This window comes from Balaenoptera borealis (genome assembly GCF_965194805.1).
Source record: "Balaenoptera borealis genome assembly, chromosome: 15".
Taxonomy (NCBI): Eukaryota; Metazoa; Chordata; class Mammalia; order Artiodactyla; family Balaenopteridae; genus Balaenoptera; species Balaenoptera borealis.
Window position 1 is genome coordinate 48,094,334 of NC_138871.1, and position 1,153,433 is coordinate 49,247,766.

A 1,153,433-nucleotide genomic window follows, 5' to 3' on the forward strand; every position below is an offset into this window, starting at 1 on the left:
AATATTCCTGCAGTTACATTCCTCTGCTCTAACCACAAACCTGGGCTGGTTCTGGAGACATAAAGATAAATATGCATGATCTCAATTGTCAGGCTCACAAACTCTTTAGTGATTTAGAGAATTTGTATTCTGGAAGGTAGGTAAGTGTAATGTTAGAAATCTTGAGGTTTTTGTTTTAGTCTTAGTTCTCTGTGACTGAGAAAATCATTCAGACACTTTGAATCAGAGGTTTCTTATCTGAGCTGGCTGTACTAGCAGACCAATGCAAATGATACTTCCAGGAATTGTACAATACAACAGCCCTACATCGTAGTTACTCTCCCATCTTTCAAATTCTATTATTTTAATCAGTAACATAGAAAAATCTCAGAGAGGAATTTCTATGACAGTGTTCAGCTGAGTATCGGTGTGCATGTGTGTGCTTATGTACACACACATATATATATACATATATATGTTATGCATATATATGTTATACATATATATTATAGTGGGATTATTTTAGGAGTGAAGAAATAACCTCAAATTATAGTGGAAGGATTTTTTAAATGGTTTGTGGGAATGGAAATGAAGCAGGGAGTTTTAGAACCAGGAGACATCTTAGTTCAGATTTTTTTTTAAAAAATCTGTTTTGGGTCTACCTGCACCATAATTAGCTGTGATGTTTATTTTAAAGACAGATTCCTGAGCCTCAGTACAGACCTTCTAATAAAGACTCCTTTGATATGGAACCCAAGAATCTTAATTTTTAACAAAGCCTCTGGATGGCTTTTTTACACATGAATGTTTGAGGATGGTTCATCTAATCCAAATCTTCTTTTTTATAGATGAAGAAACTGAGGCTCAGAAGCAATAATATACATTTATGGAGTCAAATTGATCAAAATGATCCAAATAGCTAGTATTTGAATTCCAATTGAAATAGTCATATCATTCAGTCATTCATTTATTCATTCCTTTAACAAAAATTTATTATTTACTCAGGTACAATGCTAAGTATTTATATTATCTAATAGTTAAAACTCTCTGTATTATAATAGCTTAGAAGTTATAATTGTAGGCAGATTTAGCAGAGGATCCCTGGAAGAGAACTAGGTAGGCACAGCTTTCTTGACAAAAGAGAAGCCATTTTAGGCTTAAGTTATCTTGTGATCTAAGCCTGGCCACAGTGTTAGACCTTGCAGAAGAAGAGGCCTCAGTGGCTAATGATTTTAAAGAAACAAAAAAGTGAGAACAAAACAGATATTACCAGGCCAGGGAAATTGTTTAACCATATCAGAGACAAACTGCTGTAAAGACCCCCAATTCTGTTTCAAAGGTAAAGATTAGCCTGAAGCACATTCTTGAGCTGTTTAGAATCCAAACCTCCTTGAGCACTCAACCACCAGACTAACTAGAGGGTAAGGAATGATGCTGTTGACCTTTGCTGACCCTTGTGACTTCAATCAACTAGAGCCTGAACTCTGTCAACCTTTGCCCCAATTCCATGCTGCATTCTCCTTTGCTCAAGCCGTTTCATGAATATTCACACACCCTTAGATTAAAATTTCCCCAATTTCAGAGAGATACTGCCTTGGGAAATATTCCTGGAGTGCTGTGATGGAGACTGCAATGGGGGTGGTAAAAGAATTTACAGGGCCAGAAGTGAGAGTAGAAAGCGAGATTTACTGAGTACACTGCAAGGGAGCAGTGGCCTAGACTAGGAGGGGGGGGTCTGTGCTGGGGGAGAGAAACCGGGCTTCTTTTATGGTCCCTTCTGGTCACCCTTGGGTTAATCTTCCACCCATATGGTGGTTAGGTCTACGTGTGTCCTAGCTCTACCTTCTTGGAATGCCAACTGCTTGTGGCTGCTGGTAATTTCCATTGGGGGCAGGGTGTTATCGTCTTATCTTGAAAGGACCTCCCCAGCCTAAGATGGCTGTTCTATTGTTAAGTTCCACATTCCCTTTACTTGTTGCACTTAATAAAATCCTTCCTTCTCCCACTTGGTTGTGTCTTTTGGCTTGACATCCACCAAGAGGTGAACCCAGTTTTTGGGTAACATAATTACTTCTCAGGAGACTGAGGCTAAGTTCTTTAAATAGTTTGCCTATGTTCTGACCCCTAGAAAGCTGATGGTTTTAGGTTTAAATCTTATGTCCCGTCTGGAGGGTAAGCACCCTCATGAGAGCTCTCCAAGGGTTTATATGGTCTCAATATTTCTTCTCTGGTGCTTTCTTCTAATGTGGACAACACTGAGCATATGGTCTTTGGGTATCTACCCTGTACTTTCTTCACCCTGTGAATATTTCTGCCTTTGATATAATTTACCTTCTCCTCTCTACACAGCTTCCCCAGTCTGATCTCTGGATGATTGAAATTGCTCCCCTCACAAAACAAAAAACAAACAAACAAAAAACTTATGCTCCTTAACCCCAACTTGTGTTTCCTCCAGAGGCAGAAATGGACTAAAATGTTTTGTGTGCCTGTGGTATAGCAAGAAGTTTTTCATATGTTATATCATTTAATCTTTTCCTCATTGAAGTAGATAGTATATATTTCTCACCTATACAAAATGAGAAACTGAGACTTAGAAGTTTAAAGGAACAGGACCAAGATCACAAAAGCCTAGGCATTAGACTTACAGCTTTCAACAAGTAATTTAATATGTTTTTAGACCCAAAGACTATGACTAGCTACTTGAAACTTCCGTAGGTTTAAGTATGAAGATCTAAACTTCTGAAAGAGTGTCAACTCAGACCCTCAGCTTCGGACTCCTGAATTGCATGTGTAACTAGCAATGCTGGAGTCCAACCCACTGTGCTGGAAGTTGCCTCCAGCATGTCAGCAGAGTTATCAATGGCTATGTGTTTCAATCAAGCAGTGAAATGAAGAGTAAACGAATGTGGTTATTTTCCCATATTTCAGTCTGCTGCCTAGGAATACTGTCAGCTGGGACCATGCATTATGCTAATGTTATTACAGCATTGTCTTCTTTGCATTCCAACGGGGACTGCTTTTGTTCTCACAAACTGTACCTCACTGAAATCTGGAAGTACCTGGTCTACATATTCACTGTCACTCTTGGCTTCCTCAGGGACCATTTCAAAGTACTAGAGGATGGTAAGCAAATTAGTTATTTGATTTCAATGAACCAAGGTCAACATAACATCTGTTTTCTTCAACTTTGCTATCACTTTTATTTCTGCAGCATTTGCTTGGGCCTGTGATTCATTCTGTCATCTAAGAGCATATTCAATGACCTGGAGCCACTTATCTTTCCTGGCAGGGTTCTTTCAAGTTGTTTTCTTGCCACAGCCTGGCCAGCAAACTATGACGGAGTAACCAATGAAAATTCCTCAAATTCTGCTGTTTGCAAACTATACAAATGTCCTTTCCTTCCAGCAAATTGAGCAGTAGCATTTGACAAAGTGGATGTAAACATTTTTGCGGTCAGAAAGGGAAAAGGAGGAAAAAAGTTCTTGGTCACCCACTTCCATATCAAGTAACCCTAAGGCAATGCATTCATTAGTCAAATATCTTATAGAACAAAGAATTTACTAAACAAATATTTTAGGTATCTTTTTACTTATTTTTGAAATCTGTTCTTTAAGAACTAGGAAACTTAGAAGAATCTTTCAAGATCTGCAATCACCATTGTCCCCCAAAGTCATCTGCTTTCAAATGCAAATTTCTTTTGGCCAAAATGGCAGATCACATGGGTTCACATGGTGGGTAGATAAGACTGGATTGAATCAGGTTGATGTTGTAAAGTGTTAGAAGCAATCTCAATCTAAAGGGTAAGTACAAGTATGATCCTGAAGGAGAACCAAAGTCAAATGAAAGGAGAGGTATCAGGTTCAAGAGGTGAATGTGGGGGTGGAGTCACAGTGGCGGAGTACAAGATGTGGAGTTTGTGTCTCTTCATAATTAGGGCAACTGCTAGGATCTGGTGGGGGTCCTCGGACTCTGAAGGGGATGGGAGGAGTCCCCGTGTGACCAGGTGGAACATGGGAGGGAAGAAAAGAGAAAAGTGGAGGAGGAATGGAATCAGTGCCCCTGATGGGGGGGCTGGGGAAGGGGAGAGGTTCCCATGCTCAGAGGGGCCCACCCATGGCGAGGAAATCAGCAGGTATGGAGAGGGACTTTCGGGGGATTGGGGGATCAGAGGGGACCGCAGACAGCAACTCCCCTGCCTGCTCAGGCCCTGGTAAGCCTACTGGGGTCCTGGGCCTTAACCGCCACCCCCTAGGGACCCCTCACAGTGAAGGGATCAGCAGGAACAGAGAGGGGCCTTAGGGGATCAGGGGATTGGAGAGGAACGCAGCCAGCGTCTCCCCTACCTGCTCAGGCCCCAGGGAACCTGCTGAGTTGCTGGGCCTGAACCCCAAACTGTAGGGTCCCCTCACAATCACGTGGGTCTTAGGCCTGAGCCCCGCCCCAGCCAGGACCTCCTCCAGCTGCATAGGTCCTGGAAGACCTGAGTACTGCCCCCCACAAGGCCTCTGCGGGCCATGCAGGTCCTGGCCATGAATCCCACCTCCACCAAAGCCTCCTCTGGCTGCACAGGTCCAGGCGGGCCAAGCGCTGCCCCCCTCCAAGGCCTCCTCTGGCCATGCCGGCCCCTGTGGGCATGGCTGTAGAGGCCTGTGCCCCAGCTGGCCTGTCCGGGCATGTGTGAGAGGAACAGACACTGGTGAGAGGAAAAGAGGGGCTGACACAGAGGGTCCAGAGACCTACCAAGAGGTCTTGGAGGCCTACTGGGGAAGTGGGGGTAAGCTATAGCTCACTGTGGGGGCAAGGACACAGACAGAGGTGGCACCAGGGAATTTTTAATTTTATTTTTATTCTTATTTTTTTATTATTTTTTTCTTTATTTAATTTTAATTTTAATTTAATTTTTTTTTTGCTGTTGTGGTTCTGTTTTTGTTTTGTTGTTGTTGTTTCATTTTTATAGTTATTGTCTCTAATATATTTTTTTATTGTCACATTGTGTGGCTTGCAGGGTCTTGGTTCCCAGGCCAGGGATCAGACGTGAGCTCCTGTGGTGGGAACACTGAGTCCAGGCCACTGGACTAACAGAGAACTTCAGGTGCCAGGGAATATTAATCTGTGTGAGGTCTCCTGGAGGTCCTCATTTTGGCACCAACACCTGGATCCATCGATCTGCCTGCAAATTCCAGTGCTGGATGCCTCAGGCCAAGCAACCAGCAAGACAGGAACACAGCCCCAAACATAAAAAAAAAAAAAAAAAAAAAAAAAAATGAGCTAAAAAAAAATATGTTACAGATGAAGGAGCAAGGTAAAAACCTACAAGATGAAATGAATGAAGAGGAAATACACAACCTACCTGAAAAAGAATTCAGAGTAATGATAGTAAAGATGATCCAAAATCTCGAAAATAGAATGGACACAAGGACATAGAAGAATTTAAGAACAAATAAACAGTGATGAACAACACAATAACTGAAATTAAAAATACACTACAAGGAATCAATAGCAGAATAAATGAGACAGAAGAATGAATAAGTGAGCTGGAAGATAGAATGGTGGAAGTAATTGCCACAGAGCAGAATAAACAAAAATGAATGAAAAGAAATGAGGACAGTCTCAGAGACCTCTGGGACAACATTAAATGCACCAACATTCAAATTATAGGTGTCCAAGAAGAAGAAGAGAAAGAGAAAGTGTCTGAGAAAATATTTGAAGAGAATATAGTCGAAAACTTCCCTAACATGGGAAAGGAAATAGCCACCCAAGTCCAGGAAGTGCAGAGAGTCCCATACAGGATAAACCCAAGGAGAAACACGCCAAGACATATATTAATCACACTAACAAAAATTAAATTCAAAGAAAAAATACTAAAAGCATTGAGGGAAAAGCAAAAAATTCCATACAAGGGAATCCACATAAGGTTATCAGCTGATTATTCAGCAGAACCTCTGCAGACCAGAAGGGAGTGGCAAGATATATTTAAAATAATGAAAGGGAAAAACCTACAACCAAGATTACTCTACCCAGCAAGGATCTCATTCAGATTCAAGGGAGAAAACAAAAGCTTTACAGACAAGTGAAAGCTAAGAGAATTCAGTACCACCAAACCAGCTTTACAACAAATGCTAAAGGAACTACTCTAGGCAGGAAACACAAGAGAAGAAAAAGACCTACAAAAACAAACCCAAAACAATAAAGAAAATGGTATTAGGGACATACATATCGATAATTATCTTAAATGTAAACAGATTAAATGCTCCAACCAAAAGACATAGACTGGCTGAATGGATACAAAAACAAGACCCGTATATATGCTGTCTACAAGAGACCCACTTCAGACCTAGGGACACATACAGACTGAAAGTGAGGGGATGGAAAAAGATACTCCATGCAAATGGAAATCAAAAGAAAGCTGGAGTAGCAGTACTCATATCAGATAAAATAGACTTTAAAATAAACACTGTTACAAGAGACAAGGAAGGACACTACATAATCATCAAGGGATCAATCCAAGAAGAAGACATAAAAATTGTAAATATTTTTGCACCCAACATTGGGGCACCTCAATACATAAGGCAAATGCTAAGAACCATAAAAGGGGAAATTGACAGTAACACAATTATAGTGGGGGACTTAACACCCCACTTACTCCAATGGACAGATCATCCAGACAGAAATAAATAAGGAAACACTAGCTTTAAATGACACAATAGACCAGATAGACTTAATTGATATTTATAGGACATTCCATCCAAAAGCAGCAGAATACAGTTTCTTCTCAAGTGCACATGGAACATCCTCCAGGATAGATCACATCTTGGGTCACAAATCACGCCTCGATAAATTTAAGAAAATTGAAATCGTATCGAGCATCTTTTCTGACCAAAACACTATGAGATTAGAAGTCAATTACAGGAAAAAAACTATAAAAAACACATACACACGGAGGCTAAACAATACACTGTTAAATAAGCAAGAGATCACTGAAGAAATCAAAGAGGAAATCAAAAAATATATAGACACAAATAACAAAGAAAACACAATAAGCCAGAACTTATGGGATGCAGCAAAAGAAGTCCTAAGAGGGAGGTTTATAGCAATTCAATCCCACTTCAAGAAACAAGAAAAATCTCAAACAAACAACCTAAACCTACACCTAAAGCAACTAGAGAAAGAAGAACAAACAAAACCCAAAGTTAGTAGAAGAAAAGAAATCATAGAAATCAGAGCAGAAATAAATGAAATAGAAATAAAGAAAAAAAATAGCAAAAATCAATGGAAATAAAAGGTGGTTTTTTGAGAAGATAAACAAAATTAATAAACCTTTAGCCAGAGTCATCAAGAAAAAAAGGGAGAAGATTCAAATCAATAAAATTAAAAACGAGAAAGGAGAAATTACAACTGACACTGCAGAAATACAAAGGATCATAAGAGACTACTAGAAGCAGCTATATGCCAATAAAATGGACAACCTGAAAGAAATGGACAAATTCTTAGAAAGGTACAATCTCCCAAGACTGAACCAGGAAGAAATAGAAAATATAAACAGACCAATCACAAGCAATGAAATTGAAACTGCAATTAAAAATCTTCCAACAAACAAAAGTCCAGGACCAGATGGCTTCACAGGCGAATTCTATCAAACATTTAGAGAAGAGCTAACACCCATCCTTCTCAAACTCTTCCAAAACCTTGCAGAGGAAGGAACACTCCCAAGCTCATTCTATGAGGCCACCATCACCCTGATACCAAAACCAAACAAATATATCACAAAAATAGAAAATTACAGGCTAATATCACTGATGAACATACATGCAAAAATCCTCAACAAAATACTGGCAAACAGAATCTAACAACACATTAACAGGATCATACATATGATCAAGTGAGATTTATCACAGGGATGAAAGGCTTCTTCAATATACAAAAATCAATGTGATATACCATATTAACAAATTAAAGGATAAAAACCATATGATCATCTCAATAGATGCAGAGAAAGCTTCTGACAAAATTCAACACCAACTTATGATAAAAACTCTCCAGAAAAGTGGGCATAGAGGGAACCTACCTCAACATAATAAAGGTCATATATGACAAACCCACAGCAAACATCATTCTCAATGGTGAAAAACTGAAAGCATTTCCTCTAAGATCAGGAATAAGACAAGGATGTCCACTCTCACCACTATTATTCAACATAGTTTTGGAAGTCCTAGCCGCAGCAATCAGAGAAGAAAAAGAAATAAAAGGAATCCAAATTGGAAAAGAGGAAGTAAAACTGTCACTGTTTGCAAATGACATGATACTACATATAGAAAATCCTAAAGATGCCACCAGAAAACTACTAGAGCTAATCAATGAATTTGGTAAAGTTGCAGGATACAAAATTAATGCACAGAAATCTCTTGCATTCCTATACACTAACAACGAAAGATCAGAAAGAGAAATTAAGGAATCAATTCCATTCACTACTGCAACAAAAATAATAAAATACCTAGGAATAAACCTACCTAAAGAGTTAAAAGACCTGTACTCAGGAAAGTATAAGACACTGATGAAAGAAATCAAAGATGACACAAACCCATGGAGAGATATACCATGTTCTTGGATTGGAAGACTCAATATTGTGGAAATGACTATACTATCAATCTAGTATAGCCTACAGATTCAATATAATCCCTATCAAATTACCACTGACATTTTTCACAGAACTAGAACAAAAAATTTTACAATTTGTATGGGAACACAAAAGATCCGAATAGCCAAAGCAATCTTGAGAAAGAAAAACGGAGCTGGAGGAATCAGGCTCCCTGACTTCAGACTATACTACAATGCTACAGTAATCAAGACAGTATGGTACTGGCACAAAAACAGAAATAAAGATCGATGGAACAGGATAGAAAGCCCAGAGATAAATGCACACACATATGGTCACCTTATCTTTGATAAAGGAGGCAAGAACATACAATGGAGAAAAGACAGCCTTTTCAATAAGTGGTGCTGGGAAAACTGGACAGCTACATATGAAAGACTGAAATTAGAACACTCCCTAACACCATACACCATAGAACACTCCCTAACACCAAACACCATACACCATACACAAAAACAAACTCAAAATAGATTAAAGACCTAAATGTGAGACCGGCCACTGTAAAACTCTTAGAGGAAAACATAGGAAGAACACTGTTTGACATAAATCATAGGAAGTTCTTTTTTGACCCACCTCCTAGAGTAATGAAAATAAAAATTAAAAAAAAAACAGATGGGACCTAATTAAACTTAAATGCTTTTGCATGGCAAAAAATACCATAAGCAAGATGAAAACACAACCATCCGAATGGGAAAAAATATTTGCAAATGAAGCAACTGACAAGGGATTAATCTCCAAAATATACAAACTGCTCATGCAGCCTAATATCAAAACAAACAACCCAATGAAAAAATGAGCAGAAGACCTAAATAGACATTTCTCCAAAGAACACATACAGATGGCCATTAGGCATATGAAAAGAGGCTCAACATCACTAATTATTAGAGAAATACAAATCAAAACTACAATGAGGTATCACCTCACAGCAGTCAGAATGGTCATCATCAAAAAATCTACAAACAATTAATGCTAGAGAGGTTATGGAGAAAAGGGAATCCTCTTGCACTGTTAGTGGGAATGTAAATTGATGCAGCCACTATGGAGAATAGTATGGAGGTTCCTTAAAAAACTAAAATAGAACTACCATACGACCCAGGAATCCCACTACTGGCCATATACCCAGAGAAAACCATAATTCAAAAAGGCACATGCACTCCAATGTTCATTGCAGCACTATTTACAATAGCCAGGATATGGAAGCAACCTAAATGTCCACTGACAGATGAATGGATAAAGAAGATGTTGTACATATATACAATGGAATATTACTCAGCCATAAAAAGGAATGAAATTGGGTCATTTGTAGAGACGTGGATGGACCTAGAGTCTGTCATACAGAGTGAAGTAAGTCAGAAAGAGAAAAACAAATATCGTATATTAATGCATATATGTGGAATCTAGAAAAATGGTACAGATGAACATATTTGTAGGGCACAAATATTCAAACGTAGAGAACGGGTGTGTGGTCACGTGGTGGGGGGCGTGGGATGAACAGGGAGATTGAGACTGACATATATACACTACCATGTGTAAAACAGATAGCTAGTGGGAACCTGCTGTACAGTGCAGGGAGCTCACCTTGGTGCTCTGTGGTGACCTAGATGGGTGGGATGGGGGAGGGGAGGGAGGTCCAAGAGGGAGGGGGTATATGTATACATATAGCTGATTCACTTCGTTGTACCGAAGAAACTAGCACAACATTGTAAAGCAACTATACCTGAATTAAAAAGAAAAAAAAAAAAAGAGGTGAATGTAGAAAAATAAAGCCAAATGATCAAGAGCAACAATGTGGAACAGACTGGAAAGTGGAGTTTATTTTTGCAGCCATTCTTTGATCCTCTATTTTCAATATCTTTGCCTCCCGCATAGAATATCTCATCATTTTCTGTCAGTTCCACTCTGTGCCATGGCTCAAATAACACTGTTTTCCTCCAGCTGACCTGCAATACCTGTCAGTCTAAGCCATAGAAGACGACCACTTAAGACCTTAACTTGTTTTTCAGCTTCTTATATTAAATCAGTTGATAAGTCTATACAGAACTTATACTCAGCTGTATATTTAAAAAGTAAATCAGATCATTTTTCTATTCTGCTTGAAACTTTCCAGTAGTTGTTAATTGCCCTTTTATGGCTTGTAAGGTCTTACTTCTATCTGTATGATTTTACTTCTGTCTTCCCCTCTTCATTTTTTTATATTTCATTCCTCACTCTCCGAATTCATTGTATGTGAGCCACACCTGACATTTTCTCTTCCTCAAATATGCCCTTCCCAACACAATATCTTTGCATTTGTTCATTACTTTGCAGTTCTTTTATCAGCTCTTCAAATGACTGACATTAGCACCTTTCTTCAGCTTTCTAATCAAATATTAGCTTTTCAAAAAGCCCTCTCTGGCCAGCCTTTCACAATAAGCTCCTAACACTCACATTTTATTCTCTACCACTTAAGTTACTTCCTTATATCATTCATCTCAACCTGCAATGTGATGGATTCTATAGATTGGTCCACTCATCCACCATTATACCCTCCCTCTAGGTTGCCTTCCTATACCACAGAGACTGGTAAGCTAAAAATCTATACTTCCTGGACTCCTTTACACTAGAATTCTAGATGAAACTAAGGGTTATGTGACATTTGGAAGGTAGAAGTAAGGCACAGGCTATACCTTCTTGCTGCTTTTGTTGACAAGCAAGGTTGTAGAGTTGAGAATGCCAAGACACTACTGAAAAGACTGAACTTTTGTTTCAGTGTATATACTCTTTAGTATCATGAATGTTAGAGGCAATAGTAGTGCAAAACTAGCTTCTTGAGTTTAGCTGAGCAACACTGGAGTGCTCTTGAACATAAGAGTACCAGTGGCTGGCCTCTGACTTTCATTTATTTGGCCTTTCAACCTTTTTTGTTTTGCATTTCTCTATGAAATCTCTGTCTCAAACCTCTTCTGACTAAAGCACCTAGAGTGTTTTCCTTAACTGCAGTGAACTCTAATCAATTATTTATTTGTTTGTTTGCTATTTACTTTTTCTCTGCCCTTACTAGAATGTAAGCTCAAAGAGGACAAGGACATGTTATTCAGCACTGTACCACTATTTAACACTGAAGCAATTCTTGGCACAGAGTAAGGGCTAATGAATATTGATGGAACCCTTGAGTGAGTAAGTTAATATAAAACCAAATTTAACTTGTTCAACAAATAGGTTAAAGGTATTTAGACTATAATATTTTTGGTGCTGATCTTCTTTGTGTATTTATTTTGGACTTACGTGGCTTTAGGGAAAGAAACTACGTTAGAAACCAGGATTATGACACCCATGTTTTTGCTTTTCAGGGTACATAAATGTTAACAGTTTCTATTGAATAGGTTTTCATTTAAGTGTCAACGAATCCCAGTGAAAAAATATGAGAGCTGGATTAGAAGCTTTCATCCATAGCAATAGTTTTCAATGAATTTATTGCTTTTCTGACAATCTGCGTATTCATCCTGGTGAATAAAATCCTATTTTCATAACTTGTATTTTGCATGAGGAATCTGGAAATAGCATACATATTGGCTGTGCTTCAAGCTTCTCAGTTGCTCTGGCTCAGGCATAAAGCCCTTCTTCACTTCCAAATCTGCTTTCCTCTCCTCTCCTCTCCTCTTTTCTCCTTTTTTTTTGAATATGCATTAATATCACACAACAGGCTGATGAACGCAGCTTACAATATCATTCACAGAAATGAGTCAGCAACTTTATGCCATAAGGGAGCTTTAGATGTTTTGAAATACTTGACTTCAGATGGAAAGAGCCCCTCCAATCAAATTGGAATTGCTGTTTATGTTACTCTTCTCTCTGACCTGCAATACTTAATTAGGTCACAAAGTCCTCTTATCCTCTTTCTTCTTCTGCGTATTTAAAACTGCTGCAGTGCCTATCACTAATGGGTAGACTCTATGGGGTTCGGAGCTCCTGCTGTTAATGGATGCACTTAAAAAGGTTCTGTTTTCTTAACTGTTTCTTTCCTTTTTTAAAAGTAATATGTAACATTCTAATTTCTACATAGATAATACACATTTTTAACTAGTTCCCCTCCAAAAAATTATAGATAAAGAAAAACCTACCATGTTAGACTATTCCAAAAGCTGCTTAAAAAGGGAAAACAAACCACTTTTCTTTTTCCTAAGGCAATTTTGGGAGCTCTGAAGCAAAGAGCAACTTTAGCCAATAAAAACTGATTCTCTCAAGTGCAGCAGGAAAATGTGACTCATTACAGCAGAGGAGGGAGCTAGAAGCCGGAGGACTGATGTTGCCTGCTTCCATTGGGTTTCATGAGTTCATGCAGTGCTCTTGTGATGAGCCACATTCAGTGTGCAAACAGCTGAAGAGGCACGTGAGTGTGCATGTTGATGAGCGTAACCACTCACCGTTCACCAACCACAGCCTGCTCCTTCAGATCTTCTTTTATGTTGAGAGAAGAGAGAACACAAGAATATGTGTTTAGGAGTTCTCTTTTTATTTATGTGGGAAGAAACAGAGAAGGGAAATTGGCTGGGGGATTGAAATAAACCAACAAACCAAAGAAGAGCTAAAGGAGAGCAAAAGAGAAATGTGCAGAACTTGAGGAAGAACATTTTTCAAACACTGATGAAATTTTCTCCCTATGTTCTTTGTTCAAAGAAACAAAGCAAGTGGGCTAATTTGGCATTGCAGGCAAGGAAGGAGAAGTAGAAGAAACAAGAAGTGGGTTCTGCTGGTATATCTAACTCTTAATACAGAGTACCATAAAGAATGATTTTTATCAATTCTGTTCATTTCCTTCCTCCCTTCCTTTCCTCTCTCCCTTCTTTCCTTCCTTTCTTTTTTTCAATTACTGGACTGCGTTCTAGAAAGTATATGGCCTAGCCCTCTGCCTCTGCATATAAAGATTCAAACACCTCTTAAAAAATTAAATGACCTCCTAAAGATAGCATTACCATTTCCTATAAAAGTTGGAAATATAACTCAGACTCCCTAACTTCCATTCCAGTGCTCATTTCTCTATACCATCCAATATTATTATTATTATCATTATGAATAGCAGTTATCTTTATGGAACTCAAGCATCCTTGAGCATTAACTGTAACAATATTTTCCTAAAATTTAACATTGTGTAAAAGGCATGCTTGATTTTGATAAAACATGTTGTAAAGAAACTTTTAAATTTAAAGTATTTAAAGTTTTTAAATTAAAGTTTTTAAATTAAAATTAAACTTAAATTTTGAATTAAAGTATTTAAAGTATAAATTTAAATTAAGTATTAAATTGCAATGAAATATTACAAAGTTATATTTTCTGTTGTCAGGAACTCAGAGTTAGCCCATATGTAACCAAGATCAAACAACAAGTTCTTAATCATTTGAATTAAAATCCATTCCATGTCTGATATTTCTGAAGTGCAAAAGGAAGGAGAGAACTACTGTGACCTTTTAAATTTCCTGCTAAGAGGCCATGACTAGTTCCAATAACTGAGGTTTTTGGTAACATTGAAGGATATGGTAGATTTCAGACATAAAGAATGAAGAATGTGGCAATAAAAGGAAGTGCCTTGTATCATGCTACTGGAGATCTTTATGTAGTTACAAAAATTTTGCTAGAAAATAATGACTAATCTCTAAAAAAATTAGGTGATTAAAGTGGCATATGAAAGCAATGATCTTGGTATCTCAGGTCAAAAAATATTTCCACTTGAAATATGAAAATAACTGAAAATGAATTTTGTTAAGGAAAAATTCAATCCAAAAATGTGAGTTAATATCCAATACTTCAATTTATATGGCGTAACCCTAACAAGAAACATCTCAACATTTTTAAAAATTCATAAAAATTGATAAATGTATCAAAAAGAAATGCCAGGAAAGATATTCAAAAATCATGTAATCCAGACCCTTAATTTGGTAAGATAGAGAGTAAAATATATCACAAAGACGTTAATTGACTTAATTTCTGAAAATAATTGTTTTCAAAAGTCAAGCTAGAAACCAAGGCACCTGTTTTCTCAACAACATTAGTTACCAAACAGTAGGAAGAATAATTATGGAGAGTCACAGATTTATTGCAAGTGGTCTGTTGATCCATACATACAATAAGCTTTGTCTATAGGCCTGGATAATTAGCTTTATTTAAATATATACTATATGTCATAGATAGATAATTAGTGTAATTAACACCAAAGCATTTTGACTTAACAGTAGTTTTTCTCATACTTTTAAAGTCCATTAAGAATCAGTACATTTCCCAATCCAATTATTATTATTATTGGATGTCTATTATTATTATTATTATTATTATTATTATTATTATTATTATTTGGATGTCTATTATTATTTGGATGTCTCTCAATATTTTTGATATTTAAAAGGGCCCTCATATTTGTGAATACTGAGAAATATGTTCTACCCCATGAATGATTTATCCCTAACAAGTCAGAATTTAATGTTAAAATTTATTGCTGAATAATATTCCATTCTATATATATATCACATTTTATTTATCCATTTATCCATTTCCATCAGTTGATGACGATTTGGGTTGCTTCCACTTTTTCCCTGTTATGAACATGTTGCTTCGAAAATTTGTGTACCGGTCTATGTGTGGACATATGTTTTCATTTCTCTTGGGTATGTATCTAGGAGAGGAATTGCTGTGTCACATTGGACTTATGTTTAATCTTTTGAGGAACTGCAAAATTATTTTCCAAAACAGCTGTACTACATTGCATTTCTACCACCATTATATTAGGTTTTCAATTTCTCTACATCTTTGCCAGTACTTATCATTACCTGTCTTTTTGATTATAACCATCCTAGTGGGTAAGAAGTGGTGTCTTATTGCAATTTTGATTCACATTACCCTAATGGCTAATGATGTTGAGGATCTTTTTGTGTTCTTATTGGCTGTTTGTATATATTCTTTGGATATATATTCTTTGATCTTTAAAGTCCATTCCATCTCAAATATTACATTCTACATGAAGTCTTTCTAATTCTGCTGGCCAGTTGTGATTTCATTTTCCTCTGACTCAGAATTCCTGTATGAAACTTAGTTAATTTAATTAATGATCACTTCTGATGTGTAAGATACTATGCTAAGAGTAATTAGAAATATGAATGTGATCAGATATTGATATATGGTCCCAGTAAAGAGTACAGCCACATCAAGGAGATAAAATATTTGCATTCTGGTCACCTTGCATGCTTTTGTTTTTCCTTTCTGATTTGTGAAATCAACAGCACTAAATTGCTATTTTATGGCCTAGTGACATAAACAAAGTCAACAAATATTGGCAGACCTAACTCCAGTCCCAGCCTAAATTATGTCTAACTTTGCAATGATCTTAAACTCAAGTAACAAATCTCATCAATCAAAAATATTGCGGGTTTATTTTTTGTCTTAAATCTTTAAATTTGCAAGTGAAATTTAAAAATTTTCTTAAAACAAGTTAACTCAAACCACCTGACCTCTTCCTTTCTAATGTACAAAATCATACATAAAACTCTAGAAGAGGCTTACCTCAAAGTTGCCTCATCCATTTCTTACGAAAAATGCAAATCCCTGGAAATTGAATTTCATTTGAGTATCATATTCATCCTTCATACTCAAGCTTTATATAAAAATGCCACTTTTCTATATGGACTTTCTCTGCATTTGTAAGGCAGTTGATTGATCCCTCTTTCTGCTCTTACTGTATCATGCTTTAGCTCCATAACGGCAATCATCATTTTGAAATGTGGTTAGCTATTTAAGCCTAACTCCCTCCATAAACCGTAAACTTGTTAATGCTGTAGACTATGCTGGATTTCTCTGTGTATTTAGATTCTAGCTCATATCGTTTCTGTTGTAAAATCAATTTGATCAGATGTTATGAATTTTAGATAATTCAGTGAGCATTATTGAATGTCTATTACTGATAGAAAGCAGGTGTTTTCTGGTATTTGTAAAATATTTTTATAGAATCTAGAAAAGCGACTATTGCAAGCATTTTAAGGTTAATTTTGCTTTATCTTATGCTTTCTCACAAAAAGGAATGTTATTTTGATTATTTAATATGCAGTATCTTAGTTCTTTTACATTGGTTAAATTAAAATAATACCTTTTTTACCATTAACAATTATATGTGAGGTTTTATTAAATAAATTATTTTCATTGCTCACTTTTAAAGAATTATTTAAAATTAACTATTATCTCATTTATAAATTGTCACTGCAGAAAAAAATATTAAGGAGCCAAACTTAGAACAAATGTGAGTGTGTGTGTATATATATGTATATACACATACATATATATATATTTATAATGTTTAGTGCAGATCAACATAACCTTGTAGAGATAGATACAGTTTCTGAGAAAACATATATTTTAATAGAGTGTACAGAATTTTCTCTGTAATAGAGAAAAATCTGTGGAATAATATTTTTTGTAATTTCTAGTCATTTATTTTTTGCCAGAGTTTGATAGCTTCCTAAAATAATCTTTTTAGAAAATAAAGTGTCCAATTTAAAATGATATTTGTAGTGGATAAGAATTGAAAAGTCCAAAGGACAGCATTTAAATCTCTTTATCACTGCTACAGCTTGAACCAAAATGAATGCCCAGTTCTACAGGAAATTTGTTTCAAGCCTATGATAGATAAGTCATTTAACCACTGAAAGACTCTTTCCTTGACCAAACTTTAGTCAGACTCCTCTGAATTCTCTTCCCAACTTGACCCTGACTTTTGACCCTGTGATTATCTTTATTTGTCCAATTTTAGCAAGAATTCTTCTACGTTGGTTTATATAGAATCCCCCATCCTTGATATCTGATCATTTTCTATATCTAACTGGGTTCCTCATGTTCCACTATCCCCAGGCAATGTTTGATCATTACCTGGCCTGCCTTCAGCTAGAATCCAGTTAGGTCAGTTTAGCCAGAATTCCCCATTACCTCTGATGTTTCCTCTTAGTAATTTTCATCCACTGACCCCTTACCCTATTCCTGGGCTATAAATTCCCAATTTTACTTGTTGTATTCAGAGTTGAACCTGATCTGTCTCCCCTGCTACAAAATCCTTTGTAGTAGTCCCCCGGAATAAAGCCTGCCTTACCAACTTTAACAAGTGTCATAAGTTTTTTATTTAACATCACTCTAGGCTTCAGTTTTTTGGGGTTTTTTTAATCTTTAAAAGTAGGGAGCAAATGATTTTTTAAATGCCCTTCCAGATATAACATGTGTAATTTTTGTGTTAACTTTTAAATCACTTTATAGGGAAGACCTTGGTAGGTATTTTCCCTGTTAGATTTAAAAAGAGGAAATAATATCTAGTCTGCTCTATTTTTACATATTGTTCTTTATGCTTTCAACAATGCTATTAAACAGTGATAATATTGTATTACAGATGAAAATGGAGAAATCATCAAATTAAAAAAGAAAAACCCTATGTTCCAAACCACACAGCTAGTAAATAATTCAATCAAGATTTAACCCCAAGGCTCTTTCAGTTTCCATAACTCACTATGTATACCTGTGGCAAGTTATCTTTAAGTTCTATTAAAAACCTGCAGTGCTTAAGTTTAATATAAATGTTTAATATATGATATATTTGGCTCTAGATTATCTAGGGCATCTTCCTCATCCCCCTTTCCCCTAACCATAATCTCAAACCTAAGTTTACTTTTAGCAAAATATATGTAAGATTTACCCCAGAGTCATATTCTAAATTGCTCCCCTATTGTCATATCAGGAATGCTCTTTTGGACCTACATTAGGTGAAAATATATTGATATATTGAGAAAATAAAGTTGTTTTGACACAATTAGAGGTGCCAAGATGGAAGAAGCAATTGTTAGGGAACCTTAAAGTGTTACATTCCATTGGCTCTTTTTACATGTAATTTCATAAAGCAGCATTTCATTCAACCAGTGATAAAAAAATTACATTATGAATGCCAAAGTAATGACTGCATTCCACCACCCTGTGTTATTTAAGTCTGTTAATTGCTTTATTTTGAATCCCTGTGGTTTGGTTAATTGAGGTAATCAAAGTTCTTTGAAAATCTTCTTACTCTTGCCAAACTTGGCTTTTGATGAGTCACTTTGAAGCGGCTTGGGTGCCACTGTGAAACCTCAAGAAATATCGTCCTAGCTCACCACTTGTCTCTGTATTGGAAGGCTCTGGAACTTCTAAGATCCAGGGGCTAAATCTTATTTGGATGTTTCCCAGGAGAATCCTGGAATCAGAGTACAATGATGTGGTTTAACATTATGCAAAACTAAACTCTTCAAAACTACCTCTCAAGACATTCTGAATATCATTGTGCAATACTGATAGCCAATTCTAGCATGCTTATATTCCAGACTATCTGGGAATTCAAGCAACAAAAGACATACACTTCACAAAAAGATTGTCTTGAAAAAAACAGTTATTTCACCAAACATGAATCTAAGGGTTGCTGTAAAGGGATTTTGCCGATGTAATTATTGTCCCTAATTAGTTGACTTTAAGTTAATCAAAATGAAGATTATCCTGGGTACAACTGATGTAATCCGGTCAGTCCTTAAAAGAAATCAGGGAGATTCTAAGCAGCAGTAATTTTCCTTCTTCTTACCTTGTAGAATCAAACAACTGTATTGTATACTGCCAATGGAGGCAGCCCATGTTGCAAGTAACCTCTAGGAGCAGAGTGCAGTCCCAGACTGACAGCCAGCAAGTAAATGGGGATGTCAGTCCTAGGTTTGCAAAGACCTGAATTCTGACAACAACCAGTGATCTTGGAAGAGAACTTCATATGACATCAGAGCTTAGCTATCATCTTGATTTAGCCTGGTGAGATGTTAAGCAGCGAAACCATAAGGATTGTACCCAGACTTACGGAAGCAATGAGATAATAAATTTGTGTTGTTTTAAGCCATTAAGTTTGTGATCATTTGTTTGATAGCAATAGAAAACAAATATACGTGTATAGTGAAAAAAAATAGAAGACAAGTCTAGAATATAGAATATAGAATACAAATAGAGTATAAAATGTAAAGATAGATTCACTCCTACCTAGAATCTTCAGTGATTGTTTGTAATTAATTCCTTTCCTTTCAAATTTGTTAGTATGAAAATGATGGTGTTACCTAATTTTATATTTGCCTTTCAAATTGTATTTAGAATGTATGCGCACATTTTCATTAATATCAACTTTTTATTTGGCTCAAGCTGTGAAGCTATTTTTACCACCTCTTTTCTTATGATATGTACATGTGTTTTCTTTTTTCTAATTAGATACAAATATGTTGGACATTTCTGATAATGTGCTGAAATATGTTGTTCACATTTCTGTCTTGGAGAATTTAGAAACATTAATTTTCACATATCAATCATTGATTTTAAAAGGTAATTGGGGGACTTCCCTGGTGGCGCAGTGGTTAAGAATCCGCCTGCCAATGCAGGGGACATGGGTTCGAGCTCTGGTCCGGGAAGATCCCACATGCCGCAGAGCAACTAAGCCCGTGCGCCACAACTACTGAGCCTGTGCTCTAGAGCCCGCGAGCCACAACTACTGATCCCACGTGCCACAACTACTGAAGCCCGCATGCCTAGAGCCTGTGCTCTGCAACGAGAAAAGCCACCACAATGAGAAGCCCTCACACCGCAATGAAGAGTAGCCCCTGCTTGCTGCAACTAGAGAAAAGCCCGCGCGCAGCAACAAAGACCCAACGAGCCAAAAAAAAAAAAAAAGGTAATTGGTTTATTAATGTCTCTTGCTCACCTTCTATGAGTAGTTTATGAAATCCAAGCTATATTTAAAAGTAAAATAATGTTTATTACTTTTTCTAAACATCTTACATGTATCACAGGTATACTGTAGAGATTTTGAAAACTTTAGAAAATAAAAGTTATTTGGGACTGGAAAATATAATTTATCTGAAAATATGACTAATAACATGGCAGACTATTATATGCCTTTAAACTCTTCTACCTGTGTGTGTATCGCTCTACGTTTAAATATTGCAATCAATTCTGTATGCTTTTGTGTCTGCTCTTCTACCTAAATTCATAAATATTTTACATGTTATTTTTATTCTCCAACATCATACTACATAGAGATATAGTTGTAGTTGTGGTAATTACAAATATTCTTTAAAGAAAAGTGAAAAAACACAAATGAACCTAAAGAAAATAGAATTTTTAAATTGTGTATAATATTATCACCCTGGAATGCTTTTAAATATAAAAATGGAATCATATCTCTCATACTTGGTATATTTGTTTCTTATTAACACTGTTACAAACTTGGTGGCTTGAAACAACAGCAAATTTATCTTTACAATTTTACAGGTCTAAAGTCCAAAATGGGTTTCACTGGGCCCAAGTGTTGATGAGACTGCATTCTTCTGGGGGACTTTTGGTGAAAATTAGTTTTCTTTCCTTTCTCAGCTTCTATAGGCTTCTGGTTGGTTTGTGGCTCCCTTCCATCTTCAAAGTCAGCCATGTAGCATTTTCAGATGTTTCTCTGACTCAGACACTGACACTTCTGCCAAGCTCGTTCATTTATAAGAGCCCTTGTGAATACTTTGAGTACAGCTGGATAATCCAGGACAATCTCCTCATATCAAGGTCAGCTGATTGGCAACTTAATTCTATCTGCAACCTTAATTCCACATTGTCATGTAACATAACACATATATAGGTTATGAAGGTTAGGACATGGACATTTTGAAGGGCCATTATTCTATATATTACTCTTGATATTTGCTTTTCACATAGTACCATGTATTCCCATACCTATATACATTCATATTTATCAATCTTCTTAGTGATTTCATAGATTCTTTTACATGGATGCACCAATTTTTTTTTCACCAGGTAATCTCTTGGCACTTGGTGTATTTAATTTGTTTCCTAGTTTTCACTTATATAAATGAATAATAGTCATTTAATAATTTATTTAGATATCTTTTTATCATCCATGTGCAACAGTCAAAAATAATTTGTTGTAGAAAAATTGTTCAATTTCTACATATGAAAAGCATTAGAAGTCAATGCTCAATAGACGTTCTTGAATCAGAACGTCTGGATTCAAATCCCTGTCTCATCAATTACTGTCTGTTTGATCTTAGACAAGTCACAGAATCGTTATGAGTCAGTCTCCCCATTTGCAATAACATCTACCATTAAGATTGTTATGAGATTTGAACATACTGATTCTGTATAATGCTTAGAAGACTGTCTGGCCTGTACTACATAATAATCATTGGAACGGTGGTCTAAGTGCTTGGCTAGGTGTTAGATATGCAACCATGAACAAAACATCACAATCCTTGCCTTTCAGAAGCATAAAATCTACTGGCCCGTGCATATTTGGTAACAAGTATTTATATTCAAATGATAAATTCCTAAGCACAGAATTGCTAAATAAAATGGTACTATAAATTTAGTGCTTTTTGGTAAATATTATAAAGCATTTAATTATATGGTTTCTCTAGTATAAATCATTTGGTTTTCCCTTATGATTTCATCAGCTAGAACTTATATCATAATGTTACATGGTTGTACATGCCGGCATTGCAGTGTTGGCTCAGATTTTAATTAGAATGATATAGTGTGGCCTGGTTTTGAAATTGTGTTGGCAGTTGATTTGGAAACAAACAATTTTCTTCATTTATGGTAATAAAACCCTTGACAGGATTTTAAATTATATAATTTATTATTCAAAAATGTACATCAAATTTTACTGAATTTGTATTTGGCATCTACTGAGAGATTTTTATAGATTTTTTCCTCCCTAACGGTCTATGAATATAGCAGACATTAAAATACATCCTAATATGTAATCATTTAGAAAAACACTTACTTGTGTCATAGTCTTATCTCTGTGTTTTCCTAGAAAACAATGCACACTTTGCAATATTTTGTTGGATGATGCAATGCCAATGTAGACTCAAAGAAAACACAAAACGAGGCAGGGAAGGAGGGGAAGCAAATACAAGGAGGTATGTTTCTGAGTGGCTTCACCTTAGTAATAAGTGAGGCTACTTTTTAGTTTTGCAAGGCATCTTCAGAAGCCTAATGGATTATGGCATCCATGAGAAATAAAAGGGAAAGAATATATCCCCCACTCCTTCCTGTCATCCCTATCTCATTTCTAACGTCCACTCTAAAGGGACTTAGGTCACATGCACATTCATGTTTCCAGGTCTGTCCTCTTCAGGTAGCCACTGACGTAAGATAGGTTCTCTGGGTGGCAATGTTCCCAGTGCACAGATGCAGTATGTACCCTCTTTATTGGATAGCACCACACAGCCTGTGAGGATCCCTCACCTATAATTGTGGCCTGAGAAGCCATGGAGTGATCTGTGTTTAGGAAACAAGCTTGGCGAGTGTGTGTGTGTATGTGTGTGTGTGTGTGTGTGTGTGTGCGCACGCACACGCGTGTTCATGGTGGTGGGGGGTGGTGGGGAGAGTGATCACATGATTTCATTAAAGATTGACCAGTACAATTATGTGGTGTTAGTCCTTAAATATATGTTAGATGCTTTATAGAAAATTTTGCTTTAATGTACTTTCCAAGCTCTATATTTTTATTTTATTTTAATTGGTATGCATGAATATTTTAAACATCATATACTCTTTTGTATTGTTTGTTTTCACCAAATATGAGAGTTTTGAAGGGTTTATAATATTTTTAAATCTATCCACTGTGGTATCTGACATACTGTTTTTTTAAGCAATGCTATTTTTCATAATTCTTTGGTCATTTAAAAGAAATTTTAGGAGGCAGTTGCTAGGTTAGTAGGCTGAATTTAATATATGGAAATAAAAGTACCTCTTAAAATCAGTGCAAAGTTTATGCTCAAAATTGTATTTTTTTTAGTTTGTATTCTAAGTACTTTTTCATTTTCTATTATAGTATATCATGAATTTTAGTGGAAGCAGGGAATACAAAGATGGTTTAATGTAATTTTCCACATTAATTAATCAGAGAAGGAAAATCATATGACCATTTCAATAGATGTAGGAAGGTTATCTCATCAAATTCTACACCATTTATTATGTTTAAAAAAGGCGCTTAGTCAACTAGGGAATTTAATTAACCTGCTTAAGGATATCTACCAAAAAAAAAGACAAAACAATATTCATAATGAGGAAAATTTGGAGCTATTTACTTTTAAATACAAAATTAATAAGAACCTTAATGCCACTGCTGAGGTGGGATGTAGACACACATCAATATAGCGTGGCCATAAAGTAAGGTTTCTTAAAGGAAAGGCACAGCAGAAAGGGTGGTAAGGTGGACTAATAAATATTCTCTGGCCATTCTGAGGATAGGAGTGTCAGGCAGGGTGCATTTCTGTAATAAACCTAATTTATGTTTCACTTTATGGATGTTTGGGAAGCTAGGTGACCCAATTTGGGGATGTTCTATCTAGAGCGGGTTTACATTTCCTTCTGTTAGATATCAGAGGTTCCCCCCAACTAAGGCTGGGACCACTTCCTTTGAAGAACTCAGTTAAAATGCCAGAGTCTCAGGTTAACCTTGCCCCCCTTTGCTGCTAAACCTAACTACGGTAAGTGCTCTTATTGGTGTATGCAGTTTTCATATAATTTTTTTGAGGAGGGCTAGGACAAATTCTTGAATATTTTCCTTATTTTTCATTGAAGCCCACCAGTGCATTTTGTAGTGAGATGTTCCCTCATAGTAACTGGCTCTTTTTTGTTTCTTTTTTTTTTTAACATTTTAATATGGGAAATTTCAAATATATACATAAGAAAACAGAATAATATAGTAAATCTCATGCAGTTATCACCCAGCTTCTGTAATTAACTCAGAGCCAATCTTGTTTTATCTATATACAATCCATTTTCCCCACCCTGAATTATTTCAAATAATGCCAGATATCTATCTCATTGGCTATCTCATTGGGTCAGGGGTTTTCAGCCTATGTTCTAGCATGATATATACAGTAGATGATTTTCAAATGCATAATACACTCTACATACGTGACCACTTATAGACCCTACTATGGGTCCTGTCACATAAATATTTTTAAATGAATAGTTGATGCATACAGTTATGCACAATTCTAAGATGATTAGCCCAAAATCTATGCTCATCTCTCCCACTTGGGAAACATATTGAAAGGCAAGTAAATGACAGCAGTGTTACAGGAATAATCTTTAATCAGATCCAATATACAACAAAAAAGCACATCATTTTTTACGATACACATGTTATTATGTATAAAAGTATACATAACATTGCATAAAGTATAATATGGTGAGTTTATTTAATAGGCTGAATTAAAATAATAAAGCAGTAAGATCAGAAAACAGCTTTCTTATTCTATTCTCTGCCCTCAAACCTGTTCTTTTGTATCTCCCTTACCAATCATTTTGAAACATTTCTGGCAGACCTCACAGCTTCCCAAGCACTTAAAACTTATAACAACTATTATTTTTAGGTAATAAAAAGACCAGGCTAGTGATCATCCCTCTTCCACTTACTTGAGAACCATAGGGAGGGGACAAGTGGTCTTTGGCCTTTTCTTTCCATCTCTATGCTCAATCTCTTCTCTTTCTGTCTTTCCCCAACCATTCAAAACTACCCAGTGTCCGGGGTTCAGGGAAGGGAGAAAGGATGAGACTTAGCTAATATTTGTACTTTTCACCTTTGGTCAAATGTCCTGCTTCATGACAACATCCCAATGCTGACTCATTTTGGGGGAACATTATGGTTTTGTTTTTCGGAGATGTCAGGAGGTACCTCCACACTGTAAAATTATTTGACATAGGTAAAAAACCGAAGTGGAATTGAACTTGATTCTACAGCTGCTCCCTCTCTCCCTTGCCCTGCTATTGTGCCTGGATTGTCTCCTGTCTCTAGACTTTTCCAGTTGAGAGGCTAATATCGACCTCAAACTTCTCAAACTCCAAAAGATTGCAGTCAAGGTTTTAAAGGATTGTATCACCCACTATCTGGATATCAGCACAGTGTGGTTGAGAATTTTCTGAGTGCCATCGAATGCAGCTGGAGAAGAGGAAGGAGGCTCCCCTAATCTCTTTCAGTGGATGTCTTGGGCACCCCTCTTATATGGCATAGGTGAGAGTCCCTTTTTTTCTTACTCAAAAGAGGATGGGAGAGGAAACTAACAGTGCTCTCCAGGCCTGCACATTTCTTCTAAATGTCCACCTTCTCTAATAAAGTGTCAGTTCTCTATTAAATAGTGTGGAACAGAGACAAGGGGATAGATCAGCTTAGCTATCTAATAATGTGAAGCAGTTGTCTTTTGAATATGAAATTTCATATCCATCATTGCTACTAACTTTGGGGTTGAGAGACAATAGGAATAATCCCTTCCACTTAATGTTGTAATTATTAAACAGTTTGCAATTTTCCTCACAAACGATCTTGGTCTGACTGTGACACAGCACCTTAGACTATCATTTCTTTAATACAGAGAACAAATAATTACCAGAAACTGAGTACTTCCTAGGTGTTGGTACTATGTTAACCACTTTTACAGATCATCTCATATAATCTTCAAAATAATATTATGAAGTAGACGTAATAGTTATTGTATTTATCACCCTTTAATAAAGTCCTTTTAGAGCACATAAATTGCTTACTATTGCAGTTAGCCAGTAGCTAAACTAAGATGTGGACTCAAGAATGTTTGAATAGTGCATCTGTCATCTTAAAAACCATAGCACACTGTGAATGGCTTTTGGCTATATGACATGTCTTGGAATGAGGTCTTGTGTGTTTGTTGTGCTTTAGGAGTTCTTAATCTATTCATCTATTCACTCTTGTGGGAATAAAATTATTTTCCAATCTCTTGGATTTTTAAAGTTTTAAAAGTATATTTTTCTTTTCAGGAGGAAGCTAACAGATTTTATAACATTCTTAGGGATGCATGTGGTGAAAAATTACTTATATACTTTTCATTTCTAGCATTGTTTCTTTCTCTAAGTTTAGACTCCTATTCCAAAAGAGTGGAAGAGTTGGGATGCTTGTATGATTCTTATCATATCTTCAACAATAAACATCTATTTGGCAATGCTTGTGTGTAAGACAGTATACTAATTATTAGAACTACCAGAACATAAATAAATTTATGACATGATCTCTGGCCTCATGGAGTTTACAGTCTAGTTTAAAATGAAATGAAACTTATATAAAAAGAAAAGGTAAAAAATATAAGGTAGCCTACAATAAGTTTCTACAATTAAGGCAATAAATGCTTTAAAAATTCAAGAGCTGAATTTAATTTGTATGGGCTGTTCAGTCAGGAAAATTTTCTTAATTAGCATTCTTATTATTGGTTACTATATAAACAAATAATGCTCATGAGAGGAGAAAGGCATTTCAGACAAAGAAGAGACTGAAGTACTAAATACAGGGCCAGGCTTGCACAGATAATGTTTGAAGAAAGTCTTGCCTAGTCCCTGTTGTAAAGCAGTGGAGAAGAATTTGGAGAATTGGGTTAGCGCCTACGTTTTAAAGGTCTTAAATAACTTCTTAACATGTGGAATAACTCAAGGATCATTAGTATGAGAAGAATATATGTAATAACATTAGACTAGGAGTGGGGTGGGAGGAAAGAAACTGAAGGAGAAAAATAACAGGAAGCTATTTATGGAAAAGAAAATTGTAGGAATCTAAACTTCCTGTTTGTATCATTGACAAGCTTATCCTTATTTATATTCATGTTACTGTTTTTCTCCTAAGGCAGAACATGCTGGTGATTCCGAACACACAAGAGAGCCAGACTGCCTGGTTTGAATTTTAGTTTTCTCATCTGCAACCTAGTCATAAAAACAGTACTATCTCATTAGGTTATTTTGAGGATTAAATGAGTTAATATGTGTTATTAACTAATAATAATTATGTGTTAAGCATCTAGAAGAGTGATTAACTCCAAGTAAATATCATTCAGCATTAGCTATCATTATTATCATTCCTCAAGTAATCTTTCAAAGGTTTGAAAGCATATAGCAGATAGTGAAAGACTTGAGATTTTCCTGCTATCGTCCCACTTCAGGGACTTCCAATTTTGACTAGAGCAAGTTACTCAAGGTCTGTAATCCTGAAATTTCTTCTCCATTAAAAGGGAATAGTAGTTACTTATCTTACGTAACTGTCACCATATACGCTTTGGACAACTTCCCATTTCCCTTTCCCTCAGCCTCTGGCAACCACCATTCTATTCTCTGCTTCTATGGGTTTGATTACTTTAGAGTAATGGCAGGATTTACTTCTTTTTTAAGGTTGAATAATATTCCATTGCATGTATATAACATGTGCTATTCAACATAGTGCCCATAGTTATGATACTTTCTTGTGCACTTAAAAGTTTGTTGAGGGTAGATCTAACGTTAAGTATTCTTAACACAACATATACACATACACATAAAACAATACAGAACAGAACAAAACAGAAAAAAGCAAAATGGAACTCCAAAAGGGCCAAGGAAACTTTTGGAGTGATGGATATGCCTATTACCTTGCTGGTGGTGCTGCTTTCATGGGTGTGTATATGCGTATATATGTGTGTGTGTGTGTGTGTGTGTGTGTGCAAACTCATCAAATTGTATACTTTACATATGTGCAATTTTTTGTATATCAATTATACCTCAATAAAGCTGTTAGTGGAGGAATAGTAAAATTACTGTGTATACCGGAGAAAATCTGTAAGGTAAGTAATATATCAGTGAGACCTGATGCATGATAGGTCTTCAATCATTGTCAAGTTTTTATTTCTGTATCTGTTGAGGTTCAGTCAGGAAAACAGAAAGCACAGCAGTTACTGTAGCAGAGAAAATGTTAATATAAATATATATTTAGTCAGGTATTGAAAACTACAAATGAAAAAAAAAGAAACTGAATTTTTACAGAAATTGTAAGTTCTGTACAGAAAGCAGCTACTCATCCCTAAGGTGGGGGAAACAAAGGAAAGCAGCTAAGATTGGCCTAGCCCTCTGAGGAGGGGGTGTTTCCCTGCTGGTGCATGAGGAACTAGGAGAATGACTCAAACAGAGCTGGGACTCAGACCTCAGAGGAAAGAGTTGTAGGTTTTTGGATGCTTCTGCCTCTAAAGGCATGTGATGCACTGGTAGTAGAAATGACAGAGAAACTGAAAGCTAACTGCAGCAACTGGAACCAATTGTGTTTGCCAGGAGGAAGAACCATGGAAGGGGTGGTGGAAACAAGAGGAAACTAACAAAAATGAGCAAACCCCATATCTTTAACCCTTCTCCAGTAATCCAGTCTCTCTCTAGCACCCTCTATTGGCAGAATTTAAAATGGAGCCAGTTGGTAAAGGAGACATTTGGTTTGCTGTCCCTACACTAGTATCAAAGGGGACTATAGATGGGTGGGTTTGAAGTTGAGAAAGAGTAATTTAATAATTCCCACATACTTTTTTTCTCTTGATCTGCTAGTTCATCATGTGATAGCTGTATAAGTAAAAAACCAAATATATATGTCAGTGTGTGTGTACATATGTGTGTGTTATGAAAATGTTTGGAGTCATAGGGTTTACAATGTAGTAAATACATTTTTTTTTTATGTGCAATGTAATAAATACTTTTGAGGGAGTACAACATTCTGGAATTTATATATTTTTACAATTTGACAAGGATTTCATCAGTTTGAAAAATGATCGAAGCAAACTCAATTTCTCTTGTACGCTCATACAAAGCGATTCAATTATTTTCATTTTTTTTAGGAACAAAATACTTTTTGTTTAACAACGTTATTGTTAAAATTAATATGAAAATCTAATGATTACCATATAGTCAAAAGGTCACTGGACAGAGACAAAGGTAAAAGGGAGAGATTAAAAGTTAAAAGAACTGGGTTTTGGGGACTTCCCTGGTGGCACAGTGGTTAAGAATCCGCCTGCCTTACCCTTCCCCCTCCCCGTGTCCTCAAGTCCATTCTCTACGTCTGTGTCTTTATTCCTGTCCTGCCCCTAGGTTCATCAGAACCATTTTTTTTTTTTAGATTCCATATATATGTTAGCATACGGTATTTGTTTTTCTCTTTCTGACTTACTTCACTCTGTATGACAGACTCTAGGTCCATCCACCTCATTACAAATAACTCAATTTCGTTTCTTTTTATGGCTGAGTAATATTCCATTGTATATATGTGCCACATCTTATATGTATACATATAGCTGATTCATTTCGTTATACAGCAGAAACTAACACAACATTGTAAAGCAATTATACTCCAATAAAGATATTAAAAAAAAAGAGTCCGCCTGCCAATGGAGGGGACATGGGTTTGATCCCTGGTCTGGGAAGATCCCATATGTCGCAGAGCAACTAAGCCTGTGCACCGCAACTACTGATCCTGTGCTCTAGAGCCCACGAGCCACAACTACTGAAGCCCGTGTGCCTAGAGCCCATGCTCCGCAACAAGGGAAGCCACCAATGAGAAGCCCTCACACCACAATGAAGAGTAGCCTCAGCTTGCCACAACTAGAGAAAGTCGGCGCACAGAAATGGAGACCCAATGGAGCCAAAAATAAATTAATATTTAGAACTGGGTTTTGATCAAATTTTTGCTAAACGTAGTGAATATGGAATGTGTATTAATCACTTTTTCAGGTCCTGTTTTTTCAGCTGTTATATGACTTAGCTAGAGAAGATGATCCTTAAAGCCTTCTTTGGTCCTAATATTCTATGTACATCTCCCATAAAACAAAGAAGAAGGGTTTATTTGTTAATTAATTAATTAATTAATTATAATTTGAAATAAGGATTTCAGGCAGTCATTTCTGGGTCTTGGAAAGTTGGTGAATAACATAGCTACATTGTTCTGAAAAGTTCACTTTTGATATTTTTAGCTTCTTATTCATACCTATATTCATCTTTCAAGCTACTTGATGGTGTCATGGTATATTTTCATTTTCCCTTCTGAATTGGCCACAAATGAGTAACTAGAATGGCTACAAGATGAATAGCTAGAATGACTACAGGTGAATCACTGGAGTGACTACTGTAGCCATTCTCTGGCTTTAATGAAGGTATTTAAAATTATTCCTAAAGGTCAGACACATGTCAAGACCAAAATTAAGTAATATCTGCTGCTAACCTGTTATTTTATGGTCTATTCTTTTTACATATTTCTTTAAATATCACCTTAAAGAATAAACAGAAAAGTTTTCTTATCAAGGACTAAATAAAACACTCAAAAATTAATGTTAAAAGTTGTTTTGGGTAGAAATAGACACAGGCAGCAATTCCAACTGAAATAATTTCACAGTTTTTCTAAATCTGTTGTTAAGCTACAGGAGCAGATCCACATTTCTCCTCAATTTTATTTATTTATTTTTATTGAATTATAACTGGCATGCAATATTATATTAGTTGTAAGTATACAAAATAGTGATTTGATAATTTTATACATTACAATATGATCACCATGATGTCAATTACCATCTGTCATATACAGTTATTACAATATTATTGATTATATTCCCTGTGCTGTACAATACATTCCCATGAGTTACTTATTTTATAGGTGGAAGCTTGTACCTCTTAATCGCCATCACCTATTTTCCCATCCACCCACCCTCACCCCCTGTCAACCACCAGTTTGTTCTCTGTATCTATGAGTCTGTTTCTGTTTTGTTTTGTTTATTCATTTGTTTTGTTTTTTTAGATTCCACATATAAGTGAGATCATATAGTATTTGTCTTTCTCTGACTTATTTCACTTAGCATAATAACTTCTAGATCTACTCATGTTGTCACAAATGGCAAAATTTCATTTTTTTATGGGTGAGTAATATTCCATTGTATATAAATACCACATCTTTATCCATTCATCTGTCAGTGGACACTTAGGTTGCTCTCATATCTTGACTATTGTGATAGTGCTGCAATGACTCTTAGTTTTATCTTGTTGGTAATAAGACAATCAATCCCACTGATAAGAAGACATTTAATCCCATACACTGTGATTAAATCCAAAACGTTTATGTGAATTTATATTAAACTTATACATTTATAAGTCACCTGCACTGCAGTGTCTTATTTATAACATATTTTGTGTTGTTTTCTTTGCCTGTATATCTAGAATTATTCAAGAAGTACACAAGACACATTTAATACCTAAAACAGTTGAAACTAAATATCCTTTACTTTTACATTAATGCAATTACCTATCCTTTTGTTTAGAGGAAATGAGCTGTGGTCACTTATGATCTGTAAGTCACTTATCATTTGCATTTTCCACTTCTTCCTGGATGATTATCTGCTTTTAAATGATATCTACTGCTTTGAAATCCTCTGTGTATTCTAGTTTTCTTTTCTTCTAGTCTTTTAGTACATATTCAGTTGTTTTAGTAAGAGAGAGAAAAAGTAATCACAAGCTATGACTGATGAAAATGTCACCTACTGAACCACTTACACAAACAGTATTTATATACTTTCTACATATACAATAGATGGAGTTTAGGAGAAACACAATGATGGAACAAGGAAATGGTGACAGCGTAAAAGATGTACTCTGTGAAAGGTTTGTGAACAAATGGGTTTTCAAACTCATCTACATGTCAATAAAATATATAAAAAAAAGAATGTTTTGGACAAATGAAAAGCTCTAAGCAATAAAAAAGCATACATAACAATCAGCAAGAAAATTAAATATGCTTCCTCAAGACCACAAGTTCCTGCTTTCTAATTTTAATTTTATTTAAATTTGTTTTACCACTCTCAGTAAACATTTCATCCAAAAGCTATTGCAATTTTTTAAGAAGTTCAAAATATTTCCTTATGGCCAAAAATACTGAGAAAATGCTCCTAGTTTTGTTAACCATCTTTTTATACTTGCCATATTGGTAAAGAGGGAGAGGAGGAAAAAAATAAATAAATACATAATGTTGCTGCTAGGTACCTGTGTTAGTCAAGGTAAACTAATTTTTATAACAATTTGAAACCTCTTAAATGTTTTATGGCTAGTCTACTTAGGAGAGGATTCAGCAACTAAGGCTGTTTCTTCTAATGACTCTGTTGTTCTGTACGGCCACTGGACTTTTGACCTCTATTAAAGAAACATGTGAAGAAAGAATGAGGAAAGTCTTATTGGGAAATATTATGGTCCAGGTCTGGAGATGATGTTTATCACTCTGCCCATATTCCATTGGCCAGACAGTTGGGATATAAATTTTAACCATCTGTCCAGTTCCTATGTTGATTCCACTAAATCTCAGTATTGGTAGGTAAATATTTCCAGAAATTTTTCTTAATGAGAAAACTAAATCTTGAGAACATGTTTATGGTAACCAGTTCTTCCTGTTTTGCCTGAGACTTTACTGGTTTTAAAACTGAAAGTTCTGCATCCCAGGTACACCATCCTGTCCTGGGTAAATCAGGAGGGCTGGTCACTCTGCACACCAGGAAATTCTAGTGCCTGGATGTCAAGAGATTGAGCTTGTTTCTGGGTCCACTACAAAAATGCTATGTCTGTCCTTGTGAAATTCACTTAACCCTTCTGGGTGTTAGTTTCGAATTTAGGATAAAACATTTCTTCCATTTCTAACATCATGATTCTACAGGTGGTTGGGCATTCACAGGGGAAGGAAAGTAGCTAAATGCCCCGACCCTAAATATCCACAAATTAAAACAGAAACAAGTCTTGCCTTATTCACAACAGGGAATGTTGTAAATCAACTGTAACTGCTTTACACTTGGGCAGTACAAGCCTGCTATTCCTCCCCACTGGACTACATGAGTATGTCTACAAATTCATCCTCAAGGAATAGTGTGTGGTCTAGTCAACTGACAAGAAAACTGATCAAAGTTCCAAAACACTTGGAAAAAAGACAGAAAACCATCATATTTGAAAAGGATACAGAAATTTACTTAGAATCGTCTCTGAGATACCTTTTGAATTAGAGTGTTTAAGTTTGCTATTGTGTAAGAGGACAAGGTATTTTTGTAATTTCTCTGACCTTCTCTGCATCATTATACCTCCAAATAAGATTCTTTAATAATGGCCTCAATGATACTTCAAGCTTCTGATTTCTCCCACAGTGAAGTATAGGAGCTTGAAAATATTCAACAACTTTTGACCTAAAGAATCCTGCAGTTTCTTACAGTTTTGCCTATAACATGGCCCTGTCACCACATGAGCAAAGCACGAATGTAGAATCTAAAGAATGTGTGAAACAAGATCATTTCTGATTTCTACTCCCAGCAGAAAATTTGTAGATGCTGCCTCCTGTGTGAAGTAATGAGTTCCTGTGTGAAGCATAATTTGCATCATGTTTTTCCAGTGTGACTGAAACAAGAGAAACCTGTAAGGGCCAAAACGCATAAAATAAATAAAACTGTGTGATCTGAAACTATAATGAAAATACACTAACAGGAAGAGTTATGCTGAGGACAGGTGATGTTATTGGTGCAAAGTAGGGTAAACAAAATTTAGAATAAACTGATAACTTGGAAGGGTGTTAGAGTGGTCAAAACTCCAACTTGTTCCTAGAAGAATCAAACTAAAATTTTCTTTGAGGATAGCATACCTCAATTTAGACACCCAGGTTTTCAACAGATTAAGAAGTAAGATAAAGAAAAAGAAATTCAAAATCAAAAATCACTAAAACAAAAGGGGCAAATCAATGTTAGTGAGAATTATTAGTAATAAAAACAAAGGAGTTAGATATGCAAGCACGTCAGATAACAGAAATATGAGCCACAGAGTTAATTTAGACTATCTATGCAATAACTGCTAATACTTGGCACTCTTCTAAGTACATCACATATATTGACTAAGCCCGTTTTACAGGAGAAACTGATTAATCTGCCACCTTTTGAGAGACTTCAAGTCACATACCTCCATTACTTATAGGAAATACAGTAGACACTTTTGGATCTCCACACAATTACAATGTACCCTCAACAACCTTTGATTTCAACTGGAGTGGCCTGATGCCATGCACGCTGAAAGTGTCTGCCTTCAAGATCCAAACAGCTGTGTCTTCTTGTCTGCTTTAGGATTTTCTCTAAATCAATGAGATTATTTGTTGTAATTCAACTTGACTGTAGGTGCAACCCAAAAGTTCAACAGAGGTAACATGCCCAGAGCTAAGTCTCAAACATTGGGGAATATAAGGCAGTGGATAAATTATTCAGCTTCCCATACTGGGGAGGGCGAGCATTCGGAGGTAGATTCTACACAGTTCCCCAGGGGATCCCCAGTGTGACTGAGCTTCAGTTATCCTCTGTGGGCAACAGCTTAATAAAGGATCCATACTGAATTTGAGATATTTATTATTCATTCAAGTGGAAATGTCAAATAGACTAATGACTATACAAATATAGAGAGAGGCTTTGGCTGAAACTTTCTATAAATTTGAGAATTTGTTACTCTTTATTCCTCTATTTTGCTATTGAGGAATTTATGTTGTGCTCAGACTCTTGCTACTCAAAATGTGGTCCAGCAGCATCAGCATTACCTAGAAAGTCATTAGAAAGGTATAATCTCCACCCCAACCCATCTACTGAATAAGAATTTGGATTTTTACAATATCCTCAGGTGTGTATTTTATACATTTAAGTTTGCAAAATGCTGCTCTATACCTTCACTGTCCAATATGGCAGACAATAGTCACATGTGCTTTTTGAGATGTGCTATGAGTGTAAAATACACACCAGATTTCAAAGACTTAGTATGAAAAAAAGTATATATTATAATGTCTCATTAGTGATTTTTATATTGACTTTATATTGATTACATGATAATATTTTGTATGTATGGGGCTAATAAATATATTACTAAAATTAATTTCCTCTCTTCTTACTTAGTAAATGTGGCTACTATAAAATTTGAAATAATATATGTAGCTCACATAATATTTATATTGGAAACTATCTTTCTAAGCCATGAAAGGCCGTGGAAATTAACATTAAGGAACTTATATTCTTTCTTCCCCTGTTTGTATGTGATTTGAACATGTTTTCTTGGGGAAAATATATACTACAAATTGTCTTTGAATTTCATTTATCAGACTTTTGTTCAACTAACATTGTGATGCACCAAATATCTGATAAGCATCTAACATGATCCAGGCACTGTGCTCTCAGAGAGTTAGTGAAGAAAGTAAACAAGGCCCCTTTTTTGAAGTAATTTGTAGTCTACTATGTTAAGACAACAACTAACAAATCATGGTAAAGTGTAATGAGGAAAGAAAGCAGGGTTTGGGTTTGGAAACAGTTGACAGTAACATTTCTCAGGGTAATGTTACCATTGTAGATGGGTTCATAGCAGAGGAAATAGTTGCTTACAATGAACTTTTAGGTAGCAAGAATGAGAATGGGAGGAGGCAGAGGTATTCTCTCTGTGTTAACTGAAATCTTAATATAAAAATATCTCCTGCTCTCTCTGCTAGTAGAAACAGCAGTCTTGCTACATACCACATAGGTATTAAACGTGATAATTTTTGTGTATAAAGAGAATAGAAATGATTTCTTGAGTTTTACTCCTTTGATCTTGGTGGATTCTTTCAAACTAGCATTTTCTCAGGAAATACAAGTTCTATAGTTCATCTGCTTTGGAAGTCTAATGCCTTCAATCATTCACCTACTGGTCTTCAACTCATTAGTGGCTCCAGTGTTGTGCACTAACCTAACTCACAGTGTGAATCATTTTTGGTGCATTAGACAGAAGCATTTACAGAACTTTCTGAGGTTAGTATATTCCTTACACACAATTTGATAGTTTCTAGAGTATGATATTTTAAAAATATTTTAAAGGTAAGCCTCAATTTGGGATGAGGAGCTGATTTATTTCTGTTGTGATTAGATCACACATATCAGACTTTAGTGAGGAAATCCACATTGTCTGTCATTTAGACCCTATTTCGCAAAAAGACTTAGACAAAAAATACAAACCCTCCTAGAACAGATCCTCTGTGCCTTTAACCATCATACTGGTGAAGCTATACCTCTTTCTATTGGGTAAGGGAACACCTTTGTAAGGAAACTTGAAACTTGAAAACAATTGGTTTATGGAACATATGCATTTAACCGTTTCATTCATTCAGTTCCTTAAACTGTGGTAGGTTATTAGAGAACAATTCTTATGTTATTTTCCTCCTACTAGACAATAAATTGCTAAGAGTTCATTAACAAATGGTAGGGAAAAAGCAAGGGATTCAGAAAATATGTAGAAAATCTTAAAACAAATGTTTTTCATTCTGGAATAAATAACAGTCATGTCTCAGATCAGTAATTGGACAAAAGGAGCCTAGAATCAAGTTACTAAAAGCATTTAGAATCTTCAGGAAGAAAAAAAAACCAAAACTGGTGGTTACCATCCAGGATTAAATGCTAAGGAAATTTAGAAAATCTCTAGGAAAACATGTCCCTGCAAATGAATTTATGTAAGTGTATGAAATAAAGCTGGTTTTGCCACTTTGATTAGCTTATAGAAAATATAGAGTCAAAATCTGTGCTTAGACATATTTATCTGCTCCTATTAAGTCTGGGAGAATTTTTTTCTCTCTGTTCCTGTTCAAAAAGGTCCATTTGTTTTTAATCCTAATTGTCCTGTTTTACAGATTTAACTTTCAAGCTGCCTCAGTGGAAGTGTGGGACATTTTATTTAAAACAAACAAAAAAAGAACTCAGGAAATAAAGTGTCTCTGACTCCTGGCTCCTGATAAGATGGAAAAGAAAGGAGCACAGGAATCTGGCTCCTTTCCCAGAGCTTAATCCTGTAGATGCCACAAAAGCAAGAGGGAAGTTGACAGATCTCAGAACATTAAAACCCAGAGACACAGAAGGTGGAAGGTTCCTGGTCCTGGGTTAGAAGAGAGCCAGATGCACCAATGGGGAACTAAGAAAAGAAGAGCATAATTGCTGTTCCTTTTTTTCTCTTCCCCAAATTGCCTCAGGGTATCTCTGTTTACTTGTTCCATCTCAGACAAGATCAAAAAACAAAATAATCAGTGAAGGAAATAGGAGGATGAACTGGAGGATTACACAACTGACTGTGCTGGAGGGCAAATAAGAAAAGATAGGGCTAGAGGGACCAGCCTCAGATTTCAAAACTTTCTGTCCATTACCTCCTCTGCTCTCAGTCATCTAGTTTATCAGAAGGCAGAGAAGAAATCCTTGGGTGTGAGCAGTGTCTGGAGCAGAAGTACAGAAACTCTCCTGATTGAGTATGGGTTGAGGGCAGGAAAATGAGTTTATTGGTAACTCAGGTTGTAAGGAAAGAGCATTTCCATCTTGAGGCACATTCCCCAGACTCACTTCCTAAATTCACCTTGGAAGCTATAATTAAGAGTCTGGATGATAACATTTTTCCTGGGTCAATGCATTCCCAGCTAATGCAGCTGCTGTTTCCCAAAAAGCTATGTACTCACAGGATAAAATTAGAAATTCGAAGAATATGAAATGTAAAAATAAATAATTAATAATAAGGAAAGAAAGATAAGGAAAGGAAAGAACAAAAAGAAAAATTAATTGAACAGACCTCCCCTGCCAAATCAAAATAAAGCATTATAATTAACCCCAGGCTGATAGGTAAGAATGATGGAACAGTGAAGCAGAAGCAGTCATAAGATGAACCAAATGAAGATTACCTGAAAATTTAAATAGACTAAGAGCCAAGAGATCAAATGAATAATGAAACACTAACTTATGCTTACAAAAGATATCAATAAAATAATTCTAGGCCCAGGTGTTTTTACAGGTGAGTCTTTCCAAAGTTTCTAAAAATAGGTAATTCCTTTCTCTTACACATTGTTACAGAAAAGAGATATAGTTATTTAGGGTTCTCCAGAGAAGCAGAGCCAAAAGGATGTGTGTATATACAAAAAGAGATTTATTAAAAAGAAATAGTTCACATGATTATGAAGGCTGGCAAGTCCAAAATCTGCCTTATGGGCTGGCCAGATGGAGATCCAGGAGAACTGATGGTGCAGATGAAGTTCAAAGGCAGTTTTCTGGAGAATTTCATTTTGCTCCTCAGAATTGGAAGGGGGTGTCTTTTTTGTTATATTCAGACCTTCAAATGATTGGCTGAGGCCCACCTACATTATGGAGGGCAATAATAATCCAAGGTTCACCAATTTAAATGTTAATCTCATCCAAAAGCACCCTCCAAGTTGACACATAAATTTAACCATCACAAGAGAAAAAAGTTCAACATACATGCATCTAATTTAAAAAGCATGTTTGAAATTCAGACTTCTAACTAGATGAGGATAGCAGGGGAATAGAAAAGCAGAGGCTCTTTTCATTTATGATAATAGATGTGAAATTTCAAGTAAACTATTAGCTTTGAGTGGTATTAAGAATGTTTAAGGTGAGTTTAAATTAGAAAAATACCAGAGTTACATCTTTATTCTAAAACAAATAATTACCATTAGAGGCAAAAATATTTCACATGCTGAAGATAAATTTTGCACACATAAAAGCAGGTGCCAAGAATGTAAGTCATCCTATCGAACATAAAGATTACATTGTTGGTGTTTTTTTGACATCTACACATTGAAAGAATTTTGACAAATTGAATAGAAGGAATTCACACACCTAATAAATAGTTTTTGTTTTTGTTTTACATTGATATAGAGCAAAGAATCTCCCTTCGGGTGATTAATCAGCTACTCTAAGATCTTTCTTCAGGTTTTAGTTTATTTTTAATCAAATCTGGGTAAAAGGAGACAAATAGATTTCTTATTGAATATAATTTTTTTTTACAAAAGTATATGTTTACTTCTATGCTATTTGACTCCAAAAGTGTATTAAAATTTATCACATCCCCATATGTTTTATCCCTAGAATGCAAGCATGATTTAATGTCTTGTTGAACAATAATCAGTATGGAGGCTACAGAAAACAAAGAATATTAGGGGACTTAGGACTGCAAATTGGGAGACACAGATTTGGGTAAAACTGAGAATGTTCTGGGAAAGAGAAAGAGTCAGGAGCTTATATAGGCAAAAGCCACAAGGTTGTTCATGAATTGTTTGATCCTGATGCAAGAAAGGAAATATTTGTCCTTAAGGGATAGGTTGTCATGAGTTATACTAGGGCAAGGGTCCAATAAGTATCTTGAGTTTCTGGAATATTGTGCAGATGTTCTGGATGTCTATGTTAAGACAAAAAGTGGTCAAAGTTAAGAGTCCATCTGGGTTGAGACATGCATAAGTCACACTTCCTCAGTGGCCTTCTGGCTCCATTTTAGAGAGCTCTTTTAGCAATACCAACTTCATTTTGATTTTCCTTTCACAGTCTTAAAATATAGTGAAATAATTTGCCACAAAAGTTGTATAAAGGAGGAAAATCATATATTTTTTTCAACTAAAAAAGAAAAAAATTCAATAAATCTCAAACATCAACTCATGATGGAGAAAAATCATTTAAAAGTAAGCAACTTGCTTATTTATTAAATTTATCTACCAGAAATGAGTGTTTGTGTGTGTGTGTGTGTGTGTACATCATATGAACTACAAGCCTTATACTTAAGAGGAAAAAAAAATTAATGCAGGTATATAACCTCTAAGGAAAAAAAGATGTACATTATTATCACTATTTCTCATCATATACTGAAAATCCTAGCCTAAGTAATAAGTCAGAGCGAAAAAGAAATAGTAGGAGTATAGGATCCAAATGATAGAGTCAAGACTGTCTTCACTCACAAAGATATAAATCACTACATACACAGCCCTATAAATTCAACAGCTACTAAGATTAAATTTCAAAAATCAACAGTGTTCTAAGAGTTTTACTTCTCATATGGCCGATTACCTCCTATCAATCCAACTTTCCCTGACAACTGAAAACAGCTGACAAAAAAATTAAAAATATAAAAGCTACTAGGAAGCACAAGGGAATGACCAATAACAGGCAGATATTGACTGGGAGGAGGAAAGTTGACACTTTGAAGAAGGAAAGCCACTGTGTGAATTTCCTATGTTTACAGCTTTTAGTCTAAGGACAGGCTGTCTAATTCCATTAGAAAATGTGCTGGTTTGAAGACTCAAAGTCCTGGGATGTGGAAACTACAGCAACTAGAAACTGAGGCAAAGAAATTCAAGGAAAGGGAGAGCCAGAAAGGAAAATATCAATTGTTGCTGTAAATTCTGCCCAAACTATTGACTAAGACATGAACTGCAAATACATGGGGAAGCATCTAAACAGCCCAAGTAAGCTAAAAAAAACTAAACTGTTTTGAGCTGTTCCCCACCATGGGTCTGTAGAGTTCATCCAAGTTATGTGCCTGTTAAAAAAGCAAAACAAAAGAAAAATAAAATACTCTTTAGAAGAACATAATAGAATTCAGACTTTCTAAAACATATTATTTCATAATGTACAGATTGCAATCCAAAATTTCCCAACATATGTAAAACAGGAAAACTGAGTATTCACAAGAGAAAGGCAATCAATGAAGACCAACTCCAAGATGACTCAGATACTGGAATTAATGGACTAAGATTTTAAAGCAACTAGTATAACTATACTCAATGAGGTAAGAAAAAATACAGTCATAATAAATGAAAAATAGCAAAACCTCAACAGAGGAATACAAAATATATGAAAGAACCAAATGGAAATTCTAGAACTAAAATATGCCATATCTAAATAAAATATTAACTCTATGGATCTAACAATAAAATGGAGACACCAGAAGAAAGAGTCAGTGAACCTGATGATTAACCAATAGTAAGTATGCAATCTAAAAAACAAAGGAGGGGACTGATTTCTGGTTTCAGCTCCAACATGTAAAGAGGTTGGAAGTCATCAGTTCTGTCCTCCCAAAAAGAAAAAAAAAAAAAGCAGAGAAACCTGAAAATCAATGATTTAAGTGAAATGGACCAATTGCTGAAAATACTTACACAAGGAGTAATAAATAATCTGAATAGGTATATACCTATTAAAGAAATTGAGTGAATAATTAATAAACTTCTCAAAAAGGAAGCATTATGATCAAATGGCTTCAATGGTGAATACCAACAAACGTTTAAGGAAGACATTGAAATGAATTATAATTTTCTATAATCTCTTCCAGAAAACAGAAGCAGAGGGAGGGCTTACTAACTCAACTGAATGAGGCAAGCATTATACTAATATCAAAACCAGATAAAGACAAGACAATACAAGAAGGGTATACATTACAGAACCAATATCTTCCATGAACAGAGATGCAAAAATCCTCAACAGAAATTAGCAAATCAAATCCCCAAATTTATAAAAATAATAATACAACATAACCAAGTGAATTTATTCCAATAATGCAAAGCAGTTTCAACATTAAAAAAAATCACATAATGTAATCTATCACATCAATAGGCTAAAAAGGAATAATCATACCAATATGTGAAAAAATGTACTTCACAACATCCAATGACTCCCCATGATAATCTCTCAGCACATCAGGAATGGTGGGGACCTTTCTCAACTTAATAAATAATGTCTACAAAAACCTACAATTTATACCATACATAATGATGAGAAACTGGATGTTTTTCTAAGATCTAGAACATGGCAGGATATGCCCTCTTATCACTCATATTCAGTATCACACTGGAAGTCCTAGCTAGTGCAATAAAACAATAAAAGGAAATAAAAGATATACATATGGAGAAAGTAAATAAAGCTGTCTTTGTTCATACATGACATGATTCTCTATGTAAAAAATCACAAATAATCAACAAAAATTTTCCTGGAACTAGTAAGTGGTTGTAGCAAGGTTGCAGCATACAAGGTTAATATAGAGAATTCAATTGCTTCCTACATATCAGCAATTAAAAATCAGAAATTGAAATAAAAAACACATCTACAACCAAAAATGAAATACTAAGATATAAATATGTCACAAAATATGTACAGGATCTATATGAGGAAATTTATAAAACTCTAGTTAAATAAATCAAAGAAGATCTAAATAAATGGAGAAATAGACCATGTAAATGGATAGGAAAACTCAATATTGTTCAGGTTCAATTTTTCCCAAGTGACCTATGGATTCAATGCAATCCCAGCCAAAATCCCTGGAAGTTATTTTGTGAAAATCAACAAACTGATTCTGAAGTTTATATGGAAAGGCACAAGACCCAGATTAGACAAAATAAAATTGAAGAGAAACAATGAGGTGGAGAAATGACGCTATCTGACTTTAAGATTACTGTAAAGATTCAGTAATTAAGATAACATGGTATTTGCAAAATAATAGACAAATAGATTAATGGAACAGGAGAAATAGCTATTTGTGTAATAGGCTCACATAAATATTGCCAACTGATTTTTGACAAAGGAGCAAGGGTGATACAGCAGAGAAATGACAGACATTTCAACAAAAGGTACTGGAACAACTGGGCATTCGTATGCAAAAAAGTTGTTTTAGACACAGATCTGACACCTTCCACAAAGATTAACTGAAAATGAATGATAGACCTAAATGTAAAACTCAAAACTATATAACATCTAGAAGGTATGAGATAGAAGATATGAAGATATTCTCTGTTAAGAGAATGGAAAGACAAGCCACAGACTGGAAGAAAATGTTGGCAAGATAAAGGACTTGTATCCAAAATATAAAAATAATTCTTAAAACTCAACAATAAGAAAAACAACTCAATCAAAAAATGGGCAAGTGATTGAACAGAGACCTCACAAAGAAGATATGCAAATGGAAAATAAGCATATGAATAAATTCTCAACATTTACCATATCGTATTTTTATTATAATCATATATCATTAGGGAATTACAAATTAAAACAATGTGATAGCACTACATACTTATTAAAATGGCTAAAATCCAAAAAATTCACAATACTAAATGCTGGTGAGGGTAGAGGGTACAGAGCAACAGGGATTCTTGTTCTTTGCTGGTGGGAATGCAAAATCATGCAGCCACTTTAAAAGAGAGCTTCATAATTTCTTGCAAAGATAAATATACAACACACTCTTACCTTGCAATCTAGGAATCATGCTCCTAGTTATTTACTCAATTGAACTGAAAACTTATGCCTATTTTTCATAAACAAAAATGTTTATAACAGCTTTATTTATAAAGCTGTAAGAAACCAAGATATTTTTCAACAGGTGAATAAGTAGAGTATATACATAAATGGACTATCAGTCAGCAATAAAAAAGAAATGATCTATCAAGCCATGGAAAGACATAGGATGACCTTAAATGGATATTTCTGAGTGAAAGAAGACAATGTGGAAAGGCTACATATTGTGTGATTCCAACTACATGACAATCTGGGAAAGACAAACTATAGAGAAAATTATAGAACCAGTGGTTTTGGGGATTTGCTGGAGGTAGAGGAGGCATGAATAGGTGAAGTACAGGGAATTTTTAGGGTGGTAAAACCATTCCGTATGTATGTAATTGTGGATACATGACAACATGCTCTTGTCAAAACCCAGAGAACTGTCCAACATAAAGTGATCCTTAATGTCAACTATTTATTAATAATATATCAATGGTGGTTCATCAAATGCAAAAATGTACCACACTAATGCAATATGTTAATAATAGGGGAAACTGTGAAGAGGGATATATGAAATGCTGGACTATTTTGTCAGTATTTCTATAAGTCTAAAACTGTTCTAAAAATAAAATCTATTAATTTAAAAAAGGAGAAAGATTGAAAAAGTTAAGAAGTTTGGGGAGCTGTAGGACAAAATAAAAGAGATAAAACTAACTGATGTTCATGGTACATACTCTGAGGGGAGTATAAACTGGCAAAGCACACAGTGAAAATTTATGAAGCACTGGAAATATTCTGCACCTTTTTTGGGTGGTTACAGGAGTATGTACATATACATATGTATATGTGTATATAATCATAAGATATACACTTAAGATTAGTATACCTTATATACCTTACTATATATATACTAGTGAGGGGAGAGAGAGAGAGGGGGAGACAGAGAGGGAAAGAGAGAAATTGGTATTGGAGTATAATTATTTTATGAACTAGACCTAGAAATGGAAAATAGGAGTTATCATTAACATAACTGTTCACCAGAGATTCAATTTGATTTTTTCTTAAAAGTAGGTGAAATTTCTCCATGATAAGTAAGTTTGGAGATTTTTTTTTCTAATTTCCTTTAGAGGGATTTTGTATTATAGCAGGTTTTTCACTGTTTATTAAATGCCAGGTGGATTTCTATGTGTTTGGCTATATACTGAGTGTGAGGTATGGAAAGAAAATGCCAAGGAAACAAAAAAGAAAACCTAAGAAAACTAGAAAATTTTAATATAACAAAACTTATAAGTTGTGGGTTAGGCTATGTTTTAAACATTTCATTATAATTTGTTTGATTTTGCTAAAAATCAGCATGTGGCTTTTTCGAACTATTCTCATAGCATTAGGAATATTAAAATAATGCCACTTAAAATCACAGAAAAATTCAAACGTCTTTACATAAATTGATTGAGACATTGTGAGAGATCTACTCAGAAAACTACAATATGTTTTTGAAGAAAATTAAAGAACACCTAAATAAGCCAGCTTATACTATGCTGATGTACTGGGACACTCAATATTGTAAAGATACCAAATCTCATCAATTGATCTATGGAAAAGTACAATCTCAATAAAAATTTCTGAAGATTTTCTACTGATAATGATAAGTTGTTATGGAAACTGATAAGTTGTTTCCAAAGTTTATATGGAAATAGAAAGAGCCAAGCACAGTCAGGGCAATTTTAAAGAAGAATAACAAAGCTTGATATACTGCTAGGTATCAAGACCTATTGTAAAGCTATAGGAATTAGAAGAGTTTACTATTGGTACAAGATAGACAAATTGACCCTTGGAACAGAGTAGATTACAGACATAAACCCAATTCATGTATGTTCACTTGAATTATTCTGAAAAAATGAAATTAAAGGGCACCTTTCAATATACAGTCCTGCATCAAATAGAAAGCCGTAAAGGAAAAACAGCTATCTGAACTCCTACTTCACATCATACACAAAAAATAAATTCCAGATGGATTTCAGATCTAAATGTGAAAGATAAACAAGAAAGTTTTTAAAAGAAGGGATAAAAGATCTTTGTGAATTTGAAATAAGGAAAAATTTCTTAAACAGTATACAAAACAAGTAGCATACATGCTGGAAAAAAAAGAAAAGAAAAAACTGGAAATTATTAAAATGAAGGACTTTTTTCCATCTAAAGATTTCATTAATAGAATAAAAAGGTAAGCTGCAGAGTGAAAGAAGATATTTATAATACATATATTTGTCAAAAAAAGTATATAGAATTTGTAATCCTATTTTAATGTCTATATAAAGAATTAAAGTTATCCTATAAATCCTATAAATCAATGAAAAGAAAAAGAAAATCTAGTGGAAGAGTGGACAAAAGATTTCAAATAACACTTCACAATTTAGAGTATACAGCATAGAAAGAAGATACTTCCCACTGCCAACTACATATTTATACTAAAGTGTTAAGGATGCTTTTAAAACCCCTGATCATCTGGCACCATTTTTTCTCTTTTTCTTTTTTTTTTAATTGAAGTATAATTGATTTATAACTTTGTGCTAATTTCTGCTGTACAGCAAAATGACTCAGTTATACACATATATACATTCTTTTTTATATTCTTTTCCATTATGGTTTATCCCAGGAGATTGGATATAGTTCCTGTAGTCCCCTGTGCTTGCAGTAGGACCTTGCTGTTTATCCATTCTAAATGTAATAGTTTGCACCTACTAACCCCAAACTCCCAGTCCATCTCTCTCTCTCCCCTCTCTCCCTTGGCAACCACAGGTCTGTTCTCTATGTCTGTGAGTGTGAGTCTATTTCTGTTTTGTAGATAGGTTCACTTGTGCCATATTTTAGATTCCACATATAAGTGATATATGGTGTTTGTCTTCCTCTTTCTTACTTAACTTAGTAAGATGATTTCTAATTGCATCTATGTTGCTGCAAATGGCACCATTTTTAAATAAAACTTTAGAGTGTTTCTCCTATACAAATAAAATAGTTTGCTGTTAGTTTTCCTGGTTCCCTGCTTAGTATGACTCTTTTATTTTCCCCTTGTCTGTTTTTCCTTACCTCTTTCCCTTCCTCACTGCATACAATATTTTTTAATAAGAGAACAGTATTCATAAAGCAATTTCTATACATCTCATGTGATGTTCATACTTGAGTAGTTACTCTTTTTCATCTTCATTGTGCAGTCTCGAGGAACCAGACATTATTTGCCCCAGACCTTGCAGAAAGTAAGGGGAAAATCCAGTTCCTCTCGACTCTAAGAACCTTGCAATGCTGATGTCCCTGCCCTGCTGTAAATCATAACAGTGCTATGCATTTACAGTAATAACAGCATTCATCATATTTAACACTTTGCATACATTATCTCTTTAATTTTCATGAGACCTAAGTAGTGAGTACAAACATTATCCCCTTACAAGTACAAAGAAACAAAAGAAGATCTCTTTCTCTTATATATGTGTGTGTGTATATATATACAGACACACATGCATGCATATATCTGTATCTCTCTGTATATATAAACATATATGCATACCTCGAAAATATTGTGGGTTTGGCTCCAAACCACCACTATAAATCAAGTATCACAATAAAGTGAGTCATTAATTTTAGGTTTCCCAGTGTATACACAAGTTATGTTTATACTATACTGTAATCCATTAAGTGTGAAACAGCATTTTGTCTAAGAAAACAATGTACATACCTTAATTAAAAATACTTCATTGCTAAAAATGCTGTCATCTGAGCCTTCAGTGAGTCATAATCTTTTTGCAGTAGTAACATCAAAGATCACTGACCACAGACCACCATAACAAATATAATAATGAAAAAGTTTGAAATACTGTGAGAATTACCACAATGTGACACAGAGACATGATGTGAATAATTGCTGTGGGGAACATGGTGCCAGTAGACTTGCTTGGTGCAGGATTGCCACAAACCATCAATCAGTAGAAAAAACAAAAAACAAACAAAAAAACCCCACAAAAAACCCCACAATATCTGCCAAGCACAATAAAATGATATATGCCTATGTATATATGTGTGAGAGAAAGAAAGAGGCAGAGACAGATCTCCTTTCTCAAGTTAATTTTGTACTATGGCTCATATTATATTAAATAGCTCCTGAAACTTTGGAAAATATAGTTAAAAACAAAATCTTCTGTCATCCCAGAAAACCTCTCCACAAAGGTAGATAAGAAAGAAAACAGTTTTATTATTAAGTAAGCATTAAAACAGAATGTGATGTAGATCACAGGCAATCTGCTAAAGAGATTGCAGAGACAGAAGTCTCACCCTTTTATAACTAAGCAGCTACAACCCACATGTTCTCAAGATAAACAACAACTAGTCTTCAAGTAAAAGGACTTGACAGCAACATTTGTCACACATAGTTCATCCTAAAATCACTTGATAATTGGAGTGCTCATCTACGTTAGTTAACTGGCTTTATTAAAAGGAAAAATGAACTTCTCATATTGTTATGACAGGAGATCATTTTGCAACTTGGAACAAGAGGCCCACTGAAGTTAGGCTCCTACCCACTCACAGAAATTGGGAGATAAGGGCACTATCTTTCTCCAAGATGACATTTCAAAGAGGTTGTTCCCAAGTTCTTGAGAAAGATATCCTGGGTCTTAAAGCTGGCAAGAAGTTTAGTTTTCCTTTCAAAAAATTTACATATATTTCAAAAAAACAGAGAAAGAACTTATAATTACAAGTTTTCTAAAGTAAATGCTCTAAGGAAGGTTGGGGGGCTGGAATCTCTCTTTCTTTTTTTTCTTTTTAAATTGTATTTAGCCTTACATTGTCTGTATTCTATATTATGTAATTTACTGTAGACTGTATACTGCTGCACAAATTGTTTAATTTACATCTTCTGTCCCAACTAGACTACATCTTTTTTTTTGCAAAGTAGACATGCATTACTAAATTAATGTTTTGATGAATTTTATTGAGAATTATGGGAAACTAGACAGAGAAGAGCTGAGAGATTTCCATCCTTGAAATATCAAAGTATGTAAAAAGCCAGCTAGAGTGAAACAGTTTCCTAACTGTGGAGGTAGGGGTCATTGGGGTAGGTTGGAAAGTATTTTTAAGGTCAAGAAAATATCTGAATATAGGAGAGAAAAGGCAAAACTAAAGAATGTATTACACAGCGAGTATATGCAAAGATTGAATAAGAGTAGCAAGTAATCATGATGAAAAAGTATTAGCCAAACAATTTACTGTAATGTATCTTTGTGAAGAACAGAAAATGCATAAGATGGAGAGAAAGAAGAAATTATGAGCCTCTTTGTTATTTGGAAATGACTTATCTTAAATCACATTAAGTAGAAAATCACCCTAATCCTGAAATCCATGGAAATCTACTTTAAATTTCCAAGGAACAGGTATCTTTGAAGATTCAAAACAATAGGTTTCAAGACTGCATTCTATACATTCCAAGGTGTATGAGGTAGTGCATATCCTTCAATAAGAATATAATTGTAATACTCCCATTTACAGGTGTTTCATAAAAATACTCAAACTGGAGCATTAATAATCTTTGAAAACCAACTACTTGCTTGTTACTTGTTCCTGATTTCTATTTCTATTTCCCTTCAGATATGTTATTCCTGAGGTATAAGAAAATGGAAATACAAATGAGATGTGGGCAGATATATTTTGGGGAACTTTTGGATGATGCCAGCCAAGGGTTTAAATACATTAACATCCATCCTATTGTTTGATGACATAAGGTAGAAACTAAATTGTGTTAATAAGTGAAACTAAAATAGGACATTTTTTTCTTTTTAATTTTAGTTGGCAGTTTGATAGGTACAGATTTCTGTTTCTGCAGTCCTTGAAGGAATATAATGCTAATGAAAATATGAAACCCTAGAAATGTTACGGAGACATTCTACAGCAGTTAGAACAAATTCTACAGAAGCTGAAGAAAACTGGGCAACCAGGACAGATCAAGAAAGAGCATAAACACATATTAAATGCTGCAGCTTAATGCTCTACGTTTAGTTATTTATTTTTAGTTCAGACTATGGCCAGAAGAAGGGGTTTTCAGCCTGTACAGAATCAGGGTAAAAATTACCTCTTCTTATTGCCCCTTGATGAATAATACATTTTTATTAAAATAGTAATTTAAATAGGTTATTGATGACAATTAGATATACAACGGTTTTAAATATTAGGAAGTAAAAGAAATTAGTCCACCCTCAAAACCATAAAATGAAACAGATATAACTGTTAAAATGAAAAAAAAGAAGTTGCTGATAATTATTGAATCACTTTTTATCTAGTCCATAACAAATCTTCTTAATCGCTGGTATGTAAGCTCTAAACACTAAACATTTTTGACAAAGAGATATATGGCAAAGTCAAAGATAGGCAATGCGGCAATACAAAATTAAAATGAGAAAGGACTCAAGGAATTAAAGAATGTAGAAAGAACAGAAGATTAAACAGTATAGCATTATCTATTTTAAACGAAGCACAATGTTTAACTAAAAAAAAAAAGAGAAATCAAATCCATCTTCTCCAGTGTAGGATGATAAAGCAGACCAAGAAATGTTTGTAAAGATAAGATTGGCCTTGAAAAGACTAGAGGAGTGCTCAAGGGGGATTTCTCACATTCTGACACTGATCAGCATACAAATAGCTAAACTAGCTAAGAATGGGGGACTTTCACATCCAAAGAATGAATTGTCTCCACGCAGAAATGTATAAATGAGCAAAAAAGATGGCTTTAGGACATGAACCAATGAAATCCCAAACAGCCTTATTCTTAGTGAGGAAAACAGACATGTGTTGCCCTTTCATGCCCTGAATTACAATTCCATGGAAACTTTAAATGCTCTCTCAGTCCAAAAATATTTGAAAGACAGTTTATAAATGCTTACTGCCTCAGTTCAAACATTTCATGCAAAATCCTCAGGACTTGAAACTCCCTTTATGTTTAAGGCCTACTTACCTTTGATCATTGTAATTTGGGGAAGACTAGTGCTTTTTAAAAATCATTAAATCAGCTCCCGGTCTCTCAGACTCCATGTCAAATACTATAATGAATACAGCAAAATAAAAAAGACTTTTAGGAATATTTTATGCTTCTATTTTAAGATAAGATAAGATTAATTGTAGCCTAGTTTTAATATAAACTTGAGTTAAATAGAGATCATTATAAAGTCTGGGTCAACTCTCATACACTAATCTCCCATTTTTATACCTCACATCAAAGATGTACTACAAAAGGCAAAATACACAAACTCAAATGAGAAATTGGTTGTATTTCTTTCTAAATCACAAATAAGAATTTATTTGGGAGTGATATGCTTTGCTCAATACCTATATTTCTCAAGCTCCCTTGCAGATAGATGTGGCCTTATGTTGATGCTACTAGGAAGGGTGTTTAAGCAGCTATTATTTGTGTTTTTTCTCACATTTCAGGAAATTCAATTCCTAACTGATATGACACCATAGAGCATGGGTTGGCAAAATATGGTCAAGGGCCATATCTGGCCAGGCACCTATTTTCTGAATGAAGTAACACTACAGCGCAATCCTACCCAATTTGCTTTCAAGTCATAATGGCAGAGTTACACTGAGACCATATGGCCACAAAGCCTAAATTATTTACTCTCTTCTCTTTTACAAAAAAAAATGTTTTCTGACCCCTGCTCTAGAGAACGTCTCACACATAAACAAAGGAGAAATGTTTAGGATCACAAAGGGTTTGCAGTTGTTATTTCTTACCCTCTCTTCGTCTTGACCAACTTTAGTCAGGCTTCCCTCTTTCCTCTAGGTTCCTGAACTCTGCATGCTCTTAAGTAAGAGAAAGCACTGAAAAAAGTAGAATCTGCCCCTCCTCTCAGCTTCTCCTGGGAATCAACTGATCACAGCAAGACCCTTCCCTTGGTATACTCACTGGTCACTTCCTTTTGCTTGTCCAGCTTCCCCTTAAAAGATTCTGTACATCTGTGCTTGCCCTTCCTTTACCCTATAAACCGAAAAGCCTTTTCTGTTTGATTGTGAGGTGAGTGCAGATTTCTGAGATTGGAGCATTCTCCCTATTGCAGGAGTATTTCTTCTGAATAAAACCTCTCTCTCTTCTGAATAAAACCTCTTCTGAATAAAACCTCTCTCTAAATACAGGTTTGTTTTTAATTTGACAGTTTCTAGTGCCATGACATGGATGGAGTACTGATCACTGCACACACCCTGAGGTCTTTACCCTGGTATTCATGCTGGCTTCTCAAACCCTTGTGTCCTTCTTAGCTGGGGAAATCTGGATCCACGGTGGTGAGTCATAACTTGTAATCCAGTGCTCCAGACACTTTTTTGAATTAGCATAATTGGGAGTTGCTTTAATTCTATTAAATTGACTTCTTCCAGTTCTTTCCTATTTGAGCAGGACTTTTCAAGGCTCTTTTTTTTTTTTTAACTTTTTATTTTATATAGTGGAGTACAGTTGATTAACAATATTGTGAAAGTTTCAGGTGTACAGCAAAGTGATTCAGTTATACATATACATGTATCTATTCTTTTTCAAATTCTTTTCCCATTTAGGTTGTTACATAATATTGAGCAGAGTTCTCTGTGCTATACAGTAGGTCCTTGGTGGTTATCCATTTTAAATATAGGAGTATGTACATGTCAATCACAAACTCCCTATCACTTCCCTCCACCCTTCCCCCCCGGTAACCATAAGTTCGTTCTCTAAGTCTGTGAGTCTGTTTCAATTTTGTAAATATGTTCATTTGTATAATTTCTTTTTAGATTCCACACATAAGCGATATCATATGGTATTTCTCTTTCTCTGTCTGACTTACTTCAGTCAGTGTGACAATCTCTAGGTCCATCCATGTTGCTGCAAATGGCATTATTTCATTCTTTTTAATGGCTGAGTAACATTCCATTGCATATAGGTACCACAACTTCACTCTGTATGACAGACTCTAGGTCCATCCACCTCACAAATAACTCAATTTCGTTTCTTTTTATGGCTGAGTAACATTCCATTGTATATATGTGCCACATCTTCTTTATCCATTCATCTGTCAATGGACACTTAGGTTGCTTCCATGTCCTGGCTATTGTAAATAGAGCTGCAATGAACATTGTGGTACATGACTCTTTTTGAATTATGGTTTTCTCAGGGTATATGCCCAGTAGTGGGATTGCTGCGTCGTATGGTAGTTCTATTTTTAGTTTTTTAAGGAACCTCCATACTGTTCTCCATAGTGGCTATACCAATTCACATTCCCACCAACAGTGTAGGAGGGTTCCCTTCTTTCTACACCCTCTCCAGCATTTATTGTTTGTGGATTTTTTGATGATAGCCATTTTGAATGGTGTGAGGTATATCTCATTGTATTTTTGATTTGCATTTCTCTAATAATTAGAGATGTTGAACATCTTTTCATGTGCCTCTTGGCCATCTGTATGTCTTCTTTGGAGAAACATGAATTTAGGTCTTCTGTCCATTTTTTGATTGGATTGTATTTTTGTTGTTGAGTTGTATGAGCTGTTTGTATATTTTGGACATTAAGTCCTTGTCGGTTGCATCGTTTGCAAATATTTTGTCCCATTCTGTATGTTGTCTTTTCATTTTGTTTATGGTTCCTTTGCTGTGCAAAAGCTTTTGAGTTTAATTAGGTCCCATTTATTTATTTTTGTTTTTATTTCCATTACTCTGGGAGACAGATCAAAAAAGATATTGTTGCAATTAATTTCAGAGAGTGTTCTGCGTATGCTTTCTTCTAAAAGTTTTATAGTGTCCGGTCTCATACTTAGGTCTTTAATCCATTTTGAGCATATTTTTGTGTATGGTGTTTGTTAGAGAATGTTCTAATTTCATTTTTTTTTACATGTAGCTGTCCAGTTTTTCAAGCACCACTTATTGAAGAGACTGTCTTTCCCCCATTGTATAGTCTTGCCTCCTTTGTTGTAGATTTATTGACCACAGGTGAGTGGGTTTATTTCTGGGCTTTCTATCCTGTTCCATTGACCTATATTTCTATTTTTGTGACAGTACCTTACTGTTTTGATGGCTATAGCTTTGTAGTATAGTCTGAAATCTGGGAGCGTGATTCCCCCAGCTCCAATTTTCCTTCTCAAGAGTGCTTTGGCTATTCGGGGTCTCTTGTGTCTCCATACAAATTTTAAGATTTTTTTTGTTCTAATTCTGTGAAAAATGCTATTGGTAATTTATTGATATTGCATTGAATCTGCAGACTGCCTGGGTAATATAGGCATTTTGACAATATTGATTCTTCCAATCCAAGAAACATGGTATATAGTTCCATCTTTTTGCGTTGTCTTTGATTTCTTTCATCAGTGTCTTATAGCTTTTGGATTACAGGACTTTTGTCTCCTGAGGTAAGTTTATTCCTAGGTATTTTATTCTTTTTGATGAGATGGTATATGGGATTGTTTCTTGAATTTCTCTTTCTGATCTTTCATTGTTAGTGTATAGAAATGCAACAGATTTCTGTATATTAATTTTGTATCCTGCAACTTTACCAAATTCATTGATTAGCTCTAATATTTTATGATAGCATCTTCAGTATTTTCTACGTATAGTCTCATGTCATCCACAAACAGTGACAGTTTAAATTCTTCTTTACCAATTTGGGTTCCTTTTATTTCTTTTTCTTCTCTGATTGCAGTGGCTAGGACTTCCAAAACTATGTTGAATAATAGTGGTGAGAGTGGACAACCTTGTCTTGTTCCTGATCTTAGAAGAAATGCTTTCAGCAATTCACCATTGAGTATGATGTTAGCTGTAGGTTTGTCATATATGGCCTTTATTACGTTGAGGTATATTCCCTCTATGCCCACTTTCTGGAGAGTTTTTATCATAAATGGGTGCTGAATTTTGTCAAAAGCTTTTTCTGCATCTATTGAGATGATCATATGGTTTTTATTCTTCAATTTGTTAATATGGTGTATCACACTGATTGATTTGCAAATGTTGAAAAATCCTTGCATTCCTGGGATAAATCCCACTTCATCATGGTGTATAATCCTTTTAATGTACTGCTGGATTCAGATTGCTAGTATTTTATTGACGATTTTTGCACCTATGTTCATCAGTGTTATTGGCCTGTAATTTTCTTTTATCTTCTATCTTTGTCTGGTTGTGGTATCAGGGTAATGGTGGCCTCATAGATTGAGTTTGGGAGTTTTCCCTCCTCTGCAATTTTCTGGAACAGTTTCAGAAAGATAGGTGTTAGTTCCTCTCTAAATGTTTGATAGAATTCACCTGTGAAGCCATCAGGTTCTGGACTTTTGTTTGTTGGGAGTTTTTTGATCACCGTTTCAGTTTCAGTGCTTGTGACTGGTCTATTCATATTTTCTATTTCTTCCTGATTCAGCCTTGGGAGATTGTATCTTTCTAAGAATTTGTCCATTTCATCCAGGTTGTCCATTTTATTGGCATACAGTTGCTTGTAGTAGTCTCTTATGATCCTTTGTACTTCTGTGGTGTCAGCTGTAACTTCTCCATTTTCATTTCTGATATTATTGATTTGAGTCCTCTCTCTTTTTCTCCTGATGAGTCAGGCTAAAGGTTTATCAATTTTGTTTATCTGTTCAAAGAACCAGCTTTTAGTTTCATTGATCTTCGCTATTGTTTTCTTTGTCTCTATTTCATTTATTTCTGCTATGATATTTATGATTTTTCCTTCTACTAACTTTAGGTTTTGTTTGTTCTTCTTTCTCTAGTTGCTTTAGGTGTAAGGTTAGGTTATTTGAGATTTTTCTTGTTTCCTGAGGTAAGATTGTATTGCTATAAACTTCCCTCTTAGAACTGATTTTGCTGCATCCTATAGTTTTTGGATCATTGTGCTTTCATTTTCATTTGTCTCTAGGTATTTTTTGATTTCCTCTTTGATTTTTTCAGTGATCCATTGGTTGTTTAGTAGCATATTGTTTAGCCTCCACTTGTTTGTGTTTCTTAGTTTTTTTCCTGTAGTTAATTTCTAATTTCATAATGTTGTAGTTGGAAAAGATGTTTGATATATTTCCATTTTCTTAAATTTACCTAGGCTCACTTTGTGGCCCAGCATGTGGCCAATCCTGGAGACTGTTCCATGTGCACTTGAGAAGAATGTGTATTCTGCTGCTTGTGGACGGAATGTCGATAAATATCAACTGTCCCTCTGGTCTCATGTGTCATTTAAGGCTTGTGTTTCCTTATTAATTTTCTGTCTGGATAATCTGTCCATTAGTGTAAGTTGGGTGTTAAAGTCTCCCACTATTATTGTGTTACTATATAGTTCCCCTTTTACAGCTGCCAGCATTTGCCTTATATATTGAGGTGTTCCTATGTTGGGAGCATATATATTTACAACTGTTACATCTTCTCATTGAATTGATCCCTTGATCATTATGTAGTGACCCTCCTTGTCTCTTGTAACAGTCTTTGTTTTAAAGTCTATTTTGTCTGGTATGAGTATTGCTACTCCAGCTTTCTTTTGATTTCCATTTGCATGGAATATTTTTTCCATCCCCTCACTTTCGGTCTGTATGTGTCCCTAGGTCTGAAGTGGTCTCTTGTAGACAGCATATATACGGGTCTTGTTTTTGTATACGTTCAGCCAGTCTTTGTCTTTTGGTTGGAGCATTTAATCCATTTACATTTAAGGTAATTATTGATATGTATGTTCCTATTACCATTTTCTTAATTGTTTTGGGTTTGTTTTTGCATTTCTTTTTTCTTCCCTTCCTCTTTTATTCTCTTCTCTTGCAGTTTGATGACCACCTTTAGTGTTGTGTTTGGGTTGCTTTTTCTTTTTCGTGTGTGTATCTATTGTAGTTTTGGGGTTTGCTGTTCCCATGAGGTTTTGATATAGCAGTCTCTCTCTCTCTCTCTCTCTCTCTCTCTCTCTCTATATATATATATATATACAATGTTGTTTTAAGTAGCTGGTTTCTTTCTCTCCTAGAGGAGTTCCTTTAGCATTTGTTGCAAAGCTGGTCTGGTGGTGCTGTATTCTGTTAGTTTTTGTTTGTCTGTAAAGCTTTTCTCATTCAAATCTGAAAGCGAGCCTTGCTGGGCAGAGTATTCTTGGTTGTAGATTCTTCCCTTTCATCACTTTAAATATATGGTGCCACTCCCTTCTGACCTGCAGAGTTTCTGTTGAGAAATCAGCTGATAACCTTATGGGAGGTCCCTTGTATGCTATTTGCCATTTTTCTCTTGTTGCTTTTAATATTTTTTCTTTGTGCTTAATTTTTGTCAATTTGATTAGTATGTGTCTCAGCATGTTCCTCCTTGGGTTTATACTGCCTGGGGCTCTCTGTGCTTCCTGGACTTGGGTGACTGTTTCCTTTCCCATGTTAGGGAAGTTTTCAGTTATTATCTCCTCAAATATTTTCTCAGGTCCTTTTTCTCTCTCTTCTCCTTCTGGGACCCCTATAATATGAATGTTGATGCATTTAATGTTGTCCCAGAGGTCTCATAGACTGTCTTCATTTCTTTTCATTCTTTTTTCTTTACTGTGTTCCGCAGCAGTGATTTCCACCATCTGTTTTCCAGCTCACTTATCCATTCTTCTGCCTCAGTTATTCTGCTATCAATTCCTTCTAGTGTATTTTCTTATTTCAGTTATTGTATTGTTCATCTTTGTCTGTTTGTTCTTTAGTTCTTCTAGGTCTTTGTTAAACATTTCTTGCATCTTCTCGATCCTTGCTCCATTCTTTTTCTAAGATCCTGGATCATCTTCACTATCATTATTCTGAATTCTTTTTCCAGAGGTTGCCTATCTCCACTTCAATTAGTTGTTTTCCTGGGGTTTTATCTTGTTCCTTCGTCTGTGACATAATTCTCTACCATTTCATTTTATCTAACTTTCTGTGATTGTGGTTTTTGTTCCACAGGCTGCAGGATTGTAGTTCTTCTTGCTTCTGCTATCTGCCCTCTCTTTTCATGGCTGTTTTTTGTTTTAGTGAGAATCTTACTGGGTAGAAATCTTCTTGGTTCTTTTTGAGTGAGCAACTTGACTCTCCAGAGGGAAATTTTCAGCTATTTTGTGATGCTTCTCTGTTCTTCCTGATTCTTTGCTCAGGGACTAAACAGAGTGAATCTTTCAGCTCTCCAAGAAAGACTGCATGAGGGACCCCTTTGACTCACAAATGGGGATTATGCATAAAACTGATTTGTTATTATTTGCCTCATTTCTCTAACTGATCCTGCTACCCCATATATAACTCAATCTACTGAGATTGAGGATAGATTAACTCTAGCTAACTATCTGCTTCACCACTGTGGCACTAATATTGCCCAATACCTTCAAAAATGGTAGGGTTTTACTAAGGATAACTTGGAGTTGCAATGCCACTTTGGGGCTTGGGAACCTCCCGGATTTAGTCCACCTTTAGGGAGCTGTTGAATCCTGGATGTCTAGAATATGCTCTAAACAATGGTCTGCTTTCTTTTTTTTTTGGTATGATGAAGCCAAAAACTACCCTCACAATCAAATCTCAAACAAGGCCTTCAATAATGTCAATTTATCTTATTGAAAGCTGCACTACTCAATCTCTTGAAGATCACCTGTTCTGCTATTCCTTTTACCTCCAACTCTTAGACAGCCTTGTCCTCAACATTTCCACTCTTTTCCCTTCTGCTCTTCCAAATTTGTTCCAGTGTCTCCCGTAATGTTGTTCTTGTCTGACTTGGTTTATCTCTACCCCTGGACCCCACCCTTGCCTTGCCAGCTTCTCAATTCCCTATAGTGTCCTGCGACTTTAGCCCTACTTCTCCAATGTTAAGACTCCAAGGACAAGAAACTATTGGGACCAAATTACTTCCTCCCCAGCAGATTATTTTTTTAGCATTTGTCTCAATCTGACCTGTATGTTACAATGAAGAATTTCCCTGATCATGTAGTAATAGAGAGAAAATTCCTACACTGTTGAGGTCAGTCTTAGGGGCACACTCTAGGGACTCTCAGATCTCTGCCAATTGGCTTTTAGATTCTGGAGACACCTCCTTATGGTCTGAAAAATTGAAATCAGTCAAACTTAAAGAGGATTTACAAAGAAATTAAAATACCCCTGAGGCCTATAACAAAAATAAGGAAATTGGAGAAAAGCTCTTAGATTCTTAGAAAATATCTAGACACCTTATTTAGGTCTAACTCTAGATAACCACAGGAAATCTGCTTTGCTTCTCAGCTTTATTAACAGACTCCATGCAGAACTGTGAGAGGCTATTCAAAAACATCACATTAACTGGCAAAATGTCCCTTTCTCTGAATTCCAAGCTTTAACACAGCATCATGATAATATACAGGCATACCTCATTTTATTGTGCTTATCAGATATTGTATATTTTAGAAATTGAAGGTTTGTGGCAACACTGCTTCGAGCAAGTTTATTGATGCCATTTTTCCAACAGCAGTTGCTCACTTTGTGTTTCTGTGTCACATTTTGGTAATTCTCGTGGTATTTCAAACTTTTTAATTATTATTTTATTTGTTATGGTGATCTGTGATCAGTGATCTTTGATGTTACTATTGTAATTGTTTTGGGGTGCCAGGAACCACACCCATATAAGACAGCAAACTTAATCTATAAATGTCACGTATGTTCTGACTGCTCCACTGACCGGCTGTTCCCCTGTCTCTCTCCCTCTCCTTGGGCCTCCTTATTCCCTGAGACACAATGATACTGAAATTAGACCAGTTAATAATCCTCAATGGCCTCTAAGTAATGGAGTGAAAGGAAGAGTCGCATGTCTCTCACTTTAAATCAAAAGCTAGAAATGATTAAGCTTAGTGAGGAGGACATGTCTAAAGCCAAAATAGGCCAAAAGCTAGGCCTCTTGCACCAATAGTTACCCAAGTTGTGAATGCAAAGGAAAAGTTATTGAAGGGAATTAAAAATGCTACTCCAGTAAACACATGGATGATAAGAAAGTGAAACAACTTATTGCTGATATAGAGAAAATTTTAGTGGTCTGGACAGAAGATCAAACCAGCTGCAACATTCCCTTAAGCCAAAGCCTAATCTACAGCAAGGCTGAGTGAGGTGAGGAAGCAAGAGAAGAAAATTTTGAAGCTTGGTTCATGAGGTTAAGGAAAGGAGCCATCTCCAAAAGGTAAAAGTGCAAGGTGAAGCAGCAAGTGCTGATATAGAAGCTGCAGCAAGTTATCCATAAGAACTAGCTAAGAAAATTAATGAAGGTGGCTACACTAAACAACAGATTTTCAATGTAGAAGAAACAGCCTTCTATTTGAAGAAGATGCCATCTAGGACTTTCATAGCTAGAGAGGAGAAGTCAATGCCTGTCTTCAAAGTTTCAAAGGACAAGCTGATTCTCTGGTTAGGGGCTAAGGAAGCTGATGACTTTAAGTTGAAGCTCATTTACCATTCCAAGAATCCTACAACACTTAGAATTTTGCTAAATCTACTCTGCCTGTGTCTATAAATGGAACAACAAACCTGGATGACAGCGCATCTGTTTATGACATGGTTTACTGAATATTTGAAGCCCACTGTGGAGACTTACTGCTCAGAAAAACAATTCTTTCAAAATATTCCTGCTTATTGATAATGCACTTGGTCACCCAAGAGCTCTGATAGAGATGTAAATGAGATTCATGTTGTTTTCATGCCTGCTAACACAACATCAATTCTGCAAACCATGGATCAAAGAGTAATTTTCAATATTGTCTTATTATTTAAGAAATACATATTTTAAGTCTCTAGCTGCCATAGACAGTGATTCATCTGATGATCAGGTTAATGTAAATAGAAAGTCTTCTGGAAAGGATTCATCATTCTAGATATCATTAAGAACATTTGTGACTCATGGGAAGAGGTTGAAATAGCAACATTAATAGGAGTTTGGAAGAAGTCGATTCCAACCCTCATGGATGACTTTGAGGGGTTTAAGACTTCAGTGGGGGAAGTAACTGCACATGTGGTGAAAACAGCAAGAGCACTTATCTCATGATAAAACTTTAACTGATGAGGAGTCATTCTTATGGATGAGCAAAGAAAATTGTTTCTTGAGATGGAAACTACTCCTGGTGAAGATGGTGTGAAGATTGTTAAAATAACAATGAAGGATTTAGATATTACTTAAACTTAGTTGATAAAGCAGTGGCAGGGTTTGAGAGGATTGACTCTTTCTTTTGAAAGAAATTCTAATGTGGGAAAAATGCTGTCAAACAGTATTGCCTGCTACAGAGAAATCATTTGTGAAAGGAAGGGTCAATCAATGAGTCAAACTTCATTGTGGTCTTATTTTAAGAAATTGCCATGGCCACCCCAGCCTTTGTCAACCACCTTCCTGATCAGTCAATAGCCATCAACACTGAAGGGAGACCCGCCACCAGCAAAAAGATGATGACTTGCTGAAAGCTCAGATGATTGTTAGCATTTTTTAGAAATAAAGTGTTTTTTAATTAAGGTATATACATTTCTTTTTTAGACATAATGCTTTTGAACACTTAATAGACTACACTATAGTGTAAACATAACTTTCACATGCACTGGGAAACCAAATTTGTCTGACTTGCTTGATTGTGATATTTGCTTTATTGTGGTGATCTAAAACGAAATCTGCAATATCTCTGAGGTATGCCTGTACTGGCTAACAAAGCTAAGTGTATATAACACAGACTCATGACTCTCTAACTTAAAAAAACTTGAGGGAAATCATTCAAACACCTTAGGGCCACCCTCAACTTCACCAAAGTATTTGGTAGAGATACTTGTGGCTATTGGGGAAAGGAAACTAAAAGAACACCCCAGGACAAAAAGACAATAACTTCAGAGTCTCAGTGACTTCCCTCTGAGAGATCTGCTCTTGTCTGCCCTCAAATACTCTTAAATAGGTTAGAAGAAATAATAACTGCAGTCAATGGGCAATCCACCACCTTTCTGGTAGGCACTGGAGTCACCTGCTCCACATTTGACACCTCACAATTCTCCACCCTTATCCCTCAGAGTACACAAACAATCTCTGAGGTGCAGTTAGATAATTCACCACATGTTTTATCCCTTATGTCCTTTCTATATCTCTTGGGCCTCATGCTGCCCCACATAGCTTTTCATTAAGTTCCACCATTCAGTTCGTCTAACAGGCAGAGACTTGCATTCTAATTAGAATTTTAATATTTCATGTTCACCTCAGGTACTTACCCTTGAAGCCCAGGATTCCTCTCCCACTCATCTTCGTTCTCTGACAGCCCTAATAGATAACCCCAGTTTTCTTGCCCCTTTTACAGTTCCCAAGCCATTCACAATTCCCACATTCAAGGCATGTTTACTTACATTCCTGACTCACTTGGGGCTATAGGAACAATAGACTTAGGCCATATCTGGGAGACAAAGTTCTTAAAGGTGGATGTAGACCTCACTATGTCCTCCCAAATACCATCCTGTCTTTCATCCTGTCCTCCAGTGCCGCTCATTTTATCACTGTTGGTTTATACTTCACTTTCTTCAGCATATCTTTTCATTCTAATTCCCAATACCTATTTACTTTTACATGGGAAAATCAACAATACACTTGAGCACCAAGGAATTACAGAAACCCCCACACATTTTTCCTGGACGTTAAGTGAAAATATAAAAGACTTGATCTTCCCTTGTAATTAAACCTTCATTCAATATGTAGATGACCACCTTCTTTGTTCTAAGACATTCAGCAAATCTCTACATGACATCCAATACTTATTAAAAGACTACTCTAAGCAGGGCCATAAGGTCTCAAGTGATAAAGTTCAGCTCTGCTGCCCCCAAGTCCACTATTTAAGTCATGATATTCCCTCTGAAAGAAAAACCTGATCCCCAGATCATATCAAGACCAGACTTAACAGCCTCCTATCTGAACCAAGAGACAACTTCAAGGCTTTCTGGAACTGATTGGCTATTGTAGAATGTGTATTCCTACCTTCTCTGCTAGAGCATCCCCTTTATATGGCATGACTAAAAAAACTTGTGTCTGAACCTCTAAAATGGGACTCGCCTACTATAACATCATTTGAATCCCTAAGTTCTCCCTTTGTTCCACCCCACTTAGGGCTTCCTGACTACTCTTTGCCATTCTTCCTATTTGTTCATAAAAGAAGAAAATGCCATAGGGGTCCTTTCTCAAAAACATAATGGAAATCAGAGGTTAATCAGATATTTTCCTCTTACCCGGCATCCTACAGCTCAAGTTTCCCCTCCTTGCTTGCTAGCAGTAGTGGCAACTGCACAATTAGTTCAAACCACAGCTGACCTTGTGCTAGGTCATACCCTGAACATTTTATGTCCCTTATGCAGTTTGGACCCTTCTCGTAACTGAAAATACCCAACACTTTTTGAACTCTCAGTTCACCTGTTATGAAATTCTTCAGCTTTTTCCTTCCACATCACTATCCACCCATGTCAAAGTCTCAATCCTGCCACTTTCCTTCCTCTCTCAATGGAAGAATAACTGCATGATTCTATTATGGACACTCAAGCCTCAATCCTCTCCCATCTTGGCCTTTTAGAAGTCTTCCTTGCAAACCCAGACCTTACCCTCTTTGTTGATGGCTCCTATCTCTATATCTCAGAAGGAAATGTTCAGGCTGTATATGCCACTACAAATTTTCAAAATCCCAGAAAGTATAAGTCTTTATTTGGTGCAAAGTCAGTTCAGATCACTGAACTTGTGGCTCTCACAAGAGCTTCTTATCTTTGGTAAAGATAAGAAATTTAACATCTATAGGGACAGTAGTTATATTTTGGGGATAGCACATGATTTTCATATGTCATGGAAAGCCAGAGGATTTAAGACAACAGCTTGGACACCAATGGAAAATGAAAAGCAGTTGTCTAACTTCTTAGATGCTTTATTATTGCCAAGGGAAATAACCATACTTAAGATACTTAAGCACATCGGCTACAAAACCCCTGAAGCAAAAGTAAATTTACTCTTGATAGATATACTAAACTGTCATAAAGCTGTTACACCCTCACCACAATCAGATAAGATCCTAAATCTACTCTGATTACACCTGATCCTCTAGTTAAGGTACTTAAAACTTCCCAATTCAAAGCCTTTGAACATTAAAAGGCCAACTGGAAACAAGTTGAATGTCTTATCTAAGCGGCTGAACCTTGGAAACACTCAGATAGCCCCTTGGTCTTTCCTCAGTCCCTTACCTGAAATTCAGTTTCTGACCTTTATAAAATCACTCATCAAGGAAGGAAGAAACTAAATCAACTCCTCCATAAACACTGGTGGGGAAAGTTTATCCCTATCTGAAACAAGTGGTGGCTTCCTGTCCCACCTCTCAAAAATATAATCCTGATAAACCTGCAAAGGTGGGACAAGAAAAGGAACCTTTCCAGCAGGACCTTTTCTTTATTGGCAATTATATTTATTCAGTTCCCTAAATCTCATGGAAATTAATATATTATTATCATATCTATATACTCTCACTGGCTTGAAGTTTTCCCTTATGAAAGTACCACTGCCACTACTGTTACTAAATGTTTGTTACAATAAGTATTCCCTGCATGGGGAATTCCACTGGCCCTTTCACCTGACCAAGGGACCCCTTTCTTTGGTAGTCCTCTAAGCAATCCAGTAAGTTCTTCCCTTATCCCCAAATGACACTAATTCTATCATTCCCAGTCATCTGGAATGATAGAGTTAATGGACTATTAAAATTAAAACGTACAAAACTGATGAAAGAACTCAATTTCCTACTGCTTAAGGTTTTATCTTTAGCCCTGATTGCTCTCTGAGCCTCTCTATATGGGTCACAGCAACTGACCCTATATGAAATAATAACTGAATGACCCATAACAATCCCCTATTCTGTATGGGCTCTTGAAAATTCTATCTTGGTCAATTCAAACATCCTAAAATATTGCAAGGGACTTATTATATCCACACTAATCATCAACAGAATAAGGCTGCTATTCCTCCAGTTCTTCCATCCAAACCCCTCTTCATCCTAGAAATTAGGGACTTAGTTCTCTGGAGCTGATATCACGTGAAAATTAATTTTGAACCCTGTTGGAAGGAAGCTTATGTCATCCTCTTTACCATTAACACTGTTGTCAAACTCCAGGGGATATAAACCTGGATTCATATTTCTCAACTGAAAAGGTATAAATGCTGCTTTGAATGGAAGTCCACTCCAAATGGAAACCTTAAACTGAGGCTTTCTCGAAAGTTCCCAGAAGCATACAGAGCCATGAAGTAGATAGCTTTAAGACAAACTGATGACACCATGAAGTCGTCAGTTTCCACCCCAGATGTCAGAACATGGCCTCCTAGGATTCTCTTAACTACTTTTAGTTCTCATTATTTTTCTTGTCCTCCTTGGCTTCATCCTTTTCTAACATCTCCCACATCACTTTTGCTATTCCTATAACTCTCCACAATGAAAGCATAACTTTACATAATAAGATTTATATTGTACTATCTATTCCTCCTTCACCAGACCTATGACCTGTTCTCCCTTGAATAATTCCTCCATCCCTGCAAGGACCTCAGAATCCATGACATCTTTTTATTCAATTTATAGCACAATCTCACAACTCTACTTTTGATTGTTGGCATATACTCCCTTTCCTTTTTAAGCTTCTGGTTTCCCCTAAATTCCTATACTGGTGTCAGATTTAAAGTCATCCTTTGTGTTATCATTCAGTGGCCCTTTTGCTTTCTACTCTAGATTTCAAAAGGACCCTCCTTCAACTTAATACTTTTCAAAAAAGGCAATTTGTGCTTCCACTGTGACATAAGCAAAGGCCATTTCATGTACCTAAAACTATTTGCAATCAAACATACTTTGCCATCAATACAAATACATACACCATTACCATGGGAGGCAGGAGTACATGAATCTAATAGACTTAGATGATCCTAAACATAATTTTACCCAGTATGCTTGGGACTGTTTATTCTGTAAGCACAAACCTAATCATTATCTTCTTCTTAATTGGATGAGATAACATCTCTATCAAAAGAGCACCTATGAATTCCAAGATGCAAACTCATGGGAAAATTATTTCACGAATTTGGATAGCCCCTAATGAGGCATAGTGGTACCTATTGGTATCTACCTGCTAATTGAACGGGGATCCTGTTAACTAGCAAACCTAGTTAGTGTTTATCAAATTTTTAACCAGACTGCCTTTTCTTCTGATCTTAACCTCTAATTTTTTCTCATTCTATTACCTCTAAATTTTCCAGGCACCAGACAAGCCCAAAGGTCGACACTAACATGTTACAACTACAAACTTAGGCACATAATAGTAGCCCTAGAAGGAGGGTTCTTAAGAAGCCTTAGAAGAGGAGGTTAAAAGATTGAGAGTAAAACCTAAAAGACTTAACTACTGCAGCAGATCATATATGAACAACCTTTGTGCCTGAAGCTGTTGTTCAGTGGGCCACTTGGGAAATTTGACAAAACTCCTGAATTTTCCTTGCTCTACCCCAGAAAATATCCATAACTGTGGACAACAACATTACCAGAACTTTCAATATCATTGCCAAAGAACTACAGAACTCCAGTTAGCAGTCCTGCACAATCAATCATCTGCACACAATTCTGGCTTTCTGAAGAGGCAAATGCAGAGTGCTTGGAAGACATGTTCATGTTTCTAGAGTCCTCTGATTTCTATGTCATCACCAAAAGTATTCAGACTGTAAACTGGGAAATTCTCAGATTCCCATTGTTATCCTCATTCTACTATCTGAATGAAGACGCTTTAGGCCTAATATCTTGGAATCTTCTCAACTGTCTCCCTCCAAACCTCATATTTTGGTTCTATTCACTCGTTCAACCTTTAATACTTATTTTTAAAATTTTCTTCTTATATATATACTTTTTTGTTAAATGCCTGATTTCTAAGACCCTCCAACAGCTGTCAGTCTGACAGCATACTCACTATAAGATACCTCTGGTCTTTCAGGGTCAATAGGAATGTGAAGGGCACCTTACCTCCAAAAACTATTTGGACCAACCTTAACCCTGCAATGACTCTTATTCCATTTCTAATAGTGTCTAGGCACATGCTTTTTCTCTTAAACAGTGAGGAAGACTGATCAAATGTTCACAATTGGCCATTTCTTGTCCTCAGCTTTGTCTTGACCAAACTTTAGTCAGGCTTGTCTCCTTCCTACAAGCCCCTGAGCACCAGGTGCCACAAGCATGTGCAAGCACTGAAATGTGGAATCTGCTCCCATTCTCAGATTCTCCTGGTATTCAACTGACAATAGTGAGGCCCTTTTCTTGTCAGATCCTACTGGTCATTTCTCCTTGCATGTTCAGCTTCCCCTAAAAAGATTCTGCTTACTTCTGTTTTTTCCGTGTTTACCCTATAAAATGAATTTTTAAAATTTGATTGAGATGCTTGCAGTTTTCTGAAATTGGAGTGTTCTTCCTATGGTAACTGTTTTTCTCATGAATAAAACGCTTTTTGAGTTGGGATTTGTTTTTGTTTGACAGCACTATTCGTTACAACAACTTGTAATACCGAAACTAATCAATAAACAAAGAAACATGAAGATGGGGGGGCTTAAATATCTATAAACAAGAATGGGAAAATTCAACTGTGGTTTATTAATTCATAAAAAGGAATAATACTCAGGAGATAAAATGACTAAACTAGAGCTAATCAATTCTAAAGCAACACTGCTTAAATACATACTGTTAAGCGGGGGTGGGGGAAGATAGCACAGTATAATGCAATTTATTCAAACCTTAAAATTGCCAAAATATTCTATATTTTATTGTTTTTATACGATTTATGCAATGTACTCATGCAGTAAAAGTATAAATATACTTTTAGGCACGAACTCTATCTGAAGAGAAGGGGAAAGGAATGTTTGGGCAGGGAGATAAAGTAAGTATAAATTGTACTGGTAAATCTTTCATTTCTATAAGAATAAAATACAAATACAGCACAATGTCAACTTGTTTAAAATCTGGTTGACAGACACATAGGAATTTATTATGTTATTCGTTGTATGTTATTCTTTGTATACAAAGAATACTTGTGTATTTCAAGTATTTCATAATAAATCAAACAAACATGGAAGGAAACTCTAGAACACCAAGGACTGTTGACAAGTAAAAAGTTATCTCTGAACCAGTGTTTCCTAGCAAATGCAAATATAAGGACTTTACCAGTAAGTCTTGCCCTGTGACATGAGAGGGGATCCACAGAAGAAGTCCTAGTCCCTTGTAGTCAATTCTCTGTTTCAGCCTAGGCTAATTTTCCCTAACGACTAATTTTTGAGTCGTTTATTAAAGGCAGAAATTATACAGGTATGGGTATTTCCAATAACAACCTTTTTATTTTATTGAAACATAAAAATCAAGCACAAATTATTTTTATTCAAATAATGATTTAAGAAGGGCATATTTGTACTTTTTATTTATTTTGGTCCCTTATTTAAAATAAGGGATTTTGCTAATGGAGAATAGAAAATAGTCACAGACCTTTAATTCTGTCTGCTTTTACTGGGCAGGAAAAATCAACGCATGGTACAGGAGGGCAGTTCCCTTTAAAGTTTTTGATCATATACCCTTCAAAAGAATATTTTAAAACTATGTATCTTCTAAAACATTTTGAAATTTGCATACATTTGTTTTAGAAAATCATAACCTTAAATAGATGCTGAGATGTGTTTTTTGGAGTCAGTTAACCCTGTGGTTGCCTGATGTTTGCTTTTATGCCTTTTCAGTACATGCAGAGGAATTTCAAAAGAATTAAAGTTATTCCAAAGACTTTGGTTTTGTTTTGTTTTACATTAGGAAAAAAAAGTATGTTTTTAATTTTTGTCATCATGAGTGTAAAGAAGTGGATGTAACTTTTTCCTTGTTAGAAAGCTAACCCCACAGCCATTATTTTTAGAATTTGTTTCATGAAATATCTTGGCACTTGTTGGAAACAGAATTTACTGAAGTAAGAAATAGGATATTGTATATCAGATGTAATTAGACGATAGAACTCATGGAAGTGTGCAAAAAGAAAAAAAAAATTCCCTGTAAGTGAAAGCATTCACATTTTATACATTGTTGTAAAAAGGCAATGCTTCACACTTCCATGATACTTTACTTTGGGGAGTCAAATGAAAGAGGTTGCAACTGTTTAAAAAAAAAAAAAAAAGACTGTGCAAAGACACAGTTCTATTAAGCAAATTTAGAAATGTAAATTTGGCCTGAAATGCACTCAATTCTTAGCTATGCCAGTCACTAAATAAGTATGTGAACATGGGTAAATTACTTAACTTCTCTAATCCTCCACTTCTCAGGTTGGTGAAAAATAAAGGCAGTAATAAATATATTATATATAATATTTATATTATAATATATAATATATTTATACACAGTATAAAGGCAGTAATAAGGGCAGTTGTATATTTTATAAATGTGAGGTGCTGGTGTTAGCCTACTGGCATCTAAATTGTGGAAAACTTTATTTTTGTTTATCTGATAGATAATAGGATATTATTATTTCCCTAGGAAGAATAATTTTAACATGAAACAATGGATGCGCATATTTTTTGGTAAATAATTTTGATAATACTTGTCTCACCTGAAATACTATGTATATCCATAAACACAATTATTACAGGAGTCAACGGTACATGAGTATATGTGCTCTTGGAGGGAGACAGTGTTAGGAAGAGAAAACACTAAAAAACAAAGTAAGATAAAACCAAGCCAAACAAACTAACAGAATTAATGTTTGAACCACAGAAATTTATCTAGGTTTTATTTTTCTCAGGATTCCTGGTTAACAAACAAACAAAATGACTTGGACGGGGGGAACAGTACCAATAAATCAACAAAAGAGAAATAGGCTACTGAGTACCTAAGAAATCTGTCAAAATGCTTTTATTTATATCCATAGAAAATGTACTATTTATTGTTCATCAGCTTCTCAACCTTAAAAAACTTAGCAAGTACAAACTAAACAGAAGAGTCTTCCAATGATGAAGGTAGCTTGAGCAACAAAAAGAAAAACTAGAAATTGATGGAAAAGGAGAAGACAAAAATTATAAATTTGAAAATAAAATGTAATTTTTTTAACTAAAAAATCTGAGGCCAGATACTATATAATACAATCACCAAAGAGCATTAAAAATAGCATATGAATTTAATAGCGATGATCTCAGATTACCAAGTAAATTAAAAAATATATTTACTGTTCTCAATTTTGAAAGTAATTTTTAGAGAGATTTCAATGCAAACTATAGTAGAACACCAGAATAACATTATAACAGTACACATTTGGATATAATTGGTTTGGCTGGAATTCTCCACGCAGCCCTCGTCTAAATATCTTGGGTTGAGGGTTGGTGGGTACAATGTGGAGAGGGAGGGGAGGTGAGACCAGGAAGGTAAACAGCATGCAATACAGCCTCAGTAAATAGAGCGGGGAACTGGATTTCCTTGCCTCCACTATTCTCTAGGTTTTATATCTCTACATGAGGCCAGTATTTGGATTGGAAATCAACAAGTTTCAAGAAGATTTCAAAAGGATTGACACTACTCTCCTTTAAGTCTCAGGCAGCCAGAAAACTCAGTATCATCCCATTGACATTTAATTCAAAACAGAAAACCGCTACCATGAAACTCCAAACTGCAGGCAGTACTGCAATTTAAGTAGCTCAGCCAAATGCCTAGAACTCCCAGTCAGCTACTTGCACAAGTTTCACTAGTACCTTTCTCTAACCTTGCAATAATGTGACCCCACATTTAAGTTTTGCACTTTGTGCGCCCTAATTGTCATTTGTAATAGATGTATTTTTGCCCCATGCCATAGTCCCTCAGGTCAACTCTCATTTTACCTGCAACTGTGTTGAATAATTTCCACCTTGGAGAAAATATTCCACCTTAAAAGCTTGCCAAGTCTCTCCAATTTTTTTTTGCCTCAAAGTTTTTCCAAAACCATGAGATCTTGCTCAAATTCATGCAGGGCAATCTAGACAGGAGATTTAATACAATGGGGGTGTGGGTAGGTGGAAGGGATTAGGAAATTGTGAGGCATTCTGGGGTAAAATTGGTATATAAATGTCTCAGCATTTTGAGACATTCATAGTGGTTCTCCAGTGGGATTGAATCCCAGTTGTCCAAATAAGTAACTAGCTCTTTAACGATATTTTATTTTCACTTATTTCTTCCTTGCTTTACTCTCCAATTCTCTCACTCCTGCTGCCAGGTATCACCTGCTTCAATAAACTACCTGCTCCCAAGTCTTTGTTTCAGATTCTGATTTGAGGGGAACCCAAACTAAGACACTGTGATAGCAGTTTCACTGTCTGTTTTTTGGTATTGTATGTTTCACTGTATGTTTTTAATACTTGAAAGTTTAGCACTAATCAACTATAAAATTCTATGTCTGATTACACACTAATTTTACATTACAAAAAGCAAAACAAAACAGCAGGGTGTTTACAGAGAGACTGGCAGGGACCCTAAGATGTTAAAGAGGTTTCAATATGGCCTCATATGCTCTGTGTGGCCTGCTTTTCTGATCTTATTGTTTATATCTATCTCCCTTGTTTACTGTATCCTATATTATCTGTACACCTTCTTCTCTGGGGCTTTTCACTTGCTGTTCTTTTTTTCAGGAACATTATGACTCCATCATTCAAGTATCTGCTCTTTGACACTCCTTGGGAGAAGCATTCCTTGACTAGCCTATCGAAAGAGTCCAACTCTGTTCCTGTATATCCCCTTGCCCTACTTAATTTTCCTTCATACTCCTTAGCACTACCTGACATTTTGTTATATATTTTTGTATGTTTATTGTACCACACTCTCCTATACTATAAGCCTTCCAGGAGAACACATTAATAACACTCTGAAGGACGATAATATCATTCAAAATCTCTAAAATTTTGGCATGCAATGTCTGGCAATCAATAAGAAATTACCAGGTAAGTTTCTCAGAATATAGTCAGGAGACATAAACTACACAATAAATTTGAATGTTTAATAATTAAAGAATTAAGAACTATAACAGGGGATTAGCATAATAGGAGATTATCTACCAAATTACAAAGAGAACACTAAAGAACACAAGAAGAGCAGTTATTGGGAGCAGCCACTAACCCTAGGACTAAGACAGAACACCAAACAAAATAGCAAATCTGGAAAAGGGGTCCTGCCTCTGAGGGTTGGCATCTAGACCTCATTGAAGAAAGTAAGGTTATAGCCAATAGAATGGCAGGAAATTCTGTGAAGGATCTGTGCTTGTGGAACTTTCTGGGATGGAATCCACTTTCTGGGACAGTGAGGGATGCCGCACATGGGGAGCTGTTGTGCTGTGGAAGTCACCCTCTGGGCTGCAAGGGAAAGCTGTCAACAAGGAAGTGGTACAAAGAGAACTTAAAACTCACTGGGGTGGTACATTAAGATGCTATCATCTAGAATGCTGGCAGAAGTTGTCATGGGGAGCTGCTGCGCACTGCTGACTTGCCACACATAGTAAGTTAAGAGAGAGCACGCACAGGAAGCAAGAAGACAGCCTTTCTCTTCCAGGTCCATTGAAAGTTCTTTGCTTTCAAGAGCTGAAACAAAGGCTAACTTTACTCCAGCTGATGGGAGAAAATTCCAGTATTACAAGCACAACAATTAAGAGTGAATTTGGTACCTAAAGGCTATATATTTGTTAAATGTTACAGTCCATCCCTTTGGCTACTTACTTTCATATGCACCCTTCTACTACATTTGAATTTCTGTATAACAAGAAAACCACTTGGTTTTCCAATAAGAAGATACAGTTACCTTTTGCACAAGTGAAGAAGTTCTTAAACTTTCCCCCAAATGCATAATCCCAACAGTTACTGTACCCACACCTTTAGTTATAGTACTACTAAATATTCTGTTACCTGTATGTTAATTTGTAAAGCTAATGGTCAACAGCTTTATTTAGAATTACAATGGAAATAAGACAAAAATAGCGTATACAAAGAAGCACATATATACTATAAGCAAAGAGAAAAAAGACAAAGCTATTGCAGTCCTCATTTCTTTAATTGGTCAAAAGAGAATAGTTGATAATTTAGAGATTCCTTCCTCTACTACCTATTCCCTATTTTCCCCAACCTTATGTAGGATCTCAGTTGAGGTTCTTTACCTGGTTGAACGTGCCAACGAAAAATTATCACTTGCCATCTGGTTCTATAAAAATAAAGTCATTAGCCACTGCAGTCACTAACCTTCAACATACCCTGAAAGGAGTTGGGGTGGAGATCCGGAATGAGGCACTCTGTGCTCTGGGAAAAACTGGCAGAACAGGCCTTCAGGATAGTTAGATATTTTCAGGAGAAGATTTTATGAGCCCAAATTCTTGCATCTTCTCATATTTAGAAAAGCACTGAAATTGTTAAAGGATACATCTGCTCCTCACGACTTGCAGCAAGCCTCTGCCAACATGTGTGCTTGACTGCATGTACCACCCCCCCATCACTAAAATCATATATAATACTGACCTTCCCCATTACCTCTTCAGAGCAGGTCCTCAGGGCTATCTGAGAGGCTGTCTCCCAGGCTATAGTCCTCCTTGTGTCCCAAAGAAAACTTAACTCACAACTCTCAGGTTGTGCATTTTTTTCAGTTGACAAATGACTCAAAACTTTATTCCCAAAGTTTCTGCATTCTTAAACTGTTATGCCTTCTTTTTTCAGTTGTAGTTTTCTCTTAACCTGTACTATTGAGCATATAAATACTAAGAAGGACCCTAGTGAATTATTTGGATTGTGGACATTGTTTTCCTTGTCACCTTTACATAGCAGCAATCTGATTTTCCCTTTGTAATTGGGAACAACCTCTTCAACCAGCAGAGAAACCCTCTGTCCTGCCTGTTGTTTCAGTGGCACAGGATCCAAAATGGTTAGATATCAGTCAGATTTCCCAATACCATGAAGACATCCCTTATTTTCAATAATCAAATTATTCCCTCCTTTGGCACTGAGACCTCCAAACCAGCAAAATTTAAGATTCTTATTATAGGAAATAAACATTCTGACATTATGTTATTGAGTATAACAGCGAGAAGAGCCACTCCCACTTCATGATTCCCAGAACCATGTACTCTGGCTATGGGGAGACAGCATGGCATAATGGTCTTTGATTCAAAGCATATGCTGGATCCTATAAGACAGAACTCTATCCTTTCAGGGTGTGGTCTCCCAATTGGTGCTATAAAGGAGACATCAGTAAGCCTTTTCACTTTTCAATGAGTCCAACTGCTTTCAAGCAATGTGACATGTTTTAAGGTTAGTTCTACTGACATTAGCCCGTTGTTATATCTTATTTGATAAAATAAGTTCCTTGATCAGAAGCAATGCTATGTGGAATGCCATGATGGTTTACAAGGCATTCTCTGAGATTCTGGAAAGCAGTGTTGCCAGAACATTTACAGTAAGGTAACGAAAATCCATATCCAGAAAATGTACCTATTCTAGTATGAAAAATTATCTTCCCAATCCATGATGAAATGTTGTCAAATTGCCACAAGGTGACTGGCTTTTACATCCAAGCAATGATGACATATTTAGGGCTCAGTGTTCATCTCAACTCTTGGAAAATTAGGCACTCAGCAGTATCATTATCCAGGCTATTCTTGGTAAAAGAAAATACAATATTGTTTGCCCATAAACAGCCTCTAGTCCTGCCAATGTAGATCTTTGTTCAGAGGATTACTGAGCAAACACTGGGATGGCAGGGGAAATAGTCTGGCTGACATCCAACAGAGTGTGCCACTTTGTCCAACTGATTATGGGGAGCCCACCCTAAAGGGGACGCTTTTTGCTGAACATTAACATGAGACACAAGTTCCTTCACAGTCTGTGCCCATTCTGAGAGGTCCATTCATACCTCTTCCCAGTATTTCTTCATCACTAATTTTTCAATCCTGTTTTTTTCCAGACTTTGACCATCCAGCGAACCAGTTAGTGACTCCCCATGAATTAGTGTAGATTCATGCCTCCAGCTATCTCTTACTCAGACAAAGTGGACAACCAAATGTAAATGTACTGTTTGAAGTTTTTCCCATTAGGAGAAGTTTTTTTACCACACTTCTTAAGTAAGGATTATCTCTGAGTGGGGCTGTGGTGTCTTATTACCACATTTTGGTAATATTTGTATGTCATATTAAAGCCATCTCTTAACCAGGCTTGAGGTTTTTTTGTTTTTGTTTTTCCTCAGTCAACTAGTCTTAAGTAATACCCTATGTTCCCAAAATCCATGGACATAGATTGAAGGATATGAGACAATACCAAAAGAGTTGATATCAAAAAGTGTCTGAGCTACCTTCTATGCATATCGGTTATACCATCTGGACCTGCCCAGTCTGTTCTTACTCATAGAGAACTGTGCTGTTATTCTCTTATTGTGCAAGCACAATATAACATTCTTATTCACCAAGGACACTTTAAGTATCATTGAATCAGCTGGATCATAAATCCCAAGCAGTAGAGTGGTTTGAAGTACAGCCTGAACTTGTTGCAGAGTCTCCTCTTGCTCTGGTCCTCAGTTGAAACTGGCAACCATTTGACACTTTGTGGATCTAAGTAGCATACTCAAATGTGGTACATGTTGTCTCCAAAATCCCCCCAAAATAAAACTATCAAGTTTATTGCCAGTTATTGTGGTAAGAGGTATAAGGAGCAGCTGTTTGTCTTTTATCATGTAAGGAATATCTTTACATGCTCTAGACTACTAAACCTTCAGATGGGAGACAGTGATGTGAGATTGTGGAAAATTTCACTGAGATGAGGGTCCTCTAACTTTTTGTAAGGTTTCTCACTCACCTTCTAATCTGTACATGTCTTAGTAAGGTATTTAAAACGCTTGCTACTTCCTGCTCATCAGATCCAATCAATATAATATTCTCAATGTAGAAGACCAGTGTCATGTTTTATGGGATGTCAAAATCATTAAGACCTCTGCAGACTATATTATGGTATAGAACAGAGGAATTGACAGTCTGTGGCAAGACTGAAGGCCTCATCTTGTTCAGGTCAGGTGATAGCAAACTGTTTTTGGCGGTCCTTACAAAATAGTATGGGGGAAAAGAGATGATTTATTCAGTAAAGGTAGTACATCTTAAAGAGTAGCTACAATTGGAGTCACTCTCTGATTAAGTCTGTAATAATCCACAGTTATTCTCTAAGATCTATCCAACACCTGTAGAGACCAAACTGGTAAGTTAAACGGGGGATAGGAGAGGCATCTCCTCCAGGTTATGTTACCACAGAGTTTTGAACAAAAGAAAGCTACTTTCCTCAGAAAACAAAGTACTTTCACTGGTAAGAGAGGATCAAAGTGATCTGAGGGTTGAAGGTTGTTTCAGGGTTTCAGGATCCCTCTATTTCTGAATCAATGTCCTAACCTTCACTCAGGAAACTCTGAATTCAACTGACTATGTAATTCAACAACCTGTACAATTAAATTTTATGTTTGATTTTTCAACAGTATTAGCCTGGCGGGCAGAAGAAATAAAAGATTAATTTAGGGTTAATCTCCACTTGACAGACAGTTTTTGAAACTTAGAATTAAAGGACCCAATCTTCTTACCTTCTTTCTGTAAGTCATCCTGTGCACTGGGTTGATGCCTCCCACACATAGTCCTTGTAGTCAGCACTACTGCCCTAAAGGTCAAGTGTGGCATCCGATTGGGTTCCCAAGAAACTTGCTTCAGTGGGCATTTCAGTACAATTAACCATAGTTAATAGCTTGATCATTTGTAGTGTCACTTTATGTCATTTGTGACTAGCAACACATTTCCAATTGGCAAGAATTTCAGAACTATGCTCAAGCCAAAGTCATTATCAAACCAATCCTCAAATCCCATTCCTAGTACCAATTCTATATTAGGGGCCAACTGAGAGACAGAATCTAGAGAACAATTTGAACAGGGAAATATTATTATAAAGAATTATTAATAATAACAGGGATTGTAGTAATGGAATATTAGCTGCCAAGGGTTAAAGAGAATTCTAAAGGAAACAGGGATATCATATATAAAGAGAAGTCATTACCCTTAGGGTTGGAGCAGAGCACACATTTAAGGACATCTGAAAGAGTACTCCCCACCTCCAGGCCTCCTGAGAAAGGGTACAATTATGATGTACTAGATGGTAAAGACATTGAGTTGCAGCACAGGTGGAAATCTCTAGGAACCCATCCTCTGGGTGTTTGGGGAAACCAACCACATAATGGTTCTGTGCTGTTGGAAGCGGGTGGGAATCTACCCTCTGTGGTGCCAGACAAAGCCTCCAGCAGGGAGATGCTGTACCTGGAATCTACTGGTAACTATTGAGGAGCTGAAAGGAGTTATCTATGGGGAAGTGGCAAGCATGAAAGTCACTGAATCGTCCATTATTACTAATACCTTGGGAAGATTCTCTCTGGGATTTGGGGGCATGCTGCCCACGGGGAGGTGACATACACTGATGGCTGCTACTTGCTGCAGGAACCTATCAAAAGAGTACACAGAAGAACCAGCAAGAAGTATCCCTTCCCTTCCGAGTATCCCTCCAGTGTCCTCTACCTACAAAGCTTAAAATTATGCCTCTGGCAAAGAAGAAATTTTTCAGTATCACAAGCAGAACAATGAAGGGTATATTTGGAGCTGAGAAGCAATATACTGATAACTAACACACTAGGCATTAGGAGAAACAGGACCAAATGCCCCAAAGCCAAAAGAAAAATAGAAGCATAAACTAACTAATGGTGATACAGATGATTTGGCATTGGCAGATTAGAATTTTATGATTATTATGTACAAAAAAAATAAAGGAAACATTGACAATGTTAAGAAAGTGTCAGGGTCTATAAGAAATCAAATGAATATTCTACAACTGAAAAATATAATAATTAGAACTAATTTTATTAAAAATATAAGAACACAAAATTAATAATTCAATTCATGGGGTTAATAACAATTATTAAAAAGCATATAATTAGGAAACTTGAAACTAAGCCAGTAGGAAATATTCCAATTGAAACGCAAAGAAGGAATAAATAAAGAATGGAAAAGCCAGTAAGGCCTATATGGTGTGACATGGTGAAAAAATTAACACATATTTAATAGAAGTCTCCAAAGGAGAAGAACAAAAGAGAGAAAAAAAAAATTGAAGAAATATTGGTTCTGCTTGACTTATCTGGAATGGGTGTTTCTAGCTTCAAATGATCTCTCTTGAATTCTAGAAACTGTCCTTTGACAGAAGACCAGGATGTGTTAATTTTCCCCACCACAGTTAACTTAAGAGGACATGCAGAATTTTAGAACGTGAAGAACAAAAGTTGAATAGGTTGAGATTTAGAAGATTGAAATGATTGGAAAGCTGTTCTCCAGGACTTAGAGTGCCACTAAAACAATTTAATCAAATACCATTGTAATTATATCCTAAAGGGATTGTTTTGGAGGTTTGTGTTTGCTTTTCTGTCCTGTGGAGTGACCATCAGTATAAAAGCTTCCATATAAATTAGTTGAGTAAATAATCAATCTTGCAAAGTGGCTATTCCCAGTACCTTGAATGATGACTAATGATTTCATAATTATCCTGGGAGAAATGAAGATCTTACTGAGTACATAAAAGCTTACAAAGTTGAGATTAGTTCCTAGTATTTGCCTTTATACTAGGTTAAGTTAGGAGATGAAACCCAGAAGGCACCAGCAGCACATATAACTCCTTATTGAACAAATATATTTCCTGTTACTTTTCCTGAAGATTTCATCTCATAAAGCTTTTAACGTAGTAAAAAGTGTAATCCTTGGATTACAGATCTTCTTTGAATTTAAGTAAATGCTGATTCACAGATAGTCCATAATATATTATTTACTTGGGGTTTAAGCAAAAGATAAATTATACAATTGCCTATATATCTCAGGAGAGTTAGTCTTTGATTCAGTCTCTGAAATTATTAATGTGAATAGAATATAGCAAAATGCAACTCAAAAGATATGAAATTGTTTACAAATAACTTGAAATATAATTTCAACTTTTCTGGTTGCTGTCCATTAAGTAAGGGAAAGGAAGAAATTGCCACTCAATATTTGAAATAAAACTGTGTATTTCTTACTCAGAAATGGAGAGTTGTGCTTATAAGACACAGTATCTCTGGGACTTCCCTGTTGGTCCAGTGGTAAAGAATCCACCTTACAATGCAGGGGGCGTGGGTTCAATCCCTGGTCGGGGAGCTAGGATCCCACATACGGCAGGGCAGCTGAGCCCGCATGCCACAGCTACTAAGCTCGCACGCCTCAACTAGAGAGCCTATGCTATGTGTCACAGACTACAGAGTCCATGCGCCCTGGAGCCTATGTGCCACAACTAGAAAGAAGCCTGCGTGCCACAGGGAAGAGCCCTTGCATAGCAACGAAAGACCCTGCATGCCTAAACGAAGATCCCATGTGCTACAACTAAGACCTGATGCAGCCAAAAATAATAAAATAAAATAAATAAATCTTTAAAAAAAAAGACAGTATCTCTGAACAAAGTACACTGCTGATCTTAGACATGGGTTTTAGGAAACGCATATATGAGAAATTGGTGGGCTAATCAGAAGCAAGAGTGTTTAGAAATAGGATGACCTTTGGCCTCAGTTACAGGATTGTGGCTGCCACCAATTGGTTGACCTTCAGAGTGTGGGACAGTCTAATTGTAGGATAGTCGAAGTTCTCATTGGTTAGGAGGATTTTTAAATCAATTTTGGAAGTTCATTTCTATTAAGGCTAAATAATAATCAGCATTTCTGTAAGAGAATAGAAACATTTTTATTTTCAAATATTAAAAACAAAACAAAATATATCTTTAAAATAATTAGAAATGCAGCCTTTTCTATCTCCACTGTCTAATATACTAAATGATAAAAGTAAAAAAGGAAAAGAAATTGCAAGTTTGTCATACAAAAAGGGAGCTAGTAAACAAATCTGTGTGGGACTGCAGTAAATAGTCATGCTTCAATGATCTCTTTATAGTTAATCCTGTTGTGCGTTAACTGCAATAATTTTAAATTAATTTAAAGAAAGAAAAAAATTAAGTAGCTGCCTTTTTGCAGAGAATGAAGAAAAAGCTAAACAAATATTTATTTTAACTATTTTTGCAATAATGAACTGCCCACCATCATACTTTTTGGCTTCCATTACAATATGCCATATTCTCCTATTAATACCTAAGACCAGTTGTACACAGCATCCAAAAACCACAATTAGAAATTTAGTTCACTGTGTGATGAACAAATAACTTATTCAAAGTTTGTGCAATATTTTAGCAAGAGGCCAAACTTTTATTGTCCTTTAGAGATCACTTATTTCAATCCAATTAATATGAATATAGAAAACTAGGTATTTCCCATCTAATTATCATCAAAACTTAACTGCTGTGCTAAAGAGAGTTGAAGAATGTTATTGTGTTGGAAAAGAGAATGGAACTAGATTTACTGAACCCCTGTTATTTTTCTAGGTGCTGTTCTATGTAATCAGCTTGTTTTCTCATGTTATCTATTTAATTTTCACAGTAGCTGCCATATTTTCTTTATGAAAAACATCACACATAAATACACAAATAAGCCTTACTGTTAGACAATTTTGTAGATGAACAACCTATGCCTCAGAAAGATTTGATAAATTTCTCTGGTTAAAAAATAAATTGGGGGAGCAGGGACTCAAATCCAGCCCTGCCTAACATGTAAGCCCATGGGAGCTCTATGATGAAATAAAATTAAAACTCATTGCCTCTTTCCCATTGCAAATTAATCTTAATCTTGGTGAATTATTCTATGTTGTGAATATCAAGAATGTAAACTATGGAACTTCTAATTTCTGTTACCTAGGCTATATATGATTTTGCGGGAGAAACAACTGAATTTGCCAAATGGGTTATGTGGATTTACACTTTTCAGCAATATTATTTATGGAATTTCCCACTGCCCTGCAAATTGAGCCATATACCATGCACACTAAAGTGCTTGTCTTGGAGGAACTCAAGTAGGACAGCTCTAATAGTCTATTTTGTTTTTTAAAGTGTTGTCATTCAGCTTATTGGAAGGTACATGATAGAACAATACTTCCCCCTTTTCAGTAAATGATTCCACATTTCTTGTTGCTTTCCAATTTTCTAGCTCTCTGTAGTGCTCCATGACTTTCCAGCAACAATTGTGACTGTGCTGGGTAGTTTATTAGTCAATTCCTTCAACACCCAGGGATCCATTTTATTTGGTCCTGCTGGTTTATGTATGTTTGCATTTTTTAAAAAGTATTCCCTGGTGAGTTTTAGTCAGCAGTCATTTTTTCACTTCTTTCCAATTCTGTAAACTTCATTTTCTTTATCAGCGTTGTTTTCTTTGTTTGTTATACTATCTCCAGTTTTTAGTCTCTTCTTGTTTCCTGTGAATCATGGGCTTTAAAAAAAATTAGCTAATTTTCTCATCTCTTCAGAGTAACTGTTCATTTCTCTACTTTTTTCCCCCTTGCTACTGGAATCTATGTTTTCTGATATCACACTGAATTCTATCATTGTAAGTGCCTCTTTGCCCTTATCCCAGATTCTACCCCATTTATTCCCTGTCTCTATGTGGTCTTACTATTTAAGCACATCAGAGTCTGCCACTCTGATCACTAGGATATGGATACTCCAGTTCATAAATTTTATATTTAAGTTCTCTATTAAATTGCTTGATGGAATACTATCCATAGTAGAAAAAAAGACAAATGTGGTATATAGTACACACACACACAGACACACACACACATATGTAATTAACACAGGGTGATATAAATCATGAAAGAGCTTTATGTTGCCCATCATAAGTCCAAGATTCAGATGCCTAAGTTTATACTTCTTGAATAATGGCTCCTACATATTAATTGTGTTTCAGCTTTGTATTCAGACTCTTTCACATATATCCTGTTTAGCAAAAGGAGAACAGCTACTAGTAGTGAAAGAACTAACAGAACCAGAGATATGCAAGTTTCTTATGGAGCTGTGTTTCTGACCTCATATATTGGTAATTACTCTTCCATTTAAAAAATTCTTTTTGGGAACGAGCCAAAGTGAATTCCAGTTGTGATTCACACAAGTGTTGGGCATTCCTTTCAGGTTCCAGAGAAGTTTATAGCTGCCTTTATAAAGTCAAATGTCTTCCCACAATCCCTACTTAGCTCCTAATCTGTACCTTCTTTCTCCACATGAAGATGCTATAAAATTTGCACTTGAGAATACAGAATAGTATTCTCCCTGTGTTTCTTTTTATGTGTTTTATCAGTCTTGATGGGTCCAAAGTCTTGCTAAGACACTTAATACTGAATTCACTGAATACAATGGAATAAATTACATATATATTAGCTATGGACTCAAATAAGACATCATGGTAGAGCACTTGTTGGTAGAGAACAATTCAATATGGGATACTGATTCTTATTGGCTAAGAGCTACAGTACAGTCTATAGGGCCAGCTGTTGCTTACTAGGAATGTAAGAATGTAAATCAAAGCACAGGGAAATTATACATATTGGTATTGTCCTTTAGTGGCATGTATGTGTATATACATTTAATCATACATATTCTCTTTCTCTGTCTCTGTTTCTCATATATAGTATGCATGACATTTGATGAATGTACTTAAATGTTATCTTGTAAGTACTTTAGAGATAAATAGGATTTCATGCACATGTAAAATATGGAGGGTTTTAAAATATGAAATGTGTATCTTTGTTCACAAATTCAACTAATATTTATTGGGTGCCTAACCTATACCATTTGAATCACATATATTCTCTCTCTTAATAATTATGTTTATATTGTGAATGTGATCATATCATCAGGGCATATAGCAGAACAAAATGGAAGAAGACAAGATCTTAGTGCTGTTCTTGTATGAGTCACTCTCAGGAAAAGTAAAAGATAAATAGAGTTGCACGTTGAGAAAAAGAGAGAGCATCAGTTCTTAAAGTCCAAAATCACAAATGTGAGTTCCCAAATAAGGGAGAAATAGAATAGAAAAAAAATTATCAAATATATAATACAAATTAATGATCCAAAGTTAAAGAACAATTGACATTCCCAACATATAACCAGACAGTAATGAAAAAGGCCATACCTAGACATCTCATTTTCAAAACCAAAACTTCTAGAGTATAAAGTTAAAAAAAATGTGTATCAACAATCAAACATGACAAATGAAATAAATAAACCAAAATACAATCTACAAAAGGAAAAGAATCAATCCAGCACCAAACGTATCACCAGCAACACCTGATACTAAAAGCCAATAGATTAATTCCTTCAAAGTACTATTGGAAACATTCAACATTAATATCTATACCTAAGTAAAAATTTCACTCAAATATTAAGATATAATAAATATACTTTAAAATGTGCAACAACTCTGAATATCTCAAACAAATTAAAAAAAATTATTTCTGTTTATATTTCTTCAGCATGATTTTTACTTGATATTAATCACATTCCTCAATTTAAAGTGCATCATAATCATGTATATTTTTATTTTTTATGTGTTTGATGGCTGATTTTGGATACACTTTAACCCCACTGCAATCCTGTTTTCTCTTAACATTGTAGATTTAAATACACCCACTCTTATGTTTTAAATATGCCCCTTTTTCATAAATGAGGCCCTAATCCAACAGGACTCTTATTCTTATAAGAAGAAGAAGAGACACCAAGAGTGTGTGTGTACTGAGGAAAGCCCATGTAAGGGAACAGTGAGAAGGTGGCTGTCTGCAACCTAGGAAGAAAGGCCTCACCAGAAACCAACATTATCAGCACCTTGATCTTGGACTTCCAGCCTCCAGAACTGTGAGAAAATAAATTTCTGTTGTTTAAGCCACTCAGTCTGTAGTTTTCTGTTATGACAGTCTGGGTAGACTAATACACTATGCAATATTTATACTACATATAGTTGACAAGAGACTTGTATCCAAAACATGAAAATAATTCTTACAAGTCAAAAAGTGAAAGACTAACAATCTCATTTAAAATGGTTAAAATGCTTAGACACCTCATACAAGAAAATATTCAAGTAACCAATAGGTATGTGAAATGATACTCAGCATATTTAGCTATCAGGAAAGTTGAAATTAAAAACACTGTTACAGCCCTTCACAGTCTCTAGAATGGCTAAAATTAAAGTCTGCCAATACTAAATATTGCCCAGTATGTGGAACAACTGGGACTCTCACATACTGCAAGTGGAATTATAAAATGATGCAACACTTTGTGTAATAGTTTGGCAATATCTATTAAAGTAAGCTCAACATACAAGTAATTTCTTACCTACCAATTCTATTCATAGGTATATGTCTCTGCCACCAAAGAACACATACAAGAATGTTCATAACAACTGTTGAGGAAGAAGAATCTATCCTTCTAGATTCTTCCGGCTGGTCTAAGAATTAAATTGACATGAGATAGATTAACAGGAGAAAATCAAACAATAGTTTAATAACATGTATACATGGGAGAGACCCAGGAGAACTGAGTAACTCACTAAAATGGGCAAAGCCCTCACCTTAAATACCATCTTCAGCTAAAGACAAAGAGAGGATGTTGAGAGGGGGGAGATGCAGTTATGGGAGGTCACAGGAAAAAACAGTAAAGGAGGGTAAGGTTGTTAGGCAGATTTAATGTCTTCTCCATTGATAAGAGTTTCTAGAGATTTGGCCATTCTCCTCTTCTTGGTACAGGGAGGGAGACACCCTTACAAATGGAGATTTCCCTTATAAATGTAAATGTTTCTTACCAAAGCATAACCTCTACTTGGTTTTCAGAGTTTTTCCATGCCTGCTGTTTCTTAGAAAATAACCAGCTTAAGATAATTAATATGCCAAAGAGACGTACTTTCGTAACTGAGCAGAACCCTATGAAGTCTTCCCAGAATAGATCCCCACCCATGTCTTCTGCCTGCCTTTTGCCTATAGAAGAACTTTGGTCAAAGAATAAATTTAATCAGAGAAGTGAGAAAATACATACAGGAAAAAGTCAAGCAAGACAAAATAATAATACTTTAGCCATTAAACAAAGTCAAGGACCTTTAGTTCTTCCTCAAGGACCATAGATAATATTCTGAGCCGTGTCCTTTGAGCTGTTTTGCAGATATTGAAACACCCACCAGGTGGAAGAAGTTAACTGTATGCTTCCCACAAGCATGTAGACCCCAGACTGGTTGGAACCAGAAGGTTGATGATGCTGACTCTCAGTTACCTCAACACCAACCAATCAGAAGAATGTCCACGAGCTGATCACACCCCACAAACCGCTTCCCTCACCCTGTCTTGGTAAATCTTTCCCTGAAAGCCTTCGGAGAGTTTGGGTCTTTTAAGCACTAGCTGCCCTGGACTCCTTGTTTGGGGCCCTGCAATAAAGCTATTCTGTTCTACTTCACCCAAAACTCTGTCTCCAAGATGCAATTCAGCATTGGTGCACAGAGGCCAGGCTTTGGCATCATTTTGGGGTGGCAAATTCTGCTCCCCTACACTTTATTCATAATAAGCAAAGACTAGAAAGAACTTAAAATGTTCAACAAGGGAACAGATACATTCCTCAAGAAGAGAAAAGTGTCTTCAACTTAATAAAGGGGAATCCAAAAGAAAATATCTATATTTAATGAAACTAGAAATAAGGTTTATACACTGCATAGAGTTATTAAAGTACATGGTATTATAATATTTAATTGTAGTGAACTATCATGTTGAAGAGAATGAAGCTGGCAATCATATAGGTGACTAAGAATGTAAGAATATATGACAAATCCCCATTTGTCATAATAGGATTGGATTATATAATATCTAAAATATGTTAATCAATGATCTTAGTAAAACATCATTTAGAGATGTGGAGGTCCCTATTTCAATTCATGGGGAGTGGGGGGGGGGCTCCCATTACCAACAAGCAATTGTCAGACACCAGCACGAGCACGGTGTTCAAGAATTCAACTAAATTCTGACACTACATACCCAAAAATAGCAACAGATTCCACAGGTTAAGAGTTTGATTCTGCACTATTGCCCTCCATCCCAGCTCCACCCCCGCCCCAACTTCAGACACCAGTCACAAGCCTAAGTTGTCACCTGTGCTTCTGACCAATTGGCTACAGATTGAAGGTTCCAACGACCCCCTGTAACTTGGGATGCAATTGCAAGCCCAGGTTATTACCTGTATTTCTGACCAATTGGCTATAGGTCAGAGGTCCCCATGACTTCCCCCTTGGGTTTGATTAATTTGCTAGAGCAGCTCAGAGAACTCAGAGAAACATTTTAATTACTAGATTATTGGTTTATTACAAAGGATTTAACTCAGAGACAACCAGATGCGAGAGATACACGGGGCAAAGTATGGGGAAAGGGCATAGAGCTTCCACCCCATCTCTAGGCAAGCCACTCTCCCAGTACCTCCCTGTGTTCAGCAATCCATAAGCTCTCTGAATCCCTTCCTTTTAGAGGTTTTTAAGGAGGTTTCATTACATAGGTATGATTGATTAACTCATTGGCCATTGGTGATTGATTCAACCTCTAGCTCCCTCTCCCCTCCCCAGAGGTCAGTGGGGTGGGACTGAAAGCTGCAACTAAACCGTCTAATCACTGGTAACCAGCCCCCATCCTTAGGTGCTTTCCAAAAGTCACCTCATTAACATAAAAAAAGACACCTTTATTTCTCTCTTCACGTAGTTTTAATAGCTCTGTGCCAGAAAGAAGACAGACCAAACATATATTTCTTATTGTAAATCACAGTATCAAAGCTAGAAGAATAAATCACAGTATCAAAGCTAGAAGAATTTAACAGAGATAAAAGATTAAAATTTGATCCCATTTTGGAACAGAACAGGGAATGCAAAAACAAAACAAACCAAAACAAAAAAAGGTTTGTTTTAATTGTGAGCCCTTCTGTATTATTAAATATTTTTAATGATGCACATGTTTTATTTTGATTATTAAAAAGCTACTTATATAGTTGCTTGCCAACCATTCTTGCACATAAATAGCATAAATGGTAAAATCTATTTGGTAGGCAACTTAGCAATAACAAAATTGTTTGAATTAAAACACAGATACTCTCTGACCCAGCCATTCCATTAATAGAAATTCAGCATACAGATAGTTTTTCATGAAAGCACAAAGATATAAGTATGAATATTCACTGCAGTGTTGCAGTAAAAGACAAATATCCTTCAACAGAAACTCATTAAGTGATTTTGCTACACCCATGCATTGGATTATTCTTTTTTATTTTAATGTCTCTGTACCTTTTTGAAGTATTTCAAGATTTATTGTTATTACATTAAGTGAGTAAAGATGCAGAACATTATTAAAGTATGGTCTAATGTACACAAAATAAGTATGTTATGAACATACATATGTATATACACAGCACTTACATGCAAAAGCATTTTGGGGGAGGGGAATTGAGAAGTAATTGTTAACTGTACTTCAGAGAATGACACTGTGGCAAGGGTGGTGAGATAGAGAAATTTTGTGTGGGAGAGAGGGGATTCCCTCTGTAGTGTTTAAATTACTACCCCGAAAATGAATTATGTTTCCTAGCAAACAACAGTTAAAAACAACTTAAGAATAGCTTTATTCATCTTTGTATTTTTGAACTGTGTAACTCAATTCTTTGTTTGTAGTGGGTGCTCAGTAATGGCTGATTATATGAATTCCAAATGAAACATGCCAGCAGAGAGTCATGTGACCAAAATGGAGTCGCCTACACTTAGGCTGAATAATTCAGCAGCAATTTCCTGTCTAAAACATCCTTTCACTAGGTAGTAGTTAACCAACATTAAGCGCCTTAAGAACTAATTGAAAGGATGGCCGGTCCTTGTTAGAGAGTATGTACCTGTGAATTTCATTGTAATTAGCCTTAATGAGGCTATTACTTCCCTGTGTCCACAGTGTCATATTATTGGTGAAAGGACACCAAGGCTGTTGTAGTTCTGCTCGATTTGAATCAAGATTACTCTTTTCTAGGTAGAAATTTCATTAAGGTCAGAAACATAATGGGAATGGACATAAAAGGCAAGGAGAGAGTCTTTTTTTGTTTCTCCTCAACTTTTTTTTTCCTTAAATACCCATTTGTGGCCTTTTCACTCTACATTCCTCACGAAATGAGGTCAGATCACCCCTCTTACCTATTAAACCCTGGGTTATAGTAAAACTCCTAAACCCATTACCTTTACCTACTGCAGAAACAAAACTGAGATATTTGTTGCAGCTCTAAATAGCAGTAAGGTAGTGGTTAAGAGCATAAGCCTTGTTCACAGTTTGATGATCTGGTTTTGAATGTTAGCTCCATCAATTACCAGCCGAAAAATTTCAGGCAAGGTATTTAACCTCTCAGAGCCTTCATTTACTCATTTGTGTAATGCTGAAAATAAGCCAATAGAGCTATGGTAACAAACAGAGTTTTTAGAAAGGTATCTTCACAGGGTTTTAAAATAGTGGTTATATATAAAATGCAATCAGACGTAAAAAAGGAGTACCTTTTTTCAGTAGGAAAATACATTTGTAGCTTCTCCTAGGCAAGTGGTATCTCAAAATTAAAAAAAAAAGTAGCGTTGGCAGATGATGGTCTTTCTTAGGAGAGTCACCATATATTCTAGTGGTTATTATTCTATAATAAGCTTAGAAATTGAGAAATAATAAGCTTGGAAAAGGTATTGAAGACCTTAAGTGGACTCCTCAGGTTTGGTGTACTATATCCTCTTCCATGTGCCAGGCAAGTATGTACGTACCCTGAGAATCCATAAGAGCAAAAAATGGGCTTTAAACTGCCAAGCAACAGAGAAATAAAAATTCTGGTGACCAAAACTTCTTGGGAAGCTTACCTCCAAAGCATCAGTTATGTGATCTCACACCTTGATTCCAAATAGAAGATAAAAACTTTGTTTCTGATTGTTGTATTGCTTGCTTGATTGGTACACTCAAAAAATGTTTACTGAGCACTTACCCTATGCCAAATCCTCAATCATAAAGAAAACATGTGATCCCTGCCATCATGCAGCTCTCAGTCTACAGGGAGAAAGGGACAATAAACAGGTAAACACACAAATAAATCTACAAAGACTAATTGTAGCACATGACACGAGCTCAAAAATCAGAGCTCAACGGCAAAGAGAATGACAACTATGGTGAGGTGCATTGTTATCTATGTAGAGAAGGTTTTACATAAAATTATTCTGAACTGAGCTCAATTTATTTATTCTCTCTATATTCATTATGAATTAGAAATGCCTTAAATTGTTAAAAATTGCCCAAGCCATATAGTTTTGCAATCATTCATTTCATTAAAAAAATGAGTACTTTTCAACCCAATTTTTCAAATTCTTACTTTTTTATAACTACTAAATTAAAATTCAGTGCACTAAAAACCCTCAACTTTCTCTCATTGTAAACCATTGAAGTTCCATCTGTCACTATAGAGTATCATTGATTTCATTTTAAATCCTCATATAGTGACTAGATGCAAAAATCTTCTTTTGGCTAATAACACTTAAAAATTGAAAGCAAAAGATAGAAGTAGTGATTTAAAACTACTAATTTATTTGTTTTTCCAAGAAATTTTGTTCTTTGATTCTTTACTGGCAAGCAAGCAAGAAAACAACAACAAAACCTAGGTCTAAGGAATTGATATGACAAATCTAATTGCTGATCAGAACCCCCTACCCTGTAAAAGATGGCAAGTTGCAGCTGTTTTAGAATCCTTCAGCTGGTCCATTACTTGCTGGTACATCAAGCCCTAAATTACTGATTTTATTTGCTAAGGTCTTTAATAGTGCTGCCCCATGCTTTTTAAAAGACTTATTTTAAAAAGAACAAAGAAGTGAAGGCCAAATGAAAAGCAACAGGCTACTGGATTATAACTTTGATCTTTTCCTACAATTAGCTCTATTTGTCCTAGGAAGCTCAATGAATCATTTGACTATGTACTGAAGAATTACTGTTCCCACCTCCTCCTTCCTTCCTCTGTCATATTGATAATTTGAAGAATTTAATCTCTTCTATTTTCTTGTTTTGAGCATTCATTCCTTTCTCCACCCAAAATCTGAGGTAATATTAGGCAGAATGGGGTTCTTAATCATCCAGCACCCCTTCCTCATAAAAACCACAGACATGGTTGTTTTCTTGCCTGTTCCTTTGTAGTTGTCTGTGATTCATGGGTTGGCACTTTTGATGGTTTCTATCCAAGTCTGTCATTTCCATTCATTTCAGAGTTAAAGCTTGTAAAAGTAAATCGTTTTGTTACCAGAAGAATCTTGAAGGCTTTTGAAAGACTTCAAAAGTAGCCAAATCCATTTGAGTAATCAGTTGCTCTAACTTCCAAGGTTAAAGCCCCATTTCTCACAGGCACAACTTTGAATGCTACAGCAGAACACACAGGGCCTGACAAGTAGCAAGTGACTGATTTTAGCCTTGGTTGGTTTTCTATACGGAGCTTTACAATTCTCATAAAGTATATAAAAATAAACCAAAATAAGCTTCCCAGAGCAACAATAAAAATTAAACTGTGTTTTTAATAAAACCACACAGCTACTGACACTTTCCATCTGTACTATATTAATAATATACAAATGGAAACTCTCTGGAACCTCAAATTAGTGATATGCAGAAGGTGAACAGGTATTTTCAATCCCATGCAACCTCAAAGCTATGTTACCATTGTTATGATATATATTATTACGTTTTACCATCCACCCATACCTGAGAGACTAGTGGCTAAAGTGATATAGAAGGCAGCTATATTTATTATTTTATGATTGTAGTGAAAATCTGAAGTTATTCCATCATGAAGCACTTACAAAGGTAAATACTTAAAAAAAATAAGTTACGGATCTTCTTTCTGTTTTATATACTGTTTATTTACTTCAGTTGTCTATAGATTCTGTACACTTTATATGTGTATATGTAATAGTAGTTTTATTTAGGCCATATTTTACTATAGAGAAATTTTATATTTTGAATAGATAGTTCACGTAAAAATCAAAGCAATATAAAATGGTACACAAGGAGAAGCCTTGTTCTAATCTGTCTTATTCTATCACACTCACTCCCTACATAACCATTTTTAGTTTCTTGTGTATTTTCTCAGTGTTTCTTTATGTAAATTCTAAGAAATACTATGTATTCTCTTCCCCCTTTTCTTATATACTGTCCTAAAACTTTTTTTAAAATTTAAGAATACATTCTAGAGATAATTTACTATCAAGATGGAGAGGGTTTCCTCATTTTTTTAAATGCTGCATAATTTTGATGTGTAGTTGTACCCTAAATTTTAGCTTGCTTTCAAACTCTAGAAAATGCAAGGTTGCTACACTGAAAAAGATGCCAGATGATTAAACTTATACATTTGTTATTTTGCACATGTTCAGGTATATCTACAGAATAGATTCCCCAAAGCGGGATTGCAAAATCAAAGGATGATGCAGTTGTAATTTCAAGAGATGTTGCCAAATTTTCCTGCAGAGGAGTTGTTTCATCTTCACATTCTTGTCAACAGGTTATGAGAGTACATTTTCTCCATTGTCCTATCAACAGATTGTGTGGTCAACCTTTTGGATTTTTGCATTTCTCTTATTTGGAGAGAAGTTAAACACCTTTTCATCTGCTGAAGAACAATTTATATATATATATTTTTTTTTCTTGTGGACTATGTATATACTTTGTTCTTTTATATAATGAGCTATTGGTCTTTTTCTTATTGATTTTGTGGGAATATATATATATATATCCATATATATGAATAGTAATCTTTTTTTCTGTGATATAAAAAGTTTTCAGTCTTATATTCTTATTTTGATTTTGCAGTGATAGTTTTTGCTATGCAGAAGTTTTTTGTTTTTTTTTTTAATGTACTTATGGTTTATTTGTTAGATTGTAATTTTGTGGTTTCTAGGTTTGGGGTCATGATCCTTCCCTACTGCAAGGTTATAAAATGATTCACTCATATTTTCCTCAAGCACATGCATGGTGTTATTTTTTTACACTTAAATCTTTTATTAATTTGCAGTTTATCTATTTCTTGAGATATGGATCTAAATTTTTAACCCAGTTGACCTCGGATCATTTATTCACAAATCCATATTAACGTTACTAATGTAAGATATTGCCTTTCTTAAATAAAAAATTTCATATTCATCTGGGCTATTCCCAGTCTTTCTCCTCTGTTCTTTTGGTCTATATATGTATTTATTCATCTTTACCACACTATTTTAATTATTGTGATTTATTTTTCAGCGTCTTCCTGAATATTCTTGCTTGTTTATTTTTTCCATAAGTACTTTAGAATTTGTGTAACAATTTTAGAAGCCAGCCTTCTGTTTAAATCTAATTATTAAATCATTGCTATTTATATTGTGGATTTTCTTATTTTTCAAGAGTCAGGCTTTTATTTTCCTGGACGCTCTTCAAAATTTCCAGATTTGGTGACTAAGACATTAACATCTAGCTGTGTGCTCTTTTTTACTTTTTATTTTTATTTTTTTTAACATCTTTATTGGAGTATAATTGCTTTACAATGGTGTGTTAGTTTCTGCTTTATAACAAAGTGAATCAGTTATACATATACATATGTCCCCATATCTCTTCCCTCTGGAGTCTTGCTCCCTCCCACCCTCCTTATCCCACCCCTCTAGGTGGTCACAAAGCACCGAGCTGATCTCCCTGTGCTATGCGGCTGCTTCCCATTAGCTATCTATTTTACGTTTGGTAGTGAATATATGTCCATGCCACTCTCTCACTTTGTCCCAGCTTACCCTTCCCCCTCCCCGTATCCTCAAGTCCATTCTCTAGTAGGTCTAAGTGTCCATCAACAGATGAATGGATAAAGAAGATGTGGCATATATATACAATGGAATATTACTCAGCCATAAAAAGAAGCGAAATTGAGTTATTTGTAGTGAGATGGATGGACCTAGAATCTGTCATACAGAGTGAAGTAAGTCAGAAAGAGAAAAACAAATGCCATATGCTAACACATATATATGGACTCTTAAAAAAAAAAAAAATGGTCATGAAGAACCTAGGGGCAAGACGGGAATAAAGACACAGACCTTTTTTACTTTTGAAAGTAACTTTGTCTCTGTCCTTCTGAGCATGTGACTTGGCAGCTAAAAATCTTCAGTGACTCTCCACAGTATTTGGAGTCCAAACTACCTAACCTGTCATACAAAGACCTCCAAAGCTCTCTAGCCTCTGTACATACCATCCCCCCTCTACCGATAGGGATTTATTTGCGATTCTGAAACAGTACGTTATCTCTTATAACACGATATTAGCAAAACACACCATATTCCATTATTCTTCAAGAGTCTGTCTCTAGCTTTTTTTGGAGCCCTCAGCCAAAGCATCAGCTCTTCTGTAAAGGTTTTCTTAGTTCTCACTGACTGATCCAGGTACTCCTCATCTGTGCTCCCTCAGCTTCCAGAGTACATCTCTTATATAGCTCTCATCAAACTTTGATGCAAATGATTATTTTAAAAGCCTTCACCATGTTTCTCAAGTATATGATTTTGTCTTAATATATGCACATTCTCATGAGACAAGCATTGTAGATATAAAATAGAAATCACTGAATGCCTGTTGAGTTAATTAGTTCATGTAATATAATTCTTGCAATAGGTGAGACATGGTTTTAATTTGCCTTTAATTAGCAGCTCAAATGTCAAACTCACCTAAATTTTACAATATTGATGATAGACTTGAGATAGCACCCAAGATCCTTGGCAGGGAGCTTAGTTTCTTTCCATCACTACATGATAGGATGTTCATGCAAATCTTCCACCAAGGCTGAGTGTGGATGGATCAACGGAAGTACGTGCCAACACATGGTGTGAAGAGTAAACCTGGGTTATGTGTACAGACTTACTGAGTGGTGTTAGTTTTAAAACCATTTGCCACATGTATGATTATAAGTTGCTTGATAATTTTCACGGATTATAAAGGGATAGCCATATATAATATAAGATCATGTGGTTAATAATGCCTAAGTATGTAACTAAAGATTAAATTTCCTTCGGAGAAGTATAAATTCCTTTTAGCAGGTTAAACAAAGTTACCTCTAGCAGTAAATTCAAGAAAGGCTAAGATTGTTTGTGTAATAGTAGTAGGGAAAGGTTAAGTATGACATCTAAGTCATAAAGCATAAAGGAAAAGTATGATAGACTTGACTGCATGAAGTAAAATGCTGTATATCAAAAACAACATGATCTTGCCTTGTAATCTAGAGGGAAAATACTTATAAAATATGACAAAAGGTCAATATATTTGTATAAGTAACTCACATATCAATATGAAAATTATTTTAAAATTTATACTGATATAGGACTTTCAAAAATTTATACTGGCATAGGTCATTTCCAGATAACTTAAATGACTAAATTGCACCAGTAATCAAAGAAACATACATAAAAGAAAAATTCGTGTGCATTGTAGTAGGGTTAAATATACACACATAATACACACATAATAAGCTTCCTTCTTCCTTATAACTGATTTAGTTTTTTCACAATCCTCCAATTCTCTGAGTGGTGGGCAAATGCTAACTTTACAATTAATAATATTGTCACTTTTTTTTCTGTTGTAAACTGTCTTAAGTCTTAGCAAAAGTATGACTGCTTCTTCTTCCTGGAATTCTTTCTTCTGTAGCCTTTTCTCACTTAAACTGATTAATCCATCCTTCTATTCATCCTGCAGATGTTGGCTTGACTGTCAGTTTTTCAGGGAAACATATCTTGTCCTTTAACTAGGTAAAGTCTCTCTGTTAAATGTTCTTATACAGTCTTACTCTGTTTTCATAGTACATATTAAAGTGTAATCAGTTGATTAATCACCTATCCCCTGTTAAGACTCTGTTTCCATCCACACGGCTGAGACTGTCTATTTTCTTATTTTAAATTAAACCCATTTTCTCTAGTGCTCAGCACGTGCCTTGGCACAAGATTGACATCCATTAAACATTATTTAAATGAGCAAATAAACAAGAGTCCTTGAGCAGTAGAAGCATAAGATGGTATAAAATCTTTGAAGATAAAAGTGCATATACCCTACGACATACCACGCATTCATAGTAATTTACTCTGAGCTGTACAAATATAAATGTAATTTTAACAATCATTATCTATAATAGTGCAAATCAGAAACAATATAAATGTCCAACAACAGGGAATTGCTAAAATAAATTACTTTAATGGAACACTTTATAAAATACACTTTCAAATGGTATAAAGGTATAGTTTTAGAAGTGGGAAAATAATCACTATAAAGTACTGAATGAAGAAAAGCAGATTTTGTACATGATGCTTTGATTTTTTTTTAAAAGAAAGACACACAGAGGCATACATACACAAATGTGTACAAATACTTTCAAAGCCATAATGTGAGTTTTATGTCTAGAGAATTTCTTCCTTTTGTGCCTTTTTATGTTTATTTCCTGAATTGAACATGTATTCCTTTTTTAAACAATATTTTTATGTTGAAAAGGGAAAATGAAAAACAATACTAGGTCTGATCATGGGAAAGTTATTATGTCGTTTAAATTGTACTACCCTTTAAAACCTGGTAAGTCAGTATTGTATGATAAAAATAGCCAGGAAAAATCTGACATAATAGGAGAAAAAAAGAGTCACTGTGTTTCAGAATCACTGCATTTAGTATAGCTAGCTAAAGTTTTAGAATCATATCTTCTTTTTCTATCTGAGGCAACAAATTTATAGAAAATAACCTAATGGATTCAAAAGGTAAATACATTTTCAAAAAGCTTCCTCTAATACAAAGGTTACATCAAGCAATGGTTTACTACTAGACAAAGTGGGCTTTGTGTCAAGGCTGGATTAAAAGAATTTGGAGTTTAACTTTCTTGTCCTAGCTCAGTAGTGGCCATGAGTAGCTGGCAAAGATCAGGAGGATAAGTGAGCATCAGCTCATTCGTCCTGATGCAAACATCTTATTATGGACAGGGCAGAGTTGAGAGCCAAGGGTGGCCCAACCCTTCTTGAGTCAGTCACTCTTCTTGCTGAAGTCCTCTTCTCTACTGCCCACCACAATGGAGGACTGCTACTCTGACGTTCATGCCAGAAACCGCAACCCTGAAGTGTAGCAGGGAAGGCATGTGGTTCACCTGCAGGTGTCTGACTACAGGATGTCTTCATAATTCATTGAAAATCAAGGTGCATATCCAAGTTGAGCAAATCTACTATATATGTCACCTCAATCTATTTTTAGATTTATGATGGTAGGAAATAGAAGCAAAATTAAAATTTGCTATTTTGTTATATCTGTGAATCAAGAAAATAGGGTGAAGGGAAGGGAAGAAAATCAGTGTTTTGAGAGATGTTGGAGAGAAATTCAGAAATTTTGGGCTAGAAGTTACCTCTTGTATAAACTGTCTACGTGATTTTGGGTTCATCACCTAAGTGGGCTTGGTTTCATTTTCCTTTTAAGTAAATAATGGATTATATAATATCTAATGTCTCTTTCATTTTCTAAACCTTATAACACTGTTTAATTTGTGAATGTATTAATCACCTTTTTAATAAAATGTATTCATGGATAAATTGCGCTACCATTTTTGTCAATGATTCTAATCTTAAAGGAAAGAAAATCTCTCAAACTCTAATTTTAGCAACATTTTATTTGTAGTGAATATAATGAACAAGCACAATTTGTTCATTTATTTAATTTTTATCTTTGTGTAATAAACCAGCACTGATCATCAAATTCTTAACTCTGAAAAGAAAATGTTGTGGAATTGATTGTGATACTAGAGATGAATAAGAAGAATTGAAAGAATGGTGATTGTCAGGGGCTAGGGACTGGGTGAAACAGGGGAGATATTGGTCAAAGGGTACAAATTTTTCATTTATAAGATGAATAAGTTCTGGGGATATAACATACAGCATGGTGATTATAGTTAACAATACAGGCATACCTCATTTTATTTATTGTGCTTTGCAGATATTGTGTTTTTTACAAATTGAAGGTATGTGGTAACCCTGTAACATGCAAGTCTAGTGGTATCATTTTTCCAACAGCATTTGCTCACTTTGTGTCTCTGTGTCATATTTTGATAGTTTTTGTGACATTTCAAACGTTTTCATTATAATTATATTTGTTATGGTGATCTGTGATCAGGGATCTATGAAGTGATCTACTGTAATTGTTTTGGGGTGCCACGAACTGTGCCCAAATCAAACAACAAACAATTGATAAATATTGTTTATGTTCTGATTGCTCCACTGACTGGACTTTCCCCAGTCTCTCTTCCTCTCCTCAGGCCTCCCTATCCTCTCAGACACAGTAATATTGAAGTTAGGCCAATTAATAATCCTACAATGGCTTCTAAGTGTTCAAGTGAAAGGAAGAGGCAATTGATGTGGCAAACTTCATTGTTGTCTTATTTTAAGAAGGTGCCACAGCAACCCCAGCCTTCAGCAGCCAGCACCCTGATCAGTCTGCAGCCATTAGCAGTGAGGCAAGACCCTCCACCAACAAAGAGATTATGATTTGCTGAAGGCTCAGGTGATGATTAGATTTTCAGTAATAAACTATTTTTAATTAAGGTATATACTTTGTTTTTTTAGACAAAATGCTATTACACACTTAACAGACTATAGTATAGTGGAAACATAACTTTCCTATGCACTGGGAAGCCAAAAAATTTGTGTGACTAGTTTTATTGCAGTGGTCTGGATCCAAACCCACGATATCTCTGAGGTATGCCTGTACTGTACTGTACATTTGAAATTTGCTAAAAGAGTAAATGGTAAGTGTTCTCACCACACACAAGGAAAAATGGTAATTATGTGAGGTGAAGGATATGTTAATTAACTTGATTGTGGTAATCATTTCACACTATAAACATACATATTAAATAATCACATTCTACACCATTAAAAAAGTCTTGTTGTACAACCTAAATTTATACAATTTTTGTCAGTCATACTGCAATAAAGTAGAAAAAACAAAAAAGAAAATCCAAGATCTGAAGACACTTTTAATTTCAGGTTTATGATCTCATCAGCTTGTAAATCACAAAAGTGAAATCCATCTCTGAAATAACTGAAGCAAAATAAATTAATCCTTATGTCTATTATATAATTATCTAGAAGAAGGGAGAGCACACAACAGTATAGACTGTCTTATACTCTGAAAGATCATAGAAAACAAGTTGGCCTCAGAAACCAAGGGAAAAGACAAGGGGGACCAATAATGAGCACATTGGTTCAATTGCCATCTTAACCACAGTCAGCAATCTTTTGTCTTATTCTATTATGACCTATTAGTCCTCATAAAGTCTGATATTAAAATAATGAGTGATAACCTCTGCTTGAAGGGACTGTCAACTAAAAGTTAAAACTACTTTCCTACCTAAGCCTAGATTTCTCTCAAATGTCTGGCCCTGAGGCAGCATCATTTGGAGGAAAGGACACAAACATATGAATTGGAAAGTCCTGAATTCAAATAACAATTCTGGTGTTTTGTCAGACAACTAATCTAAAACACCTTCCTCTATGAAATTGGGGTAATCCCACTATACAGAATTGCTGAATAAATACGTAATATATTATTTCAGGCACTTAATATTTCCTTATTAATTTTAGTTCTTTTCTTTATCAATCTCATTATATAGCTAGATGATGATGATAAATGTAGAGATCGATGACAGAGATAGACAGATAGATAGATAGATAGCTAGATAGATAGATAGATAGATAGCCAGGAGACCTAAATAGCCCCCATAGTGCAGTACTAAAGAGAGCAGAGGCAGAACACTTTACCTGGAGCATATGTAAAGCCAAGATTCGCCATCTAGTATATGCTCAGTTTCAAGAATTTTCAAGGGCTCTCATCACTAGAGGCTATTTTAAATGTTTGATATGTGAGCAGAGGTACACGAAGGCAGAGATTTCTTCTACTTCAAGTAGAAAAGCTAGTATTCTCAGAGATGAGTGCTCTATTTAGAAATGTTGAGGCCAGGTGCCTCCTTGGTGACACTGTTGGCCTTCTTGTCCCTTCTGCTTAGCATCTCACTTGGCCCAACTGCCTTGAAGTTAAGCAACTGGGAGGAAGCCACGACTTGCTTATAATGTGAGGGTGTAGATGCATATGAGGTGTGCTGTTTTGGATACTCTAGGTAACTTCCCTCCTGGCAATGGATTTCTGTTGTAATTCATCATTGCCCCTTTGCCTTATATTCCTGCCTAATAAAATGGATTTCCGTTCCATAAACCCAGAAAGTCTTCCAAGAGTAGAAATGAATGAATCACTATGGTTTTCTAACCAATGGACTTGCAAAATTTTGAGGGCAGTTCTGGAAAAATTTTGGTTCAAGGACTATGGCAGCAGAAAGGATGCCTCTGTTTCCTACATTGTGTATGCCTTACTGGTATGAATTAATGGTAAGTTTGGGGCCACATTCTAGGTAGGTGACAGATTTATTTCAGTGCAGACACTGTAGTCTGAAGCTTGCCTCTATGTTAGTAAACATCAGTCACCAGCTAAAGATAAGTGAATTGTCATTAGCTTCCTCAATATGAATTACAGATAATATCTGAATCATGTTTTAAAGTGAGGTTCACATAATATAGAGAAAAGGAAACGCTTTCAGGAATATGATTCAAGTTGGGACCCAACAAATCTGTGTGCTCCAAATCAACCAACCTATTCTCAGCCTCCCTGTCACCATTGCCAAGAGTGAAAACAGGTTGCCAGAACCCTATGTCATCATAGAAAGAAACTACTCTCTTTCCCAACCCTCCAGTACTCATAGGTTTGCCACCATTATCTGTATCATCAGGATTAATAATTTTACGTCCTTTATCCTCATGTAGATCAATCACCTTAAAAAATCTTACACATTTAAGATTCTTAGATTCTAGTGCTTATTAAGTTCAATGGGGGCAACATTTACCCCCTACCTTGTCTTGTTTTCTCTGCATCCCCTTATCACTCGGGCTGCTTTATTTTTCTCCAGAGCAATTTACTATGTAGTTTTCTATTTGTTTTTCTGTTTTCCCCACTAAAATGTAAGTTCCATTTTAAAAAAGAGGTTTTGGCTATCTTGTTCACTGCTGTTCCCCAAGCACATAGAACTTGGCATAGAGTAGGTAATTAATAAATATTTTTGAATATATGCATGAATGGAATTACTAAAACTGTAAATGATATTAATAATATATATTTAGCAAGTATTTATGAGTACTTAATATACTATGTATAAATTATAAAAGATATTAAAACTTGCTATATAATGTCTAACATAAACATCCCAAGATAACAAATAAACTAAGATTTATCTTTCCAATGAATCAAGGATCTACAACATTAATTATAAGTTCTGAATGTTGGAGAGCCTACTGTTTTCCAGTTCCAATGAAGTATTAAATAAGTTCCTATATTCAAGTATTTCAAAACACTGTTCAGCAAATGAGGCTTGTACATAGATAAAATGCAAAGTGGGAAATGTAGTCCAAAGAGAGCTACAGATAAAATTACTTGACTGTATTAAGGTAATTATGATTTGGTGGTCAAAAACACTGCAGAATTCAGCAGCAAATACTTTCTCTTAGTGTGTTATGATTGAATAATTGAATATTCAGTTTTATATTTTAAACCTCATAGTCTTAGGTACTTTCAAACTAATAGAATCCAGAAATTATACTTGGTGACAGCTTATATCAGTGCCTCTCAAAATTTAATGACATATACACAGTACTATACTTAACTAACACAACATTGTAAATCAACTATAGTCCAATATAAAATTAATGTGCATTTGAATCAACTGAAGATCCTGTTACAATGCAGATTCTTTTTTTTTTTTTTACATCTTTATTGGAGTATAATGGCTTTACAATGTTGTGTTAGTTTCTGCTGTATAACAAGGTGAATCAGCTATATGTATACATATATTTTCATATCCCGTACCTCTCGCATCTCCCTCCCACCCTCCTTATCCCACCCCTCTAGGTGGTCACAAAGCGCTGAGCTGATCTCCCTGTGCTATGTGGCTGCTTCCCACTAGCTATCTATTTTATATTTGGTAGTGCATATATGTCCATGCCACTCTCTCACTTTGTCCCAGCTTACCCTTCCCCCTCTCCAAGTCCTCAAGTCCATTCTCTACGTCTGCGTCTTTATTCCTGTCCTACAATGCAGACTCTTATTTGCAGTAGATCTGAGGTAGGACCTGAAACTCTGCATTTCTAATGAACTGTCAGGTGTTGCTGGTAAAGTTGCCAAACCATGAGCTAAACGTTGACAGCAATGTCCTAAACACCGCCATAGTCATAAAACAATGATCATTACAGCAACTGAAATTTTAAAAAATGAGCCAAAGAGAAAGTCAATTGAATTTGATTTTATACTTTGAAAACTGACACCTAAAACATGCATCAATACATTTTCACTAGTATCGCTATCAAGCAGAAATTTCAGTGTGCTGTGCAGAAAGCTCTAACTGTGACTTAGGATGAAAACATATTAAGATTATAAATCTTGCCTGCTATAGTGCTTCCTTATATATTCATTCTCTTGAAATAATGCTTGTGAGGTACCCACAGGGTTTTATTGCAGCACCAGGTACTATGTAAAAGAGAATTTAACAGAACCGCTTATTTCTCCTTCAAGATCTAGCCAACCAGCCCTCACCCAAGATATCCAGTTGTAAAACCTGATAATATTTTTATATGACCCGAAGGTCATTTTGAACATCCTTAAGGTCTTATTAGGAATTAAGAAAGTTTTTCAAATTTTTCTGAGTTCTTTGTGAAACCTCATTTTCAATTTGATCTTTTACCAAATGCCTGCTAGTGAAGTCACTGAAGATTGAAATTTTGCAAGAGAAGATAAAATTGCTCTTCTAAGTGTTAGAATAAGTAAATGCAAATTTAAAGAAAGGTATGCTTTATTTCATTTACAACAGATATTGTGCACCCAGACCAGAAACAAAAGGTAAATGCAGCTATGGTTTAGGACAATTAACTCTCTCTCACACAAACCCACCTTTCTGACAGAAGTCTCAAGTATGCACTTGGTCACCATATATTATGAAATGTGCTAAAAACTGAAAATAAATATACGACTTCTTACACAGGTAACTTAATCTACGTGGGGTCTCAGAAGAAAACCACAGAATATTTCATATATATATTGAAATTTATAATATATTATATATATTAAATAATCTATATATTAAAATTTCATATACATTCATATATGTAAGTTAGAGGAGGTGATATGTAAGCTGGGAAAGTAACATCTAATAAGAGTTTTCATGGATAAATACTTCTAGAGGGAATGCATAATCTCTGCTGAAACTTACAGGTTCAAAAGAACTGGGCATATATGGGGAAATAATAAGTACTTTGCTGCAGTTGGAGAAAACTGCATATGGATGGAGAAGGGGAAGCAGGAGATGCTGAACAGAGAATTTTGTTACAGAATTTTGAACAGTTACAGAGAATCTTGTGTGCCTTATTTGTTAGGGCGCTGAGAATTTATCTTATAGCAAAAGAAGAATCATTAAACATGCCCTTATAAATACTGTTTTCTAGAAAGCTAACGTTAGTAGAGGTATAGAGGATGGACTAGTCGGAGAATGTCTTGAGGTTAGCTATCATCTACGAGCTTATTGGCCAGAAGAAAGAAAGATGCTGAAAGCCCAAACCAATGAATTAGCAGTGGGAATAGAGAGGAAGCAAAGAGCATTTGTGTGTGTGTGTGTGTGTGTGTGTGTGTGTGTGTGTGTGTGTGTGTGTGTGTATTGTACCTCTGTGTGGATGGATGGATGGATATATACATATATATATGGTTTATTGAGTAATTAGATGCATGGTACCTCATAGGGTTATCTATAAATACTAAAAATTTGTGAATGGTGATGTGCTCCTAATATAAGGTACTGATGAAAAATTTTAATATACATATGAATCAGTAAGAAAATCTCTACTTACATGATGTAATTTTGAGTGTGTCTTGTCAGAAAAATAATTCCTTTTTTTCATTAGGATTTTGGGAGAGATTTGTTATGAATATGTCCTTGTCTTCCATATCTTTATGGAATCCTCTAAGATATGAAGAGTGTCAGAATACACCACCCCAAAATACATCACTTTGGCCTCAGGATTATTTTGAGCTAAAGATACTAAAAAAACAGCACATGCAAGAAGGGCATTTTAACTTCCTTTTTTCTTCCTGAAAATGGGAGATTAAAACTTCCATGTGAAAGGTGCCTTCCCTGTACCAGGAGAAAAGAAACATTCTTCGATGGAGAGTCAAAGCCAAGAGTTCTCTGTACAAACAGAGCTTGTTGAAATAATTCTTATCTTTCTTTTGCTTCTGCATATAGTTTAGTTAATTTTCCACAATTGTGTCTCTTTGTTCAACCCAGTATAATAGCATGTAGGTTTTGCCATTTCTCTGGGGCTGCACCCCATATGAGGGTTCCCATATCACGTAAAACACATAAATTTGTATGCTTTTCTCCTATTAATTTGTCTTATGTAAGTTTAATTCTCAGGTACAACCAAAACACCCTGAGAGGGTAAAGGCAAAAATTTACCTTTCCTACAGCTATGTCAGCAAAATTTGGGAACTCTTCATATAGAGTAAAAAGCAGTATTAGAATACATATTACCATAGTGTACTGTAACTTTGGATGCATTTTCTTACCTCTCCTACTTTCAATATTATGTAAATGAAATTAATATCAGGGTGTGATTTCTCCATGAGTTCCATCTGTTTCATAGCTAAGGACCATGAGATCACTTGGTGTAATATATTACCTCAAATATGTATGCTTTTAATCATAAATAAATCTGGATAAGAGAATTAGGCTTGTCCAGCACAACTAAATCCAACTATGAAAAGTGACACAACATGTTATGTTGGTTTAATAGTGGCATATTTATATAGAAAAGTGATCACATTAATTTATGGATATCACTACTCCTGGGGAATGCTTAAATCACTCAAGGGTAGTGATAAGTGTGAGTAGAGGTGTAGCAAGGTCTCAGGGAAGAGAGATATGCCAAGTGCATGCTCTGATGCCTCCCAAGCCTTCTGTAGGGTTGCAAAGCTGATGAATGCAACATCCTGTGAGTGTGCACATACCCTCATGGCTCCACATCCAGTAAACACAGGTTGTTGCTGTGTCAACTTGTTTTGCTTTTCTTTTTACAGTTTGCTGGAAATGTAGATTAAAAGAGCAGATTGGTAAAGTATTTTCGTTTTCTCTAATAAACCTAGGGTAGATTTGGATATAGTTATTGGGCTTTAAAATTCCACATTTTGGGGGCTTTAAAATTCCACATTTTGAGGGCTTCCCTGGTGGCGCAGTGGTTGGGAATCTGCCTGCCAATGCAGGGGACACGGGTTCGAGCCCTGGTCTGGGAGGATCCCACATGCCGCGGAGCAACTAGGCCCGTGAGCCACAGCTACTGAGCCTGCGCGTCTGGAGCTTGTGCTCGGCAACAAGAGAGGCCGCGACAGTGAGAGACCCGTGCACCGTGATGAAGAGTGGCCCCCACTCGCCGCAACCAGAGAAAGCCCTCGCACAGAAACCCAACTCGCACAGAAGACCCAATACAGCCAAAAATAAATAAATATTTAAAATTCCACATTTTGCTCATTGTTGAAAGGTTTTTGAATAGAAAATACCTGCTAAATTCCAATGCAATAATTACATTCTTACTCTCAAATAACCACTGATATATTCCTTTTTTAAATGTGCAAAAGATCATGAGGTTTACATCTAAGATGATGAACTTACGCGAACTCCTGCTATCAGGGAAGATTTAAAGTTAATAGGTCATGTTAGAAATTGTCATATGAATTTCAAAACTGAGACAGAGAGAAAGAGAAACAGAAACAGAAAGAGAAAAAGAGACTTTGTTGAGCAAGAGAGTTGGGAAAGATAAAATTATTCCCCAAAATGACTTCTTACTGAAGAGTGAGGTTTAAAATTTTTTTGCAGAAAGTTCTCTTTGTGAATCTGACTGTGAGATTTTTAGCTCATTGATACTTTATAAATGCAAAGCAACTTGGATTTATCTCATTTTCTCATACAACAGGGGTAGTGCTATTCCATTTTCTAGTCCCATATGCAAAATAATGGCTCCTCTTGCATGCCTCAATAACTTTTGAATTTAAATTAAGTCATGAAGGTAAGAGGGGAGGAAAAAAATGTTAACTTTTTCAATGTTTATTACCTGAACTTTCAAATTACTTGAAGAAAATCACAAACTTCTCTAAAATTAAAGGTAGGCACAGCCCCCAAATCATATTTTTACCCATGCAATGCAGATACATAATTATATGGGAAGTAGTTATTTTTCCAATTACAATTTTTGTTATTCTTCTAGTGTTTAAATTCTGAGTGATCTTGCAGAAGAAGATCTGGTGATTTCTGTGGCCCTATACAAGATGATCTTGAGTATTGTGTTCATACTACTTGGCTGAGTCTAATAAAGTGAATTGTTACAGCCAAATTTTGTCTACCTAGCAAAATTGAAGGAAATAGCATTACCTGTAAGCTAGATAATTTTAATAGTGTAATCCCTTAATTGTCATCTTTACTATCCTAAACAGCCAGAATGAGATTCCTAAGTTATTGATTGCACTAATGGACACTTAACACCCTATTTCCTGAATTGTGATTCTCTTGGCTTTGTGCTTAGTTGTCTCTCCACTTTTCTCTCTCTCTCTTTCTGTGTGTGGGTGTGTGTGTATGTGTGTTCTCTCTGGTTCCTTCTCACTCTCCTCCTTATTTTTGATCTTCTATTGAGTAAAAATTATAAGCATAGTGTTAGGAATAATTTACTTGCCAATCACATACATAACACTTGCTATGTGCCCCTATTCTAAGTGTTTTTTAAAAGAGTAATATATTTAATTCAGCATAATCCTTACAACAATTCTATGAAGTAGGGATTATTTTAATTGTCATTTTACAAATGAAGAAACTGAAGATCTAAGAAATTAATTAAAAGGCAATAGGTAGTGAGAGATTAGGAATGCAAATCAAGTACATCAGCTTTCAAGGCCATTGCCATTTTCATTATGCAATGTAACTTTTAAAATAAACTGATATCTTGGATTTATCTCATATAAACATATAAACAGGGTCATGAGTTATGTTGTAGACAGTTCCCTAAGGGAATAATTCTAAGTCACTATTTAATTAAACCAGTAACTCTACTAGCTTGTTAACCATTGTTTGTTGATTTATTCTGAAAACTACCATTTATTTCTACTCCTTTAATTGCAGATTTTGACAAATTTGGTGATGGCTATTTCTACTTTTACCATTTTTTGAGTATAAAGTATCATGGACACCAACACGTAGTAGGTATTTGACAAAGATTTCTACAGGATTGGGTGTGCCTTTGGAGCAGGGGTGGGAGATGATAGCTTCATCTCTCTATCTAGTGCCATGTTTAGACATGGGGGAGTCACAGTAAACATAAATCATATTAATCAATGAAATATTTTTTAAACTATTGACAGTTTGTTTTCTATGTTATTATCCATTATTTATTTATCAACACATTTTATACTTATTATGAATCTAAATCATTTTATTCTCATCCTAGAGTGCTCACATTATTAAGAGACATTCAAATCATCAGCAAAATCTATACTGATAAGTTTTCCTTCCACTAAGAACCATTAAAATGGTTATTGTATTTGATTTTTTATTCTAATGGCAACCAAGAAAAAAATGAAAATTTTCTTCTAAGTTAACAAAACATATTAAGCCATTGAGAGCTGTACTTAAATTTGGGAGAAATACTTTACTGTTAAATTGGAATATTTGTGCAAAAGCAAAATGTTACACTACTCCACATTTTTCCTAATAATAGATTTACTTGTATCTGTGAAAAGTATGTGCAAGATGAAGATATGGTGACTGAACTGACAAGAATTAGGGGACACACTCCAAATGCAAAGAAATGAAAGGAGCTCTGGACAGGGAGCAAGAAGACCTGTGTTCTCAGTTCTACCACTAATTAGTAGTTTGCTATTTAAGTCATTTTATTCTTTTCCACCTGAATATCATTTTTTTTTTAACAGTGAGAGGTCAATGACACAAATTCTCTTAAAAATGTATTCAGGGGGGCTTCCCTGGTGGTGCAGTGGTTGAGAATCTGCTTGTCAATGCAGGGGACACGGGTTCGAGGCCTGGTCTGGGAAGATCCCACATGCCACGGAGCAACTAGGCCCGTGAGCCAAAATTACTGAGCCTGCGCGTCTGGAGCCTGTGCTCCGCAACAAGAGAGGCCGTGATGATGAGAGGCCCGCGCACCGCAATGAAGAGTGGCCCCCACTTGCCACACTGGAGAAAGCCCTCGCAAGACCCAACGCAGCCATACATAAATAAATAAATAAATAAATAAATAAAATAAAATTAAAAACCCCAACCTTAGGAAGGAACAGTTAGCACAGGGTCAGAGAAATGGGAACCTGATTTAAATGGAGCATAAAGCAAAGTCAGTTTAAAAAAAAAAAAATGTATTCAGTTCTATCAGTAGTGCTTTGAGATACTTTGGAATTAGGTTTGGAGTGTGTGCAAAATTGTGTTACTTATTTCAGTCCCTGAGAAAATCTATTCCATAATATCTGGTCACACAAAAGATCAATTTAGTCATTGCATGAGCTTGTGTTATTTGCCTAGAGATTCTGGCCTTTCAACAAACTTAAGCTGGAGGGTTGAACAAATGACTTGATTTCACAGAATCTCACAGTTTCCTTGACTACAAATTGGGGAGATTAATGTTTACCTACTTGCTAAAGTATTATGTGGATTAGTTAACAGAGGAAGAGCATACATTTTGGAGTCCCACAGTTTCTATTCTTTCTTCTTGATCTCTTGTTTTAGATAATTTCTATCTTGAATAAGCTTTATTTCTTATCTGCCAAGACTGCTTATTTCAGAGTCTTTTATTTATTGCTTTAATACTTTAGAAGGTCCAACTTACTCAATGAATAGCTAACACCCTCATCCTCCTGCTGTTTTATTACTTTAGAAATGGAAATTTATTAACATGCTTTAATATTAATTCGGAATACCTCTGATAGTTACCTCTTTTTAACTTTATTCCTTTTGTTGGTTAAAATAGGACTCAAAAAGAAATTACAGGAAACATTTGACTTTTTCCTTAGCCCTGTTATGAACACATGTGAAATGCCTGGCTAAGCTACTAATTAAAGTAAAATGAGCAATTAGAGCAATCATGTGTGTGTTTTGTTGGTAGTCTGTTGTTGACTAAAGAACATCCAAGGTTAAGTAGATCCATAGTAAAGAGACAAAATAATCTAGTGTTTGAAACCACAGATAGGTTCTGTGATCATACAGAATGTCTTTCCAAACTGAACGTGTCCCTTTTTATCTGTACGACCTGGGTAAAGGTCTTTACTTTTCTAGGCAGGGCTCTTTGTATGCAATATTCAGATATTAATTTTCTACATATAGATGGTGGAAACATTAAATCAAATATTCTAAGAATTAAGAATAATGCTTAATGCATAGGAGATGCTGAATATTTTTTGGCAACTAGTATTATTATTGTTATCATTGTCGCAGTTGCATTATTCCAAGAAATCCTCTATGATAAGACAATGATTTTGAGGCTGAAAATAATGCTTCTGTGTTTTTTGATATCAAATGGGCCTCCTAGGAAAGCTCAGCTTTGTCAATTATCTGGGTCTTGTGTGTAACAGTTTTAGTGTCTAGTCCAGTAGAGAGAGACAGAACCTCGAGTAGGATGCAGAACACTAACCACTCTAGACCTCCACCTGGATGTTGCTCTCAATAATTCAGAACATACTTTTCAGTCTATTTGTTCCCTACTGTGTTGTTTTGTATCCATGAATATTCTCTGACTTACCAGAAGTTGAGCATGGAAAACAAGGGAAAATATACATCACAACTTGCCATGTTTTCTTTACTTTTGTAAAGTCAGGAATAAAAATATTCTTTGTATGGTTAATGATGTATTCAAATACGTTATCATTAAATTAAAGGCAGACACTTTCAATTTAATATCAGGGAGACACATATATCTGACAGTTTGTAATGTGTCCTCTATAATGTGTAGAATAATGAAAAGTTCCAAAAGGTACCTAAATATTTTTGACAGACTGGTCATATATGAGATGTTTACAACTATTGTTTTAACATTTTTTGTTCAGGACATATAATTTATCTTACACTCTGCTACGCTGTGCTGCATTATGTTGTATGTCATATAGCACACTGATCTACACTGCTTTACTTACAATTCCAAAATTCAAAAAGGTCCAGAAACCAAAAATTTCTACATAATTATTCAACAGATTCATTTGATGGCAAACTTGAAAGATGTGAGGTTCTTGGTCCTTATTTTTCCTACTTGGTGTAGCTCTTCATATATTTCACTGCAGCGACATTATGGGGTTTGATTATGTAATAGATGCTATGGGGATATTATATAATACATAGTTATATGCACTGTAACACCTTTCTAAAATCTGAAGAATTCTGAATCCCTGTAACATACCTGGCCCTAAGTATACTAGATAAAGCATTAGGGACCTCTATCAAGGATCATACTATGATAACTAAACTTTAGAAGATTAAGTGAAATAAATAGCCAGTGTCATTAAAATGAGAAGAATTTCAAGGGCTAACTTCTCTGTTTACTTGTATGTCCTATGTTTCATGCCCTCAAAGTTCATCTGTTTTGAACAACAGAAGACTCAATTCTACTTGTGTAATTTTGTTAAAATGGCCAAAAATTGTCTATATTCATATAATTTCCTGATCACAAATAGTGTAAAGTTGCCTTTCCATAGTCAATATCATCTAACACTTCTCCAAGAAGCTTGTTAATCTTTCCATAAAACAAAAATGTCACTCTTCTTTCTCTCACGTGTCAAGATAAAGTCCAAAGGGTGCTGCTTACTGAAAAAAAGTTGAAACTACATTCCATCTCCCCCTGATGATTTGTCTTGCTCTTGCTTTATTGGGCACGTGGATACCCCATGTGCCAAAGGAAGTGATAGATAAAACTATGAATGATGTGTATAGACATCATATTTGTCATAAGCATTTATCATCATCTTCTCAGGAGTAAAACAATATATATTCATTATATCAGTAATTTCTTTCCAAATAAACTGTGTTTGCAATGAGGACTGGTGTTGTAGCAGTTAATTTTAACCTTTCTGGTATCCAACCTTCTCTGACCTTTATTACTGAAATATAAGTCACCACTGAGCTATATTTGTTATGTGTTAATACAGCCCAGGAACTGGCATGAGCTTCTATAGCTGCTCATGGAGTAGGCTAGATTAGCCCAGGCTTCAGTGGATGAATTGGAAGCTCTAGATGTAAGCTGAAAGCAAAAATAGGATGTGTCCAAAATAGGAAATTAGTTAAATACATAAATTATGGTAAACACTTGTGATGTAGCAATGTACAATTGTTAAGAATTATAATACAAAACACAGTATATTTAAAGATGGAATATTCCCCCAAACCAGAAGCCCCATATGTGAGGTTCACAACTGCATTCTTCTTTTCCCTATCAGATATCACCACTTTTCAAGATATCTTGAAAAATGATGTTCCCCTACTTGCAAACTAACAAGTTATCCTGCTACAGTTTTGTGGATTCTTGAAGAAGACAAAAGATTATTAGGAAAGAAAAAGGTACTGTCTTACTATGACAGAGTAGGCAACATGAGCTTCATGTTCCCATTATCTCACCTTTCTTTCCGAGTCCCATAGAAGTGATGTGGATGCTGGAAAGAAGTTGCATGTGCAGTGGGTTTGCCTTTCAACCGAATAATTCTGAGCTCAGGAAACTACAGTACTTTGAGGGGATTGCTGGGAAACCTGCCCAACTTTTGCTTTAGTGGGAAACATTATCTTTATTACTCTTGGTAGCAAACAAATCTGTCCTCTGCCCCAGAGGCAGCTACTATCTCTATCTTTCAAGGTTGACTACTATGCAAATCTCCTTGAAAACATTCCAGAATAAAAACCGTCAATGCTTCTGCTCAGAAGACATACAAAAACAAGTGAGACCTATAGAGACTGTCTTCTGACACCACTAAGTTAAATTTTTCTCAACAGTTGTCCCGCTTTATTTCTACTTTCTAAACCTAACTGATGGATCTCTAAACAATACATAGTTTCTTTCTTTTGAAATTCAAATTAATGGAACATTCAGTACTTTTTTTGTTATGCTGTTTTAAATCCACTTTAAATTTGAGACTTACCCATGTCAATATATGAAGCTATAGCCTATTCATTATCATTGCTGTATAATATTCCATTCTTTGAGTGTGTCAGAACTTATCCATTCCTTGCATTTATCCATTTGGCTTATTTTCAGTTTTTTGTTTATTTGAAAATATTACCATAAACAGTCTTTTACAAGTCTCCTAGTACATGTATTCAAGAGTTTCTCTACAGCATTTTAATAGGAGAAGGTGTGTTAAAACCGTTTAGACATGCAATGAACATTACTAGATACTGCAGTAACTGTTTTCCCAAAGGGTTGAATTTTGAAAATATTTGTACTTTTTATTAATGTTCATTATTTGAACACCTACAATGGGTGGAGATTTCAGGTGCCTAGAATTTTTGCCAAAACATGGTATTCCTGCTCATTTCTTTTGCCCATATTCTATGATTTTTTTCTTATAGGTTCATCAGAATTCTTCACATTTTCTTGGTACTAATTAATGGTCAATAATATATTTGCAATTATAGTCCTCAGTTCATGGCTTGCCTTTTCATCCTCATTTTCTTTTCATCCTCATTTTCTTTTCTTTCACTTCATTCAGTATCTTTCAAGATCTTAAGTTTCTTATTTTACAGTAGTCAAATTTGACCATTGTATCTATATTTTACTGTGTGCTTAATAATCAATGTCTTATTAAGAAGTCCTATTATGGCATGAAAATAAATATAATTTCCAAATTTTACATTAATTTTAGTTTTCATAAAAATATATATTTATGTATATATAATATATATTCCTGCATATAACCTACTGCTTGTGTCTATTATTTTCCCATGGAAAGAATAGTAAGTCTATCAAGTACAACTGCCCCTATACATGTGAGTCTTTTAGTGGGCTCCCTTTGGTTACATTGATCTATTTGTCTTTTCCTATTCCATTAACAAAATTAATAACCATAGCTTATAATAATAATTAGCATTAAGTAAGGCAAATATTTCCATCTGGTCCTGCTTCTTCAGGATGCTTTGTCTGTTTTGGCTTTCTTTTCCATACAGATTTTAGAATCATCTTGTCAAGTCTCCTCACCTATCCACCCAAAAGCATATTAAGATTTCTATTCGAAGAGCATTGAATCTATAGGTTAATTTAGGAAGAACAGAAGCATTTAGAATATGCTCCTTTGATTACTTGAACATAATATGTATCTTCATCAACATAGATTTTTCTCTTGCATATTTTAATAAAAATTGCAATAGTCTCTGTAAGAACTTGAACATATTTAGATTTATTTCTGGTTACTTTGTATTTTTGCTGCAATTTAAATCATATCTTTGAAGTTTCATCTTCTAAATGTTTGTTGTTGATGTATAGCATTGTAACTGAGTTTTATATATTGCTTTCATACCTATTAAACTGCTAGTTTTAACTGTTTACCTATAGTTTCTTCTGGATTTTCTACACACATATAATTTATGCTACATCTATGATAATGACAGTTTTTAAAATTCTTTGCTATTTTTTAATAGCTTTGTTTCTTATTTTCTTTTTATTAGACTGTCTTGGACATTCTGTATGGTATAGAATAGAATGGTATTAGTGGGCATCATCACCTTTTTCCTGAGTTTGAAGAAAATACTTCCAGCATTCACACTTTGTTCTTGTAATTTTAGCAGTTTTTTCATAAATAGCCCTTAGGTAGTTTAGAGAATTTTCTCCTTTTTATAGGTTGCTAAAAGTTTTATTTATGTTTATTTTTTATTTTTATCTTTGTCAAGAATGTAAGCTCCCAGATGGTAGGAATTTTCATTTATCTGTTTTGTTCATTGGTACATACCCAATGCTTGGAAGAGTGACTGGCATATAGTAAATGTTGAACTGGATGTTGAATTTTATACACTTTTTTCCTGCATTTATTTTGATAATCACATAAATCTTTACATTAATCTACCAGTATACTGAATTATATTATTATGTTTTCGAATGTTAAACCACCCTTGCACTTCTAAATTTTCCTATAGGGGAGCGGATGCTAGTAGGTATGGCAGATATAGCTTGGTTATACAAATTCTGTAGCAAAATACATTCATTTTACCAAGAATGATATGGCTTCAAGCTGATACTATCATTTTAAGGTATAATGATATTTTCTCTTTTTTCCCTCAGTTTTTCAATGCTGAAAGGTAGAATATGGGGCAGTATGTTACTGTAAAAAAAATGAAAATGTATTCACTGTCTTCTCAATATTTAGTTTCCAAATCAGTGCATGAAATGATGGACTTATGGGGTAAAGTTTAAAACTGCAATTCTATCAATCAGTGCACTAGAACTAACTGTAACACACATCAGCTATGCAGAGAAAGTCAATGATATAGTTTGTCTTAAAGGGGGATGTATATTAAAGCACCTTAAAGTTATATCTTCAGCTCATCTTGTTCCCTATTAATAAAGTATTAGAAAAAATAAAAGGACCTAAATTTACTGTGCCCTATTAATAATTTTGCTGCATACTTTTTGCATTCCAAACCTGAGACTGTAAATGGTCTTGCTGTTGAGGTTTCTTTATTTCTTCTGATAAGCTATATGGCATTTCTTATGTCTAATCATTTCTTAGAACATTTACTGAGTTGTTTTCCCTTTGACTATTCCTGTGTCTGGTTATGTTCTTGCATTTATGAATAGAAACCAGATCTTTCCCTTGCTCTGTAACTCCTGGAGATAAAAGATGTATCAGAATGTAGTAATCCTTTAACTGCTTACATGGCAAAATATATATGTTACCCACATACACACAAATGGACTCTCTGACTTATTTCCCAGGCACTTTGATTATCAGGGAAGTGTTTCTAAATTCAATATTTACAAACTTAATTAGCTTTGCAGCAAATGAAATCTATGATATTATTATTGCTTACTGACTACTTTTATTTTAATAACAGATTCATACCAGCAGCACGTGTTTATTTAACTTAGCATTGGTTAATTATAGAAAGAAGAATAAAACTAGACGATACATGACATCATTTTTTCCTAAATGTTATATAAAAACTAATCTGTAGCAAATGCAAATGATCCTTGTATAATTTCTTTGGCCCTGATTAAAATTTGTGATGTGATTATTAATTTTTTTCTAATTATCATATATGTTTGACAGAAAGTCCTTCAGAGATGCTACTATAAGTTCGGGCAACCCTAACCATGGACAGAATATCAAACTGGGTGATACATTTCTTTTACCAATTCATCACTTACATCACACTCTATGTCCTTTCCATGTTCTAATCCCTAAGTTTCACTGCTTCTCTCTGCCTGGACCTAGCTCTCCTGCTTCCCCATTTACCCTGGCAAAGCCTGCTTATGTCTCTTATTCATATTTGGATAAGGCTGATTGTATTTGATATCATTTTTCTTGGAGGTATTTGCATTTAGTAGAGACCTATGGCTTGTGTGCCCAATGTTTTCCCTTTTCAACAAAATGTTGGCTGTGCAAAAGTCTATTCAAGGTACATTCAGCTTTCTGTACTCCCTGGTCACCACTAACAGCTGGAAGGGTAAAGTGCAGAAAAAGCATCCTGTAAAAGCATTTTCAAGCTGAACTGCAATGACAGGAATGTTTCTGAGATACCTTGTTCGAAAGATGGGAAGACTGATGATGTAAGACCTTTACAATATTTCACTGTCAGTTTCATTTGTAATGACACCAAGTATAATTTATTTGTTCCCTCTCTAGGAGCAACATCATTTAAGCAAAATTTCTCTCACACTGGTAATCAGATATTTCTCCTGAACACTATTCTCAAGGGTGGTGATAGAGAATATGTAGTTGGCTCAGTAATATTGATTTGGGAAGGAGGTGGGGCAAAATGTTGATTGAGTCTTTTATACTTTTCCTTTGATATCCTCTCTCCTAAAACATCTTGCTTAAGATTCTATGAAGCCCTCCAATGACTCCAGCAATGGTCTAGAAAATAAAGTTAAATTTCTGTGCAAATTTCAATTGTCGGAGAGTTGCTGCCAATAGTGAAACCGAGCAGGACCCTGTGGGACCATCCCAGGGACAGACCCCAGGTGTTCCCCACCTCTTGTTTGTGAGAAAGCTTTAGTGTCCTAGGCCTTCCCCGAGTTCCAAAGAGCAAATCCAATCAGAGAAGTGAGAAAATGCAGAAACAAAGGAAAACAGTCAAGCAAGACAAAATAATAGTAGTTTAGTCATAAAACAAAGTCAAGTACCTTTAGTTCCTACTCAAAGTCTACAGATAATATCCTGAGCCATATCCTTGAGTTGTTTTGCAGATACTAAAACAGCCACCAGGTGGAAGAAGTTAACTGCATGCTGACCACCAACACTTAGATCCCAGGCTGGCTGGAACCAGAAGGTTAATGATTGAAATTCCCAAAACATCACCCTGTTACCTCACCATCAACCAGTCAGAGAATTGTGCCCAAGCTGATCACACACCCTGCAAACCTCTCCCTTGCCCTGCCTTTAAACACATTTCTGGAAAGCAAATGGGAAATTCCAGGTTTTTTGAGCATGAATGGCCTGTTCTGCATGCTTGGACCCACGTTGGGTGCCTTGCAATAAACGCTGTACTTTCTTTCATCCCAACCCGGTGTCAGTAGATTGGCTTTGCTGCTTATTGGGTGAGCGGACCAAAGTTTGTTTTGGTAACTATAGTGCATCATAAGAAGTTTTCTGAGACAGCATTCACACTCTGCAAGAGTACTAGGATCAACAACTTATGTCCACCATGGGTGAAAGCAGGAGGTAGTTAATGTGACAAATTACTACTGGCTTTGCTGGATTATATTTGAATACCAGACAGAATTATAGCTTGGTGATCTGTTTGGGGGACATGGTCTTTGGTCTTTATTGCTAACAAATTATTGAGAAATTCCAATGGTTTTGAAACAAATTATTTCCTTTTTTTGTTTTTGCATTTTTTATTTGAAAGTTTTGCCCTGGTCACAGAATTTAATGAACTAAATAATTGTGGAAGTGCTCCTGGGAATTAAGAAATAAAAAGAGTGCATGGAGGTCAACTTGCTTTGTATTCAATTAAATAAATCTGGCAGAATCATAAAGTAAAAATATAAAATCAAATATCACTTTGTTATAACTCAGTATATCAGTATAGGTCTATATACTTTCAAAGCACTTATCTATTATATGTTTAAATTTTTTCTTCCAGTTTTATTGAGTGTTAATTATATTTGTCATGTTATACATTACATATCCCTAGGGCTTATTTATCTTATAACTGGAAGTTTTTACCTTTTGACTTCCTTCATCCAATTCCCTCTCCCCCCATCCTCCATCTCTGGTAACCACAAATCTGATCTATTTTTCAGTGAGTTTATTTGTTTGTTTGTTTTTGAAATATAATTGACCTACAACACAATGTTAGTTCCTGTTATACTACATAGAGATTTGGTATTTCTATACATTTCAAAATGATCACCACTGTAAGTCTAGTTATAATATGTCACCATACAAAGATATTACATAGTTACTGACCATATTCCCCAAACTCTACATTTCATTTCCCTGTCTCATTTATTTTGCAACTGGAAGTTTGTACATCTTAATCTTCCCTCACTTGTTTCTTTCCTCCCCCCCCCACCCCACCCACTGCAACCACCTGTTTGTTCTCTGTTTCTGTTTTGTTATGTTTTTTCATTTGCTTTGTTTTTTAGATTCCACATATAAGTGAAATCATGCAGTATTTGTCTTTCTCTGTCTGACTTACTTCACTTAGCATAATACCCTAGGTCCATCCATGTTGTCGCAAAAGGCAATATTTCATTCTTTTTTATATGGTTGAGTAACATTCCATTGTGTGTGTGTGTGTGTGTGTGTATAATCTTCTTTATCCATCCATCTATTGATGGGCACTTGGGTTGCTTCCACATCTTGGCTATTGTAAGTAATGCTGCAATGAACATATGGGTACATATATATTTTCTAATTAGTGTTCTTTTGTGTGTGAAATGTCTATTCAGATCCTCTACCTGTTTTTAATTGGGTTGTTTGTTTTTTTGATATTGAGGTGTAGGAGTTCTCTGTATATTTTGGATATTAACCCCTTATCAGATATATCTTTTGCAAATATCTTCTCCCATTCAGTAGGTTGCCTTTTCATTTTGTTGATAATTTCCTTAGCTGTGCAAAAGTTTTTTAGTTTGATGTAGTCCCACTTGTTTACTTTTGCTTTTGTTGCCCTTGCCTGAAAAGACAGATCCAAAAAATATGACCAGTGACAAAGATCATACCACCTATGTTTTCTTCTAGAAGTTTTATGGTTTCAGATCTTACACTTAAGTCTTTAATCCATTTTCAATTTACTTTTGTGCATGGTGTGAGAGAGTAGTCCAGTTTGATTCTTTTGCATGCAGCTGTCCAGTTTCCCCAACACCATTTATTGAAGAGGCTGTCTTTTCCCATTGTATATTCTTGCTTCCTTTGTCATAGATTAACTGCCCATATAAGTGTGGATCCATTTCTGGGCTCTCTATTTTGTTCCATTGATCTATGTGTCTGTTTTTGAACCAGTACCATACTGTTTTGATGACTGTAGCTTTGTTGTATAGTTTGAAATTTGGGAGCATGATACCTCCAGCTTTGTTCTTCTTTCTCATGATTGTTTCGACTATTTGGGGTCATTTGTGTTTCCTTATAAATTTTAGAATTATTTGCTCTAGTTCTGTAAAAAATGTCTTTGGTATTTTGGTTATCATTTGGTTACCATTACTAGATGTTTAAAATTTTTAATCCCAATAATGACCCCTTGAGATACAGAAGGGGAGTGCTAGTCTTCCTACTTTATGCATGAAACTGGATACACAGAAAATCAGTGATTGATCATAGACAAGAATTTAGGTATCCAACCTTAAAAAGTAATGATATTTCTGTTATACTACTTTAACTTCCATTAAATTATGTAAAGACAAGGTGGGATACCTAATGTGAGAGTTATTTACATGTCAAACACTCTAGCAGTAGCTATATAAGAATTATATCCTTTAATTCTTACCCTAACTCTCTGAGGTTGTTGATAATTATTGTTATTTTATGAACTTTATGAATAAGGGCACTAAGATTCAGAGTGATTAATTAACTCATCCAATGAAAACAACTAGTATATGGCAAAGCTAGTGCCAAAGACTACTACTTTTCAGAGATATTATATAACCTTCCAACTGATCCCTGGTCATCCAACTTTACCACTTTCCTAAGCTGCTGGCTGTTTATGACCTCTCTTCTGACTTCTCTTTGCAGCTTCTCTCTGTCAAGTATTATCTATATGCTGGCATTGGCCACCAAGATAGTAGTTATTCTTTATTAGTGGCTGAGGTGGTGCTTTGCCCATGAGTCACATCTTGTTTAAAATTCAGTGAGACTATAAATTTAAAATTGTAAATACCTCATCTAGGGTTTAAAAAAATTGAGTGGATTTTACATAATTAAGAACATTGTGGAATTTCAATCTCACTTACTATAAAATATATCTATAACTTAGAATTAAACAAGATTATACATTTAAAATATCAGACAAGATGCCAGGAACATAGTAGGTCTTTTCCCTTTCTTTTTATTCTCCACCTGCCTTTTAAGGGTTCTGAATAATAAGTTCTATGTATTGTTTGTTATTTGAGCTGTTTCTTTTTTCTTTTTTTTTTTTTTTCCTCTAAACAAAGACAAAATCTAACATTTATCATATTCTCTAGTATGAGGTCATTGTATAAATTCTCTTAACAGTAAGTAATCTGATAAATTTGTTCTTGAGATTCTTCCAAAAATACTTTTTAGAAAATGTGGAATGCTAGTGTTCTTTTCACAAAAATAGAAAATTTACATTTTTTGAAAACATTCAGTACAGCCATGATGGAAGGCACTTTTTAAAAGATATGAATCTTCTATTTGATTTACAATTCTAACTCAATCTTTGGATTGAGTTATGAGTCATTCCATTATGGTTCTGCAAATGTGACTGAAATTTTAATCTTGAGTAGCAATCTTGGAAAGCTTCTGAAGACCAGTTTTTGGCAACTCTTTAGTGAAAGCATTTCTCAGGGTTGCCCTTCATTTTGGAAATATAGCTTTGTTTTAACATGTTCACAAGTTTTTCAGATTTAAATGCCTTCCCAAACATACCTCTGTTTCCTTGATGCATTTCTGGATCAATTTAGCTCAACTGATCACTGCTCCTAAATATACATTTAGTAATCTGTATTGCACATTGTACCACTTGGTTCTTTCTAATTACTCCATGAGAATTATCTCCTTTTCTAACTAGATGTATATGTTGTGGGTGTTCTAAAAACCCTAGGGCTAAGCCTAGTATCAGAATTATTACAAGACACCTTGAAGTATTGATTTTATGGTAATTAATTGGAGTCATTGGGGAAAATTTCTATGCAAGGGGAAATTTTCCTCTCTAGTATATACCATTTAGCTCCAAATTGATCAAGAATAGCAAATCAGTTTGATCTTTTGTAACAATTTTATCAACTCTTGGTAAACTGTTATGTTGAAGAGTATTTAGAGACTTTAACAGGGTTCAGTAAGTAGTGCCATGATTAGTTACCAATCCCTTCCTTAAACCCAGGAGGTGGGGGTGAAGTAAAGTATGAAACACATAGACACCATTTCATTATTATTATGACCATTTCTTTTTTAGCTTCTGAGTTATTTTCATATTTTTCACACCAGTTTTTATACAGGGGAGTTATAATTATTAACTGAATGAATGAAATAATTAAAAAAAAAACAAATATAAGGAAGTTATTTACAAGCAAATCATCAATGGTTAAATCTGAGTAAATACTATTCTTTTTTTTTCTGAGTAATTACTTTTTAAAAGTATGCATTCATTAAAGCCAGAATCAAATGCCAAGAATATAAGAAGCCATAGAGGTATGATTTAAATGCTGATACCAGTTCTTCCCTTCTATCCATGAGGATGACAATACCATGCCTTTTGAGAAGCCACAGAGAATGATACCATCTTCTGTGCTTATTTCATAGTTTCTTTTATCCCAACAGGCTAATAAATTATTGAGACATTTCACACTTTTGTGTATAAAAAATCTGGGTCATTAACTCTTGAGAACGTACACTGTGTAACATGATTCCATCTCACTATGGGAGGGGCATTTACACATACATTCCCTTTTCTCTCTATTATCCACTAATTTACTTCCATTGAGAATCATTCCTCATTTTACTCAACATGGCTTAGACATCCCCAAGAATCATAGAAATCTTCTAGTAACCACAACTTTTTATATGCACAGGGAATTATTGTACCGGTTATCTTTCATCACTGACATGTTCTACTTTCTTCTGTTTTACATTCCGTCTCTCCCTCCCAAATGTTTAGACTTCAGTGAGAATATAGACTACACTCTGGAGTTATTTTTATAATAATTAATGTCAAATGAATGGGAAATGCTCTACTATATATGTAGTTTCTCCCAAAGTGGATCGGGGTAAACAAGTTGATCTGGGAAACAGAAAAACTGTGGATCAGAATCTGGCTCATTATTTAGGATTCAACTTGATATCATTTCTTGCAAAAAGCATTTCTTGAACTTAATTTCTCCTGTGGTTGTACTATTTCCTGCTCTTCCATGCATTCATAAAACTGTATGCTTACCTGAATCAGCATATATCATATATTTTATGTTTATTAGCTTATAGTTAGCTCTGAGTGCAGGGGAAAATCTCATTTATTTTTGAATTCCCAGTATCTGTCATAGTACCTGGCATATAGTAGGGTCTGCCTTTGTGGTTACAGAAAAATGTAACCATGGGCAAATGAGAGATATTTTGATAGCACGTTAAGTAAACAAGTAGTAAATTTTTATATCACTGAAATAATTTTATTTCAAAATTCATGTTTGTTTTAACATTAGAATATATACCAATACTCTATAAACCAGTACTTTCATTTTTATAACAATAATAAAATTTTTACAACCACAGAACTACTTTGCATTACTGGAATACTTTATAAAGCCCAAGTGTTTTACAGCCAGTGATATAGCACTCTAATTACAATGTTTTGAGGGGCAAATAACTTACTAATAATTCCTTACAGCTCAGCATCTGGCACAGAATATTGTAGTGAAGATATGCAAACTGTGTGAATCAACCACCTCTTCTAACAGATGAGACTATGAAACCCTAGAGAAGTGGCATGACCTGCTAAGGTGTTAGAGTAGGCTAATTATGGTGTCAAGGCCAAAACTCATGTTTCAAATGTAAAGGATGGGGAGTTCCCTGGTGGCATAGTGGTTAAGAATCCACCTGCAAATGCAGGGGACACAGGTTCGAGCCCTGGTCCGGGAAGATCCCACATACCACAGAGCAATTAAGCCCCTGCGCCACAGCTACCAAGCCTGCGCTCTAGAGCCCACAAGCCACAACTACTGAGCCTGTGTGCCACAACTACTGAAGCCCACGCACCTAGAGCCCGGGCTGCAACAAGAGAAGCCACGGCAATGAGACGTCTGCGCACTGCAATGAAGAGTAGCCCCCACTCGCCACAACTAGAGATAGCCAGCGCGCACCAACGGAGACCCAACGCAGCCAAAAATAAATAAATTAATTAATTTAAAAAATATATAAAGGATGGGCCATGAATCTCCAATTGTCTGACGTGCTCCCACCTCTCTCTGAGGGAAGTGATTATAAGAAGAAGATCTGCATAAAGTAGAGTGGTCTAACACGTGAAATCTACTATCCTGTTTACAACAGAATGTCCTGGAGAGTTCCCTATTAGCCAGAGGCAAGATTTGGTAAGCTAAGTAACTTTATGCCTATGAAATGGATTGCTTCACTACTGTTCTCAAGAGTGGGAAATCATGTTAACAGGTGACAAATTCACCTAACCCTGCTTTCTCTTATGCAGTGTGAACAGGAAATGTACATTGAGAGGATGACATGCAAAGAGGCATGGGTACTTGCTCCTCAATGAAACCATTCATTCAGCTCATATGAACTGATGACTTATGATGTGCCAAGCACTGTACCAGTGGCTGAGCAAAAACTGGCATGGTCCTAATACTCATAGATCCCACAGATTAGTTTTTTATTTTTATTTTTTATTTTTTATATTGAAGACAGATCTAGTTTTGTTTTTTTTTTTTAAAGCAAGCATCTGCCTTTTAAAATATTTATTTATTTATTTATTTATTTATTTATTTTTATTTTTGGCTGTGTTGGGGCTTCGTTTCTGTGCGAGGGCTTTCTCTAGTTGTGGCGAGCGGGGGCCACTCTTCATCGCGGTGCGCGGGCCTCTCACTGTCACGGCCTCTCTTGTTGCGGAGCACAGGCTCCAGACGGGCAGGCTCAGTAGTTGTGGCTCACGGGCCTAGTTGCTCCGCGGCAGACCAGGGCTCGAACCCGTATCCACTGCATTGGCAGGCAGATTCTCAACCACTGCACCACCAGGGAAGCCCCCGATCCCACAGATTATTAAGGAAAGTGAACATTATTCAAATTATCACAGGATTATAAACTTAAAGTTGTTTTAACTATATTGACAGAGAGGTTTATATTGCTTAGAAAGCATATTATACAGAGATATTGTCTTATCAAGGAGGTTAAGAAAGATTCCACTTTGTAAGTGAACTGAATTTGAAGAATGAACAATTAGTAAGTGTTAAGATGGGACAAATAACATTCCAGGTAGAAAGAATAAAATGTTCAAAGACTCCTGGGTGGAAGAAAGAGAGGCTATTTTAAGTGACTAAAAAATGGAATGTATGACTGGAGTGGTATGGAAGGGATGTTCCTGCTTCTAGACCTCTCAGAAGATGGAGCTAGAAAATATATGTATGTATACTGATCCATGCATACACATACATTTATGTTTATTTCTGTATCTAACTATATATGTATATTTCAAAATGTGTGTTCATACTAATACCTCAATTTCAATCAAACACCACAGGGTTCATCCTAGCTTCTCCACTCTCCTTATATGTAATTTCCTTCTCTGACACTGAGCGCCATTGCTGTCATTATTTACAATATGTTTACTTATTTCTTCAACCATAATATTTACTTAAAGTAGTTTCAGGATTGCTAATTCATATAGCTATGGGTAAAAAATAATGCTAACTAGAGTACAGTAATTATATATAGTTTTTTTGTTGTTTGCCTTACGATATGTAGGCAAAACATTGTTTTCCAAATTCACATAGGTTAGTTATTCTCTTCCTCACATTTTCAATGTGGTTGTATTAATCATTAGAAATAGATCTCTTTCTTACAGTTTCTATTCCATTTTTGATTCTCCCCTCACCCTTGTTATTTCCTTTTTAAATTTACATTTCAATCTTTGTGGCATACAGTGCTGTGGGTTTGGGGGAATTCACAGAGTCCTGTGTCCACCACCACAGTTGGGATTTAGAAAATTTCCATCATCTCAAAAGTTCCCTCGTGTTCACATTTATAGGCAATTCCTCTCCTCAACTCTAACAGAGGAGTGGTTGTAACCCAGGAAGAGTACATTGCAACCCTATGGCATAAGCTGAAGCTGCAATCCACAGGCAGAATTCTTTCTTAGGAAAGCTTCAACTCTGCTCCTAAGGCCTTTCAACTGACTCTGATGATGTCCTCTCTGATCACCAAGGATAATCTTCCCTTACTTAAAGACAACTGATTATGGACTTTAATCATATCTACATAATATCTTTACAATAACACCTAGATAGCACTCGATTGAATAACTGGAGTCTGTATCCTAGCCAAATTAAGGCATAAACCATCAGAGGTGGATTTTTATTTCAGGAAATTTAAAGCAAATGAAAGAGATGGGGCAGCAAATGTTTGCCTATGGAAATCTCCTCTCCTCTTCGTTCTTATTAATAAAAATAAAACAAAAAATATTACGTTTTCTCGGCATAGATTATAATTAGTGTGTCTATGTGGCAGAATTCAGACCAGTAAGCTATAAAAGATTTTATGAATTACTCCCTGATAGTACTAAGGAAGACAGACTTCTTTGACACACATATTTACTTGACCTCAGTTCTCTATCCTTTCCACAGCCTGGACCTGGATATAATAGTTGGCTTTCTAGTATATTCTATATGCATAAGAGCTAAAAAGAGCATGGGTTTCTGATAAGTCATGAACATCAGTATCATTTTTGGACTACCTACTTTTGGACTTAACTTCACCTAGAGAATAAACCTTAATCTTATTTAAGTTACTGTTATTTTGGTTTTCAGTTACAAGGCTAAATGATGCTCACATATGCAAGTTTAAGCCACAAATATTTGTCTTTAAGCTAAAATTCTAATCATGTCCACCTAGCTAAACTTACTTCTCAAATAATGTGACACAAATCTTGAAATCATATCTAGCTTAAAATCTATTGGAATTTTACTTTTACTGTTTAAATAAAATATATTTAAAAAGTATAACCAAACAGCAGCATTCAAGAAAAAATAATTTGTATTTCAATAGAATTCTGAAAAAACTAACTGAAATATACAACTGAACCAAGACTGTATAGATTATTTTAAAGGTATAACTAATTGTTTTCATAGAATCAGAAATTTGGGTCACGGAGAAATTACAGTGATCCTTTAGATTGATCACTTATTTACAGTTGAGGAAATTGCACCCTGACAGATTCAATACTGGGTCCTATGCCACACAGATCATAAGCATCAGAATTAGATTTAGTGCACAGAGTTTAGAGTTATTTGAAGACAATTCTTTCCACTGTACCAGAAGTGATCAATTAGATTAAAATATTTAAAAAGTCAAAAAGATGATTCTCTTTTTCTTTTAGGGAGATTGACTTCTTCATGGAAACCCAAAGAAGTTCACTTAGCTCTAATAACTCTACTATATGCTTAAGCATGAAGTCTGCCATACAGGGATTAAAACTAAAGGTAATAATTCATGAATTACATGAGAAACAGACAAGAGTCAGAAAAAAATAAATGATCTTGGATAATTATGACTTGTAATGACTTCAACAGTCAGGTCAATTTTTGTTTCTTTTAGGTAGATTTTTAAATAATTACCCACAGTTACATAATTATGCCTTTTTAATCTCTGTACTGAGCTCTTTTTGGTTCTATACCCACCAGGAATCACAGCATATTTAGAAGAAAGGCAATTCCCCATTTTGGAGGAATTCCTCCATTTGGGGGGAGCTGTAATGACTCTCTTGAAACAAGAAAACATATTAGTAAGTTAAGGTTGTAGTGCACCAAACAATTCCCCAAGGAGTAATAAACTGGTTAGGATAATTTAATGTTCTAGTTTTTGTGTCCATTTCATTTTTCATACACTTCAAACTACTCCAGTAAAAAAGGGAGGGTTGAATTATTGAATCAGAATGTTTTAATAACAACAGAAATAAGGTAGTCTAAGTTTCTCACAGATAGGAAATTACGATCTAAAAATGTAAAATGTCTTCTCAAGACACTGGAGGGAGAAAGAAAGAGAGAGAGAAGTGTGTGTGCACTAAAAAACATCCTGATGTCAGTATTCCTAGCTTAATTATTCTTCTATTAAACCACAGGACTCATGAATGGGTACTGTCAACCTACCTCCCTCATAATATATATCAAAATTTGTATAATGATATCTGTGCCTCAGAGAAACGTAAGAAAGAGAGTAGTTTGTAAAGTGAAATAATGATTTTACATGAACTCTATTTTATAGAAAACTCAAGTTGCATTTATATCCTTTAATTATCTTATGATACTCCCCAAATTCATTTCCTCAGAGTTGTGCTATTGGATTCAGTTTATGGCTATGGTTTAGAAAAAAGCTTTAATAGAATATTTCCATATGTGTTTTGGGAGTTTAGAAACATAGATATACTTGAAAACCATTTGGGTTTCCTAGTTTCAGTTATCTCTCAGTATTTTAATTCACTTGAAGATTGTCAAATTCTGATTGTCTTTCCCCAATTCTGAGTTTGGTTTTATCTTCTAACATTTTGGATTCAAATATTATTTTATCAGACAGGTCTATCAGCGTCCAATGGGATGAATGAGAATTCACTGAAAGAGAAGAAAGAAGACAGAAGGGATTCCCGAGACTGTTGAGATGCAATTTGAGACTGGTCTGATCTGCAGAAAGAATATTCTCTTTGTGGTTGATGCTACATAGATAGGACTTAGAAATCTTCAAGAAAAAGGCTTATGATTGACTAGCAATAGTTAGAAGAACACATTTTATTTTATGCAGCTATTTTCTCATGTTTGCCTCAGTTTTCATGGCAGTTATATATTTCCTGGGATTCATACATAACTTTCAACCCTGCTTTCTATTAAATAAGAGAAAACTTACCTATGAAAATTTTGCTTGCATTGAAAAATCACTTTGTTATTATACTTAGTTTAATTTTTTATAAAAGAAAAAAGTTGACTTGGTTTTACTACAAGGTTTTTGTAGAAGAGGTGCTAAATATTTTATATATAACAATATGCTTTTTATTTAAATAACATTATTGGGGAGGAGTCAAGATGGCAGAGGAGTAGGAGGAGGTGGAGTTCATCTTTCCCCACAGATGCATCACGAATACCTGTACAAATGGAACAATTCTCACAGAGCACTGACTGAACAGTAGCACAGGACCTCGGACACCTAAAAGGACATGAAAAATCCCCACGTAACTGGGTAGAATAAAAGAAAGAAGATGGGAAAAGGAAGAGGATAGGAAGCGGGGCAGGACCTGTGCTCCTGGGGGCAGAGCTGAAGGAGAGGTTCCCGCAGCTGGAGAAGCCCCATCACCGGCAGAGACATCAGTTGGGACGGAAGGGGAGCTTCAGGGGCTATCAGAGGAGAGTGCAGCAACCGGTCTGTGGCAGGCAGGACAGAGTGAGACCTACACAGATGGTCCGTGCCACAGCCCTGCATGCCCCAGCCTGAGATGTGTGTCTGCTGGTGTGGACAGGGGCTGGGTGCTGAAACATGGGCTCTGGAGAGCAAACCTGGGGAGAAGACTGCTGTTGGCTGCAAGGAGACAGCCTAAGGGGATGGGAATAAGAAAATCCACAACTGAGCATGCTTGTGGAGGAAACCTGGACCACCATAGAAGCGAAGCACCATTGCTGAGTGATGCACAGGGGCAGGGCCGCCATTTCGGCCTCTCTTCCCACACGCCAGCCCCTGCCTCCCCAGGCACTAGGAAGGCTCCCGCTGGGGCTGACTCTCTCACACCTGTGGCTGCCGGCTCCCCTGTGCATCCATCCCCACCAGGACTCCCGGGACCCTGGCAGCCACCACCTCCTCCTCCATGCCCTGTCCCCGCTGCAGCGGGCACTCTTGCAACCCTGGCTGCTACTGCCTCCATGCCCCCTCCTCACCGGGGCAGATTCATGTGCTCTGGGGCAGCCTCGGAAGCAGACACCTGTGGGTGGCCCAAACGCAGAGGTGGGGCTGAAACCACAGCTGAGCCCCAGGGGCTGTGCAACTAAGGAAGAAAATCTCACCTTGCAGCTGCACCTACTGCAAATTGACACCCCTGCGACTGGCTTTGTAAACTCAGCACCTACAGAACATCTGATGGACAACGAGTGCTCCTGCAGCCAAGATGGGTCTAGCTTTAGAAGCTGTAGATTTTGCGGGCTCATACACACGGGGGTTGGGCCTGGCCAGAATCTGAGCTGCCCCCATAGTGCCCACAGCAGGTCCAGATCCATGATTACTGCACTCCTGGGACCTGATTTCAGTGGATCTACACTGGTGGCCTGGTGAAAACAATGTCTGAGACAACAGGGCCAACTGCTGGCATACCCACGGTTAAGGTGCCAACAAAAGTGTAATCTGAGAGCTCACACAACAGGTGAAAGGTGACACAACAGAACACACTCACAGGCGAACAGCTCCAGAGGAGGAATACTCAGTGGTTTCCCTCCCAGTGGGAGTGCTCCAGTCCTGTCTACCTCAACCACAGATCAGAAACACAGCTAATAAAAAGATATGGGGGATATGGGGGCCTCTACTCTAACAACTAGTGAGCAGACTCCAACTCTGACAGGGCAGTGACAACCACAGAGCAAAAGGGAGGCCCTGCTCAATATCCAGGTCATGCTCTGGTCACCACAACATCAGTCATACCTTCTTTCAAGGGGATAACAGCCAGCATACACTGAGGAAAGGGTGGCAGACATCTGTACGAAAAACAGCCCTTGCACCAAAAAATATTAAACCCACGCAGGCTACACAGGGACATTCCCACATAAAAATAGCCCTCCAAGACTGTCTGAGGGTCTGGCATTGGAAGGAAGAACACCCAAAGCATTTAGCCTTGAAGGCCATTGGGGCTTGAGTGCAGGAGCTCCACAGGACTGTGGGAAACAAAGATTCCACTCTCAGAGGGAACACACAAGGTCTCACGTGCACTGAGACCAAGCACAAAGTAGTACCTCCTTAGGAACTTGGACTAGACCTACATAGGGGTCTTGAAGGGTCTCCTGGAGAGGCAAAGTTTGACTATAGCTCACTGTGGGGTCAAGGACACTGGTAGCAGAAGCCCCAGGTAATATTGATCAAAGTGAGCTCTCACAGAGGTCCACATTTCAGCACTAAGACCCAGTCCCACCCAACAAACTGCAGGCCCCAGTGCTGGAAAGCCTCAGGCCAAACAACCAACAAGAAAGGTACATAGCCTCTCCATCAGAAGACAAGCTGCATAAAGTCATACTGAGCAAACAACCCCTCAAAACACACACATTGACATGACCCTGCCCATCAGAGGGACAAGACCCAGCTTCACCCACTAGAGGGAAGGCATCAACCCTCCTACCAGGAAGCCTACACAAGTCCCTGGACCAATCTCACCCACCAGAAAGCAGACACTAGAAGCAAGAGGGATTATGATCCTGCAGCCTGTGGAAAGGAGACCACAAACACAGAAAGTTAGACAAAATTAGATGACAGAGAAATATGTTGCAAATGAAGGAAAAAGATAAAAACCCACACGAACAACTATATGAAGAGGAGAGAGGCAATCCACCGGAAAAAGAATTCAGACTAATGATAGTAAAGATGATCCAAAATCTCAGAAAAAGAATGGAGGCACAGATTGAGAAGATGCAAGAAATATTTAACAAGGAGCTAGAAGATTTAAAGAACAAAAAAACAGCAATGAACAATACAATAACTAAAATGAAAAATACACTAGAAGGAAACAATAGCAGAATAACTAAGCCAGAAGAACGAATAAGTGAGCTAGAACACAGAGTGGTAGAAATCACTGCCACAGAATAGAATAAAGAAAAAAGAATAAAAACAAATGAGGACAGTCTCAGAGACATCTGGGACAACATTAAATGCACCAACATTCCCAGAAGGGGTCCCAGAAGGAGAATAGAAAAAAAAATGGCCTCAGAAAATATTTGAAGATATTATAGCTGAAAACGTCCTTAACATGAGAAAGAGAAACACTTGCTTAAGTCCAGGAAGTACAGAGAGTCCCATACAGGATGAACCCAAGAAGGAACATGTTGAGACACATATTAATGAAACTGACAAAAATTAAAGACAAAGAAAAAATATTAAAAGCAACAAGGGAAAAGCAACAAACAACATACAAGGGAATCCCCATAAGGTTATCAGCTGATTTTTCAGAAGACACTCTGCAGGCCAGAAGACAGTGGCATGATATATTTCCAGGGACAAAAGGGAAAAACCTACAGCCAAGAATACTCTACCTAGCAAGGCTCTGATTCAGCTTCAACAGAGAAATCAAAAGTTTACAGACAAGCAAAAACTAAGAGAATTTAGCACCACCAAACCAGCTTTACAACAAATGCTAAAGGAATTTCTCTAGGCAGGAAAGAGACCAGCAACTGAAAACAATCTTGTACATATATAGACTGCTATATCAAAATCTCATGGGAACAGCAATCCCCAAAACTACAATAGATACACACACAAAAAAGAAAAAGTAACCCAAACACAACACTAAAAAGAAAAAGTAACCCAAACACAACACTAAAGAGGGTCACCAAACTGCAAAAGAATAAAACAGGAAGGGAAGAAAAAAGACTTACAAAAACAAACCCAAAAGAATTAAGAAAATGGTAATATGAACATACATATCAATAATTACCTTAAATGTGAATGGATTAAATGCTCCAACCAAAAGACACAGGCTTGCTGAATGGATACAAAAACAAGACCCATATATATGCAGTCTACAAGAGACCCACTTCAGACCTAGGGACACATACAGACCGAAAGTGAGGGGGTGGAAAAAGATATTCCATGCAAATGGAAATCAAAAGAAAGCTGGAGTAGCAATACTCATATCAGATAAAATAGACTTTAAAATAAAGAATGTTACAAGAAACAAGGAAGGACACTACATAATGATCAGGGAATCAATCCAAGAAGAAGATATTACAATTGTAAATATATATGTACCCAACATACGAGCACCTCAATATACAAGGCAAATGCTAACAGCCATGAAAGGGCAAATCAACAGTAACACAATAATAGTGGAGGACTTTAACACCCCACCTACACCAATGGACAGATCATCCAGACAGAAAATTAATAAGGAAACCCAGGCCTTAAATGACACATTAGACCAGAGAGACTTAATCAATATCTATAGGACATTCCCTCCCAAAGCAGCAGAATACACTTTCTTCTCAAGTGCACATGCAACATTCTCCAGGATAGATCACATCTTGGGCCACAAATCAACCCTCAGTAAATTTAAGAAAATTGAAGTCATATCAAGCATCTTTCCAGACCATAACACTATGAGATTAGAAATCAATTACAGGCAAAAATAAACTGTAAAAAACACAGACACACTGTGTCTGTGGAGCACTGACGAAATCAAAGAGGAAGTCAAAAAATACCTAGAGACAAATGACAATGAAAACACGATGATCCAAAACCTATGGGATGCAGCAAAAGCAGTTTTAAGAGGGAAGTTTCTAGCAATACAATCTTCCCTCAAGAAACAATAAAAATCTCAAAAACAACCTAAACTTACACCTAAAGCAACTAGAGAAAGAAGAACAAACAAAACATAAAATTAGTAGAAGGAAAGAATTCATAAAGATCAGAGCAGAAATAAATGAAATAGAGATGAAGAAAACAGTAGAAAAAATCAATAAAACTAAAAGTTGGTTCTTTGAGAAGATAAACAAAATTGATAAACCTTTAGACAGACTCATCAAGAAAAAGAAGGAGAGGACTCCAATCAATAAAATTAGAAAAGAAAAAGAAGTTACAATTGACACCACAGAAATACAAAGGATCATAAGAGACTACTAAAAGCAAATGTACACCAATAAAATGAACAACCTAGAAGAAATGGACAAATTCTTAGAAAGGTACAACCTTAAAGACTGAATGAGGAAGAAATGAAAAATATGAACAGACCAATCACAAGTACTGAAATTGCAACTGTGATTAAAACTCTTCCAACAGGACTTCCCTGGTGGCGCAATGGTTAAGAATCCACTTGCCAATGCAGGGGACATGGGTTCAATCCTTGGTCCGTGAAGACCCCACATGCCGCAGAGCAACTAAACCCGTGTGCCACAACTACTGAGCCTGAGCTCTACAGCCCATGAGCCACAACTACTGAGCCCATGCCCCACATGAAGCCCACACACCCTAGAGCCTGCATGCCGCAACTACTGAGCCCATGTGCCGCAACTACTGAAGCCCATGCACTCTAGAGCCCACATGTTGCAACTACTGAGCCTGCATGCTGCAACTAATGAAGACCGTGTGCATAGAGCCTGTGCCCCACAACCAGAGAAGCCACAGCTATGAGAAGCCCATGCACTGTAACGAAGAGTAGCACCTGCTTGCCGCAACTGGAGAAAGCCCACACACAGCAATGAAGACCCAACTCAGCCAAAAATTTAAAAAATAAAATAAATTAAAAAAAAAGAAAAACTCTCCAACAAACAAAAGTCCAGGACCAGATGGCTTCCCAGGCAAATCCTATCAAACATTTAGAGAAGAGTTAGTATCTACCCTTCTCAAGCTCTTCCAAAAAATTGCAGAGGAAGGAACACTCCCAAGCTCATTCTGAGGCCAACATTGCTCTGATACCAAAACCAGAAAAAGATACCACAAACAAAAGAAAATTACAGGCCAATATCACTGATAAACATAGATGCAAAAATCCTCAACTAAATACTAGCAAACGGAATCCAACAACACATTAAAAGGTTCATACACCATGATCAAGTGGGATTTATCCCAGGGATGCAAGGATTCTTCAATATATGCAAATCAATCAATGTGATACACCATATTAACAAATTGAAGAAGAAAAACCATATGATCATCTCCATATATGCAGAAAAAGCTTTTGACAAAATTCAACACCCATTTATGATAAAAACTCTCCAGAAAGTGGGCATAGACGGAACCTACCTCAACATAATAAAGGCCATATACGACAAACCCACAGCAAACATCATTCTCAATGGTGAAACACAGAAAGCATTTCCTCCAAGATCAGTAACAAGAAAAGGATGTCCACTCTCACCAGTATTATTCAACATAGTTTTGGAAGTCTTAGCCACAGCAATCAGGGAAGAAAAAGAAATAAAAGGAATACAAATTGGAAAAGAAGAAGTAAAACTGTCACTGTTTGCAGATGACATGATACTATACATAGAGAATCCTAAAAATGCCACCAGAAAACTACTAGAGCTAATAAATGAATTTAGTAAAGTTGCAGGATACAAAATTAATGCACAGAAATCTCTTGCATTCCTATACACTAATGATGAAAAATCTGAAACAGAAATTAAGGAAACACTCCCATTTACCACTGCAACAAAAAGAATAAAATACCTAGGAATAAACCTACCTAGGGAGACAAAAGACCTGTATGCAGAAAACTATAAGACACTGATAAAAGAAATTAAATATGATACCAACAGATGGAGAGATATACCATGTTCTTGGACTGGAAGAATCAACATTGTGTTAATGACTATACTACCCAAAGCAATCTACAGATTCAATGCAATCCCTATCAAATTACCAATGGCATTTTTTTACAGAACTAGAACAAAAAATCTTAAAATTTGTTGGAGACACAAAAGACCCGGAATAGCCAAAGCAGTCTTGAGGGAAAAAAAACGGAGCTGGAGGAATCCGACTCCCTGACCTCAGATTATACTATAAAGCTACAGTAATCAAGACAATATGGTACTGGCACAAAAACAGAAACATAGATCAATGGAACAAGATAGAAAGCCCAGAGATAAACCCATGCACCTATGATAAACCCATGCACCTGTGGTCAACTAATCTATGACAAAGGAGGCAAAGATATACAATGGAGAAAAGACAGTTTCTTCAATAAGTGGTGCTCAGAAAACTGGACAGCTACATGTAAAAGAATGAAATTAGAACACTCCCTAACACCATACACAAAAATAAACTCAAAATGGATTAGAGACCTAAATGTAAGACTGGACACTATAAAACTCGTAGAGGAAAACATACGAAGAACACTCTTTGATGTAAATCACAACAAGATCTGTTTTGATTCACCTCCTAGAATAATGGAAATAAAAACAAAAATAAACAAATGGGAACTAGTGAAACTTCAAAGCTTTTGTACAGCAAAGGAAACCATAAACAAGATGAAAAGACAACCCACAGAATGGGAGAAAACATTTGCAAACGAATCAACGGACAAAGGATTCATCTCCAAAATATATAAACAGCTCATGCAGCTCAATATTAAAGAAACAAACAACCCAATCCAAAAATGGGCAGAAGACCTAAACAGACATTTCTCCAAAGAAGACATACAGATGGCCAAGAAGCACATGAAAACCAGCTCAACATCACTAATTATTAGAGAAATGAACATCAAAACTACAATGAGATATCACCTCACACCAGTTAGAATGGGCATCATCAGAAAATCAACAAACAACAAATGCTGGAGAGGGTGTGGAGAAAAGGGAACCCTCTTGCACTGTTGGTGGGAATGTAAATTGACGCAGCCACTATGGAGAACAGTATGGAGGTTCCTTAAAAAACTAAAAATAGAATTACCATATGACCCAGCAATCCCACTACTGGGCATATACCCAGAGAAAACCATAATTCAAAAAGACACATGAAAAAAAAAAAAAAAAAAAAAGACACATGCACCCCAATGTTCACTGCAGCACTATTTACAATAGCCAGGTCATGGAAGCAACCTAAATGCCCATCGACAGATGAATGGATAAAGAAGTTGTGGTACATATATACAATGGAATATTACCCAGCCATAAAAAGGAACAAAATTGGGTCATTTGTTGAGACGTGGATGGATCTAGAGACTGTCATACAGAGTGAAGTAAGTCAGAAAGAGAAAAGCAAATATCGTATATTAATGCATGTATGTGGAACCTAGAAAAACGGTGCAGATGAACCGGTTTGCAGGGCAGAAGATGAGACAGAGATGTAGAGAACAAACGTATGGACACCAAGGAGGGAAAACCGCTGGGGGGTGGGGGGGGGGAAGAAAAAGAGTTCCCCCAAGAAACAGCCTCAGTAAATTATACCATAGGAAAGTTCAGGGTTGGTAAGCCTCATATATCTTTTCCTAAATTTAAACAGATTTTTTACCGTTTACTCTTGGGCATACAAGCAAGAAACACAGAGTTGAAAACATGAATAAACATAAGGCAACTTGATGGAAACAGAGATTAAACAGACAAGCATATTTCTAAAATGAAAATTATTATTAATAGCCTCTGAAAGAAAAATAACAACATATTAAATAAAAAATGACTTTTTTTAAGAAAAAGGAGTATTAAAAATACTACAGCAGAATTAAGCAACTCATTAGAGACAAACAAAGTTAAAGAAAGTAGGGAAAGAAGAATATATTTGGGGAAAGATTACAAATAATGAGATAAGGCAATAAGTAGATAAGGCCCGGAGATCCAATGTCTAAATAATAGGAATTTTAAAAGAGGTAACAGAGGGCTTCCCTGGTGGCCCAGTGGTTAAGAATCCGCCTGCCAATGCAGGGGACATGGGTTTGAGCCCTGGTCCGGGAGGATCCCACATGCCGCGGAGCAGCTAAGCCCGTGTGCCACAACTACTGAGTCTGCGCTCTGGAGCCAATGAGCCACAACTACTGAAAGCCGCATACATATAGCCCATGCTCCGCAACAGGAGAAGCCACCGCAGTGAGAAGCCTGCGCACCACAACGAAGAGTAGCCCCTGCTTGCTGCAACTGGGGAAAGCCTACACGCAGCAACAAAGACCCAACACAGCCAAAAATAAATTTATAAAAAACAAAACTATCTGTTAAAAAAAAAAAAAAGAGGTAACAGAGCAAATGCAAGGGACAAAGCAATACAAGAAATAACCTAAGAACTTTCCAGAACTAAAGAATGTGGATTTTTATTTTGAAAGGTGCCAGTGATTGCCTAGCAGATTGTATGGAATAACCTTACCCCAAAGTATATCACTGTAAAATTTTAAAACACAGGGGATAAACAGAAAAACAAGTTTCCAGAAATAAAAGAATATGCAGGTGACATACATAGGCTTAGGAATAAGGATGATTTTGTATTTCTCAACATTACTACAGAACTTGGAGATCAATGGAGTAATACCTTCAAAAGTCTGAAGGATAATGATTTCCAATTTAGAATTTTGTACCAATCAAATGTGAAGTTAGAGTATAATTTTTTTTCAGAATGTATCAATAAAGTTACTTTTTTTCAGGAAGCTACTTGATGTTTTGCTCTACCAAAATGAGGAAGCAAACCATGTGAAAGCAAGACACCTTCATGGTATCATACAGAACACATACACGGCCCTAAAAAATTCTCTGTACTCTACCTTCTAATTTCCCCAGCCTCACCCCAACCCCTGGCAACCGCTGATCTTTTTACTGTGTCCACAGTTTTGCCTTTCACATAATGTCATACAGTTGGTATCATGAGGTATGTAATGTTTTCAGGTTGGCTTCTTTTACTTAGTAACATGCATTTATGTTTCCTCCATGTCTTTTCATGGTTTGATAGCTCAATTCTTTTTAGCACTGAAAAGTATTCCATTGTCTGGATGGACCACAGTTTATTTACCCATTCACTTACTGAAGGACATCTTTTTTGCTTCCGAGTTTCAGCAAGTTTGAATAAATGTCCACGTGATCTGTGGTGAGGCCCCTTTTTCTCTTCTGTGTCTTCTCTCATGTTTTTTTAGTTTGCTTGACTAAAGTCTTCAATTTTATCAATCTTTTCAAATAATCTTGCAAAATAACCAAAAACTGATCTTTCAAATAACAGGTTTTGTTTACATTGATTTTTTTTTTGTATTGATTTCCTGTTTTCAATTTTATTGATTTCTGTTCTAAGTCTTACTATTTCTTTTCTTTTGCTTACTTTGGATTTAATTTTCTCTGCTTCTTCTAGTTTCCTAATGTGGACACTTAGATTATTGATTTTAGACCTACTTTTCTGATATATACATTCAATGCTATAAATTTCTCTCTAAACACTGCTTTTGCTGCATCCCACAAATGCTGTGTTTTCATTCTAATCACAGATGTTTTAAATTCCCAGTCTGTTAATTACAGCATCCTTGCCGTGTCTAGTTCTGACTCTTCAAACTGTGTTTTTTTCCTTTTGGTATGGCTTGTGATTTTTTTTTTTTCTTGATAGCTGGGCATGATATATCAGGTAAAAGGAACTGCTATAAATCAGCCTTAGTAACGTGGTGGTGAGATGTGGAGGGAGGAGAAGCTTTCTATAGTTCTATGACTAGTCTCAGTCATTTAGTGAACCTACACTTCTGGACTGTGAATCTCACAAAAGTTTCTCAATTTTTTTCTCCCCCCTTAGTTGGGACAGTATGTCTAGAATGGGCTGGAGTTGGGTATTTCCCTTTCCCCAGGTCAGTCAGGATCTTATCATACCCCAGCAGGAGTATTAGGCTCTTGCTAACTAGTTTCCCCTGGGGGCAGTCCCTGTTAAGAAGAACATAGTACAGTTGACCCTTGAACAATGATGGGGTTAGGGGTGTCAACTCTAAAATCCTGAAAATCCATATATAACTTTACAGTCAGCCCTCCATATCTGTGGTTCTGCAACCACAAATTCTACCAACTATGGATTGTGTAGTACTGTAGTATGCATTTATTGAAGGAAGTGCAAGATAAGTGGACCTGTGCAGTTCAAACCTGTGTTGTTGAAGGGTCAACTGTACTTTAAAGTGTTTCAAAATTATTCCTTTTTCCCTCTGCCTACCATAAGCAGGAGGGGATTTTTCTCTGTTTACTATGGGAACCTGGTTAAGCTCCTGAACGTAAAACTGACAATGCTGTTTGGCTCCCCTTTATGGTTGGGTTCCCCCAGAATTTTTAAGTCAGAGTTGTCCACATTGAGCCTCCAGGAATTCCTCCATTACAATTCAGGTTTTCCTACCCTAGCATTGATTCCCTTAACAGTCTGCTTGTAAATCTGGGCTCCAGTAGCCCATACACAAACAATTTGCCCCGCGTTCTCTCATAGCAGATGCAAGAAGAGTTGGTGACTATTCAGTCTTTCAAGCTCCTTACATAGAGAAAAGGAAACACTATTGGGTAGTTTTTGATGTTTCTTTCTGCATTCCAGTAGAGATTGCTTTGTTTAAAGCTTTCTTTCCTTACTGGAACCAATTTTAGTAAATATTTTGTTCTAGGAAATTATCTATTTCATCTAGTTTTCAAATATGAATGTTCAAAATGTCCCTTAGACATTATTTTCTCAAAATGTCCTTTATTTTCTCTATTTGTCACATTTTTCTTGTTATTTCTTCTTTTGTACAACTTTATTTCCCCTTTTTCTTTAGGATTATGTTAATTAGGTTGCAATTATTATTATTTTGCTTTTATTACTAATTTTGGTTTAATCTTTACTGCCTTTCTTCTTTCCTTTGTCTTTCTTTTGGTTTGTCATTTATTTATTTTCTTCTGTAGTTTTTCAGTTCATCATTTGATTTATTTTTTCTGAAACTTTATTTTTATGTAGGTACATATTTGAGGCTATAAGTTTTCTGCTTTTCACTGTTTTAATAATATCCACAAGATACTGTATTTTCATAATCCATATTTTAAATAAATTCTGTAGTTTTAGTTTTATATTTTCCCTTGCAGATAAGTTTTTTTTTATGAAAGGTTTTCCTATTCCTCTAATATGATAGTAATTTTGAGTTTTATTTTGATTATAATAAATAAATAAATGTTGTTTACATTAATTCTACTTTGCAAAAGTTATTGGGAATTTTTTAAAAGGAAAACATGAAAATTCTTAGGAATATTCCAGGTATGTTTGAAAAGACTGTATATTCTCTAAATTTTAACATATGCTTAGAAGATCTACTTACTGATTATGCTGTTTAGTGCTTAAATATCTTTACTTATTCTTTATCCAATTGATCAATTTTGGACTGAAAGTGGTGTAAAACATTCTAGTCCTATCATTGTTTCTTGGTCTATTTCTCCTTCTACTTCCTGTATTCTCTGCTCTTTGAGGGTGCTTTTGGTGCAAAGATATAAAAAATTCTTATATTATCATTGTGATTTTAGTCTTTAGCATTATGAAATGTTCATCTTTTCTTTATAATATTTTTTTGCCTTAATTCTTCCTTGTGTGATGGATAGGGGATTACACTGGCTTGATATTATTCTCCCCATCTCTTTATTATTTCCATTTTTTAAAGTAAAATTTAAATAGCATAAAATTCACCTTAATTATTGTAGAGTTCTACTAATTTTAGTAAATGCATACTGTCATGCAACTGCCACCACAATCAAGATGTTGAACAATTTTATTACCTCTGAAATATTCCCTCATGTCTTTCTGTAATTCAACCATCCCATGACCTCTAGCTCTTAGAAACCACTGAGGTGATTTCTGATTATATATTTGCCTTTTTTGGAATGTCATAAAAGTGGAATCATCTGGTATGTAACCTATTGAGTCTGGCTTCTTTCATTTAGTACAGAGGTCAGCAAACATTTTCTGTAAAGGGCCAAATAGTAAATATTTTCAGCTGAATGAGAAATACGGTCTCTGTCGGTCTCTGTTACAACTACTAAAATCTATCAGTTTAGCTTGAAGCAGACTTAGACAATAGGCAAATGAATGGGGTGGCCAGATTCAGGTCCCAGCAGGATAGATCTAGCCTATGGATCATAATTTGCCAAATTCTGATGAGTATAATGCATTAAAAATCCATCCATGTTGTTGCGTATTTCAATGGTTTGTTATTTTTTATTGTGAGTAATAATCATTATATAGATGTACCAAAGTTTTCTTTTTTAATATCCACCAAATATATGGACATTTGGGTTTTCTAAGTTATTGGTGATGGTGAGTCAAGCCACAATAAACACTCTTATAGAGGTTTTAGGTCAGCATATTTTTATTTTCCTTGCATAAATACCTAGGATTGATGTTACTGAATCACATGGTAAGTAAATACTTAATAAGAAATTGTCAAATTATTTCTTTCTATATCATGTTGCATTCCTACCACCTTTGTATAAGATAACAAATAGTTCTGCAACCTTGTCAGCACTTGGAATGGTCAACTGTTCATATTTTTAGCAATCCTAGTCAATACTGTAGCGATATATTATTGTTGATTTTAATTTGCTTTACCTAATGCCTAATGATGTTGAGTCTCTGTCATATACTTATTTGCTGTTTATTTTTTTTTGAATTATCTGTCCAAAATATTTGACATTTTCATTGGGTTGCTTTCCTTTTCTAAGTTTTAAATGTTCTTTCATTATAATTTATAATATCCATTATCTTCCATTGTTTTGATTTTATTTTTCATATGCTCTTAAAATACATATGATAAATCTTTGATATCTTTTCTATCTCACTTTCTTCTTTTCCTTTTTTTCTCTTTGTTTTTCTTTTCTTGGTAGTATTTATTCTTTATTGAGAGCTCTCTATTGTGTTTTTCATTGAATTTATTCTCATTTGCTACTCTGATATATATATATATATTTAAATATATATTTATATATATTTACGTTATTTTTTAGGTGAATTTATGTTCTACCTCAGTGTTTTTCCTAGGCTTAGTTAATTCTTATTTCCCATGTCAATTTTGTAGCACATTTGCATTCTGAGCTTTTTAATGTCTAAATCAAGGAATGTTTTAATACCTGCAAAAGTTTTTAAGGACATTAAATCAATCTAGGGCAGGGATTGGAAAACTATGGCCTGTGAGCCAATTTGGCTTACAACTTGTTTTGGGTTTTCTGTTTGTTTTTTATTGATGTTGTCGTTGTTGGTTTACAACCTGTTTTGGATCACCCATGAGCTTAGAATGTCTGTTACATGTTTGAAAGGTGGTAAAACAAAACAAAGAAGAATATTCTATAGCAGAGGTCCCCAATCCCTGGGCCATGGACTGGTACTGGTCTGTGTCCTGTTAGGAACTGGGCCTCACAGCAGGAGGTGAGCTGCAGGCGAGCGAAGCTCCATCTGTACTTACAGCCGCCCCCATCCCTTGCATTACCGCCTGAGCTCTGCCTCCTGTCAGATCAGTGGCGGCATTAGATGCTCATAGGAGCATGAACCCTACTGTGAACTGTGCATGCGAGGGATCTAGGTTACGTGCTCCTTATGAGAATCTAATGCCTGATGATCTGAGGTGGAGGTGAGGTGGTGATGCTAGCACTGGGGAGCGGCTGCAAATACAGATTATCATTAGCAGAGAGGTTTGACTGCACAGAGACCATAATAAATCAACTGCTTGCAGACTCATATCAAAACCCTATCAGTGAACGGCAAGTGAAAATTAAGCTTCATCTCACAGAGTAGACTGGATATAAGCAACACAGTTTGGGTGTCACTGTCTCCCATCAGACCCCAGATGGGACCATCTAGTTGCTGGAAAACAAGCTCAGGGCTCCCACTGATTCTGTGTTATGGTGAGTTGTAAAATTATTTCATTATATATTACAATGTAATAATAATAGAAATAAAGTGCACAATAAATGTAATGCGCTTGAATCATCCCAAACCATCCCCCCACCCCCAGTCCATGGAAAAATTTTCTTCCTTGAAACCGGTCCCTGGTGCCAAAAAGGTTTGGGACCACTGTTCTATAGAGACTGTATGTGGCCCACAAAGTCTAAAATGTTTACTCTCCTACCTTTTATAAAAAAAGAGTTTGCTAGCCTCTGGCTTGCAATATTGTGTTATAGCTTTTCTCGGCATTATAGTTGAGTTTTGGGAGGTGAAATTTCAGTACCTTTACTTTTTTATCATTTATATTTTTAATTATAGTAGCTTTGTATGAATGCCATTTTGTGTTTATTAATTTATTCAAATTTTTAGTTCAAAAGTGTCCTCTGCTTTTAAGAATGTGACATTTCTTTAATTGATGGCACTTTCGGCAGGGGTGTGGTGGTCGTAAGTCTTTTAACATTTAGTTCTTTTTTTCTTTCTGTAGGAATTTTAATATCCACCACTTGTTTACTCTTCTCCTTCAGTACCAAGTGTCCAGGGGCTATTCTCCTTCCAAGTGACACTAAAAGCAGTGCCTTCCCAAAACTACAACTTTTTGTTCCATGGGCTTTCAAACCTCTCTCTTTTAGATTCCCCGGGAACCAAAGCTCTGATCCGTCATGCCTCTGTTATTAATATTCTTCATTCAGAGTTGCATTATCTAACATTTTCTCCATTTTAAGCTTTTACTGTTTTCTCATCATTTCCATGTATTCTATTTGATTTTGATCTGGCCTGGAATCCAGAGATGGTTATGAGCATTCTGGAATATTTATTTGCTTCTTTACACAGATATTAATGTTCATCTCACATTTTCCATCTTCTTGTTATGATAGAGTTGTTGGCTGTGATTGGGTTTATTTGCTGTCCTTACTGGATTGTTTGTATTTCTTGAAGATACATGGAGAATTAGACTTTTGGTAGCTGCCATTGACATGGAGGAAACTGGGGCTTGCTTATTAATTTAAATAACTGGTTTTTATTTGTGAAACCTAAACACTTCTCTTTTAGAAGACACTCTTGTTCCAAACTACTTATTTTTCTTTGATAGTACATGTATGCGTGTGTGTTTATGTATGATTTTTAAGACACTGGCATAGTGTTTGAGAATAATTTAAGTTCTGTATTATTTGATAGGTGTAATTTTAATCCATTTCAAAGAAGATGTACTTTTCTATGCTTATATTTGCATATAAACTTGAATGCTAACTGGCTCTCTCTATCTGACTTCCTTTGCAGCCTTCATAGTTGACTTGAGAAATTATCAAGAAGGTGTTGTATTCCATTTTTCAATTATCTTTTTAAATATGCTGGACATTTTTTCCCTTTTTTCCATTCCTAGTTAGTTAACAGTGATCAATACCCTTCATTTTACTTATATTAATTTCCAGTGCCAGTTGCTATCACTCACAATTGAATTCCTTCTTCAATTTGTCCATGTATGTTGGCTACACTCAGAAGGTTATTATGGAGAGTTGCTTCAATTTTCAGTTGGAGTGTCACAAAGTCAAGTATTGATATCACAGCACCATGCATTTTCATAGTTAGACTTTGGTCCACTGGTTTTCTAAGTATTCAGATACTTTCTAAATTTAAGTGTTTTCACACGCCTAACTGGTAGAAGAGATGATATTGAGAACTTTTTATAAAAGCCTTAAAAATGGGTAAAGAAGTTATAGATTAGACTGTGGTCCATTCATGAATTCTACCTGAAGAGCTACTAAAGGACTTACATCATACCCATAAGATGCTGTATAATACTGACTGGACCCAGTTCTAATTTTCCTTTAAATTAACAGGACACTGATTCCCAGACATTTTAAGTGACTAGTACATTGTCACAGTGCTAATGACAGTGCTAGGCCTTTTGATTACTTCTGAAATAGATTTCCTTATATACTAGTAAATGCTAGACTTTTGAGAGATGTTAATAATTTATATTTAGACATACAAATATTTCTGTACTATTATCCTATACAACAAATAGTCATAATTTATAAGTAGTTAATTAAATATTTTAGCAATCTCAGATTTCAGAGAGAAAAGTAGTTTACAGAGATAAATGGAAATTACTTTGTGTGAGGGAAAACAAGAAGAGAGTTAAGAAAAGTGATTAGAAAGGGTATGGAGTTGTGATTTAATAACCATATAACCAATGGGGCTATTCATATTTAATCATACAGAAAATTAAAAGTTAAAAATCACAAGTAGGAGTGAGCAGTGTGTGTCTGTAATTCAATTATTTTTTAATCTTAATATGGAATTTAATTGGATGTCTCATATTATTTTGGGTAATCACAGCAACATCCTTTTAGGCAAGGGTGATTTTATTTGTCTACTGTCATATCATTACAATATACCTCTTCTGGGAGGCTTCCTATTTTACAATATTTTGTCCTTACAAAACTCTCAATTTTAATGTGTTCAGTGCCTTTTGTTTTTGTTTTAGTACCGGTATTCTTCAGTAGAGAGAATATTTATCAAAAGCCTTTATGCAGTGGGTGACCACAGTTGCCAATTTGCCTTAGGCTGCCCTGGCTTAAGTCTGTTTTTCAGGTGTAATTGTTAATAGCACCCCGTTTTACTATCAAAGGAGTCCTCATGGAGAACAAATCATAATGTCATCTTATTTATGCCATCTAAGATCTTTTTAACCTCATCTGTTTTGATGCCTTTGGTCATCGTTTTGCAGAGTTGTCACCACAGCAACCAAGTCTGAGTAGACTCAGTCCAAGTTCTGGCCACAGCAACCAACTTCACATAGCAAATTTCAACAGCACCTCATCTTAAGCCTTCATCCTGTGACTCTCACCTCCTTCACCAAGGTTTTACTATTGCTGCTGAAGCATAAGATTCCAGAAGATCTGAATGACACTGACAGATGAACAACATGGAAGGACAGGCGAGTTAGTGGGAAAAATTTTGACTAATGGGAAGAGGATCGAACAGATAAATTATTCCCTTTTCATCTTTTGGGACAGACTTCCTGAAAAGCAGCAGTAGTCTCGGAGTCTCAAAGAGGGCAATTCTGTGACATGAAGTCATAATTTGAGCTTGATTCTAAGCAGTAGTCAGCTACCCACATATTTGTCACTAACTCCCCTTTCCTCTCACTTCTGCTTCCTTGGGACTGCACCCCCTAATAAAGCAGCAAAATATAAGCTTTTTATTTAAGGCTCTGCATTTTTAAGAAACACATATGATTGTAATTTGTAACTTCTTGGAAAGTGATTGTATAGGCTCAGAAAATTTATTTATTTTTTTATATCAGATATGACTCATTCAACCAAGGGATGATATTATTTACTCATACACACATATGTATATGCACATATATATATACGTGTGTGTGAATGGGTGTGGGTGTGGGTTCGTGGGCATGAGATAGGTGTAACTTCATCATCACTGTCTTTACCCAGAATGGTTTTGAATGCCTAAGAAGGTGAATTACTTGGAAAAGCAAGTTTAGAAGGGAAAATATCTTTATTGATATCTGCATTACTGCAGGTATTGTGTTGGATGTTTTCACACTTGTCACTGCTTGCATTTACATCTTACAGCCACTCTGCAAATTGGAGGACTTAAGTCATTGATTTCAGTTCATATAACTTATGGTATTTTGTATTACCTTCTTGTCACAATTCTTATTTTCCTCCTTTTAAGTCCCTTGCTATAAGTGGACTGTACTTCCTAGTCACACTGACATCACATTTGGCATATGTCCTAATTAATTTAATGAAATGTGAGGGTAACAAATGTTATCTATGAACAAAAATTTTAAGAGCCTGCAGAAGGTTTCCCATATATACCTTCCCTCTTTTGCAAAATCTACATAAAACAAATTCACAGTTCACCCACAGTGGAAAAATAGTGTGAGCTAGAAATAAACCTCTTGTTGTGAGCCACTACAATTTTTAGGCCATTCGTACTCCAGTATAACTTATATTCAGTTAATAAATGGTGGTGCAAACATCCAAATGTTTAGGTCTTAAGCAGAAAAGAATAGAATACATATCCTGCTCTCAAAAGGTATGGAAGGTCATTCTATTTTTAGTTTTTTAAGGAACCACCATACTGTTCTCCATAGTGGCTGTATCAATTTACATTCCCACCAACAGTGCAAGAGGGCTCCCTTTTCTCCAAACCCTCTCCAGCATTTATTGTTTGTAGATTTTTTGATGACGGCTATTCTCACTGGTGTGAGGTGATACCTCATTGTAGTTTTGATTTGCATTTCTCTAATGATTAGTGCTGTTGAGCATTCTTTCATGTGTTTGTTGGCAATCTGTATATCTTCTTTGGAGAAATGTCTATTTAGGTCTTCTGCCTATTTTTGGATTGGGTTGTTTGTTTTTTTGATATTGAGCTGCATGAGCTGCTTGTAAATTTTGGAGATTAACCCTTTGTCAATTGCTTCATTTGCAAATATTTTTTCCCATTCTGAGGGTTGTCTTTTTGTCTTGTTTATGGTTTGAAAATGAACAACAAAAATATAATGAAAGCACTATGAACTAAAGGGAAATGTGTAGGAAAGGTGAAACTAATCTCATTCTCAAAACTCAGAGGATGAGCACAACACCAAAAATGAATCAGACTACAGAGCAAATAAGAAATTAATAACTCAGAAAGTAGATAGAACAAGGAAACTGATAAAAATCTAAACATTGGTTACTTGTCTAAGGGAAGGAAACCCAACAATCTAATATTCTTGAGAAGCCTAGCAAACAAAATTGAAATAAAGAGGGAACTACTAAAATCAAGAGTGAGAAACTAGATATAGGGACACATATCTAAATTATTTTTAAAACTTAAGAAATGCTGCACACAATTCCATGCTTACAATATTAAAAAACCTGGATAAAGTTGATTATTTCTATACATCCCAGTTTCTCCTACCTCAACATACATTGTAAAAAATGAATAGTATTTTACAATGCACAATACTGGTTTGTTACCTATTGATACTATGTTGTATAGCAGATCTCTACAACTTATTCATCTTGGACAACAGAAACTTTGCATATGTCCAAACTCATGAAGAGTTTGCATACACGACATGTATACAGTATTTTTGTGTATAAATTATACCTCAATAAAACTAAAAAGAAAAAGAAAAAAAAAGGTATGGAAGGTCACTAAGGATACAAGACTACAAACATAAAATATAAAGGAAAATATTAGGAAATCCATACAAAATCCTAAATGAGGGAAACAGTCAAGAGTTTTAAGAGGATTTCTAAGAAGATAATGATTCTTAACTTACACTACTATTTCCACCCCCCCATGGTGTTATTTCTTCTTCTCCATACCCTGAACTTACCATATTTTATTTCATGCATTTATTTTAAAAGTAAGCAAACTATCCTCTATTTGTTCTATATTTTTAGTAACTATATGCAGATCTCACTAAATTAATATATTGTATACATTATAAAACATACAAAGATAAGAGATAAAATTAAAATTACTGTATGTTTTCACTTATACGTGGAATCTAAAAATTAGAACTAGTGAATAACAAAAAAGAAACAGACTCACGGGTATAACAAACTAGTGGTTACCAGTGGGAAGAAGGAAGGTGGAATGGGCAAAATACAGGTAGGGAATTAAGAGGTACAAACTACTATGTATAAAATAAATAAGCTACAAGGATATATCGTACAGCACAGGGAATACAGCTAATATTTTATAAATATAAATGGAATATAATCTATAAAAATTTTGAATCACTATGTTATACACCTGAGCCTAATATAATATTGTAGATCAACTACACCTCAATTAAAAAAAGAGAGATAAAACCCACTGGACCAGCCTGTTGACTTATTTGATCTCTACTTAAGACTCTTGATGACAGTGCTTCTCTTATAATTTAAAGACTCTGATTATATATTGAAGAATCATGATTTTGGTTGCAAGAAACAGAAAACAATGTCTGTACTAAGCACAAATAAAAACAATTAGATGAATATTGGAGCCCCACAGAAATCAAGGAAGGCCAAATTTGGACAAGCAGCCAGATTCAAGGTTGTTCTAGAAGCCAAGATTCTGGCTAAATAAATAAATAAATAAAAATAAATATACACATATATATATATACACACATACATATATTATATATATATATATGCCAGCATAAGAACTGACTTCCACTAAGACTATAGAAAATAGGGACCTTAATAGGTTTGCTTGAAGGACAGAGGGGGGAAAAATTCGAATTTTAACAATAGTCAGTTGAGATTCTCTATACCCCCAGTTTTAGCAATTTATGCGCATTCAGGCTTACTCTGCTTAGCATATCTTCAAACTTGCATTCTAACCCATTGAATGTTTTCCTAATAACTCTCACTCACCTAATCCACTTCAGTCAGTATAGAAATAGTAATCATGTACATATTCATCACAGAGCTAATAGGAAATGATGAAATAATAGTTCAGATCTATAAAAAATTATCTATCTAGATCTATCTATCTAGATTAATCTTTGTGCATTTAGTACTGTTCAGTATCCATTTAAATTTGTCTCACATACAACAGAATTAAACATTAGAAGAATATTTACAAAAATAGTTTCATAATGCTAGTAATATAATTCTCTGAGAAAAGTTGGGGAAAAATCCTGCTTAGTCTGGGTATTGAGAAGCCAAAGTTCCATTAATTATTTGCTGACACTCCAGATTAAATTTATCATATATAGACTGCAGAGGGGGAACTGACAGGACTATTTTTCTTCAGTTGTGGTTCTTTATTACCTTTCTCTAAAGATCAGGATCACTGTTTCTGTGTTATTAAAGACATTAATCTAAAAATACCTGAAATGACCCTAACAATTGACTTGCTAGTGTGATGGTTTGTTTAGCGACTGATCATGTTAATTAGATAGAGGAACTACAGAAAATACCCTTAGTTTTAATGTGATTCTCTGAATATGAGAATTTGGAACTTCCAATCAATCTGCTGTGAGGGAAGATGAGCCATCTTCGGAGTCAAAGGAGCTAATGTAAAACTGAGTAAATTATTGAATTAAATATTCTCACTCACGGAGTTCTTTAAGGACCTAGATACTATTCCAAGGAAGATCTTTAAATGGAGTGTAATATCACTGGAACACTTAGTCCAAAAATTTTGGACATATTTTATTAGAATGCTTTCTACTATGTGGTTTAGATTGGGGGAAAATAGGGAAAACTAGAACATAATTACAAAATAAATGAGCTTTTTTCCCCTTTTGATAGTAACGGGGTGTTACATTCTCTAAAATAAGAAAGAGACAGGAGCACTTCCATTCTTGCGTATTTTCAGTGCATGTTGGTTATAGGCTTCAAAGAGCTACTCGATTTAGAAAAACACATAAGGAAAACCAGAAACTTAATACATGTAAATCACAATGGCAATGTTAAAATGTTGGTAAATCAGGTAAGTACCCAGGGGAAGTCATGTAGTAGCAAGTGGAGGTGGACGTAGCATTTATGAAGGATCAAAAGAAAGCAAGGTCAATAATTCTTTAGGAGGCTTCCAGTATGTTTCCTAGTATTTTAAAAGATTCAAGTCTTCCAAACGTGGACTTTTCACACTTAATTCTGTATACAGATTTTTTAAAAGTCACCATCATTTCTGACCTAGATTGAAAACTCCCCTAACAAGTCTTCTTGCTTCCATTCTGTTTCCAATGAATGTATATTCTACAGTTCAAAAGTCAGAGATCTCTTTATATTAAGATCTCTTTATGTTATAAAGTGGAAACAAGATCCATGACATTCTTCTGCTTGCCATTATCACTTAGAGTAAATGTAAATGCTTTATCAGATGTACATGGTCTCTCTCCAGCCTTGGCCTTTACTAACCTGGCACTTTATTTCTATGCTCTAACTATGTTGGACTTCCAGGGATTCCTCAAATGCCTCCAGTTCTTTCCATTTCATGAACTGCACATCCACCCTCATACCCTATTCCTCATTTCTTAGCATGGCTAACCCCTATTCTTCAAATGCCAGTTTAAATATATTTTCTCTGATTAGCCATCCCTAACCACTTAATCTGAAGTAGCTGCCTCCTGCTATCTGCCCTTAAGCTCTATGTTCTGTTCTGCAAAACCTTTAACACAGTGTACACCTGTGTGTTTGTATTAATTAGGATATAAGCTATACTGCTGGTAAGCAAACAAACAATATCAAAAACACGAACCCAAGATTCAGTAGCTTGAATGAGGTAGAAGTTGATCTCACTTCCTAAACAGTCTAGAGGTGAATGGTCTTGTGCCTGGTGCAGAGCTTATGCAATCTTCAGCATGTGTTTATGTTTTCAGCATGTGTTCACCAATAACCAGCCATCAGGCAAGGCGAAAGAAAGGAGGGTGAGGCAAAGAGTGTAATACACACTACTTCCATTTCCTCTTATTGGACAAAACGTTAACTGTATGGTCACACCTAATTGAGAGACAGGCTGGGGAACGTAGCCTAGGTTGGCAGTCACTTGTCCAACTAATTCAGTGGCAAGAAAAAATAAATAGTGGAGAACAAATAGAAGCCTTGGCTAAGGTAAATTTTTTAAATGATTTAATGCCTGTCTTCTCCACTAGCCTGTCCACGAAGATAGAAACATAACTCTGTTTACTTATTATCTAGCTCAGTGGCTGGCACCTAGAAAGTATTCAATAACTAGACTTTAATTCAATAAATAAAATCAATTCTGAATCATACTCTGAAGTAATTTAGCACATTCTTTTATTACAACCCTCACAGGTACCTGATATTAGATAATTTACGTATTTGTTTAGGTATGTATTTTCTGTCTTCCTTACTAAATTGTAAGTTTGAAAAGAGTAGGCACCTTTACTATTCATTTCAAAGCTATATTCCCAGTACATAGTACAATGTGAGCATTAAATTAATGCATGTTGAATTAATAAATTAAGGTAAAAATGTAATTGGTTCCCCAATTTATAGGATTTTGACAAGGTTGGGCAACTGAAAAATTCCAGAGCTTTTTCCTTTACACCAGTATTTCTCTACATTTTTCTCATTACCATCCCATCCATCCAAGGTGCCATCTGAGACATTTTTTCTATGCAATACCCCACGTAAGTTCAGTACCACAGATCTGTTTATGTGTTACGGTCCTTTGGAGGGCCACAGATTATTGTAATATTTAAGAATATTTGCCTCTCCCCCATCCCAGGAACGAATTTTTGCTTCCTTGGGGATAATAGAGCCCCTGTTGAGAATGCTTGCTCTATAACACGACATTTACTATTTTAGTTTATGTTAAGGATGACAAGAGATTTCATTCAGGGATATCACTGATGAGCTACATAAAACCAAACTAAATTTTGCTAAAGAAATATGCAAAATTGTGGGTTTGAAAACCAAATATATGGCCTAATAATAAATTTAGTCTACATTTCCTCTGTTTTTAATTTACATTTTCTCTATGGATATCTATAACTACCATTATATGAGTTATTATAATTTGTTAGACACAGACCTAGCACTTCACATAAGTTTTCTGATAGAAATCTTGTTTTGTGGGAGAAACTGTTTAAAATTTTTGGGTTCAGTATACTTCAGGGTATTATGAAAAGGAAAAGGATATCTTTTGGAATAGTCGGAAGAGGAAAAGAAATACTGTAAAATACAGGTATGGACAAGGTTATTTGCAGTTTTTTATTAAAATTATTATTGGCTACGTACATTATAATAATTTTGTGATAAGTTTATTTATAGTGGATAGTATACAGTTCTAAAATTCCATTAGCATATTATGATTTAATAGAGAATTTTTTCATGTCAGTGAAATTGCCTACGCCTAACCTGTATCTTATTAGTTAATTACAAATCATGACTTTTCTCAGTTATACTTTAGAATAGATTATTATTATGGCACATTACTGGGGCTAAGTTTATATACAATTCATACAGTTATAGAGAAACCCAAACAAAGTATGAAGCTATGCTCTGCTTACAAAAAGTTTGTTTTTAAAAAATTCAATAATTTGTGAGTTAAATTTGACAGTTATCTCCCACATGTATTTCTGTAAAATTAAATATTTTAGTTATGTTCAAGGATATCATTCAGGGACATCATTGATGGACCACAAAAAATCAAACAAATTTTGCCAATAGAACAAGAAAAAATGTTGATTTGAATATTCTAAGATGTAACACCCTGCTTATCCCCAAATCAGTTTTCTGGCAACCTCAGTACTCTGGAACATAGCATACAAGCAACAACTAAAACAATCAAATAAAATAAAAATTATGAACTGCTAAATAGCAACCACAACAAGTGTATATTTAACATGTTTTAACCTGTATTCAAGCCTCTTTTCTGGCCACATCACGGTGATGACATTTATCACTTTTAGTTATAGTCATTGATTTATTCTCTATCTTTATACCATTAAAATATAAATTTCTTAGTAGTAAAACTCTATTCAATTTAATGTCACCTAGGAGAATGGAACAATGTTGAAATTACAGTGTAAAAAAATTCATAGTGTATCCAAAGATTACTACCTCATGTAGTATGTCTTATACATCTTTATTAACCACCTAATACTGACCTCAGTAATTTGCACATTATTGTCCAAATTAATTTAATATATAACTATAATAAATGTGATAAACTCTTCTTTCTCTTTCTCACACCTAATTAAAAGCGGTACCCTAACAGAGCTAGACACAAGAACCAGGGCCACTGAAAAAAGGAAGAGGAGCAGAGGGGAAAAAAAAACAAGGGTCAAAAGAAAATGCCAATGGTAGGGCAGAGAATAAAAAGTGAAAGTAATAATTAGTTACTGGAGTCATTAAGAAAACGTTGATGATATTCCATATAATATCTTTAAAAGCAGGCAAGTATATAATGCAATACAAAAATATTCTCATCCAAAAATATGCAAAATTGAAAGGTGTTGGCTCTTAAACCAATAAGCTTTAGTTATATGGAAAATTACTTTCTTAAAACAGATTATTCACATGTTATGCTAGATCAAAGATATTACTGTATGGATAATTCAAGACTCTATTTTGATTCATTTCAACTTTTGAAGAAATTTCACATGAAAAGCCTATGATAAGTTCTTATAAGAACAAGAATTTTATTTGCTTTGGAAGCTTCCCTGACACCACAAATCCTTTTTTAAGTTCTTACTCTATGCTAAAGCTGGGTTGTAATGATAAACAGTATGATATTGGATTTGCATTAGAGATTAGCATAAAAAGATGATAAAGAGGAGGTAAGGTTAGTACTTAGAAAAATCCTGCCTTCTCAGTTAATTAATTGGTAGGAGACAGTTAGGTGACTCCTTTAGACAAACAGCTGAATATGATATGAATTTATTCAGTAGAGTCCTACCAGCTTACATTCTTTGTTGTATTTCTTAAAAGAATAAAATAGAGTGCAAACTTTGAGATGTAGGCATACATGTCAGAAACTTTTACATGTCTCTAAAACTCAACATTTCAGGTTAGGATTTTTATTTTCTTTGCTCAGGTAGCCAATTTCAAAAGGAGCGACCCAGTTTCAGGACAACCTCTAAAAATATAATCATATTCTCATTTATCATGCTTTATAAAATATTCAATGTGGTACTCTCCACCCCTCAGACGGTGACTCCTCCAAGCTGTTTCTAAGGAAAAAATTTATTTGACACATTACAGCACTCTTTTCTCACATGCAGGTTCTGATATATCACTTGGGGGCTCCATAGCAATAACCACTACCATAAAACCAAAAACCACCTAAAGATTAAAATCATTTTTAAAAAGTCTTGGAAATAGTGAAAGTAATTTAGAAATTATTGTTACTACCATTCTTGTTTTGCCCAAAATGAATCTGAGGCTCAGAGAAGGGAAGCGATTTGCTCAAGATCACATATATATATATATATAGATAGATATAGATATAGATATATATATAGATATATATAGATATATATATATGTATGTATATATATCTATATCTATATACATACATATATATATATATAAATATATATATATAAAATAATGGCCAGCATATGATGAATGCTTAGTAGACATTATAGTTAAGCCATTGACATGGATTGTTCCATTTCATCATCTCAACAAAGTTATGAGGTAGATATTTATTGCTATCCTTATTTTACAGATGCATCTTGGTGAGGATAAGAAATGTTTTTAAGTATGGAAGACTCTAACACTAGAAATTGTCTTGCTTTCTAGAACCTTATTTTTATATCACATTTTACTGAATAATTAATCCACTATTTAGATAAACAAGATAAAATTTAAATTGTATATTTTATACAGTCTTTATACATAATTTAAAAACATTTGGAGAATGCAAAACCTTGAGCTAACAAAGAGTAGAACTGGAGCCACTGTAAATAATTTGGGGGCATGTTTTATCATTAGAGACAGCTGAGAAACTCTCAAGCCATAACATGAGTATCCATTTACTTCCATATTCTTAAAGTCAGTTAAATCATATTTCAGTGGTTCTGAGATGCATTTTTATTTCACTTTTTTAAAACTTTATGAAATCAGGATGCTCCTTATAATTGAAGGCATATTATAAGTGATACTGGTCAGAATATAGATATTACAGTTACTGTTACACAACATATGCAAAGTTGATCTTGTACATGAAGTAGCTAGACAACAAAATATTTTTCTTAACTTTAAAAACTAAACACCAGTTATGGAAAAATATGAATACTGGTTGTTCTCTGAATACCATCAGAGATCATCTTGTAAGATCAAAAAAGTCTCAGTGTCTAAACTTGGAGTATAATGGCAGTATATACTCTTTAAAGAAACGTTACATCCAAAATGTATGGGCAAGAGAGACTTTGATCCCGCATGAAAACCCTTTGGCTATTGTTAAGTTTAAGTTTAAAAAATTAAGAAGCATAAAATTCTGCCTATTAAGAAATGAGAAACACCTCAATAAACTTGTTACACTTACATTTTTTTTATGCACAAACATGATATATCATAAAGCATCAACATATAAATATGTCAACAAGAGATCTTTAAATATGTATAACAAAAAAATTAAGTGATTTTAAGTCAGTATTTTAAAGTTTAATCAATGGCTTTTTTTTTTCTCAAGAGACAAAGTTTAATATATGCACCCAGTTTTGTATATAATGCAGCATCACACCATGTAGGGCATTTACTCTTATTTTATACATTCAGATATGTCTGAAACACTTCTTAATGCTACAAAACAGAATATAGAAAAATAAACAGGAATATATTCAACACTTACAAAAAGTGATATGATAAAGAATATAAAGTGCTATTTTCCTTTCAACACTTCAAAAGATGTATATATACTTTTTTTTTTTACAAGTAACATCACACATGATCACATCTTCACATGCTTTAAGTATTATTTGTACTCAGTGTAAGGCTATTATCATTTTTCATACATACATTTTTTTTCTAGCTCTGTAACAATGCAATGTTTAATCCATTCAAGTAAATTTAACCCCGAAGTCACTGTTTCCCAGCATTAAGACATGCACCCACCCCTCTTGCAGGAGTTTTCTAAAATTTGTATTTCAGGGGAGAAAAAACCTAAATTAGTGGGAAATCCTAATTAGTGGGAGAGTAAGTGGCTGCCACTAGTAGCAAAACCTTAGTTCTTTGAAATTGACATACTGGAGCTGAGCCATTACGATCTGAAACAACACAGTAGCATTTAGACATTAAATCGGAAGCAAAATACAGTAAACAGAAACAGTGTAGCCAAATATGCAAATATGTAGTCTCTTCAGCTACACTAAAATGGACCTTGCTTATAGTACCCGTAAGTGAAAGACTAAGGTAAAATAAATGAGGCATATATAAATATTGCTAGTTTCTAGGATGGCTGAATGGTTTCCAAACCAGAAATGGTTAAAAAGGAACTTTATTGCACCAAGTCAATCATAAGCAAGTTTGATGATTTGTGACTAAACTCTATTAAATAAAAGGGCAGCACATATTTTTAAACATGACAAAATAATTTTAAACCTTTGGATGAATGACATAAGTACAGCTAGGAAAATTTCGTGAAAGAAAAGATCAACATGGACAAATCTTATAAACATAATGTTAAGCAAAATGTTAGGAACAAAACATGTTTATTATATAATTCCATGTAACATACTATTAAAACGTTGAGCCAATATTTGATTTTGGTGGGATGAAGAACAGGACAATATTGGAAAGGATTATGAGGAATGTTCTAACTGTTAACGATTTTCTATATTTAACCTGAGTCGGTAGCTGTGTTGGTGTTTGCTTTGTGATAATTCACTGAACTGTTCATTTATGTTTGGGGTGCTTTTTTTTTTTTTAATTAATTAATTAATTAATTAATTAATTAATTTTTGGTGGTGTTGGGTCTTCGTTTCTGGGGTGCTTTTTATATATGTGCTGTATGTTCCAATGCAAAAAGGGAATCATTTTAACATTTTAAAAAGCATGGAACAGACATAAAATAGAGTCAGAATGGCCATTAGAATTTATCTTGGAAGCCAAAGCCCATATTCCACAATAGCGATTTTGAAACTGAGAGACGGTAATATTCGACTTACTTAGTATCATATACGCAATCAGTGCTCAAGTTGGGAACTCTGACTCTAGAATGCCATGTGCAGTTAATTAAACAGGATTAACTAATGCACAAGATATAGAAAAGAAGTCAGAACACTTAGGACATAAGGCAAAAAAATTAGCAAAATTTTCCAAGACAGAGATTACAACTTTATGGCCCCGAATCTTCCCCTGCATGTGAACATGTGAACAATTATAGATGATAATGTTTGGAGGAGTGAGAAACACATCAGGATTTCCATATGCATAACTCTTTTTCTACAAACCAAGCTTAAAATATATAATAAATATAATCCTGGAGCATTTATGTTTGCAGGTTTATCTGTATATGTGCAGCAGACCATCTCACCTAAGTGGTCCTTCTTATGTTGTATAATGCCCCACATATAATACCCAATATATACAGGAGATGATTTATAAAACATCCATATACCATTACATAATAAATTATAGGCTCTAATTTTATTAACAATTTTCTTCCAAATTTAATTTGTGCCTTTCTTATTCACTTATTGGATGACTTAAGAGTAATTGTAATTTTAAATTATTACTATTATTTTTACTTTTCTACCTAGTAATTTCTCCTCAGATCAGTTTGTTTCTATGCTGACTCCTTTAGCCAACAGCTAGAATTCAATTTTCAAATACATACACACACACACACACACACATATATATATTATATATACACATATATATTTATTTATATTTACATTTATATTACATATAATTATATTATATGTAATTATACCTAAATGCATTTATATGTATAATTATTATTACCTTGGAAATCTTGCTTATGGGTAATATTTATGTAAATTATATATTCATAATTACAATAAGTTGTTATTTTCTAATTCCACAATTAAGACATCACACAAAAATCCTATGTGTATACAATTTCATATTAGAAGTTAAAAATCAGGATTGGTTTTAGGCTGGTTAATATAGAAAAACTACAGCTTTCAGAAAACAATGTTTTGCCTTTTACATCTGCCAGAGAAGGATTAACTGCTATGGGAATTGCCCTCCTGCTGCATGAAACCAGAAAACTGGACAAACGTTTTCAGATAGCAGGCAGTGTTGGAAGGAAACAAATGAAAAAAAAAAATTCTGTGCTTATCCTAGCTTCTTGCATTCTTCCTTGATACAGAGCAGGGATAGAAAAGATAGCTCAAACAGAACTATGTAGTCTGAGTTGAGAAGACATATATCAGAGCTTAAATATACCAAGATGGCTAGAACTTACGGGATACAGTGTCAGAGAGAAGACAGTATCACACAAAAGTAGTTGAGACCTTGGATGAGTATTAGGGCTAATTTATTCCATAAAACAAATGCTGCTCTGGAACTGGCTTAACAAATCTTACAATCAAGCCTTGGAAGGATCAAATTGATACAGGTGTAAAATAACTGACTGCATGCATAAACAAGTCCAACATTCTTTGAAGTATTGTAACAAAATCCAATATGCAATAAGGTAAATCACAATGTCTGACGTCCAATAAAAATTACCAGACAAACAAAAGGAGAAAGAAAATATGACCCATAACTCATGTGGGAGTTGGGGATAGGGTGAAAATCAATCAATTAAAAGGAATTCAAAAATGCCAGAAATGAAAGAATTGGAAGTGTTCTTAATACAGCTATTGCAAATCTTGTGAGCATATTCAGTATGCAAAGGAAAATGATACCATAATGAAGAAAGAAATGGAAGATTTTTTTTAAAGATACAAATTAAAATTCTACATATAAAATATATAATACCTGAAAGGAAAAATATATTGGATGGGATTAACAGCAAATTACACAATACAGAAGAAAAGAGTAACATGAAGACAGAGGAATATAAACAATTGAAAACGAGCCAAGGAGAGAAAAATTAATGGAAACAAATAGAATATTAATGACCTGTGGGACTGTATCAACCAGTCTAATGTCGGGTGGTGGTGTTGGTGAACACTTGAAGAAGAATGGTTGAAATTTTCCAAATTTGATTAAAGTTTTAAAACTATAGATCCAAGGTGCTAAATGAATCCCAAACAAAAGAAACATAAAAGAAACCATATCAGAACAAATCATGATCAAATTGCTGAACACCAATGATAAAAGAAAATTTTAAAAGCATCCAGGGAAAGGGGAGAAACGTTACTCACAGAGAAGAGAGTTAAAGCACAGTTCTTAAAAACTATGCAAACCAGAAGGCAATGGAACATCTTTAAAGTACTAGTAGAAAAAAGAATACTCTCAACCTAGAAGTCTATAACTAGTGGAAATACGTTTCAGAAATAAAGGCAAAATAAAGACTATAAAACAAACAATCAGAAGCTGAGAGAACACATGACCTTTAGACCTCCACATTCAGGAAAAAGGAATAACACTAGATCAAAATTTGCACCTACACATACTAATGAATAATGCCAGAAGTGGTAAATATGTGTGTACACATAAAAGATAATTATTTTTATTTCTTTATTCTCTCTAAAATATAATAGCTTGTAAAACAAAAATAGTAACAATAAATTGGAATTTTTGAATAATATTATGAGATCCTGAAACCACATTGTTTCTACATATATCTTGCACCTATCTTAGCTCCAATTAGTTTCTAAATGTGTTTGTAATGTTACCACCCTCAGATTGTGTCTACTTAAGCAACTGTGTTTTTTTTATGTACAATATATGCCTATACATCTCAGACAAACTTTTGCCAGCTCCCATTTATACTATCCAGTATTGAAAGATATTGCAACAGTCCTCAACTCTGTGTGTGTGTGTCTGTGTGTGTGTGAATAAAATTGGGTATTATTTTAGTTTTTATGAGTTGAAAGCCATAGTAAATGAAATATATTGATTTAACCTTAATTTTCTTTTTCCTATGAGAATATCTGCCTCAATTGGACAGTTGTCTACAGTCTTTAAAACATAGTCCTGCTCAGTTAAAAGAAACCATAAGTAAACCATATTCATTCTCATGCAATACATGTATGAATTGTGGAAACTCTGTGCTATGTGAAAAAAAAGCCAGAAACTAAAACTATATTCTGTATGATTTAGATTATAAAAAATTCTGGAAAAAGCAAATCTGTAGTGACAAAAAGCTGATTAGTGGTTGCTAGGGGCCAAGGGTGATGGGAAAGGACTGACTATAAATGATTGACTTTTTGCGATGGGAATATCCTACATCTTGTATGAGATAGCAGTTATATATCTGTATATATATATTTAAACCTATTGATTTTACACTAAAAGGGTGAAATTTGTTATATGTAAATTATACTTCAATAAAACTGACTCCCTAGCTACCCCACCTTCCAAAAAAAATAAAATTCTTTTTACCATGATCCTCATACTTCATTTCTGGAGATAAGCTGTCTAGAGATTTAGTCAGACTAAGGCATATGCTATGTCTTGCCTATGAGTTCTCTGGATAGTTTTGGATCTACCATTATTCATTATTCATGTTCCTGAAGATACTGTCTGCATATTTAATCAGCAAAATTTTTTGAGCTGCTTCTTCCGCTAAGGAAGTTCTTCTTCTTTTGTTTTGTTCTTCTTTTGTTTCTGACATCACTCAAGGTATTATTGGAATCCCTGCTTTAAGTTAATGAATGTCTTTGGTGAGTGTCAACTAATGCCCCCAAAGCAGATAGTTGATAGCTACTGAGCATTTCCTAGGTTACTGAGCGTTTCCTAGGTACCAGTCACTGTTCAAAATTCTTCACATATATTCATTATTTGTTGCTCATAACAATCTTGGGGGTGTATTTTCCTTATTCTATGGAAGAGGAAAGTAAGACACAAAGAGTAGATAACTTGCACAAGCTCACAAAGCCAGTTAAAGGTGAAGCTGGAGTAACTGTCAAAAGGTAAGTATTGAGCAGATACGTCAGTCAACCGTTGAGTGCCACACTCCAAATGCCACTGTTTTTATTCTCCTTCTAGGTTTTACCAGAAACTCCAAACAACATAGGTTTCTATTGACAATACCTTTAATTTCATAAAAATACAAAAATTCAACTTTTCTTTTGTATTTTGACCTGATATTATCAGCCAACTCAGGGACATCAAGTGGCACACCATATTCTCCAATTAAGAATGTACTGTTCCTGATGACTACAGTTAACACCCATGTATGATATACATAAAAGTTAAGAGAGTGAATCCTAAGAGTTCTCATCACAAGGAGAACATTTTTTCTTTTTGCTTTTTACTGTATCTATATGAGATAATAGATGCTAAATAAACATTGTGATAATCATTGCACACTATATATAAGTCAAGCCATTATGCTGTACACCTTAAACTTATACAGTGATATATGTCAACTATATCTCAATAAAACTGGAAAAAATAGATTAAAATAGTAAAGAAATGTACTCTTCCTTAGAAACTGTTTTTTACTAACACTAAATCATCAGTATAATTAATTTTAGCTCTGGTAATGATTTTCCAGTCATTTTTTTTATTAGATTAGGACAATAAGCAGGACATTAAAATAACTTTGGCTAGCAGGGAGGGCAAAAATATATTTCATTACTTCTTATGTAAAGTAAGCTCTCTCTGGATATCTCTTGAAAACAGATAGAAAAGAAAGCATTAGTGGAATAAAGTAGCTTGTTCAACTTTTCTCCACCTTGCTACATTTCCTCTCCTGTAGTGACTGACAGTGACGTGATTAGGAACTGACTTCCCTCAGCATTGAGAATCACCAAGGCTTATCAGCTGTTGATTTTAAAGGCCAGACAGGCTTATTATATCAAGAGTTTGAAAGTATCGATACACCTACATGCATCATTTCTCTAATGAACGAATCCAATATTCTCTTGTCCTTCAGAGAGTTTGAGCTATTTGAATTTTATCACAGCTCTCCACTTCAGTAACTCTAGAGGTTTTCAATTAGCACGTTCAATTAAAATTTGGTTAATTACAGATTTTGCTGTACCCTAGCCACCTGATCAGTAGTGGCTGAGTTTCCTATTCACTTATAATACCTAGATCACTGATGCATTCTGGTATTAGAGTAAACATCATATCTCTCAAAATGGAGATGTCACCAATATTTATATTGCCACCATCTTTTTAATCTTTTTATTACTCCCTCCGCTTATTCTGCCAAAAATATTACAGAATATTTGTTAGAGTATCTAAAAAAATAATACAAATTGAACTTCAATATTTAGAAGTCAAAGCTTCCCACCAAGAGCCTTTCTATCATGAATTAGTACATGGCCTGAGATGTCTCACAAGAGATCTCACCAGGTTACATGTCCTGCCATCAACTGGTATTTTTATCCCTCTTCCAATGTTATTTTCTCTTTATAGGAGTTTGAAACTCTATTTCCTTTGTTGATATTTCTGTCCCCAAGTCCTTTGCTGTTTCTCTTCCTAATTGTCAAAATTAGGTTACGTGTTGTAAGCAAGTTTTAGTAAAGACAGAGTAATATTTACAGAGAACACTCTCTCCTCTAGTTCATGTAAGGCAGCACTAGTACATTGGGAGATTGACTATCAATAACTTGTTTTTCTATTTCACATGGAAACTAGCCACCAAATTTATCCAGTTTTTACTATTTTCTTTATCCCATTCTTTACTATAACCTTTGTTTTCCCTCCAATTTCCTTTTGCTTCATTTGCTATCAGTTAGTCTCATGTTTAGCAAAATTTCCCCAAAACTAGACCTTAAAATAATAACTTGAGTGCCATTTTACTTGGGAGGTGAGCCAAAGATCATAAATTAGATTATGGGGAAAGTGAGACAGAGAAAGGAAAAAGGCCCCCAAAAGAGTATGTTAATGAGTGCAGTAGAGGGTTGCCAGATAAAATACAGGATGCCTAGTTAAATTTGAATTTCAGATTAACAGTACATACTTTTTTATTTATAAGTATGTGCCAAATTTTGCATGGGGCATACTTACAGTAAAAAATTATTTGCTGTTTATCTAAAATTCAAATTTAACTGGGCACTCTGTGTTTTTATTTGGCAACTCTGGTGTGTACCACCATGGGTAACTAGAAATCATTCCTAAGAAACCATAATGAACGTGTTCTTTTTGTTTGTTTTTTGTTTTTTTGTTTTTTTTTTTCTAAGCAACTCTCCTTTATTACTATTTTTTTGACGTATAGTTGATTTACAATGTTGGGTTAATTTCCGCTGTACAGCAAAGTGACTTAGTTATACACATATACACGTTCTTTTTACATTCTTTTCCATATGGTTTATCCCAGGATACTGAATGTAGTTCCCTGTGCTATATACAGTGGGACCTTGTTGTTTATCCAACCTATATATAATAGTTTGCATCTACAAATCCCCCCAGCCCATCTCTCCCCTCTCCCCCTTGGTAACCACAAGTCTGTTCTTTATGTCTGTGAGTCTGTTTCTGTTTTGTAGATAGGTTCCTTTGTGGCATGACACCATAAAACTCCTAGAGGAGACCATAGGAAAAACATTCTCTGACATAAATCGTACCAATATTTTCTAAGGCAACAGAAATAAAAACAAAAATAAACAAACAGGACCTAAGCAAACTTACAAGCTTTTGCACAGCAATGGTAACCATAAACAAAGTGAAAAGACAACCTACGGAATGGGAGAAAATATTTGCAAACGATGTGACTGACAAGGGCTTAATTTCCAAAGTATACAAACAGCTCATACAGCTCAATAACAAATAAACAAACAACCCAATTGACAAATGGGCAGAAGACCTAAATAGACATTTCTCCAAAGAAGACATACAGATGGACAATAGGCACATGAAAAGATGTTCAACATCACTAATTATTAGAGAAATGCATATCAAAACTATGACGAGATTATCACCTCACACCAGTCAGAATGCCATTATCAAAAAGTCTACAAACAACAAATGCTGGAGAGGTGTGGAGAAAGAGAACCCCTACTACACTGTTGGTGGGAATGTAAGTTGGTGCAGCCACTATGCAGAACAGTATGGAGGTTCCTCAGAAAACTAAAAATTGAACTACCATATGATCCTGCAATCCCACTCCTGGGCATATATCCAGACAAAACTATAATTCAAAAAGATACATGAACATGTTTCAAAATCATCCCCTCAGTGGACAGGATAGCTGAATTCCTTCCCCATTATGTTTAGGGTTGCTCTGATTGCTTAATCCTGTGTTCCCTTTCCCCTCTCCCAACTCCATTCATAGTTATGGTTGCCTGATTCAGCAAGCTCCTATGTGTGTTGTGCTGGAGAAAACCCTTGGTAGAGAAGAGAGACACATGGGTTTGAAAGGAAAAAGTGCATCTCTGGCCATGGCTTCAGTCCCTTATGACTACAACTCCCACAAGGAAGCCTTGTCCCCATGGCTGCAGCTCTGAGTGAGCTCCATCTTCTCTATATCTTCTCCCTCCTTCTTCAGTCCCAGGGTTGGTAATGGCTTTCAACACATTTTGGTCCCTAGGTTTCTCAATGTCATCTGTCTGTCCTTTAACTCTGCATCTTTCTTTGATTAGTCACTTACTAAAATATTTTTATTTGAACCATCAGAGGTAAATTTTATTTCCTGATAAAATCTTGAGTGATAGCCTATAAAATTCTATGTACTTTTCTGAATATGCATGTTATTAGCTCTCAAAATAAAATAAAAATAAGCAGGATAAATAAGGAAAGAGAGAAAGAGAGAGCTTTCTGATCGACTGATGGGTGGCATGGGAGGAAGAATCTGTATAACCAGAGCTTGGTCCTTTCCTTCTGTGGGACTGGCCTGTGTACAGGAAAGTTGCATTCTGGCCTAATAAGTGAGCTCAGTGGGCCATGTTAAAATAGTGGTGGGTGTGCTCATTTCAAAGAGATATCAGAAAATTCATCTGGCTCCATGCCTAAGTCACATCTTCCAATATTTTTATTCAATAATAAAGTTGATTTTTTATCATCATTTGTCTAAGTCCTGTGTATATCTTTCAATGATTTATTAAAAAACAAGTTGAAAAGAGAAATGCATTATATATGGGGCAACCTAAAATTGGATCTGGTGGAAAAAATACAGAGGGAAGAGGCATTTTTGATGTGCATAAAAGATGCTAATTAAGGCCTTAGGCATTAGCAATTAGTGACCACACAGATTTTTTTAATTTAATGATGTTCACTGACTTATATTGTGCTAGGAGGTTTGTTTTTCACTTTTGTTGTTGGCTTTTAACTGTCATAGCTAGGGCGAAAGGTGTGAGTCTTTAAACTCTCCAAAGTACGAGCCATGAGGAATTTTTATCTTGTTAAGTCACTGTATTTTATGTCTGCTTGTGCATAGGCAAATGGTTGCCTTCATATATTTAAGAGCTTTTAACAGACATTAGCATTCAGGCTCTTACATGACCTTGAGCTTCAGATTCAGCTAGGCCTGGTATTGCAGGTGAGCCTGGGACAGAGATTTGGTCCTTTTAGACATTTTTGGGAGGTACAGTATTTTCTACCTTTAACTCTGAGCCAGATTTTCAGGTAGTGTCTCATAACAGAAAGATAGCTATCTATGTTCCATGTGTACATGTGAAAAATTCTTTTATTCGTTAATGCCAGCCTATGGTAGACAAGCTGAATCAACTCTCACAAATAATAATAACTACATTTAGAAATAAAGGAGTAAGCTAGAGGGGCTATAATTTCATACTATTTGTCTTATTCATAGGTTTTATGGGTCATTTCATCTACCAATGCCCATGGTCTCAGACTGACTCTAGATTTGCTAACTAGGAAATGCTGACACTGGCTTTAGACTGCAGAACCCACACTGTGAGAGACTTTACCCATGGAAAGCTGATGGATTACGTTAATTCACAGAAAAGGAAAAAAAAGCGGGTGGTTATTACACCATATATATATATATATATATATATATATATATATATATATATATATATATACTCTTTTATTGGGTTGATATAGATTAATATTGAGGACTCAAAGGATAAGACTCCCTTAAACTCTAACTTTAGTAATCAGGTTTGCTTACAATATCAAAGAAAAACTTGAACAGTTTGAAAAATGACCTTAAGTTTTCTATCAGAATAGTAGTAGTGGATTAGTGGGAGTAAAAAAAAAGAAGAAGAAGAAGAAGCAGATTAATGAAACAAGCTGCAGAAAGTTAAAAGAAAATTCTTAGAAAAAATATTTTTGATTAAGAAAAACAGGATTTCAACATAAAAATTAGATATTTAAAGTTAGGCTAGACAGAGATGAAGGAAGTATGCATATATCTAGGACCAAATGCTCTTAACAATTATATTAGAAAAGAAGATGTGCTTGATTATTTGAAGAAAGAAAATGACTGCCCAAAATCTAACAGGAAGAAGAGTATACTTTCAAAGGGCTGAGAAGTCAGAATAAACAAAAAATAACAGACAAGAAAAAAAAAAAAACTGTTTATAGGTAGCCTTTTTTTTTTGCAATGTAAAATGATTTTTAGTTAAAAATATACAGTATTAACTACTCTGTGTTGGATTTACCTTTCTTATATTAATTGACTTTATTGTTAGAGCAGTTTTAGGTTTATAAAAAAATTGAGCAGAAAGCATAGAGATTTCCCATATGCAATAGCTCCTCTGCTTCCCATGCCCTACCCCACCACACATACAATTCCCTGTATTATTAACATCCTGACTTAGTGTGGTACATCTGTGATAATTAATAAGCCAAATTGATACATAATTAGTAACCAAAGTCCACAGTATATATTAGGGTGCACTCTTGTATTGGAAATTCTATAGGTATAATATATAATGTATAACGACGTGTATCCACCATTACAATTCCATTATAGTATCATACAGAATATTTTCACTGCCCTAAAAATCCCCTGTACTCCACCTATTCATTCCTCTCTCTCTGCTGCCAAAGTCCTGACTACCAATGACTTTTTAAAACTGTCTCAATAATTTCATCTTTTACAGAATGTCATATAGTTGAAATCAGTAAAAATGCTTTCCACATTGGCTTTTTATTTTCACTTAACAATATGCATTTAAGTTCCTTCCATGTCTTTTTGTAACTTGATAGCTCATTTCTTTTTATTGTTGAATAATATTCCATTGTATGTATGTACCACAGTTTGTTAATCCATTTATCAATTAAGGGACATCTTGGTTCCTTCCAAGTTTGGGCAACTGTAAATAAAGCTGCTAAAAAGCTTTGTGTGCATGTTTTTATGTGGATATAAAGTTTCAAGTTATTTGGGTAAATACCAAAGAGCATGTTGTTGGATAGTATGGTAAGAGTGTTCACTTTTGTAAGAAACTGCCAAATTACCTTTCAAAGTGGCTATACTATTTTCAATACTAATTTGAATTCAGCAACAAATGAGGCTTCCTGTTGCTGCACATGCTTACCAGCATTTATTTATTTTATTATTATTTTAAAATTTTTATTGGAGTATAGTTGCTTTACAATGCTGTGTTTCTACTGTACAGCAAGGTGAATCAGCTATACGTAAACATATATCTCTTCTTTTTTGGATTTCCTTCCCATTTAGGTCACCGGAGAGCACTGAGTAGAGTTCCCTGTGCTATACAGTAGGTTCTCATTAGTTATCTATTTTATACATAGTAGTGTATATATGTCAATCCCAATCTGCCAGTTCATCCCACCCGCCCCCCTACACCTTGGTATCCATACGTGTGTTCTCTACATCTGTGTCTCTATTTCGGCTTTGCAGAGAAGATCATCTATAGCATCTTTTTAGATTCCACATATATGCGTTAATATATGATATTTGTTTTTCTCTTTCTGACTTACTTCACTCTGTATGAAAGTCTCTAGGTCCATCCACATCTCTACAAATGATCCAATTTCGTTCCTTTATATGGCTGAGTAATATTCCATTGTATATATGTACTACATCTTCTTTATCCATTTCTCTGTTGATGGACACTTAGGTTGCTTCCAAGTCTTGGCTATTGTAAATACTGCTGCAATGAACATTGGGGTGCATGTGCCTTTTCGAATTATGGTTTTCTCTGGGTATATGCCCAAGAGTGGGATTGCTGGGTCATATGGTAGTTCATTTTTCATTTTTTAAGGAAACTCCATACTGTTCTCCATAGTAGTTGTATCAATTTACATTCCCACCAACAGTGCAAGAGGGTTCCCTTTTCTCCACACCCTCTCTGGCATTTCTTGTTTGTAGATTTTTCGATGATGGACATTCTGACTAGTGTGTGGTGATACCTCATGGTAGTTTTGATTTGCATTTCTCTAATAATTAGTGATGTTGAGCGTCTTTTCATGTGCCTCTTGGCCATCTGTATGTCATCTTTGGAGTAATGTCTATTTAGGTCTTCCACTCACTTTTTGACTGGGTTGTTTGTTTATCTGATATTGAGCTGCATGAGCTGTTTGTATATTTTGGAGATAATCCTTTGTCAGTTGCTTTGTTTGCAAATATTTTCTCCCATTCTGAGGGTTGTCTTTTCATCTTGTTTATGGTTCCCTTTGTTGTGCGAAAGTTTTTAAGTTTAATCAGGTCCCATGTGTTTATTTTTGTTTTTATTTTCATTACTCTAGGAGGTGGATCGAAAAAGATCTTGCTGCAATTTATGTCAAAGAGTGTTCTGCCTATGTTTTCCTCTAAAAGTTTTATAGTGTCTGGGCTTACATTTAGGTCTTTAATCCATTTTGAGTTTATTTTTGTGTATGGTGTTAGCAGGTGTTCTAATTTCATTCTTTTACATGTAGCTGTCTAGTTTTCCCAGCACCACTTATTGAGGAAGCTGTCTTTTCTCCATTGTATATTCTTGCCTCCTTTGTCATAGATTAGGTGACCATAGGTGTGTGGGTTTATCTTTGGGCTTTCTATCCTGTTCCATTGATCTATATTTCTGTTTTTGTGCCAGTACCATACTGTCTTGATTACTGTAGCTTTGTAATATAGTCTGAAGTCAGGGAGCCTGATTCCTCCAGCTCCGTTTTCCTTTCTCAGGATTGCTTTGGCTATTCTGGGTCTTTTGTGTTTCCATACAAATTGTAAAATTTTTTGTTCTAGTGCTGTGAAAAATGCTGTTGGTAATTTGATAGGGATTGCACTGAATCTGTAGATTCCTGTGGGTAGTATAGTCATTTTCACAATATTGATTCTTCCAATCCAAGAATATGGTATGTCTCTCCATCTGTTTGTGTTGTCTTTGATTTCTTTCATCAGTATCTTACAGTTTTCTGCATACAGGTCTTTTGCCTCCTTGGGTAGGTTTATTCCTAGGTATTTTATTCTTTTTGTTGCAATGGTGAATGGGATTGTTTCCTTAATTTCTCTTTCTTATCTTTCATTGTTAGTGTATAGGAATGCAAGAGATATCTGTGTATTAATTTTGTATCCTGCGACTTTACTAAATTCATTGATTAGCTCTAGTAGTTTTCTTGTGGCATCTTTAGGATTTTCTATGTATAGTATCATGTCATCTGCAAACACTGACAGTTTTACTTCTTTTCCAATTTGGATTCCTTTTATTTCTTTTTCTTCTCTGATTGTCATGGCTAAGACTTCCAAAACTATGTTGAATAATAGTGGTGAGAGTGGGCACCCTTGTCTTGTTCCTGATCTTAGAGGAAATGCTTTCAGCTTTTCACTGTTGAGTATGATGTTTTCTGTGGGTTTGTCATATATGGGTTTTATTATGTTGAGGTAGGTTCCCTCTATGCCCCCTTTCTGGAGAGTTTTTACCATAAATCAGCTTTTAGTTAAGTCTTGAAGCTAAGTACTGTAAATTCTCCTACCAATACTGTGTTGGCTATTCTGGGTCTTTTGTCTTTCCAGACTTTAGAATTGGTTTGTCAGTTTCCATAAAATAACTCGCTGGTATTTTGATTAGGATTTCATTGAATATATAGATGAAGTTGGGAGGAACCTATATCTTAACAATACTGAATCTTCCTGTCTATGTTCATGGAATATTTCTCTATTTAATTCTTCTTTGAATACATTCATCAGAGTTCTGTAGTATTTCTTATACAGATATTCTACATATTTTGTTAGAGTTATACCTATCTACAACATTTTTTCGTACTCTAAAAAAATTAATAAACAGAAGCCTCAATTAAATAAAGTCAAGAGACCAGAAGGGAGAGCTCCCATGCCCTGCAGTGATAGCAGAGCCCAACACGAAGAAGAAAGACTCCTCTTATCCTATGAGTAAAGAAGCCCTTCCAGGCATAAAGCCCATAATAGAAGATTACAAGGCTCAAGGCATCATTATCCCTTGTACTAGTTCCTGTAATACTCTTATTTTACTGATGAGAAAACCTAAGGGTCAAGAGTAGAGGTCTGTCCAGGACCTCTGAGCAATAAACAACATTGTTATTCCTCAACACCCTTTTGTTCTTAACCCTCATACATCACTACCATCCATTCCCACCAGAATTAAATTCTTTACTGTAACTGACTCATGCAGTGCATTCCTTAGTATTCCAGTTGATGAAGCTAGCCATTACCTTTTTACCTTCACTTGAAAAGAAAAACAAGTTACCTAGACAGTAATGTCTGAGAGTTTTACTAAGAATCCTTCTATTTCTTGCAAATCCTGAAGGCTGATATGGATGATACTAAGTTCCCAATGGGTTTTACTTTGTTGCAAATGTGGATGATTTGCTTCTTTGCTCTCCTTCTCAAGCCTCTTCATAGAAAGAAAGGAACCACTACCTAAAGCTTTTAGCCTTAAAGGGATATAAGGTCACCAAAGAAAAATTTCAGTTTGCCCAAACTCAGATTCAATATTTAGGGCATCTGATATCAGAACAAGGGTTACATTTAGATCTAGATAAACTTCATGGTGCCCTAAGTTTCCAAAAACACAAACTAGCACCAACTGTGAGCTTTTCTCAGGCTAGTTGGTTATTGTCAAAATTATATTCCAAATTTCTCTCTTATGGCCAAACCCCTGTATATTTTACTCAACAGTAAGAACCCTGACCCAATTTTATGTGAAGAACTGGACAACATAGCTTTCAAGGCTTAAAGTAGAGTTTGATGAACCTGCCCTTGAGAATCCCAGTTATCAGATTTCCTTTCCCATTTTTGTATATGAAATAGAAGGAAATCCCCTTGGGGCACTCACCCAAAAACATGGGGACCACCCATCAACCCATAGGGTATTAGAGCTAGCAACCAGATCCGGTGACATTGGGGTACCTTCTTGCCTTAGAGCCATTACACCACTGTCCTTTTGGTTAAGGTCCCTGAGAAAATCATTGTGAGACGTCCTTTAATCAGTTTTCTACTTCATGCAGTAGACACTATTCTGAATTCTCATCTCAACATTTCTCAGTCAGCCACCTCACCTCCTTTTATTAACTGCTTCTCACATAATTTTTTATGTTGTAATAACCTCAACCCTACTACTTTTCTCCCCTCCAGCACTGATGAAGTCTTTCAGGATTGTCTACCAGTGATGTGTCACCTCTTGACTCCCTATGATGATCTACAGAAAATTCCTCTGAGTAAAACTGACTTCCCATGGTTCACTGATGGTACTTATTTAAAAGGTGACAATGGCAAATGTTGTGCTGGGTATGCTACTGCAACTCTTTTTGATGTTGTTGAGGCAGCATCTTTACCTCTGGCTACTTTAGCCCAACAGGCTAAATTTTACACTCCTACATGGGCTTGTACTTTAGCCAAGGACACAACTGCCAATACTTTTACTGATAGTAGATATGCTTTTGGATTAGCTCTTGATTTTGGAATGTTGTGGAAACAACATGTTTTCCTTACTTCCAGCAGAAATAAAATTAAAAATGACCCTAATGTTCAGGAATTATTGGATATACTACTTTTACCTGCTACCTGAGCTACTATTAAGATTCAGGGGCATTCCAAACTTAACTCTCTGGAAGCTAAGGGAAATCATCTTGCTGACGTTTCCACAAGAAAAGCTGTCCTTAAAGGGACCATCAGCAGCCAAACCTCACTCATGGTCCAAAGGGACATTTATTCAAATGATAACTTAGAAAAACTGGCTGGAGAAACCAGACATTTGGCCTCAGGCAAAGAAAAACAAAATTTGAAATTCAGTAATTGTTGGTTTGATAAAAAGAGAAAGCTCTTGTTTGGACCAAAAAACAACCCAGTCCTACTGGAGACTCGAGAATTCCCATTCCTTACCACTGCACATTCATTAAACCATTGGCCTACTGACAAAATGATAGCATCAATGAATCAATGTTGTTAGGGAAACATTAACAAGGCCACAGACAATGCCTGCCTCACGTGTCTTACTTATCCAAAGTACAACTAACTCACTGAAGCCTGTGTGTACTGCTCCCAGACATCTTAAACTACTCAATGGACTATTTGAGATCTGACTAATGGATTTCATACAACATCCTCCATTTCATGGATATAAATATGTTTTAATCATGGTCTGTATGTTTTCACACTGGACTGAAGCCTTCCCTTGCAGACAGACTACTACCTCTTCTGTTGCTAAAGTCCTTCCAGAAAAGATAATCCCTACCTGGGGAACTCTCAAACTTTACAGTGATTGAGGAATCCATTTTACTGGCCAGGTGTTTTGACAAGTCTGTGCTGTTTGGCTGGTTTTACAACACTTCCACTTTGCTTAACACCTTCAACCCTCTGGTTTAGTCAAACACACTAATGGCATGATTAAGACTCAACTGGCAAAATTTGTAGAGGCCCTCCAAATACCTTGGCCAAAAGCATTGCCATTGGTCCTTCTAAACCTTTGATCCACTGTTTTGGAACTCATAAACTCTCACCCTTTGAGATAGTCACAGGATGCCCAATGCACTTGACTCTTGCTTCTTTTGCCCCAGAGCTCATAAAAAGAGAGATGTTTCAATATTGCAAAGGCCTAATGGCTTCTATCAAAAATAACCATGTTTTGGTAGAGCAACCTTTTCACAGTATGCTCTTGTGATACAAGGATCTTAAGTATCACACCTCACACCTTGCAACCTGGAAATTTGTCTATTGGAATAGGCACCTCCAGAAGAACTCTCTTCAATCTCAATGGAAAGGCCCCTATCAGGTATTGCTAACCAACCCTTGTGCCACCCAACTCCAAGGAATTGGCTTTTGGATTCATGTGACACACCTAGAGAAAGTACCAAACCCCAACTGGACTGGCAGATCATCCGGTGACCTGAAAGTAAAAATTTCCCAGAAATGAGGCAGACAACATCTAATGAGATAGTTTTCCCTACAGATCCAGACCAGGCCTGTTGGAAGTTTGTCACCAAACCTTTGATGATGAGATGACAGTTTAGATGATTTCCAATGTTTGTGATCTTGATAACATATGGATTTTAGATTAAAAGTGCCTGAGATTTCTCCCTCCTACCTCTCCTTGTTACTTGAATGTGACATCAATAATCCTATCTGTGTACTTTCCCTCCGACATGAGACACTACACCCAGGAAAGGTCTCTCCTGGCATTGAGGGACGAAAAGCTGCTGAAACTGGAAGCTGTGGCTCTCCATCAGTTATGCTTTTAGGGAAAGATCTTGATCAAAATGGTTAAATACAAAAAAAAAAAAAATTAATAAACAGAAACCTCAAATAAATAGTGTCAGGAGACTGGAAGAGAGAGCTCTCACACCTTGTGATGATAGCAGAGCCCAATAAGGAGAAGAAAGTTTCTTGGCAAGAACCCAGCTAATAAAAAACCTTGGACTCTTTGTTTACTAGAGCCCTCCCAACTTCCTTTTCCTTTGTATAAAAGCATTCTCCTTTCCTTGCTGTTCGAGGACTTTCACATGGCTCACCACGGTTGCAGACCCTGAATTGCTATTCTCTGCTGATCCAGAGTAAACTCACCATTGGAGAAATATCTGGCAGTTTATTTGTCTTAGGTCAAATAACTAATATTGTGATTTTTTAATTTCAAATTCCTATTTCTCATTACTGATATATAAGAAAAAAATTTTAACATACTTTTTAATACTAACCTTATATTTGCTTTAGTTCCAGGAGTTTTTTGCTTATTCCTTGGGATTTTCTTCGTAAATAATTATTCATCTGAAAACAAAGATAGTTTTATTATTCCATTCCAATATGTATATATTTTGTTTCATTTTATTGTCTTATTGCATTAGGTAGGATTTCCATATGATACTGAATAGCCGTGATAAGGAGGAATCATTGCTTTGCTATTAATCCTAGTCTAATCTTAGTGGGAAAGCATCTAGTTTCTCCTCACTAAGTATAATGTTAGCTATAGGTTTATTGTAGATGTTCTTTATCAAGCTGAAAATATTCCCTTCTATTCCTAGTTAACTCTGAGTTTATATAATGAATGTGTGTTGGATTTTGTTAAATGCTTTTTCTGAAAGCATTTAATTTGATCATGTGATATTTCTTTCTTAGCCTCTTGATGTGATGAATTATATCAATTATAGTTCAGATGATGGTTAGCCTTGCAGACCTGGAATAAATACCACTTGATTATGGTTTATAATTCTTTATACACGTTGTTGGATTTGCTAATATTTTGCTGGTATTTTTTACATATATATTAATGGGTGCTTTTGATCTGTTGTTTTCCTACCTGCACTGTCTTTGTCTGATTTTGGTATTAGAGTAATTCTGGCCTCATAGAATGAATTAGGATGAGTATACTATCTGCTTATATTTTCTGGGAGGGATTGTAGAGAATTGGTATGATTTTTTTTTCTTAAATGTTTGGGAGAATTCACCAGTGAACTCATCTGTGCTTAGTGCTTTCTGTTTGGAAGGTTATTAATTATACATTCAATTTTTTTAAAGGCTTTTGGCCTATTCAGACTATTCATTTCTTCTTGTATAAGTTTTGGTAGTTTGTGCATTTCAAGTAATTGGTCTATTTCATCTAGATTATAACATTTGTGGGTAAAGGCTTGTTCATAAGATTCTTTTATTATCCTTCTAATGTCTATGGGAACAGTAGCAATGGTCAGGTGCTCTCTTTCATTTATGATATTAATAATTTATGTCTTTTCTCTTTTTAATCTTAGTTAGCCTTAGAGATTTATAAATTTATTGATACTTTCAAAGAACCAGCTTTTTGCTTTGTTGATTAGAGTTGGCCTTTTAAATCTGTGATTGAAAACGGCAATTGGGAAAATATCCTTAGAGATTATTAAATCTATACTAGGTGGTTACAGAAAATGTGATGAGATCTGAGACAGGAAGAGTAGGAAGATTAGTGTAAAATACTCAGAGAAAAAATAAATGGCTGGATTTCAAGACGACAGTTACTGTTTATGTAAATGCATGTATTGCTTTTCCCGTGAAGTTACATTATAGGAAAAGACAAAAAGTTTTTAATATGTTGGAAATATGCTTTAAATAATATCTGGTCACTGGGATTTTCACCATTGCAATTTCTAGACCTTTCATTATGTTAAGAATGTCAAAAATACTACAGTCTTAGAGATGAGAAAGGATTTTTTTGTTGAGTGCCTTTTACCCTCCATTTTTGAACAGTGTATAACAGCCTTTTATTGGGATATGTCTACAAATAAAATTAAATTCACAGGCTGAAACTAAGAAAATCTTCCTATTTTATTCTCCTTAAATCAGGTACCAATTAATTTTGCCATAATGTTTGGAAATATCAAGAATCATGTATAAGCCAGTACTGTGGTAATATTTTATATTCCATTTAACTCTGGATTTTTCAAAAGCAAAAAATACAAGAGACCAGGTCAGAGCTAAGGTCCTAAAGAATTTCACTGAAAGACATTCTATGTTACAGCTGCTGTAAGAATCTAGCGTGACTAGATATCAAGAATCACTTTTGCTGAGTTTAGCAGGATAAGAAATTCGATAGAATGAATTTTGGATTTTAATTACTTTGAGCTAAGGGAGATGGACTAGAGTTCGTACTCTCCAACTAGAATTCGTATTGGCGGCCTTTATAATATGGCTAGGACAAAGACCAACTCAGATGAAGGGAATAATCCATCCGTGCTACTATCATTTTTTAAACCAAATAATTTCCTGTTTATGGTTTTCCCCTGTGTAAAATTAATGGTAGGAATAGGTGATGTGTGAGGATTCTTCTAGCTCCCAAATCTTATGGTTTGAATGTTTAATACCGGAAGAAATTTACCTTAAAACATACCATTATTCTTGATAACATAAAGAGAAAAAAAAGCTTGTTCCATAAATGACATATACGACAATGTATTTGATAAAGTTTTGTAACTATATTTATTCCTGCAAGTACACATGAGGTTTCTGAGGCAGGCAGATATTTATTATTACTTAGAGCAATAAGCACTCTAGTTCCCTACATACCAATTTCTCTCTTCAGGGGTAATCCAATGAGAATTAGTTGCTGTCCTATATTTACTGGGATCTATACTATAAGTGAGGAACCCTAATTGTTATATAGGAAAATGGGTATAGCAGCCTTCATTTCCTTTTGAGCAAGGGAGAGAAACCTCTCTAAGGCAAACAAATTCCCCTTAGAAACAGAAGGGTAAAGTTCTGTTTCTTATCCTCTGAAATAAATGAATATTTCCAGGAAGAAGAAAAGCCAAGCTTCTCTGAATTTACAACTCCTAGAACGTCTCCATGGCTTCAGTTTTCATCCCCTTTGAAATGTAAATACATTCCTCAGACAGGTAAATCTCTCCCACTTGTCTATCACTATTTTCCTACCCTTTAACTTCAAAATCTCCTCCATGACCCAGGTCCCAAATTTCTCTTCTCAGAAAGGCTTACCCATGAAGGAACATAAATATTGTAAATAATGCTGCTATGAACAGAGGAGTACAAATATCTCCTCAAGAACCTGATTTCAGTTCTTTTGGGTATATACCTAAATGTAGGATTGCTGGATCATATGGTAATTCTATTTTTTAATTTTTGAGAAACTGCCATACTATTTTCCACAGTGGCTGTTCAAATTCCCATTCCCACCAGTAGCGCACAAGAGTCCCCTTTCTCTACATCTTTGCCAAACTTGCTATTTTCTGTTGTGTTTTGTTTTTTTCTTTTTAATAGTAAATATCCTGAGAGGCAGTATCTCATCATAGTTTTTATTTGCATTTCCCTAATAATTAGTGGTGCTGAGCATCTTTTCATGTGCTTTTTGGGTATTTATATACCTTCTGTGGAGAAATGTCTATTCAAGTCCTTTGTCCAATTTTTAAATCAGTTGTTTGTTTTCTGTTGTTATTGAGTTTTAGGAGTCCTATACATATTCTGGATATTATTCCCTTGTCAGATATGTGATCTGCAAGTAATTTCTCCCATTTTGTGAGTTGCCTTTTTATTCTGTTGATAGTGTCTTTTGATATGCAATTTTAAAAATATTTTCATGAATTCCAATTTGTATATTTTTTTCTGTTGTTGCCTTTGGTGTCGTATATAAGATATCATTGCCAAAGCCAATGTTGTGAAGTTTTTGCTCTATCCTTTCTTCTAAGAGGTTTATAGTTTTAAGTCTCATATCTAAGTTTTTGATCCATTTGAGTTAACTTTTGTATGTGGTGTTAGATAAACGTCCAGCTTTATTCTTTGGTATGTAGATATTCAGTTTTACTAGCACCATCCCCCACTATCCTTTCCTCATTGAATGGTCTTGGCACCTTTTTCAAAAATCATATGACCTTATACTAGAGGGTTTATTTCTGGGCTCTCTAGTCTTTTCCATTAGTCTCTTTGTCTTTCTTTATATTAGTACCTCACTGTTTTGATTACTGTAGCTTTGCAATAAGTTTCAAAATCAGAAGTGTTAGGCCTCCAGCTTTGCTCTTCTTTTTCAAGATTGTTTTCACTATTTGAGATCACTTGAGAGTCCATATGAATTTTAGGATGAGTTTTTCTATTTCTGCAAAAAATGTCACTGGGATTTTAATAACAATGAGATTGAATCTGTAGATCGCTTTGAGTAGTATTAACATCTTAACTATATTAAGTATTCTAATTCATGAACATGCGACATGTTTCCATGTATTTATGTCAAATTTCTTTCAGCAATGTTTTGTAATTTTCATTGTACAAGTCTTTCACCTCCTGTTTGTAGACAAAGGGATATCTGGACATTGTTTCTGTATTAATAATAATTTTGCATGCAGTCAACAGGATGGGCTGCATGAAGTTGCCTTGAAAGATCACTCATCATGATTACTTAATATTTGAGTTACTTAACATGATAGATTCTATTCATTCTTAATGATTCTCAGGCTTGAAATAAATTGACTGAGAAATTATATTCATTTGTTTAGGCCACAGAGTACAATGTAGGCACTGCACAAGTAACCAGAAATTTAGTCTCATGTTAGAAGCAAAAGGGTTTATTAGTTTCTTCAACTTCAGTAATATAGTACTTCACTATATTTTCAAAAGTTTAATTATAAATGATAATGCCACCAATAATATAATAAGATTAAAAATGGTTGAATTCATTCAAATAACTTGTATTTAAGGAAACAGAGTTATTGTTTGATAATTTGTAAAATCTAACCACTTATTTTCAAAATAAATTTAGTACAACGGGTTGAACTTATTTGTGCTTATCCCTAGGATTTAGCATGTAGTTTCTTGGCAGTTTGACATTTATTTTCAAAGGGGAGAAAACAAAATTATAAAGAGTTTGCATACATCTACTATTATTTTCAGAATACTAAGCTTGAAGGATCTGTGAAAATATAATATAATCCGGATAACACCAGACCTTCCTGAAATAGCACATGCTGGGTGATTAAAATCTCTTTTGTTAAAGATGATTTTTTTTTCTGCTAAATTAAAAAAATGAAGAAATACTATAAAGTATTTGAACTCTAATTTCCTTGGGTACTTTGAGCTAAGTCATATTATATTGCTGAGGCACTTTATGAGTCTGATGGTTTTAATTTAGTAGTCAGCAGTGTTTTTCCTGTGGAAGACCAAATAGTGATTTTCTTATGATTTGCAGGCTATAGAGTTTGTGATGTTTGATGTTTCTTTTGAGATAAAGGGCCTTGGAGCTACTTACTCTGCTGTTTTTGCTGACATCACCCTATTCAACAAGGCCCAATCTGAATCACACACATTGGGAGAAAGACCCTTAGCTGGCTAACAAAAATGTCCACATTAAGCACTACTGGTGCATACCAATATGAGACAGTTGTTTGAGGGGAAAAAAACCAAAAAACAAAACCTTCTAAAACATGCAATTATTTGAGTTGCAAGCTGAAGTAACTGCTCTTTTAAAACATCATTTAAATGGAAAGAATGATCTATATTCAAATTATGGTAATCAGTCTTGGGTATTTGACAGATATTTCAGAAATGAATGAAGTGAGCACTGCATTTGTGGGAAATGGTAAAGTTGAGATTTTAAGTGAAACTTAAATTTGTGGAAAACTTATATTTGCCACCATAAGCTTGAGAATTTCCCAATGAATAAATACTTCTCTGATGAGATCTATGCTTATATTAACAAATATTTTTTGATATTTATGAAATCTGCTAACATTTGGAAAATCTGGATAACTCAGTTAACAAATATTTTTTTACATGATCAATGCATGATGTTACACAATCATGAATATAGGTTAAAAGCTTATACAATGTGCAACACAGACCAATGAATATAATGGAGTAGAAAAAGATTACTGATATGGTTTGCAATTTCACATTGCAGCTATCTTTTAATGAACTACCACTTGTGAAGTTTTGGTGTAGTATCAAAAAAGAACATTCACAGTTATCTGAAATGGCTAGTAAAGTACTCCTCCCTTTTCCCATTACATGTCTTGGTGAGGCAGAATTTTGTTCATATACATCAACCAAAATAACACATCACAATTAATTCAACGCAGAAGCAGAAATGAGAATCTTAGTGTCCTTTCTTAAGCCAGATATTATACAGATTTGCAAAAATATAAAAAATAACATATTTTTCACTGATATTTTTATTTGGGAAAATATAGTTATTTTCATTAAAATGTTATTTATATTAACAGGTAATAAATTTGTTTTTACTGTTAAATTAAAAATTATTCCTTATATTTTCTTAGTTTTAATTTCTAAATTGGCAAATACCGATATGTAAAGTTTATGAAAGCATAAGTTCTTTAGAGTCCTTAATATTTTTGAAGAGCATAAATATTCTAGGATGAAAAGGTTTGAGAACCATTGCTTTATGAGATTCTTTACTTTCCTGGTTATGCTCACTTTGGCATCAATATCTTGAATCCAAAAGACAGATATGTAAGATGATAATAAACAAACTTGTGAGAAACTGAATTTTTTACATATATGTTTCATTCTATGCAAATTTAGTGTAATTAATTTTAATGGGAATATAATGTTTTCTGAAATTAGACTTTGGTTTCCTTTCATTAAGACATCGATAAACCTTTACCATATGATCCAACAATCTCATTCCTGGGCATATATCTGGAGATAACTCTAATTTGAAAAGATACATGCACCCCAATGTTCACAGAAGCACTATTTACAAAAGCCAAGACATGGAAGTAACCTAAGCATCCACCAACAAATAAATGGATAAAGAAGATATGGTGTATGTATATATATATATATATACACACACACACACACACACACACACACACACACACAATGGAATATTACTCAGCCATAAAAAAGAATGAAATAATGTCATTTGCAGCAACATGGGTGGACCTAGAGATTATCATACTAAGTGAAGTAAGTCAGAAAGAGAAAGACAAATATCACATGACATCACTTATATGTGGAATCCAAATCATTTTATGGAAATGGACACTATCCCCCTCTGTGAGAAAGAGAGAGAGAGAAAGAGAGAGGGATTAACACTTTTATCATTACTATTATAAGAGTACATATGTCAATTAATATATTTCATCAGTAAAATCATTTATAATATGAAAATAGCTCCTTTGTGTATTAAAGATAGATTTACTCCTGCTAAATTAAATGTAAAAACTATACTAGTAAATATACTAACAAATGTATTAAATCAATAATAAATTTTAAAAACAGTTCTGGTGTATCCAATTCTCGTAACTCATCTACAGCTAACATAATTCTTTTAAATACTTTTATAATAGCAAACCAATGATACATATGCTTACATGCAAATTTAGCTGGTTTTTATCATTCATTTCTTTTCATGGGATCCAAAACACAATTTCTCTCAGTCATTTCATTGGTTGATTAAATACATAAAATGCTTATTAAATTTTAACACTTGCATTCCTAGTTGACTAATGCATTTTGGATACCTATTATACACCAGGAAATATAGAGTACCCATAAAGAACCTTGACTTTCAAATTTGAAGTTAGTTCTATGCTTCCTTACATTTTCCTATGCAATTAAAAAAGTCAATTCTTTGTTTTTCTGCTCTTCTTCCTTGCTGATGGTTGGAAATCATTTAAGCAATCCCTAATGACTGTTTTTAGGATGTCAAGTCTTATTAAACAGAGGTGGGATTCTTTCAAAATTTCATTCATAGTGATATCATTACTTTTCATTTTAAAGATTTATGATTTTACATTCAACCATTACTACAGATATATGTTTTTATCCTTCAACTATCAATACTGGCATTCACATTTTTGGGTGTGCATATCTATATCTATAGTGTTGAGAAAAAAATCCATATATTCCTTTTTTATTAGAAGCTTTTTAAAAATAGGAATGCGTACTTAATTTTATCTAAATCTTGATGCATCCACGGAGGTGATCATATAGAATTTATTGTTTCACATTGTTATGATTAATTTATTATTAATAGATTTTCTACTATTGAATCATACTGCATACATAGTTTAGTTTGCTTAGCTAGTTTTTCACTTAACTTAAAAGAATGCAAAAAATGTGAGTAGGTAAGGACATAGCCTAGAAAGTGTGGCAACTTGTTAGGAAGCAGAACGAGATGGATTTGTAATAGGTGATAGCCTGGCCCAGTCTACAGGGAGATTATCTGCTATGCTCTCTGCTGTAACAGATTTTGTTACTTGCTTAGAACATGTTTAAAGCCAAAGAATAGTAAGAAAGTCCCTCAGCTTTAGTAAAATACTACTTAACCAATGGGCTATGGGGAAAATGACTAGAAAAAATTATCAAAACAAGCCATGGAAAAGTCTTCATTACTCTTACAATGAAATATACTGTTGTTTTTATTTTCAATCCAGTTATTACAGTCTGGAAAATGCAAAAGTTCAAGGCTTTTACAATATTTACCTAAAATTTTGAAATGTTCTACAAATATTTGCCCTGTTCACCAGATTTCCCCTTATATCAATATCCCTTCCCTGCAACATCCCTTAGTTTCCTGGATTCTATAAAACTTACATACCATTTATTGAAAACAGTATCTAATCAATGCATAGTGTGCAAGTCCCATATCTTTGAACCCTGCATTTAGAGTCATCATTTCTTTCTCTTTTTTTAGTTTTTCCTCATACTATATGAGAAAAAGAAAAGAAAATGACTGACTTTGCAGTGAGTGAGGCAATTCTCAATTAACTGTGAAACAGTAGTGAACAGTGGTCTGTATCTTACTCATCAAAAAATATAAGGTTATTTCAAATTTTAAAAGTTGCAGATATCTATCTATATATGCAACTTTCAGTAGTATTTCCTTTTTTGACTGCCTTTTGGGATAAAAAAAAGAGGTATAAACTCTTGTTAATACTTCAACTATTTAAGTTAGCATTCTAAAGGAATTGGTAAAAGTTTATAAATAAAAGTAAGGCATTCTTAGCAGTCATATTAGTAGTTTTGTTCTTATAAAATAATGTATTTAAAACTAAATCAACAATAGCAACTTTGAAAAAGTTTTCAACAGGAACACAATTTACATAACACATTCTAAAGGACAGAGAGACTTTTTATAGGTGAAGTGGAAATAACTCCTTAGTCAATTAAACAAAATATAGTCCTTCTTCTTTATTACCTATAATAAGAAAGTACATAAAGACCCATTCTATGCCATCATTATTCATCTCTTCAGTAGAGTTGAAAAGAATTCATGAAAATTAATGTTCACAAAAGTTAAGTCTTGGTAATTAGAATAAGGAAGAATAGAAGACAAAGACATCAACATAATTGCCTTATCCTCAATCCATTGTTATTCCCAAGGTTTGACTGTGATATTGATTGGTTCTCAGCAGCCTACACTGCACATGGGAATAACAGACCTAAGGGTCAGGGTGTCCCACTTTTTTATGATGGTTTTGTCCCAGTGCCCAGCAGAGTGTCTAAAACTGGCAAATATTCAATAAATATTAATGAATGAATAGATCATGCTCTTTAGAAAAATATTAAAAAGAAGAGTCTGTTACGTTACTCATTTGAGAGTTTTCTGTGTTTTGGATTTTTTTTACTTGCCTTTATGTGGATAGATGCCTTGATTTCTCAACTGAAATGATGGCTTTCTAAAACTAACCACAATGTTTTCCACAAATGTCTTCTTCACAGCAAAAAAAAAGCACATTGTATCTGTTGAAGAATGATCAGGGGGATAACCAAATAATTTTTCTGACAAGAAAGAAGTAATTTTGTAAATTCTTAATGCTATTACAAATAATATCAGATAAGTAAATGATAAAAAATCATAATATTTATTTCCAATTTATTATATAATTTGTATAATGGGTACTGTAGAAAATATCCATGTTATGTAATAAATTAGATGAATTGTTTTTACATTTAATATATTCTAATTTCCAATTAACTTTTCATTACACATTTAATTATATCACAGATTATTTTAATTACTTAGGAGTAGTAATGGATTACCTAGTTTACATGGTACTTCCCATATCCCATAGAATCACCAAATAAAGGGTTATTCTCCTTTCCTTTCCTGTTAGAATTTGTCTCTAGTTACATACACTGAAAGCTCTCTTAAACTAAATCAATCATGTTTTTCAAATGTTGCAGAAAACATTTCTTGTCTTGACAATAGAAAATGCTCAAGATGCTGAGGGTCATTAATGAATTAAATATGAAGATTAATCTTTCTCTGTGTTAATATTAAGCTTGTCAATATTTTCAAGAGTGCATTAGTATTTAAGGTAAGTTCTAGAGTCAAAAGAAACGATTGAATTTAGAGTTTGACATGGCATTTTACTAAGAGAAGTCCTTGTCTGCATGGCAAACAGATGAAGCTGTTACTCTCTTGAGATTAATTTGCATATTATCTAATATTTTCATGCTAAGAAAGCACAGGCATCATTTCAATTTAGATGCATTTAGCAATTTGTACACACAAACCCCATGAAACAGGCAAATACCCAGTTTTCCCTTAAAATGAAACTTTAGATATAGATTTGGCTTGCACCCTTGCTATTTGTAAATAATAAAAGAGCTATCTGATTAGACACTACCAAGCTATTGAAAAATAAAATTTGTTCCTTAAATGTTTATTTGAAATAATATAATTTAATATTTTAATATATATATAAACATATATTGATTTGATGGTAACAGTAGGAAAGAACCAAGCTGAAAATCCTATAGGTCTTTAAAAACTATGGCTATTTAATAAGCAATTGTTATTTGGGCCAAACAATGTCTTGGCTGTGTCCATTTATATAACTAAGCCATATTCCCATAGATTCAGAAAATGCACCTGGTATCAAAAACAACCTCAGAGAATCAGAAAACTTGAAATGTAGAACTTAGAAGCTAATGTAGTGCGATGGAAAGAATCTGTAGAAATTGGAGTACTAGAAGATCCAACATGATTGACAATGATAAAAGTAACATAATAATAGCTACTATTTGTTATGTATTTTTTAATATTTAAATTATCTTTCTGAGAACTTCTCATTATTAACCCATTTAATACAAACAACCTTATGAGGTTTGTTCTCCTGAGCTTAGAAATGAAGATTCTGAAGCAGGAGGACATTAAGATACTTGCCCAGGATCATGTAAATAGTAACTTCAGGACCCTGGATTCAATCTCTGATTGTGTAGCTTAATTATTTCATTTCAATAGTTCTGTTACTAATAGCGGGAATCTTGCTTACCTTTGAAATTGTTATAACAATAATATATACCCAATAAGTTTGTTGTCAGAATTAGTAATGCTGGTGCTTATTTTAAAATTTCTACAAGGTATTCTACAAATGTTCACTTTTATCTTAATATACATTAATATGTATCATTCATGGATATGTCAGTGTGCTTATGTGAGTGTTTGTCCCATTACTTGGATTGGAGGTCAGCAAGCTTTTTCTGTAAAAGACTCTATAGTACTCTATAGTATAAACTGAGGCTCTGCGTCTCAATTACTTCAACTCTAGCACTAAGCAGCCATAAACATTATGTAAACAAATGAGTGACTGGGTTTCAATAAAACTTTATCTACAAAAACAGACAATAAGACTAATTAGGCTTACAGACCATAGTTTTCCAACCCCTGACTTAGATAATATCATTGGTTTAGACATGGTAGAGGCAGAGATGTTCTATTTAAGTCTTATATTTACAAACTCTAAAACCTATACGTACTTGTGAAAGTGCATTATATTGAATGTTACATATAATATCTCCGTTATAGTATCTTCTTTAGATAAAAAGAGCAGCACTGCAGCATGGTAGCTTCTCAGCATAGTTTACTTATGGGATTCTGATTATAGGCAACTATCTCAACAACTCAAATGACAAACACATACTTTATTTCTAAAGCTCCAGGTTAGCAAACAGTGGACATCAGAATTAATAATTAGATGAACAAAAGCTACTTTCACATATGCTTTCTATACAGCCCTTTGAATTGTACATAAAACAACTGGAAGATGGAGATTTTATACAGAATGTCAAGAACCACTTTGGAAAATGTGATTCTATGTAGAAGCAAATTTCTGGGAAAGTCTTTATTATATTTAACTGGCAGCTTGCTGCTGAGAAGATGATGCTAATGCAGAAGGTGCTGCATAAATTTCTCATTAAAACAGAAACATGGACTTTTTATGTGAAAGCAATTTAACTCCTTATGCCTGTTTCTGTAGTTTGTTTCCCAGTGAACATCAAGTTGAAAAGAGAAACCTTATATGTATTTTTATTGTTATGAATAAAAAACTAAAATGATATGTTTGGGAAAACATATACAGGACAAATATTGTATGTTTTTACTTGTAAGATAATGCTTGATGAAAACAATATTTAACTCTATTTTTTCTACCTTCAAAACATTGATGTAATTTCAACTTGGCAGTTATGTTACAATACTCTGGGTGATTTCACTTTCCATTAAGTTAATGGAAATTCTAAATTTTGGACTTCTTCATTCTCAAATGCCCTTGCCTCTAACTTCACAAAGTTCATACATAGACTAAATCACCTTCCTGCCTCTCTGAAACAAAGATCTCACATACATACAAACATACAGATCCACACATTCACTGTAAAAATGTGAATTTGCCTCCAGCTTTGCTTGCTTTCCTGTGTTCCTTAAAAACAGCACCTCTTCGCACTTAAAGCTAATTCCTCTTCCAGCTCCTTTCTACCCTTTAATTCTCTCATGGCCTGATTCTCTTTTTTTCTCCTCCCGAATCATCAGCTTCACTCTCTGGAATCCTTAATCTCCCTCTTCATTTGCTCACTTTCCTTAGCCTGAAAAGCTCAAAATTCTACTAGATCTTCTGCCTTAGACACTGAATCTTCTTTAGCCACTGGATCTTCTTTAGCCATTGTTTTAATTTTCTTCTTTCCTACTTTGCTAAACATCCCAAAAATCAAAAATAAAGAGTTCCCATTTTTTTCACTACCTGTAAAATAAGGTATCCTCTGCTCCTGCTCTTATTAGTATCTGATAAATCTGTAAAATAGCTTCTTAAGCTATTTTTGGACCATAGATCCTTTTAACAATCTCATGAAAGTTATGGCTTTTCTCCTTCAATAATGAACATATATAGAGAGTTCTTTATATAAGTTTAGGGTGATCAGACCCCTTGAAGCTCTTCTATGATGAAGTGATATATTCATCTTAACTAAGCATCTCTGTATTCCATTCTCTAATCAGTTCCCATAGATTCCAATATCCCCTAATAGTTGTGAATCTTCAATTCATGAATCCATCCTCAATCTCCTCCATGACATCCGTATATACTACTGGACATCTCTAATACATGTTGTTTATTCAAAGTGTCCTTAATGACCCATAATATTCCCTCCAAACCTATTTTCTCCTTCATTTCCTATCTCAATGAAATATAGCATCATGACTCAAAATTTGGGGATCATCCTTGCCACTTTTTTCCTTTATATATAATCTATTAGGAAGTGATTTTGACTATACTCATAAAGAGAAGAGAATTTTGACTATTCTCAGATCTTCACCATATGCATCTTACTATACTCAATGCTACAGTTTCCAGATGTACCATGTTCAACCATACAACCACAAGTCTTATAACTGACCGTCATCATTACTTCCAACACCTCCATTCTAGAGTAACTCTCAACTAGTACCCGTCAAGGTATTCCATACACTAAAATTGATCCTGGCTTAGTTATAGAGGTAATTTAACTCTTGCCTATACTTTCAGCCTAATGTCCTGTCAATCCCTTATACTTAGCCTGACTTATAGTCACAGTGAACTATTTGTGATGCCCTAAAGATAAAATATAATTTCTAGACAATTTGGTTTTGCACACGTAGTTGATTTTGGTCAGAATTTTCTCCCTTCCCTGATCACCAAGAAGCTCCCACTAAACCTTAAAGACTCAATTCAAAGATCAAAGTCTCAGGGAATCCTTGCCCAATCACGTTTGCAGACTTTGATGTTACCCTTTGTCCAGCCTCAAAGAACCTTCACTGGGGAAGCAGGACAATCCAAAAAAAGCAAATAAAATATTTAAGTTAAACATTTTACTACAGATGGGATTGTTTGAGTTACCTTTTACTTTTTCACATAATTGTGAAGGCCAAATTTTATATTTTTCTAGTTTTTGACATTTTTACCATTCTTGCATCAACGTCCCAAATAGCATTTGTGTTTTAATTTTATATGTTTAAATATTAATAACTATTGTAAGCAAAATGATGTATCCTCCCCTGAAGTGTCCATATCCTAATCCACAGAACCTGTGATTATAATAGGTTACATGACAAAGGGGAATTAATTTGGAAGATGGAATAAGGTTGCTAAATTGGAGAGATTATTCTGTATGATCTGGGTAGGCCTACTGTAATCACAAGGCTCCTTATAAGTGGAAGAGAGTCAAAGAATAAGAGGAAGATGTGACTTTGGAAGGATGGTCAGAGAGATACAACATTACTGGTTTTGAAGATGGAGGGAGCTACGAGACAAGGAATGAGGGCAAAGCTGTAAAGGGCAAAGAAATGAATTCCCTCTCAGAGTCTCTAGTAAGGAATACAAACCAGCATTTCATCCCAGTGAGATCCATGTTGGACTTAACAACTTACAGAAATTAAGATAATTAATAGGTGTTGTTTTAGCCACTAAGTTATTGTGATAATTTATTGAGAATGAAAACAACAACCAACATTTTACCTTTTCATATTTCTGACAGTTAAATCTCTACCCCTGGAAATACAAAACTGTGGAAAACATACCATTAGAAAAATGAGAGAAAAACAGTAAACAAATTAAAGTCTGAAAAGTTAAAAAATAACAAAGTAAGCAAAAATAACCAAAAGCCTTAGTTTTTAATAAAACTGAACAGTCTTTATAATGCATCTATAGAGACAAAATGAAACAAATAAACTAAAATTAGAGAAATCTTACAATAGTTAAAATGATTTCATTCAATAAATTTTTCTCTAAATTTCATAAACAGTTCAAAAAACCAATTTTTGAAAAACTCATATATTAGGTAAAATGGATGAATTGGTTGTTTGGAAAAGTGAAAATTATGAGAAAAGATTTTATGAAAATTAACTGAGAGTCCTATATTAAAGCAATGGTGTCAAACACCCTCTGGGCTTACTATTAGGTTATTAGAATACTGCTGATGAGTCCTAAATTGATGTGAACAGTACACATTCTTTTGTACTTATGAGCAGACGAGGTACAATGATATCATACTTCCATTTTATGTATGCCTAATAGCCTATCCCTAGTAGCCTACTAATTAAATTTTAAGTTTTATTAAACTTTGGAACTCATCAAGTAAAATTAGAACATATAGAGAATTGTGATTTAATATTCTCTAGAAAGGTGAGGTTTATTTTCAAAATGTTTTCACTTATATTTTTTTGTCTGTCTTTTTTTCTCCTGCTTCAGAATTTAGCAAATATCCTGAGAGAAACGATATACATTTAAGTCCCCCAACTTCCTGCCCCAAACTCTTATTTTCTCTGAGCCCTAAGAATGGACCTCCTGAAGCGTAGCTTTCGTCCTTCAAATGCCCTTGGGAAAATATGCCTGCAGAAGTTATTTTATTTCTCCTGGTTTAATCTCCCTCTGAAGGTCTTAACCCTCCAGTTCCTCAGGATCTCTTTGAAGCTTCAAAGAAATCATTTCTGATTTTTTTCTTTTCTTGTTGATCTGATGAGAGTAATGATCTGCCTCACCTGTAAACAGAAACTACTCTGATTTAAAAAAAAATTAATTATATTTGATGAAAGTTTCCTTGTGTCATTCTCTAAATGGGTGTTTCCACAATACAGTACTTTGGCAATATAGTTTTACTTAGAAACCAGCGTGACGTATAGGACACCTGACATTTAAAAAATATTATAGAGTAAATATAAGAAGATATAGAGGGCCTGTTATTAGAGCAGTCATTTTTTTTCAATTACTTATTGCTGCATCCTGCTGCTCTGGCACATCTATTCACTGGCTTAATTGCTTTTTATATTCCCTTTTAGTTAGAAGGGTAATTAGTATATGTTTTTGTTGGAGGCAATAGAAATATAAGAAATTAGTTCTTGAGGTTCTTATTAATACAGAGATATATAAAGTGTGAAAAGTAATCCATAATGTCTATACACAATAGTATTCATACAAAGCTAGAAAATTCACACAGTAAACTACATAAAACAAAAGTTTATCTCCCTCATCACCTCTTGTCCTCTCCTATTCCCAGTCTTTCTTCCCAAAGTTTACCACTGTTACCATTTTTTGTAATTTCTTACAAAAGAATAGAAAAGAGAAAGAAAATCCTATCTATTTTTAATTTTATGCAAAAGAGATAATTGCATACATATAATTACTTAAGAATATCATTTGCAGATTTAGTCATTAAGCACATATTTTTTGAGTGTCTATCATGCTTCTGAAATTGAATTCTAACTTTGCCATTGCCAGCTTATGACTGCTCTGCCTCAATTTCTTCATATTTAAAATGGAAGAAATAGGTGTACCTATTTCATAGAGTTTTTGTGAGAATTAAGTAAGCATGTAAAAGTACTTGTAGCAGCTTCAAGATGGCGGAAGAGTAAGATGTGGAGATCACCTTCCTCCCCACACATACATCAGAAATACATCTACATGTGGAACAACTCCTACAGAATACCTACTGAACGCTGGCAGAAGACCTCAGACCTCCCAAAAGGCAAGAAACTCCCCACGTAACTGGGTAGGGCAAAAGAAAAAAAGAAAAAACAGAGACAAAAGAATAGGGACGGGACCTGCACCTCGGGGAGGGAGCTATGAAGGAGGAAAGGTTTCCACACACTAGGAAGCCCCTTCGTGGGCGGAGACTGCAGGTGGCGGAGGGGGAAGCTTCAGAGCCACAGAGGAGAGTGCAGCAACAGGGGTGCGGAGGGCAAAGCGGAGAGATTCCCGCATAGAGGACTGGTGCCGACCTGCACTCACCAGCCCGAGAGGCTTGTCTGCTCACCCACCAGGACGGGTGGGGGCTGGGAGCTGAGGCTCGGGATTTGGAGATTGGATCCCAGGGAGAGGACTAGGGTTGGCTGTGTGAACACAGCCTGAAGGGGGCTAGTGCACCACAGCTAGCCTGGAAGGAGTCCGGAAAAAAGTCTGAAGCCGCCGAAGAGGCAAGAGACTTTTTCTTGCCTCTTTGTTTCCTGGTGTGCGAGGAGAGCGGATTAAGAGCACCGCTTAGAGGAGCTCCAGAGATGGGCGCGAGCCGTGGCTATCAGCATGGACCCCAGAAACGGGCATGAGATGCTAAGGCTGCTGCTGCCGCCACCAAGAAGCCTGTGTGCAAGCACAGGTCACTATCCACACCTCCCCTCCCGGGAGTCTGTGCAGCCCGCCACTGCCAGGGTCCCATGATCCAGGGGACAGCTTCCCTGGGAGAACACACGGCGTGCCTCAGGCTGCTGCAACGTCACGCCTGCCTCTGCCGCCGCAGGCTCGCCCCGCACTCCGTACCCCTCTGTCCCCCTGGCCTGAGCGACCCAGAGCCCCCGAATCAGCTGCTCCTTTAACCCCGTCCTGTCTGAGTGAAGAACAGATGCCCTTAGGCGACCTACATGCAGAGGCAGGGCCAAATCCAAAGCTGAACCCCAGGAGCTGTGCAAACAAAGAAGAGAAAAGGAAATCTCTCCCAGCAGCCTCAGGAACAGTGGATTAAATCTCCACAATTAACTTGATGTACCCTGTAGCTGTGGAATACCTGAATAGACAACAAATCATCCCAAATTGAGGAGGTGGACTTTGGGAGCAACAATATATATATATTTTTCCCTTTTTCTCTTTTTTTGAGTGTGTATTTGTATGCTCCTGTGTGTGATTTTGTCTGTATAGCTTTGCTTACACCATTTGTCCTAGCGTTCTGTCTGTCCGTTTTTTGTTTTTTGTTTTTTTCCTTTTTTCTTAGGATACTTTTTAGTGCTTGTTATCATTGGTGGATTTTTTTTTTTTTTGGTTTCGTTGCTCTCTTCTTTCTTTCTTTTTTTTATTACTTTTCAAATTTTTTTAAAACAATTATTCTTCATTTTAATTATTTTATTTTATTTTACTTCATTTTATTTTATTTTATCTTTTTCATTCTTTCTTCCTTTTTTTCTCCCTTTTATTCAGAGTCGTGTGGATGACAGGCTCTTGGTGCTCCACCCAGGTGTCAGGGCTGTGCCTCTGAGGTGGGAGAGCCAACTTCAGGACATTCATCCACAAAAGACCTCCCAGCTCCACGTAATATCAAATGGCGAAAATCTCCCAGAGATCTCCATCTCAACGCCAAGACCCAGCTGCACTCAATGACCAGCAAGCGACAGTGCTGGACACCCTATGCCAAACAACGAGCAAGACATGAACACAACCCCACCCATTAGCAGAGAGGCTGCCTAAAATCATAATAAGGTCACAGACACCCTAAAACACACCACCAGATGTGGACCTGCCCACCAGAAAAACAAGATCCAGCCTCATCCACCAGAACACAGGCACTAGTCCCCTCCACCAAGAAGCCCACACAACCCACTGAACCAACCTTAGCTACTGGAGACAGACACCAAAAACAATGGGAAAAACAAAACTGCAGCCTGCAAAAAGGAGACCCCAAACACAGTAAGTTAAGCAAAATGAGAAGACAGAGAAAAACACAGCAGATGAAGGAGCAAGGTAAAAACCCGCCAGACCAAACAAATGAGAGGAAACAGGCAGTCTACCCGAAAAAGAATTCAGAATAATGATACTAAAGATGATCCAAAATCTTGGAAATAGAATGGAGAAAATACAAGAAATGTTTAACAAGGACCTAGACGAACTAAAGAGCAACAAACAATGATGAACAACACAATTAATGAAATTAAAAATTCTCTAGAAGGGATCAACAGCAGAATAATTGAGGCAGAAGAACGGATAAGTGACCTGGAAGATAAAATAGTGGAAATAACTACTGCAGAGCAGAATAAAGAAAAAAGAATGAAAAGAATTGAGGACAGTCTCAGAGACCTCTGGGACAACATTAAACACACCAACATTCGAATTACAGGGGTTCCAGAAGAAGAGAAAAAGAAAGGTACTGAGAAAATATTTGAAGAGACGATAGTTGAAAACTTCCCTAATATGGGAAAAGAAATAGTTAATCAAGTCCAGGAAGCACAGAGAGTCCCATACAGGATGAATCGAAGGAGAAACATGCCAAGACACATATTAATCAAACTATCAAAAATTAAATACAAAGAAAAAAATACTAAAAGCAGCAAGGGAAAAACAACAAATAACATAAAAGGGAATCCCCATAAGGTTAACAGCTGATCTTTCAGCAGAAATTCTGCAAGCCAGAAGGGAGTGGCAGGACATATTTAAAGTGATGAAAGGGAAAAACCTACAATCAAGATTACGCTAGCCAGCAAGGATCTCATTCAGATTTGACAGAGAAATTAAAACATTTACAGACAAGCAAAAGCTAAGAGAATTCAGCACCACCAAACCAGCTTTACAACAAATGCTAAAGGATCTTCTATAGGCAGGAAACACAAGAGAAAGAAAAGACCTACAATAACAAACCCAAAACATTACAAAAATGGGAAAAGGAACATACATATTTATAATTACCTTAAATGTAAATGGATTAAATGCTCCAAACAAAAGACATAGACTGGCTGACTGGAAACAAAAACAAGACCCGTAGGTATGCTGTCTAAAAGAGACGCACTTCAGACCTAGGGACACACACAGACTGAAAGTGAGGGGATGGAAAAAGATATTCCATGCAAATGGAAATCAAAAGAAAGCTGGAGTAGCAATTCTCACATCAGACAAAATAGACTTTAAAACAAAGACTATTACAAGAGGCAAAGAAGGACACTACATAATGATCAAGGGATCAATCCAAGAAGAAGATATAACAATTGTAAATGCACCTCCACAGAGGAGCACCTCAATACATAAGGCAAATACTAACAGCCATAAAAGGGGAAATCGACAGTAACACAATCATAGTAGGGGACTTTAACACCCCACTTTCACCAATGGACAGATCATCCAAAATGAAAATAAATAAGGAAACACAAGCTTTAAATGATACATTAAACAAGATGGACTTAATTGATATTTATTGGACATTCCAGGCAAAAAAACAGAATACACATTCTTCTCAAGTGCTCATGGAACATTCTCCAGGATAGATCATATCTTGGGTCACAAATCAAGCCTTGGTAAATTTAAGAAAACTAAAATCGTATCAAGTATCTTTTCCGACCACAATGCTATGAGACTAGATATCAATTACAGGAAAAAATCTGTAAGAAATTCGAACACATGGAGGCTAAACAACACACTACTTAATAACCAAGAGATCACTGAAGAAATCAAAGAGGAAATCAAAAATTACCTAGAAACAAATGACAATGAAAACATGATGACCCAAAACCTATGGGATGCAGCAAAAGCAGTTCTAAAAGGGAAGTTTACAGCAATACAATCCTACCTTAAGAAACAAGAAAGATCTCAAATAAACAACCTAACCTTACAACTAAAGCAATTAGAGAAAGAAGAACAAAAAAACCCCAACGTTAGCAGAAGGAAAGCAATCATAAAGATCAGATCAGAAATAACTGAAAAAGAAATGAAGGAAACGATAGCAAAGATAAACAAAACTAAAAGCTAATTCTTTGAGAAGATAAACAAAATTGAAAAACCATTAGCCAGACTCATCAAGAAAAAAAGGGAGAAGACTCAAATCGATAGAATTAGAAATGAAAAAGGAGAAGTAACAACCGACACTGCAGAAATACAAAGGATCATGAGAGATTACTACAAGCAACTATATGGCAATAAAATGGACAACCTGGAAGAAATGGACAAATTCTTAGAAATGCACAACCTGCCGAGACTGAACCCTGAAGAAACAGAAAATATGAACAGACCAATCACAAGCACTGAAATTGAAACTGTGATTAAAAATCTTCCAACAAACAAAAGCCCAGGTCCACATGGCTTCACAGGTGAATTCTATCAAACATTTAGAGAAGAGCTAACACCTATCCTTCTCAAACTCTTCCAAAATATAGCAGAGGGAGGAATCCTCCCAAACTCATTCTACAGGGCCAGAATCACCCTGATACCAAAACCAGACAAAGATGTCATAAAGAAAGAAAACTACAGGTCAATATCACTGATGAACATAGATGCAGAAAAACAAAATACTAGCGAACAGAATCCAACAGCACATTAAAAGTATCAAACACCATGATCAAGTGGGGTTTATCCCAGGAATGCAAGGATTCTTCAAAATATGCAAATCAATCAATGTGATACACCATACTAACAAATTGAAGGAGAAAATCATAGGATCATCTCAGTAGTTGCAGAGAAATCTTTTGACAAAATTCAACATCCATTTAGGATAAAAACCCTCCAGAAAGTAGGCATAGAGGGAACTTACTTCAACATAATAAAGGCCATATATGACAAACCCAGAGCCAACATCGTCCTCAATGTTAAAAAACTGAAAGCATTTCCACTTAGATCAGGAACAGGACAAGGTTGCCCACTCTCACCACTATTATTCAACATAGTATTGGAAGTTTTAGCCACAGCAAACAGAGAAGAAAAAGAAATAAAAGGAATCCAAATTGGAAAGAAGAAGTGAAGCTGTCACTGTTTGCAGGAGACATGATACTATACATAGAGAATCCTAAAGATGCTACCAGAAAACTACTAGAGCTAATCAATGAATTTGGTAAAGTAGCAGGATACAAAATTAATGCACAGAAATCTCTTGCATTCCTATACACTAATGATGAAAAATCTGAAAGTGAAATTAAGAACACACTCCCATTTACCATTGCAACAAAAAGAATAAAATACCTAGGAATAAACCTACCTAAGGAGACAAAAGACCTGTATGCAGAAAACTAGAAGACACTGATGAAAGAAATCAAAGATGATACAAATAGATGGAGAGATATACCATGTTCTTGGATTGGAAGAATCAACATTGTGAAAATGACTATACTACCCAAAGCAATCTACAGATTCAATGCAATCCCTATCAAACTACCACTGCCATTTTTCACAGAACTAGAACAAAAAATTTCACAATTTGTATGGAAACACAAAAGATCCCGAATAGCCAAAGCAATCTTGAGAAAGAAAAACGGAGCTGGAGGAATCAGGCTCCCTGACTTCAGACTATACTACAAAGCTACAGTAATCAAGACAGTATGGTACTGGCACAAAAACAGAAATGTAGATCAATAGAACAGGATAGAAAGACCAGAGATAACCCCATGCACATATGGTCACATTATCTTTGATAAAGGAGGCAAGAATATACAGTGGAGAAAAGACAGCCTGTTCAATAAGTGGTGCTGGGAAAACTGGAGAGCTACATGTAAAAGAATGAAATTAGAACACTCCCTAACACCATACACAAAAATAAACTCAAAATGGATTAAAGACCTAAATGTAAGGCCAGATACTATCAAACTGTTAGAGAAAAACCTAGGCAGAACACTGTATGACATAAATCACAGCAAGATCCTTTCTGGCCCATCTCCTAGAGGAATGGAAATAAAAACAAAAGGGACTCAATGAAACTTAAAAGCTTTTTGCACAGCAAAGGAAACCATAAATAAGACAAAACGACAACCCTCAGAATGGGAAAAAATATTTGCAAATGAAGCAATTGACAAAGGGTTAATCTCCAAAATTTACAAGCAGCTCATGCAGCTCAATATCAAAGAAACAAACAACCCAATCCAAAAATGGGCAGAAGACCTAAATAGACATTTCTCCAAAGACGATACACAGATTGCCAACAACCACATGAAAGAATGGTCAACATCATTAATCATTAGAGAAATGCAAATCAAAACTACAATGAGATATCATCTCACACCAGTGAGAATGGCCATCATCAAAAAATCTACAAACAATAAATGCTGGAGAGGGTGTGGAGAAAAGGGAACCCTCCTGCACTGTTGGTGGGAATGTAAATGGATACAGCCACTATGGAGAACAGTATGGAGGTTCCTTAAAAAACTAAAAATAGAACTACCATACGACCCAGCTATTCCACTACTGGGTATATACCCTGAGAAAACCATAATTCAAAAAGAGTCATGTACCACAATGTTCATTGCAGCTCTATTTACAATAGCTAGGACATGGAAGCAACCTAAGTGTCCATCGACAGATGAATGGATAAAGAAGTTGTGGTACATATATACAATGGAATATTACTCAGCCATAAAAAGAAAGGGAATTGAGTTATTTGTAGTGAGGTGGATGGACCTAGCATCTGTCATACAGAGTGAAGTAAGTCAGAAAGAGAAAAACCAATACTGTATGCTAACACATATATATGGAATCTAAAAAAAAAAAACAAAATGGTCATGAAGAACCTAGGGGCAAGACGGGGGTAAAGACGCAGACCTACTAGAGAATGGACTTGAGGACACAGGGAGGGGGAAGGGTAAGCTGGCACAAAGTGAGAGAGTGGCATGGACATATACACACTACCAAATGTAAAATAGGTAGCTAGTGGGAAGCAGCCGCATAGCACAGTGAGATGCTTGGTGCTTTATGACCACCTAGAGGGGTGGGATAGGGAGGGTGGGAGGGAGGGAGATGCAAGAAGGAAGAGATATGGGGATATATGTATGTGTATAACTGATTCACTTTGTTATAAAGCAGAAACTAACACATCATTGTAAAGCAATTATACTCCAATAAAGATGTTAAAATAAATAAATAAATAAAAAATAAAATAAAAGTAATTTATTGCCTGTAGATAATAAGCATTATATAAATGTTTATTATTATTCTCTGTATTATTATGTTTCCGGTACTGTTTTAGACGCTGAGGATATTTTAGTAAGAAGGCTGACAAAGACTTTGATGAAATAAGCCTGCATTCACATGGGAGGGCGAGCAAACAATAAAGTTAACTAATTAATAAGTAAAACAATAACATCAGCTACTGATATGTACCGTGCAGATAATATAAAGCTGATATAATAGACTAGGACCAATTGAAGAGGGGTGATTATCAAGCAGATTCTGGTACAGTGGTTGTGGAAGGTCTCTGAGATAATGATATTTGAACTGGGATGTAAAAAGTGCTAGCCTCATGAGGATGAGAGGAAATGTGTTTTACTTTCTATATCCTCTACCTAAAATAAAGTCTCTGATATGAGAATGAGTTTGCTGTTTAAAGTAAAAGGAAAAATGTCAGTGTGGCTAAAAAGCCTGGGGGAGTGATATAAGGGAAAGGATATATAAAACATGGGGAGAATGTCTGTTATTGGTCATAATAACACAGCAACTTGCCCTCCTAGTCTACACAACTACAAATTTGAAAACCTCCATAGAGTAAGTGCTTCCATTTGTTGGAAATCAGGTGATATAAGGCTGTGCCCCATGTTCACCAAGGATGTCTGACTGGGAGCCCTTTCCTCACTGCAGTGCAGGGTGATGGAACCCAATCAAAGTGGCCATCTTACTAAGTTGAGAAGGCAAATATCTTAGCTCAGGGCTGCTGAAGTGGCTGAACAGTACAAAGGTCAGTAGGAAATAGGTGTGCAGGAGGGTGAGGGAAGGTGGAGGGACGAACTAGGAATCTGCAAGTGGGATTCAATAACAGATTTTTGGCAGAGGGTTTAGCTTCAGATACACTGGATAAGACACCATAAGGCCTAGCAGAGAGCAGCTGCTCTGGGGCTGAGGGCAGAACGCAGATACCAGAGGTCATGTATTTTTGTAAAACTTTGGAGTTCCTGCCTAGTAGGTGAGGGATCTTGCTGAGCCTCTCAGGCATTCATGTAAGATAATGAAAGAAAGACCAGGACACTGGAAAAAGGGCTATAAGGACTATGCCTTAGAGCAAGCTCTGGCAAACATTTTCTATAAAGGAATGAATAGTAAATATCCTTGTCAGATATTCCTTCTTTTTTTTTTTTTTTTTTTTTTTGCAAATCTTTATCAATATAAAAAATTCTTAGCTATGGACAAAAACAGGACATTGGATTTTGCAACACTGCTCTAGTTTGCCAACCTCTATAAGCAGTATAAGATCTCTGTTATAAGGCTAAGAGTAAAACTAAAATAAGTCCACCCTAATAAAGAATAAATTCAAGTGTGATAATCAAAAAATATTCCAAAATAATTTAACTGCTTATCAGAAAGGAAAATCAACCTTCTTTAAAGGAAGAAAATGTTTTATAACTGACTATAGTGTATTATCAACAAGGTGGAACATAAACCCAAAAACATGTATATAAGCAGGCAAATGTGACCTGTAATGAAAAAAATGAAGGAGCCAATAGAAACAGATGCCAAAATTACCCAGATGTTAGAATTAGCAGACAGGAATTTAAAGCGTCTATTATAAATATGTTCAAGGATTTAGAAAAAAGCATGGTCATATTGAGCGAACATATGGGGACTCTCAGTAGAGAAATGAAAACTATTTAAAAAGGAACCAAACTGAAATTTAAGAACTAAATTATAAAATATAGGAAATGACAAATTCACTAGATGAGCTTAACATCAGATTGGAGACACCAGAGGAAAGGGTCAGTGGCCTGGAAAACAAATCAATAAAAATAATCTAATGTGAATAACAGAGAAAATAAACTGAAAAATAAATAAACAGAGCCACAGTGACAAGGGAGCATATTACCAGGCAGTGTAAAATGTAATTGGAGTCTCAGAAGCAGAATACACAAAAGGGCAGAAAAAATATCTGAGGAACTTGTGGTTAAAAAAATTCTCAAATTTGGTGAAAAACATTTCAACTTAGAGACGCATGAACTTTAATGAACCTCAAGCAGAATGAATACAAAGAAAAGCATGCCTAGGAATATCATCATCAAGCTACTGAAAAGCAAAGATAAAGACAAACTCCTAAAATATCAATCAGAGAAGAAGGACATGCTATAAAGAAAGAAACTAACGTGCACATAATAGTTGACTTTTTTCAAAAACAATGGAGGCCAAAATACAAGAGAATGGCATAGTTGAAAAGACAAAGAAAGAAAAAAAAAGATATGTCAATCAACAATTCTATTTCTAGAGATGATATCCTCAAGAATGAGGCAAAATAATTTAAAAAAATTGAAATAAATGAAAGTTAAAAGATTTCAATGTCAAAAAATCTGTACTACAAGAAATGCTAAAGGTCATACTTCAGAGTGAAAGCAGATGGAAAATAGGATCTACATGAAGGAATGAAGACCAGTGGACATGGAAAATGTGTGCTTAGATATAAACATATCACTGTATTTTTCTCTTTTTGATTTCTTTGAAAAACAACAAAACCTTACTATGCCAGTTAAGTTAGAGTAAGTCCGCTAGAGCAGTGGTCCCCAACCTTTTTGGCACCAGGGACCAGTTTCATGCAAGACAATTTTTCCATGGACCAGGAGGGGAGAATGGTTTCATGATGATTCAAGCTAATTACATTTATTGTGCACTTTATTTCTATTACTATTACATTGTAATATATAATGAAATAATTATACAACTCACCATAATGCAGAATCAGTGGGAGCCCTGAGCTTGTTTGCCTGCAACTAGATGGTCCCATCTGGGGTCTGATGGGAGACAGTGACACCTGAAGTGTGTTGCTTATGTCCAGTCTACTCCATGAGCTGCAGCTTGTCACTTGCCACTCAAGGATAGGGTTTTGATATGAGTCTGCAAGCAACTGATTTATTATAGTCTCTGTGCAGTCAAACCTCTCTGCTAATGATGATCTGTATTTGCAGCCACTCCCCAGCACTAGCATCACCATCTCAGCTCCACCTCAGATCATCAGGCATTCGATTCTCATAAGGAGCCCACAGCCTAAGTCCCTCGCATGCGCAGTTCACAGTAGGGTTCACGCTCCTATGAGAATCTAATGCCGCCATTGATCTGACAGGAGGCAGAGCTAAGGCGGTAATGGGAGGGATGGGGGCAGCTGTAAATATAGATGAAGCTTCGCTCACTCGCCTGCTGCTCACCTCCTGCTGTGTGGCCCGGTTCCTAACAGGACACGGACCTGTACCCGTCCATGGCCCGGGGGTTGGGGACCCCTGGGCTAGAGCCTTTTTTTGCTACTGATTAAAATCTCTGCACAAAATAAAAGAGTAATTAGCAGAGGTTTCTAAAAAATAAGCAATAAGCAAGTGAATTGTGAAAGGAAGCTAAAACTTGAAGAGACAGTAAGTACAGAGGTGAGTTATCCATTTAACTTTAGTTTTTTAAATATTAACTTGTAACTTTGAGCTGAGGGTAGGCACCCTGACAGAGCTTCCATGAAAGAATAATCAGATAAAACTCCAGGAAAAACTTCATTTTTCTGAGGTTTACAGGAACCTCCTCTGTACACAAAGAGGTAATCGAGGAGTGTCTCTTTTGTTTATTTAATTTTTACTTTTTTTCCTCTTAGCTTTCACCCAAAGCAACCCTCTTCCCAAAGTTTTCCAAAAGATAATCTAACTTTCTACTTTAAAGAAGTAGAATACAGAAAAGTAAATTAACTTCAAAGGAAGCAGAAAGAAGGAAATAATAAAGATGAGAACATATCAATGAAATTGAAGACATAAAACCAATACAGAAAATCTATAAAGTGAAAAGCTGGTTTTCTAAGTAGGTAGTTGAGAAAGTAAGGTAGAGGACACACGTTACCAATATAAGGAATGAAGAGACCCTAGATATTTTGAAAATATAATAAGGAAGTATGACAAAAAATGTTTGCCTAGTTTTCTTAATAATAAAGAAATGACAAATAAATCTCATAATAAAGTTTTTACTATGAATGTGTGATAAATTTAGCAAAAATATGACATTTGGATACCCCCAGCAATATGCACTTAAAGGTCAAAAACAGCAGGTAAAAAAATAAACCCAAACTTCATCGAAGATTTTTTTCAACTTCTGGAGTAGCACTGTCCCATAGAATTTTCTGCCATGGTATAAATATTATATAATAAGCACTCTCCAATATAGTAGTGGTAGTCTCTTGGGACTGCTGCATTTAAGAACTGGAATTTTAAATTGTATACAATTTAATTGACTTAAATTATGTTTATCTTATTTTCTGATGTGTCTAGATTATGGAAGTGAAAATGTTTCCTTATTTTATCCCATATTTCCTTTCCTCGAAAAAAGGTTCATACACATTTTACTCAATCACCATAATTCATATAATGATTTACAATGCCTATGTTCATCTAGGCCACATGAAACAATAAAAAGAATAAATTATACATGCACACATGGACAACCACACATACTACACGTGTAACTATATGACTGATGTTGGTGAAGCTTTGATTCTTTATGTTTCATTGAATTTATTCAAAATGCTGGATTTGCTTTAGACAAAATTTAAGTGAAATATTTCCTAAACTTTGCCTTAGTACAACACTTCACTGATTTCAAGGCATGTCCATGTTCTTACTGATCTTGATAAAGAAAAATAAAATTTTATAAACAAAATGGCATTTCAGAAAAATTGGTTTGTAAACTCCATACATCTGCAGACAAAATCCTCTGTTCTAATCCTTCTAGTGGAGGCTTTATTAGGTAAGCTAAAGTCAAATCGAAATTGTTTTTGCCTGTTTGTTTAAGAAGTAAATAAATCAACAATGCCCCACTGCTACTACTTTAATTTAGTTTTTCAGATTTTATTAAAAACTTCTGTCGAACTGAACACAGCATACATGCAAAATCTATAAAATGTCTTTCCTTGCTTATTGCATAAAGCAAATTAATGCCTCAAAACATATGTTACATTGAGCAATCCCCAAATGCTTCCATCAATATATCCTATTTTGTATTAGATTTCAGAAAGGTCATCAGTCTACAGGAAGTTGAGAAAGCCCCGCCGATTTTCATGTCTTGGCTTGGCATTAACAATCGCACTGTCAAGTGTGGCCTTTAGAGAAATTCTGACCTACTGGAAAACAGGCAGTTCAGCTGGAGACTCTGTGGAGGAATTCACTTGATGTGCAGGTTTGAAGCAGAAAAAAAATCCTTTCTCTGCCTAATTCTCAGAAAGATTTTTACATGCCAAATTTTCACTTTCATTTAGAAGAAAAAAAATGAAGTGAATATATTCATTCAGCAATTACAGTCATTATGCAAACTCATAAATTTAAAATCTTTAGAGCTGTCTCTTGGTGTAGTCTATTCTATTGTTCATTAATTTGAGGGTGATAAAAAAGGAAGCATTGGAATAGGAAAGGAAGACAAGTTGAAGTTCAAGTTTGCATTCTGAGTACTCCATTCATAATAAAAGTGAGACCATCACCATTTTGAAAACCTTGGTTTTGAAAAAAGAAAAAAACACTATCTAAAATAGATAAGTGGTGAGTGTTATTAGGAAAATCTTCTCTGTATAAAGTTGATATTTTGATAAACTTTTTTTCTTTGCTTAACTCTAGTTTTCTTTTTCAAAAATAAATTTTCCTTTTTTTCTCTAAATAGGGTTTTATCTTTGTTTCATACTAAAAATTCATAACCATATCATTTTATATTAACAATTATCAAATTTTTCTACTTTTTCTGTATTTATCAGACAGGAAGAAAGGGGGCAGAGCCCCCTTTAAATAAATGATAACCTTTAAAATAATGACATAGCCAGTGAGGATTCAACAAAAACTAGCTAGAACCTACTAGGCCTGAGATGGTGGAAGATTTGACTTCCAGAAGACATTGAGCCTCATTATACGCTCATTGTAATGCATTAGCATGCAAAATGACACACCCACAGGCACCATGACAGTTCCAAGACTGACCATAAAGGTCAAAAAGTGGGCCATGGCCCAATTCCTGGAAATCCCTGCCCCTTCCCCAAAATAGTTGGAATAAAACTCTCACTTGTTAACTTATGAAATTACTCAGCCCATAAAAACTAACAACCCCATACCCTGGGGCCCTATCACCTTCTGAGACAGCCCACACTCTGTTTATGGAGTATCTCCCTGAATAAATCTGCTTTCACTCTACTTTGGCTCCCTTTTAAATTCTTTCCTGCTCAAAGCTAAGGACCCTCACATGGCGTCCCATCCCAGGGACTTGCCAGAAACCTGGGGTGTGACCATTCTCTCATCCCTCTACAACATCTTTATTATATTTATAAAACATAAAATTTTATGCCAGTGGTGAAAAGGCAAAAATACCTCTTTCTAGTAGAGGTAATACTGGAAGTCTTCCTTCAATGGAAAACGTAAGTAAGTGGTGCTGGAGGAGGATGTGAGAGAATGGCAGCTAACTTGTAGGTTTCCCACATCTGTAGATAAACTTATCTCTGGGACACTTCCAGAGATGAAAGGATATGCTATGTAAAGGAAGGGGCTGGGCCCTGGCTCTGCAGTTGGACAGACCTGGGCCTAACTACCCAGATGTGTGGGTGAGGTTGTGAACCTCCTACAACATCTTTATTATATTTATAAAACATAAAATTTTAATATATTGATAGGAGTAGATGCAAGAGAGTAAAAGTAAGATGCTAAGAGGAAAATAAAAAATAACACTTGACAACTCTTTTAAGAAATTATTCTGAAAAGCTGAGCAAATAAATGAGGCTAGAATTGGAATTATGGGAACATGATATTGTAATTTTTTAATGTTGGGACTTTACACTGCATTTAATATTGATGAGAATAATGCAGTAGAAAGGGAAGAATTACACTAAAGGAGAGATGAGGAGGGACGATGTATTGGAAAAGTAGAGCAGGGAAGAGAAGCAAAAGTGGAGGATCTGGTCCTAGATAGCAGTATCAGAGAGCTCATTCATTTTAACAAAAGAGAAGGTAAAATATGTGGGTTCACATGCAGGTTGGCCATTGTAGTTATGTTGTGCGGGGGTTGGGGGGAATGTCAAAAAATCTAAAAAAATGTGATGTAGGGATGATTAGCATTACAGGGTAGATTCCCAGGCATTTTGTAGGATCATCTACAGTTTCCTTCCCATTATTCAACAAAAATCTCTTGTCAGGGACAGCAATTATTTCTGTATTGGCCAAATGAATGTCATTTTTCATGTTCATCCCTTTATGTCACTCTAAATAAAATCAAAGCCATTACATGGCCTTCTGCACGCATCATTTTGCCTCAGTTTAATCCATCCACCACACACTTTTCTCTGGTGTTCACATGGCCTGCTCCCTCTTGTTGGTCAGTTCCCTCCTCAAGGACCCTCTTTTTAGAACTCTCTGCCTGGTAGGAAATAGCACCCTCCCTCCAAAGGTCATTCTTTATTCCATTACCTTTGTTTTTTCTCTAAGCATTTAGCACCTTCTGGCATATTATCTAACTATACTTCACTTACATAGGTTTTTTTTTTTTTATTTCCAGTCTTCTACCCTAAAATATAAGATCAATGAAGGAAAGGATTTTTATCTTTCATTCATTATTGTATCTTCCAAAGCTTAAACTTTACAAATAGTAGAGTCTCAATATTCCAGCTGAATGAATACATTTTCTCTTAGCATCCTCAGCATTTCTCCATTACCATACGTGATCAATTATTTTGCAAACAAAATGGTTATCTTTATGTGTCTGTTTTTATTTTTTTATCTATAGTATATAGCTATATACTATATTAATAGAGATTTAATACACTTTATAAAAAGATGCATTGTATAAAATGTGCTTAGTAGAAGCTTAAATACATTAACTGATGGATTGTTGATGATATACTACTTTCTCACTAACTGTGAAATTAATTTTTTTTTTCAGATCCACTTTTGGCAAAGGCTTTATGAGTCACTTGAATAAATAATGTGTCATTGATTTTTATTTATTTGTTCTTGGAATTTTGGAATTTTTTGAAATTTTATTTGTATATCAATTCATGTATGTATGTATGTATGTATGTATGTATGTGTTTATGTTCGTATTTGGAAATGTCAGTATATTCAGAGTTGCTGATAACTGATGGTAAATGTTTATCATTGCATGTAGTATTAGGTAGTATTTATTCTCCATGGGAAAAACAAATATAATACCACATGTCAGCTAAAATATCTAGTGACAGAATTCAATAGATGTCTGCTATGTTCCATGCACTGAGAGAGGAAAAGGGTTGAGAAAATGAACCCATCAATCAATGCTTATTGAATAAAAGGGCAAAACTACTATAGGCCTTAGTTGAAAAAAAATTCATAGGTAATTTCCTCGCCCCAAGTGATGCTGGCATACTTAAATATTATACTACAGCTTTCTTTGATTTAATAAAGTTCACTGAGTTTCTATTTGTTGCTTTTTATGGCTTTAAAATCTTGGGTTTTTTTAGTGGAGTATAGTTGCTTTACAATGTTGTGTTAGTTTCTGCTGTACAACAAAGTGAATCAGCTATATGTATACATGTATCCCCTCCCTCTGTTTTTGTTATTTTAATATTGTCTATACTCTTCAACTTGAAAGGTCATTTATTTTTATTTTTAATGGTGTCTATGGTTGAAATATATCACATCTTTTCTGTGATATAAGGTTAGAATTTATCTATTCTTAAACTTTAAGCTGAGGAATACCTTCCCTTTTGCAAGTTTGTAAAACATACCTGACTTGTTCTTGTCAAGAACTGTGAAAAGTATGAGACTCTATTTACAAGCTAACAAGTTAGGCTGCAACCGTTTTTGACTCAAGAAACTACTGAGTCAGAAATGAGGACAGAATATTACTCCCAGCAAATGCACGAGCCAGAGTAGAAGCAATTTTTGTGTCAGCTACCTAAGCTCTGAATCCCACAAGACAACTACAAGCGGGCTAGATGAAATCTGCCCATGCGGTAGGCTGTGTTGTAGGAGAGGAACCTCGAGATTAAGAATCTAAAGCTTTTATAATGGCTAACCGTGCCTGCCTTTTGCTCTGGGAAGAGGCACCATTGCTACATTTGAAGACTCTAAGCAAACCTACCCTTTGCTGTGAAAAAATACTTTATTTCTGTCTTTCAAGGTTGTGCACTCTTCAAATGTCTTTGAAAAGGTCACTTGGAAAATAGTGTAGTCAGTGACTTTCTCCCAAAACATGAAGATACACAAGAGATGCACGGAGAATTGTCTCCCAAGAATTCTTCTATTGTGTTAGTCAATGTTCCCAACTGTAGTCTGTGATTCTGCATGTACTGGAATCTGCCTCCTGGACCACTGAAGGTCAGGGGTGCTATGAAGTTTACAATTTGACCTACAAACTAAAATTCAAAGAAAGTTTAAAAGAAAATTGTCTACTCTCCATTGTACCCACGATATTCCATTGTTTGTTTATTTGTTCTTTTTACAAACAACTATATGTCCTGCTACCACAGGTGTGAGGGTAGACTTTTGCAAATACTTAAATCTAAGAGTAAAGTTGATGACTGTTAAAACTGAACTTGCTTGTTCAAACTTACTTGAATTAAGTGATTGATTTTGGGACAGAAAGATCCATAATGTATTTGTTTTCGAATTTGAATCATTTAACTGTTATTAAAATAATATATAGCTTAAAATAAAACAATGCGTGCATATTAAAATATTGAATTGTTCATTAACTCTCCACATTTGGATGGAAACCTCTGTGATATGAGGCCACCAAGCACTAAATTATAGCGCTGGTCTTTTCTTTCCCTGCTGGTTCATATGTTTATTTGTAATTTCCCCTGACAATTTTTTTTTTTTTTGGCCACTCAGTTTGTGGGATTTTAGTTCCCAGACCAGGGACTGAACCTGGACCCCTGGCAGTGAGAGCACGGAGTCCAAACCACTGGACCACCAGGGAATTCCCTCCCATGACAATTTAAGAATCTTTGAAAATGAGAAATTATCTCTTCAGAGTTTGCCAGTGGGGGTCAAACTTGATGTTGGATTTAATGTGCTTGTGATATCTATTGTGGCACACTGAACTAAGTGATTATTGTCAACATAATTGAGGTAAAAATGGAAAATACCTCTTAAGCATATATTTTGTACCAGGCACATTGTTAATTGTTGTTTTATGTTTTATCGCTTTTATTTCTAACAGTGCCTTTTTAGGCAGATAGTACATCATTTTTGAGAAAAAAAAAGTACGTAGCATAGGGAGGTTAAGAAACCAAAGTGTAGAGGGATTCAAGTGTATATATATTGTCAAACATCAGAAAGAAGTAAAAACACAGCCTCTAGAAGGCACTACCTTAACCTCCTTTTTCTTTCCACACAAGAGCAACAGTTCCATAGTGGTGACTCCCAGATGTGTGGGAAAAAACTCAACTTGGCAACCTGACACATGACACACTCTTCCATAGCAATGATAGAAATAGCTAATAGTGATAAAGAAATTTTTTCCTGCATCACTGGATATCTCAATGCCATATGGTAATTTTGTGACACAATCTGGCAAAAACTATACTTTCCAATGAATCTGTGCTCCATTAAACTGCACTTGATGTCAATTATTTGGTGAAAATACATTCTAACAGATTGAGCTATGGGTGTGGCTCATTTTAATAAAACTCACTCTAAATAAAGCCAAAGTCTTAAGGCATAAATTAGAAGGTAATAAAATACTTCATAAAAAAGATTCTTCATAGTATAAACCAATTTATTAAAGGGTTATTCTAAGTGGGTAACTCTCCCCTTAGCTTTAGAGTAACCTTACTCTTACTTAATAGACACACATACATAGAGCAGATTTTATAAAATGTGTGCATAATTCAATGGTTGAATTTATTTTTCTAAACAGAGTCACAAAATAGTTCATTAGCCTTTGAAAAACCTTTATTCAAACCTCTGATTTTATACATGAACAAAACTACAGCCAGTTAAGTGATCTCCAAAAGTCGCTTCTATATTTTTATTGATAATTTTTGTCTGATTAATATATCAATTATTGAGGCAGTTAATATTACACAACTAGGGGCATACAATTTTATATATTCTTAAATTTGGCTGCATAGAACAATAGAATTATTATAAATTGCTATAAACTGATTCTAAACTTTGATCATTATGTAGTTACTCTCTTCTCTAGTAAAGTTTCTTTTCCCCTGAATGTGTAATTTGTCTGATATTTGTATTGTTCTGCCATTTTTGTTGTTGTTAATATTTCCTACTTGCAGCCTTTTGACCACTCTATTTCACTGTGTATCTGGTAAAAGCATATTATAATAATAATATTATTATTATAATAATATTGCCATTTCTAGTCTGTCAATCTGTATCTTGTAACAGGATAGTTTAGTCCAATTGAAAAAAATACTGATTTTCTGATTTTTAAAAATTCAATTTTCTTATTTGTTTTCATATCAGTTTTTATACTCCTTTAATGACTTTTTTCAGATTGAATTTTTAAATTCCTTTACTTTTTATTAATTTGGTAATCATACCTATTCTTTTAGAGATACAATAAAAATGTTGACTTCATAAAATGTGAAATTTGATTATTTTTATAATTTCAAATTAAAATCTAGCATTTCTACCTGATTTTTCTATAAATATGTTGGTTCTTTTGTGATAGCCTTGTTTTCTTCGACCTTATGTTGAAAACTGCCTTGTCAGCAGTCTTTCTATGTTTTTAAACCAATAAATCTCCTTGTGTAATATTTTGAATCTATTTTAATATCTGCAATCTATTTGGGTCTGATTATATTGAAGTTTATTTTCTTGCTTTTATTGATAGTACCTCTTTATATCGTACCTCTTGCTCTCCCAGCATTCCCTAAACAGAGCCATAACTGAAAAGATAAGTTTTCTATCAGTCTTCTTCTGACAGATGTATTATGAATCACTGAAAGTCACTGCTATTTAGAGATCTTGTTTTCTGCTGATGTCTTCAGTTTGGCTTCCCAGCTATCCCATTATCCCATGCTTATGATTTTATTTTTTAAAATCCATTTTTTAATTATTTTTTTATTACATGTGGTCCATTAAATCTGAAACTCTAGGTAGATACACACAGGAAGACTGTTGACCTCATCACATATTTACCTCTCCATATTTTTTTCTTTCAAATCATTTTAGTTATTTATTACTCTAATGTTGATAACAAGTCATCTAGCATATTTAAAGAGTAACTCAGAGTCCTGCATGTCAGCTTAGATGATTGTTCTATTTAATTATTTAACCAGCTCATAATATGGCTTGTCAAATGGGGATGAGCATTTTGTGAAATCACTTATTCTAATTCTTTGGAAGAAAATAGAAATCTCTGACCACTTTGCCTTATTCTTACACTGATAATACTGGTGAATAGGAAAGTATCATTATACTTTGAACACCTCTATCTCCATCTATTTGGAAATGCAACATGCTCTGCCTTGTGATACTATTTGCATTGTTTTACTAAGCCATAATTAAATTTGCTTATAATTTTGCTTAATATTTCACCTTTACAGGAATTGTCACTCTAACTATCTGATAAATATACTGACAGAAGTGATGAGACTGCTACATCTTCTCATAGCCCCCAAAATCGTGTATCAGATATTTTGGATATCTAACAAATACTTGTAGTTAATTCACAGACTTTAATTTTATGATTTATACTTAAAGACTATATCATCTGTCATTCTCTAAAATCAAATAAACTCAACCTATTCAATCTTCTCCATAGTATTCCTGTATTAGCATTTCTACTACTCTTTTACTAGTTTTTAATTTCTTCAAATATGTAGAGATTATAAGAGGACATCATACTTCAATAATTGTAGCAGCATGCCAAGTATAACAAAATGATTACTTCCTGGGTCTTGAGCATTGAATTCCTTTCGTACACTCCATAATCTTGTTAACGTTTTACAACAACAGCATGACTGATTGACAAGACGTTTTTAGTCAGTAGCCTACAATTTGTTTATGATGTTTTTTGTCAAAAGAGTCATTTCCTATAATGACATTATTTCTTTCTTTCACCATCCACCATACATATACACACACACACACACACACATTCACAAACATCAAACACAAATGTTTGGCATATAGCATACCAGTCTTATTATGGGCACTTTGTGGTGCCATATAAGTGGAAACAGATTTATTTAGAAAGAACAGGAAGTAATAAAAGAAGCTATTACTTTGGAATTGAATCTAACACATAAGGAAATTATAACTATAAATGAGGAATTAATATGTATTCCTAGTTTCTAAGCTGCCTTACGCCCATGTGAGGGTGTGTGTGTGTATAAATATATGCAGTGAAAACGTCACTAATAGTCACAAATACATACATATTATATATGAAGTTTTAAGTTGGTTTAATTTAAATTTATTATGGTGAAATTACCAAATGATATTTCTCCTCTTTGATATTCATGAAGGTTTCAGGTAATTGTATGGCACTACCAATTGATTTCATACTCCTTATTATTTCAACCAGAATATTATTGCTTTCCTATTATTTTTCTCTTAAATTAGTGTAGTTTTTTCAACTACCACTTCTCTTCTGAGACTGCTGGTTGAGATTAATAAGAGGGACAAAGAATGAACTGTTACAATAATAGAACCAGTAACAAAACAAAATAGTTTCATGGAGAGTAAGAGAAAAATAATTTTGGAAAGTAACAGCAGTGTTAAACAATACAAATACATTCAGTAGTATGAGAATTAAGCACACACCATTTTATTTGGAATTTAGTGACCTTATTTGTAGCCATTTTCTGGGATAATAAGGTAGAAAGTAGAATACCATCAGTTGGAACTAAATGAGAATTGAAATACAGTAGAGTACTATGTCAGGATATTTGGGCTACAGAAAAAAAAAATACTGCAGGGAGAGTATAAATTGCTAAGCCTTTTTTAAAGAATTGTATTTGTAGACCTAGGAAAAAATTCCAGAGGGCAGAAAAAAATGAATATTGGAAAGAAATGATTAAGTGACACTCTGTGGAAGCTTATGATGGGATTATATTCATAGCGTATGTAGAGGAATTGTGAAGAGAGAGTAAAATGTTACTCTGTGAAAAGCAGAATGACTGGTTGTCACTGTAGATGTACTTTTTAGATTGAATTCGAGTAATTTAAGGAAAAATAACCTGAAATTTTTCATGTTTTTGTATATTAAAAAGCAATTTTATCTACTAAAAATGAAGGGTTAACATGTCTAAGGTGCTTGCTACTGAAACATCTAGAAAACTGTATAAATAATTCCAACTACTGGAAAATGTGTAGTGCTGTTCTGTGCTGTTGAGGAAAAAAGGAAACAAAGTGAGTATTTTACTCTGGCTTTTAATATGGAAGCACATTCTAGATCTCTGATGAAGGAGGGGATCTCCAAGTAAAGAATGGTCTCACTGAGTTTTAGAATGGTGATCAGAGTTTAGTGTTTCTGAGGAGGCTTGAAGTTGTAGAACAATGTTAGGAGTATACAAAGGGTCCCAGAAATCTACAAAAGGGTCCCTTGAGTGCTTGATGAGTACTAAAATGTGCCATGTGAAACTCAACTAGGGTGGACAAAAAATGACCAGGGAACATTATGCTTGACTGGTTACTCAATTTCACACAGAGTTGGGAGACTTTCCATTTTCCATCAGCCAGACTGCAGAGTTGTTGATCACTATGGAAATGCAATCCAGACCAAAGAAGGAAAACACCCTCTGTGATGGAGCTTAACCCTAGAGTAAAGACTTCCGTAGAACTGCCTTTACAGCGTTTACAAACAGACCTCAAAAGCACACTGAATTTCATACACCTTGACTGCCTGCCAGCATAAAGCTCGGCATTCTTAAAAATGAAGTCAGTAAAATCCAGGTATATACCAATATAAAATTCTAAATATCCACAATCTTCGTAAAATTTACTAGCTACTTGAGGAAGCAGAAAAATGAGATCCATGGCAACAAGAAAAACTGTTCAATAAAACCAAGCCTCACAATGATAATGGGGTTAACATAGATGTTATAATAGTAATTTTAATAAAATTCAGCTATTTAAGGCAAATATGAACATAATGAGGAGAGAAATGCAAGACATAAGAAAACCTAAAGGGACATCTAGATAAAACAATAACATTTTTAAATCTTAAGTAGCTGGGTTAAATTAGAAGCAGATTAGACACACTAGAAAAATTAAAAGTGCCAAGCAGTTCAATGTCTGTGTAAATGGGGTCTCAGAATGATATGGGGACTAGAAAAACATTTGAAGAAATAATTGCCAGGTATTTTCCAAGTTTGTGTGAGAACTATAAACCCAGAGATCCAAGAACTTCAATGAGCCTCATTGGACATACACAAAGAACCACAAAAGACACACAATAATCAAATAGATGAACATCTGTGATAAAAAGAAAAGCATAAAAGCATTGAGAGAAAAATATACATTACATACAAAAAAAATAAGAAATTTTGTAGACCAAAAGATAATTGAAAAACATCTTTAAAGATGTTCAAGGGGAATAAAGCCAAAACATAATTCTATATGAAGCTAAAATGTGATTCAAAAATGAGGATGAAATAAAGATTTTTTCAAAGAAAAACTGAGGGAATTCATTACCATTAAAACTATGTTACAAAAAGTGTTAAAGATAGGTCTTAAAGCAAAGAAAAATGATACCAGGCAGAAATGTGGATCTTCACAAAAGAATGGAGAACAAAAGAAATGATAAATATGTAGACATTTTTCCATTTTGAAATAATTTCAAAAGATAACTGGTTGTTTAATGCAAAATTAATGAGTATGTACCATGTACCTATCTATTACAAGTAGAGGTAAAATATATGACAACGATAGCATAAAGGACAGGCAATGGGCAAATACAGTATACCGTAAGCTTCTTCTATCATAAAGAAGAGGTATGTCTTAAGCTTCTTACATACATGAAGTGGAATATCATTTGAAAGAAGACTGGGATGAGTTAAAGATGCATATTGCAAAGCACAGCACAACCCTTAAACCTATAAAGAGATATAAATAATAAGCTAATAGTTGACGAAGAGTAAATTCCTTTGATATACTCAATAAATTCAAAGGAATCAAAGAGGAAGAATAAACAGAACAAAGAACATATGGGAGAAAGAGAAATCATATGTATTAGTTTTCTAGAGCTGTCATAACAAGGTATCACAACCTGGATGGCTTAAACAACAGAAATTTATTTTCTCACAATTCTGGAGGCTGGAAGTCTAAGAAGAAGGTGCTGGTACCATTGCTTTCTCTGAGGCCTCTCTCTGTGTCTTGCAGATTACTGCCTTCTTGCTGTGTCCTCACGTGGCCTTTTCTCTATGTACACACCCAATTAAAAATTGCCCAAAAATCTAAATAGACATTTCTCCAAAGAAGATATATAAACTGCCAAAAGCACTTGAAAAGATGCTCAGCATCATTAACTTTCAGTGAAGTCAATACCACAATACCACTTCATACCCAATAGCGTAATTATGACCAAAAAACCAAATAATAATGTTAGCATGGACATTGAGAAATCAGGTATGTCCTGTGCTGCTGGTAGAACATAATGTTGTGCAGCTGCTTTAGAAAAATGTCTGATAATTCTCAAATGGTTAAATATAAAGTTATTATATGATCCAGCAATTCCACTCCTACATATATGCCCAAGATCATTGAGAAGATACGTCTACACAAAATTTTTTACACAGGTTCATAGAAGCTTTTTGTTTATAACAGCAAAAAGAGGAAACAAAGCAAATGTCCATCCACTGATGAATGGCTGAATAAAATGGGATACATCTATACAATGGAATATTATGTAGCAATAAAAAGAAATGAAGTACTGACACTTTACAAAATGGATGAATCTTGAAAATATTATGCTAAGTGTATGACTTTCCTTAGGCTGCTGTAACAAATTATCATTAATTGGCTGGTTTAAAACTGTTGAACTTTTTCTCTTTCAGGTCTTAAGACCAGAAGTCCAAAACCAAGGTGTTGGAAAGACTGGTTCCTCCTGGACGCTCTGAGTGAGAATTCATACCATGCCTCTTTCCTACCTTCTAGTGGCTGCCATCAATTCTAGGTGCTTTTTAGCCTGTAGAGACATCACTTGAATCTCTGCTTCCATCTATGTGTCTTCTCTTCTGTTCTTTTATAAAGACAGTTGTCATTGTGGACTTAGGGCCCACCCTAATTCAGGATGATCTCATCTTGAGCTCTTTAACATAATTACATATGCAACACTTTTTCCCTTAAAATGTCATATTTCCAGGCTCTGCATACACCTATCTTTTGGGGGGCCACCATCAACCCACTATACTAAGTTAAAGAAGACAGTCACAATGGACCAAATATTATATCATCTACCTATAAGAAATGTCCAGAATATGCAAATCTATAGAGACAGAAGGTAGCTTAGCCATTACCTAGGGCTGGAGGGTACTTGTGGAAGAAGTAACAACTATATAATGTGAGGTTTATTTTTGGGTAGTGAAAATGTTATAAAACGGATTGTGGTGATGGATGTACAACTCTGTGAATACAATAAAGTCCACTGAATCCTATATTTTAAATGGATGAATTGTGTCTCAAGTGAATCATAATTCAGTAAGCTATTTTTAAAAGTAAAGTAAACAAAGCTCCATAATAGATGATCTAAATTCCCATCTTAGGAATCCAGAAAAAAATGGGAAAATTAAACCTGAACTAAGTAGAAGGAAGAAAATAATAAATGTGATATAGAAGTCAATGAGAGGGTTTCCCTGGCAGTGCAGTGCTTGAGAGTCTGCCTGCCAATGCAGGGGACGCGGGTTTGAGCCCTGGTCTGGGAAGATCCCACATGCCGCAGAGCGGCTGGGCCCGTGAGCCACAATTGCTGAGCCTGCGCATCTGGGGCCTGTGCTCCGCAACAAGAGAGGCCGCGACAGTGAGAGGCCTGCGCACCACGATGAGGAGTGGCCCCCGCTTGCCACAACTAGAGAAAGCCCTCGCACAGAAACGAAGACCCAACACAGCCATGAATAGATAAATAAATTAAAAAAAAAAAAGTCAATGAGAAAATATTTAGATAGAAAAAAATCAATGAAACTGAAAGCAGATTGCAAAAGATGAATAAAATTGACAAAAATCTGATCAGACTAATAAGAATAAACAGAAGACACAAATTACCAATATCAGCAATGAAAGAGGAGCTATCACCACAGATGATAACAAACATTAAAATATAATAAAACAATATTATGAAGAACCATAAATTGTAAAACTTACAGGGTACACACAAATTCTTCTAAAAGCAGTTACCTGTTTTTATGAAGGAGTATATCTGAATTTATGAAGGAGTATATCTAAATAGCTCTATACCTATCAAAGACATAGAATCCATACTTAAAAACAGTCCCACAAGGGAAACAGGGGTTGGTATCTTTCCTGAAAAATGACATCAAACAGATAAAGGAGAAATAATGCCAACTTGTGTAAACTCTTCCAGGGAAGAGGAGGAGCAAACATTTCCCAGCACATTTTCTAAGATACTTTGATACTGAATCAGGCAAAGATTTCACAAGAAAACAAATCTACAGACCAATATTCCCCTTGAACACGGACTAAAAACCCTCATTAATTCATTAGTGAATAATATCTTATATTGAAAGTTAATAAATCATGATGAAGTGGGGTTCATTTCAGTAATGAATTTCAGTAATTTTTAACATGCAAAAATCAATGTATCTCACCATATTAATGGAATAAAGAAGAAAAATCACATGATTAGCTAAGTATAGGCAGAAAAAAAGCATTTAATAACATTAAATATCCATTCATGATACATCTCAAGAGTTTATAAACACCACAAAACATTCTAAATCTGATAGCATTGGAATATGACTGGGAGAGCCTAGAACTGGGAGCGTTGCAAGAGTGTAGAGACAAATCCTCTTATAAGTGGGACACAAAAGGAAGAACTGTGCAAAAGTGTGGGTGAAAGAAATTGGGATAAACCCTCTGGAAATTAGCCTCAACTATAACTCAAGTTATCACTAGAAAATTTAGGAGGCAAGTTTGCCAAAGGAGTTTTCTCAATAGATTTTCACATCTTCCCTTTGCAGAGCTCTTGTCACTCTCCCAATGTTATTCACTGTTTGCTATTTGAGCCTCTTGGGGGGAGGGGGTCAAGTCAGGGTGTTATTTCTCCTTTGTCTAAGTCTCAGTGTTGGGCAACACTATGCTTTGGGCTTGGGGAATGTAGCATTTTCAGTGCTTCTGCCATCCCCCCAGCTGTAAGTACAGTACATTCTTCACCAGAGGTAATGATTTATTTTTGTTTCCTCCTCCAGTTGTAATGGTTTTTCAGCTGTAACCCATGGGCAAAGAACACTGCTACCACCATGACCACCACAGCAGGTTAAGGCTTTTGATCCCTAGGAGAAAAGTTTGGGCATAATTTTATGCTCCTCCCACAACAGCCATTGTTCTTTTACTCAAGACATGCAACAAGAAGGAAGCTCTCACAAGACACTCACCAGATTGTGTGCATGTGCGCGAGCACCAGTGTGTGTGTGTCCTTGTTGGGATCCATGGACGAGTGGAGTCCTCCAAGAGAATGTAAAACCAGCACCCTTTGTATGTGACTCCTAGGGGCTTAATACTTTCAAAATTCCACACTCAAACTTCACTAATTTTTTTTTTTTAATTATTTATATATTTGTTTATTTTTGGCCACGTTGGGTCTTCGTTGCTGGGCACGTGTTTTCTCTAGTTGTGGCGAGCTGGGGCTACTCGTTGTTGCAGTGCATGGGCTTCTCATTTCCGTGGCTTCTCTGCTGTGGAACATGGGCTCTAGGTGTGTGGGCTTCAGTAGTTGTGGCATGCAGGCTCAGTAGTTGTGGCTCACGGGCTCTAGAGCACATGCTCAGTAGTTGTGGTGCACCGGTTTAGTTGCTCCGTGCCCTGTGGGATCTTCCTGGACTAGGGATCAAACCTGTGTCCCCTGCATTGGCAGGCAGATTCTTAACCACTGAACCACCAGGGAAGTCCCTCTTCACCAATTTTTAACTATTCTAGCTGAAGTCTTCTTGCTGTCATCCCACTGCATCTTCCCCAGGTAAACATGTGCTTACATCTTGTTCCTCCTTGCAGACGTTTGTCTCTCCTTAGATTTCAGTATCATTGATTATCTTGTGAATTAGCTCTCTGATACATTTACTGTTTGTCTATCTTTTTTTGTCAGTGTTGTTGTAAGGATGGCGGCATCACTCTCTTTAGGCTCGGTATCTCTGAGCAGAAGCCCAAAGTACTATATCATACTATTATTTTTTGTGCTTTTCTTTGTTTTTGTAACCTTACCTGATTACTTCAAGAGTTAAAATTGAATTTTAAATCTTATTTTTATACAGTCAGCACCAAGCATAAGATGAGGTGTATGTAACCCTCAACAAATGTTTGATTCATCAAACTGAAGTAAAAGTCAGAGAGGCATATAGTTACATAATTCAGGATAGAATCTTAAACTACTCTTGGCATTGGACTCAATTTTTTTTGTTTGTTTTTCAATAGTATTGGATTTTATTCTCCTATGGTGGCACTGGCTATATCTTTCCTAATCACACTTATATATGGAATGGTCATTGAATGCCTTTGAAGGACCCTGCCTATTATAGAAAGCATCGTTCTGGAAAAGCCAAGTATGATGAAAGTCTGGTAAAAGATGACTTTATGTAGTTATATTGCATTCTGCTTTTATCAACTATGGTAGCTGTTTTGACTAATATTAGAATCATCTGAGGAGCTATTAAAACTTTGGCTTGACTCAACCCCAAAAATTAAATTAGAAACTTTGGGTGTGGGCAATTGTATTCTTGAAACTCCTCTATGTGATTCTAACCTGTAGTTAGGAAGGATAACCATTGTACTAGTTTGTCTGTATACTAGAAATCAATGTCATGTGTACATTTAATTTTCATAAGTGCAATCCACCAAAATATGGATGGCTAAAATGAAAAAGTTAACCAATAGTCAAAAATGAATTATTCAATATGATTTTTCAGTCACTGATAAGGTATTTATCAAAAAATCTTCTGTAAGCTGTCTTCAACACATAATACTATTAGGTTAACCTACCTCCTAAAGGAACTACTTAGTTGCAAGACCTCTGACTTTATCTGCATTAATTTAGAACAAGGGAGAGATGGAACAGTCAATAAATGTAGATGAGATGTGAAATTAGTCTCAGTAATGTCATTCTGCTATCTGGTTCCCCAGAGAGGACCTACACAATATTACGCCCACTATCACATAGGTTATTTAGTTCCAGTGACATTTTCTAAGTTTCTATATTAGTTAGGGTAGGTTAATTTGTCCTGTGGCAACAAACCAATCTAAAATCTCAGTGAACTAATGTTAACAAAAATTTCTCATTCCTACAAAGCCTGCTGCACATCTACAGGATTTTCTAACATAACTGTCTTCTATACTTACACAGTCAGATATCCAAATTTCTAGGGTGCCATCATCCTATTGCTGAACTATTATATACCCATGGCCTATGCATTTGCTATGGCAGAGATTTATGCATGGAATTTCTGTTCCCTCAACCCAGAAGCGGTCCATATGCATTCTGCTTATTGCCCATAATGCAAGGAATAGGAGAAAGAGTTATTGTATGATACTAATAACTTCTTCCCCAAAGATAATAGATTATTTATTTCCAGGTTTCTAATTTATCTGTCAGTTAATTTTTTTTGTTTGCAGTTGGGAATTTCTCTAATAATCAGCCTGCATTGAATTTATGTAATTCCATTTATCTGATGTTTAGGGTCTGTGTCTTATAAATCAAACTTCCATTTGATTACTGCTTCAAATAAAATGAATGTTTGGTATTAAAACACTGATACTGAGGTCATACTAAGGTATATTAAAAGATAAAATGGAATAATCCACAAAATAAACTAGTTACCACATCCTCCTTTATACATATTTAAGCCCGGATCAAATCACAGACTATGGCAATGTGAATCAGTGGCTAATTATAGGATTAATTTCCAGATTCTTGTTACTAGTCTCTTCTTTTTCCTAAGGTCTTCAACACAAATACTCACAAAGCTTGTGGAAAGGCTCTGCTGGTTATCAACACTGAAAAATTTAACTTACTTCTCCATGGTGATAAAAGGTGAAATATAGAATTTAAATTTTACAATAATAATCCTAATTTCTCATGAGTGCTTCTTTTTAAAAAAATTACATTTTTAAAGAAATACTAATCTTTTCTAAATACTGTGGATTTAACAAATACCATCATCTAAAGCTCTGCAGTGTTTTTATACAATGTCTATTGTACAGTAAAAAGTACTTAATTACAAAAGATAATACCACATGACCAAAAATCAAGCTAAAAAATAAATAGAAACATACTTATTGATAGCGGAGTAAGATGACCAAGAATTAATATGTCACAAAAATAGAATGTGAAAGTGTAGAAAATAGCTTAAAATATAGACAATTATACCAGAGATTTCAAATTTATATAAAACAATCAAATAAAGACTATGGAACTGAGTAATGCAACTTATGAAATTAAGAACTTATTACATGGATTTAAATAGTAGGTTAGACACAACAAAAGACAGAATAAGTAAAGTGAAAGACATATCAATGAATAATTCCTAAATTGAAGCAAAATAGGTAAAAGAAAAAACATAAAAGACTACTAGGGATAGAGTAAATAGCCTAATACAGATGTAACTGTAGTTTGAGAAAGAAGAAGAAAAGGAAGATATGCTGCATCAACCATATTTGAAGAAATAATGCTAACAAAATAAATATACCAGCTCATCGATTCACAAAGCTATAAGAACCCCAACCATAAGCAAATGAAAAACACTACCGAAAGGCACAACATAGCAAAACTACTGAAAACAAAACAAAACAAAAACCAAAGGCATACTCAAAACCTTCCTGAAAACAAGACACATTATCCTCTGAAAATAATCAGAAGACTGACAGCCAAAAATTATGAAAATCAGAAAACAGTGGAATAAGACCTCTGTAAAAATGAAATAAAATAATCACTTACTTAGAATTTAATGCCAAAAAGAGAGCTTTATGAAGTAAGGTGAAATAAAAACTTATTCAGACCAAAACTAACCAACCAACCAACCAACCAACCAACCAAAGTCCTGAGAGAATGCATCAGCAGCAGACTTTCACTAACAGATAAACACAAGGAATTTCTTCAGACCAAAGGAAAATAAACACAGAAATATAGGAAAGAATGAAAACCAACAGATAGAAAAAATATATGAGTTAATGTAAATAAAGATTTTCATAAACACAATAATTGTAATGTTTATGGATAAAATGTATAAACTAAAAATGTTAACTCTGCAAACTGTGGTAAGATGTAACTGTAATAAAGTGTCCTAAGTCTTTAGTATTTTCAGAGACATTTTAAAATTATTAAATTGTGTATGACTATAATAAGTCATGATACATGTTTTAGTCTCTAAAATATTTAAAAATGTAACTACTCAATAAATATTAAATTAATGTAAAATTAGTAAAAAGGAAAATGGAATAACAATATATACTCAATTAATCCAAAACACAGAAAATAAGAGAAAAAAACAAAAATAGAAATACAGTAGGTATAAATTCAAATATATACTTTTTTACATATACTATTATTGTGAACTGGATAAAAAAAAGTGTGTGTTGTTTCTCATAGCACATTTTAAATATGAGTATGCCAAATGTTTGAAAATGAAGATTTTAAAAATATACTAGGAAAACAGTAATCAAAGAAAATTGGTATAGCTATACTAATATCAGATAACATAATGTCAGAACTACTAGAGATAAAGATGGACATTTCACAATAATAAAGAGGTCAACCATTCAGGTAGATATGGTGATGATTATAAAAGCGTGCCTCTGATAGTTTAATATAGGTAAGCAATATTTGACATAAATAAATGAAATGAAAAAAGTAGTCACATCTATAATCATTATGGGAGATATTAAATCACATATTCCACAAACCTATACAAGCAAACAAAAATGCAGTAAGGTTAGAGAAAATAGAAAAAGCACAATTAAAAATATGTATTAACAACCATGTAAAAACCTATCCAAAAGAGACAAAAACATGTTTATTTCATAAGTGCTTTAGATACATATTTTATACATATTTTGGATCATAAAGTATATCTAAACAAAATCAATGGATGAGATTGTATATATAGACAAAATTCACGATATTTTCTGACTGTAGAAAAATAAATAACAAAAAGATAATTAGAAAGTCTTGGGCTTCCCTGGTGGCGCAGTGGTTAAGAATCCGCCTGCCAGTGCAGGGGACACGGGTTCGAGCCCTGGTCCAGGAAGATCCCACATGCCGCGGAACAACTAAGCCCATGTGCCACAACTACTGAGCCTGCGCTCTAGAGCCCGTGAGCCACAACTACTGAGCCTGCATGCCACAACTATTGAAGCCCGTGTGCCTAGAGCACATGCTCTGCAACAAGAGAAGCCACCGCAATGAGAAGACCACACACTGCAGAGAAGAGTAGCTCCCGCTCTCAGCAGCTAGAGAAAGACCGCACAGCTACGAAGACCCAGCGCACCCAAAAATAAATAAATAAAAATAAATAAATTTATAAAAAACCAAACAATCCTTAAAAAAAAAAAAAAAAAGAAAGTCTCCAACTGTTAGAAATTAAGCAACATACTTTCAAACAACACATGGGTCAAAGAAAAAATTACAATAGAAATCAGAAAATATTTTAAACAGAAAGAAAATGAAAACACAGCATATGAACCTTTGTGGAAAATAGCAAAAACAATGCCTAGAGGGGAATTCATAGCCTTAACTAGATATATTAGAAAAGAACAAAGACTGAAAATCTATAATCTAAGCATCCATCCCAAGATGCTGGGAAATGTATAGTAAAGCATACAAAGTAAATAGAAAAAAATAATTAAGATAAGAGAACTCAATGAAAGATAAATACACACAGAGGAATACATTAACACAGAGGTGGTTCTTTGAAAATATGGATGATACTAATCAAATGCTAGCAAGACTTATCAAGGAAAAAAATGAATAATTTACAAGTTACAAATATAAGATTAAAAAGTCATATCACTCTGGACCCTACACATATGAAAGTGAAAATAAAAATATATTATTAACTCTTTACACCATACATTTGACAATTTTTGAGAAGAAAAAAAATCCTTGAAAAGCATATTCCAAGACTGATACAATAAGTAAAAGGAATATGAATAGTGTTACAACTATTAAGAAAAACACAATCCATTATTTAAATCCTCAGAAAGAAGACTGCTTCACCAAAAATTTATTTCAAATTTTGAAGAAAGATATTAAGCAAAACTTTTAACAGTAGTCCAGATTGTGGTGTGTGTGTGTGTGTGCGTGTGTGTGTGTGTACATGTGTGTATGTACAGCAGTCATTTTATGACATCTGCAAACCTTGATACCAAAATCTGACCAGGAAGATTTAATTTTTTTCTTAAGTAATTCTCCAATTTTTTAATCTTTTTACTTGAATATTTTAATCATAATTATTTCAAAGTCTTTATTAGTTAAGTTCATTATCTAGATCATCTGTGGGTGGTCTATAGGGATGATGTAAATATTCTCTTGATTTTTATCTTGATTTCCTTACTCTTGGTATTTCTAGGGTGGTTTTTGTTTTTTTGTATGTCTGTCTCTTGGTTGTATTGTTTTGTTTCTAGCCATGTTGTATTAAAAAAATTGTAGAAGCTCTAGGTTACACAGTCTCTCCCCAGAGGGGCACACCTTTTCCTTTCGTAGGTAGATAGAGTGGCAAGCAAATCAATTTAATCCTATCTCGGATGGAGTTTAGTGGAGGCAGGGTTGAAGTTTTAGGAAGGCTCAGTCTACTTCTCACTCCAATCTTTGGGACTTAGATTCCAAAGTTTCCAATTTAGAGTTTAGTGGACTCACCAGGACTGTTTCTCTGGAACATTCAGACTCTATCTCACCACTACCAGGGTACTTTGGCAAACACTTCTCTGCTTCTCAGAATGTTCCAGCTGAAACTGTGCCTGCTACTCCACCCAAATTCAGAATCTGTCTATTGTCTTGAAAGAGAAATTGACACTATGTCTGAAGCCATTCAAGTCTCCAAAGTTGTCTCTTTAGCCCGGGTGTCAGTATAGCCCATGAACCTAATCCAGCCTATTGATTTTTCTATAGCCTATGAGCTAAGAATGGTGTTTACATTTTAAATGGTTGGAAAAATCAAAGAAGAGCAATATTTCATGAGATATGAAATTAAACAAAATTAAAATTTCAATGTCCAAAGTGTTTTGGAACACGGACACACCCATTCATACATATTATCTAGTTTTACTTTGGCTGCAATGGCAGAATTGAGTATTAGCCACAGAGAAAATATTTACTCTCTGGCCCTTGACAGAAAAAAAAAAAAAAAAAAATTATCATCCCCTACTCTAGTCTATAAAACCTCCAAAAGTTCTGAAAGTTTCTGTGTCCCCTAGCAGTGGCCTTCTGTCCAGGCAAAGCCCAGATTCTCATTGAAAGCCTACAAGAAAAAATTTGGTTTCAGATTATAAATTTATCACTCGTAGTTCTCTCACTCCAAAATCTCTACCCCTCAAGTGCTTTTTCCTTCAAACGTGCTCTGATTTTTTTAACTATATATATATATTTCTTTTTTCCTCTTTTATCTACCTTTTGCTATTTTATCAGGTTTTTCTTGACAGGAGCAATCATATATAAAAATTTCCTCCATTCTATTTGCAAATGGAAGACAACCATTAATTTTAAGAGCTGGGTTATTGCCATATTCCATTTTGCTTATTATAAGAGGTATCCAGGGGAAAATAAAGGCAAAAGTTGAAAATATCTGGGTCATTGAAGAGTTTCTGGTTTGAAAGGAGGCAACAAATCTCCCAGTTCAGTCTCTTATTTTGCAGGTTAATAAATCATGGCTTAGAGAGAAGTGTGAGAAGTTTGTCAGGATCTACCCTTAGATTTTAGTAGTCAGGAGTTGAGTCCTAAACCTCTGGATCTTGGAAACTTTACTCTGTTGTCCTCTGTGTGACCTTCACTGTACATGCACATATGTGTATATAAGTTTAGTTGAAGTGGTAGGCTGAGTCTGAGTGTGTGTGTGTGTGTGTGTGTGTACACGTACCTTTCAAGATCTATGTATATTTGTGTTACTGACACAATTAGATAATGCTCTGACATTTGAAGTTATTGAAAATTATCTTTGAACTCTTTGTCCTGTGTTGTTCCCAAGAGAGAATACTGCCTTCCTATCTTGTTTGGTAAAAATGAAATTACTGAGGATGTTTTCAGTTCAACTTAAATTTATCCAAAGTGATCTAAATATTATTTTTGAAGTAAAAGTACAAAGCGTCATTTAAAAAATAGGGTTAATGAGAAAAATGCTGACAGATTCCTAGTGCTATTGTCACTGCAGACTTGTTCTTTATTCAAGGCACCAATTAAGTACAAATTTACATTTAACTTATCAGAAAGAAATATTTGTTAAATTTTTATTCAGCTTTTGTAATTTTAAGCAGAGTTTATTCTCTAATACCAAATAATATATGCTTACACTTGCTTCTATATATTTAGCTATCTAGGTAGATGGCATATTCCATATAGAATACAGTGGAAGCACTATAATAAATATATTTCTTATTATAGAAACTGTCCAAAAGATTACACCAAGACTGAAGGATACCAAATGTATCTTATATCTAACCTTTTCATTGGCGCTAAGTAATATTTACCAAAATTATTAAGTTGGATCTATTTTAGCATCCAGGACAGACATATCAGGCTATCATTGATAACATATTTAATAAGACATTTAAATTTAGAAATTTATTCAAATTTTCAAGTTTTTCATGAAATTCTTTAGAATTAGACATTCTAGCTCTAGTTTTTTTTTTTTTTTTTTTGCTATTAAAATTTATTGCAATAGGGCAGAACTCAGGACAAGGCATAATGAAAAAACATTTATTTTATTAGTGTTCTCCTTCCTACTGATACTAGTAATCTCTAACAAATATCTATATTTAAATAAAAGTTTTCAGGCTTAGCAAAATGTATTTTGCTTTTTTTTTTCTTTTTTTTACATATAAATGCTATGTTCAGTTTACTGATGTACCAAATTCTTAAACCATATAGGGTCTTCAGTTCATGTTGACATTGTAGATTTTTCTTTTCTATAACCTAAACCCTCAGAGATACAGGAGTTGTAAAGTCTCATCTTACCAGCAACTTACAGATATTCAAATGGCTAGAGTGCAGAATTTAATCCTCAGTAGACTCATGCTGAGTTTTAATCCCTAGCAGAGAGAACTGCTCCTGCCTTTCATGTCATTATCAGGAAGGCTGTGTCAATATAATTTCACTTTTATTGAATGCCATCTATAAACTACAAGCTAGTACTGAATCCTCCTTCATCGAAGCCTAACGTGTTCATCTATGTGAGGTATAGGTTTCCTAAGATACACCTGTTCAACCTGAGATACAGTTTCCCTAAGCATAAGAGATGACCATGAAACAAGAATTCACAATTCTTTATAAAGTATCTTAGTCAATGCTGTTTTTAAAAAAATAGAAATATTCAACAAGGTTAACATTTTGGTTATTTATCCAAAAAAGGGAGAAATAAAGCAAACAAACAAAAAAACGTAATCTGGATTCTGGTTTAACTCATCACTACTCCCATTGGCAGGGGTCAAAAGGGGGTTTTGATTATTAAGAATAAACTTTCCCTCCCCTATCCTCCTTGTGTCTAATGGGGAAGATTGAAAGGGAAGGCAGAGAACTCTGTGTGCCCCTGGCAAAAACTCCCTGCTTCCCCAATCCCCACTGTCCAATGATCACAGCCTGTGGTCAAGTCTGACATCTCAGAGGGACAACAATTGATGATTCTCCATTATTTGCCACTTCCACTGTATTGTTTCAATACAGTGTATTCCACTGTTCTGTTTCAATAACAGTGTAAATAATTACACTGTTATTGAAACAGAACATCTCACTGATATTTGGATTTTTTAACAAGCTGTATAACAAAACCTTTTGAGTAGATTAAAATATAATTTATTTCTTCAATTTTTGTAAAAGTTTGTGGAGTCTTCATGTGTCCAGTATTGGAAGAAAAAATATCAAACTTCCTTTTTTACTGGTCTTCCTGCAACTTCAAGAGACAGGAGAAATGAAGCAGGGTACAAATATGATCCAAGATAGTCCTCAAAAGTAATATAAAATATGCACACAAGATAGATATAAATTTGGAACAAACATGTAAATTCTTAAATTTGATTGAAATTTAGTTAATTATTGCCCACAGCCATCCTTTAAATATTGATAATACAATTTTCTGTTAATATGCCTTTTTTAGTGAATCACAAAGTAGCCAGCTGAGTAGGCATACAATAAACAGTCACTGAAGGATTGACTGAATCAATGAATGGATGCAAAATCATGAAGAACGAGATAAATATAAAGTACTGAAAGGGAAAGGAAGGGATTAGTAAGCGGCAAAGAAACACTTCTTGGTTTTGAAATTTTGACACATATTAAATGGTTGAGTTATACATGTATAATTCAGAAGAGGCTAGATATGCTGCGATCAAGAATAATGATCAAATTTTAGTGGCTTGAAACAATAGAGCTTTATTCCTAACTTATGCTATCTACCGAACATGTACCTATTGTGAACTTACTGTTTCAGATGGATGAAAGGTTCATTTTGTGTGTTCCCATGATCACCGTGGAATAGGAACAACAAAGCTGTAGGATGCAGTGCCTGCTGTTAAATGCTTCAGTCCAACATTTGGTCCACATCTAGTCTGTCAAGGACTAGTCACATGGTCCCACTTAACTTTAAGGGGCTGAAAAGTACAACTATTTGTGTATCAGAAAAAGAGGGAACTGTGTAACAGACAGATTGGTAATGTCTGCCATGGTGGGGAATTTTCTAAATCAGGAAAGATATGGCACAACCGAAGGCTAAGAGCTAGAATTTATTCAAAGTAGAAAACAAACAAACATAAAAAACTGCCTGCCATTTAGCCAGGCAAGATCACATGGACTATGATATTCTGAGAAGCCTCCACTTATTAATTATGAGGTTAATGGATTTGGATTTAACACAATGAATAACAGAGAACAGATCCTTACAAATAGTGAAATAAAAGGATAAAAATATCAACCATGGGGCTTCCCTGGTGGCGCAGTGGTTGAGAATCTGCCTGCCAATGCAGGGGACACGGGTTCGAGCCCTGGTCTGGGAAGATCCCACATGCCGCGGAGTAACTAGGCCCGCGTGCCACAACTACTGAGCCTGCCGTCTGGAGCCTGTGCTCCGCAACAAGAGAGGCCGTGATAGCGAGAGGCCCGCGCACCGCGGTGAGGAGTGGCCCCCGCTTGCCGCAACTGGAGAGAGCCCTCGCACAGAAACGAAGGCCCAACACAGCCAAAAATAAATAAATAAATAAATAAATAAATAAATAAATAAATAAATAAATAAATAAATAAATAAATAAATAAAATATATATCAACCATTACCATATAAGTATTAAGTACTTGATAATTCTGTCATTTTTGCTTTGGGTAATTGGAAAAAGCAGAGTTACAGTAAGAAAAGGCAAAAAACTTGTGACAATAATTCAGGTAAGAAGTAAGATTTGGACTTGGGTTTGTAATTTTGTTGCACAAATGGAAAAAATAACAACAACAACACACATACACACAGGAGAAAATCTAGACCTTTTTATGAAGGGAGATATCCAGAACTTGATAACATATTTAATTTTAAAAGAAAAGGAGAGAATTAGAAACACAGTTTGAGATTATACATTTTAGGGATTGAGAGAGAGTGTATTCATATGTTTATACATGAGTGCAAGAGAGACAAGACAATGCATTTTTTTAAAACAAATCAAAGCATCTGAACAACTTCACCATCAGTGAAAATCATATCAAAGTAGAAATAAAGACAAGCAAAGCTTCTCTGTCTTTGAATAGCAATATGAAATTAAGAGTGAGATAATTTCCTATACACGGAAGCTATTCTGCTTTGAAATTTACTCATACACTCAGATATGTGAGAAAGGTAATGCACTCTGTAATGTGGTCTTTAAAATGCACAGCATGACTGGCATGGTTTAAACATAACGTTTAGTTGCAATATCACCCCAAATTTTCCTAGCAGGGAGAACCAAGGCAAACCACCACTTTTGACTCCACATGTATTCCAGATACAGAAAAATGGATATATTGGCTTCTTTTGTGCTCTCCTTGCTGCATGTCTTTACGAGCAGTAAAACTGTGTGGATGGAGATTTCAGCTCACAGAGAGGCTTCCAGAGGAAAGCGGCAGGAGTTAGCAACTCACAGGGCAACCTGGATTGCAAATGGAACCCAGCAGTCATCATGCTGAAGAGGGTGGGTATAGATTAGAAGGTAGGATGTAGTTATTTTAAGGAGTAAACTCCAAGTGTCTGAACTCCCATGAGGGAAACAGAAAGCCTATGAATAGTGGGCATTCTAGGAAAGATAAATTTGGCTTTTCAAATAGTTGTTCTTCAAAAGGTTATTGATAGGTTTCCAAGACTTAATAAGGAGTTATTTTACAGTTTTCTATCACTGTAACTGTTATGATCTTCAACAAATCACTTACTCTCTCTGTGCCTCAGATTCTTTCTCTGCAAAATGGAGATAATGTCTAAAGATCAGAGAGTAAGTCAGCAGATCACCTGAGGTCCCTCCTCACTTTAGGTTGTATAGTTCTATGATTCACAAAGGCCTCTATGTGGTGCACAAAGGCCAATAACTATAATGATTCTCCCTTATAATTCCGTTAAAATAGTGGCCAGCTACTTCCTACCTGTATGTTTAACACCATTCTGGATTCTCAGCTAGCCCTGCAATTTAAGAAATCCTCGATCAGTAATGGCTAGGAATTAAGTACCTATCTCTTACGGTGTTATGAGAATTGAATGTATTAATGGATTAAAGTTCTTAACCCACTGCTTGACACAGAGTAACTATTCAGTAAGTATTAGTGTTGGTGGGTGTACTGATAGTCATCATTGAAACGGTCTTTGCGCTAATGGTGTTATCAGCCTTTCTGCTGATCCACTCCAATGTAATACACTAATTCTCTGATACCAGTAATAAGTGCCATAGATTTCTTGTGACCAAGTTCCCACTGTGCATTATTATTCTATATCTTGATTTTCTTTTTTCCCTTGGTCTCATTTCTTGTGCTTGATCCTAAGTTTGACTCACCAGTTCTTCTAGGAAAAAAAGATCTATGCAAGAGCTCTAAGGAGTGTGGTGTGGTTGGATTCTTGATTTCTGCTTTGACCTTCTTGATGAGGGTGATCACCAGGACTTCTACTGGCTTCAGTTTGTAACCCCATGTTCTGCTGTACCCTCTGTTGCCTCCAGGGCATCATCAATCTCACTACACCTGGCTAGTTCTTATGGTCTCCAGTGAAGCTGATAATAGATCACACTTTCTTCCTAATTTTTGAAAAATTTAGAAGAGAAGAGATAAGAGAAGTCAGAATACCACCTTTTATATGGTTGATGTTGGAGAGTGTGGGTTTCAGTAAGAGACAAATGAACTTCCTAACATAGAACCTCAGAATTAAGCAAGACCAGATGGGGATAGCTGACTCTAGAGGAAATGAGATTGAAGAGGAAAACAATGAGGGGCTGAGCCCCGGATGCCCCAAAAGTGTCAGTAGACAGAGATTAGAAATGATCTTATAGGGAAATGCCCCTCCTTGGGGAAACTAGAAGTGGCTCTCTCATGATTGTCTGTACTTTCCTCTGTGAAGGGTGATCTCTAAACCTTGGCCATGTTTGGACTAAATCCTTTAATAGTTATTAAGACTCTCTATATTTTATTTGGGGTAGCAGTAGGGGAGTAATGTAAGCCCTCTATAAAGCCTTTACTTTTTATGGAGTCCTATACTAGGGTAAATGGAATACAAGTTTGTGCTCATAATATAAATTTAGCAAACATAATATTTGGTGTTAATTAAAAAGAGACTCTGGAGAGAGATGCTGAAAGCGCAACATTCTCCCTTAAGACAAAATAAAAGACATTTATTTTTTTTAAAAAATAGGCTTATATGAGTTTGTATGTAAACGCAGGAGATAAAGAAAATAATTTTCTGGGTAATGGGCATTAATTTACTATTTGTCAGATTTCCCTATGTTATGATCATCTCCTTTAAAATGTAACCCAGGGTATCACTTATGCTGCGTATTTTTCACAGTGCTATGTCCTCTAAGAACTTCTCTTTTTCATTGTATGAGATAGTGCCCTGGTCATCATCAAGCACTTTCAGGATATGAATTCATTAAAATATTTTAATAAGGATGAAAAATATTTCATTTTGAAGTGTGTTCTAAGGGTTCCATAGGGACTGGTAGCAAACAATAAATTAACAGAAAAGGAACTTAACATAACGTCAAGCAGTAAAACAATGCGAATAAATTACATTGGTTTCATCTTTAGTAATTATGAATTAGAAAAATAGAATAGGAAACCTGACAGGACTTGCTTTTCTTTCTTGTGGTGGTGGTGGTGGTGTGTGTGTGTGTGTGTGTGTGTCTCACTTGAAAAAGGTGAAGGTGAACTCTGTTCCTGCAACTATATTCTTTTATGCACATCTACAGGCATTCCAATGTTCCAGAGATGTTTCAGAGGCATACAGGACTCTTGCTGACCTACAGCAATAATAATAGGTAGCCTTCACTGGGCGCTTGCCCTGAGAAAAACATGTGCTAAGCAGTTTGCATTTAATCTTTCAGCTATTCTATAACATAGGTACTATTATTATCCCCCCTTTATAAAATAACTTAAAAAAATAAGCTTAAAGAGGTTAGGTATCTTTTCAAGAACACACCACCAGAAAGAGTCAAAGATAGGATTTTCAACTCTTGTTTGTCTGGCTCCTTAGCCATCCTCTAAGCCAGTGGATTCCAAATTATTCACCAGGGCATAAGTAAATAGATATACTAAGGAGTGGATAGAAAACATTAAGAAACATACTTTTTAATTTATCTTATCCTTTAAATTTTTATTTTTGTGTACATTTTAGAAAACAAACGACATATTAGTAAAGTGTTATATACAGATATTTATAAAGTATATACATAAATTTTGTGTTTAAGCTCAATTTTTTTATATTTTTATTTTATTGATATGGATATATGAAAAATGTTACAAGGAGAGTGGCTCTAAATGATCAGGTGTATTTGCAGGAGTAACAGAATAAGTATTTGAGGTCTACCTTATCTTTTTTTTTTTTTAACATCTTTATTGGAGTATAATTGCTTTACAATGGTTTGTTTCTGCTTTATAACAAAGTGAATCAGCTATACATATACATATGTCCCCATATCTCCTCCCTCTTGCATTTCCCTCCCACCCTCCCTATCCCACCCCTCTAGGTGGTCACAAAGCACCAAGCTGATCTCCCTGTGCCATGTGGCTTCTTCCCACTAGATATCTATTTTACATCTGGTAGTGCGTATATGTCCATGCCACTCTCACTTCGTCCCAGCTTACTCTACGCACTCCCTGTGTCCTCAAGTCCATTCTCTACATCTGCGTCTTTATTCCTGTCCTGCCCCTAGGTTCTTCAGAAACATATTTTTTCTATTTTTTAGATTCCATATATATGTGTTAGCATACGGTATTTGTTTTTCTCTTTCTGACTTACTTCAACTCTGTATGACAGACCCTAGGTCCATCAAGCTCACTACAAATAACTCAATTTCATTTGTTTTTATGGCTGAGTAATATTCCATTGTATATATGTGCCACATCTTCTTTATCCATTCATCTGTTGATGGACACTTAGGTTGCTTCCATGTCCTGGCTATTGTAAATAGAGCTACAATGAACATTGTGGCACATGACTCTTTTTGAATTATGGTTTTGTCAGGGTATATGCCCAGTAGTGGGATTGCTGGGTCGTATGGTAATTCTATTTTTAGTTTTTTAAGGAACCTCCATACTGTTCTCCATAGTGGCTGTATCAATTTACATTCCCACCAACAGTGCAAGAGGGTTCCCTTTTCACCACACCCTCTCCAGCATTTATTCTTTGTAGATTTTTTGATGATGGCCATTCTGACTGGTGTGAGGGGATACCTCATTGTAGTTTTGATTTGCAATTCTCTAATGATTAGTGATGTTGAGCATCTTTTCATGCGTTTGTTAGCAATCTGGATGTCTTCTTTGGAGAAATGTCTATTTAGGTCTTCTGCCCATTTTTGGATAGGGTTGTTTGTTTTTTTGATATTGAGCTGCATGAGCTGCTTGTAAATTTTGGAAATTAATCCCTTGTCAGTTGCTTCATTTGCAAATATCTTCTCCCATTCTGAGGGTTGTCTTTTGGTCTTGCTTATGGTTTCCTTTGCTGTGCAAAAGCTTTTAAGTTTCATTAGGTCCCATTTGTTTATTTTTGTTTTTATTTCCATTTCTCTAGGAGGTGGGTCAAAAGGAACTTGCTGTGATTTAAGTCCTAGAGTGTTCTGCCTATGTTTATCTCTAAGAGTTTTATAGTGTCTGGACTTATATTTAGGTCTTTGATCCATTTTGAGTTTATTTTTGTGTATGGTGTTAGGGAGTGTTCTAATTTCATTCTTTTACATGTAGCTGTTCAGTTTTCCCAGCACCACTTATTGAAGAGGCTGTCTTTTCTCCATGGTATATTCTTGCCTCCTTTATCAAAAATAAGGTAACCATATGTGCATGGGTTTATCTCTGGGCTTTTTATCCTGTTCCATTGATCTATATTTCTGTTTTTGTGCCAGTACCATACTGTCTTGATTACTGTAGCTTTGTAGAATAGTCTGAAGTCCAGAAGCCTGATTCCTCCAGCTCCATTTTTCTTTCTTGGGGTTGCTTTGGCTATTCAGGGTCTTTTGTGTTTCCATACAAATTGTGAAGTTTTTTGTTCTAGTTCTGTGAAAAATGCCATTGGTAGTTTGATAGGGATTGCACTGAACCTGTAGATTGCTTTGGGTATTATAGTCATTTTCATAATGTTGATCCTTCCAATCCAAGAACATGATATATCTCTCCATCTGTTTGTATCATCTTTAATTTCTTTCATCAGTGTCTTATAGTTTTCTGCAAACAGGTCTTTTGTCTCCTTAGGTAGGTTTATTCCTAAGTATTGCATTCTTTTTGTTGCAATGGTAAATGGGAGTGTTTCCTTAAATTCTCCGTCAGATGATCAAGTGAGGTTTATCCCAGGAATGCAAGGATTCTTCAATATATGCAAATCAATCAATGTGATAAACCATATTAACAAATTGAAGGAGAAAAACCATATGATCATCTCAATAGATGCAGAAAAAACTTTCAACAAAATTCAATACCCATTTATGATAAAAACCCTCCAGAAAGTAGGCATAGAGGGAACTTACCTCAACATAATAAAGGCCATATATGACAAACCCACAGCCAACATTGTTTTCAATGGTGAAAAACTGAAACCATTTCCTCTAAGATCAGGAACAAGACAAGGTTGTCTACTCTCATTACTATTATTCAACATAGTTTTGGAAGTTTTATCCACAGCAATCAGAGAAGAATAAGAAATAAAAGGAATCCAAATTGGAAAAGAAGAAGTAAAGCTGTCACTGTTTGCAGATGACATGGTACTATACATAGAGAATCCTAAAGATACTACCAGAAAACTAGTAGAGCTAATCAATCAATTTGGTAAAGTAGCAGGATACAAAATTAATGCACAGAAGTCTCTTGCATTCCTATACACTAATGATGAAATACCCTACCTCTTTCTGACATCCTCACTCACTCATTCACTTTCACTTCTCCTCATCGTCACTCACTTTCTGACATCCTCACTTCCTTAATCTCTAGGCAGCCAGTATCCTCATGCTATGTGCCAGACATCTACATATGACTTTGGTCTCCCATAACAGCCTCCCTTCAAGTTCAGGTTTTCCCCTCTTGCACTATCTCCTCTAACTCAATCATTAGGCTTGCCCTTCTCTCAATGCTGCTGCCTGGATCTCAGTGTAAAACAAACAAATGATTCATTAATGTGATCACATAGATTGCTGAAAAGTAATGACATGACTTCTCTAGGATATCTATATTTAAAGGTGAGGTCTTTAACATCAAATAAAACTTTTAAAATGAAGAGTGGAGGGAAAATTCATTCTTTATCCTTATATCTTTACCCAAAGATATGGATTATCAATTACTTGGAATATGTCAAGGACTTTAGGAATGCATGTTTTTGAGTGCTTTTTTCACTTTGCAACATTGGTGAAATTCTACAAAGCACACATTTTTAACATGACATTAAATTTATTTTTCCTTTAAACGAGGGGTTATCCTGGATGCTGTCTTCCTTCTTATTCACCTTTTCTCCAATGACTAACTTTTATACTTTGCATGTGAAATTTGATAATTTCTGTGTGAAACATAATAATGTATTTAACATAAAAAATGTCAAACTTGCCACAGAATCAATGAAGAATATTCTTAGCCATATCTTTTGCATGGCAGGAATTAGCTTCCAATCATTAAGAGTCTTAGGAAAAAAGACCTACAATCTCTTTGAAATAGCGATGCTATGTCAGTTTATATTAGTTGTGAAAATGATCACCAGCTGAAATGAAAACAACAGCTAGATATTTGATATATTTTGGTTCTTGTGAGTCCTCTTTACTTAGAAATCCACCTCTCTGGAGGCATACTGAAGATACACCAGTCAAGGCAAAATTTTTCTACCTTGTCTATGGAGGAAGAGAGCAGAAGAAAACAGTGGGCACTATGAAAAAAGTTTATAAAGAATGTGAGTGGATTCAGTTTAGATCTGGCAGGAATGTTAAATTATGTGCAAACTTTGATTTCAATGTAATTCTACTTATTTTCTTTATGGAAGAGGAACATGTTCACTGCCATGCTTTCAGATGGCATCAGTGTTACACTGATTCATCTCAGCAAGCACTTTATCCCAGCACTCTACATAGCATAGACAGAGGAGGCTCAAAGAACTCACAAAACATTCCCACATGAGGCTGTCCTCGATCCAAAAAGTCTATACTATGGTATGTCAGAAAGTTAGACTATAGAGTCAAGCATAGAAATTAACACCTAGTCTTGGGATGAAAGCAACACAGAAGTTGAGATGTTGAATATTGTGCATTAAGTACACATAATGAATATGTGGTGAATTACACTAGAAACCTATTTCAAAATTCAATTGATGTATCAAGGTTTGTCTGTATGAAAATATAAACTACATTAATCCTGTAGGTACATTAAAGCTATTTCATCTTTTCTTCCTCTACTTCTTCAAAAAGATCAAGTTATTCTCTCAACAGACTGAAAGCATAGAAACTTTATTCTGACATTTTCATATTTTTATTACTTTAAAACTTAAAACATTGATATTTAAGTCTATTAATTTTATGACTTAAAAGAGATAGACAAATTTTAACTAACTTCAGTTCTTTACAGAATAATTCCTTCTTTTTGATATATCATTTATCATGAAAAGAACAGTTTGGATGTGTGTGTTTGTATGTATTACATGTTCTGCTAGATAAATTGGAGTTGAAGAAAAAATCTTTCTGTAGCCAGTCTAACAAAAATGGATTTTTCTGTATTTATTTACTGAATGAGAGGTTAATTATCTCCATTTTCACATGCTGCAATTTAATTTATTAAATTCTGTGTTGAGCACAAGTTTGTAGCCACATTGTTTTATACTATCATCCTGTTTGTTGCAAGTTTTTGCTGCCACTAAATATATTATATGCAAAAGAAGAGTGATCCTCCTCCTAATTTATTGATGTGTTGTTGGTACAGGACACATAAATAAAAAACAAACTTTGAAAATACAGAAACACATTGGAAGAATACTGAAGAACCAATTGTAAATGGAAATCATCAGAACTTGTTATTGGGATGAACATTATTTTTTTATAAAAATTTGTTTTTATTTATTAAATTTGCATGTGAATCAGATTTATAAAATTAGACTTTATATAAGAGAATAAAGAGAGTGCAAGCAACACTATAACTTCAGAACATAAGTTATTCTATACTTTTGATTTTGAAATAAACCCATGAACCCATTTCATATAGACTCAGATTTAAATGTTACGACAGAAAGCTTAAAAAGTTTTTCACTCAAGAAAATGAAATCATTAAAATGCATTTTCCCGAAGTAAGAGACAGAACTGGTTTACAGTAGACATTTTAAGATGGGTTTCCTTTTTGTGGTCTTCTGCCTTGGGGAAAAAATGGAATAGCTAGAATCTAAAGGTAAAGGTTCTTCAGACCTTTATAAAATTAATCTCTACCAATTAAAGGCAAACCTGCCATATTATCTCAATGGGAGGTAATAATATATTTACTTTTATAAACCAGTAAAGAACACTACTGATCTTTTATGAATTTAAGTTAGTTTACTTAAAATGATAGTTTCTTTACTATTAGTGAATGAATATTGATACATTATTATTAAATAAGTCCGTACTTGATTCAGGTTTCCTTTATTTTTACTTAATGTTCTTTTCCTGACATTTATGTTTAGTTGTCTTGTCTCTTTAGACTCCTCAAGGCTGTCACAGTTTCTCAGACTTTTTTGTTTTTGATGACCTTGACTGTTTTGAGAAGTACTGGTCAGATATTCTATATAAGAGCCCTCTATTGGAATTTGTCTGATGTTTTTCTCGTGATTAGACTGATTTTATCAGTTTTTGAGAAGACGGCCAAAAAGCTAAAGTACCATTTTCATTACATCATATTAAGGGTGCATACTATTAAACATGATTTTTTACTGCTAATGTTGACCCTGATCATCTTGTTGAAGTAATGCTTTTCAGGTGTCTCCATCATAAAGTTATTCTCTTTTTATCCTCCTTCCATACTGTACTCTTTAGAAGGAAGCTGCAATGCCCAAAGCATACTTAAGGACAGGGAAGTCATACTCTTCTTCCTTTAGGTTAGAATAGCTGCACAAATTATTTGGAATACTTCTACATGCCATATTTGTCTCTTCTCTCAGGTTTATTTATTCATTCAATTATTTGTTTATATCAATATGTACTCATGGACATTTGTTTTATGCCTTGGTATACAATCCAAATAATCCAATACTATTTTATTTATTGTTGTTTCAACTTTTTCTGGTTTTGTCCATTGAGAGTTCTTTCAGATAGCTCCTGTGTCCCTTTGACTTTCACCCATTCATGTGTTTTATTATTATTTTTGAGTATTTTCTTACTTTCTAGCACTATAATATCTTTGACGTTCATATTATATAATTTGTACCCCAGTCTTAGAATCAGTCATTTCTCCAAGAAGTTTTTTTTTTTTTTATTAGTTCATGTCTTTTATTAACCAATATACAATTACTTGTCTATGGTTTGTTGAAACAATAGGTCAGACAATATTTGACGCAATAATGTCTGTCAAAGTGGCTGGCCATAAAAACTCCAGCACTACATTCATCTGAAGGCACTCCTGACGAAGGCAACTGATTTTACCATTCTCATCCACCTTACAGTACTTCAGGACAGCCAGCTTAACATTCTTTCTCTTATGCCTGTTCTTCTTGGGAGTGGTGTAAGACTTCTTCCTTTTCTTAGCACCACCATGAAGTCTCACTACAAGATGAAGAGTAGACTCCTTTTGAATGTTGTAGTCAGACAAAGTACATCCATCTTCCAGTTGCTTGCCAGCAAAGATCAGTCTTTGCTGGTCAGGAGGAATTCCTTCCTTGTCCTGGCTCTTGGCCTTTACATTTTTCTATTGCATCCGAGGGTTCAACCTCGAGAGTGATGGCCATCCCTGTCAGGGTCTTCAAGAAAATCTGCATATTGGTAGAGGTGCCACCACAGATGGTGGATCCGAAAGGGAAGTTCTTTTTTTAAATTGGAGAATGGCATTAAAAATCAAACACTGGATGCTAGATGTGCTTGTTGTTGCTGGGTTTTCTTTGCTGTTAGGCCATTTTCACTGACAAAGCAAGGAAGTACATGTGTGTTTACTAGCCCATGTATATACATGTATCCATAAATATTTTTATATGTAACTATCTGTATCTATATTAAGCTAAATATGAGTTTACACTGATGTCTCCAACTCTAATCTATTACCATATGGATGATTCTTGCCTCTTCTCCTTGTTTATTTGTAAGTTCTCATTTGTACAAGTAACCTGGCTCCTACCACCTGCCATCTATTTACTTAATTGTTTGAATTCCAGTATACATATATAGCAGTATCAGAACTGTTAACCCATATCCCACTGGAAAAAAACTTCACCAAATAAAGAACAGTACTTGTGTGGAATTCCTTTTACCTTTAGTCTCACAGATCTCACTCATTTCCAGTTACTTAGGTCGGTGCCTTTTCTCCCCATTCCCTTCAGTAAAGTTGTTTCATATATTTGTAATACAGTTACATTGTTTGTCATACTCTGAATTTTTCCTGGGATTTACCCAACCTCCTAAATATTTTTTAATTGCATTCATTAAACTTCACTTTGCAAAGTTTTGTGGATTTTGACAAATGGATAATGTCATATAATAACATTATAGTACCATACAGAATAGTTTCACCATACTGAAACTATTTATATATATTATATTTTACCACATTGAAAAAAAAATCATTGTGTGTCACCTATTCAAATCTCATGCCCTTGTTTTGAACTCTCAGCATCACTCATCTTTTTATTCTATAGTTTTGCCTTTTCCAGAATGTCATTTAGTTGGAAACACACAATATATACCATTTTGCATATTGACTGCTGACACTTAGCAATACGCATTTTAGGTTCATCCATGTCATTTTGTGGCTTGATAGCTCATTTCTTTTTGCTGATGAAAAATTGTCCATTGTATGGCTATACCACAGTTTGTTTATCTATTCACCTGTTAAAGGACATCTTGGTTCCTTCCAGGTTTGGCTATTGTGAATGAGGCAGCTATAAGCATAAGCTACAGGGTTTTGTGTGGACATGAGTTTTAGAACAGTTTAAATACCCAGAAGTGTGACTGCTGGATCATATAGCAAGATTATGTTTAACTTTGCAAGAAACTACCAAACTCTCTTCGAGTGGCCATACATTTTGTACCCCTACCAGCAATGAATAAGAGTTTCTCTTGCTCCACAACCTCACCATCAACTATTATTATCAGTTTTTTTGGATTTTAACCATTCTAATAGGTATGTACTGGGATCTTATTGTTGCCTTTTTTTTTTTATTGGAGTATAGTTGCTTTACAATATTGTGTTAGTCTATACTGTACAGCAAAGTGAATCAGCTAGACATATACATACATCCCCTCTTTTTTGGATTTCCTTCTCATTTAGGTCACTACAGAGCATTGAGTAGAGTTCCCTGTGCTATACAGAAGGTTCTCATCAGTTATCTATTTTATACATAATATCAATAGTGTATATATGTCAATCCCAATCTCTCAATTCAGCCCACCCTCCTCCTTTCCCCCTTGGTATCCATAAGTTTGTTCTTTAAGTCTGTGTCTGGAGACATGGATGGACCTAGAGACTGTCATACAGAGTGAAATAAGTCAGAAAGAGAAAAACAAATATCGTATATTAACGCATATATGTGGAATTTGAAAAAACTGGTATAGACGATCTTATTGTTGTCTTAATTTGAGGCTCTCTAATTATAAATGATGTTGAGCCTTATTTGTCATATGCTTATTTGTCATCTGCATATCTTGTTTGGTGAGGTGTCTGTTCAAATATTGCCCATTTTTAAAGAAATGGATTGTCTATATTCTTACTGTTGAGCTTTAAGAGTTCTTTGTTTATTTTGGATAACAATCCTATATCTGATACATGTTTGTCAAAGCTTTTTTCCCCCCAGTCTGTGGCTTGTCTTTCCAGTCTCTTAACAGCATCTTTTTCAGAGAAGTTGCTATTTTAGTGAAGCCCAACTTAACAGTTTTTTCCTTCATTGATTATGCTTTTGTCTTTTACCTAAAAACTTATTGAGATACCATTCCACACGTTCACTAGGTGGCTATAATAATAATATTAGAAAAAAATGAAAAATGACAAGTAAAAATGGTGCTGCCACTGTAGAAATAGTTTGCCCATCCCTTGAAAAGTTATACACAGAATTTCATATGACCTAGCAATTTTACTTCTAAGCATAAACTCAAAAGAACTGAAAATAGGTACTGAAACAAATTCTTGTACATGAATGTTTATAGTAGCATTATTCGCAATGTCCATTAACAGATGAATGAATAAACAAAAGTGTCATATTCATACAATGGAATATTATTCAGTTAAAAAAAATGAAGTACTAATACATCCTGCAACATGGATTATTGAAAACATGATAAGTGAAAGAAGCCAAATATTAAAGATGACATATTGTATAAATCCATTTGTACAAAATATCCCAAATAGGTAAATCAGGAGAAACCAAAAGCAAATTAGTGGTTGCAGGTGAATGAGGAGTGACAGCTTAACCTCTAAAGGGTTTCCTTTTGGGGTGATTAAAATATTTTGGAACTAGATAGAAATGATGGTTGCACAACATTGTGAATGTACTAAGTGCTTCTGAACTGCACACTTTAAAATGGTTAATCTTATGTCATGTGAATTTTGTCTCAAAAAAACGACAAGAAAAAAAAAACTCATTGCCATTTCCAAGGTCACCTAGTTATTCTTTTATGTTTTCTTCTAGAAATTTTATAGTTTTGTCTATTTTTATTAGTGTTTTAAACAAAAAGATTTTTTAAAATAATAATAAATGTTCCAATCTAAATATATATTTTAGAGCAGCGGTCCCCAACCTTTTTGGCACCAAGGACCAGTTTCGTGGAAGACAATTTTTCTACGGACGGTGGGGGGGATTCTTTAGGTGGTAATGCGAGCTATGGTTCAGGCGGTAATGCAAGTGATGGGGAGCAGCAGATGAAGCTTCACTTGCCCGCCTGCCGCTCACCTCCTGCTGTGCGGCCCAGTTCCTAACAGGCTGCAGATCGGTACCGGTCCACGGCCCAGGGGTTGGGGACCCCTGTTTTAGAGTATATATTTTAGAGTATATATTTTCTTAGTTACCTAATAATGTAGTTTTGTACATTCTTTTTTAAACAACTTAATGCAATTAGAATTTAATAAAATGTATTTTTATATATTAATTTTACTTTTCTACATTCTTCATTTATTCTAATATATCCATGTTTGTTTGTATAATAAATAAATAATTTCTAAAGTCTTTAAATAAAAGGTAAGCTTATTGGGCAATGTATGGAATAAAAACAAGAAACTAGTTATTTTATGATGCCTATTATAAATTAAAATATACAGAAATGGAAGTTTTTTGATTGCCATAATGAAAGGCAAGTTTAACTAGCATGTGTTGATTTAAAATATTTACACCTCTTTATATTTCCCTAATTATTGGGTCTGCATGACAAGCATACAAAATTAAAATTCTAATAAATTACAAAGAAAATTTTATTATCAAACCAATTCAAAATAATATGTTTTCCAGTTTGTCCTCTTTGAAATAGAAAAGAACATTATAAATGTGCAATACATGTTCAGAGAGATCAAACCAGAATTTACATTTTACTTTACATTAAGAACCTGAAAATTAATACTAGGAGGCTGGAGCCACCCTCAGTTGTGGTATTAATAAGTCATTATGAATTTGTTTAAATATTTCTTATCCTTTAGTCACATTTTTCATCCTTAATATTGAATATAAATCTTTGAAGCATCTAAAATGTTATATTTTATTGTTTGGATTACACAACTAAGTTCATTAAAGTTAGGAAAGGAAATAACCAAATAAAAGTGACTCAAAACAAAGAGCATGAAGGCATTAGTAATATCATCAGAGTGACCTTCTTTACTGAATTCTAGCTAGAACTGGCAGCCCTTCACTAGAATGTGATAGCTAGGCCATTGGGTAACTTTTTCCACTGAATAAGGAAATATTTTCCACTGAATATTTTATATGACAGTGGGATAATTGAGGTATTAGTATATTTCGTTCAATGCCTGCCAAATTTTTCAGAAGCCATGAAGATATTAAGTTAGTTAATTAAAATAATATGTTTCGGGTGATATAAGAAAGATACATTGCGTAAAGAAGGCTGTTTCATCATGTACAGGGGACAAAATATTTGGAGGAGAATAAAGATAATTTTATTAAGAATGCATATGAATGGCTACAGTGGCTTCAACAATAGGAATAAGTGCATGCAGCTATATCTGAAATCCTTAGAAATAAAGATCTCAGAATACCTTAGATTTTCCAGACTTATTTTCTATATAGAGTTTGAAGCACTTTCTGGCATGTTGGGCCTGATAAGAGTCTCACATAGCTCTTTGGCACATGCTGTTCTTGACACAAATCATATACCATGACCTACGAGAAACCTCAGCTTTGCTTGCTTCCTTTTCCTTGCTAAGGTCTGAATAGTGAATACACAATGTTTTAGAAGGTATTCATTCTAATCTGACAAAAATAGGAAATCGTCTTCCTGTGTTACTCCCTATGTTGTTCCTTGGCATACTTACCTCATATCATAAGCTCATGATAAGAACTTAAAATGTGATCAAATCCATAATGTTCAAATCTTACTTTGACTAGCATTCATTTCTGTTTCTAACACATGCCCTATTCTTGCTGCAAATTCTCAAAAACTGCTGCGGTCTGAGAGAGCCAATAGGTATCACTCTTCTTCTGCTTCTTGATTTTTAGAATAGATGAAGTCACAGAAAGAGACCATTTTCCTTAGGAAGAAGTTCCCACTCCCACCACCACATGTGGTACTTAGATTGCCCTGACTTAGCTGGATCTAATGTGATGACTTCAATTTGGGCACTCAGGCATTTCTTAGGCTGAAAGACCACCTGACAATCCAATAATGCAGACTAATCTCTCACAAGGCAGCACAAGGCAAAAGGTTCAGAAGTAGCAATGACTAATCCAGACACTTAAAGTTAGGAGTGATTACTAGCTCCCTATTTGGGTTGATTACCCACCAGCCTAGCTCAGCTTTACTGAATAAGTAGGACTGAGAAAAAGAAAGATTGTACACCACACACAGCCATAATGTCAAATTTAAAGTGGGTCACCTCCCTTGCTGAATAAATTGAATAAATAACACAATCATGACTCTGAATCTCACACTTTGACATGTGTAAGCAATAATGAACTAAGTTTTGCATGCATCTACTAGAGGAAAGAAGTAGAGATTTTTGCAAGCCAGGCATCTGTAGCAGGTGTGTCAATGGAACCTACTTCCTGTTTCTAATACAGCTGCACATGTTTCTGGCAGGCAGCTTGAATTTGTGCCCCTCAACCTCAGTGATTTCATTTGCTTGGCTCTAGATTCTGGCATGTCTATGCATAAATTGTCAACTTTATTAAAGCTATAAAAGGCCTGAGTGTTAACATCAAGCATGCAGATGCAGTGCTCCCTTAGCCAAGCACACTTCCTGGACTACCACAATAGTGCAGCTGCAACCATTGTGAGCCATTAGCAGTGACATTCTGTAAATCTTAATCTATTAAACAGTGGCACCGTCATGAGTTGATACAAGGTAAAAACTTGCTATTTTAGTTAGCTAGTGGGTAGATCTCTATAAATATGCTATTTTTTCCCTTAGAGTTTAAGTTACATATTTGAAGTCAAAATATTATTTATAAAAATGGATAATTTGTAATTGCTAATTTAGCAATAATTTGGTGAATTTTTTGTTAGCCTGTCTTTTGATATCTCACAGTGTTTTACTTGAAAAGTGGTAAATTATTTTGAAGTCAAAACTTCTATTTCATCTGCTTCTAATGATACAGAGATTTGTTATCCTTGAAGGCAAAATTTGTGGGTCCTCTTTGTCTTTTTGGTTCCTGAAAATTGATTCACATTTCTTCAGGTCATTCTGTTGAACAGTGCCATGAAGAATAGAGTCAGTCAAGATACAGTAAATTAATATCACTTAATTATAATTTAAATACCAAAAGATCAGTGTCAGACTTTGATAAGTAAAGAAGAAATAAGCCAAACATGACCATAATACTAATTTATTTCAAGTATTTAAAAAACTGGTGTTAAGATGACTGAAAAACAATATTATTGGCCTGAGTGAATAAACCTTCATAAATTTAGAAGTCATTAACACAGAGACATTTAATATATCAACTGAATATCAAAAAGATCTATTATTAGGGCATCCTTCCCAAAACTATTTCTTTTTAACCTGGTATGTGTTATTTATGTACTATGCCCAGGGGATACAATGGTAAAGAAAATATATGGTATCTGTCCTCCCTCCTGGAACTTGTATTTAGTCTTATAGTCTACCATGGTAACTAAATGAACTTTGAAATTCATAGAATGCCATTTCTCTAAATATGATTATAGTCATAACTCTCTAAATCAGTAGGGATTTTATTTATTTTTAAGTTTTCCATTGCTGCTATAACAAATTACACAAATTTAGTGGCACAAAACACTAATCTTATAGTTCTGGAGGTCAGAAGTCCTAAAATCAAGGTTTCAACATGCTATTCTCCTACTGGACGCTGAAGGGAAGAAGCTATTTCCTTGCCTTTTGCAGCTTCTAGAGAAAGCCTACATTCCTTGTTCCTTGGCTTGTGATCTCCTTTCTCCATTTTCAAAGTCAGAAGCAGGACAGTATCTTTAAATGTCTCTCTTTCTCACCTCAGCTTCTATTGTCACATCTTCTTTTCTAACTCTGACCCTCCTGCCTTCACTTATAAATACCTTTTGTGATTACATTGGTTTCACCAGGATAATTCAGAAGAGTCTCCTGATCTTGAAATCCTCAACTTAGGCACAACTGGAAAGTCCCTTTTGCCAGGTAAGGTAACATATTTGCAGGTTCCAGGGATGAGGATGTAGACATCTTGGAAGAGCTATTACTTTGCCTATCACAAACTCTTTACATTAGGGTGACCCATTCATTATCATAGTTGATAATCTATTATATATTAGCACAACATGTGGATGAAAAGTCGAGTTACCTAAATATTTTTCTTAAATATCTCACAGCCTGAAAATTTTTGGAATAACCTGGATGATGGACTCAAGTTAAAATTTTTTTTCTTGCAAGTTGACTGCTACATCTATATTTACATATATTTATCTCCATGGAACTTTATAGCTTTTGTCCTGAAATGGTAAGAAAAATCATTGATGTCTCCCAACCTTATTCTTTAACTTTCACAATTCATTACCATGATGTATGAATGTGCCATTTATTTGCTTTTTTACCTGGCTCCTTTTTCTAGGTAGCTGAGTAAGAATGCAACGAAAGTGAATTACATTGATTTCATTAATACTAGAGAAATCAAATTTAAGTTAATTATTTTAATTGTCTCTACCTGTGATGGTTAACTTTCTGTGTCAACTTGGATGGATCACAGTGTCCAGATATTTGGTCAGATGTTATTCTACATGTTTCTGTGAGGATGTTTTGGAGATGTTAAGGAGATTTACATTTAAATTGATGGACTTTTGGAAAAACAGATTGCCCTCCATAATGTGAATAGACGTCTAAAGAAAACCAATTAGTTGATGGCTTGAGTAGAACAAAAGGCTGACCTCTTGTGAGAAAGAGGAATTTCTGCAGCAGACTGCATTTGGACTTGAATTGAATGTTTTTCCTGAGTCTCCAGCCTGCTGGCCTCCCCTATTAGATTTTGAATTTGCCAAGCATTCCCAGTTGTGTGAGCCAACTCTTTCTTTTTTTTAAAGGTGTAGGCTTATTTATTTTATTTATTTTTGGTTGTGTTGGGTCTTCGTTTCTGTGCGAGGGCTTTCTCTAGTTGGGGCAAGTGGGGGTCACTCTTCATCGCGGTGCGCGGCCTCTCACTATCGCAGCCTCTCTTGTTGCGGAGCACAGGCTCCAGACGCGCAGGCTCAGTAATTGTGGCTCACGGGCCTAGCTGCTCCGCGGCATGTGGGATCTTCCCAAACCAGGGCTTGAACCCGTGTCCCCTGCATTGGCAGGCAGATTCTCAACCACTGCGCCACCAGGGAAGCCCGTGAGCCAACTCTTTAGAATAAATCTCTTTCTACATATATACACATCCTACTGGTTCTATTCTTTGGGGAACCTTAACATCCTACCTAAGATTAAAGTTATCTGCAGTTTGAGGTAACCAGTTTAAATTCTTAAAATAACATATTAGAGTTATACCTTAGTAGTTATCTATTGCTGCATAACTAATTATGCCAAAACATAGCAATAAACATTACTGTCATACATTTTCTGTGGGTTAAGAATCTGGGAGTAGCTTAGCTGGCTGGTTCTCATTTAGAGTCTTTCATAAAACTGCAACCAGGTGTCATGTTAGTCAAGGCTGCAATCATTTGAGGTTTGACTGGGACTGGAGGTTCAGAAACTAAGTTCACTCACATGGCTATGGCTGGAAGCTTCAATTCCTTGCTGCTTGGGCCTCACCATATAATTGCCTAACATTTGTCAGCTGGCTTCTCTCAGGGCATGTGGTCTAAGAGATAGAAAGCAAAACTATGATAATTTATATGGCCTAGTATTCTAGTCACATACTGTCACCATCGAGTAGTTATTCTTTAAAAGTGAGTCACTAAGCCCAGTCCACACTCAAAGAGGGGGGACTACATAAGGGTGTAAATATCTAAAGGGTAGGAATCTTTGGGACCATCTTGGATGCCAGCTACCAATATTTTTGGAGGAGTAAAGGGCTTTGAAATGTTTAATACTTATGCCTTATGGTTTAAACGATAATGAACAGGGGTTGGCAAGCTACATCTTGGGAGTCAAATCCATCCCAAGGCTTATATTTTTATGGCTTTTGAACTTAGAATGTTTTTTCACATTGTTAGAGGATTAAAAAAAAAAAAAAAAGAAAGAATATGTGACAGTGACCATATGTGATTAGAAAAGCTTAAAACATTTACCATCTGGTTCTTTATAGAAAACTCTGTCAATCCCTGGTTGTCAGGAACAATATTTGAGGCAATATCAGTATCATCACAGTTATCTGAAATCAGTTAAGCAAATATGAATTTGCTAACTATATTATCTTAGGCCTACATTTTGTTTTCATTTATACGAGCCAGCAATAAACTTTTGTAATTACTGTTGTAGTTTTTTTGTTGTTTTTAAAATTTTTTATAATATCAACTCACATTAGTAATTAAAGAGACCGTTGTCAACTCAAAAATGAAACCATTCTCTTTTAGGAAGCTCTTGGTATCAAATTCACACTAAATTTCACTATTTCTTCAGCAAAGCCAACTCAAGAGTGGAATAAGCACAAAAGAACCATAACTAATACTGCTCTCAATGCATCAGAATTCCTTATATACAGATCAATCGCTCCCCCTGGCCTCTACCACTCTCCTTTTGGGGCTACTATGTTCACAGAGTCTTTTTGTGTTTGTTTTTCAGAATGACCATTACGCTGTGGATCAGTATTGCAGAAACCAATTTTTACTCCAAAGAGGTTTATTCCTATTGATCCTAGAAGTTCCACTATATGAGATATTTCTCCACAGTATGGAAACATAAAGTCAAAACATATTTACTAAAAACTATATGTTAAATATATTTTATGTACTGTGGGGATCACAAAGAAATAAAAGGCTGTCACAGTGTAATTCATAGGCCAGTAGGGGAGCAAACCTTTGCAAATGTAAAATTGGCTAACAAACAAGCCAGTATGAGTGAAGTGCTAAGTCAGTGCTACATAGATGAAAGGTATAGAAAACATGTCCAGACGAATCTCCTACACTTTAAAAGTAGGTCACTGTGTGATATTTGAGCTTATGGTCATGCTAGAATTTTGTTAAATACATGAAGGCTGGACTTATCTTTTGGACAGAAGTAGGGGAATAAAAACTCAATATTTGATTTTGCCTTATTCACCATTAATATTTCCTTTAGCACCAACAGCCAGGGATGACTAAGAATTCAACTGTCCCAAACCTATTTCCAGAAAGCACCTGTTAATTATTCATAACATAAAAATCAAAGATAAGAGCTACTGCTGTGATGATACCATGAATATTTTCATATTTTCATCATCCTTAAACAGCTGTCCAGCTAACATAATGTAACTGAACTGGTGAGAAATTAAACCTCTAATTGTTGCAGATGCTATGGATGAAGCCATCAGAGACTATCAGATGGAATGAAACAAATGATTATTTTAAAATGATTTTGTGTGTGTGTGTTTAATTACTCAATTTTAATTCCTATATTCATTGATAATTGTGCCTATGTTGAATACTTCCCTAAAACATTAAACCAAACACTATTCAGGCTTTTAAAAATTGTTTTTCTTTGTTTTTCTTTTTTTAAGTAAGCAAATTTATTTGGTTTCCTAAGGTAGGGCTCCTCTGTATATTTGATGCATGTGCTTTTGTGAAACTGAACATCAGAAAGGAGCAAGGAGGTTGTTAGAAATAAAACGTTTTTCCATCCCCTCCAAAATTAGTTAACCTTCCTTCCCACCTTATCAAAGCAATAATCTGATACATATGAAATTAAATTGGTATAAGTATAAATGTATATTTGCAGGTCTGCCTGAAATTTCTATCTGATTTGAACATTGGAAATACTTCTTTGAAAGGTAGATTTGTTTGTGGTCTTCTTAGGAGAAAATCTAATGTCATACATTTATTTCAGGCAGGAATAATTTTCTGAAAAGAACATTGAAGAACTAAAGGCATGATGAAGTATTCAGTTCTAAAAGTTCCCAGACAATTTGAAAATGTCAAGACATGCATTATTCTGTTTATATTAAACAACCTGTCAGCCCAGCACATTTGTGAAAAATAACAGTGGTTATTTGTTTGCTATTTCCAATGTCTCTTCATTTAACTCAAAATGTCCCTCCCCCAACCAGAGCGTGCATTAAAAAAAATTCTTTAAAACCATATAGTACCTTCTAGTCACTTAACACCATTATTAATGTTTAAACTTGAAGAGAGCTAGTGATATTGCCCTTACTATAGACTGAATGTTTGTGTTCTACCAAAATTCATATGTTGAAACTTAATGCCCAATGTGATGTTATTTGTAGTGAAACCTTTGGGAGGTGATTGGTCATAAGGGCGCAGCCCACATAAATGGGATTAGCATCCTTATAAAAGAGACCCCAGACAGCTCCCTCACCCCTTTTTCCAACACCTTAATCTTGGACTTCCAGCCTCCCAGGCCAAGAGAAAAAAATTTCTGTTTTTTATATGCCACCCAGTCTTGGTAGTTCTTTTATAAGCAGACTGAATGGACTAAGACAGCAATGTAACTCAAAAAGTAGTCAATAAATGTAGAATATGAATAGAAAGTAATATCACAAAAAAGAAGATTAATCTAAAGAGAAAATGGTCTCCATATGACACATAGGGTCTAATTTTGGTACTGTGAATGTACACATACTAGTTATATTAAGAATACTTAATCTAATTCATCTAATAACTCTTCATAATAATACACATTGTCTTATTTCAGCTGAACCCGTGGGTGTAATTTTCAATTAAGATGTCTTGAGAGTTAAACTTTAGTTAAGACATCATGCTAGGTAGACACTATGGAGGAAACAGAGAAGGGGCTCTTTAAGACATGGTAAAATATAACCAATAGACTTTTACGAACATAGCTATATTCACAAAAAAGTAAGGGAAGTACATAAGGACTGTCTTAGTCCATTTGGGCTGCTACAACCGAAGTACCACAAGCTTAGTGGCTTGAAGAACAAGCATTCATTTTTCTCAGTTCTGGAGGCTGGGAAATCCAAAATCATGGCACAAGTCTGGTAAGGGCCAGCTTCTTATTGACCACCAATGTCTTACATGGCTAAAAGGGCAACGGACCTCTCTGGAGCCTCTATTATAAGGGCACTAATCCCATTAAAATAAAAGAGGGAGATGGAAATGGAACCCAGAATGCTAATTTGATTCTAAAGGGTTGATTCTGTAGTTGTCCAAGGACTTCCACTTATTCCAGGAAATGAAGAAACTATAGAGCCGTGGGATTACTGTCTGTTTTGAGTCAGAATTTTGGCCTGAGCTAGGAGGAAGGCTGAGCTGCAGCTCCCAAGTAAAGCCAAGATCATGGAAGCTGCATACTCAGTGAAAAACAAACTAAAGAATAAAATTTAAATTCATATTTGCAAAGCAGAAATAGAGTAACAGATGTAGAAAACAAACTTAATGTTATCAAGGGGGTAAGTGGGGGGGGGAATTGGGAGATTGGGATTGACATACATACACTACTATGTATAAAATAGATAACTAATGAGAACCTACTGTATAGCACAGGGAACTCTACTCAATGCTCTGTGGTGACCTAAATGGGAAGGAAATCTAAAAATGAGTGGATATATATAAACCTATAACTGATTCACTTTGCTGTACAGCAGAAAATAACACAACATTGTAAATCAACTGTACTCCAATAAAAATTAACAGAAACAAGAATAAAATTTAAAATAAAGTCTTTCCCCCAGCAAAGGGAGATTATAAACATCTTTCTGTTAAAGTTTTTTTTTTTTTTTTAAATAATCTCCTCAAAGAGGTCTTGAGAATGAATTTACACTATTTGTGATGATTCAAGCTGAGAATTGAAACTAAAATGGTCATAAATTGTTGGTAATCTAGGGACTCTGGCAGAAGTAATACAAAACCTTTCCAGAGGAATATATCCTCAAACAAGGCTAGGAATATTCCTCAGAGAAACTTGACTGCTGGTGAGAGCAGTTATTGGAGTTATTGATTTAAAAAGTATAAAATTATGAAAATGAAAAGAAAAAGCTAAAATTTGGAAATTTTTAAAATACCTCAAATAAACCTAAATTCAAAGAAAATCATACTTGAAATAATAAAATATTCAGAGCTATACAAAAATGAAAATGGTATCTAACAAACTAGTGAGATGAAGCTTATTTGGCAAGTAATGGTAAGTGTATAGCTATATATTTCTATTAGACGATCAAAGCCCCAAAATTAAGATGATAAATGAGCAATAAAAATAGATTAAAAAATTTAAGAAATACAAAGAATGATAAAGATAAAAGCCTAAAGTAATATGTGAATAATAATGTTATTCAATAAAAATATATTGAATAACAACACTAAAAATAATAACAGTAATAGTAACTAGCATTTATAAAGCTGTTACTATTTGCCAGGTACCACTTTTATTTTTATTAATTCATTTAATAAACTACAACATGTAGACTACAGTTAATATTACAGTTTAAAATTAGGAAAACAAAAACAGTAGAGAACTTTCTGAGGTTTACTTGTAAAACAATTAGTAAAATATATGAACCACTGCTGAAGTTAATCAAGAAAAAAACAGAGGGTACAAATACATAACATTAAGATAAAAATGGAAAATGTAACTTTTAGTGCCAATATTAAAATAATTATGCATATACTTTGAATAATGTTATGCCAATAAATTGGCAAAATAAGATGAAATAGATTTTTTTAAAACTAAAATCTATCAAGCTGACACAAAAGAAAGATAAAATCTGAGTAAATTAATAGCCATTTAAAAAAATTATCTTGGTAGTACTTAAAAATCCAACCACAAATAGTTCTGTCAAGCCTGTATAATGTCACAGATGATTTCTGCCAAACTTTCATGGAAAATAGAATTTCAGTCTTACCTAAATCTTTCTAATTAATATAAAATGAGGAGTTCATTTTCTGAGGCCCATATAACCTTGATATCCAAAACAAACTAGGGCAGTATAAAAATTAATATTGCAAGCCAATATCACTTAGGAACATAGATACGATCATTCCAAACATAAAATTTAGATCAAAATACCCATGCATTTTGAAAAGGATCAAGGTGATGTTATCTTAGAATACAATTATGGCTTCATTTTGCAAGTCATATTAAGATAATTCATACAATACTACATTATAAAAAAATACACCATATGATCATCTTAACAGAAACTATAATATTCTTTGATAAAACTCAACTTACATTCATATTATAAGTACTTACCAAACTAGTAATAGAAAAGAACATTCTTAATATGGTAAGAGATACCTATAAAAATCTGCAACAAACATTAAAATCAATGGTAAAATATTAGAGGTATTTTGTTAAAATCAAAGAATGAGAAATGTCTGTGTTCATCTAATCATCAAGTAAGACAAGTTCAAGCAATATAAATTATAAGGAGTTGAAAGTATATGTATTTTTTTTAATGTCCTTGATGCAGATTTTCCATAGGATATTGTTTTGTATGTTGTAAAACATTATATAGTGGCACCACATTATATCTATTTTCTTGAAATGTGCTATTTTCCTTAATGATGTCTTTTTGGAATTCATTCAAATGGATACACTACTCTCTGTTATATTTTACTTATAGGTAACATTTTATGACAACTCCATAGAAAAAGACCCAACTGGTCTTTTAGATCCATTATTAGAATTAAAAAGAGAGTTTAGTAAGGTGGCTAGTAGTTACATGAGCAATAAAAAATAAAAGGTACATACACATATTACAGCAAAGTTATCAAATATTAAGATACTATTTATACAAACAATACAAATATAAATTAATAAATCCAATGAAAAATATGCACATCTTTTGTAGAGATAACTGTAAAACACTAATAAAGTTCTAAATGAACTACGTAATTCACATAGAAAGCTGTAAATAGTTCTGTTTTTTTGCAACAAAGCAGCTCTGATAATCAAGTTGATAATTTTAAAATGATAATGATATAAAAGTTTGCCACTAAAGACATGTTAAAAGTATAAGACAAACTGTGACTCAACATGAATATATTTACAATACATATGATAGAAATGAATCAATATTGGGAATATATAAACTGATCAAATATATAGATTAAAAAAGAATCCAACAAAAATTTGGGCAAAACATATGCATAAGCATATCACAGAAGAGAAAACTCAAATAATAACAACAAGAAAACATCAAGAGATTTCAAATCTCTCTAGTGATCCTGGCAAGGAAAGAAAAAACACTATTACACACAACTTTCACTAAACTGTAATAAATTTTAAATCAGGAAGATCTATAAAATGGTTGCATGAATACTGGCACAAACACTTTGGAGAGTAATATGGCAATATCTGTAAAGTTGAAGATGTGCAGACCATAAAACCCAACAATTTTACAAACTGTCTTGTACATGAATATACTTTGTTGATTTCATTATAATTGCAAAAACCTGAAAACAGCCTAAAAACTCACTAAGAGGAAAACAGGCAAATAAATTGATATATGCATATGTTAGTTATATATTATATTTATAACATATATTGTACACAACACAATTGCATACAAAAATATATATTGTATACTATAACATATATTACAATATATAGTGGTATATTAGTATATATGTTTATATGAAAATTATAATATAGATATATATCTACATAGAATTTAACATATTAGTGGGAAAGAACGAAATAAAGGTAACCATAACAATCTGCATTAAACTAGCAAACAGTTCACTGACCAAAAATAACATAAAGTAAGTATCGATACATGAGTAATGCTACTGTGAACATTTTGTGCATGTCCTTGAAATTCACTGGTATTCATTTCTATTGGATATATACCTAGGAGGGGAATTACTGGATCTTATAACATAGTTACTTCTTTATGTTCTTACAGCAGAATTTGAAAGTTTTCCAAAATAATTGTACCTATTTCCATTCTCAACACCAATATATAAGAATTTCATTTGCTCCACATCCTTGCTAATTTAACATTTGGTATTTTCAGCTTTACAAAATGTAACCAAACCCACCATCTGGAGTAGGGTCATAATCATGTATTTTCTGTTAGCTTTATATCACTGTGCCCATCTAGTGATCCCAAAAATGTTGCCTTTTTTTTTTTTTTTTTTCCTGTTTTGAAGCTTTATAAACTGAAACTCACACTATTTACTTCAAGTGTGTCCATGAACAGTCTGAATAAATAACCTGATCTCTGTTCACTATTTATCCATACCATCATTCCCTTAATAATTTAATTCAGGAACACAGAAGACAATGCATATAGGCCTCATCATATTCCTGATGTCTAACTTATCCTCCATAAAAGCTTCTTCATTCAACATTATTTTGTGGCTTTCTGTGATCTTTCACAATAGAGACCCACTACCCTAATTCTCTTTCTCAGTAAGATTTCTCACTCTATTGCAAGCTCCCAACAAAGGAAAAATCTATCTATATATCTTATTTTGGATTTTATTTTTCATAATGCTTTATATGTATTCAAGGACCAGGTTTGGTATATTTGTGGGCAAATTTAATAAGTAAATCCATATGCCTTATTAGCTATTTTGGAATTCATGGAAATGAGCTGACATTTAATGAGTAAATACAGATTCCGCTGCACTGAAACATCTGCCAATTGCTTCCTGAGGCTCTCTTATTGTTGGACTTATCCTTTTGGGTTTACTTTGTGTCTCTTTTTAAAGATTTGTTTAGATCAGTAATAAAATGGGGGCTTCCCTGGTGGCGCAGTGGTTGAGAATCTGCCTGCCAACGCAGGGGACACGGGTTCGAGCCCTGGTCTGGGAAGATCCCACATGCCGCGGAGCAATTAAGCCCGTGCTCCACCACTACTGAGCCTGCGCGTCTGGAGCCTGTGCGTCTGGAGCCTGTGCCCCGCAACAGGAGAGGCCGCGACAGTGAAAGGCCCGCGCACCGCAATGAAGAGTGACCCCTGCTTGCCGCAACTAGAGAAAGCCCTTGCACAGAAACGAAGACCCAACACAGCCAAAAATAAATAAATAAATTAATTAATTAAAAAAAAAAATGGTATTCTTTCTTAAACCTTGCCTAGGACCTTGAAAAACACACACGGTCTTTAAAAAAAGATGTCTTCATTCTTTTACACTTTGACTTTTGCTCTGGTTACGACCGAAATAGTCCGGGTTTTAAAAAGTGATTCATTTTCTTAAATGCTTAAGAAAAAATACTAAAGACAAAACGATTATTTTATCTCCTATATAGTGGTTCACAATAAATTCATATATCGGTTCTATTGAGAAATAAGTTAAAAAAATACTACAACCTCTGATTATACCTGAAGATTTACCCAGAAGTCAACTGAAATCTTTTGAGTACGTCTACATGACAAGTAATTTTCACTATCTTTTTAATCCTCTAATTAATACTATTGGAAAAGTATTCTAGTTTATATCTCCTAATGGGCAATATTAAAATAAATAGATCTCATAAACAGTAAGTAGCAGAGTTTAGAAATTAATTGATTAATTATGTGTTTTTAAATCAGATTTTCATGTTGGGACTGTTAGAACATTAAAAGTAGCAGAATTGCTTTTTTTTTTCACCAATGTACCTGTGTGTTTCACATAGTGCCTGAGACTTAGTAAATATTCAATAACATATTTTTAGGTAAATAAATGGATGAATAATATCATATGCTTTAAAATCTGACAGCAGCATACAAGATGAATGGGAATAGAGAGACAGGATGAATAATTAGATCTTTATGGTAGTATTTTGAGTGTGAAAGTGTTAAGAATCTTAAGGTCACTTCAGTGGGAATGGAAAAGAAAGGACAAAAATAAATTATAAGATTGGCAGTCATATAGGATCTCTGTGTGGCTTATACCTCACTGAGGAAAATAACGAACCTGAATGACTAGTTGTTTGATACATTGATTACAATTATTATTTTGCAATCTTTATTATATGTTGTCACTGTACTAGACACAACTTATTTTATTCATCACATCTTTACTCAGCTTCCCAAAGACTCTCACTTTATGGCAAGCTCTCAGTCTGGAGTATTTTTGCTGGTAGTGTGGATAGAAATTTTTCAAAGAATTTACTGTGGATACAAAATCAGGTGCACATAAAATTGAGATATGCCTCTAATTTAGGTCATGTTAGTATTTCCCTGCCTAACATAAAGCCCAGACCTTCAAGGAGCACATTTATTTATTTCACTTTGTACTTCCTGGACATGGTGTGCTGTTTGCAAAATAACTACAGTTGTTTAAGTGAAATAATATTTTTGGCTCTTAAGGGATATTTTTCAAAGACAGCTAACTGATGTAAAACTTGAGTATCTAATATGAGTTAAAGGAAACCATTTTCCTAATATCTGAAGAAGTCTGCATGGGAATTCATCATTATCATTATCAGTAGGCAGTGTGTTGAACACCAGAAAAACTGGATATTATTCAATCTGAAAGCTTTGAGGGCACACTATACATCAACTCATTGCTTTTTAATAGACTTGAACGTAGGACTTAGGTGTGTGGAGAACAAGAATTGCAATGGTTTCTCATATATTCAGAATTTTTAACCATGAATATCACATATAAAATAGACATTGTTTTTTTTCCCCTGGTATCAGGAAAGAAATATAAATATATCTGATCTCGGGTGGCCTTGGCCTGCAGCAGCTTGAAGCAGGGTTTCGGTTCCCGGCCAGAGATTGAGGTCGGGTTGCAGCACTGAGAGCACCAAATCCTAACCACTAGACCAGTGGTCAGTGACAAGGCCCTGGCCCTTCGGCTTTGCAGAAAAGAATTCCCACAAAGACGGAAAGTAGTGAAACAAGTGAAGTGTTTATTAGGAGAAAAAAAGAGTAGAGTACACGTGGATAGACACACAGGCGGCGAACTCAGAGAGTCCCGCCCTCGTGGTAGTTTAAATCACTTATATGGGGCATTTCTTCCGGGTTTCTTTGGCCAATCATTTTGATTTGCCTAGTTCAGAGTCCGTATTTCGTATATCTCAGGATCCTCCCATGTATGCGCACGCATCTCTTAGCCAAGATGGATTCCACCTAAGAGGCCTATGGGTAGCTGGCATCACTTACTATGGGGTGATGCCCCCTCACTCCTTGTAGCGCCCCCTCACTTTTTGACCTACAAGGAGCCTTTCTGCGCATGTGTATTCAGGGAGGTCTCCTGACTTCAAGAATGAGAAATATGTGGTCTCTTATCATCTATCTGGGCAGGGCCCAGCCTCCTCTCTCAATTGTCCTGCTATTCTCATCTTGGAGTAACAGTCCACAGGGAACGAATCTACAATTGCTTTACCCTGGGGGGGGCCCATCTACCTCCTGCCTCAAATCCACTTTATACCATATTGTTTAGTGTGTCGTCAAGAATATTAGAATTTTTATACTTGAAAGTTAGATTGGCTATACTGTTTTGTTCTAGAGATGAAGTTACGATTCAAAAAACATAAGTTCCTCTCTGGTGTCCATATCTTATGGCAGGGAAATAGTGTCTTTAAATTTCCCAAATCTTAGTTACACTGGAAACTAATATATTTTGGAAATAAGTTAATTTTGGAAAAGAAAAATCTGAGGTAAATAAGCTATTTGAACTACTTATAACTTTATTTATGAAAGTTGTCAAGTTATATATGTTTTGAAGCTGGCTCAGGGAACATAATATGTAAAGTATGGTTAGCTATTGACTTGGGAATCACCTTCCTCTGCAATTTCTTTTCTTATTCATAATCAGATATTGGAGCAGAAGCTTTGCAGTATTTACTTGAACTCTATCTCACTCCTCTTTCTGAAAGTGGATGATTCTGAAATTTTCTGAAAGTTGATGATTCTGAAATTTTCATGCATATGAGAATCACCCGGGGAGCTTATAAAAATCCCAGTGCCAGGCCACAACTCATGTGAACTAAATAAAAATCTCTGGAGATGGGACATAAGAATCAGTAATTTTTAAAGTTTCCTAGATGATTCCAATATAATATTGAAAACCAATGCTCTAGATTCTGAATTTCCTCTTTCTCAGGTGAAATGTGTTGTATGAGAATATTAAATACTTGGTATAAAGCTAAATGTCTAATTTCCATATTGAGGTAAAGTGTCAAAAGCTCTGAACCTTTTATCCAGATGCTCTTGCTCTCACATTACTCATTTGCCTCATCCTAAGGCACACTTCTTGCTGTCAATTTTTTACTCTTAAGGCATCTGAGATAAAGAAGACACATGGTCCACCTTTCTTTAATAGAAAAGAAGCTATCTGTGTGTTGGATTTCAATTATACTTTTTAGGAATTGATTCTATCTAAATAAATAAATGAAACTAATTAGCAACTGATGCTGGCTTGAGGCTGGAAAACCTAATTCCAAATGTATTTAATTTCAAACATGCAGCAATTGAAATAAATGGCAGATATTCACCACAGTTAAAATATCTACATGTCAAACACCAGATTGCTGATAACTCTTCTTTCTGTGAATATTAACTTTTGTGCTCAGACTTTGAATGAAAATGTAAGCCACCACAGGAAAAAAATGTGGAGTGAATATTGGATATGCTCTTTTTATTTTTTTAACCTTTAATTTTATGGGCACATGCGTGCTAGTGAATTTAGTAGTAGAAATAACAATGTCTGCCTGGAATAAAACATTTCCTAAGTGCCTGGCCATGTGCTCAAGGGCTTCACATTTATTAACATATTTATTTTTATGACGATAATTATTTCCATTTTATTGGTGAAGAAACCGATGTTTATAGACTTTAAATAGCTTGTCTCCAAGTTCTCTGGCAGATCTAGAATCTAAACTTGATTGTGTATAATTCTAAAAGTACTTCCATGCAATCACCATGCTACACTAACCATTAATTAAAACTGTCAACTTACCATGAAAAATAGTTTATGAGTGCAAATTGAGGTTAATGCAAACGATGGAAAAATTACAAGATTTTTAACATTCTCTGCAATTTTATATCCTTTCCTCTTTTTGGTGCATAAATCCATTTATCAAACACGTATTAAGCATCTACTCACAGGCACACTGTTAGATTCTAAGAAAACAGGGATGAAATATAGGGCCTTTCCCTCAAGGAGCTTAAAGTTGTAAGGGAGATGAAACCTTGAAAGAGCAACTTTTCATTTATGGATTGTTTGGTGTAAGATGAAATGAAATACAATCCAGATGGCATAGTTGACATACCTCGAACAATTAAAGAGTCACCTACTCCACTGGGACCCGGTAGAAGATGAAAACATAGGTATAGGTTGGGTCTCCATAAAAACTTTCCATTATTGTCAAGTTATCCGGAGGGTAATTTTTATTGTCAAATATAACAATGGACACACACACAAAACTCACAAAAACAAATGCAAACACAGGGACATATATATGGGGAAACATATTTTGAACATGAAACTGGCCGTTTGGCTTTACAGATACTAAAAAACTCTAGAACTTGTTTTTGATTTTTAGTTATTTTTTTAATTGATGCAGAATTTAAATATGTTAAAAGTTGTCCTTTTTAGTGTACACTTTTATGTGTTGAGAGATATGTAAAATCATGTATCAACACCACAATAGTTTTTCAAATTTTTGTTATTTTAACCATATGGATCCCTCTCCTTATAAAGAATGTGAAAACATGTAACAGCAGCAAAAAATATTTCTAACTTTTAACCAAAGTCACAGTCAAAAAAATATGTGTGAGTTCAATATGAGGCAAAATTCAATAATTAAGAAATTAGACTTTTTTTCATGGAAATTGATCACAAAGGAAAGTGTCATGACATTAAAATGATCATATATGTATTACATCTATAGAGCTTTTGTGCAACACTAACAAGTTATTAAAAGGGAATATCGGTTTCCTTAAGTTACAAACATCTAATGAAGAGAATATTAATGTGAACCAAGAATACAGGATATACACGTGACCTGATAAATTAAGACCAAGAGGTAAACAGTAGAAGTTGCAAAAGCATATTCTAAGTAACTGGCCTTATTTTATTGGAAAAGGCCATGGGCCTACATTTTCAGATGTGACATTAGGTTAAAGATCATTTCTGTTCCTTGAGGTACATATGTAACTGAAAGCATGAGGGATTATTGACCATTGCAATATAGGAATACATGTCCATTTCTGGTTGGTCAAAACTTTACTAGTGGGCTTCCCTGGTGGCGCAGTGGTTGAGAATCTGCCTGCCAATGCAGGGGACACGGGTTCGAGCCCTGGTCTGGGAAGATCCCACATGCCGCGGAGCAACTAGGCCTGTGAGCCACAATTACTGAGCCTGCGCGTCTGGAGCCTGTGCTCCGCAACAGGAGAGGCCGTGATAATGAGAGGCCCGCGCGCCGCGATGAAGAGTGGCCCGCGCTTGCCGCAACTAGAGAAAGCCCTCGCACAGAAACGAAGACCCAACACAGCCATAAATAAATAATTAAATAAAAATAAAACCCCCCCAAAAAAAAAAAAAAAAAAAAACTTTACTAGCATCCTTTTTCCAGTCATTGGGATATGTTTTGCTCTTTGGAAAATAATAAAATCACTTATCAGTTGAAAGTGTCTTTTTAAAAAATTAATTAATTAATTAATTTTATTGAAGCATAATTGACCTACAACAGTATGTTAGTTCCAGGTGCACAACATAGTGCTTCGAAATTTCTATACATTACAAAATGATCACCACAATAAATCTAGTTACCATCTGTCACCATATAATATTATTGACTATATTCCCCATGCTGTACATTTCAAACCCATCACCAATTTACTTTATAACCGGAGGTTACCTCTTAATCTCCCTCACCTATTTTACTTATCCTCTCACCTCCCAGAAAGTTTCTTTTGTGATATGCTTCTTCTTTGACTTTATGCATTATTTGCCCCAAATCTCGGTATTATGTATAGATATACTAATGCTTATGATAAGGCAATTTCAATTGCAGCCAAAGCTACATGCAAGCTCTGTGAAATTGCAGTAACATTAAAGTGACTTGTGTTTAAGGTATAACATCTCTGATATGGGCTCCATGGGTCATGTAAAAAGCTGAAGTAATGAGAAAAATAAGACCTTAGGGCATAAAATTCATATTAAAATATCTTTAACCACTCTGCAGTTTACTAATGCATACTCTTACAGTAGCAGAGCATCAACAAAACTATTCATTTGATTTCCCACAATTGCTAGGTTTTCCAAATGGAGCTGGAGACCATTTTCAAATAGAGATTTGTCATCCTGACAAATAATCTCATCAGCCTACCCAGCCTCATGACTGTTAGTTTTAATTTGCTAGTGAGGAGACTTTGCTTTAATTCGTCTGCTCATGAGACTTCGTACCTGCTATTCTCTCATTACAGTGGTTTTAAAATATAGCTGGGAGTCTTTGATATTCCTCACTTTAAAGGGTGGAGCCTATATCCTCTCCAATTAAATGTGGCATGGACTTAAGTTACTTGCTTTTAATAAATAGAATAAATGTGTCATAAATGATGCTATATGACTTCTGAGACTAGGTCAAAAATGACCTGCTTGTCTCTTTCTTAGCTTGCTCATTCAGGGGGAAGCCAGTTGCCATGTCAGGAATATACTTAAGATATCCTGTGGAGAGGTCCACATGGAGAAAGCCTGAGATCTCCTACTAGTAACCAGCTCCTCGCTATGTGTGTTGGCCATCTTGCAAATATATAATGACATGTATCCATAATTATAGTATCGTATAGTGTATTTTCACTGTTCTAAAAATCCTCTGTGCTCTGCCTATTCATCTCTCTACCTCCCTCCAACTCCTGGCAACCACTTTTTACTGATTCCATACTTTTGCCTTTTCCAGAATTTTTTATAGTTGAAATTATACAGTATGCCTTTTCAAATTGGCTTCTTTCACTTAGTAAAATGAATTTACGGTTCCTATGTATTTTTTCATGAGTTGATAGCTAATTTCTTTTTAGCAGGTCTCGCCATTCTTTGGGAAGAAAATATTTATTTACTTATTTATTTTTAAATATTTATTTTTAATAGAAACACTTTTCTAGATACATGTCTTCCAAAACTAGTCGCTAATCAAAATGTATTATACTCTATGAAACTTCATGAAAAATTCATGTTCTAAGGAAAAAAGATTACTGAATTTTGAGTCAACCCATCATGTAGATAGTTACATGTTTAGTTACATGATGCCTACAACATTATTAAAGGAATCATCACAGTCTCAAAATTCCATGTCTGTTCATTTTCTGAAATATGGGAAAGGGAGAAGTACTATATTTTAACGTTATGTGATTTCCACCATCAGCATAAACACATATTTACCAGAAACTATTGGGTGTGCCTAGCTATAAAGTTCTAAACAACTTATAAATTTTCTAGGTGTGAGCAATATATAAAAAGAAAGAATCTTAGACGCATCATATCTCACTGACATAAATGGATGTCAGTTTTGTCTTTTTACTAAACTGAACTAGTTCTTGCAACCCCTCCCCCACCTTTCAATTTACAAAATATTTTTTTGCCACTGGTGACTAGATACTTATTTAGAGCACTAGGAGGACACAGTTTTAGACAGAAAATTTGGGGCTCATTTTTATTGCTCTTAATTTATCTCCATCCTTTGGTGAAAGTAGATTTCTTTTGCCCTTATTTCAATATTGTCCTTTAAAAAAATAGACAAATGTTTGAAAAACATTTGTGAGAAAAAAATTCATTTTATCCTTAATCTTCAATTGCAATTTGTAAGCACTCGCCCACTCTCTAAAGTATGAATATTTTTGAAAGCCTACTTACATACACATACACACACATTACAAATATAGCAATACAATTTAGCCCTTGTTTAAATAATCCTTAAAGTGTCATTTTTGTGTGTATAAGAGTGTGTGTGTATGTAACTATGTCTACACAAACTGGGTGGGGAAAGTGGCTCGTTGACACTGAGACCGTAAAATACATTGAAAATAGTGAGAAAAAGTAAAATAATTTGGAATTTTTCTTTATTTTACAGGCCTCAAGCAGAAAAAGAAGCAGAATCTATAATCTAAAATTTCAAGCATTTTTCATTCTTCTCTAATCTATGACGTTTTTCCAATTCATATTTTTATTTAATCAGTTGGATGTGAGAAAACAAAAAGAAACGAGTTTGTGACACTGGTAGATCAGAATTAAATTTTGAAAATATTCAGAGGAAGAACTTGACACAGGATTCCATATAATCAACTGGATAGAGTTAGGACTTCAAATATACATACTATTTTCTGAGCTTTAAATGAAATATCAAAATTTTATAAATATGCTATTTTTACCAGGTTTATTTTCTATGATCACATGGCAAATTTTATTACAAAATACTCATAGGCTATTATGTTATCAAGTGAAAAGTATCTGCATTTGTATAATTGAATATACTTTAAAATGCCATGTTCACATACCTATGTCATATTAACCTCTTAGAAAATGTGTAATTAGGAAGCAGTTTTATATACACATTTTACAAATGGAATAACTATGGCCCAGTGGAAAAAATGGATCCATAAATATGTATTTATCATATGAACCATTTTTAAGTGCACAGTTCTGTGGCATTAAATATATTTCACCACTATCACCACTGTCACCACTATCCATCCCCAACACTTTCTCCGTCTTCTCAAACTAAAACTGTGTACCCATTAAACAATAACTTTCCCTGACCCCCAACCCAGGCAACCACCATTCTACTTTGTTTCTATGAATTTGACTACTCTAGGTACCTCATATAAAGAGGAATCATACACTCTTTGTCCTTTGTGTCTGGCTTATTTCACTTAGGATAATGTCCTCAAGGTTCATCCATGTTGTAACATGTGACAGGTTTTCATTTTTTTTTAAGGCTGAATAATACCTCAATATATGCAAATACCACATTTTGTTTATTTATTGATCTGTCAATGGACACTTAGGTTACTTTCACCATTGGCTATTGTGAATAATGCTGCTATGAACATAGGTATACCAATATCTGTTTGACTCCCTGCTTTTAGTCATGGGTATATGACCAGAATTAGAATTGTTAGACCATGTGGTAATTTTATATTCAATTTTTTTGAGGAACGACCATACTGTTTTCCACAGTAGCTGCACCATTTTACAGTCCCACCAGCAATGCAAAGAGTTCCAATTTCTCCATGTTCTTGCCAACACTTGCTATTTTCTGTTTTTGTTTTTTCTTTTGTTGTTGTTAACAGTCATTTTTCAGGGTGTGGGGTGATAGCTTATTGTTGTTTTGATTTACATTTCCCTAATGATTAATGACGTTAAACATCTGTTCATGTGCTTATTGGACATTTGTATATCTTCTGTGGAGAAATGTCTATTTAAGTCTTTTGCCCATTTTTGAATAAGGTTGTTTATTTAAGGTTTTGTTTTGAGTTGTAGTTCTTTATATATTCTGGATATCAATTCCTTACCAGTTATATGATTTGCAAAATTTTTCTCCCATTTCATGGGTTGCCTTTTCACTCTGTTTATAGTATCCTTTGAGGCACAAAAGTTTTTAATGTTGATGAAGTCCAACCAGTTTATATTTTCTTCTGTTGCCTGTACTTTTGGTCTCATATCCCAGAAATCACTGCCAAATCCAATGTTATGAAGATTTACCACTACATTTTCTTAAAAGTTTTATAGTTTTAGCTCTTAAATTTAGGTCCTTGATCCATTTTGAGTTAGTTTTTGTATATGGTGTAAGGTATGGGTCCAATGTGATTTTTCTTTTACTTGTGGATATTTAGTTTTCTTAACCATATGTTGAGAAGACTATCCTTTCTCCATTGAATTATTTACCATCCTGTTTGAAATCATTTAACCATATATGCAAGGTTATTTCTGAGCTCTCAATTCTATTCCATTGGTTTATGTTTGTCTTTATACCAGTACCACACTATTTTGATTATCATAGCTTTGTAATAAGCTTTGATATCAGGAAGTGTGAGATCTCCACCTATGTTACTCATTGTCATGATTGTTTTGGCTATTTGGGTTGCTTAGATTCCATATGAATTTTATGATGAGTTTTTCTATTTCTGAAATGATGTCATTGCATGGAATACCTTTTTCCATCCTTTCAGTTTCTATCTATGCATATACATAGATCCAAAATGGATCTCTTTCAAACATCATATACTTGGATCCTGTTTTATCATCCATTCTGCCAATCTACAATATTTGAATGGGAAATTTAATATATCTACACTTAAAGTAACTACTAATAGGGAAGTATATACTTTACAATTTTGTTATTTTTTTGTATGTATTATAACTTTTTTGTCCCTCATCTTCTCCCTTACTGCCTTCTTTATGGTTAGTTGATTTTTCGTAGTGACACATGCCTGCTGTTGAGACCCTCTAGTAAATTTTTCATTTCACATACTGTATTTTACAGCTCCTGAATTCCTGTTTGGTTTTAGTTTTTACAATTGCTATGTCTTAGTTGATATTCCCATTTTCACATATTGCTTTCAAGAATTCCTTTAGATCTTTGTGTTTTCCTTTAACTCTTTGAGCATATTTAAGCCAACTGATTTATAAGTCTTTCTCTAGTAAATATGATACATGTGTTTCTTCAGGAACTGTTTCTGGAGATTTATTTTTGTTCCTTTGAATGGGCCATGTGTGCCTCTCTATTTGTATTCCTGTGGTCTTTTGTTAAAAATTAGGCATTTGAAAAAACAGCCACCTCTCCTAGTCTTTTGCAGACTGACATAGAAGACCTTCATTTATTAGCAGACTCCTGAACTTTGAGATCAGCCTTGAGTAAAAGCTTAAGGTCTTCTCAGGTCTTCTGGGCATGGGTCTTGTTTGGACCTGAATGTATGATTTATTTATGTATTCATTCATTGTTTATTTCCCCTGGCTGCTTTTAATTTCTTAATTTCCTAAAGGGTCTCACCCCAGCTTCTTCCCAGGACCTTAGATATTCTATTGTATTACTATTCCCATAGTCTCTTGCTCCCAGGTGTCGCTCACTCTGCCATCCTCCTGCAGTTTTCACACACCTCTGTGTCCACAAATGCCTTTTGCAGTCTCAGCCTGAAATTCCAATTATCCCTCTATTCACTGTCTGATTTCCAGTCAACTAAGACAGAAACGAAACCTGAGGTCATTCCACAGACAAAACACTTTATACAAATTCCACTCTGTTCCTTCCATCCTGAGGGAGGCAACTGGGAATTAGACTACTTCAACCAGACAACTATATGTCACACTGAGGAAAAAACAAGGCAAGTGTAAATAAAAATCCAATGAAATTTTCTATAATTTGAAAGTGGATTCCTCTTCTAATTTGTTTTTAGTCTAGTGAATTTTTTGTCTTACTATTTTTCTTCAGTTTTATTGAGATATAATTGACATACAGTACTGTATAAATTTAAGGCATATACACAATTTTTGTTTTGTTTTGTTTTTTACATCTTTATTGGAGTACAATTGTTTTACAATATTGTGTTAGTTTCTGCAGTACAACAAAGTGAATCAGCTATATGTATACATATATCCCCATATCCCCTCCCTCTTGAGCCTCCCTCCACCCTCCCTACCCACCCCTCTAGGTCGTCACAAACCACGATGGACACTTAGGTTGCTTCCATGTCCTGGCTATTGCAAATAGAGCTGCTATGAACATTGTGGTACATGACTTTTTTTTTTTTTTTTATAAGAGGAGAAATGATGATCTCTGTTTTTTTGTTTTTTTTTTTAAACAGGTTTTGTTCTATGTTTATTTATTTATTTTTTAATTTATGGCTGTGTTGGGTCTTTGTTTCTGTGCGAGGGCTTTCTCTAGTTGTGGCAAGTGCGGGCCACTCTTCATCGCGGTGTGCGGGCCTCTCACTGTCGCAGCCTCTCTTGTTGTGGAGCGCAGGCTCCAGACGCACAGGCTCAGTAATTGTGGCTCATGGGCCCAGTTGCTCCGCGGCATGTGGGATCCTCCCAGACCAGGGCTTGAACCCGTGTCCCCTGTACTGGCAGGCAGATTCTCAACCACTGCGCCACCAGGGAAGCCCCCATGACTCTTTTTGAATTATGATTTTCTCAGGGTATATGCCCAGTAGTGGGATTGCTGGGTCGTATGGTAGTTCTATTTTTAGTTTTTTGAGGAACCTCCATACTGTTCTCCATAGTGGCTGTATCAATTTACATTGCCACCAACAGTGCAAGAGGGTTCCTTTTTCTCCACACCCTCTCCAGCATTTATTGCTTGTAGACTCTTTGATGATGGCCATTCTGACTAGTGTGATGTGATACCTCATTGTAGTTTTAATTTGCATTTCTCTAATGATTAGTGATGCTGAGCATCTTTTCGTGTGTTTGTTGGCCATCTGTATATCTTCTTTGGAGAAATGTCTATTTAGGTCTTCTGCTCATTTTTTGGATTGGGTTGCTTGTTTTTTGGATATTGAGCTGCATGAGCTGCTTGTAAATTTTGGAGATTAATCCTTTGTCAGTTGCTTCATTTGCAAATATTTCCTCCCATTCTGAGGGTTGTCTTTTCATCTTATGTTTTCCTTTGCTGTGCAAAAGCTTTTAAGTTTACTTAGGTCCCATTTGTTTATTTTTGTTTTTATTTCCATTTCTCTAGGAGGTGGGTCAAAAAGGATCTTGTTGTGATTTATGTCATAGAGTGTTCTGCCTATGTTTTCCTCTAAGAGTTTGATAGTGTTTGGCCTTACATTTAAGTCTTTAATCCATTTTGAGTTTATTTTTGTGTATGGTGTTAGGGAGTGTTCTAATTTCATTCTTTTATATGTAGCTGTTCAGTTTTCCCAGCACCACTTATTGAAGAGGCTGTCTTTTCTTCATTGTATATTCTTGCCTCCTTTATCAAAGATAAGGTGACTATATGTGCATGGGTTTATCTCTGCACTTTCTATCCTGTTGATTGATCTGTATTTCTGTTTTTGTGCCAGTACCATACACTCTTGATTACTGTAGCTTTGTAGTATAGTCTGAAGTCAGGGAGCCTGATTCCTCCAGCTCCGTTTTTCTTTCTCAAGATTGCTTTGGCTATTCTGGGTCTTTTGTGTTTCCATACAAATTGTAAACGTTTTTGTTCTAGTTCTGTGAAAAATGCAATTGGTAATTTAGTAGGGAGTGCATTGAATCTGTAGACTGTTTTAGGTAGTATAGTCATTTTCACAATGTTGATTCTTCCACTTGAAGAACATGGTATATCTCTCCATCTATTTATGTCATCTTTGATTTCTTTCACAGTGTCTTATAGTTTTCTGAGTACAAGTCTTTTGCCTCCTTAGGTAGGTTTATTCCGAGGTATTTTATTCTTTTTTTTTTTTTTAACACTATTTGGCTTACATCATGAAATAATTATCACAATAAGTTTAGTGAACATTCATCATCTCACAGATACAAAACTAAAGAAATAAAAAAGTATTTTTCCTTGTGCTGAGAACTCAGGATTTACTCTCTCAACTTTTATTTGTAACATATAGTGGTGTTAATTATATTTATTATGTTACACCCCACATTATATCTCTAGTACCTATTTATGTTATAAATGGGAATTTGTATCTTTTGACTACTGTCTACAATTCAACTCCCCCCACCAAACTCTGCCTCTGATAACCACAAATATGATCTCTTTTTCAATGAGTTTGTTTGTTTGTTTGTTTTTTAAGTGTAATTGACCTACAACACTATGTTAGTCCCTGTTACACAACATGGTGATTCTATATTTCTGTACATTACAAAATGATCACCATGATAAGTTAACATCTGTCACCAAACAAAAATATTACATAGTTATTGACTATTCTGCCTACAATGTACATTTCATATCTGTGGCTCATTTACTTTGTAACTGGAATTTTGTGCCACTTAATATCCCACACCTACTTCCTTACTCCCTACATCTTCCTCTCCTCTGGCAATCACCTGTTTATTATCTATACACATAATTCAGTTTCTGTTTTGTTATATTTGTTCATTTACTTTGTCTTTTAGATTTCACATATAAGTGAAATACTACAATATTTGTCTTTCTGTGACATATTTCACTTAGCATATCCTCTAGGTCCATCCATGTTGTTGCAAATAGCAAGAATTCATTATTTTTTATGGCTGAGTAATATTCCATTGTATATAAATACCACCTCTTCTTTATCCATGCATCTATTGATGGGCACTTAGGTTGCTTCCACATCTTGGCTATTGTAAATAATGCTGCAATGAACATAGAGGTGCATATGTCTTTTTTAATTAGTGTTTTCTTATTTCTAATTTTTTACAATGAGGGGTGAAATTGGTGAGTCATATGGTAGTTCTATTTTTGATTTTTTGAGTAATCTGCATACTGCTTTCTACTGTGGCTGCACCAATTAGCATTCTTACCAACAGTGCATGAGAGTTCCCTTTTCTCCACATTCTTGCCAACACTTCTTATGTGTTGTCATTTTGATAATATCCATTCTGACAGGTGTGATGTGATATCTCATTGTGGTTTTGACTTGCATTTCCAAATGTTGAGTGATGTTGAGCTTCTTTCCATGTGCCTATGGGCCATCTGTATGTTTTCTTTAGAAAAATGTCTATTCAGATCTTCTGCTCATTTTTAATTGGGTTGTTCATTTTTTGATGTTTAGTTGTATAAGTTCTGTGTATATTTTGGATATTAACCCCCCATTGGATATATCAGTTGAAAATATCTTCTCCCATTCAGTACATGACCTTCTAATTTTGTTGATAGTTTCCTTCTTCGTGCAAAAGCTTTTATGTTTCATGTAGTCCCATTTGTTTATTTTTGCTTTTGTTCCCCTTGTCTGAAGAGATAAAACCAAGAAAATATTACTAAGATCAATGACCAAGAGCATACTGCCAATGTTTTCTTCTAAAAGTTTTATGGTTTCATATCTTACATTTAAGTCTTTAATCCATTTTTAATTAATTTGTATGCATGGTATGAGAGAGTAGTCCAGTTTGATTCTTTTACATGTAGCTGTCCAGTTTTCTAACACCTTTTATTAAAGACACTGTTGTTTCCTCATTGTATATTCTTGTCTCCTTTGTCATGGATTAATTGCCCACATAAATGTAGCTTCATTTCTGGGTTCTCTATGCCATTGATCTATGTCTGTTTTTGTGCCAGTACCATACTGTTTTGATGATGGTAGCTTTGTAGTATAGTCTGAAATCATGAAGCATGACCCCTCCAAGTTGTTTCTTCTTTCTCAAGATTGTTCTGGCTATTTGGGATCTTTTGTATCTCCATACAAATTTTAAAATTATTTATTCTAATTCTGTGAAAAAATTGCCGTTTGTATTTTTATAGGGATTGAATTGAATAGGTACATTGTCTTGGGTAGTATGGTCATTTTAGCAATATTAATTCTTCCAAATTATGAACACAGTACATCTTTCCATCTGTTTGTGTTGTCTTCCATTTCTTTCATCAGTGTCCTATTGATTTCTGAGTACAGGTCTTTTACCTCCTTCATTAGATTTATTCCTAGATTTTAAAATTCTTTTTGATGTGACTGTAAATGGGGTTGTTTTCTTAATTCCTCTTTTTGTTATTTCACTGTTAATGTATAGAAATGCAATAGACGTGTATATTAATTTTGTATCCTGCAACTTTACCCAATTCATTAATGAGTTCTAGTAGTTTTTTGTGGCATCTTTCAGATTTTCTATATACAGCATCATGTCATCTGCAAACAGTGACAGTATTACTTCTTCAGTTTCAGTTTGCATCCCATTATTTCTTTTTTTGTCTGATTATTGTGGCTAGGATTCCAATACTATTTTGAATAAAAGTGGTGAGACTGGGTGTCTTTGCCTTGTTCCTGATCTTTGATGACATGCTTTCAGCTCCTCACCATTGAGAATGATGTCAGCTGTGGGCTTATCATGTATGGCCTTTATTATCTTGAGATATGTTCTCTTCATACAAACTTTACTGAGAGTTTTTATCATACATGGATTTTGAATTGGGTCAAAAGCTTTTTCTCCATCTATTGAAATAATCATATGATTCTTATTCTTCAATTTGGTTAATATGGTTTACCGTATTTCTTGATTAGTGGACACTGAATCATACTTGCATCCCTGGGATAAATCCCATTGATCACGGTGTATGAGCCTTTTAATGTATTATTGAATTCAATTTGCTAATACTGTGTTTATGATTTTTGCATGTATATTCATCAGTTATATTGGTCTGTAATTTTATTTTTTTGTGATATCTTTGTCTGGGTTTTGTATCAGGGTGATGCTGGCCTTGTACAATAAGTTTGGAGGTATTTCTACCTCTGCAGTTTTTTGGAATAGTTTAAGAAGGATAGGTGGTAACCCTTCTCTAAACGTTTGGTAAAATTCACCTATGAAGCCATCTGGTCCTGGACTTTTGTTTTTTGGTAGTTGTTTTATTACTGATTCAATTTCTTTACTGGTAATTGGTCGATTCATATTTTGGTTTCAATTTCAGTACTTGTGATTGGTCTGTTCATATTTTCTATTTCTTCCTGGTTCAGCCTGGGGAGATTGTACATTTCTAAGAATTTGTTCATTTCTTCTAGGTTGTCCATTTTATTGGCATATACTTCTTAGTAATCTCTTACAATCCTTCATATTTTTGTGATGCTGGTATAACTTCTCCTATTCATTTCTGATTTATTGACTCGGGTCCTCTCTCTTGTTTTCTTGATTAGTGTGGCTAAAGATTTATCAACTTTGTTTATCTTTTCAAAGAACTAGGTCTTAGTTTCTTTTGATCTTTTCTATTGTTCTTTTAATGCCTATTTCTTTTATTTCTGCTCTGGTATTTATGATTTATTTTCTTCTACTAACTTTTGGTTTTGTCTGTCTTTCTTTTTCTAGTTTCTTTATGTGTATTGTTAGGTTGTTTATTTGAATATTTTCTTGTTTTCTGAGGTAAGCTTGTATCACAATAAACTTCCCTTTTAGAACTGATTTTGCTGCATCACATAGATTTTGGATCATTTTGTATTTGTTTTCAGTTGTCTCCATGTATTTTTTAATTTCCTGTTTAATTTCACCATTGATCCACTTGTTGTTTAGCCTCCATGTGTCTGTATTTTTTTTTGCCTTTTTCTCTTGTAGTTGATTTCTACTCTCATAGCACTGTGGTCAGAAAAGATGCTTGATATAATTTCAATTTTCTTAAATTTACCGAGACTTGTTTTGTGGCCTAGCATATTATCTATCCTGGAGAATATTCCATGTACACTTGAAAAGAATGTGTATTCTGCTGCTTTTGGATGGACTGTTCTATATATATCTATATATCTTAAGTGCATCTGGTCTAACGTGTCATTTAAGGCTAGTGTTTCCTTACTGTTTTTCTGTCTGGATGATCTATTCATGTAAGTGGGGTGTTAAAGTCCCATACTATTATTGTGTTACTGTCAATTTCTCCATTTATGTCTGTTAGTATTAACTTTATGTATTTAGGTCCTCCTATGTTGTGTGCATATATATTGACAATTGTTATAACTTCTTCTTGGATATATACCTTGTATGTAATGTTCTTTTTTGTCTCTTATAACAGTCTTCATTTTAAAGTCTATTTTGTCTGATATAAGTATTGTTTCCCTGACTTTCTTTTTGTTTCAATTTGCCATCCCCTCACTTTCGGTATGTGTGTGTCTTTATATTTGAAGTGGGTCTCTTATAGGCAGCATATATTTGGGTCTTATTTTTTTTAATCCATTCAGCCACTCTATATCTTCTGATTAGAGTATTTATTCAATTTACATTTAAAGTAATTATTGATAGGTGTGTACTTATTGCCATTTTATTAGATGTTTTAAAGTTCTATTTTGTTCTTTTCTTCTTTTGCTCTCTTTGCTTGTGATTTGATGAGCATCTTTAGTGTTTGGATTCCTTTATTTTGTGTGTGTGTGTTTATTTATTATTGATTTTTAGTTTGTAGTTACCATGAGGTTTATATATATAATATATATATATGATTAAGTTGCTGATCTCTTAAGTTCAAACACATTTTAACAGCTCTGTATTTTTAATCCCCTGCCCCACATATACTCTTTTTGTCATCACCTTGTATATATTTTTTGTTTTGTGTATCCCTTAACTGCTTATTGCAGCTACAGATGATTTTATTACTTTTGTCTTTTAACCTTGCTATGAGCTTTATATGTGGTTGAATTCTAACTTTACTTTGTATTTGACTTTACCAATGAGATTTTTCCTTCCATTGTTTTTGTATTTCTAGTTTTGGCCGTTCGTTTTTGCTTAGAGAAGTCTCTTTAACATTTCTTGTAAAGCTGGTTTGGTGGTAATAAACTCTTTCAGCTTTTGCTTGTCTGTAAAACTTTTGATATTGCTCTCAAATCTGAATGAAATCCTTGCTGTGTAGAGCAGTTTTGGTTGTAGGTTTTTTTCTTTCTTCACTTTAAATATATTGTGCCACTCTCTTCTGGCCTGCCCAGTGTCTCCCTAAAAGTTACCTGATAGCCTTACGTGAATTCCCTTGTACATAACTTGTCCCTCTTCCTTTACTGCTTTTAATATTCTCTCCTTATCTTTATTTTTTGCCATTTTAATTGCAATATGTCTTGGTGTAGGCCACTTTGGGTTGATCCTGTTTGGCACTCTCTGTGCTTCCTGAACCTAGATATCTGTTTCCTTTTCCAGGTTAGGGAAGTCTTCATCTATTATGTCTTCAAATATGTCCTCTGCCCCTTTCTCTCTCTCCTCTCCTTCTGGGACCCTCGTAATACAAAAGGTAGTATGCTTGATGTTTTCTCAGAGATCTCTTAAACTGTCCTCATTTCTTTTTAGTGCTTTTTTTTTTTTTTTTCTGTTCAGCTTCAGTGATTTCCATTACTGTACCTTCTGTACATTTCTCTGTATGTGATTTCTCTGTATCATCTAATCCACTGTTGATTCCTTCTAGCGTATTTTTTTATCTCAGTTATTGTATTCTACATCTCTGGTTTTCTTAAATTTTCTAACTTTGTTAAAAACTTCTAACTTCTCACTCTATTCATCCAATCTTCTCCCAAATTCTTTGCACATCTTTAGGATCATTATCTTGAGCTCTATATTGGGTAGATTGCTTATCTCTACTTCACTTAGCCCTTCTGGTGTTCTACCTAGTTCCTGTGTTTGGAATATTTCTCTGTTGCCTCATTTTGCTAATATTGCTGTTTTCAATTCTATGCAATTGGTTGGTTGTTTACAGTTCCAGAACTTGGAGAAGTTGCCTTTTGTAGGAGACATCCTATGAGTCCCAATAGCACACTACCCTCTGATCACCACAGCCATATGCTCTAGAGGTTCCCCCTATGTGGGTGCATCCATCCTTCTACAGAGTAGGGCTTACTATTGTGGGCAGTCTGGTAGGTGTGGCTAGCCCTCAGTTTATTTTGTTGACAAGTCCTTCCTTGTGTGGGGGGCTGCTGGCTGCTAGTAGGCAGGGCTAGATGATGAGGCAGCTGGCTGCCAAATCCCAGGTGGTTCCTGGGCTAGTGCTGTCCCACAGGTGATTGGAGGCAGATTTTGGAGTGGATGCTTATGGGAACTGAGTTTCCAGATGCAGTGTTGGCCTGCTGGTAGGTGAGGCTGGTTCCTGACTTGCTACCTGTGGGGTACAGGGTATCCCCAAGCTGGTGTTGGTCTGCTGGTAAGTAGGGCATCTTGGTATGGCTGGTTGTAGAGTTGGTATTGGCCTGTTGGTGGGTATACCTGTGTCCTGGGGTCTCTGGCTTCATAGCCCTGGGGTTCCCAGTCTCAGAGCTGATGTGTCAACCCACTGGTGTCTGGGCTGCAGCCCAGGGGGTTCAGGGGCTGGTGCCTGCCCACTGGTGGGGCGGTAGTCCTAAGGCTAGTGCCAGCCCACTGGTGGGCAGAGGCAGGTCCCAGGGTCTCTGGCTACAGGGCCCTGGGGTTTCTGTTGCTAGTGCTGGCACACTGGTGTACCCAGCCAGGTCAAAGGCCCTTTGGTGAACAGGACCATGTGCCAGGGTGGTTGTGGGCTCAGAGGGTCTTAAGGCAACCACCTCCTGATGGGTGGGATTGTGTCCCCCCCCCCCCCCCCGAGGTAGTTACTTGGCCTGAGACGTCCCAGTACAGGTGGCCCCAAGTGGGTGGGTGCAGTTGGGTCTCTGCACTAATAAGCCACAGAAAGGATTCCAAAATGGTGTTTGCCAACACCGTTGTCTTCATGGTAGAATGAGATCCCCAAAATGACTTTGCCAATGTCTGTGACCCCACAGTGAATTCCAATTTCCTTCTGACTCTTCAGGACACTCTCCAAGATCATCAAGCTTCTTTCAAATTACTGCTTCTGCCCTGGTTCTTGGAGCCTGCGAAATTTTGTGTTTGCCCTTTAAGAGTGGTGTCTATACTTCCTACAGCACTCTGTCTCTCTTGAAAGTAAGCACTGCTGGCATTCAAAGCCAGACTTTGTGGGAGTTCATCATGTGCAGAACCCCTGGGCTGGGGAGCCTGATATGGGGATCAGATCCTTTACACTTTGGGGAGAACTTCTGCAATTGTAATTATCCACCTGTTTGTGGATTGCCCACCTGAGGGCATAGGTATAGAATATCATATCTCCACCCCTCCTACCCATCTCGTTGTTGTTCTTTCTTTATATTTTTAGTTGTAGGAGATAGTTTCTGCTCCTCTTCCAGTCTTTCTCATCAATAGCTGCTCTGTAAATAGTTGTAATTTTGTTGTGCTCATGGGAGAAGGCAAGTTCAGGGTCTTCCTAGTGTGCCATCTTGGCTGCTCTCAAATATGGTTTTTCTTATTTGGATATTTGCTTGATTGGTATAGATCTTTTGTTTCCAAAAAACCTATAAAGTTATTTTATTTATCTGTAGTTGTTAATTTGATATTTTTGTGGAAGAACAAAGACCTGAGACTTCTTGGTCCACCATCTTGTTGACATCCAAGAATATATATATATATTTAACTCACATAAATATTTAGTATGAGAACTGAGTAAGATTCTTAGACTCCCAAATTCCTGTCTTTTTCCCCATTCTCATTGAAATGTAATAAAATTGCCACAATAATAAATTGCCTTTGGTATCAATACAAGTAATACTCTTAAGTACTGAATTTGAGTATCTTTTATGGTCTTGCTCTAAGTTTTACAGCAAATATCATAATCATATCCTGAGATAAATAGATGCAAGATGTTAGAAAATAAATAAATCACACTTTATGCATAGATGAGTAATTAAATGTTAGGACTTCTGTACCAATTATCTATTACACAAAAATCAGTGGCTTAGCATATTTAGCGTTTATTTATCCCACTAGTCTGAATGTTTGTAATTTAGACTGTGATCATCTGGTCAGTTTTGGCTGTGCTCCATGTGTCTTTCATCTTTCAGCAGATTAGTCTGGGCATACTCTCATGCTGATGGCAAAGGTTCAAGGGAGCAAAAGTCAGCACATAGCTAATATACCGTTGGAAAAACGAAGTCACACAGTTGAACCCATAGTCAACGGATAAGGCAGGTCACTCTGATCTCAGTGGTAAGAGACTATGAGGTTATATTGTAAAAATGATAGATGCAGGAAGGATGAAAAACTGAGAATATCAGTGCAAAGAGAAGAGCTTTCTTTAATCATAAGCTACTTCAAAAATGAATTATTAAACTTTTCAACTATTGAAGCACTTTTGGTATATTTCCTGGTTATATTTTGGTAATCTAATTAGCTTTAATATCCTTAACTTGAACTAATAAAGTTTAACTTCCCATCCTCTTGGTCCTTTAGCATATAAAAGCAATAATTAGTTTTCACTACTAATAATATAGAAATAAGTAATAACTGGAAAGCAAAGCAGTCAGTATACTATTTTTCAACAGTTTGTCTTTTACCCACATAATTCTCAATTCAAGTTTTAGTTCAGGAATGTATTGTTGATTCTTATCATTTGCTTCATATTAACTTGTGTACCCAGTGAACATGAATACATGGCCTTTCTCCATCTTACTTCTTGACTCAGTGACTAACCCCAATACTTCCATCAACAATGTCCATGCATTGACTATCATACAATGTAGATGTGGTGCTTAACTTTGCAAGTGTCCTCACTGAGACACCTACTCCATTAAGGAAAATCTGATTTTTATGGTATCTCCTGAAGATGTCATATATTAAAGAAGAATAATGGAGTTGAGACTAGTAAAAGTGGAAAGCATGGAGAGTGTAAAAGAAAATTTATTATGGATGCCTGATCAATTGAAAATAAACAGCTATTTATTCTGCATATTTTCTCTGCCAATCCTGCACCATATATTGTAAGAACAAACTTATACAACATAATTGAATTGTAAAGCTAAAATACATTTTATATTTCTTTTTTATTAGCAGACCTATTTTCTCCTTCAAAGAAAATAATAAGCAAGAATCAAGCTACAGAAGAGATAAAGGTAGAGAGGCTTATTGAATTTCTGACTCATTCAGGTTCCTTTTACTCACTTTTCCCTATCCCAGCACTCAGAGCAATCTAGCAGAACACAAGTATGAGTAGAATGCAATTCAAAAACCATTGAATCTGTTGTGTTGTATATAGGAAGCTGAGCAGTAGAGAAAGCATTAAGTGACCTAAATTAGCAGAGCTATTTACTAATAGAGCTGGAAATCAGAGGTAAGACATCTAAGTCCTGCTTGTTTATTGAGGACTGTTAAGCGCATTCATGTTTTTGTTTTATTTGCCCCAACTGTTATTCCTTAAAATCTTCTTTTCTGAGAGGTAATGACTATGAGTTTGTTTGGAGTAACTGAAATTATAGGACTGTCTGAATGCAAACTAGAGTCAAAGCATTTCATGTTTCAGAATTTTCTGTTGACTTTTTCCCATGTGAATTCTCCCTCAGCTTTGAGATTTTTAGTTGGTTAACATCATTCTGGCTGACACACACTTTACTCAAGAAATTGCCATGTCTATACCTGATTGCTGACACAGCTGAATAAATGGAAAACAGAAAAGTTCTGTCTTCTTTGCAGTTGTCATTTCTAATTTGTATTGCAGATAAATTTTGAATTCCTTTTAGTAGCTTTGTTTTACTTTAATTCTGACATTTGAAATTTTGAAAATCAGTAGCTAGAAATAGACTACAAATTTTGAACTCAGTTAAATATTTGGAGGCAGAAAATTGCTCTTTTTGCAGCAAATTTATTATCTTCTTAAAAAATGCCTGTTTATTTATCAAAGGATGTTCTACATAAGAGAAAATAAGACTGGTCTTATATTCAGCACAACGTTCAAGCCTAGAAGAATATGTTATCACTAAAGTTGTGGGGAAGTAAATTATAATCCAAGGTTAAGCTGGCAAGTTGTGAATGAAGTGAATAAAAAGATATTCTCATAGAATGTTGCATTTATTATACATTATTGAAAAAAATCAATGATAAATCCAGCCAACCAAGAAGTGAATCAAAATAAGGAAGCCTTTGTAAATGATTGATTCTAAGAAGTAAAACCCTTAGACTTGGCACTGAGTTTAGCAATTTAGAGATTTGTGGTTGCACAATAGAATATCTGTAAAATGAAAATAGTATAAGCACACATAATCATGATGTAAGGGCAGGGTGTTTGGAAGGGTTGTGAGCAAATCTCTTTGTCATTAAAAGCAGGATATCTATCAGTTCCAACTATGTTAAAACATTAGTTTCTAAAATACACTAATCCTTAGTTATTTTCATAATTTTTCCTAAATTTTGTAAGTTTTTTTCTTGAGAAAAGAAGATAACTTGCCAAGTTATTCTCAATACACCAATTCTTTCAATTCACTTTATTTTTATTCTTTTAAATTCAAGACAATATTAACTTAATACACTCTTACACTATATATCTAGAATGATCCTTTCTAATAGAAATGATCTCTCTCCATTTATTTTTCTAGTGATAAATAATTTGATAAACAGAGACATAAATAGAGTTCTGAAATCTGGTATGCCACATGTTACAACTGCTTTCTTCCAGTTGTCAGTTTGGGGCCCATTTTTTTCTTTGACTTTTTTTCCCCTGTAGCTTTACATTTTAAATAACTGTCATGAAGTATTTTGTTAACATAATTAAAGAACACTCCTGCATCACTTAATTTCCTTTGGTCAGAGTCTATCTCAAGTTAATCAAACTGCATGGTTTGAAGGCACAGTCATCCAGACTGCCAAGTCTACTCAAGGCTTTGGACACTGACTTCAAGGAGTTAGGGTACAATTACAAGGTTAAGGGTAAGGGTCCAAAATAGGTGAACCTCAACTTCTAACAACAACTGTAAATTCATTGGGGGGGGTGTGTGGGCATGTCCAAAATCACCCTCAGCTTTGAAGCTTTCATTTTCTCAGGACATATTTTCCTCCTGGAATTGTTTTGTGACAATATGAATGACAATGTGCCTGAAAATTCATACAAGCTTCAGAGTCCGCAGTTTTTATTGGAGCTTCACTACATAGGCATGATGGATTACTGCTCACATGGTTGAATTTCAGGTCAACTACTAACCTGTGACCCAACGTCCCTGCCCTAAATCACGTGGCTGTTTTTTCTGACACGGCCAGTCCCACCTTAAGACTGTCAGGCATAGTCAACCCTCACCCTAAATCATATTGGTATTATATGACTACCCTAAACATTCCCAGGCAAATAAGGATTACCTCCAAGGAGATGAGGGAAAAGACCAGGTCTCCATTTGAGGAAGGTCAAATTATTCCTGCACAGAGCCTTACTGAATGCATCACTTCAAAAATTTACTTCTCCAAAGAATTACCTATACTTACAATCTCCAATTATTCATCTCCCTTTGACGCATAAAATCTATAAAATCTAGCTTGTCATTCTTCACTATCACCATCATTAACATCATTACAACAATATATACTAAACAGGTAGTGCATGCCAGAGAGCAATTTACAATTGCTAACTCAATAATACCAATTTCCTAATGACCTATACCTTATTATGACACCATTTTACAGATGAAGAAACCAAGAAAGAAAGAAGTTAAATTATATTCATTACTTCACACAGCTGCTAGATGACAGAGTTAGGATTCAAACCCCAAAAGTCTGACTCTGGTAGATATTAACCTACACACATCAACAAGCAAAATAAAACATTCCCAAACATCAATAACATTCATGGTGCTAAATCCAATATGTACTTTTCATTTCTCGTTTTAGGTATCCTTCTACAACACTTGCTGTGCAAGCACAGGCATGCACACACACACACACACACACACACACACACACACACACACACACACACTCTCAGACTTTGAACTCAAGTACTTGGGTTTTAATCTTTATTCTGAGACATGCTAAATGAATTTGGGAAAATTCCATAAGCTTTAATATTTGTCACACTGGATTTTTGTGAGAATGAAGTAAAAGATCATTAATGGATCCATCTATTTTATGTATTATTTATATTCCAAATCTTCCAACATGCTCTTCAGTTCCACTTTCTACACCACAGCCCAAGCCACCGTTATCTCTCATACGACCTCCTTCAATTGCCTCTTCTTTTATTCTTACTCCTGTGTGGCTCTTTCCAAGAAATCAATAGCACTTTATTTAAAATGACTATATATAAAATGCAAAACTTATCATGCTACCACTCTGCTTAAGTACTTTCTTCAAGTACTTTCTCTCCTTTTACAATAACATGCCAAATCCTTAACATGGTCCACAAAGTCTATCCTGTTCAGCCACAGCTACTTTCTCAGCCTGGGATATTCTTTACTCTTTCTGGGCCCCTGACATATTGGCCATTGTTAAGACATTTGAAAGTGACAAGGTCTCTTCAGTCTAATGATTGTGACCCTTTGTGTGATACACATTCTCCCTATTTATCTCCACATCGATAATGCCTATTTGCAATTGAGAGCTCACTATTGAGAGGTTAGTATTTATTTCCTCATATATATATATACACACACACTATATACATAAAATGAACATATATATACTATACATGCAATGCATATTTTATAATATCATATAATATATATTTTAAACAAATGATTGCAAAAAATAATTAGTAATGATTCCTCCTAGACTAGGCTTTCTCTGAGGGCAGACAACAATGTCAATCTTCTTTATCTATTGGTTTTGTACTACCTACCAAATAGTAGGTGAACAGTTGTTAGATAAATAATAAACTGTTGTTAAATAAATGAATGACTTGCAAAATAGATGACAGACAATTCTTCATTGTATCTTGGTTCCAGTAAGAAAAACAAAAACAAACAAACAAAAATCTGAGTACCCCAGATCATATTAATGAGAAGATGGGAGTGGTGGGTAATGAATCAGAACATATATAAAAAGTCATGAAATCCAAATATCTGATTTGGGATTTTAGCACCTTTCTTTTTGTAGAAATTTTTATTGGCTATATTCTATATTTTATAATCACTTTGAGACAAAATCTGGTATAGTAAAGACAAAAAGCAGATGTATAGCAAGAAGAATGGACTCAAAGTTCTTTTTTAAAACTCTCTGCTATTTCTGGCCCACTTGATTCTTTACTTTCTGACAGAAAGCTGTCATGTAGTTAAGCTGCTGCTACACTCAGTGGAAGCACAAAGAATAGTTATTAGTTTTTTTCTGTCAAATCGAAGCAGACACTATCTTCAGTGTTTGGAACAATTAGCTGGTTTTATTGTAAGGGGAAAATATATACATTTGAGATGAAATAAAAAAACACTCAAAAATTTTTTTCATTTCTTAATATTTTAGTCTGATTTATATTGTAAAATATTTTTTGCCCCATTTCTTATTTTCACGGACCTCATGGAAATGAAGTGAATAGCTACTATCTACTTAAAGAAAAGCTTTTCCGCATCAAGTTGTTTCTACTAGATTATTACTAAAAAATACTAGGTGTATTTATTAAAAATAAAATCACAGGATTTGGTGTTCAATTTGGTCACTGGCTTTTTAAGTTAATGCAGAATGTATATTCACTATTATGAAGCTAAAATCAATGCATCCATGCAAAAAATGTCAGAGTATTCTTGGTACTTGTTAAAACTTAAAAGCGTATGGTTAGGTGTCGAGGCCAATTTATACCTGGGCTTAAGCTTACAGAATTGTTAGTTTAGCAATCTACATACTCACAGTAATATCATCAAGAATCACCAGATCCCTTAATATACTGGTAAGCTAGCATATTTATTAATATACAGATGCTTGTAAAATGACATAATAATACCATCAAAATAGCCAGTGAAAATAGCTGTTGAATTCCCTCCTCAAATTTACATATTTCTCATTTAACTAATAAAATACTAGGGAAGAACTCAAACTCACATTACGGAATGGGCTATACGCAGTTTATTAGTAGTCTAGTTCACTTTCCCTGATGATTCAAGTAGGATTATTTCTAACCCAACTTGATTCTTCTTTCTATTATTTTTGGGGAGATTTTTTTCCTCTGTTCTTACAGTAGATATTGGTATTTTAGGAAGCCAGTTATCTATTTCCTGTTCTTTTTGGACAGCAATACCCTGATTTTTATTTAGAGTTCTACTCCATCCTCATGAAGCCTGTGTACTTCTAGAGAAGCTGTCCTCTCCCCAGATACTTCAGTCATTCATCACACCCATCACTAGCTACAAACATGAAAACATGAATGAGTACATAATGATATAGACTAAGGAACAGTTTAGATAAGCTTCTATAAGCTTATTCAAGTTAGCTTTTAATTGTATAGTTTGCATGCTAAGTATAAAATAAAATGATTACCCACATTGCACATGTTAAAGTTTTTATATCAAGTGTTTAAGAGTAGAAACTAAACCTATATCCCTTAATTCTAAAATAAAATATGCAAAATATAAATATTAACTTTAATTCTATAATCTGAATTTATATAATAATAAATTTATGATGATGGCAATTAGCTGTAACAGAATTATTCTCATTAGAGGACAAAACAGGCTTGCTCATCACTATACTGGCTCTAAGCCTTCAGAACTTAATGAATGCTAAAATATTAAAATCTCATCCAGTTTACCATTGAGCCATAATTTACAAGTATAAATGCATAATAATCCTTTGGACTTCACAGGTAATTTATGAGCAATATTCTCACAGAGGATGATGATAATTCACTCTCAATTAGCCCAGCTTGATTTAAATCATTGATTGCCCCATGTTTAATAATAATTTAGTAATAATGAAATTAATACCTCCTTCTATTTTTGGATAAAATTATTAATGAATCCATGGTGAATTTTAATGTTAAACATGAATGCTTATAAATATCTTCTTCAACTTTTCTATCTGAGATTGGTTTCTCTTTCCAGGTATTGCTAACTTTATAGGAAGAATTTGATTTCCTTGAAAATGTTGAGGCTTTGGCCATTAAACTATGTCCTATCTCTGCCTTCAAGGTATCTCCAGATGTTCCAAGATCAGGTTTGCAAACGTCTGATTCTTGCAAAATTATAACCACAATATTCACTTTCAGAATATCTTATCAATATCAAATATCTCAGGTTTGAAAAAGATATTGGTAGAGTTATCTATTTCTTATGATTTGCCATTTCAAAAAAAAAGGAAACAGTTTACAAATTTTTTTAATTACAGTCTATGTCTGTAATATAATCATTATTAACTATGCAGCTATTACCCTGATTCTGCTAAAATGGATTTATGAAATAATTTATATATTCAATAATTTTAGCAAATGAGGAAAATTTATCAAAGGTGGCAACATCTAATGAGACTGGACTCATTCCAGCTACACTATGGATTGTAATATGATGTTTTCTTTTGTCCATGGGTTGAGTACCTATTTAAAAAGCATAGATATAATGTGTGTTATCTGTGCAACAATGAGGTGACTTTGCTTGGTTCCATATTTTCTTCTGAGTTGAGACTGAGAAAAATGCTATTACAGCCTCATATCTCAATGGAAAAAACCTTGATGGTTCCTCAGGTTTGATCAGCAGCAGCATCCCTAGAATAAACTTTTGCTAAATAAACAGAATCACTGTGCTTACCTGATGATTTTGACAGCCGCAGAACTTCAATGCTTAATTCTTCTTTAAAAAATGGCATTGCCTGTGGAAAAATATAAAGAGAATAGCAAAATAAGAATAAAATAAGAAAATTCAGAGTGCTGTTATTTTCCTCTACTTGGAAGCCAGTATCAATAGAGAGGGAAGAAAGATCACTGCAAAACGTCACAGAACACTTGAGTTTGTCTCCTACGTCCGTCATCAAATTCTTCTGTGACCTGGGAAAAGTTACCTCTCAGGCTATCAGTTGCTTTTTTTAAGAAGGAGAGGAAGGAGGTGGTCACAGAGATCAAAATTTCTCAACTAGGAGCATGCATCAGCATCACATTGTGAAATTAAACAAAATGCAAGTGTTGGAACTTCACCACAAACCTACTGAATTAGAAGCTCTGCAGCTGGAACCAGATAAGTGCATATTCAAAGTGCACAGCTGTTACTCCTGAATACCTGTGGAGCAGATGAATCCTTAGTGTTCTTTCTAGTTCTGATGTTTCTCCATTCCTCTGATTTAATGAATTTTAATTAATAGAGTAGTATTATCTAGAGGTACTAACTAAACTACCAAAAGAGAAGAGGAGATAGTCAACCCTGTAACAGACACTCTGCTAGGTATGCAGATAAATATGTGAAATATTAGAACAAAATAAAGGAAATTATTTCCTGCTTTCAATTAGTTCAGTCTATTTTGGTAATAAATATAACAATCATAGAAGAACTAGTTAAAATGAGAAGTGAGGCATAGAGAATTAGAAGATGGTGACGTATCCTACAGTTATGGAGTTCAGGAATGCTGCTGCAAAGGATTAGGTGGGATTTTGTTTCATTGCATCCTTGTGAGAAAATGGGGCAGATGTAATAAGCCATTGTTTTCTGAACATACCCTAGAGTGATACTGATCATTACCTTTTGCAAAATTGTATTCTATTGTATACAAAATAAAGCTTGTATATATGTTAGCTAGCTCATTTTCACCTAACTTCAAACCCTTTCCTCTGTGTGACAAATTCATGGAGAAAAGACTAAATTTTATCAAAGTAGAGCTGAAATAATTTATTATCCAAATTGGAAAAAAGGGCATTATCACTTTAAACTCACACTTTAATCAAAGATCAATTCCAGGTGGAATAAAGATCAAACAATAAAAGAGAACCTTAAAACATTTAAAAGAGCAAAGGAGATAATAGATGCATGACCACCAATTATAAAAGTTCTTAACGATAACTATAAATTGCAAAAGAAATGCTTGAAAAATTCAACAAGAGTAAAATTATACATTTTTTTCATTAAAAGAGACAACAAAAAATTATAAACACACATCATAAACTGGGCAAAGATGTTTGATATTATAAACCAACATTTAATCTTCATAATATAATTTGGAATTTTGCAAATTAAAAAAAAGAGACAAACATGCAAGAAATGATCACATAGTTTAGGGATGATAAACATAAATGTGCAACAAGCACAAATGATATGACCAAGGTCACTGGTAATCAAGGAAATTCAAATTACCACCACAAATATACAAAAATGAAAAGTACACTAATTTGACAAAAATTTAATCAAAAATTATATAGGCTAATTAAACCACGTGTTGGTGAAGGTAGGTAGCAATGGAAACTATTCTACACTGCTTGTGGAAAGACTGAAGCAATCTTGTTAGAAAACAGCAGGGTGTTATTATCTAAAATGAAGATATACACATTCTATAACTTCTAAAACTCTATAGAATGTCTTTCATACATGTTCCAAAAAACATGTACAAGTATACAGCATTATTTATAACAACAAATCTTAGGAAAAAAAACTATACTGTTTTCAGTAAGAAAGTTGATACATTTTATTATGATCATACAATGGACTATAATACAACAGAGAAAACATATGTTTCACAGCAATACTGATGAAAAAGGCTGTATCGCAAAAAAACTACTGTTGAGCATAAACAAAAATTGCAATACCTGCTATACTAGGTTTACAGTTCACTGGGAATATTCATACTTTCATCCTTGAGGTCTGAGACAAATGTTCCTGTCTACTTTGAGGCCATATGGCTAAGTTTAAAATTAAGTGTAAAGGTATACCTCAAAGATATTGCAGGTTTGGTTACAGATCATCACAATAAAGCAAGTATTGCAATAATGCAAGTCACTGTCTTCCCAGTGCATATAGAAGTTATATTTATACTAAACTGTAGTCTATTAAGTGAGCAATAGTATTTTGTCCCCCCAAAATACAAACACCTTAATTTTAAAATATTTCATTGCTAAAAAATACTAACCATCAACTAAGTCTTCAGTGGGTCATAATCTTTCTGCAATAGTGACATCAAACATCACTGATAACAGATCACAATAACAAATATAATAGTAATGAGAAAGTTTGAAATACTATGACAGTTGCCAAAATGTGATGCAGAGACATGAAGTGTGCAAATGCTGTTGCAAAAATGGCACTGTTAGATTGTACAACACAGGGTTGCTACAAACCTTCAATTTTGTAAAAAAACACCACGTCTGCATAGCACAATAAAATGAGGTATGCTTGTAATATAATTTCTTTTTATTTCTTTAAAAAGTTGATTGATGATAACAACAGAAATTATAAATAGAGCACCAAATCCAAGATGGTTGCTATTAGGAGGTCAATGAAGGAACTTGAAAATATTTGTATGTGTACATTAAAAAATGACCATAACATTCAAGTTTATCAATCCAATTTATTTATTTTTAAAAGGCTTACTGTCCTTGAGCATCTTCCCTATGACATATTTTCCTTCAGAATAAAAGTCAATTTGCCTCAGAGTACCCATTAAAACACTTAAAACTTCCTTACCAAGTAGAGAAAGAACTAGAGAAAGAACAAACAAAATCCAAAGTTAGTAGAAGGAAAGAAATCATAAAGATCAGAGTAGAAATAAATAAAATAGAGACAAAGAAAACAATAGAAAAAGATCAACGAAGTTAAAAGCTGGCTCTTTGAAAGATAAACAAATTTGATAAACATTTAGCCAGACTCATTAAGAAAAAAAGGGAGAGGGCTCAAATCAATAAAATTAGAAATAAAAAAAGTGAAGTTACAATGGACACCAGAGAAATACCAAGGATCATAAGAGATTACTACAAGCAACTATATGCCAATAAAATAGACAACCTAGAAGAAATGGACACATTCTTAGAAAGGTGCAATATCCCAAAACTGAATCACGGGACTTCCCTTGTGGCGCAGTGGTTAAGAATCCACCTGCTAATGCAGGGGATACAGGTTCAATCCCTGGTCCAGGAAGATCCCACACGCTGCGGGGCAACTAAAGCCCATGAGCCGCAACACTGAGCCTGAACTCAAGAGCCAAGCCACAACTACTGAAGCCTGTGCACCTAGAGCCCGTGCTCTGCAACAAGAGAAGCCACCACAATGAGAAGCCCATGCACCACAAAGAAGAGTAGCCCCTGCTCGTCACAACTAGAGAAAGCCTACGTGCAGCAACACAGAACCAATGCAGCCAAAAATAAATAAACAAATAAATAAATTTATTTTAAAAAAACTGAATCACGAAGAAATATAAAATATGAGCAGACAAATCACAAGCACTGTAATTGAAACTGTGATTAAAAACTCCCAACAAACAAAAGTCCAGGACCTGATGGCTTCACAGGTGAATTCGATCAAACAATTAGAGAAGAGTTAACACCTATCGTCCTGAAACTATTTCAAAAGAACTGCAGAGTAAGGAACACTCCCAAACTCATTCTATGAGGCCACCATTTCCTTGATACCAAAAACAGACAAAGATACCACAAAAAAAGAAAATGACAGGCCAATATCCCTGATGGACATAGGTGCAAAAATCCTCAGCAAAATACTAGCAAACCAAATCCAACAATATTTTAAAAGGATCATATACAATGATCATGTGGGATTTATCCCAGGGATGCAAAGATTTTTCAGTATGCACAAATCAATCAGTGTGATACACCACATTAACAAATTGAGGAATGAAAACCATATGATCATCTCAATAGTTGCAGAAAATGTTTTTGACAAAATTCAACACTCATTTATGATAAAAACTTTCCAGAAAGTGGGCATAGAGGAACATAGCTCAACGTAATAAAGGCCATATAGGACAAACCCACAGCAAACATCATACTCAACAGTGAAAAGCTGAAAGCTTTCCCTCTAAGATCAGGAACAAGACAAGGCTGTCCAATCTCACCACTTTTATTCCATGTAGTTATGGAATTCCTAGCCACAGGAATCAGAGAAGAAAAAGAAATAAAAATAATTCAAATTGGAAAAGAAGAAGTAAAACTGTCAGTGTTTGCAGATGACATGATACTATACATAGAAAATCCTAAAGATGCTACCAGAAAACTACTAGAGCTCATCAATGAATTTGGTAAAGTTGTAGGTTACAAAATTAATACACAGAAATATGTTGTATTTCTATACACTAACAACAAAAGATCAGAAAGAGAGATTAAGGAAACAATTCCATTTACCATTTCATCAAAAAGAAATAAATACTTAGGAATAAACCTACCTAAGTAGGCAAAAGACCTGTACTCTGAAAATTATACGACACTGATGAAAGAAATTGCAGATGACACAAACAGATGGAAAAATACACCATGTTCTTGGATTGGAAGAATCAATATTGTCAAAATGACTATACTACCCAAAGCAATCTACAGATTCAATACCCTACCTATCAAATTACCAATGACATTTTTTTGCAGATCTACAACAAAAAAAATCTTAAAATTTGTATGGAAACACAAAAGACCCAGAATAGCCAAAGCAATCTTCTTGAGAAGGAAAAACAGAGGAATCAGACTCCCTGACTTCAGACTACACTATAAAGCTACAGTAATCAAAACAGTATGGTACTGGCACAAAGACAGAATTACAGATCAATGGAACACAATAGAAATCCCAGAAATAACATGACAGAGGAGGCAAGAATATACAATGGAGAAAAGACAGTCTTTTCAATAAGTGGTACTGGGAAAACTGGACAGCTACATGTAAAAGAATGAAATTAAAACATTCTCTAACACCATACACAAAAATTAACTCAAAATGGATTAAAGACCTAAATGTAAGACAGAATACTATAACACTCTTAGAGGAAAACATATGTAGAACACTCCTTGATGTAAATCGCAGCAGTATCTTTCTGGATCTACTTCCTAGTGTAATGAAAATAAAAACAAAAATAAACAAATGGGACCTAATTAAGCTTAAAAGCTTTTGCACAGTAAAGGAAACCATAAACAAAATGAAAAGACAACCCACAGAATGGTAGAAAATATTTGCAAATGATGCTACCAACAAGAGATTAATCTCCAAAATATACAAACAGCACATGCAGCTCTATATCAAAAAAACAAACCACCCAATCAAAAAATGGGAAGAAGATCTAAACAGACATTTCTCCAAAGAAGACATACAGATGGCCAAAAAGCACATGAAAAAATGCTCAACATTGTTAATTATTAGAGAAATGCAAATCAAAACTGCAATGAGGTGTCACCTCACACTGGTCTGAATGGCCATCGTCAAAAAGTCTACAAATAATAAATGCTGGAGAGGGTTTGAAGAAAAGGGAACCCTCCTACACTGTTGATGGGAATGTAAATTGGTACAGCCACTATGGAGAACAGTATGGAGCTTCCTTTAAAAACTAAAAATAGAGCTACCATATGATCCAGCAATCCCACTCCTGGGCATATATCTGGAGAAAACCATACTTCAAAAAGATATATGAACCTCAATGTTCATTGCAGCACTATTTACAATAATAGTCAAGGCAGGGAAGCAACCTAAATGTCCATCGACAGATGAGTAAATAAAGAAGATGTGGTACATATATACAATGGAATATTACTCAGCCATAAAAAGAATGAAATAATGCCGTTTGCAGCAACATGGATGGATCTGGAGATTACCTGAAGTAAGTCAGACAGAGAAAGACAAATGTCATATGGTATCACTTACATGTGGAATCTAAATAAATGGTACAAATGAACTTATTCACAAAATGGAAACAGACTCACAGACATAGGAAACAAACTTATGGTGACCAAAGGGGAAAGGTGGGAGGGAGGGATTAATTAGGACGTTGGGATTAACATATACATACCACCATATATAAAATAGATAATCAACAAGGACCTACTGTATGGCACAGGGAACTCTATTCAGTACTCTGTAATAATCTATATGGGAAAAGAATCTGAAAAAGAATACATATATGTATATGTACGACTAAATCACTTTGCTGTACACCTGAAACCAACGCAACATTGTAAATCAACTATACTCCAATAAAAAATAAAAATAAAAATAAACACTTAAAACTTCATTTAAAATAAAGATATAACAAAAAACCCAAAGATGAAATTTAGGAAAAAACAACAAAAACTAAAAACAAAAACAAAACAAAACAGAACTGTCTTACAGTAATTTGTGCTGGAACCAAGCAAACAAAATTTGCAAAGTAATCCAGTCCATGATAGAATTGATGAATAATGCCTAGGCTGAGCACTCACTTTGGAATGACTGGGCTGAAGATTACTCTAAAAGCCATAGAACCTTCTGTTAGAAGGCTGAAGAGTTTACAAAGAAATTTCAGGAAAAGTTACTTATGGACTAAAATCTGCTATGATTGATTCAACATGTTTTAAAAAGCCCAAACAGTGGATGTTACATACCCTGTACTGTAAGACTTAGAAATGGAAATGCATTTGCTTGTGGCAGTTATATATTTGTAGGTTTTTTTTTTTAATCAAAATTGTTCTGAATAACTTGTAAAGAAAGGATTAAGCACTTAAGATATTTTATAATAAAATAATTGAATACATTAAATTTCCTCTGAGGAGAAATAAATTATGGAAATGTTTAATTTCATTTTTGTATACCTCTATATTTTAAGTTTCTTATATCAAGAGTGTATTGATTTTGTAAACCTAAAAAGTGTAAGGGTTAAACCTTTAACACCAACTATTTAAAGTGAAAGCTACTAATAAAAATATAAAGACATTAATTCTAAGGGAATTCATGCATGTTAGATTTTAATAATCAGTTTAGAAATACAGTAGCCAATATTTTTTAGCCTCTCATATTTACATAATTTACTAACCTTTCTTCTGAGTTATTCATTTTATTGTTCATGTTCTTTACAAAAATGTCACTATAGTCAATATTCTCTAAATATAAAGGAAAATATCTCTGTGGGACTATTAAGTGAAGTATTTCAAACACATTTGGCAGTCTATATCTCACAGTACCTATGAATATATTTTACCAATAGCATGAAGGAAATATAATGCCTAGAAATTATATTCCTAAGAAGTAAACCATATAAATGAGGAAAATATTCCCCATAAAGAAAAAAATCAAACCTATTTTCTTTGATTAAGGCAAACACCAACAAAATGTGACACAATGAAGATTTATAACACAGCAGCAAATGCTGAGGTCGATAAATCAATTTAGCCAACATGTACTTAGATCACATTAAGGTTCATATTCATCAGTAGCTCTCAATGAATTCAAGATAAACTATAACTTGGAGGAATATTTTCTATATGTGTGTGAAATCTAAGCAAAAGAAGATTTTTGTTCCATTCAGAAATCAAGACAAATAAATAATAAAATTCATTCTTTATCCAAATGGACATATTTGAAGTAATAATCTCCAATACTGGACTCTGTTCTTTTAGTCTCTTTTTATATTTTCTGTGTTAATGGATAAATATTCCTGCTAAATTCATGAACTTAGAGAGCATGGGGTGCCTTTCATGCTGGCTGCATGATTTTGATTTTGTTTCATATAAGTCTGTTGGAAGGTTTAACATAATTTATTTTGCAAGAAAATTTCAGGACAAGGACTATGTTTCCAATTATTCATTCATGTCCCTAACCCTATTTCCCATGGTTATGATTATCTATGAACTTGACAGCAGATGATTTACAGGATGCAGTGTTCACAGTAACCAGGAGAGAATTCTGAGCTGCCAATATGCCCCTTAAGTAGTAACTATTGAGTGTGTGATTGTCTGTAAGAAAGAAAAAGAAAGGCATCTAAAATCAAGTACTGAAACCCATAGTTCCACTGAATTTTAAGGATCCAGGGTCTATGGTATCAAAATATTCTAGAAACATAAATAATGTCTTTGTGGTATTCATTGTGCCCTCTTGGTTCTGAAATCCCTCACTGCAACAATTGGTAATGCATTTCAGCTAACTCACTCTGTCATGCATTCATCTATTATTTTCATACTTTTATTGTACACCTACTATGTGCCATACACTACCCTAATTATTGAGTATACAGTGTTGAAGCAAATGGAGATGGATGGCCTCTGCCTTTGTTAATAAAGTGCTATTAAGGAAAAAGTAATGGCACTGTGAACTATCAAAGAGAATAATTATGTAAGTGGTGACAAGCAGGGAGGATATTAACTTAGACTGAATATCAGTGAGGGACTCTTTAAGGAAAGACATAATGATAAAACCTAGATGTAAATGAAAGGTAATAGTTTTCAAGGGAGACATTCAATGAAGGGGGGCAGCATGAATAGAGTTTCATGGACACAAAGGAAGTTAGAATGTTTTAGGAATTGAAATAACACATGATTCCTTGAACATAATAAAAAAGCAGGAAAATGAAAATAAGATTAGGTTGATGTGATTCACAGGAGCGGTTCATACAGGGCATTTTTAGGCCACGGTTTTCACAGTGTGATAGATAGACTTTAAATGTATTTAAAAGCGGTGGTGAGTAACATTCAACTTATATTTTTAAAAGATCACTCCTGTATGGAAAATCAATAAGAGGGGAGTAGAGGGGAAAGTAGGGTGTTTATTTAGGGAGAGAATTGCAGAGGCAGTGGTGGGAGATTATGGCATGCTTCATAGTGCTGAATTAGAGGTGGAGGAGAGGGGTTAGCAGAATTTTGGAGGTAAACTTCAGTCAGAGACCTTGGTGGCATACTGCATTTTGGTAATGCTGGGTGCAAAGAGGAAGTGACCCAAGTTGCTGCCTGAGTAACACAATGAGTGGAGATTTTGCAGACTGAAGGAGGAGAAAGATTTGGCAAGTAAGATTAAGCATTCAGTTTTGAATATGTTAAATTTGAAATTTGTGTCAGACATCCAAGGAGAGAGATAACAAAATCTGTTGGTTATATAAGGCTTGATTTGAGAAGATAATTTTGGTCAAGAAGTAGAAATTTTGGAAGTGTTGAAATGTAAACAGTATTTAAAGCTGTGGATACATGTTAAATACTTTATCAAAACTTCCTGGGTTCAATGTTCTTACAGTCATTAGGGAGAAAACTGTGTTCACATAGAAAGTTAATACCAGCCTAATGGAACTAATTTTAGCACACCATAGATTTCTGGTTGCTTGTTAGGACTACATTTGTTTCAAATAAAAGTTCTACTACTGCAACTTTAAAAAGATAGAGGCTTAATTGTCCCATACCACAAAAAGTTAGGTATCAGAGAATTCAAAGCTAGTATTATAACTGAATATACCATCAGAGTACATTACTTTCCAACCTACTATACATCAGGATGTAAACCTTTAACATAATACCACTCAACTCAGTGTTATCAAATGGTCATTGGAGGTCACGTCTGCATTTCTTTCCATAATTACTTGGGAAGACTAGTATTACAAGGCCATTCTTAGCTACACGGAAGCCTGGAGTACTAAGTATGTTTAACTGAGACATGGCTAAATGGGCATTTTATTCATAAAGATAAAAGAGGGGACCTTCTATTGAGTAGATAACTAGCAGTCACTAACATTGGTATAGTCCATGGTGTAATACTCTTCAAATTTGAGGATCATGATTTAAATTTATTTTAGTTCTTTTATCAGTTATTTCCATAATATTATTTTCTCAGGCTTGTACTTTTCAGTTTGTAATGAATTGGAATATTCATGAAACTTAATATCTGAGAATATATTATAGAATGTTTTTGTTATTCTATAACAATCTGAAAGATATATACCATACACTGGCAACTGTTCATATGCATTTCATAAATGTGACATTAACTTAAAAACTAGAAAAGATCTAAATTTCTACCAGTGATAAATTTCTACCATTGATAATGTATATCAATGCAGAGTGTAATCTGAAATAATTTAAGTGACTAAGATACATCCATATATACTAACCTAAAAAAAACACCAATAAGACAAGAGTTAAGTGAAAAATGTAAGCCATAGAAAATTATGGAAATCAGGGTCAGCAAACATTTTTTGTAGTAATGTAAAATAGTAAATGTTATAGGCTTTACTGTCTACAGTTAGTTGCAACTACTCAACCCTGTCCTTGCACCATGAAAGCAGCCATAGACAATATGTAAACAAACTGGGACAATTGTTTACCAATAAAATGTATTGGTAAATTGGTAATTTATTTATAAAAACTGGATTTGGCCCACAGGTAGTGTTTTGTCAAATTCCAATGTAAAGGATGAGTCTACATGAAAAATCTAATTTAATAAAAATGGAAATGATACATATAATTATTGATGAAAGATACTTTAGTGAAAGAGAGAAGGAAAGATGGATAGAAAAAATTGGTTTTCTTTTGCAATGAAGAATTAAAGGAGTTCAGCAAAAAGAGACTTGAGAGCAAGGAAACTAAAATTTTCACTTCTTACTTTATATAAAATTTAAATGATGAAATGTAATTTTTACTTGAGCATTCATAGCTTACAAATAAAAAAGTTCTTTAAAAAGGAACATATGGGGCTTCCTTGGTGGCGCAGTGGTTGAGAATCTGCCTGCCAATGCAGGGGACACGGGTTCGAGCCCTGGTCTGGGAAGATCCCACATGCCGCGTAGCAACTGGGCCTGTGAGCCACAGCTACTGAGCCTGCGCGTCTGGAGCCTGTGCTCCGCAACAAGAGAGGCCGCGATAGTGAAGAGGCCACGATAGTGAAGAGGCCCGCGCACCGCGATGATGAGTGGCCCCCACTTGCCACAACTAGAGAAAGCCCTCGCACAGAAACGAAGACCCAACACAGCCAAAAATAAATATAAAAATAAATAAATAAATAAGACCCGGTGCAACCAAATAAATAAATAAATATTTTTAAAAAAAAGGAACATATGGTTTTTGAAACTATTGATATATTTATGGCTTTACTTGAAATTAACTGACACAATAAAATCAGCTGTTATCTGATGCTGAGATCTTCCAGGTTCAAGAATTGATAACTAATAAAAACGATTCTGATTTTTTTTTTAGTTTTCCAACACATGTTTATTATGTTTGTAGTTGATGTACAGCACTTGCATAAGAAATATTACACATGTTCTGAAGTAAACATGGCTTACAATTTGAGAGGCACAAAATGAATGATAAAAATATATTAATAGACATTATGGAATTAAGAAGAGAATGAACTATGCATTTCTTCTTAATACTATCAGGGACATCAGTCCACTGGCAACCCCAGACTTTGTTCGGTTACCGGTTACCAATATCAGACATCTGGTGCCCTCTATGGCCTTGTTGAAAATCTACTAGTACTCTTATCTTGTCTCTAGGACCTAATTCCTTTAATCCCAAATAGATTGTTTCAATCTATTTTCATCTTGTATTTTAAATCCCATTTTGTATTGTCATTTTACTACATCCCTTGAATACTCACAAATTCAAACAAATTATTATTAGCTACCATTATTTCCCCTATTCAAATGGCTTTTGTTATTAAATATTTACTCTGTGCCAAACACTTTGCTAAATTCTTTATATGCATTCCTTTATTTCATCTCCACATAACCCTGTGATATAGACACTTTTATTCCACTATTGCAGACAGGGCATCTAGAGTTTAGATACGTTAAGCATCTTGCCCAATGTCACATAGCTAGAAAGTAAGAGGAGAAAATTTGAAGCCAGAAGAGTGGGATTCCAAAACACATTCTCTTTGTTGCCCATAGTTTCCTGTCTCATACTGACAATTTGGCTGGGAAAAATCACTCAATTCTATAACATATGGTTACACAAATTGTGTTATTTAACTTGACTGAACTCTAATGCCACCCAGAAATTTTTTACAATTCATCCAACTTCTCTCTCTTAGTTCCCACAATGATTGTTGCAAGCAGGTCTTGCCCTGTCTCCTTCATCTCCTCTACCTTCATGCTAAGACACCACTGTCTCTATTTTACAGAGAATATAAGGAACGTCAGGCAGGATTTTCTAATACTTTCTGCTTACCCCCATGTGAACATCTTATTGGCATCAGCACTTAATTTCACTTCTTTTTATTTTGTCTTGATAGAAGATATATCTATTTTCCTCAAGTTAAATCATTCCATCTCAATTTAGGATTCAAACTCCTTTTAACTTCCAAAGGAATTTCCACAAAAGTTAGACTTTTTTTCCTCTTCCTCCTTACTGGCTCTCACCTCTCAGGCATGGGACTGGTGATAAAGTCTTGGATTAAAATTCTAGCCTTGTAAAACAGGTTCTTAACACCTCCAAGCCTAGCATAAAAAAAATAATGCACAAAAAGAACACAGCAGGCCTCACCGAGTAGGCCTACCATTCCTACTGAAAGTCACTTAACAAAGTCAACATATTCTTGGCTTATCATCAAAATTCATTTACAGGGCAGCTCATTGTAGATGATGTTTCGCTAAAGGTGGTATTTGCAGAGGGAGATGTAGAGCCAATAACTGTTTTGTAAAAGTTTAAGATTAAATTTGTAGTCTTGTTAATGGTTCTTTTTTGTTCTCCTCTGTGGTTTAATTTTTTGACTGGAGATTTATTTCTCCATTATAAAGGCCCTTTTTTACTATGTTGTGGCATACAAGCCACCTCTTAGCCTTTACATTACTTGGCTAGTGGAGTAAGATGACTGGAAATTATTTCCTAGTTTACTAGAAAAAATGAAATAAGTCTGTTTCTGAGCATTTCCTAGGGGAAAACTGGCCATGAAACGTATTGATATACTTGGGAACCCAGTCCCTTTTTATTTGGCTCTTGGATAAATTTCTTCTCTAGAGATGTGTCCTTTAAATATCATTACATTTCAATAATTATGACACAAGTTAATAAACTTATCCATAGAAGTTAACCATATGATATTTGATTTTCTCACATATTTTAATACTGAATTAATCAGATGTTTTATAAATACCAAAACTCTGTATAAAGTACCATTTCCAAGGCCCAAGTAAAATTAATCACATGATATGAAGCTTGGTAGGTGAAGATTTCTGTATCTCATTTGGATAACTAATCTAGGGCTGATCTTCTTACTGAATTACTGAAGCAAGGAACAGATATTATAAAATTCTGTTTTAGAAGGTTATAAACATCTTTCATTTCATATCCTGTGCATCAGTTAATCATTCAATGCCCTCCTCAAATCGAATTTTTCCCGTGATCACACCTTCACACACATATCCAGCCAGAAATAATCTCTTCCTCCAGTGTTCTCACATTGTAATTAGTACCTCTTATAATAGTCTGCCTATTTAAACCTTTTATTTCCCATTAATAACCTGGGTGTTTGGCATTTTGTAAAGACGACTGTGTATCCCATACGGTGTCTAGTACAGAGTTGTATTTGTAGTAAATACTAAAAAACGTGATGATGACCAATTAAAATATGTTCATTTTGAGTATGTAAGCCTTAGATTTAGGTGTTGAGAAGCAATCATTCTAGTGCGCTCTTTGAGGCCCTGTCAGTTGATAAATTCAATCACAGAGGAAAACCCTCTAACTATGGTAGTGATTTTGGCAGGAGAATGAATTAAGGGGGTTACCCCTGGGTTGTATTTTATTTGAAACCCTAAGAGAGATTTTTTTATAGACATCTAAGTTTTTAGTTGCCTCAATTATAAAGAAGCTTTTTACATAGTGAGATTAGGTATACAAGATTTGCAAATAATTTACATTGTTAAGATAGACTGATAGAGCTCAGCAAGAGATGGAATGAAAGTATTTAGAAATCTAATTATCAGCTGGCATTGGGGTGTGTCTGATCTGCAGACATTATTTAAAAAAAAAAAATGTATTAGGTAAAAGTTCTAGGGAGAATCATGCTTGTATGGCTTCAAGCACCAGAATATGGGTACTTCTTCTGACCTCAATTAACTTTCAGATATAAAATGTTTATAAAATTACTACTTATCTAAAGGTTAAAAGGTGTGAATGTCATGGTAACATGAGGGTGTATTTCCTGAATCCTGGTTAATAGATTTCAAACTGAAATATGGGCTTACAGGTGTTATTTGGTGTCACAGAAGATACTCTATAAAGAATATTGTGACAGAGATTACTAGCTTTCTCTGAAAGCCATTTTCCCCTTCTTCTATATGATAGAGTAGAATAAGGAATAGCTGTGAAGCTAAATGTTCTGCAGGCTTCTTTTTAACTAGACGTGACCATATGCTTAAGTTCTGAACAGCAGAATACCAGTAGAAATGATGTTTCACTTCCGGTGCATATTTTTTTTAATTAATGTGGACCAACTACTCTTTCTTTCCCTCTTTCCTGCCACTCTAGATGCAGTCTTTAGTGTTGGAACAGTCATTTGGACACAATATGAAGACAACAGTTCAGAATGGTAACACCTCCTTACCAGCCTAGACAACCCATCTCTGTACTCAATTAAATTAATAAGGATGTAACATATACTTTAAATTTAGCATAGCAGATAACTGTGGATAGAGAATGAATGTCAAATAAAGCATGAAAACATAGTATAGAAAGGGGAAAAAAATAAAGTGGAACTGTACCTTACATCTGACACACACACACACACACACACACACACACACACACACACACACACAACTTAAATGTAAGGTTGACAACTGTAGTAAGCAAATATAGAGGATACCTAGTTAGGTTTGAATTTCAGATAAGAACTTTTAGTATAGGTTTGTCCCAAGCAATATTTGGAACATAATTATACTAAAAAGCTATTTGTTGTTTATCTGAAATCAAATATAGCTGGATGTCCTGCATTTTATCCAGACACTGTACTTAAATGTCAAAAGAAAAATAATGAGAGTGACATCAGCATCATAGCAGCATAAGAGCCATCTCTCACCCTTGTTTTTTTGCATCCTCCTTCAACAAGAAAAATTTGGCATCTATTCATAAACAAAAGTGGTTTTGAGGGAGCTGTGGGACCTAGCATCATACACCAAGGGACTGGGAAGGAGTCTTGTCCACTTGTGCATAAAGGCAGACAGACCTCAGTCCTGGCTGCTGACCTTGCAGTGGCCCATAAACAGATCTAGCCTGTTTGGGCTGCAATCTGGGAGACCCTGCAAAACACTGTCTTAAACAATCACCCATGGGTGAGAGAGGCTTTGTGGAAGTACAAGTTTCCAGAGGAGAATTTCCAGCACACAACTGGAGCACTATGGAAAACAGTATGGAGGTTTCTCAAAAAGTTAAGACTAGAACTATTATATGTACTAGCAATCCCACTTCTGGGTATATATCTAAGGGAAATGAAAACCAAAATGAATCCCAAAGAGATATCTGCACTCCCATGTTGATTGTAGCCTTATTCACAACACCTAAGTTAGGGAAACAATCTAACTGTCCCTCAGTGGATGAATGGATGAAGATGATGTGAAAAAGATGTAACACATATATACACACACATACATATGTATACTGGAATATTATTCACCCATATAAAGAAGAAAAGCCTGTCATTTAATTTTTGGTAACGTAGATGGTCCTTGAGGGCATTATGCTAAGTGCAATAAGTCAGAAAGACTAAGATAAATACTGTATGATATCATTTACATATAGAATCTTTTAAAAAGAGCCAAATTTGTAGAAACAGAGAATAGAATGGTGGTTCCCAGGGGCTGTGGGGTGGGGGAATTGAGGAGTTATTGGTCAAAGGGTAAAAACTTCCAGTTAAAACAGGAATAAATTCTGGGGATCTTATGTATAGCATGGTGACTACTGTTAATACTGTATTACATTCTTGAAAGTTGCTAAGAAAATAGATCTTAAATGTTCTTACCATAAAAAAGAAATGGTAATTATGTGATGTGATGAAGGTGTTAGCTAGTGCTACAGTGGTAATCATTTTGCATAATATAATTGTATCAAATCAACATGTTATATGCCTAAAACTTATACAATGTTATAGGTTAATTATATCTCAATAAAGTTTGGAAAAAAAGAAAATATGATGACACAGGAAAATACATGATCTTTCTCTGAATGAAGACTTTGAAAAGACTTCTTAAACCTCATACAAAAAGCACTAACCTATAAAGACTGATAAACTTGAATATTTTAAAGTTAAGAACTATGTTTGAGCAATAACACTTAACATAGAATGGAAAAAAAAGTTAGAAAGTGGGACAGGATGTTTTCAACACATATAACCTACAAAGTTTCAAGGAAAGTTATAAGGAAAGAAAATAAAAATTGATAAAAGACATAGACAGTCATTTCATTAAAGAGGAAATACATATGGCTAATAAACAGGAGATTTAACCTCAAACATAAGGAAATTATAATAAAGAACAAAATAAAATACCATTCTATCCTGATCAACTGATAAAAAAGAAGAATTCCAAAAATAATAAGTGCTGGAGAAAATGTGAATCATTAGGTTTTTAAATAACTACTGATTTCAGCAATCTGATGGGAGAAAAATGGTTTCTCAGTGTTTTTTGTTTATTATTTTTTAAAATAACTGTGATTGAGTTTGCATATTTTTTCATACATTTAAGGGTTGACTATATATATATATATATATGTGCACACACACACATATAATTAAAAAAAATTGTCTGTTCATGTCTTTTTCTTATTTTTCCATTGGCTGCTAGTACTTTGTGCTTCACTTTTTGTTCATATGAAATCAGATTTTTAGCCACTGACCTCCGGTATGACTCTTATGCCTAAAACCAGGTTTTGAACAGATCATTCTTTATAGAAATTCCTTTTTTTTTTTTCCTGTTACCAATTAAAATGTTTTTCACAATAATCAATTCTTAAAAGATACATTTAAAATCACTTAACTATGGTATTCTGAGAAACAAACAAAACAAAAGCACCCCACATTTATCTGCTTTTTTTCCCAACATTTTCAACTTCAATTGGTATCTTTTATTATAGTATTTAAATGCCTTGCATTTTATATATATTTCATGTCTTTTCAAATATATTTCATGTTTATAGAACAGCAGTCCTCAACCTTTGGGTATTTGAGACACAAATTTGAATAGCAGACTTTTGTATATCAAACTAAAAGGAATTACAATGTAATAAGCAACGGTTTGCAAAAGCAAGATAAAGAACACTGCAAATGCTTTCCATAAGTATGGCATTCTTTACTTGATGCCCTTTCAGTGCTATATTACCTTTCAGTAAAATATACTTTTGACTTGTCCTGTATTTCCTTATATATTCATGGAAGGGTTTCCTGGTTCCTGATTGATCTTATGCCTTGCAGAAAGTTCTACTTACTTCACCATATCCTGGTGTTTATGGCTTAATAAAAATAGACACATTATAAAATATTTGACTTTATACTTGTGAAGGCTTCACAAATAAGATGAGTCTTACTAGTTTAGGAAACTAGAAGATCTAAACTGTATTTTCTGGCCAGAAGGACTTGTTAATGAACTATATACTGGGGATCAGGTAAAAGAAAGTGAAAAATAATACCTCTTAAAAACAATTTCACATTTCCACTATTTTTTAGCTCAGCATTTCAATTTTTTTACATGTTATGTAAGTATAATCAGTTCTCATTTATTTTCTCATAATCAAGTTTTAACCACCATATCTCTGAAATAACAAAATATTTTAATGAATTTCTTAATTAACATTGATTTATAGTTGATATTTTTCCTCTTCTAGAGAGAAAAAAAAGGGTGAACACTTAAGGGATTTTATTAGCTTTCAGTACAGCTTCACTGATCAGTTTGATAGAACTGTGAAGAAATAATGCCACAAATGAAATAGTAGCTGTGATAGTGAAAATATCTCTAGAAGGAAGAAACAGTTTAAATTGAAAGAAAATATAATATAAGATTAATTTGATGTAAATTGATATTAAAATAATGGGTTTGAAATTTTAGGAGGTGATTTGTCTGCTATGTGGCAAGCATTGTACTTGTGTTAATATATTTTGTATATTGCCACCTATTTAATCCTTAAAATAACATTTCAAAGCAGATAACACTGTCCCCAATTGACAGATGTGGAAAATGAATGCAGGAATATTAAAGTAACTGACTCAATGTCATATTGAGCCTATTAAAGGAAGAGTTAGGATTAAAACCCATTGGGCTGTAAATCTCAATGCTATTTCTATCATAACTTGCTGCCTCACTTAAATAAGGACATTTATTTTTATTGAACAGAGCTTACTATGAGTAAATGACAAATTCTGGTAGTATAGTGACAGTCTGGGTATGAGTAAGACTCAGACCAAGTTTATTGAAAGACTGTATGTCAAAGTTAATTAGGTAAAGTCAGGAATCACATTGAAATTATTTGATTTATATGACTCTTTCTGACATAATAATAGTTAATTTTAGTTTCATTGTTACTTTGAATTGAAGTTTGCATTATAAAGCTTTACAAAGCATTTTGCAAAGATAAATATCTGTAATCTTGAATTGTGTATTCTCTGATAGTAGGATATGCAAATCTGAATCTGTCAGATAGTTTATTCATTGTTATCACATAACTGGCAACTCTTCATACCAGAAGCATGCTAAATTAGCCTATATGTGAAAAGATAGTGAGAATCAATCTAGAGTCCTCAGAAAGGGTACTAAGTAATGACAAGGAAGTCACATCCAGGCAGCTGGACCTTCCTATAATTCTCCCAAAGCATCTTTGTTAGTAGAGGCCCTAACTCTGACAAAGGACTGATATTAACATGTCCCTGGGAAGAATCTGTTTGTTTCCTTAGCAGCTCTCTGAGCAAGTGGCAGTCTGATCATTCTATACCCAAGAGATATTTAACACAGACCAGGAAAATTAATATCAAATAGATTTCTCTTCCTTTCAGTGAGGTAGCCCTGAATTAGATCCTTATCTTAACACTGAGTGAATCGTCAACCAAATAATAAAACTGAAACAAGTCTATCGTAGGGATGACATTTTCCTTGTCTCCAAATGAGTTTTTGAGATGCACAAGTTTCACAGAATATAACTGTATGTGATCAAACACCTTTGAATGATTCACAAATTAAACAAGCAAGAAATGAAAATAGCAGTGATTATTTTTAGACTGGTAGTATTAGTTCCCAGAAATAACATCTTCTAATTAGGATGCTACAGGTGAATACTTAGCACAGTTGTAAAAAGCAAAGTAAAAATATTTGTAAACATTTGCATCATTCAGTTGAGAAAACTGAAAATATAAGTTACAAAAAGCTGTGCGGTCTTTTAATGCATTAGCAAAAATGTTTGGAGAAAATTATACCAAAATGGAATTTACAAACCACAGAAACAAGTTTTATTACTGGAAGGAATGTAAAAGACAAGCTGGTTTAAAAGCAAACATTCAAGGATTTAAAGTGAAATGTTCCCATTATATAAGTGAAGCAAATGAAGTTAAGAGAACTTGCGTGATTTTCTATCATATAAAATATATATTTAATAGTTCTAATTCAAACTCATTTTTATATTTATGTACAAATTTGGGTAAAAATAACTAGCTTTTATCTTTCATCTTAATTTTTGAAATGAATGTAATAGTGCAAATATATTTTAGCCATATCACAATGCTATTAAGTCACACGAAAACTATAATTTTGATTTACCACACTGAACTTAATCATAATCTATTTTTTTCTAAAGAGTTTATTACTTTGTTCAATTTATTAGGTGTTAAGCTAATTTTATCCAGGCGTTGCCTTGCGAAACAGATGGTTGATAGATGTACTGAAATTTACAAGTTTCTAACTACATTATTGAATTCTGGACCTTTCACTTGTGTTGATTACCCTTAAAGTTGATGAATATACATATATAAATTTTTAAAAATACATTATTCTTAATATTTCCTGGGCCCTTGGGGAACAAATGTGAAAACCCGGAAGAACTAGGTAGAAAGAAAAAAAAAAAAAAGCAATGAATAAAAGTAGCTAATGTTGTCAGACAAAATTAGTTGCTTTTCTTTTCTCCACTTATAGCAAGTAAAAAGGCCACCAAGAATAGATGATCCCTAGTACTACTTGATCCACATTACTAAATTCTGTCTAATGCCATCTAAAGCAGAAATGTCCTGCAATAGCTTTCGGAGAGTTCCGTAAGAGAGAGTGTTGATATGCAACCTCGGTCCCTCCTTAACCATCCCTTTCCCCATTCTAGTTCCAGGAACATAGATACCAGTCTACAACTGATCCATGTGAATGATACAAAGATCACCCTAAGGATATGACAAAAATTACCTTGGAAGAAGTAGGTTGCCTGAAGACTTCATGAAGTAGAAGCACATACCAGCTCTGGATTGCCTATAGATTTTTATTTTGTTTACACAAGTGTTAATTTGATTCTCTATTACTCAGAAACAAACTTGATTAAGTGATATAGACAAACAGTCATATGCACATAATGAAGACAAAAGAAGAATAAAAGGAGAAATAAAGTTAGGGAAAATACAAAATCTTTTAGAGTTGATCTGGAGCATATGCTAGAATGGCTTCCTTTATCATAAGCAATCAAAATATTATCTGTGAGAGCACATGGCTATATCTTTCCACAAGTGTGCCATAAGGCTGACATTTCCACAATAAAAAAATAAAACAAAATAAACAAAAATTCTGGCACAAAGATAAAATCTTGCAGAAGACTGGTGTGAAGAATAAGAACTGAACCAAAAGAAACTAGAGAAAAGAAACAAATTTCATTAATAAAAAGAAATAAGAGCACCTGCATGAAAAAAACAAGTGCTTAAAAACAAAATCAGAATGTTAACTTTAAAAAGTCGCAACTCTCACATGATAAATGTTGTGTTATAAGCAAGTAATTCACACAAAAAAATAGAAAATGGGCAAACACATGAAGTTATAAAGATAATTACAAAATGTTAACTAAGATAAATATTTAACCTTGCTTATAATTAAAAGATAAAAACTATATTACAATGAAGATCTTTCATATTTCAGTTTAACAATAGTTTAAAATTTTGGTATTACTTAAACTTATGGCTCATGTTGGTTAAATAGACACTTATATATCATTAATGGGCGTGGAAATTGGTGTAAATTCTTTGAAGGGAATTTGACAATAAATGTTAAAATTAAAAATGCATGTGCTCTTTTACCCAAGAATCCTACATCTAGAATGTTATGCTGTAGATATACTTGCATAACTATGCAAAGACGGCCTTTGCAAAGATGACCATTCATAAATACTTGATATTACCATAAAAAACTACAAGTAACATATTGTTTATCAAGAGATGACAGGTTTCATTCATTCATTCATTTACTTAATGGATAAATATCTTTTCATCATATCCTAAGTTGTTTTCCAGGGTTAAGAACCCAATAGTAAAGAAGACAGGAAAAGTCCCTGCTCTCATGGAATTTATATTCTAAGGGCACAGAGGGAGATAGAGAGAGATAAACAATAAAAAAAATAAACGAAAAATTAACAAAAAGTAATCTTTTATATTGATAAATGTTGCAAAGACCAAAAATAGGGGTATATGAAAGCTACATATTACAGGAGTAGTTTTGACTGGAGGTTCAAGGGAAACCATTCTGAGGAGATGATAATTCAGCTGAAAGCTAAAGGATACTTTGAAGGCTACTCTGAAAAGTTTGAGGGTAGCATGCTCAAGATAAGAGCCAGTTCAAAGACACAGTTCATGAAAATGAGTTTGGTATATGTTTCAGTAAGTTTTCTGTAGTAGTAAAAGGCAATATGCAAGGTCTTTCAAACAGAATAGAATTTCTAAAGGGAATGAGTGACTTTACAATTTTTGGAGGAGTAGGTTGGATTTCCAGGAATGGCTATTGGCCTACCAGAGAGCTGGCCTGCAAAGGGAGCTACCACTTTTGAGACTACCATTGGATTCGTTGAGCTCCAGTTCATGATGCCAAAGCTCTTATGCAGCAAGTTAGGATAAATCACATAGCTATTGGTGTTCCACACTCACAAAGCTGGTGACCAGATACTGGAAAGAGAAATTTGACAACTGCCTCCACCACACCTGCCTCTCAACATTCAGAACACTGGAGAATGGATGCTTGAATACTGCTGCGAGAGCCCTTGGGTCCTCGAATTTGCATGACAGGAGAAAAAGGCCAAATGGACAGGAAGATGCCCACTGTTTCCCTTCTATTTTCCAAATGCTTGCACAAGTGCATCTGATTAGCAATTCTGATCTTCATCCAGAAACAGAGCTGAAAGGAAATCCAGGAAATGTAGTTTTTAGCTCTCCTATCTTTAGAGAAAAGAATGAATTGCAGTTAGACAAGCCAGTTGACAGTATTGGGAGAAAATTTTAGGAGAGGGAGCTGAGAAGGTAAGTAAAGGCTGACTCAGATAGGGCTATTTAGGTTATGGCAAGGAGTTTGTTTTTATCCTAGGTACAATGGAAAGACATTGAAATTATGAAACTGGAGGAATCTGTAACCTTGTTTACAGTTTGAAGTACCTCTGTAGGAGCAATGCATAGATTGAATTATGAATAGTGAGGAAGAAGGAAGGAAAATAGTCCATAGCTATAGTATAGGTGAGAGGTGACAGTGGCTTTGAATTAAGGAGAAAATCAAGAGAAGCAGATTTAGAATATATTTTGGAAAACAGCTAATGAGACTTGCAGATGAATTGGATGTGGGAGGGGAGGTAATGATGATAATTAAATTTAGACCCTTAAGTTTTGATTTCAGGAACAGGGCACATGACGGTATGATACACTGTCATAAGGAAGCAGAGAAACTGTATGGTGTTGAGTTGGGGGCTTGCAGTAGAAATAAAGAATTCTGTTTGTCTGTGAAAACTTTGAGATTCCTATTAAATACTGATGTATGGTCCGTGACAGAATGTTGAGAGTTATTGGAATATAAACAATATTTAAAGATATTGGATTCCTGGATATCATCTAGGATGAGGATATAAATAATGTAGAGAGAAAGGGAAGATATGTCCCAGATTGTTTCAATGTTAAGTAGTAGAGTTGCAGACAGGAAGATAGATTAAGGAGACTCATGAAAGCCTGGAGAAGAGAGTGTTTCAAGAAGGAGGGTATAATTAACTGTGATAAATTAATCATTATTTATCCATATGGTATGTTCCTATGCAGTCCTTAAAATAGCTGGAGCAAATCTATACATGCTAGTATAGAAAGAATTTCAACACCTATTATCAAGTGAGAAAAAATATCTACTAATCTCTTTATGTGAACAAAATACACTTGCACTTTTATAATAATAAAATATAATAATAATAATGAAGAACTATCATGTTGCGGTTTACTCATTTCAACTCATAGACACATTCGAATGTCCTGATTTATGAAACTTATTCATTCCTTTTTTTGAAATGCTTATACAAGCCTCTGAGGGACCTCTGAGGGGCTGGAACTCTTGAATAATAAGTGGGCAGATATCCTGCTCTAGTAGACAAAAGCTATGGAGTTTTTAGTCCTCTCTCTGGGACTCTGTAACATTGATCTTAGCCAAGTAACTCAGAGTTACAGAACCAGATAACCACATAGATGAAAGAGACTTGTTCAACTATACTTTATAACCAGTTAAAAACAACATGCAATAGTGAAATATTGGGATATGTTTAATATAATTCTTATTTATCAATAATTAAAACAAAGCAAGACAACAGTGATAGTAGCAATGACAATGATGAGGCAATGACAGCAGACAGCAGCAGCAAAGCTTTCCTAAGACCCCTTCTTTTCAAGGATACCAAAAAAGCCCTTTTTCCCCTGGGTTCTTTCTAACTTAGCAAACCTGTTTCTTCAAAACTGCTATCATTTTTTTTTTTTTTCTTTTTACCAGCATCAGCTTGCTGAACTGGTACCAAAACTAACAAAAACAAACAAACAAGCAAACAAAAAAGTTGACTAGAACTGCTACTAATTAAATGTCTCCAAGTTCAGATGATCTTTTAGCTTTGCCTGACAATTCTTTAATTTTTTTCTTGGTCATTGCTTTCTTTTACAATCTCCCCAATAATTTCTGCAAACCTTAACAATGTACCTCCAATCTCTATAAAATGATAACTTTCTTACAACTTTGTGGAAAATTCAGAACATTGATAGTGATTATCTATACTGTTTCATCCTTATAGGCAACAAAATTATTATTGGTATCAGGTCCTATGTATGACACTGTGTCCTAACAGTTAAATATATAAAGTCAGTGTTCAGGGATCTTTTTGATGACTTCTGACTCCACATAGAAGTAGGTATCCAAAGGCACATGTAGAAAATTTAAAACTTTTTCAAAAAATGGAGAAGTAAATGCAAGTAATATTTACCTTTTAATTTCTAGTTTCAGAATATCCTGCATTCCAACCCTTGCTCATTCCTTGCCTCTTCACTTAGCCCTTGAAGCCAATCCATCCGGACACCTCTGAGAGCTGGTTTCTTTGTCCATGCCCTCTCTCCTGTACACTCAATACTTCCTGAGCCTACTTGGGGGTTTCCTGTTGCTCCAGCCAAGAGTTACAGCTGTAAAGAATGACTCCTCTCTATCTCCGTAAAAGATGGCATAAATGGCAAGAATCCCAACTTCCCTTTCAGACACCAGTTAAATGGAAACAAACACTTTGTCAAATAGAATGATCACGTAAAGAACTATCTATAATTCGTCTGCCTGACAGAGCAATGCAATGTTGCAAGGACCACGTGAAAGAAATTCTGATCTGGCTTTTCAATATAGGAGCCGATATTCAGAAAATGCCATATCACAGATGGACAGGAAAATATCAGATTATTTCTCTTATCGTATGCCTTATAATATGATGCAGTAGGAAAGTACCAGCATCCCTATTAAAATACCCTTACCTATAAAATTGTACTTTACATATAATTCTAACTTTATATGTAATTCTAACTTTACATGTAATTCTCAGAGGAACAAGTTAACTGACACCACTGTTTTAAACTGTTTGTCTTATGTCTTAGTAATATGTTTTTGGATATGTCTTCTCACGCAAGGGAAACAAAAGCAAAAATAAACAAATGGAACCTAATGCTTAAAACCTTTTGCAGAACAAAGGAAACCATCAACAAAACAAAAAGGCAACCTACTGAATGGAAGAAGCTATTGCAAATGATATGTCTGATGAGTTAGTATCCAAAATATATAAATAACTCATAAACTCAATATCAAAAAAGAAAACTGATTAAAAAATGGGCAAAGGACATAAATAGACATTTTTCCAAAGACATACAGATGGCCAATAGGCACATGAAAAGATGCTCAACATCACTAATCATCAGGGAAATGCAAATCAAAGCTATAATGAAATATCACCTCACACCTGTCAGAATGGCTACTGTCAAAAAGACAACAAATAACGAGTGTGGGCAAGGCTGTGGAGAAAAGGGAACCTTAGTATATTACTGGTAATTGGTGTGGCCACTATGGAAAACAATATGGAGGTTCCTCAAAAAATTAAAAATAGTACTTCCATATGATCCAGCAATTCCACTCCTGGGTATTTATCCAGAGAAAACGAAAACAGTAATTCAAAAGGATATATTCACTGCAATGTTCATAGCAGCATTATTTACAATAGCCAACATATGAAAGCAACATAAGTGTCCATCAACAGATAAATGGATAAAGAAGATGTGATTGTTGGGGAGGAAGAAATTTTCTTCTACCCTTCTAGGTTCTTCTGGCCAATCTAAGAATTAAATTGACATGAGACAGATTAACATGAGAAAATCAAACAAAGTTTAATAAAATGTATACATGGGAAAGACTCAGGATAACTGAATAACTCGCCAAAATAGCTCTTTCTTTGTCTATGGATGACCAATGGCTCCAGCACCATTTGTTGAAAATGCTGTCTCTTCTCCACTGAATTGCTTTAGTACCTTTGTCAAGAATCAGAAATTGGTTGGGTATACTTGTGCAGGTCTATTGCTGAGATCTCCATTCTATGCCATTGATCTATGTGTCTATCTCTTTGTCAATACCACAATCTTGATTACGAATTTATATACAAAGTCTTGCAATAGATCAGACTGATTCCCCTAACTTTGTTTTCAAAATTACTTGAGCTATTCTACTTCTTTTGCCTTTTCGTATAAATTTTAGAATAATCAATATCTACAAAAATTCTCAATGGGAATTTGATGGGAATTACATTTTACCTGTAACTTATTTGAGAACAACCAATATCTTTACCATGTTTTTCCAATCTATAAACACAGAATCGCCTCCCTTTTTGAACTTTTTTTTCCCCCACTATTTCACAGTATGCACCTTTAGGAAATGTTTATGCAATTCCTATTGTATTTCAGGAATTCTGTTGGCCCTTTTCATTTGTTACCTTGTGCAATCCTCAAAAAAAAATTTTTTTTTTGAAATTATTTATCACTTCCTCTAACTTACAAATGAGACAATCAAGACCAAATGATGTCAAATTTGCTCATGTTACACAGTTGATAAGTAGCAGAACAAAAACGGTATTTGTTTTATTCTATATTTCATGATTTTTCTTCTATGTATCAAAGCTTCCCTTGGATGAAACTGGAACTTCTTACAAGGTACCCAGGATATACCACATTTATTTTCAGTTCTTTATAGCTCTGAACAGTCTTCTTCCCTCATATAGAATAATTTACTTCTCCACCTAGAACAAACCTAACCATACATCACTATTGCTTAGAACATTCCACCAATCACATTAATCTTTCCATTTACCTGATCCCAACCAGATCTCTACTTTTCTGTGATCCAATTTTGTCTCTCATAAATATAACATATAATTTACAAGTTACTGACCAACAAATGATCTCAATTGTTTATTTTTCCTCCAATTAGATGCTGAGAATATTAAAGGTAAGGACAAGTTCTTAATTTTCCTTTTACACCCAATCTGCTCTACCAGGCACCAGAAACTAATGTTAAAATGATAAGGTCAAGGAGTCAAGATGGCGGAGGAGTAGGAGGATGTGGAATTCATCTATCCCCACAAATGCACCAAGAATACATCTACAGTAAGGATTAACCAAGATGGCGGAGTAGAAGGACGTGCTCTCACTCCCTCTTGCGAGAGCACCAGAATCACAACTGGCTGCTGGACAATCATCGACAGGAAGACACTGGACTTCACCAAGGAGGATACCCCATGTCCAAGGACAGAGGAGAAACCACAGAGAGACGGTAGGAGGGGCGCAATCAGAGTAAAATCAAACCCCATAACTGCTGGGTGGGTGACTCACAGACTGGCGAACACTTATACCACAGAAGTCCAACCACTGGAGTGAAGGTTCTGAGCCCCACGTCAGGCTTCCCAACCTGGGGGTCCGGCAACAGAGGAGGAATTCCTAGAGAATCAGACTTTGAAGCCTCGTGAGAATTGATTGCAGGACACTGACAGGACTGGGGGAAACAGAGACCCCACTCTTGGAGGGCACACACCAAGTAGTCTGCGCATCGGGACCCAGGGGAAGGAGCAGTGACCCTGGGGGAGACTGAACCAGACCTACCTGCTGGTGTTGGGGGGTCTCCTGCAGAGGCAGGGGGTGGCTCTGTTTCACCATGAGGACAAGGACACTGGCAGCAGAGGTTCTGGGAAGTTCTCCTTGGCGTGAGCCCTCCCAGGGTCTGCCATTAACCCCACCAAAGAGCCCAGGTAGGCTCCAGAGTTGGGTTGCCTCAGGCAAAACAATCAACAGGGAGGGAACCCAGCCCCACCCATCAACAGTCTAGTGGATTAAAGTTTTATGGAGCTCTGACCACCACAGCAACAGTCAGCTCTACCCACCATCAGAGCCTCCCATCAAGCCTCTTACATAGCCTCAACCACCAGAGGGCAGACAGCAGAAGCAAGAAAACTACAATCCTGCAGCCTGTGGAACAAAAACCACGGTTACAGAAAGATAGACAAGATGAAAAGGCAGAGGGCTATATACCAGACGAAGGAACAAGAAAAAACCCCAGAAAAACAACTAAATGAAGTGGAGGTAGGCAACCTTCCAGAAAAAGAATTCAGAATAATGATAGTGAAGATGATCCAGGACCTCGGAATAAGAATGGAGGCAAAGATTGAGAAGATGCAAGAAATGATTAACAAAGACCTAGCAGAATTAAAGAACAAACAAACAGAGATGACCAATACAAGAACTGAAATGAAAACTACACTAGAAGGAATCAATAGCAGAATAACTGAGGCAGAAGAACGGATAAGTGACCTGGAAGACAGAATGGTGGAATTCACTGCTGCGGAACAGACTAAAGAAAAAAGAATGAAAAGAAATGAAGACAGCCTAAGAGACCTCTGGGACAACATTAAATGCAACAACAATCACATTATAGGGGTCCCAGAAGCAGAAGAGAGAGAGAAAGGACCCGAGAAAATATTTGAAGAGATTATAGTTGAAAACTTCCCTAACATGGGAAAGGAAATAGTCACCCAAGTCCAGGAAGCGCAGCGAGTCCCATACAGGATAAACCCAAGGAAAAACATGCCGAGACACATAGTAATCAAATAGGCAAAAATTAGAGACAAAGAAAAGTTATTGAAAGCAGCAAGGGAAAAGTGACAAATAACAAACAAGGGAACTCCCATAGGTTAACAGCTGATTTCTCAGCAGAAACACTACAAGCCAGAAAGGAGTGGAATAACATATTTAAAGTGATGAAAGGGAAGAACCTACAACCAAGATTACTCTACCCAGCAAGGATCTCATTCAGATTTGATGGAGAAATCAAAAGCTTTACAGACAAGCAAAAGCTAAGAGAATTCAGCATCACCAAACCAACTCTACAACAAATGCTAAAGGAACTTCTCTAAGTGGGAAACACAAGAGAAGAAAAGGACTTACAAACACAAACCCAAAACAATTAAGAAAATGGTCATAGGAACATACATAGCGATAATTACCTTAAACGTGAATGGATTCAATACTCCAACCAAAAGACACAGGCTCGCTGAATGGATACAAAAACAAGACCCAACTATATGCTGTCTACAAGAGACCCACTTCAGATCTAGGGACACATATAGACTGAAACTGAGGGGATGGAAAAAGATATTCCATGCAAATGGAAATCAAAAGCAAGCTGGAGTAGCAATACTCATATCAGATAAAATAGACTTTAAAATAAAGAACGTTACAAGAGACAAGGAAGGACACTATGTAATGATCAAGGGATCAATCCAAGAAGAAGATATAACAATTATAAATATATATGCAGCCAACATAGGAGCACCTCAATACATAAGGCAACTGCTAACAGCTATAAAAGAGGAAATTGACAGTAACACAGTAATAGTGGGGGACTTTAACACCTCAATTACACCAATGGACAGATCATCCAAACAGAAAATTAATAAGGAAACACAAGCTTTAAATGACACAATAGACCAGATAGATTTAATTGATATTTATAGGACATTCCACCCCAAAACAGCAGATTACACTTTATTCTGAAGTGCGCATGGAACATTCTCCAAGATAGATCACATCTTGGGTCGCAAATCAAGCCTCAGTAAATTTAAGAAAATTGAAATCATATCAAGCATCTTTGCTGACCACAACGCTATGAGATTAGAAATGAATTGCAGGGAAAAAAACGTAAAAAAGGCAAACACATGGAGGCTAAACAATACGTGACTAAATAACCAAGAGATCACTGAAGAAATCAAAGAGGAAATCAAAAAAATACCTAGAGACAAATGACAATGAAAACACGACGACCCAAAACCTATGGGATGCAGCAAAAGCAGTTCTAAGAGGGAAGTTTATAGCTATACAAGCCTACCTAAAGAAACAAGAAAAATCTCAAGTAAACAATCTAACCATACACCTAAAGAAACTAGAGAAAGAACAGACAAAACCCAAAGTTAGCAGAAGGAAAGAAATCATAAAGATCAGAGCGGAAATAAATGAAATAGAAACAAAGAAAACAATAGCAGAGATCAATAAAACTAAAAGCTGGTTCTTTGAGAAGATCAACAACATTGATAAGCCATTAGCCAGACTCATCAAGAAAAAGAGGGAGAGGACTCAAATCAATAAAATCAGAAATGAAAAAGGAAAAGTTACAACGGACACCGCAGAAATACAAGGCATCCTAAGAGACTACTACAAGCAACTTTATGCCAATAAAATGGACAACCTGGAAGAAATGGACAAATTCTTAGAAAGGTATAACCTTCCAAGACTGAACCAGGAAGAAATGGAAAATATGAACAGACCAATCACAAGTAATGAAATTGAAACTGTGATTAAAAATCTTCCAACAAACAAAAGTCCAGGACCAGATGGCTTCACAGGTGAATTCTATCAAACATTTAGAGAAGAGCTAACACCTATCCTTCTCAAACTCTTCCAAAAAATTGCAGAGGAAGGAACACTCCCAAACTCATTCTATGAGGCCACCATCACCCTGATACCAAAACCAGACAAACATACTACAAAAAAAGAAAATTACAGACCAATATCACTGACGAATATAGATGCAAAAATCCTCAACAAAATACTAGCAAACAGAATCCAACAACACATTCAAAGGATCATACACCACGATCAAGTGGGATTTATCCCAGAGATGCAAGGATTCTTCAATATATGCAAATCAATCAATGTGATACACCATATTAACAAGTTGAAGAAGAAAAACCATATGATCATCTCAATAGATGCAGAAAAAGCTTCTGACAAAATTCAACACCCATTTATGATAAAAACTCTCCAGAAAGTGGGCATAGAGGGAACCTACCTCAACATAATAAAGGCCATATATGACAAACCCACAGCAAACATCATTCTCAATGGTGAAAAACTGGAAGCATTTCCTCTAAGATCAGGAACGAGACAAGGATGTCCACTCTCACCACTAGTATTCAACATAGTTCTGGAAGTCCTAGCCACGGCAAACAGAGAAGAAAAAGAAATAAAAGGAATACAAATTGGAACAGAAGAAGTAAAACTGTCACTGTTTGCAGATGACATGATACTATACATAGAGAATCCTAAAACTGCCACCAGAAAACTGCTAGAGCTAATTAATGAATATGGTAAAGTTGCAGGATACAAAATTAATGCACAGAAATCTCTTACATTCCTATACACTAATGATGAAAAATCTGAAAGAGAAATTATGGAAACACTCCCATTTACCATTGCAACAAAAAGAATAAAATACCTAGGAATAAACCTACCTAGGGAGACGAAAGACCTGTATGCAGAAAATTATAAGACACTGATGAAAGATATTAAAGATGATACCAACAGATGGAGAGATATACCATGTTCTTGGATTGGAAGAATCAACATTGTGAAAATGAGTATACTACCCAAAGCAATCTACAGATTCAATGCAATCCCTACCAAATTACCAATGGCATTTTTTATGGAGCTAGAACAAATCATCTTAAAATTTGTATGGAGACACAAAAGACCCCAAATAGCCAAAGCAGTCTTGAGGGAAAAAAACGGAGATGGAGGAATCAGACTCCCTGACTTTAGACTATACTACAAAGCTACAGTAATCAAGACAATATGGTACTGGCACAAAAACAGAAACACAGATCAATGGAACAAGATACAAAGCCCAGAGATAAACCCATGCACCTATGGTCAACTAATCTATGACAAAGGAGGCAAAGATATACAATGGAGAAAAGACAGTCTCTTCAATAAGTGGTGCTGGGAAAACTGGACAGCTACATGTAAAAGAATGAAATTAGAATACTCCCTAACACCATACACAAAAATAAACTCAAAATGGATTCGAGACCTAAATGTAAGACTGGACACTATAAAACTCTTAGAGGAAAACATAGGAAGAACACTCTTTGACATAAATCACAGCCAGATCTTTTTTGATCCACCTCCTAGAGTAATGGAAATAAAAACAAAAATAAACAAATGGGACCTAATGAAACGTCAAAGCTTTTGCACAGCAAAGGAAACCATAAACAAGACGAAAAGACAACCCTCAGAATGGGAGAAAATATTTGCAAACAAATCAACAGACAAAGCATTAATCTCCAAAATATCTAAACAGCTCATGCAGCTCAATATTAAAGAAACAAACACCCCAATCCAAAAATGGGCAGAAGACCTAAATAGACATTTCTCCAAAGAAGACATACAGACGGCCACGAATCACATGAAAAGATGCTCAACATCACTAATTATTAGAGAAATGCAAATCAAAACTACAATGAGGTATCACCTCACACCAGTTAGAATGGGCATTATCAGAAAATCTACAAACAACAAATGCTGGAGAGGGTGTGGAGAAAAGGGAACCCTCTTGCACTGTTGGTGGGAATGTAAATTGATACCGCCACTATGGAGAACAATATGGAGGTTCCTTAAAAAACTAAAAATAGAATTACCATATGACCCAGCAATTCCACTACTGGGCATTTACCCAGAGAAAACCATAATTCAAAAAGACACATGCACCTGAATGTTCATTGCAGCACTATTTACAATAGCCAGGTCATGGAAGCAACCTAAATGCCCATCAACAGACGAATGGATAAAGAAGATGTGGTACATATATACAATGGAATATTACTCAGCCATAAAAAGGAACGAAATTGAGTCATTTGTTGAGACGTGGATGGATCTAGAGACTGTCATACAGAGTGAAGTAAGTCAGAAAGAGAAAAACAAATATCGTATATTAACGCATGTATGTGGAACCTAGAAAAATGGTAGAGATGAGCCGGTTTGCAGGGCAGAAGTTGAGACACAGATGTAGAGAATGGACATATGGACACCAAGGGGGGAAAACTGCGGTGAGCTGGGGATGGTGGTGTGCTGAATTGAACTGGGTGATTGGGGTTGACATGTATACACTGATGTGTATAAAATTGATGACTAATAAGAACCTGCAGTATAAAAAAACCAAACAAACAAAACAACTAATACTAAACTTTCATTGGGTTATTTGTATGGAAATATGTTAATATAAATGTTTCAGACACTACATGAAATTTCTAAAAATCTTATATGTTCTGGTATAATGTTATAAGTCATAATCCTAGTTATTACTTTAAAATGTATATCTCAGAAATAACTAATTTTCTTGTCAACTGCATTATTATGAACTTTCATCAAATCTTTAACTGTGGTCATTTTTAAGTCTTTTGTCATTTACAGACAGTTATGGGTGTACTCTGATGATTTTGCAAATATGTTCCTATAAAAGGGTTTCATCTTCAAGAAATTCATGGAAAAGACTCTGACAAGTACAGGTTTCTGATAACTGACTGTACTGCTGAACTGAATGAATAAGCATTTTCAGAACTCTAATGAAAAACTGATGAACTCATAAAAGTGCTAACAAAAGATCAAGATGAAAAAAAAATTAATTACATGGGACTGCGTGAACTGATGATGATGAGTATAATTTTTGTGACTTTCTGTCTGAATTAAAAAAAAAAAATCCCACAAGGACTCAGAGGCAAAGAACATACAAATCAATTTTCACTGCAAAGTAAAGGAGCTGTTACAGTGGAGGATTACTGGACTGAATGTCAATATTATGACATAGTATGAGTGTGTTTCATGTTTGGTAATTGCAATCATTGTTGCTTTTGTTGTGGTCATCCATGTACAATGCTTGGTGTCAGTCTATTTATCTCTTGTAAAAATAAAATACAGTGTTTGTGTGTGTAAAAAAAAAAAAAAAAAATACATCTACAAATGGAACGATTCTCACAGAGCACCTGCTGAACACTGGCGAAGAACCTTGGACACCTAAAAGGACAAGAAAAATCCCTGTGTGACCAGGTTGGAAGAAAGAAAGAAGAAGGGAAAAGGAAGAGAAGAGGAAGCAGGACAGGACCTTCACCCCTGGGGGTGGGGGAGCTGAAGGAGAGGAGAGATTTCCTGCATCCGGGAAAGTCCCCTCACCTACAGGGAGATCAGTTGGGACAGAAGGAGAGCTTCAAGGGCTATCAGAGGAGAGCGCAGCAACTGGTCTGTGGCAGGCAGGACAGAGTGAGACTTACACAGATGGTCCTTAACACAGCCCTGCATGTCCCAGCCTGAGAGGTGTGTGCAACAGGGGCTGGGTGCTGGAATGTGGAGTTTGGAGAGCGGACACAGGGAGAGGACTGCTGTTGGCTGTGAGGAGACAGCCTGAAGGGATGGGAGTGAGAAAATCTGCAACTGGGAATGTTTGTGGAGGAAACCCAGCCTGCCATGGAAGCAAGGTGCCATTGTTGAATGATGCACAAAGGGCAGGGCCGCCACTGCAGCCTCTCTCCTCACGCACTGGCCCCTGCCTCCTTGGGTACTAGGAAGGGCTACTGCCCAGGCGGCACTCTCACAACCCTACCAGCCTCCACCTCCTCCTCTGCACTTCGTCCCCAACATGGTGGGTGCTCTCCCAACCATAGCCGCCACCACCCCCTCCTCACTGGGGTGGACTTGTGTGCTCCGGAACAGCTTTGGGAGCAGACTCCTGTGAGTGGCCCACATCCAGAGGTGGGGCTGAAACCACAGCTGAGCCCTAGGGGCAGTGCAACTAAGGAAGAAAGGCTGAAATCTCTCCTCACTGCTGCACAAACCACAGATTGACACCTCTGTAGCCAGCTTTGTAAACACAGTGTCTGCAGAATATCTGAACAAAGAGTGCTCTTGCAGGCAAGATGGGTCTAGTTTTAGCAGCTGTAGACTTTCTGGGCATGTACACATGGTGGATGGACCAGGCTAGAGTCTGAGCTGTCCCTATCGTGCCCACAGCAGGTCCAGATCCATGATTATTGCAATCCGGGGACCTAACTTCAGTGGATCTACACTGGTGGCCTGGTGAAAATAACGTCTGAGAGACACCAGGGCCAACTGCTGCATACCCACAGTTAGGGTGGGGTCAAGAGCAGTACCAACAACAGTGTAATCTGAGAGCTTGCACAATGGGTTAAAGATGATACAAGAGAGCACACCCACGGGTGAACAGCTCCAGAGGAGTAATACTCACTGGCTTCTCTCCCAGTGGAAGTGCTCCAATCTTGCCTACTTTGTACCGCAGATCAGAAACACAGCTAAGAAACAGATCTAGGGGCCTCTACTCCAACAACTAGGGAGCAGACCCCACCCCTGACAGGGCAGTGACAACCACAGAGCAAAGAGGAGGCCCTGCTCAATATCCAGGGTAGGTTCTGGTCACCACAACATCAGTCACACCTTCTATCAAGGGGATAATGGCCAGCATTCACTGAGGAAAGAGGTGGCAGACATCTATACTAAAAACAGCTTTCAACCAAAAAATATTAAACCCACACAGGCTACACAGGGATGTTCCCACATAAAAACAGACCTGCAAGACAGTCTGAGGGTCTGGCACTGGGAGGAAGAACCCCCAGAGGATTTAGCCTTGAAGGCCAGTGGGGCTTGAGTGCAGGAGCTCCACAGGGCTGGGGGAAACAGAGACTCCACTCTTGGAGGATGCACACAAGGTCTCACGTGCACTTAGACCCAGCACAAAGCAGTACCTTCATAGGAACCTGGAATAGACCTACCTAGAGGTCTTAGAGGGTCTCCTGAGGAGGTGAAGGTCTACTGTAGCTCACTGTGGGGGCAAGGACACTGGTATCAGAGGTCCCAGGGAATTTTGATCTTAGTGAGCTCTCCCAGAGGTTCCCATTTCAGCACTGAGACCCAGCACCACCCAATAACCTTCAGGTTCCAGTGCTCAAAAGCCTCAGGCCAAGCCACCAACAAGATAGAAACACAGCCCCACACATCAGAAGACAGGCTGCCTAAAGTCATACTGAGCTCACAGCCACCTCAAAACACACACTTTGACATGGCATTGCCCAACAGAGGGACAAGATCCCTCCCACTAGGAAGCCTACACAAGCCCCAGGACCTACCACATCCACCAGGGAGTAGACACCAGGAAAGAGAAACCACAACCCTGCAGCCTGCAGAAAGGAGACCACAAACACAGAAAGTTAGACAAAATGAGACAACAGAGATGTGTTGCAGACGAAGCAACAAGATAAAAACCCACAAGAAAAACTAAATGAAGAGGAGATAGGCAATCTACCTGAAAAAGAATTGGGAGTAATGATAGTAAAGATGATTCAAAATCTCGGAAAAAGAATGGAGGCACAGACTGAGAAGATACAAGAAATGTTTAACAAAGGGAATATATAAAGAACAAACAGAGATGAAAAACACAATAACTGAAATGAAAAATACAATAGAAGGAATCAACAGCAGAATAACTGAGGCAGAAGAATGAATAAGTGAGCTGGAAGACAGAGTGGTGGAAATCACTGCCACAAAACAGAATGAAGAAAAAAGAATGATAAGAAATGAGGACAGTCTCAGACACCTCTGGGACAACATTAAATGCACCTTTCATATTATAGTGGTTCCAGAAGAAGAAAAGAGAGGGAAAGGGCCTGAGAAAATGTTTTAAGAGATTATAGCCAAAAAAGTCCCTAACATGGGATAGGAAACAGTCACCCATGTCCAGGAAGTGCAGAGAGTCCCATACAGGATAAACCCAAGGAGAAACACACTGAGACGCATATTAATCAAACTGACAAAAAGAAAAAAATATTAAAAGCAACAAGGGAAAGCAACAAATAACATGCAAGGGAATCCCCATAAGGTTATCAGCTGATTTTTCAGTAGAAGTTCTGCAGGCGAGAATGAGGTGTCATGATATATTTAAACTGATGAAAGAGAAAAACCTACAAGCAAGAATACTCTACCCAGCAAGGCTCTCAATCAGATTCGACAGAGAAATCAAATGCTTTACAGACAAGCAACAGCTAAGAGAATAGCTAAGGACCACAAAACCAGCCTTAAAACAAATGCTAAAGGAAATTCTCTAGGTGGGGGGAAAAAAGAGGTCACAACTAGAAACAAGAAAATCACAAATGGGAAAGTTACCCATAAAGGCAAACATAAAATAATAGTAGGAAATCACCCACACAAAAATATGATACTAAAACAAGCAACTGTGAGGAGAGCACAAACGCAGGAAATGGAAATTGCATTTGAAATTAAGAGACCAGCAACTTAAAACAACCTTATATATACACAGACTATATCAAAACATCATGGAAAATGCAAACCAAAAACTTAAATAGGTACACACAGAAAAAGAAAAGAGGAACCCAAACACAACACTAAAGATGGTCATCAAACCACAAGAGAAGAGATCAAAAGAGGAAGGGAAGAAAAAAGACCTACAAAAACAAACCCAAAACAATCATGAAAATGGCAATAGGAACACACATGTCGATAATTACCTTAAAGGTAAATGGATTAAATGCTCTGACCAAAAGACATAGACTGGCTGAATGGATTCAAAAACAAGACCTGTATACATGCTGTCTACAAGAGACCCACTTCAGACCTAGGGACACATACAGACTGGAAGTGAGGGGATGGAAAAAGGTATTCCACGCAAATGGGAATCAAAAGAAAACTGGAGTAGCAATACTCATATCAGACAAAATAGTATTTAACATAAAGACTGTTACAAGAGACAAAGAAGGGCACTACATAATAATCAAGGGATCAAACTAAGAAGAAGATATAACAATTGTTATATGCACCAGACATAGGAGCACTTCAATATATAAGACAAATGCTAACAGCCATAAAAGGGGAAATCCACAGTAACACAATAATAGTGGGGGACTTTAACACCCCACTAATACCAATGGACAAATTATCCAGACAAAATTAATAAGGAAATGCAAGCCTTAAATCAGCAGTCCCCAACCATTTTGGCACCAGGGACTGGTTTCGTGGAAGACAATTTTTCACGATGGGGGGGCAGGGGATGGTTCACAGGGTAATGTGAGTGATGGTTCAGGTGGCAATGCGATCGATAGTTCAGACGGTAATGTCAGCAATGGGGAGTGATGGGGAGCGGCAGATGAGGCTTCACTTGCTTGCCCACCACTCACCTCCTGCTTTGCGGCACGGTTCCTAACAGGCCACGGACTGGTACTGGTCCACAGCCTGGGGGTTGGGGACCCCTGCCTTAAATGACACATTAGACCAGATAGACTTAATCGATATCCATAGGACATTCCATCTGAAAGCAGCAGAATATGCTTTCTTCTCAAGTTCACATGGAACAATCTCCAGGATAGATCACATCTTGGGCCACATATCAAGCCTCGGTAAATTTAAGAAAAGTGAAATCATATCAAGCAACTTTTCTGACCACGATGCTATGAGATTAGAAATCAATTAGAGAACAAAAACTGTAAAAAACACAAACACATGGAGACTAAACAATATGTTACTCAACAACCAATGGATCATTGAAAAAATCAAAGAGGAAATCAAAAAATACCTAGAGACAAATGACAACGAAAACAGGACAATCCAAAATCTATGGGATGTGGCAAAAGCAGTTCTAAGAGGGAAGTTTTTAAGCAATACAATTTTACCTCAGGAAACAAGAAAAATCTCAAAAAAACAACGTAACCTTATACCTAAAGCAACTAGGGAAAGAAGAACAAATAAAACCCAAAGTTAGTAGAAGGAAAGCAATCATAAAGATGAGAAGAGAAATAAATGAAATAGAGATGAAGAAAACAATAGCAAAGATCAATGAAATTAAAGCTGGTTCTTTGAGAAGATAAACAAAATTGATAAACCTTTAGCCAGACTCATCAAGAGAAAACAAGGAGTGGACTCAAATCAATAAAATTAGAAATGAAAAAGGAGGTGTTATGAGTGACACCACAGAAAGACAAAGGATCATAAGAGACTGCTACAAGCAACTCTATGCCAATAAAATGGACAGCCTAGAAGAAATGGACAAATTCTTAGAAAGGTCCAACCTTCCAGGACTAAACCAGGAAAAAATAGAAAATATGAACAGACCAATCACAAGTAGTGAAATTGAAACTGTATTAAAAAACTTCCAAAAAACAAAAGTCCAGGCCCAGATGGCTTCACAGGCGAATTCTCTCAAACATTTAGAGAAGAGTTAACACCTATCCTTCTCAAACTATTCCAAAAAATTGCAGAGGAAGGAACACTCCCAAACTCATTCTATGAGGCCACCATCACCCTGATAGCAAACCAGACAAAGATAGATACCACAAAAATAGAAAATTACAGGCCAATATCACTGATGAACATAGATGCAAAAATCCTCAACAAAATACTAGGAAACCAAATCCAACAACACTTTAAAAGGATGATACACCATGATCAAGTGGGATTTATCCCAAGGATGCAAGGATTCTTCAATATATGTAAATCAATCAATGTGATGCACGACTTTAACATACTGAAAAATAAAAACCATATGATCATCTCAATAGATGCAGAAAAAGCTTTTGACAAAATTCGACATGCATTTATGACAAAAAGTCTCCAGAAAGTGGGCATAGAGAGAACAATAATAAAGGCCATATATGACAAACCCACAGCAAACATCATTCTAAATGGTGAAAAGCTGAAAGCATCTCCTCTTAGATCAGGAACAAGACAAGGCTGTCCACTCTCACCACTTTTATTCCATGTAGTTATGGAATTACTAGCCACAGCAATCAGAGAAGAAAAAGAAAAAGAATTCAAATTGGAAAAGAAGAAGTAAAACTGTCACTGTTTGCAGATGACATGATACTATACATAGAAAATCCTAAAGATGCTACCAGAAAACTACTAGAGCTCATCAAGGAATTTGGTAAAGCTGTAGGATTTGAAATTACTGCCCAGAAATCTGTTACATTCCTATACACTAACAACTAAATATCAGAAAGAGAAATTAAGGAAACAATCCCATTTACCATCGTATCAAAAGGAATAAACTACCTAGGAATAAACCTACCTAAGGAGGCAAAAGAGCTGTACTCAGGAAACTATAAGACACTGATGAAAGAAATCAAAGATGACACAAACAGATGGAGACGTATATGATGTTCTTGGATTGGAAGACTCAATATTGTCAAAATACTATGTTACCCAAAGGAATCTACAGATTCAATGCAATCCCTATCAAATTACCAATAGCATTTTTCACAGAATTAGAACAAAATACTTTACATAGAGATGGCCAAAAAGCTTTTGAAAAGATACTCAACACCACTAATACTAGAGAAATGCAAATCAAAACCAAAAATGCAAAATGTAAATCAAAACAATGAGGTATCACCTCTCACTGGTCTGAATGGGCATTATCAAAAAGTCTACAATTAATAAATGCTGGAGAGGGTGTGAAGAAAAGGGAACCCTCCTACACTGTTGGTGGGAATGTAAATTGATACAGCCACTATGGAGAACCGTATGGAAGTTCCTTTAAAAATTAAAAATAGAGCTACCATATGATCCAGCACTCCCACTCCTGGGCATATATCCAGAGAAAGCCATAATTCGAAAAGATACATGCACCCCAATTTTCATTGCAGCACTATTTACAATAGCCAGGACTTGGAAGCAACCTAAATGTCCATCAACAGAGGAATGAATAAAGATGATGTGGTACATATATACAATGGAGTATTACTCAGCCATAAAAAAGAAGGAAATAATGCCATTTGCAGCAACATGGATGGACCTAGAGATTGTCATACTGAGTGAATAAGTCAGACTGAGAAAGACAAATATCATATGATACCACTTATGTGGAATCTAAAAAAAATGGTACGAATGAACTTATTTACAAAACAGAAATAGAGTCATAGATGTAGAAAACAAACTTATGGTTACCAGGGGGGAAGGGAGGAGAAGGAGGGATAAATTGGGAGATTGGGATTGACATATAAACCCTTCTATATATAAAATAGATAACTAATAAGGACCTAGTGTACAACACAGGGAATGCTACTCAATACTCTTTAAGGACCTATATGGGAAAAGAATCTAAAAAAGAGTGGATATATGTTCATGTATAACTGATTCACTTTACTGTACAGCATAAAGTAACACAACATTGTAAATCAACTATACTCCAATTAAAAATTTTAAAAACATGTTAAAGTCTTAGCACCAAGTGACTTTAGAAATAGTTCTCATATTATTGCTGATCTGTGCCCATCCTGCTATCATCTTACCATTTCCTCTAAAGGTGTGCTTATGAATTTATTTCATGCTCCTCCCTTTTGAGTCAATAAATGCAATAAAAGACTAAGCAAAATTGGAAAAACTTGTAAAGTGCTTTTTAGCCATTAAAGAACACTAGAGTAAAATTATCGGATATGTAACAAAACAGTGAATTCATTAAGCACTTAAGAATATATACTTCGCCATGAATCTTGTCATTGCTTTCAATAACAACAGTTGTTTATATGGCTACATAAAATACTATTGGTTATTGTCTATGTATATTATGTGGATTTCTTACACTCCTATATGCTAGATGCATGAGAGTTTTCCCTGATTCTTCATGAATTATATCACCCTCTCACCCAAGTATACACCTTTATGTTTAAAATTCCATTATTTATAGGTTGAAGAGTATGCCATATCCAGTTTTGGAAACATATTATATATGTTTTAATGTTTAACCATTTTGTAGGAATATAAGTTTTTCTCCAAGTTACTATTTTAGTTGCAGGAGGAGTAAAACTGTTTCTTGGTATAGTCACCACAAAGTCTAAAATATGCACTTTACTATTCAATTGGTAAGCTGAGTATTTGATGCTTCACACATATTTTTCATTTTGAACAGACTGAGCAAAAGACCAATGTCCATATTGGGATAGAATTGTCATACTTAATTTTATGTTGACTTAGTGCCATGGGAATATGACTGTTAATATGTATGACCTTGTTGAAGAGAACTGCAAAGAGGAGCAGGCTGCTGATTAACTATTTTCAAATTGATGTATCACCTCCATGTGCCTTTGTACGAAAGTTTGCACTAAAGGTGAAAGTTAATGATGGTCTGACCAGGCCTGAACAGTGGCAGAGATCAAGAATGACATTTTGCATTCGTATACCACAACAGCATCAAAGTATTCTCTGGAAAGCAAAGACTTTAGGTTTGGGGGCCTCAGAAAATCAATTTGACCATGTGTTTTACTGACCCTCAAAGAATAGGATCAAAAAACAGTAGAGATACAGGAAATTATCATTTACTATATGTGTTACTCCTAGGCTCTAGAGGGAAGGGCAAATGGCAAACAAACATCACAGCAGTCCTTTAATCTAGAAATGAGAGTAAGAATAGTAATTAATAAAGCTGAAAAAAACTAGTAAAATCAAAATGACCTTCACCCTAAATGGGAATTTAGAATTTATCTTTTGGGGACATTGTATGTGACATGAGTTCATAGGCCTTTTGGAAATGAGGAAGAGTCAAATAAAAATATAAGAAATCATTTGTAATGGGACATATACACAATAGTATCCAAGTTACAAAATTGTGATAAGAAACAAACTTATTTAAAAATATTAATATTCACTTTTTGTTATTTTCAGTGTATTAATGGATAGCAAAAGAATACAGAAGGAAAGGTGATGAGGTAAAAAATATGAGAATGAAGTAAAAAAATGGGGAATAAAATTAAAACAGAGGATCAATGAAAGGGAGGGTGAGTTGCCTATATATGAGGGAAAGGGAAAGAAATGAGAATGGAAAGGACAACTACAGAAGATAAATGAAAATCTGGTATTATGAACCATTAGCAAGCACTTCTGTTAGTTCCCCTTTATTTCCTTGAATTACGGGTCACTCTGTATTAACAGCTCCTATCATTACCCTTTGAAAATCTAATTAACTCATCAACACAACTCTACAACTGTTCTTTATCTTTAAATACATTTTCAGGTCCCACACTGAATAATAATGCTATAAAACTCACCACAGTTTCTCTACTTTTAAGTTTATTATATTTTCAAAGCTTTTATATTTAATGTTAAATAGTGGTTATACCTTTAGAAAATACTTATTCATGGCAAAATTTCATAAAACATAAAGGACTACATAATTTTTTGTAGGTACTTTTTGAATTTTAATAAATTCTGAGAGAAAAAGATTTTGATAAGATATATGACAGCTAGTAAAAAGTATATGGAAAAATATCATTTCAGGCTCAGTTAAATAAAATAACTAATTAATTCCCTTGGGCTTTTCGATTATTATTTGTTTATGTAGTGGACATGGTTCTAAGTATTTTACATATATTAGCACATTTAATCCACTACAAGTTGAGGAAGTAGGTATTACTTCTGTCTTCATTTTGTAGGGAAGTACACTAAGATATAAGGAGGTTTAATAACTTAGCCAAAGATACACAGTGAGTAAGAAGCAGTCCTAGATTGAACAATTTCCAGATCCCTTGCCCTTAATCATAGAAAATCATTATCTTAAAACTTGTTAACATAATTAAACAATAAGTATTCTGTCTCTTATTCTGCCTGACTAGGTGTTGGTTATTCTACCTCAAATTATTTTCTTCCAGTCTGTGAGTCAACTAATTTATTTGTGAAAATGCCTAAATAGTGAAAACAGATCTTCACTGAGGATATTGGGGCCAAGGTAAGCACAAAACAAATAACATACATGTATTACATACACATTATCAGTGTTCAATATTAATATTTGGCCATAAAATTCAGATAGATGGGTTAATTTCCATACATGATAGAAGAGCACTTACCTATCTGAGAACTTAAATGCATAATTAGATCTTCAACTAGAATTGTTTTATATTGGAAAGGACATTAAATGTAAAGTCAGAAAGTCTGAGTTTTCTTCCCAGGTCTGCCAGCATGATGTTGGACATGCTGGGCATATAAAACCCTGTCATTCTGTTTGCTCATCTCTAATTTGGGGATGACCCAGTAAGGTAGTATTCATCTACACTACCTCTCTTGTGTTCTTGTGATTATCAACATAAAGAGTGGTCCTTTGAAAACAGGAGTAGTTTCTTTAGTTAAAAATAAAATTTAAAAACAGTCAAACCCTAAACTAAATCTCAGGATGCATGTTAATAGCAATGGTTGATTTCAGAACCAGATTAACTTGTTTTTATTTCTATCCAAATGGTATAAGTCCATGGTCTGTCTCAGGTGAGTCTAATTCAAATAAATACCCTTAATAACACTGCTCATATTATTCAAGAAGGAGCACCTCTATGAAATGAGAATGCTATCAATCCCTTTTGGCTTCTCCTCAGTGAAGGAGAAAGATATATGGTCACAGAAGTGGCTTGAGTGACTTTTAGAAGTGGAGGGATAAGTTAACAGATATAAAAATAGATGTTTATGGTTGCCTGTGATAACAGATAACACCTGTCATCACTGTATATCACAGACGTAGCTAATTGAATGCCTGCTCATACTCAGCTTTCTATTCTCTACTTCAGAACCAGGCCAGAGAAGGTAGTAAATGCATATCTATTGCCATTAATGATGGCCTGTTTCCATGAGTCAGAATTTTCATATAATTTCACTTTAACAAATAATTTCCCTATGTTTTAATAGTATGTAAAATTTTTGTTTCCCACTTCAGTGATTTTAAAAATAATTTTAAAGCCCACTCACTTGACCTGTGTTGTTTAAAGTTAAGAATTTTTTCTTACGGGTTTCATCACTGGGCTTTTGTTAACAGGGGATCAGAGGAATTTTTATGCTTGGTGAACTTCATTTCGAATGCATTTAATTACAAGAAAATGACTTTTAGTTTATCCCAATGCTAAGTATGCTTGGGAAACCAGGGAAACTGATAGAGGAGGAAGAGGTTAGCATACAAACTCTGTCACATAGTAGCACCTTGGGAAATCAAAATGATACAAAATTAGAAACTGCACAGAGTCTGTGTGAGCACCATGGGTTTGTAACCCTTGATTTGAGAGGCTGCTTCCAAAGTAAATTTGTGAAAATAGAATTTCCATAAGGACTTCTAAAATCAAAGAGGAAGGGTAGAAATTATAAGCATATTTTATCTCCCTCCTTCCTTCCTGTAACAGTTTAGAGAATCTCCCTTCCTAGAAGCTCTATCAGTTAGAATTTTTTATATTTTGGCAACTTGTCATATTTCACAGTACTGGTTGGTTGGGATAGTGGGCAAAAAGAGTCCCAAAGTAAAATAATGTAGAAGAAGGAATGCTAAATTACAGATATAATGAAAGTAACATGGAAACATAGAAGGCAGAGAGAAATTAATTTTTGCTAGGGAGATCAGAAGAATTTTTATGAAGCAGATATTTGAGCAGAGCATGGAAGGGTTGGTGGAAAATTTTTCAGGTTGAGATGGGTGTGAATCAACTCTGTATGAGGCAGGTAAAAGTCTAGCACATAATGGCCATAAATCAAATTGAACTAATAGCCTAAAGTTTTGTCTCAACCTCTCACTACATCATTCATTTAGTTGCATTTCAGCTTCTGTAATCAGGAGATGGAATCTCTGATCTTGCATCTTACTTTTGAGTTTGACCATATATCTAGCTTTGGCTGATTGTTAGCAAATGTCACATAAAAAGGGCTTGAGAAAGTGGATGTCTGTTTTTGCAGCAAGCAAGATAGATATTGTTTACCAATGTCTACTTCAATTAATTATATTTCAGATTTATACTTGTCTGTGCATTCTTGTGTCTGGTTGGTTTAAACTTTCAGTTAGCTTGAGGGATATGCAAAAAATAAGTATATTAATTAATTAATTCAAGCTTGTAAGGTTAAGGCACCTACTTAGGTTAAGGCATTATTCTGGGTGCTGTGGACACAGCAGTGAGCAAAGTAAAGTCCCTATCTCCACTGATTTTATAATTATGATAAACTTGCATCATCATGGTTATTATCTTGTTAGGGAGAGAAGAAAAAACATCTGAAACAATCAAAGATATAAATGAATGTAAAGGATGCAGGGAGTCTATGTTCTCTTGCCATGTGCAGTCTTTATCTTTTCATCTGTAAATTTAATTGTATGGAATAGAATAATGCTGCTCAAACTTTAACACGCATGAAAATCAGTAGATTCTGGATGATGCACCAGATTCCAAATTTCTAACAAGCTCCCAGGTGATGGTCACGCCTAAGATGGATTGACTTATTAGGCTTTTTCAAGTTTTTGTTTTAAAGATAACAGAAAATATACAATTGAAAAATTAAATTCAGGCAACAGACTATATTCTGCACATTTCTTCACAGACAGAGGTTTTCAAACTTATTTTCAAGATTCTAAGAGTTATTGAAATGTGTGCCTCACTGTTGATGATGCCTTAAAAAAAAGTATTACCTGGATGACCACCTTATAATCAAATATTGTCAGGTGCCATCAATGCCCATGACCTCATAATTTATATCTAAAGCCTAGACTTTTTCAGTACCCTTCATGCCTCAGCTTTTGCCCCTGTCAATTTATTCTCATAGGAAGAGACCTGGATTACCCTCATAAAATATAACTTGGAGCATGTAATTTCTCTGCTCAAAACTCTCAAAAGTCCTCCCATTTCATTTACTATTACCTACATACCATTGTGTCATCTGGTCTTCTTTATCTCTTTTACTTCATTACTTACTACCCTCCATTTGCTCACTCTATAGCATTATCTCTCTGTTATAACTCAAGCAATGGCAGGCACAGGCCTCTCAACTACTCTTTCTTCTTCCCCATATAGTTCCTTCCTTAACCTCCTTTGGATCCTGGATCGGAGGTCACCTTTTCAATGAGGCCTCACTTAACCACCCTATGTAAAGTTAAAACTACCCTTCTCAAACACTCCTTATCTGTCATCGCTGCTTTATTTTTCTCCAAGGCAGGCATCACCTTACAATGCACTATATTTTGAGTTTAATGTTTAATATCTGTTATCTCAATAGAAAGTAAGCCCTCCAAAAGCCAGGATTTTAGTCTGATTTGTTCACTGTATGCTTTTCCTAGAATCCTACCTAACATGTAGTAGTATTTAAAAAAAATACTTCTATTTTTGTATGTATATACATATGTAAATATATATATGTAAATGAATACCCTTAAAACAAACAACAATAAAATTATTTGATGTGAAGCTATCTCATTGGTCTCCAATTCTATTGTATATATTTATATTTTTGGTATTGCCTTCATGTTCCTTAGTATTTTTGCACCTTTGTGCATCAGTAAATAGGCATCCTTAGGAGAGGATTCTAGTAATCTTATGGCCCTCTCTCTGACCTGCTACCAAAATGGGCATTAAAGGATTCAACCCTGTCAAAATCTTTTTTACTTAGTTAGTTATCAAATAATTTTGGAGAGAGCTAAATTGTTTAACATTTAAAAATTTTTTCAGATCATTTTTTCTTTTCTCTTGTTTTAAAAATTTCTACTTTCCGTGGTGCTGGCTATTAATCATCTTAGGTTTGCTGGCAGGAGACTATTTGGTTCCTTTATAGAATATATCTTGTGTTTCCTCTTATACTTTTCCACTGCTTTGGGATTTTACTTTTCTTTTTTCTCCCATGTGTATGTGTATATGTTCCCTTAAAAGGAGAAGAAACGGTTTTCAGTCACTAGAGTGAGCCAAAGTGGGCAAAATCAGCTTCTGGTGCCTTCTCCTAGCCTGAGACTAGGCTAGCTTGTTGAAATTTCATTTAGGGGAAAATATCCCTCCTTCTATTTGTTTCCATCATCGTGTGTGTGTGTGTGTGTGTGTGTGTGTGTGTGTGTGTGTGCGCGCGCGTAGGGGTGTATGAGTGGGGGAGGATGCAGGTATTAACCAGAGAAGAATTGTTTTTGGCACAAGTCTTGTTCCCAGAACAAACATTATTAGCAAACTGTTTCTCCTTAAGTCAGCAAAGAATTTCTAATGTAGTTTCCAAAACTAACTGACTTGATGAGATCTGATTATTTTTCAAGATGTGCCAGATTTCTAGTCCTTACCATCTGCTCAGCAAATTGGTAGCAAGTAAAAATATAGTTGTGAAGATGAATACAAATACTGATTAATTAACCTCCAGTCAAGTGCTTTGAGACCTTATGACTTCTTCCTATTCTTAGATCTAAAGTCATAGCCTTTTGGTACATGGTTGTCATCAGAGAGTTGAAATTCTGTACTCTTTCCTGCTCCAAAAAGGGTGTAAGAGAGTTTCAATGGAAAGGGTTATTTAAGCTTAATATTCCTACTAGATTTACTGGAAGAACCTAGAAAATAATTCAGTTTCACACAGTTCTATAATTAGGATGATAGGAAAATCCTTTCTATTCCACAGAGAACTGTCATCTCTTTCCTTCATATTTTCCTTTATCAGAACCAAAATTATATAACTGAAAGAATTGAAAATGTGACAAAAATACACTGAACCTGCTTAATATTGAGTGAATTTATTAATTTATTTACTTAGTTATTGTCTTGGGAATAGGAAACAAATCATCAGCTATGCAAAGTGGTGACCAAATATCTGGGTTATTTGATAAAGTACAGAGACATTTCATTTGCTCCTGTTTTGTAAAATAGGTCAGCTCATTGTGGTTAATAAAATTTTGACACAGCATGGTAGAACGTTCCTTAGCACTTGTTCACTGCTCTCTCTCCATTGGGACATATTTCTCCTTAATCTCCTGTAACATTTGTTTATCAAGCTTACTATAACTTTTGTTTCTGATTATTTCTCCTTTTTGTTGATCGTTTCTCTCTCTATATATACATTTTTTTCATCTAACTTGTAGAAACCAGATTCATACTACCTTATACATTTAATTTGCTCACAAGACTTTTCTTGAATTGAAACCCACTGAGTATTTGTTACATCAGTTAGCTTTCATAGTTGCTCTTCTAAAACTTCTTAGAGCTATGGGATAACCAAGTCATAAGGCATCTTATATAATTTAGTTCAACAAATTTTGAGGAATTTGAAGTTCAGAGCATTTAAATAAGTACTTGCTGAAATTCATAGGCTATTTATTTAAGATAGCATGAAACAAAGCTTAAAGACAATATTACACTAAAAATTATTAGTATTGTTAAAATCAAACACAAATAGAGACCAGACTTGAAAATTCTCTGAGAAGACAAAACCAGTTTAGTCATAAAGCAAAGCTTGATTTAGCTTATTTTAGACAAGTGAGGCTTGTTTAAAGACAAGTGAGGCTAACTTGACTTGGGTCAGTTCTCTTGCTTATGCCTCTGAAAATCATAAGTGAAACTAAAATTGTTCCCTCAAATTGATATAAGGTAACCACTAACCAATTCCCTTTAAGAAAATTCTAATATTCTAACCAATCACTGTGAAGAATAAACAGCCTGCACACTATATAAGCTCTCACCTCATTCCATGTGTTTTGGTTTGAGTGCTCCCAGTTTAGAAACTGTCATTTTGGTTTGTGCACAATGAACTTTTACTAATTACTACTTCAGAGATTCATTGGTTTTACCTCTGGTTTTTTTCAACTTTTGACAGTATAAATAGGCCATCTTATTTGAAATGCTGTGTTTATTCTCAAGTAGTGACTAGGGAATAGAGTTATATCTATCCATTAAAAAAAGAATATTTGTGATGCATGATCAACTCAAATTTTTGTTTCTCCTAGAGGATCATGTCACAGGAAAGAAAATGACAAAGAATAAACAAAAATTAAAAATATCTTTATTACATTAATAGCACATAAAAATATTTTAAACTATTCTGCTATAAATCTCGGGATTAAAATTAGCATGTCAGTTTACCTATATTTTCGATAAAGGATATTTAGTACCTATACTAGTTGCTAGACTGCAATAACAAAATACCAAAGATTGTATGGCTTAAACTACAGAAATTTATTTCCTCACAGTTCTGGAGGCTAGAAGTCCAAAGTCAAGGTATTAGTAGCTTCTAATCTGAGGTCTTTCTTCTTGGCTTGAAGATGGCTGCCTTCTCGCTGTATTCTCAGATTTTTTTTTCTCTGTGTTCATGCAGCCCTGTCTCTTGGTGTATCCAAATTTCCTCTTATAAGGGCACCAGTCAGATTTGACTAGAAGCCACCCTAAAAGGTCTCATTTTAACTTTAAAGGCCCTATCATCAAACGCAGTACATTGTGAGGTACTAGTGTCTAGGACTTCAAAATAAGAGTTTGGGGAGGGTGGTACACAATTCAGCACATTAGAGTACCCAAGACATGCTGAGTTTCCCCTTTTGAAACCAGACTAGAAGAGATAATTTAATTTTTAAAGAATGCTAAAGCAATGAAGTTGTTTTTTGTATTAGTTTTAAATATTAAATTCCCATAAAAATAAAAATGTTAAAGTTTACAGAAGAACTTAGAATTTGGAGAGGAGGGACATGATTTGAACCAGCTGCCCGTGCTTTTCCATATGTTAATGCTTCTGTCATTAGTGATTCAAAATTTGGAGGGTGACCTGTATCACCTAAGAAGCGCTCTATATAACTCCTCTTTATTAAAAAAAAAAAAAAGGAATTTTTGTACCTAACTTTTAACTGCTCCCATAGGCAGCATATTCATGCAGTGATATCATGGTCACCTAAATATTAACTTCTACATTTGCTGTTCCTTCTGTAATGGAGTTCTGTAAGTATACGACTTAGCTAATTATTAGATGAGGGATAGAGGATGCCTCCTGATCTTTAAATATATTTTGCTTTAGTCTATAACTAATAAGGGTAGGGCAATAAACTAACTGCCAAAAGATTTACATTTTAGTCTGCTTTTCTTATTGATCAATCACCATTGTGAAAGGAAATCCAAAATGGAGTTATTATTGCTAAGCGATCTCTCTAAAATGGAGCCAGGAGGCCATTGAGGAAGTGTGATTTATGTACCTCTTAGTCAGGATGGAATCTGAATGTTGACCACTTCTTGTTTTAACACAGGCATCCAGAACATCTGTCCAATGTTCCAGAAACTCAAGATACTTATTGGACCCTGATCCTAAAATAACACCTGACAGTCTATCCCTTAAGGACAAATATTTCTTTTCTTGATCAGGGCCAATCATATTTCTTAAACAATCTTGAGGCTTTTGCCTCTAACTCTTTCTCTTCCCCAGAAGATTCTTTCTGTTTTACCTGAATCTGTGTCTCCCGAATTGCAATTCTTAAAACCCCAAATAAAGCTCTTTGTACTTTGCAGCCTTGATACTGATTATTGTTTGACAACATACAATCACTGTTCGCTTAATATAGATATCTCTGAGTTCATATACTTGTCTAGATTATATTTAGTTGCATAATATAGAAGGCAGATGCATTTATCATATTAGAGAATAAACATTCATAGCAATTAATTCTTTTTCTGAAATACCCTTCCCACCTTGGCCTCCCTGTTGTCCTTCCTTACTTCCGTCTGTCCTTTAGGACTTGACTCGGACCTCTTCTCCTTGCGGATGTCTATCCAAGACATAAGTTAATAAATTCTGTTTGGGCTAGTTTTTTAATAAACAAAGTATATTGGGAAGTTCACAGAGTTTTAAACACCCCTATTCCTAGATCTTTCACAGGAGAAAAAAGTATCATATAAACTTTCTTGACCCTGGCCTCAACAAATTGGATGAGGAATATTCACCTTTGCTATGAGTTAGCCTGCAGAAGGACTGCTTAATGTGAGATTTCTATATGAAATGCTGACTGATTCATCCAATCAGCTCATTAATTAAGGAATTATGAATATTAAATCCATAGGAAAAACAATAGAAATAAAAAGCAGAAAAAGGACAAGCAGAGAAAAGTCTAATGGTAAAAGTAGAGAGACTGATATCAAATAAGAAATATGGAAGAAACAGGGAAAACCTGAGAATGAAGAAAATCCACTTTTCAGGGAAAAAAATTGCATTCTTACATTGCAACCTGAAGGAGCTTTAGTAGTAGAGAAAAAATACTCAAGTGCAAGAGTGAGGATATTACCAAGCATTACAATACAATGGAATAGACTCAAAGTAGTTGAGATAGAAAGGATAAAGAATATAGAATATTGTATGATGGTCCACTGTAATGGGTAAATAAAAACTTTTAGTACCATTATTATGGGAAGTGAGCTGAACTCACCTTTGAAGCTGGATTCAGAGCTTTTCCTTGGAAGGTATTCATTTCATTTTAGGACATTATCATAAGACAAATTCCAGTCTTTAGCAACTGTGGCTCTTAAAGCAATTTCTTTTGTTTCTCAAGTGTGGAACAAGAACTTTTGTGTATAAACACTAAACTATGGAAAAAGGAAACTGTTTTCAGTTAATAATTGAATAATGGAAAGAATCGACAATTTTCAATATAAGTGCTAAATTTCTATGACATTGTTGCTTATTCTAATGCAATCATCATGAAAGATCATATCAATACTATCTCCACATGTTTAAATATATAAATTAAATAAGTATAAAAGTAAACTGCTATTTTGGTTCAATCTCACTTCAGATGACTGAGCACCTGGAGAGGAGGAGCAGATGTAAAAGCCTCTTTTACATCTTTCCCAAAGATCCCAACACAGTTGAATGAGACTATTTCTTCTTAGGATTCATGTAGATGATTCCTTCATCTTGTCATGGAAGGAGGAATTGGGAACCTTAAATATTATTTTAATGATATTTTTATTATTTGGTAATATTATTTCCACAAAATCATAAAAACATCTCCTTAAAACACTTTTTTGATCAACCATAGCATGAATCAATATGGAAATGGTTCAATAATGGTGTAGAGTAGAATACTAAGTATAAGACAGCTCCTTCAGGAGTGGGATGAAAAGCTCAATGAAAAAGATGCAATATTGCAAATCAATAAAATATGATCTCATTAATAAAAATATTTCCCACTTGTTATAGTACTTCATTGAGAAGAAAGAGAAAACACTTTAGGATAAAATAGTAAACTTTCTGAAGTAGACCCACCAAACTCTTAGTAGAGTACAGAAAGATGACATGGGATAATACAGAAAGGATGAAAGTTGACACTTAAAACATATCATTTAAAATGAAGAAGAATATATGAATTGGTTATGTAATTAAAAATTTTTAAACATACTTTGAATCTTGTAATTATTCCCTTCTCCTTTTGCAGCAACTCCTCAGTAATTTAGGTATCATCATCTCTCACCTGATCTATTGCAATGTTTTCTATCAATACATGGGTGTTCTGCCTCTATACGTTCTCCTTTCAGAAATATCTTCTACAGTGCTGTGCTCATTTTGTTTCTTCTTCCTGGATTGCTTTACCAAGTCTCCCACCCTTAGCATGGAACCGATTTTCTTTGGCACCTGTTAAACTGATGATGCTCATCTTTCATGATCCTATTCAAATGTGTTGCCTGATACTTCCCCCACCCACAGCACAAAATCCATCCCTTAATTCTACTTTCGTTGCACTTTGTACAGGTATTCATTGCAGCATTTATTCAAGATGATCCATTTATCTTTCTCTATCAAACTAAAATATGAGCTTTTCAGGGAGAGTGAGTCGTGATTTATTCATCTTTTGATGCCTAACACTTAAATGAGATTAGTCATTATAAATATTTGCTAGCTGGATGAACAGACAGGTGGATGAATGAATGAATAAAAGATTGATAACCAGCTCTTGTTTAGTAAGAGAGTGACTACATCAGAGTTGAGACACATTGGGAGAAACACTGAGATCAAACTATCTCTATCCCTATCTGTAAATAAATTATATCATGTAATGCAAATTATAAAATACAGAGCAAAGAAGACTGATCTAATGTCATTGAGTGTAAGACGTTATGACAAGAACTGGAAACACAGGACTGGTTGCTTGCTTAAGAGGCTCTTCTTACATACAGTATTATAGTTTTTTAATAGACAAAGAATGTGTATTGTAACTGAAGAGAGTAAAAGTATTTAGACATTTCAGAAGGCCTATGAAGTGTCTCAAATTGGGAAAGGATTGTGCATTTTGCCAAATTATAACATTTTAGATTTTGAAAGGGCTTAGTAAGTCATCTAGCCAAATTCTCACATATTAAAGTATAAAGGTAAGCATCGTTAATGGCTACATTTGTTGACTCTGGTTCAATTCTCAGCTCTACCACTAAATATCTGAATGACACTGGGCACGTTATTTTACTTTGCTCTGCCTTATTTCTTTTTCTAATCTATGCTATTAATATATCTTGCCTCATTGGGATGTTGTAAGGATTACAATAAGTTAGGTTGTAAATACCAAATGAGTATTTGCAATTTTAATTACTTATGAGCAATTTGATATTTATAAATGTTGCATGAATTTTTCAAAATAATTAAATGTTAGAGCCTTAGGTAGGAATGTAAGTTATTTCCTGAGCTTTTGTCCAGTGATATTTTTGTGTAAATACTTGTGATTTTCCTCCTTCCTTTTAGGTGTTCAGTTATAAAACTTTATTTCTGAACTAAAGAACTATGACTGCCATTAATACATAGTTTTACAAATAAGATATAATTGGATCCCCAAATTTTATTTCTTATTAGTGATTCGTTCTCACGCCCATTTTATAGCTGTAAGAATCAAAGACCATAAGCAATCAAATAACTAATGTCAGGAGTAAGAACATTAGAATTACTTCAAAAAAAAAAAAAAAAGAATTACTTCTTCAAGCACAGCCCATATTAAGAGAAATGTTTTTTAATAAATCTTATTTTTGAGATTTTTTTATTAACAATGCTTTCTCCCTTTGTGTCTTGAATATATTAGTGATAACAGGAATACACACACACACACACAGAATTCTAAGATCTTTGAAATTATTGTGTCCAAAATTTTAAATGTTACATATAAAATAAATTCCTATGCTATGAAGACCACTGCAAATACAACAGAAGCAAAGAAGGCAGCTTGAAGAGCACTGGAATGTTTAATAAGTCCAGGTGTCATTCAACCAAATTGCAAGAGAATCTCCTAAAATCAATATAAAACAAATCATATGGAAGAAATCAAAACCCCTAAATGATCCAGGCCAAGTTTAAAATCACCAAATATATTGTATTCTTATTTGTGTCGAAGGATACTTACTAGGGTAAGTTGAGTTAGCACATAAATTGTTAATAAATTAATTGGAATCAAAATATTTCTGAGTTTCCAGCCATAAAAAGAAACGAAATTGAGTTATTGGTAGTGAAGTGGATGGATCTAGAGACTGTCATACAGAGTGAAGTAAGTCAGAAAGAGAAAAAAAAATACCGTATGCTAACACGTATATATGGAATCTAAAAAAAAAAGAAAAGAAATGGTTCTGAAGAACCTAGGGCCAGGACAGGAATAAAGACGCAGATGTAGAGAATGGGCTTGAGGACGTGGGGAGGGGGAAGGGTAAGCTGGGACGAAGTGAGAGAGTGGCATGGACTTATATATACTATCAAATGTAAAATAGATAGCTAGTGGGAAGCAGCCGCATAGCACAGGGAGATCAGCTCGGTGCTTTGTGACCACCTAGAGGGGTGGGATAGGGAGGGTGGGAGGGAGACCCAAGAGGGAGGAGATATGGGGATATATGTATATGTATAGCTGATTCACTTTGTTATAAAGCAGAAACTAATACACCATTGTAAAGCAATTATACTCCAATAAAGATGTTAAAAAAAACATATTTCTGAGTTTCCATCAGCTTAGATGCTTTCAGAGGAACGGTCATAATTTTTTTTAATTCTACATATAAAATAGCAATTGAATATCGTTATTTATGGTACAGTTAAAAGGCATATAATGTAGAGTAGTTCCATGTCAGTGTACCTAGGAGATATACCTTACTCACTTTCCTTGGAAGCACTCTGAGTTCTCATAATACAGTTCTATATTTAAAAAATATAGAACTAGACTTGGAATTAAGACATGGGTTTAAACATATACTCTACCATATAATAGCTATGTCAATTTAAACATGTCTCAATCTTATTTCCTCATCTATATAATGGGCAAAATATATGAGACCTATATACCGAGGAAATTTGCTATGAAGGTCAAGAAATAAGGGCTTTGAGAAACTGGATACAGTATTACCTATCAGTATTATCACCTCCTCACCTAAAATTATACTTGGCATTACTGAGTTAGAAAAGAAATATTAAGTCTCTTAGAAATAGCTAGTTCTTATGTGTAACCTGAGTGTATCCCAATTAAATGAGGACACCTTTACAATGGTATAAGAATCTTATTCTCTCTGGTTATCCATAAGCTCTGACTGTGCTTTAGGGGGACCCCCATGGGTGGTGTCTCATATGATCATGAACAAGTTTGAACATGTTCTTCTATGTTAACTGCTCTTCATGATGCCCTACCATTGCCTCTACTTCCAAAACCCTCCATTGTAAATGCTGATGAGGTTATTTACTCCTCTTGCTTTAAAGCCAATGATCCTTGAGGTATTCCAAACATTACTGAGCTTGCCACAAGAATTTGGAGAATGCTCCTTTCCCTAACATGCTCCCATAGTTTGTCACACTGGTCTCAAATCACCATGGACACTATTCAGAATCTCAAAAAGTAGCTCATAAAGCAAGTAGTGGCTTCTTCCAGAAGCTGAAATCTTTTGGTGTTCCAAATTAAGAGGGTAGATAGAAACAGTTGCCATGCCATTCTATGATCATCTTCCTTTTCTTGCATTCCCAGTTACCTCTGCCCTAAAATAAATGCACATGAAAGATACATGTCAGAAGGAAGTCCTGAGATGAAATTAGTATGCGTTGGGTTTATTAAATAAATGTTCCAAGCAGAAAATTTTAAGAGTGTAAGGGAACGAAGAGAAGAAAAGAGAAGAAGCCCAGTAAAGGTTTGATTTCACTTAAAGCCTCATTCTGATCCGTTAGAATAGCTCTAGGGTATAAATTGTGCCTCAGTGTCTGTCATGGTTAGAAACAAGGGAGGAGGGTTTTCATGATCCTGCAGCAGTCAGTTATTGATTAAGGGCTGCCTTGGCATGATGTAAACTCCAAGGAACTGCTGAGTATGTGGGCACAATGGCTCCAATATTTGCAGGGTAATGTTCCCCGGCTGTATGATGTTAGAAGCAAAAACACACAGAAACTAGGCAAGGGGCACTTACAGGGTTCACTGCGCCCTTTTACAGGCCAAGGAAATTAAAGTTCCTATGTATACAATTCACTTAAACACATGCTTGTGAAAAGGAGTGCCTCTTAACCTCACTTGAACTGAAACCACAGCTTTGCCTCTGATAGACACCTTGGTAAACAAGATTCAAGAAACATAACTATACTTCGATTTATGGAAAATTTCTATAGACATTACACTATTGGATTTTTAAATTGCTGTTGTTGGCTAATAAAAGCTTCCTGGGACAGACTGGTACCCAAGTTATTCTAGAAAATACAGTGAATGACACATGCATCCATCTAAATTTCCTTGTCTACCTTTCCTTCCATATTTGCTTACTTTACAAGATAAATGTTCCCAATAGTATACTAAAAAATAGATTTCTATTTATCATACTCCCAGAGTGATCATTATGTGGATATATTTCATGTTTCACCATTTATCTTCAGTGAAAATAAATCATAGTATCTGAGAACACTTAGTGCTAAATAGTCTGGAATTCTCTTCAATTTCTGGGGATTACTGAGGCATTAGTAAAAGACACTACTGAATGGCTAACAGGCAATGTGTTGGCCTTGAGTGATCAAGTTTCATTCACTTATGACTTGCTCCAGATGCTGATATCAGGTAAAATAAATGTTCATGGCTAACTGTTAAACATAATCATTTAATTTAATAGAATGACAATTTTTTTAGTTTAAGTTACATAGTGCTGCTTGACTGGCTGAATCAGCCTTTTATGTACTAAGTACTGATCAGGGCCTTAAATTTTGTGATTTAAATTATCTCATTAACTTCTCATGATCTTTAGGTAAGACTTTATTTTGAAAATAAAGGGTGCTTAATTTTTTTTAAGATTTTTTTATGTGGACCATTTTTAAACTCTTTATTGAATTTGTTACAATATTGCTTCTGTTTTATGTTTTGGTTTTTGTGGGGTTTTTTGGCCACGAGGCATGTGGGATCTCAGCTCCCTGAATGAACCCACACTCCCTGCATTGGTGGGTGAAGTCTTAACCACTGGACCACCAGGAAAGTCCCAAAGTGTGCTTAATTTTTTGTTCATTTTAACCTGTGTTTTTTTAAATAAGGGGTATAAAGTCTATTTCATGCAGAATGTAGAGCATCCTCTTGCATTTAGTGATTTCATGCCTACTTCCCAGATATGCAATCCAACATTCAACAAGCAACATCTTAACATGCTAGGTGATATTCTAAGCACTAATAAATTCTGAAGGTATGGTACAGCTGAAGAATAGTGGAGTGGAGAAGACTAGAGCTGGAGAGCACATCACTGTTTTAATCAAAAAGACATTCCTTTCAATTTGTGGCATCCTGTCAGAGAAAGTAACGTACCATTCTGAAGTCCTGAAACACTAATATGCGGGAAATATTTGGTCAATAGAAAATACAAGTTGTTTTTATTCTATTATTTGGGAGGTTGGTTACAATTCTCATCTTTGGAGAGGTGGCCCTTTGTAGGTGGTATCCTATGTGTCCCAGCAGCACACTCTCCTTAGGTCACCAGAGCTATATGCTCTAAGGGTGCCCCCTATGTGGGATATGTGGGTCTTTCTCTTGTGGCAGTCTGACTACTATGGCTGGCCCTGGTCCAGGTGCTTGCCAGGTCCTGTCTTGTGTGGAGGCTGCCAGCTGTTAATGAGTAGGGCCAGGTTCAGGGTGGGTGGTGGAGGGGCTGGGGGTCCTGGATCTAGTATCAGCATACTGGTGGGTGCAGCCAGTTCCTGACATGACTGGCTGTGTGGTCTGCAGTGTCCCAAAGTTAGTGTCAGCCCACTGGTTAGTGAGGCAGGATCCAGGGGTAGATAGATGGCTGTGGGGTCCAAGGTGCCTCAGAAATGGTATTGGCCTGCTGGTGGGTGGGGTCCCAGGACAGGTTGGGTGCTGGTTGGTAGGTCTGAGATCCAGGGGGTCTCAGGCTAGTGTTGGCTCAATGGTAGGTGGAACCAGGTCCCAAATTTTCTAGCTGCAGTACCCTGGGGGTACTGGAGCTTGTGTCTCGGCCCACTGGTGGGTGGGGCTGGTTCCTGACACAGCTGGCTACAAAATCCAGGGTATCCCAAAGGTGGTGACAGCCCTCTGGTGGGTGGGGCAAGATCCCAGGGTGGCTGGCTGAGAGAAATAATCTTAAGAAAGAAGAACAAACCTGGAGGTATCACGCTCCCCAATTTCAAACTATACTACAAAGCTAAAGTCATCAAACAATATGGTACTGGCACAAAAACAGACACATAGATCAATGGAACAGAAGAGATAGCCCAGAAATGAACCCACACTTATATGGGCATATATCTACAAATCAACAAAGGAGGAAAGAATGTACAATGGGGTAAAGACAGCCTCTTTAATAAATGGTGTGGGAATACTTGACAGCTACATGCAAAAGGATCAAACTGGATATTCCCTCACACCATGCACAATAATGAATTCAAAATGGATTAAAGATTTAAATATAAGACCTGGAACCATAAAACTTCTAGAAGAAAATATAAGCAGTAAGCTCTCTGACATTAATTTTAATCTTTTTTTTTTTTTCTTTTTTTTGGATATGTCTTCTCAGGCAAGGGAGACAAAAACAAAAATAAACAAATGGGACCTAATCACACTAAAAAGCTTTTGCCCAGCAAAGGAAACTATCAACAAAATTAAAAGGCCACCTACTGAAAGGGAGAAGATATTTGCAAACAGTATATCTGGAAAGGGGTTAATATACAAATTATGCAAAGAACTCACACAGCAGAAAAACAAACAACCTGATTTAAAAAAAGGGCAGAAGACCTGAATAGGCATTTTCGCAAAGAAGACATACAGATGGACAACAGGCACACAAAACGATGTTCAACATCACTAATCATCAGAGAAATGCAAATCAAGACCACAACGAGGTAACACCTCACACCTGTCAGATTGGTTATTACCAAAAAAGACAACAAATAAGTGTTGGCAAGGGTGTGGAGAAAAGGGAACCCTTGGTGCACTCTGGTGAGAATGTAAATTAATGTAGCCACTATGGAAAACAGTATGGTGAGTCCCCCCAAAAATTAAAAATAGAACTACCACATGACCTAGCCTGGGGATTTACATGAAGAAAACAAAAACACTAATTAGAAAGATATATGCACCCCGATGTTCATTGCAGCATTATTTTAAACAGCCAAGATATGGAAGCTACCTTAGTGCCCATCAATAGATGGATGGAAAAAGAAGATGTGGGGTGTGTGTGTGTGTGTGTGTGCATACACACACACATATATACATATATATACACACAATGTAAATCTTGCCATTTACAACAACATGGATGCATCTAGAAGGTATTATTCTAAGTGAAATAAGTCAGACAAAGACAAATACTGTATGATTTCACTTATATGTGGAATCCAAAAAACAAAACAAATGAACAAACTTAATAAAACAGAAAGCAGGATTATAGATACAGAGAAAAAAAAAACAGATGGTTGCCACAGGGTTTGGGTGTGGGAGAAGTAACGAAATAGGTAAGGGAAATTAAGAGGTACAAACTTCTAGTTGCAAAATAAGTGAGTCAAGAGTATGAAATATACAGTTTGGGGAATATAGTCAATAACTATAATATCTTTGTATGATGACAGATTGTAACTAGACTTACCATGGTGATCATTTTGAAATGTATAGAAATATCAAATCACTGTGTCGTGTAAGAGTTGCTTACATAACGTTGTAGGTCAATTATAAATATAATTTAATACTGGTGTATGTTATATATAAAACTTACTAAGAGAGTAAGTCCTAAGAGTTCTCATCACAGGGAAATTTTTTTCTATTTCTTTAATTTTTACCTATATGGGATGACAGATGTTCACTAAACTTACTGTGATAATCATTTCATGATGTATGAGTCAAATTATTACGATATACACCTTAAACTTCCTCAGTGCTGTATGCCAATTATAACTCAATAAAACTGGAAGAAAAAAAAGAAAAAGGAAGAAGTTGGCTTTTAATAGATTGTCCTTAAAAATCTCTAGAATATCCAGTTGGACATAGCCAGTTGGAAGTTATTGGCAAAGTATACTCAACGGATTGAGAAAAATTACCCATGGAAATAGAGATGTAGTAGTGATCCTCAAATATGATCATAGTATAAAGGACACAAAAGAAGAGTGAGAGAGAAGAAATAGCTTCGGACAAACATCTTAGGGAATCAAAATATTATACAACAGATAGAAAAAAAAAGGAGCTATACACATGAAAAGAGAAAATAGAGTCAATAAAAACTAGGAAGTGCCATCATGGTGGAAACCTAGTTCTAGCATCTCTAAGAACTAGGAAGTGTCATGATGGTAGAAGTCACAATAGAGAAAAGTGTTACATGGAGGATGCATTCAACTGTCTATCTGGTGAAGCCTAGTTGTCTTAATGTTTATGGGCAAATGCTGAAAGGCATCTGTTGCTATAGCTCTTTTTTTTTTCTTCAACAGGATAAAAATTGCAGGTGATTCATCATGCCTCTACTAGCAATATTCTCTTTACTCTCCCCCTGACCCATTTCCCTTCTCTTCTGCTAATAAGATATGGTCAGTGTTTATAAGAAGTTACTGAAATTGGAAGAACCTTGTACTGTTTTATTGGAGGGAAGGATGCTATATTTTGTTTCCTAACTGAGAATAATGAAAATTTCCATTTGACCACGATGGGATAAAAAAATGATTCAATAAAATACATTACTGTACTGTCAATATGTATCAGGAGCTACTCTGACACTGGGATACAGAGGTGAAGAAGATATTTTAACTATAACATTGGATGTAAAGAGAATATGGAGAACTGAATGAGATAAATGAGGAGAAATAAATGAGGAGGGCAGAATTATTGTCATGTACCTAGGCATTGTAATTTTCTTTTTCTCCAGGATTCCTAAAGGACTCAGCTACAGAGTAAGGAGTTAGATCCTGTCACCCAGGAATAGACTAGAAGTAAAAAAAATAATAATATATTTCACCACTCAAGCATGCCTTAGTGCTAGAAAGAGATGGCTGATAGTCCAAAATGGAGAAAGATATGCCCCCAACGGAGAAAAATGAAGTGTTAAAAATTACCTTGAATATCCTCTCTAATAGTATCTCTGAGAGTGGCTTGGAGCAGCTTGGTAAAGTGGAAAATCACTAAAAAAAAAAAAAAGCTTATGCTATGGAGCTCTATAAACATAACAATAAACAAGACCATTATCATCATGGAGCATAATTCAAAGCTGTGCATTCTAATCCCATATTTTGGTGGTTTGTAAGAACAGTTTTTTTGTTATTTTTTTTTTCAAATACAGTCATGGGGATAACAGAATTAGGTTGGGTGGCATTTTTTTTTCTGGAGGTCAGCTTCTCCTTTTATGTATTTTTAGGCTCATACATCTGTTTCTGCGAGTTTTTAGACTCCTAAATTTTGATAATATGACACCCTGAGGATTAGAAATCAAGACATTATTTTGATCCTTTCAGAATGAAAAATAGTATTATTTCTAGGTAAAAATACATTTTATGTGTATATATAGCAAAATTACAATAATACAAAATGAAACAATTTATGGACTTCTTTCTATATAGTTTACTTCTTTCTTATTGGAGGGCAACTTCATAAGGTTCATAAAGGCTGACTTACAGCATCTCTACTCAGTATGCCTTGTTTCTTTCTAGGTCAATGTTATCTCTAGATTACCTGTCCTTGTGGATCTTAATTAAATTTCTATTTTTCATAAACTGTACATAAGACTAAATGTCTTCACTATGCCTTCCTTTGACCATATCTTACTAAAATGTAAAATAATTTATATCTCAATACTTTAAACATGCATGAGAATCTTTATCCAAGGCTTGTAGGGAAAGGGGGTTACTATGTGTATATGTTTTAATGATTACTTCAGATTAAGAAATAAAAAATGAAACATCATCCTTTTACCTAAATATCTGAATTTAGTATAGCTTACCAGTCAGATATTATCTAAGAGTGCTATTTGTTGGATCAAGTATTTTCACAGAGTAGCTTGGAGACCCAGGATATACTTTTTCTGATAGCTAACCTGCTCCCCTTTTAAATCCAGCCCTGTTCTCTAACATATTTATTTGAGTTCATGAGTATAAGAAACAGACACTTTAAGAGAGGATGGATTTTTAAATAATGAACAAAGATCTGGGGAAACGAGAGTAATTCTTGTTACTGTATGTCTTTTTTGTGTGTATGTCAGAACGATTCATTTTCTCGTGGCTGTCAAGGATCTATGATTTGGTCTCTGCCATCTCTCCTGGACTTTATCTTCTACTGTGTTCCCACTAACTTAACTCTTTACCAACACTGGTTTTCTTACTAGTCCTTGATCACAACAAAGTGGACCCTACCTCATAACATTTGCAAACATTCTTTCATGTTCCTGAAATTGTTTCCTTCCATTAGCTTCATGGCTTGCTTACTCATTTCCTATATCTCTGACCATATATCACCTTAGTCTCCCAATATAAATAGAAAACCCCTCACCTCTGGGCTCTCTATTTTTAAGTGCATATTTTTTATTCCTCTTAGTAGCATCTAACATGGAATTTGATTTTTCTGCATCTCCACCCAAACCCACAACAATGTAAGCTCTGTGAAAGCGTGAAATTTTGTTTTGTTTTGTCTACTGACGTATTCCTTGCACCCCAAACGCTGTTTAACCCATAGTGAATGCTTAATATTAGGTTAGAATATAAATATGAAGACTTTTACTAAGCCAACTCAGAACAATGTGAAATGCCCCAAATAGATTAGGATTTTTTTTTTTAAGTCAGTGATATCTCTATACTTGTAACTAATTCTACTGTCTCCTATTTTATTTAGATGTTCATTTTCATGGTAAGTTATATATTACTGAATCAAAGACATTTCATTTTCCTAGAATTTTGAGTCTCCATGATTATGTTTAATGTCATTAATGGGCCTAAATTTTTTAAAGTCCATAAGCTTTCTGTCTTTGAGAAAACAAGAGTCACTTGCCACATACCATAGCTAAATGGGCATCAGCAGCTTTGCTAAGTGTCATGAATTTAGGGCAATAGGGTGTAATATCAGATCAAAGATGAAATTTATAGGCTGGAAATAGTAGGGCAAAGTATAGCTCAATGTTGGTAAAGAAAAGAAACAATTTTTAAATAGGTCAACAAGCACAATGATCACTATGTGATGATTAATTTACTGTATGTATCTCTTATGCTCACCAAATACAGATGAAGAAGTAAAAATCTGAATGTGGTGGAAGCTGATAGTTTCAATCAATATGGATTATTCATTGATACTTTAATATGTAGATTAAGAATTTTATCCAGACCACTTAAAGCTAAAACTATATATACCAACCCTGTGCCTAAGTAAGGGCATATGCCTAAATTTTGACCAATGGGACAAAGAGCAGTGTTATATGTAAATTCCAAAAATTGTTCTTAAAGGAGAGTTAACTTATTTTTGTCCTTTCTTCCTTTCTGTTTTCCTAAGAAAAGAACATGCTGGTTGAGCTTTGATTTGCAGCTTTGGATCCTAGGGTATGTTGGTTTCCAATTTAATTCCTCTAAGCTAAAAACTCATCATTTTGCCTGCTCTATGAAAATGGACTGATTTATTTTTAATATTTTTTTTTTCTTTTTTCAACTGGCTCAATATTAAGCTTTGTTAGTAGAGTGCTGGAAACACATTGCAGGAGGAAAGAGCTCGCAACTTATTCCAGAATTCTTCTTCAGGCTCCTGCAGAACACAGCTTCCCTAATGCTGAGTTCCTGCAGTGTGAGCAACAGCTCCAGGCTTAGGCTTCCACAGTGCTTGTGGCTTCTCCAGGGCCTGGCCACTGCAGTGCATAGCATCCAGCACCACCCAAAGGCTATCAGGTTCCCTGGAACCTTCTTCAGGCAGTTTTGTAGCTGAGTGCCTTTGATGAGACACCTCCTGTGAACACATTTCTCTAGCACCCTAGAGGGCAGAATTCCGGCAAGTTCCAGAGAGCATATTTTCCAGCAAGTTCTGTCAGTGCAGCACCATAGCGACTTTGATTCTGAGCTATGAACTTGCTCTCTTCAACAAGACCTGGATCACATCCTTGATTGAGGGCAGGTAGATGAGGTAGAGTCTTCCTTGGGTGCCTTATCTCAGCCCTAGTGAAGTGGCTATATCATAATATATCATATCATATATCTGCTATTATATTAAACATATATTACATCTGCTATTCTGATATTCCTTAGAGCCATCTCAATTTTAACTAATCCATATGTTATAATTCTAATCCTGTTATAATTAATAATTTTTTGTATTAAACTTTCCCTATTTTGATTATGGTATGGTTTCCTTCTCCATACTGGACTCAGTCTGACACATAAGATAAACATGTGCTAAGGAAGGCACAGCAATAAGATAACCTGAAACCATGGAGGGTCGTGTCAGCCCTGGACTAACTTCCAGACTTCTTTCACATGAAGAGGAATAAAGAGCTCTTTAAAACTACTGTGATTTTTGGTTTTACAGCACCTGAATATCATTCTACATATTTAAGTAGCTAAACTAATCTTACTTCCCACACAGCACCAAATACACCTTTTCAAGTTTTTTGGATAGTAGAATACAGTCTTAGACATCTAGTAGTTGCTCGGTAGTTAGTTGCTGAATAAATGAGTAACATAGCTCATAATAAGAATACAAACTGTTAGTGAACTCTTAATAAAATCAGCATCATAAATAAAAGGAGCCCAGTATTATCTAGAAAACACCAAATAATAGAACAAAATAATCTGTTATCTCTGAATACTGAAGAAAATGATAGGTGAACTGTAAGAAAAAATTGTCTAATTGAAAGATTAGAGTCCCAGATTCTTTAAACCCCCTTGAAAATATTTATGATTAACAAGATAAATATTAATGTAAAGATAAAAACCTGAGGCATCCTACATCCCACCTTCCTCTTAGTAGCCCTTCTTTTACTGGCATTAGTTCCACTAATGTTAAAACCATCAGCTTCTTAAGGATAAATATTAGAGGCTATGATTTGTGGTAAGCATAGATACTTTCATTCCTTAATCATTTTTCTGTGGAATCATTTTCTGTGGAATCTATGGAGATAATTAAGACATGGTCACTACTCCTCAGGACTTCCTGCTATAGGGGAGGAGCTGCATATTAAAATGACTTTGATATAATAGAAATGATAATTACTATAATACAGAAAGAAGGTTGTTTGTAAATGGAAGAGATAAAGAAACTGAACGCAACTGAAAGGAGTGGGGAATTTCTCTTAAGTTACAAGATTTAAGTTAAATCTTAACTGTATGAAGGGTTTGAAAAGTCAGAAAGAGAAAAATAAATCATTCCATGTAATACCACTAAATTAAACAACACATGGAGCTCAGAATATTCAAGAACTTTTCAGATTATGGTACAGAGAATCATTTGTTTAGAGTTGTCTGGATGGGACCTAAGAAATAAAAATGTAATGACAGGTTGTAGCAAATGGAGGAACACTTTAAGTGCCAGGTGGTGAAAAGACAAGAAAAAAATTTCAGCAAGTGTAAGAAAAGGGTAAAGAAATTATTTCAAGAAGGCCGTACAGAAAGGAATGTGTAGGAGAGACTGGAGATATGAGAGAGTGGAAGTAAAGAGACCAATTATTGAAGTCACTGTAGTCATCAAGAGCAGAGTGCTTATAGTCTGGACTTTGAAAATGGGATCCAAAAAAGAAGAAGTGAACAAATGATATTTTGCAGGGAACATCAGTAGAATTTTGTAGCTGATTTAATTCTAGTTGCTAGATAAGGAGAGGCTAATGTTGATTGTGAGAATTTGAGATTATACAAAATGTTTGTATATACATAAAAATCTGCACACACATTATTATAGTTCTTTTTCTCTACTTCTGAAATGGAGTAAATAGAAATGTTTTGAGTTTTTATACTCTAGAATAATTTTAATATTGTAGGAATTATTTTTCTTTAGCAGCCTGGTAGAATTCACCCACAAAGCCATTTCAGATTAGTGTACATTTAGGAGAGTGAAAATTTAATTTCTACTACTCTTTGTAGAATTTATGTCTCTATTTATGAATAAAAATCATGAATTTCATTAAAAACTTCAACTTGTTGAAAACTGTGTATAATATTCTATTATATTGTATGTTTTTTATAGCTATCATTTGGTTTTGGTTTTGGTTTTTTCCTTAGACATATTGTATCTTTATATTTCTCTAAGCTATTTATCTTTTAAAGAATCTGTATTTGTGGGGCCTTTATTAAAATAATTTAATAAAAAGCCAACTTTCAGTAATTGTTAATTTTTTATTTCATTGTCATCAGGGAATATGGTTTATAAAATTCTTATTTTTTAATTTATTTTTTATCTCCATGCATTTGTGTGAATATTTCATGCAATTAAAATAGGAGATACATTCCCTATTTTATGATTATAGATTCTTATTTTTTTCTTTCACTTTTATTGATATATAATTGACATACAGCACTGTATAAGTTTAAGGTGTACAGCATAATGATTTGACTTATAACATCATGAAGTGATTACCATGATAAGTTTAGTGAATATCCATCATGTCATATAGATATAAAATAAAAGAAAAAAGTTTCCTTATTATGAGAACTCTTAGGATTTATTCTCTTAAGAACTTTTGTATATAACATAGCAGTGTTAATTATATTTATCCTATTATACATTACATCCCTAGTACTTATTTATCTTATAACTGGAGGTTTGTACCTTTTGGTGATCTTCATCTAATTCCCCCCTCCCTTCATACCCCACATCTGATAACCAAAAAGCTGATCTCTTTTTCTATGAGAGAAAAAGAGTATGTATGTTTGTTTGTTTGTTGTTTTTGTTTTTAAAGTATAACTGATCTACAACACTATGTAGTTCCTGGTGCACAACACAGTGTTTTGATATTTCTATACATTTCAAAATGATCACCACAATAAATCTAGTTACCATCTGTCATCATAATGATATTACATTATTAGTAAGTCCCCTACATACGAATGAGTTCCATTCCAAAAGTGTGTTCGTAAGTCCAATTTGTTCCTAAGTCCAACAAAGTTAGCCTAGGTACCCAACTAATACAATCGGCTATATTGTACTCTACTGTAATAGGTTTATAATACTTTTCATACAAATGATACATAAAAAAACAAACACAAAAAATAAAGAAAACATTTTTAAGTACAGTACAGTACATCTTACAGTACAGTACCTTGAAAAGCACAGTAGTAACAGTACAACAGCTGGCATATAAGGGCTGGCACTGAGTGAACAGGCAAGAAGAGTTACTGACTGGAGGAGGGAGAGAAGATGGGAGATGGTAGAGCTGAAGGATCATCAGCAATAGGAGATGGAGGGCAAGCTGCAATTTCACCCACACCTGACACTGATGGAACACACATTCTCATCTTTGAAAGTTTGCAACTTGAAGGTTCGTATATAGGGGACTTACTGTATTGACTATTTCCCCCACATTGTACATTTCATATCTGTGACTCATTTATTTTGCAAAAATAAAGGTAAGAGGTAAGAAGTTTTTACCTCAATCTCCCTCACTTATTTCTCTCATCTTCCTACCTGCCCGCCCCTCTGGCAACCACCTGTTTCTTCCCTAAATCTATGACTCTGTTTCTGTCTTGTTATGTTTGTTCATTTGTTTTGTTTTTCAGATTCCACATATAAGTGAAATCATACAGTATTTGTCTTTGTCTGACTTATTTCACTTAGCATAATATCCTCTAGATTGATCCATGTTGTCACAAATGGCAAGATTTCATTCTTTTTTATGTCTTAGTAATATTCCATGGTATGCATGTATGTGAGTGTGTATATATATACATATGTATATGTATATATCCCACACCTTCTTTATCCATTCATCTATCAATGGGCACTTAGGTGGCTTCATATCTTGGATGTTGGAAATAATGCTGCAATGAAGATATGGTTGCATATATTTTTCTGAATTAGTGCTTTCATTTTCTTCAGATAAATAACCAGGAGTGAAATTGCTAGATCATATGGTAGTTTAATTTTTAATTTTTTGAGGACTCTTCATACCGCTTTCTGCAGTGCAGTACCAATTTACGTTCCCACCAACATTACATGAGCGTTCCCTTTTCTCCACACCCTGGGCAACATTTATTTGTTGTCTCTTTGATAACAGCCATTCTGACAGGTGTGAGGTGATATCTCATTGTGGTTTTTCTTTGCATTTCCAAATGATAAGTGATTTTGAGCATCTTTTCATGTGCCTCTTGGCCACCTGCATGTCTTCTTTGGAAAAATGTCTATTCAGATCCTCTGCTCATTTACTAATTGAGTTGTTTGTTTTTTTGATGTTGAGTTGCATTATTTCTTTGTATATTTTGGATATTAACCCCATATTGGATATGACATTTGCAAATATCTTCTCCCATTCAGTAGGTGGTCTTTTTGCTTTGTTGATGTTTTCCTTCACTGTGCAGAAGCTTTTTAGTTTGATGAGGTCCCATTTGTTTATTTTTGCTTTTGTCTCCCTTGACTGAAGAGATAAATCCAAATAAATATTGTTAAGAACCAATATCAAAGAGCATACTGCCTATGTTTTATTCTAGAAGTTTTATAGCTTAAGGTCTTATATTTAAATCTTTAATCCATTTAGATTTTATTTTTTTACATGGTATGAGAAAGTAACAAAGTTTGATTCTTTTTCATGTAGCTGTCCAGTATTCCCAACAACATTTACTAAAGAGGCTGTCTTTCTCCACTGTATACCCTTGCCTCCTTTGTTGTAAATCAATTGCCCATTTAAGTGTGGGTTCATTTCTGGGCTAACTATTCTGTTCCATTGATCTATGTGTCTGTTTTTGTGCCAGTACCATACTGTTTTGATGACTGTAGCTTTGTAGTATAGTTTGAAATCAGGGCATGTAACACCTCCAGTTTTGTTCTTTCTTAAGATTGTTTTGGCTATTAGGGTCTTTCGTGTTTCCATACAGATTTTAGGTTTATTTGTCCTCATTATGTGAAAACTGGCATTGGTATTTTGATAGGAATTGCATTGAATATGTAGATTGTCTTTGGGATTATGGTTATTTTAACAATATTAATTCCTCCAATCAGTTTCTTTGTGTTGTCTTCAATTTCTTTCATCTGTGTCTTATAGTTTTCCAAATACATGTCTTTTATCTCCTTAGTTAGCTTTATTCTTAGGTATTTTTTTTTTTGAAAACTTTAAATGGGATTGTTTTCTTAATTTCCACATCTGAGAGTTCATTGTTATTGTATAGAAAAGCAACAGATTTCTGTGTATTAATTTTGTATCCTGAGTCTTTACTGAATTCATTAATTAGTTCTAAGGCTTTTTTGCTGGAGTCCATAGGGTTTTCTATGTATAATATCTTGTCATCTGCAAACAGTTACAGTTTTGCTTCTTCCTTTCCAATTTGTATGCCTTTTTATCTTGTCTGATTGCTGTGACTAGGACTTCCAATACTATGGTTGAAGAAAAGTGGCAAAGTGGGTATGCTTGTCTTGTTCCTGATCTTAGAGGAAGTGATCTCATTTTTTCACTACTGACATGATGTTAGATGTGGATTTGTCATGGCCTTTATTATGTTGAGGTATGTTCCCTCTGGACTCACTTTGTTGAGAGTTTTTATCATTAATGGATATTGAATTTCGTCAAATGCTTTTTCTGCATCTACTGAGATGATAACATGATTTTTATCCTTCCTTTTGTTAATGTGGTGTATCACATTGATTGATTACGGATGCTAAACCTTCCTCGTATCCCTGGATTATTATGTCAGGCATTTACTCTAAACATATAAAGAAGAACTAACACCTATCTTTCTCAAATTATTCCAAAAAACTGAAGAGGACAGAGAACTCCCAAATTAATTCTATGAGGTCAGCATCACCCTGATACCAAAACCAGACAAAGAGACTACAAAAAAAGAAAATTACAGGTTAATATCTCTGATGAGTATAGATGGAAAAATCCTCAACAAAATATTTTCAATCTGAATCCAACAATATATAAAAATGATCATACATCATGATCAAGTTGGATTTATTCCAGGGAAACAAGGATGGTTCAGTATTTACAAATCACTCAATGTGTTGCACCACATTAACAAAAGGAAGGATAAAAATCACATGATCACCTCAGCAGATGCTGAAAAAGAATTTAACAAAATTCAAAATCCATTCATGATAAAAACTCTCATCCAAGTGGATATAGCGGGAACATATCTCAACATAATAAAGGCCATTTATGACAAACTCACAGCCAACATCACACTCAAAACTGGAAAGATGAAAGCCTCTCCTCTAAATTCAGGAACAAGACAAATATGCCTACTCTCACCACTTCTATTTAACATAGTATTGGAAATCCTAGAAACAGCAATCAGACGGAAAAAAGAAATAAAAGGCATCCAAATTGGAAGGGAAGAAGTAAAACTGTCATTATTTGCAAATGACATGATACTTTTTATAGAAAACCCTGAAGTTCCCACCAAAAACTATTACAACTAATAAATGAATTCAGCAAAGTTGCAGGATACAGGATTAATATACAGAAATCTGTCGCTTTTCTTTACAATAATACTAAACTATCAGAAAGAGAAATTTTTAAAAATCACATCAAAAAGAATAAAATACATAGGAATAAACTTATCCAAGGAGGTGAAAGACTTTTACTCTGAAAACTGTAAAACACTGGTGAATGAAAATGAAGATGATACAAAGAAATGGAAAAATTCTTGGATTGGAAGAATTAATATTAAAATGGCCATACTACCCAAAGCAATCTACATATTAAATGCAACTCCTATCAAAATACCCATGATATTTTTCACAGAACTAGAACACATAATCCTAAAATTTATATGGAACTACAAAAGACCCAAGTAGCCAAAGCAACTTGAGAAAAAAGAACAAAGCTGGAGTTATCATTCTTCCTGAATTAAAACTATACTACAAACTATAGTAATTAAAACAGTATGGTACTACACACAAACAGACACATAGATCAATGGAACAGAAGAGAGAGCCCAGAAACAAAGCTATGCACTTATGGTCAATTAATCTTTGACAAAGGAAGGAAGAATATACAATGGGGAAAAGGCAGTCTCTTCAATAAGTGGTGCTGGGAAAACTGTACAGCTACATGTGAAAGATTGAAATTAAAACAGTTTCTCACACTATATACAAAAATAAACTCAAAATGGATTTAGAGACTTAAATGTAAGACCAGAAATCATAAAATCCTAGAAGAAAATATAGGCAGAACACTCTTTGACATAAATTGTACCAACATGTTTTTGGACCTGTCTCCTCACACAGTAGAGACAAAAAGCAAAAAATAAACAAATGGGACCTAATTAAAGGCTTTAAAAGCTTTTAATTTCAAGGTTGAAAGCTTTCATAGCAAAGAAAACCATTAGCAAAATGAAAAGACAACTTACAAAATGGTAGAAAATATTTGCAAATGATATGACCAATAAGGAGTTAATATCTAAAATATATAAACAGCTCATACAACTCAAATTCAAAAACAAACAAACTGCTCAATCAAAAAATGAGCAGAAGGCTTGAATAGACATTCTTCAAAGAATACACACAGATGGCTAACAGACACATGAAAAGCTGCCCAATATCACTATTAGGGAAATGCAGATCAAAACAACAAGATCTGTACCTCTCAGAATGCTTACCATCAAAAAGTCTACAAATAACAATGTTGACAAGGATGTGGAGAAAAGGAAACCCTAGTACACTGTTGGTGGGAATGTTAATTTTTGCAGCCAGTATGGAAAACAGGATGGAGCTTTCTCAAAACACTAAAAATAGAAGTATCATATGATCCAGCAATTCCATTCCTGGATATATATGCAAAGAAAACAAAAACAGATTTGAAAAGATACATGCACTCCAATACATGTAACAAGAATGTTCAGAGCAGTATTATATATAATAGCCAAGAGATGGAAGCAACCTAAATGTACATCAATAGATGAATGGATAAAGAAGATATGGTATAAACATACAATGAAATATTATTCATTCATAAAACAGAATGAAATTTTGCCATTTGCCATAACATGAATGGACCTGGAGTGTTTTATGGTTAGCAAAATAAGTCAGATACAAAAAGACAAATACCATATGTTATTACTTACATGTGTAATCTAAAACATAAAACTAACAAATGAATATAACAAAATAGAAAGAGATTCCTAGATATAGAGAACAAACTACTGGTTGCCAGTGGGGAGATGGAAGGAGAAACAGACAAAATTAAGGGTACGGTACTAACGAGGTACAACCAATTGTGTATAAGATAAATAAGCTACAAGAATATATTGCACAGCACAAGGAATATAGTTAATATCTTATAGCAACTTTATATGGAATATAATCTTTAAAAAAGCTGAATCACTATGTTGTACACTTGAAATAATATAATATTGTAAATCAACTATACTTCAAATTAGAAAGAAAGAAGGAAAGGAAGGAAGGAAGGAAGGAAGGAAGGAAGACAATCAATCTTGGTTTAGCCTCCCCCCCACTCCAAAAAAAAAAAAAAAAAAAGACACCTATTAATGTCTGAATCACACCAGCTGATTTTTGTTGCCATCAAACTTTGGTCAGTTTTTATGGCCATATACTCGGTAACTTAAGAAAATTATAATTGTTGGTCAGTCTATCCAAGAGTGGTCAATTTGCAGGCCAACTGAGATCGATGGGATTCCTAGAGCTTTTTTTGTAGGAAAGGATTTTGAGGCCACATCCGTGTTCAGATGGATATAGTGCCATGATTTTTATTTTCCATGATTTCAAAATAGAGAATAAGAAAAAGCTTGTGTTAGTGTCATGTTTTGACTATACTTTGTGCTTTGTCCCTAGATCGAGAATGTCAGGTAGTTTATCACAATATTTTCTTTTATTTTCTCATGTACTCACTTACAAATTCAAGAAAGTTTTTGTAAGACTCCACCATAAGAAGTAAACTAAGCACTAGGAATTTGCCCCCAACTTCTGTTACTTCACAGAATAATATTCAGTAACACTCCCAAAATTCTAAAATATTTGGTTTTAATAACATGTCACAGAAAGATGCCCTCACCCACTGAAATCTTTCAGAAAATTCTTTGATATTTTTCTGTTTTAAAGGTAGTTGGCCTCTATCTTCCCCCACCTCCAATTTTTATGATATATTAATATCTTCATTACATTGTGTATATGAAGTGATTGTGGGGTGGGGAACTGAGTGGTGTTTTTTCTGTCTTCTCTGTTGCTGAGTAAAGACTCTGAGAACAAGTTATGAAAGTTCATCCTATGTAAGAGTACTGAACAGAATTATTCCCTGAATTACTTGCCCTTTCATGATCTTTGTGAGATGTGGAGAGTTTTAAAACACTGTCTAGGTCCAGTTTTGATGGCAGTGCTTGTTTGTTTGGGGGAGTAAGCTCAATGCTGTTTTGCATTCATTCATCCAACACATGTTAATTAAATACCATCTAAACATCAGTCACGCTCATGACACCAAAATAAAATGATGAGCAGAGCAGGCATATTCCTCCTGTCTCGGAGTTTTCAATCCCAATAATGACTACATATTACTCAAACAATTCACACATATTTAAATACCAACTATAATAAGTGTTATGAAGAGAAAGCACACGCTGCTTTGAAAGTTAAAAATGTAGTACCCAACCTTATATTGGAGGCAGTATAGCTTACACAGCTGTTTCTCTGCAGAGATAATATTTGAACTCACATTTGTATAGTGAGTAAGAGTAAATTAGACAATGTTTGGGGGGAGGAGGAAAAGTGGCCAAAGGAAAGGGAAGACAATGTGTAAAAAGGAGTGAGATCAGAGGGATATACATTAAAATGATTGACCAAAGGCTAGAAAATTGGGGGTTCAGGAAGTTAAAGAAAGGATGATGGAAGTCAGGCTATAAAGTGAGCAAGTGCTACATATCTGTCTCAGCATTCCCTAGAAGAATTCCTCAGTTAATTAATTTTAATGTGAAGAGTATCACCTTCATTAAACAGTATTTTTATACTAGTATTATTGTTCTCTGTCCAAATTTCTTAATGTGACTGTGCCCTTATCATTCTTTGAAATATTGAAAGTACAGTATAAGTTAAGCTTATATATATCAAAATTACCACTGCTTCATTTTCATCTCAAAAAGAATACCAAAAAAGATGTTGTTTCTTTCAGATGTTGACTCACTGTAATAATTTAAAAATTCAAAGCTGTATTAATGAAAAACAAGTAGTCTATCTCCTCCTGCCTGCTTAACCAAACACATCAATCTCACCATCTGAGTAATCTATAGCAATAGTCTGAATGATCTTTTTAGGCTTTTTTAATCCTTTAGCAAACCCATAATCATTTATTTTCTTATATATCCACTTTTTTTCTTTGTTTTATAAATACAGCTCTATTTCTACCTATTTAAAACTTGCTCTTTCTAAGTAACAAATTATCATGAACTTCTCACAGGGTCAATATCTGAATCCAGGTTACTAGTTTTAATAGCTGCAGAATGTTTTATGTAGGATGTGCCGTATACATTTAGCCATTCCTCTTTTTAAGGTTATTCAAATTGCTTTAAGCTTTTGTTATATATATATATATATATATATACATACATACATATACGTGTACACATGCACATATTTGATATTAACAAACAATGCTGCAATAAATGTCTTTAAATAGGAGAAAAAATAGTAAAGCTAATTTAGATAGCAAAATTTACATTAGTTTACCAATTCCCTCCTAGGGATGTTGGGATAAATGGGAAGATATATTTATTGCTAGACAATGGTTGGTACATAGTAAAATTCAATTAAATGTTGTACTTAATCATAAGTAGTAGTACTTATATCTTCATATATGATGCTTTTGTTTAACAGGATAAATAGGTGTAAATAAATTTTCTTTTTTTCTGGATCTATAAACAGTAGTCACATTTTACTTTGTTACATGATGTCAAATTTCTTAAAGTTGTTAAAAATTTACACATATTTTCACTGACAGCCTATTATAGTGGATATTTATAAACAATATAAACAATGTTCTTATATTTTTATTTCATATACTTGATTATTAATAACTTTGAACATGTTTTATGTAATAAGCATATTAGTAATTTTAATTCCCTTTTATTGTCAATTTTTCCTTTTATATATTTTACCTTTCAACAAATAAAATACTTGTGGTTAGTGTATCTTTTTGTTTTTAAATTCTAAATGTGGTCAAAATTATGCATCTGAGTTTATGCTTTCCATCATTTTTTTCTAATATTTGTCATAGTTTTAATCTTTAAATTTAAGTGTTTAATCCATCTGCAAATTATCTTTGGAGGACTGACTCTAAGCTTTATATTCCTTCAGGTTCATAGCCAATCGTGCCCTCCCAATTTGTTCAATAATTCAACCATTTTACAATTATTTGAAATGATATATTTTCATGCATTATTTTCCCATATGTATGAAAGTCAATTTCTGGGCTCCATTTTGCTCCAAAATATGTTTGTCTATTTTTGTTTATAAGATATGCTCAATAGGTCAATCATTGTCCTGGTGTTAGCCAATCAATAACTTCAAGCAGTGTTCCTCTCCCCTTAAATACTCATGATAATAGTGGTCTAACAGGCATAGATTATCCAAAATAAGAGATGAACCACTGAAAATAGAAAACAGGCAATTATTTAACTATGTATACATAAACCATAATACATGGATTTTCCATATATTCTTGTATTGGTTTTTCTCTTCAGTATAAGATGGCAACTATTTCCTCCAATATGTAAAAACAAATCGACAGTGACTGAAACATCACTACTCTTTGTATGGAGATGACTTGATGAGTTTATACATCTTTTGTTTATTTTTCTCAGATAATGTTCAGAAAAAATGACAAAACACAAACAAAAAACAAAATAAACAAAAAAACCTCTCTTCATGTTTTAGAGTATTTCAAAAGAAACAGAGACTACACCATAACGCTGAGTTGCTGTATTCAGAGAGTTCAATGTACTTCAGGGAGGAACACGGTTCACAGAATCTGGTTAATTGAATAGGGACTAAAGAAAGATGAGGTAACAGGATCATTTTGAGCTAAACTTTACAGTTTCCCCTAGTGAGGCAATAGAAAGGATGTGATTAAAAGTTACTTTTTTTTCCTCTGTATTTATTAATTTTCTTGTTGTTGTTTTAACCTAGTTGTAAGGATTGAGAATGGGAGCTTAGAAGATTTCAAGAAATTGCTGATCTAACACCTACGCTCAAATCAAAAGCATCATTTATCTTTCTAGTGTATTCATTATGCCATAATCCCTGATGAATGGGCAACTGAGGTAACACAACGTGATGAAAATGAAGTTAGGTAACACCAGGCAAGGTATATTTGAATAAATATTCAATGAATAGTATACCACATCTTTAACACTCAGGTATCCGTAACTATCAGACATCCTTAACTTTTATGTATATTACTGAAACCTCTCTGTTCATCTGGAGTTTGAAGATATATTTCTCTGTCGGCAGCTAGTGAAAGAGAAGGTGTAAAATAAGTATTGGGTGTGAGGAAATAATAAAGTCAACATTTTTTTGGCCACTCACTGATAGACACTCTAAGTACTTAGCAGGTAGTGCCTTATTTGATTCTCATAACTACCCTACTAGAGAGGCTGTATAATCTCTGTTTTACAAATCAGAAAACTGAAGGTGAAACAGGGAGAAGTTAAAGGACTTGTGCATGATCACCCACCTAACCCATAGAGCCTAAATATTAAGATAAAAGATGGTGGTAATCACTGGGTTTCAACCTCAGTCTTTTCAAGCATTTTCCCCTACTCTCCCTTAGAAACGTCACAAATTTAGGAAGAGATGTAAGCCCCTCAACTTTAGTCGCATCTCTTTCCTTTAACCTAAATCATCTGAAATGTCAGAGAACTACAGTTCTAATCACCTTTCTCTTGGTCTGTGGGCATTTCCCCCATGTAGGCTCCTGGTTCAGGGCACAATCGGAAGCTAGAGATATCCCAGGTATTCTGGATGTGTCATAGCAAAGAATTACATACCTCTTTAGATATCGAGTCCCCCTTAATTTGAGAAGGGTTGATCACCATTTTTAATGTAGGTGTTAGGCTACATTTCTATGAATGACAGTGGTTAGCCCCATAATATTCTTTCTCCTGAAATGTGAAATCTGAAAGACACAGGTTCTGAGAACTTAGAAAATTGGTGGTCAGTGGAGCTGAGTCAACCTAGTGGAATCAAGAGAGAGGTCATACTATCAGAGGTCTTATTACTTTCTCTCTTTCTGTAGTCCAGAGGTTTGCTTATTCGAAGTGTTTTTTTTTTTTTTTTGGTTATGTATGAGAATATTCCAGAGTTATTTTTTGTTGTTTTGCAAAAGTTTAATTAATGTTAGACTTGTCTGTTTTGATCACAAGGAAGAAATCATAATTATTAGAGGTCACAAGATAGACTTCAAAAAACATGAAAGTTGATTTAGGTCTCGACTAAGTAGAGAATGTGTGTGTGTGTGTGTGTGTGTGTGTGTGTGTGTGTGTGTATGTGTGTGTGTGTGTGTGTGTGTTGCAGGGATGGTGTTTCAGTTTTGGGGGGACTCAAGAGCAGATTGATATTGAAGGGGAGGCTCCATCACTGAGGATGCCAATATATCTACAGTTAACAATTTTCAGAGTAACACAGATTCTAATAACATTTATATGGGAATATAGATTTTTATAGGGGCCAGACTGTGGAGGATTTTGAATGGCATTAAATATCACGACATCTTTAAAATATAGTACTGAATATTTATTAGTGTAGTATTTAAAATACAGGGTTTTTTTTCTTTTTCCTTAGGGTTATGTTGTGTGCTCTCACAACAGCACTGTACGGCAGCAGTTCTGAGCTTGGACAAAAGGTCAGGTTTCTCTAGGAAAGAGTTGTGCTAAGGTTAATTGTCAATGTATGCTATAAAAAGACACAGAAACAGATTGCATACCAATGATTAAGTATCTTCTGCTGCAAGGCTTAACAAAAGGGGCTGTCCTATAGCTTCACTCTTTAACAAATAATATGTGTAATGTATACTGCTGCTTGTAAATTCTTCAATAAAAGCCATGCTAACCTGAACTTCAAACTCTGTGAAATATGGTCTACACACAAAGAAAACTATCTAAATTTAGAAAGGAAAAAAGAATAGTCTTTTAATGAATCTTAGAAAGAAGGAATATGAAGGCAACCAATCACGATGACCAAAAATACACATTTATCAAAATTAGTCTTGGCACTTTGATCTCTTGATCTCTTGGGTTTATCATATTAATGAGAATATAGGGCAAGTATAAAAAAGCTCCTAACAGTCTTTATGTTTCTGAAACCAGGACAGGATTACAAATCCTTAGGGTACATGATGGCCTCAGTTGGGTTTTATTGTACTGCCTTAGAAGAACTGATTAATTTATAGAATATGATGATTTGTATGTCTAATGTAGTTACATTCATTCAGCACCAAAGAAAAAAAATCACTCTTGGGATTCATGTAATAGTTCTAATTAATCCCACCATGCTTTGGTAGATAATTTATGGGACAGTAATAGAGCCCAACAAGCTTCAATTACACATATGCAAAGTAGTCACTTAATATTTCTATTACTGATGTATTTCATTCCTTAAAGGTGAAGAGATGTTTATAAAGAATCACTTTTAAATTAAAGTAACAGATTTGTACAAAATAGTAGTCATGGAAAAAAGAATCAAATGACTAGTTGGGAAGTGTAAGACTATTGTTTGGACATGACACAGACACATTCTGAAATACTTAAAGAAAAATATAATTGAAAGGCAGATTTTGTTTCATTGACTTTTGAAGATATGAAGGAGAGTTACAGTTTTAAAGCGTCATTCTAGATTTCTGTTTAAAAAAATGGATCAAAACAAATGCAGATTTTTTTGCTGCACTAGAATAATAAAAAGCTACATATATTTCCAGATCAGAATTTATTGTTAATTGCCTAGCTACTTCATAAAAAATATTAAAAGAAATTGACTTCATTAGCCTTCTAGTTTTCCCAGATATTCTAAAATCAGACAGTTAATCTCACCCACACCTCTCACACGAAATCAAGCAAAAATTCAAGAACTCTTAAGCTCTAACTCTCTTTTGTAAAAAGTGACTGTTTCTGTAAATTTAGAAGACAAAATGTCAAGGGACTCTGAAGTCATTTTTTGCAGGCAGAGGTGAGAACTGTCAAAGCATTATGACACATAGTGCTGGGATATGAATGGATAAGATAGAGGTATCATTAATGCTTTGCTAATATTAAAGTGGGTTGAATATTTCTTGAATCACCTTAGCTCGCTTATCCTGGATTTCCAATAAATGGGAGTTAATGTATAATTTAAAAGTAATTCTCATTCATAAAAAAATTTGCTTACAGTCTTACAATCATATTTAGTTTTCATTTCTAACTTTAGATAAAATGTTGAATTATAAAATGAAGAAAATTATACATAAATCAAGAAAAAAGACTAAAAATAGAAATTTCTTCAAGTTCTACATTGCATATTGACAGATTCTATTATACGTAATGCAGATTTTTAAAAAGTAACTCAAGAACATATAATTATACTTTTAAATTATATTGGGTATATTATGCTGATTTAGCATGCTTTGGACAAAGCCAATAGCAGATATCTTGCCAATCAATTAGTTTATTATTTTTTTGCCCAGAAATAGATGAATGCTGGAGCAATGTTTGAAAAAAAAATTCGACAGTAAAAAATAAAAGTTCCCCAGTCAAATCAGACCAATTCCACAAACCTCCTAGATATAGCCACCATTACTAGTTTGGTGTATACTTACACATACTATGTATATACATACATCCATCTGTCATATATCTATCTATACATACTTACATCAATGAGTATATAGATATATATATATGCATTAAAAATTTTTTTACTTCAATGTGATTATACTACACATACACTTTTCAGCTTGCTTTTTTCCCTTAGCAATAAGAAATAGGGAGCTCTCTCTGTAGCATTATCTTTAGATCTGCCTCCTTTTTAACAGCTGCATAATATTCCACAGAATAAAACAGCATAACTAATTTAACTCTTTCTAATTTTAACCCTTATAAAAATGCAACAGTATTTTGTGAATTTAGCTTTCTTCACATATAACAGTATTTTTCTAAAATAAATACACAGAAACAGAATTTCTGAATACATAAGTATAGTAATTTTTAAACTTTGAAAAATTTACTTTCAAAAGAAGCTGGACTTTTTACAGCTCCACCAAAAGGCTATGAATGTCATTTTGCCAAATCTTGATCAACAACAGATATTATTAATCTTCTAATTTTAGTAAATCTGTTAGAAGAAGTATCACAACCTGTTTTAATTTGTATATTCTAGATTATTATAAGCTTGGAAATATTTTAGCTTATCAACTGCATTTCTCTGAAATGTATATACATTTTATTTGGCAGTTCTGAACAGGTTATTGTGTTTTTTAGTATTATTTTTATAAACATATAAATATATTTTAATCTTTTATATTATACATTTCACAAAAGTTATTATGGTTTGTCATTTACCTATGAATATGGTGTCTTTTTCATAATGAATTTAAAATTTGTATGTAGCCACATCTGTCTTTCCTTTATGTATAGCTTTGGGGTTTGTATTTTACTTAAAAAGCTTTTGCCAAAATAGAATTTTTAAAATATATTTCTGTATTTATTATATTTTAATAAATTTTGTTTGTGTATATATTTACTAAATTTAAAATTCATTTTTTATAAAATTGGTCACATGCATCTAATTTATTTTCCCCAATGCATAATGGCTTATTAGCCTAACCTTTACACCACTGATTAAAATGCCATATTTATTATTCATGAAATACATATATACATGGTTCCATGTACTTAATCATTCATCTTATTTAGCAAATACTTACTGAGTACCCACTATAGGAAATGTGGATACAGTTGTGGACAAGACAAAGAGATTCCCTCCTCTTGTGAAATTTCTTTCTCTGTGTCTGTGTCTATCTCTGTCTCTTTCTCATATAAACAATAAATGATATATATGATAATTTATAACATAGTTATACATGTAGATACAGATATCACTAAGATATTATCTATGACGAAAATGAAGAAAGAGTTTCAGTCATACTGGTGGCAAGAAAGAGTGGAGAAAAATCACTATTTTATATTAGTTGGTCGTTAAACCGTCTATAAGGAATGACATTTGAGTTGAAACAGAAATGAAGGAGGAAATGAGCCATACAAATTTTGGTAAGGGAATTTAAGAGAAAGAAAACAGCAAATGAAAAGGCCCCGAGTCAGGGGAACATGCACATTAACAATACAGAGTTTAGAAAGGCTGCAGTGAATGAAGAAGAGAGGATTATCTGAATTTGTAGAGTTAATCAGGCACCTGATGAAAAAGGGCACAATAGGCCATGCTGAGAAATTATTCTAAGTGTGAGAGGAAACCACTGCAAACTTTGAGGAAAGAGTGAAATGATCAGAGTTCCATTTTTCAAGGATCTATCTAGTTAGTATGTGAAGAACAGACTTTGCAGGAGATAGGGGATGGGGCTGAGAGAAGCATAAAAGAAATTAAAAAAAAAAACAATTAATAGGCCACTGAAATAGTCCAGGCAAGAAACATTGGTGGTCTAGGAGGACAGTCAACATGGCAGAGTAAAATGACGTGCTCTCATTCCCTCTGGCGAGAGCACCAGAATCACAACTAACTGCTGAACAATCATCGAGAGGAAGACACTGGAACTCACCAAAAAAGATACCCCACATCCAAAGACAAAGGAGAAGCCACAATGAGACGGCAGGAGGGGCTGAATCACAATAAAATCAAACCCCATAACTGCTGGGTGGGTGACTCACAAACTGGAGAACACTTATACCACAGAAGTCCACCCACTGGAGTGAAGGTTCTGAGCCCCATGTCAGGCTTCCCAACCTGGGAGTCCGGCAACAGGGGGAGGAATTCCTAGAGAATCAGACTTTGAAGGCTAGAGGGATTTGATTGCAGGACTTCAACAGGACTGGCGGCCGAAGAGACTCCACTCTTGGAGGGCACACACAAAGTAGTGTGTGCTTCAGGACCCAAGGGAAGGAGCAGTGACTCCACAGGAGATTGAACCAGACCCACTTGCTAGTGTTGGAGGGTCTCCTGCAGAGGCGGAGGATGGCTGTGTCTCACCGTGAGAACAAGGATATTGGCAACAGAAGTTCTGGTAAGTATTCCTTGGCATGAGCCCTCCGAGAGTCTGCCACTAGCTCCATCAAAGAGCTGGGGGAAGGCTCCAGTGTTGGGTCATCTCAGGCCAAACAATCAACAGGGAAGGAACCCAGCCCCACCCATCAGCAGACAAGCAGATTAAAGTTTTACTGAGCTCTCCCCAACTGAGGAACAGCAAGCTCTACCCACCACCAGTCCCTACCATCAGGAAACTTGCACAAGCCTCTTAGATAGCCTAATCCACCAGAGAGCAGACAGTAGAAGCAAGAAGAACTACAATCCTGCAGCCTATGGAACACAAACCACATTCACAGAAAGATAGAAAAGATGAAAAGGCAGAGGGCTATGTACCAGATGAAGGAATAATGTAAAACCCTAGAAAAACAACTAAATGAAGTGGAGATAGGCAACCTTCCAGAAAAAGAATTCAGAATAATGATAGTGAAGATGATCCAGGACCTTAGAAAAAAAATGGAGGCAAATTTCGAGAAAATGCAAGAAATGTTTAACAAAGACCTAGAAGAATTAAAGAACAAACAAACAGAGATGAACAATACAATAACTGAAATGAAAACTACACTAGAAGGAATCAATAGCAGAATAACTGAGGCAGAAGAACGGATAAGTGACCTGGAAGACAGACAGCAGGAATTCATTGCTGTGGAAGAGAATAAAGAAAAAAGGATGAAAAGAAATGAAGACAGCCTAAGAGACCTCTGGGACAACATTAAATGCAACAACAATCACATTATAGGGGTCCCAGAAGCAGAAGAGAGAGAGAAAGGACCCAAGAAAATATTTGAAGAGATTATAGTTGAAAACTTCCCTAACATGGGAAAGGAAATAGTCACCCAAGTCCAGGAAGTGCAGTGAGTCCCATACAGGATAAACCCAAGGAAAAACATACCGAGACACATAGTAATCAAATAGGCAAAAATTAGAGACAAAGAAAAGTTATTGAAAGCAGCAAGGGAAAAGTGACAAATAACAAACAAGGGAACTCCCATAGGTTAACAGCTGATTTCTCAGCAGAAACACTACAAGCCAGAAAGGAGTGGAATAACATATTTAAAGTGATGAAAGGGAAGAACCTACAACCAAGATTACTCTACCCAGCAAGGATCTCATTCAGATGTGATGGAGAAATCAAAAGCTTTACAGACAAGCAAAAGCTAAGAGAATTCAGCACCACCAAACCAGCTCTACAACAAATGCTACAGGAACTTCGCTAAGTGGGAAACACAAGAGAAGAAAAGGACTTACAAACACAAACCCAAAACAATTAAGAAAATGGTCATAGGAACATACATAGCGATAATTACCTTAAACGTGAATGGATTAAATGCTCCAACCAAAAGACACAGGCTCGCTGAATGGATACAAAAACAAGACCCAACTATATGCTGTCTACAAGAGACCCACTTCAGATCTAGGGACACATATAGACTGAAAGTGAGGGGATGGAAAAAGATATTCCATGCAAATGGAAATCAAAAGCAAGCTGGAGTAGCAATACTCATATCAGATAAAATAGACTTTAAAATAAAGAATGTTACAAGAGACAAGGAAGGAAACTACATAATGATCAAGGGATCAATCCAAGAAGAAGATATAACAATTCTAAATATATATGCACCCAACATAGGAGCACCTCAATACATAAGGAAACTGCTAACAGCTATAAAAGAGGAAATCGACAGTAACACAATAATAGTGGGGGACTTTAACACCTCAATTACATCAATGGACAGATCATCCAAACAGAAAATTAATAAGGAAACACAAGCTTTAAATGACACAATAGACCAGATAGATTTAATTGATATTTATAGGACATTCCACCCAAAAACAGCAGATTACACTTTATTCTGAAGTGTGCATGGAACATTCTCCAAGATAGATCACATCTTGGGTCACAAATCAAGCCTCAGTAAATTTAAGAAAATTGAAATCATATCAAGCATCTATTCTGACCACAACGCTATGAGATTAGAAATCAATTAGAGGGAAAAAAACATAAAAACACAAACACATGGAGGCTAAACAATACGTTACCAAATAACCAAGAGATCAATGAAGAAATCAAAGAGGAAATCAAAAAGTACCTAAAGACAAATGACAGTGAAAACACGACAATCCAAAACCTACGGGATGCAGCAAAAGTAGCTCTAAGAGAGAAGTTTATAGCAATACAAGCCTACCTCAAGAAACAAGAAAAATCTCAAATAAACAATCTAACCTTACACCTAAAGGAACTAGAGAAAGAAGAAAGAACAAAACCCAAAGTTAGCAGAAGGAAAGAAATCGTAAGTATCAGAGCAGAAATAAATGAAATAGAACAAAGAAAACAATAGCAAAGATCAATAAAACTAACAGCTGGTTCTTTGAGAAGATAAACATAACTGATAAACCATTAGCCAGACTCATCAAGAAAAAGAGGGTGAGGACTCAAATCAATAAAATTAGAAATGTAAAAGGAGAAGTTACAAGAGACAGCACAGAAATACAAAGCATCTTAAGAGACTACTACAAGCAACTCTATGCCAATAAAATGGACAACCTGGAAGAAATGGACAAATTCTTAGAAAGGTATAACCTTCTAAGACTGAAACAGGAAGAAATAGAAAATATGAACAGACCAATCACAAGTAATGAAATTGATACTGTGATTAAAAATCTTCCAACAAACAAAAGTCCAGGACCAGACAGCTTCACAGGTGAATTCTATCAAACATTTAGAGAAGAGCTAACACCCATCCTTCTCAAACTTTTCCAAAAAACTGCAGAGGAAGGAACACTCCCAAACTCATTCTATGAGTACACCATCACCCCGATACGAAAACCAGACAAACATACTACAAAAAAGAAAATTACAGACCAATATCACTGATGAATATGATTCAAAAATCCTCACCAAAATACTAGCAAACAGAATCCAACAACACATTCAAAGAATCATACACCATGATCAAGTGAGATTTATGCCAGGGATGCAAGGATTCTTCAATATATGCAAATCAAACAATGTGATACACCATATTAACAAGTTGTAGAAGAAAAACCATATGATCATCTCCATAGATGCCGAAAAAGCTTTTGACAAAATTCAACACCCATTTATGATAAAAACTCTCCAGAAAGTGGGCATAGAGGGAACCTACCTCAACATAATAAAGGCCATATACAACAAACCCCCAGCAAACATCATTCTCAATGGTGAAAAACTGAAAGCATTTCCTCTAAGATCAGGAACGAGACAAGGATGTCCACTCTCACCACTATTATTCAACATAGTTTTGGAAGTCCTAGCCACGGCAAACAGAGAAGAAAAGAAATAAAAGGAATACAAATTGGAAAAGAAGAAGTAAAACTGTCACTGTTTACAGATGACATGATACTATAGATAGAGATTCCAAAAGATGCCACCAGAAAAATACTAGCGCTAATCAATGAATTTGGTAAAGTAGCAGGATACAATATTAATGCACAGGAATCTCTTGCATTCCTATAGACTAATGATGAAAAATCCGAAAGAGAAATTAAGGAAACACTCCCATTTACTATTGCAACAAAAAGAATAAAATACCTAGGAATAAACCTACCTAGGGAGACAAAAGAACTGTATGCAGAAAACCATAAGGCACTGCTGAAAGAAATTAAAGATGATACCAACAGATGGAGAGATATACCATGTTCTTGTACTGGAAGAATCAATATTGTGAAAATGACTATACTACCCAACGCAATCTACAGATTCAATGCAATACCTATCAAATTACCAATAGCATTTTTTACAGAACTAGAACAAAAATCTTAAAATTTGTATGGAGACACAAAAGACCCCGAATAGCCAAAGCAATCTTGAGAAAGAAAAATGGAGCTGGAGGAATCAGGCTCCTGGACTTCAGACTATTCTACAAAGCTACAGTAATCAAGACAATAAGGTACTGGCACAAAAACAGAAATATAGATCAAAGGAACAAGATAGAAAGCCCAGAGATAAACCCACGCACCTATGGTCACCTAATCTACGACAAAGGAGGCAAGGGTATACAATGGAGAAAAGACAGTCCCTTCAATAAGTGGTGCTGGGAAAACTGGACAGCTACATCTAAAAGAATGAAATTAGAACACTCCCTAACACCATACACAAAAATAAACTCAAAATGGATCAAAGACCTAAATATAAGTCCAGACACTATAAAACTCTTAGAGGAAAACATAGGCAGAACACTCTTTGACATAAATCACAGCAAGATCTTTTTTGATCCACCTCCTAGAGTAATGGAAATAAAAAGAAAAATAAACAAATGGGACCTAATGAAACTTCAAAGCTTTTGCACAGCAAAGGAAACCATAAGTAAGACGAAAAGACAACCCTCAGAATGGGAGAAAATATTTGTAAACGAATCAACGGACAGAGGACTAATCTCCAAAATATATAAACAGCTCATGCAGCTCAATATTAAAAAAACAAACAACCCAATCCAAAAATGGGCAGAAGACCTAAATAGACATTTCTCCAAAGAAGACATACAGATGGCCAAGAAGCACATGAAAAGCTGCTCAACATCACTAATTATTAGAGAAATGCAAATCAAATCTACAATGAGGTATCACCTCACACCAGTCAGAATGGGCATCATCAGAAAATCTACAAACAACAAATGCTGGAGAGGGTGTGGAGAAAAGGGAACCATCTTGCACTGTTGGTGGGAATGTAAACTGATGCAGCCACTATGGAGAACAGTATGGAGGTTCCTTAAAAAACTAAAAATAGAATTACTATATGACCCAGCAATCCCACTACTGGGCATATACCCAGAGAAAACCATAATTCAAAAAGACACATGCACCCCACTGTTCACTGCAGCACTATTTACAATGGCCATGTCATGGAAGCAACCTAAATGCCCACTGACAGACGAATGGATATGGTACATATATACAATGGAAAATTACTCAGCCATAAAAAGGAACAAAATTGGGTTATTTGTTGAGACGTGGATGGATCTAGAGACTGTCATATAGAGTGAATTAAGACAGAAAGAGAAAAACAAATATCGTATATTAACGCATATATGTGGAACCTTGAAAAATGGTACAGATGAACCGGTCTGCAGGGCAGAAATTGAGACGCAGATGTTGAGAACAAACATATGGACACTAAGGGGGAAAGTGGTGGGGTTGTGGCTGTGGTTGTGTGATAAATTGGGTGATTGGGATTGACATGTATACAGTGATGTGTATAAAATTGATGACTAAGAAGAACCTGCTGTATAGAACAATAAATTAAATTTTTAAAAAAGAAGTAGCATTAGCACAATGTCTTGCACTTAGAAATCACTCCATTAATGTACAATATGATAATTATGTCATGAGATTTCTTCGATATTTTTGCAATGTCAAAATATTTTCTATTTTCTCAACAACCCAATTTTGTCAGTATAAACACCATATTCATTTAATTAACTTACCTTATTTTTAATTTCTGATATACGGTCTATTTTGGGACAGTACCTGTTGTGACCTACAATTATTGGTTGCCAAATTAGTTCTAAAACTATTATAACGCCCTTTTGAGTAGCAGAGTCTATACATATACCTTATCTTGCCTGGTGCATGTTGGTTTTTTAAGTAGGAGCATCCAAACATAAAAACAAATTCAATCTTAGGGCTGTACTGACTTCTTCAGACAGATGGCTCATAACATAAACCATTTGCTGTTCTGCTTTAAGTCAACCAGCCCTTCCAATATTATCTTGAACTTACCACTTTAGTTTTATTAGAAAAAAAAAAAATGGCACAGACAGGAATGGCTTTATTCTGAAACCAATTAATGCAACAGAGTGCTACCAGAATTGTTCAATTTAAACTAAACGGGATGTTCAGTTGACATCTTTGCAAACCTCAAATAATTTGTTAGTCTCTGCATAATTAAGTCAACTGTTAGTCATTGATATTCAGAGAACTTTCTGAACATGATGGGGTCTTACAGAAGCATATGTGCTTCCTGTCCTTGAAAACATTTCCAGTTGTTGAGGAAACAGGACCAGACATATTTTTTATTTATTAGACATAAGGGGAGAATAAATAGTGGATAAATAGTGTCTCACTAAGAAAAGAAAAAAAACAAAAAACAAAATCTAAACTATATTTAAGAGGCCAGAGGAGAAAGAATGAAGAAAAAGGATAAATTAATGATTCGAGTTTGACAGAAATATTTGAGAATAGTTTCAACACTGATTTAAGAGCAACTAGATGGAAACAAGGAAAAGGAGGGAATAAGAATAAAAAAGAAGAAATGAAAAATATGCATAGATGAAAAGACAAAGTATTGACTTCAGTTACTCAAACCAACCATCCCCCTGAAAACAATGAAAAATGTTAGCATGTGTCTGTGTATGTGTGTGTGTTATCTTGCAAATTGACCTCAATCCTTCAGTTTTCCCTACATCCACAACTTTGCACATAGCTTTGCATTTTCCCTCATTAAGACATAGGGTCTATGCCCCTGTCTCTTCAATCAGGGATGTTTGTAAGATTTGCTTTGGCAACAGAATGCCACAGAAGTGATAGGAAATACTGAAAATACTGGGGAAATGAATGAATGCCAGGACAATTGTTTCAAGAAATTTGAATCCAGAGAAGTAGCTTGACTATAAAAACACAAAGTCTACTTTTACTTTGATGATATTTGTTGATATTGCCGCTTCAGTTTTAGTATTATAATAGTATGCCAGGAGCACATACATTATGGCCCAAGACCCAGGGAACAACAATCATATAATACACTCTCCACCTTAACTGAAGAGTCCAAATATCTACAACCTCAGGGTAAGTGTAAGAGTAAACTAGACCTAAAAGTGTAACCCTCCCATTCCCCAAACTCAAGGTATTACAGAAAAAGATATCAGGCCTAACCTCATGCATCGATGCGTGGCAGGTATGGATAGCTTAGGCAAGTTTAGACTTTTTCAGCTGAAAACTTGATTGACTGGGAACACACGTAGATACCTGTCAAAACTAACACAAAGGACCTCTACAGGAAAGCAAATTCATTCTAAGACTTTAAAAACATCTATACATAGCTTCTAAAGGGTAATGTATAGCAAATAATCCAAAAAATATATAAAAAAGAAGAAGGAAAAGTGAGGCAAAGTGAGTAAGAACAGAAAATACAAGAGACAGTATAAATAGTCACATGTATCTCAGATACTATAATTAGTCAATATGGATTATGCTTAATATGTTTAAAGAAATAAATGATAAGATTGAAAATAACTGTAAGGAATAGGTAAATATAAAATGTGACATACGAGAGTACTAAAAGGACCAAATAAATCTTCTAGAAATAGAAAATAAAATAACCAAAATTTAAACATCAACACAGTGTATTTGGCAGCACACTGGACAACGTAGAAAAGAGAATAATGAATTGGAAAATAAATCAGAAAAAAATAATCCAGAATATAGAGCAGGGAGATAAAAAGAAAAATACAGAAGAGCGTATATGAAATGTAAAGTGTACAATGAGAATACGTTGGATTGATGACTCAGAGGATTAGGGGTGGGGGAGATGTAAAGGCTATATTTAAAAATATAATGGCAAAATTTTTTCCATTACTGATGGAAAAAAATCCACAAATTATAGCTTCCCAGAGAATCCCAAGGATGATGAAGAAGAAGGAGGAAGAGGAAAGAAAAGAATAAAAAGACAGGGAGGGAAGAAAAGGAAGGAGGGACAACATCCATGTATTTCTGAAACTGGAAAAACATTAAGGAAAATAAAATGTCCTAAAAGCAGTGAAAGAACAAATGTCCTAAAAGCAGTGAAAGAACAAATTTGAAGAGAATGGCAGCTAGACCAAAAGTGTTCTTCATAATAGCAACCTACAAAGCTAAAGGTAGAATGAAATCTCACTGAGCTGAAAAGAAAATAGTGGCCAACTTACAATTCTATACTCTGGAAAGTATTTTTCAAGCGTGAGCGAAAAAAATAAACATATTTTCAAGAAAAAATGTTCATTACCAACAGATATTCATTAAGCAAAATCCTAAAAATACTACTCAATGGAAAGTCTGAAATGAAAAAAAGGCAAGAAAATTGTGAAAATGTTAACAATAGTAAATAAAAATATTCTGTATAAAATAGTAATAATCATGTATTATTTTTAAAAATCAAGATTAGATATAAATGAATGAATAAAATATTGGTTAAGAGTGGGGTAGTCAGAAATGAAATGTTATTAAGTACTTTTAATTTAAGACAGGAGATAAAAGATTTACTAACTTTGAGGTTTGATAAAGTAAGAATGATGGTGTAATTTCTAGATAAAGATTAAGAGACAGAATAGAATTTATAGCTTTTAACACCATGAGAAAAAAATGAAATAATAAAAAAAAACCTATTAATTAAAAAAAAAAGGATAAAGAAAAATAATTAGTGCAACAAACACATAGAACAAAATAAAATTTTAGATTTAAACTCCAAAATATATTTACGTTAAATGAAAAAAGAAAAAGGTTACAGTTAAAGATTAACAAATTGGAGGAAATAAGTTCAACCATATGTTGTTGTGGAACACATCAAAAACATAAAGACACAGAAGAGTTGAAATAGAAGAATGGAAAAAATATAGTAAAAAATTATAAAAATTCATGTCTCTATATTAATATTGACAAGTTAGATTTTGGCAATGCATGACAAACATTACTACAAATAAATTAATTTCATAATGACAAAGTTTATAAGGAGAATATACCATTTTGAATTCTCCAGAAACTAATAGCATACACTCAAAAATTTAAAGCAGAAGTTTATAGTAAAAATGAAAATACTACAAAACTACAAACATAATAGATTTTTATACATTTCTCTAGATAGTTAATAGAAAACAAACAGTGAATAAGAAAATATAAAATTAACAACCCAATTAACAAGCATGACCTAATGGAATACATTGAATAGTATATCCGACTACTGCAATATACCATTCTTTTTAGTCAGAAACACTTATAGAAATTGATCATATACTAATTCATAAATAAGTGAAATTTAGCAAGAGGAAAGAACAAACTCTTCATCTACTCCATGTATGTTCGTATAAGCACAAAAACTTTCAAAACAAAATTTCTTCCTGAAATGTCTCAGAAAGTGCATGTTAATATTCTTCTTTCACTAAGGGAGCTATTCACTAGATCTGTTTTATCGAGTCTTTTCTTAATTACTGTGCTTTATTTTAATTTTCCTTTTCTGTTCAAGGGCTATTTGCATATCTATTACAGTGTGTGGTATGATTGTGAGGCAGAAGTATGAAGACAGTTGAATGTAATCACTGATAAAGACCCTGTCACAAAGTTTCAATTTCATGTTAATTTACGAAAAATTATCCATGAAGCCAGGCAGACTTGGGTTTGTATCATGTCTCTGGTGCTTGCTAATCTCTATCATGTAGTCTAGTCTGTCATTTCACTGAACTTCCTTCTTTAGTGTTATTCGTAAAATTTCGATAATAATGTCTCTTTCCCTTCCCTCTTCCTTCTCTATGAGGGTTAGGTAAGTAATATACCTAACACAGTTCCTTGCCCAGATCATATATGTACACTTAAGTACATCTGTTGATATTAGCATTACTATTAATTATAATAATACATCCCTGTGCATCTTAAACACAACATGTAATTTTAAACATAAAATATATTTTATTAAATTATAAATTTAGTATCAACCTGAAACTTAAAAGGGGAAAAAAGTATATTTAAATAGATTTTCAAAAGCATGAGTTCAGATAGTAAAACTGTTCCAGGGTTTTCCATCTTTTGGATCACTGAAAATAGCCCTTTTAAGATGTTTTAGTCAATGCAGGGTGATGTGATTCTAAGTTGTCAAGGAGATGAACAAAATAACCTAAAGGACCTTTCCATCTTTAAAACCTCTATGACCTTCAGTTACAAAAAGTTTTTTCTTTTTTTTTTTAATGCTATTTCCAGTTATCAGATTTCAATGAGAATTGTTAGCTTTAGATTTCTATAGCTTATCTATTTAATCTTAGGTCTAATACACTATTTAAATATCAATTACTCAATGTTATTTTACAGAGGAGTTGATTTGCCACTCACTTCCAAATGAATGCAAAATCTGAGAAGGAAAATAAACTGATTACCATTAAAAATAAATCTCCAAGTTGCTTCATGTTAATAGTGTATCTGTGGGTTCAGGTGAACATTCAGTTTCCTCCAGTGTGTACACGAGAACAGGCTGTGTGACCTTTTTCCAGGTATTTAATACCGCCCTTGTCTATCACCATCAAGTTTTTGGTAACATCCTACAAGAATCAGCTTTTAAGTTAATGTTATACAAAGTTTCACTACCTCCTATATTTCCAACGCTTACCATCTATAACAGGGCTCCCTAACCCCCAGGCCATAGACTGGGACCGGTCTGTGGCCTGTTAGGAACCGGGCTGCACGTTAGGTGAGTAGAGGGCAAGCGAGTGAAGCTTCATCTGTATTTACAGCATCTCCCCACTGCTCACATTACCGCCTGAGCTCCGCCTCCTGTCAGATCAGCGGTGGCATTAGATTCTCATAGGAGCATGAACCCTACTGTGAACTGTGCATGCGAGGGATCTAGGTTGCGTGCTCCTTATGAGAATCTAATGTCTGATGATCTGAGGTGGAGCTGAGGCAATGATGCTAGCTAGCACTGGGGAGTGGCTGCAAATGCAAATTATCATTAGCAGAGAGGTTTGACTGCACAGAGACCATAATAAATCAATTACTTGCAGACTCATATCAAAACCCTATCAGTGAGTGGCAACTGAAAACAAGCTCAGGTTTCCCCCTGATTCTGCATTATGGCGAGCTGTATAATTATTTCATTATATATTACAATGTAATAATAATAGAAATAAACTACAAAATAAATGTAATGCACTTGAATCATCCCGAAACCTTCCCCACTACTCCGGTCTGTGGAAAAATTGTCTTCCAGGAAACCAGTCCCTGGTGCCAAAAAGGGTAGGGACTGCTGATCATCTTGATACAGAAATAATCGACTAAGAAATGTATGAAGTGCCAACTAGATTAGCATTTTCTGATTCTATAATACATCAGAAAATAAACATTTTCTAGGTTTCCCACTCTTAACCCCTCTAACAATCCTGTAAGGTGGTTATTTCTGTTTCCATTCCAAGGTGAGTAAAAACATAGAGAAAATTCACACATTCTGTTTGTGTGAAGTTGGAAGTATTAGTGGGGAATTGAAGAGTTGAGGGAATTTTATTTTTATATAATACGAGCATGAGTAAGTCATTTCTCCTGCTCAACTAACTCTTTGGGCTAGCTGTTAAGAGTTTTGTTCAGGTACTATATTCCTGTTATTTATGATGCTTAAAATAGCTTTTGGATGGAATAAAACTTAGTATAATTTTTATAAAAGAATCTAAAGCATTCTTTACACTTTGCAGATAAGCTGGATCTTATTGGTACACTAGCACTCCCACATTGTATGGTCAGGGAGGAAGATATTTTCCTCTCCCCTTCTAAGTTCTTCTGTCTGGTCTAAGAATCAAATTGACATGAGACAGATTAACAGAAGAAAATCAAACAAAGTTTAATAACATGTACACATGAGAGAGACTTAAAAAAACTGAGTAACTCACCAAAATGTTTGAAACCCTCACCTTTAATGCCATCTTCAGCTAAAGACAAAGGAGGATGTTGTGGTAGTATTTTGGGACTTCAAAGGGGAGGAAGGCAATTCACATGGAGATGGAAAAGCAAATGTTTGGTAAGCAAATGTTTGCTGGGCCTTGCAAAGACAATGGAAGCACAGTGGACTCTGCATCTCTAGGCCTGGCCAAGTCTCCCCCACCAAACCAGCTCATATTCTTTGCAGACAACCCTGGCTACAGCTCTATTCTATTCTACAGACTTTTAGCTAAATTCTTTAACTATCTAAGGGGGAGTAAAAAGAAAGACATCCCGAGTCTTTGTTTCTTAAAAATAATCAGCCTATGTTAATCCTCATACGCATTCTGGGGTGACAAATATTGCTCCCTCCAGTATAGTTCAGGAAAAAGAAAAAATTCAAATTATATATAATTCTATAATAGATTGATTGATAGATACTAGCTATACTATATATATGTATAGATACAGTATCTACTGATCTATAGATAATCAGTAGATAGACAAAGCAATTGATAAAGTATCTAGTATTATACAATACTAGAAACCTAATCTGACCATAGCTAGTCATGTTTCCTTGAAAAAAATCCTTGCAGTCTTCTCCCTATTTAAATTCTTATACCTATCAATAATTTGTGTAAAATTATTCATTAAGGCTTCCCAACAGATACTCCCTTGAAAAACCACATTCCCAAGGCAGCATTTTTTAAAAAGTCACCTTTAAGGTTTGGTATTTACAAGAATTTTATAATTATTTACTAATTAGCTTGTTAAATGTTTCTGTGAAGGAAAACCTTATCAAGGTCCTGGCATTGAACAATGGGAAAAGACTAGGTAAATTCTCTAGGTTTCTCACACTCTAATTCATTTTCTTAAATAATTCTCTTAAACTGCTATTAAGTAATGCAGAGTACTATACTATTCATGAATCCATTCACCTAATTTTAACAATGTTTGAAGACCAAAGTGCATTTAAAATCCTACTATTTTGAACTCAACTCAAAACTTTCTATAAAACCAATTTCTTAAATTGACCAAGCAGGATCCAATTCAGATTTAGGAACCTCTAAGTTTATATAATTTGAGAGACCTTCTTTAAGAAAATAAAATACAAATTTAGACATAAAATTGCATGTTAATTTAGTAATAAAATGTTAATAACATATTACAAATTATAAAATGTCAAGTACTACCTCGCAAGACCAAAAAACATTTTAAAAAATATAAAGTTTATATTAATTATATACTTGACAATTCTGTAATCTATTTTCCCACTATTTTTGGCTGCATGCTCTTTGTTCTTTTTTTTTTTAATTTATTTATTTTATTTATTTATTTTTGGCTGAGTTGGGTCTTCATTGCTGCGCTCGGGCTTTCTCTAGTTGCGGACAGCAGGGGCTACTCTTTCGTTGCCATGTGCGGGCTTCTCATTGCGGTGGCTTATCCTTCTGCAGAGTACGGGCTCTAGGCTTGTGGACTTCAGCAGTTGTGGCATGTGGGCTCAGTAGTTGTGGCTCGCAGGCTCTAGAGCGCAGGCTCAGTAGTGCGGTGCACGGGCTTAGCTGCTCTGCAGCATGTGGAATCTTCCCGGACCAGGGCTCGAACCCGTGTCCCCTGCATTGGCAGGCGGATTCTTAACCACTGCACAACCAGGGAAGTCTGCTCTTTGTTCTTATATGATAATTTTAATATATTATTTTATATAACAAATAGAAATATCCTTTATCTGGCATTGTTGATCAAAAAAGTTTTTCTATTTTTTACAGTTTGGAAAAGTTTCTTCCAACTTCATAGCACATTATTTGTAAAATCATATAAATTTTTAGGATTTCTGTTAAATTTGGAAATGGCTATCAATTTTATTTTTTATATGAACTGTTAAGAGTCATGCACATACTCTTTGTATTACCTAAAGGTTTGTGCTCTATAAAAAGGAATTCTAATATATATATTATTATGCATGATATCTGCAGTGGGTTAAATTATGTTCTCCCCAAAATATGTTCAAGTCCTAATCCCCAATACCTGTGAATATGATCTTATTTGAAAATAGGGTCTTTGCAGATGTAATCAAGTCAAGATGAGGTCATACTGGGTTAGGGTAGGCCCTAAAACCAGTGCCTAGTACCTTTATGAGAGAAAGGAGAAGGAGAGTTGGATACAGAGGCACATAGGGGACAGGTTCAGCGGGGAGAAGGTCTTGTGAAGCAGAGGCAGAGATTGGAATGATGCAACTAAACTCAAGGAATGCCAATGGAAACTAAGAAGAGGCAAGGAAGGATTCTTCCCTAGAGCTTTCAGATGGAGCATGGTACCACCAAAACATTGATTTTGGATGCCTAGCCTCCAGAACCAGGAAAAAATTAATTTCTGTTGTTTTAAGCTACCAGTTTGTGGTAATTTATTATGGCAGCCCTAAGAAACTAATATAAATAACCATCAAAAAAGAGTTTTAATACCAGCTGTGCTAGTTTTGCCTACAAATTCTTTGATAGTCTTCCCATTCAAGATATGATGCCTACTTCCCTTTTCCTTGAGTGTGGGCCAGATTTAGTGACTCACTTCTAATGCTGAGAATAAAGCAAAAGTATCATTGTGAGACTTTGGAGACAGGGTTATAAGAGGTATTGCGACTTCCTCCTTGCTCTCTCAGATCACTTGCTCTGGAGTACACTAGCTGCTGGTCATAAGGACACTCAGGAAGCCCTGTGGAGAGGACCACATAATGAGAATCCAAAAGCCCCCTGCCAACAGCCATGTAACTGAACCATTTTGGAAGAGGCTCCTCCAGCCCCAGTCAAGTCTTCACTGAAAACTCACAAGAGACAGAGCTAGAGTATATAACTAAACTGTTCCTGGACCGCAGACCCTCACAGTCTATATGAGAAAATAAGTGCTTGTTGTTTTATGCTACTAAGTTTGGGATAACTTATTACACAGGAATAGATAACTAATATTCCAAGTGTATTCCTTTCAAGGAAAAAAAAGTTTTTCTACCCTTAATGAAAGTTTAATACACTTCAATTTTATAAATCTGATGATTACAAGGTCTTCCACAGACTTGCTTCTGGCTCCATATATTCTGCATTTTGTTGTTTTTCCACTTCCCACATGTTTCCAGCCCTGGGTGCTACAGGTCACATATCAACTCTGGTCAGAACATTCTTGTCATGATAGGAATATTCCTGGAGGTGCTTGATACAACGAGATGGCTAGCAATTACCTAGATATGTGGCAGAGTGCAAACCACATAACTAGATCTTTCTAAACCCAATCTAAAAGGTATTCCCAACTCAATTACCCCTTAGCCAAATCTATAAAACACCTGACACTACTCCACTGTTACCCTACATGAAATAATAAGAGAGTGGTAGAGAGGAAATAAAAGTGAAATAACCCATAGTAGTCTCAATTTAATATGGTTAAATACCTTATTTCACAAATTTTACAAAAACACATGTGACTATACGAACAAATTATTAAGCTGCCCCCTAGAACTGAGAATGAGGGCCTTTGAGAGACGCACCCTAACACTTCACTTTCATTAGCTTCACTGTATACCTCTTGGCCCAAGACATTTTAAAAGCCATGTACTTTAATCTGTATGTATTAAACCCAAAGGTGCTATTTTATTCATAGGTTAAGTTTCTAAGCCTACTGAAGATCAATATGATGCTATTTTAATAATTTTGTGAAAATGAAAACACCAGACTTAACTAAGATGCTAAATGAACATTAAATGATATTCTAAATACGTTGCAACAAGCTCTGATTCTTATAAAAATAACTATTGCAGAAATGAGCATGCCAACTATTTGTTAAGACTCATTTGCTTTTAATTGTTTTCTGCTGAATGATGAAATGTAGAAAAGAGGAAATGCCATCTGCTAGTTCATATTTTTAAGAAATGATAAAGAGTTGCCCATTACCCCCTTTTCATACTGCTGCCTCAGCATTAAAATGTGCATGATTCTAGATTTTCATAGCAAGGAAAAAGAGTGTTTAGGATAAAAGAGGGAATTAAGTTGTCTTTTTTCTCTTCTGTTTGACAGTACAAAAATATACAAATATATATCTAATAATCAAGACAAACACTAATATTTGAGATAATATAATAAAGTAGTTGGCGAGTTTCCATTTTCACTTATCAAGTGCTTGAAAGTTGTCATACCCATTCAAACAATAAGAAAAACCTAAATGTAAAATCAACAACTCTTCTCAGATGGACTACAGAATTGAGGTCACAGGACCAACCATCACCTCAAACACTGGAGAGCGAGGTAAATATAGAGAATCACAATTTACTAGGAGCAGAGGCCACTGGTAGGAACAATAAAATGGTAACTGATGCGTTTCTGGAGGTTGAGTGTAAATTCGCTTGATAGGTAAAATCTAGGGGCCCAGCCTTGGGGGTGGATTCACATTTTGGTGAATTTTATTTTCAGGAGGCCCACCAGGTTCTCATGGCAAATATTATAGAAAGATCTCCACATGCTTTGGATAAAGGGAGGGGAAAAGAGCCATTCTGAAATACGACCATGGAAATAGTAGTCATTTTGAAATATACCCAGAGCATTCTGTGGCTGGGCCTGCCCTCAAGGGAAAATACTTTGCTAGAGGGTTACCTGATCTAGGGGAAGAGCAATTAGACAGCTCAAAACCCCTCTGTTCTTTCTGTCTCATACAGGGGTTAAAAAAAAAGGGCTAAGAAACTTTTGAAGGTCACACCCCAGGAACTCTGTTTCATTTAAAAAAGAGAGGTTTAATCATACATTTACAGAGTGTTTCTCATCCCCAATACCATACCACCACTTCAACAGGACTACAGAATAATAACATGAATTACAGCTAAGTGAGCTGCAAGTTACAAATTCTGTATGCGAAGGAGTTTTGGGGGAAATCCAAAGAAAACAGGAGGGACAAAACAAAATATTAGAAATTGAAGGCTCTGATACCAGCAGCCACAGCAAACATTAATCACAACCTAACTCCTAGCTAATTAAAAATAAAACCACCCATGAAAGGCCTTTTTAACTTAAGTTCCTATTACAATGATCATGTCCAGCTTTCAACAAAATTTAAAGGTTTGCTAAAAGGCAGGAAAACACATGGTATGAAGAGACAAAGCAAATATCAGAACTAGACTCATATATGGTAGAGATTTTGTGATTCTAAGGCAGGGAATTTTAAATCACTATAATTAATATGCTACAGGTGCTGATGAAAAATATGCTCAATATGCAAGAATACATGGGGAATATAAGCAGAGAGACGGAAACTAACAAATAATCAAAAGAAAATGCTAGAAATCAAAAACATTGTAACAGAAATGAAGAATGTCTTCAATGGGCTCAAGAGTAGACTGGACACAACCGAGGAAAGAATAAATGAATTTGAACATATGTCAATAGAAATGTCCCAAACTGAAATGTGAAAAAAAAAAAAAAGAATTAAAAACAAAACAAAACAGAATATCCATGAACTGTGGGGCAACTACAAATGGTATAACATATACATAACAGGAATACCAGAAGGAGAAGAAAGAAAGGAGCAGAAGAAATATTTGAAGTAATAGCTAAAATTTTCAAAAATTAATGATAGATGCCAAACTACAAATGCAGGAAGCTCAGAGAAAACTAAGCAAGATAAACACCAAAAAATCTACACATTGGCATATCGTATTAAAAATGCATAAAATAACAGACAAAGAGATCTTGACAGAGGCTACAGAATAATACCTGACCTATAGAGGAGAAAAGGTAAAAATTAGATAGAACTTTTCTTTAAAAACCATTCAAGAAAGTAGAGAATAAAGTATTTAAAGTGTTGAAAAAGAAAACACACAAGCACCAACCTAGAATTCATTATCCAGCAAATTATCCTTCAAAAGTGAAGGAGAAATACAGACTTTCTCACAAGAAAAACAAAAACAAAAACTGAGGGATTTTGTTGCCAGTAAACCTGACGTGGAAGAAATGTTAAAAGAAGTTCTTTGGAGAAGGAAAATGATATAGGTCAGAAACTTAGAACAACATAAGAAAGGAAGAGTGTTAGAGAAAGAACACAATGAAGCTAAAGTAAAATCTTTTACTTAGTCGATCTAATAGAAAATGTTTGTTCAAAATATTAATAGCAACAATTTATTGGGTGATTAGCTTATGGATAAGTGAACGACGATGTTATAAGGGATGGACAGACGAACTGGGAACACTGTGTTATAAGGTAGCTATACTACCTCTGATATGGTGGACTGTTATTTGATAGTGAACACAGATTACACAAAAATGTATACTGCAAACTCCTGGTCAAATAGTAAAAATAAATAAGTATAACAGATATGCTGAGAGAAGAGAGAAAACAGAATCACATAAAATGCTTAATAAAAAAGACCTCTGCCCCTTGAAAAATGAAAATTATAAAGATTCAGATGGCAACAGTGCAAAACTCTCAGCTTTGTCCAATGTAAATGAGATTATAATTGAGTGAAAGACAGTTTTTACAATGTCTTTATAATTTAATTCTTTGTAGTCATTTCCATTAGGATCATTTCCACTTTCTAATGGTAATGACCTTGGCTCAGAAAATACTAAGAAAAGATGTCTTCTAGTTCTCAACCCAACCATAATATTGATTCATAGTTTTCTGTGAACCCAAATCTATTCCCAGGTGGAGAAGGTCATGGAGATCATCTTTCCAGGTATGATGTTACTTTCTGGGTTATATGCAATAGACCATATATAGATCTATTCCTTTTTCTAAATTATAGATCAATTAAGATATTTTATATAAAGATGGGGCAGAACTAATGGCCTACTCTACAGAACTCGAGTGACTGAGGAGGTATAATTGGAGTAGGGATCCAAAAGTAAGAGAGGACAATCATTTATAGGTATGGGATATGGAGCATTCCAGGCAGCAAGAACTGCCAGTTGGCCAGAATACACTGAATTGTGTATTCTTGTCTGAACTGAAGGAAGATGAATATGATCATAAAGGATAAGCATCCTGCAGCTCCAGTACACGGCTTCCTTTCATATTAGTAGTGATTATTTGCATTTACCTTCTAAGAATCAATCTTTGATTGGACTTTCTGAAAACTCTGAAAGGAGAAATCTATGATTGATAGAAAACATTAACAATTTTATGTAAGTTTAAAGTGATACAGTGATAGAGTATTTTAGTTTCTGAGGGGAACACAGATAAAGATGAAAGCTGGAGAGTAGTTTGATAGATACTCCATGGTTATAGAAGATTTTAACATGAAAATTTTTAATCAAAATAAGCAGGAGTTTTTGACTCAAGCAAGATGGACTTTGAGTGTATTGAAGATATCGTTTGCATATATTTGAGTAACGTACTATGTGGAATAAATTTTCACCTGCTTTTGGAAGTTGAAATGTAATCCTGTTTTGAAAATACTTTTTAACAATTGGGGATATGTAAATTGTTAACAGCAAAATCTCTTCACATATAAAAGATTTAGCCAGCCAAACAGGGCATTAAAATAGTGAAAGAGAGATTTGAAAGTTATATGATTAAATTCCTTAGATGCTCAAAAATGTAAGAATTATTTCAAATTATTATAAGTTTAAAATTTTATTTTCTAAGTTTTGTTGGTTATGTTTTTTTCCCAAAGGGAGTGGGAAAAGGGTTTGTGTGATGATCTAGAAAAAAAAAGGTATACGATATATGATTTGGTTGTACTAAAACAGTTCTGATTTCAGCCTTTACTTATAACTATTATATCTTTATACCTCTTCAGCCAATTTAATGAAAAGCAGCCTTGTTCTTCACTGAGAGAGAACCATATATTACCAAATTGAAGTAACAAAATTATTCATAACTCTGAACTCTAAGATCTTTCTTTCGAAAAACAAACATGGCTTTGGCATCTTCCAGGAATAGGAAGGCAGGGATTGAGGACTCATTAAGTCTGGTTTTTCAGCTGAGGTAGAGAGAGAAGACAGTGGTTATAACCAGAGATTCCAGAGTGGGCTGTAGTTACTTCCAGAACTGTCACTGTTAACCCAAACTGGGCTCATGACAGTCATTGAATTGGATTCCTTAATAATAAAATAATAATACAGTTAAAAAAAACAAAAAAACAGAAGAAACACAGACATATACAAACACATACAAAAGTCTCCCCATTTCTCAGTCTGGAGTTCCCTAATCCAAAAACTAGGTTAAATGGGAAAAACTGTCACATAAAAAGGGAATACCTAATGATACTCTATATGTTTTAAAACTTCTGTTCAAAACCTTCAAGGTGCAATCCTTTGACTTTAGACCTGAACATAAGGAAAATGTATATTAAGAAGATATTAGAAAGAACTATGGCAATTAGAAACTGCTTAGCTAACAGTGAATCCCAGGCTATAATGTTACTAACTAAATACAGATTTTAAGTTCAGCTATGGGCATGCTGTCAGCACCACTATTGTGGTTTCCATTTAAACTCCACTTTTCCAACAACCAGCTGATTCCCTACACATTCCATTCCATTAAACACAAGTTTGACTGTAATTCTTAGCATTGCATTCAGTCACCACATACAATGAACTTCCATGGTACATTATTATGGTCAAATAGAGTGACTGGATGGAGTTTCAAGTTCATGATTATTTTATTACTGCTATTTAGACATTTGCAAGACAAAATCACAGGGAGGGTAATCTAGTCACATATTTAAAAGTTCCTGCTAGAGGGCTACTGTTGAAGAAGGGGTTGGATGCTTTCTTAGACAGAATTAGCAGCAATCTGCAGTGTCATAAGCACTATTTGCTTTGTCCTCAGCATTACATTGCTATCTACTTTAGTTTGAATATAGATCAACCTCATTAATTGATATAGATATAGCTCAACCTTATTAATTATTTCTTGACAAAATAATCTGTCTCAAAATGTTTCATTTTGCTATAAACTGTATTTACTAGCCGTTTCCATATGAAAAACTCTCTCCACCTCAACTTCACCATCTTCTACATTAATTCATCAAGTATATATTGAGAATTTATGTTCCACTTATAATATCACAAGCACTAAGCAAACCACACTTTCAATGAACAGTCCAAACAAGAAATATTGATTAAGTTCATTTGGCACTGCAATTCTTTTTTCTTGTACATAAAACAGGCACTTTGAAAACTGAGCTGAAATTGAATTACTTTATTGCTACACCCAATTCTCTGAAAGACTATCCATCCAAACAAGACCCCAAATCTGTATAAAACAATTTAGTATCTCAGGAAATTTTCATATTAATTGTAAATCACATTTATTAAATCTTATAAGCACAGGAGTTTAAGGCTGTTAAATAAGCTCCTCAATCGAAGTGTTTTCCAAACTCTGTCTGTATTTTTCATACAACATTAAACTCTCATTGACCTTTACCTGAGGAAACAACTACATTCTTCACAGAAAAGTGAAGACACATTAACTTAATAGGCTTAATTTCTGCTGGTGCAACCACTGTGTGTATAACAGGAATACATCAAGCAAAAAACAGTAAAAGGAAGCTATAAGTTGAGATAAGCAGAACCCAATAATTTTGTATAAATTAAGGGTAATGGGATTTCCCCTAATAAAAAAAGATTGATATTCTCTATTAAAAATGTTAATGAATAAGGATTCAAACAAAGTATTGATACTACTTTTTTTCTAACTGTACTTATCTGCCTATTTAGTGACTTTTCCTAGTATAATGTTACAATCAATTTAAAATTATTGATATGTTTAAATATAATTGGCCTAAAATGCCCATCTTAATTAATTCAAAAATTTCAAAAAAGACTGATAACATCTTAAATGCGCATGAATAAAAAATGGGTATATAAACTGTGGTGTATAATGGAATACAATATAAAATGAAAATTAACAAAGTATAATTATACTCCAACAAAGATAAATCTCATAAATAGAATTTGGAACAAGCCAGACAATTTTTGTTATTCAATTTTATAGGGTTCAGAGGTAGACACACCTAATCTATATTTAGCAAGTCATGACAGGGGTTGTTCTTGAAAGATGAGTTATGATGCCTGAACTGATGAAGACACAGACAGATAACATAAACACATTACTATATATATAATAGATAATCAACAAAGAACTACTGTATAGCACAGGGAACTGTACTCAATACTCTGTAATAACCTATATGGGAAAAGAATCTGAAAAAGAATAGATATATGTAAATGTATAATTAATCACTTTGTTGTATACCTGAAACTAACACAACATTTTAAATCAACTATACTCCAATACAAAATGAAAATTCAAAAAAAAAATGAATCTATCCTCTAACAAAGAAGGGTCTCACAAGTTTTCTCCTGATGCTCAGTCTTCTCCAATTCCTTTTTGTAATCATGAATATCAATATTGCAATTAGTTGTCTTTATGTCTCCCTTCTCTACTAGCCAATGGAGTCTTCAAAATAACCCCTGAGACACTTGAGACACCTGTTTACTGCCTTCTGCCTGTCTCCCTCAGTCTCTACTGGGCAACTTCAAGATGAACTATTTATAAAGTTTCTAAAGTTAAACACAGTCTTCATGGAGATTATGAACTTTAAATATTTTTTGTCATACGAATTTTCCCCATAGTCCAAATTTGCCCTGGATAACACAGAGAGTTGGAATACTTTCTCATATTTGATACCTGGCTCTCACTAATCAAAATCACATATTATTCTGTTTCTGTTCAAATTTACTCGTAGCTCATGAGTTGATCTTTCAGTTTACCCAACCCTTCCTGGAGTTTTTAGGAATAAATGATGACTTTCCTTGCATCCAGAAAAGTAATTTCTGGGACTTTCAGCTCAAGTTAACTCTATAGATATTCCATATATTTTCCCATGCAAGGAAAGAAGGTGATGCTATTACCATCCATTTCCAGGCTGAAATGTACAGCCTCCGTATTGCACAAAGTAATTGGATGTTTTTAAGGGGTATAATATTTAATTTTTAAAGCATATTTCTCAATGAATTCGAAAGTCATTCCATAATTTAGGCCCCTCCCCCTTTTTCCTCTCAGTCTTAAAAAATGTCCTGTTAAAAGACTTCTGCCTTTTCAAAAATTAATGACTTCCATTTTTTTTACATGTACAAGGATGACAGTCTTCTAGCAAAGGTATTTTGGTAGAGGTGAATTTAAATACTGGTTTTTCATCTGCATTTCATCAAGGGGTAAATTTATAAATCACAAAATGGTACATTTAGGAACTTACTTTTTTGGCTGTGGTCTAGTATTTTGACAAATTCAAGAGTATGTCAGGTATGAAATAACATATAAATTTTCCCTGGGATTGTGTATATTATCTTTCAGTTATCTAGAATCAACTTGACTTCATTGTGAGCTTTATATTTTAAACATATTCTTTAGTTGACACAGTAATATTTGGAAACTTAAAATCCAGGACTGGTAATACTTTTCCAAAGTTCCACCCTGAGGAAATATCAATAGAGAAGATTATTTCCCTGTAGGCCATTTCTCTAAGGATAACTGTCTAAATTAGAGGGAAATACCTGGTCAAAGTAATTTCTCCTTACAATTACATACTTTTAAATGATATCTCTAAGGGACAAATCTAGAGGGAATTCCACTTGCACTTCTAACCACTTGATAATCACACCTTTATTCCCTATCTACACTTCCTTTTATTTGACAAACATGTATTGTATTCCTACAACTTTTAAAGCTCCTTCTAGTAATTAAGAACACACATATATCTCAGATGTGGTCTCTGCCTCTGCATCTGTTCTTTTCAAAAAAATTTGATAGCTATTTTTTCTTACACTAAAAGAAAAATGAACTGATTTTATGTTTAAAAACAAATAGTAATTCTATCATCAGAATGCAATTTTTAAAAATTGTGATAAAATACACATAATGTAAAATTTACCATCTTAATCATTTTTAAGCGTGCCATTCAGTAGTGTTAATTATATTCACATTGTTGTACAACCACATCTAGAACTCTTGCAAAACTGAAGTCTCTACCAATTAACAACTCCCCATTTCCCCACCCCCCAGGCCCTGGTGACCACCATTCTACTTTCTGTCTTTATGAATTTGATTACCCATAGGTATCTCATATAAGTAGAATCATACAGTATTTGTCTTTTTGTGACTGGCTTATTTCACTTAGCATAATGTCCACAATAATCATCCATGTTGTAGTATAAATGTCAGATCAAAAGCAATTTCTGCTAGCATTTTATTTTACTTCTTTCTAGTCATATTTGTATACTTTTTCATTTTTCACATAAAGATTTTTCTTTCTGTTTTATTCACTTAAAATAACAAGTATTTTCTTATGTTTAAAAATGTCTTAGGGAGCAAGAGATGTTTTCTTAAAAATAAGTCTTGGAAGTATAATTTTAAATGATTGCATACATGCTTTTACAGCAGAAGAGTTTGCAATTTTTCCCTTCAATTTTCCTTTTATTTGCCTATTTATTTTGCACCAGCTTGATTCCATGACTTTTAATTGGGGATATCAATTTGTACCTATGCTAACATAAATAAGTTTTGGCATATGTTTATCCATTAACTCATTTTATTCAAAGCATACACTATGTGTCGGGCACTTGCTGGTACCAGAGATATAATGCTGGGAGATAATATAAAACACAGAGTTTCTGCTCTACTTGAGATTATAGTTTTACAGGGGAGATAGATATATCAAATAATTATTTGAACAAATGTAAAAGTGTAGTTATGGCAAGGGTTAAAGGTAAAGGTAAATTAATATATGAGTCTTACAGCAGAGTTATAGTAATCACTAAGATCAGAGAAAGCTTCCCTGAGAAAATGAAATTTGAGTTGGTATTTAAAGAAAGGGTAGGAGTTACTTAGATAAACAGGATAAATAAAAATATCTCAAGCAGAGGAAACAGCATGAGCAAAGACCTTTGGTAAGAGAAAGGAGATGAATAAAAAGAATTGAAGGTAGGTTGGCATGTCAAGACAGCAGACAGCGTGGTGCAGAAAGACTGAAGAGATAAGGACAGTCCAATAACACTGCAGGCTTTCAGGCCATCAAAAGGATTTTAAGTAAAGATTTTCAATTTATGATGAGGGACGCTCACACTGGTTAAGGGGTAAAGAATGGATTGGAGGGCAGCCAGGGTGAGTGCAGAAAGTTTAGTTACAAAGCTATTTTTGTAGACCAGGATAGAGGTAATGGGCACCTCTATTGTTGGCAGTCATGATAAAGATGGAGAAAAATGGATGGAGATAAAAATTCCTAACACTTAAAACTAGATGGTGGGAGAGAGGGAGTTGCCAAATTTGTGTCTTTGGATTCTGGGTTGCATTAACTGTCTGAATGGTGGTGCTATTTGTAGGAAGAGCTTGGACTTCCTACAGAGTTTGTGGGGAAGAAGACCACAGGTTTAGTATGGCATATGTTGAGTTTTAGCTTTCTTTGACACCTCCACTAAGAGATGGACAAAAAGGCAGTTGGATATAAACAGCTGAAGCTCAGACATACTGTGTTATCTTAAAAATTACTGTTTTTTGTTTTCTTATCGTTTTATGGCTACTGCTGTTTTGCCATTTATATTATCATTTACAATAATTTAGAGCAGTGATTAGCAAACTTTTTCTAAAAGGGCCAGAGAATAAATATTTTAGGCTTGTGGGACATATGGTCGCTGTGCATTTACTCAACTCTGCCCTTGAAGCAGCTAAAACAAACACAGTATGTAAATGAATGGGTATGACTATGCCTCAATAAAATCTAATTTACAAAAACAAGCAGCCAGTGTTGAGCTGTGGTTTGTTGACCCCTTAGAAAATTTAACACACTTTAAATTATTTGAGACACTGAGTTTACGCTAATATATCTTATACCTATCTACATACTTAATCTATAGTTCTCAAAGTGTAGTTCTTAGACCAGCAGCCTCATCATCTTACTAGAAATGCAAATCTTCCAGACTATCCAGACTTACGGAAACAGGAACTCTGGGGATGGAGTCTAGCAAGCTGTGTTTTAACAAGCCCTCCAGGTGATTCCGATGCCTGCTAAAATCTGAGACCCACCATAGTATAGACTATGGCTACACATTAGAATTATCTGGAAAGTTTGAAAAAAATTCTAATCCCAGAACACTACCTAGAATAATTAAGTTAGTATCTGAGGATGAAGGCCAAAAAATATTATATTTAGAATGTTCTCAGGAGATTTTCATGTGCTGCTAGCGTTTAAGAGCGTTTCAACTAGGTTGAAAGTGATCAATTTCTCCTGAAATTTGTTAATTTCACTAACAATGCACCTAAACTAGTAATATCAAGGGAATTAAAGTTTAAATGGAAACAGACTTATTCTGACTTGACAATTACATGTAAAATTCATTGCATGGGAAATGGTTTAGTTAAAAAAGATTATAGGCAAATTGAAACTAATCTGTGGGCCATTTCATAATTTGTTTTTGCTTTGGTATTTTTGTTTTGTTTTGTTTTTAATAAAAGTTCTATAAATTCCTTCAAATTCTGGCAAAATTTGGGAGAAGAAACTTAAAAGAAAATTCAACTCCTTAAGTCATTTGAAATTAGGAGGTGATTTCTTTTTTCAAACTTAACCTTAAAAAATGGATCATAGAAGATATAACTTATATACTTTAGCCTCATGCATCACAAAATCATGCATGTGATTATATGAATACTGCTACAGTTTGACTTAAAAAATGAAGATGTAATCATTATTTATGATTGTACAACTTATGTAATTTAACTATACAATCCTATCATTCAAATTTACTGAAACCTAATTAAATAAGATCTCAACAGAGGAGACTTAGCATTCATTTTACTTAAATTGACTGCTTTAGGAAAAACACTAAAAGTTTCAATGGTAGTCATCTTGTTTCCTTGAATTTGTGAAATGAAAACCTGTCCGAATATTCATAGCTAATAAGATGCTGAACAGGTGTATTTCACATGGATCTTCTCATTTCACTCACTTGAAAGTAAACATTTTTTAAGTTTCTATTTTGTATTTTGATATTAACAGTTTCAATATATGTCAAGTTATTCAGAACACATTACAAATACATGTTTTTTTCCCCAAATATAAAAAGAGACTTTGATTAAAAATTCTATTTTTATAAAAAAGATTTTAGATCCATGACAGTTTCCAAGTTCAAAGTGGCTCTAAGTGTTATTAGTTTCATTTGAAGCTTCTGCTACAATAATGATGGTTTGTGTGAGTTATTCAGAACACCCAAATTACCAAATTTTATTCCACTTTAAAATATATTTTTCTCAATTGAATTTAAAGCATTCATGGAACACTGCAGACAAAGGAAAATATTTATGAAATATTATAGATAACTGGTCAAAGAACTCCAACTTGTAATGAATTGAGGGATGTGTTGAGGGAAATGGGTTAATAAAACTCTTCAGATTAGTTGCATCACTTCATCCAGACCAAGGGGAGGCATTAAAGGACAAACAAGTTTTTCTGCCAGAAGCGATGACATTATCAAGGTAAGATTCTTGTTAAAATCATTTGGATCATGTAAATTCCAAGGCATTAAAGAGCCAATATAGGATTTCCACTTTGAACAGTTTTACCTATGCTTCTCTGGACAAGATAAGTAAGAATAGTCTTTGGGTTAATCCCTTGAAATTTAGTTTCATGGCTTGATTTTTAGCTATATAACCTAAATAGTCACCTTTTTTTTTTTAGTGGATACTACAATTGCAGACATAGTTTCCACTTCTGTTTCTACTACCCACTGATATTGTTAAACAACTTCAAAAAGTTTGAAAAGGCTATGTCAGTTAAGAGAGTAAGGCGGTGTCACATTAAAAAAAAAAAAAAAAAGTCATGCAATACTGTTGTTTTTGTTACCTTATGCTTTTTGTAGAAATCTACAGCAGTAATTTTTTAAGCCAGAAAATAATTTGTACAAAGCCCATTCATCTTGTGTTTACTTTTAGTTCAACGTGATACCTACATCTGTGGTTCTAAAAGTATAGTGTACATCAAAATCACTCTGATTCAGTAGGTCTAGGATAGGACCCAATAATTTGCATTTCTAACAAGTTGTCAGGTAACATTGAGGCAGCTTCCAGACCTCTCGTTAAGAACCACTAATGTGCATCAAAAATAAGCAAGAAATAATTTAATTGTACTCACTAGGACAAAGTTTACAACTGATTTTATTTAAAAGTGTAGCTAATCCAGGATCACAGAACCTGGGTTTTAGTCTTGACTCTGAGAAACTGAACATACAAATGGGCAACTGCATAACCATATATAAAAACAAAAGTCTTGACTCACAATCTCTGCAGCAACCAGCTCAGGGCGAAACCATAACATCTGCAGTAACTAGTTCAGGAAGACAAACCACAACCTCTTAAAGTAATCTTCCCAGAATGGTTAGGACTTGGTCAATGACGGTCAGCTTCCTTCTTTTTGGCTTCTGCTTCCAACTAATGTCCAACAGAAAAAGCCAAATATGCTTCCTAAACTAATCACACAAGACGCCTTGCTTCTAGTTAGTCTATCTCCAGCTTCCCCATACTAGTACCCCCCAATCAGAGCAGACCTAATCCCTTTTTTGTTTCACAATAAAGTCTTCTCACTCTCCTGCTTGTTTTTACATCCTGTCAAACACAGTGATGGCAGCTGAATTCCTTGATATAGCAAGATCTAAATAAATAGTCTCCATTTGTTTTCATTTGTGTGGTCCTTGCTTATTTCTACAGTTCCATCAATTACTAGCTGTTTGATCTTGGGTAACAAATTCTCTATGCTTCAGTTTTTTCATATATAAAACTAAGGTAATAATAGTATTCATAAACAATTGCAATTTTACTCATTATTTTTAAATTGTATTTAATTCATAAGCTTTATAAAGGATCACTGAAAATAACCTCACTGTAATATATCTGTGTTATATAAGATTATGTTGAAAATATAAAATCTATGAGGAAACCTAGAATCTACATGATAAATTGTCCCTTGAAATCTTTGAAATCTATGCCAGTACAATATTTAATGAACTTGTAAACATTCTTTTACAAAACAAATGTAACTCACATAACCAAAGTTGTTTCTATTTTTGTAAGAGCGGCTGAGAAACTCATAACTATTACTATTTCTATATTTCTTTAAGGCAGATTTTTTTCTTTAAGTTGTTTTGTCAATGTCATTATTTGATAAGCTACTTCAAATTATCCTTGAGACAGGCAAACTAATTACACAAGAAATGCATGTTAAAAAAAAAAAAATACAGGTGAGAACAAAGTCCTTTTTGACTACCAGCCCTAATCTCCATATCCTTTCCAGAGGTGATCACAAATATTAGTTTCATGTATAAACTTCCTACATGTTTTCTACGAATTTATAAACATATTGTTGAAGTCTTACTAATGTATTTCATTTGCTTCTTGGAAAAATATGCTTGCTTTAATATTTTGTTCTTCTCTAATTACTATTTTCAGTCAGTTAGTATATTATTTACTGAGATTTTTAACTATTGTTTATGAATTACCTAGATCTATATCATTTTAACTAGCACAAGACTATTCGAAAAGTCTAGTTAAGAAATATAACTGATCCAGACTGCTACGGAAATATTACTCCACAGAGAGGTTGGGCCTAATCTATCTAATATTTTTTTCATAGAAGCAGAGATGATATAGGGACTGATTTTAACCCTGTAGGGGTACTAGATAAATTGCTAGAAAGAAGAATGCATACTAGAGAAGCATGAAAGATCACAAATGGTGACTGACTTTAGTACAAATTAACTTGAGTCAATCACTCAGCAAACACATACAAAAGTAATGGCTAGTATTTATTAGTGCTTATTCCTTGCTTTCTAAGTACTTATTAATGTAATCTTTTTATCAGCCTCATTTTATAGGTAATCCAACTGAGATCTAGAAAAATCGAGTGAACTCCCCAAGCTTACACAGCTGGTGAACAGCAGATGGGATGTGACACAAAATATCCACATTCAGAAACTAAACTCTTAACTTCTACACAATACTGCTTTTCAAGGAAAAAATATATTCTTCCCAAAATGAATACTAAGAAGAAAAATAAAAAGCCATATATATATATGTATATATATATATGAAAAGTCAGTGAGAATCTTCATCCTCCCTCTAGGAAACCACCATTCTTGTATGGATGGGGAATATCACACTTTTTCCCAGTAGTTTTGCAATGGATTGTAGGTCATATTTCCATAGTTAATGGGACAGCAGTTTCCTCCTCCTTTCTCCTGACAATATAATATAGACTAGAAGATGCAGGGTTTCAAAAAAACATTCTTTTTTAATCTCACTCATAAAATACCTGGTAATCTGCATGAAAATGAACAGGGCTGAATATGGAACACTCAGGCAAAAGATGGCACACATAACTGAAAAAGCCCCCTCAACGCAGTCTGAATTTAACATTTAATTTTCTTATCAGCTCCAGAATGGCAGGCTGATTTTCTACAGGTGTGTAACAATATACATAATTAATACCACACCTCGGGTCTCCTAAAAAGATAGCTGGCCAGCATTAACTGTATACATGCTAAGCTGAAATGCGATCATATCTGATATCTGGTTTTGAAGTTACAATTATGAACGATGTGATTCATATATGCATTTGAAAGATGTTATAGTTTCCTTTTGCTTTTAAAAAGCAGCTTTAGAAAGTCAACATAGCATTATCTTGGGGAAAAAGAAAAAGCTCTCATTAATCCATGAACAAGAATCATATAGACTGTTAAAACTGCAGTGAAGGTGAATAAAACTGGGCTGAATAATGACATTTGAAGTAAATTAGAAAGATCTACAATTTATTTGCCATTGCTGAGCACTGAATGCAAAAATTGCAGTTATTTGGAACACAGGGTCTTTTCAGAAACAATTGCTTAGCATCGAAACCATTTCCAGACTTGAATTACGTGCATCAAAGATATTTTCTAACTATTTTCTGTATGAAGAATGGATTCAAGCCACAATTGTTCAGAAGGCAAAAGGGCTCCTAACTGCCAAGTTCAACTTCCAGCACTATGGTAAATAAAACAAAAGAGACCCAACTGGAATTTCATCTGAGTTTCAGTGACCTTGCAGAAGACCTCTTTAAAGCTTTGAACATTATATGATTTCTCTCCTTATTACTTTCTCCATATTATTTAATAAACTTCTTCTGCAGGAAGTTGATATACCAAAATTCAGTAGAAAAAAAACCTATTCCAGCTGATTTATCTAAAATCAGTAGAGACCCAAGTGGTTTCCTTTCTGATTGTCTTTAAGGAGAACTTTCTCCTTTGTGCAAATGGGATTCTAAAAGGAGCATTGTGTTTGGCTAGATCAAAGGTAAAGTGAAACCTTGTAATTCCTCTTATTTCTGTAAACTATCTCTTTGCAGATAAGGATATGATGATGATATTACTGACCAGCCAGTTGGGAATAGTTTTCTATTACTGGGAACAGATTAGTGTTGTTCCAGCTGAATGTGAACAAGAGGAAATAATTACAAAATGGCTGATTGGGACATGGTAAATTCTGTGACTGCAAAATAGGGAAAAACTAATTGAACCACATGAGGATCTAAGCCATAGATAGGTTTTTCTCTCATCTGGGTCACTTTGTCCAGATGACTAAGCTGGTCAATTACAAATAACCACTAAAAATGACAAATTATATTTATCTAAGTCCTTTACTTCAGTGATGTTATTTACATCATCTCCTGAATTTCTTTACTTACTTGTAATAAGATAATTGTTTTATGGTATTAATCCTTTTATAAGAGATTTATTGATATATGTGTTGATTCAAAAATATTTATTAAGACAATTTTTGGGTGTCAGAAACTGTTCTATATCCTAGCAAAAGAGAAATAAGCAAGACAGTAATAAGTGTTAAAAAGAAAATGAAACAGGGCATGGGAAATGGGGAGTGATGCTGGCAGGGCTATTTTAGATTAGTGTCAGGAAAGTCTTCTCTGAAGAATTCACTTAAATATTGTGATCTTCAATAGAAAACATATTCCAGATATAAGGAACAGTAAGTTTAAAGTACCTGGCATGGGAACACATGCAAATATTTAGGGGAATTTGAAGCACAGAGTGCCTAGGATATACTGTGAAAGGGTAGAAATACAAGAGATTAGATTGTGTAGGTTTTCTGGGGCAAGATCTTATATGGCATTGTAAACTTTGGGGAGAAGTTTGGATTGTATCCAAAGTGCAATGGGAAGGCACTGAGGGAGTGACATGATCTGATTTATATATTCAAAACATCATTCTGGTTTCTGTTTTCAGAACAGATTTGGGAGGGGGGCAAGCATGAAAGGAATAATACCAATTAGGGGGTAAATAAAGTACAAACCTCGCTTCTGGTTCTGTCTCTTCAGTGAAGAGAATGCAGAACATGGGGTTACTACTGGTAAGTGTAAGGAGAGAGGGAAAGGTATTAAGTAGTCATTTGGGAAAGTGAGAGTCTGAGTTGATCAAGGGATTGTAGTAGGTGCACAATCCATGTTGAGGAGGTTTAATAACAGAGGTTGCAAAATTAAAGGGATTCGAGTCAGTTCATCCAACTCATTTAGTAGTAAAGAAAAACTAAGAGAAACAAAGAACAGCAAATTGGGCCTAAGCTTATAAACTAGCTTGAGTCAATAATTTAAAGAGTTTTTTAAACTCTAGTTTTTGATTCTCATAGCCTTTCATATTTCCTCTCCTTTCCTCTGTTCCTCTCCAAGGTGATATCAAAGAGTGTAAGGCTAAGCTTTACCTGGGCATGTGGGGAAGGGGCAGGCCCTAGCTCTATTCTTTGTTGGGTTGGGGGCCACTGAGGTACCATCTGTCTTTTTGAATGTTTTGATGGTACTCACTTCTGAGTGTTTTGACCTGATTAGAGGCCCTGGTGAAATACTCCTCATACTCAGTGGTCTATTTGTTTCAATGTCAGGACATTGACAGTCCACTGTTCCTCTCAGTGACTCGACATTATTTCACTAGGGTTCAAGGGAACACATGAAGAACCTATCTCTCAGCCCCATAGTTTAGTAAGCCAGGAATCCTACCTCAAGTCCATTTATCAAGCTGCCTCCCACAAAAATTTCAGTTTCATTGCTTCTGAGACATATTTTTTCATATTCTATGGCACATAGCCAAATGCTGGGAGTCTGCAAGGATATGCAGCTTCCCCACACTATGTCTGAAGAAGCAGGCAACTATCTTCAATTAATTTTGACTCACCTGTATTTACGTAAAATTTCTAAGCCCCTCTCCTCCAAGGTGTAGTCTTATGGAAGAGTGATCATGGTGAGGGATTGGAGGTGGTGGCAAGAACACTGGCATTTTACCAAATCACTTTTCTTTATACTGGCTTAAAATAAAGCTCAATTATTTAGTCCACCAGATTGGTCCCTTGAAATGTAAATGGAGTAACAAAATTTTAGAAGCTTTTTTCCCCTCTAAATAAACAAAACAAACAAACAAAAAGTGGCTTTCAAGACTCTTGTTAAACATATTTAGCAAATCTTCTTTGAGCTGATTTTCTGAGCTGGTGAGTAGCCTTTCTTCCATGGCACATAAGGCTTAGAGATAAAATTATGCAAGAAATCATGACTTCATTGGGAAACATAAATGCATTTTTTAATCCCCCAAACGCTGTCCTTCTTGCAAGAATATAAAAATTAAAATATTTTCCCACCACCTAAATGGTAAAAGGAAAAGGGAGCTGGGAAAGAGCTTCTATATTCTTGCACTAAAAAAAATTTTTTTGGCTTTCTAGACAAAGAAATTTATTTAATTATCCATAGTTGCTGATTGAATAAGTATTTAAGATGTACATACTTGTGGCCAAAACAGAAATAGGAAGAACTGAGTGTTTTTTAAATTAGACACAAGGGTTACATAAATTTTAAAATTGAAAAAGCATAATGCAACATTAAATAAGAGACCATGGAGTGTTGCAGCCCAGCCTTTGTGAGAGCTGTAATCATGCGGCATACCCTTAATGACTCTCCTTCCTCATTACTGTTGACCTCAATCCCCTCTGACTTGGGCCTTTATAAATAAGTCCCACCAGCATCAAAAGCCTTTCTAGCAAATATCTCCTTCCTCGATTCATAACTTTCATTTTGGTATTCGATCATGCACTGCAACATATTTGTGTTCCTTGGGAATGTGTCCTGTTATTCCACTTATATGGAATGTAATCTTTTAGGGGTTTCTGTCTTTCAGAGTGTATGACTAAGGGCTGAGTACTTATAATGATCCGAATATATTTTATTGAGTGGGCTTTACTGAACCATTATTAGTTTCTTTATACTCTACATATGACCTAAATATCATCTGAATTATCTGAATTAGTATTTTACCTATAAATTTCCAGTTAAGAAAAGACTATGCTGTAGAATAACTCAATTTTGTTTTGTTTCATTTTGTTTTAAGTTCTTCCTATGCCTCTATAAGAGTTCCAAGCATAATTAATTTATGACCACTAGGCTTGGAGTTTGATCATTTTAAAACAGATCAGCAATATGTCTGCACTGAAACCACAGCTGATATAGCTATGCATTTGCATCTGGACTTGTCTCATCCAAACCAAATTTGCTGCACCATCAGGCTCACTTGAAATCCCAGTTCTGTGGGTGTTGGTACTCAAATTCAAGTCATTTGAATAACCTAAACATAACCAAAAAAAGGACAAACCTCTTTTACATGTTTCCATGTAGCCCACAACAAGGTAAATACATAATTTAAGTGTTATTCTATGACAAGTGTAAGTATGTTCTTGTTCAGTTCCTTAACACCTCATTGCCAAGGTGATTATCTTTCCCACACTGATTATGACTGTGATATTATTTTTCAGAGAATTTCAGGCTTAAATTTGCTTTTTTTTGCATGGGCTACTCTATATTTACATTCAACATATTGAGTTAAATATAAAAAAACTGCATTTTCAAATTGTGAACGTTTAATATACTAACAGATGTTCTTCAAATATATGGAGGAAAGAGATATAGATTAAAGAAAAGGAACACATAAATACACACACAACTCACATTCTTCTAATATAATGGGTCAAATTAAATAAATACTTTTCCTTAAATATGCTCCAATTCATCATCTCACTCTTCAGTTGAACACAGTATTCCCTAATGTTTTACGTCCAGTAAAGAGCAAAGTAAGACTATCTGTTCACAACTAAAAATCAGTGAGTATTCTTGGATTCATTTGTGTATACCATATTTTAATAGAAACATTGACCCATTAAAATAATATTAACACACTGGAGCACATCTAGAGAAGACTAGTCAGGGCAAGTAGCTGAGATCTGAAGACTCAGTAGGGACATTATAGCTGTCTTCATATATTTGAAAGATTATTGTGTGAAAAAGTAATTTACCTGATTTTATCTGAACTCTGAAAAAAAACTTAGAACAAACAGGTAAGTGTTAGAATAAGGCAGCCTTGAGGTAAAAATATTAAATGCCTTTATAATCAATTAGAGCTGTCTTATAATGCAATATATTAAAAGACACTGAGTTTCTTGTCACTTGTGCCACTCAAATTTGAACTTTAGGAAGTATTATGGAGTATATCCAAACATCCTAATGGGGAGTTGACCAAGATGTTTCCTCATGTCCCACATGACCCTGAGATTTGCTTATTTAGCATGGGGCCATTTAACCTGTTTAGTAAACTCCTAAAAAGTGTACCCTTCTGAAGTAGTACTATTATTTTAATGCGAACATATTTACTGACCAATTACCTCATCTGGTCTAGAATATCTATTATCTATTCTTCTGGTAGAATTATTAATCATGCCCATTTTTACATTAAATATTGTCATAGTTTGAACAAAAAAATCACATGGTTATGCTAATTATATTGGCCATTCTTTCAAAGAGTCTAAAACACCAATATTCTAAAAATATGGCAGGATACTTCTTTTATACCCTCTGATATCTACCATGTTAATAAACAATGAATATACTTAACACAATAAATTCATCAGTAATTCCATTAACATAAAAATATCATACACCTTTTTTTACTACTACCTAAGGGAAGTAATGATATTGAACTTTATTCTTTTAAAATCTCAAGTTATATTTTATTTTCTTAAAAGTTTTAATGTACACAAACCTCCCTGGAAAAATCTCAGGAAAAGAGAAAAAATAGGTAACATTTGAATTCTAAAATGAGAAAACCAAGAAAATACTTTGGAGGAATGTCCTGTAAAATATTCTGTCTAGAAATAATTTTTAGATAAATGTATACAAAATTGGACAGTTTTTGTCCAAGAGTTTCTATTTTCATTATGCTGCTTCAGTGTTTAAGATTTATTTAGTCTTTACACCAGATGTACTTATAAACACCTGACTAAACAATCTTCATTTCTACTGTAACATCTTCATTCATTTCCCTATGGCATAATTTTAGCATTAATAATGTAGAAGAAAGTTGAAGTTTGATTTAGAAAGCATGGATGGCTGAGTGAGGTATCAATTGCCAAAAGGAACTGGGGGATCATTTGATAATATTAAAAGTAGAATTGGTTTAATTAACAGTTTGAAAAAATTTAGAAAGGCATTTTTAAGTAAAATGAATGATTTTATTCTGCACATGATTTCTGATACCATAAAATTAGATATTTGAAGTTTAATTTATATGATATCTGTGATTCATGCCCTTTCTACACATTATATTTCTCATTGTAAAAATTATAATAGAGTAATGATGAACAAGACTTTCCTTCTCTAAAATGTCCTCATGGAATAATCATATCAATTCTGTTCATTCTTTGATTTAGTCATTTAACAATATTTATTTCATGTTTTCCATGTGCCTGGGAGTGTTTTAGATGAAGTAATAGCTGAATATTCTGTGTCGTTCAATATTGTAAGTAATTTACATACACTAACTCTTCTAATCCATATAACAATACTGGATGAGGAAATTCTAAGCTAGATTTGACTTGGGCAGTGTGGCTCTAAGGTCTACACTGTTAATTTCTTCTTCAAAGCTGCAGTTTCATAGAGATTGGGCTACAGTTTGAGTACTTGCTTAGCTTCTCTTAAAATTTCATATATGTGTACATCATTTCTTCAAATATTTTATTTTCTTCATGAAAGGTTGTGGCTAAGGTTCTTTTGTGGTTGTATTATTTGTTGCTAGTTTCCTTGTATAACTTGAAGTATTTGGTTATATAGTATTTGGTTATATTTAATAGTAAAAAAAATAGAAATGCTATATATCAAAGTGTTTGTAGATTAGTATAATGTGAAATATTTTGTGAATACAAAGTAAATAAGGAGGGAATCTCCATCAAGGGAAGAGAAATTTCTAAGGGTCAGAATGAAAGAACAGGGGCTTCCCTGGTGGCACAGTGGTTAAGAATCCGCCTGCCAATGCAGGGGGCACGGGTTCGAGCCCTGGTCTGGGAGGATCCCACATGCCGCGGAGCAACTGGGCCCGTGAGCCACAATTACTGAGCTTGCACGTCTGGAGCCTGTGCTCCGAAACAAGAGAGGCCGCGACAGTGAGAGGCCCGCACACCGCGATGAAGAGTGGCCCCTGCTTGCCACAACTAGAGAAAGCCCTCGTACAGAAACGAAGACCCAACACAGTCATAAATAAATAAATAAATAAAATATTAAAAAAAAAAAAAGAATGAAAGAACAAAAAGAATTGAAAATATAACTATTATAATGAGCTACATAAAATATCAGTATGTATCTACCCTATAATAGTGTGGACTCAATAGTAAATTTTGCTGAGTAATTATATCTAATAACTAATATAATTATGTCAAATTATGATTCCATTATCATACAAGATAGACAAGAGTGAGATTATGATGAAACAGCTTTAAAAAGATAATATATTAGGCACAGAATTTATTGTGTTTGGGATTATTCTATCTGCACATGGAAGAACTGACAGAGCCCTTAATAAATATACTACATACAGAAAAAATATATCACAGTTTGTGATATTTAATAGCTAAGGTTTCTTGATTGTGATGAATAAAATTGACAGTGTAGTTACAGGTAGCAGAAGTGTAATTGGATAGACCAGGTCCGGAATATTACTTTCCACAATAGTTACCCTATATTAGGAGGGCCAGAGACAAAGGCAAATGAAAAGAGCTGTGAGAAAACATAAAACCACAGGATATATGAACTGGTTAAAATAACAAAATACCCATGGATCATGATAACTATATTCAAATATTAAGACTTTGTGTGTGTATGTCTATGTATATGGAAACTACAATGAGATGGAATTTAATGGCATTAAATTATTTTTTTAACCATTCAAACTGCCTGAAATTGTGATTGTTTGCTTCAAAATAAAGGAGATTCCCAACCTTAAAGATATCTAACTTTAGTTTAATGAACATTTGTTTGGCTGTGAAGAAGATTCAACCATTAAATAAGTGGCTGAACCACAGGACCAGTATGATTCCTTTTTTTCCAATAAATTACGCGGTAGTTGAGGCAATGAAAATGGAGGAGTTCTCCAGTAGGGCATAAAATGGATAGACAAAGGAAGCCAAGTCTTAATCTTCAGAAAAATAGAAAACAAAATACACCCAAGCAAAAATTATCTATTTAAAGGCTTAAATAAGGAAAATAAATACATTAAAAAGATAAAGAGAAATAAACATATAGAAGCAAATTCAGGAAGATGGAGCTCACCAGAAGTCAAGTTACAAGAGAATTTTGAAAAGGATATCATCAAAAGCCTTCAGTTCTGGAATAAGATAATTCATTTATTTATTTTTTTTCATTCAACAAAGACTTATTAAACTCTTACTGTATGAAAGGAATTGTGAACTATTGGAGATTTAGTGTTAAACAAGGTAGATACAATGCCTGCTCTCTTTGAGCTTTTATTTTAGCCAAGGTGGTAGACATTATAAAACCAATTTTTCAATTTACTATTTAACCACAATAGTAATGTATATACAATCTAGAAACTGAGGTCGTTAGGAAAAAAATACAAAGTATTATGAAATAAAAGAGGGGTATACAACCCAATCTGGTTTATCATTTAAGACTTCTTTGAACATGTGACAATTAAACCAAACTTCGAGATATGAGAGTGAACTAATTTGGTAACATAAAACAGGGGGGAGAATTCATCAAAGGAACTGAAAAGAGCCAATTTGGGTAGAGTGCAAAGAATAAGAGGAAGAGGAGCTTGAGATGAGCTGGCAAGATTTGGGATTTCAACTTTAATGAAAAGTCATATTTAAACAGGGTGCAAAAGATTCAACCTGTATAAAGATCACTATGGCCACAGTTTGGGGAATACTAGAGGTAGGAAATAAGAAGGAGAAAAGGTGTATGCAGAAAAGACCAGCTCAAATGTAATTACAGTATTCCAGGAAAAGAATGTGGCAATTTGGCCAAAGAAAGTAGCAGTGAAAATGGAGTAAATGTACCAGGTTTGAGAGATATATAAAGTCTTTCAATTGGAAAGAAAGAAAAGAAATGAAGAAATTATAGTTGCCAGAAAGAAGAGTGATAAGTCTGGAAATAAGTCTTCCAAAGAGGCAGAGGGATATAGTATACAAAGTTTTGAAATATACAGGCAAGAAAAATGGGTAGGTGGTTAGATGTTTTATAAACAAATTATCCACTTTACAAAACGAATTACAATAAGTTTTTCTTTTCTGGAAACCACTCTTTTATTATGTTCGACAAAGGACATGGTTTACAAACATTCCATCTGTGCACCATGAGGGCAAAGTGAGGCACAGCACTGCCTTATTCTCTGTTCCTATACTGGGTCACCAGGGGTTTGGAAGGCAGTGTACAACCTATTGAAACCCCTGCACAGTTTCTTATAACACATGAATTATCACCATAGGGCTCCAACTTAAACGCTGACTTGGAATTGCTCTGGCTTTTGAGTCCCAACTTGATAATATCTGTAAATGATATGGTTCTAGGGCCAGTGCTTAGAAAAGGAAATTGAACACATATTTGAAAGAGGCTAGGGCAGAGAGGGAGAGTGGAGAGTGCTTGACTAGAGAAATATAAATAACAGGGATAATAATGTACAGAAACATGATCAGTTGTACAAACCACAATTTCAGGGGATTTTCAGTGACCAAGTCTAACAGGGAAAGTTTAAAGGGAAATATCAAAAGCTTGCTTCACCTCTGGCAGTTGACATTGAGTATGTATTAGAAAACAAAATAGATTAAGGCAAACAAGTAAAATATTAAGGAATTGGCCTTTTATATAGTATTTCGATTTATTTATTTATCTTGTTGCAAAAAGAACTTTAGGGCTTCCCTGATGGCGCAGTGGTTTAGAATCCGCCTGCCAATGCAGGGGACACGGGTTTGAGCCCTGGTCCGGGAAGATGCCACATGCCACAAAGCAACTTAGCCCATGAGTCACAACTACTGAGGTTGCGCTCTGGAGCCCGCGAGCCACAACTACTGAAGCCCGCGTGCCTAGGGCCCGTGCTCCGCAACAAGAGAAGCCACAGCAGTGAGAAGCCTGCGCACCACAATGAAGAGTAGCCCCCACTCGCTGCAACTAGAGAAAGCCTGCACGCAGCAACGAAGACCCAACGCAGCCAAAAATCAATAAATAAAATAAATTTATTTAAAAAAAGAGACAACATAGATCACTGGGATTTCTTTACAAAAAAAAAAGAACTTTGCCTGAAATGAAAGACAAATTCTTTATTTTTACCATTGGATTTCAGGTAAAACACACACACACACACACACACACACAGACAATGAGAGATTTACCTATTTATTCTGGTTCTAAGTTTAGACCACAAAGTTTCTAGCCTCAGCTATTCCTATTCTTGCTTTTGATAGAGACATTTTTGATTGAGAAATTTAACCATTGTATTATAGCTCTGAATAAATCATTGTAGAACAGCTAAGCAAGGAAAAGAAAAGATCAAGATTATATTGATAACACTAAGGTCAAGAACTTTGGGAGTCAGTCCTCTAAACTTCTTTTGCCTTTTTACTTATAACTCAAGGACAATGATGTCTAACCAAAATATTTACAAAGATTGTTAGGAATTAAAAACATAATGTGTGAAAAGGTGGCCAATCTTATGAGGAAAAATAATGGTGTGTAAAAAACTGGAGAGTTGGCTCAAATGTAATTTTTTCTTTAATACATATTTTGTGACATCATTGAATCTAGTTTCCAAAGTATAGTATGTTTTATCTACCAGGTATCTCTGAATTATCCATGTCTCTGTTATCACCAAACCAGTACAAATCACCATCTGTCACTGGACTAGTGCACAGGGCTTTCTATTTCTTTCTATATGAAGAAAGATTCAGGTTTTATAGAGCCTGAGATTATGCAATTGAGAGTATGAGGTCTTTAAGAAAATAATATATGAAATTAAGTATGAAATAATATTTACTTAAAATGAAAAATGATTAACAGAAACTCAAAATTTCAACACATTGACAAATACCACCAAATCTATTTTTGATTTAATTAAGTACATGATATACCTCTACTGTATTTTTTTCTTTCTTCATTTGACAAGAATTTTGTAATAATATTCCATGAAAGAGGACAGAAAATAATTTAATCTTCCCTCTGGCATGACTGAGCAAAAATTTTTTTTTTACTGTTAATAGTTTTGAAGCATAAATCATGTTATTTCACACCCAAATACACTGGATATTTAAATACCACTATATTGAGTCTTTAAAGCACAAGAATTTTGATATATTTTAGTTTTTACAAGTAGTATCAAAAAAGAAAACACACACACACACATCCCACAAACAGAACTTAAAATTTCTTGATAATTTCCTCCAAGGATAGAACTGTTATTTTTGACTTAGAATCCATAAAAACCAAATATGCCAATTACACCTTGAACCATACCACGATTGGAAGATTGGATAGACTAGCTTTGAATCTTCTCTCCTACATATTTAAGTATGGAGATAGGTACCGTAGGGCACATTTATAACAGAATGCAACTTTTCTTCAAGATGCATTGAGGAGAGCTACAGGAAGCTGTACTTACACTGGACTGCTAGCGACAATCAAACTTTACTTGGTAATGATAACAAACCACATACGTATGTTCCACTAAACAAAAGCCAACCACATCCACATTAAAAAAATCCCTTTGGCTGGATCCCCAAATGCCTGTGGCCACTTCAATGCCACCAAAGGTAAAGGTAAGTGTGAGCGGGAAGTCAAAGCCAGAGTGGAAGGAGAGGAGGTCTTCATCAATTTCAGTTAAAATAGTTTACTACAGCTAATTTAAAAAGGAATATGTGACCATGTGAGTATGTTTCTGGGATGCTAGAGTACTCCTAGAACCTATCAAGGAACTACTGCAAGTGAGAGGCCCTGAAGATTAAGTCTCCTTAGCTTTCTGGTAAATCCCTCTCTGCTTCTATGTATTTCTTTACACATGTGTTATTAGTATTTTAGGCTGAGCAATTCTTCGTTGTGTAAAAATGTATGGTGCTTTTCAGGGTTCATTATCCTTGACCCTCTTGAAGTTATATACCAGCAGCACCACCTCCCATCACATATCAACAAAAGATGTCCTTCTCCTTTTACAAATGCAGCCCGAGGGAGGGGGCAGTGTCACCCCCAGGAAGATAACCACATTTCCATCAGTAGACTGAGTAGTTTTTAAGAACTTCAGTGTGTTATCTGGAGCTCATGTTGTCAGTATTAGAAAAAAGAGAAACAAATATAAAATCAAGAAAATTAAATAGATAACTAATAAGAACCTACTGTATAGCACAGGGAACTCTACCCAATACTCTGTAATGGTCTATATGGGAAAAGCATCTAAAAAATAGTGAATACAGTAAGTCCCCTACATACGATCCTTCAAGCTGCAAACTTTAAAAGATGAGAAAGTGCGTTCCATCAACGTCAGGCATGAGTGAAATTGCAGCTTGTCCTCCATATCCTATTGCTGACGATCCTTCAGCTCTACCATCTCCCATCTCCTCACCCTCCTCCAGTCAGTAACTCTTCTTGCCTGTTCACTCGATGCCAGTTTCTGTATGCCAGCTGTTATACTGTACTACTGTATTTTTCAAGGTACTGTACTGTAAGATTGAAAATGTTCTCTTTATTTTTTGTTTGTTTTTTATGTATTATTTGTGTGAAAAGCATTATAAACCTATTACAGTACAGTACTATATAGCTGATTGTGTTAGTTGGGTACCTAGGCTAACTTTGTTGGACTTATGAACAAGTTGGACTTGGGAACAAATTGGACTTACGAACGGAACATACTCTTGGAACGGAACTTGTTCATATGTAGGGGACTTACTGTATATGTATATGTATAACTGATTCACTTTGTTATAAAGCAGAAACTAACACACCATTGTAAAGCAATTATACTTCAATAAAGATGTTTAAAAAAAAACAGATATATTTATAATGATACTCAAAAAACAAAACAAAACAAGAAAGGCAGGGTCTAAGGGAAGAAGCCAAAACACATAATCAAAAGCCCTCATTCAAGCAAATAAGCTGTAAAAAAAAGCTCTGAGATAATTGGGAAATGGTGAACAACAATTTGGCCTGTGTAGTCAAATGTGTGTGACATGCTACCCATTTCTTTTAGGCCCTTCTTCCTTTACCACATTTTTGTAATGCTCTACCAGGCATGTTACCTTTTATTTTTCCAAACTCACCGTGGACTGATCTATTTTTGTTCCTATGTTTCAGCCCCAAGGAGTTCTTTGAGCTTCTCTAAACTGCTAAGGTCAGCTTAGAAACTTGCTTCAACATCGCCACCAATGCCATCCTTGCTTTCTTTGCTAACACCTGCACACAACACCAAACTCAACCACAAAGTTGCAGCAAGGTCTTCTGTTCATTTCACAAAGTTTTGTTTTGTCAGTTCCACTCTCTCACAGTATATTGTTTCCTAGGACTTATTCCATGTTGTAATTGTATATTTGTTTTATAGAGTTTTAAAAATAAGAATCTTTCATCTCCATTAGAATAATAGGTCTCATAGGTGGGGAGCTGTGTCACTTTTGTTCTCTGCTATGTGATCAGTACCTAGGACAGACCCTTACACATGGAAGATGCCCAATAAGTATGTTTTGAGAGAAGTAACAAAATACAATTTTAAATTAGAGAAGAAACACTCATTAAACATACTTAAAAGTGATGTACAGGCAAATACACATGATTCAGATAACAAGCTTTTAGTGATGAATAGATTCACTTCTTGCACTTCCTTATACCCTAAATATTATGGAGACATCATCACACAAAACAGGTCTGGTAATATGTGGGCATATCCTTCTACATCTGACTGTTGACTAAGTTTTAACATAAAGTCTTCAGAAACAAATTTTAAAATGTTTTTTTGGAGATACACCATTTGATGCTCAGTTTTGAATCCATACAAAGTTCTTCCCTTCCCTGTTTTTTACAGACTGAACACCAACATCAAATTATGTGACAAAAGTTATTTCTAGGGCTTCCCTGGTGGCGCAGTGGTTGAGAATCTGCCTGCCAATGCAGGGGACACAGGTTCGAGCCCTGGTCTGGGAAGATCCTACATGCTGCGGAGCAGCTGGGCCTGTGAGCCACAACTACTGAGCCTGCGCATCTGGAGCCTGTGCTTTGCAACAAGAGAGGCCGCGATAGTGAGAGGCCCGCGCACCGCGATGAAGAGTGGCCCCCACTTGCCGCAACTAGAGAAAGCCCTCACACAGAAACGAAGACCCAACACAGCCATAAATAAATAAATAAATAAATAAAAATTTAAAAAAAAAAGTTATTTCTAAACATACTTATCTAGACTTGCCAGAAATTTAAGTCAATGGAAATGAAAGAGGCCTCTTAACTCCAGTAACGAATGGTTTGAAGACTTCCACAAACACTCTTTATTTTCCTTTCATTACTAGGTTTTTGTGAATGTGGCTTCAGCTGGGGCAAAGAATCATTCTTTGTTTCACAAAACTGGGCCTGACTTGGCAGAAATTTTTGTTGTGGGGAATGGTTAGATGCAAGTTTGTTTGTTTTTGAAAATGATGATTCGGAGTGTTTTTTTCCAGGAGTCACCAGGTAGGGTAATTATAGAAGGATGAGGGGTAAAAATATAGGCTACTCGATACCATCTCACAAAATAATAATTAAGAATCATAGAGAAGGGAAGTGAAAATGTGAGAGGAAACCCTGTCTCATAAATAATTACTGTCTTTGCACTTTTTAAAAACTATTTCATTCTGGTGGGGGGGGTGGTGCTGGGATGAATTGGGAGATTGGGATTGACATATATACACTAATATGCATAAAATAGATAACTAATAAGAACCTGCTGTATAAAAAATAAATAAAATTCAAAAATTAAACAAAAACAAAAAACTATTTCATTCTGATAAGAAGGAGGGATTGCAAAGGTACTGAGGCAATCTTTACAAAGACATTCATCTTAGTTTCCTAGACAAAGGGAAAAAACATCTGAAGAAAGTTCCATATAGTATAAGATAGGTAATTAATTTACTTCAGTCCAAGTGAAATAAACTAGACCTTCTAGACAGTTTGACTTTCTTGAAATAATTATATTTTCATTTTTATTGTTGTTATTAAAATATGGAATAAACATTCAAAGTGGAACAGCACTACCCTTATGATATATTTATTCCTGTATCTGACAGTATATTTATTTTTCCAGAATAATTGATGTGTAATTTTCATTAAACAAAATTTACCCTCTTTAAACGTACAGTTCAATGAATTTTAGTAAGTGTATATAGTATGTAACAATCACCATAATGAAGATGTAGAATAGTTACACTGTCCTAAAAAGTTTCCTCCAGCCGATGGGCAATGAATTTCTTCCCATTACCCTAGTCCAAGGCAACCACTAATTTGCTTCCCGTTGTAATAATACTGCCATTTCTAGAATTTCATATAAATGGAATTATACAGCATGTAGTAATCTATTTCACTTAGCACAGTGTTTTGATGTTTTTGATGTTCATCCATGTTGTAGCATATATCAGTACTTCATTCTTTTTAAATTAATTTTAATTGGAGTATAGTTGTTTTACAATATTGTGTTAGTTTCTTCTATACAGCAAAGTGAATCAGCTATACGTATACACATATCCCCTCTTTCTTCGATTTCCTTCCCCTTTAGGTAACCACAGAGCATTGAGTAGAATTCCCTGTGCTATATGGAAGGTTCTCATTAGTTATCTATTTTAAACATAGTAGTGAATATATGTCTATCCCATTCTCCCAGTTCATCCCACCCTCCCCTTTCCCCGCTGGTATCCATGCGTTCATTCTCTATGTCTGTGTCTCTGTTTCTGCTTTTCAAATAAGTTCATCTATATCATTTTTCTAAATTCCACATATAAGTGATACCATACAATATTTGTTTTTCTCTTTCTTACTTCACTCTTTATGACAGTCTCTAGGTCCATCCACGTCTCTGCAAATGGCACTATTTTGTTTCTTTTTGTGGCTGAGTAATATTCCATTGTATATATGTATCACATCTTCTTTATCCAATCCTCTGTTGATGGACGTTTAGGTTGCTTTCATGTCCTGGCGATTGTAAATAGGACTGCAATAACCACTGGGGTGCATGTATCTTTTTGAATTGCAGTTTTCTCTGGATATATACCCAGGAGTGGGATTGCTGGGTCATTTGGTAGTTCTGTTTTTAGTTTGTTTAAGGAAGCTCCATACTGTTTTCCATAGTGGCTGTATCAATTAACATTCCCACCAACAGTGTGGTTTCCCCTGACTCCCCTTATTATTTGTGGATTTTTTGATGAATGCCATTCTGACCATTGTGAGGTGATACCTCATTGTTGTTCTGATTTGCATTTCTCTAATAATTAATGATGTTGAGCATCTTTTCACGTGTTTGTTGGCAATCTGTATGTCTTCTTTGGAGAAATGTCTATTTAGATCTTCTGCCCATTTTTGGATTGGGCTGTTTGTTTTTCTGATATTGAGCTGCATGAGCTGTTTGTATATTTTGGAGATTAATCCCTTATCAGTTGCTTCCTTTGTAAATATTTTCTCCCATTCTGAGGGTTGTCATTTCATCTTGTTTATGGTTTCCTTTGCTGTGCAAAAGCTTTTAAGTTCAATTATGTCCCATTTGCTTATTTTTGTTTTTATTTTCATTACTCTAGGAGGTGGGTCTAAAAAGACCTTGCTGTGATTTATGTCAAGGAGTGTTCTGCCTATGTCCTAAAAATGCCACCAAAAAACTACTAGAGCTAATCAATGAATGTGGTAAAGTTGCAGAATACAAAATTAATACACAGAAATCTGTTGCATTCCTATATGCTAACAACAAAAGATCAGAAAGAGAAATTAAGGAAACAATCCCATATACCACTGCAACAAAAAGAATAAAATGCCTAGGAATAAACTTACCTAAGGAAGCAAAAGACCTGTACTCTGAAAACTGTAAGATACTGATGAAAGAAATCAAAGATGACACAAACGAATGGAGAGATATACCATGATCTTGGATTGGAAGAATCAATACTGTGAAAATGATCACAAATTCAATGCAATCCCTATCAAATTACCAAGGGCATTTTTTCACAGAATTAAGACAAAAAAATTTATAATTTGTATGGGAACACAAAAGACTCCAAATATCCAAAGCAATCTTAAGAAAAACGGAGCTGGAGGAATTAGGCTCCCCACCTTCAGACTATACTACAAAGCTACAGTCATCTAAACAGTATGGTACTGGCACAAAAAACAGAAATATAGATAAATGGAACAGGATAGAAAGCCCAGAAATAAACCCATGCACCTATGGTCACCTAATCAATGACAAAGAAGGCAAGAATACACAATGGAGAAAAGATCTCTTCAATAAGTGGTGCTGGGAAAACTGGACAGCTACATGTAAAAGAATGAAATTAGAAGCCCCCTAAAACCATATTTACATGGTTGGACTAAAATGTACCCTGTTTATAGCTAGTTTTGATTTGTATCCTTCCTTTTTTTGCCTTCTCTTGGTCTAACTGAGCATGATTTTGTTTCTTTTTCTCTCTTCCTCTCCCTGCCCCCCCCAAAAAAAAACCCAGTGTGCTCTTGGTTTCCAATAAACATATTTAAAATAAACTGGGATTATGTATATGTTTAACTATTTTACATTGTTTGATTGCTTTTTTTAACTTATATATATTTTTTCTTTTTTTCCTTTCAATTTTGGTAATTTCTATTTTCCTGCTATCACTGATTCATTCTTTGACTCTTTTGAGTCATCTGATATGCTTGAAAAAGGCATTCTTCATTTTGGTTGCTATGATTTTGATTTCTAGCATTTCCACTTGATTATTTCTTATAGTTTTTTAATTTTTCTGCATAAGTTACCAACCTTCACTTACACGCTGTCTACCTTTTTCATGAGCAGCTGTGACTTAATAATCAGTTATTTTAAATCCCTATAGTTATATTTGTGTCATATCTGAGCCTAAGTATGTAAATTTATTTATCTTTTCAGAATGTGTTTTCTCTTGTCCTTTTGTGGCCTTTGTAATTATTTCTTGAACACTGGACATGCTTTATGGGGTCCTAGATACTGAGGTCAATTATGTTTATGCTTGGAGATGAGCACACCTTTACTTCTGTAAGGGTTTTAGTGTGGGAGATTATGATATTAGAGTCAGCAATTGGACTGGGAATGAAGATTATTATTGCTATAGTTACCCTCAGCACATCACAGGCTTCAAATATCTCTAGTGATACCTTGTGTTTATGGTGGAGGCTGTATTATACTGTTATTTTTCTTAAACATGTGCCAGCATGGAGGTGGGGAGCATAGGAGAGGGGAACATTTTCTAACATTTTGATTAAGATTCAACCTTAGGCAAGCACTATGAAGTTGGGACAATGTGCTATTTTTTTTTTTTTTTTTTAATCTTCACAAAGATAACATGTCAATGTAGTTAAATAATAGTAACTTAGCTAGAAAATGAGTGCAGTAGGGAGGATCGGGGGAAAGATTTAATATGAATGTTCCAAAGCTACCTTGGTAAGATTAAAATATTAATCCCTGTATTTTGTCCTGAAAACACAATATAGTATTCTGTCAGAATTATCATAAATTGATTATAAGTACAATTATTTAGTAAAGTCCTTCTTCTATTTATATACATAAATTAATACCATAGTTCATTTATGAGTTCCAGTCTCCCTAGCAAAAAACGTGAAGAGTTCTATCTCTGAATCCTTCTTTCCTATTTAACGACCTTCCTGTCAAGGTTGCTGATAACTTTCATTTGACCAACTTCTATGATCACTATTCAATATTCATTTTAATTGATCTATCAGCTGAGTTTGACATGATTTATTACTGTGTATTCTTTAAACAACTGCTTCACTTCACTAGCCACTTTTTATATTTCTCTTTGCTAGTTTTTTTTAAAGACATCTCCTCAAATTTTAAAAGCTGAAGTGCCCCCGGATTCAATCCTCAACTACTCTATGAAACTCCCAGGGAGTTCCCTGGTGGCACAGTGCTTAGGATTCTGGGCTTGCACTGCCTGGGCCCGGGTTCAATCCCTGATCAGGGAACTAAGATTCATCCCCCCCTCCAACAAAAAAAGAAAACTCAGCCCCACTAATATCTTCAAGTCTTTAAGCATTGAACACCATTTATACTTCCTGTATGCTGATAATTCCCAAATGTATGTCTATAATCTGCCTTGAATGTCATACTCTTATATCTCTAGTTGCTACTCAATATTTCCATTTAAATGTATAATAAACATCTCAAACACAACGTATCCAGAAACAAACATCTGCTTTTTCTGCAGCCTGCTTCTTCTATTTCTCATCTCTGAAAATGATCATTCTAATTTTCCACATTAGTAGACTAAAATGTATCATGTTATCTGTCTTCCCTCTTTCTCTCATACCTCATGCACATCCATCTTTAAAAACCTGTTAGTTCAATCCTCAATTGATATAAAACATCTACTCTCTTATTTTTACTACGACGTCATCTGTTTTCCAAATTATCGTAATAACCTCTTAAACACTTCCTTTGGTCCATTCTTTGCTCCTTATACATTTATTCTTCACATAGCAATCAGAGTGATTCTTTTACAATACAAGTCATATTGTCTTGTTTCTCCTTTCAAAGCCATCCAATCACTAATCATTTCACTCAGAAAAAGAGCCAGAATACAAATAGTCACCTATAAAACCTAGATGTTCAGGCCTCCTCAGTATCTTATAACCTTGTATACTACCTCTTATCTCCTTTTCCACTCCAGTCCAGCTACACTGGCCTTACTTCAGTTTTCAAATATGACAAACACTATGCAAATTCAGGACTTTTGTACTTGATTTAGCCTCTGCATGAAGTGGTCTTCTCCCAAATAGATGCATGAATTTTTTCCTTCCCTTGTCAATTAAGCCTTTCTTAATGAATCTTATAAAATACCAACACCCTCTTTCCCACGATCCCTTATGCTTTCCACTTTTGGTTACCCATAGCTCTACCTGACATAGTATATATTTATTTGTTTATTGTCTATCTTCCCATTATGATGTAAGCTCCTAGATGGCAAAGAAGTTGTCTATCCTATTTATTACTGTATTCCCCTTGCCTAGAAGCATATCTGACACATAATAGTCACTGAATTGATAGTATGTATGCTGAATGAGTAAATGGATGAATAAATCCCAGCCATTTTACTGTGCCAAAATGTTCTTCCATGGACAGCTCTATATAATACAGTGGCTTTTTGACTAGAGGCTACATCTAAATTCTTCCAGTTATTTATAAAGATTTTAACCATCTTTTTATATGTCCCCTAAAGGTCATTTTCTGACAGTCTCCAAGTAACACAAATAATAGAATATTGGTCTGCCAAAAACTTAACCCTCAACAGGCTGAAATCCACTAAATTTACAGAGAAGCTGATTACTTTTACATATGGCTAGTGGCTAGTGATTGCTTTATAGACAATCAAATAGTAGCACCAATGGAATTAGAACCTGGAAAAAGTTTCTGAGATTAAATCACTTATTGCAGAAGGAGATGAGATTTAAAGTGTTTTTACTACCTCAGAATTGTGTCTGAGATCACTGGCAATCTAGGGTCTTGACCAATGAAGATAAAACATTTGGTAGGCTTGAAATTTTTTTAAAAATCCTATAAATTTGTTTATGTTGTTGTTGTTATAAACGACATTTTACATTATTTGTAATTGTATTCAAATAAAGAAGGAGACATTTTTGGTTTTGGTTTATAGCCAAAAGAGAAATCGAGTCTTTAGCTAGCTTCTAAATCTCCATGCCATGAACACATTCTTCAATTCAAATAAAAAAGCCCTTTTGTTAAACCTTGTATTCTATACATCTGCCATCAAACAGTGAAATTAGAAGGTCAAATAAAACTGCTAATTAAACACACAGTTTAATACTTACATGTAGAGTCTGGATTTAAAAGCTAAAACTGCCTTAGAGTCAGAGCATACAGAATTACAAATTTAAGGCAAGCACATTTAAAATGTACACTGCAGTCAGATCCCAGGGAGAGGACTGGGTTTGGCTGCATGAACACAGCCTGAAGGGGGCTAGTGTGCCACAGCTAGCTGGGACGGAGCCCAGGAAAAAGTTTGGAACTGCCTAAGAGTCAAGAGACCATTGCTTCGGGGTGGGCGAGGAGAGGAGATTCAGAGCACTGCCTAAACGAGCTCCAGAGACAGGCATAAGCCATGGCTATCAGTGCGGACACCAGAGACAGGCATGCAGCTGCAGCCACCAAGAATCCTGTGTGCAAGCACAGGTCACCATCCACACCTCCCCTCCGGGGAGCCTGTGCAGCCCACCATTGCCAGGGTCCCGTGATCCAGGGACAACCTTCCCAGGAGAACAAAAGGCACAGCTCAGGTTGTTGCAACATCATGGCGGCCTCTGATGCTGCAGGCTCGCCCTGCATTCCAATTATAACAACAGTATCCCTCCCTCCCCCTGGCCTGAGTGAGCCAGAGCCCCCGAATCAGATGCTTCTTTAACCCTCTCCTGTCTGGGTGAAGAACAGATGCCAGAGGGTGACCTACATGCAGAGGCGGGGCCAAATCCAAAGCTGAACCTGAGGAGCTGTGCGAACAAAGAAGAGAAAGGGAAATATCTCCCAGCAGCCTCAGGAGCAGCAGATTAAATCTCCACAATCAACCTGATGTACCCTGCATCTGTGGAATAACTGAATAGACAACAAATCATCCCAAAACAGAGGCGGTGGACTTCGGGAGCAAATGTAGAACTGGGGTTTGCTTTCTGCATCTAATTTGTTTCTAGTTTTATGTTTATCTTAGTTTAGTATTTGGAACTTATTATCATTGGTAGATTTCTTTATTAATTTGCTTGCTGTCTTTCTTTTATATATATATATATATTCTTCCCCCCTTTTCGCTTATTGTGAGTGCGTATGTGTATGCTTCTTTGTGTGATTTTGTCTGTATAGGTTTGCCTTCACCATTTTTCCTAGGGTTCTGTTGGTCTGTTTCTTTTAGTACAGCTTTTAGCACTTCTTATCATTGGTGGAATTGTTTATTGGCTTGGTTGCTCTCTTCTTTATTATTTTCTTAATTCCTTTTTTATTTTAATAACTTTTTTATTTTTTTTACTTTAATAACTATTTATCTAATTTTTTTTCTTTCTTTTTTTTCTTTTTCTTTTCTACCTTTTCTTCTAACCCATGTGGCTAACAGGGTCTTGGTGCTCTGGCTGGGTGTCAGGCCTGAGCCTCTGAGGTGGAAGAGCTGAGTTCAAAGTATTGGTCCACCAGAGACTTCCCAGCCTCTCATAATATCAGTCGGTGAGAGGTCTCCCAGAGATCTCCATCTCAAGGATAAGACCCAGCTCCACTCAACGGCCAGCAAGCTCCAGTGCTGGACACCCCATGCCAAACAACTAGAAAGACAGGAACACAACCCCATCAAGTACCAGAGAGGCTGCCTAAAATCATAGTAAGTTCACAGACACCTCAAAACATGCCACCAGAAGTGGTCCTGCCCAAAAGAAACACAAGAACAAGCATCATCCACTAGAACACAGGCACACGTCCCCTCCACCAGGAAGCCTACACAACCCACTGAATCAACCTCACCCATTGGGAGCAGACACCAAAAAGAACGGGAACTACGAACCTGCAGCCTGTGAAAAGGAGACCCCAAAAACAGTAAGTTAAGAAAAATTAGAAGACAGAGAAACACACAGCAGATGAAGGAGCAAGGTAAAAACCCACCAGACCAAACATTAAGAGAAAATAAGCAGTCTACCTGAAAAAGAATTCAGAGTAAAGATAGCAAAGATGATCCAAAATCTTGGTAATAGAAAGGAGAAAATACAAGAAACATTTAACAAGGACCTACAAGAACTAAACAGCAACAAAACAATGATCAACAACACAATACATGAAATAAAAATTCTCTAGAAGGAATCAATAGAAGAATAACTGAGGCAGAAGAACGGATAAGTGACCTGGAAGATAAAATAGTGGAAATAACTGCTGCAGAGCAGAATAAAGAAAAAGAATGAAAAGAATTGAGGAGAGCCTCAGAGACTTTTGGGACAACATTAAATGCACCAGCATTCGAATTATACGGGTCCCAGACCAAGAAGAGAAAAAGAAAGGGTCTGAGAAAATATTTGAAGAGATTATAGTTGAAAACTTCCCTAACATGGAAAAGGAAATAGTCAATCAAGTCCAGGAAGTGCAGAGAGTCCCATACAGGATAAATCCAAGGAGAAACATGCGAAGACACATATTAATCAAACAACGAAAAATTAAATACAAAGAAAATATATTAAAAGCAGCAAGGGAAAAGCAACCAAAAATATACAATGGAATCTCCATAGGTTAACAACTGATCTTTCAGCAGAAACTCTGCAAGGCAGAAGGGACTGGCAGGACATATTTAAAGTGATGAGAGGGAAAAACCTACAACCAAGATTACACTACATAGAAAGGATCACATTCAGATTCGACCAAGAAATTAAAACCCTTAAAGACAAGCAAAAGCTAAGAGAAGTCAGCACCACAAAACCAGCTTTACAACAAATGCTAAAGGAAATTCTCTAGGCAGGAAACACAAGAGTAGGAAAAGACCTACAATAACAAACCCAAAATAATTAAGAAAATGGTAATAGGAACATACATATCAATAATTACCTTAAATGTAAATGGATTAAATGCTTCAACCAAAAGACACAAACTGGCTGAATGGATACAAAAACAAGACCTGTATATATGCTATCTACAAGAGACCCACTTCAGACCTAGGAACACATACAGACTGAAAGTGAGGGGATGGAAAAAGATATTCCATGCAAATGGAAATCAAAAGAAAGCTGGAGTAGCAATTATTTTATCAGACAAAATACACTTTAAAATAAAGACTATTACAAGAGACAAAAAAGGATGCTACATAATAATCAAGGGATCAATCCAAGAAGAATATATAACAACTGTAAATATTTATGCACACAACATAGGAGCACCTCATTACATACTGCAAATACTAAGAGCAATAAAAGGGGAAACCGACAGTAACAATAATAGTAGGGGACTTTAACACCCCACCTTCACCAATGGAAAAATCAACCAAAATGCAAATAAATAAGGAAACACAAGCTTTAAATGACACATTAAACAAGATGGACTTGATCGATATTTATAGGACATTCCATCCGAAAACAACAAAATACACATTCTTCTCAAGTACTCATGGAACATTCTCCAGGACAGATTATATCATGGGTCACAAATCAAGCCTTGGAAAATTTAAGAAAACTGAAATCATATCAAGTATTTTTTCTGACCACAAGAATATGAGACTAGATATCAATTACAGGGAAAAACACTGTTAGAAATACAAACACATGAAGGTTAAACAGTATGCTACTAAATAACCAAGAGATCACTGAAGAAATCAAAGAGGAAATCAAAAGGGACCTAGGGACAAATGACAATGAAAACAATGACCCAAAACCTATGGGATGCAGCAAAAGCAGTTCTAAGAGGGAAGTTTACAGCAATACAATCCTACTTCAAGAAACAAGAAATTTCTCAAATAAACAACCTAACCTTACACCTAAAACAATTAGAGAAAGAAGAACAAAAAAAAACTCACAAAGTTAGCAGAAGGAAAGAAATCATAAAGATGAGATCAGAAATAAATGAAAAAGAAATGAAGGAAACAACAGCAAATATCAATAAGACTAAAAGCTGGTTCCTTGAGAACATAAACAAAATTTATAAACCATTAGCCAGACGCATCAAGAAAAAAAGGAAAAAGTCTCAACTCTATAGAATTAGAAATGAAAAAGGAGAAATAACTGACACTGCAGAAATACAAAGGAACATGAGAGATTACTACAAGCAACTATATGCCAATAAAATGGACGACCTGGGAGAAATGGACAAATTCTTACAAAACCACAACCTTCTGAGACTAAACCAGGAAGAAACAGAAAATATGAACAGACCAAGCACAAGCACTGAAATTGACACTGTGATTAAAAATCTTCCAACAAACAAAAGCCCAGGAACAGATGGCTTCACAGGAGAATTCTGTCAAACATTTAAATAAGAGCTAACACCACTCCTTCTCAAACTCTTCCAAAGTATAGCACAGGGACAAACACTCCCAAACTCATTCTACGAGGCCACCATCACCCTGATACCAAAACCAGACAAAGATGTCACAAAAAAACAAAACTATAGGCCAGTATCACTGACGAACATAGATGCAAAAATGCTCAACAAAATAATAGCAAACAGAATGCAAAGCACATTAAAGGATCATATAACATGATCAAATGGGGTTTATCCCAGGAATGCAAAGATTCTTCAATATATGCAAATCAATCAATTTGATAAACCATATTAACAAATGGAAGGAGAAAAACCATATGATCATCTCAATAGATGTAGAAAAAGCTTCTGACAAAATTCAGCACCATTTATGTTAAAAACCCTCCAGAAAGTAGGCACAGAGGGAACTTAACTCAACATAATAAAGGCCACATATGACAAACCCATAGCCAACATCGTTCTCAATGGTGAAAAGCTGAAACAATTCCCACTAAGATCAGGAACAAGATAAGGTTGCCCACTCTCACCACTATTATTCAACATAGTTTTGGAATTTTTAGCCACAGCAATCCTAGACGAAAAAGAAATAAAAGGAATCCAAATTGGGAAAGAAGAAGTAAAACTGTCACTGCTTGTAGATGACACGATACTATACACAAAGAATTCTAAAGAGGCTACCAGAATACTACTAGAGCTAATCAATGAATCTGGTAAAGTAGCAGGATACAAAATTAATGCACAGAAATCTCTAGCATTCGTATACACTAATGATGAAAAATCTGAAAGAGAAATTAAGGAAACACTCCCATTTACCATTGCAACAAAAAGAATAAAACACCCAGGAATAAACCTATCTAAGGAGACAAAAGACCTGTATGCAGAAAACTATAAGACACTGATGAAAGAAATTAAAGATGATACAAATAGATGGAGAGATATACCATGTTCTTGGATTGGAAGAATCAACATTGTGAAAATGACTATACTATCCAAAGCAGTCTACGGATTCAATGCAATTCTTATCAAACTACCAAAGGCATTTTTCACAGAACTAGAACAAAAAATTTCACAATTTGTATGCAATACAAAAGACCCCAAATAGCCAAAGCAATCTTGAGAAAGAAAATCGGAGCTGGAGGAATCAGGCTCCCGGACTTCAGACTATACTACAAAGCTACAGTAATCAAGACAGTACAGTACTGGCACAAACACAGAAATGTAGATCAACGGAACAGGATAGAAAGCCCAGAGATAAACCAACGCACATATCGTCACCTTATAAAGGAGGAAGAATATACAATGGAAAAAAGACAGCCTCTTCAATAAGTGGTGCTGGGAAAACTCGACATCTACATGGAAAAGAATGAAATTAGAACACGCCCTAACACCATACACAAAAATAAACTCAAAATGGATTAAAGACCTAAATGTAAGGACAGATATTATAAAACTCTTAGAGGAAAACATAGGCAGAACACGCTATGACATAAATCACAGCAAGATCCTTTTTGACCCACCTCCTAGAGAAAGGGAAATAAAAGCAAAAATAAACAAATGGGACCTAATGAAACTTAAACGCTTTTGCACAGCAAATGAAACCATAAACAAGACCAAAAGACAACCCTCTGAATGGGAGAAAATATTTGCAAAAGGAGCAACTGACAAAGGATTAATCTCGAAAATTTACAAGCAGCTCATGCAGCTCAATATCAAAAACACAAAAAACCCAATCCAAAAATGGACAGAAGACTTAAATAGACATTTCTCCAAAGAAGATATACAGATTGCCAACAAACATATGAAAGGATGCTCAACATCACTAATCATTAGAGAAATGCAAATCAAAACTACAATGAGATATCATCTCACACCGGTCAGAATGGCCATCATCAAAAAATCTACAAAGAATAAATGCTGGAGAGGGTGTGGAGAAAAGGGAACACTCTTGCACTATTGGTGGGAATGTAAATGGATACAGCCACTATGGAGAACAGTATGGAGGTTCCTTAAAAAACTAAAAATAGAACTACCCTACGACCCAGCAATCCCACTACTGGGCATATACCCTGAGAAAACCATAATTCAAAAAGGGTCATGTACCACAGTGTTCATTGCAGCTCTATTTACAATAGTCAGGACATGGAAGCAACCTAAGTGTCCATCATCGGATGAATGGATAAAGAAGATGTGGCACATATATACAATGGAATATTACTCAGCCATAAAAAGAAGCGAAATTGAGTTATTTGTAGTGAGGTGGATGGACCTAGAGACTGTCATACAGAGTGAAGTAAGTCAGAAAGAGAAAAACAAATGCTGTATGCTAACACATATATATGGAGTCTAAAAAAAAAAATGTTCTGAAGAACCTAGGGGAAGTACAGGAATAAAGATGCAGACATGGAGAATGGACTTGAGGACACAGGGAGGGGGAAGAGTAAACTGGGACGAAGTGAGAGAGTGGCATTGGCATATATACACCACCAAATGTAGAACAGATAGATACTGGGAAGCAGCCGCATAGAACAGGGAGGATCAGCTCGGTGCTTTGGGACCACCTAGAGGGGTGGGATAGGGAGGGTGGAAGGGAGATGCATGAGGGAGGGGATATGGGGATGTATGTATACGTATAGCTGATTCACTTTGTTATACAGCAGAAACTAACACAGCATTGTATAGCAATTATACTCCAATAAAGATGTTAAAAAAATTTTTTTAAAAAGTGATTAAATGCACACTGCATACACACACTCTATCCAACAGCCAGTAGATGACTATGACCGTATCCTACCATAATTGCATGCATCAGAATTAAACCATAAACACAAATCTTGGCAAACTAATGACGGAAGATGTGTAAAACTGACTGCATTTATCATTTAGATTTCAACACAACAACTATATCCCAATATTGAGAACTTTAAGTTCTGTACATGGTAATAGAAACTGTTTCCAGATTTCATACTGCTCTTGAAACCATCTGTAAATATTCCCTCAGGCAATTCTGTATTACTGCCTAAAGCATCAGCGATGAATTCAGTTCAATCCCACTCAAACACTGTGACTATCTACTATAAAGAACACCAAATCATTAAGTGCAAACACTGCGATTATCTTCAGCTGTGGTTAGGTCTGGATCAGGATTGCTCCCCTCAGAGCTACTGTCCTCTGATATCTAATATCTGATATGATGGCTCGTTTCTTTTTCCCAAACTCTAAGACCCACCCGAAAAAAATTTATCAAACCTTGGTTTATAAAAATGCTTCATTTTTTCCTTTACTTTTTACCACAAATACTATGAAATTATGACCCAATAATTTTACAGTCATACATACAAATTCAAAAATCAGTACTACTGGATCCCAGGGAGAGGACTGGGGTTGGCTGCGTGAACACAGCCTGAAGCGGGCTAGTGTGCCACAGCTACCGGAAGTGTGTCCCGGAATAGGTCTGGAGCTGCCGAAGAGGCAAGAGACTTTTTCTTGCCTCTTTGTTACGCGTTGCCCGAGTAGAGGGGATTCAGAGCGCAGCCTAAACGAGCTCCAGAGACGAGCGCAAGCCACAGCTAAAAACCGCGAACCCCAGAGAAGGGCATGAGACGCTAAGGCTGCTGCTGCAGTCACCAAGAAGACTGTGTGCAAACACAGGTCACTATCTACACCTCCCCTCCTGGAAGCCTGTGCAGCCCGCCACTCCCAGGGTCCTGTGATCCAGGGACAACCTCCCCAGGAGAAGGAAGCACCTCAGGCTGGTGCAACTTCATGCCAGGCTCTGCCACCCCAGGCACGCCCTGCATTCCGTACCGCTCCCTCCCACAGCCTGAGTGAGCCAGAGCCCCCTAATCAGCTGCTCCTTTAACCCCGTCCTGTCTGAGCGGGTAACAGACGCCCTCAGGCGACCTACACGCTAAGACAGGGCCAAATCCAAAGCTGAACCCCAGAAGCTGTGCGAACAAAGAAGAGAAAGGGAAATCTTTGGCAGCAGCCTCAGGAGCAGCAGATTAAATCTCCACAATAAACTCCCTGCATTTGTGGAATAACTGAATACACAAAGAATCATCCCAAATTGAGGCAGTGGACTTTGGGAGCAAAAATATATATATATTTTTTTCCTTTTTCTCTTTTTGTGAGTGTGTATGTGTATGCTTCTGTGTGTGATTTTGTCTGTATAGCTTTACTTGTACCATTTGTCCTAGGGTTCTGTCTGTCTTTTTTTTTTTTTTTTTTTTAAGGGTAGTTCTCAGCACTTGTTATCATTGATGGATTTCTTTCTTGGTTTGGTTGCTCTCTACTGTCTTTCTTTTTTTTTAATTACTTTTTAAATTTTTTAAAATAATAATTATATATTTTTTATTTTAATAACTTTCTTACCCTTTCTTTCTTTCTTTTTTTCCTCCTTTTTATTCTGAGCCATGTGGATGACAGGGTCTTGGCACTCTGGCTGAGCATCAGGTCTGTGCCTCTGAGGTGGGAGAGCCAAGTTCAGGACATTGGTCCACCAGAGACCTCCTGGCTTCACATAATATCAAATGGCGAAAATGTCCCACAGATCTCCATCTCAACGCCAAGACCCAGCTCCACTCAACGACCAGCAAGCGACAGTGCTGGACACCCTATGCCAAACAAATAGCAAGACAGGAACACAACCCCACCCATTAGCAGAGAAGCTGCCTAAAATCATAAGGTCACAGACACCCCAAAACACACCACCAGATGCAGACCTGCCCACCAGAAAGACAAGATGCAGCCTCATCCACTGGAACACAGGCACTAGTGCCCTCCGCCAGGAAGCCTACACAACTCACTGAACCAACCTTACACACTGGGGGCAGACAACAAAAACAACGGAAACTACAAACCTGCTGCCTGCGAAAAGGAGACTCCAAACACAGTAAGTTAAACAAAATGAGAAGACAGAGAAACACACAGCAGATGAAGGAGCAAGGTAAAAACCCACCAGACCAAACAAATGAAGAGGAAATAGGCAGTCTACATGCAAAAGAATTCAGAATAATAATAGTAAAGATGATCCAAAATCGTGGAAATAGAATGGAGAAAATACAAGAAACGTTTAACAAGGACCTAGAAGAACTAAACAGCAACAAAACAATAAATGGAATAAAGAATTCTCTAGAAGGAATCAATAGGAGAATAACTGAGGCAGAAGAACGGATAGGTGACCTGAAAGATAAAATAGTGGAAATAACTACTGCAGAGCAGAATAAAGAAAAAAGAATGAAAAGAATTGAGGACAGTTTCAGAGACCTCTGGGACAATATTAAACACACCAACATTCGAATTACAGGGGTTCCAGAAGAAGAGAAAAAGAAAGGTACTGAGAAAATATTTGAAGAGACGATAGTTGAAAACTTCGTTAATATGGGAAAAGAAATAGTTAATCAAGTCCAGGAAGCACAGAGAGTCCCATACAGGATGAATCGAAGGAGAAACACGCCAAGACACATATTAATCAAACTATCAAAAATTAAATACAAAGAAAAAATATTGAAAGCAGCAAGGGAAAAAAAAAAACCAAAACATACAAGGGAATCCCCATAAGGGTAACAGCTGATCTTTCAGCAGAAACTCTGCAAGCCAGAAGGGAGTGGGAGGACATATTTAAAGTGATGAGAGGGAAAAACCAACAACCAAGATTACTCTACCCAGAAAGGATCTCACTCAGATTCGACAGAGAAATTAAAACCTTTACAGACAAGCAAAAGCTAAGAGAATTCAGCACCACCAAACCAGCTTTACAACAAATGCTAAAGGATCTTCTATAGGCAGGAAACACAAGAGCAGGAAAAGACCTACAATAACAAACCCAAAATTATTAAGAAAATGGTAATAGGAACATACATATCGATAATTACCTTAAATGTAAATGGATTAAATGCTCCAACCAAAAGACGTAGACTGGCTGAATGGATACAAAAACAAGACCCGTATATATGCTGTCTACAAGAGACCGACTTCAGACCTAGGGACACATACAGACTGAAAGTGAGGGGATGGAAAAAGATGTTCCATGCAAATGGAAATCAAAAGAAAGCTGGAGTAGTAATTCTCATATCAGACAAAATAGACTTTAAAATAAAGACGATTACAAGAGACAAAGAAGGACACTACATAATGATCAAGGGATCGATACAAGAGGAAGATATAAAAATTGTAAATATCTATGCACCCAGCATAGGAGCACCTCAATACATAAGGCAAATACTAACAGCCATAAAAGGGGAAATCGACAGCAACACAATCATAGTAGGTGACTTTAACACTCCACTTTCACCAATAGATAGATCATCCAAAATGAAAATAAATAAGGAAACACAAGCTTTAAATGATACATTAAACAAGATGGACTGAATTGATATTTATAGGACATTCTATCCAAACACAACAGAATACATTTTCTTCTCAAGTGCTCATGGAACATTCTCCAGGATAGATATCTTGGGTGACAATCAAGCCTTGGTAAACTTAAGAAAATTGAAAAGATATCAAGTACCTTTTCCGACAATGCTATGAGACTAGATATGAACTACAGGAAAAAATTGGTAAAAAATACAAACACATGGAGGCTATACATTACACTACTTAATAACCAAGAGATCACTGAAGAAATCAAAGACGAAATAAAAAGTACCTAGAAACAAATGACAATGAAAACACGACGGCCCAAAACCTATGGGATGCAGCAAAAGCAGTTCTAAGAGGGAAGTTTACAGCAATACAATCCTACCTTAAGAAACAAGAAAGATCTCAAATAAACAACCTAACCTTACACCTAAAGCAATTAGAGAAAGAAGAACCAAAAAACCCCAAAGTTAGCAGAAGGAAAGGAATCATAAAGATCAGATCAGAAATAAATAAAAAAGAAATGAAGGAAACAGTAGCAAAGATCAATAAAGCTAAAAGCTGGTTCTTTGAGAAGATAAGCAAAATTGATAAACCATTAGCCAGGCTCATCAAGAAAAAAGGGAGAAGACTCAAATCAATAGAACTAGAAATGAAAAAGGAGATGTAACAACTGACACTGCAGAAATACAAAGGAACATGAGAGATTACTACAAGCAACTCTATGCCAATAACATGGACAACCTGGAAGAAATGGACAAATTCTTAGAAAAACACGAACTTCTGAGGCTGAACCAGGAAGAAATAGAAAATATAAACAGACCAATCCCAAGCACTGAAATTGAAACTGTGATTAAAAATCTTCCAACACACAAAAGCCCAGGACCAGATGCCTTCACAGGCAAATTCTTTCAAATATTTAGAGAGGAGTTAACACCTATCCTTCTCAAACTCTTCCAAAATATAGCAGAAGGAGGAACACTCCCAAACTCATTCTATGAGGCCACCATCACTCTGATACCAAAACCAGACAAAGATGTCACAAAGAAAGAAAACTACAGGCCAGTATCAGTGATGAACATAGATGCAAAAATCCTCAACAAAATACTAACAAACAGAATCCAACAGCAAATTAAAAAGATCATACACCATGATCAAGTGGGGTTTATCCCAGGAATGCAAGGATCCTTCAATATACACAAATCAATCATTGTGATACACCATATTAACAAGTTGAAGAATAAAAACCATATGATCATCTCAATAGATGCAGAAAAAGCTTTCAACAAAATTCAACACCCATTTATGTAAAAACCCTCCAGAGAGTAGGCATAGAGGGAACTTACCTCAACATAATAAAGGGCATATATGACAAACCCACAGCCAACATCGTCCTCAATGGTGAAAAACTGAAAACATTTCCACTAAGATCAGGAACAAGACAAGTTTGCCCACTCTCACCACTATTATTCAACATTGTTTTGGAAGTTTTAGCCACAGCAATCAGAGAAGAGAAAGAAATAAAAGAAATCCAAATCAGAAAAGAAGAAGTAAAGCTGTCACTGCTTGCAGATGACATGATACTATACATAGAGAATCCTAAAGATGCTACCAGAAAACTACTAGAACTAATCAATGAATTTGGTAAAGTAGCAGGATAAAAAATTAATGCACAGAAATCTCTTGCATTCCTATACACTAATGATGAAAAATCTGAAAGAGAAATTAAGGAAACACTCCCGTTTACCATTGCAACAAAAAGAATAAAACACCTAGGAATAAACCTATCTAAGGAGACAAAAGACCTGTATGCAGAAAACTATAAGACACTGATGAAAGAAATTTAAGGTGATACAAATAGATGGAGAGATATACCATGTTCTTGGATTGGAAAAATCAACATTGTGAAAATGACTCTACTACCCAAAGCAATCTACAGATTCAGTGCAATCCCTATCAAACTACCACTGGCATTTTTCACAGAACTAGAACAAAAAATTTCACAATTTGTATGGAAACACAAAAGACCCCAAAGAGCCAAAGCAATCTTGAGAAAGAAAAACGGAGCTGGAGGAATCAGGCTCCCTGACTTCAGACTATACTACAAAGCCACAGTAATCACGACAGTATGGTACTGGCACAAAAACAGAAATATGCATCAATGGAACAGGATAGAAAGCCCAGAGATAAACCCATGCACATATGGTCACCTTATGTTTGATGAGGCAAGAATATACAATGGAGAAAAGACAGCCTGTTCAATAAGTGGTGCTGGGAAAACTGGACAGCTACATGGAAAAGAATGAAATTAGAACACCCCCTAACACCATATGCAAAAATAAACTCAAAATGGATTAAAGACCTAAATGTAAGGCCAGCCACTATAAAACTCTTAGAGGAAAATATAGGAAGAACACTCTTTGACATAAATCACAGCAAGATCTTTTTTGATCCACTTCCTAGAGTAATGGAAATAAAAACAAAAATAAACAAATGGGACCTAATGAAACTTAAAAGTTTTTGCACAGCAAAGGAAACCATAAACAAGATGAAAAGACAACCCTCAGAATGGGATGAAATATTTGCAAATGAAGCAACTGATGAAGGATTAATCTCCAAAATTTACAAGCAGCTCATGCAACTCAATATTAATAAAACAAACAACCCAATCCAAAAATGGGCAGAAGACCTAAATAGACATTTCTCCAAAGAAGATATACAGATTTTCCTCAGTAAAACTCCTTACAGTGTTCCCTCTCCTCCCTGTCTCTATTTTCCAATCTCTAATTCTCTCCTCAAATTACTCATCCTGAGCTTCTGTCTCTACCTCTTCCATGAAATTGTTCTTTTTAAAGATATTAATGACAAATGAAGCTATTCTTAATTTCTCTTTTCCCATAATCCACACATTTGAACCATTTGAAAATCAGTGGACTCTAACTCCAGAACGTTACTGAAATCCCTCCAATATTCTCCATCTGTACCACAACCACCCTGGTCAAAATGATCATTATGTTTTCCTTGGAATCTTCCCAGTCTCCTCTTTGATCGCCCTTCTATTCTTCTCTCTTCCCTAACAGCAGACAAAATAAAATATTAATTAAGTCATATCCCTCCCCTGCTTCTAATCCTTCAGTAGCTTTATTTTGCACCTTAATAAAGTCTAAATTACCTATTATGTCTTATGGGGCCTTATATTATCTTGTTCCTGTCTATGTTTTGGCCTGTAATTACATCAAAATATGTTTATTATGCTCTAGGCACAGAAGTTTCCCTTGGTATTCCTTGCAACACCAAGTTCATTCCTACCTTAGGCCTCTGAACTGGTAGTACTCTGTGTATGCCTCATTCCTCACAGCAAGGGTGGCGACCAAGGTAATTGTCCAATTGCCCTACCCAAAGGATGTACCTGGAACTGTTTAGATAAAACATTGTACTGGGAGAGGCAAAATTATGAAGATAGACAGATGATAGATAATAGATAGATAGATATGTAGATAGATAAGATAGATTTGTGATTGTGCTACCATTTCAGTCACCTCGAGTCCTGAAAAACAATACTTTAACCCTATGGGCTCTATTGTGAATAGAAATTTAAGACCATGGTAGCAGATTGGGGAGGAAAACATTTTAACAAGGATTTTTCTCCAGAGTCTCTAAACCAAGATCTGTATTACTGGTGGGTGAACAAATACTTTCTCTTACATAGGACAGATAGAAGTGAATGAACAAGGGACCTTGAGCCTCCCCTGTCTGCTTTCTTTTCTCCTTCTCTACTACTTTCTTCTCCTTTGGAACAGGTATTCAGTCTCCCCACTCTCTTAGCTTTATAATGCCAACCTCCATCTCTCTACAATACCACCATACACTTTGGGAAATCTGTGATGTAAAAATCAATATTTTTATTGATACTCATTGAGATAGGAATGTTACCTTTGCAAGGTATTTATATTCTAAAAATATTTGATATTCAATTCTGGTATCATACATTTTCCCATATAATTAAAGGTATTTTAAAAAATATTTTAAAAGGGAAAGTAACTGGGCCAGAGGTCAGGCAAAAAGAGGAATATGGTGATAACACTATTTTATAAAACTGAAACCACCCTCTGACAAGCTTGGCCCTAACTACAAAATGCTTTCCTTTTTCCCATTAATATTATGGTGAGAATCTGATTTTCCCCTCCTCTTTCTTCCCCTATTCTTAATTCTTTTCGTTCACTGGTATTCTCTCTGTCGCGGTTTTATTTCAGGCCTTAGTCAAGGCCCACTAGAGTTACAGCAATAGCTCCAATTTTTGCTCTACCCTATCTTTTACATTGTGGTCAGGAAACCTTTTCAAAAAAGAAAGAAACAAAGAAACAAAAAACTATGTGGGAGGCACTTAGGAAATATGGAATATTCAAAATATCAGCTCACTAACCTACTCAAAGTCCTTCAGTGTCCTCCCATAATCTTCAGATTAAAATGTAAACCTTTTAAATCCATCTGACCGTGGTTCCCTCAAGAGTTTTTTCTCCTGACATGCCCCAAGTACTTAAAGCTCCAGACTAAGAAAATCATGTTTCCCCCCGCAAATCAAATCTCCCAGGTCTCCAAGTCAAACACACAAGTGAATAATTCTTTATAAAAGGTCATTAGGAGGGAATAAGATCTGAAGGCAGTAGGACAGCTTGAAGCAAGAACCTGTTTCCCATGCAAAGATAAGCTGGAATGAACTTCCCAGAGAAGATGAAGCACACTGAAGAAAATAAACCATCTATTAGGACACATAGCTTCTAGTAATCAAATTTACACATGTCATATGAGAGTGAGTTGTATGTTTCCTGCTCCAACAGAATGATTTGACAAGAGATGTTTTAAATAATCTAAATGTACATGGATTATCCTGGACCTACAACACTGCAATAATTCAGTTAGGGTGTGACAATTTTAACACAGTTAGACTAAAGGTAAATTTAGAGACAACAGTGCTGACCTTTATGAAGAGTAAAACACTGAAAAAATGATGCTATAGAATCACAACCCCCTTATCCAAATGATTTTAAGTGACTTCACTACTACTCCTCTGACTAAATAGCTTCTTTAACATAACAAGTAGATTAACACAATTAGTACTCAAATTTATATCACTGGTCCCCGAGTATATAGAAGCATAAAAAAATTACAGAAATATCTTCCCAACTTAAGTAGTAACCACACAGCTCAAGAGTAGAGATGATGATAGATGATTCATTAAATAATTAAATTTGTATTGTCTAAAACACGAAGCCAAAGACAAGAGAATGCTTAAGTATCTATTACATGTAAGTAATTTTAAATACTTTTATCATTTAATTTTGACATTAAACCTATATTATAGGTACTATCACCACCATTTTACAAAGGAGGAAATTGAGACTAATGGAGTTTAAATAACTTTGCAAGGAAACATGGATGGTAAGCAGGAGAACTTGTGACTCAAGCCCAGAATTGCTATTCCTAATCCCCAAATGCAGATAATAATAAATATCTTACAGAGTTTCTGTGCTTATTAAATTAGATAGTATATTAAAACTGTCCATCATAACGTCCAGTTCACATTAAATGTTAAGGGAAAGGATCCTTCCTGCCTAGTTATAAGGAACTACTCCATAGGCCAAGTATTTCAACAACTTTATAACAATAATCTTGGCAAATTCATAAATATTATAGACTTTTACTCAAATTCTCTAACCTTGGGGTTGTAAATTTCAACTCCTCTTAGTGTCAGGTCAATAACAGCAATTGGCTGGCTTATAGGGCTTGTGTAGAATCGGGAAGTGCATGCCACAGGTATAGGTATTAAATTCAAAACCAAACAAAACACCCCAGCTGTTCAAGCATGAAAGCATTCTCTGACATACTAAGCTCAGGGGCCAACAGTCTGAGAACCTGACCTACTTGCTGAGGGCAAACCCAGACAGACCCCTGTTCGCTTGGCCTAGAATCCAGCATCAGAGAGCTGATATGACATCCATATCTCTTTCATCCTAAAAGTTAACCTCACCTGGCGCAGACAAAAGTGCCCATAACCTCCAGCACGTAGCCATAATAATATTTTCCTAATTTCCCAATGTTTGCCATCCCTCAGTCAAGACTGATGGACCCAAGATAACACCTAATTTAGGATCAGAACATTATTTCCCTAGTTGAGAACCGATCAGTTTCCTTCCCTTAAAAATTTGAACTGAATGATGAGACTGCAGTTGGTCTTTCTTAAGCATTCAAGCAGAATGATAATGTGGAGTTTGGACTTGAGCTTTTGTAAAGGCATTCCAAATTCACAAGGAAGAGAAATATATGGGAAAGCAAAAACTACAAGTAAGTAGAAGGAGCTGACTGGGTGAGAGGTGAGCAGAAAAGAGAAGACTCAGATTAGAGGGATGAGAGTGAGAGTGAGAGTGAGAGAGAGAGAGAGTGAGAGAGAGAGAGAGAGAGAGAGAGAGAGAGAGAGAGAGAGAGAGACCCAAACACCATGTAGCTTCTCAGAATTAGAGAGGTAACTCTGGCCTCTGGCTCCCACCCTTCTGGGTCTGATTTCCTTGAGCCTTCCTGTATAGTAGCACCCAAATTACATTTCCATGACGTCCACAACTTTACAATACACCACCCATTTTATGTGAATGTATTTGAGTGTATTTTTACATCTTGGAGCCTAAGAGTACTTGGTAAACACATCATCGATTCTTCCATTAGATGCACTTTTGCTTAATTCTTACATTACAAGGTCTGTAAATTTCCTCCTCTCAGAAACGTTCATTACATATATGTCAATGCTTAGGATTTCTCACCATTTTGTAAATTTCCAAAATTTCTATGTAATCCTGAGACAAGAAACTGGGGATTGATGGGTAGGCTACAAAGATTATCTCTGGAGGGCCAAGGGTACATCTAGAGATGTATAATTGTTTCATTTTTATAGATATTCCAAAAATTCTTTCTAAAAGCACTGGCACCACTGAGCAATGTAACACTATAACAGTTTTATTACAACATTGTTGGTATTGAGAATGCTCTTTTGATTTCATGAGAATATTAACATACAATAAAGTGCAAACAAAAAAGTGCTACTGCTGGTTTTTTGGTATGGTAGCAATAACAAGAATGAGAAAGGTTTAACTTGGGTACTCCTGGAAGAGGAGATTCGAGTGTTTTTAAAGAGGACAGCATGATATAGAGAAAAAAAAAAACACACTGGAATATAAAGAAAAATACCCAGTTTCTGATATTAGTCTTGATATAAGTAAGTTATTTGGAAAAGACACCTTTTTTGCTTTATACATTGGTGATATCATTTATAAAACAAGAATTAACAAATATATATGGTTTTGCTATTTATTTGGACTTGTCTAAGTTATTTGATTTGAGATGAATTTAAAACACTCCCTGATCTAGAGATACAACATTCAGACCAAATTTTCTGATAACAGTAACCAGAAGATCTTTAAAAAAAAATTAAATCTATTTGAAATTATCAGAGCTATGAAAGTGCTGCAGAATTACTTGGCGAAGTTCTAGAGAGAAAAAATAATTTCAAAGAAGTGAGAGAAATTTGAGGAGTTATTATTCCTTTAGAGATGTATGTCAATCTAGAAGAGATTCTTGAGAGACTGAGAAACTGAACATTCTGAGAGACTCACAGGCTGGGAGACAAACACTGGAGTTTGGAGCCTACCAAGGTGAGAAAAGGAGCAGGTAAGTCCCCTAGGCTGTCATCTAGAATCACAAAATATTATACCCTAGATATGAGGGTGAATCAGAAATAGAATTGTTATCCAAGGGACCAAAGCCCCGTTCTTTTTTTCCAGTTTTATTGAGATATAATTGACATACAACACTGTGAAAGCTTAAGGTGTACAACGTGATGCTTTAATATACTTACATAGTACAAGATGATTACCATAGTAGGATCAATTAACACCTTTATTACCTCACATAATTACTATTTTTTTGTGGTGGGAACATTTAAGCTTTATTCTCGTAACAACTTTCAACTATATAGTATGGTATTATAAACTATAGTCACCATGCTGTATGTTAGATCCCCAGAATTTACTCATCTTGTAACTGGAAGTTTATAGACTTTAACCCATATCTTCCATTTCCCCTATCCCCAGGTCCTGGCAACCTCCATTCTACTCTGTTTCTATGAGTTAGGCTTTTATAAATTCTGCATATAAGATCACAAAGTGTTTATCTTTCACTGTCTGATTTATTTCACTTAGTATAATGTCCTCAAGGTCTATCCATGTTGTCACAAATGTCAGGATTCCCTTTTCTCATGGCAAAATAATATTACACGTCATATTCATATACATATAGTGTCTTTTTCCATTCATCCATAAATGGACCCTTAGGTTGTTTCCATATCTTGGCTATTGTGAACAATGCTACAATAACCTTTGGAGTGCAGATATCCCTTCGAGATCCTGATTTCATTTTATTTGGATATATACCCAGAAGTGGGATGACTAAATCATATCCTAGCTCTATTTCTAATTTTTTGAGGAAACTCCATACTGTTTTCCAAGGTACCTATACCAATTCACACTCCCAGCAATAGTGCACAAGGGCCCCCTTTTTTCCACATCCTCACCAGCACTTATCATCTCTTGTCTTTTTGTTAATAGCCATTCTAACAGATGTGAGGTGGTATTTCATAGTGGTTCTGATTTGCAATTTCCTGATAATTAGTAGTGTTGAGCATCTTTTCATGTACCTGTTGGTTATTTGTATTTCTTCTTTGGAAAAATGTCTATTTAGGCCTTCTGCCCAGTTTTTAATCTGAATATTTCTGTTTGGTTGCTATTGAGATGTTTTTTGATATTAACCCCTTATCAGATAAATGGTTGTCACATATTTTCTCCCATTCTGTAGGTTGTCTTTTCATTTTGTTGATTGTATCTTTTGCTATACAGAAGATTTTATGTTTGATGTAGTCCCACTTAATTATTTTTGCTTTTTTTGCTATGTTTTTGGTATCATATCCAAAAACTCGTTACCAAGACCAATGTCAAGGAGCTGCTTTTCTGTGTTTTCTTCCAGGACTTTCATGGTTTCAGGTCTTATGTTTAAGTCTATAATCAATTTTGAGTTAATTTTTGTGAGTGGTGTAAGATAGGAGTCCAATTTAATTATTCTGCAAGTGATTATCCAGGTTTTCCAACAACTGTTATTGAAGAGGCTATCCTTTCCACATTGAGTATTCTTGACTCCCTTGTCAAATATTTATTTCTGGGCTCTCAGTTCTGTTCCATTAGTCTATGTTTCCCATTAGTCTAGGTTTTATCCTCTAAGATCAGAAGATAAAACCTAGAAAGCAAAAAGAAAAATAGATGAAGAGAGAATTTATGTAATAAAGAAGGGTAATTGAGCTAATTGCTCTAGATTATCTTTAAGTGGAGTAGCAAGTGTAAATTGGAAAGGATGGTAACAGAAGAAATATTGGAAGAGATCATAGCTGGTAATTTTCCAAAACTGATGAAAGATATCCAACCATATATTCAAGAATTGCTACAAAGAAAATCACAACTACATGCAAAAGTGTAAATGTGCTTGAAAAAAGACACAAAAAGAAAATCTTAAGAGTACCATATTTCAAACAAAAGGAGAAAGTACATACTACCTTCAGTAACTTAGTAAGACTGATTGCTAACCTCTCAATGCAACAATGAAACACTGTCTTCTGTCTTGGAAGACAATGGAATATCTTCAAATTTTGGAGGTGGATGAGGGACTGGCTAAAAGTCTTTATCCAGTCATATTTTCTTCAGAAGTGACAATAAAAGAAAGATATTTTACACACACACACACACACACACACACACACACACAAGTGGGATTTATCATAACCAGACCTGCATTTAAGGAAGTACTAAACACATACGTTAAGCATAAGGAAAAATATCCCAAATTCTAGCTATAAGATGGAGAACAGAATGACCCCCAAAAATTAAAATACTTTTTGCAGAAAAATAACAATATCTTGTATAGCCTAAAATATATGTGTAATTAAAATACACACAGCAAACATGCTTAGGACTGATGCTAACACTATGAAGAATGCAATTTTGTACAGGAAGGTCGCTGCCCTCATGGGTATGGATGGACAAGAGAAAACAATACATATTATGCTATATCTTGAATCAAAGTATTTGTGAATTTGAAAGCACTTGCCTTGATACACAAATGTGGAAATTAAAAGTCTGAATCAGGCATTTACAGTTACATTTTTCATTTCTGGGGGAAAGAATATCAAAGGATCTCCTAAGATGTCTCATAGACCCAGGGGAGTTTATTATTTCCCAAGTCAGTCTTACATGCTCAGAAGCTTGATTTTTGTTAGTAAAATGACAACAGATTTGTCTCTCAAGGGAAAACTTCTATTTACCAAGATCATACGAATAATGTATTAATTCATAAAGCCAAACTATTAAATGTTATGCATATATCTCATAATATTCAAAATATTAACACCCACATGACAATCCTGTATTCTTCATATGTGTTATTTTGTTATAAGAATTATCACCAAAAATGGGAGACAGTTTTCAAAATAATCAGACTAGTTTCACTGTATACATACCTATTTAGAATAAGACTACTTTTCAGAATCAGGCTTGTTCACAACCATCTCATAAAATGGAGTCTTTGTCAAAGGGTCCTATCACTCCCAGTACATTAGCTGAGGCCACTAACAATATACTTTTTAGTCAGTCCATCCACTGATGCTAAATGATCACGGGTCATTTCCCTCCCTGACTTATTTCTGTATTTGAATAACTTAATATACTCAAGTTGACATTGGGGTTATTATGTTTCTTAAGGCAATATGCATATGTCCATTTTATTTTCAGTTGATTTTACATTTTAAATTACAGAGAATACTCATATTTCTCTTATTTCTAACATTTTTGATAGCTTCACCTATACACTGACAACAGAAAAATTACTGCTCTTCTTAAGTAAAATAACTAAAAGTATATCAAACATACAGGCAAGTGTGTTATCCAAATTGTCTCTGTTGGTTACTGTTGCTCTAAAAAAATCTAATGGAAGTTTTAACACTGCTTTTTTAACTTACCTGGTGAACAATGACATTTTTTACACCATTTGCAGCCTCATAAGGACTGACTGACAGGTGGCATAGAATGTATAAATGGCTCTCTTTGACATGTTATAAAAACGGACAATCAGTTAAAGCTTGTGGGGTGGGGCAGTAATATACAAAGCTAGACATATGTCTAAAATGTACTAAAAAATATGAACACCAACGAAAGTTTCTGGACCAGAGAATTAAGGAGAATCTAGATAATTTGAAATTAATAGGAATATATGACAGCAGTTCTATCTGGACCAGAAGATTGGTTAAATGTATCTAGATGGAGAGAAGGTCCTTGTATATATCATAGTCCTAAAACTCTAAATAAATTGTTAGAAGCAGATAATACACATGGTAGGTAGGTATGACTAAACAGGTAGGAAGACATAAATGAATGGCATTGGAACACTGTGAATTTAAGACTTTCTATTCTAGAAATCTTGGGAGAATGTTCTATTTTTGTATTACTGACTGAGGCACTTACCAATGACTGAGTTATAACTGTAAGTTGATATCTCGGCTTGAGCAAGTTATTTCAAGGGAATGCCTTATTAGAGAGGATGAAGCTTCCCTAGACAAGAAGTAAAATTCAATCATTTTATTTTTTTTAACATCTTTATTGGAGTATAATTGCTTTAAAATGTCGTGTTAGTTTCTGCTTTTTAACAAAGTGAATCAGCTATATGCATACATATATTCCCATATCCCCTCCCTCTTGTGTCTCCCTCCCACCCTCCCTATCCCACCCCTCTAGGTGGTCACAAAGCACCAAGCTGATCTTCCTGTGCTTTGCAGCTGCTTCGCACTAGCTATCTATTTTACATTTCGTAGTGCATATGTGTCCATGCCACTCTCACTTCATCCCAGCTTACCCTTCACCCTCCCCGTGTCCCCAAATCCATTGTCTACATCTGTGTCTTTATTCCTGTCCTGCCCCTAGGTTCTTCAGAACTTTTTTTTTTTTTTTTTTTTTTAGATTCCATATACATGTGTTAGCATACGATATTTCTTTTCCTCTTTCTGACTTACTTCACTCTGTATGACAGACTCTAGGTCCATCCACCTCACTACAAATAACTCAATTTCGTTTCTTTTTATGGATGAGTAATACTCCATTGTATATAAGTACCATATCTTCTTTATCCATTCATCTGTCGATGGGACAATTAGGTTACTTCCATATTCTGGCTATTGTAAACAGTGCTGCAATGAACACTGTGGTACATGATTCTTTTTGAATTATGGTTTTCTCAGGGTATGGGATTGCTGGGTTGTATGGTAGTTCTATTTTTAGTTTTTTAAGGAACCTCCATACTGTTCTCCATAGTGGCTGTATCCATTTACATTCCCACCAACAGTGCAAGAGGGTTCCCTATTCTCCACACCCTCTCCAGCATTTATTCTTGTAGATTTTTTGACAATGGCCATTCTGACCTGTGTGGTGATACCTCATTGTAGTTCTGATTTACATTTCTCTAATGATTAGTGATGTTGAGCATCCTTTCATATGTTTGTTGGCAATCTGTGTATCTTCTTTGGAGAAATGTCTATTTAGGTCTTCTGCCCATTTCTGGATATGGTGGTTGTCTTTTTGATATTGAGGTGCATGAGCTGCTTGTATATTTTAGAGATTAATCCTTTGTCAGTTGCTTCATTTGCAAATATTTTCTCCCATTGTGAAAGTTGCCCTTCCGTCTTGTTTATGGTTTCCTTTGCTGTGCAAAAGCTTTTAAGTTTCATTAGGTCTCATTTGTTTATTTTTGTTTTTATTTCCCTTTCTCTAGGAGGTGGGTCAAAAAGGATCTTGCTGTGATTTAAGTCAAAGAGTGTTCTGCCTATGTTTTCCTCTAAGAGTTTCATAGTATCTGGCCTTACATTTAGATCTATAATCCATTTTGAGTTTATTTTTGTGTATGGTGTTAGGGAGTGTTCTAATTTCATTCTTTTCCATGTAGCTGTCCAGTTTTCCCAGCACCACTTATTGAAGAGGCTGTCTTTTCTCCATTGTATATTCTTGCCTCCTTTATCAAAGATAAGGTGACCATATGTGGGTGGATTTATCTCTGGGCTTTCTATCCTGCTCCACTGATTTACAATCCCCTCTCCTTGTGCACCCCGAAACAACAGTCTCTTGACTCTTAGGCAGTTCCAGACTTTTTCCTGGATTCCCTCCCAGTAAGCTGTGGTGCAGTAGCCCCTTTCAGGCTGTGTTCACGCAGCCAACCCCAGTGCTCTCCCTGGGGTCTGACCTCTGAAGCCAGAGCCTCAGCTCCCAGCCCCCACCCACTCGGTTGGTGAGCAGACAAGCCTCTCAGGCTGCTACATGCTGGTTGGCACCGATCCTCTGTGTGGGAATCTCTCTGCTTCGCCCTCTGCACCCCTGTTGCTGCACTCTCCTCCATGGCTCCAAAGCTTCCCCCCTGCCAACCCCCCATTTCCACCAGTGAAGGGCCTCCTTAGTGTGTAGAAAGTTTTTCTCCTTCACAGCTCCCTCCCAGAGGTGCAGGTCCCATCCCTATTCTTTTGTCTCTGTTTTCTTTTGCCTTACTCAGGTACAGGTGGAGTTTCTTGCCTTTTGGGAAGTCTGAGGTCTTCTGCCAGCTTTCAGTAGGTTTTCTGTAGGAGGTGTACCACATGTAGATGTATTTTTGATGTATTTGTGGGGAGAAAGGTGATCTCCACGTCTTATTCCTCCGCCATCTTGAAGGTCCTCCTCAATCATTTTATATATGAGGAAAGTGAAGATTAAAGAAACTATTTAGATTTTTAAGGTTACACAAGAAGTAAGAGATTTATATAAGCATTTACACATAGGTAAATAAACTAGCTGAACATAAATGGATGAGTAAGATACAGCTTTAAAAGAAAAACATACAGGAAAGACTTAGTGATTATCAAATGACGTTTTGTTAAAAGCTGCATTATGAAATGATCAAATAATTGAACGAAATATATTTAATTTAATATAGAGGAACTGCAAGTCTAGAATGTAGTTCATCAGACTTCCTCTGAATTCAGCAATGTCAAACCAATTCTGCTATATTTTATCCAACTTCTAGCATGACCTCTCAAGCAGGACTCTCATAAACTAGAATCCCTCTCCTGAAAAGTTCATGGCTTTATAGCCATGCAGGTACTATTGGTAAAGGATACTCAAGAGTTAATTATAATAAAAAAAATCTTAGAAAATAGCAGAAACCAGCAGCTATTTATTAAAGATCAAGAGAAATTGTAGGAACTGGCAAAAAAAAAAAAAAAAAAAACATAAATCAGTAATCTACTTCCCTGTGTCTGTTAACAGCTCTTAGATTAGAATATGTTTGGATCTAATTTTATTTATTTATTTATTTATTTATTTATTTATTTATTTATTTATTTATTTATTTTCAGAATGGTTTGTTGGCCTCACTCACATTTGTTTAGTCTCATATTAGCATAATTTCTTGTTAATTTCTATATTTCACAGAACAGTTTCTAATTAAAGTTGAATGCAACCTAAGTGGACAACCTAAGTTGATCCAATTTAAAATAACATTGAGTAGATCACATATTTCACTGAACAGAGAAATACTGTTTTAAAGAAAAAAGTCATAGATTTTACGTGGAAGGGACTTAACCAATGTCAAACGGTTAAAAGCAGACATGACTGGGAACCTGGTGTCCTTGGCAATATCAATGGTTCCCAAACTTAGTGGATTATCAGAAATCACATTTCCATGCCCATGAGCAGAAATTCCAAATCTGTAGTCTTGGGATGAGTCAGTAAATTGCAGTTAACCAGCAACCATGCCCCCACTGTGCACAAACAGGCACAGAAAACATTGCAGGTGAATACAACAATCAGCTAGATTAGATCTCATTACGTTGAATGATCATGGGCATTTCACTTAACCTCATTCGTAAATGTAAGAAGTTAGATGAGATAACTTCTAAAGTGCCTTTTGACTGCAAATTTTATAGCTTTGATATAGCCTCTTGCCTAGTCCAGGGGTTTCTTTCCAAGAATGCTTGATCTCTCAGCATCACTCTGGAGGTTATCAGTTCCACTGTCATAAAGCTCCGTATGCTGAGCCAAGATATTGCAGCTTCCACCGCTTTGTCCAAGTTCTACCATTTGAAAAAAATATATTCCTGTCCATCTGATAGCCCTTCGGATACTTAAAGGCTGATTTTGCATCTTTCCTACAAAATTTCTTTTCCAGGTTAAAAAAGATGTAAAGATTATAGCCATGAAAGAATATACTTTCTTCTCGATAAGCTACTTAAAATGGAACAAGTTCTCAAAATCAATAAGATGTTGTTTCACCAGGAAAGAAGAAAAATCAGTGAAGTAATTTGGAATCTTTTATCAATACTTGCATTTAGAGGAAATCTTGCCAAGAAGAAGGCTGAGGAAAATTGTAGGAGTGTTACAGCCTACCAGCAGATGGGTGTGGTAAATTCCAAAGTGAGGAATGGAAGATTGAGAAAAAAAATGATAAAAGTTACATACATTTGAATAACTTTTAAAATTAAACTGTATAGACTGTAGCATATTCTTTTAAAATCATGATATTGTTTTGGATATCCTGTTTCTATTGAGGAAAATTTAATCAAATCAATGTCCAGATTATTTTTATACTATATAGTCATTCAAATATAACATTTATATATAATGTGATCTAATTACATAAAACAAAAATAAGATGCCGTCTAAAAAACAGAGGATAAAGGAGGTATAATAGAATACTATTTATCTATGAAAACATGATCATAGTAAAAATAAATTATACACCAAATCCAAGAATTATATAAATAGTAGGTTCCCTCTAACATACAAAAGAGGTTAATTCAGGAAAAATGAAAGTATTCTATTTACAATTCAGGGAAAAGTTTATTAAACTTATTACAAGTGGTGCAGTTACTAGTTGCCTGCAAATGTGTATGTAATCAAAGCTACAAAATGGTCCTACCAATCCTCTTTCTTTTATACTCAAATTTTTAATTTCTTCCTTATTTAGTTTTTCCTTTATTTCCTACAAACTTACTACTTTCCTTCCCACTCTTCAAAACTGTTATATGCTTTACAAATTATTAGGTCAAAAGTCCTTCTTTCCAAATATGTTGTGGATATTTTTGTCTCTTGACATTATTGATCACTTTTCCTTCTTAAAATTCTGTATCTTTAAGTTCAAAGACATTAAAATGTCCTGATTTTCATTGTACTTGTGTCTGTCTTTCTTTCTGGGGATTGTCTTCTTTCATTTGTCCTTCTACAGGAAGCAAACCTATTCTTGTTTCTTTTTTTTTTAAATACAAAATCAATAATTATCAGTCTTTAATATAAATCTCTACTTCTAAACTCTCAGTAAGCTTCTAATCCCTTATCTCCAACTCTCTCCTTAACATTTCTACTTGGACGTCAGTCTATTATCTTACAGAATCAAAGAGTGTTAAAGTTCCAACTGACCTGAAGATCATCTAGCAAAATCTCAAGTTCCAGATAAGGATATAACTTGAAAGAATAACCATGCAAAATCACTCAGATCATAGGGGTAGGACAAAGACTAATGTTGAAGCTCTATGTTCTCCAGTCCCCAAATAATTTGTAATATAGCACACACATGATTTTTGTTTGGTCGATATTTTAGATTAAATTCATAAATTTTATAGACCATAATTTATTAAAGTAAATTAGTATGTAGGGCAGGATAAGGTCCATAACAACAAGTTTAGGACAAACAAATATATATTTGGCAATATCCAAGACAGACTCACAAAAAAATAGTTTGTTGGACTGAGTAAGAATCCTTTTTGAAGTTCTGAAAACCTATAAGATAATTGCTTTGAGTTCATGGGCTCAGTCCTCATGGGTTGATAAACTTGATATCTCAAATATACCTAAAAATTTGGAATCTGCTCCAGTGACTGTATTAAGAATGCTCTTATCAAATTTAGATGTCTGGGATGGCAGCTTGAGTAGCTCAGCCGACCCAGTCCCAAGGAAACACAGGTGACAACCGGTAAAAAGTAGAAAAAAGATAACCATTCAAAGTCTCTGAAAACTATTCTAAGGACATAGAGAAAATTAAGAAACATTTATTTAAAAAAATTTACTAAATTTTGGTGAGAATCTGTGGCACTTGGTCATGACTTGTTCCCTCACTCCCCCACTCTCCTCTCCCTAGACAGTAAGCACAGCCCCCACCATGCCTGGTCCCTCTGACCCAAGTTCCCCTCACCAACAAATTTCTAGGTTCATCTGCAGCCTAGGAGCTGGCCTCACTTTTCACTTTCATGCCCTGGCCATTGATATGCTTGTTTAGCTCTACTAAAGTAACAGAGCTTGATTGCAAACAAAAAACAAAACAAAACAAAAACAGAAGTGCCAATCTAGGCAGTATGACCAATAAGAAATGGTTTCCCTGTCCCCTCACCTCTCAGTCAAAAGATACGGTATTTCAACATCAGGAGCAGGCTACCAGAATTTCTCTTCTCCATCCCCCAGTGACAAATGGCAGAGGCTAAATTTCTGGTGGGTGTTGCCAAGAACTTAGGGGCTCCCTTCCTCAACCCATCCTTTCCATAGAGCAGAGGATCTACTCTAGGCTGAGATTTTTCTGGCCTTTATTTCCCTTGCCTCAACTCAGTCATAGGGCAAAAAGTTCTGTATTCAGAGAGGCAAGCTGAGAAGGCTACTACATTCATCCAATACTCTCATAAGGGAGTGGTGTCATTCAAGGAGAAGGGGAACATTGTCCCTATTCTCGGCTCTGGAGCAGGTGCTCGGAGATGTTTCCCAGTGGGATAGGCAGTTAAAATAAAGAGCTCCAAAACTCTCCTCAAAGTTACTGAGAAATGAGTGCAGTTTGAGTGTAGAAGTGATGTATCTTCCATTTGTGAGCGAGCTTTATAAAGGGTTTTGGACCCAATTGTTGTCATGTCTCCATCAAATATGAGTCTCTTTGATTCCAGCTCTGGACCCTGATAGCCATTTCTGGTAACCAAACAAAAAAAGTTTCACTCAACCTTCTGTTACAGGAACATTCTATGATTCATAGCAAGAATTTGGTCAAAGCACTCAGGGCTCATTTTATTCTGGCAATATCTAAACATGGTCCTGAAATTTTATATCACAAATTCAGAGTAATACAGTAGCTTGAAACCTGGTCTCAATCCTAACTCATTAAAAATTTCAAGTCCTTTCCCAACTCAAATAACAGTTTATAATATTGAGTTTTGGTGAAATCAATGTATAAGTATGGTGCCTTTCTTTTTTCCTGCAAGGACATACTGAATACCTGATCTGACTATTTAGATTAAAAAAGAAAATAAACTTGATAATAAATGTGAGAGTATGTATAATGCAGCTAACCATTGCCTCCCTCCATTCTAACCTTTTTTCTTTCTTTCAAATCAAAGTATACTTTCCATGAACCCTTTCCATCCCACTGAGGAATCTTACTGCTCATCTTCTACATGTTTCCTCTTAATTTTTATACTCCTTTATATCACAAAGTTTCTTCCTTACACTCGGGGGGAAAAAAAGTCCTTATATATAAAAATAATTATCTCCCCAAAATATTTTTAAAGAATTTGAGACCCACATATTTTCAAGGAAATACATAGAAAAATTCAAGGAAAATTTTTAATTGTTTACAGCAGTAGTATCTAAGCATTATCCAAGACACGTCTTCCATTTTTTGGTTTTGATATGAGAAATAGAAATTCACATTTCCAGACAAAAACAAAGCTCACACGTTTTTCCTCCCCTTCTTCACAGAGTAAAATTCTTGAAATAAGTGTAAATGCCTTAGCAAGACTTAAGATTTAAAATCTCATTAATTTATCCTAAGCTTTTAGGCAAATACCTCAGTATTGAGAAGATACAAAGTAACTTCAAAGTTATTAATGATTTTTTTTTTTTTTTTTACCGTTTTAGAAGTACAATGTGTGGTAATGCTTTTTCCCGGGGAAACTTTAACAATGTTATATATTTAAAAACTGACCTGGAGGATGGGCAAGTCAGAAAGGAATCAGGTTTCCGGCCCTTGGGTGGTGGCTGACTGGGATTGGGGCTCCACAGCTCTGCCTCAGCTGTTGACGTAGCCGCCCCGGGAGTTTCGGGGCATTGGTTCTGGAAGAAGAGAGATTTGCGGCCCGCGCATGTGCAGTTCACGGCCCGCGCATGTGCAGTTCGCTGCCCGCGCATGAGCAGTTCTCTGCCCGCACTGTCAGGCTCCCACTGTGGCGCTTCCGCGTCAGCACGACTTCAGCGCCTGATCCAGTTTCCCGCCACCTGACCGTGCTCCTGGGAGAGGAGGCCCCGCCTCACTGTGACTCGGAGTCTTGTGGGGGTCAGGCATTCAAGAGGACTGAGGTTTTCTTGATATGTGGCGTGTGCGAGACTCCTGAGGACGACTCCGGAACCGTGGGCCTCCGGCATCCACTTCATTGAGGTAAATTAAAAGAAAAACTACATATATATAAAGTTTCGCTTCTAGAAGTGAAACATGACGTGACGGCTAAGGCACTCCTTATCAATTTATAGTACAACTTTAGTTTTGTTTTTTTTTTAATATTTGTTTATTTTTGGCTGTGTTGGGTCTTCGTTTCTGTGCGACGGCTTTCTCTAGTTGCGGCAAGCGGGGGCCACCCTTCATCGCGGTGCGCGGGCCTCTCACTATCGCGGTCTCTCGCGCTGCGGAGCACAGGCTCCAGACGCGCAGGCTCAGCAGTCGTGGCTCCCGGGCCCAGCTGCTCCGCGGCACGTGGGATCCTCCCAGACCAGGGCTCAAACCCGTGTCCCCTGCATTGGCAGGCAGATTCTCAACCACTGCACCACCAGGGAAGCCCCACAACTTTAGTTTTTAAAGAAGTATTGAGACAACTGATTTGTTATACAAGCTGTATGTCAGAGGATGATGAGAATAGCTGAGAAACTAGTTACGTGCGGTGTCCATTTTACAAGGTGTATTGTTTTGATAGACTGGTGGCCCTGGGAAGCAAATTCTGGTACAAAGTATTGGGAGAACCCTGAGCAATCCTGCACGGTTTTACCTGGTGTGCCTGGAACATAAGGCCCTGACCACTCTTTAAACAAGACATTTCAAGACAGCTGGACTGTCTCCCTCTGTGAAAAAGAGCAGGCTTCTTCACTGTTGATTATAAAATACCAGATTCCCTAAGCTTGTGTTCCTCTTCTGTGAGAGAATGCACGGTGTGTGCAGGTATCCATCTGGGACCTTAATTTTGACACTGTTGTGTTACCGACCAGGGTTCTTGGTCTTCTTAATCAATAGAAATTGATCAGAGGCCAGACAAAAACGTCAGGCAAGGCTTTATTGGGGCCCCTGCTGCTGCAGCAGCGGGGAGTGAGAACAGACAACAGGTTCCCTTGCTTGCTCGCTCCCTGAGCCAGGGCGAGCTGGTTCCTTCTATGGGGTGAGGGTAGGGGTGTGTCCAGGGGTTGGGCCAGAGGGGTGGCTTAGGTGTTTTGCCCACCCTTTAGGTGGTGGTGTGTGCAGGGGGCATGCACAGTACCCTGCTTTTGCTCCCGATCCCCTGCATTTGCTCCAAGCTCTTCAAAAGTGGCAGTTGGGCTTTTTGGTCTCTTTGTATCTTTTGTACAGAATTTGTCCCAGCTACTCATGCATGCAGTTATTATTAGTCCCATTCAGTTTCTTTGTATTTTGTTCCTTGAGGAGAGGTGTCCAGGTGCAAGCATTGCAGCAGTGCAGCAAAGGGTGCCAGGTACCGGCCTGTCTCATTTGGGCTTGGGGGTCATGGGAGAACTAATTCAAGTTTTATTCTCATGCTGCTTGCTTTGCTATGCATAATGACTTCATTTGTCTCTAAATCAGGAGTCTTGTTTCTCTGCTAGCACCCATGAAAGGGTAACAGACTAACTTTTAGTTTGTAAGTAGGGTAAAGACAAATTTCAGACCCTGATGCAGAGATTTACATGAAGAAATTTTGTGGGGGGAGTGTTTTCTGTGGGGGCATGGAAGAAGCAAAACTAGGCAGAGGGAAAACTTGATCCATTATGCAGTCATAGACCCCAAAGACCCCAACCAATGCTGCAGAGAACTTGGGATGGGGGATAACCCTGCAGAGATGCAACAAATTGAGGCAAGAAGGTCTGGCCTTTGTGTCTTTGCATGTGGACTGATCCTAAGAACGAGGCATGCCCTTGAGCATGGTGGCCTCTCTTTGCCTAAAGGCAAGGAAAATAGGGGAAACCTGGCCGTGCACCCCAGCATCCACTAGGGCTGTAAATCAAAAATATCAAATGAATGGCCTCTGACAAAACAGTGAATTTTCTTTGGAAATATATGGCACTTCTCTGTTGTCATGCAATGGCATTTGTGAGTTTAAAAAATACACTTCTGAGATAAAACCCTGTTTTTAAAATTTTAGGTTGCATGTGTGAATAGGCTAAATTAAAATAGTTACTTTGGTAAGATTTGTGACTTCTATTCTGAAAATATCCACTTTAAAAGCAAAAAATAACTGTGCCAGCTTAGCTTTTGTCATTAATTATGGACAAAATATCAATTATCAACAACTAAAACCTTTTTCCAATTAACTACTGCCTTCTCATTCACCTGAACACTCTGGTAATTTCTTATATAATTATCTACACATCTGTAATGTAATTTACAATCATATGAATTACAGATTCGGACAACCTGAGTTAGAATTCTCATATTTTTTGCTTTACTTTGCACACATTGCTTCGTTTGTCTTTGCTACAGATTTCTATTTATTACAGTACAGATAATGATTGTATTTAGATCAAAGGGTTGTTGTTAGCATTTGAGATATTCCACTTGTCTGTGTACTTAGAAAGGAGTAAACTCTCAATATAACTCAACCATCATTATTATGCTTTATTGTATTTATGTCTAGAGTCAAAAGCTCTCCCTTCCTCTTATGAAGAACATGTGTGCATCTATATACTTGGGCTTATTTCATCACCTGAATCTCACTACTGAGTTCTAAAGGGCATGGGCAGTGTCCTATTTAACTGTGTATTGCCAGTGCTTACTGCAGTGCCTGACATACAAATGAACTTAACTGCTTGTTGAATTAATGAACAGATGGATTAAATCATAATGCATTTTTTCAGTGTTGCTGGGTTTGATACAGAAACACAATTTTATGCTTAGAGACCTTCATAACAAATGAAGATAAAAGCAAAGCTGTCAGTAAAGATGGTTTTGAGTCACAAACGTAGTATCTGAGGACAGTGCTGGTAAATATCTGTGAATGTTGTTCAACAGGGGAGGATAGCAAACACCTCCTAACATGGTGTTCTTACCTCTTGGTGCACTTGAGAGCAAAATTTCCTATCCTTTATTACAATACTGAAAGATATGCAAGCTAGTAGAGACTAAAATAATAAGGCAAGTAAGTATTTTCTTATTATTCAAGGTTATCAGTCTAATGATATATGAATTCTTATATGGTAGTGCTTGAGAAAGGGCATCTGTTTTCTTTGGAGGAACATCATGAAAGAGTTGGTGCCTAAGCTAAAGCTTTAAGAGCAAGAAAATCTGAATTAATTTAAGATATGGGTAGAAGAAGAGGTCTTGGGGGAGACTGTTCCAAGCAGTCATGTGAATAGTATGTGCAAAGTAGCATATTTGAGTGAGAGAATTTATTTGGAACTTTAAGTAATTTAGCTCAAGTGATGAAAAATGAGTGAAGGGAAATGAAAGAAGAGAAAAAGTAAGAGAGTTGATTGGGGTGGAGGAGTCTTTGGATTCCCCCTGAAGCAGAGCCTGAGCCAGTGATATAAGTATTGATGTAGGTATTTTATTTGGAAGGTGATCCCAGGAAGCAAGATTGAAAGAACAGGAAGGGTAATTCAATTAAGAAGAAAAGGCTAATATAAGAATAATTATCAAGGCCACTCCTCTGTATAATAGGGGCTCAATTTCACCACACCTCCTGAGAAAGATAAATAATAGTTCCTAGAGTTTTCCTCCTAAAGGAAAGAAGGCTGGAATATTTACTTACAGGCACTCAACTCCTGTCAATTGAGGTTGTCCTAAGGTATTAATTCCTCCATATTTCCAGGGTTCACCTGGGAACTCTCCCAGCCTGGCACCACTTTCTACCCCAGGAGGTGAATCATTGGGGCTGGAAGGCAAGTTAAGGCTTTGCAGCGTACACTTAAGATGGGATGTTGTCATCAAGAGATCAATTGGAGACATAAACTGTGGGCATAAACTCTCCACAGTAGCTGCAGATGAAATCAGAGATGGGCTAAGGGGATGTGATGTGAGGCACAACTGTGTCTGCTACAGGTAAATAAGCAGGGTTAGACCATGGGGGCCTTGTACACCTTATTAGGGAGCTTGGAATTTACCTACTTATCTTAATGAACTGAAGATGTGTAGAGTGAGAGACTTATATGATCAGATATGGATTTTTTTGGACATGAGATATCCTCATGTCCTTGATATAAACACTTACGATGATATATTTAAACATCAAAATCCAGTTGGATTACGTGGTACTATACCCAAGGCCTGCCAACGTGGAGAAGAGATTACATTACATGCTTTTGGCATTCTTCTGCTGCTCAATTAAAAACTCCTTTTAATAGGACATTAAATACAAATTATTAACTTTTAATAGTCCTTAGCAAATATTTTGTTATTGCAAAGAGAGATACCCCTCATTATATTGGTAACATTTACTGTGTAAAAACCATATTGAAATATAGTGACTTAAAACAGCAGTTACTTATTGCTGACAGTCTGCATGTTGGCTAGGAGCCAGCTGACCTAAGCTGGGCTTAGCTGGAGCAATTCTATTCATCATTCTCCCAGGCCTATTCTCCCAAGCACCTTCTTTCTTTGAACGTGGCTAAAGTGTAAAAGAACAAGTAGAAACATAAGGTTTCTGAGGGCCTAGACCTAGAACTGATTCACTATCACATCTGTCTCATTCCATTAGCCCAACAAGTCAAATGGCCAAGGCCAAAGTCAAGAGGCAGGGAAATACAGTGCCAGTTTAGTGAGAAGTTACATGGCAAAGTGTGCATGCCTACAGATAGAGTGAAAAAATTGTGCTCACTAATACTATTTACTATACTGTATTAGTTTCATAGGGCTGCTGTAACAAATTACCACAAACTTAGTGGATTAAAACAAAAGATGTTTATTCCCTTACAGTTCTGGAGTCCAAACGTCCAAAATCAAAGTGTTGAAAACGTTGGTTCCTCCTAGAAGCTCTGAGGGAGCATATGTCCCAAGCTTCTCTCCTAGTTCCTACTGAGTATAGACAATCCTTGGTGTTCCTTGGCTTGTAAACATATCACTCCAGTCTCTGCCTCTATCTTCACATGACTTTTCTGTGTCTCTGTGTGTCCTTTCTTCTATCTCTTATATGGAGACTCATCATTTTATTTAAGGCCCAACCTAATCCAGGATGATCTCATCTCAAGATCCTTACCTTAATTACATCAGCAAAGACCTTTATTCCAAATAAAGTCACATATTGAGCTTCCAGGTAGCATATCTTGGCGGGGGAGGGGGGTGCTGGTAGGGACTGTTCACCTCACTCTACAAACTCACTCTCAAATACAGTTTTCAAGATTTTTTACCATGGGTATCATCACATCCAATTTAGTGATTAGATTTAGCACCTTAGATTTTAAATAAACCAAATTTTGATAATTAAATCTTTCATGTATGAAAATACTGTATCACTGAAATTTTGCTAAGAACACTGAAGTAGGAATTATGTGAAAAAAATAAATCAATTTAATATAGAGATTTTATTTAATATAAATCTACAAATGACATGAAAAATGCTACCAAAACTTTAAACAGTTAATAATGATACCATGTCATTGTATATTTCTTAATTTTACATGTTAATAAGGTATATAGTTGACCCTTGAACACTGGTTTGAACTCTGGGGGTCCACTTATATGCAGATTTTTTTCTCTAAATACCTACTACAGTACTACACAGTCTGTGGTTGGTTGAATCCGCAGATGTGAAACTGTAGATACGGGGGGCCACCTGTAATTATATGTGAATTTTTGGCTATGTGAGGGTTGGCGCCCCAACCCCCATGTTGTTCAAGGGTCATCTGTACTCAGTTCTGGACTCATAAATGTTGTACACATCAATCAGATGTGCAGCAAGTTACAGACCTGTGATTTGATACAAGCTTCCAGAAAATCATGGAGCAAAAATAGCCAATAATACAAACACTTTGGCAGCAGACATGCCATCTCAAACTTAGAAAACCTCAGAAAGTATTTGTACAAGAATGGATAAGGAGTTAGACTGCTTCTAATCACTATTGTCTTCCACAAATTATATAGCAAAACTGTGGAATAAAGGAGTATTGGAGTAAAAGGTGTGGTCCCAGACTGGTGCCAATACATGAAATGTTTAGTTCTATTCATTACCAGTCCTCAGTGAAATAAGGACAAATTCAGGGTATTTAGTAACTTTTATTGGAATTTTACATTATTTGTACATCGTAATTACATGATTGTAAGACTCACCTCATTAAACATGGTCTAAATCATTTGAGTTGCGTGTAAGGAACTGGGTGCTAGTCATGCACACATATTAACAGTGTGTGATAACTAAGATTTGTCAACTTTAATTCTAAAGTGTATTAAACTTGGAATCCATTTCTTTCATGAAAAAGTAACTTAAATTTTTGGAACCGGCCACTGATGAAGGATTGAAGATCTTTTGAAAATGTAGCATCACTTACATTTTGGATAATAGTTAAAAGTGATTATCCTGAGCTTTATGAAATTGCTTTAAAATCTTTTACTCCATTCCCATTCACTTACTTCGTTAAGACTAGTTTCTCTATTGTTGGTTTTCTTGAAACAAAATATAGAAGCAGTTTTAACATAGATCATCTTTTGTCACATAGTCATCATTCCAACCTAGGTTAGATAAGTTAATACATTTACCTAATCTCAGTTGTCAGGTTAAAATTTTTAAATATCTATATACATAGTGTTCATTCAAAATATGTGAACATACATTTAAGGTGGAAATCACTATTTCACTTATAACCTTTAAGTTATCCTTTTTAATGACAAAAAATATAAGTTTAATAGCAACTATCTATATTGTCTTTATGTACACTTTTAATGAACTTTTTTTCCAAAACAAACAACTTTTTATTGAAGTATAGTTGATTTATAATGTGTTAGTTTCAGGTGTACAGGAAAGATGTTCAGTTATACATATATATATTCTTATTCAGATTCCTTTCCATTATAGGTTATTGCAAGATATTGAATATAGTTCCCTGTGTCATGCAGTAGGTCCTTGTTGTTTATTTCATATATAGTAGTGTGTATCTGTTAATCCCAAACTCCTAATTTATCCCCCCCTTTTCCTTTTGATAACCATAAGTTTGTTTTCTAATGTCTGTGAGTTTATTTCTGTTTTGTAAATAAATTCACTTGTATCATTTTTTTAGAATCCACATATAAGTGACATCATATGATATTTGTCTTTGTCTGACTTACTTAATGAACTTTTAATGAACAGCATGTAAGTTTTACATTTTTTGCTTTTTTCCTATATTGTTTGTTATAATTATATTTGTTGAAATATAATTATATGTGTAGTGGTTCTAATAGTATAAGATTGGATATAAAAATGTATTTATCTTAGACTTTTCCTTGTCATATTTTCCTAGTAATACACTTTAATTCTATTTTTAAAATACATTGGTTTATGACAGATTGCTATTTTAAATAAAGCGGTGCAGCATGAATAGTTTGAGAAACAATAAAGTAGATGACTCTTGACTAGGTATCAGAAATTGTCCAGAAATAAGTTATACTAATAGGTGACTCAATAGTGGTATAGATCTTACACCCTTTTCAAGAACTCAGGGCAATGTCCATAATACATAGAAACCTAAGATAGTTAACAAGTATGTGTATGATCTATTGAGTAATTTCTTATGACAATAATATTAATAATTAAAATTATAAATAGCATTTGACACTCTTATAATGCCTTACTGATTATTTTTGAAACCCTTGTGATATTGGACATGAAATTTTCAAACTACATATCCTAATTTAGTACTTTACAGGGATATTTGATGCTGATTTTACTATGGAAGTGTTACAATACCAAGGAAATGAGAAATTGTTTCTCTGATTATTCTTTGAATGAAAAATGATATAAAAGGGCTTCTAACGTTGGCAAATAAATGTGAATAATGCAGCAGCTACAAGCAAAAAGATACTCTTATAGGGGAAAAAAAATCCAGAAAACACCTCAGTTCAGAGAGACACAAAGGTGTGATATTTTCATCAATTCCTACCATTCCTATTATTTACAGGCAATAATGATAATATATAGCTAGAATTTTTTGACCACATAAAATGTGTTAGACATCCACTACACACATACACCCACCCACACGCATGCCCACATACGCACGTGCACACCCATCCATTCCCTATGATGCTCAAAAGAAGCCTGTAATTTAGGTACCGTGATGGTCTTTTGATGTGTTTACTTAGTTAGGCTACACTTACCAGTGATTAATCAACCACTAAATGTTGCTTTGAAGATATTTTGTAGATGTGATATGGTTGACTTTAAATAAAGGAGGTTACTCTAGAAAATCTGGTTGGGCCTGAATCAGTCAGTTGAAAGGATTTAGTAGAAGAGCTGAAGCTGCCCTAATGAAGAAATTCCACTTGTGGACAGCAGGTATAGCCTGCCTGAGACTTTGCCTACCCTAGGGAATTCACATTTGCCTAGCCACCCCATAGTTGTGTAAGCCAAGTCCTTGTAATAAATCTCTTAATATATATCTAATAAACCCTGACTTATACTGGTGTTATCATACCTGTTTTATAGATTTGAAAAAGTTAAATGTCTTATCAAAGGTGCAGGTAGCTTTGTAAGTGCCTGAATAAGGATTTGTACTCAGATTAGCAAATGCCAGAGTTTATAACCCTTAAAAACTGCCCTGATACCTGAGCAGTGTTTGGGTTTGTATGTGATCAGCAGACTTTCCATGTAGCCCTCATCCATCTCTTAGCAATGAAGAAGTGGACCTTAATACCAGACAGAGCTGGTTACACATCCTCTGGAGTATGTTGAAAATAGAAACAGTTTATTTTCCCATTAGTGAATGTAGGTTAAGCCGGTCTCAACTTTTTGAGGCTAGAGTCAGGTTCTCCCAAGAAATGGTATCTATAGATAATCTTGAGTGGGAGGATCTTATTCTACCATAACAGTCAGTATTGCTAGCAAAATCTACAATAGAAAGACATATGTAGCTCTTTTATTCCTTTTCCCAGCTCTCCATTCAGAATTCTGTCTTTTGGTTTGGATATAATGTGCATTTTGCTTTCATAAATATTTTTCTACATATCTTCACAACTCTAAGAGATATTTGGAGTGGATATTTTCTCTTTTTATTAGCCGTGAAATGTAAGACTTAAGGAAAATTTAAAAGACACTTGCTTAAGGTCACATAGCCAATAAGTGGCTAAATCAGAAGTTAAAAGCAGTTTCTCCAACTCCATCCTTACTTTCATGCTCCACATTTGATCACCCTTCAAGCAAGCAGAATGCAGAAGGTTTCCTTCCTTCCATTGTTTCTAGATGGCCCACTCTGAGTTTAGAAACAAGAAAACACTGAGGAGAAAGGTTTTACTCATTGGTCATACAGCAAAAATAACAGTAAATAAATTGTTTTCTATTGTTGCATAACAAATTGCCACAAACTTACCTGCTTGAAGCAATGTGCATTTGTAGTTCAAAAGTCCAGCATGCATGGTTGGTTTCATTAATCAGAGTTTCATAACGCTGACAGTAAGATGTCAGCTGAAGTTGCAGTTCTTATCTAGGGGTTGGCACCTCCTTCCAAAATCTCCAGCTGTTAGCAGAATTTACTTTCTTCTTATGCTTTTTGACATGACACCCTTCATTGTCAAGCCAGCAGCAGAAGGTTAGGTCTCTATCACACACTGAATCTCCCCTATTTCCCTTCCTTCTTATATTTTAAGGGCCCTTTTGGTGGAAATAAAATTAGACTCATTAGGTTCCCATCCTGCCTTTGCAACCACTAGGTATATAAACTTGGGGTGGGGTGTCACATAAACTTTCAAGGCTTCATTTTCTAAGATATAGAGTGAGGACACTGAAGTCTATTTTTTCACTGAACAGATTTCTTGTCACATTGGAATCACTCTAGAGTCTCTTTCAGTTCTAATTTTGAATCATCTGAACAAGAAGTTAAGTAATAAAGATGTACTTTTTGCCAAATACATAACAAGATTCCCTGATTATTCTCAATAAAAGTTTATTAAATGAAAAAAAGTTAAGGGGTGAATAAGAGTACTTTTCAAGTTATCCGTATTTCACAAAGGGGAAAAATTAAGCAAAAATAATAGAATTGCTCAGATTCTTGACCTCTCTGCAAGACTTATAAATTTTATTAACTTAATTCATGTGAAACCTAATATCTGATAGCTATGAGTCAGGAACAGCAATTAATTATACTGGTGCCACTCAAAAAGGAGTAGGTCCTAATGTATAACAACAATCAGTCAATTCTACAGAAAACTCCCTTCTAGATTTAATATTGAACTACCAACTTAAAATAATGTTTTCAAAGAAAAAAAATGTGTGATTATATCTTCATTATGCATGGCTCTCTCTGTATATTATAAGCAAGCATAAAGTTAATTTTGTAAGGTTTATGGTTTATTTTTTGTTTTGTTTTATAATGTGATGTGGCAAGGATAATTATCAGTAGAGAGCTTTAAGTTGGCTTTTCTACACACATGTTGAATTCACACCTTAACCTACCAAAACTGCTGTTTTGAATAAACAATGTAATACTTTATTTTTTAAAGCCTTATTTAATGAAATCAGGGTGCATTAAAACCATTTTGCTCTTTGGGAATATAGTCGTTAATCGAAATGTGGAATCTGGGGGAATAACTGAAAATAATGCATTATGGAAAACTTTAATGAGTTAGCATTTCTAAAAAGTACTGAAATTCTGAGACGCAAAGATTTTTTCTGTAGATGTCAGTGAAGAGGCAGAGTCTCTTTATGCAGAGTCTGTGTTAAAGGAGCTGTGTCACAGGAAACAGACTCCAAGATGGAGAGTTGTATGCAGATTTATTGGGAAATGGTCTCAGAATATATAACTAAGAAAATGAAGGTAGGAGTGTGCAGAGAAACACGCTGACCTGCAGTTTAATTACAACTAAGGTCTTTGTAACCCCACATCAGCTAGTCATCAGCACACTCTAGAAGGAAGAAAAACCTTAACTAGACAATTCCTTACAACTGAGAACAGTCACCAGTAGCCAGTATTCCCAGCAGCTGGAGGATGAGTTCCATATTAGATTTCCATTGTTGCTGTTTAAAAATTACCATTTATTTAGTGGTTTTAGACAACATACATTTTTTTTTTTTTAACATACATTTATTATCTTACAGTTCTGGAGGTCAAAAGTCTGAAGTAGGTATCATTGAGCTAAAATCAAAGTGTCAGCTGGGATGTGTTCTGTTTTTGGATTCTCTAGGGAAAATTACATTTTCTTTCTTCCTTCTCCAGCTTCTAGAGGCTGTCCTCATTCTTTGGCTCAAGACCTTCTTCCATCATCAAAGCCAGTAGCGTCTTATGCTGCATCACTCTAACAGGCATTCCTATCTCCTTCTTCACTTTCTAAGAATCTTGTGATAACATTGGGCCCACCTGGATAATCCAGAAAATTTTTCTCATCTCAAGATTAGGTGAGTAGCATTCTTAATTCCATATGCAACCATATTTCTCCTTTGCCATGTAATCTAACATATTTACAGATTCTGGGAATTAGGATGTAGACATCTTTGAGGGATCATTATTCTGCCTATAACAGGTGCATTGACCCCCAAAGAAGATATCTGATTGGAGCACACAATATATAGTTGCCAGACTGGTGAATTAGATAGAGATATGAATGGGGCCATCTTTATAAATCTTAGAGAGTGGCACTCTTCTCTGCCATTTTCTGCCAGGATGTGATATCTATTTTTTATAGCATTATAAAGTTAACATTTATATACTATTTAATTGTAAGCATAATAAGCTTACAATTAAATCATTTTTAGTAAATTTATAGAGCTATGTAAGCATCACTACAATTCAATATTAAAACATTGTATCAGCCTATTAGTTGTCTCCTGCCCATTTCCAATTAATTCCCACTCTCATCATTCCCAGACAATCAATTATCTGCTTTTGGTTTCTATAGCTTTGACTTTTCTGGACATTCCATGTAAATATAATCATCCAGTATATAGTTTTTTGCATTTGGAAAATGTGGTATGAATATAACACATTGTGTTTATCCGTTGACTGGTTAGTACACATTTAGATTGTTTCCAGTTCAGGGATGTTATGAGTAATGCTATTATGAACATTCACATACAGATCTGTGCATGGACATAAGCGTTTGAGTAAACACCTAGAAATGGAAAGGTAAGGTCATATGATATATATAAATACAGATGTATTTTTTAAAAGAAACTGCCAAACTCTTTCTAAAATAGCTAACTCATTTTTATTCCCACAGGAAATATATGAGGCTACCTATTTTTCTACATCCTTGCCAACACTTGTTGTTTTATGTCTTTTGATAATACCCATATTGTGTGTATGTGGTGGCATCTCATTGTATTTTTTTTTAAACATCTTTATTGAAGTATAATTGCCTTACAACGGTGTGTTAGTTTCTGCTCTGCAACAAACTGAATCAGCCATACATATACATATGTTCCCATATCTCTTCCCTCTTGCATCTCCCTCCCTCCCACCCTCCCTATCCCACCCCTCTAGGTGGTCACAAAGCACCGAGCTGATCTCCCTGTGCTATGCGGCTGCTTCCCACTAGCTATCTATTTTACATTTGGTAGTGTATATATGTCCATGACACTCTCTCACCCTGTCACATCTCACCCCTCCCCCTCCCCATATCCTCAAGTCCATTCTCTAGTAGGTCTGTGTCTTTATTCCCGTCTTGCCACTAGGTTCTTCATGGCCTTTTTTTTTTTTCCCTTAGATTCAATATATATGTGTTAGCATACTGTATTTGTTTTTCTCTTTCTGACTTACTTCACACTGTATGACAGACTCTAACTCCATCCACCTCATTACAAATACCTCCATTTCATTTCTTTTTATGGCTGAGTAATATTCCATTGTATATATGTGCCACATCTTCTTTATCCATTCATCCGATGATGGACACCTAGGTTGCTTCCATATCCTGGCTATTGTAAACAGAGCTGCAGTGAACATTTTGGTACATGACTCTTTCTGAATTATGGTTTTCTCAGGGTATATGCCCAGTAGTGGGATTGCTGGGTCGTATGGTAGTTCTATTTGTAGTATTTTAAGGAACCTCCATACTGTTCTCCATAGTGGCTGTATCAATTTACATTCCCACCAACAGTGCAAGAGTGTTCCCTTTTCTCCACATCCTCTCCAGCATTTATTGTTTGTAGATTTTTTGATGATGGCCATTCTGACCGGTGTGAGATGATATCTCATTGTAGTTTTGATTTGCATTTCTCTAATGATTAATGATGTTGAGCATTCTTTCATATGTTTGTTGGCAATCTGTATATCTTCTTTGGAGAAATGTCTATTTAGGTCTTCTGCCCATTTTTGGACTGGGTTGTTCGTTTTTTTTGTTATTGAGCTGCATGAGCTGCTTGTAAATCTTGGAGATTAATCCTTTGTCAGTTGCTTCATTTGCAAATATTTTCTCCCATTCTGAGGGTTGTCTTTTGGTCTTGTTTCTGGTTTCCTTTGCTGTGCAAAAGCTTTTAAGTTTCATTAGGTCCCATTTGTTTATTTTTGTTTTTATTTCCATTTCTCTAGGAGCTGGGTCAAAAAGGATCTTGCTGTGATTTATGTCATAGAGTGTTCTGCCTATGTTTTCCTCTAAGAGTTTGATAGTGTCTGGCCTTACACTTAGGTCTTTAATCCATTTTGAGTTTATTTTTGTGTATGGTGTCAGGGAGTGTTCTAATTTCATACTTTTACATGTACCTGTCCAATTTTCCCAACACCACTTATTGAAGAGGCTGTCTTTTCTCCACTGTATATGCTTGCCTCCTTTATCAAAGATAAGGTGACCATATGTGCGTGGGCTTATCTCTGGGCTTTCTATCCTGTTCCATTGATCTATCTATATTTCTGTTTTTGTGCCAGTACCAAACTGTCTTGCTTACTGTAGCTTTGTAATATAGTGTGAAGTCAGGGAGCCTGATTCCTCCAGCTCCATTTTTCGTTCTCAAGATTGCTTTGGCTATTCAGGGTCTTTTGTGTTTCCATACAAATTGTGAAATTTTTTGTTCTAGTTCTGTGAAAAATGCCAGTGGTAGTTTGATAGGGATTGCACTGAATCTGTAGATTGCTTTGGGTAGTAGAGTCATTTTCACAATATTGATTCTTCCAATCCAAGAACATGGTATATCTCTCCATCTATTTTTATCATCTTTAATTTCTTTCATCAGTGTCCTATAATTTTCTGCGTACAGGTCTTTTGTCTCCTTAGGTAGGTTTATTCCTAGATATTTTATTCTTTTTGTTGCAATGGTAAACGGGAGTGTTTTCTTAATTTCACTTTCAGATTTTTCATCATTAGTGTATAGGAATGCAAGAGATTTCTGTGCAATAATTTTGTATCCTGCTACTTTACCAAATTCATTGATTAGCTCTAGGAGTTTTCTGGTAGCATCTTTAGGATTCTCTATAGTATCATGTCATCTGCAAACAGTGACAGCTTTACTTCTTCTTTTCCGATTTGGATTTCTTTTATTTCTTTTTCTTCTCTGATTGCTGTGGCTAACACTTCCAAAACTATGTTGAATAGTAGTGGTGAGACTGGGCAACCTTGTCTTGTTCCTGATCTTAGTGGAAATGGTTTCAGTTTTTCACCATTGAGGACAGTGTTGGCTGTGGGTTTGTCATATATGGCCTTTATTATGTTGAGGAAAGTTCCCTCTATGCCTACTTTCTGCAGGGCTTTTATCATAAATGGGTGTTGAATTTTGTCGAAAGCTTTCTCTGCATCTATTGAGATGATCATATGGTTTTTCTCCTTCAATTTGTTAATATGATGTATCACGTTGATTGATTTGCGTATAATGAAGAATCCTTGCATTCCTGGGATAAACCCCACTTGATCATGGTGTATGATCCTTTTAATGTGCTGTTGGATTCTGTTTGCTAGTATTTTGTTGAGGATTTTTGCATCTATGTTCATCAGTGATATTGGCCTGTAGTTTTCTTTCTTTGTGACATCTTTGTCTGGTTTTGGTATCATGGTGATGGTGGCCTCATAGAATGAGTTTGGGAGTGTTCCTCCCTCTGCAATATTTTGGAAGAGTTTGAGAAGGATAGGTGTTAGTTCTTCTCTACATGTTTGATAGAATTTGCCTGTGAAGGCATCTGGTCCTGGGCTTTTGTGTGTTGGAAGATTTTTAATCACAGTTTCAATTTCAGTGCTTGTGATTGGTCTGTTCATATTTTCTATTTCCTCCTGGTTCAGTCTCGGCAGGTTGTGCATTTCTAAGAATCTGTCCATTTCTTCCAGGTTGTCCATTTTATTGGCATAGAGTTGCTTGTAGTAATCTCTCATGATCGTTTGTATTTCTGCAGGGTCAGTGGTTACTTCTCCTTTTTCATTTCTAATTCTATTGATTTGAGTCTTCTCCCTTTTTCTCTTGATGAGTCTGGCTAATGGTTTATCAATTTTGTTTATCTTCTCAAAACAACCAGCTTTTAGTTTCATTGATTTTTGCTATTGTTTCCTTCATTTCTTTTTCATTTATTTCTGATCTGATCTTTATGATTTCTTTCCTTCTGCTAGCTTTGGGGTTTTTTGTTCTTCTTTCTCTAATTGCTTTAGGTGCAAGATTAGGTTGTTTATTTGAGATGTTTCCTGTTTCTTGATGTAGGCTTGTATTGCTATAAACTTCCCTCTTAGAACTGCTTTTGCTGCATCCCATAGGTTTTGGGTCGTTGTGTCTCCATTGTCATGTGTTTCTAAGTATTTTTTGATTTCCCCTTTGATTTCTTCAGTGATCACTTTGTTATTAAGTAGTGTATTGTGTAGCCTCCATGTGTTTGTTTGTATTTTTTACAGATCTTTTCCTGTAATTGATATCTAGTCTCATAGCATTGTGGTCGGAAAAGATACTTGATACAATTTCAATTTTTTAAAATTTACCAAGGCTTGATTTGTGACCCAAGATATGATCTATCCTGGAGAATGTTCCATGAGCACTTGAGAAAAATGTGTATTCTGTTGTTTTTGGATGGAATGTCCTATAAATATCAATTAAGTCCATCTTGTTTAATGTATCATTTAAAGCTTGTGTTTCCTTATTTATTTTCATTTTGGATGATCTGTCCACTGGTGAAAGTGGAGTGTAAAAGTCCCCTACTATGATTGTCTTACTGTCGATTTCCTCTTTTATGGCTGTTAGTATTTGCCTTATGTATTGAGGTGCTCCTATGTTGGGTGCATAAATATTTACAATTGTTATACCTTCCTCTTGGATCGATCCCTTGATCATTATATAGTGTCCTTCTTTGTCTCTTGTAATAGTCTTTATTTTAAAGTCTATTTTGTCTGATATGAGAATTGCTACTCCAGCTTTCTTTTGATTTCCATTTGCATGGACTATCTTTTTCCATCCCCTCACTTTCAGTCTGTATGTGTCTCTAGTTCTGAAGTGGGTCTCTTGTAGACAGCATATATATGGGTCTTGTTTTTGTATCCATTCAGCCAGCCTGTGTCTTTTGGTGGGAGCATTTAATCCATTTACATTTAAGGTAATTATCGATATGTATGTTCCTATTCCCATTTTCTTAAATATTTTGGGTTTGTTATTGTAGGTGTTTTCCTTCTCTTGTGTTTCTTGCCTAGAGAAGTTCCTTTAACATTTGTTGTAAAGCTGGTTTGGTGGTGCTGAACTCTCTCAGCTTTTGTTTGTCTGTAAAGGTTTTATTTTCTGCATCAAATCTGAATGAGATCCTTGCTGGGTAGAGTAATCTTGGTTGTAGGTTTTTCTCCTTCATCACTTTAAGTATATCCTGCCACTCCCTTCTGGCTTGCAGAGTTTCTGCTGAAAGATCAGCTGTTAACCTTATCGGGATTCCGTTGTTTGTTATTTGTTGTTTTTCCCTTGCTGCTTTTAATATGTTTTCTTTATATTTAATTTTTGATAGTTTGATTAATATGTGTCTTGGTGTGTTTCTCCTTGGATTTATCCTGTATGGGACTCTGTGCTTCCAGGACTTGATTAACTATTTTCTTTCCCACGTTAGGGAAGTTTTCAACTATAATCTGTTCAAATATTTTGTCAGTCCCTTTCTTTTTCTCTTCTTCTTCTGGGACCCCTATAATTCGAATGTTGGTGTGTTTAATGTTGTCCCAGAGGTCTATGAGACTGTCCTTAGTTGTTTTCATTCTTTTTCCTTTATTCTGCTCTGCAGTAGTTATTTCCACTATTTTATCTTCCAGGTCACTTATCCGTTCTTCTGCCTCAGTTATTCTGCTATTGATCCCGTGTAGAGTATTTTTAATTTCATTTATTGTGTTTTTCATCATTGCTTGGTTCCATTTTAGTTCTTCTACGTCCTTGTTAAATGTTTCTTGCATTTTGTCTATTCTATTTCCAAGATTTTGGATCATCTTTACTATCATTATTTTGAATTCTTTTTCGGGTAGACTGCCTATTTCCTCTTCATTTGTTAGGTCTGGTGTGTTTTGACCCTGCTCCTTCATCTGCTGTGTGTTTTTCTGTCGTCTCATTTTGCTTATCTTACTGTGTTTGGGGTCTCCTTTTCACAGACTGCAGGTTTGTAGTTCCCGTTGTTTTTGTTGTCTGTCCCCAGTGGCTAAGGTTGGTTCAGTGGGTTGTGTAGGCTTCCTGGTGGAGGGAACTAGTGCCTGAGTTCTGGTGGATGAGGCTGGATCTTGTCTTTCTGGTGGGCACGTCCACGTCTGGTGGTGTATTTTGGGGTGTCTGTGGCCTTATTATGATTTTAGGCAGCCTCTCTGCTAATGGATGGGGCTGTGTTCCTGTCTTTCTAGTTGTTTGGCATAGGGTGTCCAGCGCTGTAGCTTGCTGGTCGTTGAGTGAAGCTGGGTCTTGATGTTGAGATGGAGATTTCTGAGAGCTTTTCGCCGTTTGGTATTACGTGGAGCTGGGAGGTCTCTTGTGGACCAGTGTCCTGAATTTGGCTCTCCCACCTCAGAGGCACAGCCCTGATGCCTGGCTGGAGCACCAAGAGCCTTTCATCCACACGGCTCAGAATAAAAGGGAGAAAAAATAGAAAGAAAGAAAGAAATAGGATAAAATAAAATAAAATAAAGCCATTATAATAAAAAATAAGAAAAAAATTATTAAGAATAAATTTATTAAGAAAAAAATTTTAATTTTTAAAAATAGATATATTAATTTTTTTATAATAAAAAATAAGAAAAATATTATTAAGAAAAAAATTTATTAAGAAAAAAAATTTTAATTTTTTAAAATAAAAAATATGAAAAAACTTATTTAAAAAATATTTTTAATTTTTAAAAATAGGAAATAAGGCAAAAATTATTAAGAAAATATTTATTAGGAAAAAAATTTTTTTAAGTAAAGAAAAAACAAAAACAAAAACGGACGGACCTAACCCTAGGACTAATGGTGAAAGCAAAGCTATACAGACAAAATCTCACCCAGAAGCATACACATACACACTCACAAAAAAAGGAAAAGGGGAAAAATTAATATATCCTGCTCCCAAAGTCTACCTCCTGAATTTGGGATGATTCGTTGTCTATTCAGGTATTCAACAGATGCAGGCACATCAAGTTGTTTGTGGAGCTTTAATCCGCTGCTTCTGAGGCTGCTGGGAGAGATTTCCCTTTCTCTTTGTTCGTACAGCTCCCGGGGTTCAGCTTTGGATTTGGACCTGCCTCTGCATGTAGGTCGCCTGAGGGTGTCTGTTCCCTGCCCAGACAGAACGGGGTTAAAGGAGCAGCTGACTAGGGGGCTCTGGCTCACTCAGGCCGGGGGGGAGGGAGGGGTACGGATGCGGGGTGAGCCTGCGGCGGCAGAGGCCAGTGTGACGTTGCAGCAGCCTGAGGTGCGCCGTGCGTTCTCCCAAGGAAGTTGTCCCCGGATCGGGAGCCTGGCCGTGGCGGGCTGCACCAGCTCCCGGGAGGGGCGGTGTGGAGAGTGACTTGTGCTCACACACAGGTTTCTTGGTGGCGGCAGCAGCAGCCTTAGCGTCTCATGCCCGTCTCTGGGGTCCGCGCTGATAGCCACGGCTCGCACCCGTCTCTGGAGTTCGTTTAGGCAGTGCTCTGAATCCCCTCTCCTTGCACACCACGAAACAAAGAGGCAAGAAAAAGTCTCTTGCCTCTTTGGCATCTGCAGACTTTTTCCCGGACTCCCTCCTGGCTAGCTGTGGTGCGCTAACCCCTTCAGGCTGTGTTCACGCTGCCAACCCCAGTCCTCTCCCTGCGATCCCACTGAAGCCCGAGCCTCAGCTCCCAGCCCCCGCCCGCCCCGGAGGGTGAGCAGACAAGCCTCTCGGGCTGGTGAGTGCTGCTCGGCGCCGAGCCTCTGTGCGGGAATCTCTCTGCTTTTCCCTCTGCGCCCCTGTTGCTGTGGGATCCGCGCTGATAGCCGCGGCTCGTGCCCGTCTCTGGAGCTCGTTTAGGCAGCGCTCTAAATCCCCTCTCCTTGCGTGCCATGAAACAAAGAGGCAAGAAAATGTCTCTTGCCTCTTTGGCAGCTGCAGACTTTCTCCCGGACTCCCTCCCGGCTAGCTGTGGTGCGCTAACCCCTTCAGGCTATGTTCATGCTGCCAACCCCAGTCCTCTCCCTGGGCTCCCACTGAAGCCCGAGCCTCAGCTACCAGCCCCCGCCCGCCCTGGCGGGTGAGCAGACAAGCCTCTCGGGCTGGTGAGTGCTACTCGGCACTGATCCTCCGTGCGGGAATCTCTCCACTTTGCCCTCCACACCCCTGTGGCTGCGCTCTCCTCTGTGGCTCCGAAGCTTCTCCCCTCTGCTACTCGCAGTCTCCGCCCGCGAAGGGGCTTCCTAGTGTGTGGAAACCTTTCCTCCTTCACGGCTCCCTCCTACTGGTGAGGGTTCCGTCCCTATTCTTTTGTCTCTGTTAGTTCTTTTTTCTTTTGCCCTACCCAAGTACATGGGGATTTTCTTGCCTTTTGGGAGGTCTGACGTCTTCTGCCAGCGTTCAGTGGGTGTTCTCTCATTGTATTTTTCAATTGCATTTCCCTAACTAGTAAGGATATTGAGCATCTTTTCATGTGAATATTAGGCATTAATATATCTTCTTTGGTGAAATGTCTAGTCAAATTATTTGCGTACTGTTTAATTGGAATTCTTGTCTTTTAAATACCGATTTGAAAGCATTACTTATATATTCTGGATACAAGTCCTTTATTACATATATGGTTTTCAGACATGGCTTGTCTTTTCAATTTTATTAATGATGTGTTTTGAAACACAGGGATTTTTACTATTGTTGAAATTAAATTAAACAATTTTTCTTTTATGAATCATATTTTTGTGTTGAATCTAAGAGATCTTTGCCTAGCTCAGCACCTGACGATTATCTCTTAGATCTTCTTATGGAAGTTTTGTAATATTAACTCTTACATTTGTGTTTATGGCCCATTTTGAGTTAATTTTTGTGTATAGTTTGAGGTATGGTTCTAACTACAATTGTTTTTTGCATATTGTTTGTTTGCTAAAAAACAATTAACCAAATTTAATAGTTTAGTTCTGGACTCTTAATTTTGTTCTTTTAGTTTGTATAACTGCCTGTACACCGATATAACATTGTCTTCATTACTGTAGCTTGAAGTAAGATTAGGAATCTGACAGTTTATGCCCTTAAGCTTTGTCCCTCTTTTTCAAAATTGTTAAAGCTATTTCATTTATATATTAATTTGAATAATCAGCTTGTCAGTTTCTACCAAAAATCCTTGCTGCTGTGTTGATGGGGATTTTGTTGAATCTATAAATCAATTTGGTTGCAATCATAAGAAATATGGAGTCTTCCAATCCATAAACATGGAATTCTTATTAATTTATTTGGATCTTTAAAATTTCTCTCAGCAATCTTTTGTACTTTCATTGTACAAACTTCATCTCTTTTTTTTTATAATTGAAGTATAGTTGACTTAAAATATTATATTAGTTTCAGTTTTACAACATAATGATTCAATATTTTTAAAGATTATGCACCATATAAAGTTATTATATTATTCCCTATAGTCCCTGTGCTGTACATTACATCCCTGTGACTTGTTTATTATATAACTGGTAGTTTGTACCTCTTAATCCTCTTCATCTATTTTGCACATGCCCCTACCCACCTCCCCTCTGGTAACCACTAGTTTGTTCTCAGTGTCTGTGAGTCTGTTTCTCTTTTGTTATATTTGTTTGTTTTTTTGTTTAGATTCCACATATAAGTGAAAACATACAGTATTTGTCTTTCTCTGTCTGACTTATTTGACTTAGCATAATCTACAGATTCATCTATCTTGTCACAAATTGCAAGATTTCATTCTTTTTTATGGCTAATATTCCAATGTTTGTGTGTATGTATATATATGTAAAACAAATATACATATATACATATGTGTATATATATATATCACATATTTTATATCCATTCATCTATTAATGAGCACTTAGATGAGACAAGATCCATATCTTGGCAATTGTATATAATTCTGCATTGAACATTTTGGTGCATATATCTTTTTGAATTAATGTTTTCATTTTCTTTGGATAAATACCCAGGAGTGGAACTACTGTGTCATATGATAGTTCTATTTTTAATTTTTTGAGGAAACTCCATATTGTTTTCTACAGTGGCTGTACCAGTTTACATTCCCACCAACGATGTAGGAGGGTTCCCTTTTCTCCACATCCTTCCAACACTTGTTACTGCTTGTCTTTTTGATGATAGTCATTCTGACAGGTGTAAGGTGGCACCTTATTGTGGTTTTGATATGCATTTCCCTGAAGATTAGTAATGTTGAGCCACTTTTTATGTGCCTGTTGGTCATCTGTATGTCTTCTTTGGAAAAATGTCTAGTGAGGTCTTATGCCCATTTTTTTTTTTTTTTTGATTGGAGTGTTTATTTTTTGATATTGAGTTGTATGAGTTCTTTATATATTTGGGGTGTTTATCCCTTATCAGACATATTATTTGCAAATATATTCTCCTATTCAGTAGGTTGCCTTTTTGTTTTGCTGATGGTTTCCTTCACTGTGTGAAAGCTTTTTAGTTTAATGTGGTTCCATTTGTTTATCTTTCCTTTTGCTGCCCTCACCTGAGGAGAAAGATCAAAAAAAAAAAAAAAAAAGCAAAAGCAAAGAGTGATTTCAAAGAGTGAACTGCCTATATTTTTTTTTCGGAGTTTTATGATTTCAGATCTTACATTTAATTCTTTAATACATTTTGAATTTATTATGATATAAGATTTGAGAAAATGGTTTAGTTGCATTCTTTTACATGAAGCTGTCTGGATTTCCCAACACCACTTACTGAAGAGACAGTATTTTCCCCATTGTATAGTCTTGCCTTCCTTCTATAATGTACTTTGACAATATGTGAGTGAGTTTACTTCTGGGCTTTCTATTCTGTGTGTCTGGTTTTGTGTGAGTACCATACTGTTTTGATTATTATAGATTTGTAGTACAGTTTGAAGTCAGGGGAGCATGATACTGCCAGCTTTCATCTTCTTTCTCAAGATTGCTTTGCCTGTTTGGGATCTTTTTAGTTGCATACAAATTTTACCATCATTTGATCTAGTTCTGTGGAACATGCCATGGGCATTTTGATAGAAATTGCATTAAATCTGTAGATTGCTTTGGGTGGTATGGCCATTTTAACAATATTAATTTTTCTAATTCATTAATAAGGAATATATTTCTATTTGTGTAATCTTCAGTTTCTTTCATCAGTGTTTTCAGGGTACAGATCTTTTACCGCCTAGGTTAAATTTGTTCCTAAGTATTTTACTATTTTTGATTCAATTTTAAATGGGATTGTTTTCTTGATTTCCCTTTCTGATATTATTAGAGTATAAGCATGCAACAGATTTCTGTATATTGATCTTGTATCCTGCAACTTTGCTGAATTCATTTATTATTTCTAATGATATTTTGGTGGAGACTTTAGGGAGATATGTATTGGGTTGACCAAAAGGTTTGTTGGGTTTTTCTACAAGATGTTACAAAAAACCCAAATGAACTTTTTGGCCAACCCTACACAGACACACACACACACACACACACAGACACACACACACACACACACGGTAAGTCCCCTACATACGAATGAGTTCCGTTCCAGTAGTGCATTCCTAAATCCAGTTTGTTCATAAGTCCAAGAGAGTTAGCCTAGGTACCCAACTAACACAATCGGCTACATAGTACTGTACTGTAATAGGTTTATAATAGTTCTCACACAAATAATACCTAAAAAACAGACACAAAAAATAAAGAAAATATTTTTAATCTTATAGTACAGTACCTTGAAAACTACAGTAGTGCAGTAGAACAGCTGACATACAGGCTCATTTTCACATCTTTGAAAGTTTGCAACTTTGGATGCAAAATTCAATTTCTATTCATGGTGAAAACTCTCAACAAAGTTTGTATAGAGGGAATATACCTGAACATAATAAAATCCATTTAGGAGAAACCCAAAGCTAACATAATTTTTTCAAAGGTGAAAAAACAAAGTTTTCCTCTAATAAGAGGAACAAGACAAGAATGTCCACTCTCGCCACTTCTATTTAACATAACATTGGAAGTGCAAACCACAGATATCAGACAAGAAAAAAATGAATAAATAAAAGGCATCCAAATTGGATCCAAATTTATTTATTTATTTTAAAAAATTTTTACACTTTATTTATTTATTTTTGTCTGTGTTGGGTCTTCGTTTCTGTGCGAGGGCTTTCTCTAGTTGCGGCAAGTGGGGGCCACTCTTCATCGCGGTGCGTGGGCCTCTCACTATCGCGGCCTCTCTTGTTGCGGAGCACAGGCTCCAGACACGCAGGCTCAGTAATTATGGCACACGGGCCCAGTTGCTCCGCGGCATGTGGGATCTTCCCAGACCAGGTCTCGAACCTGTGTCCCCTGCATTGGCAGGCAGATTCTCAACCACTGCGCCACCAGGGAAGCCCTGGCATTTCCTTTTTAAGAGTGTCCTTATGCAGACAATGTATGCCCAGCTGCTTTTGCAGGAGGGCTAGAGCTGGATCCTGGCATGGGCTGGGGCTTTTCCCAGGCACACTGTGGTCCAGCTTCCCCTTGGTGGGGGTTTGGGCTTGGAGTCAGAGCTGGATGTGCTGGGGATGCATCCTGGGGCAGTCTTGGTAGCCCAGCTAGGATGTCAAACACTTTTTAACCTGCTGCCTCTGCACTGGGACTCAGAACAAGTAAGTTTGTGCATATGCCCTTTAAGAGTGGAGTCTCGGTTTCTTACAACCCTTCAGCTTTCCTGACTGTAAGCCCTGCTGGTTTTCAAAACCAGTTAAAGGGTTTATCTTCCCAGTGTGAGTCCCCAGGGTTAAGATGCCCAGTCTGGGGCTTGAGCCTTTCACTCCTTAGGGAGAACCACCGAGTTTATGATATTGCCTTCCTCTTTTGGGTTGCCCACTAGGCATGTGGGTCCTGACTAGATTGCTTCTCTTTCCCTCCTGTCTATCTCTGTGTGTTTTTTTTCTTTAGATTCTTAATTGTAGAAGACTTATTCTGCTAGTCTTCTAGTTCTATTCTATTTCTAGTTTGCTGTGTTTTATCAGAAATGAATGTTGGATTTGTTAAATACTTTGTCTAAATCTATTTAGATGATCCTGTGGGTTTTTTTCCTATATTTTATTAATATTAACTCTATCATGGCAGAAATTTTGCCTAGTAATATTATTTTTTATAAATTTATTTATTTTATTTATTTATTTTTGGCTGCTTTGGGTCTTTGTTGCTGCACATGGGCTTTCTCTAGTTCGTTGTGGTGCACGGGCTTCTCATTGCGGTGGCTTCTCTTGTTGTGGAGCATGGGCTCTAGGCACGTGGGCTTCAGTAGTTGCAGCACATAGGCTCAGTAGTTACAGCACGTGAGCTCAGTAGTTGTGGCTCGTGGGCTCTAGAGCACAGGCTCAGTGGTTGGAGCGCACGGGCTAAGTTGCTCTGTGGCATGTGGAATCTTCCCAGACCAGGGCTCGAACCCATGTCCCCTGCATTGGCAAGTGGATTCTTAACCACTGCTCTACCAGGGAAGCCCAATAATATTATTATTGATATCACAGTTTAACTTGGTGAAGGAGTTCAGAGAATTTAATTTAGCTTTCCCTACCACAGTGATTCTTATCCCACAGATCCAAGAAACAATGTGAGTGTTCTGCTAAGTACAAAGCTTAGCCAATCCAGTTATACATTTGGAAACTGAGGAAATGACCACTGTGTGGGTTTGTGAGCCCAGAGAATTTGCTTCAAGCTAGAATGAGGTCAGGACTACATTTATTACCTGGCTACCATCTGCCCTCATTTTAATAATGGCAAAGCTATTTGGTGCTTGGATGTCAATGCCAATCCAGCCCGTGTATCCAGCAATCCAGCTCTATATCCAGTAATCATCAAAAGATATTTTTGTAATCCCTGTCTCCACTATATGGTTACTTAAGAATAATATTCGTAGGTCCCTTTGAAGGAACAGTGTTACATTTACAGAAAAAATTATGAAGATAGTACAGAGTGTTTCTGTATACTCATTGCTTATGTACACCTTCTTTTGCCTTTAGGCTTACCAACTTTACACATTCCCAAAGTTATTTAGATTAGCATGTTAATTTTTTACTTTCTTCACTGAGGTTGCTTCATACGTTTGTAATACAATTAGATTGTTTTGCTTATTTTTAACATATTACATTCTATCCTCAATTCCCTGAGCTCTTAAATTATTTTTTATGAATATGTATCATTAAAGTTGACTCTTTGTGCTGAAAAATCTGATGTGTTTTGGAAAATGCAGTGTCACTTATCCACAATTATAGCGTCATACAGAATAGTTTCACTGCCGTAAAGAATACCCTGTGCTTCACTTATTCAGCCTGTGTCATTTTCTGAAACTATTGATCTTTTTTTTTTTACCATGTCTATAGTTTGTTTTTTCCAGAATGTCATATAATTGGAATTATAGAGTGTGTGACTGTTTCAGAATGGCTTCTTTCACTTATCAGTATGCATTTCAGCTTTATCCATGTTTTTTCCTGGCTTGATAACTCACTTTTATTGCTGAATAATACTGTTTTGTATGGATGTGGAACAGTTTATTTACTCATCTGTTGAAGGACATCATGGTTGCTTCCAGTTTTGGGTGATTATGAATACAGCTGCTATAAAGATTCATGTGCAGGTTTTTGTGTAGACACATTTTCAAATCAGTTAGGTAAATATCTGGAAGTGTGCTTGCTTGATCACATGGTAAGGCCATGTTTAGCTTTGTAAAAAACTGCTAAACTGTCTCCCAAAGTGGTTCTACCATTTTGTATTCCCAGCAGCAGTGAGTAAGTGTTCCTCTTCCTTAACATTGTCATCAGGAACTGGTATTTTCAGTTTTTTGGATTTTAGCCTAATTGATGAGTGCTGGTTCTCCAAGAAATTTTTGTGCATAGGAAGTTTTGGGAAGATTTAAGAGATTAGGGAAAGAAAATTGCAAGTCTTAGAGAAAAACCATTGTCAGTTGTTTTCTGAGAATGCAGAGAACAATCTCTATTGATACAGTTTCTAATAGTGATGTATATTCTTATGATTAATTATAGTTGTTACTGAATTGTGCTTAAGCTTCTGCCTATGCTTTGGGATACAGTAACTTAGAATTTTACTTTTTTTTTCGTTTAAGCAGCTTCACAATTACAATGGATTACCAAAAGCTTTTATTTGCACAAATAAGCTGTGCAATGAATAGTATAACTGACCATTGCTTTCCTGAATATGGGCCTACCTCACAGAGTTAAAAGTAAAACTTTTTAACAACACAGTTACAGCATAGATAATATTTTGATTTCTCTCCAATTGCATAATTTGTAGCCTTACAAATACCTAGTTTTTCATTTATTTTTACAAGGGTATTTGGAAATGCTAATTATGTCTGGGTAATATGTGTTTAACTTGTTCTCCTACTTAGAAAAGGGGAAAATACATTTCAAATAAAATGGCCTTCTTCTATGTTATAATCTATACTCTTATTTCCAAATTGGATGATTATTAGGCATATATTTAATAACTACTCTTAGGTTAAAAATGCTCAATGTGACCTTTACTTTGAGACTGAAACATAATTTTCACTATTTACTCATCTGAATTTTGCTATTAAACATGCAATTTTAAAAGTCAAGTAGGTACTTTTACATTAATAACGGTCGTACACATGTATTTAAGCTATTGTCTCATATTGGATTTGAAAGAGTGTAAGTGATCTAGTTTTTGTAAATAGGTTTCTCTTTGAATTGGTAAAATTATATGAATATAACAGGAGTCAAATACATGCCTTACAAATGGAGTTTGTAACACATTTGCATGTGTCATCCTATTAATCAGAATTAGTCAAAGTCTAGTGAATTACCAAATAAAGAAGGATAAGTAAAATCTCACTATACTTTTATTGTCTTAACAAGGGCACTGGATTTTGCTAGAATAAATATAGCAAAAAATTCACTTCTATAAAGTTTTCTTTTATTTAATACTTATTAAAAGGGAATTGGCACTTTCAGCAAGTGTGCTAGCTTTATTCAGTCAAACATTCCAAATGAGAACTAATATCTGTATGTAATAGTATAATAACATTTGTTTATACACTTCTGGATGTCTCCAAACGAATGTCTCCAAACTACCAAGGTAATGAGAATTTGAAGAGTGAAGACCTCCCAAAAAGGGAAGATCAGATAGATTAGCCCAATATTTGGAAGCACTTTATTTCTCAAAGTATTTGCTTATTCAAAACCTAAGGCTAGGCTTTTCGCTTGAGGATCTTTGGTTTGAAGCTGAGGGCAAGACCTCTGTACATGGCACCCTATGAGCAAGTGAAACTGGACTGAGCAGAAAGGAGAACAAAAAAAAGGAACTCATATTGTCTTCTTCCTGCTGGAGTCTGTCTGCGGTACTGCAGTATCTGGCCCTACAACAAATCAGTCACTGAGCTCTCATTGGCTGCCGGCAGCCAAAGTACCAGGTTACCCATCAGCACTCTAAATCAGGAGAACCTTCAAGATGGCGGAGGAGCAAGACATGGAGATCACCTTCCTCCCCACAAATACATCAAAAATACATCTACATGTGCAACACCTCCTACAGAACACCTACTGAACGCTGGCAGAAGACCTCAGACTTCCCAAAAGGCAAGAAACTCCGCACATACCTGGGTAGGGCAAAAGAAAAAAGAAAAAACAGAGACAAAAGAATAGGGACGGGACCTGCACCTCTGGGAGGGAGCTGTGAAGGAGGAAAAGTTTCCACACACTAAGGAGGCCCTTCACTGGTGGAAATGGGGGGTTGGTTGCGGGGAAGCTTTGGAGCCATGGAGGGAGTGCAGCAACAGGGGTGCGGAGGGCAAAGCGGAGAGATTCCCACGCAGAGGATCTGTGCCAACCAGCACTCACCAGCCTGAGAGGCTTCTCTGCTCACCAACTGGGACAGATGGGGGCTGGGAGCTGAGGCTCTGGCTTCAGAGGTCAGATCTCAGGGAGAGGACCGGTGTTGGCTGTGTGAACACAGTCTGAACGGAACTAGTGCACCACAGCTAACTGGGAGGAATCCGGGAAAAAGTCTGGAACTGCCTAAGAGTCAAGAGACTGTTGTTTCAGGGTGCACAAGGAGAGGGGATTCCTTCTCTGTCTGCACACAGAAGTCAGAGCACTGCCTAAACAAGCTCCAGAGATGGGCGTAAGCTGCGGCTATCAGCATGGACACCAGAGACGCGCATGAAACACTGACGCTGTTGCTGCAGCCCCCAAGAATCCTGTGTGCAAGCACAGGTCACTATCCACACCTCCCCTCCCAGGAGCCTGTGCAGCCCACCACTGCCAGGGTCCCGTGATCCAGGGACGACTTCCCCAGGAGAACACACAGCAAGCCTCAGGCTGTTGCGTTGTTATGCTGGCCTCTGCTGCCGTAGGCTCACCCCGAATTCCGTACCCCTCCCTCACCCCGGCCTGAGTGAGCCAGAGCCTCCTAATCAACCACTCCCTTAACACCCTCCTGTCTGGGCAAAGAACAGACGCCAGAGGGCGACCTAAATTTAGAGGTGAGGCCAAATCCAAAGTGGAATCCCAGGAGCTGTGTGAACAAAGAAGACAAAGGAAAATTTCTCTGTGCAGCCTCAGGAGCAGCGGATTAAATCTCCACAACCAACTTGATGTACCCTGTATCTGTGGAATACCTGAAGACAACGAATCATCCTAAAATTGAGGCGGTGGACTTTGGGAGCAACTGTACACTTGGGGTTTGCTGTATGCAACTGAATAGTTTCTGATTTATATGTTTATCTTAGTTTAGTTTTTAGCTCTTGTTATCACTGGTGGATTTGTTTATTGCTTTGGTTGCTTCCTTCTTTTTTTATTTTTTTATTGTTTTATTATTTTATTTTAATAATTTTTTTTGATTTTTGATTTTAATAATTTTATTATATTTTTCTTTCTTTCTTTCTTTCTTTTCTCCCTTTCTTTCTGAGCCATGTGGCTGACAGGGTGTTGGTGCTCTGGCCTGGTCTTAGGCCTGAGGCTCTGAGGTGGGAAAGCCGAGTTCAGAACATTGGACCACCAGAGACCTCCGGGACCCATGAGATATCAACTGGTGAGAGCTCTCCCAGATATCTCCTTCTCAATGCTAAGACTCAGCTCTGCTCAATGACCAGCAAGCTCCAGTGCTGGACACCCCATGCCAAACAACTAGCAAGACAGGAACACCACCCCACCCATTAGCAGAGAGGCTGCCTAAAATCATAATATGTTCACAGAGATCCCAAAACAAACCACCAGACTGCCCACCGGAAAAACAAGATCCAGCCCCACACACAAGAACACAGGCACCAGTCCCCTCCACCAAGAAGCCTACACAACCCACTGAACCAACCTTACCCACTGGGGGCAGACAACAAAAATAATGGGAACTACGAACCTGCAGCCTGTGAAAAGGAGACCCCAGACACAGTAAGTTAAGCAAAATGAGAAAACAGAGAAATATGCAGCAGATGAAGGAGGTAGGTAAAAACACACCAGACCAAACAAATGAAGAGGAAATTGGCAGTCTACCTGAAAAAGAATTCAGACTAAAGATAGTAATGATGATCCAAAATCTTGGACATAGAAAGGAGAAAATACAAGAAACGTTTAACAAGGACCTGGAAGAACTAAAGAGCAAACAAACGATGATGAACAACACAATAAATGAAATTAAAAATTCTCTAGAAGGAATCAATACCAGAATAACAGACAGAAGAATGGAAAAGTGACCTGAAAGATAAAATAGTGGAAATAACTACGGCAGAGCAGAATGAAGAATGAAAGGAATTGGGGACAGTCTCGAAGACCTCTGGGAAAACATTAAACACACTCACATTCAAATTATAGGGGTCCCAGAAGAAGAGAAAAAGGAAGGGACTGAGAAAATATTAGAAGAGATTGTAGTTGAAAACTTCCCTAATATGGGAAAGGAAATAGTCAATAAAGTCCAGGTAGCACAGAGAGTCCCATACAGGATAAATCCAAGGAGAAACATGCCAAGACACATATTAATCAAACCATCAAAAATTAAATACAAAGAAAAATCATTAAAAGCAGCAAGGGAAAAGCAACAAATAATATATAAGGGAATCCCCATAGGGTCAATAGCTGATCTTTCAGCAGAAACTCTGTGCAAGCCAGAAGAGAACGGCAGGACATATTTAAAGCAGTGAAAGGGAAAAACCTACAAGAAGATTACTCTGCCCAGCAAGGATCTCATTCAGATTCAGCGGAGAAATTGAAACCTTTACAAACAAGCAACAGCTAAAAGACTTCAGCACCACCAAACCAGCTATACAACAAATGCTAAAGGAACTTCTCTAGGCAGGAAACACAAGAGAAGGAAAAGACCTACAATAACAAACCTAAAACAATTAAGAAAATGGGAATACGAACATATGTATCAATAATTACCTTAAATGTAAATGGATTAAATGCTCCAACCAAAAGACCCAGGCTTGCTGAATGGATACAAAAACAAGACCTGTATATACGCTGTCTACAAGAGACCCACTTCAGACCTAGGGACACATACAGACTGAAAATGAGGGGATGGAAAAACATATTCCATGCAAATGGAAATCAAAAGAAAGCTGGAGTAGCAATTCTCATATCAGACAAAGTATAGTTTAAAATAAAGAGTATTACAAGAGACAAAAAAGGAGTCTACAGAATGATTAAGGGATCAATCCAAGAAGAAGATATAACAATTGTAAATATTTATGCACCCAACATAGGAGCACCTCAATACATAAGGCAAATACAGACAGCCATAAAAGGGGAAATAGACAGTAACACAATCAGTAGGGGACTTTAACACCCCACTTTCACAAATGGACAGATCGTCCAAAATGAAAATAAATAAGACACAAGCTTTAAATGACACATTAAACAAGATGGACTTGATTGATATTTATAGGACATTCCATCCAAAAACAACAGATTACACATTGTTCTCAAGTGCTTATGGAACATTCTCCAGGATAGATCATATCTTGGGTCACAAATCAAGCCTTGTTAAATTTAAGAAAATTGAAATTGTATCAAGTATTTTTTCCAAGCACAGTGCTTTGAGACTAGATATCCATTACAGGAAATAAACTGTAAAAAATACAAACACATGGAGGCTAAACAATACACTACTAAATAACCAAAGGATCACTGAAGAAATCAAAGAGGAAATCAAAAAATACCTAGAAACAGATGACAATGAAAACACGATGACCCAAAATCTATGGGATGCAGCAAAAGCAGTTCTAAGAGGGAAGTTTATACCAATACAATCCTACTTCAAGAAACAAGAAGAATCTCAAATAAACAACCTAACCTTACACCTAAAGCAATTAGAGAAACAAGAACAAAAAATCCCCAAAGTTTGCAGAAGAAAGGAAATCATAAAGATCAGATCAGAAATAAATGAAAAAGAAATGAAGGAAACGATAGCAAAGATCAATAAAACTAAAAGCTAGTTCTTTGAGAAGATAAGCAAAATTGATAACCCATTGGCCAGACTCATCAAGAAAAAAAGGGAAGACTCAAATCAACAGAATTAGAAATGAAAAAGGAGAAGTAACAGCTGACACTGCAGAAATACAAAGGATCATGAGAGATTACTACAAGCAACTCTATGCCAATAAAATGGACAACCTGGAAGAAATGGACAAATTCTTAAAAAAGCACAACCTTCTGGGACTGAACCAGGAAGAAATAGGAAATATAAACAGACCAATCCCAAGCACTGAAATTGAAACTGTGATTAAAAACCTTCCAACAAACAAAAACCCAGGTCCAGTTGGCTTCACAGGCGAATTCTATCAAATATTTAGAGAGGAGTTAACACCTGTCCTTCTCAAACTTTTCCAAAATATAGCAGAGGGAGGAACACTCCCAAACGCATTCTACGAGGCCACCATCACCCTGATACCAAAACCAGACAAAGATGTCACAAAGAAAGAAAACTACAGGCCAATATCACTGATGAACACAGATGCAAAAATCCTCAACAAAATAATAACAAACAATCCAACAGCAAATTAAAAGGATCATACACCATGATCAAGTGGGGTTTATCCCAGGAATGCAAGGATCTTTCAATATACACAAATCAATCATTGTGATACACCATATTAACAAGTTGAAGAATAAAAACCATATGATCATCTCAATAGATGCAGAAAAAGCTTTCAAGAAAATTCAACACCGATTTATGATAAAAACCCTCCAGAGAGTAGGCATAGAGGGAACTTACCTCAACATAATAAAGGCCATATATGACAAACCCACAGCAAACATCGTCCTCAGTGGTGAAAAACTGAAACCATTTCCACTAAGATTAGGAACAAGACAAGTTTGCCCACTCTCACCACTATTATTCAACATTGTTTTGGAAGTTTTAGCCACAGCAATCAGAGAAGAGAAAGAAAAGAAATCCAAATCGGAAAAGAAGAAGTAAAGCTGTCACTGTTTGCAGATGACATGATTCTATACATAGAGAATCCTAAAGATGCTACCAGAAAACTACTAGAGCTAATCGATGAATTTTGTAAAGTAGCAGGATACAAAATTAATGCACAGAAATCTCTTGCATTCCTATACACTATTGATGAAAAACCTGAAAGAGAAATTAAGGAAACAGTCCCATTTACCATTGCAACAAAGAGAATAAAATACCTAGGGATAAACCTACCTAGGGAGACAAAAGACCTGTATTCAGAAAACTATAAGACACTGATGAAAGAAATTAAAGATGATACAAACAGATGGAGAGATATGCCATGTTCTTGGAATGGAAGGATCAACATTATGAAAATGACTATACTACCCAAAGCAGTCTACGGATTCAATGCAATCCCTATCAAACTACCAATGGCATTTTTCACAGAATTAGAACAAAAAATTTCACAATTTGTATGGAAACACAAAAGACCCCGAATGGCAAAAGCAATCTTGAGAAAGAAAAACAGAGCTGGAGGAATCAGACTCCCTTACTTCAGAGTATACTACAAAGCTACAGTAATCAAGACAGTATGGTACTGGCACAAAAACAGAAATATAGATCAATGGAACAAGATAGAAAGCCCAGAGATAAACCCATGCACATATGGTCACCTTATCTTTGATAAAGGAGGCAAGAATATACAATGGAGAAAAGACAGCCTTTTCAATAAGTGGTGCTGGGAAAACTGGGCAGCTACATGTAAAAGAATGAAATTAGAACATTCCCTAACACCATACACAGAAATAAACTCAAAATGGATTTAAGACCTAAATGTAAGGCCAGACACTATCAAACTCTTAGAGGAAAACATAGGCAGAACACTCTACGACTTAAATCACAGCAAGATCCTTTTTGACCCACCTCCTAGAGAAATAGAAATAAAAACCAAAATAAACAAATGAGACCTAATGAAACTTAAAAGCTTTTTCACAGCAAAGGAAACCATAAACAAGACGAAAAGACAACCCTCAAAATGGGAGAAAATATTTGCATACAAAGCAACTGACAAAGGATTAATCTCCAAAATATACAAGCAGCACATGCAGCTCAATATCAAAAAAACAAACAACCCAATCCAGAAATGGGCAGAAGACCTAAATAGACATTTCTCCAAAGAATATATACAGATTGCGAACAAACTCATGAAAGGATGCTCATCATCACTAATCATTAGAGAAATGGAAATCAAAACTACAATGAGGTATCACCTCACACAGGTCAGAATGGCCATCATCAAAGAGCCTACAAAGAATAAATGCTGGAGAGGGTGTGGAGAAAAGGGAACCCTCTTGCAGTGTTGTTGGCAATGTAAATTGATACAGCCACTGTGGAGATCAGTACAGAGGTTCCTTAAAAAACTAAAATTATAACTACCATACGACCCAGCAATCCCACTACTGGGCATATATTATTATTATTTTCTTATTATTTCTTATTTTTATTTACTTTTGAGTTTTCTAGTTTCTTTATATATTCTGGATATAACTCCTTTATCAGATATATGATTTGCAAATATTTTCTCCTAGCCTATGGCTTGTCTTTTGTGTTTTTCCAGCTTTATTGAGATACTGTTGACACATGACATTGTGTAAGTTTAAGTTGTACAATGTGTTGATTTCATATGTTTATAAACTGTAAAATGATTACCACCCACTCTCATTGGTGATAACAGGAACTATTATTGGTCCTTTGTGACCTTTGAAGGTTTTTCCTCTAACATTCTTCACCTGTCCTTGAGTAATCTCTCCTTATGCATGCATTAATCTGTACTTATCCGAAACCTTGAGTGATACATCTCAGTTCAGCTTTACTCTTTCTCTGTTCAGTCTCATCCTCCCTAGTATTCTGAAAACTCTAGCTTATCCTTCCTGGGCTCCCAGTTAGGTTTCCTGAACTCAGAGAGACCCTTGAGCATTGTCTAGACTTCTTCTTACATTACTGCCTAAAACCTCTCTTTTGCTAGTAAGATTGCATAATCATAGGGCACACCTTATTCATTTCTCCTCACTCAGGGAGAACTATTCTCCTCTTCCTGATGTCTTGAAATTAGTTGTTTCATACATTTTGTCATGATTTTTTTGTTGCTATTGTGAGAAGGGTAAATCTACTCTCTGTTACTCCTCATTGTTGGGAAATAAAAATCATCTAGTAACTTAGCTTTGAAAAGTTTTGAAAAGAAGGCAAATGCTACTGCATCAAATAAATAAACAAATATTTAAAATATAAAAATATATGTACAATTGCAAAAACAAAACATGAGGTTATCTAATCTTAATATCTAATATTAGGAGATTAAATAATTTATATCCTTTTAACACAGTATTTGTGGAAGGAGAGACTTTGGTGTCAGTTAGATGTTAATGTGACACCTGGCTCCCTAAAATGTGAGTAATAATTAGTACTCAAAGAATTTTTGTAAGGTATATATCCCCTATCACAATATTTAACATGTTGCAAACAATCATTTTACGTTAATATTTCATGCCTTCGTGGATCTATCTGGGGTATGTGAGATGCTTAACAAAGAAGTTTCCCAGAGAGCACAGGGGAATAGGATTCAGATGCGCCAAAGCGGATTTTCCTCCCCAGCTGATGTTATACCTTCTCTTGATTTTACTTGGCGTAACCTTACTTCAGCACCTCACCCTTGCCATTTAACAGTATGAACCATATCAATTTGGGCAAACATTGTCCTCACTCTTCACTAAAGTAGCAGCTATTTCCCTTCTACATCCTCTCTAAACAACATATATTCACAATCCCTGCTACTTCCCCTCATGACTACCAGAAACCAGTTATTATTGGTCTTTGACAATGTTTGCAAATAAGGGTTGTGGCAGTGCATGTAATCAGATAAATTTTTATTTTGTAAAAACACAGAAGAAAGTAAACATAATGGAATGTTCTTGTCCCACATTAGCCCATAAAATCTAAAGGATCCAATAACTGTAGAGTAAAATTCCTGCAGGATCACTCACATTATATTCATTGTTGGAAAAAAAATCTTGTCTGGGTATGAAACCACAGTAAGAGGTGTCTGAAGTGAAGATAATTTTTTTTTCCTTTCCACTGCCAAGATTTGTTACAGTGAGCTTTTGGTTGTCTGAGGAATAAAAATGGAAGTAAAGAGGGGAAACTCAAGGCTATTTTTGAGTTATCTCTGAGTTGATTATAAGTTGCAAGTAGTGGAATTATGGATCTTTTCTCTTTTGAAGATAGCGACAGCAGTAATGACAATAACAATAATGATAACTTGCTACCTTGCACTTACATGTAGTCTTTCAACCCAGTTTTAAAAACAGCAATTACAGTTCATGATAGCTTTGCATGTTGCATGTTAGGATAGCCATTAGGTCCTGTATAGGGGTGAGCAAATGAAGATGTAGTGACCTAAGCTCTTCATTCTTTCTGTTTTATGGCCAGCTCCACTATTGAATAAAAACAGAGTTCAGTGATTGGTGTAAACTTGTGGGATACCTAGTGGATTTTTCTAAGTAGTGTTACTAAAAAAGTTGGTTTAAAATGATAAAGAGTAAAAGTTACTTTTATTATTAGAAAATTGGACAGGATAGTGTTATCTTTCTCTTTAAATCTTTTCTAGAAACCAGATGTACTGTCTTACCTTATTGCTAGGAAACCAAGAAAAAAAAAATGTGATTTTTACCTTGGTTTTCTTTTATACTTAAATTTTTTTTGTTGTCTTGTACATATTTTATGGTATTATAAATCCATTTTACATCTAACTCTAATTCTATCTATAGATGTTAAATTTATTTGTATATAAATAAGTGTATTTTTAAGACTGTGTATAATATTAGATGCTTATTTGATTAACAATTCACCAAAATTTACTGAATGCTAAAATACTTTAAGGAATTCAAAGAGAAACTAAGCTAGAAAAATTACTTTGCAAATTCTTTGATTACTACACTTCATTTGCCTAGCAATTTCAAAGAATGAGAGAGGTCTGTGAATGTATGTTTTTGATATTTGAAAATTTCCTTTTTGAGACCAGATGTTTTATTTTAGAAAAAGCTGTATTTGATGTATCATAAAACCTGCTATGTCTTCCAGATTGACAAGGGAATTGAGACTGTCCAGATAATTAGAAATTTTTTCTTTAGAAAGCAAATTTCTATTTTAAAATAAACCCTAGTAGAGAGAACCATCAGCTATGTAAATTAGACTGTGTTGTTTGTGGATTAGAAAACTGGAAGTCTCTACTTATTTGACAAGGGAAATAAAACTGTCCAGATATCTAGGAATGAGTCCAAAATTGATTACTCGTCACCAAGAAGGACAACAAGAGGCAGAAGAGGGACAGTACAGCTAAGCATTGTTGTTGGGAGTTCTAGTAACAGATCCTTGACATCAGAATCCTGAAAGCAAGAACATACCTCTCCAATGATAGGCTGCCAACATCACATGTGATAATTTGCCAAATGTAAATATGAAATTATCTCTTTTTTAATCTAATTTTTGTTTCTTTGATCACTAATGACATGTATTAGTAATACATTAGTCTATAAATTTGTGTCTTACTGAGCTCAGTGTTTCTTTTGTCAATTTATTCACTGTATATCCTATTTGATGTATTTTTTCAGTTTGTGGTGAGATTTTAAATACTGCTTGATATTTCTAATGTTAAGTAACTGCATCTATTAATATTTATTTGATTATTTTTATATTCTGCAATTATTTCTCCCCAAGATATACAAAATATAACATGAATTAAATCTATCAAATATATAAGTGAACGCTTAACTGTTTAATATATCCAATACTTGGGGCCGAGGGTTATGGCTTGAATTGAGGCTCTAATTAAAATCACTCCTCCTTGAAACCTTATTTTCTTTATGCTTTAATTGAATAATTTCTTCATTTCTGAATATATTTGTACCATAAAATCAATGTCATTGACATATTAGGGCTTGCACTGTGATCATTCTCTTTACTGGTAAATTGTGGGTGTGTGTGTGTGTGTGTGTGTGTGTGTGTGTGTGGTTACCATGTCACATGATTTTAATTATTTTTGATGTAAAAATGTGCTTCAATACCAGATGAAGCAAGAAGTATTAGTCAGAGTCCTCTAGAGAAACAGAACCAATAATATATAAAAGGAGCTTTATTATGAATTGTCTCACAAGTTATGGAGGCCTAGATGTCCCACAGTCTGCCATCTGCAAGCTGGAGACCCAGGAAGGCCAGTGGTGTAATTCAGTCTGAGTTTGAGGGCATGAGAACCAGAGAAGCCAATGATGTAAATACCAGTCTGAGATGAAATGAGATGACCTGGCTTAATAGTGAGGCAAGAAAAAAAGGGGCAGATTCCTCCTTTCTCTACTTTTTTTTCTATCTAGGCCATCAATGGATTGGTTGATGGCCAACCACTTTGGGGAGGGCAGTTTACTTTACTGAGTCCACCAATTAAAATGCTAATCTCATCCAGACGAACTCTCACAGACACACCAGAAACTATGTTTAATATAGGTACCCTGTGGGCCACTCAAGTTGACACATAAAATTAACCATCACAAGGTTCAATTAATTTACTCCTTTATAATATTTGGTCTTCTACTCAAGAACATGATATATCTCTCCAATTTTTTAAATTATTCTTTCAATCTTTTTTTTTTTTTTTTCTTTCTCTTCTTTCAATCTTTATAGCAAAGTTTTGAAATTTCTTATTAGTCTTTTCACCTTTTTACTATTACTTCTAGGTATGTTATGTTTGTTTACATAATATAAGTATATATATTTTAAATTAAGCTCATTGCTTACTATAAGAGTACTACAGTCAGTATTTATATTGGTGTTCTTGTTCCCAGGTAATTCCCCAATGTTCTTTTCAGTTCCACTTTGGTTAAGGGGAAAAATACTCTCTCCATGTCCCCATTATTGTATGTACCCTGAAGTCCAAGGAGAGCTTCAGTGTGCAGGACTATTAAATCACAGGTTAGTCCAGAAGTCAGCAGGGGGATCCTTGCTCCAGGGTAGCTGATTCTCAGTGTTATCTTCCCCTGGTTCCCTTTCTTGAACTCTCAGAACTTTCTATCTCTTTCTATCTCTTTCAATCAGTTCTTCCTTTTTCATGGAGTTATTCATCAGTCTCTCTTACCCTTACCCAGGACTTAACCAGGATCTTTCTTTTTTTTTTTTTTAACATCTTTATTGGAGTATAATTGCTTTACAATGGTGTGTTAGTTTCTGCTGTACAACAAAATGAATCAGCTGTACATATACATACATCCCCATATCTCCTCCCTCTTGCATCTCCCTCCCACCCTCCCTATCCCACCCTTCTAGGTGGTCACAAAGCACAGAGCTGATCTCCCTGTGCTATGCGGCTGCTTCCCACTAGCTATCTATTTTACATTTGGTAGTGTATATATGTCCATGCCACTCTCTCACTTCATCCCAGCTTACGCTTCCCCCTCCCAGCGTCCTCAAGTCCATTCTCAATGTCTGTGTCTTTATTCCTGTCTGGCCCCTAGATTCTTCAGAACCTTTTTTTTTTTTTTTTTTTTAGATTCCATATATATGTGGTTAGCATACAGCATTTGTTTTTCTCTTTCTGACTTAACTTCACTCGTATGATAGTCTCTAGACCCATCCACCTCACTGCAAATAACTCAATTTCGTTTCTTTTTATGGCTGAGTAATATTCCATTGTATATATGTGCCACATCTTCTTTCTTTGAAGAGTTAAGTAGTAGATGGATCTTCAAATCTTGGTTCTACCATTATTGGTGTGGGGAGGTGAAATGCCCATCAGGGTATAAGAAAGTGAAGATTGGTGAGTGCAGAGAGGATTCTGATTAATACTTGGAGTTAAAACATTGCTATATAGGTGTTTATTAAACATACAATTTTTGCCTAATCCTCTTAAATGAGTATTTGAATAAAGGTTACTTAAAGTTCTAATGATGTTTTAATTGATTTTCTTGGATTTTCTTGGTATTTTATATACAAATAAGGATCACTTTCCCAGTTTTCCTGTGACTTCAATTTAATTTGCTAAACTTTTCCTGCTTTAATTTTAATGAGTTAATGTTGTGATAAAACATTAATTTTTGTTTTATATAAAAGTTCAAAGAATAAAAACTTATATAATACATAAATATATTTACCAGTTATGTTCCCTTAACTGTACTTTTGTTGCCAGAGATAATCACTATTAACAATTTAGCATGTGTGCTGAAATTGCCATTTCAGCAATGTAAACATAAACTCTTTGACTATTACGTAGTGATCTTGAATATGGACACAGCATGTTGTATTTGGAGATTTAGATATTTAAAATTTTTCAGATATTACAACAGTGATGCAATAAACATTCACATGGTGGGTTTTGTCGCAGAGTATGCATTTTGTAATGTTTATAGAGACTGTAAAATTGCCTTCCAAATTGGCTATTCTGATTTGCACACACACCAGCACTCCATTTTTTCCTTATAAATTCTAATGATGGGAATTTTATTCTCTCCCTCTCTCTCTTTTTAACAATTGAGTTTCATGTGCAAAGAATAAGATTAGAGAGGATACTTGATTTATGACACATTCTCATTATTGATCATACAATTTATGTTTATTTTTAAATAGTTTTAATAATACAGTAAGCATCTGTGAAGTAACTGTTTGAAACATATGGTATGACCTTGGCAATAACCTAGATTTAGTCACTCTTGCAAACGTGACAAGTGAAAAATTATCTTATTTGCATTTCTCTGACTACTTGCTTTTCTCATGAGATTTTTTCTCTTAACAATTTAAGATTCTTCTTTTATCAATTACCTGTTCACATGCTTTACCCGTTTTCCTGTTGAGTTGCTGTCTTTATATTATTTTTTTGTAAAAGTCATATATGTACGTGTGTATATATATGCATGTATATATCTGAGCAGTAATCCTTATAAGAGATTTCTCCCTTTCTTATCTTTTAAATTTAATTATAGTGTCTTAAGTCACAGTTAAGTTTTATTGCAGTGTAGTTACGTTTACTAATTATGGCAGAATGGTGCTAGGTATTCACCAAAACTGTATTATCTTTTTCCTACATTTTATAGTCTATCTTATAATAGGGATGTGACTAAATTCTAGCCAATAGTTTTATGCACCAAATCCAGACTTCCCATCAAAACCTCCCATATGTGATCATCCATATTAGTTTCCCTTACAGTTGGCTCAAATGAATATTAAGCATAGGGTAGACTTGGGAGCCTCATGGCTTAGAGCAGAGCTACAAGTAAAAGAAGTAGGAAATCCTGAATCAGCTCTTGGAAGAGTAAAAATGGATATTTAACTTGAGCAAGAAATGAATGTTATTTTCTTATTCTTCTAACACTTGGGGGTTTGTTTGTTACTTCAAGTAGCATTAGGTAGGTCCCACCTACTCCATAATCTTTTCATATGTATTTTGTATTTATTTCTTGAACTGTGATTATGAATACTTTTTAAAGAAAGGGGATAAATACGTTCATACAGATTTCTTAATAATACTGTATTCCTCATACTGCTCTTTTGTAGGTAGCCATCACCCTCTTCCTTCTCTGCTAATCAGGCATTTTTCTGTCCCTAGAATTTTGCCCTTTCCAGCATCCATATAAATAGAACTGTGTAGTATGTAGCATTTGGGGTCTGGTTCTTTTACTGAGAAAAATGCATTTAAAACTCATTCATGAGCATGATATACAGTACTGATACTATGTATAAAATAGATAACTAATGAGAACCTACTGTATAGCTCAGGGAACTCAGTGCTCTGTGGTGACCTAAATGGGAGGGAAATCCACAGAAAGAGAGGATATATGTATACGTATAGCTGATTCATTTTGCTGTAGAGTAGAAACTAACACAATATTGTAAAGCAACTGTACTCCAATAAAAATTAATTTAAAAAACTCATTCATGAGCATGAATGTTTGATCCCTTTTATTACCAAGTACTATTCTGGTATATGGGTATACCACAGTTTATATATTCACCATTTGAAAGATGTCTCACTTGTTTGAAGACTTGCTTATTAAGAATAAAGCTGCTACATATATATACATGACCAAATGTAAAATAGTTAGCTAGTGGGAAGCAGCTGCATAGCACAGGGAGATCAGCTTGGTGCTTTGTGACCACCTAGAAGGGTGGGATAGGGAGGGTGGGAGGGAGGGAGATGCAAGAGGGAAGAGATATGGGGATATATGTATATGTATAACTGATTCACTTTGTTGTAAAGCAGAAACTAACACACCATTGTAAAGCAATTATACCCCCATAAAGATGTTAAAATAAATAAATACAAACATACATACATACATACATACATATATACATACATACCTGGGGGGGGAGAATAAAGCTGCTACAAATTCTGTGTATGTTTGTATAGATTTTTTGTATGTTTTGTGCAAATGTAGGTTTTCATTTCTTATGAAACTGATGTATCATTGACTTTATAAAAACCACCAAAAAATGCCTGCATCATTTTTCATTCCCACCAGTAATGCATGAGAGTTCTAGTTACTTCGCATTCTTGAAGTACATGGTATTGTCATTTATCTTAATTTTAGCCATAGAATGTGTGGAGATATATCTTGCTATTGTTTTATTTTGCATTTTTTTAATGACTAATGTTTTTGAGGTTTTTATTTTCATGGATTTATTTGCCATCTGCTTATCTTCTTTGGAGTGATGACTGTTTTGATATTTTGCCCATTTATGTGCTTTGACCTAATGGCGCATGTGTTTATTTTTTTCAGTCCTTGGCTATTATTTCGGCTAGGCAAATAATTCAGTTTTGAAAATTATCTTCTCTCAGCTCTTTGAATATTTTTCCACATTTTTTCTTGCGTTAAATTTGCTAGTGAATTTTTTTCTGATGCCAATCTATTTCTTATTTTATGAAGTTTTTTTGGTCTCTGTAATATTTTAGAATTCTTTTATTGCTGATGTTCTCAAATGTCACTGCTTCATTTTGAGTCGTGAGTGTGTGTGTGTGTGTGTGTGTGTGTGTGTGTGTGTGTGTGTTTGTGTGTTCCTTCATGGCACTTAGTGGGCCCTTCAGTATGGGATTTTAAAATAATTTTTTCTGTATCGTTGCCATTTTCTTGCTTCTTACCTACTGGAATTCTTTTATGTGAATATGGAACTTCTGGATCTGGTCTTTGCATACCTTGATTTGTATCTTGTATTTATCGTGCTGCTATATAATTTTGACATTCTGAGATCATTTTAACTTTATCTTAATGTATTTTCATTTTATCCCATTCTGATATTCTCTTAGATAGATGTTTTTCTGTCTTCTTGACTATATTTTTTCAAGTACCTTCATCACCTGCTTGAGTTCTTTCATACTTTAGAAAATTGAATTGGAGTTTTATATCTGATAGAGGAATTGACTGAGAATAAAAATCTTACTTTGTACCATTTTCCCTTACAAATTTGTGGACTTTTATCCATGGAATTCAAAATTCTAGTTATACTGAGTTTGAGCAAGAATATGTTCACCTCAAAGTGACCTCAAATATTCATATGTAGTATCATATATTCTGAGAATAAATTGCAAAAGACAGAAACATTCCCATAAATTCTAGGGCTTTGTGTGTTCATCACAGTAAATCAGTTCTGTCTCTATCCTTAAAACACTGTGTAGGCCTACTCTTAACGATACCACATTTTTATACAGAGGGAGAGGTTTATCTGCATCTTCATAAGTTATCTGAGGGAATGAAGCTGGGGGAGGGAAATTACAATCCTAAAAGGATGAGGGATTGAACAAGGTGGTTTTTGGTGGGCAAAGTATCTATAAATAGGGAAGACGCCAGCAAAATCTATCTGGTGGTAGAGTCTCGGGTTATTAAGATAAATGTGAAAATGAGACTAAATTAGAAAACTGGAAAAATGTACAGAATTAAATCTGAAATCCCAGGGCAGGCTGCCCTGGAATAAACAGAAGTTTGATACAAAATATAATTTCAACAAAACTGCTTAGCAAAAAGGAAGCTTTAAATGTGATAGATGCTCTTTAAGGGGTAAGTGATGAGATACATGAGAGGTGGATATCGTAGTGGTTCAGAGTTTGGGCACTGCTGCCAGGAACTGTGTTGCCAGTGTGTGAATCCCAGCTCCATGAATTACCAGCTTCTCTGAGCCTGAAGTTCTTTGTATATAAATAGTGCTAACATTCCACTTCCTTTTGGGATTTTTATGAAGATTAAATTTGGTAATGCATGTGAAACACTTAGAGACATGTCCTACTAACTTTTAAATACCAGGCATTATAATACAGTAAACATTTAGAAAATCATATTGACATTTATCCATATTTAGGTGACAGAACAATCTGTGATAATAACTTTTACTAATCTCATTCTATGTTCTAGGTGTGTACCTAATCTAATTTGATGCTCAAACAACCCTGTAAACTCAGTACTATTATTATTTATTTATTTGGGCAAGGAATCTGAGCTTTTGTGTAGATGAGTATTTTTTCCAAATTCATGAAGATATTAAGTCCAAGAGTTGGAGGTTTGGCTGCATCCACACCTTCAGCACTTGCCACTGTGCTGGAGTTCTTTAATCATGAAATCATTAGTTATTTGTATAGGATCTCAAAACAGGTGGATGGTTATTGATTTGACATTAACTGAGGGCTGTGTCATGTAACCTTTAATTTATAAAATAGCATATGTCCATAATTGACAATTAAGTTTTAACACTGCTACTCAGAGCTACTGAAAGAGAAAGATTTTTGATCTTGGAGGGACATAGTGGGGTTGAGTGAGGGGAAAAAAAGAGATTCCATCCTGCAAGAAGAGCTCAACATCACATCTAAAACGTTCCCAGAAAAATTCTGACCCTCGACTTCCCAACCCCTTTCTATCTAGAGTTTACTGTTGTAAATAAGGTACAAGAAGGAAGATAACATTTGACACTTCCTGGAACTTAGGGGTTTGAAATGTGCCCATGAGCAGGATATGTAAACAGTTCCTGAAAATTAACCCTACATTCTCACCAAGTAAAGAATGAAAGATCTCTCCCTGCATTCCTGACGTGATCTTTAAATGAGAGAATTTCATCCCTCATATATTATATGCATCAAGGCAGACTTTTACAAGACAAAGGTTATGATCAATTTGCCATATGAGAGGTAACAAGAACAAAAAGAAAACAATAGTAACAAGTACATGTGTTAAGAATTTAGCCCAGTGGAAATTTATCATGTGTGCTTCTCTGTACTATTTGTATTTTGATATCTGTTATGAAGGCAAATAGTATCTAATTGTAATAAACACACATACAAGTACTCATATACTCTGTTGCCTGCATGGAGTTTACTCCCCTTCATTTGTCACGTATCCTTCTATGATGATGCCTAAAATTCCACCATTATGCTATCTTTTAGAATCTTTCTCTTTTTATCTCTTACATGTGGATTTAATATAGGTATGTACATATATTATGTGTGTATGTATATATGACATGTTTATTATAAGTTAAATAATGCAAAAGAACAAAAGGTGTATAATGAAATAATTTCCTACGACTGCCTCACTTTCAGTTCCGTTCTCTTGAATGCTCCAAACTTATCAGTATGGTGGGCATCCTTCTTTTTCCATGCTAAGGCATATTTATTATACACACACCTTATATTTATATGCATACGCATATATGTACAGCATTTGAAAGTGGAATCATGAGGTAACGATGATACATGTTTCCATATAGCTAACACATTTGCTTTAATAACTGTAATATTCACCATACAGATGTATAATAATTTATTCAGCCACTCCCATTTTGATGTGCCCATTTTGATACACTCATTTCTATTTTATTGCTGCATTAAAAATATAGGTACATGTATTAGTAAGTACTCATGTTTGCATAAGTACTCTGCAACCATTCTTTTTAAAAAAACACATGGATTTTGATTGATTATGGTGAGAAGTAGTCACAAAGTCTACATCCATAAATTATCATAAAATAATCCTCAGGCAGGTTTGTGCATTTGCATATATATCTTTGTATAAATATACTTGTGTGTGTGACTACATATATATGACTATATATGTTTATATATGACTATATATATGATTATATACATATTCAGAATTTAAATAGAGTTTTATATTTGTTAAAATGACACTTTAGATATTGACTCTCAATATTATAAATTTGTATAAAGTTACATTATATATAACACATTACACATATTTATTGTATAAATTTGCAATTTATTACATTCATACTTGTTTTGATAGACACTCCATTCTCTGAAATAGTAGCCTAAAAGGTATCAGTTATATTAATCCTACATAATATGAAAACCAGAAGTAGGCAATCCAGGATGATGCAGCAATTAAAAGATCCAGTGCAGGAACCTAAGCTCCTCTAACTTCCTGCTCTGCTTATTTTAATGTGCAGCTTCTGTCTCCATGGTCCTAATATGGCTCCTGTACTGTGAAGTATTGTTCCTGTTTTCTAGGCAGGAAGAAGTGGAAACTGAAAGGAGTGAAATAGGGCTGCTAATAAATCTATTCTTTTTAAAAATGCTTTCCCAGAAGAATGAATGAACGTCACTTTATACCCCATTAGAAAGAATTGTCATATGGCTCCTATCTGTAAATGATTCTGGGGAGGCATTTTGTCTGGACACATTGCCATTAGGAATTGAAAAGGAGAGAATGGATATGAGGAAAGCCTGCAGGCCATGTTTGCCACAAGGGTGTGTGTGTATTATTTGTATATATTTGTTGTAACTATGAACCATGAGAGCCAAATTCTGATGTGATAAAATTTTATAATCATGACAGCACCTTTCCCAGCACAGGTGCTACATGAAGACTTATTAATTTATTGAGGAATTTATTATGTCTGATAGGGCTTTACTTTTTCTTGGAAAAATTATATATTGACTTTTGTATTATTACACAGTATTTGTAAATAGCCAAAATGCTGAATTGTTCTTTTATCTACTTCCCCCATTATTAAAAATGTATACAGAAGTGCATGAAATGTATCCATTCCCTGACATTGGCTCTAATGTAAAATTGTCCAAGCCTAGCCTAGACGTAAGGTTTTAATCTTGTGATCCTCTTCATATGTCATACTGTAGTGCATAGACTATACCCAGCACATTTGATTTAAAACTATTTCCAGAAAAATAAATTGTTGCTTACTAACCAGCTTTCTTCAGCAGACACATTTATCTCTTCACAAAATGTCACTATTCCTTCTTAGCACAGCAAAAGATAATGTTTGTAATTCATGGCATTGATAAAGAATTCCTAAGGTTGTTCTTTGCTGAGTGTCTATACATGCTCAGAAATAAATTTGAACATTTGGGAAATTATCTGGATAATACAAAAAAATAAAATAGCTTTCCTTAATGGTGGTCAAGGGTAATGAGTTATTTTGGTCTCAGTTAACTGAGAATGATAAATCATAGAATATGAGAACACATCATTTGAGAACACTATTATGTACGCCTATATATTTATATAGCTATATTTCTATATACATTTTAAAAAACTATATGACCGTAGTCTGAAGAATAGGTTTAAGAGCTTAATTTTATAAATCGTTTATACAGTTCTAAAATTGGCTAATTTCTCTAATTGACTTTTAAACATTTTTTCTGTTATGGACATTTTCAAATTTTAAAAATAAAGATGGTTTTATAATGTACCTATTGCCCATGTTGAACAATTGACAAGACATAGTCAATCCTGAGTCATCTATACGCCATTCCCTCCCCCTTCCTATATATATTATAAACATTTTGTGTGTAAATATTTCAGTCTTTTTTGAAAAACATGTGCATATTACCATTATATTTAAAAATCAAAAAGTAATCCCATAATACCCAGAAATATCTAGATATTGTTCAAATTTCTAATTGTCATTTATGTTTTATTTTTAAACAGATATTTTTGTTTTGTTTGAATCAGGATCAAAACAAGGTCCATATATGGATATTGGTAGATAGATCCCACACGTCTCTTTTAATATATAGCCCTTGCCTCTCTCTCTCTCTCTGTGTCTCTCTTTCCCTTTCCTCCTCCTTCATGTTGATGATACTGGGTAGTTTATTTTGAGTGTCCCCTACAGTCCGAAATATACTGATTGTACCCTCTTCTTGTTGTTTGTCATGCTCCTCTATCCCCTGTCCCTCTATATTTCCTATAATTTAATTGCTGGAATTAGAAGTTTAATTACATTTAGGTTCTGGCTTTTGCAAGCTTATTTATGGATGGTGTTGTGTTCTAATTCATTTTGAATGTCGATATGTAGTGTGAGCTGTGATAAATGGCTTTCAGAGTTGAATTTTTTTATTTATTTTAAAATACAGTCTCTTTTCTATAATATTAACATTAAATCAAGGAAGTATTTTTCTTATTAAACATTCTGTGGCTTTGCTTCTTCAAAATGGCAGAAGCAAAGAAAAATACCAGTGGTGTTAGTCTGTATGCCATTACAGGAATTTTTTGGTCATCATAGTAACTTTTAAATATTTAAAAATATAAAATTATAATTAAATTATAATTAAATATTTAATTACTTTATCAATTAAATTAAGTTAAATAGTTTCAAATTTACAAAAATAATTAAAAAATAGAAATAGCTAAACATTTTGGCATATGCTATCTCATTTAATCTTCACAACTAATGTATGAGATTTGTGTTATTTTTATTTTACAGAGGATGAGACTGAGGGACACAGTGGTTAAATATCTTGCCTAAGAACACACAGCAATGGGACAGGGGTTTGCCATCAGGCAATCTGACTCCTCAGTGTCTGCTTTTAACTACCAAGCTATACTGTCTTGAAGACAATGATAATGCTAAACGATAGTAATATTCTCCATAAACATAGTTTTAATACTTCTGGAGATGCTAAGCCACAGTGAAACATAAAGAACATGAATGAAACTGATTTGATGCAATTAATAATGGTGCTATTATGTCTGTGCTGTTTTTTGTGGGAGAGAAAGTGGGGGTGTATGATATAGAAATTATAAAACAATTCTTGTAAAGTGAGGAAAGTACTTATCTTGATATAAAATACAATGCTAAAAACATATTCTTAAAATTGGAAGGAACACTATAAATCTTTAACCTACTCCAAATCAAGTGGCATCTGCTTATACACTTTGAGCAATAGTTCACTACTATGTGAATCATTACACTACTGGGCAGCTCTAACTTAGAAGGTTTTTAAATTTGGAGTTGAATTCAGTCTTCATATAATTTTTACCTATTTTGACAAAGAATTGTCACAGTAGAAATGGACAGTACTTCTACCCTTAGTCATTAAATCAAACTTCTAAACATCAGCTTTTCAAGAATCTTAAGGCATCTGGTACACAAAGCTTCTTGTATACAGTAGCATTTCATTCTTTCAACTTAGTCACATGACAGGATTTATTTTTTAAATAGTGCTTAAAATGTTCCTTCCTGACACTCCTACCTAAATCAGTCTTTTCTAAAATTTATTTTTAGAGCTCATATTGCAATTTCTAATTATATTGTTATTTGATTTACTATTTAATATCTGTATTATTAAGCTGTATGCTCCATGGTGACAGCAGGCACTATATCTCTTTGCTTTACCGCTGAATTCCAAGGGGCTAAAATAAAATCTTATAAAAATAAAGAATTCAATGCATAAAGGTAGATGAGTAAATACATTAATAAATGACTTATTTTCCTGATTCCTCTCCATCCAAGCTGATAGGTCAGATTATTTCTTGTCACTTTTGAATAACTCATATTTCAACAGTAATCATTAATATAAAGTGAACAGTGCATTTCAGGTATAATTTAACCAATGTAAGATTCAGTGAACTATTCATTCACTTGAAAGTTATAGTTGTATTAGTGTCAGTTACCTGGGCACATAGTGGATTTTCAACACTTTTTGGTTCTTCTAACAGCTATAAAAAATTTCATCTTGTTATTTTGTTTGATCATTTCAATTGTCTGAGTCTTTTGAGAACATTGATTCTGTCACTCAGTATATTGTCATTCAGATATTTTTACCTTTTGACAATTGAGTAGGCAGTTATCCATTTTAATTCAATTTCATGATTAAAACATATTTAATAATGTGTCATGACAGATTAAAATAGAAAGATTTGAGCTTGCCACTTGGAAATTTCATTGCAGACTGAAGACAACATGATTTTTGTTATCATCACTCAACTACCTAAAAAAAATCCACAAAAGAGTATCACCACCCACCCCATCATTCTCTTACTCTCTTTTCTTTAAGGGTAGCATGACTTTGTTAAGTGTCTTGTTGAGATCACAGTCAACCTTTTACAGTCTTTCTTTATTCTAACAGTATTATAAAGATTTTTCCAAATGGCAATGTGCTGAAATAGGCACTGTATATTCTTATTTAATCCATGTGCAAAATAGCACATGAAAGTGTTATATGTATTTAAGTTATTAGTATTTTGTTATTTGTAACAACCAAACATATGATAGCAGTGTTAATCTACTCACAGATTCATGATGATGATAATAATAACATTGATAGTAGTATTAGTAATATGTTGAAGAGAATATTTTCTATAATCAGAGAGAAACAGTCTGGAATTATAAGAGCATACTGAGTGTGTATATATTTGTGAAAGGAAAAGAGTAAATGTGAGGCTCATTAACATCAGTTTGGTCATGAGAGTTCACTGAAGACTATACTCTCACAGCTGACTTTTCTATAGTATTCCTTGATTGTTAAAGAGACTCTCATACAGGAGCTTTTGAGCCTAATTAAATATTAACTAAAATTCCAGTCTCTGCCTGGTTTTCCCATAAGGCAGAAACTAAAACAGGCAGTTTCTGAGTTACCACGTTATTAAGGAGTATAAGCCCAGGGACCAGCAATGAAGGACTAGGGAAATGAATTGGGGAAGAAGAAAAACATACTCAGAGACATTTGTAAGTTGCCTTCCATCAAGGACAAGTTATTGCTCAATCTTATAGAACTGGCCCCTATTAATAAGCCTAATGAATTTCAATAGGAGCAGTGGTAGTGGTGGGGGGTAGTTGAAGGAGAAAGGAAATAATTTATAAACCCACTCCCAACTCTCAATTTTACTTCATGGGCATGCACTTCACATGGGCAAGTATTGTCCCTCTGTGTTTCAGAGAAAGCACATGGGCAGAGAGCAAGAGACTCTGCCTGGGCATGATTCTGGATGCTGGTAAGTGAAATTTGCTTGAAAGTGCTTAAAAACCAATAGAAAACTGGCTGCTGAAGCAGCAGCTAGAACAAGAGATAGACAAGGCTAAGAGGGTCTGAAATACCTGATACAGGTACCAAATAAAATTTCAAGGTCTTTCTCTTTCTATGAATAATTCACTTTAATAAAATTTTTTCTCATGCTTAGAATGTCTAAGACATTGTGGAAGTAGAAGGGGTATAGGTGTAAAAGTAACTAAATCTCTGCTTACAATGATCTACAATGTAGTAAGAGAAAGAGTGAAACAACTAATGGCAGACAGTATGTCTGAGTAAAATACCAAGAAGGTTAGAGATGGGCAAAGTTAATTTTGGATTTGGGGAAGGAAATTTTGGATAAGTTTAACAGAAATAAAGACGTTGATCTGGGGCTTCCCTGGTGGCTCAGTGGTTGAGAGTCCGCCTGCCAATGCAGGGGACCCAGGTTTGAGCCCTGGTCTGGGAAAACCCCACATGCCGTGGAGCAACTAAGCCCGTGCGCCACAACTACTGAGCCCGCGTGCTGCAAGTACTGAAGCCCGTGCGCCTAGGGCCTGTGCTCTGCAGCAAGAGAAGCCCCAGCAATGAGAAGCCCGTGCACCTCAACGAAGAGTAGCCCCTGCTCTCCACAACTAGAGGAAGCCCGTGTGCAGCAACGAAGACCCAACACAGCCAAAAAAAATAAATAAATTTATTAAAAAAAAAAAAAAAGGCATCGATATGGTACTTGATGTATGACACAGAGAGGTGCAGTTCTGACCGCTGTTCACAGTCTGAATAAAGGCACTGCAGTTTCAGACTATGAAAGAAAGTTTCAGGGGTGGATGTGTATAGTTGGGTGTGGCTGGATGAGTGGGGTGTGGCTGGATGAGTGAGAAGCAGAAGACAGACCTGGAGTATAGGATTACTGAAATCTCATACTGAGCCTCAGTACACAGTAGAGTGCCAGGAATAAAGAGTATTTAGTAGATATTTGTCAAATGAGTAAGCTTTGTTGGTATGTCAGCAGCTGTTACATATACACACAGAAATGAGTTTGAGGTTGTGCTTAGGAAACTCTGAGTTAAAAAATGAAGCAGGATTCCTTGTTGTTGGACTTTTCAGGGATTTTGATGAGAAGTATGACTGATACCTAATATGTAGCATTTAAGATTATTTTAATATGAAACTGATTTTTGTACCAAATATCTTGTGGGATTCTTGTTCTTTGTGGTATATATTGATATTTTAGATGATGGTGTGCTTGAATAGAGTACATGTATGAAGAGGAAAAGAGAGTGGAGTGAGTGAAAACTTAAGTGAGTATATATTAATATTTCAAATAATATTCAACAATATCTTATTTAAGGAAAAGTTTGGAACAAAATTGTGAAATCCCTGAGTGACAACTCCTCTTGCTTTCTGCTGTTTGTATATTTTTCTATTCATTACCTCAATGGGAAAATGCATCCCATCTTGCCTCAAGTAATAAGCTTACCATTCAAGCTCTGATCCCCTGTATTCAGTCCAGCCCTCAACACTAGTTACTTGACTGATGCTGGACCAGTCTTTTCTTATTTGACAAAGAAGTAGGAACTAGAGTTAGGAGAGAAAGAGAGAAGATGAAGGAAAATAAAGAAAAGAAAGAGTTTATAAGTCAGAAATTTAAAAAAATGAAGGAAAATGGAAGGGAAAGAGGAAGAAAGGAAAAAGAGAAGAAAGAGAAGGAAGAAAGAGGAGAGAAGAGAAAAGAAAAAAAGAAAAAAACTTAGTTGAACTAGAATACTCTTAAGACTGATCTCTTTTAATACTGTGGAATGGGCAAAGGACCCTGAACAGACCTCTTTACCTCTGAGGTAGTCAGTTCATTTACTTGTGGAATGTAATTTGTGGAGGTTGCACAATGACTTTCAGTTACATAATTTTCTGATTTTTATGAGTCACCTATAAAGCCCTAGGGATTGTAACAATTCTCTAGAGCCCAGAAGTGAATACCAAGGGGAATTAGCTTGTGTACTAAAGAATCATTCAGGAAGCAATTTTTTCTGTCTTGAGGGCATATTTTATGTAATTACTTATATGGTCTCCTTAATGAAGAGCCACACCCAAGTAGTTCTCTCCACTTGGAATTGTGTTTCAAGTCTACAGAAATATTTTGACAGCCAGTAGAGATTTATTAAACATACATACCAACATCTGCTTTTCTCTTTAATGTTTCAAAGAAAAGGATTGGTTAGAAAAGGAGTATATATGCAGTGAGTGGATTTCTACTCATGACTCAGTTCAATGAATTAAACTGTAGATTAAATACTAGTATGAAGGCCTGTTTTCCTTCCAGGATTTCCATTCCCTTTTTCTAAGATACAAATGCTGAAAATTCACCATTATTAAAATTCTAACTAAGCTAAATATATTTCTTCATATAGTCAATAAAATTTAGTGACACTGGCTTCATCATTTTTACCATAAATATTAATAGTTTATCTTTCAGGGTTTCTGGGCATGTATAATCTATTGAAATATAAGTGATTTGTCTTAATTATTATTGATTTGTAGAAAGGTAGCTCAGCTTTTCCACCAGCAATGCAACTTATTGCATTTGTTAAGACATACAATAAGATGTAAGTAATGTATACATGAAATATTTCAAAGAAATGAGTAGCTAGTATCCCACTAAGCTTCCACTTGTCAGAATTTGTTTCTAGTTACAAATGTTGCAAATGTTAGCATTAAGAATGCTAACTGTTTCTATGTCCTCAATAACACATTCTAATCTATCACACAACATATGAGCAAAGGATCAGTAGAGATGGATGATGAATGATCAAATTAAAATCCTTCCCAGTTTTAAAGCAGATATTTCTCACTTTATGAGAATTTATCCATTCACTATTATTTTACAAAAACCGATATCCATTCACTATTATTTTACAAAAGACAACTAAATTCAAATTTGCAAAAAGCTGCAAGCTTAGAAGGTAATTTTTAACTTCTCTCTTTTCCCAGTACTAATAGTAAAATAGGTTAAAAAAATCTTAAAATACGTTAACAATAATAACTTCATGGATACTTCTAGGATCAGTCACAAACTGACTTCGAAACACACACACACACACTTTCTCATAATATATTTGACATGGGTAAAAAATATATGGATGTCACAACACAACCATTCCCACACAAAGAGATGAGGAGTTTATGTATAATGGGATCTCCTACAATTCTAAGCAAGAGGGAATGTTTGATTAGTAAAAACACAGCTTTGTTGGGAGTACACATACCTGTATTGACTCAGATTTCTGCAATGTAAATTAATATAGTGAAAGAAGCATTTCCACTGATTAATCATGAAATTGTTTCAAGTACTTTAGTAAGCTCATTGGGCATATTGACTCACTGATTTTATTTAACTAAAATTGATAGAGACATGATATAACGTATAAAAATAAGCCTCCTACTGCACTTGACCTTCTGAAGGTCTCTGGTAACCTAGAAAAATATAGAAAAAGCCAAAACATGAGGTATTCTGAGAACTGTTATTGCATACATGAAATCAGGAGAATACCGGAGGGGACAGTAATATTTCAAGCTCATTAGAAAGCAGTAGCTTTTGAGACTTTTTATGTCAAACACAGCTGCTTCTTCACTTGATATATATCAGCAAGGGAAGATTTAAATCCTCTTTTAAAAACTGTGGTAAAATTCACAAGTGTCTCAGTATAAAATTTACCATCTTAATCATTTTTAAGTGTACCTTTCAGTAGTATTAAGTGCATTCATGTTGTTTACAAATATCTCTTTGAGACTGGGCTTTCAATTACTTTGAATATATACCAAGAAGTGGGATTTCAATTATTTTAGATATACACCTAGGAGTGGATCATATGGTAATTCTATTTTTGTTCCTGAAAAAAGGAACTACCATACTGTTTTCTGTAATGACTGCTTCATTTTACATTCCTACCAACAGTGCTGAAGGGTTTCAGGTATTTCACATCCTCACCAACAGTTGTTTTCTGGGGTTTTTTTTAATTAATTATTTTTTTTTAATAACAGCCATCCTAATGGATGTGAGGTAGTATCTCATTTTGGTTTTGACTTGCATTTCCATATTCAGAATCTTTTCATGGACTCAGTGACCATTTGTATATCTTTTTTTGAGAAATGGCTGCTCAAATCCTTTTCCCACTTTTTTTCTTTTCTTTTTTTTTAATATTGGCTATATTCCCTGTGCTGTACAATATATCCTTCTGGCTTATTTATTTATTTATTTTAAAAAATTTTTATGCTTTATTTATTTATTTTTGGCTGTGTTGGGTCTTCGTTTCTGTGCGTGGGCTTTCTCTGGTTGTGGCGAGTGGGGGCCGCTCTTCATCGCCGTGCGCGGGCCTCTCATTGTCGCGGCCTCTCTTGTTGCGGAGCACAGGCTCCAAACGCGCAGGCTCAGAACTTGTGGCTCACGGGCCTAGTTGCTCCGCGGCATGTGGGATCTTCCCAGACCAGGGCTCGAACCCGTGTACCCTGCATTGGCAGGCAGATTCTCAACCACTGCGCCACCAGGGAAGCCCCTTTTCCCACTTTTTAATTAGGTTGTTGGTTTCTTGTTGTTGAGTTGTAGGAGTTCTTTATTTTTTTTTGATATTAACCTATTATCAAATATATGATTTGCAAATATTTTCTCTCATCCCATGGGTTAACTTTTTACTCTCTTGATTGTATCCTTTGATGCACAGTCATTTAAATTTTGATGTAGTCCAAATTTATCTATTTTTTCTTCTTTTGCCTATCGCAGTGGTAATAGTTTAGAAATCATTGCCAAATTTAATGGCATGAAGCTTTCCTCTATTATGTTTTTTTTTTAAGTCATTTATTTTATTTGTAAAGTTCATTATTCTTATACACAAGAGGTTGTATAAGTTCACAAGAGATCATGAACAGTTCACAGAAGAGTAAGTGAATTGAATTGGTCATTTGAAATTGCCAATTTAAGAAATTTAACTTTATAAGCATCTTTGAATTACCCTGTATGTGCACCCTGTGTCCATCTACCACCCCTTTCCCTGAGTTAACACTAGTCTCAGTCAGTTATGTGTTGGAAACACTTTCTCCAGATTTGCAGATTTTCCCCTTGCTTTATTGTATTTTTAATCAAAGACCTTAATTATAATAGATGTGAATTTTTGAATTCTTTTCCTATGGAGTTATGTATGTAATAGATTGTTAAATCATTCCTTACTCTAAGATCACAAAGATACTGTTTCTGTATTTTCTTTAAAAAATGTTTACAGTTTCACCTTTCACATTTAAGTTCTTGTATCCATGTGGAATTTATTTTTAAGTATGTTGTGAGAAAAATATCCGTTTTAATATTTTCCATATGGATAAGCAAGTGTCCCAGTAATACTATTTAACAGTCTTTCCTTTTTGGAGCATCCCTTTTGTTATGCATTGGGTTTGAAATAATGCATATGTTTATTTCTGTCCTCTCTTTCCTGCTGCACTGTTCTGATTTTTCTAACCCTGCCCCAATACATTGCTGTATTTGTATAATACTTTCTTATATAGAACAGAGTAATACACCCAAATTGGTTCTTCTTTTCCTATTGCTTTGTAATTACAGATAAATTTTACAATCAGCTTATCAGTCTAGTGGAAAAAAATTGCTGTAGTTTTGTGTGGAATTTGGAAAAATCTACAAATTAGTATCTGGAAAATTTACATTTTTTTATAATAGTGTCTTCCCAGACATTAACATGAAAGGACCCATTACAATTTATCTATACATCATTGACCCCTGAGACAAAAAATACCCTCCCTTAATTAAATAATATAAATAAATAAATAGCTTATTATCCAGAGTTGTAACAATTACACCTTTTTTCTAACATGTTTTTTTAGTGAAAAGAGAAAGCGAACTATTATTTTTAGAAGAAGCAGTTGTGCTATGTATTACATAGTGTTGTCATTTAATCTTCACAATGACTTAAAAAATATATGTCAACATAGTAAATAGTACAATATGTTCAAAGTCATTGAGTTGATAAGTGGTGTGATGCTATGATTTTGAGTCAAGGACAAATTCCGAGGGCCTTCCTGTTTCCAAAATTAAACCAGAAGTTCTTTATAACTTTCAGATCAACAGGGTCAGGTATCCATTAATTGTTCATAAGTCAAAGTAAAGGTCCAAACCTTAACTTTTCCTTTTAGTGTTTTATTGTTTATCTGTCTGAAAATGACTTTTCTAGTTGTACATTAATATTGTCTATTATATTTATGTTAATATATTAAGAATATATATTAATGTATGCTAATATTGATATATTAATTATGATATTATTTATTAGTATTAATTTAATAAGATTTCTCTATTTAATTTTGTTTTCTAAAATTAATGGACAGAAATAATGGATTTTAAGAAACCAATGACATTTTATTAAACTAATATGTCTTTTGTGGACCATACCTACTTCTGGCAGAAAGAGATGCAATTATGGAAGCAAGAGAGTTAGGAACATATATAATATTTTGTGCTTCCTTTTCAATGTTAATGGTTTGTCAGTCTGAGACAGGATAGCAGGTTAGAAAGAAAGGTAATTTTTTTTTTAAATCCTTGTTAAACAAGTTTTTACAATTTTTAAAAATCTTTCAGTATAATATATGTAATACTACACACCTAAAGTTCCATAGTTAATTTAAATTTTTTGTCTGAATCCATTGCATAGTTCAGGGGTTGGCTGATTTTTAGAGGTGGGAACTTCCCACCATCAAAATGAGCTAGGATATTTCAGCATAATTCATCAATCTATTTTTTTTTGAATTTTATTTTATTTTTTTTATACAGCAGGTCCTTATTAGTCATCAGTTTTATACACATCAGTGTATATGTGTCAATCACAATCTCCCAATTCATCACACCACCACCCCCACCCCCCCACCGCTTTCCCCCCTTGGTGTCCATATGTTTGTTCTCTACATCTGTGTCTCAATTTCTGCCCTGCAAACTGGTCCATCCGTACCATTTTTCTAGGTTACACATATATGCGTTAATATATGATACTTGTTTTTCTCTTTCTGACTTACTTCACTCTGTATGACGGTCTCTAGATCCATCCACGTCTCTACAAATGACCCAATTTCGTTCCTTTTTATGGCTGAGTAATATTCCATGTATATATGTACCACCACTTCTTTATCCATTCATCTGTTGATGGGCATTTAGGTTGCTTCCATGACCTGGCTATTGTAAATAGTGCTGCAATGAACATTGGGATGCATGTGTCTTTTTGAATTATGGTTTTCTCTGGGTATATGCCCAGTAGTGGGATTGCTGGATCGGATGGTAATTCCATATTTAGTTTTTTAAGGAACCACCATACTGTTCTCCATAGTGGCTGTATCAATTTACATTCCCACCAACAGTGCAAGAGGGTTCCCTTTTCTCCACACCCTCTCCAGCGTTTGTTCTTTGTAGATTTTCTGATGATGCCCATTCTAACAAGTGTGAGGTGATACCTCATTATAGTTTTGATTTGCATTTTTCGAATACTTAGTAATGTTGAGCAGCTTTTCATGTGCCTCTTGACCATCTGTATGTCTTCTTTGGAGAAATGTCTATTGAGGTCTTCTGCCCATTTTTGGATTGGGTTGTTTGTTTTTTTAATATTGAGCTGCATGAGCTGTTTATATATTTTGAAGATTAATCCTTTGTCCGTTGATTCGTTTGCAAAATTTTCTCCCATCCTGAGGGTTGTCTTTCTGTCTTGTTTATGGTTTCCTTTTCTGTGCAAAAGCATTGAAGTTTCATTAGGTCCCATTTGTTTATTTTTGTTTTTATTTCCATTACTCTAGGAGGTGGATCAAAAAGATCTTGCTGTGATTTATGTCAAAGCGTATTCTTCCTTTGTTTTCCTCTAAGAGTTTTATAGTGTCCAGTCTTACATTTAGGTCTCTAATCCATTTTCAGTTTGTTTTTGTGTATGGTGTTAGGGAGTGTTCTAATTTCATTCTTTTACATGTAGGTATCCAGTTTTCCCAGCACCACTTATTGAAGAGACTGTCTTTTCTCCATTGTATATCCTTGCCTCCTTTGTCATAGGTTAGTTGACCATATGTGAGTGGGTTCATCTCTGGGCTTTCTATCCTGTTCCATTGATCTATGTTTCTGTTTTTGTGCCAGTACCATATTGTCTTGATTACTGTAGCTTTGTAGTATTGTCTGAAGTCAGGGAGTCTGATTCCTCCAGCTCCGTTTTTTTCCCTCAAGATTGCTTTGGCTATTCGGGGTCTTTTGTGTCTCCATACAAATTTTAAGATTTTTTGTTCTAGTTCTGTAAAAAATGCCATTGGTATTTTGATAGGGATTGCACTGAATCTGTAGATTGCTTTAGGTAGTATAGTCATTTTCACAATGTTGATTCTTCCAATCCAAGAACATGGTATATTTCTCTATCTGTTGGTATCATCTTTAATTTCTTTCATCAGTGTCTTACAGTTTTCTGCACACAGGTCTTTTGTCTCCCTAGGTAGGTTTATTCCTAGGTTTTTTATTCTTTTTGTTGCAGTGGTAAATGGGAGTGTTTCCTTCATTTCTCTTTCAGATTTTTCGTCATTAGTTTATAGGAATGCAAGAAATTCTGTGCATTAATTTTGTATCCTGCAACTTTACCAAATTCATTGATTAGCTCTAGTAGTTTTCTGGTGGCACTTTTAGGATTCTCTATGTATAGTATCATTTCATCTGCAAACAGTGGCAGTTTTACTTCTTCTTTTCCAATTTGTATTCCTTTTATATCTTTTTCTTCTCTGATTACCATGGCTAGGACTTCCAAAACTGTGTTGAATAATAGTGGTGAGAGTGGACATCCTTGTCTTGTTCCTGATCTTAGAGGAAATGCTTTCAGTTTTTCACCATTGAGAATGATGTTTGCTGTGGGTTTGTCATATATGGCCTTTATTATGTTGTGGTAGGCTCCCTCTATGCCCACTATCTGGAGAGTGTTTATCATAAATGAGTGTTGAATTTTGTCAAAAGCTTTTTCTGCATCTATTGAGATGATCATATGGTTTTTATTCTTCAATTTGTTAATATGGTTTATCACATTGAATAATTTAGGTATAGTGAAGAATCGTTGCATCCCTGGGATAAATCCCACTTGATCATGGTGTATGACCCTTTTAATGTGTTTCTGGATTCTGTTTGCTAGTATTTTGTTGAGGATTTTTGCATCTATATTCATCAGTGATATTGGTCTGTAATTTTATTTTTTGTAGTATCTTTGTCTGGTTTTGGTATCAGGGTGATGGTGCCTCATAGAATGAGTTAGGTAGTGTTCCTTCCTCTGCAATTTTTTGGAAGAGTTTGAGAAGGATGCGTGTTAGCTCTTCTCTAAATGTTTGATAGAATTCACCCATGAAGCCATCTGGTCCTGGACTTTTGTTTGTTGGAAGATTTTTAATCACAGTTTCAATTTCATTGCCTGGTCTGTTCATGTTTTCTGTTTCCTTCTGGTTCAATCTTGGAAGGTTATACCTTTCTAAGAATTTGTCCATTTCTTCCAGGTTGTCCATTTTATTGGCATAGAGTTTCTTCTAATAGTCTCTTAGGATACTTTGTATTTCTGCGGTGTCTGCTGTAACTTTTCCTCTTTCATTTCTAATTTTATTGATTTGAGTCCTCTCCCTCTTGATGAGTCTGGCTAATGGTTTATCAATTTTGTTTATCTTCTCAAAGAACCCACTTTTAGTTTTATTGATCTTTGCTACTGTTTTCTTTGTTTCTATTTCATTTATTTCTGCTCTGATCTTTATGATTTCTTTCCTTCTGCTAACTTTCGGTTTTGTTTGTTCTTCTTTTTCTAGTTCTTTTAGGTGTAATGTTAGATTGTTTATTTGAGATTTTTCTTGTTTCTTGAGGTAGGCTTGTATAGCTATAAACTTCCCTCTTAGAACTGCTTTTGCTGCATCCCATAGGTTTTGGATCGTCGTGTTTTCATTGTCATTTGTCTCTAAGTATTTTTTTGATTTTCTCTTTGATTTCTTCCGTGTTTTCTTGGTTATTTAGTAACGTATTGTTTAGCCTCCATGTGTGTGTGTTTTTCACGTTTTTTTCCCTGTAATTCATTTATAATCTTATAGCATTGTGGTCAGAAAAGATGCTTGATATGATTTCAATTTTCTTAAATTTACTGTGGCTTGATTTGTGACCCAAGATGTTATCTATCCTGGAGAATGTTCCGTGTGCACTTGAGAAGAAATTGTAATCTGCTGTTTTTGGATAGACTGTCCTATAAATATCAGTTAAATCTGTCTGGTCTATTGTGTCATTTAAGGCTTCTGTTTCCTTATTTATTATCATTTTGGGTGACCTGTCCATTGGTGTAAGTGAGGTGTTAAAGTCCCCCACTCTTACTGTGTTACTGTCGTTTTCCTCTTTTATAGCTCTTAGCAGTTGCCTTATGTATTGAGGTGCTGCTATGTTGGGTGCATATATATTTATAATTGTTATATGTTCTTCTTGGATTGATCCCTTGATCATTATGTAGTGTCCTTCCTTGTCTCTTGTAACATTCTTATTTTAAAGTCTATTTTATCTGATATGAGTATTGCTACTCCAGCTTGCTTTTGATTTCCATTTGCATGGAATATCTTTTTCCATCCCCTCACTTTCAGTCTGTATGTGTCCCTAGGTCTGAAGTGGGTCTCTTGTAGACAGCATATAGATGGGTCTTGTTTTTGTATCCATTCAGCAAGCCTGTGTCTTTTGGTTGGAGCATTTGATCCATTCACGTTTAAGGTAATTATCGCTATGTATGTTCCTATGACCATTTTCTTAACTGTTTTGGGTTTGTGTTTGTAGGTCCTTTTCTTCTCTTGTGTTTCCCACTTAGAGAAGTTCCTTTAGCATTTGTTGTAGAGCTGGTTTGGTGGTGCTGAATTCTCTTAGCTTTTGCTTGTCTGTAAAGTTTTTGATTTCGCCATCGAATCTGAATGAGATCCTTGCTGGGTAGAGTAATCTTGGTTGTAGTTTCTTCCCTTTCATCACTTTAAGTATATCATGCCACTCCTTCTTGCTTGTAGAATTTCTGCTGAGAAATCAGCTGTTAACCTTTTGGGAGTTCCCGTGTATGTTATTTGTCGTTTTTCCCTTGCTGCTTTCAATAATTTTTCTTTGTCTTTAATTTTTGCCAGTTTGATTACTATGTGTCTTGGCGTGTTTCTCCTTGGGTTTATCCTGTATGGGACTCTGTGCCCTTCCTGGACTTGGGTGGCTATTTCCTTTCCCATGTGAGGGAAGTTTTCAACTATAATCTCTTCAAATATTTTCTCGGGTCCTTTCTCTCTCTCTTTTCCTTCTGGGACCCCTATAATGCGATTGTTGTTGCATTTAATGTTGTCCCAGAGGTCTCTTAGGCTGTCTTCATTTCTTTTCATTCTTTTTTCTTTATTCTGTTCTGCAGCAGTGAATTCCACCATTCTGTCTTCCAGGTCACTTATCCGTTCTTCTGTGTCAGTTATTCTGCTATTGATTCCTCCTAGTGTAGTTTTCATTTCAGTTACTGTATTGTTCATCTTTGTTTGTTTGTTCTTTAATTCGTCTAGGTCTTTGTTAAACATTTCTTGCATCTTCTCCATCTTTGCCTCCGTTCTTTTTCCGAGGTCCTGGATCATCTTCACTATCATTATTCTGAATTCTTTTTCTGGAAGGTTGCCTATCTCCACTTCATTTAGTTGTTTTTTTGGGGTTTTATTTTATTCCTTCATCTGGTACATAGCCCTCTGCCTTTTCATCTTGTCTATCTTTCTGTGAATGTGGTTTTTGTTCCACAGGCTGCAGGATTGTAGTTCTTCTTGCTTCTCCTGTCTGCCCTCTGGTGGATGGGGCTATCTAAGAGACTTGTGCAAGTTTCTTGATGGGAAGGACTTGTGGTGGGTAGAGCTGACTGTTGCTCTCCTGGGCAGAGCTCAGTAAAACTTTAATCTGCTTCACTGCTGATGGGTGGGGCTGGCTTCCCTACCTGTTGGTTGTTTGGCCTGAGGCAACCCCATGCTGGAGCCTACCTGGGTTCTTTGGTGGGGCTAATGGTGGACTCTGGGAAGGCTCACGCCAAGGAGTACTTCCCAGAACTTCTGCTGCCAGTGTCCTTGTCCCCACGGTGAGCCACAGCCACCACCCGCCTCTGCAGGAGACCCTCCAACACTAGCAGGTAGGTCTGGTTCAGTCTCCCCTGGTGTCAATGCTCCTTTTCCTGGGTCCTGATGCACACACTACTTTGTGTGTGCCCTCCAAGAGTGGAGTCTCTTCTTCCGCCAGTCCTGTCAAAGTCCTGCAATCAAATCCCACTAGCCTTTAAAGTCTGATTCTCTAGGAATTCCTCCTCCCGTTGCCAGACCCTCAGGTTGGGAACCTGACGTGGGGCTCAGAACCTTCACTCCAGTGGTTGGACTTATGTGGTATAAGTGTTCTCCAGTCTGTGAATCACCCACCCAGCTGTCATGGGATTTGATTTTACTGTGATTGCACCCCTCTTACTGTCTCATGATGGCTTCTCTTTTGTGTTTGGATGTGGGGTATCTTTTTTGGTGAGTTCCACTGTTTTCCTGTCGATGATTGTCCAGCAGCTATTTGTGATTCTGGTGTTCCCGCAAGAGGGAGTGAGAGCACGTCCTTCTACTCTGCCATCTTGGTTCCTAATCCTCATCAATCTATTGAATACTTTCATACATAGTTTTCACCACAGTTCTAGAATATGATGCAGACTGAACATCATGACAGTAAGATTCAAGAAAAATGTTACAGAACCAAATGCCAAAGTTTCAAGAATATTCATAAAGTACAGACTGTTACAAGACCATCAGTATATATCAGTAACCTGTGTTTTTGTGCTTCACACACATTTCAGCTAATTAGATTATTTAATCAAAAAACAAAAAGCTTGTTGCTTTGTTTCTGAGCTAAATGTATAAAATATTGCTGAGTATCAGTGGGCAAGAAAAATAGATGGGAAAAGATGAAAGAAGATGTTTCTTCTCTTTTTGGCTCTTAGCTGAATGTCATGGCTGTACTAGATATCAAAAGAGATAGCACAGTTATACAAGACAAACTTTTTAGCCTCATACATTTTCTAAAATTGCATCTCCTCACTGAAATACAACACAGATATCACAGAATGGATGGAGTCCTAATGTTAAAGGGAAATTCCCCTAGATCCAAGTGTTTTTTAAATAAACATTTGCTAAGAAAAGCTTTCAAACATGTCCTAATGAGGTTTTAAATTCTGGCATGACCCTTATTACAAGAAGTAACAGAGAAAAACAATTATCATATGATATTGCTTATATGTGGAATCTAAAGAAATGGTACAAATGAACCTATTTACAAAACAGAAGTTTTGTCACAGATGTAGAAAACTTATGGTTACCAGGAAGGAAAGATGGAGGAGGGATAAATTGGGAGAGTGGGATTGACATATGTACACTACTATATATAGAATAGATAACTAATAAGAACCTACTGTATAGCACAGAGAATTCTACTCAGTACTCTGTAATGAGCTATATGGGAATAGAATCTAAGAAAGAGTGGATATATGTTTATGTATAACTGACTCACTTTGCTGTACAGCAGAAACTAACACAACATTATAAATCAACTATACTCCAATTAAGAATAATAATAATTAAAAAAAAGTGTTAAATCTTGGAGCACTGTTTATAGATGGGTGTTCATTGGTGAAATATACTAGGAAAGGCAGGCATTGCTTCTGTATATTTATAAATGAGAAACATGGAGTGTTACTTTTAAAAAGTAAATGAAATTAAAGAGTATTATTTAGTATAAAGATTTTACACATCATGATATAATGTGTGTGCATGTGTATGTACCATGAGTTTATTACCTTTGATTTTATATCCTTTAAAAAAGTTGTACATACTCAATATAAAATATTTAGGAAGCACAGATAAATTATATTGTACCAAAATTATTTAAAAATGTAGCCTTCATACCTGAAGATAAACACTACTGATACATTGATATATATCTTATAGTCATTTTTGTACCTTTTGTCAGTTATTATTAAATCATAAGCATATTAAGAGAGGTTTATTTGAATAATTAATTTGTTGCTTTTATCCTGCCAAAGATAAAGTTAAATGACAATAAAGTGATGCTTGCTGATTGTTTTATGAGTGGGTTCCACAGTGTCTGGTGCCTTCTCCCCTTGCAAGAGTAGACTAATCAGCATGAAACTTGAGTGTCTTCCAGTTCATGAGAGTTCTCTACCTGCACGCATGTGTTGAGGAAAGGCACCTGCAGCCATATTTGTATTATATAGTCTCACCAATGGTAACCAGGGTCAGAATGGGAGGATTCTTTAAAGTTGGGCCAGAGACTCTTTTTCAATAATTTTAACACAAAAACAACAGGAAAAGAAAGAGAGAGGGAAAATTAAAAAAAAAAAAAGCACATAAAACAGCCTCCGTGACACATACAAATATGTTATGAGATACTGTATTCAGCTCTACAGGTTATGAAACAGAGAGAGATTGCCTCAGGAGGGAATTGAAGCAAATAAGTAAAGAGAAGTAGTGATAAGGAATGGAGAAAAGCATGATGCCAGAGTTTCTAGAAGCTTTCCAGTTTCTATGTACACATAACCCAACTCTACACTTATAATTTATAATTTAAAATGCTTTAAGAAGCTCTAATTTTTATGTTACATGTAGTCAGATATAACAATACTTTCATAAAGTCTGTCTTCTGATGCTACAACTATTCTGGGGCTGTAGTCACCACACAAAGGTAAAATATCACTCTTGAGAACCATTTAAGTGATGAGCTGCCTAGCGAATCCTTTTGGGTAAGAAAGGCATCTTGATACTTTAATATCAGAACACCTGTCTACTTTTTATTTACCCTATGTTTATTTATTATCATTCATCAACTAGCCTAATTTCTTTCTTTCATATATTTAGTTTATTGGAAATGCTGTGCTCTGGTTGAATATGAATTTATGTTCTACAGTCTAGCCATGTTTAGCCAAATCCAGTACCTGCCTCACTTCTGCACATCTGGGATGGAATTGTGTGTTCATCTTTTTTTTTCTTGTAAACCTTGACTCTGTCTGTTGCTGTTTAGCCAGTCTTTTCCACCTGTATGCATTTTGTGCCCTTGATTCATTGGAGAGCTATAAGCATGAACAGTAGAAGGAGAGAGCATAATAAAATCTACCAAGGAAGACATGTATTTCTTAAATTTCAGAATATTCACGTTGGTATTTTAGGGAGTATTGCAAATTTCTCTTTTATTTATTTTAATTGTTTAGAAAATGCAATATAAGTAAAAGAAAACATTCTTTTACTTACATTTGGGATTTTACTTGTATAACTTTAATTTTTTGAGGATAGTGGGAAGAAAATGGGATTTAGAATAAGATAAACTTTGTTTAATCCCAGCTGCTTCCCTTTGTTATCTGTTTGGCCTTAGACTGTTATTTTCATCCTTGAGCATCAGTTCCTCATTCATACTTTTCAGAATTATTAGGAGGAATTGAAACATATTGAAATTTGGGGGCATATAGTAGAATATATTAATCTAACATTCTAATCAATTTTCCGTATTACTGTATAAATCAGGAGATTTCAAAACTTTTTGAGTCAGATTCATCATATTCCAGCATAATTTTTCTTGATTTATTCATTTTTTTGTATTTGAAAAGTGGAACCAAATAACAGTTATTTCCTTACAACATTCTTTTGAACCATTTAACTATCCATCATATTTATGTTACAACCACAATAGAAGCTAAGTGGTGAGGGCTCCCTCCTTAGACATTAGAGACTCTCACAAAACTGTACAGTATTGAAGGCTGCTATATAACACTATGAACAGACTTGACACCTTAAAAAGATTTAAGACATTTTGTACTTTACCTTTTCCATCTATTGTAACTTTTGTCAAAGGGTTCAGATTATTATGAGCAATTAGAAGTGGTACGAAGTTTTAAACTGTTAGCTTTCACTCCAATGTTAGAAAGTAATTTTTAAAAATAGATTAATTAGGTTCACAATATTTATTGGATATTGCTCATATACACTGTACAAATGAAAATAAGCAGGGTTACAGAAATGAAGGATCCTACAATTGAGTTAATTACCAAAACTAGGTCATTTATATTATGTGTATAAAGTGTGACAGTGATTAAGTTCTGTAGCAATTTTAAGAAGTGAATGATCTCTGGGTACTGGTGGTTAGAAAAAAACTGGGCACAACACCAGGACACTCTGAGTGATGGGGAAAATTTGGTTTGGAAAAGGAGTTATGAGGATTATTCAAATACATGGAAAACAGTGAGATAAGCTAAGGGTTGGATATGGGCATGAGCAAAGTATAAATGCAGAATTCTGTGAAATGAAATTATGATGTTGGGCTGACTTTGTAGTCTAAAATGTATGACCCATCATGAAATGACACAAAACTTCTTTTCACCAGAATCAATGTTTGTAAACAGAAATCAGTGTTATGTGTCTTGTGTGAAGATTGATTTATAGGAAAGTATGTATATTAGGGAGGGGGAACTAACAATATATTTTCCATATATCTCAGTAAGGTTTCCATACATGTCATGAGCTTACTGATTAATGCTTGAATTATAGACAGTAAGTGAAGGGATGTGTCACTGGCTGGACAGAGAGCTGTTTTGGTGGGCCCAGTTCCTGTAATTAATTACTTTTTTCTCTTCTGAATTGTGAAATGTGAATGACAGGCAGTTTGGACTGTAAAGATATAAGCAGCTGAAGCTGATGTGAGAAAAGAGAAATGAGAAAAATAGCACTCTGCAAAAACCAGCTTACTGTCCCATTTGAAGCAAAATTTTAAAAGAGCAGAATACTAGAACTTGCTTTAAAAAAGACACGACTCTTCTAAAGATGATTGAACTTGAAGAAGTAAAATTTTTCTTCAAAAATATATTACCAACATTGAAAGCAATTCAACATATTTGAAAGAGGGAAGGTAGGAAAATTTAGTGGCAGTAAATGCAAAGCAATAATGAGATGTTCTTGCATAATGTAATAAAAATCCTTTAATAGAAAATCAGAAATTACCATTTTTGAAATAATATAGAAATGTCTCTAAAACTTGCAGCACCATCATTACCTAAAAAAATGTAGAAACTTCTTTGAGAATAATGATATTTTAAAACCATAGAAGAGAGACTTCTGAAACTTTGATGCTATTGTATAGTCATTTGTAGACAATTATAGTGAACTATATGACACAGTTCACCTGCCTGATTATGTCACCATAAGCTAAGATGTTTGACTAGCAAATCTCTAATGCTATTGGAAAAGATAACTAGCTCTAATATGAAGAAGAAAAGAAATAACTTTTTTTTTTAGCAGAGTTTAAAAACTTCTGTTCATAACTTCTGATTCTTTATTGGTATCTCCTCCTCACCTTTCTCTTTCCTCTAAGCAGCCAATAATTTCCTGAAATTTTGTTATTGACAATAACAAACAAATGCATATATATCAGAAACATTTAGGGCGAAATATATAAAAGAAAAAAAGTGAAAATGGAGCAATAGATATAAGAATTTGAACCTTGTGATATTCCGTTACTGCCTTCTCTCAACTGTGTTAGGACTTCTGGCTTTCTGCAGTAATTGCAACAAAAATGCAGAAACCACTTAATTCTTCACTTAAAACTTTAGGACCTTCTTCCCTTTTGCTAGCTCACATCTAACCTTAGGATAAATTTAGAGACAACCAACTGAACGTGAGAAAAAGGAAGACAAATACATAGTGACCAGGATTCCTTTGTGCCAGAATGTTTGGGGGCCACGGTTCTCAACCAAGGAGACAATGCATATTAAATTCACCTACTAAAATTTCTGAAACTACACATGGCCCCCTTCATTTACCTTGCTTAAAGGCTAGTATTTAAGAAGGATAGCTAATAAAATAAAGAGAACCTAAAGATAAATCCTTTTGTTATTCCTCTGACAGTTTAGAGGCTTAAAAAAATTTTAAATTTACCAATTCTGATGATAAGATTTTAGAACTAACAGTAACATTTGTCTTTGCAAGTCCAGTTGTATTTTGTGTGAGAAGGTGCAATGAATAAGTCTGATGTGTCTCTTAGGCAGTGCACATCAATTAATTGTGAGCATATTTTCATTGTCTTTCTCTTCTGCTACCTGCCTTATAGAATGTTCAGTAGCTTATTAACACCATGTATAGTAACTGATCTGGTGATGGTCAGAGAGGAAAAATTGTCCAGTTGGTTGTCTTTACTCCTTCCTTGTATTTTTTGTTATTATTATTATTATTTTTCCTGAGGGGAAAACAGAAGAAGGAGCCTTGCATTATCAAAATAAGTGTGTATATTAACTCTTTTCTTAAAAGTAGAAGTTGGCAACAGGATGGCTATAGAAGATGTTGACCTGGACATAACAACACATACATAAAAATATGACCAAATAAAGTTGTAATTTATTTTTGCAACAGGATGGTAGGAATTTCAAAATCAAGTTGTCATGGGGTAAAAAATGTGGAAAAGTTCATTAAAAAGTATAAGCTAAAATAAGTCAATCACTTGTACTGAGCAAAAGAGACAGAGTCCTGGGATTAATGAACTGGAAATTGCCTAATTAAGATGTGGGGTAGTTTTAAGCTTTTAAAAATTTATCCTAGAATTTAAGGTGTGATGTATTGAATTACAAGATAATCACCAGTCCTTATGCTAAAATATGCAGTATGTATCAATGTAATATCCAAATGATTTTTATCAATCATCATATATATGAAAATTTTGAATCAGATTCTCATTTTGGAGGAATCTTTATAGGGAGGACGTTAATAAACAATTAAAGTAAGAATTGCCTCATACGAGGAAAAAGACAAGTTTATGTCCTTCAGAAAGAGTTTAATATTGAAAGATGTGTTCTAAGATGGTCATTAAAGAAGATGTAAAGATTAGCTCTAAATTTAAATTAATCCCCCCTCTTTTAAGTTTTTGAAAGAATTTTTTATTGAAATATAGTTGACTTCCAATATTAGTTTCTGGTATACAACATACTGATTTGATGTTTTTATAAATTATATTCCACATAAAGTTTTTTTTTTTTAACATCTTTATTGGAGTATAATTGCTTTACAAGGGTGTGTTAGTTTCTGCTTTATAACAAAGTGAATCAGCTATACATATGTCCCCATATCTCCTCCCTCTTGCTTCTCCCTCCCACCCTCCCTATCCCACCCCTCTATGTGGACACAAAACACCGAGCTGATCTCCCTGTGCTATGCGGCTGCTTCCCACTAGCTATCTATTTTACATTTGGTAGTATATATAAGTACATGCCACTCTCTCACTTCGTCCCAGCTTACCCTTCCCCCTCCCTGTGTCCTCAAGTCCATTCTCTACATTTGCATCTTTACTTCTGTCCTGCCCCTAGGTTCTTCAGAACCTTTTTTTTTTTTTTTGATTCCATATATATGTGTTAGCATACGGTATTTGTTTTTCTCTTTCTGACTTCTTATTTGTAGTGAGGTGGATGGACCTAGAGACTGCCACATAAAGTTTTTATAAAATAGTGGCTATATACCTTGTGCTGTTCATTGCATCCTTGTATCTTATTCTGACCACAAAAATAAGGATTACTAATATTGTCATGTAAAAGCTTGTCTCATTTTCAAAAGTCTGTCTAAATTGGGAGCTATAGGTCAAATAAAGACTCTTAACATGAAGTAATGTGGATAAAAGTTCAGAGAAAGAAGCATGGAGCCAACTTAGATGTGACAAATGTTAGAGGTAACTAAAGGTAAATAAATACTTTAGGAACGATATCACAATCAAACATTATTTCTCCCAAATATGTTAACCAAAATCACAGAGATAAGAAATTCCATCTTTAGTGACAGATGTTATTAAATTTGGCAGAAATAACCAAAGAGGATATATAAGAGTGTTGAATATGTGACTATTCTGTTTCTTTCTCACTGACATTTCTTTAGGGGGGTAAAGCAGAAAAATAATGGAATACAGCTATTAGATTTAGGAAGTCCTTGAAAAAAATTGTATGAAGTAGGGAGGAGGAAATGAGCACCAGTATGTATTAGAAGATATAACCATGGTAACTGGACCCCAAGATTTTAGGACTTAATTAGTATATGTGAACTCTATTTCTAGTTTCCCTGTTGCCAAGTGTACTGTACGATCAGCAGCATTAAATATTGCTTGATTTACCCATATATCTTCCTATCCTGAGATAATCAGAGAAGGAATGACTTCTGCAGTGGTCAGGATGATGCAAAGCAGCATCAGAATTTACTTTCCCAATAAAAATAAAGATATTCAAAAACACTTCCACTGTTTGAAGTGTAGTAACAGGTATCGGATTATCAGATTTCAGGAACTATACTTTATAATAACTAGAAACTACTGAATAAAATATATCTTATATCTGATATCAAAACTGAATTTGCTCAAAAGGAAACAGGAAGGAAAAAAATTGGTGCTAAAATTCAATCCACGTATCCTGCTAGCAAAATCCCTGCTTCTCTGGAGAGGAAAGATGGCCTGTTAACCAAGAACCAAGTCATACGATGACAGCTAATTTCGTAACTTGACTCTACAGCCAAGTTATGATGTAATGGTTTCAGGTTTGGCTTGAGTCACAGATGAAAACTTAGAGCTCTTAATACTCCCTCACTGCTAATTTCTCCCTTAACCTGTGTGAGGGGATCAAAAATAGCACAAAAGGCAATTAGAAGCTTAAAGTAGCAGTCCATGTATAGGGATGCCATGTTAGTAATAGGAAACACAGAGGGGAACCTTGTTCACTTACCCTCCATCTCTCAATATAAGAAATAAGATACCTCTTAAAAATAGAGCTCTGCAGGTTCCTGAGTCTCTGAGCCAGAAACAGTAGATTCAATGGAGTTCTTAGACAGAATTCTGTAATCCTTCATGGCCACCATCCTCCAAAGGAAGAATCAATGACCAGGGACCGGAATAGACATTTCTCCAAAGAAGACATGCAAATGGCCAGCAGGTATATGAAAAAATTCTCAATGTACTAATCATTAGGACATTTAAAATCAAAACCACGATAAAGTATCACCTCATACCTGTCAGTACAGCTGTATCAACAAAAACAAAAGACAAAAAGTGTTGGCATTGATGTGGAAAAATTGGAGCCCTTGCACGCTGTTGGTGGGAAGCAAAATGGTGCAGCCATCATGGAAATCAGTATGGAGGCTCCTCAGAAAAACTAAAAATAGGACTATCATCTGATCCAGCAATCCCACATCTAGGTATTTATCCAAAAGAATTTAAATCAGGACCTTGAAGAGATATTAGCCTCTTATTTTCATTGTAGTGCTATTTACAATAACCAAGATTTGAAAACAACCTAAATGTCAACAGTTGAATGGATAAAGAAAATGTGGTATATACCTACAGTGGAAAGTAATTCAGCCTTAAAAGGAAGGAAATTCTGACACATGGTACAACATGGATGAGACTTGAGGGCATTTTGCCCAGTGAAATAAGCTAGTCCTGGAAAGACAAACACTGCATGATTCCTCTTACATGAGGTATCTAAAACAGTCAAATTCATAAAATCAGAGAGTGGAATAGTGATTGCCCAGGGACTGGAGGGAGGGGGAAATGGGAAGTTACTAATTAACAGGCATAAAGATTCAGTTAAGCAAGATAAATTAACTCTAGGGATCTGTTGTACTATGTTGTACCAATAGTCAACAATAGCAGACTGTACACTTCAATTTTTTGAGTATAGCTTTCATGTTGTGTTCTAACAACAATGAAAATAAAAGAAGGTGGGAAGCTAATTAGGATATGATATTTAGGGAAATTCCCTAAGGAGATACTATGTAAATTAACATCTGAGAGGTGAGAAGGGGTGAGTAGTGTTAAGTATATTGAGAAAATGCTTTTGACAGAAAAAAGAGGAAGTACAAAGTACCTGAGGAAGGAAACTGAAGGCCATTGTGGATAGAGGATAGTAAAAAAAGAGAAGAACATAAGCTAGATGGGATTGGGTGATGGGGCTTTGTGGATGAGTAACTTCTGATGCCATACCCTGAAATCAAAATTTGGGTTCTTATTTATTGATCTTCAATTTTTTTCTTGCCCTGTTTATATTTCCTCACAGAGATTTGTGAGTATTATTTTTTTTACTCCTCACCCTTTACATCTACTATCCATAAATGAAAGTCTTAAATTTCATTTTATTTTACAGAATCTGATACAAGGCTTTCTACAGCAGTTTGATTTTCACATTTTATAAACACCTACTTCATAGTTCATATGGTATAACTTATTAGGCTTATAACTTATTAGCCAAATTATAAAAAACATTTAATAGGATGTAAGCAACAGAGCACAACTTATAGACATATATTTCTTATTATTTTTAAATTTCATTGGTTGGTTATGGGCATATAAAATCTATGAGATGCCATGGAGGGAACAGCAACCCATACTATTTTCAGTTTCTCCCTTTCCAGTGCTAATCCAAAACAAGTTGTTACCTATATGATCAACATTCCCCCAGATTTCATTTGTTTCTGGCTAGATTGAAGTTAGAACTATACATCATCAACACTGTCTACCACTTTTCACCTTAAAACTCCCATCAGTGAGTGACACATACCCAGCAACCTGAGCTGAACTTGCAATATAGTCATAGAATTGTAAGGGGACTTAAGAAAGCCCCTGATCTTTTGGTAAAGAAAAAAAGATATTAAACTTACTAAAAAAGAATAATTGAACAATTGCTGTGGGGGGCAGGAGATATATGTAAATCCCTGTACCTTTCTTTAATTTTTCTGTGAACCCTCCCCCAAAACAAAAACAATTCCCAAGTTCTTTAACTGTTCTCTTGGGTTTTCAAAACATGAAACAACTAATTCTTCCTGAAAAACTCAGTGTCTTTTCCTCCACCTATTGATTCCAGCCAGTTGCTCATTCTATGATCTATTCCTGAACCAAGATTACTCTGTAATAAAGGTATGGCCAGTACTCACAATTAGTTAAGTAACATGGAAAGATATCCTCAGCTCACTCAATTAACAACTCAATTTTATGGACCAAAGTAGGGGACTAAGTCCATTCTTACCCCAACTAACTTGCATATCCTTTTCTACAAATCATAGGAACTCAGGAAAGTAATGAGAAACAATAAATACTCACATGGTAGTCTTAAAAAGACAGTAATTATCAACAAAATATTTTTTCAGATAAGAAAGCTTTTCAAGATATATATCCTCTGTAGCATTACTGTGTATTCACTTGATCTCATAATAAATGCCATTTGAAGTTGGAGATTTCTTTTGAAATTATGCATGGGAACACTAAAGTAGTCAGTTTTCATTTCTCCTTTCTTTTGTTTTCACCCTCTTTAGCTCTCCTGTTAAAATCAGTCTGAATGGCAAAGATAGGCTGCCCTTGTTCTTGTTTCTTGCTTTATCACTACCCTTAGAAAAGTGCCCAGAGGTTCCTTTTTCAATCTTTGTATTATTTCTGTGTCTTACTTTCTCTATTATCTGCCATTTCTCAAAAGGGTAGAGTTGGCAAACCTTCATAATTCTAGGATTTAAGCTAGGAGGGTGATAGGTACCTAACAGATTATTGAGTTGGTTTGAAGTAAAGAAGAAAAAGGAAGCTGTAGAACTTTTTAGGTATGCATTAGCTCTTCAAAATGTCTAATAAATTGCTACTTATTCATTCATGTTCTACTCATCCTTTTCAAGACAACACTGTTAACTTTGCTCTTTTCAGTAGAATAAGTGGAATATTCAAGAGAACTTTAGGATTTATTAATTCACCTCATCATTTTCTTGAGAAAGACTGATCTTTGAAAGTAGCTGACTTGGTAAAACAAATACCTTTTATTACTGTAGAGAAAGCATCCTTTACGTGAAAAGAGTGAAAGCAGTGGGACTTCCCTGGTGGTGCAGTGTATAAGACTCTGTGCTCCCAATGCAGGGGGCCCGGGGTTTGATTCCTGGTCAGGGAACCAGATCCCACATACATGCTGCAACTAAGAGTTCGCATGCCACAACTAAGGATCCTGCCTGCTGCAACTAAGACCTGGTGCAACCAAATAAATAAATAAAATATTAAATAAAAAAGAGTGAAAGCAGTTAGTTGGATGAATAAGTAAAAGCAGAAGAATGTTTCCCTCAATGTGGGATATTTGAGAAGAAATACAATGTCAAAAAACTAAGGCATTCATGGAAATAACACTTAGGTAACTAAGCAGATTCCAAAATTGATTGTGATAGCTCTGTGATTTATCCTAATTATGTGATCACTGAGAGGAGATAAGGAGAGTATTGTATTGGCATAAGGGTGCAATGATGGAGCTACAAAACCAAGCTCAGTATCTTACGATGTTTGGATATGTTGGAGCCCACTGTTTTCCTTAATAAAATCAAACTGAGAATACCCAATGTAGGCAAAGGAGAAGGAGAGAGAATCATCTTATGCAAAAAATTTTTGAGTCTAGCATTCCCAAAGGTTTACTTCCTCTGAAGCTCTGGCCTCTACTGCTTATGATCTATGTGACCATGAATAAATTGCTTAACTTTTCTGTGCCCCAAGTTTTCTCATCTATTAATGGGCTTATGAATAGCACTATCAATTAGTGGTGTTGATGAAATGAAAAGGCATAGAACTCAGAAGAATGCCCGGAATATTTTATTCTATTTTTATTAATGCTTTTGCTACTACACAGGTCTTAGTGGGATACTCTTTCCCTTTAATGCTCCTCCCTAAGTGGTCACCTGAATATTTTTCCCAAGCAATCTGTAACTGATAATTTTTAGAATAGATCATTTAAACAAAACATTATTAAATACTCAGAGCTAACAGACGAGAAAACACTGAGCTATAGTACATAATTAGATCATCCGGCTTATAAAATATAGGTCTCTCATCTTCATCTTGGACTGGCCTTAAAGATCTCTCAATATCTAGCAGCTGGTCATAGAAACATGGTAAAAACCTTCATAAGTTCATTTCTAAATAATCCCTAGGAGAGTTCAACTTCTCAAAATCCAAATGTAAGGCCATAATTTACAAAGACAGCTGAGAAATTCCTTTTTGATCTGTTCGATGTATTGAAGCCCTCATTTTAAATTTTTGTTTCCTCTTTCAAGACATCCCTCTTCCATAGATGAAATAGAAAGTGTTGTCTCTCCTCTTCGAGGGAGAGCCCATCATTATATAGGTCAGGCCCTTATCCTGTGAACTGCAGACAGTCACTGTGGTCAGAATGCAACATGGCACCACAGACCCCCTTTCACAGGGCAGCCAAGAGGGACAAGATTTGTACAGAGCAGGTAACCACAATGGGGAGTCATTGAAGAGAAACTAAAAGCTAATTCAGGCAAAAAGCTTTTCCCTCACTGACAGGTTGAAGTGTGAGAAATGTCTAATATTCACCTCTATGGATTAAGAATGAGGTCTTTGCTAAAATGAAAAGCTGTTTGGCAACAATGCATTACTGTAACTTTAGCCGTGGGTATAACAAGCTTAATGCAAGTTGGTGTATTAGAAAAGCCAGTTAGTAACCCAAATGGAATGCAAGATGGGATAGGAAAAGCCTCCGAATGGATTGTGGACTGGGCCACTAGCTCCTTACTTTAAGAAGGGTAGTGGTAAAATATTTTGGCTAAATAGAGGACAGCATGAGTCCATGAGTTGGACATTGTAGCCATAAGGCAGAGGGTCGATGGGGAAAGGTTTAGACAGGGTAGCTAAGAACAGAGCAAAGGGAATGCAAAGCTCTAGTTTATAATCATTAATTATATGAGTGACTGAAACTATAAACAGACAAATGTCAAAATCTGATAAAGCTAGACAGAACTTTAGAGATCAAACCTTTTGAACATTCCTGCCTAAAATTTTTGGACAGTTTAAAAAGTGGCCACGCATGTGGAATTTAAAAAATAGTAGAGTTGCAGGAGGAGACATATGTTAGGACAAGATTCACATACAAAAAAAAGACAGGATCTCAAGTGTGGTTAATGCTTTTTTTTTCTGTCTCATATCTGTTCAGAAAAGGGAAAAAAAAAAGAGATAAAGAGGGAGCATGAAAGAGGAGACTGCCTCTGTAGCTAGAAGTATTTATAGATAACCCTTTGGAGAGCACAGTGGAGTGGCAGGGTTAGAAGGTGCAATAGTCCTTTTACTACAGTGACATTCAGGGGAAATTGCAGGCACTGCCACCTGACTAGCACTTAAGTATCTGTAGTGAACTTAGGCATTTACCATTGAAAATGAGTAATAGGCCTGTGTTAAAAAGATAACTCTGCTCTCTGTGTAATGTATAAAAGGAGGTAATGAAATTAAATCCTAGCCCATCTTATCCAGATTGTGCTGGCCTCAGCTATTTGCCTGGCTTTGGGCAGTGACCTAGATATTAAATGCTGTAGCCACAGAGGATTAGAATTAAAACACACCTGAGAAGTTTCTAGGCTGAAAGTTCCATACTCAAAAGCATGGAATTGGATAGACACACAGTGTCTACAGTTGTTCATTTTCACTGTTGATATTTTTAAAAAAATTTTTCAGTCATTAAAATAAAACCTTTAAGATTTTTAAATAAAATAAAAGCTAGGTCATTAAGAACTATCTGTTCTAGGTTTGCCTCTACCTAGCTACGTGATTGATGAAGTCACTTCATCTCTGTGGGGCCACCCTGCTCCCTTAAAGTGTTGCACTTTATATAACACAGCTTCTCCCTTCTAAGACTAAATGGTTCTGTATGGGAGGCATGGCTAATGCTCATGTTCTAAGTCTCTTTTTATCTTCCCATCCTCCTGTTAGGCAGGACCATTGGACTTATTGTCAGTGTGCTCTGAGTAGAGGTGACATGGTTCCCTTCTAGACAGAACCATAGAAGAGCAGAGTGAGAACACCATGCGGACTCTTACCTCGCCACAATGAACGTGGTAGTTGTACCTTCTACATGATGCAGTCTCAGATTGTGCACCCTCTGTTGGCTGGGTCCCCGAGTAACAAAATAAAACAAAGTTTACCTACCAAATAATGGTTAACATGTGTGAGTGGGTCAATTTTTTAATCATGCCCACCACTATTTGTAAAAGCAACTTATAGTAGAGGTCACACGTGATTTAAAACATGTTATTTGTAAAGTATTTTATAGGTACATGGAATCATATAACTGAAAGGGGTGTTTGAGATCATTCAAATATCTCATTTTATAGATATGAAAATTTTAGCTCAAAAGAAAATAGATAATGACATTGACAAGTAAGAGCTTAGTGTCATTTAATACTTATCTATATATAACTAGTATGACTGACGTTCAATTTCTATGATTTTCTGAAAACTATAAGACAATAAGGCAATTGTCTGTTCTCAGAATGTAGGTATATTTCAAGATAAGCTATCTTGAAATTTTAAAATGTTTTGGGCTAATTTGATGAGATGGATATTTTAGTTTTCTAAAACTTAAAAATTTTCTATTTTATTTGGAAAAAAATTAAGGTACTACAATATTCCCTCTCCTTAAGCTTGTGACAGTTGACTTAGAAAAATCCATTTTTCAAATAGAGTAGAAATAAATGATGAACCCCTTTAAGCCACCATATAATCATAAAACTTTCTCAAGATGAGAACAAAAATTATAAAGATTATTTTGAATCTAGGTCACTCAATTTAAAGTTTGGGCATATTGGGTAACTTTTCCTTGGTCACATAACAAATTAATGGCAGAACAGAGACAGATAATATATATTTTTAATAATTTTTTTCATTCAGCCCTATCAACTGCCATGTGAGTGTGTGGGCAAAAAATTATTACTCCCTTCTATAAGTAGGGTGATGTTGCTGACATGGGGCAACACCAGGATAAGACACTAGTCTTCCCTATCTTTTCATCAGGCAAACTCTACTCACCATTATGACCTCAAGTAAATATCTCTCATTCATGAAAGTTTTCTTTAACCTGCTATAGCGAATACATTCCCTTATTGTTTTACAACATAGTACTTTTCTTTCTGTGGGCTTTTCATAAGTTGAAATATTTTTGTTTGTAATTATTCAGTAAGCACTCCACAAATGAATGAAATATTTAATGAATCCATTGCTCTTTTCACTTGAAATTTCTTTCCTCTACTGCTGCATTATTTTAGGTTGCTTACTATGGTGATAAAATTGAAATTTTTCTAAAAATATATAGCTAAGTTCACTTTTATTTATACTGATTTTCTAAGTAAGTCGGAGACAAGTGAAATGCTAAACATATCTTCAATATTAGTTTAGGATGCAGATTTTTCTTCCAAGACATGTTCCCTTATAGCAGGCGATCAAAGTGCTTAACAACTGTAGTAAATGTGAAAAATGTTCATAGTCTACTTCTCTTCCCTTGTGTGAACTGGCTTGTCACTGCCAACTCAAATGAAAAGTTGGATTGACATGCTATAAGGACTATAAAATAATTCATCACTGCAGTTAAACATTGTTAAATATTTCAAGGTATTGCCGACATCAGCGAGCCATGTGTCTCCAGAACCTGTGAAAGAGGACAGCATTTGTTGAAATTAAACCTTTTCCTGCTTGTCACATACAAGTAGAAATTTTAGCTTTCATTAAAGGTAATACTTTCAGTTTCCTTTCCCAACTCCTTATCCTTCCAAGATTGATGCTAATTTGATCTTTTTCTAACACAATTTGATCCTGTCAACTTCCCTGTTTGAAAACCTTCCAGAGCTGTTCCATGACTAGGGTAAGTTCAAACTTCCCAACCTAGCATTTATCATTATCCAAAATGATAACAAAACTGCTTACCAATCACATTTCTTACTCTTCCCCTAAACCAAAGTCTGTGTTCCTCCTATGAACTATCTACTCTGTTACTGTCTTTACTCATGTTCCCATTGCTTTGCCTGGCCCTCTTCTGTTGTCACTTTGTCTTCATCCTGCTTGATTTTCCATTTTATTTTTCTGCTTTATCTGCAAATCAAGAGCTCAATCGCTACCTCCTCAGAAGTCCATTATTGTCTTTTTTTCCCCATTTCCAGCTGGAAGTAACACAACCCTAGCCCAATTATACACCCTCATTTGAATTTCTGTGAACTTCTTCACTGCAGTATCCATTAATTGTTTTTGGGTTTTAACAGTGCTTAGTAGAATCTTTGCACATTCTAAGGGCTCAGTAATATAAAGTATGGGCATAAAGCATGATTGAAACATTTAAAAACTAGTCTCAGATATGTTGAAAATGGACAACAAGAAGCACTTAAAATAATCCCAGATTTTAAAATCTAATCAGCAAATAATGGATTTTGGGATTGTGAGATTTTATAAAATGGGATTTCTTGATAGGCAAAGTAAAACAGAGAAATATTTTCCCTAAATATTTTCCCTAATATTTTCCCTAATTAAATTAATTAATTTTCACTAATTAAGTGGAGTAAGGGAAGAAAGTGGGTTATTATATTATCTATCAAATTCTTATATTTTATAAGTGACAACCTTATAAATGTATAGCCTTTGCAATGTCACCGGGTGGACGTGCGTTGTAACAAAATAGCTTCAACTGAGGAGGTCAGCGGAAGACCTGGACCATCCATCTCGGTCCGCGGTAGTAAGCAAAGCATTGCAAACTACCACGTTAAGCTTAAGCACAAAGCAAAGTTTATTTAAGCATAGGTACACTCTCAGAGAGGGAAAGAGACAGAGAGAGAGCAGGCTGTTTCTGAGAGCGGGCTGTTTCAGCGAAGTGAAGCAAGCCGAAAGAAAAGTTTATGGAAGCAAAGATACACTCTCAGAGAGGGAGAGCGGGCTGTCTCTGCAAATTGAAAGCAGCATTCCTGCACAGGCTTAAGGGCGCTTTTAAGGAGCATTTTGCAGGGAGGCGAGGGTGAGTGACAGGGGATCATTATTTGATTGACAGTCCCGACTTTGTCTCTCTTCCAAAGTAGAATATTAGCCACTCTGTCAAATTTCAATTTGAGGAAGATTTTACAGTTAATCAGGATGCCATCACTTCTTCCATTTTGTTCAATGATAATTTGTAAAAGCCTATCCATGAAACCCCCTAAAGAGCTGAAAGTGTTTATTTATCTGGCCAGCTAAGAAAAAAATCAGGTTTAGGAGCACCAACAATGAATTAGCAGATAAACTGATGAGGAAAATATAATTTGCCTCTTCTCAAATGATAATTTTAAGGGACAAAGGAAAGAGAAGGATTTTTTGGAAGTATTTAAATGAACACGAATAGTGGAATTTAATTTCCTTAGACTCACAGCTCTGGTTTCCTAGTTTCTTTCAAGAATGACAGAAGTGAATACAAATGGTTTTTAGCATTACAAACTAGCATTAATTTGGACAAATAGTAAATATTTTGCTGTTATTTCTTGATTATTTTACTTGATTAATTTTTAATTATGCACACATAATTATTAAACTAATTGTGCATATTAGTTTTCCTTGTGTACTTTTTACTGTAGTTCTTGGCCAGGCTAACACTCCCAAAAAAGCAAAGATCAGCTTCCCAGCTTCAAGGAATCTCTATGATGACAGGCAAGGAAGCTTGGTTACCACGTTCTTGAGTCACACAGGCAATTTCCCCTTGATCTATACTTCTAAATTTCGGGCAGACTCTTCAAAATCTGAAACTCTGGAGATGAAACATTTAGGCAAAAAAAGGTTTACAGTCCTTGAGATTCAGTGTCTGCACATTGAGTATCTCTCTCTCAGTGCCTCTTTTCATTGATGTAAAAGCATCGGCTTAATTTGCAGAGCTGAGGACATCATTAACTGCAGCTTCAGATAAAGCATTTCAAAAAAAAGTTCTGAAGCAGGAAACTTATAACACTCTGAAAACTGGAAACTTTTAACTTTTTCCATCATTATTCCAAAGTTCAAAATCAAAAGTGAACTCAGACTTTAAGAAAAATGTTTGTCTATTCATGGAACATGATTTCCCACAAGCCTCTCCTTAATTATTATTTTATAAGTTGTATTTTTCATTGGGCAGGATGCCATTATAAAAATCCTTGGGGAATTTACTAGCACTGTCATAGTGATCCTGTTTCAACTTATTAAATTTTAAAGCTTACATGCACATCTTCTGAGTTCAAGTGTTCTCAACTTATATAGTACATATGGTGATGAATTCCACTGTAAAGGTGGACACTTGCTTACATAATACCAGTGGCCACTCAATGGAGAATTGCTGTTTTCCTATTGAGAAGTATTCACATATTCAAATTCACATCTGTCCATTTTTTTTCAATAACCACTGCTACTACCTTGTTCAGTCAATTTTTCTTTCTTGGATAGGTACAAAGTTTCCCAACTCTTGAGAACCTACTACACATTCTTTATCCTGAACCTAGAATGAGTTTCTAAAGTACAAATTTGATTATGTCATCCCCTTGCTTAAAACTCTCTCATACCTATGTGTTGCTAGGATAATGTGCAAACTCTTTATAAAGCAGCCAAGTCCATAATGAAATGGTCCCTTTGTAAGTCCTTGTCCTTGAGTACAAGGACTGTCATCTAACTATTTGTATCTCTGATATCTAGTAAGGTGTCTAGCAATTCTAAACACAAGCTTAGGATGCAATGGGCATTGATGGAATGTCTGTTGAATGAGTCATGTGAGTAGAGTCATCTTATCTACTACATTTCAAAATGTATTGTTCTCCATCATTTAAAAAAATCCTCTGACAACTTAAATATATTTGTCTCTTCAGAATGACATTTCTTGAAAAGAGGTTTTTCTTTGTTTTCTTATATACCACTAATTCCTGTGTATTTATTGAAGTCCCCCTGTTGTGTTTTCACTACATACATATGCTGTGTCATGCAATTGCTTTTCCAAAAATTTTAACATCCATACTTCGTAAAGTCCAAAGTTAATCATTATCTTTATATCTTTCTTCCAAACAATATAAACGTACTAGAACACCTTAATTCATATTGCTCTGTACCCAGTTTTTACACTCTTGTCTGGTATTTTAGATTTTTTATCCTTTTTAACCCCACAAATTTAACATTATACTTATGATTTATTTTTAATAGTCATTATTAGTTTAAATTTACCCATATAGTTAACAAATTCTGTACTTGCCATCTCATCTTATATATAAATTGTGGAATTGTTTTGTTGTTCCTGAAGTACACCCATTAGCAATCTCTGTGGAAAGTTCTTTTGGTGACAAAATTTGTAAGCTCTGAAAATATCTTCATTTTGGCCTTGTTCTTGAAAGATATTTGTAGTAGACATGCAATGTAAGATTGACAGTTATATTTTCTCAGCTCACTGAAGATGTTAATCAACTATCTTCTGGATTCCATTGTTGCTATTAAAAAAGTCAAACGTCAGTCTAATTGGTGTTTGTTTGAAGAGGATCTTCCTTTCCTCTCTGGCTGCTTTTATGATATTCTAATTTTATTTTTTTATAAAGTACATTTTTATTCTTTTAAAAAACATATTAAACATAATTATTTTCCATTTTGTGATCATTCCAGTGTCTGAAGTTCTTGTTGATTTGTTTCCGTTTTCTGCAGTTACTGCTGGCTCCTGTTCATTCTGCCTTCTATTCCTATATATTTCATATTTTATTGTGGTCTGAAATTTCTTGGAACTTTATTTGTGGTAGTTCTTTGATGACTGAGTTAAACTTGTTTTCCTCCCAAAATGTTGTATTTGAATCTGACAGATACCTGAAAGCAATAAAAATTTCAGACATCTTTTTCACCCTAAGGATTTTCAGGTCATATAATATACCTAATTCAGGTGATGATTCTTCAGGAATTCAGATTTTGCATTCAGATTTAATGAGACTTTCTTGTTTTCGTTTTTATTTTTCAATTTCCCTTCTACCCAGAATAAAAGTCAAAATTAGCAATTATCTTTTCTATATGTTTAGTTTATTTCTAGTTTACTTTTAGGGACCCCAGCTTTACATAGAATATCTTTTTAGATTATACACTCAGCTTTGTCACTGTCTGTTGTACTATCATCAGTGAGAAATTCATTGTCACTAGAGTTTGAAAGAAACCTCGGGGCAAAAGCTGACCTCAGTGTGAGCTTCTCTCTTAGACTTCCCAGTTTTACTTTGTTTTGAGGCCTCTGTTTATTTTTAAATTTCTCCTTAGCTCAGCAAAGCTTTTAGAATGGTTTGTTTTAATATATTTTAGCCAGGGTTATTAGTTGTTTTGGGCAGGAGGTTTATTTAGGTTATCTCTTTAGTCATGCGTCAGGAGATAGAATTTTCTCCTTGATGCATTCCTGTCTAAATCTTTTGCTTATCTTTATGAAACTTCCAGATGATTTCTTTAGAAAATGGGCACTTTCTAATCTAGAATTCATTTGCTTCCTCTGTGTATTCTGATACAGTTCACCAAAAAAAAATCCTTCTTATATTTCTACTCCTTGAGCTTCCACTACAGGACTTTCTCATTATCCTCCGTAATTCTAATTCTAAGCTTTTTTACTGAATCATTTTTTTCTGCCCACTCTTTTACTTTTGTTGTTCCCATATGTGTTGGTTAATTTTATGTGTTCTCCTGGCTAGTCTATAGCGCCCAGCTGCTAGGTCAAACACCAGTCTAGATGTTGCTGTGAAGGTATTTTTAAAATGTGGTTAACATTTAAATTAGCAGATTTTGGATAAACCAGATTGCCCTTTGTAATGTGGATTGGCCTCATCCGATCAGTTGATGGGCCTCATCCGATCAGTTGATGGCCTTAAAAGATTGTGATCTCCCAAAGAGGAAGGAATTCTGCCTCCAGACTGCCTTCAGACTTAGGACAGCAACATAAAGTCTTGCCAGAATCTCTAGCCTGAAGGGCAACCCTACGAATTTCAAAGTAGCCTTCACAATCACATTAGCTAATTTTTAAAGATCAATCTCTCTCTCCTCTTTCTGTCTCTCATAAATATGTATGCGTGTGTGTGTGTGTGTGTATACATATATATGTGTGTATATATATATGTACCTATAGATTATGATGTGATTATGAGATTTTATACATATACAAATGTGTAAATATACCTAAGTGTATATATAAAAATGTATGTATGTATAAATGTATATGTGTATATATAAGTATATGTATTTATATATATATATATATATATATATATATATATATATATATATGTATATATAAAGAAAGGCTTTTGGACTTTTGGGATTCTACAGACAGGAAATGGATAGATAGAGCACTCTGGCTCCAAACATTTGCTATCCTTCAAGAAAAGGGAAGAATGACCCCAAAGGCAGTTCAGGATCCTTAGGACTTCCACTAACACCACAGGCCCAAAGAACACAGACCAGGGAGCAGGACTGTCTCTCCTCAGTTCCTTAGAGTAGGACCCACTCCTCAGTTTGAGAGAGCTGGCTGCCAGAGGCTGCAGCCATAAGAGCCAAGGACCATTTAGGCAGAGAGGTTTGTTCTCACGCCTTAAAATCTAATGGAATTTCTCTGCTAGATTTTAGACTTGCTTTCTGAAATTTACCCTTTCTCTTGATTTCTCTCTTTTGAAGTGGGAATGTTTACCTTGTGCTTGTCCATCATTGCATTTTGGAAGCAGGTAACTTATTTTATGCTTTTACAGGTTCACAACTAGGAAGATATTTTGCCTTAGGATGAATGATATCTCACCCATACCTGATTTAGATGATGGTTAGGTGGTATTTTGGACAGAAGTGATGCCGGAATTTGTTAAGCTTTTCCAGATGTTGGAATTGGGTGAATTATTTATGTGAAAAGGACATGAATTGGTGGGGGGGGCAGAGGGTAGAGTGTTATGAAATGAATTATGTTCCTCAAAATTTTATATTTTGAAAATACCCTAGTACCTCAGAATGTGACTTTACTTGAGATAGGATCTTTACAGAGGTAATCAAATTAAAATGAGATCATTACCAAAGATCCTAATCCAGTATGACTTGTATCCTTATAAAAAGGGGATACGTGGACACACAGATGCAGGAAAAATCATGTGAAGAGAAATACCGATTAGATGGCCATCTACAAGTCAAGGAGAGAGGCCTGGAACAGATCATTCCTTCACATCCCTCAGTATGAACCATCCCTGCTGACACCTTGATTTTGGACCTTTCTAGTCTCCCAAACTATGAAATACATTTCTGTGGTTTAAGCCAGCCAATTTGCGATACTTTTTTTATAGGAGCTTTAGCAAACTAATATACCAGAGATCTAACCACAGCCCCTTTATTTTCTCTGTTTATCCAATATTTTCAGAAGTTGTTTGCTCCCAAGCCTTATGACTTCTGAGTTTATTTTACTATGGGTAACATTGTAGACATATACAACTATGTCAAGTTCCAGTTACTTAAATGCTTATTAAGCATCTCTACCTACATATATCATCAGAATGTGTCTAAATAAAATGTTCTGCACTCTGATCATTTTCTTTTATCGTTCATCTTGTTTAAACTTTTCTATTTATTCATTGCCTCAGGTTCACATTCAACTTTTCCCTCTGCATCATTCCCATATTTAATTGATCCCAAAGACAAGTCTCAACAATTCTACCTTAATACCTCTGCTATCCTTAGTCCAGGCTCTCAACATAGCATTTTATAATATCTTAAACTGGGAAGCAGCATTATAGCATTACCTAGATTTAAGTTTGAATCCCAGATGTCTGAGGAATTACTTAAACTTTGAGTTTCTGTTTCCTTATTTATGAACATAGGTTTTCTAAAATTTAGGTCTGATCATGCCAATTTCCTAATTAAAAATTACAATTAAACAACTTCCTTCACCTAAAGAAGATATTTAAACTCCTTAGTTACCAAATCTGTTTCTTTTCAAAGCTATTCCTCTTGCCTATTCCTCTAGCCTCCCCACTTTCTGCTTGCAAGCTATGAACTAGTAACACTAAACTATTTTTATTTTCCTAAAAATACTGTATCTTTATGTCTTTATGTGTTCTCTTTGTTCACAGTGTCTTTCTGCCAGTTCAGCTGCCTGGCAAAACTCTTCTTACACTTTCAAGGTCAGAGACAGGGATAGTCTCTTCTGGGAAGTAGCTTCTGAACTCCTATGCTTATTCATTTTCTCTGCTTTTGGTGAACAATGGCCAGTAGTGTCTGTTAGAACATGTATTGTGTTATATTTACTTGCTTACATATATTTATCTTTTGTGAAAATGTGATTTCTTGAACATAAGGATCGTGTTATTTTCATTTTGATCCCAAAGTGTGGATATTTTTTGCTGTCACTTAGAGTCAATAATCCCTCATTACATGAGTGAATGAGCATAGTAATTATATACAAACTAGATGATTCAGATTAGGCCACATCAGATGAAAAGTCTTCTGGAAGACATGGAAAGAACCTAAATGTTGGACAAACTACAGTTTGACGTTATCTTGGTAACTATAAGACATTTTTATAAGACCCAAATTAAAATTTAAATCATAACCATTTAAGTGACAATGGTTAGTTATTAAGTCATAAATATGAATATAGGTCTGTTAGTTATAATTCAAAACATTTGCTCCTTGATGATATTGAGGAAATAAGCAAGGATTTCTCAATCCTTTATTTTGTACATTTTTTCTAGAAAGAATATATAATCATATCTCACTAATTTACTGTTAAGGCTTGCTGACCCAGATGTCATTTATTTTTTGCATGATGACTGTATCTCTTGTTGGAGTCATATGTTTTGATTTTAAAATTCAACTCTTATAATTTCCAACTTCCTAGTGAAAAGGCTTTTCCCTATAATCCCAAAGTATAGCAACATTCCCAACTCTAGTTCTGTTATCAAATAGTTGTAAATCTTGAATAATTCATATCATTTCTGATTGCCTCCTTTATAAAATGAGAATAAAAATGTTTACATACTCTACCTCGCAGGATTGTTGTGAAGCGTAATAAGATAATAAATATTGTTGAAACACTGGAAATGTGAGAAAACACTTTAAAATAGTTCAAGCATTTTTAAGACTGCATTTTTCAGCTTCAAGGGGAGTATGTTGTGCTTCCCTTTGATTGGTTATTTATAAATAAAAAATTAGTGATTTATTATCATTGTTTTTAGCCATGTCATGTTCTATAAACAGGTAAGATTGGAAAAAAGGACTTCTAAAATCCATCAGCATCTATCTTTAACTTATCAGGCAGTCAGATGACATTAAATTCTCAGGTGAATGTCAAGTTCAATTTCATAATTCCATTTTCTTGCTGGCATCTGCAACAGTACAAAGATACTTGTAATGAAACAGCCATGAATGAGAGGTGTGTTGGATTAGGTCTAAAATAATATTTCTGATATAGTAGGTGAATCCCCAGATAAATTATTTTGATGTTACATAGTTATCTAACACTTTTTGGGTTGTAGAGTATTTTATTGCATGTCAAACCAAACCTTCTGTTCTTCATAAAGCATAGAGTTGTTGCTCTGGCTGAAAGAGATCCATTCCAGAATCCAGATACTACATACTGCCTATGAGATAGGTGTAGGGAAGTTCACTGAGTCTTGCTAAATGCGATCATCTTCAGTTACCCTCCAGTTATTAGAGTTTCTTAAGAAAACCTGATACTTCCTCTTTCTAAAAGCACCTGCACCAGAACCATGAGTCATAGATGGACAGTTCTGTCAGTGTATTTTCTTCTTCTTCTCAGTTGGAATCCATTTGGTCAGTGTGAGCTGTCGGCTTAGATCTAACTCCTTCTGCATTTCTGTACATGTGGAACAGAAGTCGAGTCCCTGGGCACATTTCAAAGCTGTGGGTTTGGACTTGATGTTTTAAGTTTTCTTTTCTTCCAAGTGGAGGGATTATGATAGTGAAAATGGTCATGGTTCCTGTGTTGCTTATTCTTCTTAATTTTCCAACTAGCTCTAAGAGAAATCATACATCTCGTATATTTGATAGAATAATACTTGCTTACTTAACAGTTTTGTTAACAGCTTGGGAACATATCTGCTCATTCACAATCTGGCCATTCATTGCTTTACTTATAGCTGAATTTGGCTGAGATCGATCTTATGTATATATTAATTGCTCAGATTAAAAATGAGTAAATCTTTTAAAATCAGTATTTGTGACTTGGAATCAAGTACTAAGTGAACAAGTCATTTTATGCATTTTGAATTAACCATGATACATTTGATTTGGTTTTTTTTTTTTTGGTTGAAAGGGAAGGGCAGCATATCACAAGAATTAATGGGTTGTATCAAGACATTGACCTAATTCAAACATTAATCATACTAAATAAACCACAGATCATTGTGTAGCTTATAATGATTAAATTTATTGATCACTTGTTCTTAACCGAATTGTTTACCCAGCCTATATATAGACAATATCATTTCTACTTCTAATTTTGTCATTTTTAAAATTATAAAAATATGGTTTTTTATTTGGAATTCATATGAAGGGCTCACTAATCCTTTAGAATTATCTGTGTTAGTTGTCAAGGATAAGTTTGAGAACATTTATTGAAGATTTCAGTTGCTAACAAAAGGATCTTATATTTAGTACTATAAATAGTGGGAAACCAGTGGAAATGTTTGAAGGAAGGGTAAATTGGAAAAGATGGGCTTTTTCCCCAAGTTTATTGAGATACAATTGACATATAACATTGTGTAAATTTAAAGTATAAGATATGACGATCTGATACATGTAAATAGTATGAAATGATTACCACTACCATTTGTGTATTTGTGTGTGGTAAAAGCATTTAAGATCTACTCTCTTAGCAACTCTGAAGTATATAATACAATAATTTAACTATAGTCACTATACTGTGCATTAGATCCCTAGAATTTATCCCACTTATTTCTAGAAGTTTGAACCCTTTGACCAACAACTCCCCATTTCCCCCATCCCCCAGCCCTTAGAAACCACCATTCTACTCTCTTTCTGTAAGTTCGGCTCTTTTAGATTCTACATGATTGAGATCATACAGTATTTGTCTTTGTCTGACATATTTCACTTAGCATAATATCTAGGAGGACTTTTTTTTAAGTTGGTAATGTGTATGTACATATCTGAGTTAATTGAGTTGCTTGCACATGATCAAGTTCACAAATGTGCTGGCAAAAAAACAAACAGTGGCTTATAGTATACACATGGAGGGATTCAAGGGAACATCGTGAAAGACATATTCAGCTACCAGTGGAGCCTTGGCCACAGCTGGGGATTCCTGCAATTTTAAGGATCAAAAATGGTTGCATAAACTGGAGGCTGGTTGAGAATCACCAAGGATGTTGGCAGCCTTTAGAGATATGGGGAGCCCTTAAGAGAGGTTATCTATACGTCACGAACTTAATTTGGAAATGTATGACTTGCACAAAGGATCTCTTTAATTCTTCAGGAAAGTGCATTTTTATTAACAACTCTGTTCATTCTTTTTCAACCTTTATTCATTGAACAAGTATTTATTGATCGCTTAGTGTGTTACACGCAGTTTGGGGCATTCTGTAAATAGTTGTAAACTAGATAGAAAAACCCTCTTCTCTCATGAGACTTACATTGTTATGGGGTGGGTGCTGGGTGAGGGCGACAATAAACCAATCCACGTGGAGATCATGGATGGTAACCTTTACTGCTTTGCTACTTTATATTAATTTGCATGTCTGTTATTACTTGCTAGTATGCTCAAATGCTCCTGCATTTTTATACATTGTTCTTTCTCATGCTTTTGATATGTATTTGTTATTTAGTCAAGTAAAGGAATAAAGATAGAATGAATGGAACGTGAGGAAGGGAGATTTTTGACAATAGACAACATGATGATTTTGGTTTCATTAATAATTTTTGACTTTTAAAAATTTAAAGTAACAGAATTTTTAGCGCAACTTCAAGTCTTAAGTGGACAACTATATTGAACTTAAGTTGAATGATATATATGTCAATAGATTTGATGCTCAGAGAATTTGCCAAGTCATTAAGGAAACAATAGGATTAGATAGTATTTTTTTTTTTTTAAACATCTTTATTGAAGTATAATTGCCTTACAATAGTGTGTTAGCTTCTGCTTTATAACAAAGTGAATCAGTTATACATATACAATATGTTCCCATTTCTCTTCCCTCTTGCATCTCCCTCCCTCCCACCCTCCCCATCCCACCCCTCTAGGTGGTCACAAAGCACCGAGCTGATCTCCCTGTGCTATGCGGCTGCTTCCCACTAGCTATCTATTTTACATTTGGTAGTGTATATATGTCCATGACAATCTCTTACCCTGTCACATCTCACCCCACCCCCTCCCCATATCCTCAAGTCCATTCTCTAGTAGGTCTGTGTCTTTATTCCCGTCTTGCCACTAGGTTCTTCATGGCCTTTTTTTTTTTTTTTTCCTTAGATTCCGTATATATGTGTTAGCATACTGTATTTGTTTTTCTCTTTCTGACTTACTTCACTCTGTATGACAGACTCTAACTCCATCCACCTCATTACAAATACCTCCATTTCATTTCTTTTTATGGCTGAGTAATATTCCATTGTATATATGTGCCACATCTTCTTTATCCATTCATCTGTCGATGGACATTTAGGTTGCTTCCAGGTCCTGGCTATTGTAAATAGAGCTGCAATGAACATTGTGGTACATGACACTTTTTGACCTATGGTTTTCTCAGGGTATATGCCCAGTAGTGGGATTGCTGGGTCATATGGTAGTTCTATTTGTAGTTTTTTAAGGAACCTCCATACTGTTCTCCATAGTGGCTGTATCAATTTACATTCCCACCAACAGTGCAGGAGTGTTCCCTTTCCTCCACATCCTCTCCAGCATTTATTGTTTGTAGATTTTTTGATGATGGCCATTCTGACCGGTGTGAGATGATATCTCATTGTAGTTTTGATTTGCATTTCTCTAATGATTAATGATGTTGAGCATTCTTTCATGTGTCTGTAGGCCATCTGTATATCTTCTTTGGAGAAATGTCTATTTAGGTCTTCTGCCCATTTTTGGATTGGGTTGTTCGTTTTTTTGTTATTGAGCTGCATGAGCTGCTTGTAAATCTTGGAGATTAATCCTTTGTCAGTTGCTTCATTTGCAAATATTTTCTCCCATTCTAAGGGTTGTCTTTTGGTCTTGTTTATGGTTTCCTTTGCTGTGCAAAAGCTTTTAAGTTTCATTAGGTCCCATTTGTTTATTTGTGTTCTTATTTCCATTTCTCTGGGAGCTGGGTCAAAAAGAATCTTGCTGTGATGTATGTCATAGAGTGTTCTGCCTATGTTTTCCTCTAAGAGTTTGATAGTGTCTGGCCTTACACTTAGGTCTTTAATCCATTTGGAGTTTATTTTTGTGCATGGTGTCAGGGAGTGTTCTAATTTCATACTTTTACATGTATCTGTCCAATTTTCCCAGCACCACTTATTGAAGAGGCTGTCTTTTCTCCACTGTATATGCTTGCCTCCTTTATCAAAGATAAGGTGACCATATGTGTGTGGGTTTATCTCTGGGCTTTCTATCCTGTTCCATTGATCAATATTTCTGTTTTTGTGCCAGTACCAAACTGTCTTGATTACTGAAGCTTTGTAGTATAGTCTGAAGTCAGGGAGCCTGATTCCCCCAGCTCCATTTTTCGTTCTCAAGATTGCTTTGGCTATTCGGGGTCTTTTGTGTTTCCATACAAATTGTGAAATTTTTTGTTCTAGTTCTGTGAAAAATGCCAGTGGTAGTTTGATAGGGATTGCATTGAATCTGTAGATTGCTTTGGGTAGTAGAGTCATTTTCACAATGTTGATTCTTCCAATCCAGGAACATGGTATATCTCTCCATCTATTTGTATCATCTTTAATTTCTTTCATCAGTGTCTTATAATTTTCTGCATACAGGTCTTTTGTCTCCTTAGGTAGGTTTATCCCTAGATATCTTATTCTTTTTGTTGCAATGGTAAACGGGAGTGTTTTCTTAATTTCACTTTCAGATTTTTCGTCATTAGTGTATAGAAATGCAAGCGATTTCTGTGCATTAATTTTGTATCCTGCTACTTTACCAAATTCATTGATTAGCTCTAGGAGTTTTCTGGTAGCCTCTTTAGGATTCTGTATGTATAGTATCATGTCATCTGCAAATAGTGACAGCTTTACTTCTTCTTTTCCGATTTGGATTCCTTTTATTTCTTTGTCTTCTCTGATTGCTGTGGCTAACACTTCCAAAACTATGTTGAATAATAGTGGTGAGAGTGGGCAACCTTGTCTTGTTCCTGATCTTAGTGGAAATGGTTTCACATTTTCACCATGAGAATAATGTTGGCTGTAGGTTTGTCATAGATGGCCTTTATTATGTTGAGGAAAGTTCCCTCTATGCCTACTTTCTGCAGGGCTTTTATCATAAATGGGTGTTGAATTTTGTCGAAAGCTTTCTCTGCATCTATTGAGATGATCATATGGTTTTTCTCCTTCAATTTGTTAATATGGTGTATCACATTGATTGATTTGCGTATATTGAAGAATCCTTGCATTCCTGGGATAAACCCCACTTGATCATGGTGTATGATCCTTTTAATGTGCTGTTGGATTCTGTTTGCGAGTATTTTGTTGAGGATTTTTGCATCTATGTTCATCAGTGATATTGGCCTGTAGTTTTCTTTCTTTGTGACATCTTTGTCTGGTTTTGGTATCAGGGTGATGGTGGCCTCGTAGAATGAGTTTGGGAGTGTTCCTCCCTCTGCAATATTTTGGAAGAGTTTGAGAAGGATAGGTGTTAGCTCTTCTCTAAATGTTTGATAGAATTCACCTGTGAAGCCATCTGGTCCTGGGCTTTTGTTTGTTGGAAGGTTTTTAATCACAGTTTCAATTTCAGTGCTTGTGATTGGTCTGTTCATATTTTCTATTTCTTCCTGGTTCAGTCTCGGCAGTTTGTGCATTTCTAAGAATCTGTCCATTTCTTCCAGGTTGTCCATTTTATTGGCATAGAGTTGCTTGTAGTAATCTCTCATGATCTTTTGTATTTCTGCTGTGTCAGTGGTTATTTCTCCTTTTTCATTTCTAATTCTATTGATCTGAGTCTTCTCCCTTTTTCTCTTGATGAGTCTGGCTAATGGTTTATCAATTTTGTTTATCTTCTCAAAGAACCAGCTTTTAGTTTCATTGATTTTTGCTATTGTTTCCTTCATTTCTTTTTCATTTATTTCTGACCTGATCTTTATAATTTCTTTCCTTCTGCTGGCTTTGGGGTTTTTTTGTTCTTCTTTCTCTAATTGCTTTAGGTGCAAGGTTAGGTTGTTTATTCGAGATGTTTCCTGTTTCTTGAGGTAAGCTTGTATTGCTATAAACTTCCCTCTTAGCACTGCTTTTGCTGCGTCCCATAGGTTTTGGGTCGTCGTATCTCCATTGTCATTTATTTCTAGGTATTTTTTGATTTCCCCTTTGATTTCTTCAGTAATCACTTCATTATTAAGTAATGTATTGTGTAGCCTCCATGTGTTTGTATTTTTTACACATCTTTTCCTGTAATTGATATCTAGTCTCATAGCGTTGTGGTCGGAAAAGATACTTGATACGATTTCAATTTTCTTAAATTTACCAAGGTTTGATTTGTGACCCAAGATATGATCTATCCTGGAGAATGTTCCATGAGCACTTGAGAAAAATGTGTATTCTGTTGTTTTTGGGTGGAATGTCCTATAAATATCAATTAAGTCCATCTTGTTTAATGTATCATTTAAAGCTTGTGTTTCCTTATTTATTTTCATTTTGGATGATCTGTCCATTGGTGAAAGTGGGGTGTTAAAGTCCCCTACTATGATTGTGTTGCTGTCGATTTCCCCTTTTATGGCTGTTAGTACTTGCCTTATGTATTGAGGTGCTCCTATGTTGGGTGCATAAATATTTACAATTGTTATACCTTCCTCTTGGATCGATCCCTTGATCATTATATAGTGTCCTTCTTTGTCTCTTGTAATAGTCTTTATTTTAAAGTCTATTTTGTCTGATATGAGAATTGCTACTCCAGCTTTCTTTTGATTTCCATTTGCATGGACTATCTTTTTCCATCCCCTCACTTTCAGTCTGTATGTGTCTCTAGGTCTGAAGTGGGTCTCTTGTAGACAGCATATATATGGGTCTTGTTTTTGTATCCATTCAGCCAGCCTGTGTCTTTTGGTGGGAGCATTTAATCCATTTACATTCAAGGTAATTATCGATATGTATGTTCCTATTCCCATTTTCTTAAATGTTTTGGGTTTGTTATTGTAGGTGTTTTCCTTCTCTTGTGTTTCTTGCCTAGAGAAGTTCCTTTAGCATTTGTTGTAAAGCTGGTTTGGTAGTGCTGAACTCTCTCAGCTTTTGCTTGTCTGTAAAGGTTTTAATTTCTCCATCACATTTGAATGAGATCCTTGCTGGGTAGAGTAATCTTGGTTGTAGGTTCTTCTCCTTCATCACTTTAAGTATATCCTGCCACTCCCTTCTGGCTTGCAGAGTTTCTGCTGAAAGATCAGATGTTAACCTTATGGGGATTCCCTTGTGTGTTATTTGTTTTTTTTCCCTTGCTGCCTTTAATATGTTTTCCTTATATTTAATTTTTGACAGTTTGATTAATATGTGTCTTGGCGTGTTTCTCCTTGGGTTTATCCTGTATGGGACTCTCTGTGCTTCCAGGACTTGATTAACTATTTCCTTTCCCATATTAGGGAAGTTTTCAACTATAATCTCTTCAAATATTTTCTCAGTCCCTTTCTTTTTCTCTTCTTCTTCTGGGACCCCTATAATTCGAATGTTGGTGTGTTTAATGCTGTCCCAGAGGTCTCTGAGACTGTCCTCAGTTCTTTTCATTCTTTTTTCTTTATCCTGCTCTGCAGTAGTTATTTCCACCATTTTATCTTCCAGGTCACTTATCCTTTCTTCTGCCTCAGTTATTCTGCTATTGATCCCATCTAGAGTATTTTTAATTTCATTTATTGTGTTTTTCATCATTGCTTGATTCCTCTTTAGTTCTTCTACGTCCTTGTTAAATGCTTCTTGCATTTTGTCTATTCTATTTCCAAGATTTTGGATCATCCTTACTATCATTATTCTGAATTCTTTTTCAGGTAGACTACCTATTTCCTCTTCATTTGTTAAGTCTAGTGTGTTTTGACCCTGCTCCTTCATCTGCTGTGTGTTTTTCTGTCGTCTCATTTTGCTTATCTTACTGTGTTTGGGGTCTCCTTATCACAGGTTGCAGGTTTGTAGTTCCCGTTGTTTTTGGTATCTGTCCCCAGTGGCTAAGGTTGGTTCAGTGGGTTGTGTAGGCTTCCTGGTGGAGGGAACTAGTGCCTGAGCTCTGGTGGATGAGGCTGGATCTTGTCTTTCTGGTGGGCACGTCCACGTCTGGTGGTGTATTTTGGGGTGTCTGTGGCCTTATTATGATTTTAGGCAGCCTCTCTGCTAATGGATGAGGCTGTGTTCCTGTCTTGCTAGTTGTTTGGCATAGGGTGTTCAGCCCTGTAGCTTGCTGGTCATTGAGTGATGCTGGGTCTTGATGTTGAGATGGAGATCTCTGAGAGATTTTTGCCGTTTGGTATTACGTGGAGCTGGGAGGTCTCTTGTGGATCAGTGTCCTGAAGTTGGCTCTCCCACCTCCGAGGTACGGCCCTGATGCCTGGCTGAAGCACCAAGAACCTTTCGTCCACACGGCTCAGAGTAAAAGGGAGAAAAAATAGAAAGAAAGAAAGAAAGAAAGAAAGAAAGAAAGAAAGAAAGAAAGAAAGAAAGAAAGAAAGAAAGAAAGAAAGAAAGAAAGAAAGAAAGGAAGGAAGGAAGGAAGGAAGGAAGGAAGGAAGGAAGGAAGGAAGGAAGGGGGAAGGAAGGAAGGAAGGAAAGAAAGAAAGAAAGAAAGAAAAGAAAGAAAGAAGCTATAATATAGTGAAGTAAAATAAAGCTATTGTAAAGCAAAGCTATACAGACAAAATCTCCCCCAGAAGCATATACATATACACTCACAAAAAAAAAAGGAAAAGGGGAAAAATTAATATATCCTGCTCCCAAAGTCCACCTCCTGAATTTGGGATGATTCGTTGTCTATTCAGGTATTCAACAGATGCAGGCACATCAAGTTGTTTGTGGAGTTTTAATCCGCTTCTTCTGAGGCTGCTGGGACAGATTTCCCCTCCTCTTCTCTGTTCGCACAGCTCCTGGGGATCAGCTTTGGATTTGGACCCGCCTCTGCGTGTAGGTCGCCTGAGGGCGTCTGTTCCCCGCCCAGACAGGACGGGGTTAAAGGAGCAGCTGCTTCGGGGACTCTGGCTCACCCAGGCCGTGGGGAGGGAGGGGTACAGAGGAGGCGGGGCGAGCCTGCGGCGTCAGAGGCCGGCGTGACGTTGCAGCAGCCTGAGGGCGCAGTGCATTCTCCCGGGGGATGTTGTCCCTGGATCACGGGACCCTGGCAGTGGCGGGCTGCACGGGCTCCCGGGAGGGGCGGTGTGGAGAGTGACCTGTGCTCGCACACAGGCTTCTTGGAGGCGGCAGCAGCAGCCCCAGCGTCTCACGCCCCTCTCTGGGGTCCGCGCTGATAGCCGCGGCTCGCGCCAGTTTCTGGAGTTCGTTTAGGCGACGCTCTGAATCCCCTCTCCTTGCGCGCCGCGAAACAAAGAGGCAAGAAAAAGTCTCTTGCCTCTTCGGCAGCTGCAGACTTTTTCCAGGTCTCCCTCTCAGCCAGCTGTGGTGCGCTAACCCCTTCAGGCTGTGTTCACGCCGCCAACCCCAGTCCTCTCCCTGCGATCCAACTGAAGCCCGAGCCTCCGCTCCCAGCCCCGCCCGCCCCGGCGGGGGAGCAGACAAGCCTCTCGGGCTGGTGAGCGCTGCTTGGCGCCGAGCCTCTGTGCGGGAGTCTCTCCGTTTTTCCCTCTGCGCCCCTGTTGCTATGGGATCTGCGCTGTTAGCTGCGGCTCGCGCCCGTCTCTGAAGTTCGTTTAGGCGGCGCTCTGTATCCCCTCTCCTCGCGCACCAGGAAACAGGGAAGAAAAAGTCTCTTGCCTCTTCGGCAGCTGCAGACTTTTTCCCGGACTCCCTCCCGGCTAGCTGTGGTGCGCTAACCCCTTCAGGCTGTGTTCACGCCGCCAACCCCAGTCCTCTCCCTGTGACCGAAGCCCGAGCCTCAGCTCCCAGCCCCGCCCGCCCCGGTGGCTGAGCAGACAAGCCTCTCGGGCTGGTGAGTGCTGGTCAGCGCCGAGCCTCCATGCGGGAAGTGCGGGAATCTCTCCGCTTTGCCCTCCGCACCCCTGTGGCTGCGCTCTCCTCCGTGGCTCCGAAGCTTCCCCCCTCTGCCACCCGCAGTCTCTGCCCGCAAAGGGGCTCCTAGTGCGTGGAAATCTTTCCTCCTTCACAGCTCCCTCCCACTGGTGCAGGTGCCATCCCTATTCTTTTGTCTCTGTTATTTCTTTTTTCTTTTGCCCTACCCAAGTACGGGGGGAGTTTCTTGCCTTTTGGGAGGTCTGACGTTTTCTGCCAGCGTTCAGTGGGTGTTCTGTAGGAGCAGTTCCACGTGTAGATGTATTTCTACTGTATCTGTGGGAAGGAAGGTGATCTCCGCGTCTTACTCTTCCGCCATCTTCTCTCCTCCCCCCTAGACAGTATTTTAAGTGGGAAAAATAATATGGGGATTTTGAACCAGCAGTTATGCTGTGTTAAAATTACAACATTATGAATTATATCTGACTTTTCCCCAATTGTGGATAGGAACAATTAACTGCTATTTTCAAAAAGGGGTGTGTGTGTGTGTGTGTGTGTGTGTGTGTGTTTGCAATAAGTATGCTGTATTTTAAGTTCAAAAGGCATGACAGTAGTTTCAAATAAAAGTACGCAAAAATTCTATTTCAGAAAGAAACAAAGCTGTAAAGTAGTATACTGAATGACGGAAAATGTGCCCCTCTACATTATAGATGATCTCATTACCACTGTGAAAAATATTAGTAATCTCTACTTTTGAAACATATTCATTGTTATTACTTTTCCCTTATCATTATGTGTGGAAGTACCACTATAGATCACAAAGCTGTAACAAATGTTAAAATGGATCCAATCTAATGTTCAATCATGTCATAACAAATTCAAATATAAAAATATGTCCTTAATAGCAGTTTCTACCACAAATTTTTAATAACAGTTTTCTACCAGTTTCTACCACAAATTTGAATATACCTAAATCTTCATTCTTACTTGTGCTTTGCTACTTTATATTATTTTGCATGTCTGTTATTACTTGTTTGTATGCTTGGATGGTGCTACATTTTAATAAATTCTATTTTTCCAAATGCTTTTAATATGTATTTGTTGTATTCCATTTCCAGTGTCTCTTGTAAACAAGGTATTTCAGTGTGACTCTTTTACTTTATTAATATTTTACATGAATAAATCAAGCCATAAGAATTCTTTTCTTTTTCAGTCTGCTCCATGACATGAAGAAATGCCTTATAAGGTAAGGCTGCCAGAAGATAGTCATCTTAATGAGTTGTTATTTTTAAGAAACAGTAATAATCATTAGACACAGATTCCCTGGAAACCCAAGGCAACAACATTTACCTGAAAAATAACATGATTCAATTATAAACAAAGTTTCTGAATGTAAAAGAATTGATTTTCCATTTTCGTTCTTTCCACTGCCATTTTGAAGTCGTCATCACGTTATAGCAGCTCTAGCTTTGCCAAGCTTACCAAATCCAAAGGTGCTTTCACAAGCAGTAGGAACATCTGTGAAAACATGAATTAAGAGTGCCCCAGGAGAGATCTTGTTGTATCATTACAATTTTAATTCAAACTACATGATGAGACAATATTAGTACCATGATAGAATATACTACATTTCTTTTATTAAAAACAAGACATGAAACAAATACAGGAAACATTGGCTTTTGACTGATATATCAAAACAGTTGCTAAGTTACTTAACTTGGTTTTGATTGAGAAATGTGGACAACTAGATAATCTAAAATTTAAAATAAGTTTATAGATACACACTAAGCTAAGCCAGAGTTTAATCCAAATACACACATCAAATGCATGCTTATCTCATCACTTAAAATGTTATTTGCTTTCCATTGACTCCAGAAATCCAAGCATATGTGGGCATTTTTGTTGATCTTTAGTTTTAAGACATCATCCCTAAAAGAGCCTCAAGAGAACAGCATCTCATTTTGATAAATCCCCCAGGAATGCCGTTACACAGCATTGACCATATACAAATTGTACGGTACCAATAATAGACAAAATATTCAGCTGAAGTAAGTGCCTCTGTGCAGCAAAAGACATGTTATAAGATGGAACTAGGTTTTCCCCATTTTACTGTCAGTTGGATATGTGGTGGTGTGATATTTCTTATATTTGGTGGTGTGATTTTTCTCCACTCTAGTTCAGTATTTTTAAAAACCAAGCCATCATTTTCTTTTCCTCATAAAATTGTCAAGACATTGAAAAATAACTGGATTAGAGTTGAGAGATTAAATTTAAAATCAAGATAGTTACTTATGTAGCATGGAGCAGTTAGACATTTAGAAAAATCTATGCATGGACCTATCCTGCTTATTTACTACATATTTGGCATTGTGCAAATACAGCTGCACTATATCAATAGAAGAAATGGCTGAAAAAGTAAGAAAACAATGGATAATGTAAATCTTGACCCACACTAATCAAACAGACCCTGAAAGGGTTAAATTCTCCTCCAGACACACTCAATATACTACCTTAACCTTTGTGATACAGTGTAGCTTCTTTTGTTACAGAACCAAACTTGGGTTCACTCTGCTGACAGTGGGTTGTGGTGAAGAAGAGTGCAGTGTTTATTGTAAGACACCAAAGAGTCCAGGGCTGTTAATGCTCAAAAAGCTTGAACTCCCTGATTGGTTTCAGGAAAGCATTTTTAAAGGCAAGGTGAGGAGGGGAGTCTCAGGGTGTGTGGTCAGTTCATGCACAATTCTCTCCTTTGTTGATGGTAAAGTAACAGGGCAGTGTCACAGGGGTTAATATTATCAATCCTCAGGCTCCAGTAGGTCTTGGGGCTATGTGTTCATGGTGATTTGGGGGGAGGGGTTAGCATCTGTAAAACAATTTAGGAAATGTGCATGAGATACTGTTATCTAGGTACTTCATAGAGGAGCTAAAGATTCTGTGACTACCATATGGCTGATTTACTGTTTACATTCTTACCAGTTCTCCTGGCCCAACTGTTATTTTTGTCACTATATGTTCACATCCTTTCAGTCATTAATTCTTGAGGCAGGCTTTTGTGACTCAGTGGGGGCCTGGGCGACTACAGCTTTTCTACAAACAAGAGGCAGGGAGAGGACATTGGGGGAGGGGTCTTTCCCAAGGAAGGCCCCATAGGATCTTACTTGGTTACACTTTTAAATCAGAGCACTAATCTTGAGAAAGTGCACCACTTCTCATTTTACAAAAGATGTATAAAATGTCTGAAAAACGCTAATTTTAATATTAGTATTTCTTTTTAAAGCTTACTTGAATGCATCATACAGAATTAAATTGTATATTCAAAATTCAAATTCTAGTGGAAATAAAATGAATAATTAGGAAATGAAGATCAGTTTTACCCTTGAGTTTATTATATTTTTAGCAGACATCTTGAGGTTTCATTCAATTTTAAGTTCTGTGTGTGATGTGTCAAAGAAAAATTGAACCAGACAAGTTAAACAGGCAAGGAAGACTACATTCAAGACTGTTGCAGTAAGGAAGACTTCATTCAAGACCGTTGCAATAGGAAGAGAGATTAAACTCAACTCCTCTGAAACAAAAAACTGGAGTGTTTTTAAGCACTGAGTTGAGCTAGTGCAAAAGTACTGAAGGATGTTGAGGGGATGGGCAGAGGTTGGTCAATGTGATTAAGTCTTCTGTGCTTGCTAATTGATATTTGTTGGAGTTAGATTCCTCCCTCCAACACACACACACACACACACACACACACACACACACACACACACACACACACCCCACAGGTATGTATCTAGGAGAAGGGCACTGTCTTACTTGAAGATTGCATTTCAAAGGGATGGCTCCCAAGTCCTTGAGAAAGATATTCCTGGGTTGTAAACCTGGCAAGAAGCTGAGAGAATATTCACATCTCAACAGAACAAAGACGGAATTTACATTTGAAAGTTTTCTAAAGTAAGTGCTCTGAGAGAAGAGAGGTCAGGGACCAGTAGTTAAGAAAAACTGGCCTAAAGTTTAGTCAAGCCTAGGGGAATGTTAAGACTGTCTTGGTCAGAAGTGAAATACAGAAATTGGAATGTATTCTATAGTACTCAGTAATAATTGAAGGGACTCTTATGTGCATTTCACTTTTATAAGAAAAATATATTTAAGTTTCTGTAATAGAATATGTGCCATTGACTCTACTGGTATAAACAACGGCCTTTTTAAGTAGTAAAAGTTCGTTTATTTAACTGTTAAGAAGAGTATGGATAATAGTATACTCACAGGGTTGGTTGTCACTGGGATTAAATGAACATATATGTAAAGCTGTTATAATACAAGATCATAGACTGCACTCAAATAAAGATAGCTGTTAGATGTCATTAATGAGCATATAATCTCTGGATTCTGTTTGAAAATTGTTATATAACTCAATGATATAGATTATTGTAGTGAAAATATCTTAGCACAACTTTTTTTGAAATATCTATTAAAACAACTTGTGTTCATTGTATCTAGCTTTATGTAACTTAGTTTTGATTTGGGAAATGTATATTTTTACTTCATGCTAAGCCCAAAGTATCTGTCTCTGTAATAGTTATAATATGCTTTACCAAGGCCATATAAACTTGAGGGAATGACTAAGGCTGAGGAGAAAAGCCTAATAATCTTTAAGACTATGGAGCTTTTGAGATCCCAAGGCCTTCATTCATCTTCCTTTCCTCTTGGCTACTTGATGGCTACTGCTCTTTCCTTAATGATGAGTACAAGCAGCCATTGGGGTTTCTGCTTGCCACACCATCTGCCTTGCTATCTGGAGGCCTCAGGAGGATCTATCAGCTGCTTCTGTGGCTCCCCTTTTGCAGAGGTTTACACTACTGACATCTCTGCTCTCCTTGTTTACGTTACCTATTGTCCCTCCACTCTTGCAACTGGTTTTGCTTCTTCTAAACTTCTCACAATTTGCTTCTCCCATACAGTGGTTATAAATTGTGTTGACTTGTTATAAATTGTGTTGACTTCTCATTGGTGTCCTAATTCTCTCAATGTGGAGAATTCCTCACTTTGGAATTTAGGATATTTCTCTAGGAGTGACATAACAGAATGTGTTTGCATAGCTACTTCATGTTTAGAGTAGCAAACACAGACTGTGCTTACCTAGAGTCAAGGAACAAGAAGGTAAGTCTTCTCTATAGCAACTACCTCAGATGTTAAATAACTAGGCCTCATGGAAATACATAATGTTGGTGACACTAAAGCATAGAAACTGTAGCAGTCTCCTAATATCATTACTCATTTCCTCTGCCTCTGTAGCTCTTCCTACTTATTTCATTCTCCTTCAGTGCCAGTAACTATTTTATCTGTTAATTTCATATTCAAACCTCCTAAGATATATAAAATGATTTGATCATTAACCATCATAAGGAGCACCCATTTTAGATAGATTTATTGTTCTGGGGAATTTTTGTTTTGTCTTGGCCCTGATTTCTGGTCTGCTTAGCTCTGCCTGAGAGCAGAGATTTGAGACTGATGGTTAAGGAACAAGTTATTCTAAGAGGTGGGCTGTGGGCATGGGACCTTTTTATGGGAGTTGTCTCTATGATCATCACAAAGGAAGAAGAATGTGATTGCTAGAAAACTATAGTAGAGACTATTAAAGGGTACAGTGTTGGTAAAAAATAATGTGGGTTAAAATTTCAACTTTCTAACATCAAGCTACATGTAGAGGTTATAGAACAGCACTTCCTATGAAGGGATAAGCTTTTCTAACCTTCAGGACTCCTCATTTGACGTTTCTGCTGCCAGTAAAGCTGGTTGACTGGGGCAAGAATCATCAAATTTTTCAAAGGGCAACCTTTGCCATTCTTATAGCAGATTTCCTGTATTTTCATCCTCTCCTGATTTTTCTGAGGAATCTTACCTTTATGACTACCTGCCAATGAGTGTGAGGTACTAGATTAATCTGGACATGTTCCTGAGTGTTTGCCGAAAGTTTGAATAAATGTTACTTTTCCAAAGTCACCTTCCTATTTGTATCACATTGCAGTTGAGTCCAGGCTTTATGCCTGCCTGAGTCTATTCTTGCATTTCCCTGCTACAAAGGATGTTCATGGGACATCTACCAGTTCAGTGTTCAGAATGGCCCTTCCCAATGTCCACAAAGCAATTTTCCAAAACGGAGCCCAGATGGCACAATTTTCTCTTTTCTCAGGTTGAGTTCCCTAACCCTAGTTTCCTGACCTCCTTAATTGAGACTTTTGCCTTTTTTCCCAGAGCTTTTAAATTCCAATTTTTTTTTCCCCACAATTAGAAAGAAGACCTACAGTGTCCAGTGTCCTACTGGAAAAAAGAATTGTTATTTATCTACTTTGGTAGTCTAGTGCTCTTTAAATAGTAATGGGACTAAGAAACAAACTCTCACCATCATTTTTGTCCTATGACTTGGTTTTTATGGTACTTGAACATAATTATTACACTAGTTCACAAATGTTATTACAGTAAACTTAAAAGCACTGCAAGCTTGGCTTTATTTATTAGCAATCAAGATTAGCTGAAAGGTGGGGAGAGGTGAGACTTAAACTTAGCTCTTCTATTTGCAAATTGCAGGTTCCTTCCATGATATGACAGAAGTTATTTATAGTAATATCCCTACAAAACTAGTGAGCACTGGTAGGTTATGGTAGTTATTTTTAGAAGCAGTCAGGCCTGATTGAAATTTGCAGACTTCTAATTATTAGCTATGCAATATTTCCCCCAGCATTTTTTAATGAAAATATTGAGGAAGAAGAGTTACACCAAACATCCAAGTACCCACCATCTAGATACTGTCATTAAAATTTTATCATGTGTTCTTTTATCACATACTGAAGTCTAGCTATGCAATTTTGACAAGTTATATTTTTCTCACTGTGGTTCAATTTCTCCATCTGCAAAATGGGAATAAATAACACTTACCTCATAGTATTTTTTGAGGATTATCCAAGACAGCATTTATAATTGATTAGCAAAATACCTGGAAAAGGATGAATCATAAATTCAATGAAAATGTTCTTTGCGTGAGTAGTTTTCCTTCCAGTCAAGGAAAAAGGTTCCACACGTGGAAAAAGCTACAAGTATTTGCCCTTATATTAATCATCAAATACAGAACTTTCCTAATAGAAAATAATTTTATTTTGGATGGCTTTATATTTCCTTCAGATTCCTCGGGTTAACAAAAAGCTCATTTTAACTTACTGAGATTCCTTGAAATATACAAAGTGCAGTGGCTCTTTCCTAGCCATCAGGAATTCTCTGTCTCCGTGGTGAATATTCAGAAGTGTTGACCCTTATAGTATCATGGGGTTCTGGTCAGATTAGGATGTGGGATATACTAGCTTTTAAAATCAGTGTTTCATCAAGCCAGACGTTAATTCAGTTTGGTTTCTCACCCTGACTAATGGTACTTGGTACTATCTCCTCTCCCACAGAGCCACCAGAGATAGCACATCAAAGAATATTCATTTAGGAATACCTTCACTTTTATCTGTTTAATGCATTTTGTAGGGATGAAGGACAGCAAAGGCCTCAAAGCAGAGATAACTTTAAGGCACACTGAGGTGCCACTGATTAGGGAAGTGTATTCAAAACAAGAGGTTGTAAAAAAAGAAAAGGGCTAATAGTGAAGCAAAAGAGACCAGAAATAATCCAGGATAATTTCTTAGATCACTGATTGAAAGGTGGTTGTACAGGTTGTTATGTAGATAATAAGGGAGAAAATGTAGAGTGATTTATCTCCATCTTTGCAATTCTGGTTTGGAGAGAAAACCTATAATTAGGGGTTGAAAAATTAAAAAGTCAAATTAGAACCATACTTGACAGTATAGGTCTTGAAAGATATATCAGAAATTCTCTGAGTCTCTCCTCTAGCACTGAACTCTATGGCCTTTAATTTTCTTATCTATAAAATTAGAGTGTTGATAAAGTATTATCTCCAGTTTAATTACCAGCTTTGAAACTAGATGGAGGAAGGCTTGAAACTGTAAATAGAAATATATCAGAAAACCTTGATTAATGGAAAAGCATACTCTTTTCTCCTACTTTATAGGCAATATTTTAAAAATTGTATTGGGTGTGGAGAATCCAACAGAACAACGATAAGGATATAGAGAAATAAGTATTATCATGCAACAGTGGTGAGCGTGTAAATTTGTATAATTGTGAGGGCAGAATTCTAATATTTGTAATAAGTTGAAAAAGAGCTTGCAGATATTTTTACAGTATGATTCATATACCTAAAGAAGAGGGGTTGGATTGGCCTTCCCTGTGTGTTTTTATGTCTGTTTATTTTCATAGAACACATCTGAAAGGGATATTCAAGGAAAGTATGATAGGGAAATGATGATAGGAAATACAAAATTTTTCAAGTAATTTAGGAAAACCCTTATTTTTAAAGTTTTCTGTTTATTTGAAGTTTAGTACATTTTTCAAGGAATAAATGGCAACAAAAGCCTCTAAGCAGAAAAAAAAAACTTTAAGGCAAATGAATTGGAAAAAACCTCTTTATTTAGATATTCTGAGAATTCCAGTTAACATGGTGAACTAATAAGCATTTTAATGGAAAATTTTCCACTTTCACTTCAAACAACAGAATGCAGATTCAACAAATGTGAAAATTTGCTCTTCAAGAAATATAAGGGAAAGCAGCCTTAGAGACATTAAAATGTGTGCTTAAAATGTTCAGAGATAAATTAAAGAATAGAAATAATCTAACAATAACAGGATTGCATAAAAGAAAATGGGAGAATTTATTTTTTAAATGAATGAAATTGAAAAAATGGGCAAGAACAATGGTCAACTAGTGACAACTAAATGGGGAACTAGTGGTTGGGAGACACAACTGGAAAAGTTATTAACTCTGCAGCAAAGAGAAATAAAACATGGAAAATAGAATGAGAAGTTTTGGGAGGATGGAATGAAATGGTATCACAACGGAAAATGGAAGAAGTCATGTGAGAAGAGAAAATTACTGACAAATGTCTGAATTAAATACAATCAAGAATTAATAATGTCACAAATAGAATCCCCAAAGGGATAAGTCAAAATAAATACATAACTAGATGCAACATAGTACGATTGTAAAGCATTTCAAAGGATATATTTTTGAATTAGTGATAGTGAAAGATCTCTTTAAAAAGACACCCCAAAATAAACCATAAGGATAAATATGGATAGTTTAACTACATTAAAATTAAAGATTTGTGTTTAACAAAGGACCCCCTGGACTTGTGCACACCAACAACAGAAGACAAAGAAAAAGGCGATAGTATATGGTCAAAACATGTGGATAACCAATAATAAAAGATAAGATTTAAAGATTATATAAGATATGATAGGAATCAAAGAAAGGCAAATTATGTAATAAGATATTTCTTTGTACCATTAGAAGTCAGTTATTGGGTGGATGCATAAAGATATACAGAGAAGAACATTTCTGGATACTGCTGGCAAAGAACACAGTGTTAGAAGCCATTAATGAAAGCAATCTGGTTTGACTAAAGGATATTGATTTTGTATATCCTATCATATACATATATATCCTATGATAACATTTGCTGGCATATTTACCAGTGAAAAAATTTTCACATATCAAAAAAGAACATCGATATGTTGTTAATCTTGGTCTTAATTGTCTTCACAGGGAACTGGTGGCAAGCCATGGTTCATGATTAGGGAAATGTATCTAATACATGTAGAAAAATTATGGTCTGAATATACAGTGCATTAAGTTAGAACAGTGAAATTCAGCAAAATGTGCAAATCGTAAAAATTAATTGGAGTAAAAAGTAAAGAACAGAATGAAGATAATGTCACTATTAAAATTATACACACACATACATTCACACACAAAAATTACATGCACACATTCACACACAAAAAATCTATACAAACATGTATAAGGACCTGTATTAGACTTTATTAGAGAATATGGCTTTCAGAGAGAGAGAGAGAGCAAAGGCAGTTGGAATTGGATAGGAAGAGGGAAAGGTAAATGAAATAAAATAATGATAAAACATGAATTTAGAGCATAATGTTTTGCTGTGACCTGAAATTATGATTAACTCAATTCTGTATGCTTCGTATATAAAGGAGGAAAAACCTTGCTCAATCTAATAGAATCCTGGAGAGAAGGGGGAAAATGATTTAAGGAAAGGATGATAAATAGAATATGCAAAGTATATGGCATAGACTTCCACTTGTGAGCATAACAGAGTGACCAACACTGGATGTACCTTCGGACCTAAAACAAAAAAGAAACCCACATGCTTGAAACAATGGTTTTCAGACAGTGGGCAGGGGACAGCATAAGAGAGTAATTTCTGGGAGATGGGAAACAAATGAGGTAAATTTTGAATTATCCCAGCTTACTGCCTTGAGAGAGTTTCCAGGATTCAGAATATGCGGCACAGGTATAGGGGATCTAAACAAAACATTTCATGTTTTCTGAATTGAGAAGAAAGAGCTCAGTATTCAAGGAGGCCAAGAATTTGCAGGAGAGAGTAAAAGAGATGAGAAGGCCGGGGGTTGGGTGGAGGGGAGAGAGAGAAAGGTGACTGGAGAGATTGATTGATTGATTTTAGATACTTTCATAGGAATCCTGTACGTCTTTAGCTGCATACTGATAGGCACATGTGTGTGAGGAAACTACCTGAGTCTGGGGAAAAAATCAGCAGAAAGGAGAGTAAAGAACATGAATAGAGGTACACAATACTGGAAATATTCAACAACCAAATGCAGTAAACTTGAAATCACCAGGTACTGGGTTCAGTACTAAGTAAGGTATTGTTTCATTGTGGGGACAGATTAGCCATGGACTAAAGGCTACCTTGGTCATACCTAACCAAACATAAAGGTGAGACGGGGGAGGCAAAGTATGTTTTCAAGGAATTTAGCATCCTCCCAGAACAAAACTCAAAAATATTTAAAGAAACACACACAAAACAGCACCTAAACGTTTAAAGTCACAATGTTTGGTATTCAATAAACAATTACTAAACATTCAAAAAAACAGGTAAATACAATCCATAATGTGGGGGGAAAAATCAATCAATAGAACTGTACCCCAGTATTACACAGATGACAGAATTAGTAGAATAATACACTAAACAGGTCTTCTAAGTAATACTTCATATTTTCACAAATAAAGAGGAAAGCATAAATATGTGAAGGAAAGACAGGGAAGATATATTTTAAAAGACCTAATTCAGACTTCTAGAGATCAAAAACACAAGTTCTGTGATTAAAAAATGAAACAAAAATGATTTCTAAGAGGAAATAAATTGCAAATTAGATACCACAGGAGACAAGACTAGTAAACCTGAAGATATAGGAAAAGAAACTACACCAAAAGAAAAGAAAAAAGTTAACACAGCATCAGTGAGCTATAAAAAACTTAAAATAACCCAATGTATATGTAACTGGAGTCTTCAAAGGAAGGTGGTGGTAGAAAATATATTTGAAGAAATAATGGCTGAAAATGTTCCAAATAAGTTGCAAGTTATAATTTCACAATACAAGCTAAAATAACTTTTAGCATATGAAAGATGAAGTAAATTACATCATGATAACATCATAATAAAAACTGTTAAAACCAATTATGAAGAAAGATCTTGAAAAGCAGAAAGATAAAGAGACATTATAGAAAGAGGGTTAAAGATAAGAATGACCAAAGATGTTTCATCAGAAAGAACAGTGAACAGACTGTTTAAAGTGTCAAAGACAAAAACTATCAACCTAAAGTTCTATGACCAGGAAAAATGACTTTGAAGAACAAGGATGAAAAAAATACATTTTCAAACATATAAAAGCTGAATGAATTAACTACTAGCACACCTACTCTATAAGAAATGTAGGCAAGAGGAAAATGATACCAAAAGGAAACCTGTAACTACACAAAGGAATGAATATCCCCAGAAATGAATATATATATGAATATATAAGCCTTATTTTTGATATTTAAATGATAACAAGAAAATATAATGCCTTATAAACTTTGTAACATCAATAGAAGTAAAATATGTACATATAAATGGTCTAAAACTCCAGTCAAAACAATATATTGTCAGATTGAAAGTACGACCAACCAGACTGCTTTCTAAAAGAAACACAGTTGAAAATAAAGTAACTCTTGAGAGTAATAATTTATCTAGGACTGGAACGTGGTTATGATTAATTTAACACTGTTATTGACTTTATATGACTCCTTTCCATACAGTGAGCTAAATTTTATGGATTTGAGCTATCAAATAATGTACCAAGTGAGGTTCCTAAAGTAAATCTTCTTGGCTTAATATCTCTCCAGAACTAATTGTTAGCCCTGTCCCCTGTGGATATTACTTAAATTCTACAAGTCTCAACTTTATCAACTATAAAATAATAATGATAATATTATTTCAGATGACTGTGGTGATAAATTATATAAACTATTTGTCTTTAGGTATTAAATAATTATCATGAGGTTATAAAAAATTTGTTTCTTATGGAAAATGACCTTGTGTTAAGGAAACTTCAATAATGTTTACAGAGAAATTAAAGACATTCAAATAGTAATATTTCTTCATTAGAAAACAAAACTCACATAAAATACAGAGAATTAGTTTTAATCTGCACTGGTTTAAATCTCTGATGCACTAGAAGCCCACTATATAATCAATGAAGACAGAGCTATGAGGTTTAATTTTTGGATGTTTGTAGAAGTTGCCCTCACTTTTTATTTTCCTCACTTCATTACATTTCTAAATAGAACAAAATGAAGCAAAATCAGCATTCTAATCTTATACTTTGTTATGGACTGAATGTTTGTCTCTCCACCCATTCACATTTAAGCCCTAACCCCTAGTGTGACTATATTTGTAGTTGAGACCCCTAAGGAAGTAAATGAGGTTAAATTAGATCATAAGGGTAGGGTCGTGATCTGATAAGAATACTGTTCTTATAAAAAGCGACACTGGAGAGCTTGCTCTCTCTATTTCTTTCCATGCACATTCACTCAGGATAGACCATGTGAGGACATAGCAAGAAGGTGGCCATCTGAAAGCCAGGAAGAGAGCTCTCACAAGAAACAAAATTGGCCAGAACTTTGATTTTGTGCTTTAAGCCCCCAGAACTATGAGAAACTAAATATCTGTTGCTTAAGTCACTTAATCTATGGTACTATCCATTTTCTTGATTAATTATCAGGAATAATATTGGAGCTGTTTTCAGAAAAATCAGAATTATAGATGCCAATTATTTTCTTTGTTCTATTGCATTTATATTTCGTTATAGGAAATAATGTGCAAATTATAGATCAAAATACATTTTGCTCTAGGGCTCATTTTTTTCTCTATATATGAACCAAAAAAAAAAAAAAAAAAAATAGGATGCTAATAAACCCAGATAATCCCCTATTGGTTTTAATAGTGTCTTCCTCCTGAAGGACTTTAAAATCTAAGATCAGATCTAAATGCTATGAGAATAAAATCAGTGAGAAACCAAGGCATGCAAGTTGAGAGGAGATATGTGACTTAGACACTGAAGACTTGCTGTGTGAAGGAAGAAACTCAAGCAGAACAAGTCTGCTGTGCTCATATGAGCATATTAGGGGATATACATTGTTTCTGAAAGAAACATTAAACACTGGGTGTTCATCCACAGATTTAGAATACTGTTTTATGCACTTGCCTTTTAAATCATAAGGAAAAAAAAAAAGTTGCAAACAAAAAGTACGTCAATACTTACTTTCATACTTACTTATGTAATTACTTTTACTGGTTTCTTTTGTTTGTGTGGATTCAGATTACTGCCTAATTTCCTTTATTTCAGCTTGATGGGCTCCCTCTAGCATTTCTTATAGGGCAGGTCTAATAGTGACAAACTATCATAGCTTTTATTTTATTTAAATGTCTTAATTTCTGCTTCAGTTTTGAAGGAGAGTTTTTCCAGATATAGAATTCTTGGCTAAGAGTTTTGTTTGTCTTAGAGCACTTAGAATGTATCATTCTACTGCCTTCTGCACTTATAGTTTCTGATGAGAAGTTAGCAGCTGTTCTTAATGAGAATCTCATATTTGACAAGTTGGTTCTCTCTTAGTACCTTTAAGATTCTCTGTCTTTGTCTTTCAACAGTGTCATTATAATGTATCTGGTGTGGATCTCTGAGTTTATCCTACTTGGAACTTACTGAGAGTTTTGAATGTGTAGATTTATGGTTTTTGTGATCAAATTTAGGTTGTTTTTGGCCATTATTATATAAATATTCTTTCTGCTCTTTTCTTTCTCTCCTAACCTACTGGGACTCCCATTATGTATATGTTGGTACACTTGATGGTGTCCCATAAGATTCTTAAGCTTTGTTTATTTTGCTTCATTCTTCTTTATTTCTATTATCAGATCAAATATCAATTGACCTTTCTTTCAGGTTGTTTTATTCCTTCTTTTGCCTGCTCAAATCTGCTACTGAAAACCCTATGGTGATTTTATTTTTTTCATTTTACTTGCTGCAGTTTTTACTTCCAGAATTTTGGTTTGGTTCCTTTTTGTAACTTCTGCCTCTCTATTGATTTTCTCTATTTGATGAGATAGTTTTCGTATTGTTTCCTTTGGTTCTTTGCATATGTTTTCCTTCAGCTTTTGAGCATACTTAAAACAATTGATTTAAAGTCTCAGTCTAGTAAGTACAATGTTTGTGCTTCCTCAAAACAATTTTTATTAATTGCTTCTATTTTCCTGTGTATAAATCATGCTTCATTGTTTCTTTGCATTTTTCATAAGTTTTGTTGAAAACTGGACGTTTTGAAAACTGTAAGAAAATTGGGTAAAAAGATTCTCCCTCATCTCCAGGATTTGTTTAGTAACTTTATTGAACTAATTTTGTAATGTCTGTTTTCTGTGTTACGTGTGGCCACTCAAGTCTTTGTTCCTTTAGCTTAGTGTTCAGTTAGGGGTTGGGCATAGATTTCCTTAAGTACCTGCGTCCAAAAAATAGCTTCAAGTCTTTGAAAACAGGCTCTGGGACATGCCTTCTACACACAGTTGGACAGTTTAGAACTCTGTATTCACTTCCACTTCCTATTTGCACAAATTCTAAGTGTGAGCAATAGGTAAGAGCTTAGGGCATTTTCAGGTCTTTCTTGAACATGTGCATACATACATGTGCTCATGAATTTCTAGTTTCCAAGGGATATGTTGGAGCTTTTCAGAACTCATTTCCAAAGGCTAACGCATTTGCCTGTAAATGTTTTAGACAAATGCCTCCCGAGTATCTGCCTCATCATTGGAAGTGTTCTGAGATAGGCCAAGACAAGCCCTTTGGACATCTTCCATGAAGCCAACATATAGGTCAAAACACACAAGCACCATTCTTTGCAAATGAGGTTCATTCTGCAACTTTAGTTACTGGTACCTGTACCAGAAATGTGGTTGTTATCTTCAAAGCAATCACTGAGCTGGGAAGAGGGATAGGGCCAGTGTAGGTTAAATACCACAAAACTCTTAATTCTTACTGAGAATCAGCCAGTTTATTTTATTTTTTTTCCAGCCAGTTTTTCTTGATTATGCATTCCTATGGTTGTTGTAAGATTTTCCTTAGTTTCTAGAATTCCAAAGAAGTTGATCCCAACAGTTTTTGCCAGTTTATTTGTTACTTCTATGGAGTGATAGATTTTTTGGAATTCCTTATTCTGCCAGTTTCACTGATACTCAGAGTCAGAACATTTTAAAATGTAGAAGAAGTAGTTGGGATTATCTACTGAATCTATTTTTTAAGTAAAGAAACTGAAATCAGAAATTCAGAGTCTAAGTAAGTATGCTTTGGCATCAGTACGCAGAATGTTTCAGACAAAGATGTATCTGAACATAGCACATATTCCAATATATATTTACATATTTAATGTTATTAAATACATATTTAATATTATTAAAACATGACTATCTTGCTGGAAGCTGAACTTCAATATGTTCTTAATATTTCTTCACCTCAACCCTGTCCCCATGTTTCCCATTTCTGTTATAATATGAGGCTGAAAACATTGGCATCAGTTTTGCATTCTCTTTATATTTTCTAGTTCACAGATTGTCAGTAAATTCTCAGGACCCCATTTCTAAATACCAGCATCCTGCCTTAGATTCTTATTCTCTGGAAAAATTTACTATAGAAGCTTCCTAGCTAAAGATTCTGCCTCCAGACTCTTCTCCACCTAAGGCTCCAAAAGTAAAATTTTCTCTCTTTTAACTTACTGTCATATTACCCAAACAAAATAGGCAACAAAATAAAATTATTTGTTGTTTTTAAAATATTGTGTATGCTTGTATGTCTTCCTCATGTGCAGTCTTCACTAATAAAATCTAAAATATTTCTATCATTCATCTAATTACAAATACCACTTCTTTAGAGGAGTTTTAACTGTTACACAAGACCGTTTTACCTGTACACTGAATATTTTTACTAACAATACTTGGGAATTTCCTAGTGGTCCAGTGCTTAAGACTCAGTGCTTTCACTGCCACGGGCCCGGGTTCCATCCCTGGTCGGGAAACCAAGATCCCACAAGCCACTCAGCATGGGAAAACAAAACAAAACAAAACAAAAAACTTAATCCTAGGCACACATTTCACTTCCCTGAAAAGCAGAAATTTGTCTTTTCATCTTTGTATCTATGCATTAACTTTCTAAGTGCTTTGCATAAATTTGCCACTCAACAGCTATCTGTTGAATTGAATTAAAGCTCTAATGTAAATTGCTTATCAAAAGTTGGCAACAGGTCGTCATTAAATAGATCATGTTTCATATATGTGCAGACCATATGTTCTTATAATCATGAATATCCCTAACTTGCTATCTTGTTACAAAAAAGAGGCAATTGACAGTTATTTTAGGGAAGTATTAAATAAATACTTTTCTATATTGAAATGCGAAAGCAACTCCCCAATGATCAACCATCCAAAATAAGATGGAAAATATAGCAATTGCTCTTTTTACTTTTTTCAAAATGGAACCTGTGTTTATAGATCAACTGACTGTGATTTCATGGAAATCTACATAAGCATTTGCATCCCTTGAGACTAAAATATGGCTCCTTTTTAAAAGATCATTAAAAAGAACTTATATTGTAATTGAATTTTTATTTACTCTGGGATCAAGGTTATTTTGTGATTTTTTCCTCTGTCTTCTAAATCATAATAAACAGTTATTTATCTCCTTGCTTTTAAGTAAATGGTTTTAAGTGGACTATGAGGGAATATTTTCCTTCAGATTCCTTGACTGAATTTTTGTTAGGCTATGAGCCAAGCCATTCTTACCTCTTTAATATTCTTGGTAATTACTCCACACAGTGCTGTTATAGTTCATTCTGCTCTACCTTTGGAGTAAGCAACAGACACTAGTTAATTACCTGCAACTTTATTTGTCAGGTTTCATCACTAATAAAAAAACATATTACTAGTCTTGGAGGGTGGGTAATTTTTAAAGGGCTCTCCATCTAGTGTTATTGTGCTTGCCTAGGTATGACTCATAACTTCTGTGATCCTCTCTGCACTGAATAGAAAACTCAGTCTCTGGTGACAGCTTCATCATGTCCTGACTGTACCATGTCATCCTAACTTTTATCATCACCCTTTGAACTTTCTCTAGAACTTTTTAGCTGTTATGCTAATGATTTGATTCTCAGAATACCTAATGAGGCAAATGAAATAAATATGACCATCCCCTTTTACATATAACACTTAAACCCATAAAGATTAAATGAATTATTTAAGTTTACTGGCAGAAACTAATTCTCTTGACTACTAGCTCTTATCTATTTCTGTAATGATTTGCGGCAGTCCTTGGCTTATTATAATCTTCCGGAAAATAATGGTATTGTGTCTTGTATGTAGTTGTTTCTGTATGCTATCTCAAAGGGATGTTGGAGAACAAATGATATCATTTGAGCAATTTTAAGGCCCACAGAAGAACATAAATTCATTTAAGCTTGTTTATTTTCTATGCCATGTATCTTTTTTTCCCCTTAGGGGTAGAATCATTGTACTAAGATATTACTAATTATGTGTACTACTCTTTTTATCACCATATTTAAATGGACCATTCATTTGATCACATGTCTATCAAAAATAACACCAAGAATATTGAAGAATTAGTGATAAAGTTATAGTATGATCTGTATGGGCCAATATTCCTTTCTTATCCCCTGTTAACCAACTTCTAATGAACTTCAAATAAATTATTTATTTTTAACTTCAAGTTAAGGTATATTCCAAGCTATGAAAGGAACAAAAGTTATATGTGGTTTTCAAATTACTCAATTTGTAACAATTTTAATCCCATTTCCTGACATCTTGGCCTACCTAAAAACACACTAATACTGGTAAATATAAGTAAATATATGTTTTAAAGACTTTTATGACATGACATTTTCATTCTAGAATCCTGGTAGTTTTAAATAACTGTAAAAACTATATATATGGACACATAATCCAAATAATGATGAATTCTGAGAAGTTTATCATTTTGCCACACATCTCAGAAATTAGTATAAACAAAGTTCTATTGTGAACCACATATTGGTATATAGGGAACCTTGCCTTACTTTTATATCACGTAAACAGCTTCCTACCCATAGGAATAACCTTGTTAGAAGCTGCAGACAGAGGGAAATTAAAGGAAGGAGGTGCTTCCAAGTATCAAAGAGTAAATAGCTGGGTATAATTTTTAATCTCATAGATCTTTACTCTCTCATGCAGAGCTTAACAAATTAGAATTAACTTTTTAGATATATTTTGTCAGATAAACTTCAACTCAGGTGATGATGTGACAGATTGGAATTTAGTATTACTGCTGTATTTTTAAAACTTTCTCATCACCTTTTCACTGTGTTGAAATGCTCTTGATCCATACTTTTTCCTCTTTATGGGAATTTGATGGTGTAGTCAATAGCAATATCCTCACCAATTGTTCCTTCATGGGGAGAGACAGCTGTGTTCACTTACAAGTAGTACCATGAGGAGCTTAATTCAAACAGATTCAATCTAATTAAGACATTATAAGTGTCTTCCCCTCTGTACAGACACACACATGTCACAGAGCTTAGTACTAGAAACAAAGTTCTAAGTTGATTACAGGGTTTTTGCATGCTTATCTTTATTCACAAGTCAATAAATTTATGAATGACAAAGATATTTCCTTATTACAGATTTAAAAAATAAAGAATTCATGACTTGCTCCCCATAGAAATTCTTTTGCTTCTCCAGGTCTTTATTTAAACCAACATTCTGTCCTCTTTATCGCGATAATTTTCTGTTGGGAACAACAAGGTTATCACACACTGCTTATCATTATGCATGATCCGCACACACCATTGCCATCATTTTCTGTTTGCCTAAGGCAGAACTCTTCTGAATGATGACCTGTTGACCTTCCAGGAAATGCATTTCTTTCACTAAAACATACATGTGATGCTTATGTCTAGATGATCCTAGTGGCTTGACTATCTACCTATTTATGAGATATTTATCATTGACTACAGCCCCTCTTTCACTTATTTGTTCTCTGCTCTGTATTACAGGTACTTGAAGACTGCAGACTGCATTCCCAAATCCATCGCCAGCTAGTCTAACTATGGGATTTGTTAAGGTAGGACATGTCCAAAACAAAAATAATAATAATCTATTTTTTTTCCTTAGGCAGCAGTTTCATTTCAGGATTCAAACACTTGCTGCTCAGCACCACTCCAGTAGTTTTAGCACTGGCCATGCAACTTCAGTTACACTGTCGTTAGTTCAGATTTGTTGGTTCCAGTCCAAGGGTTGGAATGACCTCCTTGTCCCTAAATTTCATTTCTCCTCTCACGTGTTCTTCAAGAACCACCCTCTCTTCACTCATTTATGACATATTTGTAGCCAGTTCCCTGCACTAAATCCTTCTCTGTTTGGAATATCTATAAATCTTTCTATTTTCTCAAGTTGACTCTGATATTGCACTTACTATAAGAAGTAGTCCCAGGAAATTGATCTTTAAAGGTGGCAGTCTGGGGTGGGTTTTCTGACTTGTCTAGGCTTGAAAGTGATAATAACGTCGTGGCCAGAGGAAAATGGGATAATGTAAATGTATGCGGTAACTGAAGTTATTTAATTCATTTCTTACTTTTGTTTGGGATGGAGTGCCAATTTAAGACAAGACTTTGAAACACTGGATGTTTGCTACAATTGACTTTTTTGGTGAGAAAGATAATAAAAAAGATACAGGCTTGCTAACAATTTCTAACAATTTAAGTTTAAGGGGAAAAAGGACAAGCACAGGCTTCAAAATTTCAGCACAAGTTACAGAATGAAAACCACTAATTTTCCATGATTATGCTATAAGCATATCTTATCTCATTATAAGAATGTTGCACCTAAGATCCAAACCCCAAATTTGACTTTGCATGAGGGAAAATTAAAATGTAAGTTGATTCATGAACTTATTGCTCTTATTGAAAATTGGGAAATTGATGGTAAAGAAATGGGACCCTGAGAATTGTAATGAGGGCTTGTGTGAAGACTCAAATAAATCACAGAAACTTGAACACCCAAATTCCCTTGAGCCTCCACAGGTCCTTCCCTGTGTGAGGAGACTGGCCTTCCTTTGTTTGAAGAACCTATAATAACATCAGCTGTAGATTCACCTTTCAAAGTGATACACATTTGCATTAGTTTATCCCCACCCCCCTTTACTACCTCTCATTGAACCAGGCTCAAAATTAGAGTAATATCCCATCATGTTTGGTCTAAAGAGACAAATGTAGAGTCAGAACCAGGAAGAGATAACTCATACCCCTAAATATTTTTAATTGCTATTTTATTTCAGCAAAAAGCTGGCAAATATATTAGGAAATGAATTTCTAGGGTTCTAGACCAGGGGTCAGAAAACAGAATTATGTAAGTGCATCTATTTTTATAAATAAAGTTTTATTGAAACACATTTATGTATATATGTCAACAGCTGCTTTTGTGCTACCATGGCAGAATTGAGTGGTTTTAACATAACCTTAGGCCATCAAGCCTAATATATTTATCACTGTGTCCTTTAAGAAGAAGTTTGCTGACCCCTGATCTAGACCAAGGAAGATGGAGTGTCACATTCAATCAGGCTAAATTTGTTGTTACTGGTGTTTTTACCCAAATCCAGAAGTAATGTGTTTACTAGAATAGCTCAATTGATTGGTAGAAGCCTGGATCCACAATTGTCCTATATTCATTGAGGCTAAAATAACAGAAACTCTCTAGTAGTAAATAGATGATTATAAGGATATAAGAATGTTTAACTCCACCACCACAAAAATATACCCCAAGAGTGCCTAGATTCTCTGCCTTCAATTCAACGTTATAAAATGCACACCAGTATCATTGTGTTGAATGCCCTCTGCATATCGGAAGGTAGGAAATGTGGCCATTAAAATCCGCTTCCCAGTTTCAAATGGCATAATGGGATCTTGGATTGGCAGAGGCAAAGAGGTGGGCATAGTTATTCTAATGAGAGTAGGGCTGGAGCAATAAATAAATGTCAATATGTGAAGACTTTTGGTGGTGTCTAAGTGATCATAGCAATGAAATAGATGGGCATCTAGTAAAAAATATTACATAGCTGTATAATCAGGAAAACTCTGGATCTGGTCTGGATCTCATTTCCCAAACAGCACTAGTTACATATCCAAAGTCATTTAATGAAAAGAAGCTATGTCCCTTTGAAGAAGAATCCTATAAATTTCTAGGTTACTCTCTGTGAATTGTTATATTCCAGTGGTCTAAGTCTTGTCAGAATATTTCCTTAAAAGAGAGAGAAAAGTTAATGCATCTTTTACTACAATTCCGCACACACACAGACTTACACATGCAACGCTTGGTACCGTATTCTTCCTTTTTTGTTTGAGAGGCAGTGTTTACCCATTTGAGTATTATGCTCCAAGTTATCTGTTGGAATGCCAGTTTAAATGAGGATCAAAGCAGACCAATGCTCTGCAACAGATTCAGGCTACATACAAACTCTTCTGTTCCTTAGTTCTTGAGATACAGTAAATCCAATGGCATTGAAGAGTTTTTAGCAGACAGGAATGATTTATGGAGCCCCAAAATATAATCACAGTGCCAACCCTAAGGCATTTTAGGAAAGTCATGTCCCCAGATACTATTTATGCTTTGAGAACTTGCTCTTGGGTTCTTGTAGAGATGGAATGCTTCACCACAAAACATCAAGGACTATGCATTCCAGGTATCACACTATAAACCTGATGTTATCTGATCAGACAAGGCATAAAAATCAAATGTGCATTATCAGAATCCCTAAACAAATGGAAGAAGCATATATTAAATTGCAGTTGGAGAAGTGATGAAGACACTGTGAATTGCGTGAACAGGAAGATCAGAGTTCTAAGGCATCCATTCTTGCTATATTGATTTATTTCTCTTAACGCACATCTGTGGTTTCATACTGCATTCCCTATAACTATAGCACTGAGGAAGAAGATACTTGGGCATAGTTTATACATGGTTGTCCATAGTCTGACACAATATGGAAGGACCTTATTTTCTCATTACCACAGCAGTTTTAGATGACACTGAAAGATGATGAAAGGAAATCCTTCAAGTGGGCAGATATTCAAACAATGTGTCTTGTTCACTTTGCTTTGATGAAAAAAATGATCAGAGGTAATAGGTATATATTAAATTTTGGAGAGTGGCTCATGGTTTGGCTGTGTGGTCAAAAATATATAAAGAAGAGAACATGACTAGAAGATGCTAAAGAAGTTTGAAGAGACACATGGATGGACCTTTCACAATAGGCATAAAATGTAGGATATCTGTGTTCCACCCATGTTTACACAGTACCATTAGTGAGGAGGTCTCAAAAGGCAGTAGACAAGATGACCTACCCTGTTTGTATCAGTTAGCCTGTTTCTTAAACACCTAGGTTTTTGCTCAATGAGCTCATCTACAAAGTCTCTATGGAAGTGAGGATGAAGAGATTATGCTGAGCTAAACAACACTGGTTTCCCCTCATTAAGCTAATCTGTTTCTTGCCACTGCTGAGTATCCACCCTACCAACTGCAAAAAACAATCATGAGCCACTGCCAGTATGTCAACAGTCTTAGTAGGAACCAGTCAAGCATTTGAAGGCAGCTTATTATATCAGGCTTCTTGGATCCTGAAGGGGGTGGCAATTTGTTCTTACTGGTATAGACACTAATTCTTGATATGGATTTGCCTTTTTCTGCCACAGACACTTCTGACAGCACCACCGTCCAAGGACTTGTGAAATGTCATAAAATAAATTCAATGAATTATATACTTTACAAATCTTTTCTTCTGGGCAAATACTTCATTTCAGAGCAAAGTAACTGTAGCCTTGGGATCACTGACATGGGACATACTAGTCTAACCAAATAATTGATTAACCCAGAAGCCCTGGTTTTATCAAATGTTGAAAAGGTCTATCACAGTCCCTCCAGTACTTTGTTACCAATTACCTATATTAAACACCTTTCTCTTGAAATCTTTAGAGTGGTATCTGTTATCCTGTCTGTACCATGACCAATACATCTTGCCTTCTTGTTATAGGGTTTGTCTAGTACCTGCTGAATCATTGAGTTCTGGCCACTGCCAAAACCAAGTGTAATTGCCAGACAACTGTAAGGAATATCTCTTACTCCCCCCGTTACCTCCAACACTATAGCAATATGACCAAGACCACCAAACCTGTTGATATTTTGATTAAAATCCTATATTATTTAGTAAACCTTGTGGGGCATCAGTCAATGTGTATACTCTTATTTTAATCATTTTAACAAATAAATGTGATTTTCTTGCTCATTATCTTGTTCATATTAGAGGTGGAAAATTTTTAAAATATTTTGAATATAGGTAAGTTTGAGGAAAGTATTACTAAAATTTTGTTAAAACTCAGCTTGAGCTTAAAATGGAGAGGAGATCATCTTGAAATAAGGTGGGACACGGAATAAAGCAGTATGGCTAAGTTGTGGACTGCTTAAAACTAATCCATAAATAAGTGGCTCTCTATTGGGTTATTCTGATCTCCAAGGAACCAAATATCTGGAGACAGTTTTGGTTATCACAACTGGTTTTGGGAAATGTGCCTGGCATCTATTGGTAGAGAGACCACGGATGCTTCTCAATATCTTACAACACACAAGACAGCCCCTGCTTCCTCCTAAACACAACACAGAATTATCCTACCCAAAATATCAATAATTCTTAGGATGAAACACCTGCTATAAGTGAACAAAATTATCTTTTAAAAGACTTCAGGACTGAGAAAAGACAAACATAAATTGAAAGCCCAGTTAAGCCCATCCTCCTATGTATGCAAGGAATGGGAGAAACCCTGACAGCACAAACACTAAATTAATTACGGTTGTTGTTTCTGGATAGTTTCTCTATATCTTCTTTTAGTCAAGATTTTTAAAAAGTCTCTTTAAGTCTCATTTTCTTAACTACAAATTGAGGAGACTAGACTCATTTAGATGTTTCCAATAATATTGTTGATAGTGGGCTTGATTTTTCACAGAAATATTACACGGTTACCCTATATATAAAAGTGATAAAAGAGTAGGGAAATAAAGAGTATATATTTTTAAAGGATTACTACAGATAGAGTATGGTTAAGCCAATTAGAGATGTCTTGAAACACAGTGCCGACCAAGGTGGAAACTGACTCACTTTTATTCCTGACTGCATTGCCATGTCAACCAAGTCTATGTTTATAATTTCATTAAAATCTGTAGTCTAATGTTTCTTAGCATCATTCTAAAGTCTCAGGAATATCTTTCAATAGTATAGAAGAGCTAAGAGCATGTTTTCTTTTTGACTTTCAAGCTCTCAGAATACAAATTAAGAGCTATCTTATTAAATTGTTAAGACAGTTTGACATTATATATGTGCAAAAACTCTGTGACAATTTTTTAAAAGAATGAAGTATTGTCATCATTGCTAGAATATATATTGAGTGCTACATTCTATACAAATGCTGTTTCACAAAATCATCACAGACCTATAAGGTAGAGGTTATCTTCATATTGAAAGTACAATAAAATAGCTAATTTTACTCAGTGCTTACTATATGTGGAAACTGTATATTAAGCACTTTATAGATATTATTTTAGTCATTAATTATAACAGACCCTTTCATTTTAAAGTTGAGGAAGCTGAGGCAAAGAAATTTTAACTAGATTGAGAACAAATTTGTACTAAGTAGTAGAGATAGTGGTTCAACAAAGGTGGTTTTATACAGAAGCCTATTTATTTGAATCCAACTGGGCTGCCTAATATAAATTAGAATTTTAAGAGAGGAAAAAAGGAGTTTGTGAGTGTACATTGAATCATTACTTGTTGTAGGCTGTGGAAGGAAAAAAAAGATAAAAATAAAGAAAGAAAAGAAATGTCCTAGTCAGAAAAAAACCCTGGAGCCAATAAGTAGAAAGAGCAAGACATAGAAGGGAGAAGTAAAAAGAAGATGAGATGATTATAATATCTTGTACTTTCTATGATTCACCCAAATACACTCCTTTTTTGTAATTTATTTTCATCTGCAAACAATACAGTTTTCTGGGAATTATGGTTCTTGTAGGTTGATCAGTGAGGTAGCAAAATGGGTTTATACAACAGTACACAAGTAGCTGAAACAAAGAGACTAAGGAGTGAATAATTACTGAGCTTACGTTGGAACCCTCCTAATGTTTCAGTGCACGGACATCTACGTACAGTTAATAATAGATGTGTTAACAGGAGTTCTCTACATTTATGTGATACATTAAAAGAAACTCATTAGGAGACATTATATCGGGCATCACTGTGCAAAAACTACTTCAAAATGTATAAAGAGTGTCTATAAAATAACTTAATCCAAAGTGTTTTTTTCACAAAAATAGATTTAGGAACTTTATTTTAGCCTTAAAAATATCTGAAGAAAAAGTATGCTATAATCAGAAGTTAAAATTCTAATAATTTTTACCACTCGGAAACATGAAAAACATTAATTACTAAATACCCTGTCTACAACAACCAGCTGTATAAAATGACTACGTTTCAGGAACGTCAGAGTCCTAATGTTACAATTAGCAGTTTGATTACTCCCAAGGCATGATGATTATGTCAGTAACATAGATTATCAGACCAGCAGTTAGCTTTACCAAGATAGTGATATTGAAAGTCTGAAAACTGCACAGTATAGATTAGAGACACCAGGGTATGAATGTTTGGAGATAACTCCTTAATACTTGAAGTTGCTGATTTAAAGGGTTTAAAGTGTCCTAGGTGAAAAATCCAAAGTGATACCTATTTCATCCAAGTGTGGGCTTTGGTGCAAAGAAATAGAAGTAGAAGTCCCTAAAGGCTAATCTGTCACTTGCTGGGCCAAACATGTTGCTGGTGCTCCAAACATTTGTACATCTTGTAAGAATTTCCAAATGATGGAACATTGACTTTGTGGTCATATTTCTTGATTTTCTGCAAAATACACACACCATACATGTGTTGTACAGAAACTCTTCTATGTGATAAAACCTCCATTAAACTGTATTATCCTTTGTCTTAAATTACTGAAAGTCAATGCAGCTATCAGACTCACAGTGGTGATAAGTTTGCCATCTGTTCAGTTTCTAGGCAGTGCTGAAAATAAATGGTAATCCAATCATCATGTTGTTTTCTGCAGAGGATTTTCATGGAAATGTTTGATTTCTAAGTTAGTATAATGGCCTCTCATGAGGAAGATTGAAATCCAAAGCACTCTGTTCCTGGCTTTGAAATTTTATTATGCAAAATGCAAATTAATTTTAGTCATTCATTAACATATGTGGACTTAAGCAGTTACAGTTACTTGGTTAGTGATATAAAGTCAAGGACAACTTCTCCTCTGGCACCTTATTTTGCTCTATATAGTTCTTCTTATTCAATACTGACTTCTGCTTTGGGACCAATCAGATTTATTTATTGATGCATTATTTAAAAACAATTAAGGCTATGTATTATCCCACTCCTATTTTTTATCCTCCCAGCTAAGATGTTCACTTCTTCCCCTGTTATGAATCTGAGAAAAGAGGCTGTTGAAAAGTCTCTTACAATTTTCTAATTGGGAGGGGTGAACGGTTACTTATGGCAATAATAGTATTCTCCCAACATCATTAACACCTATTAATAAGATCAGTTATTCACCATCTTTCTTTCTTCCAGCTGTTCCAATTAAGTTGAATTCCATTTAATTCTACAACCCTACCTTGTTGAAAATTTGGGGCACAATTGCAGATTATTCTTATTAACAGTTATAAGTTAGGTAGCTGGGATTCTGGCTTTACTTCTATCTGCCTTGTGATTTTAGTTAAATTACATAAATATTATGGATGAGCATAATTTATTCACTGTTGGAAATGGAAGTAATGTTCATAACCCATTTCACATAGGGATGTGAGTGTAATAGAAACCCAAATCTTCAGATTATTCTAAAAATTAACATTTATTTTGTTATTGAATGAAAGATTCTTTAAATTCTATAGTGCTTTACAATTTTCAAAAGTTTTAAACACCTGATTTCATATAATCCCATAATAACCCATTTTTTCCCCTACCCCTATATTGCCTATCTTTCCTTTCCTCTCCCCACTGGTACCAGTAGTTTGTTCTCTATATCTGTGAGTCTGCTTCTTTTTTGTTTTATTCACTAGTTTGTTGTAGTTTCTAGATTCCACATATGAGTGATATCGTATAGTATTTGTCTTTTTCTGTCTGGCTTATTTCATTTAGCATAATGCCCTCCAAGTTTATCCATGTTGCTGCAAATGGCAAAATTTTATTCTTTTTATGGCTGAGTAGTAATCCACTATATGTATATACCACAGCTTCTTTATCTGTTCATCTGTTAATGGACACTTAGGTTACTTACATACCTTGGCAATTGTAAATAATGCTGCTGTGAACATTTGGGTGCATGTATCCTTTCCAATTAGTATTTTTATTTTTTTCATATATATACCCAGAATTGGAATTGCTGGATCATATGGTAGTTCTGTTTTTAGTTTTTTGATAAATCTGCATATTGTTTTCCACAGTGGCTGCAGCAATTTACATTCCCACCAACAGTGTATGAGGGTTCCCTTTTCTCCACATCCTCACCAACATTTGTTCTTTGTTTTCTTTTTGATGATAGCTATTCTGATAGGTGTGAGATGAAAACTTATTGTGATTTGATTTGTATTTCCCTGATGATTAGTGATGTTGAGCGTCTTTTCATGTGCCTGTTGGCCATTTGCATTTCCTCTTTGGAAAAATGTCTATTAACTTCTGCACATTTTTAATTTTTTTTTTTTTTTTGATGTTGAGTTGTGTGAGTTGTTTATATGTGTTGGATATTAATACCTCATCTGTCATATCATTTGCAAATATTTTCTCCCATTCAGTATTGTCTTTTCATTTTTTTCCATGGTTTCCTTTGCTGTGCAGAGCTTTTAAGTTTAATTAGGTCCCATTTGTTTATTTTTGCTTTTGTTTCCTTTGCTTTAAAAGACAGACCCAAAAGAATACTGGTGCAATTTGTGTCAAAGAACATTCTGCCTATGTTTTCCTCTAAGAGTTTTATAGTATCCAGTCTTACATTTAGGTCTTTAATCCATTTTGAGTTTATTTTTGTATATAGTGTTAGAGAATGTTTTATTTTCATTTTTTTGCATGTAGCTGTCCAGTTTTCCGAGCACCAGTTATTGAAGGGACTGATTTTTCTCCATTGTATATTCTTGCCTCCTTTGTCATAGATTAGGTGACCATAAGTGCATTATTTCTGGGCTTCTATCCTGTTCCGTTGATCTATTTGTCTGTTTTTGTGCCAGTACCATGTTGTTTTGATGACTATAGCTTTGTAGTAAAGTCTGCAGTCAATATGATACACCACATTAACAAACTGAAGAATAAAAACCATATGATCATCTCAACAGATGCAATAAAAGCTTTTGATAATGTTCAACATCCATTTATGATAAAAAATTCTCCTGAAAGTATTCGTAGAGGGAACATACCTCAACATGATAAAGGCCATATATGACAAACCCACAGCTAACTTCATGCCCAGTGGTGAAAAGCTGAAAGCATTTCTTCCAGGATCAAGAACAAGGCAAGGCTGTCCACTCTTGCCACCTTTTTTCAGCATAATTTTGGAAGTCCTGGCCACAACAAACAGAGAAGAAAAGAAATAAAGGGAATCCGAGTGGGAAAAGAAGTAGTATAACTGTCACTGATTGCAGATGACAGGGTACTATACATAGGGAATCCTGAAGACATCACAAGAAAAGTACTAGAGCTCATCAATGAATTCAGTGAAGTTGCAGGATACAAAATTAAAATACAGAAATCTGTTGCATGTCTCTACACTAACAACAAACTATCAGAAAGAGAAATTAAGGAAACAATCACATTTACCATTGCATCAAAAGAATAAAATACCTAGGAATAAACCTGCCTAAGGAGGTAAAAGATCTGTACTCTGAAAATGTAAGATGCTGATGAAATAAATTGAAGATGACACAAACAGATAAGAAAGATAGACCATGTTCTTGGATTGGAATAACTAATATCATTAAAATGGCTAAACTACCCAAGGCAATCTACAGATTCAGTGCAATCCCTATCAAAATACCAATATCATTTTTCACAGAACTAGAACAAATAATTTTAAAATTTGTGTGGAAACACAAAATACCCTGAATGACCAAAACAATCTTGAGAAAGAAGAACAGAGCTGGAAGAATCATGCTCCCTGACTTCAGACTATACTACAGAAAATTAACATTTATTTTGCATTCTTTCAAGTTTCAAAATGACTGTTGAATACTGTTTGTTCCAAAATTTATCTACATGCAAACGACTTACTCAGTTCTACTTCTAATTTAAAACATTCTTAATCAAGCCCTATGATTAGTAAACAGTAAATCACTTGATTGTGTAGTGTTGTTATGGGCTGTATTTTGTCCCCCAGAATTCATATGTCGAAGCTGTAACCCCCCAGTGTGATGGTATTTGTAGATAAGGCCTTTGGGACAGTAATTAAGGTTAAATGAAGGCATAAGTACGGGTCCCAAATCTGATGGGATTGGTGTCCTAATAAGAAGAGGAAGAGACACCCTACCATTTTCTTTCTCCACTGGCACACAACAGAGGAAAGGCCGTGTGAGGACACAACAATAAGGTAACTCTCTATAAGCTAGGAGGAGAGCTCTCACCAGAAAGCAACCAAATGGCACCTGAATCTGGGACTTCTGCCCTCCAGAACTTGAGGGCAGAAAATTAATTTCTATGAGAAAATTAATTTCTGTTGTGTAAGCTATCAGTCTGTGGCATGAGGTATCCAGTCTTGTTGTAACAGCCCAAGCAAACTAATATAAGTATGAAACTTACAAATATATCTAGAAATTGATAAAACAAAAAAACTCAACTGACACTTAAAATACATTTGAAATTTTATTAAATGATGGAATGATACCATACACTTCCAAAATTTTACTCTATTAATATTTTAATACATTACATGATGGTTTGCATAAACACCTGGATATATGTGAGCTCCTTTGAGTAGATAACTTTGAGAAATGTTAAGATGATCTTTTGAAAAATAGACTTAGGCAATTCCATTTTGCTGCCTAATATTCAAGGCCAATTTGTCTATATGGCTTTGGCATCAAAGATGCAATTATTAATTTCGTTTAGAACATCTTTCTGTTATTTGAGCTACATTTCAACACACACACACAGAAATCATTATTCTTTCATTAACATGCAACCAATACTTTTTATACCATAATTTTTTCTATTTAAATTCTACATTGTTGATATAAAAGTTAACAGCATCTCAGAGTTTGGCCTTAATGATGGCCAAAGATAATTGAAAATAGCCTGGATTTGATCCTAGGTTCATTATATGAAATATATTCAAGCCTGAATTTTTCATCTTATTACAGTAACTTGTAACCACAACCCAGGTTCTGCATCTTTCATCTACCGATGATTTTTAAAGACTGAAATCATGTTTGATAATGGAACACTGAGAATGAGCTTACTCACATTTGAATTTAAATACCAAAATAAATACTATGCAAAATAGAATCATTAGAAAGCAATGAAATTTTTTTCAAATGCTGCTGCATTGTCTCAGTTTTGAAGCTTACTTTTGGAGTCGTTTTCAGAGATAATTTACTAGTCATGCACAAATATGTCATTTATTTATTTTTCTTCCTTTCTCCTGTTTTCTTGTTCAAAATGTCACCGCTACCTTTCCTTCATTTTTGTTTTCTGTTAATACTGACTTGTGATTGAAAAAAGTTATTAGATTAAAAACAGACTAATTTTAGAGTCATTTTGAGGCTGGATATCTAAGGAAATCCTTATCTGGGACACCTTAGAAGCAGATAGACAGAATTTTCTATCTTAGCTCTTCTCTAGAATAAAGATTGTAGCCATTAGTAAATGAGATTAGGCAGTTATTAAAGAAAGAAAGAAAATAGATATTCCTCTAATACCAATGGGGAAACTGAAGCCTAAATTGGCAAAAAGGAGAATTTGAGAGATGTTGTAGTTCCTGGTATCTCAAACACTTATGGAATCTCCATCTGCAGTGACTTCTGACGTTAATTACGAAGAGGTAGGCCAAACTTCACAGGTTGAGGGAATAATCCTCTATGAGACTGCCCTTACTCCAGACATTAGCCACCAGTTTGGAGGTCCCCAAGCCACCTTCACTTCTCACCAGCTGGATACAAATTTAGGGGCTCCTTTTACCCCCTCAGATTTGATAATTCACTAGAATGACTCAGAAAATTTAGTCAAGTACTATACTTATAATTTCAGTTTTATTATAACAAAGGGATGCAAATGAAGAGGTATAGGAAGGTCCCAAAAGTGAAGCTTGCACTGTTCTCAGGGATGTATTACCCTTTTAGCATGTAGATGTGTGACAATATGCAGATTATTTTCAACCAAAAAGTCTCACCCAAATCTCCGTGTCCAGAGACTTTCCTGAGACTTCAGTACGTAAGCACCGTTGATGGAATCATTGGCCATATGTTTTGTTTGTTTGTTTAATTTTTATTGAAAAATAGTTGATTTACAATGTTGTGTACAGTGATTTAGCTATATATATATATATATATATATATATACACACACACACACACATATATATATAAAATAAAAGAATATATATATATATATATATATATATTTTCCAGTATAGGTGGAAAGACAAGACATTGAGTACAGTTCCCTGTGCAATAGAGTAGGTCTTTGTTGGTTATCTGTTTTATATATAGTAGTGTGTATATTTTAATCCCAAACTCCTAATTTATCCCTCCCCACGGTTCCTCTTTGGTAACTATAAGTTTGTTTTCTATGTCTGTGAGTATAGTTCTGTTTTGTAAATAAGTTCATTTGTATAATTTTTTAAGATTCCACATATAAGCAATATCATATATTTTTATTTCTCTGTCTGACTTACTTCACTTAGTATGATGATCTCTAGGTCCATCCATGTTGTTGCAAATGGCATTATTTCATTATCTTTTATGGCTGAATAGTAGTCCATTGTATATATGTACCACATCTTGTTTAGTTTTTCATCCATCATTGGACACTTAGGTTTCTTCCATGTCTTGGCTATTGTAAATACTGCTTCTCTGAACCTTGGGATGCATGTATCTTTTCGAATTAGATTTTTCTCCAGATATATTCCCAAGAGTGGGATTGCTGCATCACATGGTAGTTCTATTTTTAGTTTCTTAATGAACCTCTATACTGTTATCCATAGTTGCTGCACCAATTTACATTCCCACCAACAGTGTAGAAGGGTTCCTTTTTCTCCACATCCTCTCCAGCATTTATTATTTGTAGACTTTTTGATGATGGCAATTCTGACCAGTGTTAGGTGATATGTCATTGTAGTTTTGATTTGCATTTATCTAATAATTAGCAATGTTGAACATCTTTAGGAATAAACCTAAAGGCAAAGGACCTGTACTCCAAAAAATATAAGATGATGAAAGAAATTGAAGACAATGCAAACAGATGGAAAGAAACATTGTGTTGGTGGATTGAAAGAAAAAAATATTGTTAAAATGACCATACTACCCAAGGCAATCTATAGATTTAGTGTAATCCCTATCAAACAACCAGTGGTGTTTTTCACAGAAGTAGAACAAAAAATTTTTAAATTTGTATGGTAACAGAAAAGACCCTGAATAGCCAAAGCAATCTTGAGAAAGAAAAATGGAGCCAGAGGAATCATGCTCCCTGACTTCAGACTATATCACAAAGCGACAGTCATCAAAACAGTATGGTACTGGCACAAAAGAAACCTATAGATGAATGGAACATGATAGAAAGTCCAGAAATAAACCCATGCATTTATGATCTGTTAATCTACAACAAAGGAGGCAAGAATATACAATGGAGAAAAGACAGTACCTTCAATAAGTGGGGCTGGGAAAACAGGACAGCTACATGTAAAAGAATGAAATTAGAACGTTCTGTAGCACCATATACAAAAATAAACTCAAAATGGATTGAAGACCTAAGTATAAGACCAGATACTATAAAACTCTTAGAGGAAAACATAGGCTGAATCCTCTTTAACATAAATCAAAGCAACATATTTTTGGATCTGTCTCCTAGAATAACGGAAACAAAAGCAAAAATAAACAAATGGGACCTAATTAAATTTAAAAGCTTTTGCACAGCAAAGGAAAGCATGAACAAACCAAACATACAATCTACAGAACGGGAGAAGATATTTGCAAATGATGCGACTGACAAGGGATTAATTTCCAAAATATACTAACAGCTCATACAGCTCAATATCAAAAAAACAAACAACCCAATCAAAAAATAGGCAGAAGATCTAAATAGACATTTCTCCAAAGAAGCCATGTGGTTTGGATTAATCTTCAGTCTCCCCTCCCTACAGGCTAATACTATGGGACTTATATCCCCAACCCTCTAATCACATGGTTAGTCATTCATGGTAAACGGGCCCCTTCCTGATTCACCTCATTAGTATAAATTATCAGGTGTGGTCTTAGGAGCCCACCATAAGTAACAAAGGCACTCCTATCACTTGGAAAATTCCAAAGGTTTAGATGTTACCTCCCAGGAACCTGGAACAAAGTTCAACCAAATTATTTATTACACACCATCTAACTGTCTTTTACCATGGTAGAGTTAGGAATGTATAATTATTTTTAGCTTTCAGGATACAATGAAGAAAATGCTAACACATTTGACAAATCAAAAAATAAATTAATAGTGACAAAGTGTTAATAGCTAGTGGAAATAGGTCATTTTTATTGAATGATTTCCAAGAAATAGGTATAGTTCTAATGCTTTAAATGTATTAACTTATTTAATAGGAATCTTGCCTCACAGTAATACATAAAGTAACACAATACCAAAGTATTGTGGATTTGTCATTATTCTGGTTTTAAATCTGGAGATGTTAGTTTATTTTTCTGTCTAATGTCTTCGATTTCATGGATTTCAAAGTAGGAACAACATAAGTAATTTTCATTTTCAATTATATAAATTAAGTAGTCACCACTGGTTGCTCAATTTGATTCATAGAATCACTGTGCTTGACCTTGATGTGGTGACTTTATATGTGCAAAATGCTTGAAAATAAGTCTAGTGCTAAATGACCATTCACATATGAAGAAATAGAGGATTTCCACAGATTAATTATAATGATTAAGAGACACTTGGGTAAAATAATTACATTTTCTTTATTTTACTTATGCTTGTACAAATTTCTTTTTCTCCAGTCCCTATAATAAATTTGAACAAATTATGTTAAAACATTAAAGAAAGCAGAAGTCATTTCCCCCATTATTCATTGTTACCTATTCTTAGGAATATTGGGTCCCCCAAACTGAGCAATCAAAAATAATTTCTAACCTTTCTCATGTTATATGCTATATATCCTTGGTAGAATGAATAAAAACAATCCTTCTGCTCATCATTTAGCATTTCTTGCAACTCACTCTGGAATTGAGAGAAGACTGATTAATTCTTTGCAAGGTTGTTTCTACCTACTTGAAACCAAAATCTTATAAACAGGTGTTAATTTATTAAAGTCAATATTTATTAAATTATGAGGGCAGGTCTTTCAAAATTTATTAAATTATGTCCTAAAGCAGCAATACCTAGAGCTTTTCATCTCTGTGACATGACAATCCTATATCTGCTGAAGTACAATTTAAAAATAAATAATTATGTTCTGAATATAAAATATGTTCTTATATTCAAATAGAAACTTGAAAACTTAGAAAATATGAAGTACAGAAATATAAACTCCCATACAGTAGTCCATTATTTGAGGTCAACCCTGTTAAATATCAGTGTGTTTCCTTACTTTCTTTCCTCCAATGCACATTGAGAGGAAGGTAGGTAGATAAATAGGAGATGTATATATGTATACATATACATATATATGTATACATAATATACATGTATAATCTCCCATTTATGTATATGTGTGTGTGTGTATACACTCCTTCATATATATATATATATATATATATATATATAAAATACATTAGACTAAGCCTTGGTCAAATTTAGAATCCTAATTTTTTTTGAAAATCTGAATATGAATTATGAGAGAAAGGAAAGCTACAGAATTGGATAGTGACAGTCAAGTAATGAAATCATAGATACCCTTTGTTTTTATCCTTGCTATGCACAAGACTCTGGGGAATTTTCTGCATAAGCTGTGGGGATAGTCACAGTAATATATCTCCACTGGAAAACTTTCTGTGGGTACTATGTAGGCCACACATCTTCTGTGAAAACCCTTAAACATCTCATGTTGATATGATTTATACTTTTTTTCACAAATTAAGAATGCAGCTCAAATCACATCTGGTGAAAAATGAAGGGTTTGCTTATAGGTTATTTTCATGATGATACTAACTTGAGTGTCTAATAATACCTTCATATTTGTATATTTTTTTAATTGTCATAATTATATGATGCCCTCTGAAATAGGTAGGGTAGATGCTCTAATCTCCAGTTGTTAAAGGCTGAATTGAGGTCTTAATTGGAAAATAAATAAATTTTAAAAATTAAATAGCATATTTGGAATAAGTGAACACAATTCAACCACATATATTTATATTTTCTCCCTCCCTAGATTCCATTCAAATTATATAAAATAAATAGGAAATATAAAGAGCCACAAGGACATTGATAACAAAGGAGTAGACAGTATAAGTTGATAAATTAAAAAGAAAATGTTTGAAAAAAATGAAAGTAACTGGAGGAGAAAGGATGATTTATCAGAAAATAGTAGCCTCCAATTTAAAGCCTTTGCTAATGGAACTAATGGTAAGAAGTGAGTTGACTTATCCTCAAGATCCCTATTGAATCTCAGAATTTTGGGTTATCAGGTATATCAAGAAGGGAGTGGAACTGCATGACTATGAAGAAAGACCAAGTAAAAATCTAGATAATGTGAGCCACAGCCCCTTCTGACTTGTCTGAGAACTTCTGCATTCAGGAAATGTGCCTTCAGGCTCATGCTTGAAGAATTCTTCTTCAGAGAAACTGAATAAAGAAAACTAAGTCAGAGAAGATATCTCCAAATACTGATATTTTGTAGACCCTAAAAAAAGTGACCACTGTCTGTTTTATCCCTTTATAGTGAAGCCAGTGAGTTATCCAAACTGGTATGAACCAGGAAATCTAATCACCATTGAATATTTGATTCTTAAATATAAAGATATAGCTGAGAATCAGCAGACTTTTGAGAAAATGATCCGATTTGAATAAGAAAAAATAAAACAAACAAAGAGTGAAAAAGAATTCCCAAAGAAAAAGATATACTGTTAGGTACAGAAGAAGTTTCAGATTACCACATTTATTATCCACAGGAAGATAAGAAAGTTTGTATAGACATAAGCAAGCATAAAATGTTATGGGAAAGGTTCAATCAATGTATTATAAATAGCTTTTAAAAATAAATGATATAGCATACACAACAATAGCAACAACAAAATGAAAGAGATTTGCAAGATAAAGTCAAAGAAATGTCCCTGAAAATAAAGTAAGATGATGATTTATAAGAGCTGCCTGTGTAACTAGAAATAAATCGACTTAAAGTTCAAAAACTCTATTCTTCAAACTTCATCCTTTTTTGATATTAGTTAATTTTAGGTTTCATCATCCACATTATTTCAAAGCTCTCCCTTCTATGTTTAATCAGGAACCAAATCTTATTAGTCATATCTAAAAATTACCTTCTGAATCTGGTTCTACTTACTCATACACACTGATGATTCCTACTTTTGGCTCTTATCCCCTCTTGCCAATAACACTGTGACAGCCCTCTAATTGTGGGTCTGCCCCTTAGTCTAGGTCTTTATGTCACCTCCAGTGTTGCCTTTCTAAAAATATAATTATGTCCTGACAATTCAAGCTGTTTTCTAGCTCTTTTTTGCCTATTACAGAAGACTGAATTATTTAGCCTGGTTTACAAAGCCTTTGTAAAATATCTGGTCTGGCTCACATTCTCAGCTTCATCTCCAGCCACACACAAGCATTCAACCTCCAGTTACACTACATTTTTAAATATTTTACACATATTTATGACCATTCATTCGTCCATTGCTTTCTTTTATATGCTAATTTGGAGGGGTGGATTACTCAAAACTCCTCTGTATTAATCTGTATTTCCCTTCCTGAAATGAACTGATTTTGTTGGGAGGAAGTTATATGTTAGCAAGAATGCGTTTGTATTATTATCATTATTATTATTATTATTATTATTATTATTATTACTTTATTACTGTGGTGAAAAAATATTTTGCAGGAATAGATGAGAAAAGAAAGTTGGCAATAATTCTTACGGGATTTTTGTTCACTTTGGAGACAGCAGATGTATATCCTTACTATGGATAAAAAAGGGTTTTTTTGGTCAGAGTTGGGGAAATACTTAAGCAGAATACAATTTGAAAAGGTCACTGTAAGATCAAACATCACTATTTTGATAACTGTAGTTATCTCTTTTTGGTGTCTTTTTTCTCATACTCAGGTACATCATTTATCATTCTTCTTCCGGTCTTCTCCTCTTCACACCCCAACCCTCAACCCAAGTTAGTTTCACGTGCAGAGGAACAATATTAATGAGACAGTTAGAAAACCTTAGCATAGTTTAAATGTGAAAGACCAAAGTTTTGGTAAAATCAACTTATTTGACTGTTTAATTTAAATATATATTTTTGAAAATTTTTTTTTTAGTATTTCTAGCATATTAGACAGTATTTGTAAAATCTGAATCAATCCTTTAATATTTTTTATTTGCATAACTAGTTTTAGCTGTGGAAATGAAAAGCAAATGTAGAGGCAACTGGATACCAATCTAAAACTAATTTTGTTGTTTTCAACAAACAGTAGTTTTAGTTCAGAGATACAGAGTACCAGAAGTGTTACTCCAACTTTTACAACTAAGATTTAGATATACAAACTGCAAGTCAATGAATTTAATGACTTTTCTTGAACCCATCAGTGAAAAGAGTTCCCAGGACAATCAAGTAACCTAAAATATTGGGAAAAACAGATGTAGGCAAGGAGAAACACAATCTAAGCATTTGCTTACCTAGGACAGACACTGCAGGATGCCATATATTGCCAGTAAGAAGATACAGCTTATAAATTTTAATGAATTGCTAAGATGTGAGTATGGGAAAACACAACAATGTGAAGTCCATAGAGGTATAGATATAGGCAGGGTCACACTCTTCTTTGAGATTTTCCTCCAGGATTTTCTGAAGCTACTCACAAGATTGGATAGAATCCTGAGAAAACTTTTCTTGTGGTGCTGGCAGGAGGAGACAAACAATAGCCACTAGTGTCTCTCTTAGGGAGAGATGCTATACCCATCTCCGCCATCTCTATTATAGAGAAATGACCTCAATCTGCATAAGGAAGAACAACAAAAACTGTATTGGCAATGTTGGAAATCTGTTGAAGCTGGGGAGGAGAGCAGGCAGAGAGATGGGTTAGTATTACCCCCATGATATGGGCAGGGAAGCATGAGAGGTTTGCCATGATAGCTCGAGGAAGGGAAGGAGTACTTATGAAGACCAAAGCCCTGAGACAAAGGGAAACAGAGCCTGCCTAAGATTTAGGATGAATTAGAACATCAGAGAATGTCATCTTCCCACTCCAGTCACCTCCAGGCTATGAAGATAAAAATCAAAACACCAATGGATTACAGTTGAGAGTGCTGCAAGAGACTGATTCTCCCAGGAAACCAGATACTGAGGAAAGCCCTCTGGCAAATTAGCCCACACCATAAACCCAGTCAGTAAAAGGATATGAAGCCTGTGGTATATGGAAAGGAACCATAGTAACAGGAAACTTTAATCCCCAACTCCTCACTTTATTAACACACAACCCCATTATTTTTGTCTCTTTAGAAAGAAAGGCATGCACATGCCAAAGTGTAAATATATATTTTATAACTATAAATATAAATATAACATATATACATATATATATCAACGCCTATGTTTATGTCCAGCTTTCAAACAAAAATTATGAGGCATTACGAAAAGGCAAGAAAATCACAGTCTGAAGAGGCAAAGATATCATCAGAACTAAATTCAGATGTATCACAGATGTTGGAGCTAACATACAGGAAATTTAAAATAATTATGCTTAGTATGTTAATGGCTCTAATAAAAATGTAGAAAACACGCATCATGATCAGATAGGTAATTTCAGCATAGAAATAGAATTAATAAGAAAGAACCAAATGGAAATGCTGGGGGAAAACAAAAAAAGAAAAGTGAGAATGAATGCCTAAGATGGACTTATCAGTTAGATTCAACACCATCAAGGAAAGAATCAGTGAATTCCAAGATAGATCAATAGAAATTATCCAAACTAAAACAAAAAGAAAATCATACAGCAGAGTATTAACACGTGGAATAATATCAAATGATCTAATAGACACATAATTGTAATCTCAGAAGGAAAAAAACAAAAAAGAATGGGGAAAAGAAATGTGTAAAAAAGTAATGGTTAAGAAATTTCCAAAATTAGTGATAGACACCAAACCATAGATATAAGTAGCTTACAGAACACCATGCAACAAAACAAAGCAAAACAAATCAACACAGAAAAACTTATTTGTTATTCATATCATATTCAAATTACTGAAAATAAAAGCAAAGAGAAAATCTTGAAGAGTAGAAAGACACATTACCTACAAAGGAACCAAGGATAAGATTTTATAGCAGTCTTCTCATAAGAAACCATGCAATTAAGACAATGGATTGATATTTTTAAAGTGCTGATTTTAAAAAAGAAAGGAAAAATAACTGTCAACCCAGAATTACGTACCCAGCAAAAATGCACATTAAAATAAAGTAGGAGAAGTGAAGACTTTCTCAGAAAAACAAGAATTAGAATTTATTACCGGCATATCTTATGCTATAAGATATTCTAAAGAAGGTTTTCAGGCAGAGGAATGTGATATAGGTAAGAAATATTTTTCAATCTACATATAGGAAAGAATAGTGTTGAAAATAGAAACAATGAAGGTAAATAAAATCTATTTTTCATATTTTTATTTGCCCTAAAAGATAACTTAGTAATTAAAGCAAAAATATGTTGTGTTATAGTACATGTACGTGTAAAATATATAAGAATAAAAGGGATGGAAGGGAGAAATTAGAACTATACTGTTATAGATACCTATATTACAGATGAAACAACATAGTATTATTTGAAGGTAGACTCGGATTCTATATTTATTTATTTATTTCTCAAAAAGTAAGACAAGTTTGGAAGACTCATACTAATTTATTTCAAGCCTTACTATAAAGCTGCACTAATCAAGATAATACCCAATTGGTCAAGGAAAGAGAGATTGATCGTTAGAATAGAATAGAGAACTCAATGATAGATCCCCACAGATATAGTCAACTGGCTTTTTTCAGTTACACTCAAATTCAGTTGATGAATTATCTTTTCAATAAATGGTAGCTATTGTACTTCCACATTTAAAAAAAAAATGAATCTTGACACATACCTCTCACTTCATACAAAAATTGACTCAAAATGGATTGTAGATTTAAATATAAGATGGAAAATTGCACAATTTCTAGAAAATAGTAGAAAATCTCATGACCTTGAATTTTATGAGTTTTTATATATGACATCAAAAGCATGACATATAAAAAGTAACAAATTTAATTGGTGAATTGGACTTTATCACACTTAAAACTTCTTGCTCTGTGAAATTTTAAGGTAATGAAAAGGCAAGCCAAAGTCTGGAAAAATATTCTTATATTATGTATCTGATACTAACTTTTATCCAGAATATAAAAAGAACTCTAAAAATTCAACCAAAAAACCCAAGTAGAAAATGGACATAAAATTTGAACAGACACTTTCTCAAAGATGATACATATATCTCAAATAAGCATATGAAAAGTCACTCAAAATCATATCATTAAGGGCATGTGTATTAAAATCATACTGAGAAACCTTTAAACAACTGCTAAAATGGCTAAGAAGTATAAAATGACAATATCAAGTGTTGTCAAGGTTGCTGAACAAAGAAAACATTTCCACTGCTTGTGAAAATGATACAGCAACTCTGGAAAAACAATTTGGTGGTTTATCATAAGGTTAAACATACTTTTAAAATACAATCCAGCATTGATGTATTAATTATTACCCAAGTGCACTGAAAATGTATGCCCATATGATAACCTGTGTAGATATTTGAATCAGCTTTATTCATAAACTCTAAAAGTTAGAAACATGCCATATGTCCTTTAACAGGTGAATGGATAAAAATTTTGTGGTAAATCCATACACTGGAATGAACTGTTGATTTACACAAAAAGAATGAGTCTCATGAATTTTACTAAGGGAAAGAAATCAGACTCAAAAAGCTACATATTTTGTGATTGCATTTATATAATATTTTGGAAAAGACTAATTTTTTGGAACAGAAAAAAAGGTCTGTACTTTCCAAGGTGTTTGAGGAGGGAGGAGAGATAGACTATAAAGAGGTTGCACATAGGAATTTTTATGGTGATGCAACTATTCTGTATGGTTCTGTGGTGGTGGATGTATTATACTATGCATTTTTCAAAACCTATAAAACTGTATGGTGCAAAAAGTGAATTTTACTGTATGAAAATTGCCATCTCAAATCTGTTCAAGAGCCTACCTGGTATATTTTCATTTAAATTATTGGCTTCTCATTGCAACCTTCGCTTTTGTTTCTTTGCTATAATATACATTACTCTCTTGAAAAATCTTATTTGTTTCTCATTGTTAGCACATTTACCTTTAGTTCTTTGAAAATATGATCCTGTTTTATTTTGAACATTTTTATTATAGCAGCTTTAAAATTATTACCTGCTAAATTAAATATCTGGGCTCACCCAGAGTTAGTTTTTATTGGCTACTATTTTGCTATGTTGCTACTGTTTTGTCACACTTTTCTGTTTAATTTCATGCTTAATGATTTTAGTTAATTGACTACTGTAGTTAATGTAGTAATCTGGGGCTTTATTTTATTATCCTGAGGGTTATTGTTGTTGTTTTCAGTAACTTGTCTGTACTATGCAGTTAAAAAAACATTTTATCTTTTTTGCCTGGCTTCTTAGGGTATTTTTCCTGTGTGTGTGTATGTCAGCGGTCACGTAATACATAGTTTGTGTGGGAGTTTGTGTTTAGACACCCTAAGTCCATAAGGCTCTGCCTTCTACTGTGCTAGCCCTGTATAGGTAGAGAAATGCATTTAAATTCCCAGGAAATTTTCAGTATCCCATAGATTTTAGATTTTTCATGATTCTTTAGGTCAACCTCTCCCCACCCCCAATGCGTGTATAGTTTATCCATCAGCCAGGCATGGGTTTGTAGCTTCTTTCAGTTCTTCTGTGGATCTGTCACTTCCAGAATATCACCATTAAATTCCTGCCTTGTCTACTGCCCTTCCAGGACTGGGACCTCAATCTTAGACTACCATATCTATGGGTTTTCCACATCTTTAAAACTGAGCCTGCTGATTTTAGTTGGCAGAGACCTGGGCATATCTCCTGTTCCCACCTTAAATCAAGTCTGCACCTGTAATGGTAAAGCTGCTAATTTGCCCAAACCCCAAACCAGTAAAGATACGGTTTCCAGTGACCAAACAGGGAAGAGGGCAGAAAGGTGGTAGGAACAAATCCAGGCAAGAAAGCCGTAGATTCAGCCTGCATTTCATAACACTTCAGCAGTTTGTAAAGAACAAATGCTTCTCAATATTTTGATCTGACATTGGCTGATTTCCAGGGACTCGAAATGGTTGTTACTGGAAATATTGTCGTTTTATACTTGTTTTATGCAAAGAGTAATCATCGTACCTCCTCTCTCCACCATTATCTGGAGTACTTTGGTTAATTACTTTTTAATTCTAGTGAAAAATGAATTGATTTAATAAATGAGGAAGTCTTACCTTGGTGCCAGAATGCCTTTAGTACCTCTCTAAAATTTTCCAACTTCTCTCATTTTTTTTTAATATACTAGGGGAAGACTTGAGTTTCAGAACTTTTTGCAGAGTACAGAAAACATTATTTTATTTACATTATATTATTTTTAGTTTTATTTTATTCATAGCAGGTGACACTGAGTTGCCATCTAATTTTAGTGATATAAAATCTTTCTTTAAAAAACTTATATAAAGCAGAAACTAACACAACATTGTAAAGCAATTATACTCCAATAAAGATGTTTAAAAACAAAACCAAAAACTTAGGTAACAAGGTAAAAAGTTAAAGGGAAAACATTTAAACTATTAATATTACAAGTCCCTGGATAATACGCTGTGATGGTTAATTTTATGTGACAGCTTGTCTGGGCCATAGTGCTCATATAGTTGATCAAATATTATTCTGGGTGTTTCTGTGAAGGTGTTTTGGGGTGAGATTTACATTTAAATCTGTGGGCTTTGAGTAATACAGATTGCTCTCCATAATGAGGGTGAGTCTCATCCAAGCAGTAAGGAAATGCAGTTTCATATTTGTCAATTTCATCATTCTTCTAAACATCCATATATTTCTTCTATGAAAATATTAGCATTTACAGAACAATTGATATTTGCAAAATTTTTTGGTTACTTTAATTACTTACTCCAATAAATAAATGCACTGAATTGCTATTTTAGTATAATCACAAGGCAACTCTCAGGAATACAACTCCTTAATGTTTTCTGTAGTGCTAATGTCATGGTAATTACATTATATTTTCGAAATTAAAAGTTAAAAAGTTCTACTATATTTGCCATTATCCACTCAATGTATTTATATATATATATGTATGTGTATATATGTGTATATATATATATATATATATATATATATATATATATATGTATGAATATCTGCTATCTTTCTTTCTACCTCTGTCTTTCTATTTATCTGGATTGCATTCTACCCATCAAGATATTAGTCCTAGAAAGCAAGAAATTTTGAGTTTGCGTTACATAGTGTCATGTACAATGAGAAATTAATCTTACAATCAGTTGCACTTTTTAGCCTTGAAAAAAGCTATTAATATTACCAAGGGCATAAAGTTGAAAAGAAGATCTACTTTCCAACCCTCCTTCACCCTCCAAAATAGAGATCAGTATCTTTTCCCAAATAAAACTGTGAAGGATGCAAAGGCTCTCTTACAAGCAGGGCTGAAGATAGAATGAGTATCTTTATTAAAATTGTGACAAAGTAAGATTGCTTACTCATTTTAGAAGTCCCCCCAAGGAAGCACACCTTGTGGCCTGGTATCAGGCATGCCTGGGAAAAGTGTCCTGATCCTCAGACAATCAGGTCTGAAATCAACTGTTAAATGGTAGAAGAGTGGTGGGGAGCTCTCCTCTTCAACGGCATACATCCAGAAATGTCACTACCTACAAAGGCTCAGTCAGTAATAGGCCAGGAAAGTAACCAGGTGTGCAGCCTATGAAGACTACCTTCTACTTCTTGCAGTGAAGTTCTGTATAGGTAAAGAGAATTCTGTGGATATTTTAACTGTATAGTTTTTCCTTCTTAAGAAAGGAAATAAGTAGAACAAAGGAATACTCCAGGAAAAAAGATCACAACAGCAAGCTACCTGTGATATCCTTGGCCATACACTCAGGCCTTGACATAACTGAGGATGTGTGAATGTTGCATTATAACATAAGGATGGTTCTGAAGTAACAAATTGAAAAGGGATGCCTTTCTAGAGCTCCAAGCATTTTTCTTCTCTTTCTGAATGGATAGAATAGATTCCTTTACCTGAGTAAGGCATGAATATGACTTCCTGGTCACTATAAAACAATTAGGAGATTCACCATCATTATCACTGTACTTTTAAGACTGAGGTCCTATGGCACACTACTACACATTTGCATGTGGTTTGTATAATCCCTTTGTTCTGCATTACTACCATACATACCTTTGTAGGTAGCTTCTGCTTCCATTTCATCATAAAACCTTGAAAATCATATGCTAGTATTTCAGCTGTGAATTCATATTCTGTGTCTTTGTACCTTTTCAAGTTTCCATGGCATATAAATCTCCACTTGCATTGACTGTTAGATATATTTTTGTTGTAATAAGTGTCTACTTTTTATTTCTTAATGCAACTTATATGATTATATGATGGATTCTAAGACCCAGGTAGGCTTATTCTGCACATCTCCAGTTTGAAAAACAAAATATTCTGTTTAAATTTTTTATTATTATTTAAAGTATAAATTAATATTTCTGAAATGCTTTCTGCATATATTTTATGGTTATATGATAATGCTTCTTTGTTTTTATACATCAGTCTATGAAAAAGAGAGAGAAAAGTGGAAAGTAAGGGAATAAACACCAGGGTAAACAGATCAGGGATCAAAAAATCCCTGTAATATCTCTGGAGGCATAAATCAATAAGATGGCTTGCTGAATCTTACTTTTATCTTTTAAGAAAATTAAAGTCTCTCTTTCTCTCTCTCTCTCTTTCCACATACACACACACAACTCTGAATTTAAATCTTTCCATAATAATTTAAATCTTTCCATAATAATTTAAATCAATATAGACTTAAATTAATGAAATGTTGGTGTGATTTTTGGCTGCTAGTTTTATGTGTGCTCATGACTTCTGAGTTGCTGTTTTTGAGACATAAAAGACATCAAATAATAGGAGAAAGACAGATTTTTGAAACATCAGGACAGGGCATTAGCTATGCAGCTAGAAGTCTGATAAAAATATGCCTTGAGGCCCCAACCCAATTAAACACATTTAAGGAAATGGAATATTTCAGATTAGTTTCACAGAGATGCTGACAGATCCCTTCAAGTAGTTAATCAAATTCAGCTGAATCACGTCACCATAGACAAATGCCACATCTCCTTTTCCTGACATGATAGACTAAAGGGACTACATTGATGCAGTAAGATCTTCTTGAATAAACTCTTTTATTTATCTTCACTTTATAATTCCTGACCTTGTCAACAGGCAGAGTAATTTTGTTAGGATGAAGAATGAACCATGCTTTATAACAGATGTCTTCAACCCCAGGTGTGCTTATTCCTGAGGGATACAAAGACTTTCCAGAAAGTACATGGCACAGATCATTTTAACAGAATTGTGTACATCTTCATCTTCCTGATGTACTTATGTCTAAAATTGATCAGATTGAGAGTTCTGCAGTTCTGAAGTTCAGATCTACTGAAGTTTCTGAAGCTTCTTTCCCATTCATACACTGCACAATTGCCTTTGATCCAGATTACTAAGGAAAGGCAAATTGATCAGCTTTCCAGAATCCTATCTAGTCCCATCCATATTCTTGGGCTCCAACCAAAAGGATAATCCAAAAATGCATAGCTCCTGAGGGAGGGTATATTGGTAGCGAAATAACATGACCTTACCCAAAAAAAAAAAAAGAAAAACACAAAACTGGAGAATTAGTATCAAGCTTACTACAGAGCTCCCTGTGCTATATCTGTCTACCTGACCCTGCCAATCATCTATCTATCTATTTATCTTAGAATTTGAATTCAAAAGTGAGATGCCATGGGGCTTGTATCAACACAGTTATTTTGAAATGAAAGCAACTGTAATAAATAAAATGCAATGAATTCAGACTTCTTTCTGATGGAAAGTAAACTCATTTGGCTGGTCATTTGACCAGGAGATCTGTTTGGCCAAATGGATTTTTTTTTTTTTAATAAATTGAATGAACTAAGTATATAACCATGTAGTCATAATAATAACAGTAACAACAACAATAATATTTAAAGCACATATGCAAAATGCCAGAAATTACTGCCTTTCCAGTTAAACTTAATGCAAAAAATTAGAAATCACCTTGAATGGGCAGGAGATACACATCACCGTTTGCAATTCTTTTAAGGGGCCCAGGAGCAGACATTTATGTGGAACACTACTTTTTCTCATTTGGTCCTTGAATGGACTTGCTTTCTGACATTTTTTTTTTAATTACTTAATTTATTTTAGACAATTTCATCATTACTCAAGGACAGAAATTTCTGATACCAGTCCTCTTCTTTCCACCACACCAAACTTCCCCTCTTTAATCACTGAAAGTTTGTTATCCACTTTAAAATTTTTGTGCTAAAATTCAATAAATGGACATGCAGAAAGAGTGGAGAGCTGTACCTAATAAATGTGTTTGGAATTTGTATTTTGTAAATATAAGTGAAGAATACTTCTTAGCACTATGGAAGCCATTTATTACTAATTAGTGTAAGCAGTCATCGTTACATGCCTGATTGACTAGCTTTGTTGCATCAAGCTTCTAATATTTTAAGCTGCTGTATTTCAAAGGGGGCACAATGTAACAAGTTGTGTCTTATAGAATCTTAATTCATGTATATTTAGGGAAAAATCTTAATGGAAATAGAATTTGTCTACAGATTTATGTCTAATTGTGTATGTTCTGTTTTGTTTGTTTACATTTGTTGGGTTCTTACTGAGATTGTTTTTGGGGAGGGCATATCAGTAATGTTCTATGACATTTTTATTTCAAAACTTGTTGATTACATTAACCAAGAGTTCTAAGTTCCTGCAGCCCATGTCAGCTTATTGCTTTGTTGACTTATTTACCTTCAGCTTAAAGCTGCAGCTTTACCCCCAGTTTCAATAGAATAATTTTTAACAAAAGAAGTTAACTGTCTTCTTTAATTAGGATATATCATAAACCAGTCTACATTTCCTTGTTATTGTCTATCACAATTAAGATTATATTTGACTTTCTAAAAAATCTCTGAAAATACTTACATTGAATTGAAATACACTGTTAAGTTTAAGCTGTATTTATACAAATATCAGTTTAGCCTGCTGTTTAAGAGCATAGGTTTTAAAGTCAGGCTTTGGGACTTGAATCCTGGTTCAACTATTGATTAGCTTTCTGACATTAGGCAAGTCAAATCCTTCTCCAAGCCACAGTTTCTTCATTTATAAAAGTGGAGAAAATAATTGTAACTAGCCCATTTATTTGTTTGGAGGATTAGATGAGTAGTCTATACTAATTTTAGTATATTTACTGCATATGAATAAGCATTCTAGAAATGTTCTTTGTCATTGTTATTGATGTGTTCTTCTTTAGTCTAGCAAAGACCAAATGTGTTACAGTAAGTATCAGTACATGACCTAACGTTTTCTTCTCTCTTCTAAATATTCAGTCCACATATATTTCCTCCTTTCCTGAATTTCGATTATATTCTTTACCCCATTAATATATAGTATACTGCTCTGCATTTTTATAAGCATTAGCTGTGTCATTCTAAATGAAATATGAGTACCTCGAGGACAGGGTCCAGAAGGCCAAATACCTATTAGACAATTAGCACAAACTTACTAAATTACTGATTAAACATAAGACTGGATGTGAAAGCTGATTTCTTAAATGGCAAAAACATATAATTTCTTTAAATATAATTTTATCACAACTATAAAAAAAGAAAATATTTAAGGATAAACATAACAAAAAAGAGATGCCAGCAAAATAATTTTGGAATATTTAAATCATATAACTAAATAGTAACAGACTGAGCAGTGAGAGAAAATGAAAAATGATGCCAGCAGTGGGGGAAGCGCATAAGCAGGCCTGTATGCATCATGGAGCCCCTAAAGGCTCAGACATCGGAAGCCTGAAATACAATGAAGAAAGGACATTAGTTTGAGAACATTTAGCTTTGAAAATGCTGCAAAAACCAACTTATGGGAAAAGTCATAATGAGGCAGCCAGCTCACACAAAGAAGGCCCACTAATTAACAAAGTAACCAACACCAGTGATACATGCAGAGATTTTTTCCTATTTTCTATAGTCTGTCATTTGACCATGTTTCGTAACCTGAATGACAGAAAATAAAACAGAGAACTAAAATTCTTAGAAGAAACAGACAATTCAGAAAACAGAATGCAATAAAATAAACACACTGTATAAATACCATTAAAAATATATGCATACGTAAGTAAGCATATTTATATAAGGAAAACAAAAAAAGGTCTTTGAAATTAAAAGTAATCTAGCATAAAACAAAATATAAAAGGAAAATGTTGAAGGATAAAGATGAGAAAAGCTCCTTCTAATTAGAATACATACACACAGACCACTTGAAAAGTAAGAGCAATCATAGGAAACCTGAAATATAGGCCCAGGAACTCCACCATCTGAATAGTAATAATAAAGAAAAAACTGAGGAAACAGAGGGGTTACTCAGCAAAGAAATAATTTTAGAATGTTCAAAATAGAAAGATTTATACAGGTATAAAGTGGTATATAATTTATAGATTGTGATTAGTTAAAGATGGATATTGTGAACTCTAGAACAACCACTATGAAAATAAGTTAATTAAAGAAAGAGCCATAGTCAATAGCCAAAAGAAGAGATATAAGGGAATAAAAAAAAATACTCGATAAATCCAAAAGAGGATAGTAGAGATCAATTGGGACAAATAGAGTACAATAGCAAACTATCATGTTTAAACCCAACTACATCAACAATTACATTAAAAATAAGTTGCTTAATACTCCAGGTAAAAGGCAGAGATTGCCAATCTAGATAAACCCAACAAGTGTTATCCACAAGAAAAATCACTTTAAGTACAAAAACTGAGAGAAGTTAAAGTCTGGGATGGGAAAAGTTATACTAGGCAAACAATAATCGTGTAAGACAACTAAGATCGCTATATTTATGTCAGATGAAATGAATTTCAAGACAGTGATTAGTATTAAAGATAAAAGAGACATTTTGTAATTATAAAGTGGTAAAAAGGAAAAAAAAAGAACATTTGAGTTTGTAGATAGAAATAACCCATAAATATTCATCACAGTGGAGAACACTCAAATCATGTACATACATCACCATCAAATAGAAGAAGGCTGGACACACAATGAAGATTCTTAAAGCTTACACAGAAAAAAATCATACCACATGCAAATGTTGAGAAATTTGAACAGTATCAAATTTCTTAGCAATACATAATAGTGGAAACTGGACAAAATGGAATAATACCTTCATATTTTTCAAGTAGAAATCTGTTCCCATTACAGTTATCTTTCAAATACAAAGTTAGAAGAAAAAAACATTGAGACCTTCTCCAAAAAATTGTCCCATGCATTATTTTTTAAAATTCTTGGAAGATATGCCATACTAGAAAAAGGAGAAGGAGGGGGAGGAAGAAGACAAATGAGTGTTCCAGCATCACAAAGTGATAAAGAATAATCCCTAGGAGAAGTGTGTTAGAAGATTTCAGGAATATAGCTGTAGCTAAAACCCTAGAGAGCATAAGGTCCAGATTAGATCAAAACCAAGGCATGAGATGACTACCTCTAAGAAAACAATGAAACTGATATATTACCTGGTAGGTCTAAATATATGGAAAGGAGATTTATACTTTCTAGGAGGTATATAGAAAGCTAAAAAAATGGGGAAAAAAGGTAATCATCAACTCCAGAAAAGACAAAATAAAGTATACAAGAAGTGAAATGTAATCAGAATACTCTACATCATTCAAAGGTAGGTAAACGTTACATGTCAAAATATTATAAATACTGATTAATGATAAAACCAGAATTATTCTGCTTTTCACTTCTCACAATGACATGCTGTTCATTGCAAACTAAAATTTCTGTCTACCTATTTCAGACTACCTCCAGCAGAGGAAGTAACAAAACTATTGAACTTTTGCAGTAATATGGAATTCTGATAGTGATTTTGTCAGCCTTTTCCATGAGGTTATTTTTTGGAGTATGTGTTGTATTTTTGCCTGGAAAAGAAAGTAAAAGAGGAATGCAAGCAAAAATATGTGAGAAATATGAAAGGACACATAAAGAAGAAATAAAGTGATGGGTGAAACTGTGAGACTTACAGAGTTGGTGTAAATAAGAGAAAATTTGCCAGTAGCAAGTTTTTACTTCTTATGAGCTATGAGTTCTAATTATGTATCATTTGCTCATATTATCACTGGATCTGATGAAGGAATTGGGGAAAGACTGTATAAAATGAAAAACTTAATAGTAAATATGGAATTGATTAATGAGAATTCTTTAATTCTTTATTAAAGCTTTGGTACTAGAAGAACATAAACTGTTATTGTTACACCCAGTGCTTTACATCTACACTCACAAGCATAGTTATGTATGTGACAAGTGTCTTCTAATAAAGCAGATTATCTATCTATCCATTCATCTTTTTATATAACCATTTTTGCATAAGTTGGGAGGAAAATGTGGATAGAATCCTATACAAAAGGTATCTTGTATTCACTTTTCAGCTAGGAGTAGAGAAGGTAAAGATTCAGAGCAAGCACAGAAGCAGGAACCTTGTATCCTTAAGCCAAAGAATCTCTTGTAAAGTCATATCACTCAGGGAGTATAGAATCCAGTTTTCTTTTAGCTCAAACTAAGTAGAAGAAAGAAAGCAGGGTCATTTTGCTGGCTAAGAGCTAGCTTTGATGGCCTAAACTTTACTCTTTCCAGGTCCTCAGAGATATACAGTAAGTAATAAGAATAAAACTGAGCAAGGACCAAACAAACCACTAGCAGATTCATCTTCAGCCAAAAGGTACTGGAACCTCTTAAAGCTTCTTATTTGACTCATTGATAAATTTGTTGTCATCTCTCTGGGAACTTGGAAACAAATAAAAAAAAAAAATGTTAACAGACTAAATGAGCCTGGAAATAACAGTGAAGCAATGTGTGTGCTATATATCTTCAGTCTTGTGTATCTACTTGTTCAAGAGTAATTAATTCCAAAGTAATAAGGCAGGATGAGCTGGAAATCAATTCAAAAGTTATCTCAATCCAATGAATTCTATGGCACCCTGGCCAAGGAAACTCAAAACCTGTTCTATATACATAAACCTCTACAACTCAGGGCATATGGGAAACACACAGAAAAGATTAAAAAACAGATCTAATTCTAGAAATTGTATAAATATTTTGCACGTATTAACTTGTTCAATTCAACAAAGATGTTTTAAAATACACGACTTCAGCTTGAACTTCAGTAAATAATGCTAAAAGAACTGCTAAAAGTTTTAGTTAGCAAGAAGGAAAATAAGGCCAGCAGGTAGGACTGATACAAAGGCAGTAATGATGAGCAAGAAAGATTTTAAAACATATGGAAGTATTTAAATAAGTATTAGGTATTAAATATTAAACAAAATAATATATAAAATATATGTTGGAAATAAAATGCTGACAAGTAATCATAAAAACATGGAATATGTGAGGGGACTTACAGGGAAAACTCCAAGGTTCTTTTAGTGCTAGGATAAAAGACAGATACAATGATTAACATTTAGATTTTGCTGGCAAAATATAAAGTTATTTGTTTTAGTCAGAATAACTTATGTTAAGTGCTGCTACAGACAAATCCTATAATATCAGTGGCTTAATAATGAGAATATATTTCTAACTTATGCAAAGTCTAATGAGAGTCAGGCAGCTCTCCTCCCTCTTGAATCTGTGCTTCTGGAACATACGTCCTACGAGGTAATTGCAGCAGGAAAAGAGAGGTACACTGGCTTTTAATTGCCTCATTTTGGAATGAAACTAATCACTTCTCACTGTTCATCAGCTATTGCTCTCAAATGGCTCTGATCTAACTACAAGGCAAGCTGGGAATGTAGAGGAACACAAAGAATATTTTGTGAGTCATAAAGTGCACATAAATAAATACTAAAGAGTAGGAATAAAATCCTCAGTATCTAAACTAATAGAGAATAAATTGAAATAAAGAAAACTTAATAAATCCAACGTGGTTAAGATAGAAAGTATAACAAAGGTAAGGAAAATTATATTAAGTAGAGGGTACAAAATAAGGTTGTATAACTAATTCTAAGCATGTCAGAGAAGCCAATAAATTTAAATTCGTTAAATTCTCTCATCAACAGACAGAGAATCATCAACCTGTTTGTTTCTTGCAAGGGATATACCTAAAATATAATGATGCAAAGGTTGAAATGAGAGTATAAAAACTAATCAAATAAAATTAAAGTTAATGTAATATTATTAATATTAGAAGATTAGAATGTAAAATTAAAACAGTAAAGCAAAGATTGACATATCTCAATGATAATAAGACAGTGTATCATAAATATATAATAATCGTGACCTTATGCATAAGAAAATAGCATCAAGATTTGTGAAATAAAATTCAAGAGAACGATAAGCAAAAATGAAAATCCAAAGTCGTGAGGGAGATTCAAAAATGTATTTCTCACAGTGATATAGATTAGAAAGAAAATACTGAATAAGAATATGGGAAGTATAAAAGACTTAGAAATCACTAGCAGTACAAAAGTGATTTGAGAATCAAACTATTGGAAGAGGCTAATAAAGAGAAAAAAGAGACTATAGACTTGTATACTTACATAATTAAAAAGGGGAAAATACTTCATGCAGGATATTTTTTAAAGTATAAGCTAATATTTTTGTGTAGTAATTTTGCTATAGACAATAATTTTGCAGTAATTTTGCAATAATTTTGCTATAGACAGTAATTTTGCTATAGACAATTTTGCTATAGACAATACCATTAAAAAGTATATAAATTTGACACAAAGGGACATGGAAAACTGAAAATAATCATTAAGAAAAATGAATCCAAAAGCCCCAGATGATATACAATTGACTTTTAACAAACAATCATGTAAAAAAATACTCTTTTTTTTCTGCATTTAAAAAATAATGAATCCTCGCCCCAATTTTTGCTTATTTGTTTGTTTGTTTTAGAACCCACTTTTTCCTTTATTTCTCAAAGTCCATCTCTTCTTCTTCTTCTAATTTTATTGGAGTACAGTTGATTTACAGTGTTGTGTTAGTTTCTGGTGTACAGCACAGTGATTCAGTTGTACATATACATAGATTCATTCTTTTTCAGATTCTTTTCCCATACAGGTTATTGCAGAATATTCAGTAGAGTTCCCTGCATTATACAATAGGTCCTTGTTGGCTAGCTATTTTATATATAGTAGTGTGTTTATGTTAATCCCAAGCTCCTAATTTATCCCCCACCCCTTGCCCCTTTGATAACTATAAGTTTGTTTTTAAAATCTGTGAGTCTGTTTCTGTTTTGTAAATAAGTTCATTTATATCATCTTTTTAAATTAGATTCTACATATGAGTGATATTATGTGATATTTGTCATTCTCTGTCTGATTTCATTCACTTAGTATGATAATATCTAGGTCCATCCATGTTGCTGCAAATGGCATTATTTTATTATTTTTATGACTGAGTAATATTCCATTGTATATATATACCACAACTTCATTATCCATTCCTCTGTCGATGGATATTTAGGTTGCTTCCATGTCTTGGATATTGTAAATAGTGCTGCAGTGAACATTTGGGGTGCATGTATCTTTTCGAATTATGGTTTTCTCCAGATACATGCCCAGGAGTGGGATTTCTGGATCACATGGTAGTTCTATTTTTGTTTTTTTAAGGAACCTCCATACTGTCCTCCATAATGGTTGTACCAATTTACATTCCCACCAACAGTGTAGGAGGGTTCCCTTTTCTCCATACCCTCTCCAGCATTTATTGTTTGTAGACTTTTTGATGATGACCAATATGAGGTGATACCTCATTATAGTTTTGATTTGCATTTCTCTGGTAATTAGTGATGTTGAGCATCTTTTTATGTGCTTTTTAGACATCTGTATGTCTTTTTGGAGAAATGTCTATTTAGATCATCTACCCATTTTTTGATTGGCTTTTTTGTGTTTTTGAAATAGAGCTGCATGAGCTGTTTGAAACAAACAGGAAATCCAAATATTGCTTTAATGTGTTTGAAGAAGTAGAGAAAAGAAGAATTTTATCAAAATATTGAACTATATGTATATTAAAAAAAGAATCAAATGGAAATTCTGGAAATTAAAAAAAATACAATACTTGAAGTGGATAAAGCAGAAAATAATTGATACATGTGAAACATGTTGGAGAAGCCTAATTTAATTGCATTTCAGTTTGTTTAGAGGCTAGGAGAAAAGGATAAGAGCAACATCTGTAGGAAAACTAGCTGACAAATTATTAAAATGGAAAAATTTTCAAATCAGTCACAGGGTAGAAAATACATAACCTTTAAAGAAGCAATAATAAAACTGAGATCTTACTTTTTAACAGAAATTTCAGAAGCCAAAAGCCAATGGAATTACTTCTTGGAAGTGCTGAAAGAAAGAATTATAAACATACAATTTTATAATCAACCAAACGATTTTTCAAAAATAAAGGCGAGTAAGAGATTTCCAACACAAACAAAAATTTGAGAATTCAGAGGCTACAGTCTTGTACTAAAATAAAAATAACTGGGGAACAGCAGAAAAATACTCATAGAACCACGGTTATGCAAGGAAACACACACATACACACATAGAAAGGGCAAATATGAGGATAAAACTAAAATTTTATGGATTTTTAAATATATGATATATTAGCATGTATAACAACAAAAGTAGTAAGTCCACATGAAGTGGTATAGATAAAGTGTGGGGAATTATGGCACTCTCTCAGAAAATGCAACAGTACTAATTTAAGGGCATCTGTAATAAATTAAGTATGAATGTTATGATCTCTCTGTTAATTAAAATTGTAAGGGAGGATATCAACTAACATCCTCATAAAGGAGAAACAAATAATAATAACTGATTAATCAAAACCAAGGCAAGAAAGGAGAAAATAAAGAAAATGGAGAACAAATGGAAAAATTAGAAAATAAATAACAAGTTGATGGATTTTAAGCCCAAATATATCAGTTATCTTATGAATAGAAATGTAACAAATACCCATGTAAAAGACAAAATTTGATGGACATGATTTAAAAAAAAAAATACATGCTGCCAATAAGAGCCACATTTTAAATATGAGGGTAAAGAGAAACTAAAATATATATATGTATATATGTATACATATATATATCACAAATATTTATGTAAAAATCTAGTATTCTTTAAAGCAAGTGTTATCAGAAATGAAAGGGATACTTTATAATGATCAAACAATATAGTAGGACAATATAGTAATACAAAATGTTTATATGACTAACAAAAACTGATAGATCTACAGGTAGAAATAGACCTCCAAAAATTGTTGGAGGTTTTAAAATAACTTCCTCAGTATCTTATAGAACAAGCAGACATAAAAACATAAATATATTGAGTATTTGAAAAATGCACTTAAGAAAGTTAACCTAGTTGAAATAAGGGAATGCTAAACCCAGTACTTGCAGAATTCACATCATTATTTTCAATGTCGCATGGAACATTAATCAGAATTGATCATATAATGGGTGATAATCAAGATTCAACAAATTTCAAGGAGTGAAGCCATATAGAATATGTTATGTGTCCACATTGGAATTAGCCTGGAGATCACTCAGCAAAGAAAATTGGTAAACCCTCAACTATTTGGAAATTATGTCATCCTTTTCTAAATAATCTATGAGTCAACAAAGAAATAAAATGAAAATTAGAATATATTTGAACTGGATGATAGTTACAATATAACATATCAAAACTGAATCATACAATTTTAATGTAGTGCTTAGAAAGTAATTTAGAACTATAAATGCATACAACAGAAAACAAAAAGAGCTGAAAATCAGTGACAAGATTTCAACCTCAATACCAGAAATAAATATATAAATTAGTCCTCCAAGACAGTAGAAGGAAGGAAATGATAAAGATAAAAAAAGAAATTAAAGAATGAGAAAACAGATACATTTTTCTGTTAAAAAAAACACATAGCCAAACATTGTTTCTTTGATAAATTTGTTAAACGTATTGCAGAACAAATTAAGAAAAAAGAGAGAAAACACAAATTACTAATATCAGTAATGAAAAAGAGTACATCACTACAGATTCCTTAGATGTTTAAAAGACGAGATACATATTTTTATTTAATTCCCCAGCTTAATCAAGGCATCCTTAATTATGTTTTATACATTTTTATACATTTTATACATTGTGAAAGGATTTCCTACATCTATTAAATACCACATCTACCATTTCACATAATTATTTATTTATTTTTGGTGAGAACATTTAAGTTTTACTCCCTTAGCAAATTTCAATTATATGAACAGTGCTATCAACTGTAGTCACCATATTTTACATTAGATCCTCAGACTTTATTCATCTTATAGATAAAAGTTTGTACCCTTTTACCAAATTCTACCTATTACTCCCTCCCCCAGCCTCTGGCAACCACTTTCTTACTCTGTTTCTATGAGTTGCACTTTTTTTTTAGATTCCACATATATGTGATACCACGCAGTACTTGTCTTTTTCTGTCTGGCTTATTTCACTTAGCACAATTTCCCCATGGTCCATCTATGTTGTTTCTCATAGCTAAATAAAATTCCATTCTCTGTATATACCACATCTTCTTTACCCATTCATTCATTGATGGACACTTAGGTTGTTTCCATATCTTGGTTACTGTGAATAGTGCTGCACTGAACAAGGGAATGCAGATATTCTTCAAGATCCTGGTTTCGTTTCCCTTGAATATCTACTCAGAAATGGGATTGCTGGATCATATGGTAGTTCTGTTTTTAATTTTTTGAGGAACCTCCATATTGTTTTCCATAGTGGCTCCACCAATTTACACTCCCACCAACTGTGCACAAAGTTTCCCTTTTCTCCACATCCTTAACAACAGTTATCTTTTTGATAACAGCCATTCTAACAGGTGTGAAATGATATCTTACTGTGGTTTTGATTTGCATTTCCCTGATTAGTGAAATTGAACACCTTTTCACATACCTGTTGGCCATTTGTATATCTTCTTTGGAAAAATATGTATTCAGTTTTTTTGGCAGTTTTAACTGGTACAACCTCTTTAGGAAAAGGTTTGATAGAATCCACTAAAGATTAAAAAAATATGCATAACCTTAGTCCTAGTAAGTCCACTTCTGACAATTTACTTAACAGAAATGTGTACTTATGTAAAATGCAAGGACATATAAAAAAGTTTTTAGTGGTTTATTCATAATACAGTAAGTCCCCTACATACAAACCTTCACGTTGTGAAATTTCAAAGATGCAAACGTGCATCTGGTTCCAGCAAGGAACCAGAACCTGTGCCGTCAGCCTCAGACGTGAGTGAAATTGCAGCTTGCCCTCCATTTCCTTTTTTTTTTTTCCTTTTTTTAAATTTTTTTATTTCTGAGATATACATTTTAAAGTAATAACTAGAATTATGACTTATAACATTATACCAGAATATATAAGATTTTTAGAAATTTCATGTAATGTCTGAAACATTATATTAACGTTTCCATACAAATAACCCAAAGAAAGTTTAGTATTAGTTGTTTTTTTGTTTGTTTGTTTGTTTATACTGCAGGTTCTTATTAGTCATCAATTTTATACACATCGGTGTATACATGTCAATCCCAATCGCCCAATTCAGCACACCACCATCCCCACCCCACCGCAGTTTCCCCCCCTTGGTGTCCATATGTTTGTTCTCTTCATCTGTGTCTCAACTTCTGCCCTGCAAACTGGTTCATCTGTACCATTTTTCTAGGTTCCACATACATGCGTTAATATACAATATTTGTTTTTCTCTTTCTGACTTACTTCACTCTGTATGACAGTCTCTAGATCCATCCATGTCTCAACAAATGACTCAATTTCGTTCCTTTTTATGGCTGAGTAATATTCCATTGTATGTATGTACCACAACTTCTTTATCCATTCGTCTGTCGATGGGAATTTAGGTTGCTTCCATGACCTGGCTAATCAATGAATTTGGTAAAATTGCAGGATACAAAATTAATGCACAGAAATCTGTTGCATTCCTATACACTAATGATGAAAAAGCTGAAAGAGAAATTAAGAAAACACTCCCATTTACCATTGCAACAAAAAGAATAAAATACCTAGGGATAAACCTACCTAGGGAGACAAAAGACCTGTATGCAGAAAACTATAAGACACTGATGAAAGAAATTAAAGATGATACAAACAGATGGAGAGATATACCATGTTCTTGGATTGGAAGAATCAATATTGTGAAAATGACTGTACTACCCAAAGCAATCTCCAGATTCAATGCAATCCCTATCAAATTACCAATGGCATTTTTTACGGAACTAGAACAAATCATCGTAAAATTTGTATGGAGACACAAAAGACCCCGAATAGCCAAAGCAGTTTTGAGGGAAAAAAACGGAGCTGGAGGAATCAGACTCCCTGACTTCAGACTATACTACAAAGCTACAGTAATCAAGACAATATGGTACTGGCACAAAAACAGAAACATAGATCAATGGAACAAGATAGAAAGCCCAGAGATAAACCCACACACCTATGGTCAACTAATCTATGACAAAGGAGGCAAAAATATACAATGGAGAAAAGACAGTCTCTTCAGTAAATGGTGCTGGGAAAACTGGTCAGCTACATGTAAAAGAATGAAATTAGAACACTCCCTAACACCATACACAAAAAGAAACTCAACATGGATTCGAGACCTAAATATAAGACTGGACACTATAAAACTCTTAGAGGAAAACATAGGAAGAACACTCCATCTCCTATTGCTGAGGATCCTTCAGCTCTTCCATCTCCCACCTCTTCTTCCTCCTCTAGTCAGTAACTCTTCTTGCCTGTTCACTCGGTGCCAGCCCCTGTATGCCAGCTGTTGTACTATACTGCTGTACTTTTCAAGGTACTGTACTGTAAGATTAAAAATGTTTATTTTTTGTGTTTGTTTTTCATGTATTATTTGTGTGAAAGTATTATAAACTTATTACAGTACAGTACTATATAGCTGATTGTGTTAGTTGAGTACTTAGGCTAACTTTGTTGGACTTACGAACAAATTGGACTTAAGAATGCGCTCTCGGAATGGAACTCGTTCGTATGTGGAGGACTTACTGTAGTTCCAAATTGGAAACAAGGTAAATATTTATTAACAACAAAACAAGCAATATGGCATTATTCTTAAGATGGGATATTATAAGGAAATGAAAAATAATGAATTCTACTATAAATAACAATATGAACAAATCTCACTGATGCAAGGTACACTGAAGGAAGCCAGACTAAAGAGTATGTAACATATAATTCTATTTCTATTATGTTTAAAAGCAGACAAAATAACATGATTATTTTTAATGAGAGTACATGCTGAGAGGGGGCTGGTCATGTTCTATAGCTTCATCTTAATGAAGGCTACATAGTTATACATGCATATAAAATGTGTCAAGATACACAAGTAAGATTTGTGACCTCCATGTAATTTAAACTTCAATAAAAGATAAGCAAAAGAATCAATATATAATCTCTGTACAGAACAATGATCAATTAAAATATATGAAAGAACAACTAAGGTGTTATTCAGACTGTGAACAAAAGTTATATATTACTTAGGAATAAATTTAACCAAAAATGTACAGAACTGTATAGAGAAAATTAATAGAGGATATAGCAAAAACTATTGTTTGCCACTCAGTATCTTTCCAAATAATTTCGAAGTTATGTATAGTTTTATACTATTTTACCTTCATTAGACTGGAAAAAAATTAAATAGAAGTTCTCAGTGTTAATGAGCATTTAGAAGACCCAAAATCTCATACACATTTTATGAACTTTTAAAAATTTTTAGTCAGATTGGAGAGCAAATCAAAAAAATTTGAGTACCTTTAAAATGTACATATGTTAAAATGCAGAAATTAAAATTCTAAGTGCATTGCCTAGAGAAGTTTTTGTAAATATGCCAAAGAGCAGTGTAAGATGTGTGCTCATAGTAGCATCATTTAAAATACTAAGATTTGGAAGAATGTACAAAATTCATCCATAGATAATTGGCTAAATAAAATGTAGGGCATTATCAATTGAATATTACATAAAATGTGAAATCAATGGACTAGACCTATATGTATCATCATGACTAACCTGAAATTAATGTTTAACGATAAAATCAGGTTAAAGAAAGGCACTTTGAGTGTGTTATTACTTATATCATACTATATAATGCTCAGCAATACATAAACCAGTAATAATAATATTGATACATAAAAAAGAGGAAATATTATCTCCCACCTCACAGGAATTCTGATTGTAATTTTTATTTTTACAGTTAGGAAAGAACAGAGACATAGGAGAAGCCACTGTTAGCATTATTTTTTAATTATATAGGACATAACCCAAATTTAGCATCTTGAATTGATTGTGGAAGTTTTATTTCTGATTCCATATTTTAATAAATGTAAACTATCATATTATGGGTTCTATCTTTGATATCTCTAGGCAGAGATGAGGAAGTAAGATGGAACAAGAAGTTTTCAGAATATCAAATTTTGTTAGAAAAATGTGCACTGTATTTAGTAAAAGCTGTGTTTTGAATATGAATATCACATGTATTCTGGTGATTTGGGAATAAAAATATAAACTATGTCTTCATCTTTGTGCTTTTGTGGATTTATTTTCCTACATTATACACATACTATGTAATCCAGAAATTGTAATTCTAGGTGTATAATCTGAAGAATTTCTAGCAAATATACAGAAGAGGGATGTAAATGTTATGATCACAGTAGCATTGCTTAAAATAGGGAGTATGTTGCAGGTGTGTTCAATAAGAAACTAATGTGCAAAATCCCTCAATTGTACAATGGATGGAGAGTATTTTTAAAGATTATGTTAAGCTCATATTCAATTCTGTTAATCCATTGTATTGTATTTTTGTCAATTTCTCCCTTTATGTCTACTAGTATTCATTTAATATATTTAGGTGCTCCTATATTGGGTGCGTATGTGTTAACGAGTGTAATATTATCTTTTTCTATTGATCACCTTATCATTATACCCTTCTTTGTCTTTCATTATACCCTTTGTTATAAAGTCTGTTTTGTCTGATAAGAGTATTGCTACCCCCACTTTCTTATCTTTTCCGTTTGCATGAAATATCTTTTTCTATCCCCTCACTTTCAGTCTGTGTGTGTCTTTAGATCTGAAGTGAGTCTCTTGTAGGCAGCATATGGAAGGGTCTTGTTTTTTATCCAGTCACCCACCTTATGTCTTTTTATTTGGGCATTTATTCCACTGACATTTAAAGTAGTTATTGATAGGTATGTACTTATTGACATTTTATTACTTATTTTCCCATTGTTTTTGTAGTTATACTCTGTTCATATCTTTTTCTGGATGTTTTTTCCTTAGTGGTTTGATGATTTTCTTTAGAAGTGTGCTTGTGTTCCTATTTTTTTTTTTGAAAAGTTTTTATGTATCTACCTAGGCTTTTGATTTGTGGTTACCATGGGGTTGTATATATTGACCTATAACTATATCTATTTCTTTTAAAGATAATCATTTAAGTTCAAACACACTCTAAAAGACCTACATTTTTGCTCCCCTCCACTGCATTTTGTGTTTTTGATGTCATATTTTACATCTTCATTTTTATCCCTTGACTATTTATTGTAGTTATAGCTGTTTTTACAATTTTTACCTTGTAATCTTCATGCTGGCTTATTTAAGTGTTTGATCTTCAACCTTACTATATTTTTGCCTTTCCTAGTGGCATTTCCCCTTTCCCATAGATTCTTACTTCTTTTCCACTTACAGGAGACCTTTTAAAATTTTTCTTATAGTAGGCTTAGTATTGATGAACTTTTTTAGTTTTTGCTTGTCTGAGAAGTTCTTAATCTTTCCCTCTAATCTAAATGATAATCTTGCTGGGTAGAATCTCCTAGTTTGCAGGTTTTTCCCTTTCACCACTTTGAGTATATCATGCCACTCCCCTCTGGCCTGCAAAGTTTCTGTAGAGAAATCAGCTGATAACCTAATTAGGATTCCCTTGTATATGACTCTGTTTTTCTCTAGCCGACTTCAGAATTCTCTCGCCGACTTCAGAATTCTCTCTTTAAGTTTTGCCATTTTAATTATGATATGTCTTTGTGTGGGTCTGTTTGGGTTCATCTTGTTTGGGACCCTCTGTGCTTCCTGTACATGGATATCTGTTTCCTTCTTCAGGTTTGGGAAATTTTCAGCCATAATTTCCTCAAATACAATACATTTTCAGTCCTCTTCTCTCTCTCTTCTACTTCTGGGACCCATATAATTTGAATATTGGTATGCTTAATGTTATTTCAGAGATTTCTTAAACATTTTTTCATTTTTTAAAATTTGTTTTTTTTGTAAACTGAAGGTATAGTTGACTTACAATGTTGTGTTAATTATTGCTGTACAGCAAAGTGACTCAGTTATACATATATATACATTCTTTTTTATATTGTTTTCCATTGTGGTTTATCCTAGAACATTGAATATAGTTCCCTGTGCTATACAGTAGGACACTGTTGTCCATCCATTCTATATGTAATAGTTTGCATCTACTAACCCCAAACTTCTTTTTGTTGTTCTAATTGTGTGATTTCCATTATTCTGTCTTAGATCACTTATGCATTTTTCTGTATCATTTAGTCAGCTGTTTATGCCTTCTAGTGTGTTTTTATTTCTACTGTGTTTTTATTGAATTCTTCATTTCTGATTGGGTATTTTTTAATATTTTTTTATATTTTCTTATTCCTTGTTAAAATTTTCACTGTGTGCATCTATTTTTTTAATTAATTTTTTATTGGATTACAGTTGATTACAATGTTGTGTTAGTTTCTGCTGTACAGCAAAGTGAATCAGCCATACACATACATATATCCACTCTCTCTAGACTCCATTCTCATATAGGTCATTACAGAGCACTGAATAGAGTTCCCTGTGTTATATACTAGGTTCTTGTTAGTTATCTTTTATATATAGTAGTTTGTATATGTCAATCCCAGTCTCTGAATTTATCCCCCCATTTTCCCCCTTGGTAACCATAAGTTTGTTTTCTAGAGCTGTGACTCTATTTCTGTTATGTAAATAGGTTCATTTGTACCAATTATTTTTAAGTCCACGTATAAGTGATATCATATAATATTTGTCTTTCTCTGCCTGACTTACTTCACTCAGTATGACAATCTCTAGGTCCATTCATGTTGCTGCAAATGGCATTATTTCATTCTTTTTTATGGCTAAGTAATATTCCATGGTATATATGTATCACATCTTCTTTATCCATTCTGTCAATGGACATTTAGGTTGCTTCCATGCCTTGGCTATTGTAAATAGTGCTGCAGTGAACATTGGGGTGCATATATCCCTTTGCATTATGGTTATCTCCAGATATATGCCCAGGAGGGGGATTGCTGGATCATATGGTAGCTTTGTTTTTAGTTTTTTAAGTAATCTCCATACTGTTCTCCATAATGTCTGTACAAATTTACATTCCCACCAACAGTGAAGGAGGGTTCCCTTCTCTCCTCACCTTCTGCAGCATTTATTGTTTGTGGACTTTTTGATGATGACCATTCTCACTGGTGTGAGATGATATCTGATTGTAGTTTTGATTTACACTTCTCTAATAATTAGTAATGTTGAGCATCTTTTCATGTGCTTTTTGGCCATCTGCATGTCTTCTTTGGAGAAATGTCTATATAGATCTTCCACCCATGTTTTGATTGGTTTTTTTTTTTTTTGATATTCAGCTGCATGAGCTGTTTGTATATTTTAGAGATAAATCCCTTTTTGGTCGCTTTGTTTGCAAATATTTTCTCCCATTCTGTGGGTTTTCTTTTTGTTTTGTTGATGGTTTCCTTTTGCCGTGCAAAAGCTTTTAAGTTTAGTTAGGTTCCGTTTGTTTATTTTTATTTTTATTTTTATTACTCTCTGAGGTGGATCAAAAAAGATTTTGCTGCAATTTATGTCCAAGAGTTTTCTGCCTACATTTTCCTTGAAGAGTCTTATAGTATCTGGTCTTACATTTAGGTCTTTAATCCATTGTGAGTATATTTTTGTGTATGGTGTTAGAGAATGTTCTAATTTCATTCTTTTGTATGTAGGTGTCCACTTTTCCCAGCACCACCTATTGAAGACATTGTCTTTTCTTCATTGTATATTCTTGACTCCGTTGTCATAGAGTAGGTTACCATAGGTGCATGGGTTTATCTCTGGGCTTTCTATCCTGTTCCACTGATCTATATTTCTGTTTTTGTGCCAGTACCATATTGTTTGGATGACTGTAGCTTTGTAGTATAGTCTGAAGTCAGGGAGCCTGATTCCTCCAGCTCTGTTTTTCTTTCTCAAAATTGACTTGGCTACTCGGGGTCTTTTGTGCTTCCATACAAATTGTAAAATTTTTTGGTTTCATAATTCTATGAAAAATGCTATTGGTAATTTGATAGGGATTGCATTGACTGTTTAGATTACTTTGGGTAGTATAGTCATTTTGACAATATTGATTCTTCCAATCTAAGAACATGGTATGTCACTCCATCTGTTTGCATCATCTTTGATTTCTTTCATTAGTATCTTATAGTTTTCTGTGTACAGGTCTTTTGCTTCCTTAGGTAAGTTTATTCCTAGGTATTTTATTCTTTTTGATGTGATGGTAAGTGGGATTGTTTCCTTTTTTCTCTTTCTGATCTTTTGTTGTTAGTGTATAGCAATGTGAGAGATTTCTGTGTATTAATTTTGTATCCTGCAACTTTACCAACTTCATTGATGAGCTGTAGTAGTTTTCTGGTAGCATCTTTAGGATTTTCTGTATATAGGATCATGTCATCTGCAAACAGTGACAGTTTTACTTCTTTTCCAATTTGATTGCTTTTATTTCTTTTTCTTCTCTGATTGCTGTAGTTAGGACTTCCAAAACTATGTTGAATTAAAGTGAAGAGAGTGGGCATCCTTGTCTTGTTCCTTATTTACAGGAGGAAATGCTTTCAGTTTTTTACCATTGAGAGTGATGTTTGCTGTGGGTTTATCATATATGGCCTTTATTATGTTGAAGTATGTTCCCTCTATGCTCACTTTCTGTAGAGTTTTAGCATAAATGGGTGTTGAATTTTGTCAAAAACTTTTTCTGTGTCTATTGAGATGATCATATGGTTTTTATTCTTCAGTTTGTTAATGTGGTGTATCACATTGATTGATTTATGTATGCTGAAGAATCCTTGCATTGCTGGGATAAACCCCACTTGATCATGGTGTATGATCCTTTTAATGTGTTGTTGGATTTGGTTTGCTAATATATTGTTGAGGATTTTTGCATCTGTGTTCATCAATGATTTTGGCCTGTAATTTTCTTTTCTTTTGTGATATCTTTGTCTGGTTTTGGTATCAGGGTTTTGGTGGCCTTGTAGAATGAGCTTGGGAGTGTTCCTTCCTCTGCAATTTTTTGGAATAGTTTAAGAAGTATAGGTGTTCTCTGAATGTTTCATATTATTCACCTGTGAAGCCATCTGGTCATCGACTTTTGTTTGTTGGAAGATTTTTAATAACACTTTAAAATTCATTACTTGTGATTGGTCTGTTCATATTTTATATTTCCTCCTCATTCAGTCTTGGAAGCTTGTACTTTCTTAAGAATTTGTCCATTTTTTCTAGGTTGTCCATTTTATTGGCATAGAGTTGCTTGTAGTAGTCTCTTATGATCCTTTGTCTTTCTGTGGTATCAGTTGTAACTTCTCCTTTTTTATTTCCAATTTTACTGATTTGAGTCCTCTCCCTTTTTTTCTTGATGAGTCCGGCTAAAGGTTTATTAATTTTGTTAATGTTTTCATACAACCAGATTTTAGTTTCAGTAATCTTTGCTATTGTTTTCTTTGTCTCTATTTCATATATTTCTGCTCTGATCTTTATGATTTCTTTCCTTCTACAAACTTTAAGTTTTGTTTGTTCTTCTTTCTCTAGTTGCTTTAGGTGTAAGATTAGGTTTTTTATTTGAGATTTTTCTTGTTTCCTGAGTTAAGAATGTATTGCTAGAAACTTCCTTCTTAAAACTGCTTTTGCCACGTCGCATAGGTTTTGGATTGTCGTATTTTCATTGTCAGTTGTCTCTAGGTTTTTTTGTTTTTTCATTTCCTCTTTGATTTCTTCAGTGATCCATTGGTTGTTTAGTGATATATTTTTAGTCTCCATGTGTCTGTGTATTTTCCATTTTTTTCCTGTAATTGATTTCTAATCTTCACAGCATAGTGGTCAGAGAAGATGCTTGATATGATTTCAATTTTCTTAAATTTACTGAGGCTTGATTTGTGGCCCAAGGTGTAATCTATCCTGGAGAATGTTCCATGTGCACTTGAGAAGTGTATTCTGCTGCTTTTGGATGGAATATCCTATAGATATCAATTAAGTCTATCTGGTCTAATGTGTCATTTAAGGCTTGTGTTTCCTTATTAATTTTCTGTTTGGGTGATCTGTCCATTAGTATAAGTTGGGTGTTAAAGTCTTCCACTATTAATATGTTACTATAGATTTCCCCTTTTATGGCTGTCAACATTTGCCTTATATATTCAAGTGCTCCTATGTTGGGTGCATATATATTTACAATTGTTATATGTTCTTTTTGAATTGATCCCTTGATCATTGTGTAGTGACCTTCCTTGTCTCTTGTAACAAGGAAGGTCTTGTCTTTGTTTTAAAGTCTGTTTTGTCTGTTATGCGTATTGCTACTCCAGCTTTCTTTTGATTTCCATTTGCACGGAATATATTTTCCATCCCCTCACTTTCTGTCTGTATGTGTCCCTAGGTCTGAAGTGGGTCTCTTGTAGACAGCATATATATGGGTCTTCTTTTTGTATCCATTCAGCCAGTCTGTGTCTTTTTGGTGGCACATTTATTCCATTTATGTTTAAGGTAATTATCAGTATGTATGTTCCTACTGCTGTTTTCTTAATTGTTTTGGGTTTGTTCTTGAAGGTCTTTTTTCTTCCCTTCCTCTATTGTTCTCTTCTCTTCTGGTTTTATGACCATCTTTAGTATTGTGTTTGGGTTGCTTTTCCTTTTTTGTTTGTGTATCTATTGTAGTTTTTGGGTTTGCTGTTCCTACGAGTTGGTTTTTTTCCCCTAATTATTTATTTATTTATTTATTTATTTTTGGCTTTGTTGGGTCTTCGTTTCTGTGCGAGGGCTTTCTCTAGTTGCGGCAAGTGAGGGCCACTCTTCATCACGGTGCGCGGGCCTCTCACTATCACAGCCTCTCTTGTTGGGGAGCACAGATTCCAGACGCGCAGGCTCAGTAGTTGTGGCTCACGGGCCTAGTTGCTCTGTGGCATGTGGGATCCTCCCAGACAAGGGCTCAAACCCGTGTCCCCTCTATTGGCAGGCAGATTCTCAACCACTGTGCCACCAGGGAAGCCCCCTGTGAGTTTTTGATTTAGCAGTCTGTATATATACAAGGTTGTTTTAAGTTGCTGGCCTCTTTCCCGCCTAGAGAAGTTCCTTTAGCATTTGTTGTAAAGCTGGTTTGGTGGTGGTGAATTCTCTTAAATTTTGCTTATCCGTAAAGCTTTTGGTTTCTCCATCGAATCTGAACGAGAGCCTTGATGGGTAGAATATTCTTGGTTGTAGGTTTTTCCCTTTCATCCCTTTAAATATATCATGCCACTCCCTTCTGCCCTGCAGAGTTTCTGCCTAAAAATCAGCTGATAGCTTTATGGGGATTCCCTTCTGTTATTTGTTGCTTTTCCCTTGTTGCTTTTAATATATTTTCTTTGTATTTAATTTTTGTTAATTTGAATACTATGTGTCTCTGCATGTTCCTCGTTGGGTTTATCCTGTATGGGACTTTCTGTGCTCCCTGGATTTGGGTGACTATTTCCTTTCCCATGTTAGACAAGTTTTAGACTGTAATCTCTTCACATATTTTCTCAGGCCCTTTCTCTTTTTCTACTTCTTCTGAGACCACTATAATTCTAATGTTGGTGCATTCAGTATTGTCCAAGATGTCTCTGAGACTGTCCTTATTTTTTTTCTTTCTTTTTTTCTTTATTCTGTTCTGTGGTAGTGATTTCCACCTTTCTGTCTTCCAGCTCACTTATCCGTTCTTCTGTGTCCGCTATTCTGCTATTGATTCCTTCTAGTGTATTTTTCATTTCAGTTATTGTATTGTTCATCTCTGTTTGTTTGTTCTTTAGTTCTTCTAGGTCGTTGTTAAACATTTCTTGTATCTTCTTAATCCCTGCCTCCATCATTTTTCCAAGATCTTAGACATCTTTACTATTATCACTCTGAATTCTTTTTCAGGTAGATTGCCTATCTCCTTTTCATTTAGCTGTTCTTACAGATTTTTATTTTGCTCCTTCGTCTGAAATATATTTCTTTTTCAACTCATTTTGTCTAACTTACTGTGCTTGTGGTTTCCTTTCTGCAGGCTGCAAGATCGTAGTTCCTCTTGCTTTTGGTTTCTGCACCCTGATGGGTGAGTTTGGTCCAGAGGCTTGTGCTGTTATCACTTTATAAGGGGTTTGACTGGTGTTATCATCACCAGAGCCTGCCCTGGATATTGAGCAGGGCCTCCCCTTTGCTCTTTGGTTGTCGCTGCCCTGTCAGGGGCAGGGTCTGCTCCCTAGTTGTTGGAGTAGAGGCCCCCAGGTCTGTGTTTCTGATCTGTGGTGTGAGATAGGCAGGATTGGAGCACTCCCACTGAGAGTGACACAACTGAGTATTCCTCCTCTGGAGCTGTTCACCTGTGGGTGTGCTCTGTTATGTCACCTTTCACCCTTTTTGCGAGCTCTCAGATTACACTGATGTTGGCATGGCTCTCAACCCCACCTTAACTCTGCATATGCCGGCAGTTGGGCCTGGTGTCTCTCAGACGTTGTTTTCACCAGGCCGCCAGTGCAGATCCACTGAAGTCAGGTCCCAGGATTGCAGTAATCATGGATCTGGATCCTTTATGGGTGCTACCGGGGCAGCTTGGAATCTAGCCTGGCCTAATCCACTCATGTATGTTCCCACAAAGTCTACAGCTTCTAAAGCTAGGCCCGTCTTAGCTGTAGGAACATTCATTGTCCATTCAGATGTTCATTAGGTGCTGAGTTTACAAAGGTGGTCTCGGGGGTGTCAGTTGGCATTTTGTGCTGCTGCGAGGACAGATTTCAGTTTTTCTTCCTTAGTTGCATGGCCCCCTGGGGTTCAGCTGTGGTTTCAGCCCCACCTCTGCTTGTGGGCCACCCACAGGGTTGTGCTCCTGAGGCTACCCTGGAGTACATGAGTCTGTCCCAGAGAGGAGGGGGCATGGAGGCAGTGCAGTGGCTGGGGTCTTGGGAACCCCAGCAGTGATGGGCGGGTGGGGGAGACGACAGCCATGGGCACTAGAGAGCCACCCTGGCAGCGACAACTTGCACGAGGGAGCCAGAGGTCCCAGGTGCGAGAAAGCGGACTCTGGCCTGGGCCCCTCACAGTGCCCATCAAGGCAGGGGCTGGTCAGTGGGGAGAGAGGCTGTGATGGTGGCTCCACCCTGTGCATGTCACTTAACAATGACACTTTGTTTCTGTGGCATCTGGGTTTCCTCCACAAGCATTTCCAGTTGCAGACTTCCTCACTTCTGTCCCCTCAGGCCATCTCCTCTCAGCCAGCAGCAGTCCTCTGCCGGGGTTTGCTCTCCAAACCCCAGGTTCCAGCACCCACCCCCTGTGCACACTGGGGACACACGTCAGGCTGGGGTGCACAGGGCTGTGACACAGACCATCTGTGTAGGTCTCACTCTGTCCTGCCTGCCACAGACTGGTTGCTGCGCTCTCCTCCTTTAGCCCCCGAAGCTCCCCTTCTGTCCCAACTGATCTCCCCGCCGTTGATGGGGCTTCCCTGGATGCGGGAACCTCTCCTCTCCTTCAACTCCCCCCACCCCTGGGCACCAGTCCAGTCCTGCTTCCTCTCCTCTTCTATTTCCCTTCTTCTTTCTTTCATCCTACTAGTTACACAGGGATCTTTCTTATCCTTTTAGGTGTCCAAGGTCCTCTGCTAGTGTTCAGCCATTGCTCTATGAGAATTGTTCCAGGTATTGATGTATTCTTGATGCATTTGTGGGGACAGATGAACTCCACATCCTCCTACTCCTCTGCCATCTTGACCTCTCCAGTGGACTTTTTAAAGGGCCACAGGTTCCAATTTTTTTAAACTCTGGAATAAATGTTAACTTTCAGATTCCATTCTTTTTTTTTAATTCTTCTCTTTTCCTTTGTGCTTAGTCAGTTTCATTTGCTCACAGGGTGCCGTGGGCAGAGGCCTCCTCCCAGCACTTCAGACCCGAGTTTCTAGTGCCAGTTGTCTGCACCGAACACCTCAGCTCACAGGCCAAATCTGTGTGCATCTGTTCTTTTCCCTAATTCACTTAACATTTTTATTACCAATGTTTTGAATTCTTTATCTCATAAATTGGTCATTTCTATTTCAGTTTTATTTTTTCAGTTTTTTTTTTCTTCTTGCTGTTTCAGTTAAGAATAGTTCCTCTGCCTTTTCATTTTGCTTAACTTTCTCTGCCTCTATGAATTTAGGTGTAACAGTTACCTATTGTAATCTCTAATGGTGTTCTCACATGGAAGCTTCCCTGTACAGACTGTGTTTACCCAATGCCTTTGGTGGGAGAACTGGATTTGATGTGGACACAAGTCATGTCTTTCCTCCAGGTATGCTGACAGCTGTCACCTTGATAGGGGTTAGGGCTATAGCCTGGTATGAGGAGCAACTTCCCCTCTGCCCAGTGGCCATCACTACCCTATTAAGGGCAGGGACTGACACCAAGTTGCTGGAGCAGAAGCCCTGAGGGTCAGACCCGAGCTGGCTCTGTTCCCTTCAAGTGTGTGTTTTTCCCTCTCCACACACTGGGACCCTTGCTCCGGAGAGGGGTCATGCTGAAGCAGGTGGGGCCCAGGAGAGTTCTTGGCTCTCATCAGCCACAGACAGAAGTCTAGCCATCTCTGATACACTGCCTGTATAGGCACCCCACAATTATTCCCCTTGCTCTGCTCAGACGCAGCCTCAGGGGTAAGGCCCCTTTGTCCTTCATAGCCAGTCACTGCCCCTGGCTTCCACCACACCGCAGAGCAGGCAGGGCCCAGGTGGACTCTCAGCATGTGTTGGGGATGAGCTGTGGTTGAGTGACGGTGGTCAGAGATCTGGGCTAACCTCTGATGTGCGTCTCAAGCAAATGCCAACAGTGGCTGCAGTCTCCCCACCCAGGCTCCACCTGAGAATTGGGTTGCCTTTACATACTGCATTTGAGTCTTCTCCCCGGCCGTGGCCTCCCCAGATCCAGTGCTTTGCTGTGACGTGGTGTGAACAAGGCCTAAGTGCTAGCTCAGCTCAGGCTAGGGTGTTGAGGTGGTTGCTGGAAACTGGCAGCTGCTAGAGCAGACATCTCTCCGTCCTGCCTCAGAGGCAAGCCAGTTCATGCTCACTCCTCACGAGTGGAGTCCAGGCTTCCCACAGCCCTCTTGTTAGTCCTAGCTGTCCTCCAACCAGACAGTGGGGCTTATTTCCCCCACATAGGACCTCATGGCTGGGGCACCCAATCTGTGGCTGTCACCACTCACTCCCCAGGACGGGTCTCCACCTGTGTATTCTCCCTTTATTTCTGAGCCCCCTCCCAGGGTCACAGGTCCCAACCCAATCGCTTTTCTTCCAGTCCTATCCAATTACATGTGTATCTTTCTTACAGCCTTGGTTGTACAGATGTTGGTTGCCAGTTTCCAGTTAGTTTTCAGTGAGAATTGTTCCACATGTAGATGTATTGTTGATGTGTTTCTGGGAGTAACTGAGCTCCACATCCTCTTACTCCGCCATCTTGATCCATCCTCCAGCAATGCTTTTAGTGTTACTTTAAATAATAAATTTATTTTAACTGGTGCATATTATTTTCTCTGTGTTGTTTCATCCATTATATAGAACGGGAATTAAAGTACTTATCAATGACATGTAGCTTTTTGTCTTTCATTATTAAAAAAGAAACTTTCAAAGATGGCTCTAAATTTTTGTTCACCAAGCCTATATTGAGGGCTACATGGTTTTAATTATAACGAAAAAGAGTATAGAGTTCATGTTTTGATGCTTAGCTTATATGTGGACTGAGAATCATATTGGTTGCATAATATTTAGATCATATCTCAAGACATAATGTACTCTTATCTGAAATTCTCTGTTAATTTTAGAAAATAGAGATTACATTATTTTATTTCTACTCATAATATGGCTACCACCATTTGTAATTGTGGTAGTAGTGTAGCCTTTGCCAACTTTTTACTTCTTGCTTTTGTTACTGTTATTAGTACTATCTTTAATCTGACATTTATTTGTATCTTTTAAAGCCTCTGTTCCTTTTAGTGGAAGCTAGATAAATTAAAACAGGATGAAATAATCCCTAAATCAGTTTATACTGGCAAATATAAACTGTTATAAATCACAATATGTTGAAAACCAGTGAAGCTGTGATGGCTTCACTGTGAAAATTTCTGCATGTGGAACTTTGACTATGCCCTGCTGATATACCTCATTTATTTTAAATTTTGTGATATTTGATACATGTACTGACTAAAGCACTGGGGGGGGGGGGAAATCCATATATAAAATATTAGTAACACTGATATTTCCTTTTTAATATAAAAATCAATAGAATTAGAAATTCAAAAATGTTCACTTAGCACAATAATAAATCATGTTGAGAACCCACTAAAGAACATGCATCTCTCTTGAGGAACCACTAGCTTCAAGATAGAGACATAAAAGTAAGCCAACAATTAACTATGTGCTTATATAAGAATGTTTTCCTAATTTTTGCATTACCTAAATTTACTGTGACCTATTGCATTTCCTCTTTTGTCCCCAGATCCATTTCTAAGCTGATATATGACATCTTCATGTAATTCATGCTTGCTTTGACTGTGAGCTAAATTCCCAGCCTGGTTCCTGGAGAGATTCTCAGTAGTTCTGAGCTATAAATGCACACTCATTGTGTGTACAAATTGTGGGAATTAAAGAACAACTATAGCCTCTATATTATAAATAATAGTGACATGGAAAACAAGTTATATAACAATGGACTTTGTATCTGATTCAAACTATCACCTATGGTATGAGAGCCTCAGCCTCCTTCCTAATACTTCCCAGCTATTTATGATTATAGTCAAGGTATGTCTAATGTGTGCCTTGGGACATAGCCTCAATCACCACATGGTAGCTATTTTCTCCTCTCCATTCAGATGCCTTGTGTATTTTCTGAGGTCAAGTCCTCTACTGTCTGAAAAGGTGTATGAGAGCAACTCATCAGTTGCTAAGAGTAGCCTTGAATTCATTCATATCACAGTTAATTTGCTATTTTACCCTTAAACTATTACATAATACTTTATTGCTCTGTTCAGAGATATTTTATAGCATTTTATAATTTTTTTATGGTTCTTGCATGAAATGTCATTTCCTTGAAACTTAGCTTTTAATTAAAATTAAATTTTCTTTTTGCAGAAAATTGATCAATGTGCATTTATTAATCTTAAGTAGTGCTCAGCATTATTCATGGGTGGCATCATTTAGAAAAATTAAAAGAGTTGATATCTTTCCAGTGATTGATAGTATAATTGGGGATTCCAGAAAAACACACAGAAAATCATTAATGCCAAAAATTTATAAAATAAAATGTGATACAGGAAATTAAATGGGAAACTATCCTTGATATAGTATTATTCTGCATACTGAATCATGTGGCCATCATTTCAAATGAAAACGGAATTTTTCAGGAAATCCTTTATGGATTTCACCTCACTCCATTGTCTCCAGGCATTCAATATTGCCTCAGAACAAAGACACTCAATTTTAATGTATAGTTTTATAACTAATTAGTCAGGTTTTTATTTTTTGTTTTTTTTTCTTTTCTTTGCTGACTATAATCTCTTGAGACCTTAAGCTCCTGAAGGGCAGAAAGTGTAAATTCTGTTTCTTTGTCTATTCTCTAAATATCAAACAAAATGCTATATAAAGAATTCATGAAGGATTATTTTAATAAAAACTAATGGGTAATTCAGTCTTTCTTACTCCCTGAGGGAAACCTTGCTTATAGTGACCCCTGGGATTTTACGTTTTTCTCCATCTTGGAGGAAAAGCAAAAACTGTGATTTCAAAGATTTGGTAAGAGAAATTTTAAAATTTCCTTTTGGGAAAACTCAGTTCAAAAATAAAAATGCCTCTTCTAATATAATCCCTTCCAGCTTTTTGACTCTATGATTGTATGATTAATTATCTAATTTACAGTTGATGTTGGAAATAAATCTTTCCTCACTTGCAACAACTTCTTCCTTGCATTCTTTCACTTTAGGCTATTATTTATTAACTCAGTAAATGCACTATTTACAGTTCCTGAAAAACAGGGCTGAAGATTTTTATGAGATCTCACCAACTTCTCTGCTGATTAAATGGAAGTTTGGTAATAGTTTTGGCCACCCAGGAAGTCCAAACTGTTCATTCAAAGTAAAATCTGGGTAAATTATGACTGAAGCCCTTCTGGTTTGTTTCCACTTTGAACTGCAATAGTTTTTGCCATAAATATTGGGAACCAGCACTAGAACTGTACTTCTTATTAAATTATATAGTAAAAGTTTGGTTTTTTTTTAATTTTAAATGTTTCATGATTTGGGTTTAGACCTAGTAAAAAGGGAAAAAGAAATAATCAAGTAACTCAGGTATTGTATAAAATGAGTTGGTTAAGAAAATACAGATAGCCCAAACCTGACTAGCATTTAGAATAGAATTTAAGACACATGAATTTAAGCTTTGGATTTATTTATCTTTTTTGAAGCATTTCTCTCTGTCTAAAATCTGTTCCTTGAGTACCTATTCCCCCAAGTAATATTATATCATTTTTTACTGGTTAACATATTTGTTTGTAATTGTTCTCAAATTGTTTCCTGGTAGGTTTTCTATTCCAACTATCATCATACACATAATTTTACTCTAATGTATTTTATTAACAATTTTTTATTTCTGATGATTGATAGAGAATGACTTCATAATTCACTTCTGGTGTATCTACTTGCTTGCAACTTCGTTGCATCATGTTTTTCTTTGAAACCTTCAGCGGAATGTTGACTTAGCATTACAAAAATTATTAGCTGATGAAACTGTAAAGAAAACACAGACTCCACTCACAAGTCTCGTCCTAACAGTATGCGCCATGAAACCAACGCATTTCAAAGATTTAGATGCTTCTTTTTGTGATGTCTCCTGAGATCAGAGCATGCGAAAAAGAAGTCCTCTTATAAATATGCATCAAGTACAGCTGTTTGATATATGCATTATACAGAGACGTTAGGAAAACAGAACTGTGTGTAACCTTTCAATAAGAAATACACCTACCAAAAAAAAATCATTTTGAAAATAAGTAATGTGAAGCATTTTAGTCTTTCATGAAAAGTGAAGAATAGTGAAATTCTTGAAACTTGACATTTAGTTGTATTTAAATCATTAAGAAGTTACCCTGACCTGTTCCTTAAACTCACATCTCTCTCTCTTAGTTTTCTCTACAATAAAATTTATTTTTCAAACCAGAGGGAATTTTTCAATTTTGACAAGATATAAATCAAAATTGTGACATCAGGGTATAGTTTTAGCATCTTCTCTACAATGTAGATGAAATAACTCTCTCTTCTCAAAGAGTGGACAGATTTTCTGGGAAATAATGAAACAACTTTTGTGCTTCTCACTCACACAGGACTGTTCAACACTCAGGGAGGAGCTTCACAATGGGTTCTAATAACAATATATTTTGTGCTAATTGAGGTATTAGTCACTTTTAAAATTTGTAATTATTTTGATATTTTCATCATTCAAAATAAACATGTCTAAGTGTTCCTAATTTTGTATTTATAATTTGTATTTTTATTTAATGAGCACCCCAAATTGTATAAGTTTCATGCCCCCCAAAACCTGGCTCACTTTCTTGGCCCTTGTCTAGAACTTTGTCTTGTCATCTGCAGTGAGGAGTGTAGGCTCTGGCTAGGGATTCATGATAACTCTGGCTCTTTATCTCAGAGTTGTCATTTTTATAATATTATATTACTACCTGTAAATATCAAGTCCACTGGCTAGACAAGTAATTTCACTCAAACCAGGGAGCAGGGAAAAATAAACAATATGACCCTCTTCTAAATGCTGTTACATCAGCATCCCCCATAGATTCTATTTGTTTATAATTCTGATTTAGATAGTCACCTTTGAGAACTCCCAGGAGTTCAGAAGTTTTTGAAAGAACTTTGCAGTACATAATAGAAAGAAATTCAGATTGAGATTCTGTTAGTGTGTCTTTATTTTTCTTCCTTTATATTTGTTACACTTGAACCCAAAAGTTAGGTGGTTATAAGAATTCCAGGTTGCAGCCTTATACTATATTAAAAACGTGGTCAGCAAAGAGACCATATAAGGGAATAGGTTAATTTCCCCAGAATACTCTGATATTTTCACTATCACTACCCCTGAATTTTGTTTTTCCTTTCCTAGATTGTTGGAGAAATGTATCTACCTTTAAGAAAAAGAAAATTTAACTATGAAACAATTTCATTTTACATTTTCCCATACTTTTACACAGAGTTCCTAGCAATTATGTTTTCCCCAAAGCACTCAACAATAGAGTCTGGTGCTAAAAGGTGGAGTAGGCTAAATATGGATGAATGTGAAATGTCCTACTTATTTTCTGTGGAATTAATTGATTGAGCTCGTTTTGGGGGTGCTTTTCTTATTGACCAGAGAAACTTGGCTCATTAGACCAACTCACAAAGTGACCTCTTTAAAGAAAGAGCTTCCAATACATTTGTTCATGTTCCATAGCACTAAGAATAGTACTATTTAAAACTAAATACAATAATTTTGTATAATTACAGCAGGCATCATGGGACTTCAATTTTAGGCACTGTTTATAAGGCACTTCTCTTTACATTATTCTAGATTTGAATCAAAGATAGCAAACTGCATGCAGAGGTTTCTTTCAAAAGCCAATTCAATAGCCATATTTAAACTCAAAAATTTCCTATTTTCTTTTTTTTTACTTTTGACTGAAGTCATAATAGCATACTAGTGCTTTTTTTGAATTGACTTCTGCATGTTAACTGTACTACACAAATTCCATTTATTAGTCTAAGTCTTCATTTTGCTATACAGTTAACACAAACATCCATTTAACACACTATGTATGCTTAATTTCTTATTGAGTTTGACTTATTGTATTCTAAAGAATAATGGTTAAACAATACTCAACTTAGGTTGAAAAATAATTGAGTCTATACCATGGAAAAATATTAAGATAGGGGAATAAAAAAATAATAAAAGAATGTATGTATTTTATGCTATTACAGATGACCCTATTCATTAGTGAATTACCTCCAAAATAAAATTAGGACTTTCAGAGAACCATTTGATATTATGATTCTCATAATATGAGAGTGTTTGCAAAAGTTAGGGCTAAACATGTAGATGTTTGTGTTCATTATGCCCATAGAATGGCATTTTGGAGTACTGGATGTTATTAAATGGTTGTTTGGACTCTGGACCCAGACCATGTAGGGACAAATCTTGGCTATAATATTACCTGTTGTGTGACACGAGATTTTACTGAAAAGAAACATACCTCGGTTTCCCCTGTCTAAAATGGGAATAGTTTTAGAATTTCTTTGATAGATGTATATTAGAACAGGGCCTGTCAGATAGGAAATGTTTAATAAATGATATTGTTTTAGTTTTTTGTTGTTGTTGTTACTGTTGCTTTGTCATGTTAGGCAAAATCTCTCATTTACCGAAGCATGCTATCAAAGTGAAATATGTATCATTACTTCTTGGAATCCTGTTTAAGTGACACAGAATTATTTAGATATCATTCATCCAAATGATCTCAAATTTTTCTTTATATGATTTTAAATTGATTATATTTGAAAATGTACCTTTCATTCTAGTATTAGATAATCTCAGCGAAATATAAAAATCGATAGGTCTAATTTACATTTTTATTAGGAAAGCAATAATTACTTTCTAACACAAATTATGAAGCTTGACATTTGCTTCTTCTTTTTTATTTACATTTAAATATTGTTATTTTTATTTTTATTATTAGTATTTGTATTGTAAAAAGTGGGAAGACATCAGCTAATCAATCAGATTAAAAGCTCTAGGGAGGAGGGTTATATAATGTCCATTTAAATTCTTTTTTATAATTTTAAATATTTTTATAATTAATGAAATAACACTGGTAATGCTACTAAAATACTAGTTGAACAATCTGAATTTGTATACTTTCTGTTGAACCCTAGTTAGATGTTTCAGTTAATTCAATGTGCTCTTATATAAAAATATGATTTTTAGGACTTTCGTGTATAAACTAAAAAGCATTTTTAATGGCTATCTGGCTGTTTTTCAGAGTCCAGTGCCAGAATGTTGCTACATTTTGATATTTAGCTCTTCTAACTACAATGATGAGTAGACTTCTAGAACTAAAATTTGAAATATTCGGAAATAAAGATTACTCTATTCCTTACAGGGTATTTAACAAGCACATGCATATCTATGTCCTTGTGTTCTGTGCTGTGGTTCCCAAGATCCACAGAATGAGAGTCACTTACTTCCCACCTGTAGTTTCATAATTAAGACCTATAACTTTGTATGCCCAAGGTCTTGGGATCAAATTTGTCTTCAGGAGATTTTTGTTGAAATCTACCTTGTCGTACAGCTAAATCAGCAATACTCATCATTCTTTCTACTATTCCTGCTTTTACTTCAGGACCTGAAGAAGTTAGGGCTTTTTTCTAAACCCTAGTGTTTTTCTCCAAATTAAGGAACTCTGTCTTTAACTTGTTCCTCCACTGATAACTAGCTCAGGACCTCAGTGTTTTTCCTTTAATACAAACGTTCTACTTTCCTCAATCTCCTGCTCTTGAAACGACTAAAATGCTAAAAATGAGTTTGGGGCCCTAAACTTTGCTTCCAGGCCTCTGCAAACTCCACCCTGTCCCTCCTTAAGTATCCACATTTGTTTGTTCCCAGACTCCATATATGAACAGAGTCACAGAAAGGTAAGGTAATACTATGTCCATGGTCAAAAAGTCCACATATAGTAGAGCTGGGATTTGAATCCATGTAGTCCGACCACAGGGTCCATATGGTTAACTGCTATGCTACATGCCTTCCATAGTCTGCTTTTCTGCTTCTCTTTTTCTTTTCATCTGGCCTCTATCACTATCTTAGATTTTAGCTCCCTCTTGACAATGCACATTTTTCAAAGTGCTAGAGATATGTCTAAAAAAAACTACAAATAGGAGTCTATCTTGCCCTTAAGCCAACTCCTCTGTTGTCTTATTTGGGGTGAGAAGCCGTTTGTAAGTTCTCACACGAGTTTAGTTATAAGCAAACATGAGTTTTCTAATACTACAACTAATATATGCCGATGTCAAAGTATTAATAGTACTGGGCACATATTAAACTATATATATGAGCTTTCTGTTTACTCTTTTATTATTAAAAAGATGAATTCCAACAATTTTTTAAGGAATACATTTTTAAAATTTACATACCAATAAATAATGAACCAAACATTTGCATATGAAGCCAAATCTGCCAGTTATGGTTTGCAAATACCGCTTTCTGAGAGATCCCTGGGCACAAGATGTTGTCCTAGAAATTTTTCTTGATTTTGGAGTAGACACAATCTTCTTCTGAGACAAATGGTGGACAGTATTTGGCCAATACCTCTGTTAGTTTTTGCCACAGAAAAGATGACATAAGAAATAAATGTCTAATTACTCATGGATTTAAACAAAGGACTACTGTTAGGAAAACTAAGTTGATTCTTTAGAAACTTTTCTTTCACTGCTTGCTGGAGATGGAAAGTGATGAAATATAAGTTGCTTGGGGGCTATTAGAAAGGATACCAATGTAGAGGATAAAATCCCTGAGTTCTAGTGACTAGTCTTCCATTGACAGGTTCTTTCTAATATAGTGAAAGTTGTTCAACCACTCTGAAATGAGACGATGGGACTAAATCAATTCAGAATCCTTTTCCAGTACAAAATTGTATATTCATGATAGCATTAATAGCAAAGAATTATCCTAATCATAACATTTAGTCAAAAATGGTATGTCCTTTGGCAGGATAAATGTTGACTATTAATGTGATTTCTCTACTTACACATACTTTAGGAATATCTCAAATTAAAATTTTCCCTATGTTGATATTTAGGCATCTTTACTAATTATATTATTTCACAATAAGGAGTGTGTGTCTTTACTCTTCAGAACATTTTATATTTTCAATTTAATCTCCTAGTTCTCAATATAGAACTTCATGTCAAATACTCCCTAGCGTTAGAAGTCATTTGTCAGCTACAGAGGACATGTGGGATGAGAGAGCAGATTGAGTTGTGGTATTTTACTTTTGATTTCTTCTTTTAGCCTCCCAAGAAAGACTGTACAGATGATGGTCTTGTTAATACTGTAGAGCAGGAGTCAGTTTCTGTGTCATTAATGTTAGTGATGAGTGATATATCTGACAAAGGTTAGAAAGCTTTTAGAACCATTTGACAACAATGACCACGAAAGATAGAAGTGGTTTTTCTAGAAATAGAGTGGCAAGAGTTTCCATCTGACTCAGAAGACCTTTACCTTGTTCATGTCTGTTAATATTTTACTCATTCTCTGAAGCTCAGTGTAAGTACTACTCTCTCTCCTAAAGCTTTTATCTGGTTGGAATTAAAATCTTCCTTGTGGGATACATTAAAAACACACACACACACACAAAACAAAAACACTTGGGATATAAGAACCATTTAATTGTAGTCTTACCAGAGCACATTCTGTAATATATTTTTGATTTATACTTATCTAAACTCTTGTCTTATCTCCCAAACTTGTCATAGAGGAAGGCTGAAAGTTGGACTCATATACAGCTGAATTCTATATCTTCAAAATGTCTAAAACAGTTCAATTAACATGGTAGACACTTATTCAATATTGGTTAAATTGGATTGAAATGATTAAGGGAATGGAAACACTGATTTAGGGGACACTTTAGTGCAATTTTTGTGTATCACACACACACTTGGATTTGTTACCTTCATTGTCTCAAGCTCAAATTTGCTGGCAGAAGATTTTGCTCACCTGCTCCTTCAAAAAAAGTTTTTGTCCTATTTTAGTTCATCTTCTACCTGTAGAACTTAGAATAAGAGAAACTACCTAGTGTGCCAAACATCTCACTACTTTTGAATTAATGCTTGACTGTCAGAAAAAGAAAATGTACTGATTTTACTAACAACAAATCACTGCTTTATATCTTCTGAAAACGGAAGTTTCTTCTAAAATTGTACAATTAAGTGGTGGAGATGTATTGGAGGAGAAAAACTTCATACAGGTGAAAGCTGAAATTGTTTCAGTGATTATTATGTTGAAGTTATCAAAATAACTGTGGAGATTATTACCTAAGTTTGTATTGAAGATTGCACTATAATTAGAAAATACATATATCGTAAAATCAATTTCCAATGCAAGGAAAATACAAAGACTATTTGGAATTTCAGAATAAAGTGAAAGAACTTTGAGTTATGTTGTAAAAGAATGAGAAGGTATTGGAGCTTAGCCTTGAATAATGGATATGAGTTAGATTGTAAGATTGGGAGAGTGTAGTTTGATATAGCTATTTAAGCAAAGACAAACTTTGATTGAAGGTGTTAAATAATCTGTGGGTAAAAGTCATTTAAACATACACAGGTTTGAAACCACTACATTACAACTACTTCTATGAGAAGAACATAAGTCATGCACTGAAGGAAATTTGAAAAAGGAGAGTGATGAAACCTGGATTAGATAACGATGAAAAGATCCCATACATGGACAGTACATACCTTAGATAAAGACACATTAGTAGTGCTGTAGTCAAATGATACTCAGCAGTCTGTGGCTGAGTGGACACCCAGCTCAGTCCATCTCCATAGAGACACAGACATGGTGCACTGATTAACTGAACAGAGTGCTATATTGCTATGATTTAGATCCTCCAAATGTATACTCCCAAGTTCAGGGTTTTATGCAGCATTTAATTCTAAATAGCCCATTCAGAAGTAGAAAAAAACAAATGGGTATAAATTTAACTGAGAAATTTAACCATGGTAACTGAAAAATCACCAAGCTCTTAAATTATGCAATACTAATATTTGATATAAGGAGAGGAATATAGAAGTATACCAATAACATGGAAGTGATCTAGGAATACAGGGTTAGGGGAAATATGTAGATATAGACACATAGCTTAGAATAAAATTGTCAGACTTACTGAGGGAGGGTTAAAATTTCTGGAAAGGAAATTTCAGAATTGATGTGAAAAAAATCTGCTTTGGATATTTAAGAGGCTGTGTACAGTTGCTGTAAGAAACAGATGGTTTTGCAGCCTTTATCTAGCAATAAGGTTCATAAATCACAAGCCAGATACAACTCCAAGGCCATTTTTGGACATCTATTCTTATAACTCTTAATTAGGCACAAAAACCAGTGATTATAACTTGGGAATTAATTTGTAGATGATGTGATCATCCTTTGGTAACATTAAGGAAGGACTTGTGGGAGTTTATATGCTAAAGCTTTAATTACACTCTCATGTTCTTATCCTACTGAAATCCTCTTAAAAACTGAGATATACTCTCCAATGTCAGGAATTAGATTCTCAAGTATTAGAGTAGTTACTGGGCCACATGATGAAAAGTGACAATGGACTGTATGTTTGGATTATTCTAGATTTTCAAGTTTAAATTTTAAAAAGGTGACTCCTAAACACTCAATGATATTATTATTTTACATCCAAGAATAGAAATAGCATCCACATCTGCTTCAAAGAACCAGAACACACTGCTGTGTTTATTTGTTCAACATAACATGGCTATGTTTCAAAGCAGAGATTTTGTTTGGAACTCTCATGACATGTTTGCTTTCCACCTTATTGCAGAACTTCCCTCTTAAAAATCCAGTATTTAAAACATGGTTATCTGCCCAGAAAAATGTAGTAATATATTGAGGCATTTATTTTTTAAGAATGGAATGACCAGAGTTGTTGCCCTACCTAATCTTCTATATTATTTATGACTGAGGAAATAAATTATACTATTCCACTAGTCTGTGTGTGAATACTAGCATTTTATTCCAGAATCCTGGGTCTAAATTTTTACCTCTAAATGAGATGTATAATACCCTCCTAACCAAATAATCCTGAGAATTTACCTAGATTTTTTCACTTAATGTGTGGCATGTGGTAGGTAAAAAAAAAATGTAAGTTAACTTCTCCTTCCTCCTTATATTGTAATATGTGTCCAAGTATGTAACTTTGTCACATTTTAAGAGGGCTGCTTTTCAAATTTGAGGAGGTATATGGTACTTTGAGAAACTCTTCTCTGGTAACTTTGATGTTCTTTAAGCATAAAGCTTCTCATTTTAAAATCATTTTCTATCCAATATATTTAGTATGGGGTGGTAGTTTTATATTGGCAAGTCCTTGGTAGGAAAGCAGAGGAAGATTGAGGGTCAGAGTATGAATTTGGGTTGGGCAGCGGGTAGGAGAGTTCTCCGGTTGGGGAAGGATTCTATTTATGAGAAGATCTAGATTTAAGAAAAGGGGCTGGGGGCATTTGATTCGTTTGAAAGTTTGCTTGACTTAGAAGGAATGCAATGCCTCCTACATTTTGCCATCTAGTATGTCTGATTACTACTGAAAAATAATGTGGGTCATGGTTTCAATTATATTTCTTTTTACTTAAATTAATGTGCTACTTAATCGTGTTTGAATGAACCTGATTTTATGGATCTATGTTCATATTTTGGATACATTGTTTTGCTGTTATTAGAAATAGGTTTGTTCTAATAACAGTATATATAGGCATATATTCTTTGCCATTTCTCTCAGATGGTGGTGGTTATGATCATGAGGAGAATAATTATGAGGTTTATCATTAAATCATCACTGATCACCTATTATGTACTAGACTACAGGTACTGTGCTAGGTGCTAATAACATATATGATAATACCCCTACCCAGCCAACTGAATAAGACGTAAAAGCAAAAAGGTAAATAAAATATATTGAAATGCATGCTATGCTAAAGGTTTATTTTTGATTACTGCATTTAATGATTTATAAATGCATCTTGTGGTGCATCAGGGAGGATTTCCCCAGGAAGAAATACATCTGAGGCAGGTTCTGAAGGAACAGTAGAAGATATTCCATAGAATGGGTAAGGACAAGAGGGTCATAGGCAAAGGGGGTGGCTTGGGCAAAGAACCAAGAGAAAGAAAGATCATCACGTTTGTTAAACTGCAAGTGATTCAATTTATCTAGAATTCACAGTTTCAACAGAGGAATGGAAAGAGAAGGTATTGAAGGAGAAAAATCTTTCTCCCTCTCTCCCTCTTCCTCCCTCCCTTCCTCCCTTTTCATTTTTCCTGTCCTCCCTTCTTCCCTCCTCTTCTCCTTTCCTTCATTTCTTCCCTCTTCTTCCTTCCTTTTAATATTGTTCTGCAGATTAACAAAGCTCCCTACCAAATGCTAGCTTGAAGTCAAAGAATCAGCTCTGATCTCTATCTTTATGGGGTCATAAGATCCCCTAAGATCCTTATTAATGCAATTGCTTCTCATTTTCTTTTTTTTCCCTTCTCTCTTTCTGTTTCACCTAAATGTGATTTATAGACAGAAAAGTAATTGAAAACTGTCCAGTCTTCGTCAATTTAAAAAGAGTTTATTCTGTATTTTATGAGATATTTGCAGCTGACCAAGTTTCTTCTATTAGCAAGTTCCCAAACCACTTTCCTGTAGATGGGATTTAGCTCTGTTCTATAACAATGCACACTGAATTTCTCATTTGCCCTTAAGCTCTTTGGCCCAGTGACACTCCACTTTAAGTTTAATCAGACAGAAAAATCAGAAAAGCTCTGGTCTCAAGTGACCACTTTGACCTTTCTTTCATGAAAGCATGAAGAGATGACATTTCCCTATTTTGTGCAGTCAGTATGTGATTCTCCACACACCTGTGTACTGTGTTTGTTTCAAATCCAGGGTGACCAAGGTTAATGCCACCTCTGTCAGTGGGAAAACCAGAATTATGCTTTGCAGGTACCATAAGCAATCATTTCTAGTAGCTATCTCCATGAGGATATAATGTTCATTAGGGATTTTTTGAAGAGAGACAAAAAAGCTAGAGAAAGACTCAGAGCTGCTTAGTAGGGCTTGACTAAATAGGGAATTGGATTTGGCTCATTTATTAAAGTCATAATTCTTGAGCAGCAAGTGTTCTTAAGACAAGAAGGCGGACTTCTCTCTGATTGGACCCTGAAAACCATTTGTGTCCTGCACCTCACATCATCCCACATATGTGTAATTGGGCTTTTCAGTTAATGATATAACACCCATAGAGATATGTTGACTTTTTCTAATGGTTATATGAAATCCAGTGTACTCTTATGCGGTTATACCAATTCACATACCCACCAACAGTGCACAAGGGTTCTCTTTCTCTACATCCTCGCCAATACTTATCTCTTATCTTTTTGAAGACAGCTGTTCTAACAGTTGTGAGATGATGTTTCATTATATCCTTTTGCTGTATTAAAGTTTAACCATGAGTTTAAAGACTTTGCTAAGTTCTATGAGTCCTTCTAGAGAATTGTTGAAACTGAGGGTGGCTTGGGGGGACCCCAGAAACTGCAACTGCACTTTATTCAAGATTAGAAGCTTTTCCTATGTTCTCCTTAGGACCCTGCTATTATTCTTATGATAACACTTATCACACTGTATTCTAATTGCTTACCTATTTGTCAGTCTCCTTCAATAGACTGTGAAATCCATAGGCTAGCATTGTTTTTTTATCCTGTTTCAATTTTCTGTGCCTAACACAAAGTCAGCTCATCGTAAGCCCTCAATACCTACTAGTCCAATTGCAGAACTAAAGCAAGAAAAGAAGGAAGAACATCTCAATAGACCATACAGAGTTAATTTTTTAGAAATTGGGTCAGCCAAAAGGTAAATGTGATCAAATGCTTTGAACTACTAACAAATAATAGCACAAAAGTGATTATTGAGAAAACAGATATACTTCTATTCCTCTAGCTTGGCATCAGTGGAGAAAATTCTGGTGTCTTATGTCATAGTTCCTCTATCTTGCTGCCACAAGATCTCTATTGAATAGGATCTTGGACTAGGGTAAAGGTAAAATCATGTCCTCATATCAGTACCTAGAGATTAGTCTTTACCATATCAAGGTAAAAAACTAAACAGATATTCCCAATGCAATAAAGGTTAAAACTAAAATTCAAGGTTACCCACTGAAAATGTAATTAAGAAAGAGTTAATAATTTATCATCATAAGAAACATAAGGAATGCTTTATAAATGTGAGATTGAAGAGCCTGAGAAAGTTATGAAATGAAATCAACATACACTAGGATGACTCTCAAGGAGGTATGATTAGATTGTGAATGAGACTAAGAAAACTTAAGTCTAATCAATATAACTGTAATCAGTTGAAAGAGTGTTTTTAAAGAGAACAAGAATGAACTGAAAGAAATTTTTAGCACCGTCCATATGAAACGGGTACCTACTTCAATCAGCTTATGTGAATGACTAGCCCATTTAGGAGGTTTATACCTATCATAAAGATAGCTGATTTGCACTATTATATAGTGATTAATATCATTCTTCTGGTTTAGATTCTAGAGCATATCAGGCAAAATTAAAATTGCCTTAAATCTTGCCATAGAATTTCTATATTATAGACGATGATAATCAGCCCACACAAGCAAACATTAATTCTCATGATGAATCAATATTTGGAATTCATTCCTACATTATTCATTTATATAAATGGTTAGAGTAAATCTGGAAATCTCTGGACACACTGAGAAAAATTAAATTTATGTGCCTGAAAAGCTAGAGACAAGGTCCAAGCATGTGTTTAACACAAAGTAATATCAACCTAGTGGCTCTCTTTAGATAAGCAGGACGGTTTTCCTCAGGTTATACAACATGGCTGTTCAACTGCAAAAACAATGGTCAGGAAAGGTGGGAGAGAGAGAAATCAGGAAAGGGTTAGAGAATTTAAAAGAGAATATGACTCAGTGAACCCATAATGTTTAATACAGTTACAATTTTGGGTCCTCATTTAAATTTGTCAGCATTGCCTCTGTCTTGTCACAAGCAAAGCTAGTAGAACTTAAATAATTTATTTTGCAAGATATAATTTAAGAAGGCAGCCAGCCTGGTTATTTGGGTAAAACTGATCTCCTCCTGTCTTCTGATCTTGAGCAGTGTGTACATGTATGGAATAGCGTGTGTATGTGCATGTACATGTGTGTGTGAGTGTGACTACATTTTTATGATCAAATCTTTTGTACAATGGGATATACAACAGGAAACTTAGGAGGTGGTCCCTGTTTGGAGTCCAAAAAAATTGCACATTCCCTTAAAAGAGAGTTAAGCTTCTAAAAAAAACATACATGCATATATACACACACACACACACACACACACACACATACATACACATGTAGGTATTTTTTTAGTGCCATTAAAATAAAAATATCCTCACTGATTACAGATAAGGGGCAGCCATGTGAAGGTATACAGAATTATCTAAGGAGTCATTTCTACTACAAAACTTGCCCAAAAAAGCTCTCCTAACACCCACAAATACATTTTCTAAATAGTGCACATTAATCTTTTTTTTTTAAGTTTTTAAACTATACTTGTGAAATATTAACATTTTTCCCCAAAAGAGATTTTTTTTTTAACATCTTTATTGGAGTACAGTTGCTTTACAGTGGTGTGTTAGTTTCTGCTGTATAACAAAGTGAATCAGCTATACATATGCATATATCCCCATATCTCCTCCCTCTTGCGTCTCCCTCCCACCCTCCCTATCCCACCCCTCTAGTTGGACACAAAACACCGAGCTGATCTCCCTGTGCTATTTGGCTGCTTCCCACTAGCTATCTGTTTTACATTTGGTAGTGTATATATGTCCATGCCACTCTGTCACTTCGTCCCTGCTTATCCTTCCCCCTCCCTGTGTCCTCAAGTCCATTCTCTACGTCTACGTCTTTATTCCTGTCGTGCCCCTAGGTTCTTCAGAACCATTTTTTTTTTAATATTCCATATATATGTTTTAGCATACAGTATTTGTTTTTCTCTTTCTGACTTAACTTCACTCTGTATCACAGACTCTAGGTCCATCCACCTCACTACAAATAACTCAATTTCGTTTCTTTTTATGGCTGAGTAATATTCCATTGTATATATAAGCCACATCTTCTTTATCCATTCATCTGTCGATGGACACTTAGGTTGCTTCCATGTCCTGGCTATTGTAAATAGAGCTGCAGTGAACATTGTGGTACATGACTCTTTTTGAATTATGGTTTTCTTAGGGTATATGCCCAGTAGTGGGATTGCTGGGTTGTATGGTAGTTCTATTTTTAGTTTTTTAAGGAACCTCCATACTCTTCTCCATAGTGGCTGTATCAATTTACATCCCCACCAACAGAATGCACAATAATCTTAAATTGATTATTTTGTCCCTCTGGGTAATCTAGTAGCTCTCCTTTTGCTCAACCATCTAACAGGCAGGGTCAGATGAAACACTGTCTCTAGAGATGGAAGTAGGGATTCATTGGAGGAGAAAGAATGGAAGGCATTGGCTCTTCATGTAGCCCAGCCTTATGGGACTGGGGTCACATTTCAAGTGAATACCAGTTTGGTTTAGTGGTCTTTGGAGAGTGATGAGAAGAGTGTTTCAGAGAGACATATATTCCCGAACACAGTTTTCTACTTCGGTTATTCTTTTATCAGGTCTATAAAAGGATTCTGGGTTTATGACTCTATGTGTGTACAAATCTCATCTGATGGATTCTGAAGAGCTTGAATGTCAGTAGTAATTTATTCCCAAACCACCATCATAATGCTCAGACTCTTACGTGAATAAAAATATTCACAAAGAAACAATGACTCATGAGAGGCTAGTGGACTTAATTTTATGGCACGTGTTTAGTTTGCTGAATAAGAAAGAGTAGAGTAATAAGTTAAATAAAGGGATTCTGATTCTTAGAAATTGAAGTCATACTATTTTAACCTAAAAATACCTGCCTTTGGGTCAAATTACTTTACGTCTTTAGGCTTTAAATTTTTCATCTCTAAAATGACATCATAAGATTAATTTACCCCTAAAGTCAGTTTCATATTGAAAATTATTTTATTATATGATTGCTGAATGATCATCCTGTTAGAACTCATGAGATTTTGATCTTAATTACTAGGAATACTGATTGGACAGATAAATAAACATAATGTACACACCAAACAACTTTTTATATTTCCAATATAGGACATATTGTAAAATTTGAAATGTTCTAAACAGCTGAGGTTTTTGGAATCATGTATAAAATAATCCCACTTTTTAAAATGCTAGTTATAAGAACTTATTAAATGATATATGGACCCATCAGTTTATAAGTGTATATTATTTGTAGCCTACTCTATTTGTTCAGCTCCATTGTTACCTTTAAACTATGTACACAGCTAGTACCATTGTGCAAGTACTGGATCCCACTTCAAAAATGACCTCCAGAAGCTACTATCTCTTCATGAATTCAGTTCCAAATTATATGTCTGGTCTGTTCTACACACCAAATTTTATTTTGTGTCTTATTCCTCATCATAGAATGCTTTTCTTACAATGAAATTGACTTCCCTACAAATACAAATACAGATGTTGTATGTGGCCACTGTGCTTCTGTCTGCTTTACACTACAATGCTGGACAGTCTAATAAGTAGCATGCCCATGGGCGATTGTTTGCACAATGACACCATAGCAATGATTATGATGGGAGCAGGTGTTGTGGCATATTCATTTATTATGGTTATAACTCCTTGTCTGAGTTGTGAAACTATATCAAGTGAAAAAAATAAAAGACTTTATATGTAAACAGAAGAAATTGTGTATCATTAGATTATTTTTGACAAACCACATAATATATATGTAACTTCTAAAATGCAGTGCAATATAGTAATGAAAACAAACATTCCAAGGGCTTGACATGAACTATTTTGATTTCATAGGCCTAATTTAATATACTTAATTCCTTCCATGTCTTTTATTTAGTTTCTTTTCTATTTTCATTGGTGTAGTGACCCAGGGTTTGGGAGTGAGGTGTTTGATTCCAGAAGACTGCCCTTTCCCTACTCCTTTCCTATACAATCCCTACCCTCTGTGAGAAGTTTCTGATTCCAGGAGACTGACTGGGCATTAATAGATTCTGCACACAACTATGACGCTTTCTTTAGAATTCTTTTCTAAAGCAGGGAGAGCAGTTGCCCTTCTCACCCCTGTTGTTTCTTCTTGCCTCACAGAAGTTAAGTACCAGAGTTTTCTTATGACTTCAGACTTGAGACTGGCTGCTCATAAGAGTTGTGTTTTGAGCTTGAGTTTAGGGGTGGTTGGAGACACTGTTTACTCGTTTATTGTCACCTGTTTAACCAGAGGGACTTGCAACTAGATTTTGGGCACTAGCTCAGATAATAGTAAATAATACCTTGAGGGCTTCCCTGGTGGTGCAGTGGTTGAGAGTCTGCCTGCCAATGCAGGGGACATGGGTTCGAGCCCTGGTCTGGGAAGATCCCACATGCTGTGGAGCAACTAGGCCCGTGAGCCACAATTACTGAGCCTGCGTGTCTGGAGCCTGTGCTCCGCAACAAGAGAGGCCGCGATGGTGAGAGGCCCGCGCACCGCGATGAAGAGTGGCCACCACTTGCCGCAACTAGAGAAAGCCCTCGCACAGAAACGAAGACCCAACACAAGCATAAATAAATAAATTAATTAATTAATTTAAAAAAAATACCTTGATATTTGTAGTTGTCAGTGTTTTTTCTTTTTGGATAATGTCCTATTCAATTTGAGATGACATAAATGCAGAGGTAAAGTAGATAAAGAAATTACAAAAATTTTAAAATATGCATCATACACGTGAAGGAGAAAAAGAGAATCTCAGGAGCTGTATGAAGAGTGGAGAGATCACCACTGCAAATTATTAAAAGTTATAAAAATACTATGATATTGCAGATGACTTTTTCTCCAGTAAGAGAGGCAATAAATATATGTGGATTGTCTACAAAGTATGTGGAAATAGAGTGATACGGTTCATTTTTCGATGAAATGTTTCTCGTAATTGATTTTATATTCACATATTGTGAACCAGTTGGAACAGATTACCTGGCATCCAAGCAGAATTGAAGCCACTTTTTTTTTTTCATTTTTATTCTTTTCTGCTTTCACTTCTTAAGCATACCTCGTCTCCTCCTTCCCCACCTCACTGCCTTCCAATAGATCTTTGTTACACAAAGTGTGTCTTATAAACCAGTGGTACTAGCATCACCTGGGAACTTTTAAAAAAATGTTGAATCCAGTCCCCACTGCAGAGCTACTGAATCAGAGCCTACATTTTAAAATCATCCCAGATGAGAAGTATTGGAATAGATAACAGTACAATGATGCTACTTACCATTTTGCTATTGCCATTTGCATGGAAATAGGAACAGTGGATCTTGTTGCAAATGAAAGCCAATTAAGAAAAGGTAGAGAGACAAAAGTAGGGGACTTGGTTTTGTTTTGTTTTGTTTTCTCCCTTACTAATTTTCCCATGTTTTTAGTTCTCTCTGATGAATCTTGGGCTAAAGATGATGATGATGATGATGATTTTCAACCAGTAATTGGCTCTTCTCCTTGGGGGATATTTTCTTTGGAAGCAAGAGGTCACTAATAGAGTGACTAGATTCTAGGAGTATGATTGAACCACGTTTATCAGTGAGCTATGAAGTAAATAAGATGGTTTTGCCCTTAAAATACTGCCTGATGGATCATGTAGGAAATGGAATAACATTTCACATAAATTGAACTACAATGAAACAGTAATTGCATGGAAAAACACCTTAAATATCGCAGGAGGAATGTGGCTTTCATTTGTCAATGGAGAGGCTGTGAATAATTCTGTGTAGAGAGGTTTCCTAATATATTTCAGTGGTTGGAAGTAAAATGATTTTGAATTAGGCATCTCTAGAAACAGGCAGATTAGTTCAGAAGTTATTATAATATGCCAAGCTAGAAGTGATAAAATCAAGTTAGGAAAGTAAAGGAGGAAGTAAAAGTAGACTATAGAATTCTTAAATGCCATTTGTTATAGGCAGTGGAAAAAGGGGCTCTGACTTTATTTTGGAGCATTTTAACGATGATAGAGCAATGATGGTGTTTTTAAGAAAACTGGAGGAGGCCTGTGAAGTTTTATGAGGCAAAGAATTTGTTCAGTCCTTGTTAGGTTATGTATGTGTCAATGGTTAAGGAGGTATAAATGCCCCATAGGACTGGAGTTAAGATACAGTAATAAATATTAGGGAATTAGCTATATTGAATTATTACTTGAAGGAGATTAGCCAAATACTTCAGTATAGAGAGACAAAAGAAGAGGAGGGAAGGGGAAAGAAGGGGAATGGGTAGAAGGGAAGGGAAAGAAAAGGAGGGAAGAGAAGGAAAAAGAAAGGGAGTGGAAAAAAAGGGAAGAGGAGGATATGAGAAGACCTGAGCGGAAGTGATGATACAAAAGACATGAAAAGAATCTGGAGGACATAAAAATTCAGGTATGAAAAAGGGATAGTCAAGAAATAAAGAGAGTAGGGTCTCTTAGATCCTTCTGACAATTTGAATAGTATGAAAGTAAAGTGTCACAGTAAACATGAGAAGAGAAAAAATTGTAAAAATGAAGCAATAAAAATATGAAGGTGTCAAATTTTGCCAGCAGATTAGGGAAGATAAGGACAGAGAAAGACACCAGGATTGGGGGAATTTAGCCATTTTGAACAGTGCTGATTTGAGGGAGAATCATAGGGGAAGAAGACAGACTGTTGGGCATGATGAGAGAATCAATTGTGATTATTAAATGAGGCAAGGAAGAATGAACTTAGGCTGGAAAAATAGGACAAGAAAAGGAAGGAGAACATTTAATATATGACATGTGAAGAGCAGTGTGGTAGACAAGTACTGTGGAAGGACAAGGACCTATAAGACAAAACCCGTCTTCAAAAATTTCACACTCTAATAGGATGGTAACACAGGTCTCTATGTTGCAAAACAAGTATATGATAAATACCAAGAAGTTTCAGCTACTTGCATGCCTTCTTCCTCTTCTCGTACTCACTACATAACATAGACTCCATATTTATTGTTTGCATTATTGCAGTAGATTTATACCTATCTTCATTCTCATGTTTTTAGTCCATTCTCTACCAGTGATTCACAATTGTGGAGCATTTTGTATAGCCTCGTGGATCTTTTTGTTATCAAATTTGTGAGTGGGGTCAGGGGTGCTAGATGTCTGCAGTCTTGTACAGCTAATTGTCCTGTGTGTCTCATTTTTTTCAAATGTCCAGACAGGCTAAACCCATTACAAATATATACTGGTATGGTTATAGAACATAATAATCTGGAAAAGCCATTATTAGAAGTTATGTGAAAAGCTCAGTAGTTTAGAGAATGTTATTTTGGATAGGGAAACTCGTAGAATGAGAGACATTGTGTTAAAATTAATTGAACTATGTATCCATCCTATCTCTTTGCTGTATCATAGCATCTCTAACCTTTAATTGAAAAAAATTCAGTGCAGAAGTGGAATTAGTATAAACTCAATAAAGCCAGTTGCAAATATATAACAGTGCCAGTTTTGAAACTCCTTTTGACAGATTTTTAAAAAGTGTTATAAATCAGTGGAGATACATAAAAATAAGGAATTCCATGAATTTCATATATAAAGGTTGTTTTAAATATAGTACATATTATTGAACTCCTATTTATGTTTTTGGAGCTTGTAGTGAAATAATAAGCAATATAATTTGTAAAAATTTAATATGGAAGATTTTGATTTGGTATAGCCTCATTTGTTTTCTTTCCCTTATATTGTCCTCAATTCTCAATTCTCTCACATACCTCTTCTATGGATTCTTGTATTACTGTTTCTCTTCTGGCGCATCCTTCATTCTTTATTGCTTAGAGAAAAATATAGCCACCAAGGTCTTTTTAAGTATTAAAGACTTAATGTATGCCTTGACATGAGGTAGGCTTTTAGGACAGGCTGTGTGCTTTGTGATGCATCATCACACCCCAACCCACACCATTGGAAAGGGACTTATTTTGAAACATGTTTATTTATAAATGAATACTATCTCATTTGGTAGTATATCATACTTGTTTTCTTCATTGTGCGATTATACTTTTGTTGTTATTGGCATGATATTTCTACTTCAATTATGGTACTCTGTGTCTATCTCTGCATAGTTTATTACTAGTTTGGTTTTTACTTTATTGTCTAATATATTCCTGATCTTTCATTTTCATATTTGTTGAGCACATACTATATACCAAGAATATATGAGATACAAAGTATATAATACTGAAACAAAAAAGGTAAATCTCTCCCCTCATGGGGCTTGCTTTCAAGCAGGAAAGAGAGAGAATAAGTAAATAAGTGGGTTAAAATATTTTTAAGTTGTGATCATTGCTATGGAGAAGAATAAGATAAGAGGAATTGGCAGTGGCCCAGTAAGAGGAATGTGCAAATTTAATATAAGGTGGCTAAGGAGAGTCTTGCTAATATAATGACATTTGAGCTTAATTAGGAAGAAATGAGGGAGAAATTATTTGACTATAAGGCCCAGGGAATAACAAGTCCAAAGGCCCTGAAGCAGGAATTTTCTTGGCATCTTAAAAAAAAAAACAAACAAAAAAAACAAAACTGCAGGAGGCGAGAATGACTGGAGCAAAGTAAATAGGTGGGAAAGAAAGTTGGAGAATTGCAGGAGTCAGAGACTGAAAGATTTGAAACCATTGTAAGTACTTTAATGATCTGTGTGAGATGGGAAGCCAGAGAAAGATTTGGGGCAGAGTGCCATAATCTGACCTACATTTTTAAAGAATCACTATGACTTATGTTTTGAGAATAGTCTTGGGGCTAGGGCACAAGTAAGGAGACCAGCTATGTGGCTATACCAACATATATTGTAAGAATAGTAGTAATACAAATTTAGGAATGTTCTTTATATAAGGTATAGTTCTATAAGTGATTCCTAACTGAAAAATCTAATGATGACTTCTGTGATTTGAATTTAAGCAGCACTTAGCTAGAAAGTACTACTTTGCTTTATTTGCTTATAGCAACTATTCTTTCAACAAATACTTATTGGAGACTTAAAATGTGCCAGGTATTGTGCTGGACATTAGAGATAAAATTGCAAGTAAAAACGCACACTCTCTACTTCCTTGGAGGTTATCATCTAACAGATAAGTTGCTTTAGAGCTTGTATTCATTGTTTTTTTATATTTGTTCTTTTCCTCCTCAGCTAGATTTCATATCCCTTTGAAAATGGATTAGGTATCCAGTTATGTACATGTGAATTCATTCATTTACTCATTCATTCATGGAGCAATCGAGAGCCCGTGTGCCATGTACTGAGCTAATGGCACCTCTCAGATAAGTTAGATATTGCTGGCACTGAGTGAATGTTCAACAAAGTCTTGCAGAGTTGAATTGAATTGAGTTTTGGGAGTAATAAAAAGCAAGGAAGGTGGCTAAAGTGTTAAGAGATAGTGTCTTAAGATGTAGTTGCTATGCAGTCAAATTATGCTCCCTGTGCTGGAGTTGCTGAACCTAATGGCTCTTGCTGATCATTCACAAGCTTCCGTATTCTTAGTGTACTTTAGTGACCTCCACTGTCAAGGCAGGACAGTAATACTTGCTGGCCTTTCAGATGGAAGAAAAAGCGAAAGGAACGTGCAAATGATTGCATACAAATAATTAACCTGAGATTGGTCCAATATAAATGCTAACTAGAAAAGGAGACAATTCACTTCACACTATAATTTCAATGCAGAAGGAAACATCAGACCATGGATTACCCCTGTCATAAATGAAAAATACATGAAAAGACATTCAGCATTCACAACTATAGTAAATGTTTGTTCAAAGCTCTTGTGACAGCAGGTCTTCTTTAAGAACCAAATGTTTATTTGAAAATATGGTCATGAAGCAAATAGGAAATGTGTAGTAGTGTCTTATACTTTCCTAGGAATGGTATAGAGAGGTGGCCTTATTTACCACTTGAAACAGTCTCTTTTCCCCTGATCATTCAAATGGAAGGGAAAATATCACTGTTAAAGAATGAAAGTCTTTAAATTTTTGTTTGTCATATCCAACTGGAAAGGTCTTATGAATTATAAAAATCTACTCAATTAAATTATGAACCTCATATAAAAACTTCTTAGCTGCAATTTTTACTCTTTACCCCAAATTTGCATCATTAATACAAATAAGGTAGTGATTGTTTCTTTTAATTTATGAAAAAAGTTCCAATTTCTTTACATGTTCTTTTTCTATATATTTCTATGGATATTAACTTTGGTTAGACTCCTTGTTCCTACACTATTTTTAAGTAAAGTGGACCTGACAACAGAGGTCCTGAGAGAATAAGACAGTGTACTTAAGGAAAAATATTACATTGTATTACTTTTCAACAATGCTTATTTTGTTTAATACCATATAGATTTGGAGGAAAACTCTACAGTTATCTTTGTATTTTCCTAACTTTGAACGTCATAGATTTGCTTTCACCTCTTTTTAAAGTTTACATAGATGCAGTTATACAAAATATACTCTTATGTATGGCTTAAATCACAGCATGGTATTTGTGAGATTCATAATGCTGCATGCAGTAGTAGTTCAGTCATTTTTATTGCTATAATCTATTAAAATTAAAACAATTTATTTACCCATTATATTACTGATAAACAAGTGATTTTTTTCATTGGGGTATTAGAAATAGCATTGTTATGAACATTTTATTAAATTTTATTAAAAGACATATATGCATTTCTGTTGGGTAAAAACCTATAAATGGAAATGATGAGCCATATGTTATACGTGTTTTCTGCTTTAGTGGATACTACCAAACATTTTTCAGAGTGTTTCCAACAGAATTTAAGAATTCTAATTAAGGTACATTATCACCAACAGTTGCATTTTATTTTATTTTTTCCCCAGCCATCCTGATGGGGGTGTTTTTTGCTTTTAGTTTACATTTATATAGAGAATTTTAGTTTAAATTAAGGTTAGATTGTGTTGATCAATTTGAGTAGTCTTGACATCTTAACAATACTGTTATCTTCTGATCCAAGTGTAGGTATAGCTCAGTATTTAGGTCTTCTTTAATTTCTCATTGCAATATTTTGTACTTTTCCACATATGTCTATCTTTTTACAGCTTTATCCCTACATAGTTAATATCTAAGAATGCTACTGCATGTAGTAGTTTTTAAATTTAATTTTTGAAATGTTTCTTGTTGTTACATAGAAACAGAGTTGATTTGTGTATATTAGTGTTATACCCTAATACCTAACTAAGCCCACTTATTAGTTCTAGTAGCTTTTTTGTATATTTTATAGGATTTTCTATAGGAACAATTGACAATTGTAAATAGAGATAGTTTTGTTGTCAATCTTGAGGCTCTTTATCTAGTTGTCTTGCCTTATCACACTAGCTAGAACTACAATGTTGAATGGAAGTGGTGAGATGTCCTAACTATCTCCCTGACTTTAGGGAAGAAGCATTTAATCATTCACTATTAAGTATGATGTAAACTATAGGTTTTTCTTAGATGCCTTTTTTATTTTAGGAAGCATCCTTCTATTTCGAATTTGCTGAGAGTTTTAACAAAAATGGATATTAAATTTGTTGTCACGTTTTGTGCATCTCTTGATAGTATCACATGATTTTTTTCTTTTTTCGTTCAATTAATATTGAAAGTTATATTGATTTTTGAATGTTATCCCAACCTTTATTCTTGAGACAAATTCTACTTCTTCTTGAAGTATTATCCTGTTACAGATGATTGGATTTAATATTCCTAAAGGATATTTTCTGTCCTTTATTATCTTTTCTTGTTGTAATTTCTTTGCCTGAGTTGAAATCAGAGTAATGCTGGCCTATAATCCTGTCTTCTCTTGTTTATAATCTGCTTTTTATCCCTTTATAGTGAGTTTTAAATTTCATATATTTATCAGTTATTGAATGTCCATTTGATTTTTCCAGATTAATTTGTTCATTTATTATCATTCTATTTTGTCTGACATTTTGTGTTTTTCTGGATATATTATTTTACACCGCTTGTCAACTAATTCCAATCTCTAAATTGCCTATAGATCAGTTTCTCTTTTCTTTTTTAATTATCATTTTTGTGAATGTATTTTTATTTCTTGGGTAGACCTCTCAGATTTTTATTGAATAGTGGATGCTGTGCATATAAATATTAGGGACTCCTGATGATGTTATAGTCCTCCTGAAGTTCTTCATTTCCTGTACTTGTCAGTTAGAACAGTGTCTGATCCTACTACTTTAATCAAGGATGTTGCTAGTTTGAAGTTGATTGCCATCTTGATAGGACTATCTCTGTTTCATTCTCCCCCCCCACCCAGGGTTTTCAACTAGTATCTTTTATGATATTTTCTTGGCAGATTCCAATTAAAATATTTTAATCAGGACATTGTTTAAAACAGTCTCTGTGCATTAGAGGCTTCTCACATGTTTTTCATCTCCTTTTCTGCACCAACTCAGAATTTGGCTATTGTCCTATAAGAACTTTCAGCTAAATTCTTTTTTTTTTTAACATCTTTATTAGAGTATAATTGCTTTACAATGGTGTGTCAGTTTCTGCTTTATAACAAAGTGAATCAGTTATACATATACATATGTCCCCATATCTCTTCCCTCTTGCATCTCCCTCCCACCCTCCCTATCCCACCCGTCTAGGTGGTCACCAAGCACCGAGCTGATCTCCCTGTGCTATGCAGCTGCTTCCCACTAGCTATTTATTTTACATTTGGTAGTGTATATATGTCCATGCCACTCTCTCACTTTGTCCCAGCTTACCCTTCCCCCTCCCCGTGTCCTCAAGTCCATTCTCTAGTAGGTCTGCATCTTTATTCCCGTCTTGCCCCTAGGTTCTACTGACCGTTTTCTTTTTTTTCTTTTTTTTTTTAGATTCCATATATATGTGTTAGCATACGATATTTGTTTTTCTCTTTCTGACTTACTTCACTCTGTATGACAGTCTCTGGGTCCATCCACCTCACTACGAATAACTCAGTTTCATTCCTTTTTATGGCTGAGTAATATTCCATTGTATATATGTGCCACATCTCTTTATCCATTCATCTGTTGATGGACACTTAGGTTGCTTCCATGTCCTGGCTATTGTAAATAGAGCTGCAATGAACATTTTGGTACATGACTCTTTTTGAATTATGGTTTTCTCAGGGTATATGCCCAGTAGTGGGATTGCTGGGTTGTATGGTAGTTCTATTTTTACTTTTTTAAGGAACCTCCATACTGTTCTCCATAGTGGCTGTATCAATTTATATTCCCACCAACAGTGCAAGAGGGTTCCCTTTTCTCCACACCCTCTCCAGCATTTATTGTTTGTAGATTTTTTGATGATGGCCATTCTGACTGGTGTGAGATGATATCTCATTGTAGTTTTGATTTGCATTTCTCTAATGATTAATGATGTTGAGCATTCTTTCATGTGTTTGTTGGCAATCTGTATATCTTCTTTGGAGAAATGTCTATTTAGGTCTTCTGCCCATTTTTGGATTGGGTTGTTTGTTTTATTGATATTGAGCTGCATGAGTTGCTTGTATGTTTTGGAGATTAATCCTTTGTCAGTTGCTTCATTTGCAAATATTTTCTCCCATTCTGAGGGTTGTCTTTTCATCTTGTTTATGGTTTCCTTTGCTGTGCAAAAGCTTTTAAGTTTCATTAGGTCCCATTTGTTTATTTTTGTTTTTATTTCCATTTCTCTAGGAGGTGGATCAATTCTTGATAATCTCCAAGTCTATGACAAATGTTATTTTGGTTCCTCTAGCTATGGACCTCTCTCACTGGAATTAAGTAAGAATTTTCCGATGATTGCTTCTGCCCAGAATCAGCAAACACCCCCAAGGTAAAAGTAAATGCAGAAGTCATCTCAAGTTTTGAGGCCCTCTCCTCCTTAGCTTCTTTGGATCTTATTGTTTCATCAGCTGGCTACAAGTTTTAAACTAATGTTTTTCTCTGTGAATTAATTTTTTAAAGTATTTTTCTGCAGAAGCACTATAAGCACCAAGCTGCCTGTTGGTAACTAAAAGCAGAACCCTCCAGTCTTCTTGTGAAAAGTTCCCATCAGCATTTGAACACTTTTTAGTTTTCTGGCACAGCCGTATGTTCCAGAGGCTCACATTATATTTTCCCCAGCCCAAACCTGGAATCATTCACTTCTCCAAGACACCTAAGTTTCAATAATAATTAAAGAATAAGTGAGGTTCTGTTGGTGTAAGGAAGTGAACAATTTGTTTTTGTCCAAATTGATTTTAATCTGCTTTGAGTGAAGAAACAAGGTGGATTTATCCAGAAAGTCAGAAACGTCTAAATATTTGATAGATATAAATACTAAACATAAATATTTGGGAGTATTAAATGCCATGGAGATAGAATAGTCCTGGAGAGTATGTTCAGAGTAAGCAAAGAAAAGGTGGATATTGGAACCCTGTAGAACACTTAATATTTAAGCCACTTCTTAAATGATAGTCTATATGACTCTTATGATCTAGTCAAGACATGATAATAGTTTAATGCTTACGAAACCAGTAGCACCTCATTTACTTATTCAATTTAGGTAAATTTACTAAAACTAAGTGCCAGTGTCTTATTATAGTTTATATGCATTGCTTATGCATATCTCAGGGGGGCTTTTTTTTTTTTTAATTTAGTTATTTAATTTTGGCTGTGTTGGGTCTTCGTTTCTGTGCGAGGGCTTTCTCTAGTTGCGGCAAGCGGGGGCCACTCTTCATCGCGGTGCGCGGGCCTCTCACTATCACGGCCTCTCTTGTTGCGGAGCACAGGCTCCAGACGCACAGGCTCAGTAGTTGTGGCTCACGGGCCTAGTTGCTTCGCGGCATGTGGGATCTTCCCAGGCCAGGGCTCGAACCCATGTCCCCTGCATTGGCAGGCAGATTCTCAACCACTGCGCCACCAGGGAAGCCCTCAGGGGGGCATTTTTAATTAGAAGTGTAAGTGAACAAACACCAGCCTCAGGACACTAAATAAACTTGTTGATTCATAAATATATATGTATATTCCAAAATGTCCAAAGAGCTCTCATTGGTAACTACTGAGTGACAACATAATTGTAACCAATGGATATGTCTTTCAATGACAAATGAGGATTATGAAGATTGACGTGCTTTATGTACAGGTTCTGTTCAGGCACATCATATTACTGTTTGCAGCAATTGCCTATTGCCAATTGCCCATTTTTGATTCATTTTATAATACTGTCATATATACTTTAGTCTCATTTTAATGAAAAAAATACTTTGAAGTGTGGATACGTTTTTATCATTACAATTCTTCGATGCTTGGACTATATTGACAGTTGTGTCACTCAAAATATTAATATAAAAAGTTATACAATAAATCAAAGTAATAATTGGATATTAAAGGCTTTTGATATAGCTTTGGATTACCAGTGCTGCTTTGGATAGTTTTTTTCATCTGTAATATAAGATTTTCTCTTATTTCCTTTCAAGAAATAAAATAAGTTTTCCATAGTATAACTTAAATCTATCTGCTGATCTTTTACTTAGCTGATAAAATCTCCAGTATGTTACATTTATTATTGTTATTTAATAAATATTGTGTTAAATAATGTTACTAAGCAATGACATTAATGTCAAAGTCTCCTCAATTTTTTATGTGTAAAATTGTACTTATGTGTATTCTATTTCTTATTATACCTTATTATATTTGTAAAAATAAGCATCTGTTTATGAACATTAGGGATGGATAAATCATTTATGACCTGGAAGAAAGTTTCGATTTATTCAACAAGTATGGTGTCAAAATTATTGCAAATGAGCATCAATAATTATATCAGTTTTAATTCTAGTAAATTAAAGACATTCTATACATTAATTTATGACACTAAGTACTGTCCTATCAAACCCATAAATAGTAAAGTCACTCTATCATATAACAATGATAATGATATATTATATAATCATAATTCATATTTTGTCACTAACTTATGTATCAAAAATTTTTTACACCAAATAGATAAAGCAGTCAGGTTAAAAGAATAAAGCTTGGAACATTTTTTTCATTTGTGGAGGAAGGCAAGACTTTATTCTAAATCACCTATCTAGGACAAGACAGAGCCTTGACTGACTCTAATTCATTGCTTTTCCCATTACACATTAACTGGAAAATAAATCCTTCATACCCTTTTATTAAGGACGTTATAACATGAGCAGAAGCTGTGAAACCAGAAAGTAGAAAAGAAAGGAATTCCCAGAAAGATTCCTCTTTGGATAAGCTTTTCAAATGTCAGAGCCAAATGATCTTCACAGAGGTAATTGCTAGTATCACGTAGTTTACTGCTGTGCCCTGTAAAGTTATCCTTTAACTTTCCCCTTCCAATACCAAACTCTATAGAAGGAAGTCAACACTACGCACAGCCCACACCTCAGGAATGGGGAGTTATGCTCCCCCTTCTAGAGAGCAAAGTATATACATAAATCATTTGGAATTCTGTGTGGGAAACTTGTCCATTCTCCAACATTTATTTTATTCAGTCATTTATTTATGTCAGTGTAAACTCATAGATAAATCCAACACTACTCTATTTTGTTGCTCAAATTGTTCCAGCTTCTGCCATTGGGAGCTCTCTCATTGACCTCTGTGCTCCTTTGACATATACCATCAGTGTGAGTTTTATTCTTTTTGAGTAGTTTCTTACTTTCTTGACACTACAAGATGCTTAGTGTTCGTCTTGTATATTTCCTGCCCTAGCACTAGAACCAGACATTTTTTCAAGGAGCCTTAGATCTTTGTGTTGTAGAATGATATTAGAAATCAAACAATGGGTGCTATATATGTCCATATCTCCTGGAGTATTGTTTCTTTAGGCCCTCTCAGTTAACAAAGCAAAGAAATATATGTATGTATAATAACCCTTATAAATACACATGGATAAATACACACATACATATAGATTCTATATGTAACCATTTGTATCCATATTAGGGTAAATATGAACTTATACTGATGTCTCCAAAGTTACTTTTGGTTATCCATTACCAAAAGATCATTCTAGCCTTCTGCCTTGCTTTCTGTCACCTCCATCTCTAACAGTGAGAAACCTGGCTTCCAGCATCCACTATTTATTTAAGTAATAGTTCAATTCAGTATATATCTATAGTGGTATCAGAATTGTTAACCCAAGTGGGAAGCAATTTTATTAACTAGAGTACAGTGCTTATATTCAGTTTATTTTGTCTTTACTCTTACGGATTTTTCACTCATTTCCAAAGTTAGTTAGGTTAACAATTTTTCCACCTACCTCCATAGATTCTCTTTTTCAGGGTCTGCATTTTTCCTGGGATCATTCAACTTCCTAATTATATACTTTAAAATTTTCATACGTTAAAGTTCAACTAATAACTTTTTGAAAGAAACATTCTCTTGAAAAGCAAATTAATTACCCTTAGGTAAATATAATATGTATAGAAATAACATTTTATACTCTTACTTTGGTTAACCCAGAGACCACATCTATAATAGCTGTATTTTCAAAATACTTAAGGCAATATTTACACATAGTGGCTTAATTGAAATAAATAAGGTTTCCATCAACTACAAACCAGTTTCATGCAAAGCAGAAAAGAAAAATTCTTTCCCTCCTCAACTTTTTCTATTAATTTGAGAAAAGAAAAATGGAATGAGGCTATATGAATCTAAAAGTATCCTTTCCTCTCATTTAAAAATGTTTCCTTTTTGTGTGTGTTTTAAAAATAATTGTCAGAGAACCAGTAAAATTCTAACCTTGTTTATTTTGGATGTGGTGAAAAGAAACATATTTAGAAATAAGCCACAAGGCAGTAAAATTGATTTCTGGTTTATCTGGTATAGCTTTGAGTCCCTCATTGAGTCAGGGAGTAATTGATTGCTGGAAACCTGTAGCAGTGGTTAAAAATTGATAAATGTTAAAGTGGGCACAGTGGTTTATAGCTTCTTAAGAGTTGTGGAACCTCTCTATTTCTCTCATCACCAGCTCTAGATCATGAGGTAAAATTTAAAAGGCTTTGTCTTTTTCTTTGTAAATTACATTCAGCTATTCAGGAACCCTGTGGCTGAAGGAGACCAGGGGTATCTTTTAGTTAGATGGGCAAATGTGTGATTTATAAATGCAGGCTGTATACTGGTAGTATTTTATTGCTTTTTCATTAGCTACACTAGTTAGAGAAAAACCATTTGACAATCTTTTAGAAATGGCCAACTAACAGTCATTTAAAGTTTAATCTTTAGAAATGGACAGAATATTAAAAATAAATGTATTGAAATGTCTACAGTGTTTCTCTGATTCACAGATTTATAATCATACGTTTTAGGCCTAGAAGAGAAAGAGATAACGAAATCTAGCCCACTCTTTTATTGATTTACTATTATTCCTTTGTTAGAGAGAGGGCAAAATTTTTTCTCAAAGTCAAAAGATAAAATTCTCAGGACTTCCGCAGTAGTCCAGCGGTAAAGAATCCACCTTTCAGTGCAGGGGATGCTGGTTCCATCCCTGGTCAGTGAACAAAGATCCCACATGCCGCGGGGCAACTAAGCCCGCGCGCCACAGCTACTGAGCCCGTGCACCTCAACTGGAGAGTCCACGTGCCGCAAACTACAGAGCCCATGCACTGTGTAGCCTGCGCTCCACAACTTCAGAGCCCACGCACTCTGGAGCCCGCGGGCCACAACTTCAGAGCCCACATGCTCTGGAGCCTGCGCACCACAACTAGAGAGAGAAAGCCTGCACACCACAACTAGAGAGAAGCCTGCGCACCTCAACTAAAGAGAAGTCCGTGTGCCGTAACGAAGAGCCAGCCCTTCAATGAAAGATCCTGCATGCCACGACGAAGATTCCGTGTTCCGCAACTAAGACCCGACACAGCCAAAAAAAAATAAAATTTTCTAGTATCTTTCTCCAGTTAAATATGTAACCTCTAGAAAGATTAGTTTTAAGATTACCTAATAGACAAACTATGGCATCCAAATAATTGTTCCTATTCTTTATTTGATAAAGGTGAAATTTCTTACAGTTTAAAAAATATTTCAAATGAAACTTGCAAACATGTAGGAGAGGTTTATACCAAAATATACTTTAATACTTATTTCATAGAGTAACAGAACTCTAATAAAAATACCTTCTATATTAAATTATTAAATTAAACTAAATTTTATATTAAATATCAAACATTTTTCTCACAAAAATAAAACTTAAAACTGTGGTTAACAATGATAAATTAAATGATTAAAATTATAGTTCTTACAATTTTTAATGTTTAACCTAAATTTACATTGAAAATAGTTTCTAAGAATTACTTTAAAAAACACTTTATAAAAGTATAAATGTGTTTTCTGGGTCTATATTGAAGAGTTTTGCTACTGTTTCCTTTCTAACAACTTAAAAGTAATCTATGAGATAAACTACCTGGAAACAGAAAAAAAAAAATTATATATAAACCTCACTGCTCATTTCCTCAGGCTGATTTTAGTGGAGGGAGAAGTATGTTACATACCAGTGATGAACTGGTTTAGGTTATTACCTTACACTCCTATATACTAGGTCCCAGGAGTGCCCTGCCACCATTAGTAATGTTTAATATACACCACTTAAAGAATTTAGTTTTTTAATGGGTATGTGGAGAAACAATAGCGTGAAATGCTCCCTCAGGTAACAGAGGTAGAAGGCAGGGCATTCTTGATTTTTAAAATGTTCACAAATTAAATCAACTAACTTGTTCTGCAAATTCAGAGGATACAAGGGAGATACTCTTTTAGAACCTAGAGACATAGAAAATAGATAATGATGTGCTCCAATATCCCATAAACCCATTAAGTTATTATATACTTAAAAATAATACAAGTATATTTCTTTCAGTGAGGCATAAAAGCAATAAAAATGGATTTTATTCTCGTAAGCTTAAGGAGTTCACCCAAGAATACTCCGTAAATATCAACGGACACACATAATAACAAATGCACAAGACTGGCAGATGATGTTAATATTCCCAGCGAGACTCCACTGACTAAACCTGGCAATATAAAAAAAATGTACTGTCGTAGTTGGTTCTAAATTCATTTTGCCATCATAGCTGTTTCAAACTCTTAAAATTGTGGATTGGTTAAATGTTAAAGTTTTAAGGTCTTATGATCTGCTCTTCAGTCTTCACTGTATTCTGAGTTTAATTCAACCTGCATTGTCTGAGGGCCTACAGCATAGAAGGCATTGTTCTTTGGTGCTAAGTGGAATTCAAAGATAAGAGACAATATCTGTTTCTAAAACTTGGCTATTTGTTGGGGAGAGGAATCAGCAAAGGTCTCCTTTAAGGCAGTGGTAAAGAAAACAGAAGTATCTATGGGTCACTATATGTGTTAATTATAATACACTGTGGAGAAAGCATTCTTACTTGAACAGATCTTATGGAAAAATAGCTTTTGGAAAGTTTGGGCCATGTGTAATGTATAATGGCAAAATATGAATGGTAAATGGAATTGATATCAGAATATCATATTTGACATAATAAGTAAAAGAAGATAAATACTTATATGTGCATGCATAAATGATTGGAAAGGAATTCACCAAAATGTTGGCTTTCTATGGTTGTTGAAATTGCTAGTAATTTGAAAAATTTTTTTGTTTTAAACATTTGTACGTTCTCTAAATCATCTACAATGAACATGTTTCTATATATAAATTTACTTTATATACATATATATATATTTGCTTAAGGATTACCTTGTTACAAAGATGATTTAAATTTGCTGATAAATATTTATAATTTGAAAATAATTACTTCTGGTATTACTATATTTTTTCCCTTTGTGCTTTTTTATATAGACAGTGTAACATAACGTTTTTTAAACGTGCCATTTTTTTAAGGTAGACTAAGTTTAAATGCTAGAGGAAGAACTTGGGCCTACATAGGATAAAATTATTTAAAACCTAGATGGGAAAAATTATTTAATTTCTGTATATGATAATTTCCTCATGTATATTATGGTGACAGTAATAAGACTGACTTCATAGGGCTGCTGTGAATTTTAAATGAGTTAATATTTGGAAAATATTGAAGAATCTCACAGAGTAACTCTTAATAAATCTTACTATCAGTAGTAAAATTTTATATTTTTTTCTTCTATAATATCTCTCAGTTGTAAAATATCTCTATCAACCATATAATTTAAATTATCATCATCTGAAGTTACCATTATCCTGAGAGGCATTCCATAATAACTGATTTATACTCAGTATTAATGACTAAACATACCTTTCTTGTATAGGTCAGGAAAGAACGATAAAGGGCTGAACTGATGGGGATAAGTAGAAAGTGGGGAAACTGGAGAATTAAGACAGGAAGAGTCCAAAGAAAGAGAGGTAGAAGTGGCAAATTCTAAAAAACAACTAAATAATGAAATTATTTTTCTGATGGCTGACAATGATGCTTGTTCCCAAAGTCTAAATGCAAAATACTTCCTTTTCAGAGTTTTTTTCCACAAACACTGTTTATCAGAAACATTTTTATTGCCTTTATCCTAAAAATTGGAGATTCTTTTAGGAAGTACAAACCAAGTACATTCCTGTAGAAGTACATTCCTTAAGAAAGAACATACCAAGGTGAGTAAGGAGGCATCAAATTAAGTGTCTTCTGTGTGTCTTGGTGAGTCACCTACAATGTTTTATGTATCTTTTTTTATTCAAGTATAGTTGATTTACAATGGTGTGTTATTTCTGCTGAGCAGCAAAGTGATTCAGTTATACATACATATAAGTTCTTTTTCACATTCTTTTCCATTGTGGTTTATCACAGGATATTGAATATAGTTCCCATATGTATCTTTGTAGTATGTAGGATAAGCATATAGTCATTGAGGAATTCTGTGGTATGAAACTTTTAGACATAGAATCAAAAACAAATTTGCTTTCTTTTATGTAGTATTTGAAAATATGTATTTCTTTCTTTTTTTCTTTACTGTCAAGATATATAAGTTATGAGGAGAAATCATAGCAACATTGGTCTTTTCCTCCTACTTCATTTTTTAATCAACATTTGTTATTTAGTTTGGCTCATTATGGCTCTAATCTAGGTGCATTAAAAGATCTGAGCTGCCCGAGATCGCTTCTTACTTTAGCAGTTCAGGTGCCCTGGCTGAAGTCAGCCAGGACTGCTGACTTCAGATCACAGCACCTGTGAGATTATCTATTCCATATGCAATGTCAGAACTGTTTTAATCTAGAGTAATTGACTTGGTGAGGGTGCGGGGTCAGTAGTGTCATTTAACAAATGTAACATAGTATGATTAGCTGCAGAGAAGAACATTCAAGAGCTAGGGGGCCCTTGAATCTCCGTAAACTTCACAAGTTTAGGTGCTCAGAGATGGATTTTGGAGTGATTACTGTGATCTTTGACAACCTTAATATATCATTCTCTTGGGCTGCCTTTCAGCAAACTTTCTGTGAACAGAAATCACAGATGATAGATTCATTACAAAAGGCCATGGCATTAAAGCCTTTAAACATTCTCATATAACTCTCTAATAGGGTCACAAAAAACTACTGCTGTTATGGCTCTATGAGTATCCTCTTTTTATTGTAAGATGTTATGGAAAAACCCGAATGAACTTTTTGGCCAGCCCAATATAAATCAAGACCAGATACATATGCATGCACATGCACACACACACACCATATATTGTAGAAAATAGTATAGCCAAATTTGTCTTGCACTTATGCAGGACCTTACAGCATGTATTTTACATTCTTAACCTCACTATTGACCTATATTTTATCTACTCTCTTTGTCCTGTTGTCTCATTTTTCCCACCAACATATTTTAATATCACCTATTTTTCAGCCATTTTTTGGAACAAAGATGGTACAGTTAAAAATTAAATTTAATAAGCTGCTCTGTGGTCATAGGCAAACTGCAATCTCTTTTCTGAAGATTAATCAAGTTAGTGAAGGGATATAAAATCAGATACTACAAAGAAGAGTTATGAATTGGAGCTTTTTAGCCTAGAGGGGCCTGACACAGTGAAATTGCTTGACACTGCTGCTGTTTGTAACATACAGCTAGATTGGTCAACTGGGACAGGACAGAAGAATAATCAGTTTGGGCCATCACTGACTCCTTCTAGAAAGTTCTGCATTGCTGCACCCACCAGGGGATGGAGATTTTGAGGCCAAGTTTTACCAACGTGGCTTATGTACCCCTCTGTTACTTGGTTACCTTGCAAAATGTTAGTCCTTCTAATTATCAGTTTCCTCCATAGATTCACGCACGCTTTATCCTCGTACTTTTCTGGACTCCTGTTTCTTGATTTTATTTCTCCAAGGCATTCATTGTGTCTTTTGGAATACGAATAAGTGAATATTTCTACATCTTCAACCTTATCAATGAACTTTCACTACTTCGTCTTAAGATCTTAAAAGTAAATAACTGTGCCGATATTCCACCCTCCCCAACACACACACACAAAGGTCTAGAGATGGAATTGACAGCTCTTGCAATGCCATGCCACTATCAATTCTATTCTAGCCTAGGTACACATTTTGAGTACCATGGATTCTTACCTCCCTTTTGGCCTATGAATATCCAATCATTTTTCCCACTGTACAACTGGAAAGAACTTCTTAAAGCACTAGGTATATCACTCCCTGACTTAAATTCCTTTAACTTATTTATTATCCTGCATATAGAATCCCAACTTTTACCATTACTGACAGGGACTTTCTTGTTCTAATTCCATGTTAGATTTCAACATTAACCACCTGATCTGCTTGAGGTTTATGGAATTGCTAACACTTCCCAAAACATGCCTTGTTCTCTTTCACTTTTGGGCCTTCAAGACCTCAGCTTTGCTCTCTCTCTGGAAGGCTCTCCTTCTTGCCCTGAAGCATTTAGAGGGCTTGTTTTACAAAAACTTTTATTTTCATATAACATTGTATTACTTTAAGGTGTACAACAGAAGAATTTGATATATGTATATATTGCAAAATGATTACCACAATAAATTTAGTTAATATCCATCACCTCACATAGTTACATCCTTTTCCTTGATCTGACCCTACTTCAGTAAAATAATCCTTGTTATTGACTATCTCCAGAAGTACACTAGAAAATCCCTAGGGGTGGGGATTTTATATCCAGCATTCAGTGTCATAAGAGATACTCAATTGATATTTAAATGCATTGAATTAAATTTAATAACTGCATACAAATAACTGGCTCTGACATGAAAGGAGGGATAGGTTTGTTTTATTTGATGTAAAGTAGTAGAAGTGAAACCAATGAATAAGAATTAGTGGGGAATATATTTTAACTGAAAATACTAGAAAACTTCCAACATAGTTATCTAAAAATGGAGTATGCTATCTAGAGAAAGAGTAAGTTTCTCACCACTAGAATTAAAGTATGCCCTAGATTAGCAGTCTGCAAACTTTGCTTCTGTGCGCAGGCCTCTATTAGTTTCTTCTTGTTTAATGAGACATACTGTATATATATACATACATATGTGTGTGTGTGTTTGTAAATTTATGTGTGTATATATGTTTGTGTGTATACTATCGTGTTAGTATATTATAAACGTCATAGAACATGCCATAAAATACAATACAAAAGAAATACTGTTATGGACTGAAAGTTTGTGTTTCCCTAATTCCGTATATTGAAGCCCTAACTCCCAATGTGGCTGCATTTGGAGATGGGCCTCTAAGAAAGTAATTAAGGGTAAGTCAGATCGTAAGAATAGATTAGTGTCCTTTTAAGAATAGAAACCAGAGAGCCTTTTCCCTCTCCCTCTCTCTCTCTCTCTCTCTCTCTCTGCCATGTGTTGCTATGTGAGGACATAGCAAGTAGGCAGCTGTCTACAAGCCAGGAAGAGAGCTCTCACCAGGAACTAAATTGGCTGACACCTTGATCTTGGACTTTCCCAGCTTCCAGAATTATGATAAATACATTTCTGTTGTTTAAGCCACTCATTTATGGTATTTTATTATGGCAGCCTGAGCAAACTAATACAGATGACTTAGAAAATAATTATAAAAAGAATCTCTACCATTTTCTTCCTGTGTATTAATGGATTGCTTTGTGTGTCACCCTGGGTTCTTGCTCTCCATTTGGAAATCATTTTGAGACCATAATTAAATCTTAAACATGTGATAATATTTTTATACAATTACAGTTTATAATTTTGGTTTGAAAATCTTATTTTGGGAATAATATTGAATTTAAACACATTGGAAAATGTGTTTAGTGCACTATACTTTAATTATGCAACCAAGTGATTAATGGAGGTATTCATCATTTTCTATATGTTGATGAATATGCTTCAGTGGCTTACAATCAAAACATTGTAAGTCAGCACTCATGAGGTATGGCATGATACAAAAGAGCATCATTTTGTTAACCTACTAATCATAGGTTTTCACTCTTACTGGTTAAACTTAGTTCCCATAACTCCATAAGGCATTCAGTAACATCTACTTCCAAATCATGAAACATTGTCCTGATCAAAGGAAGATGAAAACACAAAATTCTTTACTAGAGGAAATGCATATCCCTAGAGTCTCTCAGTTATAAACTCTTCCAACTTACATTTTTGTGTATTTGGAAGGACACCAGACAATTCATGGGGAAGACTTCTGCTCTACCAAATTATCCGAAATATATGAATAAATTTAACTGCCCAAATATTTAGTATATCCATGATTAGATAATCTATTTGAAATATTATTTCAAGAATTAACATCATATTTTGACCAACAATTTTATGAGGTCTTTTCAGTTCTCATAAAATCATTTCTAAAACCGTTCCCATTCTTACACTCAGAAACTGTACTGTGTTCTGTTTTGATCTTTATAATCTATTGTTTTAAATCACATTGTATTTTCTCTAGTCTCTAGCCCAAAGCAAATCAATACTTTCTTCTACTCTTCTTTCTTTCTTCTTGTATATAAATGATTCTAGAGAGTGGAACAGAGGGGAGAGAGAGGACAAGAAAAAAAATGCGGAATTTACAAACATTACAGAGAACTTACTCTTTTTCATAATGAAAGGAATAAATTTTTTTTATGAATTTATTTATTTATTTTTGGCTGTGTTGGGTCTTTGTTGCTGTGCATGGGTTTCTCTAGTTGCGCTGAGCAGGGGCTACTCTTCGTTGCGGTGCACAGGCTTCTCATTGCAGTGGCTTCCCTTGTTGTGGAGCACAGGCTCTAGGCATGTGGGCTTCAGTAGTTGTGGCACACGAGCTCAGTAGTTGTGGCTCGTGCGCTCTAGAGTGCAGGCTCAGTAGTTGTGGTGCACGGGCTTAGTTGCTCCACGGCATGTGGGATTTTCCTGGACTAGGGCTCAAACCCATGTCCCTTGCATTGGCAGGCAGATTCTTAACCACTATGCCACCAGGGAAGTCCCAGGAATAATATTTCTAAGGTATAATTGGTGCCATAGATTCATGCCCTAACATAGATTTTATGCTGTGTGCTTGGGACTCCACCCTGACAAATCTGAGTTTGAAAAGATGTAGAGGCCTGTTTGCATACTGGCTTTTCTGGGGAAGGAAAGCCAGATCTGAGGTTTCCAGTCCTAGTTGTCACAGATGTAATCTGTTCACACCGTGCTGTTCACTAGCTTAGATTAGTCATAATTTTTTTTAAAACTCCCTGGGTCTGCATCATTACCTCACCACATTCTGAAACATCTATCAGAGCCTTTGCCAGAGCAAATTTACAAAAGTGTAATAATGCTCTGTCTTAACCATCGCCACCAAATTTTGCTAAAGAAAAACATATTTATTTGTAAGGAGCTTGTCATTTTTCTTAAGGGAAAAGTTGAAAACATGATGAATGTCCAAGAGAAAGAGAGTGGTGGAATTCAAGAATATTGTATCTATGCAATGGAAAAGTATTTCACCATAAAAGATTATGATTTTGAAGAATATTTGGTGAGAAATATTTGGAAAACTGCTTTTAGTGTAAACTGGAAAAAGGAAAATGAGGATGGGTTAAACAGTATTGTCTCAATTTTATAGAACACATACATATTTTACACACGCAGAATATTTTTAAAATGTGAATGCTTAGCTAATGCTAAAGTATTAATAGCTCTTAAATCTGGATGTTTCACTTATCTGTTATTTTTAACATCAGTTTTTAAGCTTGTGTTTTTTAATGCTACTGCAACGTATAATATGTTTATAATCAGAAAAACATTGTTAAATAACCCATGCACAGTCTCTGTCATCTCCCTAATCTAGGTGTAGGTGGTTATTTTTATCTAGAATTCCAACTCTGATTTATGCATAATGGCTGCCTGGTACACTGACTTCAAAATAAATCTGAGGCTAATCAGGAAAGATAATGTGGTCAATTAACAGTGGCTGCCATTGTTCAAGAAGAGCAAGTGGGAGCATGGAGCCCCATATTTGTCATCCTTTCTGAAAGACATTTGCTTTTCCCTTTACATTTTAAAAAACAGATGAGTTATTTTATTTACATTTTAGAACACATGGTCCATATTTTCAACTTCCCCTAATAATACTACAACTCGTTTGGTTGAAACACCAGTCACACATATAGGGTAATGTCTGATTTTTGATAAGACATTAATAGGAAGACCATAATATGAAGAACATTATGAAAATAAATGTATAAAATGAAGAGATGTTGGCTTGCACCTAGACTAACTACTAGTACTCTTATCAGGAAGTTGGATCAATTTCTTTCCCTCTGAAAGTGACACATGGGCCTTGCTAAAGAAAGTTTCTATCTTATTGCACTTCAGAATTTTTATTACAGTGGAATACTGTAAAACTATGTTTATATGACTCTGTGGGGAAAAGGTGTATTATATATAAACCCATTTCTTAAATATTACAACTTAATCTTTTAAGTAGCTTTAACATATATATTATTTTTGGGTGTTAATATTTTTCCAAAAATATCTTTTTTGTTTGCTTTAAAAAAAACCTTAAATTTAGAGTATTCTTAATCAGTCTTTAGTACACAGACTATTTTATTTCCCATTTTAAAACCTATTTACTCAGACACTTCATGAATTTATTAATAGGTGTTCCAAGATTTCCTTTTTTGTGACTCAACTATTACTCCCTTTCGTCTTAGCATAGTACATGAATCCTCAGGGCTTCCTTACTCAGACCTCAAGGGCTAGTCATAATTATAAATGTTGAGAGAGAGAGAGGGAAAGAGAGAAAATCAGGAGGTCTTTTTTACCAAAAGGACCCTTGATTTCTTATTGTAACTCCTTCTTGTGTTATTCACACATAGCAGGATGTGTTCCAGGTCACTTCTGTGTTGTGCACATGCCTGCATAGTTTTCATTGGTGCATCATACCTGGGTTCCCAAGTTTTAGAGTTCTTTTGATGTACACTTCATTTCCAGCTACTGTGACCAAGATAAGATCACTAGGCCAGTGTGTTTGAGGTTGGAGGGAGCTTCTCACCTGGGACACAACTGTGCCAGTACTAGCATTCTTCTAATATTCAAATTCGGTGTTGAGCCAGAGTCACTAGCCCAGACCCCTTCCTTTATAATAATTTTCCATTTGGGATCAATAGTGACTCTTTCTGCTTTAAAATGCAGCTGGAAACATCTCAAGCTATCAGTGAGGTATGAGTCACTTTGAAAGGATTGGAGCTTTAATCCATTTCTTTTCAGAAAGTTCCTAGGATAATATGTAAATCTACTGATATTCTTTTCTTATACCTAGCTTTTTATACCAAGGAGTTATGTCTTTAAGAAGGGCACTAGATATCTATTTCCTAACATAACTGAGGCCACAGATTAGCATAGAAAATTAAAAAATGAAAATCTGTCCAAGACGAAATTTTCCTTACATTCTATCATAGAAATGATGGGCAAAACATAAGTTTTGTCTTGAATAAGGTATTAAACCTGGTAATTGTTGTCTTGATGACATGGCATTACCATTATGGCTATAATAAATTATACTGGGCCCCCTCCCTTAACCTGGAAATATCGATTCATCCTTCAAAGCTTAATTCAAAGAATTACTGTCTCTAAAGTTTTAGCAAACAATGAAGTAGAATTTCACCATTTAATGGGTTTGTAAGCTGCCTTCTTTATAGCTTATGGTACATATGTTTGCCATATAAATGATCCATTTGAGCTAAATTGCCACAGCTGCTAGAACACCTCTTTGCCCATCTTTGGAGCAAAAAATCTAAAACACTATAACTTTTTCAAAATAAAGGCTAATTTCTCTCCAAAGCCAAAAGAACATGTTTTTTCTCCCATCATTATAGAGTAATAGGAAGAGAAAAAAATGTATAGTCTAGTATTCAAAGGGTGTTACAGACACAAATGTGAGTGATTTTTTTTCATTCTTATAGGAAGAACCCTATGTCAAGCACCTACATTAACAACTCATATTCAAGAATGATGCAGGAACTGCGTTATCAAAAAGAAGAAGCTCTTAGCGACAAGAACCATGGTTACCATGCAACACTATCAGTAAGTATATTATCCTTCTTTAGGCATATTCCAGACATATATAGCAAAAATATATTTTTTACATTAAGCCAAAGTGCAACAGAATAGATGATTCCCAGAAGAAACTAACCTCCTTGCAAACCTCCTTGCAAAAGACAATACTGATATGATATTCACAACATTAAACTGGCAGATTTAAAGCAGCAATCACAAAAATTAAGTCACCCATGAAACACAATAAAGTGAAAATACATTTAAAAATCAATCCTAAAAAATTCTCCCAGTGAAGAAGGGACACCACATAATTTTAAATTTTCAGTAATATTTGCCTGATATGCTGATGGGATTATCAAGCTTCTTGAGTAAAACTGATTTATAATACAGTGGGGATTTTCAGTTGAAAGGGAAAGAAGTCTTGATGTAAGAGTGCTTTGAAATATATAAAGTTCCTAGGCTTTACTCCCTCAAGATCATAGGCTTGAAATTAAATTAAGCCCTTAGAATATTAAGCAAAATAAATTGATTGCAACTCATTTCATCAGTTGAATGCTTATTATTTTTTAAAATGATTAATTGAGATATGTAATTCTCTTAGGTACACCTATGGTGATATACATAAATAAGCAATAGAAATCTTTTAACCTTCAGGAACATAATCCAGACTTCTCCACTAAATTGTTTCCAACTCATCTGTCTTCCCTCTTTTCTTATTATTTTAGAGCAGTGACTGTAACTTTTGGAAACTTCTCCAGGTAAAACCAATTTACCCTCTTAAGATGTAGAACTTTTTGATAAGAGAAACACAGTTTACAACCTCCTATTAGGACCTTAATCAAGTGATAATCTTATTTTCTCATTTACTATTTGCATGGCAAGACTGGAATTTGGGGCCAAAATCTCATTAATGCATATAATTAAATATTTTAAATCTCAAAATTCTAGTCTGTTTCTGCTATCACACGTTCTTTTAGGAGCATAATTCTTACTCCACTCTTAAACCATGAAAATACCTTTTTATCCTGATAGTATTAGTTTATGCCAATCATTTAAAAATTAAAATGATAGAGAATAGTATTAAGACAGTCACCTAAAGTTTCACTCAAAGACAACCAATGTAAATATTTGGTGACATCTGGCATAACTCTCTATACATAGATATATGCACTTATATACCATTTTTACATAAATGGTAATAATTACTAAAGTGAACACTTTTAAAAAATATTTTTTCATTCCTTTTTACTAACCTCCTCATTTCCCTCCCTTTTTTCTATTTACACATTCCCCATCTTCAGTGGCCAATATTAAGGAATCTGTTGGTATTTTTCTATATTTTAATTTCATTATTTTAAATTTCAAACATATTTTTACATTTTTAGAATTTGTAATTTGTTTTTGCAGACATGAGAGCACAATTCTTATACTTGAACTTATTTTGCTTTTCTCATTTAACAGATGTAACAGGCATCCCTCTGGGTCAATGGGGATAGTTTTAACTAAATCTTCATTAAACATTAAATAAAATTCTTTGGTAATATGATTTATTCCAAAATTTGACTATTGATTTACATTCATTTTTTTCACTATAAAAGTGTTGCAATAAGCAACTTTTTCAAATTTTCTTAGGTGCTAGTGTCTTTATTTTGATAGAGTCTCAAGGGTGAGACTGCTGTGTTATAGGGAATGTGCATTTTTAAAACTTATACTATCAGAATATTTTCATTAAAAAATGACAACATTTCACATTCCCAAAGCAATGTATGTAAATGCCCTTTCTCCACATTCCCACCGGCAGCGGCTGGTGGGGTTTTGATAGCAATGTATTTGATTTTTTGCACGATGTTATTCAGGGATCCAATTTCATTTTCATTCCATAGGAATAAGCAAAAGTCCCTGGAGCATTTATTAAAAATCTGCCAATGCCACTGATATTCAGGGAAACATTGGTCTTATCTCAGATGTCCACATGCATCTATTCTTGGACTTAATCATTCTGTTTTATTTGTCTAGTCCAATTCCAATATCATGTAATAATATTTTAACTTAGCTTCAGTAAACTGTGGTATCTAATAGAACAAGTCCCCACACTTACTTCTTAATGATAGTGTGGACCAACCTTGATTTTTTTTCCATATAAATTTTAGTATTAGTTTGTCAATTCCACTAAAAAAGACCAGTTTGGATTTTCATTGAAATTGCATGAAATATAAATCAATTTGAGTAAAATCGGCCTTTCAAGATAATAAAATTAATAATCTCATAAATATTATATGTCTCTCTACTTATTTAAAACTTTTAAAACCATCTCTCAATAATGTTTATATACTTTGCCATACAGGTCTTCCAAATATTTTTGATAGATTTATTACTAAATAACATTTACTTTATTGTAAATTTTATGGGTTTTATTTTGATGGTCCACATTTTCATTATGATGTTGTAAAAGATTCTTTTTATTCATCAAGGATGGGATTTGTTGAATGTCTTGCCTTTGAGGATTGGTGTCTTTCGTCATTTCTGGTTAATTCTCAGACAAAATGTCTTAAAATATTGCCTCTCACCATTTACTGTATGGCTCTCTAGAATACCGTTTTATATTTTTTGTTTTGTTTTTAAGATTATTCTGTCCTCCTTGTGTTTCAGTTTCCTATTTTCCATTTCTTTATTTCTCTAGGATAATTTCTTCAACTTTATCTTTCAAACAAGTGCTTTCTTTTCAGGGACGTTTAATCTGAATTTAGCCTATCAAGATTTTGTTTGTTTGTTGTTCTTTTATTTTTTTCTGTTGAGTATCTGTCAATCGTACTATCACACTCTGACATTTATATTTATAAATCTTTCTTCCAAACCATACTTGTCATACTGATAGTTCTCTGATGGAAAACTTGGAACATATTCCCCTGAGTTCCAAGATGCCAAGTGGATGCCTGAAACCAAGGATAGTGCTAAATGCTATATATACATTTTTCCTGTACTAATGGGCAGGTAGCATATACAGAATGAATATGCTGCACAAATGGATGATTCATGTTCCGGGTGGGACGGAGAGGGACAGTTTGAGATTTAATCACACTACTCAGAATGGAGTGGAATTTAAAACTTAAGAATTATCTCTGGAATTTTCCATTTAATATTTTTTGGACCTTAGTTAAACAAAGATAACTGAAACCACGGAAAGTAAAACCATGGATAAAGGGAGACTACTGAATTAAGTTTATAACTGTACTTATTTTATCTTTTATTTCCAGAAGTGGTTTTTGGTTTCATTTGAAGGATTTTTATAAGGATTTTTATTTTTTCCCAGAATTTCAATGCAATCATTTATTTCTTTAAATAACTGCACAATTATTTTATATTCCTTATCTGATTTTAATGTGTGTGTAATGCAAAAGGCAGCTTCATGTCTTATATATGTTGCTGAATTTGTGCTTTTAAAAAAATTATTTCTGACTTCTGAAAGTTTCCTAACTTTCCTGTCATCTCTGCAGTGACCGGAAATATTGTTTTTTAAATCACTTAATATAACATTTTAAGTTGTTCTTTTCAGAAAGATTTCTCTGGACATCTAGTCCACCAAAATGTTTGAGAAGACTCAAATTTTTAAACACTGATCATGAATCTTAATTTCAGAAAAAAACTTCATGCATAAGTCCCAGGTCTCTCTCTTTCTCTTTCTTTCTTTTTTTTTTCTTTTATATCTTTTCTGTACCTTTTGTCTTATTTAGGTTGAAATCCATCTCCTCTGATAGTTTTCTTTCTCTAGAACCTTGTCGTTCTAGATAATCTGCTTGTTTTCGCTCTCTGGTTCCTAGATTCTCCTAAGGGCATTTTGAGTCCTTTGCCAACCTATGACTCTGTATTGCATAGACTCTGTATTGCCTGTATTGCAGGCAGGGCTGCTAAGATCTTATGAGAAACAATTCCACAGGCTGTGGTATAGTCAACGGTTTGTAGCCCTTTGAGCTCTCAATATACAATTGCCAGTATATCTCCTCTCTTATGAAACACCAAGAGGAAGCCCTCTGCTCCCAGGATTCTTCATGGCAATAGGAAAAAATTCATTCTACCCGTGCACCTTCACCAAAGTTCCTCTGAAGCAAAAGGAATTTAATACATTCTGCCTTTTCTTTGTGCACGGGTCTTGAAGGGCAGTTTGCCTTCAGTCGGAACCTGTCTTCTAGGTATCGTCAGACTCAACTGGAGGAAGTACTACACAAGCTCTCTCCTTCTTGCCTGGGACATACTGTTAAAATTCACAAAGACTTAGACTTTGTCTTCTGACCTGCCCACTAGTGCTCAGAAAAAGAAATCAGATTTAAAATGATAGAAGGCATCAGACACATGTGTTTTAGACTGCCATCTTTTTAGAACATCTCATTGAGTTATTTGGCAGATTAATTATTAAATGTCCTCCAAAATCAAACTGTTACTTTAGTCTGTTTTTTAAAAGTCCCTTGTAAAACTAAAAAAATTACTTACTTTTTAAGATTTTAATTTTGTTGACTACTTGGTTGAAAACAATTCTGCTCAGGCTTATCCACCTGTTTTTCCTAATTATATACTTTTCACTTTTAAAAACTTGTATCACTAACTGAGTTTGCAGAAAATAATGGAACTGTTGATTTTTAAGGAACAATGAGCTGCACTTTCACATTTCATTCTCTTCCTTCTTACCTTAGCTCATCCTCATGTGTTTGAGCCATCTATGAGTTCAACCACAGTTGGGCTTATCATTGCAATTATGAGTTTAAGTCAGAAGGGAAGGAATTAAATTTAGCTGAAGTAGATTGATTCCCCTTAAAAGATTATTTAAAAAAATATCTTTAGAAATATGAGAGGGGCAATGAAAGATTGAAGGAAACAAGGTACAATGTCTAAATTTCAAACCTCTCTTTATAGAGAGACACTAGAGCACAGTAGTTTAAGGTATCAAGCCACACTGTCTAGGATCAAATCTGTTTTTGCCATTTATTGGCTTTGTGACCTTGGATGAATTACAGTCTGCCCTGCTGCCCATAGGTTTCACATCCCAGGATTTAACCAAATGCAGATCTCATTTCAATCCACGGTTGGTTCAAGCTGTGAATGCGAAATCTGAGGATAAGGAGGGCTGACTGTATTTAACTTTCACTTCTTCAGCGAAATAACTTTTACCTATCATATAGGGTAGTTGAGGATATTATGAGAATGCACTATAGAAATATAACTATTATTAGGAATTGAACTTGTACTGAATTGAGTCTATCTCAGAATCCACTAAAGGAAATAAAATAGCTAAATGTAAGGAGTTATATGGAATAAGGCACATAGTGACACCATAACATACTAGTAGCGAGACCTTGGACAAGAAAGTCTATCACTCCTCTGGCCCTCAATTATCTTTTATGTAAAATAGTGATAGAAGAAATTTTCATATATTAGGATGTGGGAAGCCATTCTGGCTTGTACATAATTTGGCTTGTACTTTATGTGAACTAGAACAACCTGTTTCGTGGCCTGTCAAACATGCATTGTACATCTGCTCTAGTCATTAAAGAAAAGAACGCATGTTCCAGATTGTTTAGAATGTCTAATTTGAAGATAGGGATAAATGCCCCCCACCCATGGTGCTGATGCTAGTACTCCTTTGAAGAAAAGGTTCCCTTCCCAGACACCAAGGTTATTCTGACTCACTGTGTATGTGCTAATCTGTCTCTTTTGAAACCTTGAAGGAATGTACCTCTGTCATGTTTGACCTTTGTTCTGTTTTGACAAGATTATAAAACTGTGCTGGAAACCATGCTTCCCCAGAGCACTTTCTTCCTTGGTGGAGACTGCACTCCTGGACTACAGTTCTGCTTGGCTTGAATAAAATTCTCTTCTATTCCTATTATAGATTGGTTATTGATTATTTGCACTGACAATAGGAATAGTAATATCACCCTTCTTGGAATGTTTTCAATATTAAAATCCACAAATACAGTGTTAATGGTCTATGACCTAGTATAAAATTGCTGTTTAATAAGTGATCATTCTAATTATTTGTCACTATTATTGTTGTTAATTGAGTGGGTAAAAGATATATCTAATGATAGCTCTTTCTGCAATCTCATCTCATGGAAAGGAATCAGACAGAAGAGGGAAAAGGTGGACTTTCATGATTTCTGATATGAAATGAAAACTGTTTAAAAAGAAAGTCTCTTTATTTAAAATAAGGTAGTGGTATACCTTTAATGCCTTTCCTTTTTTTTCTGGATCTTGTTCATTTTTAATTTCTAAAAGAAAGAATGAAGTGAAGGAGGGAGGGTGGGAGGGAAAGAGAAAGGAAGGAAGGAGGGAAGGAGGCAGGAAAGAAGGAAGGAAGGGAGGAAGGAAGGAAGGGAGGAAGAGAAAAGGGAGGAAAGAAGGTATCTATTGATGTTCCTAACACCATTTTTTACAATAGCAAGAATTTGAAGCCACTTAAATATCCACCAATAATGAATAGGAAACTAGTTACATATATGGTATAGTATATGATAAATACCTAGCTTTACTCATATATTGTGATTGAGGGCATGGTTTTAGTTCAGTAATTAGAATGTCCAGCACCAGTTCAAGCTTTATTTAAACTGAATCTTATAGTCCTGTGTTAGGAAAGGTGGAGCATAGGGGATGCCTCCTCCTTCTGACTCCCTCTCTGTCCTTGCCGTCTATTAACTGGCTCGCCTAGGGAACTTTCACAGGCACTTGGATGTTCTCTTTATGTAGCAAAGGCATAATTATTATAGGTGGTGTTTTGAAGCAGCTTTCCTAGGCACTGGGCATCTGAAGACACATGTCTAACCTCTGTCTATTTTAGCTTTCTTAGGCATGGATCTGGCACCAGTCCTTTGTATTTCCCAACTACATGAACTATATTCCAAAGCTTTCCAAGGGGTCCCAAGTGGACTTGTGGTTTCTTAACCTCAGACTTATTGATATTTTGGCTGGATAACTCTTTGTTGTTGGAGGCTGTCCTGTGCTTTGTAGGATGGTTAGAAGTATCCCCGGTTTTTACCCACTAGCTTCCAGGAGCACACCCTCAGCTGTGAAAACCCAAAATGTCTCCATGGGGAGTAAAATTACCCTTTAGTTGAGAATCATTAGGTAAGAAAGTAACATCCTGCTGTGCCCACAAGAAGAAAATTCAGTGAGATACTGCAGAGTAGTAGTTCTCCCTAAATCTCTTTATCATCCTCTTCTAACCCCATCATCATTTTATATCTTCCATGTGGGGAGGGATTTTAAGGATCATGAAAAAGATTTGTCTAATTACTATTTACATTCCAATCTGTTTCACACTTATTCATGTATTGGGTTGGCCAAAATATTCGTTCGGTTTTTCCGTAAGCTCACTCTAGTAGTGCTTAGTTGTCTTTAACTACATTTGAAACAATATTGTTAGATTATATTGTGACAGCTGTCATATCAGCATGCACTTTAAAAAACATCAAAATTGGTGAATTTTTGTGTAGCCATTTTAATATTGAAGATGGAGAAAAAAGCAACATTTTCAGCATATTATGCTTTATTATTTTGAGAAAGGTAAAAACACAACTGAAACACCAAAAAAGATTTATGCATTCTATGGAGAAGGTGCTGTGACTGATCAAACATCCCAAAAGTGTTTTGCGAAATTTCCTGCTGGATATTTCTCGCTGGACAATGATTCTCCACGGTCAGATAGACCAGTTGAAGTTGATAACAATCAAATCGAGACATTAATTGAGAACAATCAACGTTATATCACACGGGAGATAGCCGACATACTCAAAATATCCAAATCAAGCGTCGAAAATCATTTGCACCAGCTTGGTTATGTTAATTGCTTTGATGTTTGGGTTCCACATAAGTTAAGCGAAGAGAACCTTCTTGACCATTTCTCTGCATGCGATTCTCTACTGAAATGTAAAGAAAACATTCCATTTTTAAAACAAATTGTGATGGGTGATGAAAAGTGGATACTGTACAATAATGTGGAACGGAAGAGATCGTGGAGCAAGCGAAATGAACCACCACCAACCACACCAAAAGGTGGGTCTTCATCCAAAGAGGGTGATGTTGTGTATATGATGGGATTGGAAGGGAGTCCTCCCTCTATCATGAGCTCCTTCCGGAAAACCAAACGATTAATTCCAACAAATACTATGCCCAATTAGACCAACTGAAAGCAGCACTTGACAAAAAGTGTCTGGAATTAGTCAACAGAAAACGCATAATCTTCCATCAGGATAACACAAGACTGTGTGTTTTTCTGATGACCAGGCAAAAACCATTATAGCTTGGCTGGGAAGTTCTGATTCGTCCGCCGTATTCACCATACGTTGCACCTTGATATTTCCATATATTTTGGTCTTTACAAAATTCTCTTAATGGAAAAAATTTCAATTTCCTGGAAGATTGTAACAAGCACCTGGAACAGTTCTTTGCTCAAAAAGATAAAAGGTTTTGGGAACAAAAAACGTAGGTGCAGGGCGCAGGAGAAAGGTGGTTTGCGCTGTTTTTACTTCATTGGAGTCAAGCCGCAACTGTGACTGTGGCTCCTCCTGCTCCCACCAGCTCTCCTTCAGATTCTCCCAGCTCAGGTCTCTCCAGGTGGAACCTGAATGAACTCAAGGCTGTGACTGGGCTTTAAAACCTTTCACTGGACCATGTAGGTATTGCATTCCTGCCCTGACTTGCTGAGTTTCACCCATTGTTTCAATGGTCTCTGCTACCAACTGAGATAGCCTCCAGTTTTACCATTGCTCCTCCACCTCTTCCTCTCTCCGCAGCCATAGCTGTGTGGCTGACAGGGTCTTGGTTCTCCAGCCGGGTGTGAGGCCTGGGCCTCTGAGGTGGGAGAGCCAGGTTCGGGACACTGGACCACCAGAGACTTCCTGGCCCCACATAATATCAATTGGCGAGAGGTCTCCCAGAGATCTCCGTCTCAACACTAAGACCCAGCTTCACTCAATGACCAGCAAGCTCCAGTGCTGGACATCCCATGCCAAACAACTAGCAAGACAGGAACACAACACCACCCATTAGCAGAGAGGTTGCCTAAAATCATAATAAGTTCACAGACACCCCAAAGTACACCACCAGACATGGTCCTGCCCACTAGAAAGACAAGATCCAGCCTCATCCACCAGAACACAGACACCAGTCCCCTCCACCAGGAAGCCTACACAACCCACTGAACCAACCTTACCCACTGTGGGCAGACACCAAAAACAACGGGAACTACGAACCTGCAGCCTGTGAAAAGGAGACCCCAAACACAGTAAGTTAAGCAAAATGAGAAGACAGAGAAACACACAGAAGATGAAGGAGCAAGGTAAAAACCCACCAGACCAAACAAATGAAGAGGAAATAGGCAGTCTACCTGAAAAAGAATTCAGAGTAATGATAGTAAAGGTATCCAAACTCTTGGAAATAGAATGGAGAAGATACAAGAAACGTTTAACAAGGACCTAGAAGAACTAAAGAGCAAAGAAACAATGATGAACAACACAATAAATGAAATGAAAAATTCTCTAGAAGGAATCAATAGCAGAATAACTGAGGCAGAAGAACAGATAAGTGACCTGGAAGATAAAATAGGGGAAATAATTACCACAGAGCAGACTAAAGAAAAAAGAATGAAAAGAATTGAGGACAGTCTCAGAGACCTCTGGGACAACATTAAACACACCAACATTCAAATTATAGGGGTCCCAGAAGAAGAAGAGAAAAAGAAAGGGACTGAGAAAATATTTGAAGAAATTATAGTTGAAAACTTCCTTAACATGAGAAAGGAAATAATCAATCAAATCCAGGAAGTGCAAAAGTTCCCATACAGGATAAATCCAAGGAAAAACACACCAAGACACATATTAATCAAACTATCAAAAATTAAATACAGAGAAAAAATATTAAAAGCAGCAAAGGAAAAGCAACAAATAGTATACAAGGGAATCCACGTAAGGTTAACAGCTGATTTTTCAGCAGAAACTCTGCAAGCCAGAAGGGAGTGGCAGGACATATAAAGTGATGAAAGGGAAAAACCTACAAACAAGATTATTTTAGCCAGCAAGGATCTCATTCAGATTTGACGGAGAAATTAAAACATTTACAGACAAACAAAAGCTACGAGAAGTCAGCACCACAAAACCAGCTTTACAACAAATGCTAAAGGAACTTCTCTAGGCAGGAAACAAGAGAAGGAAAAGACCTACAATAACAAACCCAAAACAATTAAGAAAATGGTAATAGGAACATACATATTGATAATTACCTTAAATATAAATGGATTATGCTCCAACCAAAAGAAATAGACTGGCTGAATGGATACAAAAACAAGACCTGTATATATGCTGTCTACAAAAGACCAACGTCAGACCTAGGGACACATACAGACTGAAATTAAAGGGATGGAAAAAGATATTCCATGCAAATGGAAATCAAAAGAAAGCTGAAGTAGCATTTCTCATATCAGACAAAATAGACCTTAAAATAAAGACAAATAATTACAAGAGACAAAGAAGGACACTACATAATGATCAAGGGATCAATCCAAGAAGAAGATATAACAATTGTAAATATTTATGCACCCAACATAAGAGCACCTCAATATACAAGGCAAATGCTCACAGCCATAAAGGGAGAAATCAACAGTAACACAATTATAGTAGGGGACTTTAACACCCCACTGTCACCAATGGACAGATCAACCAAAATGGAAATGAATAAAAAACACAAGCTTTAAATGACACATTAAACAAGATGGACTTAATAGATATTTATAGGACATTCCATCCAAAAACAACAGAAAACACTTTCTTGTTAAATGCTCATGGAACATTGTCCAGGATAGATCATATCTTGGGTCACAAATCAAGTCTTGGTAAATTTAAGAAAATTGAAATCCTATCAAGTATCTTTTCCGACCACAGCGCTATGAGACTAGATATCAATTACAGGAGAAACAATATAAAAAATACAAACACAAGGAGGCTAAACAATACACTACTAAATAACCAAGAGCTCACTGAAGAAATCAAAGAGGAAATCAAAAAATACCTAGAAACAAATGATAATGAAAACACGACAACCCAAAACCTATGGAATGCAGCAAAAGCAGTTCTAAGAGGGAAGTTTATAGCAATACAGTCCTACCTCAAGAAACAAGAGGTATCTCAAATAGGCAACCTAAACTTACACGTAAAGCAATTAGAGAGAGAAGAACAAAAACCTCCCAAATTTAGCACAAGGAAAGAAATCATAAAGATCAGATCAGAAATAAATGAAAGAGAAATGAAGGAAACTGTAGCAAAGATCAGTAAAACTAAAAGCTGGTTCTTTGAGAAGATAAAGAAAATTGATAAACCATTAGCCAGACTCATCAAGAAAAACAGGGAGAAGACTCAAATCAATAGAATTGGAAATTAAAAAGGAGAAGTAACAACTGATACTGAAGAAATAGAAAGCATCATAAGAGACTACTACAAGCAACTCTATGCCAATAAAATGGACAACCTGGAAAAAATTGACAAATTCTTAGAAAAGCACAACCTTCTGAGACTGAACCAGGAAGAAATAGAAAATATAAACAGACCAATCACAAGCACTCAAATTGAGACTGCGATTAAAAATCTTCCAACAAACAAAAGCCCAGGACCAGAGGGCTTCACAGGCTAATTCTATCAAACATTTAGAGAAGACCTAACACCTATCCTTCTTAAACTCTTTCAAAATGTAGCGGAGGGAGGAACACTCCCAAACTCATTCTATGATGCCACCATCACCCAGATACCAAAACCAGACAAAGATGTCACAAAAAAAGAAAACTACAGGCCCATATCACAGATGAACATAGATGCAAAAATCCTCAACAAAATACTAGCAAACAGAAACCAGCAGCACATTAAAAGGATCATACACCATGATCAAGTGGGGTTTATCCCAGGAATGCAAGGATTCTTCAATATATGCAAATCAATCAATGTGATAAACCATATTAACAAACTGAAGGATAAAAACCATATGATCATCTCAATAGATGCAGAAAAAGCTTTTGACAAAATTCAACACCCATTTATGATAAAAACCCTCCACAAAGTAGGCACAGGGGGAACCTACCTCAACATAATACAAGCCATATGTGACAAACCCACAGCCAACATTGTTCTCAATGTTGAAAACCTGAAACCATTTCCATTAAGATTAGGAACAAAACAAGGTTGCCCACTCTCACCACTACAATTCGACATAGTTTCGGAAGTTTTAGCCACAGCAATCAGAAACGAAAAAGAAATAAAATGAATCCAAATTGGAAAAGAAGAAGTAAAACTGTCACTGTTTGCAGATGACATGATACTATACAGAGAGAATCCTACAGATGCAACCAGAAAACTATGAGTGTTCATCAATGAATTTTGTAAAGTAGCAGGATACAAAATTAATGCACAGAAATCTCTTGTATTCTTATACACTAATGATGAAAAATCTGAAAGTGAAATTAAGGAAACACTCCCATTTACTACTGCAACAAAAATAATAAAATACCTAGGAATAAACCTACCTAAGGAGACAAAAGACCTGTATGCAGAAAACTATAAGACACTGATGAAAGAAGTTAAAGATGATACAAACAGATGGAGAGCTACACCATGTTCTTGGGTTGGAAGAATCAACATTGTGAAAATGACTGTACTACCCAAAACAATCTATAGATTCAGTGCAATCCCTATCAAACTAGCAATGGCATTTTTCAAAGAACTAGAACAAAAAATTTCACAATTTGTATGGAAACACAAAAGACCCTGAATAGCCAAAGCAATCTTGAGAGAGAAAAACGGAGCTGGAGGAATCAGGCTCCCTGACTTCAGACTATACTAGAAAGATACTGTAATCCAGAGTATGGTACTGGAACCAAAACAGAAATATAGATCAATGGAACAGGATAGATAGCCCAGAGATAAACCCATGCACATATGTTCACCTTATCTTTGCTATAGGAGGCATGAATAGATAATGGAGAAAAGACAGCCTCTTCAATAAGTGGTGCTGGGAAAACTGGACAGCTACATATAAAAGAATGAAATTAGAACACTTCTAGCACCATACACAAAAATAAACTCAAAAGGGATTAGAGACCTAAATGTAAGGCCAGACACTGTAAAACTCTTAGAGGAAAACATAGGCAGAACACTCTATGGCATAAATCACAGCTAGATCCTTTTCGACCCACCTCCCAGAGGAATGGAAATAAAAACAAAAATAAACAAATGGGACCCAATGAAACTTAAAAGCTTTTGCACAGCAAAGTAAACTATAAACAAGACAAAAATACAACCCTCAGAATGGGAGAAAATATTTACAAATGCATCAACGGACAAAGGATTATCTCCAAAATATACAAACAGCTCATGCAGCTCAATATCAAAAAAACAAACAACCCAATCCAGAAATGGGCAGAAGACCTAAGTAGACATTTCTCCAAAGAATGTATACAGATTGCCAACAAACACATGAAAGGATGCTCACCATCACTAATTGTTAGAGAAATTCAAATCAAAACTACAATGAGGTATCCCCTCACACTGGTCAGAATGGCCATCATCAAAAAGTCTACAAACAATGAATGCTGGAGAGGGTGTGGAGAAAAGGGAACCCTCTTGCACTGTTGGTGGGAATGTAAAGTGATACAGCCACTATGGAGAACAGTATGGAGGTTCCCTAGAAAACTAAAAATAGAACTACCATACGACCCAGCAATCCCACTACTAGACATATACCCTGAGAAAACCGTAATTCAAAAAGAGTCATGTACTACAATGTTCATTGCAGCACTATTTACAATAGCCAGGACATGGAAGTAACCCAAGTGTCCATCCACAAATGAATGGATAAAGAAGATGTGGTACGTATATACAGTGGAATATTACTCAGCCATAAAAAGAAACGAAATTAGTTATTTGTTGTGAGGTGGATGGACCTAGAGTCTGTCATACAGAGTGAAGTAAGTCAGAAAGAGAAAAAGAAATACCATATGCTAACACTTATATATGGAATCAAAAAAAAAAAAAAATGGTTTTGAAGTACCTAGGGGCAGGACAGCAATAAAGATGCAGACCTAGAGAATGGACTTGAGGACGCAGGGAGGGGGAAGGATAAGCTAAGATGAAGTGAGAGAGTGACATTGAGATATATACACTACCAAATGTAAAATAGATAGCTAGTGGGAAGCAGCTGCATGGCACAGGGAGATCAGCTCGGTGCTTTGTGACCACCTAGAGGGGTGGGTAGGGAGGGTGGGAGGGAGAAGCAAGAGGGAGGGCATATGGGGATATTTGTATACCTATAGCTGATTCACTTTGTTATACAGCAGCAACTAACACAACAATGTAAAGCAATTATACTCCAATAAAGACGTTAAAAAAACAGGTTTTAGGAAGATGGAATTATGAAGTTGCCTGAAAACTGGCGGAAGGTAGTAGAACAAAATGTTGAATATGTTGTTCAACAAAGTTCTTGATGAAAATGAAAAAAATGTCTTTTATTTTTACTTAAAAACCAAAGACACTTTTTGACCAACCCAATAATATGATATTAGTAGAAGCAGGAAAAATCTAACATTCTGCATTATATACAATATACTCAGGTTTATATATAGCTCTATAGACCCTATACCTTTAACATTTTCTAAAAAAAATGAAGTAGATGTATGTTTACTAACACGGAAAGTTATACAAGACATATTTTTAAATGAAAAGCAATCAGAATTTAAACATTCATTATATGATCCACTGTTTAAAAAAATAATCCATTATTTTAAAGGAGTGTATTATTTTTAAAGGGGTGTATTGTCTGTGTGTGTCTATACACACACACACACGTGTATATATATATATACACAGACATACACATAAGACTTGGAGGAATACAAAATGTTTAAAATGCTGTCATTGTTACTAGTATTAAAACAGTAAAATCGTGTTAGAGGGCAGTAATTTAACACTTATATAATGTAATTACTAACGTTATCTAAAAATACATACTGAAATATGTTAATTCACCACCTTAAAACTTAAAAATATCTCCAAAATGTAGTTTAAAAATAATATAGGTAACTTATCTCCTAGATTTCAAAATCAGAAGGGAAACTTGAGAAATGTCTTGGGCTACAGTTTAGATCCAAAACAAAGAATAGACTGAAGAAAATAGAGGTCAATATATTATCAAGTAAATAGATATATCCATTAATACCCATGTGCCACTTGCAGTTAATTTATAAGAACAACTGAATTCAGAAGAAAACTTGTTCAATGGAATTAATAATAAATTTAAAAAAATCTTTAACTTAATCTTTAATGAACAAGCATGATGTGAAAAAAATCTTGAATTCAGGCTGTAAAAAGCATTGAAGTTAAAAGTTACAAAGAAGAATAACACCGTGGATAGCAAATGAGAGGGCACTTCAGAGTTGCCAATAAATTTCCAGCTCTTTGTTGAAATTGTTTAAAATTAAATAATGTTACTTTTTTTAATTCAGTGTTTATGCATTTCTCAATAAATCCCCTCCACCTCATTAATTTTCTTTCTTAACAAAGCTTTTAATTAAGTTTTTCTGTGACCCTTGGCACATATATTCCGTCCACCTATTTGCATTTGCCCTGGTTTCTGGCCTGTGCCATAACATAGGAAATAAATCAGTAGATGTCATTCTGCCAAATGTCAATTTTTAAGTGTAGAAAACTTGTTGTTAAATTGTTATCTGCCAATTTTCCTGCTCCCAGTGAACTTGATCTCATTTTGCCTCTTTAGCTAAAGTTGTTTATTCCTCCTAAAGTCTCTGCAGACTTCCTGGTGTAGAGTTGGTCACTCCTCTTTCTCTTTCTCCATACTCACTGAGCTTGTGCATATTTCTATAAAATATTCATAATGGTATCTCTTTTACTAGTTAGCAAACTCCTTGAGCAGAAGAACTTGGGGATACCTAAAGTCAGAGTTGATAGTTTTAGGACATTCTGGCCACTCTATGAATTTCAGCACCTGGAAGGATAAATCTAGACACTACTGTTGTATTTCATTAACATGATGAAACTCCAGTTCATCTGCCTTTACTTGTATCTTTCCCATGACCAACTCATTTTCTCTGTTTGCTTATCTCTGCTGTGTCAATATTTCTTCTACATAGTGATTATGACTTCTCTGGTCTTCCAAATCACTTTTATCTCCCACAATTAATTTCCTATTTCAAATTCCGAGGAGAGAAATACTGACATCATTGTTATTGTTGTTCTGTAGAATTTGTCACAGGTCTGTGGGCTGCCCATAGATGATTTCGTTTGCATCAGATGAGTGCCCTTGACCTAATCATAGTGCTTAGGGAGGGGGTTGTGTTGTATGCTACAAAGCATTGCTTCCTAGGTCAGCACTGACTGTTTCTTTACCAGCTGCCTTATTAAGAAGGTTAAAGAGGTTTTTCAGGCAAAGATTGAAAACTCCAATAAAATAGCTTGCTGAATGCTGCTAATACAAGCATTCTTCGAAGATCACGTTAGTCTTAATAGATTATTTTCAATTTCTAGTCTTAAAAACAAAGTTGACCTTTATGAATCTCATGTAGCCCACTGAGAAGTCCCATTTTATTTCTTTGTATTCCCATCTCTGGCTCTAGGACAACCATTCAATCAAAGGCATTTCTTCAAGTTTTAGATGTTTCAGCTCCTGTTGTCAGCAATGCTGATTCATAGAGAAAGAATTAAACAAAATAGAGTCTTGTTGTAAATGCACCAAAAAAAATCAATATTTGCCAAGTAGAAGAGAAGAAATCAATAGAGAAAGGCATGTTATTGTCAAACTTCTAAAAGGATTTTGCCAACAATTGAAAGTAGGCAGAAATCTGTAAAAATATATTAGCTGTGCTGTCCTTTGGTATAATAGACTAAGATAGTATAAAAAGTAAACAAACAAAAAACATTGTGAATATATACTATAGAGATTGAGGTAAAGCAAATGTAAACTAAATAGGCCAAAGTGTGGTATTTAAACAAAGCTTTTTAGAGACTAATATTGCTCTGAAAGTAGATTAGTTGTTTTGCATCATTAGAGTGATACATATATATATATATATATATATATATTTCTTAGTTCTTGACCTCTGGGAGAATGGACAATTACATACAGATATCTTATGCCCTTTTCTTCAATGAGAAATACTAAGAGTCAAGATGTCCTTGCATAGCCTAAGAAGTCATAGTAACTTTTAATAGATCCAGACCCTCCAGGAAGAAGCTGATCTATCTCACCAACACAAGATGACAATTTCATGAATGATAGTTTTGTTTTGTTTTTTAATTTAAGAAAAATTAGATTTGAGTAAAAAAAAAAAAAACATGGATAAAGAATCACCATCATAAAGATGAATCTGGCCTGGCATTTATTTCATAAGTAAAATGCTTTAAAGTTCTGTGAGGTCAAAGATTGAGATTTACTAAGATAAATTTCCTGTTGTCTTATATACAGCAAAAGGCTTTATATCAGTTCCTGATACTGGTTATCATTAATAGTGTTTTCTATTTTTCAAAGAAATTTTGCAAACATAACCTGGTTTAGCCTCAAAGAAATCCTGTGGCTGATAGAAATAGACATACTGGGCCCATTTTATAGATGAGGAAACGGTGATGAAGAAAAAATTAAATGGCTTAACCAAAGTTACAAAGCAAGTTAGAGACTGAAATGTGAATTACTAATTCCCCTAGAAGTGCTTTTCCTGCTACTCAGCACATATTCTCTATGGTAGGAATAACTGTCCTGCTTGCATATGGAATAATCAAAAGAAATTCTATTTAGAAACAAAACCCATTACTGTACTGATATCTACGCCAACATACACTTGCAGTATGATCAGAAGCAATGTTTCGATCAACATGGAAATACAAATGTCAATATGTTTTTAATATTTCAGAAGATAACCCAAAATATATTGTCATACCTTTTAGTAGAATAGAATCTTTGAATACCATAGATTTGTAGGAATAATGGTATTGAGAGCAAATATTTACAGCACATTTACCATGTGCCTAATATTGTAGTGTTTGATCCTGTGACTTATAAATTATTTGTCACATGTAATTTTACAGTTGAAGAAATTGAGTTATAGAGAGGTAAGTGATTTGCTCCAGACCACAGAGCTAGTTCATACTTTCAGCAACAAATAACTGTAAAAGGTGGTATTCTCTTTATTATTAAAGACAGGTTGCCCATGAAATGATCTGAATGGTTTGCCAGAAAACAGTAGTAAGCCAGACTTACAATAGTCTTGTCATTCTGTATTATGAACAGTGAGATTTCTAGATACTAAAACAGAGGGAGCTATACTGAAGATGATCCCTTATGTTTTGTTCATAGACCTTTCATGAACAGTAAGAAATTATGGCTGGATATCACTAAACTAAAGAATCACAGAGTTAACTCCTGACCTTTGGTAACAAAATATTAAAATAAAGTGCTCAGAGAATTGATCTTACAAAACTTGCTAATCATCTTAGAACATTCTCTAACACCATATACAAAAACTCAAATGAATTAAAGTCCTAAATGTAAGACCAGATACTATAAAACTCCTAGAGGAAAACATAGGCAGAACACTCTTTGACATAAATCACAGCACTGTTTTTTTGGATCCTTCTCCTAACAAAGGAAATAAAAGCAAAAATAAATAAATGGGACCTAATTAAACCTAAAGGTTTTGCACAACAAAGGAAACCATTGACAAAATGAAAAGACAATACTGAATGAAAGAAAATATTTGTAAATGATATGACTGATAAGGGATTAATATCCAACATATATAAACAGCATATACAACTCGACATCAAAAAAAAAAAAAAGATTAGAAAATGGGCAGAAGAACTTAATAGGCATTTTTCCAAAGAGGAAATGCAGATGGCCAACCGACCCATGAAAAGATGCTCATTATCGCTAATCATCAGGGAAATGCAAATCAAAACCAAAATGGTATAGGACCTCACACCTGTCAAAATGGCTATCATCAAAAAAGAACACAAATTAAAAAATATTGGTAAGGATGTAGAGAAAAGGGAACCCTGGTACACTATTGGTGGGAATGTAAATTGGTGCAGCCACTGTCGAAAACAGTATGGAGATTTCTCAAAAATCTAAAAATAGAACTACCATATAAGCCAGCAATTCCACTCTTGGGTATATATTCGAAAAAACAAAAACACTAATTGGAAAAGATACACACACCCCAATGTTCATAGCAGCATTATTTACAATTTCCAAGACACAGAAACAACCTAAGTGTCCATCAACAGCTGAATGGATAAAAAAGCTGCCGGGGGTGTGTGTGTACACACGTGTGCGCACTCACACACACAAATGGAATAGTACTCATCCATAAAAAAAGAACAAAATGTTGCCATTTGCAGCAACATGGTTGGACTGGGAGGGCATTATGCTAAGCAATATAACGCAGAGAAAGATGAATACTGTATGATATGGCTTATATGTGGAACCAAAATAATACAACAAACTAATGAATAAAGCATAAAAGAAGCAGACTCACAAATATATAGAAAAACTAATGGTTACCAGTAGAGGCAAGGGGTAAAATAGGGATGAGGGAGTGGGAGGTACAAACTATTGGGTGTGAAATAGGTTCAAGGATGTATTGTACAACACAGGGAATATAGCCAATATTTTGTAATAAGTGCAAATTGAAAGTAACCTTTAAAAACTGTATAAAAATTTAAAAATTAAAGAGCTTCTTACTCTAAAAATTTAAATTAAAAAAATAAAGTGCTCAGCAGAACTGATTTTACAAAACTTGCTAATCATCTTAGAGAAGTGTTACTTGTTATACTAAACATTGTTGAACCTCAAAATGAAAACAGTGGTTCAACTGCACAAACAGTATTTGAATAAAGATCATTCACTTTTCAGACTTATATTGGAAAAAAAAAACTTGTAACCAACACTATCATTTTCTTAAAGCAGCAAAATAGGGTAGCAAGTTCAAGTTCTCCTTTAAATATAGAGACTGAATAAATGGTAATTTTGATATCAGAATCATTCACAGGATGTAAAATCTATACATGAGTAATTGAATCATTGAGTAGAGGTTTTTTGCCCGATAAATATTATGAATTAGAAAAACAAATGAACAAATAAACCTACAATAAATCTCAAATAACTATAATCCTTCACAGGTTTGGTTATATATTTACACATTCCATGGCCAGACAATCTCTAAATTTGTAAATATTTATTGGAATATAATATTTAATAGCTAGATTAAAACTTTTAAAATTAAGAATGTTTTCCAATGCCTTTAATAGAATGTGATGTATAATACTGATTTTAATGTTCAGCTCTTGACCTTAAGTGTAACAATGTAAGATAAAAGATTTACATAAATGTGAATTACTTTCCTAAACAACTGAAATAAGGCCAGTTTCATATGACCTGCTAGGTATTCCTTGATTTTCAATAGACTTTAATATAACTGTCGATTAGTAATTGGGAATGAAATTTTTAAAAAATCAAAGACTTTGTAAGAAATTACTCTATTGGTAATTACCCATACAAGACAGATCAGGATATTTCTAAGATTAATTATTATGCTTAAAAAATCAAGAAATGCCAATCTAATAAGGCATAATTTGATATTAGCAGAATTTTTTAAATTCTCAAATAGTGAAGCAAGCATTATATTACACATTACCAATAATTTACAGGAAGAAAGATTACTTCAGTAATTGTTAACACAAGCAAGACAGGCTAATTGCCATGAAACATGTGGAATGTGGAAATGGAATTCTGTTCCACCAATAGTTAACTTTGACGTAAAATAAAACCTTTCAAAAGTTCCAAAGAGTTAATAAAGTGAGATAGGCAAGCACGTTTTGGGGTTTGTTTTTTGTTTTTTGTTCTTAATTTTTATTGAAATATAGTTGATTTACAATGTTGTGTTAACTTCAGGTTTACAGCAAAGTAAGTCACATATATATATGTATATTCTTTTTTAGATTCTTTTCCATTATAGGTTATTACAAGCTATTGAATGTAGTTCCCTGTGCTATACATAGGTCCTTGTTGATTATCTATTTTATACATAGTAGTGTGTATATTTTATCCCTCCCCACCTTTCCCCTTGGTAGCCATATTCTATGGTTTCACATATTTCTATGTCTGTAAGTCTGTTTCTGTTTTGTAAATGAGTTCATTTTTATCTTTTTTTTAGATTCCAGGTATAAGTTATACCCTAGGATATTTATCTTTTTCTGTCTGACTTACTTCACTTGGTATGATAATCTCTAGGTCCATCCATGTTTTGCTGCAAATGGCATTATTTCATTCTTTTTATGGCTGAGTAATATTCCATTGTGTATATATACACCACATCTTCTTTATCCATTCATCTGTCAATGGACACTTAGGTTGCTTCCATGTTTTGGCTGTTTACCAAAGACATAGTATTGTCACGTATCCTAAATGGCAGCATTGAGATGTGGAATGGAAAATATCCATCCACAGCCTCAACCTGTTGCTCTGTTGGTCACCCCTCCTATATAAGCAGTAATTTTCCCCAGTTTTATGCAATATACAGGATCATTGTCATGAAAACTTTTGATCTCTCACAGTGATTCATACTCCATAATGATCTTACTACCGCCCAAGGAATGGTGACCTCAAGTGCAAACATGTAAAAATCATGTGCTTCGTTTCTTAGCCCAAGGGCAGAAAAAAAAGTATTTCTGTATTTTAACAGAGCTCTATAAGGAACTACATATTGTTGCTGTTAAACAGAGATATTATAAGATGATACTAGAGTACTAATATATGTGTATAAGTCGCCTGCTGTGTTTTGTCTACTAAAATATCCCTTAGGAAACACTGTGTTCAACTTGCCAACTTGCCATTTGCCCTAACTCCCCTTTCCATAACTTTAGTAGGTTGTGGGAAATAAAAGTATATAATTAATGAATCATGATGCCCTACCTGAAGAACTTAAGAAGTAAAGTAAAATCTCAAATACTTGAGAGGTAAGGTAGAACTAGGGTGTAAGTTCTTAAGTGAATCATTTGTTTTGTGTAAGTACCAGTTTATACTACTTTTATGGGAAACTTTAATGCCATATATATATATATATCCAATTACAAACTATAGGAATCATCATAGAAAAGTAATTCTTATGAGAAGTAATTCATTTTCTGTTTGAGGAAGTTATTTGATTTGATTTGAATTACTATATCAGCAGAGATTTTCATGAATTAGAAAACCATTTAATGTCTCTTTCATCTACCTAGACTGAACAGCCTAATATTCATTATAAAAAAAAGCACTGCAATCAGTTAGTAACCATTGGTATACTTGGAGTTGTATTCCCCCACAGAAAGTTGCTTAATGATTCACAAGAATATACTGAATAAGAATTGTTCCCTAGAAATAGACAAGGAGTTAGGCAATTGGAATATTTATATTTCAGTTATTTAGTTAAGTCTTTCTTGTTTGCATTACTAGAAGGAAAATATTATTACATGGCTCCTGGATAGAACTGAGTTATTTAGGGTTTTCAGTGTATTTAGATACATAAAGGAAAGTTTAAAAATAGCTCTAGAAAGTAAAGGTAGTAGAGTTAATGTTTTAAAGAATGCAAAATATGAATAAAACAGTATCCTTGACTTTTAGGATCAATCTACCTAATGAGGAGGCCTTTTTTGTAAAAAATAAGAGTTATAAGAAATGATTAAGGGCAGAAAAAGCACTGATTAATTTTGACTGACAGAAACTTAACTCACTTGCTACCTTCTAATATGTAAGTCACCATTTATTCAAATTATATTTATTAACCACTTGCTATGTACCACATTCTGATTAAGGCATTAGGATAAAACAGTGGAAATAAAAAGTTCCAGTTCTCATGGAATATTCCATGAGGTAGGCAAGACATGACTAAATATGTTGGTATAACAATAATGATAAAATGATAAGTGTCACATTACTTATATACCTGGAACTGATCTAAAAATATTGTATATATCAAATTATTTAATCCTCACGCCAATACTATGAGGTGATTACTAATATTATTTCCATTTTATAAATACAGAAACTGAAGTGTTCTGCTATATAATTTGCCCAAAGTCACACAACTATTAAATAGCGGAGCTAGTGATATCAGTTACATAATATTAATTGTTATATAGGGAAGAAAATCACAAATGAGATGCAGTAGATAAGAATGGAATGTGGCAAGAATGAAGGACATGTTTATTTTATATAAAGTTAGGGTCAGGGAGGATCACAGTGATAAAGTGACATTTGATCTCAAACCTGATGGAACCAAGGAAATAATACCTAGAGGAAAGTGGTCCAGGCAGAGAGAAAATTACAGAGCTGGATACGTATTTAATGTATTCCAGAAACAGCATGGATGGGCCTAAGGAAGGGGATTGAAGACTGCAGCGGAAGAAGTAAGTTTAATCAGTTCATTTGTCTGTGATGCTGAGGGAGATGGGAAGACTCTGCAGTTTTCTGAAAAGAGAAAAAACATGATCTAATTTGTGCTTTAAAGTGATTGTTCTGACAACATTGAGGACAGTAAAATGAAGTAGGTAAGGGAGAAAGCAAGGAGGCCAGTTCGTAGGCAACAAGTTTAATCTAGTCAAGAAACCATAGTGGTCTGAACTTGGTAGGATTGAAGGTATGAACTTTGGTTGAAATATGAATATGTGATTTGCTGATGAATTATGTGAGGTGTGAGAGAAGAGGTAAGTTAAGGGGAATTCTAAGTTTATGTTTAGTCCTGAGATACTAGAAGGGTAGATTAATCATTTATTCAAACATGGAAGCTTGTGGGAGAAGCTAGTTGATGGGGGAAAATAAATGTTGAAGAAGAGAAAAATGAATGTCCTTAGTAAGCATGAGGGAATAGGATATAATACATGAGGGATTACTTTTAGATAGGGGCTTAGAAAGCTAATTCATTGCGGCAAGAAAGAAAGTGGAGTCTGTGGGTAAAGATGAAAATGAGTTGGTAAATGGTAGTATGTGAAAGTTTATTCTGAATTTCTTCTATTTTATAATTGAAATAGGAAGCAAAGTTACTAGAAGAAGGTAAGTATGGGAGGAGAAGATATTGAAGGTCTGAAATAGAGAAGTAATTGCTGCCCCAAAAAGAGTGAAAGCAAATAGGCTAAGTAAATATGTGTTCTCCTGTAGCCATTGTCAGCTGTCTAGGTGCAAGTTCAGAGCAGGTAGAGTGCTGTGTTAAGTAGGGTGGATTTTTTGGCCCATCTTATATCATAAAGAACTCGAGTGACAAGGAATTTGAGTATATTTGCAATTAGTGATTATAATAATGGACTATTTAAGGGAGTAAGGGAGGAAGTTAAGGCACGAGATAAGCAAATAATAATGAAAAGTTGGTGTGATCAATAGAATACTGTTCCTGATTTAGGCAAATCGTTGTTCAATATAGAGTACTAGAAGAAGTAACCTGAAAGAGAGAGTAACCTATAGCTGTCAGTTTGTCATTTACCAAGAACAGACAAGGTAAATTATAATACTTGGCATTGGCAGTTCCATTGAAAAAAATCAATTATCTGTACAGCCTCAGGTTATTCTAGTTTTCTGTGTTTGAACAAGTTTTGCTAACAGTCGTCTTTCTACCACTAGAATAGCTCACTGCAGTAAGTATGTGGCTGTGTAAAATACTGAGGCACAGAGAGTAAAAGTGCAACACATTGAAGAATAATGCTGAACAGCTTCCCTATGCTTAGCATTCTGTAAGTTGATTAAGTTTTTTCCAAGTTCAATCCACAGTGGCACAGAAATCAGTCAAAAGGTAGAGTAAATGATTATAAAGACTTATGATTCAATGTTTCTTAGTAATAGGCCGTGTAAGAGGAACCTAATGTGGACTATTTCCTTGCCCATTCATAACAAACTTCACAGTCAAATAGTAAAACATGTGCTCACTCTGCAATACTCAAATGTAAATTATGCTTCATTTATGTATTGTTGTGCTGGTTAAAAAATGAATATTTGCTGTTCTAGAGATTATGTGTATCATAAAATCAGAATTATTCAGGTTTTTATACATGAGTCTTTTATGCTTTTGGTTAATATGAGTCTGTCCCAGAGGTTGTTCACCTTTAAGTGCACTAATAGTAATATTTATGAGTTTTCTTACCTTAGGAGAAAATCCTTGTAGCTAGTACCTACATCAAGGTACTGCCAGCCTGGGGTATTGATGTGAAATTCAGCTAGTTTCTCTAGTTGATTGCCTTTGATTATGTTGCACATATTTTTTAACACAATGCTTAATAAAGAAAGGATTGGCAATTCATCCTGTTAATTTTATGCTTGGTAGACAGTAATCCACAGCTTATGATTTCCCCCTTTTCTACGTGTCTTTTGTTTGCTGTCTGTTAGTTTATATGTTCACTTCTAGAGTTTCCTTAAAAAATCAATTAGATGTAAATGTAACATAGTTTTGGAATCACCTTTTATAAACTAATACATCCATCTGTATTTTGAATACTAACTTTGTGCTAAAAAGTCCTGTATTAGGGTATGGAGGATTCAGAAGAAAGATAAGAAATTTTTCTTGCCTTCAAAAGTGTCTGTTTTAGTTTTCCAATAGTACTGTTGTGTGTTCTTGTGTCTTTCATTCTCATTTCTCTCTTCAGCCACCATTTCTTTTTTCCAGGTCCTATGCTGACACCCAGCTATCTCAAATATCTAATTTCATTTGTCCTCTACAACCAAAATATCCTACTTGATTCCAGCCTCCCTTGTACCACCTTATGGTTTATAAGTATTTGGCACATTTTTAGGATCCTGAAAATTTATTGGAGCTAGTGTGATAAATTCATGTATGCCCTCAGGTATTTTTAATTGAAAATGCTCAAATGTATTACCACACTCTTTTGGTTCATTTCAGGCTCTATTATTTCCTTTCATATCAATAAGATTATCTTTGGCAATGCCAGAATTATGAATGCTGTCTTTTGTCAGCAAAAAATAATGAATTAATATTAAATTTTAAGTATTAAATTCATTAAAAAGAAGTAATGTTCAAAACTCTTCCATATTACTTTTAAATACTGTCCATCAGAAAACTGACACAGTTGTCCGTTCTTGATTTCAAGCTGGGGAAGCACTTCTTCTGCATTAGAAAGCTCATATATTGTACACTTTCAAGATCCACCCTTTTTCAGCTGTACCAAAATAACTCAGTATTTTTCAGCTACACCTCAAATGACAGCAGAAAGGACGTGAATTATAGAATGTACTGAATTCATATAGTCAAAATTAATCAAAAGAGAGGTCAAACCATGAAAATCTCTACACTGACAAGTCATTCTCAGATATTTCTCTCCAAAAAAATCTAAATTTTTGCCATGCACTTGTTATAATTTGGCCTTTGGAGGACCATTCAAATTCTCTATAATAAAGAACTTCATATTGAGACCCCTTATCTTGACAGATTAGTAATGTGAGACCATATCTTTTAGTTTAAGACTAATAAACAAGACTTCTTTTGTTAAAAAACTTAGTAGGAAGCTTCAGGATGAGAATTTTATGTTGGAGTAATTCTAAATTTTGGAAACATTTTAACTTTTATATGTGAGCTTTATTATCAAGGAAAGATAATCCACGTTTTATTGTGCATGTTAAGGGGAGCAGACCCAATTTGGTCATTTGCCTTAGAGTTTTATGATTTCTCAATACAGCACTGGAGTTATATGTTCCATCTTGCGTGGTGATGATAGCAGAGCTTAAGTATACCTAGGCTTAATTGTATTTTCTTTCATTGACATTTTCCAATTTAATTAAAGCCTCCATAATGTCAACAGTTGCTCATATTAATTCCTATTAACAGGATGAACTTCAATCATGAATATTGTGCTTGCCTGTTCATGTTTAATCCTATAATGTTTTATACTTTTTAGAATGAAATAATAGGACAGAGCCTGGCAAACAGAGGGCCATCAGTAAATATTTATTGAACTTTTAATAGCAGGGATCCTAATAATGTAATATTCATAATAGTTTAAATGCATTGAGAGTTTACCATGTGCCTAAGCTGATTCTAGATTAAGAGCCCTAATTTACATACTGTATGTGGCATTTTGTCACAGCAGTTTGACATAAAGTATATTTTGAAAGATCCTCCCTCACTCAAAATTTAAAAACTCATATTTCCAAATATTTTATGGATCATTTTACATAGTATCAAGTAATTTTTGAGATAGTTATTTCATTACATCCTTGAGCTTCCTAAAATCACCATACTCCTTCTAGGGCAGAGGCAGGAATTTGACAGTATGGAATGAAGCACAGGAATGGAATGGAGGTCATTGCTGAGGCCCAAATATCAGGTGTGGTTCAAGAATAGCTTTGCACACATTATTTGGTGATTTTAAAGAATCAACAAACAGACAAACATTTTCTACATTTTGACTCTGTTGCTTTGACATATCCATTGTTTTAAAGAGGCTCATAAACTCAACAATGACAAATGTATTGTTTTGGGTTAGACATAATATGCTTAAGGGAATGTCAAAAAAGACAGATATTAAGACTGATTTTTGCAGCTTTATTACTTGGTTAAAACCACCGCAGCCTAATCCCTATCCAACGTGTGTATACTTTGAGTCCTTAGGTTTCTGGATTATATCAGCTCCTTAATTAACATTTAGAATAGAAGAGAAAATAAGTCTGTTCAATTCGGTGTGACACCTAAGAAAAGTAGTAATTAATGGAATCTGAATGATTTTGAGGAAGAAAATGAATTAGCACTTTTATAAAAGCTAATTGTTCAGCAGTTTTGTTTGAACAGATGACTGCAGGTGTCATTTGTCTCTGCCTCAATTCTATAGAAGTTTGATAGGAAAATATAAGGGACATTTCATTAGAAAAAAGTTTAGTAGACTTTTGTCCTACTCCTTGCCTGGAAGACCTTCTAAATCTGAAGTTCTTTCTTGAACCACAGTATGACTTTCAATTTTTTATTGAGTTATAACAAACATACAATATTATTTTAGTTTCAGGTGTAGGACATAGTGATTTGATATTTTTGTATTATATTATGAAAGGATCACCACAGTAAGACCAGTTACCATCTGACACTATACTATGTTGTTACAGTGTCACTGACTATATACCCTATGTGTACGTTACATCCCATGTCTTATTAATTTTATAGCTGGAGATTGTACCTCTTAATCCCCTTTATCTATTTCATCCATTCTCTCACCCCCACCCCTCTGGCAACCACCAGTTCATTCTCTGTATCTATGAGTCTGTTTCTGTTTTGTTTTGTATTTCATTTATTTTGGTTTTTAGATTGCATTTATAAGTGAAACCATGCAATGTTTGTTTTTCCCCGTCTGACTTATTTCACTTAGTATAGTACCCTCCAGGTCTATCCATGCTGCCACAAATGGCAAGATTTCATACTTTTTATGGCTGAGTAATATTTCATTGTGTGTGTGTGTGTCTATATATATATATATATATATGTGTGTGTGTATATATATATACAACATCTTCTTTATCCATTCATCTATGGATGGACACTTAGGTTACTTCCATATCTTGGCTATTGTAAATAGTGCTGCATTGAACATAGGGATACATATATCTTTTAAAATAGCTGGATCATATGGTAGCTCCATAATATTTTCCATAGTGGCTGCATCAATTTACTTTCCTACCAACAGTGCACAAGGGTTCCCTTTTCTCCACATTCTTGCCAATACTTACTGTTTCTTGTCTTTTTGATAATAGGCATTCTAACAAATGTGAGTGGTATCTCATCGTGGTTTTTATTTGCATTTCCCTAATTAGTGATGTTGAGGACCTTTTCATGTATCTGTTGACCATGATTATGCCTTCTTTGGAAAATATCGGTTCAGGTCCTCTGCCTATTTTTTAATTAGGTGGTTTGTTTTTTTAGTATTGAGTTCTATGAGTTCTTTATATACAGTTGACCCTTGAACAACATGGGTTTGAACTGTGCAGGTCCACTAATATGCAAATTTTTTTCAATAAATATACAGTCAGCCCTCTGAATCCCTGGATCCCACATCCACGGATTCATCCAACCACCGATTGCAAATTTAATACATGATCCACGCAGCTGGTTGTATCTGAGGATGCAGAATCCACAATACAGAGGGTCAACTTTGAGATTTAAGCATCTGCAGGTATCTGCAGGTATTTGAGGAGGGTCCTGGAATAAAAAAGAATGAAATATTGCCCTTTGCAGTAACATGGATGGACATAGAAAATATTATACTTAGTGAAGTAAGTCAGAGAAAGAGAGATACTATATGATGTCACTTATATGTGGAATCTAAAAAATAATACAAATGAATCTATATACAACACATAGAAAACAAACTTATGGTTACCAAACGGGAGAGGGAGGGAAGGAAGGACAAATTAGGAGTATGGGATTAACAGATACAAACTACTATACATAAAATAGATAGGCAACAAAGGTTTACTGTACAGCTCAGGGAATTATATTCAATATCTTATAATAACTTATAATGGAATATAATCTAAAATAACAACTGAATTACTTTGCTGTACACCTAAAACTAACACAATATTATAAATCAACTATAAATCAATAAAAATTTCAGATATAGAAGAACATTTTATTTAAATAAAGGTATTTAAATTTTATTAAAATACACTTGCTCTAATGGTTACCTATGTCATAATAAAGGATCTATGAATATATGTCTCAAGAACTCTCATGTGCTTCCATTCTAAAAATAACAAGTTAACACCTGTTTACCTACATCAGGTGATTAAGTCATTCAACCCACTAATTATCTTTTGGTATAAGATGAGTAGAAGCCTTGCTATCTAAATCATTCCTCCCAAATTACATTATGTCATCATCAGGTCTTTGCCCCTAATTTTTGGTCATTATCTTTTATTTTTATCCAATTTATGTAAGCTAAAACAAGACAAAACAGTTTATGCACCTCACCCTACCCCCACCTCTTTCAACCACCAATTTATTCTCTGTATCCATGAGCTTGATTTTGGTTTTTTTTTTTTTTTTTTTTTTTTAGATTTCACACATAAAAGAGATCATACAATATTTGTATTTCTCTGTCTGACTTACTTCACTTAGCATAATGTCCTCGTGGTTCATCCATGTTTTCACAAATGGCAGTATTTCATTATTTTTTATGGCTGAATAATATTCCATGGCATATATATACTACAAATTCTTTATTCATTCATCCATTGATTGACACTTAGGTTGTTTCATATCCTGGCTATTGTAAATAATGCTGCAGTGAACATGGGAGTGCATATATCTTTTTGAATTAGTGTTTTTGTTTTATTCAGATAAATACCTAGAATTGCTGGGCATATGGTATGAATAGCTAATATATTTTTGATAAAAGAATAAAGTCAGAGGAATCTGTCCATCTGATTTTCAGACTTGTTATACATGTGTGATATTGTTGGAGGAATAGACACACAGGTCAGTGGAACAAAATTGAAAATCTAGAAATAGACCAACAAAATATGCAACTGAATTTTGGCAAAGTAGTAAAAGCAAATTAAGGAAAGAAAGATTGCCTCCTTTTCAACAAATGGTGCTGGAGCAATTGGATATCCATAGGAAAAGAAAGAAAGGAAGGAAGGAGGAAAGAGAGAGAGAGAGAGGGAGAAGGAGGGTGTGGGGGGGAGAAAGGAAGGAAGGGGGGAAAGAAGGAAGGAAGGAAGGAAGGACAGACAGGAGGGAGGAAACAAAAGAACTTTGACTTAAGTTGCACACTTTATACACATACTAGGTCAAAATGGATCATGAAGTTAAATATAAAATATGTAACTATAAAACTTAGAAAAGTAGTAAACCTTCAGAATCTAGAGCTAGTTGAAAAGATCTTAGACTTTATAACCAAAGCACAATAGATAATAGAAAAATTGATAAATTGGACTTCAAAATTAAAGTAGTTTGTTCTGCAAAAGACTCTGGTAAAGAGATGAAAAGATAAGATGTAGCCTGAGAGAACGTATTTGGAAATCACATGTCCAGTAAAGCACTAATATCTAGAATACATAAAGAACATCTAATGTTACTGTAAAGTTACTAGAGAGTGTAAACAGAAATGAAAACAGAAATGAAAAAATTCCTGAATACTAAAAAACAAAATGAAACAAAAACAAAAACCTCCCAATGCTGAACAGTAAACGAACAATCTGAGTAAAAAAATGGACAAAAGACATGAAGAGAAATTTCCTGAGGAGATAACAGGTATCAAATAAGCTCATGAAAATATGTTCAACTTCATTGGCTATTAAGGAAATGGAAATTAAAACCCAAATGAGATAACAGTACACACCTATCAGAATGGCTAAAATAAAAAATAGTGATGACACCAAAGCTAGCAAGAATGTTTAGAAACTGGATCACTTATACAATGTTGGTGGAATTGTGAAATTGTACAGCCACTCTCTAAAGCAGTTTGGTGGTTTCTTAAAATACTAAATATCCAATTAATATTCAGCTCAGCAACTGCACCCCTGAGGATTTATCCCAGAGAAATGAAAATCTGAACAGGAATGTTTAGAGCTACTTTATTTGTAATAGCCAAAAACTAGAAATAACAAATATATCCTTCAACTTGTGAGTGGTAAACAAACTATAGTACACTCAAACCATGAAATATTATTTAGCAGTAAGAAGCAAATTATTGACACATACAACAACCTTGATAAATTTCCAGAGAATATGCCTAGTTATAAAGGGCAATTTCAAGGGTTACTACAGTGTAATTCCATTTACATAGATTCATGAAATGGCAAATTTATAGCAATGGAGAACCCAGGGTTTAGAAGAATGTGGGATAAGAAGAAAACGGGAGAGGCTGCAAGGACAACATGAGGGATCTTTGTTTTGATGGAAATATTCTGTATTTTGACTATATCAATGTCTTATCATGGTGGTGACATTACACCAAATTTTTGCACAGTTGCCATTAGGAGTAACTGGGTAAAGGGTATATGAGATCTCTCCGTATTATTTTTTACAATTTTATGTAAATCCATAATTACCTCAAAATTGAAAGTTTAATTATAAATAGTAGAAAGATGTAAAAATATATACCATGCTAACACTATTCCAAAGTAAGTTTGAATGGTTATGTTAACTTCAGAAATTTGACTTTAGGGCAAAGAATATTACCAGGGATAAAAAGCATGTCCTTTCACGATCATAAAGGGGCCCATTCATCAATAGGGCATAAAGATTCTAAATGTTTATGTACCTAATAACAGTGCTTTAATATATATGAAGCAAAAAATGTTAGAACTGAATGGAGAAATAAACATATCATAAATTATAGAGATTTCAAAAATTTTCTCTAAATAATTGATAGACCATCTAGACAAAAAATCAGTAAAGATGCAGAAGATTTAATCAACACTACCAAATAACATGCCTAACTGATATTTATAGAACAGTCCACCCCAAAACAGTATAATACAGATCACTTTCACATTCTTTCAAGTGCATTCAGAACATTTATAAATATGGAACTTCTTTTTTTTTTATTTATTTTTTTTAACTTCTTCTTGATATAAAAGAAGTCTACATAAATTAAAAGGATTCAAGTGATGTAAAATAATTAGAAATCAGTAAGAGAAAGATATCTGGAAATTCTCCAAATGTTTGGAAGCTAAATAACAAACTTTTAAATATCCCATGGATCAAAGACAAATTCAAAATTGGAACTATAAAGTACCTTGAACTACATTAATATGAACATGCAACATGCCAAAATATGTGGAAAGCTGCTAAATCATTACCTATGGTTCTATCTGTAGCAGTAAATACCAATAGTAGAGAAAAAGAAGTCTTAAAGTAGTGTGGTATTGGCATAAACATAGACAAGTATTTAGATCAGTGGAACAAAAAAGAGATTCCTGAAATAGATCCACGTATATATACTGATTTATAACACAGATAGAAAAGCAATTCAGTGGAGATTAGATTCTGTTTTCAACAAATGAAGTCATATCAATTGAATATCTATAAAAATAAAAATACCTCATGCTATTGATCAAAATTAACTCAAAATGGACCATAGACCTAAATTTAAAACCTAAAATTACTTAACATCTAGAAGAAAATATAGGAAAATGACCTCTGTGATATTAAAATTTGAAAGATGTTTTTAAAGTGTGCCATAAATATGATCCATAATGGAATTAATGGATAAAATTTTCTTCTACAAAATTAAAGACTCAAGTTCTTAGAGTTAAGAAAATAAAAGGCAAGCTGCTGAGTGAAAGAAACTATTTCCAGTGTATATATTTGGTAAGGGAATAATATCTAGGGTATATACGGAACTCTCAAAACTCAGTAACAGGAAGCAAAAACCTAATAAAAAGAATGAGCAAAAGATTTGAACAGATGTATTACCAGCAAAGATATACTAATGGCAAATAAGCACACAAAAAGGTGCTCAACATTGTTAGTTATTAGGACAAGGCAGATAAAACCACACTGCTGAGGGAATGTAAAATGGAACAGCCATTTTGGAAAGCCGTTTCTTAAAATTTCAACATGTATCCTCCATATGATCTAGCTATTGCACATCTACATATTTATTTTTTTAAATAAAATATTTTTACAAAAATATGTTTGCAAATATTTATAACAGCTTTATTCATAATTGCTTTGGAAATAACTTAAATGTCTGTTGAAAATTGAAATTGCAGTACATCCGTAATATGGAATACTACTCAGGAAAAGAAATAAATGAAATATTGATAAGCTACAACACAAATAAGTGTTTGCCAAAATGCGTAGAACTATACACCAAAAAGGGTAAATTTCAGCATATGTAAATTATATTTCTGTAATTCTGGCTAAAAATAATCATTCACTGCTCTTAGATTTTGTCTGAAAATCATGGTTTTATTTTAGTCCTTATTTTAAATAATTTATTTCGACAATGGTCATTTTCAGATTTTGAGTAGCTTTTATCTGCACTCCTCTAAATAAATATTAATCTATTAAAAGAGCAATTAAAAGTAACAACTTGAATTCTTAACTAAATAAATTTCCAAATCACTCTAATGTGTACTTTTCAAATAAATACAAAAAAGAATAAATATGAGGAAGAACTAATGAAAATGCAAACACACAAACTCTATTAGTGATGACTTGAAAGCCATGCTGTGCATGAACATTTGTTGCTCTGTCATAAAAATTCATGATATTGTTGTTTAATTTATTCCTATTGAAATCATTAAATAGTCTTCAAGACTTGTGAAGCAAAGTTTGAAAATTTGGGTGGTCCATGATATTTGCAGTTATCAGTGAGTAGGAGGATGCCTTTGACAGGTAAGGCTCTCTAAAGGAACTAAGGCTTCATAAGCAATTCATTTTTCTCAGTTTTATTCATATTTGGCCCTTTGGTCAAATTTGGTGTTTTTAAGACAGAGCTACATTGTTATTTTTTTGAGTGAAGTGAGACAAATATTTTGGCAGGCGGCGCCATCAGTGTTAAGAATCTTAAAATTAAATGTTATATATAATTTTGGCTTTAATCAATGGCTTCTATTCTGTGTCCTTGATTAATATATGTGAGCCTTTGGTTAGGAAAAAGAAATGAGATGATCCAGATGAGAATGTTGAAGCATTTGGTAATAAGGATTATAAGAATAGGTAGCTACCAGATTAAACAGGTAAGGTCACTGAGGGCTCCGAGTATCTTACCTAACCTTCCTTGATCTGCTTGCCTGCAGCCAGGCCTATGCCCCTGGCCCATAACCTGGAGAAAGTTGGCCTGATTTGGCTCCCAGGCCTACCCTTTCCCTGCTGGGAAGGAAGTTGGGAAACCAAACACCTAACTGAAGGATGTGGTGGGAGTAGAAAGGGACAGTGTATTGAAAACAAACATTGTGTGGATTGGGGATTTTCAAAGATAAATTTCTTTCTTTTTTTGAAAGTTAATTATGCTTCTTGTCTTAAAAATCATGCTTAAAATCACAATGGCTAATATCTGCTGAATAACTGTTTGGGGACATGCTTCAATCTAGGATATTTTCATTTAACAACTCATTTCATCATGACAACAACCCGGTTAGATTACTATTGTAATTATCTTTATTTTCAGGATGAGAAATAGGGAGCTAATAAATGAGTCCCAAATTACAGATCAGAGATTTGAACCCTGGTTTTGAAGCCAGTCTAATTCTGTACTATTCAGCAGCACCCTGACAAAGAAAGAAAAAGGAGAGAAAGAAAGAGAAAGGAAGGAAGGAAAGGAGGGAGGGAGTGAGGAAGGAAGGGAAGGAAGGAAGAAAAGGAAGGAAGGGGAAGAACATCTTTTCACTTTGAACACCCTATGCATTTTGCCATTATTAAAATAGGAATATTATCAAAAAACTTTTGATATCCAAATATTTATAGCGATAATTATATTTTATATAGCAACTTTTTAATCTGTACATTTACAATTTCAGATACAGGTATATTTAAGATAAATTAAGCATTTGCCTTGTTAGGATATTTTCAGTGAAGTACTTGGCATTGTTATTAGAATATCTATGCTTTATATAATATGATGTTTTGGGGTTCTGTGAGACAGGATAAATGCTATTTTGGACCTTAATTTTTGCTTTTTATTCCACAAATAAAGGGCTAAAGAGGTTTCCTTCATGGTGATAACATTAGAAAGGCTCCCTGGATGTCAGAATTCTGAATAAAAACATATGTGCCAGGCATATTAATTCATTCATTCAACAAATATTTGCTAAGTGCCTACTGTGCTCTGTGTCCTGAGGGCACAGTGCTGAATAAAACTAAATTCCTTCCTAAAAAGATCTGTATTATCTACTGTAACCTTAAGGAATACATGACCTCTGCTTTTCCTGAGAAAGATCAAAATCTTTCTCAGTAAGGAAAGATTGAGAAATCTGCAAAAGGGGAGCATTTATGAAAAATTCAGCCACTGTCTATTCTTAATACATCTATTTTTTTAAAAAAAATTAAAAAGTCAGTACAAGCTTACAAGTGAAGATTCACTAAAGGAAGATGAAGTGGCTTGCCCATAGTCACACATTTGGTTAATGGTCAAGGGCAACAAAGAAGATTGGTCTCCTGATTCCAAGATCAGTTCTCTTTTTGCTACATGGGCCTATTGTTTAATGAAACTGAAAAGATTGAAAATGCTTTTTAAAATTAGTCCCATAAGTTTAAAGCAGAGCGGCATTCATAATTTATGTTTCCAGGATATTTTGGAAACGATTTTTAAAAATTCATTCATTCCAAATAGATGGGTGTCCAAAGAAGGAAACTCCCAGAAAATGTAGAAGAATTTTTTTCTTTCTTCTTATGATCATAATTTCACTAAGCACTAAGAGTCATGAGAGGAACTAGCCTGATTATTTAGTATTAACAAATATTACTAATGCTTGTACAGATTATTACTCTTCTTTAAAGCAATTTCACATTGCCAAGATCAAAAGCAAGCAACTAGAATATTTAGACTGAAGCTTGACCAACTGCCCAAACTTTAGAATTTATCAAAGTTAATGAAATAGAAACTGTCTCATCAGTATCTTTTCTTCCTGTCTCTAGAGCGAATAATTGTTCCAGGAATCAGAAGTAAGATAAACTGGGGAAAGTTGGAATTAAATGAGGCCTTGGAGTGTAAAAAGATACTATAAAGTGAGAAAATGCTGTTGGACTCAGAGTGAGATGGAGCCAGGTCAGATCTGAGGAGAACCCCTACTGTGGTGGGTATTCCCAGATGTGAGGAAACCCAGACTGTGGTGGGTCTTCAACAGTGCAAACAGTACTTTAGTCTTAGACACTCCCATCTCCTTCACTGCCATGTTTTCCCCTTCCATTTAAAAATACAAAGTCACTTCCTACTAAACTGCCTGTCACCACTTTAGCTTCTTCCTAAAGGCCAGCTTCTATATTTTATACTTTAATGAAATGTGAAGATAGGTGAAAGAAAACAAAATATTTGGAAAGTCAGGATATTATCAATAGATATGTGAAAGGGCACTTTACCTATGATTCAAGGTAATTAGATTCTGGGATTTGTATGCATGTGTGTATGTGTGTGTGTCTGACAATGTCAAAATAACCCTAGAGCAGAATTCAGTGACTGTGACTTCAAAATGCATTTAAACACAAGCAAAGGGTCAAAATCTATTCATATATGCTTTTGTTCTTTTAGTACATGGGTAACAGGCACAGGTTAATTTGTGTTCATAGTTAATTTTTAAACGTACACATTTTAATATTTTTACTGGTTATCCTGGGCAGGGAATAGAGTTACGTACTGACTTAACTCATGGTTTCCTTTTAACCCAGACTCCCCGTTTTTCCAGTTTTAATTAATAGATCCTTATTTGGAATAGAAGCCTTTATGACATTTGGGCAGTGTTTTGAGTCTGTAATTTGTAAAGTATGACTTACTTTTGAAAAACAAACAAAACATGACATGAATTTCTGAAATAAATTGAGTTTTTGTTGCAGTCAATTGACATTTATGGGAGAATTGTTTAGCATAATTGATGATAGATGAGGAATCCTAAAATTCATTGACATTTATTACCCATTTGTTTTGTCAAAGCATGTTAAGTGCCTCTGGATATATGGAGCTGTAGACAAAATTAATTTAAAAATGACAGTGCTCTAAGGTTAGATTCTGACATTAACATCAAAGACACTAAAATAAAAATAATTTTGCCCCAAATTAAAGGAAATATAATTTAGATATTTTTTTTAATTTTCATATTTCTTTTCTAAACTTTTTGGGAGGAGACGAATGAAAATAGGTAAGGTAAAAAGAAAAGAGGCAGGAGGAGAAACAAAAGAATAATACAAATTTCAAAGCATTGGAAACAAAAATCAAGAAGAGGAGACATTGTCCACTACATCAAGATGAAAAGCTTAGTACTCAAAGGAAAGAGAAGAAATGGGTTCCAAAAGTCTAGCTGTCTACCCTTCAAGCCTAATGACAAAGTTCAGGCATTAGAAAGCACTGAATGAACCTGTCTATGGAAAATTGATGAAATCTTCACCTTCTGCTGTAATTCCCAGCATGGGTGACTCTTTCTTCGGCACCCCTACCCCTCTGGCTTCACCAAATGACAATGGCCGATGTATTGGTAACATCTTGACTTCTTGCCTTGAAGGGGAGTGAGGAAGGGTGAGGGAGGAGCTGGATTTAGAATATTAAATCACCACCACTAAATGAAGTCAGAGTTAAAATTAAATATAAAATGAAGACCAGACTTGAGAATTCCCGGAGCAGACAAAGCCATTTAAGTCATGTAATCAAAACTAAATCTAGCTTATTTCATGAATGTAAGCAAAACTTAACTTGGGTTATTTCTTATAAATGCCTCTGACAATTATAAAAGAAACAAGTCACCTTTCTAAACATGGTGTGAGATAATCACTTTTAATCAAACCCCTGTTATTTAGAACCCTGCATTGTAATAACCAATCATTGTAAAGGTTAATAACTTCCTCAGTTTTACTTCATAAGTCATCCTGTAACTTTATGCCCCTGAGCTTCATATGTCTTTGAACTTGGAAATTTGAGTTTGTGAACTATTTTTGTATGCACAATATACTCTTACTCAATACCATGTATTGATTTAGTGGTTTTAATTTTGCTATTTCTGGATTTTTGACAGTTTATGGCGTTGGAAGTGGGATCCAAAGAAGACCCCAACAACTCCAAGGCTCTGAGTAACCAGAGGCTGGTACCCACTCTGGCCTATTGAGTTCACTGTTTTCTGGATGACTGGAGTTCAAGGGTAAGTCTCTTTTGGATCTGAGCTCTGCGCTCTTTGCTTTTTGACCTTTCCAGTTTTATTATGCATACCTATCTTCTGTTTGTTGAAGCTTCTTGGTAAATCATCTTTCGGTCTGTAAGGGGAGAAACGTGTGATTCCCTGGGTTTTAGGCAGAAGTCAGATTACCAGGTCGGAATATTTGTTTCCGGGAATCTAAAAGCAGAATGGGTTCCACCTGGTCTAAATTTCCTTCTTCTTTAAAGATTCCTGCCTCTTATATGTATACCCACCATGGACCAGAATTGTGCATCTTTCTGAAAAATGGGTACACTTTTGAAAAATTTGGAATTATAATGACCTTTCTGGGGAAACTTTGTTTTAGATAAGTCCACCTTAAGGAGTGCCCTTAAAAGAGAATATCTCAAACCTCTCAGAGACAATGGAACTCACTCTTTGATTGGTATGCAGAAGCTTCTACAACACAAAATGAGTCCAAAGATAGCTTCTCCTAAGGAATCCTTACAGTGCACAAATTAAAAATCTTCAGTAAAAAAAAAATTTTGGCCATATGAGCAAGTAATGTTAACTTTGTCCATCTGCCAGAAACACAGTTTGGATCCAACTATTCTTTTGAGCTTTATACCTGAGACATGGCTAAAATTTTTAAAAACAAAAGGTATAAAATCTCTGGGTAAGTCTGTACATTATGTATGTCTATGTGCGTATGCTATAGGTATGTGATATTTTTCTACCTATGGATGGTGTTGCTAAAATTAATTTGCAAAGAGCTCTATTTAATTGGTTTCAAGGAAAAATAAGTATTTATATAAATCAGGTATACTCTCAGAAATACAGAAACTAACCTAAATATTTTTTGAGTTTACGTGATCTGAGATAATCTTTGATAAATAAAAGCTAGTTTAAGTTTGTTGGTTTAATAAAAACAGGCCTGCCTTTAGAACTGTCAATATTAAATTTAATGCAAACATATAACTTTTTCTACCTGGATTTACTAGTCAAATAAGCTTATGCTATCTCTGTTAAAAAATCTTCAACAAGAAAAATAAGATGATGGTTAGCTATTCAATGTCTAATCTAAGCATAATTGTTAACAAGTCATTTAAATGAATGTAAATAAGATAAAAGTTTATACTATATTAAACTAAATAATGGATATTTATTAGAATATTTAGATCATTTCCAAATAAGATAATATATTGAGACATTGATTGCTAAATATAATTTTAAACTTAATCTGGTTTTGGCTTCTTAAGTTTTACAGAGAGACAAAGGGTATTTGGGTTTATTAATAACCATGTCTTCTGCTATGTTAAAAAATTGTACTATGAAAAACATGTCTCTAAAAAAAGTATACATTTTTATAATTTTGTATTTATAAATTTCCTAATCTACTATGGGATGCTAATATATGATAGAGAATTCATAATTGCCTGCTTCCTAGCTTTCACTGGAAAGTAAAGATTTATAGTTAAAATTTACAATCAGTATGTAAAAGTAGAACTGCTAAAATCAATAAGAGTGAAGAGAAACTACTTTGTATACAAAGTATGGGAAGAAAATGGGATGCATTTTTATATGAGAAGTATGCAAGATATATAGGATGTGTTTTTGTTAAGGAAAAAGAGAGTAATATTGTCTGAAATAAAATGACTGGTTGTTCCAGAATAAGAAAGGAAAAAGAATAACACAAAACTTAAATGGATATAGAAAGTTGCAAAAGGTTTGTGGGAAAGAAATTTTGTGCTGTGAGGTCAAAGCTGGCTAAAATTGAATGGATTTATTATTAGGGTTTTTTTTAGAATAAGCTTTAATAAGTACTGTACTTACATAAAACTAAAATTTAATATTCTTTTATCTGCTAAACAACAAAATTTCTTGGACTATTGATCTGGTCTGCTTTTAATAAAATATTATAAAAGGTTTTTCTTTACCTTTAATTTAACCTGCTTAGGAAACAAAGATTTTGCGTCTCAGGAAATATTTCCTGTGCCCCACATTGTCTTTGTCAGATCTTTGATTACTTAGGAAAACTGAGTATTTTCTTTTTTTTTTTCAGTTTATTTGCTTTTTTTTTTTTTTAATGAAGTATAGTTGATTTACAGTGTGTTAATTTCAGGTGTACAGCAAAGTGATTCAGTTATGCACATATATATATATTCTTTTTCAGATTCTTTTCCATTATAGGTTATTATAAGATATTGAATATAGTTTCCTGTGCTATATATTAGGTCTTTGTTGGTTATCTATTTTATATATAGTAGTGTATATCTGTTAATCCCAAACTCCTAATTTATCCCTCCCCCTGCCCCTTTCCCCTTTGGTATCCATAAGTTTGTTTTCTATGTCTGTAAGTCTATTTCTGTCTTGTAAATAAGTTCATTCATATCATTTTTTTAGATTCCACATATAAGTGATATTATATATTTGTCTTTGTCTGACTTACTGCACTTAGTATGATAATCTCTAGGTCCACCCATGTTGCTACAAATGGCATTATTTCATTCTTTTTTATGGCTGAGTAATATTCTATTGCATATATATACCACATCTTCTTTATCCTTTCTTCTGTCAATGGACGTTTACATTGCTTCCCTGTCTTGGCTATTGTAAATAGTGCTGCTGTGAACATTGGGTTACATGTATCTTTTTGAATTAGTTTTTGTCTTTTCTAGATACATGCCCAGGAGTGGGATTGCTGGATCATATGGTAACTCTATTTTTAGTTTTTTAGGGAACTTCCATACTGTTCTACACACATTCCCACCAACAGTGTAGGAGGGTTCCCTTTTCTCCACACCCTCTCCAGTGTTTATTATTTGTAGAATTTTGATGATGGCCATTCTGACTGATGTGAGGTGATACCTCATCATAGTTTTGATATGAATTTCTCTAATAATTAGCAATGTTGAGCATGAGTCTTTTCAATATTAAAAGAGCTAAGTTTCTTTGCAACTATATAGTGTTCTATCTTTGCCTTTTAAATCTTCTAATTGTCACTTTGGTTGAATGGATAAAGTATTATTTCACAGTGACATACTCCTGTTTGATCAAGTGTTTTAAATATTTTGACATTTTTAACAAACTTCCCCAAATCAGATTCTGAATGAAGGCTTTTTGACCTCGAACTGACTTTGGGATTTTCCAGAGGGTCCTTGGAAGATCTCAAAAGATTTGCTCTCTCTGCTTATAAAAGAGAAATCTTAATTTATTTAGGCTTGATATTAAATTGCATGGGAAGCATTGTCAAATAAAAAGTAATATTTAAACTTTTTATATTATATTTACATGTGTATATATTATTAATATATATTCTGGAAATTACATGTAATTCCTAAAAATCTAGATATAATGTATATATTATATTATAATATATATCAATCATATAATATTATCAATATTATAAATTATAATATATTATCAATATAATATAATATTGATAATATTATAATCATAATAATAATATAATATTATCAATCATAATTATATTAACAATCATAATTACAGTTATTATTTTATAATATATATCACAAAAAAGCAGTTGCTTTTTAATTGCAGTATTTTTTGATGGATTCTAACTAGATCTTTAACCGTGGCTGTTTTTAAGTCTTTCATCACTCACAAGTTATCATTTTACTCTTGATCCTTCTTGGAAAGTATTTACAATCAACTACAGGCAGAATGCTTCAACCTCAAAGAGATTTATGGAAAAGATGATGACAGTTACTCTAGAATATAAGTTTCTGATAACTTTAAGATCATAATACTCAACTGGATAACAATTTCTAAAACTCTATGAAACGAAACAAAGATTAATTACAGGAGAGTGAATGAACTGATGAAGGTAACTATAATTTTTATAACTTAATTTAAAACATTGCTGGTTGCAACATCAACACTAGTAAACAAAAGTAATGCTATATTTGTTGGTCACACTCTCAGCCTACTGAGAGAATGACCGAAAGTAGGAAATTGTTCAAATTAAGTACAAAATAGAGACCGGACTTGAGAATTCCCTGAGCAAACAAAACCATTTAAGCCATGTAAACAGAACTAAATCTAGCTTATTTCATGAACATAAGTGAAATTTAACTTAAGATTATTCCTTGCCTCTGAGAATTATTAAAAAAAACAAAACAAAAAATAACTTAAGTCATCTTCCTAAACATGGTATGAGATAATCACTTTTAACCAATGCCCTTCCATTTGGGAATCCCCATTATAATAACCAGTCATTATAAAGGTTAACAACTTCCTCATTTTCACTTCATAAGTCATCCTGAAACTTCATGCCCCTGAGCATCATATCATTCTTTGAATTTGGAAGCTTCCAGTTTGCAAACTGTTTCTAGATGCACAATAAATTCTTACTCAATACTATTTATTGATTTGGTGGTTTTAATTTTGCTATTTCTGGATTTTTGACGTAACTCTTGTGAACAACTCAGTCTAGTCTACTCTCCACCCACACACCTCCAGAATTAAGGATCTGGAGAAAAGAATTTACAGAAGAGGTTGAACTGAAAAATAGAATGCCAACAGTAGAGTTGACTAAATTTAAAACTTTTGCTTCCTAAGAGACACAGATGGCAAGTTTGTTATAGTTAGCTCATCACAAGAGGTTTTTAAATAGACCTGGTTAAAAATCAATTTATCAACACGTAGCCATTAAAATGCAGTAAATCTAGTCAATGCAATAGATATGCAGTAGGCAAGAACTATAATATATGGCTTCACACTTTTAACACTAGGCTCAAATAGATTTGATGGTTTAAAAGGTTTTAGGAAATTGTGTGTTTGCATGTGGGCATTCTAGTGGAAAAGGAATAAACAAAAATACTGTAATAAACATGGGCTTTTCCTTCATATGATCCTGCTCAACTTATTGTTTGGAATGTGAAAAATATTTTAATGCAGCACTAGTTTTAGATTCCCTTACCAAAATAAATCTAATGGAAAAAAAATTAAAGCCAACATATGTACATAATACCCACAGCAATTTTTTGGTGTATTTCCTTTGCTAATAATGGTCGTTACCTAGAAAGCCTTTTTGTAAACCGCCCCCCACCAAAAAAGTGTTTTTTGAGGGGATTAACAATGATCTAATGCTAGCAATTCAGTATTGATGTGTTATTATTCCTCTATTCTCTGAGGGAAGTGTGGTTTCTGGGAAGGAACTATGTTTGAAGGCTTTGGTAAGAAAATGCTGAAATGGCACATCACAGCCTGACGCCCCCCTGGGTGAGTCATCTTTATCTGATGCTGGAGCGGCTTTCTGAAAGACCAACTGGCGCACTTCTCTCCTATTGGCATAACTATATTTAGAATCCATAACTAGAGAGCTCAGGGTTTCTTGGGATGGTATTTTTAAATGTATCATCGCTCTAGACATGCTCTCCCTCCCTCTCCTACTGCTTCAGCCTCCCTCATACTTTCACACATCCAAATGGAAAAGAGTCAAGGAAAATCACATTCCAAAGGAACCTGTGACACTAGTCTCATCCGGAATGTTAAGTTCTGAGCTTAAAAGCATGCTAATAGCTCCCTTGGCTCTTGTGCTTAGGGAAGTTTGAATTCTTCTGGCAGCTTAGCAGTATGATGTACAGTACCATATTGGACTCATTGTTCAATGTAAGCCTTAGGGAAGAATATATGAAAGTCCAGTGTTTTGTTTTGTTTTTTCCTTCATTTTTAGAACACGCTTTACAAAGATTTATATGCTGGAATAGGAAATTCTTGCAATTGCTAGCTGTGACTCTGCTTCATGATATATTAAGCAATGATGGAGCATCATGGGGAAACCCAGACCTTTGTTCTAGCTATGAAGGCATCTTTGGTGAAGTCACTAGAGACAGAAAATAGAAAGAAATTCACACACTGTTGACAGAATATACATGTGAGTAAAACATTATTAACATGTCATTGATGTGAAAAATCTTTGTGGATAAGGGAAGTCTCCCTGCGTATAATTTGACTCACATCCCTGGAGTCTGCTTAACAGGCTAATACTATTTTACATACTTTCGCATTTACGTGACCCTGGGCCATAGGATGGATTCAATGTTGAGGGAACTGGTCAATTAACAAGTCTGTTAATTTATTCAATATAAGCTTACTTACCATGTACATGCTTTGCAAATCTGTGCCTAGTACATTGCTGTATACAGTGGATTTACGGAGGGAAGAAAAGGATGGTATGTCTTTCTTAATATCTAACTAGGGAAAGTAGGATATATATGACAAGTAAAGCTCCAAAACAAGACTTAATTATTATTAACCTGAAATAACCAAGAATTGCATAATTAAACGTTGGATGATAAGAATGGGACAGCTGCATCATTATGGGCTTGCATAATAAGAAAGACTTTGAGTAGATAATTTAACCTGGTGGAAATAGCATCAGGAAGCACAAGGAGGATGATGGAAAGAAAAGGTGCTCACTTGCAGCACAGGGAGTGTAGGGACAGTGAGGCAAAATGCAGAGTCCTGAAGAAAAGCGGGGAAACCCACTTCTATTATATATACTCTCTTCCATATCACTGATACAAAAATAAGTTAAGAGCACAGACCTGTGATATATAATGGGGAGATATTCATCTATTAATCAACACTTTCTAGCATATATTTTCTAAGTGCTATGAATTCATTTGCCTTATCTACCCATCTCCATTTTGACCCAATGAATACTATCAGAGGTTCTGTGAAAACTTTATTCAAGTCAGTATTATGATACGTCCATAGCAGTCTTGAAAAACCAGAATAATATTATTAATATATATATATTTTTATATATACACACACAAACACACACATATTAAACTTGCTGGCTTCACTTGCTCTTAGTGGATTCCTACCCGTTATAAATGCTTGATATTTTTATTTCTAGAAGTCTGATACAGTTTTTCTGTAATATTTGCATTAATTATACAATGCCATAGCTCAATTGTTATAATTTTTATTGTAATTTAAAAATTTTTATTTAAAAATCTGATCTCCAGATGATAACAACCTCTTCCTAGTTCATCAAAGATTATTGAAGTTGAGTGTTCTCATCTGCAAATTTTTTTCAGTATTCCAGGATAAAACTTAATTGGGCTAGGAAAACTAAATCCACTTAGTTCATCAGAGATCTCTTAAAAACCCCTAAATAATATTTAAATTAAAATCCTTTTTCAACCACTATGTGTTATACCCTTCCCAGTCCCAAATCCTTCTTGACAAGTTAGAGAAGCCCACACAGAACTAAAACAAAACTTCTTTCTCTTAGCTTTTAACTGCTACTAGTTTGTCTCTATTGTTATTACTTCAAATAAAGCTCAAATTTTCTGTTTGGATGTGTCCACACTGGGAAGAGAGAGTGCCATCTTGGACATATATTGATGGTGCTATTCACTCAATTTGAGATCCCTTTTACCTGCAGCAATACTGGACTGTCTAGCTCCTTTTTCTCAATTGTCAGAGTACCTCCTTTTAACAAATAGCACACTATAATGAGATGGTTTTAAGTGGTTAAGTGTGTAGTCTTGTCAATAAAACTGAATCTTTTGTTTTTCTTTTTCTATTTTAATCCAACTGATCCTTACTGAAATTAAAACTGTTCTTCTGGAGTTATTAACAATACAGTTTAAGCACCTAAACTAATCGTGCGAAGATGAGCTGAGCTGGTAATGCCATGTTTACAAACTATTCACAAGGCTATTTTCATTGATGAGAGAGGGGTAAGGATCCGAAATATGAGTGGTAATACCTTGGAGACAAAATTATATAATTGCTTCTTCTGATTTATAACAGCAAAAGAGTCCTTGGCTCTGTCACCATATAGAAAAAGAAGAGTGAGTACTTAGGTTCATGGAGATTCTTCTCAGTGCCAGGTGTTTTTCACACACTATTAATTTGAATCCTAAAATTAGCCTATGCGTAATTATTATCATCTCTGTTTTATGGAAAGGAATATCGAGGTTTAAGGAGTCTATGTTACTTACCAAATATGGAGAGAACTTTAAAATATGTATTTTAGTTAATTTCTTGGGTGGATAAAGGTAATTGCCCTAGGCAATTTTTATTGGAAGAGTTCTTATTTCACCAAAAAAAAAAAAAAATGACTTTTAAAATCTCTAACATTTGTTTTTTGGTAGATATTCCCACTTCATTGAGACTTACTATAAATCCTCCATATCCTAGCATCACTACTGGGCTATAATTTTCTAGGAGCCTGACTGCACTTTTATCATTCATGCTCCTTTCTAGATTTACTCAGGTAGAGCCAACGAATGAAGGTTGCCTCTGAAAGGCAATCTGTTCTACTAGCATCAAAGAGCATATAGGACACATATCCTCATGTATTTTAATGTTATGGTGCAGTGTAGTGTGAAGACAACAAGGCCTAGTGTGTGTTTGTTCCCCACACCATCCCACATCTCACAGTCAGCCTTTTAATCTCTATCAGTTCCTTCACCCTGGCCACTCTTGGACTTTTGTGTTCAAAGTGCAGCAGTATTTATATGATGATGATGATGATGATGATGGAAAAAAAAATTGTAGATATCAGGCTTAAAGAGATTAATACAAAACCAGTGAAGGAGTTTCAGTTTCTCAGGAATCTTTTTTTCAGCAAAATTTCTCCCACAGAACTATATTCTAAGAAATTGATTGACTCTCAACCAAGATGATTAGACACAACCGTGAGATGTGCAGAAATTTATTACTGCTACCACTAGTATGACTAAAATTTAAACTACAGTGACAGCTACTACTGCTACTATTTCAATTACCTTGAATGCCAGAAAATATTTATAGGGCATTTAATATCTTCCATAAACTGTGCTAAGAAATTTACATGGATTATATCTTTAGCCTTTGAAAAAAACACTTTGGAGAAAGTCCTATGATATCTCTTTTAAAATGAGGAGAGGCTCAGACATTTTAACTAAACTTCTCAAAATCATACACCTGGTAGCTGGTAGGGTGGATTCACATCCTGACAGTCTTTTGCTCTCCTCTGGCTGCTTCTGTTCTTGCTGCTGGTGGCAGCACAGCAAGCTCAAAGTCACATTTGTCTAATCAGAAAACTCTTTTCTTAATCACTACATTATGTTGCCATTCAATACAGTACTTATTAAATGTTAAGCTTTGAATATTGCCTTTAACAATGCATGTAATAAAAGAAAGAAGGAAAGAAAGAACCTTCCCACCAACCTATTTCTCATACAGTGAGGTATGACAGTGGCAAAGAATTATTCACTTTTGGAAGGATATTCAAAGACAAACTTAAAACTGACTTACAAAACTGTATGCTAAATTTTAGAATATAGCACTAGTGAAGCAAAAACTGCATATATATTCAATTAGAATTAGTATTCAAGTTTTTTTTGTAATATTTTCAATATAAGTTTCACTGACGATGATTGAGGATAGAGAAATAGTGTTGCATTCACCATTCTAAGTATTGCATATGGGAAAATGTTACACTTGGAGCATTATATCTTGTGTGTAATGGAATGGAAATAAGATTTTAAAATAACTCTTTTAGGGAATCAATACCACGAGGAATGTTGGCTTCCATGAGGCTGTTTCTGAATAAGTGATAGAACATGCTGATTCCCATTCTCCCTCTCTTGCTCTCACTCTCTTGCTTTCACTTTCTTTCTGTCTCTATATACGTGTATATAGAAGCCCTACTGCTCTTGAAGGGCCATAGATCTTTGTAATTTTCTAAACATAGATTATAGAATAATAGTAATTGATAGTTTTATGATTCTCATATACAAGAGCAATCACAGTGTAACTTCCAGTTACTTATATGTTTATTTAATTTTTTAGATCTATATTTTATTAATGTATGTGTCCTTATCATTTACAGCTGCATAATTATATAATCAAGAAGGTTTAAAGTTAGCCTTAGCCTTAAGAAAAATCCTGTTACTGACAAAGACCTGTTACTGTCATTGTCACCTGATACTGTCATTGACCAAACTTGAGTCAGGCTCCTCTGAGTCCTCTTTTTAACTAGGCCCTTGGATTCTGTTGGACTCTGTCTTTAGCCATCTTACTCTAGTTTTAGCAAGAATCCTGCTGATTCAGTTCAGTGAAAGTCCCTCCTCCTGGATATCTGATCAAAGTCCTCATCCCTCACTCTCCATATCATATCACTTTGGCCTGCCTTCAGCAAAAATCCTGTTGAGTTGGTCTACCAAGAATCTGTCTAGCTTTGATGTTTCTCTTCCCACCCTGCTTCTTGGATATAAATCTCTTATTTTTGTTGTATTCAGAGTTGAGCCTAAGTTTTACCCGCTACTGCAGAACCCCCATTGCAGTAGTGCCTCTTCAATAAAGTCTTCCTTACTGTCTTTAACAAGTGTCATGAATAATTCTTCTTTAACACTACATAGGAAAGATTTCATAAGTTTTCCCCACCAAATCTAACACTTTCCTAGCTTAAAACAGCCAATCAGTGATATTTGATATAGCAGTCCAAGCAGACTAAAACATACCCTAAACCCCACCTTCTCTCACATTCACTCAAAATTACACCCAAATCTCCCCTCAGTAATTGATAGAACAAAAGTCAGAAAATCAATAAGATATGTAACATTTGAACACCACTGCAGATCAACTTAACCTAAATGACATTTATAGAATATATATTCATTTCAAATACACAAGAAGTATTTACCAAGACAGACAATACACTTCTAAGTAACTTATGAGTCATAGAAAATATCAAAAAAGGAAAAAACATTTTGAATTGGATGAAAATGAAAGCACAACATGTTGAAATTTGTGAGATGCAGCTAAAACAGTCTTTAGAGAAAAAAAATAGAGCATTAAATGCTTATATTTGAAAATCAGGAAAGACTAAAAATAAATAGTCTAAGCTTCCATTTTTTGGAGTCCATGGAAAGCCACTATTCAAATCTGCTCTTGTTAGAAGCATAGTTGACTGACAGCTCTAGCTGTCACTGCCTTGGATTCCTACCATGTTTACCCTGAAACCATGCTTCTTGCTTCTTCTGGCTTTCTCCTAGCCAGCAAGTGAAAAGAGTAAGGGTACCAGTGGAGACCCAGTTCTCATGTTATCAACCCAGAGAAACAGCCCATCCAGATGACAGTTTTGACACTATGGATCACTTTCTCTTTTCTCAGTGATATTTGAGGCTGTGTGTGTGTGTGTGTGTGTGTGTGTGTATGCGTATATTATGTATGCGCCTTTTTATAAATTTTATATTTTCAATAGGGGAAAACCCCATCACAGGCTCTTATTTTAGAAACCTTTCTTGAATATTCAAAATTCTAATTTTGCTTTTGCTTTGATGCTTTGAATTCTGAGTTCTTTGCTGCCTAGTGCTGCATTGAGTGTGGTTCTGTTTAGGGACTCAGTTTTTGCAATCTCTTGTGACATTTTCAATCATGGGCTACCATGGCTCTTGCCATGGCTCCTTTCTAGGAAAAATGTGTAGTCCAAAGAAAAATAGTCCTTCTCTTCCATATTTCTGGGGGGCTGTCTGATTACCTTCAGCAAACTCTGATGAGTTTTTAACATGCCAATCTGTTTCTTATGCTTTTCCTTCTTTATTGTATTTACAACTAGTTTTGTTCATTGGATTTGACTACAATTGTTCCTTGTTCTTTTATTTCTTTTCTGAAATATTTTTTTCTTATATAACTATAAATTTTGTGCTGTGAATTTTCCTAAAGTGAATGATACAAGATCAGTGAATTCTGATTTAGCCAAAAACATTCATCCTAAATTCCTCATTACCCTCACTGCTGAGTTGAATAACCCCACAATCAAAGTAGCCCTCCTCTTTCTTTTTAACCAGTGTAAAGCAGGCTACCCATGGTCTCACTTAAGGTAAATATAAGGAAAGAAGCAAGCATTTGTCTTGCCTTTCTTTTAAGGACTACTTTTTTAGACTAATCAAAGAGCTTGTGAGAGAAAACTCTCCTTTACATAAGAATCAGAGCTAATAAATTCCATGGGAATGAATTAAACAACTCAGGTGAAATATAGTGGATCAAGGCAGTCATGATCAATGTTTGCTAATGCATTAAGTCCAAGATGATCGGAACTTTAAAATGAATGAATTTCAGGCTGACAGCACTTGAACAAATGGTTAAATCTATACTTCACGAAGAGTATACAGTAGAAAATACTCAGAACCATATATATTTATTAAAAGGTTTTGTACCTGAACCTAAACCTGTGTCTAGATTTACCTCCCCAAATTTTATGAGATATTCAGGAGAAATAGAACCATGTTAGATAATAGCACATTTTATAGAATGTGGAAAATTATACCAGAGGGATGACATATGGAGAACACAAATAGAGCAAAATATGGGGAGAGAGAAACACTCTATATGAGAAGAAATCTCAGAGAATATCAACTGAATTCAATGTAATACCTTTGTTGGACCCTTACTAAAACAAATAAACCTATACAGACTTTTGTTAAAGAAAATCGAGCTAAGTTGGATCTAGACTTTATATTTGATGTTACCAGAAAATTTTTATTAATACTTAATAATAGTGTAATTAAATAATAAATAATTAACAATTTATTTATTAAAATACATAATTGTGATTAATGATTAATTAATACTGTTTGTGTTTATAGTATGTTTGTTAAATTTTAAAAATCCTTATGTGCTAGATACACTTACTAATACATTTACAGTTAACATGATTGGACGCCTAGGAGTTGCTTTTATAATAAATACTCCAGAAAAGAGAAAAAGGTCCTGTTGGTGTAGTGGGACAGATGAAACAAGAATTGTGGAAACTGAGTCCCAGATAGTTTATTTTACTATCATCTCTATTTTTATGTATGTGAAAATTGCAATTATAGAATATTAATTATAGAGATCCTGTGGATTAGCCACATGAATCCAAGCGATTACCCTCTCCTTGTATAGTTCCTTATTTGAGTTCTAAATACAGTTGCAATTACATCAAAAGGAGTACAGTTGGGGCGAGCCTACTGATAACTACCTACCTAGACTTCTCATTAATAATTTAAAGCTCACATGTTCGAGTTCACCAGGTAGAGTGACTGCCTAATTTACCATCCAGCAAATATACGTTTAATAGTGTGGAACAGGAGGCCAGCAGCATAAACAGGGAACATCCCAGGCAACCAGGCACATGTCAGTATTTTACTGATATTCCATTTAAAGTAGCTGCTTACAGACTCAGCTGAAGAAAGGGGAAAAAATTCTACCCATAATGCCTTAGTGAGTCTCAGTTTTACCTGTAATTCCAGGCCATTCTGCACGTGTAGCTCAATGATGCACTGTTGTATCTTGTACCCGATGACTGTTGTGATTGTGAAGCTCACCTAGCTGTGTCACATGCCCCCTGCCATCTACCTATGTGCTCAGACTTTGTCTGGTGTTTGGCTAAGGCTTACATATATTATATATATATATAATATACAGACACTCCCCAATGGACAAAGTTGCCATGAGCTACAGAGGAACAAGAGAGACAAAATATCATGTCACCTCAAGCTTTAAGTTGCTCGACAAGGTGCAGCAAACTGTCAAGGTAAAAATAATTATACTTGGATACAACAAATGCCTTAAACTTTAAGTGAGATTTGTGCATCACAAATTCCACTTATGCTTATTTTTCAAGGTTTGTAGACCAATGGACCAAAACCTAATACTAAAGTTAATAGAATTTACCTCAAATCTCTACAGCTCCCTTTATGATTCACACCAATTGTAAAGACAGAGACCTCGCCTCATGGCAGAAGACTCAAATGTCTGTGTCCCTAAAGAGGGAAAAAGCAAAAGCTCATCTAAACATGCCCATGCCCTTTTGCTAAGTCACCAATCAACTAAGTCATTCCTTCTCCCAGGGAAAGGAAGCCCAGGATAGTATACTAAGTGATGTCCTTCCACATGAAAATATAAGGAAAAGGAATGGAAGTTTACTATCAGTACTATCAACAACAAAACTTGGCAGATGTATGAGTTCTCTTACATGTTTAAGGAACAGCTCAGTAGTGCTTAAGTAGATATAAATAGTGGTAAAATTATTTTGGTATCTGTTCATATTTTCTAATAAACATTTACCTATTAGAGGCTTTGATCCATGTCATACTTCTCTCCTGGTGAAACAATCATCTCATTAGAAAAACCCATGATTCTCCTACAAACATAAACGATTTTTTTGGTGCTTAAAATCATTTTAATTATCTTGGCTACTGCCTACCTTCTCTTGTGGAAAGAAACTGAGCCCTAAGGGACAGGAGTATAGGCTTAACTCTTGAAGTAGAACAGCATATTAATCATGCAATCATAAAACATGTCATGTTATGTTCAAAAACTAAAATCAATAATAACATTCTCTACATTATATTGAGAAAGATTGTTAAAAGGAAATGAAAAATATTGGAAGACTGAAGTCCGAATTCATGATCGTAACACTTACTAGCTCTGCAACTCTTGAGCAAGTTACATAACGTCGAGTTACTGCACCATCACCTTTAAAAGGAAAAAATAACATTTATTTTGACTACCTCAAAAGGACTTTTATGTAGATTGATTGGGGGAAATGTTTGTTTAATTTCTTTAAAAAATATTAAAAATTAAACCTTAAGTTAAAATTGTTCAGCAACATTAGGGCATATGTTTTTCATTCCTTATTTGGAAACTTTTTAGTAATTGAAAAAAAAAAAAAAAGAAAGAAAAAAAAACCTGGACAAGTTATTTCTTAATTTTGTGAAAGTGCCATGAGAGATAAAGTAAGTATTAGAAGATGTCGGATATGATTTTAAAGTCAGCCCTCTATATCTGCAAGTTTTGCAGCTGCAGATTCAACCAACTGCAGATTGGAGGGCCTGCAGATATAGAGAGCCCACTGAACTACACCATTTTATATAAGAGACTTGAGCATCGAGAATTTTTGATATTCATTGGAGGAGTCCTGGAATCAACCCCCTTGATACTTAGGGGCGACTCTGCAGGCCTACATCATAGATACTGCAGGTTCTGCTCCAGACCACCACAACAAAGTGAACATTGCAAATAAAGCAAGTCACACAAATTGGTTGGTTTCCCAGTGTATATAAAAGTTGTGTTTATGCTATATTGTATTAAGTGTGCAATAATATTATGTCTGAAAAACGATATACATATCTTAATTAAAAATACTTTATTGCTAAAAAATGCTAACCATCATCTGACAACACAGTTGCCACAAGCCTTCAATTTATAAAAAATGCAATATTTGAGAAGCACAATAGAGCACAATAGTAAAATGAGTTATACATGCACTTATTATTGTTGAAGTACAGAATTTTAAAGTCAAAAACATTGATGATTTATTTACCAAAACTCTGTGGTAAATATAAATTCTCCCCACTTTAAAGGGGGCTGCTGAATATATCTTTTTAGGACTCACTAAATTTTGGCCAAACTAACCCTTCCGGAAGATGAAAGGTTATTAGTGGGTGAGTCCTTAATAAAGTCAATATAATGGAGAGTGCAATGACATTTGTTCTTCCTTTTAAGGAGAAGGTGTGCCTTTTTCCCTTTCCAAGACAAGTTGATGAATCAGGAGTATTTGAAAGAAGGAGGGCCATTGTACTCCCCAGATCTATGCTTTACAAGCTGTAGTTGTCCACATATAATCAAGAGGAACACACCAGAAGAGTTTTGGGGAGTACATGAAATGTGTCACATGGAATTAAAGGCATGTAAACAGAGAGACTGGTGCCTATTTCTATCTAAAACTTTAGAAGATAGGGAGCCAACTGGTACAGCTTACGGTAGCAAGGCCCACAGAAGAGAAAACAACAGCAGCAGCCTGCACTCCCTATGTCTGGCATGGAAAAGACATGTGAGTTCCCTTGGAAAAAGAAGATTTCAGATAAGAAAAATATGTTAGATAATCTTCATGAGAATATGCTCAAAAAAATGGTTACAGGATTTAGAGGATCTTAGCAGTAAGGAATGTGGAGTGGACTGCCATGGTAAGACCCTAAGCAATAGTCACAATTCCTCCTTCCCCTGACCAAGTCCTAGAAGAGTCAGGAGAATAAAAAAGAAGGTGGACAAAGAGTGAAAAAAGAGAACACATTCATCTTCTCCACTGAAAGATCCCCAAGCAATGTGTCAAGGCTAAGCTAAGGGGAGAAGAGAATCTTTGAACTGGATGTGCAATTGAAGTTTTGATTTAAGCAAGTCAGAAACTTTTAATATCAAAATAGAGTTTTGAATATCAAAATTTAACTTGCCTTTTATTAAAGTGCCTATAAATCTGTGGCATATTCTAAGGGCATGGAACATCTCTATCAAAGCATATTAGAATATATTTGAATACAATGTAAGAGAAAGATATGTTCTGTTTATACACTCAGAGTTCAGTCCATCTAATAAATTGGCTACATATTTTCATATGGCTATAGTTTCTCTTAAATTCTATCTACCTATTTTAGTGAGGTCTTGAGTCTTTATGACATATCAGTCCCCTTTAAAAGAATGCAAAATTAAGACTTTCACATAAATTTTGTTTTTATATCCCAGCTATTCATCCTAGAACGTATAATCCTTTGGTTCTTATTCTTGTATCCTCTGTTCTTGCTAACAAATCTTTTTTCTTGGCTGTGCCACACGCAGCATGCAGGATCTTAGTTCCCTGACCAGGGATTGAATCCGTGCCCCCTTCAGTGGGATTGCAGAATCCTAACCACTGGACCCTCAAGGAAGTCCCAAATCATTCTTAATTCTAATAGATAGGTCAGCAATTCCTTATAATTAAAACAATACAGAAAATTCCAGTGTATTTACCCCCAATTTTCCCCCCTCTTCATTTTTTCTTTACATCTTACCATCTGAGCTATATTTTTACCTTGAATTGGGAGAGGAGTGTGCTTAGGAGCAGGTCTTAGTCATGCCTATGTTTTCATTTTCTCTTCTCTCTCACACTGCTTATTAACAGAACGTATCAATAGCTAGTGTTAGATAGGCTCAAAAAAGACAAAGAGACAAAAAAGTAGAGGTATCTTTGTAACAATGACAAAGTAAAAGTCTACTCAAATAGACAAATACACCATTCACCAAAAGCAACCAAACAAAGAAAGTGGTATAGTCTCATGATGACAAATTCAAGAAGGAACAATCAAGGAAAGAGGCAGAAAATTTTGTCATAGTGTGGCTTTATCCTCAGCCTACCTCAGAAGTATTATTTATGGGTGAATATAAATTTCGAGAAGCCTCTCACACACCCTGATTTGGACAGAAGTGGAAGGAGGTATTCTATTTATCTTTCCTCTTTTCTTACTAGCAAGAGATGGTATGTGCAGTGAGAAGTAAGACTGAAAGCTCTGCTGGGAAGAGATAGGTGGAATGAAGGATGCCAATTGCAGGGACTGATTTTTCCTAATAGAAAGTTAGGATCCAGGATTTTACTGAAATGGAGGAACCATCTGAATTCATGAGACTTTCCTGCATGAAATCAGACTGCCCAAACATCACTAGGAAAAAAGGATCAAAAGAGAAGATCAAACATAGCTACTCCAACAAAGACTACATTTGGTGTCAGGAGAACAGTTCTCTCTCTGACCTTTCAATTTATCTTTAGGCCACAGAGATGAAAGATAAAACAAAAGTCTCAAGTCCTCAAGCCACAGCGTAAAGAAAAATAAATGAACACCCTAGATCATACTAGAAAAACAAATAAAGGAAATTTAACTTACCCTATGCAATGAGAAAATATAAACGGAATTACAAACATTAAGCATTATTAAGAGTAAATAAAAGGGCATGATATTACTCTGATACTCTGGTACCAAAACCAGACAAGGATGCCACAAGAAAATAAAATTACAGACCAATATTCCTGATGAACATAGATTCAAAAATCTTCAACAAAATATTAGCAAACAAAATTCAATAATACATTAAAAGGATCATACACCACGATCAATTGGGATTTATTCCAGGGGTACAAGGCTGGTTCAACATCTGCAAATCAGTCAGTGTGATACATGACATTAACAAAACAAAGGATAAAAAGCATATGGTCTATCTCAGTAGATAGAGAACAAGCTTTTGATAAAATTCAACATCCATTTATGATTAAAACTCTCAACAAAGCAGGTATAGAGTGAACATACCTCAACATAATAAGGCCATACATGACAGACCCACAGCTAACATCATACTCAATGGTGAAAAGCTGAAAACTTTTCTTCTATATCAGGAAGAAGATAAGGATGCCCAGCCTTGCCATGGTTATTTAACATAGTATTGGAAGTCCTAGCCAGAATAATTAGTCAAGAAAGAAATAACTGCATTCAAATTGGAAAGGAAGAAGTAAAACCATCACTATTTGCAAATGACATGATGATATTATATATAGGAAACCATAAAGACACCATCAAAAAACTGTTAGACTTTATAAACAAATTCAGCAATGTTGCAGGATACAAAATCAATATACAAAGATCTTTTGCATTTCTATACAGAAGTAATGAACTATCAGAGAGACAAACTATCAGAAAACAATCCCATTTAAAGTTACATCAAAAAGAATAAAATACCTAGGAATAAATTTAACCAAGAAGGTAAAAGACCTGTATACTGAAAAATACAAGACATTAAGGAAAGAAATTGAGGAAGACACAAATAAATGCTCATGGGTTGGAAGAATTAATATTGTTAAAATGTTCATACTACCCAAACCAATATACAAGTTTAATGTATTCCCTGTCAACATTTTAATGGAATTTTTCACAGAAGCAGAACAAATCATCCTAAAGTTTATATGGAACCAGAAAAGACCCCTAACAGGCAAAGAGATCTTGAGAAAGAAGAACAAACCTGGAGAAATCGTGCTCCCTGATTTCAAACTCTATTACAAAACTATAGTAATTACAACAGTATGGTGTTGGCATAAAAACCAACACATAGATCAACAGAACAAAATAGCCCAGAAATAAACCGACACATATATGGTCAATTAATTTAGGAAAAAAGAGCCAAGAATATACAATGGGGAAAAGACAATCTCTTCAATAAATTATGTTGGGAAATCTAGACAGTCACATGTAAAAGGATGAAACTGGGCACTTATGCAAAAATTAACTCAAAATGAATTAAAGACTTGAATCTAAGACCTGAAACCATAAAATTCCTAGAAGAAAATATAGGTGGTAAGCCCCTTGACATAGGTCTTGGCAATGATGTTTTGAATCCAACACCAAAAGCAAAAGCAACAAAAACAAAAATAAATGAGTGGGACTACATCAAACTAAAAAGCTTCACAAAGTAGAAGTAAAGTAAAGTAAACTATCAGCAAAATAAAAAGGTAACCTACTGAATGGAAGAGCTTTGCAAATGATATATCAGGTAAGGGATTAATACCCAAAATAAAGAACTCATGCAACTCAGTATCAAAAAACCAAACAAACCAATTTAAAAAAATGGGCAGAAGATCTGAATAGACATTTTTCTAAGGAAAACATAAATATGGCCAGCAGGAACGTAAAAGAGCTCAACACCATTAATGAACAGGGAAATGCAAATAAAAACTGCAATGAGATATCACCTCACACCTGTTAGGATGGCTGTTGTCAAAAAGATAAGAAATAACAAGTGTTGACAAGGATGTGGAGAAAACGGAATCTTCGTGCACTATTGGTGGAAATGTAAATTGGTGCCGACACTATGGAAAACAGTATGGAGTTTCCAAAAAAAAAATTAAAAATACAACTACTGTATGATCCACCTATTCCATTTCTGGGCACTTATTCAAAGAAAACAAAAACATTTAAAAAGTTATAAGCAGTCTCATGTTCATTGCAGCATTACTTACAATAACTAAAATATAGAAACAAGCTAAGTGTGCATAAATGAATGTGTGTGTGTGTGTGTATCATATATATATTAGAATATGATTCAGCCATGAAAAAGAATTAAATCTTGTCATTTGTGACAACATAGATGGACCTGAAAGGCATTACGCTAAGTGGTTAAGTGAAATAAGTCAGACGTGGAAAGACAAATACCATATGATTTCTCTTATATATGGAATCTAAAAATAAACCTAACCAACCAACCAAACAAAAAACCGAAGCTCATAAAACATATTGGTGGTTGCCAGAGACGGGGGTGTAAGGTGGGAGAAATGGGTGAAGGGGGTCAAAAGGTTAAAAAAATTTAATTAAAAAAAAGTTAGATCCTTCCTGGAGCTACATACAGAAGAAAGATAGATAGATGATAGATAGATAGATAGATAGATAGATAGATAGATAGATAGATAGATAGATAGATAGATAGATAGATAGAAAGATCTGTTATGCTACATTATGGGCTCATTGTCAATCCATAATGTTGATCAATTTCAGTATTCCAAAATCAGCATTTATAATTGTGCCATGTAATCAAATTTATTTATGTATGTCTGTCCAGACATTTATAAAATTACATATTAAATTTTTTAAAAGAACAACGGGAAGGGTTAAAAAAAGAAAAGAAAGAAAAGGACATGACAAGTCTGCACACATATTACAAGAAAAAATAGATACCTAATTTTAAAAAGAAACACAGTGAACCTTCCTTGGATTGGACTATAGCCCTGGAAAGAAAATATATTCCCCAACTCTTGAAAACTTAGTAAACATTATGTATCACTAAAAACAAAACTCAAAGTTGAGATAATATTAAAATATTGTAAAAATGGTTATTACAGGGCTTCCCTGGTGGCGCAGTGGTTGAGAATCTGCCTGCTAATGCAGGGGACGCGGGTTCGAGCCCTGGTCTGGGAAGATCCCACATGCCGCGGAGCAACTAGGCCCGTGAGCCACAACTACTGAGCCTGCGCGTCTGGAGCCTGTGCTCCGCAACAAGAGAGGCTGCGATAGTGAGACCCGCGCACCACGATGAATAGTGGCCCCCGCTCTCCACAACTAGAGAAAGCCCTCGCGCAGAAACGAAGACCCAACACAGCCAAAAATAAATTAATTAATTAAAAAAAAAAATTAAAAAAAAAATGGTTATTACAGAGTTAGGAACATAAAGTATAAAAAGTACAATCCACTATAGAGCCAATGAATAATTTAGAAACATCAAGAAAAAACAAAGGGGTAGCTTAAAATAAAATTATGAACATTAAGAAAGGTTTGATAAAATCATACTGAAAATGAGAGCAAAGCAACAAAAATGAAGGTGATAATTTGAGATATCAGACAGTATTGACCTAGCATAATGTTTCTCCTTGAAGTAGAAACCCAAAAACAGAACAGTGGAATATAATTAGAAGAAATAAAGGTAAAATTTGAAATACAATAGGGAATATTTCAGAAAATAAATGAGTATAGAACAATTGGCAATGATACATGATTAAATTATTGAACTTCAAATACAAAGAAAATATTCTTCAGGTAATAGGGCACAAAAAAACAAGGCATCTAGTGAGGAAAAATAAAAATTTAGTCTGGCCTTAGACTTTTTCCACAGCAACATTAAATGCCAAAATATAATGGTGCAATAGCTACAAAGTTCTGAGGGAAAATTAAAACCTGAGCCAAGATTTTGCACATAACCAAATTGTCCTTCAGTAAAACAGGACAAAACAATGCAGAATGACAGTTTCAGGCATGCGGAAACTCAGGGCATACAGCATTTATGGGCCATTTTTGAAGGATAAAAAAAAAAAAAGCAAATTTGATAAATAACTCCATTCAACTAAGTGATGAAGCAAAACAAAATAAATCTGAAATGGAAAACCTATCATACAAGGACTGGCTGAGAACACTAAATCCATTTAAAAATAGAATTAATACCAAACATCTTTGGAAATGAAGGTTGTAAAACAGAATAAGAATTTTATAAACTTTGAAAATATATAAATAATAACGTAACTAACAAAAATTGATAGGTGAGGGAAAACAGAGGGAAGCAGAAAAGCACTATGTATTTCTCTAAATTTGAAATATACAGTTGAAGAATTGACTCAGTCCTCTAAAAATTAAAAAAGTAATCCTTTACTCCTTATTAACATTATAGATTTCTCCTAGGTGTGAAATCTTACATTAATTCATTGAGTCAAATTTTTGCTTCATTAAAAATAACATACTTCACATGATGTAATTTCTATGAAAATATTCTCTGTCTCTCATTAAATTTATTTATATAGTGAGACGGAGAAAGACATGTCTAGAATGAGGTTCATCAAAAGATGGAATTTGGGGTGATTTTATATTTTCCTTTTTTTTAACATCTTTATTGGAGTATAATTGCTTTACAATGGTGTATTAGTTTCTGCTTTATAATAAAGTGAATCAGCTATACATATACATATATCAGCATATCTCCTCGCTCTTGCATCTCCCTCCCACCCTCCCTGTCCCACCCCTCTAGGTGGTCACAAAGCACGGAGCTGATCTCTCTGTGCTATGTGGCTGCTTCCCACTAACTATTTTACATTTGGTAGTATATATAAATCCATGCCACTCTCTCACTTTGTCCCAGCTTACCCTTCTCCTCCCCATATCCTAAAGTCCATTCTCTACATCTGCGTCTTTATTCCTGTCCTGCCCCTAGGATCTTCAGAACCACTTTTTTTTTTTTTTTTTTTTTTTACATTCCATATATATGTGTTAGCATATGGTATTCGTTTTTCTCTTTCTGACTTACTTCACTCTATATAACAGACTCTAGGGCCATCCACCTCACTAAAAATAAATCAACTTCGTTTCTTTCTATGGCTGAGTAATATTCCATTGTCTATATGTGCCACATCTTCTTTATCCATTCATCTGTCAGTGGACACTTAGGTTGCTTCCATGTCCTGGCTATTGTAAATAGAGCTACAATGAACATTGTGGTACATGACACTTTTTGGATTATGGTTTTCTCAGGGTATGTGCCCAGTAGTGGGATTGCTGGGTCATATGGTAGTTCTATTTTTACTTTTTTAAGGAACCTCCATACTGTTCTTCATAGTGGTTGTATCAATTTACATTCTGACCAACAGGGCAAGAGGGTTCCCTTTACTCCACACCCTCTCTAGCATTTATTGTTTGTAGATTTTTTGATGGTGGCCATTCTGACTGGTGTGAGGGGATACCTCATTGTAGTTTTGATTTGCATTTCTCTAATGATTAGTGGTGTTGAGCATTCTTTCATGTGTTTGTAGGCAATCTGTATGTCTTCTTTGGAGAAATGTCTATTTAGATCTTCTGCCTATTTTTGGATTGGGTTGTTTGTTTTTTTGATATTGAACTGCATGAGCTGCTTGTAAATTTTGGATATTAATCCTTTGTCACTTGCTTCATTTGCAAATATTTTCTCCCATTCTGAGGGTTGTCTTTTCATCATGCGTATGGTTTCCTTTGCTGTGCAAAAGCTTTTTAAGTTTCATTAGGTCCCATTTGTTTATTTCTGTTTCTGTTTCCATTTCGCTAGGAGGTGGGTCAAAAAGGATCTTGCGGTGATTTATGTCATAGAGTGTTCTGCCTATGTTTTCCTCTAAGAGTTTGACAGTGTCTGGCTTTGCATTTAGATCTTTAATCCATTTTGAGTTTATTTTTGTGTATGGTTTTAGGGGGGGTTCTAATTTCATTCTTTTACATGTAGCTGTCCAGTTTTCCCAGCACCACTTATTGAAGAGATCTTTTCTCCATTGTATATTCTTGCCACCTTTGTCATAGATTAGTTGACCATAGGTGTGTGGGTTTATCTCTGGGCTTTCTATTCTGTTCCATTGATCTGTATTTCTGCTTTTGTGCCAGTACCATACGATCTTCATTACTGTAGCTTTGTAGTATAGTCTGAAGCCAGGGAGCCTGATTCTTCCAGCTCCGTTTTTCTTTCTCAAGATTACTATCTATTCGGGGTCTTTTGTGTTTCCATACAAATTGTGAAATTTTTTGCCCTAGTACTGTGAAAAGTGCCATTGGTAGTTTCATAGGGATTGCATTGAATCTGTAGATTGCTTTGGGTAGTATAGTCATTTTCACAATGTTGATTCTTCCTATCCAAGAACATGGTATATCTCTCCATCTGTTTGTATCATCTTTAATTTCTTTCATCAGTGTCTTATAGTTTTCTGCATACAAGTCTTTTGTCTCCTTAGATAGGTTTATTGCTAGGTATTTTACTCTTTTTGATGCAATGGTAAATGGGGGTGTTTCCTTAATTTCTCTTTCATCATTAGTGTATAGGAATGCAAGAGATTTCTGTGCATTAATTTTTTATCCTGCTACTTTACCAAATTCATTTATTAGCTCTAGTAGTTTTCTGGTAGAATCTTTAGGATTCTCTTTGTATAGTATCATGTCACCTGCAAAAAGTGATAGCTTTACTTCTTTTTTTCTGATTTGGATTTCTTTTATTTCTTTTTCTTCTCTGATTGCTGTGGCTAAAACTTCCAAAACTATGTTGAATAATAGTGGTGAGAGTGGGCAACCTTGTCTTGTTCCTGATCTTAGTGGAAATGGTTTCACATTTTCACCATGAGAATAATGTTGGCTGTAGGTTTGTCATATATGGCCTTTATTGGGTTGAAGTAAGTTCCCGCTATGCCTACTTTCTGGAGGGTTTTTATCATAAATGGGTGTTGAATTTTGTCAAAAGATTTTTCTTCATCTATTGAGATGATCATATGGTTTTTCTCCTTCAGTTTGTTACTATGGTTTATCACATTGATTGATTTGCATATATTTAAGAATCCTTTCATTCCTGGGGTAAACCCCACTTGATCATGGTTTATGATCCTTTTAATGTGCTGTTGGATTCTGTTTGCTAGTATTTTGTTGCGGATTTTTGCATCTATGTTCATCAGATGATATTGGCCTGTATTTTTCTTTCTTTGTGACATCTTTGTCTGGTTTTGATATCAGGGTGTTGGTGGCCTCGTAGAATGAGTTTGGGAGTGTTCCTTCGTCTGCTATATTTGGGAAGAGTTTGAGAATGATAGGTGTTAGCTGTTCTCTAAATGTTTGATAGAATTCACCTGTGAAGCCATGTGGTCCTGGGCTTTTGTTTGTTGGAAGATTTTTAATCACAGTCTCAATTTCAGTGCTTGTGATTGGTCTGTTTCTGTTTTCTATTTCTTCCTCGTTCAGTCTCAGAAGGTTGTACTTTTCTAACAATTTGTCCACTTCTTCCAGGTTGTCCATTTTATTGGCGTAGAGTTGCTTATAATAATCACTCATGATCCTTTGTATTTCTGCAGTGTCCGTTGTTACTTCCTTTTCATTTCTAATTCTATTGATTTCAGTCTTCTCCCTTTTTTTCTTGATGAGTCTGGCTAATGGTTTATCAATTTTTTTTATCTTCTCAAAGAACAAGCTTTTAGTTTTATTGATCTTTGCTATGCTTTCCTTCATTTCTTTTACATTTATTTCTGATCTGGTCTTTATGATTTCTTTCCTTCTGCTAAAGTTGGGGGGTTTTGTTCTTCTTTCTCTAACTGCTTTAGGTGTAAGGTTAGGTTGCTTATTTGAGATTCCTCTTGTTTCTTGAGTTAGGATTGTATTGCTATAAACTTCCCTCTTAGAACTGCTTTTGCTGCATCCCATAGGTTTTGTGTTGTCATGTTTTCATTGTCATTAATTTGTAGGTATTTTTTGATTTCCTCTTTGATTTCTTTAATGATCTCTCGGTTATTAAGTAGTGTATTGTTTAGCCTCCATGTATTTGTATTTTTTACTGATTTTTTCCTGTAATTGATATCTAGTCTCATAGCGTTGTGGTCGGAAAAGATGCTTGATGCGATTTCAATTTTCTTAAATTTACCAAGGCTTGATTTGTGACCCAAGGTATGATCTATCCTGGAGAATGTTCCATGAGCACGTGAGAAGAAAGTGTATTCTGTGGTTTTTGGATTGAATGTTCTATAAATATCGATTAAGTCCATCTTGTTAATGTATCATTTAATGCTTGTGTTTCCTTATTTATTTTCATTTTGGATGATCTGTCCATTAGTGAAAGTGAGGTGTTAAAGTCCCCTACTATTATTGTGTTACTGTTGATTTCCCGCTTTATGGCTGTTATCATTTGCCTTGTATATTGGGGTGCTTCTATGTTGGGTGCATAGATATTTACAACTGTTATATCTTCTTCTTGCATTGATCCCTTGTTCATTATGGAGTGTCCTTCTTTGTCTCTTGTAATAGTCTTCATTCTAAAGTCTATTTTGTCTTATATGAGAATTGCTACTCCAGCTTTCTTTTGATTTCCATTTGCATGGAATATCTTTTTCCATCCCCTCACTTTCAGTCTGTATGTGTCCCTAGGTCTGAAGTGGGTCTCTTGTAGACAGCATATATACGGGTCTTGTTTTTGTATCCATTCAGCCAGTCTATGTCTTTTGGTTGGAGCATTTAATCCATTTACATTTAAAGTAGTTATCGACATGTATGTTCCTATTACCATTTTCTTAATTGTTTTGGGTTTGTTATTGTAGTCTTTTCCGTCTCTTGTGTCTCCTGCCTAGAGGAGTTCCTTTAGCATTTGTTGTAAAGCTGGTTTGGTGGTTCTGAATTCTTTTAGCTTTTGCTTGTCGGTAAAGGTTTTAATTTCTCCATCAAATGTGAATGAGATCCTTGCTGGGTAGAGTAATCTTGGTTGAAGGTTTTTCCCTTTCCTCACTTTAACTTTGTCCTGCCACTCCCTTCTGGCTTGCAGAGTTCCTGCTGAAAGATCAACTGTTAACCTTATGGGGGTTCCCTTGTATGTTATTTGTTGCTTTTCCCTTGCTGCTTTTAATATTTTTTCTTTGTATTTAATTTTTGATCATTAATATGTCTCTTGGCGTGTTTCTCCTTGGGCTTTTCCTATATGGGACTTTCTGTGCTTCCTGGACTTGATTAACTGTTTCCTTTCCCATGTTAGGGAAGTTTTCAACTATAATCTCTTTAATTGTTTTCTCAGTCCCTTTCTTTTTCTCTTGCTCTTCTGGAACCCATATAATTTGAACGTTGGTGCATTTAATGTTGTCCCAGAGGTCTCTGAGACACTCCTCAATGCTTCTCATTTTTTTTCTTTATTCTGCTCTGCAGTAGTTATTTCTGCTATTTTATCTTCCAGGTCACTTATCCATTCTTCTGCCTCAGTTATTCTGCTTTTGATTCCTTCTAGAGAATTTTTAATTTCACTTATTGTGCTGTTCATCATTGTTTGCTCTTTAGGTCTCCTAGGTCCTTGTTAAATGTGTCTTGTATTTTCTCCATTCTATTTCTAAGATTTTGGATCATCTTTACTATCATTACTCTGAGTTCTTTTTCAGGTAGACTACGTATTTCCTCTTCATTTGTTTGGTCTGGTGGGTGTTTACCTTGCTCCTTCAGCTGCTGTGTTTTTCTCTGTCTTCTCATTTTGCTTAACTTACTGTGTTTGGGGTCTCCTTTTCGCAGGCTGCAGGTTCGTAGTTCCCATTGATTTTGGTGTCTGCCCCCAGTGGCTAAGGTTGGTTCAGTGGGTTGTGTAGGCTTCCTGGTGGAGGAGACTAGTGCCTGTGTTCTGGTGGATGAGGCTGGATCTTGTCTTTCTGCTGGGCATGTCTGTGTCTGGTGGTGTGTTTTGGGGTTTCTGTGACCTTAGTATGATTTTAGTCAGCCTCTCTGCTAATGGGTGGTGTTGTGTTCCTATCTTGCTAGTTGTTTGGCATACGATGTCCAGCACTGTGGCTTGCTGGTCGTTGAGTGGAGCTGGGTCTTGGTGTTGAGATGGAGATCTCTGGGAGAGCTTTCGCCGTTTGATATTACATGGAGCCGGGACATCTCTGGTGTACCAATGTCCTGAACTTAGCTCTCCCACATCAGAGGCTCAGGCCTGACACCCGGCCAGAGCACCAACACCCAGTCAGCCACACGGCTCAGAAGAAAAGGGAGGAAAGAAAGAAAGAAAGGAAAGAAATAAATAAAATAAAATCAAGTTATTAAAATAAAAAATAAGAATTAAAAGTTAAAAAAATTAAAAAGTAATAAAAAAAGAAAGAAAGAGAGAGCAACCAAGCCAAAAAACAAATCCACCAATGATAACAAGCTCTAAAAACTATACTAAAAAAAAAAAAAAGAAAAAAAGAAACAGAACCCTAGGACAAATGGTAAAAGCAAAGCTGTACAGACAAAATCACACAAAGGAGGATACACATACACACTCACAAAAAGAGAAAAAGGAAAAAAATGTATATATCATTGCTCCCAAATTCCACCACCTCAATTTTGGGATGATTCGTTATCTATTCAGGTATTCCACAGATGCAGGGTACATCAAGTTGATTTTGGAGATTTAATCTGCTGCTCCTGAGGCTGCTGGGAGAGATTTCCCTTTCTCTTCTTTGTTCACGCAGCTCCTGGGGTTCAGCTTTGGATTTGGCCCCTCCTCTGCCTGTAGGTTGCCTGGGGACGTCTCTTCTTTTATCAGACAGGACGGGGTTAAAGGAGCCGCTGATTAGGGGGCTCTGGCTCACTCAGGCTGGGGGAGGGAGGGGTACGGAATGCGGGGCGAGCCTGCGGCGGCAGAGGCCAGCATGACACTGCAGCAGCCAGAGGCACACCATGTGTTCTCCCGGGGAAGTTGTCCCTGGATCACAGGACCCTGGCAGTGGCGGGCTGCACAGGCTCCCAGGAGGGGAGGTGTGGATAGTGACCTGTGCTTGCACAGTCTTCTTGGTGGCTGCAGAAGCAGCCTTAGCATTTCATGCCTGTCTCTGGTGTCCGCGTTGATAGCCGTGGCTCACGTCCGTCTCTGGAGCTTGTTTAAGCGGTACTCTGAATCTCCTCTCCTCGCATACCCAGAAACAATGGTCTCTTGCCTCTTTGGCAGTTCCAGACTTTTTCACGGACTCCCTCCCAGCTAGCTGTGGCACACTAGTCCCCTTCAGTCTGTGTTCACGCAGCCAACCCCAGTCCTCTCACTGGGATCTAACCTCCGAAGCCCAAGCCTCAGCTCCCAGCCCCCACTCTCCCCAACGGGTGAGCAGACAAGCCTCTCGGGCTGGTGAGTGCTGGTCGGCACCAATCCTCTGTGCGTGAATCTCTCTGCTTTGCCCTCTGCACTCCTGTTGCTGCGCTCTCCTCCGTGGCTCCAAAGCTTCCCCCCCACCACACCCTGTCTCCACCAGTGAAGGAGCTTCCTAGTGTGTGGAAACTTTTCTTCCTTCACAGCGCCCTCCCACTGGTGCAGGTCCCGTCCCTATTCTTTTGTCTCTGTTTTTTCTTTTTTCTTTTGCCCTACCCAGGTACATGGGGAGTTTCTTGCCTTTTGGGAAGTCTGAGGTCTTCTGCCAGCATTTAGTAGGTGATCTGTAGGAGTTGTTCCACATGTAGATGTATTTCTGATGTATTTGTGGGGAGGAAGGTGATCTCCACCTCTTACTCTTCTGCCATCTTGAAGGTCTCCTTCATATTTTCCTTTTTGCATTTGTGCTTTTCTGTATTACTTAAATTTTTATAATAAATTCCTTTTTTAATGCAAATTTATTATGTTTTCCAAAACAAAGCAGTCATTTAACTTAAAAGAAAAGGGACCATAGAGTAATTTTATGTGTTTGTGACACCAGAATTTTGTAGAAATGGCCTTTACATTGTAGAGATTCAGGAAATGTTCATTCAAAATAGTTAAGATACTCATCTGAATCATGTCTTTATTGATCAAAGTTCCCTACTTTCCCAGGCTGACCCCTGTCAGATGCAGACCATATTAAATCTTGTGTGTGTCTGAAGTACTATTTCCCTTCTTCCTCTCATCCTGACCAAGAAGAATTGTGACAGGTATCACTTTTGCTTGGATACTAGCACTTAAATTTCCACAAATCAATTATTGATTTTAAAGTATGTATTCATTAAAATACGTACAAAAATATGCACATGAACTCACACATAACATCCTTGGCTGAAAACAATCCAAAAATTAGTTTTTTTTAGGCTTCCTGGCAGAAATTCTAACTTATCTTAGTACAAAATTCTCTGATTATTTGAATTTTGATGTTATTTCAAGTTTGGAGAAACATTATAACATTTCCTTTGCCTGGGATTATGGGGAGGGTAAGTGGTAATGGGATAGGATGAGTTTATACTTTTATATCATTACAGACTAAAAGTTAAGAAGGTAGAAAAACATGAATGATCATTTCGTTTTTTATTATAAAGGTGATTTTGTGAGGTTGCTAATAATAAGTTGGATGCTCTAAGTGTCCCATTAAATGTGTGCTGTTATTTTCCTTTGAGGATTTAATAGTTTCAAGCTAAAATCATAGTAAATACCATTAATTATAACATTTAATTTATCCCAACAACAAGAATGCCAGTCATCAACCTGATGGCATGATGGTGGTGTGGCAGATGTCTGCTTTTGCCTATAAATCTGCACACATGCAAAAAAATTACGTTGGCTTGCCTTCGTAATTTCTTAAATTTACCTATATAATAAACTGGCAGATATAGTTATTTCCAGTGTTGCTAAATAGCTGGAAGATGGAAAAAGATATACACAGTGATTCCTCACATATATTCAATGTAAAAAAAAAGGTGTAGAGAAAAGTGTCTGTAAGGGATGTGCTATTGTGTACAGAAAGCAAACAACCTGAGAGTATTAACACCAAAGTCAAAACTAATGTCTAATTCAGACAAAATTTTACAATTTCAAAATGCTTTATTTCTACAGTGCAGAAGGCTCGTTTTTGGTGGAGAGACTTCTAGCACAGAGAAGGGACAAATTCTACCAATATAATAGATTCAGAATAAGAAAAGGGAAGTCACAGTGAAATGTAGTATTGGCCTGGCCAAAAAGTTCGTTCGGGTTTTTCAGTAAGATATTACGAAAAACCCGAATGAACTTTTTGGCTAACCCAGTATATTACTTTTTTATTAGGTGAAGCAAACCTTTTGCTATCCTGCAATAGAAAGAAGAAAAGAAAGAGAAAAAAGGGAAGGAAGAAAGGAGGGAAGGAAGGAAGGAAGGAAGGAAGGAAGGAAGGAAGGAAGGAAGGAAGGAAGGAAGGAAGGAAGGAAGAAAAAGAGAAAGAGAACCTCAAATCTCTTGGTGTTACATAATAAAAAAAGTTAATCTCTTGCTCTCATAAAATGTATTGTTGGTAGGCAGCCCTTCAGGGGAGTTGTGTTCCAAGCAGTTATTCGAGATAAGTTGAAATAGAGTCTCTGAGTCTCAACAATTTCAATACGATATTAGTTGCCTAGGCAACTAATATAGAGGAAAAGATTGACTGGATAAGTGTGCAGGAGGCTGGAAGTGACCCTGCACACGTTTCTTTATTCAGAACTATTCAAATAGCCATGCTTACAACCAAAGGGTATGAAAAGTATAGTTTTCCATGAGCACAGGAAAGAGGAATATGAAATGAGATATGGTGAACACATAGTACTGTTTCTGCCTCATTCATGCTCCACAGTGCTCATATGTCCTAGAGCAGAAAGGAAGATGAACCATCTATAAATAATTTGGCATTCATTAGGAGTCTTTCATCCCTCTTAAAGTCCAAGTTGTTTTCCTGCTACAGAGATTTCTTTAGTATGTACGTGCATGTGTGTGTGTTTTGTAGGTATGATGCTCTTTTAGATGTTTATCTGACAAATTTTCAGCAATGACAAAGCTGAATCTTCTTTTAAATACAAAATAGATGATTTGGTGTTCCACCAGGATCTCCTCTCCAAGTAATCTCATTGCAAATATATCATTCCTTATATTGGTCATTAGTTCTCACATAAAACCTGCATGGTATCATGTATGTAATTTTTAATTTTTGATTGTACATAGGTTCTCTTCCTGAATGAGGTTAAACTTCTAGAATAACTTGTACCTAAAAAATAATTTGTACCATCAGCAGCACTTCATGAAGTGCCTTGATATCAGTCACATAGCGTATACACGTCAAGTTAATCATTCTATAGAATTTTAATGAAAAATTAGAAGATAGTGTTATAAAAATAGTAAATGAGAGAAAAAGTTATCAAATGTTGGCTTTATATTTCCACTCAGCATCAACGAATGATTAATGGTCGCTGGTTGCCAGGAAAACTATACTTCATACATGGTATGGAATAGTGTATGCAATTACAAAGCATTTCACAGCCAATCCCAGGACAGTGTACTTAATTATTCAGAACATTGATATTTATACAGACCAAATAGTAGACTAATAAGGTACAAGAAATTTGATTAATTGGTTTTTGTTTGTTTGTTTGTTTGCTTTGGAGCAGAAAATATGTGAAAAAAAGTGAAGATGAACACAGAAATTGAAATTAACATATGAGCTGGGGTAGAAGAGCAAAGTAAAGATTGAAATTGACCTTTTTTAAAGGTTTTTTTGTTGTTTAAGAAAGACTATCTGGAGGCTTTGATAAAATTTGAGAATGCTTATTTATTCACTTAACAAGTATGTATTAAATTTTACCACTAATTATTGTCACATTATAGCAGCTCTTGGGAACACAAGGATGACTAATTACATTTGTCCTCCAGGAAGTGACAATGCATTAGAAAAGAAAAAAAAAAAGCATTTCACATGCAAACGAAGTAGTAAGTTCAGTTCAGCAGGCCAGTGACATTATTAAAACCTAATGTTTTGTTAAGTATTTTTTTTTGGAGTACCATACTGAATGGATAGGGAAATGGAATTCTAGGCAGATAAAACACACATGGGATTATTTCAATAATCCAGGAAAGAGATGATGAGAGTCTAGTTGAGGAGAGTAAAGTTGGAGTCAGTGAGAGGTGATGTTTAAGAGGTAGGACCCACCTGAATGTCATGATATGAGAAAGATAGTGATCTTGGATCTTTCTCTGCTTTCTGTTCCAAATGAAGAGATAGTTGGATATTCCATTAGCCAAGATAATAAATGGAGGAGAAGGGGTGAAAATGTGTGTTTATTTAGTTTTGCACAGACTAAGATTCTCAGTAAAGTCCACAAGGCTCTCTTTGATCTGTCCCCTGCACACCTCTCCAGCATCAGCTCTTCCTCCATCACACTCCAGCCTAAACTAGCAACATACTATTCCAGAAATACACCATAGGGTTCATTTCTATGAGAGAGCACCCCCTCTCATGCACTTGGAGAAGTCACAGCTGTCCTCACAACTTAGTTCACAAGTTAATTCTTCACTAAAGCCTTTTCTCAACTACCAACATTAGGGAACATATCACACCTTAAATATATTTGTTTGTATGTCTGTCTCCTCCTCAAAACAGCCTGCTTCATGGGAGTGGAGATTGTGTTTTATTCATTTTAGTAGCCCTATCGTCGTGTATAAGTGCTTCTATAAATATTTTTGAGTAAGATGGCTAATAGACTGACTAAATAAATGCTTTAAGATAAATTGATTGACTGAAAAAAAATGAATTTGTCAACACAAAAAGTTACAAATGAGTGCATGGGAGGTCCATTTCTGTTGGGAATAATCATGGATGGTTTCATAGAGGATCTGATTATTAAGCTGATACTTCCTGGTAAAATTTTGAAGGTCTTTATTTCACTTAGAGGAAAGGGACTAAGCAAGCATGAATGTTAAAATGCTCAAATGACTATAGAACAACAATGCAGATCCTGTTTACAAATTGTGCACCTGATATCTGATATAGGTATATCTCATAATCTTTGGATTTAGTATGAAAAGCAGGTCACTGTAGATTTGAAACCATTAGTAATATGCAATAACTACAGTAAACTTAACTCATCTCTTCATACACGCTGTGTATGTGTATATACTTATAAAGGGGGTGTGTATATATAATAATAAATTTTATATAAATAATTCTTAAAAAGCAGTGTATTTATGTAGTGCTAGACTTCTGTTTTGTATTGATAATAATCTAAAGAGACATTTTAAGCATGTTGAACTTCTTGTTCCAACACTAGGTTGTTCCTGTCTTTGTGTGTGTGTGTGTGTGTGTGTGTGTGTGTGTGTGTGTAGATTAGCTTATGTTTCCTTGACTTTCAAGCTCTATAAAAAGCTATTTTATATGCTTTCAAAACAATACAGATGAAGCAGAGTGGAGACTAATGAAACTGTCAATTTCCCTGATTATTTAGCAAAAGAGGAAATAATGTTTCATAACCAACATTAACAAAGTTAGCATGAGGCCTTTGAGTCTAAAACTTTTAATTAGGAGGCTGACTTACAAGAATGATGAAGTTAGCCAAGATACTATCTCTGATCTCCTTTGAATTACAGGTTAAAATAACAATTAAATGCTTTTGAAAAATGCCTGATTATTTGTTCTGAAATTCTAAGATATTTCAGTTGTCTAAAATTGTGTTTAACAAAGATTGCAGATCTCGAAGCAGTGGCACTGAACTATCAATACTTTCTCTGGCTTTCTCAGGGCACAGTTTTATCCTCTGTTTCGTATAGTATACGTTTTCTAGATGCCAAACAGCCAAAATAGTGACATAAACATGCTGACCAAGAGGCTTTAAAATATGTTATGAGGTGTTGCTTGATCAAACTATATAAACCTTATTGAAATTACTATGTTTAGGAAACAAAATTTTAAGAATTTGGGAAATCAAAGGCCAGTAAAATTTTAAGATGGCTCCCTCATTTAGTCATGAGAGCAGTACTTTATTTACTTATTAAAATGAAATGTATGATAACTAAGTTAAGGTATGAAAACTAAGCTAAGAAAAAAAATACATGCAAACTCAATTTTTCCATTGTGTCAGTAATTACTAGTTTGTAAATTGCATGAAAAAAAGGATATGTCTACCATTTAACCTTTGCATACCTACTACCTTTCTCTCTTGACAAATATTTGCTGAATATGTAACTAAGCTATCATACACTGTTGTGTGAGGTATCAACAAAAATTGACTTTTAGAAAGGTATAATATCCATTACATATGACCAAGTACAATAAAGTTGACATAGAGTAAAGTAAAAAGTAATATTTAAAAACAAATTATAAATTAATTTGATTCAGCTTTTTTTTATTAACACAAGTGTTTCTTTTTATTATTGTGTATGTATGAGCCATGCTATGCCTTGGTTACATATAAGATAAACTATTTCCTTATGTAACACAATATGGTAAAAAAAATCTTAATTATGCTGCCTCAAATCTAAAGATATGTCCCATTTCAGAGACAAGATTTTTCCTCCCAAATTCATTGTTATTTTGGTTCAAAGAAAACATTAAAACTGGCACTTAACACTGGCACACATACTATATTTACCATATTTGAAAGCTCTACACTAACAATATAGCTTCCCACTTCCATTCCATGTTAAAAGGCAGCGGCAGTAATCCCACTAGTGGACAGAGAAGCTTGTCAAGGGTATCTGTCTTTCTCCTCCAGAATCACAGAGATTCATTTTAGGAATTTTAAAATTGGCAATGCTTTATGATTGATTTTTCACTAACAGACATGATGAACCAGTGAATGTAACAAAATACTAATAAAGCAGAATGAATTTGTATTTGCAAGTGACTTATGTTTAATGTTTGTTTGCCATATGACTTTATGTAAGCCGGTCAGGTGATCTGGAGTAAATTTCTTTTATTTACTCATTCATTTATCTTTCAATTATTTAATCATTCACTATATATTTAATGTACACTGGGCACTGAGCTCAGCTCTGAGGTTACAAAGAGGATTCATACCCTAGGGAGTTTACCCTCAAGTAAGGCAAAATTAGTATTTGGTGGTGGAAGTCTGAATAGTCATTACTTTGGAGAACCCAAAAGAGGACACATATATAGACAAATTGTAACGCAGAGTATAAAGGAGATATTTAATTCACAATCAACTCCATATGCCCAGATAGGGAAGCCTTCCTACCTGAGATACACATTTGCTGGGCTAAGAGGAAATACGAATTTTTGGCAAAAGGGTCTGACTCTGGAGCTACAGTATGAGATTGCAATACATACTTTTAATTTTAATATACAGGCAATATGGCACCATTAAAAATTAAGGAGAGGATTTAGATGATCAGATTTGCTTTTTTAAAAAATAACCAGCTGCAGAAATATTTGCCAAAGAAAGGGCAGTCTCTGGTGTATAGAATGTATAAAAAGCTCAAGGGATCTACTTCCCAGTCTTTAGTCATTCCCATTGATATGGATTTTAATCTCCTTGCAAAGCAAGAAGCAAACCAGAATACTGAAAGAATAGTTGAATGTATGAGTACTGACTGATAATTAGTTGCCTAAGAAGATAAAAATCAGTTTATAAAATGGACAAAAGTTTATAGCTCAAACTATAAAAACAGTATTGTATTGCTACAGTTGTTACAACTATAACAAGTCACTAAGTATAACTTTATTAAATGGTGGACATATTTTATATTTTAACTGCACCATCAAACAAAAACTCACCCCAGTTCAATGGTGGCAACTATCAAGTGATTAGCCTATCCCTTTAAGACAAGTTGAAATTCACTACCACCACTATCACTGTAGGCATAATACTGACTAAACATCACACAAGTGATTGCCAGTTTTCTTTGCCTTCCTTTTTTCTCCAGCTCATTGTTTCCCCATCTTAGAATCCTACTTATTATTGCCCCTGTTTTTAATTGTTTTGTCTCTTAATGTTTTTTTAAACACCCTGACTCTAGTCTTATTTTAGAGTGTTAGTAATATACTTACTACCTCAATATCTAGCCATGGCATAGATGAAAGTAGTTAGGGGGAAAGTAGAAAGTAAACAAAAGAAAGGACCTAGAACATGCTTTTAAGAGTTTCAACATTTCTATGGCTGATGGTGATGACTGAGCTTGAAAGGAAGGACAAAGAAGGATGAACACTTAAGTTATATGTCCAAAAAATCAAGGGAAGAGAGGGTTTTATGATGGAACAAGTAGTCAACAGTGTCAAAATTTATACTCTTCAATGTAAATTTCAAGATAAAATCTAAATATTAATATTGTACATAGCAACATGAAGTTCAGAAGGAAACCTTAGTGATAATTAGGTTGATAGAATGATTTGGCATTAAAATTGACAAAATATGAGGAAATGGAAACAGACATAGTTAAGAGAAATAGTTTAAACATAGTTTAAGGGGACAGAGTTAGGACTATAATGGGAGATGAATGAAAAGTCTAAAATAATTTTGTTTAGATTTTGTTGTTGCTGTTGGAAAAGGTTGGGTTTTGTAAATTAACATGGGCAAAAGATGAAAAGGATGAGATTAAACATGGAAAAAATAAGGTATAATCACTGATATAAGTTTACTGTAAAGGGCAAGAAGGGAATAAATCAATATTATATTTGAATATATATATTAGAGAAGAGAAGGGACAAGGAGCAGCTAGCAAGGATTCGGATATATGAAGTTACATCAATCAGTCGGTTATGGTGTAGTTGATAGAATTCTGACTGATGGTTTCTACTTTTTCTGTAGGAGAAAATAAGAGTCAAGGTCATCAAATGAGAGAATGTGGGGGAGGGATGGAAACAAATTTCTACACAGAAGTTTTAAAATTGTCATTGTGGAAAGTATGAAATTATTATGATTTTATTTCACTTTAGCTATACCCAAGGAATTTTTCTTTTTGAGATAGTATTTACACACCATTAAATGCACAGACCTTAAGTGTACAATTCAAAGAGGTATAACCAACAGCTCAATTACAATATGAAACAGTTTTATTACCCTGATAAATTTTCTCAAGTCCCTTTCTAGTCCATATCCCTGTCACCAGGGAACCAGTATTCTTATGCTCATCCCCATAGCTTAGTTTTGCCTGTTTTGTATCCTTCATGTAAGTTAAATCATATATATGTTATTTTATGACTGTTTTCTTTTACCCAATAAAATATTTTGGAGATTCGTTCATATTGGTGCATGTGTCAGCGGTTCATTCCTTTTAGTTGCTGGGTAATAGTTGTGTGAATATGCCACAGTTCAACCATCTATTCACGTGTTCATAGACATTTGGATTGTTTCCAGTTTGGGCTATTATGAATAAAGTTGCTGTATGTATGCACAAGTTTTTGTGTTTTACTTGTAAATGTTAATTTATTATTTTTTGTAAGGTAAACTATTTAAAATATTTTATGTTGTATTTTATCCAAAGTATTTTGCATTTGTACTGAGAGAATTTTCAAGTGTTAGTCCACCTTCCAGATAAAATCTCTTTTCTCTTTTCTGTAAATTTTAATTCTTCTTCTAAATGAGCTATGCTTTTAAATATTTTCCATAAAGTTTCAAAAAACATAGAAAGTATAGGACACTTGAAACATGAGAACTTCTGTGTAATAACTAAAACTTTCAAAACTTTGTGTATATTAAATTTCTCTCATGTGAGATAAAAAAGTTTTTTAAAATGGAGCTCTTTGAGCTTGAGTTTATTTGCTTCTGCCTCTGACATTGTCAATTATCATTTTTTAAAATTATCATTTAAATTTGTAAGTTATTGAGGCCTCAGGTTCATGATTAAATCATTTGACATTTTTCTGTATGCTCTATTTTAAGAATTATTAATGAAATTTGCATTCTACTTTACAACCTTATTTCCATGTATTTAGAATTAATTCTGCTTACAGGTTTCAATGGTCAGTGCTGTCTGTCAGTCACATTTTTCCAAACCTGAAGGTCTAAAGATCTTTATTTTGACTCTTCATGGTTCGATCATAGCTTCACTTTTTTTCTTCTGTACTAAAATTCAAAGTTTATTTTATTGGACTTTATAAATCTGATAATTTTTTCTACCAGTGTATAGCTACGTTAATATCTTGACTGAGCAAAGCACTATTGCATCATAATCTTTGACCATCCCTATCATAAAACTTCTCTATTGACTTTGTGTCAGTGTCCTAAGGAATTTAGACATAAGAAATGGAGAAAGGTGAAACCAGGCTGATTTCTCTTTCTGTGCTTGCAAATCTTTGATATGATTTTTTATTCATTTTTGTTTAATGTTCCCTTTCTTATATTTTTAGGAATTTTTTCTTGTTTCTTAAAATTTTAAGTTTACCAAGCTATGCTTAAGTAGTATTTCTTTCCTCTTCTTAAAATTTTAATGTGAGGTCCATTACAATCTATGCATATAAATTTTCTTCAACCAAAGAAAGACATATTTGTAAACTGTCAATCATCAAGCCATCATCATGTTTCATATACCTTCATATACCTTTTCTGTCCTCCATATTTATTCACTTACATTATCACCTGTAGTTCTGCATTTTTCAGAAATTCTCAAATGTGTTCTTTATCTCTATTATCCATTTACTTTTCTGTTGTTACTGATTATATTACAGCTTTCAAATTTATAATTTATGTGTTTTTATCCTTAGATTATTTCCTTATTTCTGCCAGGTCCCATATGACCTCTTTTAATATAATCCATTTGTTCATCTCTTGATTCATAGGGTCTGTGCTTTCTTGAATTTTACTAATTGCACATGTCTAATTGTATCCAAATTGTGTTTTTCTTTTCTATTTTTATAATATTTTTCAAAAGATGGGTTTTATTTTATATGTTATTATCATTTTCTTACTCTTCTTTTGGATGTATTTTACCATCATCATTATCATCATCATCATCATCATCACCAAAGAGGGGGAAAACAGGAAAAGAGAAAGAAAAAGATCTAATAATTCATCTACACACATCTTGCAGTGATATGTTTGAAACATTAACCATCTACATTAAATATTTTTAGATTTTTTCAGGTGATGTCTTAGTCACTTCAAGCTGCTGTAACAAGATACCATAGAATGGGTGACTTAAACAACAGAAATTTATTTCCTGTGATTCTGAAGGCTAGGAAGTCCAAGATAAAGGTGCCAGCAGATCTGGTGTCTGGTAAGGGCACTTCCTGGTTTGCAAACAGCCATCTGGTTGTATACCCACATGGTGGGATAACAGACAGAGGAAGTAAGCTCTCCTGTCCCTTCTTATAAGGGCACTAATCCCATTCATGAGGGCTCCTCCCTCATGACCTAGTTACCTCCCAAAGGCCCCACCTTCCATTAGCATCACATTGAGGTTTAAGATTCAACACAGGAATTTTGTCTGGGACACAAATAGTCCATAACAGATAGCCAGATAGATAACAATTTTTTTAAAAAAAAGAGTCAGGAAATACTCCCAGCAGAAACTCACTATGTGGTTTCTTCTTTGTATTTCTGGAAGGTTTTTCAGGTATATGTTTCTGAGTTTGGTTTTTTATTTGTGTCATCCTCCTCTCCACATACAGCTATATAGGATTTGGTATAGCACATGGTCTAGCTGTGTCTACTCTTCTTTCTGAACTTGCTTTCTGTCTCATCAGGGTAAATACATAATGAGTCCAGAAGAAATGACTGAATCAGAAAGAAGTCCCAGTGCCTGACTTTGCATTTCTTGGACCTCCCTTTATAGATGCTTTAGACAGCCTTGGGTGCCCAATACTTAGACTTTTCACTTGAATTTGCTCCATTTCTCCCATTGACTTTCTTACTTCCAACTATTGCTTCCCCTAAGCAAGTTTTGTTTATTGGGCCTTGTCCAGCAATCCTCTCCTTATTTTCTTTGTAACTGGGAAGATAGAGGATAGAGAAGAAACTATTTACACTGTAGAGTTACAAACCCCTGAGTTACAATCTGTTTTTATTTGTTGGTTTGTTTGTTTACTTAGAATATATGTGAGCTAGAGCAAGTTAATTAACTTCTTTAGGCTTCAACTTAACATGATCAATTTTACCCTAAACTATAAAAATAAACAAGTCATATATTAAAATAATGTAGACTTCGTAAGTTTTATTATATGACCTTATTCATATTTTATAGAACAACCAGGTTTTCCTTTCTCTTTATTTTACTTATCATCGAATCTTACATCCTACATGTAGAAAAGATATCCATATAAAACCCTATTATTTTAATCTTGGGCTTTGCTCCAAGGGTAATTAAACTCACAGTGGAAACAATAGAATATAGCCACAGAAAAATTCCAAACTGACACCAGAATACTAACCAAAGAGCTAAGATTTGCTGCACGTAAACTAGCATTGTTCAAGAGAGAAATGGTAGCCCACAGCTCTCTTACCACTCTCCCTGCTACTCTAGCTCATTGCTTTCTTTCATTTTCCTCGCAGTAATCATGACTATCTGAAATCACTGTGGTTATTTCTTTCCTTGCCCATCATATATCCTCTGTTTACACAGTGTAAGCCTTCTGAGAATAACTTTTTTCATCTTGTTCACTGTGAAATCCCTAGTGCTTAGATCTAGCAAATTGTAGGTGCTCATTAAATGTTTGTTGAATGAACGAACAGATTTTACCACATTATTCTTCAGAGATCATACTTGAATGAATTTTCTCCAAATACTGTATTTGTGATACACGCATATTTTAAAGCAGTAACACCATTTGCTTCATTTATTTTGCCACTGAGTCCCCATAAAAAAATTTTTAAGGAAAAATCTGAGTAAATAGCTGGAAACACTTAAGTGGATTAAATGGAGAATGATTATTGAAATTTCACAATGCTGTTGATATAAAAAAGCAAATCTATTTGGAATAGTACAGCAGACCTACTCAGACTTTAAAAAGTATTAACTGAGGCAGAAGGTTTAACAATGTCAAATTGTAACAATGCCACACATTATAATGTGTTTAAAAAGAATTATGCATATAAAGCACAGATCCATGGAGGGAAAAGGGATTCCTCTCTGCACTTTGCTGTAAATGTCACCTGCAGAAATGATAACAGTTGTTGAACAGTGAAAAGCTAAAAACAGTGTTTCTCAACATGGCTTCATAACCACCTTTATCAGTGTCTCAGGTCTCTAACCAACAGTGTACTAACTGATGACTGATTAAAAATAGGAGTCTTCTGGATGAGCTCAAGTTCTGTTTATTTCATGCAACAAGCAATATAAAATGGAAATATTCCTTTACGGGATTTTGAATCTGTAAGAATTGATCCCGTGATGAACATTCTCTGACTATGGGATGATTAAAGTCATTTCAAACACTTATCTAGTACGTACAAATACTTATCTTGTGAAATTGTAATATAAGACCAATAATTGAGCAATACTTATCTGGAGACACAAATGCATCCCTATGCTTATTTGGCACTTCTATCCTTATGAAATAATCTTTTTACATACTTAGAAGTTCCAGGTATATAGAAGTTCAGTAAATTATTACTGGTAATACAGACATTTAATAATTAAGTGGTTAAACTAGTTACTATTATTCATCCAGTAAAGAAAATGTCTGATACACCATCTCATCTAACCCTTCCCCATAAACATTTGATTTCTGTGAGTCAAGATATTCTTTGTACCTTGGATATTCTTCCAAGCCAACAGAGATTGTGAGATATCCTCAATTACATGACACACTCCACTCCAAATTCAGAACCATTTAAATGTGAAAAAAATAAAACAAAACTTGTACCTTATAACTAATGAAGTGCATCGTAACAACACGGCGTTAGTTAGTACAAGGAATTCAGAAAAGGAAATGCAGCCACAGTGAACTGTGACAGTCAGGTGAAGTTTCACAGAGAAAGTAAGGGGTAGGATAAAGTTGGAGAACACTTGAAGCAGATATCGCTGCAGATATTGTTGACAGGAAAGGAGGGTTGTTGGTGGCTGGGAATTAATATCAATAAACACTGAGATTAGGTTCAAGAAACAGTAACTGTAGCCACACCCCAAGATGAATGTAGAAGAGTCTATTAATACTGTTTCATCTGTATTTTGTAAATACCAATTCTTTTTATGTTGAACTAAAACCCAGAAATGCATTGGTAGCTTCAACAAGGGAGAGAGTCCAGGTATAATGCCAAGAATTTGGATTTCAGAAACTTCTGTAGCAAGAAAATGAAATTAATTAATTAAAATTAATAAATTTGATTATTTAACCAAAATAAATATCTACAAACAGTCTGAGGATTTTCACTTTTAACTGAGAGTCTCCAGAGAAATGATAAAGTGTCATACTTTCAGTAAGATCAAATTGGTGAAGAGGTAATAGGAATTGAAGGCCATTAACTTAAAACTCTTTATGAAATTCAAGACAAAGATGTGAAATGGCTTTGGTTAGTAAATGATTTAAAGGTATGTTATTTCCCCATAATTAAACACATTAGTGCCCTTAAACTATTCCTCTTTACATCTTAGTCAAGGGCATAGTTTAGTGGTTGTGATCAAATCTAAGACGGCTAAGACAATTTGTCACTTTAAAGCAGCTACAAATGACTGCTTTTTAAAATTTTTTTTAAGAAAGGAAAACAACGGAGACTGTCATTCATTTAGCAAATATTTATTGTATTTTTACCATGACCAAGATAATATGCTGTGTATTTGGGGATAACAATAAAGAATCAGGCTCCAGCCTTACACTCAAAAACATAAGACATGATCAAAATAAGATAATTATGTCATAAGATCGTAAGACCACTGCAGAGTTAGTGTATTAACCACTACCTTATAGTGTATGTATACGGTAAGAAGGAGAAAAGATCCAGATTAAATAATTAAAATTAGCACAGAAATGGATTCAGGATATATTCATAAAATGGAATTCTACTCAGCAATTAGAAGAATGAACTACTGATACAACAACATGGATGAATCTCAAAACCATGTTGAGTGAACAAAGTAAAAGCACGCCCACTCTGTATGATATAGGCAAATACTATTTATAAGGGAAAAAAATCAAGACATTGGTTGCCTATGGGAGGTGATAATTAACTGGAGTGAAGTGTACATGAATGTTCCATGGTCGTAGAAATATTCTATATCCTTATTAGGGTGATGTTCACATTGGTGTGTATATTTATCAAAACTTCTCAATTCCATACTTAAGACCTGTGCATTTTACTATATGTAAACTTTACCATAATAAAGAAAGATGATTATACCTTATCCTTCTGGAAAAAATGCCTTAGAAGTCAATGAAAATACCAAAGAAAATTGCATAACCAGAAGAATAAAACTTAAAGTAAAAGAATCTTGCTTTGTAAAGAATAAATCAATGTGGGTGAAATATGTTTTCCTACTAAAATATGATGCATATGCAGTGAGGCAAATTGCAGATAAATAAATCCTTATTTTGAGTAGAGGGATTAAAGAAATATTAAACCAATAAGATTTGGCTGTACAAAAGGGAAATAATTTGTAAATTCCTAGCCCAGTAATAATATTCACCCAGATCCTACAGTGACTTGCAGTACTCAAGGGCAGAGGCTGTTGTATTTCCCAAGTGACTGAATCTTTCACAGCTCACCAGTTAAACAAGGTGGGTTTGGTATGTTGCTGGGGGGGAAACAGAGGCCACAGAAAAATTCAGAGATCATAATTAAATAGGATATAGGAAAAACGCAGACTATGCACAAGTCATTTCTAGTTCGTTCTACTTGTCTGTATATTCAAAAGGCAGAAGAGACAGTGTCATAGGCAAAGCTTTGATCCTTGGAGCATTGGAGGACAAACATGTTTCGGTACAGAGAGAAAGATTTCATAAATGAGAGTTACCAGGACATTTGGGTTATCAGAAGAGGAATGAATGCAGGTCAAAGATGATGAATCACAAACCAGCATCACAAGAGGCCAATTGTAAAATCTCTTTGAATAACTCAAATACAGAGGACTGCATCAAGAAATCCACTATGTCCTCTAACATGAAGGAAAAGGGCAGCTTAGACATGGACTCAGACATCTGGTCAAATTAAAACTGAAATGTACTTTATAACCTCCAATGTAGCAAAGAGCACTGGGCCTATGGAAATCACTACATTTTCATAAGCCCTTTCACCTGTATCTACAATGAACTCTGTTCATAATCATGGGTCAAATGAAAAGGTGAGGAATTATAAATTCTTGGAAATTATTCAGTATCCGAGAACTGAGGCAATGCTTATCGTTCTAGGGTATGAAAAAAGTACAGGTGTAGATATCTAGAGATCTGTGTCCAACATGGGTGCTAAGAATCATGATGTGCTTTTCACAGCTATGTATAAAAGGAAAAATCAACTTTGAACCTTCCAGTGTTAAATTGACAAATTTAGAAATTAATAGAAAATAATATTTGGTGGAATGTATATTATGAGCATTGTAAATTAGACAAATCATTTCAAAAATAAGTACAAAACTAGACCGGGAAAAAGACCCATGGAAGACATGAAAATAGTATATATTAGCTGGTGGTTCTTTTTTGCACTTTGAAGGATAAGATGACTCTTATATAGACTGTTCTAGAGCATGATAAGATGGAAAGCTGAAACATAGGAAAGGATATAGCTTGTTTCATACAAGCTTAGGTTTGACATTCATACATAGATTTTAATTATAATTTTTCCAGTTTTTTACTCAAATAAATTTTCCTAATTGTATAATAGTGCTAATTAGTGCTAATAATACCTAACTCGGTGTGTGTGTGTGGGGGGAAATGAAAAATGAATATGAAATAAAATTTTTAATGTTAGGCCTGATAAATAGTGACTAGCAAGTATATAGTAGGGATAGAAATTTATGTGATATAGGTTATGATATTGTACTGATACTGGTAAAACCCACCAAAGAATGTGCACATATGGGTAGATTCACATACGCAAGCATTATGAACTAATCTCATAAAGATAGAAAAATTATACATGATGTATTATTAAATCATACATAACAGCATAATAATAAAATGGACCAAACTAATTTGTGTTTATCTTTAAATTGCAAGAATGATTTAACAAAACTTGTTTTTTAATTTCAGCAATTAATTCTCAACTTCCTGTTGATATCTTTTTCTATTAAAATCTTATAATATAAAATTTAGCATTTATATTTAATTATAGGATGTAGTGTTTGATATAACTTCTGTGATATTTTTACTTTTTCTGTGCATGTATGTATGTGTGTATGTATGATCTATCAATCATCTGTGAATCTCTTGATCTATCCAACTATTTGTCTCTCTGTTATAGAGTATGTAATTGAAAGAACCTAAGCTGCAAAGTCAAATTTCTTAGGTTTGTTTTTTAGCTTCTTTACTTAATAGCTGTGACCTTAGGTGGGTTATTTAACTCACCTAAGAGAGAGAGAGAGAAAGAAAAGAAAAAGAAAACCACAAAATAATAATGCAGATTATGAGGATAAATGAACAATACTTAATAAACATATATTTTTTGGCCTGTCACATATATTGGTATTTTTATTGTTATTATAATTATGACTATATGTTAAATAATAATTATTAAGTAAAATTATAATATAATGCATAATAATTATTATATGCTCAAAGAAATAAACCTGGAATGTCATTTATGAAAAATAACTGATTATTTCCTAACATTTTTCTAAACTTGGGACATGTTTCTCAGAGAAATAAAATGTCGACAGAGTCCACATATATTCTTTCCTAGCCAGTAGATATTTATCTACAAGCATTGATTCAGTAGTTATTTTATATATTTATTTAATTAAATTGTGAGGTAGCTTCTTCTGATAATTTTCAATTAGTTTTTTTGGGGCGTGAAAAATGAAGGATCTTTAAGCAAACATACAATTCTCATTATCCATTGTGCTAGAGTATGATGTGTTTAGTAAATATATCATGGCCTCTCTATGATCTCTATGATACTCATCCCAGGAAACTAGTCACAGGATTCCCATAAAAAGTAAAAATATCATTATTATAGTAATATACATTTAATATACTTTCACAATAAATTCTCCAGTATAGTTCTGCCAAATTACAATGGAAAATGCAATAACCATCCTTTGCAATATATAAAGTGTAATGCTTTTTTAAGGACTTTCACATAGACTTCAAAGACCTTCACAACAACACTGTGAAGTAGGTTCAGCAAATCTCCATTTCATCAATTTCAATTGTCGTTACATCAATAAGGAAAATGAGGGAGGTTCAAAGAAGTTAAATGAATTACCAAGCCTTGTAGATAGTAATTGCTTAAGTCTGATATTTTAAATCTTAGTGTCTTTTCCAAAGTCTCTCAGAGTACAAGATATATATTGTACTGTATATATATATATATATATATATATATATATATATATATATATATATATATATATATATATATGGATGTATGTATATGTATATATGCGTGTATATATGTGTCAGTTCTACAAGATGCTCAGATTGACAGGCAGGGACCATTACAATGAAGAGCTCATTAATATCTCACTAGGTGAAACTTTATAGTGAAGTTCAGTAATGTATATCTCAAATATCTTATTAAAACCATGTGTTCATTTGGTAGTGTATATATGTCCATGTGGGATAGGGAGGGTGGGAGGGAGATTCAAGAGGGAGGAGATATGTGGATATATGTATATGTATAGCTGATTCACTTTGTTATAAAGCAGAAACTAACACACCATTGTAAAGCAATTATACTCCAATAAAGATGTCAAAAAAAAACAACAACATGTGTTCATTAAGTTTTCTTATTTGATTTTTTAATATAAACAATATTTGGTGAGTGTTTCAGCCCTGGTAAGTCTGTTTGCCATAAATCTCTAAAAACTAAGGAAGAAAAATACAGATTACTTAAATTTTCATTCAGCATTTGGCATATATCATATACAAATAATATATTTAATTATTCTTAAATTAACATAATGAGTACTGCTGACTAAGTGATGGAGTAATATAACTAAACCCAAAACATGAATAAATGAAATTGTTTTGCATTTATGATTCATGCTTTTAGAAGTTTAGTGTTTTACGTATTAGTACAAACCATTTTCAAATGATTTATAAATAATTGGAAGTTTGCAGAATAACTTTATCATAAAACCTCAAATAATTTTCTGGTTTGTCACTTGATATTTGAATTTCACGTGCAGGGATTATCACCTTTTACATGAGGGGAAACTGAGGCAGAGAGTATGTAAGTCTTCTAAGAAAACTGAATCAATTATTGCAGGGCTATAAACTAGACTTTGGTATAGGGAGCTTCAATCTGAGAATTTTGCCTAAGGTACAGCACGGCCTGAGTTTATTTAAATACTAGTTCTCATGATGTTTTTTTTTCTTTAAAGAAAGCATAAAAAACCAATTGCTTGTATTCTGCTCTTTGCTTTGATTTTTTTTTTTTTTGACTGTTTTAAATGTCTAGTGTCCAACATATCTGTTCCCTTAAAATACTTCCACGAAAAAAGAAATACATGTCTCTGTAATATTACTATGTCACACTACACACAATTTTACCGTTAAGATGCTGACTTGATTCTTCTACATGTACACTTAACACATCAGTAATTGCTCCATGGTAGTAAGTGTTCTTGAAATCTGAGAAAATCTAGTGTGTTACTTAGGGAACTAAATGAAGTCAGTAGAGACAGAAAACATTAATTGTGGATTTATAAAGCTAATCCTTGGTTACTCTCATCATGTGGGTTGGTTTGTTTATTTTCACCCTATCACCCAGAAAGGGTAAATATGTTGATTAATTATTCAATTTCTTTTATAGACCTATTGCTATTTTCTTAAATGTACTTCCCAGTGCAAATTTCCCCATGAATAATTTCCATTGTGTAGCATATACTGATTATATAATAAAAAATTATAATAATCTCAGTCTCTATTTCTCTCTCTCGTCCTCCCTTCCTCCCTCTCTTCCCCTCTCCCCTTCTCCCTCTCCCTCGCTTCCCCTCATTATCTCTCACACACACTAGGGAAATCTTTAAGTTTTCAGTTGAATTTATCTCATACAACCTAGATCCAATATTTTTGAAAGGAACTTAAGGCTGTAATTAATTAAATCCTCTAAGAATGAAAACAAATTGAAAACAAAATTCTCATTTTCAGAATTCATTAAAATAAAGATTGATAAAAGAAAGATAAAGAAAAAGATGATTGCTTTTCTTTCTCAAAATAACTTGAGAATAAATGCTATATCTAAAAAATGGCCTCAATTTTTAATGAAAATTGTCAAACATAGGGAAAAAGAATAGTATAAAGAATATCCACATTTCTATATCAACCTTCAAGAATTAATGCCATGTTGCCAATCTTCTTTTACCCATATCTCCCCTACTGCTTTTATTTGTGGTGGTGTTGTTGAAGTATTAAAAGACAAATCTTAGGTATCATCATTTCACCCATAAATATTTCCATATGTATAATGAACAGATAAAGAGTATTTTACAGCATAACCAAAATCACTTTATCACACTTAACCAAATTAATAATAATCTTTTAATAATATCTAATACAGACCTAACGCAAGTAATGAAATTGAAACTGTGATTAAAAATCTTCCAACAAACAGAAATCCAGGACCAGATGGCTTCACAGGTGAATTCCGTCAAACATTTAGAGAAGAGCTAACACTGATCCTTTTCAAACTCTTCCAAAAAATTGTAGAGGGAGGAACAATCCCACACACATTCTATGAGGCCACCGTCACCCTGATACCAAAACCAATAAAGATATCACAAAAAAAGAAAATTATAGACCAATATCGCTGATGAACATAGATGCAAAAATCCTGAACAAAATACTAGCAAACAGAATCCAACAACATATTAAAAGGATCATACACCATGATCAAGTAGGGTTTATTCCAGGAATGCAAGGATTCTTCAATATACGCAAATCAATCAATGTGGTACATCATTTTAACAAATTGAAGAATAAAAACCATATGATCAACTCAATAGATGCAGAAAAAGCTTTTGAAAAAATTCACCGATTTATGATAAAAAATAACTCTCTAGAAAATGGGCATAGAGGGAACCTACCTCAACATAATAAAGGCCATCTATGACAAACCCACAGCAAACATCATACTCAGTGGTGAAAAACTGAAAGCATTTCCACTAAGATCAGGAACAAGATAAGGAGGTCCACTCTCACCACTCTTATTCAACATAGTTTTGGAAGTCCAACCATGGCAATCAGAGAAGAAAAAGAAATAAATGGAATACAAATTGGAAAAGAAGTAAAACTGTCACTGTTTGCAGATGATACTGGACATAGAAAAATGTAAAGATACCACCAGAAAACTAGCAGAACTAATCAATGAATTTGGAAAGGTTTCAGGATACAAAATTTATGCACAGAAATCTCTGGCATTCCTATACACTAACAACGAAAAATCAGAAAGAAAAATTAAGGAAACAATCCCATTTACCATCACAACAAAAAGAATAAAATACCTAAGAATAAACCGACCTAAGGAGTCAAAAGACTTGTACTCAGAAAACTATAAAACACTGTTGAAAGAAACTAAAGATGATACCAACAGATGGAGAGATATACCATGTTCTTGGATTGGAAGAATCAATATTGTGAAAATGACTATACTACCCAAAGTAATCTACAGATTAAGTGCAATCCCTATCAAACTACCAATGACATTCTTCACAGAATTAAAACAAAAAATTTTACAATTCGTATGGAAACACAAAAACACGCCGAATAGCAAAAGCAATCTTGAGAAAGAAAAATGGAGCTAGAGGAATCAGGCTCCCTGACTTCAAACTATACCACAAAGCTACAGTAACCAAGACAGGGTCCTGGCACAAAAACAGAAATATAGATCAATGAAACAGGATAGAAAGCCCAGAGAAAAACCCACATACACATGGTCACCTAATTTACGACAAAGGAGGCAAAAACATACAGTGGAGAAAAGACAGCCTCTTCGATAGGTGGTGCTGGAAAAACTGGACAGCTGCATGTAAAAGAATGAAATTAGAACACTCTCTAACATGATACACAAAAATAAACTCAAAGTGGATTAAAGACCTAAATGTAAGACTAGACACTATAAAACTCTTAGAGGAAAAACACTCTTTGACATAAACCACAGCAAGATCTTTATTGATCCACCTCCTAGAGTAATGAAAATAAAAACAAAAATAAACAAATGGGACCTAATGAGATTTAAAAGCTTTTGCACAGAAAAGGAAACCATAAACAAGATGAAAAGACACCCCTAAGAATGGGAGAAAATATTTGCAAGTGAACCATGGACAAAAGATTAAGCTCCAAAATATACAAACAGCTCATGGAGCTCAATATCAAAAAAAAACAAACAATCCAATTAAAAAATGGGCAGAAGACCTAAATAGACATTTCACCAAAGAAGACATACAAATGGCCAAGAGGCACATGAAAAGATTCTCAGCATCACTAATTATTAGTGAAATGCAAATCAAAACTACAATGAGGTATCACCTCACACCGGTCAGAATGGCCATTATCAAAAAATCTAGAAACAATAAATGCTGGAAAGGGTTTGGTGAAAAGGGAACCCTCCTGCACTGCTGATGGGAATGTAAATTGATACAACCATTATGGAGAACAGTATGGAGGTTCTTTAAAAAACTAAAAATAGAACTACCATATGACCCAGCAATCCCACTACTGGACACATACCCTGAGAAAACCATAATTCAAAAAAAGACATGTACCACAGTGTTCATTGCAGCACTGTTTACAATAGCCAGGACATGGAAGCGAGCTAAATGTCCATTGACAGATGAATGGATAAAGAAGATGTGGCACATATACACAATGGAATATTAGCCATAAAAAGAAACGAAATAGTTATTTGTAGTGAGGTGGATGGACCTAGAGTCTGTCATACAAAGTGAAGTAAGTCAGAAAGAGAAAAACAAATACCTTATGCTAACGCATATATATGAAATCTAAAAAAAAAAAAGGTACTGATGAACCTAGTGGCAGGGCAGGAATAAAGACGTAGACGTAGAGAATAGACGAGGGCACTGTGGGAGAGGGGGAAGCTGGAGCGAAGTGAGAGTAGCGTCGACATATATACACTACCAAATGTAAAATAGATAGCTAGTGGGAAGCAGCAGCATAGCACAGGGAGATCAGCTCGGTGCTTTGCGATGACCTAGAGGGGAGGGATAGGGAGGGTGGGAGGGAAGCCCAAGAGGGACGGGGTATGGGAATATATGCATGCATATGGCAGATTCACTTTGTTGTACAAAAGAGACTAACACAGTATTGTAAAGCAATTATACTCCAATAAAGGTCTATTAAAAATATCTAATACTCAGCCCATGTTAAAATTCATCCGACTATCTCAAATTCTATTTTTATCCTTAGGTTGTAGAAATTGGGATGCACACAAAATCCACAAATACATCTACTTGACATATCTTTTAAATTTTTTTTAGTTTAGGACATAGGCAGGACACTCTTTGAAATAAATTGTAGCAATATATTTTTAGATCTGTGTCCTAAGGCAAAAGAATCAAAAGCAAAAATAAACAAATGGGACCTTATTAAACTTAAAAGCTTTTGCACAGCAAAGGAAACCATTGACAAAACGAGAAGGCAGCCTACTGAATGGGAGAAAATATTTGCAAATGATATGACCTATCCGTTAATATACAAAATATATAAACAGCTCATATGACTCAATATCAAAAAAGTGAACAACCTGATTAAAAAAATGGGCAGAAGACCTACGTAGACATTTTCCCAAAGAAGATATACATGCCAACAGGCACATTAAAAGATGCTCGCCATCGCTAATAATCAGAGAAATGCAAATCAAAACCACAATGAGATACCACCTCACACCTGTCAGAATGGCTATCATCAAAATTCTACATATAGCAAATATTGGCAAGGATGTGGGGAAAAGGGAACCTTCGTTCACTGTTGGTGGGAAAGTAAATTGGTGCAGCCACTATGGAAAACAGTAGGAGTTTCTTCAAAACACTAAAAATAGAACTACCATATGATTCATCAGTTCAACTGCTGGGTATATATCTGAAGAAAATGAAAACACTACTTTGAAAAGATACGTGCACCCCAATATTCATAGTGGCATTATTTACAATAGCCAAGATATGGAAGCAACCTAAGTTTCTATCAACAGATGAATGGATAAAGAAGATGTTATATATATATGTATTTCATATATCTATATCTATATATATTTCATATATCTATATATATATATTTCATATATCTATATCTATCTATATATATATATATGAAACGTTACTCAGCCATAACAAAGAATAAGATTCTGCATGTGCAACAGTGTAAACGGACCTAGAGGGGATTATGCTTAGTGAAATAAGTCAAACAGAGAAGGACAAATACTCTGTTTTCACTTATATGTGGTATCTAAAAAACTAAGACAAGCAAATAAATATAACAAAACAGAAACAGACTCACAGATACAGAGAACAAATGGTTATAAGGAAAGGGAAGTAGGGAGGGACAAGATAGGGGTTGGGAATTAAGAGATATAAACTACAGTGTATAAAATAAATAAGCAACAAGGAAATATTGTATAGCACAGGGAAATATAGCCATTATTTTGTAATAACTTTAAATGGAGTATAATCTATAAAAAAATTGAATCACTATTTGTATACCTGAAATTAATATAATATTAAATCAACTATACTTCAATTTTTTAAAAGACGCCTATTTTAAACTGGGTCCACTTGAACTATAGAATATCCTAATTGCTTCCTCATTTTTTCAAATGATAAAACAAGAAGCTTGATTAGATTCAGATTCATTTGGTGGGGGTGTAGCTGTTTCTTTATAGGTGATGTATTCCATTTTGCATCAAATCAGGAAATTCATAAAGTCTGCTTATCCTTATGACTGTGAAATTAAGATAAATAAGTAGGTTCAGTTGATTTCAGACTCATCCATCCATTATAAAGTTTTTCATTAACCTTTCACATAATGGTTTTAGTATCCATTGATAATGCTTGCCTAGATTTATTATTTATTAGTGGTTATAAATTGTGATTTTTTTAAATTTTATTACTCCTTCTATATCTGTTCGTTGTAATTATCCGACAAGAAAAAAGAAAAGACTTTTCTTCATCAAATAGTAGAATGCTTTACAGGAGTGCAGTTTGTCTGGAAAAAGAGGGATAATTAAATACCTGTTTTCCATTATTTTTTGATTTCAGAAAAAATGTTAATGTATGGTGCTTTAGAAACCTCCACAGTTAACTAATACATATATTTTAGTATCATTATGAACAAGCATATTTGCTTGCTCATATTGAAGTATTTTGGTCTATTATTGTCATTATTCTTTTGATGTTCAACTCTGACCACTGAAAGACCTTTCAGGTTGGCGTCTGTATTTTTTCCAGCTTTATTGAGTTTAAATTGACAGATAAAATTGTAACATACTTAAAGTGTGCAACATGATGATTTGCTACACATATACATTGTGAAAATATTTCCTCCTTAAAGTTGATTAATACATATATCACCTCACATATTTACCATTTTGTTTTGTTTTGGTTTGATTTCTGTGTGTGTGAGAGCATTTAAGATCTACTCTCGTAGCAAATTTCAAAATATACAATGCACTGTTATAAGCTATAGTCACCATAGGATCCAAACCCCTCACTCCTGAGAGAGATACTGGGAGTTGGGAGTTCCCTGCAGATGGTATGGCATTGTGCTGGGGGTGAGGTCTACAGCAAGGGTGTATCTCAGTCTTTTCTACCTGTTTCCATGTGGATATTCTCTCATTCAGTTGATGGATGGGAGACAGTTAATTCCTGGATTTCTTTCAGAGATAATTGTTCAATGTGTAGCTACATTTCCTGAGTCCATGGGAGGAGGAGAGTTCAGGAGCCTCCTATATGAGCATCTTGGTGGGACTTGGTTCTTGTTTCCTTTTGACATGACCTCAGTAGTATTCAATAAACTCTGTACTTTATGTCAAATCCCAATGTCCCAGGCTTACCCAGTACCTTTCACTAGAACTAAAATTGACTTTTACTCTAAGGAATCTTAATTACTTTTATGGGAAGTAGATTCAGAGATCACACTACAGATTCTAGGGATACTGATTTTTACCAAAATATTTCAGTTGACTGAGTTAGGAAATATACATTAATTAGAAAGAGGAAAAATAAAATTTTAGTTCATACTGGTATTTTCAACTTTTATTTAGGATTACATACTTTTTGCTTAACCTATACACTTGTATATATTTTTTATGCTGAAAAGTATCTTGGTCCTAACTTAGTGAATTAAATACTTAATTGCTTTATCCAAAAATAAACACATAATCGTGACAAAATATATATAGCGTTATTACCGTTAACTGAAAGACTACTGAATGTAGTTTGGGATTTTATTAAACATTTAAAAAAATCCTTTGTACATATCTCACCAGGAATGTGAAGTTAAAATATGTGTTTTAGTGTCATTTGAAATAATTCTTCACGTTTTTATGCCTCTAAATTGATAACTGTTTCAGATTGATTTCAATTCAATTTCTAGGAAGTTATTTTTGTTTCTTTGTGATTTACTTTTACAATATTATTATGTAAAATAAACTTTATTTAGCTCTAAATTCAACACTATAAAACAAGTTTATTAGGGGATAGTTTATTAAGAAAAGTCTAATTTCTGTTTTTTTCCCATTCTATTCTCTTTTGCACTAATGAACTTTCCTTTTAAATAAGTTTTGGACTTACTGTTTCAGTTTTCCTTTTCAAAATATTGGTATACACACACACACACACACACACACACACACACACACACACAGTGATATCTGCAAACTTCTACATTATGATAACATGCTAAAAGTACTGTTCTGCACGTTTTTTCCCCTGTAATAGATTTATATTTATATTGAGGTGTCTTCCTCACAGTTTTACAGTATTTTTACTCTTTGTTTCAAATTACCATAGCTTACTCAATTGGTTTATATTGATGGATATATCTATCAAAGACATTGCTATTTGAACACAAATGATAGATCATTTAACTATAAGCTTTATTTAAAATAAAAGACTTTTCTGTGTGCAAAGTAAGTATAAGAACTTATTTTCTAAAATGATCAATATTTCTAAGAAAAAAGAGTTAAGGGTTGAAAGCAAAAGAAGGTTTAAAAATGAACACATCACAGGAGCAATAGATTTTGCAATTTTTAATTGTTTGAGTCATTGTAAATTTTACACCTAATGAGGGGAAAAAATATTTTCAGTAAGATAATAAGAGAATAGATGCAAAGAAGAGCTAGCCTAGTGTTCCTAAATAAACAACCCAATCCAAAAAACTGGGCAGAAGACCTAAATAGACATTTCTCCAAAGAAGACACACAGATGGCCAAGAGGCACATGAAAAGATGTTCAACATCACTAATTATTAGAGAAATGCAAATCAAAACGACAATGAGATATCACCTCACACCCGTCAGAATTGCCATCATCAAAAAATCCGCAAACAATAAATGCTGGAGAGGGTGTGGAGAGAAGGGAACCCTCCTACACTGTTAGTAGGAATGTAAATTGGTACAGCCACTGTGGAAAACAGTATGGAGGTTCCTTAAAAAACTAAAAATAGAGCTACCATCTGATCCTGCAATCCCATTCCTGGGCATGTATTTGGAGAAAAACATGGTCCGAAAGGATACATGCACCCCAATGTTCATTGCAGCACTGTTTACAATAGCCAAAACATGTAAGCAACCTAAATGTCCATCAACAGAGGAATGGATAAAGAAGATGTAGTACATATATACAATGACCTATTACTCAGCCATTAAAAAGAATGAAATAATGTCATTTGCAGCAACATGGATGAACCTAGAGATTGTCATACTGAGTGAAGTAAGTCAGACAGAAAGAGAAATATCGTGTGATATCACTTATATTGGGAATCTTAAAAGAAAAATGATACAAATGAACTTATTTACAAAACAGAAACAGACACAGACTTAGAGAAGGAATTTATGGTTACCAGAGGGGAATGGTGGGAGGAAGGGACAGATAGGGAGTTTGGGATTGACATGTACACACTGCTGTATTTAAAATGCATAACCAACAAAGACCTGCTGTAGAACGCAGGGAACTCTGCTCAATATTATGTAACAACCTAAATGGGAAAATAATTTGAAAAAGAATAGTATAACCGTATAACTGAATCACTTTGCTGTATACCTGAAACTAACACAACATTGTTAATCAACTATACTCCAATATAATATAAAAAGTTAAAAAAAAAAAACAAGTAGAATAAGTTGTAATAGAAAACATGCAGTAAATAAAAATCTGGGTTTCTGTATTGAAAATATCATCTAATATTAACAAAGTTAAGGTAAACAACAAACCTGTTTTTTTTTTTTTTTAATTTAAAACTTGGAGAAAATACTCATCAGATATTTAAAGAGAAGGAACATCTAAGTTTTGATGACAAAAAACAAATAATGATAAGATTGTCGCAAGTGTTTCTATAGTAGTTTTAGATTCCAAGGCTAAAGGAAAATATTTAGAAAGAATTAGTGTAAAAATGTTTGATCCAAGAACATATACTCAATCTTAGTATTCACAGGTAAAAGCAAACAAAGTGCAAATATACAAGCATTCTAAAAGTATGCTCGCATGAATAATTTCAACAAAGAGATTTTCCTAGGTGCAAGCGCTCAGAATGTATACCCCTCATATATAACTCCTGACAATAATTTAAAAGAGTAAAATACCCATAAGACATATTCAATTTAGATATGAAATTTGTATACTTAAATGGGACAGTTTTTATTTTAAAGACAGGCAGTGACTATATATAGATAAATATAAAATTATAATATTTTTGGTAAGTTATAATAGTACTTGTCCTTAAAACATGCATACTATCATATAATTATAATTTTATTTAATACAGTAGCAAAAATTTCAGAATTTACAGCAAAAAAGCCTTTATCTTTAGTAAGTGGAGGCAAAACTAAATATAAATTGATACATATTTATATAAATGTATTTATATCTGGAATATTTATATACATATATATATATAATGGAGCTTTAGTTGCTGTATAATTCTTTTTATTCTGAAGTTGATACATTTGAACATGAAATTTATATGAAAATATTATAATCATCATAGTAGTTTTAGAAGCAAACTCTATAAATCTAGGAGAGGTGGCGGGGTGGGGCTGCTAAGAGAGCAGGTCAAGAAATCACCATATGTTACAACAATTACAAAAATAAAAAGCAGTATTAGAAACAGAAAATATAAAATAAGGGAACAGAAAATAAAAGGTCAAATTATGTTGTTCGAAACCAATGCAAAATAAGATAAATCAGAGAGTTTGAAATGTAAAGCATAATAGCATATCTGAAGTGAATGAAGTAGCCAAAAAAATGCACCAGCATTTCAATATCAGCATCAAAGTTAAATGCAAGGCAAAGGAAATTGAATTAAATTTAAAGATGTCAGTATAATTAAAAATTTTGGAGGAAGAGCATACCCATACCATTGCAATAGAATTTAAACAAGAAAATGTTGGAAAGAAAGTTTACTTTCAGAAATATATATGAAGTTGCTACAAAAGTATACTTCTATATGTTAAAAAATGCAAAACTACAATGAAATACTACATCGTACCCAATAATAAAAAAAGATGGACAATAACAAGTGTTGATGAGGCAGTAGATAGGTTGGAATCCTTATACATAGTTCGTGGGGATGTAAGGTGGTGCAGCCACTCTGGAAAACACTTTGGAAGTTGCTTCAAAAGTTAAACTTAGAGTTTACCATATGAGCTAGATATTCCACCCCTATGTGCCCACTCAAGAGAAAGGAAAACACACGTCCACACACAAACTTGCACACAAAACAAAACACCTGTTTTTAGCAGCATTTCTCATAATAGTCAAAAAGTTGAAGCAACCCAAATGCCTGCCAACTAATGAAAGGATAAATAAAATCTGATATATCCATAAAGTGGGATATTATTCAACAATAAAAAAAGAAATAAGTAATGATACATGCTACAACATGACTGACCCTGAAAATATTATGCTAAATTAAAGAAGCTAGTCACAAAAGACAAAATGTTCTAAGATTCCATTACATGAAATGTCTAAAATAGGCAAATCTTTAGAGACAAAAAGTTGATTAGTGGTTGCTTAGAGTTGGGTGGTGAGGGTTGGGGTGAGGAATCGATAGCTAACTGGTATGGGATCTCTTTTAGAGAGATGATCATCTTCCATAATTTGATTGGGTGATAGTTGCACAACCCTGTGAATATACTAAAAGATATTGAATTCACAACACTGTGAATATACTAAAAAATACACTTCTAATGGGTGAGTTCTGTATTATGTGAATTCCATCTCAACAAAGCTGTCAAAAAATACTACAAAGGATATCAAGGAATAAAGGGCAAACTGAGAAAACAATCTCAATAATACAAGATAAAACACATAATATCTGTAATTTTATAAATAATGCCTATTAATTAAAAATAGTATATATATACTACAAATTATTTCTTAATTTGTTATTAAGGTATAACATACAAACAATAAGGTACACTAACATAATGTTTACAACTCAATAAGTTTTACAAATATTTATACCAGTGTAACCACCATATCAGAAAAGATTATTTCCAGCACCCAAAGAAGGCTCCTTTGTGTCACATCACAGTAAACCATCCAAAGACTTACCATTTATTCTGATTTTTATCAATATTTATTGTGCAATATAATGTCTGTAAAATTAAACCATGTTGTATGTATCAGTGTACTATTTTTATTGCAATTTAATATACATTTACTCAATTTTTTCACTCATTCCACTGTTGACAGATATTTTCAGTTTTTGAATACTATGAATAAAGATTGAATAAAAATTCTTGAAAAAGACTTTTTAGCCATATGCACTTATTTCTTTTAGGTATATAACTAAGAGTGGATTTGTTGAATTATGAGGTAAATGTATATTTAGTTTTTTTTAGATACTGACGATGAGTTTTCTAAAACTGTTTTACCAGTTTACATCAGTAACATATGCCAGCTTGAAATGCTGTACATCTTCACTAACACAGGAATTTTCAGTGTTTTTATTTTGCCATTTTAATGGGTGTTTAGTGGTCTCAGTGTTGTTTAAATTTGCATTTTTCATTTGGTCAGAATTAATAATTCTTGCCAAATGTATATGCTCTTTGGCTGTTTGGGTATTCTCATTGATGAAGTTCCTATTCAAGGCTTTTGGCCAGGTTTTATCTTTTAAAAAATTAACTTGTAGTTTCTTACATATTCTGGTTATGACTACTATGTCATATATGTGAATTGCAACTGTGTTTTTCCACTCTGTGGTTTCCATTTGCGCTGTTTTAAAGATGTCTTTTCAATGAAGTTCTAAAATGTTATTTTTTTTCCTTAAGCATTCCTTTAATGTTTTTCATATCCTGCTTAAGAAACCTTTCTTTCTCAAGTTCTTGAAGATATTATACTCATGTTTTCTTTTGAATCTTTATTATTTTACCTTAAATACTTAATTTCCTTCTTGAGTAAATTTTTTGAATAGTGAGAGCAAGTAATATTTTTTTTTCTATGCTATGCTGATATTCAATGGTTCCAACACCATTTACTGAAAAGACTAACACCTAACTTGCTCTCAACTGCACAGCAGTCGTTGTATAGATTAGGTGACTATGTATCTGTGGGTCTGTTTCTGGGATCACCAATATTTTCAGTAGTCCTTTTGTATACACATGTACCTATATCACATTATCTTAATTATTGTGGTTTTATAGTATGTCTTTACTTTGGTTGTATAAGTATTCCAATTTTATCTTCTTTAAGACTGCTTTGGCTATTCTATATTTCTTGTATCTTCAATATTTTGCTTGATCATTGAATATTGAGTGGTACTGAATTCAATCTATAGTCAGATCAATTTAGGGGACGTTGAAATGCTAATACTGAGTCTTCCCATTCATGAGCATCTATTTAAGTTTTTAATTTTCCTTAGCAATATCTTAGAGTTTTCAGTGTGGATATCTCGCTCAGTTTTACTTAGATGAGTCCTAGATATTTTATGCTTCTAGATGTAATTTTAAAAGGTAATATTTATATAATTTGCCACTTGTTTGTTGGCTAGTATATGTAGATAAAATTTTTTGGTTTATCAATTTTGTGCACATTAACTTTACCAGATTCACCTATTAATTATAAATGTTTATTGATCCATCTGAAATTTTAAAATAAGTAATAAGGTCATTCTGAAAATAGCAATGGTGTCACTTCTTCCTTTTTAATTTTTAAACCTCTTAGCTCTTCTTTCTTTATTGCACTGGTTAATACCTCTAGTAAAATGTTGTATAGAACGGTAGTCGTGGACATATTTGCTTCCTACCCAAGGCAGGAGAAAAGCACTCAGTAGTTCCCCAGTATGATGTTAGTTGTAGACTTTTTTGTAAATAGCTCAGATTATGGAAGATTCTTTCTATTCTTAGTTAGCTTAAAATACTTTTTATTTTGTTTTTTAAATAAATGAATATTGAAATTTATTAAAGAACTTTATTCCTTTTTTAAGATCATCATGATTTTTATCCTTGCTGATCCACAAATGGTTAGCCAACCTTGCATTTTTGGAAAAAAAAACTATTTGGTAATGGTTTTATCATGTTTGTATATCCCTATATTTTTAGATTCATGATATATTGGTCTGTAACATTTCTTTCTTGTAGTTTTCTTGTGACTTTTGATGTTAGAGTTGGGCTAGCCCTATAAAATGAGTTAGAAAGTGAGCTCACATTTTCATTTTTTGGATAAATGTGTGTAATACTGATATTATTTTTCCCTTTAATATGTGGAAGAATTTATCAGTGAAGCCATCTGGGGATAGAAAGTTCTTCTCTCCTTCCTTCCTTCTTTCCTTTCTACCTTCCTGCCTTCCTCTCTTTTTTTGGAAGATTTTGGGCTATAGATTCAGTTACATCAAGAGTCATTGAATTCTTCAGCTTTCATAATTTTTGGCAGTAGAATTAGTTCAGTACCTGCTAATCTATAATGACCAGACAGAACACTGTTTCAATTCTTTTTTAAATTAAGAAAATGCTGTTAAAGTATTTTTGTGTACATGTAAGAATTATTGAAAGATATTTTTTAAGTGGTTGCAGCTTTTAACTCTGGGTAAAGTGATTTAGTGACTGTTCACTTGTCCACATATTCTTATGTATTATCTGATTTAGTTTTCAAAAAAAGGTACATATATGATTTTCATTCAGAAAAGTAATGAGATTTATTTCTTTAAAAAGTTTTAACAAGAAAAATATAGAAATATTTATGTTACTTTTATTCAGAACTTGAGTTAGAGTACTGTTTTAATAAAAAAAACATAGCTGAGACAATAAAGATAAGGCTTAATATTAACAGAAGTTGAAAGTGTTTTCTTAGTTTTCATCACTGTGACAATCAATACAAGCCCTTTGGAAATAGAAACCATTTGAACCCTAAGTAGCAGCATACTGTTAACTGTGTCAACGATTCCTATGATACCCATTACTTTCATAATCTGAATCATTATCTTGATCCCTCAATTCATGTGTAAGATGCCAAATTTTAATGGGGAATACATTTTTCTATTTTATTTTTTCATGCATGATTGGAGGCAGAATTTAACAAACAGATCAATAACAACTCTCCATGAGAATAAACAGCATAAGAAAACAAAATCCCTTCTCTCTAATAAGCCAGGAAAGGAGACAATACCTTAGTTATGCTAAAGCATGGGTACCTAATAGAAGCAACTATTTAGTCCTTTAAATTATAAAAGTATGTTTACTAAAATTCTAATTTAACAGGTCTAAGGTTCCTCAAGTTAAACACAATGTTTATCCAGACCCCAAGCACCCTACATTTTTAGTGCATGTCCTCACAGCTGGTGTCATGACTTTGTTAAATTAATATTTGTTAAGTAGACCCCAGGATGTCAGATGGTGAACCAAGTTTCAACAAAAGATCACAAAGGAAGTGAAATACAGAAGTTTGTTACACATCCACAGCAGCAGGAGGAGGTACACTGCATGCCTCCAGGGACCACACAGGGAGGTCAAAACAGGGTGCAGACTGAGAGACTTTGGCAGGACATAGAGCACATGCCTTTATTAGGGTTCATGGGTGGAGTGCTTTGAGGTTCCCCAGGCTAAGGCCTGATTGGTCCATTCAAACCAGAAAAGTGGGGCTTTGCTGAGCTTCACAGTAGTCTTATCTAGGAGGAGCACAAGGGGAAGGCCCTGGAAGGCAGGGGACAGTGCTTATCACAAGGGCTGTAGGGGGAATCAAATCAGGAACTTACGTTTACTTGTGACTCTATGTTATGTGCTCAAGGGAGGGGACTGTGTCAATTCAAGGCCCCTGCAGGCCTCTTGGCCACTCAAAATGGATGCCGAAGCAGTGATATTATGAAGTAGTCTAACTACACTGTTAAGAGCTGGTGACTTTGAAGGCTTATTCCAGCCCCGTGCATGTTTCCTAGTCACTTGGAACAGGAATCACAAGCTCCTCCTCTCTTACAAGATCTGAAAGAATTATGTAGCAGGTCTTATCCAGGACTGCTACTAGGGAAACACCCTGACTAGAGAATCCCTCTATTACTTGCAAGAATAAGTTAGGGAAGTTATTAGAACCTAATATATCATTCACAGTTCTTATTTGGGATCTTAAAATTGGGTCTGGGTAGCTGGTAGATACAGTCCTGATTTATTGGTAAAGATGTTAATAATAAGCATACCTGCCTTCATTCAAAGTGGATAAAAGCCTTAGAAAGAGGACACTTAGAGCCACTCTTTCCTGTGGAATCTAGTGTGTAATTGTCATATAAATGTAATGACCTAAGGCACACCCTAATGAATGATAAGGAAAGTGTAGAGGATATATGTCCACTTTATTGCTGCATATACCTATGTTGACACTGAATGGGTAAACAGCAAAGGGGACAGTTTAGTATTGCTTCCTTCCAAATTTAATAATCAGCAAGTTATGTAGAACACTTAGAATTGAAAAAAATGCTGATGAGACCAGAGGGCCATCTACCTTGTACACACTAAGCCTGAAAATATACTGCTAATCCTGACCCCTTTAATCATGTATCATTCACACCAACCACCTCAAGATCATTTCAGCCGTCGAGTGTTTCACAGCAACCATTACTGATGCAAGTGTTAGAGTTTGCCAGGGGAGAATTGGGAGAGGGATTTTAAAACCCACTGGAGTTTATTTCTTTTCCCTCAAAAACATTTTCTATAATGGCTATTTTTTTTTGTATTGGCTTCATTTGAAAGTTTCATAAAAATTAGCACTCTATATACTTAATTGTTCTGGAAATTGGCTGCCAGGGCAGGAAGGAAATCTGGAGTGATTTTTCCTGGGACTCTGTAACCCATGAGTTCAGAACAGACATCACTTGGTGCTTCAGGAACACTGACATCAATGGTTATTTCATTGGTACTAGCCCTGCCTAAAAACCTATGAGTATGAAAGCATGCTGGAAGATAAAAAGATACCTGCCACACATAGCATAAAGGAGGATGAGTCAAAGACATGTTTGCTGACTCTAATTGGGATGTTTTGCTGACTCTAATTGGGATGTTTTGCTGACTCTAATTGGGATGTTTTTAGCCAATCACCTTGGAGCACTTGCAGTAATTCAGAGGCAGTGGCCTCTGAATATTTTCATTCCTCTTAAGAGAAAATTTGTGCCCATTAGCTGTCACTTCTCCATTGCCTCTCAACTCCCTAACTTTAAGTCATCAACAATCTACTTTCTCTATTCTGGACACAGCCTATTCTGGATAGTTCATATAAATAGGATCATACAATATGTGATCTTTTGTAACTTCCTTCTTTTACTTAGCATATTTTCAGGATCAGCCATATTGTGGTACATATTTCTTCTTTTATTTTTTTTAATTGGCAAATAAAATTTCATTGTGTGGTTATATTACATATATTTACCCACTCATCAATTGATAGACATTTTGATTGTTTCAAATTTTTGACTACTATAAATAAAAATGCTGTGAACATTCATGTGTAAATATTTGCGTGCATGTATCTTTGTGTCAATATTTATCTTATATATGTATGTTAAAGAAAAATTGCACCTAATGCAGTTAAACAGGAAAGGAAGATTTTATTCAAGACTACTGCAAAAAAGATGAGAGACTCAATTCATTTCTGCTGAAACAAAAGACAAGAGGATTTTTAAATGTGGGGGTGAGCTAATGGAAAAGTACTGGAGGACATTGTTGGGGAGGTTGGTCAATGTGATTAGGCCATTAGTGTTTCATAATTGTCTCTTATGAAAGTAAGGCTCGATATATTGGTTCAAGATGGCAGAGTAGAAGGACGTGCTCTCAATCCCTCATGTGAGAACACCAGAATCACAACTAACTGCTGAACAATCATCAATAGGAAGACACTGGAACTCCCCAAAAAAGATACCCCACATCCAAAGACAAAGGAGAAGCCACAATGAGATGGTAGGAGGGAAGCAATCACAATAAAATCAAATCCCATAACTGCTGGGTGGGTGACTCACAAACTGGAGAACACTTATATAACAGAAGTCCACCGACTGGAGTGAAGGTTCTGAGCCCCACATCAGGCTTCCCAACCTGGGGGTCCGGCAACAGGAGGAGGAATTCCTAGAGAATCAGACTTTGAAGCCTAGGGGGATTTGACTGCAGGACTTCGACAGGACTGGGGGAAACAGAGACTCCACTCTTGGAGGGCACACACAAAGTAGTGTGTGCATCAGGACCCAGGGGAAGAAGCAGTGACCCCATAGGAGACTGAACCAGACCCACCTGCTAGTGTTGGAGGGTCTCCTACACAGGCAAGGGGTGGCTGTATCTCACCGTGAAGACAAGGACACTGGTAGCAGAAGTTCTGGGAAGTAGTCCTTGGCATGACCCCTCCCAGAGTCCGCCATTAGACCCACCAAAGAGCTGGGGTAGGCTCCAGTGTTAGGTTGCCTCAGGCCAAACAACCAACAGGGAGGGAACCCAGCCCCACCCATCAGCAGACAAGCAGATTAAAGTTTCACTGAGCTCTGCCCACCAAAGCAACAGCCAGCTTTACCCACCAACAGGCCCTCCCATCAGGAAACTTGCACACGCCTCTTAGATAGCCTCATCCACCAGAGGGCAGACAGTAGAAGCAAGAAGAACTACAATCCTGCAGCCTGTGGGGGAAAAAAAAAAAAAACACTCACAGAAAGATAAACAAGATGAAAAGGCAGAGGGCTATGTACCAGATGAAGGAATAAGATAAAACCCCAGAAAGACAACTAAATGAAGTGGAGATAGGCAACCTTCCAGAAAAAGAATTCAGAATAATGATAGTGAAGATGATCCAGGACCTGGGAAAAAGAATGTAGGCAATGATCGAGAAGATGCAAGAAATGTTTAACAAAGACCTAGAAGAATTAAAGAACAAACAAACAGAGATGAACAATACAATAACTGAAATGAAAACTATACTAGAAGGAATCAATAGAATAACTGAGTCAGAAGAACAGATAAGTGACTGGGAAGACAACATTGTGGAATTCACTGCCACAGAACAGAATAAAGCTAAAAGAATGAAAAGAAATGAAGACAGCCTAAGAGACCTCTGAAACAACATTAAACACAACAATATTCGCATTATAGGGGTCCCAGAACAAGAAGAAAGAAAGAAAGGACCAGAGAAACTATTTGAACAGACTATAGCCGAAAACTTCCCTAACATGACAAAGGAAATAGCCACCCAAGTCCAGTAAGCGTAGAGAGTCCCATACAGGATAAACCCAAGGAGAAATATGCCGAGACACATAGTAATCAAATTGGAAAAAATTAAAGACAAAGAAAAATTATTGAAAGCAGCAAGGGAGAAATGACAAATAGCATACAAGAGAACTCCCATAAGGTTAACAGCTGATTTCTCAGCAAAAACTCTACAAGCCAGAAGGGAGTGGCATGATATACTTAAAGTGATTACAGGAAAGAACCTACAACCAAGATTACTGTACCCAGCAAGGATCTCATTCAGATTCAAAGGAAAAATCAAAAGCTTTACAGACAAGCAAAAGCTAAGAGAATTCACCACCACCAAACCAGCTCTACAACAAATGCTAAAGGAACTTCTCTAACTGGGAAACACAAGACAAGAAAATGACCTACAAAAACAAACCCAAAACAATTAAGAAAATGGTCATAGGAACATACATATCGATAATTACCTTAAACGTTAATGGATTAAATGCTCCAACCAAAAGACACAGACTTGCTGAACAGATACAAAAATAAGACCCATATATGTGCTGTCTACAAGAGACCCACTTCAGACCAAGGGACACATACAGACTGAAAGTGAGGGGATGGAAAAAGATATGCCATGCAAATGGAAATCAAAAGAAAGCTGGAGTAGCAATACTCATATCAGATAAAATAGACTTTAAAATAAAGATTGTTACAAGAGACAAGGAAAGACACTACATAATGATCAATGGATCAATCCAAGAAGAAGATATAACAATTATAAATATATATGCACCCAACATAGGAGCACCTCAATGCATTTTGCAACTGCTAACAGCTATAAAAGAGGAAATCGACCGTAACACAATAATAGTGGAGGACTTTAACACCTCACTTACACCAATGGTCAGATCATGCAAACAGAAAATTAATATGGAAACACAAGCTTTCAATGACACAATAGACCAGATAGATGTAATTGATATTTATAGGACATTCCATCCAAAAACAGCAGATTACACTTTCTTCTCAAGTGCTCACAGAACATTCTCCAGGATAGATCACAACTTGGGTCACAAATCAAGCCTCAGTAATTTTAAGAAAATTGAAATCATTTCAAGCATCTTTTCTGACCACAATGCTATGAGATTAGAAATCAATTACAGGGGAAAAAAAACGTAAAAAACACAAACACATGGAAGCTAAACAATATGTTACTAAATAACCAAGAGATCACAGGAAATCAAAAAAACGTAGAGACAAATGACAATGAAAACACGACCATCCAAAACCTATGGGATGCAGCAAAAGTAGTTCTAAGAAGGAAGTTTATAGCTATACAAGCCTACCTCAAGAAACAAGAAAAATAAATAAACAATCTAACCTTACACCTAAAGGAACTAGAGAAAGAAAAACAAACAAAACCCAAAGTTAGCAGAAGGAAGGGAATCATAAGATCAGAGCAGAAATAAATGAAATAGAAACAAAGAAAACAATAGCAAAAATCAATAAAACTAAAAGCTGGTTCTTTGAAAAGATAAACAAAATTGGTAAACTATTAGCCCGACTCATCAAGAAAAAGAGGGAGAGGACTCAAATCAGTAAAATTAGAAATAAAAAAGGAGAAGTTACAACAGACACCACAGGATACAAAGCATGCTAAGAGACTACTACAAGCAACTCTATGCCAATAAAACGGACAACCTGGAAGAAACGGACAAATTCTTAGAAAGGTATAACCTTCCAACACTGAACCAGGAAGAAATAGAAAATATGAACAGACCAATCACAAGTAATAAAATTGAAACTGTGATTAAAAGGCTTCCAACAAACAAAAGTCCAGGACCAGATGGCTTCACAGGTGAATTCTATCAAACATTTAGAGAAGAGCTAACACCCATCCTTCTGAAACTCTTCCACAAAATTGCAGAGGAAGGAACACTCCCAAACTCATTCTATGAGGCCACCATCACCCTGATACCAAAACCAGACAAAGATACTACAAAAAAAGAAAATTGCAGACCAATATACCTGATGAATATAGATGCAAAAGTCCTTAACAAAATACTAGCAAACAGAATCCAACAACACATTCAAAGGATCATACACCATGATCAAGTGGGATTTATCCCAAGGATGCAAGGATTCTTTAATATATGCAAATCAATCAATGTGATACACCATATTAACAAATTGAAGAATAAAAACCATATGATCATCTCAATAGATGCAGAAAAAGCTTTCAAGAAAATTCAACACCCATTTATGATAAAAACCCTCCAGAAAGAGGGCATAGAGGGAACTTACCTCAACATAATAAAGGCCATATACTGCAAACACACAGCAAACATCATTCTCAATGGTGAAAAACTGAAAGTATTTCCTGTAAGATCAGGAAGAAGACAAGGATTTCCACACTCACCACTATTATTCAACATAGTTTTGGAAGTCCTAGCCATGGCAATCAGAGAAGAAAAAGAAATAAAAGGAATACAAATTGGAAAAGAAGAAGTAAAACTGTCACTATTTGCAGATGACATGATCCTATACATAGAGAATCCTAAAGATGCCACGAGAAAACTACTAGAGCTAATCAATGAATTTGCTCAAGTTGCAGGATACAAAATTAATGCACAGAAATCTCTTGCATTCCTATACACTAATGATGAAAAATCTGAAAGAGAAATGAAGGAAACACTCCCATTTACCATTACAACAAAAAGAATAAAACACCTAGGAATAAAACTACCTAGGGAGACAAAAGACCTGTATGCAGAAAACTATAAGACACTGTTGAAAGAAATTAAAGATGATACCAACAGATGGAGAGATATACCATGTTCTTGGATTAGAAGAATCAATATTGTGAAAATGACTATACTACCCAAAGCAATCTACAGATTCAGTGCAATCCCTATCAAATTACCAATGACATTTTTTACAGAACTAGAACAAAAAGTCTTAAAATTTTTATGGAGACACAAAAGACCCCAAATAGCCAAAGCAGTCTTGAGGGGAAAAAAACGGACCTGGAGGAATCAGACTCCCTGACTTCAGACTATACTACAGAGCTACAGTAATCAAGACAATATGGTACTGGCACAAAAACAGAAATATAGATCAATAGAACAGGATAGAAAGCCCAGAGATAACCCCACACACCTATGCCTCAACTAATCTATGACAAAGGAGGCAAGGATATACAATGGATAAAAGACAGTCTCTTCAATAAGTGCTGCTGGGAAAACTGGACAGCTACATGTAGAAGAATGAAATTAGAACACTCCCTAACACCATACACAAAAATAAACTCAAAATGGATTAGAGACCCAAATGTAAGACCGGGCACTATAAAACTCTTAGAGGAAAACATAGGAAGAACACTCCTTGACATAAATCACAGCCAGATCTTTTTTGATCCACCTCCTCGAGTAATGGAAATAAAAACAAAAATAAACAAATGTGAATTAATGAAACTTAAAAGCTTTTCAAAGCAAAGGAAACTACAAACAAGACGAAAAGACAACCCTCAGAATGGGAGAAAATATTTGCAAACGAATCAACAGACAAAGGATTAATCTCCAAAATATATAAACAGCTCATGCGGCTCAATATTAAAAAAAAAAACAACCCAATCCAAAAATAGACAGAAGACCTAAATAGACATTTCTCCAAAGAAGACATACAGATAGCCAAGAAGCACATGAAAAGCTGCTCAACATCACTAATTATTAGAGAAATGCAAATCAAAACTACAATGAGGTATCACCTCACACCAGTTAGTACGGGCATCATCAGAAAATCTACAAACAACAAATGCTGGAGAGGGTGTGGAGAAAAGGGAACCTTCTTTCACTGTTGGTGGGAATGTAAATTGATACAGCCACTATGGAGAACAGTATGGAAGTTCCTTAAAAAACTAAAAATAGAATTACCATATGACCCAGCAATCCCACTGCTGGGCATATACCCAGAGAAAACCATAATTCAAAAAGACACATGCACCCCAGTGTTCACTGCAGCACTGTTTACAATAGCCAGGTCATGGAAGCAACCTAAATGCCCATCGACAGACACATGGATAAAGAAGATGTGGTACATGGAATTTTACTCAGCCATAAAATGGAACGAAACTGGGTCATTTGTAGAGACATGAATGAATCTAGAGACTGTCATACAGAGTGAAGTAAGTCAGAAAGAGAAAAACAAATATCATATATTAACGCATATATTTGGAACCTAGAAAAATGGTACAGATGAACTGGTTTGCAGGGAAGAAATTGAGACTCAGATGTAGAGAACAAACTTATGCACAGCAAGGAGGGAAAGTGGCGGCACTTGGGGGTGGTGGTGTGATGAATTGGGAGATTGGGATTGACATATATACCCTGATGTGTATAAAATGGATGACTAATAAGATCCTGCTGTATAAAAAGATAAAGTAAAATTCAAAACATAAATAAAAAGAAAATAAAATAAGCTACAAGGATATATTGTACAACACAGGGAATATAGCCAGTATTTTATAGTAGCTATAAATGGAGTTTAATCAAAAAATTGTGAAGTACTATATTGTATACCTGTAACTTACATCATATGGTACATCAACTATCCATTAATAAAAAAATAAATAAAAATTTAAATTAAAAAAAAAAAGAAAGTAAAGCTCTTTCAGTCCCACAGGGACTGGGATATAGGGGCAACTACCTTCTTAGATTATTACATTTCACAGGAATGGCTCCCACATCGTTCAGAAAGATATTACTGAATTCTAAAACTGGTTAGGGCTGGTAGAAGGTTTGCATTGCAAAAGAACAGAGAAAAAAATTGTGCAGTTAAACATTTTCTAAAGTAAATGCTCTAAGAAAATGGAGGTCAGTGGGCTATAGTCAGGAAGAAACCTGCCTAAATTTTAGTCAAGCTGAAGGGAAACTTAAGGCTGTCCAGATCATAAACCTAGGAGTGGAGTTGCTGGGTCATGTGATTACTCTCATTTTAACTTTTTGAGGAACAGACTGTTTCCATAAGTGGCTGTGCCTTTTTACATTCCCAACAGTGTATAAAAGATACAAATTTCTCCACATCCTCACCAATGGTTGTGATCACTTCTCTTTATTATTATTATTATAGCCATCCCAGTGGGGATTAAGTGGTATCCTATTGTGCTTTTGATTTGCATTTTCCTAAAGACTAATAATATTGTTTTCATATGCTTATTGGCCATTTGTAAATCTTCTTTCAAGAAATGTCCATTCAGATCCTTTGTATATTTCTCAGCTGGGTTATTTCTCTTTGTCACTGAGTATTTTCCCTCTATTATTGATTTGTAAGTGTTTGCATGTGATTTAATTTCATTAACATATATTCTGGATAATGGAGATGACAGGAGAAATCTTTTCACATTTCTAATTCAATTTGTCCTATGTAGACACTGAAAAGGGTGAAATTGCAAAGAATTATATATTTCCACATAAAAATACTGCCTTAAAAATTTTTTAAACATCTTTACTGTAGTATAATTGCTTTACAATGGTATGTTAGTTTCTGCTGTGTAACAAAATAAGTCAGCTATACATATACATATATCCCCATATCCCCTCCCTCTTGCATTTCCCTCCCACCCTCCCTATTCCCCCCTCTAGGTGGTCACAAATCACCGAGCTGATCTCCCTGTGCTATGCGGCTGCTTCCCACTAGCTGTGTATTTTACATTTGGTAGTGTATATATGTCCATGCCACTCTCTCACTTTGTCCCAGCTTACCCTTCCCCCTCCCCATGTCCTCAAGTCCATTCTGTACGTCTGCGTCTTTATTCCTGTCCTGCCCCTAGGTTCTTCAGAACCATTTTTTTTCTTTTTTTTAGATTCCATATATATGTGTTAGCATACGGTATTTGTTTTTCTCTGACTTCACTTTGTATGACAGACTCTGGGTCCATCTGCCTCACTATGAATAACTCAACTTTGTTTCTTTTTATGGCTGAGTAATATTCCATTGTATATATGTACCACATCTTCTTTATCCATTCATCTGTCAATGGACACTTAGGTTGCTTCCATGTCCTGGCTATTGTAAATAGAGCTGCAATGAACATTGTGATACATGACTCTTTTTGAATTATGGTTTTCTCAGGGTATATGCCCAGTAGTGGGATTGCTGGGTCCTATGGTAGTTCTATTTTTAGTTTTTTAAGGAACCTCCATACTGTTCTCCATAGTGGGTGTATCAATTTACATTCCCACCAACACTGCAACGGTGTTCCCTTTTCTCCATGCCCTCTCCAGAACTTATTGTTTGTAGATTTTTTGATGATGGCTATTCTTACTGGTATGAGGTTATACCTCATTGTAGTTTTGATTTGCACTTCTCTAATGATTAGTGATGTTGAGCATCCTTTCATATGTTTGTTGGCAATTGGTATATCTTCTTTGGAGAAATGTCTGTTTAGGTCTTCTACCCATTTTTGGATTGGGTTGTTTGTTTTTTGATATTGAGCTGCATGAGCTGTTTGTATATATTGGACATTAATCCTTTGTCAGTTGTTTCATTTGCAAATATTTTGAGGGTTGTCTTTTCATCTTGTTTATGGTTTCCTTTGCTGTGCAAAAGCTTTTAAGTTTCATTAGGTCCCATTTGTTAATTTTTGTTTTTATTTCCATTTCTCTAGGAGGTGGGTCAAAAAGGATCTTGCTATGATTTATGTCATAGAGTGTTCTGCCTATGTTTTCCTCTAAGAATTTTATAATGTCTGGCCTTAGGTTTAGGTCTTTAATCCATTTTGAGTTTATTTTTGTGTATGGTGTTAGGGAATTTTCTAAATTCATTCTTTTATGTGTAGCTGTCCAGTTTTCCCAGCACCACTTATTGAAGAGGCTGTCTTTTCTCCATTGTATATTCTTGCCTCCTTTATCAAAGATAAGGGAACCATATGTGCATGGTGTTATCTCTGTGCTTTCTATCCTGTTCTATTGATCTATATTTCTGTTTTTCTGCCAGTACCATACTGTCTTGATTACTGTAGCTTTGTAGTATAGTCTGAAGTCACGGAGTCTGATTTCCCCAGCTCTGTTTTTCTTTCTGAATTTTGCTTTGGCTATTCGGGGTCTTTTCTGTTTCCATACAAATTGTGAAATTTTTTGTTCTAGTTCTGTTGAAATTGCCTTTGGTAGTTTGATAGGGATTGCATTGAATCTGTAGACTGCTTTTGGTAGTATAGTCATTTTCACAATGTTGATTCTTCCAATCCAAGAACATGTTATATCTCTCCATCTGTTTGTATTGTCTTTAATTTCTTTCATCAGTGTCTGATAGTTTTCTGCATGCAGGGCTTTGGTCCCCTAGGTAGGTTTATTCCTAGGTATTTTATTCTTTTTGTTGCATTGTTAAATGGGAGTGTTGCATTAATTTCTCTTTCAGATTTTTCATCATTAGTGTGGAGGAATGCAAGAGATTTCTGTCCATTAATTTTGTATCCTACTATTTTAGCAAATTCATTGATTAGCTCTATAAGTTTTCTGGTAGATCTCTAGGATTCTCTCTGTATAGTATCATGTCACCTGCAAACAGTGACAGTTTTACTTCTTCTTTTCCCTTTTGGATTCCTTTTATTTCTTATTCTTCTCTGATTGCTGTGGCTAAAACTTCCAAAACTATGTTGAATAATAGTGGTGAGAGTGGGCAACCTTATCTTGTTCGTAATCTTAGTGGTAATGGATTCAGTTTTTCACCATTGAGAACAATGTTGGCTGTGGGTTTGTCGTATATGGCCTTTATTATGTTGAGGTAAGTTCCTTCTATGCCTACTTTCTGGAATTTTTTATCATTAATGGGTGTTGAATTTTGTCAAAAGCTTTTTCTGCATCTATTGGGATGATCATATGGTTTTTATCCTTCAATTTGTTAATATGGTGTATCACATTGATTGATTTGCACATAATGAAGAATCCTTGCACTCATGGGATAAACCCCACTTGATCACAGTGCATGATCCTTTTAATGTGCTGCTGGATTGTTTTTGCCGGTATTTTGTTGAGGATTTTTGCATCTATGTTCATCAATGTTATTGGCCTGTAGTTTTCTTTTTTTGTGACATTTGTTTCTGGTTTTGGTATCAGGGTGGTGGTGACCTTGTAGAATGAGTTTGGGAGTGTTCCTCCCCCTGCTATATTTTAGAAGAGTTTGAGAAGGATAGGTGTTAGCTCTTCTCTAAATGTTTGACAGAATTCACCTGTGAAGCCATCTGGTCCTAGGGTTTTGTTTGTTGGAAGATTTTTAATCACAGTTTCAATTTCAGTGCTTGTGTTTGGTCTGTTTATGTTTTTCATTTCTTCCTGGTTCAATCTCAGAAGGTTGTGCTTTTCTAAGAATTTGTCCATTTCTGCCAGGTTGTCCATTTTATTGGCATATAGTTGCTTGTAGTAATCTCTCATGATCCTTTGTATTTCTGCAGTGTCAGTTGTTAATTCTCCTTTTTCATTTTTAATTCTATTGATTTGAGTCTTTTCCCTTTTTTTCTTGATGAGTGTGGCTAATGGTTTATCAATTTTGTTTATCTTCTCAATGAACCGGCTTTTAGTTTTACTGATCTTTGCTATCATTTCCTTCATTTCTTTTTCATTTATTTCTTATCTCATCTTTATGATTTCTTTCCTTCTGCTAACTTTGGGTGGTGTTCTTTTGTTCTTCTTTCTCTGATCGTTTTAGGTGTAATGTTAGGTTGTTTATCTGAGATGTTTTGTTTCTTGAGTTAGGATTGTATTGCTATAAACTTCCCTCTTAGAACTGCTTTTGCTGCATCCCATAGGTTTTTGGTCCCCTTGTGTTCATTGTCATTTGTTTCTAGGTAAGTTTTGATTTCCTCTTTGATTTCTTCAGTGATCTCTGGGTTATTTAGTATCGTACTGTTTAGCTCCATGGGTTTGTAGTTTTTCCTTTTTTTTTCCTGTAATTGATATCTAGTCTTTTAGCTTTGTGGTCGGAAAAGATACTTGATACAATTTCAGTTTTCTTAAATTTACCGAGGCTTGATTTGTGACCCAAGATATGATCTATCCTGGAGAATGTTCCAGGAGCACTTGAGAAGAAAGTATATTCTTTTGTTTTTGGATGGAATGTCCTATAAATATCAATTAAGTCCATCTTGTTAATGTATCATTTAATGCTTGTGTTTCCTTATTTATTTTCATTTTGGATTATCATGCCATTGGTGAAAGTGGGGTGTTAAAGTACCCTACTATTATTGTGTTACTGTCAATTTCCCCGTTTATGGCTGTTATCATTTGCCTTATATATTGAGGTGCTTCTATGTTGGGTGCATAAATATTTACACTTGTTATATCTTCTTGGATTGATCCCTTGATCATTATGTAGTGTCCTTCTTTGTCTCTTGTAATAGTCTTTATTTTAATGTCTATTTTGTTTGATATGAGATTTGATACTCCAGCTTTCCTTTGATTTCCATTTGCATGGAATATCTTTTTCCATCCCCTCACTTTCAGTCCGTATGTTTCCCTAGGTCTGAACTGGGTCTCTTGTAGACAGCATATATATGGGTCTTGTTTTTGTGTCCATTCAGCCAGATTATGTCTTTTGGTTGGAGCATTTAATCCATTTACCTTTTAGGTAGTTATCGATATGTATGTTCCTATTACCATTTGCTTAATTGTTTTGGGTTTGTTATTTTAGGTCTTTTCCTTCTCTTGTGTTTCCTGCCTAGAGAAGTTTCTTTAGCATTTGTTGTTAAGCTGGTTTGGTGGTGCTGTATTCTCTTAGCTTTTGCTTGTCCTTAAAGGTTTTAATTTCTCTGTCTAATCTGAGTGAGATCCTTTCTGGGTAGAGTAATCTTGGTTGTAGGTTTTTCCCTTTCACTTTAAATATATCCTTCCACTCCCTTCTGGCTTGCAGAGTTTCTGCTGAAAGATCAGCTCTTAACCTTATGGGGATTCCCTTGTATGTTAGTTGTTGCTTTTCCCATGCTGACTTAATATTTTTTCTTTGTATTTAATTTTTGATAGTGTGATTAATATGTGTCTTGGCGTGTTTCTCCTTGCATTTATCCTCTATGGGACTCTCTGTGCTTCCTGGACTTAACTATTTCCTTTCCCACATTAGGGAAGTTTTCAGCTATAATCTCTTCAAATATTTTCTCAGTCCCTTCCTTTTTCTCTTCTTCTTCTGGGACTCCTATAATTCGCATGCTGTTGTGTTTAGTGTTTTCCCAGAGGTCTCTGAGAGTGTCCTCAATTCTTTTCATTCTTTTCTCTTTAGTCTTCCCTGCCATAGTTATTTCCACTATTTATCTTCCTGGTCACTTATCCGTTCTTCTGCCTCAGTTATTCTGCTATTGATTCCTTCTAGAGAATTTTTAATTTCATTTATTGTGTTCTTCATTGTTGTTGTTTGCTCTTTAGTTCTTCTAGGTCCTTGTTAAATATGTCTTTTATTTTCTCCAGTCTATTTCCAAGATTTTGGATCATCTTTACTATCATTACTCTGAATTCTTTTTCAGTTATGCTGCTTATTTCCTCTTCATTTGTTTGGTCTGGTGGTTTTTTACCTTGCTCCTTCATCTGTTGTGTATTTCTCTGTCTTCACATTTTGCTTAACTTACTGTGTTTGGGGTCTCCTTTTCGCAGGCTGCAGGTTCGTAGTTCCCATTGTTTTTGGTGTCTGCCCACAGTGGGTAAGGTTGGTTCAATGGGTTGTGTAGGATTCTTGGTGGAGGGGACTGGTGCCTGTGTTCTGGTGAATGTGGCTGGATCTTGTCTTTCTGGTGGACAGGACCACGTCCAGTGGTGTGTTTTGGGGTCTCTGTGAAATTATTATGATTTCCGGCTTCCTCTCTGCTAATGGGTAAGATTGTGTTCCTGTCTTGCTAGTTGTTTGCAGGGGGTGTCCAGCACTGGAGCTTGCTTGCCATTGAGTGGAGTTGGGTCTTAGCATTGAGATGGAGATCTCTGGAGAGCTCTCGCCAATTGATATTACAACGGGCCAGGAGGTCTGGAGGTCCAATGTCCTGAACTCGGCTCTCCCACCTCAAAGGCTCAGGCCTGACACCCAGCCGGAGCACCAAGACCCTGTCAGCCACACGACTTAAAATGTACTGTGATGTTCGAAGGAAGAGCTGAACTTGATGCAAGAAGATCAAATAGCAAACCAGTTGGATAATGCATAATATGGTTCTGCCTCCCGTTCATTTATCTCATCCTGATAAAGGGTGAAGCAAATTGGAATTCATCTAAACCACACATCTCGAAGCACATCTGTGTCATCTGTCATTCTTCCAGTGGTTAAAGCAGTACATATAGGCTAAATTATTTTTTAGTCAAAGCCAAACAGAAGCTCCGGCTTCTTCTCTGGCTTCCTGCACTGGTGAGGATGCTTGCATCCCAGGCAGGGTGGGCAGCGGTGGAGAGCACCAGACACACTGTCTCACAGAGATGCACCAGACCGAGCTCCCGCTGGTCCGCACTGCTGCAGCATGCCAATATATAATTTTTTTACTAGAATTATATCAGATGAAATAAAAGGAATGGTAACATTTTATTAAAATTCAGCTTATTTAAAAAACTAAAAGTGCTTGCTAAAAGTATCTGTGATATTGTCCTGGTACTCAGGATTATTTTTTTTCACCTTATTCCAACTTTTTTAGGTTATCCTGAGTTGTCAACATGTCACCTTGGACCTAGAACTCAGTCCTCTCTAGCACTTTTGAAATGATGCATAATGGCCCAGGTGTATTTGGTTTCAGTTTGACTTTAGTAACTGACTCTTGGATTGCTCCAGCCTCTACAGGCAAGACTAGTACCACTCCTCCCTCTGCCTGCTCCTAAAATCAGTATTCTTATCTCCTGCATGGCCAGGCTAGTGGAGAGGACATTGAACACAGGGCAAGTGTATGTTACATAGCAGAATTGAGGGAAGACAGGGGATGGTCTCCTGAGTGACAAAATAATTGCAGAATGGTGAAGAGTATTGAAATAAAAGGATTTTTTTCTCATTTTTGGTTTGTTTTATATGTGAGCAGTTTCATTATCAGCTTTTACCTCTCAATAGCATACAGACATCATCAGAAAACAATACACATTGCATAAGTAGTGTCCACATTTTGATTTAACGAAAATGTAAGTAGTCTTTGTTTTTAATAGTTTTTCCCTGCCTCCCATGTGACTTTACAATTTCCTTTGGTTAAGCACTGTGAAAAAAAAAATTAACTTCAGATAAATTTATACATCCTCACTAATTTCTATTTTGAACTGTTAGAGAGCCAGTCTCCAGGATCTCTTTGCTTCCAAGCTGTAAATATTGGGGGAAATTTATTGAATAGTGTTCTAGTAAGGGCACCCCCCTCAGGGAAATTTACAGAGATAAATAAGCACAAAAAATGCCTCACAGATGATTTATGAGACAAAATGAAGCTGACTAATAGAATCTTTACATGGTCATACCCAAAAAGAAAGGAAATTATTTTCTCTAAAATAAAAGATACAATAATACAATAGGCTTTATTATGATAACAAGTGATCACAAAAATCTATTCCTGGCTGGTGCTTAATAAAAAAAAAAAAAATTAGAAAAAAAAGTAAAAAACAGCAAAAATTTGAGGTTTATATGTGACTGGTTAGCTTAGTTTATTAAAATGTGGTATTAAGCACAACTTAAACCAGTTCATTATAAAAATAAGAAAAATGAGGTTTATAAAGGTCAAGTAAATTTTCCAAGAAGGGACTTATCATTAGTGCCCTCTCACATATAAATTCTGTTATTTTCTCTTTTTCATACTGTTATTATATGTTATTTTTTCCTATCCTTTTCTATAGCACACAGATTTTATGTCTCATATATTTTTGTGTCATCTATATGCCAGACACTATATTTTGTGTAATTCATTCATGATTTCAAAGTGAATATTTCAAAATGAGTATTTGTATTTCACCCTCATTTTATAACTGAAGAAACTGAGGCTCAGAGGAGTTATGCAGATTCCCTAAGATCCCAGAGTTAGTTAAGTGGCATGATTAGGATTGTGATCCAATATGGTCCTATCAACCAAATCTAGTAATTTTAGCAGATAGTAATGATTCTCTAGCTTTACCTCTGCTAAAGATCAAAGCAAGAGGTATAGTAAGGTAAATTAGCAAAATTCCTGCTTCAGTGTAATAAATTGATGTCATTGCTCTATAATAGGTATGTTATTGGATTATATAAGTAGACAAAAACAAAGAATGAAAATCAAACCATAAACACATCCATATCTCTTGGAAACAAGTTTACTACCACATGGTATTTTGTAATCTCTCAGTGGAATTATGAAAGTAAATACATATTATTATATATAATATATATGTATATACATATATATTATGTGTGTGTGTGTGTGTGTGTGTGTGTGTGTATAGAGAGAGAGAGAGAGAGCGGGGGGGTGGGAGAAAGTGTATAGACTTTCACTTCAGACCATGATAATTAACAGGAATTGGATTTACCCTCGCACTTTAAACTATTGGAAACCAGAAATCTATATGAAACAATGGTTTTCAGGTATTGGATAACTGCTGTTACCCTGAGACATGGAAAACAAATGAGATAAACTCTATAATTGCAACAGCTTACTTTCTGGAGGTAGTTTCCAGGCAACAACAGAGAGAGCAGAAAGCCAAACTAACCTCAGAAATCTCAGTGAATGGAGAAAATAAATAGATTACACTTTGGATAGACTAAGTTGCCCATAATTTGTGGGACAGACTACTAGAGCAAAGGGAGCCATGCATACACACATGCACAGACACATGCGTAGATAGAGTGAAAGCGAGAGGGAACTTGAGAGAGAATTGAGAGAGGGAGAATGCATTAGAGATCTGAAGAGTTGTCACCCTAGGTCTCAAACTGACTATTAATTATGCATGATTGAGAAGTGACTAGCCAAGGCTGGAAGAAAAAGAAAAAAAAAAAACACCAGAAAGTAATAGACCAAATAATTTCTTGAGTTCATACAGGGATGGGTATAATTTTTGTTCCCTCCAGCCAGAGTTGAAAGATCATATAATATACAGGATATCTGATAGAGTTCTCAAAAGGATATCACCTTATATAAGGAGATAAATTATCACCTGACTAAAGAGTGCTCTGGTTTTACCTTAACCAAGTAGAAAAACAAGTCTTGAAAGGATCTGATTCCAAATATAGGCATACCTCAGAGATATTGTGGGTTTGGTTCGAGACCACCTAATAAAGTGAGTCACAAGAATTTTTTGGCTTCCCAGTGCATATAATAGTTGTGTTTAGATTATACTGTAGTCTATTGAATGTGCAATAGCATTATGTCTAAGAAAAACTGTGCATACCTTAATTTAAAAATGCTTTATTGATAAAAAATGCTAACAGTCATCTGACAATGCAGGGGTGCCACAAACCTCTGATTTGTAAAAAATGCAATATCTGTGAAGTGCAATAAAGCAAAGCACAGTAAAGCGAGGTATGCTTGTAACTCAATTGCATATCAAAACAAAGTATATAATACTAGTTAAAGAAATACAACACAATCCAGAAACTAATAATGCAATGTTCAAAATGTAGAGCATACAATCAAAAATTACTAGACAGGTAAAGAAGTAAGAATATATGATCAATAATCAGGAAAAAATCAAACATAAACAAATCCATAAATAATATTGATAACCTACTAGACCAAGTAATCTTTAGAACAGTGTGAAACACTGAAAATAGAATGAATGGATTAATAAATTGTCTTATAATATAATTATTTTTAATTCTACTGTGAAAGAAGACATTTTATAATTATTATTGATACCAAAAAAGAAATGTATCTTTATGTTCTAGAGCAACACCAACTCTAAAAATACAACAGTATGGGAAAGACTAACTAATAAGAAACTGTAAAATAGTTTACAAAATAGGAAAATGTTTAAAATATTGTAATGTTTTGTATTATCAGAACTGTAAAATATGTGCACACAGATAAGCTACTGGTTGGAGTGAACAATAATACTTTATTTCAAGAAAATATTATAAGTGCAATTGTTCTTAAGGTAAGTTAGGCAATACATATATAAAAATCCTTAATAATATTTATAGGCTTTGAAGTAGTACTTTCATTTCTAAGAATTATCCTAAAGAAATAATGATATGTACAAATATACTAAAAATTGTTTAATCATTATTTGGAATAGTAAAAATTGAAAGCAATGTAACATATGTTATCAAGTGACTAGCTACATTCATCAAGTCATCTGATGAGATCATATGCAGATAGTCTTAAAACATAGCTAAGATAATGAGAAAATTCTGATAACAAATAAATTAAGTAAATTACGATTTCAAAAAATATTTTTTTTTCCAAAAAATATTTATATTTTTATTGTCATTCTTATATTTTTACAAAAAACTATATTTTAAAAAGCACCTTTAAATCAATCTCTCCCTTTCTCATGTTAAGAATGGTTTTGTAATTAAGAATGGTGATATAACCATGAGTTATTTTTATGATAGCTTTATATTTATCTGTGGTTACTTTCTGTAGTTTTTACTGTTATATGTATAGTGTTTGTGCAATTTTTAAAGCAGCAGCATATTCAGTCAATAAGTTCAAAATTATAACTAAGTGGTGGAGGTCAGAATTGATTTTTGGTTGTGGTAATAATACCACAAATTGGTATTTGGTTGTGGTAATAAATACTAACAGATTTTGGTTTGTTAGGTTACCAAAGAGATACCTTATTGATTACTGCCTTTTGAAGGTCGTAACAAGATCCTGCCTACTTTCTAAAAATGTCAACTAACTTAAGGACCCAGGTTAATAATTCTTATTATTCATTCTTTAACTTCCCATGACAAAGTTTTTGTCTATCTATCTATCTATCTATCTATCTATCTATCTATCTATCTATCTATCTATCAAGTTCTGCCTTGGCAATAGAGGGTGTTAGAAGATCAAGAATTTTCTGGTTTTCCTTCCAAGGTCACTAATTCTACAACTGCTGACTAGAAAACTACTCCCTGTGCGGTTGCTGTGAAATATTACCTCACATATTGATCTTCTAGACTATTCCTCTTTTTCACTAGACATCAATAATTGCTCTATTGTTATTCTATCTGCATGCCTTAATTAATTTAGGTACTGCCACTAAGATTAGAACCTCAGATATATAAAAACATAATTTCTTTTTTTCTGATATATAGATCTTTTAAAATATAATCTAAACTGAAAGCAAAATAAGACATTATACATTCTCTTAACATTTGGCAGAGAGATTGCCACAGCTTATAGGGTCATAGTCATATATTCATACAGAGAATTACCAGAAAAGCTAAATCTGATGCAAGATAATTTCTTTTTATGAGGTTTTTCAGGTGACCAGTTCAAAGCTTCATTTTAATAGATTAGAAAATGATGCCTGGAACTTTTAGGCAACTCATTTTTGACTGCATAGCTAGCCAGTGGCACAGGAAGTACTGGAAGCTAAAGGGTGCATCTTAACCCAGCCATCCTTCCAGTACACGAAAAGTCTACATGGTGAGGGAAAGAAATATTTGGTTGAGCGTATCACCTTATGTTAAAAATGAAGAGACTGAAGAAAAATTGATCAAAGTTGCAAGACAGTGGCAACTATCTTGGAATATAATCAGGTTTCATGATTAACAGCAGGATGCTACTTCTCTACAAAATTTCTTTGTTTCCTAATAGCTTGAGACTTTAAAATATCACCTTAGCTACAGCACACCAAAGTTTCAGAAAACAATTGTAACTTCATCTCCTATAGGCAAATTTTACCCTAAACATTTTTTGAACACCTACTATGTCAAGGAGAATGATAAATACATGCAAGTATTTCACTGATTTATATCAACAGCCCTTTAAGTAGTGTATTTTTCCATCTTGCTATGAGAGTAAGTAAAAGGAGAAGCTTTCCCAAGGTAATTACTCCTCTTTTTTAATGGGTTAATCAATAGTGAAGCCAGGATTGGCACCCAGAACTGACTGGCTTCAGAGCCTTATTTCTTAACCACCATATGGTACACACAGATTCCACCTGCATCCAGTCATGGAAACTATTCTCTCATTTCTGTATGTGACAATCTCATTTTTTCTTCAATTTTCAATTTGTTTTGGCCTAAATGAGGCCTAGGTTCCTTCAGTTACCTATTTCTTTTCCTCACCTCATTCCATTAATTCTCATAGAAGTTCTCAACTGTCTTTGGAATTTGCATAATCTGTTATGTCAGTGTCTTAGGATTTTCCCTCATGTATTACATTGACAGATACCACAAATGTCATAGCTTAGAACAGATATCAGCAGACTACAGTCTATGGGCCAAATATAGACCAGTATTTGTTTTTATAAATAAAGTTTTATTGCAGCATACCGTCATGGCCATTTGTTTATGCTTTGTCTATTGCTGCTTCCATGCTTTAACAGCTGCGTTAAGTAGTCATAACAGAGACCATGTGGCACACAAAGCCTAAAATATTTATTATCTGGACCTTTCCAGAAAAAAAACAGTTAACTACTCAAAGTCCGATCTGTTTGTTACTGTCAGTGAGGATATATGTACAGAAACTGGGAGTAAACATTTCAGAAATTCGCGTTGCAATTTGACAGATTAATAGCATGTCTTTGAATCTAATAATAACAAAAAGACTTGGGCTTTTTTTTGTACTTCTTTCAAAATTTTAATTTTACTGATAATATATTTATTGCACTTTACAGAAATATTCGGATTGAAATTAAGAAGAAGATAATACTTGGTTTACACAGTGTGGGAAGCACTAGATTATAGTTTCTTCCCTAGCTGTAGACCAATGAAGTAAATATTCCTTTAACTTTTTTCTTGAGGATTTCATCCAATTAATTTCCAGTTTAGTTAAACTTTTTCAAGGACAGACCCTACTAGAGCAAGAGGAATTTGGCTGATCAGATTAATATATAGCCATGAAGAAATATGCTTCTTATTATCGAATTCAACTTACATAAAGCTGAAGAAGAAAATATGATTCTAAGTGTTTTTGTATGCTGTTAGTTTTTTGTGAATGTCTTCTCTCTCTAGCTGTGGATAATCAAAAAAAGTTAAATCTGGTTGTCATTTAGATAGCCTAAGTTACATAAGGTGACATTTAGCTTAATGATTTCAATTTTCTTCCATCACTACTTCCACTAAATTGCTCCAACTCTAATATTGCTACATTGTACTTTATGTGAAGAGCAAAATTATAGCATTCAAATTAAGAAGTGTTTGCTCTGCTTTATCTTCTATGTGTTTTTCAAAAAGAATACAACTTATTAACAAGTAGTCAAATAAATACAACTTGCAAATGCTTTTTTCTTCAGCAAGGTTAAAAGAATATTCTGGCTTCTCACATGGAAGTTCTTCCTACTGAAATTTACAGTCCAGCCTAAGGTGTTTGGGAGAAATATGTTTAACACTTATTTCTGATGAGATAAGCATAATTGACTAATTTGCAGAAAAGAACCAAAGCTAACATTTGTATCATATTTTTCATATTTTATTGTTTATAAAGTCCTTCATATATGGCCCCATTTTTTTATAGGATCTTAAATCTCACTTCACAGAAAAGAGGCAGGGGCAACAATTGACTTGTGCAGAATCACACAACTAGTGAAGGATGTGGGACTTGAATTTGTGTTTCCTGAACTCAGTCTTCTGTTTCTCTGTTGTCTAACTTTACTCTGCAGTCTCATCACCTGTGCTCTCGACATGAAACTTCTTTGCCTGGCTTTGTTTACTGCATGTTGACTTAAGGAAGCTGTATCAAATCCCTCAGTTAGCATGGTAAAAATCCAAACCCTTTCAAATGTTCACTACTCATGAATGTTCATTCATTGGAAACCACTACCAAAACATGCTGGGTTGTTTTAGGCTCTGAGGTATAAAGAGAAGAAAGAGTTCAGATGCATGAGAGAAACTGAACTTCTAAAAATGTTGCAAGTAATTGACATCCCTAGTGCCACTTTCTGAGTTTATGTACATATAATCCCACAATTCCAGAATAATCTCATTCCCATAAATGAAGCATCCTAAAATTGTAGTAAAATTTTTCTGGCATTGGTGGGTTGGCTATGACTCTGCGGAAAATGCAATTCCCCTAGAGAAAACTTTTGATATGGAAAATAGCTCGAATTTATCCCAATGCCTCTCACAGTTAGTTCTTTTACTAAATGGGTCTATTAATCTCAATATTTCTAGGATAATTGTTTGTGGCTCAGTGATAAATAGCAAGGCACCATCTGTACATAAAACCTCTTTATATTCCTTTTCTCTCATTATTGTAATTTGATGCTAATGCTATTCTTTTTTTTTTTTTTTTTTTTTTTTTGGCTGTGTTGGGTCTTAGTTTCTGTGAGGGCTTTCTCTAGTTGTGGCAAGCGGGGGCCACTCTTCATTGCGGTGCGCGGGCCTCTCACTATCGTGGCCTCTCTTGTTGCGGAGCATAGGCTCCAGACGCGCAGGCTCAGTAGTTGTGGCTCATGGGACCAGTTGCTCCGCGGCATGTGGGATCTTCCCAGACCAGGGCTCAAACCCGTGTCCCCTGCATTAGCAGGCAGACTCCCAACCACTGTGCCACCAGGGAAGCCCCAGATGCTAATGCTATTCTTAAGGCCATACTTTTGTTGGTAAAGAATAGGTACATGCTCTTCATTGAGTCTGGGTGAATTAACACACACCAAACACATTTCCTAATTGATCTTTTGTGGGGAACTCTTCTGCTGTAAAAATTAACAATGAGTAAGGATTTGTGTAACCAGTTCACTTAAGGTGGCAGTTCTAGTTCACCTTGTACTGGGGTTGTAGCCACAGTGTATATAGTACAGATAATTAGACAGTTTGGGTGGCTGAATAATAAAGATGTTCATACCAGTAACTTATTTGTAAATGGTAAATTGTATAGAACATTTAAGTGATTGTGACATTGATAGTCAGGGAAAAGAAAATTCATGTAGGTAATGACCTGTTTTCACATGCTATTTATGACCAAATGGAAAATTTAACCATTGTTAAATTTCATCAAAATAACCTCAGTGTATTTATATCCATAATGTGCTTAATTCTGATTATAAAAGAGGAGTAACATTTGTCACCAGTTTTTCCTAACACTGAAATCAAATGTTGTTGTCAACATAATCCGTATCCTTCTATGGGGCAATGACTTTCAACATAGGGGGAAGGTGCCATATATCATAACAAATCTTGTACACGTTAAATGAAGTATCTTAATTTCCATTTCACAGAAAATGTGCAGATGCATTGATTAACTTGTTAAAGGAAATCTGTATTGACTTTTCTTTCCTCTCCTGCTTAAAAATCACTATTCCACAGATTTATAAAATGGGAGATAATAGTTCTTCACTATTTATCATCTCTATTTCTTCATTTCTTTCTGTGTGTATTTGCTAAGTGGGAACAGCTGGGCATTATCTTCATAATCTATTTCTTTTCATGTACCATTGGGCTTCAGAATCATTCCTGCATTAATCAATTCATTTACTTTTTAAATATCCTGAGCATATTCTATAGTGTGTATCTTGACAAGCAGATTTACCTCTCTGTAAAATTTCCTTAAGACTGTGTGCTGTAGATATAATAACTTCTATTTTACTGATGAGAAAGAAGGACCAGAAAACTTAAGTGAATAGCCCAAAGATATATATCCAGTAAATGAAAAAGAAAGAATTGGGAAATTAATCTTCTAAAATTAAGACTTGGGTTCTTTCAATTCCTTCCAGTTGCTTCTCAAACAAATGTTATGAACTTATTCGGACATGTCTCTATGACATCTCCAGAGAAGGACAGAGAAGCATTAGAAGTAAATGCTTATGGTCTTAGAATATGAAGAGATAGAAAATGGAAATAATATTTACTGAATACTTTTATTTTCAGGTACTTTATACTTGCGGGTTTTTTTCCTAGTCTAATTTTTAGTTTTTTAAGGAATCTCCATACAGTTCTCCATAGTGTCTGTACCAATTTACTTTCCTACTAACAGTGTAGGAGGGTTCCCTTCTCTCCACACCCTCTCCAGCATTTATTGTTTGTGGATTTTTTGATGATAGCCATTCTGACGGGTGTGAGGTGATATCTCTTTGTAGTTTTGATTTGCATTTCTCTAATAATTAGTGATGTTGAACGTCTTTTCCTGTACCTCTTGGCCATCTGTATGTCTTCTTTGGAGAAATGTCTATTTAGGTCTTCTGCCCATTTTTTGATTGGGTAGTTTGTTTTTATGATATTAAGCCACATGAGCTGTTTGTAAATTTTGGAGGCTAATCCCTTGTCTGTCACATCATTTGCAAATGTTTTCTCCCATTCTGTGGGTTGTCTTTTTGTTTTGTTTATGGTTTCCTTTGCTCTGCAAAAGCTTTTGAGTTTAATTAGGTCCTATTTCTTTATTTTTGTTTTTATTTCCATTACTCTGGGAGACAGATCAAAAAAGATATTGCTGTGATTTATGTCAGAGAGTGTTCTGCCTATGCTTTCCTCTAGGAGTTTTATAGTGTCTGATCTCAAACTTATAGGTTTTAATCCATTTTGAATTTACTTTTGCATATGGTGTTAACGAGTGTTCTAATTTCATTCTTTTACTTGTAGCTGCCCAGTTTTCACAGCACCATTTATTGAAGAGACTGTCCTTCCTCCATTTTATAGTCTTGCCTCCTTTGTCATAGATTAGTTGACCATAGGTGCATGGGTTTATTTCTGGGCTTTCTATCCTGTTCCATTGATCTATATTTCTATTTCTGTGCCAGTACCATACTGTTTTGATGACTATAGCTTTATAGTATAGTCTGAAGTCACAGAGCCTGATAAACTCCAGCTGTTTTTCTTCCTCAAGATTGCTTTCGCAATTTTGGGTCTTTTGTGTCTCCACACAAATTTTAAGATTTTTTTGTTCTAGTTCTGTGAAATATGCCTTTGGTAATTTGCTAGGGATTACATTGAATTTGTAGATTGGCTTGAGTAGTATAGTCATTTTGACAATATTGATTCTTCCATGAACATGGTCTGTCTTTCCATCTGTTGGTGTTGTGTTTGATTTCTTTAATCAGCGTCTTATAGTTTTCACTTACAGGTATTTTGTCTCTTAGGTAGGTTTATTTCTAGGCATTTTATTCTTTTTGATGTGATGGGAAATGGGATTGTTTCTTTAATTTCTCCTTCTGATCTTTCATTGTTAGTGTATAGAAATGCAACAGATTTCTGTGTATTAATTTTGTAACCTGCAACTTTACCAGATTCAGTGATGAGCTCTAGTAATTTTCTGATTTCTTAAAGATAGATTGTTTGCAGTACGGTGAAGATGTAGCTTTTTTTTCTAGTTCCTTAAAACATTATGAACATTAGGTGTTGGATTTTATTAAAGGCCTTAACAGCATTTAATTTTCTGATATATTTGATACATTGATTGTCCCTGCATTCCTGGGGTATACCTACTTAATCATGGTATATTATGTTGCAGTTATTCTGTGGAATTCAGATTGTTCTTATTTCATTAAGTATTTGTGCATCTATATCAACCACTAAGACTGGTTGTGAATTTAGAGTTCTGTTCCATATTAAGTATCTGCTAGTTGTGCAATATACATAGAAATGATTTTCCTTTCTTTTAAGATTTGAAAAAATTCCTCAATTTGGATAATTCAGTGATAAAAAATATTTGTACCCAGATTCATTTTGAGAGATAATTTTGTAATATTTTATTTGAATACTGATAAATTCTGTTATTCTTTGTCCTCTCCAATTTTGGTTGTTTATATTTTCTTTTTTTTTAATTTAAATAAACTTTTTATTTTAGCATAGTTTTAGCTTAACAGAAAAATTGTGAAGATAATAAAGTTTGTAAACATCCAGTTTGCTCTTTTTTTAACATCTTACATTAATATGGTATCTGTGTTCATTGATTAATGAATCAATATTGATACATTATTATTAACTAAAATCCATACTTTATTCAGACTTTCATAATTTTTTCCTTATATCTTATTTCTAATTCCAGAATTCCATCTAGAATATCACATATTTAAGAGACAGGTCTCCTTAGGGTTCTCTTACTAAGCTATTTTATTGAGATTTTTTTCAAAAGAAGCAGTTGTACAATATGCAGTGATAATTTAACTGATCTATTTTCTATGTCCTTGTTGCTAGTCTTAATTTATTTTTCTCTCTTGTTGTTTTGATTAGACTTTCCAAATTTTTTGGATATTTATGACTGTTTAAAAAAGAACTACATCTAGTATTTATTAAGTCTAGCTTTTTTTTTTTCTCATTCCCTGTTCATTAATATTGAGTTTTACCTTTATTATTGCCCTTCCTTAGGAATTTTTTGGTACTTTTACTTATTTCTAAAAATAAATGCACTGTACTTATTTTTACTCGTATAATAATACATAAATTTAATATTATGTGTTTGCTGATAAATGCATCTTGAATATATACTATAGATTTTCATATCTGGGTCTCATCTTATTATTTAATTAAAAATTGGTAACTGTGTATTTCTTATTTGACCCTAGAATTATATATTTCTTAAAAAGAACTTTATTTTGCTTATTAAAACTTGCATATATTATCAATATCAATAAGCCTTTTAAAATTAATTTTTACAGTGACATTCATTTGTTACTATACTTATTTTTCTTTTATATATATATAAAATATGTATGATATATAAATAATGTAATATATGTCTGATAAATATAAAATATAAAGTTAGGTGAATTTATCTAACTTTAACTTTTTGTCATCAAAGTTTCTACACCACTTTGGTTTTAGCAAAACTTTTATAGATATCAAAGGATTGGCTATTAACTCTTAATCCATACCTAAAAGTTTTGCATTTTAGAAGTGATTTTAGCCCATCAATGATTTTAGGAAATGAAAAACATTTTTCTGAAATTTACAAAACATTTCATGTTTTATTTTTTCATTCATTATAATCCCTTTTTATATCTTTGTGCTTACTCACACTTTTTATTTCCCTATATAACTAATATTTATATATTATACCTTTTTAATATACTGTGCTTTACTTAGAAATTTTTGACAAACTACTTTGAACAAAACTTCCTGTTATTCTTTCTGTAAAAACAAAAGTTATATGTTGGTTTGTTCACAGTATAAAATAAGAAATATATCATACACTTATTTTTCTCAGTATCTTACATCACACCTTTGTTTTCTATGATATAAGATTTTCAAATCAAATTTTGTAAATACGCATTATCTTGAACAATATTTTCTTTTAAAATATAAATATTTATAATATTTATATATTTATAATGTTAATAATCATATGTATGTGTATATATACCCTGTGTTTATGTGTATGCATGTATGTGTTTTCTAATCCTGTTGCTTACAGTGTATTGGGAAGTTTTAATTTTTAAATTATTATTTTGAGCATTGTGGAATATAAATGCATTGTGATCAAATATAAATTAATGAATATAATATATTTTCATTTATATATTAATATAATTAAATGAAAAGTATGATATTTATATTTTTAATATTTTTGTTTTTAAAAATAGTTACTTTTATAGAAAAATATTTCTGATTTTTTCTCATTACATTATCATAGAGTATTTCCCATGTCCGTATGTCTGATGAATTATTTGAATTGTTATAAAGTATATTTCATGTATGGAATGGATGTAGCATATTTAATTTAGTCAAGACCTATGAGTAGGTATAAAGGGTTTAATGTACAATTTTTAAAAAATCTGAAATGGATATTCTTGTATAGTGCTGCATATATGCAACTATTCTTGAAAATAGATTAGAACTAATTAGTTGCAGGATGTGTACATTTTTAATTTTCATACGGCTGCTAAATGAACCTTCAGTGTGACTTTGCCCTTTTATATACCCATCAAGATGTATCGGAATACCTATATCTTCATATTCTAGCTAAATCAATAATATTATTCTTTATAAAAATATTTTTATTATAAAATAAAATAAATTAAAATTATTTTATAAAATAAGATAATATAAATTCAGAAAAGGGCATGATTGTAAATTAGTTACTAATTTGGAGAAATTATTTTGGTTCTTTTTCCTGTTTATCATGCTCCCAGTTCATTAGCCATTCCCAATAACGGTAAGCAATATCTTAATTTCTAAAAGTGTAAATTATTATTGCTTAGTTTTGTACTTTATATAAATGGAATTATATAATATTAATGCCTCCATTTGTTTCCTTTGCTCAACCTTATGTTTTTGGAGTAATTCACTCTGCGAAGTTGTAGATTATTCACTCTCATTGCTATATAGTATGCCACTTTGTTTCTATGCCTCAATATTCTATTTATTTTATTCTATAATAATAGAAATATACCTATTCTAACTATTTTAAATGTTGATTAAGGCTGTCGTGAATAGTGCTACAGTGACTATTCCAGTACACATTTTTGGCTGAATATATGTATACATTTCTGTTAAACATATATCTAGGAATAAAATTGCTGTGGCATAAGGTATGGATATATTTAGTTGTAGTAGACACTGCCAAACAATTTTCCAAAGTGGTTTTACAAATTTACCATCCAATCAGTTTCTTCATGTCTTTGCCAACACTTGATACGCTCTTGTCTTTTTTATCTGAGGCATTATTGTGGTTGTGTAGTGACATCTTACATTTTTGATTTGTTTTTCCCTAATAACTAGCAAAGTTGACTGCCTTTACATGTGCCTAGTGACCATTTCAATAAGTTTAGCCCATTTTTGTTATTTGTCTGATTTATTTCTGTTGATTTATAGTTTTAAGAAGTCTTTTGTTGGATGCAAGTATAGCAAATACCTGCTCATACTCCCATGATTTTATTATACATTTACATGATCTCTTTCTCAATGGCTAGAACTAATTTGTGTTTTAATTTGCATTTCCTTAGTTACTACTTAGGAGAAACATTTTTATGTTTATTGGCTACATTATTTTCTTTCCAGTAAAATGTCTTGCAATATTAGCATAATTTTCTTGAGTCATTTGTCTTTTTCTTATTTACTTTCAGTAATTTAAAACACTATGGCAAAAGTACGGTAGTGTGTTAGACATTCAAACACTAGAATGTTAACACTGATATCTCTGGTGAATGAGGAATGAGACAGATGTCATTACTTAGTCAAAAATACAAAAGCCAACACAACAGTTTAAATAGTATGTACATTTTATAAAGCCATCTTGAACAATTTGGTACACTGTCCACTGTGATGCTACTAAATAAGAATAAGTTTGATTCTTTTTTTATACTTTTTGGTGAGAAAAATTTTTTTAATCATTTTTAAAATTAAGAAGGACTTATAATGAAAATGGAAATTGAAAAGTAAAAATCACACTTAATTAATTAGATCACTTGACATTCCAGAGCACTGCATTTAAAGTTCTTCTCCAAGATAATTTATGCTTCTGCAAGAATTAGAATCACAAATTTGGTAGTGGTGATTTTTGACAATTGTTAAATTTAGAGTCATATTTATATAGATCAATTTTATTCAAAAAAGGAAACTATAATTATAATTCTGTCAATCTTCTCTGTAACTCAGATTGCTTTGCATATACAATTTATGCAATCTTGATGGTAGTTTTTGCAACAGCTTAGAGAGAAGCTATATAGATCAAGGGAAAATGTAAAATCACCATTTTCCTTCTGTACCACTTTTTTACTCTTTTTCCTTATACTTAATTTCTTTAGCTGTCTAAGAACAGAGGCTATGAAATTGGTATGTGTTCTTACATATATTGAATTTAAAGAATAATGTACATTTGATTACATTGTGTGGTTCATTTTAAATGCTGAAATACTGCTTTCACATTAGAGATATTTTTATTCAGTTTAAAGTTATAATGACTAGTTTATTAGGTAATGCCATCCACATATTTTAGAAAAACCTCTGTAACTATGTTCTTATAAGATTTTCACCTTTATTTTTGCTTCTGAAAAGTTGACTTTCACTTACCTTATTTTAAAGTCTGGCTAAGCTTAAGTATGCCACTAAAATGTGATATATGGAACTTGCATTAATAATAAGCATGATGGTGTCTTTCTTCATAGCTGTACTAAATATATTTCCTTCTTGGCTTTTTGTTTGTTTGTTTACCCACAGTTTAAGTCCTCAATATTTTGTTGTTGTTGTTAAATATGAATATGAAATAATGGAAAATTACAAATGAAGAGAAAGGGGGAAAAAGCACCCCTCAAATAACTGGAGCCCTAAAAATTTCACTGAGGTAACAGGCTCTTGAATTTTTGTGGGTTTTATTTCCTACCCTCTGGCCCATAATTGTCTTCCCACTGTGTCTTCAGAAATTGCAACTTACTACTCAATAGATCCAATCAGTGTAATATAATGAATGATACAGATCAACATTATGTTCTGTTGAGGGGAAAGGCAAAGTCCCTGCTACCTAGACATGACACAGGACCTGAAAGGGGATATGCTCTCAAGATACTGTGAAGGTATATTGCAGGCGTTGTCTTTTGAGAGTAAATTGCTTCTAACGGTCTTTACTATCAAGTATATAGAAAAGAAAAATCATCTTCCAGATCAATAGCTGCATACCAGGTACTAGGAGATCTGTTGTTTTTTTCTCCAACAACAAAATCAGAATTAGAACAACAGTTGTAATTGGAGTCTCAACCTGATTAAGTTTTTGATACTCCATCATCATTCTCCTAGATCCACTTACCTTTTGCCAAGGCGAAAATATTAGTTAAAGGGGATGTAGTAGGAATCCTCACCCCTGCGTCTTTCAAGTGATTGATGGTGGTAATAATCTCTTCAACTCTCTAAGAATGCAACATTGCTTTTGGTCTACTATTTTCATAGGTAGAGGCAGTTTTACTGGTTTCCATTTGGCTTCTCCTACCATAATAGTCCTCATTCCATGGGTCCAAGAACTAATATTAGGATTCTGTCAGTTGTTGAGTGTGTCTATTTAAATTGTGTATTCTATAACTGAGAAAATAACCACTGGGTGATTTTGCAGAACCACTGGGTTCATTGAGATATACCTGGTCTGAAACTCCATTGATCATCTTACCTCCAAACCTCCTACTCAAATCGATGGACCATGATGAAGTTGTGAGTCTCCAGATACCTGTGTCAGTTCAAAGCCAGTGTTTAGGAACCCTTCAAAATGATTTTCTCCTTTCCAATACACAGTTACCTTGAGGAAGATTATCAGTACACATTTTCGGCAGTGTAGTTCTTCTTTACTTGAAGTGATTCAATTCCATTCAGGGGGCTTGAGGTCTGTAAACTGACTCAAGTCTTGGACTTAGTGGAGAGGGCACAACTTATTGTTTTCGTGGTTTGAGTCATATTTCTGTTCTCTAGACCTAGAGCTTTTCTGCTTATACAGATCAAGTAAGACTTCAATAGACTACCCATCAATTCTAGTTGTAGAGACACCATAATCAACTAGCCAGTGCTAAAAATATCTTTAAGTCGGACTATTTTAAATACTGCTTTGGCTTCACTCTCTGTTATAGTAAACACTCTATTACAGTAACCATACCCATCTTTTCTTTAGAAATTAATTGTTACTACTAGACCCTTAATGCCACAAGATCCCATCATTTCCATTGAGTTTATGGATCCCCTTTGAAGGCATCAGTCCCCACTGTGATTCCAACCTATAGAGAATAACCAAAAAAAAAAAAAAAAAAAAGTTCTGGCATTTAATCTTTATTTAGTATAAACCCACCTTTGAGTCCATGTTTCAGTTAACCAAGAAGCAAACTGTTAGGACCATCCCTTATCATTTGATTTAAAACATTGAATGTGGAATCTCTGTTTAGTGAACTCACATCAATAAATTTGGTATAATCCCACTTTACATTACTTTCAACTTGACCCCTTGATTGCAAGATCTATTTCCACACTGTTTTCTAGGTTTCTGTCAGTAAAAGTGGGCACGATAAAGTAATATTTCGGTGTACCTTACATCTCCTCATGGGTAACACTTTGTACATTACCCTTTTGGGCCTGCTGGGACCTAAATCTGCAGAATCTGGTTGTACACAAGAAAAGATTGCAGGGTAGGTCCTAAGGAGGATCAGGCAGTACCTTGCAAGGCTGCTATTTTAAGGGAGACCATTACAGGCTCTTGAGGAAGGAGGGACTAGCCTCCTCAGGCAGTAGTGGAAGATGGTTGGGTGGGAATTAGAGAGTCAAAGCCTACAGCCTTGTAAGAATCCACTGTAATCACAGTGCCTAGGTAACTCTCAGAGAGTAACTTGTGCTCCCTTCGAAGTTGCATTAATAATTTCAGGCATCATTAACTTTATTCTCCAGAGAGTTATTAGCAAGGATTACACTGTTTTATTGACTTGACGAGTTATTCATCAAAAATGCCAGAATTCAATCAAACTATTAGATGTTTCCCATAAGTAATTGGAATCCAGATTTATATGCAGTATACTACTTCTGTAGTGTGTAAAATTAGTGAAAATAATTTTTTTTTTTGTTACTGAGTCTATACAGTGAAATGATCACTACAGTTACTATAAGATGTCAGAATCTGAGTCTTCAAGGATAGTGATTTAGTCAACATTTTTTAAGGATAAAGTGGGATAATCTAGATGAATATACAAATTTCAAATTTTAAATATCCTTATTTGAAAATACTAGAACAGGAAACTTTAATTATATTGAAATTAAGGGAGACAGCCCTTACCTGTACAGTAACACCTTCTCAATACGCACACTCTCTGCCCTAAATGATTTGCAAAGAAGCCAATGTTTGATCTGTCTTTGGCAAAATCCTAGCCTTATCATGGTCATCTCACAAGTTTGGGGGTAGGGAAGGGAAAAGTCGGAAGAAAAACATCATAATAAACTAAAGAAAATATAATACAAAATGACATTCAATAGAATGTATTAAATTTTCCATTTTATATTCTTAAATTCTATTATTTGAGCTTTGCTGTCACTTAGTGAAAAATGCTTTCTTCTTAGGCTGATATTGAATTAGCATCAATCACATCATGAATACATCATCATGTCTTGTGGACTGTAGCTGAGACACCATAAGGCTATTCAGCTGCAGAGGTTCAAGGTCTTAGGCCATAGCTATATCACAGCAAATTTCAGAATTCTCTGAATTATCAAGGATACTCTTTCTCTAGTAACAATTTTCAGAACTTAAAAACATATTTTTCAGTTAGTGTAAAAGGGAATATAATAGTGTTCTTATTGTTAATAAGCTTAGCCAAAAGATTTATTAAATAGATACTTTGAAAGTATTCATTTCTTTTCCAAAGAGGCTTATGAACAAGGGACTATTCTTTTTTTTTTTAATTATTTATAATTTTTAATTTTTTTACACACACACTGTATTTTATTTTTACAAGAGATAGACTGACACCAAGCATTGTAAATGCATGACCACAACAAAAGCAACAATGATTGCAATTACCAAACACGAAACACACTCATACTGTGTCACAATATTGACATTCAGTCCAGTAATCCTCCACTGTAACAGCTCGTTTACTTTGCAGTGAAAATTGATTTGTATACTTTTTGCCTCTGAGTCCTTGTGGGATTTTTTTTTTTTTTTAATTCAAATGGAAAGTCAGAAAAATTATAATCATCCTCATCAGTTCACTCAGTCCCATGTAATTAATTTTTTTAAATCTTGATCTTTTGTTAGCAGTTTTATGAGTTCATCAGTTTTCCATTAGAGTTCTGAAAATGCTTATTCATTCAGTTCAGCAGTATAGTCAGTTACCAGAAACCCGTACTTGTCAGAGTCTTTTCCATGAATTCCTTGAAGATGAAACCCTTTTATAGGAACATTTTTGCAAAAGCATCAGAGTACACCCAGAACTGTCTGTAAATGACAAAAGACTTAAAAATGACCACGGTTAAAGATTTGATGCAAGTTCATAATAATGCAATTGACAAGGAAATTTAGTTATTTCTGAGATATACATTTTAAAGTAATAACTAGAATTATGGCTTATAACATTATACCAGAACATATAAGATTTTTAGAAATTTCATGTAATGTCTGAAACATTTATATTAACATATTTCCATACAAATAACCCAAAGAAAGTTTAGTATTAGTTGTTTTGTTTGTTTGTTTTTTTATACTGCAGGTTCTCATTAGTCATCAATGCTATACACATCAGTGTATACATGTCAGTCCCAATCGCCCAGTTCAGCACGCCACCATCCCCACCCCACCGCGGTTTTCCCCCCTTGGTGTCCATGTTTGTTCTCTACATCTGTGTCTCAACTTCTGCCCTGCAAACTGGTTCATCTGTACCATTGTTCTGGGTTCCACATACATGCATTAATATACGATATTTGTTTTTCTCTTTCTGACTTAACTTCACTCTGTATGACAGTCTCTAGATCCATCCACGTCTCAACAAATGACCCAATTTCGTTCCTTTTTATGGCTGAGTAATATTCCATTGTATATATGTACCACATCTTCTTTATCCATTTGTCTGTCGATGGACATTTAGGTTGCTTCCATGACCTGGCTACTGTAAACAGTGCTGCAATGAACATTGGGGTGCATGTGTCTTTTTGAATTATGGTTTTCTCTGGGTATATGTGCAGTAGTGGGATTGCTGGATCATATGGTGATTCTATTTTTAGTTTTTTAAGGAACCTCCATACTGTTCTCCATACTGGCTGTATCAATTTACATTCCCACCAACAGTGCAAGAGGGTTCCCTTTTCTCTGCACCCTCTCCAGCATTTGTTGTTTGTAGATTTTCTGATGATGCCCATTGTAACTGGTGTGAGGTGATACCTCATTGTAGTTTTGATTTGCATTTCTCTAATACTTAGTGATGTTGAGCAGCTTTTCATGTGCTTCTTAGCCATCTGTATGTCTTCTTTGGAGAAATGTTTATTTAGGTCTTTTGCCCATTTTTGGATTGGGTTGTTTGTTTTTTTAATATTGAGCTGAATGAGCTGTTTATATTTTGGAGATTAATCCTTTGTCCGTTGATTCATTTGCAAATATTTTCTCCCATTCTGAGGGAAGGGACTATTCTTAAAGTTACACTTTGTACATTTTTATGAAGAAAATATTTAAAAAGCAAATGGTTGAGGAATGCTCCCTTAGCACTTCAATTGTGTCTTATTGTATTTTGAATTTCTCAATGTCAATTCCATAAATGGGCGGAATAATCTCATTCTAAAGGGTAAAAAAGAGAAATGTTTTCAAGAATGAATATAGTATAAAAATGCAATATTTAAATCAAAATTGGGAGTCTTTAGTAAGACATCAACTGTCTCTTTTTAAATCGGCAGAGCCTAAGAATAGTCAAGAGAATTTAGAAACTAAATGGACATATCATTTGATCCAACACCATCAATTTTTTTAGATGTAATGACCCCTCAGTAATTTCTTTTCATTTTCTTTGCCCACCAACCTTCTAAACCAGGGTTTGGAAAACTATATAACACAGTCTAGATGTATTTCTAAGTAAAATTTATTGGAACAAACCCACACCCGTTTATTTAAGCATCTCCTATCTGCTTTAGCACTACAAGAGCAGAGTTAAGTGGCTGCGACAGAGATCATATGGTCCACAAAGTTAAAATATGTGTTATCTCACCCTTTAAGAAAGTGTTGGATAATCTCTGCTCTAGATTCAAGATATGGTGGGCTTTTACACTTGAACTATTTATCAGTCACCAGAGATCATGACTGCTGCCTTCACTAGTCTTCCGAACCAAATGATTACATTCCTTCTAAAACTGTCTGGTCTGAGATATCTCAGCATGCATCATAGGAAAGGATTCCTAACTAGTTTCTATAATGAAATCATTAGTGAGTTAAAGGTGCTAAAAACATTTGACTTCTCCATGAAAAATTTCAGAGATATCTACACTAATTAGTTGTTAAATTTTGTTTATTGGTCACCTCATCATAAAAATGTTTGAATAAATATTCAAGATTTTTTTTGTAAGTTTGAGAAGCTTAAATATTTCCTGTGTGATTATATGCATTTTTAGTATTTATTGGCAAATCTCTTTTTTATCATATATTGTACAAAGCAAACCAATGCACTACCTTCTAAACTACAGGTAATTTAGAAATCAAATTGGTTGAGTCTCTATTAATGAAAATTTCTTATAATATTCACAGTGTCATTTTTCTTTCAAGGATATTAGAATGTTGCATATATTCATGTGGGTCCTTCATCACATCTCATAGTTTCTCTGTGTAGGTCAAGCTCCTCTGTTTTAGAACATAATCAAGGATACAGAGACTAGGCTATATGATAAAGGTCAAATAACAATATGCTGTAAAGCTTAGAGCAGGACAACACCACAGATTTTCAAGATGATAATATCTATTTTGGCACTACAGCTTTCATTCTTCTGAATGTGAATAATCAAAGTAAGATTTATCATTTTAGAGAATAAGTTGGGATTGCCATGAACATAAATAGATATCATTTCTAGAATTTAACCAGCAGCTCATCTTTTACCATATATATATATATATATATATATATATATTTTTTTTTTTTTTTTTGCAATCTTTATTTCCTGGAATTAAGTCACAGCTCATGTATTGACTTAAGGCAGGTAGAATTCATGTGACATCATTTGCCCTATCACAAATGACAACTAATCCCTAAACCACCAGCCGCTAAACTCAATTCAGAGAATAGACTAAAAAAGTAGAGTAAATATGAGATGAGCTATTGAGTTATAGCATTAGGATAATCCTACCTGCTTCTGATTTTCTTAAGATACAGTATTCACTTATAGGTGGACATTTTTCCTTCCCAGGACACAAACAGGAAATACTACATTTATTACATATTTTTAAAGTTTATTAAAATTCTAATTATGCTTAAGAAAAAGTATGCTCACTGGGTTAGATCAAGATCTAGCTTTTCTAATAATGACTAACAAGGTATGGGGTAAGAAATGTTGACATTTAGGATGCTGATTTCAAAATATCAGCAGCAACAATGATTTCGTGATCCAAGACTGGATTTTAAATTCTTTTCAATTCAGTGGAATTTTCAGTCAGACCAGGTCCTGTGAATATAAGTTCCATATGTTTACTACCTACCATGCAAAATAAGTGGTTACTCTATAGAGTTACAAAACCACCACTTTTAATTCCAGGTGGTCCATCTAATATTATAAGCTTAATGAAAAATAGAAGTTTACCCTTTCATTTGTATTTCAGAGCTAAAACAGCATTGAGAAATCACCTTTAATTAAATCTTCTTATTTTTCAGGGAAAACTCAATCCCATAAAATCTCAGTGACTTTGTCTAAGTATCAGAGAATATTGATATATTTATCCTCTAATAAAATATCCTTATAAATCTCAAGACTACCCATTCATATCTTATTTTGCTTCTCAATAATTTCTTTACCTTCCTGTTTTTTCAACAACAAATATTTACCAATATTTGCAAAAGAAAAGATTTGAAGGAATTGAAAACATTGCCAATGCGTATATTATGAAAAATAGAGAAAATGTTAAACAGAATATTCTAAGAGAAAAAAATATAATAGAAAAAAACTGTTTAGTCCACAAGAAAATAAGAAAGTACTATGATTTTTAAAAGATCTTGTTTCATTTGGCATTGCGGGAACTAAAAATACAAATGGATAATATCATGACTATATTACCAGGAAATGAAAAGGAGAATGACAGGAAAACTTGAAACACAATTTTTTCACTAAAGGTTAGATGGAGAAAGATTACTTGATGAAGTAGATAGTGAAGTAATCAAAGAAATTTAAAAAAAAAGAAACAAGATATTTATATGACTGAAAACAAGGAAGAGATGTTTTGAAAGAACGAATAACTAAATATATTGAATGATTCGGGATCATTAGTAAGTGTAAAAAAAAAAGGAACCTGCATTTAATGATTTTCTAGACAATATTTTCCATAAAAGAGAAGTGTGGGCTTCCCTGGTGGTGCAGTGGTTAACAATCCGCCTGCCAATGCAGGAGACATAGGTTCGAGCCCTGGTTCTGGAAGATCCCACATGCCGCGGAGTGGGATCTTCGTGCGCCGTGGCTGAGCCCGTGTGCCGCGGCTACTGAAGGCTGCGCATCCTGGAGCCCGTGCTCTGCAACACGGGAGGCCGCTGCAATGAGAGGCCTGCGCACCGCAACTAAGAGTGACGCCTGCTCGCCGCAACTGGAGAAAGCCCGCGCACAGCAATGAAGACCCAACGCAGCCAAAAATTAATTAATTAATTAAAAAATAAATAAACTGCAAAAAAAAGAGAAGTGTGGGAAAAGAATCCAACTACAAGAAAATAACTAAGAGAGACAAGTTTATATGTGTTCTGGAAGGGTTGTTGGTTTAAGTTATAGAATATAAATAGCAAATGGTCTGTTTTGAAATTTCATACTGCCTTTTAAAAGCTCTATCCCGCTAGCTATGTTTTCTTCACAATAATCCCAAGAGGCCAGTAAAGCAAAAAGAGAAATAAAACAGAGAGAAAAAATTACATATCTTGTGATGCAAGGTTCATTAGTAGAAGAACTGATCTAAACCTAACTTCCTGGACGTTTAGTCAAGTGTTCGTCACTAGTCCCTACTTAATGGCCTTAAAAGAGAACAGTACTCTAAAGCATTTATATCATTGCTTGAATTCGACTATAGAGAAAAATATTTTCATTGTCAAGAATGTGTTCTGTTCTAAATATTTTTTCAGCCTTGGGTTATGATTACAGTGATTACATCTGACAAAACACAAAAACAACCCTCAAGAGGGATCTATTCAGCCTCATGCAGTCTCTCTCAAGGATTTGTAATACATAATATCAGAAATTTTGGAAGTTCCAAGGGTGCCCAGGAAAGAAGTAAATGCAGAAAACTGCAAACTGCAAAGACAAACCAACTACCAGCCCTGTTCTGAGAGGGGGTGGTGGTAGTTGGTATCTTCTCCAGAGAGGGGAACAATAAATGTTTATACAACACAGTATCTCAACTCCACTTATAGGAACTGTGCATGCATGATGAGTTTAGTAGGTAACAGTCTTAGGTCTCTAATCAGTATCTCTAATGTCAAGTCATCCTCGGCATCTTGACAATGTCATTAAAACAAGTTTCTGTTACACTTCCCAGGGATTGGTGGGTGTAATTAATTGAATTGCATCAAGGTGCTTTAAAAAAAGTATTTGATGGAGGATTTCCAAGAAGTTTGCAAAAAGAGTTATGGTATCCTATATGACTACAAATTTTGTTTTCTATTACTATGGTACATTAATTTGATAAAGATAGTGAAATTGACTAAATTGTTCATTCAGGGCCTCTGCTTTGACTGGAATAGATTTAAGACATCCACAGCATAGAATCTTAAAGACATGGTGTCTGAGATCCAACATAGTATCTTCAAGAAAATACACAGCCAGCTCTTCTGGAGCTGAAGTCAACCTGCCCCTATTTTCTTGGCAAAAAGTATTTGCATTGTTTGAAATATACACCTTTTAAGTGGTGAGGGAGGGCTCATTACTTTGGTGGATGACTATGTGAGATATCCTCAATTTTTAGAAGAAAAAATGGCTAGAAGTGGCAACAGTTTCATGATATTGAACTTGAAATTCCATCAGTCATATCTTCCCATCCATGTGACCTACTGACTATTATATCAGTGAGTAAAATAAATTTTTGTTGCTGATGTTACCCAATTAGCTACACTTCTAAGCTCTATCAGATCAGAGACATTGCCAGTTATGTTTGTAGCTGTATCTTTAGAGCCAAAGACAGTGTCTTGCAATAGTTATGCTCAATAAATATCTTCAAAAGAATGAATGAACTCCCATCTCTAAATAATCCCCCAGTCTTGTTTATCATATCCACTAAATAATTGTTAGTCTATGATAAATATATGATGTATTTATCTTGTCCTGAATACAAACACTAGGTTTTCAGATCAAAGAGAGAATTATTATTACTTACAGTAATGACCGCATTGGTCCCCCACACCTCATTCTCCCCTTTCAGGCTGGTGTGATGACAGCCAGATGTCACCCTACACATGTAAAAGGGATTTTTGCCCTATACCTGAAATTATGACTCTGGAAATTTACACAGGAGCTAAACAGCTGCCACTCCTCTCCCACAAGAGAGGGAGAAAAACTTTGCTTTCTAATGTCTTATCATCCTTTGAAATGGAAGTGGCTCCTCTGAGTTTCATTGCCCTTTGAAATGTAAACATATGGCTCCACAAAGATAAATCTCTAAATATCTCTGGAGGTTTCTCACTATCTCAGTTTTGCTTTTCAGTCACCTTTAACTTCTGAGAATTTTCTTTTAACTAAGGTTCCAGTTCTCTTTGCTCAGCAAACCCTGCCCGTACAGAAACACAAAATAATTCATATTACTCTCCAACAGTCTGCATTATGTCTACTCTTCTCCAGTCTTCACTACCAAGTTATCTTACTTTCTCCCCTGGACTGCTGCCTTCTCTCCATCTTCCCTCATCCCCTAATGATCCTTTCCCCCACCAAACATCCCAAAAGTAACCTTTCAAATGTGTACTGAATTATATCAGACCCTCAGTGGAAGCTAGGTTATGAACCCTCTGATTCAGTTTTTGGTCTCACTCTCCCCTTAGCCCGAATCACCTGCCATGATGCTTCCCTGCTAGAGTAGTCACAGTTTTCCCAAGTTCCTGAGGTCATCGTTGCTCATCTCTTAACACCACCACTGTTTGTCTCAGCCTCCCCCTGGGTTGAAGGCCAGTGTTCTGCATTGCCTCCATTGTGGCTCTTGTTGAAAGCCACATCCTTTCTAGCTCCCAGTTCTCCTACTAGATCCATGAAAACTTTGTCTTCTCCAGAGGCTGCCTGAAGGGGCCAGGAATATGAAAAAGTCACTGACGTATAGAACAAATGTCAACCAATGGGATTCAGAAGACCACATGAATCCAGATAAATTGATCTTTCCTTATCCCAGAGAGAGTGCTCCTAGATTCATTGACTCCACACAGCCTCTTGGAAAAGGTCTTGTGTGACCAGGAAACTAGAAGCGTTTTCTTATGAAGCGGGCCCAGCTCACTTACAGACACATTGCATTGGCTTTCTCTGTTTTTCGTCTCTTACTTACTCTTGGCCCTCCCTCTTGCTTCTTTTGAATTGAAACCCCAAGAAAGCATTGTCAGGTAAGCTTGTTTCAGGCTCTAGGAAACTCAGACTATGATTAACTGCTCTTTAAAATGTGTCATACTTTATCATTTTAATGAGAAAAAACACTGGGATCTTTCACATGGCCTCTATGGTCCTATAAGGTCTGGCAACTGCCTCTCATCTTGAGCCACTCTTCTCCTTGCTCTTGAAGCTCTGCATACTTGGATTTTTTTTTTCATTTCTTTCACTATATTAAGATTATTCAAACCTCAGAAGCTTCATATGTACACTCCCTTTTTCTGCATTGCTTACCCCACTCTTACTCTTCCCCATGCGTCTAGAATTTATATCCATCTTATATCCAGGTCTCAGATGAAATATCACTTATTCAAAGTTTTCCTTTTCTCACTAAGTCTAGGTAAAGTTGCTTTGATATACTATTATACTGCCCTCTACATATTCTTCACAAATCTCCACTCAATTCTAAATAAATAATCTGTGATACAAATATTTATCTGTTTAATGTTTGACTAACTCCTCCAACTGTAAACTCGATGAAGGCAGAAATTATGTCTTTTTATTCTTCAGCTGTAGACACAGTGCTTCATAGAGTCTGGCAAGAAGTATGCATTCAATTAATATTTACTGAATAGGTGAATAAGTAAATGAACAACTCAAAAAATCTAAAAACATTTTCTTCACATTTTGGAAGTGACATGGCTTGACCAGTTATTTAATTTCAATAGTGCTTGATGTACTGCAAAATTAAAAAAGCACAAGGAAAGTAGAGCTCTTTAAGAAATGGGGCATAATTTGGAAAAAATGTCTGCTTAAAAGTCTATTAATGCTTCAGTAACAGGGCCCAAAGGGGTATTACTCTATTTGTTTTACCATTTCTTAATTAGAAGACAGTTTTCCTTTGCAAACTCATTAAAGCGAGAATACATTTATGTATCTCAGCTGAACTTGCGAAACAAACATACATTCATTTAAGATGTGTCTTGACTTTTCTGTCACATGCCAAATCTCAAGTTTTATTCATTCAATTATTGTTTTAAGAAAGTGAGTATATGATACACAAGAGTTAGGAAATAATATTTCAGGTTAGCAACAAATTTTGCTTGGATTTGCGCAGTTGAATTTTGAGAAGAAATGAAAGAAAAGGCAAAATAATCAACATTAGTGATTAGAGATAAGGAAAATTGAACATTTGAGAAAAAAAGCTTGGTTTTTTTTAAACTCAAGATTTTGGATCCTGTTTTCAACTTTGATTTAATTTTGATAGGCAAGTTTTTATTTTGTCTCAGCTTTAACATTTGGATGAGAACTCAGGCATTACTTGCAGGCTAAATGTTGTTATAGAGAGGAAAATAAATAAATAATTATCAGAGGAGTATGTCATTCAATGTATTGGGTTAGCCAGAAAGTACCTTTGGTTTTTAAGTAAAAATAAAAGACACATTTTTCATTTTCACCAAGAACTTTATTGAACAACGTATTCACCCTTTTGTTCCACTACCTTCTGCCATTTTTCAGGCAACTTCATAATTCCATCTTCCCAAAACTTTTTATGTTTTTGAGCAAAGAACTGCTCCAGCTGCCCTTTACTATCTTCCAGGGAATTGAAATTTTTTCCATTAAGAGAAGTTTGTAAAGACCTAAATAAGTGGAAATCCGGAGATTCAATATCCCGTGAATACAGCGGATGAATCAGAACTTCCCACACAAGCTGTAACAGTTTTTGCCTGGTCATCAAAGAAACATGTGGTCTTGCGTTATCCTGATGGAAGATTATGCGTTTTCTGTTGACTAATTCCAGATGCTTTTTGTCAAGTGCTGTTTTCAGTTGGTTTAATTAGGAGCAGTACTTGTTGGAATTAACCGTTTGGTTTTCCGGAAAGAGCTCATGATAGAGGACTTCCCATATGCACAATATCACCCTCTTTGGATGAAGACCAGCCTTTGGTGTGGTTGGTGGTTCATTTCGCTTGCCCCATGATCTCTTCTGTTCCACATTATCGTACAGTATCCACTTTTCATCACCTGTCACAATTTGTTTTAAAAATGGAATGTTTTTGTTACATTTAAGTAGAGAATCGCATGCAGAAATATGGTCAAGAAGGTTTTCTTTGCTTAACTTATGTGGAACCCAAACATCAAAGCAATTCACATAACCAAGGTGGTGCAAATGATTTTCAACGCTTGATTTGGATATTTTGAATATGTCAGCTATCTCCCACGTGGTATGACGTTGATTGTTCTCAATTAATGTCTCGATTTGATCAATATCAACTTCAACTGGTCTGCCCGACCGTGGAGCATCGTCCAGCAAGAAATCTCCAGCACAAAACTTTACAAACCACTTTTAACATGTTCGATCAGTCACAACACCTTCTCCATATACTGCATAAATCTTTTTTTGCATTTCAGTTGCATTTTTACCGTTCTTGAAATAATAAAGCATAACATGCTGAAAATGTTGCTTTTTTTCTTCCATCTTCAATATTAAAGTGGCTACACAAAAATTCACCAATTTTGATGTCTTTTTTTAAATGCACGCTTTGACAGCTGTCACATACAATCTAACAAAATTGTTTCGAATGAAGTTAAAGACAACTAAGTGCTACTAGAGCCCTCTTACAGAAAAAAAAACGAACAAATCTTTTGGCTAACCCAATACAATAAAAAATAGCACAGCAGGCAGAATACTAAGATTATTCCTAATGACTTTCACCCCTATCTCTTGAATGTAGGGCAGAACCTGTGAATATGCTAAAGACATCATTACTCTGATTATATGACAAAGGGATTTTTCAGGTGTAATCAGTATATCAATCAATTGACTTTGAAATAATGAAAAAGGGGATGAGGATGTTATCCTGGGTGGGCCTGACTTAAGCAGTGAAGCTTTCAAAAGCAGAGATTTTTGTTTCTTTGTTTGCTTGTTTTTTCCATGTGATCTCAGAGGAGGAAAACAAATAGTCATATTGCAAACAACCTACCTAGAGAGGAGGCATCTAGGAGCTGAGAGAAGTCCTCAGTGAATAGTTAGCAAGAAAACAAAGATCTCAGTCATATGACCAAAAGGAACTGAATTTGACTAACAAATGAGTTTGGAAGAGCACTTTAGCACCCAGATGAAAACTGTGGCCCCAGCAAACACCTTGATTGCTGCCTGTGAAATCTGAGGGGAGAACCCAGCTAAGCTGTGTCTAGACTCCTGACTCATGGAAACTGTGAGATAATAAATTTATGTTATTTTAAGTTCTTAAATTTGCAGTAATTGTGACACAGCAACAGAAACCTAATACAAGGAGCATAGGCTGTTTCATTTTTTTTTACTTTTTTTTCCCCCTACAAGAAAGCAAGAATTTAAGCATATCAATTTTAAGAAGTCTTGGCCACTAACATCAAGGAATTTAAAGTTCAATAGAGAAAAAAAAAATTACAGAAAGACTTGCAAATAAGTTTGAAGATTCCTCCTTACCCATCTACATGATTCAACTGAATTGAAGACTGAAAATATTAAGTTAAACGAGAAAAGAGTCCTACTTCTCTGATATTATAGACAAATACAGAAATATGAAATTAGCCCATCATCCTATCTTCCAGCCCTTCTTTCCAATACTATGCATCCTCAAAGTCTAAACTTTTCCCCTCGGGGTAGGTATGGCTGTTAATGAATATAACATTAACTGTTCATCTTGCTCATGTCCTTAGACATAAGCAAAAATGATGGCTTCTTCAAGACTGGCATTGATTATTGAGTTATGATCTTCAGCCTGCTGTATCAGAATTACCTAAGGTGCTTATTAAATTCCAGATTTCTGCTTCACAAATCAGTTTGAGTGAATTAGCATTGTTGGGGATAATTTCAGGAAATCTTATTTTTACAATAACCTAAAGTGATTTTTGTATGGGTTGAAGTTCAAAACCATGGCTCTAAGCTACAAATTTTGTGAAAGATGGGGAGGGAGTGTCATGACTTTCAGGTTTACTAGCATTTCTCCAAAGACTAGCACATGCTATCTATTCAAACATGTTTCCTGAGGAAATTAGTGAAATCAATAGAGGAAGGAAAACAAACTATATCTTCCTGTCTAAACTATTTACAAATATGAAAAGTTAGACTTTCAAGAGTCACAAATATACAAATGCACAGCTTCATTTCTTCATACTAAACTTCTCTTTCCCAAAGCCAGTGCTATATCTTCCTTGTTATAAAATAACGACTTTGAAATGGCAATGAGATAATGTTGGCTTTCATAAAGTTGAAAAAAATTAAACCATAAGTGTTTCTGATAAGTTCATGAGAAAAATCATTCTCACGTGGCTGTTTCAAAGAGGAATCTAGAGATATTAATAAAAGTGAAAAATGCACATCTTTTGAGTTACTTGTTCCGCCTCTGGGAATTAAACCTAATTGAATAAATATGCAAAGACATAGACATAAGAGTGTCCATTGAATTATTACCTGTAATAGGAAAAATCAGAAATAACCTAAATTCCATTGTGTTTATTATGGAAATGAATTATTATGCATTTATACTTTTAAAAAGCTTGCAGCTATTACAAAAATAACACAGATAAATATATTCTGATGTGGGTATATAATAATATCCATTTAGTGAAAATATTACTGAACAGTATATATAGCATAATACCACGTACAAAAACATGGTATTTAAATATGTATGATCTTTATATTCATGAAAAACACCTGGAAACTTGCAAATAAAGCTGTTAATGACATTAAGTTGGGAAAAAACCTCAGTCTTCCCTCCTGTGATTTTCCTTTATTCTCACATCACTACCACATTCACAATACTTCTGACACCAGATGTGTGGGGGTTTTCCTCCCACCAAGTAATTCTCTGACATCAGCTGGGTGTACTATAATTTAACTCCATTCTAACACTACCTACCTGGAGATAGCGTCAGATCCTACAGGTTAAGAGCTCAGTCCCATAGGATTGCCTCTTACTTCAGATGCCAGTTGCTAGTAGGTACCCAGGTTACTCACAACTTCTGTCCAACTTGGCTACAAACTGGTGATTCCCATGAGTCCCTTTTCAGGTTCAATTAATTTGCTATAGCAGCTCACAGAACTTAGGGTGACACTTATGTTTAACAGTTTATTAAATAATATGATAAAGGATACAGATGAACATCCAGATGAAGAAATACATAGGGTGAGGTCTGGGAGGTTCCAAATCACAGAAGCGTCTGTCCCTATGGAGTTGGGATGTATCACCCTCCTGGTGAATTGGATGTGCTCACCAACCTGGAATCAGAATATTATACAATTAGGATTTTATGGAGGTTTCCTCACATAGCCATGATCAAATATTAACTCCATTTCTAGCCTCTCTCCCCTCTCTAGAGAAGTGGAGATGGGGATGCAGCAGGGCTGAAAATTTGAAGCTTCTAATAATGGCTTGGTCTTTCTGTTGACCAGCCCCCATGCAGGAGCCATCTAAGAGCTCGCTCAGAGTTGCCTCATTAGAAAAAAAGATGTTCCTATTCCTATCACCCTGCACATTCCAAAGAATTTGGAGCCCTGTGTCAGGAACCAGGGTCAAAGACTAAATATTAGAAAGAAAGATGCACCTAGTTCTCTTATCACTTATGAATTTATGTTCAAGGGTTTCAGGAGCTCTGTGCCAAGAACTGGGTGTAGAGGCCAATATATATATTTTCTATTATCTCACAAACTGTTGTTTGTATAACTGTGATTGGTAATAGGCAAATAGGGTATATTTCTTATACCTTGTTCCTTCTGAACTTCAAGCACATATTACTTGTATTGTATCAAGTTAATAGAGATTTTTAAATGATATATACCTAACACGTACAGGAGCTCCATTTTATCATAGATAACTTTTCAGATATAAAAAGATACTTATAATAAAAATAATGTAATATATAACTTAGTGAAAAAAGTTAGGTAAAAGCATTTTTCCTTATAAATTATCTGAGAAATAGGCATATGAATACTTGTGATGGTGTAAAAAAAAATGGATAAATATATACAAAATAATAATTTGGGGTAATTAATGCTGGTAATTTTTACTTTAATTTTGTTTTGTGTCTGAATCTATGGAAACAAATTAAGAAAAAAGACATTTTAATTTGTTTTAAGTGATTTATTTAAATTATTTTTATATTTAGAATACTCTTCTAAGTTGATCTAACCTATTTTCATATGAAAAAATTTAACTGCTGAGCTATTTTAAAACTCTAGCTATAGTTAGATGAATATTAAATTTACATCTATTAATGCTTAAGCTATTAATTGAAATCCACTTAAATTTACCTCAGTTATTTTTAGAAATTGAATACATTTCACATAATTTCTATCCTAAATTTAATGTGTTAACAAAAATGCATAACATTTTCTATTTCTCCTTTGATATTAAGTTAATTATTTGTCAATTAGATTTATTCCTGTCATTATCATTAAAAGTTAATATATTTCAGTATTCTAATAAGATTTTGTTCCAAGCCAATGCTGAAATGCACAGTTGATTCTCTCTTTGGTTTTTTCATCATTCAGCAGGTCAAGTAGTTAACTACAGTGGAATCACTCTTAATTGCTATCATCTGTCAGTAGTTAACCCACCCAAATTTTCCAAGACTACTGTCAGGTTCTTGAATTAAAAGAGAACATCAGTGACTAATCAATTACTGTTCGTGTCATCTAATATTATAAGAAAGGAAGGATCATTTAGGAAACAAAATTAAAAAGAATCATGTATTATTGCCCATTTGATACCATTTTTATAGGGTTAACCCTTAGAATAATTAAGTATGCCATTAGCAATATAGAGCAAGTATAGCTCACATTAATTCCAATAAATAAGCATTACGGGACTTAAAATATGTGCCTAGTTCTATTTTCTATATCAAAAATACCTTTGCAGAAGATGGGGGGGCGGGGAGGGCAGAGTTGGAAGATCCTGGGCTCGCCTCCTCTCACAAACACACCAGAAATACAACTACATATGCAGAAACTATCTCTGAGAACAACCTGAAGACTAGCAGAGAGACTTTCCGCAACAAAAGATAAAAAGGAAAAGCCTCACTGAGATGGCTAGAAAGGGTAGAGATGCGGTCTGGCCAGGACCCACACCCAGGACACTGTGACTCAAAGGTGGGAAGGATATCGCAGGTTTTGAGGTTCTCCCTGAGGAGCAAGGGATCCAAACCCCACATCTGGCTTCCCAGTCTGGGAGATCTGTACCAGGAAGACAAGCCTCCATAACATCTGGCTTTGAAAACCAGTGGGGCTTATGCCAGGAGAGCCTGGAGGGCTATAGGAAATGGAGACTCCATTCTTGAATGGCATATGCAAAAACTCCCTCGCTCTGAGTCCCAGTGAAGAGGCAGCAGTCTGAAAAGTGCTTGGGTCATATGTAAAGGAAATTCATTGATTAATTTTAGAGCATGTGCTTGAGGGACAGGGACTTCTTGGAACTTTCTCTTGGTACAGAGGAGCTGGTGGGCACCAATTTTTTGTTTGTTTGTTTCTTGTTTGCTTGGGGTTTTTGGAATGGCTCACCCTGTACCTAGCTGGCCTGGCACTGGCAGGCATCGTTTCTGACTCTTCCCATCTAACCTATTAGCACTGCTCGCCCCTCCCCTGGTTTACCTGTGGACTTTACACAGTTAGCACTCCTTCAAAGCAGGTGTGCCCCTCCACCACCACCAGTCTGCCAGATCCAGTAGCCACCCTCTGCCAGCAGCAGAGCCCCTCCAAAGCGGCCTCCTGCCCCAGACCCAACTGATTCCCTCAGCCAGCTCCAGCATCTCACCAAAGCAGCTCCTGCCCTGGGGGTTGACCCCACACACCAGAGTGCTTAAAATAGTTATGACTGGGTCTTACCACCAGCTGCACTAGGGGCCAGCCCCCCACCCTAGCATGTCTGCAGTAAGTGCAGCCCAGCCACCATGAGAGGACCAAAGAGCCCACACAGGGAACACTCCTGGAGCACCTGGCTCTGTGACCAAAGGGGCCACATTACTGGGCCCCACAGGATACCATCTACACAAAGCCACTCTTTCAAAACTGGGAGATATAGCTGATCTACCTAATATGTAGATCTACCTAATATATAACAAACACAGAGAGTTAAACAAAATGAGGAGACAAAGGAATATGTCCCAAACATAAGAACGAGACAAAAACCTCAGAAAAAGAACTAAGTGAGAACTTCCCTGGTGGCACAGTGGTTAAGAATCTGCCTGCCAATGGTCCGGGAAGATCTCACATGCCGCGGAGCAACTAAGCCCATGTGCCACAACTACTGAGCCTGCACTCTAGAGCCTGCGAGCCACAACTACTGAGCCTGTGTGCCACAACTACTGAAGCCCGTGTGCCTAGAGCCCGTGCTCTGCAACAAGAGAAGCCACCCCAATGAGAAGCCTGCACACCGCAACAAAGAGTAGCCCTCACTCACCACAACTAGAGAAAGCCCGCACGGAGCAACGAAGACCCAATGCAGCCAAAAAAAAATAAAGTAAATAAATAAATATTAAAAAAAAAAAAAGAACTAAGTGAAACAGAGATAAACAAACCTCCAGATAAGGAGTTCAAAATAATGGTCATAAAAATACTTACTGAACTCAGGGTAAGATTGGAGGACCTCAGTGAGAACTTCAACAGGGACAGAAAATATAAAAAAAGAAACAATCAGTAAAGCAACCATACTCCAATAAAAATTAATTTAAAAAAAAGAAATGATATTTCACATATATTGGGTTAAGTAAAATGGATTAAAATTTTAAAAAAAGAAACAATCAGAGCTGAAGAATACAGTAACAGAAATGAAAAATACACTAGAGGGAACCAACAGCAGATTAGATGATGAAAAAGAATTGATCAGCAATCTGGAAGACAGGCTAGTGAAAATAACCTAATCGGAACAGCAAAGAGAAAAATAAAACAAAAAAATGAGGATGGTTTAAGAAACCTCTGAGGCAACATCAAGCATATAACATTCACATTAAAGGAGAAGAGCAAGAGAAAAGGACAGAAATCCTATTTAAAGAAATAATGGCTGAAAACTTCCTTAACCTAGCAAAGGAAACAGACGTCCAAGTCCAGAAAGCACAGAGAGTCCCACACAATTTGAACCCAAAGAGACTCACACCAAGAACATTGTAATTAGAATATCAAAAGTTAAAGATAATGAGAGAATCTTAAAAGCATCCAGAGAAAAACAGCTAGTTGCATAAAGGGAATCCCCTATAAGACTATTGGCTGACATCAGCAGAAACTTTACAGGCCAGAAAGGAAAGTCATGACATATTCAAAGTACTGAAAGGAAAAAAAAAATTACAACCAAGAATACCCTATACAGCAAAGTTATCATTCAAAATTGAAGGAGAGTTTCCCAGACAAGCAGAAGTTAAAGGAGTTCATAACCACTAAGCTGATCTTACAAGAAATGTTAAAGGAACTTGTTTGAAAAGAAAAGACCATAATTAGAAATATGAAAATGATAAAAGAAGAAATCTCACTGGTAAAGGCAAAAATACAGAAATGTAATAGATCAACCAAATATAGCTAGTATGAAGGTTAAAGGACAAAGCTAATAAAACCGTATATGTCTATAATAATTAGTTAAGGGATAGCCAAAATAAAAATATGTAAAAGATGACATCAAAAGCATAAAACATAGGTGGGGAATAAAAATGTAGTGCTTTAAAATGCACTCAAACGTAAGCAGCCATCAATTTAAAATAGACTGCCATATACACAGATTGTTACGTAAGAACCAATGGTAACCACAAACCAAAAACCAATGACAGGTACACAAAAAAAGAGAAAACAAACAAACAAACAAACATAATACTAGAGAAAGTCTTCAAATCACAAGAGAAGAGAGAAAAGAAGAAAGAGATGGAGATGAACAATAAAAATAATCAGAAAAAATTAACAAAATGGCAATAAGTATATTTTTATCAATAATTACTTTAAATATAAATGGGCTAAATTCTCCAATCAACAGACATAGGGAGACTGAATGGATAAAAAACCAAAACCTTTATATATGCTGCTTACAAGAGACTCACTTCAGATCTAAAGACACACACAGACTGAAAGTGAGGAAATAGAAAAAGATATTCCATGCAAATGGAAACTAAAAGAAATCTGGAGTAGCAATACTTATATCAGAAAAAAATGTACTTTAAAACAAAGACTGTAGCAAGAGACATGAAGGACATTGCATAATGATAATGGGGTCAATTCATCAAGAAGATATAACACTTGTAAATATATATGCACCCCACTATAGGAGCACCTAAAAACTTAAAATATTTATTTATCCAATCAGTCACCCTATGTCTTTTGATTGGAACATTTAGTCCATTGACATTTAAGTGTTTACTGATATGTATGTATACTTATTGCCGTTTTGTTGCTTGTTTTCTGGTCCTTTTATAGTTCTTCTCTCTTCTTTTCTTCTTTTAGTTTATTCCCTTGTGGTTTGATTATGTTATTTAGTGGTGTGCTTGAATTCCTTTCTTAGTTTTTGTGTATCTATTGTAGGTTTTTGATTTGTGGTTACTATGGGGTCCATATATGTGACCTGTAACTATATCTACTTGTTTTAAACCAATAGTCATTTAGGTTCAAACATATTCTGAATGATCCGCATTTGTATACTCCCCTCCCTCATGTTTTTTGTTTCTGATGTCATACTTTACATCTTTAACATCTTTTATTTTCTAATGTGATCTTCCCATTCTTCCTGATCTGAACAACATCTGAGTATTCTTCTATATTGATTTATACAACATGCCTGGAACAAAATACTACATTGTTTTCTTTCTTTAAAAGGCGATCTCTTCACCTTTTATGGAATGCAAATGACAGTAGATGTTCCAAAACACTGATGAGAAACACATGTGAATCTCTCCATATTTGTCATATTTTTTTAATATACAAAAAATAGTAATGGGGCATCAAGAATTTCTCTCTTAAATTTCCCTCCCTTTCCATAAGCACAGAATAAGATTCACTTTTTTTTCTTTCCCCTCTCAGTGAATAGTCTCCTTTAACAAATTTTGTTATCTGTCACTAAAATCTGTTGTTCAAACTCCTCTGTACTCGAATTGTTTCATCCTTTCTAACCTTGTACCCAGACTGTTTCCATAAGCCCATGATCGGCCCAGGAAACCCCAGAGTGAAACAGCAATGTTCCACATCCCATAAGATAGCAGTACGAAGCATCCTGATGCACCGTGAAGAACCTTTTTCTCTATAGGGCCTCTATGAAAAATCTAACCTGCTAACACAGTACAGTGTCACAATATCAGATAATTATTTTCTTTTTTTCTGTATTAGCCATGGTTAGAACAGAATCTAAGGAGTTCACTATGACTCTTCCGAATGGATCTGCAAAGGAATCCATCCATACATTTTTCTTTCTAATAATTTTGTTAACTTCAGATGAGAGCATGTTAGAATGTTCTGCATTATTACATTCTTGTGACTTTTATTCCTCTTGTGCTCCTGGGAATTCTTAATTTTTATGTAAAAGTGATTCACCTAACAATAGATAGGCTTGCTTGATATAGAATATGACCCTATCATAAGTTCATCAGGACCAATGGAAGAATCTGATATAAGACATATCCAGGTCTAATATATTTTAATGGTGATATCTGCTAAATGTTAGTTCATTATTGAGATTGTCTATATAGTCACAGCCCTTGAGTTTTGCAATTGTCTGATACAAAGAAGCCAGCAGCCAGGGAATTTAAGGACTGGCCAAAGCAAATCATTCATTCCATGTCTTGATAGACTAAGGATATGTATGTAAGTACTAGATAACAGTGAGTAGTTTGTGGCGAACACCCAGTGACAAAAGTATTTTCTACTTCACTTACATAGCTAAAGTATATGACTTTTTTTCAACTTTTGTTAACAATAATACCATTATTTAAATTACCTCTTTTATTTGCCCACCAATAAAGAATATTTGTTTATTAAACTGAGGATACTTACATATTGTAAAGTCAATAAATAACCTGACTTTTTAATAAAAACAAATGTTTGCAATAAAGGGTTATGAGTTGAATTTGAGGTTTCAGCTTCCAAATTCCTGATTTTTTTGTTGCTCAATAACATGAAATGTCCCATATTTTTAAATGTTATACATTTTAAACAATTCATCATCCAATTTCCAGATACTTTCATCAGTCCAGAAGGTTGAGAGAAGAGTAGCATGAAATTTTTAAAACAACTATTTTAATTCTTTATCGTAAACACAACTTTAAACAGGAAATGTCATAAACCTGTAATTGCTAGAAGCACCTATAATTAAATGACACAATATGTAATTATGCACTTGTAATTGCACAATTGTCTGTTGTATCTAATGAGATAAATCTGACACTCAAAAAACCTTGTCCATAGGTTTTTGGTTTTTTTTTACATCTTTATTGGAGTGGTCCATAGGTATTGATGTAGTGTGTTTAGTTGTATAAATTTATGGGAATAGAAATGTACAGATCCAAGTTTTTTTAAAACACCAGTGCAGATCTATAAGCTTCCTAACTAATTGCATATTGATATGTGATTAAAATCTCCTTCAGGAGAAGATGTATTCCCAGGTATGCACAAAAACCAGAAAAAAAGTTAGCCCAAGTTAATGAATTAGTGATTTCCATTGTGTTCTCTTCTGGTACATAATATATAAGAATCTACTTTTTGCTTTGCAGTTATACTTTAAAAAATAAACAATATTATTAAAAGTAATTTGAACATGTATATATATATATATTTTTTTTTTGGTGGACTCCTTTCATATTGCTATATGACATTTTTGAATCTCAGTCTTTCAGGTGTTTTAAATATCTTTGTAAAGTGTTCTTCTACCTGTGTCTATTGCATAATAATTTATTAGCTCTAACTCTGATCCTAATCCTATAGAAATGGCAGGAAATTCAGTCCCAGTTTTGTTTTAGGAGTGAGTTATCCCCTCTTAGAATTATGAGCAAAATCTCCAGAAGCTTTTGCGGCACATTAAAGCAGAAACCAGGTCAGTTTCAATATGTCAAGTGGCTGTTGCTGATATTTTCCTTGTCCAAACACATATTGTCCCTTGGCATGGCCAATAATCTATCTTTCTTTCCAAGTAGGGGTGTGGTAGGCTTTTGGTAATCTAAACATCCTGATTCCTGATAGGATCTAGTCTATATGCATGCATTTAGAAGCAATAGACCTCTGGGAGTTTACCATACACCTGGAGATTAGCTATCTACCCATTCTGGATGTATACACTAACCTTCACCACTCATTCAAGAAAAATACCTTCTTAGAGTGTAGCCTCTACTCCAACTCAATGACTCGTTTTCCTCCCCTCTCACTTTGGAATTTTTAACACAATATCTTAAATTGTTTGAATCTTTCATAAGATAAAGGGAAAGGCCATCTATGAGCAACTTTTAATTCTTCCCACAAAATCTTCCAAACTAACTGAACACTAAAAGTAAAAAGGGAATTAGGGAAATAATGGTGAGAATAATTACAATACACTAAACGTCATTCTGATTATTCCACAACAGCAATATTTTTAAAAATAATACTTAATATATCTGTAAGTATTCTGCTATAGCTGCAATTCATTCTACCATTTCTTCTCAGATACTTTGAACTAGGTAAGTCAAAGCCATGGTCTTCCAGTGAGAAGAAGGTGTGACTCCAAATGAATTTGGAAATTCTACTAGGAGAGTTAGTCTTCCTAAGGTCTGAGACATGTTCTTTTATTTTAACTTCACACTTGACCTCCTTAGATGGCAGCAAAGGAGACTCTTCCTATATCTCCTCCATTTGGACTCACATCCAATTGATAAATCTTTGCCTTTACTCTGAATTGATAAAGAACAGTAACATAATGAGGTAGAGATGAGGGAAAGAGTGAAGGACCATAGAAAAATGAAAAACAGAAAGAAAGTTGAGAAACAGTAAAAAAGAAAAAAGCAAACAAATTAGAATTAGTTCTAGAATACCAATTGGCTTATTCACCAGGTTGGATTTGGAATAGATCTAAGACAGATAGTATTTGTTATTCTCCTTGTTTTCTGCCTCTGGTACTTTAATTACTCTTAAGCGTAAATGCTTATTTGATATTTGGCTGCTTTCAAACAACTTATTACAGATATAAAACGCAATGTCTAATCTGGTCTTAATTTGGCCAGAGGTTTCTTGTGTGTGTTTGGCAGTTGGAACCATTGCCGACCTATTTGAAGAGCTAATGTCAAGTTCTTGGAAGATAAAATTAAAACAAAGCAATAAATATAGTTTTTGCAATAATTTCTAAATAAGATGAAAACATGTATTTTTATTTGTTTCTACTATTTGAGTTCATTCAAATGCTGATTTTATATTGATCTTAACAGATTTCTCAAAACCAAAGTCTGTAGCCAAGTACTATTCCAACAGGAAGGAGACAAGTTGTGGTATCCTAAAACTTAGAATTCTATAGAATTTCACTTCCACTCCCCACATCCATTTTGTCATCATAGTGTCATAATTAGAAGAGTCCAAAAGAGAGTCCAAGTCAGTCACAGTTAGGTAGAATGTGCTTGACTTCTCTTAGGGCTTATCCAACCTGTGCTTGAATGCCTCTGCTACAGGGAATTTAAACTGCATTGCTGCCTGTTCTTATGTTGGTCATTTTCTAACAAGCATCTAGGCCATCTTTATGTTTTGACCAAATTGGTTCACATCTCTGATTTTTACATCTAAGAGTTTATATCTTTAGATTACATTATTTTTTTCCTTCCAAATGGTGATTCTATAAACATTTTCACACAGCTGTAGTGTCAATTTGTGAATTACTTCTCACCTTTCATTTTAAAGTCATTCAGTCAATCCTTAAATGATTGATAGGACTTGACCTCCCCTTTTCTTTTTCCTCAGAGTACCTATATTTTTCTTATGATACCTTGAAACTTCTGGAATTAAAAATATGGCAACATTTCATGATGTGCAACCAAAGAAAGGATATAAATTTTGGGATGGATTACACAGTAAAACCATTTAAGCATTTAAACATACTTTTCTAGACTTTCAGCATTTACTACAAATATTTGTCATCATCATTTTTCTGAGCCATTTCAGGTCCTGGTCCAGATTGCTGAAAATCCAAACGACCAAAACTTGTTCCTCGCTCAGTATTTATTTTGGGGAAAATTAATACAAGAAAAATTAAACAAAATAATCCAAAATAAGGAATAAGATATTTGCAACAAAGTATCTTAAAAGAATACAAGATAGAGAAAATCAATGTGGATTTGACTTGTATATATAGTAATAAAAAACAGAACTTACAACTTTACTGTACTTATATAGTATTATTTGTTTCAGACACTGTACTGAGAAATACATATAAATGCATATATGCATTAAAATATGCATTACATCTATGCATATAATATATATATTATATATATAATGCATTATAAGAGAGTTTTTAAACAGCCTAGTACAATGCCCATCACATAATTACATAAACAGATAAATATTTTTAAGTGTCCACAAATTTAGATGCTCAGTTCTCATATGTAGTTAAGTGTCTTTTGGTTCAATTCATAAAAAGTAAGACTGGGTTCCACATCACTAAGTAATTTTTCAAGACAGACAGAAGAAAGTCAAGCACCTCTATTAGCACATCTTCAACAGCCCTAAATCCAAGAAACAACATTTAAAAAGCAGCTCTAACTTGCTAGGAAAGATTCCAATTTTTCTTTAATCAACAATTGAAGAGGGGCTGAGAAAAGTTTCATCTTCCAAATTTCTTTATATCTTTCAACCACTGTAAAGTGAATAGCAAAATGTACTTTAAGTTACACTACCTTTTTTATTAATTCTAATTTCTGTAATCATTTATTTCACTCGTTGAAGCTGATTTTTTATTTGGTACTTGTTTTGGGCTTTAAACTTTTTTACTACAATCCTGCTTTTTAGTTATGAGACACTCATATAAAAAAACAGAAAGGTAAGACTTTTCTGTGAAAGAGAAAGAATACCAGCTCTTTCATTTGTCCTTAAGATATATGTATTTAAGTTTTGTATACTAAATGATATCATTTTTTGTTTCTGATTTAACAGACTTTAATTTATATAATAAACATAAAATATTTCTTATACCAATAATTTATATTTATGAAAATAGTAAAACTAATTTTATTTTACATGTCTCTGGGTTATGTGTAGCTTTCTGACATTTCCTTAAATGTAATTAAAATAAGCTATTCATATCCTTATTGAGGTGCATTTAAGATCACTTCCTTATAAACAATGATGCAAGTTTAAATAACTCAACTGTGACATATTAACAGAACCATCTGTTCAGTTCGTTAAATGTTTTACGTTAGAATACCGGGTCTGTAATGCAGCACAGATTAAATCTGAAATAGGGTAGCATAGATTTTATGTCTCGTAAGTATAATAGATTCCTAGATGACTTAATTTATTTAAGATGTGCAGAATACTCAATATCTTCTTAATTTAGGGAAAACTCAGCAGTCTGGACTTCCGTTTATTGACCTAATTTGGCTAAATTTGCTAAATACTTTTTTTCAGGTTGGAAAAATATAAAATGACCTCTTCCCTTTTTATCCAGCAGCTATCAAAATTCTTTGTCTAGAATATATCTTACTCCATCAAATTACAAATTTTTTATTCCTTGCTCATATTACAAACAGAACTGGTCCATATAAGTGGAAACCAAAGTCCTCAGTGACATTTAACCCCAGAGATGCTTATATAACCCTGTTATATCCTTAGACAGTGGGATTGTAGGAAGATGACTGGTTGAAGACTGAACCTCCATCTTTTAAATTTAACACCTGTTCTACTTCAGTAAATGGCACAGACTCTTAAATCTGACAAGAGAGTACTCCTTAATTGTTTGCAAAGTTCCCTCCTTAACAAGTAATATTTGAATAATACCAACAGCAGATGTTTTCAACTTTCTAGCATATCATTTTTCTGCATGCTGCCATGGTCACTACTTCTTAACTTTTTAAATTCTCTGGTTTTCAGATATGACTTTGTTCTATTGTTGCTCACATTTTTGACTGTCTACTGCTATCAAGACAACTAGACACAATGACCAATAGTTATGGATAGTTTAAAAAATAACACTCCCAAAATGTTGATGAAGTTGCACATTGGCTAATTATTTTTTTTAGCACAATTAAGAGGCATTTTACTTATTTACAGAGTTATTGATTCTTTCCTTAGATAACATCATGTACCAGATAACTTTATTTTTTGATAACATTGGTGAACTTCTTACTTTTAGGAGGACTTCAGAGAAGAATTATTACATATTGATTCCATCAAATGTTTAATTAATTTACAATGTCAGACATAAGCACACATAAGGCTGTAATCCCAGTTGCAGTACAAGTCTGCAACTATCTAAAATCAATTCACAGATTACTTTTTCCAAAAATGAATATTACATAAAAGGAACACAAAAATTTCAGTTAGATCATGAGTATAGTGACTCAGGCACTTTCTTAACATGGGGAGTTTTAATTTAGTTCATCCTAATTTTGAAAGTAATTATTTGATGCTGTCTTGGTTAGAATAATTGAGATTAGTGCCCAAATTTTGTTTCCAGAACTTACCAGTATTTTGTTTGTGTGCTTGCTTATTTTAGACAAGTTACTAACTGTCTTTCTTAACCTTAGATTTTTTATATTCCTTTCAAATATATAGTGAGTATGTGTGATGTGTGTGGAATATTGACCCCATGTGATACTTCATGGAATATTGGCCCCATGTGATACTGACAGTGGCAGAAGGGATAGACAGTAAGAGTAGCTAGAAGCCCAGGTGCAATAAACAGTTTGATTAATTTTTTGTTGGCAGCAAGTACAAAAATAAGGTCAACTACTTACCAGTACACACTCCACCTAGATTTTCACTAGTTGGGAACTGGGGCTAAGTAAACTATGATGTATCAGTATTATGCAAAGTGATGTACCGTTTAAAAGGATGATTTAATTTTATGTCTGCTATTATGGAAAAATCTTCTAAGAATATTCATAAATGAAAAGAGATTATTACTACATAGAATGTTACATCTATATTAAAATACACACAGAAAAATTCTGTTACAAATACACATAATTCTGTACATTTTTATACGTATTTTCTAAGAGAAGTAGGAAAAAGTGACGATTTCACCTGGGAAGATAAACATCAGATTTAAAATAGTGGTTACCTCTAAGCAGAACAGTCATTTTGGACTGTGTATGCATCAACAGAAATCTAAACTTAATGAATATTGTCTGGTGATTTTAAAATATAAGAATGTATTCATCATGTATAATAACAAAATAAGTGTTTTTATATTATCAAACACCTTCCAGCAAAAATACAGGCTGATTTCCATGTAGGTGTTCAGTGAGACATGTTGTAATAAAACATCAAGTATCACTTGTAATTGGTACATATTTGGAATGCAAACTATTTGAAAACAGTTCGTTTTCTCAGGTAAAATATTTCTATTTTACCTGATAAATATTATTTATCATTATTTTTAATTTAGAAGATTACTTACACCTGATCAAATATTAACCTTTCTTATACCCTAATTATCATAAGTACAGAATTAGAGCTTGCTGGATTAATCATTTCTTTTTCATAGGACCCATGTAAACTGAGCTAATGCTAAATTCCAAACAAACTATACTGGTTTTAGTTAGTCTATTAGTCAGGGCTGTTTTAGATTATAAATGACAAAGGCCTAACTCAAATAACTTAAAAGAAAACTATGAAGATACATTGGAGTTGTTAAAAAAAAAAATGAAGGTCACTTTGCAGGAGCCAGAGAAGCTTTGAAAACTTCAGGAACTGAAACCTTGACCTAGACCTCCAGGGTTCTCTCTTATCAGCTATTCATCTCTGATAGGCATTTTTCATTGGTAAAATTTTTTAAAGGTAATCCTCTCAGTGAGGGGGTGAGTAGGAGTGGGGTGGGATAGGGATAGGACTATGGTTTTCAGAGCTTGAGGATGAAGGGTGAGAATCCAGGAGTGGTTGTCCCGCTAAAATCTTGCCATTGGAAGTCAGAATGAGCAGTTTCCTTCCCAAAATGAGTAGGGAGTGAGGAGAAGTGTGTAGAGTTCTAGTACATGCTACTACAGTGAGAATGTCAGTAGGTATACAATGCTTTATGTGTTAACTATTATTGCTTGCTTGTTATGCTTCCAAGTCTGTCGATCTGGGTTTTCTCTTTAATATTGCTCGATGATTTTATATGTCTGCATTTGGCATCTTTTCTCTCGCTGAAGCATATTTTTTGCTATTTTACCCAACCCCCTAATTTTATTTTTGCTTTTTCATTCAGAAGACTATCTGGAAAAGTCAAGGATCATCCATATAAATATATATAAGTATGTATTATGAAAAATTTTAAATGGAGTTTTTATAAAGGCTTAACACTGTTGTTACATAAGCTTGTAAATGGTTTGTACCTTAAGATAATAGAAACATCAAACAACAGTTAGTTGTTTTTAAAGCACACACCTTGGTCTGTATACACTGAACTGCAATTATTGACCTGCATAATCTGAGCAGGAAATAACAAGAGAAACTTTATCCTTGAGCTTAGTACCTGCCTGTCATTTTATCCCCACTGGCATGGTATATAACAAAAATAAAATAGAACAAGTGTTTATGAATCAGAACTGCCTCACTGGCCTGCTACAAGGGCCCTAGGCTGGGACTTGCAGAGCATATTCTGCTGGTTTCATGCTTTGACTTAGCTACTAGCAACTGTGGCAGCTTGATGTCTTCATTGCTTTCCCAGTCTCTTATTACTACCAAGGAGGAATGGGTTAAACCTATTCTGAGGGAATAGAATAGTGTTCAATACATTTCTTTTTCCATAGACATCTTATTCTTACCCTTCCTTACATATGACCCTTATATTTTTGCTCTCAATTTTTGGCCTCTTTTCTCCTCTGTGACTTTGCCCAATTATTCTTCCTATTTCTTTCTTCTGCTTTTATCTATTGCCAGTCCAAAGGGTCAGTAAAAAGGTTGTTCTTCTGTATCTTAAAAAAGTATCTTAACCTCACTTCTCATTCAAATTTCATATTTTATCTTTTAAAAGTATTCTCAAAATTAAATGTACCCTTTCTGTTTCCAGTTTCTCATATCCCACTCATTCCTCAAAGTACTACAAACTTATTTTGTCCCCATAAATTGATCTTAATAGGGAAGTTAAAGACCTTCAAGTTGCCAAAATCAACAATCAACAATCTGTTTTTAGGCTTCGTTCCTACAAAATTTCCACTGTTTGGCAGTATCTTCTTGATACTCATTTCATCTTTAATTCTGTGATAATACTGTATTCTGCTTCTCCTCTTGTCTCTCTTAATGTCTCCTCCTCAATTTTCCTTTTTTTTTTTTTAGTTTATTTATTTATTTACTTATTTTTGGCTGTGTTGGGTCTCCATTGCTGCACGCGGGCTTTCTCTATTTGCGGTGAACGGGGGGCTACTCTTCGTTGCAGTGTGCGGGCTTCTCATTGCGGTGGCTTCTCTTGTGGCAGAGCACGGGTTCTAGGCGCACAGGCTTCAGTAGTTGTGGCTCGCGGGCTCTAGAGCGCAGGCTCAGTAGTTGTGGCACACAGGCTTAGGTGCTCCGTGGCATGTGGTATCTAACCGGACCAGGGCTCGAACCTGTGTCACCTGCATTGGCAGGCGGATTCTTAACCACTCCGCCACCAAGGAAGTCCCTCAATTTTCAAACATTTGTCACTTTGATATTTACTTAAAGCATTTCATGTTAGAAAGCTTAATGTGTACAATATGATGATTTAATTTTGATACATGTTTATTTTGCAAATGATTATCCCAGTAGGTTTAGTTAAACCCGCCCCCACGCATCACCTCACATCCTTTAGTTCTTGTATCCATTTTCCTCTTTTTTCTCTGCTCTTTTTCTTTGCAGTGATATCCCTTCACATAATTTTGATTTTTATTTGTATGATTACAATAGCCAAATTACTATTGCTGATAATAGCATCTCCTCTGAAGTCTAAGATCTTATTTCCGAACTCCTGTTGAACATGTTTCTGAAGATCTCTCTCATAGGTACTGCAAACTTATGAGGTTTATACATGGAAAAATAGTATTATCTTTCTAGCCTGTTCTTCCTTTTATTTTCTATCTCAGGAAATGTCCTTATAATCTACCAAGTTAATCAAGTTATTGATCTTATTGTCCTTCTTAACCATTGTATCTCCCTTCATCCCTGCATGAAGTCTTTTTCAAGTCAAAAGTTTCTGTCTCTCCAGAGTGTCTTTGGAATCTTTTTATTCCATTCCAAATAAATTTTCATAGATCAGATCTTTTTTAAGGTATTGTTATTTTCTAATTTCTTTCTAAGTGTTCTTTGACACCTCATCATTTCTCATCTCCCAACCATTCTCTCAGAATGCTACTAAAATTTTATTCACAATAAAAATCTTTTTGTTGTAATCTATTGTTCAGTTACTGAAATGAGATAAAATTTCCTAATATGAATCACTTAGAGTCCTTTCATTCATGTGTAATATTATCTAAATTTTCCTAAAATGCCTGTCTTTTGTTAATAGAATCCTTTCTAACCTTGTAGACTTAGGTCAAATGCCAAACCCTTCCTGAAGCCTTTTCTAATGCCCTGGGTCAAAAAAGTTTTCTATCCACTTGACTCTGTAACTAAACTACAGTTCTCACCAAAATGTATCACAAATTAAAATTTTGTTTTTCAAAACTTTTTAGTTTTTTGGGTTTTTTTTTTTACTTATTTTTAATTTTATGTATAGTAAAATCTATTAAGATCTGTTAATCCCATACTTCTAATTTACCCTCCCCTCCCCTCCCTTTCCCCTTTGGTAACCATAAGTTTGTTTTCCATAGCTGTGAGTTTCGTTTGGTATATAGATTCATTTGTATTATTTTTTAGATTCCACATGTAAGTGATATCATATAATATTTGTCTTACTTCACTTAGTATGATATTTTCTAGATCAATCCATGTTGCTGTAAATGGCAATATTTCATTCCTTTTTATGGCTGAGCAATATTCCATTATATGTATATTTATGTGTGTATATATATACACACACACACACTCATATAAACACATCTTCTTAAACCAGTCACCTGTTGATATACTTTTCAGTTGTTTTCATGTCTTGGCTATTGTAAATGATACAGCTATGAACATTGGGGTGCATGTATCTTTTTGAATTACAGTTTTCATCTTTTTTGGATATATACCCAGGAGTGGGATAGCTGGATCATATGTTAGCTCTATTTTTAGTTTCTTTTAAGAAACCTCCATACTGTTTTCCATAGTGGCTGCACCAATTTACATTCCCACCAACAGTGTAGGGGTGTTCTTTTTTCTCCACACCCTCTCCAGCATTTATTATTTGTAGACTTTTTGGTGATGGCCGTTCTGACTGGTGTGAGGTGATACCTCATTGTGGTTTTAATTTGCATTTCTCTAATAATTAGCAGTGTTGAGCATCTTTTCACGTGCCTCTTAGCCATTTGCATGTCTATTTAGGTCTTCTGCCCATTTGTTGATTGGGTTGTTTTTTTGATACTGAGTTGTCAAAAAGACTGATATGAGCTCTCTGTATAGTTCAGATATTAACCCCTTGTGGGTCACAGAGTTTGTAAAGATTTTCTCCCATTCCATAGGTTGCCATTTCATTTTTTTTGGTGGTTTCCTGTGCTGTGCAAAAGCTTTTAAGTTTGAATAGGTGCCATTTGTTGTTTTTGTTTTTATTTCTTTCACCTGGGAGACTGGTCTAAGAAAACATTGCTACAGTTTATGTTGGAGAATGTTTCGCCTATGTTCTCTTTTAGGAGTTTTATGATGTCATGTCTTATATTTAGGTCTTTAAACCTTTTTTTTTACTTTTGTATATGGTGTGAGGGAGTGTTCTAATTTCATTGATTTACATGTAGCTGTCCAGCTTTCCCAACACCACTTGCTGAAGAGACTGTCCTTTCTCCACTGTATATTCTTGCCTCCTTTGTCATGGATTAATTGACCATAGGTTATTGGACTCTCTATTGTGTTCTATTGATCCATTTGTCTGTTTTGTGCAAATACCATGCTGTTTTAATTACTGTATCTTTGTAGTATTGTCTGAAGTCTGGGAGGGTCATGCCTCCAGCTTTGTTCTTTTGCCTCAGGATTACTTTGGCAATTTTGGGTCTTTTGTGGTTTTATATAAATTTTAGGATTATTTGTTCTAGTTTTTTGAAAAATGTCATGGGTATTTTGATAGGGATTGCATTTAATCTGTAGATTGCTTTGGGTAGTGTGGCCATTTTAACAATATGAATTCTTCCAATCCAAGAGCATGGGATATCTTTCCATTTCTTTGAATCATCTTCCATTTCCTTTATCAATGTTTCACAGTTCTCAGCATGTAGGTGTTTCACCTCCTTGGTTAGGTTTATTCCTAGTGTTTTATTTATTTATTTTTTGATGTGATTTTAAACAATTGTTTTTTTACTTTTCCTTTCTGATATTTCATTTTTAGTGTAAAGAAATTTAACATATTTCTGTGATAATAATCATGTATTCTACTACCTTGCTGAATTCACTTATTAGTTCTAATAGTTTCTGTGTGGAGTGTTTAGAGTTCTCTATATAAAGTATCATGTTATCTGCAAATAGTGACGATTTTACCTAATTCCTTCCAATTTAGATACCTTTTATTTATTTATTTTTCTTGTCTGATTGCTGTGGTTGGGACTTCCAGTACTGTGATGAATAGAAGTGGTGAGATTGGCATCCTTTTCTTACTCCTGAATTTAGCAGGAAGGCATTCAGCTTTTCACCATTGAGTATTGTGTTGGCTGTGGGTTTGTCATAAATGGTTGTCATATCATGTTGAGATATGTTCCCTCTATACCCACTTTGGGTGAGAGTTTTTACCATTAATGGATGTTGAATTTTATCAAATGCTTTTTCTGCATCTATTGAGATGATCATGTATTTTTTGTCTTTTCTTTTGTTGATGTGGTGTTTCACATTGATTGATTTGTGTATGTTGAATCATCCTTGAGACCCTGGAGTGAATCCAACTTGAACATGATGTATGATCCTTTTTATGTATTGTTGGATTCAGTTTGCTAATATTTTGTTGAGGATTTTTGCATCTATATTCATCAAAGATATTGGTCCATAATTTTCTCTTTTTGTAGTTTCTTTGTTGATATCAGTGTGATGGTGGCTTCATAGAATGACTTTTGGAGTGTTCGCTCCTCTCCAATCTTTTGGAATAGTTTGAGGATTGGTATAAGTTCTTCTTTATGTGTTTGGTAGAATTCCCCAGTGAAGCCATCTAGTCCTGGATGTTTGTTTGTAGGGATTTTTTTTTTTTTTTTTTTTTTACAGATTATCGTTCACTTCTAGAGATCAGTATGTTCAAATTATCTGTTTCTTCTTAACTCAGTTTTGGCAGGCTGTATGTTTCTAGAAACTTGCCCATTTCTTCTAGGTTGTACAATTTGTTGACCTATAACTATTCATAGTGTTCTCTCATGAATATTTGTATTTCTGCAGTATTTGTTGTTATTTCTCTTCTTTCATTTCTTATTTCCTCTCTCTTTTCTTCTGGGTGAGCCTGGGTAGAGGTTTGTAGATTTTGTTTATCTTTTCAAAAAGCAATTCTTGGTTTTATTGATCTTTTCTATTATTTTTTGATCTCTATTTTATTTCCTCCCTGATCTTTATTATTTCCTTCCTTCTGCTGACTTTGAGTTTTGTTTGTTCTTCTTTTTCTAATTCTTTTAGGTGGTAGGTTAGGCTGTTTATTTGAGATTTTTCCTGTTTCTTGAGGAAGGCCTGTATTACTATGAACTTCTCTCTTAGAACTGCTTTTGTTGCATCCCACAGATTTTGTAAGGTTGTGTTTTAATTATTGCTTGTCTAAAGATGTTTTTCTGATTTCCTCTTTGATTTCATTTTTGACCCATTGATTTTTTAGTACCAAGTTGTTCAGTCTCCATGTGATCATTTTTTTCCCTGTTTTTCTTTCTCTGGTTGATTTCTAGTTTCATACTGTTGTGGTCAGAAAAGATGCTTGAAATAATTTTTATTCTGTTTAATTTGTTGAGGCTTGTTTTGTGTCCCAGTATGTGGTTAACCCTAGAGAATGTTCCATGCGCATTTGAAAAGAATGTGTATTCTGTTTCACTTAGGATCTCTGTTGCCTTATTAATTTTCTGCCTGGAAGATTTTCCATTGATGTCAGAGGGGTGTTAAAGTCTCCTGCTATTATTTTATTCCTGTCAATTTCATCCTTTATGTCTGTTAGTATTTGTTTTATATATTTCAGTTCTCCTTTATTGGGTGCATATATGTTAATGAGTGTAACATCCTCTACTTGTATTGCTCCCTTTATCATTATATAGTGTCCTTCGTCTTTCTTTATGGACTTTGTTTTAAAGTCTGTTTTGTCTGATATGAGTATTGCTACCCCTGCTTTCTTGTCATTTCCATTTGCATGAAATGTCTTTTTCCATCTCCTCACTTTCAATCTATATGTGTCTTTCACCCTAAAGTGAGTCTCTTATAGGCAGCATATTGTAGGTTGTTGTTTTTTTATCCAATCTGCCACTCTTTGTTAATGGAAAATTTCTCAATGGCACAAATCAAAGCACTATGATATGCAGCTCTTGACACACTTACTTTTACTAAAATTTTGCTGACTTAAGTATTTTGAAATCTCTATACGTGTATGTATAGATTGTATGGTTAATCAGTTAACTATACACCTGGCCTTATAGTTGGCACCACTGGCCTACAAACATTTGGTTATTAGACCAACAATGAGACTACATTACTTATTTTCATTCTTTTTCTCTCTAAGTTTGGCAGATTCCATACCAAACCTTAGGGTGGCTTAGTTGGATGAAACTAATTTTCAGAAGCCAATACTTTTCTACTCTTTTTATGACTCTTGTTTAGGGTCTGTAATATTTTTATTGTGTACAACCTCTAGTCAGCAGATGGGGATAATTCTAGTCATCCTAGACTTTTCTCATGGAGGAGTTGATTCTATGATCTCTTGAGAGAATCTCTAAAGTGGCAGTTTTCACAGGCATGGCACTGTATCTTGAGACTATTTAAGATGAAGAGTTTCGAAAATTGCAACTCTCAAAAAATGATGAAATGGTTTTGAGAAGAAAACAGCAAAATGGGATTCTGCAAACCTGAGTTCCAGTTCTGATTTTTTTATGACAGTAACAATTTTTATTTGTATTTACTGTATAAAATAGAGATAGAAAAATATTTCTACATATCTCTATATGCAGGTTTTGTCACTTCTCTACAGTGTATGAACCCCACTTGCTTATTTGTATTGGAAATAATTCCTACTCTAGAGAGTTGTTTTAAAGTTAGAGCAAGATAATCTTTTAAAGCACATATAATAGATTCTGGCATATGTTTAGCACTCAATAAAATGTAGTCATTATACTACTGAAATGTCTGAAGTTTTTTAACGATAATGGCATAAATAAGAGATTTTTTTTAACATCTTTATTGGAGTATAATTGCTTTACAATGGTGTGTTAGTTTCTGCTCTACAACAAAGTGAATCAGCTATACATATACATATATGCCCATATCTCCTCCCTCTTGCCTCTCCCTCCCACCCTCCCTATCCCACCCCTCTAGGTGGACACAAAGCACTGAGCTGATCTCCCTGTGCTATGTGACTTCTTCCCACTATCTGTTTTACATTTGATAGTGTATATATGTCAATGCCACTTGCTCACTTCGTCCCAGCTTACCCTTCCCTCTCCCTGTGTCCTCAAGTCCATTTTCTACATCTGCATCTTTATTCCTGTCCTGTCCTGCCCCTAGGTTCTTTAGAGCCATTTTCTTTTTTTTTTTTTTTAGATTCCATATATATGTGTTAACATGCAGTATTTGTTTTTCTCTTTCTGGCTTACTTCACTCTGTATGACAGGCTCTAGGTCCATCCACCTCACTACAAATAACTCAGTTTCGTTTCTTTTTATGGCTGAGTAATATTCCATTGTATATATGTGCCACATCTTCTTTATCCATTCATCTGTCGATGGACACTTAGGTTGCTTCCATGTCCTGGCTATTGTAAATAGTGCTGCAATAAACATTGTGGTACATGTCTCTTTTTGAATTATGTTTTTCTCTGGGTATATGCCCAGTAGTGGGATTGCTGGGTCATATGGTAGTTCTAATTTTAGTTCTTTAAGGAATCTCCATACTGTTCTCCGTAGTGGCTGTATCAATTTATATTCCCACCAACAGTGCAAGAGGGTTCCCTTTCCTCCACACCCTCTCCAGCATTTATTGTTTGTAGATTTTTTGATGATGGCCATTCTGACTGGTGTGAGGTGATACCTCATTGTAGTCTTGATTTGCATTTCTCAAATGATTAGTGATGTTGAGTATCCTTTCATGTGTTTGTTGGCAATCTGTATATCTTCTTTGGAGAAATGCCTATTTAGGTCTTCTGCCCATTTTTGGATTGGGTTGTTTGTTTTGTTGATATTGAGCTGCATGAGCTGCTTGTAAATTTTGGAGATTAATCCTTTGTCTGTTGCTTCATTTGAAAATATTTTCTCCCATTCTAAGAGTTCTATTTTCGTCTTGTTTATGTTCCCTTGCTGTGCAAAACCTTTTAAGTTTTGTTAGGTCCCATTTGTTTATTTTTGTTTTTATTTCCGTTTCTCTAGGAGGTGGGTCAAAAAGGATCTTGCTGTGATTTACGTCATAGAGTGTCTGCCTATGTTTTCCTCTAAGAGTTTTATAATGTCTGGTCTTACATTTAGGTCTTTAATCCATTTTGAGTTTATTGTTGTGTATGATATTTGGAAGTGTTCTAATTTCATTCTTTTGCATGTAGCTGGCCAGTTATCCCAGCACCACTTATTGAAGAGGCTGTCTTTTCTCCATTGATTCTTGCCTCCTTTATCAAAGATAAGGTGACCATATGTGCATGGGGTTATCTCTGGGCTTTCTATCCTGTTCCATTGATCTACATTTCTGTTTTTGTGCCAGTACCATACTGTCTTGATTACTGTAGCTTTATAGTATAGTCTGAAGTCCGGGAGCCTGATTCCTCCAGCTCCGTTTTTCTTTCTCAAGATTGCTTTGGCTATTCAGGGTCTTTTGTGTTTCCATACAAATTGTGAAATTTTTTGTTCTAGTTCTGTGAAAAATGCCATTGGTAGTTTGATAGGGATTGCATTGAATCTGTAGATTGCTTTGGGTGGTATAGTCATTTTCACAATGTTGATTCTTCCAATACAAGAACATGGTATATCTCTCCATCTGTTTGTATCATCTTTAACTTCTTTCATCAGTGTCTTATAGTTTTCTGCATACTGGTCTTTTGTCTCCCTAGGTAGGTTTATTCCTAGGTATTTTATTCTTTTTGTTGCAGTGGTAAATGGGACTGTTTCCTTAATTTCTCTTACAGATTTTTCATCATTAGTGTATAGGAATGCACGAGATTTCTGTGCATTGATTTTGTATCCTGCTAGTTTACCAAATTCATTGATTAGCTCTGGTAGTTTTCTGGTAACATCTTTAGGATTCTCTAAGTATAGTATCATGTCAGCTGCAAACAGTGACACCTTTACTTCTTCTTTTCCATTTGGATTCCTTTTATTTCTTTTTCTTCTCTGCTGTGGCTAAAACTTCCAAAACTGTGTTGAATAATAATGGTGAGAGTGGGCAACCTTTTCTTGTTCCTGATCTTAGTGGAAATGGTTTCAGCTTTTCACCATTGAGAATGATGTTGGCTGTGGGTTTGTCATATATGGCCTTTATTATGTTGAGGTAAGTTCCCTCTATGCCTGCTTTCTGGAGGGTTGTTATCGTAAATGGGTGTTGAATTTTGTTGAAAGCTTTTTCTGCATCTATTGAGATGATCATATGGTTTTTATCCTTCAATTTGTTAATATGGTGTATCACATTGATTAATTTGTGTATATTGAAGAATCCTTGCATTCCTGGGATAAACTCCACTTGATCATGGTGTATGATCCTTTTATTGTGCTGTTGGATTCTGTTTGCTAGTATTTTGTTCATCAGTGATATTGGCCTGTAGTTTTCTTTTTCTGTGACATCTTTGTCTGGTTTTGGTATCAGGGTGATGGTGGCCTTGTAGAATGAATTTGGGAATGTTCCTCCCTCTGCTATATTTTGGAAGAGCTTGAGAAGGAATGGTGTTAGCACTTCTCTAAATGTTTGACAGAATTAACCTGTGAAGCCATCTGGTCCTGTGCTTTTGTTTGTTGGAAGATTTTTAATCACAGTTTCAATTTCAGACCTTATGATTAGTCTGTTTATATTTTCTATTTCTTCCTGGGTCAGTCTCAGAATGTTGTGCTTATCTAAGAATATTTCCATTTCTTCCAGGTTGTCCATTTTATTGGCATATAGTTACTTATAGTAATCTCTCATGATCCTTAAAGATGTGTGGATAGTATTTAGGGGGACCATGAACTTCATTGAGGAAAACATATATCTCTATTAATTTATCTCTAGGGGAAATTTAACCTTTCCATCTATTGTGAGTAAAGTCAACCAACTTCAGTAGAACTACAGTCTCTACGACGAGGTCACAAATAAGAACCACAGACCCGCACACCGCAGTGAAGTCCACTCACCACAAGTAGACGAAGCCCGTGCACAACAATGAAGACTCAACAAAGCCAAAAATAAAATAAATAAAAAAATTAAATTTATCAAAAAAAAAACCCCACAGATATTATCATATACTACAGCTGTTGCAGATATTTAAAACTATAATGTATACTCATCACTACTTCAGATTACACTACTTATTACACTTGCTGCTAGGCCTTACTCTTTAATGTCAATAAAGAAGCACATATATAACCATATCTCAAATTTCTATTTGTAAAAGTATTTTTTATAATTATATTTAGATATAATTGGCCTCCATTAAAATCCTATATATTTTATTCTGTATTTTTAAATACATTTTCTGGGAAATAGTATATATACTTTACCAGGCTGCCTAAGAAGTATGACACAAAAATGATTAAGAATTCCTGTCATAGTAATTCAGCATGAGAACAGTAAAACTGGATGTAGTCTATGAAACTGTTCACGTTCAAAGGAATTCTTTTACGTGTGTTTAATTATTATTATTAAAATGGAGCAGCCTTTCAAAGCTGACCAAGTTTTGCCAAACACACCCCACAAAAATGTCCTTGATTGCCCTTATTCAATGGCTCTAGCTGCCCATGGCATAAACACTTTAAACAGATACTCAGCCTTCTTAAGTTTGATATTGGCTCTTAATTAAAATGGAAAGCAATTACAACTTCATTTGTGCCATAAGAACTTAAAATCTTTGCCTCCAATATAAAATTGTGGAGAAAAGCATATCATTTAATGCCAATGGATAACACCAAAGTTGACTGTCACTTTGAATGTTTATTCAATTTCTTTACAGTCTCTTTTTTTTTGGCAGCAAATATAGCTAAGGATATCATGTATCTATATGTGTACCAGATGTAGATGACATAGATACAGAGAAACAGGCTTTCAGTGTGCTCTTACCGAACATTTAGTGACTTGTGAAATTTGTCCTGAGCAATTTTTTTTCCCTGCAGTTTCTCTTTCCTCCCAGGTTCAAAGTGCATTATTAATACCCAGAACCATCAATGTGCTATCATGCTCCTAAATATATCCTAATGTGAGTTTGCTTCATTTGGTAATTTAAAATGAAAAAGAAAAAAGAAAAAATACTGTAGTAGCAGCAATGACACAAGAAAAAAATCTTGGGACAAAAAATATTTTGCCCCACAATTATGTATGTTTGGTGGCTGCCTTTTCACCCTATGTCTAGAGATATGCTTCCTGTGTACTACCTATATTGGGTATGTGTATACATGTAAGTATCTCAACTTTTATTTTATTATGAATGTATAGTAAATGTCATTTATTTGTTGGTGAGGCTATAAATTAGCTCTCCCAATATGCTGATTATGGTTTCATGATATGGCAAGGGTCCCCAACCCCCGGGCCACATTAGGAACCAAGCTATACAGCAGGAAGTGAGCAGCGGGTGAGTGAGTGAAGCTTCATCTGCTACTCCCCATCACTCGCATTATCACCTGAACCATCCCCCCATCCCCTAGTCCGTGGAAAAATTGTCTTCCACAAAACCGGTCCCTGGTGCCAAAAAGGTTGGGGACCGCTGTGATACGGAGAACTTGTGAGTTTTTTAGATCCCCCTGTTAGATTTATAGCAATGTTCAATTGGCAAGAGAGAAATCCAAAAGGTATGGGTATAAACCAGCTCAGCTTATATGGCTTTTGTTTGGTTCATGCACATTGACATGGGAACCTACTATCTGAACTATTTTCTAGGAAATCAATTCTTACTTTCAATAACTTCATAGACATTTTCAGTTTTCACTTGAAAAAAATCAAAATGATATACTGTGTCTTCTAATACCATAATGAGGGCTATTCAGATTCTAATAAGAGGGACAAACATTTTATCATAAAAATCCTGGGAAAATAAAATAATATAGATGCTTATTTGATAGTGTTCAGACTTTTACTGGACCAATCTATTTCTTTAGAAAAATTTTATTTACACTGAAAATGAGAACTCATTAGAAAAGTTGCAAAAGGTAAAAAAAAGGTAGACTATTTGTTTAGATGAGGAGGAAAAAAATTATCTGGTTCAGAAATCAAAGCTAAAATGTGACATTAAATCTAACAAGATGGAAAATTTATCTCAATAAATTTCCTCTCATGACAGTTCAGTTGGAAAGTTGATGATTTCAAATGTGTCTTGTACATTTTCTCATTTTAAATCATTATCTAAAATATATTTAACAATTCTGTATATACACAAACAAATGGAAGAGATAAAAGCCTAAGCTGATCAAAGTGAAAGTGTTCTTTCTAATTTTTACTTTTTTTCTACCATTATCAGTAGCATTAGTCTCCCTAAGTGAATAGTCGTGTTTGGGGCCAGAGGTCTGAGAATAATAAAAGCATATCAGTATGATATTTCTAAAAGAGAATATTCTGCTGCCTTTAAACAATGTTATTACATTTATAATCACCATCTGCCAATCCCTACTCTCTTTTTGCTGGACCTTTTCCTAGTGTTTCTCAAAATACTATTCTCATTTGACATAACTACAGGGTAATTCTAACACTGTGTAATTCTATTTTAGGGATTAGGGTTATGTGAGGGAGATTGTTGACTGAAAAATACCCCTGTTAGGTAGTATTCAGTAGTAGTTCTACAAAAGAGGATACTTTCAAAAGCCCACCAAACTTTGATTTCTGAATTTATCTTAATAGAATGTGATTATGGCTTTATTTCTGAAACCAATATTTTAGAAATGACCATTAACTTTATTGTACTACTGAAAAAAAAAAAAACAACCTTTTTGAGATAGCCTACTTTACACCAACTTTAAGTTATTTCTATAAGTAAATTTCATTATGTCATTCTAATAACAAGGCTTAACAATACTACCAAAGCTGCCTGGCATAGCACTTAATAACTTTTTTGTTATGGTTTCTCTGCTTGGAAATTTCCATAAAATCATAACCTAGTTTCAGTTGATAAAATTGAAAGCATGTTGGTTACTCAGTAATCGCTCTCAGAATAAAGATTTTACATTACTCTAAAGCGAGAGTTTTGGTTCATAATTGATATAACCAAGATATAGACTGACTGACTCATTCTTAGCAAAAACTGAAATTTATGCAAGGATGAATGTGCCATCTGAAGCTTCCCTATCAAGGTTTTTGTGCTATACAGTGATACCCAATCCTTTATGTTTTTGCCTTCATCTATCACCATGTTCCTGACTCCATCATAACCTACTTCTATAGTCTACTACAATGAATTGGATGTGGCAGGCAATGAACATAGTACTTGTTGAATACAGTACTGAGTAAATGATAGACCCTGACATATGATGTGAATACCCTAAATTTGAATTTGAATCAATGTAGTATCTCTCCTGATGATGACACTTGTATTTTAAACATTATTTCAAATTTTAGACATTTCATGTGCTGAATTTTAATTTAAGCATTAGAAACAAAGGGGAAAGTATTTAGTGGAATGGAGGCCTTTCTTAGAGTGGTTAGAGGCTGTAAATTATAGTGAAAACTGTCAGGCCAGATTATGAATTCCTCACATGGTGATTTTTGAGATGATTGTGTTTAAGATATTCAATCTCTGTGATCCTAGTTTCTTTATCTACAATAAGCTATTCATATTCTCAGGGATTTTATGAAAACTAAATAATAATTTAAACATACGTGCAAGTATCTGAAAGACAGGAGCATTTAATAAATGGAAGTTCCCTTACCTTGAGGTTATATCATATTAGTAACCACCGTTTCAGCCAACATGTATGACCATTCCTACCAAGTGGCTAATGGGCAAATAGTAAATGAATATGCTCTTACATTATTTGTTATTCTGAATATTATAAAAGAGCTTTTTGAAAATAATAGACTCCCCCAAATCCTTTTATTCCTTTTGGTGAAGCTTTGGCCATCATTATTTTACTAGCCAAAACACTAGTTAACTATATGGTATAATTTATCAGGTAGTAGTAGTTTTTAAATTCTTCTAAATTGATGTCATGACAACATTAATCTCAGTTATGATTAAAGTAGGTTTCATGTGAATATATGTAAGGCCATGCTTGTTGAAATAAATTATATTAAGTCCATGTAAATTATAGGTACTGGTCTTAACTCAGGAAAGGGATCTTGGAGATTTACCTATTGTTTGTGAAAGATACCAAACTCTTTTCCAACTATAACCCAATATACACAATATTTGTAATAATTACATAAGGTATTGTAAACCAATCATGCAACAGAAAATATAAAATGCACATTATACAACCACAAAAATTAGGAGAGGAAGATAATCCCTACTTATGATATCTTCAGTGGTGATTAAAACAACTATGATGTGTTTAACAAATTCTGAAATATTTTGTTGATTAGATACCCTATGAAAGTTTGGGCTCTGAAGAATGAGCGAAAAGCAAGTAGATTTTGGAGAATTGAACCTTGGAAGGAGAAACTAGCATTAATTGAGATTTTCCCTGTTATGGTGTTATCCTGAGAGAATATTGAAGATGCATCACTGCCATGACAGCTAATACCCAGATTGAAAAAACAAAACAAACAAACAAAGCCATTTACTGACCTGAGGAACTGAGAGACAGAGTCAATCACTACACTTGCTTTCATGGTAACCACTGCCACCAGAAAGTGATGAGATTATAAATTATGCCCAAGTCTCTGGCTGGCCCTTCAACTGCACATGCACAAGGAAGATGCAAAACAGCCCAGCTAAGGAAAAATGAAAAAGAATTGGACTGATATTTGAGCTGCTACTCAGGACAGATCTTCAGTTTGATAATAAATATGTTACTGCCTTGCTAAAACAAGAGTAATACTCTTCAGAGAAATAAGCAGGATCTATATTATCTACAGCATAATCTCCTCAGTTTCCAAAATGTAATCTAAGATCACTTGTCATGCAAAATAAAACTAGAAATGTGGCCTATTTTCAAAGGTCGACCTCAAAATAACCCACATATTGTAATTATCAGAGTCCTTTAAAGTAGCTGTTACAGGTATGCTCAACTAAACAGGCATATATGCTTATAACAAATAAAGTGATAGGAAACAGCTGAGAAATAGAAACTATAAAAAGCTCCAAATGGAAAGTCTAGAACCAAAAAATATAACCCCTTGGAAAAGAAAAAAAAACTCTAGACAGGCATATCAAGAGTTAATGAACTTGAAGATAAAGCAATAGAAATTATCCAATATAAAAAAGAAAAGACTAATATCTATATCTAGAGTTACTATTATGTTATATACCTAATAGCATATAATATGTAATACCTACATACTATAATATATAATATATAGACTAAGATCTATATCTATAGTTACTATTGTGTTATATACCTATATATTATAATATATAATAACATTATTATATGTTATATTATTATGCATATATTAGAGAAAGAAAGAGATTGAGAGAAGCACCTCAGGGACCTGTGGGACAATATGAAATAGTCTAAAACATGTAATTGGATTTCCAGAAGAAAAAGTGAGAATGGGGCAGAAAAAATTATTTGAAGAAATAATGGCCAAAATTTCTCACATTTCATGAAAGACATACATTTATGGATTAAAGAAGGTCAGCAAAAGTCAAAATAGATCAATATGAAGACGAAAATTTCTAGACTCATCACAGTCAAACTGCTGAAAATGAAAGATTAATAAAAAAATTCTTGAAAGCATTCTCACAAAAAAATGGTGTATTATATACAAGAAAATAAAAAGTATTATTACTACAGATTTCTTGTCAAAACTATGGCATCCATAAGACAGTGGAACGCCTTTTTTTTAATGTGACAAAAGAATTTTTTTTTTTTTTTAATTGCCAGTGCTGACTTCTGTGTTTGGTGAAAATATTCTTCAATAATTAAATCTAAATGAAATAAAATACTACTTCATGGAACAGGCAGTAAAAATAAGGAGCTTGTAATCCCAGAGAGACGTTTAGCAGCTAAATAACTAAACCTAATAAATAGTATTGTTATCTTGTGGTGAAATAGAGAACTATTGTCTAATATTGAAAGGTGTTTGTGCAAATGTGATATTTTTCAATCCAACATAAATTTCCATTTAGATGAGTTAAAAGTTAAAATATCATTTTTAAGTAATTGATACTCCGTAAAGAAGAGATTTTTTGCATTTTTATAAAATGAGTAACATGAGACAAAAGAATAGTAAAATATGTAAGAATAAGTGGTTTAATATTCTAACTAGTTTTATCCATTTCTTCAGCTATGTTCATTGGCTTGTGTTGTATATGTAAATTTACTTCCTCAACTTTTCGTTTCTTGAGAATAACTGTAGTGAGATAACTTAAAGAGCAGGCTCTCAAGACAGAATGCCTGAGTCAAATCCTCAATTTGTAACTTCCTAATAGTACTTCTTGTGTAATTTTCTTAATATGAATGTCTCAATTTCCTCATTTAAAAAGTAGGTGTAATAACATTATCTGCCTTTTAGGGGTGTTGTGAGTGCTTAATACAAAATATGTAAATATGTCAAGCACTTACAATAGTGCTTGACAAATATTAAGATTTTAATAAATGTTAACAGTAGTAGTGGGAGTAGGAGAGGTGATAATAGTAGACTATCCACTATAGCAGTAGAATTATTTAAGAGTTCATTCCTACCCTTGCAGAAACAACAAGAATGCAGGTTCTATTGGTTTTTTCTTTTCTTGCATTTAAAAAATATTTTTCCTAAACATTACAGGCTATGTATGTACAGGCTACATATATGAATGTTGGTCAAACTTGAGATTTTCTAGGGATGCTTTTGTATAATTCTGTCTTACTGGATTTCTGTTTTTGTCCTAAGTTTTTAAAATGCAATAGAATAGGATTTGGAGTATGCAGAATCAATTTTACTTTTGTTTGTTTTATTTTTTTTAAAGGGTATTTTCATAAAATATTTTTTAACTCTAAAGTCCCTTCGTACATTTGTGGAAATATTTTAGTGGCAGATGTGTGACATACACACAGAAATTGGATACAGGCTTCAGCACCATGCTAAGAGAAAGAGTAGTCATTCCTTTCTGTAATAACTGGCAGCAGGTTTTATGCTGAAAAAATTAAAGGAAGCAAGATGTAGTACATGTATCTTAAAATTTTGTTTATCGTTATCTTGGTGTTGGAAATTATAAGAGAAACAGGCTCTCATCTATTTATGAATTTTTTCTCTCTGTGAAACAGAAAGCAAGCCAAATTAACAGTGGTTTGACTCTGATATCATGACTCAAAAGATAATTTTTTACTAGCCAACACAATGCAGCCAGCCAGCCATTCTGTCTTATTATATATCTTCCCTACATTAGTAAAGTATTTTAGTCCCCATTAATTAAACCTCACTTTCCTCTGGAAATAAGCCAATGAGAATCAAGAATCATGCCCTCATCCATACACATGCACATGTGTGTACACACACACAGTCTTGGCTTTGAACACTGGACATAGACCAGGGCTATTGCAGCTGACATTTTATCTATTTCATCACGAAGCATTCTGAGACTTAATCACAGTCCTCTGACCCCCTCCAATGCAGTAAAATGATGACCAGTAAAGCCAAGGCATTGCTCGGAAGAAAGTGTTGTCAACTTGACCATTTAAGAAAAAGTAGAGTTAGGCCCTTGAGAGTTTTCTGTCTCTGGGCCAAGTGTGAAGGAATAGCAGCAGAAAGATACAGGAAATAGATACTTGTTACTTTTTCCTCCCGTTTTTGTCCACCCATTCAATAACCTCTTACTTCTTCTTTAGGTGCTTGGTGTTTCTGAGGTAAATGTACAGAAGCAGTTGTGCAAAATAACTTTTATAACAATTTGGTTAAGAAAAATATTATTTTCTTAAAGTGAATTGTAACTTATTGTGAATGCAGATTAAATAGCCTTCTTGAGGTTATGCTAATGTGTGTCAGTCACCATCTGCAAACACCAGTAAAAGAGCTGATAATAACAAGCAATATCTCAGGAGGACATAAAATGAGAAACAGTAAAGTCATATATAAATAAATAGAGAAATATAAGCATGCATGATCTTGTATCTGCTTCTTGCCCAACACATGCTCATCTCATGCCACTCCCTCCTGCTCTCCTCTCCCCACCCTCATAGCCCTCCTCTTCTTCAACACTTTAACTCACCAACCTCGTGGTCTTCTTTCATTTCTAGAATGCACAAAACTCATTCCTGCAAAGGGTCTTCAAACTTGTATCTTATCTCACTATATTGTCTTCCCCTTCTCATCACTTTGCCAGCTCCTTCTCTCCAGTCAGGTCTCAGCTTAGGTATCACTGTCTTAACTTCCTCAAAGGGCCTTTTCTAAAAATGGCTTCAGCCTCCCTCTCTGTATTAAATACTACAGCACCTTGTATCTTTTCTTCATAACACTTATCACAAATGGCCATTAATTCATTTAATCTTCTATTTGTTTATACATCATCTTCTTCTTCATTAGACTCATCTCCACAAGAAAGGCAACATTTATGCCTTGTTCACCATTATATCTCTTTTTGGGAAAGGTAGTTAGGCTTAGTTTCCCACCTACTGTAAAGTAGCATAAGAGTCGCCTTGGTCCTGGAACATTTCCTTACTGGAAGATTAAGAGTTTTGACAGCCTGTGCTGGGCTTGTCTTGTGAGGAAAAGGAATATCTTTCCCTATTCTGAGCTAGAGGTATACTCCTTTGTTCTGCTTCAGATGTGCATCAGTGGCCCTGAGGCATACCTCTCCCTTTCTCTATTTCACAGAAAGCTCCCATGGGGGCGGGGTTGAGATCCTTCCACTGCAGCACAAAGTGGTGTGGTGCTTGCAGTTACATCATTTGCTGGCTGTGGAGTGGACGCACTTAGGCCATAGGAGACTAACGCATTGCAAGGGGCTAAATCTTGGGCACTCTCTATCCTCTCTTGTAAGTAAAGGCTGTACGACGTGAGCCTGGCATACTTGATGTTTGCTCACAGTGACCTTGAATCATGCACTGGTCTCTTCCCTTGGTGGCACTTATCTGCTTTTTGACCTTGGCGGCACTGTCTGGCCACATAAGGAATGGAGAAACATCCATAGTGGTTTTCATAATACCCAGCACATAGAAGATGCTCAATAAATATTCATTTAATTAATAAAACATAAAGAAATCCTCTTATCAACACCTGCCTAAATATATTAACCAGTTCTGTTAGAAGGAATTGGGGTATGGTTTGGAAACTTCAGTATATAACATTTTTGTGGTTTACCCTCATGTTGAATTAAGTCTAATAGCAACTAACTTTATATAATCAATTCCATAATGTACTTTTAATCATTTTCTATTAATTCTTCTTCTTTATCACAGAATCTTAGGAAGAAGCCCTCTAGTCAGTTTTATATATTACTAACCATACCTTAAATACTTCAAATTATCTAGACTAGTTTTATCAGGTAAAAAATATTCCTTTTAGTATTATTTTTAGCCGGGTTTATTTCTGTATGGACATTTTACAAGCATACATGCTCCATACTTGACTGGTCACTGCCACTAGGTCTTTAAAGAAATACGTAGGATCAATGATAGACCATAAAAGCAAAAGATAAAAGAAATGAAAATTATTAAATTAATGATTTCATGCTATGTCCAGAAAAGATGGAGACTTGATCTTTACGAAAGCCTGAAAAGAGGTGACAACTAGAATATGTTTTTGAGTTAGAACTGAGTAATCAAAAGGAATTTTTTAAAAAGCAAGAAATAAGAATTAATCTGGAATACATTCTAAGAAAGATGAAAGCCTCACCAAATGTCAAGGAAAAATTGGACCTTCCTGTCTGCCATTGAGCTGGCAGCACATGCCTTTGTGGTGTTCATACCTCCTCACCACAGTACCACCTAGACTCTGCAATAAATACTGTTTAGCTTAGCAATCTATCATTTTCCCTATTCAAGTCTCCATTTAAAAAGGTAAAATTTTGCCCCTGGCTTGCTGGACTATTGCCCTACATAAAGATAATTAGATTCCAACAGAACAGAAGCTAATTTATGGGTTTAATGTACTGCTGCTTTTAGATAGCAATAAAATCCTTTTCTAAAACACAAAGTGCACATCAGTGTTAACATAAATCAAGCAGTTTCCAGCCTCACATCTGAAGGGTGTTATTTTTTATTTAAATCCCTAGAGATTGGACAATATCTATGACTACCGAATAATTCCCTGTTATATATTCAGATGATACTAGTTTACACTTGAGTTGGAATCCAGAGGGTTTCAGGAATTAGAAAATATGAACTGACTTGATTGATTTAGTCTGAGTTTTGCACTTTAAGTCTTAACAGAGAGAAGACTATTGAATCACTGGATTGCCAGAGTTAAATTTGCTCTATTAACTATAGACTTCATTTAAGTAACATTGATTTGCTTCCTTTCACTACCTATTAGTTTGTATTTCCTGAATTGCTTATAAATAGAATCATGAAGTATGCACGTTTTTAGCCATGCAACTTGCATAGATCATAATTACTTTGTATATATTAATAGTTTATTCTTTTTTATTTCTGGGTAGATTTCCATTACATGGATGGATCACAGTTTCTTTATCTGTTCATCTGTTAATAGACATTTGGGTTCTTTCCAGTTTTTGGCTATCAAAAAAAACCTATGAGCATTTCTGTACAAGTATTTGTATGTACAATGATTTCATTTCTCTTGGGAAAATACTCCAAAGTAGAATGACTAGATCACATGGTAGATTACGTTTAAATTTTTAAGACACTGCCAAGATGATTTCTAAATTAGTTATACCATTATACATTCCCACCAGAAGGGCTTGAGAGTTCCAGCTTTTCCATATTCTTGTTAACACTTGGTATTTAGACTTTTAAAATTTTAGTCATTCTAATTGGTTTGTGATCATATCTAATTTTGGTTTTAATTTGTGTTCCCCTAATGAGTAATGGACCTGAGTATCTTTTCATGAGCTCACTTGATATCCCAATATTTTCTTTGTTAAATTTCCCGTTAAATCTTTTGCCCATTTTTAATATTTTTATTGTTGTCTTTTGAGAGTTCTATATATGAATCATTTATCAGATATATGATTTGCAAATATTTTCTCACTGCCCCTTCATTTTCTTAAGTGTCTTTTTATAGAGCAGGAGATTTTAATTTTGATGAAGTCCAATTCATCTTTTTTCTTTTATGATTATGCTTTCGGTTTTTTATATAAGAAATCCTTGCCTATTCCAAGGTGACAAAGGTTGTCCCATATGTTTTGTTTTTCAGAAGTTTTATATTTTAAGACCTTTGATCCATTATGATTTAATTTTTGTATGGTATGATATATGGATGAAAGTTTTTTCTTGCATACGAATGTCCAGTTGTCCCAGAATTGTTGTTCAAAAGTATATAATTTCTTCACTGATTTGTCTTTGCATCTTTGCCAAAACTGTTTTTTATAAGTATGTGAGTCTGTTTCTGGACTCTATTCTGTTTTATCCATCTATTTGTCTTCCTTGACCTCAATTCCATACCGTTTCAATTATTGGAGGTTTATAATAAGTTTTGATATCAAGTAGTGTTAGTCCTCCAACTTTATTGTTTTTTTAAATTGTTTTGGATATTCTGGATCTTTTGCACTTCCATAGGAACTTTAGAATCAGTTGATCAGTTTCTTTTTTAAAAAAAAGCCTACTGGGATTTAATTGTGATTTTTTGCAATCTATAAATCAGTTAGGGGAGAACTAACAGCTTAACAGTACAGTACTGAGTCTTCTAATGTATGAGTGCAATGTATCCCTTGTAACTTGTTTTTTTGTTTTTTTTTCAGGGATCTTTCTATTACTCATTTCTAATTTAAATCCACTGTGATCAGAGAATACACTTTGTGTAACTTGAACCCCTTTAAATATTTATTGAGACTTGTACTATGGCTCCAAATACGGTCTATCTTGTTAAGGTTTCTGTGTCCACTTGAAAATAATGTGTATTCTGTCATTCTTGGGGGTAATGTTCTATGAATATAAATTAGGTCAAATTGCATGATGATGGTGTTCGAATTTTCTTAATGCTTACTACTGTTCTGTTTATTGTTCTATCAATTATTGAAAGAGGAGTATTTAAATCTTTCATTGTAATTGTGGATTTGTTTATTTCTCCTAAGAGTTTTATTTTTAGTTCATGAATTTTGAAACTCTGATATTAGGTACATAAACATTTAGGGATTTTTGTACTCAATAAATTGACCGTTTTATCATTATGAATGATCTTCTTTAATCCCCACTAATATTCTTTACTCTAAAATGTATTTTTTTCTCATCTTATTGTAAGCACTCTTTCTTCTGATTGATGTTAGCATGGACTATCTTTTTCCGTCCTTTTCCTTTTAGTAGATTCGCATCCTTGTGTTTAAAGTACATTTCTTATAGTCAACTTAGAATTGAGTCTTTTTAAAATCAAGTGTAAGAATCTTTGTCTTTCAGTCCAAATATTTGTCTTTTACTCCAAACATTTAATTTATTCATTGATATAGTTAGGTTTAAACTGTCTTCTTGCATTTGTTTTCTATTTGTCTCATCTGTTAATTTTTCACTTTTTCTTTGTTATATGTATTCTTTGGAATGAACTGAATATATTTTATGATTCTGTGTTATCTCCTTGGATATCTGATTTACTATAAATCATTGTTATTTATGTAGCTTCTTTAACATTTATAGCATGTATCTTTAACTTATCAGAGTCTACCTTCAAATGGTATTATACGTATAAGAAGCATTTCTCCCCTTCACACATCTTTGTTGTTATTGTAATACATTTTACTTTTACATGTGTTAAAAATCTCATACCACATTTTTAAATTGTGTATTGTCCTTGGAGGCATCAAGCTGGCACAATCATAGAACTTAAGTCATTTTTTTCCTGTCTCTCAGCAACCACTGTCCTTCATTGCCTGATATGCCTTTTCTTACAAACCACTGGTTAATAATTTTTGACAAATTTTTATTTGTTTCAGGTGGGAGGGAAAATCTGTTCTCTGTTACTCCATATAAGCCAGAAATTGAGTAGCTGGGGTGACTTTGATCAGCCACAGATGTTTTAGAACCATTATACTTCAGAGCCATTATGTTTCTCTGTGTAATTCCCCTATTGAACTTGATTTTATCTCCTGATGCTATACCCAAGGGCTTAATCTGTCTCCTATGAACCAGTTCTTCATATTTATATGTATTTTAATTTCAGCCTTTTGGATTTTCTACATGTATCACTTGTATAATTGCTTAAATTGGTCCTAGTTTGAAAGTATTTAAGGTAATCATTTGTAATATATCCCACTTTATAATAGGTGATGGATATATTTCTACTTTTAAAGATTTGTGTTTCAGCCATTATCTGTCTGATATGGTGCCAATTTTTATTGGTATACATTGTATAAACAATCTTCATAATAATTCTTTTTTTTAATTTTTATTTTATATTGAAGTATAGTTGATTTACAATGTTGTGTTAGTTTTAGGTGTACAGCAAGGTGATTCAGTTATACATATACATATATCTATTCTTTTTCAGATCTTTTTCCCATATAGGTTATTACAGAGTATTCAGTAGAATTCCCTGTGTTATACAGTAGGTCCTTGTAGATTATCTATTTTATATACAGTAGTGTGTATATCTTAATCCCAACCTCCTAATTTATCCCTCCCACACCCCTCTTCCCCCTTTGGTAACCATAAATTGGTTTCCTATGTCAGTGAGTCTGTTTCTGTTCATTTCATTTGTATCATTTTTTAGATTTCACATATGTGATATCATATGATATTTGTCTTTGTCTGACTTACTTCACTTAGTATGATAATCTCTAGGCCCACCGATGTTCCTGCAAATGGCATTATTTCATTCTTTTTTATGGCTGAGTAATATTCCATTGTATATATGTAACACATCTGCATCCATTCCTCTGTCGATGGACACTTAGATTGCTTCCATGTCTTGGCTATTGTAAATAGTGATGCAATGAACATTGGGGTACATGTATCTTTTCTAATTATGGTTTTCTCCTGATATATGCCCAGGAGTGGGATTGCAGGATCATGTGTAGCTCTATTTTTAGTTTTTTAAGGAACTTCCATACTGTTCTCCATAGAGGCTGTATCAATTTACATTCTCACCAGCAGTGTAGGAGAGTTCCCTTTGCTCTGCCCCCTCTCCAGCATGTATTGTTTTTAGACTTTATGATGATGGCCATTCTGACTGTTGTGAGATGATATCTCATTGTTGTTTTGATTTGCATTCTCTAATAATTAGTGATGTTGAGCATCTTTTCATGTGCCTTTTAGCCACCCATATGTCTTCTTCAGAGAAATGTCTATTTAGATCTCCTGCACACTTTTTGATTGGGTGTTTGTTTTGTTGACATAGAACCACATGATCTGTTTATATATTTTGGAGATTAATTCCTTGTCAGTTGTATCATTTGCAAATATTTTCTCCCATTCTATGGGTTGTCTTTTCGTTTTACTGATGGTTTCCTTTGCTATGAAAAAGCATTTAAGTTTAATTAGGTCCCATTTGTTTGTTTTTGTTTTTATTTTCATTATTGTAGGAGGTGGATCCAAAAAAATATTGCTGCAATTTTTGTCAAAGAGTATTTCACCTATGTTTTCCTCTAGGAGTTTTATAGTATCCGGTCTTACATTTAGGTCTTTAATCCATTTTGAGTTTATTCATAACAATTCTTGAGGTAATTATTCTGTATTCCTTTTAGAAACATACTTTATTTAGTGACTCATGTAATAGATAACCTAAGTGTACGTTATTAGGAGAAAGGTTAAACAAATTATAGTTTAGCCATATAATAAAAGTATGCAGCAGTTGGTATTGGTGACAAAGATTTAGTTTTACTGACAAGGAAATTTTTTTCTTATATTTAATTAAAACAATTTGTAGAACAGCATTTTTTTAATGCAGATTTAAAGTAAACAGTATATTAGTTTGATTTGTCTTGTTATCTTAAGGAAATAGATGAAAATATTTATAATAGTTTTGAAATGCTATAACTCTGTGTATACCTATATACAGAGAAGTACTTGAAATATATGGGATATGCATCAAAATTTTATTCCCTAGTCTCCTGTTTGCTGTTTGAATTTTTTATTTTTTGTCCATGTGTTTATATGTGTGCATGTATATGTTTGACGAGGTATGTTTATGCACCTGTAAATTAGATCAAGAGGGATAAAACAAACAAAACATTGACGCCATTTCCATTATGTAATTAAAAATAAAAACACTGTGTCTAATGGAAATATGTTTTAGATAAACACATTCAAGCTTATACTTTAATGCAGATTTAAATTTATCATTTCATTCAGCCTTAGGAATAATGACTAAAATAAATTTTAAAACCTAAGAGAAATTTTGAGTCAGAGTTGAACTGTTCTTCCTACTTTTATCTCTTCTATGCAGACAAATTTTATCTTTAATATTATAAACCTCAGAGTTTCAGATTGTACAGGTTAATTTTCAATAGCATGGCTGAATATTTTGGGGCTCATCCAAGCTGAGCCTTTGGAGACTTGAGCACTGTTGTGTGTTGACCTTGTGGCTTGATTTTCTTCCTTCCTCTCAGCAGCATTCAAAGCTAGACCTATGCAGGCAGAATACCAAGTAAGAGCTTCTAGCCAAGTTTTTAGGTTTTTACATTGCATTTTGTGTGCTTACTTTGTTTTTAAATAGTATCAGTTTTATTATAAGTGTCACAGAAATGCAAGGAATAAGCTTGGAAAATATATTTAGATAATACAGAAAATTATAAAGAAAATAAAAATTATCCATAACCTTGACACCAGATATAACTGTAAATATTTTTTTAAACATCTTTATTGGAGTATAATTGCTTTACAATGTTGTGTTATTTTCTGCTGTATAACAAAGTGAATCAGCTATATGTATACATATATCCCCATATCCCCTCCCTGTTGCACCTCCCTCCCACCCTACCTATCCCACCCCTCTAGGTGGTCACAAATCACCAAGCTGATCTCCCTGTGCTATGCAGCTGCTTCCCATTAGCTATCTATTTCACATTTGGTAGTGTATATATGTCAGTGCTACTCTCTCACTTCGTCCCAGCTTACCCTTCTCCCTCCCCTTGCCCTCAAGTCCATTCTCTACATCTGAATCTTTATTCCTGTCCTGCCCCTAGATTCATCAGCACCATTTTTTTTTTTAAGATTCCATATATATGTGTTAGCATACGGTATTTGTTTTTCTTTTTCTGACTTACTTCACTCTGTATGACAAATTCTAGGTCCATCCACCTCACTACAAATAACTCAATTTTGTTTCTTTTTATGGCTGAGTACTACTCCATTGTATGTATGTGCCACATGTTCTTTATCCATTCATCTGTTGATGGACACTTAGGTTGCTTCCATGTCCTGGCTATTGTAAATAGTGCTGCAAGGAACAGTGTGGTACATGACTCTTTTTGAATTATGGTTTTCTCAGGGTATATGCCCAGTAGTGGGATTTCTGGGTCATGTGGTAGTTCTATTTTTAGTTTTTTAAGGAACCTTCATACTGTTCTCCGTAGTGGTTGTATCAATTTACATTCCCACCAACAGTGCAAGAGGGTTCGCTTTTCTCCACACCCTCTCCAGCATTTACAGTTTATAGACTTTTTGTTGATGGCCATACTGAGTGGTGTGAGGTGATACCTCATTGTGGTTTTGATTTGCATTTCTCTAATGATTAGTGATGCTGAGCGTCCTTTCATGTGTTTGTTGGCAATCTGTATGTCTTCTTTGGAGAAATGTCTATTTAAGTCTTCCGCCCATTATTGGATTGGGTTGTTTGTTTTTTTGATATTGAGCTGCATGAGCTGCTTGTATATGTTAGCCACGCAATCAGAGAAGAGAAAGAAATAAAAGGAATCCAAATCAGAAAAGAAGAAGTAAAACTATCACTGTATGCAGATGACATGATACTATACATAGAGAATCCTAAAGATGCTACCAGAAAACTACTAGAGCTAAGCAGTGAATTTGGTAAAGTAGCAGGATACAACATTAATGCACAAAAATCTCTTGCATTCCTATACACTAATGATCAAAAATCTGAAAGAGAAATTAAGGAAACACTCCCATTTACCATTGCAACAAAAAGAATAAAATATCTAGGAATAAACCTACCTAAAGGCCTGTATGCAGAAAACTATCAGACACTGATGAAAGAAATTAAAGATACAAACAGATGGAGAGCTATACCATGTTCTTGGATTGGAAGAATCAACATTGTGAAAATGACTATACTACCCAAAGCAATCTACAGATTCAGTGCAATCCTTATCAAACTACTAATGACATTTTTCACAGAACTAGAACAAAAAATTTCACAATTTGTATGGAAACACAAAAGACCCCGAATAGCCAAAGCCATCTTGAGAAAGAAAAACGGAGCTGGAGGAATCAGGCTCCCTGACTTCAGACTATACTACAAAGCTGCAGCAATCAGGACAGTATGGTACTGGCACAAAAACAGAAATATAGATCAATGGAACAGGATAGAAAGCCCAGAGATAACCCCATGCACATATGGTAACCTTATCTTTGGTAAAGGAGGCAAGAATATACAGTGGAGAAAAGCCTCTTCAATAAGTGGTGCTGGGAAAACTGGACAGCTACATATAAATGAATGAAATTAGAACACTTCCTAACACCATACACAAAAATAAACTCAAAATGGATTAAAGACCTAAATGTAAGGCCAGACACTATAAAACTCTTAGAGGAAAACATAGGCAAAACACTCCATGACATAAATCATAGCAAGATCCTTTTTGACCCACCTCCTAGAGAAAGGGAAATAAAAACAAAAATAAACAAATGGGACCTAATGAAACTTAAAAGCTTTTGCACAGCAAAGGAAACCATAAACAAGATGAAAAGACAACCCTCAGAATGGGAGGAAATATTTGCAAACGAAGCAACTGACAAAGGATTGATCTCCAAAATAACTGTAAATATTTTTATTTATTCCCTCGGGTAGCAAAACTTAAATTTTATTTTTGCTTTTAATCCACTTTGGTTATTTACTATCTTGTGATATAACCATGCCACTAAATAAGTATAAAAATCATAGTTTTTAATAACTGCTAGTATACCATTTAATTAATCAATTTTCTCTTGTTAGGAAATTACATTGTTGACATCATTCTATTGTTACAAATAACATTGTGTGAAGAATAATTTGTATGTGAATCTTTCAGGAGTTTTATGGTTTTTATGATTATTTTTAAGTTCAAATATTTAGAACTAGGATTTCTGGGCCAAATTTTATGAATATTTTAATATAGCCTTTAAAATATTCACAAAATTATTGTTATTATTGTTATTGTGAAAAATTACAATAACAATTTACCTGTCTAGGAAATTACCTTTTCTGCTTTACACTGGTTAATACTTTTTCTTAGGAAATGTCCAGAGAGTACTTTGAGGTGGTTGTGTGTGTTTGTAGGAATGTCATGGCATTTTCCCATCTTTTGCCTTACTTGAATCTTCGACACACAGAGAATATAATAATCAATACAGTGTATCAATACAGCCATGATAATCCAAAAGAAATTTCAAAAATCTCCTCATTCATTTCCCTCTACTTGACTGAATATAAGATCGCCTTATATTGTAGTAGTTCTGCTTATATCTTACTTCCCCAACAAATAGTAATCAATGAAACCTATCTGTAATCAGTTACATATTCTCTAGATATTAAGTACGTTTTAAGCTGTGAATCCCAAGGTCCACATGCCACAGTAACATCCACTGTTACTTGGGTAACCCCATCTTCTAATTGAACCTGCCCATGCTTATTTCCATTTATGATGCCTATTCCAATTAGCTATCAGGCTGTACTTTTCAAGAATCAGTTGATCTGTAATTTCTTAATCTTCTTTCAGGGAAGGGCAACCAAGCTTTGAAAATCTCTATGTATACTTTTTTCCCCATCTTATAACAAGGAAAATATCATCAAGAAAGACAGAAAAGGAAATATAAATCACTGCTTGATTTTTAGCATGATGGCAAATTTGTATCCTATTCTTTCTATACCAATCTAGTAAATGTATTGATAGCAAGAATCATTCTCAGGTTTCTAAGAAATTTACACTTCTTGATTTTCCCATAAATGAACTTAGTTTCCAATTAAACATCATTCTATAGAGTGATAGGAGTTGATCAAGTTAGGATTTCCCTTTATTTTTCCGATGATCGTATCTAACTTTGGGAGCTAATATGGTTTCAAAAAATTAATGTAGAGAGGAGGAAGGACAGTGATGTTTGGTTCTCAGTGTTGTCACCTTTTTTGATAGAGATAGCTGTGATATCTGTATTTACACCTGGACTTCACTTATTAGTCTAGAGTGGCCACTCTTCTCCTGACCACAAGAACTCTTAGGTTTTTTCATGTTCTGGACCATATCAGTGACAGTCTGGACAACACTGAAGAGCTCTCACATCTCCTGAGCCACACTAAAGTGTTGTCTCAGGTCCTTTTGTCTAGGCATCCATACCATTTACACATTTCATCTGTTCTTGCCCATGAAGGGAGCCTGAGGTCTTGTCACTACCCTGGGCTTTACAGAGAAATGGAATGCAAACTCCTTCTACTCCCAGGTTCCCAAATTTTCCCAGGCATTTCTCTTGCTTTCTCACTTCAAGGCCTCAGTCAGAGGGGGAATGACCATTTCCAATTTTATTCTCTTCCCCTTTTCTCCAGTTTAGGCAAAACTTACTAGTTTCTAGAGCAGCAAAAACTAACTCTGACATATTTTTCAAATCTTTTGTCTTAGGTCTAATCTACAGTTTTTGAAACTTGGAAGTAAATAATTGGATTCTTTTTATCTCTGTGTTTTTGCTTTGTTATCTCTTCATCTGGAGAATCCTGGCTGTTGACTGAATGGTGGTGGAAAGAGGGACAGAAGGAATTGTTCATAGAAATTCTGAGTAGAAAACAATCACATACAATAAAAAATGAAATTTTTAACACACTACATCTTTTTTGACAACATCCTTTTCATCTCTATTCCTCAGTGAGTTCAATTCTCAGCATAAAGCCTTTGGGCAACATTTCAGTCACCTCATCTCTGAAAAGGAGGGAATCACAGAAATTAAGTGCTAAGATCATGATAAACGTTAAATGAGATAATGCTTGCAAATAGAATTTCAAGTTTGAAGCACAGAAGTAAAGTTATTAATGTTAGCTACTGTTATTAGTTAATATTTTGGAATAAGCCAAGCTATTTCCCACCTCAATTCCTTACTCTATGATTCTTCACATACTTAGATCTTTCTAATTACTTCAGGGGCTCAATAATACTAGTTGGATGGATAGATGAATAAATGAATGAAGAATTAATGACTTACCATTTTACATTTTATTAGTATTAATATTAGCAATAAGCTTTACTAATTTAATATCCAGGATTTTTCACAATTTCTTTTTAAAATATTTAAAGCATTATACTCATGAATCATTATTATTTACTCACAAATCTGCCATTGACATAGGAAATTGTAATTGAGTCCATTTTGCCTATGGTAAAACTCATTTATCTACTTTTCCAAAGGTCAATTAATGATGAATAGGGAAACATTACATGCAGAAGAGTCTGTTTTAAAAGACTTTAAGCAGAATTTTTAAATCTGAAAATAATTCTCAGGCGACATTTCAAAGTGAAAACACTAAAACATTCACTTCAACACTGCAGACCTGACTTTTGCAGCCCTTAGACTGATTCAACAACTGATATTTGACCCAGATGTCTTTGTATGATTTGTCTTTACAAAGGCCGTGAATAAGAATATTCACTATGAAAAAATGAATTATCAAGTAATTATATCTATTTAACTTCTAAAGAAGAATTTGTTGTGGCATTTTGTTTATTTTAATATAATTACTTATTTTCTATATCTGCCTTATTCAAACAATTCTTTAAATCAACTTCTTCAAAATAATATATGAGGATAAATGTGGCATGATTGAAATATCTGGTATAAAATATGGAAAAAGGAAAGGCAAAACATTGTGGTGAAAGAAGCACTAGATTTAAGTACTGATTCTGCTGTCAAACAGCTGTTTAAATGTTTGAGAGTCACTCACATTAGGTAACTGAAGCTCTGTTTCGATATACTTAAAAGGGCTGTTTTAGTTAGTATAATCTTAGTTGCAACTAATAGAAAAGATCACTGAAATTAAGCAGCGTGGAAAGTTTAGTTGTTCATATACCTGTAAATTTCAGCCTTAGCATATAGCTTCAGATGAGGCTTTTTAAATAGTTAAACAATGGCATGAAACAATGGTTTTCTTATCTTTTTTATGGAAGTAAGGGTAAGACAGTGGTACTCGTAGTTCCACTGAGGTGGTTTCATCTGATTAGGTGTCCTCATAGACTCACAGTCGCAAAAGCAATTTTAGACACTCATTTTCTCACACTACATTATTTAGAATGGAAAGTTTTTCTTTGAAGTCTAGACAGTTTCTTTGGACTCAGACAATGATTCTAATCATATTTTTGTAGTTACTTGTTTGCCTACCTGTGGTGGATTAAAGATGGCCACAAGCACTTTGACATTGCTTCCACTGAAAAATGGGATCTATATCCTTGTCCCTTAAATCACAAGTGGAAGCTCTGTGACTTCTTTGACCAATAGAATTGTACAAGTGATACTGAGCCAATTTCTGATCCCAGTCAAGAAGATACTGGCTGTTTCTACTTCTTACCACTTGTAATACTCACTTTTAGACCTAGCTGCCAAACTATAAGCCCGACTAGCAAAAGGCCCACATGAAGAGGACCTGAGGGCTGCTGACAGCCTTGACTGAGCTACCAGCCAACCCCCAATAACAGGTTTGCCATGAAATGGGGAAATTATTTTGAAAGTAGATCGTTCAGCCCTACTTGAAATGCCCCAGCTACTGCTGTGTGGAACAATGAAAGCCATCTGTTATGAACTTTACCTAAATTACAGATCTGTGAGCAGAATAAATTATTGCTGTTGCTCTAAACACCACTAGGTTTTGGAGTTGCTTGTTTTACAACAACAATTCACCAGAACACCACTGTGTCAATAGCACAAGCTTCAATATTTATTTTTTTCCGGACTGTGTATGCTTACTCCTGATGTATGCTGTAGTAACTTCCCTGAGTGGTGTTAGAATAGCATTTTAATTGTCAGTTTCAATATTTACCGATATAATGTTTGATAACATTAACTTGTTTTATTTTCAATGAAAGAAACCAAGAGACTTATTTTTATGTTCACTATGTTTGCTTCAAAATGACCTTGTTGTACCATGTCAGGTATCTTGGATCTATTTTTCAAATGTGTAGAATAAAACATACTGAGAATTGAATGATTTTTTATATGGCATGTAATTCAGGTTACCTCTAGGGTATGCGGGACCCTAGACAAAACTTTTTGTGGGGATCTTATCTACTTAAACAATTTGAGCACCTAAATTAATGTCTTCAGCACCATACTGTTGACTCAATCTTACATGATTCCATGAAGAGATATTGTGCTGCAAAGGGGGGCCTGGCTACAAGGCCCTGGGACAACCCCATAGGCATGAGTCTCAAAACTTCCAAGGGTATGTGGCCAACCTCACACATGAGGCAAGGATTGAAGAGCTCTCCAAGGCCCACATGGGCCCAAACCCAAATCTGGGACATCCTACCCAGATGGCACCAACAACCTAGCCTATCCCAGACACCAGAGGGGAACTCAGAAAGTTTCAAGGAAGGTATTCTAAAACATGGAGCCCCCAGAGTCAAAGGACCTGAGGCAGAGGCCCCACTTGCCCATGTCTCAGAGCAGAACTGCTTATAATGCATACAGCACAGATTCTTCCTTTGAAAGACTATGGAAGTATGGGTTTTACTGCTTTCTTGCATTTTATATAGTTTTCTGCTCTATCAAATTATTGAAGAATTAGCTGGTCTTGGTAGTGTCATTTCATGTGAATCCTAATTGATCTGTCATTTTTTTAATATCTTGTTTAAGGGAAATTGTTTTATTCACCTATGTAAAATATGGTCTTTTAAAAGTAATTCAGTTTACCGAAAATGAAATAATACTTATACAAATATATTTAGATAAGACAGAACCACAGGGCTTCCCTGGTGGCGCAGTGGTTAAGAATCTGCCTGCCAACGCAGGGGACACGGGTTCAAGCCCTGGTCTGGGAAGATCCCACATGCCTCAGAGCAGCTAAGCCCATGAGCCACAACTACTGAGCCTGCGCTCTAGAGCCCGTGCTCCGCAACAAGAGAAGCCACTGCAATGAGAAGACTGTGCACCGCAACGAAGAGTAGCCCCCGCTCACCACAACTAGAGAAAGCCTGGGCACAGCAACGAAGACCCAACGCAGCCAAAAAAAATAATAAAAAAAATAATAAAATAAATTTTAAAAAAAGAAGCAACCACATAAAAGTTCTGAAACCTTATGTAATAGTACCTTATTACAGCACATAACAATAACACTTGTTATTTTACAACAGACCAATATTCCACCCAAGAACATGCAGCAACAGATGTACATTAATCTTGTCTGGCATCAACTGAGCCTGGAACCAAAGAATGGAGCAGTGTCCCTGTTTATGCAGGTTGGAGCACAGCTGCATGTTCAAACCTAAGTTTAAAAAATCAGTATAGAGCCATAAACTTCTAATTGTTGACCACTAACAAGCCATTTAAAAGTGTGAGCAGAGACGGCAAAACATGTTTATTTCAAGGATTATATTAACATGAGTAAACCTTCTAGTACAATTAGTGCATTTATATTATTCAAATAGGTTAATATTTGGGAACTGGTGTGTATTGGGGAACATGCTTATTAACATTAAAAATGATTAAATTTTATATTTTTTAAAAATTCAAACTAAACAGTTGCATATTGTCCTATGTACCTCTTTACAATTTTCAGAATATACTCTGAATTCTTCTGCAAAAAATAATATCGGATACTATCAGGCTCTGAAAAGACTATTAATCCCTTTGATATGTTGAAGGGCACTAGCATGAAAAACCCTCTTGATTGTCCTCATCTTTCCACTTGCAGTTCATGCAGAGGGAGCACTGATCTCTCCACAACATGTCATTCAGAGAGAAAATTCTGCAAACCATAAAAATAGTCTAATGTCAGGAGTTCTGATTTCTAAGTTTCATTACAAATATTGATGAAAATTATTCAATTCTGGAAATATTTGTGCCTGAGCAAGATGTTGAATTCTATGGCATTCTGGTTGTGATTTACAACAGTTAATAGGAATTATCCTATTTAGATGTTTAAGAGCCTTTTCTCATTTCCTTCATCAGGTTCAATCATAAATGGCTTAATCATTCAGAAGACATTACTGAATTAGACTGCATTAACTGCATAATAACAGAAAAAAAAAAGGAGGGGCAATATGGAAACAAACTGAAATGCTATTAGGAAGGAACTATGTTCATTCCCTTCAATTCCTTTGTTGATTTGTTGAAATTGTTGATGTGACCTCAATCAGAATTTTTGTTCTGTTTTGTTCACCAGTTTTTCTTCACTTTACAAAACATACATTTATATTTTTGAAAGAGAAATATAAAGGTTATACATATGTTAGGACAGGGATTCCAGACAACTATGGGAGTTTAGAACTTAGGTCAGGTTTAAACTTTGATATAAGGGACCAAAAATACAAATATGAGGTTATATAATAAGCATAGAATTATTTTCTTTGTCTTAATACCAGTCATGAACAGGAAGATGCCATTTTATGGAGAAAGGGAGGAGTAAACCAGTTGATAAACATTAATGAGATAAAAGAAGTGGCAATCTGCAAGGATGGTTACGAGTAGACAGAAGAACCATCATCATTTATTTGAAATATTAGTTTTTGCAGGAAGTAACAGTGGAACAGTGCTAGACTGATTTATTTATGTTTCAAATTTTAAAGCAAAAAAGGAACCTAGAAATCACCTATTCAAATGCTCATTCTTTATAAATATGTCTACATTCCTAAAGTGACATTCAAAATCACTTGGTTTGTTTCCAGCAGGGCCAAACCCATATTCCCAGGTCTTGTGGCTTTTGGTGTAACCAATGTTCTTTGCACCTCTCTTTGTTTCTTCTAAAATGAACACCTTACAGCTGAATCATTCTTTATCTTATTTGAAGTTACTTTAACATCTGTTATTTGATGCTCACAGGTAACACCATGACCCTCATTTCCCTCAGCTTATTTCTCTAACATTATCTTGCATTACTCTCCCTCTCCACTCCCTGCTTCATCCAAGCTAAATTCCCTTTGGTTTTTCATACTCACCATATACTTTCTCATCTCTCCTGTCTCTAGAAAAGGCCTTTTTAAATGCTTCTCCTGCTTGGGACACCTCTTTCCTTCCCTTTGCTCCATTACCCTCTTAGATTTTTACTATTCCTTTTGGTATCATAAAATTAAAGGAGTAGGATGCTTCTCAGTTCAAAATGCTTCATATTCTGGGGTTATAAAAATCTGGAGTGTGCTCTGCATCTCTTCACTTGAGACATTTGGTAGTTGTTGTCATAGACTTACTTTTTCTCTTTACCTTTTTCAAAATAATATTAATGGGAAATCCCTCTAAGAAAATTTAGGGCAGAATACAAATCAATAAACAAATAAGATGATTACAGATTGTGATGTGTACCATGAATGTAATAAAGGAGGTGGCAAGCTAGAGGAAACTGGAAAGCCACTTTGTATGCATAGTCAAGGAAGACATTGCTGAGGAGGTAATATTTAAATTGAGATCTAACTTTTGAGGAGGATCCAGCTATGGAAAGGGCTAAAGAAAGGACATTCCAGGCAAAGAAGCAATGAATGCATAAGTTCCAAGAAGTGAAAGGAATTGATACAAAACACAGAATTCCAGTGAGGCTATAGGACAGTGTATGGAAGAGTGTTAGATAGGTTTGGTGAGGTAGCTGGATTATCAAATCACATAGATCATTGTAAGCAGGATAAAGAGTTATTTTGTTGTAAGCATCAAAGGATGTCAGCATCATATTTTAAACTGCAGAGGACTATTTGGCTTACGTTATTTCCTTATTCCAAAGAATAGCTAGGAGTTTAACAATTAATGGACTTAGATGGAGACAGAGTAACAGTAAAATATGTAGTACATATTGAGAAATTATCATGATGACTCAGTCTGAAAAAACAATAAAAGGTAACTACCAAATCTTAAAACTTTGAGATGGGAGAGAATTAGGAAGGGAGGCATCAAGTTGATATATAATGTCATTTTTTACTTTCTGGTAAATTTTTTATATTTCTTTACATATAAGAGTATATATCCATACATGTATATCTGTGTGTATATAGTAACTGTGCCATTCATATTAACTTTTTCTATATGAGTAAAGCAATAGAAATATGTCTTTACTTCCTAATTATTTTCTTATTAACATGAAAAATGACATCAGGCAATTCCAAGTTATAAATTTACACAGCCTATATTTCTTCAACTTGTTGATCCAAAGCGTATGGCATGTTAGAAGTATTAGGTGAGAATAATCATTTTGTGTGGCAGAGGAAATCATTTTAGCATAGAAATTGGAAGTGGATAAAACATCCATCTAAATCAGTCATATAAGCATATAGATGGAAGTGTTTAGGAAACTCTGGGGAACATTAAATATTCCTAGTCCTAACTTTACTTGCATTGCCAGAAACTGGTTTTCTATTCATAACCCTCTTTTCTGAAACTAAATTTTTTTTTTCTATTGTCACTAGCTAATCAGAGTGTAGGAGAGCATAATATAATTGTGGTAATTTCAATCATAGCAGGTAATAGTCATTGAAATGCTCATAAGACCATGTGTTGTAAAGAAGACAGTCAAACCTAATTGTCTTCACTTTTGATTTTCTCCTTGCATTATTTATATACTAGTTTGGGAGAACAGTTTGTCAATATAAGACTATGGAAGAAAAATACAGTTTCTGCTTAGAGAAAGATCAGGGTCAGTGGTGTTATATTGTACAGCAAGCCACAGGGTTTTTTTTTTTTGATATTCACTTCAGTTATTTAGGAAGCAAAGGATGCATTGTATCAATTTACAGAGGTCTGTAAGTAAAATAGAACTTTTGTATATGTATTGATATAACCATCAAAATGTTAAATAAAAGACAACTTTCCATTGCATCATTTTGTTTTGCTTCAAGGTATATCTTCTCTAGGAATCCTTTGCTAATTTAAATCACTTAGGAATCCTTTGCTAATTTAAATCACTTATGGTCAGTTCAAGTCAAATCAACAGCAATCAGTGTAGCACTCTGTTCTGCTTTGTGAATCTATGTATGTAAAACTTAGACTACATACTTATAACGAAGGTTATCTCATAACTGTTTGTTTTCCTATTTAATTAGTGTTAGAAGGTTGCAAGTGAACTGAAATACCTTAGCACGTTGTATGTCGCATAATATGCTCTCTACTCCCTCCTTTCATTTACTCATTCCTCTTGTCCTCCATTCTTCTCGCCCTCATTTCCTTCTCCATTCTTCTTTAGTTCCCTCCTTCCCTTTCATCTTAAATCTAAGCTGCTCAAGATCAAGGACTTTTACCCTACGGTAGGGCCCACAATGCCTAGCCTAGTGCAAAAGTAGGAATTCAATAACTGCTTGTCCGTGGCTTTGAGAAAAAATATTATCTCTCTGTTCAGCCTAAAACTTTACCTTTCAATTTCCCCAGAGAGAGGCACAAAAAAATGGCATTTTCTGAGTCTCTTTCTATATCTATTTAAAGTACTTCGGTCTGTGTACTCCTGGATCTCTTCAATCTGAGTCATTCTATCCTATGTCTTTGTTGTACACACCTAACCACTGTTACCCAACTAAGCTTTTCCTTCTCCCTTCCTTTCCCTTTCCCTCTCCCTCCCTCCCTCCCTCCCTCTCTTTCTTTCTTTCTTTCTTTTCCTTCCACCTTCCCTCCCTCTTCTTTTAGCTCATAAGCTCCAAAAGCCCTCTTTAAGGGAAAATGGGAGAAAAACACTCTCCATGCTATACTTTTTTTATTCACACATTCAAATTGTCATAGCAGTATGACAGAGTTTTTAAAGGTGTTTTCTTTTTCACAACAAGATTTTTTTTCTATTTACATATACACACATACTTGAATGGAAAGATCTCATGAAAAATTGTATGCAAGACATTAAAAAGCTACACTACGAACATGAGAAACCTTAAAATACTAAAGTTCAAATTTTACTTTAAAAATTTCAAATTCAGCTTCTTGAATTATAACAACTAATAGCCAACATGTTTTCATTCAGTCATTTCTTGATGTCTAGCACTATTTTACATATTAACTGGATTCTGAAAGAGCATCATAGAAATGGGCTTTGAACTTGATTAGACCTTAGACCCAATTATTTAATTCCCTCAGATAAAAGATGAAAAAATTGATATTCAAGGAATTTATGTGACTTTCATCATTTTATTTTAAGACATAGTGCCATCCTACAAGACTTTCAATATAAAAGGGGGGGCAATAAGATTTTATACATAAAATATATATATACATATGTATAATAAATGCATAGTATATATGTATATATGTAAACACAAAATGTTCAGATGCCTTCCAGTAAATAATAAAAGCTATTATTCAATATTTTTAAAATTGTGGTAAGAACACAACATGAACTATACCCTCTTAACACTTTTTTTAAGTGTACAATACAGTATTTTAACAATAGCCACAATGTTATATTGAATACATTAGATCTCTAGAACTTAATCATCTTACATGACTGAAACTTTATACCCCTTGAATAGCAACTCCCTCTTTCCTCATCCTTCCTGCTGCCCCTGTAAACCACTATTCTACTCTCTGCTTCTATGTGTTTAACTATTTTAGATAATTCATATAAGTGGAATCATGTGGTATTTGTCCTTCTGTGACTGGCTCATTTCACTTAGCGTGATGTCCTCAGAGTCCACACAGGAGACATCCCTTGATCATCTGGCCCTGGTGGCTATGGGGGCTGGCATTCCTGAGCTCCACAGGACTATAACAATTGAAAAGATAGTTCTTGGCAGGCTACCACTGCCAGGACACTGCACAGACAGCAGACTGAAATAACAACCCACCCTCATCTTCCTATGAAAGAGACCTATTGCCTATTGAGACAGACAAGCAACTCAAACCATAGCTACCTGCACAGCAGCAGAACTGCAACCAGGCCAAGTGAGTGCTCTGAGACCCACCTTCCCTGCACAGTAGTTGCAGCCCTATCACAGCTGGTGGGCACATGCAGTCTATGGGTGCAGGCCACCCGTAGAGTACCTGTCTCTGGTGGCCAGGGGAGATTGCACTTTTGGGCCACACAAAACAGCTCCTACACAAGACCACTCCTTCAAGACTGAGGGAGGTAGCCATTTTGCCTGATACATATAGACAAACACAGAGAGGCAGAGAAAATGAGGAGACAAAGAAGTATATTTCAAACCAAAGAAAAGGTGAATCCCTAGAAAAAGACCTCACTGAAATGGAGATAAGCAACCTACCTGATAAAGAGTTCAAAGTGACAGTCATAATGATGCTCTTTATAGATCTTGGGAGAAGAATGGAGGAACACAGCAAGAACTTCAACAAAGAGATAGAAAATATAAGAAAGCACCAACTGACGTTATAATTGAACTGAAAAATATACTAGAGAGGTTCAACAGTAGAACGGATGAAATAGAAGCACAAATCAGCAAGCTGAAAGACAAAGCAATGGAAAACACCCAGACAGAGCAGAAAAATAAAAAAGAATTAAAAGAAGTGAGGGTACCTTAAGGGACCTCTGAGACAACATCAAGCAGAATAACATTCACATTATAGGGGTCCCAGAAGGTATTAAATCAATTAGAAAACATCAGCCTTAACACATTAGACTGTATAGAATTAATAGGCATATACAAAATTCCATCTAAAAGCAGTAGAATACACATTCTCTTTAAGTGCACAGGGAACATTCTCTAGAACAGATCACATTAGGCCATAAAACAAGTGCCAGTAAATGTAAGAAGACTGAAATTATGTGAGGCATCTTTTCAGATCACAATGGTATTAAACTAGAAATCAGTTATAAGACAAAAACGGGAAAAAACACAAACACATGGAGACTGAAGACCATGCTGCTAAACAATTATTGGGTCACTGAAGAAATCAAAGAGGACATCAGAAAATCTTGAGACAATGAACATGGAAACACAACATTCCAAAATATATGGGACACAGCAAAAAGCAGTTCTCAGAGGAAATTTTATAGTGATACAGGCCTACCTCAAGAAACAAGAAAAATCTCAAATGAACAAACTATACATTTAAAGGAACTAGAAAAAGAAAAACAAACAAAATCCCAAATTACTAGAAAGAAGGAAATAATAAAGATTGGCGCAAAAATAAATGAAATGGAGACACACACCCCCTAAAAAAAATAAAAGAGATCAATAAAACTAAGAGCTGGCTCTTGAAAATATGAACAAAAGCAACAGATTTTTAGGAAGACTCATCTGAGAGAGAGAGAGAGAGAGCATCCAAATAAATAAATATAGGAATGAAATAAAAGAAATTACAACCAGCACCACAGAAATACAAAAGATAATAAGAAAGTAGTGTGAACAATTATATGCCAACAAATTGGACAACCTAGAAGAAATGAATAAATTCCTAGAAACATACAATCTTCTAAGACTTAGTCATGAAGAAATAGAAAAATCTGAATAATAATGTCAGTAATAAAAAACAACAACAACAACAAAAAAAACTCCCAACAAATAGTCCAGGTCCAGATGGCTTCCCAGCTGAATACTACCAAACATTTAAAGAAGAGTTAATAAATCATACCTTGTTTTAGTGTGCTTCACTTTGTTGAACTTTGTTGAACAGATATTGCTTTTTTTTTTTTTTTTTTTTTTTTTTTTTACAAAGTGAAGGTTTGTGGCAACTCTGCATCAAGCAAGTCTACTGGTGCCAGTTTTCCAACAGCATTTGCTTTTTTGTTTCTCTGTGTTACTCTTTGGTAATTGTCCCAGTATTTCAAAATTTTTCCTTATTATTGTATTTTTGTGGTGATCTATGATCAGTTATCTTTGATATTACTACTATGACTCACTGAAAGCTCAGATGATGCTTAGTATTTTTTTTAGCAATAAAGTGTTTTTTAACCAAGGTTATATACTTTTTTTTAGACATATGCTTTTGCATGCTTAATAAACTACACTATAGTGTAAACATAACTTTATATGCTGGGAAACCAAAAAGTTTGTGTGACTCACTTTATTGTGCTATTTGTTTATCGCAGTGGTCTGAAACTGAATCCACAATATCTCCAAGCTATGCCTATACTTGTCCTTCTCAAATTATTCCAAAAAAATTAAGAGGAAGGAACACTTCCAAATTTATTTTATGTGGTTAATGTTACCCTGATACCAATACCAGGCAAAGACAATACACACAAAGAAAATTTCAGCCCAGTATCCCTGATGAACATAGATGCAAAAATCCCCAACAAAATACTAGCAAGCCAAATTCAACAATTCATTAAAAGGATCATGAACCATGATCAAGTAGAATTAATTGCAGGGATGCAAGGATGGTTTAACATCTGCAAATCAATCAATGTGATACACTGCATTAACAAAGTGAAGGATAAAAATCATGTGGTCATATCAATAGATGCAGAAAAGCATTTGATGAAATTCAACATCCATTTATGATAAAAAAAACTATTTACAAAGTGCATATAGAGGGAATATACCTCAACGCAATACAGGCCACATATGACAAACTCACAGTTAATATCATACTCAATGGTGAAAAGCTGAAAGCTTTTCCTCTAACATCAGGAACAAGACTGCACACTCTTGCCACTTTATTCAACATAATGTAGGAAGTTTGCAATTAGGCAAGAAAAAGAAATAAAGGCATTCAACTTGGAAAGGAAGAAGTAAAACTGTCACTATTTGCAGATGACATGATATTATATATAGAACCCCCCCCCCCGCAAACTCTACCAAAAACACTTAGAACTAATAAATGCATTCAATAATATGGCAGGAGACAAAATTGATACATAGATATCTGTTGCATTGCTGTACACTAATAATGAACTATAAGAAAGAGAATTTGAGAAAACAACTTGATTTACAATCACATGAAAAAGAATAAAATATCTAGGAATAAATTTAACCAAGGAGATGAAATGTCTGTACTCTGAAAGCTATAAGATGTTGAGGAAAGAAATTGAAGATGACACAAATAAATGGAAAGCTATACCATGCTCATAGATCAGAAGAACTAATATTGTTAAACTGTCCATACCACCCAAAGCAATCATCAGATTTATCTCAATCCCCATCAAAATTTCAATGGTGTTTTCACAGAACTAGAACAAATACTCCTAAAATTTGTATGGAACCACAAAAAACCCTGAATAGCCAAAGCAATCTTGAGAAAGAAGCTGAAGGCATTACACTCTCTGATTTCAAACTATACTACAAAGCTATACTAATCAAAGCAGTATGGTACTGCCATAAAAACAGACACATAAATCAATGGCACAGAATAGAGAGCCCAGACATGAAACCACGCTGATATGGTCAATTAATCTGCAACAGGGGAGACAAGAATACACAACGAGGAAAAGACAGTCTCTTCAATAAATGGTGTTGGGAAAACTGGACAGCTCCCCAAAACGGAATGAAACTGGACCACTTTATTATATACAAAAATAAACTCAAAATGGGTTGAAGGCATAAATGTAAGACTTGAAGCCATGAAACTCCTAGGAAAAAACATAGGCAGGAAGCTCTTTGACATCAGTCTTGGCAATATTTTTTTGAATATGTCTCCTCAGCCAAGGGCAGCAAAAACAGAAATAAATAAATGTGGGACTACATCACACTAAAAAGCTTTTGTGTATCAAAGAAAGCCATCAACAAAATGAAAATGCAGCATACTGAATGGGAGAAGATATTTGCAAATGATATAAGGGTTTGATATTCAATATATAGAGAGGACTTATACAATTCAATATCAAAAAAAACCCAATTAAACAATGGGCAGAGGATCTGAATAGACTTTTTTGCAGAGAAAACATACAGATGGCCAGCACACACATGAAAAGATAGATGCTCAACATCACTGATACTCAGGGAAGTGCAATCAAGATCACAATGAGATATTACCTCACACCTGTCAGAATGGCTATTATCAAAAAGACAAGAAGCAACAAGTGTTGGCAAGGATGTGGAGAAAAGGGAAACTTCATGCATTGTTATTGAGAATGTTAATTGTTGCAGCCACTATGGAAACAGTATAAAGGTGCCTCAAAAGACTAAAAATAGAACTACCATACCATCCAGCAATTCCCCATTTGGGTATTTATATTAAAAAATGAAAACACTAATTTGAAAAGATATATGTACCCCTTGTTCATTGCAGCACTATTTACAATAGCCAAGAAATGGTAGAAACCTAAGTGCCCATTGATAGATGAATGGATAAAGATGTGGTATGTATATGTACAATGAAATATTATTCATCCATAAGGAAAAAATGAAATCTTGGCATTTGAGACAACATGGATGGACCTAGAGTGTATTATGCTAAGTGAAATATGTCGCAGAGAGAAAGGCAAAAGCCATATGACTTCACATATCTGTGGGATGCCAAAATCAAAACGAATGAACAAATAAAACCCCAAAAAAGGAACATACTCATAGGTACAGAGAACAAACTGGTGGTTGCCAGAGTCAGGGGGTCAGACCAAGTGGGTGAAGGTGATTAAGAGGTACAAATTCCAGCTATAAGGTAAATAAGTCACAGAGATGTATAGCATAGAGAATATAGTCAATAATATTGTAGTAACTCTGTGTGGTGACATATGGTAATTAGAATTGTAGTGGTGATTATTTTGTAATATATAAAAATATTGAATCCCTATGATGTACACTTAAAACTAATGTAATATTACATGTCAATAATAATTCAATAAAAAATAAGTAAAGACATATTCACTGCTTGACATCTCCAGTTGCATTTACCAATACATTCTTGTTTCTGTTTAAACTATTTCAAGTTGAGTAACTGGTGATTAAAGTTGACAATTTGCTCTTATTTATGCTATATTCCCAACACATAAAACAGTGTGTAACACATAGAAGGCTCTAAATAAATGTGTGTTAAATGAATTGCTAAATAATAAGTGCCTGAGAGCATTAGCCTCTCCAGAACCCACCTGTTTGTTTCTTAAACAATTGACAGCTACATCAGGCAGTCATTCTTACAAGTTTAGTTTTAACTGAAGCTGTACTACAGAAAAATTGATTCACTGCTTCTAGCTCTCTGGCTCACCTTTTCTCCAAGTCACAGAAACCTTTTAGGATCCAAGATGAACTCTGGTAATAAAAATGATAGTTCATTAGCCCGCCTTCAGAATAATACAATCATTTCTGAACTTACTCCTTTGTATATTGACTTCCTACTGCATATAGGCATTATACTATAGGTTCCCTTAAAACCACCTCTTTGATTTCTGCTTTGTAGTGATAGTCCTTAGAAAACAAACAAAATAAATAATTTTAAAATTCTATAAATACAATAATATAATAGTAAATTATAATAAAGTAGTATAAACAATACTAAAAATGATTTATTCCTGCCCAAAAGAACTAGGCTAACACAGTGTTTTTGGTGTGTGTTAATTATATATTCCCTTACAGAATGATTTCATGAATAAAGGACCACCAAAATCACCTTGAAAGTAGGAATTGGGGCAGAAGGGTCATGAATGAATGCAGCTCCTAAAGAATCAAATAGGCCTAATCCAGTTGAGGTTTTAACTGCTTCTTGGCTTGATGGGGGTTTAATTTGTAATCTTTTCAGTTCAGAGTGTATCAAAATTAGCTGTCAATCACAGGGCAACATTCAGTTTTACAGAATAGAATTTACTTGCTTGACAGTGAAATTCATCTTTTTTTCCTCCTTTCTGAGTTCCACTGTAGTGAATGATTCCTCTTTCGCTTAGCATCCGTGTCATCCAAGTTGTGATTGAGATTTCCAATGGGATTCGTTGTGAATGAAGGCAGACAATTGTAGCAGATTGCCATCTTAAATAACAATAGAACCCTGGGATCCCAGATGTTCTGTGTACTTGTGGTAGAAGAGGAATCCTAGTGGGAAAATAGGAGCATAGGTTTGGATGGGAAGAAAATAATCAGTGACTTTCTTATTAGGCTAACCATAGACATCAGCCTAGTTTATACTGGCAAACAATTCATATACCTAATATGTTGTCCTGCTGTCTTAGGAGGAATCAGCAGTATCCTTGTAAGTAGCATAATAAGAAAGATCTTATGAAAAAGGAATATAGGAAAATGCTTTCCCAGAGCAAAAGTCTTGTAAATTCTGTTACTTCTGCTTGACAGTTGATTCAGAGAAGAGATATTATAAAATATTTATTAAAATACTACTAATAGTAATAATACTGATGGCTAGCATTTTCTGTACATCAAAAAATGTGCTAACTTCTTTATATTCGTTAAGTCAGTGAACTTGGAATCAGAAAACCTGAATTCCAAGCTGAGCTCTTCCTTTTACTTGTCAGTGACATCAGTATTCTCATTCTTATCTTATAAAATGTAGATAAAACCTACTCTGTAGACTTCACTGTGTTTCAGTGAGGTTCAAATATATACAACAAGTAAAAAAAAAATACACAATAAATGTCAAAGTATGTTACCAATAAAAAGAATCGTTGTTGTCATTATTGTATTATGTTTCAAGCAGTTTGGGGTAAATTCCAAAGAAAAAGAAACTCCATGTCTCAAGTACTGCCCCCCAAACAATCCTCTGTAATACTAACAACAATAACAAAAACAGCCTCAGAGTATGCACTCATTATTTCAAAGGTTTCTTCTTCTAGAATGCTCAACCTCTCAATCATGGGTAGTTAGAAAGGGTTCTCTAGGGGTCTACATCCATACCTTTGTAGGATAAAGATGTTTTGCCTTGGCCAACCTTTAAGGTATATTATCCTTTATAGAAATTATCATATGAGGGCCATTTTTTGATAGGTGTTTTTGTATTCACAAATGAAAATGGATTAAGGCATGAACAACATTTTTTTAGGAATTTAGCCTGATAAAAATATCAAAAAATATATTTCTTTGTCTAAGATTTTACACACACACACACATACACACATACAGATATTCCCAATCAAGTTTATTTTACCCACCTCTAGCTTCCTGGAGTAAATTAAGCCATCACCGAAATCACTAAGGGTGTTCTTTCCTTTCTGATCTGAAATACACTGATATAACTCAGTTGTTTCTACCCTGGCATTCTTCATTTCAATAACCCCTGGATTTGTTGTTATTACTCTGAAAGGCTAGAGTGTGCTGAGGGAAGATATGTGTAGCAGCAAGGATTTCTAGAAACAGAGATTCTAGTTTTCCATACATGCATATTGGAGGTAGCTGCAGTTCAGTGTTAGTACTTGGTCGTTTTGAGTTAATAGTGGTTTAGTATAGTGATTTAAGATAATGTTAGAAGAATTACACATTTTTTGGCGTTCTGTCAATGGGGTAGTTGTGAAAAGAATCTAAACTTTAATATGAAATAATGCTTTCAGTAAAACTGCAAAGGGAGTTAATAACCAATGGAGCTGTAATTTTTGTTACTGCCATTTTTCTAAATAGGCTTGCTGAAAAGAATTCAAATTTTCTTTATCAATATCTCTAAGACAAATAAAAATAAATTTAGCCTGGGAATTATTTGTCCTTAAAATTAAATACATTTAATCCAGTTATATATTTGTACCTTTAGAAACATCTCTATTTTTATCCTCAGGTTATCTGAGACACCTTTGAGTAAGATATTGTCCAAAAAGTTTTGATGGGGGAAAGAAGGAAGCTGAAAGAAGTTTCATGACTTTCCATTGTGTTCATTCAAATACTTAGTCATCTTCTACCACTGCTGTATTTTAAGTGTGGTGACATACTGTTTGGGAGGGAAAGAGATAATAGTACAATATGAACTGAAGTCTTGTAAAATTTTCTGTCTATTTAAAGAACTAGAACATGAACATACTAAGATCAAGAAGGCCCTAGCATTTTCCTCAGCTTGACTGAACTTTAGACAGTTGTCTTCCTGATTGTAGGTCCCTGCCTTCTCTTTCCTTAGAGCATTTATTTTAGAACAATTTTAATCCTAAATTATTTTTCTGCCCCTTTAAGATATGATCTTCTCCCGTCCTTTTGCCAATTTTGCAACTCAGGGATGTCTCTCTCAAGGACCTAAGAGCCAACCCTTTGAAGTGTAATCATTAAGAAAGACAGGGCCCCTATATCCTAGTCTTTGTGGGAGGGTAGGAGCTTAACTTTGATAAGCACCAATTAGTAAATCAGATGGCCTATTCCCAATGTCCAACCTCCCCTCTAACTTCCTCTAGTACTCTTCCACTGGCTCATCCCAGCACTTAAAAACTCTCCTGCTTTTTGAGTTCAAGCTTTCTCCCCTATTGCAATAGTCTTAAAGTCTTCCTTGCCTGTGTAACTTATCCAGGGCACTTTTTGTCAATAAAATAAACAATTTAAAAACGTTTAGTGGACACTTCTCACTTGCAGCTGCCCAATCTCTGAATCCCTTCTGCTTAGGAAAATCTCTAGAAAGAAAGGCAAAGTTTTATCTCCCACTATGAAAACTAAAAAGGAGGCATATTAGTTGTCTTCTAGGTCCTTGGCAGCTGAAATGTGGGCCTCTGACCTAACCTTACCCTGGGCTACCCCCTACTGGGACTTTGACTCTGGAGCGGTTTATGCAAATAAGCAGGAACCAGTCTGGAAATCATTTCAGGAGCAGTGGTAGTAAAGGCTGCATCCTATCTGGAACAGCAGTGCCACTAGTAACACTATGGCCATAGCTTTCCCCACAGCTCTCTACTGTGGTCCTGAAGGATGACAGGACTTTGGCAGTTGTTCTGGGTGCCCAATCTCTCTCAGCCCCTGCTAATTTTTTGAATTTGGTTCTTCAGGATTCCACCAGCTTTGTGCAGTTTGAGGTACTTTTCAAATATGTTCAATTCTCTTAAAATTGTCCAGTCTATTTGTTTATTTATGTATATATATTTATTTATTTATTGTAACCAAAAACATAACTAATAGAGATGACCAAACCAGTATAGACCAAAGTGGTTATGTGAGATGCAGCAGATATATCACTGGGCTTGTGATTGAGAAACCCCAATTCTAGTTCTTATTCTGCAATCCCCAGTTGTATATGGGGTGGATCATTAGCTGAGCCCCTTTATCTCTTTAACCCCCAGTTTTTTTATCTGAAAAATAATGGCAAAGGACAGAATTCCTTCAATCCCTAATATTCTTAGAAGGCAAATCAGTGACATTATTATAGAAAGAGTATTACAGGAGGTTGAAAGTGGGAGAAATAAATGTGAGCACAAATGGACAAGAAAAAGCTCCAAATCCAAGCTTTTCTAGCATATACTCATATATTTTATTAGATGCTTATTCAATAATGTTTTTTGGCTATATACCAGAAATTTTTAAAAATAAAAAGAAACATTATTTATAGATGACTTTTACATTGAACTATGTTATGAAGGTAAAAGGAGAGGCTACAATTTAGGGCAGTTTGCCCTGGCAATGGCAGTAGAGGCTACATCCATGGTTCCAATTATTAATCAATCAACTTGTTATTAAGAGCCTGCCACCAGGAAAACATTATGTAATGGGTGAAACAAGGATATAATGCAGTGTTCTCCCTGCCCTTAAGAAATAAATAAATAATGATAAATGCCGTAAGTCAAATTTCTCCCTACCTACCAATGTATATCTCTCCCGTGTATTCTCTGGGGCCCCACACTGAGGGAACCTGATTCTCTTCCTGCCTCCCCATGTGCCTTGATACAAAGATATCAGATGAACACGTAGCTTTGTGTTTCTGGTGTAGTATATTGGCCCAGGGCATGAGTCTGGCATTTACAGACACGGATTGAAGTCTTGACCTCACAAATTTATGACTTTAAGTCATTTACCTTCATGAAACTTCAGTTTCCTCACCTACCAAAAAGAAATGATTGACATGTACACACTGCTATATTTAAAATGGATAACCAACAAGGGCCTACTGTATAGCACAGGGAATTCTGCTCAATATTATGTAACAACCTAAATGGGAAAAGAATCTGAAAAAGAATAGATATATGTATATGTATAACTGAATCACTTTGCTGTAAACCTGAAACTAACACAACATGGTTAATCAACTATACTCCAATATAAAATAAAAAGTTTAAAAAAAAGAAATGATAATCATATTTAGTGTCTAGGATTGTTGTGCAGATCAAATGCAATAATTCATTTAAAAGACGAAGTGCTTCATATTTAGTGAATGCACAGTGAATGGTTTAATATTATAATTTTCATTATATATAAATTTTTAAATAATTCCTATGACTCATTAGGTAACGTAAGTTGGGAGTGTTATAAAGCTAGAAATAAGCTCCTAAGGGCTTGTGGGAAAATTGAAGAACAGCAAATCCTGCTTGAAAGTTGATAAATATAGATCCTGTGAGGATGCAGGTGGCAAGAAGTAGTGGAGGATGAGAGGGAAATTTCTGATCCTGAGATTTATATATATTTTAGAACTCCCCGCCTCAAGTATGAGCTCAAGGAAATAGAAATTTTACAACCAAGTCAACACACACTGTTACCTAGGAAACCAAGTCATGCAGCACATTTGACAAACATCAGTTTTAAGGAAAGTCTGGAGTGTTTCCCAAACCTAGAAGAAGAGCTATGGGTCTGAGACACATGACTTCTCACATGTACTTCGAGGAAAAACAAAAATGTGAGAAGTTATCTTTGCCTAACAAAAAAATATAAATTGCTACAAAGTAGTGGAACTCATTGATGTGACCTTGATAAAAGAACCCCCAAATTTTCAAAATTGGCTGTCTTTTTAGATAAGTGAAACTAAGAACTGGAAAGGTATAAGAGGACTAACAAATATCTCCTGCCCACCCCTCCCTTCCTTTCTCTCTCTTTCTCTTGCTCTTCCTCATGCTTTTCTGCTTCAACTGTACATGTGTTTATTCTCTGTAATAAACTGGCTTTATCCTCTTTTCCATGTATAAAGCAGCTCCTCCCCACCTGCACCTATCAGGTTTGCATAACTCAAGTCCAAGCAAACAGCTGAGGCTGAATTAAAATCTTTCTCACTTCATATTCCTAGGAAAGAGAATCTCAGTAGCTTGGTTTAAGGCAGTCAACTATCCCTGATCAGCTATCACCAGGAAGCAGGACCCTATAGGACAACCCTAGTTATGCTATGTTTTATTTTTATAGGATGTAGGAATAGTGAGAGGTTGGGAGGATATGTTCTCAGAGGAAAAGATATTATTAGGACCTGGCAGGCACCACAAGTTATGCTTACTTTTTGTAACTTGAGTAAAATAATTACATTTTTAATCATGTCAGGATACCAGGAAGAAATTCAACAAATGGCCAAATGCCAACAATTTTTGACACACAAGAATTCTAAATTTAGCTGGGAAGATTAAGGAAGACAGATTACAAGAGTAAATTATCTGTCTTCACAATTAGAACAACAATAAGCATTTTAAGAGAAAAAAACGATATTTAAAACTAATATATCAGAAGATACAAAGCTTTCACTATCTCTTGCCTACTTTACCCTTACAATCAGTATGGTTAGTGTGAAACTTCTGCTGATCCAACAACACTCTAAAGTAGAAAATTAGGAATTTAATGTAAATTATGTGCCTATTTTAGGGCTCTGGCCATTGAAAATTGAATGATGCTGACTTACTTAAAAATTAGGTGGAAAGTCTCCCTTGGGGATATATGTAAAGAGAAATTCCCTCAAGTCCATGAGGATCAATTAAAAGTGAAAGGAAATTACATTAAATTTCATGAAGTATTTATTCTTCATTAGACCACAAAATCATAAGAAAAAGTAAAAACCCAATTTTATAACAATACTTTTTCCTTTTCTAAAAAAATTTTTACTCAGGAAGGCTTTCTCAGGATCAATTCAGTTATAAATTCCAGTATTACACATGTTAAGCATAGCCCATATAAATTTTGGCAAACATTTGCGTTTTATGGCATATTTAGTTAGAAGAGCAATTAAAGTAGAAAGAAAATAAACTGTATACCCATATCCCTCTGTGCATACATACAAGTGAATTTATTCCCATTCTGAGAAGAAATTTAGAAGAGACATTTATATAAAAAATTAGAAAAGCATTGAAAATTATTTCAAAGAATATTTATGTTTCTTTGAAATGATTTCTTAATGGGATTTTCAGAACTCTGTGATGCTGACGATGATCTAAGGCCCGAGAAAGTAATATAATCACAGTGCTACATGCACAGGCATTTGCTTACAAAGCGGGGAGCAGGATGTCTGTTCATCACTATCCCTAGTAGGAGGATAATAAGATTTCTGTGAAAGTCCCATTCAGATTACAGCGACTGTGTGTGGTTTCCTTTCATCACTTATTCATTGGTGTTGTAAGGCCCTCATTTCTTTATAATGTGTGAAGGACTACTTGAGAGCAAGAATGGTAGTTAGTATTGTTTCCACTTACACTTACCAAGTGGATTTAATGGACATTAAAGATTGAATACACTGTAATAACATGTTTCCTCATTGTTTAATCATTAATAATACTTGACAGAACTTCATACATGTTTTAATGTCCAGCTTAAATTTTTAATGATGTGAGCATTCTATTAAGGCCCAATAGTATCTTAAATAATACTTAACTAATAAGCATGGGAAAGTAATATTTATAAAAGAAAAACTAAACGCTGTGCTATGCTGGCTTTACACCATGTTTATAATCTTCTTGATCTTTGCTAACTACACAATTCTAATTTAGAATAAATGAGCAGATAGTTCATCTTGGCAAGAAGGCAATAGCAGGAGCTATAAAAGTTTTTTAAAAATTCCCAGTCAATAATTATTTTACTCTGCTTTTATCTGTAGAAGAGATTTGTACTACGTTCTAATGGGGACTTGAACCTCAAACTATCTCAGCTTTGAGGTATATGACAAAGTTATCCTGAAGAAATTGTGTAAATAAGGAGTTTTGTGTCAATGAACATCTCTAAATAGTGCATATTCAGTACTATAAGAGCATAGCAGAGGTGGCACAAAAACAGAACAGTTTGCCAGTGATGAGTGAAAAATAGTTAAAACATACCTTGTTTAAAAAGATATGTATAGATATGGATGATTCACTAAAAAATTCCACGGATGATACTCCAGTTTTGTGACTTCAGTAGTTTCAACATGCCACTGAAGATCAAGGTCAGGCTACACCAGTGGAGCATTTGGGTATTATCTTGGTCAGCTTCAAAGCAACACTGCACTGATATGTTTCTACATTCGGGTATGACATGTCATGACTTAGCATTTTCTGAAATAAAGTGAAACCCATTTTCACATAAAAATGCAAGTATGCTTATTAGAGACAATAGGATCAAATATTTAAAATAAAATATATTGTAGTTTGTGTCTGTGTACTCATAGAGTACACAGGGAACATACTTATGGGAGAGTTCATAACCTCAAGAAGACCAGTCTCTCCACCTAGTGGCCAAGCACTATGGAATTTGACCACAGTGCTGGTTAGCTTTTAGTCAATTGAGTTTTCTGCAAGGGTTTTTAACCTGGAGTCCATGAAATCACAAGAGCTCTTTTAATAGAGATTTAAGGAGTTCATGAACTTGAAGAAGAAAATATTTGCATTGTTGTTTTCTGTATGTTGCTCATTTACTATGTAAATGCTATGCACCCAGCATATAATACAGCATAAAGCCATGACAAATTGTAGGGTTTACCCTATAGGGTTTGAGGTTACTGATATTAGTATTTAAAGAGCTTACCACAATGCTTGACACGTAATGAGAATTCTACAAATGGGATCTATGCTTATAATTTATAATAATAGTAAACCTACCTAGAAACTGTTTTTACAGGTGCTACATTCAAACATATTTAGGGATCTCCAACAGGCACCATGTTACCCAACATGGATTAAGGAATGAAAAATACCAGTCAGTGCAAACTATAAATGTTAACTGTTTACCTCATAATTTAGGGGATTAGGCCACTATATTCTCTTAAAAAATTACCATAATCACAGAGATAATTCATCTGCACTTATATCCTGGCTTATTCCACTTGCTGAGACAGTCATGTGAGTGGGTATAAAACAATTCCCAAAGGAAACAAAGGTTAAAGTAGGTGAGGATTAATCTGTGGTGGTATGTACACATAGATTAAAAATAGAGCTATGGCCATAGTTACAGGAAATTTCATATACCAGTTTTTATCATTTTTATCAGAATAAGTGGTATTTGCCAAGAAGTCAACTGGCTTAGTATGAAATGAGCTCTTAACTGAAATATTGTCAGAGAAACTTCCACATAAATTTGAAAAATAGGGAGAATATCCAGTCTTAATTAGTTCTTGACTTTCTTGATCTACACCAAGGAAAAAAGGATCCAAACTTATTGTCTCCTTGGACACTTGCAGAAAGCTAAGAACACATTTTTCAAGTAACTGTGCTTTTTATTTTTAATATTTAATAAGTGAAAATTAGAGTTAAAAAGTATTACCTTTATCTAGCAGCAAAATCAATCTATCCATCTAAAAAACTATCCAAGTTTTCATACATTTAAGTGGCTTTTGAGATTGAATACCAGTGAAGTCCTTTCATGTAAACAGAATGCATCTGTAACATATTTTATTAGACATGGTGAAAATTTTTCATGGCATTATTTTAGGTATATATCAACAATTTAAGGGAACATAAACGGAGATGCAATTTTCTGGGAACATGTGTCAATATAATAGTCTTTGGGTACTTTTCTTCACTTTTTATGATTTGCATTCGTTGTTCAATTTATTTCTTGTGTCTGCATGATAAACACCGTGCTCACAATTGATCATAAATCATACATATAAAGTAACCATCCTTAGATAACTTCAAAATCAATTTATTTTCTTAAATTTACATATAAATTGTTCCACAAATATGGCTGCTGCTAGATAAGTCATGGATGGACTGTTAACGCCTGCTTTAAATTTTTTGATGAAGTGATTTATCACACTGGCGTCCTTTAGTGAAACTTATATGTTCACATGATTACTTTAATACTCCTTCTTTAAAAGGAAAGCATGCATTAAACAATTAATTTCCATTCTTACCACCTGAAACCCATTTGAAAAAGTAGACGGTCAGTGAATTTGAAGATGACAATGAATAATTAAATTTTAGCTTGCTATTCTATTGTAACCTTTCTATCTTCCTTTTTTGTTTTTATATTCATATACATTTTATGTAATAGATAATATATTCTAAGCCTATAAAATTGCTATTATTACGTAAAATGAATTCATTCCAGATTTAACATGTAAATAACATTTTCAGTATCTTCCAACATAAAATGCATAGTTGCTAAAGAACTTTATAATAACTCTGATTTAATGAATGATTCTATGTTGAGTACTGTTACGATTAAGCCTAAAGACTCAGGTCCCTGACTTCCTGGATTTGAAACTTTCCTCTGTCATTACTGTCTCTATGACTTCAAGGCTATTACTTAATGTCTCCATGCCTCAGTTTTCTACATCTCTAAACTGGGAGCTATATTATTACCAACCTCATATGACTTTTTGAGGTAATATTTGTGAAGCACTTAAAACAGTTCTTGCTCACAGTAAGTGCTAAAGAAGTATTTTTTTAAGTAAATAAATACACTAAGCCTCAATTCAAAGAGCCATGGTCTACAAACCAAAGCGACACATCTAAGGAAGGGATATTTGTCTTACTATATGAGAATCTAACTGAAATTAAGAGCAAATTGCTTTAATTGACAAAATGTCCAAGATACCATTCTTTTGTTCTTAGGAGTGTGTGAAGGCCTCAAGCTTATGGCAACTTTAGTGTAAAAGATAATCTCCAAATTTTCTGTACTTCACTTTCCACTAAATTAAAATCAAAATCCCAGTTATAGGAAGGACTTGCAGCCTTTCTATTCTAATGTACCTAGATCTAAAAGCTACTGACTGGCCCCCTAGTCTATGAGTAAAAACTTTAGGGTTGGGAGAGTCACTGTATCTCTAGGCTGTCATTCCATCTTTCCATAGCTCAGGCTTCACCCTATTTAGCCAAACTGACTTTATTCACTTCAACAAATACTAATAAATTAAATCCCTTTGCACTTGAGACCCTCTCAAATATATGAAAACTGTTATTCAGCACCTTCCACTCGAAGCCTATTTTTTCCTGAGATAAACACCTTCACAAGTGTTTTCAGTTCTTCTTCAAATAGCATGCTGTTCATATTCAGAATATATTATTACTAGACAAATCATGGAAGTGGAATATGTGTCCAAGAGTCTGAAAATCACATTTCAATAAGCATTGAAAAGTAAAGTGAGAGAGGAATTCTGGTCAAGATGATATCATGAATTTCCACTTAGTCATCTTCCCACCCCATGCCCTACTCCAAATGCATACTATTTTTTTTTTTTATAAATTTATTTATTTTATTTATTTATTTTTGGCTGCATTGGGTCTTCGTTCCGGCAGGCTTTCTCTAGTTGCGGTGAGCGGGGGCTACTCTTCGTTGTGGTATGGGATGGCTTCTCTTGTTGCAGAGCACAGGTTCTAGGCACGCGGGCTTCAGTAATTGTAGCTCGCAGGCTCTAGAGCACAGGCTCAGTAGTTGTGGCGCACAGGCTTAGCTGCTTCACAACATGCGGGAATCTTCCCGGTCCAGCACTCGAACCCATGTCCCCTGCATTGACAGGCGGATTCTTAACCACTGCGCCACCAGGGAAGCCCTCCAAATGCATACTATTGAAAATGATACACGAAAAGAGAAAAAGACAAAACTGAGCTCAAAAACTAGATAAATATTGCTTTGTACCAAGACTATACAAAAACACAAAATAGAGATTAGATATGTTACTGTGGGCATGGAGGGCTTTGAGTCTGGAATCAGACAGCATTGAGCAAGAGTTAAGTTCCCATGGTGTAATGTCTATTTCCAGTCAGGGAACCAAAAGTAGACACACTTCGCAAAGCCATGCGGTAGGATAGGAGTTCTAGGGAAAGGCAAAGGTAAATATTTTTTGATTGATACATACAAACCAAAAATCTGTTAGCTGACCTATTTTGTTATATAGGAAACTGGATTGAATGAGGGAGGTAGGAGGGAAAAGACCCTACTTTTTGACCAGGAAGTGAACCAAACAGCTCACTGACTCAGTGACTTTGTCTGCAATATCCCAGACAGTCATTACTGAACAAGATACAGAAACGCCATTAAAGGTCTAGTTCAGGTTTAGGAGTTCCTAGGACCAGTTAGAGGCTGCCCAAAAGGTTCTTGGTAGGGCTGGGTGAGTACAGACATAGAGACCAAAATTCACCCTGCAATCCAAAAAAAACCCAGAAAAACAAAAACAAAACAAAACAAAACAAAAATTTGGTCATATGCAAGAGAAAAGTACAAGATGCATGATCAAATCTTATATTTAAAAAAGGAAAAAATCATGAAACTAAAACAAGCAGGAAACACCAAACAACAAATGATTAGAACTTGCAAATGAAAAAGTGCAGTTATAAATAAAAATGTGATAAACTCCAAACAGGGTAAGACTGAAGAGATCATTAGGAAAGACACACAGAAATAGATAGGAAATATAAAGTAATGATAATCATGGTTTCAAAAAATTTAGTGTGTGTGTGTGTCTGTGTGTCTGTATATGTATGTGTATACATTGACCAATGCACAGAACAGCTATGTAAAGCATCTGTAGCCTCACAGTTAATGATCGGCCAGAATTTGGTCAGTTATTATGATCCCAAAGCTTGTCTCTGGAGAAGAAAGAGTAATATAAAAGCAATATTTGAAGATAGAATAGCTTTTAATTTTCCAGAACTGAAGAAAGACAGTATGCCTCAGATCAAAAGTATACTCTGTGCAAAAAAACAGAATAAACTCAAACCCCTAACTAGATATCTTGCAGTGAAACTGCAGAATATAAAAGGTTAAAGAAATCTTAAAAGCCAACAAGCCACAAAAGAGATTACCTGCAAAACGAGCAACAATTAGGTTGACACAGACTTCTGGAAAACAACCACAGAAGCCAGAGAGAATGGAATGATACCTTCATGGTGTTGAGAGAAATTAACTGACAATCTGGAGCTTTTACTGAGGTGAATTCTCATTCAAGAGTAAAAGCAAAATAAAGACACTTTCAGATTTATAAAGACTCTGAGAGTTCGCCAGTATTTTGTATACATTTTCACAAAAAGCAAAGTGAACTCAAAAGAAAGGCTAAACACACACAATATAGAAATAGGACAAAACTTAAAAAAATATAAGGAAATAATAGTCTTTCTTTAAAATATAAAATTAAGTCTACTTAGTAATAACATGGGTCATTTGAAACGTAATTAAATTTGTTAAAATCTGTCATATTTAGAAAGAGATCACTTTTGAATAACTTTCAGTATCTCAAAAACACGTAGAGGAGTTAATCACAGGGAACAGGTCATGGCTGTCCATAGCCATCTATCTGGACCATGGCCCATATTTATTTTGTTTTATTTTATTTTTATTTTATTTATTTATTTATTTATTATACAGCACGTTCTTATTAGTTACCTTTTTTATACATGTTAGTGTATATATTTCAATCCCAATCTCCCAATTCATCCCACCACCACCATCCCTGCCTCCACGCTACCCCCTTGTTTTCCATACATTTGTTCTCTACATCTCTGTCTCTATTTCTGCCTTACAAACCGGTTCATCTGTACCATTTTTCTAGATTCCACATATATGCTTTAATATATGGTATTTGTTTTTCTCCTTCTGACTTACTTTACTCTGTATGACAGTCTCTAGGTCCATCCACGTCTCTGCAAATGACCTAATTTCGTTCCTTTTTTCGTTTCCATTGTATATATGTACCACATCTTCTTTATCCATTCGACTGTCAGTGGGCATTTAGGTTGCTTCCATGACCTGGCTATTGTAAATAGTGCTGCAGTGAACACTGAGGTGCATGTGTCTTATTGAATTATGGTTTTCTCTGGGTATATGCCCAGTAGTGGGATTGCTGGCTCATATGGTAATTCTATTTTTAGTTTTTTAAGGAACCTCCATACTGTTCTCCATAGTGGCTGTATCAATTTACATTCCCACCTACAGTGCAAGAGAGTTTGCTTTTCTCCACACCCTCTCCAGTATTTGTTGTTCATAGATATTCTGATGATGCCCATTCTAACTGGTGTTAGGTGATAACTCATTGTAGTTTTGATTTGCATTTCTCTAATAATTACTGATGTTGAGCCTCTTTTCATTTGCCTTTTGGCCATCTGTATGTCTTTTTTTGAGAGATGTCTATTTAGGTCTTCTGCCCATTTTTTGACTGGGTTTTTTTTTTTTTAATATTGAGCTGGGTGAGCTATTTATATATTTTGGAGATTAAGCCTTTGTCCTTTGATTCGTTTGCAAATATTTTCTCCCATTCTGAGGGTTGTCTTTTCATCTTGTTTATAGTTTCCTTTGCTGTGCAAAAGCTTTTAAGTCTCATAGGTCCCATATGTTTACTTTTGTTTTTATTTCCATTACTCTAGGAGGTAGGTCAAAAAAGATCTTGCTGTGATTTATGTCAAAGAGTGTTCTTCCTATGTTTTTCTCAAAGAGTTTTATAGTGTCCAGTCTTACATTTAGGTCTTTAATCCATTTTGAGTTTATTTTTGTGTATGGTGTTAGGGAGTGTTCTAATTTCATTCTTTTATTGTAGCTGTCCAGTTTTCCCAGCTCCGCTTATTGAAGAGGCTGTCTTCTCTCCATCATATATTCTTGCCTCCTTTATCAAAGATAAGGTGACCATAAGTGCGTGGGTTTATCTCTGGGCTTTCTATCCTGTTCCATTGATCTATGTTTCTGCTTTTGTGCCAGTACCATATTGTCTTGATTACTGTAGCTTTGTAGTATAGTCTGAATCAGGGAGTCTGATTCCTCCAGCTCCGTTTTTTTCCCTCAAGACTGCTTTGCCTCTTCAGGGTCTTTTGTGTCTCCACACAAATTTTAATATTTTTTTGTTCTAGTTCTGTAAAAAATGCTATTGGTAATTTGATAGGGATTGTGTTGAATCTGTAGATTGCTTTGGGTAGTATAGTCATTTTCACAATGTTGATTATTCCTATCCAAGAACATGGTATATCTCCCCATCTGTTTGTGTCATCTTTGATTTCTTCTATGAGCATCTTATGGTTTTCTGAGTATGGGACTTTTACCTCCTCAGGTAGGTTTATTCCTAGGTATTTTATTCTTTTTGTTGCAATGGTGAATGGCATTGTTTCATTAATTTATCTTTCTGATTTTTCATTGTTAGTGCATTGGAATGAAATATATTTCTGTGCATTAATTTTGTGTCCTGCTACCTTATAAAATTCATTGATTAGCTCTAGTAGTTTTCTCGTGGCATCTTTAGGATTTTCTACGTATAGTATCATGTCATCTGCAAACAGTGACAGTTTTACTTCTTCTTTTCCAATTTGTATTCCTTTTATTTCTTTTTCTTCTCTGATTGCCATAGCTAGGACTTCCAAAACTCTGCTGAATAATAGTGGCGAGAGTGGATATCTTTGTCTTGTTCCTGATCTTAAAGGAAATGCTTTCAGTTTTTCACCATTGAGAATGATGTTTGGTCCATCTGGTCCTGGACTTTTGTTTGTTGGGAGATTTTTAATCACAGTTTCAATTTCATTACTTGTGATTGGTCTGTTACTATTTTCTATTTCTTCCTGGTTCAGTCTTGGAAGGTTATACCTTTCTAAGAATTTGTCCATTTCTTCCAGAATGTCCATTTTATTGGCATAGAGTTACTTGTGGTAGTCTCTTCTGATGATTTGTATTTCTGCAGTGTCTTTTGTAACTTCTTCTTTTTCATTTCTAATTTTATTGATTTGAGTCTGCTCCCTCCTTTTCTTGAAGAGTCTGGCCAAAGGTTTATCAATTTTGTTTATCTTCTCAAAGAACAAGCTTTTAGTTTTATTGATCTTTGCTATTGTTTTCTTCACTTCTCTTTCATTTATTTCTGCTCTGATCTTTATGATTTCTTTCCTTCTACTAACTTTGTTTTTTTTTGTTTGTTTGTTTTTCTTTCTCTAATTCCTTTAGGTGTAAGGTTAGATTGTGTATTTGAGATTTTTCTTGTTTCTTTAGGTAGGCTTTTATAACTATAAACTTCCCTCTTAGAACTGCTTTTGCTGCATCCCATAAGTTTTGGATTATCATGTTTTCGTTATCATTTGTCTCTAGGTATTTTTTGATTTCCTCTTTGATTTCTTCAGTGATCTCTTGGTTATTTAGTAACGGATTGTTTAGCCTCCATGTGTTGGTGTTTTCTACGTTTTTTTCCCTGTAATTCATTTCTAATCTCATAGCACTGTGGTCGGAAAAGATGCTTGATATGATTTCACTTTTCTTAAATTTACCGAGGCTTGATTTGTGACCCAAGATGTGATCTATCCTGGAGAATGTTCAGTGTGCACTTGGGAAGAAAGTGTAATCTGCTGTTTTTGGATGGAATGTCCTATAGATATCAATTAAATCTATCTGGTCTGTTGTGTCATTTAAAGCTTGTGTTTCCTTGTTAATTTTCTGCCTGGATGATCTGTCTATTGGTGTAAGTGAAGTGTTAAAGTCCCCCACTATTATTGTGTTACTGTCTATTCCTTATTTTGTAGCTGTTAGCATTTGCCTTATGTATTGAGATGCTCATATGTTGCGTGCATATATATTTATAATTGTTATGTCTTCTTCTTGGATTGATCCCTTGATCATTATGTAGGGTATTTCCTTGTCTCTTGTAACATTCTTTATTTTAAAGTCTATTTTATCTGATATGAGTATTGGTACTCCAGCTTTCTTTTGATTTCCATTTGCATGGAATATCTTCTTCCATCCCCATCCCTTCACTTTCATTCTGCATGTGTCCCTAGGTCTGAAGTGAGTCTCTTGTAGACAGCATATATATGGGTCTTGTTTTTGTATCCATTTATTGAGCCTGTGTGTTTTGGTTGGAGCATTTAATCCATTCACATTTAAGGTAATTATTGATATGTATGTTCCTATTACCATTTTCTTAATTGTTTTGGGTTTGTTTTTGTAGATCCATTTCTTCTCTGTCTTTCCCACTTAGAGAAGTTCCTTTAGCATTTGTTGTAGAGCTGGTTTGGTGGTGCTGAATTTTCTTATCTTTTGCATTTCTGTAAAGCTTTTGATTTCTCTGTCGAATCTGAATGAGATTCTTGCTGGGTAGGGTAATATTGGTTCTAGGCTCTTCCCTTTCATCATTTTAAATATATCGTGGCACTCCCTTCTGGCTTGTAGAGTTTCTTCTGAGTATCAGCTGTTAACATTATGGGAGTTCCCTTGTATGTTATTGTCATTTTTCCCTTGTTGCTTTTAATAATTTTTCTTTGTCTTTAATTTTTGTCAGTTTGATTACTTTGTGTCTCAGCATGTTTCTCCTTGGGTTTATCCTGCCTGGGATTCTCTGAACCTCCTGGACTTGGGTGGATATTTCCTTTACCATGTTAGGGAAATTTTCGACTATAATCTCTTCAAATGTTTTCTCTGGTCCTTTCTCTCTTCTCCTTCTGGGACCCCTATAATGCAAATGTTGGTGTATTTAGTGTTGTCCCAGAGGTCTCTTAGGCTGTCTTCTTTTCTTTTCATTCTTTTTTCTTTATTCTGGCCCGTGGCAGTGAATTCTGCCATTCTGTCTTACCCGTTCTTCTGCCTCAGTTATTCTGCCATCAATTCCTTTTAGTTTATTTTTCATTTTGGTTACTGTATTGTTCACCTCTGTTTATTTGTTCTTTAATTCTTCTAGGTCTTTTTAAACATTTCTTGCATCTTCTCAATCTTTGCCTCCATTCTTTTACCAAGGTCCTGGATCATCTTCACTATAATTATTCTGAATTCTTTTTCTGGAAGAGAGCCTATGTCCACTTCATTCAGTTGTTTTTCTGGGGTTTTATCTTGTTCCTTCATCTAGTAAATAGTCCTCTCCCTTTTCATTTTGTCTATCTTTCTGTGAATGTGGTTTTCGTTCCACAGGCTGCAGAATTGTAGTTCTTCTTGCTTCTGCTGTCTGCCCTCTGGTGGATGAGGCTATCTAAGAGGCTTGTGCAAGCTTCCTGATGGGAGGGACTGGTGGTGGGTAGAGCTGGTGTTGCTCTGGTGGGCAGAGCTCAGTAAAACTTTAATCCGCTTGTCTGCTGATGGGTGGGGCTGGGTTCCCTCCCTGTTGGTTGTTTGGCCTGAGGCGACCCAGCTCTGGAGGCTTCCCAGCTCTTTGGTGGGGCTAATGGCGGACTCTTGGAGGACTCACACCAAGGAGTACTTCCCAGAACTTCTGTTGCCAGTGTCCTTGTCCCAGCAGTGAATCACAGCCATACCCTGCCTCTGCAGGAGACCCTCCAACACTAGCAGGTAGGTCTGGTTCAGTCTCCTCTGGGGTCACTGCTCCTTCCCCTGGGTCCTGATGCACACACTACTTTGTGTGTGCCCTCCAAGAGTGGACTCTCTGTTTCCCCCAGTCCTGTCGAAGTCCTGCAATCAAATCCCCCTAGCCTTCAAAGTCTGATTCTCTAGGAATTCCTCCTCCTGTTGCCAGACCCCCAGGTTGGGAAGCCTGACGTGGGGCTCAGAACCTGCCCTCCGGTGTGTGGACTTCTGTGGTATAATTGTTCTCCAGTTTGTGAGTCACCCACCCAGCGGTTATGGGATTTGATTTTATTGTGATTGTGCCCCTCCTACCATTTCATAGTGGCTTTTCCTTTGTCTTTGGTTGTGGAGTATCTTTTTTGGTGAGTTCCAGTGTCTTCCTGTCAATGATTTTTCAGCAGTTAGTTGTGATTCTAGTGCTCTTGCAAGAGGGAGTGAGCAGACGTCCTACTCCACCATCTTGAACCAATCTACTTGGCCCTTATTTATTTTATATTGCTATTTTTTTTCCCTTCACCTCCAAGCCCAGCTCATACTCCCTCCCCCCACCCTACCATGATTACTTTATGAAAATCAAAACTGCCCCCCTCCTTATTTCCAATCCTTATCCATTTCTCCTAATATCAAGACCCTTGAGTAGACAAAACCAAGGGTTTAGAAATTGCATTTCCAAATACACACTTGGGATGAATTTGTCTGGGCCAAGAAAAAATTTCAAACACTCTATTTTTATTATTGCAAACAATACATGGGAAAATAAAGCATAATCTTGTTTATTACAATAAATGTAGAGCTTAAAAAAGGAAAAGACTTTTCCTTATTAATGACATTATTTTTAACGTCTCCTTAATATTTGCCTGTTAATGAATATTCAATATGAAGCCTATAGATATACATTTATTTAAAGTATTCAATACTTTCTCACTTCATATTGGCCCATTTTTTCTTTCGGCCAGTACTGTTTGACCTCTTTCCTCAGAAACTATATTTTTTACTTTTAGACTTACTATGAGTAGTGAATAGAAATATACCCTCTGAATTTAAGACTAATTATCTTCATCTCAGGTAATTTTCTCAGTATGTCAGTTAAGTTTATTAACATCTATATGCCTTAGTTTATTTATATGTAGAATGAGGATAACCTTCTATGGAGATAAGTAAGGGGACAAGAATAAAAAAGCCCTAAGTGGAAGGTCTGGATCACAGGAAGTACTCAACAGAGTGTTTTTATCTTCATTATTTCCTGCATAGAATAACAGCAAGAAGATAAATACTTGAGAATTTTTCCCTTCTCTAAGTCCATCCCACAAGTTTATTTCACAGTGATAATCAGCACATCAGTCCCTAGCTCTGTATTAAATATCTTATTGTTCTGAACATAACCTAAATATTTCATTCCTATTGATTGTTCTTTACTATGAATTTTGTTGCAAAATCACTTATTTAAATCAAGGGTCGTGCATGCAAATGCTATGAAGCCCAGACAGGTCTAAAATGGATTCTGTGACCCATTTTGGATGGAGCATTCCTACTGAAAAGGGCAGGTCTAGCCAAATCAGTTCCATGTAAACAGGTACCATGCTCTATAGTTTTCTGTTGTATTTAGAGCAGTTACTGGCCCAAAAGAAGCTCTCAATAAATATTTCTAGATTGAATGGACAGATGATGTGTGAATCAATATATCATTGTATAAATGGTACAATATTTATATATGTGTAAATTGTACAATATTTATATTTATATGTTTTATAATGAATTAGTATGTTTTATTTTATATTTTAACTATAAATGTGAAAAAGTTATTAAAAAACATAAATACATGATTCAAAGGCAGACTATATTAAAAGGTATGCTGTCTGACTTAACTCACTTAGTGTAATGTCCTCCAAGTCCATCCATGTTGCTACAAATGGCAAAATTTCATTCTTTTTTATGACTGAGTAGTGTATATAAATATATATGTATACACACACACACACCACATCCTCTTTATCCATTCATCTGTTGATGGACGCTTAGGTTGCTTCCATATCTTGGCAATTGTAAATAATGCTGCTATGAACATTAGGGCACACGTCTTTTCAAATTAGTGTTTTTGTGAAATAAGTCAGATAGAAAGACTAAAATACTGTGTGATATCACTTATATGTGGAATCTAAAAAATACAACACAATAGTGAATATAACATAAAAGAAGCAGATTCACGGTTATAGAGAACAAACTAGTGATTACCAGTGGGAGAGGAAATGGGGAGGGGCAGTAGGGATGGGGAATAAAGGGTACAAACTATTAGGTATAAAATTAGCTACAAGGATATAGTGTACAACACAGGGAATATAGCCAGTATTTTATAATTACTATAAATGGAGCATAACCTTTAAAAATTATGAATTATTATATTATACACCTGTAACTTACATAATATTGTACAGCAAATATACTTCAATTTTTTTTTCAAAAAGTATTCTGAATTTTGCATTCATTCCTTTTCCTTCTACTCCAATCCCTATTCTCAGGGGAAACTATTTATATGAATTAATTTCTAATTTATTCTTCCAGTGTATTTTCTTTGCCAAGAAGCATATAAGTGTGCATATGTGTTTCACTTTCTCACACAAACAGTAATGTACTATATGCAGTGCTTTGAACCTTGTTTTCCTCACTTAAAAATATATCCTGGAAATCTCATTACATTATTAGATAGAGACTTTCTCATGATATTGTAAGGTAGTATAATTTAATACGCCATCATTTATAAAGTGTGTTACTTAATGCACATATTTGGATTTATTACCAACATTTTACAAATAACACTATTGCATTTGCAAATAACATTTACAAAGGCTATTTTATGTAATTTTTAGAGATACTAAAATCGTACGTTTGGATTGTACCATTTTGCACTCTTACCCATAATATATAAAAGAGTCTGTTTTTTTAACAGCCACAGCAACAGAGATTGTGTACACCTTTGTATTTTGTATTTTTCTTATTTTGAGCTAGATTATATTTTGTATGTTAAAGGAGACTTTTTTCATCTTTGAATGTCTCTTTATATCTTTCCCATGTTCTACTAGATTTTAATTTTTATTTTCAATCTTAAGAGCTCTTTATACATTAATGAGATTAATTCCTTTTCATTGATACAAGTTGCAAATATTTTTTCAAGATTGTCATATTACTTTTAATTTGGTTCATATATTTATCTGTGTGTGTTAATGTAGTTGAATTTATCATTTCTTTCTTGTATTATTTCTGAGCTTTGGTTAAAAAGCTTTCCATATCTCAGGTTACAAAGGAATTTATTCCTGTGGTCTATAAATTGTGTTTTTTTAAATTTAAATCTGTGAACTATTTGTTTGGTATATGGTGCAAGAGGTATGATACAATTTTATATTTTTTTATAAATGAGTACCTTGTCATAAAACCATTTATTTAGAATATATTTTTTCTTTTTTTAATTTAATTTTTTATTTTATATTTGAGTATAGTTGATTTGCAATGTTGCATTAGTTTCAGGTGTACAGCAAAGTAATTCCATTTTATATATATATCTATATATGTAAATATATATATAGATATATATATATAATATTTATGTCTATCTATATCTATCTATATATATCCATTCTTTTTCAGATTCTTTTCCCATATAGGTTATTACAGAATATTGAGTAGAATTCCCTGTGCTATACAATAGGTCCTTGTTGATTATCTCTTTTATGTATAGTAGTATGTATATGTTAATCCCAACCTCCAATTTATCCCTCTCCCCCAAGGTTCCCCTTTGGTAACCATAAGTTTGTTTTCAAAGTCTGTGAGTCTGTTTCTGTTTTGTAATTAAGTTCATTTGTATCATGTTTTTTTTAGAGTCCACATATAAGTGATATTATTGATATTTGTCTTTCTCTGTCTGACTTATTTCACTCAGTATGATAATCTCTAGATCCATCCAGGTTTCTGCAAATGGCATTATTTCATTCTTTTTTTTTTTTTTAATTTATTTATTTATTTATTTATTTTTGGCTGTGTTGGGTCTTCGTTTCTGTGCTAGGGCTTTCTCTAGTTGCGGCGAGTGGGGGCCACTCTTCATTGCGGCGCATGGGCCTCTCACTATTGCGGCCTCTCTTGTAGCAGAGCACAGGCTCCAGACGCGCAGGCTCAGTAGTTGTGGCTCATGGGCCTAGTTGCTCCACGGCATGTGGGATCTTCCCAGACCGGGGCTCGAACCCGTGTCCCCTGCATTGGCAGGCAGATTCTCAACCACTGTGCCACCAGGGAAGCCCCTATTTCATTCTTTTTTATGGCTGAGTAATATTCCATTGTATCTATGTACCACATCTTTATCCATTCCTCTGTCGATGGATATTCTTGGCTATTGTAAATAGTGCTGCAGTGAACATTGGGTGCATGTATCTTTTCTAATTATGGTTTTCTCGAGATATATGCCCAGGAGTGGGATTGCTGCATTATATGGTAGTTCTATTTTTAATTTTTTAAGAAACCTCCACTCTTCTCCATGGTGGTTGCACCATTTTACATTCCCACCAACAGTGTAGGAGGGTACCCTTTTCTCCACACTCTCTCCAGCATTTGTTGTTTGTAGATTTTTTGATGATGGCCATTCTCACTGGTGTGAGGTGATACCTCTTTGTAGTTTTCATTTGCATTTCTCTAATAATTAGTAATGTTGAGCATCTTTTCATGTGTTTTTTGGCCATCTGTATTTCTTTGGAGAAATGTCTATTTATATCTTCCACCCATTTTTTGATTGGGTTGTTTGTTTTTTTCATGTAGAGCTGCATGAGCTGTTTGTATGTTTTGGAGATTAATCCCTTGTTGGTTGCATCGTTTGCAAATATTTTCTCCCATTCTGTGAGTTGTCTTTTCTTTTCATTGATGGTTTCCTTTGCTGTGCAAATGCTTTTAAGTTTAATTAGTCCCATTTGTTTATTTTTGTTTTTATTTTCATTACTCTAGGAGGTGGATCCACAAAGATATTGCTGTGATCTATGTCAAAGAGTGTTTTGCCTATGTTTACTTCTAAGAATTTTATGGTATCCGGCCTTACGTTTAAGTCTTTAATCCATTTTGAGTTTCTTTTTGTGTATGGTGTTAGAGAATGTTCTAATTTCATTCTTTTACATGTAGCTGTCCAGTTTTCCCAGCACGACTTATTGAATAGATTGTCTTTTCTTGGTTGTATATTCTTGCCTCCTTTGTCATAGATTAATTGCCCATAGGTTTGTGGGTTTATTTGTTTTTGTGCCAGTCCCATACTGTTTTGATTACTGTAGCTTTGTAGTATAGAATTTTTATCTTTTATCCAGCAATTTAGATGCTGCTTTTACAATACACATATAGATTTCCATTTGCTCTTGAAGATGATTCTGAATTTTTTATTATGTTCCATTATTCTATCTTCTTATTTTTTTACTAATACCATACTCTTTTAATTACATAGGCTTCTTAGTATGTTCCAATATCTGAAGTTAGCTCCCTGATTGCCATACTTTTCCAAGTTTTCTTATGTATTTCACAGCTCCACAGTTAACAGCTTGTTATTTCCAATACAATGTTAAATAGTAGTAGATACATAAAGCATTTTTGTCTTTTCCAAATTTCACTGAATATATCGTCTGTTTCTCATTAAATAAAAAGCTGTCTTTGGCTAAGGTATAAATGTATATTATATTTATATATGATTTTATATTATATACAAAATATATTAATATATATTATTGACTTAAGTATATGTTAAAGAACAATACATTGATTTCCAGTTCTCTGGGCCAATATTAAGGAATGCAATTACTAGATTGTATGGTAAAAAATTATGTTTAGTTTTGTAAGAAACTGCTAAACTGTCTTCCAAAGTGACTATACCATTTTGCATTCCCACCAGAAATGAATGAGAGTTCCTGTTGCTCCACCAGCTATTATCTTTGACTTGTCTATTCCTCTCTTCAATTCTGTCAATTTTTGCTTCATGCATTTTGTCTCTTGTTAGGTGCATGATATGTTTATATTTATTATATCTCCCTTGTGATTGACTTTTTATCATTATGCAATGTCCCTCTTTATTTCTATTGTTATTTTCTTGTTTAAAGCCTGTCCTGTCCCATTATGCTGGAAATTGCATGTTTTATTTTTCTTCCATTCTTTTGCTTTCTGGTGTTACTTGCTTTCAGCTTGAAGAATTTCCCTTAGTATTTCTTGTAAGGGAAGTCTGCTAGTGACAAATTCTCTCAGCTGTTTCCCTTCACTAATTGCTAGCTGATTGTTCTATTGTTTTTGACAATAATTTATCCCTGAGGAATAAATTACTCCACAGTATAATCAAATTAAATTTGAACTCTTTGAAGGAGTAGTCTTTGAGACCCGTCTTTGATGCTGTTCTGAGCTCAAAAAGACTGTTTTTATCTGTCTCTTTTTCCTGGTTCTCTCCATTAAACTTCTGGCAGCACTGTGGTTTCACTTGTTGCTGTCATGTAACTGACAACCCCTTCTTAATTGCTTACCATCAATGCTTCCATTGTTTTTGACAGTGCCCTTAGCCTTGAACTTTCCCATCTCTTTGAAAATAAAGTCAGTCCCCTTAGTGAGAGCTGTGAACTATGGAGCTCTCAGTTCTTAGGATTTGCCTCTCCTCCTGAGGTGAAATTCTGTGTCACTGCTTTTAAGCAGGGAATGGGGACAGACACCTCTGATCTATAGGTGGGTCACTGAGTCAGAGCAGTAGCCCTTGTTCTTCTTAACCCGCCTTCCATTATGAAAATTTCTGTCCTATAAAAAAAATGAGGGTGGATAATTGGGGGCCAATATTATCTGCCTGTCCTGCCTGGAGTAGAACTTCTCTTCTGTGATTGGTAGCTGCGTTTGAAAGAAATAAGCCCCAGACCTCTCAGCTGGTTTTGCCTGGAATAGAGCTCCTGCAACCGAAAGCTAGTGAGATATAGATGAGAAATGCTGGTGGTCTGTCCCTCTTGGAGAGAAACTATAGCCCTCGGCTGGGAACTAGGAGAGGAGAGAAGCCTGTTTTCTTGGCAGCACTCACCTTTAATAGAACTCCTGTCTCTATAGTTATTTTTCCTTCATCATATTCACTTAAATGTATATTTTTCTCATTTTTTAATTAATTAGGTTAAATAATAATTTATCTAATTAATTTATATAAAGCATCAACTTTTACACTTTTTCATTAGTCTTAAAGCTTTTATTCTTACTGTTACTCTCTGCTTTTTCCTTTATTTTATCATTTCTTCTATTTCCTTTTAGTATAGCTTTTTAATATTTTTCATTTGCATATTTAATATGTTTATTTTCATTCATGTAGTTTTATTTATCTAAGTAATTGATACTCTGAGTTTTCCTATATAATATCTTTTAAGTATTATCTTATAGATTCTGCAATGTACTGACTTTTATTATCATTATTTTTTTAAATTACTTTTAAAATTTTAGTTTGCATTTTCCCCTTGACCCAAGGATTTATTTTTTTCAGTGTAGAAAAGTCTTATTGTTTTTTGACCTTATTACTAATGTCTAGTTTTCTTGCATTGCAATAAGAAATTGTTAGTATTAATCTTGATTTATGAAACTTATTAAATTTGCCTTTGCAAGCTAATATGTGGTCAATTTTCATGAATGTCTTATGCATATATTTGAAAATGTGTATTCATTACTATCTGATGCCAATTTGAATATTTTATCATCATATATACATTGTTTCTTATGTTAGTTTCTCTATATCCTCACTTATTTTTTATCTATTTACCTGTATTGGATTAAAAATGGAGTGTGAAAAGCTACAAATACTATGTATTTCCATTTATTTATTCTTGCATCTCCTGTGGTTTCTACTTTTGGAAAGAAGCTGCTATGGGATTTTATACATAGATGCCTCATTCAGTAAATTAACCAGATACTGCACTGTGATTTGCTCTATCCTTGCCTTGTATAGTCAGTCATTTTACACTTTTCTTTTTATCCATTTTCAGTGTTTTTTCTTATTCCCACAAGTGGGGACCAAAGAGTGACATTCCCATTTTGTATTCTTCATAGAATCTATTTTAAGGTATTCCTAAATAAAGGCTAAAAGAAATATTTATCTATTATTCAATTTTTGGTTTGATTCTTCCAAAAATAATTTTCATAAAAGAGCATATGATATCTGTCAAATAATGTCTACACTTGAAACAATCTCCAAATATGATTGTAATATTAGATGTCTTATGTTTAAACAACTGAACTGTTTGCTAATATAGCCAACTGGTCTAACCATCCAGGTAAACCAAAACAATCAGTTTATTACATCAAAATGCATTGCAAATATATGTACTCAGGACTCAAAATCCACAGAAACACTGCCAGATCCATTCAGTGCACAGATTAAAATGAACTTTTGATCTCACTCTTTGAAATATGGGCATTCCATTATAATTACCACCAAAATCATGGTAATAGTCAGATTGACACTTCAAAAGAAATACCTCTAGCTTCTAAAAACACTAGGCAAAAAACACTTTAAACATAGTGTTTAAATAGAAGTCTTGATAGAATAGATTCTCTGTCTCTTATTTTTTAAAGTTAGCTTATAAAAGTTGACTTTTTCTAGGAGTCAGAGGTGTCTGACTTTGTAAGCAAAAAATGCAGAGGCAAAAAGAGAGTCACTTCACTTTTAGAGATAAAACAAAACAAAACAATAGAAACAACCTCAACATGTTTTGTTGACCATACTATCAGGGAAAAACATCAGACATTCCAAGCGAGAAAGACTATGTATTGATTTGGTGTGTTTGTTCTTATACAGCTAAGTTGTTTATGTGAAAGTATCAACACCTACATAACATGGTTCACTAGAATTGTAATATGTTTACTAAATGTCACTGGTGGTTTTATGTGAATTTTCCTTAATTATTTGGGTTCATTCATACATGTCATCCATATTAGCAATTAAAATGTCAGAGTGAGCTTATTAAATCTACCACTTATATAATGATTTTCATTTCTCTGAGTATCTATGACAGACTACTGTCAAGCATTTTTCAAGATCCCACTAACAACATTTACTTGTAAATAATCACATTTTTCCTCACAAAATATCTGTGTCAAGGATGAATTTTCCTTTCTCATGTATGATTTTTTGTAATTTTTAATTAAATAATTTTCATTATTTGATTTACTACCATTTTTTCAATCCAACATCTCTGAACAGGATTAACACCAATGGATTTTTACTAATTGGTAAGAATGTAGTGCCCATACGGAATGTGATAAAGGCTGATGGTTCATCAGGTTATGATTATAACAATGGCATGTTAAAAATTTAGAATATAGCCTTTGAGTAGTATGATAGATGGAGTAGAGAACTATAAGATAGCAGCTAAGAGTTGGAGGACAATATTGAAATGAAGAATATTGAGGAACAATGATCATATTAAAGGTGAAAACAATTCAGTATAAAAGAAGAAATGCAGTAGATAAAATCTTCAATTAACCATTCAATAAGCATCAAATGAATCCCTAGTATATGCTAAGTACCATGCAGTAGAAGGATAAAGACTTCTTCATTGTTTCATTCAACATACGTTATTATCATTATTATTTTTTAGAAGCTATTGTATGCTTAGAATTATGCTAGACAGGCACAGAAGATACAATAATGAGCCCACCCAGGCATAATCCTGCATTTACAGAGTTTATAGGCTGGTTGAGGAGATAGACATTAATAAAACAGTCACACAAATAGATGTAGAAATGAGAACAATGTAAAGAGAGAGGAAGGAATACGTGATGACCACTGTGCATACAATAGGAGTGTCTAGATTAGTCTTGAGTTCATTAGAGATAAAGAAAGACTTCCCTAAGAAAATTTCAGTAGAGCTGAGATCTTAAATTTGGCAAGGCTGAAGCAGAGAGATGTTCCAGAAGGAAGGAATAGCATGTGCAAAGTCCCTCTGTCTAGAGAGAGCATAGCATTTGAGAAACTAAACAAAGGCTCAGAGTGGTCAGTGGACAGTCTAGGTTAACAACAAGGTCAAAGGGGACAGATGAAGCAGGAACTTAAAGTTCAAGTTTAGGAATATTCCACTATCCAGTGGTGTTCTAGAGTTAGCTTACACTGGCTCTCTCCATGGCTGATTGTGCACATGTTTTTCCAACTGTCCAATCAGAGATGTCACATTGCTGGCTAGAAATCAGCCACTATAGGATTAAACTATGGGAATTTGGCAAATGCTACAAATTGCAGGGGGGGGGTATCTCCCAAATTTTCACCCCCAACTGATTGTCAGTCAGTTAACAGCATAACACTGCCTCTATCTAACAGTAAAAAACTTGAATTTTTTTGAAGTGGAAGCAGGGCTAACGATGTGGAACATGATTAAATTTACATCAAAAAAAAAAAAATACTCTGTATGCAGGATGGAGAATAGGTTGGAATGGAAAAGGGAATTCAGAGAAAACCAATATAAAACTATTAGCATTCCAGCACAGAGATGATGGTAATTGGACAGGGTGATGAGGTTAAAATTAGAAGAGATTTTCAACATTATCTTATTTTCAGATTAAATCGAACAGCTCCAAATAGCTATAGGTACAAGGACTGTTGATTTTATGATTTGAAGAGGTGAATTAGGATAATTTGAAATGAATAGGCTAAGTATGTACAGGATGTTAGGTGAGTCTTCATTGCAAAAGCTGATGTTAACCTCCAAACTGTCAAATGCTTGGATGGAAATAAAGTAGGTTAAATGGATTCTGAAGTTTTCAATAGAAATAGAATTCTGGAAGATAGTAGATACAATAAGGATAGAAAGTCAAGTAAGTAAATATTATAGACTTCAAAATGGAAGAAGTGCTTAAATTATACTAAAGAAGTAGAAGCAGGAAACAAAGAAAATGCTAGTTTTCTCTGAATCCATAAATTGGGAGAAGTGACCCTGAAGCATTTGGGAAAGAAGAGGTACCGTTAAGAAGAAAATGAAAAGGCAAAAAATACTCAATTCAGACAAATGTGCACTGGAAGAAAAATATCGAGGGTGTCTCCATAGCAGCTAAGTCCTGGCCAAATTCTCCATTTCACATTGAAGCAAAGCCTTTCAGAATCTGTCCAGTGGTTGGCACATTGAGGGCTGGGAAAAGGGACAGCCATTATTGAAAATTGGCTGGGAGGATATGCAGGTGGAGAGAAGAGAGACAAATGAGCAGCTGAAAACACTAATGAAGTGTTTGTAATGAGGTGGTAGCTAAGGCTTAAGAAATACTGTCTTACATTTCCCCAGATGGTGACTCTAAGAATGAAAAGTGATTACTTTTACTTCCTTTACCATGCCAGGCATTTATTGCTAGAAGTTCTCTCTATAAACATATCTAATCTCCAGCACTCTATCAATGGGAATTTTAATAGAAAGTACCTTCGTATTTAACTTGGCAGAGTAAGAGATGACACTTGTCATCAGTTAGTAGAGCATGCAGTGTCCTTGGTTAGCAGTTACTCTGTTAGAATCACAAGTTACATGTCTGGCATTTCCCTAAATGAAAACGTTGTTTCCTCAGTCTTCTCGAGTACTGATTTTTAGTTCAGAAATGTTTCAGGCAATTTAAGGTGAAATCACACTGCATAGATGATTTGAATTAAAAAGTTGGATTTTTAAAGTATGGCTACCAAAAGTCATAAAATATTTAATTAATATAGTATATAATGTTATATTTACCTCACAAAATTGGCCAGAAAGGAAATTTGCTGTACACAGGCTAGAGCCATTCTTTCTTTCTAAATATCATGTATGTATGCATGTGATAGATAGATAGATAGATAGATAGATAGATAGATAGATAGATAGATAGATACACGTATATACATACATACATACATATATCGAGATACAGAAAGAGAATATGAGACCTTGAGTTTTTTACATTATATTTTGCCATAACAATAGAGAAAACAACTGCAATAGACATTTTAAGTATGGGCTATTACAAAATAGATGGAAGAGAATTTATTAACATAAGGCTGGTAGAAAACTCTCCCTCAAAAGATTGCAATGATTTGTGAAAAATTGATAAGTGTCTTTCAGGAAAACTTTTTTATTTTTAATTCTTCTTTTTTCTCCAAATATTAGATTGTTCAGTTACTAAGGGGAGACTCTGAAAGTTGGCTAAACTTGGTTAATCTAAATATTTCTGCCTTCCAGGGGGAAGTGTGGACAAGCCTTTATATCCCTTCACAGACCTAGCCAAAACAACACAAAATGTCCAATCTTTTTTTTTTCTTTTCTTTTTTTCAACATCTTTATTGGAGTATAATTGTTCTACAATGGTGCATTAGTTTATGCTATATAACAAAGTGAATAAGCCGTACGTATACACATATCCCCATATCCCCTCCCTCTTGTGTCTCCCTCCCACCCTCCCTATCCCACCCTTCTAGGTGGTCACAAAGCACCGAGCTGATCTCCCTGTGCTATGTGGCTGCTTCCCACTAGCTATCTATTCTACAATTGGTAGTGTATATAAGTCCATGCCACTCTCTCACCTCGTCCCAGCCCACCCCCTCCCCCTCCCCGTGTCCTCAAGTCCCCTCTCCACGTCTACATCTTTATTCCTGTCCTGCCCCTAGGTTCTTCAGAACCTTTTTTTTTTTTTTTTTTTGGATTCCATATATATGTGTTAGCATATGGAATTTTTCTCTTTCTGACTTCACTCTGTATGACAGACTGTAGGTCCATCCACCTCACTACAAATAACTCAATTTCGTTCCTTTTTATGGCTGAGTAATATTCCATTATATATATGTGCCACATCTTCTTTATCCCTTCATCTGTTGATGGACACAGGTTGCTTCCATGTCCTGGATATCGTAAATAGTGCTGAAATGAACATTGTGGTACATGACTGTTTTTGAATTATGATTTTCTCCAGGTATATGCCCAGTAGTGGGATTTATTGGTCATATGGTATTTCTACTTTTAGTTTTTTAAGGAACCTCCATACTGTTCTCCAGAGTGGCTGTATCAATTGACATTCCCACCAACAGTGCAAGCGGGTTCCCTTTTCTCCACACCCTCCCCAGCATTTATTGTTTGTAGATCTCTTGATGATGGCCATTCTGGTCGGTGTAAGGAGATAACTCATTGAAGTTTTGATTTCCATTTCTCTAGTGATTAGTGATGTTAAGCATTCTTTTATGTGTTTGATGACCATCTGTATATCTTCTTTGGAGAAATGTGTATTTAGGTCTTCTGCCCATTTTTGGATTGGGGTGTTTGTTTTATTGATATTGAGCTGCTTGTAAATTTTGGAGATTAATCCTTTGTCCTTTGACCCCTGGAAATCCTTTCCTGGCCTAGGATTTTCTTTTTCATACATAGCTTGTGAACACTGACCATTCATTGAATTAGCATCTCTGACCAATATGCTAAGCTTTATCTCTATTGGATTTTGAAGATAGTTTGACAATCTGGTAGTTTATTATTTATTTGTAGCAGCCTGAGGTTCTTTACATAGACTCTGATATTATAAAGCAAATGCCACAGCAGTATCAATTTCTCCCTTAATATCTCAGCTCTTTGAGTATTTTATTTCTTGTACTATCCTGGAGGCTTATTGTTTATTGTTTCCCTGGATAGTAAAGATGCATTTTAACTTCTTATGTGTGTTTGCACATGTGCGCACGTGCACTAACAGGCTAGAATCCTATGCTTTCCAAATCTAAAATATCTGTATTGAGGTGCCCTTGTGAATGGTAAGAAGCAGCTTACTTATTTGTTTGATTTATTTTGTTTTTAAAATTGTCCTTATATTAGGTAAGCTGTAGTCCCATGCTCTGTTCTGCCTTAAAAAAAAGAAACTATTTCCTTTTGTCTTTCTGAGTAATTTTCCTTGCCAAGAAAATTAAATTATTTTTATTTCTCTTTTATCTTCTCTGGAAAACTAAAATGATCTGCGGGTGGAGACTCAAGGAAGATGTATTATTAACTTTGTCTAGATCACCACTGATTTAATTCTTTAATAAATTGCTGGAAATATTTGGACTTCTTAATGAGTTGTATATTGATCAGTTTACATGAGCAGTATGTTTTGTTGTTTTGCTAGAATGATATTGTGGTCTCAAAGTCTGTTGCTAGGAATTCACAGTTTCTACCATCTGCTTCTGTCTTCTGCATATAAAAACATAATCAAGTGTGTGCGTATGTACACACGTACATGCCTGTGTCTCTGTGTTTGTGTGTCTCTGTATTCGTGTGTCTGCATGCGTTTAATTCTAGAGGGGGAGGGAAGATAAAGTTAAAAGAATCTATTCTACATTCCTATAAATCAATACCAAAAATATGGAATGAAAAAGCTTACAATCATTTTCACATATATTCACTACCATTTATTGAACACATTCTGAAATCATATTCAAAAGAAGAGTAAGCATTCCCTTCTATGCTCTCTTCTGTATCTCAGGGGCTAGAAGGCTAGTAATTCTATATCCCAGAATTCCTGAGAACAAGGTTTCTAGGTTCGATTTTACCAGTGAGAGACACTCATGAGAATTCTAGCAAGTAGAAGAAAACAGAAGCCTCTGTTGCAAGAAGCAACAGCAGGCATAGGGGCTTTGCAGACCAAAGACACAGGGTTTCCCCAGCACATTCTGATTTCCTGGATCAGCTTTCTCTGGCCTTCACTCTGCCTACCCTTCCTATTCCCCCATACTTAATGTTTTGCTACATGAACTACTTGAAACTCTGAACAGTTTTTGTTTTTATGAGGGATCCTGAATGCTACAAACGTCCCAGTAGAAGCGAATTTTGCCATCTGTAATGATTTTATCATATCAAAAATTGACAAACCTTCACGTTGATTTCTACTGAGTACTCAAAGACAAGATGTCAAGGCTATGAGATCACACAATTTGCTGAATTAGGCAAGTTTTATTTATTTTTTACCCAATAGGAGTCTAAGGAAAATTCCATAATATATATATGTATTTTTTTTTCATGTAGAACTTCACCAATACGTTCAAGTGTTAATTCTTGTTATGGGACACTGAAACAAAATGTGAAGAAAAACTAAAAACTTAATATAGATATCAGGAATATATAGTTCAGTCCATAAATAAATTCTGTATGTTGCATTTGTAACTGATGATGCATTAATGAACAGTGATAATCCTTTCGTGTTGCTTTTATCTAAACACAACAGTGAGTATTAATAGCATAATTGTGCCTACAGCTTGCTTACTATTCATACTAAGCAGTATGAACTAAGTATTTTGTTCAAATATTTTTCCATTTGTAAAGAAGAAATTGGAAATAGAAGGACTAATTAATATTTATTATTGGTCACCTCCATGTGTCACAGGTACTGTGCTTCACATATCTTAAATTGTTTAGTCTGGGCAAATGACTTACATAGCAGTTGCTGTCATTCTGATTTTACAAATGGAGACAGATTAAAAGAGATAAGTGATTTTCCCCATGTCAATAAGCTCATTAAAATTAGAACCAGAATTTGAGACAAGATCCGTCTATTCTGTGACTCACCTTCCTTTCACTGTAGCCACATGCTCCCTTCTGTGGTTTTCTCTGATATTTTGCCGTAGAGTTTAGGATGAATGTTTAGCAAGTTAATGTGTCTTTTATTTTTTCTGGACATCTAAATGAAAAATAGCATTCAAACCTTGGACAGAAAGGATTTGATGAATTGTAATTATTTGTATTTTAAATTTAGGCAAGAAAATTACAAGATTCAGTCTTTAGTTCCTACATTCTAACTTGCTCCAAAACAGGATATTTAGTCACGGTGTTATATAATAGAGAAGATTAGAAAAGATGTATGTATATTCTAAGCCCTGGGATTTCATGATTGCATAATGAACATGTAGCTGATACCCTGAGGATTGAGTGGGCACTGATCATCGTATCAGAAAGAATGCAGTAGATGAGGTAGCTAGGAATTTCACAGCCTTCTTCATCCTTCATCTGAAACTCATTATACATTAGGAAATGTTCTATACACAAAGACTAAAGAAGTGATACTAAAGAAGAATAGACTTTAGAGCCAGAACCTTTAACCAGGAAGGAATTCTGGAGAAATCTGTGGGATTGGGGTGAATTGGTGCTGCTAGATGACAAGAATGCTTTTGTATCACATTCCTTTGATAAGAGAAAGATTCCTAAATTGAGCTGACTGAGGAAAGAACTAAGCGAAGGCTTTTGTGGCTTGGGAGCAAATTGTAACATAAGCTTCTATAGTGAAAATGATGTGTTAAACCTTAGGTGTTTTAACCAGCCAATTTGTTTGAAATATCTCAGGTCCACTTTGAGTTACCTCCTAATCATTTTAAGGGAGATTATGAAAAGCTGTTCCAAAGATCATTTTTAACTGGCAGCTGGTACTCAACAATTGCTATGGAGAATGTGGCCCTTGCTCTGACTGGATCAAGTGTTTAAGGCTCATCAGGGACACTGAGGATTTCTAATTGGTCTTGATTTTGACCTAATGCTTTAGAATTTGCCAGTGGGCTAACCTTGTAGCATCCACTCTGATGATAACTTTGAAAATTATACTGTTTGGCTAACTTCTCATTTGTTTTCACAATGAGTTAGGGGAATTAGGGAATTCCTAAGAAGGAAGAGAAACCTGCTAAAGCCTCACCTTGCTGAAAGATGAATCAATTGTCTGCAGTTGTGTCTCAGAGCCAAGCTAGGGTCATAGAGATTCTGCAACAGTTACATATATAATTAAACTGGTTATTCACAAACAATGTGGAACAACAGCAATTATAGTATACTCCTGGCCTGCCTTTTCACCCATTTATTTTCTGTTATATGATGTCTATTTTGTGTAGGTAGATAATATCAGAAAGATTTCTCTGGGACTCTTGGCAAATCACTCTACTTCTTTTGGACTCAGTTCCTTTTTCCCGTGGGCTGAGAGAATTAGAGTCTATGATGTCTAAGTTTCTCTCAGTTATAAAAGTTCTGTGGCTTTATGATTATATACATTGAAAAAAAATTATATAATTATATGTCTTCCTATTCGAGCTAACTATAAAGATGTGAAAAAAATTAAGACTGTGTTTTCTTGAGTTGTCATAATGCTTTACATATATTAAGCACACAATGGCTATGTTTTTTTAATTGAATGAAGTTTATTTTCTTGGAAAATAACTTTAATTTGAAATTCATTGCATTCATTGAAGCCTGGGCTGAGAGCCAGAGAACTGGCAAGCATCTTCCCATTATCCTCTCTCTCTTTCTCTCACTTGCACGCACGCACGCGCACACACACACACACACACACACACACAGACACACGCCCCTCCAAGAGTTTTCTATTGTTTCCTCATCCCCACACATTGTTCAAAAACCCTAACTATGTCACACTGTCCAGACTCACCAATCTCCCAAAATACTTTTCATTCCAAAATTCCTTGCTCCATTCTCTGCCATCAGTTAAAACTCAAAAATAAATTTTCTCAAAAACCAGAGGGAAATAGTCTCATTCAGTTAATCAATTATATGAAATGAGTGATAACCCTTTAATCTCCTACACATACTTAATTTTAGAAACCTTGCTACCATTGGTGAACATGAACCTGAGATTGGTGACAATCCTGCTATATAACAAGATAAACTGACAAATATATTGGAGTATAGTAAAAACTGGAGGGCAGTCTGGGTGTCTAGGTTCAGAGTTAGGTTCACCAATATGATTCTATCTCCACCTCACCCCAGCTCCTTCCCTTTTTCAATTGTGAATCCACAGAATTTTTAAATGCTCAAAGTTTCACAATTCTTTTCAAACTCAAAGTGAGAGATATTGTATTAGGATGACATCACCTGGGTGGGAAAGATGTTTTCAAGGTCTTATTTTTATCAGTCATTTATTATTAAATATGGAAGGCCTCTGTTTTTAGGATAATCTTTTTAAAGCACAACTGATCACAAAAGATATACTTTTTTGAATGCTTTATCACACTTCAATGCAGTGAATTTCTGAATTATTACGTGTTTCACTATAATAGAGCTATATATATCAGGATAAAAGATTGATGATGTGAAAACAGAAGCATTGCCATTCAGTGAAATAAAACCAAATAACTTTGAAGTTCAAAAATTATTTAAACTGTAAGCAAAATCTACTTAGAAATATGGAAGCACAAATAAAACTAAAGCATTAGACATGTGCAATCTAAATTATTAAAAGTTGCATATAAAATAAAATGAGATTTAAATACACTAAGGATGGCATATGGAACATTTCAAGTGCTAAAGAAAAATGGTACACTTTATATTGATTTTATTTTACTGGATACAAACCAAAATGCAATATTATTAACTAATCTCTTTTAAAAGTCCTTGGATTCCTGTAGTATCCAGGGAATGAATCAAAGTTTTGAAAAGTCGTGGTTATCTGCCTTCAGGATGAAACCATGATTATAGGAGATTGTCCTAAATTTTAATAGCTTTTTACAGAGAGTGTTTCAGTATTGGCTAGATTCACATAAAACATGTAGGCAGTATGATACACTGGAAAGATCACTGGAGTTCTAATCTTGAACATTGTTTGCAAGTCATCATCTCCCCACTAAAGATCAGAATGACTTTGTCATTTAAATATTCTAGACCTCACTTTTCTTATCTGTAAAATAAGAAAATTGGTCTAAGTGGTTTATAAAATCTTTGCTGGAACAAAATGTTATTAATAATAACATCACCTTAAGGTGAGTCAAAAACAGAACCTATTATTTAACAGTAGACCTGGACATTAAGCTATTAGAACACCTTCCAAGCTAAGAAGGATGATTCACAGTTAAACCCTGAGGTTTAATCCATTTTTCTAACTCTCTGTAGGATTTTAAGTAGTCAAACTTTATGATAAATAAATTGAAATGAATTAGAAATAGTTTCTCCAAACCAGTGGAGATTAGAATTATTTAGGAAAGTTGTTAGAAATGCAGACTGATTCTTGAAGCCCATTCATAGAGAATCTGATTTGGTAATTCTTTGAAAAGGCCAAGATATTTGCATTTTAAGAATTATTCTCAGATATTCTGATCCAGATAGCATAATGGACACCAATTTGACAAACATTCTCCTAAACTATTGTTAGAGCAGCACCTGTGTTATTCATCATGGGAAGACAGTGAATGATCACTAATATTAAATCTTGTTTTAATGTATGGCGGAGTGACAATCCTTTTCTTACCTAAATCTGAACCCTCTAATGCCTCATGATAAGTCCAAGGAAAAATATGGTAGCCACCATTTCTGAACTTGTCTCTCTGCTCTGCCCTTACCTAATATCTAAATTCTAAGAAAAATCCTTCTGATTTACGAGTGCTTGATTTTATTTCACCCAATTTCTGACTCCAGCTGTGTAATAGAGAAAACCCTGATTTTTTTTAGTGCTGTGTGAGAAAAACACTCAGGATTTTGGGAAAGAATCTCAGCTCCAGGCTAAGAGGTATAAACATATGTCTATAGAATATGTGTTGGGACTTTTGTCTGGACTCAGGATTGTCACACTCCTTTGGATTTGGATACTGGTACTCATCAAAGACAGTTGCAGGATAAGCACAAGGGGATTTCCTTACAGAAAAGTGGTAGAAATGGTGAACAGCTTAAGCAACTGTATCAAGCAGAACATTCCAAATGCTACTTTATTGAGTACCCTAGCAGTGGGGAACATTGAATAACCCTGTGGTAGGCAGAATTCTAAGTTGGTTCCTTAAGATTCCCTCTTCTTGGGCTTCCCTGGTGGCGCAGTGGTTGAGAATCTGCCTGCCAATGCAGGGGACACGGGTTCGAGCCCTGGTCTGGGAAGATCCCACATGCCGCGGAGTGACTAGGCCGGTGAGCCACAATTACTGAGCCTGCGCGTCTGGAGCCTGTGCTCCGCAACAAGAGAGGCCATGATAGTGAGAGGCCCGCGCACCGCAATGAAGAGTGGCCCCCGCTTGCCGCAACTGGAGAAAGCCCTTGCACAGAAATGAAGACCCAACACAGCCATAAATAAATAAATAAATAAATAAGTAAATAAGTAAATAAATAAATAAAGAAATTCCCTCCTCTTGATGCATATACATCTTTACCTAGTTATTCAACCAAATACTTATCCAGGTGCTACTATGAAGAGATTATGAAGATGTTATGAGCTCCCAAATCAACTGACTTTAAAATTGGGAGATTATTCTGGGTGAATCTGAGCTAGTCAGGTGAACCCTTACAAGAGAAGTGTGAGAGAAATTCAACATTGAAGATGGAGTTAGCCACTTGGCAAGAAATGCAGCTGGGCTCCAGAAGCTGAGAATATCCCCTGGCTGATAGTCCACGAGGAAATGGGGACTTCAGTTCTACAACTTATAAGGAACTGAAAAATACCAAAAACCCGACTGAGCTTTAAAACAGACTCTTTCTTAGTCAAGCCTTCGGATAAGAAGCCAGTCACACCAAACCCAGACTCCTGACCTACAAAACTTTGAACTAATAAGTTTGTGTTGTTTTAAGCTGCTAAATTTGTGGTATTTTGTTACAGAAGCATTAACAAATTAATACAACTTTTCATTCAACATTCAATCACATTATCCCTCAAGGATTGTAAATTCATGGTAAACTCCCAAGTCACAAGTCTGATATTTCAGTATGATTTTAGTGATAATTGTCTTTCATCACCCTCTAAATTTTTGGGAATGTATAACTTGTCCAAAGTAGCTATGTTAAATCTCTGTTAAAATTATTAGTTAGTTAACTAAAAATGGCCTGTCATCTGTCCATTTGTTGCTGTTAATCACTGGCATTTATATATAAGATCTTATTTAACATTTATAACAATGTTGTGAAAAAATTATTATCCCAGTTATACATGTGAGAAAAATGGAATTCAGCGAGGATAAGAGAATTAAGTTTCATAATCTCACAAGTTAATGAAAAGATTTGGTTTTAAAATATGTCTTTTGATTCCAATTTCAAGATTCTTTGTACTTTTCCACAGCTTTGGCACAGTCCCCCTGTTTCAGATCTTTTATTGACTTGTTTAAGAAGAAGTGATTGAAAAATAATGTGTAAGTCTCTTTTCTGTGTGCTTGGGAAATTTATGTAAAAAAGAAACTCTGAACTTAGTTTGCATTCATAATAATCTTGAGGTTAGAGCAGAAGCTTGCTAGCAAAGCAAATTAAGTGAGGTTATTCTTTTGTACCTTCTCACCTCATTCTGATCTCTGATTTGCTAGACCCACCCCCCCAACTCCCAGAAACATATACACCCTTACCATGCAGTCTAGCAGCCATGCTTCTTAATATTTACACAAAGCAGTTGAAAATGTATGTTCATGCAAAAACCTGCACATGGATGTTTATAGCAGTTTTATTCATAATTGCCAAAAATTGGAAGCAACCACGATGTCCTTCAGTAGGTGAAAGGATTAAAGTGGCACCTCCAGACAGTGGGATATTGTTCAGCACTAAAAAGAAATGAGCTATTAAGCCATAAAAAGATATGGAGGAACTTTCAATGCATATTAATAAGTGAAAGAAGTCAATCTGAAAAGGGTAAATACTGTATGATTCTGACTATGTGACATCCTGTAAAAGGCAAAACTGAGGAGAAAGTTAAAAAATCAATGGTTGTCAGTTGTTGGCAGGTGGAGGAGGAGAGGTGATTAGGCAGAGCATACAAGATTTGGAGGGAAGTGAAAACAGTCTGTATAATACTATAATGTTGGATACATGTCATTATACCTTTGTTCAAACCTATAGAATGGATAATACAAAGAGTGAACTCTAATGTAAGCTATGGACTTTGGTTGATTGCGATGTGTCAGTGTAGATTCATCAGTGATAACAAACATACTACGCTTATGGAGGATGTTGTTAATGGGAGAAGCTATGCATGTGTGGAGTTGGGGGATACACAGGAAATCTCAGTACCTTCCTCTCAATTTTTGTTGTGAACCAAAAACTACTCTTGAAAAAAAAAAAGTCTTTTTAAAAAGAAAGACAAGTCTAAAATTAATCAAATATTAATGCCAGTCATGTCTCTTTCTCATCAATTAGGTTTTTATGGATTAGTAGCTTGATTCCATTTTGGTTTTTCATAGCTTTTTAGTGGTGACAGGTGGGGATGGGACTCACTTTATCTTAATCCATCATTGTATCAGAACCAGAAACCTTGTGAAATGGCACATAATGGAATCACTATCTACCAAGTTGCCCAAACCAGACCTGTAAACAAGTTACTCCAGACATTCCCTTCTCCTTGCTCTCTTGTATTCCACATGCAATAATTTTACAATTTAAATGAGCCTTAATCCTATTCATGCCCTCTATTCTAATTGCTGCTGTTTTAATATAGTACCAATGGTTCTCAAACTTTGGCTTGCATTAGAATTACCTGGAGGGCTTTTTGAAACACAGATTTGTGGGCCCCATCTCCACGGTTTCTGATTTACTATGTCTGGGGTGAGGCCTGAGAATATTCATTTCTTTTTTGTTTTAATATATTTTGTACATTTATTTTGCCAATAAGTTTATAATTGTATAAACAATTATTTATTTTTACTAAAAAAGGGTTTCAAAAGATTAAGAGTTCTAATTAATATATGTGGTTAAAGGTGCCAGGTATGATAATCAGAATAGGATATTTTGGGGGACTAAGAAAAGGTATACAGTAAGGAGATGATTTTGTTAAGGAAAAAGAAAGTGATGCCATCCCAAAGCTGGTTATTTCTAATAGGAAAACAAACAATCCGACAAACAAACAAAAAATAAAGGGACAAACTAAAATGGAAACAGAAAGTTTTAAAAGGTTTGTGAAAAAAAGGAAATCTTTAGAAAGAAATTTTATGTATGGTCATGTTACTCGAAAACTGGGTTCACCTCGTGTTGGGTGTTGAGCCAACAGACACAACTAAGACAAAGATTGGGAGAAGGAAGGATTTACTACTTGCAGCAAGAAGGAGAATACTGGGGCATTGTCCCAAAGCATTGTCTCGGAATGTTCATTTCTAACAAGTTTCTAGATGATGCTAATGCTGGTAGTCCAGGAACCACACTTTGAGAAACACTGATTTAGAACTTCAACTCTCCATCTTCTGATGCCTGCACTGTTCTCTGAAATACCGCATTACCCTACAGTATTTCTTCTCTTATCCATTCTCTCCATTTCCTTTAGACAACATTTTCTAAAATACAATCTGGCAAAGCCATTTCCATATTAAAACTTTGATAACTCCTTCCATATCCTAGAGGATAAATTTTAAACTCCTTAACAAAATTCCTGCTTAACACTAACCTTGTTTATTACAACTTTTCCTCTTACCCTATGGGTGTTCCAACTCTACTGAAGTACCTTCAGTTCCCCAACTTCAGGCTCTCTCTTCCCAGGGTTTTCACATATACCATTCCATCTCCTAACTTCATTCCACTCCCCACCTCCAGCCTCCTGAATTGACCAGCATCTATCTGCTATTCATGGCTCAGCTTAGGTATCACCTCTGGAAAGCCTTTGTTGATTACTCCTCTTATGTATTAGGTTGTCTCTTCTTCATGTTCCTATACCAGCATGAATTTATCTCATCACAGCATAAATTGCATATTGCAATTGTTAGTCCATCTCAACAATCAGAAAGCTCCTTCAGCCAATGATCAGCCTACTTATCTTTTTCTCACTGGTGCCTAGTGATGGTCAGGTACATAGTAGACGTTCAATAAATCCTCCTTGGATGAATGATTCAATGAATAAGGGAATGAACAAAGGAGTGTATTAAAAATGATCAGTCTACTCCTTATTTATCTGGAAGTCTAGAGATCTTCAACATCTCAGAATTCCCTTTTTATCAGAGTAAATAATTTATAGTCTTGTGTTCTTCAGTTTGGCTGGCATGATATGTTTAGCTCTCTTAGTCCTTTCAAGGCTTCACAAATGCTGATGAAGCCAGGAGTAGAGAACATTTTAAGAGAATTGGGTGGGCAATTCAGTTTTATGGTGTCAGTGAAATGACATCTCTCCCTAATGTAAGAGAGTTGGAACAACAACTGAAGATGAAAGAAAACACACAAATACACACACATGGACATAAGCTTAGCTAACCTTTGGAACCACTTCCCAGTTCTCTTCTAAATCTGAAGTAACTTCGTTGCTTCTCCTATTAAGTATCTGAGTTCCATGCCAAAAAGTTACCCAACAAATTATTCTTTTTGTTTTGTTTTGTTTGTTTGTTTGTTTGTTTTAAACAAAGCCAGTACATCTGGCTTTCTAACAAAAGAGATTAATTAAAACAAAGGACATTTAATTAAAACAAAGGAGATTTAATTTTAGAACTAAAAAACATAGGTTAATTGGACAAAATAAACGTATTCTAAATGCGAAAAACTGAAGGTACAGAATGGTAAACTCATGACAAAGCCATGTGTGAGTTCACATTTAGAAAACAACCCTATCTGTGAGTCTAGACATAGAACAATCATGTGAAGTATTAATGTGAAACAGATATTTGCTTTTATTGCATTTAACTCTGTCTTTAAAAGACCAGTAGTTCTCATAAATGGTGTGGAATTAAGCCCATTGTTTAAGAAACCTTTACATGATTCTACCTGCTCACTATGGATATTACAAATAATTTACAAAAATATCATTATAAACATAATTTTCTGAAGAAAAAAATCAGATTATATTACATGTAAGAAATATGAGTTTGTATAACTTACGTGAAGATATTTTTAAATTTCTGATGGAGTGTTGGAGAGTTGGGATTGGTATGGTCTGAATTTTGTTCAAAGCAACTTGCTAGTTCCCTTCTCCACACAAACTATCTGTGAAATATGAAGCTGTGATACCGCACAGCTATTTATTTTCTAGTATGAGGTGTCAGATCCCTGCTTACCAAACACAGGATAAGCAGCCTCTTTGTACACACTTTTTTTCTGTTATGCTTCCGTATATTAATCCCTCTGATTTTATAAAATACACCAAATATTGGATAGAAAAAATGATTATCCTCTATTTATACCTTGTAGATAAAGTAAAAGAGATTTAAGCATCTTTTCAGTGATCTAGAAAATTACCAGCATCCAATCTGATATGGCCTGAATTCCAAATTTCCAGTCTCCTGATTTCTAAAAGGTGTATGCATACGTGTGATTCAACTAATTAAACTATATTGTAGAATACATCATTTTCAGGATTTTCTAGAATTCCCTAGGTCTTCTTGACTCAGCATTTCTTTCTGTCCTGAATCTTAGAGGAAAAATAGTTTGATAATAAAATAAAAGATGTCTTTTGATAGTGGAAGGTTTAAAATGGATTAAAAGGTTTTTATTGGAATCTCTATTCATTAGGTGCATTAGGGGAAGACACTAAAAAAAATCAATGTTTGACTTTTACTTTAACCTTAAAATGTCATTAAATTCCCCACATGAAAAGGTTGATGCAAACACTCTTTTTACTTAATTGACAACACTTCCATTCTCTGTAGCATTTGTAAAAGAAAGGGAGCCTATGTGAAAGGTGTAGTAAAGGTCAAAACTCAATTTGAAATATTTAGTGTTTAGATGGAAGGTCTTTATGAGTGCAGACAGATTTAATAATTAATTTTTCCACTTTTTCCATGTAATTCATCATTGTTTTTTTTCAGGACATTCAGATGAATACTTTTATAGACTAAATTACATAATTCATATTTGGGCATTAAGGCACTGTCCTTCCATTTATGGTTATCCAGTAACCTTTCACCTGTTCTCACCATGATGCCAACCAGGAAGGAGGGATTGTTTTTGTCTTGTGTTGTTTTTGTTATTAATATGCTTTTTTTTTATCCTAGTTGTTAATAATGCAGAAGAAAAAGTTAGCTTGCGGACAGAGCATTGACTAAATTAGTCACATTTCCATACTTAGCAAAGGATACAACTTAATCTTTGTAGCTGTGAAAAAATAAATCCTACTTTTAGATGCATATACTAAAGAAGAATTTAATACTCTATTTCCCATTGAAGATATGTGACTGCTGCTAAGCAAATAGCTGTTAAGTTCAAGCTTTGTCTTCATAGGACTAGTACCTAAGGCAATTTTTAAATTTCAATGGGGGCATTTAAAAATCTAAACTCAGATTTTGTTGGCAACATATTGCAAGGACACGTTTATATTCTAAAAATACACTTCTCTATTTTTGTTCGAATGTCAAAAGATAGACCATGATACTGAGTTCCCTTCTAGACGTGCTAAAAAGCTAAATTTTGCCATTTACCAAATCTACAAATATCCTGTGAAATTGTGGTTGGCATTTGTAACAGCAGTTCTCTGCTTGCCAAATTCATGCACACATAAGACATTTTATACCATATAAGTATGTATGGATAAAATCAGACAGATTTCTACAAAGTCTATGATATTTTCTGGGAGTAGGGAAGAGTGGAAATGGAAAATGGAAAAATATCATGGGCTTTGCAATCAAGCATTTCTGGTTTCAGAACCCAGCTCTACCATTTCCTATTTTTGTAAACCTTGCCAATTTATCTGGTCTCTCTGTACCTTCATTTTCTCACCTGTAAAAGAGTGTAAATGTCCTCCTCAGAGATAGTGAGGATTATAGGAGTTGATTTTGCAAATGTTACAAAATGTAATATACGCAACAAAACCGCAACTGATAAATAGCAGATGTTCAATAAATGGTGAATTTTCATATATTCACTAATCATCACATTTAATATGGAAGTTTGTTACATTAAAAAGATAAACTATTAGACAAATGGATACAAAACAGAATTTTTTTCAGTTTGAATTATCTATCTATCTACCTATCTATCTGTCTATCTATCTATCTGTGTGTGTGTGTGTGTGTGTGTGTGTGTATAATTTTACTGAGGTATAACTGACATATAACATTATATTATTTTCATGTATACAACACAATGATTCCATATTTGTATATATTGCAAAATTTTCACCACAATAAGTCTAGTTAACATCCATCCCCATACATAGTTACAACATATTTTTTTCTTGTGATGAGAACTTTTAAGAATTATTCTCTTAGCAGCTTGAAAGTATACAATAAGGTATTATTAACAGTAGTCACCATACTGTACATTACATCCTCATGACTTTTTATTATATAACTGATAGTTTGTACCTTTTGACAGGACAGAAAATGTTTGATGGCAGAGGAGAAAGCAGATTACCAGGACCCTTGATAGCTCTGATCTGGACAGTTTGGAGACATTGAATATCTACAGAATCTCTGAGAAAAGTGAATAACTGAAAGGTACAAAGGGGAGACTCTGACTGTGTTTAATTTTGCCTATTATGAAAGCAACAACATCTATAAGCAAAAAGTATAAAATAAGAACTTATTTTTTGTTAGTTCATAGAAAAAGAATCTCTCTCTGGAGTGTTTTCGTGGAAAAGTGTGGACTAAAGAGGAGTGTTATATTATGGAAGGTTGGAGATAAAGATAGCTGTGGTATCTAGAACAGAGAATTTGCTAGGGCTCAAAATCTAGCCACTCACCACAGGTAGGGAGTAGTAGTAACATGGAAGCTCCGCAGCAATGGAAAACCATTAGCAAAGATTGAGTGTCTCCTTGTTTTTTCTTATGCTCTTGGATGGGATGTGCAAGTGTGCATTCACCTCATAAACCAGTCTAAACCTCTCTTTTCCTGACAATACACACTGGGAAAGTACAATGGAAATGCGTTATTAGTCAATGTATTCCACTCTTTAGGGTCCGTCTCTAACCCAGCTTGCTTATTAGAAAATGGAATTATTGTGGGTAACTCAATATCTGGCTATGTCAGAGGAGTGTGCAGCATCACCCCCTGACCCAAGTTAATTAGAGTAAATTTCTTAAACACACTAGTAGATACTTGGAAAGCTAATTGTGGTAGAGAAACAGAAAAGGAGAGGGAAAAAAACCTTACTGAAATTCAGGGGTTGCCAATGCATACCATGGGAGATGAAGAAAAGAGAGTATAGTAGCCTAACTATATATTATATTACTTAGAACAAAGAAGTAAATTAAATATTAAAAATCAGTAATCGCCATATTTCTTTAATTCAATAATGCCAAATATTTTGCTTTTCAAACTTGATTGTTCTATTTTTAGTTAAACTGGAAGTTTTAGTCAAATTGGAATTTGTTTTTATTTAATATATTGTATTTATTTTTAAAGATAAAATCAATTCATGTCGTTTGTAATTAGGTAAATGCAAGAACAAGCAAACAAACACAGAAGCAGTTGTGTATATTCCACTCCCGAGAAACGGAGAACAAATGTTAATATAGATTAAAAGAGATTTAAGAGGCACATCAAACAATTTCAATGAATATTTTTTAAAAAAAGAAGAAAAAGAGGAAAGGGAGGAGGAGGTAGAGGAGATTTATAAGCCAATCAGGAAAATGTGGACACTTACTGTTTGTATGAGGCTATTAAAGAATTTGTTGATTTCTGAGTGGGATGACTGTTGCAGTTATTTTTTAAAAGTACAATCCATGTCTTAGAATGTATTGAATTTAACAGATGAATTGATATGATGTTTGAAATTTGCTTTAAAATAATCCAATGGCAGAAAAAAAATGGATAGACATAGAGAAAACAAAATTAGTAATGAATCAATAATTGTGGAATCTGGGTAATATTCCTGAATAACAGATTGCTTCCCAAAATAATTCTACTAGTTTATACTACCATCAGCTCTGTGAATTTCAGAAAGCACTTTTACCAGAATTTTTATATGTCTTCTTGAAATTTTGTTGTATTTGATGTGCCACTACCCAGCTCATCCGTCATAGTCACTAATCACACAAATGCCAAATTTGAAATTTTAAATATGGGTGGGGAGATAAGAGATGGGTGACAAAAGGAATAAATTTGCCAAATCTGTATGGTTGTAAAAAACACAGTCTGGGATGGGGTAGGGAGCTGCTACATCTCCATGAGTTTTGGGTCCAGGATTTAAAACTCGTATGTGCCAGGCCTTCAACATGTATTTATAGAAACTGACAATTGCCTGATCCCATTATATTTCAATTTTGTACTTTGCAATTAGTGATTTATGAGGTAAGAAAGGGCAAACTGATAATTACATCTTTTATTTTCCAGGACATCCTCTTTCTACATTCAACAACTTGTAATCAAATTCCTCAACACTTTCACATACTATTTGGCCTTGTCTGATGTTGGCAAGCAAGTAAATTGCATGATATGCTAAAAAATAATTAAATTTCTTTGACAATAAGTGCTCCCATTTTATTAAATATCTTGTAATAGAAAAGGTACTGAGAGAAACTTCTATTCATAGATATGAGGCATTTTATTAACATCTACAGAAGTATCACTAAGTCTGAAAAGCAATTTAGATTTCATTCTAAGTTAGGGAATCTTTGTGTGAGAATGTGTGAAATCTCATGAATATTTGTTATATTTTAAAGAAACTAATTAACATATAGGTGAAGCAACTTGAAAAGTGAGATATTTTATCTTATGGCAAGAAAATACTTTTTAAAGTAATGTTACCTGTTATTCTGTGGCACATACCACCTTGGTCATGGTTACAAATTCACAAGTATACTCTATTCAGAACCACTTCATCCATAATGCCAAAGTAATTATAATGCAAGCATATTCAAATATAGTAAAGAGATTTAATTTTTATAAGAAATGTGATTGTTTTCATTAAAGGTAGCACCCTAGGAAATACTTTTAAACATTAAATCCACTTAGCATCCACTTTCCTACAAGTAAAGATCGCCATTTATTTTCTCTAGATACTAAAACGACTGGGTAATCCAGTCACCTATCTTTACTGATTTAGCTGTAATCCCTGCAAAACACAGACAGTAGTTGCAATAGAGAGAAAAAACAAGGTGAATCCGTATCAAGATAGTGATCCTTTACCAGCATCATCATATAGTATATTAATTGCAGTGCGTTGGATTATAACATTCTCAGAATGTTATGACCACCCTGTCATTTTACAGATTAGTAAAAAGATTCAGGAAGATGAAGTTCTAGTATGAGATAAGGGTAGAGCAAAACCTAGAATTCAGATTCAAGATATTCCGTCTGATATTCTTTCCAAAACATCTGGCTGAAGTAAATTGATATGCCTTTTATGTTAGTGATAATGATTTTGGTTCAGATTATGAATGCATTTGTGTAGATATTATCAAAATACTATGCATATTTGAGCAATCTTATAGTTCATGAGTCTTACATAGGCGTAGAATTTAGAGTTTTGAAATTGTAAGGAATCTAATTTTCTCATGCTACACCAATTGAGAGTGTAATATATGAATAGCATTCTTCTAAGATCTGGGGATATAGCAGTGAACAGATGAGATCCTTGTCATCATGGAGCTTACATTCTAGTGGGGAGTAGATAGCAAATCAATGTACATGTAAAGAAGGAAAATATTGATAAATATTATGTAGAGAATTAAAATGGACTATGATACTGACAAGATGACCACTTTTTGTTTTATGACCAGAGAAGGCCTGTCTTTGTAAGATCTCATCTTTAAACTGAAATCAGTGTGATAAAAATATGCCAGGCAGGTGAGGATCTTATGGAAAAAGAATTATAGGCAGAAGAAATAATAATTTCAAAGGACACTGTGGTTGAAGATTAGAGGATTAGGGGAAGGTTCTATGACATGAAGTCAGAGAGGTAGTAGAGGTTATGTAATGTACAGCTGGTAGATCAGGTTAGAGTTTGAATTTCGTTGTAAATAAAATGTGATTCCATTTGAGTGCTCTAAGTAGGAAAATTATGTTATATGTTTACATTTTTAAAAAATCACTTTGGCAACTATGTGGTGAATGGAATTTTCATGTGGGGAAGGAGGTGGAAAGAGCAGAAGCAAGTAGACCTATCAGGAGAATTTGTGATGTCCAGGCACAAGACGGTAATGATTTGAAATAGAGCAGTAGTAAAGGTAACAGAGAAGTGGACAGATTAGAAGTAGGGTAGACAGTATTTTCCAAAGGAGTGAATGTGAAGGGTTTAGTGAAATACAAATCTAGGACAATTCCTAGGTATTGGCTTGAGCAACTGAATTGGTGAGAAGAGAAGGTTTGGCACAAAAATTAGGAATTTCATTTCAGCCTTATGTTTGAAATATTGGATATCCAAGTGGAAAGGATAAATAAACAATTAGTTATTGAAGTTTGATGGGGTAAATAGTATATGTTGTATTTATAGACATGGAAATGGATTAGTAAAACCATGTAAGGAGAGTAGGAGGAAGAAAACCCTGTGGGTGATTTTTCTGCTAAATTCAAAATAATACAGTGTTTCAATAAGGGAAAATTGATAAACTGAATCAAATAATGCGAAGGGAGCAGTTAAGATAACAATAGAAAAATGATCATTAGATATAGGAGAAAATTAAAGATGTCTCTGATAACAAATTAATAGAATGATGAGGAAATAAGCCTAGTAGAAGTAGAATAAAGAGAAAATTCAATGTAAGTTAATGTTGACAGCAACAAGAGATGCCTCTTTCAAGAAATTTACTTGTGAAGGTGTACTAGTTTTTTATACTGCTGTAGCAAATTAAGCAGCATATATAATATAGATTTATTATTTCACAGTTCTATAAGTCAAGAAAGCCAACACAGATCTCACTGGGCTAATATCAAGGTATAGACAGCACTGTGTTCCTTTCTGGAGACTCTGGAGAAGAATTGGTTTCCTTGTCTTTCCCAGTTCTAAAGGATATCACGTTCTTTGGTTCATAGCCCCATGAGCAAGCAACCTTGAGTCTCTGCAATACTAGCAGCATCGAATCTCTCTCTGACCCTTTATCATTATCACATCTCTCTCTCTATAACCCAGCCAGAAAAGGTTCTTGAATTTTAAGGGCTCATATAATTAGACTGGGCCCACCTGAATAATCCAGAATAATCTCCCTATTTCAAGGGACATACCATTAATCACGTCTGCAAAGTCTTTGTTTTGAATGCCTTTGCATTGTAAGATAACATATTTACTGGTTCCAGGGATTAGGAGGTGTACTTATTTGGAGGCCATTGTTCTCCCTACCACAGAAGGGAAGCAAAGAGAGTGGGTAGGTAGTTAGAGGAAGATATTAGGGGAGTTTATTTTATATTGGAAATATTCAAGTAGAGGTTATCAAGTATTCAGTAGATAAAATGCAAACATATATGAATATATTTGAATAAATAGTGTATAGTATTCAAGATACGTTACTCTTCTCTCTCTTCTTTCGCTTTTCCTTCTCTTTGACACAGATTTTTCTTTCATTAATAAGTCAATTTTTTATCAACGTGCTACTTATATTCTTCTAAAATACCTCCTTCTTAATTTAATAAAACAATTAAAAGACTGAGAACCAGACTTGCCCTGCCTCACACCTCCTCATCCGTCCCACAGTAACACGAGGGAAAAAAGTAACAAAAGAAGAAAAAACTAATCACAGAACACTATGTGGTTTAGTAATAAATAGTATTTTTATATTCATCATAATGTGCAGAGTAAATGTTGATTTAACCAAAAAATTTTTGATTTCTATTTTGAGAGAATAGCAGAAACCAATAAAAGATAGCTAAAATACTTGTTGCAACAAAATTTGTACTGATGAAAAATTTTTAATGATGTAAATATCTATCAAAATAAAAGAGTGAATAAATATAATTAATCTTATAAACTTATACAGCAGTAAAATTAAAATGAATAAAACCCTCCCGCATAAACATGGATAAAACTTAAAACATAATTTTAGGGGAAAAATGTTGCAGAGCGCATGATGATATCTTTTACATTTAAAAATATGCAAACGCATATAAAATAGTTTTATGTGTAGGAGTGATAAATTCATAGTAATTACTTCTTAGATGAGAATGAGAGGAATGGGATCATGAAAAGCTACACAGAGGATTTAAATTTTATTCAAAATATTCCATTTAAGCTAGGTGATAGGTACACAGGTGTTCACTATATATTTTTCTATGACTTTACATGCCTGTAGTAATTCACAAAAGTAATTTTCAAATAAAATCAAGCAACAATCAAACAAGCAGACAAACTCTAAGACAAAATGGTGATGAGAACACTTATACCAGAGGGGGCCATGAGGAAAAAAATAAATGACCTGCATAGTCCCTTGCACATACTAGACATGCCATAAATATTTTTCCTTTTGTGGAATTCTTTAAAGGCCTAAATGCAAGGGAACAGCAAGGGAGAGATATACAGGTAGAGCTACTATGAGAGGTACGTTTGACTTCATAAAAGGAAGGGGCTAAGAAAAGATATTCTCTAAGATGGCCATCTACTCAAACCTCATATAATTATGACTTAAGTGATTCCTGATTTGTGATGCCAACAGCCTTAAAACTCTAACAGTTTGAAACCTGTTAATCTAGCCCCATTATCCTCTCCCATAAGAAAGAGGGAGATAATTTTTCCAATCTGTATTTGAAAGCCGGTTGAGTTGCTGCCCAAAAACAGCTACAGCATTTAAAGTAATTAGGTTTTACTTTATTTTAATATGCTTTGTCTTACAATAAAATATCTGGAAGAAAAGAGGAAGACCTTTTAAGCAAAGAGTTAAAAGTCAGAAAATTTAGTTTTTCAGAAACTATGTTTTATCACGTTACTGTATCTTAGAATTTAGTACGCAAGTTATTCTTTTCATATTCAGGCTGTTTTACTTCTTCAAGACTGTGTGAAATATTTATTTGTCCTACTGAATATGTCTTGTCTCATTTATTGTGAAATATTTACTTTCTCCCAGCAGCAACTATCATACATTTTGTTAGATCTGTCCATTTTCAAACACCAGACCAATGAGATAGTCAATTTTTTCAAATATTCCTGTGTGGCAAATATTTTATTTTTAATTTTTAATAAATACATTAAGCTGTTTTATGAATCTAATATGAAATAATTTAATATCACTATTCTAATGTTTCCTTATGTTTTTTTTATTGCTATGTGATACATTATAGTTGACAATTTGTGGTATATGGTTGTGGCAGATTGTATTTTTCCAAAGACCTGTGTAACACTATCTCCTGTTGTTCATGGACTTCTTATGTGTGACCTTACCACATCCCCATCTAGAAAAGGAGCTGATATCCTTTCACCTTGAATCTGTCTGGAATGTTGTTATAGCCTTGGCTTATAGAGTATAGTGGAAGTGATGCTATGTGATTTCTGAGGCTAGGTCATAAAAGGCAATAAGACTTCTGTCTGTTTCTTTCCTGTGGAACTGCTTTTAAAATCCAGTCACTATACTGCAAGAAAGCCTAGGCCACAAGGAAAGATGAGGCTGAGATTCCAGGCAACAGCCATCATCAAGTGTCATCATCATCAACTGTAGGATATGTAAGAAAGTCTTAGAAATGACTCCAGATCCAGCCATTGTCTGGTTACAAATTCATGAGAAACCCCTAAGGAGAACTACCTAGCCTAAGCAGAGTCGGTTCCCAATGCCATAAGAAATAATAATAATAAATGATTGTTGTTGTTATATGTCGCTAACTTTGGGATGACTTGATATGCATCTATTATATTCAGAACAGGAGGATGCTGCTATAATAAAACCTAAAACAACCTTTATGAAAGGATAGTGAGCAGACTCTGCAAGTCTTTGAGACTGTTAGCAGGAGTCTAAAGAACCCTGAGAAGAATGGCTTTGAAGACTCACCAGAAAGTGATGAAAATGCAGTTAAATGACGAAGGATAAAAGACTCTTGTGTAGTGGCAGAAAGTTGAACAACAATATTACCTGTAAAAATATGAAAAATAGAAAATAAACCTAATGAATTCTATAACTTAGTTAAGGAGATTTCCAGGTAAAATGTTGCATGACATGCTTATCTTCTAGCTATTGATAATAAAATGAGAAAAAAAAAGAAAAGAGTGAAGTCACCAAGATGGAGACTTGAAAGCTCCTGAATTTCCCTCTTCCTAAGGGTTGCACCAAATGTACAGCTACACACAGATTAGTTCCCTCTGAGAGAAACCCAGAAGCTAGTTTAGTAACTCCTACACATCAGGCAGTTGAGTAAATACATTTTCAATGCAATCCCTATCAAAATTCCAATGGTATTTTTCACAGAACTAGAAGAAAAATCCAAAATTTTGTACAGAACCACTAAAGACCTCGAATAGTCAAAGCAATCTTGCAGAAGAAAATGAAGCTGAAGGCATCACATTTCCTGATTTCAAAGTAGATTGCAAAACTATGGTAATCTAATCAGTAAAGTATGGGCATAAAAACAGACACATAGATCAGTGGAACACACTTGAGAGCCCAGAAATGAATCCATGCATATATAGTCAATTAATTTTTGACAAAGTTGGCCAAGAATATACAATGGGGGAAGGATAATCTCATCAATAAATGGTATTGGGAAAACTGGATATCCATGTGCAAAAGAATGGAAATGGATCCCTGTATTACACACACACACACACAAAAAAAAATTTTTTTTATTGGATTAAAGACTTGAATGTAAGACATCAAACAGTAAAACTCCTAGAAGAAAACATAGGAGATAATCTCCTTGACATCATCAGGTAATTATAAATCAAAATCACAATGAAATATTATGTCACACCTATTAGGATGGCTATTATCAAAAAGACAAGAGATAAAAAGTGTTGGTAAGGATGTGGAGAAAACGGAACCCTTGTACAGAGCTGGTATAAACTGGTACAGTCACTGTATAGAGTATAGAGATTCCTCAAGAAGTTGAAATAGAACTACCATATGATCTACTTCTGGGTATGAATCCAAAGGGAACAGAATAATGATGTTGAAGATATATCTGCACTGCCATGATCATTGCATCATTATTCACAATAGCCAATCAACAGATGATATATATATATATACACAAACATGCATACACAACTGAATATTATTCAGTCATCAGAAAAAGTAAAACTTCCCATTTGCAACAACATGGATGGACCTTAAGGGCATAATGCTAGGTGAAATAAGCCAGAAAAATAAGCAAGGAAAATACTACATGATAACACTTATATGTGGACTCTAAAACAAAAAAGTGGAACTCATAGAAACAGAGTAGAATGGTTGCCCAGGGCTGGGAGATGGGGGAAATAGAAGAGGTTAGTAAAAGGGTATGGAGTTTCAGTTACAGGATGAATAAGGTCTAAGTATCTAATACATAACATGGTGATTATGGTGGATGATACTATATTGTATAATTGAAATTTGCTAAGAGAGTAAAACGTTTAAGTGTTTTCATACACACCAAAAAATGTAAATATGTGAGGTGATGGTTGTGTTAATAACTCAATTATGGGAATCCTTTAACAATGTTATGTATATCAAATCATCGTATTGTATACTTTAAATATATTACAATTGTATTTGTCAATTATACTTCAATAAAACTGAAAAAAAGAAAAAATCAAGCTAAAGAAAAAGTTGTTATATATAAAGGAGCAAGGATTTGGCAGGTTTGAAAATAAAACTGTTCCTTATTTTTAATTTCTTTAGATGCCAAAAGATGCTTATTTAATAAATAAACTTCTGAGTAGATATTAAATCTAGGATGCTCTCAGAAAAAACCATCATTTAAAAATTAAGTCAAGGCCAGATTGATTTAATTGATATTTATAGGACATTCCATCCAAAAACAGCAGATTACACTTTCTTCTCAAGTGCGCACGGAACATTCTCCAGGATAGATCACATCTTGGGTCACAAATCAAGCCTCAGTAAATTTAAGAAAATTGAAATCATATCAAGCATCTTTTCTGACCACAACGCTATGAGATTAGAAATGAATTACAGGGAAAAAAACGTAAAAAACACAAACGCATAGAATGAGCTTGAACAATACGTTACTAAATAACCAAGAGATCACTGGAGAAATCAAAGAGGAAATCAAAAGATACCTAGAGACAAATGACAATGAAAACACAATGATCCAAAACCTATGGGATGCAGCAAAAGCAGTTCTAAGAGGGAAGTTTATCACTATACAAGCCTACCTCAAGAAACAAGAAAAATCTCAAGTAAACAATCTAAGCTTACACCTAAAGGAACTAGAGAAAGAAAAACAAAACCCAAAGTTAGCAGAAGGAAATAAATCATAAAGATCAGAGCAGAAGTAAATGAAATAGAAACAAAGAAAACACAGCAAAGATCAATAAAACTAAAAGCTGGTTCTTTGAGAAGATAAAATTGATAAACCATTGGCCAGACTCATCAAGAAAAAGAGGGAGAGGACTCAAATCAATAAAATTAGAAATGAAAAAGGAGAAGTTACAACAGACACCACAGAAATACAAAGAATCCTAAGAGACTACTACAAGCAACTCTATACCAATAAAATGGACAACCTGAAAGAGATGGACAAATTCTTAGAAAGGTATAACCTTCCAAGACTGAACCAGGAAGAAACAGAAAATATGAACAGACCAATCAAAAGTAATGAAATTGAGACTGTGATTAAAAATCTTCCAACAAATAAAAGTCCAGGACCAGATGGCTTCACAGGTGAATTCTATCAAACATTTAGAGAAGAGCTAATACCCATCCTTCTCAAACTCTTCCAAAAAATTTCAGAGGAAGGAACACTCCCAAACTCATTCTATGAGGCCACCATCACCCTGATACCAAAACCAGACAAAGATACTACAAAAAAAGAAAATTACAGACCAATATCACTGATGAATATAGATGCAAAAATCCTCAACAAAATACTAGCAAACAGAATCCAACAATACATTAAAAGGATGATACACCACAATCAAGTGGGATTTATCCCAGGGATGCAAAGATTCTTCAATATATGCAAATCAATCAATGTGATACACCATATTAACAAATTGAAGAATAAAAACCATATGATCATCTCAATAGATGCAGAAAAAGCTTTTGACAAAATTCAACACCGATTTATTATAAAAACTCTCCAGAAAGTGGGCATAGAGGGAACCTACCTCAACATAATAAAGGCCATATACAACAAACCCACAGCAAACATCATTCTCAATGGTGAAAAACTGAAAGCATTTCCTTTAACATCAGGAACGAGACAAGGATGTCCACTCTCACCACTATTACTCAACATAGTTTTGGAAGTCCTAGCCACAGCAATCAGAGAAGAAAAAGAAATAAAAGGAATACAAATTGGAAAAGAAGAAGTAAAACTGTCACTGTTTGCAGATGACATGATACTATACATAGAGAATCCTAAAAATGCCACCAGATAACTACTAGAGCTAATCAATGAATTTGGTAAAGTTGCAGGATACAAAATTAATGCACCAAAATCTGTTGCATTCCTATACACTAATGATGAAAAATCTGAAAGAGAAATTAAGGAAACACTCCCATTTACCATTGCAACAAAAAGAATAAAATACCTAGGAATTAACCTACCTAGGGAGACAAAAGACCTGTATGCAGAAAACTATGAGTCACTGATGAAAGAAATTAAAGATGATACCAACAGATGGAGAGATATACCATGTTCTTGGATTGGAAGAATCAATATTGTGAAAAAGACTATACTACCCAAAGCAATCTACAGATTCAATGCAATCCCTATCAAATTACCAATGGCATTTTTTACGGAACTAGAACAAATCATCTTAAAATTTGTATGGAGACACAAAAGACCCCGAATAGCCAAAGAAGTCTTGAGGGAAAAAAACGGAGCTGGAGGAATCAGACTCCCTGATTCAGACTATACTACAAAGCTACAGTAATCAAGACAATATGGTACTGGCACAAAAGCAGAAACATAGATCAATGGACCAGGATAGAAAGCCCAGAGATAAACCCACGCACCTATGGTCAACTAATCTATGACAAAAGAGGCAAAGATATACAATGGAGAAAAGACAGTCTCTTCAAAAAGTGGTGCTGGGAAAAATGGACAGCTACATTAAAAGGATGAAATTAGGACACTCCCTAACACCATACACAAAAATAAACTCAAAATGGATTCGAGACCTAAATGTAAGACCGGACACTATAAAACTCTTAGAGGGAAACATAGGAAGAACACTCTTTGACATAAATCACAGCAAGATCTTTTTTGATCCACCTCCTAGAGTAATGGAAATAAAAATAAACAAATGGGACCTAATGGAACTTCAAAGGTTTTGCACAGCAAAGGAAACCATAAACAAGACGAAAAGACAACCCTCAGAATGGGAGAAAATATTTGCAAACAAATCAACGGACAAAAGATTAATCTCCAAAATATATAAACAGCTCATTCAGCTCAATATTAAAGAAACAAACAACCCAATCCAAAAATGGGCAGAAGACCTAAATAGACATTTCTCCAAAGAAGACATACAGATGCCCAAGAAGCACATGAAAAGCTGCTCAACATCACTAATTATTAGAGAAATGCAAATCAAAACTACAATGAGGTATCACCTCACACCAGTTAGAATGGACATCATCAGAAAATGTACAAACCACAAATGCTGAAGAGGGTGTGGAGAAAAGGGAACCCTCTTGCACTGTTGGTGGGAATGTAAATTGATACAGCCACTATGGAGAACAGTATGGAGGTTCCTTTAAAAACTAAAAATAGAATTACCATATGATCCAACAATCCCACTACTGGGCATATACCCAGAGAAAACCATAATTCAAAAAGACACGTGCACCCCAATGTTCATTGCAGTACTATTTACAATAGTCAGGTCATGGAAGCAACCTAAATGCCCATCGACAGACAAATGGATAAAGAAGATGTGGTACATATATACAATGGAATATTACTCAGCCATAAAAAGGAACGAAATTGAGTCATTTGTTGAGACGTGGATGGATCTAGAGACTGTCATACAGAGTGAAGTAAGTCAGAAAGAGAAAAACAAATATCGTATATTAACACGTGTATGTGGAACCTAGAAAAATGGTACCGATGAACCAGTTTGCAGGGCAGAAGTTGAGACACAGATGTAGAGAACAAACGTATGGACACCAAGGGGGAAGAACCGCGGTGGGGTGGGGATGGTGGTGTGCTGAACTGGGCGATTGGGATTGACATGTATACACTGATGTGTATAAAATTGATGATTAATGAGAACCTGCAGTATAAAAAAAGAAACAAACAAACAATAAAAGCCAACTAATACTAAACTTTCTTTGGGTTATTTGTATGGAAAGATATTAATATAAATGTTTCAGACATTACATGAAATTTATAAAAATCTTATATGTTCTGGTATAATGTTATAAGTCATAATTCTAGTTATTTAAAATGTATATCTCAGAAATAACTAAATTTCCTTGTCAACTGCATTATTATGAACTTTCATTAAATCTTTAACTGTGGTCATTTTTAAGTCTTTTGTCATTTACAGACAGTTCTGGGTGTACTCTAATGCTTTTACAAATATGTTCCTATAAAAGGGTTTCATATTCAAGGAATTCATGGAAAGGACTCTGACAAGTACAGGTTTCTGGTAACTGTACTGCTGAACTGAATGAATAAGCATTTTCAGAACTCTAATGGAAAACTGATGAATTCATAAAAGTGCTAACAAGATCAAGATCAAGATGGAAAAAAAAGTTAATTACATGGGACTGAGTGAACTGATGAGGATGATTATAATTCTTGTGACTTTCTGTTTGAATAAAAAAAAAAAAATTAAGTCAAGGTAAGACTGCAGAGAATCTCGTTAAGACCTCAGAGATATACGAGGCAATGTACTCTTTCAAGTAAGCAAAAAGCTCTTTTAGAATTTCAAAGACATGCATCTCAAATTGGGCTTCAAAGACTCCTAGGTAATGCCCTGCAACAATTTCACAAGATGCCTCAAGTAGAGAGGGGCTTGTATCAAGGAAGGAGGGTTGTGGCTTTTATGTAATGGACCAAACTCCAGTAAGACTCATAGGGATCCAAACATTTTGAAGAGGATGAGAAAACAGTGTCACCGTAGACTAAAACTACAAGCAGTACAAAATAAAAAGGTCTTTAGATCCTTGAACTACTTATTTCTGTAAGAAAGAAGCCATCTGAAAAAAACTAGTCTGCTGCAAACATCAGCCATTTCTTATGGAAAATAAATGATGACTCAGAGAACAGACAAAAGGCTAGAAGATGGAACCGAGAGCTGTGCAGAATTATCCCTAGAGAGTAGAACTGAGCCCTGATCAGGGAACTAGCAACATGTTGCCTGGCTGTATTTCTGAATTCCTATGGATCTCTGGTTGCTTTGTACCTCCCATTTCCCACCCTTTATGAACATGAGTATCTATAGCAGTTTATTGTATGCTGTCCCATTATTGTTTGTTGGGTGCAGTGTTTAAGATAATTTGTCTACTTGATTCATTAGTGTTCAGATCAAGAGGAACAGTGTCCCAAAAGCTGTATCTGAGGAGCCTTTTATGCACCTGACCCACGTTTGGATGAGATCATGGACTTTAAACTGATGCATAATGGGATGAAAGTTGGCTATGCATGGGAGGGAATTAGTGTATTTTTCTTGTTGAAGGAATGTGAACTATCGTGGTCAGAAGAAGTATTGAGGAAGATTTTATTTTCCAAAGAGGTTGCAATGATTCTCCCATGTGCTACTTAAAATGTGACCTTGTCATTGGAACAGTAGTGAATTACCTGGCTTAACCTTCGATTTAATTACAATGCAAAATACTATTTCCTAATATAAAGAAAAAAAGAAAACGTGAGTAGCCATCTGCTGACTTTGGTTCTACTCTTGGCACTGTTTGTACTTGCTCTCTGACCTTAAACAGATATATTTTCCTCTTCAGACCAAAATCTCTTTAAATGTGAAATCCAGGACCTGAATTTGGTCAGGGAAATTTAAACCTGGGCTTACTGACTTGGAGTGAATTCCATTGTTGTTACCACAGGAATTGAGCTCCAGAGCTTGCACCTCATTTCAATCAGAGCACCTCTCTTTTTATCTGTTTTACATTTGGGACTCTTGCATATCTTTTATTTGAAGAAAGAATTATACAGCTTAAAAATAAATTCTGAACGCTGCTGTTTTTGATGATCAGTATTATCCCTTTACACTTTAAAATTCTATAATTCTTTTGTTTTGCCAAATAAGTCATCTAATCCAATAATTTTTCAAAAGTATGCTTCCTCCTCCTAACCTATTAAGGAAGGTTAACGAAACCAATCAATCTGTTGCCTGAAGAAGAGTAGTTGAAAGAGTAGGCGAATTATCCAAAGTTATTCTCTGATTCTACTGAAGAAAGATGCGGAAAAAGCCATGAAAAAAAGTTGAAGTAATTTCCAAGCAATAAGAAGTATATTGTAATATTTTAAAAGGTGTTATTTCTTTCTATAAAATATTAGTAAAATTTTACTGGACTTATTTGATCTTCATTGTTCTTTTGATTATATAATTATTAAAGGCCTCTTCCTGTTTCAGTAGAATGGATAAACTCCCATTAGATTGACTACTGGAAACAATGCCAAATGATGATATGTGTTCTGTCAGGATTTAAGGAGATTCGTTGTCATGATGAAAAAGTAAAGTATGTCAATGACCCAGTGAGAACTACTGACAAATGATCTGAAAAGCAGTAGGCAACAATGTACACTTATTTAGAGCCAGTCTATGGCAAACTCTTATTCCTAATTATTTTAGCTATTGGTCACACATGTATTAAAATGAATAAAATAAATCTCCTAAAGCAGTTTTATGACCTTCTCTACCATTTGTATTCTTCAGCCAGTTTGACAATGGAGAAGAGCCTTCTTTCCTTGCTTTAAGGAATAATGGGCAATGATAATAGCTAAGTCTTATAATTCAAGGTGTAAGTTTTATGTAGATATATTCTTTGTTTTGTTTTGTTTTGCTGTTGTTCCCTTAGTGCCAAGGACACTACATGACATGTAATAGGTGCTTAATGAATATTTGTTGAGTAATGGTAATAAACAATAATGATACTTATTTAGCCCTAACTGTGAGCCAGATTATAACCTAGTTGATAACACATGCACGCACACACAATCTAATCTTACCAACAACCATTTAGGTAGATAGTATTATCACCCTCATTTCATTTCATTTCATTTTTGAATAGAGAAAAAGTAGCTTATCAAGGTCACACAGAAAACAAAAGTGCCAATTTTTTTTTTAATCCAAAGCAGTCTGTTCTGAAGAGCCGTAACGTCGAACTATCTTGTCTCTATGAGTAGAACAAACCTTGTCATAAAACGTATCCTGTTAAGGAACTGATTATAATTTGGTTCATAAAGAGAGAGGAAGACTAAAAGTAAAATAAATAAGTCTTGGGCTACAAATTAGGGGAAGATATTGGCCACCAGACCACCAGATTTTCACTGTATACAGAGCTCAGTGTCATCAAAGTATTTGCCAAAGGAATAAACAACTTGAAGAAACTTAAATTAGCAGGACACACATAATCCTATGAACAGAATAGCTCCTAAGAACTGCAGAGAAGGAGACATTTGCCTTTTTTCCTCCACTCACACACAAGTCCTCAGTTACCTTTCAAGGGTTCTTCATCCAAAAGCAGACAAGTATTATTCCTATCTATTCAGCTCCCAAGACAGCCACAAAATCCACCTTCAAGATTTGGCTAATTAAAGTCAATAATATTTCATATTCCCAAGAATATTTTAATTTAAAAAATAAATAAGGACAAATAAGCTAAGAAAAGACACCTAAGAAAGCTGTTACTTGTGGGAGCATTTCTGACAGTGTACACTATCATTGGGACATATTTTTAGAAATTAGGGCTTTTCAAATACCCCTCATATCACAGCTTGATTATACTTATTGGTTCCCCCTATTTTCAAAGAAGGCCTTCTCCTATGGTTAAGAAATCAATGATCAGTCATATTGAATTATTTTTGGAGGAGTGGTGGTTGTTAAGAACAACATATTGTATGCAGCTCTATCTGCTTTATTCTAACTTTCTGTTTACAGATAGAACTGAGGATTTATTAACGGTCTTCAAATACCATGTTCTATCCAAATCATGACTAAAATGTGACTTCTCTAAAATGAGATCAGGACACCCAATAACCTTTCCAAATGCCGCCACAGATAGTGGCTGTTATGTAAAAATTGCAATTATTTATTGTATTGTTATTGGATCCCTAGAAGGAAAAAAATAACTGCAGTTTCTAATCTCTGCCATATCTATTGTTACACAACATTCAGAGTCCCCAAGTGAAATAATTTATAGACTAAACAAAACCTCAATAATAAGTGGAGGTAAGAAAAGTCCAGTTTAAAATGTAGTATCTTATTAAAGTAATGCCATAAATAGTAGACAAGAAGGTAACATTTTCTCTCTTTGCAATAAATAGGCTTATGGTGAGTTAAATTCCTTTACTTCTTATAGAATTGGCCATTTGACCTCATCTGAATGGAATCTGTAATGTTCCACTTTTATTCACAGTTCTTCATTATTTATCTCACAAAAAGTGTTACTTAATACAAAGTTTGATTCCTACACGTCCTTCTGAAAGCAGAACAAGGCAGGATAATAGTTTCAAATTAAATTACAACATATTGTCTGTGATTGAAGTTTTTGTTAGAGAATCTCAAATCCTTCACCAATAATAATTAAGCAGAAATATCAAATGTACTCTCAGAGGTCTCAGTGGGTATTTCTGACTGCTGCACTTCAGTGGGAGGAAATTAAATGGTTGCTAGAGGCTGTACCATAACTCATTTGGGAAGGTAGATTAAGAACCCAAGTGTCCTAGATCTTCATCCATATTGAGGGGGGGAAAAAAACCCAAAACAATGGGGCAGAAGAAAAACCTCACGTAAAACGTTTTAAAACTAATAGAAATACACGTGAAAAACAGTAATTGAGGCAATGCTGTTGCTCTTTACAGATGGAGCCAAGTTGCCATTTTTCTTGCAGCATGGTGAGAAATTAAAGAGTTTACCTGTTTTTCGATCAGATAATCCTTTTCATTCTCACTTAGGCATAGTTTTATGTGAATCAGAGGGAGTATGACCTGAAGGTATGTGGCTGGGGATATTCAAAAGAAGGATTTATTTTGCACATATGTACGTATGTAGTGACTACATATTTTAGCCCACAATCTCAAGTGTGAGAGAAATGTCACATTTATTTTCTTTAAATCTAATTAAGCTCAAATGTAAGCCTCTTTCCTGCTAGAATAGAGGAAAATTCATTCTTAGAAATTAAGTGGAGGACTAGTTCTTTCCTTACGGTTGCCCCAATACCAAGGAGGCCCATGTAGTACTTGACAAAAGAAGAAGGCACTCTAGTTTCATCACAGTCACTTCTAATCACCACATTGTCTGAGCCAAGATGGGTTCTAGATATCCAGCAGCTGGGCTGTGCCCATTCCATGCTTGATGAAAGATCTTTCCTGAGGTTGAGAACCTGGGTCTGCCTAGAGTTCAACCATTTTCCTATGAACTCCAGCTTTCTCCCTGGGGCTCTTACAGGGAACTGGGAACCCCCAGTAGGCAGCTCCCAGTGCCTTGCAGCCATCTCAGGATCAGAGAGTTTTTAATTTCCTCTCTCTAAAATCAAAGGACTCACCTCTCCCACATCTCTTACAGGAAGACAATGTCTCTGAGTATCTTCTATTTTTGACCTCTGCATCACAGCTTTCCCCTGAAGAATGAAAATCCAAATATCTGGCCCCATATGTTGAGCTGAGGGTAGGGAAGGAGGCTGGAAGGAATACTATAGGCGGGGGAAAAAATATATTTTTTAATTAATATTCCAACAGTTAAATCTTTTAAATGGGCATGCATAACACATCTAAGTTCTAAACATATTTAGTGTTTGCATAACCATGTAGATTTTATCCTGGAGGGAACATTATGCAAATGAACTATATTCCACAAGGTAGTCCCACTTTGCTCAGATATAGGAAGAGTGTCAAATTATTCACATCAGCAGTATGACACTGTTGAATCACTAACAAAGGCTCATTACAAAGTCATTCAAAACTCTATGGAAAGGAGTGCATCTGATACCTCCTACTTTTTCAATGTCACGAGGAACTAAAGCATTTAGTTGCTATGAAGTTTGGATGGTTTCATCTATAGCAAAATAATATAATACCTTTTCAACAGATGAACCCAAAGACATCCTCATTTAGTCACAGCATCTCAATGCAACATTAAAGGGATAAAGGGCAGTTTGCCAGCCCCAGACAGCAGCACTGTGATCATGACACTCCTCCAAAATTATTTCAGGTTTGGCTTCAGAGGTCTTGAATTTCATACAGTTTGGAAATAGAGGGGTTTAAAAAGAGTTACAACAAGTTATGAAATCTTTTCTGCTTCTGTTTCCTTATCAGTAAAATGGAAATAAAAGAGTATAAAGATCATAGGATTATTGTGAGGATTGAATGTGTTAATGAACTATTTAAAACAGGCCTGGGACAAAGGGGTATTCAATAAATCTTTGTTGTTTATTAATGTGATCATTATAGTTATTGTTATAATAGCATGTGGAACCATAATGGGATTATATGTTGGGCATGCTAGGTGAGCATGCATGTGGTGTCTCATGTTAGATACTCCAACATGAAAGACCTAAGGAAGCATGTCCTACAATGAGGATAGTAAAGTAGCAAAAGCATAATGGGTTACAACAAGGCCTTAATTTATTCATACATAGAAGAACCTCCATACAGAATTCAAAAATATCCAAACACAATACCCAAATATAATTCAGCATATTGTTTCCATTTCAACTGAGATTTCTGGATACTAGACAAATAAATATTGAACATTAATCAATAAAAAATTAGACTATTTTAGAGCAGAATTGGATTAAGCATGAAAGATGAAACAATATTACCTCAGTTTTAAAATGACCAAGCAAAGATGCAGAGAAGTTGTCTTGCTCCGTTTCATCTACTGGCAGAATAAGGAATAGAATTTGATTTCTGTGTTACACTTCATCCTCGTCCCCATGGTACTTATATTCTACACTATAACTTCTACACCAGGGGTTGAAAAACTTATTCAGTAGTAGTAAAATAGTAAATATTTTTGGTTTTGCCAGCCAAATCATTTCTGTACTCAGCTCTGCCAAAGTAGCAAAAAAACAGCTATAGATAATATGTAAATGAATACAAGTGACTGTGGTACATTAAATTTCCATTTATGGACACTGAAATTTGAATTTCTTACAATTGTCATGTGCCACAAATACTATTTTTCTTTTGATTTATTTCAACCATTCTAAATGGTTTAAAAACCATTCTTAACTCACAGGCTGTGCAAAATCAGGTGGCAGGCTGGATTTGACTAGTGGACTGCAGTTTGCCAAACTCTGCTCTAGACCATGGACTGTTTATATCACAAGAAACTTGGTTACAATTTGTAAGCAAAGTCTATTATTGTAGGATAATCTATGAAAGTAAAGACTTCTCATCCATAATAGATTGCCAAGTCACTCCCAAAGAAAACAGAAAGTTTTGTTTCAGATACAGGAATCTATCTATCTATCTATCTATATCTATCTATATATCTATATCTATCTATCTATATATAAGTTCTATGTATGTATCTATATATAGGTTTTTATAAGATGAGAATATTTCCAATGAAATCAATCTGCTGAATTTTGTGCTGCCATTTTTCAGTTTAGCCATTCAGTTGAGGTTATCAGTTTCCTATTCTCCACATCCCACAAATCATACCAGTTCATTTCCATCCAGCACTTACTGAGCATCAAATATGCACAAAGTAAGTTCTCAATGAAGTGGTTGCCCTTGAAGTCCCCTCTTAAAAACAGTCTGTTCTCTTTAATTTGCTGAAAATCAGCATAAGGAAGCTCAGTTGTTTAGCAGACTCTAAATTCATGGCGACAAACATTTGTATTAAAAAAGTTAACTGCCTAATCAAGCAATTTCTCTACCTCGCTTTCATTAACTAGCCTTCTAAATGACAGGGTTTCCTATTCTGAGTGTTCATTTAACATCTGAAAATTCATTGCTCATTATTGTGATTCACGCATTATTATAAGTAAATGATGCATCAGTGTGTTGGCAATCTGAATAGTTTCTGAACAGATGGAAGATAAATATAGGCAATGTATCTTTTTTTCTCACTTTAAGCTTCTGACATTACCTAATACAATCTAAACTGACTGGCTTCCACATTGCAGTTTATAATTTCACCTTGGGTATAGCCAATTTAAAATATTAACAATATAATACTTTAAATAGAATTGAAGAATTAAAAAAAAATAAAAGTTCATGGGAAATGCATCCATTCAGATCAAGGAAAATTTCTACAACACTTTCTTTAGCAAAGCTTATTTTCTGGTAGGCACCTACATAACTGAGTGATATGCAGTTTTAGCATTAACATGATGCCATTATATGAAAGGCCAAGAACAGACTCATGGGAAATGTTTAATGTCTCATAATTCCTGTGAACATAGCCTATACCTGATCTTAGTTCCATACTCTTCTAAATGAGACCTATTTTGAAAAAAATCCAAGAACAGAGGAAGTTGTACACAGGACTTACTATACCTAAATTTCAATATTTAATGAAAAATTCAAAGTTCGTAGTACAATATAGTGGATAGACACCTTTCATACACAAATACAGAGATTTCAGTAGTTGAACTCAATTCTACCTGTGAATAATTTCATTCTTTACCTTAAAACTTTACTTATCAAATAATTTAATAAACTCTCTCCAAAATATCAATCCCTGATAAAAAATAAAATTGTCAACAGTGTGTCTTGTCACCTCAGTTGTTATTAAGAACAGTCAAGATTTTATTTGTGCTCATGGAATTCTGTGCCTGTCACATGATTTACTGGCTCTGCATTTAAAAAGGAAAGCAAAGAGAATGTCTACTGTATGACAGACATAAAGCCAAACATTATGCACTTTATTTCATTAAATTCTCACAACCACATAGGATAAGTACTCTTATATATCAATACTTCATATATCAAAAAGAAAAAGAAAAGAAAAGAACAACAGAAACTATGGCCCCAGAAGTTTCAGTATCTGTCTAAAATTTACCCAATACAGTGGCAGGGCTGGAATTCAAACTCAGGGCTCTATGTCCTCTGAGACTTTAAGCTCAGAGGGCAGGGGCCATGTCTGTTTATGTCTTACTCTGTGCCCAAAGTAAATCACAATAAATATTTGTTAAATGATGGATAAACATATATCTCTTTCTACGTACCACAATGCATCCCCAAAATGTTACCGAGTCCAAGCTTGTATTGCTCATTGCACCACAAGCCAATACATTGAGAGGCAAATTGTTGGAGCAAGGAATAACGACTTTATTCATAAAGCCAACAGACTGAGAAGGTGGTGGACTAGTGTCCAAAAGATCCATATTGCCTGGGTTTGGATTCTAGTTTCTTTTATAGAACAAAGATGCGGAAGTAAGGAGGTAAAGTAAAAAAGGTAGTAAGTTGTTGCAAATATTTCTTGGTTCCAACCAGACTCCAGAGGGGATGTGTTAATTTCTTCTTTCCTGAAGCCATTAACAGATGGGTCTGGTCAGGATATTTCCTGTGAACTTAAACAAAGGTATTTTAGACTAACTTTCAGACATGGGAGAGATGGTTCCAGGAAATGGGCCATTATGTATATTTTAAGCTATAGACAACATCCCTTTAGTGATTAACTTGTAGCAAAACAATAGAATACAAAGGTTAAAGTAAAAGAAACAGATCCAATATGGAATCAGATTTGTTCTTCCCTATTTCAAAAGAATGACTTAAAATGTGTCCCTCTTCAAAAAGTACAGTTTTAAAATAGGTAACATGTTATAATTTATCTGCTACCTTGAGCCTCTTAATCAAGCATGGCTTGTGAGACTTAGGGAAATGCAGGTACCCATAGAGAAAAAAATAAATAAATCTCATGTTCCTTCACTTAGGAAATCATATGTAATTTCATTTCCAACATAACAATGACCTTTTGACTATAGTAACATAAATATGTAACGTGTTTTGAGTATTTACCATATGCTAGAACTCTGTAAAATATTTCATATTCATTTATATGAGTCTCATACATTCAGTTTGTATTAAAATTTTTGCTGTAGTATAATTTCTTATTATCTTGGAATTATTTGTTTTTCACTCTTTTTGTGAAGAGTATAGAAACTGGGTTCTTCTGAGGTTATGGATCCATCCTGCTCTTCTGGTTGTGTTTTTTTAGCCACACTTGTGTCACAGGAAAGAGACTCTTGGACATGTGTTAATTCCATTCATTGTATTGTTCTCTTCGTATACGAGACCGTGAAGTTGTTAAATCAGACTGGTTAGCACTGACTTCAGTGACACTTCATTTTACATCTCTATACCTCCTACTTGATACACTGCCATTTATCATTATCTTTTGCTTATAACACTTCCACCTGTTTATCATCCATGTGGTAGGACTCATAACAGAGCCAACTAAATTAATATGGCAAGTAAAATTATCTCTGGCATTGTATGAAATGTGGTGCTAACATTCCAACATATCAGCTCAGTTCTGCTTCTCATAATTCAGTTATTGTAATAGAAAGGTAAGACATCTGATCTGTTTGTTTAATCTTTGCAAGAAAAAATAGTGCTTCTTAATATTAGTAGATAAAGTACATTCTGGATAAATGTACAGCTTCTTGGCTGCCATCAAAAAGAGACATTTTATAAGCATGTTAAATAATCACTTTACAAAGAAATCAGAGTTATCTATAGTATAGGTTTAAAGATTCTTTGTGAAATAAACAAGGAAACTAAAACAGAAAGGGAAAAAAAGGATAATACATGAGACCATGAGAAATAGTAGAATAGTAGGTAACATTTTGTACCCCTGTTTCTTTCTTACCAGTGTTTTACAACCTTCACTTAGCAGCCACTCTTCTTTTGAATTATCCTTCCTCATTGAAATAGCTCCGCATAGTCTCCAACTCTTTGTTCTTACGCTAGCTCCTTTTCTGTTACTAGGACTATGTAACTAATAACTAATATTTATTTCAATAAATGTTTGAGATCCCACTGTACACTAGAGATTTGGAGCTATTTCTTCTCTTGATTGCATCATTAATCATTTGCTCTTTACTGATACCCTGTCTTTTCCTCTGTTAGATTACTTACTAACTATCCTAAGGAAAAACAAAACAAAAAACGTATAACTACCCTACTTGCTTTTTACCCTACCTAGAAATAAAATTTGATGATGAGCAGGCTGAAGAGTTTACTCTGTTCCATAGTTTAATATTTCTAACTGCTACACCCAAGACAAAGCAATGAACTACAATGATGAAGCCAAAACATTTAGGGTTTGTTACTTACACCAGTAGGCTACCACGAGAAAGATTTCCAGTTTTAACTTTCTCATTGTCCATACACTCCTTGATCTTTAGCAAGGATGTGAGCACTGTAGAAGTACCACTGTAAAAGAGTGGTACTCTAGCAGATTATCTGGGCTTGTGATTGACCAAACCAGTAGTCTTTTCTGAATTCTCCTTCTTCCTTGGCCTCTCTTCTTTCATCTTACTGTCCATTCTCCCTTTCTCAAAGGCTTTCTTGACTTTGATTTATGTTTGTCCACTTTTCTAGCTCTTCTCTAACCTCTTTGAACACTGATTCTCATGTTCTTTTTCTATTCCATTTCCTTTTTATACCCAATGAAGGAAACATAGAATCTGGTCTAAGTTTTTATCTTTTTTTTTTTTTTCTATTTTATGTACAACATTGTACTTACTCCCTTACATACAATAGTAGCCTATCTGCTTTATGCACAGGTCTCCACAATTCTACAAAATCCTCAAGGCAAAGTTAGAAATAAAGCATTGTGTGTGTGCTTATTGATCAAGGGGGATCTGAAAACACCCCAGCCAAGAGAAATATCAGGGTTCCTCATGTAAGAGAGTTCTACATCCTGCCTCTCCATTCGAGGTAGAAACACTCAGAATATTAATTAATTAATTTATAGCTTAAAGTTCTTTGGGCACTTTTAGAAAACTAAAGGAAAAGTTTTAAAAAATAAAAATTGCCTACATATAGACTTTTTAGTGATGGCCATTCTGACCAGTGTGAATTGGTATCTCATTGTGGTTTTGATTTGTATTTCTCTAATAATTATCAGTGTTGAGCAGGTTTTCATGGCCTGTTGACCATCTGTATGTCTTCTTTGGAGAAATGTCTATTTAGATCTTGTGCCCATTTTTTGATTGGGTTGTTTGTATTTTTGATATTGAGCTGTATGAGCTGCTTGTATATTTTGGAGAATAATTCCTTGTCAATTGCATCATTTGCAAATATTTTCTGCCACTCTGTAAGAATGTTTTTTTTTTTTCGTTTTGTTTATGGTTTCCTTAAAAGCTTTTAGGTTTAATTAGGTCCCATTTCTTTATTATTATTATTATTTTTTAATTTCCATTACTGTAGAATCTGGACCCAAAAAGATATTGCTGCAATTAGTGTCAAAAAGTGTCCTGCCTAGGCTTTCCTCTAGGAGTTTTATAGTATCTGGTCTTACATTTAGGCCTTTAATCCATTTTGAGTTTATTTTTATGTGTGGTGTTAGAGAATGTTCTAATTTCATTCCTTTACATGTAACTGTCCAGTTTTCCCAGCACCACTTATTGAAGAGACTGTCTTTTCTCCATTGTACATTCTTGCCTCCTTTGTTGTAGGTTAATTGACTGTAGGGGTGTGGGTTTACTTCTAGGCTTTCTATCCTGTTTCATTGATCTATATTTCTGTTTTTGTGCCAGGACCATACTGTTTTGATGACTGTAGCTTTGTAGTATAGTCTGAAGTCAGAGAGCCTTATTCCTCCAGTTCTGTTTTTCTTTCTCAACATTGCTTTGGCTATTTGGGATCTTCTGTGTTTCCACACAAATTTTAAAATTTTTTGTTCTAGTTCTGTGAAAAATGTCATTGGTAATTTGATAAGGATTGCATGGAATCTGTAGATTGCTTTGGGTAGTATAGTTATTTTAACAGTGTTAATTCTTCCAGTCTAAGAACACAGTTTATCTTTCCATCTGTTAGTGTCATCTTTGATTTCTTTCATCAGTGTCTTACAGTTTTTGGAGTACAGGTCTTTTGCTTTCTTAGGTAGGTTTATTCCTAGGTATTTTATTATTTTTGATGCTATAGTAAATGGGATTGTTTCCTGAATTTTTCATTCTGATGCTTCATTGTTAGTGTATAGAAATGCAAGAGATTTCTGTGTATTAATTTTATACTCTGCAACTTTATTGAATTTATTGATGAGCTCTAGTAGTTTTCTGGTAGTATCTTTAGGATTTTCTATGTATAGCATCATGTCATCTGCAAACATTGACAGTTTTACTCTCCTTTTCCAATTTGGATCTCTTTTATTTCTTTTTCTTCTCTGACTGCTGTGACTAGAACTTCCAAAGCTATGTTGAATAAAAGTGGCGGGAGTGGACATCCTTGTCTTGTTCCTGACCTTAGAGGAAATGCTTTCAGCTTTTCACCACTGAGTATGTGAGCTGTGGGTTTGTCATATATGGTCTTTATTATGTTGAGGTAGATTCCCTCTTTGCCCACTTTCTGGAGAGTTTTTATCATAAATGGATGTTGAATTTTATCAAAAGCTTTTTCTGCATCTGTTGAGATGATTGTATGGTTTTTATTCTTCACTTTGTTAATGTGGTGTATCACACTGATTGATTTGTGGATATTGAAAAATCATTGCATCCATGGGATGAATTCCACTTGACCATGGTTTATGATCCTTTTAATCTATTATTAGATTTGGTTTGCTAGTATTTTGTTGAGAATTTTTGCATCTGTGTTCATCAGTGATATTGGCCTGCAATTTTCTTTTTTTGTGGTATCTTTGTCTGGTTTGGTATCAGGATGATGGTGGCCTCATGGAAAGAGTTTGGAAGTGTTCCTTCCTCTGCAGTTTTCTTGGAATAGTTTCAAAAGGATGGGTGTTAACCGTTCTCTAAATGTTTGGTAGCATTTACCTGTGAAGCCATCTGGTCCTCCACTTTTGTTTCTTGGGAGTTTTTTAAGTACTGATTCAATTTCAGTACTGGTAATTGGTCTGTTCATATTTTCTATTTCTGCCTGGTTCAGTCTTGGGAGATTGCATCTTTCTAAGAATTTGTCCATTTCTTCTAGGTTGTCCATTTTATTGGCATATAGTTGCCTGTAGTAGTCTCTTATAGTCCTTTGTATTTCTCTCGTGTCAGTTGTAACTTCTCCTTTTTCACTTCTAATTTTATTGATTTGGGCCCTCTCCCTTTTTTTCTTGATGAGTCTAGCTAAAGATTTATCGATTTTGTTTATCTTTTCAGAGAACCAGCTTTTAATTTCATTGATCTTTTCTATTGTTTTCTTAGTCTCTATGTCATTTATTTCTGCTCTAATCTTTATTTCTTTCCTTCTACTAACTTTGGGTTTTGTTTGTTCTTCTTTCTGTAGTTGCTTTAGATGTAAGGTTAGCTTGTTTATTTGAGATTTTTCTTGTTTCCTGAGGTAAACTCATATTGCTATAAACTTCCTTCTTAGAACTGCTTTTGCTATATCCCATAGGTTTCATATCATCATGCTTTCATTTTCATTTTTCTCTAGTTATTTATTAAATATAAATCCTGGAGAGGGTGTGGAGAAAAAGGGACCCTCCTACACTGCTGATGGGAATGTAAATTAGTACAGCCACTATGGAGAACAGTTTGGAGGTTCCTTAAAAATCTAAAAAATAGAGCTACATGCGATCCTACAATCCCAATCCTGGGCATATATCGGGAGAAAACCATAATTCGAAAAGATACATGCAGCCAAGTGTTCATTGCAGCACTATATATGATAGCCAAGACATGGAAGCAACCTAAATGTCTGACAGATGACTGGGTAAAGAAGATGTGGTACATATATACAATGGAATATTACTCAGCAATAAAAAAGAATGAAATAATGCCATTTGCAGCAACATGGATGGACCTAGAGATTATCATACTAAGTGAAGTAAGCCAGACAGAAAAAGATAAATATCATATCGTACTGCTTATATGTGGAATCTGAAAAAAAAAAAATGATACAAGTGAACTTATTTCCAAAACAGAAAGAGACTCACAAACATGGAAAACAAATGTATGGTTACCAAAGGGGAAAGAGGTGTGGAGGAAGGATAAATTAGGAGTTTGGGATTAAAATATACACACTACTATGTATAAAATATATAACCAACAAGGACCTACTGTATAGCACAGAGAACTATATTCAGTATTTTGTAAACCTCAGTATTTTGTTATACACACACATGCACACACACACACATATGTATAGCTGAATCACTGTGCTATACACCTGAAAATAACACAATATTGTAAATCAACTATACTTCGATTAAAAAAAGAAAGAAAAAAAGCTTGTTAATGTGACGAGTACAATAAAATCCCCAACCAAAAAAAAAAAAGAAAGAAAAATTTTCCTACATATAAACCCCAAGTGTAGTTTCTATAGTTAATAAAATGACTAACAACATTTCATGATCCAGGTATGGCTGGACCATAGACCAAAACTAAATAAAAACCCCTTCTGTGATGCAAGTCATACTGCAGGCCAAATTGATAAACCTATGATAATGCTTTGATCAAAGCTAAAACAAATGTTACTCTTGAGACCAAATGATAATGTCATTATAAATTATAGTAACGTTATAGTCAAAAATAATACAACATTCTAAAAGATATAAAATATTAGAAGGTCAGTAGTATAACATACACAGAGCTCTAAAAATTAATATATAAATATTAATTGGCATTTAAATTATTGTTGTAATGAAAACAGAGAAGACTATGACCCTTTGTCAGTTATTCTGTAGGGTTCTGAATCCTATCCTTGGTCAGGTTGTTAGACTTTGCTCAAGCTTGTTCGTGATGTTCTGGTAAACCTTTCTGTACGTCTTTTGAAAAATATCCAATATTTAAGAACTTAACAAAGATAAGCATGTTCAACAGGTTTATGTTGAATGCCCTAATCTAATATGACTGGCATCTTTGTCAGAAGAGGAAAAGAGATACAGGGAGAAAACAACAAAACAATGGAAGCAGAGATTGGAACACCAAGGATGGCCAGCAACACCAAGAGCCAAGAGAAAGGCATGGAATGGATCCTAGAGTAGTCAGGAGAACATCACCCTGCCCACACCTTGATTTAAGACTTCTAGCCTCCAGAGCTGTGAGAGAAGAAACGTCTTTTAAGTAACTTTGTTATTACAACCCTAGAAACCTAATACAATATAGAATAGAACTGAAAGAACTTCAAGGGAATTAAGTTAAAATGCTTACTATGGCTGAAGCCATCCTAATTTTGTCAACCAACACTTTTCCTATTGTAAGCAAATATAAGATTTTGTAGTTGTTATTGTTTGAATTTATTTGTTTGGTTTTTTACTTACAACTAAAAGTATCCTAACTACTAATTTCTTTTCTTGGCACTACCTATGTTCTTGTCAAGCAAGAGGTTCAGTCACTCCAGGGAGTAGAGCTGTCTGGTTGACCTGCCAAATGCTTTTGAAAGTGAAGGCCTAGCCCACCTGGGTGTCACATTCCCACTGTATTGGTCAGAGTTCTCCACAGAAAGAGAGCCAATAAGATATATAGAGATACATATATATAAGAAGAGAGTTATTATAGGAATTGTCTCATATGGTTATGAAGGCTGAGAAGTCCACAGTCTGCCCTCTGCAAGCTGGAGAACTAGGAAAGTTGGTGGTGTAATTCAGTCTGAGTCTGAAGTCCTGAGAGTCAGGGGAGCCAATGTTCTAAGTCCCAATCCAAGTCCTAAGGATTGAGAACCAGGAGAGCCTGATGTCGCAGGGCAAGAGAAGATGGATGTCCTAGCTCAAGCAAAGAGAGGAAATTTGCCCTTCCTCCACCTTTTTGTTCTATTCAGGCCCTCAACGGATTAGATGAGGACCATTCTCACCAGTAAGGGTGACCTTCTTTACTTGGTCTACAAATTCAAATGCTGATCTCTTCCATAGACACCATCACAGACATACCCAGAAATAATGTTTTACCAGCTATCTGGGCATCCCTAAGCCCAGTCAAGTTGACACATAAAACATCTCGTCCACTTTGTGTGTGTACCGTTTGGTAGCACACATAATAGGGGAAGGCTATATAAAGGCAACTTGGTGAATAAAACATTATTGGTAGCCTTCTCCCAGATATTTATATTACCAAAAGTAAACTACAATGAAATTGTTTATGGATTATTTAATAGAGGAGTAAAGAGTGTAGGCATAAGGTTCCTGGAGATATATATTTTGTAATGTATTTCTAAAGTCAATTTCATTTTAAAATGATAGTTACTTCCATTGTACTAGAGTGAAATTTCTTTCATGTTCTAAAAGTTTATAGTTTATATGAATGAAATTCATGAGGTATTTACACTAGAACATAGAACACTTTCTTACTCTTTCTTCCATAAAATGCACTCCAAAATTGAGTAGAAAAAATATTATTTCTTGTAGGAAATTATGGTCTATTTAAAGGATTGTTATTACTATTTTGTTATCTTAAGCAGAATTTTTAAATTGCTATTGTTAGTCACTCATTCATTCATTAATTAAAGAAACAGTAATATTGAGCTAAGTGAAACAAGTTTACAAGTAAATAAATAATAATTCTTCTAGGTTAATGGATATTTCCACAAAACATTGATAAGATAATGTTTAAAGCCCCTCACCCACCCACCCTAGCTCCAATCTCTCAAATCCAATCCTTTATAATGGAATTTACCTTACCAATCACTGTGGCAAATTATGGTTAATTTATGAAGTTACATGGCCTTATTAATCATTATAATCACACTCAGATCCATAAGAATGTAATTTAATGTAAAAATGCAGTTTGGTCAAGAGATTGAATTGGAAATGAATCCCAACTGAATGGTGAATTTTAGTTGCTAACTGTACAGAACAAATTGATGAAAACAACAACAAAAAAAGTCCACCACTTTAATACTGAATTGGTTTAACTGATTAAACATGGAACATAGCATTGCAAGGACTGAGACGCTTCCACTATAAAAGTTAAGGATGTAGAATACTGTATATCTTTCTGTTTAGGGGTATCATTTTAAGCATTCTTGTATGTTGTTTTAAAAGAGCAAATAAGCATTTAAATGCCCTTGCCCTCCAATGGTATAAAGAATTTGGCCAGTCTCAGGGACCAGGAGAAAGATACGTGCTTTACCCCTTCCATAATATTTTAAATATATGCAAATTAAAAAATTAGGAAGTTAGTTTTTTTTTATTTTTCAAAATGAGTGAGAAAAAAATGTACTTTTTGGTTAACTGTCATCCCTAGGAGACACATGCAGTCAAGTAATCCTAAATAATCACTTATTTAATATTGAATGAAATGTCTCTTATCTTATATAGTGGATAAGGTGAGAGTTTCAAAAGGAAAAAAAAAATGTGTCACCTTATAGTAACGATATTTCCACCTTTAACTAAGTAGAACTGGCCAACTCTGAGAAGCTGAGATGGCCTAAAATCTCATGGTTGTTAATTTGTTTCAGAGCATTCATCACAAGAGAGGCACTGAGCAAACTGAGCTCTCTATACATCCCCATTCCAATATTTTCATGAAAATTAAATCAAGTTAAAATAAACATCATAGATTATTTTGAACTATGTCTTAGTTCTGCTATAACAAAAATACCACTGACTGGGTGGCTTAAACAACATAAATTTATTTCTCATAGTTCTGGAGGCTGAGAATTCCAAGATTAGGGTGCCAACATGGTTGAGTTTTTCTAAGGACCGTTTTCCTGGTTTGCTATCTTTCTGCCTTTGTGTCCTCACAAGGCAAGAGAGATCAAGCTCTAGTGTCCTTCTCTCCTAGTAAGGGCTCTAATCCCATCATGGAGGCTCCACAATCAGGACCTCATCTAAACCTAATTACCTCCCTAAGTCCCCTCCTCCTGATACCATCCCATGAAGGTTAAGGTTTCAGCATATGAATTTGGAGGTGGGACAGGGGGTCATGAACATGGAGTATATAGCAAAGGAGAAAATACATTCGTCGAGATGAATTCTTAAGGGATCTGTAAAAGAGGACAGAGCCAACCATCTTATTGTAAGCATCCTTCTAGAGAGCAAGGACCTTGTCTATCTTATTAATAAACATAAAAATATTACTAAACACATTATAAATAGTCAATAAGTAGTTGTTTAATGAATAAGTGAATGTATCAACAGACCAGTGAATGATGTGATCTGATTGGTTGTTTATAAATTATTCTTCTTTTTAGTACCAGTCAATGGACTGACCTCATCTTCTAGGGGCCAACCTACCCCATGTCCCCACTCTCCAGCCCACTTACTCTAGCTGCACATCCAATTTTTCATCAACAACGATGGGCCCATAACTCCAGCAACTAAGAATATAGGTTAAAATATCCCCACTAAGAAACCTGTTTTTTTGGAGTTTTTGTGCCAAACTTCAAAGTAGCCCATATGTGCACTGGATATAAGCAGAATTTCTTCTACCTCTGACTGTAGCATGATAGTTTAAAGAGTTATTCTCTCCAGTGACTAGTAACAATCTCCAAATAAGACTAAAGAACGCTACTGTGAAGAATGATGTCTTTAGAAAAAAAAAAAAAGTTTAAATACCACCCCTTTGGTTTAAAAAAAAATGTTTTGGAGGTGAATTATCTTATATTGAATTAAAAACCACATTATCTTTAATAGCCAAATCATATTTGCTACAAGATAATGTTCCACCCTGACTTATTGGAAAAACTGAAGTTTGTGAAGAGGTGGACATTTGAATGCAAATAAATTAAACAGTATTCTTTGTAGAATGTAGAGATGCTATGAGAATTTATACAGAGTTACATACAGCAAAACTAGATTTTTAGAAGTTGAAAAAATATGGAGGAGTAAAAAATAACAATGTGGCAGTAAAAAGATGGAGTTACATTAGTACACAAATGCTTAGCATAGTGACACATTACTATTAGAAGGTATCAGGTTTGATTAAGAACTTCCTAGTTACCAAAGCAAAGAGGGAAAGCCTATTATGAATAAATTCACAATGCCCAGATAATTCGTTTAAATGACTTGCTCACTGAAAGTTACTCAGTATCAAGGGTTAGCAAACATTTTTTTCTGTAAAGGGCAGAGAGTAAATAATTTAGTCTTTGCAAGCAATATAATTTTAATCTCTGTAGCAACTACTCAGCTCTGCCACTGTAGCATGAAAACAGCCTAGACAATACATAAATAAATGGATTTTGGCTGTGTCACAATAAAATTTCATTTACAAAAACAAGCAATGGGCTGGATTTTGCCCTCTGGCTGTAGTTTGCTGATTGATCCCTGCCCTGAACCATCACACATAGGCCACCATATACTGTAAGAGATTGCCTCCTTGTGAATTTTCCTACATAAAAAAATACCTTTACACTTTTGGATCTTATAATTCTCCTCAATCTTGTCCAGTGGTATAACTGGTATAAACAATTCTATCAGTGTCCAGAGGAATCTGTTCCAGGTATATCCTTATCTGATGGCCTTACTTGATCCAAGAAATTGCTAGAAAAAAAGGTGGATACTAAATTTTTAAGTCAGTCTTTCATAAGCTTATCTTAAAGTAAAACTTTTAATAAGAATTAGACTGCTGAGATCAAGGTGATATTCTTCATAGAGAAATTCAAATAGAAACATTTTGTATATCCTATATTGTTGATCTTATGCCCTAAGAAAGAAGATATATAAAAATTAATGGATTCTATGCAAGAGGAAGGATGAGTGACAATTATCTGGAAGGAGAATGCTCGTTAGATGTGTAGAAACATCTTGCACTGCTAACATCAAAACTGTAGGTTTCTTAACTTACATATCAAAAAGAATGTTGATCTTTTTGTAGTCAACCAACAATTGCCAGCACCTACAGGTAAATATTCTGCATTGCTCTCATAGTTATAATTTTTGCTACTGATTGATATCCTCGTTCTGGACAAAACTAACCAATGAAGTTTTTTTTTTGCAAAATTTTAAAAGAATGTTTCATTTATACTTTTGATGTTTCTTGCATTTGCACAATTTACATGTTTGATTATTTTTTTCATATCCATTTAATTTAACGTCTAACTGTGCACATTTCCTTACTAATTAGCTAAAGATACAAGTACTTTTTGAGGTGTTGGAATGAAGTAAATGCAAATGGTCCATTCAAGAACTGAACTCATGACTATTGTCATTGAGGTGTTATGAGATAACAGACAAACTCTGATAATAAATTGTACAGAGTAAATTCTAACCAAACCTTGGAAGTTATTCCTAGATCAATAATTTAGTAGTATATATTCAATTTATAGAAAGAAGTGAAGTAGGGAAGCTAAAAATGTAGAGAACTTTTAGTAATCTCCCCGTCCTACTCCCTCTATTTTACATTACTCAAAGAGACACATAAGTCGTTGTACGGTGCTCTTGACTTTATCTTTTTAAAATAAAGCTTATGGGACTTCCCTGGTGGCGCAGTGGTTAAGAATCCGCCTGCCAATGCAGGGGACACGGGTTCGAGCCCTGGCCCAGGAAGATCCCACATGCCGCGGAGCAACTAGGCCCGTGCGCCACAACAACTGAGCCTGTGCTGTAGAACCCACAAGCCACAACTACTGAGCCCGCGTGCTGCAACTACTGAAGCCCTTGCGCCTAGAGGCCATGCTCCACAACAAGAAAAGCCACCTCAATGAGAAGCCCGTGCACCACAACAAAGTGTAGCCCCCGCTTGACGCAACCAGAGAAAAAAACCCGCGCGCAGCAACGAAGACCCAACGCAGCCAAAAATAAATAAATAATAAAATAAAATAAAGATTATGATGCCTTCACCTTACAAAATACTGTTATTTTGATGAATGTATTTTTATAAAATGTATATCTCCCTCATATCCCCAAAGTGTATTAGGTGTTTTCAATAAAAGACAAAGTCAAGAGCACCATACAACACTAATATTGAATAGAAAACAGAGAAATGGAAAAAAATAAATGGTACATCAAAGTATGAATGATTGAATATTAATTTATACCCATGCTTTCTAAAAGCCAAGGCAAACAGAAAACTGGGGTAGTTATAGAATTCTAATTAATTCTATCTAATCAGAAGATAATTTTGACAATTTTTTCTATGTTAAATACAATGGAAGTTTTTTTGAAGATCTTTATCAACCACAGTTGAAAAAGTAATGTGTAATATTTTCAATAGTAAGATTATAGAAGAAATGTTCATGATAAAACTTTTCTTATATCATCCTTAAAGGCCAATAGCATAACATTGATACTATATTATAGGCTAACAAAGACATTTCAGAAGGAATCAAAGCCAACAAGTTTTATGTTTGTAATACTCTGATGGTATAATTTGTAAAGAAAGACATCCAGCAGATGGAATCAGATCATGAGTCTATATTAATTAGTCTCAGATCTTTGATGGAGTTAGAAAATACTGGTTGAATTCTCAGTTAAGATCCAGGTGTGTAGCTAATGTGTATTACTGATAGTAGGAAATTTAAAATACCATTTATGGTAACAGAATGGTTGTTGTTTAGATTGAAAAAGGATCCTGAGTTTCATTCTCATTTGAGTGAAGGATCAATTCATATGTCTAAACTAATACAGGCTCAAAGGAATTCTCTCAGAACCAACCTTTCCCCCATTTTGGGTCTGCTCAAGTAAATTTATCTGATCCTAAGGTGCTCTCTTTGAATTAAGTAGAGCCGAACCCTGAATGGAAGGAAAATTAAAAGGTGAAGTTGAGGTACTGTTGGACAGATGTGAGTTATTCTTTTTCGGTGAAGAGATTATCTTGCAAGGTTTTCTCTGACAGTCTAGTCACAAAAGCACAACTGCCATTTGGAACTTGTCTCCCTGTTATCAAGCCTAAGGGCTTATAAAAAGTAAATCAACTCACAAGACCTTTTGTAACCCATCATTTCAAAAGAAATAAAGCACTCTTCCTTAGGAATCTACAGAAAATACATGTTCTACTGTGCCTTCCTAAATTAGACTCAGTCCCAGATCCCTGGTCCCATGAAAATAATAAAATTAAACTCTTTATCCATTGTATCCCAGGTGACTAACAGGGTCTGATAAAACAAAATTTGACAGCAAATTGCTTCATTACTCAATAAATGAAAGTTGTACTCACTGAAGGCCAGTGTCCACTTCTTGGTGCATGTTAAGTGAGAGAATGTGGAAATCATCATCCTTAGCTTTTCCAGAGACAGCTACCTTTCCTGCTGATAATTTAACCTACTTCATCCCTAAGGAAATTACAAGCGAATGTTAACTTCCAGCTCTGTTTCTGCATGAACTGAAGGAGTTTCATGCTTTGCCAAGATTCTAGGTTCTAAATCCCCAGCGCAAAGAGGAAGACTCATTTTGCCACCTGCAAGCAAAAATTGTCCAAGTGAGGATCTCTATTACTTATTCAGCATGGTTCTGGGAATACACTCCAGATGGGTTGAATCCCTATCCACAAATTTCTACCTTCTGTTTTTATAGCTCAGCAAAGCATTATTACCTCTCCTAAGTTGTCTGAATTAAACAAGTCCCATTTCAAAAATGTAACATAGTCACTGAGACTCAGACTTAATAAAAATAGGTCTATATGTTGAGATTTGTGATCTTTCAAAAAAAGATGATGTTCCACCTTCTAATGGTCCTGACCCTCTCTCCTAACAATATCTTTCCAACTGTCTACAGAGTTCCACTCCTTAGTTAAGTGTTCCTTTCTTTTACTTTGTAAGCCCATGTCCTAGAAGGGGTGAACGCTTTAAATTCATAGATACTTTGAGTGAATTGATTTACTCACTGGCTTTCTTTCACAAGAACCCAGAGCAGCAGGAAAGCAATTTTACATAGAGTCGACCCTGCTGAATCTGATGTTTCTAAGCACATACAAATAAGCAGCAATATGTTGCATATTTAGTTATCAAGACAGCAAGCAAAAAATGATCTTTTGATATGGGAGAAAGAGCTGGGACAAGATAATTTATTGGTACATTAATTCATGTGTGTCATTTTTCTATTCCCTCACCTCTAAAACACATACAAATTCCAAGCAGGTAGCTAGACACTTGGAGATTTCTTACCTTGGAGATTTATACAAGACAGAAGCTTTATTTATTTTTGGTAAAGGCTTAATCTTATTATTCCCATGATCCAGGAGTTGGAATGGGGGTCAGGGAGGAAAGTAAGAGCAGAGAAAGGAATGTGCTTGAAAGAGGGAATAAAATAAGATATTTTTTCTCTCTCAGACTGTGAAGATAACAGAGATGTGAGGGCCAAACGTAGCAACTGAATTATTGTCTTGAGATTCCCTTTCTATACATTGGATGCCAGCTCACAATGACCTATAATTGACATAAAAATTATGAATTTACTCACTGTAATATAGAAGATATGATTTTTCAATATTTTAACTTTAAAGCTCCTTCACATGCATTTTTCTTCTAATCATTGATTTCAAAATAAATTTGTTGGCATTCTCCAGTAATAGATAAAAGGCTGATTCCAAGCCTGGGTTAGGTAAAGTAAAAGATTCTCTTGGAACGTCTCATTGCACCAGGAGGAAAGGGAGTGCTCAAAGAATGATAGGGACATATCTGTAGGATTTAAAACGATAATTTGAGCCTCAGATTATATAATGATAGTAATGAACTATAACTTATTCAACAAAATAAGAATCCATGAGTCCACACTAAAAAAATAAACATTCTTAAATTCTCATTTTCCTTGGAGTAGAAACAATGTAGAAATAATGAATCAATCAGTGTTAAATCTAGAGGGTGAAGATGTTATCCAAGTTAACATCACCAATATTGGGACAAACTGACAACGTATGCCTCCTCAGATAATTTATAAGGACTCTTTATCAATTCATGGTATTCCTGCCAAAAATGATACATAATCTAAGTCTTATCATCAGGAAACATTAGACAAATCTAAATTGAGGTGACTTCCACAGCACATACTTCTAAACAAAATGGATAAGACACAAAAAGAATGTCTGAGATCTCTCCCAGGTTAAAAAAGACTAAAGAAACATGACAACTAATTACAATGTGTGATTCTGGGTTAAGTTCAGGAGAAGGAACAGAATAGCTAAGACATTTTGGGGGACTACTGATAAAATTGCAATATGGACTATAGGTAATAATTGTATCGATATTAATTTTTCTGCTTTTGGCAGTAATACTATGGTTATATAGATAACACTCTTGTTCTTAGGAGATACAAATAAATTATTAAGATGTGAAGAGCCAAAAATAAACTTATTTTACATGTGAAGGCAAAACATTGAAAATTATTGTGAGTCTGAAATATAACATTATAAAAGAAGATAAGATGTCAAATGTTAGGGAAAAAATAAGAGAAACTAATTAATATTTATTGAGATAGGCTATGTTCTAGAAATTGTGTTCAGCAGCATACATCAATTATTTCATCCATGCAATAATTCTATACAGTGGATTTTTAAAAAAATATTGGTTAGGTTCTTTGTGCTATACATTACCTAACCAATACTTCACATGTAAAATAAATTTATCACATAATCTTAATTTCTATATTGAGAACATTTAAATGGGGGTTAAAAACAAATCACATTCCAGATATTCAGTTATCATTTTAATTCACATATTAATATTAAACACTTTCTAATGAGTGTTAGTTTATGAGTGATTAGGTTCCAAAAGATTTTCTATTTCTTCTTGATTCAATCTTGGAAGGGTGTATGATTCTAGGAATTTATCCATTTCTCTAGGTTGTCTGATTTGTTGTCATATAACTGTTTGCAATATTCCCTTATGATTGTTTGCATTTCTGTGATATAAATTGTAACTTTGTCTCTTTAATTTCTCACTTTATTTGGGCCCTCTCTCTCTTTCTCTTTGTGAGTCTGGCTAAAGGTTTATCAGTTTTGCTTATCTTTAAAAAACAAACAAACAAACAAACAAAAAACCTGTTCTTAAGTTCAGTGCTCTTTTCTTTTGTGGTGTTTTTTTTTTTTTATTTCCATTCTGATCTTTATTATTTCCTTCCTTTTGCTGACTTTATGCTTTGTTTGCCATTCTGTTTCTAATTCTTTTAGATGGAAAGTTAGGATGTTTATTTGAGATTTTTCTTGTTTCTGAGATGGGCCTGTATTGCTATAAATTTCCCTCTTAAGAATGCTTTTGCTGTGTCCCATAGATTTTGGAAATCTGTGTTTCTGCATTCATTCAGCTCAAGGTTTTGTTGTTGTTGTTGTTGTTTTCTTTTTTGATTTCTTCATTGACCCATTGGTTTTCTTTTTTTTTTTTTTTTTTTTTTTTTTTTTTTTTTTTTTTTTTTTTTTTTTTTTTTTTTTTTTTTGACCCATTGGTTTTCTAATAGCGTGTTGTTTAGTTTTCACATGTTTGGGTTTTTCTTTTTTTTTTTCCTGTAATTTATTTCTAGTCTCATAGACTTGTGACTGGAAAAGATGCTTGATACGATTTCAGTCTTAAATTTGTTGAGACTTGTTTTGTGGCCTAGCATGTGATCCATCCTGGAGAACATTCCATGTGCACTTGAAAAGAATGTGTATTCTGTTATTTTTGGATGGAATATCCTGTAGATGTCTGTTAAATCCAACAGATCTAATATGTCATTTAAGACCATTGTTTCCTTATTAATTTTTTGTCTGGACGATTTGTTCATTGATGTAAATGGAGTGTTAAACTCCCCTACTGTTACTGTATTATTGTCAAGTTTTACCTTTAAGTCTGTTGATATTTGCTTTGTATATATAGGTACACCTATATTGGTTGCATATATGTTAATGAATGTTATGTCCTCTTCTTATATTGATCCCTTTATCTTTTTGTAATTCCTTTCTTTGTCATTTGTTATAGACTTTGTTGTAAAGTCTACTTTGTCTGATATGAGTGTTGCTACCCCAACTTTCTTGTTTTTCCATTTACATGGAATATCTTTTTCCATCCCCTCACTTTCAGTCTGTGAGTGTCTTTATCTCTAAAGTGAATCTCTTGTGGGCAGCATATAGATGGGTCTTGTTTTTTTATCCAGTCAGCCACCCTGTATCTTGATTGGAGCATTTAGTCCATTGCATTTAAAGTGATTATTGATAGCTATGTACTCATTGCCATTTTGTTATTTGTTTCCTGGTTGTTTTTGCAGTTCTTCTCTGTTCTTTTTTTTTTCTTCTTTTGGTCTCTTCCTTTGTGGTTTCATGATTTTATTTAGTGTTATCTTTGCATTACTTTCTCTGTAGTTTTTGTATGTCTATTGTAGATTTTGGTTTGTGCTTACCATTTAGTTCATATGTGCTGACCTATAACTATATTTACTTGTTTTAAACTGATAGTCATTTAAGTTCAAACACATTTTAAAAGCTCTACATTTTTACCCTCCCATCATGTTTTATGTTTTTGATGTCATATATTACATCTTCATTTTTATCCCTTAAACTATTTATTGTATTTATTTCTCTTTCATTAGGGTTTTTTTAGAAGTTTTTTCTTGTTCTTTCATTTCATTTGAAACATATTCCTCTGTCTTCTCATTTTGTTTACCTTTCTCTGTCTCTGTGAAATTAGTTGAAACAGTTACTTATCCAGGTGTTGAAGGTGTGTCCTTGTGTGGGAGTATCCGTATGTAGTCTGGATATGCCCAGTGGCTTTAGTGGGAGAGCTGAATCTGAAAGTGAGCAGTGACTGCATCTTCCCCCAGGGTGTGCTGGCAACCACCACCTTGGTGGGAGGCCTGAAGTTGGAGAGACTAAAGCCAAAGCCAGATGCAAGCTTGGGCTTTTCCTGTTCTCATTGGCCATCACTGCCCTGTTGAAGGTGGAGCTGGAGGCTGTGGGGCTGGAAAAGGAGCCCTGAGGGAGCTGGGTTTCTCCTAGGTATGATGGCAGTCTTCACTTTGGTTTAGGATGTGGCTGGGGCTTGAGGGATTAGGGTTGCTCTTCTGTGGTGGTTTCACTTTTTCCCCTGGTGTTTTTGCCGTGGTTAGAGGTTGGGTCGGGGCTGGAGGGGTTGGTGCCACTTTACGGAGATGGTTTCGCTCCAGCTGGGGATGTTAGTCTTTGTCCTGGAGCTAGTTTCACTCTTTTTAAACGTGGGCAGGAATGTGTGTACTGGAAATGCTGCCTCAGCCCTGGTGAGAGGCAGGGTCAGGTCAGGTCAGGGCCAGCTTCATTCTCTCTGGGTGCACACACTCTCATCAGCAATGGCAGCCTCCACCCTATTGGAGAGCAGCACTGGAGCAACAGGTCCTGGACCAGGGCTGGAGTGCACACTCAGGCAGTCTTGGCTAGCTGGCCAGAGCCCCAGGCAGTTTTCAATCCACTGCCTCTGCACTGTGACCCGTAGTAAGCAAATCTGTACATGTGCTCTTCAAGAGAGGAGTCTTGATTTCTTACAGCCCTCCAATAAGCTCCACTGGTTTTCAAACCAAGAGGGCTCATCTTCCTGGTGTTGGACCCCAGGACTGAGGTGCCTAATATGTAGCTCGAACTGCTCACTCCCCAGGAAAGACCTCAAACCTGTGTTATCCCCATTCTCTTATGTCTCCCACTAGAGGTGCAGATCGCAACCAATTCGATTCTCCTGCTTTCCTACCTGACTCCTTGTGGGTCTTTCTTTATAGTCTTCATTGTAGAAGAGCTGTTCTGCTAGTCCCCAGGTCTATTTCAGCAAGAGTTGCTCTATATTTAGTTGTAGTTTTGATGTCTTCATGGTGGGGAGGTGAGCCCAGTGTCCTCCTATGCTGCCGTCTTGGTCTCCTCCCCTAAAAATATATTATTAACTCTTTTTTACAGATAAAGAAACTGAGGTTCAGTACACTTAGGTGACTTTTTTAGGTTTGTACAGATCTGTATGGAGGTGTGTTTTTAATCCAGGACTGTTCAACTCTAGATCATTCCACTATTATCCATTCTGACGATTTTTTTTGCCAGTCATTACCTTTTTTCTTTGGAGTTGTGGGAAAAAAGATGACATGTAGAAGGAGAGGTCAAGGAAAGACCAAGTATCCTATTGGCCTGATAGATTTTTTTTTTTAATTTATTTATTTTTTGGCTGTGTTGGGTCTTCGCTTCTGTGCGTGGGCTCTCTCTAGTTGCGGCGAGCGGGGGCCACTCTTCATCGCGGTGCACGGGCCTCTCACTGTCGCGGCCTCTCTTGTTGCGGAGCACAGGCTCCAGACACACAGGCTCAGTAATTGTGGCTCACGGGCCCAGTTGCTCCGCGGCATGTGGAATCCTACCAGACCAGGGCTCGAACCCGTGTCCCCTGCATTGGCAGGCGGATTCTCAACCGCTGTGCCACCAGGGAGGCCCAGCCTGATAGATTTTTATAATGCTGTTTTCTATTGTTTTTAACCCATTTACCTTTTGTGTTTATTTCCAATGGAAAGAATAATTGCTACCGGTGTATCTTTATCAAAGTATATTCAATGACTGGTTTTCATGATCAAAATAAATTAGATAATATCATTACAAGCATACTTTACAGATATTGTGGGTTCAGTTCCAGACCACCAGAATAAGGCAAATGTTGCAATAAAGCAAGTCATACAAACTTCCTAGTTTCCCAGTACATGTTAAAGTTATGGTTATGCTGTAGTCTATTAAGTGTGCAATAGCATTATGTCTAAGAAAACAATGTACACACTTTAATTTAAAAACACTTTATTGCTGAAAAGTTGTAACCATCATCTAAGTTTTCAGCAAGTCAAAATCTTTTTGCTGGTGGAGGGTTTGAAATATTGCAAGAATTACCAAAATGTGACACAGAGACACAGTGAGCAAATGCTGTTGGGAAAAAGGCGCCAGCAGACTTGCTTGATGCAGGTTTGCTGCAAACCTTCATTCTGTGTAAAGCACAATATCCACAAAGAGCAATAAAGTGAAGTGCAATAAAATCAGGTATGCCTAAATTTCTTTTTGGAATAAAGAATAGAGACCTGGAGATGTCAAAGGTGTCAAAAAAAAATCCATAAATATAGTAACTCTTACATTTGTTAACTTTCAAAAGGTAAACAATTTTCAAATGAGGTTTCCTACAGATTTCAAATTCTGAAATTCATATATTTTTATACAAGAATAAATCTTGAATTAACATTAGACGAGTAAATTTTCACGGTGTTATTGACTCAAAATTTCTGAGAGACTATTTATTTTAAAACAGTGGATGTCTTAACTCCTTGATATGTGCAGAATTGGGTGTTTAAACTTAAAAACAAATCGCAAGTGGAAATTAAGGGTAGCTAAAACTAGAGGAAAGAGAAAAGAAAGGGTTCTACCTTTTCTTGGAAAAAAAAACCTGAGCAGATGACAAAATTCTCACCTCCCCATGATCAGATCAACCTTCCATCACTACCAACAGTAAGAAAGCAATATATGAGTAATGATGGCAGAGGGATATGTCTTACTTGTAGAATCACCTGATTCCCCTGTCCTGGATATAGTCAAAGAAGGTCTGAATGTGAGGTAGACAGATAGGCTTGAATTTCTAGAATAAATAAAATATGTAATTAAGATGTGTTTTAATTTTTTTGAGGCAGATACATTTTTAGAGAAAATATTTTGCAACTTAAATTATAATCAAAAAATATATAGATATGTATCTATCTTTTTATGTTTATATCTGATATAAAGTGATGTACATATAATAGTGGAAATAATAATGGTCAAGGGACAGAAAACCTAGAATCTGGTTTTTGGTCTATCAAAAATAAATTGGTGATTTTGACCAAGTCACCTGAATCTAATTCATCCACACCATCTGCAAATGAATAAAACAGAATAAATAATCTCTATGATCCCTTCAATCTTTGAAGTCATTTGACTTTACTTACCCAAATTGAGCTCTCTGTGCCTATTAGTGTGTTTATCCTTAGGTATAATGAAAAGATGTATATAAAGTTATAAATCAGATGAGAGAAAAACCAGCAAACATAAAGCTGAGAATAATTTGGCCCTGAAATGAAGTTTTCAGGGCTAATACCAACAATACAAATGACCACTTATTGAATTCCTTGTGTGTCCCAGGCATTGATCCACAGTCTTTCTATATATTTCCCATGTAATTGTCATAAAAATATGTAAGCATGTAATTTTGTCCTAGTTTATTGATAAAGAAACTGAGGCTTGTAGGGCCTAAGTAATTATTTTGATGCCACCCAAATAATAAGTGATGGAGCCATGATTCAAATATTATTTTTAACAATAAATTTGCAATCACTTTTATCTTTGGACTACTACACTCTATGTGGACTCTAGTGCTCAGAGAAGGCTTTTTAAAGGGCAAGTAAATTTGGTTAAGACTTTTAAGGACTAAAAGCGAGGGAAGAAAGGGGGGAGAGAGGCTTTGAGTAGTTTTTATATTTTTGTGTTTAGTAAAGTCCAAGCTGTCATTAGAGCCTACACAAACACACAGACACAGAGCCATACACACATATATACTGAAAGATATAGTACATATTATGTATAACATCTGAACCTTTCAGTAAGCATTCATTATTACTACAATTGTTAGAGTGTTAGTTGCATTAACACAGTGATATCAACATTTATCATTTTTATGAATTTTATTCTTTTATAACTTTTTACAACTTGAAAACTTCATAGCAGTTGCTTGTACTCGTGAAAGGAGTAAAATTTACTAATTAGCAACCTCCCTTCCCAGACATGGTATATTTACTAGCCATTGCCACACTGAGTTAGTGTTTCATTTCCCACAAAAGTGTGCCTGTTAACTTTCCTTCATTTCTCACATATCTGTTAACTTGGGTGTTTGATTTTGCTTTGAAGTATTCACTGCCAATTACTTGCTCAAGTAAGTTTAGAACTATTCTTTCTATTATTCCATTTGTATATTGAGACATAATGACATGAGTAAATATATTATCATGATTATGGCATTAAATGATATTCAGATGTTCAGATGTAGTAGAGTTATTTACCAATTATATGGCAAGCTTTGAAAGATTTCTGGTAAAAATCTAAAAACAGATTATACCTTGCATTTTCTGGAAAACAGAATAAATGGAATGTTTTGACCGTATTCATGTAGGCCCATAGGTGTGTATTCACATAAATAAACATTTCATTTGGAGATAAACATTTACAGATTCTACATAGGCTATTGTGAGCATTAGAATACTGCCAACTACTAAGTTGTGAGTACAGCAATGTCATGTAGTTTAATGATATAAATTAAATCATTAGCTAGGAAACGATGTGCATTATTTCAGATGGATTATGTGTTATCAAGAAGAGACCTCATGGGGCTTCCCTGGTGGCACAGTGGTTAAGAATCCGCCTGCCAATGCAGGGGACACGGGTTTGAGCCCTGGTTCGGGAAGATCCCACATGCCGTGGAGCAACTAAGCCCATGCTCCACAACTACTGAGCCTGCGCTCTATAGCCTGCATGCCACCACTACTGAAGCCTGTGCGCCTAGAGCCCGTGCCTTGCAACAAGAAAAGCCACCGCAATGAAAAGCCACCGCAATGAGAAGTCCGCACACCGCAACGAAGACTAGCCCCCACTCACCACAACTAGAGGAAGCCCATGCTCAGCAACGAAGACCCAAGACAGCCAAAAATAAATAAATTTTTAAAAAAAGGAGACCTCACGTGTGTGCACATGTACACACACACACACACACCGAGTAAGATTAGCTCAAAATCTCAATATAATTACTTAAAGATACAAACTTATGAAATTAAGAGAGCATACAAAGCTGCACATCTTGGTACATCATTCTTTTTGATCCCCAGGGAAATGGCTTCCAGTTACACTGTAAGGGCAAGTTAGGTCTTGTCAGATCTAAGAAGCGAAATTGGTTTGCAACACAGAGCTTACATAATTATTAAAGAAGAATCGGAAATATTTATTCATCTGAGGCCTGCCTGTTCTTGAACTAAACTCAGTGTCGACAGGGTCACAGTATCACCTGTGAGAGAAATCAATATCCATGCTCAGAAGTCTCTGGACAATGTCTTTATCTAGAGCTTTCCAGCAAACCAGAAACTCTGTAGTTCATGCTTCAAATTTAATAACGTTTGATGTAGGTAGTTGTGATAATGAATTGGTCCCAGAACCGTGATTATATATCTATTTTGCAAAAAATATCTACTCACTTAATTGTCTGTTGGTATTTCTAGGGTGTTTAACTGGAAATTTTTAAACATTATAATAATGGTAGTAAAAGTCAAAATGTATTGAGTGCTCACATGTGCTTAGAAGTGTTATATGGTTTCAGTTACTATAACCATACTGTGTTGTTTATGAAGTAGGTTCCATTATTACATAATTTTATTGATGAGAAAAGTGAGGCTTACATTCCCAGATGACAAGACTAGTAAACATTAGAGCAGGAAATGGAGAGTTATAATACTACAGAGTTTTCACTCTTAAACATTGTACTACACTGCTTCTCAGAAGCATCATGAAAGTCCAATTTCATCTAATCACCTGGATTTTAATTTCTCGGCTCCTTAATTTTAAGCTTGTCACTTTGCTCCATGTCTCAATTCAGTGTCCTTTTCATAGTTTGCATAATATATGCTCACTCAAAAAGATCAAATCATTAAAAAGATGAAATATTAGCAGTAAGAATTTTACCATCCCTAAGATAGAATGCTCAACTGTTCCAGGTAATCTGGTCTTATGAAAAATCAGTAACTATCCCAAATTATATAAAATAAGATATTAAAACTGATATTTTAGCCAAAACACCAAGGTAGGGTATATGTGAAATTTCAAAGCAAGATCTCCATATGCATAATTTACAAAGGAAATTATTGCTAGTCAATTTCTCAACTCTTAGACTTCTCAGTCCAATTTAAGACATAAAAAGGGATAGGGGGGACTTCCCTGGTGGCGCAGTGGTTGAGAGTCCGCCTGCCAATGCAGGGGGCATGGGTTTGAGCCCTGGTCCGGGAAGATCCCACATGCCACAGAGCAACTAAGCCCACGAGCCACAGCTACTGAGACCACGTGCCACAAGTACTGAAGCCCACTTGCCTAGAGCCCATGCTCTGCAACGGGAGGGGCCATGGTGGTGAGAAGCCCTCGCACCGCAACGAAGAGTGGTCCCCGCTCGCCACAGCTAGAGAAAGCCTGCGTGCAGCAGCAAAGACCCAACACAGCCAAAAATAAATAAATAAAATAAATTTATTAAAAAAAAAAAAAGGGATAGGTAATTTTTTTTTTTTTAATAATCTCCACTAGGTTATTTATTTATTTTTTAATGTTCACTCTTTTTTTTTGGCCATGCCACACGGCATGTGGGATCTTAGTTCCCTGACCAGCATTGAACCCATGACCTCTGTACTGGAAGCACGGAGTCTTAACCACTGGACCACCAGGGAAGTCCTGGGATAGGAAACTTGGTGTGAGTTGTTGCCATAAGTCTCCATCTCTTTCCTGGTAAGAATATGGTGAAGTGAGCTTCAAATGGACCAGGAAAAAAGCTTCCTAAGTGTTTCTTTGATTTAGGAAAATCGTATGCTGTTGCCTGACTCATACCTGATAAACTAAAGCTGCTTATTACAACAGAGTAGAGCTGTCTATACTGGGATGGACTAGAGCTCCCAGAGTGTATTAGAGCAAGAAATATGCAAGTATTTCCTGTGGAATAGGTGTGGGTCATGAGAAAAAGAGAGGGAGTCTGATGCTAACTGAAGTCCTATCCAAAAGGACTTCTGCCAGAAAGTGGGAACCTCAGTAGTGTTCAGGTAAGGCAGACTGTCAGAGAAACAAAAGCTAAAGGGGAGCAGTAATAGCCTGCTAGAGAAAACTGTACATTTTTTATAATACAAGAAGATTCAGTGAAAGGTTATTGGTAAATGGAACTTAAGAATCTTTGAACCTTTGCCAACTCTGCGAAGCACAGAGCCAACTTATAATTGCACTGATTCAAGAAAGACATTTCTTTTTCTTTCCCAAGTCCTCTGTCCCTTCTGATCTCACCCTGTAGAGATTTGAAACTGACTCTGATGCTAGAGAACCAACAAAATTTCTTCTAATGGTAGAGAAACCAACAAAGTTATACTTTTATGCAACTTAAAGCATGACTGAGCTGGGATGGGGATTGGGAAGGGTAGGAAAAATACATTAAATCCAATGCAAAATTTTGATTACTATCTTGGATCAAACATTCTAATTTCTTAATTGACTGTGTTTTAAAATCTTAAAGCAATGACTGTTTGTTATATAATAATGAACATCAAAGTATGGGCCTTATAGAATATTTCATCTGGGTGTAGGGGAGAAGATCCCAAACATAAATATGTCAGTGAACCTATTGACTACATTTTAAAATATCCATCTAGGACTCTTGTTTGTGGTCATGGTAGTGTGAGGTGATTGGGTAATTTTCCTCTGAAGAAAATAAGTGTAAAACCAGGTAAGATAATTATAAACAACTATTTCAAGACACTGGAAGATGACCAAAGACAGGTAAAACATTTGAGAAGTGGTTATTTATGAACAACTGTTACTGAATCATGGAAGAATGGAGCATTTGTGCACTAGGGATATTCCCATTCATTCCAGCTTAGGTAACGAAACCTCCAGCTTTACTTGTGAAAGGTAGTGGACTCAGGTAAGAATCCCACTCCTGGGCATATATCCAGAGAAAAACATGGTCTGAAATGATACATGCACCCCAGTGTTCATTGCAGCACTGTTTACAATAGCCAAGACATGGAAGCAACCTAAATGTCCATTGACAGAGGAATGGATAAAGAAGATGTGACATATATATATACACACACACACAATGGAATATTACTCAGCCATAAAAAGAATGAAATAATGCCATTTGCAGCAACACAGATAGACCTAGAGATTGTCATACTGAGTGAAGTAAGTCAGAGAAAGAGAAATAGTGTATATCACATATGTGAAATCTAAAAAAAAAAAATTGATACAAATGAACTTATTTACAAAACAGAAACAGACTCAAAGACTTAGAGAGCAAACTTATGGTTACTGAGGGGGAAGGGTGTAGGGGAGAGATAGTTAGGGAGTTTGGGATTGACATGTACACACTGCCATATTTAAAATGGATAACCAATAAGGGCCTACTGTATAGCACAGAGAACTCTGCTTAATATTATGTAACAACCTAAAGGGAAAGAATTTAAAGAAGAATAGATACATGTATATGTATAACTGAATCACTTTGCTGTATACCTGAAACTAACACAACATTGTTAATCAACATTACTCCAATATATAATAAAAAGTTTAAAAAAAAAAAAAAGGAGTAGGTGGCAAAAAAGCTAAAAATGTACTAAGATTGAGGAAGCAAGAGAGTCATAGAAATGTTGGAACAATAAACACTCCTGTTCACTACTGTCTAACTTCAAAATTATGTGCAAATGTAGACCTCTCCTAGCTTCGGGAGAGTTTAGGATTTATTGTGCTTTTTAATTAATTTATTAAGTGAAACATAGCCTAATCAGGAGAGAATGGAAGTCTTACTGGTTTGAGATGTCTGAGAATAACTTCTTTCTAATTATTGGCTGACTGTGAAATTATACAGGTATCAAGGAGATCCCTAAAGAGACAGACACACACACACACACATACACACACACAGATTTGACCACAGACATCACCGTCTTCACATCATAGGGGAGACAGTTTGTTTGTTTGTTTCTTTTAACATCTTTATTGGAGTATAATTGATTTATAATGTTGTGTTAGTTTCTGCTGTATAACACAGGGGGACACAGTTTTTAAATATTAAATCAAGCTAATTTTATTACCTACTATAAAAAATAAAGCCAATAACCCTTGGAAGAACAAAAGAGAATACAGAGACACTGCAGTATAATATCCACAATGTCTAGGATTTAACCAAAAATTATTAGACAGGCAAAGAAATCTAGAACTATGATGCATACTCAGGAAAAAAATGTAGTCAATAGAAACATTTCAAGTGGGCACAATGTTGAGTAAAGTAGCCAAAGCTTGGACTTCCCTGATGATACAGTGGTTAAAAATCCACCTGCCAATGCAGGGAACACAGGTTCGATCCCTGGTCCAGGAACATCCCACATGACACGGAGTAACTAAGCCCATGCACCACAACTACTGAGCCTGCGCTCTAGAGCCCACAAACCACAACTACTGAGCCCATGTGCTGCAACTACTGAAGGCTGCATGCTGCAACTACTGAAGCCCACACACCTAGGGCCCATGCTCCGCAACAAGAGAAGCCACCACAATGAGAAGTCCACACACTGTAAGAATAGTAGCCCCGCCCCTGCTCGCCACAACTAGAGAAAGCCGCACACAACAATGAAGACCGAACGCAGCCAAAAACAAAACAAAAACAAAAATCTGCCCAGTCTTCCAAGCAGATGTTATAAATATGTTCAAACAATTAAAGAAAAATATGCAAATAATGAGTAAACAGACATGCAATCTCAACAGAGAAATGGAAACTAAGAAACAAATTGACGTTCTAGAGCTAAAAACTAAAATAACTGAAATGAATATTTTATTACATGCATGGCTCAACAGCAGATGTAAGATGGCAGAACATAGGGTCAGTATACTTGAATACATATCAATAAAGATTATCAATTCAGCAGGGACAGAGCCAAAATTCACTGCTTATATAATGAAAATCCCTCATATATGTAACCAGTCATTCATTGGCTATCCTAAATTCCAAAATTATCAGATCTCTCCACAATTCAGTAATTTTGTTTCTTTATTTCCTGTTTTACACACATATTAAAAAATCAATAGGAAGGAGAATACATCTTACCTTAAAGCCTGAAAAAGACTTTTTAGTCATTGTTGATATTCCACAAATTGTAATTCTCTTTGTTGTTCTATTTCTGTGACTATTTTCTATAACTCTATGTTGAAATTAAACCTGGTGTCAGAAGAAAAAAAAGTCAATGAATACAAACTCCTAGACAATAAATTTGTCTTAGCCATTTTTCCTAATTTACATAGGAGTTCATGGAAAGCAACTCATCATTGTAAAATAACACTCAGAGCTAAATCTTCAGAGTAATAGAGAACTATAATTTAGAAAATGGTGTCATATACATTATTCTAATGAAAAGAAATCCATTAAATATATTTTTATAATTCATTGAGTTTCATAAAGTTTAAATAATAAAGCCATGGGTTATTTGAAGGTTTCTCACCATTTGTAGCTTCAGGGTCACATTAAGGATGTTGTCCATTGAAGTACTACATGGATGTTCTAAGAGTATTCATTCAATATATTTTCAGTATAATAAATGTGAATGAATTAGGATAACTGCTTAAGAACTAGTCTATCACATTGATTCAGCACCTAAAACTCTGACCTTTGATCATTATTTTCTTTTTCATATAGTAGTTTAATCTCTTTCCAAAATTTTACTGGATCATAAAACAACTCTAATTATCAGTACCTTCTCAATAAGACATATAATTGATGTAAATTCAGGTGTCACCATGCTAATAAATATATCTCAAATTCTGATTTTTTTTTACAACATATAAATATGCTTGGAATCCAGCCAAGCAGATATTTTGCTTGGTGGACTTAATCAGGTAATCAACATGCTTTTATTAAGGGCTTACTATGTGAATTGATAAGTTACTTTCTCATTAAAATGACTAATTTGCATGATAGTATTAACAAAGACTACCTGAGATAATTGTCTTCTATTTCACAACAGAAAAGTAAGATCCCAGCAGATTACTTCTTGTTGCTGTTTGTTGTTTAGGGATGGTGGTTAGGAAAGAAAGATTTTAAAATCTAGGGCAATGAAGATTACAGTTTACCTTCAATTTTAAGAAAATGTTTGAACCACTATAATATTTAGTTTCCCTGTTGAATTGCATGTGGAAATTAAGGAAGGTGTATTACGTACACTCTGCTTGTGGTAGGTACTTTGCTTATGCTGTTTCATTCTTCACGACTCTATGAGATTGGTGTGATTATCTTTAATTTATAGGTAAAGCTACTGAAATTGAGTGGTTAAGAGTTGAAGTATTAAGAACTCAAATATTTTATGCAAAGTCAAGCAGCTTGGTACATAGCGTATGCAAGAATGAAACCAACATCTGTCCAAAGTCCGCACAAGCAAAGAATTCAGGGTTTCTGGTTACCAACATGTTTCAATTAATTACACCTGAGGACCATTTTGCTGTAAAATTTCACTTTTAAGGACTATGCTATTAAGAGAGATTTAGAAATTTTGTAAATTAAATATTTTCTTCTTTAGTATTGGACTGCAAATATTCTAACTATGACAAAAGGTGTATCTTTTCTCCATCACCAGCATGATAGCATATTTTGCCCTATTTTAAATGGGAAAACTAAGATACAGTGCAATATCAGTAACCTTGCTCAAGGTGACGAAGCAAGTGTGCCCTGTAGGCAAGATTAGGACTTGTTTCCATTTTCCAAGAGGTATGATTGTGTCCTATTTCTCTAAACATACAAGCTTTATTTTGGCACGTCTTGGCATTTGGCCATTTACATTCTTTGTTACATTCTTTGTTGCCTTGGATGTGTTTAATTTTCCCTTCATGTCTCAGAAGAGAGCAACTTAAAAAAAAATAGCTTAATAACTCATTCAAATAAATGCTTATTTATTTCAATTTGTGACATTCTATTTAAACAGATTTGCTGTTTTGTTTACCTAAATGTGGTGTTGTTAAAATACACACCTGCCTTTGCTTCAGTGTGGGATGCTTTAGATACACTGCCTGTCCAAGTATATTTATATTCTTGTATATTTGAAGCCTCACACCTCACTACACACTTAACAGCTTATAGAAACAGCATCCTACTCATGTGGGGGCTAGATATTAGCTCTTCACAACAATGCCGTCTATGATTATTTATTTAATATAACTTATTTATAATCTATGTAGTTCTGCCTTGTTAAAGAAGTCTCAGTCCTCTTAGAAGCCAGGTTGCCATTTTAAAATAGAGCATCTTTGTATTTTCAGAATCTCTCAGATTACATGGATATGGCTTGATTGCTTGCTCCTTAAAAAAAAGAAATTATTTTCTGTTCTGACTAAACAATTTTTTAAGCAAAATCTCCCTCTCCAAAGGGAAATATCATTGAATTATTGCTTCCCTCCACCCTCAAGGGGTAGGAAGAAGGATAGGAAGGGTTTAGGGTGAAAGTAGGATTACTAGTGCCTACAAATTGAGCCTGTTAATGGAAAAGACTTCTCATCCATAGCTACAGTCCCACTAGTGTAACAACATAATTAGCTTTGGAGTTTTAGTAATTACCAACTGAATTCCTAAGAAAAACAGTCCTGAAATTTCTGATGTGCAATCACAAAGAAAATTGTAAAGTTTGCTGTTTAAATTTATGTCAGCTCATAAACAGAAATATTGGTCAAAAATTTTGTGAAGAAAGACTAAGCTTGAAAAAACAATCTCTAATTTCAGAAATCTTTCAGCAGTTTCTCTATAGAGCTTCAAGTCAACAATTCCATACCCCTATAGCCTCTCACCATTTGCAGCCACATTTGGAACACTGTGGCCATTAAATTAAACAAACTCAATCTGCTCAACCCTGTCCATTCCCATGACTCATTTTGACATGTGCCTCTGGTCTGAGATTCAATCTCCTGCCTCCTTTATCCTTGTTTCTCATAATTACTACCTTAGGCCCAAACTTCAAGATATTTCATTCTGTACTAAGGAATGTAATACAAATATATATATTTACACATTTATGCATACACATATATACGTATATTTTTAATCCAACAGAATGAAGTTACTAATCCTCATATTAGTTCTTAACTTGCTATGTGACCATGGTTAAATAACGTATCTTGACCTGAGTTTTATTTTCCAAATTCCAAGGATATACATCCTGTTTTATGAAATGTATTCGATAAACTATACTGTATTATGGATAATATTGATCAGCTCTAACTGTAAGTAAATTCACCCATGCTGCTTTCTCTCATAACACGTATCTCTGACAAACTTAACGCTTGTTCTATCGAGAAGAAACTCCACCATATAGTCAGTCATTTTTCCCTTACCTTCTTTCTTGAACTGAAGCCTAAAATATCTTGGTAACACGGTTTACCTCAAACTACTGTCTAAGATCTCACTTTCCTCTCTGCCACAGTCACACTTTGTACTGTGCATCCAGTTAACAGAATGAGGAGGAAAGTTTAGCACACTCTTGTTCCTTTCTGGAGGACAGAACTAATGATTCTTAAACATCTTTCTTTATTCAGAAATCAGTGAACTTTCTCCTTATCATTTCCTTTATTTTCTTGCTACTATCATCAAAAAATGCTGTTGACATTATTGTAGGACACCTACATTAATCTTTAGGACCAAGGCACTCATTTCTCCAACTTGCCCAGAATGTTAGCTGCTAGTGGTTCACGGCTGAGTCCTTCTCCAGGAATAGCCCACATTGGAAGAAAGCTGCCTCAATCAAGGTTACACTTCTCTCAAAAATTATGCATGGAATAACTGGTTGAGGTACAGGGACTGTGGCCTGGTTCCTTGACTTTATTCAGAAAAACTCTTAAGAGCCTTCCCAACCCCAGTAGTATCCAAGGGGTCAGTTGAGGCCACTTTTACATCTACATCTCAGTTCAGCTACTCCTTCTACTCAGTTCTGCATTCTGCATCCCTGACAGATGTTATTACTGAGATCATGCCCCAGTAAACACCCTGCACACAAATATCAAAGTCTGTTTTCCAGAGAACCAAATTCATGATATTTAGTACCGGAAATGGTCTTAGGAAGCAGCCTCTGAAATGGGATATAGGTTCTGGGTCACTAACTGGCTGGCAGTGAGGATGCCATCACTGATTAGATGGAGCACTGATTGCCCTTAGCATACATTTGCGATGCAATATTAGCAAGATCACTAGTAGTAAACTAGGATGGGATACTAGAGGGTCAAAATGTACCAATAAGAAGTTTGAGGAAATTAGTAAGTAGGCATACTATGGAATCCTTGTTGCCTTAAAAACAAAACCAAAACAAAAACACTGAAAGGCTTGGGGTAATTGATCACCAATACAAGGCTAGGTTGGAAAGCCAGAAGGGCTCCTTGCAGCTTTTTAAAAGATTCTCTCTTGTATAGAAGAGGACAGAAAAAAAAAAAAAAAAAAAAGGCTGAGGATTAGTTCCAGAACTTAATTATAACTGTAGCAGAGCTCCAGAAAAGATTGAATTCTCAACCCTGACATGTCTGTTATGCTAAGGTTGGGTCCTGGATTTCGAAGGACCTATGGCTTTGCATGGAGATAGCTGAGATCATGCACCTGAAAATCATTAATCCTCAGATTCTTCTGAACCTTTGGGGCTATGGAAGTAGTTCATCCTCCTTGTGAAAGGCTAGAGTTTCCTCCACTTGCTTAAAAATAATACAGAGGCTGTTATTTGTCTGACAAGAATATATGTATCTTCTTCCTACCGCTTAAGATCAACTGTCACCCCTCCTTCTGGCACCAGACTAATAACTAAGTTTTTAATGACTAATAACTAAGGTCAGGTCACAGGTCATCAGGGAAATACTGAGCCTTTGAAGGGAAAGGTTGTTACATGCTGAAGGATTCCAGGACCCAGCTATCATGTACTAGCAGGAAACGGTAAAGTACATCTGGGACTGGATCCTCAGTATGCTGAATAAAGGTAAAGAAACAGAAATTTAAATATGGAAGATTATATCAATCCAGGAGCAGTCTCCTGAGATATAGCATTTAACATCCTGGAAAGGACCCTGAGAGATAATACTAATAAATACACTGCTATGTTGCTTCTTCCACATTCGGAAAAGTCAATGACTCACATTAAATGAAACAGAAATGTGGGAAAAACTGTTACAAACAACGGAGAGGGAATCAAAATTCTCAAAGAATTGCACATGATAGTATGAATATACTACATAATGGCCAAAAATCTCACTAGGCAACTGTTTTGAGATAGGATCACGATAGTGCTGCATTTACCAAAGCAATAAGGAATATTCTGATTAAAAAAATGCACTGGCATTTTGTAAGAGCTCAGTGGTGACTGTCTCTACAAGCAAACATTAAAGCAGGTGATATGGCTATAGACCTAGCTTCCCAATAATAGGAATGTTAGGATTTCAAAATAATAAAAGTCACTTGGTGGTGCTTAATAATTGGAAGCAAGGTAGGTACAATTATTGTTTTGAGCAGCAGGTCAGAGTAGAAGTCAGAAGGTCCTTACTTGCAGAGGGCTATAGAAATATTTAGAAGAAAATTCCACTCCTAGGAACAAGATAGATGGTCAACAAAGTTATTGACCCATCTATGCACCCTGAATAAATCAATGACTGATAATCAGGAAGTGAAGGCATCTGCTCCAATAAAGTTTTGATCTCCTGCCCAGTTTCCAGACATGGGCCAGCTCTCAGAATCCATTGGCCAATTGGGAAGAGGGACCTGCATAAACATGGTAGGTGTATATATAACAATTATGCCATAGTGTCATATAGACTATTACTCAGATACCCATACACTAGAGAACGGGGGGAATCAGACATTTTGAGGACCATTGGACACAGGGTCTGATATGTGGAAATATAAGACATCATCAGAGAAACCTTGTTGGAATGGAAGTTTATGGAGACCAAGTAATAAATGGAGTCGAGAATGAGGTCCAATTCACACTGGGTCTACTAGGTCTAGTGGTCATTTTCAAGATACCTGAATGTATATTGGAATGGACATCTTTGGTGATTGGCTGAACCTTCACATTGGTTCCTTGGCTCCTGAAGGACCAGGTAGGCAAGACCAAGTGAAGGCCCTTAAAACTGCCCTCCACTCCTGAACAAGATTTTTAGTCAAAAACAATGTCACATCCCAAGAGAAGAATGCAGAAGTAGTATTTACCATTATATATCTGTTTAATTCACCAATCATGTCTCTACAAGAGTAAGTTGGATCATAGAGAATGACATTAGACTACTCAACCCCAACCAAATAATAGGCCCAATTGCAGTTGTGATACCAGATATCTTTGCTAGAACATATAAATGCAGTCTTAGGTGCATGGTATATTGCTATTGATCTGGCATATGTACTCTTTTTTCATACCTATCAAAATGAGGCCCATAGGTAGTTCACATTTATATGGAAAAGACAAGAAATATATTTCTGGTCTTTTTCTTAGGCTCCTATACTCTCTCAAAATGTAGTTCAAAAGAACTGGAATAACCTAGATATTTTGCAGAGTGGCATATTGGTCCACTATATTGAAGACACTATGTCAACCAAGCCAAATGATCAAAAAGTGGTAAGTATATTGGAGGCTTTGATAAGAAACCTGATCTCCATAGAGTGGTCTGTCATATCAGTGAAATTTTTAGTTCAGTTGTCTAGGATCTCCTAGGATGTCTACTCTCATAGTAAATGACAAATTATTGCAGCTCACAATTCCCATCAATAAGAAGAAAGCACATCATCTATTAGGAGTTTTCAGAGTAAATGGAGGCAGCATATTCCACACCTGAGAATATTTCTCCAACACATTTATTGAAAGCCTAGGAAGGCTGCCAGTTTGGAGACCCAAAGAAGGAGAGGGCCTGGCAGTAGGTTCATGGTTTGATAAAAGCCACCCTGTCACATGGGTGTACATTGTGGCAGTTCTACAGTGTTGTTTTAGAGGTATCTGAGCTATGGGTAGTTATAGCAAGGCCCAAAAATAGAATCACAATTTAGAACTCCAGGGTTCTTTAGCAAAGGTGTTTTATCCACCTGGGCCCAGGTAGAAACAGAACACCTGGTCATGGAACATCAAATGACCATCCAGTCAGGGTTACTCATTTTGATCCAAGTCATAAATATGGTCAGGTCCAGAAGCAATCCATTGTAAGATGGATGTGGAACATCGAGGATGAGGCATGAGCAGCATCAGAAGTAAGCTGCACAAGAAAATAGCCCAAATCCTCATGTTACTCACTGTCACTCTAGTGCCTTCCCATGAGTGCACACTTTGCAGTCACAAGCTAACACAGAAAGGAATGCATGAGGCTTGATTCATGGATGAGTCAGAATGATAGGCGTACGTAAATCTAACATGTACTGCTGCTACACTCTGGTCCCAATCAGTGGTTGCCTTGAAAAGCAGTGGTGAGAGGCAAGCCTCCCAGTGGCAGAACTTGAGGTGGTACACTTGGTCCTCTGATTTGAATGGAAATAAAAGTGGACATATGGGCAGTGACAAATGCCTTGGCAGGTTAGTCAGAGGCCTACAAAGAAGATTGGAAGATTGAGGATAAGGACATCTACTTCAGTGACTCCCTTTGGAAGAGTCTCTATTCAGGAAGCAATGGAGAAAACCTGAAATCTGAAATTGTGAAATCTACAGATAGTTTGTCAATAATAGGAACAATTTGGGAATTCCCTCTTGGTGACTAGAATATAAAAAATGGTGAAAATGTATAAATATCCGAGGGAAAGTTAGTGTAGATCCTTCACTCAATCCTAGGAAAGTTTGACAGTGATGAGCATCTTAGTTGGGGAAGCCAGAATGGTTATGACATTAAGACAGTATGTCTACGAATGAATAGTTTTAAGACCCTAAAGAAAGGTGCAAAGAAGAGGAGACAAACTAATGGAGGGGAGGAAGAAGGCAGGGTCCTAATAAATCAAGTATAGACCTGGATTAAATGTTGGATTGATGGCAGACTATTTTTGTTATTTGATTACATCTGGCGAGCTATGTTGAATAACATGGATAGGTTTAACTTGAGATACGGACTAGAAGTGCAGTTCTTAAAAGTCTCCATTGCAGTTAAATAACATGATTAAGCCCATTTCAAAGACTTTTGTTAAGAACTGAACTGTCAATATATCTGGGCCCAAGACGACACAAGAGAAGCAAATACTCTGTGAAGAGAACAGTCTTTAAGTGTAGAAAGAGTCCCCCGATATGCTCTCATTCCTTCCCAAAGGAAGGCATCACAGCCCTGAATATTTATAGACTTGGTACCTTCGAACTTGGGGATAAGAATTTTAATTTTTTTTTGGTGGTTTTTTTTTTAAACATCTTCATTTAGGTATAATTGCTTTACATTGTTGTGTTAGTTTCTGCTGTATAACAAAGTGAATCAGCTATATGTATACATATATCCCCATATCCCCTCCCTCTTGCGTCTCCCTCCCACTCTCCCTATCCCACCCCTCTAGGTGGTCACAAAGCACCGAGCTGATATCCCTGTGCTATGCGGCTGCTTCCCACTAGCTATCTATTTTACATTTGGTAGTGTATATATGTCAGTGCCACTGTCTCAATTCATCTCAGCTTACCCTTCCCCCTCCCCGTGTCCTCAAGTCCATTCTCTACGTCTGCGTCTTTATTCCTTTCCTGCCCCAAGGTTCTTCAGAACCCTTTTTTTTTTTTTTTTTACATTCCATATGTATGTGTTAGCATACGGTATTTGTTTTTCTCTTTCTGACTTACTTCACTCTGTTTGACAGACCCTAGGTCCTTGCACCTCACTACAAATAACTCAATTTCACTTCTTTGTATGGCTGAGTAATATTCCATTGTATATACATGCTACATCTTCTTTATCCATTCATCTATCAATGGACACAGGTTGCTTCCATGTCCTGGCTATTGTAAATAGTGTTGCAATGAACACTGTGGTACATGACTCTTTTTGAATTATGGTTATCTCAGGGTATATGCCCAGTAGTGGGATTGCTGGGTCATATGGTAGTTCTATTTTTAGTTTTTTAAGAAACCTCCATACTGTTCTCCATAGTAGCTGTATCCATTTACATTCCCACCAACAGTGCAAGAGGGTTCCCTTTTCTCCACACCCTCTCCAGCATTTATTGTTTGTAGATTTTTTGATGATGACCATTCTGACTGCTGTGAGGTGATACCTCATTGTAGTTTTGATTTGCATTTCTCTAATGATTAGTGATGTTGAGCATCCTTTCATGTGTTTGTTGGCAACCTGTATATCTTTTTGGGAGAAATGTCTATTTAGGTCTTCTGCCCATTTTTTTATGGGGTTGTTTGTTATTCTGATATTGAACTGCATGAGCTGCTTGTATATTTTGGAGATTAATCCTTTGTCAGTTGCTTCATTTGCAAATATTTTCCCCCATTCTGAGGGTTGTCTTTTCATCTTGTTTATGATTTCCTTTGCTGTGCAAAAGCTTTTAAGTTTCATTAGATCCCATTTGTTTATTTTTGTTTTTATTTCCCTTTCTCTAGGAGGTGGGTCAAAAAGGATCTTGCTGTGATTTATATCATAGAGTGTTCTGCCTATGTTTTCCTCTAAGAGTTTTATAGTGTCTGGCCTTACATTTAAGTCCTTAATCCATTTTGAGTTTATTGTTGTGTATGGTTTTAGGAAGGTTCTAATTTCATTCTTTTACATGTAGCTGTCCAGTTTTCCCAGCACTACTTATTGAAGAGGTCTTTTCTCCATTGTATAGTCTTGCCACCTTTGTCATAGATTAGTTGACCATAGATGCATGGGTTTATCTCTGGGCTTTCTACCTGTTCCATTGATCTATATTTCTGTTTTTGTGCCAGTACCATATGGTCTTGATTACTGTAGCTTTGTAGTATAGTCTGATGCCAGGGAACCTGATTCCTCCAGCTCCGTTTTTATTTCTCAAGATTACTGGCTATTTGGGGTCTTTTGTGTTTCCATACAAATTGTGAAATTTTTTGTTCTAGTTCTGTGAAAAATGCCATTGGTAGTTTCATAGGGATTGCATTGAATCTGTAGATTGCTTTGGGTAGTATAGTCATTTTTACAATGTTGATTCTTCCAATCCAAGAACATGGTATATCTCTCCATCTGTTGGTATCATCTTTAATTTCTTTCATCAGTGTCTTACAGTTTTCTGCATACAGGTCTTTTGTCTCCTTAGGTAGGTATATTCCCAGGTATTTTATTCTTTCTCTTGCAGTGGTAAATGGGAATGTTTCCTTAAATTCTGTTTAAGATTTATCATCATTAGTGTATAGGAATGCAAGAGATTTCTGTGCATTAATTTTGTATCCTGGACTCTATCAAATTCATTGATTAGCTCTAGTAGTTTTCTGGTAGCATCTTTAGGATTCTCTATGTAGAGTATCATGTCATCTGGAAACAGTGACAGCTTTACTACTTTTCTGATTTGGATTCCTTTTATTTCTTTTTCAGCTCTGATTGCTCTGGCTAAAACTTCCAAAACTATGTTGAAAAATAGTGGTGAGAGTGAGCATAGTTGTCTAGTTCCTGATTTTTTACAGGAAATGGTTTCAGTTTTTCACCATTCAGAATGATGTTGGCTGTGGGTTTGTCATATATGGCTTTTATTATGTTGAGGTAAGTTTCCTCTATGCCTGCTTTCTGGAGGGTTTTTATCATAAATGGGTGTTGAATTTTGTCAAAAGCTTTTTCTGCATCTACTGATATGATCATTTGGTTTTTCTCCTTCAATCTGTTAATATGGTGTATCACATTATTGATTTGCGTATATTGAAGAATCCTTGCATTCCTGGGATAAACCCCACTTGATCACAGTGCATGAACCTTTTAATGTGCTGCTGGATTCTGTTTGATAGTATTTTGTTGAGGATTTTTGCATCTATGTTCATCAGTGATATTGGCCTGTAGTTTTCTTTCTTTGTGACATCTTTGTCGGGTTTTGGTATCAGGGTGATGGTGGCCTCATAGGATAGGTTTAGAGTGTTCCTCCCTCTGCTATATTTTGGAAGAGTTTGAGAAGGATAGGTATTGGCTCTTCTCTAAATGTTTGATAGAATTTGCCTTTGAAGCCATCTGGTCCTGGGCTTTTCTTTGTTGGAAGATTTTTAATCACAGTTTCAATTTCAGTGCTTGTGATTGGTCTGTTTATATTTTCTATTTCCTCCTGGTTCAGTCTTGGAAGGGTGTGCTTTTCTAAGAACTTGTCCATTTTTTCCAGGTTGTCCATTTTATTGGCATATAGTTGCTTGTAGTAATCTCTCATGAACCTTTGTATTTCTGCAGTGTCAGTTGTTACTTATCCTTTTTCATTTCTAATCTGTTGATTTGAGTCCTGTCCCTTTTTTCTTGATGCATCTGGCTAGTGGTTTATCAATTTTATTTATCTTCCCAAAGAACCAGCTTTTACTTTTATTGATCTTTGCTATCATTTCCTTCATTTCTTTTTCATTTATTTCTGATCTGATCATTATGATTCCTTTCCTTCTGCTAACTTTGGGGTTTTTTTGTTCTTCTTTCTCTAATTGTTTTAGGTGTAAGGTTAGTTTGTTTATTTGAGGTGTTTCTTTTTTCTTGAAGCAGGATTGTATTGCTATAAACTTGCCTCTTAGAACTGCTTTTGCTGAATCCCATAGGTTTTGGGCCATCGTGTTTTCATTGTCATTTGTTTCTAGGTATTTTTTTTATTTCCTCTTTGATTTCTTCAGTGATATCTGGGTTATTTAGTAGCATATTGTTTAGCCTCCATGTGTTTGTATTTTTTACAGTTTGTTTCCTGTAATTGATATCTAGTCTCATAGCGTTGTGGTTGGAAAAGATACTTGATACTATTTCAATTTTCTTATATTTACCAAGGCTTGATTTGTGACCAAAGATCTATCATGGAGAATGTTCCATGAGCACTTGAGAAGAAAGGGTATTCTGTTGTTTTTGGATGGAATGTTCTATAAATATCAATTAAGTCCATGTTGTTTAATGTATCATTTAAAGCTTGTGTTTCCTTATTTATTTTCATCTTGGTTAATCCTTCCATTGGTGAAAGTGGGGTGTTAAAGTCCCCTACTATTATTATGTTACTGTTGACTTCCCCTTTTATGCCTGTTAGCATTTGCCTTATGTATTGAGGTGCTCCTATGTTGGGTGCATAAATATTTACAATTGTTACATCTTCTTCTTGGATTGATCCCTTGATCATTATGCAGTGCCCTTGTCTCTTATAATAGTCTTTATTTTAAAGTCTATTTTGTCTGATATGAGAATTGCTACTCCAGCTTTCTTTTGATTTCCATTTGCATGGCATATCTTTTCCCGTCCCCTCACTTTCAGTCTGTATGTGTCCCTAGATCTGAAGTGGGTCTCTTGTAGACAGCGTATATGCAAGTCTTGTTTTTGTATCCATTCAGCTAGTCTATGTCTTTTAGTTGGAGCATTTAATCCAGTTACATTTAAGGTAATTATCAATTTGTATGCTCCTATTACCGCTTTCTTAATTGTTTTGGGTTTGTTATTGTAGGTCTTTTCCTTCTCTTGTGTTTCCTGTCTAGAGAAGTTCCTTTAGCATTTGTTGTAAGGCTGACTTGGTGGTGCTGAAGTCTCTTACCTTTTGCTTCTCTGAAAAGGTTTTAATTTCTCTGTCAAATCTGAATGAGATCCTTGCTGGCTAGAGTAATCTTGGTTGTAGTTTTTTCCCTTTCAGCACTTTAAATATGTCCTGCCACTCCCTTCTGGCTTGGAGAGTTTCTGCTGAAAGATCAGCTGTTAACCTTATGGGGATTCCCTTGTATGTTATTTGTTGTTTTTCACTTACTGCTTTTAATATTTTTTCTTTGTATTTAATTTTTGATAGTTTGATTAATATGTGTCTTGGCATGCTTCTCCTTGGATTTATCCTGTATGGGACTCTCTGTGCTTCCTGGACTTGATTGACTATTTTTTTCCCCATATTAGGGAAGTTTTCAACTATAATCTCTTCAAACATTTTCTCAGTCCCTTTCTTTTACTCTTCTTCATCTGGGACCCCTATAATTCAAATGTTGCTGTTTAATGTTGTCCCTGAGGTCTCTGAGACTGTCCTCAATTCTTTTCATTCTTTTTTCTTTATTCTGCTCTGCGGTAGTTATTTCCACTATTTTATCTTCCAGGTCACTTCTGCATTCTTCTACCTCAGTTAAAATTTTTTAAATAGAGGAATATCCAGAAGATGATAAGGTAACCACAACAGGAATCTATTTTTGCCTACCTCCTTTCCAACACCTCCACTCCAAGGGGAAAATATACTTAATTACACTTCTAGGCTCTCCCTTCAGGCATGTTTACTTATAGTGGGCTCATTCACATATATTTGGCCTTTACTATAGACTTTCTACTTCCTCATTGTATGTAGTAATTATAGGAAGGTTCAGTGCCTGAGAAGTGGTTAGCTGTCTCTTCTCTCAAGCTCCTACCACCTTTTTCATTCTCATATTCTCTGTATATATCTCACATGGCTTGCCCTTTGTCTCATAATATATAGCTAGCTAGCTAGCTATCCATCTTTTTCTTGGTAAAAGAAGATACAAAAGGAGATCTCTTCTTGTATTAGACTAGTAGTGTCTGGATGTGATCATCAGAATGGCTGTTGCCATCTTAAAGACATGAGGGAAGGGAAAGAAGTGATTTATGACAATATCACAGTGGAAGAGACTTGAAGTCTTGATAATGCCAATTATGAGATGATAAATCCCTTTACTGTTTACCCTAGGTGAGTTAACATTTTCTGTTTCTTGCAACTAAATTATCTCAACTGATATGCCTAATATACCATTGAATCAATCCTTCTTTTCCTCTACAATATGACTAATTTGGAAATACACCATTTTCTAGATGAACCACGTCCTTTGCCATTGCTTCTTTTTGACAAGTTAACACCACTAATAAAAATTTATTTTCATAAAACAGCTGAACACGTAGAGACAGATATGCATGAAGGTGTTTATTTAGAATTATTTATAACAATTTATAATTAGAATCAAGTTGAATGTCTATCAATACAGAAGGTATTAAATAATATATGGTACATCCGTACATTAGAGAGTAAAAAGCCATTAAAAAGATAGTTATGAATACCCATTGATGTAGAAAAACATCCATTGTGTATTACTGAGTGAAAAAAAACAATTCAGCAAATTTCTGAGCATGAAAAAAATGTTTATAAAATATGTTTATGTTTATAAAAATGTCTTGGATATATTTATTTAACATATATACATTTGATGCATGTGAATAATAATAATACAAAGAATCACAAACATTTATTAAATACCTACTCAGAGTTAGATACTGTGCTAAGGGCTTTACATATATTATAGCTATTAAGTCAAACATCAAATAATGTAGGTATTAATATTATTTTCATTTACAGATGAGTAAAGTAAAATTTGGGGAGAAAATCATTTTTCCATCTAGCTATTAGGGGATAAGATCAAGGTCCAAATGCAGGTCTATATAACAGCATATTATATTATAATGTGTTATTTATATTATATAGTATTAATAATATAAAAATAAGCTGTATTATATTTTAACATTTATTTCAAACATAACATTTATACATATTTTACTATTTATATTACATTACACTGCATTATATATCATATTATATCATATTATATTATGTTATATTATATTATATTATATAATATTATATTATATTATAGATGTCTGGAATAATTATCTCCAAAAGGATAACAATAATTGCCTTTGAGTGGTAGAATCTATTTTTTAAATTACATTCCTCTGTATCATTATATTTTCTACAGCAAACGTGGATTATCGTAAGTAAAAAAGAAAAGGAAATAAATACATGATATATACATGTGTAAATTGTAATAAATATCTACTATAAAGTGACTTTCCTGTACCTTTTTGGCACAGGCTGTCAGGAGTGTTTTTAATTCTAGATCTCCTACTTGACTCTATAACCTTAGTAAGTCACTGAACCTCTTAATTTGCTCATATGCAAAGTAGGTATAATGTTACTTAGATTTCCTCCTTCAAACAGTTGTCATAAGATTTAATGAGGTAGTGGACATCAGCTTGGGAAGTTTCAAAGCAAGCTAAAACTCTGTGGGAAGGTTATTATTCGTTATTTTCTTCAAATTAAAACATATTTTAAACGTATACTGTGGTTTTAAAAAGTTGAGTGTTGATACAGCCACTATGGAGAACAGTATGGAGGTTCCTTAAAAAACTAAAAATAGAACTACCATATGACCCAGCAATCCCACTAATGGGCATATACCCTGAGAAAACCATAATTCAAAAAAGATACATGTACCACAATGTTCACTGCAGCACTATCTACAATAGCCAGGACATGGAAGCAACCTAAATGTCCATCAACAGATGGATGGATAAAGAAGATGTGGCACATATATACAATGGAGTATTACTCAGCCGTAGAAAGGAATGAAACTGAGTTATTTATAATGAGGTGGATGGACCTAGAGTCTGTCATACAGAGTGAAGTAAGTCGGAAAGAGAAAAACAAATGCTGTATGCTAACTCATATATATGGAATCTAAAAAAATAGTACTGATGAACCTAGTGGCAGCGCAGGAATAAAGACACAGATGTAGAGAACGGACTTGAGGACACGGGGTCAGGGGAAGGGGAAGCTGGGACAAAGTGAGAGAGTAGCATTGACATGTATACACTACCAGATGTAAAATGGATGGCTAGTGGGAAGCTGCTGCGTAGCACAGGGAGATCAGCTCGATGCTTTGTGACGACCTTGAGGGGTGGGATAAGGAGGGTGGGAGGGAGGCTCAAGAGGGATAGGATATGGGGATATATGTATACATGTAGCTGATTCACTTTGTTGTACAGCAGAAGCTAACACAACACTGAAAAGCAATTATACTCCAATAAAGATGTAAAAAAAATAATAAATGACCAAAAAAAAAAAAAAGTTGAGTGTCTTGAACATCAGAATATAGCTTATATCTTTGTATCCTAATCTAGATAATGGAATGATATTGTTGACCTTTTAAGTTATTGTGGGAGTATGTTGATGTAACATACATAGATCATCTTGTACCATAAATTCTGACACAAAGTAAGGCCTCTATAGGGGTGTGTGTGTGTTAAATTAGAAAGTCTTAGTGGAAAGTAAGCTTTCCTTTGGAATTCTCTTCTAATATAAATTCACATTTTTGCTCAAAGGAACAATAACAGGAACAATAAATGTGCGATCTGGTTCCCTGAGGAAAAGGAAATCCATATTTAAGGGCTTTCCTAACAGGCTATAATACACTATCTAGTTTGTCAGAGGGGATATATTTATTAGCATAATAAAAGAGTACCAGGAAATTGCATAATAGTAACTAATTGTCTGCCCTTCCTTCCTTCTTGGAAATAGAAGTATCACTAAAGTTCATGAACACACATGAGATCTTTTCATCCTGTTGTTTCTACGTTTGCTTTTTTTCACTGCTCTTCTAGTGTGGATCTGCAAGGAAATTGTCTTCTGAGGAGGAGGAAGCTCAAAGTGGTTGGATGGACTAATTTTCTAATGTTCCCTGGATCCTGGAGTGACCATGTAATGTGATGAGTATTCCACTTTCTCCATTGTTCACATCTTTCGTTTTTGAATCAAATGCTTTGAAGCTGGGAAAACAGATTTTGGGATACTATGGAAAGAATCTAATAGTTATCTACTACAGAAACACTAAATGATATTCTTCATTACAGTCATCCTCATAAAAGAGCATTTAATATGCATTTATAGGTTCAATTTGCCTGATAGAAAATGTTTCATTATTTTTTTTATTTTTCCAGTCCTTTCTGTCCCTTAACTGAAAACTGAGTTGCTGAGTGAGCATAGGACTGTGGAATGCTATGAACTACAGAGTTCTCAAACAATATCTAATTCTCTGAACATTTCTGACACCCTTTCATGTCATTCAGATCTCCCTTTCCTGTGTCCTGTTTCCCAAGGATCAGCTCTCTGTGACCTGACAGTCAGATAATCTGATAAACTAAAATAGTGAACTAATGTCTATTAATGGATAATGTTACTCTTTCCAGGGAATTTATGTTCAATTTAACCAGGTCATTTGAAAACAAACTTTTAGTCTATAAGAGTAATTATAATGGTAATTTCAAGTGCCCCCAGCAGAACTGTAATGGATTGTGGTTGAGGAATTGAAGAATAAAAGACTTAAAAGTAGGCAGGCTTCTCCTCTCCATTTTTTTACATATAACTATGACATTCCAATGGTTAAGAGCTAAACTTTTCTCTCCAGGCGTCTGTGATCTAAGACAGTTACCAAGAAAGGCAGTCTGGGGAACTGGAGAAACTAACAACTACAGAGGCAACAGCTCAAACAGATAAAGAATCACAGGCTATCAAAATGGTAGGTGGCCAGATTTGAAAATGTTGGGTCAAGCATGATATCCACAGGGTATGGATAAGAGTGAAGTTCCAAGATCTCCTTCTCTAGAAAAGGAGAGAATTCAGTTGCATCAATGAAAAGGAGGCATATAAACTGGGATGATGTGAACATTTCCAGACACATGGGAAAGAGGCCCAGAGAAGATGGAGCAGAGATAATTTTAAGATGTGCGTATGGACTAAATTGACAGGAAGGAGAGTAATAGGAAAAAAAGAGAGAGCTGACAAAGAGCATTTGGAATAGCTACCTTAATGTAAACACTGAATAAGAGATTTGCATGAATTGAAATTGGGGCTTTGGCTTGGTATTCAGTGACGTGAGTAGCAACCATTCTTACTACCCACAAACTTCTCAAGTGAACAAAGTTAATTTTGTTGGCCTCAGTCTTCCCTTTCTTCTTGTTGCCTCAATTTCCTGCTTCTTTTCTTCCCTTAGCCGTGGTATCTGGAAAGATATTACTCAAAGCGTTCACCATAAGGTAAAAATTTCCATCAAGAACAAGTGGGTACCCTTAACAAAATAAATTTGCATGTTGGCAGGGGACGACACCTTAATCTCATTTTTTTATTGGATTCCAGACACATGTGTTTACCTCATGGAGAGCATGCCCACATTGAGATTGTCCTACATATTTTGCCATGCATCTGACTGCCTTTGGGGGCAGACTTGAGCTCCCTCTAAGGTAGGTTAATTTTCATGATGCTAAGAACTTCTGGTACTCAAGCATGAAGTGGAATTGCCATGCTGTGTAGTGCAAAAGGACTTGTCAAAGACATAAAAAATAAAAATCAATGACGTCCTCTGGAACGTTTTTCCTTCCTGGGTGTGAATAGATTGTGTTAAAAGGGCTGAAGGGGCTATGTGCATAGATTGACACACTAATATTATCAACCTAGTCAAGAGATTGAAGGGCAAGTCCTCAGAACTCTTCTGAGGTTTAGAGACCTATGCAGATTTTTCAGAATTTATATATTTAGGTTCTAATTTCTATTCCACCTTTTACCCACTGGGAAGAATTTTAAATCTTCTTTTCTGGGTCCCTAATTGGCACCTTTGCAAGTTTATATCTATCTGCACCTCCTGAGAGTTGTAGAACTTGTTTGATTTGATTTTTTAAAAGCACCCAGAAGCCTCATTATAGCACAGATCCCCTTTTCAGCACAAGGCTTTGAAGCCCATACTGCTTTCTTTAACTCTCTTTCTTATGGATTAAAAAATAAAAATAAAAATAAAATATAAGTTGTTTCCCTTTGACATCTTTCATAACACCTGAGTCTGTTTTCTAAAAAGTTTGTTCTAGCAAAAATAATGAGGTTTTTTTTTCTGGGCCCCACCTTTTAGCAGAGACCAACTGTAGAAGAGAAACAACTATGGGAGGAATGTGTCATATTTCCACAAGGAAAGGGAAATATTTAGTTTATAGAAAAAGGCAGATCATTCCTTGTATTCCTGGGAAGCATGTCAAGTGGATGAGGAAATAGGAATCAATGGAAGAAACTACTGGGAGACAAATTGCAGTTCAATATAAAGGCTGGCTGTCTAAAATGATTGTCCCAGTTATCATAGATGGCATAAACTTGGTCAGAAAGTAGAAAGCTCCCTGTCACTGGCACATTTGAATTATCTCGAACACACTTCAAGCAGCAGATGAGGCTAGTAAAAGATGTTTAAGGTCCCTTTTAACCCACAAATTTGGTCTAGTGTTTTTTTTTTAACTTTTCTTCTCCATTTAAGGTTTTAATAAACATTTTAACAAACAGTAAAAAATACATTGATTTTTCTTCTCCATTTAATGTTTCTTCCTCCCAAACCTTTTGCTTTCCATGTCATCATAATGTTAATCTGGGAAATTATATTCAAAATAAGGAAACAATGAATTAGTATGTTACTTTCGCAGGAATATTTGCAATTCAAAAGAATATAGGGGAAGAGAATAATGCTTAACTAAATGAAACAAGTTGATAACAGTGAAAATTAGTAAAAACATGAGAAGAAAGTTTTATGCAAAAGGTCCCTCTCAGTGTCCCTCAACAGAAAACATAATCGTGATTGCTTACTTTGTACAAATATGAAACAAACCTTACAAAATTTGGGTATGTTTTTAATAATCTAACAAAAATTTACCCTTTGCATAATATTTTAAAGTATTAATTTAATATCAAACAAGTCATTTCTATTAAACAATATTAAAAATAAGAAAAATTTGATTGTCAGAACAATAGTCAGCAAATTTGGGTGCAGTATGTTAGGATAGAAAAGGATATGAACTAGAAAGTGACACAATCTAGGTCCTAATTTTGGCTTTCACATTAATACTCTGAGTCATGCTAAGCACATCACTTAAGTTCTATGGGACACCATTATCCCACCTTTACAATGAGAAGGTTGAAATAAATAATCACTAAGTTTTTTTCCAGCCCCAAATCACAAGTGCTAGGTCAGCAGTTAAGAATGCTCCTCCTCTTCTGAACTCTTGTGAAGCCAGTTGTGGCCGCTAACAAAACTATCCTGCATTGTGAAATACACTCACTCAGAATCAGGTCAAATACTTTGACCTTCATGTAAGTGAAATCTGTTTCTAAGGCATGATCACAGAGAGGTAGACGGAAATGATTCTCACTTGAATCCTCACAAAGAAAGGTCACAGCCCTTATATTTTTATCTGTTCTTTGGAACTACCCCAAAGCTAATTGGCCCAGCAACCCAGTGGTCACCAGCGTCCATCGTCAATATTCTTAAAACAGTGTTGATGCTAAGAGCGCTGCATCTGCTCACACAGATGCATTCCATTAACTTTTTGATCCCTGCTTTGACAGACTATTTCTATTTGCCTTCATTTAAATCCTTGAAAACAAGATTGGCAACCCCACTGGCTATGCTAACATGTCCTACCCATTTATATAGGTTTTAATCCCAAACTCATTAATGAATCATGTGCTTTAAAACAAAAGAAATTATAAGCAACAACTAGAAGAAAAGGATATTACTGATCCAGTATGCTAGTTGAAATGATTATAGATACCTTCCTCTCTTCCTCAGGGATTTGTTACGCAATGGTAAAGAAAAATGTTACCATGCTGCACAGCTTTGTATTTAAGTCAAATATAACATCCATAGGCAATACGTGGATGTGGCTATGTTCCAATAAATCTTTATCTACAAAAACAGGCAGTGGGCCATATTTGGTGCTTGAGTTGTAGTTTGCTCACCCTTGTATTAGAGTATACTTCATTAGGTATACATTATATTTGGGTAAAGTTGGAGCAGGTCAATATTTGAGTTACAAAACCACATACATAAAAATTATTGATTTTTTAAAACCAGTTTCCACAAGTCCACTGTAATTAGCAAATCTATTGCTTGCAAACCACTCCTGTCTCTAGAAATTAAGTGATGCCTAAAGCTAATTTACCAAGTCATGGAACATAAAGAAAAATATCTGTGGATTTAAAAGAAAGGAAACATATTATCGACATAGTCAAAAGGTCTGTAGAACTTACTATTTGGCTTTCTGATTTATATGTGGAAATGAAAAGAACATTCATATAAGTATCCAACACTGCATTCAAGAATGTCGTCTACTATAGTATGTCACCTTAACCTCCATTTCTCCAATACACAGCATGTGATGTTAAAGAATGCACATACATACATACATATTTGGTGCTGTGGAGAGCAATATTATTTGTAATAATTTATAGTCCAAAACATAGGGAATCCTTGTGAACTGTTAGTCTATGAGAATGTAATAGTGGTGTTCTAAGCAAAAGATAGGCTAATTCTGAGATGGAAATAACAGATCAGTATGGTGGGAGGAGAGAGATAAGGCCCAACTGAATAGTAAGGAGAGGACAAGAGGAGAGGGCAGAGAGTAAAGTTCTATTCCAGGATAATTTATATACTAAGGATGTCATGTTAAGTTACTTTTTTTTTTTTTTTTTAAGTAGATCAACATTCTCCTGGTGACATATTTCTGATGGCAAATAATCAACTATTTTTGGTTTTGTATTTGGTCATATTCTCAGGTTCCCAGCATATCCTCTCCTTCATATAAAAACAATATTTGCTCAAGGTCTGATTCACAGAGACCTTGGGAAGAAACTCATTATTTCAAATAAAAGTGACAATTTCCAATATTAATACCTCATATCGATAAGACTGAAATAACTGATGACCTAACCAGTAGTGTTTCCTGCTCAATAAGATCTTGAAGGCTATCTTTGGGATTGAAATTTCTGCTACTGAGTGTTTTTTGCAACTCTTTTTTCTCCTTATGACCTTTACTAATAGAAGATTGGATCACTGATGATGGCTGCATGCCAGGATAATTAGAGTGCCACTCCAGTTTCCCAAAAGGCCTTGGATATTCTACTCCATCATCGAAAGCTGCACTTAGTAAAATACCATCATCATTAACTCAAGGCAAGAGAAAAATGGTTGATCGTTTGGCTATAGCTGCATAAAAACAAGTTCTAGATAAGCAGATTGAAATTTTACTCCATTTTATGGACCTGAATAGAGGAAGATTTGAGCAAATCACTTAACCCTTCTGCATATTAGTTTCTTTTCCCAAAAAATAAAGGAAATATTAATTTCCTTGACTATATTATGGCTTCAAAATAATAGATATGGTTTTTAAGTCCCTTGAAAAGTATAAGATATAATATATATATATATATATATATATATATATATATATATATATATATATATATTATAATGATCTTTGGTAACTTTTGTCAAGAAAATAAAAATTATAACAAAAATATAAAAATAGAATACAATAAAATATATGATAACTTTTTAAAAAAAAAAACCTTTTCTGTTTGCCTCAGCTTGTGCTGTCCAAGGAATTGGAGTTTCAGACAAGGGATTGTGATTATCTGAGGAGAGGAGGGGAACACCAACGCAAGAGGGCATTTTCAGATTGGTTACCATAAAAAGCAATCTGTCCTGAATCCTGCTGGAACCTTTGTGAGCTGTGTAGAATGTGCATCAGAAGGGTTTATCTGACAATCCTGCAGCCTGTGGAACAAAAACCACCTTCACAGAAAGATAGACAAAATGAAAAGGCAGAGGACTATGTACCAGATGAAGGAACAAGATAAAACCCCAGAAAAACAACTAAATGAAGTGGAGATAGGCAACCTTCCAGAAAAGAATTCAGAATAATGATAGTGAAGATGATCCAGGACCTCAGAAAAAGAATGGAGGCAAAGATCGAGAAGATGCAAGAAATGTCTAACAAAGACTTAGAAGAATTAAAGAACAAACAAACAGAGATGAACAATACAGTAACTGAAATGAAAAATACACTAGAAGGAATCAATAGCAGAATAACTGAGGCAGAAGAATGGATAAGTGACCTGGAAGACAGAATGGTGGAATTCACAGCCACAGAACAGAATAAAAAAAAAGAATGAAAAGAAAAGAAGACAGCCTAAGAGACCTCTGGGACAACATTAAATGCAACAACATTCGCATTATAGGGGTCCCAGAAGGAGAAGAGAGAGAGAAGTGACCCGAGAAAATATTTGAAGAGATTATAGTCGAAAACTTCCCTAACATGGGAAAGGAAATAGCCACCCAAGTCCAGCAAGCGCAAAGAGTCCCATAAGGATAAACCCAGGGAGAAATACTACGAGACACATAGTAATCAAACTGGCAAAAATTAAAGACAAAGAAAAATTATTGAAAGCAGCAAGGGAAAAACGACAAATAACATGCAAGGGAACTCCCATAAGGTTAACAGCTGATTTCTCAGCAGAAACTCTACAAGCCAGAAGGGAGTGGCATGACATATTTAAAGTGATGAAAGGGAAGAACCTACAACCAAGATTACCCTATTCGGCAAGGATCTCATTCAGATTCGACAGAGAAATCAAAAGCTTTACAGACAAGCAAAAGCTAAAAGAATTCAGCACTACCAAACCAGCTCTACAACAAATGCTAAAGGAACTTCTCTAAGTGGGAAACACAAGAGAAGAAATGGACGTACAAAAACAAACCGCAAACAATTAAGAAAATGGTAATAGGAACATACATATCAATAATCACCTTAAATGTGAATGGATTAAATGCTTCAACCAAAAGACACAGGCTCGCTGAATGGATACAGAAACAAGACCCATATATATACTGTCTACCAGAGACCCACTTCGGACCTAGGGACACATGCAGAATGAAATTGAGGGGATGGAAAAAGATACTCCATGCAAATTGAAATCAAAAGAAAGCTGGAGTAGCAATACTCATATTAAGATAAAATAGACTTTAAAATAAAGAATGTTACAAGAGACAAGGAAGGACACTACATAATGATCAAGGGATCAATCCAAGAAGATATAACAATTATAAATATATATGCACTCAACATAGGAGCACCTCAATACATAAGGCAACTGCTAACAGCTATAAAAGAGGAAATCGACAGTAACACAATAATATTGGGAGACCCTAACACCTCACTTTCACTACTGAACAGATCATCCATACCGAAAATTAATAAGGAAACACAAGCTTTAAATGACACAATAGACCACATAGATTTAATTGATATTTATAGGATATTCCATCTGAAAACAGCAGATTACACTTTCTTCTCAAGTGTACACAAACATTCTCCAGGATAGATCACATCTTGGGTCACAGATCAAGCCTCTGTAAATTTAAGAAAATTGATGTCACATCAAGCATCTGTTCGGACCACAATGCTATGAGATTAGAAATAAATTACAGGGGAAAAAAACGTGAAAAACACAAACACATGGAAGCTAAACAATACGTTACTAAATAACCAAGAGATCACTGAAGAAATCAAAGAGGAAATCAAAAAGTACCTACAGACAGGAGGCGACCCAGCACCGGAGCCCACAGGCTCCTTGGTGGGGCTAATGGCGGACTCCAGGAGGGCTCATGCCAAGGAGTACTTCCCAGAATTTCTGCTGCCAATGTCGTTCTCCCCACAGTGAGCCACAGCTGCCCCCCACCTCTGCAGGAGACCCTTAACACTAGCAGCTGTGTGTCTGTTAGTGTCTTGGTGCTGCAACCTGGTATCAGGGCTCAGCCTCTGAGGTGGGAGAGCCGAGTTCAGGCCATTGGACCACAAGAGAACTCCTGACCCCATGCAATATCCATCGGTGAGAGCTCTCCCAGAGATCTCCGTCTCAATGCTAAGACCCAGCTCCACCCAACAGCCAGCAAGCTCCAGTGCTGGATGCCCCATGCCAAACAACTAGCAAGACAGGAACACAAACCCACCCATTAGCAGAGAGGCTGCCTAAAATCATACTAAGTTCACAGACACCCCAAGACACACCACCAGATGCTGCCCTGCCCACCAAAAAGACAAGTTCCAGACCCACTGACCAGAACACAGGCACCAATCCCCTCCACCAAGAAGCCTACACAACCTACTGAACCAAACTTACTCACAGGGGGCAGACAACAAAAAGAAAATGAGAACTCTGAAACCGCAGCCTGGGAAAAGGAGACCCCAAACACAGTAAGTTAAGCAAAATGGGAAGACAGAAATATGCAGCAGATGAAGGAGCAAGGGAAAAACCCACCAGACCAAACAAATGAAGAGGAAGTTGGCAGTCTACCTGAAAAAGAATTCAGAGTAATGATAGTAAAGATGATCCAAAATCTTGGAAATAGAATGGAGAAAATACAAGAAACATTTTAAAAGGACCTAGGAGAACTAAAGACCAAACAAACAAGGATGAACAACACAATAAATAAAATTAAAAATTCTCTAGAAGGAATCAATAGCAGAATAACTGAGGCAGAAGAATGGATAAGTGATCTGGAAGACAAAATACTGGAAATAACTACCACAGAGCAGAATAAAGAAAAAAGAATGACAAGAATTGAGGACAGTCTCAGAGACATCTGGGACAACATTAAATGCAACAACATTCAAATTGTAGGGGTCCCAGAAGAAGAAGAGAAAAAGAAAGGGACTGTGAAAATATTTGAAGAGATTATAGTTAAAAACTTCCCTAATATGGGGAAGGAAATAGTCAAACAAGTCCAGGAAGCACAGAGAGTCCCATACAGGATAAATCCAAGGAGAAACACGCCAAGACACATATTAATCAAACTATCAAAAATTTAATACAAAGAAAAAATATTAAAAGCAGCCAGGGAAAAACAACAAATAACATACAAGGGAATCCCCAAAAGGTTAACAGCTGATCTTTCAGCAGAAACTCTGCAAGCCAGAAGGGAGTGGCAGGACATATTTAAAGTGATGAAAAGGAAAAACCTACAACCAAGATTACTCTACCCAGCAAAGGTCTCATTCAGATTTGACGGAGAAATTAAAACCTTTACAGACAAGCAAAACTTAAGAGAACTCAGCACCACTATACCAGCATTACAACAAATGCTAAAGGAACTTTTCTAGACAGGAAACACAAGAGAAGGAAGAGAGCTACAGAAACAAACCCAAAACAATTAAGAAAATGGTAATAAGAACATACATATCAATAATTACCTTAAATGTAACTGGATTAAATGCCCCAACCAAAAGACACAGGCTTGCTGAAGGGATACAAAACAAAACTCATATATATGCTGTCTATGAGAGACCCACTTCAGATCTAGGGACACATACAGACTCAAAGTGAAGGGATGGAAAAAGATATTCCATACAAATGGAAATCAAAAGAAAGCTGGAGTAGCAATTCTCATGTCAGACAAAATAGACCTTAAAATAAAGACTATTACAAGAGACAAATAAGGACACTACATGATGATCAAGGGATCAATCCAAGAAGAAGATATAACAATTATAAATATTTAAGCACCCAACATAGGAGCACCTCAATAGAAAATGCTAACAGCCATAAAAGGGGAAATCAACAGTAACACAATACTAGTACGGGAGTTTAACACCCCACTTTCACCAATGGACAGATCATCCAAAATGAAAATAAATAAGGAAACACAAGCTTTAAATGACACATTAAACAAGATGTTCTTAAATAATATTTATAGGACCTTCCATCCAAAAACAACAGAATAGACTTTGCTCTCAAGTGCTCAAGGAACATTCTCCAGGATAGATCATATCTTTGGTCACAAATCAAACCTTGGTAAATTTAAGAAAATTGAAATTGTATCAAGTATCTTTTCCAGCCACAACACTATGAGACTACATATCAATTACAGGAAAAAAAAAAAAAAAACTGTAAAAACTACAAACACATGGAGGCTAAACAATATGCTACTAAATAACCAAGAGATCACTGAAGAACTCAAAGAAGAAATAAAAAAATACCAAGAAACAAATGACAATGAAAACAATGACCCAAACCTATGGGATGCAGCAAAAGCAGTTTTAGGAGGGAAGTTTATAGCAATACAATCCTACCTCAAGAAACAAGAAACATCTCAAATAAACAACCTAACCTCACACCTAAAGCAATTAGAGAAAGCAGAACAAAAAAAAAACAAACCCCAAAGTTAGCAGAAGGAAAGAAATCATAAAAATCAAATTGGAAACAAAAGAAAAAGAAGTGAAGGAAACTATAGCAAAGATCAATAAAACTAAAAGCTAGTTATTTGAGAAGATAAACAAAATTGATAAATCACTAGCCAGACTCATCAAGAAAAAAAGGGAGAAGACTCAAATCAACAGAATTAGAAATGAAAAAGAAGAAGTAACAACAGACACTGCAGAAATACAACGAATCCTGAGGGATTACTACTGGCAACTATATGCCAATAAAATGGACAACCTGGAAGAAATAGACAAATTCTTAGAGGAGCACAACCTTCTGAGACTGAACCAGGAAGAAATAAAAAAAGTAAAGAGACCAATCACAAGCACTGAAATCGAAACTGTGATTAAATATCTTCAAACAAACAAAAGCCCAGGACCAGATGGCTTCACAGGCAAATTCTATAAAACATTTAGAGAAGAGCTAACACCTATACTTCTCAAAACTCTTCCAAAATATAGCAGAGGAATGAACACTCCCAAACTCATTCTATGAGGCCACCATCACCCTGATACCAAAACCAGGCAAAAATGTCACAAAAAAAGAAAACTACAGGCCAATATCACTGATTAACATAGATGCAAAATCCTCAACAAAATACTAGCCAACAGAATCCAACAGCACATTAAAAGGATCATGCACCATGATCAAGTAGGGTTTATATCAGATATGAAAGGATTCTTCAATATACCCAAATCAATCAATGTGATACACCATATTAATATATTGAAGGAAAAAAACCAAATGATCCTGTCAATAGATGCAGAAAAAGCTTTTGACAAAATTCAACACCCATTTATGATAAAAACTCTCCAGAAAGTAGGCATAGAGGGAACTTACCTCAACATAATAAAAGCCATGTATGACAAATCCAGAGCCAACAACATTCTCAATGGTGAAAAACTGAAACCATTTCCTGTAAAAAATCAGAAACTAGACAAGGATGCCCACTCTCACCACTTTTTTTCAACATAGTTTCAGAAGTTTTAGGCAGAGCAGTCAGAGCCGAAAAAGAAATAAAAGGAATCCAAATCGGAAAAGAAGAAGTAAAGCTGTCACTGTTTCCAGATGACATGATACTATACATAGAGAATCCTAAAGATGCTACCAGAAAACTACTACAGCTAATCGATGAATTTGGTAAACTAGCAGGATACAAAACTAATGCACAGAAATCTCTTGCATTCCTATACACTAATGATGAAAAATCTGATAGAGAAATTAAGGAATCACTTCCATTTACCACTGCAACAAAAAGAATAAAACACCTAGGAATACACCTACTTAAGGAGACAAAAGACCTGTATGCAGAAAACTATAAGACACTGATGAAAGAAATTAAAGATGATACCAACAGATGGAGATCTATACCATGTTCTTGGGTTGAAAGAATCAACGTTGTGAAAATGACTATACTACCCAAAGCAATCTACAGATTCAATGCAATCCAGATCAAACTATCAATGGCATTCTTCACAGAACTAGAACAAGAAATTTCACAATTTGTATGGAAACACAAAAGACCCCATATAGCCAGAAATCTTGAGAAGGAAAAACAGAGCTAGAGGAATGAGGCTCCCTGACTTCAGACTGTACTACAAAGCTACAGTAATCAAGACAATATGGTACTGGGACAAAAACAGAAATATAGAACGATGGAAGAGGATAGAAAGCCCAGAGATAAACCCATGCACATATAGTCACCTTATCTTTGATAAAGGAGGCAGGAATCTATAAGATTCTTAAGTTTTGATATAAATGGCCAGAGGAAGATACATTCCCTTTCCATGAGAAAAGACAACCTCTTCAATAAGTGGTGCTGAGAAAGCTGGACAGCTACATATCAAAGAATGAAATTAGACACTCCCTACACCATACAGAAATATAAACTCAAAATAGATTAAAGACCTAAATGTAAGACCAGACACTATAAAACATAAAGAGGAAAACACAGGCTGAACAATCTATGACATAAATCACAGCAAAATCCTTTTTGACCCACCTCCTAGAGAAATGGAAATAAAAACAGAAATAAACAAATGGGACCTAATGAAATTTAAGAGCTTTTGCACAGCAAAGGAAACCATAAACAAGATGAAAAGACAACCCTCAGAATGGGAGAAAATATTTGCAAACAAATCAACGGACAGAAGATTAATCTTCAAAATATATATACAGCTCATGCAGCTCATTATTAAAAAAAAAAAAACAACCCAACCAAAAAATGGGCAGAAGACCTAAACAGACATTCCTCCAAAGAAGACATAAAGATGGCCAAGAGGCACATGAAAAGCTGCTCAACATCACTAATTATTAGAGAAATGCAAATCAAAACTACAATGAGGTATCACTTCACACCAGTTAGAATGGGCATCATCTGAAAATCTACAAACAGCAGATCCTGGAGAGGGTGTGGAGAACAGGGAACCCTCTTGCACTGTGGTGGGAATGTAAATTGATACAACCACTATGGAGAACAGTATGGATGGTCCTTAAAAAACTAAGAATAGAATTACCATATGACCCCGCCATCCCACCACTGGGCATATACCCAGAGAAAACCATAATTCAAAAAGACACACGCACCCCAGTGTTCATTGCAGCACTGTTTACAATAGCCAGATCATGGAAGCAACCTAAATGCCCATTGAGAGATGAATGGATAAAGAAGATGTGGTACATATATACAATGGAGTATTACTCAGCCATAATAGGAACGAAATTGGGTCATTTGTAGAGACATGGATGGACCTAGAGAGTGTCATACAGAGTGAAGTTAAGTCAGAAAGAGAAAAACAAATACCATATATTAACACATATACGTGGAGTCTAGAAAAATGGTACAGGTGAACTGGTTTACAAGGCAGAAACAGAGACACAGATGTGGAGAACATACGTATGGACACCAAGTGGGGGAAAGCAGGCGTAGGGGAGTGTGGGATGAACTGGAAGATTGGGATTGAAATATATACACCAATATACATAAAATAGATAACTAATAAGAATGTGCTGTATAAAAATAAATAAATAAAATAAAACTCCAAAAAAGAAGGGTTTATCTGTGGACTGGAAGAAGAGAACATTTATCCATTGGCTGCTTCCTCCTGTCTGTCGAAGCTTACTCAGCAAGAGATTACCTTCCTAGCCCATTTAGGTTTGCATGCCATGAGCGATCAGGATTACTTCAAGTTCCCACACTGAGTATGGAAGAAGCTCTGGAAGGGTAGAGCCTGCTGCTGAAGTAAGGTGCTGCCCAGGCCACCTATATGAAGACGGCTGCCACAGAAAATGCTGGTAGAAAAGATGGGCTGAGAAACATGAGTCAGGGCACAAGAGGAATTCAATACACTATGTGAAAGTCATATTAAATGCTATTATTGTAGTTTTTAAAGTATTGATTTAAACCATTAGGAAGTTTAACCCCTGTCAAAGCCATAACATACTTTGTTCTTCTAGCTTAATAAGACTTTATTAAAAATATTAAATGAAGATTCTTAAGTTTTGATATAAATGGCCAGAGGAAGATACATTCCCTTTCCATGAACTTTAGGGAAAAAAAAATAAGAAACAAGGGAAATATTCTTGGATTTCAGATGGTTTTTACAAAACCCCTACACCAAATGTAAAATTATTACTATGGTAAGACAATGAAATATGTAAGAAATTTAAAATAGAAATAAAATGTTGACTTTTTTGACCATCAGTGGTTGACACTAAAATAAGTATGGCAAATGTATTCTTATAGTTTTAAAAATATGATGATGCCACAGCCTCTGCTTGTAACATAATCATCAATTGAAGTCCACCAAAAATGAATTAAATGACTACTAAAATGAATTAAATTTTAAATAACAGAAATAATTTCTGGCTATTAGAGTGAAACTATGGAGTTTGTTATTAAGGAAAGTTGTGCAGTCTTGTTTATCTGGAGATAATGATGCTGTCCTGTATACAATAGGAGAATGGATTGAAACAGTTCTGATCATTTGTTATTTTCTCTTATCTCTATTCCCTGCTTCTTGGTCTGTATTGTAGGAAACTGTGCCCTGCAAGTTAACATTTCTAGGCTTCCTTGAAATCTGGTTTCCTGATAGAGTCAACCAATAGGAGACTCGCAAGAGACTGGATGACAAGGAGTATCGCAGGGAATTTCCTCCGCACTGTGGTTCTTCTCTTCCTGGTTCTATCCCCTCCAGGTGATTCCAGTGCTGGACTCTGATTCTCACTGTTTTCCTCCAACCCTAGGTAAGACACCAGCTTCATGCCATTGCTAATTCTTAGGTTAATTCACCCTCTCATGTTTGGCTTTCAGTTCTCCCAGCACCCCTGTAAACTAATTCCCCACGTTAAATCCTCTCTATTATTCTGTCTGGCATGCATGGGCTCCATTTTCTGCCAAGACTCTGGCTGAGATAGTATTCCCTGCTTTGCAGTAACACACTGATAATTTATGTCACATTCTTCTTGGTAATGATGGCTCATTTAGTCAGTGAATTTCAGGTGAGTTTCAGTGTAAAGTTGCAGGAGACAATATACTCCTAGGGATTATAACAGATTGTTGGGGGGGGTGGGGTGAAACATTTTTAAAAAGAATGCACAAGTGATTCTGGTATCCCCTAGTTGACATATTCCCTTTTTCCTGTGAGTGACATTCTTTGAATTATATAATATTTTAGGTCTCTTCAAGATATTTCATTCTGCAGTCATAATGCCACCTGCCTATATTAGCATCCTCTAATTTTGACAAGCAAACATGTTTCTAATTTTTCCCTGAGAGCAAGACATTTATATATACAGGGAGGTGGTGCATCTCTGAGACAGGAAGTTTTGAATTATCTAATACTATTTTCAGATGCTTGCAACTAAGGTGAGAAAATCCACCTGCTGACCCAAATGAAGAATCAATATAGTCCTTCTGACTTAAGCTGAAAGGAAGATAAGCAGCATGTAGAATTCTGACAGTGAATTTTTGTGCTGAAAAGAAAACCTAGATTTTGGCTCGGGGGTAACACAGTAGGTGAAATCTGACTTGAGCTAGCACTTCATTTACAGTTCAAAGAAGACGACTGCTCCCTAGAGAGTGAGGCAAGGTTTCCATAACCCCAAAACATCTGGGGGAAAAAAGGTAGAAATGACCTGAATGTTTGTTCTGGGCATCAAACAGACACACTAACAAAGTCTTGCAGAACAGTGATGAGTAAGATGGAATTTTTTTTAACCAAATAGAAGTTAGAGGAAGGTGTAAAGAGAAAAATGTTGCCTGCCATTCCAGTTCTAGAAGGATCAAGCCATTGGCCACTGTGATCACCTACGAACAGTGCACCCTGAGGGAAATTCAGGATGGAGAAAAACAGGAAGCATTCTGTACTTTGTATATACTGGCCCGAATATATGTATATGTATAGTTAAGATACATATCTAAGGAAAAATTTCAGTGACCCCTGATTCTTGCATCTTCCCATGTATAGAAAAGCAGTAAAATCATTAACTTGAGATATCTGTTCGTTGTGAATAACAATAATCTTTTGATGTTCAACTACATGTTTATTTTCCAACAAAAAATCCATATATATCCTGGCTCCTCCCTTACCTCTTCAGAGCAGTCCCTCAGAGGTATCTGAGAAGTTGTCTCCTGGGGCTATAGTCCTCAGTAAGATTCCTGAGTAAAACTTAACTCATAACTTTTATGTTCTGTGTTCTTTCAGTCAACAAGGGCAAAGAAACTGCCTGTATTTGATTAGAAATTCTTCCATTTCCTAGTTTTGTGACCTTGGACAACTTAACCTCTCTGAGTCTGTTTGCACATCTATAAAATCTAAAAAAAGAATAATAATAATAATAGTTTGGACTGAATTTTTTGATAGAATTAAATAAAATAGTCTGTATAAATTAGCCGAAAGTGTGTGTTCAATGAGAATTAATTGGGAGCATTATTTTTAGCATTAAGACATTTGTTTTCAGAATCTCCCTGAATATAAAAGAGGGGGAAAACATCGGCTGCTAAGAAGAAAGCATTGCCTTTTTGTTTGCTCTCTTGATTAGGATAGCACTGTTGTATGAGCAGTTCTCTCGTTCTGAAAATGATACCAGGGTCACTTCCTCCGCAAGTGGCATTTTTCTGCTGGGTGATGAGGTGGTAGGAACACTGTCTTGGTTTTTGTCATGAACATTTGTTTACCTCTCTACCTTCCATTTCCATTCTTCAGGCAATTGTCCCAAATTTAGGAACAAGTGGGAAATCTAATTCTTCCACATTTCCAAGTCATGGCGTCTGTATGGGGTTCCATTTTCAGTTTCAGAAGCTTGTGAGAGGCACACTTAAGCCAATCCATGCATCATGTTCCCCTGTATACAGTTGTTGAAGTATTATAACTTTATTTATCCACTCTCTTGATGATGGACATCTAGGTTGTTTCCAAATATTCATAATGGATCCTAGCATTCCTCTCCCATATGATAGTTGCAAAAATTAGGCAAGCCAGAGTCCATTTTCTCACCTGTAAAGAGAGAAATTTGGGTTAAGTGCTCTCCAAGTTTCCTTTCTTTGCTAAAATCCTGTGTTCCATATTCTCTGAATACTGACATATCTCATTAAATAGACAGCCCCTGTTCCTGTCTGTGTATATCTCTTGGGCTTTCTCATCTTCTTGGCCTCTGTGAGTGACCTGAAATCAGGGTGCTCAGAGCGATGCTGTGCAGGGTACTGTTTGACTTCCCCAGACTCCAGTATGCTCATATTGTGGTCCATTTCTTCTAGCCGCGTGTCTTCCCATTGTCCTGATATGCCACTACAGTGACATCTGTGCCACCTGCTGCAGACTTCACCTTAGGGAAATCTTCCCCATTATGGAAGCAGGATGCACCTTGCAGAGCTCTTTGGCTATTTGAGAAACAAACATGTTCTTCCAGATGGGTTAGCAGAGTATTTCAGAATTGATTCTATGTTGGCTGTTCTCCAAGAATCTTTGCAAAGAAGCTGCAAGAGAACAGGTTCAGAAAAATCTGACCCTTATAACCTACCTGTACTCTATGCTTGTTCCATAAACTGTATGTTTCAGCAAGACCTCCTGACCTGATATCAAAACTTGTTTGAGAAAGAAGACAAATAACTCGAAAGAAACAAAACCTCCTTTGTCAGTTAAAATCCCTCTATAATTAAAAAAAAAAATTTAGTATATTTACTACTACCAGCAAAAAACTTGATGCAAGGATTTTTTAATGAAGCAGCTTAGTTTTTCAAACCATAAGAACTGTGGAATTTCACTTTAATAAAATGTTGAATGGAGTAGAATATTATCATAGATAAATATTACAAAGTCTCCAATTACTATTAGTTATTAAAACTAACAGGTATTAAAAATAATTAGTTTTTTTTAAAAAAATAACTGTTAGGAAGTAGAAGCCACATCTTTCTGAATATCAGTTTTCTGGTTCCCTTTCTGCCATAAATGGTTATGATTAAGTTTAAGTTTGGGCTTAGGCACAATAAAGCAGGACATGTTCCTGCTCCCTGTGGCAACGATACTGCTGCAAGATTGCTCTTCTTTCCTTTTCTGCTGTATAGATGGATGATGGCTGTGTGAAGAAGATGAGATTAGCAACGCACTTATGGTTAGAGCATGCTGGTAATGGCAGTGAAGAAATAGTCCCTTAACCTTCAGTTTCTTTGCTGATAAACATAAAAAGCTAGAAGGTCTTGTAGTATCGAGTGATCCTAAAGTCCTGGAACTGAGAATCCTTCTGGATATATCAGACCAAGAGTCAAAATAGAGTGTTATGATTAAATGTGAAGATAAGATCACATTCATATTAGGTGATTCTTAGTAAGAATCAGTGAGAGTTTTATCAAATTATACATAAGAGGTTTTCTTTACAAATGTGCTTTTTAAAAAGCATATTTGAAATCTTCACAGGATGTTAGGAAATTAGTAAGAAAGACCTTTTGAAACAAAGCTACATGTTCAACTGAGAATAGAAATTGATTAATGTCACCTATCTTGATTTTAGGTAAGCATACTTTACACTGGAACCTGGTGGTTTAAACCTCTTAACCAAAATATCTATTAATAGTATACTAGGCTTAATTGTGCTTTTTTGCTTCTTTTCTTCTTTCCTTTCTTTCTTTCTGTGGTAATCAATCATCTTCAAAGTGAATCCATAATCTTAAACATTTAAAGTTATAATCATATTGCCATCATGCATGTAAAAGCAATTATTCATACATTTAAATTAACTGGTTGTTGTAATATGCTTGGTGATCTTTCTGGGGAGATGACTATGTCATTAAGTAGTAACAAATAAAAACATACTACTAAAGTGAATCTTTGAGCAATAACAATAATTAAGATAATAATTAAGAGAATGCTAACTATCATGTATTACATAACTACTTTCAAAAATATCACCTCACTTGCACAAACCTCTCAAGTGGGTATAATTTGACCCAAATTTCAGGTGAGAAATGTTTAGGGAGCACTTACTGCCCACCCCCACTATTTCCATTTTGAGAGACCCCTATTAGAGTAACCCCCTGGATATTTCTTCATATGTTCACAACCTCACCACTAGGGAAATTATTTTATTTGTAAGTTTGGGAGAAAGAATCGGGCACACCTGTTCCAGCTTTTTCCTGCCACCCCTCCTCTGGGATCTGGCTGCCTACAGACAAGGTGTGTGCTCTTTAGCTCTTTTGGCTGTGGAGACAGGCTTGTAGCTAACCAGTTCTACCTGTGACCAGGCAAGTCTGTCTAATCCAGCAGTGGCAAGTGGTGGGAGGGGGCAGGGATCACAATCATCATTTGCCTGCACCTAGATTATGTCCTGCAAACAACTTTATTGGTAATATAAGGGCTTTTTGATGTCCATCTGCCTGACACCTGTGTTTATCTTGTATCCAGTTGGAAAATGAGATATGAGATTTATTGACTGTTTCTCAAATTCTAAAAATTGGAGCCTCAGAAGAAGCTTGTTTCAAGTCACATATTAGTACGTGACAGAACAACCATGGCACCGGAAGCTGTACAAGTTTTAAGGATAGACCTGGGCCAAGCTACAGTGGTTATCAAATGGTGTGCAACAAAGTCCCAAGGTTTAATGGTGGAGCCTCAATGTCTCCTGGAAGTAAGATAAGCGTTTCAGGGAGAAGGCAGGACAATGAATGCTCTTCTATCTGTTGTATATATTACATATGTAGGTTTTTTTTTTTATTATGCATGGTATTTATTTTCAAAACAAGAGTTTTGTCATTTTAAAAACTACTTTTAAAAGCTACCTGACTAGAATAATTAATAAGGATTGCTGGAGTAAAGGAAGACCTGGTAGCCCTCAAGTGCTCCATATTTTTCAGGGTTTATTTATATTTCATATGCATTGTTAACAGTTGTTTAGTTGCTCCTAGGGAAGCCCTGGAAATAACAGAACCCATCTAGACAGTGTTTCTTTCTTCAAGAAGTAATGACCCAGAGAAAGTGCAAGTGTAAGTATCAATCCCCTTATATCTTTAAGCATTTTTAAAAATTCAGCAAGAGATGGTTATAGAAACAACACTTAGAGAGGGATCAGAGGACAACATTAATGCACCAAAGTAACCCTGACTTCTATTTTTTCTCTTCTCTAACTGATTACTTTTATTTCTTTTATGATTAGTATTGAGCCTTAAATATATGCTCACAACTTTATAATAAGTAGTTACTGCAGGGTGTATCCTTGTCATTTTCCATATTACCCTTGTGCTGTAGATATATGAATACCTGTTGAGTGCTGTTCCCTGACACACACAGTTATAGACAGAGTTCTGCTCTCTTCTCTATGTCAATCCCCCAGTACTTCACTCTACCCACATACTACTCACAGCTAGCCATCTACCCCAAGGAATGTTCATAGCTTGAGGCAGTTTGGGACTGGAAGGGCTAAAACTGAAGGCTTCCAAAGGAAGCCAACAATACCAACTTCTCTTTCTACACATCTAATTTCTAGAGTTGAGGTGTTGGTCCCTTTGTGATCACCAGCACTTTAAGATAACTTCCAAACGTACATGTGCAAAAACGGTACAAAGAAGGCTCCTAAGTTCTTGTAACACATGTGACATTCTGTATCAATTCTTTCAGCAAAATAAAGTTGTAGGATGTTAAAGGAACATGATTAAATTAGACAAGGATTGGGATTGATGTATATACACTGCTAAATATTAAATAGATAACTAACGAGAACCTGCTGAATAGCACAGGGAACTCTACTCAGTACTCGGTGGTGACCTAAATGGGAAGGAAATCTAAAAAAGAGGGGGTATAAGTATATGTATAACTGATTCACTTTTCTGTACAGCAGAAACTAACACAACGTTGTAAAGCAATAGACGAGGAAAGAGGCCCTAAGATCCACACCCATGCAGTGGGAATGATCAGTGACAGCCCAGTCCAATCTACACTGCCTCTTGGCTCACGCTTCTCTCTGGTATTTGCTCTGCCAAAAAGAGAGAGGAAAAAAAATCTCTATTACTTATACACAAAATCTCAAATGCAATATCTGTGTTAAGAATAAAAGACATTTCAGCCTCCTTTCAGCTCTGACTATCTCTGTTCTTGATCTAAGCACTTCTATCCCTGACACTGCAGGGCTAAAAAACACAAATACAAGACTAGATCAGGAATATTTCTCCCACCACTTGGCTAATGTGTTGAAAGGAAAGGCAGAAGACAGAATGATACTGAGAGAGCAGAAAATTTAATGGGAAAGGCACACCTTGATTGCCCTTTTGCCTTTGTAAATCCCTTCCATGGTTCCCTGTGTAAAAATACCTGAATTTCATTCTTCTGAGAAAAAAATATATATGTATAAAGGACATGGCAGCAGATCAGGAAAGCAGGAATTAGTCAGTTTACCATGGGCTGTAATTAGAGAAGGCAACAGGCAGTACCCCCTTGCTCCATTTCACATTTTGTTTTACATTTTTAATTCTTTGAGAGTTAGAGTCAAATCTAATATGTAATTTATAATTAATATCTTAATAATATAGTGCCAGGAAGAGGGGGAAAGAAAAAGACTCTTCTCTGCAACTGTGAAACAATATGATATGAGAGTTAATTTGAGAGAAATGGATTGTGTTTAAATATCTTTAGTTTAATTCTGAGAATGAAGTTAAAAAATAAAGTTATTAATAGAGAAAAGGGACAGCTAGGAAGGCTGAGAAAATCTCAGAAGAGATGAATAAGAGGGCCATGACTACTGATACAGAGAGTTTAAAGTAAGAGGTTAGGATGGAAGACTAAAAATTTTAACGTCAACAAAATAAAAGGTATCTTAGGAAAAAATACATTATTAGGAAGCTATAATAAACCTGAACAAATCTTTATGGAAAAAGTTTTTTCATAGTGTTAAGGAATTTTTACACTGTAGGACACAGCTCTAGACTGTTTTATAGGCATGCTGACATTTATTTATTCAACAAATACTAATTGAATTCAGGCACAGCTTCAGCTTTAAAGAATTTTTAAGGAAAGATAATACTCATACTTTAGAAATTTTTTAAGTTGTTCCAGAGAACCTCTTCTTTTCTATTGGAAATATTTACCTCCTCCAAGTAGCATTAGCCCTATTTATGTGCTTCTCAACACAGGCATAAACTCAATCACATGTTTTACTCTTACTAGACTGGAGTTTAGTGGGTTATTTGTAAAAATGTTTGCAGTTATTTTGTCCAACCCAATTTGCATTCCCCTTTGCAATGTGACTCTCCTACTCCTTGAATTTAGTCTGTCCTGTGACTTTCTGTGCCTGATAGTAGATGACATAAGTGATGTTACATGTCTTTGCCTAGACTTTGTGTCCTTGCAGCTACCACTCTCACCTTCTCACTGCTGAGGCCATGTGAAGAATCCTGGGCTGGTCTACTGGAGACTTGTGGCCCAGCTAAGAGCCTTATCAACCACCAGACGTGTGACCAAGACCAATTCAGACCATGAAGCCCTAGGAATTGAACCACAAGATAACTGCAGCTGCATGAGTAAGGCCACCACCACAACATGGGAGGTAGACATGCCACCTTACCTGAGGCCTGGATAATTTGCTCATCTGTGGAATCATGAACAAATGAATTGTTGCATTAAGTCACTAATTTTGGAGTAGTTTGCTACATAGCAAGAGATAGTTGAGAGAGAAATAGAATCCAGAAATGAGGTACTGCCCTAGCAAACATCTAAATGTGTGGTATTGGCCTTGGGATTAGGTGGCAGGGAGATGCAGGAAGAGCAGTGAGAAGGCTACTCTAGGAGACTTGAAGAAGTGCAGTCTGTGTAATGTAGTTGTGTGGTAAGTATTATGACTGCTGCCTAGAGTAACTTGGAAGACCAAATATGTACATGGCCAGTGACATTTTATACATACTCAGATTCACCTTCCTTACCCAGTGGCTTGTAGCTCACTTGTTGAATGATGAAATAAATGAATAGCTGAGAAGGAATGGAATGGAGGGGTGAATTGAGGGTAACATTTGAATTGGACTTGGACCCCCAAGGATCTTTTTTTTTTCCCCTAGTAGGTAAGAGCATTCCCCTGAGAGGATGGAGTGGAATGAGGAAAGACATGAAATCCTAAACTATCCAGGCATGTTGGAACAAGTATGTAGAGGAGGAGAGTGGTGGGAAATGAAACTAGAAAAATAGTTTAGCATTTGAGATGATCCTTGAATGTAACGCTAAGTAATGCATCTTTAAACTAATACAGGAGAGTCCCTGCTGCGATCACATACTTGTTTAGAGTTTAATCCTTCCCTTCTCCTGCCTTCCTCACTCCTCCTGAGGCACTCTCTTCTAATGAATCACTTAAACCTCTCTGACTCTACTTCTAGGAAACCCAACCTAAGACAATTGCCATGGGGCTGACAGGGTCTTAGTGCTCTGGCCAGGTGTCAGGCCTGTGTTTCTGAGGTGGGAGAGCCGAGTTCAGGACATTGGTCCACCAGAGACCTCCTGGCTCCAGGTAATATCAAAAGGCAAAAGCTCTCCCAGAGATCTCCATCTCTAAGACCCAGCTCCCCTCAACGACCAACAAGGTACAGTGCTGGACACCCTATGCCAAACAACAAGCAAGACAGAAACACAACCCCACCCATTAGCAGAGAGGCTGCCTACAATCATAATAAGGTCACAGGCACCCCCAAAAAAACCACTGGGCATGGTCCTGCCCATCAGAAAGACAAGATCCAGCATCATCCACCAGAACACAGGCACCAGTCCTCTATACCAGGAAGCCTACACAACCCACTGAACCTACCTTAGCCATTGGGGGCAGACACCAAAAACAACGGGAACTACAAACCTGCAGCCTGTGAAAAGGCGACCTCAAACACAGTAAGTTAAGCAAAATGAGAAGACAGAGAAAAACACAGCAGATGAAGGAGCAAGGTAAAAACTCATCCGACCAAACAAATGAAGAGGAAATTGGTGGTCTACCTGAAAAAGAATTCAGAGTAATGATAGTAAAGATGATCCAAAATCTTGGAAATAGAATGGAGAAAATACAAGAAACGTCTAACAAAGACCTAGAAGAACTAAAGAGCAAACAAACAATAATGAACAACACAATAAATAAAATTAAAAATTCTCTAGAAGGAATCAATAGCAGAATAACTGAGGCAGAAGAACGGATAAGTGACATGGAAGATAAAATAGTGGAAATAACTACCGCAGAGCAGAATAAAGAAAAAAAGAGTGAAAAGAATTGAGGACAGTCTCAGAGACCTCTAGGACAACATTATACGCACCAACATTCAAATTATAGGGGTCCCAGAAGAAGAAGAGAAAAAGATAGGGACTGAGAAAATATTTGAGGAGATTATAGTTGAAAACTTCCCTAATATGGGAAAAAAAATAGTCAATCAAGTCCAGGAAGCACAGAGAGTCCCATACAGGGAAAATCCAAGGAGAAACATTCCAAGACACACATTAATCAAACTATCAAAAATTAAATACAAAGAAAAAATATTAAAAGCAGCAAGGGAAAAACAACAAATAACATACAAGGGACAAGGGAATCCACATAAGGTTAACAGCTGATCTTTCAGCAGAAACTCTGCAAGCCAGAAGGGAGTGGCAGGACATCTTTAAAGTGATGAAAGGGAAAAACCTACATCCAAGATTACGCTAGCCAGCAAGGATCTCTCATTCAGATTTGATGGAGAAATTAAAATCTTTACAGACAAGAAAAAGCTAAGAAAATTCAGCACCACCAAACCAACTTTACAACAAATGCTAAAGGAACTTCTCTAGGCAGGAAACACAAGAGAAGGAAAAGACCTACAAAAACAAACCCAAAACAATTAAGAAAATGGTAATAGGAACATACATATCAAAAATTACCTTAAATGTAAATGGATTAAATGCTCCAACCAAAAGGCATAGACCGGCTGAATGGATACAAAAACAAGACTTGCATATATGCTGTCTACAAGAGACCCACTTCAGATCTAGGGACACATACAGACTGAAAGTGAGGGGATGGGAAAAGATATGCCATGCAAATGGAAATCAAAAGAAAGCTGGAGTAGCAATTCTCATAACGGAAAAAATAGACTTTAAAATAAAGAATATTACAAGCGACAAAGAAGGACACTACATAATGATCATGGGATCAATCCAAGAAGAAGACATAACAATTGTAAATATTTATGTACCCAACATAGGAGCACCTCAAAACATAAGGCAAATGCTAAGAGCCATAAAAGGGGAATTCGACAGTAACACAATCATAGTAGGGGACTTTAACACCCCACTTTCAACAATGGACAGATCACCCAAAATGAAAATAAATAAGGAAACACAAGCTTTAAATGATATATTAAAAAAGACGGACTTAACTGATATTTATAGGACATTCCATCCAAAAACAACAGAATATACTTTCTTCTCAAGGGCTCATGGAACATTCTCCAAGATAGATCATATCTTAGGTCACAAATCAAGCCTTGGTAAATTTAAGAAAAGTGAAATAGTATCAAGTATCTTTTCTGACCACAATGCTATGAGACTAGATATCGATTACAGGAAACAAACTGTAAAAAATACAAACACATGGAGGCTAAACAATACACTACTAAATAATCAAGAGATCACTGAAGAAATCAAAGAGGAAATCAAAAAATACCTAGAAACAAATGACAATGAAAACACAATGACCCAAAACCTATGGGATGCAGCAAAAGCAGTTCTAAGAGGGACATTTATAGCAATAGAATCCTACCTCAGGAAACAAAAATCTCAAATAAACAACCTAACCTTACACCTAAAGCAATTAGATAAAGAAGAACAAAAAAAAAAAAACCTAAAGTCAGCAGAAGGAAAGAAATTATAGAGATCAGATCAGGAATAAATGAAAAAGAAATGAAGGAAACAATAGCAAAGATCAATAAAAGTAAAAGCTGGTTCTTTGAGAAGATAAACAAAATTGATAAACCACTATCCACACTCATCAAGAAAAAAAGGGAGAAGACTCAAATCAATAGAATTAGAAATGAAAAAGAAGTAACAACTGACACTGCAGAAATACAAAGGATCATGAGAGATTACTACAAGCAACTATATGCCAATACAATGGACAACCTGGAAGAAATGGACAAATTCTTAGTAAAGCACAAACTTCCAAGACTGAACCAGGAAGAAATAGAAAATATAAACAGACCAATCACAAGCACTGAAATTGAGACTGTGATTAAAAATCTTCCAACAAACAACAGCCCAGGACCAGATGGCTTCACAGGCAAATTCTATAAAACATTTAGAGAAGAGCTAACACCTATCCTTCTCAAAATCTTCCAAAATATAGCAGAGGGAGTAACATTCCCAAATTCATTCTATGAGGCCCCCATCACCCTGATACCAAAACCAGACAAAGATGCCACAAAAAAAGAAAACTACAGGCCAATATCACTGATGAACATAGATGCAACAATCCTCAACAAAATACTAGCCAATAGAATCCAACAGCACATTAAAAGGATCATACACCATGATCAAGTGGGGTTTATCCCAGGTATGCAAGGATTCTTCAATATACACAAGTCAATCAATGTGATAAATCATATTAACAAACTGAAGGAGGAAAATCATGTGATCATCTAAATAGATGCAGAAAAACTCTTGACAAAATTTAACACCCATTTATGATAAAAACCCTCCAGAAAGTAGGCATAGAGGGAATTTACCTCAACATAATAAAGGCCATATATGACAAACCCACAGCCAACATCGTTCTCAATGGTGAAATACTGAAACCATTTCCTCTAAGATCAGGAACAAGACAAGCTTGTCCACTCTCACCATTATTATTCAACATAGTTTTGGAAATTTTAGCCACAGCAATCAGAGCCAAAAAAGAAATAAAAGGAATCCAAATCAGAAAAGAAAAAGTAAAGCTGTCACTGTTTCCAGATGACATGATACTCTACATAGAGAATCCTAAAGATGCTACCAGAAAACTACTACAGCTAATCAATGAATTTGATAAAGTAGCAGGATACAAAATTAATGCACAGAACTCTCTTGCATTCCTATACACTAATGATGAAAAATCTGATAGAGAAATTAAGGAATCACTCCCATTTACCACTGCAACAAAAAGAATAAAATACCTAGGAATAAAACTACTTAAGGAGACAAAAGACCTGTATGCAGAAAACTGCAAGACACTGATGAAAGAAATTAAAGATGATACCACCAAATGGAGATCTATACCATGTTCTTGGATTGGAAGAATCAACATTGTGAAAATGACTATACTACCCAAAGCAATCTATAGATTCAGTGCAATCCCTATGAAACTACCAATGACATTTTTCACAGAACTAGAACAAAAAATTTCACAATTTGTATGGAAACACAAAAGACCCCATATAGCCAGAAATCTTGAGAAAGAAAAACGGAGCTGGAGGAATCAGTCTCCCTGACTTCAGCCTATACTACAAAGCTACAGTAATCAAGACCGTATGGTACTGGCACAAAAACAGAAATATAGATCAATGGAACAGGATAGAAAGCCCAGAGATAAACCCATGCACATATGGTCACTTTATTTTTGATAAAGGAGGCAAGAATATACAATGGAGAAAAGACAGCCTCTTCAATAACTGGTGCTGGGAAAACTGGACAGCTACATGTAAAAGAATGAAATTAGAACACTCCCTAACACCATTCACAAAAATAAACTCAAAATGGATTAAAGACCTAAATGTAAGGCCAGGCACTATAAAACTCTTAGAGGAAAACATAAAGCAGAACACTCTATGACATAAATCACAGCAAGATCCTTTTTGACCCACCTCCTAGAGAAAGGGAAATAAAATAAAAAATAAACAAATGGGACCTCATGAAACTTAGAAGCCTTTGCATAGCAAATGAAACCATAAACAAGATGAAAAGACAGCCATCATAATGGGAAAAAATATTTGCAAATGAAGCAACTGACAAAGGATCTCCAAAATTTACAAGCAGCTCATGCAGCTCAATATCAAAAAATCAAACAACCCAATCCAAAAATGGGCAGAAAACCTAAATAGTCATTTCTCCAAAGAAGATATACAGATTGCCAGCAAACACATTAAAGTATGCTCAACATCACTAATCATTAGAGAAATGCAAATCAAAACTACAATGAGGTATCACCTCACACGGGTCAGAATGGCCATCATCAAAAAATCTACAAACAGTAAATGCTGGAGAGGGTATGGAGAATAGGGAACCCTCCTGCACTGTTGGTGGGAATGTAAATCAATACAGCCACTATGGAGAACAGTATGGAGATGCCTTAAAAACCTAAAAATAGAACTACCATACGACCCAGCAATCCCGCTACTGGGCATATACCCTGAGAAAACCATAATTCAAAAAGTCATGTACCACAATGTTCATTTCAGCTCTATTTACAACAGGTAGGACATGGAAGCAACCTAAGTGTCCATCGACAGATGAATGGATAAAGAAGATGTGGCCCATAAATACAATGGAATATTACTCAGCCATAAAAAGAAACGAAATTGAGTTATTTGTAGTGAGGTGGATGGACCTAGAGTCTGTCATACAGAGTGAAGTAAGTCAGAAAGAGAAAAACAAATACCCTATACTAACACATATATATGGAATCTAAGAAAAAAAAATGTTTCTGATGAACCTAGGGGCAGGACAGGAATAACGAGGCAGACATAGAGAATGGACTTGAGGGCCCGGGGAGGGAGAAGGGTAAGCTGCGATGAGGTGAGAGAGTGGCATGGACATATATACACTACCAAATGTAAAATAGATAGCTAGTGGGAAGCAGCTGCATAGCACAGGGAGGTCAGCTCAGTACTTTTTGACCACCTAGAGGGGTGGGATAGGGAGGGTGGGAGGGAGACGCAAGAGGGAAGAGATATGGGGATATATGTATATGTATAGCTGATTCACTTTGTTATAAAGCAGAAACTAACACACCATTGTAAAGCAATTATACTCCAATAAAGATGTTAAAAAAAATAAAGTAATACAGGAGTTGATCGTTTATTTCTCACTTTCTCAGTATATCTGTTTATCATGATTGTTTCATTTTGTAGTCAGTAGGTTCATATATATGTATATATATTTGCCACTTTTTGTGATATTGCATTGGAATGACTTTTGGCATTTGCACACATATTGCTCCTGTGTTATTGCTTGTTATCAGTAATTATTTATTTAGCACACACGTGTAACCTAGACAATAATTGGCATTTTGAGAGATTTCCCTTTTTTTAAATTCAAATATGTGGTTCTAGCTTGGGAGAACTTCTAGTTGCATTAAGGAGGCAGAGATGAAACATAAATAATTTTATTCATTTTAATATCATATCACATCTTTAAAGCATTTTGCATCCATCGTCAGTTGATATTCATAAAAAAAAAAAAACTGTGCAGTGAGTAGGACAAGTCTAATTACTGAACACTGTTAACAAAGAATCTGAGGCCCCAAGGGATTTAAAGATCTGACCAAGGTCAGATAGCACAGTGCAGATTCAGAGATAACACCAGCCCCTTGTCTCTTCTGGTGCTCTTTACATCATGACAATCAAACATAGTGAGAAATAACCTATCGACTCCTGTATTACTTTAAGGATGGGTTACTGCTCTCTCCATACATCCTCTAGTTCCGTGTTTATGTCTACGTTGCCTATTTTAGATTATAAATTCCAAGAGGGTAGGGCATATATTTTGGAAATTCTTTTTGCAGGACATTAAGAATTTTAATAAATTACTTATCACAAGGCAAAAGACTCTAAAGAAGTTGTTTTCTTCTAGTTAAAAAACAGTTTATATCCCATTATAATATTTCTGCTTACATTCCAGAGGCCTACTGAAAGAAATAATGGAAGAAAGGGAGGACAATGAGAGAAGACTGTGAGAAGGGAGGAGAGGAAAGAAGAGAGGGAGAAAGAAAGGAAGAAAGGAAACAGGAAGGAAGGTAGGTCTCAACAAAATTAAAACACTACATGCATTAGACCTTGGATATTTTAGTATCAAATGATCTTTGCATTTTATTAACAAGTGGTTCCATCCATTAAATGTAGTTATAGCTATGCAGATAAAGCTCATTCATTCAGCTGTATGTATCCAAGGGCTATGTTAATGTCTTTGTAAATCCCAGTAACATATCCAGTTTCTGAATGGCTTCTTTTTTTCAAATTCCACAAACAAATATTATTTAAGGTGCTTTGAGTATTCCTTCTAATTTTCCACCACATTAAGAGCCATCATGTTATGCTTAGGAAACCAAAATGTGATGAAACTTCCCAAATTATTTTTAGGGGAATACAATTCTTTTTTAGTTTTGTCTATCCAGAAATGTGCCTTTTTCTTAACTTCTCTTTCTTCCTGAAGAAAGGGAAGGGAAAACTGTATAGCCAGAAAAAATTAAAAATTAGGAATCTATAGGACAAGTATATTGAATAATGTTCTTTTCAAAATAATTATTCAAAAAGCAATACTTAATAAAATGAAAAATATGTCTCCATTTTAAAAGAAAGAGATAGTCATTTGTGACTTCAGATTAATTTTTAAATTATTTTCTTAGAACACAGCCCAAGTCAAGATACTAGAAAGTATAGAAACAATATCTGTAAAACATCAGTATTTGTAATATGATAGTATACCATTCCAGTAATAACAGCTGCCATTTATTGAGAATTTAGTATATTCTAGAAACTGTGCTAGTTTCTTTATAGGTAGTTAGCTTACAGTAGCAATAATACATTGACCCATAGAGTATATGTGACACTTGGAAACAGTCAAAAGTGTAATTATTAAAATGGTATAAAGTACTTTCACATTCTCATCCTCCTTGGTCATCTCTACAATACTATGTGGAAGGCAGAACAAATAGTATTTACTCTAATTTACCATGAGGATCAGAGTTATTAAATGCTGATGTAAGATTCAGATTTAACAATGCTTCTTCAACACATATAATATACCAAATATTTTCCTAATTGTTTTCACATACGCTACAGCATATTGAAAGTAGCCCTGTGGAGCAGATTCAAAGAGGTTTTGTAACCTCCTCAATGTGTCAAGTCTCTAAAGCTCACATAGTCCTTTCTTAAACTTAGAATTTCTGATTACAGATGGATAAATAGACTTGTCAGTAATGAGCAAAGCTGGATATTCACCTAGGTGCAGAATAAATTAGAACCTCACTTTTTATGTACATGTGCACCTCAATTAATACCATATGATAGTAATGAAGATACTGTGCAAAAACCGAACAGTACTATTAAAGTATGTGAGTGATTGTCAATGTGTTTAGTTCTTTGCCTCCAGAGAATCTAGTCAATACCATTACAAACCCTTTTTCTTGAGCATTAACAGGCTTTCCATTGGACAAATGAGTGAGTGAGCTCAGCTCACTCATAAGGTGCTGCAAAGTGAGCACCTTACTTCTTTAGCATTCACTGACTGCATGATTACTAATTTGCTCCTTATTACTTCAGTGCACTAAGTGATACTTTGTTGGCCTGAAATAGTTAATGATTCTGCTAATCGCCTAATTTACTCCTGGGGAACACTCTTTACTTGGAGGAGCTGGCTGAATACAAAATACTACATGCCAGATGCTTTGACTCTCTTCACTGAAAACACTTAGGGAACTGCAGAAGAGGGATTTCCTCCTTGTCCTCACTTACCCTGAGGGAATTACAGGACTAGCAATACTCAGAGCCACTGGAGTATTTCAATCCACACAATACTGTTATTGTTTCTTTATCTGGTTGTTTTGGAGGACAAAGGAGCCATAGAACAATAACTACACTTAAAAAGGGAAAGTTAAACGCAGAGCCTATTTTAATTGAAATTAAATAGTGGAAATATTTTGAAAATGAATGGCACGTATCTTTGACTTATTAAAGAGAATACAGCAAGCAACTTGTAATCTTTATTAGATACATCAGTCTCATTCTAGCACAAGAAAATAATTGATATACAAAGTTATCTCAGATGAGCTCAGCAAGTAGGACTATTTCTTCAAATGTCTAATCTAAGAGTACAAATAACGTGATAATTTTCTGGATTCTGCTCATTCTTATCCCTCCAGCCTGCCTTCGGTCAATTATAATAATGTTGTATAATAGTAATAATATTATTTTAAAGAAAATATAGTAAGGAAAGGAAAATTAAAACCAACCTTGTGAAAGAAACTTTTCTTAAAATTTATTTTGTTATGCAGGAAATGTGGAGACAGACATTTTTGAAATGTCAAGTTAGAAATCCCAACCCAAGTGTTGGATTATATGTTTACCAGCGTAGCTAATGGAGCAGTGGACTTTATTACTGGAACTACAGGATCTCTATAAAGTTGAGACTCCTTTTTACACCAGAAAAAAATATTTGGGAACAACAAAGGCAAACCATAGGTAGCATAGAGGACACCTGGCAGAATGGTAAAGGAATGTAAAACTAAAGCACATAAAGAAAATTGAAGATACTCAGAAGCCTGTAGCTCAAGTGAGACTGGGACCAAGAAATATAAATAAGTAAATAAATATTTTGTGGATTACCTTTCTTTATACGATAGGAGAAAGAAATATCAAGCATTTATAGATAGGGTAGGATGAAAATCTGAAAAAAAAACAAAACATGTTATCGAGGAAACGTAGAGGAGAAAGAAGCAAGGGAGAGACAGTTCACAGTTTCAAGGGCAACAGAGGCAAAAGGACAGAGAATATAATACGGTCTTTCGTTTAGTAAGTGATAAACTCTGAGAGGGTTTTTATCAAAATGGTAGACATAGAAGCCAAACAGAAAACAATCAGGTGTCAACTAAAAAAATGTACAACCTAAAAGTTGAGAATTATGTTTTATTTGGTGGACTTACTGAGGATTTAAGCCAAGGATACAGTATCTCCGATAGCTTTGAGGGTCTGTTCCAAAGACGTAAGGGAGGATCCAGGATAAATAGGAGTTTTTGTGGGGGGAAAAAAAACCAAAACAGGTTGTCGAACATCAAAAGATTACTGCTAACTACATTAAAAATCCAGACCTCTCAAGTTAATGAATTTAGTGCTTTTCTATGTATGGGAAAATGCTAGAGTCTGAGCTTTTTAAAATAATTTCTTGGATATGCATGTTAACTCTCTAGGGCCAGTATCATGGTTTTCTCCGTCCTGAGTTCCCCTCAGGGTGCACCGTCAGGGGCAGCTGCAGGGGCTGATGGACTGATAGCACAACATCCTTTGTTTCCTGAAATGGCACACGACATTCTTTGTCCACACGGGTAATACCTGGTAATAAGGAAGTGAATTAGGGAGTTTATAACTTCTTTCAAGAATTTGACTACCGCTGGAAATGTTCATCTATTATTTAAAAATCGTTATCAATTTGCCAAACAAGCAAAAGGCAAATGCCACAGTGTTTTGATCTGAAAAGTAAAAATGATGCATTACAAAATGAAAGTACTTTCTTCCCTTTGTTATTCTACCATGAATGTGAAAACTTTTCAGAAAAATAGGCTCTTTGAAATCTGAGATATACCAAGTGTGTTTGCATATGGCAGGTATTTGGAAATATCTCTTAACAGCGCTTGCACAGGTAATTATGCTGGGGAGGCCAGGTTTTTCAACAACAATAATGCCCATTACCCTAGCGGTCAAATGCATCTCCCCATATCAGTTAATAGGCAGTTGCTGTGTTTGATACTTGCTGCCTCCCGCATGTGCTGGGCCATAATGGATGAGTGAGAACTAGCTTTTCATTGTCATTGTTGAACTCAGAGGACACAATAACTTAATCATAGAAACTAAAACTGATAAAATGTTTGAAAGTGTTTAATCCAATCTCCTCATTGTACAGGTAAGGAAGGAGGTTTCACAGTGTTATGTGAAGTGTCTGAGGTCACTTAACAGGTTTGTAGCAGAGCTAGGAGTATAACCCACATTTTGTATTTTAAATTCCACAACCATCTGGAAACTGTTCATTTTAACTGCCTTTTCTCTTTTGGTTTCTACAATCAGATCCGTGTTTAAAAATCATGAGTTAATGAGGAATTTGACATAAGCATAAGGGTGAGAAGTGTTGGGAGTGTGTTTGAGATGAAGGGGAATATAAAGCAATCAAATCACAGGGGAAATGTCACAATTATAAACCAGGATATAGAAATATAATTAATGAAGACTTAAAACTTGCAAAACCATACAAGTAAAAAATGGAACTTGAGAAATAATAAAATAATCAGAGGGAAAATAACTGAATTTGTATTTGTGTGCTTCTGTTGTACACACAACTAGCCATGTTGGAAGATTCATGAGAAACGTATATCATGGCCACTACCTTCAAGAGGCAATTTTATCCTCTAGAATAATTTTAAAGAGGACTTACATAGCACTAATTCAAAGCCAGCCACCATTCTAGTGCTTGTTACACATTATCATTCACAAAATCTTTATGAGATAGGTGCTATTATTATCTCCATTTTACGGATAAGGAAACTAGGCAAAAAGAAGTTATACAATGTATTAGTTTCCTAGGGCTTTCGTAAAAAGGTACCACAAGCTGGAAGGCTCAAAACAACGGAATTTTAATTTCTTACAGTTTTGGTGTCTAGAAGTCCAAAATCAAGTCGTTAGCAAAGCCATGATCCCTCTGAAACCTGTACGGGAGAATCCTTCCTTGTGTCTTCCTAGCTGTTGGTCGTGGCCATCAAGCCTTGCAATTCTTGGCTTGCAGATTCATCACTCCAGTCTCTGCTTCTATCATCACATGTCATTCTCCCTGTGTGATACTATCTTCTCATAAGGACACCAGTCATAATCTGATTAAGGGCCCACCCTATTCTACTATGACCTCATCTTAACTAATTACATCTGCAAAGACCCTATTTTCAAATAAAGTCACATTCTGAGGTACTGGAGGTTAGAAATTCAACATATCTTTCTGAGGGAAACAGTTCAACTAAGACCATGTATCTTATCCAAGTTCGCATTACTGAAAGGAGGAGCCAAGGCAGTCTTGTCCCAGAGACGATGCTCTTAACTCCTATGCCATTAGATAATTCATTGCTGCACTAGGATCTCATAGAATGGGGCTATGACTGTGCACTGGAGTACTGTAAAGATGCTGAGGCATTGGGACTCCAGTTAGACCTTGAACAAGGATGGATTTAATTTAGTTGGAGAGGACAGATATAAGAAGTTCCTAAGTAGATGAGTCAATGAGGAGAGACAGACTGGATGAAAACAACTGAAATAATGAACATAAAGCCTTGGAAGCAAATGCTATGTTCTAGAATTCTGTGGTTAGAAAAGACCTATGAAAGGAAAAATAACTTTAACAATAGACAAAAATGAACCTATCCAGTCCGTGTCCATATCTGCAATATGCTTAAACCTGCATCATGCCTGCACCTCCAATGCCATTTATTCTAGATAGTTAACTTATAACAATCAGAGCAGCATTTCTCTTTTCTTTTGAAGGGAGGAAGGTTGGGAAGTGATTACCAAAGTACAAGTGGCATTATAATTTTAAAATTGATAGGTTTGACTTCTGTAATAGTAAACTGGAAATTTGGATCACTTTCCCACAGGAGACAAACAAAAAAGGTTGCACAAAATTTTTAAAAATCCACTAAACAAAAGCAGAAACAAACAAATGGGACTACATCAAACTAAAAAGCTTTTGCACAGTGAAGCAAAGTATCAACAAAATGAAATGCTGTCTATTGAATGGGAGAAGATATTTACAAACCATATATCTGACAAGGGGTTAATATCCAGAATATACAAAGAGCTCATACAACTCAACATCAAAAAATCAAACCCCAATTTAAAAATGGACAGAGGACTTGAATAGACATTTTTCTAAAGAAGAAATACAGATGGCAAACAGGCATATGAAAACATGCTTAAAATCAGTAATCATCAGAGAAATGCAAATCAAAACCGCAATGAGATATCACTTCACACTTGTCAGAATGGCTAGTATCAAAAAGACAACAAATAACAAGTGTTGGCGAGGATGTGGAGAAAAGGACTGTTCGTGGGAATGTAAATTGGTGCACCCACTATGGAAAACAGCATGGAGAGTACTCAAAAAAATTAAAAGTAGACCTACCATATGATCCTGCAATTCCAGAAAATGAAAACACTAATTTGAAAAGGTATATGCACCCCAATGTTCGTAGCAGCATTATTCTCTGTAGCCAAGATATGGAAGCAACTCAACAGATGAATGGATAATGAAGATGTGGTATATATATATTTATATATAATGTAATATTAGGCATAAAAAAGAATGAAATTTTGCCATTTACAAAAACACTGATGGAGCTAGAGGGTATTATGCTAAGTGAAATAAGTCAGAGAAAGAAAAATACTTTATGATTTCACTTTTATGTGGAATTTTAAAAATAAAAAAATAAACTAACATAACCAAACAGAAACATAGTCATAGATACAGAGAACAAACAGGTGGTTACCAGAAGAGAGGGGGTTGGGAGGAGGAGAGAAATAGGTGAGGGAGATTGAGAGGTACAAACCTCCAGTTACAAAATGAGTCACAGGTATGAAATGTACAGTGTAGGGAATATAGTCAATAATTATGTAATATTTTTGTATACTGACAGATGACAACTAGACTTATCATGGTGAAATGTATAAAAATATCAAATCACTATGTTGTGTACCAGGAACTAATGTAGTGTTGTAGATCAGTTATTCTTCAAAAGTAAACAAACAAACAAATTCATAGAAAAGAGATCAGATTTGTGACTAGCAAAGGTGGGGGGGTAGAGGAGGGGGAATTAGATGAAGGTAATCAAAAAGTACAATTTTTCAGTTATAAGATAAATAAGTACTAGGGATGCAGTGTACAACATGATAAATATAAATGAACACTGCTGTACTTTATAAATCAAAGTTGTTGGGAGAGTAATTCCTAAGCCTTCTCATCACAAGGCAAAAAAAAACCTTCTTTTCTATCTCTTTAATGTATCTCTGTGAGATGATAGATGTTCACTAAACTTTCTATGGTGGTCATTTCATTATGTATGTAAGTCAAATCATTATGCTGTGTACCTTAAACTTATACAGTGTTATACGTCAATTATATTTCAATAAAACTGGAAATAATCATTTTTATACTATACTGTGGTCTATTATGTGTATGATGGCATTATGTCTAAAAAAACAATGTCATATCTTAATTAAAAATAATGCTGTTTGAAAAATGGTGCTGATAGACTTGCCCAATGTAAGGTTGCCACAAACCTTCAGTTTTTAAAAAAAAACACAATATCTATGAACTGCAATAAAAAAGAAGACAATTAAAAAAATCTGCTGAAAAGACATTGGTAAGGCAACATAATAGTAAAGAATTACTAATCTAAGATCTAGGAGAAGACAGAAATTCATATAGGTAAGCCTGGCATGTGGGGTTACTTTTTCTCTATTGGTCATTTCTCAATTCCGTGAAAAAAAAAAATTATGTAAGATACTGAGCAGGGATTTTTGAGAACACAGCATGTTTATGGGTCATTTGGAGCTCAGAACCAAACAAAGTCAGGAGCTGGTTGACCTTGTATTTAAGGTAGGGATTCCCAAGAGCTGAACTTTAGAAGTAAGGATAAAGTGGGACTGTAGAAGCTGTCGTAGGGATTATATCCCATCTTGCATCATCTCAATTCCTTAATACTGTTAATGAAGTTCCATATTGCTAATGTCCATGGAAGTTTGCCCAAAGAAACTAACAAACACCTTTCTGCAGGAAAATAGCATTAAAACAGTTCTCAAATCATTTTCACAAGAAATATTTTAGAGATGTTCTTCAGCATGCAATAAAAAATAAAAGGGGACATGAACACACAAGAAATCATGAAGTTAATAGTAGAAACAATAAAAAAAAAAGACACATAAGCTCCAAATTTGGAGCAAATCAGATGCATATTTTAAAATAACTATGCTAATAGTGTTCAAAGAGATAAAATGATAATGTTGAGAATTTAAACAATTAGAAAACATAAAAAAGTAGTTAGAAGGCTAAAACAATTGAAATTTTAGAATTTATAAGCACAATAAGCAAAATTAAGATGTCATTGGATCAGACACTGTCAAAAAAAGAGAATTAAAAAACTGTGATAGGTCTAAAAACACTATCCAAAATTACTAAATTAAAGGTAGAAAATAAAGAATAAGAGGGTAAGAGTCCGAGATGACAAGGAAGGAAGAATGGAGCAGAAGCAATATTTGACAATTTTCCAACACTAAAGAAAAATATGAAATCATAAACTCAAGAAGCCCCATTTTATGCATGACTAAAGTTAATTAAACATAAACAAAAACATAAAACTGCTGAAAACCAAAGTCAAAGAGAAAAATCTTTAAAGAAACTGGACTCCACTGACTTCTCAAGGAAACAATGGAAGCCCCAAACAGCTTCATAATATCTTTGAAATGCTAGAAATATATGTTTAAGAAAGATAATGCAATAATGGTATTTTCAGACAAACAACTGAAGAATTTATTACAAATAGACTCATAATAAATAATACAGAAAGTTATTTTTCAAGCAGTAGAATAATATTTCCATATGGATGGAAAGTGCTATCAAAATGTATGAAGAACAATGAAAAAGAAAAACATATGGGTAAATCTAATAAATATGGACTGTAGGAAAAAAATATACATATATATACTTATATACATATAAAGGGTCATACATGATAACTTAATTTGGTATATTCCAGGCATACAAAAGTGGCTTAACATTTGGAAATCAATTAATGTAATTGACTTGAAAGGAGAAAATTTTTCTATGATGATTTCAGTAGATGCAAAAAAAGTACAGATAAAAGTCAATATCCTTTTACGGTTTTTAAAAAAACTTAGAAAATGAGAAAAATATCATTTATTACTTTATGTTCCATTATATACTTCGGGTTTTTTTTATCAGCTTTATTATAGAAGTAGAAACTACATAGATGAAAAAGTAGTATATTTCAAGTTACAGAAAATGCCTTCACTTTACTTAGCTGATCCCTTCCTTTACATCATCCTTTATTCCCCTGAAATGAAGGGAATGTAACCTCTCAGTCTTGGCATGTGTAGGGAAGAACCACATGGAATTGCCATTCTAGACACAGCCTGGGCAGCATTTTTCCTCTGACTCCTAAGTGACCTTCAGGATTGTAACCCTCTCATCACTGGATTAGATCTGCTACTACCAACTTTCTCCTCCTCCTTATTCTTCCCAGCAGTGATCCACTAAGAAAATGGGAATTCCTTCATATCTTTCTCATACAAAATGACATTATAAATATGTTTCTTAGAAGGTTTGCCACTCGGTAAATCGTTATTTGTGCCAAGTACTTTTTTAATTACTACAATACATAAATAATAAATTGAAATATTTACCATTTTAAATCGTGTGACAACTATTTTATAAAGCAAAATTCTTTCAATGATGATCTTAATGTAGACATTTATGTTCACAGATACAGTTTGCATAAAGTAGAGCCCATAGACATTGAACTATAAACTTCTTCCTCCCTTAGTGACCTTAGTATCATGGTACTCAGGGCAAATATGGAACTTTTTGTATTGTGAAAATATAGGTATTTCGAGAAATTTTCTTCTGTTGAATCACTGATTGAGTGACTTCCAGACCAAGTCTTCATAGTTCAAGTCTGCAGAATTATGCTTATGATAAGATAATAAATGCATATTCATTAACCAGAACCATATTGAAAGAGCTCTAGGCAAGTGTACAGTATAATAAATTTGGCATAGAGAAATGAGGTATTTGTTAGAATCAGCTCACCTCTATGGGACTGTTTTACTCATATGACTTAGCTAGCTTCCCCAGTAAACGCCAAAATTTGCTCTGGGTCACTTTGGTGTAGAAAAAAAGAAATAATCAAGCATTAGAAGTTGAGTAAACAAACTAGCCGAATTAATTAGCATGGATACTATTTTGTGTCATAAATAATAGTCAAATCTCTTGAGGGGAAATGAAAATTGGCTAAGAAAAATCATAACCATGCTAATTTACTGCCAAGTTTTTATCTTCGGCCACTAAGTGGGCATTGCTAGTGCTATGGACAATATAAAAGTAACTAAAATATTTAACTAAAGAAACATTTTAATGTGAGTGGTTAGTTCAACTCAGTTAAAAGTCAAGTTCATAGGAATGTGTGCCCTAATGGAAAACCTAGCAATATACTAGTCTAGTGTCACTGATGAAATAAAATGTACCTTGAACTGTAAACATATCTATACTGGTAATCAGTGTTTTGTTTTGTTTCTTGTTGTTTGTTTTTGTTTTACTATGGCGTAAGGCAGTGAAATAGGGAATAGTAAGTGGGAACATAGAAGCTGATCCTCCATGACTTCAGCAAGTAAATGGATGCGGGGATAGGTGGCTGAGGTTCTCACTATAAGCCTACAGTTGGAATGCATGACCTGAAAGAAATATAGATTGTAGATGAAGATTTCTAGATATGTCATGCTAGTTAGAGGAAACGAGGATTTAAGTATACAGTCTTATGAGATCCACATCATAATGGGTGTGAGAAGCACAAGCTCTGCTCTCCAGATGCTAACAACCTAGTGGAGAATGTATACCATGGACCTATAAAGCTAAAATGAAAGACAATGTCCGAAATGCAAATACCCTATTCTGTAGGAGTTGATAAGTGAAAAATGCGTCATTCATTCAGTTACCAAAAAAAATTTGGTTGTCCCTGATGGTCTAAACCCTATGGTGGAAGCTGGGGCTAGAGAGAGAGTAGTATGAGTACCTTGCCCCCAGACAGCTTATAGTCTAATGACAACTAAAATGCATTACTATAAAACAATGGGGAAGAAAGATTTTATGCAATAAATACTGTGTGAGCTCAATAATAGTTAAAATTTATTGAGCACTTACTATGTCCTTTGTACTGGTCCAGATATGTTGCATGAATTAACTTATTTAACCTTATAATAAACCTATAAAGTAGGTACTGTCATTATCATCTTCTTTTAAAGGTGAAGGAGCTAAATAAAGTGTGCCCAAGTTTACATAGCAAATAGTTGATATATTTTGGCTTTGAATGACTCAGAATAGCCCTAGGTCCTCACTGTGCTGGACTACAGAACTCTACCATCTCACACAAACCAAAGTTTATCTGACTAAGAATCTAAAAAGTAAGTTCAGTCAGGGTTGTTTTCTAGCTGGATAAAATGCCTTCCTGATCCAAGTATTAAAGAGAAATTTAGCTGGTAAAGTGTTAGAAATAAGGGAAGTGCACAGAGTGAGCATGTCAGACAGAGGAGAAAGCATCAGCAACGTTCAAAGAGGAGCATGGTATATCCTGGAAATCAAAGGCAAACCAGTGTTACTGAGCACAAAGACAGGGACTCAGAAGCAAGAAACAGGGCTAGTTTACTGGTGAAGAAGATTGGGCAGGAAAAATGATATAAGTACTTATAATGATACTTACTTACCAGTGGTCCTGGCAAAACAATCTAAAAAGCCTGAGGAACAAAACAAACAAACAAAAAAGTAAGGAGGTTATATGCTTTAGTTTATCTGGGTTTGGGGTTTTATTGTTGTTGTTGCTATAGAGTTGTGGGAATTCTTTTATATCTTGCATAATAATCCTTTATCAAACATATGGCTTGCAAATATTTTCTTCCGCCTTTAGTTTGCCTTTTTCACATCCTTGATTGTTTGCTGTGCAAAGCTTTTAGGTGTAATGTAATCCATTTGTCTATTTCTTGGTTGTTTCCTGAGCTTTTGGTGTTATATCCAAGTCATTGCCAAAGCCAATGTCAAGAAGCCTTTTCCCTATTTTCTTCCAGGAGTTTTACAGTTTGAGGTCTTATGTTAAGGCTTTTATCCATTTTGAGCTTATTTTGGATAAGCTTATTTTGGACCCTTATGATATAAGCGTCCAATTTCAATCTTTTGCATATGGATATCCAGTTTTCCCAGTACCACTTATTGAAGAGACTATCCTTTCCCCATACATATAATATGTATGTTCTTAGCACTCTTGTTGAAATCAGTTGAATGTTTATGCATGGATTTATTTCTGAGATCCCTATTCTGTTCCCTTGACCTATATGTCTGTCTTTTATGCCAGTAACCATACTTTTAAAATTACTTTAGCTTTGTAATATATTGAAATCAGGAGGTGTTATGTGTCCAGCTTTGTTTTTCTTGCTCAAATAACATGAATAGACATTTCTCCAAAGAAGACATACAGATGGCCAACAGGTACATGAAAATATACATCAGCAATCTTCAGGGAAATGCAAAACAAAACCACAATTAGTTATCACCTCACACCTGTAAGGATGGCTATTATCAAAAAACAAAAGATAACAAGTACTAACAAAGATGTGGAATAAAAGGAACCCTTATATACTGTTGGCATAAACAGTGAATTGGTGCAGTCAGTATGGAAAACAGTATGGAGGTTCCTCAAAAAATTTAAAAAATAGAACTTCCACATGACCCAGTAATCACACTTCAGGGTATATATCCAAAACTTTTGAAATCTGGATCTTGAAGAGATGTCTGCACTCCCATGTTCATTACAGCACTATTTATAGCCAAGTTATGGAAACAGTGTTAATGTCTGTCAATCAATGAATGGTTAAAGAAAATTTGGCAGTTATATACATTAGAATATTATTCAGTCTTAAAAAAAGAAACAAATCCTATTATTTGTGAAAACATGGATTAACCTAAGTAAGGTAGGTCAAACACAGAAGGACAAACAACACAGAATTCCACTTACAGGAAGAATCTTAAATAGTCGAACATATAGAAACAAAGTAGAATGGTAGCTACCAGGGACTAGACGTGGGGACTAGTGAGGAGGCATTGGTCAAAAGATGAAAATTTCAGTTATGCAAAATGAAGACGTCCTAGAAATCTACTGTACAACATAGTGCCTATGGTTAACAATACTATATTTTATATTTATGTAAACAAAACTTATATATTTTGGTCCCAGGGCAAGCTGCCTCCCAGAAATTTGCATAAACAGACAAATATAGAGAAGTGATTCTATGAAGTTTACCAAGAGAGACGCCAGGAGCAGATGCCCACGGCTGGAGCCAGTACCTGTGGGAACACTTAAACTGTGATTGATGAGTTGATGCAGGCTCAATCTGGATAAGCTTGAGAGTTAAAATCTCTGGAGTCCCATTCTTAGCAAGGCCCCAAGTTTCACCTTCAGGAGCCCCACCAGGATCTTGGGTGAATATTGGAGAAAATTCCCCCTCATGTTTCCAATAGCAAGAGGGGGAAATTAGCTCTTTTTAAATACAGCCACAGTAGTCTATTCTCCTTTTTAAAAAAACCTGCTCTCAAAGAGTACGATCTTGCCAGAGCCTAACTAACTTGTGTTTTACCAGAGCCTAACCAAGTGGAAGGCAAATGCTCAATTCCTGGCCCATCTAGCTTTGCTGTCTCATCTAAGACGGAAAAAATAGTGAAGCATTTGTGAAGGCCACAACCCTGGGGAACAGGCTCACTAAAGATTTTGATCGAATTACAGGATTATAGAATGCTTCCCCTTCCACACCTTACTGTCACGTCAGTCAGGCTTCTCTGTAGAAACAGGGGACTACAGCTGAAAGAACTAGAAGCTTCATTCTCTATTTAAAAAAGGAGTATCTAAGAAAACAAAAGAGACAACAGAGGAGACAAATACAAGGACACTAAAGGAGATGTTAGTTTCTGACACCTAAATCTACAGCAAAAATTAAACACAGTCTAACTCCTATCCAGATAAACATAAGACCTCACACTAAAGGCTCATTTGTCTCAGTTCCTCTTACCTGATATATCATGTCTGGCTATCAACAAAAAAACTACAAGGCATGCTGGTGACCTAAATGGGAAGGAAATCCAAAAAAGAGGGGATATATGTATATGCATAGCTGATTCACTTTGCTCTACAGCAGAAACTAACACAACATTGTAAAGCAACTATACTTCAATAAAAATTAATACAAACAAATTATGAGGCATGCTAAAAGACAAAAGCAATCTGAAGAGACAAAGTTAACTTCAGAACCAGACTCAGATACAGCATTATCAGACCAGGAGTTTGAAACAACTATGATTAATACTCTAAGGGCTGTAATGGAAAAAGTGGACAACATACAAGAACAGATGGTTAATGTAAGCAGAGAGATGGAAATCCTAAGAAATTTTCATTCTAATGATAATTAAAATATCTGTACTCCTAAATCAAGAAATGGGTCATTAGTTAAGGCATCTTATGCACTGAGATTATTTATCAAGATTTTTTTCAGACACAGAAACACCTACATAGACTGTTCTTGATGCAGTTCCTCATAGAACAGCCTCGCATGTCTCCCAAAGAAGAATATCATATATTTTCACCTGCTAATAGTGATGGCAAAGCATAAGTGATATTATAAGATTAAATCATCCCTTGTACCCACAGATAAAGGAAGTGGTCATGGGAATTGAGACAGAAATGATCATCAATAAGCTAATGTGTCAGGTTCAAGTTCTATATGGGTAGGAACCTTAGGTGTTCTATTCACTACTGAAAACCCAAGGAAACTTTGTACAGTACTTTAATTTCATCTGTTGTACCATAACTTCTTACCAAGTATCCCTTCAGGTTAATCCACAAGACACTCAAAAATGCTTTCATTTTCACGTAACATAATCAGCACTTTTAGCTGTAGACTCTCTCTGACTCAGAAAAATGGAACTGTCTTTCATTTCCTGATTCAATGAAATGGAGTCCCTTCTATATGCCAAGCATCACAGGGGAGTGCCAGTAATAGAAAGGTGAAAAGATTTGGCCCCTCCATTCAACAAGATTATAGTCTAGAAAAACCTTGTTCAAAGAATCCTATCATGAACACTAATTATATGATAATGAGAAACTAGATCAAGTATGAGAGAACCAATAATCCATTAGCTACGATCACATCTGCGGCAAGTGAAGTCCTATGTAGGGAGCAATTTCCAAGGAACTTAGAGGACATGGGGAAAAGTAGGAGACTCAAAATAGACTTTATCAACAGTCTAACTGCCTAGAAATATCTAACAATTTTCTTTCTTTAAATCCAATCTTTAACCCTCAGTTGATAAATCTCAACATTTCTGAAAGGGAGCCCCCAATTGACAAATATTCCTCTTGAATATAATTAGGGACTTCCAAGTGTTTTGCCACATGTCAATTTCCAGGGTCATGTGTCACACTCCAAAACAGTAATATTGCTATATCCAATCAGACCAGTTTTTTCTTTTGGTTTTTTGCACAATACCAACCATGTATAATTAACCATATAAAACAAATTGCTGTCAGATTTGCTCAATGCAATTTTGTATTTATTGCATTTAGCCATTATTCCTCATCTAATTTGTAATGACAACATTTATTGAGTGAAACCATGTGCCTGGCACTTTTCTAAGCATTTTATACAAATTTATCTCATACAATCTTTATGATACAATCTTTATTTAACTCTTAATAGATATTATACATTTCTGTTAAGGTTACATAAAATACAACTGACAAATACACTTATCAAGAACTGTAAAGGGTCTGAATTTGACCTTACTTGAAGCTAACAAGAGAGTCTGCCACATTTCAGACATGCTGTTGGAAGTCACAAGACTTTTGGATCAGAGACAAAGAACAGTATATTACTTGAGCAAAAACAGTAGTCAGAGTATCACCATTTTTACACTGTTCCCTGAGCTCTAAATCCCACAGAGCCATGTGAAGAGGGCCAGATGGTACTTGTACTTGCAATGGGTTGCATTATAGGAGATAAACCCTGAGCTTAGGAAACTTGACTCTTTTAAAATGGGTAGGCAGAAAGCATGCCTGCCTGTCCTTTGCTATCAAGCAAGACACTGTATCATCCAAGGACATCCACTGTACAAACATCTTTGAAAAGATAGCCTGGAACAAAGGGAAGTCAATGCCTCACAAGACTTGCAGAAATGCAAAACACCTATGAAGAGTTTCCTCCCAACAACTCCTATTCCTAAAACATGAACTTATTTCTTTTTTGTGATAAATCTGTGTTCCCTAAAAGGAAATTCCATGTGGAAGATACTACAATTTATCTCCTCCTTCCCATTATTCCATTCTATGTCATAGGAAACAAATCCCCTAGATTTCAGAGGACACATAGATTTCCAAAATATATTTCCCAACTCTCTTGCAAGTAGATTTGACCACATGGCAAATGTCTAGCCCATTATATTCCAATAGACATATAATTCAAACCATGTATGTAATTTAAAATCTTCCATTAGCTATATTTTTAAAGTAAAAAGAAATACATGAGAGTAATTTTAAAGATGTTTTAATCCAATATATCCAAAATAGTATCATTATAACATACAAGCAATATAAAAGTACTAAGGATATATTTTACATTATTTTTTCATACAAAGTCTTCAAAGTCCATTGTGTTTTAAACTTACAACATATCTCAATTTGATATTGAGCTATATTTCACATCCTCAATAGCCATCTGTGGCTAGGGGCTATTGTACTGGACAGCACACATGTAGCCAATAAGATTTGAGAGGAAATGTGTGCAATTTCCAAGCTGTATCCTTAAGGGGAGAAGAATGCCTCATCTATTCTGCTGCTTTGATGCGGTAATGATGACAAACAATATTAGACATAGCAGGACAACAGGATAAGAAATGGCTGGATTTCGGGGAAAAAAATGGAGCATGTAAACAATGACCTGCTATCTACACTGTTATCAGAGAGAAAAAGAAACATTGCTTTAGTCACTCTTTGTTGTCTCTAATAGCAATTAAAAATATATAAATTGTTTTTTATTCATTTATGTATTCTCATTACCAAATGGAATGTAAGTCTGAAAATGTTTATTGAGGTAAGATGTGAGGGTAGAGCAATGACCCAAGTCACAAGGTCATCTTAAAAATGAGTATGTAGTGGCTGAGAGTCACACTCAGAAGTGGATGCTGCCTGGGATCAATTTCTCATTAACATTCCGGAAGTGGACAGTTCAGAAATTGCTGTGTAAATAAAAGAGTATTTTTAGAAGCAGTAATGTAGTTAGTCCTTTCCTAAATATATAAATAACACAGGATAGTGTTTAATCCCTTGCTAGTCTGTAAATATAGGCATTAGTTATTCAAATTAGTGAAAAAAGTTATGTCATACTGGGGCTGGTACGGTCTAGAAAGAATTACACTGGGGCTTGAGTTAGATCCTGGAGAACAGGTAGGATTTAGTTGAACTCATAATTCTCGACTATATATATATTCTTTTTTTTTTTTAACATCTTTATTGAGTATAATTGCTTTACAATGTTGTGTTAGTTTCTGCTGTATAACAAAGTGAATCGGCTATATGCATACGTATATCCCCATATCCCCTCCCTCTTGCGTCTCCCTCCCACCCTCCTTATCCCACCCCTCTAGGTGGTCGCAAAGCACCGAGCAGATCTCCCTGTGCCATGCAGCTGCTTCCCACTAGCTATTTTACATTTGGTAGTATATATATATATGTCAATGTTACTCTCTCACTTTGTTCCAGCTTACCCTTCCCCCTCCCCGTGTCCTCAAGTCCATTCTCTGCGTCTGTGTCTTTATTCCTGTCCTGTTTCTGACAAAGGATTAATCTCCAAAATATACAAGCAGCTCATGCAGCTCAATATCAAAAAAACAAACAACCCAATCCAAAAATGGGCAGAAGACCTAAATGACATTTCTCCAAAGAAGATATACAGATTGCCAACAGACACATGGAAAGATGCTCAACATCACTAATCATTAGAGAAATGCAAATCAAAACTACAATGAGGAATCACCTCACACCGGTCAGAATGGCCATCATCAAAAAATCTACAAACAATAAATGCTGGAGAGGGTGTGGAGAAAAGGGAACCCTCTTGCACTGTTGGTGGGAATGTAAATTGATACAGCCACTATGGAGAACAGTATGGAGGTTCCTTAAAAAACTAAAAATAGAACTACCATATGACTCAGCAATCCCACTACTGGGCACATACCCTGAGAAAACTATATATTCTTATTTAGAGAGTGTGATATTTTCTCTTAGCCCTATATTTTGAACAGTACATCAATCTAGAGCTTGTTCTCTGTCTTAAAATGGTCCTAATCCCTGGTCTCAACCACTAGGTGCTTGTTTTACTTTGTTGCTACTGATGAGAAAAATTATGCATGATCCAGAAAAGTAGTATATGCCCATTGTAGGAAACTGAGAAAGTATAGAAAATTACAAAGAAACGTGAAAAAAAATCACCTGTAATCTCACCTTTAAAACAATCACTGTTAATGTTTTGCCTTTTATTCTACTTGTAAATTTTTGAATTATTTTTCTCTTTGCATATTTTCATTGGGATCACACTTTAAAATTTTGTATATAGTGATGTGTATACTAAAAGTTATATTATGGTCATTTTCACTCCATTGGAAACTTTTACTAAATATATACTAAATATTATTTTTACTGGCTATATAAGACACAATCAAATGGATGCAGGGTCACCTAGTTAATCATTTTTCTTATGTTGGACATTTGCACTCATTTTTTTTTTTATAGATTTTTTTTTTATTATTTTATTTTATTTTATTTATTTTTTGTATTCATTTTTTTGGCTCTGTTGGGTCTTCGTTTCTGTGCGAGGGCTTTCTCTAGTTGCGGCAAGCAGGGGCCACTCTTCATCGCGGCCTCTCTTGTTGCGGAGCACAGGCTCCAGACGCGCAGGCTCAGTGATTGTGGCTCACGGGCGTAGTTGCTCCGCGGCATGTGGGATCTTCCCAGACCAGGGCTCGAACTCGTGTCCCCTGAATTAGCAGGCAGATTCTCAACCACTGCGCCACCAGGGAAGCCCTGCACTCATTTTTATTGTTCATTCTCATAACTGATTTTTGTTAAGTTTGTGCAAGCAGTATTTGTCTAAATCTCTGACTGTCTCCTTGGGTTTTATTTCTAGGAAATTTACTCAACCAACTATTCTCAAGGATTTTGACATATATTGCCAATTATACTGCCAGAAATACACTTAAACAATAATGTATACAAATGATCAATTTATCTGTTCACCAATTTGGTGTCATTCTTTTCTTAATTATTTGTTGGTCGAAAAATTTTTAATTACACAAGTAATATAATATATGCATGAAAAAAGTACAAACAAAAGAGAGATAAAATATCCATTATCTCTACCTCCAGAAGTACCATTGTGAGTTAACAAAATGCGTGTTACTTTCTATCCTGAATGGCCATTCAACATAATAAACATCTTTCCATGTAAAAATTATCATTTGATTTTATTTTGTAAGTACATAGTAGTTTATTGCATAGATGTTATAATTTATTTAGTATATTATGGGACATTTAATTCCAAATCTGCTATTGTATAAATGTGCAAAATAGACATCCTTGTATATATATGTTTTGTGCACACATTTATACTAAATTTGAGTAGTAGAATTATTATATTAACAATTATAAGCTTCTTGAAATATTTTGATAATTATCACTAAAATGTCTTTCAAAAAAGTTATATCAATTTGTGCTTCAAACATCAGTAACTGAAATCTTCGTTTTGCCCATAACTTACCTATTCAATAGGCAAAAGTAGTATTTCATTGATTATGTAAGTTGTATTGCTTTGATTAGTAGTGTTGAATAAGTGTCTCTTTGTCTATTGAGACTGTATTCCATGATATATAGAAGCTGAGTTTCAAGAATTCAAGTTCCTTAAACATTTCCTATACACACAGAAGTTAAAAATGTCTTCCTCAGGGAACCTTTAGGGTTCAGCCCCATGCAAATGTTTACTTTCTTTTTTAGATTAAATGCTTCCTCAATTCAACAGATAAATGGCTTTTGATGTAGACCCTTACATTAGCCATCATATTCATCTCTTGGTTTTTCATTTGAATTTACAACATCCAATACAGTTGCTTCTCAATAAAACTTAGTCCTTGTTGTTGTTGTTCATTATCAACTTCAGTTTTGTTTTCCTTCCTGGGAACAGAGGATATTCTGCCAGCAAAAATACAAAGGACTTGCAATTAAGCACACCACTTAAAATGTGCCCATGGGTTAGTAAAAGGCAGCTTGAAGTTTGTTCTACTTTAAATATTACATCCATGTAATGGTGGATTGTACCCAGAATGACACTGGTGACTGACAGATTCATATCCTAGAGAAGCATGATGTATGAAGTGAATCTGGGGTTCTACACAAGTTGGGGTAATTGCTTTTCTGATAGTTTCTTGTTGCTTAGAAGTAAATTTTAAAAGTACAGTTTCTGAACAACTATGAAGTCAGGATCAGAGACGAGCACATGAAAAGAAATGAAAATTAACAAAAGTGCAGTTCCATGCTGCTAAGTCAGGTGCAGATGTCAATATGTGGTTCAGTGTGGAGCCTTCAGGGACCAGAAGGAAATTTAATTATATTCTATCAATGATTCTGCTTTCAACCTAATGGCTTTTATTCTCTCATAGCATGTGTTGTCATAAATGGGACATGCCAGTCAACTTAGCACTGTAGAAATATCCCAAGAGCTAATGAAAGAAAGAGGCTAAACTTCAGTTTTTAAGACACAGCAAAGTGTTTGGACACTGTAACCTGTGAGAGATATATAGAGAGCTTTCATTTGGCCCAAATCCATGGGGTGTGAAAAGCATTAAAATCAAAGAGCTCTTGTTGCTCTTTATGAAATGAGTTAGTCATTTCGAGCCAATTCCTCATGGACAGATGTTCAGACAACTGTTGCTTTGGTTACTGTAAACAAAGAGGTTTTGGAAAGTGAATCAAATCTATATACAATATATAATCATTGTATTAGAAGGTACTTGCACCAGATCATGAGAATACACTTAGTAATGCTGTATTACACTTTGAGATTATAGAGGTGATCCTTCATCTCTGTGTTTTTGGACCAGTGGAAGCAACTACAGAGTTTAAAATTTATTAGGAAGTCAAAGAAAGCTTTGAATCTATTTCCATTTTCTGGCACCAATGCATTTTAGATCTCCAAGAAAGTGCATACCTAATTAAAGGAAAAATCAATAAAAATAGATTTGGCAACTTCCCTTGACAATATGTTCCAGAATATTAAAAACTGGGTTAAAATATTTTAAGTTTATTCAAGATTCATGCTCTATAGTGTAAGATATTTTTCCTTTTCTTCTTTCAGTTATAGGATAAATAATTAGCTATGAATCTATGTAGGCTATTATTAAATGACTCATCTTTTTTTTAATCCTATCTTTAGATAATTTGCCAGTTTTAATTTGTGATTAATTGAGATTTACAAACAAAGTCCAGTTCATTTTAATGCTATGACAGGAAATAATCAACCATTTGCTTTAGGGTTGTTTTTGCTTTAGGCTGTTGTGCTATTCAAGAAAATTGATTTGCATGTGCAAATCAGAGGTGTCTAAACATGATTTATTTTATAAAGATTAGTGATTCGATTTATAGGTTTTAAATGTTAATGACAAAATTATTTAGACCATTTATCTTAGTTGGTGGTGCTGGTTGAACGGTATATAGGAACCCTCTGTATTCTCTTTGCAACTTTTCTGTAAACCTAAAATTATTCCAAATGAAAAGTTTATTTAAATAGTAATATGGGAATCCATTTTAGTAATTACTTATAGATTTGTAGAATGCTAATCTAAAAAGAATTTTAAAGATGAGGTGATGATTGATCATGATTATGATGATGACTCAGTGATGACTAATATTGAGTGGGTGTGTGTGCCTAGTACTGAGCAACACTTTTTAAAAATGCTTTATCTCATTTGCATACATTATCCTTTTTTCTATTTTATAACAACTGCCTTATTGAAGGACAGCAGCAAGATGATGGGAGACTTGCTGCTTCCTTACTGATTAACGTAATCTTCAACCCAAGTCTAAATTTTTATGTAATTTGTTAGAAATTAAATATATTATTTTATTAAGGGAAAGTCTCACTAGGTAAATGCGAATACTTGATTTGACTTATTTAACAAAGTACTAGTTAAAGAAATGTGCTTTTTCATGCATATTAAAATTACATAAAAGATACCAGGGATTTAGTTTTCAACGACTGCAGGAAGAGAAGTAAAACACTAAATGATGAAAGTTAAAAGATGTCATAAACTGTAGAGTGATTTCAGTTACCACTGAATAATGCCATTTTGTATTAAGGGGAAAGATTATAAATGTAAACATGGTTCTATAGTATTACTGTTGAGTTTTTTAAAACAGAGCAATACATACATCCTTCAGTTCTGCTGTCTGCTTAAGAGGTGTAAAAACACAGTTTTACCCAGTAGCTTTCAAACTTGTCTTAGTCTCAGAACTCTTCCTGCAAAAGCTCAGTAGAGATGCGGAGTGTCTCTGGTTGATTCAGCATGATGTCCTAGAACTCTGTGTCTCTATCCTTCTCTTCTCTCCCAGGAGCACTTGGATGAGGGCACAGTTTGGGTATAGTTTGAAAGCCACTGCTTAAATAGTTGAGATATAGAATCTGGTTCTATTCTTGGAGAGAATGAGAGAGCGAAGACTTCATTCAATTTTTCTACAGTGGAGCTTTAGTGATTTTTTTCTCGTTATTAAAGAAACTTTCAATTGCAAAAATGTAAAGTCTCTATTGAAGAAAATAGAGAATTTTTTTTTTCTGTCTCACTAGGCTAATAGGTCTCAAGATATGGCTGGCTCCAAAGCCGGAGGCAGTGGTTTTAATTACATCACCAAGGAACTAGTTTTTTTCCGTCTCTTAATTCTGCCTTTGTCTATCCTCATTTACCACGGGATGGCCTCCTACATGGTCACAGGATGATTACAGCTTCTCCCTAGCCAGTGTTTACTGAGTTTCAGTCCATGCTTAAGAACAAGAGTACCATTCTAAATATTTCTCTGAGAAAATTCCTTCAATTCATTGGGACATGAACCCAGTGCATTGGTGGATTGATGCATTAATTGACTTACATATAGGTCACAGGCTTTAACTTTGAACCAGATAAAAGCTTCACTTTAGGCATGGGAGCTGAATTTGGGGGTGAGGGTGGTTTCCAGAAGAAACCTAGGTAGAGTTAACAGAAGAATGAAGAATAAATATGAGAAACCAAAAAATAGCGGGTGCTTACTACTTCTCCCAAAACTGATGGAGTTAATTCATTTCCTTATAAACCTGTCCTGAGTTTCTACTGTGCTAGTTCTGTGTTAGTTGGAAAAATGCGTAAGGTAGTTCCTGTCTACGTGTTGCCTGTATCTAAACAGAGCAAACTCACGCAAATACATAAAAATCTATACTCCACTAGCTATCTTTCTGCTCGATTCACTATGTATATTTTTAATAGAATGTATGCATTCCCTAAATATTCGAAGCTGAAAAAATTTCTCACTATCATCTCCGATTTCCACACATTCCAGTGTTATTGGCAGAAAGCCTCAAATGACTTCGGATTCACCTTGTGGTGTGCTAGCCAGATTTAGTAAGAAATGAAGAAAAAGTTGTACATTCAATTCCATGTGTTGAGCATTAGATTTGGTGCAAATTCTAACCAAATACCTGTTGCCAGTTAGGCTGAAAGAAACTTCTGAGAAATTACATGAACCTTTCCCTTGTTTAATATTCAAGTATAAGAAGTGCATGATGATGAATAACTTTTGTATAAATAAAAAGATATAAATCATAAGATGGCAAAGGCTCTAAACAAGTCTATTCTAAGGAAAATGATAAATATACCTATTTATGAATCAATGTAATATGAAACATAAACCATATGACAGATTGATAGAAAAATTAAATGAGGACTTCAATGGAGTATTAAAAAATCAGTACTGTTTCAAAAACAAATCAGCATGTGATGCTTCTCTTTAAAATGCCATCTAACATCATTATGAGACTCAATTTTTACTATCTAAATAGGAAAAAGCAACTAACAAGAAGGGAATTTATAGAAAGGATAAATAATAAAAGCAATGGAGTAATTGTCATAAGATTTGCACATAGTAACATGCAAAAAGTTTAAAGTTTAGTGCAAAATGTACATGAAAAACAACAGAGGAAAAGCGTAATATTATGTGATCTCATATGTGATAAGCAAACCTAAATGTGAATCCCTTCATAAAGTCTTTATTTGTAAATTATTTTATAACCTCTTCTTTTTTTTAAAAAAATTATTTATTTATTTATTTTTGGCTGTGTTGGGTCTTCGTTTCTGTGCGAGGGCTTTCTCCAGTTGCGGCAAGCGGGGGCCACTCCTCATCGCGGTGCACGGGCCTCTCACTATCGCGGCCTCTCCCGTTGCAGAGCACAGGCTCCAGACGCGCAGGCTCAGCAGCTGTGGCTCACGGGCCCAGTTGCTCCGCGGCATGTGGGATCCTCCCAGACCAGGGCCCGAACCCGCGTCACCTGCACTAGCAGGCAGACCCCCAACCACTGCGCCACCAGGGAAGCCCCATAACCTCTTCTTAAAGGAAGCAAAATGGTTAAACAGGAGACCTTCATAGAAAATAACAAAAAAGGACAAGGATGTATATGCAAATAGGAGACCCTGTTGTGTGTTCTCTTGCCAGGCAAGCTGGAGCAAGGTATGAAAATGTGATGAATTGCCGTGGCATGCTGCCAAATCACAGGGTGCCTAGAGGAGAGACACATTGCACAGACAGAGACATGTCATGGTCAGGTAATACATAAATGAGTGCAGATATTTGGCACAGAGTGTTAGAGACAGAGTAACTTTCTTAACTTGGGGAAAACTAAGAGGAGAAAAAATTATAGCAATAAAAGTATACCTTTTTACATCTTGAAATATGACATCTGAACTTTGTGTGGTTGCAGTGTGAGTGAGAGTTTTCCATGGATAGTACACATGTCAGCCCAGTAAGGTGTGGACAGGGAGTGTTCCAAGCCTTAACTGCATAAAGGGAAGTTACATATGTGTCCTTACCCTGCCTTCTGCCTATTTCATGGCTTCTTCAATTCTGTTGACTAGCAGGGCAAAGTCTGTACTATCCACATGCAGATATCCTCGCTTCCACGCTTTGGTCTGATGCACAATCCAGGCTGTCACAGCTTCTGAACTCTCTTTTTCCAATTTCTCTTCTCCCTTCTTTGGCTCTGCATATTCTTAAATAGAACTCTAAGGATTTTACTTTTCCTAGCCCCAGCTGAGTTGTGGACATCTTGAGTCTCTGATATAAAGAAATTATCATTTCAGTTTTCATTTGTTTGGTCTAAAAACACGGTGGCACAGACAGGACACAGATTAACAAGCATCAACAAAGCAGGATTGGTCGCAAATTGGACCAACAGAGAAGTCAATTCTTTAGCACCACATGAGAACTTCTCTATTTCCAAGTAGAAGATATTGGAAGGTAATTAACAAAGTGCCCTGTCCCACTGACTATGGATAGGAAAGGGTGATGGGAAGAAAGAACTCAGGGCTAAGGGGTGGTCTCTTTTGGAATGGCAGGGCTTAGAAATGGTACAGAAATTTCTCATTCAAGACAGATGGTACTGTCAAAACCAAGACAGTGGGCAGAGCAAAGAACTGATAAGAAACTAAAAGCCACAAGTCCAGAAGGTTTGCCAGTGGAAGAAGCTAATACAATCTAAATTTAACTCAAAGTGCCTCATTATCCTTGTATAAGTTATATTCATTCGTGGAAACTAGCCCAATAGCTAAAAGTAATTAACAAGGAATCCCAGTTTTTACCTAGATAATTAAAGGAGATTCAAATCAGAATCAATTAGATACTTTTCAGAATTACCTTTACTCTCACCCTAAATTGTCTTTCATCCTTGTAGTGGTTCCAAAGGCTTCACTCAAGCCTATTCCTACGTATTGTACCCCCTCCTGCCTCTTCAGCCAGCAAGGCTTTTCTCTTTTCCTCCTGCCTTTTTTTATGATTATTTTTATTATGTAGCTTGACAGACGTTCCTGCTTCTGTTCCTTTTCTTTCTATTTCATTTACTACCGTATTCTTGACAAACAGTAGCTGTTCCAGAAAAGCCAGCAGTATGAACTTCTTATTGGTAGTTATTATTATTATTAATCTCTTTCCCACTATCTCTCCTCTGCCTCTATCAATTCTATTCTATGTTATAAAAACCTCAAACTGAGCTCACAAAAGTAATACTCTTTTTTTTTTTAACATCTTTATTGGAGTATAATTGCTTTATAATGGTGTGTTAGTTTCTGCTTTATAACAAAGTGAATCAGCTATACATATACATATGTTCCCATATCTCTTCCCTCTTTTAGAGTACTAGGGAAGGTAAGAAGCTGAGTGTGCTGACCAAATTATTTTAGAGAGCTGGTGGTGGGGAGAGAGGAAAAGAGGTTCCTCCACTTATCCTGCCACTCTGGTATTATAACAAGTTCATGGAGTCCAAAACTTAGAACTAGGGGAACAAGCACAAGCTAAAGAGGGAAGTAGATAGTAGGGAAGAGTCTGCCTAGAAGGCAGACATTTCAGATAATTTCTTTTATGAGCCAGTTTGTGTCTGGGGAAGTGAGGCATGAGGTAGATCAATTCCACAATGTCAGAGGTAGATTAGATTTACTACCTGAATAACACTTCAGAGCAATATACCCAGAAGTGAATCCCCCAAACTACCAATACCATGAAACGTTATGGGGGAAAAGAAGTTTAGTAGTCAATTTTGGGAAACATTCATCTCCAGTTTACTCACAAGACATGATTGCATATTAAATACTCTTAGAATTTTGCTGAAACAAGAAAACCTGCTTAAATTTGTTTATTTGAGTGCTTTCCAAGCTCACTGGGTCAAGAACCTATTTTCTTATAGGGTGTTTTCTGTCTAACAGTGAACTGGGTTGCTTTTCCAAAGGCAAGTAAGTGCATATGCAAAGGGATACCTGACTTATTTGGAAAACATATGCTGACATCTAAGCTCACTTATGAGCTATATAGCAGCTTCGGCAAAAATCCATTCGTTGCTCCAGTTCAGCCCCACTTGCTATCAAGTGACTTAATTACTGCAAACTAAATTGTATTCTCTTCTTTTAATGTAGAGTTGTTTCTAGTCAGACCTTTAATGACTCTCCAAACAATAATGTTTGGCAAAGAGAAAGGTTGTCAGTCATGCAGAACCATAAACATCTGTGTTTGTTTAGAATAAACTTCCCTATTTAATTAAATATATAGATATACCAGGAAAATTCCATGTCACTGGAAATTCTATTGGAAGAATGTCAGATCTTCCAGAAACAGTGTGTGCTATCTGAGAAAGCCAAAGTTTCTCTTTTATTTTTTATGTTATTGTTTTCTAAATGCATGTGTCTTAGCTTCTCACCTTCAGATTTCAGAATAATTAAAGCTGTTCTTTATTGTCAAGGGTATAAAAAATACATTTTAAATGTGTAGGAGTAGAGTTATGAAAGGAAGTCTTACTAAAGAGTAGAATGTCAAAGTTTTCATATTATGCAAAACTCTGTCATTTCAGTCTGTTTTGAAAAATACTTTTGCCTCATTTTATAGCAAGACTCTGATAAAACAATGGCAGTGTACTCTCAATTGTTCACTAGTCTAAAACTAGATCATTAGCATGAATATTAGACATGATTAAATACTGCAGAATAATTATTTTGCCCTAGGTCACATAATATCCATGTGTCTTTTCTCTTAAAATCATTCCAAACCTTTTTTTTAGATCTCTAAAAATTTAAGAACTGAAATACTGAGATTCAAAAAATTATAGAAATATATAAATGTATATATATATATAGAAATATTTCTCTGAAAAAACTACAGTGACTTTTCAAAATGATATGATACTTTATAAGCTGGGAGAACAGTTATCCTTACATTATGTTAATCTTTATAAAACTATATTAATCTTTATCTATAATTCCAAAGAAAGGAGAAATTACTATGGGTTAGAGATATTGACTATAGCATTCATAACTCTCTCCCCAATAATATTATCAAATAGTTAAAATAGCATAGTATGGTAATAATTTAAACAGTTTTTATGACCATCAAATGAGTAGGTTCTCTTAGGTTGGAAAAGTAACATATCATTAATAATTGTTAGGACCTTGTGTCTTGGCAATTCAACCCTATTTCACAGAGAATAACTATCACAACTATATCCATAAGCAATATCAATGTAATCTTTATTGTACATATGTATTTATTGATTTGTATAATATGTGTGACCAATAGGAAAACCTTACTGAATATCAAATAGATTTCTAGTATTATTTCCATTTTTTTCAAGACATGACACCATATTATAAAAATAGATTAAACTGCAAAGAAAACTCTGATATAGGGGAATTATTTGTAATAAGATATTTTTTCTGTTTCCATTGAAAAAAAAATCCAAGTATCAGATCTTTGTTACTTGAATTAAAATTCATTTGATTTTATTAGTTAATCCTGCTAAAATGGGATGGAAAGTTATGGCTACATGGTGCAGGCAGATCTCTGTAATGACTAGTTTTAATGGGAATGTTTCTTTTTTATTCCTGGGGCATGCCATTGTCATGGACTTTTGACTGACTTTACTGATTTCCACCTGTGACATTTAGTGACTCAAAAATAATCATTAAACATAAGGGCGCAGGAGGTAGAATATAGTTGTTGTTTTTTTTCAATCTCACTGTCTCTGGTCTTGGAGCTCATATTCACCTTATGAAATGTTTCAGAGAAAAATAGCTCAGAAAGACCCCTAAACTAGCATCAGAGGCCATGTCTGTAGCAATTAAGCACTTCTATGTGCCAAAGATGTGCAATAAGCTGGAACAGTAGCTGAACAAATTAGTCCTCTACTGTGTTTACCCTGCTGCACTCAAATGACTACACATTTCTTACATTCAGCAGCACCAGATGAGTCTGTAGTCCTAATCTTCCTTGTTACTCAGGCTCACAGTTCCTCATCTTCACCTTATCCAGTAGCATTGCCAGTCTTCAAGCGAGTGCACCTGAGGTAACCTCGTTTCTCTCCAAGGTTTTTATTAGACACTTCAAGGTTCCAAATCTTCCTCTCAGCTGGACTTTCTTGACCTTCACCTGTAGTTTAAGCCAGTTCCAATTCCTGGGACCAGTAATAGAGTCAAGAAGAAAAATTAAGCAATTTAAGGCACTCTGCATAAACATTCTCTTCCTGCCCTGACAGTATCCTACTGAAAAATGGGCTTTCGCTTTCTTTGTATCTGTGTCACTGCACACATTAGAGCCTATTTTTGGTAGCTAGATTTGGAAGTTCTTCGTACATCAGTCTCATTCTTGGTATCCCACCTATTACTTTGATCCTACTAGGTCTAAATCTCTGTCTTGCTTTTCTCACTTACTCCAAGACCAGGCACTGAAGTCTCAGTTTCACAGTTAAGTCTGCTATTTTCTGGCAGTCTGACCTGGTGCTGAGTTATATGGCTGGAGTTCAGTTACTTAGCTTTTCATATAAACTTTTCATATAAACTTTGCTTTTGTGTTTTACTTAAGTGTTAGAATAGACTCTTCCCCTTAATCTTAGGGACCTTTTCCAAGATGTTATAATAACTATATCTGCTAGATACTACCTACTACCTACTACCTGCCCGATTTCTTTTGTTGTTGTTGTTGTATTTTTTTTTAATTGGAGTATAATTGCTTTACAATGTTGTGTTAGTTTCTGCTGTACAAATGAAGTGAATCAGCTATATGTATACCTATATCCCTTCCTTCTTGGACCTCCCTCCCACCCCCCCATCCCACGCATCTAGGTCATCACAGAGCACCGAGCTGAGCTCCCTGTGTACCTGTTGGATTTCACTTCTGCCAAAATGTGATTCTGCGTGCATGTCCTCCAATCCATGCATAGAGTTCCGGATTTTGCTGATGTTAGTATTGAATGGGGATAAAACAAGAGCTCAATTACCCAATTCAAAGTGAAGTGTATAAAATTTATGAGAAATGGTTAAATGAAAATTACCAAACCAGAATGCTTTTCTTCATATTTTAGTACAGTTAGCCCAACTGATGTTTGAAGTTTCATTACACAACCACAAACACCAGCTGCTTTCCTGTCAGGAACCAACCAAATATGCCAAGACAAGATTGGAATTTGAGATTTCCTATCACCATAGAGTTATGTAATTGGAAAGGACCAAGGTCCATCTGGTCTATTCACCTGCACACTTGGATGTCAATTCTGAAATCACTACACACAACTTGTTCTTAAAGTTTCCAAGGACAGAGGTGCTACAAAGTTGATACCGTACTTGAGAGCAAGTAATTATTCTTAAAGTTAAAAAAAATCACTCTCATGTAGCAATGGTCCCCTAATTCCTAAAATGTTTGCTGACTTTAGAATTGCTTCATCTTTTGTGGACATAAAATGTATCTTCCCTGTCATCAGTCTTGAATATTTGGTGTCATCGCTCTGATTTCTTCTCTTCTAGAGATTACAACTTTGACATTTTCTACCGTGAACTTTTCCCATGATTTTTTATGTAAATATCTTTTATGTTTCGCTAAAAGCCAACACTGATGTGGAGTAAATGCACCTGATGGAATCATGTACTCTGCTTCCCCATCTCATTCTGCCCAATAGCAAGGATCATGTCAAACTACAATAGGTCTTGTTTTCCTCCAATTAACTCACAAAAAAAATGACAGTAACTGTGAACATATGCTTTTTCCAGAGCTGATGCTATGATTCTTAAACTTGAAGAAATAAAAAATAATTGTTCAGGCTAGCCTAGGGGATGAACCCTTAATAAACTCAGATTAAAGAGTAAATTTGAAATACAGCAGCGATGTTTACCAAAGTCAGCTTATAAACAAGTGACATTAGGCAGAAATTGCAACCTACACCCTTGAAGTCATTGAAAAATGAATGCCAATGGGAAATAGCCTATGAAGATATTTGTCTTTTAACATGTAATACTAAAGACATCATTTTGCTATTGCAATTTTAGAGGGAAAAAAGCCTAGAGACATTTCAGAAGGTCTTATTCCTTGAACTGCTACTTAGAGACAGCACTTGGGAGCTAAAATAAATCATCACCACAATAAACTAATTTTCTTGATTGAGCATACACCCAGACTGCTGAGGCAAAAGTCAGTCACTTGTACTATTGCTATTGCCATCTGTTTCATTATTTCTTAAAGCAGGAATGATTGTTGATTAATGTGCCCTATGCAAATTCATCCACTTTACAAGTAGTGACCTACAATTACTCATGCAAAACTATCTGATGAAGCAATGAGGCAGTCGATCAATGCCAATAAAGCACCATTAACGATTTTGGCCAGCCTGATTTTATAGAATAGGTAATATTTTTTCAGCCACTGGGGCTATATTAGTCAAGTAGAGCTACTCAGTTATAAAGTGTTGAATGATGATTTTTTTTTAAAGGTAATTTTTATTAATTTATTATTTATTTTTGGCTGTGTTGGGTCTTCGCCTCTGTGCGAGGGCTTTCTCCAGTTGTGGCAAGCGGGGGCCACTCTTCATCGCGGTGCGCGGGCCTCTCACCATCGCGGCCTCTCTCGTTGCGGAGCACAGGCTCCAGACGCGCAGGCTCAGTAGTTGGGGCTCACGGGCCCAGTTGCTCCGCGGCACGTGGGATCCTCCCAGACCAGGGCTCGAACCCGTGTCCCCTGCACCGGCAGGCAGATTCTCAACCACTGCACCACCAGGGAAGCCCGAATGATGATTTTTTAAAGACATTTTTCTGACTTTCCATACAGGATTCATGGTGCAAGAAGGATGTATAGCCCCTTTAGAAATTAACCATGTGATTTGAAATTATTAAAGTTTTTCTGTTTTATGCTTCCATTAATTCCCTTAATTTTCCCTTAAAAATGTATAATTCTCTGTATTGTTACAACTGAATCACTTGTAACTGAATCACTTTGCTGTACACCTGAAACTTAACACAACATTGTAAACCAACTATACTACAATTAAAACAAAAAGAATGTGACCACCCCCAAAAAAGAAAAGGTTAGTGGTCCTAACCCAATAAATTGAATTCCTTTTAATGCTCTTACACACTTTTTTCAGATTCAACCAATATTTACTGTGCTTCCCATTCTTCTGGCATCATGTTGGACAGACATTTCTACGTATATTACCTAACAACAAAGATTCAAGATGGGTATCATTTTTCCATATTTCACAAATGAAGAATCTGAGACTAGAAAACATATATTCCAAAGCACACACATAATAAGTGGTACAGTCATAATTTAAAATGAGTAACAATTTTAAAAAATGAATTTTAAGAAAATAATAAAAGAACTTACATCAGATAGTCAAGATTTAGACCTGAATCTCACAACATAAACTAATATACTCTTTCCATTAAACCACCCTATACCTGTCAAACTGGTATAGTATTGAAATATTTAAAAGCAATCACACTTATTTAAACATACTTTTAAAGGTATAATGAGGAGATAAAAGAATGAACATGAATAAATGAGAGGAGATGAACAGAACAATGAAGGTTTTTTATTTTACTCTTATGTCTATTATTCAAAGGGCACATGCAAATTAGTCATTTGGCCACTATGTCTTAGATTGGTTTCTAAGAATTTACGTAAATATTTCATTTATCCAATTAATTGGGTCCTTGCCTATCTGCTACTGGTTGACTTTGAAATAGAGTGAAAAACCGTCTATCTTGTGTGAGCAATAGCTCTATTTTAATCTATTTTTTCTCACATTTTTTGTTTGAGTGTCATTTATTTTAAATGGTAATTATAGAATGATTAGACATGTCTTATTAACCAAGCTCCCCTCCCCCACAATCACCCCTTTCTTGGAGCATTGTCTTGAAATGCAGTATCGGGCAGAAATCTGAGGTTTCCACATGAAAGCACTGATTAAGTTGACGTTAATAGCAAACATGTGACTAATGTTTTGACAGTGAATTTTAAGTTAATTAATAATGATAGACCACTTTAAAACATTTCTTGGTATGAGACGAGACTTTTCTCTTTTCCTTTTTTAAACTACCTGTAGATATTTAGAAACTCTTTGAAAGAGTTAATCAATTCAGCTTATTCTAACTGTTTGAGATCCCTTTAAAGGTAAGACCTTTTAAATAAAAACAAACAAAACCGTTTCTATAGAATACATATATGCTCTAATTTGAGATTGTCTTGTTTCTGCACTTTTTTTTTCTTTTCAGTACATATTTTTTCTCATGTGTTGCATAAATTTCCCCAAAGAATTGGTTGAGCTGTAAAACATTTATTAGATTCCAGTAATTGCCAATAAAATGCCATAAGAAATTACAGCTCTATTAAAGATTATTTTATTAGTCAGTCCCTTGTCAAATAAGTTATATAAGGTCATATCACAATATTTTAAACTTCTTGGACATTCACTCAATAAGATTTAAGTGTAAATGAGAAAATGGAGATAAGCAAAGTCCATTTCTAGTTGTCTAAAAACCTAGGGCTGTGATTTGTCCCACCTTAAAAGTAAATGACTTCCCAAGATCACAAACCTGATGCTTTGATGAAAGAGTTGCAAATCCCAAATTAGATTCTATATCTCACATGGGTATATGCTTGTGTAGAATATTTATATTGCTTCTGTGATTCAATAAAACAATCTGCCTATCTTTCTGTTCCCTTGGGATATTCTTCAACACATAATTTCCATGAAATCATTTTCCTCCATGGTGACATCATTCAGAGTTTGCTTTATTGAAATTAAGATAAAGAGATGATATTTTTCTCTCTGCCTCTTGAGGAAAAAGAATAAAATCATAAGTGAGTGATGGCACTTTTCTAATCTCCCACCTGTCTTACTGCGTTATCTCACTCCCTCTCTGTGCTCTTATGTACTATGACAACTGTGCATAAAATCAAGGTATAGGCTTATGTGTGTGTGTTTTGTTCTTACCACCCTTTCACAATATTGCTTTCCAAGGGATAGGTCATCAAAGCTTATAAATCAAGTTACAAAGCCTGCGTTGATATCCTGTGGCTTTATATACCCTATATAGAAAGGCATTTTAAACATTTTCTCAATTCACCTCAAAAGAATGCTTATATTGACAGCTAATGGCCCCACTAAAAAATTACTAATGATCACAAAACAATTAGAAAATTAAAAGATTTGTAAATATTATGAACATTAAAGAATTAATTTACTAATTATCCCAAGGAATTTATTAATACCTAAAGCTATAGGCTTACTTCAGTAATATATAAACTAAAAAGCAGCCCTTTATGGTTCCTGCTTCCCTCTGTTAAAATTGCTTTCACTAATTAATTTTTATTTAACCTTTCTAGGGAAAATGTATGGAGTATAGTGAATAAATCAATTCATCTTAAGAATTTGTTTTCACAAATCAGTTTAATGCTTCATGGTTAGATAATTTTAGAACTACAGGAAAACAAATCCTGACTAGTGGAGATTATGAGCCATACATTTTCAGGGATTTTTTTATTATTATTAAACACAATCACTACCACCACTTCAACAAACCACATTTCAATGTTGTGATGATCTTAAGACACTTGAATTGACCAATCATTTATTCATCCATTCCGTAAATATCTGTTTTCCATCTACCATGAGTTAGGGACTTAACTAGGCATGGGGCCATTGCAGTAAATAAAACAGATGTCCCTGCCCTCTTAGAGTTTAATTTATATTCTACTGGGTGAGATGAATATTAAACAAGCAAATAAATATTAAATATGTCATTAATAATAAGTGTTATGAAGACAACTAAAATAAGTTAAGGGGATTGAAAATGAGCAGGGTATTGTTTTGTAGTTAGGAAGAATTTTCTTAGGGATTGACATTTGAACTGAGTCTTGAAGGAAAAGATTGAGTCCAGTGTTCATTTGGTAGGAAAAGAAGTGTTTCAGGCAAAGGGAAGAACAAATGCAGACTATGAATGATCTGGGAGCATACTGAACATGTTCCAAGAACCTCACGGTGTGGCTGGAACCCAGTGAATAGGAGAGAGAGATTGAAGAAGTGAAGTAGGAGAGGGGCCCTCGGTTTATATTAGTCAGGTTTTCATAGGATACGTTTTATTTTGAGTGAAATGGGAAACTATTGGAGAGTTTTGAGCAGTGATGTCACACTATCTGATATTTTTAGAGATGTTCAAACTGCTGTTGGAGAGGAGACTGAAGGAGGATATATGTGGAAATAAGGAGGTGCAGTGACTGTGGTCTGGGTGGCCTAGGTGTGAAGTGCTAGTGGCTTATACCAGATTGGTAGCAGAGAAGGGTGAGATGCATGAATTTGGAATATAGGATATTTTGAATGTGGAGCAAACAGGATTATACCGATGGATTGACTGGATTTGAGATGTAAAAGGAAAGAATCAATGATGAGCCTATATTGGACCTGACCAACTGGATGGATGATGGTGCCAATTGAGGAGACAGGACTACTGAAAGAAAAACAGGTTGTGAGTTACAGAGAATCAGGAGTTCTTTTTCAGACATGCTAATTTTGAGATGCCTATTCAAGTGTACACATCAAATAGGCAGGTAGATATTTACTTTTGAACTTTCTGGAAAAGTTTGGCACTGGTGATTTTTTCACTAATGTACCCTTTTATTTTTATTTTTTTCTGGCTGTATTGAGATATAATTGACATATAACAGTGTATAAGTTTAAGATGTACAATGTGATGATTTGATACACATATATATTAAAAATATTGGATTGGCCAAAATGTTCGTTCGGTTTTAAGTAAAAGTAAAAGGTCTTTCATTTTCACCAAGAACATTTTTGAACAACGTATTCACTAATGGAACAAACTTTTTGGCCAACCCGATATTTACCACAATAAGGTTAGTTAACACAAACTGCACCTCACATAATTACCATTTTGTTATTTTTATGGAGAGAATATTAAAGCTCGACTCTCATAGCAATTTTCAACTATACAGTACAGTATTGTTAACTACAGTCATCATGCTATACCTTAGATCCCCAGAACGTATTCATCTTATAACTGAAATTTTGTACACTCTGACCAATATCTCCCCCATTTCCTCTACCCCTTAGCCCCTGCAAACACCATTCTACCCTCTGTTTCTGAGTTCAGTGTTCTTGTACTCCACATATAAGTGAGATCATACAATGTGTGTCTTTCTCTGACTTATTTCATTTAGCATAATGCCCCCCAGGTCCATTCATGTTGTTGCAAATGGCATGGTTTCCTATTTTTAATGGAGATGTATATATATATCACGTTCTCTTTATCTATATCCAACGGCCATTTAAGTTGTTTCCAGGTCTTGGCTATTGTGAATGTTGCAGTTAACTTGAGAGTGCAGATACCTCTCTGAGAGAGTGATTTCATTTCCTTTGAATATATACCTAGAACTGGGGTTGCTGGATCATATGGTAGTTCTATTTTTAACTTTTTGAGGAACCCTCATACTGTTTTTGATAGAGGCTATACTTATTTGCATCTCCACCAACAGTGCACCACGATTCTCTTTTCTTCACATCCATGCCAGCATTTATCTCTTGTCTTTTTGATGACAGCCATTCTAACAGGTGTGAGGTGATATCTCACTGGGGTTTTGATATGTATTTCTCTGATAATTAGTGATACTGACCATTTCATGTACTTGTTGGCCATTTGTATTTCCTTTTTGGAAAAAATGTCTGTCCAAGTCCTCTGCCCATTTTTTAATGTCAGATTGTTTTTTTGCTATAGAGTTGTATGAGTTCCTTATATATTTTGGATATTAACCCCTTATCAGATTGATGGTTCGCAAACATTTTCTTCCATTCCACAGGTGTTTTTTCATTCTGCCGATTGTTTCTTTTGCTGTACAGAAGCTTTTTAGTTTGATGTAGTCCCACTTGTTGATTTCTACTTTTGTTAATTGTGCTTTTGGTGTCAAATCCAAAAAAATACCGAGAACAATTTCAAGGAGCTTTTTCTTTGTTTCCTTTCTGGAGTATTGCGGCAGCAGGTCTTAACATTTACGTCTTTAATGCAGTTCAAGATAATTTTTCTTCAAGATAGGGGGCCACATTCATTCTTTACATGGAATATGTAGTTTTCCCGGCACCACTTATTAAAGAGGCTATTTTTTCCCACTGAGTATTCTTGACTCCCTTGTCAAATATTAGTTGACCATATACATGTGGGTTTATTTCTGGGCTCCCGATTTTATTCCATCAGTGTACGTATCTGTTTTGTGTCATGCCAACCTTGAGATTTAAATTTAGCTGTCATTAGCATATAGCTGATATTTAAAATCATTAGCCTGAAAACTAGTCTACGGTGTTATTTCAAATTACTGAAAACAAAGACAAGAGGTATTAGAATAACCCTTATTTATTGAACAGAATTATGTTGTGTTTTCATGAAATGGTAAAATATATATATATATTTTCCTAGTTGAATACGTGTCCTAATCACAATACAGTATTAAATAATGATATTAAGTATTTGCTATGTGCCAATGTTCTAAGATATATATGTATATCTTAGGATATAGTATTATAATATGCTATATATTATATATTATAATTATTATAATACACTTTTTAAATCCTCACACCAAACCTGTGAGATAACCAGCATTATTCACATTCCACTGTAGATAAGGAAAACTTAATTCAGAGATAGGTAAATTAACTCACCCAAATTAATACAGCTGTTATGTGCTCAGTCAGAATTTGAAGCCAAGGTGTCCAGCTGCAGAGGTGACATTCTTATTCACTTTGTTGTACTGCTTTTCTAATATTAAATAAGAAAAGAAGTCAATATATTGGAGTCTGTTTATGTATACAATTATAATATTTAAAATCTATGAAATAGTAAATTAGTTTTATTAATCTAAACTTATGTTGACTCAAAGAAATAATTTTATATAGAGGTCTATGAGACTATTTTAATTAATATAGCACTTCATAAAAACAATCTAGTAGATTTAGAATTTGCAAAGGTAGAAAAATAATATGCTGTTAGCCTTATTGAGATCTTATATTTATGTAATGACCTCTCACTATTTTTTTTTTTTTAAACCCCACATTTGTTTATTTATTTATTTTTGTTTGTGTTGGGTCCTCGTTTCTGTGCGAGGGCTTTCTCTAGTTGCGGCAAGCAGGGGCCACTCTTCATCGCGGTGCGCGGGCCTCTCACTGTCACGGCCTCTCTTGTTGCGGAGCACAGGCTCTAGAGCGCAGGCTCAGTAGGTGTGGCTCACGGGCCTAGTTGCTCCGCGGCATGTGGGATCTTCCCAGACCAGGGCTCGAACCCGTGTCCCCTGCATTGGCAAGCAGATTCTCAACCACTGCGCCACCAGGGAAGTCCCGAGCTGTCACTATTATTTGGTAGTGAGGAGTGACTATATGTTTAAGAAAATAAAGCCATTTTAACAATATTCCTGCTGAAAATGTGTTTGTCCCACCATTTTACTCCCTCTCCTTGCCTTTCTCCTATCATGAATTCTTTCTAATTCATAGTGCCACCTTTCAGGGGTGGTGGGTCTCAGCTTCTCAGTCCACGTTAGGGCTGTTCTCTTGGGTGGATATGGCTTTTCCATAGATCACCCTTCAGAGACAGAGGTGTGAGGAAACAGGAATTTTCGTTTCATCTACTTTGAAAATAGCTTCTGAAAACATCCTTAAGCCTTTAGTTTATGAAAAGTTGGTATTTTCTATGACAGTTGTAGGCAGGTCAAACAGAAATTTCCTGTCCCTAGGAACATGACTCTTTTTTTTTTTCCTTCCATGGGAGTGACTCTTTCCTCCTGAGGCACTGAAATGTGCCCCTCGAGGGCAGAGTCCATGTTCCATACTGTTTTGCATTCTAGACATGATACTCATGGGAAGAATATATGGATATTCAACATACCTTTTGACTTTAATATTACACAGAATTAAGTTCTACTCTCTCTCACCTGCATTTTCTTACTTTTACTTAGATTTGTATTTGTAGATTGTTAAAAGTTCCTTCCTATTGTTATTATAATTGTAGTAACCTAAATATTCAAATCATATTATTATTTCTAAATTATTTCCTGAACCTACCACTGTTGAAGTTAAAGGTCATCTCACCAACGACTTCAAGTGTACTCATCGACAAAGGAGAGGATGCTTCAGTTATTGCCTCTGCAATGAGGTCCTCAGGATCATATGAAAATGAGTGCTTTGAAGAGGCACTATTCCAAATAATCTTTAAAAACAGGCAGATATTTTGTAAGGTAGTCAGTAAAGTACTTCCACGTTTAAGTAAGAACTTATGAAAAGGCATTAACACAGTAGATATAGGTATCCATTATTTCTCACATGAAACAATAGTGTATGCAAGCCAAAATGGTCCGGCAATAAAATCAAAATTACTATTTTTTAATCTGGCCTCTTTAAATTTATTTCAATCCTATTTTCCTTATCAATACAAATCTTCTTAGCTGTGCACCTTCCACAGACCCTCAGTTTATGTAGCTTTTTTATTGACCTAGGTTACTACTCATGCAGTAAAAATCAATTGACTATATTGTTAATTTTTCTCTTCCCTTTTATTTTTGTTATCTAGATATAATTGACATGTAACATTATACATATTAGTTTCAGGTGTACAGCATAATGATTTGATATTTGTATAAATTGTGAAACGACCACCACAATAAGTCTAGTTAACATCAATCACAATACATAGTTACAAAAATTTTCTTCTTGTTATGAAAACTTTTAAGATTTACTCTCTTAGCAAATTCAAATATCCAGTACAGCATTACCAACTATAGTCACTGTGCTGCACATTTTATCCCCATGATTTATTTATTTTATAGCTGGAAGTTTGTACTTTTTATCCCCATTCACCCTTTAATAGTAATTAAAATTATTATTTTAATCAAAACCTCCTGTTCCATTTTCCTACGTTTTCAGAAAGGGTCATAGATGATTAGGAAGACTGATTAGAAGAACAAATTTGTGAAGAAAGGAGAAGAGTGAAATATAGGCAAGGAAATGCGGATGGTGATAACCAAAAATTCAATTCTATTTAACAAATAATTTGGGTATCAGTTGTGTTCAGAACAGTGAACTAAATGTTAGAAAGAGATATAAAAATGAATGCAAATAAGTCCTGCCCTCAAGAAGCCACAACAATGACCAACTTATAAATAATTCAAAATGAAAACACATTGATTCATAATTTAGGTAAAATATTTAAGCAATAAGTATATAATGAGAGAAGGATCCAAATAATCCTGTTTCCTATCTAATTCCCTATGCCTCTTAGTTGTACAGAAGAAATGGAATTAATTCTCCTTGGGAGAGTCAGGAGGGCTCTATGATACAGAATTTATGCAAGAATTTTGATATTAGAGGACCTAAGAAAATCCTTATATTATTTTCTAACATTTCATTATGAAAATATTCAAACATATAGAAAAGTTGAAAAAATTGTGCAGTGAACACATGTCTATCCATCCATCTATCCCTCTATCATCCATCAGTCCATTTTATTATTCCTTGATACTATTCAAAGTAAGTTGCATGCACTTCACCACTAAGTGTTCAATATATATATCAATAACTAGAATTCAATATTTGCTTACTTTTTTCATGTAAAATTACTGATACTGAAATGTACAAATTCTAAGTATATCATCTGATGAGTTTTGACAAGTGCATACTCTGGTTTAACAAAGATACCTGTCAAGATATAGGACATAGTCCCCAGCCTAGAAAAATCCCTGAGGCTCTTTCTCTTTTTAATTTCACTATTCTGGTGTGTGTGCAATGATATCTCATTGTGGCTTTAGTTTGCATTTCCCCAATGACGAATGATGTTGAGTACCTTTTCACTGCTTATGGCCCATTTGTATCCCTTCCCTTGTGGAATATCTGTTTATTTCATACTCTATTAAAGTAATATCTGTTCAATAAAACTTAGGACCTGAAGAAATACCCAAGCCATCTGAGAGCAATAATTATTTTATAGTACTTGTCACTAATAAGAGTTTCATAAAAATTGTGGTATAAAAATTAATAGGATGTTTTCCCTATTGGAATATGATAAAGTGGTTACCAACGTATTTATCTGAATGACTTTCTCAAAAACTGAATTACTCAATTTATCTCTTCTTGTAGGTTAAAATTCCTTCTCTGGGTTGAAGGTGGCTAGAAATTTAATGGGTTTTAGAGTTAGGCCTGGGTTCCAGGATTCTAATTCTGTCTCAGAGACTTACTATGTGAGGAATTCCCTTAGAAATATGGGGATAATAATACTTTTTGACACAGAGTACATTCCAGGATTAAAATTTAATAATACATTTTAGAAATCTTAACACAGTGGCTAACACATTGCATTCACCTATTACATGTTGATTTTTATTTGTCACGTAATCAAATGTTACCTAAAAGTACTGATATATTAGCCACTGAAATTTCCACCAAAATTTTAATAATCCAGCACAAATGTTTACAGAATATCCTGGTTTGTGTTCTGTTGAGTCTCTCAGGACACGTATTATCAATTTAATTTGCCACCTCAAATCCAGTGCCCAGCATGGTGTCTGGTAGAGTACTCTCAGGTAAATATCTAGAAACATTTACTGTGATTGAAAATGAAAAAAAAATTCAAATATTTATTTATAAATTCATTTAAAATAACATTAGTAATTACATATTTTATAAAATAAGTATATTTTCAAAACAAAAAAATCTAGTGGAAAGAGTAGCTTAATATCTGTCTTAATAGAAAAATAAATTCTCATTTCTGCTTCTGCACTCAATCTGTTAAAATGTATTATTTTGGTTGAAGTAAATTAAAAACATATACATATATGTATATATACATACTTTACATGCATATGCATACATATATATATACACATACTATGTATAATATATACATTCTCACACACACATATCTAAAATAACGACTTTGGGCTTCCCTGGTGGCGCAGTGGTTAAGAATCCGCCTGCCAATGCAGGGGACACGGGTTCAAGCCCTGGTCCGGGAAGATGCCACATGCCGCGGAGCAACTAAGCCCATGTGCCATAGCTACTGAGTCTGCGTTCTAAAGCCCGCGGGCCACAGCTACTGAACCCGCATGCCACAACCCCTGAAGCCCGCGCGCCTAGAGCCCATGCTCCACAGCAAGTGAAGCCACCGCAATGAGAAGCCTGAGCACCGCAATGAAGAGTAGCCCCTGCTCGCCACAACTAGAGAAAGCCTGTGCGCAGCAACGAAGACCCAATGCAGCCAAAAATAAATAAATAAAATAAATAAATTTATAAAATAAAATAAAATAACGACTTTCCCCAAATATTAATTTGTATATTCTATGATATGCTATTACTATTACGAAAAGGAGTTTGTGAATTTTCAGCTTGTCTCTTTGTTCATAAGACCAATAGTAAAGTGAAAACATCCCCGGACAAGCATTCAAAAGACTTGTGTTCCATGCATCTTCACCATATATTTAGCTGTCTGTCCTTAGTAAGTAATTTCAGTTCTCTCACTCTTTGTTGACTCACCTAAAAACCTGGGATAATTCTTGCCCCAATGATCCTACAGTTATTGTGAACATTAAATGCAAACATGAGTATAAAATATGTTTTTAAATTATTATGCAAAGTTATTATCGTGACTACACTGTGCTCATTATAGTTATTATTAGAAATGGCACCTTCTAAAAATATAGGCATCATGAATAATATCATCTTATTTAGAATTCCTGAAAATAAACAGTGAAGAGCAAGCCTCTTAACTGAGCACTTATATAAACATACACTCCTGGCACCTCAGACACCACGTGGATAAAACTGAAATCAGTATTTTCCCTTCCACATTTTTATCTTCTTTTGTATTCTTGGGTTAATTAAGTCTCATCTCCTCATCTTTTCAGTAACTCAGGCTAAGTCCCATCTTCAAATTCACCCTTCCACTCTTAACCACCTATTCAACTGTTTGCCAGACTTTAGGATCTGCAGTCTTATTGTTTAACATGTTCACCTTTTGTTCATTACTTTGGCTATGGAATCTTCAATCAAATCCTCAATGGCTCTTGCCTAGACCATTTCAATTGTCTCCTAGATGATAGGTCTTCCTGCATTTGTGTTTCAGTGTCTCCAACCAGTGTTCACGTAGCCCAAGATTATATTACTAAACCCAAGCAGGAGCAGTCCACTTTTCTAGTTTAAAAAATTTGAGTGTTTTCCCACTGCCTAGAGTATAATACCTAAACTCCTTGCAGGAGAGTCATAATCCTATATGAACTTGCTTCAGCCTATCAATAAATGCTCATCTCCCATACATCTTGATTCCTAGCTCCAAAAGACTATTTGGCATTTTAAGAATATACCATTCACTTTTTAACACCTTTATCATTTTGCTCATCTCTAAAATGCCCTTCACCCAGTTCTTCACCACTCTCGCAAAAAGGTCTCTGATTATCTCTGTCATTCTCATCCAAACTCAGTGCAAATATCCAAATATTCATGATCTCTGATTCTCCAGGCAAAATTAATTGTTCCCTACTGTGCTGTCCCAGAGCAATTTGTTTCCACCTTTGTTATTTAACATACACATACTTATCAGCAATCTACTAAATGCACACATACATACTTATCAACAATCTACCAAATATTAGGTTATGTGTAGGAATTTAAATGATTGTATATGAAATCTATGCTCAAATATCTCACAAAATGGCATTATTTTGTTTTATCTTGTGTTTTCAGTTTAGATTATAAGCAGTGTGACAGCATAGATTGAGACTCAGTTATCTTTATTTCCCCTGCAGTATGTAACACAATTCCTTACACAGATATCAATGATTCCGAATAAATGTTGATTTTGTTTGAATTTATAAAGACTCAGGCCGGGGCAGAGGAATTGCACAAAACCACTATGCCTTTTGATGGCTCCTTCTGCCAAGAAAATCTTGTCATAAAGATCTATATACTTTCTGACAAGGCTTCCCAATATCCTATTACTATTTCTTTTGCTTTCTTTGAAAGACGATTCAGTATACAACTTTCTTTTCTGTACTTGTCTTCTATTTCAAAGGAAAAAAATCTCTGAAATGTGATAATGTGATTATAAACATAGGATGCTTTTGCTTGAGTTCTATTGTTCTTGTTTTCACTCCATTGACAACTAAAATTTCTAACCTAAGAACTATGCATATAGCTGTACATCCAACTACCTTGTTAAAATATTAACAAGATTTAATATATTTATATATATATATGAGATTTGTGAGGGCATGATTTTAACCATTAAGTATACTGTTTAAAGAATTTCAAATGAGTTTGTCTGAAAAACTGGTTAGTCAGTCAAGAATTATATTAAGTTGTGATTTAAATGAATGAAGTATTTTATTTTTCAACATAATAAAAAGTTGGAAGAATAGTTAGGAACAGGCATGGTAGCTTTATGATGCCATCAATAACCAGGCAGCTTCTGCTCCACCATTTAGCATATGATTATCACCTCCCACTCGTGAGATGGCTATTCTACCTCCAGATATCATGTCTGTATTCAAATCAGGAAAGGGGGAAAGGTCATAAAGTTAGAAGGCATATGCCAACTGAGTTAGTCCCTCTTGAAGGACACCCAACAATGCCAAGTTATATAGCTTATTAGTCAGATCTGTGTCTCAATGGCCATCTTTATCTAGAAGAGAAGCATGGAAAATAATTTTTTTGTGGCAGCAGTGATGGATTTTACCTTAAATTTTTTTACGATAGAGGGGACAAGCCAGTTGTTAGCATGGATTTTGTGAGCCAAAACAAAGTATTGCTAAGTGGTTGGAGTAATAATCTTTCAAAAACTGTGCTTGTTCTGTTTTTCAATGAAAATGACAGCGTTGCCAAAAATCAGTTAATTGATAAGAGTAGTTCTTTTATTAGTTCATAAAATCCTTTGGGTTTCCTGAAAGAAAGATGTGTATTTTAAAAATATAGGTAGCCAAATATGCACATTATATAATTAACACAAATTGATCACACACCTCAAAATTTGTGATATAGTCTCAAACACAGTAATTAAAATTTGAATTTATAGCTATATTTATTTATGTTTTTCATAAGTACATTTGGTTGAGAAAATTTTATACTTGATTTGGAAGAGGAGCAACTGAAAGCCACATATTTTCAACATCAGTGACTACAGCCAGCTGCTTTGGTTTATATCCTGATCCTAATGTCATTAGCAATCTACTAAAACCAGTTTAATATTGTTAAAATCATTAATCATTCAGTATTTTATGGAAGTAATCTTAATTGCAGATTTGGTCATTATAAACCTCAGAAAAGTAAGGAAAATATTCACTCCAAACCTCTAAGCACAGGAAGTGTCAGATATAAATTTTTTTTTTCCCAGTAAACACTGAAAATTTTAAGTGAAAAGCAGTATAGTGCAGTGAAGAAAGAATACTCTATACCAAAGAAAGATCAATTGATTGATAACTACCTATTATTTACCCACTTGTTTATTAAACGGAATAAATAAAATAGATAAAAAGAAGTATTTACAATTTTGTTTGAGAGATTCAATAAAACATACAAAGCAATAGAGAACACAATCATCTTTATATTCAAATGGTAAATTTAGATCACAGAATTTTCCAACTGGAAAAGACTTTTGAGATAAACAAATCAATCCCCATGAATTAGGGCATTTAATGCTGGCTCCTATAGCAAATAACTGCAAAACACAGTGCTTGATAAAACACAGATTTATACCACTCTTGTCAAAGACTAAGGTGTTTAGAGGGCAGGAGGTGGGATTTGCTCTATGAAGTTATACAAGAATCTGGGCTCCTTTGATCTAGATGTTTATCCATCCCTTAAGGCCACAGAATTCCTGGTTGACTGCTTTGTTTCTAGCTGGTCAAATAAAAAGTATAGAAGGGTTAGTCCTGGAAGGGGTATACGATACTCTACTTATATTCCATTGACCATATGTGGGGCCCCATCTAAGTACTTCCTCTGCCTAAAAATCTCTTGCATTCCCTCTTGGCCTGGTTAACTGAATCTCATCTTCAAGATCTCAGCTCAAGCTCCACTTACTCAGGAAATCCTTCCCTGACAACTGTAAGAGAAGTATCTCTGTTTTAGACTTTCACAGCAAGGAATGCGTCTCTTTATTAGCACTGTCCCAGATAAAATTTTAGATTATCTGGTTAATGTCTGTATCTCTTACTTTATTCTAAGATAATGTGGATAGGGATTGTATCCATTTTTGTTTATCTCTGTGGTCTAACATCATACCTGGCCTAGGGAAAGTGTTTAATAAGAACCTGTTGAGAGAATGAATGAATAAAAGCATGTATGAATGAATACATGAATAGATCCATGAAGTAAAATGTCTGTGGGTACATGTTTATCAAATGGTGAAACTGAAGCCCAGTAATACTCAGTTTCAGTGCATTAGCTCCATATTCTTTTATTGGGTTCTGTTTATAGATTAAAATTTATCTTCACGGCTTTATGCACTTTAGGTATGATGCATCATTGAACCCATCTAGGTACTAATTTACAGATTTTGAAATAAAACTGTATGACCCCATTGGAATGGATGATTACATGTTTTAATATGTATATTATATTCACATTATTATTAATATTATGTACAATATATACTATAAAATTTATAAAATAATAATAATAGATATATTATCACTGTTGTATATATATCACTGTCATAGCAGAAAATTTTAAAAGCTATATGAATGCATAGAAATGGTCTGGTACCTTAACAATATGGCATTAAATTGGCATTGTATTTGGCCAGAGCTGAAATGTAGATGATGAATCAAGCAATAACAGCAAGTAATTGCAGATACAGATTTAAAGGGAAAACTCACGTCCTGGGGCAGATGGGGAATGGGATAATAGCAAATGTTGAACCAAAATCATTCTTAGGATTCAGACTTATATGGGCATGCCTGGTAGACGAGGATAGGAGTCTGAATGAGGGAAAACAAATATCAAGAAAGGACTCAGGTATCCTATGGTGTACATACATCACAAGAAAATATTCCATCCCAAAATAAGTCTCAGTCATAACAGGGCACAAGACAGTAGCAATGCTGGGTATAGGTTGGTGACTGTTACTTTTGCTTTTAACAGCTTTATTGAGGTATGATTGACATACAGTAAACTCGCCATATTTAAAGTATAAAAGTTGTTAAGTTTTGACATATGTATGTATCGATGAAACCATAATCAAAATCAAAATAATGAACACATATATCAAACTCAAAAGCTTCTTTGTGCACTTTTTTTATTCCTCCCTCTCATATCATAACCCCATCCTACGGTGGCAACAGGCGACCACTCATCTTCTTTCCATCACAATACGTTAGTTTGCATTTGTTAGAATGTTATATAAATAGAACTACCGAGTATATACTTCGTCTCTTTTTTTAACAAGTTAGAGGAAGGATCTGGCTTGTTTTGCTCACAGTAATTAATTTGAGATTCATACATCTATCCATAATTTGTTCCTTTTTAATGGTTGAATAGCATTTTATAGTACAGATATATCAAAATATATTTATATATTTACTTGTTGATATATATATACATCAGTATATTGAGGTTGATTCCAGTTTGGGTCTATGGACATTTCTTTATAAGTCTTTGTATCTAAGAGTGGAATGGCTAGCCCGTATGGTATATGAAGTCCTTAAATCAGGTAATGTTTGTCCTCAAAATTTGTCCTCATTTCCAAAGTTCTTTTAGATAATTAGGTCTTTTGAATATCCACATGAATATGTCCTAATTTCCATTTTGATTTCTTCTTTAAACCATGTTTTTTCTAAAAATGTGCTATTTAATATTCATATATTTGAATTTTTTCCAGAAATCTTTCTATTATTGATTTATAATATAATTCCATTGTGCTCAGAAAACATACTTTGTATGACTTGAATTCTTGCATTATTTCAATTTAAGTAGCACTTGTTTTATGGTCTTTTCATATTTTATAGAATATGACCTACCTTGGTAAATGTTCTCAGAAATGAATGTATATTCTACTACTGTTAGGTGGCAGGATCTATACATATCAATTAGGTCAAGTTAGTTGACATCTACTTTTTTCCTTGCATATTTGCTGCCTACTTGTTCTGTTATCAAGAGAGTGGTGCTGAAATCTCCAACCATAAGAGTGGATTTATCTATTTCTCCTTGCAGTTATATCAGTTTCGCTTCATGTATTTTGAAACTCTAATAGTTGTGTGCATAAACATTCAGGATTTTAAGTCCTTCTGATAAATCCCCCCTTAATCATTATGATATGATCTTTTTGTTTCTGGTAATCATCCTTGCTCTGAAATTTAATTTGTCTTAAATTAATATAAACACTCCAACTTTCTTTTCATTAGTGTTGTACTTCCATTTTATTTTTTTGCTTTTAACTGATTTTTGTGTTTATATTTAAAATGTGTTTATTATAGGTAGCATATAGTTGGATGTTGCTATTTAATCCTGCCTGATAATTTCTGCCTTTTACATGGGGTGTTTAGACCATTTATATCTAATATGATTATGAATATGGTTAGATTTAAATATACCACCTATTTTGTTTCTAATCGTTCTATCTGTTTTTGTTCTCTTTTTCATCTTTCTGCCTTATTTAGCTCAATTGCACATTTTTTATTATTTATTTCAGATTTATTGAGTTATAGTTGACATACAAAATTGTAAGATATTTAAAGTGTACATCATGGTGATTTGATATACATACATCTTGTAAAAGGATCTCCCCTTTCTAGTTAATTAACACATCCATCACCTCACAGCATATTTAGCTTTTTTGGGGAGGAGAGGGGGACATTTAAGGTCTACTCTCAGAAAATTTCAATTATACAATACAGTATTATCAACTATAGCCACCATGTTTTATATTAGATTTTTCAGGCCTAATTAATTTTTTTTAGGCTTTATTAATCTTGTAGCTGAAAGTTTTATAAACTTTTACCAACATATCCTAATTTTTATCTCCCTTGTTGACTTATTGCTATATCTATGTGTTTCATTTTGCTGTGGTTGCTTTAGGGTTTACAACATAGATCTTTAACTTATAACTGTCTACCTTCAAGTATTATTATACCACTATACATATATTATAAGAACCTTGAAACACTATACTTTCATTTCTCCCCTTTAGGACTTTGTGCTATTGTTGTCATACATTTTACTTCTACATACGTTATAAACCACATACTACATTCTTAGTACTTTGCTTAAACAATCACACATATCTTTGGAACACATTAAGTACTAAGAAAAAGGCTATATATTTACCATTTTTCAGTGTTCTTCACATTTTTGTGTAGATTCATTTTTCTATGTGGTATCATGCTCCTCCTGCCTAAAGAACTTCTTTTAACATTTTGCGTAGTGCAAGTCTGCTGGTGATGAATTTTTTTCAGTTTTCAATCTTTGAAAATATCTGAATTTTACCTCCTTTTTAAAAGATATTTTGCTGGATATGTATTCTAGATTGACAGTCTTTTTTCTTTCAAGTTTAAAATTGTTGTTCTACTGTCTTCTCAATTTCATTTTTTCCAAAAAGAAATTTGGTGTTATGCTTATCTTTGTTCCTCTTTACATGTCTTTTTTTCTCAGCTGCTTTTAAGATTTTCTGTCACTGTTTTTGAGAAATTTGATTATGATGTATGTTAATGTAATTTTCTCCAAACATCTCAGGGTTCATTGAGCACCTTAGATGTGTGGGTTTATTTTTTTCATCACATTGGGGAAGTTTGGGCCATTATTTATTCAAATATTTTCTCTCCTCCCTGTCTCCGCCACCTTCTGGGTCACTAATTGCATGTATTAGGGCACTTGAATTCATCCCACAGCTCATCTAAAAGTGAGGGACACAGAAGGGGATCTATACCCATTAGGGTAGAATAAAAAATAAGCCATACAGTTTTGGAGCTACAGAAAATTTGAGTAGTGGCCAAAAGTACACAGAAGTGGACACCTTAATCATTACAGATAAGATACTGCTTGTGGGCTCCCAAAGCTATTAAGAGAGAAGGGAATCTGAAAAGGAGGCTGAGAACCTGAAGCTATTCATTGAAAAGTGCTATTGAGGTACTGAAATTCACATCTCCTTATTAAAGTGAGCTAGTTTGTATCCAAAGAATGGCAAGACCTATAACATAATATACTTTTTAAAAAGAGCAGAGATTTTACTAGTAAGAGTACCAAATATCCTTTTCTAATTTGATACAGTATTTAACAAGTGTCTTAAATTCAACAAGTAGCATTTCCCTCCTTAACTAACCAATGTTTGTAACATTGTTTAATATTATATAATATTGTAAATTCCTGACCGGTATAAATTCCCATGTCTTGAATTTCTTTTCCAAATGCACTTGCGTGTGTGTGTGTGTGTGTGTGTGTGTGTGTGTGTTCCTATAGGAAACTGCCCCAGCGAGTGGGTCCCTAATTAGTGCCTTTGGCTGCATGACTAAATGTAAATGTACAAAACTGAGTTTATTCAAAGAGTTATATTATTAACACATTCCTTAGGAATAAAGCAGAATTCAAAATTATATAGGGAATTCCCTGACAGTCCAGTGGTTAAGACTTTGCCTTCCAACGCAGGGGGCACGGGTTCAATCCCACACATGCCTCGCAGCCAAAAACCAAGATATAAAACAGAAGCGATATTGTAACAAATTCAATAAAGACTTTAAAAATGGTCCACATCAAAAAAAACAAAAAAACAAAAAAAAAAACCCACAAAAAACACAAAAAACAAAATTATATAAACAGTTTGAGCTTAACTGTGAAAAAACATATATCCAAGGTCCAATGCACAGAGAAAAAAAGACATTTAGTTTAGTGGAAGGGTTTATGGAGAAGGCAATGTTCTTTTCCCCTTGAGCAAAGAGTCTCTCAGCTCACTGACAGTGACTGCAATTACTCATCCATAGGCCTGATTTTTAGTCACGTATGCAAAAATAATTATACCTGATAATCTTTAAAATTTGAGCTTTTAGAAAATTCAAAATATCACATGGGCTGGTAGCTCTTCTGCAGAGAAACTGGAGTATAATAAAAAAAAAAAATTAACTTCCAATCTGAAAGCATGCAAACATTTATGTTGAAACTGTTGCTTTTCACCAAAGCGGAATTCTAAGAATATCATGACACAAGCATACATTTTGGGATCAGAATTTCTGGGAAGGCTTTTTTCCAACTTTGCTACTTATTTTTTGTAGTTTGACTCCTTCACACTCACCCCAGGAAATGGAATTCTTCCACAGATGTGCCACAAAAGTATTACAGAATTCATATTTCTTAGGACTAAACAGCTCTATGTTTTCAGTTAGGAAAGACATTAATAAGATAAGCTAAATACTCTGATTGGCGGAAGGTAGATACAAAAAGGATAAAGAGAAAAAAAAGAATAAAGAGATATTCCCCAGATATCAAAGCAATTGTGTAGGTCCACAATTCTTTTAAAAAAGGAAGGATATTGGAGGAATGAAATCATACACCAAGCCCCTGATTTTCCAACCTAATCTAGTAACTCAGGGAGTTGAACATTAAACAAAAATATCCTTGTGAACGAAGCATTATGTTGAACCAATCTGATTTATTTTCATGACAAAATGATGATCTTTGTATGAAGGTAAAATCAGACAATGCCATATATCCTAATTTATGTAAGATGTGCGTCTTTTCCTCATATGACATGATTGTTTATGACCAGATTGGAATATATATCATCTTGACATGAATGAACAACCGAAGATTAAATACCAACAATAATCATCAGAGACTGTGTACAAGCTTAGCTGGACAGAGGTTGTACTGGGCTCTTATGAAGAGAGTTGATGTGACACAAGTTCATTTCCTCTTAGCCCCACTCTTACATTCATAAAGCAACCAGTTCCATGCAGACAGCTTTGAGCAGCTGTTACCTGACAAATATTTATTGAGCACTTAATATACCAAGTATATACTAGGTCCTACAGAGTCAGCAGTGGACAAAATGGATAAGATCTTTGCTGTCACAAAGTTTTCACTGAGGTTTGGGGTGGAACTATGTACATAAATCAATAGGAAACATCAGTTAATTTCATAAGTGCTATGAAGAAATTAAAATATCTTGATATGTGGAAAATAACAGGGCTACTTTGGTAGTAAGGGAAGGTCTGTTTTAAGAGGTGACATTTAAGCTGAGACATAAATGGCAAGAAGGAATTAGACTTATGTAAAAGTGAGCAATAATAATAACCATAACAAGAGTGATAGCTATCATTTATGAGACCCTTCTTTTGTGCTCTTTACTGTTCCAAGTGTTTTACACATAGAAGCCCATATAAAATCACCTGCAAAGTTGGGGCAAAAAGTGGGTAGCAGAGCTGGGATATGAACCAGAACCTTCCATTCTCAGAACCCATGCTCATACCCACTATACTCTTTTGCCTCTCAAGGTCAAAGGGAAGAGAATACGAATGAAGAGGCCGCAAGGCAAGAAGGTTCTTAGTGTGACTGAGAAAAAAACAAGGCTAGATTAGCTTAATTAACATGAGCAAGTTGGCAGATTGGTGAGGAGCTGAGGTCAGAAAAGTAGGCATGGATCTATCTATCCTATAGGACCTTGTCTGCCAAGATAAGGCACATGGCTCTTATTGTGAGATCAAAGACATAGGGTAAGGAGGGTTGAACAGAGTGGGAAAATCTGCTTTAGAATTTATACTTATCGACATTTTAGTGAAAAGTGAAAATGTGTTGAAAACCTGTGGGACGACTTAATGACTTTTAGTAATATGAAGACATTGGCCACCTAATATCATCAACTCTGGAAACAGAAGAGAAAAACAGACCTTCATGGGAATATGGAATGCAGAGGTTCTTCTTCTTTTTGGATAAACAAGTATAAATGCCATTAATGACTTGATTTGATTGAATATCATGACAAGACATATGCTTGCCATTTTAGTTCCCCGAACAATTTTATTATAGAATCCTGATCCTAGTTCCACGAGTGCCATTTATGGTTGACTCTAAAGAAAGCTGTGAAAGTAAAGAAGTACCTTCCCCTTTGCTTGACAAACCTCTTTGCCTTCTTTCTCTCGCTCATGATCTTCAAAATGGTTAGGAGTCCCTAATAAGGGGCACAGAGATTTCCTTTAACATTTACACTGTTCCAGACTCTTTTTCTTTTTTCCTTCCTTTTTTTCTGTCACATCTTTTCTGAACTTCAACCCCTGAGGTCACTTTACCCAAGATTTTTCTCTTAGCTAATATTGTGCTAATTCATATGTGTATGCAAATTAGTGATGTCCATATATTTTTGACTTGCATTTTAAAATGTATTTTCTGATTACAGTGTGTTATCCTAGGAAGGAAATATAATAAGAATTCTCAGGCTTCTTGTGCAAAATATGTTGAGGCAAACAAACAGCCCTCAAACTGTGTAATACATTTTTATTCCACGACAAAATTATTTTTGAAGTCTCATTTGGAACCTATGGTTTAACCAGGTTAAATCATTTGTTTTAATTGTATTAAACATATTATTTGTAATTAATTAATTAATTAAATTTATTATGCCTCTTTCAACAAGATGATAGTATAAAACATACACCTATTAACTCCTAAATCTCACAACAACAAGAGTGAGTGTTGGGTCCAGAAAAGTTCCAGGAAAATTACAGGTCTTTTTCAGCCTTGAGGAGGTACCAGGGAATCTAACTCATAGTGTTTTCTAATAGATCATTGAAATCCAATAATAAATTTGTGCAACGCCTGGAGAAAATGGGAGAAAAATTCAGGGGGTTTTCTCTGATATTCTGTAGTGTGGAGGCAACTTGCAAAGGTACAACTTCCATCTCTTAGATAAGTCTTACTAAGGTAAATGCATGGTTTAGAAGGAGTACTAGATAAGAATCTGGACTGTGGGGTTCTAATTATAGAATTTTAGGCAAATAATTCATTCTCTCTGGATTTCAACTTTTACTTATCTGAAAAATGAGGAGTGTTACATATAAATGTTTAGCAAAAGGTCACTTTAATTGAGGTAATCTCAGAGATCACTTTCAGTTCAAAACATTTCTGTTCAAAAACCAGTGGTAGTATCCTAGTATGACCAAAACCTGGGCCACTTAACCTCTTGTATCATCCTGCTTGGCTGGAAATAGGTTGAAATGAATTTGATCTTTGTTTTGGCCTCATAAAACCCCATTTCATTTAGAGCACTTTAAAATTAATACTCTAGATCACCTTGGATACTTTAAAACCAAAGTTAATTGGAGAGAAAGGAATGGTGTTAGAAACTTCCTGAACTCCCTGCTGACCTTTAAGGTCTGGTGGACATTAGGAGGGAAACATCCAGATTTCTTTGTATTAACATATAATCTGTACACTGCAGTTTTCTGAAACAGGCTACTTGTACATTCAGCTGAACACCTTCAGATGCAGTTGCCTCTGAGGTCTCAGTCAGTGGAAGCTGAAGTTAGCTGATGCAAACAATCACAGATATGAAAAGTAATAATAATAATAGTAGAACCAGCATGGGAGGAGCCCCATATTAAATTGGGTGATGGCAGACATCTTCTTGGCTATTAAAACCAAAAGGAATGATTCCAAAAGGAATGATTAATCAATGCTTACAATTTCATTTATGTTAACTGTTTTTTCCCAGGGTCAGGGTAGGTGTGCTAATGTATATTTGCTTTCTAGATTTCCTTATGAAAGAGTCTGTAAAATGTTGGATAATTCTGTTCAATTCTCACAACTGAGTTTCTCCCACCCAATGAGGTGACAAAGACTTCTACTGCCACAAGATAGATAGATATTAGCTGTTCCAAATGACACCTCTGTTAAAATGATGCCTCCTGGGCCCCAGAAAAGAGCAGTCTAAAGTATTTAGCAGACATTACACTGAGGAGTTTATACTTTAGTTACAGTACTTGGGTCAGTTGTACAGAGTATATAGGTCAAAGGTACATCTTGAAAACAGTTAAATTTCAATCCAAAGCACCAGCAAAGCTTTTTTCTTTCTTTCTTTTGAAGTTAACTCTAGCGTCATATAGGTTAATATATTACAACCATCTTATAATAATTTTTTAAAATAGTTCATTAGAATATGATTTACTAAGTGCCTGTGGTACAATTTATCAGCACAGAAAAGGTTAGTCTACACTATGGATCCCGGAGCATGCAGATGATCATGTTAACCGGAACATTGTGAGGCTATACAAATGGTAGGCATAATCTCATAAGAATAAGTAGAAAGTTCAGATGCCACAATCACTTTGTGATCACATACACTCTATTCATCTTATAAAAACTGAGTTGTTTCATTCCATAGAGCAATGCTCAGTTAATAGGATAAATAAAAATAATTTTTCAGTGATATTTCTTAAAAATTCAAAGTCCTAGGTCTAACTTCCTAACATTCTAATTTGGGGTCTTTGGTTGTAACTCAGGAAAAATTTTTTTTAAAGAACACTTGGTAATTATAATGCAGGGGACCTAGTAATACACACTTAACGAATACTACATTAAGATGCCTGTAATAAAAATAGGCACCACGTATTGAAGCCTAGTATATGGTAAGCACTGTTTAAGGGCTTCATATATTACAATTAATACTCATAGCCAACCTACAAGGTATTATTTTCTCCATTTTATAGACAAGAAAACTAATAGTTTGAGTAACTTTCCACAGTCTCAAAGTTAGTAAATAACAAGGCTCCATAATTTCAATGTCCATTTTCTATTTCCAGTTAAGCCAGTTGGGAGAAAAGTGGACTTTACCGTATTTATTATAATATCCCAGTGCATTATTGGTGTGCCACTTGATTTATCAAAGTTTTATAGTATCTTTTTTGAACTATTTACAAGTGCATGCTTCATTGCATTTCACAAGTCTTGACCCCTAAAAGTACCTTAGCAAAGACTTGCATCTTTCTAAGTGAAAAAGTAACTCTTAAATTGACTCAAATATTTACAGTAAAATCAGGAGGGGAAAGTAACACTTATTTACTTTTAATTAACTTTATAATTATAATTATTTTTGAATAATCATTTCTTTAAACTTGTACAGAAATTAAAACTGGTATTTAGTTTTGCTAAAGTAAAACTGGTTTCATTTTACTAACTTCTTCAATTCAGTTAGCAAATAGCAATCAGAGAGCTGAAAAACAAAAGCATCATGGGAAAAACAGTGAAAAAATGGTTGAACAACTACTACCAAAACCTAATTTATTAAAGGTAGACCATAGCAAGAAGTAGAAATTTAATATTTTCCTATCAAATCGAGTATTTCAGCTATTGAATGTTGAGCAGAACAGGGAAGTAGAGTCAGCACCTGCTTCTCTGGAACAATTTAAATGAACTCAGCCTGGAGGGAGAAGCACAGAGTCATGGATTTCTCCCATGCCTGTGTAGTCTTACATGTTTTGTCCACATCCTTGACACTGAACCAAACTGTGCTATGAAATTGTAAAGCTGTAAACAGTCTTGAGAGTTGAAGCAGATAACTAGATGGGCTTGAACTATAAATTCTACCCAGACTAGCTGACTGCTAAGGTTCCCCCAAACCAAAATTCTATGATTCTAAGTAGAATCTACTGTGAATAATATATACCATAAACAATTAATTGAGAAGTTATGAGGCCACCGGCCATTTTTCAAAAGGAATTGTTCGTTCAGTTGGTCTAGATTAGCATAATGAAGACAGTTATCAGCTATGGGTACAGTGCCATTATAAGACTGCATATTTTGGAGAAAAATGAGTGTTAAATGAATATTATTTTTGCAAGTCAGATATACAGATGAGTTAAATATAAGTTGGTGTCAATTTAATTATGCTCAAAAGATTTATGAAAGAGAGGGCTTTTAAAAGGTACCAATATAATAAACAGAAGTACAAATAATTGGTTTAGAAATAACTAGACGGGAAGTTTCGAAGATTGAGAGTTATTTAGGGTACTAAACTATTTTTGCAGTTTTATTAAGGAATGAGTGACTCCTTGATTTTCTGGTTCATAGTTTTTTCACTTGTGATTTATTTTTTAACCTACTTATTCATTGAATACTTAGTGGGCGTTTATTATATGAACTGCACCAGGCACTAGAACACAATAAATGTTCAATTGCAGTGCAAAGGACTATGTTAGAATTAAGCACACAATGCCGGGAGATTATATACTGGAGCAACACCTAACCCAACCTAGCGATATCAGAAATGGCTTCCTGAAAAAGACTGTGTTTGTTGTGAGTTTGTAAAAGAGAACAGGGGTAAGTGAAAGAGGAGAAGAGAGGGAAGAAGGTGTCCTAAGCCCATAGCAGTGTTCTGGAAGCCCTGAGAGTAAAAGAGGCTTGAGCTGTTTGGGAATCTGAAAGTAATTAGACACGGGGTGAGAATGATCAGCGAAGAGGTTGGTAAGGATGAGACTGGCGAAGCAGACAGGGGCCAGAGGATTAAGGGCTTGTAGATCAAGCAGAAGACTAGGCATCTTCAGCTACAAGTAACGCAGAGGGCTCGACCTACAAAATTTGAAAGTGGTGTGGTAACCAGCACAAGGGACTAAACATTTAATTAAAGCTTTCTAATGCTAATGAGAGTTCTCAGTTAGCGATATTAAGCAGTATTCACAAGGACTTCAAAGGAAGCAAGCCACCTCCATTTAAGCAGCAGGTTTTGCTCCGTTTTTTTGTTTCCTTTTTTTTGCCCCAACCAAACCTAAGCTTCCTTGATTCTTCTTCCATCCCTTACGTGACTTTAAAAAATCACTTAATAAATAATTGAGGAGAATGGACTGGAACAATTCTAACAACTATTGTTTAGTGACACTTTCATTTACTTTAGTAAAAGAAATGTTTAATAAAGAAGATTACAATACTAAATATAGACAGTGAACCTAGAAATATGCAGTTAATAAGCTGTGTTAGGAATATGGATAACAGTGATAATTGAAGGGGTTCCTCAATTTAACACACAGCTAGTCTTGAGCCTGAGCTAGTCAATCATTTCCCACTGATGGAAACAGGCTGAGCCAGAATGAGTGAGATTTCCTGTACCTTAACATGACGCACATCACTACACCTTCTAATAAAATAACATTGCTATAATTTTTTTTAAATCTTTTTTTCTGCAAGTTACTGGTAAATTATTTTTTAAATGACTGTGGTCTTTATGTGAAGCCATGTTTTTATACGCAATGTCTTTTCCTAGGCAATAAATATAATAAGTGGGCGCGGGTTTATGATTTTTTCTTAAACTTTTACATAATGCTGCTGGTTAATGTTTATTTTTCCTTCTAGATATATCTATTCCCATTAAATCACCACTAATGTCTGTTCCCTCTGGTGCATGACTATGGCCATAGGCCCATAGATTTTTTTTTTTTTTTTTAACATCTTTATTGGAGTATAATGGCTTTACAATGTTGTGTTAGTTTCTGCTATATAACAAAGTGACTCAGCTGTATGTATACATATATCCCCATATCCCCTCCCTTTTGTGTCTCCCTCCCACCCTCCCTATCCCACCCCTCTAGGTGGTCACAAAGCACTAAGCTGATCTCCTTGTGCTATGCATCTGCTTCCCACTAGCTATCTATTTTACATTTGGTAGTGTATATATGTCAATGCTACTCTCTCACTTCGTCCCAGCTTACCCTTCCCCCTCCCCGTGACAAACGGATGGATAAAGAAGATGTGGCACATATATACAATGGAATATTACTCATCCATAAAAAGAAAAAATTGAGTTATTTGTAGTGAGGTGGATGGACCTAGAGTGTCATACAGAGTGAAGTAAGTCAGAAAGAGAAAAACAAATACCATATGCTAACACATATATATGGAATCTAAAAAAGACAAAAATGGCTCTGGTGAACCTAGGGGCAGGACAGGAATAAAGACGCAGACATAGAGAATGGACTTGAGGACATGGGGAGGCCCATAGAATTTAAAGAGAAAAAATCTATATGTGTTGAAAAGATATGTAAGTATTTTAAGCAGGAATACCCACTACTTTATTTCCCCCTTTGCTCTCTCATCTTTCTTCCAAATCTTAAAAAGAATACTTTATTTTTCTGGATTTTTTATCTATCAATCTCTTCAGGAATGCCCTAGATACTAGTTAAATATTTGTATTTGCAAACTAAATTCCAGCAAGGTAATCACCCATTTTTCTAACTGGTAGAATCTCCTATCCTAATGAAATTTTGCGGGGCACAGACTTTCTTCTCAGCTCTTATGGTTGTGTATACAGAACAAAAGTCCATTAGGCAATATTTTTTTTTTCACTCATATTTCATTTTGCCCGTATTTATTTCATAGTCATAGGATCACTTAGCGTCCCCATAAGCTATGTAGGAGAGTGGGTATTACTAATGATTATGAAGATATAGTTCTGGTTATCACACAGTTTATAATACAATGCCAGCTGGTCAAAATTGTCCACAAATTAAATTTGTGATATACATGTGAGGAAGTGTTTGTTTATAACCCTGGGCAGGAAAAAAACATGTCCCATAAGACTCTCTCTGTGCTTTGACCCTTGACCATTTGGGTCTGCAGGTGAGCTGTGAGCAACTCTGGCCTTCACTCAGGAGGTCAAACATGATGCCACCCGGCCCTGGCACTTGCTGTTTCCTTCTCCCTCCTTTGCTAGGTAACACAGACTCATCCTTCAGATTTTTTTTTTTTTTATGTTCATTCCTCTTATTTCTTTTTTTTTTTAATTTTATTTTTATTTATTTACTTATTGTTTATTTTTGGCTGTGTTGGGTCTTCGTTTCTGTGTGAGGGCTTTCTCTAGTTGCGGCGAGCGGGGGCCACTCTTCATCGCGATGCGCGGGCCTCTCACTATCGCGGCCTCTCTTGTTGCGGAGCACAGGCTCCAGACGCGCAGGCTCAGTAGTTGTGGCTCACGGGCCCAGTTGCTCCGCGACATGTGGAATCTTCCCAGACCAGGGCTCGAACCTGTGTCCCCTACATTGGCAGGCAGATTCTCAACCACTGCGCCACCAGGGAAGCCCCCATCCTTCAGATTTTAGCTTAAAAGTTTTTCCTCAGGGTAGTTGTCCCTGCCTTCTTAGATGAGATGACTCCTTCTGGTTTATGCTCTCCTGGTCCAAGTATTTCCTTTAAGGCAGGTACCACCTTTAATAAACATGGATTTATATTTTTTCATTGGTAAGAATGTTTTTAATTACACGTGACAGAAATATAACTAAAATGAGATTACACGGTGTGAACACTGCACAATACCTGGGCATTTCCCAGAATCTAAAGAGACGAAATATAGAAACCAGGTGACCTCCAGGGACTTTGGGCTCTGGAAACAAGGATAAAACTGGTAGGATTTCATTATTCTCCCATTTATACTCAGTTTGTCTGTGCTTGGCTTTATCCTCTCCTACTTCAGATGAACCTTCTTCATCTGGTGGGCATCGTGGCAGCCAAAAGTTTCTGGGCTCTTCCTCATTGTTTATAGTTAGAAAAATCCAGAGGAAGGATCCTTCTGAGCCAGTTTGAGTCACATGCCCAGCTCTGGACCAGTCTCTGTGGTTAAAGAAATATAGAGTAATGTGATGGGACCAGTCAGAGAGACATGGCCACTCCTCTAGGGGGTGGTGCCTATTACCAGAAAAAAAGACATATATGTGTGACAAGGTCTCATTCTAGAAGTATGCTGAACAGACAAAACAATGGTGACCGCTTTGTCACTATTTGCTTAGTATCTATATTTTTTGACAGGCAAGGGAATGTGTTTATTTTCCTCACCACTTTTATGCTATTGTCTATCATAGAACCTGAAACATCAAAGATACTTGATATTTGTTTACTGCTTGAATAAGTAGATGTATACAAAGAAAATTGTTTTGGCCTGGTTAAGAGGAAAGACGTTAAATAATGAGGCAATGGATCCTGTCAGATAATGAGAATTTTTTAGTATAGTGAAAGATATAGATATAATTCTAGCATGATGTTTGTGTCCATGATCACTTTTGGGTTTACTTGCTTGAAAGTTTTAAGCCTTACTTCAAGCAGTCAGGCAATGAGACTTACATGAGGAGACAAACATTAGGTAAACAGATGTTATATTTCCAATGAGCTTGTCCCGCTGAGATCAAATGAGTTATATAGCTCTGCTTTAAACCCTGTAAGCCTAGCTGAGGCAATGTTAGATAATTCTAACACTAAAAATTCCCCATCTCACTGAGAATGGCAACTTCACATTCCCCATTTAGAACAGCCACAGACATTGCCCCATGCAGAAAATGACTCTCTCTTTATGTTTGCACCTGAATGTGGGTAGCATTGACCCAGCCAGCATAAGCATGGGAAACAGGATCCTCCTGAGGATGCTAGGACTGACTGCCAGCAAGTCATTTCCCGCTGGATTGGTTTTAATGCATTCCTGGGAGCCTAACGTTTGTTAGAGTTTTAATTCCCATATTATCAAGGGAGGTAATTCTTGAGTCTTAATCACTTTCTCAAATTCAACCCTCAGGTCAAGGTTGAATTTAACAATAGTGTTCAAGGTGCAACTGGGTGAAATAAAGGCAAAGAGACAGTCAAGAGAGAAGAGATAGTCTACAAAACTAAGAGGAATGGCTTGACACTTTGCATCCACAAGAAAAAGAAAGAGGTGGAGGTGGAGGGAAAGAAGAGAGGTGGGATTGAGAAATTAACTTTTACTGAGCACCTACTATGTGCCAGTCTCTGCTAGATATTATACATACATTTTACTTCTCTAATCATTCCTTCAAACCAGTGGAGATACCTCTTTATCTCTGAGCGGCAGATAAGAAAATAGAATCTCAGACTGAATAATTGCCTCTAGTTCACACTACGTCCTAAGTTCTTGCTACTGCTCTTCTTAGGGAGTATGATAAAGAAAATGTAGAAATAAAGGATAAAATAACCTGAAGAAAGACACTAAAGAGAGCTATGTAGATAGTTATGTTTCTAAGTTAAGTTCTTTTAATTTGGATTTTCTAGGTGCAACATGAAGCACCCAAAAGTACGTAATTATTTAATGGGAATAATTTAATTCAAAAGAGGCAATGTATTAGAGAAGATCTGGTTAGTTGAAACAGTTATTATGTATGAAAGAGCTTACCTCATCATTTATGCTGGAGACATTTTTCTCCCTGGGAAATCTGAATGATTGAATCATTTAAATAAAATAGAAAACTCTAAATGTATTCCCTTTGGGTACCTTAGCAGCTCTTATATCTCTTATGAAAAAGAATGTACATGTACCTCTTAAAGGGACTGCTAATCCCAAGTATGGCCCCAAAATTCTTGCATGAAACTGTCCCATTCTGCAGAATATAGTGATATCCTTGTTGATATAATTAGATGTTGTTATTCAGTGAATCTAGTCCCTGCAGGTTCTGTTGAAATAAAGTAGTCTAATATTATGTATAATAATTACTGGGCCAACACCTAAACGCGTGCTCCTTCTTATCCACCCACACCTAGACAATGCTTTTACTATTTTGAAAATTAAGTGATATTATTCTCTTTATTCTAACTACTTATTCTTTAAGCCTCTTTATTTTACGATCCCTTTCAAGCATCTCATTCAAAAAGAGATGCTTTTTGTCCTCTTTCCTTTCACCTCTGTCCATTCTTTAATACTTTACAAATCAATGTTTTGAAGTTGCACGCTGGTTAGACAGACCCATACTTATGATTAACCAGGTTAGGAAATAGATCCAGAGCATACTTGGCTCAGACTCAGTGTTCAAACCTCATCTCCTACCAGAAAGCAGGAGCTGCAGTCCTACATTTAGATGTAACACTAAGAATGCCAGACATTATTATTTGCCTACCCAACATCTACTATCCCTGTTCTTCCTTTACTAAGACACTTCAATGTTGTTTAAGAAGAGATATGCCCAGCTCAAATCCTCCAGGTCCCAACCTATCTTATAAGCAGAGGTGATAAAGCAGGAACATAAAAAGAGTCTCAGTCCTTGATGATTTTCTAAACAAGCTGCCCCAGTCCCAAATTGCGTACATCTTGTTAGGTGATAAATGAATTCTTTATTTGGTAAAGTTAGGGCTCTGTTGAACGTGACCTGATAAAATATTAATTAATGCATCAATTCCTCATCTTAGTGGTCTTAGCCACTGGGACCTACGCGCTGTCCTCCTTGGAATAATTAAAGCAAAAGGATACCTAAAAGCCCACTTAGATAGAAGGTAGCTGCAAATATGTGTGAATTAGGTCCCCTCATGAGTTGTGTGAAATGCACAACTCACACCACTGTGCTCAGGAACCCTGTAGCCAGGACAATTTCTCTATGATTCTTTGAATATGAGACTTCACCTTGACCTTCTCAGGAATGTGATCTTTTATTCTTTTCCAATGATTCCCATGGGTGGTAACCACCATGCAGCCATCTGAATTGATATCTGACAATCATGTTCTTATTCCTAGTCCACAGAAGTGTACTGTGTAGAAAAAAAGGAGAATTCGTTTTCTTCTAGTTAGGATGGAAGGGAAAGTAAATTAGTGAATGGGTTATGTTTCTCTTTAGTCTCTGAAACAGCCTCTTTCTATGCTATGTCCTCTTACCCCAACCTCAGTCAGGTTTATAACACCATTGTGCTCTCTCAGTGCACTCCCTTATCATGATTTTCTCAGGAAGAGGATGTGATATTGGTTACTTGCCCCTGAATAGGAATGCAACTCAGTCAATCAAATATTAATTGAGTGCAGAGTATGTGACAGATACTGAGGAATGAGCAGTGAGCAAAAGAGACATGATTCCTGCCTCTGTGGGGCTTATTTTTTATTGAGGAAGGGAGACATAAAGGAAATACTTTCAGACTTACATTTAAATAATTATAATATATAATATAAATATAATAATTTAAATAATTATGATACCTTAACTTTAGTCTGAGGGCATATGGAATGCTTTCTTAAGGAAATGATATGTGTGCTGAAATATAAAGCGTTAATGGCAATTGCAAGGGAATAATGGTTTGTTTTCAACTGGACAGAAATGCAGTTGGAAGACTTAGGAGTAGGAGAGTTTGAGGAACAGAGAGCCGTCCAGCTTAGATGGATGGGGAGGACAAAAGAGAAGAAGCTCAACATGAAGGTGGAGATGTAAGTAGGAGTGGAATCACACAGTGCCATCTGCCAAAATCTATTTTAAGCCATATTTCAAATTGTCGAATAAAGGGGTTTTCCTCATGTGAAGTTCCTTCAAGCATCAAAGAGTGACTACAAATAGTATTTTTGGAAACTGAGAATTTCTCTGTGCCAGGCTGACCCTCTCAGAAAAAAGCCCAAATTTTCCAGGACACATTAGAAACAACTAAAGTTGATTTGCCCTTGGCCCAAGTCTAGCATTTTGAGAGAGGTACTTCCCCACAAAGCCACTAGGTGTGATTTAGGTAACTGATTTTCTCTGAGATACTTATATCTCTCGAGAAGAATGCATGATTCCACTACTAAAAAATTGAATGAACTAGTGAAAACCATTTACATTTACTCAGGTTCAATTTCCTTATGTATATATCAGGACGAATACTATCTGCTCCCAGGGTTCTATAGTGATTACATTTCAACCAATTTAGTAGAAAACTTTAAAACTATAAACTGTCCAGAAAATGCCAGGAGTTATACGAATGCCACATTTATATATAACCTTTGTGTGAGAGTTGCTGACAGCCCGAAGGACCTAGATAGTTGTAATCACAGTAGCTTAAATTTGTTAAGGACTTACTGTGTATCCAGTCCCATTTATTACTCTATTACTATTCCATTTTAGAGCTACAAAAATTGAGGCTTAGAGAAGTGAATAAATTGCTCAAGATTTCATAGCTAGGAAATAATGTGACTGGCTTTAAATTGAATACTTGGTTCAAAAGTTGCTCTTGACGTGAGCCCCTGATCAGAAGCATAAAATTTGTCCACAAGTACCTCAACACCAAGTGTTCATATATTCTCTTCTTGTTTCATTTATCAAAACCTTATTTTCATAGAGGATGTGAAATATTCACTTTAAGAGTTAGGTAACTTGTGTTTTAATGTTTCCCTTGGGAGTCTAAAACATTCTTGCAGGAATATAATTAATAGTGGAATTACAAGTATTGTTAAGAGAGGGGAAAGGTACTGTGACACCACTGCTGCCTTTCTAGAGGCTTTAAATGACCTTATACCTGTGGTCATCAGTTACTTGCAAGTGAGCTCTCATTCATAGACTGTTAGATGTTTCAGGGGTTTTCTTTTAGTGAGTCGGAAAAAAAATAGTTCTTCCAACATGAAGCTGAGTTTATTTTAGGAAACAAAAGAATAGAGTAGAAAAATAACTATAGTTTAATTTTCCTTACTTGAAAAATAAGACTCTTATTAGACAGTTTTAAGGCCCCATTTGTTTTTTCTTGAATCTATATAAATTATCGACCTGCCTTTCCCTTCACCCTTTTAAGCAGAATATAAGAAAGTGTTCATTTTCAGTTAAAATGGTAAAAATAATGGTAAAAATGTACTAAGTCTCCTACCAGAGATTAAAAAATACTCTAGGCCAGGGGTTGACAAACTAAGGTCCATGGACCAAATCCTGCCCACTGCCTGATTTTATAAAAAGAGTTTTGTTGGGACACGGCCACAAATATTTGTTTTCGTATTGTCCGTGGCTGCTTTTGCACAATAACCCCAGAGTCGAGTGATCACCAAAGAGACTTCATGGCCCACAAAGCCTAGACTATTCACTACACACCCACCACTACACTAGATAAGATCAGAACTAAACAGATATTACGTGTGTTACAGAATGACAGTTTTGAGAGTCAGGTTAGCCAAGAGTTGCCAACAAGACAGGCCTAAGTGGGAAAGAAACAAGGCAGTGGGGCGGTTGTTGACACAGTGAGGGAGCAGAGTGGACTAAGGAAACAGTGTGATTGCTGAGCAGAGTGTAGCGAGGGAGCAGGGTGTGTTCACGGCGCAGCGGGTAGTCAGGGGCCAGGAGTGGTCAGGGAGCCGAGCAGGGTGTGTTCACGGCGCAGCGGGTAGTCAGGGGCCAGGAGTGGTCAGGGAGCCGAGCAGGGTGTGTTCACGGCGCAGCGGGTAGTCAGGGGCCAGGAGTGGTCAGGGAGCTGAGCAGGGTGTGAGCGCAGTCAGGGAGTGTGGGTAGTCAGGCAGCAGGCTGCAGCCACAGAGCAGGGGCTAGTTAAGAAGTTGAATACAGCCATCGAGCAGAGAGTGTCCTCAGGGAGCAGGGTGTACTCCGTCAGGTGGCAGAATGTAGTCACAGAACAGTGCAGTTGAGGGGCCGAGTGCGGTCAAAAAGCAGAGTGCTAGCAGGGAGAAGGGTGTCAGCAGAGAGCAGGGTGTAGGAAGAGAGCACAATATGGTAGGGAGCTGAGTGCAGTCACTGAGCACAGTGTAGTCACCCAGTTCAGTGCTGTCCGGAAGTAGGGGGTGGCCAAGTAGCAGAGTGTAGCTGGGACTAGGGGAGAGTGAAGGAGTAGGGTATAGGCAGGTTATAGGATGCTGTCAGGGAATAGAATTTATTTTGGTAGCAGGGTGTGTAGCAGGGAGCGGTATGGGATCACCTAGCTGAGTGTAGTCATGAGACAGCGTATAAGCAAAAAGCAGAGTGTCGACAGGGAGTAGGGTGTCTCAAAAATAGATCATCGTTAGGGAGCCAAGTATAGTCATGAAGCAGAGTGTGATCAGGAAGCAGTATGTAGTCAGAGAGCAAGTGTAGTCCAGGAGCAGGGTAGTCAGGGAGCGGGTGTGGCCAGAAAGCTGGTCATGGTCAGGCAGTCCGGAAGCTAACTACAGGGCCTCGAGAGCTGGCAAGCTGGCACTGGCGACACTGAGACACCAACTTTGAGTTTTAATTCTAGGTCAGAGTCTGTTCACCCTCTGGGTCCCCACCTTAGCCCTATATAGAGAGGCATCGAGTGCCTATTTTGAGCCAGGCACTGTGCTAAGTGGTCTTCCACCTGCTGGCTGCACAATTGCGTGGACCAAGGACAGGTGTTATTATGGCCTAAAGAAAATCAGAGAGCTACAAAGATGGAAACAGGTCTGTGAATGATGCTAAGGTACTGGGATCCTGGGCAAGCCTGACTCTAGGTGGCTATGCTTTGTGTTTACGCAAATAATAATGAGAATAATTATGAAACTAGATACATGTGTACCTGCCAGCCTTAGTCATCGTACACAATGTTAGTTGAAACTCATTGTGTATCAAGAAAAGAATAGAGTTTTATATAATGAAATATAATGCTTTATTCAAAATGATTTGTCAGCTTCAGAGAATAGAATAATGTAATGTACAGTAAATTAAATCTTGAGTAGTCAGAGGATTTTTCCCCCATACTGTCAGCTGTTAATACAGTTTGACAATATAGCTAATCAGAATCAAGTAGCTTAATTGCTTTTGATGCATTCATAATTATATTTACCAGGATTTTAATACACAACCCACAACACACACATGCACCTTGATACACAACACACATAATCCTCCCACACACGAGGAACTGGAAAATAATTTAAAGAGGTGGTTATTAGGAGGTAAATGCCACAGTGAGTTTTTTAAAACCATTTTCTTGTTACATCTTGGAATAAATGTGTTTTTTTTATTTCTACCGTATATTATATGCTTAGTAATAAATAGTTCATCTAAATGTGCTGAGTAAAACCAGCTAGTAGGAAACATTTATTGCCTCATAAAATGAAAACTGAGTGAAGCTGTCATATGGAAGAACAATTGAATCATTTGCCTAAGTTGTTAGAAATAATATAATTTTCTTGGAAACCATAGAGTTGCAGGAGACTGCAATTTCGAGGTAAGCATTCATGAATGCACGAACATCTTACATATTGTCAATCAGCAAAAGTGTTTGAGAAGAGACTGAGAAAAAAAGGAAGAGATTCCGTTTTCCCTAGTCAGTGAAGGGCCTCTGACCTTGCTTTTGGAGCAGCTTTCTTTTTGTTAGTCTAAAAAAAAAAAAAGTATCCAGAATCTGTAACACGGACGCCCTGTCAGTGGAGTCAAAACATAATCAGGACAAACTTTTAAAAACTAGAGGTCAGCAGTGAGGAACTCTTCCAGAAAGTACCTCACCTACTTTCCTCGTCTGTTACTTAGTCAACAGTAGAATAAATATGAGTGTTTCCTTTGGGGGAGACTAGTTCTCTGTAGGTTTGTTTGGCAAGTAATATTTTTATCTCTATGCTTTCTACAGCTTTCAAATGATATTTTAAGTCTTTGAATGCCTCGTTCTGCTTTACGAACCTACTATTCTACTCAGACTAGGGTAGTCACTGACCCACATGTATTTGCACGATCTCACCTCCATGCAGTTTCTCTTTCCTAGAAAAAATTTTCTTCACTCATTAAAATCACACTCAGTGTTGAAGACTCAGCTAAAAATTGACCAGTTCTTTAGAATAATTCCCTGAATATCCAATCCTAAAATGATCTTTCCTCTGAGTATTCGTTTTTACTTCTTGTGCGTGCCTTTGATGCAGACGGCACCTCCAAGTTGGCCACATTCAAATGGCCTATTTCAATTCCACATGACTTAGGCATGTTTATTGTCATTCTACACATTGAAAAGCTGTGATCAGAAATGCTGTGATCTTTGTGAACACAGAATGGAATTAAGCATAGTCTCTGGATATTTTCCCACTTGAGATATATGTGGCTAGATCCCATAGCTGGGACAGAGGGAGAAGGGTTGGGCAAGCGGCTAGTCAGAAAAATAGAGCTGACTTTGAGTGTTATTGCAGATGGACGAGCGTTGGGTTAGCTGCAGCAGCCACAGGCTGGAACCTGATCAGCTTTCTCCACCAGCTCCCAGCTATGTGAGTGCACTTCTTTCTCACTGACTCACCTCCATAAGGTTGTTACAGCAAAGCTGGGGATTTTTCCTTTCATTGTCTGCTTCCCTCATAACTCTGAGTAAGATTCGTGTTTGGTTCAATTTCTTTATCTTATTCAGGGAAACAGAATTTGATAAACATGGGAATCAAACCATTCTTCTTTCCTTGTCAGCTTTCCTAAAACAAAGTCATTTTTGATTTTCCTACATTTTTAACAAAAGCCCATTATCAAACCCTCATATAGTCTACATGCTATATCTTTTTAAGGGGCTAATAGAAAAAAATATTAGGTGGGAACCAGTAATACATTGCTTACCCTTTTTCTTGTTTTCACAGGGTTAAAGGTCAAAAACAGAACTTTAAAAAATGTTCTATGGAGTCATTCATTTCCTAATTAACTTTTACTGACTTGTATTGATAGTTTGCATCTTCAGAGACTCTTACTCAGTTTGGGCTACTATAACAAAATACCATGATTTAAAAAGCAAACATACGTTTCTTACAGTTCTGGAGGCTGGGAAGTCCAAAATCAAGGTGCTAACAGATTTGAGGTCTGGAGAGGGCACCGTTCCTAGTTGCAGATGGCTGCCTTCTTGCTGTATCCTAACATGGCAGAGAGAGAGCTCTTGCTCTTTTCATAACGGCACTAATCCCATCATGGCGGGGGGGGGGGGGCTCCATCCTTATGACCTCATCTAAACCCAATTAACTCCCAAAGGCCTCATCTGCAAAAACCACCATGCTGGGGATTAGGACTTCAACATATAAATTTAGTGGGGACATAAGTGTTCAGTCCGTAGCAGAGACCTTAATACTTTTTGGAGCTAGGGACCCAATCATCACCTTTGCCTTTGCCTCAGACTTCCCCTTGCCAACCCCCAGCATCAAGCACACTACTTCACTCACGCCCTTTTTCACCTGGCCAACAGTGATCAAGGGCTTACTACGTGCCTGGAACTGTTCAAATTGCTGGAGACACAGAGATGAATAGCATCAGGCATCAGCTAGGAAGACACTCATTTCAACTTAGGGAGACAGAAATGTACATAAATGGTTACAATTCAGTATGGGGAATGCTAGAATAAAAGTTTGTTTCTGGTGCTGTGTGAATACTAAGAAAAGAGTGACTAACTTCCTTACTCAAAGAAGATGAGTCATTCAGTAGGAAGAAACCAGATGAGAATAAATGAGTGAGAAACCAGATCATAAAGAATCTTACATATCATACCAAGAAGTTTATCTTTTTTTAAATAAATGATAGAGAGCTAGGGGGTAAAATTTTAGATTGGCATTAGAAAGCTAAAGAAGTTTTCCCATCTGGTCACTCAGTGGATGTTTTCTGATAATCATTAATTAACTTAAGTGAAGTCAATACAAAGGGGACACACAGGAGATAACTTTTAGGATGAAGAAACTGTTCTTTCTGGTACTGGTGTGACAGATACCTGACTTTATCCCATAGAAATGTACAGTAAAAGGAGTAAGCTTTAATATTTGCAAAGCAAATAAGAACAAACAGAAGGAGATGACCTAAGTAATTTTGGAAAAAGATGTTTTGACTGGATATTATAAGACCCTAAACAAAAGGAATTATACATAAACTCTGTACTCTAGTTGGTAAAGTTGTTTCTTACAGAAGTACAGATGAACAATTCTGAAACCACTATATGCATATACTGAGGGTGAACAAGTAAGTAAATGGATGGCAGATGGCAGGAGTCAGGTTTCTCACTCTTGGAGAGGAAAATTACAGATAAACAAGAAAGTAAGGCTAGAATAAAACTTGTGCTACTGAATTAGAATCAGACACATCAGTGTGGTCTTAAATTTTGCTTAATATGTATACATAAGGATAGATACAGAGACAATTACAGATATAGATTGATATGTGAGTTAGTATATGTAAATATATTACCTATTCTGTCTGCTGAGAGTAGGTAATGAAACCTGAGGGGTTTCATTAGTAATAATGAACCCAGCACCCAAATCCACTCTCCAATAAAATTAACCAAGACTTCTTGGGGCAATGCCTGATTCTAGGGTAAGGGCAGGGAAAACACAAGATGATAGTGGGACTCTTGTAGTATCAGAAAGTAAGGAAGTATTCAAAAAACAAAAGATGGGTGTGTGTCAAGGGATACAGGAACCAACTTGTAAAGCTTCCAGTGGTCAAATCTGGAATGATTTGAACAAAGAAACAAAAACGTAATATTGGCTTATAACCCAAAGTACAAAACAAATATACCTGAGTCCATATTGATATAAATAAATTGTTGTATAAATTAAAAGGAGAAGAAATCAATCTTTCACAGAATTATCAAACAAGAGGATGTTGATAATGTTTATAGCATAAAGACACATATTTTATATTTGTCTTCTCTATGCTCCAGCAATACCTTTATTGAACTTAAAATAAACTTTGGGGAAAGTGTGAATATCTCAACACCGAGTTACAAGTTTACTTCATCACCAAACTCAGTCGTTTCTTGTTTGTACCAGACCTCTTGCCTGTAGTGTTCTTTGCTCACCCCTTACTCTTTCATACCTGATCCACAGATCCATTCTTCACAGCCTGGTTCAAATGCTATATTTTTTCTCTAAAACTTAACAAATGTCAAACTAGTGTGGTGCAAAAAGGAAAACCCTTAAGAAATCTTTGCTGATTGGTGTTGATCAAGCTCAGATGATTGTTTTTCTTTCTTACTATACCTACTAAAACTACAATTTTATTTATATATATATATACATATATGCACTCATACGTACATACTTTGATTTTGTTAACTTTATCTCCCCTAAACTGTGAAGACTTAAAGGGTAGAGAATTTTTGTATATTGATTTTGTATACCCTGCAATACCTAGAACAGTGTATATATATAATAGATATTCAAAAAATATATCTGACTATTGGATGAAGGCTTGTTAACTATTTCCAAGAAAGAAAACAACAACTCAACAACGAAGCTTCCTCTAGCACCATTTTTAGCCCCTTATCTTTCAGAACCTACTAATGTGGAAACTGCTAGAGGCAGTAAGGGAGTCAGAGATGAAAAAAACATAGGAGGATAACACTACATTTTCTCCGTTTAATTAGGGAAATAGAACCTCTGCATTTCAATAATTCTATACCAGAACTTATCAGAGGAAATATTTTGTGGGTTCTATGGTTACACACTAGGAACCAAGATGTGAAATGTAATTAAGGAATGCCAACAGTATGTAAAACTTACTATGGTTGTTTCTCTCTTGGCATTCTGGTGGAAGACAGCACAATCTGTGGTCCTTACAGTCACTGCTTTTGAAAGGTAAAGGAGTCACTCTTTACTGTCTTTTAGTTGGCAGGCACTTGAGAAGCCATCCTTTATTTTTAAGTGGATGACAATCACAGAATAATGCAAGGAGATAAAGCATATCCTCTGAGGGACATTTTTTACAGAAGTGATTGCCTTTAAAACTTCTATTTCTTGTGGGTCTTTTTTTCTCCATCAAAAACGTAGCTGTGGTTTAAAAAAAAAACAGGAACTACATAACTCACATGAACTTGTTTATCTTTTATAGTAACTTTTTCTTTCAGAACATGAGATTGTTGGTGAACCAGTGAATGTAAGCAGTAGGGAGGAAGGAGGTCATTGGATTGTAAATATACATGACCTATTACACAAGAATGAAACTTTGTTACTGATGCTACATAAATAACTAAATCAAGTAGAAAATAAAGAACATCAGGGATGATAATAGAACCAAATCTGTATGACACAAACTTTTGGTGAGTCACAAAATACTATGTATCTATAATGATCTCACATCAGTCTGAGTCCAATAAGGAAAATAAAACCACTACAAGTATTTTAAACAAGAGGAATTTAGTGCAGGGAATTCATTACACATGTAATAGAAAAGACAGACCAAACAGGAGATGGGTAGGCACTCCTGGGTCAGTTGGGACACAAGGAAAAAGATGTTACCAGATATTAGAAACCAGGGTGATCTGATGACAGTTACAACCACTATGAGGGCCACTTTCAGGATAAATTACCCCAGATTACAAGGCTCTCTTCTTCCCACTCTTCAGTCTCCTGTCTGCGTATTTTAGGAAGCCTCACCCAGAGCCAGTGGGCAAGAGGGAACCTAGGAAATGTGGTTGCAGGGTCAGCCCCTGCAGTGCAGCAGAATAGAGCAGGGAACAGTGGAGAATGGATCTGAAAGTAAACAAGCAACCTAAGAGAACCCTTCTTTTGAATATACTTTCTATAAGATCTGAGCAGGAATCCATGTTTCCTTGTCAACGGAGAAGTTCCTGCCTAGAATAGATGATCCATTTGCAGGGATATTATAGAGAGATTTTATACTTTTAGTGACAAAACTGAAAAATCTAAGCATAATATATCTTCTAACACTGAGAACTATGAAATAGAATTTATCAGATAAAGTGAGGACAAGTTTCAAGCATATTAATTATTTATCAAATAATAGATCATTTCCAAAAAACCTGCTATATATGTGGCATTATATTACCTGTTTGGTGGCATTCCAAATATGTACAACAAAGGGGATTGTACCTGTGCTCAAGGAGCTTGAAAACTATTTGTGGGGATTAACACTAAAGCATGAGACAATTAATACATTAACAATGCAAAAGCATAGAAAATTGTGTTAAATTTCTTGGTACAAACTTAAAGTACAGTAGATTTTATTAACTTAGCCACTTGCTCCAAAATATTTCAGCGTTCAATTATGCTTCCAACCAGGATGCAACATAAAATAGTGATTAAGAGAAAGGACTTGGCACAAACTACTTGGATTCACATCTTTTGTCGACCCATTATTTGTCCTGTAGTTTTGAAAAATTTGTGTGAACTTTGTGCCTTAGTTTTTTATTCAAAAAAATGAAAGAATAGTAATAGTACCTACCTTACAGCGAAGTTATAAAGAGCAAATTAGTGCATAAAAAGTACTTAGGTCAGCTTCTGCCACTTAGCAAATGCTCAACTTGTATTAGCTATTATTTCTCATTAGTTACTTATAGTATTTCAGTACAGAGGTGATGCTGTTTTGATTTTAGTAACAAGCAGCAGCAGGACAAAACTAATCACTTTGCTCTTTGTCCATCTTGTTTTGAATTTGCCTAATTTTGCAATGGGTATGGATCTGGATGTGGATCCACATATTTACATATACATATAGACACACATAGATGCATGTCCACACACACGCACACACGCACACATATGTAATCTCTGAGCCTGTAGTTAAAGGGTAGCATGCATGACTGCCTGGAATTACTGCTGTCTAAATTCCTTACTGCGCTTGATACCTTTCTTCTCTTATCAAAAGAGAGGGAAAAAAGTCAATAAATTATTCATTACAGCAATCTGATGATAGGTCAGCAAATAAGAAGGGCAATAGGACACTCCAAAGAAAAATTATTAAAACAATAAAATTTGTCACACATAATCTTACTTCCATTTTATTTTCCCAAGTAATTAGTTTTCTTTTTTTTTTTGTTTTTTTTATAACTTTGGAAAATATTAGCTATATATGTTTATTGACAGCAGGACTTCACAGATTCTTTATCATCTTAACATGTTTAATGGTTACGAATCTCAGTCATAAACCCTAGTGTACAACAAAATAACTATACTTTCTAGATCCCATCCTGCCAAACTGCTGAGAATCTTCTCTTCAGTTGTGTTGGGGGTCTTGGTTCCCAGAATCTCCATAGGCAGAGCATATGGGTGGCCCATCTTATCCTAAGTCACCAATCCACAAAGTTTGTTTCTGGGACTCTCTACATGAGGGATCAGCAAGCTTTTTCTTCTCTGGCTCTTCTTCTGGGATTTTCCCCCACCCTTTCTAGTGGCTGTCATTGGTTCTTCATGCCAGAAAGATTGCAGTTTTCTATAGGAGTTTTAGCTGTCCCAAGTATGCTGACTGCATTCTGACCTTGAGATAAAGTTTAAAGATGTCCCAATGAGGTGCAGTTGCATTAAACATACTTCCCTTTGTTACTGAAGCTTAATTCAGAGTTTGATCGGTAAATGCAACGCTCAACCAACAATTAGTAGCTACCTGGGTTCCCACCAGCCACAGATCCCGCCTGCCACCTCTCCTGGAGCACCCTAGCCCCATCCTATGAGCACCCTCCATTCCTCCCACTGAGCTCCCTCAAGTAATTAGTTTTTCACAGATGTATCTCTCTCGCCCAATTTAGTATTTAAGATATTAATCTACATGAAGAGTATGTTTTGTGCAGTATTTTTGCCTAAGCATTGCATTGATTTTTATAGTGAAAATAAAATGTTCCTAAATGTTAGCTGCTCCGATTATTGACACTTCAGACGTTTGAGCACCTAGATCCAAAAGTGTTTGGATATATGTAAACAGAACATCAAAATATTATTCCAGGTTTTGGGGGAGGATTAGGGGTAGTCATTAATTTTTTTAAAAATCTATTGCTGTACAAAGGGTATTTGACAATAACTTGTTTACTGCAATTGGAATTTTTTTTTCAACTAGTGAAAATATTACTCATTTTCTCTATGATGTAGATTTCAAGGTAGGCAGACATATGGAGGTAAAGAATTATTAATCCATGGGTGTATGAACATAATTTCCATGCATAATTATATAATTATAATCCTTTGTGGCCATTATAAAGAAAGGAGGCCATAGCCTTTGTCTCAAGCATCCTGAAGACATGGCAAACACAGCTGTTAATCGCATTGCACATGTCCCAGAATTACAATTTGAGACTGCCTTCTAAAGGCATCCTATTAAAGAAGGTGTTCTGTGGTACTGCAATGAGAATCACTAACTACAGGCCTTAAATGGAGTCTTTTGACTATTTGCCTTCTGAGGAATTTCACTAATATCCTACTGTTATTCAAGCAATTTAAATGCAAATAAACATTTAAGGGTACTAGATTGAGAGCCCAGATTTGAAAAGGATATTACTCTATATTCACTGAAGCTACTTGGTTTCTTTTAATCGAATGCTTCTTTGTAGATACGCCTTCTGATTAATACTATTCGCCTCAGACAGTCTTTTTACTGGCAGATAGAACTTTTGTTTCTGTGCTTTTCATGCTAAAATCTGATCCTTCTCCCTTCCATGCTTCGCAAGAAATGTTCATCTGAAAAAAAAAAAAAAAAAAAAGTGAAATTGTGCTGTGCATAAACATCTTCTCAGAAATTTAAAATCCTACAATTTGGTTTAAGAATGCAGGGTTTATTGAAAAAGGAGGCATTGATGTTCTCTTGAAGATAAAAGAATAGCAGCAAGTTACTGCTGCATTGTTTTCATCAACTAACTCTTCACCCATGAATAAATATATCATGAAGTACATTAATCTGTGAAATAGAACTCCTTAACAAAGAGATATCCAGATGGTGCTACGGCAATCTAAATGCTCCTAATGGAATTATGTGATGCTTCTGCAACTGATGTCAAGGTATTTCATCTCATCTTGTCTGCGAATAGCTGGTATTATCTCAGACTATAATTATAAAAGCTATCATAATTGTTCAAGGAATTAGTAAAGATAAAATTCCTTTCATAACACTCAAGATTGGTAAGAGGAATTTGGATTTCATGATATTTGTCAGAAAACGATATAACAGGTTGAGTGCAGTTTTCAAATATAGTTTCATTTCTTCTTTATTTCCCCAGTGATGCAGGAGACCCAGAAAGATATATTATCATATAGGATATTTAAAACTGAAGTGTCCAATCTTTTTTTCCTATTCTCTTCCCATTACACAGCTAACCTTACTACCTCTTTTACCAATTGGAGAAGTAGACATGTGATCGTAAGTTTTATCAGTAGATCAGGAGGTCAGCGGTGATAAGTTGAGACTGTGTCTCTCAAGCAAATTTTCAGGAGACTTGAGATGAGCACTGGATCAGAGATTAGTTCCTCCGTATTCATATCAGCAAAGGACAGTATTTAGAGATCAGCTAGTACAACAGGCAAACTAGAAGAGGTGAAGGGATGGGAAACATTTTATCTCCTGTTCAAATCATTGAATGGCTTTTTTTACACATAAGATACAATCCAAGATCCATAACTAGTTATCCAAGGCCATGAAGGGGATTAGGATATGCCACTCTAAATATGCCTCTTTGCCATAAGTATTATTTTGAGCTGAAGGAAGTTGAGAATCAGCAGATGTAGGAAGAGTTTTCTGTCCTCCCCTGAACTGTCTAAAAGTAGATCATACATTTTCCTTTGTGAAGATGTCCCCACCTGTACCCGGAAGAGGAGAGAGAGAGAGAACACTCTTATCACCAGAGGCAGAAGGTTGACACCATGCTGAGTCTGCATAAACAGACCTTACTAAAATAATCCTCATCTTCCACTAGTTCCCCCATGTATTTCTTTGTCATTTCTCCATGATTTATCATCCCTTGAAGTCCAAACACCCTTTCCTTTGTTAAAATAGTATACAAGCCGTCAAGTCTAACCACTTCTTTGAGTTTCACTTCTCTTCTGTGAACTCCAGTGCATGCAAAATATTCATAGAAATTGTATTCCTTTTTCCCCTATTAATCTTTTTGTTAGTTGAATTCATATGGCCCCAGTAACAGTCTATCAGGGTAGAGGAAAAGTTTTCCTTTCCTGACAGCCATATACTATCTAATCGTCTATAGTGTCTTCAGATTCAGCACGAATAACTTGCCTACTCCAGTCTTCTACTCTGGCCAGCACAGCCTATTTAATCATTGGTGTTCTGCCATTTTTTGTGTGCTGCCTGAATAGCATATGAATTCTAACCCCTGTAGTCTTGTTCATGCTTCCTCCTTTGTCTATTATGTACTTGGTCTGAATCTTTCAAATTGTCACTTAAGTTCAAATTCTTCGTGAAGCTTTTCCTGACTCATCCATACAGAGTGACTTAGTTCTCTGAATGCCAAGAGAAGTTTTAGTCACTTTCACTCATCTGCACATGGCATGTGTTGCCTTGCAATGTTTTTTCGCTTATGCTTCCTCATTGTATACCCCTGTAGCTCAGCACCATGTTTTATAGTTCTGAATGCTCAGTGTTTAGCACAGAATTCAAAACTCATATGGGATTCAATAAGCAGTCAATACAAGTGAATACCAACTGATTTGCCACATTAGCACCATTAGGTTAAAACTGGATGCCCTTGATGTCTAAAAGTCATTCCTCAGAAACTGCTTTCAATGGCAAAGTATCGTGGGAAACCCAGAATGTTATACTGATCGTGTTACCGAGTCCAAGCTCGCTGTGCTTGACAGGCCATGGCAGGCCAATAAATCGGGAGACAAGGTGTTGAGGCAAGGAGTACGACTTTACTCGGAAAGCCGGCAGACTGAGAAGAAGGCAGACTAGTGTCTCAAAATAACCATCTTATGGGGTCTGGATGCCAGTTTCTTTTATAGAATCAGAGAGGGAAGTAAAGTAAAAAGGCAGGATAGAGAGGGAGAGCCAGGGAGGAAGTAAAGTAAAAAGGGCCATCAGTCTTGCTAAACATCTCCTGGAATGGCCAGCCTCAGGGAGGGGATATGTTAATTTCTTCTTTCTTGCAGCCATTCACAGGTGGGTATGGTTCCCGTTGGCAGGCTGTTATGTATGATTATAATAACAAAAGCAACAAAAAGCAAAGGCTAAAGTCAAAGAAACAGATCCAACATGGAATCAAAATTGGCCCTTCCCTGTTATAATAGAGCAGAATATGTCATGTTACCTAAACTGATAGAGAGTTTAGAATGGGTCTGTAAGGTAAAATGAGTGCCAGGTTCCTTTAGTCATCAACTGATAAAATTACAATGTATAAGATGTTTATAATGTGGGAAACAGCACCATGAACGGCTCCGATGTATGCTTCTCATTCATTTGTTCATCTGTTTGTCCGTTTATTTAATAAGTATCTAGTTTACACTTATTTTCTGGGAACGTAAGGACATAATAGACCCTCCCTTTGTGATGCTCAGAGTCTGAGTCAGTCTCGAGTCACACTAACCTTTTATTTTTTGTGTATCAGTGCAAATACACTTAGAAATGATTCTGAGGTAGAGTCACAGAGAGATTGTGTCTTTATACAGAAAGATAAAGGAAAACTCACTTGATTGGCACAAGAAGGATTACCAGGATGCTACTAGCAAATCTGGAGGAGATGATTCTCTAAAACCAATTAATATAAAGACTGCACAAATTGGTAATAAGAGGACACTTATTCAGTAATTCATACTTATTGAGTACCTATAAAGACTAAGGCACTATATAGCTACTAGGTGTGAATGCAGGTTTCTGTCTTGGTATAATTAACATCCTAGGGGCAAAAGCATACAATCTACAAGTGAATACGCTGTTATTTAAAAACAGCTATGAAAAGTACTATTAAGCAGACAAATTGGTAGTTATGAATGCATGTAAAATGGGGGTGTTGGTTGGCTAGGGAGTTGTAGTTGAGATCTGAAAGAGTAAGATTAGAGGTTGGATATGTGAAGGTTGGAGGGTAGTAAAGGCATTCCTAATTCCAAGCCATTAGGAAGTGTATGTGCTTGAGGAAGGAAGGAAATTGGCCTATTCTATGTTAACTGGATTTCTGTCACTTGTGCCTGTTCCGTTTTCATTCTAGAGATCACCAGATGGGTAAGAAGTTTGCTGAAGCAAATCACTATGAGGTGTCTGTCTCATGAGGCCATTCCAGGGAATAACGTTTTCGAAATGAATAAAAATAAAAGTTGAACATAGGCATTTGCTTTATTGCCTTAATTCACAACCTGGCTGAGTCACACTTGCTTTGGGAACCATAATTTTGAATTTCTGGACTTGAATGCGTCTTAAAAATTCTCCTCGCAAATGGAAGGTGGGAAAAAGAAAAGCGTTAGATGTAAAAGCCAGACACACAAATAGCTGTTCAAGAGGGAGTATGACTTAGTGTCATTGAGGGAACTAAACTCAATTCTCAATTCTCAGAATCATGTTTAAAATATCAGCTGTGACACAATGTTAGGCTAACCCAGAAGAAAAAGTACTGGATTCTTCTGCTGCCTGGGGCATATATACATCCAAAGTGTCTCTTTTTGCCACAATTCTTTTTTGAGACTTACTCTTAGAGGCAGGGGCAAATTACCTAGGAATAGAAAACTGGTATACAGTTTTTTAAAAAGTACCTAAAGCAATTATACTCTATAAATAAAAACTGTAAATTTAGACTAGCCAAATGGAAAGGTAAATTGATGAAGAGGAACCTTTCAAAATGATATTTGATACCATATGAAATTCATCCAAGTAGTAAATCAGCTGATAGTCATTTGAACAAAACTTTAGCTTATAATATTAACAGGCTTTAGCAAATTGATTGAAGAATTTTGTTGGTGCCACACCTAGGGAATATAATTAGTACTAATACTATTAAAAGATGGTTTTAAGTTTTCTCACATTTCTTTAACATATTTCATAATGTAATTGCAAAACATGATAGAATATAGTCCCATCAAATTGTTAAGGCCTCCATTTCACTGTAAGGATATAAAAAATATATTTATTTTTATTTTCCAAATTCTGTTTAAAATAATAACAGAATTACTTGCAGCCTATTTTGTTCATGTAGGGGAGCAGAATTTTGCCACCCCAAAATTTGTCTCTTTGGCATGAGGATTATTCTAGGCTGATTGTTTTTAAGAAACAAAGGACTCAAGATGTTTTTTCTTTTTACCTTCCACGTAACTACCTAAAAGAGCTTAGATAGAGGACCTATTCCAGGAAGGGAACTATCAGCAGAGTCAACTACAAAGATTATGAGCTAGGTATGGCAGACTAGGGGAAAATTAGCAAGGTCTGCTTGTTCAAAGTCTCCTATGTATCTCATTGTATACATGGCATGGCAAATGTTTCTTTACTAAACATTTGCTTTTCCCAACTTCCAGTAAATTATCTTCCTTCCCTTTGAAGTCTCAGACCCTTAGCCCCTTCTCATTAGCTCAGGATGACATATAAACCACTATTGCCTTAGTGCCTGTGGGTCTCATATTCTTATGGGGCACCTCCTCCCCCATAATACTTAATTAAATTTGTTTTTCTCCTGTTAATCTGTCTTACATTAATTTGATTATTAGACCAGCCAAATAATATTGAAGGGTAGAAGGAGAAATTTTTCCTCCCTGGCACTTGAAGCTTGTAATACAGTCGGTAGCTTTGTAACATTTGTAACATTGACACACAGCTAAGAATCTGTAGATAATGTCAAGCTTTAGTCATAAAATTGAGCTTGTTGGACGTAGAAAACCTTTTGGCTATTAAATAAAGAACCATAAAATATTTGTAAGGAAAAATCTTCTAAATATGATTTTATAAATCAAAATAACTAGAGATATAACAAAAAGCTTTATCCACCCAGTCTTTTCAGAAATGTTTACCAAATGCCGACTCTGTGTTGGGGATATAGACATGTAGTAATCTATTCCATATCATCAAGGTGCCTAGATTCTTGTGCAAACACAGGCAGGTCTACTTAAAACCACTGAGATAACTGCCATGGTGATGTAACACAAAATATACCAACAGAGGCAAATGTACTCCGCATTTCCCTGGGAGTCAAAGAAGGCTTCATAATGTGGGAGGTAGTGTTTTAGTTTTAAATTGAAGATAAAGATGAGCAAGAAGTTAAGGCCCTTCATTTAGAGGGGCTGAACTGTGCAAAATCATGGAAGACTGAGAGAGAGTAGTAACCCCAGAGACTAAGTACGTTGGTATATGTCAGAACTATAAGAGAGAACATGAAAGAGTTGGTAGAGAAGAAAGGACAGGAATCTAGACTGAAGTTTCTTACCATGTGCTTTGTTTGAGTACCTCCAGAAATACTATCAGTACTTAAGCAAAAGATAAAAGTGCAATTATTTTATTTTGCAGGAGAACCCAGAAAATACCCTTAGGAGAGTAAGTGAGATAGGAAGGAAGGTAGACAATTAAGGATTTATTAAGAAGCATGCTAACATTTAATCCCCATAGTCCCACTGGGAACTCTGAAGCCAGTGTAAAACACTAACAGTGTAAGGCCTGAGGGTCATTCCACTTGAGCAGGCAAATAGGGCTGGAGTATTTACACACCAATTCCCTTTGGTCATTGGTTGAGGGTGGGTGCTAATTCATTGGTACTTCCAACCAGGCAGTAAAGCAGGCTCTAGAGAGCAAATAAAGCATTCAGGCAAAGAAATGCACGTTCTGGGAGTTGGGAGTCCAGTTGTGTGCACTGAAGCAAAAACACAAGGTGATATGCATTGGGTACCAACAGCTTTATGCAATTAAATTTATTTTTAGTTTGTAGATCATAGAATACTTATGAAAGGCATCATGTGGAAGATGATGCCTCAGTCTGAGTCCTGACTCTGCCATTCATTAGTTGTGTAAACTTGAGAAAGTTGCTTAACCTCTCCATAGCTCAGTTTTCTCATCTGGAACATGGAGGTAACTAGCTCATAGAGTTATGGTGAGGAATGGTCGAATGAATTTATATAAGGCACTGAGAACAGTGCAACATATAGGTCAGCAGTCCCCAGACTTTTTGGCACTGGGGACCAGTTTCATGGAAGACAATTTTTCCATGGACCAGGGCTGGGGGGTGGGTATGGTTTCAGGATGATTTAAGTGCATTACATTTATTGTGCACTTTATTTCTATTATTATTACATTGTAATATTTAATGAAATAATTATACAACTCACCATAATGCAGAATCAGTGGGAGCCCTGAGCTTGTTTTCACTTGCCACTCACTCATAGGGTTTTGATATGAGTCTGCAAGCAATTGATTTATTAAGGTCTCTGTGCAGTCAAACCTCTCTGCTAATGATAATCTGTATTTGCAGCCCCTCCCCAGTGCTAGCATCACTGCCTCAGCTCCACCTCATATCATCAGGCATTAGATTCTCATAAGGAGTGCACAGCCTAGGTCCCTCACATGTGCAGTTCACAGGAGGGTTTGCGCTCCTATGAGAATCTAATGCCGACACTGATCTGACAGGAGGTGGAGCTCAGGTGGTAATGCAAGTGATGGGGAGCGGCTATAAATACAGATGAAGATTCCATCCCTCTCCTGCTGCTCACCTCCTGCTGTGAGGCCTGGTTCCTAACAGGCCACGGACCGTTAGCTGTCCGTGGCCTGGGGGTTGAGGACCCCTGATATAGGGAGTGCCCAGGAAATGTGAATTATTACTATAATGATCAAGAGATTTGGAGAATGGGAAGCCAGCATCAGATTTTGTGTTCAAGGGAAATGTCACACTGAAGTACAGTGTGGGGGATAGTGAAACTAGACAGTTGAATTTAGGAAATGCCACTGTGGTGGAGAGAAAAGAGTAAACTAATACAGTGAAATTAAGAAAGAAATTTGGTTGCAGTGGGCATTTTTGACATGGGCAAGAGGTTGGATGGAATAGATTTAGAGGAAAGTTGGGGGATTCAGATTTAGAAAAGTTGATTCTGGCCACCTTCAAGAAAAAGTCATAAAATATTTGTCAACATGGAAATCTAAGAAGATATGTTAATAATTTGAGATGTGGATATTGTTCAAAGAATTTTGTGATAAATGATATTCAAAGAGGAAAATATATATTTCATTTCCTTAATCAGGAGCCAGGAAGGAGATAAGCCCTTATTTCGAGTTATGGCATAAAAACACACATTATTTAGGGAAAAAAAGTAGTGAAAACATATGAAACTGTAAAAATATGTAGTGCTAAAAGACAGTACATGTTTTCTCATACATAATTTTCAAATATTTTTTTCTATAGAATTCTGAAACACTTCTGACATAAATAGTCAATTATTTCCAGTCTGTATTGTATACAAAGGCTCCACAAATTATCTATTGTTTTTCTCTCTTAATAATTTTGCTGCTTCTCTCAATATTAATCTTCCTTTATTTTGCTTATCTGAATTCATAGTTAATGATCTCAAGATAACATTAGATACAAAGGGGACTTCCCCAGTGGTCCAGTGGTTAAGACTCCACCTTCCAATGCAGGGGACGCAGGTTCAATCCCTGATGGGGGAACTAAGATACCACATGCCACGCGGTGTGGCCAAAGAAAAAAGAAAAAAAATTAGGCACAGAAATTACAAATTTGGAATGCTATACGTATTTCTGAAAATCCCTATGGAAGATAATTTGGAGCTAAACTTTGGATTTGGAACAAACAAATGATGGCCTAGCTTTGTTTGCTGTACTTATTGTCTGTGTTCTGTTCCATGTGATGTATTTGGTCAAGGAGACACTGCAATATAGAAAGAGCATGGCAATAGAAAGTTATCCTATCATAATTTTCTTGGCAAGAATATTCTACATAAAAAATAAGATGGCTATACTGGATAACACCTTTTATTTAAAAAAAATTTAGAATTATAAGAAGACTAAAGGATCTAGTGAAAAAGGATGAGGCAAACTGGAATTTAAACTTTGGCCCCACCATTTTGATTTATTCACCTTATGATTCTGAACAGTTTTTGTCCTTAAAATTTAATGATGTAAACATTTAAGGTTAACTAAGATTTAAAATAAAGCAACTTGCTGAAATAATGAATCAAAGTATCACAAGACATAATCAAGCTTTATATCATAGTCAAGATTATTATGCTATAGAATGAATGTTAAAGGCAATTGTTTCACTTGGCAATAAATTATCAGTTAAAAACAAAAGAAGTACTGCCCCCTAAATTATACTGACAAAGGAAGACTGAATACCCAACTTTATTTTTTATAACTTTGATCTTTTTGAAGTCTTTGGAAGATGGACCTGAGGTTGGGAAAGTCAAAAATACGAAGAAACAAGATTAAAAATATACACATAAGATTCAGTTTCATGAAGTTAAATTATCCATAGTGAACCCTTGATTGGACAACATATGCAGATGGAATAGGTGTTGAAATAATTAATTTTCTTCCATACTCAATGCATTTCATCTTTCCCCATTATTGCAATTCACCCATTCATTCTTATCAATCCCTTGAAATCTACCAGGTCCATTTGAAACTTACAGACAATGTGAGACATTTACTTGCTTATTTACTTTGCATATCTCCAGCTGTGCATACCTTTTCCAAGAGAATGATTCTTATCAATAGGAAGCAGAGCAACATGTGTAAAGGCCTTAATGAATAAGTATATTAAAACAAAACAGCATCATTTTTTGTTGTTGTTGTAGCAAGAATTATGCCTGCTTTAATAACTCAATTTATTTTGCTAGAGGGAATACTCCAGTATGTTATGGAAAAGAATAAGCTTACCAAGTTGAAAAGGAAAAGTACCCACTATATTTGCTTCAGAAAAAGAATGAAGTATGTAAGGAAATTAAGTTGGAGCATAAAAAATTAAAGATGGGATGCTGTTTGCCCATCAAGTTGTCAAGAGTTTTTTGTTATTGTGTTACACTGTATTAGCTCAAGAATATTATAATGCTACTGGAAGTAAGTTAGCAACCACTTGGTTTTCAGAAGGAATTTTGGTATTGAATCAAAAGTCTGCCCTAGCTATTCAGTTTCTAGATACTGATCCTGAGGAATTAAAATTTAAAATCATCTTGTTATTCCATGCACTATTGTTTAGGTACTATAAACCCAACAAAGATAGTTTGTATCATAAAATAGCCATTAAAATGTAAATACATTAGCATGGACTTAAATAAAGCAAGATCTGAAACTCAAAAAAAATACACAAACAAAAAAACAAAACAAAAAACCACATTGATAAGGCAAAACTTGTCAATATTTGTTTTGACTCAGTTATCAGCTGGCTGGCCAACTTTAGGTAACTGTTTTTCCTCTCTGAGCTTCAGGTTCCTGGCTCATCGAATGGGAAAAATCATATGTAAACATCTCCATAAACACACATTTTGATCTTCTCAATAACTCTAGTGCTACAAACATAAAATATGCTCATTTGAAAATCATTGTTGCATAGGTTAAAAAAAATCTTCTCTAGAAATGAAAGCCCAATTACATGACACCCAGGTTTTGTCTTGTCCCCTGCCACACTACTTTGGTAATGGTGTGAAGTGGGCTCAGATGACACCCATGCAGGGGAATGACAACAGGAAGAACCACAAAGATTCACTATACAAATAAATTTCTTCTGTTAATTAAATTTGAGTAATTGTGGGTTTTACCACCTTTGATATATTTAACTCATTAGTTTAACTCCAGGATACATGGTATAGTTTTGTTTTTGTTTTTCTTTTATTAATTCAATTATACCTCAAATGTATTTTATTTTTATGAATTTTTAAATTTTGTTTATTTTTTATACAGCAGGTTCTTATTAGTTATCTATTTTTTTACATATTATTGTATATATGTCAATCCCAATCTCCCAATTCGTCCCACCACCACCACCCCCAGCCACTTTCCCCCCTTGATGTCCATATGTTTGTTCTCTACATCTGTGTCTCTATTTCTGCCTTGCAAACCAGTTCATCTGTACCATTTTTCTAGATTCCACATATATGCGTTAACATACAATATTTGTTTTTCTCTTTCTGATTTACTTCACTCTGTATGACAGTCTCTAGGTCCATCCACGTTTCTACAAATGACCCATTTTCGTTCCTTTTTATGGCTGAGTAATATTCCATTGTGTATATGTACCACTTCTTCTTTATCCATTTGTCTGTCAACGGGAATTTAGGTTGCTTCCATGACCTGGCTACTGTAAACAGTGCTGCAATGAACATTGGGATGCGTATGTCTTTTTGAATTATGGTTTTCTCTGGGTATATGTCCAGTAGTGGGATTGCTGGCTCATATGGTAATTCTATTTTTAGTTTTTTAAGGAACCTCCATACTGTTCTCCATAGTGGCTGTATCAGTTTACATTCCCACCAACAGTGCAACAGAGTTCCCTTTTCTTCACACCCTCTCCAGCATTTGTTGTTTGTAGATTTTCTGATGTTACCCATTCTAACTGGTGTGAAGTGATACCTCATTGTAGTTTTGATTTGCATTTCTCTAATAATTAGTGATGTTGAGCACCTTTTCATGTGCTTCTTGGCCATCTGTATGTCTTCTTTGGAGAAATGTCTATTTGAGTCTTCTGCCTATTTTTGATTGGATTGTTTGTATTTTTATAATTGAGCTGCATGAACTGTTTATATATTTTGGAGATTAATCCTTTGTCCACTGATTCCTTTACAAATATTTTCTCCCACTCTGAGGGTTGTCTTTTCGTCTTGTTTGTAGTTTCCTTTGCTGTGAAAAAGCTTTTCAGTTTCATTAGGTCCCATTTATTTATTTTTGTTTTTATTTCCATTACTCTAGGAGGGGGATCAAAAAAAATCTTGCTATGATTTATGTCAAAGAGTGTTCTTCCTATGTTTTCCTCTAAGAGTTTTATAGTGTCAGGTCTTACATTTAGGTCTTTAGTCCATTTTGAGTTTATTTTTGTGTATGGTGTTACGGAGGGTTCTAATTTAATTCTTTTACATGTAGCTGTCCAGTTTTCCCAGCACCACTTTTTGAAGAAACTGTCTTTTCTCCATTGTATATCCTAGCCTCCTTTGTCATAGATTAGTTTACCATAGGTGCATGGGTTTATCTCTGGGCTTTCTATCCTGTTCCGTTGATCTATATTTCTGTTTTTGTGCTAGTACCATATTGTCTTGATTACTGCAGTTTTTAGCATAGTCTGAAGTCAGAGAGTCTGATTCCTCCATCTCCGTTTTTTTCCCTCAAGACTGCTTTGGCTATTCGGGGTCTTTTGTGTCTCCATACAAATTTTAAGATTTTTTGTTCTAGTTCTGTAAAAAATGCCACTGGTAATTTGATAAGGATTGTGTTGAATCTGTGCATTGCTTTGGGTAGTGTAGTCATTTTCACAATATTCGTTCTTCCAATCCAAGAACATGGTATATCTCTCCATCTGTTTGTGTCATCTTTGATTTCTTTCATCAGTGTCTTATAGTTTTCTGCATACAGGTCTTTTGTCTACCTAGGTAGGTTTATTCCTAGGTATTTTATTCTTTTTGTTGCAGTGGTGAATGGGAGTGTTTCCTTAATTTTTCTTTCAGGTTTTTCATCATTAGTGTATAGGAATGCAAGAGATTTCTGTGCACTAATTTTGTACCCTGCAACTTTACCAAATTCATTGCTTAGCTCTAGTAGTTTTCTGGTGGCATCTTTAGGATTCTCTATGTATAGTATCATGTCATCTGCAAACAGTGACAGTTTTACTTCTTCTTTTCCAATTTGTATTCCTTTTATTTCTTTTTCTTCTCTGATTGCCATGGCTAGGACTTCCAAAACTATGTTGAATAATAGTGGTAAGAGTGGACGTCCTTGTCTTGTACCTGATCTTAGAGGGAATGCTTTCAATTTTCCACCACAGAGAATGATGTTTGCTGTGGGTTTGTCGTATATGGCCTTTATTACGTTGAGGTAGTTTCTCTCTTGCCCACTTTTTGGAGAGTTTTTTATCATAAATAGGTGTTGAATTTTGTCAAAAGCTTTTTCTGCATCTATTGAGATGATCATATGGTTTTTATTCTTTAGTTTGTTAATATGGTGTATCACATTGATTGATTTGGGTATATTGAAGAATTCTTGCATCCCTGGGATAAATCTCACTTGATCATGGTGTCAGATCCTTTTAATGTGTTGTTGGATTCTGTTTGCTAGTATTTTGTTGAGGATTTTTGCATCTATATTCATCAGTGATATTGGTCTATATTTTTCTTTTTTTGTAGTATCTCTGCCTGGTTTTGGTATCAGGGTGATGGTGGCCTCATAGAATGAGTTTGGGAGTGTTTCTTCCTCTGTAATTTTTTGGAAGAGTCTGAGAAGGTTGAGTGTTAGCTTTTCTCTAAATGTTTGATAGAATTCACCTGTGAAGCCATCTGATCCTGGACTTTTGTTTGTTGGAATATTTTTAATCACAGTCTCAATTTCATTACTTGTGATTGGTCTGTTCATATTTTCTATTTCCTCCTGGTTCAGTCTTGGAAGGTTATACGTTTCTAAGAATTTGTCCATTTCTTCTACGTTGTCCATTTTATTGGCATAGAGTTGCTTGTAGTAGTCTCTTATGATGCTTTCTATTTCTACAGTGTCTGTTGTAACTTCTCCTTTTTCATTTCTAATTTTATTGATTTGAGTCCTCTCCCTCTTTTTCTTGATGAGTCTGGTTAAAGGTTTATCAATTTTGTTTATCTCCTCAAAGAACCAGCTCTTAGTTTTATTGACCTTTGCTATTGTTTTCTTTGTTTCTATTTCATTTATTTCTGCTCTGATCTTTATGATTTCTTTCCTTCTGATAACTTTGGGTTTTGTTTGTTCTTCTTTCTCTAGTTTCTTTAGGTGTAAGGTTAGATTGTTTATTTGAGATTTTTCTTGTTTCTTGAGGTAGGATTGTATTGTTATAAACTTTCTTCTTAGAACTGCTTTTGCTGCAACCCATAGGTTTTGGATCATCGTGTTTTTATTGTCATTTGTCTCTAGGTATTTTTTGATTTCCTCTTTGATTACTTCAGTGATCCCTTGGTTATTTAGTAATGTATTGTTTAGCCTTCATGTGTTTGTGTTTTTTACGTTTTTTTCCCTGTAATTTATTTCTAATCTCATAGCATTGTGGTCGGAAAAGATGCTTGATATGATTTCAATTTTCTTAAATTTACCGAGGCTTGATTTGTGACCCACAATGTGATCTATCCCGAAGAATGTTCCGTGTGCACCTGAGAAGAAAGTGTAATCTGCTGTTTTCAGATGGAATGTCCTATAAATATCAATTAAATCTATCTGGTCTATTGTGTCATTTAAAGCTTGTGTTTTCTTATTAATTTTCTGTGTGGATGATCTGTCCATTGGTGTAAGTGAGGTTTTAAAGTCCCCCACTATTATTGTTTTACTGTCAATTTCCTCTTTTACAGCTGTTAGCAGTTGCCTTATGTACTGAGGTGCTCCTGTGTTGGGTGCATATATAGTTACAATTGTTATATCTTCTTCTTGGATTGATCTCTTGATCATTTTGCAGTGTCCTTCCTTGTCTCTTGTAACATTCTTTATTTTAAAGTCTATTTTATCTGATATGAATATTGCTACTCCAGCTTTCCTTTGATTTCCATTTGCATGGAATATTTTTTTCCATCCCCTCACTTTCAGTCTGTATGTGTCCCTAGGTCTGAAGTGGGTCTCTTGTAGACAGCATATAGATGGGTCTTATTTTTGTATCCATTCTGCAAACCTGTGTCTTTTGGTTGGAGCATTTAATCCATTCACGTTTAAGGTAATTAGCAATATGTAGGTTCGTATTACCATTTTCTTAATTGTTATGGGTTTGTTTTTGTAGGTCCTTTTCTTCTCTTGTGTTTCCCACTTAGAGAATTTCCTTTAGCATTTGTTGTAGAGCTAGTTTGGTGGTGCTGAATTCTGTTGGCTTTTTCTTGTCTGTAAAGTTTTTGATTTCTCCATCGAATCTGAATGAGATCCTTGCTGAATAGGGTAATCTTGGTTGTAGGTTCTTCCCTTTCATCACTTAAAATATGTCATGCCACTCCCTTCTGGCTTATAGAGTTTCTGCTGAGAAATCAGCTGTTAACCTTGTGGGAGTTCCCTGGTATGTTATTTGTCCCTTTTTCCCTTGCTGTTTTCAATAATTTTTCTTTGTCTTCAATTTTTGTCAATTTGATTACTATGTGTCTCGGCGTATTTCTCTTTGGTTTTATGCTGCCTGGGACTCTGTGCTTCCTAGACTTGGGTGGCTATCTGCTTTCCCATGTTAGGGAATTTTTTGACTATAATCTCTTCAAATATTTTCTTGGTTCCTTTCTGTCTCTCTTCTTCTGGGACCCCTATAATGCGAATGTTGTTGCGTTTAATGTTGTCCCAGAGGTCTCTTAGGCTGTCTTCATTTCTTTTCATTCTTTTTTCTTTATTCTGTTCCACGGCAGTGAATTCCACCATTCTGTCTTCCAGGTCACTTATCCTTTCTTCTGCCTCAGTTATTCTGCTATTGATTCGTTCTAGTGTATTTTTCATTTCAGTTATTGTATTGTTCATCTCTGTTTGTTTGTTCTTTAATTCTTCTAGGTCTTTGTTAAACATTTCTTGCTTCTTCTAGATCTTTGTCTCCATTCTTTTTCCAAGGTCCTGGATCATCTTCACTATCATTATTCTGAATTATTTTTGTGGAAGGTTGCCTATCTCCACTTCATTTAGCTGTTTTTCTGGGGTTTTATCTTGTTCCTTCATCTGGTACATAGTCTTCTGCCTTTTCATTTTGTCTGTCTCTCTGTGAATGTGGTTTTCATTCCACAGGCTGCAGAATTGTAGTTCTTCTTGCTTCTGCTGTCTGCCCTCTGGTGGTTGAGGCTATCTAAGAGGCTTGTGCAAGCTTCCTGTTGGGAGGGAATGGTGGTGGGTAAAGCTTACTGTTGCTCTGGTTGGCAGAGCTCAGTAAAACTTTAATCCTCTTGACTGCTGATGGGTGGGGCTGGGTTCCCTCCCTATTGGTTGTTTGGCCTGAGGCGACTCAGCACTGGAGCCTACTCGGCTCTTTGATGGGGCTAATGGCAGACTCTGGGAGGGCTCATGCCAAGGAGTACTTCCCAGAACTTCTTCTGCCAGTGTCCTTGTCCCCACAGTGAGCCACAGCCATTCCCCACCTCTGCAGGACACCCTCCAATACTAGCAGGTGGGTCTGGTTCAGTCTCCTATGGGGTCACTGCTCCTTTCCTTGGGTCCTGATGCACACACTACTTGCAGTGTGCCCTCCAAAAGTGGAGTCTCTGTTTTCCTCAGTCCTGTTGAAGTCCTGCAATCAAATCCTGCTAGCCTTCAAATTCTGATTCTCTGGGAATTCCTTCTCCCATTGCTGGACCCCCAGGTTGGGAAGCTTGACGTGGGGCTCAGAACCTTCACTCCAGTGGGTGGACTTTTGTGGTATAATTGTTCTCCAGTTTGTGAGTCACCCACCCAGCAGTTAGGGGATTTGATTTTATTGTGATTGTGCCCCTCCTACCGTCTCATTGTGGCTTCTCCTTTGTCTTTGGACGTGGGGTATGCTTTTTGGTGAGTTCCAGGGTCTTCCTGTCAATGATTGTTCAAGAGTTAGTTGTGATCCTGGTGCTCTTGCAAGAGGGAGTAAGCCCACGTCCTTCTACTCTGCCATCTTAAACCAATTCCCACATGGTATAGTTTTAATAAAGTTATTGTTCTAACAACATGGTAAGTACTGATACTGTTAAACTTGATTTCTAGGCCACACATCTTGTCATGTCTGAAATCAAGATGTGACTGATAATTGAAAATATCTGACAATTGTTATCACCCTTTTTTCCTCACACGTGGATATCTGTGATATCAAGATGTATGTGATAATTAATAGTTGTTAAATTCAATGATATATGGGGGAGATATGGTTTGAAATTATACTTATGACGATTTTCACCGCCAATAACACATTTTTATTAAAAAAAAACAAATTTCTGCCCATATGCCATATTTTAAAAGCTTTTTTGTACAAAACAGTAAATTTATGAAGTAAAAATTAACTTATTTTCCTTTTTAAGTTAATCAAAATGATGTATCAGCCAATCAGATTTTTGGATTAGAATATGATAGCCAGTGTTACCATACTGAGTTGTACAATTTCTGCCATTTTGGCATTTTGCTTTGTTGTAGATAAATATATGATTTATATTCAGCTTTTGAAATACTGAAAATAGCTCAAAGGCTATTATTACTATTTCAGGGACCCCTAGGAGACCAGAGATACCATGTTGGGAATCACTGTACCAGAAAAATGTACATTTCTGAATTATAATAAGTTCTCATGTGGTTTCACAGGTTATTAAATTCTGTGCAGGCCCATGACATAAGACTTCTTTATTTTCATTTAGGTTTGAATATTGTACTAATAAGGAAATGTGAATAGTCTGTAAATCATTTATATTTAGAAGGCATTTTTTACTGTTTGGAATGTGTAGGAGTCTAAAATTCTGAGAATTTATAGGACTTCAATAGAAACAGTGAAAGATTAGAAACATTATAAAGATTAGCTTGAAGCTACATAATGTTCTATCATATGCCTATTTTAAAAGTTCATTTTTGAGGTTTATAACGCTCATAAAATAATAGTAAGTGAAAAAAGCCAACTTCCAACTATATATATAATATACATCAATTTTGTTTAAAATATATGTGTGTGTATGTGTGTGTATGTATGCATGTATAAATATAAATATAGTTGTGGGAAGAAAATACAACATAATAGTAACAGTAAGTGATGAATTTACATACAAATGTTTATTATTTTCTTCTTTATACTTATATTTACATGATTATATACAAGAAGCATATATTAATTTTATGTTTAGAATATAATAAGCATTATTAAAAGACTAAACTACAGGGGAAAAAAAGGCCTATTTCTTCACTCTAACATTTCACCATGAACTCTAACAACTTCTTCCTTCTCAAATGATATGTTATACCCTCTTTAAGGCAGAACTGATTTTTCTTGCTATATGGCTAGTTTATTCCCATGGACATAAAGGTTTTTACTTTGGCTTGAAAGATTTACTTTCTAGTTCCCATTTATGTTCCCAAACTAATTTAGGCATGCAGCATACTGATGATGTAAAATACAATTTCACAGATTCTTAATTTCCTTGGGATATGGATATGGATGTATGATTAATCCATCTCTGTGTTTCCATGTGTGTTGCAGATCTTGGGCACTCAACACTAGTTCTTTGGAAATACTTGAAACTTTTTGGTTGCTATAACTTGTCCCCGTTCTCAAATGGTGCAACATCATATGCCATTTTACATTTATGAACTTTGCCTTATTAGTTTTAACTTGTTAATTTTATAAAACACTTTATATTTTTAATAATGATTCATAAATACTTTCAAAACTTTTTAAAATTCAGAGAAGTTAGACATCTTCTTTACATCTGTATAATTTAATTCCTTATAAACTATCATATAACATATAATCTTATATCTTATCAATATCTTATAAAATAACTATATTAACCATTTCTAGATAATTTATAATAACATATTATGTGAGTTATCATAAATTTTATATTCAAGCCACCTGAAAGTTGACATGGAGTAGTGTTTAGGCACATCGGAAAAAAGTAAATCTTGGTCCTCTACCTCACATGATGACCAAAGCTAATTTGAGATGGTTATATATCTAAATATAAAAGGTGAAACTACATAGCTTCTAGAAGGCAGTATTAAAGAAAATCATCATCCCTTTAGTATAGACAAAAATTTCTTAAACAGAACACAAGTTCTGTTTAAAGGAAAACATTGATAGACAGGACTTAAAATTTAGAACCCCTGGTCATCAAAAATAGGGACATTGATAGATGGGATAAGGTACTGAAAATACATATAGCCAACAAAGGATTCGTATCCAGAACATATGAAGAACTTCTACGAATCAACAGGAAAAAAAGCATACAATATAATCCAAAAAGTGGACAAAACATTTGATCAGGGATTTCACAAAAGAGGATAGCGAAGTGGCCAATAGCATCTGAAAAAGTAGTCAATTTAACCTGTGTTTCATCAGGAAAACAGAAATTAAAACCACAGTGAGATTCTACTATGTACTCACCCATATGACTAAAATTTTAAAAGACTGATAATACCAAATGTTGGTGAAGTTATAAGACATCTAGAACTGTCACACATTTCTGTATTGGAGTCTGTGGGAGCCATGAGAATGCACCTTATAAATATCCAACTACAAGTAGCCTTCCTGACAGCCTTGCCAAAATTCCCTTAGACTACATGGTAGTGTAAGATGCTTCCACCCAACTTTCCCTTTCCTCATTCTTCATAAGGGGTCCAAACTTGCATTGCCCCTTGACAGCTCCCCCAGCCTTTCCTGGCTCTCTCTCCATTTTCTCTCACAGGTGCTTTCCCTAATAAAATCATTGTACATTTAGTCCCATTTTAGTGTCCATCTCTTGGGGACATGGACCACTTAGAAACAATGTTGGAAACTAAACCCAATGGCCAAGAATTTCCATTATTCCAAATTATAGATCCAAAAGAAATAAGTGCATATTTCCACAAAAATATCTATACAAGAATAATCTTAGCACTTATATTGATAACAACCCCAAAGTGGAAGCAACCCAAATATTCTTCAGTAGTGGACTGAATAAATTGTGATAAATTCATAAAATGAAATACAATGCAACAATAAAAAATGAACTACTGGTACACTAAACAATATAATTGAATCCTAACAATATTTTGCTGAGTGAAATAAGCCAGACACAGATAAGTATATACTGTGTAATTCTATTTATATGAAGTTCAAGAACAAACTAGTATATAATGATAAAAGTCACAAAATGTTATAAAAAATTTTTTAGTTGGTCATACAAGTAAAAATTATGTGTACTAAAATATGGGTAAAAATTATTGAACAGAACAGTTAAGATTAGATCACTGTGTGTACTTTACTATAGGTTTGTTATGCCTCAATTTAAAAAAATTAAAATAGTAGTATGATACTAAGAGTATTATATGGCATACATAATATATAGATATCTATATATACAAGCATGCATATAACTAAAATCTAGTTTTCTTGATGGATAAATTTCTGTTTCTATAGGTTGTTTATCACTAAAATAATTATATTTTCTGAATTATTATCTGTCTCTTAAAATCCCAACTTTTAACGTTGTTCATTCAGATATACATGAAAGGTAATGGGATAAGTTGATGAACTACAGGTAAAGAAAGTGCCCTGAGAAAAAGATTATACACAGGAGTTTCTCTAGAACCATTGTGCCAAGCAGGAAAGCCCACAATTTGTTCTACTAGGTAGATCCAGTAGAGAGATATTTTAGGCATACCACTCATCTCAAACTACAGGGAATTGTACCTCATTCAAGTAAGAAGCTTCTGTATGACGTAGAATGGCAGTCGTTGAAGAAGTAGTGGAAATGCCATTCTGTCTTTCAGCTGCTATAATTGGGTAGCTATATTTTTGGGAAAAAAATATGTTTAACTTCCTTCCTTATGGCTACTGTCAAATTTTTTTCTTAAGATCTAGACATGTTTTTGTGCTTGAAATGATTCTAAGATTTTTTTTTTTTTTTGACTAGAAATAGGGGTGATATTTTTCTTTGAGCACTGCTGCTGAAGAGAGTTTCTTAATTTTAAATAAGAATTTTATACAATATTTATGCATGCCTCCTTATGTGTGAGCAATTTTTCCACTTAATGCTGGTAAAATATGTGAAAAAGTCAGTAAAAAATTTCTTCTGTGGGTGTCCCTTCAGAGAAAAGCTCATTGTAGTTATTAAATGAACTTGCCATAAAAAAGCCTCTTTTTATTTGGATATTAAACTTAAAATCTTGCAGGGCAATGAGTTCTTATGAATTGTGTATAATTATTAGTTTTATTTAAAAGATGTGGAACTTGGAATGACTATGCAAAACTCCTCGATTTTCATCTTCCCTCTGCCATCAACGTACTGGAAAAATCTTAACAGTTTCTATAAATGGAGCAATAACACCCAGGAGAACATGGCCTACCAATGCACGCCCAGTGTGTTACATTCCTAGCAGTCATAGAAAAAAGGAGAGATTTCGGCTTGGAGGGAGCCTTAAGACAACAACTTTCAAAATGTGGTCTGGACCTTCCTCTTTATCACCTGGGTATACTATTTTATTTTATTTTATTTTAATTTATTATTTTTTAACATCTTTATTGGAGTATAATCGCTTTACAATGGTGTGTTAGATTCTGCTTTATAACAAAGTGAATCAGCTATACATATACATGTACCCTCATATCTCCTCCCTCTTGCGTCTCCCTCCCACCCTTCCTATCCCACCCCTCTAGGTGGTCACAAAGCACCGAGCTGATGTCCCTGTACAAGGTGGCTGCTTCCCACTAGCTATCTATATTACATTTGGTAGTGTATATATGTCCATGCCACTCTCTCACTTCGTCCCAGCTTATCCTTCCCCCTCCCCGGGTCCTCAAGTGCATTCTCTACATCTGTGTCTTTATTCCTATCCTGCCCCTAGGTTCTTCAGAATCTTTTTTTTTTTTTTTTTGATTCCATATGTATGTGTTAGCGTACGGTATTTGTTTTTCTCTTTCTGACTTACTTCACTATGTATGATAGGTCTCTAGGTCCATCCACCTCACTACGAATAACTCAATTTCGTTTCTTTTTATGACTGAGTAATATTCCATTGTATATATGTGCCACATCTTCTTTATCCATTCATCTGTCGATGGACACTTAGGTGGCTTCCATGTCCTGGCTATTGGAAATAGAGCTGCAATGAACATTGTGGTACATGACTCTTTTTGAATTATGGTTTTCTCAGGGTATATGCCCAGTATTGGGATTGCTGAGTCATATGGTAGTTCTATTTTTAGTTTCTTAAGGAACCTCCATACTGTTCTCCATAGTGGCTGTATCAATTTACATTCCCTCCAACAGTGCAACAGTTCATATTTTTGAAAAAGAACCAGGTTTGAGAGATAAGAATCTGAGACTTTTAGCTTCTTTCCTACACACATGATTTAGTTTTGTGCCTGAAATCTTGAGATTCTTACCAAACTTAGGACACACTTTTAAATCCAAACGAATGTGAGAAATAAAGGCAAAATATTTCATTGTGAAATGATATTTCCTTTAAAGTTTGAAGTGGATACAAGTGGAACTGTTAAATTTTACCAACTTAAAATGTGAGAGACTTGTCTATTATAATGATACCAGCTCGCCTTTCACAGGCTATTAGGGAGACAGCCAGTTTCCTTCTACTTACTGAATGAAGAGAATCTAAGCTGAAGTAGGGAATTCTTGTTTAGAGTTAAAAATTCAGTGTCCTCACCATTTTTGGGTGCTGACTTGCTTACTTAATTTGGGCCATATTGGTATTTGTACTTTGACTAACTCAATGATGAAATGGTAATAATATACCCAACTTACTTCCTAATATTAAAAAGCAGTACAGGTCTGATATGAACAAAAATTCAAGACAGAGTAAATAGCTAGATCTTTTTGTTATAATATTGCCACAGTAATAAGTTCTTAGTATTTTTATTATTATTTGTTGATCATAAGATAAAAAGACACATTGAGAAAAAGTGCTGTTGTCCCACTTTCTCTTCTTCCTACTGTTCATACATAGATAATATCCTTACTTCATTGACAGAAAATGTTATCAATTTTTCCATGGATTTTTTTCTGAGGTTCAAGTTTTATAAGGAAAGTTAATAAGATATAAAAAGAACCTTGGCAATTGTTAAAAAAATAGTAGTGCTTTGGGATTATGAGGTGAAGTAAAGATTGTTCTTTTTAAATAAGTCCACACTAGGGTGTTGATATGAATTATAATGAGACCATGGGCATGAAAGCACCTGGCACTTATATCAGTACTCTCTCTAAAAAAGGTTTATAAAATATAACATATTTGTATGTTTATGAACTCAGGCATATACATTAATATTATATTTTATTAAAATATATCCATTTATAAAATATTATATGTATGTTACACACATATAAATATACAAATTAGAAAGCTACATCTCTAGATTTTCCTATAGATATCATAAGGTTGATGTTCTCTTCTTTGAGAAAGAGTTTCCTTGGAGAGTCTGGTACTAGCTCTGGAACCACCCCTACATCTCTAACTTTTATCATATATGTCCAGACTGCTTCAAGTCTAGGGTCACTCAGTGGAATTTCAAGACAGTGCATAGTCACAATTTTACTACAATTATACTTTGAGTTTCATAACTTGAAACAGGCAATCAGGCTCAGAAACCAGACACATGAAGGAAAGTGTGAGGCATGGAATAGCTCTACATGTCTCCCCTCCCTAAACCTCACTTTTTCAGAACTATAAGAATTTGTTGTAGCTCCAGCCACTTCAGGAGGATGAACTCCTCTATCTGGGAATCACACAGGCATTCTTAATAATTTCTCAATTTTGACATTCAGTTGGCAATGCTTTGTAAATTCACCTTCTCTACCTATTTAAGAGCTGAAGGAAGAGTACGGGCAAATTCATAAAATACGCACAGTGCCCCCCAGTATAGGATGTTTGTGGCTAAATGATGTTCGACACTATTTGCAAGGCTGGCAATTTAGAGTAAAGGTTGGAGATCAACCAGCTCTTTTAAAAGGACAAATTGTTCTCATATCATTGATTATAGAAATCTGTTCAATAGGAGAATGAAGAATGCCTACTTGACTTGTCAGACACTCAAAGAATCTTAGGCTTTAGAGCTAAGAATGTAATTTTGTCAGCAGATTGATATGAGTCTGAGACCTGGCTCTGTCATTGACAGTGAGTGGGTCCTGGGCACGTGACTTAGCCACTCTAAGTTTCAGCATTCTCATCCATAAAGTGGAGATAATTCATTCAAAATACATTCAACCAACATTTACTCTGCTCAAGACCTGCCAATCACGTGGTGATAATGTCTACTTCATAATACTATTGCAAGGACTAAAAGAGATGATGGAAGTTGTGTTTTTAGAATAGGTCTGGTGCATAAAAAGACACACAGTAAATGTTTATTAAAATATTTTGTCAACTATTCTTCCCTGTTAGGTAATTTTATTATTATTTTCATTGAATCATGTTTATCAAATAAAACATTTAATATAGCCACTTTCCTAGAAATTAAAAATAGGTGTAGTGATGAAGTGAATCATCAAGGAAGAAGCTTAGTGTTAGTGGAGGTAATGATCCTTACTGAGTTACTAGACTGAGGTCATATTGTCTGTTACGTGGGATTCTTTCATCTTTACCAAACATGAAACCCATACTACTTCAGAATGAACTAAAACAAACTGGATATTTTGCTATGCCTTTCTTTCTGTTGCTTTTGTTGTTCTTTGGTTGGTTTTGTTTTGTTTTGAGAGTTATAGTGTTTCTTCCACTTCCTCCTTTGGGAATGAGAAAATTGTTTTCTTGTTCACATACTCTTAGATTTTCCTCTAAAAGACTGTTTGCTTTTCAATAGTATGATATAATATTACTAAAATAGTAATAGATTAAATTTAACATGCATGACATTATGAAAATTTAGCATGCATCTTAAAGTAAAACTATGCAAAAAATAACTAAAAATTTAGCATGCAATCTCAAGCAAATTCACTCATAAGTGACTGAAATATGGAAAGCAACTGAAATATGGAAAGCAAAAATAAGATTACCCTTTTATTCCCACACTGAAAGAGAATCATGATTAAAGAAGTTGGTACAAATGAGCGTTTATTTTTGAATGTGGCTGAGTGAGATTTAAGGGTTCAAGAAGGTTCTAGGATTCTGAGAATATTTCAGAGTATCAAAGACCCATTGGCAATTAAGAGCAGCAGAGGGCAAGAAGTATCCAAATCTGCCTCCATCAAACCATCAAAATCTCTAAGATCTTTTATTCTGGGTTTTCACAAGGAAATATACAAGCTGATTTTTAAAAGAGCAGCATTGTTATGGATAAAGATTAAGAGCAAATTCTAAACAGTTATAGACAAAGGCGTAGAAACAGAGGTATACACATATGTATAAATTATTTTCCACTAAATTGTAAATTCTTCTCTACATATTCTCTATGTTATGACCGTCCATAACTTCAGGGAAAAAATAGGTGCCCAATAAATAATAAGGAGAAAAATAGGTGGCCACAGAAGCTGAATACTTTTTTATTCATCCACTAAAATATTTATAAGCATCAAATCATCCACATATTTTCAGAAGCATATGAGAATAAATTGGAAAGTATTGCATGCATGGATAAGTATATATTTTTAATAATGTGTTGAGGTGAAATTCACATAACATAAAATTAAGCATTTTAAAGTAAACAATTCAGTGGTATTTAGTACATTTACAAAGTTGTAAAATCTATCTAGTTTCAAAACATTATCATCACTCCAAAGTAAAGCCCTTTACCCAATAAACAATTTATCCTCATTCTTCCCATCCTCTAGCCCTTGGCATCCAGCAGTCTGCATTATGTCTCTAAGTTAATAACCCTACAATGGCCTCTAAGTATTCAAGTAAAAGAATATGTCACACACCTCTCACTTTAAGTCAAAAGCTAGAAATGATTAAGCTTAGTGAGGAAGGTATGTCAAAAGATGAGATAGGCCAAAAAGTCCTCTTGTGCCAAACAGTTAGCCAAGTTGTGAATGCATAGGAAAGGTTCTTGAAAGAAATTAAAAATGCTAGTCTAGTGAGCACACAAATGATAAAAATGGGAAACAGCCTTATTGCTGAGATGACAAAAGTTTTGGTTGTCTGGATTGAAGACCAAACCAACCACAACATTCCCTTAAACAAAGTCTAATCCAGAGTAAGGCCTTAACTCTCTTTAATTTTATGAAGGCTGAGAGAGGTGAGGAAGCTGTGGAGGAAGAGTATAAAGCTAGCAGAGGTTTAAGGAAAGAAGCTATTTTCATAACCTAAAAGTGCAAGAAGCAGCAAGTGCTGATGTAGAAGCTACAGCAAGTTATCTAGAAGAACTAAGTAAGATAATTAATGGAAGTGGCTAGATTAGACAACAGATTTTCAATGTAAATGAAACAGCCTTATATTGGAAGAAGATGACATCTAGGACTCTCAAAGCTAGAGATGAGAAGTTAATGCCTGGCTTCAAAGCTTCAAAGGACAGGTTGACTATCCTGATACGAACTAATGCAGCTGGTAATTCTAAGTTGAAGTCAGTGCTCATTTACCATTCCGAAAATTCTACGGCCCCTAAGAATTCTGCTAAATCTACTCTGCCTGTGCTCTATCAATGGAACAAGAAAGCCTGGATGACAGCACATGTGTTTACAACATGGGTTACTAAATATTTTAAGCCCACTGTTGAGAGCTACTGCTCAGAAAAAAAAAAGATTAGCTTCAAAATATTACTGCTCACTGACAATGCACCTGGTCCCTCAAGAGCTCTGATGGAGATATACAACAAGATTCATGTTGTTTTCATGCCTGCTAACACAACATCCATTCTGTAGCCCACGGGTCAAGGAGTAATTTTGACTTTTAAGTCTTATTATTAAAGAAATACATTTCATAAGGCTATAGCTTTCATAGATAGTGATTTCTCTGATGGATCTGGGCAAAGTCAATTGAAAGTCTTCTGTAAAGGATTCACCATTCTAGATGCTATTAAGAACACTCTTGATTCAGGGGAAGACGTCAAAATAGCAACATTAACCCGAGTTGGGAAGAAGTTGATTCCAACCTTCATGGATGACTTTGAGGGGTTCAGGACTTCAGTGGAGGAAATAACTACACATGTGGTGGAAATAGCAAGAGAACTAAATTAGAAGTGGAGCCTGAAGATGTGACTGGATTGTTGCAATCTCATGATAAAACTTGAACGGATGAGGATTGCTTCCTATGAAGGAGCAAAGAAAGTGGTTTCTTGAGATGGAATTTTCTCCTGATGAAGATGCTTTGAAGATATGTTAAAATGACAACAAACGACTTAGAATATTACATAAACTTAGTTGATAAATCAGTGGCAGCGTTTTAGAGAACTGACTCCAATTTTGAAAGAAGTTCTGTGGGTAAAACTCTGTCAAACAGCAATACATTCTACAGAGAAATTGTTCTTGAAAGGAAGAGTCTGATGCAGCAAACTTCACTGTTCTCTTATTTTAAACAATTGCCCGAACTATACCAACCTTCAGCCACCACCACCCTGACCAGTGAGCAGCCATCAGTATCGCAGCAAGATCCCCCGCCAGCAAAAAGATTACAACTCACTGAAGTCTCAGATGATGGTTAGCATTTTTTATCAATAAAGTATTTTTTTCAGGTACGTGCATTCTGTTTTTAGACCTAATGCTCTTGCACACTTAATAGACTTACAGTACACAGTGAAAACATGACTTGTGTATGCACTGGGAAACCAAAAAATTCATGTGACCTTCTTTATTGCCATATTTGTTCTATTATGGTAGCCTAGCACTGAACCTGCAGTATCTGAAGTAAGTTTGTATTCTATATACACCAAAATTTGTTTATTCATTCATCCTTTGATTGATATTTATACTGTTTCCACACTTTTGGCTATTGTGAATACTGCTGCTATGAACACGAGAGTACATGTGCTTTTTTGAGTAGCTGTTTTCAATTATATTGGGTATGTAAGTAGGAGTGGAATTGTGGGGTCGCATGGTAATTCTGTGTTGAACTTTTATGAGGAATCGCCAAACAATTTTCCAGTGGCTGCATCAATTTGCATTCTCACTACCAGTATATGACAATTTCAATTGCCACACATCCTGAACAGCACTTTTAAATTTCCTTTTCTTTTAGTTAAGTATTATTATATCCATCCTACTGAGTGTGAAGTGGTACTTCATTGTGGATTTGATTTGCATTTCCTTAACAGCTAATAATGTTGAGCACACCTTCGTGTGTTTGTTGGCCATTTGTATATCTTCTTTAGAGAAATATCTCTTCAAGAATTTGCCAATTTTTAAATTGAGTTGTTTCTATTTTTCTTGATGATCTATAAGAGTTCTTTATATATTTTGGTCCTTATTAGATATATAATTTGACAATATTTTCTCCAGTTCTCTAGATTGTCTTCACTTTCTTGATAATATCCTTTGATGAACAAGTTTTAAATTTTGATGACGTTCAGTTAACTTATTTTGTCTTTTGTTGCTTCTGCTTTTGTTGTCATAGCTAAGAATCTATCACAAAATCCGAGGTCATGAAGGTTTATCTGTTTTCTTGTAAAAACTTTATGATTTTAACCCTTATATTTATGTCATTGACCCATTCTGAGTTAATTTTTGATATATGTTCTGAGGTAGGAGATCTAACATCAGTATTTTGCATGTGAATATCCACTTGTCCCAGCACCATTTGCGAAAAGACTGTTATTTCCCCCATTGAATTGTCTAAGCACCCTTGTCAAATATCAACTGGCCACAGATGTATGGGTTTATTGCTAGACTCTCAAGCCTATGCCATTGTTCTATATGTCTATCCTATGCTATTACCACAATATTTATATTGCTATAGCCAGGTAGTGAGTTTTGAAACTAGGACATATGATTCCTTTAACCGTGTTCTTTTTTCAAGATTGTTTTGACTATTTGGGGCCCCTTGCAATTCCATATGAATTTGAGGACCACCTTTTAACTTTATGCAAAAAAGGTCTTGGGATTTTGATAGAGATTGCATTGAATCTGAAGATCACATTGGGTAGTATTGACATCGCAATATGGAGTCTTCCAACCCATGAACTTGGGATGTCTTTCAGTTTTTTTAAGTCTTCTTTAATTTCTTTCAGCAGTGTTTTGTAGTTTTTGCTGTACAAGTCTTCATCTCCTTGGTTATAGTTATTTCTAGTTACTTTATTCTTTTGGACACTATTATAAATGAATTGTTTATTATTTCCTTTTTTATTGTTTACTGCTGGTGTATAGAAACACAACTGATTTTGGGGTATTGATCTTACACCCTGAAGATTTGCTGAATTCATTTTTTACTCTATTAGTGTTTTTGGATTTGGAAGGAATTTCTACCTATAAGATCATGTCATCTACAAAGAGAAATAGTTTTACTTCTTTTTCAATCTGGATGCCTTTTATTGAATGATTGATTGATTGATTTTGGTGCCTAATTGCTCTGGCTAGAACATCAAGTACAATGTTTAATAGCAATGGTAAAAGCTGGCATTCTTGTCTTCTTCATAATATTAGGAGGAAAGGTTTCAGTCTTTCACTATTGAGTATGATATTATCTCTGTGTTTGTCATAAATGTCCTTCATCATATTGAGGAAGTTTCCTTCTATTCTTAGTTTTTGTGATATTTTTGTCATAAAATGCTGTTGGTTCTGTCAAATGTTCTTCTGTGTCAGTTGAGATATCGTGTGTGTGTAAGTGTGTGTGTTTCCCTTTTGTTCTATTAAGATAGTGTATTAGATTGATTTTCTTATGTTGAACCACCCTTGAATTCCCGGGATAAATCTCACTTGGTCCTGGTGTATAATCTCTTTAATATACTGTTTGATGGTTTAGTTTGCTAGTATTTGTTGAAGACATTCGTATCTATAATAATAAAGGATATAGTCTGTAATAATCTTTTTCGTGACATCTTTATCTGGTTTTGGTATCAAGATAATGCTGGTCCCACAAAATGAGTTAGAAAGTGCCCCCCCCCCCGCTTTCTTCTTGTAAGAACTTGGAAAAGATTGGTGTTATTTCTTCTTTAAATGTTTGGTAGAATTTGCCAGTGAAGACATTTGGTCCTGGCATTTTCTTTGCTTGGAGAATTTTTTATTACTGATTCAACCTCTACTTGTTACAGGTTTGTTCATATTTCTTCTTGAGTCAGTTTTGGTAATTTGAATGTTTCTAGGAATGTGTCAATTTCATTGAGATTAGTTAATTTGTTGGTGTACATTTGTTCATAGTATTTTCTTATAATCTTTTTAAAAAATATTTCTGTATGGTCAGTAGTAACGTCCCCACTTTCATTTCTGATCCTGGTTATTTGCAAATTGTCTCTTTTGTTTTTGTCAGTCTAGCTAAAGCTTTGTCAGTTTTGTTTTCAAAGAACCAACTTTTGGATTTACTGTTACTATTATTTTCCATTCTGTATTTTATTTATCTCCATTTGAACCTTTATTATTTTCCTCCTTCTGTTAGCTTCGGGTTGAGTTTGCTCTTCTTTTTCTAGGTCCTTAAGGTACAAGGTTAGGTTCCTTAAACTGTCTTCTGACTACTGCCTTTGCTTTATCCCGTAAGTTTTATGTTGTGCTCTTATTTCCATTCATCTCTTAGTATTTTTAATTTCCCTTGCAATTTATTCTTTGACCCATTAGTTGCTTGAGTGTGTTGTTTAATTTTTACATATTTGTGGGTTTTTTTCAATTTTCCTTCTGTTATTTATTTCTAGCTCTATTGTTGTCAGAAAAAATTCTTTGTGCAATTTCAGTCTTTTTAAATTTATTAAGACTTGTTTTGTGGCTTAACATATGGTCTACTCTGGAGAATTTTCTATGTGCATTTGAGAAGAATGCATATTCTGTGCTTGTTGGTAGAGTAGTATATATATATCTGTTAGAAACAGTTGGATTATACTGTTGTCCGAGTCCTCTATTTCCTTATTGATCTTTTATCTAAATGTTCTCTGTTATTGAAAGTGAGCTATTGAAGTTTCCAATTATTATTCTTGAAATGTCTATTTCTCCCCTTCAAGTCTGTCGATGTTGGTTTCATATCTTTAGGGCTCTGTTGTTTCAGGTGTATGTGTTTATAATTATTGTATTTTCTGGATAAATTAATTCTTTTATCAATATATAATGTCTTCCTTTGTCTTTGTAATAGATTTTGACTTAAAGTTTATGTTGTCTGATACTAGTTTGTCTTTTTTTTTTTTTACTATTTGCATGGAATATCTTTTTTAGTAGACTTTTCTTTTATAACTTCTGAGTGCATAATGTCAATGGTAATCAAATTAATAATTAATTCATGCATCCATTGATTTATTCATCTGAAATTAACTGATTACCTACTATCCCTAAATTAAAGATTTTGCCGTCAAGTCGCCTTCATTTTAACCCAGTCTCTCAATGGCACAGAAATTGTGTTTAAAGTGTGGTCCCTCAAATAAAAGAGAACATTTTTATTAAAATGTTTTTAATCACCTTTATTGAAATATAAGTTATGTATACCAAACTGTGCCCTTTTTAAGAATATTGCTTAATAAGTATTAAAAATGCATACATTCATGTAAACCCATCACAATCAAGGTGTAGAACACTTCCACCTCAAAATATTTTCACAGTCCCTTCAATCCCAGCCCCACACAAGTATTTCTCCCCTTCCTCCCACTAAAGTCTAGATTGTCTTATCTACAATTTCAAAGCAATGGATTCATAATGTACTTCCTCTTTTGTAGCTGTTTCCTTTTGCTTAGCAAAATGTATATGAAATTCAGACATATTGTTGTGTATATCGGCAGTCCATTCGTTTTAATTGCTAAGTAGTTTTCCATTGTATAAATATATAATGTATTTACCCATTCACCCGCTTATGAACACTTTTTTCCAGTTTATAGCTACTATAAATAAGCTGCTATGTGTATATGTATATATTTTTGTGAACACTCAGGTAAGTAAATACTTGGGTATTGAACATATGAAACCTTTGCCCTGATGGTTACCTAGGCCACAATTATTTGGACCTTGGGGGGGAAATCAATTTTTAAACTTTCTTTTTAAGAAAATTTTTTATACCTGTCTTACTTAATAATATCTATCCCTGGACTTTGTGTATTCCAAATGTTTGTGATGCTGAGAAGTGAAGTTCATTTTATGTGATATTCATGCATTGTAATCTACTTTTGGTAGATACTTAAGGATATTAAACCCTCATTTAAATATGAAAAAAATGGGTAAATACTTACACGTGCAATTCTAAGTCAAATGTAAGTGTATTTTAAAACATAAAAAGTTGCCAGTTTTCCAAAGTGATTGTACCATTTTACACTCCCACCAGAAATGTATGAGATTTTCAGTTGCTCCCCATCCTCTCCAACACTTAGTAATGTAGCCTTTATAATGGAGATGTTTCAGTATCTCATTTGGTTTAATTTTCATTTCTCCAATGACTAATGATGATAAGGATATTTCCATTTGCTTTTTGGCCATTTATGTGTCTTCTTTTGTGAAATATCTATTGGAGAATTTTGCCCATGTTTTAGTTGGGTTGATTGTATTCTTAACATTGAGTTGTAAAAATGTCTTACGTATTCTGAATACAAGCCCTTTGTAGACAAATATATTACAGTTTATTATAGTCTGTGGCTTTTAATTTTATTTTCTTAATGTTCTCTTCCAAAGAAACAAAGATTTTGATTTTAACGAAGTTCAACTCGTCAATTTTTCTTTTTTGCATAGTACTTTTTGCTTTTTGGGAAATCTTTGTTAAACCAAGATTGCATAGATTTTTCTCCTTTATTTTGTTCTAGAAGGTTTATATTTTAATATTTACATTTAAGTATATGATACATTTCAACTCACATTAACTCCTGTTGAGAATAGAATCTTTTCTGTGATTCAAGAAGCTTGAGGATGTAATTGATTCTTTGCTGGGTAATATAGGAATAGCACTGACAACATACATAACACATTTATTTTTTAGACAAAGCCATTGAAAGAAATGTGTCATTACTTTGTGGATTAAATAGGTATCATATTTACTATAAAATGTGTAAGAGCCTCAGTTTTTAAGATTCAAGTCTTAATAGTGTTAAACAGATACCACCTAAATGGTAGTGCATTTATTTTCATGAACTTTTCTTTTATTCAAATGTGTAATTCTCAGCTCCCAACTCTACTACTATGATTCAGTAGTAGGTAAATCAGGTGAAATGCAAAACCAGTACAGCGTTTGCAGATGGAATTCAGCAATATGAACCAAAATTATCTATGCATTTATCCTTGAACCAGCAAAATAATTTCTAGGATTACATTCCCAAAATGAAATGGCATAAAATATCATGACACGAGACCATTTATCATAGCACTATTATAATAACAAAGGCTAGAAACAGAGCAGAAAAGTGGTTGCCAGGGCGTGGGGTGGGGGAAATAAGGAAAGGTTGGTAATAGGGTACAAAGTTTCAGTTATAAGATGAATAAGGTCTGAGGATCTAACGAAAAACATGGCGACTGTAGTGATAACACTGTATTGTATAATGAAATTTGCTGAAAGAGTAGAACTTAAATGTTCTTGCCTCCCCACAAAAAGGATAAATATGTGAGGTGATGGATGTGTTAATTAACGAGATGGGAGGAATCCTTTCACAATGTACACATATATCAAATCACCACGATGTACATTTTAAACGTCTTGTAATTTTATGTCAATTATACCTCAATAAAGCTGAAATAATAGGTCTTAAAAAAAAAAAAAAAAGACTGGAAATGACCCAAACATCATCAGTTGAGGAATCCTGAGTAAATTATGGTTCATCTGCATTTTGGAGTACTACATGGCTATTAAAGAAATTGGGAATATATTTATATACTGCTCTATAGAGGTCTTCAAAATGTATTATTAAGTAAACAACAAATTATCATGAAGAAAAATGTGTATAATACATGCCCATTTATTTAATGAAGGGAGTGAAAACATATATATATATATATAATACTGATATATAATTATATAGTTTTGAAAATGAAGAATAATCCTAAAAATAAAATAATAAAGTAATATAAATTACCTAAGAGGGAAAAATACGTTGAAGGAATCAGGGACAGAAACCAAACTTCACAGAAAATGCTTTACTTTATACATTTGTTTAGAACCATGTAAATGCTTTACATAATTAGAGGAAGAAGCTAAAGTCAAACAACAGCTTCCAAGAACCAAAGAAAAAATGAACCGAGAATTGCATCCAGTTGGTGCCTTAATCACATAGTGAAAAGTTATTATAAGTGACTGTTAAAGATGGTAATTTGATGATGAATTTCCAGGGAGGGATATAGCATAAAAACCAAAAATAACTACACAATAAATCTCAAGGAATTTTCAGCAATCATATTTCAGTAATAATATCAGTATTGTTCTGAAATCATGTTATATATGTAAGAAAAGAGATTATTTATAAAGACATTAAGTAAAACCTCATAATCTTAAATTCTTACATTTTAACTGGAAATAACCATATAACTCATGGCATGTTTTCCCTTAAAAACAAAAACAAAAACAAAACCCAAAACTTTACCTCTGTCCAGCAAGTCAGCTTAGGAACTGATCCACATAGCACCAATAACATCTCTAACACCAAGATTGTTGGCTTTAAGTAACATTTTGTACTAAAAGGATACAGGCTTCTTGGAGAAATGGCTGACTACAGGCCCAGGGAAGAAAATGTACAAATGAGCCTGAAAGATCTGATTATAACAGAAAGCAATAAAGTTATCAAATACTATTAAAGTTAGATCAAATACATTTAGGAAGCAACTTGAAGAGATATCTACTGGATAAAAGTGAGACTTTGGAGAATATTCTAATAATAAAACAAGTGGACTGAAACATAGCAAACCTCTTAAAATCCATCAGTCCCTAATAATATAAAGTCTTCACTGGTCACTGTATCAGTCATCTATTACCAATAGTCTTGTGAAATAAACCACCCAAAACTCAGCGGCTTAAGCAAAAATCATGGATTCTTGTTCATATGTCTGTGGGGCTCCTGGAGGTCAGTTGCTCTAGTCTGGGTTTGCCTGGGCTTGGCTCCAAGCAGCAGATGGGGTCCAGATCTCCTCTGCATTTCTGTCATCCTCAGGTCAGGAGCAGACTGATGAGACATGTTCTTCTCATGATAATGACAGAAGGCAAGAAAGCAAGCCTAACCACACAAGCACATATCAAGCTGCTTATTGCTATTTGGCTGACATTAGCCAAAGTAATTTCTCATGACTGAGCCCAAAGTCAAGAGGGGAAAGAACACTCTGCTTCTACTAAAATTAACTCAAAAATATAATAATATAGCATAAATGAACTGAAAAGTATAATAATATAGCATGACATAAATTCTTCATCCCACACAGGTGGGATGAAGAATTAATGTCAATAATTTTATCTCCCACAGCCACTTATGGGACATTTTCTAGAGAACCAACTAATAATCTAAAATATCAGTAAATAAAAAGGTATTTTAAAAATACATATCCTGTCTTTCCAGTGCAAACTATGCATCAAGATATTCAAAGAGTTGATGAAGAATGTATTTTAAAACTGATAAATGAAGAAAGAACAATGAAATTAGAATATTGCCATTCTTGAATACTCTAAAATTAGAATATCACCATTCTCTACTGGTAATGAAATAACATATTGGCACATTATCATCATTGCTTGATAGAAATATATGTGAAAAGCTTATGTAGCAAGGAAACTAACAAATAATACCAGAGTTGCCAGGAAGTAATTGAGAACCAATTTAAATAGACTCTCACTAGCCAAAGATGACAATATTTGAGCATCAATAAGCAGAATAAAAGCAATGGATCAAAATTCATTAAAATATTTGAATGCATGAGTCATAAAAATATTGAACACAAACAAAATTCAAACAAGCAAAAATAAAACATGGGTGACATTTGGATGATAGAAAGAAATCAACTCATTATTTTAAACATAGGAAAATAAAGGAAACAATCAGGCATTTGCCCAGCTTTTCCTATATGAGCTGTAACTCAGGGTAACCAAATAGTTGATTAGAGAAAGTTTCCCTTTATGCAAGTATTTCAGTTAATAAATTAATAATGATTGAATAAATTAGAATATCGCTATTTTACAACCTCTAATGGATTAATAGATTTAAGCAATGATCATCAATTGCTAACATTACCCAAAGAAAGACAAACAGATATTACGTATCTCTTGAATAAAATGCATAATGCCACCTATAAAGTAGTATTTTCCAAACTTTCTAACTTCAATCTAATCAAGTTTCTAGATCTCACTTCTAATTTATATGAGGTGCAGGGGAGGCAGAAACATGTTACATTAAACCTTGGGGTGCAATTTGCAAAACCCAGAGCATAGAAAAGTACAATGCAGAAACTGCTCAGACAAATAAGATCGTCCATGAATTGATAATTGTTGGAAGTTGGGTGAAGGAACATGGACGTTTTGAATTGTATTTTTCCATTTATCTGAATTTGAATAATAATTTTTTTTTACTTAAAGTAAGTCATGCTGGGCATTTGTTGAAAACTATGTGTGGTTTAAACAAAGAGAACAAGTCTCGTTTGGGGATGTATGTAGAGCCCAAGTTATCCTTTAAGCTGTCTGACAGCGAACCAGAGTGGCAGTGGCTAGTGGACATTTTCTGAGTCACTGCACCCCCCTCTGAATACTAGTCAGAGTGCCATCTAATATCAGTGACTTTCAGAAATTAATGACAAAACTAAAGTGGGTGCTAGTTTGTAAAATTCAGAAGTTAATCTCTAATCTAGAGCAGTAACTAAAATTCCTGGAATAGGAGATTGAACAATTATTCAAAAAAAAAAAATCACCCATGTTATCACATTCATGCGTTAGACTAAATACGTTTCCTATGTGTCTGATGATCAAACATCATGAGTATCTTTATAAATAACTTATGATCGCATGTCCTCATGAACAATTGTACTCATCATAAAAAGAAACTCTTGCTGATGTGAGAGAGTCAATGAATTGCCACCAATACTTAAATTAAGGTAGTAAGATGGGAACATAGTGTCTCTCTTCTGCTGTCATGTATATTACTTTGGCATCCATGAAGGTCTGGCATTAAATGACATCATTTTTTTTTTCTTTTTTTTTGGTACCGCAAGATGCCTGTATGCTAGAGCTATCCTCTTATTGCCTTTATGTTGTTAAGCCTCTGTAAGGGAGTAACCTAATAAGAATTTTAATAGTGCATAGACAATGTGACTCTAGACAAAAATGTGCAAGGACTGCTATTAAGAAATATTTATCAGTGCTCTTGTTGCTTTAACTACAGAGACTCTGATTTGCAAATGGGATGTCTGTGTAGGTGTAATATTTAACTGATTTCTCTAGACTTAAATTTCATGGGGAAAGACATTAGTTCTTGGATACATGACTTTGAAATAATGGTATTTATTGACTTTGATTATGCTTTTTAACTGAGGTCAGTGTGAAGCTTTGGCATTAGAAAATGTCTTAAATATGTTGAATTGTATGTGAAGTCAACTAGTAAACCATAACTCTTCAATTTGAAACAGATGGGGATAGAAGACATAAAGTTTAGGGAGATAGATTGGGGTGGGGGATACAGAGAGACAAAGACATATGGAAGGAAGGAGGGATGATATAAAGCCTCTGAATAGATCCATGAATGGAAATGCTCCTTTACGTTGTCCATAGATGACAGTATACTCATGGAATTTTTTGTCTTGTTTTGGTGAAGTTGGCTGAAATTTAAATACTGTTAGTTTTAGGAAAGAAATCAGTAGAGTAATTGGTTCCAGTACTACGAAAATTAAGAACATGTCCTTCCTGTGCCTCCTGTTAGTTCATTTCTAGAGTAAGAGTGTTGTATATACAGCCAAATGGATTATTGGTCTGTCTCTGAATGTCAGCTCTCATGCCCATATAGGACACTTATGTCTATAAAGATATAAGTTATAACCTCCCCAGAAAAAGCATCAGAGAGAAATCTGAATTACAGTTTTTGTTCAGCCTCAACTCTTGTTATTAATTATGCTATTCCATTATTTTGCTATTTATGAAGTGGGGAAGAGCAGTCATATGTTCCTCTCCATTTGGGCCAGTTGGGAAGTGCACAGAGCTCCTTGGAAGACTAGATCATCCCACCAAATTACTATGCCAAAAACACATAAAATATATATGCCGAGTGCTACAGAAGGATTAACACCCAATCAAGGTTTAAGATACAGCAGAATTATATGGGGATGAAGATTAAAAATATAGATTCCTGGGATTTGCTTTTAGAAAATTCCAAATCATGAGATATTGGAGCAAGCCCAGGAATCTGTATTGTAGTGAACAGCCCAGGTGATTTCAATATGTGTAGTTCCTAGAACGTGATTATCATAAACACTAGTAAGCTGATACAATATGAAAAGACGTAGAAGTTAGAAAACCTACATTTACTCTTCAAGAGATTATAAGAAAATATTAATGTTCTCATTGTAAGAATTTGTAGGTGAATTTATAAACATATAGATCTACATTATGCAATATATTCTTATTCATGTATTACTTTTTTAATGGCAGAATAATTGAAATGGTAAATTTCCCACACAGTAAATAAAATTAAATTCCAAATCAACTAAGCATAGCATTCACCAGTTATTGTCATTTTCAGCACACCAAATGTATGCTAATTTAAATTTCCAAATTGTACAACTCAGTAGAAGTCACAGCTGTGAAAGCCCCATGAAAACTTAAAAAGACATAAAAATGCCGAGTCTTTTTTAAAAATTTTTTGGCATTGTTTTGAATATAACCAGGCACAGTCTCTGGCTTTTTTTTTTTTTTTTTTTTTTTTTTTTTAACCACATAGCTACTATTAAGAACACTTTCCTCTGCTAGGAGAGATACAGGCAACAGTGGATGGCTGTTAGAGTCTGGCCAGGAAAAGAAATCAGTAGACGCAATCTCCAGAAAATCTGCAAGAGAATCACTTGATATTTACTATAAGGTTCAGATTCCTAGACTACCCTGCCTTATACATATTAAATAAGGATCTGGTTGAAAGGGGGGACCAGGATGATCATGGATATCTGTAAGTAAATAATGTCCACTTTTACAGCTTGAGATGCATAGGCACAATGATGTTATCAAATTCTCTCCTTACAACAGAAGGGGAAAAATATTATGTAGCTTGAATTTGCCTTTGTATTTTCTGAAACTTTTACTTCTTTCAATAGTGACAAAGGAGAGCCTCCAGTGCAGGGCCTGGGTTAAAATAAGGTGAATGAGGCTCTTGCCTTGGGTGCAAAAATTAAGGGGCTATTTAAGAAAAAAAAGAAAGGAAATAATAAAAGCAGAATACAGAGCTCTGCCAAGCCATATTAAATCCTGAAGTAAAATGTCATACTTAAAAGAAGTAAAATAAGTAATACTGATTCCTTCATTTAAATTTTTATTTTTTGTTCATCATGGATAATTTTGCATTAATTTTATCTTTTTAAATAGTGCATTAAAATATTTTTTATTTTGATTACTGAGTTTTTCAGCACCACCTTAATTTTTGGACCAGAGGCAAACGCCTCACCCTAGTTACAGCTCTGCACTGTGCAGAATGGAATTACCCCAGTTATTTAAAAGCATGTTAACATCCAAGCACGATGGGTTGTTTCCCTCCAATTGCATCTCCTGGGTAAATATTTTTCTGCCTGGAGCTAAGACCAATCATGCTCCCCAAATTTAGTCAGATCCATTATGTAATGAAGTCAAATGAACTTATGTTTTCCTAGACTGAGACTGAAGTGAGAGTGCCCTAAAACATATGGCTACGTCAATAATTTTTAAAATTAACTAATGTACTAAAAAATGAAATAAGGTGGGGAGGAGGATATATTAAGGGGGGAAAAAAACATGCTAAACTAGAGTGCCTGTATCCAGGTTTGAGTATAAAGTAAAAAAAAAAAAAATACTGAGTTGATTAAATTATAGTTCTCCTCAACAACTAATAATGTCTTCAGAGGTTCTATTTGCTGTTATTATTGTATTTTGGATGGAAGAGTTTCTCTAAAGAATATCTTTTTGAAGCCCCATGACCAAGAAGAAGAAACCCAAGCCAAGTATTTGATTGCCTACTAAGTACTTGTTGTGACAATATACCCACAGAAGCAGATTTTGTCATACTGGCTCATTTACTACTGCAAAGTTTCACTATTGTCTTCATTAAACTAAAACAGCTTGTTTAAAACCTACACATGGCAGGGATCTTTTGAAAATTGTTCAAACATGGCATAGAATTGCAGACTAAAAAGTAATACGAAGTCTAAAACATAAAGTTAGCCTTTTGAGCACAGTTAAAGGAGCCAGGTTTCGTTAATTGAGGACGTAGTCATTGTGATGACAGTGCAATATGTTGGTGAACGTTTCTTAAAAGCCTCTAAAAGAAAAAGAGCAAGTTTGTAGGTGAGTACAATTTGCAGTGGAGAGGTTCACCAATATGTTGATAGAGATTATCACTAGAAATACAATCTGGGTGCTTTTATCTTCCTATAAAAAGTGCATTGTTTGATTTTTCTATAATGAGATTATTTTGCCTACATACAAAGCATTTTAATAGTAGTCACCTTAGAAAAATATATTCATATCTTAATGTCAGTAGGAAAGTTTTTCGGTTAGGACCTAAAGGAAATTTCTTTTTTTGCATTATAAGGATTATAAAGCCCTTAATTGCATCCATTTTATATAGTAAAATTTTCAGAGACATTAAAAATTGAAATTGATACTTTAAGAAAGTATTTATGTTATTGTCCTATACAGTGGTGAAGAAATGAGCAGGAAGACTACTTAGGTCATTTCAAGCTTCATAATTCTATTGTTTGAAATGCTTTTTCAAAAAATTTGAGAAAAGAGTACTACAGTAAGTTCTTGAGAATTTTGCTGGTTCCATTAAGTTACTGTAGAAAATATTTTTTTCATAAATTTCTATGAAAAATTTATATAAGCCATATATAGTTTTTCTTAATTTAAGAAAGTAAATATGTTATATCAAAAACCTAGTTCATTTCAGGAAAATAAAGTTCTAGTAACTTTTTAAAATATTTAAGGGTATGAAATTGTTTCCTTTGCCTCAAGCCTTTTTCGTAATTTATAAAGGGAAAATTAAGACTACTATTTATGTCATATTTTCACTTATATTTTATCCCAAACTTAACTAATAATATTTTATTTAAGGATTCTCTAGTCATTCTTCTTTTTATCCATTTATTAAAAAAAACAATTGCCTGTGTACCTACCATATGGCAGACACTGTGTGAGATCCTGAGGAGAGGCAAACAAGCTAGATGTGATGACTGTCCTCAGGAAGGAAATGCTATAGGTTTGCCTCAATTGCTTTGCAAAAAATTACCAACAAGTGGCAAATTTCAAAATATCCTGCCCATAACTCTGGACATAGTTATTCTAGAATCTATCTACCTTGGAGAAAATACTTTCAAATGCATTTAGATTTTTATTGTTAGAATTTCATAGATTACTTTGAGGAATTAAGCAATGGAAAATGGAAAAATGTATGCTCACTCTTACTCAACTGATGATGAATGTTTTTTTTTTTTTTTAATTTTTATTTATTTATTTATGGCTGTGTTGGGTCTTCTTTTCTGTGCGAGGGCTTTCTCTAGTTGCGGCAAGCGGGGGCCACTCCTCATCGCGGTGCGCGGGCCTCTCACTATCGCGGCCTCTCTTGTTGCGGAGCACAGGCTCCAGATGCGCAGGCTCAGTAGTTGTGGCTCACGGGCCCAGTTGCTCCGCGGCATGTGGGATCTTCCCAGACCAGGGCTCGAACCCGTGTCCCCTGCACTGGCAGGCAGACTCTCAACCACTGCACCACCAGGGAAGCCCCAATGAATGTTTTTTGAATAAAGCCCAGTGATGATAACCATGATAATGTCATATAATAATTCTGTTTTGATGTGGAAGTCAAATGCATTCATGATTTATACTTTAGAGGAAATAGTTCTATGTACCTAGGCATGCATTAATAATTTACACATTGGACAACTATGCCTCATTTGCATGCTTTTAAAATGTTTGAAAAACTTCAAACATAATGAAAAGCATGTCTGTTCGCACATGTGATTAATTTGCTGTTAGAAGTAGAAATTCTGCATAAAGCTATCTGTTCTATGAGGAAAAACATTCTACCCTCTGTACCTACTGGATGAAGAATGAAGCCTTGGTATGAATACAGACATGTCCTTACATCTTTCTAAAAGTGTAGTTGACAAATCCCTCCCTTGACATGCCATGCCTTTTCTTTAATAATACAGAGAATGGACACTCTCTGAGGTTCCACTTTTATTGAAGATAGAATGTTTTTTATAGACTAACGTGCCAACCAAGAACAACTAGAAAAAGCTTTAAAAAATGTTTACAAGCCTTAGAGAGCAACTGAGGCCACTGAGAGTTGATGGGCAATGCTATCTAATAGAAGATAAGTGTATTTTGGCAGTCTGCTGTGCTATTACTTTCATTAAATTTACCCTAGGTGAAAAGCTAAGAAAAAATTTTTAAATGTGGTATAAAAAAAAAACAAAAAACAAAAAACCAATTACCAGGCATTTGACCTAAAAAAACCCCAAATGACTGTAAAAGGAAAAAAGAAAAAGAGTTTTAAAAAAGGAGACAAAAAAGTAAAATAAGTGATTCAGATATTGGTGTTATCAGATCCAGAATTTGAAATAATTGTGATTAATATGTTAAGAAAATAGATAATGTAATGAAAAACCTCACCAAAAACTAGAATCTAAAAATAATCAGATAGAAATTCTATAACTAGAAAAATAAAACCACTTAAGCAAAAATAAAAAACAAAAAAACTTAAATGAGGTTAGGTTAGAATCAGCAGAAGAAAAAATTACTAAACTAAATATTAAGCCAATAGAAAATATCAAGACTAAAGCATAGAAAAAAAATAGAGTGGAGAAAGAAAAATTACTTGATGGAAGAAAATTGTTGCAAGTCATATATCTGATAAGGCATCGATATCCAGTAAATAGAGAGGAATCTTACAACTCAACAACAAAACAAACAACTCAATTAAAAAATGGGCAAGGACTTAATTAGACATTTCTCCAAAGACAACATTCAGATGGCCAAGAAGCACATGAAAAGATGTTGAACATCACTAATCATTAGGGAAACGAAAATCAAAACTGTGATGAGATACTACTTCATGGTCACTAGGATGGCTATTATGAAATAAAAACAAAAACAGAAAACAGTAGTGTTGGCAAGAATGTAGAGAAGCTGGAACTCTTGCATTGCTGGGAACCACTATGGAATATGGTATGGTATGCCTCAAGAATTACCATATGAGGGACTTCCCTGGTGGTGCAGTGGTTGAGAGTCCGCCTGCCAATGCAGGGGACACGGGTTCGAGCCCTGGTCTGGGAAGATCCCACATGCCGCGGAGCAACTGGGCCCGTGAGCCACAACTACTGAGCCTGCGCGTCTGGAGCCTGTGCTCCGCAACAAGAGAGGCCGCAATAGTGAGAGGCCTGCACACCGCGATGAAGAGTGGCCCCCACTTGCCGCAACTAGAGAAAGCCCTCGCACAGAAACAAAGACCCAACACAGCCAAAAATAAATAAATTAATTAATAAAAAAAAAAAAGAAAGAATTACCATATGACCCAGCAATCTGCTTCTTGGTATATACCCAAAGGAATTGAAAGCAGGGTCTTGAAGAGAGATTTGTACACCCATGTTCGTAGCAGCATTATTCCCAATGGCTAAAATGTGGAGGTAACCCAAGTGTCCACTGACAGATGAATAGATAAATAAAAAGTGGTATATAAATAAAACAGAACATTATTCATCCTTAAGAAAGAAGGAAATTCTGACACCTGCTACAACATGGATGAACCTTGAGGATACTGTGCTGAGTGAAATAAGCCTGTCACATAAAGACACATACTGTATGATCCCACCCACATGCAGTTCCTAGAGAAGCCAAACCCATAGAGAGAGAAAGCAGAATAGTGGGTGCCAGGGCCTGGGGGAGGAGTGGCGATGGGGGAGTTGTTTAATGGGTGCAGAGTTTCAGTTTGGGAAGATGAAAAAGTTCTGGAGATGGACGGGGTTGATGGTTGCACAATGATGTGAATGTGTTTATTAATGCCACTGAACTGTACACTTAAAAATGGCTAAGATGGTAAATTTTATATTATGTATATTTCACCATAATAAAAAAAAATGGGAAAAAAAAGAAAAATTACTCGAGACACAGAATGTGGTAAAATTATCTAACATATACAAAATTGCAGTTCAAGCAAAAAAGGGGAGAAATAATTGGAATTAAGCAATATGTGATTAGAAACTGGCCAAGAATTCTCCCAAATTTATGAACGGTATCAGGTCACAGATATAAGAAGACCCTAAGCAGGAAAAAGCACAAAGAAGACCACACCTTTGAAAATCATAGTAAAACTGCCCAATACCACATTAAAAAATCTTAAAAATCACCACGGGGGCTAAAAAAATACATAACCTTAAAGGATCAGCAAAATGACATGATAACTGACATTTCAATATAATTTATTGAAGCCAAAATATATTGGGATGATGGTTTTTAATTGCTGAAAGAATAATTTCCCAAACAATTTTCTGTAAACTAAAATATTATTTCTAAAAGGAAAGCAAAATAAGTATATCATGAAACAAAATCTGAGATTTTTGCCACCAGTAGACCCAACTAAATGAAATAACAAAGGACATTTTTCATACAGAAAAAAATAAATCCAATGAAAACAAGTAAATGCAGGAAGGAATGAAGAGCTATGGAAAAGTTAAGTATGTGGATAATTATAAATATTGACCTATAAAATAATAATAGTAATGTATCATAGGGATTATAACATAGAAATGCAATACAAGACAACAATAGCACAAAAGCCAGAAAGGGGAAAGAGTTAAAGAGTTCAAATGTCCTTACATTGCCCTGGACATAGTAATTTATGTTTGACTCTGATTAGTTAAGCATGCATACTATAATCTGAGGAAACCACTAAAAGCTGCTAGAGGAAAAAAGTTAAATAATACAAGTAATTGACTAATCCAATATAATTCAAAAAAAGGAGGGGAAAACGAAACATCGACTAGGTAGGACAATTACAAAATAAATAGTAAGATAGTATATATCCAACTATATCAGCAATTATTTTAAGTATAAATAGAAAAAGAACTCCAAGTAAAAACAAAGATTGTCATATAGAATTTTAAAACTCAACCAAATGTAATATATAGAGAAGCATTTTAAATATAAACATACAGAAAAATTAAAGCAAAAATAAAAAATATATACCTTACAAAAACTAATCCAAAGAAAACTGGGTTAGCTACACTGATATCTGACAAAATAAACTTTAAGGCCAGCAGCAATACTAGAGGATATAGCATACTGATTAAAGCATTCCTCCACCAAGAATATATAACAATTATATTTTTATTCAACAAATTATACATATATGACAAAATATATTAAAATATATAAAAATTATATTTGCTTATTTATAACAAAATGCATAAAGAAAAATTACCAGAACTTAAAGAATATATAATATATGAATTACACAGTAAATAAACTTGATTTAATCAACAGACATAGAATACTCATGCACAACAATTGCAGAGCAAACATTCTTTTCAAGCCTAAAAAATTAATATATACAAGACCTTAAGGTAAGTTTCAACAAAGTTGAAAGGATTGATATCATAAAGAACATGAATTCTGAATGCATAATATAAGGACAAAAATCCTCCAATGTTTGAAAGTTGTCCTACTAAGCATCTAAGTATCTATGGATCAAAAAAGAAATCTCAATTAGAAATGAAAAAAATATTTTCACCTGAATCATAATGAAAATCCCACATATCAGAACTTGTGGTGTGCAGCTAAAGTCATGTTAAGAAGACAATGTATACTCTTCAAAGAAGATATTAAAAAAGAAGAAAGAGTGACAATTAAGGTTATGAGTATCCATCTTAAGAATTTAGCCAGAAATTAGAAAAGGAGTGCATTAAACAAAAAGAAAATAAGAGAAAAATAATTTTTAAAAGCAGAAGTCAATTATATGGAAAACAAATATACAATAAAAAGTAAATAAAGATAAACATTGATTCTTAGGAAAGATGATTAAAGTTGATAACTCCATATGATGAGTTATGAAGTTAAAAAGAGAGAAGAATAAGAATTACTAATACCAGGGAAAATGGAGCATCTGTAAGGATCATATATAAATATATAATGACCTCATTAGTGAATATTCTACCAAGCATTTAATGAAGAACAATACCAGTATTACGTAAATCCTTCAAGAAAATAGGGAAAAATGAGAACACTTCTCATTTTGTTTTATAAGGACAGCATTACCTACCTTGTTCCCAAATTACAGGCCATTCTTCTTCATGAATTTAGCTGTAGAAACCCTATATAAAGTATTACCAAACAAAATTAATAAAAGTGTAATAAGGACAAACAAGCAGGGCATATAACAGCAATTTAAGTGGTTAACATTTGAAAATTAACCAATGTTGTTAATCACATTAACAGAGAAAAGAAAAATTACATGATTGTATCAAAGGATGTTAAATACCTTTTGATGTAATTCAACAATATTAGTAGGCTGAGATTAGAAACAAATTTACTTAATCTGATAAATATCTATGTTAAAATGCAACAGGTGCTATGCATAATGTTGAATAATTAAAAGCTACTAAGTATTATATTTCATTATAAAGGTTCATTAGTTGAGACAACAAAGATAAACAAGGAGACAAGTAAAAGAAAATAGTGCATACATATACCCTCACATGTATTAACACTTGATTTTTTATTTTTAACAAAGATGACACTGCAGAACAATGAAGAAATTATGGTCTTTTCAATATACAGTTTTGAGTTAACTGGATATTCTTATCAAGAAAAAAATTAAACCTGATGTAATGTTGATCTAAATGTGAGAGACATTTTTTTGAAGCATAAAATACATTACTACGAGGTAACATAATGATTTAGCATAGATTTTTTTTTCTTAAATAGGACACATGAAACAACCAAAATGGAAAATATTTAAAAGTTTGTTTCCTGTTTATCAAAAAAAAAAAAACAAACAAACATGAAATAGACACAAAGTTACCCTGAGAGGGTAAGGTATTTTAATATGCATAAATGTAAAAGAAATCATATGCAGAATATATATAAATTCCTACAATTAAGTTTCAAGACAGGTAATCAAATAGAAAAATGGGCAAAATACTTGAATAGGCTACTTTCCAAGAGGATATCCTAATGACCAATAAATTGATGAGTAGGTGCTCAGCATCATTAGTCATCTGGAAAATAAAAAATAAAACCACAATGAGATAGCAGTAATATCAACTAAAATATCTAAAATTAAGATGATTGATAAGTATTTGTTGGCCAGAAAGTGAGAAACTCTCACATGCTGCTTTTCAGAGTATAAATTATTACAACTTTGGAAATCTTTTTGGCAACAACTACTAAAGGTAACTCATGACCCAGCAATGCAAACTTGGGTGTGGACTCAATGGAATTGTGTATATATTTGCACCAAATAACTATAAGAATGTTTATAACATATTGTTTGTAAGTGTTAGATATTGAAAGTAATCCAAATGTTTATCAACAATTGGGTAGATAAATAAATATTAATATATTTATAAAACAGAATAAAGCATTGAAAAATGAGCAAATTACCACTGCATGCATCAACGTGAATGGATCTCACAAGCATAACGTTGACGCAAAGGAGAATATGTTGAATGACAGCATAGATACACACTGGAAAATAGCCAAAATTAGTATGGGGGTTAGAAATACAGATGTTGATTATATTTATGGAGGAAGGGATAGGAAATGGCTGAAAGGAATATGAGTGTCATATTCTATTATTTATCTTGATGAAAATCACATGGGTGTGTTCACTTTTTTGAAACTCATCAAGCTCTAGACTTAGGTTTTCTATATTGTATTACTCCATACTACAATAAAAAAGTTTCATTTAAAATTACTGCTGGTATTAAATGACTAGAAAACTACAATTTTCCTTTTTCTTATCCTGATAGCCTATTCAAGACCTATGTTTACCTAAAATGTATTGAGATGTATGCATTTGGGAGAGGTATCCTTGCTTTCTCTATTGTGGTATTTTTTCTCTTCCTTTTTTCAATCTCTTAAAAATTAAAGAAAACTCCAGAATAATAATTTTATATTATATTTTATAGCTTTCTGTGTTTGAAAAGTACTGTAACAGAAGGGTACAGTGAACAAGAACGTGGGTTTTAGTTGTAGACACATCTGGTTGTCATTCCCTCCAGAAGCAATCTATGAGTTTGGGCACAAGTTAATTAGAATCTCTAAGCCGTATCTTGTTGAAAGACAGACAGAGAAACAGGGAGAGAGAGAGAAAGTGAGAGCAGCAACAAGAGTGAGAAAGTGAGAGAGGAAAAGAGCAAGAGGGGGGAAAGAATGAATGAAGGAAGGAATGTCTACTTCTCAAGGTCGTTATATGGGTTAAAGTAATACATATGTAAAATCATCTAGCATACTGCCTCTTATACTAGTTTTCTCCATATGTATATTTTCCCAACCTCTCTGTTATGTATATACTGTATTAGTTTCCTAGGGCTATCATAACAAATTACCACAAACTAGATGGTTTAAAACAACACAAACTTATTTTCTTACAATTCAGGAGGCTAGAAATCTGAAATCAAAATGTGAACATCGTTGGTCCTTTCTTGAGACTCTGAGAAAGATTCTATTCCATACCTCTCTCAGAGCTTCTGGTGGTTGCTGGCATTCTTTGGCGTTCCTTGGCTCGTAGCTGCGTCACCGTGATTTCTTTGTCTGTATGGCTATATTCCTTGTATTTCCTCCGTCTCTTTCTCTCCTTATAAGGGCACTAATCTTTGGATTTAGGCCCACCCTAATCCAGTATGACTTCATCTTAACTTGATTACATCTACAAAGACCTTATTTCCAAATAAGGTCACATTCACAGATACTGGGGGTGAGAACTTCAACATATCGTTTTGGGGGACGCAATTCAACCCACAACATATCAAGCAGGCATTAAACTAGAGAAGCTAAGAGATTTGCTTAGGGCATTAAACAAAGCTAATAACAAAGCTAGAACTAGGAAACATATGTAACTCAGAATCCAGTGTTTCTTGCCATATACCAAGCTACTTAGAAAATCATCTTCCTGATTCCAATAGATAAAACTTTAATCCTGATTATATCTATTTGTTCACTTTATATTCTTAGCTAGATTGAGAACATATAAACACATCTTTTGAAATATTGAACTCAGACAAAAATAATGCATGAGTGTGAGTTTGCATGTGTATGTGTGAACATAAATGTGAAGGTGACAAATTGGCAGCCCATGTGCCATTTCCAAGCAGCAAAGAAGTCTGTTTTGTCCTGTACAGTTTTGTTGTTGTGGAGGTTATCATTATTTTTTTAATGATATATGATTTTATAAATCAATAGCTTTTATATAAAATTCCAGATTTCCAGGTGCTTCTGAAAAATCATATGATCTGGCAACATTGGACCCACCTGTCCGCAATCTGCTAGGGCTGGGGAGTAGATGCCCTTTTTAGAAAAGTATGCAGTTTTTATTTGGCCACAGTGCCAACCCGTTCTCATTGTTTCCCCACTTCCATTTACCTCACTCATGTATGTCACGTGCTGGACTTGCTTAGTCATTTCCGTCTGCTCTCCTTGATTTACCGAAAATTAAATTGCCTAGTATTGTACTATAGTCTCATTCAATGGGATGTTTAGATCAAGTGCAAATAATTTAGGCTTTAATTCATCTCCATTTTACTGTTATTTTTCCTTCAGCAGGAGAAAAGCTCTTATAAGAATAAAACTCTTGTTAATTCTGCTGCACAAGTAACTTCAAAAGTCTAAGATTATTTTTTGTATAAAAAGTGTGTATTATTACTCTAATTTGTGAAATTTCAACGGGGTGTACTGAATATCTACCATTGTCTTTATTTTTAACATATTTAGCTCTCTGTGTGTGAATGATTGTATACGTGTATGATATATAATTAAATGAAAAACAATATTAAGCAGATGCAGCAGAGAAAAAATCTGGATATGAAAGGTAAACGTAAAAACCACAGGAGAAGGAGAGAGCCCTGGAAGAATAATGAGGCTTAAAACTATATATAAAAATGGGGGGAGGGGCAGTAGTTCGTGATAGGATGGGAAACAAATAAACAACACACAAACAAACAATTCACACAGGATGTGCCTTAAAAGCTAACTACAAGATATTTCAATATGCCAGCACAAAGAATTGATTCCACAGATTTCTGGGGGCAGAAATAAGCTGAAATGAAGCAAAGGTACAATAAGGCTTGAATCTCACTGGCATCTCTAACTCCAGCACAACTCTTGCTCTTCCCTCAAAAGCCACAGTAAGGGAAATTAAACTGGACTGGTTAAATTAAACAAATTGGATGCAGGGACCCAATGAAAATAAGCATAAAGCTAGATTCTGATGAATGAGAAAATTCCTTTCCTGAAGTCTAGCAGCTGGGAATGGAAGGGATTGACTGTAAGTGGGAGTGGGGGTAGGTGTAGGGGCAATAAAGAGACAAAGTTCGGGTATAGGAGGAGAAATAAGTTCTTACAGGGGATAACAAAGACAGCCTCAAGTATGTAATCAGTGAGTGAAATAACACGCCAGGCAGGGGCTTCTCACAAATTTAGTTTAGTAGCTGCTATTCTTCTTCAGAAAGATTTTTCATCATTGTGGGGTGAAGGAAGTTTGGGGGTAGGCATGACAGAAAATACACAGGTGTTAGTGGTGCCCTAGATTTAAGAACACTGCTCATCAAACACACTGCAGTGGTCCCACACTGAAACCTCTCTAGCAGGTGCATTGATTAGAACTTAACTACTATTCTCAAGTACCTATCCATGTGCTTTCTCTACCGTAGCTTGATACCTTAATAATTATCATTATTCAAATAATTTGTAGGCATTAAAAAAATCACAGTCTATCTTCTGATTACTGAAAAATTATATACTCATGTGAAAGTAGCCTAATTTTACTATGCCGAAGATTTTTTCAAGTAGTACAAAAGTATTTAACATGCTGAGTTTGCTTATTTCTCCTGAAAGTAACTTAGTAAACTTCATGAGAAATTATTGGGATTTTTCTACATGAAATTTCCAGTATGTTTGTTCCAGCCTATAGCTGAATCCAAAGACCCAGACTTATTGCATTTCCTTGCATTTAAAAATTCCTCTAGTTGCTGTGTTGAAAATGAGGTTTACATAGCAGCATGTTCAAGAACTATTCATCAACTTTTGTTGATGAGAAACTCATATCAGTTCATACAAAGGAAACCAGCTAGAGACATTTAACCACAAACCAAGTAACAAGGATTGTATATATTATTAAAAGAAATAAGTTGTAAACTAAACAAGAGCATTCCAGTTATGCAACAGTGATACTGTAATTGGTTAGAGGAATTCACTATTAATCTGAAATTTAGTTGAGAATATCATGTAATCTAATCTCTCCCTAGTAATACCATATTTCAGTAGAAAAGATGGCTTCATTTTGATCACTTGAATCACAGCAAATAGAAAATCCCTCAATGATAAATCTTCTTGCTCTTTTAAATGATCTACCATCTTTAGCGGAAAAGTATTTAATACATATCACTCATATTTTCCTTCATTATTACCATGCATTTCTTCTCAATCACATATCTGTAAAGTTAAAACTCCCTTCCAAATTGATATCAGTCTTGGAATTCATGGGTATCTCAAAGCCTCCACTTTGCCTAATGTTAATTGAGAAAGTAGGTGTTTACACTGATCTCCTAATGTTAAAGCACAAGCTATGATTGCAGCAATAAACACAGAGTGTCTCTGTATTCATTTCTCAGTCAAAAAAATCTTATCATTTAGTTTCATTTATTTTTAGTGTAGAGCGAGTTTCCAAGTTAGAATGCTCATTAATATTTAATACCCTATGGAAATATATTTGTTTATGATGATCATGCATTTCCATTTTCATTGTTGCAAAATGTTTACCAGTTTATGGCATGAGATATTATTTATGTTTCCATATTTGGGTTGTCAGAAATTCTCCCAATCAGACATAATCATAAACAACCACCTTGATTTCACAATTATCTCATTTGTTCTGAGTAGTAGCAAGGGGCAGGAGTTAAAATTCTTCACACACTACTGTAGCCTAAAATTGGTAGATTCCCTAAGGTCGATTGGAGAGGAATTAATCTTAGTTTCCACTTTCTAAAAAAAAAAATACTAGATTCTTCTGACAAGTGTTAAATTGCCTCAAATTCATATCAATAGGAATCATTTCACATCTTACCCACAAACAAAAATAATGATAGTAATATTAAAAACACCTCACCGGTTTTCATTAAGATATTTCATATAGTATTTGTCATTAGGGAAAGACATTACCACATTCCAAAGTTGACTGTTTAGTTTCCTGAATTCCTCTTGATGAAACTCTTAAAAGGGGAATTAACATTTATTAGCATCTGCATTGTGCCAAGAAGTGTGCTAGGCATATTTGATCATTTGATGAGAGGCAGTGTAGCAAGGTGTTTAAGATCACAGTCTTGAGTTTGAATCCTTCCTTGCTCTTATATTGCTAGGTGTGACCTTGACTGTCTTGGTTAACCTCTCTGTGCTTCACTTTTCTCATTGGTAAAATGAGTGAAATCCTAGACTCTATTTTATAGGGTTGCTGTGAGGGATAAACTAAGTTAATGTAAGTAAAGCACTGGAGCACTGTTTCACATGGAGCCGACACTCAAAATTAGATATTGGCATTATCCTCACCAGATCTTATATAGTGAGGTGCCCTTATCCTCATTTTACTGATGAGGAAACTAGTGCTCAGAGAGTTGAAACAATTTATGTTTAGAAACAACACAGCAAGTCATACTTTAAAATAAAGAGCTTTTATCACTAAATTATGTTGTGATATTTTTTTCCATTCTAAACACATATTGATAGTTTTCCCTCTGCATATTTACTGAAATAAAGAGATCTATATCTGTCCATGTTTCTTAGACTAGATACAGTAGTTACTTTAAATCTGATAACTGCAAAGGGGATTACTGCAACATATAATCTAGTCCCTCAGTTTAGATTTTGTGTGTGTGTGTGTGTGTGTGTGTGTGTGTGTGTGTGAGTAAGGGGTGGGCACGGAGGACTTTTTGTTTTAAAACTTATGCATGAAGAATAAGAATTGTAACATGTCTTTGAATTAGAAAACCACAGAAGACACCCCAAGGAAAACCATGATCCAGTGGAAACGTTGTGTAGCCCAACTGAAGATAAGATCCAAATTCACAAACGTAAAGTTAAAGAAACTAAATAATTAATCAGGTCATATACACTGGTGGCAATCAATGGGTTTTAAGAGTCCAGGTAAAAGGGTTTGACTCTTAAGAGAGCCTCTACAAATTTCTGCTATCACCGTAAGATTCACTGATGAATGTACACACAGATATTAAGGGCATCATGGAACATTTCTAGATTCAATTCTTAAAAATTCACTGTCCCTTCTACTTACTTTTCAGTAAGCTTTACCTCTATAATAGACACGTGTGGGCATACCTTATATGCTATTTGCTCTAGAACCTGTTGGCAAATGGTAGGAAAATTTTTAAAAAGGCCCTGAATTAGGTAGATTATTCTTGTGGTCCAAATTCACGTAATGACTGGTTAACCTTAGATAAGGTATTTTTCTGAGACTTAGCTTTACATTATTTAAAATTTCATTTTTGTTTTTTAAAACATGTTAATGGTTATTATTTCATTACATCCCCAAAGTAATCCTGTGGAATAAGTTGGCACTCACCGGTACCCCTACTTCACAGTCAGGGAATCTGGATTTCAGAGAAGTGACTTCCATTGGGTCAAACAGAACAGAATGGGCTTGGAATTAATAGAAATAAGCTAGTATTCACTCAATTCTAAAATATTTTATGTCCATTTATTAATTTAATCTCCACAACGACAAACAGATGAATTGGGAGCTACTAATATATCCATTTAACAGATGAGGTGACTGAGGCATTGTAAGGTTAAGCATCTTACCCAAGGTCATAGCTGATAAATGGCAGAGATGAAATTCAAGCCCAGACAACCTGATTCTAGTTCCCACACATTTAATTACTTGACCACAGTGTCTTTCTGAAGCCAATAAAAATAATAAAACTTGTTCCTGTCTCCAAGTTATTTAGACTCTTTTACAAAAGTAGTGAAAGTATAAATAGGCTTATCAAAAGGAATGAGTTCTGGTTTCTTTGGCAGGAAATGAATATTGCATTTGGAATGTATCTTATTTCAGTACTCCTGAATTTGTCTAGTTTTTACAGTTTTGTTTTATAGGGCCTAGAGGCAGAAGATAGTCTTACCTTATAGCATTTGAGGCTGAAGCTATTAGGTTTGTGGTGTTGAGATAAATATGTCTGCTTTTTCTGCTCTAAAACTAACCCAGGCTAGGAATGTAATAGGGTTAGGAGTTTAAATGTCCATAGGACTCAAACTATAATTTAGCCACACACTTCAGACTTCTCTACCACCTATTCTGCAAGCTCCCTTAGATTTAACTCCTTTGTCATCAAACTCAGCAATGTCTACTAGGCATGCCCAGTGATATGGTTAGAGCCTTGCATCAAGTTTCACTTCCTCCAGGCTTTACCAAAAGGAAGGAGACAAAGGGAAGAGTTAAATAGCTACAGAAGTTGGTTCAGCTCAGGATGCCCATGGCCAGGGAAGAGCACAGATGGGTCCCTTTCACATCTTTTCGGCACAGCTTAGGCAGATCGTGAAAATCTGAAGTGATCACTCAGCCCAGGGCCACAGTAAGGGGTGGGGCAGGGACGGTGGATCTGGGGGAATGCCAGCGACTGTGTGAATCTTGCCTGTCCCTGCATTCCTCGAAGAGCTGTAGCTTTTCAAGGGTTCCAAGCAGGAGATCTAAGTGCACAAGTAAAGCCAGAGGTCATCTTAATCATCACCGACTCCTTGGCACCTTCTTTTTGGCCCTGGAACCCTCTCAGATACCCTCTCCCAATCACGACTAAACCCCGAAGAAGTGGAATCTCCACACAGCTTTCCGTGGGTCTAGCAGGGGCCTGGGCATGCTCAGTAGGCTACGTGGTTCTCTGGTTCCTCTCTCTCTCTCTCTCTCTCTCTCTCTCTCTCCCCCCACCCCTTCACCGCCCCGTGCGGGAGGGTGGGTGGTGACAAGTTAGAGGCACTTGCGTTAGGTCCCCGCCCCCAGGATCGGGCTCCCCCTGCAAGGGGACGAAGCAAAGGCAGAAACACACCTCGCTGCGCAGCATCCCGACCGGGAGGGGCTGCGCCCCAGGGCTGAGCCCACCAGTATCCCCATCTGAGGACGGCCCGCCGCTCTCCATGGTACTGCGGAGAGCTCAGCTCCGCCCTTCTCTTTCGGAAGGACAGCACCCGGCGTCACGTAACCCAGCCTTCTCGGGCTCCACGACCGCCTCCTCCTTCCCAGCTCTTTCCCTCTCCTCCTCCTTCTGCTCCCCTCCTTTGCCTGTTCTCCCCTCCCGCACTCCTGGAGATAGACGCTCAAGCCTGACGCCTCTGAAAAGGCAGCAGCAGTCGCCTTATGCACAGACCTCAGGAAATTCGCTTTGACCGATGCATGCCTCAAGCTCTGGCTCGAGCTAAGGGGGAATAACCGGGCAGGTAAAGAAGCCCAATTTGTGTTGGGGGGAGGGGATGGGGCGAGGCTAGCTCGAGAAGGATATCTTTCCCCATTGTAACTGAGCCAGGATCTGCCACAAATGCACAGGGAAGGATGGGTGGTGGGAGGGTGGAGGAGTATAGATCTTGGTGGTTTTGCATGAAGCTTTTTAAATAGATGGTAAGAAGATGAGACAGTGGAACTGGGGTAGTAACTTAAAAGACTGAATGCAGTGATTTATTAGCAAAAAAAGAAAATGGGCAAGTTAGAAACCAAAGCAATAAGATACATCTATAGCTACATCTTTCTTTCCCTTCCCCATCAGCTCCATGCTGTGCCTAGCCTTAATTTGTGCAGTTGACTCCAGGCTCTAAGACACTGCACTGGTATTAGAGATGGAGCTTAGAGACTGGGCGGGAAAGCCAGGGAGAATTTTGGGTGTGCATTGGTATTGAGGGACTTTGCAAAAGCCAGGGGGAAAAGATAGGCACTTCTAAAAATTCAAAGATTTCAGGTTCTTTATTATGGTTTATTGAAAGGTGCATGGAAAGGTGTGCGTGTGTGTGGTGTGTGTTACCGTAAACATATTAAAATAAATGCAACTGCAGCCGATGACCATACTGTATCGATCCTTCCAGTGGCTTGGGAATGAATTTGATTCTAGAAATGAAAGAAAAGATTAATGAGGCTGTTAGTCTGCTTCTGAATTAGAGTGCTTCTTCCTTTGGCTGCAGTGAGGTTGTTTTCCAGATCCTTTTATTTTATCCTCTAATTTGTGAACTCACTAGGTTTTCTGGGCACCTAGAGAGAATCGTTTTCTCCATATAAATACAGATACTCTCTCTCACACAATGAGCTTCCTCTAAGAACTGGGAGAGTCAGTTGACCTCCGCTGTGGTAAGAATATATATGTTTTTCCCCTTCTCTTACATTCCATAAAAAATTGTCTAGGTATGCATCAGTGGAGGAGGGCAGGAGAGAGGTGTAAAGAAAGGTTTTGTGATCTATGTACTATAAGTTAATAAAATAATTGGCTCCAACTGACTTACAAAAAAAAATGGTTTTCTAACACACGAGCTTGTGGATGGTTTCAAAGCACTACTCTTGATCTTGAAATTCCAGATTTATTTCACAATGACTGAAAATTTCAGATTTCTGAGTCCACTTAAAAAATGAAAGTATACTGAATAATATGCTATCTTAGAATGATTTTTAAGAGCACTTTTCTTTTGGCTTGGCACGGGAGTAGACGAGATATGGCTGGTGATTGCTGATGGTGTGGAATGTATCAGCCATAATAAATAAGCAACCGAGATTTTTATTTCCCTTTGCTAGTGGGCAGTGTGTGTGTGTGTGTGTGTGTGTGTGTAGTGTGTTGTGTGTGTGCTGAAAGAGAGAGAACCAGTCATCAATTTCATCTGGGGAGGAACTTGAAGTGGGATCCCCTAGCTTGGTGGCTCTCAGCTGACACCTGTAGGGATTGCTCTGTACTGAAGAGAAATGCTCTCAGCTCCCTCCATGGAGAAGCAGCAGCACAATGCGGTGCCATAAATTACTGCCAGTTTCAGCTTGTAGGGAAAAAAAAGTGTTAATTGGATAGTGAGCTTCTGTGTCCAGGCAATAAATTGGTGTGTGTGCGTGTGTGTGCGTGTGTGTGCATGTGTGTGTATGTGGTGGGGGGAGATAGTGGGAAGTGGTGAGGGAGATACATGTGTTTTCTTGACATGACCAGATGACACATTTGTGATTGTTGTTTGTCAAAATGTGAGAGTAATTTTTTGGTAAAAAAATAAAAAGCCTTAAAAACAATTCACTATTTATGATTTCTATACCATTACAAGAACCTGTCAGATTAGCGTTGAATAAAGAGAGGTGATTTAATAGTACAGTGAGTAATTCAAAGATATGATTTTAAATTCAAGCATCCTGGAACCACAGCAGCTAAGGTGACACACATGCCAGCTGCTGTTTTAACCACACAAATTCTAAGAGCTGACAGCCAGAAAGGACTTGAGGAGGAGTTAAGATCACTACACAGTTAGGCAAAATATTAAATACTTCACCCATCTTTAGAGGAGTTAATATTATGGCAGCTGAGACACAAATGCCACTAAAAATAGACATCTGGCTCCAGTGGGAAGTTTTCTCCTATAACGGATTATTCCTTTAATAAAAAGGAAGAAAATACTTGGTTGAAATTTAAGAGAGATGCCCAAGAGACTATCAATATTCCTTCTCTCTCTGAGAAAAATAAAATGGTAGGAATGCTATACAAATCCATGCTGGCAGCTTCCAGTCAACATTTTGATATGCTCTGCCTGTTGTAAAATCAGCTATTAACTGAGATTTGAATAGGTTGTATTTTTATTGTCCATGTAACCAGTGCACAATACAAGCAGAAGTCCCTAACAGAGCCTTTTTTTCCCTCTCCTTCTCATATATTTTAAAAATTAAACTTTCTCAGAAATAGTAAAAGACAGCATTAACCAAATCGCTATACAAACCTGGGAGGGTTACCTATTAACAGTTATAATAAACTACAAGGGTGTAATGGCTGATTGTAAGAGTGTGATATTTAACTATTAGGAGACATTAGTTCTTACTTGTAGATCAGGACAAATAAGCTCCTTCCAATAAGGTTAACTCTGACTTCCTAACAGCACTAGTTACATACCTGGCTTCTGGGCTGAATAATGATTATATGATACTCTTACAGACTTTAGAACTTAATTTTTATTTTCATTCTCTGCAGATTTCTGGGTCCTTATAAAAAGACAAAATAAAACCAAAATGCATCACCGACACACAACCAATTGATATGCTGGCATCTTAGTGTGGCCTTGCAGAGGTGGAGAGGAAAGAAGAGGGGCTGTTGTGATTTCCACATCTAACAGCTTCTGGCTATTTCACAGCATCTGTGTTTGAACCCTACTGTTGGGGAGGGACAAAGAGAAGTAAAACCCAGCCTGTGAGGCCACCGTGTGCAAGGAATTCTGCTTTGGCTACAGTGGTACTGGAAGTCCATGATATGACAGAAGAAGCAGGCCTTTGAAGCTACTCTGGGGTTGATAAGTGGTGCCTTAAAGAGGCAAGGGGCCCCTTTCTCCCTTCTGGTTTGGGACACTACATCTGGAGGAGAAACACTTGAGGCATTACCAAGCATTCAAGGACCCTGGTTCATTGCTGGCTTCTTGTAATTGCCTGGAAAGTGTGACTCGAACTGCTTCCCTTTTGCCTGGTACCACTGATGGTACCTGGCAGATGATGGTATTTGAAGAGTGAAGCATCTGTTGACACCACCGATAAATGGATGTGTGATTTCCTTTGACTTTCTGTTGACACCTTTTCCAGAGCGTTGCTTCCAAAGTGTATCCTCCCTTTGGTCTGGAAGTTCTGTGGCTGCCCTGTACTACTGGGGTCTACGTTTTCCAGTTGGGAGGGGACTATAGGGAGAGAGGGAGGGGTTGCTGGAAGAAGAAGAAGAAAAAAAGAGCTAGATAAAGGAGGGTGCATCCCTCCCACTCCTGCCCATCCCCTTACCCGACTTATTTCCGGATCCCTATTTCTGCATCACGGTGTCCAGGACCATTTTGACCCTGTCGGCCCCGGCACCCCCCCGCCGCACCCCAGCTCCGAGCATGGGGACGGCGCTTCTCCAGCGCGGGGGCTGCTTTCTCGTGTGCCTCTCGCTGCTGCTCCTGGGCTGCTGGGCAGAGCTGGGCAGCGGGCTGGAGTTCCCGGGCGCTGAGGGCCAGTGGACGCGCTTCCCCAAGTGGAACGCCTGCTGCGAGAGCGAGATGAGCTTCCAGCTCAAGACGCGCAGCGCCCGGGGCCTAGTGCTCTACTTCGACGATGAGGGCTTCTGCGACTTCCTGGAGCTCATCCTGACGCGCGGCGGCCGCCTGCAGCTCAGCTTCTCCATCTTCTGCGCCGAGCCCGCCACGCTCCTGGCCGACACCCCGGTCAACGACGGCGCGTGGCACAGCGTGCGTATCCGACGTCAGTTCCGCAACACCACGCTCTTCATCGACCAGGTGGAGGCCAAGTGGGTGGAGGTCAAGTCCAAGCGCCGGGACATGACGGTGTTCAGCGGCCTCTTCGTCGGGGGGCTGCCCCCGGAACTGCGCGCCGCGGCGCTCAAGCTCACGCTGGCCTCCGTGCGGGAGCGAGAGCCCTTCAAAGGGTGGATTCGCGACGTGCGGGTCAACTCCTCGCAGGCCCTGCCGGTGGACAGCGGCGAGGTGAAGCTGGACGACGAGCCGCCCAACAGCGGCGGCGGGAGCCCGTGCGAGGCTGGCGAGGAGGGCGAGGGCGGGGTGTGCCTCAACGGAGGCGTGTGCTCCGTAGTGGACGACCAGGCGGTGTGCGACTGCTCGCGAACCGGCTTCCGCGGCAAGGACTGCAGCCAAGGTAAGGCCGGGCGACGTCTGAGCCCCGGGGGCCTCGGCCTGGGCAGGGCGCGGGGAGGCAGGGCGAGGCAGGCCCGGGCCGGTGCATGGGGGCTTCCTTCTCTGGAGAGTGTTTCAGATAGCGTCCCGGTGAAGACCTGTTTCGGGTGTCTCTGCCTTATCACCTCTCACAGCCCCTCCCTTGGTGTCCTCGTCATGGTTGAGCAGCCGCCATTTCCAGGTTCAGTTCCTCCCGGGAGCCCGTTCTACCAACCCTATTTCCTAACAAGTGGCAGGGAGAATGCCCTCTCCTCTTCATTGCTCTGGTTCTTTGCCCAGCCGCTCCCTATCTTCATCGGGCTGGGGCGCACCTGAACGTACGCTGTGCTTTTCCTCTACCACCACTAAGTCTGTAATACACCGATTTTCCCCGTATGATGCAGATAAGCATCTAGAAGATTGGGCACACGTTTGGTGAAAAATGAAGTCAGGAGAGATTCAGCATGGTTGAACATCCCCACGTAGTTACTCGTTGGTAAAGGACAAGGGAGACAGGATTCGTAAGCACAGCTGTGCTTTTTACAAGAAAAGTGATACGTCCTGCTCCTGGTTGTGGGAAAAGGTGGTGGGGCGGGGGAGGGCTTGTGAGGATTTCCTTGATTAGAAGGAAGAGGGTTCTTGGAACTAATGTTAGTTTCTTTGGTTATGTCCAAGTCCAACATTTGTCAGTTTAATAAAATTATCTTATTTCTGTGGTTTCTTGAAATGGGAGAGAGGTCAGCTCATGTTTAGAAATGTTAGAGATTAAATAGCATATTTCTCAATTAGCAGATGACTTGGGAGGATAAATAGTACAGAAATTTAGATGTTGCTGGACTGGGAAGCTTCTTCAGGCTAATAAACAGGGGATGCAGATGAAGGATTGCAAGAGATTTTCCAAGGATATTCAGCTAATGATATTTATCTGAGTAGTGGAGGCCAAGCTGTAATTCCTGTTGTTCTTAGGGATTGAAACAGTGTGGAATTTAAAAACCTCATATCTCTGAGTTTTATTTTCTCCCCTTTATACATAAAATTCAGTCATTACTGTGTTTCTCCAATGTTGCTACACGACAGTGACCAAGGAGAAATATTGTTGTATAAACACAGGAAAGCCTATGAACAAAAACCAAGTGATATGAAAAAGAAGAAATATGGATGTATCTGTGGCTGAGATGTCAAGGTTTAAACTAGATAGCGTATGGGTCAAATCAAGGCAATCAACACAAGGATAAATGGCATTTATGGCTGATTTTTTTAAAAGGTGAATTGTTAAATCTGATTTTGAAAGCTGTAGTGACAAAAGCTCTATGTATGGCTGTATTTTATTGTATAATGTCTTCTGTTTTTGTTTGTTTGTTTTTTTTTTTTTTGCTGACACTGCTAAGGGGAACTAGCCCTTGTAAATCTTATTGGACTTGGCAGTCCTCTCTTACCTGACTTTAAGAGAAATGAAGACTTGATAAAATTTGTAATTGTTTAAACAGCAAAGGGAGTTAGGAAGAAAAAAAAATGTGGTCATTAGGAGAGTTCTGTAGCCTTCATGGGCTAATGGAAAAAAAGTAAAACGTTATTTCATTGCTTTCTGCCTTCACGAAGGTTTTTGTTTTCATGTATCTTGTTTTAAGTAATTATAGAAGACTGTGTATTCCATGGCCTATACTGCACTTCAGCTTGATCAGTAAATTTCCATGGATTTAGCATCAGGCTTTATAGTTATGTTTTCCAAAAATAAAACAGTACATGCTTTTTCTCTACCAAATCTGACTTAATTGTAAACCATGAATAAGATAGCTATATTTGATGGTTTGCTATAGTATAATTTGAAGTTGCAGACCTCTGCACTGATAAATAGAAATGAATTAAAAATGGACATTATTTTATGGGACAAATTGCTCTAAGTATCCCAGTGCCACTTTAAAATACAGAGCCAGCAATTTAACGAAGAACACATGAGATATAACTTCCTTCCTTAAATTAGGAAACAAATATGACACAATGACAGCTTGTTCTGTGTGGGAGGGTGTTTTAAATGAAAATTTTTATTTTTCTGTGCATTTTTAACGTAGGAATCCAGGGATGTGCATAATCAGGAACAGTTAAGAGTGGAGAAAGCATGGCAGAAGTAATATTTTGAAGAGAAGCAGAATTAGATAGCTCTGAAATGCATTTTGCAAGTGGGTAGCTCTTTCCATGAGACGAAGAATTTGGAATTAGATATATAATTGAACACTGTAGTACTTGATGCAAAAAGTAATTCAGCCCAGAAAAGAAAATCCATCAGGATAGTTCTGGAGCATTGATTCATTTTGAAAATTTGAAATGAAAACGGAGTGCAAAGATCACCACTAGTCATGAAAGGAAAACAAAAGGCTGGGTTCCTTTGATTATCACAGAAATGGGAGATGGAGTGATAAAGGCAGAGATGGTCTCCCCAGAAGGATTGGCTCCATTTTGCTTATTTTCCCTGTTTCATGTGTGTCAAGTGACTATTAAATAATTAATTGAGAATGGATACCTCTCCCAACACCAATCATGTATTGATGGCTAGGGATAGATGATTTCTATTCAGATGAAGTATAAACAAAGCCCTGCCTGTAGCCAGTATTTGCACTGATTGCCACATTAAAGAAATAATAATAATTTAAAAACAAGTAAATCCATAATCATTAGAGAAAATTTGGAAAAAAATTAACAGCAAACATTAAACAATATTCAAATTGTATCTGGTCCCAACTACAATTTCTTTGTTTTTAACTTAATGGAAAAGTCTAATATTATTTTAGTTGCCTTTGTATTCAAAATACAGTAAGAATTATTAAAAATAAAATAAGAATATTCTTTTTTTCTAGAATGTCTTTAAACAACTTATACATCTATGGATTTCTAGAATATTTTCATTTAATGAGCTCATGTTCATCCTTGCTCTATTTGTTCAGGCAGGCCTAGCAAGTTTTATTTATTTATGTATGTGGTGATGTAAAGAGAACACAAGGACGGTTATGTGTCATGATCAGGTTAGTGACAGAGGCTGGGTAAGAGCACCAACACCCTTATTCTCAAGCCCTGTATTTATCATGTCTGCTGAATAAGATTTCCAGTTTATTAGGTTTGATATTTTTTCAGATTCAGGGATTATTCAAAAGAAAAAAAAATATATATATGGCTGATGGAACAGAACTAACTTATGTGTTTTAACCCTGAGAGTCAGCCTCAGACGTCACTATACAAGAATGTCATCGTTCCTGAATGATGGATGCTTATAGGGTACATAGCTTTTTCAGTGACTCATACCCATCTAAGTGCCCTGGGACCATTATTATTTAATAAGTTTCTACTTAAGGAGACTAATAATTTCCTAGCAGCTTAAAAGAATTAGTGAATTCTGTGGCTACCCAGTTAAAAATGAGAATAAAAGGCTGATCAATGAGAATTTAAGTTATATGTTTTACGATTTCCAGGTCCAGGTTTTACTCATTTTAGGGTCCCTTATATGAAAATTTCATACTAGACTCTGAGTATCAATTTTATTCCTCTATTTAAATAGCCAGAAACACATATGGCTTATGATGGCTGATTGCTTAATATCACTAAACATGACAGTGTGGTAGATATCATTTAATAAAGCCTCTGCTTTCTATGACTTTACTAATGTGGCCAGACGGACAACCATATTCACTCACTCATTTATTCATTCATTCCTTTCTTTGTTCAACAAATATTGACTAAGTGCTTTGTATGTGCCTGAATCATAGGCCCAGGCAATACAATTGTGAGTAAACTCTCACCAATAGTTCCTACCTTAATAGGAAGGTAGAAACCTCACATTTCTTTGCGGAGGCACAGTAATTAAAAAATAAATAAATGAAAACTTTAAATGATGGTATGTATTTTGAATGACAGGTACATGGTACTTTGAGAACTTTAAAATAGTGTGAACAGACCTAATCAAAAAAAATTTTTCCTTACAGGTGATATTTAAAGTAAAATCTGAGAGATGAGAAGGAATTAGCCAGGTAAAGGCAGAGGAGAAGTATTAGGTCAGAAGCCTGGTGCAGGAGATGGCATAGCACATTCAAACAACTGAGGGAAGGCCCTTGAGTATGGAGCTCTTAGAGAGAGGAGTAGGGCCAGGTCACATAGGGCCTTCTAGCCCATGTCAAGGATTTTAATCTTTATTGTAAAAATGATGAAAAAGCAATGGAGGGAGTTTAGTGTGGAAGGTAAGGAGGAGGGTATCATTATCAAATTTACATTTCAAAAATGTCACTGACTACAGTGTAGAGACCAGATTGATAGGGGCCTAGAGAAAAAGAGAAAGTGTTACTTTCTGTCAGTCAGCAACATTTGTTAAGCACACACTGTAAACTGTAGATTGAACCAGGGGACATAGAGGAAAAGATTCTTTCTCTAAGGAAGTTAGAATCTTTGTGAGTTTGGTTATGTATAGAACTCTAAGGCCACTTGTTTGGAACGCTGTGGTTCTACTTGTAAAATGCATTATCTGAACCCTTTATGTGGATTATCATGTGGTTTCTCTCAGATATACACATCAAATCTGTAGGCTCCTGGAGCACATTGGCAGTGCCATACTTTATTATACCCCCAAGTACCTCGCTCAACATGCCTTCCTTCTGACAGTATATATTGATTGACTGATTCTAGGCTTTCAGTATTTTAACTGCTACAGTAAAGGGAAATACTACATAGATACTTATAATTTTAGTAAGGTTAAAAAATTTTAAGTAGTTACCATATAGGTAGGTACTAGACAAAAATGATTCAGAGATTTTGCCAGTTTTGTTTGAAGCCTACCATCTGAGGAAAAGGTGGATCACCTGTGCTGAGAAAGCTTTGAGTGGAATGGATAAATTCATAATTTTGATTTAGATAAAATGTTCTGGGAAGCTCTTAAAGCATAACAATGATCTATCAGAATAAGCTTATCTTGATAATAAACTAATAATCAAAACTGAGTAACCACTCTAAAATGCCACAGATGAGGTGGAATGTGTTATTTTAACTATTCTGAGATGCATTTGGATTATGCAGACTGTGGGACCATGCTGCCTGGTTTAAGTGGGCACACTCAAACTTTATTCCTCAATATTGTCATCTGTGAAAATGGTATAATAATAGTACTTACTTTATAGGGCTCTTATCAAAATTAAGCAGGTGACTTCATGTAAAGCTCTTAGAATAGTGTTTGGCACATAGTAAATATTCTTAAGTATCCACTTGCTATTTTTGTTACTATTATCACCACTACCACCAGCACCACTGCTTCTACTGATACTATTTTCTTTAGGGCTACTGTCAAGCAAAATTCAAATATGGAACATTTTCCAAAAGTTTCAGCTTATAAAGAAAAGCAAAGAGTAAACACATTGAGCCTCTATTTCTGTTTTACACAGCTGTGCTCTAATGTTAACCATGTCTGGTTGTGATTCAAAATATTTAAAACATCATATTCTACTTGAGAATTTTTATTATGATTAAGTGAGCCTTTAACACAAACG

At 35.1% G+C, this 1,153,433-nt stretch overlaps 1 protein-coding gene, 5 long non-coding RNA genes and 1 pseudogene across 27 annotated transcripts in view; 1 reads left to right on the plus strand and 6 right to left on the minus strand.

Moving 5' to 3' along the window:
* Window positions 1-21,047: 21,047 nt before the first annotated feature.
* LOC309612528 lies at window positions 21,048-389,071 on the minus strand. Its single transcript, XR_014235251.1, has 3 exons — window positions 389,052-389,071; window positions 51,729-53,439; window positions 21,048-51,690 (listed from the first exon to the last, which is right to left on the minus strand). It is a non-coding gene; the product is annotated as an uncharacterized lncRNA (long non-coding RNA).
* On the minus strand, window positions 226,938-248,678 carry LOC309612458 (ubiquitin-ribosomal protein eS31 fusion protein pseudogene; annotated as a pseudogene). Its single transcript has one exon. The product of its transcript is annotated as a ubiquitin-ribosomal protein eS31 fusion protein pseudogene (transcript).
* Window positions 389,072-396,018: 6,947 nt separating the features above from the next.
* On the minus strand, window positions 396,019-961,013 carry LOC309612505. The gene is made up of 3 exons (XR_014235226.1): window positions 957,855-961,013; window positions 954,805-957,554; window positions 396,019-425,768 (listed from the first exon to the last, which is right to left on the minus strand). It is a non-coding gene; the product is annotated as an uncharacterized lncRNA (long non-coding RNA).
* Window positions 440,654-675,719, minus strand: LOC309612535. The gene is made up of 2 exons (XR_014235258.1): window positions 664,931-675,719; window positions 440,654-447,886 (listed from the first exon to the last, which is right to left on the minus strand). It is a non-coding gene; the product is annotated as an uncharacterized lncRNA (long non-coding RNA).
* On the minus strand, window positions 486,932-641,944 carry LOC309612542. The gene is made up of 2 exons (XR_014235265.1): window positions 635,378-641,944; window positions 486,932-487,018 (listed from the first exon to the last, which is right to left on the minus strand). It is a non-coding gene; the product is annotated as an uncharacterized lncRNA (long non-coding RNA).
* Window positions 961,014-1,029,965: 68,952 nt separating the features above from the next.
* On the minus strand, window positions 1,029,966-1,054,161 carry LOC309612503. Its single transcript, XR_014235224.1, has 2 exons — window positions 1,037,146-1,054,161; window positions 1,029,966-1,036,836 (listed from the first exon to the last, which is right to left on the minus strand). It is a non-coding gene; the product is annotated as an uncharacterized lncRNA (long non-coding RNA).
* Window positions 1,054,162-1,143,147: 88,986 nt separating this feature from the next.
* Window positions 1,143,148-1,153,433, plus strand: part of NRXN1 (neurexin 1) — a 1,113,486-nt gene continuing 1,103,200 nt past the window's right edge. For 14 of the 21 annotated variants that reach the window (XM_082357954.1, XM_082357975.1, XM_082357978.1 and 11 more), the window contains exons 1-2: window positions 1,143,149-1,143,489; window positions 1,146,240-1,147,897. In XM_082357954.1, coding sequence (XP_082214080.1) covers window positions 1,147,126-1,147,897 — 772 coding nt within the window. In that variant the 5' untranslated portion in view covers window positions 1,143,149-1,143,489; window positions 1,146,240-1,147,125. Of the gene's footprint in view, window positions 1,143,490-1,145,141; window positions 1,147,898-1,153,433 lie in introns of those variants that run through there. The other 7 variants (XM_082357957.1, XM_082357959.1, XM_082357962.1 and 4 more) reach the window with 2 other exon arrangements.